Genomic DNA, 982,500 nt, shown 5'->3' with positions numbered 1-982,500 from the left:
TAATATGGGAGATGCCAATTAGGTCCCATTTGTCAAAGCCTTTGGAGTTGCCCAAGTCCCCTAGCTTTTGTGAGTCCCACAAGGGCGTGGCGAGTGTTAATCTATTGTTCCAACCCAGCGATTGGGTTGCAACATGCCAGATCTTAACTGTGTGTTTGGTAAGTCCAGTAAGTGGGTATCTGTCAGGTTTGGAATACAGTGCTCGGGTGTAGGCTCTGTTGGGAAGGATCCAGTGATCCATACGGAACCCTGGATCGTCAGGGTGACCGTAGGTGCCGTGGTTTATTGCTGTGAGGTGTGCAGCCCAGTAGTATTTTCTAACATCTGGCAGTCCGATTCCACCGTCATACCAACTGAGCGTGAGTTTTGGTAGAGCAATGCGCGGTCTCCCACTCCACAGAAGGTTCCTCTGGAGTCCTTCGATTTCTTTGAAGTAAGAGTTTGGGACAGGGTCAGCCGAATTTTGTAGGGCATAAAGGAAACGGGGCAGGGACATCATTTTAAATAGGGCTGCCTTACCTAATAGAGAGAGTGGGAGGGATTTCCACTTTGTGATGTCACTTTTAAGCCTCTGCAGGGGAGGGACAAGGTTGCGGGCATATCTGATCGCTGGGTCAACAGAGATGAGGTCGCGCTGGTTTTGATCCTGCAGTTGCGGCCACGGTCGTGAAGTACTTCATTTTACATTCCATGTTTCATTCATATGCGATGTTGCTTTAAAGCCCAGATGCCATGTTACGCGATGCCAATCACACATATCCTGTGTATTTAGTGTCTATTGAAAACAGTTGTAGCAGAAAAAATTATGTAATCTCTCTCGCTTTCTCCTTCTCATCTGCATTTCCGACTCTCTCGTTCCTTACTTCATTCTATTTCTCCCTTTGCATGGTATGAATCTCTTTCTTCCGCTGTCTAGCGTTAGCCCTCCCTTTATCCATGTCTCTCCTGTCATTTTCCCTCTCTTTCTTTTGCTCTCTCTCTCACCGCCACGGTTGGCCCCGCGTTGATGCCCATTCCGCTACCATGGCTTTCCACCCTGCAGTATAACTCTATTGGTGCGCCTGTCATCCTGGTTAATTTTCCGTCCCATTGTTTGTTGAGGCGAGCGGGAGGCATGGCAGATTTAGCAGTCAAAACACGCGGAACATCTTTTAAAGGCCTGCTGTTTGATTGTCTCTGTGTATCTGGAAAAATAAGCCTTCCCTATCTGATGAGCAAATATTTGAAGGCGGGCAGCGCAGATAGGGAAAGGGCACCATTATCTGCACCAGGCACACGTGCAGTTAGAAGGAATGGACACGCGCCAGGTGGCACACTTAGAAAGGCAGGCTCCAGGGCGGCTGGGACCTTTCCAAGAGCCTGTGTTCAGCCAGGGGACACCAGGTCATCAATGGTCGTATTTTCAATAAACATTTGCACTGCAGAGGAAGGCTTGACGCCGTGATAGGATAGCCTAAAGTACAAATCATTTTGATTCCTTATGCTGGACTTTCTGAAAACAATATCTAGGAGGGCACACAAAGACACTTCACATGGCCATGACATACAGACATGGGTCAGGTGCTTTCTCATCAGATACCACTTCCCTTTACTTCAGTCGGCACACATACGTTATTGATTTAGAATGTCAGTGTGAAGCCTCTTCAGTGCGCTTTGTTCGCACATAAGTGCGGGTGCAGCCGACTACTGAAGTGTTATTCTTTCAGGAGATAAGTAAACTTAGACTGGACTGTACACTGGTTAAGGGCAGAGTAAATGTCGGTAGTATGCATATTACAAACGGCTGCACACTTATTATTCTGCGGTCTTATAGTTTGTCCCCTCTCCCAGAATTGGGTAGCGCCTATTTTAGTGCTCGCGATATTTTTAGACGGCACAGCCTTTGCCGCCAGGGAGCTCCGAGGAAGCCAGGGCCTCTGCCGTGTACAGCAGCCACATTGCTCTACAACATAGCTAAAAGTTCTGGCTAAACACATAAGGTCCCAAAGGTGAGACCTATTGGCTATGCCAATGCTTGTTCTAAATAGACACCATCCGGTTCAAGTATCTGCATGCAGTCAGTGCTTTGCAAACAAACCACTGATACATTACCTCACAAATTCCAAGTAGTGGGGTGGGGGTTTACATGCTTCAACTTCATGAAATTCGAAATAAGCTACGTACTGTAAATTGTAACTCATAATGTAACTTTTGTACATTGCGACATTGGTTTTTGCAGTCGCAAAGCTTGCACATTTTTTAGTCACAGGCTTTGCATATGAAAACTGCTCTTGTACAGTAGGCACTAAGTGTCCAGACGTGCATCTGCCTGCAGAGTTTTGTTAGGAAGGAGCAGATGGTTGTGTGCACCAAGGGAAGGGGGACATGCATTTTTCTCCGTGGGGTCAGTAGGAGGGAGGCAGGTTTACATCACCTCTGGCTATCGGCTACGGAAACAAAAGGTAACAAGCATTTGCAATGCAATAGGTCTCGCATTTACGCGAGTTTAAGCTATTGGCATTGTAAATGACAATGCCTTTTATTTATGTTTTAAAAACGGAAACAAAAATAAAAGGCATTGTAATTTGCAATGTCAATAGCTCAAATCCGCGTAAATGCGAGACCTATTGCATTGCAAATGCTTGTTATTGGGAGGAACGGGGAGACTAAGTGATTTGCCCAGAATCACAGGATGTGTAGTCGACCCCGATTCTCGAACCTTGGTTTCCCATTTCCAAAGTCGGCAGTCTAGCCATTAGACCATATGCTTGTCCGGCAGGTGCTCCTAGTGATTGGTGTCTCGTGTCTTAGCGCTTGCTAGTATTTCAATGTAGAACTCTTGAGAGGTGCCTCATGGAAGTTAGAGGGTGGGCACCAGGGAGACCTGTGCATGCTGAGAAAAGAAGGAACATGCCTGGATTCTGACTGCGGTGAAACTCAAGCGAGGGTGGGTGTGGGGGAAGTGGAGGGCAGAGGGAAGGGGGTCGGAGGGTTGCTGACAACGACAGTGAAATGCTGCTAACATGACAAGAGTATATTTAAAAACACGCTGAAAAAGCGTGCAGCCAGGGGGAGATAAACAAAGGTAAACGGCAAGCGGAAGGCTTACTTACATAGGATTTTGGTAGAGGAACGGTACTATATGCAGAAGAGAGCAGCCTAGCAATCATCTCTGTATGAAAGAGAGCGTGTCACGGCAAGAACCGCTCCGTGAGATTTCCTGCTGAAAAGCTTCACAGATAGCTCCTCCACAGTGGCCACTCTCACAAGCACTATGCACACAGCGGTTTGAAAGTTAGAAGTAGGGCAACTTCACCACCAAGAAATAGAACTGGAAGCAAGCAAGCGGTGATACCGTAGGACGGCAATGTTTATTTATTTAACGCACAACAGGAACTGTGAGGAGATATTTTACATAGCTCACCTTAAAAGCAGAATCTTTGTCAGCGCAGTTATTGAAAGCGTACTTATTCACATGTTGTTTTGAATGCTAGCAGTAAAGCGTTTTCTCAGCAGGAGGGCAAGCAGCGAGGCGTTGGGATGGCCAACACAACAAGCATTGGTCGTGGGGAATGCAAAGATGGGGGCTGCAGCGGGAGAGAGAGGCGAAGGCACATGCGCCCGCAAACACGCGAGTGGTGCGCGCGCAGCAGAGCCCAAAGTGAAAGTAATTGCACGTTCACGCGAGCGTGAATGCAAGCACTAGGCCAGCAAATGCCGGTGGGAAGCACTTTTAAATCCCACTTACAAAAGTCGAGCAACAGCGCATGCGCTGCTGTAGGCTCGACCTAAAAATGAGGTCAGGGAGACCCAGAAAGCAACTGGCACAAAAAACATCAAAACAAGGTACCAAGAAATCCAAGGAGATAGACGAATCGCCCAAAAAAAATCAGCTCAAGAAAAGACAAGCCCATTAATTCCTTTACAGTATTCTATAATTAGAAAATCAACCCCTAATAGGAAGTTCATGTTTCTAAAAGATCCGACGACAGCTATCTTTTCAGAAACAGGACAACTAGAGGGTCTTCCGAACCCATTGACACCACACAAACTTTTACCAATAAAGTCTAATAGCACGGAGAATAATAGCACACAGAAGGACAGTAAAATTAAATAAAATGCCACCGCTGACGATCAGCCAAATAGCAGCCGGTTAGTGATACAGGCACAAGTCCATGCTTCTGACTATCCACACTCAACACCAAAATCAGTATTAAATGTAGGTTTAATTAAACAAATGTCAGAAGAAATACATTTGGATACATCAAACCCTCGATCTCCAAATACCCAGCATAACAACTCATGGCTGCGCTCAATATCACTATCAAGCAATACTGACCTTCTTCAGGCATTGGAAGCTAAAACTCTTAACCAATCGGAGAATGGAAAAAATAACGAAACAAGCGAAAAAGAACACTCGCAACCAGTAATTGAAATATCAAGTACATTGGAACAGTTCATTCAAATTCAGAGCCAAATGAGTCATAATGGGGAGGGAAATGATCAAGATCCGATATCACAATTGCAAACTAGCTCATTGAAATAAGTCTCTCACAGAACAATATAATAACAGCAGATAAAGCAAAGGAACAAGATAGGAGCAGAGGAGGGCCCGCTCCTGAAACAAAAGAGGGGAACCATCAGACAGCATACACATCACTGTTAAAAGTGCTAGAAACCACAATAACAGTACTCAATATGCAATCGGATAAGTTAGACAAACAGAGTGATCTGATGAACATAATAGCCTCATATATCATAGGAATTAATACGAAATTGGAAACATTGGCGGACTTGATAATCAAGGAGCGAGAAACAAACACAGTAGCAGGCAAAGATTGTGTATGTGGCCTAATAATCGATAAGCTGAGTAATGTGCCAGCAATCCTAAAAAGCATCTTAAAGAAAAGGCAAAAGACTGGCGATTGTCAGACAAAAAGTACAAACCTTACAAGCAAGTCACCAAAGTCAAACCAACAAACTTCCTTTGCTGGTCAATCAAATGCATTGATTACATCAGATTCGTTCAGTGAGCACGGGAAAGAACTACCAAAGGTACTGCTCACAACAGACCGACGAAAGATCATTAATGAAGGGACAAGGCTGGAAGATAAAGACATGGCCAAGTAAACCCTCCTCCGGCCTTACTAGATGGCCAAGGCAATACAGAAACATGCTTGCAAACCAAGAGACAGAGGAAACGAGCAAGGAAATTTAGAAAGAACAATCAGAATACAACAAAAGACATTAATACCAGTAGGAGATGGTTTCATAGCTTTGAAACAAAAAAACTACAAACAAGTCTAGAAACGCAAAGTACGCATACAGAACAGATGATTATAGTTGAGGAAGAGCAAAAACAAGGACACCTCACCTCGTCAACTTCATTAAGTCACAGTCTACAAACAGACAAATCAATTGATATGATACAGACAAACCAAGAATTATTGCAAATACAAACAGTATCTATTGACAGCAAACCATTGGAAGCAAAAATTAGAAAGCTTCAGCCGCAACACAAATACGATCCAGGAACAAAACAGAAAACCCGACGCATAAGTAAAGAAGAACATAAAGGCAGAATATTGGTAAACCAAGTAACGCAGGAAGTTGTCAGTACAGACAGAGATGACATCAACGCAGAAAACAAAGGAAGACAGAAGCATATAAAATGCGCATCGGATCTGACTGTTGAGAAACGGCCATTTGATGTTAGGAATAATACAGTGCAAACAAAGGGCAGCCTTGAGATGGAGCAAAGAAGCCCACCAAAAGAAGATGCACAGAAGGAAAAGTTCACAATAAAAATAAATATGCAAATAGGTGGTAGAGCCGGGATCAATCACAGAGAGGGATTACAACACTCAGCCCTACAGCAATAACACCAAACAAAAATCAAGAAAACACTTGGAATAAGCAGATCATATTAACATCTCACTACATTTCTCAGGGGCAGCAAGACCTCCTTAATAGAGGAAATATACTGAGACTAATAGCTGAAATCCCTACTATAAAGCATCTGACCACCACAGACCTATTGTCAATTCAATTCATTCCTCAGGAAGAAAACAGTTGGGACGGAAAAAACACTATCGACTTGGAAAAATGCTGAAATAGTTTCTTTAATAATGAATGCCAGACAAAAGTTCGAAGGATGGGGCGTTACAATGGCAAGACCAACGAAGCCACGCTATCTCTCACCTCTACTAAATGTACCAAGGAGATCTAATATAGATGAACACAACATCCCAGTGTACTCAGTATTACAAAATGCAAGGGGAAAAACAAGCCACTCTGAAAAAATTAGGACAGACAAACTACACAACAAGACACCAATAATTGGAACTGGATGGCCTCAGCTCTAAATGGCCAGAAAATAGAATGACTTGCCTCAAAGGGAAAAAGCACCAACTATAACAGCGTAAAGCTCCGATCCTGGAATATCGCCGGTGCAAAAAGAGAACTACAGGACAACACTTCTCCGACATACTGGGAGAATTATGATATTATCGCACTCCAAGAAACATGGCTGACCGAGTGCAAGGAAGTGGCAAACTACACACACCATTATGTAATGGCAACTTGAACACACAAATATGGAAGGCCAAAGGGTGGCCTAGTGATATATATATCAACGGCAATAAATATTAAAACTGAACAGCTACCTAGTACGACATCAGACCTACAAGTAATTAAAATGGACCAAGGGCTTCAAAACTTGACAACAACAGTCATATTAATTAATCTCTATTTGCAACCGAATGCTAGAAAAAAAGAGTCACAGTGTGAAAAACTGCTGTCGATAATCACTTCAATCAGATTTGAAAACCCAGCTTGGGAGATAATAATAACTGGCGATTTTAATTCATACTTAATATATACACCAGATGAAGATGAGCAATTAACAGCGGCTAATGAACTATGGTAAGTTCCCTTACAATCATCCTTGACAACAAAACAACATGATTTGATTGGGCAAAAGCTGGTTTTAGCCTTGGAACATCTCGGCTTGCGAGAATTAAATGGTAGAACAAAAGATGACACGCCTCCGCAATGGACTTATCAGGGTGCACACACCCAGTCAATATTAGACTATACAATCCTAACGCTTCGATTACTGGCCCGTGTGGGGAAATATACGATCAAGTACTCAACCCGAAGTGACCATTCAGATCAGGTACTTGAATTAGAAATAAGCTATGCAAAACACGTAAGAGAGAAAAGGGAATTGTCATAAAAATGGAGGGAAATACTCCTAGTCCCCTTGAGATACTTTAAACAAACAAAAGAAGGAGTACATCCGGGAGACGGATCGAAATCTCCAAATTGCTGGGAAAGGTGCACTAGGCAAGAAAAGTTTCCTTTTCTTTTGAAGACCCCTCACTCACCAACCTGGTTGGTGACATGCTTCATCATCGGGGTCCCACCCGGATAGCCGAGTGCCATCCAAGTGTGCTTCGACACCTGATTACAGTGGAGCAGGTAGTTTTTTGGTGCAAGTGGGTGAATAGTGGATTAAAAATAGGCCAGATATCACTCACTATGAAGATTTATTCTGGAGCGACTGAACAATCTTAAAAACATTGAGTAGATACCTTGCTTGGTTAGATTGACCAATGGTATCTAAAAGTGGGAAATAGTGCTAATAAGTGCAAAAAAACGGTCTACATGTTCCAACCTGTGTTATGGTATTGTTAGGTTTTCGTCAGGACCAAATGACGTGACCCGGGCGGTGTACACACGCTAAGGTGTACCCTACCCTTGATCACTGTGACCTAACCATCTACTCACGGTCAGGTGTCCTGTCATCCAATTTGAAGACAGGAAGAATTAAAAGACGCGTAATAGCGTGCCTCATGGGAGTCGGGGTCGTGGTGCTAGCTCAGAACCCGATTTGGTGGACCCAGTCACACGTATCTGAGGGGAGCAGATACGGGTCGCATAGGGTAGGCAATCTAGCCGGTGACTGACTCCATCAAATCGGGTTCTGAGCTAGCTCCACGACCCCGACTCCCAACAACAGGCTGTTCTGGGAACTAGTAAATGGTACAAGACCAAAAGAATTAATAAATAATGCCTCCGTAACAGAAACTGGATGGGCAGTACATTTAAGTAAAATATTTGAAGACCTCACACCATTCCCTAAAAGTGAAACGGACAACAACAATAAATCTCTGGAGCTTAAACTCTCAGGGAAGAATTCAACCGGACCACAAGACCTCGGTGCCATCTTAGCTCGACCACCAGCCCTGGCCAGTCAACACTACACAGTAGAAGTTATATCCAGAATAATAAAATTGGGACGCAACGATGGGGCTCCTGGCCCAAATGCCATTCCGCAGGCCATCTTTAGGAGTGATCCCGATTATTGGGCAACACCGTTGGCAGGCCTTTATAATGAGATCGATATAACAAATACCCATCCCCGAGCTGGAAAGGGTCAATCATCAACCCGATCTTCAAGGGAGGTGACAGGTCGGACCCGGCAAACTACAGGCTAATTGCACTAATAGATCTCAAAGCAAAATACTATGCATCATTAATCCTGGAGGACTTGGTAGAATGGTCCAACATAAAGGGGCTGATTCCATTCAACCAAACAGGGTTTCGCTAAGGATGTAGCACAACAACAAATATCTTAGCCCTTGCCACAATAGCGGACAAGTGCAAACGCCTGCAAAGAAAACTACAACTATGTTTCATAGACTTTAAAACTGCGTTCGACTGTGTGAATCGTGGTCTGGAGTAAATTACAGAAATTGGGTCTCCCTGAAACAATATTACGACCCATAATACAATTGTACACATGCACGTGGGTCCGTGTGAAAATAGCAAATGGCACAAAATTGTCCAGGAAGATACAACCAGAGATTGGATTAAAACAAGGCTGTGTATTAGCCCCCCATTTATTCAATCTATTTATGGCAGATCTCTCATCACGATTGGACCAGGCAAATACACATCCTCCGCGCCTGGCTACACTGCCCATAACGCATCTTTCGTATGCAGACGACATAGTCCTGCTTAGTCTAACCAGAATAGGCCTACAGAGAGCACTTAATGAGCTACTAATGTTTAATGAGACTAATGCCCTGGAAATTACCATCACAAAAACTATGTCAATCACACTGTCCGTGACATCAACATCAATTCAAGCTAGGAGAAACAAGCCTTGGAATAGTCAGTACATATAAATACCTGCGGGTATATATAGACAATTGATTAAGTTTCCAATTTCAGAAACAATATCTGGTAAAAAAAAAAAAAGGAAATGGCCTTATTTATGCATTCTGTGCCCTTCCTTTAAGCCGCTAACAGTAGTGATGGATGCGAAACTCCTACCTAGAGTAACTTATGCAAGCATAGCATTAAATGGCAAGGACGCAAAACTCCTAGACTCGCTGCAAACAAAGACATATAAAAAAGTCTTTAGTCTACCTCAGAATGCATCCCCAGCTCAGGTCTGACTGGAATTCGGCCTAATCCAAAAGGAGATAGGGAAAAAATATGCCACTATCAAAACTTGGTACATACTTTGACAGAACCGATCCAATATCTTAAATGATGCCCTGTGGCGTTCCCAGGAAGATGATTCAAGCTCAAGTTACGGCAAATTCCTGAAAATGGCACTGAAGAAAACCAACATAACTGAACTTTGGGCGCAGAACCCCTCCTTCCAAGTCTTCCGCAGAACGACAAATAAAGCGGCCAAGCTACAATCATCATTAGAAGATAAACGCACTTTAGCCAAAAGATCCCATGCTTGGATGGTTCTCCAATCCTACACATCACTACGAGCGGCGGAATACCTCAGTACAACATATTCGCCTCACTTGAAACGAAAGTTAATGGCGATTAGATTTGGGGTATTACCAAGTTTGGCCGATCAACCTGCATGGAAGTATAAAGGCGTCAAAACATGTAGCTTATGTGGTGCAGCATGGCAAGATTTCATCCATCTCATTTGTGTCTGCCACATCTTAAAATTGAACCGAGTATTGCTTCTAAAAAAGGCTTTTAATGACAGGGGCATTCGAACTTGCAGATCGACCATCATCAAAGGACTTGGCACAACAGACCCTCAGTTGACCTGTAAGATGACATTTTTATTACTTTATGAAAAAAACAAATGGCCGAAGGAATCAGACACTTCCAATCCAGTAATGTCTAGCAATCCTATTGAAATTTTAAAATGCGAAATTTTTTTAATGTCAATATCTGATGAAACACTAATTCCGTCAACAATTCTATGATACAGAATCATGCTTTGTCCTTAATTGTTAACATGATAAGGATACTGTCTCTAGCTTTTAGGATAAAATAAGTAATATGCTCTTTTTTTAAGTTTTAAATCATTTTTACGTTTGTAAATTGTTGAACCCTCACTTCTACCATGACATTGTTATGGTTTTTACAAACTTAAACAATAAAGTGTTTATACCTCTGGCTATCTGCAGGGAGCACTATGGGTGGTTTTACTTAAGGCCTGATTATAAGAAGGGTCATGATGGGTGGTTTATGTCATGCAAGGCTATAAGCGGGGGCATGATGGTTAGTTTACATAACACCTTGTTATAAGCAGGGGACATTATGAGTGGCTTATGCCAACACAAGGCTATAAGCAGGGGGCATTATGAGTGGTTTATGCCAACACAAGGCTATAAGCAGGGGGCATTATGAGTGGTTTATGCCAACACAAGGCTATAAGGAGGGGCATGATGGATGATTTATTTCATGCATGGCTATGAGCAGGGGCATGATGGGTGGTTTGTGTCATACCTGACTTTCTCCCGGCAGTCGTATCTCATCACTTGGCCCCACGATGGAGCTGGGGAATTTGCTGAAGATAATTGGCTCCTTGGGTATGGCCACGTTCTGCTCCAGGCAGTGATCCACATAGTTCATCCCCACACAGATGACTTTGTCTGGCCCGGTGATCGGCGACATCAGGTGGACGTTGGAACGGCTGATAGTATGTTGCCCAGACTCCAGGGCCCTGCAAAGAGGGGGGCAAATGAAACATGAGGTATTGACAATACACAAGAACCCAAAGCAAGGCAAAGTACGAGCAGATCTATCAAAACAAGCCCGCCCTTGATTACTGCTGCGACACTAAGCACAGGTGGGCGGTAAAGCAGACGGATATTAAATCCCAGGTACTAATGCAATGGGAACATTCAGCTGAAAAGACCCAGAGAATGCAGGCATCCCATACTAGGCACTAACACAAGGGGAAAATGCCCAGCCCGAAGCAAGAACAACTTGGGAGACATCCAGCCATTAACACCGTGCAACTCAGATGACACCAGTCGCTAACACAGTAGGGCTTTGAGGAGGGTATGCCAAGCTTCATATGTTAACACAGGAGTTAGAGACACTTGTATTCTCCGCGCCGGGTCTGTCTCCATGTCTGGAACTGGTGGAGGTTACTGGGCAGTATCGGCGTTTGGTAGTGGCATATCTCCTCACTGTCCCAGAGCTCAGGCACTACTGCTTTCAATGGGTAACCAAGACTCCTTGAATCTTATTAACTCTCCAGCGGTTGATGTGGTCAAGCACTGAAGGTTAAAGGAGGCTGTTCGGGGGTTTGCAGCCTGATCCAACAGAACACAATAGTCACCATAATTCATTAGCTCGGATGTATTTCTGTGGACAGGAGTGCATCTTTAATATAATAGGGGAGAAATAGAGCATTTAAGACACATCACAAAGTCCCCAAAATCCCTAGTCCAAACTATTGTGTATTTGGGGGTCTCAATGCTTTTCAGTGGAACCAAAATATAACGCAGTGAACATCTCTGACAAGGACATTCCTAGCACGTCTCAATGGGCTTGGAACATCGCTGTTAATAGTGCACTTAGGGTTTTATTTCAGTGAATGGAAAAATACACAGTAGTAAGATGTGCTAACCCCGTCTAGAATAACAGCGTTAGTATCTTTTAAGCAAATGACACTCACTGGACATTAAGTTCCTGCCACAAAAGACTGCAGAAAAGACAAACTGGAAAAAATGCAATGAGTAGTAGGTCCACCTGGTATTTCTGGACACCCTTAAATCACAGCAGCTGAGGGGAGTAAACCCCAGGCCACGTCCCGTGGGGACAGAAAAATAATTTCTTTAGGGGTGTGTTTGTGTGCGCGCGTGCAGGACCAACAAGCACACTAATCTCGCTAATCCTGGATTACTTATCTGCACTCAGGTCCAACATTTCATCCGGTGTGCTGGATCTGTTCTTTGCCTCTCTCTTGAGTCTTGTCAGTCACAATCACTTAGGAAGACTAGGCAGGCAGTACTGGACTCTAGGCTGGCTGCACATGATGTCGGTAGCCCTTGGGAAAGCAGATAAGCAGTCCACTGTGGGCTAGCTTGGTCTCATCTGGGAGTACCAAGGGCCACGGAGTTTGCTTCACCCGAGGACTAGCACACAAGCCGCACAGGGTAAGACAAGTTCACAAGCATCCTTTATGTACTGGGTCAAAGGGTTTTAGGAGAAAAATGGGGATAAACCCATCTCAATTAGGGGGTTAGGCGGGTTCGAAATTATGGTGCAAGTCCATCATTGGGCCGTATGGGTTCTCTGGCATTCACAACGTTGGCACACCGGAACTTGAGTGTGTGGTCTTCCCAGTGGCTACCAAGAAAAATACATCCTGCTCCATTCATCTAGAATTGTGCTCTATCTTGGTGTCTGAAGGAGAGATTCTGTGCACCAACTTAGAGAAATGTTTACTACACACAAGACCCTGCATGTTCAGTGAAGGCTAGGAAAAGACCTTGACTCTAGTGAAGCCCTGCTGCTGGAACTTGTCCTGAATAACAGGATGCCACAACAAGTGTGAGGAGTTGAGCAGGAGCCTAACCAGGAAGACAAAGAACAAGGCCCAACTGGCGGAAGAGTGTGCATAGGCGGTTTTTAGCAAATGAGTGGTCCAGGAGTCACAGATTGCTTCCAGCCAGTTGGCCAAACCTGAGCAAAGAAGCATCTGAGTAATGAGAGGGATGGTGGAACTGCAAAGAACATTCCAGCACGTTGAATGCAGCAAGCCTACATCATCCTCAACAGGCTCAATACCATCCCTGGATATTTGGGAACCTGCTTCTACCTGTTTCTAGTTCCAGAAAAACACAGATACTTCTTCTTCACCATCGGTCCTCTGGTAGTGTCCCGTTGGTTGTAGCTGGTCACCCTGTATTCCAGTACTATTGGATTCAGGGTTGGATTCTAACCCTGTATTCCGGATTCTGAATCTCAGCTAGTGACCCTGTGGGTTCATTGAGTAGCTGCAGTCTTATGAATGCCTCTGCCAAACTAAAACCATGACCTGGTATTTTAGTTAACAGAATAAACTCCAGTTGTAAACCCCACCCAGGTTCAACTTTGACTGTGAGTCTGTGAGATCCTCAACTAGTCACCACTTAAGCTGTACCAAATTGTACATAACAACTGGCAGAGCCCTGGTAGCGCTGTTAACTTTACACCAACATGTTGTGAACTGCCTTATTTCCCACCCTAACCTTTCATGTTGGGCCATACATGGAGCCCATGTTCATTTTTTGTCTGTTTTTTTATTTTATTTATTATTTTGTGTTTTATTATGTGGACATGGAAACAATTTTACTGGTTTTCAGCCACTTTGTTCAAGCTCACAGAGTTGTCAGCCTTGAATCCAGAGCAGCTGAGAAACTAGGGTTAAAAACACACTAGCATTCTCTCTTGCACCTCTGATCCACTGACCTGCTGTAGGAAACAGAGTTTACAGTAAACCTGGGAGATCTCAAGTCTGTGCCGATGACACCCAAACGTCTCCCCTTAGATAACATTGCCTTTACAGACCTGTGTTATTAGTTTTGTAGTACTGTATTGCGTAAGCTTCATATTTATGCATGGGACTGGCACCTTGGCTCCAGAGTTGTGAGAGCATTGTGATTTTTGGGGCTTTGATCTTTATTTTAATTGCAAAAGACCTACTCATTTCCATTGATACATCCTTGATCGAACGTTAGAGTTTATTGAGTATAATTACTTGTGTCATACAGTATCTGAGTTCCATACTCTACCACCTCCTGGAAGATGTTTTGACTCATTACCCTTAAAGACTGATGTGTACAAAGAAAGTAACTTGATAATCCAGTACAGTTGCAATAGTTATTAAGGTACTGGGATATCTGTAATAATTCACAGCACCCACATGGATACCGTGCAGTCACTACTGAATGTTCGTTCATATGCTAAGTGTTTGCACTTCAAAACAGATCTTCACTTTATGGTGTAAAAAGTCACTTCCTGACTGCTCCTCTCCAAAAACACTGGGCCCCAGCTATCTCCTATCCTTAGGGTAGCCCACACCCTTACTGGAGTTCCATCATGGCTCTAACATGTTTGTTAAATGGGTTTCACAGTCAGGATACCATTTTATCTTTCAACCCCAAGTGATAACACCACAGAATGCGGATGCAAGTGTCAGGTCCTAATATGGAGGCGATCAAAGGCTTGCTTATTGCGGGGGACAATTAAAATAACTTGAAGGGGGTGAGGGATCCCCAGCCCCAAGGAACAAAATCCAGGGAGCATGACCTGTTCCGAGAAGTAATAAGATAACAGGAGGCCCCCATACCTAGGAAGTAGGAGCATGGAAGGCCCCAGATATTGATAGCTTGAATATATACCCAGCTGCAGGCCTTAACAAGCAATGGTGGGGGAGAGCCTTCTGTGATAGGGCCTAAGTCACAGGACAACCTACTTCTCTCACATCAAGCAGGAGGGAGATGGAATTCTTGAGCAAGTGAAAGAAACGGTCATCAAGTTTTGAAAAAACAGAACAAATATTTAGAGTTGCAAGCACTACGGCTCCAAGTCCATCTCTTGATCTGGTGCATTTTTTTAGGTGAACGGGGAGGTAACTCAGAGTCAATACAGGACAACATGAAAGAAAGAGACAGCAAAGGGAAAGATCCAGAGTGTAAGAGATAGAGCACGACAGTGGCGAGGAAGAAAGACTATGTATAAAAAGAAATACGAGAAATAGAAATTGCTCACAATAAAATATCAGTAATGAATCAGAATTGCCGCAGACAAGAAACTAATACAGATTAAAAAAAGAAAGAAATAAGCAAAGTAACTATGAATACTGAACCCCGCTGATTCAGTACCGAGGAGAGCTGGATGCGGTGGAGAGAGGATAAGCAACTAGGGGGCTGAGTTGCAAGAAGGGCTAGTGCAAGTGTTTTTGTCACCACAGTAAGTCACCATTGCCCACCCTATCCCATAGCAAACAAGCATTAGAAATGCAATAGGTCTTGCATTATTTTATTTTTTTGAGTAAGCGCTATTGGCATAGCTCAACAGCTACCGGACAGAAATTGCCCCTTTGCAGGTGCGGACAGAGCACTGCTCCGTGAAACGGCCTGAAAGCCGAAAACGATGTTGACAGCCTACAAAATAAAAAGGCAGATCAGGATGACCAGGTGGAACCGTGGACATAATGGAGTGGCCAATGCAAGCGAACAATGAGTGAAACCTCCTACACGTGACCCAAGCACGCAAAAGCGGGAGAATCAGACCCAATGCACCAACAAAAACCCAGTATTTCTAAATGGCACAACGATGAACAAATGGCAATTCATGGGCATGCCCAAAGCCGATATAGGAGATAACAACAGGTCTTGCAGACAGCATATGCGCATTGACTAGGCTCGACCTAAAAAGACACAGCGGTTGTTTTACAGCTCTAATTGTGTGCCCTGTGCTGGTGGCACGGGCTCCTAAGCATCTTCCTAAAGTTACATTGCGTAGAACCAGAAGTTGCTTCAAGTGAGAAGTTCCCTGTTTCTTGCTGACTCGGTGAATTCTTGGGCAACTCGTGACAGACTTATTTATGTTTGATCAGGAAGATTGTAAACAGAGGGGCAGCCCTGCTGTCAAATGCTCCAAACTGGTGGATCTGTGTAGCCTGAATTATAGCCCTGCTGTCTAAAGGCTGCACTTTTAATTCTGGCACCCACTGAGGGAGACCTCTGCTATCTTAGGACGGAACATGTACATTTTGTACTAGAAAAGCAAATGCAAGTAAGATTCGCCTGACATGGCGATGGCCTAGTTGTCTGAAGTCACAACATATATGTACAGAGCTACTGTTTGGTGTCCGAGTTTGTTACATGTCTCTTGGGGATTAGATTACTCCCAGAGTCAGAGCATGCCGCTCTTGAGCAATGTTTTGGATACGTCTGCTGTGGGAGGTCTAAGCCTGATCTCGGGATACTGTATAATTGTTTAAAAATCAAAGGAGGGGTCTATGCCCACAGAATACTATTTATTTGATACATCTGCCTCTAAATGGCTGACAAATGTTACTGGCCTGATGCATTTACAAATGTGCTTCTGGCAGTTCTCTTTACCCCCCAGCACCTGCCCAGCCCAGAGCACCAGGACTTGCATATGAGCACTGGGAGGGGTTGGGACGCTGCGAATCAAAGGCCATTCAGGAGGTGTGGTAGACTTTATATTCCGGTGCAAAATTAACAAAGAGCAGCATTGTTCACCTTATTCCAGGGCAGACACTCGTCCCACAGCTGGCACTCGAAAGAAGCGGCGCCTTTGCTTTGGCAAAGGCTTCTCTTATTTAAGATGCACTAATATAATTTTTTTGTGCAAAATGCAAACTGCCATGGGTAGAGGCGCACATCTGAAGATTAGCATTAGGTCAGAGTAATGCCACTCCTGTGGAAGCAATCTGTCCTTTACTTTGACAATTTTCATACAAGTCACATGAGATACATTTTATATGGGAAAAAGTGACGGGCAGCGGCCTGGTAAATTAGCCCCTACGTTTGTTTCAAACAAGTCAAACATCTCAAAAATCAATTTTGCCCGAGGCTCCGACAATCCGTTTGTTAAGAGAGGCACACGCGCAAATACCTTTTTGCCGCATCTAAAGCGGTGTCCCCTCCTTCAAGAAAGGCCCTCATGTGCCGAGGCAGGGATGGATCGAAGGCGTTCAAGTCCACAATGTTCCCTCCATCCGCCTCTTCCACACCAATCCTGGGCCCGTCGGAGCCAGGGCTGAGGAACTGGACGAGTCTCATGCTGGCACCGGGGAGCTGGCAGAGTCCTCTCCTGGGAAAAGATGCAATAACACCCTGGAATGTTTGGGTCTGGCTCAACCAGGCTTGGAGCAGCAACCGCATCAGATCTGTAAAAAAAAATGAATGAAAATAGGCGGTGATTTGGTAGGGGGCGCAGGAGGGAAAATGGCGTCCTCTGCGGCTCCGCGGTACAAAGCCTGAGTGATAAGATACTAAAATAGCAATATTGATTAGTTCTATATGAATATATTAAAAAAATAATGAGCCCAGCTAATATTGAAAAACATAGGAAGCGTTACATTTCTCCTTTGTATGCTGATGTATTGTTTCCTGCTCCTTATTTTGTAATCTTTTACTTGTACGTATACTTTGGACACCAAAGAAAGTATACTATGTTTGGTAGGTTATAGTAGTTTGTGTATGGTTTAAGTGATTTTAGGTGCGAGTAGGTATGGATGAGGAATTTGAATGTATTTGGCTAGGGGGACGTTCATTTGATTTATGTGTTATTGATGGAGTATAAGCTCTAGTTATTTTGTATTTACTGAAATGGTCTACATAAGAAATTCAAATGTATTTGAACAACTTTGTGTTAAATACGCATACATTTATGCACTAGTATCTTTATGATTTCTATTGTTTTGATATATGTCGCTTTGTTATATTGGGAACACTTGTCCCACAGTCAATAGCGAGATACTCCACTTCTAGTTATCAGTGGCAGGGTGGTTTAATTTTTGTTTGATTGTTACAGACTGTTGGAAAGGCGTTTTCCGGGGGGCTTCGGAATACGTTCCTGACCACCCTTTGACCCACCTCTCCCAGAGTTAGGCCGAGCAAGGGCGGGGAGGCCCTTCCTGGAAGGGTCTCGTTCCTAGGATCGCACACGCTGAGCTTGCACTATCTGACAGAGGGACACAACACAGTAGTTCTTCGTAAGACAGTATACTTTATCGATAGTTTCAGGGGATCTCTATGATCCGAGATGCAGTTATTAAATCAATGCCACAAGCGGCGGCGGTCTCGTGATGGGGGTATTGGGGTAGCGGGACAGTCTTTGAATTCAGTGTCTCTGCGGAGTATCCTTCGCACAGCTCCCAATCCTCGAGCTGGGGGATGTTGTTTCTCTCGGCAATCTCTGCCGATTCTCCTGGAGGGGAGTGCCGCGAGTCACTCAGCAGGCACAGGTGGTTTCGGAGTCGGGGAGCCGCGACAGCGTCAGCAGGGCTCAGATGGTTCAGAGTTTGGGGAGCCGCGACAGCGTCAGCAGGGCTCAGATGGTTCAGAGTTCGGGGAGCCGCGACAGCGTCAGCAGGGCTCAGATGGTTCAGAGTTCGGGGAGCCGTGACAGCGTCAGCAGGGCTCAGATGGTTCAGAGTTCGGGTAGCGTTCTTCGGTTCAGGGATCGATCGAGCCGCGACCAGGTCACCAGGGCTCTCGTAGGTCCAGGTCTTCTCTGCCTCCCGTCCCTTCAGCACCCCTTGTTATACTCCCCCCTCCTCTTTGAAGTCCGGAGTCCTCGCTGAGAGGGGTCTTGGTGCCTGGGGGCGGTGTGTCGGGATTTCCTGTCGCTCGGCCCTTTGATCTGTTCAGGTGGGTCTGGGAGGGACTCCAGATGCCCAGCAGGCGAGGCGCCCGCTCACCGGGGGCCTGGTGGCCGATCGAAACCCTCCTTGGGGAGGAGATCAGAGGTCTGACCGAGACGGCGTCTCCGGGTCTTGCTTGGGGATTTCCCGCTCCCTCGGCCGGGCATGCGCGGTAGTGTTGTGGGTTCGGCTGGGGCCCCGGCCGGCCATCAGGTTTGTGGGGTCATGGTGGCCGGAAGTTGGTGACATCGGGGATCAGGTGCGGTTGCAGGGTTGCTTGCTTGGCGGGAGGGCCCACGCCACGAGGCCGGTCTCACACGTGCCTCCCCCAGCTGAAAGGAGGGGAGAACTACCCATCCACTTGGGGGTTCTCCTCGCTGAAGCGGAAGAATCGGGACAGGCCGTCAGCGTTGGCGTGGTCCGTCCCGGGGCGATGCTCCACAGTGAAGTCCATCCCCTGGAGGGAGATTGACCATCGTAGCAGCTTGGGGTTTTCTCCTCTCATTTGCATCAGCCACCGTAAGGGTCGATGGTCCGTCTGAACTCGGAAGTGGGTTCCGAACAAGTAGGGCCGCAGCTTTTTGAGGGCCCAAACTACTGAGAAGGTCTCTCTTTCAATGGTGCTCCACCGCTGTTCCCGAGGTAGTAACCTTCGGCTGATGAAGGCTATGGGCTGATCTATGCCTTTGTCGTTGAACTGTGAGAGGACTGCCCCGATGCCGTGTTCCGAAGCGTCCGTCTGGACCACAAACTCCTGAGAGTAGTCGGGGGCTTTGAGTACCGGAGCAGTACATATAGCGGCTTTCAAGGCGTCGAACGCTTTCTGGCACGGGGGAGTCCACTGTATCTTCTTCGGGTGCTTTTTGGAGGTTAACTCTGTGAGGGGGCCTGCGAGGCTGCCATAGTTCTTAATAAACCTCCGGTAGTAACCGGTGAGGCCCAGGAAGGCCCGGACTTCCGTTTGGGTCGTGGGGGGTTCCCAGGACAAGATGGCGTCGATCTTCGGCTGGAGGGGGGCGACCTGCCCGCTCCCCACCTGGTGCCCCAGATAGATCACTGAGCCTTGTCCAATTTGACATTTGCTGGCTTTGATGGTTAGGCCGGCCTGGCGCAGGGCCAGCAATACTTGTCGGAGGTGCTGGAGGTGTTCGGTTCATTGGGAGCTGAATACTGCTATGTCGTCTAGGTACGCTGCGCTGAACCCCTCTAGTCCGGCCAGGACCCTGTTCACCAGTCGCTGGAAGGTGGACGGGGCATTTTTCATTCCAAACGGCATAACCCTGAAGCGGTAGTGCCCATCCGGGGTGGAGAAGGCGGAGCGCTCCTTGGCTCCCTCAGTGAGCGCAATCTGCCAGTATCCGCAGGTTAGGTCGAAGGTGCTGAGGTAGCGAGCGGCCCCGAGGCGGTCGATGAGCTCGTCTGCGCGGGGGATAGGGTGACCGTCCGCTCGGGTGACCGCATTGAGTCCCCGGTAGTCCACACAGAATCTCAGCTTGGGGGCGACACCAGGGGCGGCCGCTTTCGGGACCAGGACTACCGGGCTGGCCCAGGGGCTGTCGGAGGGTTCAATCACCCCTAGGGCCAACATCTTGGTTACTTCGGTCTGGATGCAGGTTCGGACCCGGTCAGGGACCCGGCAGGCTCGGTGTCTCACTGGCGGGCTGTCGCCGGTGTCTACGTCGTGGACACACCAGTCGGTGACCCTAGGGGTTAGGGAGAAGAGGTCTGTGAATTGTCTTAGTAGCTGGCGGCAGTCGTCGGACTGTTGGGGGGTGAGGGTGGATGACAGTCTCACCCCCTCTACGGAGCCATCTTTCTCTTTAGCACACAGGGGGTCCGGAAGGGGCTCTGTGTCTTATTCAGTCCCATCGTCGGTGGCCAGGAGCAAACTCAACTCCGTCCTCACAAAGTGGGGTTTGAGGAGGTTCACGTGGAGGACCCGGAGGGGGTTCCGAGGGGACTGATCATCAACTAGATACGTGACTTGACTCTTCCGCTCGACCACTTTGAAGAGACCAGTCCATTTGTCTTGGAGGGCGCAGGGTTTCACCGGGGCCATTACCCAGACCTGTTGGCCCGGCTGAAACTCGACCAGTGTGGCATTCTGGTCATACCAGCGCTTCATCTCTTCTTGGCTAGCCTCGAGGTTTGCCTCGGCGAGCTCTCGGAACTTCCGGGTCTGGTTTCGGAGCGCCAGGATATAGCGGAATACATCAGGAGGGGTTCCTCGGAGAGCCGTTTCCCAGCCCTCTTTGACCACGCACAGGGGTCCCCGGACGGGGTGTCCGTAGAGTAATTCGAACGGGCTGAACCCCAGAGATTTTTGGGGAACCTCCCGGTAGGCGAACAGGAGGCAAGGGAGGAGGACGTCCCATTTCCGGCGTAGGGGTTCTTCGAGGCCCATGATCATCCCTTTCAGGGTCCGGTTAAATCGCTCGACTAGGCCATTTCCTTGGGGGTGGTGAACTTGTATGATACCCCGCACTGCTGCCATAGGGACCTCATGTATTTGGAGATAAAGTTTGTGCCACGATCACTCACGACTTCCCGAGGGAACCCCACGCGGGAGAAGGTCCCCATCAAGGCCCGGCCTACCACGGGGGCCGTCACGGTGCGGAGGGGGATGGCCTCTGGGTAGCGGGTGGCATGGTCCACCAGGACGAGGATGAATTGGTGGCCCTGGGCGGTCTTGGGATCCAGGGCGATCGGGTAGTCATGGAGCGCGTGGTGGCGCATACCCATTCGGGTAGGCCCATCATCTCCAGATGGGCTCTTCGTTTCACTTGTCCCCACGGGGAACTCTCGAGGTCGTTGCCCAGGAGGCAGTCTACGGGTTGGGAGGTTCGGACTGCCACTCTCAATTTACCAGTGACTCCCCCCCATTCGAAGGGTACCAGGGCCATCCGGCAGAGGCTCTCGGAATTGTCCGAAGATATGACTGGACAGAAAGCGTCGGGCAGGATCTGGTCTTCGGAGATCAGGTGGCAGTGGACCGCTGTGACACTCGCCCCGGTGTCGCGGAGGCCCTCGACTCGGTGACCGTTGACCGTCACTTGCTGTTGGTACTTCTTCGTGTTGGCGGGTAGAGGTGTTCCGGGGACCATCTCTCGGTCCCCTAGGGAGACCAGGGCCATGGCGGCTGGTTCCCACTCTTCGGAGTCTTCCATCTCTTCTCCTAGGGCTACGGAGGCCATTTGTCTACGTCTACTGGTTGTTCCCAGATTCAGGCTAGCCCGGAGCGGTGGTAGAACGTTCGGTGTGACGGCGGCTAAATTCTGGAACGACCTCCCTCTGGACCTTAGGTTTATCGAGTCTGAGCAGATCTTCAGACGCAAATTAAAAACTTGGCTGTTCACCCAACCTTGAGTAGGAGGGCTTCTGCTACACTGGGTTGGAAGGGTAGGACCCGGGATGCCTCCTCTGGTGATATTCTTGCTCTCTCAGCGCCGGGACACCCCCGACGGGGGTAGCTGCGCGCTTTATAAGCTTCTTAAATAAATAAATAAATAAATTTGTCGGGCCGGAGGGGTTGTCATTGCGGGTCGTTGGTACATGGGACACTGGGGGTCACTGGCATAGTGTCCGGTCTGTTGGCAGCGGAAACAGGTGATCTTGACTCGGGGTCCCGGCCTCCCCGGGGGCCCGGTGCTGGCTGGAGGTGGGGCTGGAAAGTGCGGAGGTTGGCCTCTGGGGAGACTGTGCTGGGAGCCCCCCTGGAATTCTCTCGGTCGGCCTTGGTTCCCTCCGCCCCTCTGGCGGGGGGGGTCCCTGACTGTGGCGACCGTATTCTCCCACGGGACCCCGGGAGGCCCGGGTGTTCACCCATCGGTCAGCTTCGACAGCCAGTTTCCGGGGGTCCGTGAGCTTGCTGTCCAGGAGGTGCTGGCGTAACTCCACAAAGCAATTTGCGGACAAGTGTTCCCATGCTATTAGGTCAAACAGTTCCTCAAAGGTGGAGACCTTGCTGCCCTTGATCCACCCGTCCAAGGCCCGGCTGTAAAAGTTCACGTACTCTACCCAGGTAGTACCGGGTATCTTCTTGCAGTCTCGAAACCGTTACCGGTACATCTCGGGGGTGAGTCCATATCTGGCTACTAGGGCCTCTTTCATGTGACTGTAGGAGTTCAGCACAGTGGAGGGCAGGTCCAGCAGGGTATCTCTCCCCTCGCTCAGGAACCGGCCCCACAATCCAGCCCCCCAATCTTTCTGCGGAACTCGGTGGGAGGTCATGGCGACTTCGTAGGCCTTGAACCACTGCTGGATGTCGTCGTTCTTGTAGTATTCCTTCACCACATCCTTGGGGATGTGGACCTTTGGTTCCACGGTGGAGGAGGGTGGTTGATTTCCCGAGGTTCTGGACTCCTCACTTTTGGCCTTGAGTTCGATCTCTTTCAGGCTGCGTTCGTGTTCTAGTTGGAGTTTCCTTTCTTCGTGTTCTCTCTGGCGTTTCTTTTCCTCGAGTTCTCCTTGTAGGCGTAATTGTTCTACGGCTAACTTTTTCTCGGCCAGTTTTAGCTCTCCCTCTATTTTCAGTTTTGCTATTTCTAGTTCGTGGTTGCGGCCCCTCTCTCGGTCCGCTAGCTCCTCCGGGGATAGGCCCCCCTCTGGGGCGCTGCTCCTTACCGGGATGCTTCGTGGCTCGTTTGGCGGCTCTACTTCTGTTTGGGCCAGGGAAGCTCCTGCCTCGACCCAGGTCTTCAATGCTCCCTGGAAATCTTCTTTCGTGCTTAATCCGGTGGTAGCGATTCCAAGGTCTTTGCAGAATTGTTTTAGTTCTCGGTGCATGTAATATTCCAACTGGTCCTCTCGGAATGTCGGGCTTGTGTTGGTACCTGCGGCACCTAGGGAGGTTTCTCCTTCCTTCTCTTTTCGTTAGTGCGTCAGCCGTTTACTGCACGATCTCTAGGTGTCGGCTCGGATCCCGTCGTCTGCCACCACATGTTGGAAAGGCGTTCTCCGGGGGGCTTCGGAATACATTCCTGACCACCCTTTGACCCACCTCTCCCAGAGTTAGGCCGAGCAAGGGCAGGGAGGCCCTTCCTGGAAGGGTCTCGTTCCTAGGATCGCACACGCTGAGCTTGCACTATCTGACAGAGGGACACCACACAGTAGTTCTTCGTAAGACAGTATACTTTATCGATAGTTTCAGGGGATCTTTATGATCCGAGATGCAGTTATTAAAATCAATGCCACAAGCGGCGGCGGTCTCGTGATGGGGGTATTGGGGTAGCGGGACAGTCTTTGAATTCAGTGTCTCTGCAGAGTATCCTTCGCACAGCTCCCAATCCTCGAGCTGGGGGATGTTGTTTCTCTCTGCAATCTCTGCCGATTCTCCTGGAGGGGAGTGCTGCGAGTCACTCAGCAGGCACAGGTGGTTTCGGAGTCGGGGAGCCGCGACAGCGTCAGCAGGGCTCAGATGGTTCAGAGTTCGGGGAGCCGCGACAGCGTCAGCAGGGCTCAGATGGTTCAGAGTTCAGGGAGCCGCGACAGCGTCAGCAGGGCTCAGATGGTTCAGAGTTCGGGGAGCCACGACAGCAGGGCTCAGATGGTTCAGAGTTCGGGGAGCCGCGACAGCGTCAGCAGGGCTCCGATGGTTCAGAGTTCGGGGAGCCGCGACAGCGTCAGCAGGGCTCAGATGGTTCAGAGTTCGGGGAGCCGCGACAGCGTCAGCAGGACTCAGATGGTTCAGAGTTCGGGTAGCGTTCTTCGGTTCAGGGATCGATCGAGCCGCGACCAGGTCAGCAGGGCTCTCGTAGGTCCAGGTCTTCTCTGCCTCCCGTCCCTTCAGCACCCCTTGTTATACTCCCCCTCCTCTTTGAAGTCCGGAGTCCTCGCTGAGAGGGGTCTTGTTGCCTGGGGGTGGTGTGTCGGGATTTCCTGTCGCTCCGCCCTTTGATCTGTTCAGGTGGGTCTGGGAGGGACTCCAGACGCCCAGCAGGTGAGGCGCCCGCTCACTGGGGGCCTGGTGGCCGATCGAAACCCTCCTTGGGGAGGAGATCAGAGGTGTGACCGAGACGGCGTCTCCGGGTCTTGCTTGGGGATTTCCCGCTCCCTCGGCTGGGCATGCGCGGTAGTGTTGTGGGTTCGGCTGGGGCCCCGGCCGGCCATCGGGTTTGTGGGGTCATGGTGGCCGGAAGTCCGTGACATCGGGGATCAGGTGCGGTTGCAGGGTTGCTTGCTGGTCGGGAGGGCCCACGCCACGAGGCCGGTCTCACACAGACTAAAACAGTAATAATCAAGTGCTACGCACTGGGTATAGTTAGAACTACATGGAAACTACTGAAGGCTGCATACCGCCCCATTGAGCTAATTCTGTGTGGGAGGAATGTAGGAAAACTGAGAACTATTTGGGATGTATGTAGAGCTCAAGACGTCTAAAATAGGTTTAGGGTAATTATTTGTTTTAACCCTTTCATGAGTAGAAAAACGAGATTTAGCATTTAAAACGCATATTCTACTTACATAATTAATCTCTGCTCTATACTTTCACCTCCAACCAGTGGATTTGAAACTTGTGCCGCGCGATGTTAGTACACCTTTAAACCTAGTTTAACCGCTTCACGAATTTATTAATGCATGTCCCAAGTTTAAGAGGTCGTAGGGAATATTGGTGTTTTTTCATTCTTCATATTTCTCGAAGTTGTAAAACAGCTGAAATGTTCTTCTAGCTCTATCACTCAGAAACATGTCACCGGGAAAAGGATCTTCATATACTGAGTAACCTGAATCGCCCGTGTATGTGGATACCAGCTGTGAATGAATTTTTTGTGGATCCAGGTGGCTAGAATATAGACTACTGAAGCTGGGCATTTTCAGAAGCAACTGAAGCTGAAATGTCAGTTTAGAGTTTCTGAAATTAGGTTACATATATCAGACTCTCGGCCTTAGAAACCTAACACAACCAGATTTACACACCCTAGGAATTTTGTTGGTGGGTGGACAATTCCCTTAGCTCTGAAGAGCTAGCAAGACATTGCGAAGAACATGACATCTTTCAGATTTTTTTTCTCCAAAACAAGATATTTTCCTTCTGTCTCCCTTGAACATGCCTTATTCTTGTGAAAGGGTGACCTTCCCCTAGTTCTCAAGAGTATAGAAATACCAGGCTTGTGTGATGCTCAGAGTCAGGACACCGGACAGAGTGAAGGGTGACTATTTCAGAAGCGACTGAATCCAAAATGTCAATTTGGAGTATCTGTCATGAAAAATATAGAAGTCTTGTGTTTTTTGCTCAGAATTTCTGTAAAATGGGCGTTTCTGTTTGGCCTCCCTCATATATGAACAAGCATTGGCATAGCCAATAGGTCTCGCCTTTGGGGCCTTATAAGTGTTTAGTTATGCAGCACAATATCCTTGGTGCAACAACATCAACTGTTGCATGGCTAAGCACTTATAAGGTCCCAAAGGCGAGACCTATTGGCTATGCCAATGCTTGTTTAAAGTTTTAGTCACTACTCAAAATGAAATCCATTTTATCAGCGTTGCCAGTGTTCCTTTATGTTTAATGCCATAAATGAAACACAATGTTCTAAGCAGATTGCTAAATAGCATCTCCAGCCCCGATCACAATGTCTCACTTCATGCTGGACAGTGCGCACCCTGTTTTCATGCAGCGCCAAGACGGGGTGAACTAATGCACAGACTGAGGTCTGTCAGCCTCCGAGGTTCAAAGCATTCCTTGCAGCAGTCCGCTGTGTCAAGGTATTGCCATGTGTACAGAGCACACTCTGCAACAGCAAGTGGTTTCAAAGTTGGGTGTGACTTCCCAAACTTTCCTGAGGTGTTCATAGTGTTTGGTGACAGCGTATTTATGCTGACAGCCCCAAAAACTGTTTGTGGTTGTGTGTATGTGTGTGTGTGTGGTTGTGTGTGTGAGTGGTTGTGTTTGTTTGTGGTTGGTTGTGTGTGTGTGTTTGTGTGTGTGGTTGTGTGTTGTGGTTGTGTGTGTGGTTGTGTGTGTGGTTGTGTGTTGTGGTTTTGTGTGTTGTTGTGGCTGTGTGGGTTTGTGTGTTGTGGTTGTGTGTGTAGTTGTGGTTGTGGAGGTGCATTTGTGTTATTGTGTGTGTGTAGTTGTGTGTGTGGTTGTGTGTGTGTGTGTGGTTGTGTGTTGCGGTTGTGGTTGTGTGTGCTTGTGGTTGTGTGTGTGGTTGTGTGTGTGTGGTTGAGTGATTGTATTCGTAATTGTGTGTGTGGTTGTGTGTGCTTGAAGTTGTTGTGTGGTTGTGGGTGTGGTTGTGTGTAGTTGTGGTTGTGTGTTTGTGTTATTGTGTGTGTGGTTATGTGTGTGTGGTTGTGTGTATGTGTGTGGGTGTGTGTGATTGTGGTTGTGGTTGTGTGTGCTTGTGTGTGTGTGGTTGTGTGTTGTGGTTGTGTGTGTAGTTGTGGTTGTGTGTGGTTGTGTGTTTGTGTTATTATTTGTGCTTGTGGTTGTGTGTGGTTGGTTGTGTGTGTGTGTGGTTGTGTGTGCTTGTGGTTGTGTGTGTGGGTGTGTGTGCTTGTGGTTGTGTGTGGTTGGTTGTGTGTGTGTGGTTGTGTGTAGTTGTGGTTGTGTGTGGTTGTGTGTGGATGTGCGTTTGTGTTATTGTGTGTGTGTGGTTGTGTGTGGGTGTGTATGGTTGTGTGTGGTTGTGTGTGTTGTTGTGGTTGAGTGCGTTTGTGTGTTGTTGTGGTTGTGTGTCCTCTCCTGGGAAAAGATGCAATAACACCCTGGAATGTTTGGGCCTGGATCAACCAGGCTTGGAGCAGCATCCACATCAGATCTGTAAAAGAAATGAATGAAAATAGGCGGTGATTTGGTAGGGGGCGCATGAGGAAAAATGGCGGCGTCTGCGGCTCCGCGGTAGAAAGCCTGAGTGATAAGATACTAAAATAGCAATATTGATTAGTTCTATATGAATATATTCAAAAAATAATGTGCCCAGCTAATATTGAAAAACATAGGAAGCGTTACATTTCTCCTTTGTATGCTGATGTATTGTTTCCTGCTCCTTATTTTGTAATCTTTTACTTGTATGTATACTGTGGACACCAAAGAAGATATACTATGTGTGGTAGGTTATAGTAGTTTGTGTTTGGTTTAAGTGATTTTAGGTGCGAGTAGGTATGGATGAGGAGTTTGAATGTATTTTGCTAGGGGGACGTTAATTTGATTTATGTGTTATTGATGGAGTATAAGCTCTAGTTATTTTTTATTTACTGAAATGGTGTACATAAGAAATTCAAATGTATTTGAACAACTTTGTGTTAAATACGCATACATTTATGCACTAGTATCTTTATGATTTCAATTGTTTTGATATATGTAGCTTTGTTATATTGGGAACACTTGTCCCACAGTCAATAGCGAGATACTCCGCTTCTAGTTATCAGTGGCAGGGTGGTTTCATTTTTGTTTGATTGTTTCAGACTAAAATAGTAATAATCAAGTGCTACGCACTGGGTATAGTTAGAACTACATGGAAACTACTGAAGGCTGCATACCTAATTGAGCTAATTCTGTGTGGGAGGAATGGAGGAAAACTGATAACTATTTGGGATGAATTTAGATCTCAAGACGTCTAAAATAGGTTTAGGGTAATTATTTGTTTTAACCCTTTCAAGAGTAGAAAAACGAAGTTTAGCATTCAAAACGCATATTCTACTTACATTATTAATCTCTGCTCTATACTTTCACCTCCAACCAGTGGATTTGAAACTTGTGCCGCACGATGTTAGTACACCTTTAAACCTAGTTTAACCGCTTCACAAATTTATTAATGCATGTCCCAAGTTTAAGAGGTCGTAGGGAATATTGGTGTTTTTCCATTCTTCATATTTCTCGAAGTTGTAAAACAGCTGAAATGTTCTTCTAGCTCTATCACTCAGAAACATGTCACCGGGAAAAGGATCTTCATATACTGAGTAACCTGAATCGCCCGTGTATGTGGATACCAGCTGTGAATTATTTTTTTGTAGATCCAGGTGGCTAAAATATAGACTAGTTAAGCTGGGCAATTTCTGAAGCAACTGAAGCTGAAAGGTCAGTTTAGAGTTTCTGAAATTAGGTTACATATATCAGACTCTCGGCCTTAGAACTCTAACACAACCACATTTACACACCCTAGGAATTTTGCTGGCGGGCGGACAATTCCCTTCGCTCTGAAGAGCTAGCAAGACATTGCGAAGAACATGACATCTTTCAGATTTTTTTTCTGCAAAACAAGATGTTTTCCTTCTGTCTCCCATGAACATGCCTTATTCTTGTGAAAGGGTGACCTTCCCCTAGTTCTCAGGAGTATAGAAATACCAGGCTTGTGTGATGATCAGAGTCAGGACACCGGAGAGAGTGAAGGGTGACTATTTCAGAAGCGACTGAATCCAAAATGTCAATTTGGAGTATCTGTCATTAAAAATATGGAAGTCTTGTGTTTTTTGCACAGAATTTCTATAAAATGGGTGTTTCTGTTTGGCCTCCATCATATATGAACAAGCATTGGCATAGCCAATAGGTCTCGCCTTTGGGACCTTAGAAGTGTTTAGTTATGCAGTACAATATCCTTGGTGCAACAACATCAACTGTTGCATGGCTAAGCACTTATAAGGTCCCTAAGGCGAAACCTATTGGCTATGCCAATGCTTGTTTAAAGTTTTAGTCACTACTCAAAATGAAATCCATTTTATCAGCGTTGCCAGTGCTCCTTTATGTTTAATGCCATAAATGAAACACAATGTTCTAAGCAGATTGCTAAATAGCATCTCCAGCCCCGATCACAATGTCTCACTTCATGCTGGACAGTGGGCACCCTGTTTTCATGCAGCGCCAAGACGGGGTGAACTAATGCACAGACTGAGGTTTGTCAGCCTCCGAGGCTCAAAGCATTCCTTGCAACAGTCCGCTGTGTCAAGGTATTGCCATGTGTACAGCACACACTCTGCAACAGCAAGTGGTTTCAAAGTTGGGTGTGACTTCCCAAACGTTCCCGAGGTGTTCATAGTGTTTGGGGACAGCGTATTCATGCTGACAGCCCCAAAAACTGTTTGTGGTTGTGTGTGTGTGTTGTGCGTGTGTGTGTGGCTGTGTGTGTGGTTGTGTGTGTGAGTGGTTGTGTTTGTTTGTGGTTGTGTGTGTGTGTTTGTGTGTGTGGTTGTGTGTGTGGTTGTGTGTTGTGGTTGTGTGTGTAGTTGTGGTTGTGTGTGTGGATGTGCATTTGTGTTATTGTGTGTGTGGTTGTGTGTTGTGGTTGTGTGTGTGTGTGTGTGGTTGTGTGTGTGGTTGTGTGTGTGTGTGTGTTTGTGGTTGTAATTGTGTGTGTGGTTGTGTGTGCTTGAAGTTGTGTGGTTGTGGGTGTGGTTGTATGTAGTTGTGGTTGTGTGTTTGTGTTATTGTGTGTGGTTATGTGTGTGTGGTTGTGTGTGTGTGGTTGTGTGCTTGTGGTTGTGTGTGGTTGTGTGTTGTGGTTGTGTGTGTAGTTGTGGTTGTGTGTTTGTGTGTGTGTGTGTGTGTGTTGTGTGTGCTTGTGGTTGTGTGTGGTTGGTTGTGTGTGTGTGGTTGTGTGTGTGGTTGTGTGTGTGGTTGTGTGTGTGGTTGTGGTTGTGTGGTTGTGTGTGGATGTGCGTTTGTGTTATTGTGTGTGTGTGGTTGTGTGTGTGTAGGTGTGTGAGTGTGTGTGTATGGTTGTGTGTGGTTGTGGTTGTGTGTTGTGTGTGTAGTTGTGGTTGTGTGTGTGGATGTGTGTTTGTGTTATTGTGTGTGTGTGTGTGTGGTTGTGGGTGTGTGTGGTTGTGGTTGTGTGGGTGTGGGTGTGTGTGGTTGTGTGTGTGATTGTGTGTGGTTGTGGTTGTGTGTGTGGTTGTGGGTGTGCGTTGTGGTTGTGTGTGTAGTTGTGGTTGTGTGTGGGGTTGTGTGTTTGTGTTATTGTGTGTGTGGTTTTGTGTTTGTGTGTGTGTGTGGTTGTGTGTGCTTGTGGGTGTGTGTGGCTGTGTGATTGTGTTGTGTGTGTGGTTGTGTTGTGTGTGTGGTTGTGTGCATGTGGTTGTGTGTGTGTGGGTGTGTGTGCTTGTGGTTGTGTGTAGTTGTGGTTGTGTTAGTGTGTGTGGTTGTGTGTGTGTGATTGTGTGTTTGGTTGTGTGTGCTTCTGTGTGTGGTTGTGTGTGTTTGTATGTTGTTGTGGTTGTGTGTGTAGTTGTGGTTGTGTGTGTGGTTTTGTGTTTGTGTGTGTGTGTGTGTGGTTGTGTGTGCTTGTGGGTGTGTATGGTTGTGTGATTGTGTTGTGTGTGTGGTTGTGTTGTGTGTGGTTGTGCGCATGTGGTTGTGCGCATGTGGTTGTGTGTATGTGGTTGTGTGTGTGTGGTTGTGTGTGGGTGTGTGTGTGGGTGTGGTTGTGTGTGCTTGTGGTTGTGTGTGTGGTTGTGTGTAGTTGTGGTTGTGTTAGTGTGTGTGGTTGTGTGTGTGTGTGCGTGGTTGTGTGTGTGTGATTGTGTTTGGTTGTGTGCGCTTGTGGTTGTGTGTGTGGTTGTGTGTGTTTGTATGTTGTTGTGGTTGTGTGTGTAGTTGTGTTTGTGTGTGTTTGTGTTATTGTGTGTGTGTGGGTGTGTATGTGTGGTTGTGTTTGTAGTTGTGTGTGGTTGTGTGGGTGTGGTTGTGTGTGTTGTGGTTGTGTGTGTAGTTGTGGTTGTGTGTGTGTGGATGTGTGTGCTTGTGGTTGTGTGTGTGGTTGTGTGTGTGGGAGTGTGTGTGTGGTTGTGTGTGTGGTTGTGTGTGGGGCTGTGTGTGCTTGTGGTTGTGTGTGTTTGGTTGTGTGTGTGGTTGTATGTGTGTGTGGTTGTGTGGGAGTGGGTGGGTGTGGTTGTGTGTGCTTGTGGTTGTGTGTGCTTATGGTTGTGGCTGTGTGTTGTGGTTGTGTGTGTAGTTGTGGTTGTGTGTTTGTGTTGGGTGTGTGGTTGTGGGGGGGTATGGTTGTGTGTGCTTGTGGTTGTGCATTGTGTGTGTAGTTGTGGTTGTGTGTGTAGTTGTTTGTGTTATTGTGTGTTTGTGTGTGTGTGTTTGTGTGTGTGTGTGGTTGTGTGTGTGTGGGAGTGTGTGTGGGGGGTGGTTGTGTGTGTGGTTGTGTGTGCCTGTGGTTGTGTGTGTGGTTGTCGGTGTGGTGTGTTGTTGTGGTTGTGTGTGTAGTTGTGGTTGTGCGTTTGTGTTATTGTGAGTGTGGTTGTGTGGCTGTGTGTGTGGGTGGGGGTGTGTGTTGTGGGTGTGTGTTGTGGTTGTGTGTAGTTGTGGTTGTGTGTGTGTGGTTGTGTGTTCATGTGGGTGTGTGGTTGTGTGTGTGGGGGGGTATGTGTGTGTGTGGTTGTGTGTGATTGTGGTTACATTCGATTTGATGAGAGTTAAGCAGAGATGTCTGCATTCAAACCACTAGCGAAAAATTGTAACTCTGCTGCTACACATATCCCTAGTAATAAATACAAGAGGAACATTTCCGAGGCTGGTAAATAAGATATACTTCCGACAGTAAGGTACTGTCATTTCTTGCCCAGTTAAATAAAAGGTGAGTACAAATATGTGCATGTTATAAGGCAAAAGTTAAAGGCCAGAGACAATTGGGAAGTAATCTGGTATATTTTGATAACTAATGGAATTGTCAGAGTATTCCCCGTTTCCTTGAATGGACAAAATAGATGCACCATTTTTCTCACGATTGGATTTAAAAACCATTATGCTTGCGACTTAGAATCTAGATGACCGTTGTTTTTTTTTCTTAATTGCAACAAATTGTAAGATGTCATTAAGGAAGCTTTTACGGAGAGGTCAGGGGTTCGAGAGTAAATCCACATGCAAACAAGCATTGGCCGCGCGGCTCACTGAGAACATCAAAGCGGCCGAAAGGGGAGAAAGGAGGGGTGAGTGCAAGCTGAGGTGACAAGAAGGGCTGGGCGAGAAGGGAGGGGGGAACGCCAGCAGCAGAGGAGCCAGATTAAAGCTGACAAAAAGGGAGGGGGAGAAGGGAGGAGGGAGTGCGAGCAGCAGCTGTGCACGTGCACGCCATCGTGCACTCAAGCTTTAGGCCTGGGTTGCACTTTGAAAACCTGTATACTAAATGCTCTCCGAGCAGTGCATGCGCGCTGGCTCAGCAAGACCTAAAAAGGAAGTTGGAAAGTAGGGTGCTTGTTGTCACTCTCCTGTGCCTTCTCTGTATTGAGATACCCGACAACCACAGTTGAATACAATGGTCCTAATGTTCAAATCGAGCCTCCAAACACATTGCTAGCCCTCTTAATTTATATATTTCTGTTATTTAGAGAGTGTGGACCTAACCACAAGGCAAAATATAGTTTACTTAGAACATAATAGCTGTACATATGATGTGTAATGACCAAAAACCTAACTTATTGGACACTCAGTGGTGACCAATACAACAATGTTATTTATCACTTTGTGTGTAACAGCAACTACACAACATTTTCATCGTGGATACTATTCGGCGCCTTGCGAAAACTCATTGGCCAACATGACTGAGCGAAATATGTATCAGCTGGACATATATGTATTATCAGTAAAGAATTCATCATAATGGATAACGACTTTTTATGGATATATAACTTGTGATGGTGAGCCAGGATTTCTATAAGCTACCAAACAAACATACTGCCTTGAGAATCGTAGTAAGGAACCTCTGTTTTTTTTGGAGAAAAAACACTGAGTAGTATGGAAACTGCAAACTATATATTTTTTTAGGGATATTTTAGTGTGTGTAGGGTATTTTTGACTGCCCAGGATCGAATTCTGAATCTGTCGATTGTTGTAGGTTTGTGTTTTTGTTTGGCTTCTGTCTTGCAAGAAAGCCTCAGCTGGCGAGTGACCACAGATATTGATTCTCCTAGATCTCCAGAGTGTAGTCACATCAGACGTGTAGGTCTTCATGCCGTATGTTGTCTGCACTGTATGTTTCTTAAGATACGGTGCAAGCCTTCCATGCTCCCTTTATCCTCCAGCAGGGGCTTCCTTCCCGTCTCTGCTCCATTATGTGGCATACGCTAGACAGTAATCCAACTTTTGCCTCAGCTCTTCATTTTATCACGGGTACCTCCTCTTTCTGACTTGAGCTTTGCTGCTCTTTCCCATCTGTCTTCTACCACACGCCCCTCTCTCATTCATCATGTGCAGCTGTCTCCACTCTCGTCTGTTGTGTCTCACTCTCCTCCTATCTTCGTCTTAGGGCCTCACCCCCTTCTCTTATCCAGCGTTTACCTTGGTTTCTTATCTCAGCTGTTGTATGACCCAGTCACTCCTCCTTCATCTTATGGTTTGCTTTCCTATAATCTGCTCACCTCTCACTCATCCATCATGTACCATGGGCCCCTCATACGACTTGTGCCTCACTTCCCTCTCGCAATCATCTTATTCTACTCTCATCCGTGTTTGCCTTCATCTCCTCTGTCATATACCTTGTAATTCAGTCCTCTAACTCGTCCCAGTGGTATTTCTCACCTTCTCATAAACATAAAGAATCTTGCCATATCAGAGTGTCTAGGAACTTATCTACTCGGCCTATCTGCAAAGAACTCGATCTACTGCCCACAAACTATTTTTTTATGCGGTGTGAGCATAAAGTTGTTTGGCAGATGTCAAGTATGTACATAGTTTATGAGACAGATTCCTGTAGATTTAATATTTGTGAAGGCCAGCACACGCTATTTTCTCAAAAAACTGAAAACCGCAATCCAATTGACCTGGATTCTCATGACCCCTCATCTTGTTACCAGAACATGATGTTTCCTGTCCTTTGAGAAATCATTGTTTTCAAGGGTTTTAATCCCATTGGTTCAGTTGAACTCAAACTACTACAAATAAAAGCCCAGGAATGTGTACTTGTTGTCTTGCCAACATACAGTGATCTGTTTATCCCATGTCTGAGGGACTCAGAAAGTTCACTGTAATCATGTGCAGCCAGCCCAGCTCAGTTATTGAAACAGAGCAGAATGCCTGGTGTTGGATGGCCTGCAAGTCATTTGCTGGGGAGCTAAACTGTGCAAGTTATTTTTTAATTGGCACACCAAGATCCTATATCATCTGCATTCCTTGCATTGTGATAAGGCAAATTACATACTATCAATGTGACAAAAATGCACAATTCCCCATTGACACTCTGGCAGTTGGAAGTTTTAGAGCACAGGGGACCGTGCATCTGCAGCAGTAGCCTACTTTACCATACCTACACAGTCCATATTCTACATAGGCTCACGAGGATTTCAATAAAAGCCGCTAACAGTCCTGACTGCAATTTAACCAAAGTTACCACAACACATTAAACGATATAAATCCCGTTGTATTTTATTCCTAAACTACTCCAAAAGACGGAACAGTTGCTTCACTCACTGAGACTCGATTATTGCACAGAGATTTTTTTTTTTATTGCTACTAACACTGAATGGCAATTTGAAGTAAATAAACCTAGCATTTTCCTTGCTTTTGTAGTCATCCGTGATTTGCACGTCGTTTTTGTTCATCATCACTTTTAAACACATTGACTGTAGGAAGCAACAGAAATGGCATACTATTTATTTTGAATTGAGGATTTATTTATGCAATGCTTTCTAATGTCTCTGAGCCAGTTGTTTGCCCTGTCCATTCCTTAACATGAGACACCTTTCCCTATGACGTACACGCTATAGGATCAGCGTTTGGTAAGCACACTTTTATACACAAACTGGTGAACAGAATAGGGTTCCTCACTCTTTAGGTACAAATTCCTTAGAGTTTGTGGATGTTATTGACTTTCTTCATTTATCGCAAAGATGGGCAAAATATTACCTCTACAGCACTTCTTATCAGACAGTAGTTACAGCTCTTTTGTCTAGCGTGCATGAAGGGCAGCAGCCACATGCAGGGGGAAGATGTGCTCTCCCCACTCTCATCAGGTGCTTCATTCGCAGGAGTAAGGGTCAGCTGCTGGATGCTGTGGCCTCACAGAGCCAGGCAAGCTTTGCATTTAGAGTCAGGTGAAGCGTGCAGGCATTTGCAATGTCTATACTGGCAAAGAGGGCACTTGACCTACAAGACTAGGGGCCCGTAAAGAGAAAGTGAACCTCAAAAATACAGCTTGTACAACTATTTTCAATCCCTTAGTCAAGTGCCTTACTCTGCTTTTCAATTTCTATGGTTGTGTCTTTGTCCCTGTTCTCATCCCTGACCCTCCTGAAAAGAACAGAAGTCCAAGCCTGGAAAAAGAGCTCACAATACCTGAACCAAGAGCATGTGAACTTTTGGTTAATCTAAGACTGGGATTAGAAACAAGTGTTTGCAACGGGAGTTAACCCAACCTCACACAATCCTAATCAGGAATCCCCCTCCCACCCCATACTCAGGATTGTTAAAGCCGCCTAGCAAGCTACACATTCGAAGTCCTAACCCAACAGCGAGTCAGCCAGGTGCCCCTCAAGCACAAATCTATTGGCATTTCTCAGCTGTGAAACTGGACCCCAACAGGTCCGCGGAAGAGGCTTCTAACCTACAACCATCTTTGCATATTCCTTAGATGGCTACAGAAAGAGACTAGCACCGTCCTTCTAATGTCCACTATAATGTTGATGTTATTCATAAATTTGTATTTCTTTTTAAGTAATACCAACAACTGGACGACCTTATTGTGTAAATGTTAATTAACCTTCACACCACCTCCCATGAACACGACCGTTGTTGCTGAACCAAGCTACAAAGATAAGCTAATTGGCTCAATTTGGAGTTTCAGACCTCGCACCTCAGCCTAAAATCTACCTCCTCACCAGTGAATCGCACATTTATTGATAGGGTTGAGCCTCACACCTGGTAACAAAGGCTAGAAACAGAACTCTTTATGTGACTTTGTTCAGACATGGGCTGTACCCACAGTAGCTCCTGGAAGTCAATAGAACTTCTCCCAGCTCAGGGTACAATCTTAGCGAGATTGGACTATGGTAACTCCGTCTACTTAGGCGCCAATAAATCGTGTATCTCTCGCCTCCAAGGAATCCAGAATGCTGCAGCTCGCGCCCTGCTAGCACTTCCTATCTCTTTTTCGGTTTCAAATTTTCTGCCTAAGCTCCATTGGTTGCCAATTGCTAATAGAATTCAATTTAAGTCTTTGTGTGTAGCCCACAAAATTTTGACACAACAAGGCCCGCCGAATTTAGCGGGTCTGCTAGTTCAATATGTGCCAAATCGTCCTCTGCGCTCTTCCAACTCTGGTTCGGTGTGTACCCCCCCGATTTCAAAGAGCCAGAGCAGGTGGCCGCTCTTTCAAGGTGCAGGCGGCCCACCTTTGGAATTCCCTCCCGAACTCAATTAGAGGACTTCAGAACCATTTGGCATTTCGCTAGGCTATAAAGACCTGGCTTTTTCCAGCGTAGTGTGTTTCCATTTGCTGTGGTCGTCCATTGGCACTTGTGCTTAGGTAGCGCTGGAACGCCCCGTCACTGGGGCAGCTATGCGCTGTACAAATTTCGGAAAAGAAAGATCCCGCCCAATGCTCCCTGGGTTCAGGAGAGGGGAGCAATCTGCATACAGCATACCAATCCTCCACGTTTTGATGGCAATCCATTGTTTCATCATGACAACTATCATTTGGGAGCATAGTAAATTGCACGGAGGTGAAAAAATGTTTTGCGCCAGAGAAGGGTAAAGTATTGCCATCTTATCTTGAAAAAATGTAATCTTCTGTTTTCATTTAAAAAAACACTTGATGGGTTGGAATGCTATCCAGGGTGACTGCCAATTAGACTATTTTCAAGTATTCCTCCCATCACCTTTTGTGTGTTTGAAAGCTTAGGACTCGTCATCTTTTAGAAAAATCTTTGAGACGCATTATTTACAATCAGTGGACTACAGCCCATACATAGCTTACCATTTGTATGCTCCAACGTCGCCCTCGTATCCTTCGTTCCCGTTTGTCCATGCCATGCATGCGTCATGCTTTTCTTGTGTTTGGCCCTCCCCTAATGTATGGATCAAGTACTTGTGTCCATCCACTGCTCCCGTTTTATGAGCTACTTTTTACATTTATCTTTGAGCACTCCATACAAGTGCTTGTGTGTTCACTCGATCCGTCTTCTCCCATCTGCCCCCTCCGTCCCTTTTGCTTCTTTCCCTCCGCAGATCGTGCTGTAATGGGTGTCTTTCTTTATCCCCCTCCTCACCTGCCCTTGCTTGCGTTTCTTTATTCCCCCCCATCCGCCCTCGTGGTGTTTGACAGGAAAACAAAGACGAATATTGTTTCTTGCTATAATGGGTGCAGATGCTCCTAATTTAAAGGACATCACTGCAGAAAAGCTGCTGCCGCCATGGTCTAGCAGGAGGAATTGAATAACTATTTCTGCCGCTCGTGTCGATGCAGGATTAAAATAAACATGCTACCAGAGAGGAGAGTTCCAGAAACGCCACTGACTTGCGGACTAAATACAGAGGACTCAGCAAACCGCCTTTAATCACCCCAGCAGAGACCACGTTGAAACTTCAAAGTGGGGATAAAACCATCTCAAGGCTCGAGCGCTCGCAGGGGAGGCAGAAACAGCTGCTGGATGCCATTCACGCTGTTTTAGCCAATTTGAAGGGTTAGATGTAGGGGTGGGCGGAATTTGCGTGTTCGCGCTACACAAAGCTCCACGAAACGGTAAAAAAATCTCAGCGAACACGCAGAATTGCTTGTTCACGATGCTTTTTTCCTGTTCGCGAACGCTGTTTGCATGCTCGGAAGGAAATATCTCATCAACACACATTTTGAGAACGCGAACAAACAAAAAATTCAGCAAAGCCGCGGAACGCAGAATTTTGGGCAATTCCGTGTTCTCCGCAGAACGCAAAATTCCGCAAATTCCGAGAGCGGAACGGAATTTACCGCCCAGGCCTAGTTAGATGACAGAAAAGAGAAGCAACATTGTTTCACATCCCATGACGATGGCTCCCTGAGCACTGCCGTAGATATGCTGCCTGAGCAATCTAAGCCCCACAGAGATCACTGGACAATATAGCCAACCGATGCAGACAATGCCCCACAGTCAGCTGGTCTGTGAAGACAACAAGCATTAAACTCTACATAATTAAAAGCCACACACTTAAGTGCCACGCAGTTCCACAAAAAATACATCCCCACTGCATAATTCCACATTTCAACATCTCATAATTCCAGGCCACACAATTCAACTCCACACAATTCCACTCCACATCATTTCACTCCATGCCACATAATTATAAACCAACTCCAGATATTCCACTCCGCTCCATGCCATATAATTCCACTATACATAATACCACGCCACGCAACATAATTCCACACCACATAATTACACTCCATGCAACACATTCCAATTCCAGATAATTCTGCTACACATGTCACTCCAACCTACAAATTACACTTCACACAACACAATGACACTCCACAAATATCAACTAAGCTCCAAAACACATAATTACACTCCACAAAATGCAACCCCTCACCATGCCACATAATTACAGTCCACACAATTCCACTCCACACCATGCCACATATTTCCACACAATTCAACGTCACACAATTCCACACCATGCATCATAATTACACTTCACATAACACCACTCAACACCACATAATTACATTCCACTCCATACTACATAATTATACTCCAAATAAATCCACTACATGCCACGTAGCAACACTTCACATAAATACACTCCACACCATGCCACATAATTCCACTCAACACAATTTCACTCAATACCACACAATTCCACGGCATAGGATTCAACTCCACCCAATTCCATTCCACACCAAACCACATTAATTCCACTACATACATCCAATCCCCACCACAGAATTCCACATGCCACATAATTCAACACCACTCCACTACATGCCACTCCACATTATTTCACTACACCCAATACCATATAATTACTATCCACATAATTCTACGGCACACCATGCCACACAATTCCACTACACATAACTCGACTCAATGCCACATCAAACAATTCCACAGCGAACAATGCCACTCTAAACCACACACCACTCCACACAACATAATTGCAATACACACAATATAATTCAACATCATGCCACATAATTCAACTCCACTACATGCCAATCCACTCCACACCATGGAACCTAATTCCACTCCACACCATGCCACATATTTACACAACACATACTTCAACTCCACATCACATACATCCACTCCATAACACATGGCTAAAAAACATTGCCATTTTGATAACGTCAATAGCTCTCGGCTTGCTGAGATCTATTAGCTTTGCCAGTGCTTGTTTAGATCAAAGCCTACGAGACAGCACAGCTCTCTGGTTTACTAACAACATCTCAAGGACATTTGGAAAGCTTCTCTGGGAATGCATTCTGCCCTTTGCTTACCACTGGCTTTTTGGTTTGTAACTCACATTTTCTTGCTTTCTTTTTTCTGCCTATATTTATTTTAGGCTGTCTAGCTTGAGTTTGTCCCTTCCCTTTCCCAAACCCTATGTACTGTATTCTTCAATTCAGTACTGAATTTCTGTACACAAGTCTTTAAATCTTGTTCTTATCTTTTCACATTTGCTATGCAGTCAAAGATAGAGGTCAAATGTCAGGCTCTGTCTTCCAGGGAGCGTGGTGTTTACTTTTGTTTCTCTGACTTCAAAGTGAGAGGATTTATGTGACAATCCTGCTGGGTATTAACCACAGAAAGCTGCTCCTAGAGTAGTGTGACCCTACTACAGTTCTAGAACTGTAGTAGGGTCACACTACTCTAGGAGCAGCTTTCTGTGGTTAATATCTAGTAATGGAGGCCGCTAGCTCCTAGAACCCCACGCCTCCCGTTCCCCCCTCCACACACCGTGGAGTCTCTCTTGTGATTACACACAATCCTGCTGGGTACCCATGTGAGACAAAGGCTGTAGCGTGTTAATTTTTCTTGTTGTCTACTTGGTATGCTGTACACAAAACAAAACGTACAGATACTTCAGAATGTGGAATTCACAAATGAAGACTATTTTTAGTAACTCTGAAGTGTGGCGGAAACATATTTTAATACGATCAAAACAATTCAATCACTAGGTGATGGCATTTCCACACATTATTGTTTGTGCGATGTATAGTTTTATCAGTAAACATGTATGTCTGTGCAAATGTAATGGTCATTTCAATTGAAGATGTGTTGACTGTAATGGCAGTGCACTACCATAACATGCATACTCCACTTTACCATCACTCCATTATACTCTACATCACTGCACTCTACTTTGCACCACTCTACTCTTTGCCACTTCACTTGATGCCTCTCTACTCTATACCACTTTACTCTTTGCCAATGCACTCTTCCCCACAACTACTCTACTATGGCTCACTGCAATCTTTGCCACGACACTCTACGCCAATCCACTCTGATCTACTCTGCACCAATGCACTCTACTCTATGCCACTGCACTGTACACTAATTCACTACAATGTGAAACAATCTGCTCTAGGCCATTGCAGTTTTTGCCACTTTTTTTCACTCTGTGCCATTCCACTACAATCTATCCTGCGCCACTCCACGCCGATGCACTCAACACCACTTTACTCAACACCGTTACACTGCACCACTGCACTGTATGCCAGTATATTCTACAATACTCTACGCCACTGCACTTTACATCATTGCACAGCACGTAACTTTACTCTGCATCACTCTACGCTACTGCACTTTACACTAATGCACTTTACTCTATATAACTCTTTGCCACTCTAAGGTACACTGCACTCTAAGCCACTATACTCTATGCCAATCCACTCTAGTCTACTGTGCACCACACTGCACTCTACGCCATTTCACTCTGCGCCCCTCTAATTTACTTTCACCACTCTACTCTGTACCAGAGCACTCTACTCCACTCTCCTATGCACAACTGCACTCTATGCCACTGCACTCTACGACACTACACTCTGAGACACTCTACTCTGCAAGACTACATTCAACGGCACTCTACTATGCACCAATGGACTCACTGCCACTGCACTCTACACCACTTCACTATACTCTGAAAAATCTACTCTACGCCACTTCACTCTAGGCCACTCTATTCCACTCAGTGCCATTCCACTATACTCCACTCCAATCTACCTTGTGCCACTCCACTGCACTCTACACCACTTTACTCAAAACCAATACACTCTACACCAGTCTACTCTGTACCACTGCACTGTACGCCACTATACTCTATAACACTCTACGCCACTGAACTCTACACTAATGCACTCTACGCCACTTTACACCACTGCACTCTCTGCCACTGAACTCTAAGCCACTCTACTCTGCACCGCTATACAGCACTCTACACCAATGCACTCTACGCCTCTACATTCTACCTCAATCCGATAGGCAAGAAAACAGGTTTTTATGCCATTTCATTAGGAAATTACATCCATCCAAATAGGGCCGCGTTCAGAAATGAGTATTCTAAAAACAGCATTCAGCGTTTACGATATGTGATCACATATTTCCTACTGAAATGGCATAAAAACCTGTTCTCTTGCCTACTGGCAGCCAAAAGAATTACTGAGTTTCTGTTGCTATAAGAACCTTCGTGGAATACTCATATGTCATTTGCAATGCTGTGTCTCAAAACTGTGTTTGACCCAGCTTAGTTTTTAAACCTCTCGTAGGGAGGCCACTGCAGCTTGCACCACACATTGCCCCTGCTAGCTCGCAATGACAGTACAAACACAGCTACTTACTATCACACACAGCTGTTGTGCTAATACCTAAATTAGCCAGACAGCGCCACCATGTGGCAGACTGTCATAAGCCCCGGTGCTAGCAATTAGGTGCTGGTGCTGAGCATTAGAAACCACCGGCTCAAATTAAGCACTGGTTTGAACTGACACAGGATCTTGCCCTGAGGAAGCCTGTAATCAGGCGAAAAGTGTTGGCTGCACCTATCTGTATTTGGTGAAGAAGAAACTGATTAAAGAGTCTGAAAATCAACTAAAGAACCTATTTGTTGTATTTCCTATTGATGTTCTACGCACTAATTTTCATAAGGATACTCTGTTGTGCTGCCTCTCGATTGTTTTTGACATTTTATTAATGGGCAATTGGTAGCTGGTCATCAGAGAAGGGCAACAGTTGTTCAAAAAAAATTTTTCTAATAGTTTTATTAGCCATAGGTATCATTTATTATAGCGACAAAAGATGCAAAAATAAACAATCAATAACAGAGAGTAGAACATACATAGTCCAAGGAAAAAAAGGGTTATAATAGGGAGATAGCATCAATCGAGTCTTAATATAGTTAGTTACAACAAACATACCGGGAAAAAACGCATCAGCAAGGCCGATAGCACATTCTGAAAAAGAGAGGGAATGATCAAGGAGACACAAATCCAAAACAGAGAGACAGTAAGTTATTAGTCCCATTGTAGACTAGACCAAACCTTTTTAAATTTAAACCAAGATCGCGGACCTCTAACTTTGGCTAGTGCTAATTCCATCTCATCTAAATAAGACCCAAAATTCGTTAAGACTTGGACTCGCATGTTGAATCCATTCTCGAGCAATACATAAATGAGCACATGCTATTGCAATTGAAACTAATGATCTCATATGACTACCCATATCCCATATGACCCTTAAAACTACTTCCTTCTCTGCGATCTGGACATCGTGGCCAACCAATGTTCTAAGTACGGAAGTTACCTCAGTCAGCCTTGGGCAGGTAACAAACATATGTCTTAGGTCTGCAGCATACATTTGACATTTTGAACAGAGTGACTTTGCCAATGGTTGAGTCATAGCCTATTTGGAAATAAGCTCAGGAGTATAATACAGCATAAATACTATCAGATGTTGTTGGAGTTTCAAATTAACTGATACTACAGCTGTATCAATAGATTACTGTATTTCCTCATTGGTTATATCGGTTTGAAAAATCCGACTTAGTTTCACTGATACCTGTAACCCATCATCGCTAGCAGCTGCTAGCATCTTCTGGTAAACTATACCAATAGTTCCTCGGCCTACAGTCTGAAAGAGTGCGAATAGTATGTTGGAGGGACTCGCCATCTCTAGTATCCTCTGACCCCGTAAAAAATAGTCCCTTACTTGCAGATACTTTAAGAATGTGCTCTGTAGTAACCCAAACTCATCTTTCAGGGCTGCAAAAGATCGGAACCCTTGTCCATCAAAAAGCTGACCAAGTTGAGAAATACCCTTAGGTTGCCAGCATCTACCAATATCATTGTGAAATATGTCGGGCAGGATGGGATTGCCTCACAACTTCATATACGAGTGTAGACTTCGAGATATCTTGCCATATCCTATTGATGTCCCTAATTATCTTAAACCTGACCCGTTTGTAGTAGTTCGAGTCAGACGTTTTGTAGAGCAGGAACCCAGTATTTGGTCCAAAGGCCAGTTGGTATGAAAGCTGAGCATTTCCAGTGTCAGGCCCACAAAGTAGGCTTCAGATTCGACCAACAATGCGGCCCAAAAGTAAAGTTTAAAATCTGGAAGCTTAAAACCCCCCTGTTTATATGGTAATTTAATATACTGAAGAGCTCTCCTTGCGCGTCTAGAACCCTAAATAAAGCGGCCAACAACACTGTCTAGACGCTTAAAAAATGTCCACGGGACCCTTCGAGGGATTGTACGATATAAATACAAACATTTTGGGAGAATATTCATTTTCACTATATTACACCTACCGTATATGCAGAGAGGAAGCCGGTGCCAACTACGTAATTTTGCTGTGACAGTTTTAAGTAGTGGTTCGTAGTTCAGAGAGATTACATTGTCCACTCTGCTACTGATACAAACTCCCAGATATGATGCTGTTGTTGTAATCCCTAATATTAGTGGAGTGGTTTCAGGTTGAAAATGTAGAATTGTCTGGGTCTTATTCCAATTTATTTGTAACCAGAAAAAGAGCCAAAACGTTGTGCCTCTTGTGTGATTAGGACTATGGCTTCTACTGGGCTGGAGGAAAAAATGGCGATGTTGTCCGCATACGCGGTTAGTTTTTACTTCCAAACCACTAAGCAATACTGGAGATATTCTAACGTTTTGCAACAGATGCCTTATAAAAGGCTCAATATAAAGAGCAAACAATAATGGGAATAGCGGACAACCCTGCCGCGTACACCTTCGGACTGAGAAATGGGCAGAAGAAAGGCTGTTTAGCTTTACTGCTGCTCCCGGGTTGTTATAACGTTTATAAACCGCCGAGATTAACCTTTGGCCAAGGTCGAATGATTACATAAATCGGCCATAATGCTCCCCAAGCAACTCGGTCAAAGGCCTTCTCGGCGTCCAGCATCAACATATCTAGATGCGGATTTAATTGACCAGAGACATCGAATGAAGCGATAGCTGTATTTATATGAGCTGCCTTGTCTCTGCCAGGGACAAAGCCGTGCTGTTATTCCGAGACTAACTGATGGATAATAGGAGCCAGCCAAGAAGCTAGAATTTTAGAGAAAATGTTTGAATCGGCATTGATCAATGATATAGGGCGGTACGAGGCCATGTCCTCTACCGATTTCCCCTTTTTAGGAAATACTATAATATTGGTGATATTCCAAGGGGAATAATATTGTTAAATAGTGTAGTAAAGATAGGTGCCAAAATATCTTTAAAACTTTTATAGAATTCCAACGGGATAGTGTCCTCACCAACAGACTTCCCTGTTGGTAGAGTGCTAATTGCTTCCTCAACCTCCCCAAGTTCAATATCTTTTTGCAGAGACTCATAGTCCAATAGATTCAGAACGGGTAGCGCACTCTCCTGTATATAATCCGAGGCTGTTTGTTCACTAGTGGATGTTGATTCGTCATATAAATCTGCATAAAAGAGTCTAAATTGTTTGACTATGTCTTCTGACCTAGTGTAGAATAGACCATCTCCCCCGTTTATTCTTTTAATACATGATCTAGCCCTTTGGTCAGCGAACTGAGTGGCTAACAAGCGGCCAACCCTTTCCCTGTATTCATATTGCTTGGATTTGTACTTGTGGTAGTTAGCATGTACTTTGTCCAATAGCCCCCGATTAAGCTTTGCTCTTACTTCAACCAACCGCCGGTATATTGACTGTTCCACTGCTTCTTTTAAAGCAATGACTCTTGCATGCAGCTGCTCCAAATCTAATAAAAACCTATGTTCCTGCTCCATCTCCCTTTTAGACTGATGATTCTGCCTTAAGATATACTGAAACGTGGCCCCTCTTACATAGGCCTTTAAACAATCCCATACCACTGCAGTGGACGCAGTGCCCCTATTGTTCTCAAAATATTCTCCGAGTGTACCCCGCATAGATTGCACAAAATCTAAATTACTTAGGAGGTGTCTGGGAAATGAAAATTCCCTATATGGTTCTCTCCTCCGCTGAGTCAGCACAGTTAGCATCACCGGATTATAGTCCAATGTGATTTTAGGACAGACCTCAGACGCTTTTTACAGCATAGTTCTTTTAATAAAAATCATGTCGATTCGGGAATATTGTTTATGTGGGGATGAATAAAACGTGTACCCAGGAATAGTTGGACATAATCTCCTCCAGGCACCCTCCAGCTGATGTATATGGAGAAGTTCTAAGATAGCGGCCCTAGTCCTGCCCATTCTGGCCAGAGATGCAGTGTTTATGGTGTCTATCTTCTTATTGATAATACAATTAAAATCCCCCATAACTATCAACTCGCCAGACCACTCCAATAGTTCAGAGCATAAGTGATAGATAATTTCGGGGCAATCAGTATTAGGACCGTAGACCACACAAATCGTAACCTTACGCCCCAAAATCAACACTTGAGCAATTGCCCATCGCCCTTTAGAGTCGGCTGGTGTGCACAGAACTGTTACTCTGCAATACTTAGATTTTAAAATAGCTACTCCTCGAATAGAGACCGCCTGTGAAGTGCAAACTAGTAAATCAAAGCCGAGCTGTTTTAGTAGTGATCTATCCTTAAAAGCTAAATGTGTCTCAGTAAGGCCCAAAATATGGGGTTTGAATACACAAAGCTCCTCCACTACAAGCCAGCGCTTTCTGGCTTGATTGTGCGCTGCTACATTACAACACACATGCAAGAAAGTGGCTCTGTATATACGCACCAAAGCAAGGTTCAGTGTGTACAGAGTCCAACAGTCCCCAGAGGTTTGGCAGAGGTTGAACTTAGATATAACCTTACTCTCTAAAGTGGTAGCTTCGTTGAGCAGTAAGGCAGTATCGGAGGACAGTGTAAAGCATTTGTTGTACACACTCAGTCGGCAAATGGTCTCACACACTCAAGAACTGAACTCTAGGCCAATTGTTTTGTATGTAAAAATATATTGTTGTTTTATTTTAGAACCACAGTTAGGTATAAAAATACTTTCTCAGAAGGAGATTCTATAGTTGAATACTTTCAATAATTAATAGACTTTTCAATGCAATAGATACAGTTGTTGCAATATGTAACACAATCCTAACACAATAATAACATTGAGCTCAATGGGAATTTTCAGTAAATGCAAAATCAGTTACTTTACGTAGGTTTTTCTTACTCAGGGCTGGATCCTGGATTCAGCCCTGGTGCATCTCCTGAAAACAGTTGAAAGAAATTGTTTAAAGTAAACAGGCAATTTTTAGGGAATATTTGTAAGTTGCAAAAATCGACACTTAGAAGAAATTCTGGTGAAAACCAGGCAATTATATCATATGGGGGAAAATCAAGTTATCTGAAAATCACAATTGTAATTACTTTTTAGGGTCAGTGCTGGGCACCAAGATCCAGAACTGGGATCTCTCCTGGTAACAGGTGAGTAATTTTGTTTTCGTTGATCGGATGATTTTTAGTGAATATTCCAAAGTTTCAAAACTCGATACTTGGAAGAATTTCCAAGTGAAAACTAGTCAATGTTACCCTATGGAGAAAATGTAAGTTATCGGCTTTCAGGTAAGTACTCGACTGGCAGAGTTAAGGTTCTGGGGTTAGACTCAGGGGTCTCAAAGGTTCAGGTAGGTACAGTAGTTACACCCTCAGCGGCACAGGGGCAGCCGAGTGCAGAGAGAGAGTAGGCCCAATGTTAGCCTATGGCGGGTAGGGGGCCTGTGGTTGGTAGCTGCTGGCAGGCAGGCCACGCGGCTGTGGGAGCGGAGCTCCTGGTCACTTACACAGGGCAAGTAGAATAGAACAGATGCTGCACTACCAGGGGTACTCGGGCGGCTGGGTGCAGGGTGCATTTGGGCCTTTGGGCGCCCAATGGTTTTCAATGGGAAAGCTGCGAGACGAACAAAGGCTGCAGGCTCGGGGACAGAGATTCTTCAGGTGCGACCACCACTTCGAGAGGTAAGTTGGGAAGCTGTAGGTTAGGTAGGCACCCAGGAGTTGGGCACAGGGGGCCGCAGGGCGCCGGGTACAGGGGTGTCTTTTGGCGTCAGGAAATCTTATCCTCTGCTGGTCGCGGTTGGGGAGGTCCCTGGAGTTGAGGCTGCAGGCGTCGTCAGGAGCGTCGAGGAGGGTCCTTGGGTGCTGGATTCTTGGTCACAGTCGCCGGGGGGACATCCTCGTGGTCTTTGTCCACTCAGGCCGGGCTCGGCGGGTGCAGAGTGTGCTGGATTAGCGGTTCCTGGCTGGCACCAGGGGTTGTTGCTGTTTGAGCAGAACCACTGCTCGTGGGAGTCACAGTTTAAAGATGAGCAAGGCAGCCAGGTCCTCCGGAGTTTTCGAGGTTGCTGACCACTGGCGATGCTGGGGTTTAGCAGGAGCAGGTTCGAGGGTCGACAGGCGGTAGAGTTTGGGCCAAGTCAGTTGGTGTTGTCCTCTTGTTAGCAGCTGCACGGCAGGTCTTTCTTCTTGTTCTTCTTTGTAGTTTTGGAATCGAGATCTGAGGAAGGAAGGTTCAGGGTGCCCCTAAATACTAAATTTAGGGGCATTACGGGTAGGGAAAGGTCAGGGACCAATGAGGCCCTTTCCTGGGGTGAGTACACCCCCTATCCTGCCACTCTCCAGTGGGAGGGGGCAGGAGCCTAGTGCCGACTGGGTAGGGCTCCCCATCCTCAAGATGGCGAGAGCCCGGAGTTGTGCTTCACCTCGCCTCCCTCACCTGAGTGGTGGGGTTGGCAGAGGCTGGCACACCCCCTTTCCTCACTTGGGTTTTCCCGCCATAGTGGGGGTCAGAACCAGTAGGGACCAGTTGCTGAGTACAGCAAGAGGTCTGGGGAGGCTCACAAAGGCGGCATGCCTTTGAAGCTTCCCCTGCCCTTCCTGGGGGAGGAGGCCTAGCACCTCGCCCCAGGATGTGCATAGTTGCAGGCCCACGAAAGTGGATGGCTCTCCACCCAGGGGCCCAGCAACATGTCTGCTGGGTGGCAGCCTAGGCAGCCTCTCAGTCAGGAGGCTGGTTGTTGGTTAGTTTCAGGGGACATCTCTAAGATGCCCTCTGCAGTGCATTTTACATTAAGTCCCACACTAGCATCAGTGTGGGTTTAATGTGCTGAGAAGTTTGATACCAAACTTCCCAGTCTTCAGTGCAGCCATCATGGTGCTGTGAAGTTCGTAATGTCGACCTCCCAGCACCATATACTCTTAATGGCAACACTGCACTTACAGGGCCCAGGAATGGACCTGGGCACTGTAGGGGTACAGGGCTCATGCACCTGTACCCTCACCACTGGCATAGGGCACCCAGCTAGAGGGGTGACTGATCTGATGTATGCCAGGGCAGTGGTTTGTGGGCATGGCACACAGGGATGTATGCCATGTCGTCTCTTTGTTTTGTTCTGCACCCAGACACTCAGCCTGCAAAGGCAGTGTGTGTGTGTGTGTGTCAGGGTACAGGGCTTCTAAGAGTGGCACAATAAGTGCTGCAGCCCTTAGGGGCCTTCTCTGGTCACAGTGCCCTGGGTACCTATGGTACCATTTACCAGGGGCTGACATGTGGCCAGAGATTCCAATTGGGTTTAGGTTTCAATACAGTTTTTAGGGAAGGAACACAGGCCCTGGGCACCCGATTGGCAGGAGCCCAGGGCACACTCAGTCAAAGTACATCAGCAATTCAGCAAAAAGTGGGGGCATACCGTGCAAGAAAGATGGCCCTTTCTCACAACATATATTTGAAATCAGACATTAAATCGTATTTCTGAGTTCAATTTCCCCCCTAATTCCGTAATCTCTTCCTCTCTGCTCTCCCAGTGATATTCTAACTAAAGTAGCTAAAGTGTGGCTATTTAATCCCCTCTCTCTCCCCTATCCCCTCCCCTCCTGCCGCTCGGCCAGCTGACATTCTCTGCATATCACCCACCCTTTCTAAACCCCCCCTGTACCTACAAGAAGGAATCACCCCCTACCTCTGCTGTCCCTAACTGACAGCTTTAAGAAGACGCCGCCCACCCCACCCCAGAGCTCAACCAGCCCCCGCCCCCTTCCACCCCCAGTGAATGTGAAAAGTGGCCATAGCATAAGAAAGAAAAGTAAAGAAGGAAAACAGATGCCGAGAGTGAGCACGAAAGTACTCATCTCTATTGCCCAAGACGTGCCATCTTTACTTATACAGGGCTCGAAAAATCTGAAAAATGGTACTAGTCCTGCAGGACTAGTACCTTGAAAAATCTCCTCACCCTAACAGTGACCTACTTGACCTCCGTCTCTGAAAGCAGAGCAAAAGTGACAAGATATCAAGATTTAAAGGCATTTTTATTGCTCATTCGCTTTGTGAGCAATAAAAAGGCCTTTAAATCTTGTTATCTTGTCACATTTGCTCCGTTTTCAAAGACGGAGGACAAAAGTTAGTATGTTTTCCTACTCACCAGAAAGGGCGAGTAGGACCTAAAAATAGCTCGACCTCATAAAATTTACCTCGCAAATGCGAGCGGTCGAGTGGATTTGTCGAGCCCTGTTATACAATCATTTTCTAAAATCAGACTGCCATTTAACTAGTGCTTGTTTAGCATCCTGTTCAGTAAAGAAAAACTGCGACTGGCCGTCTTTAATGATCTTGAGACGAGCTGGCTCCTGCAAAAACACTTGTGAGCAAACTGCCTTGAAGGGGTTCATTAGTTGCTGCATCCTCCATTGTTTGTCCATTGTAAATTTGCACAGGTCAGAGCGTACAAATATAGAAATATTGTCCAGCTTAATAGGAGCAAATGGCCATGCCTTTAAAAAGATTGCCTGACGTAGCAAGAAATTGCCCAAAAACAGCAATATTGGTCGTGAGTAGTTTGACTTGGCTTGACTCCCACGTGAAATAGTCATGGGCAATCTACGCGCTAGCTGGACCTGCGTGTCCATATCACAGTCCGCTAGGTCTGGGAATGCTTGCTGAAAGAGGCTAACAATGTAAGCCCGAGGATTAGAGCCTTCCCTTACTTCTGGTATGCCAAAGACTCTTAGGTTCTAGCGTCGTTGACGATTCTTGAGATCTTCAATTTTGGCCTGCATGAGCGTCGTCTGAGATCCCTGTACCTTGGTTAAGTTCAAAGTGTACGTATTAACCTCCTCCACTGCTGCAACACGTTCCTGTAAATCTGTGAGCTCAGAGGAGAGCTGAGTGACCTTGGAGGTGACATCCGCCAGCACTTGTTTAATCTCTCTACTGTCTGTCTTGGCCTGCAGATAGTATTTTTGAGCCTCCTCTCTCTGGGTGACTAGCCCCTGCAATATTATAGACAGTGTTGGCTCCTCGCAATCAACTGGTCCCTATATAGAGTTTCCCAACTCTAATGTGGCCAATGCTGAGCTACAAGCCTGGTCCAAAGATGAAGAAGGGGCCACGGATGCCAAAATTGTTACCGGTGCTGGAGAACGGGCTGAAGGTAAAACTGAGGGCCTCTGAGATCCTCCGTTTAAACTGCCTGCTGTCCCATCAAGACCGTCAGGACCTTTGATATAAGTTGATGAAACACCTAGATTGAGAGCAGATATTAAATGTTCAGCTTCGAAATCAACTCCAGCTTCCGTTATTTCAGTCTCAGTATTACTGGAGTTAGATAACCTTGAGATAATAGCCTTGATGTCGCCTTTGGAGGCCACCCATTTTCACAAGGAGCTGATCCCAGGGCCAGTGCCAGTTTTTGCGCTGTTTGCTACAGAGTCCTTAAACCGTCCCAAAGCAGCAACACTTGAGATTTAGCTCCACTACCTCTGCTCTTGCCTCCTTTGGTTTCTCGAGTGATTTTCGGGCCTTTCGCCTTTGTGCCTTCCCTCCAACTGGAGTACTGCATTTCAGAGTGTTGGGCTCCACTGCCTCACCATTGCAACGAATCAGGTTGGTTCGCTGGTTTGTATCCCCTGCCTGGTGATCGCTCTGTGCATTTGTCATACATTGCATAGGTTCAGATTCCACCGTATCTGCAGTATCCAAAGGTTGGTCAGTATTTGGGGCATTGTTAGTCCGAGAGTCAATTGGACCTGATTTCAATTGTTCCAATGTCTCAGGTATCCCACTGCTGAGAGGATTTCTATCCCCTGCACCTGCACTGATAGGACCATACTGCGGCTGTGTCAAGTTCTCAGCAATTTCCTCAGGGTCATCAAAACCCGGTACACAGAGTGCTGGAGTATCAGAGGGGCTAGTTCCATTGTCACAATGAATATCCCTGTTCGCAGCAGTGTCTTTCTCCCTGTTCGCCATACTATCAGCCATACTATTAGCCATTTTGGCCTGTACCCGGACAACCAGTTCACTTGCTTTACTTGCTTCTTGATAATCTGAGGCGGAGACTGAAACGGAGGGCGGTAGTGACACAGCTGTGGAGGCAACAGATCTTTCCTCACCTTCCCAGCCCTCCTCGACTGCAGCATTTAGCACCTCAGCCATCTCAAGACCCACAATGGAGGTCTCGGACCTGCAGGATCGGAGCAAACCAGCCGCTCTACCAGAGCGCAGTAGCCAGAGGATCGGTTTTCCAAGCAGGGAGCTGGGGCCAAAGCCAAGCGCTGCATCAGATCCAGGCATCGGATCCACGGCCCCTGCACTGCTGACACCACCTCCTCTATCACCAACTTCAACGGGTGCGGGTGCCTCTATGCGTCCACGTCCTCTCGCGGTGCGCTGCCGGGCCATACCTTCCTCTTGTGCCGCTGCCAGGACCGCCGCCAGTCCACGCCTGCTACTTTGGGAGGAAAAATGTGTAGAGAAGGGCAGCGGCATCTGTAACACAAACCACTACGCTGCTCACCCAACAAGGATGCAATTGCGTAGCTGCCCGACCCGGCACATTGGCTGTAAGTGCCACTGTTTACATGCTTCCCTGCAAATATCTTTTAAATTGCGGCCAAAATTATGTCTGTTAGGGGGGAGGGCGAGGGGGGTATCAGCGATTTCCCCAGGGAGCCATGAGGAGTGCTAGGGAGGCGTCCTCTAGCGCGGAGTCAGATCCGCCATCCTCCTTCCCGCCTGAAGCCTAGTTGTTCAAATCATAAACAACAATAACACTTCTGGTAGTGTGGTAAACGGGTCCCCTAACGACCAATACTTGGTCAACTTTACACCACTTCACTCTAGTCCACTCTACGACACTCCACTCCACGATACTCCATTCCATGACGCTCTACTTCATTAAACACTACTCCAGTCAATGACACTCCACTCTGCAACACTCTACTCCAGTATACGCCACTACTTCCTTCTAAAACGCTCTACGCAACTCCCTCTTCGCCACTCCATGCCACTTTACTCCACTCTATTTTATGACATACTACTCCACGCCACTCCACAACACTCTATGCCATTCCTCTCTCCTACACTACTTATTCTACGACAGTCTACTCTGCTCCATGTCACTCTCCTCTACTCCAGGCAACACCCTCTACGCTACTCCACTCTACAATTGACTCCACGCAACCTGTTCACGCCACTCTACGCTGCTCTACACCTACAGCACTCGACTCCATTATGACAATCGACTACACTCTGCGCCATTAAACTCTACACTACACTCTTCCACTCTATGCCACTCATGCTACTCTACACAACTTCATGACTCTCTACGCCACTCCATAGCACTCCACTCTCCTCCGCATGATGACACTCCACGCCACTCTCCTTTACCCCACAACTTTTAGCCATGCTGAACAGCCTGGTGTACAACACGGCTAAAACATATTGGCAATAGCTCTTGCGTAGGTGAGATCTATTGGCTTTGCAGAAACTTATCAAATCATTGCAGCTGCTTTAGACAAATGCATTTAAAAGCTCCCAAACTACAACTCCCATGATGCAATTTTATTAAGTGCATACAAAACCAAACCGACATATTTGCATCCGTGTCAAGTCGTACTTTACTTACAATGTCAATGTGGCGTGGCTCAGCAAACGACTTTGTGTAGTTGCACTAAAGAATGTGTGTACTTTACTTATTACCTGTCTGCATACAGTTTATCGTGCAAAAACATTACTTAACGTTGGATTCGTCTTATACTTTGGAGTGCAAACACTACCCGAAGAGGTCAGTTTTAATAAATAAACTGTGATATAAAGTACCGGAAGCTGTGGGTCAAACAGCCGGAAGTGTTACCTGGTAGAATGCAGGAGAATAATCACTGACTCTCTCCTTCCAGCCACGATAAAGTTTGGACTTGGCGATGCCTCTTCCTGCTGCGATTAAAATGCCGCCGAGTCACCACAGATCTTGTTAAGCGCTGACTCTAAGAGCTACCAATCTTGTCGGACCTTAGTCAGAAATGCAGTCTGTGTAATCGTAGCGCAGAATAGAAATTTAAAATATTAGCAAGTCCAGCGCCAGGTATTGAACTCCTAGACGTATAGGACCTCGCACGTTCATATACGTTGATCATTCACAGGGTGTTAAACTCCTGACCGAGCACGGAAGTAGAGGAAAGCTCGGCGGTCGGTCCCGTGAGCTGGAGCTGAGCCGTAGATATCTGTTAATTAACTAGAGTGCTAACTTGGATAGACGAACATCCAGCAACGACCGCCATGCTGCTGGACCAAACAATTTAGAATTCTTTCCATGCATCCGGTTAGAAGTAGTAAGTGTAACTGGTGTAACGCGACTACTACATTAAAATGTGCATGTTCAGCAGGTATGCAAATCATTTTTACTGACAATTGATAATGTCTTTAAAGGGCTTTAAGACCATATCAAGAGGAGAGCGGTCCTGGGCTGCTAACGTTGGAACTGCGGAAGCAGGTTCGATTCCCGGCGTTGGCTCAAAATCCTGCGATTCTGGACTAATCTCGAACTCTCACCGTGTCCCAAAAAACAAGCATTAGCAAAGCCTGTGTCAGACCTATTGGCATGGCCAATGACATTTAGCCATGCTGTACCGCAGCACGAGGTATAGGTCGAAAGGCGTCAGCCGAAATAAATTCGACATCTTAATTTATTAAACTTTCTGTAGAGTACGAGTCTTACTTTTTTTGACAATACTCTCAACATGACTTTTGGGGGCATATTATCAAGCCAGGCGATAAAATTATCGCCGTTTTAGCGGCAGAAAACTGCCGCTAAAACGGCGATAATGGGCTTGATAATATGCTCTATGGAATTCCAATTCTATGTCAGGACAGGAGGCTCCGATTATGCTTTCTCATTTCTTTATTAGAAATGCTCAGCAGCCAATCAGAAAACAGTAGATAATGAAAAAACTACAGTACCCATAAACACTAGGGTATCACGTGGCTAACCATAGAGACCCATACTATAAAAGGTCCTGAGGAAAGTATCATATCCTCTTTCTTTGCTGCTCCGCAGCCAGTTAAGTGCTTCTATATACTTATTTATTCATATTTAATGCTGTTGTTATTTCTGCTGTTAACGCTCGCACCGCGTGCATTGAAAACGCTTTGTGCTTGCTTTTAGTTGCATTCCGCTTTGCTGGTTGCTGTGGTTACCTGCCGCGCAACTGTTCTGAGGCGGCGCTTTGTTTCCTTTGTGTCTTTATTCTTCGTCAAGCCGCGAGCTGCTGCGGCTTTGTAGCGGGGGGCGTGTGCTCACCCCCCGGCGTTCGGGCGCTTCGCGCCTGCTTTGTTTGTTTTGTGGAGCGGGAGAGAGGGGCCGGAGGACTCGCGCTATGCGCGACCTCATTTCTATGTTGACGGAGGCGGCCGTTACCGCGCATGCGCGGCGGCCATTTTAATGCTATTTGCTTCGCATTTACGATGAGAAGGTTGTTTTAAACACCAATGCCCACAGCCTCGCGTTTTGGCCCCGTTTTTTGACGCCCTCTACATATAAAAGTGTGTTGGGCTGTACAATAAAGCATAGGCTCTGCCTAGAGTGTAGGTTTTTCGCAGCAAGCCCTCCCTCCACATTTTAATATATTTTTAACAGTATTCACAGTTTTATTTGCTGTACTGTTGGCTTGCTGAGGGGTTTTTGCACTCCCCCTGCATTGTGCCTTTGGCCTTTAATCACTTGTCATCTTGTGGGCTTATCTGTAACACTTTGTGTCACAATGAATGAATATTTGGAAGAAGATGACTTTTACTATGAGGATGACTCCTCTGGTTTTTCAGAACAGGATTTAGTGGAGGCTTTAGACCAGGGTGTTCAACACTCTGTGAATAAGGCACTTGTGTGTGCTATAACTCCTTTGAAGCGTCACTTGACGCATTATGCCAAGAAACAAGGCTGGTTACCCGCCTCACGTACATCCTCCCAGACTCACTCAAATCCTCATAAATCTGACTTTAAGAGACTGGCCAAGTCTCTCGCCTCTGAACAGTCCCCTAAATTATCCTCACGGGGTGATTCAGCCTCCACCAGCTGGGTCTCGGACAATGAAGGTACTCTCTCCTCAGCTTCCACTGATCCAGATGTTCCTCCACCTCGCAAAAAGTCGCGTAAAGAACATTATGTGGATGCCCCTTCTCGTCCTCCTGTTTTGACCTTTGAGCCTTCCGAAATTATTTACCCTCACTCTACTTCTTGGCTACCATCCCCGGCGGTGGCGGAGTATATTCAGGCTCACATCAGGCAACCTTTTAAAAAAGATGTTAGGGCCCGCCTTAGGTCTGAGTGTCCGCGTCCGGATTTGGCGGACAACTTAGCTGACACTCCAGAGCTGGACCCAACTATGGTTTCTTATCTGAAAAAATATGCCAAAGACCCCAAGAATGGTCTGGATCGCTCTTGGCGCTCATGCCAGGATAAGCTTCTAGACTTACTAGGGCCACTTGCTAAAATTCTAGACCTCGGATTCTTGGCTAAAGAGTCCTCAGCCCTTGTTAACCCAGATGAACTCATAGAATGGGCTCAAAGGGCTATTTGCCAATTGGGCAATGCAAATTGTGCAATTTCAAGTGAGCGCCGTCGCTCTATTCTCCTCAAATTGGACCCTAAGCTAGCGGAACTTTCGTCTTCCGAATCTGGCCCTCTAGCTCAGGGTCTTCTTTTTGGGCATCTTTTCTTGAAGGAACTTACTAAGTTCGTGGCAACTTTTAGTGGCCTAGATAAGGCGCAATCATCCCTGCGACGGGCCTTTCGTCCGGTTTTTGCAAGGGCCGGACGACATCGGGGACGATCGTTCGGCCGTGGCGCCCAGAATTCTCAAAGGGGATTCCAGTCCCACAGAGGCGGAGGACAAGATTCCGGTTTCAGCTCCCGTGCTCAATTCTATCCCTCTCGCAGGGGGAGAGGGCAATTTAAAAAGGGACGTTCCGGTGGACATCAAGGTGGATAAAACGACTCCAACACTTCAGGTGAGCTTAATTCCAGCTTCCAATGTGGTTCTGGGGGGTCGAATCCAATTTTTTCTCCACAATTGGCGTTTGATCTCCAAAGATGCATGGGTGATACAAACCGTTCAGGGATTTCACATAGAATTTTATCAGCCCCTGCATCAAACCTTCCTTCCTTCTCCTCTGCACTTTTCTCTTCAAGACCAGGATTTTATTTCCGCGGAAATTCAGTCGCTCCTGGCAAAAGGGGCACTCTGTCAGACTGTTCAACATCCCCAGGGGTTCGTCAGCACGGTCTTTTTGGTGCAGAAAAAAGAAGGGCGGCTCTCGCCTGGTTCTCAATCTAAAGGAGTTCAACGGAGGTGTCGTGTACCGACATTTCAAGATGGAGGGAATTCACTTGTTACACGACCTGCTTCGCGAAGGGGATTGGATGGTTCGCTTAGACCTCAAGGATGCGTACTTGTCGATCCCCATATTCAAGCCTCATCGGCGATTCCTCCAATTTCGCTGGAAGGGGATTTGGTACGAGTACAAAGTTCTCCCGTTCGGCCTTTCGTCAGCACCGTGGTGCTTCACAAAACTTCTGAGGCCTGTCGTGGAATGCTTGCGTGCTCGGGGAGTCCGCTTAATAATATATCTGGATGACATTCTCATTCTGGCAGACTGTCCCCTCAAGGTGATGACTCACCTAGAATGGGCCATAGATCTCTTGCAATCTCTGGGTTTTCTGATCAACCCTCAAAAATCAATCTTGATTCCATCGCAGACAATAGACTTTCTAGGTTTTCAGATCAATTCGGTTTCATGTCAACTTCTCTTGCCCAATCAAAAAATTCGGTACATCAAGAGGGAGTTGAATTCAGTTATTTCCAAACAGACTGTGTCACTGAGATCGTTAGTACGAGTTGTCGGTCTGTTAGCTTCCTCCATCCAAGCGATTTTCCCGGGCCCTCTGCATTACAGAGCTCTTCAACGCTTAAAGATACGTCATCTTCAGAAGGGTCTTCGTTATTCCGATCTCATTCCACTTTCGGAGGAGGCAAAGACAGAGATGCAATGGTGGTTGGACCACATGGAGGCCTGGAATGGACGAGCCCTGTTCGGTTCCTCTCCGGATCTAGTGATCGAGTCCGATGGCAGCCTGTGGGGTTGGGGAGCCCGGTGCGGTCCTGTCTCGACGGGGGGTCGTTGGTCCTCCCAGGAGTTGTCTCTCCATATCAATTGCCTGGAACTTCTGGCGGGATCGTTCGCGATCCGTTGTTTTTCGCCTCTTCGTTCCAATTGTTGCATCCTTCTCCGCATGGACAATATTTCGGCGGTCAGGTATGTCAACAAGTTGGGGGGCACGAAGTCCAAGTTATTAGCGGAAATCGCAAAAGATTTTTGGCACTTTTGTCTGCAACACAAGATCACGGTTATTGCCGAATAACTTCCTGGACGCCAAAACCAGATTGCGGATTGGAACTCGCGCCATCTGAGGGATTTCAGCGACTGGCGTCTTCATCCCCGCATTTTCCGCTCTCTCACACGGATTTGGGGTCATTGCCACTTAGACCTGACCAGCGCCTTGAGACCCTCCGGGTGAGTAGAGCGCTCTATAAATGCCTATGATTGATTGATTGATTTGCCTCTCGTCTGAACGCTCAACTTCCGCTGTTCTTCAGCTGGAGACCGGACCCTCTGGCTCTGGCCACGGATGCGTTTCTCCAGACTTGGCCGTCGGTCCTGTGCTACGCCTTTCCCCCGTTTATGATGATTCCCAGGGTCCTGGCTTGCGTGAAACGGTTTCAATCCGATTTGATCCTGATTGCTCCTCTGTGGAGAGCTCAGGCGTGGTTCCCGGTTCTCCTAGAAATGTGTTGCGCAGTCCCTCTCCTTCTTCCCCAGAAGTGGAACCTGTTGTTGGATCCTCTCGGCAATCCACATTCCCTGATTCTGTCGGGAACACTCCTTCTACTAGCGTGGCGATTTTCGGGGATCGCTGGTCGCTCCCAGGCCTTTCTCTTGACGCTTCCAAATTCATCAGTGACGCCTGGTCCCCCAATACTCATAAGCGATACCGAGGGTCATGGAAGCGATGGTGTGACTGGTGTATTCAACGGGAGGCTGATCCCTCTTCAGCGGATATCTCTTTAATCCTTAATTTTCTTGCCTCTCTTGCTTCCTCTAGTTTGGCTTATTGCACGATAAACAATTTTCGCTCTGCCATTTCGGCAGCTCACATTCCAATTGATGGTAAACCTGCAGGTGAACATCCTCTGATTACCAAATTGCTTAGGGGCATTCGTCTTTCGAAACCTCCCACTCCCAAGTACGCGTCTTTATGGGATGTTTCTGTTGTTTTGCGATTTCTGGAGTCATGGCCTTCCAACTCTTTACTTTCCCGTAAACAACTGTCGGCTAAGCTGACCATGCTGCTTTGTCTTGTCTCTTGCAAACGCATTTCGGATGTGCGTGCTTTAGATTTGGCGGGTCGCAGTTTTACACCTGAGGGTGACACTTTTCGCCTTTCCAGACGTACCAAAACTAATATTTCTGAAATTACCTATCCGTCTTTTCCTAATCATCCCAACCTTTGTGTTGTTCAATGTGTCAAGGATTATGAGGTATGTACTGCCCCTTTACGTTCAGATATACATGGTCAATTGCTAATTGCTTTGCAGAAGTCTTTTCGTCCTGTTACCCCTGCTACTCTAGCTCGCTGGGTCAGATGGCTCATGTCAGAAGCTGGCATTGATGTCTCTATTTTTGGTGCGCATTCAGCACGTGGGGCTATGGCTTCTAAGGCTTTTTCCATGGGTGTTACTTTGTTTGACATCATGAAGGCCGCTGATTGGTCTTCTGACTCAGTGTTTAAAACCTATTATTTTAAACCTATTGATCATATTGCTTCTGTAGTGGTGGATCAGCTTTGAACAAGCATAATCGGAGCCTCCTGTCCTGACATAGAATTCAAAATTTGCGAACATACGTGACAAGAATTTTCAATTCTATTAAGGACAAGGAGGCGAGGATTATCCCACCCGTGATTATTTTTGCATGTGTTCTGCATTTATATTGTGTTATCTGCATATGTTTGTTGTTAAATGCAATGTACCTTTTCTCTGCCCCCCCCCCCCTCTATTTCTGGTTTCATTCCGTTTACTGGATGTGTATTACGGCTGTATGTCTCTTTTCAGGTTCCGATCCTAAGTAGCGGCCGCTGCTCCTTCTGGTTCATCCGGCTTGAAGTTTTCCTGTTTTCTGAGTGGTTCGGCTGCAGAATCCTGTTTGGTTTGAAGTGGACTTCTACTGTATCCCTGCTGCTCTTTGTTTTTCTGGGACTTTCTGTTTTGACTTGAACTGTTACTCACCAAAGAAAGAGGATATGATACTTTCCTCAGGACCTTTTATAGTATGGGTCTCTATGGTTAGCCACGTGATACCCTAGTGTTTATGGGTACTGTAGTTTTTTCATTATCTACTGTTTTCTGATTGGCTGCTGAGCATTTCTAATAAAGAAATGAGAAAGCATAATCCTCGCCTCCTTGTCCTTAATAGAATTGAAAATTCTTGTCACGTATGTTCGCAAATTTTGAATTGAAGCCCATGTTAGATGTGAAGGACATCTAACCTGAGCTTCAATTGGAATTCCATAGAGCATATTATCAAGCCCATTATCGCCGTTTAAGCTGCCGCTAAAGCGGCGATAATTTTATCGCCTGGCTTGATAATATGCCCCATAGTGACTTATTACTTTCCGCAATTTCTGCTGCTCATAAAGCATTTACCGCAGATGATAGATAATGATGCCACTTCAAATATTCGCTTGAAATTGACTGCCAATCAGATGTGTCATTGTACCAATATTGGCATTCCTTGCCTGTGCACAGTAAACTACAAAGCAAGATTTTAATATTAAACTAAGGGGCATATCATCAACGAGGCGATAAAAAAAATTATCGCCGCTTTTGCGTCCGTTTTCGGGCGAAAAGCGGCGATAATTTTATCTCCTAATCAGCAAGGTCACGCTATCGCGTCAAACCTTGCATTAGCGCCTGAAATCTGAACGCCCAAAGTGTGCGTTCCTGCCCTAACATGACTGGAGAAATGTCGCTAAGCGACATTTCTCCTATCATCAAGCCCCACGCTATGAAGCATAGCGGCAAGAAAAGTAGAGATAACCCCTGTTATCGCTAATTTCCTTACGCCTGCTTCAAGACCGACTTAGCCATGATATCCTATGGAAGGTGGATATCATGGCTAAAATTGTCTTGTCATATCATCCAGCTAACGCCAAACTTTGTGAGATTATCGCTGGATTTCCAGCGATAATCTCACGTTTGGCAGTTAGCTCTAAGGTTTTTATCGCTTTTGAGATAAGCGTTGCTAATAGCACGCTATCTCAGCGATAACAATCCATGATAGCTGGCGATCATTATCCTAGCGCTTGGTGCGCTTAGTGATAATTATCGCCGGTCCTTGATGATATGCCCCCAAGTTTGGGCAGATTGAATTTAAAGCGCAGGCATGGTAATGGTGTACAGTTGGGCAGCGAGAAAGCTGAATGATAACACCGGTTCTGTACACGATCTATCAAAACCCACACCCAGAATGATGAAAGAGAGTGATGCAGACAGTGGGAAAGACCCTCTGTCCTCTGCAGAAGTGTTTCTGCCACAATGGACCCTGCACTACACTCCCAGGAGATTGTACTGAGGCACCATCTACTATGAGGACAGTGGTGTCATTCCCACACGCAAAGCCCTAAAGGAAAGAAAAATAAGCATTGGCTAAGCCAGCAAGTCTACTTGCTTTAAGTGTATATTCTTTGTAGCAGTATGCATGTGGTATTGTATGACATGTTTGAATCTACAAAACAAAACACATCGAACACACAAAAAGTGATGGAAGGAAAGTTCCTAATTTGTCTAACCACTGGCAATTGCTTGGGGTAGCATTCTAACCCATTGTTCTTCTGTCCACCATGCCACCTCAGATTAGACCCAGCCATATGCAATTCAGTTTTGGTAGGACTCCAATAGGAAAGGTTCAGCTCGACCTGCTAAGCCAGGTCCTTTCTGAATTGGCACTACATCAAAAACAGATTCCCTTTGGGATTCCTCAATGGCATACCGCAATGTAAACACACCACATTCAAACAGTCAATCACCAACATATATAGAGTAAGCGAAAAAACCAATATGAAAATATTTAATAAATGTGTTCAATCAAATAAAAAAATAAAAAAAACACGTACAGTGCATACATTTCAGATTAAAACTATAGCTAGCATCAGGTTGTTTCATACCATACACCATGTAGAGCAGGTGTAGCAAATATCAGAATTCACATTAAAAATACAGATGCACAACCAAACCAATAATCGCAACAGTTTCAACATATACTTTTTTTGTAAAGGAACCCCCTATGGTTTGGTAGTCCAGAGACCAAGAAGCGACGCGTTTCGGTGGTATATAGTAGGTTCAACCACCTTCTTCAGGCTTACTACAAAACTGTCTCGCAGCGCTCTTATCATAGAACTGATGATCTTCGTTCTCTAGGCGGGGACACACTTACTCCAACGAACTAATCTTTTAACACGTATCTTCACGGAATATCAGAGGAACAGGCAGACAAAGTCTCACCCTTGCTCTAATTTTGCGAAAATGGAATCCTTATTCCAAAGATCCCATAATATTTCTCAGGGTTTAGACAACTCCTATTAAAACCGGCCCGCAATATTAGTGGGACCAAGCACCAATGTCCTGAATTAGGTCACAAACACTCTTGCATCCTCCAATTCGATCAATAAAATAATATGGGTTTATTCCCAATGTTTATGCAGAGCTTAAATTTCCAGCACTCAATTTTATATGGAGAGACAGGCTGCCGGGACTAAAAAGCCTCCTGGCGTGTTTCCTCTCTCGATCAGTACCAATCGAGAGAGTAAACATGCCAGGAGGATTGAACAGATTTATTAAATAAACATTTTCATATTGTTTTTTTTGGCTTACTCTATATATGTTGGTGATTGACTGACTGTTTGAATGTGGTGTGTTTACATTGCGGTATGCCATGGAGGAATCCCAAAGGGAATCTGTTTTAGACGTAGTGTAATTTTGGTGTCCTGTCCCTTTGGTGAGGAGGACCCCTCTCTTCTTTTTTTGAGATTCTTAGTACAGTCTGTGTGACTGGAGTGTTAGGGTGAGTGCCTTAAGCAGCTGTATTTTATACGCCTCTCTGAATTGGAACATAATCAACACAAGAATGGTTTCAGCCTGATTGGAGCTTTTCATCAGGTGCAGCTTGGCTCCAGTGACACAGTCAGAGAGAACCCACGCCCATGTCTGGGTATACCCTTGGTCGCTTAGGGCATTACATAAAACACAAACGGTGATGGGAATAATGCTTGCAATTAATCTAACCATTGACAATCGCTTGGGGTAGCATTCCAACCAAATGTTATTTTGCCCAATTTGCCACCTCCGTTTCGACCCAGCCATGTGTGAATCAGTCTTTACCCTGCTCCAGTAAGAACAGTCCAGCCACGTAGTAGAAATTGACATTGCTGGCCCCAGGCTGACGTACCTACATCAGGAGCACAGTAAGTGTGAAAATCTACACCTAGCTCTCCGCCTTCAAGAATGGACCACTGAAAGGAACATAAACGACCCAGGCTGTCCCCTGAAACTTCTCTTTTGCTAACAAATGCTTCTGCTAACTCAGCTCTATTCTCCCACCATCAGTGCTTAATTTGAGGTGGTGGTTTATGTAGGAAAGTGCCCTTTTTGACATGGTCACCCCCCACATTTTGCCCGAATACTGATGCTTTTCAACTGAAAGTGTACTGGGTCCCTGCTAACCAGGCCCCCAGTGCCAGGGCTCTTTTCCTTAAAACAAGGTAAATGTCTAATGGTAACCCAATTGGCAAGGACTTTAGCACCCTTCTAAGTCCCTAGTAAATTGTACCCCTGGTGCCCAGGGTATGGGTACTAAAGAGAATCCCTATGGGCTGCAGCATGTATTATGCCAACCAGAGGGACTCACACACAAACTGAACACAGACTGCCATTGCAGGATGCGTGAAATGGTGCAAACCATTGTGAAAACACGACATGTCACGCTCCTTGTATGCCATGCCAATCTACACTGCATATACTATATGTCACTCCTACAACAGGCCTTAGCGCCCTAAGGCAGTGTGCATTATATTATATGTTAGGGCCCATCTGCATGAGCAGATAGGCCCCTGTGATGTCTAGTTCCATTACTAGATATTGCAAGTGATCAAGCAGCCATCTTAAGGACATGTACTGTGCACTGGTCATTATGAGTTAACCAGTTACAGGATGGCTGCTCTGAAACCAATGGTGTTTGGTATCAAACACCTTGTCATAATAAATCTGTACTGATGTGAGTACTAGATTTATTATAGCATGCACCCAGAGGGCACCTTAGAGGTGCCCCCTGAAAACCTACTAGTCCTCTATTGTGCTGGCTGACTGGTAACACCCAGCCTGCCACCCCAGACGAGTTTCAGACCCCCTGTAGGTGAGAGCCCACACTCTCAGAGTTCAGAAACAATGCCTGCTCTGGAGGAAGGTCTTCACACCTCCTCTAGCAGGTTGGCTAGTGAAATTCGCAAGTCAAGGCCAGAAGCTTCAAGGCCGCTGCCGCCTTATATATACGACAAAGGGTAACCCTCCAGACCTGGGAAATGCCACATTCTGCCCTGGGGCCCATTTGACACCAGAGCAGGTGGGAAATTAGATAGTAGGAGTGTTGCACTTTCAGGCTTGGCACACCCCTAAGGTGAGCTACCTGATGTGGACAGACATGGTGAAACTAGGAACTCTGGGTCAGGTTTATGCCCACTCTCCACAGGAAGTGGTCATGTCGGGGGGTGTAGTCAACGGCAGGGGTAAGTAGCCCATTGGCTACTGCCCGACACGGCTACTACCCTACACTCTCCGAAAACGCCCCTAAATTCAGTAACTAGGGGTCCCCCAACAACAACAACTCCGATTTGTCTATTGGGAACCAAAGGAAAGACAAAAAAGAGTCGAAGTTGTGAGAACAGAAGTCCTGCACTGTGATTGACGCCAAACCCTGCCTGGCTGCTTACACCACGACAATCACAAAGCCCGAGTCGCCCAGAAGCTGAACAGCCTCCCCAAATCCTTGGAGGACTGTTCTTACCTTCAACAACCAAGCAGCATTTCCCTTGGGGTGGGGGAGCCATTCCCCTGCATCTGCAGGCTCCAGCTGCATTAACCCGGTACTTTGTCGTGCTGGTCATCAGGAAGAGGTTGTTGTGAGCCCAGGAGACAAGCCCCATTGCTCTCACCAAGTGTTGAGCCGCTGACCCCTCCCTGAGCCTCTGAGCACCAATACCCTGGGTACCGGAGCCCTGTGCAACTACCAAGGCTTGTTGCGTTTCCAGTCCAGACACCACTGACGCCAACACCGACCTGCCATTGAGGGACTTCAGGATTCACAAGGTCTTCACCGAAATGGCCCTGGTGTCCTGTTTTCTCTCCCTCTCCAGGTCACAAAGTCAGAGCCTCTAACTACAACGACGCACCGGCATAACACCTCTGCACCTGAGCCCCCCAGCCCAGGTTCGTGTAAACTGACTGTGACCCTGTGCTCAAGAGATCCTCAAAAGCTGAGCCCCTCTTTGGGTTCTGCCAGACTTGTCTCCAAGTCCCCACTTGCAGTCTTTCGTTTGTTTGTACTTCTCCCCTAGACTTTAATGTGTAGCGCTCAAGGCTACCAACGCGGCCAGCACCTCTGCACCCAGGCACACCAGGGCAGGTAAAACTGAACTGCTTTTTATTTTCTTGGACCTTGACCCCTAAGCACCTTATGTCCAAGAAGACACCCTCCAAAAACGTTTGAGAGTATACCTGTACTGCAAAGGTATACGTGTGTATGTTTCTCCCATAGGGTAACGTTACCGCGTATAAGGCTCATCCCTCAAAACTGTTGTTCGACTATTTTTTAGATCTACAAAAAGTAACTCCGAAAGTACTTACCTGATTCCGATGATCTTGGTGTCTAATATTATATAAAAATCTGTTTTATATTTCTAAATTGGTCTTGAGTTTCTTCTTGAGTGTGTGTCTCATTTATTGACTTTGTGTGTACAACAAATGCTGAACACTACCCTCTGATAAGCAGAAGCTGCTCAACCACACAACCACAATAAACCAATAAGGGTTGTCTGTACCTTTTGCATGGTGTCCCATTTACATTGGCAATACCACATAAAAAGACCGCTGCCTACAGGTTTCGGTCCTTGGCAGGGAAACTTAATTGTCAGGCCCAGCACTTATGACAGACTGCCACATGGCAGTGCTCTTTGTCTAATTTAGAGATGAGCACACTAACCGTTTTTTAGTTTTTTAATTAAATACACATTAAAACGACCAATATCTTCCACCCACGCCATTCTTATAGGTTTGGGGGCCTGAAATAGTTTGAATTGTCATGCCTGTAGGAGTGTGATGGTTAGTAGTTGTGTTGGCAGCACTGGTAGGGGCAATAGGTGGTGCAAGTTGCAGTGGCCTCCTAACGAGGGGCCTAGCACAATTTTTTTGTTCTTTTTCAAATTAAACACTGGCCACCCTTAACCAAATGGCAGTGTTCAGGAGGGCCTAATCAGCAATCCCCTGCTATAAAGGTCACGCAGACTTTCTAAAGAAAGTCCTGTCTCCATCTCACACTTCTGTGCCTAGAGTCACACTGCCCTCCTCAGGAATGCAGGTGATATGCTTCCACTGTCTTGACTGCTTTTTCAGAACTTTCTTGTATTACGTCAGACCAGGTGCAATCCAAAATGGATCCTACTGGTAGCAGCATACATACACACTTGCTGAGAATATGGAGTCCCTCTACTATACACCAAATATATGAACACCCGACATTTACACAGGAATGTCACTGCAATGTCTTATCATGACACGCAAGTGGAACTTTACTCGAGAGTGCCTGTTGGCATCTCGCTCATATCCCCAAACAGGAAAGAAGGCCTGTTTGGCAACTGATAACTAGAAATGCTTTATGTGTCACCATTGCTCACGGTACATGACCTGGGGCACAGATGGTAGTGCCCACTAACGGGTACATATTTTATGACCCTCATTATCTCAAAGCTGGCCTCTCGGCCACAATGTCGATTTAGGGCCTTAGGCTGTAGTGCACAGTCAGGATTTTATGTGTGACGAGGCGTAAATAGAATCATGATGCCAGATTATCTTCCCTCTGGGTCACTCATCAGGCAATACATGCACTTTTCCATGCAGGGGACATTCCGGCCTCAACAGGTCTTCACATAATATTTAATCTATTCAGGTTGAACTTTGTTCCTGTTTGACTTCTACTTGCTCAACACTCAAGGTTGAGTGTTTTTTAAACCTCCTCCCATTCCTCAGTACTTCTTTCTATCCCAGTATTCTCAACTTTAGGCAACAAGACCTGCTCCAGACTTCATTAATTTCCTTCAACTGCATGTTTTTTTACAGCTTTTATCTTCATGAAGTCAGAACCACTACTTCTGTACATGTGTCAGTGATGTTCAGGAGCCGTACTGGCTGTTGCGGGCACTGGGTGTTTTCCAAGTCGGTCGGAAGGGTGGGAACCTGTTTTCGAGCAGTGGGGGCTGGTTTTGTTACTAGGGGCAATACCGACCCCCTGTAACAAAAGCAGCCGGAAGCAGCGCTTCTCGCTAGCAGCCCCCGCCCCTGGGGCTGGTCCTGATGATTGGCCAGGGCTGGTGTATGTTCCCAGCCTGGCCCTGGTGATGTTACTCTGACCCAGTCTCCACTCTTGCATTCTACCCCCTTCACTCCATGCTTATCTTCATACCAAAATGAAAAAAGGAGACATTTAAGGTGAGCACATTTTAAGTTTTCTATAAAGCAGACATTTGAGGTGAGCACTTTTAGAGTGTCGCTAGTGTTGAGGGTGCTCTGTACAGGAACTGCACTCCACCTAAACTTGGGTACTAACCAGAGTTCCCTGTTTCTTTTTTTGCATAATTTAGGCGTCACACTATGCCTGAAAGGGTATTGTTTTGACATATACTGAGTGCTCCCTTGTGTCTGGACAAAGCTAAACCTCTCTGAAGATCTAAAATGATAGCAAAAGGTGTCAGGGGTTGCTTTTATTAATTTTAGGTTGGCATTTTACCATTTCAATACTGTGCCTGGAGTGGTAAAAGGGATAAACATCGTTTACCACGCATGCGATACAACGCATGCCATTACAACGCGGTCATTACAACGACCGTGTTGTTACATTGCATACCATTACAACGCAAGTCGGAACAACAACTTGCTGTAGGGGGCAGAAGGTGTTGGATTTAAAATCCAACACCTTCCCTACTGTTGCATAGACTGGAGTTGGAATAGTAAATTATACTATTCCAAAATCCAGCCCCCCCCCCCCCCAACAGAAAGTCGTTGTTCCGACTTGCGTTGTAATGGTATGCGATGTAACATCGCGTTGTAAACGCATGCGATGTAACGTGGCCTATTCCGTAAAAGACTTTTGTCATTTTAAGGCTCAGCATGGATGGCACTGTGCTAATCCTATGCTTAAAAACCTTGCTGTAGGAATGGCAAAATACTTTGCCCCTTTCTATCTCGGCGTGGATGGCACTGTGCTAATCCTATGCTGAAAGATTTTGATAGAAAAGCAAACATTTGAGGTGAGTAAATTTAGAATGTCGCTAGTGCTGAGGGTGCTCTATACAGGAGCAGCTCTCCACCTAAACTTGACACCTACCCAGAGTTCTCTGGCTCCTTTTTTATGCATATAAGTATATATAACAATTAAAAAAGAATTTTTACTACCCCTTAACACTACCCTTTCCTGAACCCTAAAAACCATTAACCCTACCCGATTCTGAACCATAAATACCCTAACTAACCCATAATGTTACCCTTAGCTGAACCCTACAATCCCCTTACTACACCCTTGACGCTACCCATTCCTGAAACCTATAAACCCATACTACCTTCTAAACGCTACACTTATCTGAATTAACCCTGGGCGGGTAACTCTGCTCCGCCAGCAGAGTTTGCAGAGATTTGCCTCCTCCGCGCTCCGTGACTAATGTGGAGTAGGCAAAAACTCTGCCTCCATGGCGGAGCGGAGTAAGCCGCTCCATCCCCCCTCCCAAATGCTGGAAAAGGATTAAAAAAAGGCACTTACCTGTGTTTCTGCCGCCTCCCCTGCCTGGCCGCTCTCCTTCCTGCTCCTCCTCTTGCGTCCTCCATTGAAAAAAACACTACGTTGTACGTCCTGATGTCCAACGTAGTGTTTATTTCAATGGAGAAGGAGTCAGGAGGACGCGAGGCGATGAAGAGCAGGGACGATAACACGGCCAGGCAGGGGAGGCGGCAGAAACACAGGTAAGTGCCTTCTTTTTATAATTTGAACGCATTTGGGAGGGGGGAGGGAGCGGGGAGGAAGCGGAGCTCCTCTGAGTTTTTTCCAAACTCAGTGGAGCTCCACGTAGAGGCACTACGCCAGCTCCGCCCACCCTTAATCTTAATCTAAAAATCCCTGTACTACCACTTAAAACTACCCTTCCCTGAGGTCTAAAAACTCCTTACTACACTTTAATGCTACTCTTCTCTGAACCCTAAGATCCCCTTACTAGCCCTTAATGTCAGCCTTTGCTGAATCCTAAAAACTCCTTACAACCCCCTAATGCTTCCTATCTCTAAATTCTAAAAACTCATACTACCTCAACACTACACATTGCTGAGCTCTGAAACCCCTTTTCTGACCCTTAATGCGGCCCTCCCCTGAACTCTAAATTCCTCACTAATACTTAGCTCTATTCTTACATGAACCCTAAACACTCATTACCTCCCCTTAATGCTACTCATCCGTAAACCCTAAAAACTCTTACTACACTTTAATGCTACCTGACCCCGAAACCTAAATACTCCTTACTACCTCATAACACTACCCATTACTGAACCCTAAAAACCCTTTACTATCCATTAACACCCTTCCCTTAACCCCCAAAATCCCTCTCTATCCCTTAACATTACCCTTTCCTTAACCCTAAAAACCGTCACTACCCCTTAATGCTGCCCATACCTAAACCCTAAAAACCCCATACTAGTCATTAACTATACCAGTCCCTGAACCCTAAAAAAACCTTACTACCCCCTTAACTCTACTCTTTGCTGTACCCTAAAACCTATTTACCCCTTAATGCTACCCGTACCTGACCCTAAAAACTCCTTAGTGCACCTTGAGGCTAATGTTCCCTGAACCCTCAAAAACTTCGTAACACTCATTAATGCTACACTTCCCTGAGTCCTAAAAACCCTTACTACCCCTTAACGCTACCCATCCCTGAACCCTCAAAAAAACCCTACTACCTCTTAACACTACTCTGAACCCTACAAACTCTTAATGCTACCCTGAACATACAAATTCTTTCCTTTAATGCTACCATTCGCTTGAACCCCCAAAACCCATTGCCTTAAACCCCTAAAAATGTGTTGTAATTAGGTCTTGCATGGTGTTGAATGCGTTGTAGCAGTGTATTGCCTCCGCCACTAGTAACAATCTTCCTGGTGCCGCAATATCCAAACTCCTCTTTTCCAAAAGTATCTCTGCAACCTGAACAGATGACAAAGGAGGTAATTATGGTAAACTTTACCTTGTCACTGACCACACACAGACACACTTGAAGCAGTCTCAAAACTCTTCAATCTGTACATTCATCATGGCCTGCCAGTCAATTTCTCTAACCCTTATATTCATCACACCCTATTCTGCCTCGAATTGCTAGGTGTAACCACTCTCACCTCTGCACAAACTGCCCATACCTGTTCTCAACTCATCCTTAACCCTTCAATACCTCTTCCCTTCCTAACTCAATACTTCCTGGTCCAGCCATCCTACCCCTACTTTCTCTGTTACCTCTCCAAATGCTTTGTCCATTCCATACTCTTTTTCTTACTGTTCTTTGTTAGTGCAGATTCCAGAACTCTTAATACTGCCTCTTGATCCTCCATTTCACAGACATCTATCCTTTCCAATCGATAACCTGGACAGGCAACCTGCCACCATCCTCCCAAGCCCGGTAAGTATTCTAGCAGAAAAGGGAATTCTCTTTTCTTTCATCCATCTTGATCCTTGGAGATGCGCCGATTATACTTTAACATGCGTGTAAATATGTGGACCAGTGCTTTGTGGGTTATTCTTCCGACACAGGATAAATTGCATGAATACACCTTGAAGCTTTCTAGTGCCCAGCAACACAAAAGGACCACTGAGTACTGATCCTCTCCATCCTGTACAGCCCTTGAAGCAAAGGCTTCCACGTTTTTGACATCAACTTCTTGGGATGACTCCAAAGTCTCTGACATATTCTACATTTTCACTTTTTCTCCGTATTCTTGGTGGCAGGCGTGGTTTTCATTATTCCTTCTACTATATCCGATTCATGACTGATACCATCATTTGAGATGGTGCAGCCAAGATATGTTACTTATCCTACACTTATCTGGTATTTTCCCCTCTTTACTGTCAATACATTATCCTGCAGCTTTTGCAATAACACACATAGAACAGGAATCTAGAATGTCACCGTGGAAGAACATTACGTTACTGGCTCTTTCAAAGTTTGCATAACACACTGGAATGCTCCCACAACAGAGGCTACTTCAAACAACCTTTTCTAAAATGTACAGGCTCTTGAATGTGTTACAGTGACGGTAAGGTGTTTACAATCCTCATGAAACATTACTTAATGGTAAGTAGAAGAAAATCTATTCACTTTAAACCTCTGTATCTGCTAGCACCATCCAAGCCTCACATTTATTTGTGAGGGAGTATCTGTACACCTGGATGTTCTGGATGAGATCCACAATGGGCAGTCCCCCTGTGCCTTGACTGCAAGGACTGTTGGGGTGAGCCACTCAGCAGCTGCAGCCTCCAAACCCCTTTAGTTTGCACTCTCACAAACATGGGCAATTGGTTGCTGTCAGGATCCGACACCACCTGCGCTGCTGGCAGTCAATAGCATCAGACAAGTGGGTACTTCCAATTGTTCAGCAGGGTTACTCCATCCCTTTCGTGGAAACCCCGCCACCCATGCCGCCATCCTCAGACCGGCTGATGGAGGACCACCTCTCCCTGTTCCGTCAGGAGGTGTAGGCTGTTTTGGCAAAAGGCGCCATTGAGAAGGTTCCAGCATCAGAAGTAGGTTGTGGTTGCTATTCCCGCTACATTCTGGTGCCCACGACGGACAGAGGCATCTGCCCTCTATTAGACATGCGCCCTCTCAGCTTATTCCTGAAGAAGGAGAAAATTCAGGATACACATGTTTGCTCAGGTCCTGTCAGCCTAATACTGGATGGTAAAACTGGACTTGCAAGACACCTACTTTCACATACCCGTCCTCCCAATCCACAGGTGTTACCTGCAGTTCATGGTGGCCACAAGCACTTTCAGTTCACTGTGCTCCATTTTGGCCTCACCATCACCCCTCAGCTGTTCACAAAGGTCATAGCGGTAGTTGCAGCACATTTGCAGAGGTGAGGGTTTCTAGTCATCCCCTATCTTGACCACTGGATTCTGAAGGCAAGCTCACCCCAGGCAGTCATCTCTCACCACCAGACTAGAGCAGATCTCCTACATTCCCTGAGGTTCACTATCAACGTCCCAAAGTCATACCGGACTCCCTTTCATCTGAGTTGTTCTGGACACTGTGCAGTTTTGGGCCTATCCTCCTGAGTGGTGAGTCTAGGATAGCTCAGCTATGATTCAGATGTTTCAGCCTCTAGCCTGGATTTCGGTGAGACTGACTGTAGCTGCTGTGCCACATAGCCTCCTCCATCCTGCTGGCAAAACATGCCCGCTGGCATATGTAGGCTCTGCAGTGGGACCTGATGTAGGAATCTGGCTCTGTATATATCATGCCAAAGTAAGGTATAGTGTGCACAGAGTCCAGGGGATCCCCAGGATTATAGCAGAGGCTACATTAGATAATCACCAACAAATCTCTTTGTGGTAGTGTGGTTGAGCAGTTAGGCTTAGCAGGAGGGTGTGTTAAGCATTTATTGTATTCATTCAACCAAGGACTGATTACACACATTCAGAACCAGAATTCAAAACAATTAGGTAAGTATAAAAAAGGTATACTTATGTTTTAATTCTAGAACCAAGCAGGACTTGGTACAGGTAAATAGAATATACTTTCAAATGCAAAACTTTACAAGGAAATGCAGTTGTGGATCAAATTGTAATCGTTACAGGTTTGTATTTGCTTTTAAAACAGTTCAAAACACATATAAATTACTTGTGTTACTTTTGGAGTACTTTTCAGTTACTTTGAGTATTGAAGGTGACATGCCTAGATATCATACACTGGACTTTACCACTGACAGGTAAGGACTTTGGGTATAAAGCAAATACAAAAGTTCAGCTCGACACCTAGAACATTTTTAGGAACACCAATCACAACATTGGTTCCTAAGGGAAAAAGAAGGTTATCAGTTTGCAGTAAGCAAACAACCTGCAAGAATATTTTTTGGGGTTTAGAACCAAGGTTCAGGTAGGCACTCAAATTGCACCACCAGTGGCACTGGGGCGGTCGGGTGCAGAGGCCCAATGTTAGCCAATGGGCTTAGGGGGCCTTCTGTCAGGGACTGCTTACAAGCAGGCCACTAGGATGTGGGAGAAAAGCTCATGGATTTAAGATCAGCACTGCAGGGGCCAACAGTAAGCACAGGAGCTGCACCAACAGCGGCACAGAGACGGCCGGATACAGAGTGTCAAGAAGACGTTGGTGACCCTGTGGTTTTCAATGGAGATCGCTGATTCAAAGAAAAGGCTGCAGGCTTAGGCAGGGAGGCTTCCTGAAGGCAACCACCAGCAGGAGAGGTAAGTTGGCTTCTTAGGGGATGCCTAGACACTGTCGGTTGGGCCACCCACGGCCGTGGGGCATCAGGTGCAGTGGTATCTTTTGGCGTGGGGTCTTCTTACCGGTCGGCTTGACTCTTCAGGTTGAGGCTGCAGATATCGACTTGAAGCTTGAGGTAGGTCAGGGATCACCAGATCCCAGGTCAGGATCCCTGGGGAGACCTCCTCGTGGTGCTGGACCACTCGAACTTGGGCCGTGGGCGCCTGGTGTAAAGAGGTGCAGAAACGCAGCTCGACCTGGGTCTGGGTTTTGTGCTGGAGTCTTTGTTGAGCAAATCCGGTGCTCACAGGAGACAGAGTCTTGAAGATGGGTGCAGGACAGGTCCTCTGGGTTTTGGGGAGCTGGTGGCTGCTGGACAATCCAGGCTTTCTGCTGTAGGCAGGTCGGACGTGAGACAGGCAGGTAGGTCTAGCGCCAAAGCAGTTGGTGTGCTCTTCCTCCAGGGTCAGTCCGGCTCTTTGGTCCTGCTTCTTTCTTCCTCGAATCTGGGGAGGCAAGGTTCAAGGTCACCCCTAAATATTACACTTAGGGACGTTTACAGCGGTGAACAGGTGGGGTTCAATAGGTCCCTTCCGTGGGGTGGGTACACCCCTATTATGCCACCATCCAGTGAGAGGGAGCATGAGCCTCTCCCTAAATGGCTGGGTACCCTCATCGTCAAGATGGAAGGGGCTGAGATGTGTGCTTCTCCTCGCTTCCCCCACCTGAGGGGTGGAGTTGGCAAAGGTGGGCACACCTCTCCGCCTAACTTGGTTTTCCTGCTGATTCTCCCACCCAAAGTGGGGGTCAGAACCAGTGGGAGCCAGTTGCTGGGGGCAGCTTTGGTTCTGGACCCAGAGAACGGAGGCACTCTACACAGGGGTCTAGAAACCAGACTGGTGGTGGCAAATGGCAGGTACCCATTCATGAACCACACCAGTGCTGGTTGTTTTTCAGGGGGCATCTCAAAGATGCCCTCTGGGTGCATTTTAAATTAAATCTCACACTGGCATCAGTATGGGTTTAACGTGCTGAGACGTTTGCTACGAAACTTCCCAGGTTTCAGTAAAACCATTATGGAGCTGTGGAGTTCTTAATGACCAACGCCCAAACCATATACTCTTTATTGCTTTACTGCACTTACAATGTCTAGGAATTGACTTGGACACTCTAGGGTCACAGTGCTCATGCAACTGTGCTCTCACCTGGGGGCTAGTGCACCCTGCTAGAGGGGTGACTTACCTAGACTCCAGGAAGTGGGTTGCAGGCATGGCACACAGAGATGTGTGCCATGTCGACTCTTCACTTTTTCTCTGCATCAAATCATGCAGCCTGAAATGGCAGTGTGTGGGTGTGATGGTGCAGGGCCTCTATGGTTGACACAATAGGTGCTGCAGCCCTTATAGTGGCTTACCTGTGGCCAGAGATGTGCCAATTATGGGTGTCAAGGCTACAGGTTTTGGAAAGAACACAAGCCCTGTGAACCTGATTTGCAGGGACATAGAGCACATCAAGTCAAGGTGAATCAAATGTCAGGCAAAGAGTGGGGGGTAACCATGCAAAAAGGGTCACTTTCCTACACCTGAAGTCCTAGTGTACGCAGCATCAAGGTAATCCCTCCAACCTGGTCCAGATTTCAGAGGGAACTGCAAATGACCTGCAGTGGTGGCTGACGAAACCATGTCAGCAGCAGACCCCTGTCCCTTTCCTACCCAGAACTGACTGTGCTGACCGATGCGTCACTCCTGGGGTGTGGTGGCCATCAGGGAGAGTTGGAGAGCAGAGGAGTTTGGTCTCCGGCCAAGTCTCGGCTCCCCCATCAACCTGTTGGAGGTGAGAGCTATTCCCCTGGCATGGAAAGCCTTTCTTCTTTTCATCAAGGGAAGGCTGGTTCAGGTGTTCACGGACAACACCGCCTTGTGGTATTGCAACAAACTGGCCAGGGTGGGGTCGTAGACTCTGTGTCAAGAGGCCGTGCATCACTGGACATGGCTGGCACATTGAGACATATTCCCGGTGGTTCAACATCTGGCGGGTTCTCTGAAAGCCAGATCGGGAAAAAACCAGCCATCTATGCCTGGCGGATTATGAATGGCGCCTCCATCCGGAGGTGGAGCAAGGTTGTTAGATATATTTGCCACTCCTGAGAATTTGCAGTTTCAGCATTTCTGCACACTGGAGTTCCAAAGCGACTCTTGTCCGGCAAGGCATTTTGTGTAAAGTGGAGCCCAGGCCTTTTACCCGCCCTTCCACCTACACCGTCCCTGCCCTGACTTCTTAAGAAGATCAGGAATGACCTGGCTTAAGCCATTATTATGGCTCTGGATTGGGCACGGAGAATGTGGTATCTTGAACTCCGAGGAGCATGAGCATCAGTCCTCTGATCAGGCTGCCCCTTTGGGAGGATCTCCTGTCGCAGCAACAGTGCAGGGTCCAGCACCAGATCCTGCACAGGCCATGCATTCAAGCATGAAGATTAAGTACCTGCAGTTGACAGTTTTTGACCTTCCTACAGAAGTCTACAAGGTCATTCTGGCAGCCAGGCGCTCCTCAACCATGATAGTATACACCTGCCATTGGGATACACTTGTGGCTTGGTGTGCTACCTAAAATGTTGATCCCTTTTCTGCTCCTTTGTCAGAGGTGTTATTTGTTCTTTTGTTAGCTTGGAAAAGCTTTGCGCACAGTTAAAAGGTGACCTTTCGGCAATATGGGCTTTCTTGTGGTTGCCTGATCAGGCCTTCCTGTTCAAGTCACCTGTTGTGTTCCGGTTTCTCAAAGGTCTTCAAAATATGTTACCCCTAAACCCTTCATCATGCCCCAATGGGACCTGAATTTGATTAAGCTTTTTTTTACGTGCTCACCATTTAAGCCTATGCATAACTGCCCTCTATGTCTCTTGACCATCAAAACAGTGGCAATTACATTAGCCAGGAGGGTTACCAAACTGCACCCTACTTACATGACTTTTTTCCCAGATAAACTGGTTCTAAGAACACGTTTCCTGCCAAAAGTGGTGATGTGCTCTGGCCCCCTCCCAGGGCCTGCAACTGACCCTTGCTTCTAGTAGTTAAGGACGTACTGTAGGAGCAGCTAGGTTTGTTTGGGCGTATTTTATTAATATTATAGACAAGGTCCGAACAGAGGCTACTGAAAACCTCCAGTCAAAAGTAAATTAACAAAGAAACGAAACTAAAGTCCTCCAGGAAGGTAAGTGGGTGAAGCCCCAGGTCCGGTGGTCACTTCCTCGGGTCCCTCTCCTCCCGTCCGCTTTACATTAGCTTCTTAGGGGTTCTCTTGTAAAGGTGGCGTCCACGGGAGACAAAGGAAACAAAAGAACAACCTCCCGTCAGTAATAGGTCTTTCATGGGATGTGATAAACCCTCCACCTGCTTGTGTTATCACCACGATTTGTGAGGGCGGGGAGTCGTGAGGGACAGGTCGGTCCTGGCTAGTGCCCCGTTTCCGGTGTCCTCCCTGCTTTCCCCCTCCCCGTCAAGCGCTTCAAGTAACTCAGGAAAGGCACTGACCTGAAGCTACAGTCCTCCAGGACTGTAGCATGGGGTGTCTCGGCGTCCTGATTCTCCGAGGGACGACTGGACACTAGAGCGGTGTCTGCTGGAACCCCACGGCCCTTCTGCTCTTCCTCTCCGGTGCTCCCTCGCTGCTGCCTGCTAGACTGGATTCTCCCTGGGTCTGCTCCGCGTCCTCCTGCTTCCCTCGATGTCTCTCTCACTTCGTCCGTCTGCGTCTCTCTTGTCCCGGCGCGTGACGTCAGCTCCGCGCCGGCCGGGAGGACTAGAGCGCTTCCCTCCTCAGGGTGGGACTCCGCCGCCGCCATCTTGAAGGGCACGGAAGACGAGTCTTCCGCATCTCCCGTATCACAGGTGACATCCTTTATTGTAGGCTAGACCATCACACAGCCAAACTTCTTTTTTCTGCCTCACCCCTCCATAGAGAAAACACTCCACCACCTTTACCCCAAAAAGAGCATTATTGTTCTACATTGATTGTACCAAAGCATTCAGGTGAACGATCAACAGTACATGTCCTGCCTGTGTCATATGTTGCAGTCTGACTTTAGGACTCGATAGGCCTGCCATATGGGTATACACATGTACAGGGGAAGTGGTGGCTGTAGGAGAGTAGGATCTGTTTCACATGGGTACCCCCACTTTTTGCTTGTGTTTCACTGTTTTTCGATCTTAGTATGGCTGGGGCCCTGCTAATCAGGACCAAAGCATAGCTGCTTCCTCTCTAAAATGGTTTCCATGTACATTAGGTACATTTCTAATTGGATTCTGTTCTGGAGTGCCTTATAAGCCCCTAGTATATGGTATACTATGTACCTAGGGCATAGGTACTTCAGAGGCCTACCAGGGGCTAAAGCATGTATTATGCCACACCTGGGAAGCACTCCAAAATTGCACCACAGGTCTGCTACTGCAGCCTGGGTAAGGGTGTGCTTGCACCCCTTACAGTGGTATAGGCTACCTATATCACTACCATTGCACACACATATAAAACCTGTAAGTCACTCCTATGGCAGGCCTTGACAATCCTGAAGGCAGAGTGCCTCGTTTTTATGTGAGAGGGTGCCCCTGCATGAGCTGAGTCTCTCTGCAGCGTTCGGAGTACCTCCTCTGATGCTGTTTGTGGTGCAGCCGGACCATATACTCTTAAGTGCATTATAACCTTGCGGTAAATGCTAACTTTGGGACGGCTGCACGGAAACATGTCGTGTTTGGTGTCAAACACTTTGGAATACTACCCCCCCCCCGCCAGTTCTGGCGGTGGGGGTAGCATTTCACCCTTCTAGAGGGAGAGACATGTTCACACTGGTCTAACCCAGTAGGACTTTCTACAGTCCTGGCATCACAAAATGGATGCCTCTGCCACAGACACGGGTCTGGCCTTCAGCTGCTGTCCGAAACTCCGGCAGGGTAGGCCTGGACAATAGGTTTCCTGTCACAGGGAGGTGTAACCACCTCCCCAGACAGGCAGATGTGTATTGCAGCTGGGCGGGAGCACTCTCTGGTGCTTTGAAGTCCTGCACTGGGGGTACACTTGGTGTCCCTGTGCATAGTCCAGTTTAAACCGGTTGCAGGGGCTACCTGCCCCTGCTATGGTGCGAAACTGGACAAAGGAAATGAGTGTTATCGCCCCTCTTTCCAAATCCTCCCATAGGTGGGTCCCTAGAGTATGTCCAACCCCCAAACTTAGTATAAGTATGGGAACCCAGTCCTTGCGACTTTAGATTACCTTGGACGAAACTCTGCAACATATATCCTGGACCTTCGACGTTCTACTTTGCTTAGAAGACTGAAGAAATCTCCCTTGGGGTCAAGGAGCGAGTCCCCTGCTTGGCAGGCACCAAAGAAGCAACTGACCGGTCTGCATCGCTGAAGCTCCCGCCGGACGCCGAAGTCTTTGCATCACCAGAGGTGGATTTCCAGACTTCCCCGAGGCTACCCTGAGTCCACAGCAAAGCTGAGGCCCATGGCTATCGTGGGTGACGTGGAACCGTGACCCCTGGACACCGTGAACTTTTGCAGGAACACTATCTTCCTGATCTTCCTCGAAGTTGTGCTTTGGGCTCCGAGTAGCCCCAGCCTTGAGCACCTCCTGCACTGAAGATTGTTGGCCTCGCCTTCACTCCACGAGTAACCTGTGGGCCAGTTTCAAGTGCGACCGCTCGAGTCCCCTTCGCGATCGCTAGCACGTTGGCTAGTAGGTCCCCACGAAGGCAACTCCTCTTCTAATTGGGATTTTCTGGTTGCTCCAGATGTGCCCCAACTTACCCTCGCTGGGTGAGTCCCCCAGAGCTTGCTGGTCTGCATCGCAGTCCTTTCTGTGACTTACCGTTGCCAAGGCTTGTTGGGTCCAATCTGGTCACCGACACTGCAGCACTCGACAGACTTCGTGAGACAGCTCAAATCCAGCTCCTGGTCGTCATCGGCGCCTCCTAGACCTCGTGGCTGAAGAGTCAAGACACCCATCAACTCACCTGAAGCACTCGACATCTGTGGGCATTGGTCTATCGTGCCCTCGGTCACTGGCAAGTGAACCAGACTCTGTCCCCTCTGCTTTCAGGTTCCTTCCATCCTAGATCCAGGCTTGGATCTCTTCGGACACTTCTCCTCTTCACGGCAGCAGCACTTCTTTGCCAGCTTCCATTGAAATCGACGACACGACCCAACACCAAAAGACACCTATGCACCCGGCTTCCCTGGGTGAGGTAACACGAGTACTCTGGTGCGCCCGTGGGTGCTAGCCCTAGAACTTCCTAAGTCCCAAAGGGTTTGGTCCTGACTCGATTCTAAGTGTCCCTAATCTTTAATTTTCCAACCGCGACATTGCCCATAGAAGCTAACGGGGACCCGCGGTTGTGTTTACACACTGCACACAGTCCCTGTGGGTCCCCTGTGTCACTACTTGGGGTGGTTCCTTGGGGTCCCAACGATTCCACAGGCTCTAGGCCTTGTGTCTAGTTCAGTCGTGGTTCTTATACCACTTTATTGGTATATGGTTTGGTACGCCCCTAGGGCCCAAATGTGTATTTGTGCTATTACTGTAGATTGCTAACTTGTAAATTAAGTACTTCGCACTCCAATGTCATAAAGAGACTAGAGGGGTGTGTTTTATCTTAAATACATATATTTTAAATATATGCCTGGTGTGGCTGTCCTTTCATTTGATCATTCAAGAGATTATAGACTGGTAAAACAAGCTGCTTTACATTCCTTCAAGACTTAGCCTGAAGGCTGCTCTCCATAGCTACCACTAGGATAGCTTTCAATAAAGGTTGTCTTTAACCTATTCACCATAAGGGGTTGTTTGGACTGATACAAGGTGCCCACTATAATTAGTGGACAGCATATATCAGGCCAACTTCTCACATTGGTGTGCAGCGTGTGGGATTCCAGCTTGCTATTGTTTTACCAGATAATCTCAATTGAATTGATCAAACTGAAAACCACTATAGGTACCTTAGGTACATATAATATCAAGTTTAGTATACAGTAAGTTCTACTGAACTTAGAGTTGTGTGTTAAGGGATAGCACACCCTTTCTACAACTCAAGCGAGTTTAGTAGGCCACACTAGTGTAGGTAGTGCAATACACCACACCACATTAGTAATGTCCAATCAGCCAGGAACCAGTGGGTCCCTGCCAGAAGCCAGTGAGCTTCTCCCCTATAGATATGAGGAACTCTCCTTTGCATAGCTTAGGGCCTTATGTTCCATTAGGAAGCTGAAGACAGGCAAAAGCCCAACCACCCATCATCTCATAAAGATATTCAAGCTGGATGATCTCCCAGGACCTAGTGGTTCTGGTGGGGTAGGCAGAGTGGGTGGGGCAGCAGCTGAGGGTGGGCCTAGGGGTGGAAACTCCCCTGACCCTACCTCTAATGCTGACCAGACTGATGACAATGATCAGGATCTGGTGAACCCAGCTCCCCTGGATGAGGATGAGGAGGATGACAACAATGCTCCCCTCTTTGTTCCTCCAGGAAGAGTTAAAAGTAGGGCTAGAAGGGATAGATCTCTCTCAAGGGGATCTGTCCAGTCGAACTCCTCTATAGGGACCTCTGTCTCTTCTCACAGAGGGAGGAAACCTCCCAGGAGAGGAGAGGGAGACTGCTGAAGGTTGAGCAAGATAAGTTCAACCTCAGAAAGCAGCAGATGTCCCTGGATAGGGAAGCCCTAGAGCTCAACAGAGCTAGTAAAAAGGAGGGACTAGAGTCCCTTGGTGGCAGCAATTTCCCTAGAGATAGGGAGAGGTCTTATGGCCATAGAAACATAAGTAAAATTGTCCCTCCCTACCAGAGTGGGGATGACATCCACAAATGGATAACTGCCTTGGAGAGGGCCTGTAAAGTACAGAAGGTCCCTCAAGGTCAGTGGGCAGCAATCCTATGACTCTCCTTTGCACACAAAGGTAGAGATAAGCTCCTCACGAGAAGAGGATGCTGATGATTACCAGGTATTGAAAAGTGCACTAATAGATGGGTTTGGCCTAACCACTGAACAATACAGGTTAAAGTTCAGAGATACCCAAAAAGCACAAAATCAAGACTGGGTTGACTTTGTCGACCGTGCTGCTAAGGCTCTGGAAGATTGGTTATTGGGCAGTAAAGTGTGTGACTTCATAGGATTGTACAATCTGATAATGAGGGAGCAGATTCTTAATAACTGTCAAAATCAGCTGTTGCACCAGTGCCTGGTAGACGACTCTGATCTGACCTCTCCCCAAGAATTGGGAAAGAAGGCAGACAAATGGGTCAGAACCAGGGTGAGGCAGAAGGTACAGAACCAAGGTGGTGACCCAAAGAAGCAGGATTCTAAGAACTCTGACAAGGGTGGGGACAAGAGTAAAGACCAGAAGTCTTCTCAAGGGTCCCAAACATCTTCTTCTAATGGGGAGTCACAGTCAAACAAGGGAAAAGGCCAAAAGAAACCTTGGTGCAAAATCTGTAAACAGAAAACTCACTGGACCAGTGACTGCACCAAGTCCAAAGAATCTACTCCAGCCACCATTGCCCCTAAGGCAACTGTTCCCCCTAGTACAGCTACAATAGGTGGTGGCAATGTTCAGAAAAAGGGTGTAGTAGGGTTGACCCTGGGTTCTGAGATGGACTCTGGCCTAGTCAGAGTTCCAACTCAGGCTGTGCTTGTCTGTGATGGGGGCATGGATATGTCCCCCTTTGTGAGTCCCAGTAATCTGGGCTAATACAGACAACAGCCTTTGATAAATGGAGTAGAAGCTTGGGTATTCAGGGACACAGGAGCAAGTGTCACAATGGTGATAAAAGATCTTGTGGATCCTGGGCAGATTATACTTGGTGAAATGTACCAAGTGACCAATACTAGCAATGTCAGAACAGACCATTCTCTGGCAGTTGTTAACTTCTCCTGGGGAGGGGTAACTGGCCTTAAGAAGGTTGTGGTAAGTGCAGACCTACCAGTACAGTGCTTGATTGGCAATGATCTAAAGACTTCAGCTTGGGCTGAAGTGGAGCCCAGGACACATGCAGAAATGTTAGGGATTCCTGCTCATGTCTTTGCTGTGACTAGGTCACAGGCAAAAATGTCTAAAGCTGGACAGGCCCTGGAATCTGGAAAAATGGACCAGGTGCCTCACAAGAGGAGGAGCAGTAGGGTTAAGGCAGAGCCTTCCCCCCTGACTCAGAATGCTGATCAGTCTCCTCAGGGAGATGATTTTGAGCCTGAAGAAGGAACTGTGCCAGAGGAGCTTGAACCTGACCAGGTTGAGTTCTTGGGGACAGGGGGCCCTTCCAGGTCTGATCTGAGCCAGGAGCAGAAAACCTGCCCCTCTCTCGAACCGTTCAGAAAGCAAGCTGCTGATGAGGCTGCTGGGAATGCTAGTGGCACCCATAAAGTTTATTGGGATGATGGACTCCTTTACTAAGAGTAGAGACCCCAAGCCTGGTGCGTCCAGGAGGTTGGTTATACCTCTGAAGTTTAGGGCCTTCCTGTTGACACTAGCCCATGATATTCCCCTAGCAGGACACCTGGGCCAGAACAAGACTTGGGACAGAATTGTCCCTCACTTTCACCGGCCCCACATGTCTGAAGACACAAAGGAGTTTTGTCGCTCCTGTGTAACCTGCCAAGCCAGTGGCAAAGCAGGTGGCACTACAAAGGCCCCCCCTGATACCACAACCTGTGGTGGGGGTGCTCTTTGAAAGGGTAGGGATTGACATTGTTGGTCCCATGGATCCCCAAACAGCATCTGAGCACACATTTATACTGGTGGTGGTGGATCATGCCACCAGGTACCCAGAGGTAATTCCCCCTAAGGACCACCACAGCACCTGTGGTGGCAAGTCAAGAGCTCTCTTGGGTGTATTCTCAAGAGTAGGCTTTCCTAAGGAGGTAGTATCTGACAGGGCAAACTTCATGTCTAGTTACTAGACTGCTATATGGAAGTAGTGTGGAGTGAACTACAAGTTCACCACACCCTATCACCCACAATGCAATGGTTTAGTTGAAAGGTTCAACAAAACCTTAAAGGGCATGATTAAAGGACTCCCTGAGAAGCTTAGGCGAAAATGGGACCTACTCTCGCCCTGCCTTTTATTTGCATACAGGGAGGTGCCTCAAAAGGGGGTTGGCTACAGCCCTTTTGAACTTTTGTTTGGTCACCCTGTCAGGGGTCCATTGTGTTTGGTGAAGGAAGGATGGGAGTTACCTCTCAAGCCCCCAAAGCAAGACATATGTACTTGGTCTCCGCTCCAGGATGGCTGAGTATATGAAAAAGGCAAACAAAAACCTTGAGGCTAGCCAGGAATTACAAAAAGCCTGGCATGACCAAAAGGCTGTACTGACTGTTTACCAGCCAGGACAGAAAGTGTGGGTGTTGGAGCCGGTGGCCTCAGCAGCCCTCCAGGACAAATGGAGTGGCCCCCATACCATAGTTGAACAGAAAGGGGAGGCTACCTACTTGGTAGACCTTGGAACCCCTAGGAGTCCCCACAGGGTACTTCATGTCAACAGACTTAAACCATATGGTGGCAGGGCAGACATGGGCTTGCTGATGGCTACTGATGAAGGACAGGAGGAAGAGAGTGACCCACTCCCTGACCTTCTTTCTCAGAACCCAGATGATGGGTCAGTTGATGGTGTAGCCTTGACAGGCAGCCTCACTGCCGCCCAGCAGCAAACTGACTGCAGAATCCTTCTCAGCCAGTTCAGACATATGTTTTCTCTGACTCCAAGTCAGACCACCTGGTGCATTCATGAAGTGGACACTGGGAGCAGTCTACCTGTGAAGAATAAGATCTACAGGCAACCTGACCATGTCAGGGACTGTATAAGGACAGAAGTCCAAAAGATGTTGGATTTGAGTGTGATTGAACCTTCAGTTAGCCCTTGGGCTAGTCCAGTAGTCCTGGTACCTAAACATCACACCACAGATGGCAAGACAGAAATGCGGTTTTGTGTAGACTACAGGGGTCTCAATGCAGTCACTAGGACTGATGCCCATCCCATCCCCAGGGCAGATGAGCTAATAGATACTTTGGCCTCAGTCAAGTTTCTAAGCACATTTGACCTGACAGCTGGCTACTGGCAGATCAGACTAGCTGATGATGCAAAGCCAAAGACAGCATTTTCTACCCCTAGTGGGCACTATCAGTTTGTGGTAATGCCCTTTGGTTTGAAGAATGCACCTGCCACTTTCCAAAGGTTGGTGAATCAAGTCCTTACAGGCCTGGAAGACTTTAGTGCAGCATATCTAGATGATATTGCTGTCTTTAGCTCCACCTGGGAGGATCACCTGGTCCACCTGAGGAATGTTTTGGAGGCGCTGCAAAAAGCAGGCCTAACTATCAAGGCTACTAAGTGCCAGATAGGGCAGAGTCAGGTTGTGTACCTGGGCCACCTTGTAGGTGGAGGCCAGGTTCAACCATTGCAGAGCAAACTCCAGACCATAATGGAATGGATTGCTCCAACTACCCAGACTCAGATGAGAGCCTTCTTAGGCCTGACTGGGTACTATAGGAGATTTGTCAAGGGGTATGGATCAATAGTGACACCCCTGAATGACTTCTCTTCTAAAAAGATGCCCAAAAAGGTACAGTGGACAGCTAGCTGTCAAAAGGCATTTGATGACCTGAAGCAGGCCATGTGCACTGCTCCCATTCTGCAGAGTCCAGACTACTCCAAGAAGTTCATTGTCCAAACAGATGCATTTGAATTGAGGGTAGGGGCTGTACTGTCACAAATGAATGATGAAGGTCAGGATCAGCCAGTAGCTTTCATAAGCAGAAGGCTGACCCCTAGAGAGAAATGTTGGCCAACCATTGAGAGGGAAGCCTTTGCTGTGGTTTGGGCTCTGAAGAAGTTGAGGCCATACTCACTTCCTTGTTCAGACAGACCATAAGCCCCTCTTATGGCTAAAACAGATGAAGGGTGAAAACCCCAAACTGCTTAGGTGGTCCATTTCCCTACAGGGGATGGACTTTACAGTGGAACATAGACCTGGGAGTAACCATGCCAATGCAGATGGACTCTCTAGGTCAGTGTTTCCCAAACTGTGGTCCACGGACCCCCAGGGGTCCCTGACACATTCCTAGGGGGTCCACAGGCAGCAGTTTTGAAAGCACTGCAAAGTATCTTGTTTAATTAGCAGTTTTCAAAGAACAATAAAAGCGTCAAGATAACACCAGTTGTTAATGTCCCTGCTGGAGAGAGATGAGAGTTTTGTCCAGTGGCAGCTTTGACTTATCTAATGTAGCACAGAGGGTTGATATGCCTACTGCAAAGAACGTGTACCATCCATTTTAAAAAACAGTATTTTATATGCATAGGTCAGTGGGTTACTGCTTTTGTCAGAGAGATTCTTTTGTTACTGTGCAGGTCATAAGTGACAATCGTAATCTAGCACAGTGGCCTATCAACTGTCATCAAACAGCTGCTTGCAAACTGCAAGGTACAAGTTAGTGACTTATGTTTTTTCCCAGTCTTTCATTATCCCGATGTTGCTAAAAAGGTTTATTTGGGTCGAAATACATTTTTATTGTTAAAGTCAATGCTAACCACTGTGTTATGTTCTGAATCCTGAGTTTGTGCTTCTCCAGACCAAGCACTCTTTAAAAGTGCCTACCAGTATGAATGACATGTGAATTCTACACCTTGTAGTCCCCTTTGCCTTATGTAACATTTTCTATACACTGATTTATACGAATGCTTCACTGTCTCTATATGTGTGTGATGTAAAGTGCTCTGACATCCTACAATGGTATGAGAGATGCTATAAAAAATGAAAAACAGGTGACAGAGGGGCTATGGGGAGATGAGAAGCACTGTTGGAGGGTGATAGTGGGGGAATCATTGAAGACCCCCCAGAAAGATTGTCGTATTCTGGTGCATAGTCAGGTCTTCATTTACTATTCTTTTAAAGCTAATACAATTCAATATATAATGATAAATGTGTTGTAGACTGCACCATTGTTTCCTAAATGTTTTGGGGGGAGAGCCTCCCAAAGCCCCCTTTGTAGTGGTAAGGCTCACTCACTGCACTTGGTGTGCACCGTACGGGGACTGGTCTGAAATCATTTGCCAGGGCTGCTTTGGATTTCCAGTCTTGCCCTGGCAGGAGCAGGAGACTCGTACTGCGAAATAAAACCAACCATTGAAAAGTTAGTCACGGAGATGCAGCACCAACCTTCCCATTAACTTTTTTCGTTTTCTTGCAAATTCTTTCAATACAAAATACAACAGTGGCGGAGAGTTTCGTTAGCCTCCTTGGCTTAACAACACACTCTGCCACTTCAGAAACGCAGGGCTGCACCATATTTACAAGAATATGGTGCAGCCCTGTGTTTCCCCTGCGCTGGCGCTACGCTTAACAGAGGAATATAAAAAAATCTTGAAATGTCGTTTTGTCACTTCTATGTGTGCTGCTTAATGCAGCACATACGGAAGTTACAAAATGTAATTTTTTTTTTAAAGATTGATGTGCAGGAAGGGTCACCTTCCTGAACATAAACAATCCAAGGCGTTTTGCAAAAACGAGGAGCAATGAAGCATTTCTCCTTGTTTCTCCAAGTTAAGACCATGCTTTCCCTGGTCTTAATTTTGGCGCTGCCTCCCATTTACGCTGCCCTTGTAAATAGGGGCCCACGTCAAAATCAATGGGTGTTGCAGGGGAAACGCCCACCGCAACACCCACTGCCCACCCCTTTCACTCTAAGCATTGGGTGAAAGGGGGTCTTATTTACAAGGCAGCGTTAAGCCACGTTAAGTGGCTTAACGCTGCCTTGTAAATAAGGCGAAGCCCCTATCGCCACGGGAAACATCTCAAAAAGGGATGTTCCCATGGTGATAGGGGCTTGTAAATATGCACCTAAAATCATTAGTAATTTGAGTACTTGTTTTGTGTGCACACGTGTGTTAATTTTTTTTGAATTACTGTTTTAATTTTTGAAATTTAACTCCTACAAATTGCTTGGGGGTCCCCGGCTTCCAGTGTTGACTCAATGGGGGTCCTCAGGAGTCAAAAGTTTGGGAACCACTGCTCTAGGTATTTCCACTTAGAACATGAACACTCAACTGGTCAAGGTTAGTTTAATGTCCCTGCGTTTGTGGGGGGGGGGGGGGTTGTGTAGGAGAGTAGGATCTGCTTCACATGGGTACCCCCACTTTTTGCTGGTGTTTCATTGTTTTTCGACCTTAGTCTGGCTGTGGCCCTGCTAATCAGGACCACAGCCTAGCTGCTTCATCTCTAAAATGGTTTCCATGTACATTAGGTACATTTCTAATTGGATTCTGGAGTGCCTTATAAGCCCCTTGTTTATGGTATACTATGTACCTAGGGTATAGGTACCTCAGAGGCCTACCAGGGGCTGGAGCATGTATTATGCCACCCCTGGGAAGCACTCCAAAATGGCACCACAGGTCTGCTACTGCAGCCTGGGTAAGGGTGTGCTTGCACCCCTTACAGTGGTATAGGCTACCTATATCACTACCATTGCACACACATATAAATCCTATAAGTCACTCCGATGGCAGGCCTTGACAATCCTGAAGGCAGAGTGTTTGGTTTTTATGTTAGAGGGTGCCCCTGCATGAGCAGAGCCCCTCTGCAGCGTTCGGAGTACCTCCTCTGATGCGGTTTGTGGTGCAGCCTTACCATATACTCTTAAGTGCATTATAACCTCGCGGTAAATGCTAACTTTGAGATGGCTGCACGGAAACATGTTGTGTTTGTTGTCAACCGCTTTGGAATACTAACCCCCCCCGCCAGTTCTGGTGGCGGGGGTAGAATTTCACCCTTCTAGAGGGAGAGACATGTTCACACTGGTCTAACCCGGTAGGACTTTCTACAGCCCTGGCATCACAAAATGGATGCCTCTGCCACAGACACGGGTCTGGCCTCCGGCTGCTGACTGAAACTCCGGCAGGGGAGGCCTGGACAATAGGTTTCCTGTCACAGGGAGGTGTAACCACCTCCCCAGACAGGCAGATGTGTATTGGGGCTGGGCGGGAGCACTCTCTGGTGCTTTGGAGTCCTGCACTGGGGGCACACTTGGTGTCCCTGTGCATAGTCCAGTTCAAACCGGTTGCAGGGGCTACCTGCCCCTGCTCTGGTGTGAAACTGGACAAAGGAAATGGGTGTAACCACCCCTCTTTCCAAAACCTCCGATAGGTGGGTCCCTAGAGTATGTCCAACCCCCAAACTTAGTATAAGTATGGGAACCCAGTCCTTGCAACTTTAGATTACCCTGGACGAAACTCTGCAACATATATCCTGGACCTTCGACGTTCTACTTTGCTTAGAAGACTGAAAAAATATCCCTTGGGGTCAAGGAGTGAATCCCCTGCTTGGCAGGCACCAAAGAAGCAACTGACCGGTCTGCATTGCTGAAGCTCCCGCCGGATGCCGAAGTCTTTACCGAAGTCTTTGCATCACCAGAGGTGGATTTCCAGACTTCCCCGAGGCTACCCTGAGTCCACAGCAAAGCTAAGGCCCGTGGCTATCGTGGGTGATGTGGAACCGTGACCCCTGGACACCGTGAACTTTTGCAGGAACACTATGTTCCTGGTCTTCCTCGAAGTTGTGCTTTGGGCTCCGAGTAGCCCCAGCCTTGAGTACCTTCTGCACCGAAGATTGTTGGCCTCCACTCCACGACTAACCCGTGGGCCAGTTTCAAGTGCGACTGCTAAAGGCTCCTTCGCGATCGCTTGCCCGTTGGCTAGTAGGTCCCCATGAAGGCAACTCCTCTTCTAATTGGGCTTTCCTGGTTGCTCCAGATGTGTCCCAACTTACCTTCGCTGGGTGAGTCCCCCAGATCTTGCTGGTCTGCACCGCAGTCCTTTCTCTGATTTCCTGTGACTTGCCGTTGCCGAGGCTTGTTGGGTCCAATCTGGTCACCGACACCGCAGCACTCGACAGACTTCGTGGGACAGCTCGAATCCAGCTCCTGGTCATCATCGGCACCTCCTGGACCTCGTGGCTGAAGAGTCAAGACACCCATCAACTCACCTGAAGCACCCGACATCTTTGGGTATTGGTCTATCGTGCCCTCGGTCACTGGCAAGTGACCCAGACTCTGTCCCCTCTGCTTTCAGGTTCCTTCCATCCTAGATCCAGGTTTGGATCTCTTCGGACACTTCTCTTCACGGCAGCAGCACTTCTTCGCCAGCTTCCATTGAAATAGACGACGCGACCCGACACCAAAATACACCTATGCACCGGGCTTCCCTGGGTGAGGTAACATGAGTACTCCGGTGCTCCCGTGGGTGCTAGCCCTAGAACTTCCTAAGTCCCAAAGGGTTTGGTCCTGACTCGATTCTAAGTGTCCCTAATCTTTAATTTTCCAACCGTGACATTGCCCAAAGGAGCTAATGCGGTTGTGTTTACACACTGCACACAGTCCCCGTGGGTCCCCTGTGTCACTACCTTGGGTGGTTCCTTGGGGTCCCAGCGATTCTACTGGCTCTAGGCCTTGTGTCTAGTTCAGTCGTAGTTCTTATACCACTTTATTGGTATATGGTTTGGTACGCCCCTAGGGCCCAAACGTGTATTTGTGCTATTACTGTTGATTGCTAACTTGTAAATTAAGTACTTCGAACTCCAGTCTCATAAAGAGACTAGAGGGGTGTGTTTTATCTTAAATACATATATTTTAAATATATACCTGGTGTGGTTGTCCTTTCATTTGATCATTCAAGAGATCATAGACTGGTAAAACAAGCTGCTTTACATTCCTTCAAGACATAGCCTGAAGGCTGCTCTCCATAGCTACTGCTAGGATAGCTTTCAATAAAGGTTGTCTTTAGCCTATTCACCATAAGGGGTTGTTTGGACTGGTACAAGGTGCCCACTATAATTAGTGGACAGCATATATCAGGCCAACTTCTCACAGTGGCTTTGCCATTGCTTTTATTGGCAAAGGCGGGCTAACAGTGTAGTGCAGAGCTGCTCTCCCAGTCTGCAGTGGTGGACTGGGGACTTGTTTTACTTGGAGGTCCTCCAAGATGGCACAACCAGTGGTACAAGCCTTGGGATTCCCCTCTCACTTCCATGCCCTGGGTACCAGCGTACCATTTACTAGGGACTTACAGGTAAGTTAGCCATTTCCATTTGGGTGCAGCCACTTTGACATACACTTTAGAGTCAGGGCACTGGGGAATGGTTAGTTGGCCTCAGTGTACTCTCAGGTTAAAAAAACAAGCAGCATCAGTCAAAAATCCTGGAAGTGACCATACAAAAAGAGGCATTTCCTTACAAGGAGGAACACTATAAACGAGTAGCCCTCCTTCCGCAAAACCAGCAGTTCCGTCACTCTATTTAGAGTCAGAGAAGATGCTATCTTCTCAGCAGAGCATCGGCTGGCTGTTACCCCTGAAACATTGGTCCTTCGACCATAGAACAGTTCGGTCACAGTGATGGTCATTGTGCCCTGTTGTGAGCGGGATGACGGTGGTATGTTGTGGTAAGACAGAATCAGAAAATAGCTCCTGCTCTGCAAATGTCACTGTTGTGAAGGGAGTCTCCATGAGGGCAATTGCCTTTGCAGCAGAGAGATCCCCATCAGGCTGACAGAGTTTTGTAGTTATGGCTGAGGGTCTTCATGACCTCCACCAACCTCGGGGCCTGTTGGCAGGAGGCCCACTTAGGGCAAAATAAAGTTCTGACTGTTTAAAAAGGAGCTAAAGGAAAATGTTAATATAGCCTACTTTAAAGGGGACTTTATGGATATCAGGACAAATATTCAGGGAAATGTTACATACATACATTAAACCAGCTTTATTTCAGAAAGCCAACTCTTGGTTAAACACCAACACTGCAAGCAAACAATAGAAGTTCCATATGATATGTTACTATTGTAGGCAATGTGGCAATGGCAGAGAGGATACACACCTGTTATGTTATGTTCCTTTTTGTAAGAAAATGCCTTCATGATCACCCTCAAGTGTTTGAGCTGATGCTGCTGGTTTTTCAACTGTGAAGGTGCACTGAGCCCTTTCTGCCAAACAGGCTTCAGTGCCAGTTTTCTTACCCTTAAAAAGTATATGTCTGATTGGTTCACCCACAATCAGCATAAGTTAACTTACTTATAAGTCCCTAGTGTATGGTACCAGCGGTACTCAGGGCATGTAAGTAAAAGTCTCTCTCGAGGACTGCAGCACTTATTGTGCCACCACAAGAGTGAAAAAGCAAAGCATGACTCCCAGGCCGCCATTGCTGGCTGGCAGAGCAGTTTTCCAAATGCTACCTCAACTTTCCTATTTCAAACAATGGCAAAGCCCAAACGTTCCTTTTTGATATTTATGTCACCCCTAAGGCACGACTATTGAGCCCTAAAGGCAGGGTATATTATATTATTATATTAAACAGTTGGACATGTGTTATCCAACTTTCCATTTCTGGACAGTAAAAGCCCTGCATTGTTTGTTTTTACTGTGGAAAGGCTAGTAGCCCCATTGGTGAGGACTGCGTTACATGAAGGCAACGCAGCAGTGCTAACGCCTGACTGGGACTACTAAATATGATACTTCAAGGTATCAAAAGAATTGTTGCATTAAACCCGATTCTCAAGTCGAATTTACTCGAACGTTTGGGCAACAAAGTGGCAACTTCTAAAGTTGTATCAGCAATTGCAGTGTCTAGGCGGCAAAGAACCAAACATTTAATTTTTGATGGCCCTTGCGATTTATTTCACTAACCTTCTGTGATACTCTCAAAGTTTATAGAACATTTCTCGCATGTCCTTTTGAAGGGCAGCCTTTTTTTTTTTACCAGTTCATAAATACATTTCACAACCCATTTTGACATCAAAATTAATATAACCACATATAATGACATAAATAACAAAACAATACAACTGTGAAGTAGACCAGCTCCTGGGGGAAGAATATCTGTATTTAATCAGTATTAGCTAGGAGATATGGCAGAGTGTCTATTCCTTTAGAAAAAAAACACATCTGATCCCCAGTAGCTTACACAGGAAGGACACATGGTTTATTTAACCAAAAAATGATATCTCCGCCAGGTGTTATTTTGTTTGAATGAAGGACTGGTCTACTTCATAATTGTATTGTTTTGTTATTTATGTCATTATATGTGGTTATATTAATTTTGATGTCAAGTGGGTCGTGAAATGTATTTATGAACTGTTAAAAAAAGGCTGCCCTTCAAAAGGACATGTGAGAAATGTTCTATAAACTTTGAGAGTATCACAGAAGGAAAGTGATATAAATAACAAGGGCCATCAAAAATTAAATGTTTGGTTCTTCAAATTCAAACTAGTATATAGTATTTGGCGCCTAGATACTGCAATTGTCGATACAATTTTAAAAGCGACTCTGTCTAGGCTGCCTCAAATGGGCCCAACCCCTCATTCTCTTTTCAACTTTCTAAAGTTGCCATTTGTTCAAAGTTTTTCAGAGACCCCTTACAGTTGCTAGACATGAGACCGAACTTTGCCCTCCTAGGGGAGGTGTGAATGACTCTTAGGAAGGAACACTGAGGGCCTGGTGTAGGAAGAGGTGTTACTTCTTCCTGGCATGAAGGCCAAACAGGGTGTGAGCATAAAAGGCGAGATTCAAAGGGGAAGTCGCCTTTGAAGGGAAAATGGTGGACACACATGAGAGGGGCTGCACTTTTGTTTTTGCAGACATCCTGGGATTGGGGACAGAGAGGGGGAAGCCAAACAGACTTTTCTTTGAGCATGTAGCCCCTAAGTAGCCATATCTCTGGGATGGACAAGAGAGCGTCACACACCAAGAGAAGGGTTCCGACATGTTGAGAGTGAGCAGAATGGTGCATTCTGGGCTAGCTAAATGCCACACTTTACAGGAAGTCGTCTCTGGGCAGGAGTAGACCTGGTAGCCCATCAGCTAGTACTCGCTGCATTCACAGAGGCACAAACCGAGCATACAAGTGGCAACCCTGGCACCCACACTGTGGAAATGTGGATTTTCCTGGTCAGTTATGTCCCCTATCTTGGACCCCAACGGTTCTATATGCATGTTACAAGTACATGTATGTTCCCTCCAGTTCCAGTTTCTAAGACGCAAACATATGTGTGTCTACCGTCGACATGTTCTCTGTCAGATCCGCCATCGATGGGCTGGATATTCGATTTCTAGGTATGAAAGGTCACCGACTTTATATGGCTAAGTTACTCCATTTTTACAGTTCAGGCAAGTAGGCCCGATTCTGTCCTCAAAGCCTTTCCCTGCTCTCAGCCTCTGACAGCTTCAGCTTGAGCTCGCATCTGTATCCATGAACTTTGTCCTACTCCCTGTGCAGCTAACGGTGCCTGCATCGGCCAGTTTTCGCCTGCCTGCCAAGAAGCTGTATTTCACCTTCGAATTATCTATTTTGCTCTTCAGCCGATGCATTCCTGTCTAGTGATTTAGGTAAACATTTCCTTTAGCTCACAAGCAAAAGGACTCAGCCTTTCCGTCCTCCTGCAAGTGATTCATAGCCCTGCTGCCATGGAAAGTTTTCTGCCCCTCGCATCTCATATAGACACTTAGACGCTTGTACACGCACACACAGTTAGTATAGAATAGATTCTGTCCGAGAGTCCTTCCTTGTGGATAACATAGTTCTCCAAACATAGGATGGTAGATATGATTTGGGATTAGGTTGACTTGACCCCTCAGACTTCTCGTCTCCACATGTAGAGCTAAATGTCAAGTCCCCTTCACCCCCTAGTTGCACGTCAATTACACGTCATACTGCTGCGCGCGCATCTATGCCAAGTATTATCTTATAGATCCACCTATGCCTGATAATCCTAACCAATCATGTTTCTTTTATTCCTTATTACGCCTAGTTTCGATTACGTACCTGTTTTGTCACTTTTCTTATCAAATGTTACGCCTTCTACATTCGTTTCATTGTAATGTACTTATTATAAAAATACATGTCTGTCAATAAATTATTGTACTTCACTTCCTGAACCCTCGTGGTGACGGAACCTGAAGGCCGCGACTCGAGTCGGCCATTTTGAATGGAATAAAGCCCATTTAGAAAACCTCTTATACCACGGATTCTGCCTCTTGTTATTTTGAGCTATTTTACTTTATTTTAAGATTCCGTATGAAATTCAGTCCGGTATTTTATTTACCACATAATGGCGCCCGAATAGGGACACTTTCTCATCTCACGCGCCGGCGGTGCGTTGCAGGCCCGGTCTCCTGCCACAGCTGGACGGACCATAAACGCGTACCAGCAGGATTTCCTGTAAGCTCCCTCCGGTCAAGCGGGGGCGACTGAGGCTGCGATCAACCCAGACGAGGCGGTGAGAAGTGCGAAGTATCCCGACCAGAGCCTAGCTGAGAGAGCAAGATCCGAGGTATACAGAGGCCCACCAGGTTTTCCGAAATCCCGATGTCCAGAGGGTCCGCGGTCCGCAGTCATCGAGTCCTGTCCATTCTCTGAGGCCTTCCGTTTCAAGGAGCTACTCGGTGAGTACCATCGCCGGGGAGGCGTGTTGACGCGCACATAGGTTGTGCCGGTCAAGACGGATTTGGGTACACAAATCCGGTCTGCACTGTTTAGCAGTGTATATGTACTGTTTAGCAGTATATCAAGTATTCCGAAGTATTCAGTTATTGTCAAGAATTCAGCGTGGTGATTAGTTAGGCAGACTGTCATCATTGTCGGTCATTTTTAAAATGTTTAATGTTTAATGTTTAAAGTATTCAGAGATGTCTTGCATATTGTGGTATGAATGATTGTTCATTGTTCACCGTTCATTATTGTGTTTTTTCATATTAAGTAAATTCAAGAGTAAGTATCAGATCAGTTGTAAATATGCCGCTCTTCTCGAAGTTAAGACAGATTACTACCAGAAAAGGGGTGCTTGAAGAAGCAGTTCCTATTCCTCCTAGGGACACTCCAGGGCATTTTATGTACCATAAACATGGCTTAGATGCCATATTGTTTCTTGATCTATGGGTAGATTATACCAAGGGATTACCGGAAAGTCAAAGGTGGCCCATAGCGGGAACCTGGGATGCAGAGTGCATCATGAAAGTGGAGGAAGAGTTATGGAAAAGAAAGGTCAGACAGTCACAGAAAGACGCTGTTGAGTTATGGCGTAAAGAATCTCATAGACGAACAGAAAAAGCACGTAGACAAGAAGAGAGGAGTAAAGAAAGTTCAAATAAAGTTCAAGAAAATCTATTAATTGAGGAAGGTATCCGAGTGAAATCAGAACAAGTACATAGACAAAGAAATGCTCTTATGAATGGTATGTATCCCCTACTAGCCGAAGGATTACCTAAGGCTGCTCCAGAGATACCAAAAGACTTGCCACCCCCATTATTTCCAATTAAGGTACATCCAAAAGGGCATCCCAGAACCGCAGAAGATGTCTTTCTTTCCTCATATCTAGACGACGCAGCTCCCGAGTATGCTAACGCCGCACCACATAGACCGTCTGGCGGAGGGGTTCAACGTCAGGATCAGGTACCTGTCCCCGTGCAACAGCAAGTTCCGACACAAGCGTCGGCAAGCACATCTGTTTCCGCATCTGTCTCCGCAGTCAACTCTACAGAGGTATCGACACCCATAGTTGCTGTGTCACGTTCAACGAACCCATTCACACCCGACGCCCCAGATAGGGCCACGGGAGGTGCTAGCAGTACTTTTACACCACCTAGAATAAATAAACTTGTCTTTCAAGAGTCAGCACATTCACGTACACCTAAATTCGTAAGTGAACGTACGCTTAAGGAACTCCTTGTTAATTGTAGATATGACCCCGTGGTCGGTAAAGAGGACGAAATGGTCCTGGCATCATTACGTATCAGACGAGCCGCAGAGTATTTAGCAAGGTTACCAGGAATGACTACGCATCTAGATAACATATATCATTTTGTTCAAACAGGACGAGATCCAGGCTGTATTAACAGAGCTATGGAATTCCAGAAAGTAGAGATACAGGGGGAACTGTTACGTTTCCTCATAAACTGTGTGATCAGAAATCAAGACCGCCCGGGGGTAGACCCGAATGCAATGCTTATTCTTACAAGATGGAGTCAGAATATATCAGAAGGGAGACACGATAAGCAAAATTGTATAATAGCCATGTGCCGAAAAATCCGTAAAGAAATAGAGCGTATTCATGAAGAGAGATTGGGAACAGACGAGTTTGAGCAAGATGAAGTGTTCGAATCAGGGAATTCCGCAAGACAGTCAGAGACCATAGCCTATGTAGGCAGAGGAAGATCCTGTGAAAATACTAGATGTTTTTCTGATCCAATACACTCTGTATACCCAAATAACAGCAGAACGTATCCAACGCCTGTAATAAATCTGAAGTCTCCTGAACATTCGTTTCAAGCCACAGATAAAATACTACGAGAACGAAGGGGTTACCACCTCCTCGATTCCATGGATGAGCAAGAATTAGCCAGATCAGCCGTTCACTGGATTGTTAGCCCTGAAAAATACGGTGATGAGACCGTAGCACACACGTTTCTCAACCTCAGTACAGATGAACAACGTTTAGCTGGAATCTATATGATTCAGCAACTCCTTATATTATATAAAAGCCGACATGCTGACCCTGGTCCTTTACCTGATATATTAACGGAACTACTCACGTACAGATGGAGAGGTTCTAGTAACAAGCTAATTAAAGAGATATTAGTGTCACGTAAACAGTATGTCCTTTTTGTAAATCCAGATTCTCTCTCCCTGCCCCGCAGAGAAAGAGCACCGTACTATATGGATAGACAAAATCCTTTACGAGAAGTGCACCCAATAAAAGGCGAAGACAATGAGTTTCACCGTGTATTTGTTTACACACCCATATCAAAAATAGAATTATTAGAAATGAAGAAAGTAGTACCTAGTCATGACAAAGACCCAGCGGGTTTCCACCGAGAAATTAAAGACATGTTACTGATGGGAGAGTACACCTTTTCTGATATTATGACGATATTAAAGGTGCTTTTGCCTGCTGGCATTTATGAAAAACTGAAAGAAAAAGAGTGGGAAGTAGGAGACCAAAAGATAGACTGGACAGCATTAGCAGAGGAAGAAAGGAGCCGAACTGCAGGTTCGGGGCTCGGGGATAGAGTTAAACTGTTACCAGGTTTACTAGTACAGGTACTGCCACGTTTATTAACTACAAAAAAGGAAGATTGGGGTGCAATCACAGCCTGTAAACAAAAGCAAGATGAAGACACAAGCGATTATTATGCTCGATTTGAAAAATGTTTTGGTATAAATAGTGGTATAAAAGCAAGTAGTGACTCATATCCACATCTATTTGTGACAAAATTAGTGGAAAATGCATTGCCCCCAGTGAAGAATAGAATATTGAAATTCGAGAGTACCTGGCAAAGTAACACTCCGTCGCAAATGCTACAAATGTTACAGTATCATCACAATAGGATTAGGGATGAACAAGAACACGAGCATAGACGCATGAAGGATACAAAAATGAAAATGCTAGTTTCTCAGACAGTACCAGCAGATGGCCACAAAAAGGGTGTGACACATTCTGGTGATTCTGCAGTTCCTGTAAAAGGAACCTGCAATTACTGTAAGCAACTAGGCCATTATGTACATGATTGTCCAGTCCTGAAACGTAATATAGCTACAGGTATTACAAAAGAGAGACCACGATTAGTTAGACAAGATCAGAATGAACAAGGAGCTATGCAGCAACAGTCCATGCCAGCCTCACAGCAACCCATACAGTTTGTGCCAGCTGCACCACCGTTGCCTGCTACTGCCACACAAACAACAACACGACAAATGTATCAGACTGCACAGTATGAATACCCTGAATATCAGCATTACGCATGAACCAGCCTAGAGAGGGAAGTTGACTTACCGCTCATCGAGATTCCTGTAGATCAAGAAGGACCTTATGTACATAGTGAATTATTAGGTCAAAATAGAAAATTCTTACTCGATACAGGGGCAAGTCGAACAACCATAAAACGTAGTGAAGTTCCAGGGGCACCCCTCTCAGGCTCTCAAAATGTTTCCCTTGGTTTTTCAGGAAAACCTATTGTTAATGAAGTATCACAGCCTCTACCACTTACGATAGGACCTTTGACACGAACTACAGATTTATTGCTTACTAAATCATGCCCAGAAAATCTGTTAGGAATTAAAACTCTGAAAGCACTAGGAGCCATAATATGTTGTTCTCCGGAAGGAGTAAGGTTGTTTTTGCGTGATTTTAAAGGTCACTATGTGTCTAGAGACATGGATCCCCGACTACAGACTTTACCAGTACATCTATGGGCACAAGGCCCTACGGATGTTGGCTGCATGAACATTACACCCTATCGAGTCACATTGAAAGCAGGAGTGGTACTACCACGAATGCGACAATACAAGTTACCGCATGATGCTGTAGTGGCTTTGTTGAAAATCATTGATGAGCTAATTGCCCAGGGAGTAGTTATAGAAACAGACTCCAATGTATGTAATTCACCGATAATTCCGATTCTTAAACGAACTGATCCTACTGCCCCACCAGTGTACCGATTGGTTATTGATTTGCGTGAACTAAACAAGTGTATTGTACCTCAATTTCCTGTGGTCCCTGATATATCATCATTATTGACAGCAATTGATTCCGAAGCAACATTCTTTACTGTAATCGATCTCAAGAATGCCTTTTTCAGCGTCCCAATAGATCCGGAAAGCCAATACTTGTTCGGATTCAGTTTAAATGGGCGCAGCTTTAAATTCTCACGCGCTCCCCAAGGATTTACAGAAAGCCCCAGCATCTACAGCCAAGCACTGAAACGAGAACTTGACAGTATCCACATGCCAGACAATACAGCACTGCTTCAATATGTCGATGATCTGCTGATCACCGCAAGAAGCGAGCCAGAATGTGAAAAAGCTTCTCTGACAGTTTTACATTTTCTAGCCGACAAGGGGCACAAGGTGTCTCCTTCTAAGCTGCAATTCTGTGTCCAGCGAGTTATTTATCTTGGTCACTCGCTGTCCAAGGAGGGAAGGCAGCTTACACCAGATCGCATCCAGTTAATTGCTAACATGTCAATACCCCAGACACAAAAGGAGGTGCGAGCTTTCATAGGCCTCACTTCATATTGTAGGCAGTGGATCCCTCAGTACGCATTTCTAGCAAAACCACTCATTCAGTTAACCACACAGGAGGCAGCCACATCGACTGTTCTCCCTTGGACTCAGGAACATACACAAGCTTTTGAAAGCCTAAAGAAAGCTTTATGTCAAGCACCTGTTTTAGCAACACCATGTTATAGCAAACATTTTACACTCTTTGTTACAGAACGCGAAGGTACTGCCTTGTCAGTACTCACTCAGGATCAAGCAGGATCACGCAAGCCATGTGCTTATTTTTCCAGTACATTAGATCCCGTAGCTCAGGCTTTGCCTGCATGCCTGAAATCAGTGGCAGCGACAGCTTTAGCAATCAGACAAAGCGATGCCATAGTATTAGGACACCCATTGACAGTACAAGTACCACATGCAGTAGAGGTTCTTGTGAACCGAACACAAACACAACACTTGACCATAGCAAGACTTACCGGTTATGAACTGACATTGTTTCAACCACACATAGAGATCCGACGGTGTAATACATTGAATCCTGCTACACTATTACCTGTAATCGGAACAGACCCACTAGCTCATGATTGTGTTGAAATCATTGAAATAAAGACGAAACCCAGACAAGACTTGACAGACGTTCCATTGTTAGATCCAGACCTGACGTTGTATGTAGACGGATCGTGCATGAGAACAAGTACAGGAGATTTAGTGGCCGCGTATGCAGTCACAACAGACACTGAAGTTATTGAGACACATTGTATAGATACTCTGTCAGCCCAAGCAGCAGAACTTATTGCTCTAACGCAAGCCTGTATTCAAGCCACAAATAAGAAAGTTAATGTATACACTGACTCACGTTATGCATTCGGAGTTGTACACGACTTCGGCATGCTGTGGCGAGAGAGAGGTTATTTAACGTCCCATGGTGCCCACATTCAGCACGGACCCCTCATTCATGCTTTGTTAGACGCAATACATCTACCCACTGCTATATCGATTATGAAATGTAAAGCACACACGAAGGTTACTGATACCGTTTCTCAAGGCAATGATTTAGCTGACAGAACAGCTAAACAGACTGCTCAGAAACGCACATTAGACATGACAAAGCCAATAGTTCAGACACCAACACAGTGTATGACAATTAAGGATCCCGCACTTGATGTAATTGACATACAGACACATGCCACAGCAGAAGAAATAAAGAAGTGGACTGAACTAGGAGGGATCCAGACAGATCAAGGATGGATGACGAAGGAGAAATCTGTATGGTTTCTCCCTGATTCCATGGTTCAAGCCATTATAGCTACAGTTCACAGTCCAGCACATTTAGGAGAGAAGGCTATGCTAGACAGCATTCAGCACATTTGGTCCAACAAACATTTACGAGCAGCAGCTAAACAAAAAGTTCGTACCTGTATGATATGTTGTCAGTTTAATCCAGGAAAGAGTGTTCCCGTAGAGCAGGGTGGATTTCAGCCTCCTGACCATCCTTTTGAAGTTCTCCAGATGGATTATATTCAGATGGAACGTTGTCGAGGATTCAAATATGTTCTTGTAGTTGTTTGCGCTCTCTCCCGTTGGACAGAGGCGTATCCCGTATCAGATTACACGGCCCCGACTACTGCCAAGCAGCTAGTTCGAGAATTCTTCCCACGGTACGGTTTACCACGTGTTGTATATTCAGATAACGGCCAGCCTTTCTCATCCGAATTAATGAAACATGTCTCACTTTTGTTGGGATATCAGTGGAAATTCCACTGTGTCCGACACCCCGAGGCAGCAGGTCTCGTGGAACGACATAATCAACTTTTAAAAATCAGATTGTCTAAAATATGTCAGGAAAAGGGTGTGGACTGGATAGTAGCCTTACCAGTTGCGCTATTTTACATGAGGATGGTAGCACACTCTCGAACAGGGTTATCCCCTTATGAGGTGATCTTTGGTAGACCACCGAATATGTGGGGGACGCCTATACCCCGTAAAATAACTGATGTTGACTGTAATATGCTGACAGATTACCTGGCTTCCTTGATGTCTGCACTACAATCTTGTCGTTCACAGGTAGTCGCAGCTTTTCCCGACAACACCGAGGTGAAACCTCATGATGTAATTCCCGGTGATTATGTTCTCATCAGAAATTTTGATCGGAAAACCCAACTGGAGCCAAGGTGGAGGCTTCCTAAGTTGGTCCTGCTAACGACCAGAACAGCTGTGAAGATCGAAGGGAGGAAAGGATGGGTGCATTCCAACCATATAAAGAAATTTCATGGACTTCCTCCTGACACAAACAGTACTTCCCGTGTGTCTTCCCCCATTGACTCAAAGCTACCTTTGGCTGAGGCCAGTAGCACCGAACTCTATAAGCAGAAACTCAGGTCCAGATCTAAACTGTCGGACGATTTGATTGTTTAAGTCCTCTCCAAGGTGAAGCGGTTGAATCTGTCCCGACATGTACCCCTTAGGTCTGAATCATGTAGAGTCCAGAATCATTATGAAACGACATGTTTATTGTAAATCACTGCGTAGCCACTGTATTGTGACTTTATTAATTTTGTTTTTCTTGAGTTTTTTAATAGTTACTGCAAGTATATTGTTGCATATGTATTATCCTGTTTCTAAACGTGCTTTCAATATAACTGGAGAACATTCTTTTAGTGACCTACCCCCACACGAGTTGTCCTATAGACTTGCGCTGCGCAATAACACATTCATTAGCATGTTACATCATTCCCATCAGACTAGTAATGCCACCAATTGTTGGGTGTGTGGCCGACTTCCTCCCTATCAGAATAACAAAGGAGTTCTGCCTTTCTTTCCACACCCGTTCACACACAATGGCTCCTGTGGAGCATGGTTTAGTTTATTAAATTCCATAGACCCAGACACAGCAGTTTATCAACAACACTGGATATGGGGAAATCTGAATCTAGTTTTATTCAAAGTCTGTCACCCTAATAAGGAGGGTCACCCCAGTAGAACAGGAACTGATTTAGAAAATGAAGTGTATAAATTAGGTAATTTTACGCCTAATCTTATGATTTTGAAAGTCAAATCCGAAGTTGAACTAATTCTGCCCACTATGTCAGTATTTCCAGTTAAGGGTGAATTATGTGTAAGAAAAGTTGGTTCCATACATATGGGCCATAGCCAATGCGTTACTACCATAGAATATAGTGATCAAGGTAAATCTTCATTTAGAGCTTCTCGCCATTCTTACTTTATATGTGGTCAGACGGCATATATGCGTCTGCCTCTAGATTGGGATGGTACCTGTTACATAGCATTCCTTTTGCCACCTGTTTTCCTAGCTCCCCCTGATTATTATCGAAATGTTCATTTAGTACACAATAGAGAGCGGAGAGATCTCCCAGTTGTCGATTATACTGAGACAGCATGGGACAAATATGTAGATTTCAATAAAGGTATCTTTCCCTATATAGGTACTATATCAAATAGTAAGCTGATACGCAGACTCACCAAGACTCTTGAAGCTGTAGTAAACGAGACTATAGCCGCCCTAGGCAATCTGACAGAGGAACAATCAGTGATGAGAATTGTTGTTCTCCAGAATCGTCTTGTCCTTGACGTCATCCTGGCCGATAGGGGCGGAGCTTGCAGGGTCATCGGATCCAGCTGCTGCATATTCATACCAGAAAATTCGCCATCTGTATATAAAGCTATAACACGCCTTCATAAGATTGTAAGCCAGATACACGAAAATCCAGGCACTTGGACGTGGTCCGGGTGGTTTTGGAGTGTGATATCAGCCTGGGGATGGAGAGTTCTATCCTTCCTAGGTATTGGCCTTCTTATGCTCTTCAGTTGTTGTTTATGCCTGCAATGTGGACCAGCGATTTGTGGTCTGTGTGCCACATCATGCATTCCATATCACAGTTCTCGTTCAAAATGCCGGAAGAAGAAGGAAGAAGAAATGATGCTCCATGAGCAAATCGATGGATTGATGAAGATTGATATCTCTTGAAGGGCAAGTAGGGGACAAGGAGGGAATGTGGAAATGTGGATTTTCCTGGTCAGTTATGTCCCCTATCTTGGACCCCAACGGTTCTATATGCATGTTACAAGTACATGTATGTTCCCTCCAGTTCCAGTTTCTAAGACGCAAACATATGTGTGTCTACCGTCGACATGTTCTCTGTCAGATCCGCCATCGATGGGCTGGATATTCGATTTCTAGGTATGAAAGGTCACCGACTTTATATGGCTAAGTTACTCCATTTTTACAGTTCAGGCAAGTAGGCCCGATTCTGTCCTCAAAGCCTTTCCCTGCTCTCAGCCTCTGACAGCTTCAGCTTGAGCTCGCATCTGTATCCATGAACTTTGTCCTACTCCCTGTGCAGCTAACGGTGCCTGCATCGGCCAGTTTTCGCCTGCCTGCCAAGAAGCTGTATTTCACCTTCGAATTATCTATTTTGCTCTTCAGCCGATGCATTCCTGTCTAGTGATTTAGGTAAACATTTCCTTTAGCTCACAAGCAAAAGGACTCAGCCTTTCCGTCCTCCTGCAAGTGATTCATAGCCCTGCTGCCATGGAAAGTTTTCTGCCCCTCGCATCTCATATAGACACTTAGACGCTTGTACACGCACACACAGTTAGTATAGAATAGATTCTGTCCGAGAGTCCTTCCTTGTGGATAACATAGTTCTCCAAACATAGGATGGTAGATATGATTTGGGATTAGGTTGACTTGACCCCTCAGACTTCTCGTCTCCACATGTAGAGCTAAATGTCAAGTCCCCTTCACCCCCTAGTTGCACGTCAATTACACGTCATACTGCTGCGCGCGCATCTATGCCAAGTATTATCTTATAGATCCACCTATGCCTGATAATCCTAACCAATCATGTTTCTTTTATTCCTTATTACGCCTAGTTTCGATTACGTACCTGTTTTGTCACTTTTCTTATCAAATGTTACGCCTTCTACATTCGTTTCATTGTAATGTACTTATTATAAAAATACATGTCTGTCAATAAATTATTGTACTTCACTTCCTGAACCCTCGTGGTGACGGAACCTGAAGGCCGCGACTCGAGTCGGCCATTTTGAATGGAATAAAGCCCATTTAGAAAACCTCTTATACCACGGATTCTGCCTCTTGTTATTTTGAGCTATTTTACTTTATTTTAAGATTCCGTATGAAATTCAGTCCGGTATTTTATTTACCACAACACCTTAGGTCACGTCTGTACTGGAGAGTGAAACGAAGGAGGACTGCCCTGCTGTTCCTTGGACCCAGCAAAAAGAGGCTGCACCTAAGACTGGACTGCATCTGCTGCTCCTGCTAGCAAAGACAGGAGTGTGCTTGTGGTGCCCTGCTTGAGGAAAAGTCAGCCCGAACCCCAGACAGAAGAAGATACTCCAACAGTCTGTTGGCTGACTTCTTGTTACATTTTCAGGGCTACAAAAGCTAAAGAAGCCTGCCTTGGTGAGCTTGTAGTGAAGAATGCCTGATCGCCACTGTGCAGCCTGGGAGGCCAAGTCCCAACCCTCAAAAGTTGCACTCAAGTCTGCTGGAAATGAGAGTCCAAGTGTAGTTTAGTTGCCCAGCAAGGGAGATACCACCAGTTAAAGGGGACCGCTGGTTTTGCTGGAAACGGAGACCAGTAGACCAATGGCAATTGGTTTTTGGCAGGACTTCACCCAGACTTCAAGGGAGATCGAACCCTGTGGCCAAAGACACCACACCATGTTCATGGACCGGGGCGTTGCCCCAGGAAGAACCTAGTCAACAGTCCAGCATCCTTGGGGATCTTCAGCATTCTGTATCCCATGCATCAGGACCACTCCATTAAAGTCTAAGGAGGTTTGCCTACAGAGCCTGGAACTGGACTAGAGACTGCTTTGAGTGCGAGGTAACTGGACCTTCAACTAGAACTTGTTGATCCCTGTAACTAGCTTCCTGCTGGAGTTGGTCACCCCAAGAGTGTTGAAGTAGTTGTTTACAACTTGATAAAAGTTTGTAAAGTTTGCCACTACTTCATTCCATTACAATGATTTATTATGCAGTAAAAAGCTGTTATTTACTGTTCCTCTAAACAATCTCCAAAACCCTCTGGGGGATTTTTGTCTTTGGGTTGTCTATTTAAAGATCAAAAATACGACCTATTTTTATAAATTAATGCTGGATTTTGATTGTGATGCGTTTTCTTCTTATTCAACTGCTTTGGTGCTTCTTTCTGCTTTACACGTGTTCCTTTGATAAAGCCAGGCTGCTCAAAGCCACAGATACCCAGGATTGAGCTAAGGTTTTTCAAACGCACCTGACGTGCCCCAATATGGGTTTGTGAGTTTATTGCACGGTGAGGTCGCACAACCACACAATTTAATAAACCACTTTCCTCCTACACTTAATTTGTTGTTTTACTGTAGTTCGCCCATATTGTAAATGTCTCTTACAACCAGTCCTTGTACATAAGGGAATGTGTACAATCACTGAATGTATTAAGATGTGCCTTACTTTGTTAAAACACCAGATATTGTGATAGTTTTATAGAATGTCTGACAAATTCACAATGGCTTTGTTTTAAATGCAGTTGCTTAGATCTCTTTGTGTCTTCAGTAGTGACTGCTACGAGTAATTGATTTTCTTTATTTCTGTACTAAAGGGTGACCCCTACTGAGGGATGTTAAGTTTTTCTATTTTTAACTGGATTGTTTTAGTTAATATTGTACTTGCATTGTTAAGTGTAATTGTCTCTTACTTCTTTCTAACATTTCAGAGGCTTGTAATTAAGAAGCAATAAGTGTATTTAACTTGGCTTACTCCTATGTCATCACAACACATGCTATATAAGAAGGGATGCACATGGGACATCAGCAGTGGCGGCTGGTGAGATTTGAAAGTGAAGAGGCGTTAAATAATTATTGTACTGCACTGCAGCGAGCGAGCATAGCGAGCGAGCCTGAACAACCTACGGAAGGGTTCGGGGTATTCCCCCCCCCCGAAAATTTTTTGAAAAAAGAATGGCCATATGATGCATTTACAAGCTGATGTGAGCAAGACGTTTCATAAAGAATTGTGAAAGTGTATTTATGACATCAATAAAGAGATTTCATATGATAATAACGTAAGTTCCTGTTGTTTCTGAGCTCAGTACTGCCCTGCAGCAGTCATTTTGTACATACACTCCAATTCATAAGAAACCAGCTTAATAATCTATGTAATATTTCAACCCACAGAAGCAAGATAAAATGAGCCTTTTAGAAATCCAAACTGTATACAGTGTGCATACACAAATTACAAACAGGTTTTGAGGGTCCTACAAAGCTAATAGTCCAAAGAAATTTGTAAATTTGTAATGGGACATCATGACTGGTGCTTGGTGCTTGACAGGTCTTACATACAAGCTGAAGAACAGCAGGTGTTCCTGTACAATCAACAACTCGATATAATTGTGCAGATTTTTCACTTATTTAAAAAAATAAAATATAAGGCTGTGCTCCTTTCAGCACTCCTACCAAGGCAGATCTTAAGGTGCACTCATGTAGCTGATCGCCGACCATGGTTCCCAGTGCCACCATCCCTACTCCTTACCTTCGACAGGGACATGAAACAGCGCCTCATGGTCACGGTGTGCTGTAGAATGCAGAGCAGCTCAGGCGCACTGTCAGCCTAGTGCCCTATCAGCCAGTGCAACAAAAATCTGAGTGCAAGAATGATTGTCGCATTTTGAGGAGCTCCAGGCGTAGAAAGTGCTATACTTTCGTAGCGCTGCCAGCTTCCGTGTGAGTATCTGTGTGTCTGTTGCAGCAAGTGAGTTAGAGCAGAGCGTGCAGGGGATGAGAACATTTACTGCCATTGCTTGCTGGTAAAATATTGTAGCTGTCTGGGGGAGAACGTTACACCGTATTTGGAGCCTAAGGTCCTGATTCATGAGAGCGAGTGAGTGGGTACAGTACCCATTATTATAGTGCAATGTGCTGAGCGGTGTGCCTCTTGGCGCTATAGGGTGAAGAGATGAGGAGAGGGCAGGAGCTGACGGGAAGATATTTGGAAAGATTGGGAAAAGGAGATGGCTGAAGGGACTGCGGAAGGTCGGAAATGATTTAGCTAAGTGGTTACACATGTGGGAGGTGGGGTGATGGGGATCTGTGAAAATGAGAGCTCGTACTGCAAAAGGTCACATGGGTTAAGAAATGAACAGAGTAAACTAGGGTAGAAGGTACATCATTGGACAGGCGTGGGGGGGAGTTAGGATATCAGGAAGAATGGTGGGATCAAATGGAATCAATTCAGTAGTTGTGTTGGCATATGAGAGGTGTCTCCGGACAATACGTGTAGCAGTAACTCGACTCAGGAGCAGGGTCTTCCTTAGATACCTAAGTACCTTGTCAATGTGCTGGTCTCAGAAGGGTGCTTGGGCTTTATGACTGAATATCAGATATGACAGCATTTCATTATGTTAATATTGCCACTTGTATCTCCTTTTACTTTCTGTTATATACCGTTTAGTAGCGTCCAAGACTGGGTTAGTGCTAAGTCTCTAAAAGCGCCCACGCTGTCTTATGCTCACTGACTGCTGACTGATCATCTCCCAGCAGCACAAATGTGTTCTGATCAATGTGCTGCTGAGTTTTAATATGAGGGCTCTGCACCTCCCAGTAAAACATCAACAGACTGAATTGCCTTTCTGATGGATGAGAGCGATGTAAAGATTTGTTTCCGGTCAATCAAACCCAGCCGTGGCCGGCATGCTCGCGGGTGTTCGCGGGTGCCGGGTGAAGAGTAAAAATAAAACTTGACCTACCTTACCCCCGCCCCCCCGGATACCGCGCCGCTCCCGCACGGTGTAATGCTGCAGCCGGGTTCCGCGTGTTCCTGCAGGAACAGGAAGCAGCCAGCAGGCAACCTCCCTCCCCTACCCTAAGCCAATCAGCGTTGTGATTGGTGAGGCACAGCGGAAAGCGCCCCAGCCAGGCCATGTTCTCTATGTAGGCTGCATGCAGCAGCCTACATAGAGAAAAAAGGAGAGTGCGCATGACTGGGTTGGCCGACCAAACAGTCAGTACCCACAACAGTGGGCAAGCCACGCACCCCCCTGTCCTCGAGCAGGACCGCCAACCCGCCCGCCTCCAACCAGGCACTTCTGCTTTCTCGCAGTGTGAGAAGCAGAAACATAAAATGGTAGTTTTACCATTTTATGTTCCTGCTCCACGCACTGCGAGAAAGAAGTGGGGCGACACCCCTATGGGGGAGCCTCCACTGGAAATCGGGGACAAACGTCGTCTACAAGGATGTTTGTGTGCTGCAGGGGAAGTTGCAATAGTTGCTACACAGTTCTACTGGGCACAAGGAGGGCCTGATATCCTTTGTGAGAGGTACATGCTTTTCTCTGCCACTTTTGTTGCTTGAAGCAGATGCTGTCAATGCAATACCAGCCTCCGAGAGATTCAACTGTATCTGCCCTAGTTGCGCTTGGCTGACTAAATGGGAGATGTTGATATAGGGTACGCCTTGGGCCTGGTTGCTCACAGAGGGGGCCTACCACTTTTAGGTTCCATAACAAGGTCCTGCCCACTGGCCTCATACCTGCAGTTTGTCTTCAGTGTGAGCACTGAATTCAAGATGAAGGGACTCATGATGGTGAGGGCCGCCACTCTCAGGTGCTATGGCAGGATTGCATGCTTCAGCCTCATGTCTGTAAGGCTTCTCGCTCATGGACTCACACCAGCCACCAAGGCTAAAGAGCGACACCATTGTCACACCTGTAAAGGGTCTCGCTCTCAAGTATACCACCCGCTTCTTTGGAACAGGCTGACCAGCAGTATAGAGGCTTCAGACTCGGTCTCGCTGAGCAGCACTGAGTAGCTCACAAAAAGTACATGGCTCAACTGGACCTCAGGCTCTGGCAATACAAGGCAGGGTTTCAGTTCTGCAGACGGTTCAGCTCCTTCTTCAGCAGGGCTCAGCAGCAAAGACCCCCCCCCCTCTATCCTAGAGGTATAATCACTAACTCTTAACGGAGACAGCAAATATTCTGGTTCTGGCCTTTTAAAACACTGGTGTGCGGAACTTCTTTAAGCGAAAGGTGAACACTGGATATGCTGCAGTGGTAGATTATATACAGTCCACGGGCATTTGATCCAAATCCATCTGTTTATTCAAGTTCATTGTTAGTTATAAACATTTGGGGGAACCAATTGGCTTAAAGTGTGTTTTCCTCTCAATACGCCCCATTTCCATGGCATCTAATCTAAAGCGATGCTGTGGTTCACAGTTTGTATATTTCTTCTGGATGCTCTTTAGTTCAGCAATAAAAAGCATAGAATGTGGGGGTGGGCAGGCAGCCCATTTGCTTTAAAAGAGGGGGGCAGTCTTGGACCCAACTCTGGCCATTCCTTTATTCAGGTGTCCCTTGAGCCGGGTCACATTCCGTCCTGCTGACATAAACTTTGTTTCAGGCCAGTGAAACGAAAGGTCTCCTTTTTCTTTCTTTCTAAGAAGACGTTTCAAGCCAGAATGTTGCATTTGGCTTCACAACGAATTCCATATGGAGGGGAAAACATTGGGTCGTGCCCAGACTTACCTCAGGAGTTTAAAAGGAAGAAGTCAGTGGGGTTCAGCTAAAAAAAGACTGCATCATACCACTATAAGCACCAGTCACAAAGTGTTAGTCACATGCCCATGATAAGAGGATGGTAATCATTCATATATTAAAGAGTACCTTCACACCCATCACCCAAAAAACTCTAGCACTCTGAGGGTGAGCAGCATACTACAATCTCATAGATCACTTGTCAGAAGATTAGTGACAAAAGCCTCTTGCACAAGAAAACAACAAATATGTTACGCCCTAATCACCAGCATATTGGACTACGGGAACACACTTTACACTGGGATCACCAAGCAACTCGCTAGAAGACCACAAATCATGTAGAACTCAGCAACCAGATCCATCCTCAACCTCCTGCACCCAAGTCATGTCATACCACACTTCTGTGAACTCCACTGGTTCCCGATACACAAACACGCTCATTTTAAACTTCTCACACACATTCAAGGCACCACACAACTTAGACCCCTCCAACCCAAACAGTTGAATCTCCTTCCACCAACCACTCCAACACCTCCACTTCACAGCACTCCTAGTCGTGCACTTCCCATGCACAAACAGAAGCAGATCAGGAGGATCGGCATTCTCTTGCATCGTTCCTAGAGCATCGAAGGGCCTCCCACTCCACATCAGATCCTCCTCCTCTCTTCTTGAGTTCTGCAAGAAGCTGATGACCTGGATTTTGAATTAACCGGCCTACCATTGGCAGGGCTAGGCACACACACCTGCTCAGAGCCAGGATACCCTCACGGGTGACAGTCCTCTTTACAGATACACATAACACAATCTGGCTATTTAGCAACATGTTTCTAGTGCCCAACATGGCAGGCTGGCATGTTCCAGACAAGACAATGATGGCCACAGGACTTTCATGTAAGTTCCTTTGGGTTGGTATGGCGTACGGGCATTTTGTTCATGCAGACTGAAAAACTGCCCTATACCCCGAATTGATTTCTGGAGCAGTGCAATGGTTCAATATGCACAACACCAGTGAAACTGTGCACAAAGGAAGTGGGTGTTCTCACAAGACACAATAGTTCAATGGTCTTTCGAGAACACAAACTCTTTGCTGCCATTCTGTAACTGCAAATATAAATATGATGTCTGTAGAAGATATCCCCCCACTAGACATTGGCAATCTGGAACTGGGGGGCAAGAGGCTTTGTCCACTCTGCATATGAATAACTGCACAAAGCCTAATTCAGACCGTGGGCCCCTTTAGGATTTGGTGAGTGTTAGTGGGGGGAGGCGCCTGACTCGGATTGTATTTGGGATATTGGTCAGGCGTGTTGGCTTCGATATTGGGTCTTGCTGAGGAAGGCTGCTTCTGTTGAGGTCAAGGCCTACCACATTTGGTAAAGAACATTTTACTGCTGATCTCCAATTGCCCCTGTGGGCATTGTTGTGGAAGCTTGGATTTTGGAGGAAGCAAATGGCAGTGTTCACTGTGAAGCAGCAGCAGGGGTGGTCTATGACACTGTTGAACTGGCATGCATCAGAAGCACTTAGGGACCTATTTACAAGCCCCATGCGTCACTGGTATATAAATTTTTCCCATATTTAAAGTGAAGCACCGGCAATGCAAGGGGCTTGAAAATAAGCCTCTTAATGTCATGGTTGGGGGCCCACAGCACTCACTACCAACAGTGGTGGAGTAATGTAGGTCACTGAACTTCTTTCAAGACAACAATACAACCGGGCAGCCTCCGCTGTGGAATTACATACCTAGGCCACTAAATTACTAGAGAACCTAGGTAATGCAAAACAGCCTGTCAGGGCTCGGGGACGGAGGAGCTAGTAGAGGCGCAGCGTAAGCATAGGACCGACAAGAAGACTAAGAACTACACCTCCCAGGTCACGGAGGCAAGAACTACAATTCCCAGACTCCTCGTGCAAGTCGCGCGTGGCCTACATAAGCTCCGCCTACCTGTAACACGGGGCTTGTCACTTTGTGTACTTCCGGGTCTCAGACGGAGATCCCTTGGACTTGCCTACATCTAACGAAGCGGGAAGTTCGGCACCGAGACGAACCTCTCCACTTCCAGGAGACTTTGCGGGCGTCCGGCCCGTGTTCACAGCTGCCGCTCTCCAAGCGCGCGGCAAGGAGCTGATAACCCCCGAGACCTTCCGTGGTGAGCGCTGCTCCCATTCCCGGTGTGAAGGGCTGGTGCGTGGTACGCACTCGCCTATCTGGTGGAGACGCGCGCTGCGCATTGCGAGGTTTCACGCGCTTCTCTACCGGACTACAAACAGCTACCCCCCCTTGCATCGCGGTGACGACCGCAAGCTCCCCAACATACCGCGTGAGCGCTGCTCTCTGTTCCCTTCCTCCCAGACCTCTCTTGGACGCACTTACCTACCGAGCCGACTCCCCAAGGACACCCGGGATAAGCCGGTAGTTGCGCCTGCCGAGACACGCTATCCAGACTTCCTGGTGAAGTAACCAAGGAAGGATTCCGTCTTCCCTCACGGCATCAGCAACCCCCGCAGATAAGTGCTATTAACATTTCTACCGTATAGTACTGAACTCTGTAGTGTGTTTATCAACCTGCCAACCTATGAGGAAAGCAAAGACTGGTCAGAGTAAGTGTACAGGCGGGGGGGGGGGGGAGCTCGGAGAAGGGGAGGTAGGTGCAGAGCGCGCGTCTGATGTGTTATGTGCTTCTGTCCCACCTGCAGGGCCTTTGGGGTGGACCTTACCAGAGATTGAGTATCTAGCAAGGACCTCCCGTGCCAGTGCCTGCCAGCAGTAGATTATTTTCGTTTTGGTTCTTTTATCCCCTTTTTCCCTTCCCCCTAGAGGTGTGACATACATGTGGTGTTTCCTGAGCACGCAGGGGTGTCACCCCTGTGGGGAGAGGGTCTATTAGCAATGCATCGTTCCTGCTGTACCCGGCTGACCGGTGAGTCAAGACTCTTCCATCGTGATAGAGTGACAAGCCCACGTACAGCCCGAACGATGGATACTAACACCGTACTTAGTTCGGTGTTAGAAACGTTAACAGCCTTAAGGCTGGAAGTAGACGCCTTTCGCGGAGAGAACATAGAACTCCGTAATGAGATGAGTACAATGAGGAGAGAGGTTGCAGGGATATCTCGTCAGGGGGTTAGCGACAAGCGGGGGTCCCAATACATCAAACCGTGGACGCTACCACCACCCACTCAACAAGGGATGGGAGGAGGAGCGACAGGAGGTGGTGCTAGTCCCTCGACGGTCCAGGTCCTCCATCCCCCACACCTGCCTCTGGCACCTCCCGAACGATATTACGGCGACCCAAAGAAATTTGGCATTTTCCTGGGGCAGTGCAAATTACACTTTCTATGTAAGCCCGAGATCTTCCATAATGAGCAAACCAAGGCCGCATTCGTCATGTCCTATCTGGGTGGGAATGCTGCTAGTTGGTCCTTTCCCCTCATTGAAAGAAACGACCCAATCCTGAGAGATTTCGACAACTTCTGTGACGAGATGCGTAAACTATTTGATAGGAAGGCGCATCTCCTTTCCTTGGACAGGGAATTACTCACCTTAAAGCAAGGAAGTCAAGACTTGCTTACCCACATAACGACATTCAACAGACTTGTGTCCGAAACAGATTGGCCTTCGGAAAAACGGTCCTCACTGTACTACCAAGGATTGAGAAGTGAGCTAAAGGATGTTTTGGCCCAGGTGGTACAGTTGCCCTCAGACTGTGACGAGCTAATCGATCTCACGGTACAGCTCGATCATAGACTCCTAGAGAGGAAGGGAGATAAACAGCGCCCAGAGGTTCGATTCCCAACGCCCCGCTCCCGCATTCCCAACGAGAGCACTACCCCTGGCACAGACGGAAGCGAACCCATGCAGATAGGCGGGATCAGAGGACCTCTTACCCCAGATGAAAGAGAGAAGAGAAGGAAACAACGGCTCTGTCTATATTGTGGGAAGCCTGGTCATTTCATAAAGGAATGTAAAGCAAGAGCCCGGCTTCCGTCCCGAGACAGCAAGGGAGAACAGAAAGTACCTGCGATGGCCTACTCCCCCGATTTACCGGAAAACTAGAATGCCCAAACACGATTCAGACCCCTTGTTTGAGGCCCCAAGAGAAGGAGGTCTGCCATGCGGCGGTCAACACCGTCCAGAACGCTGTTGCCCATATCAACATCTACGTTACCTTGGACGTTCCTGATATCGGCCTGAGATCGGTGCATGCGTTGCTGGACTCTGGAGCAACAGGCAACTTTATCGACCAAACATATGCAAGAGCCATAGGTCTACAAGGTGTGAAGAAGAAAATACCAGAGATGGTCAAGGCGGTGGACGGGTCTGAGCTAACATCAGGGCCCATATGATATCATACTCCTGCAATTCAGATGAGAATCGGAGCCCACCACCAAGAAGCCATCCGCTTTGATTTTATTGACGCACCCCAGTTTACCCTGATATTAGGCATGCCTTGGCTCACGCTCCACGACCCCTTAGTGCAGTGGACCGCAAGGACGGTTACTTTGAACTCTCCCTATTGTAAGGAGCATTGCACCCTAGAAACAGGACAAACACCGCCACACACAATCAACCCCGCGGGGTTCCTGGCCAACAGTGAGGTACCCGCCAGCGTGAATTGTACGACAACTCTACCCAACGTATACCTCAAATACCAAAATGTGTTCAGTGAACAAGAGGCGAACACTCTCCCGCCTCATCGGGAATATGATTGTGTCATTGACATTGAACTGGGAGCCAGCATTCCCTGTAGTCGCATATACGCCCTCACCGAAGCCGAAACGGAATATCTGCAGCAATATCTCAAAACCCTCATGGCCAGTGGATTTATAAGACATTCTACCTCCCCAGCGTCATCTCCTCTTTTTTTTATACCAAAGCGTGAGGGAGGTTTGAGGGCGTGTATCGATTATAGAGCCCTCAACCGCATCACAAAGAAGAACAGATATCCTCTCCCCTTGATCCCGGTCCTGTTAGATCAATTAAAAGGGGCTACGGTGTTCACTAAATTGGACCTCCGGGGAGCGTATCATTTGGTACGAGTGCGGCGGGGGGATGAATGGAAGACGGCCTTCAGAACCAAATTTGGCCTATATGAATATCAGGTGATGCCATTTGGTCTCTGTAACGCCCCCGCAGCCTTCCAGTATTTCATGGATGAGGTGTTGAGAGGCATATTGGACGTCTTTTGTATCGTCTACATTGACGATATTTTAGTGTATTCCACCTCCTTGACGGACCACGTTACTCATGTTTCTGCGGTATTGGAAAGACTCCAACAACATTCTCTCTATGCGAAGCTAGAAAAATGCCTGTTTCATTCCCCAGAAGTGGAGTTTCTGGGGTATGTCATAGGCCCTAAGGGACTCTGTATGGATACTAAGAAGACCTTGGCCATTCGGGAATGGGTGTCGCCGTCTTGTGTAAAGGCCCTGCAAAGCTTCTTGGGGTTTGCAAACTTTTATCGGCGCTTTATTCAAGACTTCTCGAAAATCATTCAGCCCATGACTTTTCTTTTGAAAAAAGGGGCGGCGTTCCACTGGTCTCCTTTAGCAGAAAAGGCCTTTCAAGAGCTCAAACAGTGCTTTGTCAGCGCCCCGGTTTTGCGACATCCGGACGCCTCGCTACCATTCATTCTCGAAACGGATGCCTCGTATTACGCCGTAGGAGGTGTTTTGTCACAACGTCACCCAAGAACCGGACAACTCCATCCAGTCGCATTCTATTCAAAGAAGCTGACTCCGTGCGAAATCAACTATACGATTTCGGACAAGGAGCTGTTGGCCATCAAAAGAGCCTGCGAAGAATGGCGTCATCATCTGTTGGGAGCCAGACACACCGTGGAAATATACACGGACCATCGAAACCTGCTCTTTCTGAAAAGTGCCCGAGCCCTGACACCTCGACAACTCCGATGGTCGCTATTCTTTGCGGACTTTGATTTCGTTATTAAGTACCGGCCCGGCCTCCAGAACGGAAAGGCAGACGCCTTGTCACGACCCCCGGCGGCAGAACCCCTGGCACCCCAAGAAGAAGAAGAACCTCCCGTGATCATGCAAAGGGCGTCCTTTCCACCAGAGACAGTGGCAATACTTTCGTCGCACGACTTCTGTACCGAACTAAAGGAACACTCCTCCTCAGTCGATCCCATTACCTGGATCCAAGACGCCCCCCAACAACGCCATATGAAGGAGGGATACCTGTTCCATGAAAACAAAATCCTGTTGTCTACCAAGAATCTCCAACAACAGGCGTTACATTGGATCCACGACTCCCCCTTGGGGGGACATCCTGGAACACAGAAAACGGGACTGACCCTATCCAGATATTTTTGGTGGGCATCACTAAAGAAGGATGTAGCCGCATATGTGTCCCGATGCTCCATTTGTTCACAAGCTAAGGCACAACACCAAAGACCCAGTGGATTACTGCGACCTATACCCACTCCTCCAGCCCCGTGGCACACCATGTCAGTGGATTTTATAATAGAGATGCCACTCAGTCAGGGGTATGACACCATTCTAGTGGTGATCGACCATTTAACCAAGATGGGGCACTTCTTGGCTCTTACCAAATTACCAAATTCCAGCACCACAGCCATGGTCTTCCTGCAGAACATTGTTAAATTGCACGGAGTACCATCAGTCCTCATCACCGACAGGGGAACCCAATTTACGTCAAAATTTTGGAGACACCTGTGTGACAGCATGAAGATCGATGCCCGTCTCTCTTCCAGCTATCATCCCCAGACTGATGGGAAAACGGAGAGGCTTAACCAGACTCTAGAGAAATACCTTCGGTGCTTCACCCTTCAACATCAGGATGAATGGAGCAGCTTACTGTGGTCCGCCGAGTTTGCATACAATAACACGTCCCATTCCTCCTTAGGATGTTCCCCGTTTTACTGTCTCCAAGGGTTTCATCCCAACATGTTGCCTTTCGCACGTCCTGGAACCTCCTCTCACCCTTCTATACAAGAACATCATGCACACCTCAAACAGACCTTAGACGCAGCCAAAAAACAGTTAAAAGAGGCTCAAGAGCGAGACAAGAAACAGGCAGATAAAAAGAGAAATCCTGAACCAGAATATCAAGTAGGGGACCGGGTATGGCTTAGTACCAAACATTTAAGACTCAAGGGCAGCACCCGCTTACAGCCCAAATACCTAGGCCCATATCTGATTGCCAAAATCATTAATCCTGTCGCAATGAAACTCACACTGCCACCACAGTGGCGAATCCACCCAGTGTTCCACGTCTCCTTACTCAAACCCTGTCACCCCGACACACGGGTTCCGGTCCGCCCTTCAGTCATAGAGGTAGAAGGGGAAGAGGAGTACGAAGTACAGTGTATCCTAGATTCTAAGGTCATCAGGGGACGGGTATACTACTTAGTTGACTGGAAGGGGTACGGCCCAGAGGAGCGGTCATGGGAACCCAAGTCCAATCTCCACTGCCCCTTATTGTTACGGCATTTTCATTCCCGTCACCCTCTGAAGCCAGGCAGGCCGTCGAGACGCCGGACCTGGGGAGGGGGTACTGTCAGGGCTCGGGGACGGAGGAGCTAGTAGAGGCGCAGCGTAAGCATAGGACCGACAAGAAGACTAAGAACTACACCTCCCAGGTCACGGAGGCAAGAACTACAATTCCCAGACTCCTCGTGCAAGTCGCGCGTGGCCTACATAAGCTCCGCCTACCTGTAACACGGGGCTTGTCACTTTGTGTACTTCCGGGTCTCAGACGGAGATCCCTTGGACTTGCCTACATCTAACGAAGCGGGAAGTTCGGCACCGAGACGAACCTCTCCACTTCCAGGCGACTTCGCGGGCGTCCGGCCCGTGTTCACAGCTGCCGCTCTCAAAGCGCGTGGCAAGGAGCTGATAACCCCCGAGACCTTCCGTGGTGAGCGCTGCTCCCATTCCCTGTGTGAAGGGCTGGTGCGTGGTACGCACTCGCCTATCTGGTGGAGACACGCGCTGCGCATTGCGAGGTTTCACGCGCTTCTCTACCGGACTACAAACAGCTACCCCCTCTTGCATCGCGGTGACGACCGCAAGCTCCCCAACATACCGCGAGAGCGCTGCTCTCCGTTCCCTTCCTCCCAGACCTCTCTTGGACGCCCTTACCTACCGAGCCGACTCCCCAAGGACACCCGGGATAAGCCGGTAGTTGCGCCTGCCGAGACACGCTATCAAGACTTCCTGGTGAAGTAACCAAGGAAGGATTCCGTCTTCCCTCACGGCATCAGCAATCCCCGCAGATAAGTGCTATTAACATTTCTACCGTATAGTACTGAACTCTGTAGTGTGTTTATCAACCTGCCAACCTATGAGGAAAGCAAAGACTGGTCAGAGTAAGTGTACAGGCGGGGGGGGGGGAGCTCGGAGAAGGGGAGGTAGGTGCAGAGCGCGCGTCTGATGTGCTTCTGTCCCACCTGCAGGGCCTTTGGGGTGGACCTTACCAGAGATTGAGTATCTAGCAAGGACCTCCCGTGCCTGTGCCTGCCAGCAGTAGATTATTTTCGTTTTGGTTCTTTTATCCCCTTTTTCCCTTCCCCCTAGAGGTGTGACATACATGTGGTGTTTCCTGAGCACGCAGGGGTGTCACCCCTGTGGGGAGAGGGTCCATTAGCAACGCATCGTTCCTGCTGTACCGGTGAGTCAAGACTCTTCCATCGTGATACAGCCCCTGCTGTGGAGTTACAGCAGTTGGACCATAAACTCTCATCCAGGTTACCTTTTTGAATAGACAGCATGGGTAAGCCTTGAGCCTGTGATTGTTTATGTTAATATATTAATTGTCGTTTTTTACGTGAACAGGTAATATGCAATATTGAGTACTTGCCTTCTGAAAACACTAAGTAGAAGAACGAAGTAACTGGTTGGAGAGCTAGTAAGAATGCCTTCTGCAATATGCTCTCTCACCCCCTCTAGCCGCAGATTCCTTACTGACCCTCCCATCCTTCCCACTCTACAAACGGATTCTTGTGTACAGAATTTACTCTTTTAAGGGCCCTAGCTTTGCACATCAGTTATCAGTGTTCCTCATGGCTCCACGCTTCTGGTGTGGAAAGTCACGGAAAAAGACTCTGATGTCAACACGCTGGGGTTGTGCTTATATAGGCACTGCACACATCACTTCTGGCGTGAGCGCTGCTACGTGGAGGCGAATGACCGTACCTAGTGGCGCATAGGGGGAATGCCCATCAAAAGTTTCCGGATCCAGTCGGATGCCAGGGGATTATACTAAGGTAAGCAATCTGCAGCTAGATAGAGTCACTACCAGGTAAGGCATTACCCATGTAAGTAACTTCTTCTTTTAGACTTGGGCACATTGTACATGGGCAGTGGAGAGGTGCTCTGTTTAGGTTTATGAGGCAAGTTAATCTTCATTAGGAAAATGATGATTAGGGATTTCGATGTACCTGCATATGAATCAACCTGAGTAAGGAAAATCTACTGCTCAGCTCCAGATAAAACCACATTAATCATGTTGGGGGATTTGGTGTGTATGAATAACATAAGAATCGTTGAACCCTTTTGACATTTACATAGAAAATCGTAGTTACTTACTAGGAAAATAAGTCTTTGAAACACATTGAATATCATCCATGGGGTTCCACCTTTTGTGGCAAAACTTGCACATATCAGACAAATAAAAAAAAACTAATGTAGAAGGTAGTGAGATTTATGAAGAACAGTGAGCCAGTTGAGCTTCATAAAGGAGAGGGCATCCACCTATTAATATATGACTATAGAAATCCATTGGCTTGAGGGTCTCAGGCCAAGTGCACATTGGGAATGTACAGGGATGCCTCATTCATAAGTACCAACATGCACACTAATGAACCAAGGGCCTCATTTATGAGGAAGTCATGAAGCACGTCACCTGCTGCACTGCAATGCATGACAGGGAAAGGGCAGGAATGCGACATATTTAAGGCAATAGGGTAAATTCTTGTCCTTTGCCTTGCGCTGACGCCCATTTGGCAGCCTAGCACCAATGCAGGCACCTTGCACCATGCTGCAAAGGTGCATGTGTTACATGCAGGATTGTTTTTGTGCAGGAAGAGGCACCTTCCTGCAAAACCAATCCTGGAAGGAATATTCCTCTTCCTAGGTGTGCTGCAGAATGCAGTACACAGAGGAAGAAACGAGGAGAAATAGAAATTTCTCTCCTCGTTACTCCTTCCCTGGGAAGGCGCAAGTGTTTGGCGCATCCCTAGGATTACAAGTTCTTGTAATTCTGGGGATGTGTCAAAATCCATGGGAGTTGCAGGGGAACACCCTTGCACTTCCCATGTAATGCCTTTACAGAGCAAAGAAACGCAACACGTCAATTTGTGCTGCATTACTCCAGATTTTTTAACCCCTTTGATGCGAGTGACGGAGCGGTTCCGTCATGCGCGTCGGTTGCGCTGTGCGCATGACGGAACCGCTCCCTCACGGCCCGCCCGCGCACGGAACCTTCAGCACGGCGCGGTAATCCACGCCGCGCTGAAGGGGTTAAGGCACTCAGAGCCAGGGAAAGTGGCTTTGCGTGGCATCAAAAATCTGACTTAGAGGTTTGTGTCATGCATGCATCACATTGCATAGTGAAAACATTATGTAGCCCTCTCATAAGTGAGCCCACTAGTTCAGCTTCAGAAAGGAAGGAATGGTTACTTATTTGTATTGGGGTCCATAGAAAAAGCTTGTTTTGAGGGTGGCACTATTATGGTGCCACATGCCAAGAAAAATCTTGTTTGGCTCACCAATTACATATCGGTAATGCAGAGGTATACCCCATTTGAGCCAAGTTGATCATTATAAAGGAGATGATAGTTAATAATTTGTGCATATCTCAGTAAGAATGCATTGTCTTCATATCTTGGTAAAAACATTGCTTAGCTCAAACTGGTTCCAAATGGATGTTATAGAAGGGTATGGTGTCCTTGAAAGACAATCCAGGGATTTATCAGGCAATGTGACTTTTATAGAGAAAATATAAAGTTAGTTGACATAACTGCAAATAAATGCTTTAAATTGAATGTCATCCTTTGTTGCCGCCTGCTCGGCCAAGGCAACTAACACACAGTGTTAAAGGGAGCTTGATTTAATAAATAAAATATTTTTTTATGAGCGGAGTTGATCTTCACAAAAGAAAGGATGATTACTTATTTGTATACAACTCCATAGGAATGACATGTCTTGATTGTGGTACATTTGGTGCTGTATTTCAGTGGAATGCTTTCTTGGTTCCACATTCATAGATAGGTACGAACAAGTCCATTGGCTTCAGGGTGGGACTAGTTTGGTGCAACATACTGTGATAAATATTGCTTGTCTTAGGAAAATAATAACTAGGTTGTTCAGAGGGATGTTTCTCCTACAAATTAGAACATGCACATTTGTGAGCCAAGTTGACCTTCATAATGGAAATAATGAGTATTTATTGATACTCGTGTAAATAGGAGTTAATCAGCTTTATAGTTGCTGGTTATGTGCCTTTGTTTGGTGGAAATGTTGTTTGGCTCAATCCACATGAATCTTGAAGGATATAGTCTGAGAAACCACCCACAGTTTTGTGAGCCACGGGGACATTCACATAGGAAACGTGTAGTTAGCTATTGCAAATTAATACATAGAAATACATTAAAATGTGCAGAACCCATTAGTGCCATCTGTCTTGCCAAATTTTGCTCGTCTTAGTCTTTTTACACTTTGGTAGTGGAAGGGGGCTGCTCCCTTTACTCATGCCAATAGGACTACTTGTGAGCCAAATTGATCTTTATGAAAGAAAGGATGATTACTTATTTGTCTGTTACTCCATAAGACTGCATTGACTAGAGGGTGGCACAGTTGTCCAATGATTCTATGTAATCTGTAACTCGCTATGTAACCCGCTGATCCTCATGTAAAGCACTCTGTTACCTCCAGGTCTAGCAAGCGCTATATAAAACTTTGCAAATAAATACATTCTGTGGAATAGGTGCTTGGCCAGGGATAAATCCTCACTACCCTTTTAGGGGAATATGGTGTGTTTAAAAAAATTAAAAAAAAACTTTACAATCTGTCAACCAATGTGATTTTTCTGTAGGGCAAGTATAATCTCTTATTTGTTCATAAATGCTTAGAAATACATTCAACTGAGCGCCACCTGATGGTGTCATCAGTCTTGTCAAATATTGTTTGGCTCAGGCAGTTTACACTTAGATAATGTAAAGGGATGCTCCCTTTATTAATATTATTATGAATATTTGTGAACCATGATGATCTTCATGTAGAAAAGAGTGCTACGCCATAGGAATCCATTGGCTTTAGGATGGCACAGTTGACCCATGTTTCTGTGGGAAAGTTGCTTCACTCAGGCTAAATCCTCGAGGACCTTGTGGGGGTGTGTGTGGTATATTTGACAAATAACAGATGTGTAAGCCAATGTGATTCCTATTGGACAAATATAATTACTGATTTGAGTACTACTGCACAGGAATGCATTGAAATGGGTGTTACACCTTTGGTGCCATCTGTCATTTAAAATTGTGCTTGGTGGACATCTGCCATTCAAAATTGTGCTTGGATCAGGCATTTTACACTTTAGTGGTTTAGAGAAATTCTCCAGTTAAAAACAAACACACACATTATGAATATTTGTGAACCAGCCTTAACTTTGTGAAGGAAAGAATGGTTTCTTATTTGTATATAACTATATAGGAGTTTTGCTTTAGTGATCAGAATTTTTTTATTATAACTATATTAAACATTGCCAGCCCAAATGTTTTGCATGTCTATTTAATTGTTTAGTCATATAAGGATGTATACTTGGAATTGCTGAATGGACCACACTTATTTAAAATTATTACTTTTCTATCTATCTTTACACACACACACACACACACACACACACACACACACACACACACACACACACACACACACACACACACACACACACACACACACACACACACACACACACACACACACACACACACACACACACACACACACACACACACACACACACACACACACACACACACACACACACACACACACACACACACACACACACACACACACACACACACCCCCCCCCCCCATACACGTGTTACCATCCTTGTGGGGACTATGTGTGAACACCTGCCTTGTGGGGACTAACCTTTCCCAATGTTTTGAAAATACACTAATAACAGAAACATTTTAAGAAAAAATTCATGAAACAGGATCCTGCTTCAAATTTGCAAATATATTGTTATTTAATCGTGCGCACAGCACCATACTTGTGGGGACTTGAACATGTGCTACCATCCTTGTGGGGACCTAGTCCGTAACACTTTTTGTAAATGAATACAGTCGCAGGCACATGGCTAAAAGTGTATTTTATCAACAATATACACAAACAACATTATAATCTATTCATATATGAATTGCTGCATATATACTAGGGGTATACATTATGGACATATTATGTTTATATGCCAGAAAATATCAGATCATGCTCAAAGAAAGACCCTTAAAGCTGTATTTAACCTATTTTTCAGTGCTTAACATCTTATGAGATAAGGGAACTAACACAAAGAAATTAACATATGGAACTAAGAAATATGGTCAAGTAGAACCCAGAGCTTGATTAGCTGCTTACATTTTTGCCAAAATAGATGTTCAAGTCCCCACAGTGATAGTGGGTGAAGATCATTGTGTTTAAGTCTCCATAGAAATTTTGTGTACATTCAAAGATTAAATCCCATTATAGAGTGTGAAGCTAATGATGTTCAAGTCCACACAGAGGTTGTGTGTAATTATGGGAATGCTCAAGTCCCCACAGAGATGGTATGTTAATAAAGCGATGTTTAAGTCCCCACAAAGATAGTGTGTTATCATAGAGACGGTCAAGTCCCCACAGAGATGGTGTGTTATTACAATGTAGTTTAAGTCCCCACAAAGATAGTGTGTTATTATAGCAATGTTTAAGTCCCCACAGAGAAAGTGCATGAAGGTGATTGTGTTTACGTCCTCATTAAAATAGGGCCCGATTCACAAAGGTAAACTTCGACAAAAAGTCTAACTTTACTACTTTTCAGTATTCACGAAGGTAAATTCAGACCAAAAGTCTAACTTTACTACTTTTCAAAATTCACAAAGCCCCATATAAAGAATGCGAAGCGGATGATGCTCAAGCCAAAACAGAGCTTGTGCATATTTACAGGAATGCTCAAGTCCCCACAGAGATGGTGTGTGAGTACAGTATTACCATTGTCGCCAAAGAGAATGAATGTGATTATAGACATGCCCAGGTCCCCACAGAGATAGTGTGTGATTATAGACATGCCCAGGTCCCCACAGAGATAGTGTGTGATTATAAAGATGTCAAGGTCCCCACAGAGACAGTGTGTGAGTATAGACATGCCCAGCCCCCCCGAGATAGTGTGTGATTTTAGAGATGTCGAGGTCCCCACGGAGACAGTGTGTGATTATAGACATGCACAGGTCCCCACAGAGATAGTATGTGATTATACAGATGTCGAGGTCCCTACAGAGATGGTGTGTGACTATAATATTGCCACGGGTGCCAAAGAGAATGTGTGAGATCATAGACATCCCTAGGTCCCCTCAAATACCTACACCCAACTAAACCCCAAAAATTCACTTGCCACCCAAAAACCTATACCCACCATAAAAAATACCTTGTGACCCAAATACCCATACAAACACTAAACCTTAAATGATTCATTACCACCTAAATCCCCATACCAGCCCTAACCCCTAAATGTTCCCCTAGCCCCAACAACCCATGCCCATCCTAAATCCTAAAAAATCCCTTTCCACTCAAATAGCCACACGCACCCTAAACCTTTAAAACCCTTGTGACCCAAAAACCCATACACATTGTAAAATCAACAATATCCCTTGCCACCAAAAATCTCACACCCATCCTAAACCCTAAAACCCTAAAAATGTCCTTGCCACCCAAAAAAAACCCTACCCACCCTAAGAAATCTCTTACCACCCAGAAACCTACACCCACCCTAAACTCTAAAAAAATCACTTTCCTCCCAAAAACCCATGCACACCCTGAAAAATCCCTTGCCACCTAAAAAGCCATACAAACACTACACCTAAACGATTCATCACCAACTAAAAACCCATACCCAGCCTAAACCCTAAAAAATTCCTTACCACCCAAAAATCAAAACCCACTTGAGATCATAACATTTCTCTTGCCCCCAAAAACCCACACCCACCCTAAACCTTAACCCCTTCCCTGCGGGTGTAATACCCCCACGGTGCAGGGGGCTGCGGCGCCGCTGTGCTCGTGACGAGCTCAGCTCATCATGACTCACAGTGGAGCTGTGCTCATGACGAGCTGAGCTCGTCACGACCCCGCCCACTAATTAATTGTCCCGCACAGGTGGGGAATTAATCACACGTGGGCGGGCCGCGGCCGTTATGATGAGCTCAGCTCGTCATGAGCACAGCTCGACTGACTCATGACGAGCTGAGCTCGTCATGAGCACGGAAGGGGTTAAAATTTCCCTTGCCACCCAAAAAACCATAACAACCCTAAACCCTAAAAAATCCCTTCTCAATCAGAAACCCATAACCACCGTAGAAATAAAAATTCCCTTGCCCCCCTAAACCTTAACAAATCCCTTGCCACCCAAAACCCCATACCCACCCTAAGCCATAAACATTCCCTTCCCACCCAAAAACTCACGCTAAACCCTAAAAATTCCTTGTGACCCTACCCCCAAAAATCCCTTACCACCCAAAAACCCATACCTGCCCTAAACCCATAAAAAATATACTGGCCACCCAAAAAACTGAAAAAGTACCTTACCACCCAAAAACACACATCCACTCTAATCCCTAAAAATTCCCTTGTCATCCAAAAACCCATACCCACCCAAAACCATAGATGTCCGTTCCCCCAAAAATCCACATTCACTCTAAACCTTAAAAATTTCTTTGCCTCCCAAAAACCCATACCCACCTTGAAAAACCCCTTGCGACCCAAAAACCCATACAAAAACTACACCAAAACGATTCATTACCTCAAAAAATGCCATACCCAGCCTAAACCCTAAGAAATCCCTTGCCACCCAAAAATCCATATCCACCCTAAACCATAAAAATTCCCTTATCACCCAAAAACCCATACCCACCCAAAACCATAACATTTCCCTTGTCCCAAAAATCCATACCCACTCTAAACCCTAAAAACTCCCTTGCAAATCAATAAACCCATACCCACTCTAAACCCTAAAAAATCCCTTGCCACCTAAAGACCAATACTCACCCTAAGGCCTAAACATTCCCTTACCACCCAAAAAAATGATACCCATGCTACACATATAAAAATCTTTGCGACCCTAACCCCAAAAATTCCCTTATCACCCGGAAACCCTACCGTTAAAAATCCCTCACCTCCCAAGAACTCAAACCCACCCTAACGCCATAAAAATTCACTGGCCACCCAAAACAGCATACCCAACCTAAACCCGAAAAGTACCTTACCACTCAAAAACACACATCCACTCTAATCCCTACAAATTCCCTCATCATCCAAAAACCCATACCCACCCAAAACCATGAAGTTGCCTTGCCCCCAAAAATCCACACCCAATCTAAATATTAAAAATTCCTTTGCCACACACATCCTAAATGCTGTAATTTCCCTTGCCACCCAAAAACCTATACCCACACTAAACCCTAAAAATTCCCTTGCACCTAAAAACCCATACCCAACCTAAACCCTAAAATTTCCCTTGCTACCCATAAATCCAAACTAACCCTAAACCCTAAAAAATCCCTCACCACCCAAATACCCACACCCACCCTAAAAACTAAATATTCACTTGCCAACCAAGACAACCATACTCACCGTTAACCCTAAAAAGCCCTTATCACCTAAAAACCTACACTCACCCTAAACCCTAAAAATTCTCTTGACGCACAAAAACCGACACCAACCCGAAACCCTAAAAATCCGCTTGTGACTCAAAAACCCATACACATCATGAACCATAAACCCTATAAAATCCCTTGCCACCAAGAATACGGCACCCATCCTAAACGCTAAAAATTCAATTGAAACCCACAAAATCCTTTCCCCCTCAACCCTAAAAATCCCTTACCACTCAAAAACCTACACCCACCTAAACCCCAAAAATTAACTTGCCACCCAAAAACCCACACCCACCATAAAAAAATCACTTGTGACCCAAATACCCATACAAACACTGAACCTTAAATGATTCATTAACACTGAAAAAACCCATACCAAACCAAATCCCAAAATGTTCCCTTGCCACCCAAAACCCATGCCCACCCTAAATCCTAAAAAATCCCTTTCCACCCAAATACCCACACCCACCCTAAACGTTAAAAATTCCCTTGCAACCCAAAAATCCATACACATTGTAAAATCTACAATATCCCTTGCCAACAACATCACACATCCACCCTAAACACTAAAAAATCCCTTGCCACCCATAAAACCCATACCCACCATAAACCCTACAAAATCTCTTACCACTCAAAAACCTGCACCCAATGTAAACCCTAAAAATTCACTTGCCTCCCAAAAACCCATACCCACCCTGGAAAATCCTTTGCCACTTCAAAACTCACACCCATCCTAATTGCTAACAATCCATTACCACTCAAAAACCTACATGCACCCTAAACCCTAAAAATTCACTTGCCTCCCAAAAACCCATATCCACCCTGAAAAATCCCTTGCCATCCAAAGACCCATACAAACACTACACCTAAACGATTGATAGCCACCCAAAAACCCATACCCAGCCTAAACCCTAAAAAGTCCCTCACCACCCAAAAATCCATACCCACCCTAAACCCTAAAAAATCCCTTGCCACCTAAAGACTCATACCTACCCCAAGCCCTAAACATTCCCTTACCACCCATAAAACAATACCCACGCTACACCTATAAAATTCTATGCGACCCTAACCCCAAAAATTCCCTTACCACCCAAAAACCCTACCACTAAAAAATTCCTTGCCTCCCAATAACCCAAACCCACCATAACCCCATAAAAACTCACTGGCAACCCAAAAAAACATACCCAACCTAAACCCGAAAAGTACCTTACCACTCAAAAACACACATCCACACTAATCCCTAAAAATTCCCTTATCATCCAAAAACCCATACCCACGCAAAACCATGAAGTTGCCTTGCCCCCAAAAAACCACACCCACTCTAAATATTAAAAATTTCTTTGCCACACACATCCTAAATGCTGAAATTTCCCTTGCCACCCAAAAACCTATACCCACACTAAACCCTAAAAATTCCCTTGCACCTAAAAGCCCATGCCCAACCTAAACCCTAAAATTTCCCTTGCTACCCAAAAATCCAAACTTACCGTAAACCCTACAAAATCCCTTACCACCCAAATACCCACACCCACCCTAAAAACTAAATATTCACTTGCCAACCTAAACAACCATACTCACGGAAAACCCTAAAAAGCCCTTATCACCTAAAAACCTACACTCACCCTAAACCCTAAAAATTCTCTTGACGCACAAAAACCGACACCAATCCGAAACCCTAAAAATCCGCTTGTGACTCAAAAACCCATACACATCATGAACCATAAACCCTATAAAATCACTTGCCACCAAGAATATGGCACCCATCCTAAATGCAAAAAATTCCATTGAAACCCACAAAACCCATTCCCCCTCAACCCTAAAAATCCCTTACCACTCAAAAACCTACACCCACCTAAACCCCAAAAATTCACTTGTCATCCAATAACCCACACCTACCATAAAAAATCACTTGTGACCCAAATACCCATATAAACACTGAACCTTAAATGATTCATTACCACCGAAAAAACCCATACCAGACCAAATCCCTAAATGTTCCCTTGCCAACCAAAACCCATGATCACCCTAAATCCTAAAAAATCCTTTTCCACCCAAATACCCACACCCACCATAAACGTTAAAAATTCCCTTGCAACCCAAAAACCCATACACACTGTCAAATCTACAATATCCCTTGCCAACAAAATCTCACATCCACCCTAAACACTAAAAATTCCCTTGCCACTCATAAAACCCATACCCACCCTAAACCCTACAAAATCTCTTACCACTCAAAAACCTGCACCCAACCTAAACCCTAAAAATTCACTTGCCTCCCAAAAGCCCATACCCACCCTGAAAAATCCTTTGCCACTTCAAAACCCACACCCATCCTAATTGCTAAAAATCCCTTACCACTCAAAAACCTACATGCACCATAAACCCTAAAAATGCACTTGCCTCCCAAAAACTAATCCCCACCCAGAAAAATCCCTTGCCACCCAAAAACTGATACAAACACTACACCTAAATGATTGATAGCCACCCAAAAACCCATACCCAGCCTAAACCCCCAAAAATCTCTCACCACCCAAAAATCCATACCTACCCTAAACCCTAAAAATGACCTTATCACCCAAAAACCCATACCCACCCAAAACCCTAACATATCCCTTGCCCCCAAAAATCTAGACCACCCTAAAGCTTAAAATTTCCCTTGCCACCCAAAAAAAACATACCCATCCTAAACCCTAAAAAATCTCTTACCACTCCAAAACCTACAGCCACCTTAAACCCTAAAAATTCACTTGCCTCCCAAAAGCCCATACCCACCCTGAAAAATCCCTTGCCACCCAAAAACCCATACAGACACCACACCTAAACGATTCATTACCACCCTAAAAAAATCCTTACCACCCAAAAATCCACACCCACCCGAAACCTTAAAAATTCCATTGCCACCCAAAACACCATGCCCACCCTAAAAAATCCCTTACCAATCAGAAACCCTTATATAGAAATAAAAATTCCCTTGCCACACTAAACCGTAACAAATCCCTTGCCACCCAAAAACCCAAACCACCCTAAGCCCTAAAAATTCCCTTACCACCCAAACAAATGATACTCACGCTAAACCCTAGAAATTCCTTGCGACCCTAACCCCCAAAAATCCCTTACCACCCAAAAACCCATACCCACCCTAACCTTAAAAACTCCCTCGCCTCTCAAAAACCCATACCCAACCTAAACCCGAAAAAGTACCTTACACACAAAAACACACATCCACTCTAATCCCTAAAAATTCACTTATCATCCAAAAACCCATTCCCACCCAAAGCCATGAATTTCCCTTGCCCCCCAAAAATCCACACGCACTCTTAACCTTAAAAAATCATTTTACACTTAAAAACCCACACCCATCCCAAATGCTAAAAAATCCCTTACCACTCAATAACCTACACCCACCCTAAACCCTAAAAATTCACTTGCCTCCCAAAAACCCATACCCATCCTGAAAAATCCCTTGCCACCCAAAAAACCATACAAACACTACACCTAAATGATTCATTACCACCCAAAAACCCATACCCAGCCTAAACTCTAAAAAATCCCTAACCACCCAAAAATCCATACCTACCCTAAACCCTAAAAATTGCCTTATCAACCAAAAACCCATACCCACCCAAAACCCTAACATACCCTTGCCACCCAAAAACCCATACAAACACTACCCCTGAACGATTCATTACCACCCAAAAATCCATACCCAGCCTAAACACTAAAAACTCCCTTACCACCCTAAAATCCATACCCACTCTTAACCCTAAAAATTGCCTTATCACTCAAAAACCCATGCCCACCCAAAACCCTAACATATCCCTCACCCCCAAAAATCCACACTGACTCTAAACCTTAAAATTTACCTTGCCTCCTTAAAAAAGGCAAGGTAAAAAGGAAGACGCATCAGTCTTCATAACAACCTCCAGCATTACACTGATACTGGCTCAAGTTAGAACATTGGAATACAATAACTCCATTGCATCATACCCTGAACATTCTATTCCAGCATCATCACACATACCCACCCTAAATCCTAAAAAATGACCTGCCAATCAAAAACCCATACCCCACCCTAAAAAAATAATTTCCCTTGGCACCATAAACCCTAAACATTCCCTTACCACCCAAAAAACGATACCATGCTAAACCCTAAAAATTCCTTGTGACCTTAACCCCACAAATTCCCTTACCACCCAAAAACCCATACCTACACTACCCTTAAAAATCACTTACCTTCCAAAAACCCATACCCACCCTAACCCCATAAAAATTCACTAGCCACCCAAAACACCATACCCAACCTAAACCCGAAAAGTACCTTAACCCCCAAAAACACACTTCCAGTTTAATCCCTAAAAATTCCCTTATCATCCAAAAACCCATACCCACCCAAAACCATGAATTTACCTTGCCCCCAAAAACCCACACTCACTCTAAACATTAAAAATTCCTTTGCCACTTAAAAACCTACACCCATCCTAAATTCTGAAAGTTCCCTTGCCACACAAAAACCTATACCCACACTAAACCCCTAAAAATTCCCTTGCACCTAAAAACCCATACCCAACCTAAACCCTAAAATTTCCTTTGCTACCCAAACATCCATACTTACCCTAAAGCCTACAAAATCCCTTTCCACCCAAATACCCACACCCACCATAAGGATAATGGACGTTATCATCATTTTATTTTAAGTTTATCAGTTTGTTAGACATGGGGTTTCTGGTTGGTTAGGGTATGCACCTAAGCCAAGCAGAACCCATCACTCTAGTCAGGGTAAGGGAGTTACACACCGAAGATAACCCCTGGCAGAGCAGTCAGGCTTATCCCAGAGGCAATGTCTAAAGCATTTGCACGATGCACTCACACAACAGTGACACACTAGGCACACCACAAAACACGACTCCACACAAGGTTATATAAAAATATCCTTTGTATTATTTATAAAAAAACACATTAAACTACAATCACATAAATCACTTTGTCATGACATCACATAAAGCCATACACCACTTTTGCCAATTGGGTAATTGTCATAATTATTGATGTTAGTGAACTTTAGTAAATACTTATAAGTGAACACCACACTGAAAACATAAGGCCTAATATTACAGTTAGTGCAATCAAGACAATACCGATTAGTTGAACATGATACCGCTTGAGCCAGTGTCACCAGTCTGACAGAGCAATCTTTTAGGATAAGTGCTTCCAGCTTTGTTAACACCCAACCACTTCCCCTGCACACACCCCCTTGCTCCTTCTACACGAAAATGTTCCACTGGTTCCCGTAGAAACAGAGAAAATGGCAGGAATTACTGAGACGCCCTATGGGGCAAGAAAACGGTAAAAGATCTCACGCCTGCACAACGGGGAGAGCACACTGTCTATGGGTGCTTGTGCTCACCAGCATGATAGGGCTACTGGCCTGTACTCTCTGCACGGAAACACTCTACTGGTTTCCATGGAAGCAGGGGAATGACGGGAAGTACAGGGGTGCTGTACCAGGCAAAAAAACACCAAAGGATATCACCCCTGGAGATCAGCCTGGCAGGAGGTCTGTATGTTGGTGCGAGCACACCAATCCTGGGGTGCTCTTGCTATCTAGCGTGATGGGTCCACCTGCCCGCACGATTCACAACAACGGGGCCGGATGACAAGGGGAGCCCAATGCCCCTGGTGCAGCTCCTAGTGTGGCATGGGTCCAAAGCTCTTCATGTTTAGCTGCAGGCGGCCTGGTGCAGCTGGGAAGCTCTTGCCTTCCTTAGCATCGCCCGCACCCAGGCATGGTATCCACCTAGAGGCTCGCATCAGCCCCGTGTGGAAGCAGCTGACTGGAGACCGCGAGGCTCCGGTCACTTCCTGGTGTGGCTGGGCCCCATCTTCTTCTGACGTCCAAGGAAACTCCCGGGCCGATATTCCTTGCTGCTTGAGCATGGCCTCGCAGCCATGTAGTAGAGCCCCGGCTGCACACCCACATAAACAAAGGCAAGCAATACGGCCGGGAGAAGGAAAGCGTTTCGTTCAGCTCTTCCTTCTCATTTTTCAGGCTCTAGATGAGAGGGCTGCGCTGCCCATGCTGCAGGGTAAAAAGCGCTCCTGTATGGGGTTAGCACAAAGTGAGTCCACTCCTTGGGCAACAGAATTGAAAGCGCTAACCACATGCTATTAGCAAACAGGGAGGCCAGCACTACCTCGTCCCTGGAGACACTGGGGCAGAGAACAGGGCACAGGCAGGCCAGCACACAAGGTCCCTTAGCAGAGTGGCAGCCACCCAGCAGGCAGCAGGTTAGTCCCACAAACAGGTAGTCCCAAACGGCGGTTCCTCCTGGCACACAGCAGTCCTTTGGGTACGAGCCCCAAGCAGTGTCTGCTTATTTTCATGGGGTCACAGCCCTTGTATTTATAGTTCCACAGTCTTTGTTCTGGGGCACTTCAACCACATATTAGAAGTGCACAACAACCCCCCATTCATCTTGTAAGCCTGGGCCCCAGACACACCACAGGGGGTGGAGCCATTATTGTGGAAGTTAGGCACACCCCTATTCAGGTGCAACTCCTCCCACCACTCCAAATGAAGACCAGGCCTATTCAGGTGCAGGGAAAATCCTCCTGCCACTCAGGCAAGGTCTATTCAGCCTAGCACTGAGTCACCCGCGCAGGGCGGGACACATCTCAACCCCCCCAGGGACTGGCTGGAGTGAATGCACATTCCCTCTCTCCTGTCAGTCAAAAACAGACGGGCAATACACATCAGGCAGGCACAAAGACTCATAAGCACACAGAAATATACCACTTCTAAAAGTGGTATTTCTAAACTAGTAATAATAAATCTGTTTTCACCAATAAGCAGGATTTATCACTACTATTCCAAACATGGTCACGCTACCCCTCTCATGTCAGGAATTACCACTGAAGCACATATCAGGGAATCCCCAATGCAACCCTATGAGAGGGCAGCCTCACCGCAGTGAGTAACCGAATGAGCTGTTTGTCACTACCAGGACATGCCACACAGTTAAGGCACATGTCCTACCTTTTACCTACGCAGCACCCTTCCCATAGGGCTAGCTAGAGCCTACATTAGGGCTGATATATATATAGTAAAAGGGGAGTTTCAGACATGGCAACCACTTGCCATGTCCCGTCACTGCAGCAGTGAACTGCGTGCGGAGGCCCTGCATTGGGAGAGGACCGAGATACGTTGGAAAGGCTACTTCAGTGGGGGGCGCAAGCAGCACTGCAAGCCCACTAGTAGCATTTAATTTACAGGCCCTGGGTCCAAGTAAATTAAATATGCCAAACAGTTGTAGACCAGTCTTACCAGGTTTACAAGAGAGGGCACATGCACTTTAGTCTGATCAGCAGTGGCAAAGTGCACAGAGTCAGAAAACCAACAAAAACAGGTCAGAAAAATTACAGAAGAAAAGCAAAATGTTCTGGGATGACCCTGCAAAGAGGGCCAAGTCCAACACAGTTGCTGCCAGGTTAAGGTGGGCGGGGCTGGGCTCCCCTGATGTCGGTGAGAAGGATTGGTTGCTGCTGCACCAAAAGTGCGCATGACAGTTTGGCCGACCGACAAAACAGTAATGCGCACTTTGAATGTTCTACATCCAGGCTGCATTACTAGTTAGGTGGAGAACATGCCCAGGCTTCCTTTCCCTCTCTGAGTGCCAAACCATGGTGTTCAGACCAATCACAAGGCTGCTATCAGCAGCGTTGTGATTGGTCAGGGGAGTCTAGAAGCCTGGACGCTTCCTGTTCCTGCGAGGAGAGGCGGCAGCTGGCGACCAGCAAGTACGTTTTCTTTTTTATGCATTTCATAACCCCCCTTCCCCTGCCACACACCACCGTCCCCTATCAGCCGCCACTGCACTTCAGGGATCTGTGTTTGACCTCCCACTTAAATGTATGAATCCTGGTGCTTCCACTTGGACTTTCATCTTTACACTGTTGATAAAATGAGTACCAGTGACTTTGGTAACAAAAAACAATTGTTATTCAGAACTAAAATATCCCATAGGCATGAAAATGTAAATGAGATGATGGGATGTGATCAGATAATAGTGGTATTCAAGGACCTTCAGTAGTTAGACTGCAATTATCCTACTAATCTAATAATCCCACTTCAAATACAGAAATACCTGATTTAAAATATGTTCATCAATGAAGGTTCATAATTCCCCAGAAAACTAAATATTCCGAGTTCTCAATCTTTTTTCTAGCCACCACCTAATAGACTATTCTCCAAATAGAAGATAAAACTGTATTTCTGATTGTAACAAACTGTCCACGCTGATTCTTTCTGACCCTGTTGCTTTATTACATTGGAGAAATAGATTTAAGGATGGGCACATCTTTGTTATATTTGTCACTAGAATTCGAGAATATATTGGGCCTCTCCTACCAAAATACTTTCTTCTCTTGAGTGTTTCTTCTACCTGCAGTTGGGGCTCCTTCAAGCTACCTTAGCTCACACTCTGTAAATTATTGTATGCCCAAACATAAACTTTGCTTAACAAACTTAAAATCAAATTGTGTTTGGGCGCACAAATTCTATAACTGGAACATACAGCTGGGTTTCGAGGGTACGGCTAGTTGTCAGTGCGAGAGTGGAAAAAAACACATTGGCAGTGGTTCGTTACAACAGCCTTTCAATGGGAAAAGAAACATTCTCAAAATGTGCCCCTGAAAAACATGGGAGAGTTAAAAAAAAAGTTGAAAAATCAATTTGCTTCCCTGGAAAGCTCAATGCATAACCAAAAAGAGTACCATAATCGCCAAACCTGTCTTAGCTAGATGAAACGGGTACTCCTTAAAATGGAGCAAGGTTGACGAAGGGCTCTTCTCCCGTTTGATACAGTCAAATTACGGATGAGTTTAGCCTCTGCTTAAATCATCCAATAAATAATTTCCATGTAGTCAGAACATTCTCGAAGATCTTAGAAGGAATTAAACAGCAACTAACTCACCCTTCGGGAGCAAGAAAACAGCTGCAAAATCGCTGGTTTGATAATACCTGCTCAGAAGCCTCTGTCAACCTTCGCCAGGCCTTAAAAGCTAACCCTAGGGATAAGTTAAAAATCCGGGAGGGATCTATAAAAGCGCTGTGAAAAATCAGAAAAAAACAACTAAGATCCAAAGCATGGGAGAAACTAAGGATAGCAGCTAATGACAGCGATACTAAATCCTTCTGGTAAGTGGGCAATACACCATTCTTACACGAAGCAGGAGGCCCTTCCACAGACGTATGTATAGACGAAAATACATGGATAGACCACTTTCAAAAAATCTTCCAAATGTCAAATATAAGTCCCACTGTAGAACGTTTGGATAGGATAAAACCGACTTTCCCCTAGTTTTTAATATGGAAGAGGTAGACTGACTGTGCATTGTTGCAAGCCCAGATGGGGTTCCTGTGGATATATTCTTGAATAATAGAAACTTCTGGGTCCCTTTACTCACTATGGCATTCAACGCCATTGGCATTGAGGACCCACTTCCATCGTGGAAACAGCCCAGTATTGTACAAATATTTTAAAAAGGAGATGGTTCTCAATGTGCTAACTATCGCCCAATCACGTTAATTTAAAGTAAGGCAAAAGTGATGGGCCAAATATTGTTAAATAGATAGTAAGATTGGGCACGGGAAAAGGGGATCCAGGCGGAGGTCCAATATGGGTTTAGGAAAGGCAGAGGGACCGTGGATCAATGTCTGAACTTGGCACTCCTAGCTGGGAAGTACACACAGGCCAAGCAAGAGAACCTCTATATGGCATTCCTGGATCTCTCTGCCGCATTCGACTGCGTTAACCATAACAAGATGTGGCAGGTCATGGAGCAAATGGGGGTAGAGGCAGTAATAATCTGTTTTATAAGACAACTGTATGCAGGGGCTACAGCAAAGATGTGCCACGGTAGGCAGGGTAAATGCACTAGATCTTTTAACATAACAAATGGTGTAAGGCAGGGTTGCATACTTGCGCCCTTCTTGTTTTCATTGTACTCTAACAAACTAAATGATTATTTGGTTGAAAAGATAATAGGCACTCCGATCGCAAGTACAACATGATTCCCCATCCTACTGTACACAGATGATGCAGTCCTCTTGGCACAAACACCCTTAGTCCTACAAAATTGCATCACCATTAGGTTTCTTTTATGGAAAACCTTGATTTACATGTGAACAAAGCGAAGTCTTTTATTATGTGTATTGGGAAAAGCAAAAAGAAAGGAAATTATGCTATTGCACAGAGAAAAGTTGATATTGTAGCTAATTTCTCATATCTAGGCATTACCTTTGATAATAACTTAGACTGGAAAATAACACTGTCCTCGAGGACTACACAGATGAACAGAAGTATAGCTGCAATCTTTAGATTTGCATCGAACATAGGCAACAAACCAATACCAGAGATGGTTAAAATCTACATGGCAAAAACTGTCTCTGTGGCCACATATGGGGCGGCCATTTGGGATATAACCAATGTTGACACCCTTCAAAAAATAGAGGATAGATTCACCAAGAGGTTACTATCTGCCCCTAAGACGTGTACCAATGTAATTACTAGGATTACCCTACATTTCTGATACAATCAAACTGGTGCCTTTGCTACTCTGGCTGTCAATTTGGAAACGGGAGGCAGTACAGATAAACCGATGTATTATAAAGGACGTCATGAAATTGGCTTAGGGACACAAAATAACTTGGCTGAACTATATACAGTGCACTCTGGACGCTCTGGGATTGGTGGCCCTCTATGAAGACCCCACTCAGTGCGAATCCTTATCAAAGGCGAAATTAATACATTCTTTTTAAGAGAAACGTGCACATGAAAGAAAACAGAAATAAAGATAAAACCACGGTAATTGAATATAATAAGAGACCACCTCTGGCACACGGTCTATCTTCATACTTTGCTTGTGTGACCAATAATTGCCATCGTTTTATTTTAATAAAGTTTCGGTTTGGGTGTGTAACTTTAATGCATATATACACCCAGGATTTGGAACAACATCCCCATATCCATCAGAACAGCACAAATGCTGCTTAAAATTAGAGTTGAAGACTCACCTCTTTACAAAATGCTACATCACACTGCTTTAACTGCTCACAACCCAGCTCTCTATCTCTGGAGTTGTTGACTTTATGCTGGTCATTGACCCTGTACATTATCATGTACGTGCATACAAATAAACATATACATAGCCAACAAAAAACTATGATGTAAATCTTAGAGGGAAGGCAATGATATATAATTTACCCCTTTCCTAGGTTATCCTATCACAGCTCTCACCATTTCATAGAGAATGACTCCATATATGTAAACTGATGATATTTTATATCTTTATGGACGTTCTCTCTCTCTCTCTCTCTCTCTCTCTCTCTCTCTCTCTCTCTCTCTCTCTCTCTCTCTCTCACACACACTATTTTAAAAAGCCACTATTGGGTCAATTACAAGTCAAGTTTTATCCCCAGGTGTAGATACCACCCCGTCTATTACAAATTTTAACTCAGAATAGAGTGGTATAATGGAGAAATAACTAGGCAGAAATGGTAGATCTGGTCGGGTATTTCTACATATCATTCTTAAAAGTCCAATCTGCCTCTTGGGTGTTTACCAATGTTAGATGGCAGGCCTCTTCCCCTTAAAATATCAACCCCCCCAAATCTCCTCATTTTAATCTCCTTACATATTTCGCATGCCACTCTGGGTATTCTCTCCCTGCTTGAGCCCTTCCTCTCCCTTCTTGCTCCAATCTTTCTATTACCTTTGCGCTCTTATCCAGTTCCATACACTTCAGATGTTTTCACACTCGTCATATGGCACTCCCCAACATCCCATGTTCTCGTCTCTATGAGGTCACTGTCTTATATGTTCAGGTTCCTCGTCCGCTCTTTTTTTTCCTTCCACAAATCTGTCTATTTTTATTGCGGATTGTGGAAGCTGCGCTCAGCTTAAGAAAAGGCAATACAGTAACTATAAGCATTTGCCTTGTGCTGGGCTCTACGAGACACTGAACCTTTTCCTCCTGCCAAAGTCATGAAAAAGCTGCAGTTTGGTTTAAAAAAAAAATAAGAAAGTGCATCTTAAAATAACCAATTGCCTTTGAAATCGAACACTTTGCTTAACTGTGGTTATTATAAAATTGCTGGGGGGTCGAATCTGTGTTGGAGACAGCCTTGATTGAGCTCCTGAGCCCGGCTCTTGTTGCAATCAGGGTCTCAAGTCAATGTCATCCTATGCCGCCTCCCAGGAAGGTTTGTTGTCAGGTGCAAGCCCCATCCCCCAGTCGGGAAAGGTGGTAGACTTCTAGGTATAAGAGCACACGGGTCTCTTGCGATGCTAATGGACTTTTTGTTATGCGCAAAAGTGCATTTGCATCACTTGCCTTCCTGCTGAAGTGCTGACTTGAAACTTGAATTACCAAGGAAGGCTGCACTTCAGCTATTAACTCCACAGATGTCTGGAAGAAGGCGCATTTTTCTTTGTCATGAATTAGTTGTGTTTTATATGGTGGGAAATTCATTCTTACATTACTAGCGCTATTCTACTGTAAATACAGACTTATTTTTCACGAGGGCTCGCAGGTTTTATAAGGATTCCTGAATATGGCACATTTCTCTTTTAAAATTAAATGTCTTCAATTCAAATGTGCTCCCTTAAGAGACACAACTCTGATAAATAAATGATGTACTGTAAGTTTATCCTGTTTCCTAATTGAAAGAGATGCTTCTCAGTGCCCAATAGTGTGAATACGGGTGCATCCAACATTGAAGACAAGATTTAAAACATATATGTGATGTTCAGAGTAATACATTGGTGTTCTGGTACACACATGCACAACAAACATACTATTTTCTTGGTAAATAACATTTTGATTATCATTTGCCAAACATGCACTCTACTTTCATTTTCTATGGTGGAATCCTATTTATATCAGTGTATGCTTAAATGGCAAAAATTATGGAAACAATGCCATAGATTGTTCTTCAAAATTTCACTTTAGATGCGGAGTTTACACATATTTTGTCCCAGATGTAGAAAAGTTTGCTCTGGATTTGCATCGGAAAAGTGACACACACCTGCGCAAAATGATTTTTTGGGGGATTTACTTTGCAGCACAATACAAGCAGCGCAAGGGGCTGCTTTGTATTACTCTGCATCAAAGGGGTCTTTCATGGGTGGTACATGGGCATTTCCATGCAACCACCCAGTTTTTGATGCACAATCCTACCTACAAACAATAATAGGGTTTTGCATAAAAAAAGAGCGCATTTTGAAGCAGGTGTTAAAAAGTATTTTTATTTCTCATTACTTCCCGCTTTTCATATGTGCTGCACTGCACTGTACTGTCAAAGGTGACTATCAAGACACAGCTAGAGTGCAACCTACTAGGAATTGAGGAACTCATTCTGTCAATAAAACCTAGCCCTAAACCTAAACCTTTTATTTGGACTATTCACCTTGTTAGTACTGTTTGTAAACACAATTTGGAGAGCTTCCATGCCATAGTTAGTTGAGAGTCTTTGGGCAACACCTTCAGATGTGACATAATGATCACAAAGCAGGCCAAATCCAAAGCCATCAAATGGCAAAAAAGAAAGATGCCAAGAATGAACAGATTGCCTATGATGGAATTGGCATGCGGCCTGGCACTATTTTTGTCACCAAAAGCATTGGTTTGACCCTGAACAGAGGAAATATTGAGGAGTCGGGGCAGAGGGGCTATTGTATTTGTAGGTTTGGTTTGCCATGTACATAAACTTTGAGGAATTCTGGAATTCTCAATGCCTAGTCTGGATGTAGGTGAGGGTATGTGTTTCAACACAAAAATCAATAAAAATAGTTTAATCAATAGTTATTTATCCTGCCTTTCCTCTTTAATCTTAGCTGTCTATTGCAGCTACTGTAGCTCGCAAGCTGAGCAGCACCCAGTATGTCTTTGTACATTTAATTGTTTTGTACATCATAATATTTGTATTCTTGTCTTGCATATTACTAAAACGCCACTAGCGTTTCAATGAAAGGAAAACATCAGGGCTGGAAAATCTACTCAAGTTTGACGTGGGACAGCTTCAGTGCAATCAGTGCTGTTCGCTATTTGCTTATGTGTTCCTCTTTGAGCTGTTCCTGCTCACCATCCGTTTCCTCGGTCTGCCCATCCTCACTGATAGTTCCAGTGTCTTATCCTTACAGAGTTCCCTAGATTTCAATCTACACAGTCCTCTCTGCTGGGCAGATCATGTTTTTACTATGTGCATGTTTACCTCATTTCTAGGACTTCACTAATGTTATTGAGCTTCCCATTCTGTCTTTCTCCTGTCTCTTCCTCTCCATGTATTTCTTTGTTTACGGTTCTTTTTGTTGCTTTTGTTTAGTTTCCTGTTCTCTACTTGCATTTATTTGCATGTGACCGATTTTTTTCCCCCAAAACTTTTGGTTAGTTACAAAACAAGCTTTACAAAATGAAAGGAAGCCTTTGTAATGTGGTTGCTAATCCTGTGCTCTATTTTGAAACAATCACTGAAGGTTCGCTTTAAAACATGAAAAAAGAATGAAAATACCTCCCATTGCTGATCTGATTAAGTGTTTCAAAAGTATCCCTTAGACAGTTAGCAAATCCTAACCCACCTGCATCCTAGACAAGCTTTAACAGTGCAATAATTAACAGAAAACGTGTGTGCTTATGCACACGGAATTTTGTAAAGCACTTGCAAATGCTATATTTCAATGTTCTGTCTGTGATAACATTGCTCTGAGCTCAAGGCCGTGGTCACTGACTGTCTCTCTTCCGTGCGCCTCGGCCTGCACTTGCTTCTGTCAGGGATGAAAGGCATTCACATTCAATGCTGCTTTCCTGTAGGCTTCCTTTCAAGGTGCATTCCTTGCAGGACAGCCCATCCCCCACCCTGGGAGTTTTCATGAGCTTTAGGTGTGCCAGCCACAGGTCTCTTGTTATGCTGATTGACCTTTTCTGATGCGTGATCGCTCATTTACATTCTGTGAGAGGCCATCCCGAGGCAGAGGCCCTGCTCTTGGTTTCCGTTCTGTTAATGGCGCTAATGAATAGTTTGGGGCTTCTTGTACAATATTGTTTTTTATACATACTTTTTTGTTAGCTTTTAAATAGGATGAAGAAAATATATTACAGGATGAAATGTAATGTTGAAATGTAATATGTCTGCTTTGCCATGGCATGGTTTAAATTCCTGGCTTTCCCTATTTAGAAAAGCATCTGCGTGTATGCAACTTGTATCATTTTTGTCCGTGACAATATTCTTCATGCTATTTAAGTTTTGTATAAAGCTAAACATTAATATAAGTAGTGGACAGCATTCTCACATTTATATTGCTAACCACTTATTTATTAACATACATGCCGCCCCCCGCGGCGGGATGCCTGGCTTTCACCTTGGGGATGCCCTCTCACAGGGAAAAGCCAGGACGGGTTCCCAAGGCAAGCGCGGAGATACCCCTTCGGGGGTCGATTCAGGCGCTATATAAGAAACATAATAATAATAATAATAATAATAACTAAATTTCTTTCAACTTGGTGCACATCACTGAATAGCTAAACAAGCTGGCAACCTAACAGGGTGCTCGTTTGTCCCAGTAGACATTTAGCACGATTCACACCCATAACATAAAATTACCTATATAGTCTCCATTTCCAACAGTAAACAAGCATTGACAAAACCAATACTTGTGGCATGTGTGGAGTGAAAAGTATTTATTTTCGTGTCCACACATGCACTTGGGAAAGAGGGATGTTTGAAGAACACAGAGAGAGAGCGAGAGAGAGAGAGGATTCAGTAGAAGCGATATGGCACAACAGGAAATATACAACGTACAATAAACAGTAGCGGTCCGTGGAGGGAGTTCTGTGGGGCGGTGAGGCGGGGCGGGGGAGGGGAAATGTAAACACCGGAATATGGATGAACGGAGGTAGGTACACATTTAAATAAATAAAATGAATTTCGTTGCGCGCACTGCATCGCATTTTGCGATGCTAAGCGCGCAAAGGAATTTGTCTTATTTATTTAAATGTGTACTTACCTTCATTCATCCATATTCCAGTGTTTACATTTCCCCACCCTGCCCCTCCCCCGCCCCACCTCACCGCCCCACGGAACTCCCTCCACGCACCGCTACTGACAATAGATGTATTGACTATTTCTATGTGCAGCCACTCAACAGAAAAGAGAAGCAAGGTACAGGAAGACAACAAGATTGTTCCTGGCTGTACGGGAACATGATCTGTGTTAGATTGAGCACAACATTCTGCGGTATTACCAGTGCTTTAAATGGACCGGTACTCGCCGGTACTGAGTACCAGAACTTCCGAATTTTTTTAACGTCAGTACCGGCACTTCTCTGTAGCCAGGGAGAGTACCGGTACCCTGATCGGCGGCATCGCAGGCTCAGGTTAGTTTTCTCCACCAGTGCAGGGCAGTAATTAACTCGGCTGATGCAGCATTTGCAAATTTGCTGGCAAAGATTCCAGCAGCGCCCATGTGAATGTCCCCAAACTGTAGGGGGTGAGAGGGTTTGTGCCACGCTGTGATTAACAGGACAGGGTCTCTAGACAGACCCTGCACTGTCAATCAGGTGCGCAGCGACCATTCGGGTGAAAGTGCCATCGTGACTTTCATTTCGTATAATGAGTTAATTTTTTTTTTTTACAGAAACACATTTCTCGTGTTTTAAAATGTGCTGCAACTGGTACAGAAGTAATTATGTATGATCATATTTTCCCCTTAGCCCCGCCCCTGGCCCGCCCACTTGCCACACCTCTATTTTAATGAGTACCTGCACTTATTTTTCTCCATTTAATGCACTGGGTATTACCCAATGTATAGAAAGGGAGGCCTGCCACATCAACTGTACATTAACATTATTAATATTGTGGAGAAAAAACAAAATGGAGAACACAGCCTGATGACTCAAGGGCAGTTAACCTCCTTTTTGATGAAATGAGGAAACCGAAGTCCTCAAAGTATTTAGGAAAATCCAATAAAGAAACACTGGAAAAGATGGCTGGCGTAATGGAGGGGATGTAGAAATATACTAATGGCACAACTTAAGTAAAGCTACAAGGTGAAGACCGACCTAGAGGCTGAGGCAAGAATATAGTTACTTGGATGTAGTTAGGGGTAGAGGTACTACGGTGTATGAGTAGAGATTAGGGTATAGGTAGGAGTGGCATACTAGGGAAGTGGCAGGGTTAAAGGCACTGGGGTATTGGCAGATTCAGATGTTAAGGCAGGAGTTGAAGTAGTAGGGTATAGGCAGAGAGAGAACTACAATGTTTTGAGTAGACATACTAAGTTACAGAGAAAGGTTGCGATATTTGGATAAAATAGGATAGAGGATGTAGGGTAAAACCAAGGGTATCAATACTGGGGGAAAAGGAGAAGCCCCTTATTACCAAGAGTAGCAGTACCAAAGTTGAGTAAGGGGTACTGCAAGGAGGCGCAGACATGGCTAGAGCTACTAGGGTGCCAAAGAGATTCAGGTACTTTGAAAAAGTTACTAGGCTTTTGATGTGGTTATGGATGCTGGAGTATAGGGCAGAGTAGAGATACAAATGTATAGGTAGTGGTAGCTGCACCTACGTATAGTTGGGAGTATATGTACATAACTCAAATTTACCCAGACACCTAGAGGTGGCACATTTCGCAGTATGCACTATACAAGAATCACATGTTGTATGAAAACAAATATAGAAATATGCCCCCTGGAAAACCCATCTAATCTTAGGAAATGTAAATGAAGTAAAAGATGAAATGTAAAAAGGGACTGTATCACTGACGTGGATTACTTTGATAGAAAATATTATCATTCTCCTGTGCACTCAGTAGAGAGGCCAATTATTAGATGAGTATGTGGTCTGAATACACTTATGAGGCACCAACAGGGACTATAAGAACCTCTCACTGCCTTAACCCCAACTCTAGAGCTCTCAACCGTGCTGCATCATGCACACCCATTCTTAACTTGAACTTACCCATACATGTAGAAGAGACTCAGGCTTATGTATTCTAGAATCACAAATTGCCTGGAAATAAACTAAAGACAATACTCTCTGCTCTGTAAGTGTAGTCTAAAGGATGTCTCTGTCCTTTGTGGCTACTCCCTCCTTTCATGACACTGCCTCCCATGTAAGTACCATGTATTGGATAGTCTCCCTTTCTGTGAATATGCTCCATGTGAACTTTAGTTTATAATCTGATATTCCAATGAGATTCAGAATCCAGCTGCTACTCCGGCAGTAAAACCCCAAAAGCATCTCTGACAAAGCATTAGTCTCTCTGTGGGAATGAGACTGGGTGCATGAATCTGTGAGTGAGTATCTGAGGGGGTGCATAAGTCTCTGTGTGGGTTTGCGGGTGGGTACATTATCTCTAAGTGGATTTGTAAGTGGGTGCATGAGTCTGAGTGGGTCTGTAAGTGGGTTTGTCAGAGGGTGTACATCTCTCTGAGTAAGTCTCTGAGTGGGTGTATGAGTCTTTGAATGGCTCTTTAACTGGGTGCATTTGTCTCTGAATTAGTCTGTCACTGGGTGTTTAAGTCCCTCAGTGGGTCAGTTAATGGGTGCATGAGTGCCCGGGGGGTCTGTGAGTGGGTGTAAGAGTCTCTAAGCGGGAATGTGAGTAGGTGCATGAGTCTATAAGTGGGTCTTTAACTGGGTGTGTGAGTTTTGGAGTGGGTCTGTACATGGGTGCATGACTCTCACAGTAAGTCTTCAAGTGGGTGCATGAGTATCTGAGGGGGCATAGGAGTGGGTCAATGGATATCTGTGTGGGTATGTGACTTGATGTATCAATGTCTGAGTGGGTGTATAAGTGTCTGAGTGAGTTTGTGAGTGCACACATGAGTCTTCAACAGTGACCAGCAGTGTGTATAAATATATATATTTTTTAATATGTTCACTAATTCGCAAAAACGTTGATAGTCGAAATGTCCCAGTGACAGTACACAGGGGGTGGGGCCGCGCTGGCGGTCGGATCGTCATCGCAAATATTGCATGAAATTGGGACACATAACTTGTGTCACTAACACCCCCATTTCTCAAACATGGGGGCAGAGTACCTCCACCCTGATCCCTTATGATAGCTTTAACACAAAGTTTCAGCCCCGGAACCAGTCCCGATTGGTAAAATGGCAACCGCAACTTTCTGCTCAGGTTGTGCTCAGCCAATCGCAGCATTCCTGTTGGCACAAACATTTGCGATTGATAGCAAAAGCATCGCAAAATATCCACAACCAGAGCTATATCAAAGTTTTTCTTCTTAAATTTCCCAAAAAAGATTGAATGGATTTACACTGAATAACAAAAAGCACAACATCTACCTTTCTGCCAAATTTGGTGCAATTCCGTCCAGTGGAGCGGGCTGTAGATTTGACTACTCGTCCTATGGGAATTAAAATGAGGAAACACACTTTTATTTAACCCCCTTTTTCTCAGCCCCCACTTAAAGGATCATCCCAAATCTTCCCATGCACAACAAAACTTACTATAACACTTTTTGGGGAAACTTTCGTGAAGATACGTCAATGGCTGCCATAGGTATAGGCAAGTAAAAAAACTCTTTTCCTATGGAAACTAGAGCCTAACTATAACTAACTAGTGGTGAATGAATGTATATATATATATATATATATATATATATATATATATATATATATATATATATATATTCACAGGAAAAACCATAGGTTTCAGGGGTGTTATAGTTAGCTGCCCATTTCACTCGTACAAAACCATAGAAATTCCTCCGTTATAGTTAGTTCTGCTAACTATAACTCACGCGCCCGCAATGCACTGCTGATGTCACATATTGCATCATTCATGACATGGTCAGTGACATCACTGATGACATCACTGATGACATCTCAAATGACATCACTGATGACATCACTGATGACATCTCAAATGACATCACTGATGACATCACTGATGACATCATCCACTGAATGTGGTTTAGTTTGAAATTTAAATATGTATTATATATATACCAATCTGTATTGAAGATTGAGTGGATATATAACTGTCTGGATGGAGGATTTAGTAGCTGTCTGTCTTTTTAAGTGAGTAATTAAAATTGTCTTCACTTAATACATGGATTAGTAACGAAACTATGTGAATGTGTGCAGCACTGTCTCTGTTGTTGTATAACATGCTGCCTCAGTTGGTCACTAACTACATGAGTGTGTATATTAGTTATTGATTAGTTGGGTGAGTATTTGTATGGGACACTGAGTTTGTGTGTGGTTGGATGGGGTGTGTGTAACTCTATGCATAGATGTGTGAATGGTTGATTGACTAGGTGTATGGGTTTAAGAGTGCATGTGGAAACAGATGTTTGGGTGACTGAGTGTATTTATTTGTGTGTTGGTGAGCGAATATATGTTTAGTTGTACATCTTCAACAAAGTAAAAAAATAAAAGGCATTGTATGTGAGAGTTGGTGTATATAAATACGTTTGTGTAAGAGTCAGTGATTGTGAGAGTAAATATATGAATGAGTGTATAATTATAATGGTGCTTTTTTAACATATTAACGATGAGTTACTATGTGTTTGAATAAATGAGGTGTCGTTGAATAATTGTGTAAGTGAGTAAATTTAAGTGCGATACATTTTTTTCATGAGTGAGTAGGATGACTGCATAACCGACTAAGATGACGCTGATGTGTCAATGTCTATATATGTGTATAAGTGCATTTGATAGTGTTCTATTAATTAATGACTGCATGTATAGATGATTCTGTTGTTGAATGGGTAGTTGTGTGTGTAGACTTAGGAATCAGTGAGTGGGTATGTAGTAACTGATATTGGTGTGTCAATGGTTTCAAATATGGTACTCTGTATTTTACAGTGAGTGATGAAAGGTTATAATAGTGTATGATGTGGTGTATCGGATTGTCAAGTGGATGATGTCATCAGTGATGTCATTTGAGATGTCATCAGTGATGTCATCAGTGATGTCACTGACCATGTCATGAATGATGCAATATGTGACATCATCAGCAATGCATTGCGGGCGCGTGAGTTATAGTTAGCAGAACTAACTATAACGGAGGAATTTCTATGGTTTTGTACGAGTGAAATGGGCAGTTAACTATAACACCCCTGAAACCTATGTTTTTTTCTGTGAATTTCTAAGGTTTTTTAAATGCTAATTTCTAACTATAACGTCTCTGAAACCTATGTTTTTTTTCAGTGAATTTCAAAGGTTTTTTAAATGCTAACTTTTAAGTGTGATAGTAGTTATATCTATTTTTTTGTACTGATTTTCTACAGTTTTTAACTGTTTATTTATAAATATTTTATTAATTAATTAACATATATTTTTCTGAAAATTGCAAAAAAACATTTTTTAATTTAAACTGAAATATTGATTAATTTTCTTGTTTTCATTTTTTATTGTAATATATTTATATCATTTTCTTAAAAAAAAAATTCAATTTATTTTCGCAGTCGCGCACTCAAAGTGTACACATCACGGTGGGTGCGCGCATTCTAGCCGCCATTTTAGAAAAGTCATGAAGGATCCGCGTATGGTGTGTGACGGCTGCGTGTTTTTCAGTTACATCATATACATTTAATATCACGTGATATGCGCGATTGGTATGCGACCAGTCTGCGACTCCTGCTCCCGCGCATTCGTGACACATGCGCATTACGGTACAAGATGTTTGCGCGCTTGCGGGTCCCGCGTGACATCATATACGTGATTGGGTGCGCGACTCCCGCAAAAAAAAATTATTTTCCAAAATGACATGTATGTGTCTTTAATATACATATTAAGGCAAGAGATTATATAAGATATTCATCAAAATAATATATTTGTACTTATAAGAAAATTATATTATTTTTAAATATATTTTCGCGAAGTCGGGTGCGTGCGTCGTGAGTGCAGAAAACCAGGTCAGCAGATCTGCTGTAGAGCCAGAGGACCAGGTCAGCAGAGCTGCTCTAGAGCCTAAGAACTAGGTCAGCAGAGCTGCTCTAGAGTCATAGAACCAGGTCAGCAGTGCTGCTGTAGAGCCAGAGAAACCAGGTCAGCAGAGCTGCTTTAGAGGGAGAGAACCAGGTCAGCAGAGCTGCTTTAGAGCCAGAGAACCAGGCCAGCAGAGCTGCTTTAGAGCCAGAGAACCAGGTTAGCAGAGCTGCTTTAGAGCCAGAGAACCAGGTCAGCAGAGCTACTCTAGTGCCAGAGAACCAAATCAGCAGAGCAGCTTTAGAGCCAGAGAACCAGGTAAGTAGAGCTGCTCTAGAGCCTAAGAACCAGGTCAACAGAGCTGCTCTAGAGCCAGAGAACCAGGTCAGCAGAGCTGCTGCAGAGCCAGAGAAACCAGGTCAGTAGAGCTGCTTGAGAGGGAGAGAACCAGGTCAGCAGAGCTTCTATAGAGCCAGAGAACCATGTCAGCAGAACTGCTTCAGAGCCATAGAACTGGGTCAACGGAGCGGCTTTCGAGCCAGAGAACCAGGTCTGCAGAGCTGTTGTAGAGCCAGAGAACTAGATCAGCAGAGCTGCTCTGTAGCATAAGAACTAGGTCAGCAGAGCTGCTCTAGAGCCAGAGAACCAGGTCAGCAGACCTGCTGTAGAGCCAGAGAAACCAGGTCAGCAGAGCTGCTTTAGAGAGAGAGAACCAGGTCAGCAGAGCTGCTTTAGAGCCAGAGAACCAGGTCAGCAGAGCTGCTCTAGCTGACACTGACTGACTGACACTGACTGACTGACACTGATTGACACTGACTGACTGACACTGACTGACTGACACTGACTAACTGACTGACACTGATTGACTGACACTGATTGACTGACACTGAGTCACTAATCTACTCAATAATAGTACCACATATTCATGCCTCTCAACAAAAAATTCCGGAAGGGATCTCACCAATATTAATTCACATTAATACATATATATTTAATTCAAATATTACTTCGATGTTAATGAAGTAAGGCAAATGCCTGATCCATATCTCAGGCAACACATGATGACATGATCGTTAAAGTGCTAAAAGTGTAACGTGCCAAGTGAAAAAAATAATAAAACAATATTTGGTTATGGTAAAAAAGAGAAAGCCTGAAAAACCTTCTAAGACATTTCATCGCAAGTGAGAGCTATGGAAGAGAGGTCTTTCTACTTTCTTAGTCTGTATACAGTCAGTATTAAATATTCCCTCTGGGCTCTTAGCAGATTTACAAGTGTAAATACATATATACACACAAATACTCTCCATCCACGGGGGGCCACATGCAAATTGTTAAAATTGACAGTCATTGCAAACCTCATCATTCTTCCCATCCCATAACCATAAAATTACTATTACCACTGGTGCCAAAGATACAGGCAAGTCAAAAACCTCTTATCCTAGGGAATATATATCTCCCTAACCACTAAAATTGCCCTAACCATCCTTCACCAAATCCTACCCGTAAACACAGCACTGAAATTACCCTTACCATCCTTTACAACCACCCACCCGATAACCCTAAAATTAGTATTACCATCCTTACGCATAAACCCTAAAATTACCCTTCCCATCCTTTACTTCTATACATATATATATCATACTTGGTAAAGGCTAGCACGGTAAAGTCACACAAAAGTACTTGCTTGGTAAAGGCATGCATAGTAAAGGCTTCATGGTAAAGGCAATGTTGTAAAGGGTGTTCCTCCATCTAGCCCTCATCTAAAAGAGCATGGACACCATGCATCAAGCTAAAAACCGGTCGCAAACGGGCAGATTGTTAGTATCTGCCCCTTTGCGACTGGTATTTTTGCATTTGGGATGCATCATCCCAAATGCAAAAATCACATATTGCTATTAGGGGTCGCAAATTACAGAAAAAAAGAACTGGTCGGTAATTTGCAAAAACTTTGAAAAATGCACTAAAGTGCATTTTTCAAAGTTACATAATACACACACCCATGCCCTTGGGGGAATGCGCAACATGGGTGCACATTACAAATGCAGGGGTGCAACAGGGTGTCCTTTTGGCACCCTTGCGCATGCAATTCCCATTCATTCCTATGGGCATGTAGGCCCATAGGAATGAATGGGAAGCCATTCCTTAATTGTGAGTCACAATTTGCGAGTCGCATTTAAGGAATGTTTAGGAATCGCTATTTTTTTAGTGATTCCTACATGCATAGGCTTTAGCGATTCCCTAATTGCGATTCCTTAATAATCGCAATTAAGGAATCGCAAAAGCCTAGCTTGATAAATGTGCCAGCATATTCCATAATTCATAATAACATTTACACAAAGGCAAAGCAACATAGAGACTTTGAATTTGTCACAAACCTAAAAATTTAACAATAAGTATTGATCCCTTTAAGTTATTTGCCAACAATTATGAAACCAATGTATATTGTATTGCAGAGTAGTGCACCATCATTCTTTTATTGCAATTAAGAATCAAACATCAATAAAAAAGTATGCTGGGATTTGAAACTGATCCAAATTGCTTTGAGCAATATGTATAAAATTGCTAACAAAAAGTGTACATTTACTACTTCATGCAAATAAAATTGTATTTTAATAAATAAAGGGTTAATTTGTATGAAAAATATTTTGATAAACACAGGGTTGTGCATCTTTTCCTTAGAAAAGTCTGCTCTTTCAGCTACTAGTGTGTTTCTGATCAGCAAAGTGTGTTTAAATGCAAAGTGTGTTTAAGATTGCAGTACCACCTCCTGTCTACAGGGGCAGAGCTGAGCAGAAATATAAACACACTTGATGAAACACAGGTCCCCACAAGGCAATTTTTTAAAAAGTTGTAAAAATTGACACAGATGTTCCTGAAGTCATTTTTTATCATTTAGAAGACATTGTCTTGTGCAATCAAGTCCCCACAGCGTGAGTGTGTTATCACACCCAAGTCCCCACAAGGATAGTCACACACACACACACACACACACACACACACACACACACACACACACACACACACACACACACACACACACACACACACACACACACACACACACACACACACACACACACACACACACACACACACACACACACACACACACACACACACACACACACACACACACCCCCCCGTCCCCCCCCCCCCCCACCATATACGAAACACATCATAACAATAGCTCAGCAAAGGGCACCAGTACTGTGGGCTCGGGGGAAGCCCTTAAAATCACATGCCCTAAAAAGTCACCTCAATAACACACCCACAGTTGGGTACATCGGGATGGTATTAAACCTCAATTTCATGAGGTAATGTTTCCCAAACGAGAGTGCAACACAGCACAGTAAAAATATAGTCAGTTAAGCAAGGACAGAATCAATAAGTGAGTTCTAGGGAGGAATTAAGCATTTAAAAATATTTATAAAAAATATTCAAAAGGTATAATACAGAAAATATAAGTGTAGATGCACAAGTTATTGCCATGAAGGCACACAACATTAGAGCAATACAGAGTTATGGGCAAAATCAAGAATATTCCAAGTCCCAATTGTATTGCATTTGCCATTTTACACGTTACACGTGCAAAACATGCATATTGACCTAGATTCCATGTGAGGCTCTGGTCTTCCATTTGAGTCAGATCTTGGCCCCTCTGTACAAGGTTACACGGAAGAAGCATGAGTTTGAGTGGGGGGAGGCCCAGCAACAGGCATTTGAGTCAGCGAAGGAGGCTATACAGCGTGCGCTGGATCTATGGCCCATACGAGAGGGAAGCATTGATTTGAATGTAACAGTCCAGGATCAGTATGCGACCTGGAGCCGGTGGCAAAAACAGGGGAGACACAAGGAGCCCCTAGGGTTTTGGACAAAGAAACTACCTGATGCTGGAGAGCGGTACACTCCTTTCGAAAAGCAGTTGTTGGCATGTTATTGGGCTCTGGTGGATACCGAGCAATTAACCCTGGGGCACAATATATTTTTGAGACCTGAAATTCCTATCATGCAATGGGTGATGAGCTCAACCAAGACACAGAGGATTGGGCATGCACAGGAGGCTAGCGTCATAAAGTGGAAATGGTACATACAAGACAGGGCACGAGTGGGTCCTAAAGGTACCGCAGTGCTGCATGAGCAAGTGGCGCAAACTCCAGTAGCAGATGTAGAAATGTTGCAAGATGTACCCAAAGTGCGAGAGTCCCCGTGAAATGGGGCGGGCCATTCTCAGAGTTGTCCGCGTAGGACAAAAAGCATGTGTGGTTTACAGATGACTCAGCCAGATATGTGGGGACCAAGAGACATTGGAAAGCGGTGTCATACAATCCTGTGACAAAAAAGTTGCTGTCGACTACTGGAAAGGGAAGTAGTAGTCAGTTTGCAGAATTGTACGCAGTTTACCAGGCTTTAAAGCAAGAGCTCCCTGGTACATGTCACATTTATACTGATTCATGGTCTACGGCCAATGGGTTAACCACTTGGCTTCCCAGATAGCATGCTCATAATTGGATGATTCACAATAGGGAGGTTTGGGGAAAGGAGTTGTGGCAGGAGATTTGGGAATTGTTGTCCCAGAGTACAGTCACAGTTTATCATGTTGATGCTCATTGCCCGACTGACTCACTAGAGCGTTGTTGTAATTCCTTTGCAGACCAAGAAGCGAAGATTCGTGAAGCTGAGGTGGCGACTCAGGATTCTGACTTGGTGGGCATGGCTAAATGGGCACATCAGAAAAGCGGACATTTGGGCGAGCAAGCCACTAGCAGGTGGGCAGAAAGTAGAGGGATGCATATTCCCCTAGATATGATTAAAACTGCGATCATTCACTGACCCGTTTGTCAGCATACCCAACACAGACTGGTTCCACAGGTAGTGAGAGGCCAGCTAGGCAGAGGGAAGTTGCCAGGGCAAATATGGCAAATTGATTTCATCGGACCAATGCCAATGAGTCGAGGATGTCAGTATGCCTGCGCGGTGGTGGATACCTATTCTGGCTAGCTCATCGCCTTTCCATGTAAGAGAGCAACCCAGTATAACACTCTGAAAACTTTGAATTTGTTGATTTTGTATTACGGAATTCCTTTGCAGGTCCAAAGTGACAATGGGTCACACTTTAAAGGAAAGATGGTGCAAGATTTTTGTGTGCAGCATAACATTGAGTGGATCTATCACATACCCTACTACCCACAGGCAGCGGGTTTGATTGAAAGAATTAATGGTTTGTTGAAAGAGCAGTTGAAAAAGTTGTCTGATGGGTCATTGAAGGGGTGGAGGGATCACTTGTCTGATGCATTGCAAATTTTGAACAACCGACCCCTTGCTAATGCAGAAACTCCTTTGATGCGCATGTTGACCCCAGCTTTGTAGATCAAGCCCCATGTGGCCACAAACACGATTCTGTACTGGCAGATAACTCCCGGAGCTTTAGCTCCATATCGTGCCACACCAGAAGCTGCTGGTCTTAATTTACATGCCTAGAAATTCTATCGACTGCAACCACGAGACATTACCTTGATTGAGACAGGAGTTGGAGTTCAAATTCCCCCAGAGCATTTCGGACTGATCGCTCCTCGATCTGGGCTTGCCCTTAAAGGCATCCAGGTTTTGGGAGGGGTGGTCGATGCCGATTACCAGGGGGAGATCAAAGTTATTCTATTGAACAGTGGAGACAATGATCTGATTGTGCAACCCGGTGACCAGTTGCCCAAATGGTCATCATGCCGGTTTATGGAGGAAATGTCATGAAGGGGACGGCCCCAGCCCTTCTAACTGTGCGAGGAAAGGGCGAGTTCGGATCTACTGACAAGAACCCAGGGGCGAAAGTATGGGTAGAGTCCCCAAACAAACTTCCTGAACCTGCAGAATTAATCGCTAAAGGAAAGGATAATATCCTTGTCATCATGAGAGTCGGACAGGAAAAGTGGGAAAATGTACCTGCTGAAAAATGTTACTTACGAGAGCGATTATACCAGTTTGTTTTCTGTTTCTAGATCACAGTATGGCTTGCCGCTGCGATGCTTGCGCTGTGTGGTTTGTGTTTGGGCGTGTCCGGAGGGGTCCGGGAGGGCCCGGGGATGCCAAAGGGGATCAACCGCCCGAGTCGGATGACAGCATTGTTGCAGCAACCAGATAACATCTGGACCTACTTGGCCGAGAATGTGCTGAACACTTCCCACTTCTGTATGAGAACAGTACAGCTGATATGATATCCACTTGTCTTGTTGCCGTACCTACCCCTGCACGTGTGCTTCTGCACATCTTCAACCAAACTAACATTGATGGGGTAGTGGAGGAAACTGATGTTCAAACACATCTGAGTCATTATGAGTACTGTCGTTTTTGTCCGGAGGTTACAGATAACCTCTGGAGGAACATGACAAGTATTGTTACCTACAACATCACTACTGGAGACGTTTGCTATCAACTAACTTGTGACCCTGCCAAAATTGGCAAGTGTGGCCAATTGAAACTAGAGAAAAGCACACAATTGACCACTGATCAACAAACATTATGTCAGTCACGACATGATAGCTTTTGCAGTAATGTTACCAATCATATGGTCTGTAATCATACAGTATTAGCCGCTAGCCATGTTAACCATGTGAAATTATCTAAGGGATGGCTTTTTTCGTGTGGCAATATTTCATACACTTACATACCAGCTAATATAACTGGAGGACCTTGTGCCTTATCACGATTAAGTCTTATGCTTTTTCCTATGCAGTCTATCACACATATTCGCTCCCCGAGAGCTGCTGTTCAATTACCTGAGGATTGTGATTCCAACATTGACTTGCTTTCTAGGGCAGAGTATACTAGTTTGGCTATTTCCATTGTAGGAGTGCCAGGACTGTCCGTTTATAATGCAAGAACTATTGCTAAACTTGCCTGTTTAATTGCGAAGAATCTCAATCATACTTCTGCCGCTTTAGCTGATTTGCTATTAGATGTTCAAGGAACGAGAAAAGCTGTTTTGCAGAATAGGGCAGCTGTGGATTATTTGTTGTTGAAACACAACCACGGTTGCGAGGACTCTGTTGTTTCAATTTATCTGATCATTCTACATCTATCCATGCACATATTAATACTTTAAAAGATTTAGTGAAAGGGGTTACCCAAAATGTTGATCAAGGATGGTGGGATTGGTTGTTTCGGTGGCTACCTAATTTTGGACAGCTTCGTTATATCCTGGGTGATATCGTAGTGATTATTGGTGTTTCTATTTCATTATGCTGTTGTATTCAATGTATTCCTAATCTTCTCTCCCTTCTTCGTCCCAGATCCATAGTATTTAGACCAATGTGATATGATGGGTGAATCGAGGGTCAAGGGGTGGAAAATGTATTGCATTTGCCATTTTACACGTTACACGTGCTAAACTGCATATTGACCTAGATTCCATGTGATGCTCTGGTCTTCCATTTTGTTGTATTGCATTTCCATTTTGTGCTGCTTTGACCTGTAGTTACACTTCAGCAGTAACAAACATGTTTTTCACGTAAACCAGTACGAGCTGGTGCAAGACATACCTCGTGAGGTGATTTTGTGCCTTGAGCTTGTTTTTGTGCATTCTATGCTTATCTCTAGGACATAGGGAAGATGCGCTGTGCAAGGCTCTCCAAGGCTGGAGATAGGGAAAGGAATGTCTTTTGCCTCGGCGCACCCAAGCAGAATCTGGCCAGGTCTGTATGGGTGGATCTGACGCAGAGATGCGGCCAGCACCTATGATGGATAGATGGGCGAGAACGCCTGCTAGAGGGTTCTCGAACGTGTTGATTTAACTATAAAAAGCGGTGTCCGTAGGGTGGAGCTCAGGAACTCAGTCTTGGAGTGGACGCACTCGCGGGACGACTTTGGTGCCCGGAGAGATTACTTCCTGTGCCCCAGTCTCTACAGGGTTCCCGACTTGGTGTTTTCGGTGCTTGGCCAGGGATGTTGAAGACTCCGGTGCAGACCCATCTGGTGAGGTGCTTTGTACATTAACTGTTTATATATCTACATTCCAGATCTCATATTTGTATATATATATATATATATAGTGTGGTGTATTCAATATTTCACTTAGTGCCTAAGAACTTACTAGATTCAGTGACTTATTGCCTTTGTCAACGATACTAATAATGCTCATTTTACCTCCAGAGGAGTGTTGGAGTTTCTGTGTAAGTAAGTGGTGTGCGTAAGTTTAGATTACGCAAGTGGGCAAGGCAATACACCAATGAGCAGCAAAATCAATAAGAAATCAGACACTATCCCCAGTAGCCTCTGAAAATCATCTGACTCACCCCCAAATATTCATGTTAAAAAGATGAAGAAAAGCAATTGTAGGCCCATTATGCAGTGCACAGGGGACTATACCCCTCCAAGGGACAGCATGTTGTTTATTCTTGCTGTATCCACGGACAAGAGATACTCCCCAGTTGCATGCTGAAAAAACAATTAATCATATTTTTTGATTAAACATCTTTGTACTCGAAGTGCATTCTGTGGATCAATATTATTTGTATTTTGTTATAGCTTTTGCCATAGACGGCTCAGGTCTGATACCATTATTTGAGATGGTATTACTAAGATACGATCCAGGACACTGGTCAGACAAGCAAGCTTTTTTATTGTGATGAGGGTTGAGTTGGAAGCTCTGGGGCAGATGGTGCTCACAAATGAAGAGGTGGATTTGGAGAACATGTATTGATGCAAGGGCAAGACCATCTCTTTGATACTCATTGTGCCATGAGCCTTGGTGAAGCAGCAAGTCCATTGCCATGCTTCAATGTACTACGGAAGGTTCAAGAGCTGTATGACACTCCTGACTCCATCTCTCCCTCACCAAGATCCCTGCTGTCAGGCCTTGTCTGCTCAATTCTTAAGGTCGGGAGCACTCTACACACCAGCTGGGGGAATGTGTAGGACTAAAGCTTACTTCTATATCTGGCCTGTCCAGTTTTTTGCACAGCCATGTGAATGTGTATGTATATGGGTGTGTGTGTGTGTGTGTGTGTGTGTGTGTGTGTGTGTGTGTGTGTGTGTGTGTGTGTGTGTGTGTGTGTGTGTGTGTGTGTGTGTGTGTGTGTGTGTGTGTGTGTGTGTGTGTGTGTGTGTGTGTGTGTGTGTGTGTGTGTGTGTGTGTGTGTGTGTGTGTGTGTGTGTGTGTGTGTGTGTGTGTGTGTGTGTGTGTGTGTATATATATGTATTACATAACATAAGGTATGGTCAATATAACAATATAACTTAAATAATGTTATTTTTTAATAAAATACAATAAACACGTCTCGAGAAAAAAAATTACATCACTGGAGGAGCAGATGACAGGACAGTCTTGACACTGAGAGGAGACTACACTGTGGCCAGTTACTGCTGGAAAAGCTGTCTCTGAGATGGTTGTACTTCTGTGGATACCCGTGCTATCATTGAGGGAAATTTCTGTACTTGGTGATCATCAGTTTTAGCATCTGGAGCATGGCATTGTTAAAAACACGGAAGTTGTAGGAAAGTGCCTCTTTTTGACATGGTAGAACCCCAATCTACCCATGGAGGCTTGGGAATTGCAAATAGCAAAAAGGTAACTGTGCCTGCAAGGGAATTTATTTAAAATACTCAATTTACATAATTCTGTAGATTACTCTGTGGTTGAGTCCCGATTGGTAACTAACCCTTGAAAAATGGAAACATCAGTTCACTTATTTACAATATACTTAATATATAATGAACAACTTTGAACACCGGTGTCATGTGAGCCCATTAACAATTCCAGGTCGTTCATACCGGAACGATGATTTATAGTCTTAACAGAAGCAATCACATAGGATTTGCTTGTGCTGCCACTCGCTTCAATTGAGCCACGTGTACGGGGCATTGCTCCTCTAAACTACCGCTGCCTTCACAGACAGCATGTACATTCCGTCTGTGAAGGCAGCGGTAGTTTAGAGGAACAGTGCCCCGTACATGCGGCTCGATTGAAGCAAGTGGCAGCACAAGCAAATCCTATGTGATTGCTTCTTTTAAGACTATATAGACAGCTTGGATATTCACCAAGCTTACAGAATAAATCATTGTTATCAACGACCTGGAATTTTTTAATAAATATAGCAAAACGTCTGTTTTTTGACATATGCTTGACCAGCTCCATGGGTCAATTGTAACTCTCCTTTCACCATCCTGAAGATACTCTAATGGACTCACATGCCATCAAAACCGAAACGTCGACAAGCTCATCTATTTTCTTCAATGATTTAATCTTGCAGGAATTGTTTTCTCTTTTGTCAGATTTGGTTTCTGTCTTTATAAGTTTGAAATGGATGGTAACACAAATGATCTGAAGGTAACAATTTTTGTATATGATTTGTCTGCCTCTGTCGTTTTGTTTTCACATTTCTGTACCCCTTTCTTTGTTTACCCACATTAAATGAACAAGGAATTCAGAAATCTACACCCGGTTCCATAGTTGTTCATTATATATTAAGTATATTGTAAATAAGTGAACTGATGTTTCAATTTTTCAAGGGTTAGTTACCAATCGGGACTCAACCACAGAGTATTCTACAGAATTATGTTAACTGAGTATTTTAAATAAATTCCCTTGCAGGCACAGTTACCTTTTGTTGTCTTTTTGACATGGTCACCCCCACTATTTGCTCACTGTTACGGATGATTTTAATTGGAAGTGCACTGGGTCCCTGCTTTAATGGGCCCCAGTGCCAGTACTCTTTCCTTAAAATGATACAAATGTTAATTGTAACCCGAATGACAAGGACTTTAGCACCTGTGTAAGTCCCTGGTATCCAGGACATGGGTACTAAAGAGGATCCCCAAGGGCTGCAGCATGTATTATGCCACCCTAAGGGACCCACACACAAACTTCATGCAGACAGCCATTGCAGGATGCGTGAAATGGTGCAAACCATACAGATAATACGACATTACCCTTTCCCTGTGTGTAATGTCAAAGTGCACTATATGTAAGTCACCCCTATAGAATGCCTTTAGACCCCTAAGACAAGGTACACTATATTACATGTGAGGGCCCATCCACAAGAGCAGATATGCACCTTTGATGCCTAGTTCCATTACTAGTCATTGCAAGTGACCAGGAAGCCATCTTAACGGTAGGTACTAGGCCACTGGTCATTACGAGTTACCCAGCCACATAATGGCTTCACTGAAAATAATGGTGTTTTATATCAAACATAAGGGTAACAAAGAGAGAGCAAGGAAGGGCAAAGTGCTATGTCCTTTTCCCCTCCTAAACAGTAATCAAGAACGTGGACAGACCCGCTGATGAATCCTCATGCCAGGAAGACTCAGTATCATACACTGGAAAGCAAGAAACCAAATAGGTTTGTAAGAAGAACTCTCACCCACCAACCTAGTTGGTGGCATGCTTCATCATTGAGTTCCCAGCTGGGCTGCCAAATGCAACCCAGCAGTGCTTTGATGCCGGAGTTACAGCGGAGCGGGTTTCTGTTTTTTGCTGTGATATGTGCCTCAAAGTGATGATATTAAAAATGTCTTTGGGATCCCCCACTGAAAGTGTTTTATTCCTGGGGTCCTAGGACACCGTTAAAAACAAAGCGGGAATATAGTGAAGATGAAAAATTGGCCATTTGTTATCCCCTAAACGCTGGTCGACATGTTTCAGCCTCATCAACAATAATGAGGCTTTCATCAGGACCATACAATGTGAAATGTGATGTGTTAAAAAAATGAAGCCACATGAATATTTTCAGCACACATGCTAAGGTGTGCTGTGCCTACAGTGGTGTAACCGTACTTACGGACCCCACCTTCTGGTTAAAATCTGGAATACAAAGCACAACATAAAGGACATACAAACCATGTAGAGAAACATAATTGTGACTGTTCCTTTGTAGCTTCTTTATCCATTTCCTTGTGATGTGCTTACGTCTGCATTCAATTGGACTCAGTGAGTCGATTTTAGAATTCGTCATAAACAGTCATTCACACATGGACATGCAGCATACACATAAGAGTATGCAAATTCATACATAATGGTTAGTGCAGGCATGCATGTCTCATGATAAACATAAAAAAACGGGCTTGCGTGGCCTCATGTCTTTGTAATCGCAGCCTGAATCCTGGTTTGCTAATTAAAACTGCCGTTTAGACTCTACATTGTAAATGCTATTACAAGTAGAAATGATCTAGAAACGCTGCTCAAGGATGGAATCTAGAAATGACCTAGAAATGCTGGTCAAGGAAGAAATTTGTCTTGCTGAAAACATAAGCGCGATCAAAAGCATGAGATAATAATAAGTTCCTTGTGTCACAGAAGAATACGTAAAAGTGAAAGTAAAAAATGGCCGGAGGTATCTTACACCAGCTACGTGAATTAAGTAGCAGTAATGGATCCCGGAAGGGGCATACTCAGTGCTTTAAATGGGCCGGTACTCACCGGTACTGAGTACCGGCACTTCTTATTTTTACCGATCAGAGTAACGGCACTTCTCCGCTGCTAAGGAGAGTACCGGTACTCATTGAAGGTAAGCCAATTAGACATGCCAACCCTCCCGATTCAGGCGGGAGACTACCGATTTCAAGGCTACTCTCCCGCCTCCCGATTCAAGCATCCAGAAACCCGATTCCTCGGGGTTTCAGCTGACAGGGCTTGGTATTGTGTAAGTGCTAATTCTTCCAGCAATAGTCAGAGTGGCGATGCAGGGGCTCTAGAAGGGGAGAAAAACCAACAAAGCATCGTTCACAAGCTAATGGTCTTTAAAAGACCTGTGAAGTACCCGGGGCGCTGTGTGAGTTTCCGGGAAGCTGTTTCAGCCCGGGTGCCACACAGGGGGGGGGGGGGGGTGAGGGGGTTGGTGTATGCACTGCCAGCAATCTGCCATGCCAGTGCACAACACTTGCATCACCCTCTCTCTCTGCCTGCCACGTTGATTTGCGTTTCAAATGTCCGACCCTGCAGCGGCACACTTCCAAAGCCCATACATAACAGTAACCCGATTCAAGGCCCCATTCTACCGATTTTTTCCTAAAAAGTCTCCCACTTTGCTCTTCTGAAATGTTGGCATGTATATAATTGGTGCCAGTGCTGCGGAGCTCGAGGCAGTCAGAGTGCAGCAGATCTGTACGGCACTCTGACAGCCAAAGCGCCTCTCTAGCTCATGTGCGTTATGCAAGGGGTGTCCCCGTTTGGAATTTTCAGGCCGTGCTGTGTTTGATAAAGAAGGGCCCATTAAGGCCGTTCTCTGTCAAGCACATTCACACTGTGCTTGCTTTAACAATTCGAAGTGAACCTTTTTGGGAGAGGGAGGGAGAGGGAGAGAGAGAGGGAGTGTGAGCGCGCGCATTTGCCTGCTTCTCTGTATGTTTGAGTGTGGGAGAGAAAGCAAGCTCAGAGATGATGAGAATCTGGACACCCTCAGGAGGTAGTTTTAAAGAAATGCGTGAAATGCTTTTGTGTGTGCATTGTCTGCTTGTTTCTGTGTGTATTAGAAGTTTTGTGCCAAAAGCTACCAAGTAGATCTCATATGTGAGATAGTCATAGGGAGAGCTGGTTGTTTAAAAAGCATGCTGGAACTACAGCATGGCAGTCGTCTGTCTCACAGGTGTGATGGTTATTGGTAGTGTGCAGCAAGTCCTTGGGAGAAAGCTGGCTGTTTCATATCTGTAATAGTGTTTGGAAGAGAGCTGGCCGTCTCGTATGGGTGATAGTCTTTGGAAGAGAACTGGCTAGCTCATAAGAAACAGCTGCTTCACAGGTGTGGTAGTCATTGGAAAACAGCTGGCTAACAGGTGTGATAGAATCTATAAAAGAGAGTGGACTGTCTCCTATGAATATTCCAGTCATGGTTACAAACAGCAGACCTATTCCGCGCTTCTCTGATGAATCCCTGGACAGGTTGCCTGTTTGCCCGATTATTACCCTGTCTGTTCGGTCTGCCTGCAAATATTACAAAACAAGGAAATCTTAACATATCCTATTAGGAATTTACTTTGTGTAATGAGTTAACACGTTTTGTTTATATTGATACTTTTCTCAAATGTTTTGGTATGTCCTGCAACTGGCGGAGTACTCATGATCAATGCTGCCATTCCAAACTCTCTCTCGATCCGAGGCGCGCTGATCATGAGCCGGAATAGTGCTGTTGGTGGCTTGACTGCATCCATTTAAAGCTCCTTCTATTGTGATTTAGGGCCTGCTCCCAGCAGGTATTCACACCACTCTTTATTATCATATGCAGCTGTTAATCCGCATATATGGGAAGCTTGAAACTACAATCAGAGGAAATGCACGGGCAAAATGAATACTCAATAGAAATTTCTTAGTATCATCATGTCTCGCTCCGCCTCTAACCCCGCCCACTAGCCACGCCCCTAGCTCAATTTAATGAGTACCTACACTTATTTTTTCCCATTTAAAGCACTGGGCATACTCCTCTAGTCACACACTGTTGGGAAACAAATACGGCATATGAGCGAGTACTGACCCCCATCCCGATAGTAAATATGGCCGAGTAGAGCTAAATCAGGCCTAAGCATGAAGGTGGAGACTTACTTCATCAAGGCTGTCCGCCCGCCTTAGTCACCTACTCCGGTCTTCTCGGGATCCCGACGGTGATTGAAGGCGGCGACTCCTGTGGTTTAAACGCTTCCCGCCAATGGCCGGGGAGTGTGTGTTTTTGCGTAATGATGTGACCGCATCATCACATGTACGTGTGCCGCGGTCCGTTCCCCTTCAGCCGCTAGAACGCGGGGTTACTCATAATCTTGTGCAGGTAGAAGTCAATTTTGTTATATCATAAGAAAAAAGAGGATATTAAAATTAATGAATACGACCTGTGAATTTAATTTGTATACTGCTCCTTCATGAGGCTATTGTGCAAGTTGGTTTAAACTTTGTACTGGGGGAGTGTTAGTTTTGTGCTAATTGCACTGCCCAAAAATATAATGTATAAAATAATACAATATTGGAAGAGCCTTAGATGGTAAAAAATGACAATTTTTGTGTGTTGCGGGAGTCGCCCCTTTTAAGTGTTACCATATAAATAAAACTTCAGTTATTAGTTGGCAACATGTTTTGACTAAAACAGCATAAATATTGTGTTCAGGACATACAGATGTATATGAATCGTGTGCTCTCAATGCACATTTATCAAACACCTCGTCATAATAAATCCATACCGATGCCGGTATCAGATTTATGAAGACATACACCCACTAGTCTCTGAGTGTGTTGGCTAACTGGTATCGGCCAGCCTGCCACCACAGATGAATTTCTGACCCCCTGCAAGCGAGAGCCTGCACTCTCAGAGGTCAGGAACAGTGCCTGCTCGGCAGGTGTTCCCACCTCCTCCAACAGGATGACTAATAAATCAACATATCAAGGCCAGTGGCTTTAAAGCCTATACCGCCTTTGATATGCGACCCCAGCTTCTCCCCAGACTTGGAAAACGCCACCACCTGCCCTTAAGTTTATTTGGCACCAGAGCAGGTGGGAAATGAGATATTCGGGAGACATGTTTCACTCACAGGCTAATCACACCCCTAAGGTGGTCTATATGAATTCGGCAGCCAAAGAAGGGATTCACCATCTTGTTTTTGATGAAAATAGAGACTTCTGGGTCAGGGTTATGCCCGCTCCCCACAGAAAGTAGTCATTTAGGGGTATAGTCACGCCAGTGGAAGATAGCCCATTGCCTACTACCATAGACTCACCTAAGCACGCCAGAATCGAGTATTTAAGGGTCCTCCCGACACCAGACCAAGAGATTAAACTTCCCGGGAACTGAAGTACAAAAGAAGAGCTAACATGACAAGATCTAAGGACCTGCACTGAAATGGACGCCAAACCCTGCCTGGCTGCTTGCTCCTTTTTTTTTTTTTTTAACACAAACTTTATGGCTGCTTGCTCCTTGATAATTGCAAAGACCTGACTCATCCTGAATCTGTTTATCATCCCAAACACTTGGAGGACTGCCCAGCATTTCAACAACCAGTGATCATCTCCCTTGGGGTGGAGGAGCCATCCTCCTGCATCTGCAGGCATCGACTGCATCTGCCCTGATCATTGTGTTGTTGACCATTTGGCCCACCGAGGGAGCAACACTTCAGGAGTGTTTTTGTGGCTCTAGGAGGTCAGCTCCATCTCTGTGTTTCGAGATGCTAGACCCTTCAAGAGTTCCCCTGCACCAGTACCCTGAGTAACAGGGCACTTGCACCAGCCAAGGCTTGTTCTCTGTCCAGCCTGGACACCACCACCTTGGAAGCCTTCCTGCATGATGAGGGACTTCCGGACAGATGAGATCCACAAACAGAGTGGCACTGTTTTGTTTTCTTTCCCTCTGCAGAACTGACAAACCGTGAGAGTTTCAACTCCAGTAGCCAGCCAGCCAAGACTCTCTGCACCAGAGCTCCACAGCCCAGGCCCATGATTCCTGACTGTTTCCCCCTTGACCGAGGGGTCGTCATGACCTGAGACCCCATGTAGGTTCACCCAGACTTGCTCCCAGGTCCCTCCTAGAAGCCATTGTTTGAGGTCCCCATTGACTTCTATGGTGTAGCATTCGAGGCTACCATCTTGAGCAGCACCGCTGCACTTGGACACCCCAAGGCAGGTAACCTGAAACTGCTGGTTGTTCTTTGGATCGTGGCCCCCTAGCACCTTAAGTCCAAAAGGGCACCCTTGAACTCCGACTGCAAGTATCTGTTTGCTGAGTATGTTTTTCCTCCTATAGGATAACATTACCGAGTTCAAGGCTCATGCCACAAAAAACTTTATTTGAGCATTTTTACTGTTTTCTTGTAAAATCAATAACTCCAAAAGTATTTAAGTTATTCTGAAGATCTTCGTGGCTAAATTCCTATAAAAATATACTTTATTTTTATAAATTGGTCTCGGATTTCTTATTGAGTGGGTGAACCATTTATTGACTGTGTGTGTACAACACATGCTTAACACTCCTCTATGATAAGCCTGAGCTGCTTGACCACACTACCACAAATAGAACACTTGGGATTATTAAAGTACACCCTGTAAATCACATGAGGGTCATCTGGACTTTTTGCATGGTGCGCCCTTACATTGGCAACACTACATAAAAAGTCAGCTTCCTACAGATGTCAACTCAGTAAACTGCCAGAGGTAGAAGAAGTGCAAGGAGAGAAAAGAAGGGGCTACCAACATCCATAGAAACCTGGGTAATGTAACAAAGTACCAACACAGAGGTCCATTGAGGGACATTTATACCACAGAGACTGTTTCACACTGCTGTTTGTCTCACCACAACCACAGACACCATGAAATCCTTATGGACTTATCACTATCTGTGGTTGCAAGACACTTTGATCTATGCGAGTGTCCTCCCGGACCCCCTTCTCCCTTCTCAATTTGTGCTCATTAATGATTGTTATTTGTCAAATGTCAGTTGACACTATCCTGACGCTGACCCACTATAAATGACTCCCTGGGTCGAAACATCGACAGCTAATCCAGTTGGCCTCCCTCATAGTTACCATTTAGAGACTTACCTGGGACTCAGTTCTCACATGTGTTTATATTTTTCAGATATATAAAATAGTTGGCAGACAGTTTTTTCCAGTTTTCCTTGCTGCACCTGTATTTACGTTACAATACATGTTTGACACACACAAGCACTGTGCCTTCACCTATTCCTTCGGGTATTTAACACCTCGTTATTTAATACTGTTTGATTTGGATAATAATTTGGTTAACTATATCTGATTGTTGATTCTTTTTGTTCGGCCGCTATTTAATTTTCCTCTACTTCAGTTATGTTAATTTCTTTAGGCATAATTTATTGTTACAGAGCAATACAAGTGTTTTACAAACCACCACCACCACCATTTCACCCTCGTGCCTTTGGATCTGTTCCTGGAATCAGATTGGCATTAATCATGAGACTGCGACCTTCCTCGGAGTCCGTTCCAGTGGCGCCGTGCTCAACTCCGCCGAAGGTGACACCATCGTAATACAGGTCTGATATGGAGCCGGATTGGCATTGCCCAAGATTAACTCCTGCACCAGCTGGACCACAGCCCTCCAAGTCGGAAACAGTGCATCCTTTCACTGACAGGCCATGTGGGGAGTACAGCTGAGGCAGATCTAAGGATCTTTATTGTTATCACCACCCTATGAAAGAGCCAGAGGATAACTGGTATGAGGAACAGGGGGATACCAGTGGTCGAGGCACCTCTCCAGACACTTGCCTAGTCTCTTCTACTAGTGTGGCTATGGAGGAAGGGGCTTCATTTTCCATGGTGGTGAAGCAGGTATCTGAGGTCCTGGACCTTACCTGTCCTTGGTGGCATTCAAGACAGAGGGGCTTCAACCTGGAGTTGCCCGGACAGAACCTCTTGCCCCCTCCTAGCCGAGGCAATAGCGATCAGAAAGACCGTTTTGAAAGAAAGAAGCCTCAACGAACAACTATGAAGAGGCTCAGAAGGAGAACCCATTAGAAATGTAAGAACAAGATTTAAATCCCACTGAGGCATAATGAAAAGAGTGGGAGGAAATCTATTAGTAAGGCCCTTAATGAACCTCATAACAATGGGGGACTTAAATAAAGACGGCAGGTCCACCAAACATAGAAAAGCCGACAAATATCCCTTTACTGTAGACATAGCACAGCCCTGCTGAGCCAAAGAAAGGGAAAACTCAAGAATGTTAGACAAACGGGCTTTCAAAGGATCAATAGACCTCTCTCCACACCATTTAACAAATTTCGACCACCTAGAGGATAAACAGATTTGGTGGAGTGTCTCCGGGATGACAAAATAACATCCAGCACATCCGGTGGGAGAGAGAAAGAACTCCGGTTGCCCCGTTCAATCTCCAGGCATGAAGGTGTAAGCTCTGGAGGTGGGGGTGTAGAACCCGCCCCTGCGACTGCGAGAAGAGGTCTGTCCTGAGAGGTAGACGGAGCAGAGGGTGTGATGAGAGGTGAAGTAGATCTGTGTACCACACCCTTCTTGGCCAATCCGGAGCGATCAATATGACTTGGGCCCGGTCTTGGCGAATCTTCCTCAGAACCCGAGGAATCAAGGGTATGGGCAGAAACGTGTAAAGGAGCTGTGAACTCCAATCCAACTGAAACGCGTCCCCCAAAGCTCCCTGCATCGGAAACTGGAGACTGTAGAATGACGGGCAGTGCACGTTCTCGCGAGTGGCAATGGGTCCAACTGAGAAAATCCCCACACCTTGAAGACAAGATGGATTACCTCTGGATGAAGCCGCCACTCGGGATCGGCAGAGTAATGCCGACTGAGACTGTCCGCACGTACATTCAGCACACTGGCCAAATGATTTGCAAACACACAAATCTGACAGCCCTGAGCCCAGGACCAGAGTCGCATAGCCTCTCCGCAGAGACAAAACGACCCTACACCTCCCTGTTTGTTGATGTACCACAAATGAATAGCCCGCAATTCCAGAAGGTTGATGTGAAGCAACCTTTCCTCTGGAGACCAACGATCTTTGACCTCCAGATCCCCAGATGAGCACCCCACACTAGAGTAGAGGCATGTGTGATCACTGTGGCCACCGGTGGAGGAAGCTGAAAAGGGTTTCCCTTGAGACAAGTTGCCCTGAACACTTCACCAAGACAGATCTGCTGCAGTTTCTCTGGAGATGCTGACTGACTCCCTGAGATACCCGTTGTGCTGATACCACTGTTTGCGGAGACACCACTGAAGCGCCCTCATGTGCTAGCGTGCGTGGTTGACCCACAGAATACAGGAAGCGAACAGACCGTGCAGGCGTAGGACCTTCAGGACTGGAACAACCGCTCCATCGTGAAACAAGGGAATCATTTACTGAATGTCGAGAATCCTCTGCGGAGGAGGAAATGCTCGACACACTGTAGTATCCAGTACTGCCCCTATGAACAGGTTGCGCTGTGAGGGCACCAGGTGAGACTTGGGTACATTTATCAAAGAACCCAAACTGTATAACAGCCGCGCTGTTACCTGCAGATGATGAAGCACCATCTCCGGCGACTTTGCTTTGAGCAGCCAGTCGTCCAGGTAAGGGAAAACAGGAATTCCCGACTTTCTGAGATGAGCTGCCACCACCGCCATCACCTTTGTGAAGAATCGGGGTGCGGAAGTAAGTCCAAACAGGAAGACCGCAAACTGGTAGTGTTACGGAGATACTTCTGATGCGACTTCAGGATGGGAATGTGAAAATACGCATCCTGCAAATCGATCGACACCATCCAGTCTGCTTGATGCAACGCCAAAAGAACCTGAGCTAGGGTCAATATCTTGAATTTCTCCTGCTTGAGGTAAAAATTCAAAACCCTGTGGTCTAGAATAGGCCTTAACCTGCCGTCCTTCTTGGGGATCAGGAAATACCGGGAGTAGCATCCCTGATCCCTTTCCTGCTCTGGAACCCCCTCTATCACACCTTTTTGCAATAACACAAGAACCTCTTGCTGTAGAAGCAACAAATGGTCTTCTGAACACCCGTCCTGGCGAGGAGGGTAAGTAGGGGGAATCTCCCGGAAGGGAAGGGCATACCCATTTTCCACAAAATTCAAAACCCAAAGGTCTGATGTTACAGATTTTCAATCTTGTAGAAAATGGGACACCCGACCGCCTACAGGACCAGCATGCTCCAAGATGAGGGATCTAGGGCTGCTTTCCAGAGACACCAGTGGCAGAGGCAGACGAGGAGGAGAGTTGACGGGCTGCACCCGGCAAACGACCTCTTTACCTTCCCTCTGTAAGACTTGTACTGGAGGCTCTGCTGCTGTAACTGAGGTTGCTGACGACCTCAAAAGGAAGACATCCTGCCAAAGTCACAATATCTTTTAAAACCAAAACCTCTAGATTGAGTTTGGAGTCCTAAATATTTAGCCGTAGACCTACTGTCCTTGAATCTCTGCAACACAGAATCAGCCTTTTCCCCAAAAAGCCTTGATCCATCAAAGGGAAGATCAAGAAGCGTAGTCTGAACATCAGGAGAGAAACCTGAAGACCTAAGCCAGGCATGCCTTCTTGTGGCAACAGCAGGGCCCATCACTCTTGCCACTGAATCAGCAGTGTCCAATCCAGAGTGTATAACATGACGAGCTGCTGCCTGGGTATCGGACACAATCTCCTGAAAAGATACTTGATCATTTTCCGGCAACTTTGGAATTAGCTGCTTTGCCGAGTCCATCAAAGCATGGATATATCTCCACAAAAAGAAGGTTGCATTAGTGGATTTCAAAGGCATACTTGAAGAAGAGAAAGCCTTTTTAGCAGACTGCTCTAACTTTTTTGAATCCCTGTCACAAGGGAGTCTGGGGAAAAGAACCTGTCAATTGTTTCGAACAAGAAGCCTGCACCACCAAGCTTTCAGGCGAAGGATGACTCAAAACAAATGCAGGATCATTTGGAGTAGGCCTGTACCTTCTTGCTATGGACCTTGAAACCGCAGGTGCTGAGAGAGGCTTCCTCCACACCTCCAAAATAGGCTCAGTTAAGGCCTCATTAAATGGCAAAAGAGGCTCAACTACAGAGGAAGGAGAGTGTAAAACCTCAGTTAAAATATTAGACCTAAAATCAGCAGTGGGAAGCTAAAGATCCAAAAGTTCAGCGGCCTTTCTAATTACTGCATGGTAAGGCGCAACATCCTGCAAGGGTAATGATTTTGGAGATGAAAGTTCCCATTCCGGGGAAGTATCCAATCCACTTGCCTCCTAAAGGCCTTCAAACTCATCTTCCACAATCTTACCTTCCTCAGCCTCATCCTGCTGATATTCCTCTTCTTCAAGAAGCCTTTGGGCCTCTCTCCTTGATCTTATCTTCAGGACAGGATTCGGAGTCGACGGAGCCACACAGGGTGCCGTGAAACAGGCACCGGCATCGAAGGCACAGCTTCCAACACAGGCAATGGCGTCGACCAGAGCTGAGAAGAAGAGGGACCTCCAGATGGAGCCGGAGACTGAGAGACCGGTGTCGAGAACCTCGGAGCCGGTAAGTGCCAGGACGCCGCCATCGGCATAAAAGGCATGAATGGTGCCTGGGCATATTGCTGAGGATCGCCCATATTAAAAGCAAGCAGACCCACGGTGCCCGAAGGCGCACCGGTAGGGTATGCTACCGCAAACACACCATACATTGTGTTAAGGAACTGCGATGGATCCGTACCAGCCCCAGGAAAGGATAGGAACGGAATCGTATCCTGATCCTCATGAGCCCGTGTAGGCGCCGGTGAAGTCGGGCCTAAGACTGGAGTCGCTGGTACAGGCACAGTAGAAACCCTCAGCGCTGGCGAAGAGCTCAGCCCAGGAGTACCCTTTGGCATCGGTGAATGTGCCGGAGTCGCTGGAGGAGGAGATGGAAAAATGACATCTCTAGTGCAATGTCTCGGAGCCGGTGAGGGCGATCTCGAAGCCCTACCCTTCAACGAATGACGTCGAGAACCATGTCTCCTCTTCTTGTGCTTCTTCGACTTCTAAGCATGCAAAGTCAACAACCTAAACTTTGATCTTTTCCGACCTCTTTTCTCCTTCCTTATCTTCTCCATGAACACCTTGGCCTCACGCTACTTCAAGGCCTTTGGGTTCATCTTCCGACAGCTGGTACAACCATCGAAGTCATGGTCTGAAGATAAGCACCACAAACAGTCGTCGTGAGGGTCTGTGATCGACATATGACCCCCGCATTCTCTACAAGGTTTAAACCCTGACTTCAACGCCATCACACTGCTACTTCCAAAGGAAACAGCAGAAACAAATTTACTATCAAGAAATCAATGGAGAGACCCAGAAAACCGTTATGTGTCGTCGGTGTGGAAAAGAGGGAACTGACATCAGCACGCCGACGAGGTCTATTTGTGGCTCTGATGACATCAGACGGAGTCACGAGTGGGGCCGTATCTTTGTGACATCGTCCTCGACGTGGGAGAGCTAGGAAAAAAGTTTCAGTGGAATGCTGGCGCAGGGGTAATTCAAAAGGTGAGGAATCCACAGGCAGATGCATCCATCAGAATTTACCTTACTTACATTAATGGAGTCTAGAAGATGGTGTGGACTGTCTCATTCTGGGCAGTGCAGGTCATTGGCAGTCTCACGGTACTTGGCAAGCTGGAGGAGAAGGAATTGCTGCACTTGCTGTGAACACCTGTTTTATCAGTGTCTCTCTGTACAGAATCATCGCCCCTCGATGTCCATGGGTTAGGTGGCCATTCCTCTCCTCCACAGAGAAGGAGAAAAGGTCGACAGTACAATGTCACCACTGCCAGGTGCCTTGTTATATTGTTTCATGCACTTACACAATATATAGTGTGAACCAATCTAGGGTTGCATGTGTTCCATCTGGAGTGGGCCTGCCATGACAGTTCAAGGGCAACTTTTCTTTTTGGAGCCGGACCAAGGCTGGTTTGCCTATAGCCGGCCTACGTTTAGAATGGCATAGTTGACAAAAAAAAACAATGGACTTGAAATCCAGGTCAGAGTAATTACCAGTGACTGAGATTAATTCAAGCACTCCATACATCACCTTTTTGTTTTTTTATAGTAGAAGCAGCTAGAGGTTTGGCAAAGGCAACGTGAACTTGTGGAGTACTCTAGTGCTTTTGATAAAGAAAGCAGAAACCACCTGTGGACCAAGCTGGGGGGGGTGGTGTGTCTGGAAATATAGAGAGTTCCCCTTAGGCTGACCCAAAGGCTTCCAAAGGGAACTTAGGTTTTATGTCTGATAAGAAGCTACTTCTGAATTTGGGTTCTCAGTCTGATCTAAACAGTAGATATTTAGAAAACAAGTCTACATGGCTATATTTTGAAACCCTTGGCTTATTTTGATAGGGAAGGCTTTAAAAAATTTCAAATACAGCAAGTCACTATATTGGCCCTGACAACGGAGCTCTGTAAACAGAAACCCCATCACATATTTTATTAATTTGCCCTGATTAATCGCCCTTTGGAGCAAATATATGAGGGGCGAATTGCATACAACATTCAGACTATGACTACCTTACTTGATATATTAGATAAAGGTGACAGTAACAGATATGTGCTCTCATAATAATTTTTAGAAACAGTTCTGAGATTAATAGTAGTCATAACTTTAAATATCCTAAGCATGCTGAGAAGATGGATGCATTTTGCATTGCCCACTTTGGTGATTGACAGAGATGGTAATTTCTGTTTGGAGTGTGAAGGATTATTATTGTTATGAATTTTGCTGCAGTTTTTTAATGATGTTATTTATCTTGGTATTTATTTGATTCTATATTATAGCCCGCCGTAGCGGGCTATACCAGCTATTAAAGGCCCGCTGCAGCGTTAAAGGCCCGAGCCGAAGGACTTTAACAAAGCAGCGGGACTTTAATTGCCAGTATAGCCCTGCTACGAAGGGCTATAAGGCTATTAGAACATTCTGCCACTAGAGGGCAGAATGTTCTTACAAAACGAAGCCTTCAGGGAGCGCGAGCGGATTCAAATCCCCTCAGGCTCCCTGAAGCCTTTGTTCTCAGCCAGAGCTGTGAACAAAAACACATTGGAATGTTGGAGCTCCGGGCTTATACCAGCCATTATAAGCCTGGAGCACTCCATTGTTTTCAATGGAGCTTCCAACATTCCAATGTTCTAATATAGCCCGCAGTATGAACTGGCCATTAAAGGCCTGTTCGGCTTGGGCCTTTAACAAGGTAGCAGACTTTTAATGGCCGGTATAGCCTGCTATGGCGGGCTATTAAAACATTCTAACCCATGAGGGCAGAATGTCCTAATTAAAAAACCAAAGGCCGCTCAGAGCCCCAGGGGGTTGAAAACCCCCGTGGCTCGGAAGCCTTTGTTTCACATCTATTGCTGTGAACGTTCAAAAGATACCAGCTGCGTGGGGGCCCACAGCTGTTAGATGTTAAACAATCACAGCAATAGCTGTGAAAGCAGACTGAAGTAAGCCCCTCGTTCTCCCTGGGATCAGCTATACTGTTTCCTCATTCAATTAAGCCAGGGAGATTCAGGAGCTGATCAGCATTCCTCCTTCTGAGGCTCCATGACACTGTGAGCTACGGGAGGAGGAAGGGGGGGGGTGCTCATGTGTGCCCTGCTGCTCAGGTTCTGCCTTGTCGCTTTCCCCTTCCCATGCCATATATTTTGGAGAGGCAGGGAAAAGAGTCAGAGGCTGTGTATTAGGACATTGTAATGTTGACGGCAGCGGACCTATACCAGTTTATATAGGCCGCTGCATTGTCTACCATGCTGCCCTTAGCATTTCAACCTTCTAATTGTTTTTATTAGGTCGAGGACTACCGGTCTGCCGAAGGCAGAACCGGAAGTCGGAGATTTAATGTTTCCTAGAGTGGCTATTTAGCCCGCCTTTCTTTTTGCTTCTCCTCCATTGGCTGGCTTCCTAAACGGAGGCCAGCCATTGGAGGAGAGAGCCGTCCCTCCAAATAGGCTCCGTCTTTTTCAGATTCGGGGGCGTGTTTCTTGCTGTTCTTTCCACTTTTTAGCAACGCCCTTTTTTAGGCGTGTTTTTCTCTCCTCCTGCCAATGGCAAGAGGAGAGAAAAAGAAACACGCCCCCGAATCTGAAACCGCCGCTGCGTTTCACCGAGGCATTTCTGCTTTGCCTCGGAGAAAGGCAGTGGTGTGCTTGCCTTTTGCTCTGTCTTGTTCAGCCCTGCCATCCCTGTTCACCTCTCTCCGTCCCTTTTTTGACCGCCTCTCCACTCGCCCCTCCCTTCACTTTCCGCCTCCGGCCATTCATTACCAGTCCTTCAGTGTCAAAGCGCGCACTCCTCGCCCTGCCTCCATTCACCTCTTTTTCTTTCCCCCTCTAGTCTCACCCCAGGACGCTTCCTTCTCGCCGTTCCCTTTCATGCCTTTACCTTCTTTCCTTTCATGTCTTTACTTTCCTCATGCCCCTCTAGTTTTCTTTCCCCCTCCTTTCACGCTGTCGTCGTCTCCCGATCTTTCCATCTCTCCTTCGTTCTCTTCCTTCAGCTCCCCCTCGCCCGCTCACTAGTGTTTCTCGCCGCTTTCCGTTTTCCGGTCTGAGGACTCCAATTCTATGGGAAGGTGAGGGTCCGCCGATATAAGCAGGCAATGAGGGTTTGAGAACAGCGAAGAGCCTCCGAGGGCCTGAAATCGCTGATCCCAGGGGAGAGTCTGAGGTCCCAACCGGGAAAATGCACGCGTCCCTCAGTGGGCGTGGTGAGGGCCTCGCTGTCCAAAGGAGGTGAGATGTAAAAACGGACCCTTGTAGAATCTCTGCCATTGGGGAAACTGATGCCAGAAGAGCTGAGCGCAATACGAACCCGTTTTAACATAATGCGCTGTGCTTTATATTACACTTTCCAGGCGCTATACATAACAAATGTTGATGTTACCCAATTTGATGGCACTCAGGTTATTGTCCTCAGAAGGATAGAAGTCTGAGTTAGTTAGATGGTAATTGTTAGCTTAGAACCTATGAGTGTTTTTTAAACCACTGAGTGCAACGAGCTTTAAAGGCGTGTGCTGTTTTGTTTTTCAGTTAGCATGCTCCTGTACCACCCTATGAACCTATGAACCGTACCACCAGTGCTTTAAATGGGAACAAATAAGTGCAGGTACTCACTAAAATAAAGGTGTGGCAAGTGGGCGGGGCTAAGGGCAATATCACCATACATAATGACTTCTGTCGCAGTTGCAGCACATAGCAAAACACACGAGAAATGCGTTTATGTCATTAAAACAGATTAACTCCTTACACATAATGACATATATCTGACGAACGCTGGGAACGTAAATATTGTAAAATTGTGCAATGGCACAAAACGTGCGGTCACGGTGCAGTGCTCGAGTGGGGGAGCCGCAAGAGACTGCGTGATGGGACGTACTCTAGTGCTTAATTTGTAAAATAATAACCGCAGGTGCCCAAGTGTTGCTATCAAAGCTCGGAGTAAGGACTGCCCACACCGCGTAGTCTTGAATCCACCTCATGCCTCTTTCATCCACCCCCGGACACTTTCTGCAGTGGCATCTCGAGGAGAGATTTTTAGGGGGCGCACAAAGGGCCATGGATAAAAGTGGTGGGGCCACCTACACTCACTCTTTCACTACATCACTCTATCTCACTACTTCACTACATCACTCTGTTTCTATCTTAATACCTCACAACATCCCTTACTACCTCACTCTCTCTTTCACTACCTCAATCTTTCGCTATCTCACAACATCACTCACTGTTTCTCGATCTCACTACGTCAGAAAATACCTCACTCACTAACTCACTCTTTCACTACCTCACTCTCTATCTACCTCACTCTCTCACTCTCTCACTACCTCACTCTCTCTTTCAATACCTCACTCTCTCTCTATCTCACTACCTCACTCTCTCTCTGCTAATGCAATAGGTATCACATATGCACAAAAAAAATTAATGCCAATAGAAATGACAATGCCATTTATTTAGGGATACAAAAATGATAAAAAAATAATGAGCAATACCAATAGCTCTACCTATAATATTGCCGAGACCATTGCATTGTAAATGCTTGTTTGTATTGTATTGTATTTGTAATAGTAGGCTTGCAACATGAAGCAATAAAGGATTTATCTTGTTGCTCTGTATGCACATCTCTGTGCGTCTGTATGTGCACACACACATCTTTTTTTTCCCCCCCAGAGTTTTATATAGCGCAAACTTGACCCAAAGGTATCCGGCATCAGAGTGCTTTACATGAGCACCAATTGCATTACAGACTGACACAGGGAGATTAGGGGATTTGCCCAGAATCACAGGATGTTGAGCGTGGATGCCGAGACTCGAACCCGTATCCCCAGATTCGAGGTCGACCGCCCTAGCCGTTAGGCCACATCCTCTCCCTTCCATATCTGTGTGTGTGTATATGTATATATTTATATATACATATGAGTGAGGAGTACGTGAGTGTTGTATCTCCCTGGCAGTTTAAGGGCATCAAAAGGATTGCCAAGATATGGTAAAATACTTTTCACCATGGCATAATACCCAACCTGGTATGTTCCTGGGTCTGACCCTATTGTGGTAATTTATGGTAGCTTGTGGACATCCACAGCATGCTGGCTATCGCTACCCCAATAAATGCATGCTCTGTCACAATGGTGGCAATTCTTAGCAACTTGTATTAATTCCTAAAAGGATAGCCATTTCACACCCCTGTGAAAATGTTGGGAATCGTATAATGGTGTTATTTCTTGGCAACTTGTGGGTATCCATTGTGTAATGTTCTCCCCTGGTAAAATGCTGTCCCTGGTGCAAATTATCTTCATCCATGATGCTAGATCCTATAGAGTGATTACTGCACCACCCAAACCTGAATGATTGTTTATTGCTAATTGACCCTAGAGAAGAGCTCCAAAAACAGATGTCCAGTGCCCTGACGGTGAGAAAGATTATCTCGGTCACAGTTGACAGTCACCATGCAGTCAGATGCCTAAAATCGGTGGAAATGTTGGTGATCACACTGGATACCTCTGCTCTAGACATCCTTTGCCTCGTACACTGACTGCACATCATATCACCTGCACGTCGTGCACCTACCTGAAGCTCAACTCGTCCAAGACAGAATTCCTGTTATTTGCTAAGAACAACAAGCAACAAATAGTACACACCTGGCTCAATAACATGAACCTTGACAGCTTTGAACACAAACTTTCACCGAATGCCAAGGCATGTGTATTAACCTTGGACACCAACCTCACCCTCGAGAAGTATATCGCCGAAAACACAAAGATTGTTTGGCACAAGTTCACTTTTCTAAAGAATATGAAACTGTTTCTTCCACAAGATGACTCCAGAATTGCCTTTCAGGCATTTGTACTCTTGCATATGTATGGGGGTAAAGCTTTGCTGCAGACTCCACACTAGAACCCCTTACATGCATCTTCCACTCCAAAATAGGTCTCATCCAGAGCTGGAAGAAGTATAATCACATCACCCCCATCCTGATGGCAATTCATTGAATTCCCTGGCCAGCCCATGCATATGTTGTGTACAATCTCATCATCTCTAGTGGTTCCCAGTGCACTCGCGGCCTCGAGAGTAAGAAGTGTAAAAAAAGAAGAAAAAAAAACAGACAGCAGCCCTTTAGGATCTATGCACCCTGGATTTAGAACAACATCCCTAGATCCATTGGTGCTGTTCCAATGCTGCTCCAATGTATGGAAGAGTTGAAGACTCTCCTCTTTACAGATCACTGCATCACAAAGTAGTATTGATCCAGTAACCAGATACTTCTCATACCACTCATTGTCTGTATGCTTGCCTTTGACCCTGTGCAGCGCTGTGTTGCCTTTTCGGCTAGGTTCACACTATGCAAATTTCACATTTTACAAATACCATATATTTACAAACATAGGTACATAAAAGGAGGAGGCTGGCCTGTTGGGGGTCTTGGGTGGTTTTGAGTCTTATATGTGGTACTGGAATAATGCTGTGCTAACATGGATTAGCAAGTGTTCCTATGGGGCATGCAGACTCGAGCTTCATTCCCACTGAAAATAGTCTCCTTCATATGCATCACTTTTCTCCTGGACCAGTTGCTGGGTGAAAGGCAGACTTTACATGCTTAGTCGATTTGATACAGCAATGATTTCTAGTTAAGGGGGGTGCCACTGAAACTAATATTACGTACCCCAACATAATTATAGCTGATTTCCAGTTGCGAGTAGAGTGCTTACCTATATCTTACTCCACTTGAAGGAAACCTATTGTAGTTACTTGTATAAAGGTACCAAAAGCACTTACGGCGGGGCAAACAAAAACATCATCAGACAGATAAGCCATCCCGAGGGGTTCTCTGTGGTAAACCTTCATTCCATTTTTACCATTTATGCAAGTTCCTCAACTGTTGCCTGGTGAAAAGATTCATGCGATTGGGTGCAACACTGGCTTTGTCTTCTTTCTCCCCTTCTTAGCGGTTGAGATTATTTCAGATCACAATTCAGAGGTCTGTACGTGTGCACAACAATGTATTTGAAACTTGGTATCATAGGGTCATACGTTCTGCTTTGCATTTTTTCTTGTTAGAAATACCACTGTCGATTCACCATAATGATTACAGCAAGGTGGGGGGACATATGTACTGAACACCATTTGAAAGCATCCACTACCTTCGACGTTCACCCTCACAATGTAGGAACATATTCTATGCCTCTTCTATAGGACACAATACCCTCCTCAAAGTCTGGACAGCTGATGCAGCCCAGTATGAAGAGTGATGGATGAAAAATTATCCATTTTTTTTGCTACATATGTTTGTAGGAATACTTGCAAAATAAAGCCAAAACATGTCTGGCATGTAACAGTAGATTGAAGGCCTCTGTAATGAATCTATAATCTGTAAGTGTGCTCCTCTGACGTGCATCTTCTCTTCTCCTTTAGTGTGCCCCAGTCCCCATCATCCAGTTTCCCAATCATGGGTTTCCCCACCTTGCCACCAATTACACCACAGAGAAGAGTCTACTTTATCAAGCTTATTTTATTAAAATATACAGTGGCTGACTATCAAGTATTGAGAGATCTGAGATCCAAGGACAGTCCAGTGCGAGAGGTGCTGTGAGTGGTGAGGGGAGGAAGGGATTTGAAGAGCGCTGGTTGCACTCAGTGTGACAGGGGCAGAATTCTCCTTGTGTAAACATGCGGCCATTCCATATAAATACACGTCAAGAGGTAACAAGTGCAAACTCACAGCATCCAGAGACGCCTTTGTGGTCTCAGTGCGACCTAGGGTGAGAGCGCCAGACTCCACGGCTTGTCAGAACTAGGAAGGTAGGGCAGTGTGTTTGTCAATGCAGTGAGACAATGTCAGAGAGATGGTCTGGCCAGAGACTGGGCAAGCCATATTCTCAGGACCACCAGGGTCCAATGATCATGTGATCCCTGTGCTGAGGGACTCTGTGTTCCAAAAAATAGGTAGAAGGTGACCAGTGTCCACAAACTACATGATGCCCATGCTCAGGGGCACCTGTGTAGAAAGAGGATGTGATCTTTACTGCCAAGGCCATCAAAATCAAGAGATGCTCTGATCTCCAATGCCAGGGTCATTTCTTTTCACAGACTACGTGATCCCTAGGAGTAGGGTCTTTATGGTGCAAAGAATATGTAAACCGTTAGGCTGAGGAGCCCAGTGTCCAAAGGGTATGTGGTCACAAATAATAGAGCAGCGGTTCCACAGATTAAGTGGTACTGATGGTAAAGGTCACGAGTTCCTACTACTATGTGATACAATGCCAAGGCAAACAAGGGTCTGAAGGATGAGGTGACCCTTGCGTTAAGGGCAGCTGAGTTCAAATGTCATGTAATCTCCATGCTGATGGGCACTGAGATCAAAGGCTACGCGATCCTCATGCGCAGGGCCAGCATGTTCAATGGGCTAACTCACCTCTTTCAAACTGAGTCACTGGGGCTTAGTGGCTTTCAAGCTGAGGCCTAGTACGGGCAGAAGGTTGTGCTTTTTTTAAGGGTCACAACACATTGTAGTGGGTTTAATTCTTCATCGGTTGTAAACAATTTCAAAGACAAACAATGACAGCTGGCGAGAGTCTTACGACCCAGAACCAGAGTGTTATGAGGGAGAGAGAGGTCGAGGGAAAGGAAGAGAAAGTGGTTGAGGGGGCAGGGAGAGAAAGGGGGAGTGAGTACAGAAGATTCAGGTAAATGATTGGGAGCAGTACAAACTGAAGGGCCTGTAGAAGTTGGAGTAGTTTAGAATGTGGGTGGGGTGTGGCGGAGGGTGGAAAAAGTCAGGGGAAAAATAAGGACTTTTTTTTTAAAAGAAGGGTGGCTAAGGGTCATAGTGGCAGCTGGAATGTGAAACAACAGGATAATATATAAAGCCAGTTTGGGTTAGAAATGGATGGAGATGGACATTTGGAAATTCATGGAAAGATTAGGATGAGCAGGCCTTCCACATTCTGCGTTACCATCTTCCACAAATCTGGCTGGGCCACTGTCAAAGGTATGCTGTAGAGATGTGTCATCAAAACCCTGAGCGAAGAGGAAGGAGGTTCCCACGTGCAGGCCTTCTTTGTTATTCAGCCATTTTGGACACACTGTTTGGAGGCCTGTGAGTAGAGGGACTATTAGAGAGGGAAGAATCAGTACTCTACTGCCCGCCTGGAAATATTTGTGCTTTAAAAGAGAGATGCAAGACCACAAGCGAGACCTCTTCTCAGTCTACTGTGATGGTTCTTCAAGTGCTGACCCTAAGCGTCTCCTCCCTTTTCCATTTCCTCACTGAGAACATTTACATTTTTTGATATAAAACAGTTTCTATCATAAAGATGTGCTTAAAGAGTAGGAGGCTGGGGTGCAGAAGGAAGGGAGTGGTGTTTCTGCCTTCCTTCCAACCTCCAAAGTGCAAAGGGGAGGTGGACATACAATGCCATCCTGACAGCAAGGTAAGTGTTCCAGGCAATCCTGTGAGAGGACGGTGGTTGAGGAGATCCTGAGTGCTGGGCTGGAAATCATCATCTTTCACTGTGCTGGAGACATAACCAAGACGATGGGGCTCCAGCCGTTCCTAGATCACGTTCTCAAACAGCTGCATAGAGCTCATGATGGTCTCATCCTGAAGGGGAACGAAGTACAGGTCAACTAAATGAGTTGATACAACCTAGAAACTTTACAGTACAAACTAAACATTGTAGGGTATTTAAAGACATGTAAGTTCATCTGCTCTACTCATTATTCTACTAGGTTTTACATTTTGAATCTGGACAGTTGTTTTGATTTGCACTTACCTGTTTGTCTAAAGGAGTTATATTTCAGTTCTGTCCTCTCTTGGTCTACATTTTGCAACTGTGCAAGCAGAGGTGGTATGCCTTTCTGGATGATGTGGCTCTGTTCTTCCTTTTACCTGCCATTTTCCCCTGACAATACTAGTGAGTAACAAAGAACACGTTGTGCCTTATCTGGTAGAGACAATATCTAGCTGCAGATTCCTTACCTTTGAATTTTTCCAGGCGTCAGACTGAATCTGGAAGATTTTTGATGAGCAGTACCCTTGCGCCGCAGTAGGTGATGTCCGTCGGCTCTGCATGGCGTCTTCCGCTCCGTAAGTGACATCCGTGTCACTTATATAGACACCACCTCTGCACGCTGACGTCAGTTAGTTTTCACGACTTTCCACGCCAGAAGTGCGGAGACATGAAGTGCACTGACACTGGTGTGTCCAAAAGGGCCCTTAAAATTTGTCCGCAGAGCAGGGAGGATGGGTGGGTCAGTAAGGAATCTGTGGCCAGATATTGTCTCTACCAGACAAGGCATTACAGAAGGTAAGTAACTTGTTCATCTGATAGAGACATCTAGTCACAGATTCCTTACCTTTAAATAGATACCCAAGCAATATCATCCCGGAAGTGAGTCTGCAGACAAATTTAGACTAAGAAGTCCTTCAGGACCAAACAGGCAAATTGCCCATCCCTGTGGACCTGACTGTCCAGGCAGTAATGCTTGGTAAATGTGTGCAGGGACGCCCACGTTGCTGCCTGAAGATATCCAGGACTGGAACTCCACAGGCTAACACAGTGATTTCAGCCTTATCTCTGGTGGAATGAGCTCTTAAGCCTTAAGGAGGCTGCTTCTTTGCCAGTGCATAGCAGATGTTGAAGCAGAGAATGACCCAATGAGAGATGGCCCACTTCTGCACCACCCGACCTTTCTTCACACCAACATACCTCATGATGAGTTGGTCATCCACCCAGAACTCACTTGTGCGCTAAAGATAGAATGACAATGCTCTTTTTGGGTCCAGACAGTGGAGTTGCTCCTCTACTTTAGAGGGATGTGGAGGAGCATAGAAAGTGGGCAAGGTGACACATTGGCTCACATGAAATGATGTTACTGCTGTTGGCAGGAATGAGGCCCTAGTGTGGAGCACCAGCTTGTCAGGAAAGTCTGATAGAAAGAGAGGCTTGGATGATAAAGCCTACAGCTCACTCACACTCCTGGCCAATGTAATGTTCACAAGAAATGCTGTTTTGATAGTGAGCAGGCTGAGGGGACAATTGTGTAAAGGCTAGAAGGGAGCACACATCGGAAATGTGAGAACCAAATCAAGGTCCAGCTGAAGCATAATGAAAGGGGAAGGTGGGAACATATGTAGAGGACCTTTTAGAAATCTATTTATAGTGGGAGATTTAAATAAGGAGGGTTGGCCAGGCAGGCGCAAGGAGGCAGACAGGGCAGAAAGATACCCTTTTAGAGGGCCCAAAGCAGAGCCCTGTTGGGCAATGGGCACAATAAAAAGCTAAATATCAGAAAAGGAGGCAGAAAGATCATTAATAGACTTTTCTGTACAATATGATACAAACTTTTTCCATCGTCCGGCGTATATCGTCTTGGTGGAGGAATACCTGGCTGCCAGAATAACATTACAGACTTCGGTAGGAAGGTCGAAAGCTATCAACTGCTACTGCTCAGTCTCCACACAGAAGGCGAAGAGTTGGTTGGTTTGGGTGGAGGACCTCCCCTGCTGCTGTGACAGAAGATCCTCCAGAAGGGGCAGGCTGATTGGTGAATCGATGCTCAAGTTCATAAGCTCAGATACCGGACTCTCCATGTCCAGTCCAGAGCTACAAGGATAACTTGGGCCCAGTTGTTTCTGATCTTCTTGAGAACTCTGGGCAGGAATGCTATGGGCAGAAAGGCATACAGGAGGACTGAGGTCCACTTGAGATGAAAAACATCTCCAAGCAAAAGCCGCCTTGGAAACTCCAGCATGCAAAACTGCTGACATTGCACGTTCTCAGCAAAGAACAAACCTAGGGTCTTCCCCCACTGCTGAAAGAGACCTTGTGTCTCCTGAAGATGGAGGCTCCATTTGTGATCTGCTAGGCATCGACAGCTGTGTTCATCTGCCATGGTGTTCAGGTAACCTGCCAGGTGTTGAACCATCAGGGTTGAACCCTGCTGTTCCAGAGATGTCCAGACAAAGGGTCCACAACCCCACACTGCCCTGTTTGCTGCAGTACCACATGGTGTTGGTGTTGTCCGTGAACACCTGCACTAGCCTTCACTTGATGAAGGTTAGAAAGGCTTTCAATGCCAGTCGGACCGCACAGAGCACCAGCATGTTGATGTGGACTCCGGAATTTGCTGGAGACCAGAGTCCTCTGATCTCCACCTCTCCCAAATGGCCACCCCATATCAGGAGTGATACATATGCCAGTACTGTGAGATCTGGATGGGAAAGAGAGAGGGATCTGCCGCTGACCAAATCGCAGTGTGTTAGGCACCACTGCAGCCCCTTTCCTCTGAAATCTGCACCATGCCAGAGAGATTTCCCTGATGCTGCATCCACTGGTCCCACTGCAGAGCCCACATATTCCATATGGCATGTGTCACTAGCAGGATGCATAAGGCCATGAGGCCCAGCAGCCTCAGCATCAGTCTCACTGAAACATTGATATCATAGCCTGAATATCTTGGACTTGCCACTCGGGAGGATAAGCTTGTAACTGCACGGTGTCCAAATTAGCTCCGATGAAAAGTAGCGTCTGAGAAGATGTCAGGTGTGACTTTGGCATGTTGATAGTGAACCCCAGTGAATGCAGGAGGTCTGCCTTAGTCTGGAGGTGCGAGACAACAGCCTGGGGGAGCCCACCTTCAGCAGCCAGTCATCGAAATAGGGAAAGACTGGTATCCCCGATCTGCACAGATGAATTGCAACCATCACCCTCACCATGTTTAACACTCGTGGTGCGCTGGTAAGGCCAAAAGGGAGCACTGAAAATGTTCATGGCCTACCGTAAATCACAAGCATCGCCAATGGGCAGGTAGAGCGGGGATGTGAAAATGGGTATCCTACAAGTCCAACACTACTATCCAGTCTCCTGGGTCTAGGGCAGACAAGACCTGAGCCAATGTGAGCATCTTAAATTTCTCCTTTTTAAGAATGTAGTTGAGGGCTCGGAGATCTAGGATAGGACGATGGCCCTTTTCCTTTTTTGGTACCAGAAAGTAGGGGGAATAGCAACCACAGCTGCCGTCTGGCGCTGGAACCTTCTCTATGGCTTCCTTGGCCAAGAGAGCCATGACTTCCTCATGGAGCAGGGACACATGATCCTCAGTCAGCTGGTAGTAAGATGGAGGCATGGAGGGAGAAGTAGTCTCAAAGGGGAGGGAGTAGCACCTTTGGACGATCTGCAGAACCCACCTTTCCGATGTTATGGAGTGCAAGTGGTGGAGGTGAGGGCGGTTCCTGCCACCAACTGGATGCCTATGATCTAGAAGGGAAAGATTACGAGGGTTTGGAGGCTGCAGCTGCCAGGCGGGGGATGGTGCGTATACCAGACCGCTTGCTACCAGACTCACGAAATCAATAAGAACTGCGCACTCGTCTACACAGAGGCAGAGAAGAATGTGTAGCTTGGTGCCTGGAATAGGGTTGGTGCAGTTGAAAACCCCTTACGTGATCATGAAAGGAGCGAAAGGCAGACTAGAGATAACGTGGGGCAGCCGAGATGCAAAAGTGCTTGGCCATAGCCTGCGAGTCCTTAAAGCGCTCCAGCGCCGAGTCTGCCTGGTCTCCAAAGAGATGGGTGCCATCAAAGGGCATGTTCATGTGGGCAGCCTGGGCATCCCCCGAACAGCTAGACGTTCTCAACCAGGCGAAGTGTCTGAGAGCCACCTTCGACGAAACGCTCTGCCCAGCGAGTTGGTCGTGGACAAGACACAGTGAATAGTGAAATTTGCTGCGTCTCTTCCATCTGTAACTGATGGGTAGAGAACAGCCCAGGCCTCCTCCGTGACTTGTGGCAGCACTTGCACAACCGTTTTCCACAGCTTGTGGGTATAACTGCTCAATAAGGATGTGGTGTTTACTGACTGCAATCAAGGCTGGCGGAAGAAAATGTTTTCTTTCCCAAGCTGTCAAGCCTCTTGGATTTCATGTCCAAGGGAGTAGCAGGGAATGTGACATGGGAAGTGGAGGCTTTGACCACCAACCTCTCTGGGGTAGGTTGTTGGGTGAGGAAATTTGGGTCCCCTGGAGCGTGGCGGTGGCGGGCAATTGTCCTATTCACAGGAGCCCCTGTCCTGGCTCTGGAGCAGGTCCCCAGAAGGATGTTGATGAGGGCTTTGTTTAACTGGAGTAGGGGTTCAGAGGAGGATACTCCTAGTTGCAGGACCTCTGTCAAGATGCTAGTCTTGACTGCCACAAGTGCAACTGATTGTCGAGGACATCAGCTGCCCTCCGCACCACCATTGCATATGCAGCTTCCTCCTTCGTAGCCACGGTAGGGGGGGGGGAAAGAAAGCATGGCAGTATCTGGAGACATGTCTAGTACGCCGGCATCACCCAGTCCCTCACACCAGTCCATATCCTGCTCATACTGGTATTTGAAGGAGTCCAGTGACCCCTCCCATTCCTCACTGTGGCCTAGCCCTTCAGAATAGGGCTCAGGTTCCAACCTAGGAAACAGGGGTCCTGTCGACGCCGGAATCAGTGTCAGTCAATGCAGCTCCATTTCGTCCGGGTACACAATGGGAAGGTCACAGTGGCATGACTGGTGCCGGTCTGCATCCGTGACGGAATCCATGGGGGCCCATCAGATCCAAAGCTGCCAGCGTGGAACCAGATGGGGCCCCCTCCGACCCCACGGGGCCCGAAGAATGGCCTAATAAAATTCTTTAATTTGAGAGGGGGTCACTCCGGCTTTCGTAAAACTGAAGAGTCGCGGAGTTGGCCCAGGCTCAGGTTCCATGGAACTAGGCCTTGAATGCCAATGTTTCTTTGTTGCATCGGATGACAAACGAGGATATGTTGAAGCACACTTTGAATTTTTGTGTTTCTTGTGCCTATTATCTGCGTGCCTGGATGATTTTGAGTGTGACAAAGAGGACTGCGAACTCTTGGAACAGTCCCAGGACCTTCCTCTTGAGTGGGTCCGTGGTTTCTGCAGAGTTGCATGCTGGGTCACTGCAGCTTCAGGGACGGCTCACTGAAAGCCTTTCACGCTGTGGCCCAGCAGTCAGAGCACGACTTGGAGTCGTGGTCGCACTCCAGACACCATAAACCAGGGGTCTTCAAACTGTGGGGCGCGACCCCCGGGGGGGCGTGGAGCGATGCAAAGGGGGTCGCGCATTCCCAAGCACACTTCTGCCGAGGCCCAAGGGATTCAGCCCCCCTCTTCCTCCATCCTGTGTCTCAGCCCGGGCTGCTGCAGTGCAACTCGAGCTGCTGGAGGCTCAGCTGGGCAGTGTCTGGAGTCTTATCTCCAGCATGCCCGTCCGAGTTTTTCACAGGTCTTTAAAGACCATTTGCATATTTGCATGCCTTTGTGAACCAGTTACAAAGGCTTAGTGTCCCCCCCCCCCCTTCCAGTGCCCCCTGGGTCCTCACTCTGCCTATTCCTTACATTTGTATCTTAGATTTACTGCTGTAGTGTGAGAATGCATTTAATAAAAAGGAATATAAAGTAGGGTTGCCAAAAGAAAAATGCGCGGCATGTGTTATTTAAAGAGCCTACAAAGCCTACCTTCTCTTGACACCAAATAGACTTATAAATAAAAAAGTATGTATTCATTCGTTATGTGACTTTTCTGTCTTTGTTCTCTTTAATTATCAGTCATGGATCATTGCGGCAGCCCTAGAACACAATTAAAAGTGCTTTCTATTTATATTTTCTGTTCAAAGTATGCACAGATACGTGCTTAAAATACTGTTTTAGGTGATTGCTTATTTTTGTACCAACTGGGCCATCAGAATAATCTGCTGGCTACCCTAACCATAGGACTGGAAGTTTGTTGCAGGATCAGCACATTATTTATTTCCTCCACCCTCGATCCCAGATTGATGCCATAATAGCAATAGTTTAACTTAGATCTTAAACCCTACGCTGCCTCCAATAACATGCTGAGTTACTTCAAGTGCCTGGGAATAAACCCTGCATTCAGACAACTCACTCATCATTCTCGCCCTTCTCTTTCACGCTTACCCTGCACTCACAGCATTCACAATGCACTCACACTGATTACCATGCACTCACACCATTCACCTGCTCACCCTGCACTCACAGTGATCACTTTGCACTCACAATACACTTGCGCTGTTCACCCTATACCTCACCCTGCAGTCACACAAGCACACTACTCACCCTGCACTCATGTGATACTTCACTCACCTGTCCCCCTCACTGTTCAATATGAAACTCACTCAAACAAGCCCATCAGTAATCATACATTAATTCGTCCCATTCTGAACTTGCATCCACACTCAAATTCGTACGGCCACCTCACTCTCCCTGCAGTCACTCCTCTCACCATACTCTCACACTGTTGCATCTCTCACCGTGCACTCACATGGGCACTCTTGTCACCCACACAGTGCAGAGGGTTAATGTGCCTGCTACAAAGAATATGTACCATACTGATCACAGAAATGAGTGTGACTAAAGTATGAGTAGCGCTATAAAAAATGAAATGTTTGTCAGAAAGCTGCTATTGAGAGATGAAGTACATTTTGGTGAGTGGTAGTGAGGGAATTCATGGAGAAGAAGGAAACTGGGGTGGGGCACCAAAAAAGACTGTTGCACAGTGTGTAACCAGTGTTAGGGCCAGCCGTGGCTAGGAGTGTTAGTCCCCACCCCCCGAAGTTCTGGTCTAGTGGCTCCCCTGCTTCTCCCTATTATTATTATTTACATTTGTAGTGCGCTACTGTTACCAAAAGATGTCCTGCGACTAATAACCATCTGCTGCTGGAAGGACAATGAGAAACACACAGAAGGAGAAGGAGAACCAGCCAAATGGGGTGACCTACAGAGCATAGAGCCAGGTTTTTATATCTTCCTAAAGGATAATAGATTCTTGGTGGAGCGAAGCAAAGGAGGGTGCAAGTTCCATGCCTTCTTGAATTAGGGAACAAAAAGCAGATTGTCACAGGCCGAGAGGAGCATACGGGCCCGACCCGTATGCTTGGTGAGGAGGGATGAGAGAGGACAGCAAGGGAGTGAGAGAGTTAGATTGAAGAGGTCAGGGATGAGGAGAAATGTGAAGTGCCGAAGAGAAGTGTGGACACGCAAAAAGTGAGTGTGAGCCAAAGGTGAGTGCTTCTGTTAGAACAAAGGGTAGATGTGAAAGATGAATGGGGGGACTGGAGAGGTGTAAGATACAAATAGACAAAAATTTGAATGGAGAGACGAGGTGAATGAGAAGTGCTGAGGGGCACAGGAGGTGACGGGGCCAGAGAGGCCATGAGATAAATGCGAGAGACTGTTCGAGATGAGGGCAGTGAAAAGACAGAATGGCAAGAGGCGATTAAAGGTGAAGTGAGAGGTTGAATGGGGAGAGTTCAGAAGTTGTAAAAAGGGGTGAAAGAAAATGGCCTGCAAAGTGAGAGAGGGATCCGCGTTTGGGAGAGGAGTGAGGGATGGAAGGGATAGAGTGAGTGAGTGCGAGGAAAGCTGCATGGATAAACTGCCTAACTCTGCACAAAACCGCCAGGGTTTTAAGGGCCCCCTGCTTCTCCCGGCCCGGGCCAGGTGAGCTTCTAATGTGGCAGCACGTATTCCTGCGGAGTGGAAGCCCCTTCACAAAGGTTGACTAGAAATCTTTCTGATGTTAATTGCTGTATTTTGGTTATAAACAGGTACTGATGGGGTGGAATTTATCCTCTGTGTTACTGTGTGCAAAAAATGTATTTCATAATAATGAAGCAATGCTATCCCAAAATACGCTGCATCACATAACATCATTTACATTTTCTTCCCACACAATTTAGTCAAGCCTGTCGTGTAATTTGGTCCTCACCTGCCTCATAATTCCAGTAGCCCCGCCTACAGGTTTAGACATTTTTGTCAGGAGGGGGTCCTTACACCTCAAAATGTTGACAAGGGGGTCTCGGCATCCAAAAGTTTGAAGACCTCTGCCATAAACACACACGGTGTAGGTCCGTCACTAACATGGGGCGGCGACAGAGGCCAAAGGGTTTAAAAACTGCCTTCCTCGATGACATCCTCGACACACCAGGAAGAAAATACCTCAAGAAAGGTCAACAGAACATCACAAAAATCCTGTCAAAAGGAGAGAGGGCTAGATCTTCTCACAGATCAGCGATGGCTGACACGGAAAGGAAAGAACTGACGTCAGTGCACCGAAGTGGCACTTATATAGGTGATGTGGACACACTTCGGAGCAGATAATGGCAGATGGAGCCGAACGATGCCACCTACTGACGCACAGGGGTACTGCTCATGAAAAATCCACTGGATCCAGTTTGACACCTGGGGACATTCAAAGGTAAGACATCTGTGGTTAGAGGTCTCAATCAAAAATATTATTTACTCTAACCCTCGCTGCAAGCAAAGGTCAAGCAGCAGTGAAATCTGTCAAATGGCTGGAGCATGCGAAGGAAGGTGCCATTAGAAAGGTTGTCTGGGGCTGGCGAAGTCCCAGCCTTGGTCTCCGGTATCTGCCATACCTCAGGCTCCCTACACCTTTGTGACACATTGCAGCGTCTGTAGTGTCCTTGGCTACATGTCAATACGCCTGTCACCTCACACTCTCTAAACTCATCACATGGTACAATGTGGTTAGTGAACCTCACTGACCACCCTATACTCTGACGAGTTAGGAGAGGGTAGGATGAAAAAGCATGAGGCAGCAGAGCATCTACCTGCAAGCTTGAGACTGCACATTGTACCTGTGTGGCATATGCACCAAACATGCTCAGTCTTTTAGTTTCCTTCTTCAGTGCTTGAGATATGAAGGAGCTGTGGGCCTGCCCGCCAGTGCCAGATAGTCCCAGCAGCAAAGGAACCCAATCAGACCACCACTAGCACCTGAGCATTACTAAAAACAGTGTTCTCAAATGTGTGTGTGCATGAAGGTCAGTCTGTGTGTGTGTATGTGTTTGAGAGAGAGAGGATGTGCATGTGTGAAAGTGAGCAACATTGAGTGACTATGACGGAATGAGAGAGTCAGAGAGAGAATAACTAAAACTGGGTGAGAATGAATGAGAGAGACTAAGTTGTGAGTGCAAGTGAATGAGTGTGTGAGGTATGGAATGAAGGAGCATGAGTGAGAATGAACATACGTGAGCATCAAAGTGAGTATGAATGAGTGGGAATGAGAGTGAGAGTGTGAGGTAGCAAGAGTAGGAGAATGTGTGAGAGTAAAAGCGAGTCAGAATTAGTGTGAAATTGAGTGAATGTGAGGATCAGTGAGGGAGTCTGTGTTACACTTGTGAGTCTGCTGCTGTCGATGGCATAGTTGAGGTAATTCTTGGTTGACAGAGGAACCCATGGATAAATGCAGATACTTGCATACTGAAAGTAATTCTTTGCACACAAGCTTCTGTAGCAAAATTCAGGCCCAGTCATACTACAGTTAATACTTGGCGTATGGGACAGCCATGGCAAGATAGTGGTGCTGGCATACTAGATGTCAGTCTTGGTATATTTGGCATCCGTAGGAACATTTTTCACTGTATATTGGAGAGAAGTCTTGGCAAAAAGAGAGGACAACCATGGTATATGGAGGGATAGGGATGGCTAAATATGACAAAATGCTGTCCCTGACATACTAGAACTAATTTGTAACAAATGGATCACACAGAGTATGCATACTGCATCATTGGCAAAATTATGGCACTGGCATATTCTAAATAATTCTTGGCATATGAGATCCCCCACTGTAAAGAGACAGCTCCCATTACAAAATGTTGCCTCTGGCACAATGGACTTAATTATTGACCTATGGGGTGCACTTATAGTACAGTCAGCTCATGGGGTGCATCAGGCTTCATAAGTTTGGCACGCTAGGAAAGTACATGAATATTTATTGACTGCCCTATCAAGCCTATGACTTTTCAGCAAATTTATGTGAAAATGGTGCTTGAACATGCACAGTTTGATCCAATTTTTTCTACAGTTTTCAAAAGGGAGAAATCCATTCTTGAACTGACTACAAGACGTTAGACTCACTCACTGGAATTTGGGGCAAGCATTAGTGCTCACCAGTTACAAAGTCCACCTGTTGCCACTGATTGGTAGTTACCCTTCTGTTACATTATTTGTATTTTCATTGAGATGAAATCGAATCCATAAAAAAAATGGCAAGAAGATAGTAAGGATTGTTTTTAATATTTAGCTTTGTATGTCTAATTTAATATTGATTTTTAGTTCTTTTTTCCAAGTTGACTAGAAGATCGGATCTGTACCGGGACTGTTGCAATTGAACACGTTATATAAAATTCCCACAAATGAAACTTCATGATAGAGGACTGTAGACTAGAAACCTGTTCAGATGAGTCTCTTACCAATGCTCCTTTTAAAATTGGAATGTTCCTGAGTGTATATATATATAAAGCTATAATAATGGAGGAGCGTGGTCTGGCCACGCGACATGATGGCTGCTTAATTCCGGAGCTCCTTGCTGTGAGGATCCCCGGACGGCGACAAAATACTTTCTCAGGAGTCTAACCTGTACTTAAACCTTGACTCCAGGCAGCGGAACAGATGGAGATCACTGTGCGGTGACTATTTTGCAGAATGATGCCCACAGGTGTCGATTTTTCTACAAAGACCTGAGCACGGCCTGAGGAGCGGCAATTTGTGGCCTGCACGGTGCTGTGCAGTACGCGCTAAGTGCCTTTCAGCCACATGTTGATCCCGCGGCTGAGTGTTTTGTGGTGTGCCGCCTCTTGAATTTGTTTCTCCCTAAGACAAGTAGAATGCGCTGGTACCCGGACTGGGTAGGCCTATTTATCTAATCTGTCGGGTGGAAAATTGCAATTTATGACACATATACGGAGCCAAAGATACTGTTCACCTCAGGGTAAAACCCAAATACGTTCTCATCTCTCTGAATACCTAACTAACCATAAATCATCAGTTACTTCTTGTAGAACTGTCTTGGCGGCTACGAAAGCAGCAATTTGCGGACAATTAATGAGAGATGCAGCTATGGCTAATATGTCAGCATCCCAGGGTCTTACTGAACTTGAGGCCCAAATCATTTCCCTTACTCGTTTATATACTTCATGTCCCAATGTTACAAACCGTAAAAACCTAGAACTAGCTAAAATGACACTTAATAACCTATATACTTCCAAAGCAGAATATGCTCTTCAATGTCCAAAAGGTAGACATTATGAGCAATGTGAGAAAGCAGTTCGATTACTTGCTACACAGCTAAAACAGCGTGAATCTTCCATGGCTAAATCTGCAATACAAGCAGATTCGGGTGAGATTCTCACTAAACCTCAGGAAATAGTAAACGCCTTTGCATCCTTCTATAAAGTACTTTACATTCCTGAAAATGCAGCGACTGAAGATCAAATAACTGCATACCTTGTAAATATCGACCTTCCATATCCTATAGATGAAGGCAGATACCTACTTAGTGGTGATATCACTAAAGAAAAAAATAGCTACAGCCATCTCCAAACTACCCTATCACAAATCCCCAGGTGAAGATGGATTCCCTGCAGAATATTATAAATGGTCTGGGGTAGAAATAACTGACGCTCTTCATTCTGTCTTTCAAGAGGCTGATCAAACAACCTCTCTGGGTCCTATCTCTAATAAGGCATTAATTGCGGTTATCCCTAAACCGGGTAAAGATCCACTCACTTGTGCAAGCTATCGCCTCATCTCCTTAATAAACTGCGATGTTAACATTTTGGCAAGTATACTTGCATCGCGACTTCTTAAATGTATTCCCTCCCTAATACACCATTCTCAGGTTGGCTTTGTCCCAGGTCATTCCTCTAGAAATTATCTCCGAACATTAGCACATAAATTATGGGCTACAAGAGATTTGTCGGAAGATTCAGTCGCTCTTTCCTTGGATGCAGAGAAAGCGTTTGACCGCATTAATTGGGTCTACCTTTTTGCCACTATGAAATGTTTTGGTCTAGGAGATCAATTTATCTCCAAGGTTTGTTTACTATACGACAATCCTACAGCCAGGGTTAATTGTGGAAGTTTTCTCTCTGACCCCTTTAAAATTCAACGAGGTACTCGTCAAGGATGTCCTTTATCCCCCCTCTTATTTTTACTAGCGATGGAACCACTTGCCTCCCTCATTCATCATTCATCTCAAATCCAGGGTATTCCCATAGCTGGCGGCATATCAAAACTATATTTATACGCTGATGATATTCTTCTCACTCTTAAAGATCTTTCCAACTCTATACCTTCTTTACTCGAGACTATTAATGAGGTCTCAACTTTCTCTGGTTAAAACTTGGATAAAAGTGAAGCTCTTCCACTTTCTCCTGGTACTACTAAAGTTTCAAACTTTTGCTGGAAATCGTCCCACTTAAAATATTTAGGAATCTTGATTAATCAAGGTCTAGAGGGGATGGTTTCGGATAATCTCTTACTTCTTATAACACAATTGGAAATTGATTTTGCCAAATGGTCGCTTTTAGGCTTTTCCATGTGGGGCAAAGTACAGGCGGTTAGAATGGTTACCTTACCCCGTTTTACTTATTTGTCTTAGGAGTGCTTCTGGTTGTAGTACCTTTGACCACACTTCGTCGCATAGATGCTTGTATTCAGGCTTTTGTATGGGGAACTATGCATTCTTGTTTAACTGCTGCAAAGCTAATTGCTTGTCGCTCACATGGTGGCTTAGGTTTGCCATCATTGGTACATTATTCCTTAGCCTTGCATCTTTCACAATTGGCCTATCTATTACCAGGTGTGACTGATCCTCCACAATGGGTCACAGTGGAACACTCAATACTCAATCGTGATGATGGTCTTAATTTCTTATACAGTGCTCGTAAACCCTGTATTTTTCCTCCACATCCTGTACTTCATGCTACACATAAAGTTTGGCAAAGAGCGCACAGTCTTGTAGGGGTCGCGCCCGCTTATATTCTAAAGCTCCATTATGGGGTAATGGAAGTATCCGAATCAACTGTCAAGCGCTCTTCTGGTCTGAATGGAGTTCAAAAGCAGTGGCGGATGGTGACATTTGGAAGTGGTAGGGCGTAAAAGTTCAAAGTGCCCATGGCAAGTGAGCACTGCCAGCGAGCCCAACCTCACGCGTTCTGAGCACCGGAGGTCGAAATCCAGCCACATAATTCGCTGCCACCCTACATTGTCCAAATTACGGACAAACTGCGTCCCTTATCACTTGTTACACTGGTCTTAAACCTTGTCTCACTAACAGAACATCTCATGAATGTATGCGTAGCTAGTGTATTAAGTTATTGATGTAGACTGTACATTAAAGGTTCCTGGTGTCAGGTGCTGCAGAAAGTAGGAACAACCAGTAGAAGTCTTTTCTTAAACCATGTCTGTATGCCTCACTGAAGAGGAGTGTTTTAAGGGCTCTTCTCAACCCTGGCATCTGACCTGTAGCACAAAGTCACAATTAAAAAACATAACAAAGAAATAGTAGTGAACTATGTAACACTAATTAAATAATTCAATAATTAACACAAAAAGATATTATTGCAATATGTAATACATAATTAAATACTTATTGATAGGCTTTACTGCATTATTAAATCCATAACTCACACAAATAAAAATAAATGTAGAAATTAAGAACTACATAGTTAAAATTTTTGTGTTGAGAGTGAGACTAATCTCGGAGGAGGCAGTGTTGGCCAGCAACGCCCAGTAGAGAAGGTAAATACATCTGATCATGTTAACCCGCGATTTTCAAGCGCGCTTCCATGCAAGTGCCGAATCTTGTGCTATGAATGTGTTAGAACTTAAAAGCCCTCCTATTAGAACTAACGTGCCCAGTTCCAGGCAGTGCATTGTCCGAATAGACCAAATCTATAAGAAAGCACTCTTTACTTTTATTATATTCATTTTTCATGAGGGATACGGATACGCACTGACAGCTGCTATTCATCGCTTTTGATCGGTGGATTTTTAGAAACAAGTGGCAAGCTATCTGCTCACCGCAGGGTATCAAGTGGCTTGTGAGAGGTGAAGACAGTGGCGATATGACTAAATATTAATCATTGCTGAACTTTCAGGAAACATGGAAGTTCAGAGACAGGATGATAGTTTGTTAGTAGAGAATGATGATTAATACTACTTTGTACCACCGAGACCGGATACACTTCAACATTTTAATATTCCACAGGATGCATGGAAAATCCATGAGCCAGGGGCAAGTACAAACTCTTTTCACAGTCGTATGCAATTTAACTAATTTATGTTTTTGTGGCCAGGCACGTAGATTCTAGTAACGTTCTGATAAAAAAAAATGGGCTCTTACTAATCCATGTGCCCTAGCCAGCATTAATGTCGGGGTCCATGTACACCATTTCCGAGCCAACAAGTTTGAGTTTTTAGTGAAAGAAAAACAAAAGCAATCCACACACATACACAGGCAGGCTGCCAAAAGAACAATTTATTCTGCATTTTAAAGATTTAGGATGATGTTTTGTTTTTCGAAATGCAGCCCACAGAGCCTGGGGTTTTTAATCTGAAAACTTAGCAGACAGATTTAAATTACAATATCCGAACATCAGTCTATCTGGATCTCCTCTGAGAAGCGTAATTGCTTAAGTAGGGCAGGCTTTTATCCTGCTTGCCACATGCATGATTGCACCATTGAAAATCCATCCACGTTTGTTATATAAATTAATTGGCACTCTGAGAACTGTTGGCACTGCAAGCAGTCGTGGCTCGCGGGGGGAGTGGGGGGTCGCGCACGGGGGGGAATGAAATATTAAATTAAACAAAAAACTTAATTCACAGCCGGTCCACGCGGCACGCCACCTCTCAGACCTCTGCTCCCCTGGGCGTCTTCACGAACGGCACTGGAGGGGCCTGCCAACCCCTCTCAGCCAATCCTGGCGCTGCCAGCAGCGCCAGGATTGGCTGAGGGCACAGTTACGCTACGCCCGCCGCCTGCCCATTAGGAGACCGAGGGGCTCCTAATGGGCATGCGCAAGCCAGTGCAAACACAAGTGCGCATGACTGGGCATGGGTGAAAATTCGCTCACCATGCCCACTCATGCGCACTTGTGCTGCTGCCTGTTGCCCCTGGTCTGACAATCATGTCAGTCAACATGACGCCGGACCGCCCACCCCCTTCAGACTCTGAAGGGGTTGGGCGGTCCGACGTCATGCTGACTGACATGATTGTCAGCTGGTTCTCCCTCTGGCGTCTTTGAACTTAAGTAAACTGATTCAGTTTACTTAAGTTTAGAAACGCCGAGGGAGCTACGGGCGGGGAGGCTACGCCCCCAATGGACGCACCGCCACTGTTCATAATTCATCAGATCAGATTATAAAGAATGGTGAATTGAAATCCTTTGATCTCCTTTGTGAGGAATTCGATCTTCCTCTGCATCAAGCTTCACGACATCTATAATTATAGCACTGTCTGAGGAGGTGTTTTGGTCCCTTCCCATGGTCATTAGAATCCTCACCGATCCTGGACTATCTTTGAACTTGGGGTTGGCATAAAGGTGTAATGTCAGGACTATATTGCACTTTAACTAATCATCTGTACTCACAACCACTTCTTAAAGCTCTTTGCGAGAAAAGGCAGGAACGTCTACATATCACTATAGACCAAGACACTTGGCTGGACATATTGGAAGCCCTTGACAAAGGTACCCGTTAAGTGCGACTGATGTTTTGTCTTTTTAAAACTTTACCCGATTGGTACTGGACACCATCGAAATTGCAAAGAGCAAGATTACTTACACATTCCAAATGTTGGAGATGTTCTGAAGTTAATTGTGACCTTCCCCATATACTCTGCGAATGTCCCTCTATATAACATTTCTGGGCGCAAATAGGAGATACATTAAAGGAAACTATTCCTCTTCATTTACCCCTTCCCTCTTTTATTATTTTATTACACGATCTTGGGAGCTTACCTGATATCACACGTCCTCGGCGCCTACTTTAACATACTGCTCTCTCTACTGCTAAAAACTGTATCTTAAGATTGTGGCAATCACCCAGCCCTCCCTCCAAAGAGGATTGGATGATTGCGATGATTCAGACAGCATCACATGAGCGCATAATATATAAACTACAAGTTCAAGAAGAAATATTCAAACAAGTGTGGACTTCCTTTCTCCATGATTCTTGAATACTTCACTATTATTGTCCTTTCTCCTCTCTTTTTCCCACCTTTCTTTGCTTATTTTTTCTTCGAATACCCTTTCTTCGTTTACCTTTTTCTATCTGGGTAGGGAGATGTCTGTGTCTGTCTCTTCTCATGATTTTCCACTCTTTTCTTTTTATTTCTTTATTTATTCACTCTACCATTTATTCATTCACCTATTTGATCATCTATCTTCCCAATTATTTATCTTTCTATTTACCCATTTACTCATTTATCTGTTTATTTATCTAATTATTTATTGGTTTTCTTGATTCTTAATCATTCCTAATACACATTATATGTCATATTTTATATAGGTAGCAATTTAATGCTTCTAAAATATTTGCTTGTTTCACAACGTATTCTATTTAACTTATCCAGTGATTATAATTAATTGTATATGTACTGTCACTAGACCATTGTGGGTCTATAATGCTGTACTATTCTTTTATGAATTTTATTTTCCTTTAATTATTCAATAAAGAATTACAACACAAAAATAAAGCTATAATAATGAATGACAGTAGAAAGAATGTATATACAGTTGCCAAAAACTGGTTCTAGTTAATAATTCCTATAATGGCACTCGCCCAAAAGCGGAGTTGTTGGAATTATCTATTATTTTTGTTTAGCTCTCTGATTCTGTGGCATACTCTACTTTTCCCAGAAGGGTATATGCTTGACAATCTTAGATACAAGGGTAAGCAAGCGTTAAAATGTTGCATTTCATGTCTTGTTATGTATTAGTTACTCATTTACGTTTATAGTTTTATTTTGTTCAAGCAAAGTATCCAAAATACTCAGAGCAAGAGTAGATACACAGAAGCTAAGTTAGTTCAGAGTGTGATGCTATGATGACTATGATGCTAAAGTGATATTTATTCACTTAAATCAGTCTTGACCCTGTACCTCATGGGAACAGTCCAGCCCGAACTGCCAAGCCATGTCTTCCCTGGACCGGAATCAAGCATCCTAGGACCGGTTTCGGGGTTACACCCCTCTACAGCCAGGATAGCTTGACTCCAGTGGCGTAGTGAAAATGGTCCTAGGATGCTTGGTTCCAGTCCAGGGAGGACCTGGCTTGGAAGTTCGGGCTGGCCATGAGGCACAGGGTCAGGACTGATTTGCATATGGCTGGGTTCAAACTGGAATGGCATGGTGAGCAAAAAAACGATGGATTTAGGCCCAGATCTCTGTACTGGGGTGAATGTATGACATTGCTCTGCATTCTGTCCATCAACTGTTGTATTTGCATTTGTCACCCCGAGTGGGACGGGTTTGCTCAGACATGAGTCCCGTGCTCTCCATGCCACTGGAATCAAGCTATCCTGGCTGAAGAGGGATGAAACCCCGAAACCGGTCCTAGGATGCTTGGTTCCAGTCCAGGGAGGACCCGGCTTGGCAGTTTGGGCTGGACTGTTCCCATGAAGCACAGGGTCAAGACTGATTTGCATATGGCTGGGTTCAAACTGGAATGGCATGGTGAGCAAACAAACTATGGATTTAGGCCCAGATCTCTGTACTGGGGTGAATGTATGACATTGTTCTGCATTCTGTCCATCAACTGTTGTATTTGCATTATTCATTTTTATAAACAGTTCACTGATAATGGTTATTAGATAGAATAGAATTATTCATGATGTTCTAGAAATCTTATAATTGTGCATAGAGCACCTGAGAGGGGTAACAATGGTAAGGATTGTGACAAACAGACATACATGTTGTGAATGAGTGTGATATTAATGGTGGGCAGTAGATATGAACTGTGAAATACAGACACAAATTTGAGAAAACAGAGGTAGGACAAGTTATTTTCATGGAAGGAACACAGACTAAAGGTGCATAGTGACAGACTGTACAGAGTACTAAGACGAAAACTATGGAGTGCCGACATGGACAGTGGAAGGCAGGAATAGAGATTGTAGAAGGGCAGGGCTACAGGCTTAGGATGGAAGGTTCCAGGTATGCAGTGTGTCAAGGACAGTGAAGTGCACTGTGGATTGTTTTGCTTATTGAATTAAAGTCTGCTGTCTACAGGGCTGCAGTGGGATATGGTGGTTTGTTAATGATGACGCAAATTTCAAACGAAGGACATCCTCACCTTTTGACATGTCTCCAGAAACTCATCGATGGTGACAACCCCATCCTGGTTCCGGTCCATTTTCTGAAAGAGAGAAGAGTGGCCTGTCACACCTTGCCAGAATGGCTAGAGTTCAACCTTCATCTGCTGGACCTTGTTTGGAGTCTCACCTGAAAGAACCTTTCCACATGCTCGATAGGTGCATCTTCCCTCAGGATGGGGTAGGTGTAACGACCCATCATGTCATAGATGGACTTCATTATGGCCAGCATCTCCTGTGAAAGAAAAGAGGCAATGTGGTGACCAATCACGTCACAAGTACTGGGATTTTGTATCCTTAAAACCTCATCCTCACTGATATCAATTCCCTATCCCACCCTTCACCTGCTTTCCCCTCCAACATATTAGCGATCCAGCAGTTCCACCCTCACAAAGGTGTAACCTTCAGTTTGAAACTTGATGTCACACACTGTTCGCCTTGAATAGTTCAAATGTTCACTCAGATTAAGCAAAAATAAAATTACATGACAACCATCTAACATTACTGTCCTTTACTCTCAAGGTGGCTTTGTGCCATTCCTACTTTGGAGGAGGGAAAGCCCCCACATAGGTGCAGATACTTTTAAATTACTGCAGAAGTGTAGGAATACATTCCCTGAAAAAATACTGTTCCTGTGAAGTTATGGCTATGATTTTCATCAAAATCTGAAAAATTCATCAGTTCTGGTAAGCTATGCAATCATAACGCATCCCCATGCACTGCTCATGATCATCAGTGATATCACAGATTACCTCACCATGCAATCTGCAACATCACATCTGAGGTTACACGCAGGGCCGGCTTCAGCACTGGTGGCGCCCTGTGCGACAATGTTTGTTGGCGCCCCCCTAATGACCACCTCCACCACAGATTCCCTCACTACTATCCTTTCATAGTAACCCTGAAGTCTCCATAACCACTCTCTCTCAGATGCCTTTAATTAATTATATAGTGCCACTCATACTTTTGAGGGTGTCAGAGCACTTTACATCTCACACACAGTAACTACACAGAGACAATCAATCATAGGTGTGTAAATCAGTGTACATGAAATGTTATGTAAGACAGAGGACTACAAGGTGGAGTCACATCATCCACACTGGTAGACATGATAGTTTGAGAGTGCTTGGTCTGGAGAAGCAAAATGTTAGGGGCTTATTGATGAGCCCTTGTGTCACTTTTATGCCACCCGTGCGTCACTTTTTGTGACACACCAGCAGCGTAAAAAATGTGCCATGTTGAGCTCTATTTACCGAGTGACGCATCTAGGCAGATGTGTCACTTTGTAAAACCCTGCGCCACATTATACCTGTGCCAGGTATAATGTATGCAGGGTGGGCATTTCCCTGCAAAAGCCTCGTAGTAGTGGCGCATTGAAATCCATGTGATTTCAGTACACCACTTCTAGGAAGCCATTGCATCAATATTTTACGCCTGCCTCACAGCAGGCATAAGACTGACACAGGGACACATTGCTGGAGTTGCGTCTGTTTTCAGCCACACCACAGCAATGCGTCAGTTTTGCGCCGACAGATACGTCAGAAATACTGACGTATCTGTCATTCCTTGCGAGATGATGCGTCATACAGTAAACATGACGCATCATTGGTGTTGCAAGGAGGGCGCACTGAGAAGTGTTGCATCGCTGCTTTCACGCTACATGTAACACTTCTCATAAATGAGGCCCTTAGAATATAAAAAATAAAAAAACATGGTTGGAGGTTGCCTTTAATAAGAAGAATTTATTTTTACCCTGATGACCCACTTTGCAACATTAAGATACTGAAAGACTGGGGAAAAATAACGCTCCAGCCTATACCTTGAAGTTTTCTTGAGAGTTCTTTGATGACAGTTAATAGCTCACTGTACTACATTAGTATTCTAACTTTTAAACTGCAAGTAACAAATGTGACAAAAGCAGTAACCCACTGACCTATTTACATTATATGCACGTTGTGATCTGCATGGTACACGTTCTTTGCATCAGGCATATTAATCCCTCTGTGTTAACTTGGGATGAGTAAAAACATCCTCGAGACAAATCTTTGACCTTTCTCTCTCTCCAGAAAGAACATTAATCACTGGAGTTACTTTGCCATTTTTATTGTTTGCTGAAAATTACTGGAGGCAAAGAGCACAGAAACAGGTGCTTTCTTTTAAAACCAAACTATAGTACACGGTGCCCCCACCCGTAGTCAGCACCCGGTGCGATGGCATCATTCTCACCGCCCTAGAGCCGGCCCTGGTCACACGCATTGCATTGGGGAAAAGAAATAAGTTACTTACTTGTACCTGTGGTTCTCTGTGGTGTCTTCCATAGATTCTCATGGTTGAATCATTCCCAGTTATCGAGCTGGGAGTCTCACTGTAGTTCCAAAGCAGCCCTGCAAGGGCTCAAACAGTTACTTTGTTATCTTAATCATATAATTTGAAAAGATCGAAACTTTAACCAAACAGCCAACAGCTCATTGAACACCACTTCCTTGAGGGGATAATATGTTCGATAGGTGAGACTCATAGTGGAGGAGGTTGAGTAGCATGTGAATCTATGAAAGATACTAATACTGGAGAACCATAGTTATAGGTAAGTAGCTTTTATTTCTTCTCAAGTATTAAATCTTTAAAGGATTAATATGCCTGGATCAGAATAGCAAGCAGAAAATATATGTATAATATTTACATATATACATTTTAGTGGCTGTGGGTTCACCTTTTAAAAAAAAGATGATATAGAACTACTGTTGCATCTGTTTATACTGTCGAATACTGGCTGTATTGCTGGGTACATCTGTGTCTGTTCTTCCAAAGTCACAGACCTGCAAACGTCTGCTATGGAATACCAGCAAACAATGCAGTAAATGTAGATATACTCTACATAGAATGTGCTTTAATGTTTAAATGCAGAGGGCATCCTGCTTTGTGGTGGCAGAACATTATGGCAGCAGACACCAAAAGTGCTATTTCCTGCTATGAGTATACTTTTCGTGGAGAACAATATGCTTCCAAGAGCTGATCCATTTTAGGTTTCACCTGCACAGCGCTTGTGAAATCTATTGTTTTTTATATAAACGTGTGCTTGCCACTCACTTTTTCTCCATTTCTATTGGCTGCAGCATGTTTTCCTGCATTTACCAATGCTTGTTCCTCGTCTGCCTCTCTTATCAGTTTCCGGTAGCCAAAATACTGTTAACATCTGCTTTGGTGGAACAATTTTGTTTAAGGGTTTGCCTGCACAGCACTTTTTTATCTCTCTTAGGAGATCCATTCTATATTATTGTTATCTCACCTTAACATACTCAACATGAGCACCAGTTACTTTACACATTGGCATATTCAGCATGGGCCCTTTCGATGGCATCAGAGCCCGGCGCTTGTTTACATTACCATGCGCACTCCAGTGCCCCCAGGCAGGCACTCACTCGAGTGCATCAGAGGCCGGGGCTTGTTTACTAACGCGAACACCCCTCGGCCAAAAACACACAGGTCTCCTCTCTCCAACTAACTTGTCACTGCCCTTCTCCCCCCGCATACCAGCAGAGATATTTATTTATTATATATCAACATTGTACTGGATCACGATGGGGCCCTTGCCCACCAACACGTAGCACCGTACGCGAACCCAGGTTCTGTCATTTGTTATGGAGATTGGAGTGAGCAGAGTGCAGTGTGCAATGTTGCTTTTTAGGTCTCGCCTGATCCAGCGCATGCGCTGGTCTGGCCAAGACATTTAGTATACGGGGTTTCAAAGTGCTGCCTGTGGCCTAAAGCTTGCATGTGAGCGTGCAAGCGCGCAGCACCCATGTGTCTTACCTCCGCCGTGTTTGATCGCATCCGCGATCACTTTCACTTTTGCGGGCCGCGCGGCCGTGTCATTTTCACGGCCGCGCGGCCAATGCTTGTTTTTATTATTGAACGCATGCTTTGGCACTGCAGCCGTCGGCTGATTCTTTTACAGCTACCCGCGCCTATTGTACACTGTACTTTCAGAACAGTGGCATTTGTGTTGCCTTTTGCTTTGCTAGCCGTCAAGCCCCGAGGTTCATCATGGCTGATGCATAGCATAGCTGCTTTTGTGCCTGGGGTGAGCAAACATTGCTCCATATTTCTTTCTTTCTTTTGTGGACATATCATTACCACACAATTTTGTGTCAGACTTCTAGAGGTGAGGCCGCCTCAGTGATTGTAATCAATAGTTTGAACGTCAACTCACACATTTGGCTTAGGTTAGTGAAACATGTATCTGGGTAAGAGACATCCACCTAAACAAGTTTATTTTATGGTAGAAGATCGTTAGTGGCGTCTCATTGCAGTCTTTGCAATGATGTTTACATTCCCTTCTATGTTTTCAAAAGCGAGCTATGTAGCCAGGATTGACATGCATGCCCACCTCAGAGCAAGTTAACAAGATGCGATAGCTGAACTCAAGAGTGTCAAATCGCATTGACCAAGAGATCTTATGGTTTGCTTAGTTTGAAGGTTTGAAGTGCAAAGCGAAACTTTCAGACCAGTTTTGGTTTTGTCAAAGTCATTTTGATTTTTGGTACACTTAATCCTGCACTAAAAGTTTCCATCTTTTTTTAGGGAGATGGGACTCTGAGGTTAATTGTAACTGAATACAAATGCAAAGAATGTGGTCTTGTTCACCTGCCATTTCATCTTTGACTTCTGCCGTTTTTTTTTTTTTTTTTTTTTTTTGAAAAAGTTTTTATTGAACAATAATTCGGTTACAAGTATGGGCCTACAACCACCCGGGCCGGCCGCTAGGTACATAAGGAAATATATACATATCAAGGCTGCAGTCCGTTCCCAGGGCACTGCCCCGCAGTGGCTCAAGATAGTTCTCGAAGAACAGCAAGCATCAGTCCAACAGTAACAGAAACAAAAGAAAAAACAATAAAAACAAAAGGCGAGTTACGAGGGATACCGGTGCGGTTCAGGCTCCCCCCGGGGAACTCCAGTCAGAACATTCGAGCAATCCGCTAAAGAGAGGAGTACCGGGAGGCCGGGGACGGAGGGGGGGGGGGAAGGGGATCAAGGGAGATGAACGTCCATATGGAGTTGTTACAAAAAGCGCCAGGAGCCGTCAAGGGTCAGGGGGACATGGCGATATCAGTGTCTACCAGGGGGGGCGTACAGATGCCTCCGCGATACGCATTCCACTGACCCCAAATTCTACCCCATGCCCCCGGCTTGCCACGGGCCACATACACTGTCTTCTCCCGAAACATACACCAGTCCATGTTCTCCTTCCATACTGACACGGTGGGCGGCCGTTGAGCGCCCCAAAGTTGCGCTATATCCCTCTTGGCAATCATGTTCCCTAGGGCCGCCCACCGAGTCTGAGCCGCATTGTAGTCCTTGGGCTCCCACACATTCAGGACACAGCGACGCACCTCCGGCAGCAGCACAACCCCGGTGACCTGTCCCATAACCGTGTGGACCCGGCGCCAGTAGTCCGCCACCTCGCGACACTCCCAAAGGATATGAAGAAAGGTGGCGCTGAGCCCGCAGCCCCGTTTACAGAGCCCGTCGTCGGAAAATCCCATCGCGACCAAGCGCGGACCCGTAACATACACCCGGTGGAGAATCTTGAGCTGTACCAACCGGAGACGAGCCGGAATGGCAACCTCCTTGGGGGACGACAGTGCAGACTGCCAGTCTTCGTCATCCAATTCGACCCCATCCCCAGTCCAAGCCTCCCGAAGGCGCACCAGGAGATCCGCCCGGTGATTAATCAATTTTTTATAAATTTAAGAAATAGTACTATCAGGGACATGTCCGTCAAGTACGCGGTCCTCGAGGGGCGAGGAAACTGGGATCTTGGTCCCCTCCCCGAAGACCGAGAGCAGGGCGTGTCGAACCTGGGCGTAGCGGAAGAACTCCCTGTCGGTCAGCTCGTATTCGGCCTGGAGCACCGCAAAAGTCTTGACCGTGCCCTTGTGCCACAGGTCTCCCACTTTGCTGATACCAATCGTGTCCCACTGGTCAAACCCCTTGGTGGTCCACAAGCTGCCCAGGCGGTCGGAGGCAAACAAGGGAGTAGCACATGTCATTCGCTCACTCCAGCCCATGGCCGCAGTGGCAGCCCTCCAGGTCCGCACAGCAATCTTAGTAGGACCCGTAAGGGTCCGGTCAGCCAGGCGGGAATAAAGTGCCCTGTTGTAGTTCCCGCCGGGAAGCAGGAACTTGTCCATCTCATACGCCGGATTCAAGCCGGGCGCATACGTGGCGTGGTTAATGGCAGATAGCTGCGAGGCCCAATAGTACCTGCGAATGTCAGGAAGCGCGATGCCCCCGTCATACCAGGGGAGAGTGAGCTTGGCAAGAGCAATACGCGCCCGGCCGTTCCACACCAGTCTCCTCTGCAGGCTCTCCACCTCCCGAAAGTAGGCCACTGGGATAACGTCGAAGGAGTTCTGGAGTGCATAGAGGAACCTGGGAAGGGACATCATTTTAAACAGCGCGGACCGACCCAGCGGGGACAGGGGCAGCCTGCACCACCGGGCCGTGTCCTCACGCAGTCGCCGAAGTGGACGCAGAAGATTCTGCTCGTAACGAGCCACCGGGTCCAGCGAAACGTATATCCCCAGGTACTTAAAGCCGCTCAGAGATATTTGAATCGGGAGCCGAGGCGGCAAGAGAGGAGGACCACCAGCGATGGGATAAACGCAGGATTTAGACCAATTGATCGTGAGACCCGAATTGTTCCCAAAGGAGGTCAGAACGTCAAAGAGGACGTTGAGTGACTGCCGCGGTGAGGTGAGGTACAGGAGAATGTCGTCCGCATACAGCGAGACCCGATCTTCAAAGCCCGGGCCCCACCGGATCCCTCTAAGCGAGGGCTCCCAACGGAGCCAGGCAGCGAGTGGCTCCAGGGCGAGAGCAAAAAGCAACGGGGACAACGGGCACCCCTGCCTCGTGCCCCTGCCGAGGGCAAAGGGCCGAGAGACCCGCCCATTCACCACCACTTGAGCCATGGGTCCCGTGTAAAGGAGCCTCACCCAGCCAATAAATCCCTCTCCAAAGCCGAATTTATCCAAGACGGCCCAGAGGAATGGCCACTCAATAGTGTCAAATGCCATCGTGGCATCCAAAGAAACCAGCACGGCCGGTTCGGTGAGGAGCTCCGCCCTGGCGAGGACCCCATGCAGGCGCCGCAAGTTAAGAGCGGTGTTGCGGTGCGGGATAAAGCCGCATTGGTCCGGATGAATAAGGTCGCACACGACACTCAGCAATCGATTGGCCAGGACTTTCGCCAGGATTTTAGGCTCCGCATTGAGCAATGAAATAGGCCGGTAAGAGGTACAGCGGTCACGCGGCTTGCCCTCCTTGGGGAGAACGACTATAGTGGCCAAGCGCTGGTCGGCCGGAAGGGAACCCGCCGCAAGAGAGTCGCGGAACATGCGGCCGAGGAAGGGCGCAAGCTTATCAGGACGCAATTTGTATAGTTCAATGGGCAGACCGTTAGGACCCATAGCCTTGCCCGAGCGAAGGGAACGAATCGCGGTCGCTATTTCATCCGACGATAAAGGGGCGTCCAGCCGCTCCCGGTCCTCAACGGACAGGCCGGGCAGAGCAATATCTCTCAGTAGGAGGCGAGAGTCATCCTCGTCCCTGTCAGTCACCGGGGAGTACACCGCCCGGAGGTGGTCAGCGAAGCATTCCACAATCTCATCCGGCTCAGTCACACACACACCATCCGCAGCACGCAACTCGGGGACCACACGATTCACTCTCTCCTTTTTGTCCAGCCACGCAATCAACTTTCCCGCCTTGTCCCCCGCGTCATACAATCGGCCCTGCTGTTCCCTATACATAGTTTTGGCCGCGTCAGTGACCAGGGACCTATATTCGAACTGTTTCAGGCTAAGGGCATGTAGCCCGTCCGGAGTAACATTCGCCTCCAAGGCCGACTCCAGCCCCGAGACGTCAGTCTCCAGCTTCACCACCGCCTCGCTCCCAACCTTCTTGGCCACCACTATCTGGGCGAGGGCGTGTCCGCGTATAACAGTTTTAAAGGCTTCCCAAAGGGACAATGCAGACGACACCGACCCCTCGTTTTCACTGAAGTATTGGTCCATGGCCTTAACCAGGCTGTCACGAGTCACAGGGTCCCGCAGGTACCAGGGGTTAATGGGAGCTATCCGCCCCGCGGACCGCGACCCGGTGTCAAAGAGAAGCCACAGCGGAGAATGGTCGGAGATACCACGCGCCAGGTGTCTGACCTCTCGAATCCGACCAGTCTGCGCCGCGGGCATAAGGAAGTAGTCTAACCTGGAGAGACTCCCATGCGCCCCCGAGTGAAAGGTGAACTGGCACTGGGTCGGATGCATTAGTCTCCAACTATCCACCAAGCCGAAGGTCTCCAACATCCCACCCAGCCATAACTGGGCAGCGGGGAGGGTCCTCGGTGGGTGACGATCCAGTTCACCCGAAACCACAGAATTAAAGTCCCCGCCCATGAGCAGGAGGCCGTCCGGGAGGTCAAGCAGCATTCGACCCAAATCAGTAAAGGTGGAGTTCTGGAGGCCCGGGGGGACGTAGACTGAAACCAGGATAAGGGGCTGCCCCTCCCACCTCCCAATCAGACACACATAGCGCCCTCTGTCATCCGAGACTATCCTCGTGATCTCCACCGGAAGGGAGGTTCGCAGGAGAATGCCCACCCCCCTGGAGCCAGTTGTGAAACCAGAATGGGCTACGAGGCGGTATCCCCCCCTGTTCATCGCATGGCAGACATTGCCGACCAAATGCGTCTCCTGGAGAAACACCACATCAGGAGTCAAACGACGCAAATATTGCAGTACAACACCCCGCTTAATACGGTCCCCCAACCCATTGACGTTCCACGACATAAGCCTCAACCCGTCTCCCCCCATCCCCTCCAATAGAGCAAGAGGCCCCCAGCCCGCAGCACCGCTCCCAAATATGGATAAAAATCAATACCTCGCCCTGTGAACAAAAAACACACAACTAAACAACCCCTCTTCCCCCCCAACCCCACCCCAAGTCCAACGCCCCCCACCCTGCACCCCTGCGGGCCAAAGACCCCCCCCAACTTGCAGTGTGCCTGTCGCCCCACTAACCCCATTCTACAAAAAGACCCCGGAGGAGGAAAGGGACCCGAACCCGCCCGCACCCCTCACGGGTCCTGGTAAAACACAGTATGCAAAAGAAGTAAGACCCAACTGTACAGTGCAAAACCGCAAAAGCAAGGACCAAAAGTCAGTCTAAGGGGACCCGTCCCCTGCGGTGCCCCCAGAGGGCCCGGGCCGGCCACCCCCGTCCGGCAGCGAGTCCAGCCAGTCACTTGCGGCCACAGGAGTGTCAAAAAAGACTGTCCGCTCTCCATGCTCCACTCGAAGTTTCGCCGGGTAGAGCATCGAATACTTCAGGCCTAGCTCGCGGAGACGGCGCTTCACCCCTTGGAATCCCATCCGCTGTTTCTGGACCAGTTGCGTGAAGTCCGGGTAAAAGTTGATGGTCGAGTTCTCGTAGCGGACCGGGCCACGGGTCCGTGAAGCCTGCAGAATAGCATCGCGGTCCCTGTAGTGGAACAGTTTAGCCACGATAGGCCTCGGGGGGGCCCCCGGCCGCGGCCGGCCGCCAGGAACTCGATGGGCCCGCTCCACAGCGAAGAATTTGCTTAGGCCAACCGGGGACAGCTGCTGCAGGATAAGTTCCTCGACCACGAGGTCCACCGGGCGGCTGTCGGAGGACTCCGGTACCCCAATGATGCGGATATTGTTGCGTCGGGCCCGTCCCTCGAAGTCCTCAAGCCGCCGGGCCATATGGTCGTTGACCACTCTAATGTCCCCAAGCGCGGCCCGCAGATCCGCCACCTCCGCACCCAGGGTGGAGGTCCGTGTGTCAAGGGCCTGGACCTTTTCGTTGGTTTTAGAGAGGTCGGCCCGAATCAGGGTGACGTCGATCGCGACAGTGTCGATCTTACGGGCCAGGGCCTCATATTGCGTCGCGATAGTTTCCCTGATGCCCTCGATGGCGCCCATAATGTCCTGTAGGGAAGGTTCCGCAGCGACGGTCGTGCCTCCCCCCGCAGCATCCGGGGAGAGGCCAGCAGCGCCAGGGGACCCCCTGCCCTGGGTATAGCGGTCCATGTTGTTGCTCTGGACCGCTCCCCCGCGTAGTGAAGCCTTGGTCTTGCGCCCCTCCGGACCCCCTTTGCCCGCCATGTGAGCGCAGTCACTCAATGGGACCTCCGATCAAGGGGCGCGCGGGTGCCAGCGAAAGGACCACAAACTGCCGGTGTAGGGGTCGGAGGCGTCAGACCCGCCAGTAGGTGAAAGCAAACCTCGGGCAGAGGCCCAGGAGGCACCTCGCCACCTTAAGCACGCACGCCAGCCGATCTCCTGAAGGCCAAAACCGAAACCGAAAGTGCAGAATCGGTAACTGGCACCGCGCTGAGGCCGCTGTTGTTCAATTGCAGCCCGGCCCCACGGGTCATCTCCACCCCGGCCACCTCCGTCGGGTGGGTCCCAAAAGTTCCGGCGACGATAACTCAGGATTCCCAGGTCCGATTAGAGTTTCGAAAAGAGATATATGATCCGCTGGTCTTCATCTCCCAGATTCCATGCACCAAATCAGGATAGTCTCAGGATTTATTCCGAGGAGCAGAAGGGGTCCGGGGAGCCCTGTGCTCACGCGACCATCTTGGATGCGCGCTAGGCTCCTCCTCCGACTTCTGCCGTTTTCAATATACTCTTCGGTTTTATTTTTGCTTGTTGCTTTTTTTCTTTCAGGGCTGAACTTCCTAAAAACCCTCCATAAGACTTTTTTTGTTGCCTGTTCTGGCCACAGATCGTCTGGTATGTTTTGTTTCTCGTTGCCTTTGTGCCAGCCACTGACGCTTGCATCTTTAAGCATCCAGTGCTCTGCGACTGCTGTACTCCGGTCCCCTTTAGTATTGTCTACAGGAAAGGACCAGGTCACCTGTTTCCCTGTACTTAACTCCAGTGCTAAATTTGTAAAAATAAAAAAATCAAATAAATGCCAGGTCTCTCGTCAGGAGGCCATTTTACCTTGCACCACACACTGCTCCACCATGGTGCCAATGACAGTAACAACACAAACACTAAGCATCACACCTCTACAAATATGATGGGCCCCTCGAGCTATAAGAATGGCTTGGACGGAAGGTAATAGTAATTTTTTTATGTATATTGAATTAATAATGCACTGTTGTTGTGGTCATCTCTGAATAAGCCAGACCGCACCACCTTGTGGCAGATTGTCACAAGCGCAGGTGTTCCTGTCCCTCAATAATATATTAGGTGTGCGATTACAAGACTTTCTATTAGCTGGTAATGCTGACGTCTGACATTATGAAATGCCTTCCAGAGTGTTGCGTAAAGTAAGGGACTGAAATCATAGCAGTTTTGACTTTTAGCTTAGCTGGAATCATGTTGTTCTTTATCCCAGCATTGAAGGTGGAGCCTGGTCTGCAAGCAAGGTTAGCATTCTGACTTTTGTCTCCGGCTCTGCCATAAGGCTGTTGACTATTGCAGTTTGGGTTTGTGGTTGTGGCCATTCACGGTCATGCATATAGTCTCTTTTCGCATTGACCGATGGCTCTGTGTGCGACATGTAATGGTGTGCATGTTTGGTTGTCTCTTCATTGTTACTGTAAATTAAAGAATGATGTTGTCTTTTGTTAAGTGTCACCTGATACAGCGGATGAGCTGTCACTTGCAAGTCTTCTGTAAATAAAAAAAACTATAAAAGGGCTCAGAGTATGTCCATTATTTACATGGGGTTGACTTCAACAACAGTCAGTTCCTTGCTTCTCCTAGATCAACGCCTCCTGCCTTCACTTTCTCTTCCAGTGTTTGGACATTCCATGAAGCATGGACCAAGTACAGTTTCCTGATTGCGACCAGTATTTCCACTGGATACGTGCTTCTGAAAGAACTTTTAAAATGTTCTTTGTTGCACTCCATAAGAGTGCAGATGTTTCCCTTCTCCCGCTGTCAGTGGTGGGCTTGCTCCGTCCCACCATCCTCCCACTATCTGTGCTGTTATGTGCCTCCCACCTCTCACTGTGGTTTTGCTTGCATTCCCCCCACCACTTTCCTGGTGTTGCTTGCCTGTCCTGCCCTCCTCCTGCCATATTGCTCCCTAACCCCACCCACCTCATGCCCTGCCCACATTGCTTACAATTGCCGACTTCAGGCCTTTTTGTGATCCATTGAGGAGTTTGAGGTCCACCGCCTGGTTTCACAGTGCCTGCGACAGCCTTAACCTTGGTCAAAAAAACATACATTGGCAATGCCAGTAGGTCTTACCTATACGAGATCTATTGGTCTTGTCAATGTTATTTTTGTTGCATGTTTCACAGCAGTAAGCGATGTTTCATGCTCACAAGACTCCTGGTCAGACAGCAATGCCACCTACTGCCTTCTTAAACACAGACCTGTAAAGTTATCCAATGCTCCCTGTGCTTGGGTCTTCATCAGGCTGTCGGTAAGCAATGACCTGGTGCTTAATTTGTAAAAAAGAAAAAACGAGCATTGGCATAGCCAATAGGTCTCGCTTTTGGGACCTTATAAGTATTTAGTTATGCAGCACAATATTCTTGTGCACCAACAACTGTTGCATGACTAAACACTTATAAGGTCCCAAAAGCGAGACCTATTAGCTATGCCAATGCTTGTTTTCGTTGTTACTGTTAACAAGGGCTGTGGAGAGGCTTACACATGCAGGGCTGTCAGTGCTGCTTGGTCAGGTACTTTCAAGACTGATCCCGATATGTAGGTTACATGCAAGGTATTTGATCTGTGTCTTTTAATGTTTCTTAAGACCCAGCTTCAGTTAGAATCAAATTCGACAGGTTTTTTCTGGCAGTACATTATTGCGAGGTAAAATTATGGTAGGCCTCCATGTACAGGCACAACTTTTTTGGACGTATGTAAAGTGCTTTAAAGCCTTAGAGCCATGTCCACGCTAAAGGCAAATCATAAATAAATACATTTACTTTGACATCATTGTTGTCAGGCGTGTATCTTTTATTCTAGTGGTTCACATGAGATGAGAGGACTACAGCTCTCAAAAATGCACTGTTTTGTGGATTCGGTGGTGCCTTATGTAGTTTGCCAGACATGCTACATTTCAATGATTCACTATCAGCTTCCATTTATGTTTTTTCTCTTTTTTACCCTCTGCATTGAATGCCAAGATACGTGATGCCGTACGTATGCGACCCCCCATTAATGTCATGTGTTATAGATATATTTATTCGTGCCAGCACTCACAGCTGTATTTCTTTCTTTATGCTACACTTTCTTTATTTCATTATTTCCTTTCAGCAAACACTTGAAGCATAGTGCCAAGCTGCATAACACTGGGCAGATAAAGCAACAACATAGAATTATAAAAACACAAGACTTTGCTTCACAATTTTAAGGGTTAACCTAACATACGTTACTTTAGCCTAATTAGCTCAGTTTGGTATTAAACTCCCGGATGTCAGTTATTACATACAAATTTATAAATAAAGAAAATTATGCCACCAGGCATTTTTCACTACATTGCTCTTTCACCTCAGGGAGCTCAAACATATGTAATGAAACAAATGTCGGCTACATTTCTTTGACTCTCCTACACATTATTTATTTAATCGCTTCCCCTCAGCACACATTTCAGTGTCGTTCCACACAGCATGCTTTTTACATTGCAGGACTTCAATTCTTTAATCTCAATCTGTCCAAACGCATCTCAAATGACCTGAACAGCTGTATGTTTTTTTTACAGTCTCCAACACCTTTTAAAATAAATATGAATCTCGTTCAACACCTTTTAGGACATCGTCTCATGGCATAACACATTCTTGGCTTCTTTTTTGGGTTTATCCTCGGATCTTCATATAATCTCACATTATCTGGACGCATTTACTCGATATAACTTATTTAACTCCCGGCCAACAGTTATTATATTTTCAGCCCAACACGCATTTGCTCATATATTGCCCTTAAAACTCACACACCGAACATATGTATTTATGCCCGCACAGGCTTCCCTTAAACTTCATTAATATCCCTTGCCATTTACCATATTGCCCTCTGTTTGCCTTACTAAATGTATGTAGTTACTGCATGTTGCACATTCACAAAGGATTTGTTCATTTATGCTTCCATAATTGTAGCACAATACATTTACTCTTTGTTTCCTCTCTAACTCACGGATGCCTCTACCTGTTGAGGCTCAAGTTTAACATAGAGGCTCTTGAAGCCTCTTTAAGCACCTCTAAGTGCTAAAATGTCCGGAAGGCTAATCGCACATACCCCAAATTATGTCTATGGGTACTCAGAAGTAGCACTACTGCCCATGCCAAAATAGGTTGCATTTAATGGAATTTCGTTTATATAGTGCTTACTACCCCTGACGAGGCAGTAAAGCACTTAAGTTATTGCACTTTTCCACTTTACTCAGGCTATTACTAGTTTTCTATAGGAAAACCATACGAGTCACTCCCAGTTCTTTGGCTTTTGAAAGACCGTGCATTTGAGTATGTCACGGTGTAATTGTTGGAGACAATAGGGATGCTTGGAGCCACCTGCATTTGAACAGCGCTGCTGTGTGATAGTAACAGTAAATCTGTTTAATAGTACTACAACGAGAAGTCGTAACACTTGAACGTAGTTTTAGTAACGTGTATTGCACAACTATTCACCAAGCTAAAACTTACAACAAAAAATAGTTTATTATTAATCACATAGGCGAAACCTAATGTGTTACCAAAGCTTGTTCTGATTTGTTTTGTCCTGTCAATGTAAAATCTCAATATAAGTGGCAACACAGAGAGAGTAAGGAGTGTAGAAGAACGTCTATCTCCCTGAAACTAATCAATAAGCAACAACAAAGAAGAACCCGGTCAGGTATCCAAAGTAGAAGTATGACCCACTGTAATTCACAGGAATGTTGGGAAAACAAAAGGTTTATTAAAAGAACCCTCACCCACCAACCTATTTGGTGGCATGCTTCATCATAGGGTTCCCAACTGGGCTACCGAGTACAACCAAGCTGTGCTACAACACTTGAATTACAGCGGAGCGGGTTTTTGTGAGTGAAAGGGAAAAGAACAAGTTAAAAGTACCTCCAGGGTATCCAATCTTTGATTTTTATACCTGGGTCTCTGGGGTACGTTTAAAAATGAAGCGGGATATGGACGAAGAAAAATTGGTCTTCTATATCCCAAATGTGGTCTACATGATTCAGCCTCAACAAAATAGTATTGAGGCTTTCGTCAGGACCAAAACAAAGTGAGAAGAAAGTGTGCACACGCACTAAGGTGTGCAGAGATACAGTGACAAGTCTGTATTTACATCTACCACTGTGAAGTAAGCTAATAAAAGCTTCGAGAATTAGGTAGCTAAATGCAATACATAGTCATGGTATTTTCTTTATGTACCAGTACTGACTACCCCTGATGCTTGAAAGGAAGGACTGTAGACCCAATGCCACCGCTTTCAACTCCAGGAAACTGATATGAACTTGAGTTTATGGTGGTGATCATCTTCCATAGAATTCCAGGTTTTGTAGATGATATCCCCAATCTTCCAATGAATCATCATGGTCAACACAAATTGTGGGCACTGGATTCAGAAATGTTAGCCGTGTTCACCAGGGCAAAGCAGCTTTCATTTTGGTTGTGATCTTGATTATACCTATATTTCTTTACCATAGATTAGCGTTTAGTAGATGGATGCGGAGTTACGTTAGAAGTTTCTGCTGAGGGAGCAGGCTCCATTGCGGAGGTTTTGGCCCGTGGGGCATATTAGGAGTTAATACAAAAATCTGCCATTGATATAATCTACCTTATGGCCCATTCGATGAGTGCGTGAATAAAAATACTTAATCTACAATACATATACATATAAATACCTGATATATTGGTGCATGGAAACCATTTTCTTTTAACAAATCCCCCAGAAACAAACTTCTACTCCTAATTAATAGGATTTGGTCAGCCTCAGATGAAAAGGAATTCGCTGTCTAAACACCCTAATGTCTGACTAACCTGGACTATGGGTATCATACCCAACTCCAATTAGCAAGGTACCCCTACCTTGAATTGTCTTGGTGACACTATATCCTAGTTGGGCGAGGTCCTGATGAAGGTGGTTCACGGTTGTGTTACTCCACCGAAACGCGCATAGACCACGTGCACCCAGACCTTTTTTGGCTTTTGTCATCTAAATTGTATATCGGAGAAGTCTTTGCATCTGTGTGCTCCCTGTACCCAATAAGTATATGTGTCTTGTGTGACTGGGAGTGAGTGAGAGTCATGAATGTGTCTGAGAGTTGATTGAATCATGTGTAGGGTGTTATCTAAGTAGTTGTTTTTTGTATATATTTAGATATATTTTTGTTTGTATTATCAAAAAACTTTTTACAAAAAATTGTGTTTTTCTAATGAATGTTATAAAATTAATATAAAACGATTTGTACTGATTTACAACAGTTATAAAATAATACTAATTAATAATAAAATGATTTTTTACAAAAAGGAAAAAGATCATGTATTTGTGTATCTGTATGTTAAAACTATGCAATGATTATATGTAGTTGTTAATCCATACGTTGATTTAATCTATGGTAAAGAAATATAGGTCTTAGGGCAGTTGTTCTTTGGTTTAGTCGTTTAGTCTTCCCCTCTTGCTCCCTGACCTTACACGCCTTTTAGAGGGGGTCCCTTTATTTACAAGTGTGGTCTTGATTATGTCATTGAATGACATCTGACTGTGTCCACTGATGTCCAATTCTTCCTGAAATTGTCTCATCTGTAGATGTCAAAATTTGATTAAAGGGATGCAGGATGACATCATTCTTAAGAGTGATTGAATAGGCCACTGAAACACTACTTTGTGCTGTTTGTTGGCCAAGCTGATTATTTTTTGTTTTCGACTTTCGCCGGTACCAAAGACCTTGTTCTGCACAGTATCCAGAATAGCTCACAAAAATGTTATCTTCCATCAAGGATGCAGAGATGGTTTGTATTTGTTGAGAGGGAGTCCTAATTTCTTGAAGAACTGCAGACAAGCTCTGGTAGATTCTTTGGTGGTTTGAAAATAAATCCTTTTCACTAGCCAAACATTGAGACAGGAAAAAATCTGATGACCTTTTCCTATTAAGTGTGCTGCCACTGGAGCGATGCACTTTGTATATATGCAAAGAATGGATTTAAGGCCAAAAGGGAGAACTTTGAACTGAAGGTAGCTATCGGCCTCTTTGAATACTAAATATTTTCAGTGGCTGAGAAGTATGGGGATGTGAAAAATATATCTAGGAGATCTAATGATGCCATGTAATCCCTTTGATTCATGATCTGAAGGGCTGCTTGCACCACAACCATGCAAAATGACTGTTTCCTCGTACTTTTGCTTACCTTTCAAAGAACTAAAAAAACAGTCTTTGCTCACCTGATTTTTTCATAGTGCCAAAAAAATATATTTTCGCTGGGCACAGGGTACTTGTTCTATTGCTCCTTTCTCAAACATGATGAGACTCTCCAGTTTTAAGCAACATAGATGTTGACAGGATCTTATTTAAGTTTGAGTAGGTAGGGGTTTCTGGACAAACTCTAGCGTATGTGTGTTTCTAACGAGGTCCAAGACCCATTGATTTGTAGCATTAAAGCCCCAATGTCTGTAATATGTGGAAATTTGTCTGAAATAATTAGGCCAATTCTTTATTTCCGCGAACTGGAAAAAACTAGACTTTTAATGACCCTGAGAATCAGTTTAAAGAACTGTCAAGCTCCAAATAAGAACACTTACAAAATGTTTCCAATGTCCAGAATCCTATTACATAGCCATTACATTCAATCAGTCATTCACCTTGCTGTGAAAAGGTGAATTCATTGTTAAAACTCCAATCTCCTATGGTAATAATCTAGCGAATTAAAATGCTTTAAAAATAGTTGCAGAAAATCCAGTACAATTCACTTCCAACATTCAAACAATATTTCACACCCTACTTTTCATTGGTTTTATATAGTATACCTCTCCCAGATCATACATTCCTAAACTCAATATCCTTCAGTACGCTTCATCCCTACAAACTGCTGAATACTAATTCCTAGACATTCCTAGACCCTCTGTTATTCTACACTCAACCCCTACAAGGCACTGGATATTGCTTGATACTATAAACTCTAGTCTCTATATCAGCAGTTCTTACCATTAGACTTCTGTGGACCACTACTGAATCATTACAGTAAGCTGGAGACTCTGGACTAGGCGATAGCTACAATTTGCACCACAACACAATACACAAAAATACAGACCCAAGTATATATCAAACGAAAACAGACATAAAACATTTAATTTGATTTATAAACAATAAAAGTACAAATATTTAAAAAATATATAATATTGGGTAGATTGAAGTTTTCAAACCATGATTTAATTTCTAAAACACTGAAGCAATATGCTGAACTCTATCATATCACTTTGTCTTTTTAAGCAAAGGTTACCAACTTAATTTATAGCCTAGATTTGCACAGCATGATTTAATTTTCTAAACAGTCACAGACCCCCTTAGTAGGCATCACGAACCCCAAGGATCCATAGATCACAGGTCAAGAACCTCTGCCTTTTATTCTACGCTGCACACATCTCCCACATGCTGCTAGGAATAGCAATTATCTTTCCTAGACACCGGAGTTTAGTTACCACTATTCTGACACACATCACACTTTGCTAGACACTGCAGATTAGTGGCAACTGCTTTTTGTGAGACCACATTCTACAAGACCCGTCAGCTCAGTGGATACTACATTTGGTACATCCCTTAGTTCTCTAAATAGATCTACTTGTTTCTGTCCTGTTATACTTTTTCTAGGTATTATACAATGGTTATCTTACACTATAATCGTCAAGGTCTTGTATTGGTTTAAATGTTCATTTTTAATAAATCCTGATCACAGCTGCAGAGCCAGGAGCTGCCCAAATTGTAAGTATTGTGTTTTGTTCAGAAACGTGCATACATACGTTACTCTATCACGTGTACCCAATGTGAGTGTTTTCAAAGAGTGACCGATTGTTGGGTACAAGGGTAATACATTATATATGATGTTGTATTGTTTCTCTTTTAGTTAATACACAAGTAAGTAATTAACAGAAGATGATTCTTTATATTTGTAATGACACCCAGGGCTTTGTGAATGGCTAGATTACAAAGGCAGGATTCGATCCTGGGTTATTATTAATGAACAAGACTAATATGCTCGATTAATAAAGGAAAGCAGTGATTTAAGCTCTTGTTGATCACAAGTATTGACAAAATAAACAAAACCTGTTTTATATCTATTTAGTGTGACTGATTAAGGAGAAAGGGCGTCTCAAAGTGTTTCACTTTAATTCAGCAGAGGGCAGTTATAGACTGGTGCACTTGTATTTAAATATTTTTTATAGTGAATGGAGTCAGGTTTTAAAAGATAAGAGTTGTTCCTTGGGTTGAAAATGAATCAAATTGAAACTGGAAATCGACAATTCAATTGGGTTGTAAATACAAACATAACTGAGAATCTGGGCCGCCATTGGTGTGGACTTGGTAGATTTCTTTTTTTTAAGTTGCTGCAGTATGCTCTCGGGCAGAATGTTACGTAGAAGCAAAAAGACAGATAGGATTGATTAGTTTGCTTGCATCTTGCCCTGCATGGACAAGAGGCGGCTGCAGCAGGACGGCACAGAAAAAGAAAACCAGCTCTGGCAAAATGTTCAAACTAGCTCCACAACTCGGGAGGCTTCAACAAGAATTCAGCATAGTTGAGTCACAGCAGTGTCACAACAGCACTTCCGCTCTGAAAGGATCCCACAAACCAGCAGCCCACTGGGGACATGTCAGATTGTCTGAAACCAAAATCAGCCCTGGCAAAAATCTTCAAACCAGTCCCACAAGGTGCTGCAACTGGAACAAGAGCAGGGGCGGCTGCAGCGAAGTTGGACCGGAAACTAAAATCAACCCTGGCAAACTAGTCCCACAATCCAGGAGTCACTAACAAGAAATATCAACTCACTCAGCTCTGAAAAAAGCCACCTAGGCTGTAGCCCATACGGAAAATGCCAAAGTGGCAGAATGGCTAGTCAAGCCAGGTGCTGGGTGACCTCTATGGAAAAACAGGGCAGCTTCCTAGGGCACCAACATCAGTAGATGCAAGTTACTGTAGACTATGCAAGGGGATATCACATTCTGGGGGCAGGGGTGGTAGAATATTGATGGTGGACAATCTTGCTTTGGCTTTATGTAAGTATTTACCTACATCAAGAAAGGGCACGAGGCATGGAGATACAATAACTCTCAATGAGGAGGAGACAGTTATTTTGCACTTTAGTGAAGCTATTATCCTTCTCAGTTCCTTTGTGAGGGATGTTAATGGATGTGCGGTCAGTTTGCCAGGTGGCTTCTGACATTGCATTTCTAGAATGCAATCTCTAGTCAAAGCAGGTATTTATTGAGTTTGTAAAATGTATTATAATTGCTTAGTACCAGAATTATAGAGTTGACTACCTGGTTGGCATAATGATAGACGAGAAACACATAATAACAAGAATTGCCAATGTCAATAATAATTACTTTTTTTCCATAAAGACTGTTGGTGTTGCACAGGTGATGTCTTAGGGCTCCTGTGCAGTTTATTTACACAGTTGGTTTCATTGGATGCATTAACACACAAACAGATATTGTTGTAAGAATTCCCCAATAATAAAATGCCAGTCCAACTCAAATGTTACAATACATGCACTGATCTGGCTACATGACATTTAGGGGCATATTTATGACAAAGCAACGCAGCGCAGCAAGTAACCTTGCTGTGTTAGGTTACAGGTAAATGGCAAGAATGTGCCATATTTATCCCAATACAGTGCATTCCTGTCCTTTCCCTAGTGCTGGCTCACAATGGGCTACGTAGCCCCAGCGCAGGCAGCCTTGAACTATGGTGCAAGGGTGCCTCCATTGCATGCATGATTTTTTTGTGCAGGAAGGGACACCATGCACAAATAAATCCTCTGAGGCATATTCCTCCTTTTATGTGTGCTGCAGAATGCAGCATACATAGAAAGAGGAGGTACAGAGGAGAAATGAAAATATTTCTCCTAGTTACGCTTCCCCTGGGAAGGCGTAGCCTTTTGGAGCATTCAAAGGTCTACCAGTAATGGTACATCTAGGAATGCGTTCTAAATCCATGGGAGTTGCGTGTGAACACTCATGCAACACCCATGGGAAGTCTTCCTAGGGCAGAGTGATGAAATGCAGCGATTTGCACTGCGTTGAGTTATTCCTGATTTATTAAGCTACTCAGGGCCACGCAAAGTGGCTTTGCATGAGTTGAATTGCATTTTGGGTTTGAGTCGCACATGCACCACATCGTGTAGTGCAAATGCAACGCAAACCCCTTCATATATGTGCCTCTCAGTATGGCAGTGCCCATTTTTCGAAAAATTAAAATGTGGGTAAAAGGTGTTCACAATATTAGGGTTTCAGGTTGACGTGGGAAGGCTGGCTCTGTCCTAGTTTAAGAGAAGTTTAAATTCATTAGAGATCATAAGATGTAATAAGAACATACCACAAGGTAGGACATGACAACCCTATTCTACTTAAGCTAGCTGTGGTCAGACAATTGTTAAAAAAACATTTGTATATGCTGACAAGTTGACAAATTACCGTCCACAATCACAACTGCCCTTCTTATTCTTTTTACTGAGGCAGGAAGATTTTAATCTGCTCCATGATACCGTATCAACCATCTCCACATTACATCATTCCCTGTTGGATTTTCAGCTAGGGTCTAGTACAACACTGGCGGTTACCATGGCCATGGATGAGTTGTGCAAATGTATAGAGAACAATTTGCTAGCCGTTTACCTAAATGTCTCTCTAAGCTTGGCCTTCAAGACACTGCACTAGCTTAGTTTGCCAGTTTCTTAACTAACCCGACAATCCAACTTTCAATTTCTCAATTGTTTACCTCTAGTGGGGTGCCACAGGGCTCTATTTTGACACCTATTTTGTTTAATCTATATATGCAAGCTTTGATGTACCCAATTATTCAGTCTTGTGGTTTGAACTAATTATCTATGCAGGCAATACACAGGTTATTCAAAAGATCAAACAGGAGGAAACTTTTGCTGCAGTGAGACTGCATGACTGTCTCATGAAAGTCGATTGCTGGATGAGCTTAATTACAATTTGAAGCTCAATGGTGAGAGAAATTCCTTTTTTACAGCACAGCCATTCCTTTTTTGGGATCTCTGGTATCAGCCGGCATCTTTTTGTCCTACGCCTGCGTGATCCCATTGTTAAAGAAACTAGGGCATAAAATGGACTGTGGACTAATCCTGGTCAATCAAGTTAATTCTTTAGTCAAGTCTTGTATTTTCCAGCCCAGTACACTAAAACGCATTGTTCAATTGGTTGCTTTGTCTCATAGGATTCAGATCCTAAATGGGTTTGTTTCATCACAACTGGATTATTGCAGATCATTTCATCTTAATTTGCCTGACAACCTTATTCATAGATTGCAATTAATCCAAAAATGTGCAGCTGGATTGGCATTAAAACGTAAACCCAGGGCCTGAAATCATGTATTATGCCTGGTACACAAGTCTTTCTTTTCCAGTCACTAGCTTAGTCTTAGTTTTCACCTTAAATTGGACCAGTCACATTATTGGCTATGATCCAAAGATATCTTTAAAAATCTCTAAATTTATTTTGAGAACCATTGGTGGACACTTTGTCGGTGGCTGTATTACAGAGATATGATTCTTTGCGGTTTTATCTTTGACAGTAAGCAATTCTTTTAACGTTTCGGAAAAGTCTTAAAACAAGTTGTTTTAATCTTTCATTGACGTCATTGCTTTTTGTTTTGTGGTGTATTTTTATGTTAAGTCATTTTATTTTAGTTAGAGCCAAGATAATTGATTGCGGGGTGATAATCCACGTTATAGGATACAGAAAAATAAACATAATATTTGTATAAATGAGAAAATAAAAGTAATCCACACAGACCAATCCTAAATCACGGCACAACTTGGTTCAAATAGATTTATTTAAAGAGTGATCCTTTCTTTCCGATAATAAAATGTATGAGGAGTCATGTTCATATGCAGCAACAGATGATTCACTTCAGCAGTCCCCAGTAGAGCTTTTTCACAGCTATTACAAGTATGATAATCTCAAATAGAACTACAAAACTGTTTGCAGTATCCCTCAATACAAATACAGTCTCATCCCATAATCACATTGTACTATTAGCCACCGGATTTCGTATTGAATGGAGGACGAAACAGTGTATGCGTATCGAAGGATGAGAACATTGGATACCTTCAGTAGTCTTGTGGATAGTGGGTGTATGCAGTGGTATATATAATGTAACCACACTAGCCCCAGGTTTTAACTGGGGAAGGGGAACTAGAGGCAAAGGGCGCCAGGAGCATATATATAATAACATAAGATAAACCACATCAGAGAATAAGAAGGTTAATATGATAGCTTAGGTGCTTTGTGTATTTTTATGTTGATATACACTTAAGAGCTTTGTACTTCAAGAATAACAGGGATATCGAGGGTACATACAATCTTTTTTGTTATGTCCACCATAATTAAAGTAGAGCATTGCAGGAGCACTGACAATATATTTGCTGTTTATTTGCTTACTTTGCAATATTACGCATTATCCGTTGGCTGTGGAAACATGCTATTGAAAAATTCCAAGTAAGAGGTTTACTAGTGTGAAGAACATGATATCAGTTTTTGAGATACTTGTTTTCTTAATCCTTCGGACATATACTTTCAATAACTAATTATCTAGGGATAAATAGCAGATTTCATAAAGGAACAAGTATCTTGTGCCCTTCTTCTGGGGCCTATGCAATGTTTGAACCAATTGGTGTCATCGTAAACTACTGAAAACAGGTATGGTGATTTAGAAGATGCAGTTACTACCACCAGAGTGTTTTCTGTACACACTACAAATGCTCTAAGTATTACTATTATAATAATAAATAAATGTTACTTACCTGAAACTGTAGTTCCCCAGTACAGTTATGTTTGAAAACTAACATGCTTAAATTATTCCCTTTCGTTGAAATGAGATTTTCACTGTAAAGCAAGAAATCGTCGGGGGGAAAAGTGCAGACAAAGACTTCTGACCACGCTATCAAAAACGCATTATCTCACGACCCTGGTTGTGGATGCCAGCTTGCATAAAACCTGCATTTCAGGTTTTGAGAAGTCGTAAAAGGGTCTAGAATTGGCTTCTCTCATTGGACAAAAACATAGCGGTGGGCATTAAATTCTGCTCCACCGGTGGAGTTGGCAGAGTGGTCTGCTTGGAGCACGGAGTTTGGCAAAAACTCCACCACCCGCTGCATGGCAGAGTCTACGGGCGCTCACCTTTACTAATGTTATGCATCATTGAGCAAGCTGAATATGCTACCTTTCTACCCCAATGAGCACATTACTTTATGCGCATCAGAATCACTAGAGAACAAAAAATACAGAGGCGACCCTAACACAAGAGTGTACATAGAAGTGCCATACGGGAAACTGTGAACCCATGCAGCACATGGCAGGAAGAGGAGTTCTGGTAAGCCAGTCAAAAGTGTTCAGGGGAAAAGAACTGTGAACACAACTAGTGCTGCGCAGGCAGAGAGTACTGGGTTAATCTATTGAACATTTGCAATGCTACATGCAGATCCAGGAGCTGCTTGCGCCAAGCGAGCTGTCCACTGCTGCTGGGATGAAGCCAATTGTGGTAATGCAGGTAACACAGTGTCTCAGTTACCTGCATGATTTTATGATGATGCCATGTGTGTTAATGACAACTGCACTGATGGCACCGCCCCCCATGGCTGACATTCATTTCCTGCCTAGCATGTGCTGAAGCAACACCTTCATGTGCTGCTACAAGTCTGTGGTCTTGGTTGGGATTCAAGCGATCGCCAACTCAAAGAATCGTTACAAAAAGAACATTTTGGACATTTAAATGAGAAGAAGATTTAGAAGGAAACCCCTTTAGTAAAGGGGTGCTGTTTTTAATTGCATTAAACCACTTGAACCCAAAGCTGTTTATGCTTGATTGTGCTATCCTTTGAATCTCTGAATCCATTTTGTTGCCAATAATGTAGATTATTATTAAAGGACTGTACACAGTTATACGAACCACACAAAATAAGAGTGCGGAATTCAAGATTTATACATTCAAGTGGAAGAAAAAAAGCCTTCAGTTCAGCCATCTACGTGGTGCAGTCTTCTAAAGACTGTGCGCAAGTTGTTAGAGGTTGGAATATGCCATCCAATATAACACCTACAACGATGGTGCGTGCCGCAGAATATTGCTGCTTAGAACCCATAGCAGGTTTAGTTAAACCATCAGTGTGAATAATATATTTATACAGATCAAGAGGCAGAACAGTAGAGTGTAACGGGTAAACATGCTCATACTATAGAAATTCTTGTGTCTGCAAAGAAGGGTCAAAGACAAAGTCCACATCAACAGATGTTAAGGAAGCAGCCCATTGTATCCATCTAGGATGGAGGGCTTTTGCGTTTGGAGCATTAGCTTTGGTGACAGACTCTAAAGCTAGCACAGGAGTATCAACAATAATACGACAATGGGCCATACAAGAAACACACAACATTCTCATATCCAGATCAGTCAGTTTTGATCTGAGCAGCTCAGTACCTCCTTGGTGATGTACCCGTCCTTGTTGATGTCATAAAGGTTAAACGCCCAGTTCAACTTTTCATGAACAGTTCCACGCAGCAAGACTGAGAGGCCAATCACAAAATCCTGTAGAGACACAATCGGTATTATTAAATGTGAATCAGCCACAAAGTCAAATACATGCACATCAGCAAAACGAAAATACAGAGTTACAGCAAATCCAATCTGGGCAGATGATAAAATAAATGGTGCAGGCAACCTTCGGGACATCTCCAACTATGACCGGCTTTCTACCAGCATCCCATCTGCTTGAAAGTTAATGGATCCGGTGATCTCAGGTCATGAGTATTCACAGATCAACCTTGAGGGCTGTACTAGGTCAGATTATTCTGCACAGCCAATAAATCTACAAATGCCCCTCCTATAGGATGAATGTATTTGTTATTATATCCCATGAATATTACGTGCAGCAATACCGAATGCTGACTGCATTCAGTCATTCCTAGTGAGTACCCACTCAAGTCATTACTACTTGGGGGAGGGTCATGCCCTGATGTGTTCGGGCATGGATTGACAAATAAATGTTTTAAAATTAACTTCAATACATAAAATTGACATTTGACTCCTGTTATTCACATTGGTATGAAGTTGGAACACGTTTTTAGGGTAGAGAAAATGATGATTTGAGTGCACATTCTTTTGAGAGGCAAGTGCACCCCACTTCCATGAACTTTTGCCTATGTTAAATTTCATTACAAGTGCTCACATTCTATTTCTACTTTGATTCAGTTAGGGAAATACAAGCATCATGTCCTTGTGATTACCAGCAAAGATGCACAAGTACGTAATTATTCAGAGGCTTATGGTGAGGCGCTTGCACAATTAAATTGGGTGAATAGTTTCAGTAATGCAAGCAAAATCTGGAATTAAAATTCCTAGGAGATTGTTTCGGCTGGAATTGTTATTCAACACTGCAAGAAAGTACAGATCCCACCCCACCAAGGAATAGCGTACTAACAGCCAAAGATAACATGAACTCACAAGAGTTTCACTGAAGGAGCATCTTGTGCTAATTTGGTAATTTTGAAGGAGATCACCAGATCAAGTTTAAAAATTCAGAAAAGCTTTAATAGTGATAGTTTAATATATAAAAATGTAAGTATTTGCGGGGAGGTGTAAAAACTGACCAAAATTGAGAGCTTGAGTTCTTAGGTATATGAAGCTCGCTCCCAATGGAGGCTTTCCACATCTGGGAAGCAATTGAAGTATTTTTTTAAGGTTAATTTACTGAAAATAAAACTAATATGGGGAGTATCATCATGGATTGAGATGCTTGAATCACATATGTCCTTTGGCAATTCTTCTAAACAGCACTCCATGCAATAATTTTTTGCTTGTTGGGAATTATGCCAGGGGGATTCTATTCCCTCAAATTTTACCCAGCGTGCACCATTACAGAAGAGGCCCAATCTCATGTGAATATTTGAACAAGTATTGGTTCTACTCAGTCAGGCTGATTATCTCAAATAATTATGCCACATTCCTTCTCAATAGGAATACAAGAATAGCTGGATGCATTTCTAACTTGTTCAGCCCAGTCACTGAGGTTCTGCTTGAGACACAGTTCTGAAGCATGCTTGGATGCGCTCTCTTGTGACCAATTCTAAGGTTTGTAAATCTCTTAATTTGCATCTTTTTTTTTTTAACTAAAGTTCTGTTTATTGAGTTCGACCTCAAAAATAAGGGGGTAAACAGCAATACACCGTAGGTTTCATTACATAGAGATAGCGTGTGAATGAAACATTGACATAGCTATGTAGAAGGTAACAACACTTAAAAGAAGCCTAGGGGAGGCAAGATCTGGCCTGCTGACCGGGCTACGCCAAGGTTTAGGGGTCTTTTAAGCGATGTGGACACCAAACAGAGGGTGCATGTGCGTGGGGGGAGGGGGGGGGGTAAACCTGGGAGGTGAGAATGGGGAGACTTGGGGAGAAGTGGTCACCAGTGAGGTAATCAAGGCCATGAGTCACGGAGAATACCAAGGGGGGGGGGGGGGGGGGGGCTTTGCTTACAAAAGGGTGGCCTGCCGAGTCTGCTTGGTCAGAGCCGAGGTTGAGGGCAGTCTGTATCTAGACATCAAAAAGATGGAGAGCCCTTAACTTGAAAGCATGATTATTCCAGGTGAGATAGGTAGTGGATGAGAGGTGACCAGAGTCTCTGGAATTTCTTGTCGGTGGGCGAGCATATGCGTCATCTGCTCCAGTGCAACAGTGTGCCCAAGTTGTACGAACCAGGAGGCAGTGGGGGGCAACGGAGGATCACGCTATAAGCTGTTTAGTTGCACCTGTCGCGTTAGGTACCTGTCTGCATGGGTCATTGCAGTCAGAGATGTAGGGCGAATGTCCAGAATAACAGTGTGATAGTCGTCTGGAACTGGATACCCTAGGGTGCCATTAATGTGACTCAAGATCTCCTTCCATAAGTTGTTCAGGGTGGGACACGCCCACCATATGTGTTGGAAATCAACTTGCTCTTCCTCATAGCTCCAACAAGAGGCGGGATAGTGGGGCGCATGGCATGTAGGCGGGTGGGTGTGTAGTACCATTGGAACATGACCTTTTAGGCTGTTTCCCTGTTGAGGAATGCTTCTGTGTATGCGCAGGATTTCCTGTCAGTGTTGTTTCAGCTGTTTTTGGGTAACTGCAGATGTGCCATCCTGGTACCATTTCCACTGATATGGATGGCGGGGGAGAAGACGGACTGTGTATGTTTTAGATACCAATCCCTGGGAGCCTGTGTAGTTACGAACGAGTAGTTCGAAGCAAGCGAGATGGCGGGTAGCTGCCTCCGCGTTGGGAGGATAGAGGGCTCAGTGTCGGAGATGGAAATATCGGTGGCGAGCAGCTTCAGACAGGTGAAAGTCCTGTTTACATTGTTCGAAAGACTTGACGGTTGAGACATGAAAGAGGTCTTGCAGGAGCCGACATTTGCCTCACAACCACTCCGGGAAGGACGGATATGTGACGTTACAACGCATGCCATCGCACTGCCAAACTTTATCCCGACTTTCTGTCGGGGGAGCGCTGGAAGTTGGAATAGATTATTTTCTATTCCAACTGCAGTGTGTGCAACAGTAGGGAAGGTCTTGGAGTTAAATCCATCACCTTCTACCGACTGCTGCGCACCTTTTTTGCTGCAACGGCATGCAATGTAACTGCATGCGTTGTAACGGTTGCGTTGTAAAGGCTGCTTCTAAGAAGGACTCTCGGGGGAGAGTGTGGGAAATGTCAGGTTTGCATGCCATGGGGTTAATTAGCGAAAAGAATATGGTCAAGCCATGTCTTGTAGCCAATTTGTTCCAGATCTCCAACACTGTATGTATCGGGTGGTGGCACAGGCGCTGCGTGGTCAGGAATTTTAAGGCAGCCAGACCAGGTCCCATAGTGGCCTCCAGACAAAAGCTCTATCTATGTGTACTCAGTGCTTTTTGCTCTCCCGCACTACCCACTCGGAGATGAAGTGTAAGTGTGTCGCCCAATAATAATCGCCCGCAAAGGGTGTTTACCTCTCCAGAAGAAGGCAATCAGGTCCGCCTGTAACTTGGTGATGTCTTTGATGGGAACGGGCGTTAGGAGCGATTGGAATAGGTAGAGGAGCATGGGAAGGATATTCAACTTCACCGCGTTGAGACGGCCCAACCAAGAAATGCAGAGCATCTTACATTGACGGAAGTCCTCGCGAATCGCCCTCCAAAAGCATGGCCCGTTTGACCTTGTCCAAGAGGAGAGGGAGCTTGTGACTCAGATATTGTATGGAGTGCAAGGCCCATTGAAAGGGGGAGACTGCCTGGAGATGCAAGAGGTGTTGCGGTGGGAGGGTGAGATTGAGTGCCTGCGACTTTGCTAAATTGATCTTATAGCCAGAAATGAGCTCCTAGGCTTGCAGGACCTGGACAATCGCCGGGAGGGGGGTGTCCAGCTCTGTCAGTGCCAGGAGGAGGTCATCAACGTATAGCAGGACATTATGTTCCTGTCCAGCAAAGGGGATGCCTCTGATGTCCACCGAACACCGGAGTTGGATAGCACTATTGACTAGCGCTATTTTAAAAACTGGATTTTATTGTTTTATCGTTTTTAATTCTTTGGTGTATCTTATGTGAAGTGTATTGAAGTGTATTTATTCTGCCTTTACTGCTGCACCTTCTCTCCTGAGGCGCAAAGCCGGGAGATCTTTCCTATACTCTCGCTGTGTTTTGGGGGCTTAGGGGACTCTCTTCTTACCTGGGGCAGCGGAGCGAAGTCGCTTTCACCGGTGTCGGCTCCTCGCTGCTCCGCGCTCTCCTCCTTCCTGCTGTGCTCTCTGGGCGCCCCTCTCGCTGGTCAGTGGACAGCGGGATAGTCGCACGGGGACGGCGGCCATCTTGAGTGAGGCTGGCTCGCTGGTCGGCGGACTAGGCTTGCTGCCTCACGGGCGGGAACTATAAAACTAGCTTCCCTGCCCTGCCCCGATCAGACCTTTGCCACGGACTCTACCTGGGCGGCTGCCTTGGTGTGAGCTCTCTGTGGCGGTGGATGGTGATTGCCTACTTTGCACTATTGACTAGCGCTATTTTAAAAACTGGATTTTATTGTTTTATCGTTTTTAATTCTTTGGTGTATCTTATGTGAAGTGTATTGAAGTGTATTTATTCTGCCTTTACTGCTGCACCTTCTCTCCTGAGGCGCAAAGCCGGGAGATCTTTCCTATACTCTCGCTGTGTTTTGGGGGCTTAGGGGACTCTCTTCTTACCTGGGGCAGCGGAGCGAAGTCGCTTTCACCGGTGTCGGCTCCTCGCTGCTCCGCGCTCTCCTCCTTCCTGCTGTGCTCTCTGGGCGCCCCTCTCGCTGGTCAGTGGACAGCGGGATAGTCGCACGGGGACGGCGGCCATCTTGAGTGAGGCTGGCTCGCTGGTCGGCGGACTAGGCTTGCTGCCTCACGGGCGGGAACTATAAAACTAGAAGGTGATGACTCCGCGCAGCGGACGCGCATTGCGGAGGCGCCTTTCCCGCGCCAAAGGAGCGCCTAAGGAAAGCCCGTCTGCGCCCGTCAGCGTCCCGGATGCGGACGGGTGCGGAATAGTGGAGTACACTGGCCCTCAGCTGCGTGCTTTAAGAACTGACCTGCACAGCAACTGTGGGGTATGTGACCTTGGTACAGGGGAGAATCTGAGCTGTCCAGGGTGCGGGTGGTCCTTGAGATGGGACTGGGTGAAGCCCATGGCTCCCAAGCTTAGTCGGCAGTTAACCTTACGACGACTCATAACTCGGACGACCGGTCTTTCAATTGTGCTCTTTTAAACACTCGTTCGGCTTGCAAGCATGCTCAAGATCTGTTCAGTTTCCTGACCGATTTCAAGCCAGCCTGTCTATTTCTTACTGAAACATGGCTTGATGATACGTCGGGCCCAGATATTGCTAATGCCTTGCCCCCCAACTATTACATACTTAGAAAAGACAGGATGAACAGAAAGGGTGGGGGTGTAGCATTGCTGATAGATAGACAGTACGAATGCTCCATTATCCCCACGAATGAAATCCACGGGGTTGAAGCATTGGGTTTTTGCCTTTCCTTTTCGCCGGCTCAATCCTGTGCCGGTCTGCTGATTTATCGACCGCCAGGCCCCTTGGGATCTTTTAGCGAAGAGCTTGTTACTATAATATCTACTCTGAGCATTCAATTTAAACATTTTATCCTATTGGGCGATTTTAACATACATTTTGATACTCTGGCTGCCACTGACACTATCCAGATACTTGATATCACTGCTCCCTTGGGCCTTCTACCCTACGTGATATCGCCGACCCACGATAAAGGCCACACATTGGACCAGATCTTCTCCACCTCTCCCATCTCTGTTGCACCCCCTCTTCCCGTCTTATGGTCGGACCATTCGTTACTAACTTTTAAGATTCAGTCCCTGTTCGCGGGGACGGGTAGGCCTGTCGGATGTCAGTCCCGCCTGTCACGCCCCTTTCATCTAGTCACACCTGAGATGATTGAGCACTATAGGCTATCTCACCCCTGTTCTCTCACCGGGGACTTAGAACTGGACCTCCTTCGCTTTCAAACATGGCTAGCACAGTGTTTGGAGGACTTAGCCCCGCCTAAGCGTTCCCTTAAGAAATCCTCACGTGCCTCTGGCCCCTGGTTCACACACGCTCTCAATACCAGTAGAAGGCTTTGTAAGAAGGCCGAGAGAGCTTGGCGTGCCAACTATTTAGATTCACTAAAGGAGGCCTATAGGTCCTGTATTAAGGCTTATCATAAAGAAATTTATGTAGCCAAAAAAATGTACTTCACCCATAGGATTGAAGAAGCTGCGAACACTAGCAAGGAAATTTTTGCTATTGTTAAAGAATTTACCTCTCCTGCCGCCAGCTCCCTCAAATGTTCCTTTTCTGAGACGTGGGTTTCTCAATTAGCCAGCTTCTTCTCCAATAAAATCAGGAGTATTCAGGCTACTTTTTCCTCTCTCGACCTGGGAGGACTGTCCTGGCCCAATACCCCGTCTGAGGTGCCTAAGCAGGGGCAACCCAGCCTGATGAGTTTCCCTCCTCTCCAACCTCTTGACTCTCTGGAATTACTCTTAAAAATAAGATCGGGCTCTCCGTTGGACCCTTGCCCTGCCAAGCTGTTGGCTAAAGTGGCCCATGTGCTAAACCCGATGGTGAACCCCATTATAAACCGCTCCTTAGAAACAGGCACAGTTCCTTCCATCTGGAAGCAAGCGATGGTCGTACCACTGCTGAAGAAGCCGTCCTTAGACCCCACTACTCATGCCAACTATCGACCTATCTCCTTGCTCCCAGCCTTGGCAAAAGTTGCGGAAAAGCACGTGCAGTCTGTCCTTTCGCTCTTCGTTGAGTCCCATGGTATTCTGCACCACACTCAATCCGGTTTCCGTGCCAACATGAGCACGGAGACGGCCCTGTTGGAGGTGACTGAGGCCATTAAGGAAGTCCTGGACTCTGGGGGGAAGGCAATGCTGATTTTGCTTGATCTCTCGGCGGCATTTGACACCGTCCCCCATGGCCGCCTTCTAGCGCGCCTTGAGGAGATCGGTATTGGTGGTACGGTACTCAACTGGTTTTCGTCTTTTCTGTCCAACCGCCAACAAACAGTCTGGGCACCCCCACACTCCGCGGTAGTGCCACCCATGGAGGTGGGTGTGCCTCAGGGATCAATCCTGAGTCCTACTCTTTTTAATATCTATATTTCCCCTCTGGCGGCACTTGCGGAGTCTTTCGGTGCCCAGATTGTCTCTTATGCTGATGATACTCAGCTCCTTTTCTCATGCGAGAAAGATATGGACTTCGATGGTGCTCTCATCAAAGGCTGTCTGGAGGCAGTCTTTAATTGGCTTCAAATGAATCAACTCAAATGCAACTCGGAAAAATCCGAGGTTCTCTTTTTTGGCTGTCCCCCTGATACGTGTTGGAAATCCTGGTGGCCGCTGGACATGTCCCCCCCCTCTAATGCAACACCGGTGGCAAAAAATCTTGGGGTTAAGCTGGACACCTCCCTCTCTCTGAAACCACAAATTATGAGTCTGGTTGGCCAGTGTTTCGGGGTCTTGAAAGCACTTAGAAAATTCCTTCCCCTCCTCCCCATTGCCCACAGGAAGACGACAGTGCAGGCCCTAATAGGATCCAGGCTTGATTATGCCAATGTCCTTTATCTGGGCCTCCCGAAGTCTCTCCTCTCGCGCCTGCAGATTGTGCAAAATTCGGCCGCTCGTGCGATTTTTGGTCTTGGTCATCGCGCCCATGCGTCTGGCCTGTTGCAAACCCTTCATTGGCTGCCGATCCAGAGGCGCATTGAGTTTAAAACGCTCACCCTTGCTTTTAAAACCCTTCATGGCATGGGCCCTAGTTATCTCAGAAAGAGGTTCATCCTCTATAAACCAGCCAGAGCTTTGCGCTCAGCGTCTCTATCTCTCTCCACGGTCCCAGCAATTAGGCGCGCCCGCATTGGTGGACGCTCCTTCAAGTACCTTGCGCCCCGGGCTTGGAATGCCCTCCCACTCTCTTTACGGATGAGTGAGAGCTTGCTGTCCTTCAGAAAAGAGCTCAAGACTTGGCTCTTTAGCCAATAAGCCCCCCCCCCCCCCTGTTTAGAGCTCTGTGGCTTCGGGTCTGATAGCGCCGGGACACTCTGCTTGAGTAGCTGAGCGCTTAACAAAACCCCGTTTAACATAACATAACATAACCACAACGGCAAAGAGTAGAGTGGACTGCGGGCAGCCCTGACGGGTGCCTCAGAATAGCAGGAAGGAGGAGAGGGTCATGCCATTGATACGAATGGAGGAAGTAGGTGCCATGTAACAGGACAAAATATTACTCATCATAACTGGACGGAGTCCTATCTTCAATAGCACCACCCTCAAGAACGCCCAGCTCACCCTTCGAAAGCCTTTTCACCTCCAAGGAAAAGAGGAGAGCAGGAATGGAGTGGTGCTAGGCCTTTTTGACCAGCCAAGCGGCGAAGATGGTCAGGGTCTTGTCTGACCTTTATAAACACCACTTGGTCCAACTCTATTATCCCGGGGTGGAGGTTTTCCAGGCTGTTGGCATAGAGCTTCACATAAGTATTTAGGAGGGCGATTGGTCGATAGGAGGAGCACAGGACAGGGTCCTTGCCAGGTTTAGGGTTCAGATTTTTTTTTCTAAAAGTTAGACATGGTGAGCGTGAGGCCTGTAGAGTGGGTGAGTGAATTTAAGAGGGTGAGCAGGGGGTCCTAGAGCTGCAGCAAGAAAGTCATATAAAAGGACGGAGTGAGGCCGTCAGGGCCAGGAGATTTCCCCTTAGGGTGCTCCCGAAGCGCTCTGTGGGGGTCGGCGTCCGTAAAAGGCTCCTCTGGATCGCGAATATGGGAGGGATCCAGTGGCGGCCATGGACAGTTTTGGAGATAGTTATCTATCTTAGTGGGGTGTTCTCCCCCTGGAGCATAGAGGGTTCAGTAGAAGTCCCGAAGGGCCTTCTGCTTATCCAATGCCCGAATCACCGAACGCCAAGTCCGCTGTTTGAAGTTTGGCAACGTGGGATTTCACATGTTGTTGACGCAAACTGCGCGCCAGACGGGATCCCACCTTATCTCTCCCCTCGTAATACTTTTGCCGAAGGGCGGGGAGCAAGCACTCAGCCTTGTTGACCCAGAGGGTTTGAAGCTGACCCCTCAGGATTGCCAGTTGATGCTTAGCTCGCAATGTGGGGTGCTGTTTATCAGTGCACTCCAGGGCAACAATGTCTGCCGTAAGCTTGGTTTCAATGAGTTGCGCTTCTAGAGTCCTAGCTATGGAGATGGAGGTCAGCACCCTATGTATGGTGGATTTGAAACCCTCCCATAGGGTGTGAGGGGAGGTGTCAGGCAGGGAGTTGATCTGGAAATACTCCGGGATGGTACCCAGCACTGCCACCCTGTCAACCGGGTCCTCTAAGAGTTGAGGGGAGAGACGCCATCGCTGGGGCGCGCTAGTTCAGGCAACATGTGGTGTCCATGTGAGTTCGATGTCGACATGATCTGTGAGTTCGATGTCGACATGATCTGAGATGGAAATGTCTGATATACACGCTGAGGCAAGAACAGGCAGCAGGTAGGAGACAAATAGGTGGTCGATGCAGGAGTAGGACTGGTGCACATGTGAGGAAAAAGAGAAGTCTTTGGAGTTTGGGTGGAGGTAGCGCCAGGCATTGACCATACCAGCATCCCGGATATATTTCTTGAGCGACCCAGACATTGCCCCAGTGCCCTGAATTTGTGGGGTGCTTCTGTCCAGCAGGGGGTCCCAGACAATGTTAAAACCACCCACCACAATGAAAATTCCAGATGCTGCACCGAGCTGGCCCGAAAGGATGCAACAAATTAAATCATCTTGGGTTTGGTTGGGTGCATAGAGTTTGAGAAGTGTCAGGGTGTCCCTTTCCCTCTTGACTAGAAGAGTGATAAACCTCCCATCTGAATCCCTTGTGAGCTTAAGACCCTTCGTGTAGATGTTTCATTTGATAGGATGGCGACACCCAGAGTCTTGGTGGTAATGCATGTCCAGTGATGGTGTGGGTATTTGGGGTGGGCCATGCTGTGACAGTCCGGATGGATGAGGTGGGTCTCCTGCAAGAATATGATGTCTGGATCTTGTTGTAGGAGATAGCGCCACACCTAATGCCGCTTGCTAGGGGGGTTAGCCATGAGTCAGGACCGGGTGACAGGGGGCTTGGTGTGCAGAAGGTGACAGAGTGAGCAGCAACTGGAGAGGGCGGACCCCCTCATTGTGCCCAAGGGGGAGCATGGAGGCTGCTTTGGGAAGAAGACCTTGAGGGGCTGGAAAGGCATGCAATGATGCAGGGGAGGGATAAAGTAGCCGACAGGGCCCAACCAGGCGAGTTACTCCATAAAGGGCCTGGAAAGATGTACTGGACCCAGAGGAAGAGGGGACCTCAACGAAGGAGAGCTCGCTATGTGAGAGGGGTGGGCTTTAGCAAGTCAAGCAACCAGTGTAGTCAAGTAATCAATCCTGCAAAGGAGAAGAATCCAGTGAGAAACAACAAACAATGAGCAACAGTGGGCTGGGCTTCGTGCCCTGGGCCCTGCTTGGCGAGCAATAGTCCAACGAGCCGGGAATCTGGCTACACAGCAGCGAGCGGGGAGCCGGGCTTAGGTGAAAATGTCATTCACCATTACTTGGAGGAGGTGACCTCTCCGATTTCTTGTTCTGAAGGTGCACAATGATATTCACTTTCGCAGTCTTCGTGGCCTGGGAGGGCTTTTCGTGGAGGGAGCAACCCTGCCGGTGGGCCGTGTGCCATCGGGCTGCAATGGATCTGGGCACATGGGGGAGGGGGGGCCTCCCCTGGGAGGCCCAAGAGAAATCTGGCCTCAATGAGAGAGCAGACCATGTGCTGCTTGTCGTTCCAGGTGAAGAGCAGTCAAAAGGGGTGAGCCCATTGGTATTTAACATTTTGGGAGTGTAAGTGCTCTGTTATGGCCCTGGGCTTGAAATCCCACCTCTTCTTCAAGGTTAGAGGGAAGATGTCTTGGAATATTTGCATGGTGTAGCCTCAGAACACCAGGTCTGCCTTGCCCCTCACGAAGCACTGTTTCTTTATCCTGTAAAAAGTGGACACTGGTGAAAATGTCCAGGGGGACCTGTTGGTGCCCCAGGACGGTGCCAACCCGATGCACCCTGTTCAGGACCAGGAGAGCCTACCCCAACCCCCCCGCAGACAGCCGTCAAGAGGCCCCTGGTGAAAGTCATGATGTCATCCCCCTGCGCTCCCCGGGGGTTGCACCTGATGCTAAGGTTGTTGCGCTGCTCTTGGTTTTCCAAGTCCTCCCATTTGGCCTGGAACTAGATGTGTTGCTCCACCAGAGCATTCACCTGTCGCCAAAGGACCTCCTGGTCCTTGGCCCAAGAGCCGACGGCACGCTCCAGGTCATCCACTCTGTCTCCCACCACCGTGACGTCCAGTGCTTCATTTGTAAAATAATAAGTGCCGGAGCTCTGACCAGGATGCCACTACAACTTGCACTACCTATTGCCCCATCATCACCAAAACAACTGCTAACCAGCTCTTTCACCTTCAAGTGCGACAGTTCAGATTATTCCGGGTCCCACTAAAAAGAAATGGCTGGGGAGGCAGGAATTAGTATTTTTTAATGTATTTTGTATTCATAAACATCTCTAAATTAGATGAGCAGTGCCACCATGTGGCAGAGTGTCATAAGTGTGTGATGACTGTTGAGTGCGTGCGCTGAGCACCAGAAACCAATTAAGTGCCGGTACTGAACACCGGAAACCACCGGTTCAAATTAAGCACTGGTGACGTCCCTGAGCAACTGGCGAGGCACCTTTTGAAGTCCATCTTCAGAGAGCCAAGCTGCTGGCATATGTCAGAGAGGAACATTTCCATGTAGTCCTGCATTATGGAAAGGGCGGGAGACGCCAGAAGGGGCTGTAGGGTCCGTTCTCTCTTGGTGCCCATGTCCATTGCGGCCGGTTTGGCCCAGAGGGAGGCCACCGTGTGATTTTTGACAGGCTTACTTCTGGGCATGATGGGGGCTTCACGGCCTAGAAGCCCACTACTAAGTGTGGGAGCGCCAGTTGGCATTATCCAGGTGGGCGTGGCTTGGCGCAGGTACAATGCTTGGGCGTGGCAGGGGGGTCCCCGGAGGTAGCGGAGGATCAGTCTCGGGGGTGTAGCGGCAAGGGACGACCAGGCCCAGGGCAGGCGTGGGTAGGAAGTCCAGCATTCAAGGGCACGGCGAGGCTCATGGGAGCAAGGACCAGGAGTAATGCATGCTCACCAGGGTGATCCTGCATCGGGATGACTCCACAGGGGAGGGCCGGGTAACAGAGGGGTCTAGCACCCCATGGCCAGTCCTCTCATGCACTCCCAGGTGGGCCTCCAGGCCAGCCCCAGCCAGGGCCACAAGGTCAGGCTGGGCAGCAGGAGTGAGGATGCCATGAAACAGGCAGTCAGCAGTGTGGGAAGAGGTTTTCCTCCCACAGAGGGGCCATTGGGGGCCGCAGGAGGAAAGGAGACATCAATGCCGCCAACGGGGGCTGGAGAGTGGTGAGGTGCAGGATCCAAGGGCCTAGGTCAGCATGGCAGGAAAGGGCCAGGCAGCACCTCGGACCCTCAAAAACAAGGATCCCAAGGCAGTCAGCAAAAAACCTGGGGACCCTGGTCAGTCCTCCAGCAGTCCTCCTCAGCACAGTGGGGACCCCAGAGTGCCATCAGGCCCAGGCAGGCACCCCCATGCCATCAGGCAGCACAGGGCCGCCCGGGTCAAGATGGTGGCATCAGGCCTTGAAGTTGCAGGGATGAGAGGGAGCAGGGGGCCAAGAGGCAGGCAACCAGGACAGTCCAGGAGGACAGGCTAAAAGGTCCAGGGGTGGCGGGGTACAGCACTCCGCGGTTGGCCCACTTTTGTTGGCCTGGGCGGGACTCCGATCTGGCCCCAGGCTGGGGCGCAGGCTCAGGCCAAGCAGATGCTGGGCAGCAACCAGAGGCTGGAGGTTGGGCAATCCAATCAGCATGCATGGGGGGTGCTCAGCCTCAGCAGCAGGATGCCGCAGAGCAGGTCAGGAGAGGGGACCGATAGCACCGCCGGCGAGAGCCCAGGCGCGACAGGGCAGCAGGCCCAGAAGTTCACGGGGCTGCAACGGCGCCCCCGGGAGCTGCCTGCGCTGCAGGGAACGTCCTGGGGCACCCGCCTCGCAGACCAGTCACCCACTGGCACGGGTCAAGCCCACAGCAAGGCGATGTCAGCTGTGATGCTGGGCAGGCAGCTACACGGAAGGTCCCGGGGCCCAGGAAAAAGCAGCAACTCCTCCGGCGGCCCCATGAGATGCATCAGGAGTGCTCCAGGGCTTGAGTCTCATGGAAAAATGATTTTTTCCACAAAACTCGAGCCCTAACACACGAAGGAAGATGATGATTTAGGGGGTACTACACCACCCGAAAAGGGATTTATTACCTAGAGGACAGTGAAACAGGAGGCTATACTTCTTGCTATTTAAAAAAGTCACACAAGTTTGGAAAGCACAATCCTGATGAAGTCCATAGAGGACAAGCCGCGTTGGCTGGGTTGATTGCAAAATTTCATGTATTGAAAAATCATTAAAAGTTGGATACTGGACGCAGTCTTAAGACTACTGAAAACTGAATCTAATTTCTTGTTCATCATTGTTATATTTGTTAACATTGGATTGCCTGAATTTAGTCCGGATACAAAACAATATAGTGGATGCTCCTTTTCTAATTGTTGTTGTTTAAATGGATAAATACCCTTTAGAATGTTAACAGTGTTAGGGTTGCGTCTTATAAATAAATAATGGAGGAGTTTTAAGAAATCAATTGGCTCTTTAGTAATTTTTTTTTTTTAAGACTTACTAATCTGAGACCTGCCATTAGCAATCTGTGAAAAAACAAAAATTTCCATGAAAACAAGCCAAAATTGTTTACTAAATAGTATTAAAAGGCACTGCGGCATTTCACCACTATTTAATTGTTAACCAAATGTTATGAAAGGTATTTGAACAGTATTTTATTTCACCAACCTCCGTTTGGGATTTTGGTCCACTCCTCGGTCTCAGTAACAAAGGGCTTCTGTCTGATCATTAGTCTGATCCATTTAGGAAAGATGAGCTTGCAAAGATCTGCACTCTATTCTGTCTCATATGGCAGAATTGTTCACAGCCTTCAGTTCAAACAAGGTTGTTTTCAGTCATCAAAAGAAAAAAAAAACTATTTACCTCAAAACGAATGGCACCATTTCGGTCTATATCAAAGGCATTGAAAAGGAAATGAGCGTACATTGAGGCATCTGTGGGATAAGAGGAAAAAATATTAAACAACATTCATTAAAGACCCAGTACGACAAAATGCATAAACGTAAAAGAGGACAAGGAATCTAAAAAGGCTAGGAAACAAAATACCTCAACTCTTGGGGCTAAGGCATCTAAACATCTTGGGGGGCACAACGTGGCAAAACATTTAAACGCATTTAAGCATGAAAAGTATTTTATCATTTAAGGACCTAGGATGTGTCATTTAAAGGTACAAAGAAATAACGCATAGAAAAGCCCAGGTTAACAAAGGATTGACAGGTCAATTTGGAAAAAGTATCAAAAGACCCAGAAACACAAGACTCTTTAGATAGTTCATGCACTTTAGATGTAAAGAGTTTTTAGAAAGTTTATGCTCCTGGGTTATAAAGAGCAGTGGACAAAAATGTAAAGAGCCAAGGGTTCAAAGCATCTAAAGGGTTTGGAAGACAGAACATCTAAAGACCAAACATAGACAAAGGATAAGGAAACCTTGAGAATAAAGCATCAAATGATCTAGGGAGGCTATGCTCCTTTTGATCCATTAGGAAAACACACCTAAAGACCCAGAGGTCAAAGTAAAGTAAGACATAGGTGTACCACACATCTACAGTGCACATAAAGACTCTGAGGACAAATCCCCCAATGACCCAAGGAAATAAAGTACCTTATGAACAAGAAAGGCGAGGTGCATGAATACCCAGAGAATCTATAGACCAGGGAAGCAGAGCATCTTACCACCAGATAAACAAAATATGCAAAGATTCACAGGTGCAAACATACAACAACTTGATGGACCAAGCATAGAAATAGTAGGGGACACAGCATCAAAAGATCCAGGGAGAAAAACACAGAAAGGTGGTTTGCAGCAAAGCACTTTTATAACCCAGGGAGCAGGCCATATAAAATGTGAGGGGGAAAAAATCACCTACAGGGGCATAAGGACAGTGCTCCTCAAAACATAATGAAATGACTAAAATCCATAGGGATTAGAACTTCTTAGGAACCAGGGACAGAGTAATAAAGCATAGAAAGACCGATAGAGACATGGCATCTAATGTACCTAACAATCAGAAAAAGCATGGAATGGCTTAGGGATACAAACCATAGAAAGAAACAGTATCTAAAAGAAAAGTGGGCGGGCTGTTTAAAGACCTGAAATGAAAATGTATTGAAAAAAGCACTACCTAAGGTTCCATGTAGCAGATAAGGCATTCAAAGACCTAGGGTAGCAGAGCATCTAACAACAAACGGGCAAGTGAGTCAGTTAATCTAAATATCAAGTAAGCTAAATCAGACAGAGAACCTTGATGGTTTAGTATATAAATGAAAGAAGCTTGTTTCTCAACAACCACGGGGTGAATATATTCAAAGACCAGAACCACAAAGTAAACCAGCACAGACATGCACATCTACAAAGACTCAGGCAAAGCACACATCACGGGTCTCAGACAGATAAATCCCTAGTAGACTCATGGGAACAGAGGGTCTAAAGTCCCTGGGGAAGAGAGCATTTAAATATCCAGGAAGCAAAGCATAAAACTATTGAAGGGAAAAGCATAGAAAGAACTTAGAAACAGGGTAATGACAGAGTCACGGACATTTTAATCGCTATAAATCGCCTCGTGAACAAAAGAATATAAAAAACAACCATAGGAAGATCCGAGAGAACAGGAGGAATAAAACATTTAAAGATTCATGAAATCAATCCATCTAAAGTACAAGGGTGTGGCATGGTATACGAAAGCACCTAGAGAGCCAGAGAAACAAATCAGGAGCAGGCAAAGAGGGCAAACAATATAAAGATTGAGAAGGGCAAATAATTTAGAATCCTGGGGAACATGCTCCTAATGATCAAGATATAGGGAGCATATGAACACCCAGGGAGTATAGAAGAATCCAGAGTGGAAAGCATTAAGTAGAGCTTTGAAGTGGCCACCATGGAAGAATGTTTTCATAAGCCAAGCAGTTGATAGACCAAAGGAACCAAGGAGAGAACACATCTACTGGTGCTTTGAATGGTCAAAGTGCAACCTATCTGCCCTGAAATCTGAATTACATATATAAAGACCCAGAAGGAAAAATCTTGTAAGGACTCAAAGCAACTAAGTGTGGAAGGGCTAAGTGAAGCACAGATAAGCCCTAACATGCCAAAGTTCTAATGATCTAGGAGGAAATGGTATGTAAAACAGGGCTCCAAAAGACCCCAAAGATATAAATATCTATAGGATGTATACAGGCACAGGGCACAACATCTCTCAACACCAATTGGTCTTGGTTCTGGTTGGCGATTGGCCTTGTTCATGCTGCTGATGGCAGTGGCGTAGCTGGGGGGGGGCGCCTCCTCCGCTCTTATCTGCAGTCTCGGACGGCAACATCAAGCCCCCCTCCGCTTCTCCATGCGTTTGCAGTGGCTGGAAATGGAGAATACTCGCCATTAACCCCCCCCCCCAACCCCCCCCCCGCTCTTCACTACGGCTGCCACTGGGCGGCAAATGCAGGGACCACCACGGGCAGCCAGAGGGCTAGCTACACCAGTGGTTAATAGTCAAGGGGCCAAGCTGACAGTTACATGAGACAGACTGTTCCTGAATGGATATGGTTCTAGAATGAAAAAGTGCTAATGGTTCTGTGTAAAGACTTCGCTAACAATGTAATTCTATCCACAGCAACACACCAATAATAAACTTTGACACAAACAACAAACCCTGCTCACACTAGCTAGTAAAATGTTTGTAACCCATCACCAGCAAGTATTCTACTAGTGGTTACTCAAGCTTGTAGACAAGAATGTGTGTGCGGGGGTCCATCTTGATGCTCTGCAGATCTTTCAAAGATTTAACAAAACAAAGTCAATGCAGCAGTACTCAAGCTGTTTGCTGATAAACACAACAGGAAGGTCCTTGCAATAGTTGGCTGTTACTGCATTAAAGACCGCTACTTTAACCTACCACTCCATTGAAGGTGCTATATCCACCCATTGCGACATCTGCTAGGTACGTATTCAATGTAATTAGCCACTATCTATACTACTCCGTTTTCTAAACATCTGTATCAACTCTTACTGTACACCAAAGTGTCGGCGAGCACAAATTGCGCTAATGCTTGTATTTGCAAAGGCACTTACGACGACGTATCAGTTATTAGTAAATGCCAGAGCAAACCTATTCACGTGGGATGATGATACACACAAATACCATTTATGCACAATATTTTCCATTAATTAACACACACTTCTAAACTGGGTACAAAACACACCTGATACGCACAAACATGTAATGTGCATCAAGGAGTTCTTTTCATCAGCTTGTAACTGCTTATTATATCTGGGTTTAAATGGCGGCCACTGCATTTGCACAATGCCATGCATCACCCTATCCCAATGCCTATACCTAGACCTGATTCTTACTATACCTGAAAGCCTAACAAAGCCCCTAAACCTAATTCTTACTCTAATCCCTAATCTTATCATAAAATGAAACATTATAACTCTGCTCTAGAGGTCGTTCAAGAACCAACATGTTCACATATGCTTTTTTTTGTTAAATATTCTTTTATTGAACAAAAACCACAATGGCACAGTGCAATAAGATATCAATTGGCCATGATTAAGCACAATATAGTTACAATGGATCGATTATATAAGTATTGTGTGTATACAATCGTATTTCTCTAACCCTCTTCACTTGGTAAGTCATGAAACCCATCTACCCGCTGACTAAGCTCAGTTGTAGGGGACAGCATATCCCACCTCTGTGTGTATTCCATTTAGTCCATTTTCGGTCCCACTTTTAGGGCACCCTCTATTTTTGAATACGTCTCTCTCTGCGACCATGGCCCTGTCCATGTCCCCGACCCATCCCTTATGCAGTGGTGGTTCTCAAACTCCCAATTTTTGTGCAATGTTACGTTTCGCCAGGGCCCACCCTAGTGAGACCCATGATTGTTCAGTTTGGGTTAAGTCTGTTGTCTCCCATATATTTAATAGGCAAAGTTTCGGAGAGGAGTGCAATTGTCCCCCACTTACGTATTCCATACGTCTTGTGACTGTGTTCCAGTATATTTATTTTTTTAATTTTTTTTTTTGAAACCGTTTATTACAATCTCAAATAGTTACAAGTATGGGCCTACAACCGTCTGGCCGGCCGCTAGAGTAGCAGTAGCACATGACATACATACAGAAAAATCTCTTGGCGGTGCAAAAAGGGTAAATCAGGAGATATCAGTAGTGCAGGCCACATAACTCCAAACCAACAATACGGTTTCCTTTTGTCAAAACACAACAACACAAAAACAACCACACCCGCAAGGCAACCCGCATCCCAAGTGACAGCACGCGCTCCTTAAGTGGGGAACCCCAACCAATCGCCAAACTCTGAAGAGGGGAATGAGAACAGATCAGGGACTGGGGAACCACGTGCCCATGGCTGGGGGAGGGGGTCGGCTAGGGGGACGGAGCTGGTGAAGCAGCCGGCAGCAGCGGCGGCTCGCAAATACCCCCGCGATAGGCGTTCCAGGGGCCCCAGATTTTCACCCACGCCCCAGGCTTACCCCTCGCAACATACACCACCTTTTCACGAAACATACACCAATCCATGTGTTCTTTCTAGGCCGACACCGCCGGAGGCCTCTGGGATCCCCACAATTGAGCAATGTCACGCTTAGCGATCATGTATCCCAGAGTCACCCACCGCGTCTGCGGAACCGAGTAGTCAGTTGGCTCCCACACATTCAGCAAGCATCTCCTCGCTTCAGGCAACAGCACGACATGCGTAACCACTCGCAGGACCTCATGCACACCACGCCAGAATCGCTCCACCTTTGGGCATTCCCACAGAATATGCAAGAAAGTTGCCAAAGCACCACAGCCACGCTTACACAGTCCATCCTCAGCTAGGCCCATACGTAGAAGCCTTGGCCCCGTCACATAGACCCGGTGGAGGATCTTAAGCTGGACGAAGCGAAGGCGAGCCGGGATGGCCACCTCCTTCGGAGAAGCCACCGCGGACATCCAGTCCTCGTCGTCCAACTCCAGCCCATCGGCAACCCAGGCCTCGCGGAGGCCAGTCAGCAGGCCCGATCGGTCGTTAATCAGTTTTTTGTATATAAGGGAGATCGTGCTGTCTGGGACATGGCCATCCAGCACTCTGTCCTCCAGGGGGGAAGACTCCGGAATGGACGCGACATCCGGGAAGACGGAGCCCAGCGCGTGGCGGACTTGTAAGTACCGGAAGTACTCACTGCCTTGCAACTGAAACTCCGTCTGCAGCATCTCGAAAGTTTTGAATCCCCCCCTCGTCCAGAGATCTCCCACTGTGCTGATGCCGATCGTGTCCCATTTCTCGAAGCCCTTCGAGGTCCACAAGGAGCCCAACCTCGCCGATGCATATAGCGGTGACGCCCGGGTCAAACGGTCCTTCCACCCCATAGCTGCGTTAGCCGCGTGCCATACACGCACCATGACATGCGTCGGTCCCGTCAGGCGAGGGTCCGGCGCGCCTGAGTAAAGCGCCCGATTGTAGTCGCCACCGGGCAGGAGCATCTTGTCCATTTCAAATGCCGGGTTCAGGGCGGGCCCGTAAAGGCCATGATTATTCGCAGCTAGCTGGGAGGCCCAGTAATACCGTTTAATATCCGGGAGGGCAACCCCCCCATCGTACCACGGGAGCGTCAATTTAGCCAAGGCGATACGTGGCCTCCCGTCCCAGAACAGGCGACGCTGCAAACTCTCCACCTCTCGGAAGTAGCGCGCCGGAACCAAATCCATAGTGTTCTGGAGAGCGTACAGAAAGCGCGGCAACGACATCATTTTAAACAAGGCCGCTCGGCCAAGCGGCGAAAGCGGCAGACGCCGCCAACGCACCACGTCCTCTTTCAAGCGCTGGAGGGGGCAGCAAATTCCGCTCGTAGCGGGCCTCCGGGTCCAGGGTAATATATATACCCAGGTACCGAAACCCCTGGGAGGCGATCTGGATCGGACAGTCCCGTGGTAGGACCGGAGCCTCCCCGGCAAGCACATATACACAGGATTTCGCCCAGTTGATGACGAGGCCTGAGTTGCGACCGAATGAGCGCAAAACATCAACTAGGACGATCAGTGATTTACGCGGGGAGGCGAGATATAGAAGGATATCATCAGCGTAGAGGGACACACGGTCCTCATGCTCGGGGGTCCAACGGAGACCACGGATGGAAGGGTGCCACCGCAGCCACTCCGCCAGGGGCTCCAGGGCCAGTGCAAACAGGAGAGGCGACAGGGGGCAGCCCTGTCGCGTACCCCGTCCCAGTGCGAATGGGGCCGAAACTCGTCCATTCACCACCACCTGCGCCAATGGGCCGGAATACAACAATTTGACCCAGCTGATGAAGCCCGGTCCGAAGCCAAACTTCGCCAGCATCGCCCAAATGTATGGCCACTCAAGCGTATCAAACGCCATGGTGGCATCCAAGGACGCCAAGATGGCCGGTTCCCGCACGAACGGGACACGCGCGAGCACCCCGTGCAAGCGTCGCAGATTAAGGGCCGTGTTACGATGGGGTATGAAGCCGGACTGGTCTTGGTGGACCAAGTCGCCCACCACGCCGACCAGCCGGTTGGCCAGCACCTTGGCGAGGATTTTGGGCTCCGCATTCAAGAGCGAGATAGGCCTATAGGATGTGACCCGCTCACGGGGTCTCCCCTCCTTGTGGATCACCACGATCGTGGCCAGACGCTGGTCCGGCGGAAGGGAACCCCGCGAGCAGGCCGCCAGGAACATCGCGCGCAGGTGGGGCGCCAGCACATCCGGTCGCAGCTTGTACAGCTCGATAGGAATGCCATTGGGGCCCATGGCCTTGCCAGATGCGACCGAGCGGATAGCAAGGGCAATTTCGTCCGAGGTGGGAGGAGCGTCCAGCGAATCCCTGTCCTCCACCGAAAGGGAGGGCAGCGCGATGTCCCGAAGCAGGGCATGGGAATCCTCCTCCGAGCAGGGAGAAACCGGGGAATATACCTCGCGGAAATAATCCGCGAAGCAGGAGACAATGGCGTCCGGCTCGGTGACACATACACCATCCATCCTCTCGATCAACGGAACCACACGACTCGCTCTCTCCTTTTTATCCAACCACGCTATCAATTTACCAGCCTTATCACCCACATCATACAGTCGCCCCTGTTGCTCTCTACTGAGGCCCCTGGCCGCCTCCGTGACGAGGGCCCTATAGGCCGCCTGCTTGAGGTGTAAAACATGCAATGTGGCATCCGTCACCCCGCTCCCCAGGGCACCCTCTAGTTCAGTAATTTCGGCCTCCACCCGGGTTACCTCCTCCCGCTCGCGCCTCCGGGCATGGGAGATAAAGGAGAGGGCCTCCCCCCTAAGAACTACCTTAAAAGCCTCCCAAAGGGAGATGGCAGAAGGGACAGACCCCACATTCTCCTCAAAGTACCGCTGCAAGGATTTGATCAATTCGGCTCGAATAGTGGGGTCGCGCAGGTACCAGGCATTAATTGGGGCCACCCTGCCCTCCCCCCTCGGGAAGACATCCAGATGCAGCAGTAGTGGGGAGTGATCTGAAATACCCCGCGCCAAATGGCGCACCTCTCCCACCCTCCCAGCATAGGCCGCAGGAACAAGGATATAATCAAGCCGCGAGAGGCTACCATGGGCACCCGAGTGGAAGGTGTATTGCAGCTGAGCGGGATGCTTTAGTCGCCAGCAATCTACCAATCCTAGTGTATCTAAGAGGCCGGACAGCCACGCCTGTGCCCGGGGGAGGTCCCTGGGGGGATGACGATCCATAGACCCTGAAGCCACCGCATTAAAGTCCCCCCCAACTACCAGAAGCCCATCCGGGAGGTCAAGGAGGAGGCGCCCCAGGTCCGCAAACGTGGTAGATTGCAACCCCGGCGGAACGTACACTGATACAAAAACGACCACTCTGCCCTCCATTCTACCCACCAAGCCAGTGTAACGTCCCCTCTCATCATGGCGCACCTCATCAATCTCCAATGGGAGCGAGTTCTTAATCATGATGCCCACCCCCCGCGAGCCCGAGGTGAAGCCCGAATGGGCCACCAAGCGATAGCCTCTCCGATTCATGGCATGAAAGGAATTACCTATAAGGTGTGTCTCCTGCAGGAAGATCACATCTGGTGAAATTCGTTTCAGATACTGCAGGACCACACCACGCTTAATCCTATCCCCCAGTCCATTAACGTTCCATGATAACACAGTCAGGTCCCTACCCCCCATCATACATGAAAGCCATCAATCGTCCCCCAAAGAGCATCTCAAAAACGACAATACAGTAAAGGGTTCGCCTTGCGGTGCAAACAAACAACACTCCACCCCCACCCACCCATCCCAACAGAACTCCCCCCTCCCTGCACCCCTGCATGAGCCCAGACAGCCCCCCCAAAGTGCAGTGTGCCTGTCGCCCCATAGATGAAAAACTAACTAGTCCCCCAGAGGAGGAGGGAAAGCCCCCAACGGACCCCGTACGACCTCCATAGGAGGGGAACATACACGATCAGTGAATGGTAACCAAAATGTTGTCCAGAGCAAGGCCTACTATTCACCCCTCAGTTCTGATCCGGTGCGCCCTCCCCGCCAACCGCACCCCCCCCCACCCCCCCGGCCCCGATCCCCAGGCAGAGTATCCAACCAGTCCCCAGCCGCCTCGGGACGGTCAAAAAAATGCGTGCGACCATCCACCTCCACCCTCAGCTTAGCTGGAAAAAGCATTGAGTACTTAAGGTTCATGTCCCGTAGGCGACGTTTAACTCCGAGAAAACTCAGTCTCTGCTTTTGGACCGTCGGAGTAAAGTCAGGGTAGAAATTCACGTCCATATTATCAAGCTTGACCGGTCCCTGTAGCCTGGAAGTCTGCAAGATAGCGTCTCTGTCCCGAAAGTTAAAAATCCGGGCAATGAGAGGCCGCGGCGGAGCTCCGACCTTAGGTCTTCCTCCGGGGACCCTGTGAGCACGTTCCACCGCAAAAAGTTTACTCAGCCCCCGGGGCTGGAGATGGGTGAGGATCAGGTCTTCCACAAACAAATCTGCCGCCTCCTCCTCCCGTCCCTCCGGCACCCCGACAATACGAACGTTGTTCCTCCGGGCCCGACCCTCGGCGTCCTCCAATCGACGGTCCATCATGGCGCTCGCCTGGCCAAGCCGGTGCACCTCCTTTTGAAGGGCCGCCACGTCTGTAGTGAGACTTAAGGTGGTGTGGGCCAGGGAATCGACCCGGTCATTTGTTTTAGACAAGTCGGCTCTCACTAGGCCCACCTCCACCAGGGCCGAGTCTATCTTCTGCGCCAGAGTATCAAAGCGCTGGTCCACCGAGGCCTTCATTTCGGCAATGGCGCCCATGACGTCCCGGAGGGTCAGATCCGCGGGCTGAGCAGACGCCTCAGCCGGGCCCGCGGGGGATGTACGCTGTGCCTCTGGGGATCCCTTCTGGAGGGTGTAGCGGTCCATACTGTTTGACTGATGTGCCGGGCCGCGGCGGGTCGATTTCACCTTGGCCCGGTCGCCATCTTGCTTTGTGGACATGTCGCACTCCCAAAGTCGTGCCAATCTCCTCGAAAGGGCCGATAAACCAGTTCACGGGTTCCGGGGGGGGGTTGACCACTGCACCGCAGGACAACTCACAGCCGGCGGGTCAGCCGGGCACAGGGGCAAGGCCACACCACCGCACCCCGCTCCGCAACCCTACCTCGCTTGAGGGCAAGGAGGGCGCAAAAGCGAAAGTGAAAGCGCGGGGTACGCGAGTCGCCCAGCCCTGCCCGCCGTTGTTGTTCGCTTTGTCCCCGGATCGCCCCACAACTCCAATCCGGGGGGCCGGCGCGGAGAGGGCCGCAATCTTCGATCGGTGCTCCCACCAGTGTCCGGGGTCCGATTCGAAAACGGAAAACGGGTGCCGCCTCAGCTCGGGTACACAGACACAGTCCCCTCGTCAAAGACAGGATATAATCAGGATTAATTCAGGAGGTCGCGGAGGTCCTCGGGAGCTTCGCACCTACGCGGCCATCTTGGTTGCGCGCTAGGCTCCTCCTGTTCCAGTATATTTGAATGACTCTGCACTCCCATATGGTGTTGAAGAAGGTCCCCTCCAAGTTGCATCGGCGAAGGCATTGGGAGTCCGATCGTTTTCCCATCTTTAACAGGACCTTTTCAGCTAGATAAATTCGATATAGGAGCTTAAGTTGGACCAGTCTCAGCCTCATAGGGATAGCAATTTCCATAGGGCAGGCCAAGGCCTCTTGCCAGTCATCATCTTCGAACATCCCCATGTCTGCCGCCCATTTTTGTCTCAGTCTTATCAGAGGGTCCGGTTGGTTATTAATTCATTTTTTGTATGTTAGTGAAATGGCTTTTTTAGGCACTTTGGTCTAACAGTAATCTATCTTCAAGGCGAGATGATTCTGGAATTGGGCCATCTTTGGGGACCACCGCTTTCAGTGCATGGCAGATCTGCAAATATCTAAAGGTTTCGGATTATGCCATTTGATATTCTTTCTGAAGGTCTGCAAATGTGATCAGGCCTTTATTGGTCCACATATCCTTCACCGATGAAATGCCAATTAGGTCCCATTTGTCGAACCCAGGGCAGGTGCTCAGGTGGTCCAACCACTCTGGCTCCCCGCGTGGGGTTGCTAGCGTGATTTTTTGTCCCAGCCTAATTTCTTGGTGACTGCGTGCCAGGTTTCTATTGTTCTGGCCATAGGTCCTGTTAGGCCGAACTTTTTGGGGTTTGTGTATAAGTTTCTACGGTATTCCCCCTGTCCCATTAACCATAGGTCGGTATGAGTGCTCGGCTCGTCATGGGCACTATATACCCATTGGTTAATCACTACAAGTTGTGACGCCCAGTAGTACCCCCGGAGATCGGGGAATGCAATCCCACCAACGTACCACCCGGCCGTCAACTTATGCAATGCAATGCGTAGTGCCCGTCCATCCTACAACAGAGTTTGGACCACGTTGTCAATGTCTGAAAAGTAGGGATCTGGGCTCTTAAATGGGGTATTTTGTAGTGCATATAAAAAGCGGGGTAGAGCTAGCATCTTGAATAGTGCTGCACGCCCCAACAGAGTCAGCGGAAGACCATGCCAGTGTTTAACATCAGTATGTAGGCGTATTAAAGGGCCTTGTAAATTAGCTTCATAGAATTTAATAGGATCTGTGGCTATGTATATCCCCAAATAGCGGAATCCATCTTCCGCCATGGGGATGTCATAGTCTTTTGGCAATCTGAGACTAGGGCCCTGTATCAGGAACAGTTGCGATTTGGACCAATTGATCATATAGCCTGAATGATTGCCGAATATAAGAAAGATGTGCAGGATGCGGTGAATTGAGAACGCAGGGAATGCCATATATAGTAAAATATCATCCGCATAGAGAGATATTCTGTCCTCGTGTTGGTCTGTCTCGCACATGCTTTTAAGGATCATGGGGGGTGTAATATTAAGATCATGTTAGGGAAAGTTGCATCGGAGATACACAGGGGATCAAAAGATGTGCTTTTATTCATGGGTGTTCATAGGGATTGGGCAAGAACTGGTTCAATATAGTGGTGTTTACATGCAGTCTTTATAAGTCAGGCTGCTAGACTTTGAAATGTTTTAAACCAGGTCACTAGATGCCTTGTAGGATCCTGATGCGGGCACTATCCGCAATTCACTTGCCTACAAATGATAACAGAAGTTTTTCTACCCTTCTGTGGTTTATGAAGGAGAAGAGGGCTTTAGGAGAAGGTAGCAAGACTTGATACTGCCTAATTTAATGAAAGAATGATGGCTGGTCTGTAAAATGATTCTCGAGTCTCTTCCCTAGCGAAGTGAGTTGATAGAGGCTGGGCCTTGGACCAGAAATAAATGGCCCAAAGTTGTTTTGCTGCTGCCAATGATCTATATTTGATTTTGTTCCTGTTTAGGGATAAATGTTCATGCATTTATTAAAGGACTGCGCACAGATCCTAGTGAAGGCAAGAAAAGATATATCAATTTCCTCAGTCCTTTCATTGAAAAAAGTGTAATAACCGTATCAGGCATGCTGATAGTACCAAACGAAGTCACCTAGTCAAAAGGGACCGTTTGAAAATAGTGATAATGTGAAAGCAGAATGAACAAGCATTGGCAAAGCCAGTCGGCGGAGCTATCATCTTGGAAATGTTTTTGGCATTTGCATGCGATTGCATGTGTCACGACATGCATACATACGCATTGCCAGCAATCTTGCAAAAGGTTTTTGACTTAAGAAAACCCATACCTAGGTGCCCACTGATGTGCATGCATGCATCCTGACAAATGTAATTCTGTTTGTCATGGCCATTTTTAACTTCTAGTTCTAATGTGGCAGATGGCCAAATTAGAAAGTTAAATTTAAAAAACATTGAAGTAAAAAACAAGTGCACACCTGTTCAAAAAGGAAGGGGGGTGGTCTGGTATCACTTTGTAGCTGCCAGGCCCTAGTTCAAAAAAATAAATAAATAAACAAGCATTGGTAAATGCATTAGGTTTTCCCTTATTTGATTCTTAATATTTTGTTGTTGTTGTGATTTGTAGTATTTAATAGCAATGATTAAATCCCTTTTTTCCCTCGTGTCAATGAGTCATGATCAAAGGCAGGGCAATCCTTCACGCAGTGATAGTAATATTGGAGCGCGGCCCTCTGTAGCAACAAGCTGCCTAAATAAACAAACAATGACAGGGCAGGGTGGCAGCTGAAAGTAATGAGCGTGGCATGGAATGGCGGCTGGAGAAGGATGCCAGCAACGTTGTGAGTCGCAACGTGGGGAGAATAGTCTGCAAAAACATGCACTCGTTCGGAGTGCTACAGATTAAATGACGAAAAAAAGAATGAGTAAAGGGTCAAGACAGAGGATGTGGCATATAAGCCAGAAATGCTGTCCTTGGAGCTGGGTTTGAGAGTCGGCGTGGGTTCACAAGCACGTTGAAATGCGTGCCCAAAAAGTTTAAACCAAATACGAGATAAATGCATTTAGCTAGAATTATCAGCTAGGAAAAGTAAAGGGCGTTAAGAAGAAGTATGCAATAAAAAAAACTGCCCCAACAGCAGAAGGAAACAGTACTTTTGCGACAGGAAACTGATAAGAGAAGCATGCAAGGAACAAGAATTGGTAAATGCAGGAAACTATGCTACAGCCACTAGAAATGGAGGAAAAGTAAGTAACAAGCACAGAAACCAATGAAAAGCAAGGGGCGGGATGTTCCCACTTTTAAGATTATATTGAACAAGCATTGGCAAAGTCAATAGGCCTCGCCTATAGGATAGCTATTGGCTTTGTCAATGTTTTTTCATCATGCTACACAGCAGTGAGTATCATGGCTGAAAGTAAAGAGAAAATAGCAAAATGATGCGGCCAGCGCTAACCGCATCATAGCGCTTTATTTTCCTTACTTTCAACCACATCGCACAGTGACCATTCTACTGTGCAACATTACTAAAGACATTAACAAAACCAATGGATCTCGTGTGGACAAGATCTGTTGGCTTTGCCAATGCTTGGTTTTTAATGCTGGGGCAAGTAGCCGTACAGCATGTGAGAAGCTGTCTCCACCTCCCTCACCCCCTACTCCTCCCTTCCTTTAAGGGTTGGAAAGGGCATTGCAGCTGGAGCTGCCGACTTGGGAACTGGGGAACCAGGTTTGAGTTTGGGTGTGGGCTCAAAATTTGTGATTCTGGGCAAATCACTTGTGCCTAAAAAAATGAATGCAACGAAATTCTGTAATGTAACTGGTGGTCATGTAAAGCCCTCTAATACCTTAGGATCTAATTTTTGCTACATAAAAGTACAACAAAAAAAAATGACAGTGTTAAATGTTAACAAAAAAAATGAAAAAAATTGCACCTGCACGACAGCCAGACCGGGCAGCGCCCTAAACAGAAAGAAAAATAATGGAGTCCGATGCAATTTACACACACCCCCTCATACTGATCCGGCGTTCAAATCAAAAATTTCTTCTCGAGGACACATCTACTGCAGGCTGACTTAACCAGATCTATAGATAATCTGCTTAAAATCACCCAGCCTGCTGATTTTGTGCTTATCATGAGAGAGCGACAGCTAAACTTCTGAAGTAAATGAGTAATTTTGGTGCTTGTTTTCTAACTTTATCAGTTAGAAATCCAAGCAAGTGAAGAGCCAAAAAGAAACAACAAGCATTTGCAATGCAAATAGGTCTCGCATTCGTGAGTTAGAGCTATTGACATTGTAAATGGCAATGTTTTTTACCTACACGTTTTTTTTTGGGAGTGAATGTATGTAGTGTGCAAAATCCCTTGGAAGGTCCTGCACTTTGTAATAAATATATAGAAAAAGACGCAAAGTGTGGATTGTGTCAACAATTGCTTGCCACGTACCTCATGGGTGAAGTGTCGCCACACATGCACACCATGGTGCTTTACTAATGCGAAACTCATTAATAAAAGTAGTGCTTACAGACTAACCAACGCAATCGGGATCGGAGCATGTGAATCTGAATCCCGGCTTCTCTTTCATTTTCTAGACTATTTGACTCACTCTCCTGCGTCTTCGTTCTCCCCCAAACACTGGGAGGCAATGAAGTTTGCCAAGGGGGCAGGGGACAAGGGGGCTTCGGGGGTACATGAAAATTTATACATTGCCTGATTGTCAAAGGTCGCCCGGTGCCATTATTTAAAAGTGTGCAGATTTCATTAAGATATTAAGAGTACTTTACTCGCATCTATGAGAAAATTAACTAAACAAAATTCCAGAATGCGTGTCAGTTTTCACAGTGTTTTAGACAGTACCGTTTGCTTGGTTTCATTGCATTCATTTATGTATTTACTCTTTTACACAGCATCCAAAGTAGGTTACCTAACCTCAAAGCCCCGAGTTGTTAAATGACCCATAGAAGGGAGTGTTTTACAGTTTAGCAAATGTGTCCAAATGTAATGTTGGTAGTGCCATGGAATGATCAGCCAATGAGGTACTCGATGAGCAGGTATTTAACTACACGTTCAAAAGGTATGGTAACGTGGCTGTTTGTTTGTACACAACCACCTCTCTGAATGTGTTTATTAACACAGAGCTTCATCTACCAGACAGTGCTCACAGAGGGGCGGCTAAAGCACAGAACAAAATGTATTCATTTATCCTGAGTGTGAAGGCACCCGGAAGGCTTAGGTGCCCGTCCGGAGAGGCTAGGGATCCCAGCGCTTCTACAGACTGCCATGCTCCTCTGCACCAGCAGGGCACAGCTCAGAATCTGCCGCTTCTGCTAAGAATAGGTGAGGGGGATGAGGTTGGGGCAGGCAGGAGTTGCCGGAAGATTTCCAGGTTACTGAAAGTGATGCTTCTGACGTGAGGCAATGGAGACTGACTTTGTCTGTTTGTCTGCACCAGTCTATTTCTCTACCATCTACCGGGCTCACTATCATGTATCCATTCATCTCTCTTTGTTAGAGGTGCGTGAGCCAATATATTAATTAACAGGTAGAGCCAGCCGGAGATGAGCCAAGCGTATACGAGCCAGTGGGTGAGCTGTGAAAATGATCGGCATGTTAATCATACAGTAAACATGATGTAAATGTGCAATAATGTCTCTTCAGAATTCAAAAAAGTGCATTTCTTTAGCGCGTCACCTCAGTACACAAGATTATAGCACTGAATTGAGAGGAAGTTATTAAAAGTGCTTGTTTTAAGCATGAGTTAAAACACTGTCACTCCTCCCGTCCGACAACAATGCCATTTGTGAACTGAGAGGCGTTAGTTGCCATGCATACCCCGAATGTTGCCTAGAGTCTTATTATATTTAGAGTAACATTAAAATCTAGTTCATTAAACACGAGAAGTTTTTGTACAGCACACATCTTGAACTCGCATATTTCAAGGTGGCAATAATAAAGATGAAAATGGAAGTGCCGGCAGGCAAGAAAACACGAATGGGAGTTGGGGGGGGGGGGACGGGGGAGGGTGAGAAGTCACAGACTGAGGGAGGGGGCGGTGGGGTAGGGAGACAGGAAAGAAAATAGTGTTAGGAGTAAAGGGGCCAATAGCCGCGGAAGGATACAAATGAGGAATGAGGAGGGACTAACAAGCCTCAAACCAATCGGAAGGCAGCATTTAGGAGAAAAGCCAATGGCCAGAGAGCGGGCGGAGCTTCCACAAAGCTTCCACACTACAGTATATACAGCATGTCTCGCAAAGCAATGGCAGCGCATTCACGCTGCAACGCTAGGCGAGACCTAAAAAAGCACCAAAATCAGCGACCAGCAGCGGAGGGACACTAATAAAACAATAAATCAGTAGTTGGTCCATGCTGCATCCAAGGTACAGACGCACGAAGAAGAGGAAAGTGGAACCAATGCACTGACCAATGAGAAGCAAAGAAATGAGTGGCGATGGGGCCAACCAATGGTAAGTAATGGGCGGACTAAAGCCCCTTTTTAATTTTTAAGAAACAATAGTGTCGCAAGTACAGCGCATGACTGGTCTCATGCAAGACCGAACAATAGCTGAAACAATAGTATAAACAAAAAGTAAGAAAGTCAACTGAAGAAATTAGAAATAGAAAAAAAACGCTAATGATAAAACTGCACAAATGACTGTGATAAGAGTAGAGCTATGGATGTTATCCAAATTTCGAAGGTGGACGCAAATGCAGTGGGCTTACAGTAATTTCCTCTGCTGTAAACGCCAACAAAACAAGCCTATTTTTCTTGAAGAACTCAATGTACAGTCCATTAGGTATGCAAAGGTTGCTATGTAGTTCTTATGTTTTAATACATGTCATTGTCAGGGCAGACACATTCTCAGCAACAACACGTGCTTCTTGCACCAACTAAAGAGATAGTGGAGACTTGGGTGATCTGCAGCATGGTTTCATAGAGACGATCTGCAGCTGTTTAAATCCAGTTTCCAGTTAAAAATATGGTAGTTATTGTCCCCTGCGTCACTTCAACTCCATAATCAGGGTAGATATATGCTCCCGCTGCTTATGGTTTCTACACCAAGGAATCATGAAGAACGGGGGTATATATCTACCCCTGATTATAGAGTTGGGGTGACTCAGGGGACAATAACTACCAGATTTGTAAGTGTAAACTGTATGTAAACAGTTGCAGATCGTCTCTAAGAAGCCTTGCTGCAGATCACCCAAGTCTCACTGGCACTGCTGTAACATGAGAAGCAAACTCTGTGGGGCTCTATGAATTCTTTTTCATTTAGACATTGAGAAGTTGAGCCTCTCCTAAAATTAGTTAGTTTGTCAAGCCAGGCGAGCCAACAAAGTAAGGGAAGGCAGGATATGCTAGTTCATGGTACTGTTACTTCTGTTGTGACTTACTTGAGAAAAAAAACGATTTTAGGAAATGCTCAATGACTGCAATTAAATAATTAGCACAAACGAAGAGGTCTTGGAGCCCCAACAGAGTTTGCTTCTTAGGGTACAGCACTGGAAGGAGGTGCTTCCAAAGTACAACATGAATTCAGAGGGCATTCTCTGTTGCTATGTTTGCCCTCCAGTGTCCATGGAAACATTCCAAACAGAGAAGCATACGCACATGTGTAGAGGAAGAGTTTTATTTACGGTGTGATAAGTATATTGAACCCTATATATTAACATTAATTGAATATATTAATTGATATCCAGTGCGAAACTCTTTGCTGGTGCCCCCGCCCCCAATTACCTCCTTTTTCACGGATTCAGTCATTAAAACCCTCCAAGAGTGCTCCTCACTTCCTTGTATTTAATTTGTTTTCTAGCGCCACTCATGCCCATCTAGGGTGTCAGAGCACGTCATATAACTCACACATTATACAGAGACAATGAATCATACAAGTGTGCAAATGAATGTATAAGAAATGTTACATAAGACAATGAGAACTAAAAGGTGAAGGAGTCACATGTTGTCCAAACTGGCAGGCAGTATATTTTAAGAGTGCTTGATCTGAGAAGCACAAACTCAGGACTTAAAATGTTACAAAGTGGTTAGGGTTGGCTTTACTAATGAGAATTAATTTCGATCCAAACAAACCCTTTTTGGCAATGAAAGACTATGGGGGAAAACATACGTTTATAAACCTGTGCCTTGCAATTTGCATGTGGCTCACTGATGCCAATTCATGGCTCATTGTGCTATTTTAAAATGATTGAAACATATGAACCAAAGCATCTGTGTGACAAAAACAGTAACCCACTGAGCTATCTACATAAAGTACAGATCTATGATCTGCATGTGTCACATGCTTTGCAGCAGGAACATTAACCCTCTGTGCTACTTTATGATGAGCCAAACCTGCACTAAACAAAATTCAGATCTCTCCAGCTGCTAAATTAATCATAAAAGTTATCTTGATGCCAGGAAACTGATGTGCACACAAGGAACTCTGCAATCCCATAAATTAATCAAAATACAGCACTCTTGGAGCTTGGCGCTAGCTGCAGTGGCAGTGATTGAAACCTGAGTCTGGCCAGTCTGTTTCTTGCTATTTCAGTACTAAGGCCAACAGAAATTGCACCAATGCGGACATGCAGTAGACCCTCCTACACACCTGTCACACTGCTCTGCTAATGCACCTTAGTATTAACCACTGTCATTAGCGACTCCATCACTGTGGTGTCTCTGTCACACCACTGCTAGCAGACCTAATGAATGACTCTTGACATACTATGGCCCCACACCATTTAGCAGATACTCCTTAATCCCTTAGCAGTCCCTCTTGCCTCCATCATGCCAGATCTCTTATTCACGCTGCTCTTGCTGTGATCGTAATAAAACATAATGAAGCATGCATATCATTCGGACCCGAAGTAGTCTCTCGATGCCACAGACAGCCACTAGCTATTTTATTGTTAGCAAATCAATGGTACACATTTTATTAACCTCAGAAGGACGAAAGGCTAAATGTAAACGTCTGGATTTGAACCTGTGACTAAGAAGTCAAACATCGATTTAGGTGCTGGAGTCCATCGGGCCACCAGGCTGGCTTCACCACTGAACCCTCAAATATTATTCTCCAGTAATGTTGATGCATAACAAGACAGCATAAAGCAAGCCAAGGCTTGTCTCCTACTCCTGGGCTAATAGCACCTTGATAATAAAAGCCTGAGATCCACATATAGATTTGAAAATCACTGCAGTACTACCTTATAGCACCCCTACTGTTCTAGTACTGGCATGCTCCACAGCACGGCCACTGCATCTCAACCATACACCACCCACTGCTACTCCAGTACTCAGTTCCCTATGCAGCCCTGTCGGTGCACCTTTTTACTGCTCTTCAGTCTCTGCTGCTGCTTCAACAGCGAGGCCCTCCCGTGCCGCTGTTGATGTCCTGTTGCAGAGTGCTGCAACACGCTTGAATGTTCCAGCCCTGAAAACGCACAACTCAGTCAGGGCACCTGGTATCAAACCCCCATGGAGTTAAACAATGCAGCCTATTAAAATGTCACAGCTGCAACTTGTTATAGGTGCTAGGACTATATGAAGAAGCTAAAGCCATTAGACAAAAGTCACCGGCTGGATTATATGGAGAAGTTCTATGCTGTTACCAGCGCAATTTTTTTTTACCAGCAGTAATTAGTTGTCCAACGATTAACAACTTTGTATGGGAAGATATATTAACAAACGAAATCTATAAAATAGTTATGGAGCTGTAAAATTCAAACGCTGTGGGCTCAGATGAGATCTCAGTTGAACTTTTTAAATCCTAACCAAACTCTTGGGCTATGTATCTTAAACAACTGTTTGACTTTTGTATAAATACTAATTCAATACCAAATTCGTGGGAGGGTAGTACATTATTCCATTGTATACAATAAAAAAAACTGTAATCATCATAAAAAAATCACCATAAAAGCCACATTCCAATTGCCAACCCGGATATAATGGGGACATTTTTTTTGACCAAATGTCTTCTATCCAGATTATCTTTGCGGGCTCTTTTGTCTGATGAGAATTACTTAAATATATGTTAAGATAAGGAAGTCAAAACTGTATATGGTATTTGTTGAATTTAATGCATTTGACAAGTTGGATCGAACAAATCTTTGCCAAAAAATAATAAACTGGGTATTCCATTCTCCTTGTTGCAACCACTGGTAAACCTATACTCGGAGAACTGACTAAAGGTCTTAGGTTCTGAATATAGTTTCAAAATAAGAACAAATGTTACTTACCTGTAAACTGTGGTTCTCCAGTATTGGTGTCTTTCATAGATTCACATGCTTGAATATTCCCGGTCGTCGAAGTGGGAGTCCCACGGTATATAAAAAGCAATAAGTGTCATGTATATACATAAACATACATAACCACATAATAGCATATACATATCCAAATAAACTTTATATACAATTCAGAAATAACATATCAAGTGAAAATACCATAGGATAGTATTGACACAGAAAAGCATTGAGAAAAAGAATCACTTTACTGACATATCATTGTCGTTTTATAGTCCAAACTCCAGCCAATCAGGCGCAAGCACCCTCTAGAACCTTCTCCTCAGAGGCTCAGGCCCTCAGATTTTCATAGCACGAGAGTGTCAAAAGAGCCGAAAGAGGAGAAGAGAGCCTCTGAGGGGAGGAGGGTGGGTCGCATGTGAATCTATGAAAGACACCAATACTGGAGAACCACAGTTTACAGGTAAGTAACATTTGTTCTTCTCCAGTATTTGGGGTGTCTTTCATAGATTCACATGCTTGAATAGAATAGTGAGCAGTAAGCAGCAGCCGCCTGAAAAGGCTGTAATAATAGTGCATGAAAATACAATGACAATGTATTTAATACGCAATTAAGAATTCCCAAGGAGGAGGGAAGTAGCAGAGGCTCACCTTATTTAAACAGATTCCGTAGAACTGCTTGTCCCACAGCCGTGTCCGCTTCATTAATCGATTCCAGGCAGTAGTGCTTCGTGAACGTGTGCCTGCTGGACCACGTAGCTGCCCGGCAAATCTGATGGATGGGTACACCAGCGAACAGGGCAGTGGACGATGTCATGGCTCTCGTTGAATGAGCCCTTACTCCAGAAGAGAGAGGCTTGCCAGCCCTTTGATGGCAAAAGGAGATTGCTGAAGAAACCTAACGGGCAATCGTGGGCTTGGTAAACGACTGTCCTTTACAAGTGCGTCCGTAGGCCACAAACAGCTGATCCGACTTGCGAAAGGATTGTGTTCTGCTAATGTAAAATTTAAGACATCTCTTTAAGTCCAGAGAGTGTAAACTCTGCTCCGCCGGAGACTGCGGATGCGGGAAAAAGGTTTTTAAGATTACTGGTTCATTGAGATGGAAATCGGATGGCACTTTAGGCATGAAAGCCGGATTAGTGCGGAGAATAATGCAGTCAGATCTGAATTGAAGAAACGGAGGTTGTATTGTAAATGCGTGAATGCCACTGACTCTGCGTCAGAGCAAGGAGGAGGGCCACTTTCCAAGTTAAAATTTGAAATCCGCCGAGTGGATTGGCTCAAAGGGCGCCTTCATGAGCTGAGCCAATACGATGTTTAGATGCCACGTGGGTGGAGGACGCCGAATGGGCGGGAACATTCGGAAGAGACCCTTGAAAAATTGCTGTATTACTCTAGATGACTAGAGAGAGGATGAGCCATCCTGCCGAAAGCGAGATATTGCCGCTAGAAAGACCTTTAAGGTAGAGGGTGACAGTCCAGACTGCGCTAACTGCAGGAAGAACGTCAGAATGTGTTCAGGGGAGGCGTGCACTGGATGTATGTGAGCGGACGCACACCAAAGACAAAATCGCTTCCACTTTAGCTTATAAGTCTTCACTGTGGAGGGCGCCCTTGCCTTAGCTAACACCTCCCTGCAGGCTGGTGGAATGTTCAAATGAGCAAATTCAAGGTGCTCAGGTTCCAAGCTGACAAGCTGAGTGAACGGGGATTCGGATGGCATATCCGTCCGTCGTTCATTGTTAGAAGGTCCGGCCTCGGAAGAAGAAGAATGGGTTCGCATTGGGAGAGGAGGAGCAACTCCGAGAACCATGCCTGCCGAGGCCACTGTGGAGCTATGAGGAGCATCTGGCATGGTTGTTGCCGCATCTTCCGCAACACTCGAGGAATCAGAGGGATCGGCGGAAAAGCGTACGCAAATATCCTGTACCAATTTATCGAAAGGGCATTTCCGCATGACCCTTTGTGGGGAAACCAGCTTGCGTAGGACTGGCATTTGGTATTCTGAGGGGTTGCAAAAAGGTCGATAGTCGGGTGACCCCAAAGGCCGAAGACAAAGTCTAGAGTCGGCTGATGCAATTCCCACTCGTGGGTCGATGACGTTGACCGACTGAGTGCATCCGCCAGAGTATTGGAAATGCCGGGCAGATGGACTGCCTGGAGCGTAATCCGATGGACTATGGCCCAACTCCAAATCCTCTGAGCCAAACGGGAAAGCAGCGGAGAGTTTCTCCCGCCCTGCTTGTTCAGGTAGTGCATGCAGGTGGTGTTGTCCATCTGAATGAGGACTGACTCCCCTTGGAGCTGGAGGCGGAAGGATTTCAGCGCCAAGAAAATGGCCATCAGCTCCAATCTGTTTATGTGCCAGAAACGCTGAGCCGTTGTCCACCTGCCCTTGATGGATAAATCTTGAAGATGTCCGCCCCAGCCTTCCATGGATGCGTCCGTGGTAAGAACGAGCTCCGGGGCTGTTAGAAAAGATGTTCCTGCTGCGATTTTGGAAGGACGGGTCCATCAATGCAGCACCTGAGCCATGTGGGGTGTTACCACGAGCTGGTCGTTTAAGGAACCGGAGACCTGGCGCCACTGCTTGTCCAATTCCTCCTGAATGGTACGACTCCTCAGTCTGCAATGTGGGATCAAAGCGATACATGAGGACGCCATCCCCAGAAAAGACTTTAATGTGCGGACTGAAGCTGACTGTTTTGCTGCGATGGAGCTTGCAAGCTGTCGAATTCGTGCTTGACGTTCCACAGAGGCAAAGGCTATCGCCGTGCTCGTATTGATGGTCGCGCCGAGAAAGGTCTTGCACAGAGCTGGCGTGAGCTGAGACTTTTGCAAGTTGATCGACAAGCCCAGAGACTGAAACAGACTGAAACAGCGCTGAGTATCGAGGGCCGCTTGGTGGGAGGATTGAGATTTGATGAGACAAACGTCCAAATACGGGAATATTTGTATGCCCGTCAGTCTCAAATGAGCCACCACCGGGGCCAGGATCTTTGTGAAGACCCGCGGAGCTGAGCGGAGGCCGAAGGGCAGGACTTTGAATTGGAAATCCCTGTGACCCACACGAAAACGTAAGTACTTCCTGTGGCGTGGAATTATGGGCACATGGAAATAAGCATCCTGAAGGTCGATTGTCGTCATGAAATCGCCCTGAGAAAAGAATTGAAGGATGTCCTTTAGCGTGAGCATGCGGAATGATTGGTCCTTGAGAAATTTGTTGAGCGACCTTAGATCGAGGATGGGGCGCCACTCCCCAGATTTCTTTAGTATGAGGAAAAAGCGGGAATAGAACCATAATCCCTTTTGTGATTTCGGAACCACTTCGATGGCCCCTTTTTTGAGCATTATGTGAATCTGATTGAAAAGTTCTTTGAGGTGAGCGGGAGGAGGTCCGGATGGAGAGGTGTGTGGGGGAACCTTCACAAACTCTAGGGCATGGCCCCTTGAAATAATGTCCAGAACCCAGCGGTCCTAAGTGATTGAGGACCAATTTGAATAGAACTGGGAGATTCGTCCTCCAACAGGAGAAAGGGGAAAACTTGAAAGAGGGGTCGTTTGATGTACCCAGTCATTGTTTTTTGGAAGAGTTTCCCTTGTAAATGTAAATGTGCAGGAATTTATATAGCGCAAATCACCAAGCGGTCTCTAAGCGCTTGCTTAGGGAACCCATCCTGGTATTCCCCTGTAAGATAACCCGGCAGGGCATCCACAAGGTGAAAGCCAGGCATCCCGCCGCGAGGGGCCCATGTGGAGATTAAGCAAGCTATTGCCCAGAGTCGCAGAGTGTGAACCCATGAATCGAGCATGCACTGGAGCGAGAATTATCGAGTCCATGGACATTTATGGACTCAAGACCCAGCCGAGCCAGGAATTGAACCCTGGTCCCGGGCTGACCTCTGCTTCCAGGTCTGCCTCCTCTAACCAGTGAGCCACACTTCTCCACAATACACAATACAACTGTATTTTGACTTTCCTCTAAAAGATTTGCCAGACTGCTGTCTGTAAGACTGTTGTGGCTGTGAGGAATAACGTTGTTGTCCTTGGTTGTAGGAGCGGTACTGGGAAGAGGAGTCACGAAAAGAAGAGGAGGTGCCGCAGCTGCTAGCACCCCGAAAGGGCTGTTTCCGGAACTGGAGAGTGCCGAGGGAGAGAGCCGTCTCCGTGTCCTTCTTGATGGCTTGCAAAGCGTCCTCCACATGCTGGCCGAATAAAGATTCTCCGTCATACGGCATGTCCAGAATCTTGGCCTGTACCTCCTGACGGAACGAGGTGGAACGAAGCCAACCCTGTCGTCTTAAAACAGCCGCTCCAGCCAATTGACGAGACCCCGTGGAGGCAATGTTGACGGAGCAGTCGATGATTTCGGAGGATGCCCTCTCACCCTCTTGGAGGATCTTTAGAGCTTCCGCTCTAGAATCTTCCGGGATAAGCTTAACCAAAGACGCCATGTCCGACCATTTGTCGATCGTAACGACCGAGGATGGCCAAAGAGTTTGCTGCCCGGACTGTTGTTGAAGCCATGGTTGAAAACTTTTTGCCAATGGCATCCAGGCGGCGGCCATCACGATCCGGAGGTGACGAGAGCGGAGACGATGGATTTTTGGAGCGACGTTGCGCCGCCTGGGTGATCACCGAGTCTGGCTTAGGCTGGGACACTAAGCAAGCTGGGGAAGAGTCCAGGGTCTTGTACATTTTCTCCAGTCGTGGAAGGACAGCCGGGATGGAGTTAGGCGTCTTCATCAGTTTAATGCCCTCGTTCCAGATAAAGTCTATAATGGACACGGCTCGTACCTGCTTCTGCGGCTGGGACTTGAAGTCATACAGAAAGCAGTCCTCCTCCCTAACCATCATGGGAAGGTGAAAGCGTTGAGCTGCTCTGTCCATCAGTTGATGGAATCCAGATATGTCGACAGGTGGTGAATTTACTGGCGATGTTGGAGGTGATGCTGGCGAATTGACTTGATAGTCATCCCAGTCCGCCATAGAGTCGTCATCATGGAGCTCTCCCTCCTCCGTATCCAGATTGTCCACCACCTCATCTGTTGCAGGGGGAACCAATGCAGGTGCGGAGGGTGTCGGCAGCATTGGCAACACAGGGGTAGACGGAACAGCAGATGGCGTCTCACGTGGAGAGCTATGAGAGGAACCTGGAAAGCGCCGATTATAATCTTCCAACATGAATTGAAGGTTGGAGATGAGCGACAACGGAAGCTGCGCTATGGGAACTTGTGCAGGGGGATGTTGCTCCTGCTCCTGACAGTAATAGTCTTGCGCATAATCATCCTCTTCGAAATCTTGGCATTTTATGTGAAGCTCAGAAGGACTACGAGCATCTCGAAAAGAGGACTGAACATCGTCATCAGAGTCCGAAATCTCCTCAGCAACCGTGGGGAATAGCTGATGAGATGGCCGAGTGGCAGCATAACAGAGTCCAGCGCAGCATGGCGACGCTGCACCAAGGAGGTGTCCACAGATACTGGCGCCAATGTAGACATTGGCACCAAAGGCATCGTTGCGAAATTTGACACCTGCGTCGTCGAGACTATCGTCGACGAAGTCGCCGTCGACAAAGCTGCCGTCGACGAGGCCGCCGACGTCGACGAGGCCGTCGTCTATGCCGTCGACGAGGGTGCCGACGACGAAGCCCGTGCCGACGAGACTGCCGTCGACGACGAGCCCGCCGTCGACGACGCCGTCGTCGACGATGCTGTGAGCGTCGACGGTGATGACTTCTTCTTCTTTTTCATTATCGTCGACGAAGCCTTAGACGTCGACGGAAGCGCCAGCTTCCTAGTCGTCGACGAAGAAGATAGTGGAATCGTCGACGAAATAGTCCTCAAGGAAACACAGACCACTGTCGACGGTGAAGACGAAGTCGCCGTTGACGATGACGGAAATCTGCTCGACACCGTCGTCACCGTTGATGAAGTCGCAGATCTTGTCGACGGAGGGGCTGTCGACGGGCCCGTCGATGGTTTTGCGCGTTTTTGACTGGAAACATGCGCTGACGGAGTCAGAGACGCCTGAGAGCTAGGTCTCGGGGCGCTGGCGTGGTAACAGAGACTTGGCTTGTAGACACTTCCTCAAGATGAAGTCTCTTCTTTTTCAGAAAGGGAGACGGCAAGTCCTGAACACTACCACGCTTGGAGGAGACTCCTGTTCGAATAGAGGCTGCACTCTCCACCTCAGAAAGGGGGTTATCCGTATCCTTTAGTTTTTGAAGCCACAATAAAAGGCGACCCTCCCTGTCCTTCAGAGTCTTTTGAGAGAAGGTTCTACAGATTTTACAGTTGGCCACCTTATGGTCAGGGTAAAGACAATAAATATATTTGTCATGAGGGTCCTCAGAAAAGAGCCTTAACTTCCCACAAGATGAACAGGGACGGAAAAGAGACTTCTTACTTGAAGACATGATGAGAAAACTCAAACCAGAGCAAAGAACTGAGCGGAGCTCAGGGAGACTCCCTTCACACGACGTGCGGTAGAAAATCGGAGGGCCTGAGCCTCTGAGGAGAAGGTTCTAGAGGGTGCTTGCGCCTGATTGGCTGGAGTTTGGACTATAAAACGACAATGATATGTCAGTAAAGTGATTCTTTTTCTCAATGCTTTTCTATGTGTCAATACTATCCTATTGTATTTTCACTTGATATGTTATTTCTGAATTGTATATAAAGTTTATTTGGATATGTATATGCTATTATGTGGTTATGTATGTTTATGTCATGACACTTATTGGTTTTTATATACCGTGGGACTCCCACTTCGACGACGGGGAATATTCAAGCATGTGAATCTATGAAAGACACCCCAAATACTGGAGAACTGTTGGTAATGGACTAAACAGAGATGCATTGTACTCTTTTGCTATCTTCTTTTTATTTAGCCGATATTCTAAAAAAGATGAAAGAGGTAAATTGAAATCCTCCAAATGTGGGTTCTAATGTACTTTTTATAGTTTTTTACTCAAGTATGTAAATCACTTGGTTTTAATCTCACACTGATAGACCTAAAAAGGACAATTAGATGCCCTGGTATCTTTTCCAGAAACACATAATTTATCAGTAAATGAGGGGGAAGACAAAAACCATGATTATAAGTGCCCTAGGAATGAACACTCAAAATCACTGGTATTATAAAGTGACGAAACTTGAATTAGTAAAAGATTACTTTAATTTAGGAGTGAATCTATCTAAAAATCTAACTTGAGTGAACATGTCAAAGCCACATCTCTAAAACAACAGCAATGGGATTTGAACTTCAGAATACGTTGAGATTAGTAGGCGGTAGAGATATTTCTTCCGTATTATGGGTCCTTGTAGCAAAAATTCCTTTAGTTGGATTACATGTGAAAGAAACTCATTCAATCTATGCCTTGAAGAGGTATGAAAATATAGAATCCAAATTATAGACGTTATTTGTGGGTTGGGCACTCAAGCTCACTTCTAGGCATATCATTTCAACAAGCATAATTTATAGAACACATGGACTGCTTTTAGATTATGCCTATCGTATATTTAGTAGTCTGGAAAAGGGACTCAAATAATAGATCTGGCATGTATTCACCCATGATGCAAACAAGGACCATTATGAACTATTCTGGGAAATTGTATTTTTCAAGTAAAGAGATATTTGTACATAACTCGGTTAAATCCTTGTCATTAAGTTTAAAGAAAATGATGAAATTAAAAAGTTAGCAGTATGATTTAGAATATTGCATTCAGATTAAATGACTCCAAAGGACTTGTAGATTCTCCAGATGTGGGGTAATGCAGTTTTATTTAAGAGCCTCTTAGGACCAAGTTGAGGTCCCACTGTTGCATGACAAACAGACAAGGAGGAAACTAATTTTGTAAACCTTTCAAAACGTGCATGACAACTGGAGATTTAAACAATTATTGCTGATCCAGCAACCGTAAAAAGAACAAAAGAGCTGAAAGGTACATTTTAAGTGTGCCCAGAGAAAAGCCTTGCTGGGCTAGGGACAAAACAAACAACAAAATGTCAGATAACTTTCTCTGGCAGGGTCTATCTGCAGAGTACCACACCAAGCAACACATTTGTCGCAACGACAGGCACGTATTTGTTTTGTCTAGGGACGCCTGGCTGCCAGGATGACATCAACCAGCCCTGGAGAAAGGTTGAAGATGTTCAGGTGTTGCAGTTACATCTCCAAGCATGTAGGTAGAGATTGCAAAAGCCTAGGTGCAGAACGCTGCCCTGTTGCTGCAACAGCAGGTCCTCCCGGAGGTGTAGCCTCATCGGAGGACAGATGCTCAAGTCCAGGAGCTCTGGATGCCATACTTTCTGTGCCCACTAGGATGACTTGGCACCAGTCAGTCTGGATCTTCTTGAGAATTCAGGGCAGGACTGGTATTAGTGGAAAGAAATAAAGGAGACCCTAGTTGACAGACAGACTCCAGACCATGCAACCTCCGGACTGAAGACACCATATGCAACGATCAGCAAGGATCATCAGCTGACTCCATTGCTCCATAGCTCTGCGACTTCAAGAGAGCAAGCTGCTCTACCACGCGGTTACCTCCACACCCTGAGCAGTGTGCACCGCACCCCATGGAGGCAGTGGACCAATCTCCATGCTGCTATTTTGGCTGCCCCTGTGGCAGCAGCAGGGGGGCTATGGGTATGGGAGTCCCACACTCCTTAGTTCTGCAGCCCTTTGCTAAGGACTCAGCTCATCTTTCTTTCTGCCCCCCTTTTGCAACATTACAAAAACATTTTGCAGAAGCTGAGCCCCCTGAATCTGGCAGCAGCAGTGGCAGCAGCGGTGGTACTCCTGTACCATGGAAGCAGCTTAGGTGATCCTGGGGCAGCAGGAGCTTCTTTAGAGACCACCCCCCCCAGCCTGCTCTTGGCCACTGCCTGGTCCCTGACCCTTGCACTTGTTGCCATTTCCTCTCTTTGTCAGGCCCGCCTTTGCCGGGACCCAACTGGTGGAGGGGGCCGCTAGTGAGTATCGGGTGAGTGGTTGAGGTGTGTGAGGCAGCCATGAGGTTGCGCGCACGGGTGCTGCTGGGCAGTTGTGGACAGAGAAGATCAGGGTGCTGAAGGTTTGCGCTCTGCCTTGAACCTGGCTGGTTGGTGAGCCCAGTGCAGCTTGTGGGTGGGGGCCACATTAGCAGTAAGCAGATTTGCCTATTTTCTTTGTTTGGCATAAGTGATTGCGCTGGACCCTGCCTTGGATTTTGTTCAAGGGTCCCAGAAACCAAGGAACATTTAAGATACCTTCCTTTGTAATCTGTGCTTAAAGTGTCACAAGCTCAGGAAATTGATCAAACTGCATCACTATTGCTACCATCTTTATCACCACCAACGAATGGAACCGTTTTAAAAAAAGGTAATTTTGGGGAATATGAAAACACGTCAGCAAATGATACACAAGAACGCAAACTGAAAAGCACATACAGGAGTCATGAAAGACGTCTTGAAAACTCCAAGTAGCAGAAGTGCTGACATTGTGCGTTTTAATGGTGGTGAACAGATCAAGCTAAAGTTTATCCCATTTGCGGAAGAGACCTTGCACTACCTTGGGGTGTAACTGCCACTCGTGATTGGCTAGGTTCCGGCGTCTGAGCTCATCCACCCTGGCATTCAACAATCCTGCCAGATGGTTCACCACGAGGAAATCCCTTGGTGGCCAGGCCATTTCCAGAGGTGCTGGGCTTCCTGGCATAGGTTCTGTGAGCGCATCTCACCCTGTCTGTTGTACTACATGGCGGTGGTGTTGTCTGTAAGCTCCCATACAAGCCTGCCCTTGATGAACGAAAGGACGATTTTCACTGCCAAATGGATGGTCCTCAGCTCCAGAAGGTGATGTGGAGCGGAGTCTCCTCCAGAGGCCTCTTGTGAGGAAATGGGGTGCATATATGGTGTGGTTGTGCAACTTCATTGTGTAAAACACTTACCAACCAGTTTGGGTCCAGTAGGTTTCTTCTGTCAAACCCTCAGCTCAACCTGTGGGTAGCTGAGGCACTTAGTAGCAAGGCTTATACAGAGGAGCTAGTGTAAAGCATTTAAACTGCATCAAAAACAATTGAAGAATAAGAATTTAGACACAACAACAAAAAAGAACCACCCAAAAGGTTCTGGAGATCTGGATTTTGAAAGTAAGAATAAATCAGAATTCTCACTCAACCAAGAACAAGCCTTGGCATTTTCAACATATTTGTGACTTTTTACAAGGAAAACTTGGGTAAGTGTGAATACAGTCAGGTAGAAGTACTTGGGGTGACCAACTCCATCAGGGAGCTAGTCATGGGGACCAGCAAGGTCCTTAGAGACAGTTACCTCCACAGAAGAAGCAGTCTTCAAGCAGTTCCAGGCACTTTATCTGAGTTGCAATGGATTCCTATGAAGTGGTCCAGATGCAAGGGATGAAAAATGCTGAAAATGCTCCAACAATGCCGTGGATGTGATGTGGTTTATGGTGGTCTTCCTGTGGGGATTCCTCGATCCACAAAAATGGTGAGGGGGTTCTGGTTGCAGGGTCCACGTCCCACGTCCCACAAAGGCCTCTCTGGTCTGTCCAAAGTCCAGTCACCACTGAACCATCAGTCGCCCGGTATCGCGGTAACAGGCTAATCATTCCTGGGTCAATAACTCCCCTTCAGAGGGTCCCAGCAGCTCTCCGACAGCACCCCTGAAGTCAGCAAAACAGGTGCAACTATGAGCATCCGGTCTCAGTCCCTGGTGTTGCACAGCGGTGGTAGTGACTTGAAGACATTGGGCTGCCAACTTGCCCCACCCAGCAGGCTTGTTCAGCTGTTGTGTCCCTGTGCTGCGAACAGAAGGCCAGCCAGCTGGCCCTTGGAGTCTCTTGGCTTTGCTGGGCTCTGGAGAGGACTTCTGCTCGTGTAGGACATGGCAGGCACAGTGGCTTCTTTTGATAGCCACAAGACGCAGCAGGTGGAGTGTTCCTTTGGTCCTTCTTCCAGTCAGTAGAGATCTGAGGTCTGGGTGTCGGGCTGCCCCTTTTATGCTTGGAAAATAGCCTTGTATGTTAACTGTCAGGACATGTAAAATACATGTCCTGTCCATGTCATATGTTGCACCCTGCCTTAGGACTCAGTAGGTCTGCCAGAGGGGTGACTTACACAGATGTACATGGGAAGTAGTGGCTTTGCCGTTGCTTTTGACTGCAAAGTCGGGCTAGTGGTGCCCGACTGCTCTGTCAGCCTGCAGTGGCGGACTGGTGGCTAGTTTTACTTTGGGTACATCCATGTTGCTTCAAGCAACACTGCAAGTCTGGGGTACCCCTCTAACTTTCATGTCCTGGGTACCAGGGTGCCATGTACTAGGGACTTACAGGTAAGTTAGCCATTCCCAATTGGGTACAGCCAATGTGACATACACTTTAAGGTAGGGCACTGGCCCTGTGGTCTGATTAACAGGCTTCAGTGCACTCTGAGTAAAAAAAAAAAAAAGCATCATCAGTTGCACAATTTACTCTACAAAAAGAGGAATTTCCTTACACCTCTGATATCTAGCTCTCCCAGATAACCACTGCAACCCTAGTGTGACGCATCAGTCACCACAGTCAGCTCTGGGTGGGGGAAAGGATAGGTGTCTGCCAATGACTGAATAGTGTCCAGCAATCCCCAATGCAGAGCATTTGTAGTCTTCACCAAAATCTGAAAATGGACTTCAGATCCCATCGCAGAGCCCGCATATTCCATCTGGCATGCTTGACCTGCAGGATACAGAATGCCATCCATCCCAGCAGCCTCCGAGCCTTGCTGAAATCCAGGACCAAGTCTGAAAGATCGGGATCATAGCCTGAATGTCCTGGACTCTACTTCCAGGGAGGAGGGCGCAAAATGTAACTGTATCCAGGATGGCTCCAATGAGTCTTTCAGTGTTTGGTGTTGTAGAGTTTCCCCTCACAGTTGTGTATGGCATTCAGATTCATCAATGTGCAATCATTGCAGGCCTTAGGGTTGCACCACAGGCAAATCTGATGAAGATCTATCACAGACATTTGTTTCCAACAGTCTTTACAGGGCTTATAACCTGTCGTTTTACAGAGAGAGAGGACATTCCTGTGCGCATTAAAAACGGAAAGATTTTGAAGAGATAAGGTACTCAGAGATAAGATGTAGCAACGGATCTGCGTCTAGTGGCATGGAAAGAAAGGAACGTACAGTGCACAAGAGTGGCCCAGGGCCGGACTGGGAACCAAAACCGGCCCTGGCAAAGTGCTCGGCCGCCCCCCCCCCCTCGCGGGGTGGGGCGGGGGGGGGGGGGGGGGGGGTTGGGGGTGCCACCGGGCTCTTTGCCGGTTTTCGACCGATTTTGTTACAAAAACGTCCCTGTAACAAAAACGTCCCCCAGGGGCCCAAAACCGCCCCCACCCGTGCGGCGCACCAGGGGATTGCCCGGTGCCCGCTACGGCCAGTCCAGCCCTGGAGTGGCCCCTACATAGGCTCAGCATGCCATTAATGGCATCAGTGTGCAGCCGTACAGCTCCACCTAGCGGTGCGAGAGGTACTTCTGAAATGTTTCCAGATCTAGTCTGATGCCTGGGAATATTTTAAAGGTTAGGGATTTTTTACCGCATTTTTTAAATTGTAAACAGAGGGAAATATAACGGTTTTAGATACCTGATTATGGAAGATATCATTTTAGATTGAAAGTTTGTATTAATTGATTTTATGTTGCTATGGGTTGCAATCTTGTATTGAAAAATAATGTTTCTGTGGGAACGCTATGGATTTTTATTAATAAGTAAATAGTGTAGGTGCTGAGGAACTCACAAGAATCTCCTGCTCCTTCCAAATACATGCATTGGCACAGCCAATACGTCCTGACTTGGCATGGTTTTAAACTTTTTTTATTGTAGGCATACCAGAAAATTAAACAACAACAAAAAACCACTACTTGCCACCTAAAACGTGGCCATAACATGCTTGTAACAAAAATGCTGTTTTTAAGAAACATTGGTGTGGCTGTTTTACTAATGATGTTTAAAAAAAAAATTCAAAACTTTTTGTTGTGCAATGCATTAGACTATTATTTTCTGAGAAGGAGCAGGAAGAAATCACCTAACTAAGCGCTCAAATTGCAGGCAGCTGCAATGCCACCATGTCGCTGAAACATTTTATAGCAGTAGTTTCAAAAAGGATACAGGAAATAAATCACCATTTAGCTGGGCACGTGAAGTGTAGACAAAATAAATAGCAGATGATATACAAAAATAAAATTAAAAAACACACTTTGAAAGAACTTTGTCACTGAAGAGAAAAACTATTTTTAGGCCCAAGTGAACAAGGTGCACAAAGTTTGTTAAAGTGGGCCACATTGTAGTGAGTCAATGAGTAAAATGCATTGATCAATTGTCCATACTGCATGCTGTGGTGGGCAGAAGCAAAATATGGATGAAAAGTCAACAGACCAATGGATGAAGCCTGCTGACAAAAATCCCCTATATCTTTGTATAATATTTATGAATTTTTTGGAAGACAGTCTGGTGAGACCTCTAACCCAACTCAAAAGCCAAAAGTAATACCATGACTAAATTACACATTGCTTGTTAGGTACCCATGCTGACAGTACTGTTCAGTAATGAATAGAGTGAAATATTTCAGACCTACCTGCTCACACTATGTCACAGTGTCTCAGTTCTATTTAAACGGTCTCCTGGGGAACAGTCAATGAAACGCGATGGGTGAGCCAGGGTTTTTCAGATCCTGTGGGAGGCTGTGCACATCCGATATCCAGCCAGGGTACTGCACCCCCCCACCAACCCTCCACACTAGGATAACTGCGCCAGGGTCAGAAGCTTTCATTTGTGTTTTTGGGTCAGTGTGTAGTTCTTGGCTGGGAGGCAAGAGTGGCTCTCAGATGAAGCTTGGCAAAAAGCGTTACCTCCTCTTCATGTCATGTACCCTTAGACAGTGGCATAGCAAGTGTGTCACAGGCTGCTGTGCAAGAACGGAAATGGCCTCCTTTGTGCTGGTTGAAATTTCAAAATACAGCAATAATCAGGCTTCAGACCTCTGTGCCCCAGTGCCACTGCGCCTGCTGCACTAATAGAAGCTAAACCCTTGTCTCAGAAGTCCCCTTATGACTGGTGAGAATAATGGGCTCCCTGTCCTGCTCCCTACTCTCACATAGTGAGACTATTTATTAAAGTTGGTAGGTCTGTAATTCCATTGTTTACGAAGTCGAGTACATACCATACCAGTAGGGGGCATCACAGCCTGGTCGTAAGAACAATTGCTGCACAGCCCCTGGGATGGGAGATCAGGCAACACTTAAAGGCTAAAGGCAAGTACTACGTGCCTCAGAAAGGCACACAAAGCCAACCACGGACCACAATAAATTTAACATATGTGGTCAGTTTTTTTTCCTCTACCTGGAAATTCATTGAATAGGGTGATTTCCTGCTAATGGACACTATTTCCTTTTACCTGAATGATATATATATATATATATTTTTTTTTTTTTGACCATTGACACTTTTATGAGAGCAGCTCACTGCAGCAAAACTAATGGAACTACAATCACCAGCAGGCTCTGGGAGAGCCAACGCCCACTGGGGCAGGTGTTTAGGATTTAATCAGCCGGTGCTCCATGAAATGTTCACTAAAGCCTCTGAAGAAATGCTCGAGAAGCATGAAACGCGTCAGGCTCACTAATACATTTGGACTTTGTTTCTCTCCACTGCGCTGACAATTTGCACAATAAACAAAGATTTTACCTACCTGGAAGTTGGCTCTTCTAAATGGGGTAACTCTGATGTTGGATTTGTTTTACGGCCAATCCCGGTCGGGGAAGAGCCCTGCCACATAGAAGTGGACCGAGCTGCAGTCATCTGGCAAGCAGCGCTGAGGGCAGGAAGGTCGTGTGTGCAGGTTTTCAAATATGCAGCCCAGAGGCAGTGGAACGATTTCCAGACCCACAGTGGTAATATTTTTTTGAACATTGACACTTTTATGAGAGCAGCTCACTGCAGCAAAACTAATGGAACTACAAACACCAGCAGGCTCTGGGAGAGCCAACGCCCACTGGGGCAGGTGTCTAGGATTTAATCAGCCGGTGCTCCATGAAATGTTCACTAAAGCCTCTGAAGAAATGCTCGAGAAGCATGAAACGCGTCAGGCTCACTAATACATTCGGACTTTGTTTCCCTCCACTGCGCTGACAATTTGCACAATAAACGAAGATTTTACCTACCTGGAAGTTGGCTCTTCTGAATGGGGTAACTCTGATGTTGGATATATATATATATATATATATATATTCAAAGCCCAAATTAGATCCTATTTCGACGTTGGCGCTCTCCTGATGTGACGCGGTGCGTGTCTCTTTGGCAGGATCCAGCCGATATCTATCCATCAAACTTAGTCTCTCAAGAAAGAAGAACGCACTCACTCGTAGATTTCATGAAAAAGGCTTTATTTTTCTTGCCAGACCCAACGCGTTTCACCTCTTCCAAAGGCTTGATCATGGGATGAGATCACATGACAGTACTTTTCTTTTATAATTAGCACGCATTCACTTCCTGTTCTATTTTATCAAGTGCATTGTGGTTAGTGAAGTATTATTGTGTATTTAAAGTGATATATGTGCTTCATGTCAAGTGAAATTAAAAACAATTTCCACGCATGCAGATCTATGACTCTCATATTTCTAGTACTTTGGTGTACATCTTTTCCTTGTCATACATTGTTAATTGCCTTTTGATTACATAGTTCACTTTACACTTTTAATTTTAAATATTCCTTTTTTGCTCCCTTGTGAGTCAGGAAATCTGTCATCCTATTTTCAATGTTTACTCTTTTTTACTCTCTGGTGAGTGTTCCCTTCCGAGCTTCATGGAATGAAAAAGGATGATTTTCATTTACTTATAGATGAACATAAAGTTCCTCATTCTGTTTCAAACCTCTCGGATCCAGGGTTCTGAAGGTGAGGATATGTTTAGATTCTTTTTGTCGGAGGGTCTTCAGCCGATCTCCCCCTCTTTCCGATGTTAATATCTGTTCCAAAGCCCGATATCTTAAGGTTTCCCAGTCGCCGTTGTGAAACTTTTCCATATGTCTCGCATTCTTCTTTAGTCTGAGAGACTACGTTTGATGGATATATATATATATATACACACATCATCAAACATTACTGAGATATTCACAAACAATAACAATAAAAACCAAATCTTCTTGTTGAGTTTCTTTTGGTTGTTTTTTATTATTCTCAAGCAGTCAGAAAAAGTCAACAGGTGTTTCGCGCTCCACTGCGCTTCTTCAGGGCTTGTAATTTTGTATAGTCCTGTTATTTTTTTCTTTATTTCACTGGTACTTGTTTCTCAAAAATCTTAGTATACCATTTATTTCATCCTTCTCATCTTCCATTCTAACTCCTTTTCTTTTGTGTAATGTTCTGGATGGGTCCACTTGATAAGGTCGCAATCTTGGCTGGAAGCCTCCTGGTCTGTCTCACTCTATTTTCCAGAGTGAGACAGACCAGGAGGTTTCCAGCCAAGATTGGAAAACTACATACCTTTGACGGGACTTTCTGGGATGGTTACGTGGGGGTGAAATTGGCACCTGCATTCCAAGAGGCAGGGTCCTCGCCCCACTAAAGATTGCGATCAAACCTCGCGGGGTAGGATAGCAGAAAGGACAGAATTTAGAGAGGGCCTGTGCATTTCAAAGGTGGCCTTTTGAACTGAAGTGGAGTCTTTATGCAAAGACCAGCAGCCATCTGAGGTGCTGGGACATGAGGAGTACAAGGAGTGTGGGGGAAGCTTGCATAGTATGAGTGTCCCCTGCTTGCAACCAAGGAGACCTGTGCTAGCTTGTGCTGAAGAGCGTACGTTGTCCGAAGGGTGTTGGGGGGACGTGAGCAGGGGGCTGTTTTCTGCCTCCAGATCAGGAGGATGGCAGTGCCCTACATTGTGGCCTCTGAGGTTGTTGGCTCTCTCTCCCTGGAACCACGCTACAAGATGCTTTGTTTTGGAAAACATTGTGATGAGACCCGAGGGGTTTTATGTGCCTTGTGGGTATCTGCAGATGACTGCCAGGGGTCGACAACAACGCTCACAACTGCAAGGAACTCTTCAACATCGTAAAAGAGCTCTCCAACCCCAACGCCGGAAACAACGACATCACCCCATCGCAAGACCTCTGCAACTCCCTCGCCTCTTACTTCCACAACAAGATCGCAGACATACACAACAGCTTCAGCACTCAACCGACGCACGCCACGACCGCAGCAACGCCTCCCGCCACCACCCTCCGCGCCTGGACCCCGGTCAACACCGAAGACACCGTCCACATGATAAACTCCGTCCACTCCGGATCTCCGACCGACCCCTGCCCTCACCACGTCTTCAACAAAGCCGACGCTGTCATCGCACCCCACCTGCGAGACATCATCAACACATCCTTCGACACCGCCACCTTCCCCGAGAGCTGGAAGCACGCCGAACTCAGCGCTCTACTTAAGAAACCTACAGCAGACCCCACCGAACTCAAGAACTACCGCCCCATCTCTCTACTCCCGTTTCCAGCCAAAGTCATCGAGAAGACCGTCAACAAACAGCTGGCCACCTTCCTCGAGACGAATGGATCCCTCGACCCATCGCAGTCTGGATTCCGTGCCAACCACAGCACCGAGACCGCCCTCATCGCCGCCACTGACGACATCCGAGCCCTGATGGACAACGGAGAAACAGCGGCCCTCATCATCCTAGACCTCTCCGCGGCTTTCGACAGGGTCTGCCACCGCACCCTAGTGCAGCGCCTCAGCAACATCGGAATCCAGGAGAAGGCACTGGATTGGATCGTCTCCTTCCTCAACGGAAGAACACAAAGAGTCCGCCTACCACCGTACAAGTCAGAGGCCACCGAAGTCATCTGCGGCGTCCCTCAAGGATCCTCACTGAGCCCGACTCTCTTCAACGTCTACATGAGTCCCCTCGCGGCCATCGCACGCCAACACAACCTCAACATAATCTCCTACGCCGATGACACCCAGCTGATCCTCTCCCTGACCAACGACCCCGCCGCCGCCAGAGCCAACCTGCACGAAGGGATGAGAGAGGTAGCCGAGTGGATGACGACGAGCCGCCTGAAACTGAACTCAGATAAGACGGAGGTCCTCATCCTGGGCTCCTCGCCCTCCGCCTGGGACGACTCCTGGTGGCCCCCCGCCCTGGGCACCGCACCCAAACCGACGGACCACGTTCGCAACCTGGGTTTCATCCTGGACTCCTCCCTCTCCATGACCAGGCAAGTCAACGCCGTCTCCTCGTCGTGCTTCAACATCCTGCGCATGCTTCGGAAGATCTTCTGGTGGATCCCCACAGAGACCAGGAAGACCGTCACCCAGGCCCTCGTCACCAGCCGACTGGACTACGGCAACGCACTCTACGCCGGAACCACCGCCAAGATCCAGAAGAGACTCCAGCGCATCCAGAACGCCTCAGCCAGACTCATCCTCGACATCCCACGACACAGCCACATCTCCGGACACCTAAGAGACCTGCACTGGCTCCCGGTCAACAAGAGAATCACCTTCCGCCTCCTTACCCACGCACACAAAGCTCTCCACGATCAAGGCCCGAGCTACCTCAACAACCGCATCAACTTCTACGCTCCCAAACGCCACCTCCGATCTGCCAGCCACGCCCTCGCCGCCGTCCCACGCATCCGCAGAGCCACTACAGGAGGAAGGTCCTTCTCCTACCTGGCCGCCAAGACCTGGAACTCCCTCCCGGCCGACCTGCGCCTGACCCAAGACCACCTCTCCTTCAGGAAGAAGCTCAAGACCTGGCTGTTCGAGCAGTAGCGACCCCCCCCCCCCCCCAAGCGCCTTGAGACCCTACGGGTAGGTAGTGCGCTCTATAAATGTCCTGATTGATTGATTGATTGATTGTCTACGGCAGGTCAGACCTTCGCTTGAGGGGAAAACATTTCTCGGGACCGGGCCAGCGTCCTGGGTCCCGACCTTTTGTCTATGTAGGGGGGATAGTGATGCTCCATTCATGCACGTGCCGTTGGGCGCCTGGAGGTCTAATCCGAATTGACAAAACTAAGTAATGATTTGTTTCTATGTTAGGTGGTTCTGACAGTCAAATCAACAGGGCGCAAGCCGGGGCAAAGTGTATCGTTGGCTGGTGGAGTTGAAGGACTGAGGGGCTGAGTCCTGGGGCGTAGTCAGAGACTAGTGACTGTTTGACCATTGTGCAATGGGAAAGTCTGACAATTGCATACAACCGTGAAGTGTATATACAGTGTGTCTCATTTTGATTTCAGTGTGTGTGTGGTGTGTGTAATACAAAGACAAGTGTTTTTATACATACGGTGTGGAGTCTTTTTGTGGCGAACGCAGTGTGTTACAAAGGGGGGTGTTGTGCCATAGTTTTACACTCAAACATTGAGGAAAAGCCTGATTGCTCTGTGCCAAGCTACCAGAGGGTGAGCACAGGTAATTCGACTAGTGTATCGTACTCATTTTATTAGGAATGATGGGTTCTAATTGGCTTCGATGCGTCTTAGTCAGCCCGAAACCGCTGGGTCTAACAATATACATGACTGAAGTTTTTGAAGAATGAGGCTATGATTTGTACAGTCATTGTAGGAAACCCCAGCCAGAAGAATGCCACAGCAATTTTCTGCAGTATTAATGCAGGAGGGTGGTACATCATTAACGAGAAGGCATGGGAGTAAGCAGTCGCTGGATGGGGGTGAGAAAGGTAGAGGTCGAAGAGATGGAGATCGGGACACCAGTAGGAGCAGGAAGAGAACACTGTCCCTCATACGCACTTCAAAGCACAGTTTGATGTCAACCATGGAAGGATACATCAACCAATCAAAACACTGAGATTGAAATGCTCCTGGGTGTTACAAACAATGGAACAGAGGAGAGAGCCATCGAACCAGGAGTAGGGAAAAGAGACAACAAAGTTGTCTAATCATATTCAAGGGACTGACCTAATGCCCATCCTAAGTATAGGATATATACTGGAAATAACTGTCTGTAGCCAAGGCATAACAAACATAGGCAAAGGCCAAAGAGCTTAGCTCTGAAAGATTGAGATTTGCTTTGCCAATGTATTTTTATTTGCATATGAATGCATATGTCCGGACAGGTGCAGGGTCAGCAATTGCCGAATGGGTGTTAATGCATAAATATGCATGGTGATGCATAAACACGTTTGCGTTGTGAGTTATGTTCTAACCTGGTACAACAAATGCAGTGCATGTGCGCATGTGATCTCTTTGTGGGTGCCTAGCCCGTGTAAAAACAGGTTGAAGGAGTGCGATTCAAGCATCAGGGAACAGGGGAACGGCATAAAAAGAAAGTTTATGGGCGAAGTACCGGAAAAAGTGAGAGGGGTGCATACATTTCCACTGAGTTCTGATTGCAAAATAAAAGGAAAAACATGATTCCCAACAAGTCACCAGTGAAAGATTAAAATTCAACACTGAGACCAAATTGCTGCTGGGTGGGACAAGCAAAAAACAAAGAATAAGGAGGAAAGCCATAGCGTTAAAAGAAAACATCGGAGATGGACAACAAGTTCATCCAATCACCGGCAAGGGGCTGCTCAAAAGTCCACTGTAAGTATAGGTAATGTACTGGAAACAATAGGTTTACCACTTACGTGTACGGAGATCGCTGCTACGGCACAGAGACATATGTACCACTAAATCCCACTCAAGGGGTGGGAATATGGGGAATATGGACATTCCAAGGTGTCTCAAGGCATGGTTAGCCAAGGAAGTTTGGGGATGCCCAAAAACAACTATGATTGTGAGCGTTCGCCAATACCTGAAAAGGGTTGGATTTTTACTGCAGTACAGTGCTGGTGTACAGCCCTTTCCAAGTTGGGAAGGGGAGAAGAATTGTTGGGAGTGTAGGAGGAGTAGTTACATCAAACTGAAAAAATATCCCCCCTCCCGAGGAAAAATAAGTGCCTTATTCCACATGGGATCTTATTTCCTCTGTGTAGCGCTCTTCTGTATTGAGGTCTGTACAGAGCGGGAATGGAGTCTGATGAAAATATCACATAACTTTACCAGGAATCCTGTTGGAGGCCTGCGCCCAATGCAGCTTTCCATGCAGAATCCTGGGAATATTTTGGAATTCCGGAAAATAGAAATTCTACACTCTGAGTACGAGTGTAAATTTACTTCTTTCTTTGTTAACTAACCCCAAAAAGTGGACACCTCCCTGATCGGAAGATTGGGAGATTACAATTTGCAATCAGAGGCTACCATTTACAGTATTAGCTGTGTTAGTACATGAGGTTGCTTGAAGAGTCTGAACTATGGGACACATTTTTTCCTGGAAATGGGAACTCTACATTTTCTAAATCCCACGAAAGGCGTGTAATTATTAGCACATGCAAATAAATCAGCATTATTACTACTGTGAGGCTAAAGATAGAGTTTTAAAAAAAAAAGTTTGAAGAAAGAAACTGTGAATAGCCATTGGTAAAAAGTAGGAGACCCTTTTCAAAAAGTAAAGTTGGCGGAGAACTTTAATGAAGAATTTATACCTCTCCATTGATCATGATGGATATTGGTTTAAAATGCTTGACCAGTTCTGATCATCTTTGCGCTTCATTTAACATTTTGGAAGACATGGTAGGTGCTTCTCTCAAACGCTCATAGCTGCTGAATTGAAAAAAAAAAACAATACTTTCTATAGCTATTAGATTTTTTGACTATTTTACCAGTAATATTTCAGACTCAAAGCTTTCAATAAGCTTTAACTGTCCTCTGTATTTCGTTTGATTTTTAAGTAACATCTTTCTTTGGTAAGCAATCTCAGTAGGATTGTGATTCCCCCCCAAAAAAAATAGTAGAATCAATTTATAATGGTTTACCCACAGTAAAAATCCTTGTTGCTTTTTTAATAAAATACTGAAGGCTCAGTAATTTTTATTCCCGTAAGAATCCATAGTTACTCCTAGCCTTACAAAATTGCTCAAGTAGTCGAACCTCGCAAATACTGTGGAAGAAGTATCTGTCGACTTTCCTGAAATGCCTGCGACATGCCTGAGGTATCAGCAAAGCCACTGACCAGGCGCCCCCAGTGAATAGCGGTGGGGCGCCCTTAGTCGCACCAAGTGCAGGAGCCAAAAAAGCGGGAGTCCCTATTCGGTTTTCACGGAGAGAAGAGGGTCGCTGGTTGGTGACGTCATCGGGAAGCGCACGGAGGCTTATAAGGCATCGCAAGAGGGGAGACTAGCCTCTTTTTCTCTCCACCGCGCACCAGCCTGAAGTATGCATCAAATACCCACCCACCCACCCCTGGATGGCGGAGGAATTGGCGAAATTTATTGCATTAGAAAAAGGGGGCCTACCCAAAATTTGGACTGATATACTGAATTTATCCCTATGAGGGGTGGTTTTGTGCGGGCACCGGGCAGGCAGGATGGGGGACTGACCTCCTGGTGGTCCTGGACCTTTCTGCCCTACCCCGGGATGCCCAGAGTGGAACTTCTGGGGGTCTGGCCCGGTGACAGATACCCGGCAGGGATGAAGCGCTATGCGGTGCCCTGGTATGTGGAACTGTGAGTATTGCCCATCCCTCTGTGTGATGGAGGGGAAGTTGCTGCAAAGTTATGCCCCGGATGCCCTTGGTTGAGGGCTTGGCGATGGATATGGAAAAGGGGCCTGCTGGCACTTTTTGGATTCCGAAGTGTTGCCAATTGTTCTATCGCTTGTGCAATTCTCAAGATGTTTTGCTGATCTTACGTACTGTGTTCTCAGAACAATAATGCCTTGAACTGATTTTACAAGTGCATTCTGAAGTGTTGCATTGTAAAGGGTGGAGACAACTGTTTTTTAATGCCTGTACGATCGTTTAGCTTTTTTGCTACAGCTTTTGTCCTCTATCTTCATAAAAATGTATGGCCAATCTTACTGTATTCTCATAACAATGATATCATTCCTCACTGAAGCAATGTGACTATGTGAATAAAAGGCTACGCCCTTGGTTAAACCACATTAATTGCAACTGGTTATCTCATTGGGAGTTGTTCCAGTGGGAAAGGGGCGAGTTGCACCTGTGAGCGCACTATGAAAATATGCAATTCTGTGGCCATGCCGATTTCTACAAAATTGTGGATTTGCCGCGTTGGCCTCATAATCCTTTATCTGCTGCATAATCTGCAGATGTTAACAAATCAATTGTTTCTGGAACAAACTAATCAAAAGTTACTACAAATGCAGAAACACTGGCCGGCACGCTGTAGAAGACTCTTCACAAGGGTTGACTGGTCACCTTTCAGTTGCTTATGTATGAGGTATTAAAATGGTACTACTGTGATGAATCTTATGTCCATTCAGTGTTAACATTAGTAAAAATAAGAAAATAATGAAGTAATACTATTAGAAAAAGACTTGCATTACTCTGCATAATTTGCCTTTTCTTGCTGTACAGTCAATCTTGTTGCGTAATTTGGTCTACCCCTGCTGCATAATTCCAGTGGCCCTGGGTATTAGTGTGCTGATGTCAAAAGTGAACATCTAGGAAATGGAGACCTCAGTCGGTCAAGAAACTAAGTGAATTATAGTTTACTTTATTTGCAGGAAGGAATTTGGAACCTGCCAATTAAAGTCCACACGCACAGGTTAAAATTGTTTCATTTTGCTTAGTCATATTTAAAAAAAAAAAAAAAAAATGTAACCAGCTGGGATCTTTTCCAAACTCGCATCTTTGCAACTTGTAGACTTCTCACTGCATTTCTATACCCACCACCCTTAATTCTTCAATGATTTGAATATAGGAATATTGCACCCATTTCACTGGGACTATCGATCTCCTCTCTCATACATCACATGCCCATAAGCAGCACATGCACAGACTCAATATCGTTTTGGAAAATTAAAGTGTGCTAAAAGCAGCCACAACACATGTAGCCATTAAACAAATCGAATACGTTATGTCTTGTAGTACTCAAAGAGGAAATTGACCAAAGACAATAGGAAGGGGGAAGACGAAATTGGGGTCCCATCATTATTAGGTCGAGCGTCAGTGCGCATGCACTGTCTGCAAGACCTGCTGTAGTCAGTAAAGGACGTAGTGCCCTTCTGTTGCTTACTATTGGTGGAGTCTAGTGTCTCTCTTCTTTGCCGGCTCCTAACTGGTACACAAAGCAATAGTCACTTCCGTTTTTCGGCAGAAGAGCACCGGCCAAGTACAGTGTTACGCTTGCAGTGCTTTTCTGTTTTAAGAGAACTCTTTTTTTATTGTAGATTTCTGCCCGTTACTTTTCCGACTGTTGCTGCTTCTTTTAACTGCTACATTTTTAGGAGCACTTTTCATGAGTGCTGGTCATGCGGCGCTGCCGTATGCATCTCCCAACCTGCAAAGCTAACCACCCCTTGATTTTACAACAGCCACTTGCGGACACACCGTTGTTGTACACTAGGCTTTGTGGGGTTTATTTTGTTTGTGGCTTAAAAAGGTAATGTTTAGATTTAAAAAAATAGATTTAAGATGGCATTTAAATAATTATGGGGCTGGAAGAGGGATTTATTAAAATATTTCGCATGCTTCAAAAGACATTAATACGCTCCGTTTGGAGCGGGCATTCAGCAGGCCCCCCGGGGTAAAATAAGGCACAGGCTTCAGTGCTTCACGATCATCGAGCATTCAGTAGTCCCCCTAGGGCCAAAGCAGGTATCCACTTCTGTGCCCACAGTGAAGGTATGGCTGGAATATAACTGCAAAAAAGACCGGGTTGTTCTGTTCTAACCCCTGACCTCTGTCTGGGAGGGGTAAGGCCCTGGGTCAGCACCCTCGTGGTATGGGGAGCCCAGGGGAGGCCTAGCGCTAGGGCAGCATAACAAATAGACCACACACAGTTGCTCTGTTGTGCGCGAACTGCCGGCTCGCCCGCCCGTTTATCATTTATATACACGCTCACGTCGGGTACGTGAGCGCAACCTACGCGCGTTCTACAGCGCTCTGGCGGAAACGCTAGAGCGCTAACTGTAACATCCCTTCTCAACTCAGTCCTTGACAACAGTTCCTTTATTGCTTCGCTGCATCACTTACTTGGCAAGCAAAGTCTCTCAGCCGACTGCTGGGCCTGGGGTTCTCCCTCAGCTCATACCTGATGGCCCTTCGTGCACCTGGGGCCGAGGTTTCCGGTGGTACTTCTTGCCTTGGCCCACTTCCTGTGCCGTCGGCGCCACCTGGCTCAGAGTCTGTGTTGCTCCGTGGGTCGGAGCGGGATGTGTCCCCCGAGCCGTCTCCCACGTCGTGGTCCACGTCGAGATCTGCCGTCTCTGGGTCATCCGCGGGTCTCCTCACCACCTTGAACCACGAGATGTTCCGGGTGACCAGGTCTCTCCCTCGACGCGCTGTCACCATGGTCCCTCGGCGGTCGACCACTCTCCAGTACCCACTTTCATATCGAGTCTTAAACTTTCCTCCTGGCCGGCGCTCTTTGAGGACCACTGTGTCTCCTGCTTGAACTTCTCGGGTTACGGCCCGCCGAGCCTCACTGACTCGGTTATTTCGTCTTTGGCGCCTTCGGAATGCTTCTTCCTCACTGAAAGGTGGCGCTACCCAGCCTGGGGCTACTGGCAGTCGATCCCTGCGTGCTCATTGGAACATCAATGCCCAGGGGGCTTGTCGGGTGGAGCAGTGGGGAGTGCTGCGGTATTCCCTTAGGAATCGCTGTAGCTCTTGCTCTGGGTCTAGTTGTTCGGACACAGCAATGCGTAGTATCTTGTTGATAGTGCGCATAAACCGCTCCACTTCCCCGTTGGCTTGGGACCATTGCGGGGTGATGCGCCTGTGTCTGATGCCGTGTGCCTTCAGGAGTTCTTCGAACTCGTGCCCTTGGAACGGGGGTCCGTTGTCACTCCGCAGTTCCTCGGGGTACCCGAACATCCCAAATATCTTCTCCAGGTTTCACATGTACGAAAGCGGTGGACGGCAGGGCCTCTGCAATGGGGTACTTCGAGTAGCTGTCCATGATGACTAGGGTGACTCGCCCATCGGGCAGGCTCCCAAAGTCCACGCTGATCTTCTCCCAGGGGGTATGCCCATGCTCTTCGGTTATGATGGGCGCTGGTGGTTGGGCTTCCCCTGTTAGCTGGCATGACTGGCAGCTGCGGACGGTGTCGGTGACATAGTCGTCCATACCCGGGAACCAAACCTTCTCTCTCATCCGGGCTTTCATCTTCTCTGTACCTTGGTGTCCTTTGTGTGCTAGCTGTGTCGCTCTTGTCCGGAGTGCCCCGGGGACGACGATTCGGGAGCCTCTTAGAAGGAGTCCCCCTCTGGTCACGCTCAGCTCGTGTCGTACTCTCCACATGTGTTGAAGATCCTCTCGGTCTCCACTGGCCCACGAGTTCGCCGTTTGGAAAACGACTGCCAGGTTCCCTCGAGGATGGTTTTCTTGACCTTGATCATCACGGGGTCGTGGTCGGCTACATCTCAGAGCTCTTCAAGCGTGATGGCCCGGGGACACGTCAGTGCCGCCACCATGTCAAGGTGTTCCTCGGCGTCGTCCTCAGCGTCCCTGTGTTCGGGTTCACCGTCGTGTTCTGGGTGGCGGGACAGGAAGTCTGCCGGGTTTTTGGCCCCTGGCTGGTATACTACACTCAGATGATACTGTTGCAGACCGATGGCCCACCGCTCTATGCGTGGTGGCGGGTGTGGTGCTGTTCCCCGGAATAACGGCACCAGCGGCTGATGGTCGGTCACCACTGTGAATGGGTGTCCACAGACGTAAAGATGGAAATGGCGGCAGCCCCACCGGATTGCCAACGCTTCCCGCTCGATTTGGGAGTATCGCTTCTCCGTGTCGGTGAGGGCTTTGCTAGCGTACGCCAGAGTTGCCCACTCCCCAGGTTCCTGTTCTTGCGTTAGGACTTCCCGTAGCCCTACGGGGCTGGCATCCACTAGGATCTCGGTCTTCTATGGTCGGGTCAAAGTAGACCAGTGTTGTCTGGTCTAGAAGTGCTTCTTTGATCGCCTCGAAAACCTGCTCTTCGGCGTCAGTCCACTGCCACGCCACGTCGGTCTTGGTGAGGCATCTCAGGGGTTCAGCCAGGGTGGCCAGATTCGGGATGAACCTTCCGCAGTATGTGGCCTTCCCTAGGAAGCTGCGCACTTCCGCCACTGACGCGGGGACCGCGGCCGTTTTGATGGCTAGCGACTTTCGAGGGTCTACTTGGATGCCTTCCTTGGTAAAGACGTAGCCGAAGAACTCGATCTTTTGTTGGAACAGCTGGCACTTCTCCCGGTGTAGGGTGACTCCGTGCTCTTGGAGGCGCGTGAGGGTGGCCCGGACGTGTCGGTAGTGCTCCTTGACTGTCTTGGAGTAGATGAGGATATCATCACTCACGTTCAGGACGCCAGGCAGTCCGACCAGGATGTCTCTAATCGTATTCTGAAAGATTTCGGCCGCCGATGAGATCCCGAAATGTAGGCGTTTGTATCGCCGTAGCCCCAAATGCGTGCTGAAGGTGGTAATGTATCGGCTCTCCTTGGCTAGGGTGAGATGGTGGTACCCCGCATTTAAGTCCAGTTTCGAGAACCATCGGGCACGGTTCAGATCAGAGACAATGTCATCCATGGTCGGTGTGATGTGTCTCTCCCTTGTGATGGCCTTGTTCGGGAGGCACATGTCGATGCATAGCCGGATCTTCCCAGGTTGTCGTGGCTTCTCGGCTATTACCATCGGTGACACCCAAGGTGTGGGTCCCGTAACCTTCTCTATGACGCCTTGCTCCTCCAATCGTCGGAGCTCCTCCTCTACTAGTGGGCGTAAGTGAAACGGGATGCGCCTGTGCCGGAGGGCTGTCGGTTGCACAGCGGGGTCTATGTGAAGTCGTACGGGTAGCCTTTTGATCTTCCCGAGGCCTGAGAACAGGCCCTGAAATGCTTCTAGCAGGTCGTCGACTTGTCGGTCTTGGACCACCCTGAGGAATGTGATCAGTCCTAGATCCTCGGCCGCATGGCCGCTGAGAAGTGTGTCCACTTCCTGGTTGATGACGTGAACGTTGATGACGATTTCCGCCTTCTCTGACTGTACCGCTACCGTCATCTTGCCCTTCAGCGGAAGCGGCGTGTCGATTCCATAAGCGAAGATCTTGGCCTTCGACGGTCGGAGCTCCGGCCTTGGTCTGAGGCGATTGTATTGTTGCACCCCCATTACTGTCACCGACGCACCGGTGTCTATCACAGCGTTCACCTCCGATCCAGCAATCAATATGTTGCAGCGCGGTTGGGGTCGCCGGGTGCTTTTGAGGGCTTTGGTAAACGACACAAGGTACGTCTCTCCTTCATCGTCGGACTCAGTGTCTGATTCTGGGTACTCCCTGGCTGGTTCTCTCTTGGGCCGTGGCTGCGACGATAATGACGTGTGTGATAGCTGCCGTACCAGCTTCCTCATCGGCTTGTCCCGCTTGTGGCTGCTCCGTTGCATCTTCCTGCAGCAGACTGACGCGAAGTGGTTGTCGATGCCACAGTTGGTGCATGTTTTCCCTCGGGCTGGGCACGCCTTGAGGGGGTGTTTGTCGTATCCGCAGTACCCACTTTGCCTGGCTTGATCCGGGGCCCGCCGGTCGCGGGGCTTAGGCGGCCGTTCTTTCCTCCGGACAGCGTCCGCTTTCTCCACTTTGACCTCCACTGTGCTGGCAGCGCCTTTCACTAGGGCTAAGTCCATTTCCTCTGCACGTGCCGCTGACAGGTCGTGAGTCCTGGCCAGGACGAGGATGTCGTTCATCGCGATGTTAGGTTTGCGAAGTATCATGCCTCGTAGCGTTTTACTCCTGATCCCCAAAATCAGCTGCGCCCTGATTTCCTCTTTCGCCCGGTCGCCGACCAGGTGCGTGTCCACGAGGACCCTCAGCCTCGCGTGGAACGCGTCAACCGACTCTCCTTCGCGCTGTTTCGCTTGGCGAAGTTTGAAGTGTTCGTAATTAGGGTTGACCTGGGGGTCAAAGTGTGCGTTCAAAGCCGCAACCGCTGCTGCATAGTCCGTCGGGGGACCCGTGTCAGGCAGGTGCTTGAACAGGAGGTAGATCTCCTCCCCAGCGTAGTGGAGTAGTAGAGGACGTTTCACTGCTCCATCCGTCTCTCTGGACCAAATAAAGTAGTTTTCCAGACTCCCCAGCCATGTCTGCCACCTCGGAGCGGCGGTCGTGGAGTCTGCGGCTTCGCTGAAAGGAGGCAGCACGCCAGACGTGGGGTGATGGGGCAGTGCCCCTGCAGGGCCGGGCGTCTCATCATCACCCATCGTCGTGTCACAGTCACCGACGTGTGAACAGGGGTCGTCGTGCACTCACTTGGTGGGTCGGTCGCCGCACGTGGGCAGGTGCAGCGCGCTGCGCCGTAAGGCGAGACCTCCTCGGCTGTGCAGCCTGGTAGCAGGAGTTCCTGGGGTTCAGTGGTCACCCCTCGTCGCCAGTGTTCTGTTCTAACCCCTGACCTCTGTCTGGGAGGGGTAAGGCCCTGGGTCAGCACCCTCGTGGTATGGGGAGCCCAGGGGAGGCCTAGCGCTAGGGCAGCGTAACAAATAGACCACACACAGTTGCTCTGTTGGGCGCGAACTGCCGGCTCGCCCGCCCGTTTATTATTTATATACGCGCTCACGTCGGGGACGTGAGCGCAACCTACGCGCGTTCTACAGCGCTCTAGCGAAAACGCTAGAGCGCTAACTGTAACATCGGTCAGCAGGGGCGATGAAAGTTCTTTCTATAACTTTAATGTAGTAGTATGTGTTTCATTTTAACCCAAATGCAGTGGAGCTCAGCTGGGTAGTTACCACAACTGATTCACGTTGCTATCATGCCGCTTTATAACTAAGGAGCGCTGACGACTCTGATGCCCCTTCACCCGTGGATATTTATTACACACACGAGCGTGGGCCAGACAGAGCCTCTGGTCCCATGATCAATGCTGGTGCGTGGAGGGCATGAGGATGGGGTGTGAGAACCAGGGGGCGGGGAGAGGGAGTTGCAGACAACAATATTACGGAATATTTTAGCTTTGTTCGGAAGAACCGAAGCTTTCAAATACCTCCCAGTCTCTGTACACATAGAACAATGCTCTCTCTTTTTGCAGCCCCATAATAAAGAGTTATCTCACGGCTACGGACATTTGCCAAGGGAACAAGATGCTATCGCCTCAATGTGACATTTCAATCCCATCTTCCAACTCAGTTTACTTTTCTGACTTTTCTGACTGAAAGTTATACAATGGCAACAGATTTTTTTTACCTTTTCTGGAGGTCACAAAAACTGAGCGCATTTATAAGTTGTTGTGAATGGGGTTTTGCGACACTCATACCGAGAAAATGTTCTAGAATATAGATGCCTGAATCACAATGTAGCTGGCAATAGTTGCAGATGTACTCTCATATATTTACTCCTACATTTGGAGCACATTTCTGTTGATTTCTGGCCTCACAACCAGTCTGATTCATAAAGCTTTTTCTGTAAGTAATAGTATTTTGCTCCTGCTTTAGGTGTAAATAAATCCTATGTGTCAGTCCTAATTTACAATGCACTTTCTATGAGAAGTTGTTTCTTACTCCAGGTTTTGGTGTCTTTTGCTCTTGAATATGCGGGAGAAAAGAGCCCGATGCATGTAAACGTTGTAACAGTGCACCCACAGATGGGTACAGATTTACAACATTTTGCAATTCACAAACATTTCCTAATGTACAGAAACAAAGTAGCACTATTCACAGTTTGTAAACGTACTTTGGTGACTATTTTTGCATTGGAATTTCACCATTGCAGACCTGTGCGCATAAGATTCAGCTCACATAAGTGAAAGGTACTGGCATATTTTATGTTTTCCTTCTTTTCCCACCTCCCCCTGTCCCAATGAAAAGCTCCTTCTCCTTCCCCTTCAACTCCATAATGTTTGAGGGTGTTCCCTTCTCCTCCCCATCATGGAAACAGATTTACTCCAACCCTTGCTAGGAATAGGTCTTCAACTATTTCCGGGGTAGGATACGGTTGGAAAAAAACATTTGTGAGTATTCACCAACTTACCTATCTGAACAGACCTTAAAATGCTCACTCAACACACCTCGTCTGGGATTTACGCCCTATATAATAATGTGAGTATGCGGGGAAATATTAGGCATGAGCGCTGAATTTACAACTATTATGTTACGCTTAATGAAAGACCACAAATTATAAAATCTTCCGCTGGCACTTGTGAACTATTTTAGGTGAGCAAATGGCTTTAGTGTAAGTCAGACCCCACAGTATTCATGAAAAAAAATTGTGATCACAAATCTTTTAGCCCTAAGAAGACATGCATTTGCTTGGAAATGTGCAAGTTGTGTTTTCACTACTACAGAATAAGCTTCGTGAATCAGCCATAAAGAATCAAAGGACTGAATAGTTCCCACTCCTGCAAATTTAAAAGGAGTACTCCTATCAAGGAAAATGCACTTATTCCAAATGATCAGCTCGAGTAACTCATGCTGATATACGCATTTGACCACGTAACTTTTCTCAATAGGAATGTATTATTGCCTGTGGAGAAACCCTTTCCCTTACAACCCCATAGCATTTAGGGGAGCTGCTCTTTGGGGCTTTCCACGCCCTTGACGAGCACTTTTTAGAACAGGAGCATCTATACGGGTGCATCCAAGGTAGAAGACTTTTTCAAAATATTCATGGCTACCTACGAATCTGCAAGTTTGCGGGGGATTTCTACATTTTTCTAGTCCCCGCAAACATACATTTACAATAGTGTTAAATCCACCATACTGTAGAATTTTTACTGTTGCCAGCCTAATTTGTGATTTTAAAACCCACAACTGGAATAAGGACATTGAATTTACTATAATGACTGCAGTTTTATGAGCACACAAGATCTAGTTAGCAAAACAAGAAATTATGAGATTCAGGCCCTCTCTCTAACATTTGTTGACCATGCGATGCTGATGTCCTTGTTGCTTTATCCATGTTGGGTTGGCGTTAGAACGAACATATTACCTATAAGAATTTATTTCAGGTAATATCCAACACGTAATGTGCACAGTGTGCAGTTTTTGTTACAGGTCAGATTCATGATAAATCTGTTCGTTCTATATTGCTTACAGTTGTCAAGCAATTTAGAAAGAGATGCCCTATTCAACAACCAACGTAACAGTGAGCAAACTTCAGCAGATGTACTAGATTTCATATTTTTTGTTTTTTTGGCAGGTCTGTCCAAATAAAATCAGCAAATGTGAACACCTATTTTAACATTGAGGAATACAGGGCGCGCCCTACAAATTGACCAAGATGGGTGGCACGAAGCATAACTTGAAAATTCATATTATGTGAAGTTTTGCACCAGTGCGAAAAGTTAACTTCAGCTTGCACCATGCTAAGTGCTGTTGTAAGGTTTTCACCAGGATCAAAAAAGAAAACAAAGGAGCAAATCGATTTTTTCTGTTGCCGTACTAGGGAATAGTTCAAACACGTGTTACCCCAAACAAAAGCTTTTCATTAGAGCACACAATGGAGGAAAATGTCTTTGTGCTGTGTTTTGTTATATGTACAATGCAGTGAAGTTGAGCTAGGTAGTTATTACATTTGATTGACGGTGCTATCATGCAGCTTTATAACGGATACCAAAATCTTGTTATCATTCTTATACTTTGATTTAGATTGAAAGCAGGCACATGTTGCGCCACGTCTGTACTGGAAATATCACACCACGCGATTTCTGAATAAGGCCCTTTCTCTGTAATAAGATTATTAGATCATTCAATGCCACCAGCAACACTGTAGTCCATAGACAGGCATTCTTTTAATGCGTTCTTAATGTTGCAAAAAGGCTGACTGACCAGGAGCTCTTCTATACAAGTCCACAGCACATCATACCACATAATTCCACTACACAAATGCACTCCACACCACACAATTCCAAACCATACAATACCACAACTAATACAATACAACCCACATAATTCCAATATGCACCACATACATACACTCCATAACACATAGGGAAAAAGCATTGCCATTTACAATGCCAATAGCTCTAACTCAAACAAATGTGAGACGTATTGCATTTCCAATGCTTGTTAGTTATATTGGGGGCAACATAGAACCCGCAGGTATCACTGATACCACCTGGCGTCTTGATAGTCAAAGGTTTCTTGGGCCTCTTTCCACGTCATGCATGGTAGAAAATAGGTTCATAGCCAGTTGTTCATAAAGTGCAAGATAATTATACTAATTAGAAGCACAATCTAGTTTGTGCAGAACGTCTACAACACCATAGATACAGCCAGCATACACACGCCTTACACATGAACCTTCACATTTCTCACATCCAGAATAAGTGTGTCACGACTCAGACACCAATCAGTGACAAGGGCTTTAATATACAACTATGAATTCCTAAAACACTCACCTCCTTGTGGGAAAAACTGAGAATATATTAACTTAAACGTGTCTTCATCCACCATCCCGCTGGGACACTCCTGAAAAACAGAAATCAAAGTGCATGGATTAGACTGTGACCCTAACCCCTGAGCATTCCCCATGGGTTTGGGAGGCAGGCCAATATAATTAGACCCCCCCCCCGTCCCACACTTAAAGGGTCTTGTCCCATTCCAGAGGGAACATCACTTCACCTCATTAGTAGGCACAGCACTACCTCTCCAGCCCAGGGTACCACCCTCTGTCCAAACCAGCTGGGGGTATCTTCATACCCCTCTGCCCCAGGACACCCCATTTCCATATTGGTGGAAGACCATACCTTCAACACACCCCAAAGGCACTGATTATCCTGTCGAACAGTGGGTATTTGCACCTCCTGAACATCCTATACAAGCACCTCCTGTTTCAAATGAGTAGGGGCCTTCTCCATCCTCTCACTGTCAGAGCACCCCCTACCCACACTATATCCCATTTACCTAGGACACTCATATCCCACACTGGTAGATGCCACCTTACCCTCATGAGCTCTATGCCAGCCTCTGTTCCTAACTAGCAGCTCTTAACCCACAGACCACCTCTGTCGGACACATCTAAGGGAGGATTCCGATTCCATCGACCAAGGAAAACTGCTTTGCCCAAACATATAGGGACATTTTCACCCACCCTTCACATCTAAGAAACCTGACCCAAGTGGCATAATCCATTTCAAACCCCTGATTTCAAGAGTGCCCTTAGTGCCACACTTTTAGAGGCCATTTTCACCTTCTTAACTCCAAAGTAGTCCCTTCTCTAGGAGCAACACAGCCATGCCCTAGCCCCAGAGTACACCAATTACAGATATATTGGTCTTCTACCACTCTCCCAGAGCTCTGCCAATGCCACGCTGTGCATTGCAGACAATCCCATTGTACTGTGCCCCCTGGGCCTTGATTAGAAGGATGTGGAATCCAATCTTTTTTTGCATGAGATTAGATCTTCGTGGGCCACACATAATTTACCCTTTGCATACAATCCTCCAGTCCACAATGGATGACTGGCCCCAATTCTTTCACCTATACATGAAGCCCATATATGAGAAGGAAAGCTGATGACAGAGTGTGGTGTTTTGAGATGGAGAATATGGATTTGGTCATGGAAACGGAGTAGGCGAGTAGATGAAACCAAGGAATAGGGGTGGTCAACTGAGTTGGCAATGGAGGAAGAGAGGGCAGCAATGGAAGAGAGGGCAGCAATAGAAGGGAGTTTGGGCTTTCTGAAAATAATACGTGCTCACTATGCCAAAGATGGGAAATCTGATCGATCCTGGGACCCTTTAATATTTGAGAATGTAAGCCCAGTATTACAGGAACAATTCACAATTAAGTGACAAAGGATGTGTTTGAAGATCCAACCTATATAAACTCAGTCTTGCAAGACTAATCTGCTAAATAAGATTTCTCCCATGAAACCTATTTTCCATCACACATAAACTCTCTTCTTCCAAATGGTTCTGTAGGAAGCTGGCTCTCTATATACAGTACCAAAAAGAGGCATAGTGTGCAGAGAGTCCATTGGATCTCAGGATGCTTTACAGAGGCTAAAGTAGAAAATACTAATGCTCTCTTCAGTGGCAGTGTGGGCGAGCAGTTAGGCTTATCAAAGGGTAGTGCTAAGCACTCATTGGACTCAAAGAAGCAATAAATGAGATACACACAATGAATAAATATGAGACCAATTTATAGAAATTATTCTTGGTTATATTTATTTTGTAGAACCACAGAATTTCAACACGGGTAAATTATTTTCTCAATAGAAATACTTTTCAACACAAAAAGTAGACAGTGCAATTGTTGGACTTTGCAATGTTAACTTATTAGAGGAAGAAAACATTCAGCATTGACTTACAGTTCCAGTCTTTGGAGGTTAAGGCAAGTACTGGACAAGTTTCAAAACAGTACCAACAGTACATCATCAGCAGCACAGTGGTGGCAAGGCGAAGGGTGCAAATACGGGGTCGGGCTCCCAATACATATCAATGGGGAATGCTGAAATCGGAACAAGGCTGCTTAAAGGTCAGTAACAGTGGTTTGGGAGACCAGTCTCCAGGGGTTGGCACAAGCAATGGGCAAGGTCTAAAGCAGCACCAACAGTCAGCCAACAGCGGCACAGGGGCGGCTGTGTGCAGGGTGTTAACACAGCGTTGGGCGCCCAAAGGACAAATTGGAAAAGGGCTGCAGGCACAGGCCAGGAGGCCGGTTGGGGGAACCCAACAGCTGGAAAAGTAATTTGTGATGCTCAGGGACCCCTTTGGTCCTCTTCACCAAGGACCAGGGCGGGCGGGTGCAGGGGTACCTTTTGGTGTTGGAAACAACTTACCGGGGCAGGACGCGGTTGATGGGGTCTCCGTGCAGAGGCTGCAGGCAACATCAATGAGCCAATGAGAGGACAGCCAATGGTGGCCTCGGGCTCTGGACAGCTGGGGAACCTTGTTGATGCTAGTGGGCCTCTCCAACTAAGGCTGGAGGTGTCTGGTGCAGAGGTGGAACCGGGTGTCAGGTTTTTCGTTTTTTCAGGTCACAGAGGTCTTGCTTGGAGGTTGTTGTTTTTAACCAGTTCCGCTGTAATCAGGAGGTCTTGATATTTGTTGAAGGTAGGCAGCTCTCCCAGGGTTTTTGAGGTTGCTGGACTTCAGGACGAGTTGCCTTTGGCAGAGTTACATCAAGGGCTGTAGACAGGATGGTGGGGCTGGGACCAAGTCAGGTGCTTTGTGCAGTCTTCTCTGCTTTAGTGGCTCTGTGGTGTCCGATTCTTTTTAATTTTTCAGGAACTGCAGTCCAGGGCTCAGTGGAGCCCAAAAAATACTACATCTAGGGGCGTTTAAAATAACGCCAGGTTGTAGCCAATGGGCTACTTACCTTAAAGGTGACTATACCCTCTAAATGCTCACCCCATGTGGGGGTGGGCATATCGCTAATCCTGGTTGGCTAGATTCCCTTAATTCAAGATGGTGGGACGTGAAATGAGGAGTTCACTTCAGCTCAGAGCACCTTAGAGGTGGCATCGGCTGGGTGTGGATAGACCACCTGTTCTCACTATTTTCCCATCTGTTTTGCTGCCAAAACATGGGGCATGCACAGGGGGCTGACAATTTCACTAGCAGGAGTTGCCAGTGGATGCATAACAAAGGACGGGAAGCCTTTGAGTCTCGCTGCCCTACTATGCTGTCTTGCAGGGAGGAGGTGGGAAGCACCTCCGCCCAGAGCAGGCTTTGTTTCTGACTCACGAGAGCACAAGGCTCTCACATCAGGGGGTCAGCAAAATGTCTAGAGGTGGCAGCCTGGGGGAGAAACAGTCAGGCAAACTCTAGTGGGTTGTTAGGTTTCACGGGACCCCTCTAAGGGATCCTCTGTGTGCAGTATTTAATAAACCTCACACTGGAATCAGTGCAGGTTTATTACAATGAGATGTTTGATACCAAACATGCCATAATTCAGTGAAGTCATAATGGAGCTGGGGAACTCATAATGACGAGTGTCCAGCCCATGTACTCACAATGGCTTCCCTGTTTACTTGCAATATCCAGGAATCTACATGGATATTGCAGGGGCATATATAGGCATGCAGATATGCCCTCACAGGCGATTTAGTGCACCCTGCCTTGGGACTACAAGGCTTGCTATAGAGGTGACTTACCCATATCCCATGCAGTGTCAGTGAGCAAGGCACACAGGGATGTGTGCCATATTGACTCTTGAATTTGGCCTTCACCAAGGCATGCAGTCATCAATGGCAGAGTGCAGGGCCTTGGAGAGGAGACCCTAGTTTGGCACAATTTGTGATGCAGACCTTGGGGTCCTTATTCAGTGCCAATGCCCTAGGTACCAGGCGGGTACCACCTACTAGAGACTAACAAGGGCCACTGAAGTTGTGCCAACTGGGAAACAAAAGGTACAGTTTTTAGGGAAAGAAAACTGGTACAGGGACACAGTACACTTCAGTCAAAGTTGCAACAAAACCCAGGCAAACGGTGTGTGTGTGTGTGGGGGGGGGGGGGGGGGAGTAACCAAAAGCAGTTACCTACAGGTTTACTAAATACTCAGAGAAAAAAAAAGAAAAAAGTGAGGATCATTGAGTGGGCTTGGCGTCGCACTGATAAAGCAAACCCTGCCATCACAGGTCAGAAACAACATATAATGCATAACAACCCAGTTAAGGCAAATTTCCTCTGAACTAAATTAACTTAAAACACTTGTTTGTTGATTGGATCAATGAACTCTTAAACATCAGCAGCGCTATTCTTTTACTAGCTATTTTGAAGAGCTAGCAGAATGTTCCCCTTACGAAGAAATTACATCTGGGTAATGTGTCTCCCTGTGTTTTTCATGTTTGGCCTTTTGAGATTTGATACAAAGTTTTTTCTCTTGGTGCTACTCCTTCCGGGTCAGGCATGGTGGGCTTACGGTGGTGTGCTTCCGGCAGCCTCACGCAACAACAGCTACAGCTATGACGAGAGACAACTGGAGCCCTGAACCCTCATGCCGGCAGGGCTTGAGGGCTGGAAGGCATCGGGCATGGGCGTGGCGCAGAAACACAAACACCGACTGGAGGTGAGGAGGGGAGAACGGAGGATGAGTGCTTGCCAAGAGTCGGGGGCTTCGCCTGGCTCTCGCTTCTGCTCGGTTGCGGCCCCGCCTGGTTCCCGCTTGACCCCCTCTCGATCCTTGCCCCAGCTCCCCCACGGCCACTGCTGGCCTTTCAGCCCTACTGCCTTGTCTTGCCCTGCCACCTCCACCCTTCACATGTTCTTGCTTGGGGGCCTGGGCAAAGGAGCAAGTGGCAGTCAGGCAGTACCCAGTGGCCTGAGTCCCCAAGAGCCAGATACTTCAGCAGCAGCAGTGCTGCGGCTGCCTAAACCAGGCCCAAATCAGGCGGGTCGCAGGACCAGCGACTCAAGAGGCCAGAGCACAAGTGCAGCCTCCACTAGTAAGCAGCTGCTAAGTGAGTGACCCAGCGGAAGCGGCCCGATCGGGTGCGGCCTGCAGGCACACGTAGTTGTCCCCGCTTATCAGCCTGCTTGTTTTCTGCTTGTTCTCCAGCATTCAAGAGAAGCATCGCAGAACAGAAAGACAAACAGATAGAGAGCAGAGGATAAAACAAGGACAGAACAGAGAACAAAGACAACGAAAGACTATAGCGGGTCACCGTGGGGTAAGAGTTTCTCTTTTGTCCTGTTGCTGAGGGTTGAGGGACTCGAGCCCCCGGCCTTACTGCACCTCACTGCACTCACCCCAGAAGGGGTTCCAATATGCGTTTACTCGGTGCACTCTGTGGCTGCTGACTGGCTCTTCTCTGCTCCCAGCTCCTGTTCTGCATTGCTGGTGAAACTGTTCTGTACACAAAGATCCAACTAAAGCCAGTAAGCGGCCCATGAGAAGTGAAATAATTAAACACAACCTAATCAAGGTAGATAAGTAAACTCAACAGGAACCCAAGGTGGGGCAAAATCCTAAATAAATATGCGATCTGGCAAGGTCAGGAAGACACCAGGCGACAAAACAGGAGCTGACAAAAAAGGAACTAAAGCAAAATAAAACACCAGGGAAACAGTACACACAACCAGAGCAAATGCTACGTTAAGGAGTCCATTATCTTACCAATACCAATAGCCACTATGTTTGGAAATCAAGAGCACTCAGGGAATCCAAAACATCAAATTTCAATTTCTTAAGCACCCGGGATCAGCAATCTTTGCAGCAACAGGAGATACTCTTGGTTTGATTACTCCCTTGGCTCCCACTAAGATTGTACAGCGGCCTGTTATGCAAGCATCCCAGAACCTTTCCAATACTCCCACAGGGTCAACAATCTCACTACAAACTGCTAATGCAGCTCAGGACTCCTGTGCGCTAAGTCTCCAAGCAGATTATCAAAGCAGGAAACATTCCGACAGGGGTACTGTTTTGCAACATACCTCAACAACAGCAATTGTACAAATCAACTGCACAGAAAATAACAAAATGGGAAGCCACGTGCAGCCACAAGACAAGCCACCTGGTGCACTCTCTCAGGCTTGAGACTAAGGTCACACATCTATCTCTCAAACCTCTCAACTGAGCAATGAAGATTTCGAACTTTCATGGTTAAACCTACGTATACCACAAATTGATAAGGACTACTCGCACATTAATACTTTCAAACAAAACTCGCAAGAAGCGTTGCCTGAGGTGTCGCTAAGAGAGGATAAGGAATATCATCTACATAACCAAAATAATGGGCAAGTTAAAGAAAGAATGTTGCCTCAAAAACGCACCACTAAGTCTTGCCCGCCCCCAGAGCCCACTGTAAATGCCAATTTAGGAACAAACTTTCCATCCTAAGCTAAGAAAAACGTCAGACAAACTCTCCTAACAGACAGCTGGGCAAGGGCCATGACACAGAATCAGATGGAACTCATACCCCCGCTGTTGCAAGCACTGCAAGGATCAACAGACACACTGATTTTGCAGTCAGATAAGATAGACATTCAAATAGACCTAATGAACATTATTGCATCGTACATTGCAGGGACAATTTAACTAATCTAATAACGAGAGTACAATCCACATACTCCCAGCAGCCCTCTCCTTGCGCATGCGGCCCAATACTAGGTAAGTTAAGCTTTCTACCAACTTTATTGAAACAGATTCTTTATCTCCAACTCCCAACCAGAGAGTATGATTACAGATCATACCGGTTCAACCTCAAACAAGCAGCTTCTGCCAGTAGTGCCAGTCCCTGAGCTTGGAATCAATAGCACCACCCAGTCTCAAACCACAGAAACAACTGATTATGTAAATGCCAAGCAAATAATAAAACCATAGGTTTCTTCAGGTGAACCAAACATACTAATATAATCCAGAAGGCAAAAAAAGAGATAAAGGAAGCAAGAAATAGAACAAAGGACACCCCACTGAAAGCTTACCAAAGTATATCTGATTTCTACTACATCACGTCGAACAAAAAACTTAGAAGAAAGTCAGTCGTCATCAACACTTGCCATTCTGCCGCTAAACCAAACCAACTTCATCAAAGGGTCTGCAAGAACGAACACAGAAGCATCAGGGTTTCTTAAACAAACCTCTGACTCCACTGTCTTGGTTTATGCTAACCCCCAAGAGGAAATGGAAACTAACAAGTCGGTTGATACAGCAGGTCTGTGCACACAAGAACTCAAGAGGCGAACAGATAGAGAAGGATCCAACAAAAGGGAAAATCAAGCTCCTCCAAGTTTGCATCTCTCATCAACAGCACACTCACTGCTTTCAGCTCGGAAACCTTTATCCAGAATAACAAAGCCCTAAAATAGCCAACTATTTAAACACGCTCCCAGACACAACAGAACACCCAGCTCTGATGAAACACTGGGCTCTCAGCAACAGGAAATAAAAAAGATCAACTGTACAGATCCACCAGAGGTTTCAAGAATCATTGTCGCAAGCCAGGAAACGATGAAGGGAATTCAGCTATCACAAGCACAACTACGATATCATATTGCAAACCAGATAAACGCCGTATCAAAGGAGAGTACACTTAAGGAAAGCTTAAAGGGACACAACTAAGCCCAGCAGATAATATGGACTCCGGAATACAATTCACAAGGCAGCCATGATATCTTGAACAGAAGTAATATATTAAGATTCATGGCGGTAATTCCGGATTTGAAATGGATACATACGGCCAACCTCCTGGAAAGTCCAATTCCTTACAGTAGACCGAAAAGACTCTAAAGAAGAAATATTAACCACATGGCAATCGGCAGAGATTACTCAGCTAATACTAAATAGCTTCCAACAATTTGCAGACTGGGGTATAAAACTATCTATACCAACAAGCCCTCACTATCCCTCTCCTCTGATAATCACTTGCATCAACCTAAACGAGACTTCAACAATCTTCTGGTTACGAAACAAGTTTATTCCATACTACAGAACGCTAAGGGAAGCAGCAGTTCACATGCGAACGTGGACGGAAAAGCCATAGATCGACAAGCAGTAAATAACTTAAGCTTAAATAAATGGAACTGGTTTCTGGGGACACTTGCCACCAGTAAGAGAGAATGACAAAGAACAAACAAAACCAGGAATTCTTACGAAGATGAGATTCACATTCTATCCTGGAACATAGCTGGAGCAAAGAAACTTCTCGGAGAAGGTCTTCCACTACAACAGTGGGTCTCCTGTGACATAATTGCCTTACAAGAGACATGGGCACTGGATGACCTTCCTGTTGTTGGCTTCACCCACTACACAGTGGAGGCAGAAAAATGCAAACATGGCCATGCAAAGGGTGGCCTGGCAGTTTATGTTGCATTAGCTCTAAACATTACTTCAGAACAGCTGAATCCTCCAGGTCCTAGTATTCAACTTATTAAACTCACATACCATCGTTCGGGAAAAAGGACATCAGTAATATTCATTAACTACAACACGCAGCCGATAAAATTTAAAAAAATTAAAAAGGTCAACAACGCACTTTTAATTAAAACCATCTCGGACTTACGTTGTGCTAAACCAGGTTGCAACATTGTTCTAACTGGAGATTTTAACACAAACTTGTTCCACACACCTGACGAAGATGAAATTTTGGCAGCTGATATTTTCTGGTGTGTTCACCAACAGCTTTCAAATAGGCCGACTCGACAGGACAAAATTGGCCAGCAGCTGGTAACAGACTTAGAATACTGGGAATGCGTGTGATAAACGGATGATAGGAAGAAGATACTCCACCCAAATACTAATACCACGGCCCAAAGTCCTAGTCAATACTTCATTACATGATCATAAGGCTCATTTCCATATTAAATACACCACGCTGAGTGACCATTCAATTCAACACATAGTCTTTAACTTGAATTTATCAAGATTTCAAGCCTCTCCATCACAGGAAGGCAACTTGAGCACAACAAACCTAAAACGCCTCACCTGGTCAAGTGGAAGCAATCAGCAGCAATTCACAACAATGAAAGTGCAGCTCGCTGAGTCTGTACAAGCAAACACCAACATGGTACAAGCATGGTCCCAATTTCTGAATGATCTATCAACCGTAAGGCCTAAACCTCGACACAAGATGTCATTCTCCAACCCACACAAAGGATTAATAAGTGAGGTAGAAGGTAGGGAGTGAAGGAGCCGCAGCCGGGCCCAGAGGAGCCGCCCATGCAGCGCAGCCGCTCGGCGCCTTACATTAATGAGAGAATTGGAAGTTGCAGCTACCAAAGACGTTGAAGGGAAACATAGCAGGTAAGAAACGGTCTTCTAGGAAAACTGTTAAGAAGTTGAGTGTTCTTACCTTGACAGGAGGCGAATTCACCAGGCGCATTTCTCGGGGGCAGACCACTGGACCACCAGGACGCTTGCGGGACGCTGACGCTGTTGTTCCCCTCGCCGCCGCTTCCTCATTGGCCGCAGTGGGGGGGAACTACAGCTCCCGTCATCCTCTGCTCTCTGCCCGCCTTCCTTCCGGACAGCAGCGCGCCCGGAGGCGCTACAAATACAGAGGCTCCCTCCGCGCCGGGGGACGCGCGCGGGTGACGCCGGGCTGAGCCCGGGCAGAGGGCGGGCCGTCTGTGGCCGTCCGGGGCCAGTGGAGGCCGGGCCGGGCTAATACTCTTGGTCATCGAGTCAAGACCTGGACACCTCCATATTTGCCAGAGGACATTTGAGATAAGTCACGGGGGGGCCTGTGGGTCATTCACTGTTAGGTTGTACACTGGACAATACCCATTGATTTGTGTTTAAAATTGCTCTGTTACATATGGTCTATTAAGGGATAAAGCATCTTAAAGTGGTTGTTATAAGATATTATAAATCCGTTAGGCAAAAATTCTGCCATGGGGAAAAAAAAAAAAACCCCAGTAGGATAGGGGGAGGAGTAAAGGGAACACTAGACGCATTTATCACACGAGCAGAATCCGTGCTAACACATGAAATATTACTGACGGAGCGTAGGTTATCCCTCGACTCCCTCCTGGCACATAAACGATCATCGCTGGGGACAATAGCTGAGTGTGTCACACCCGGGGTGAGTACCCCTGAAGGTCAGGGCACCTCCGCCCATAGCAACACCCAGCACGTGACCACAGTACAAGTTCACTCAAAGACGTTAGTAGATGGGGAACAAGAGTTAATAATACTGGAGGGGTCTTTAACTCCCTCTCGCCAACATCATATTTCACCGTCGAGATTGAATGTAACTGCGTCAGGAGATTTTGAGCCAGATATACTGGGCAATAAGGAAAATGGAGATGAAGAGCAGGATGGGACCACAACTGGGGGGGAGCGGGAACCTGACACCTTAATTGGGAGGGAAAGAGAAGTGATTACCCGCTCTAAAAAGGCGTTACTGGTGCCAGACTCCAACCTAGCTCCTGGCTCCAGTGTGAATGCAAGGTCTCCGGCTACCTCATATCGTAAAGGAACGGAAAAATCTAGAAACGTAAATAAACTGAAAAAAGGAGCACCCAGGAAAGAACCGTTAGTTATTGAGGATGTAAGAACTTGCCCACATTGTGAAACCTGCTCTCCGGTAAACAGGAAGGATTGGCCACAGGAGTTATTGAAAGCATTAGAGTCCAATATAGAAGCTCTTCTCCGTAAACATTTGGCCCCCTTAGCAGAACATATTAAGAAAATTGAGGTGAAAGTAAACAGGTTGCTAGAAACACATAATGGGGAACACCCAGTGGCCCAATTAACTACGAGTCAGGAAGGGTTGGGGAGCGTTTCGTGCCCTGCCAGTGCCGGCACAAATAATAGTAGGTTGGTAGGGAGCAACCAGAGAGTTGCCCCTATAGTGAGCAAGGACAATGATATACTCCCAAACATCGTACCCCCCAGCTCACAACAGGAGGGTAAGAATAAAGGGCTAGCAATAGCTCACAATCTATCTAACGCACAGGTGCAGAGTACACCGAGTTTGCAGACTCTAGACTTGCCTCCAGCCTCTTGCCCTTACACAATAGTCCTGGTGGGAGTCCCTGCCCAAAATCGTGACAGAGAAGAGTCCACAAGTTCCCTGATCAATAAGACTAATCATTGGTTGTATAATAACGTGAAGGGAGTCAACCTGAGGAATAGTCAAATTCTCATGGCAAGGAGGGTAGCCTGGGTTGGACCATCAGAGAAAAAATTTCCTGGGGACTGTGTTATTGTTAACCTCAGAGACCCGCAGATGGTAAAAGAATTACTTGCTTCCAGTTATGGGTTCTTTGATAGAGGGTCGACAATAAAAATGCTGCCACTTAATTTCTTTTATAGGGACCATTTAACCGAGTCACGACAAACGACTTGGAGAAGAAGGGTGACACCCATTATAAGAACTAACAGCCCGTGGTCCGTCCCAAATCGGTTCACCCCACTATGTGAGGCAGCAGTGATGGACGATCTTGACTGACTGGCCCATGACGAGCACCTAGAGCTCCCATCCCCTTTAGTGAATTCAACGCAAAATGAGATTGCGGATATCAGGGGAAATATTCCTGTACTTACCACCAGGCAAAATGAAGTCACACCAAATCCTTTAGTTAATAGCTTGGTTCCTGGAGGGACTTGTCCTGCAGGATTCCTTGTCCATAAACAGCCCACCCTAGTCAGGAGTACGATAATTCATGAGGCTGAGGAAATTGGAAGCTATCGACCAAGGCAGGCGCTTACGTTGGTCAAATATAGATGAGGAAGCATTTTACAAAAAACTTATTGCATCCCCCGATAGTGGGATATGGATATGCTTAGACCAGGAAGTCAAAGGTAAAAAACTGATAAGTGTCTTTGTAAATATGGCAAGCGATATCGATAAGCTACTCAGGGCCAAAATATCGCCCACCCCCAATCTTCAACCAAAATGGTTCGACAAAGCATGCTCCAGTGCCCAAAAAGAATTAAAACGGGCACTCAAAATGGTACCGAAAGATAGGAGCAGGATAGTGGAATGTAGGGCCCAATATAAATCGGCCATAAAGAAGAGGAAATACACTATCCAATTTGAGGCCTGGGAGAATTTAAGGGAGGCAGCGGAGTTGAGAGACATGTCTAAATTCTGGAAGGTGATAAATGACCCAATTTTCCAACCACTGAATAATGAGAAGATGGCTTGTAATATCCTCCCAGAAGAATGGGTCTCTCACTTCAGTAAGTTGTATAACCACGGCAATGTAACTGCCCACCAAGTCACAGATATGGGTACTCTTCCTAACTCTTGGGTGGAGTTCACAGTGGACGAGGTTAAAAATGGAATACTCGCCCTTACAAGAAACAAGGCCCCGGGGCCAGATGGAATTCCTCCAGATCTATTTTTATCACAGGTTGAGCTGTGGGCCCCTATACTCGTGAGAATTTTTAACACAGCAGTGGAAGAGGGACTGCCCAGGTCCTGGTCAACTGCCAATATTGTCCCCATATTTAAAAAGGGTAACAAGAGCAATCCTCAATGTTACCGCCCGATCTCTTTAATAGATGTGTCGGCAAAGGTATTAGGGAAGGTGATTCTAAATCGTTTAATGGACTGGGCGGAGGAAAAGGAAATCATTACAGACACCCAGTACGGTTTTAGAATGGGCCGCTCAACATCAGACCAATGCCTCAACTTATATAACCTGGTTGCAAAGTATACTGTGGCTGGTGAAGGCACAGTTTTTTTAGCCTTCATGGACCTGACAGCAGCCTTCGACCGGGTTAACAGAGGAAAACTATGGGAGATCTTAGAGTTGCTAGGGGTAGACTTAAGTTTGATATTCATTTTAAAAACATTGCACATGAATACTATAGCCCAGGTCAGGTATAACAACGAGGGGAATCTCACTGATCACTTTTCTTGCACAGGGGGCGTGAGACAAGGCTGCATTCTGGCGCCTTTTTTATTCACACTGTACATAAATGGTTTGGATAAAGCTTTAAGAACCTTGGGGGTTGATTGCCCGAGAGTGGCAAATAGAAGTATACCTGTCTTATTATACGCGGATGACGCAGTACTCCTCTCACGTACAGGGATGGGACTGCAGTCTCTTATCGATGGCTTTTGCGAGTTTATGGCAAATCTAGATTTATCCCCTAACCTAACAAAATCTTACATTTTGGAAGCAGGAAAAAGACCAACTAAGAATTTCACTTTTAAAATTGGGGGACACAAACTAGAGAAGGTCGAGGTCTTCAATTATTTAGGGATTATCTTCGATAAACACCTCAATTTTAATGCACTAATTGTAGAAAAATGCAAACAGCATGTGAACATTATGGGCTCAATTATGAACCGAGCCACGAGATTAGGTCGTTGGTCATTGACGGAAATATTGAACTTATATAATTCAATCTGTTGTTCCAAAATCATGTATGGGAGTAAGGTCTGGGGATTCACAAACATTTCCACTATACAACGGGAGGAAAATAAGTTTCTTAGGAGGATTTTGCAAGTTTCTCAAAGCACCCCGGCCCATATTATCCATGAGGAGCTAGGGCTTCCCTATATCTCTGACAGATTAAGCCTTAAGCCACTATTGTGTTGGATTAAAATCTGGACCAACCCCGAAGCTAGTCTAAGCAGAGATATATTAACAGACTGTATCAACAGGGACAAAGGTCACAAGATACCATGGCTTAAATACGTAAAGGACAAATTGGAGTGGCTGGGTTTTGCAAGATACTTCAAGGAACCTATGTCCCTAACGCCGCAGCTAAAAGCCACGATAAAAGCAGAGTATATGAGGCGGTTAGCCTGTGCTCGGGAAGATAGCGAAATATTGAAAGGGTCCGTACGATCACATATATTAACAAAATCTGTTGTAGGTCTAGAACCCTACTTGGCACAGATCTATAATAAAAATGATAGATTTTTAATGACCAGATTCAGACTGGATCTTTTACACCATATTTTAGCTGTTCCCGCAGGGTTCACGAAAGATACTGGTTCAAAGGGTCCCTGTGGCTGCGATCTGGGATCTCCACAGGACACCCTCCACTTTGTATTCTTTTGTCCATTATATGAATACCCGCGGGCTCTTTTCTTAAAAGCCATCCTAAGAGCGAATAAATTCACCCAAGTCAGAGTAGCACTCTTATACCTAAAAATCTCTGCTGAACCTTTTACCTTGTTCTGTACTGTAAATTTTTTAAGATTAGCAGCTAAATTGAGGAAATCTAGAAGGGAGGTGTAAGTTATTCTGTTTGCCGGACAGTGCAGACGTGGCCTCTGGATTAAAACTACTGCGAAAGATTATTATTCAATGTATACAGAATAGGAGATAACACGTGGATTTTTTGAAATTGTTGTAATGCAACATTTAGAGTGCTTGGGATGTTATAAGAAGTTCTTTTTTATTTAGGCTATGGCTTATTTTAAAAAGGATTGTTTTTATGTAAACTACGATCTCGTATTTTAAATTAATGTTTATGTGTTGGTATCACATATCTGTATAGTTGTTAGCACCCTGCACTTTATAATAATTATGAATTTGTAATCTAGCCCGAAGTTCAGGCCCAATCCTGCTATTGTGATCTTGGAAAGGCCCATTAGATATGTTTTAACTTAATGTATTTATGACGAATTGTTCATATAATTGTATATGACATGTGTAAATATATTGTTCTTTTCCTGGATGTTTTAATATCCGAATAAAGATACTTTTGATGATGAAGTGAGGTAGAAAAATTAAGAAGCGACAGAAATAAAACATTAAGGAAACTACAAACAAAAAATAGTAATGACACTACATTTCTCCAGCAGAGAAAACTTTACAGAAAAAAGCTATGGGAGAACAAAAGATCATGTGCGGACAACTTCTGGGTAAAAATATTACACAATGCAAGAAACCACAATTCAAATAAATGTTGGCAAGCAAAAAATCAATTTAATCGGCCAAGGAACATTTTAACATCAAACGTGCAGCAACAGGAATGGGCAAACTACATAAATCAAAAATTTGGAATACAGCATCATACTTCCCAACAGACACAGACAGTGCAGGTCCATCTAAGTCATCCCCAACAATCGGGTGCTGATGACCAATCCACCCTTGCAAAAGCCACGAACGAGATCCTTTGCCTAATAAGGAAATCCAACATAAACAACTCCCCTTACACAGCGGACGTAATAAAAAGTATAATAAACCAAAGCATAAAAGATGGTGCTCTGGGGCCCAATGGTGTCCCGCAAGCCTTTTTTTAAACATGACCAAGCTTTCTGGAGCACTTCACTAGTGAACCTTTTTGCTGAAGCTGAGTTCTTAAACCAAATTCCTGAGAGCTGGCAAGGATCTATTATAATGCCAATATACAAAGGGGGAGAAAGAACAAATCCATCTAATTACAGACTTATAGCATTACTAGACGTTTAATCAAAATACCTTGCCTCCTTGACACTGGAAGATCTGGTTAACTGGTCTAATGAACTCAATCGGATTCCTGCAAACCAAACAGTCTTTAGAAAAGGGATAGGAACTATATATATCATCTTATCCATCTCCCCAATTGCAGAGAAATGTAAGAAAAACAAACAGAGTTTGCATCTCTGTTTTATTGATCTAAAAGCTGCGTTCAATAGTGTGGACCGAAAACTTCTGTGGACCAAATTGTGAGCATTGAGCATTCCAGAAAGATTTTTAAAAGGACTAATGTTATTTTACAACGATACATGGAAAAGAGTGAAACTCAGGGACTGTTCAAGAGTCTCAAGAAAATTATACACGAACATGGACCTAAAGCAGGGATGTGTTTTGACTCCACATCTATTTAATTTTTTCAGATCCAATCTGTCAGTAAAACTTAATACAATCAACTCCCATTCCCCATATCTTGGCACATTAGTCCTATCGCAAATTGCCTATGCTGATGACATCATTTTAATCAGTTTAACCAAGTTTGGCCTACCCAGATTAATAAATGAACTTGCAGAATGTTTAACAGCAAACAAGTTAGAACTCAACACAAAAATATGCTTATTAGTAATCGGGCAGCCATCCGTATAACATCTGGCTAGAAGAAAAATCTCTAGAAAATGTGTCTAGCTATAAATATCTGGGATATTACATTGACAATAAACTAACTCATCGTGAACAGAAGAATGAAATGGCTTAACGGGCAAGCCCATTAGCTTTTGCTTATAAGTCACTGGCAAAGAAACTGAAAGGCCCAACATTCAGACCACTGATTTTGGTAATGACAGCCAAAACACTCCCAACTTTAACATATGCAAGCGCCGCCCATCACGGAAAAGACTCAACTCTTCTTAATAACTTAACAACTAGCATTTTAAAAAAGGCCTTTCAATTCCCTCGCCAGCGCAAATGTGCCTGGAATTTGGCATAATTAACAAAACACTGGGCCGACTCTACTCGTCAATAAAAGTTAGGTATTGCATAAAACAAAACGCGGAGAACTCTAGCCTTAACAAGGAACTGTGGCTAGAACTCGAGAACTGGAAGAAATCACTATACGCTGTCTTTTTGCACAATGTACTTAAAACCACTTGCACTTTGGACCTTTGGAACAAAAGCCTGCCTTTTTTAACATTTAAGTTAGCACTAAACAAAGTTGCAAAACTCCATTCTCTATTATTGGACAAAAGAATCTTTAGCCAAAGATCTAATTCCTGGACAGTACTCAATAACTATAAAGTCCTCAAACCGGGGCCTACCTAGACCTAACTTTTTCGGTCCAACTTTAAAAAAATAGCTAATGGCAGTACGCTTTGGAAATTATCCCTCACTTTCAGACGCTCCAAGGTGGAAAAACGTTGCCTTAAAAACATGTCGCCTGTGTGGTAGTCAAAAGGAAGATCTTAGCCACATGATATGTATCTGTCAGAAACTTCTTCCGGCATGTGTCACTTTATTAAAGGAAGCCTTCCGGAATAGAGGAATACGATCCTGCAGGTCCGCGATTTGTTAAAGGGCTTGATCCATCTGACCCGCAGATGAACTGCAAAGTGGTTAAGTTCCTTCACATACATGATCAGGCTGTGAAGTCTATGCCCTTAAGTGAGGGTCTACTCACTGAAGGAACCATGCCTGCCTTAACTGGTCTGCTCGATTGTCATCTTAAGGACTGAACCTGTTGCTTTACACACCAGGCAGCAAACAAACACGACCCGCATAGGGCCAATGATTATGTAGTAATACAAGAGACTTATGACTCCAATATTTAATTTACAAACTATTCCTACCGGAAACGAAACTAACAAGTTTGTCAACTGTTATCTGATGGTTTTCACATGTCTGTCCCAAACAAATTAATGGTCTTACATATTTTAGACACTATTTTATAGGATTTTAGAGAATATTGACAATTGAAGAATTTTTTTATAACTGTGTGATATTACATTGTGACATATTGGGTTGATGAATCAATTTTAAATGTCTTTTAAATCAAAGACGACATATGCAGCAACATTTTTATTGTTTTAATCAACTAAACAATAAAGATTACTTACTTAGAGTGAGACTGGATTACAGGGCTTCAGACACAGATGCTCTATTTAAAGGTTTTTCCACCCCTCTCAAAAGAGGGAGACTTTAAATTCTTTCCTTCTTTAACTGTAATTGTTGTTTGCCTGATTTTTGCATACAACATGGCACACATTTCCCCTGAGGATGCCTTGATGCCCTAGTCAGACTGTCAAAAGTGAACAGTTGCAACCATTACTGGAACTTGTTTACGTCTGAGCATTTTTTTTATTTTATCACGGTGAGCATTCATTCACAGCTCACATGGAGGCCTGACCACTGTCCCACATGTTTGGATAGTCATATTCCCTATTTTCTGCTATTTCACAAAACAGAACAGTGTCCTGGCCACACATGCATCAATTGTAGGTTCTTTCTGAAGAACAACTCAACAATCTTCACCTCTAGGAGGTGCATGGGTTCACACCATAATCCAAGCCTAGCAAAGATGTTCAAGCCTTCTGATGCAATTATTCACCTGGTTGTCACATTCAACCATCTAGAGAATATCTTGAGTGAAGTGGAAATGTTCAAAATTACCCTTAAGTCGGCATCGGTGGGGCCACTCCTGAAGCAACCATCTGTTTCCAACTAATCTTTACAATATCTGCCCTAAATGTTTGTCTAGTATTTAATGAAGCTAGTGATCTGCTTTGGGGTTTTGTGGTGGAGGGGGTAAGCACCCATATTATGTTGGATCTTACAATAGTCTAGATCCGTTCAGTCAGCCTCCAGCAAAGTAAGGGCAGAGAAGGTCAAGGGATTTTTTTGGTGCCTGGCGACATCAGAAAGGAGATGGATAGTGAGGATGTCAAGCATTGATCTTTTGGGGTCTTTCATCTGCCTTTAAAACTATCACCCACCTATCACTGCCAACAGTATCTTGCTATCCAGGATCTTGGCTTTTTTTGGGTTGAATCCTTTTCAAGTCCCCATATAAAAGCCAATAGTTCTTTTCATGTGAAGATCTTCTCTTCATTTTGGCATAATGGGATGTCCTGCAGGGGTTCACCATCTCACATCTGCTCTTATTATTACTCATAACCTGGGGCTATTCTCCCAAATACGGAGTAAGTGCGTGATCAGCATCCATGTTAGTTTGAAGTGCAACATGGCAGGCGTTCCTCCTTACAAATATTGACACCCTTCTAGTCACACTTTAATGGTGGATTTATAGCATTGAGGATAAATCCTACCAGCATAGAGTACCTCCTTGCCCCTACTTGCATATTTCCTCATCTATGGGGCACATTCCCAGTACCTTCTCTTTAGGTCTGAGTTTTCAGATTGTGGATGATTGTGGTGTGTCCTTCCTCCCACCCCATTTATCTGTGGTAATCTTGCTTCTTATAGCTTAAACAAATCAGACGAGTTCTGCCATTCCAAACAAGATGGCTATGTGATTTAAACACTTGCTGCTGACATCTACTGTGACCTGCAGGCCCAATGTTTGAATTCCCTCAACCGATCCTGGTTTCATCCTTCTGAGGTTTGTAAACTGAGTACCATTTAGTTGGGAAATAAAACCACCTGGGATGTGGTATGTAATACTAATTAAAAACAAGCATATATCTTGTTCAAACTTCCTTATTTTCTTCCTCAGATAATAGCTTTGAATGCATTTGTTTTCCCCCAGATTTAATTATGGCAGTGCTGTCATTGGAGACGTTTACAGTTTATCGTCTCATGCCTTCACCGGGTTCTGAATTCTGCGCAGGGATTCAGCTCAAACTCAAGAAGTACAACAACATCAGGTCTGAGGATCGCTTTTTACACTGGTTTCCTGTTCAACAGAAAGATGCTTAACTTGTCTTTCCATTGTACCTACTGTTTCAATAGCCTTCAGCTCCTGAAGGACAAGTATATCAAGCACTGTCCTACCAAAACATTAAGATCGTCCCAGCATTGTACTTATATGTTCATCTGTACTGATCTTGGAGAAACAGCCTTTATAGTTCAGGCCTCCCTTCTCTGGAATTGCATTTCTAGGTCTTCGGCTGATTGCCGACTACTTGAAAATTCACAAAAACCTGAAACACTGGGTGTTTAGTTAGTCGCCAAAATAGATCTTTTATAACATGTTTCGTGGTCATCTGCATGTATTTATTCCTGTTGTTGAACTAGGCTGCTGCTCTACTTGTTCCTCTCTGTGGCGCCGGTAAACCTCTTGGTGGCACTTTACAAAAACGGATTATATTGCCGGACAGGAAGAGAGGTTGACGATGAAGTAAAAGTGATGAGCAATGGAGGAAAGTGGATCAACAGTGGAGGGAGGGAGGCCACCCACCCCTGGAGCGAGAGGGATCAGAAACGAAGCAAAAGAAGTTGGAGAAGTGGAATAGGGGTCAAATGGGACCAGTAAAGGGCACTAGGATAAGTGATGGGGTACCCAGTAGCATCATTTGAGGGCATGGGGTTACTGGCTAAGAAGCCAGGGTATTACTACAGATAGCTCAGACTTGATAGGGAGGAAACAATGCAGTGGAGACGGATATGTAACTGGCAGTGGGCAAGCAGGACTGATGGCAGAAGACGCAAAGGATTAGAAAAGGGGGTAGGGAGCTGAGGATGAAATATGTGGGTCTAGAGCTGTGAGGACTGGGTGGAGATGGGGAAAAGTGGTTGGAGTAGCAGGAATACAAAGGGTACATTGAGGAATTGGATTGTTAAGTCTACGGTGTGGAGATTGAGATTGTGTGATTGAAAGTGGAAGTTGAGGTGGCATGAGACAGAGGTGCCAGGAGATGAAAGACCGAGAGTCTGAATTCAAAGACAGAAGAATTGGAGATTAAATAAAAGGTTTGAGATAGGATAGCGATAGGTAGTGGAGAACAACATGTTTATAATTGTAGGATGGGGGTGTTGAAGTGGAGGAACAGTTGGGTGGAGATGGAGAAAGGAGGACGGAGCTGGTGAAAGAGAAAGATGGAGGAAAGGTGATAGGACTTGGGTAATAGAGTGGTTGGAAATCTGGGATGAGATGGTTAAAATCAGAGCAAAGCCTTGATTAATGTTACGAGTGCTGGAGCACAAAGATACACACGTTTTTGAAGCCTCTGTACAATGACTGCAGCTCCTTCTTGGTAAACTTCGTCTGAGCTTGAAGCTGGTCCAACCCCTCCGGCTGATGACGCACCGTTGACAGCTCAAGGTCACTCTCACTGGTGTCTGAAAAAAACACAAAAGGAAGTATTGGTTCCATCACACATCAATGTAAGGTGTTGAGCTCGTCATGGGGCAACTGGCAGTGACATCTGCATAGACAGCTCTTGCAAACGGCAGATGTGCCTATTGCGAGGGACACATATTTTTGTAGGCAATGCTTCTAGATAGAACGTGCACTCATCCTTTCTAATTGAACAAATCACTTATGCGTGTTTGTTTTTCAGCGCAGTGACATTACCAGCACATTAACCATATACACAGTATACAACAAACAGTTTGAGATAAGTGCGAATGACAATTTGGCACTAAATAGATAAACAAGATTGAGGAAGGAGTTTCTCTTGTTGAGCAAAGTCCAATCCATCATTTGAGGATGACTGGTATCCCATGTGAATTAGCCAATCATCTACTAGCTGAACAGCTGTCTCTCCGGAAATAGTGCTGCCCCAAGACAATTACTCATACTTTGGATGCAAGGGGCTAAGCTATTCGGACAGTGCCCGCCCCCCACGCACACCAAGGCCGACACAAGGTCCAGATCTTTAAAGAGACGCACGCTTCCACTGATTTAATGTATTTTTTTTATAATATAAAAGAAGGCCTAGTTTTCCTTTTGTTCTGTTTCTATTCTGAGGAAGGTAACACATGTCGCCACTAGATGGCCCTGTATACTAACGCTGCCTCGAAATATGTCCGAGAACATTGTTTTCCTTCCTGAGGCACCCGAGATGGGTTCGGCAAGGGCAGGCATGATATTAGGGACGCGGAACCCACAAAGCTCCTGACGCATGACTCGCGCAAAGGCTGTTTGGTTATTTCGTGGCCCAACTCTCACTGAATGAGAATCGCTTCAGCAAAGTTATTTCTTTCTGGGGGAAAACACAAAATTAACAGTGAGAATATATAACAGTCCCAAATGTAGATCAGAAAGGGAGGGGGACCTCTGAGCATGTCCGCACCCATGGTGTCACGACGATGTAAATACATCTTCAAATTTAGGATGCGCGTGACATGCTTCAGGTATGTTTTCCAACCGAACGAGTGGAGAAACAGTAATACATCTTCTAATATTTTTCTTTTAATGCTGAAAATGATACGTATTGTAAGCAATGTGAAATACATGTCCAGCTCTAGGGCGGTGCGACCGGTGCTGCCGAACCTGGCGCCAAGCTCGGGGAGCGCTGTGTATAGAAATAACGTATGGCTTTAAAAGACTTGCTGCCGTTTCAGGTGTGTCCAGCAGTTTTCAAGTAAAAATAAAAATGTCAAAATAACTCTGGTGATTCATGCTCCTGCTAGAGAGTGATCAGAGTTTTGTCAATGGCAGTCCTGACTCATCATAAAGTAGTGCAGAGGGATAAAATGCTGGCTGCATGCAGATCACAGTGCTGTATTTTCTGTGTGTAATTCAGGGGGTTACTGCTATTGTCACAGAAATCCTTTTGTTACTTGCAGTTCATAAGTTTCAATACTAATATAGCACAGTCAGTGACCTATGAACTGCCATCAAAGCGCTGCATGCAGACTGCATGGTAGAGGTTAGAATGTTATCCACCCCTCCCCCCCCCCGCCTTTCATTATCCTAATGTTGCTAAAAAGGATTTGTTTGGGTAGAAATACATTCTTATTAGCAAAGCCAAATCCAATCACTGTGGTATGTTTTAAAGTCCAAGTTTGTGCTTCTCCAGACAAAACGCTCTTAAAACATACTGCCTACTGGTATGTATGACATATGATTCCTACACCTTGTAATCCTCATTGATTTATGCAAGTGTTTTATAGACTGATTTACACAGTTATAATTCATTGTCTCTGTTTAATGTGCGTGTGATGTAAAGTGTTCTAACACCCCACACTAGCGCTATAAAACAAATGAAATGTATGTGAGAGAGCGGCTATGGAGCGATCAGAGACACTGTTTGAGGGTGGTAGTGAGGGAATCCATGGAGAAGGAGGTAATCATGGGGGCGGTAAAAAATATTTTCACACCGGATGCCACCAGCGCTAAAGCTGGCCTTGGTGTAATATATAACAAAGTGTTCAGGGACAGTTATCGCCTACAAGTGGGTGTATTACCTCAGATTAGGCCACCTTTGAAGCTTATTAGCAATTGGCACAATAACTGGACAAACATTGCTAACAATTTACAACTTCCCCTTTCTAATCCACTACCATCATTCTATCCCTACTCACAACACTGTGAAATTTTCAAGAATTCAAGAGCAATAACTTACCACAACTAATTCACATGGAAATAAGAAAGCACATATTACTAGAGTACTAACTATTTAACTTGAACTCTATGCTACTCGCTGCAAAGCTCTTCAAAGCCTCATCAGGGGTAGTAAGTGCTATATAAATACAATTTACAATTACAATTGCCTTGTGTGAGGGTCTTGGAGCAGTGCCGGCTGATGATCTTTGAAAGTGGTGGGGTGAAATACCTGCCCTAAATTCCAGCAAGCATTAAGCAAGCCCAATTTAGTCTAGGAAGATTTGGGAAGAGGGTGGTTTCTCGCCCCAACCATGTGTTTTAAATAGGGTCAAATAGTGCATTTTAAAGCGCGGATGTCACATACATTTGCTAAAAAACATAGCCTCTGAACTGGAAATCATTAAATATTAAAGTATTTTATGATGATCCAAGCCAATGAAGCCAGGCTATATTACATGTTGTCATGGGTGCTAGCCAAGGCCATGGGCAACCCCTTTAGACAAGAATTCCATATCAAACATTTCCACTGATGCTGTCCTTATACCATGGACATATATCAGCTGGTTGCCTGTCCCCTCCCAAGGCCATAGTCATCCTCCATTATGCCCAGAACTACCTCCACGATGCCTGTGCCAGCATTTTACCATGTGTGCTCCATAGTCATAGAATTACTTCCAGGATGCCAGCACCAGCATTTTTCCACGGATGCTTCAGTTGGCCAAGAATTATTTTCACTATGTCAGGCCCAGTGACAGACATGCAAGCATAACATACACACGCACAAAAACACACTGACACCCTCACATTCAATTACTCATACGTTATGTTATGTTATGTTATGTTGGTCATTTTTATAAGGCGCGCAGCTGCCCCAGCCAAGGGGCGTCCCGGCGCCTGATCAGGTACCACAACACAACAAATCGATGCTGGGAAGGAGAGGAAGGAATCAGTCAGCAGTTGGGAACAAAAAAGTTTTTATGGCGCGCCTAAAAGAAGTAAGGCTGTTCAGGGCTCGAATATGGACAGGGAGAGAATTCCATAATCCTGCCGCTAATACTCGAAAGGAGCGGCCTCCCATCCTACTCAGTCTGAAGCGTGTATTGGCCGCCAGATGGAGAAATTCCGATCTAAGAGACCGCGTAGGAACATAGGAGGAAACAAGCTTAGCGAGGGCTGGAGGAGAGGAAAGCTTCAAGATTTTAAATGTCAGGCAGAGAGCCTTAAATTTAATTCTCTGTCTGACCGGCAGCCAGTGGAGAGAGGTCAAAACTGCAGAGACAGAGCACTGTCTAGGAAGGCCAACGATGGCTCGCGCCGCGGCATTCTGCACCCTTTGCAATCTAGTAGCCTCCGCCTGATTCACTCCGAGCAGCAGCGCACTCCCATAGTCCAGCCGAGAAAGAATGGAGGCTTGGACCACCAGTTGCCGAGTAGGGGGGGTCGAAGAATTCGAGGACCGGTCTCAGCCCTCGCAGAATACCATAACAGGTAGCTGCAACCTTCTTCGTGTGGCTGGTGAAGGAGAGTGTAGGATCCAGCCAGACCCCCAAGTTCTTAACTTCGGCAGCTGGGATGGGAGTCACCCCCAATTCTGGAGGCCACCACTGGTCTCCCCAGAGCTCCGCCTGCTTTCCTAAGATCAGGACCTCGTTTTTTTTGGCATTTAACTGCAGACAGTTAGTTCGCATCCAATTTGCCACGGCTATGAGTCCTGCACGGAATCTGGGAGCGTTCACCTCGGGATCACCGCTGAGTGTCACCGCCAGCTGCGTGTCGTCGGCATACGATGTCATGGTTAAGCCACATTGTCTGACGAGTGCAGCCAGCGGTTTCACATATAGGTTGAACAGAGTGGGGCTCAACGCAGAGCCCTGCGGAACCCCCAGCCCCAGTGGATGGAAAGAGGACTGACAAGGTGGAATAGCCACTTTAAAAAACCGGTCCGAGAGGAAAGAGCGAAACCATTGGAGAGCAATCCCCTCAATTCCCACTCCCTCCAAGCGCCGGATCAGAATGTCGTGAGACACCGTGTCAAACGCGGCGCTCAGATCTAACAGGAGGAGCGCCGCTGTCTGCCCAGCATCCAGCACCGTTCGCAAGTGCTCGGTCATAAAGAGCAGTGCAGTTTCGGTGCTGTGTTGTGCACGAAAACCATTCTGGCTCTGGTCTAGAATGTTATTTCGAGAAAGGTGGGCGGACAAGATGGAGTTCACATGTGCCTCAGTAACCTTGGCGGTCCAGGGCAGGAGGGAGATGGGACGGTAGTTTTCTGGTAATAGGGGGTCAAGGTTAGGCTTCTTTAAAATTGGGCTGACCACTGCCTGCTTCCAGGAAGAAGGGACCATGCCCGATGTGAGCGATAGATTGATCAGATCCAGTATAGGCTCACGACATAAGGGAGGAAGAAGTCTAAATACCTCTGGCTTCAGCGGATACCACACATTCTAATGCTAAATCCCTCACACTCATTCATTCTCACTCCTTCACACTCAGTTCTCACTGACACTCACTTTCTTACTCTTCTTCACTTACTCTCTGTCACACACTCTCACTAACACTGCCTCATATTGATTGATTCTAAGTCCCTTACACTCATTCTTAATCAGTCTCTCTTTCTCACACTCAATTTCTCTCATTCAGTCTCACTCATGCATTTCATTCACATTCACAACCACTCACACTTCCTCACTCACTCTCACTCACCCTAATTCTTACTCATGCTTACTCATTCTCACAACTCTTTACACATTGAGTTTCGCTCACTCACATTCATTCTCACTCAAGTTCTCTCACTCTCAATTGCACTCATTTTCATGTACCGTCACTCACTTACATAGACTCACTTTCACTTAGTCTCACTCTCATTCTCACTCAGCCTCAAGTATTCTCACTATCTCAGTCACTCATTCACAGCTATCCTCAAGTTATTGCTCTTGAATTCTTGAAAATTTCACAGTGTTGTGAGTAGGGATAAAATGATGGTAGTGGATTAGAAAGGGGAAGTTGTAAATTGTTAGCAATGTTTGTCTAGTTGTTTGAATGTTATTGTGCCAATTGCTAATAAGCTTCAAAGGGGGCCTAATCTGAGGTAATACACCCACTTGTAGGCGATAACTGTCCCTGAACACTTTGTTATATATTACACCAAGGCCAGCTTTAGCACTGGTGGCATCCGGTGTGAAAATATTTTTTACCGCCCCCATAATTACCTCCTTCTCCATGGATTCCCTCACTACCACCCTCAAACAGTGTCCCTGATCGCTCCATAGCCGCTCTCTCACATACACACACACACTCTTACATGCACACATTTGAAACATGGTTTTTTGTGCACTTGTGTTCAGTTGGATAGACCCTAGGAGAAGGTACACAGCTCACTCCGATCTTAATACCTGAAGCAGGAAACGTAAAGCTTCAATGTATGCAGGCTCCAGCTTTCAGTCTATTGCTCTTTCACCTCCCCCTTCCAACTCATCACAGTGAGGTTCCTGACCCCACCAAGAGGGATACAAGAGACTATGAAGTGCGAGACTGATTAAGATGTAGGACCGGTACTACAGGGCTGACACCTAGAGCACTCAAGGCTACCTTTACTGGTGACTCTGCAGACCACCACAAGTGGGAAGGCCTAGAGGTGTGTCAGGCCTCTTAGGACGCCGACATGTATGCTTAAGCAGGTGGGCATTGGTGCGAGCGGAAAATCTCTGAGACGTCACTGCCATGGGAAAGACCCGGAGACCGTGGGGCAGCTTGCGGAAGGGGTGAGGTGGGTTAAAGCGGCACAGGTATGGTTTAGCCTTAGCGCCGAGCCAGCACCTTGGGGTTGCCCCATTTGCCTCCCACTGCCAGGTGCCGAAAGAAGCTTGACAAGGCCCACATCGGAAAGGGGGATTTGAGGGGCAGCCGACCACAGGGAGGTCTGGCCCCAGGTATTTTGGGGAAGTGGAGCCGTCAGAGGACTGTTTGGGGTTTGGGTATTTTTTAACTACTTTTGAAGCCCAGGGGTATAAATGCTGCCATTTTATGGTACCAGCCACAACTTTATCTTGGTGACACAGTGGCTGGTACCTGGTAGATAACATTTTTGTCGTCCTGAAGGTAGCGTCAAATTTAGTGTCTCGTGGTGCTCCGGTTGGTGTGCCTTTAGTCTCCTTACTTGTGCACCGTCTTCTAAGGTGGTGTGGGGGTGATGTAGCGTGGCGTTCACCCGAAACAAAGAGCCACCCCGTGAGGTCTCAGGTGGCCTGTAGGGCAAGTTTTCGCACCATCATCTGGGTGCGGCCTGGGGCAGAGCGAGGCCTTGCAGCTCCAGTTTGTAGGCCAGACCGCGTGGGCTGCACTGCTTATTTATCTTCTGTAACAAACAACCATTGATAAAGTCAATAGCCTTGGCTTGTTCTAGATGTAATGTTATGTGTTGTATCTGTAGTGTTCTTCATACCATGTGATCTTGGAATGCGGCTGGCATTCTTCTGTCTGTGTTCCACTCCAGGCGGTTTGTCAGATCTCTTTTCGACATCCGTCTGGAGTGGTTGTTAAGCTGTCCTCGCATTGCAATAAACTTGCCTGCAACTTACAACAACGTTTGTGAATGGTTACTTCACGTTTGGCGACGAGCGGGAGTTAAGCAGAAGACAGCGTTCACTCAGCGTTCACCTTTCTTGACAGAAATTTTAAGGTATCTTTCAATTTAATTATTCAGTGCTTGAATGCACCAGCTGATGTGTCAATTAACTGTGCCTTTGATTGCACCCGTGGGAGACCTCAAATATAAAGGATTAATAATTTAAGCGTTGTCATTGGTCCTGTGATACCGATTATGATACGCTTTAAATGCTTACATTCAAATTGTTTACTGCTCTGATGGCAGCTGCGGCTGTATTGTAGTGTTACGTGCTTTGATCGCACCTGCTGCAGCTGAATTTCAATTTTAATATTGAAATCATTGGTGTTTTCAAACTCATCGTGTTGCGTGTGTCCAGCAACACGCAACGGTAATATATTTGAAAGATAATACTCAAGCATTACCTGCGTTCTTTTCCAGAGTGTCCACACTCGAATCTTGCGGCGCGCTAAGCATTCCGAAGCTTTCCTCACGACGTTCAGCAAAGCATGATGGGAATTCGAATATCAGAAAGCATGCTGGGAGCGTCGTGATGTCACACGCACTCCGGCGGCCATCTTTAGTGAGTCATTTTCACGATTTTACCGATCTCACATCGTTTAACTGAAGATTTCTCTACACGGAACCTCTAATCACAAAATAAAGTATTTTTCGTGTGCGAATTCAATATCGGTGACTCGCACACCTCATTTGAAGTAACCAAAATATGTTACATTTAACATTTTTGTGTGTGAATGTACATCGGTGATTCGCACACCTTTTCTTTCAGGTCCTCCAACTTATTATTTGACACCAAATACGGTTATTGCATTTATATTCGGCCATAATATTTATTTCAATTTATTACTTAAACTATCACAATGTCTAACCTTTCAGCACCACCACATTTTTTACCTGTCGCTGGTGAACCTAAGATGGAGTGGGACCTATGGTATCCCATGTTTTTAGCCTATGTTGAAGTCTTGGAGGAAGATGGTTGCTCTCCTAAAAGGAAACTTGATTTGTTAAGACATTGTTTAGGGGGTCAAGGCATCAAATAATTCGATAATTTACCTCCCATTGAAGGATCTGAAGGAACTAATGTATTTGAAATTGCAGTTAAACAAATGAGCATTAGATTTGGAAAGAAAATGAACATAGTGATGCAAAGGTTTACATTTTATTCACGTGCCCAAAAAGAAGATGAATCTATAGAAAATGATGTATCTGCCTTACTTTCTCTAGCAGGCTCCTGTGCGTTCGATACTATCAACTATGAACAAGTACTTAGAGACCAAATAATGATGAAAACCAAGTTCATAAAGATTCAAGAAAGACTTCGGTTGGGCACAGAATCTTCTTTAAGTGCTGTACTTAATATTGCCAAAGGTATTAAGCAATCAGAAAAGTTTGTCAGTGAAATCAGAGGTCAACCACAACTTCAAACGGTGAAAATACAGGATTGGATATCAGAGGTATCCTTAATAAAGAACCAATTTACTTGAAAAAAGGCCTTGATTTCCAATAAAAAAGACTTTGGATTTAAAGATAATAAATTTGGCGGTAGAAGAAATCCTATAATCTGCTACAGATGTGGTAGTTTTGATCACGTAGGCAATTACAAAGGATGCCCAGCGTGGAATAAAATGTGCGTCAAATGCAAGAAAACAGGTCATTTTGGGAAAATGTGCAGATCCTCCCTGAAAGTCAACTATGTTACTTGTGAAGAAGAAGACATTTCTGCAGAATTTACTGAATTCAACTGCATTTCATGTGTTTGTAACAATAATTGTAAAGGCTTTCCTTCATGTGTAGTATTGATTAATGGGAAAGAGGTATCTATGATGGTTGACTCATGTGCCTGGTATTCTATTATTGGGAAAATGTTTATGAAGAGTTGTGGGGAAACTAAAGAATTACTCCCCCCAGATATCAGACTTGGTGGATACTCACGGCATAAGATTGACTTAGAAGGATTTATGTGGGCGGATTTGGATTTTAAAGGGAAAATAATTAAAGGAAAAGTGTACATAGCTACAAAGGGAGTATCCATACTAGGATGGCCCCACCAGCAAGAGATGGGTACACAATTAGACCCTAATGCTTCACCATCCGTATATATTGTTTCATCAGACAATGAGGAATTTGTTTCAAATATCAAAAACAAGTACCCCAGCGTATTTGATGGAACTCTTGTAAAATATGCTAATTTCAAACACAAAATCATCCTCAATGATACTGCAGTTCCTGTTAGACACAGAGTTCGTAATGTACCACTAGCATATCGTAACAAATTAAAGGATATGTTAGCAGAATTAGTTACACAAAACATCATTGAACCAATAGAATCCTCTCCATGGGTTTCTCCGATAGTTCTTTCACTCAAAAGTAACGGGGATCTTCGTTTATGTGTTGACCTTCGTAGTTTGAATAAAGAAATCTGGATTGATTGACATCCCCTACCAAACATACATGAACTGATTTCTACTCTATCTGGGGCCTGTGTTTTCTCTACAGTAGACTTAGCTAGTGCTTACCACCAGATAATGTTACATGACGAATCAAAATGTTTGACAGCTTTTATCACACCTGAGGACATGTTCCAATTTTTACGCATGCCATTCGGTTTAGCAAAGGCTGCGTCAGTATTTCAAAGACTTATGAAAGAAGTGTTAGAGGGTTGCTCTGGTGCAATTGCTTTTCAAGACGATGTCCTAATCTTTGGGAAAGATCTTGAGGAACATGATTGCAATTTGGAAGCAGTACTGAATAGTATACAGAAGAAAGGTTTGACTCTGAAATTTTCAAAATGCAAATTTAGACAAAATAAGGTTGAATACTTAGGGCATGAAATATCCAGTAAAGGCATTAAACCGAAATTAGATCATGTAGTTAGCATTTCCAAAGCTCCTGCACCTACTACTAAAGAGCAATTGTTTTCTTTCTTAGGGTTAACTGAATTTTATAGCAAGCTCGTGCAAAATTATTCATCAAAAGTTTTCCCTCTACGAATGTTGTTAAAGAAAAATGTCAAATTCATGTGGGGTGATAATCAGAAATTAGCTTTTGAAACATTGAAAAAAGAAATCCGTTCTGCTCCTTTTCTAAGACCTTTTACTATTGGGAAGGAATGTATTGTAGCTGTGGATGCGAGCAGCACAGGTTTAGGTGCGGTCTTAATGCAAAAGAATTTTGGAGACGAGTATATAGTATCTTATGCCTCAAGGTCTCTACGTGGTGCAGAATATAATTATTCCACGATTGAGAGAGAATGATTAGCTTGCACTTGGGCTGCTCAGCACTTTCGTCAATTTTTGTGGGGCACAAAATTTCAGCTAAGAACAGATCATAAGCCTTTGATTAATATGTTAACAGCAGGGGGCGGCAGAACTCACAGCTCGTCTGGCAAGACTAGCTGCCAAGTTACAAGAGTATCAATGCAGTGTGGAATACATTCCTGGCCGCTTGAACGTACATGCCGATTGCATGTCTCGATTACCTCTGCCTAATGTTCCTGATTATGACAATGATGTTGAAGAGTGTGATGTAGCATATACTATCGAAGATGTTACCTATGGTACAGTTACAAATTCTGAAGCCATTTCAGAAAAAGCTTGGGAAAAGGCCATGTCTGAAGATGAGATTTTGAATACTGTTGTGAAATATTTACAAAATGGTTGGCCTGAGGAGAGGAAGTTGAGTTGAGAATAGAGTTCATTTTTTGAAATCAAAGATTAATTTATGTATTTGCAAGGCATTGTTACTAGATGTGATAAAATTGTTCCTCCACACAAAATCAGAGAAAAATTAGTAGATATGGCGCATGAAGGTCATATGGGTATGTCTAGCACTAAGCGACGTATGAGAGAATTTTATTGGTGGCCAAGTGTTGATGGCATGATTGATAAATGGGTCAGAGAATGTGTAGCATGTTCTAGAAGAGACAAGTCAGTCAAACCTTTATCTGTAGATGTTACTCCTGTTGAATATTCCCAAGGACCATGGAGGAAACTTGGAATTGATATAATAGGTCCTTTGTGTCTTCCTTCTGCTAAACAGGTATATGCTTTAGTTCTAATAGATTATTTTTCGAAGTGGCCAGAAGTTAAGATTGTAGACAAAATTACGTCAACTCAAGTTGTGGAGTTTTTGGATAATGTTTTTTGTCATGAAGGTATACCTGCAGAACTTGTTTCGGACAATGTTCCACAATTCATAAGCAAAGAATTTGATTTATTTTTAAGTAAGTGTGGCATTGTTCACAAAAGAGTTTCTAATTATAACCCTCAGGCCAATGGTCAAGTTGAACGCTTTAATAGAGTCATAAAAGAGTCTATGCAACTAGCTGTCAAGAATGGTATTGAGTGGAGAAAGGCTTTAACAGCCACTTTACTTACATACCGTACTTACCCCAATTCAGTCACTGGTTGCTCTCCTTTTGAAATGTTAAGAGGCAGAAAACCTGGTTCAAAGCTCATGCCTTGCTGGTTGAAAGCAAGTAATTCGTATGATCCTGGTTTGGATTTTTCACAAATTAGAGAACGTGTTCAAAAATACCAGGAAAAAATGAGGAAAAGTAGTTCCAAGCATCATTATTCAAACCATAAAGTCAGAGTGGGAGATCTTGTGCGTATTAAATTTGGTGAATCCACCAACAGAAGATGGTGAAAGTGGTCGGATCCTGTCAAAGTGATCGAAGTATTTAGTAAAGCTGTTAGAGTAGAAGATGGGAAGATTTGGAATTGTAGACGTTTATCTATGTGCAGATCCAATGATTTAGTAAGTAAACCATATATAGTTCCACAAAGCCGGGGGGGGGGAATGTTAACACTGAAAAGCAAGATTTTCACAATTTTTTGGACACCCTTGATTGTTTTGACTCTAATTTTAATGCTTCTGATTCATGTTCCAATGATGCTAATGTTGAAGTAGGTCCTGTTCCAGATGCTAATGTCGAGTCAGGTCCTATCCCTGACATGAATCAAAGTGTTGTTCCTGAAAAACCTACATCTGTATATGACAAAGAGGTGATTGAACCAAGAAGAAGCTCTCGCATCAGACATTCACCTGTTAGAATGAAAGATTTTGTTCGATTTTAATTGTTATTTAAGTATAAGAATGAGCATACTTTAATTTAGTAATTACCTAGGCCTATGTTTTTTTTTTTTCTTCTCAAAAGGGGATAGTGTGTAGTGTTCTTCATACCATGCGATCATGGAATACGGTTGGTATTCTTCTGTCTGTGTTCCACTCCAGTCGGTTTGTCAGATCTCTTCTCGACATCCGTCTGGAGTGGTTGTTAAGCTGTCTTCGCATTGTAAATGTAAATGTATAGGTATTTATATAGCACCGATCACCACTACGGGTATCTCAGCGCTGTACTCATACCGCTGAAGGAAACCTTCCTGGCTTTCCATGTGAGGTGTCCACTCCTGGGCACCCCCATGGTGAGGCCAGGCATCCCAGCGCTGTTGGGGCCGTTGTGGAGATTAAGTAAGCTATTGCCCAGAGTTGCAGCGTGGGACCCATGATTAGAATAGGCACTGAGGCGAGAATATCCGGTCCGCGGAATTTATAGCCCGAGACCCTGCCGCGACGTGAATCGAACCCTGGTCCCGGACCAGTGCTCTGCATCGAGGTCTGCCGCTCTAACCATTGAGCCACACTTCTCCACATTGCAATAAACTTACCTGCAACTTACAACAACGTTTGTGAATGGTTACTTCACTATCATATCTGGATGCAGTGACAGAAGCAGCAAAATACCAGTCAGGCGGCACACTATGCTAAGCAGAGATTTTCAGTTTCTGTGTTTTTAAACTATGTCCTTTAGTACACCGGTCACGCCCCTTTGAGAGTCCCCCACCCCAGTTTTTTCATCCCACTTAAAGACTGGAGAGCACTAATAGCAGGCGCCTACACATACCTTTAGGGGGCATTGATTTAGGTCTTGTGGTAGGCAGCTAGTGGTACGCCCTTTACTGGGTCAGGGATACCTGGCTTGAAGAAGTATCAGCTGGGATTACGGCCCAGGGAAGGCAGGGAGTAGGAAGACAGCTTTGTAGGGGTTTTACTTTGAGAGGGCGTGGAAGCAGGGAGTGACTGGTAAGGGCCTGACAGAGGACTTTGTTTTGGGGGGGGCGGGACTACAAGGGGTTCGGCATAGCAGGCTCATGCAGAAGGTGGGGTTGGCATGAGTATCATGATTAGGAGAGTTTAGTTGGAGGCATTGGGTTTAGGTTGTACCAGCACACCAGGTCTGTTATTGCTTTTCACAGGTCGATAGGGCAACTGGAGGGCAGACTCGGAGAGCTTAGTGCGTCCCAGGACCCCGAGGGGAAGCAAAGGCGTGGCCCCGTGCAGCCAGCTGGACAGAGACAGTGGACAACAAGATAATCGCCCCAAGAAGGTTTGGCATAGCCTCCGCGATGCAACACACTGGATGACTTAATACAACTTCCGGCACACCGCCGGATGGGATGTGTCATCCCGCATCATTAGTTAGGTTTGGAGGGCAGGGTAAGGCCCCCAGCATCAGTTAGTTACAAATAGTTTGGTGGTGAAACATGATGTGCGCATACAAGTGCGTGAAGATGAGGTCGGGGGATTGAGAGCGAGGATGAGGTACAATTGGAGGTGCCAAGTTGTTGGCAAGGATGATCTGTGTGTGGGGGGTACTATTAATTCATATGCCAGTATATTTTGCAGGATGTAGGTTCTCGGCTCCCGCAAGGCGGAAGTGGTGGAACCTTGCAGCGCAAAGGCATGATGAAGCAGCGGGCCTCGGAGCTTTGGCGCCAGGTAAGCTGACGTGGGGTGGGGCAGACACTGCCAAAATGGTATCTGTTCGAGGAGGCGAAGGAGCCTCCTGGCAGTGGAGAGGCCCACCTAAACGGTACTTGCAGGGAGGCCTGCCTATGCTGGTGGAGGTGAAGGATCTTCATGTGAGTGGGAAGGCCTGCCAGAGCAGTATGAGCGCGGAGGCCTGCCCCAGCGATACGAGGGGGGATGCCTGTCTAAGATGGTGTCAGTATGAGCGGGGAGGCCTGCCCCAGCGAAACGAGTGGGGAGGCCTGTCTAAGCTGGTGTCAGTATGAGCGGGGAGGCCTGCCCCAGAAAAACGAGTGGGGAGGCCTGCCTAAGCTGGTGTCAGTATGAGCGGGGAGGCCTGCCCCAGCGATACGAGTGGGGAGGCCTGCTTAAGCTGGAGTCAGTATGAGCGGGGAGGCCTGCCCCAGCGATACGAGTGGGGAGGTCAGCCTAAGCTGGTGTCAGTATGAGCGGGGAGGCCTGCCCCAGCGATACGAGCGGTGAGGCCTGCCTAAGCTGGTGTTGGTATGAGCGGGGAGGCCAGTCTCAGGGAAGGTCACTATGGAGGGGGGGGGGGGCATAAGACTTTGTTTGGAAGAGCACAACATACAATCACTTCACTGCGGGGGCATGGGAGTAACATCAAGGTAAGTGAAGTCAGTTTCAGAACAATATGGGAACCCCATTCATGTCACAGACAGAAGCACAAGTTCAGAGACTGGGGGTGAGATGCAGGGGACCAGGCGGTGGAGCCAGGGAAGACAGGTAAATGGGAGTAGGGAGTTACTACCATTTATGGGACATTCAAAGCCATTAGGGGCTCACTGCATGTTGCTATTAAGGAGAAGAGAAAAATAAGAGAGCGAGAGGAGACACTGAAACTATTGCCTAGGGAGCTAAGGTCCAAGAAGCAGTAAAAGGAGGAAGAATTCAAGCTGTACAAATGGCTGAAGGTGCCGGTGGTTATCGAGACTGTGCAGCAACATTTTATCTATACTAGAGTGTACTGTAAAGTTCTCGGACAGGCCAGATGCACTAATTTCACAGATGGACCTTATTGGAAAGCCCAAATAAATTAAGGAGGTTACGCTTGGGCATGGTAGGATTACAAACTCAGGGCTCGTATGGCCTATTATCCAGTGGCACATTTGGGCGATATTGACTGTGGACATGGTACTATAATATGGGACCAGCTAAGTTAGGTAAAACTATTTTACAGCTTGAGGCATGCCGTTCGTACACTAGTCATTCCAGGGGTGCCCCAACCTGTGAGGGGTAGGGGTGTTCGGCAAAGGAGATAGTGGTCAACTTGTAGTTTGTTGGGATTGCAATGAAGGGCTCTACATGAGGGTAGCATTATAAAGTTTGACATGAATGTTAAGAATGTGCATACAGACAGGCATGGGCACATGGCTGCAGGCCGGGGTCAGTCCAGTGGTCCAGCAAGACACTGGCAGCTGTAGTTTTCAACAGGCAGGGAGGGTGGACAGGGTCTGGAGGTACATGCTCTTATGCCGGTTAATTTTGACAGATTGGAATTTGGCCTTTCCTACTATGAATGGAAGGACGCCACCAGGCTATGGTTGCAAGGTTTTCTGTGGGGATTCAGTCTGGGAGGAAGACCCACGAGTGCGACGCTGGGCGGATACATTGGAATCAGCCAGCGCGCACAGGCAGGTAGTGAGAAGTAAAGTGGGCAAAGAGATTCGATAAGGTAGGATGGTGGAGCTCCTTTGAGGGGGGAAAGGAATGAGTTAACGGAGTCCCTTATTCGGAGAGGTACTGAAGAGCAACAGGGGCAGTTAGGTTGATTCAATACCTTTTGTGGCCAGACGGATTGTCAGTCAATGATTCTATACCTGACGAATACGTTTCGGTAACATACTCATTAGTGAATGTAGCATTAACTTTAGGGGAAGAGTGTGCCAGGGGGAGCTTATGGAGAAGAGTGGCATTAAGTCTGCCTTTCATTTGTTGCCAGTAGACCCTGCCGACTTTCACCTGTCTGGGAATCCAATTGCCGGACAGATACTAGGGCAGCAAACTGCGTCTAAGGGGTTGCTCCTTTTTGCGTGCTCTTGGAGTGCTTCACTATGCTCTTGCAATGGAGTTCCACATGATGCACTGGTCACGGGCACATAACACATTGGCCTGGATGATGTCCTGGTTGTGGGGTAACCCGGTTCCGTGGACTGCCAGCGCAAGTTGGCAAGTTCCAGGAGTTCATGGGTGATCAGGCTTGCCATAGGCACGAGGTAGTCCTGGTGAGAACAAACACAGTCATGTTTTGTATTGGTATAGAGCTTGATTAAAAGTCTATGGAAACCTGATTGCTGGGGGACAGGAGAGTTACAATGCAGAGGCTTCTGGAAGCAATGTTGGGGCAGACAAAAATAATGGTCAGGGAGGTGCCGATCCTGTTAGGCCATGGGGAACCTTGCATGCAGGGTAATGAGACCGAGTTGGGCACGGGTTAAGAGGCTGGGGTGTCACTCTGAGGTTGCCATTACCACGCGGTCTTATCAGGCTCGCTGCAAAGGTGGTGAGTCTTTCTACAGCCCTTTAATGGAATTTTCCTAGTAGTACTGACAGACAGGGATTTGAACGCTCAGATCTTTGCAGGAGCGGTGGTGGGTTTTGTTTTTTGGCCTTCTTGCAGGGGCATTGGTGTTCTGAGGTGTGGCCACCGGACGGGACGTGGAGTGGTCGAAGCATAGCCTTATTAAAATGTTGCCCTTTTGGAACGGCAGTGGCATTATGGGGGGAGCAGTTGGCACACTCAAGAGTTCGCTTTAGAGTTGAAGCCAGGTCGGTGGTATGGGTGGGGAATAGGTAGTCAGCAAGGTAGCTTTGAAGTGTCAGTGGGTTTTGTTCTAAAATACCGGCAACTTGATATCATGTTGGGAGCCAAGCAGGTACGTGGTGGGGACACCGGCATTGCCAATGATCTGTCTAGTGCACGGTTGGAGAGGTTCCATAGGCTGGCCAAGAAAGTGGACGAGGTCAGGACCAAGATGACTCAGAATCTTTAGTCATTAGGGTGAAAGGATGCTTTAGTTGATAGCTGTTTTTCTAGAAGTTTAGACGAGGACGGCCTAGGATCAGGGCTAATCTGAATTTTAGCATGTGTTGCCAGGGGGAGGTAGATGGAACGGAGTAGGATAGAGGACATAATGCGATTTATAGTTCTCTCATGGACATAGGAGAGTCAAGGGTGACCATTTCTGGCAACCAGGCAAATATTGCCTCTACAGAGATTATGGGATTATGGGAATTGTGGGATTATGCACACTTCGCAGGTGTGATTTGGATGAGAATATTTAGAGGGCGGGTCCTGGGAAATTGAGTGGTGATCCTAAAAGGAGTCCTTTGTCATTCTGCATTTTAAGTGTTGTGCGCTTTGTTCTACCCACGAAGTGCAGTGTGAGCGGAGAGTCATTGTTTTTTCTCAGCCCTTATGACCAGAATCTTTTTGCTGTGCTTTGTGGGTCCATGTGCTTTTTGGGGGTAGGCGAGTAGGGTCATTCTCTGGGAGATAGTCGATTGGTACGTCGTGGGACTACGGGTTCAGGATCTACATATCTAAGGCAGATCAAAAGAGTGCAGGCAGGAGCATGTGGTTCCGGTATGTCTCATAGTTAGGTTTACTTGGTTTGCTGGGGCAGCCAATCAGACTTGTTTAGTGCTGGAGCCGCACCATGTTGGAGGGAGGGGAATTTGTTGAATAATGGTACAGGTTGTTAACTTTGTTTCTGTTTTACAGGTTTTGTTCCCAGGCCTCAGGCTGCACATTTGAAGATATGGCTTGTGGGCCACTTGTACATCAAGTGGGATGGGAAGACACTAGAGGTCCAGCAATCACAAGGTGCTTTTGGGTGGTTATTATCGCTTGTACTTTACCAGCTGGTATAAAAAAGGGGGATGAGAGGGCGGGGGTCCCCTCCCCCTTTGGAACTAGGCTACCAATAGGGGGTAGGTGTCCTGATATACTGCTTATACATTTTAGGTGGGAACGAGTCAGTGCTTCAGCAGGGTTGGTCAGACTAAACTCCATGAAGGTGGTCCTGTGGGAGATTCATGAGGTATGGACTGGTTGCCACGTTTTGTGGATGGAGTTTGTGCCATGATGGGTTGGGTGTGGGACTGTCAAGCCAGAAGCCATAGTCAGGCTAGTATTAAGCTGTTCTAGGAAATGCTCCCCTCTTTTTTGCAAGGACATCATCCTAAGCAGAGTTGAGCATTCGGATCTTCATTATGATGATGTGGAATTCGAGGTGATAGGGTATGGTTGTCCTCCATAGGCACTGAACTCCATGTGTTGCAACTAAAGAAGGTATTGGTGAGGGTACTTAACAACTGTTAGTTTGAAACTCTTTCCCTAGGGGATGAGGGCAGAAAAAAGGTGCACTAGTGGGCCCCTTTTTCTGGGTGGCGTTTAGCAGAGAAGTTGCCATGGCTTACTAAAGTTTATTGTTGTTCTCAGCGGCAATTCAGGCTGAGAGGGAACGGGTAGGCAAGTTCACGCCTGGATGAGCCAGGAAGTTTAAAGTACTGTAGGACTTGATACAGAGACTACAGATGGATCAGAATGCTGCGGTAAGGCTGATGTGCCGGGACCCTTTCTGGCAGCATATATCCCCCTAACAGACACCTACATTGGCTCCAAGTGGCTAAGAGGATTAAATTTAAGGCGTTGACATTTGCTCTCTGAGCAATGGGTGACAGGGGCCCACGTTATGTCAAGCGCCGGCTCAGCCCAGCTCAGCCCATATTGACAGGAACGGATGCTTAGATCCAACTACCTGCGACTGCTCGGCGTTCCACAATATAGTAAGGCCCAACAAGAGGGTAGGTCCTTTTCGGTTAGGACCGCAAGACTGTTTAACTCTTTGCCAGCATATTGCACCAACTTGAATCGGAACACAAGTTTAGGAAGGCCTTAAAAACGTGGCTCTTTAAGCAGGGATAATATTGGTCTATTGTGAGGTTGCTGAGGTAGTCTGCGTAGCGCCGGGAAACCTCTGTTTGAGGTAGCTGTACACCTTATAAATGTTTAATATGTATTAATATTATTAGGAAGTTTAATTGGTTAAGAGGTTAATAGATGTAATTGTAGTATCTCGCGCAAACGTCCGCACGCGTGTTTTCACATGCGCGCGGTGGGGAGTGTTGCCTTTGTTATGTTTTGAAGTAGTCACGAGTGACACTATCTGTCACTCGTGACTATTTCATATGTGGCGGCTCTTAGTTTGCAAACGGAATTCCCTCGGGGGGGGGGGGGGGGTGGTTCGTATTTGAATCTGGGCAGGACTGTATTTACTGTGTGTAGAGATCGGTTGGGCCATTCCTGGTCTGGACGCCTCAGAGACGGATTCATATTCATGGTGAATAAACTCTTACTTAAAGCAAAGGTTCCAGCACCGTTTCTTCATTTCTCCTCAACTTCTCTACACTGGCGACGAGGGTGGGATGAGTTTGCCATTGAAAATAATATTATTGTGCATGGAGATAAATGTATTCCTCCATTTGCTTTAAGGAAAATGATTGTGGATATAGCACATGAAGGACATTTAGGCATATCATATACTAGAAGACGTGTTAAGGACAGGTTTTGGTGGCCTGGAGTGGACACATTTGTTGAGTACCAAGTAAGATCAGATAGCCAATGTAATTCTAGTGATAAGTCAGCCAAACCATTATGTAGTGAACCTCAACCTGTTGAGTTTCCCCAGGGTCTCTGGATTAATTAGGATTAGACGTCATTAGGCCTTTTGCTGTGTTACCCAGGCACCAAGCTTTTGGATTGGTGCTCATTGATTACTACTCCAAGTGGCCTGAAGCTAAGATGGTGAAAGAAGTCACATCGCAAATGGTCATAGAGTTTTTAGATGAAATTTTCTGTAGAAAGGGCATTCCTCATGAATTAGTGACAGACAATGGGCCTCAATTTACTCAATCAATCAATCATTTCCATTTATAGAGCGCGCTACTCACCCGTGACGGTCTCAAGGCGCTAAGGGGGGTGGGTGTGGGGGGGCGCTGCTACTGCTCAAAGAGCCAGGTCTTGAGGTGCTTCCTGAAGCTGAGATGGTCCTGGGTCAGTCGTAGTTAAATGGGGAGGGAGTTGCAGGTCTTCGCTGCCCGGTAGGAGTATCATCTTCTCCCGGTGGTGGTTCTGCGAATCCGTGGGACGATGGCGAGGGCAAGGCTGGTGGAGCGAAGCTGGCGGATGGGGATGTAGAACGAGAGGCGGCCGTTGAGGTATTCGGGGCCCATGTTGTGGAGTGCTTTGTGTGCGTGGGCGAGCAGTCTGAACGTGATTCTTTTGTTGACGGGGAGCCAGTGGAGGTTCCTCAGGTGGGTGGATATGTGGCTGTGGCGAGGGATGTTGAGGATGAGTCGTGCGGAGGCGTTCTGTATGTGCTGGAGGCGATTTTGAAGTTTGGCGGTGGTTTCTGCGTATAGGGCGTTCCCTTAGTCCAGCCGGCTGGTGACGAGGGCCAGGGTGACTTTTCTTCTGGTTTCTGTTGGGATCCATCAGAATATCTTTCGAAGCATGCGCAGTGTTTCGAAGCATGAGGATGAGACGGCGTTGACTTGTTTGGTCATTGTAAGGGAGGAGTCCAGGATGAATCCCAGGTTGCGTGCATGGTCCGTGGGTGTCGGTGCGGTGCCCAGCGCCGAGGGCCACCAGGAGTCATCCCAGGCAGATGGGGATTGTCCGAGGATGAGGACCTCAGTCTTGTCCGAGTTGAGCTTAAGACGGCTGTGCCTCATCCATTCTGCTACCTCTTTCATACCTTCCTGAAGGTTGGTTTTGGCGATGGCTGGGTCCTTGGTGAGGGAGAGTATCAGCTGGGTGTCGTCGGCGTAGGAGATGATGTTGATGTTGTGTTTTCGTGCGATGGTGGCGAGGGGGCTCATGTAGATATTGAAGAGCGTTGGACTGAGTGAGGATTGTTGAGGCACGCCGCAGATGATCTCTGTGGCCGCGGAACGCAAGGGGGGGAGGCGGACTCTCTGGGTTCTGCCGGAGAGGAACGAAGTGACCCATTCCAGGGCCTTCACTTGAATTCCAGTGTTGTCGAGGCGGTGTATTAGGGTGCGGTGGCACACGGTGTCCAAGGCTGCTGAGAGGTCTAGGAGGATGAGGACAGCTGTTTCTCCGTTGTCCATCAGGGTTCTGATGTTGTCAGTGGCTGCGATGAGGGCAGTCTCGGTGCTGTGGTTGGCTCAAAATCCGGACTGGGAAGGGTCGAGCGAGTTGTTTGCCTCGAGGAAAGCAGTCAGCTGTTTGTTGATGGTCTTCTCGATGACTTTAGCCGGGAAGGGGAGAAGAGAGATGGGGCGGACGTTCTTGAGGTCCTTGGGGTCCGCTGTGGGTTTCTTCAGGAGGGCGTTGATCTCTGCGTGTTTCCAGCTCTCAGGGAAGGTTGCTGACTTGAAGGAGCTGTTTATGACGTTCCACAGGTGGGGTGTGATGGTGGTGTCGGCTTTGTTGAAGATGTGATGGGGGCATGGGTCGCTGGTTTGGTGTCCGGAGGTGGAGTTTGGGGTCCGAAGCTGTCGTGTATATCTGCAATCTGGCGGTGGAAGAACGTGGCCAGGGAGTTGCAGAGGTCTTGCGAAGGGGTGATGTCGTTGTTGCTGGCGTTGGGGTTGGAGAGCTCTTTGACGATGCTGAAGAGTTCCTTGCTGTTGTAGGTGTTGTTGTCCAGTCGCTCTTTGAACGATGTCCTCTTGATGGCCCGGATCTGCTGATGGTATTTGCGGGTGGTGTTTTTGAGGACTGTCATGTTTTCTGTTGTTCGTTTGTGGCGCCAGGTCTTTTCGAGTGTACGGCAGGATCTCTTTGCGGTTTTGAGGGCGTCTGTGAACCATGAGGGTTTTCTGGTGGCGGTCTTGCCGTGGGGGTTCTTCAGTGGGACGAGGTCGTTGGCGCAGTTGGTGATCCACGGTGCGAGGTTGTGGGCTGCATCGTTGGTGTCGGGTATGTTGGTGTCGGCTGGTGGGTTCTGGCTCAGTGATGTGGTAAGCTGGTCTGTGGTGATTTTGCTCCAGCATCTGCGGGGGATCTGATGCGTGAGGTGGTGAGATGTAGTCCTCTTGAATGTGAAGTGTATGCAGCTGTGGTCGGTCCAGTGGAGTCCGGTGGAGTGGCTAAAGGTGACGTGGTTACTGGCGGAGAAGATGGCATCGAGAGTGTGGCCAGCGAAGTGGGTGGGGGTGTCCACCAGTTGCTTGAGTCAGAGGTTGGCGAGGTTGTCGAGCAGGGTGGTGGTGGTGCTGTTGTTTTTCTCCAGGTGAAAGTTCAGGTCTCCTAGGAGGATGTATTCTGGTGAGGCTAGGGCGTGCGGGCTGATGAGGTCGGCGATGGTTTCGCTGAATTGTGTACGCGGGCCTGGGGGTCTGTAGATGATCGTTCCTCTGAGGGTGGTCTGGGGGTCGGTGTGGATCTGGAAGTGTAGGTGTTCGGCGGTTGAGAAGGTATCTTCGGTGTTGGTTGTGACGCTGATGGTGTTTCTGTAGATGATGGCGATCCCTCCTCCTGTTTTGTTGACGCGGTCCTTTCGGGTGATTTTGTAGCCGTCCAGGATGGCTATAGTGATGTCGGGGGCTGAGGAGGCGTTCATCCGGGTTTCCATGAGGAAGGCGACGTCAGGTACTGTTGTGTCGAGGAGGTCCCAGAGTTCGATGGCGTGCTTGTGAACGGAGCGGGTGTTGAGGAAGATGCACTTGAGGTGGTTGTTGTTGTGGTTTGGTTTGGCGGGCGGGGTGCGGGCTCGGAGGCAGGTGAATTTGCAGGCTTGACAGGTGAAGGGTCCGTGGGTGCGCCTTGGGGTGGCTTGATAGCAGGCGGGTGGTCGTCCGGTGTTGAGTTCGTTGAGGGCGGCGGTGTCGTACTTCAGTCGGGTGTCCTGGTTCCTGCGGGGGCCAGGGGTTCTGGCGCTGGGCACGGTCCAGACGTGGACGGGTGCAGACGGGCTTGCCTCTGGCGCACCTTCGGCGTGCCAGCGGCGCGTCCGCGCGGTCTCCTCCATAAACGGCGAAGTGGGAGGGAGGTATATATGACTAACTGAGCCTTTGATGAAAGTCTCATATGTGAGAAAGAGTGGCAATATTTGAATGTCACCAAACACAGAATGGCATCCATATATGGGATTCCGAAAATCCACAAGAGTATTACTAATCCACCGTATAGCCCCATTGTAACAACTATTGGGTCAGCTACAGAAACATTATCCAAATACGTGGATTCGATGTTACGACCGTATGTCCCTAAAATAAAATCATATATAAGGGACACCACAGATATCATCAATGGAGTGGAACAGTTATCCTTTCATGAAGCAACACAAATCTTGGTCACTATGGATATAGAGGCCTTGTATAGTAACATCCCCCAGGCAGCTGCATTAGAAGCTGTTGGTTGGTTTATTGAAGCATTCAATATAGACTGTCCGAGTCAATTCATCTTGGATTGCTTGAACACTGTACTGCAAGAAAACACTTTTGAATTCAATGGGTCATTATTCCAACAGACTAAGGGAGTCAATATGGGCGCTTCATGTGCCCCAACAGTGGCAAATATTTTTATGGCACACTATGAGCACAAGTACATTTATAATGACGTTGCACCATTCAGTGAATCTGTCACAAGCTGGTTCAGATTCATTGATGATGTTTTTTATATCTGGAATGGAACTGAGGAGGAACTTGCCGATTTTGTCTCATGGCTTAATCTATGTGATACAAATATTTGTTTTGTATCAACTAGTGATAAATACAGTGTAGAATTTCTGGATGTTACCATCAAAGCCAACGAACAAAAACTCTCAGTTGACCTCTTCACGAAACCCACTGCCCGTAACACCTTGCTACACTTCTCAAGTTATCACCCGAGGGCACAAAAAACTACCATCCCTTTTGGACAGTTCCTACGTCTTCGTAGGAACTGTACCAACTTGACTGATTATGACAGGCAGTCCTGTGTCTTGAAAACTAAATTCATTGCTAGGGGTTACCCTAGAAGACTGGTCCGTGACTCTTACAAAAGAGCACGGTACTATGATCGTCAATACCTACTTTCAGCAAAAAACCCTACACAGCAGGATCGTCTTGTATTTATTACACGACATTCGACCATGAATGACACCATACGTCAGATTGTTAATTCCAATTGGCACATCTTGAACGCCACAAGAGACAAATCTGACTATATAGCAAAACCAATGTACGCATACCGTAAGAACAAAAATCTAAAAGACCTAATAACACGATCACGTATGACGAAGACCCCAGCAACTCTGACACAGACCACCTTGAGTGGTCTGTCTACTTTGAAAGGCAATTATAAATGCATGTCATGTATTGCGTGCAAATTTGCCTTGGAAGCCAAACAGTACACCATTAATGGGGTCAATGTAGACCTACAAAGTCTGACTAACTGCAAGACAACTAATATTGTCTATGCAGTAATGTGTCCCTGCAATAAAACCTATATAGGAGAGACATCGAGGTCAATGGCGACACGTTTAAAAGAGCATAGGTCTGCTATTAGGACGAAAAAGTTGCAAGCACCTCTGGTACAACATTACGTCGATCTGAACCATACCACGGAAGATGTACGATGGCTAATCCTGGAAAAGATTCACACTAATGAGCCCAAAGGGACAGAAATTCGTAAACGGAGGGAGGTGTTTTGGATATTTTCTCTGGACACCTATAAAAGTGGCCTCAACAATGAAATTCCTTGGAGTCAAGCCATCCGGTATAATAACTAACTAGCTGTCACCTTAAGCAGCAAGAGTCAACTATATGAACTATTCTCAACATCCTTTGACACTTTAGATGTTAAATGGGTCCACTTCCAAACTAGAACCTTATGTGATTTAGTGGATGATTGTATGTAATCAGATAGGCTTACTCATATATATCTCAATAGGTTGGTGGAACATTTCCCAACTTGTTCATAGCGTAATCCTGTTACTATAACCTTGCATGCTACTTTCTCCTGAATGTCGCACTGAAATGACCCCGATTAGAGGAAGAACTAACATCTAGGGAATTTGTAGGACACTTAGTATTTTTGATTCAGAGTGTCGACTTTTATATTCCAGAGATCATTTTTGCAGTGGCGAGCACACTGCGCGGTAATGGTTAACAAACTGTACATTTTAGAAGTGATCAACAATACGCGGTTCGGAGTAAATGATATTAAGATTTATTCTCTACTTACAGCCAAATGACCACGAATTTGGATTTCCATATATTCAAATAAATACAATTATGGAAAAACGTCATTAAACTGAAAATAGTGTTCTACTCATCCATGATATAATGCGATACTACACTAGCGCAAGATGGCGCCCGCTGACTTATTCCATCAATACAGGGAGCTGTATGTATTAATCGGCATGCGCCATTGGGCGCTTTGGAACGAGGGTCAGTAACATCCTTATTTCAGGAAACAATCACCGATAAGTGTGGGTGTTATATGTGAACATTGGCGCCAAAGTCCCGTTCGAACTTCGATCGCGGAAGCGGAAGTACTACACACCACCTGGATGGATGATTGACGGGATCGCATAATGAAATTGAATTTATGAGATGAGCATGCACGCTGCTTTCCCTTGACGAATGTGCGATTCCAATTCAAATATCAGGTATGCGCATTATGCAAATAGAAAATAGGAATAGTGGACTACCGACTCAATGATGCATTATAGGGGTCCTCCTGATATAGATTTCTCGTTAGAAAACCATCCAGCAAATGGAGTATTCATCATCTATACCTATCGATAGAAGACGTTGTATCTTCAGGCAGTCAAACAATTTGTGAGCTTGCAACACCGCTCGCATCAATATGCCGTTGTGTATTTTTAAATATATACACTTTCTCCTAGATTTCGGTGCTGCGCCTTTAAAAGAATTTACTATTCGCACATTAAGCATCGAGACATCCACAAGTTGGTGAATATTAGATACGCGTTAAAGACGAATAGTAAGTGCACATTAAATTCTTCCATCTAATTTATCTGCAGCCCTGACGTTATCATCGTGCTTGTATTACTGATGTTACAATAAGCTGGTTTCCCGATTTCAGATACGTCTTGGTTGTTATTTGCCATCCTGCATCGGTTGATGGATCACGCTTGATTTCTCGCGACTGACTTTATAATTCCACACAATTGGATATGAGGCTATCTTCAACAAGGTATGTGGGCGTTGCATTAGCCACTATTACAATCTGGTAATGCAGATGTTACAGGCTTGTTGTAGACCTAATCATTCTTGTCAATGAGGCTCACGGAATCAAATATAGGGCCATATGGGCTATGTTGGTGATATGGGCTATATTGCAGGTCTATTTACCCTGTATCTATAAGACTATTCAGGGTGTTGTAACAGTTATTATATATGATGGCTCATTAGACACTGTTGATGAACAAACTGAACTGGAGACATATTGTATAAATTTGTAAATATTATACTAAGAGTAGACATTCTTTCTCTTTTTTTAATGAGTGTGCACTTTAGTCACCTATGTATATAAATATTATAGTTTGTTTTTTTCTTATTATGTTGTAGGAGCCAAGAAATCATGGCTGCCTGAGGAAGGCTGAACGCCGAAACGCGTGTAGTGTGATTAAATCTAGCCATGTTCAAACTACGCAATTAATTGTATTGTAATTAATCGACCAAAATGGAAGCATGAAGTATCAATAATTTGTGTTTATTATATATTTTTTCTTGTCTTTTTCGTTTTCCTCCCTATGTTGGTTGTGAATATATTGGTATACGATCTTGACAGAATCACTAATGTTTAAATCAATGCACAATTTTAGTGATTGATATAAGGAATAAGTGAATGTTAAACTGAGAAATTATTTAATGTGAAAGAAATAAGTATAATGAGATCTATCCATTCATAGGGTATTGAGAAAGCAAAATAGATACACTGTATGTATATGCACTAGATTGTAGATTTGTATTCAATAAACAAAAACATAGTATTGTAACGTTTTTGGGGTCGTAATTGTTCATTGTGACTAGGAAATGCACTTTTATATATGAATTAGTCTACCACAGGGGTCTCCAACCTTTTCTGTAGTGAGAGCTACTTCTGCTCAAGGAAAGTCTGCCCGAGCTACTAACAAATTTTATAACTGTAAAATAGTGACTATACTATGACCACCCTAAGCAGGATTATCAGTAGTTACCAACCAAGTATTCCAAGTGCGGGTAACAGCAGAAATGCTGGGAAAAAGTTCATCAATATAAAATGCCTCCACCTGACTTATGAAGTAACATTCAAATCTTAACATGCCCTATGGCACAAAGGACATAAATACAGCAATAGGTCTCCCCGGCTCAGCTTGAATTATCATTCATCAATTTCTTAAAATGCAGTTTTCTATTTCTATCATATACCACTTTCCATTGTGGGTGAACAAACTCAATTTTCCAGGAGAAACCCCATTTTTGAAAACAAAAACTGCCTTTAAAATATCAGTTTTCAGATTTTAGGAAATGCACGGTCCCAAAACATCAGCTTGTCATTTTCATCAAATAAATGCCTCATATGGACAGACTACTTTGAATACCCAGGTATTACAGTCTTGTGCCATGGATGCTCACTACAGCACCACGGATGTCTGCATTATGCCAGTAATGCCCACCATTATACTACGGCCACAGTTGTACGAAGGCTGGAAACCATAAGGGTCAGGGCAGAGACCATATATAAGTCATGACCATTATTATGCCAGGAATAGGTTAATGTAGGCCAGTCATGCTCCTAGTATGTAAATGATGGCTGCCACAACTAGACCAAAAATACCCAAAATAGTCAAGGATGACCATTATTATGCCATTGGCACCATTATGCCAGGAACAAGCACAATTATGTCAAAGATAACACCCTTATGATGGGGACTAGCATACACATTTGGTGGTCCTTAACACCAGGCGTAGCTTTCAGGAAGCAATAGTGTTTATCATGGACGCAGATAAATGCTAATGAGTTTCTTAATTTTCTCTGAACTGGATCATGCCCTGTTCTCACTAGGTCTTGAGCTGATCATACATCCAACTGACACATTTTCACTCTGACTCCAGCAGTCCTGCACTTTGGTGGTTCAGCACTGATTACTGCTCAGGCTACTGCTGCCATACTTATTTTATGGTCCACTGTTCACACACGTTGTGTCTGATACAGCAGGGACCACAGCATGGTCAATCTCCTTGTGGCTTAGTTATATTGATATTGAATAGAGACTGTCAAGTGGCGACACTATAGGCTGATAAAGTGTGTGTCTGAGTGTTAGTATGAGCTACTGCCAATGGTTCGGCTGGCTGTCACTCTATGGATCTTAAAATTAGCAGTCCTGTCTTTTTTAATAGGCATCTACCCTCTGAATTTGAAACTAGGCTTGACTTCCCCTCTGAGAGCTACTTTGAAGTTACTTGTGAGCTACCAGTAGCTCTCGAGCTACTCGTTGGAGACCCCTGGTCTACCATGTTTAAATAAGTTTCCTATAGATTTATTCGCAAAGAAGTGGGAGGGAGGAGCAGCTGGGAGCGGGGCGGCGAATGGGCGTCAGAGAGCGGGTACAGAAGAGAAAAAGGGGCGGGGCTGCCGGGGAGCAGCGGCGGGAAGCGGGGAGCAGGGGGGCACAGAGCGGGAGAAATACAGTCACGGGGAGTGCAGAAAACAGAAAAGAGCTAAACACAGGGCACAAAGCAAATACAATAATGGGCACAGTAAAAACACAAAATACTCAGAGCAGACGGAGCACAGGAGCAGCGGCGAACTCGCGGCAGCAGCGGTGAAATTCCTGGTCACACACGGGGAGCCGTGCGGTGCGTGGAGCGACCGGCCCTACTAGTACTCTTATGGAGAAATTTCTGGCGAAGTGTGGCGTGACACATAAAAGGATCTCTGTGTTCCATCCTGAGGCCAATGTTCAAGTGGAAAGGTTCAACCGGGTAATTAAGGAAGCTATCCAATTGGCAGTAAAGGGAGGTCTTGATTGGAGGAGAGCGTTGCAATCTATGTTGTTGAGTTACAGAACTTCCCCTAATTCTGTAACTGGAGTAAGTCCTTTTGAGTTACTGAGAGGATGCAAGCCTGGTACTAAGCTCGTTCCTTGGTGGTTGTGTAATAAACTTTGTGATATAGGGGAAGCAGCTGAGGTGGATTTCAAGGTTGTAAGGCAAAGAGTAGAAGAGTACAAAAAAAAAAATGAAACAGGATTTAGAAAAGAGGAAGGGTTCTGCGAGCAAGGAAGTTATCAGAATTGATGATTGGGTGCAAGTTAAGAAGGGAAGAACTGCGGGGGTGCCCAGTGAAGCATGGGAAAATATGGTCCAGATGGGCTACGTATAGAGGTATAGACCTGGCGTTGTTGGAACAGCCCGATATGGGGGATCCCATTGAAAGATTGCTTAGAACCACGTAGCACGACTCGCTTGCAGTGTCATGGAGGTGTCTGAACCCTACAGTACAGTGGCAATCGTCAGGTTGCGCGATGGAACGACGTGGGTGTGGGCATAGGTTGGGATGGGAGGGGGGGGGGTTGGGGTCTGATGTTTGCAGACCAGGGTAGTGGGAGGAAATTGCAGTAAAGGTGCTTATGTGTTTCATATTAGTACGAAGTCGCCTTTCTTGATTGACCCTTGTACTGTACAAAACAATAAAGTTTGTTGTTAAAAAAAAAAGAAGGGAAGAACTGATGGTAAAGGATGCGCTGTGTGGTCAGATCCTGTCAAAGTTATTGAGGTGTTTACTAATGCTGTGCGGATTGAGGGTGGATGTGTCTGGAATTTTAACAGGGTTCTCTTTTCAAACAGAAAATTGACACATTAAATCCATATGAAAGCAATATTTTTCTAGAGATAAAGGAACGTGTAGTTGATACAAAATGTAGTTCCAGTGTGAATAACAATGTCAAGAACACGGACAGAAGCGTCCAATCCCGGCATCTTCCCAGAAGGTTACATGATTATATTGTGGGATGAATTTCATTAAAAAAAAAATGAAAAGGAGGGAGGTGTGCGGTATCTCACGCAAACGTCCGGGTGCGTGTTTTCACACGCGCGCGGTGGAGAGTGTTGCCTTTGTTATGTTTTGAAGTAGACACGAGTGACACTATCGATCACTCGTGACTATTTCATATGTGGCGGCTCTTCGTTTCCAAACTGAATTCCCTCGTGGGGGGGTTGTATTTGAATCCGGGGCAGAAGTGTATTTACTGTGTGTAGAGGTCGTTGGGACATTCCTGGTCCAGACACCTCGGAGACTGAGTCATATTCATGGTGAATAAACTCTTACTTAAAGCAGAGGTTCCGGCACCATTTCTCCGCAACTTCTCTACAGTAATAACAAGCATTTGCAATGCAATAGGTCTCGCATTTACGTGAGTTTGAGCTATTGACATTGCAAATACCAATGCCTTTTATTTTTGTTTTCGTTTTAAAAACATAAATAAAAGGCATTGTCATTTACAATGCCAATAGCTTAAACTCGTTTAACTGCGAGACCTATTTGATTGCAAATGCTTGTTTATTTTTGCTGACGCGGAACACTATCGCCAAAAAGGAGTGGGAAAACCAAATGTTCAGGTCATGCCATTAAAAAGCAAGAATTATTGGCTTTGCCACTCATGGTTTCATGCGGTGTCGCTGGAACAGAGTGCTTCACAAGGGGAAATTGTCCCATATAAAGGAAATAAATAAGACAAATATGCAAATTTACAATACCCCTTACTACACGTGCAATGGTAATTTATTCTCTCCATACACAGTGCTTATTTGTAAAAGTAGGTATCACAAAAAGTGGTAGATGTCCATGGCGTTGAGGAAAAATGCGTGCAGGAATCTGAAGCAAACAGTACGTGGATCTGCTTATGTTTTTTACGAAGTAGGCATACTTGTGAAACTGAAGTAGGATGTTGGCACGGTGACACTTGGGGGGGGGGGGGCACAAACACATTTGGGAATCGAGTCCTTCCAATCCCTTTATTTTCTGTTTTTTTGGGTCAGTATTATTTTCCCCGTTTAAATTGGTTTACAGGCTGCGTACCAGGTATCAAGTCACTGACATTCCACTCTTTAACAGTCCTCAAATATCAACACGACGCTGATGGAAAACGCTTTAAACGTTTTAACAAAATACTAACACACAAAGGTAGCAAGACGATATCCCGGTATGCCGATCACGTGGTATTTGTTGAATTGTCTTATTTACTTTGGTGTTTCGTGAACGCACCACGCTTTACAGCATCTTCAGAGCGCTCAGGTATATGGACTAGGTCACTCTGCCAGGGCCTCTCACCTGACTGGCTGCGTCTATTTGCCCGCCTCACCATTCTAGGCATTTATAGCAATCAAGAAAGAGGAGGTCGAAGTGAAGAAAAAGAGAGAGTGGAACACACACTCTGGGAAGGGACAAAGAAGGAGAGTGAGCGAGGGAGGAAGAGGAGAGACAGAAACAAGAGAGGGAATTAAGGCGACTGTCAGAACAAGACGGCTAAGGGGCCAAAAAATTGGCAGGTATGTGCTACATCAAAACAAGTAATGTAACAAGGTTACAGGACAACAAATATTCAACTAGAACTAAGCATATAAGGATTTTGGCAAACACATTTGCATTCAAAAAGTTACTGGAAGCAACTCCCAAGAAGAACACATTGAACTTTATTGCATTTCCATTTTGAAATTGTAAATAGTTACCGCACTACTGAAACTAGCAGAGCTGACAAGACAGAACATTCTATAAGGAACATATTTTAGGTGTTTTACAATGTAATTAGCAAACAACGGTGTATGTCCAAAGGATGAGTATTTAAAGTGGATTGTTAAGTTATCAACTTCATGTTATCTCGAGCAATGGAAAAGTGTTCTTTTGGCAATAATTGGAATGAAGAAGTCCAAATTTTACAAAATACTCTGCTTAAACATTCTTGCACCAATGCAACGCACCAACACAACCTGCCATAGGTTTCGACACAAACCAGGTGTTATTTCGTATATTTATTTAAATTCCTGTTATTAGTGCATGTGTGTGAATGAGTTAATAAATGTAAACTGGCAGACAGTTCTACGGGGCGAAAGAATGCGTTTGGAGCAGATTTGATTCAAAATACAGTTAATAAAAACATTATGCGAACATGAAGGTGTTTTCTGTTTTGTTCTTTAGAAAAGCGGCATGGGACGTCCTCTCTGTGAATATACCATGGGCAAGACCCGCCTGTATTTTACAGCACCAAAATCAGCATCTAGGCAGCGGGTGCATTCCATTTCAGACGCTATTTTAAATCCTGGCACATGCTTGTAAACAAGGCCATTTATCTGAAGTCGTTCGTACATAGAACATTTCTGAGACAGGCAAAAAGAACCAAACAGTTCGTGTTTTGAAGTGCCCTCAGCCACAAACTATTCAGATGAACACGTTCTAAAGCTTGCTATCAGGAGGTCCGGCAAGGGGGTTTTGGTTTGCAGCTTTCCCTCCTTTACAACTCTCCTCTGGGCTGGAGTAAGAGAGAAGAGGTCAGGGAGGAAGGTTCACGGTTAGATGTAACACGAGGCCTCCTTTCTAGGCTAGAATAACAGTGTGTTCGGTCACCCAAGCACAGTTGTTTAAACAGCAGATGTCTCCCGTCCTTCACAGCTGTTATTTGCAGGGCCCTTACGCATTCAACTGGGACTGTGGACTCTTAGGAGCACACTAAGGACAAGCATTTACAATGCAATGGTCTCGGCATTGTTAACCCGTTCCGTGCTCATGACGGAACCACTCCGTCATGAGCCACGGGCGCCGTGTGCTCATGACGGAGTGGTTCCGTCATGCTGCGGCCGTTGGCCTGTGCGGGCGATTAGCGCAGTGGGCGGAGTCGTGACGGAACCACTCCGTCATGAGCACAGCTCGCCCGTGACTCATGACGGAGTGGTTCCGTCACGAGCACGGCGGCGCCGCACTGCCCCCAAACCCCCCCCAGCGCCGCGGCGGAATTCGTGCCTCGGCGAAGGGGTTAAAATTAGAGCTATTGGCATTGCTCATGACATTTTTGTTTATGTTTTTGTTTTTAAAACATTTAAAGAAACGTCATTGTTATTTACAAAGTCAATAGCTTTGGATCAACATTAGGGTAGATGGCTTGGGGATGCTTGCTGGGTCGTGAGAGAGATATTGGGGAATGCAAGTTAAAGGCAGAATGGCAAAAGAAAGGAAAGAGGTAGAAGCGTATGGCGGGGTTTTATTATTGCAATGTTCACAAGTCTGGAGTTTAAGGGAGGGGGAATTACAGGAATTTAATGTATTAGTGAGGTTTCGTTGATGATGTTTACTGCAATGTTATGAAGTCAGGTAGTCATAGGCTCTAATAACCAAGTAGGCAGGCGGTTTCAGTATTTAGCAGAAGGATCTTTCCATTTAAGTGAATATAAACTTGTTGCCACAGTAAAACTGGAAGACAGGTTGTAGCACTAAACTGACAGTAGTTTGGTATTTGGGGGAGGAGGGGTGGAGGGAGCCATGGTACCGGCATATTCACCCAGGGAGGGAAGGCTCAAGGAAGGGAAAGAGTAAGTTTGGGGCTTTGGAGCAAAATAGGGGGGGTTTCACATGGGGGGGATTGCAGGAATGTGAGGGAGTCTAGGGAATGAAAGGAAAAGGCTGCAATGGAAGATAAGATAAAGCGGTAGAAGCATATGGCGTGGTTTTGCAATTGCAATGTTCATAAATTGGGATTAAGGAAGCGGGAAATGACAGGGCAAATACCAGGGCAAAGGTACCTATGCAGCAGCGTTCAAGAGCATGCACAGTTGTCAGAGAGGAGGAGGGAATTCAAATGGACAAATAGCTGGGTTAATGCCGCGCAGGCCAGACCGCGGGAAAACGGAATAAAAGCAACGCCTGTGGCAAAAGAGCTTTGAATACAGAGGCACACCTGCAGGAGACAGCACGACTTTGGTTACAAGCATGCATTGATGAAAGGGGTTTGAAATATTAAACATGGCGTGGGAGCCACATTAAAGAGGAGAGAACTAAACAGGAGCGTACATGCAGCGAACGTGTTTTCCAGCTGCAAGCAGCAGAGCAGGCTGAAGCCACAGCCACCATGTTTACCACACACAAGACAATCTACCCCTCACATGCCCCACCTAGCCTCCTCGCTCAGGCACCACAAGGGGGCACTGCAATCACACCTTTTTACCAGTCCAACCCCGTTAGGTATCAGTGCCAGGTACCCACTACTCCAGCGCCGCCTGCATCCTGGTCAATACAGTTTTACCCCACCACCCCCAGGTTTTGCAGACCTACACCACAGACTCACCGGTGTTGTAAACGTGCAGCTCGTCTACTATCCCTTCGTTACCGCCACCGAACACTACGATGAGCTCCTTGATGGCCACTGCGCGATGTCCGTGCCGGGGCCTCGGCGCCGGCCCCGACCAGCCCACCACCCGCTTCCATCGGGGTTGTAAGGCGTTCGAGGGGGGCTGGAAGGCGGGGGCACCGGTGGCCACAGGGGGGGGGTAGCGGTAGCCATTACGTCCGATGAGCATAAACTACAAATGTGACGTAATCAGGTGCGACAAAAAACGTACAGAACTGGGTTCAGACTGGGGGTACTCTTTGTTTGTGGGGACTTCACGGGAGCACCGGAGGGGGGTGGTTTACAGGCCGGACATGGAGACTGTGGGAGCCGCCATCTTAGGAGAGAAGAGCTGCCGCTGCCTTCTGCTGGTCCCACCTCCTCCACTGGTCCGTCAGCCTAGGGGAGCGTGCTACTATCTGTTGCCGGCTTCCTAACCCGGGGATTGGGTCCAGTGCCCTGCGTGCGAGCCCCTGGCCCCCGCTACTGCTCTCCTGTGTAGCTAAAGCCACTACCGCTGGGAGCCGCCATCTTGTGCCTGTCCATCGGAGCCGCCTCCAGAATGGCGGCGAGCAGGGCTGCCTCACCTCCCGCGCACCGGAGGAGGAGTCTGCACCGCCGCTGCCTGCAGTACACGGAACCTTCCGCTGCAGTCACCGGTACCACTCGCTGCAACAGAAGCTTAACACTGCCCTCCCGCTTTGCAAACACTGGGGGGGGGGGAGACGCTTTGCCACCAAAGAGATTCCGGGGAGCGCTGTGCAGTCTCTTCACGCCCGCCCGGGAGCCGCCATCTTGTGCGTTTGTTACGGCAAACTCCACCCACCCTTCAAACTTTAAAAAAGGAGGCGGGGACACCGGGAGGGAGGGCAGGCAAGCAAAACAAAGAACCGTGGCGGCTCCAAAGTAAAGAAAACAAACGCTCTGACAAAAATATGACCGGTCGGCCCATGGGGGGTTCTTTGTCTCTTCCCAGCGCGCGCTGCCGTACAGAGCGGGATCTCGTCAGGTATCGCAGGGCGGCGCCATCTTGTGACCGTTAAGGGACGTTTTTCAAATTACCACATCAAAAAATAACATCTTTTCTAAGTGCATATAAATATATGCTATCAAAACAACCCTCTAAATGTATCGGGCTCTGTGCTTCCTTTCAAGAGCGCCCCGTGAGCATGAGGAGTGCGTGTTATGGCGAGGGGTGGGGGCGCCTATTGTGTGAACGTGTATAGTGGTGGGGTCTCATCATTGGGGGTGAGACACGCAGCTGTGATCCTCTAATTTTGAGGGAGAGACACTTATCTCGGTAGCGACTTTGTCTGCAGGGCGGAGGGCGTCGACTGTTTGGGCAGACATGCACAAACAGCCATGAACACCGCCGCCTTTCTCCGAGGTCAAGCAGAAATGCCTCGGAGAAACGCAGCGGAGTTTTCGGATTCGGCGGGGTGTTTTTCTTTCTCTCCTCTTGCCATTGGCTGGAATGTTTACATTCCAGAGGAGAGAAAGAATCGAAAAAACACGCCCCTGAATCCGAAAAAGACGGGGCTTGTTTGGAGAGACAAACCTCTTCTCCAATGGCTGACCAGTATTTAAGAGGCCAGCCAATGGAGAAGAGGGAGAAGAGGGGCGGGTTCAAGCCCCACTTCTCAAAGTCATTAAATCTCGCGAGCGAGACTGCGCAAGCGCAGCCTTCGCTAGCCGAGACCTAAAAAATGGCACAGCACAGATGCGAAATTTCACACTTTACAATTCCATAGAAATAGGTTTTTTGAAAATAGGGAGAATACTTTATTACATGAAATATGTAACTGAGCGTGTACGTACACACACACACACACACACATTCTTTTACGTAAAACACAAAATACCAATATTCTACCCTGAAGGTGTTGAAAAGGGTAAGTAAGGCATGTTATTCGAGTGCTTATTTTCAGGAACACTTGCAGGCCCGTGTCTCAGGGTAGCAAGTTGAGGGCCTGAAAGCATAGTAACCGCAAAGACCCAAAGCCCAATAAAAGGTATAAAGCTTTAAATATTGTTTGGTTTTTATATATATATTTTTTTACAAGTTTCCTAAAGTAAATGTGAAAATATATTCTATGGAACCTAGACAATGCCTCAGAACTGCCATTCCCGGTCTGCAGTCCAGCCGCAGGCCACAATAATACTAAATATTTCTCATCAGTGAAAACACACAGAGAAAGTGCATTTTGCAACATTTTTGCCACATACGAAACATGAGTCCTAACAGAAACTGTACTGCAAAAGGTGTCCAAAAGTAATTTGACTCGATTTTGGTTGTTTATATATGAAATGGAGAAAATGACTTCATCCCACGTTTGATACATGAAAGGTGAAAGCTTTTTGATCCATTTCTATGTAGGCAGCAAATGTATGGCATCAGGTTGGACCATCCGTTTTTTCAGGCACAAACGTGTTTTGCTTGATCACAAACGTAAATGATTTCTAAGAAATAGTTTATTCACATATTTTTTCCGATTGTTACCCAATCTCTTTTATGGATTTTTGCCCAGGAGGCTTACATTCTCATGTCATTCATAAATTCCCAGTACTAAGTATAATGAAAAAATAGTGGCAAATAAGTTCTGATTTTTAAAACGGGTCTAATCTCCATGACGTGACGTAGAACTTGGACACCATATACACCTCAAAAAACAGATTGCAAAGAGTTGCATGAACCCTACATTAAGAACCAGTGGGCTGAAGCGCTTCCCCAAACGGATTGCATGGCGGCACGATGCACGTGATTGTGCGCGTGCTCGCCATGCAATTCACTTTTGGGAGCACTTTGAAATGCCCCTTTTACTAGAGTCTCGCATAGCGATTGCGTAAACGCAATAGATAGGCGAGACCTAAAAAGGGAAGGGAGTTCAAAGGACTCAGTTGCAGTTCACCAGCTCTGGAGCATGTACGACATTGCTGAATTAAGTTGTGGTGGGGGAGACATTTTGGGGGTGGGGGTAGCTTAACGCAGGTGAATAACTTTGTATAGTGAGGTTGTTTTGTGATGTGCACCTGTTTTAATAGAGCGGCCTTTTTCACACAAACCTGGTGTCAGGGGTCTGCGCTGCTCCTCTCTTCCCCAAAACGTCTGACTATCTGCTTGCCTGCCTCTCTTTAGATTACGTGGCCCGGCGGCACGTGTGCCTCTAGATCCCCCGGGGGAAAGGGGGCCAACAACGAACAGCCCAGCCCAAGGCATATGGGAAACCACATGGGGGGCCTCCATTGGACCACCATTTGGAGCTGGAGAATCATCAGCTGTACGCGAGTGAACCAGAGCAGCTAGATAGCATCTGCAGGGGGAAGGCAGTAAGCGGAGGGGAGCCATAGGGGGGCCAGTAGGGTGGATGCTTAGGGCACCACACAGGGTTAAGTCTGGCCATGCAAAAGCGGCTCCAGGTTGTGGTGCGGCTTGTGCGACTGGTGTTTGCTCCCTCCCTACCGCCACGCTCCCCCGCACTTCCATTGTTACCTCTTCTTAAAGAAACCAGTCTTCCCCCGAACAAAATTCACAGCAGCGCTGTGGTTATACAAAATCTGCCTTATCAACTGATTACGCATTGGCACTGGACTTATTTGCGACAGAGTACACAATTTAACCTCAAACTGAGAAGTTGACACCACCTACCCTCCAATAATACTTACCTTTTTATCACGCGACTACGAGGGAAACGGAAAGCTCAACAACTGTGGTATTCCCCTTCAAACAGATGAGAAATCTGGTGGAGCCTAAACCTGCTGGTTGCAAAACTCATAAAACTTATCATAACAGCGATTAAAACCATTAAACTCAAGGAAACTCCCCTCTGGCAACTGTTATCTGCTACGTAAGGTCTTAACCATTGTCGCTGCCGTACTGGATATTAAGAACAAGGCACAGACTCAGACTGGAAACCCCCGGTAACCCCAAACAGGGAGAAAGGAACAACATACTTGGCCAACAGGGCCCAGCAGGGGAGCTCGCCATTGCATCCCAAGACCGCAAAGGCCGCAAAGCTGGGCAAACTCCAAAGAACAAACACAAGCAGTAGGGAAGTGGCTGGCGTAATTACAGCATACTTCCCGAAAAAGGAAAGGGTATTTCATTCCTTGGAAGCCCGGATTCCACGCTGCGCCTACCCAGACTGGACTACCTTGAAGCAGAACGTGCATCAGGGCTGGATAACCTGAGTAAAAGAAGGCGCACACGCGCATGCCCAAAGCTGGGGGAAATCCGTTCAACAATAGAACTATCATCAATTATACTCGACCCACCACCATCACAGAATGAGGTTTACGGAGAAAACAAGGGACCAGGGCTTTAAGTGGGATGAGAAAACGGGGGGGGGGGGTCTCTCAGAGGGGCGTGGCCGACATAATTAGGGGCGTGGCTTAAAATATGTAAGCTAAAAATCTGTGCCTAGCATAGTGTGCTGTTTCTGTCATTACATCCAGTTATGATACAACAATTAACATCATACATACAACAAGTCAGGAATATTGGCTTTGTCAATGGTTGTTAGTTGCATAAAATACATAAGCAGCAACTATGGCTTGTATATTTTTGAAAAAAACTGCCACTTAAAGCCCTGGTGACACCACGACACTGTTGCTGCTCTTGAGTTTCAAAAAGAGAAGGGAAATCCAGAGAGAAAATGACTCTTTAAAGGATTTCCCTTCCTCTACAAAGCTCACCTGTCATGACGAAACGCCGTAACTTCTCCACTAGTGAGAAATGAGCAGTGTGAGCAGTGCACATCCATGTGCCGGCTGTCACTGCAGTCCGGAAAAAAACGGACCGCCTGTGCCAGGGCACAAAACAGAGCCCGATAGAGAACCGTTTCGAGGCCCCCTTTAAGAAACTGTCGGTGCTCAGCACCAGTGAGACCCGGCCCACTTAAAGCCCTGCAAGGGACCAAACAGGAAAGATGGCCATGCATGTTCTTTGCAAATTAAACTTGCTCAATAGTCCAATAACCAAGGTCATCAGGAGAGTGATCAGGGCAAAACTCATGCCCACCGTCAATTATGCCGGGCAAACATTACCGGGCATGCTGGCAGCTGATCTATATAAACTACAATGTATGGGTTATGAGCAGTGGTCGAAGTGGGGAAGAAAAAGTAGGGGAACTGTGGGCGGAGAATCAGAGGGCGGGAATAACCCAAGGACTGGCTCAGTGGGCGGAGCCAGAAGTGTGGCCAGAATGCGCAAACATCCCAATTTTTAGTATTTGTTTGGCATTTCACTGCCCAATTTAATCAACCAATGGATAGACATGATTATTTAAGGTTATAGTGAGTTATTGACATTAAAACACATTCAGAAAGTGGGATATGCTTCTAATCACAGAATGTCCCAAATACGATAAAATGTGGAAGCACAAGCCATTTGTCGCCGAGCCATGGAGTTTGTCATCAGCACTCCCTTTTTCCACAACAGCAGTTCAAACATGAATGGTAAAATATCCTAGTTTGCAAATGTTTTCTATATAATTATGGCTCTGCCATATTTGCCTCCTAATGCAAGATCTGACCATTTAAACGAATACATTGTTTATAGCTCAAACGTATCAAAAGTTAATACCAAATGTGACTTGTTTTGCTGCGGAGTGGATGGCTTATTACAAGGGTTGACTGATCACCTTTCTCACTGTTGCATTTGTATGTTACGCTGGTACTAATAAGGCAACATTTTTCCAAAGACTGTTAGCATGTGTACACATGTCAAAATAATAAAATATCAGAAAATATTCTACATCACGCTGCAACCTTTTTTTTTAATGCATAATTTAGTCAACACTGCAGCATAATTTTGTCCTCCTTTGCTGCATATTTTAATTCCAGTGGCCCCACAGCAAGGAGCACATTTTAAAAGTGCTTGTGAATAAAGCAGAGTGACTGTGAAGTTTGCGAACTTAGTTTGGTGTGCTTGCAAATTTTGCATTGCCAATCCCTGGTGAGTTGCAGCTACTACTTCTGACACTAGGCCAATGGAGCTAACTATGGTTGAGGCAGACTGGCCTCAAGGGCAAGGCCTGCCTTAGCACTGGTGGTGCCCTGTGCATTAATGTTTATTATTGCCCCCTAATGACCACCTCTGCCATGGATTCCCTCACTACCACCCTTTAACAGTGCCCCTCAAGTCTCCATAACCACACTCTCTCTCAGATGCATTTAATTTGATTTACAGCGCCACTCATACCAGTGTAGGGTGTCGGAGCACTTTACATCACACACATTACTCAGATACAATCAATATGTGTGTAAATCACTGTAAAGAAAATGTTACATAAGACTAAGGACTACAAGGTGTAGGAGTCACATGACAAACATACTACTAGGCCGTATAGTTTAATAGTGATTGGTCTAGAGAACCATAAACTCAGAATTTAAAACGTAATACCATGGTTGGGGGTTCTCTTTAATAATCAGAATTGATTTCTGTCCAAAAGAACTCTTTTTGCAACATTAGGATAATCAAAGACCAAGGGGGTGGGGGGGGGGGGGTGACATAACGCTCTAATTTATACCTTGCAGTTTGTGTGCAGCTCTTAGATGAAAGTTAATAGCTCACTGTTGTATGTTAGGATTTTAACTTATAAACTGCAAGTAACAAAAGGATCTCTCTGACCAAAGCAGTAGCCCACTGACCTATTTACATTATGTGCACTTTGTGATCTGTGTAGGATGGTGGAATCTGACTGCATGGTTGTCCCTGTTTTATTCCTGGTGTTTTGCTGGTTTTTGGACTTAGTCTGGCTGGGATCCTGCTATTCAGGACCCCAGCCTATCTGCTTTCTCCCTTAAATTGATTACAAGTACTATAGGTACACTCCAGATTGGATTCTGGGGTACCCCTATAAGTCCTTAGTATATGGTATACTATATACCCAGGGCCTAGGTACCCCAGAGGCCTACCAGGGGCTGCAGCATGTATTGTGCCATCCTTGGGAAGCCTTTCTAAATGACAGCACAGGTCTACTACAGCAGCCTGGGTAAGGTGGTGCATGCACCCCTTACTGAGATATAGGTTCACTATATCTCCATATCACTGCACATATAAACCTATCAGTCACCCCTATGGCAGGCCTTACCAATCCTGAAGGCAGGGGGCTGGGTTTTATTTGAGAGGGTGCCCATGCATGAGCAGAGCCCCTCTGCAGCCTTTGGAACCTTTATTCCGGGGTTGTTTGTGATGCAGCCAAACCATATACTCTTAAGTGCATTATAACCAAACAGTAAATGCTAACTTTGGGATGGCTGCACGCACGGAAACATGTTGTGTTTGGTGTCAACCACTTTGGAATCATACCCCCACACCAGTTACTGGTGTGGGAGTATGATCCCACCCATCTAGAGGGAGAGACATGACAGCACTGGTATACCTGGTACCAGCTAACAGAGCACTGGCGTCACAAAATGGATGCTGCCAGCCACCGACACGAGTCTGCCCTCCTGCTGCTGGACGAAACTCCGGCATGGGAGGCCTGGACAATAGGTTTCCTGTCACAGAGAGGTGTCACCACCTCCCAGACAGGCTTTGGTGTATTGGGGCTGGGTGGGTACACTCCAAGAGTGCTTTGAAGTTCAGCACTGGGAGCACATTTAGTGTCCCTGTGCACAGTCCAGCTCAAACCGGTTGCAGGGGCTACCAGCCCCTGCTCTGGTGCGAAACTGGACGAAGGAAATGGGTGTAGCCACCCCTCTTTCCTGACCCTCCCATAGGTGGGTTCCTAGAGTTTGTCCCACCCCTTCCTTGGGTATAAGAAAGGAACCCCTGGCTACAGGACTTTAGATTCCACCTGGACGAAACTCTGATACTGAATCCTGGAACTTCGATGATCTACATTGAACTAGATGAGTGAAGAATCTCCCTTGGAGTAAAGGAGTTACTCCCCTGCAAGGCAGTCACCAAAGATGCATCTGACCGGTTTGCATCTCCGAAGCTCCCGCCGGACTCCGAATAATTTTGCAATGCAGGAGGTGGGTTTCTGTGGTCTTAGAGGTTGATCAGTGCCCACAGCAAGTCTTCGGCCCGTATTCCTCGTGGCGACCGTGCAACCCGAACCCCTGGACGCCGCGTCACTTTGCAGTAGCATCAGCTTTCCAACGACTCCTGCAGCTGAGCTTTGGGTTACTTGTAGCTCTGACCCCGAGCAGCATTTGCACAGAAGATTGCCCGCCTACACTCCACAAGTGTTCCGTGAGCTGGCCCTTTGTGTTTTCTCTCGAGGTCCCTTCGCGATCCCTAGTCTGTCGACTGGTGGGTCCCTGTGAAGGCAACTTTACTTCTAAATGGGCTTACCTAGTTGCTCCAGATGTGCCCTGACTCCCCATTGCATGGGGAATCCCCAGGACCTTGCTGGTCCGCACCGAAGCATCTTTTCTCTTCCTGCATGGGTTGCTGTTGCCAAGGCTTGTTGTGTTCAATCCGAGCACCGACACCGCAGCACTCTACATCCTTTGTGGGACAGTTCGAATCCAGCTCCTGGTTGTCGTTGACACCTCCTGGTCCTCGTGGCTGCAGAGTCAAGCTTCACCTCTTCGCACCTGAATCACCCGGCATCGGTGGGCATTCGTCTATCATGCCCCTGGTCACTGGCAAGTGACCCAGACTCTGTCACCTCTGCTTTCCGATTCTTCTGATCTTCGATACAGGCTTGGATCACACTGGACACTTTTCTCTTTCCCGGCAGCAGCACTTTGCAGCAGATCGCCATTGAAATCAACAACGATTCCCGACACCATTTGACACCTATGCACCCGTCTTCCCTGGGTGAGGTAACTCAAGTACTCCGGTGCGCCCGTGGGGGCTGGCCCTAGAGCCCCCTAAGTCTAAAGGGGTTTGCTCAAAGTCGTCTCCTAAGTGTCCTTAATGTCTAACAATCCACCCACGACTTTCCCATAGAATAGAACGGGCTTGCGCCTGTGTTCTCACACTGCACGTGTCCCTCGTGGGTCTCCTCTGTCACTACCTTGGGTGGTTCTTTGGGGTCCCAGCAATTCTACATGCTCTAGGTACTGTGTCTAGTCAAGTCGTGGTTCTTATACCACTTTCTTAATATATGGTTTGTTCTGCCCCTAGGGCACATTGTATATTGTGCTATTTACTGTCATTTTAGAACTGTATTATTGTGTATCTTGGACTCAAATCTCATAAAGAGATTAATAGTGAGTGTTTAGAAATAAATACATATATTTTATATATACCTTGTGTGGATCTCGTTTCATTTAGTAATTCAAGAGGTTATAATCTGGTAAACCAAGCTGCTTTACACTCCTTCAAGACTTAGCCTGAAGGCTGCTCTCCATAGCTACCACTAGGATAGCTTTCAATAAAGGTCCAATTTAAACCTATAATCAATAAGGGTTGTTTGTACTGGCACAAGGTGCCCACTATAACTAGTGGACAGGATAAACCAGGCCAACTTCTCACAATCTGCATGGTACATGTTCTTTTCAGCAGGCACATTAACCCTCTGAGCTACCTTTCCATGAATCAAAACTTCCACTAGACAAAATGATCTCTCTCTAGGAAGAACATTAAACACCAGAGTCATCATGATATTTATATTGTTGCCGAAAATTGCTGGAGACCAGTGTGAGAAGTTGGCCTGATGTATGATGTCACTAGTTCTAGTGTACACCTTATATCAGTCCAAACAACCCTTATGGTGATTGGTTGTAAAGTCAACCTTATAGACCAGCTATCCTAGTGGTAGCATGGACAAGAGCAGTCTTAGGCTAAACTCTGAATGGCATGTGAAGCCAGCTGTTATACCATCTGTAATCCCTTGAATACCAAATGAAAGGACACCACAACAGATATATATATATATAAAATAAAGTGTATTTATTTTAGTCACACCCTAAGCACTCTTTATGAGATTCGAGGTAAGTACAACACAGTCTTATTCAAGCATACATTAAGTCACACAGGTAAGTAATACAGTTAGGCCCTAGGGGCCACGCAAACCATATACTAAAAAGGTGGTATAAGAACCACTGTCACGGAAATAGGATAGGCCTAGGCCATCGCTGGGGCTACACTATACTACCCAAGGTTAGGAAGTGGGAGGCCAAAGGGATTCAGGTGCAGAGTGGAAACACTCACGCGTAATGCGTATAATCGATAGAAATAGTACAGTTTAGAATTAATAAGATTTAGGACACTTCTGGAGTAACTAGGAAGTCGAGACTTGAGAACTAGACACTAGGATAGTCAATACCCTGATGAGCACCGGAGTACCCAAGTTACCTAGCCCACGGGCTGCGGGTGCATAGGTGTGAACTTGCGTCGGGTTTCGTCGTCGACTCCTATGGATGCCTGAAGGAAAGATGCTGACAGGCAGTCAGTGAAGAGTGTCCGGTGGATCCCAAGGCCGGGATCAAGAAGGAAGGATACCTGCAAGCAGAAGGGACAGAGTCAGGGTCACTAGCCAGTGACCACGTGGAACCAGGAAGGAACCAGGCTATGTCGGGAGATTGCAGGTGAAGAGGTGAAGCTTGTCGCAGCAGCCACGGGTACCAGGAGGCGTCGAGGACGACCAGGACCAGGAGGCGAGCTGTCTCACGAAGGCTCTTGCTGTCGGCGGCGTCGAAGTCGAACTAGGACTCACCAAGCCTTGGCAAGCGGAACCCACGCAGAATGGAGGACTTGCTTCTGGTGCAGACCAGGAAGGTCTGGGGTGCTTCTCGTTCGCAGAGGAGCAGGAACCAGTCTGGAGGAGCCAAACCAGCAGTGGAAAATCAAAGGTGTGTCGTCGCAAAGGTCGCTAGCCAACGGGCAAGCAACCGGACAGACGCGGCAAGCAGGAAAATGCAGAAGGGCCCCACGCAGGACTCGTGGAGTGTGGGGGCTGATCTTCGGTGCAGATGGTGCTTGGGGTTAGGGCTTCTCAATCCCCGGTGCACAACTTCGAGGGTGCCTCAGAAGCTGTGCTGGAAGATACTCGCCACTTTCCCAGGTAGCCGGTCCCACGTCTCTCGTCGCCTCCACGGATCTCAGCTCGGCTGTGGATGTGGATCAGGGTCGGAGAAGTCTGGAAGTCAAGGCTCTGGTCGGGCTCTGCAGTCGGTTCCTCGTAGAACTTCAGCAAAGCAAAGGGTAAGTCTCTTGATGGTGCCTGTTCGCGCAGGGTGACCACTCCTTGGCCACAAGGGAGATTCTTCAGTCTTCTTCTTTCGTCGAATGTCCAGAGTTTCTGTTCAAGTTGCAGGTTCAGGATAATCTAATCTCCTGGGGCCCAGCTACCACACTCATACCAATCTGGGGGGCTGGGTTGCCTGCTAGGTCACGCCTTATGGGTGGGACCTGGGAGGGGGGTGGTTACACCCCCTTCCCTTTGTCCAGTTTTGCGCCAGGACTGGGGCTGGAGTGCCCCAGCACCGGTTTGAACTGGACTATGCATGGGACACCTTGTGTGCCCCAGGCAGTGTCTCGTTTCTTTCATCCCTCCCTGCCCCAATACACTAAGGCCTGTCTGGGGTGGTGCTCGCACCTCCCAAGGCAGGAAACCTATTGTCCAAGCCTCCCGTGCCGGGATCACTCCCAGCAGCAGGAGGTCAGACTTGTGTCGTGGCAGCAGCATCCATTTTGTGATGCTGGGGCTCTGGTTAGAGTTAAATAGCAAAGTAGGATTTTAACATGTCTCTCCCTCTAGAAGGGAGGAATAATATCCTCATCACCAGAAATGGTATGGGGGTATTATTCCAAAGTGTTAGACACCTTACACGACTTGTTTTGATAAAACCAAACCATAGTTACCATAACCGTCTAAGATTATAAGGCACTTTAAGAGTATATGGTAGGCTATATCATAGAACAGCTATAAGGACATGGTTCCGAAAGCTGCAGACAGGCTCAGCTCATGCTAGAGCACCAACTCACATGTTACCAAGCACTCTGCCTCCAGGATTGTTAAGGCCTGCCATAGGAGTGGCTGATAGGTACACATGTGTCTATTTTAAGGGTAGATATAGGTATACTATATCTAAGCAAGGGGTGATTACACGACCTTGCCCCAGCTGAGTGATCAGCCAGTTGTGTCTGATTGGAAGGCCAGGCCAGGGGGGGCATAATACATGCTGCAGCCCCTGGGAGGCCTAGGGTACACCTATGCCCTGGGTACCTAGGGTACACTGTACAGGGTCCAATAAGGTGCTCCTTACCAATTGTGTATGTACCTAGGGTACATGGAGTCCATTTTAAAGAGAGAGCAGACAGCCTGAGACCCTGAATGGCAGGATCTCAGGCCAACTAAGTCGAAAAACCAGCTAGACACTAGGCAAAAAGTTGGGGGTAACCATAGTCAGATATCCACCTTCCTACAGCCAGGAAGGAGGCAGCAAGCGCTTTTAAAACCTTAATATACTTGCAAACATAATGCCTCCACTGAAATTCAGCACCCGGTGCGGTCACACCGGTTGCACTGCCCTAAAGCTGGCCCTTCTAAAGGGTCCTGTCACCACAGTGACAGAGTCACTGTTGTTCAAGGCTGTGCTGCTTCATAGGCCTGCCCGCAAGACTGGAGGTGAACTTTAGTATGGATTGTGGTGGACAAGCCTTGAAGGTTAACCTACACTTGTCATGCTAGAGTCCACCTGCTGGTGCTACGACACCAGCGCTTCTAAGGTCTTGTGCCGCCTTCTAAGGTCTAGCATGGGATTGTGCTCTCTCAGGAGAGTCGTCTGGTGGACTGGTTATTAAGGCTGAACCTGGTTCTCGAGTTCCAAATTCAGTAGCTCTGGCCATAGTGCCACATCCTCTCTCACACTGCTTTCAACTACAACCCAATTGTTGCTGGCACATGGATGCGGCTCAATTTAAATTACGCACTAGACAAGAGCAATATGCGGCCTACAAAAAAAAGTAACAACATCCTGGAATAAGCAAACACTCATAGGGAATGCTAAATTTAGCAAACCATGTGAAATGTAAGCAGGAACAACATGGTTACCTTATCGCGTTTACACTCACTATTCAGAAATCAGTGAGTGCTTTTGCCTGAAAAGTTAAGGACAGGACTACAGGGCCCTGAATGGACCCATTTCAATGTCTGTTGCTTATATCCTTACAAAACGTAAGCAGTATGGTAAAGAGACCACATCCCTGGCCGCAGAGCCGCAGTACACATTTTGTTTTCCAATCCACACATTCAGTACCTCCAGGGTTGGTGCACTAGTTGGAAGCCCAGGGAAAACGACGACAAGAAAACAACAATAGCGCTTCACTGACAAACTCTGTAAAAGTGGCGCTAATGTGTTTGGGTGTGAATAAAATCAATCTGGCCAGTTTGCTACCACTCTGTCTTACTTTATTTAGTTATTTTTCATATTTTTAACCTTTTATTCCAGATGCTGCACTTTGGAATTAAAATACGACATTTCCAGCAAAAATGTTTTTCTTTTTTGGATCCATTTCACAGGGGAGCAAATAAAAGAAAGGAGAGGAAAGAGAGTGAGAACCCCGTCTTGTAGTCACGGTTTTCAGTAAGAGGAGACCTGCTAGACAGAAAGAGAGGGAAGAAGGGAAGAGTGGAGGGGGGGAAAGCTGAAGCGGCAGAGCAGAAGTGGACACTGTATTTTTCTTCTCTGGGCAAGAAGGAAAAGACAGAGTCCTGTTACTTCTCTGCCTTCCCGCCCGTCACGAACCTCGAGCTTTATTTATAGGCGGTGGCGAATTCTTGCGTCCTGGGACGCATTTTCAAAAGAAACAAGCATTTACAATACAACGGTCTCGGCATTGTTAAAGTTAGAGCTATTGGCATTGCTCATGACATTATTTTTGTTTATGTTTTTGTTTTTAAAACATTTAGAGAAACGGCATTGTTATTTACAATGTCAAAAGCTTAATCACTCTCAAATGCGAGACCTATTGCATTTGCACCCATACACACAAAGCCACCCACACACACACAGCCACCCACACACACACACAGAGCCACTCACATAGAGCAACCCACACACTGCCCCCCGGCGGCATGCTTTGAGCCACAAGAAACATCCCTCGCGCGGCCTGCGCCACCCGCTCCCCCAAAAAACCTAAACCAGCGGGGGAGCACGCCTTACAGGGGGCTGTTGGAGACAACACTCACAAACCAGATGTCACATGGCAGGAAGAAGAAACTGACGCCACCGTGCCACACCCCAGTTCACACGCAGGTTAGTACTTCACGTCAGAGCTCTTGCGTCATGTGAAAGTGACGTAGCCCTTCACCACCCTGGTTACAATTAGTGAAATACAACAACACACTAAGTCATTAAATCTCGCGAGCAAGACTGCGCAAGCGCAGTCTTCGCTAGCCGAGACCTAAAAAGGAAAAGAAAAAAAAGGAGAAAAAAAGAAGCAGAGATGAATAAGAAATTGAGAACTAAAATAGAAAGAAAGAAAATGAAGGAAAGAAAAATAAAGAAGGAATATGAAGAAAGGAAAAAAGAAAGAAGAAAATCGGTGATACGGAGGCGGGGGGGAGAGGAAAGAAAAAATAACGAAAGGAATAAAAGTGATAAAGAGTGAAGAAAGGGAAAAGCTGATATTTTAGAGCATGAGAGAAAGTAAACGATTACAACAAAAACGAAATATTAAGAATAAGTTACACAATTGATTTAAATTACCTAAAGTACGTGAAAGGGGAGGGGAAACAAGAGAGAGAAAGCAGACAGATTTTTTGTTTAAATAATGGGAAAGGGATGAAAGAGCAAAAAATAAACATATAAAAGAATCCGAATGCAAACAAACGCAGAAAGCGAGAAGTAATTCTAGAAACGAAGCGCACGAATGAATGGGGTGAACGGGGAAGTGTGATTTCACAGCCCTCTCTCCCTTCAGCAGCCCCGGACTCGCTCCACGTTTCATGCACACTTCCTGTCCCACACAAGGAAAGTTCTCGCCCTCCTCACCTTCATATCCTGCGGCACCGGGCGCTGTCCCCCATCGTAGCCCGACCTCCGGAGGGAACAGAACGGGTGTCCCAGCAGGGCACCAGGCAGCCCTGCCAGCAGCACCAACCTGCAGCTCAGAAGCTCCCAAAATCCAGAACTGGGGGGAGAAGCGAGCCTTGTGCGAGCGAGCACCGCCCCTTCCTGTAGGCTGGCCCCTTGGCGGCGCGCACTGCAGCCCCTGCTATCCGAGCCCCCAGCAGAGCCCTCAGCCCCCGGGGAGGGGATCCCGAACCGGGCACGGCTGGAGATCCAGCACATGCCCCCGCGGAGAGTCACGCAGAAATCACTAGAGCCGCCCCGCGACGTGCGTGACACCCAGGGACCACGGCAGCGGCATTCCGAGCCCCGGCGTCTCCTGGCGACCTGCTGCAACTCGACTGGGAAGGGGCCAGGGTGTGAGGTGACTCACCAGGCAGGCATAAGTAATGGGCTGCCTGGCCTCCTCGCCGTCCCCCGGCCACCAGCAGCCAGGAGAGCTGCCAGTTAACCCCCAAGGCACAGCCTCGGAATCCGGCTGGCCTCTCTTTTCACTTTCTTTGGAAAACACGGCTGTGCTCTGGAGAGGCCGCTTCATGTCAGGGGGGCTAGCAGCGGAGATCACCCGTCGCCCGTAGTTGGAAGGGTGTGCGTGGCCTGGATTCGTTTTCAGTGAACACACGATGCTCTTTCTCCAGTTTATTCATTCGGTTTATTCATTCAGTCGTACGCCTACCAATGGAAGTTCAAGTTGAGCCAGCCGTGCAATGTCAAAGCGCCCACACTGCAACGTTTTAAAGATTGGGCGCTATAAAACGAACGCTACGATGTAGATGCCAACTTGTAAAACAACGTGCCTGAGGCATGTGTCAGTCTCACGCCTTTATCCCCTTCAAGCAAAACTAAGCCTACCGACAACTACTGCCTCGCCACATAAAACTCAGTGCCAATCTATCGTCACCTCAGTGGAAGAGAGGGGGAGAGGACAAGCACACCACTGCCTTTCTCCGAGGTGAAGCAGAAATGCCTCGGAGAAACGCAGCGGCGGTTTTGGATTCGGGGGCGTGTTTTTCTTTTTCTCTCCTCTTGCCATTGGCTGGAGGAGAGAAAAACACGCCCAGCGAAAAGTATCGAAAAAAAACGCCCCCGAATCCGAAAAGGACGGGGCCTGTTTAGCGAGACAAACCTCTTCTCCAATAGCTGGCCAGCATTTAAGAGGCCAGGCAATGGAGAAGAGGAGAGAAGAGGGGCTGGTTCAAGCCCCTCTTCTCCAAGTCATTAAATCTCGCGAGCGAGACTGCGCAAGCGCAGCCTTCGCTAGCCGAGACCTAAAAAGTAGGGGAACGGACTCCTTGGAATTGAAGAAGTAGGGGTACGCCGTGCCCTGCCGTTCTCGCCCACTTCGACCACTGGTTATGAGCATGTTTTCTAACTTTCACCCCACATGCGTAACACACTGTTTAGACTAGAGTTTGGCCTCGTAATTCAAAAACTTAAATGTATGGGCACGCTGGCGAAATACTTTCTTTAAAATAACAGCAACCCCGGAAAACCCCACGGTTTTAAAAGCGATCTTTACAACTGGATGTCGTCCATGGCATAACTTCCTAAACACAGCAGTGGGTAAATTATAACTAGTCATAAAATTGGGCTCAAAACATCATCCCCTAGTCAGCCATCAAAATCGCATAAAGAAGCAACTGATCTCTGATCATGAAAAACCGTTATCAAGGTCTTATTAGAAAAGAGCCCACATGCTCCACTAACACCACCCTACACAACCCAGTCCAGTCAGCAGCACCTGCACCAAGCACTGATTAAACGTTGCCTAAAGCTAATACTATTGGCAAGGTTGGTGCCCCTCGAAATAAGAGAGTTGAACCCTGGCTGGAAATGGCTCACCACTATTGCTGCTGCAGACTGTGCTATTACAAAAAAAAGAGTAGTTGGTTCACTTGCTATGCTGCTTTCCAGTGTTACACAACACCTGTTGTAAGCTCTTGGGACAAATCTTTTTACTCCACGGCACACGTACTGTTACGAAGGCACAACATTTCTTATTCTCTTTGGAAACCGTGTCAGTTATGCCAAATTTTGGCAAATTTATACACCCGGCGCAGGCACTTTTAAAGGACAGCTTGCCGATAACAGCACCACCATAGGCTGGACTTTGCCCCCTCTTCTTGGGAGCAGCACATCGCGTAACAAGCATTGCATTTATACACTAGATGTTTTTATGCATACTTTTTAGGTCTAGCCTGAGTCAGCGCGCATGGGCTGCTCTGCTGTAGTGGAGTAGGGAATAGAAGCCATGGCCACTTTCTGCCCATATTTGCCATTAGCTTGTGTCCTTGTCCGTCCTAAATGGTGGCTTCTGATTCGTAAATAGGCTTCCTAGTCCCGCCTCCTCTTCATTTGTCACCTACCGTGGCGACCGACCCCTTTACTTCGGTTGTTACATGGTACGTGTTATCTAGACTGTGAGCACTATTTTCTTTATCCAGCTTCTCTTACTGCAGGCACGACGTGCTTTGGTGCCTTCTTTACAACCCTGCCCTCCCTCTCCTTGTTGTGCATTCTTTTCCCCTCCCGTTGTCCGCGCCTTCTCCCCTCCCCCCAATTGTCCGTGATGCCTACCATTTGCAATAGGTCTTTGCGCTATTGGCATTGTAAATGACAATGCCTTTTATTTATGTTTTGGTTTTTAAAACATAAATTAATTGCATTGTCATTTACATTGCCAATAACTTAAACTTGCCTAAATGCGAGACCTATTGCATTGCAAATGCTTTTTAGGTCTCGCCTGACCCAGCACATGCGCTGGTCTGGCGAGACTTATTGAGAGGGCTCCAAAAAGTGCTACCAGGCCAGCCTAGAGCCACAGTGCATGTGCGCGGGCGCGCGCGCCGCGATTTACCGACATTACTTTCGGTTTCGCGGCCGCACGGCCGCTTTGATGTTTGTTCGTGATCGTGATCACTTTCGCGGCCGCAGGGCCGCTTTGCATAGCCAATAGGTATCGCTTTTGGGACCTTATAAGTATTTAGTTATGCAACTGTTGCATGGCTAAACACTTATAAGGTCCCAAAGGCGAGACCTATTGGCTATGCCAATGCTTCTTCAATATGTCCGTTAGCTCACACTCCCAGGTACTAGCGACCACTTCTAATTTCCAAGGCGCATAGCGTCACAGGCATGGTCATAGCCACAGAAGAAAGACTGTAGCGGGACGGTTTACGCACTGTAAACCGGGTAATTGTAATATCAAGAATGGCCCCATTCTTTTCTCGTTCATTGAACTGCATTGAGGCTAACTATAGCGTGCCATGGTAGACAAAATTGAAAACTTCGTCAGCCGCCCATTTAAGGCATCTGAGCCGCAGCACTGCGCAAAAAAACGCCGTTGGAGACGAGTGAACGAGCGGGGAGAATCCCGGAGCACGGCCAGTGGTAAGGATTCACACTTGAGGCGGGGCAAGACCCAGGCGCACCGGCATTGTTGGTGTGCGCAGCAGTCAGGATTAAACGGGAATGCTCAGGCGTGAAAGACTGCGGCTGTCATGGGGTGTGGTTTAGTGGTTAGTAAGTATAGTCTAAATTAGAGGGTGGGACCTCCTAGGAGGTGGGCGTTCTAACTGACGATTCAAACCAGCACTGTACGTCATAACTTCACTTTTTGTTATTGATTTGTTGGGAGGGCAAACATTACATTACAAAACTAGAGCCAAACATTGGTCATTGTTTTGCATTGTATCATTTAAAATCTGTGGCGGGGAGGAGACGAGAAAGTGCGTTGGGAAGCGATTTTGAATGCGTGGATCTTTAATTTGTAAGTAGTAAGTGGGGGCAAAATTAAGTGAAATAAATGGAGCGAATGATGGTTGTTCATAGAATATAAGCACTTGTTACATTTTATGGGCATAGGTTGCAATAGAAGTAAGCAACAGAAAGGTGCCCATTCAATCTTTGCAAAGGGTCTTCCACTGCATAGCAGTACGTGTCGCAGCTTTTCAGAAACTTGAACCGTTGAGCTAGAAACAATTTTTTTTCTTAAAATCTGCAGATCATGCAGATGATGATGGCTTATGCGGCAAATGCTGCAAATCCATATTAAATCTGGGAAAACACTGCAGCCGCACAATCACCTAATTTCAGTGGCCCGTACCATAGAGCAGTGGTTCCCAAACTTCTACGTCCCTCGACCCAATGTTTTAGACCAACAAACTTCTGTGACTCAATTACCTTTTACTGGATATGACGCGGGGCTAATTTTTAGGTCTAGCCTGGGCAGCGCATGCGCTGCTCTGCAAGGCATGTTTTATTAGAGCATGGACTTGAAGCTCCATCCATATTTTTCATTGGCTTATGTGGTTCTCCTTTGTAAATGATGGCTTCTGATTAGCTAATAGGCTTGTTAGTCCCTCCTTAGTACTTCCTTGTCTTCATTTGTAACCTCCCATGCGGACAGGCCCTTTTACTTTTGATGTTACACGGTATGTCTTATTTAGTCTGTGAGCACTATTCACTTTAATGAGCTTCTCCTACTGCAGGCACGACATGCTTTCCTGCAACATTCAGCGCGCCATGCGTGCTTTCACTTGACTAGCAGCCCAGGACAATGGTCGCCACTTCTTTGCAAGGAAATATGTCTCCAATTTACAAGAGTTTTATTTATGTGCTAATCAGCAAATCAGATAAATAAAGGGCATTGTCATTTACAATGCTAATAGCTTAAACTCTCGCAAATGCGAGACCTATTGCATTGCAAATGCTGGTTACTTAATGGTTTTACGAATTGATGCTGTATTGTAAATTAATGTTCTTTTTACTGTCATTTTGACATCCTTGTAATGGTTTTAAGTAATCACACAATAAAGTTGATCTACTTAGCCTCTTGCGACAGGCCTGGAACTTCTCCAGTCCTGAACAGTCTCTCTGAGGGCTAGCACACATGCCCTTGTAATTCTGGTGCTAGCCAACTGACACATTTGCTGACTCAGACTACTGCTTGATCCAAACTGCTTTGTCTTTTGTGTTCTAGGAAACCTATTTCAGCAAGCAGCAGAGACAGAGTATTTTATACCTGTCTGTCAACACTGCAAAATTGGATTTAAGCGTAATAGGAATCCAGTAATGGGCCACATTCATGAAACAGCAAATTTGGAGGTTACTAAGGGAGCCAGACAATCACCTGATAGAACACCTTTCAACTGGTGCATGGCTTAAAAATACAAAACGACCTGCAAAACTGAAGCAACCTTGACTTACACTCAGATTTGCAATTTTGCGCATAATTCAAAGCAGTAGAACCCAGCCCTAGGTTTCTTAGCTGGTTTTCCAAGCAGATCACAATACATTTAAATCACTCTACAGAAAAATATCTACATCGAGAACATTGAGACTTCATCCGGCGCTCTCTGTCATGCATATAAAACTTGACCAATGATACATGTCGTTCTATGGTACTTTTCTATAAAATTAGAATTACACCACTGATACTGTGTCTCTTTGTAATAATGTACTCTTAATGCTCATAACTCAATGCCCTATGATACTTTTCTATAAATATAAAAGTATACCATTGATACGGAGACTCATTGACTTATAAAAACACTTCTGTATATGTAAAAGTATTCCATTGATTCTGAAAGTCATTGTCATATGATGGCCTTCTATAGACAGAAAAGTATACCATTGATACGCAGACTAATTGTCTTACAATACACTGCTGTAGACATAAAAGTATACCATTATACGGAGACTCATTGTCATACGATGGTCTTCTACATACATGAAAGTATACCATTGATTCTAAGATGCATGGTCATAGGATGGCCTTCTATAGACCTAAAATATGCCATTGATACTGAGGCCCATTATCTTATACTACACTTGTATAGACATTAAAGTATACAACTGATAAGAAGACTCATTGTCTTTTATTAAACTTTTTTTTTTAAACATTATTTTATTGGCATCACCATGTACAATCAGAAATGCAAAGCAAAGACTAGTGGTGACTCCTCCGCTAAGGCGGAGGAGCGTCGCCCCACTGCTCAAAGGAAAAAATAAAATTATAATAACATATCGGTATTATAATTTTAGTTTTCCTATTGAAGTCAGTGGCTCTGGGTCGTGGGGCAGGCCAGAGCAGGGGGGAGTAGTGATTTGCACTCTTAAGTGAGCATTACTACTTGGCCGGCCCTCTTAGGCCAGCCAGACAGACAGTCCCGCACTTTGCATGTTCCCCACCAGGCTGCATTACACAGCCTGGTGAGGAACATGCAAAGCCTCTCATCCCCTTCTGACCGCCGAACCACGGCGCGCAGACCAATCACAACACTGCAGCGTTGTAATTGGCTTAGGGGAGCCTGGGAAACAGGGTGCTTCCTGCTGCTGTCAGAGACAGGGAGAAGGAAGAGGACTGAGGAGAGACGACAGCCGGCTGGCCAAGGTAAGTGTTTTATTTGTATCCCCCGCCTTACCACTCACTTCCGGTAGCAGCCGCTACTGGCACAGACAGTTCCCATTACAGATCAACCGGTAAGAGGTAACATGGAATGAAATTCATATTTATACACATAAAAGTATACTATTGATACGGATACTCACTGTCATACAATAGTCTCCTATAGACATAAAAGTTGCTACTGAGACTTATCGTCGTAAGATACGCCTCTATGAACATAAAAAAGTACCATTAATACGGAGACTCATTGTCTTATAATAGTTCTATATAGACATACAATTATAACATAGATACTGATACTAATTGTCTTATAATACACTTCTGTAGACATAAAAGCACACCATTGATACTGAGCCTCATTTACATATCATAGTCTTCTATAGAACTAAAAGTATACCATTGCCACTGAGACTTGTCGTCATAAGAATCTCATCTATAAACATAAAAGTACACCATTGTTTGTGACTAACCGTTCTATGATACTCTTCAATAGACATATGTGTACCATTGATATTGAGATGCATAATCACAAGGATAAACTATAACATTGATTACAAGACATAGTTCTATGCTATTCTTTTATATGCAAATAAGCTATACTATTGATACAGAGACTCACCATCTTATGCTACTCTTTAATATTGATATAAAACAATACTGACTGACACCGAGACTGGTATTCCTAGGCTACGTTCATATACAGATTCTCTTACTAATGCATAACTGTAGCAATTATATCACAATTATATCAAGACTCGCAGTTCTATGCTACACTTTTATATGTCTAACCTTCTACTACTGATATGGAGACTGCGTCAAATGCTACCTTTTGCACACAAAACTGTAACAACAACATTATGACTCATATTTCTATGCTACTCTTTTATATACATAAAACTAAGTCTCATTGTCCTATGCTACTCCTTAAATATGTATACAAAACGATGCCAATAATACGGAGACTCATTGTCATATGCTACTCTTTTACACCACACACCTGTCCCAGTGATTCATAGACCCCCTTGTCCTGTTACTCTTTTATACACATACAACTATATCAATGATACTGAGACCCATAGTCCAATGAGACTCTTCTATAGCCCTAAAACTGTACCACTGACTTTCATCAACCTACACTGGCTGTGACTCTTCATTCTATGTTACTCTGTTACATACCATAAACCTTACTGGTGGTACTGTAACTAATCATCCTACGCCATTCCTCTATCAACTTAAAACAATGCAAGAGGCACTAAGACTCATCGTCCTATGCCACTCTTCTATAGGTATAAACCTTTAACATAGGTACTGAGACACATCGCCCTATGCTATTCTCCTACTGACAAAGCTATGCCACTGGTACCGAGACATCACCCTATGCTGCTCTACTACTGACTTAAAACTATACCAGAGATACTGAGAGACATCCTCTACGCCACTCTTCTAATGACATAAAACTAGAATAGCAGCATCGAGACTCATTGTCCCATGCAACTTTTCTGTGGACATAAAATGGTGCCATGGCTACTGAGATTCATCGTGCCATGCCACCCTACCAAGGACATAAAACAGTACTTGAGGTAATGAGACTTATTGTCACAAAACACACTTCTGTGTACTTAAAAATTTACCAGAGGTACTGAGACTCATTGTCCTACACTACTCTTCTGTGGAGATACAACTGTACCAGAAGTACTGAGCCTCTTCATCCTATGCCACTCTACAATGGACACAAAACTGTACCAGAGGTACTAACTCTCATTAATTGTTTTATTTTTAGAGTTTTCTATAGCGCGAACAAGACCCAAAGTAGGGTATCAGAGCGCTTTACAAAAACAATGCATAGTAAGTATTAAAACATTTTGCAAAACAGAGCAGAGAACATTTTGTAACAAGGTTCCCTAGGTAGCCGAAGCGATAATAGTGATGAATTGTTCGTACCATTAGGAACAAGTTTGAGTAAAAGTAAGTCTTAGGGTAAGGATGTCATTAAGTGAAGTGTAGAGACAAGTTTGAGGTAGTAGATTGGTTCAGTGCCATAAAAGTCAATTAAATAGTTGGTGTGATGGTAAGGCCCCAAACGGTGCGGCAAGTGCAGAATTAAGGTAGGAATTTGCTCATCAGGAATGATTTTGCTTCTCTTCTGAATAGTGGTGTAGAGGAGATTTTTCTGATGGACGGAGGTAGCGAGTTACATATTCTTGGTGCCGCTCCGGAGAATGCTCTGTCAGAAGTTTTTTTCTTGCTGAAGCTATGGGGTTTCAGGAGTAGATTGTCTGAGCTCCTAGAGTGTCTGTTTCCTCCAGATAAAGTAAGTTTCAGGGATAGGTACTAGGGGGTGTTGCGGTGTGGAGCTTTATGAGCACTGTGAGACATCTTTAGGTGAATTCTAGCTTCGTAGAGTAGCCAGTTGAGCGCCTTCAGGCGTGGTGATATGTGGTCAAATTTCTTTGATCCTGTTAGGAGTCTTGCTGCTGTGTTGAGACAGGCTTTTAAAGGGGCTGTTGAGATTTTGGGGAGCCCCGAGATTGTGGTACATCCGTACTCCAACCTCGAGATAACTAAAGCCTGGACTGCAGTTTTGAGGTCAGGAATCTCGATGAATGGTTTCATTTTTCAGAGATAGCTGCGGTGAAAGCGTGCATTCTTAGCCAAAAGGTTGATGTGCGTTTGCATGTTAAGGTTCTTACCCAGTGTAATTCCAAGCGATTTTTTGAAGTCCACCAGAATCAGAGTGCTATTTAGAGCAGTCATCATCTTAGTCCATTCCTTTATCTCCAGAGAGCTTTTTTTGGGTGGGGGGGTGGGGTGGGGTGGGGGAATAAAAGAAATTCAGTTGTTATGCGAGTTTAGTTTGAGGAAGTTGGTCGTTAGCCAGAAGACTGTGTTTTTGGGCGCTTGATTCATCATCTTTAGCTCTTCAGTGGAAGTGATCTTGATGTAAAGTTGAGTGTCGTCCAAGTACATGTGGTAGGAGACATTCGTCTGCTGTAACAGTTCGGTTAGTGGTTCGACATAAAGGTTGAATAGCATGGGAGGGTTGAGCATTGTGGTACTCCTAGTAGGTTGGGTGAAGAGGGAGAAAGATTTTTATTCATCATGAACGATTGCGTTCTATTTTCCAGAAAGGATTTGAACGATTGAAGGACTGTGCCAGATAAGCCCATCCTGTTTTCCAGTCTTCTTAGAATTTTGTCGTGATTAACTGTGTCGAATGCTAATGAGAGGTCAAGCAGGACTAGTAGACAGGTTTCCTTACGGTCAAGAGCGAGGGGGGGTGGCGTCTACTATATGCAGAATCGCTGTTTCTGTGCTATGCCCTGGTCTGAAACCCGATTGGCAGTCGTTCAGCAGTTTGAAATCCGTGATGTCTTGATTCAGTTGTTGCTGCACACATTATTCCAGGACCTTGGCTAGCATACGGATGTTGGTTATAGGTCGGAAGTTATTAGTGTCGGCGGGGTTTGCTGTCTGTTATTTTAGTATAGGGGTGACTTGACCAGTTTTTAGGCAATCTGGCATGTGACCTTGCTCTAGCGAGGCATTGAGGATTTTGGTTCAGAGAGGGGAGATGATATGGTAGATGTGGGGTAGGCAGTTTGAGGGGACAGGGTCATTAAAGTGGTTATTGGGTTTGATAATTGCTAAGGTTTTTGTGATGTCACTGAGATCGTAAAGTTTGAAGGTAGACCAATAAGAGTTCTTTTTAGGCAAGGGTAGATCAGGTTGTTTAGGGTTTTAAACTTGTGTGTTCTTTAGGTTAGCAGAGTTGATTGCTGCCATCCTGAGCTCGAGTTGGAGGGAGTTGGTTTTTGCTGTGAAGAATGAGGAGAATTCTTCACTACTAAGCTGTGATTTATTAGTCAAGAGTGCGGTTTTGGCCAATTTGTTAGATTGTTGTTTTAGCATTTCGAAGAGTTTCTTCGGTCTATTTTTGGCATTGTCTAGTTCTGATCTGAAGAAGTCTTTTTTGATTGTAGAATACTTTTGTTATATGAGTTTCTAGATTTCCTAAGTAGTTTGAGTTGGAGGAGTGGATGTTGTCTCCATTTCCGTTCAGTTAATCTTAGTTTACGTATCCCTTCATTAAGGGCTCAGTTGAAACATGGGTTTTTGTCTTTGTCCGGTATTCCTTTGAGTTTTGGTGGGGCTACTTGGTCAAATACTTTGGTCATTATGGAGTTGTAGCGAGCAGTGAGGTCACTGACGTCTGACATGTGTTTGGGAGGAGCAAGCATTTTCTCAAAGTGGGAAGCTAGTTTGTTCCAGTTGAGGTTTTTCGTGTCTCTAATCCAGTGATTGGGCTTGAATTGCTGTGAGTAAGCTTTCTTTCCAGCGGAGGAAATTTGGAAGGTAATAATGTCATGGTCTGACCAATCACAAGGGGTGATCGAGATAGATTCAATAATTTTTTCTTTAGAGATGATCCAGTCAAGTGTAGCACCTTTAGAGTGAGTGGGCTTTGAGATGGCTTGGATCAGGGAATGGTCTGCTAGGAAGATTTTGATAGCGTTGACCTGCTTGTCAATGGGGTCTTCCCAATGGAGATTGGAGTCACCAAGGAATACGTCATTGAAATGAAGGGTAGAGTTAGCTGTAATGATTTCCATAAGTTGCTCTGTGAATACAGTGTTCTTACCTGGGGGTGGTAGAATATAGGTAGTTTATAGGAGTGGTTATCTGAAGATTTTAAGGAAATCCCGAGGTATTCACAAGAAACCAGGGGTTTGGAGTGAAACTTTGAGATAATGATGTCGGATCAATGTATGCAGGCAATGCCTCCGCCCTTTTTTTGAGGTCCGTCTAGTCTTATGATGTTGTGGTTTGGGGGGGACTAGAAGGTCTAGGCATGGTGAGGATGATTCTGTGAGCCAAGTTTCCGTGAGTATGGTTACGTCCGTTTTCGGGTTCAGAATCAGGTCGGCGGTGTCAGAGGCGTGTTTTAGGGCTGAGCAGCAGTTTATTAGAAGGCAGGAGATCCAGTTTGTGGCATTCTCTGAAAGCTCGTGATTCTCTGGGGTAGGGGTTATAGTTTGAAGGTTATTCTGGTTTACCGTTCGGCGATTCGGTAGGGATGTTCTGCTTGGTTTGATGGGGACTGGGAGAATAGAGAATTTTTCCTTATTTGTGATGGGGCAAATGGGTTTTTTCGTAGAGAAGTAGTAAGGTTTGGATTTCCACGTCCGTTAAGTAGTTGAGGTGTTTGCGTGTGCGTAACTGCCGATAAGACAGAAGCAGTGGGATAGTGTTTATCCTGTTGTTGGCTGCAGCTAGAGTGTTTTGAAGATGACTGATTTTAGAGAGAGAGTTTTCTGCGAGTTGTAAGATGTTTCTGATTTCTAGGATAACGTTTTGTAGGTTGCAAGATGTGAGGTTAGTATGGGTTTTGATTGTGTCTAGTTCAGATTGGTAAGAGGAGGGAGGCAGGATCGGCGTGCAGAGAGGGCTAGGGATAGTGTTGATGGTGGGTTGGAAGACTGTGATGGGAGTGTGGTCGGTTTGAGATGCTGGGAGAGAGGTAGTCAAGAATGAGTGGGGTATGCGCAGGTTGAAGGCTTTTTTGCGATTTGCTACAGTAGTCTTGTCGTGGTGAATTTCTCAGGCGGTCATGGAGGGGGGAGAGGTTTATGGGGAAAGTGGTGGTGGCGGAATGCGGAAATGGGGAGGGTCGGAGATTGGGTATTAAGGGAGGAGCATTTTTGTTACTTCTTAATGACGGTTTTTGCTAAGGGTGTCAGTGATTTGAGTTCTAAGGGAGGTGAGTTGTTATTGCTTCTTTCTAAGGTTCTAGGTCGCTGAGGTTCAGGAGAGAAAGGCATAGAGGGAATAGTTAGGTCCTGAAGGACACTGGGTGGGGTGTTGGTTTTTAGTGGGGGAGAATATTTGTCGAATAGTTCTAGGTCCTTATTGGCTGCTTGAATAAGAACAGTGCCATTTTTGTAGGAAGTTATATTCAAGGTGGCTCTAAGGTTTTGTGTGGGTGGTGTTGAAATCCTGGTTCCGTAGGGGATATTTTTCTATGCCATGCTTCTACCAACATAAAACCGTACCAGAGGTACGGAGACACATCATTCAATACCATTCTTGTACAGACATAAAACGGCAATTGAGGTATTGATACTCAACATCCCATGCCCCTATTCTATGGATGTAAAACGATACCAGAGGGACTGACAATCATTGCCCTATGGTACTCTACAATGGGCATAAAATGGTAGCAGAGCAGAGGTATATACTGAGACTCATCATCCTACGTATCTTTCCTGTGGGCATAGAACGGTACTATAGATAGACACTGACACTCGTATGCCATTCTTCTAGGGACATTAAACTGTACCAGAGGCACATAGACTTATTGTCCTATGACACTCTTCCCCAGAGATAAAATTGTATCAAAGGTGGTGAGAATATTCATATGGTCACTAAACTGTCCCAGAGGTATTGATATTCACAGATACCCACGGTCTAATGCCACTTTTCTAAAGACATAAAACGGTAATTGAGGTACTGAGAATCATCATGCTGTGCCACTCTTTTATGGACATAAAATGATACCAGAGATACTGAGACTAGTCGCCCCATGCCACTTTTCTGTAGAAATAAAACTGTATTAGAGGTACATGGATACATCGTCCTATGCTACTCTTCGATGGGCATAAAACTGTCCCAGAGGTAGGTACTGAGACTCTTCATCGAACCCCGCTCTTCTATGGACAATAACTATTTCAGAGGTACTGAAACTCATCGCCCTAGTACGCTCTTCCGAGGACAATAAACTGCACCAGATGTACAGAGACTCATTATCCTATGCCATTCTCCCAGGGACATTAAACTGCACCAGAGGTACAGAGACTCATCATCCTATGCCACTCTCCCATGGACATGAAACTGCACCAGAGGTATGGAGACTCATTACCCCTAGTAGACTCTTCCATGGACATTGAATGGTACCTGTGGTGCTGAGACTCCGCTTCCTACAACACACTTATATGGACATCAAACTGTACCAGAGGTATCAAGACTCTTCTTTTTATGCCACTCTTCTATGGACATAAAATTCTACTAGAGGTGCTGAGACTCAATGTTCCACACTACTCTTCTACTGACATTAAACTGTACCAGAGGTGCTGAAACTCCTCTTCCTACACCACACTTCTATGGACATCAAACTGTACCAGAGGCATCAAGACTCCTCGTCCTACGCCACTCATCTATGGACATTAAACAGTACCAGAGGATACTGAGACTCATTGTCCTATGCAACACTTCTATGGACATGAAACTGTACCAGAGATACTGAGACTCATTGTCCTATGCATAACATTTCTATGGACATGAAACTGTACCAGAGGTGCTGAGACTCATTGTCCTACGCCACTCTTTCATGAACATTAAACGGTACCAGGAGGCGCTGAGACTCCTCGTTCTACACTACTCTTCTATGGACATTAAACTGTACCACAGGTACTAAGACTCATTGTCCTACGCCACTCTTCTATGGACATCTAACTGTACCATAGGTGCTGAGGCTAATCGTTCTATGCCACTCTTCAATGGACATCGAACTGTACCAGACGTGCTGAGACTCCTCTTCCTACACCACACTTCTATGTACATCAAACTGTACCAGAGGTGTCAAGACTCCTTGTCCTATGCAACTCTTCTATGGACGGAAAACTGTATCAGAATAGCTGAAACTCATCATCTCACACCACTTATCAATGAACATTAAATGGTACCAGATGTGCTGAGACTCATCGTTCCATGTCACTCTTCCATGGACATTAAAGGGTATCAGAGGCATCGAGAATCAATCAATCAATCAATCATGGAATTGTGAAGCGTGCTACTCACACTTCCTGAAGGTGTGCAGAGTGGAGGAGCGTCTGGTGTTGATCGGGAGCTCGTTCCAGGCCTTTGCTGCGATGTAGGAGAAGGCTCTTTCACCCGCTCTGGTTCTGAGGATGCGCGGGCGTTTCTGCGAGGACGAAGTCGGCGGAGCCGAGGTTTCTCCTGGGTAGGTGGAAGGAGACTCTTTCGTGGAGGTATTTGGGTCCGGTGTTGTGGAGGGATTTGTAGGCGTGGGTGATCAGCTGGAAAGTTACTCTGTTCTCGGCGGGGAGCCAGTGGAGGTCTGGCAGGTGTTGGGTGATGTGTTCATGTCGTGGGATGCCGAGGACGAGTCTGGCTGCGGTGTTCTGGATGGTCTGGAGTTTGTTTAGCAGGGATTGGTTGATTCCAGCATAGAGGGCATTTCCGTAGTCCAGTCTGCTTGTTATGAGTGCGTGGGTGATGGTCTTCCTGGATTCGGGGGGGGGGGGGGATCCATTTGAAGGTCTTGCAAAGGATGCGGAGGGTGTTGAAGCAGGTGGAGTCGACGGCGTTGATTTGGCGGGTCATGGTGAGGGAAAAGTTGAGTATGATTCCGAGGTTCTGGGTGTTGTCCGTGGGGGTGGGTGAGTTGCCGAGGGCGGTGGGCCCACCAGGTGTTGTCCCAAGCGGAGGGGGTGGGTCTGAGGACGAGGACTTCTGTGTCCTCCGAGTTGAGCTTCAGACAGCTGCTGCTCATCCAGGATGCAACATCTTTCTTTACTTTCTGGAAGCGGAGCCTGGTGGCATCGGGTTCCTTCGTGAGGGAGAGGATGAGCAGGGTGTCATTGGCATAGGATACTATGCTGAGTCCATGCTGTCTGACGATGGTGGCAAGGGGGGCCAGGTAGATGTTGAAAAGAGTGGGACTGAGACGACGATCCTTGGGGTACTCCGCAGTTGTTCTCTGTGGGTTCAGAGAGGAAGGGCGCAAGTCTAATCCTTTGGGTTCTGCCGGCGAGGATGGAGGGGAGCCAATAGAGGGTGACTCCTTGTATGCCGGCATCGTGGAGTTTAGCTATGAGAGTGCAGTGGGAGACGGTGTTGAAAGGCTGCAGAGAGGTCTAGTAGGCTGAGGGCCGGGGTGTGGCCTTGGTCAAGGAGCTTGCGGATGTCGTCTGTAGCAGGCAGGAGGGCGGTCTCTGTGCTGTGGTTGCTGCGGAATCCGGACTGGGAAGGGTCGAGGATGGTGTTCTCCTCAATGAAGTTAAGTCAGGTGGTCATTGGCGATCTTCTCTGTGACTTTGGCTGCGAAGGGAAGGAGAGAGATGGGTCGGTAGTTTTTCAGGTCCGTCGGGTCTGCAGAGGGTTTCTTGAGGAGGGGCGGCTAGACTTCCGCACGTTTCCAGTCGTCGAGGAATGTGCCGTATTCAAAGATGATTCAAATAATCATCTTCCTACGCCACTCTTCTATGGACATTAAATAATATCAGAGGTGTTGAGACTTATCGTCTTACATCACTCTTCCATGGACATTAAATGGTATCAGAGGCATTGAGACTTATCTTCCTACACCACTCTTCTATGGACATCAAACTGTATCAGAGGTGCTCAGACTCGCCCTTGTATGCGACTCTTTTGGACATAAAACTATATGAAAGGTGCCGAGAATATGCGACCTATATTAGGCATTTATGCATATATTGATAGATCATTGGTACAGAGATTCTATGTCCTATGATTCTCCATGCAATGAAACTTTAACAACGATGGCAAGACTCAATGTCCTATGCCACGCTTTTATGTGCATATAAAACTATACTACTGAAATTGAGGCTACTTTTTTAACACAGATAAAACTGTACTAATGCGGAGTGCCTTTTAGAAACTTCTTAATGCGGTTCTTTTAGACACATTACTAGCAGCGCTAAGAGGCCGAGAGTTCAGGGGACAGAGGGCGGAGTGACACTCTCAGGCTAGAGACCAGTGCTAATTCACAGAGGAGAGAGAGTAACAGACCTCTCTTTTGTGACGGTCCAATTCACAGGACATTTACTACAACAACGCTCATAAAACAGGGTATGCAGGGGCCGCAATGTATAGTTTACAAAGTGACCAATATAGTGAGGCTGGGGAAAGTACAAATGAGGGGTGTTGAATTTTTTCTGTGAATAATGCAGAATTCTAAGTTCAGCAAAACTTTGAATTTGGGGCATTGTCACAGATTTCTAGGGTCTGCCTAATTATCCAGAAGGGTAGTGTCAAGAAATATCAGAACGGGAGACGGAATCACTGGGACTAAGGAGACAGAGCTGTGGTGACAGCAATTGACATAGTATCGCTAAATGCACTGACGTAAGTACTCATTCATTTTAATGGTACTTCAGTCAAGTTGCTGGTTGGGATCAGCAGTTTACAGCTGCATAATAAGTCTTTGCAAGGAATCCCTTTGCACATGCTAGTCGGTCACTTTGCAGGTGATGACTGCTGCAGTCCAGTGACTGGTAATATGATGAAGTTTCAGCCCAGAAAGTATTAATGTTTGTTAATATGACAACATGGTGAATACTACCATATAATTTGCCACATAATGCTGCATAATTTACCAAGTCATGCCGGATAATTTAGGCAATACTGATGAATAATTTTGTTCTCCTATTGGCATATTTTCTGTGGCCCTGGTTGACCGAAAGCAGCAGGCACATGAGCATTCTAAGTTTGCAAACTTGCAAATTGGAGCCTGAGGAAAGGTGTGACGGTGCACATACACTGACTACAGGATGCTGGGAAGTGTGCATCAGTGGGATAGAGACTCTATATTTTTTTTAACTTGTTTTTAATTATTCAGGAAATCTTCAAAATGAATAGACTGAGGTCTATTTACGAAGGTAAATTCGGTCATAAACCTCGGTTGAAAATACTTATTTAGGTCTACCAGGAATAGACAAACTGATTTCTGGCAGGCATAATTGCATCTATTACAGTAGATTTTTCTACCACGAATCCGGAGAAAATTCCCGTAGTGAAGAGTACTGTAAGGGAGGGGAGTAAGCATGGGTTGACTTGTGGGTCTGGGTACACCCATAAACATGTACGTTCGTGGAAATTCCTACACTCTTCTCTGAGCTCTCCCTGCTCAGCAAATGGTCGAAGAGTTGCTCCATCCAAGAGCCCCAGTAGCTTCTCTTCCAGGACTGGATGGGAAATGATTCACCTCCAGATTTTCTGGGGTGCAGCGGGGTGTAACTTGTGTCTGTCATTTGGTCCATTCCTTGTTGTGATGCCATATCTTGTCATGGTTTTGTTTGCGATTACGAGGATTTCCTCAGGAGTCTTTGAGTGTCAGTTGGAACCAGGAGAAGCTACTCAGGGACTAAGATGACAGTTTTGGAACTAGGGCACCAGATTAGAGTCTTGGCGCCGGCAATCTCCATGTGCCTAAAAAAAACCCCAAGCATTTGCGATGCAATAGGTTTCGCATTTACGCGAGTTTAAGCAATTGGCATTGTAAATGACAATGCCTTTTATTTATGTTTTAAAAACCAAAACATAAATTCAAGGCATTGTCATTCACAATGCCAATAGCTCAACATCTCCTGCGCACCACAGTTAAACCGGAGGCTTTTGACACCTCTGTTTTCTGCAGCCCTCTCCACTCCTATCTCCAAGCAGTCATGTACCCCATTCTAGATTGAAGGCCAGTGTGATCTGGGTGAGCAGTTAGTAGTGTCTTAAGGAGCCCGAAGTCTGTCTTTGACCGGTAGTACATTTTGAAGTGGCACCGGCTAGTTTGAATTGGACACCTGAGTGTGGGCTTTGGAGGCTCCCATTGGCCACTTACATCTAACGTACTTTTTGTTGAAGTGTGATATCACCACAAACTTTAAAGAAATGATAGATGGCAAGTAAACCGACCCTTTCTATACTGGGCCACCGCCACCCCCCACCAACCCACCTAAGACTCTTCTGGAAGAGTAACTCGACAGCCAACTGTAATTTGTTCTGCCCCAGGTAAACATTTATCTCTTGCATATACCTCGTAATGGACATGCTTTTATAAAATCTCAGAATTGCGTGGTCAGCCACAGTGGAGACGCCACGTTTCCTAAGGCAAAATCCTTGGCGTGAGTTGGACTTGACATTTATGGATTTCCACTCCACCCCAGGTGCCTGCATGGCTAATGGAGGGACCTTCTGCAAGCCACCTAGGACTAGCTCAAGAGATAAGTACCTTAATTAAACTTAAACAGAAGGAAAACTAGAAACTTTTTGTTTAGTGCCATTGCAGACAGTAAATGCGTAAATGACGTTTCTAGAGTGTCTGGGATTGCTTATGTTGCCCGTCCGGGGAGCCGTGGCCTGGTAGTTTGATGGTTCATACCGGAGTAGGTCCAAGATTGATTTTCGTCTAGTTTCTCCGTCTGGAGTGCACAGTGGGTAAACAAACAACCAAAACAGTGGACTGGAATGTGATCTAAGCCATTTTTCAGTGGCTGAGAATTTTTCGAACCCAGTAAGTGCTGCTGATGTTACTACAAGGTATACTGGAGCGTCTTCTCGCACCCACAATGCCCTTTGTATCCACAGGCCACCTTGGCCTGCGCACCAGCCTTACCACACCACAGTAACCGCCTGCCCTGCACACCACAGTGGTAAGAGCTCCTACGTCACAGCGGGCCTACGGTGCTTAACGGTAGACTTGCGAAGGTGGTAACTAGCAGGCGGGGTGTACCGCCAGCCCCTGCCCTGCTGTTGGGGGGGTGGGAGGGGCAACCCTTCAGACGGCCCAATTCACTGTCTCCACTACAGCATTTACTGGATTTACTTTATATGTGTGCACAGGATTCTTTGTATTGCTCTGTTGTTGGGCTCGTCCCAACACCCATTTAGGGGTTTCAAGGGTCTCCTCTACCTGTTCAGCACCATATTCACTTGAATGCCCGATACGTATACTTGCTGAGCGCCACGACTTCCTATTTATTTAATACTCTTTTAGTAATTGTATTCACCTTCAGACGGCCCAATTCAGTCTAGGGCCGCCAGTGCATATCTGTCAGGTCTCAGAGACTCGGTGGGGAGGGGTGATTGCATTCTACGGGTGGGCACATAATTTTACGTTACGCTGCTACAGGGCAGCGCTACCATCATAAGCAAGTAGAACGTTATGTTGAGGGCCCGTAGCTGAGAGAGAAGTTAACGCATGGCAGTGACGGTGGGGTCACAAGAGGAATGACAAGTCCCTGTAAGGTAGGGAGGGTGTGCTTGTGAAGAGCCTCATGTGCAGAGGCCACCATACTCTGTGTAGGCGCCACCATACACTGTGCAGAGGCCACCTTAAATTGAGAATTGACACCCCCACCACTTTTTCTCACAGCAGGAGGCCTGCAGATTTTCATCAGAGGCGGTAGATAATAGAAAGTATGAACTGCTAATTAATAAGTGGACAAATAAATTCCTTCGCGTTATGTATTTTTAACAGATCAAAAGATTATTTTGCCAGAGCAAACGCTACACGTGCTGATTTCATATTGTTTAGGCATTTAAAACACCTCAAAGAAGAATGGAAAGAAGGGTGGGTGGGGTGGGGAGAGGGGAGGGGGTAAAGAAGGCACAGACAACGGAAGGGAGGGTATAGTTGTAAAGAAGCCACCAAAGCACGTCGTGCCTGCAGAAAGAGAAACTGGATAAAGAAAATAGTGCTCACAGTCAAAATAACAAGTACCGCGTAACAACCAAAATAAAGGGGCCAGTCGCCATGGGAGGTGACAAATGAAGAGGAGGCGGTACTGAGGAGGGGCTATAAGCCTGTTTACGAATCAGAAACCAGCATTTAGGACGGACAATGACAAGCCAATGGCAAATATGGGTGGAGAGTGGGCGGGGCTTCTATTGCCTCCTCCACTACAGCAGATCACCAGAGCAGCGCATGCGCGCTTGCTCAGGCTCAACCTAAACAAGCATTTACAATGCAATAGGTCTCGCAACTGCGAGTTTTGGAGATATTGGCATTGTAAACGGCAATGCCTTTTGCCATTGTTATTTACTATACCAAAAGCAACACCTATTGCTTTGTATAGCGCTGTGCTCATTAAAGTAAAAAAAAAAAAAAAAAAAAACAAGTATCCTTTGATGTTTTGGGAATGAACACAGGCACTGGGAACATGATTAGCCGGAACCCAGTGCACATTCAGTCCCCAGCAAGCGCGCCATGGGGTTTTATTGCCAGCAGGCCCCGGACCCCTTGGCTTGGTGGTGGAACACAGCTAATCTTGGGGTGCAGCAGGCCCCCTCGACCATGGTCTACAGGCCTCTGCACCAGCCCCGCCCCTGATGTGACATATCGAGCACAAAGCCCCCCCGCCTGTGCTTTCATTCTAAAATGCCTTTATTTATCGGCTCCGGTTTCCAGGGGGACCTCCTTGTAAAAGCCAAAAGTGAGCCTCCAGCCGGCACTTTACGCACATATGACAAAAAGCAATCTCCACACATGTCCAACGCGTTCCCGGCTCGGCACATGCACGGGCAGGTTTAGCGCCTCTGAGATTGCGGTGGTTCAATGAAGGCAGCGTTCTGCGCCCAGAAGCCCCGGCGGCCGCCGGAGGCGCTTACATCCAGGCGCTACTGACTCGTAGAGAGCGCCTCGGACCCGGGAGGCCGGGTGCGCACACCCGAGGTGACATTTCACGGAGGGACCCTGGCTCCTGTAACAAATGGGCATCATTTGAGCGCACCCGGGCCCCTCCCGCCACTTATTTCATTACAGGCATTAACTACACGCTGGGGTCAGGCAGGCCCGCTTCCTGGCACATTACACCTCGCCCCTTGCTCATTAGCAGCTCGCTGAACGGATTAACACCTCGACGGATGAAGCGGACGGGTTCATGGCGCCCATAGGCGGCGGCAGCAGGAGCTATGCGTCAAGCGAGCCTCGTCTTTACCACGGGCAGGGGCGCTCTATACCCTGCAGGGGAGGGAGGCAGGGCCCGAGCAGAGTCTGGGTCACGTGGGCGTGGTGCAGGGGTCACTGGGCAGGGGGGTGCCACCCGGGAAGGAGAGGGCCTGCGGAACTGAGCCGCTGCTGCCGGGCCTGCGGAACTGAGCCGCTGCTGCCGGGTGGGGGGCGGGGAGTCCGGGGGTCGGAGCCACGCCATGGAGGTCCGTATGGCCGAGCTCTTCTGCTCGGGCCTGGAGAGCAGCGCCGCCGGAGAACCAACAACAACCGGCAGAGCACCGCGACCAGTCTGCCCCCAGAGGTGAGGCGGCGAGGAATGGGGGTGGGGGGCAGAAGCTGCGCTCTTGCCTGAGCTCCGTCCGCGGGAGGGCTGGTTTGTGGGGGCAGGTATCCAGACGTTCTTGTTCTTGAAGCGGAAATCACGGGCCTGTGGAGGGGACCATGGGGTTAATGGCAATCGAAAGCGAAACTGCATGCTGGCTTGCGAGGGAAGGGGGACAGGAGATGTGCACGCCGCGTGGCTGTAAGCGCGTACACCAACTCAAATCCGCCACAAGCCTGCGCGTGCACATCTCCTGTCCCACTTCCGAGGCAAGTCAGCAACAATAGATCTCGCCGAAAGCAGCGCTTCGCGCTGCGTTCGCAGGCGAGACCTAAAAATGAATGCGCCCTTGTGTAATGTAACTGGTCCTCCATTACCTTTGGGTTAAGTTCACAATATATATAATAGCAACATTTTTTTTATTTTTTATATCAAGCACTTTATGGGGCCAGTGCTTCATTTTTACAAAATATAGGGGCCAGTCCTTAATTTGTACAATAATGGGGGCCAGTTATTCATTTGTACAATAATAGTTGCTGGGGCCCAAACCTTTGCTCAGAAGCTGCCGCCAGTGCTCGAGAAGGTTGTATTGTCGCATACTAAAGCTGTGTAGTGATGATTTCTACTAAGCTTCTCCAATTCATCACCAGGAACTCCCTGCCGCTCAAACTCACCCCTCCACATTCTTTTTCGTCCATACTTTATCCTTTTCTCACTGTTTTTCAGGCTTTCTCTTCCTCCTCCGTTCTGCCTTTTATGTTTTTCTATGTTTTGTTCTGAGCAGAGCCAACCTTGGGCATGGGCAAGCTGAGCCCAGGCCCAGTGGCAGCTGGTGACATTTAAAAGTGGTTGGGCATAAAATTTGTGGATCAGTGTTGCGTTGCAAGTGAGCGGAGCAGAGCAAGAATGAATGTCATAAGGGGCAGGGGGGAGTTCTCCCCCTGAGAAAATTTAGAAAAAAGTGGGCAAATGGTGCATTTTAAAGCAACTTTGACAAAGCAACACAGTTTCTAAAGAAATTGTGATGAAAGTGCAGACATATATATATACCATAGTTGAAATCACCCAACAGGCCACAGGTCAATTGCTAAACCCAAAGTTAACCACTGTTCAATGGCATGTTGTCAATCATCCTTGAACTCCTTATATTTAGAGCTGAACTAAGGCTCTGATATTTATTAAATTTTTTATTCACCATCTCGGACTGCTGACTTTCGGCCGGGGTATGTAACATAAATACACACACACGCAGGCAGAAAGAGAACTTGGCAGTGGCACTGGTCGTGCCATGTGAGGAAGATGCTAGCAAGCTTCAGTCCCTGAATAATTAAAAGCTGGCTAGACTAGGCCAGAAACTCTGCCAGGCATTCATTCTTTGCGAGGGAACTGATATTTTTGGACAAAAAGGAATCTCTGAGTTAAAAGTTAACCTCTTTGTGTGGCCACAGTGTTTAAACTTTGAGTGTTTGTTTGTGCCGGCCTGCCTTGTGCCATCATTTTTGTAACTCGTGCGACGCAGCAAGTAATAGGTAAGGTGTACGTGTGTTTTTTAACCGGTTTCCGAAATGCTTCGGGGATCATGTCATACAGTCCACCGTAGCTCAGATAAAAGCACATTATCACAATTAAAATACATGAAAATTCCCTAACAAAAAAAACTACAATAGTAATTATACAAGGTCAAACACAGTCCCTCTCATCATTACTGATGTGAGTCACAAAGTCTCAAAACCCATGAGATTTATGCGTTCATTGGCGTCCGCGCGCAGACTGACAGAGCCAAATCTCATGTCTCAAAACGTGCACAGAATCCAGACAGTCATAACATTTCTACCTCTTTTATCCCCTTTTTACACAGTGATGTAACTGCTGTGTTTCGGCCTGCGGGGTCAGGTAAGCAGTTCCGACTTGGAAAGTTGTACAAGTCACCACTGCTGCTCACAGCAGATGCGTGTCCAACAGGGGAGCGGCACATTCTCTGCGCCGGCCCCCTAGTGCATTACACATTTGGTAAAACACAAGTTTCTTTCACAAGCTTGTTAGTTTGTGGCGCGCCTAGGTATATCTTAATGCCATTGCAAACGTTTCCATTGTGTTTGATGCCACTGGTGGGACACATTTCCTGATGTGTCTACTTTTGCACCTCGGCACGCACATGTTGTAAATGAAGATACAGAGCCCATCAGTTCATGTAGGTTACTTCTTTATTGGTAGCTTGGTTCCAGTACAGAAGATCAGGATGGTAGGAGAAGTGAGATGGTAGAAAGATAGCCCCACCAGGAGCAAGCTCCTTTCAGCTCAGCCTGAGTAGACCAACTGACAATCTCACCCAGAGAGACACCCAGGCATTCTATGATGTCATGCAACATTCTAACCAAGCAGTACAGTGGAGAATAGCTGACAAGATCTTTACTACAGCACACTGAAACAGGAAGGGGCTGCACTTATTCAAATCAAACGAAGCGCTATGTCGCCTAGTGGCAAACTCACGCTATATATACTTAAACGTAATCCCTGGTATAGTTTATATAGTTGTAGCATACCGTGCAAGCGGATATGACATTTATGTCATAAACGTGTACCTAATCACCCTCGATTCATTCCACTACAGGAAGACAGTGTTGTCTCGACACAACACATTGCAGGATATACATACATACACCCACACGCTTGTAATGCTTAGCGCGGACTGCAGCTCCGCTTTCTTTATTTTATTTATTACGCGTTCACGCCGTGAACGCAGAGGCGGGGCTACTGAACGCGCACCACCAAGAAAAAGCTGCTGTGCCAACTGTTAGTTATTACTCGAACTAGCAACATGTTACACATGATTTCCATCTGTACAACCACCAGCACGCGGCCATGACGAGGACAGGGCGGCACGTGTCAAATTCACCACAGACTGAGTGCCTGTTATAACAGAGCCATCCTGGTTTCTTCACAGGGAAAAGCGGGAGGAAGAGAGCAAGAAACAGAAATCGCCAGTCACTGCATAGCATCATAATAAAGCCATGCAGTGGCTGGCCATTGGTCCGTGGACATGAATCTCCCCACCCCCTTGCTGCCTTGTGCAGGACCACTACACCAGAGGCCTAACGCATGTCCTGAGCCAATCCAGATGCTGCTCCCTTGCTGATTTGTTAACAAAACAATATGAGAGCAGCTTCAGGATTGGCTTGCTCAGGCGAACCCAGCGCTCATTATAAGTCCAGGGGCTACGCCTGGAATTCTATGTCAGGACCGGAGGCTCTGATTATGCTTCTCTTTTCTTTACTACCAAATTTCAGCAGCCAATCACTTTAAAATAAACAAAACTACATTACCCATGTACCCCTGTACCTCACATATCACATGCTCCAATCATAGACGAGGTGCGCATATAAGTACAGATGTCACCATTTTGTGTCCTCTTTGCTGCTTCGCAGCCAGATAAGTACCTCAATCTTTTTTAGTTGATACTCTTAACTACTTGTCAAAACATGTGCTGTGTTACTCTGGTGCAATGTAGCCATCTTTTATGTTCTTTGCCAACTGCTATTGTGGCATTGCGAGGCTGATCGTGGCGCTTCAGTTCACGTCTGTTTTATCTGCTTGTGCGGGCTGAAGCATGAGATGCGAGTGCCCGTGACCTCCCATGCTTTTCTTCTTTTTTGGGAGGTCGTTGGCCAGAAATGGAGTTGAGTCTCCATATCAATTGTCTAGAAGTCCTGGAGGGTTTGTTCGCCATCAGGAATCTCTCTCCCTTAAAGCCAGATTGTTGCATATTGCTGAGGATGGACAAAATCTCAGCTGTTCGATACGTCAACAAGCAGGGGGAGGGCGGGGGGGAGAGTCCCATCTACTAGCGGAGATTGCCAATGATTTCTGGCATTTCTGTCTCAGTCATCACATCTCCATCACAGCGGAATATCTCCCAGGCAAGAGAAACACAATAGCTGAATTTCCGTCATTTACGGGATTTCAGCGACTGGAAGCTGAACCCTCTGTGTTCCATCACCTTCACAACTTGTGGTGACCACGCAGAGTGGACTTGTTTGCATCTCGGCTCAATCAACAGCTTGCAAAGTTTTTCAGTTGGTGACCAGATCCAGAAGCCCAGACTATGGATGAGTTTCTCCAAGACTGGCCTCAGTTATGGGGTTACGCCTTTCCCCCATTCCTTATGATACGCAGAGTCCCTACACAACTCAGACGTCAGATTGGGGATCATTCTTGTGACTCCATATTTGAGGGATCAGCCTTAGTTCCAGGAAGCCTCATCTCTAGAGAGTGTTCCTCTGGTTCAACTTCCGGCCTGTTCAGATCAACCCTTGGACCCAGAGGGACTTCCTCATCCCTTAGAACTGTAAACCCAAGTTGATGGCTTGGATGGTTTCAGGGAAATATGGTATACCCCAGGAATTCCGCATACAAGCTGCTGTTTTCATCAGACAGGCATGGGCAAGTAGCACCCACAAATGCTCTACCTCAGTTTAGAGGAGATGGTGTGCTCGGTGCAACAAATGGGGTTTCCTTTCTGATCTGGCTTCTTCCGGCTTGGCATACAAGACTGTAAATAATTTCAGGTCTGCCATTTCCGCAGGACATCTAACGCCACAGGTAAACCAGTGGATGAACACCCTTTGGTCTGCAAATGAATAAGGGACTTCATATGTCCAATGCTCAGAGACTCATCCATTTGGAATGTGCATGTTGTCCTCAGATTCCTGGAGCAATGGCCGGCAAACAGATATTTGTTGCACAAACAGCTTTTGGCTAAGCTCACTATGCTGTTATGTCTAATATCATGTAAGAGGGTATCTGATGTTTGTGCTCTGGATTTGGCAGGCAGGGTTTTTTCCCCATAAAGTGTTACATTCACTATCAGTCGTTGTACCAAATCTAATTCCAGGTTGGTAAACTACCTGTCTCTTCCAGATAATACTCAGTTATGTGTTGTTCAATGTTTAAAAGACTATGTGGTTTCTACTAGTGATGCGAGACAGGAGTCTGATGGGTAATTGCTCATTGCTTTAGAAAAACCTTTCAGACCAATGTCCTCATCTACGGTAGCCAGGTGGATGAGATGGTTGCTGGTGGAAGCTGGTATTGACATCTCTGCAGAGTTCTTCGCTATAGCGAACTCCGCACAGTGGGAACGGGAGCCCCTGGGAGCAGTTATCTTACAGTTTCCATAGTATGCCTAAAAACCGGGACCTAGCACTGCTTTCAAGGCGTACTATAGGCAATGTTTATGAGTAGCAAGAAACGAAAAGTATGATCAGGGCTTTAAGCGGGATGAAAAAACTAGGGGGTCTCTCAAAGAGGCGTGACCGATGTAATTAAGGGCATGGCTTAAAAATATGTAAGCTAAAAATGTGTTTAGCATAGTGTGCCGCCCATCTGGAATTTTGCTGTTTCTGTCATTGCATCCAGATATATAATACAACAAGTAACATTACACCTACAACAAGGCAGGAATGTTGGCTTTGTCAATGGTTGTGAGTTGCATAAGAGAAATAAGCAACAATTACGGCTTTGTTTTATATAACATTGAAAATGCTTCAGTCCTGAAAGGTGAGACTGTGAAAGAACTATAACGAGACTCTTTGAAGTTACATCAAAGGCAGTGAAGGGTGGCACTGCTGCAGAGCTAAGTTATTTTTTTCACCCTGAGGATGAGGGCAAAAATGGAGAGCCCGCTAGGGACCCGTCTCAGCACCTGCTTTTAAAACTGCCGGTGCCGAGCACCGGCGGGACCCGGTCCACTTAAAACCCTGAATATGATCAAGCAAAGATGTAAATCTCGGCATGTATGCTCACGCTGTTTTGCCAAATAGCACCCAGTCAGTACACTTTGTACTTTTCTCGTTATATTTTACGTTGAAACAAAAAATACTAATCTGATTTTTCATTGCCGTTTTCACTGATTTTATCCCCCTTTCCATCAGAAATGGGAAAATATTTCCGCAGATTTTCAAATGTTTTCTGCAAATTCGGACTACCTTCGCCAATTGACTTTCAGAGGACCCAGATTGCAGTGACCTGGAACAAGACAGAGAAAGGAAGGACAAGTTCTAGAAGGGGAGCTTGTGATGGAACAAGCAGGAAGGAAGCAGAGAGTGGGGCGGAGCGGGAATCAACATGTGGAAGAATGATGAAATAAGAGGTGATGTAGATGAGTGTGAAAGTGAGGGAGAGTATACGGTTGGGTGTGGGGAGAGTGGGTGAGTACAAAAGAGTGCGACGCTGAGCTTGAAGGATGCAACAGTGATGGAGAGAGTTATGAGAGTAAAAGTGAGGGAGGGCGTGAGTATATGGAAGAATGGTGGAGAGTACAGGATACAGGAAATAGTGTGAATCAGAAAGCAACCTGGAATAGTAAGGGGTAACGCCGTGCGAGTGCGAAGAACAGTAGAAGTGTCAGAGAATGCGGCCCCCGGGGGAAGGAAGGTCAGCAGACTAGTCTTCCCCCGGGGTTTTCGCGCAAGGGGAAAAGACAGGGAAGGAAGTGGTGGGATAAGGGGTGGGGTCGTTAGGAGGGGATAAAGGGGGCTGGGAGAGGAAGTCGTTCCTCTTCCTTCCCCAGCGCCTCAGGGTGGGAGTTAGCTTTGGTTTAGGGAAGTGTTGTCGGGCCTTTGTGGGCGGCACGTCGTGATTAAGGCGGCCTAGTCTGGTGACTGGGGCCGCCTGGAGGCGCGGAGGCGGTGAAAGTGCAGAGAGGCGGGTCTACATTCAGCGCGGAGGCGGTCGAACAATTATGGAGGTAGGAGCGGGGCACAAACCGGATGACACTGCAGCTCCTCGGCCGCGCGGGGAGGTCGGACCTCCTGCGGCCGGGGGTCCTGGAGCAGGCGTGAATCGGAATGACCCGGACGCCGCGCTCGGCTTCCGCGGGGGTGGCAGCATGTTTGGAGGAGCTGCCTCCAAAGAAACACGCGGTGCCCGCGCGGGTGGGGCCAAGAGTTCAGGCTCAGCAGGGAAGCGTGGGGATCGGCGTATGAGCCTCCCTGCGCTGGGGGCCACCGGCGGTAGTGAGGCGGGTAGGGGGGGAGCGGGGGGGGGCAGGAAGGCCAGCGAATCAGTGGCAGGGGGCGCCCCGGGGGAGTCCATGGGAGGAGTGCGAGCGGGGAAGGGGGGGGGGAGGTGGCGCTTGGGCGGGGGCGGGGCATGGCCCTGGTGGAGTACAGTGAGGACAGCGACCAAGGGGGGGAGAGCGAGGAGCCGGTGGGGGAGGATTTTGCACTGTACCTCTCTGGCAGTGAGTCGGCGGGAGGGGAGGGTGGGGGGACCAGCCCTCGGACGTCCTGGGTGGGGGCAAGGGGAAGGTTGGGGGGCGGGGGGCATAGGCAAGGGCCCGGTGAAGGCGGCGGGGGGTATGGGAGGGGGTGGGAGGCCCCTCCCGGGGTGCGGGGCATGGCCGCGGGGACAAAGGGGAGTGCAGGGGTGCAGCCAGGTGGGAGGACAGGTGGGAGGGGATGTCGTTGGAAGAGTGCATCCGGGAACAGCGCAGGATAATTGAGGAGACGGAGCGCAGGTGGAGGGAGATGTGTGCGGCCAGGGAGGGAATGGCGGGGGGGTATTGCCGGGGGCTGCGCGGTCAGAGGACAGGGTGTCGGCGCGCGGGCGGAGTGAGGGTCAGGTGGAGGGGCGTGGACGGTGGGTGTGGGTAGACGAGTCAGGGACTGACTTGACGTCTCAGAGACCTGGTGGCGCTGGGGCCCTCTCGGACTATGTCGTCCCGGGGGGGGGGGGCGGATCCAAGCCAGCGACGATTTCTGGTAGACGCCAGGGTGGCCCGGCGGGGCGCAAGGCGGCCTCCAAACGCCGGGACGAAGCAGCAGGGGGGTCCGCGGCGGCCTGCCCTCCATCGCGGGAGCGGGCATCGTCGGCGCCGGAGTATGAGTTTGTGCAGGGTGCGGAAGGCAAAGGTGTGAAACGAGTGGTGCGTGAGGTGCAGAAGGTGCGGTGTGAGGATGAATCTGAAGAGGAGCTGGATTATGAGTCTGATAGTGAGGAGTTGGAGGAGGCTGAACTGCGTGAAGTGCAGGAGATGGGGGGGAAGGCGGCAACCTGACAGTTTGGTGTCTTGCAGGCGCCAAAGGCCAGCTGTAGCGGGACACAAGTGGAGAGGAAGAAAGCCCCAGTGTCCAGAGGACTGGCACGGGAGGCGCCAGGCAACATTGCAGGTGAGGGCGCTTGGTGGGGGGCGTGGGGGGGGGACAAAGTGGGTCAGAAGAAGACATGTAGGTCAGTGGGGGTAGGTGATGGATCGGTGCGGGAGGTGGGAGCGACAGCGAAGAAGGCGGACGTGGGGGGGGAAGGGAAGCGGCTCGTGGGGGCCGCGTTCAGACGGACAAGGTGGGGGAGACAGACGGGAAGGATGAAGGGGGTGAGAAGCACAAAAAGAAGCTGCCGTACATGGGCCTGGCGATGCCTTTGGGGTCGCATTTGTCAGAAAAGACGAGGACGAGGATTTGGAAGCATGAATATGTAGATGTTTTCAAGTTGTTGCACAGGGAGATACAGGCTAAGGAGGGTTCGAAGGAAGAGGAGTGGGAATTGACGAGACGGCCGAGGGTGCCAGTGAATATGGAGAATTGGACGTCGGCCTTTTTGATTTACGCGAGCATTTATTGCGAAAAGCACCAGGACAGGGCAATAGCGTTATTGAAATATATGGATATTATCCGCAAGGCGCAAATGCACTTCGGAGGTTATGCTTGGCTCAGCTATGATGAGGAATTTCGGGCTCGGATCAGTGTCAATCCTGACAAGCCCTGGGGAGAAGTAGACCAGGAGTTGTGGGTCCAGTGGATGTCCTCGACGCAATCGTCCGCGTCAACGCATACGGCTAGTGGGCTCGCCTGGGTATCTGGCTGGGGCGGTCCAAGACTGACCAGGCAGGACGGGGGAAATGGGTGTGGTTGTGTGAGTCGGGTGGGGCGGGAGTTTGTCCCGTGCAAGAATGGGGAGCTTTTTGCAGGCAGGAGTGAAGGGGAGATTTTTTGTCATGCCTCAGGGAAGAGGGTCACAGCGTTTCAGCTGCTGGCTGTATTGCGGATGGCTGTGAGGCGCCTAGGTAGGGACCCGGCGGGGTATGAGACTCACTCTTCCCGGATTGGCGCGGCGACAGCGGCAGCTCGGCTGGGGTGGTCCTGGGACAAGATCAGGCGGATTGGTAGGTGGAGGTCACGCTGTTGCGAGCGGTATGTGCGGAAGTTGAGCGGCGAAGCGCGCAGGGGCACGAAGGTTGCTGGAGCGGTGGGATTTCTGTTTTGTGTTCTAATTTCTTTTCTCTCCCTAGGTTGCGTGGGGGGTTCGGGAGCCAAGACGGTTACCTCAATCGTTGGACACTCGTTTGTGCATTGGGCCTCCAAATACTCGGACAGGCAGGTGTATGGTCATAGCCTGGGCCTGCGAAGCAGCCATCATGAGGTACTGTGGTGGGGCAAAAGTGGAATGCGCTGCGGTGAGCTCCTGCCCTGGCTGACAAAGAAAGTTTCGCGAAGGGGCTGTCCGGATTTGCTCGTCCTCCATCTGGGGGAAAATGATATGGTGAAAGAATCAGGGGTGTCGTTGCTTCACTTGATGCAAAGGGACTTGGAGGCTATGAAACGCAATCTGGCTGGCGCCTGCATTGTATGGACTGAGTTCATTCCCCGTCGGGTCTGGAGGGGGGCACTGAAGCCCGCAGCGGTGGAACGAGCGAGGAGGAAGTTAAATAGGGCAATGCGGATTTTTTGTGAGAACACTGGGATCAAAGTGATTGCGCACACTGGACTGCGGCTCGAGGAGCCCCTGCTTTTTAGGGACGACGGAGTGCACCTTTCGCACATGGGCAATGCATACTACATGATGGAATTGAGGGATGTCATCAGCGGGTTATGGAACGAGTCTATTTGGTGTCAGAGAGAGTGAGGGCGAAAGGTGCACTGGAATGGGGTGGGGCAGGTAACCGCCCTCCGGGGGTTACCTGGTTGGCAGATTTGGGAGGGGGGAGGGGGGGGGGGGGGGAGTCCATGTTGGGCATACTCACCCTTCCGGGGAGGGGGATACTGGTGAAAGGTGGGGGTGCGTCATACCGGTTTACGATGGATGGAGATGATGGAGGAGGTTGGAAGAGAAGTGAGAAAGCGAATGGGATAACTGAGGAGGTTGCTGTGTGATGTGGGAAGGAGTAGTTGGAGTATGGGAGAGAAGGGAAGGATGAAAGTTATGTTGGGGATTGTTGGGGGGTTTGTTTGATGTTTGGTTATGGTTGTTCAACCCTGTCCTAATAAATGGCCTTTTACACTAATATCTTGCGTGGAGTGGTTATTGCGCGATGTGGCCCCCGGGGGAAGGAAGGTCAGCAGACTAGTCTTCCCCCGGCGTTTTCGCGCAAGGGGAAAGAACAGGGAAGGAAGGGGTGGGGTCGTTAGGAGGGGATAAAGGGGGCTGGGAGAGGAAGTCCTTCCTCTTCCTTCCCCAGCGCCTCAGGGTGGGAGTTAGATTTGGTTTGGCCGCCCGCCCACCCTGCAGTTCGGTGGAGACGAACGGGAAAAGCTATTTTTCCACATGCGTGCCAGTTTAGGACGGGTTGTGAGTGAGTGGGGCGGATTTGGGAGGGGGGGAGGGGAAGTCCATGACGGGCATACTCACCCTTCCGGGGAGGGGGATACTGGTGAAAGGTGGGGGTGCGTCATACCGGTTTACGATGGATGGAGATGATGGAGGAGGTTGTAAGAGAAGTGAGGAAGCGAATGGGATAACTGAGGAGGTTGCTGTGTGATGTGGGAAGGAGTAGTTGGAGTATGGGAGAGAATGGAAGGATGAGAGTTATGTTGTTGGGGATTGTTGGGGGGTTTGTTTGATGTTTGGTTATAGTTGTTCAACCCGGTCCTAATAAATGGCCTTTTACGCTAATACCTTGCGTGGAGTGGTTATTGCGCGATGTAGGTTTGTAGGAGTGGATTTGAAAGTGCACGGGGACAAGGCAGGCCCCCTGCGGTGCATCGAGAGGGGGTGGGCGCTACCCAGCCTTTCAAGGGGCCTCCACTCATCCCAGAGCCAATTTGTAACTTGTGGGAAAGTGGGAGACCATGGGACCCCTCTTCACATTACATTCTGCAGGGGTTCCCATCGTTTTGCGATACGCCCCTGACAGTGCAGCAGAAATTGGGTGTGAAGGGAATGCAAGGCAGGAGGGGGGAGGGTTGGGCAGCAACACCTCAACACCTTCTTTCATTGCTGTTGCACATCATCCATTTTCCACCGCTCCCCTCTTCCCGCAGGTCCCTGGACACCGCTCCTGTCTGATGCAGGATGTGGTGATCTGTGTGTTTTCTTTGACTTTGTGAAACCAACGTCTTTTCTCTCAGCAGACGCAGGGAGAGGGCGGGGCCCCACACTTCGGATCAATCCTTTACAGGAAGGAGGGGAGGGGGGCGTGGGTCACCATGAGGGCTGATAATTGGGAGCGCTCTGGAGGGACTTGGGAGGGCCAAGCGGGGATGGGCTGGAGGGGGGTGGGGCAGGAAAGGAGTGATGCAGGCGATGTGATGCATGGTTGAGGAGCGAGACAGACAATGCTGGGAAGGAAATAGATGGGCTGCTTTTGGCTGAGGAGTGCGTAGAATGTCGGGGATGACTGAGGAACTATGGGCTGGGGCTGGTAGAGGAAAGGTGGGGTAGGCCAGGGGAAGCAATCTAGGGCTCGCTCACCAAGTCTGTCTGCTTCCCGGAGATACCCTCTCATAACTGACTCCCTCAGATAAAGTTCCTTCTAGTTTTAACATTTCAACTATATTTCAGAATAACTTGTTTATCTGCTCAAGCAGCCAAACTATGAAATTTACTAGTCACACACAAGTTCTAGTGACAACCATCTTAACTTCAGAAAATCACAAGAACTGGCTGTTCCCCACATTACAACTATACTCTCAACACAACAGTGCACACAACAGTTTTTACGGACATGACAAACAATGCTTCTCCCATCATGGAGATAAAGTTGTAGTTATACATACGTCATTGTACATTGTACTATTCTTCCTGTTATAAGCAGATACATTTATATAAGGAGAAAAAAAGTATATTACACCACAAGATTATGTGTCTATAAGACAATGTCCTAATTGCTGCTTCTGCATACATATAATTGCTTATATGGAGGAATTTATGCCTGAAACCAAAACTTTAAGAAATGTCATGAAAAAATTCCACATTTCACCACAAGATAAAAGTGAACATCCAACCATGTAAATATTGCTACTTCTATGCCCATATAGGTATTAATCTAGAGGGGTTGTCCTGAAGCCAATTATGCCTACCAAGTGTCGTTCATATATGTATGTATAAGATGATTTACATTTTTTTGCGATTAAAAAATAAAATCCTCCTATCAAACTTTGTCCCATCCCTTCTCTCTCTGACTCATCCCAAACCTTTGGGACTATTATTTCCTCTCCTTTTTCTAGCCATGTCACCCAACTAACAGGTACACACCACCACTACTTACAAAAACAACTTACTACTTCCTCTTCTAAATCAATTCCCATCATCCTATCCCTACTCTAAACTCTGCTAAACACACAAGAAATCAAGAGCACAAACCTAACACAACAAATGCACACAAAAAAAATCTATATATGTTACTAATCTACTAGCTATTACACTCTAATTGTGGGTTCTGGAGTACCATGCTACTCGCTGCAAAGCGCTTCAACACCTTATCAGTGGTAGTAAGCGCTATATAAATGCCAATTACAATTGTTTTATAGCTGAATTTAATAACGGTTTTATAGCACATATTAATACAGTTCTGCCATTTCCAAACACTAAAAATAACAGGTGGTTACTCTCGCCCAGTTTCATGGCACTGAATTAACCTACACTGGAAGCGTGGATGGATGAGCCAGCTGCAGGGATTCAAACCCATACATGCTAGTCAGAACGATATTCCACCATAAAAACAACTTCAGTATATTGTGCTATCATAATATCATGCACAAATATTGAGGACCAAAATATTGACAAGGCAAGTATATATAAGTAAAGTATATATAAGGTAATGTAGTTTTACTTTAACTCTACATCTATGTATCTTGACGATATACATCTTCAGGGTACATAGATTAGGAACTAAGGATAATAAATCTGTACTTACTAAATGTACTTAACTTCTCAATATGTTGATCCTTCATATTTTGGCAAAGATACTTTGGTAGCACAATATTTCCATAATTGATATTTCGACATACAGTGGATTGCACTAGATGCCAATGAGTGGCAAGCGTTCAACTCACGTTACAGACAACATAGGCCAATTAGCTATTGATAAGCGTGTAGCATCTCAGCTGAAATGTAAATTAAAATCAGTATAAATCTAGAAAGCTGTATGCAGTTAGTCCAGTACAATGGTATGTGCACATACAAACTTCCAATTCCCTTGCATAATTAGAAGCCTTGGATGCTAAAAGCCATTCCGAAAATGAGAAGATGTAAAAGTCACAACTCATAAATCGATGGACCAGATATTGTATTCCAATTGCATCATTAAAGCACTTACTACTAGGTACTACAAGGCACTGAAGCACTCTGCTCCAGAGTCCAAGGTTAGTGGTTAGTCCAGTGTTATTGGTATTGTTGGTTATTGGGATTAGTCTTGGGCGATCAAGCAAACCATTCCATGCATTCACTCCAGTTTCCTTGTGCTAAATTAAATTAATAGGACTTAGGTGTGATAATCTGTAGGGGGAGGAAGTATATAAATTCATGCAAATGTTTGGTGGGATTAATAAACTAGAGGAGATTAAGTATTGTAAGGTTGCAGGGGTGGAACTTTAAAAATAAGGAGAGGTTATAATCTTTGAATTGAGCTGTGAGCTGGGGGTGATTGGTTGAAAAGTTTCAGCGCTCTGTCCATCATCTTGTTTTGCTTGCTATGTTCACCCTAAATGGCCAAGGGTATGTCCAGACATGGGTCCCTTGCTCGCTGTGCCACTGGATTCAAGCTAGCCTGGCTGATGAGGGGTGACATCCCAAAACCAGTCCCAGGATGCTTATTTCTGGGTCCAGGGTGGACCTGGCCTGGCAGTTCGGGCTGGACTGTCCCATGAGGAACAGGGTCAAGACTTATTCGCATATGACTGGGTCCAAACTGGGATGGCATAGTGACCAAAAGAACAGTGGATTAAACCCAGATCTCTTGACTGGTTGAAAAGTTTCAGCACTCCGTCCATTATCTTGTTGTGTTATTCATCATCCTCCAACACAATCACCTGCCCTTTAAACCACTTCCAGTGCCCAGGAGTTATGCAACACTATGGTAAAACACTCCTCCTCCTCTTCCATATCATTATTTTCTACCCTGTCTGTGAGTAGACTTGATAAAGAATCCACTGCCCTACTGCAGGCTACTTGAACGTACTCCACTGTGAATGTATTTTCTTGGCTATTCACCACCAACATTCTAATCTGTGCATAAACTGAATCCACACCTTTCAACATGGAGATTTATCAAAAGGGTTTGTGGTCTGATTCTAAATAAATCATCTGACAGAAAGTTATAAAAGTTGCCTGTCCAATCATCAATAAACAGGCAACACTTTCCTTTCAGTTAAATAATAATTACATTCTTACTCCCTCACTGGTCTGGAGCAAAAGCTATTGCTCCCTCCTAATTTTTGTATCAAAACTTCACCTAAAACTTTCAAAGTTGTATCAGGGACCACAATTGTTTCTCTTCCATGTTCAAATGCCTGCAAGTTTGAGGCCACCTTTAACTCTTCCTTTACTAAATAAAATCCATCACTGTATTTGCTTCTCCGCTGAAATTACACATTCCTTTTTAGTAACACCATCTTTGTCTTGTTTTGTCTGTTAGTTTCTCAACAAAATAACTGTAAATTGTAATTATTCCTAGGAGTTATTTTTAACTCCTCCTTATTCCCTGGTGTCTGTATGTGCTTGATTGTCTTGACTAAATCTCCTTTTAGTCTGACAGCGGTTGCAGACCGAATTTGCATTTGCCCGCCAAAAAAAGATTATCCTGAAAGTACATGACCCTAGCAGAGAAAACCAGAGGCTGCAAACACCAGTACTGCTGGTATCCTCCCAAACGTGTACACTGCACGGAAAGTAATTAAGCATGTCAGTTCTTCTGAGTTTTTGTGTAGGTGACTCTGGTGATACGAGTTAGCCAATTGTAGGGCAGCAAAGATCTAGTCTCCTGACAACACAGACATGGTTTCTGAAATGTTGGGTAGCAGATACTTTCCCACTACAACTTCCTTATTTAGTGCCCTTAAGTCTACACAAGCAAAACATCCCCAGTAGTTGTTTTGGCCAGCACAATTGGGGTCAACTATTCAGTTGCTTCTACAGGTACAAAAGCCCTTGACTTACTCAACTTATCCAACTCCACTCTGATAACCACATGTACACTGATGGGCGATCTTCTCACTCCCTCTTAACTTATGTGTGTGCAAATATGACTAAAAGAAACTGTACTCACTTTTAAAGACCTCTACTCAACCACATTCTATCAAGTGAATTTAGACCTGTGAAAAAGCATTCAGGTGTAAATATACCATGAGAAACTTTTAGGTGAGACCACCCAATTATATTTTTAACCTTTCTGGATACATCATGATTCCTATATTTATTTTGGTCTGAAACTCAATTTCAGTCTTAAAGTAATCCACCATCTTGATCTCCAGACCTCCATTGCCCCTAGGTCTAATATCCTTCATATGCAATTAAACCCTTCTTTTAAAGTATTGATTAAAAGTCTTTTGTGAAATGATGGTTAAATGAGAACAAGAATCCACCATTCTCTTCTTTAGCATTACTTGGTCTGAGGGGTTACCACTGCTCTTGCAGAATACAATCTCATAACACATCACCATCACTTCCTTTCCAGTTTTTTGTGTGCTCCTGCAGCATTTAATGTACGGACTTTTTTGCCAGGGGCGACTGGTGTTAATGAGCCGCAAGGGACGTTACCCTGCTACCCTCTGGGGAGAGGCAAGAACATGGAAAAAAAAACACTGAGCAGCTGAAAACAAAAATCACTGCTCAATGACAGTGTGCCAATTCCCTTTGGTGAACTGTAATGAACTTTGCAGATGTTTTACTGCACAAGTGCCAGCCGGGCAAGGTTTTCTTTGACCTGCAGGTACAACCTACAGCAATGACATCATATGAGATGGACTGTTGAATTAGAATACCATTGAGCCAGTTGCTTTTGGGGTGCATGTACAGTGGCCCTGGGAGGAGCTAGCATAACTCCATTCACTTCAATGGCTGGGGGTGGGGCAGGCCAATGAGGACAAGGAGGTAGTGGATGGCAACAATTTGTTAGTCAATTCAATTCAATTCAATTCAAATAATCTTTATTCGGTTATTAAAAAATAGCCATAAAAGATACATATTATACAATCGGGCCTTATAAAACACAATATTCCATACATTAATACATAATTCATGTTAAAACAAGCGACTTTAAAAGCTAACAATCCATGTCGTCCTTAAGCGGGAGAGCTATACACTTATACTCTACTCCTTTCTTAATTTTAGTTTCTTTGTTACTGCTCATTGTTGATACCGTCGACCCCGTTACTCCTCTCCCCTAGTTTTCCTCAGCTTGACTGCCAAACGCAAGAAATGTACCATGCTAAACAGTGTAAAAGGATCAGCAGCAAGCTTAAGAAATAGGAGGGCCACTTTGGCCTGTTCAATATTTGCACGTTTAAGTAATGTTTTTAAAAACAATGAACGTGGATAAGAAAAGTAGGGGCACAATAAAACAAAATGCAGGGTGTCTTGCGGAGATCTAAGATCGCAGCCGCAGCACCCTTTTAAGCTTATGTCATGTGCAAAACCTGCTGGGACGGCCAAAATATGGTGTAGCAAATCTAATCTAAATCTAGACATTAAATATCTGTCATGTCTATTATACATATTTGCCAAATAAAATTCCATGCCCGGCTTAGTTTTAATGAGCTGGTGTGATCTCACTGTACTTTTAGACCCCTGTGTTGCTTCTCTAGTCCTAGCCAAGTACTGCCTACAGGCTTTCTTTATGCTGCCCTTATCTCTATTGACCAGCGTGCTTGGGTCATTGAAAAACTTTTCATAACCCAGTCTTGTCAGAGCATCCCTTACATATCTTAGCCATGGTATTCTAGTCCACTTATCCCCTTTCATGCAATCCTGTATAATTAATCTACTCAGGGTGGCCTCTGGATTAGTCCATATTTTTACCCAACAAGAAATTGGGTTAGAGGCAGCTTGATCAGTAAGATAATCCATACCCAATTCCTCGTGGGCAACATACGAGGAAACGCTTATGGGGACCTGCAGAAGCCTTTTTAGAAATGTATCTTCTTCTATTTGAATGTTCCCCATATCACGAAAGCCCCAGACCTCGCTTCCATAGAGGATCTTTGAGCAGCAAACTGAACTATATAACTGGGTAATTTCGTGCGGGGACCAGCGACCCAATCTTGTTGCGAAATTCATAATGGATCCCACAGCACTCGGAAATTGACTACATTTCAAGCTTACTAGGGGTTTAAAGCTAAGATCTTGGTCAAAGACGATCCCCAAGTAATTAAAAGTTTTTACTTTTTCCAATGTATGGGTGCCTATTGAGAAGCTATAGTTCCTAACCGTTTTTTTGCCTACTTCCATAACATACGACTTGGATAGATTAGGCACTAGATCTAGGTCCGCCATGAACCTGACGAACCCATTTATAAGCAACTGCAGGCTCCTGCCTGTGCGGGCCAAAAGTACTGCATCATCTGCATATAGGAGGACTGGTATGCTTCTCCTTCCTATACAAGGGCAGTCTGCATCCAGCCCTCCCAGTGCTTTGTCTAGCCCGTTTACATATAATGTAAATAAAAAAGGGGCCAGGATGCAGCCTTGCCGCACCCCTCCCCGGCAGTGGAACTTCTCAGTCAGGTCGCCCTCATCTGTAAATCTCACCTGTGCCGTAGTTTCAAGGTGGAGTGATTGAAGTACTCGTAAAAAACCCCGATCTATGCCCATCTCAGCCAACAATTTGTTAGTCATTACAGAAGAACGGGCTGTAGGAGGGACACAGGGGGCTGCTCTCCTTGCAGTAACGTGTTAAGTACTGCATTCGATTACCCTTTAAAATAAAACAGGGTGGACTGATCCCGATCCTGTCCCTACAGAGTGCTCCTTGTCTCTACTCGTTTGCTGCAGCAGAGGCCCAAGAGAAGGAAGGAACCACCTGTGGACAACAATTGCACTAGTGAATTAAGAGGTTAGTATGCAGTTCATTTTCTGCACTTTGCTGATAAAAGAGCCATTCTTGGAGAGGAAACGTGGGGAGGCATTAAATACCTCTGCTAAAAGTGGTCATAAGCCCTGACCTGTGCACGACGGGGCTGCACGATGATTTAGAAGCCCTCTCTTCACAAGCATACCAATTTCTCTCCCGCCAGGGAAAGATAGGTATGGAAAATATTTAGGAGTGGCTGACTGGCTGGTCTTTCACTCCAGAACTGGAGTGGAGTAGATTTTGTTCAGAGATCTGACAGGACGCCGCATATAAAGCTAAAGGCAATGCCTGCTTCCAGGCACTGACATGGGTGTTTATTGACTTTGTCTCTGCCAAGATCCTTATCTCCACCTTTGTACTATGTTGCCTATGGTAACGCTCTTTCCTCTTTCTTGGAATCCAAACTCCCATGCAGCCTACTTTGAATTATTCATTAGTCTTTGCCTAATAAGCGCTCCCATTTCTCCATCTCACTCTTCTACCTGCTGGCTTCCATTACGATCATTTGTCTCTTTTTGTTTCTATGTATTACTTTACACACCTTTTCAGAGGCCCAGGCAAAACCCCCCTTTATCATTTAGACACTCCCCAATTATTCTCCCTTCACTCACTTTTGTTTTCTGTCCTTCTCAGGCCTTTCCCAAGAGCACCCCCTCCTCTCTGTCTGCTTTGCTTCTTTACATTCCTTTGCCTCCTTTCAGCAAGCCGAGGCATAGCTACCATTGGTGTAGCAGGTACAGTGACACCAGGGCCCTGGGGGCCTCATTGAACCCTGACAATCACTGTATTTTACTACCGCAACAGTAGTCAAAGGGGCCATTCTTTGCTTGCAAAAGAGCTCATAGTCTTGTTGCTACACCAATACTAACAAGCACTTGCTTGCTTGAGATTCATGTTCATAATAATACTGATGCAGCTTCCTTTTGCCTCTTCTTTTTGTATCACATCGCACACTTTGTAGTGCTTTCACATCACTGCTCTGGAAAGTTGATGAAATAAAACAGTGTTGTGCGGTGTCACTTTTTATAAATGTTCTACTGCTCTGACATAAATCACTCAAGAATGTCATTTATACGACGGTCATAAAGGAAGCAAACCAATCACTGGCAACATTCACCAGATACAAAAGAACGAGGATGTTGGTGATACAACCAGAACCAGTGTCCAAGATATAAAACAATACCAAGCCTTCATACTTGTGAAGTCGCTGCCCCTCCATTAGGGCAGAGGAGCGTCGCCCCCCCCAACCCCTGCTGCCAGCTCCATAAAAGGTGAAAAATAAAATATAATAATAAAATTAATTTATTACCATTTTATTTTTCCCTTTCCCCAGCCGAGGCGTGTTTGTGGGTGAGGTCACTACTGCTGACTGGCAGCAGTGGAGTGGTGCTCATTCCACCAGTTAGAGTGCGCATGTCATTTTGGCTGGCTGTCTTGCGATGATCAACCTGACATGCGCACTATAAACCACTGCACCCAGATGTCCTAGAAAGCTAGGTGGGGAGCAGACAAGTGCCCCAGTGCCTGTGGGAACATCTAGGTAGCCCTCGCCTGCCAATCCTGGGGCTGCCGCAATGCTGCTTAACATTATCAGCAGCATGAGAACAGTGTCTGTATTGGTGTGGAGAATTCAACTGCTGCATGGAGACCAGAGGACTCAAGCCAGCGAAGTGGGTAGGTACATTTTGATTTTATATTTTTACACTGTAGGAACTATTAGATAATGATATTACATTTTACAGCACTGTATCAGAACACTGCCACTGAAACATTACTGTAGCACTTATAAGCCGCCTGATTCAAAGCACAGATGTAACCCGCTTAGTGCAGATGTGACGCGCTCAGTGGACGTGCATGTTCACTCTTTACCTGCATCATATTGCCAGTCTGTGTCTTGAGCCTCGCTTCAGTGCACTCACGCCAGTTAATGAAGCCGTCCAGTATATTACATTACAATAAAAGTAAAGCACTGTTTGTGCAGGAGTGCTATTCTCACTCTAAGATTTCTTTCCACTAGCGTTTTGTGAACTCTTTCGAACCTTGGTGGTTACAAGCTCAACAGAGGGAAAGCAAGGCTGGTATTTCCTTCACTGAACTTTACAGCTTCATGTTTATGTTCTGACAAATGGCTTTTGCAGCTTGAATAAAACAGTGGTTTGCTGAAAGCAGGCACTCGAAATGCAAGCAATAAAAAATATTTGTCAGAACATAAAGAGGGGCATGGAAACAGATAATGGCTGGCTTCGTTTGATAGGGTAGGTAGATAGTGGTGGTAATCATGATGGGCTCAGGCTGTAGTGTGTCAATTTGAGGGAAGGAAATCCCAGCCTTAACTTTGATGCGCACTCTGATCTTGTGACACTGTCCTGAGGTTTAGCAGATGTGCAGTGCATCTTGATTTGTACCACAGAGAAATTCCAACCATCGTTTGTATAACTCCAATGGTTGTGTAGGATGGCCTGGAATTGCCAACAACCTGGTTCCAGCACGCACTGCCACTGCAGCAGTCCTAGTGATTTTGGGTTCAGCATACCTTCTGCAACTTTCAAGCAATAATGGAACACCTTCTAAAAATAGAATGTATGTTCTATTTTTATAAGGCATTCTATAATTGCTTACAAGTTGCAGAAGGAATGCTAAACCTGGCCCCGAAGTGTTCGCTTCACTGGGGACGTCCAGGTCATATTTCCTGCCTTGAAGGTGCCCTGCATTCAAAATGCATCCCCTGTGCTCAGAAATACAAGCTGCATAGAGTGCTAAGACAGTTTTGAAAATGTGCACTTCTTCCACATGCATGTTGCACCTCCTCCACACTGCAGCTGCGACAACACAGGGGCGATGAGAAGAACTCTGCAGTAAAATACAATTCTCCCACTGAAATGAACAGCAAATGTGCAGCTTCCATTCTGGGCCCGAGGATGCTGTTGAAAAAGTGCAGCACTTACCTTCCGCATCTTGAGGCCCACATTGTAAGTGCATCGGGTCATGGTCTATAGACCTGGTGTGCCACAATCAAACGCTGCAGTGGTACTGGAACAATTTTCAGAGGGAGGGGGGTACTGCCATCATTGTTGCATCACTGAACTCATAGGGCTTGTGAAAACGCAAAGGTAGCACAAAGCACAAGTGTCACAAATGAGATACATCCATTCATCAGGAACCTGACAAGGGTGTAGTATGTAACTGGTGGTGATGCAATTTGGGGCACACTGTTGTAAACACATTACTAAAGGATGGTGCAGTAGCGCACTGCCATTGACAGAGACAATATTTCTATTGAAATGGCCACCACATTTTCAAACCATGCAGTTCTGCTGATAATAACCTGATTTGCCACTCTTTTTTTTCAGAAAAGGAATCCCCCTGATCCTGCCTTATGATAGTTAGGCTCGCTCGCTTTGCTTGCTCGCATCTTTTACGCTTCACCACTTTCAAATATCACCAGCTGCCACTGCACTTGTGAATCTTAAATGCAAATTTTAGCCTTATCTAGAATGGAAAACTGCACCATCCTCCATTCACTGCAACACCTCACGCACACTAACTTGCAAGCAAGGCTCAGCAGGTGATGGCAGGTTCAGGAAGACTCCGTCAATCCCTGAAAAGAGGTCAGTGCTGTTATATTGTGGTACTCACGAAGATGTCATGAAACCTGGGTACCCTAGTTGCGCATTGAAAGGTCATTTGTTGTTGCCCAGTGGACTGCAGAGAGATGGGGCAGCTGCACTCTGTAGGAAGCAGTCTCTGTATATACTATACCAAAGTAAAGAATAGCGTGCACAGAGTTCAGTGGCTCCCCAGAGGCTTAAGTAGATAATACTAAAAGCTCTATTTGTGGTAGTGTGGCTGAGCAGTTAGGCTTATCAGAGGGCTGTGTTAAGCATTTGTTGTACACACTCAGGCAAGAACTGATTACACACACACAAAGACTGAATCCAAGACCAATTGTTTTGTATACAAAGTTATTACTTAGCTATTTTATTTTAGAAACAAGAGGAACTTAGTTTCAGGTAAGTAACAGTTTCAAGAATAGGGAAGGGGGTATCCCCTAACCTGATTGAGTAGTGTCCGTCCATTCAAGAGGGAGGAGTTCCTACGGAGGGGGTCACCTCAGTCCAGGGCACCTTAGGGCTGGTCCTGGCAGAGAGGGAACACACCTCTCCTAACTACTAATTTTCCCACTGACTTTGCTGCCAAAAGTGGGGCTTGGTAACAGGGGGCGGGCATCTTCAGTACCTGGAGAGGCCCTGGTCAGCATAATGATGGGCAGGAAGCCTTTGAGGCGCACCACCCGGAATGCTGTTCCTACTTGGGGGTATGTGAGAAGCACCTCCACACCAAGCAGGCTTTGTTCCTGACCCACGAGAACACAAGGGCTTTGTCGGTTTTTCAGGGGGCATCTCTGAGATGCCCTCTGAGTGCATTTTGTAATGAATCCAACACTGGCAACATTGTGGATTTATTAAGCTGAGTTTAATAACAAACTCCTTAGCATTGCGGAAAGCTATTATGGAGCTGTGGAGTCATAATGACAAGCTTCCAGCTCATGTACTCCATATGGTTCCACTGCACTTACAATGTCTGTGAAAGGGCACAGACACTGTAGGGGCATAATACTTGTGCAGCTATTCCCTCACCTGTGGCATAGTACACCCTGCCTTAGGGTTGTAAGGCCTGCTGGAGGAGTGGTGGAGCAGAGATGTGTGCCATATCAACTCTTAAGTTTTGTCTGCACCAAAACACACAGCCGCAATGGCAGTGGGCATGTGTTTGGTGAGGGGTCTCTGATGGTGGCACAATACATACTGCAGCCCTGGAAGACCCTCTCTGGTTACAGGCCTCTTCGTACCATTGGTACTTTTTACAAGGGACATAGATGTGGGCCGAGGTGTGCCAATTGTGAAAACCAAGGTACAGTTTTGGGAAAGTGTACACACACTGGGAACCTGATTGGCAGGGATGCTGCACACACTCAAAGTGCATCAGATATCCCTACACAGACATGTGTCGACTTACCTAGAGCACGGGGCCCTTGCCCTCCCCGTACCGCACAAGTCACCCCTCAAGCGCTGTCACAATGACATTCTGCATTCCAGCGATCTGCAAACGCTCTGCCCACTCACACCCCCCATCCAGTTACTTGTAGTTACCCTTGACTCTGTCACTTAACGCCCCCCTAGCAGCTCTGACACACGGAAGCAGCGAGAGTACATTCCATGGGAACGTGTCCCCCCCAGCACGCAATCGCGAAGTATAGGGCACATACCACAGAACACTTACCTGTGCCCCAGCCCGTAACGCACATTTATCACATAGCGGATACAGCCATTCACATTCATCCAACAGGCAGCAGCCACGATTGCCACCTCCACACCTTTAGTTTGGGCTGTGCCTGCCAGAATGGTAACCATGATAACCGAATGCCACAACATGCAGGGTGGAGGGTACACACCCCAATGGCCGACCATACTTCACAATTTGTTCATAGCATTGACTGTTTACTTCTGCAACCACAAAAGCCGGTACCCCAGATGTATTATGGCATCCCGGCAGCCGAAAGGTGTCCCACACTTGTACCGATGCCATGTTATTCCAATGACAGAGTATTGTACTCACTTTCGATAACAGGTACTATATATGTCAGAGCTGCAGAGTTGTCAAATGTTGTGAACTGTATTAAAATATGGTTTCATGAAAATACAAAAAAACGATTTTAACAAAAATAGAGTATCAGATATCTGGTAAAAAGTGGGGGGTAATCATGAAAAAAGAGCACTTTCCTAGACACTCTCACTCCTGTCTTGGACTCTTTGCTGGGGACAGTCAATTGGCAATTAGGCATCCTGTTTTCGTTATCCAGCCATCATATTTCTTCAGTGCCTGTGGGGCGTAGACAAAGACTGCCCTGTGCTGTCTGATCTTCTTGCTCGAACCTCCTACACAGCCACTTCTGTTTCTTGCTTGCTCATTTCAGTAGACCGTCTCTGATGCGGTTGGTGGGTTGCGAGTTGCCGGTTGCGGGTGGCAACGCTTCAGTGCCCATCCCTCCTCTCTTTGTTACTGGCTAAGAAGCTGTACTACTCACCACAACACACTCTAGAGCTGACCCTTTGGACTTTACAAGCCACAGGCTAATGAAACGCTCTAGGGCACCCCCTAATTACCAGCTCATGCCCCATCAGCCAGTGTGATCCTGTGCAATTAGAGATCTGTCTGACCACCTCAATACAGTTGGTGTCAAGTAACTTTTAAGAAAGAAATTACAGTGAATGACCTTGCGAAATACATTTATCAAGATGTATTTTTGTTTCTCAGGTTTAAGAACAACATATTGTTTATTCTGTTACCAGACAGCTTATGATGTGTAAGTGCGGGCTCTTTCATCATTCCCAGTAAATGTGGGTACGGAGTGTGAATACAATGACTCACTCAAAGGAGATCCTTTGGTTGACTGTTAAACAAAACATCCCTCGCCTTGCTGCAATATGGATGAGCGCACACACACACACTCTCTCTCTCTTCTAGTGTTAGTGATGTAAGTAAAGGTCATCATCTGACTGCCATGGTTTAGTTCTACAGTACCAGAATATCAGGGCCGTTTCTAGGTGTTTTGCCACCCTAGACGGGAATTGAAAAATGCCGCCCCCCCCCTTTTAGTACCATCTTTACTACTCTCTCCTCCTGTCATCCAGGCTAGAAGAATTAATGCATTAGATATATAGATTAGCTTACGCCGGCATGACAGCATACAGTTATGTGGGTGCCCCACAATCACAGCATCTTCTGCGGCCCATGGGTAAACATCTGACACCTTCACTCTTGATGAAGACCATAGCACCCTCTACAGACTTCAAAGCACAAAAACAGGCGATGATACTACTATCCAGCAGCATTAATCCAATGGTCCTTATTTTGCAGACCTTGGAAGGGAGAATGCTCCATTAACTATGTTGAATCCTTTGCTGATACCTGCTGCAGGTTTTTCACGGATTTATGATAAAAATACATTAGTCCAAGAGGCCGTCTTGCCCAACCACTTGTTTCTGTAGGGGTTAGGAGCTCATGTAATGTGTGAACTATGTAAATGACATTTCATTTATACCATGTAGCTGACGGGGTGGGCTAGGGTTTCAGGTCCTAGTCTGACTACAGACGCGAAGCTCCAGTCGGAGTCTTGAGGCTTGACACAAAGGGCAACACTCGACAACAGTCCATGTGATGAGGAGTTCAGCTCAGAATTGACAGGTGTTAGAATGCTTCTCTGATCTGCTAGGCTCAATGCCATTTTAAAATGGCCCATTTCATCAAAATGTTTTTTTTTTACAGTGCCTAGAAATGTTTTCAATCACTCTTCTATAACACTAAGTTTGGATTTTATTTTTGGCATTATACATTCCTGCAGCACACTCAAAATACCCCTCTACTACAACAAAAACCTGAACAGAATAGAAGTACTGCAATAAAAACACTAACAGAATAGATGTATTACAACAAAACACTAATGGGATAGATGTACTGCAACAAAAAAACAAGAGGGTGCTTTAGAGCCATCCTCAGATGTCCACAGTTATAGCACATTAGTCTGACATATACACACACACACACACACATTTGGTGTACTTTGGTGCTACAGGCAGCAATAGAATCGATTTTTGCTCTGATGCGACCCAAGTGTAGAATGAAGCCCTAATACTAGTCCAGTGGTTACAAAATAATCGACTGTGCATCAGAAATGTGCAAGCCTCTGTCATCCAACAGCCCAGATTGTACTATATATAGTCTATGGCAGCATCTAATGTTTCTGTCCGAGACATGTGCATTAGAGACCACAGCTCCCTCGTGGGAAGAAGTCTGTGATTTTTGGAGGAAAGATGGAAGACAGACTAGATGGAAGACAGACTGCAGACTGCTTTCAGAAGACCATTTCTTTTTTAGGCACCGAGACCAATCTTTCATTTTCAGACTTTGACCCAGCGCTCGAAATGAGAAAGACTAAAAAGGGAGAAAAGACAAGGAAGAGAAAAATGTGTAAACAGTGACAAAGGGAGCGGGAGGGCTGAAAAAGAGCATGCAAGAGTATTATAAGGAGATGGGAAGTGTAGGGCGGGGAAGAAAGGGGCATGAGGTGAAGTCCAGACTATGGAGCCTTGGTATCAGGCCTGTGGATGGCTTTAACGAAATACTTGGGACGCAGTCACCCTCAACTTTATTTTTTATTTCTAGAAAATAAACCTGTATTTCATCAGAAACAGGCCAGCATGGAACTGAGCTGCACTAGAGATGAGAGACGAGGGAGGACACAGACCTGCCTTGGATTCAGCAAATGTTTGCTGATGGCCTGGCTGGGTCTTGAAGCTATACCCCTCTCATGGCCGAGAGAGCCGTGTTGCAGCACAGCTCCATCCTTGGGAAGAAGGGGGGAGGGTGGGACTTTGGCTAGTAAAGGGAAATGGGCCCCCCCGAAACCCTGCCCTCCCATCTCAGGAAACAGTAGCAGCCGCCATCTTGTCCTCCTTCAAGCAAGGGAACTTTGACCCTCAAAAAATATCCTAATTGCCCCGCCCAAAAGGAGAAGCTGAAGATTTCATGCGGTCCTCTGCTCAAAACTCTGCAGTGGAAAAAGCCTATTGCCAAGAAAGTAGCTATCCATTTTGTAACGCTTAAGTAGGCACCAAAGGCAGATGTAGCGAACACCAGGCCTACTTGGTTTTGCTCATACTGGCCCGCTGCAATATCCTAGTCCCAGGTGGCGAACACAGGTGGACAGTTGCCCAAGGCAGCCCCGGAGGTCAACAATGTAGGCCGAGGAAGAAACAAAGAATGGCAACATTTCGGCATAAGATAAATGTGCATGCAATGCACCGAAATGGCAATTACAACCATTCAGTGACTGTCTGAAAGCGGTGACGTGGCTCCTGCCCCCAGACCTATCCCGCACACTACTGCCCTCGTCGTGCGACTCTCCTGCTTTATCTTTCTTGGTTCACTATGTACTCTAAGCCCATTTTTTTTTTTTTTTTGAAATCTTTTTATTAGGTTATTCAACAAAACAGAAAGTAAAAACCACTCTTTCAGTGTAAGGCTTTGGACAAAGCAAATTAAAATGCATCCTAGAAATTCAGCACAAGTATTACAGAGATAAATAGGCAAGCAAAGGGCACAACACAGTAGTCTCCATCCCCAACCGCTGTGCGAGACAGGGCAACTAGTCATGGTCGCTGAGGTCAGATTCTGCTGTATCGGGTGGGGGCTTACAGATGTTCCCTCTGTACACATTCCAGCCACCCCACACCTGGGACCATTTCTTTGGGCATCCTCTATGTACATATACCGCTTTTTCCGTCACCATTACAAGGTCCATGTCTCGGATCCAGTGTGCAAGGGTAGGTGCCTGTCCCGATCCCCATCGCTGGGCTATGTTACGTTTTGCGAGCATGAGCCCCAGTGTCATCCAAAGCTGGGCCACTCTCACGTGGTCCGTCTGCTCCCAGACATTGAGGAGGCAGAGCCGAGGGTCGGGCAGCGTGGGGATTTTGGTTACTTGGGAAAGAGTACGGAACACCCCTTTCCAATAAAGCGCTATGATAGGGCAGTCCCATAGGGTGTGGAGGAAGGTTCCTTCGTGGCCACAGTTCCTGAGGCACATTGGGGACTCCGTCCGTTGTAATTTGAATAGAAGTGTACGGGTATAGTATGTGCGGTGCAGAATTTTAAGCTGGACAAGCCTTAACTTGGACGATATGCCCACTTCCCTGGGGGACGATAGCGCGGCCTGCCACTCCGTATCATCGAAGTCCCCAAGTTCTGCCTCCCATTTCCCCTTAAGGACCAAAAAGGGGTCAGGGCGATTATTTATTATTTCCCGGTATGTTAGGGACGTCGCTTTTTGAATCAGATGTTCAGCGAGGAGCCGGTCCTCCAAGGGCGATGACTCAGGGAGCCGAGTCCCGGGTGAAATCGCCGTTCGGAGTGCATGCTGGATTTGCAAATAGCGGAAATGTTCGGTGTTGGCCAAATCGTACTCTGCCTGCAGTTGGGAGAAAGTGATCACCTCTCCCCGCCGCCAGAGGTCCCCTACCCTAGAAATGCCAATAAGATCCCACTGGTGGAATCCCTTGGTGGTACGCAGTATCCCAAGCTGTTTAGCGTCCCGTAGTGGCGTTGCCTGGGTAATCCTACCCGCCCACCCCATCGCACGCTGTGCCGCAAACCATATCTGGAGGGTGTGGGCAGCGGGCCCTGCCTGGACACGACCCCTTTTAGGGTTATAAAGGGCCCCCATCACCCCCCCAGGAGCAAGCAGCTGTCTATCCATACGGTAAGCAGGGTCGTCGCTCGACACATGGAGCCACTGATTTATGATCATGAGGTGCGAGGCCCAGTAGTAGGTTCTGATATCTGGGAGGGCTATACCCCCGTCGTACCAGCCACTGGTAAGCTTGTGGAGAGCAATCCGAGGTGCCCTGTCTTCCCAAAGGAGACGGGTGATCTCAGCATTAACAGCCGTGAAATAAGAGGGCGCCACCGGGAAGGGGGTATTCTGTAGCGCATAGAGGAATCTAGGGAGGGCGAGCATCTTAAAGAGCGAGGCCCTTCCAAGCAAAGTCAGGGGCAAGGCGCGCCAGTGTTTGACATCGGTACGAAGCCGTTGGAGGGGCCTCATTAGGTTTTCGGCCACAAATTTATCCCGATCTGCAGTGACATATATCCCTAGATATTTGAATCCCTCCCGGGCCACGAGAATATTGCATCCCCTCGGGGGCCGAGGCGGGGAGCCCCGGAGCATATATAGAATGGATTTCTCCCAGTTGATTTCGTATCCCGACCGCCGCCCGTACGAGTCACATATGTCGAGGAGACAGGTGATAGAGCGCGCCGGCGAGGCCAGATAAAGCAGAATATCGTCTGCATAAAGGGAGATTCGATCCTCCCAGTCCAACTTCCATTTGAGGCCACGGATCACCGGATCCTGCCGCACCCATGCCGCCAAGGGCTCGAGAGCCATGGCAAAGAGGAGCGGGGAAAGGGGGCAGCCCTGCCTTGTCCCCCGGCCCAGAGGGAAGGGGTCAGAGACACGGCCGTTTACCACCACCTGCGCAAGCGGCTGGGTGTAGAGAAGCTGAATCCATGCGCAGATCTTGGGGCCGAGCCCCATGTGACGGAGAACGGCGAACAGGAAAGGCCACTCCACCCTGTCGAACGCCATTCGAGCATCTAAGGAGAGTATGGCCGCATCTTCCTCTATCGAGGAGCGGCAAGCAAGAATGCCATGGAGACGCCGTATGTTTAGAGCGGTGTTCCGGTGTGGCATAAAGCCTGACTGGTCAGGGTGGATTAGGGTTGAGAGGTAGGGCTGTAGTCGTGTTGCCAGTAACTTTGCCAGAATCTTAGCCTCGGCGTTGAGCAGCGAAATCGGGCGATAAGAGGAGCACTCGTGCGCCGGTTTGTTGGGTTTCGGGATCGCCACTATTGTAGCCATCCTCTGATCCAGTGGGAGGGTCCCCTTAGATAGACAATCCCTATACATGGCCCGCAGGTGCGGGACCACTAGAGAGGAGTTTAGCTTATAATATTCGATCGGGAGTCCGTTGGGCCCCAGCGCCTTCCCTGTGCGAAGGGACAGAATTGCCAGCGTTATCTCATCATCCGTCAGGTCCGCCTCGAGGACCTCTGCTTCCGAGGAAGTCAGTCGTGGCATTGCGATGTCCCGAAGGAATAGCTCATTGTCTGCCACGGTAGAGGAAGCCTCAGGTGTATAGACGGATTGGTAGTGGGCCGCGAACGCCCCCGCTATGCGCTGAGGGTCCGAAGTAAATTCCCCCTCGTCGAGCCGGATCCGAGCCACCCACCGCGACGCCCGGTCCCCCCTCTCAAGCCATGCAAGCAGTTTGCCCGCCTTGTCCCCAAGTTCATAGACTGTGTGTTGGGTCGCTACCCGCCGAGCACGCGCTACCTCCCACAGATGGGACCTATACTCCTGCTGCGCCATGCGTAGTGTATGCGCCGAATCCTCATCCCCTTGTAGTGTATGGGACGTTTCCACCTCGTTTACAGACCGCTCCAGCTCTAGCACCGCCTGCCGCCGGGTTTTCTTGTAATCCGAGATGACGGAGATGGCCTGTCCACGGAGGACAGTTTTAAAGGCTTCCCAGAGGGTTGCTGGGCTCCTGACGGAGTCGGCATTTTCGGCGAAATAGTGCTTGGTCGCATTCTTAAGGGCCTTATTGATTTTAGGGATTTTGAGATATCCGGGATGGACCGGAAACATAGTGCGTTTACACGGGTCGTTGGTCGCAAACGTGATGATCACAGGCGAGTGATCCGAGATGCCCCTGGGGAGGTGCGACACCTCGGTCACCCCAGTGAACCCGGCAGGTGAAGTGAAGATGTAGTCTATGCGTGAAAGGGTATGGTGTGCGCCAGAGAGAAAGGTATACTGTCTCTCATTGGGCCTATACTTTCTCCAAGTGTCTACCAGGCCCAGCGCGGCGGTGAATTCTGTAAGAATGGAGGTGTCCCCACCGTGTGCCCTGTGTGACGACCTGTCAAGTGTAGGATCCATGGTTGCGTTGAAGTCCCCACCCATAATGAGCTCCCCTTGCGGGAGTGCCAACAGGAATTCACCCAGTGCCCTAAAGGAGACCTGGTGTAGTGTCGGGGGGATGTAGACGGTCACTAGATTGTATACCTTCCCCTCCCATTGGCAGGTAAGTGCTGCGAAGCGGCCATATTCGTCCCTACGGGAGTCTAGAAGAATGAGGGGGAAACGTTTGTTAATCAGTATGCCTACCCCTCTGGAACCTGTCGTAAACTCTGAGTGTGTCGCCATCTTAAACCCAAGCCTATCTAGGGCCTTGGTGGTAGAACCCACTAGGAGCGTTTCTTGCAAGAGTGCCACCGCGGGCCCCCTACGCCTGAGGTACTGCAGCACCAGCCCACGTTTAATCTTGTCCCCTAAACCATTAACGTTCCAGGATAGGACCGCAAATGAAGGACATCGCTGCTGAGTAGGGACGCCGGGCATTGTGTCAGTGGACGCTTGGGTCGCGCTACGTGATGCCATCCTCAGGGAGGGATATAGAAAGTGTCAACTGCAGTATGCCACCCCTGTGCACCTGTGCCTGCCCAGTCAGCCTGAAGCGCCCGTGAGTGGTAGGTGAACCTGAAACTAAACACAAACCAACATAACAACAAAATCCCCCTCCCACCTCCCCCCTCCCTGCCTCCCTGCCATGCGGATTTAAAACTACCCGCCACCCCAACTCAGCAGAGTGCTTAGTTCCCATAAACTGGTTACGTGCGTGTGGGGGGAAACCGCTCACTGTTCAGCCGCCGATCCCCACACCATAGGCTTGTCCCTTCAAGCAGCCAAATGTCCGATATGAGCCAGGGGCCCCGAGTTCTTAGCCCCCTGCAAATTTAAGGCCCCACTGGGCCGTCTGGCGCATCAAGGCCGCAGATCGCAGAGTGTCCGCAAGTCCGATTATCTCCATACCTCCATGCCTCACGGCGTTCCATCGTCCGCCCCCGACTCCTCGACACCCAGGTCTCCGGGAGAGGCAGAGAGGCCGCCAGGGGCATGCTCCCCCTTGCCCCTCGGTCTAGCAGGACGCCACCCCTCCAGCCACTCCGAGGCCTCCGCCGGCGATGTAAAGAACCAAGTGCGCCCCTCCGCCTCCACTCGGAGCTTCGCAGGAAATAACATTGAGTATTTAAGCTCTCGAGAGCGGAGGTCCGCCTTGACCGCCATAAAGTCTCTCCGCTGTCGCACCACAGTCGCTGTGTAGTCCGGATACAGGGTGACCGTACTATTTCCCACCCTCAGTGGGGGGGCGGTACGCGCCGCCTGGAGAATTGTATCGCGGTCACGGAAATTGAAAATGCGGGCCAGGATCGGGCGCGGGGGGGCCCCCGGTCGAGGCCTCCCGCCCGGCACCCGGTGGGCCCGCTCCACCGAGAAGAACTTGGAGAGCCCACGGGGCTTGAGCTGGTCGGTAATCAGGTTTTCGACGAAGAGGTCTAGCGCCGGGCCGCGTTCACTTTCCGGCACACCAACGACCCGCACGTTGTTGCGTCGGGACCGTCCTTCCTGGTCCTCCAGTTTGGCCAGCAATTGCTTTTGCGTCAGTTCCAGGGCTTGTATGCGCTTGTGGTGGTCTGCCGTGTCCTGCGTGAGGGTCGCCGCGGTGGCCTCGACCTCTGTGAGTCTAGAATTGATTTTCGCGACATCTGCTCGGAGGAGCGCCACATCCGTGGAGATCGTACCGATGGAAGCCTGCATCTGCGTCAATGTGGCCATGACGTCTGCCAGGGTAAACTCCGCAGGCTTGTCAGAGGGGGGGGACTGTTTCCGATCCGGGAGAAATGAGAATTTGTCCAGTTTAGCCTGCGCCCCACCACGGTGGCCCTTCCCTCCCATGGCGCCAGGCAGGCACCGAGGTTGCACCCGGTCGTTCAAGGTACCAGTCTATCGCAGTAGAATCAGACCTGCGTGTAGAATGGGCACAGAGATGCCGCCGCCGGACCCACGGGCATCAACTCCCCGCCGCCAGGAAGCACCAGAGTTGGGAGGCAGCACCGAGTCCCCAAAGCACCAGGGCTGTGAAGCCGCTCCCCCACAGTTCATCGGATGCTCGGTATACCCGTGCGGCGCGACAGCCGCCGCTCGAGGCGTACAAGGGCTCGTAGTCCAGGGGAAACACTGCCCCGGCCGGACCTCAGTGCGGGCGCCCTCCCAAACCCGGCATCACAGGAGTCAGGGCGAAGCAGCACCAGGTCACAGGGCGACGCCCAGTAGGTCAGAGTCTCAGGCCTCAGCAGGCGGTGCACAGGGGGCGTCGTCCGGGAGGTTCAAGCGCGAGGTAGGCCACCTGGTCAGGCGCACCCACTCTCCTCAGTAGGCCGCAGAGGCCGCAGCGGACCCAGCCAGGCAAAGCCGGAGCCGTCCAGATGACTGCGCTGTCAAAGCGCACACTGACCTTTGCCTAGAAGGCACAGCCACCGCCTCTCGTTCACTGTGCAGGATCTCAAGTCGGGCCGGGGCGCAGGCGGCTGGAGACCGGCACGTCTCGACGGAGCCCTGCCGCACGCAGGGCGACGCAGCCACGCCTTCCGTCTAGCACACCTCGGGGATGCGGGCCTAGTCCTCCGCTCGCCTCTCTTCTCCGCAGCTCAAGAACGGGGGGGTCTCGGGGGCCCCAAGCTCCAGATCCCGGACGCCGAGGCTTTCGGACCCAGAATTAGCCGTCCAGAAGTAAGTAAGCATTGAAGGGTGACCGGATAAATGACGGATTAAGGGCCGGTGCGGAGGAGCTCTGGGCTCAGGCGGCCATGTTCTTCAAGAGCCAAGCTCCGCCCCCCCTCTACGCCCATTTTTGAAAAGAAATTCACCACAGGACTTACAAAATGTCTCCTGGTCCGCAGATAGCAGGCCCATGCTTTATTTAATCTTAAATGTATTACAATCCTATTCATACACAATATTATCTTCAAGCAATAATGCTGCAGCAACGTAATAAGGTTACACATAAAAAAGACGACTCTCCTCTCTGGGTTCCCTTTATACAGAAAGGACATTTCAGTGTAAGCACAAAGCCAGGTCCACGGGCTTTGTCAGTGCTTGTTGTCTGTCAGAGCGGCTTCTGGCTTTCTTTGCCTTGTTCGAGGCGAGCAGCCTTGAAGACTCATCTGTCAGGGGGAGTCAGAGCACCCTCTCTGTGACAGCTTCTATTGCTCCAGATACCAAATCCCGTCAAAACTTTTAATCTTTGGTAGTGTGAGAAACAAGCACCCATACTTGGACAGAATTTCTCCCACTATCGCAGTTGCCAAATAGAATGGCTATCCTGTCTTCAATTGCTGATAAGGGTGCCTGATTGGTGACAGGCCTGCTCTTATCGTGCGCTGTGCTACAGCAGAGCAGTACAAAAGGGGGTGGTGATGGACGGAGCATCAGAACCAATCAAACACTCACACCCAGTCAACAGATCTGGGTTTGATCCATCACCGTTCTTTAGCCCACTCTGCCACCCCAGTTCAGACATGGCCATATGCAAATCAGTCTGACCCTGTGCCTCATGGGAACAGTCCAGCCCGAACTGCCAAGCCATGCCTTCCCTGGACCGGAAACAAGTTGGCAGGGTATGCTCAGACGTGAGTACCTTGCTCACTTTGCCACTGGATTCAAGCAAGCCTGGCTGAAGACGGCTGAAATGCCGGAAACCGGTCCTAGGAAGCTTGTTTCCGGTCCAGGGAAGACGTGGCTTGGCAGTTCGGGCTGAACTGTTCCCATGAGGCACAGGGTCAGACTGATTTGCATATGGCCATGTCTTAACTGGGGTGGCAGAGTGGGCTAAAGAACGGTGATGGATTAAACCCAGATCAGTTGACTGGGGGTGAGTGCTTGCAATGTTCAACACTCCGTCCATCATTTCCTTTGGTTTTTGCTTTGTGCTACAGCAGAGGGCATTTCAAGTTACAGGGGGTGACGCCGGCGCGGGCACAATATCAGAAAGGGCAACATGGCATAGCGCCTGGACAGTGGAACCGGATCATGGGCCCCGCCTAACACGGTTCGCTAGGGCCCTGCACAACCGAACAGGATCAGGGGTGCTTAAGAACATGTTTTACATTTCATACTGCGCACTGCATTTGAAAGAAATGCAGTCTGCAGAATGATAAATACAATTCATAAATGCTGAGGAGAAAATAAACGCCTCAGGCGAAGGAGGATAGCAACTTCCAGGGGCAACGGACAAGGGCACCCTGTCTTTCTCCAAAGTGTACTGTATTCCCCCCATCCCTGTTCCCGCCCAGGTTCCCAGGAATGCTGCCACTCGGACCTTACCTGGCTGTGCGGAGCACCCTCGGTCTGTCAGACGCCCTCACTCTCTGCTGGAAGCTCCTAAGTGAACAAGTCCAGATGCCTCACGATTGCTCCAGCCCTGGATCTTTGAGGCAATGTTAAATGTCAGCGCACGGCCCCTGCCCGTGGCACTGAACGTGATTTCACGTAATGTCAAATTGTAGAAGGCACGCTATCGCTACCCAATGCACTTTCGAGGTCGAAGGCCGGCCGTTCGAGGATTTCCCAAACATGTTTTTTGCCGCCCTCCCCCTTTTGCCGCCCTAGGCAGCCGCCTAGTCCTGCCTAATGGTAGAAACGGCCCTGCAGAATATGCAAGTTATGCCCAATTCTCAAGGGGATAAATCAGAATAGGTAATAATTATCACTCCCAATAATTTACAAACACAGGGGGGTCTCTAATCTTATCAGGTGCGATATTTATTTATTTATATTTATCAGACACTGGGTCCTCAAATTTGATGCATAGATGTCCCTGGACCAGTGGCGGCTCTCTTTTATGAGCTCCACAGCTACATTACACCCTCCTTGTTTTCTGGTCTATTTTTAGTTTATCAAGAGTGAATAATTATCACTGGAGGTGGTGGTCGGTGACCCACAAAAATGGAGAGTTGTCGAGCCAGTGCCAAACCCAGTGGCAGGCACTGTGATAAATCACAGCTTTAATGGCCACCCCATTTTACAACTTTTGTGCGACTCCGCCTTGCAACATTTATGGCCATGCATGCCCCTCCTCAGTTTAAGGGCCTCCAGAGCACCAGTAAGGACTGAGGGTACAGATTACCAATGTATCTAATTTATAGATTTGATAAAGCACACTACTACCGAAAAATGGTTCCTGCGCGCGAACACAGAACAGAGAACCAAAAAAACAAAAACAGCAACAAAGAAAGTAGATTAACCGAAAATAAAAGTTCTTAGGACTTTATGGAATTAAAGGTAGATTTCATTTTTGGGGGGTTTCAGGCAGTTCATTCCAAAGTTTCAGGTGTGGTGGGTATAGCCAATAGGTCTCGCTTTTGGGACCTTATAAGTATTTAGTTACGCAGCACAATATCCTTGGTGCAACAACATCAACTGTTGCATGGCTAAACACTTATAAGGTCCCAAAGGCGAGACCTATTGTCTATGCCAATGCTTGTTATGCAAGGGCATGATGTTAAAGCATGCTGTACCTGACTAAATCACAATTGTAACAGTGTTTTTGTGACACTGTCCGGGACCTTTATGTTGTGTTTGACAATGGTTCAGTCCCCGTCATAACACTCAAGTCAGCCCGTTCATTCTTGTACGCCTTTGTTGCTCCAGTAAAAGCAACTGTGAATGTTTATAAAAGCTGAAGTTTGAGTCTCAGATCCCAGCGGAAAAAATACGATTACACATGGTGTCCGGGACAGAAACATTTAGGAGGTGAGCTGAATCGCTTCCATCTTTTTTTACAGTTGCCTTTACAGAAGCTCAAGGACACAGTAATGTGACTGCAACAACCAGTGGTGACCGCGGGTACCAGCAGGACCTTGGAGTGAAAGTAAAACTTTTAGGGCTGCTCACATTTGGAGTTTACAGAAGCAAAAGGAAATACAGAAATATGCGCCCAAGACCATGCAGGGTCTGCAGCGCTTTCAAGCAACATATCATAGCATAGGAAGTGGGGAGCGGTAAGCAGCTAGGACGGTGCGGCAAGCAACATCATGTATTCTTATGGAGTGCTATAAAATGAAAACATTGGAAAAGAACTACAGAAAGTGTCTAGCCAGTTACAGTTTTGGGGAGCTGTGGGGAAATGAACACATTGGGTATCCTCTAGTGTTGGGATCTGAGAATCAAACTGCAGTTTTTCTAAACACTCACAGTTGCTTTTACGGGGGCACACTATTACACATGGTCTCAGGGTCTCAATAATATAGGAGTCTAGCTGAATAGTTTCCATATTTTACAGTTGCCTTTACATAGGCTCAAGGAGCAACACAAATGTGCCCAAGATAACAAGGGGCAGATGTGGTTGCCAGCAGGACTTTGGAGTAAAAGTACATTTGTTGAGGCTGCTCACATTATGATTAACGATAGCACAAGGAAATATGGGAATGTGTCTGCAGCACTTTCGAACAACAGCATATGGGAGGCTGAGGATGGGAGGGACATAGTGGCAAGCAACTACAGGTTATGCATCTTAATCTCAAAGGTAGCCTTACACTTAGGAAGCCTCAATGCTCACATAAACTTGCCAACGACAAAGAGAGAGGGTTGAGCGTGTAAAGCCTTCCCTATGGGCTGCTGTAAAAGTGGCGGCCATATCAGCAGGGAAGACTAAGTGGCATAAACAGAGTTAGATACTCACTTTGAGCTGGGCACAACATGGCACCTCCGTAGTTAGCCTGAAATAGGAAGTTGGGAAACCAACGCTGCACACACAATGTAGAGAGATTTCGCACAAAACACAGCAAAGTCCGGGGCTAGATCCATTCAGCAGTGGTCTTGGCGAGAGATTCCACTGTCCCCGCAACCCCACGGAGCATGCATGAGGACGGTAGACTGTAGTCCGAGTGCTTCCAGGAAACACAAACAGACAACATGCACTCACTTTGTGCAATGTGAGAAGTCTTAAAGCGGCCGCAAGACGCGCTCTGTGGTGGTGCGCGCGCTTGCGGGCAGCAGGCCGAAGTGGATGCCTGCTTGTGCCCCAGGGGGACTCCTGATTGCGAGTGGTGCACGCGCTCATGCGAGATCGCGGGATGGAAGGGTGCCCGCGAGATGGCGCCTGTGCTCGTAAGCGGGCGCCCGCGCTCGTAACCGCACGCTCATAGCCACAATCAAAAGCATGTGGTAGCATTTTCAAATGCCCACTCACTAAATGTCTCGCCAGAGTAGCGCATGCGCTGGCTCAGGTGAGACCTAAAAAAGCACCCTTTGAAGCGATCTTTGTTTATTCAAGGCACGTCCAAGGTGGACAGGGCAGCCTAATGCAGATTGCGTGGAGGAACTCGTGCAACAGCCTAAAAAGTTCAGATTTTTTTCACCCATAGACTGTTGTGGGCTGTAAGTAGGCAATTAAACTAGATGCGTTGCTTTGCTACCTCCAAGTTCAAGCGTCTACATTCTTCTGATACACGATTGTATTTTAGGAGTATTCTGGCACTCTTATCGCAACTTTAACTCTAATACTTCTGCCCTTTAATAAAAGTAACTCCAAACCAACGATTTTACTAAAATCTTTTTTCTCCTGTCAATAGTTGGTTAGTCTGCACTCTGACATAAACAGTAATCTACGTAATCCATGTAATCGTTAATCCGGCCCTATTCTGTGTCCCAGATACAACCCCAGTCCTTAATGAATGGGTGGGCACGGGCATGCGTAGTAGTATAGGAGGGAATTAAATGATTAGGGCTGGGCGGTGAACTCCACTCCGTTTGCAGAGCTTTCTGCACTTCGCGCTCCGCGGAGTTTGCGGAGTGCAGAAAACTCCTCTCCGCATAGTGCAGCGGAGTTTTTTCCCTGCTCACGTACGGTAAGTTGGCGATCACGAGCTGCCGTCAGGTAGAATTTCTACCTGAGTGGCAGGAAGATCAGCGTGAACAGCAGTTTGCACTGCACTAAGCCACTTGCGGAACTCCACAGTTTTCTTTTAACTTCGCGGAGTTCCGCATAGCAAAACTCTGTGAACTACGCCCAGGCCTGGAAATGATCTCCGTGAGGGTACCCGATGAGGTCACTCTTCTGTGTGCTAGCTGAGTGGCTGGCATGTAGGAGAGCGTTGCTCCAGCCTTTTGCCTTGAGTTCATCATAGAAAGCTGTAGTTTGCATGAGGAAAACACTATTTAGAAGGAGGGAACTGTGAAGGAGTCTAGGCAGGTTGAGCCAAACATGCCCACTGCTGCATAAGTGCACCTGCACTGCTCTGTGAAGGTGAGGCCCATGATTTACAAAGTAATCGGGGTATGAGAAAGGAACCCAGTAACCATGTGGATGGAGAGTAGTAAGGAACTCAAGTCCTGTTAAATTCCATTTCAGAACTAAGCACCAAGAAGAGATGCAATCCTAAAGAACACTGGACCGCGGTATGCAATCCCTGGAAAGGATAACAAAGCATACCAGAGGTGATCCAAATTGATAGAGACACTTGCATCCAGAACTAAGTACTCGCCAAGACCATGAGGGCTAGGCACTTAGCTTGGTTTGGGTGGCAGGTTTTGTGTTAGGCCAGAGGAAAAACCCAGCCTTCAAGATCTGTTAAGCCGCAAGCACCACAGCTCCCCTGCTGCCTCCACGGCTGGCGCTGGGTTGCCTCTACTCACCTCAGGCTGGTGCATGACTATTCTGGTGCACCAGTCGGCAAGGCCGGGCAGGATCACTTGCCTGTCATGGGCTGCACAGATAAGAAGCCAATTTTCAGATCTTTTGTTGTAATTTGTTGGCACCCTGAGGCCGCTGCCCTATCTTACATTAAAGGAAGTGTCACCTCCTCACACAAAGTACGGATACAATTCTGATTGCAGCTGTGCAAGCCAAGGGTCTGTGGATATGCAGGTCTAGGATAACGCAGCAAGCCAAGCTTCCCACACTAAGGGGGTCGATACTACACACAATGCAGGAAGGCCTTCATTTACAGCACAGCTACACTACAGATGGAAGCAAACGCAAGGTCCGCTGGCACACAAAACTTTCTATGCTGTGGGGTGTGACCGGTGGCTTTAGAAGATGACCACGCTGCCAGATCTCTGTAGAATGACTATTTCCACTGGAGCCCCAGGGTCAGAAACACCGCCCATAAGGAAGTGAGGCCGGTGGACGTGATATGAAGGGCAAGTCACCCAGTGGCAGCTGGAATGTAACTAGGGTGGTGGACACAATAAAAAATAGACTTACCTTCTTGGCTTGCTGCGCGATGTCGTCGCTTGGGTCTTCCCTCCTCGAAGCAAGCTCCAACGCGGAACCTGGCCAGCTCCCCTAACCAATCCTGGCACTGCTCTCATGCTGTTAACCAGCATGAGAGAAGCACCAGGATTGGAGGGAGCGGCCTGCACTTTCTCTAACCCAACTGTCTAAGACAGCTGGGTTAGAGAGATTTAAAATGTGCATGTCTGGCTGGCCATCGCAAGATAGCTGGCCAAAGAAACATGCACCTTTCAAACTTAAACGCACAGCTCCCTGCTGCCACTTGGTAGCAATGGCCCCTCCCCATCCTGACACTCCGTTCGGGACCGGTTGCTGAAAATAACATGGGAATAAATACACTTTATAACCATTTTCTTTTTCAGCTCTGGGGCATGTGGGACGACGTTTCTCTGCTCAATGTCGTTAGAGCGAGGAGCATTGGTGGCAGTGATAGGCGAGGTCTCAGGAGGTCCGGCTGTGACATAGGCTGCTGGTGGGCCTTGGGACCAGCTCCTGCTCCTGCAGATGCGACTGCGGGACAGCTACCTGGCACTGTCTTTAACGAGTGACCTTGGCTCCCCTCTCATGGCACAGACATAGCTGGGTGCTTATCGGCTTTGGAGCAGTGCCACTTTGTTTGCAAGGAAGGCTGCGTCATGCGACCTGGCACAGCTGTGAAGAGCGATGAGATGCTTGGGAGGAAATGGTAGCCAACATTAATTTGGAATGTGCAAATACCCACTTAGATTGACCCTGAAGATAAAGATTATTCCCACAGTTATCTCAAGAGGTGCTGATATTGCTGGCTTCTTCCTTTTCAATTTTGTTCTCTCCTGCCATGGAAAGTGGTTGCACAGTGGATCAAGAGAAGGGAAACAGTCTTTACAATGCGGCATTTAAAACACAGTGCCTTTACCATGCATATGCCTTTACCATGAAATGATAAGTATGTATCAGGTAAGAATGTGTTTATATACATATATTCACAGAAAAAAACAAAGGTTAAAGTAATGTTATAGTTAGAGGAATTTGTCAGTGACAACATTAACGTTTTGAATGAAAAAAAAATGAAAAAAAACAGAAATTCACCTGTTATATTTAGCAGCGCTAATTACAACTTGCGCCCCCACCATGCACTGCTTAGGATCTCACATATGACATCACTCAACATATATTACATAATTTATGACATCTCAAATTACATCATTAATGACATCACTGATGACATCACCAATGACATAATTCAATCTTCATTTTCCCGCATATTGCTGTATAAGTTACTATAGCATTAGAGGTCTGACAGTAAGTACAAAATAGCTCTGGTGAAGATCAGGCATCATTATTACCAACACAGAAACAACTCCCTTAGGTGTTGAAAACAAGCATTATGTGCAACATTGACCATATAGCATACACTTTACTGGTAGCATAGTTCACATTAACAATCAACCACAGATATACAGGAAACCCTCGTTGAGTATGGTGTTCAATCTGTATACAACTGTTCAGAGAAAGCCAAAATAGAGAATGCCAATTCCCAAACAAATGCCCTCCTACTGACAGTTTTTATCTGTATCAAAACCCCAGACACTTTGTACCAACATTAAGAAATGAAGTTGATTTCAGTAGAGAAATGTAAACAGTGTTTACTCTATGGAGAGAATTCATTCTATACCACACTGTTTGCAAGTATTGAAAACAATTTACAAAGAACAGTGTACATTCTATGCAACAGTTGTTAAAAAGACACTGCTTGCTAAAAATAACCAAGACCTGAAGGTGCTAAAGATCATATTACCTACACCCTTCATTCTGTTGTAAAAACTATACAGATAGCCCACCTTCTGAAGCAAAACAAGCATGCATCAATAGGTTAGGACCGGGTGCACACACTCTTCTATTTTAAGTGTAAATTAACATGCGGACACAATTCATTCTAATACCTCAAGGCTGCTTACAAAAGTTAGTATGTACTACGTAGAATCTTTCTCCTGTCGGAAACGTTTTCTACAGAACCCCAAATTTGCATAGAGCATAATGAATACAAGTCAACTGTCACTTGCACACAGTTACTATTAAATGCAAACATTTATAAAATGTTCAATACCTCTACACAGCTATGGTGCATTAAGAGCACATGTGTTTTGTAAACACTTACAACTATTAGCTCGGCCCAAGTTGTACAAAACTACGTAGAAAAGTAATATGGTAGTTACTCAGCACTATGTAAACTGTAAAACAAAGTAACACACTCATTGGATAATGACATCAGTGGTATCATCAATAATGCCATTTGAGATGTCATCAGTGGTGTCAGAAACTATGTCATAGAACATGTCATGAGTGATGTCATGTGAGGTCATAAGCAGTTCATGGCAGGGACACAAGTTATAGTTAACACTGCTAATAATAATGGTGATTTTCTGTGTTTTTTAAACTTCTAAATGTTAATGTTGTCACTGACAAATGCTCCTAACTATAACACTTTAACCTTTGTTTTATTCAGTGAATCTCTAAAGCAAAAAAAAATAATAACAGATCCTTTTATTACACCTAACTATAATGTTACTTTAACCTTTGCTTTTTTCTGTGAATTTCGAGCGTTGTCTTAACGTAAAGTAATACTTTATTACCATACTTAAATGCAACCCCCGCCTGTGGCCCTGCAGCCAATACCCCCATACAGTCAACCCCACACTGCACACGGCCTTCTGCCATGTGCAGTGGGGGGGGTTGACTATAGGGCCTGGTCCTCCAGGACGTTTTTTTTTAATTAAAGGGGATGGAAGCTGCACGACCCCTCTCCTCAAGCCATAATTGGCCTCAGGGATCCCATCCCCCAGGGTCACTTATTTAAATTAAGGGGAGGGCCTGTGTGGCTCCCCAGGGCCTGTGTGGCTCCCCTCCCCAAGCCTTGTTAGGCCCTGGGGACCCCATCCCCCAGGAAAACCCTTTTATCCCCATCCCCAGGGGCCCAGAGCGCTTGTTTGGGGGAGGGGCATGCCACTGCCATCCCCGTGCCTATTTCGGTCACAAGGACCCCATCACCTGGGGTCTTGCATCATTTTATAGAGAGAGGGGGCATGCAGTCCCCCTACCCAGGCTTGGTGGCCCCAACCCATGGCCTTGGTGACCCCATCTCAAAGGGCCCGGGACAGCCAAAGGTGGGTGCCCACCCAGGGCCCCCACCATATGGTCGTTGGGGGCTGCAAGAGAGCCCCCAAGGCCCCAGTGGGCTCCCTGTATCCAGTGAAGGCCGCAGGGTGCAGCTAACAATGCTGCTTCCTGTAGGCAAGAGCAATATCTAACTATGTGCCTTTATGATGCTCCTGCCTGCTGCGAGCGGACTTGGTGTTTGTTCCCGCTTGGCGGCAGATTTAAAAATGCTCCTGCCAAGTAAGATCAAACACAAGTTTCCCTGCTTGCGGTGCTGCGGGTAGGGAAACTGGGCACAGCTGCTGAGCCCCGGCGTGGGCTCTAAGGGGCCTCTTGGGGAGGGAAGACACATGGCCCTGTCCCCATAAAAATGATGTTGGCCCTGGGGGTGTGCTTCCCCTGGAGGCTTTGGGAGGGGGCCAAGTGCACCCTCCCCGTATCAACAGTTTTCAGCCCCGGTGGTGGGCTCCCCAGGGCCTTTGGAGGCTCAGGGGAGGGGGGAAAGCATGCCCCCTCCCCTATATGAAATAAGACCCAAGGGGTAGGCTCCCCGGGGAATTATCCCTTTACATGTGGCCCAGACGCCATTTTTTTAAAAACAAAATCTTATCCCGCAAGATTTTCCGGGGATCGCAGCATTTTTTTGTAATGGTTTTCTTTTTTGAACCCAGGGGGGTCCTTCTCGATCCCCCTGATGGGGCCTAGAGAATCAGTGTATCCCTACCCTGCCCCGATATACCTTTTATTTTTAGAACTTCAGAACAGGGGACGAAATCCTCAAGTCCTTTAATGGCTACCAGCAACTTTTTTCCCATGTTACTGGCAGCCAATCAGAGCACTTGCTCTGGCGGGAGTCTGACTCCCGTGGAAGTACAATGGCCCAAGGTAAATAAAGCTCCCTAGGCCAATCAGAATGCTCTAGTTTTTAAATTGGCGCTCCTGCAAATGTCTCGGAGACTCTCACAAGCCTAACCGTCCAAATATCTATATTTTTCTTAACCTTAATATCTCAAAATTCACTGAAATGATTTACACCAACTCACAAAAAGCACAATATGTGGACTAAGATCTAGCTGTCAGCCAAATTTGATGCACTTCAATTTAGCAGTTTTTGCTGTAGCCTGTCTTAAAGAATTCTATGGAAAATGCATGAAAACCTTTTCAGGAAGGAACTGAGGTGGCGGACCTTTCTTTTGGAATGTTTTGTGAAGATTCTCAAACAAGGCCAAAGTTATTAGCAAACCAAAAAAAATTTCCGTTTATGGAAAAGCAGACCTAACTATAACTACCTAGTGGCGACCACCAGTAGGATGTGTGTGTGTGTATATATATATATATATATATATATATATCCAAGGATTTTGGCGTTTAGGGGTGGGTAAGGGTATTGGGTGGTAGGGGTGGGTAAGGGTATTGGGTGGTAAGGGTGTTTTTAGGGTTTAGGGGTGGGTATTGGAGGATAAGGGTGTTTTTAGGTGGGTGAGTTTAGGGGTTGGAGTCGATATAGGTATATACACATATAATAGGGGTTTCACTTACCTGATTTATACTTAACATTTCGTAGTAAAGGCAGTACGTGTTAAAGGTATTGCGTGGTAACAGATGCGTGGTAAAGGCATTTCTTGCAATGTCATACAACCTCAAGAGAACACTTGAGAAGAGAAATCAATGTTTAGTAGGGCAAATTGCTCTTTGATGCTAAAAAAACAACAAACCAAATCTAGATGGAGTGTTGGCAGAACCCGTAGCAAGTTCCGAAATGACATTATACACCCCAGATGGAGACATAAAATAATTACTGCTGGAAATGAACAACAGATTAATGTCAATAGACTTTAAGACAGACATGCTTTCATTCAAGATGGATCAGATTAAAAAACAATAAAAAAAGTTTATCAAACATACTGTTGCAAAGGCATCGTGTGTGCCCTGTTCACCCCATTTTTGCTGACTGGTAACTGACTGACTGTCCCTGGGCTCTGTCTAACCAGGCCTAGGGCAAATGCTATATTGAAAACGCAGTGAAAACACACACATGCTTTAGGGTACACTATGTATTAGGGTACACTTACAATTGGCATGACCTATCCTAAAAGTCCCTAGTAGATAATTGGGCAAGGGGTTTTAAACTACCTATAAGTCCCTAGTATATAATGGGGCATGGCAGTTTAGAGGCCAGCAGCCCTTTCTGCATTTGCAGTGGCGGAGAGCCTAAGGTAATTTTGAAAGCAGCCATGTCTCGCAGCACTATTTTTAAAAGTAAATTAACTGCAAACTCGACTTTGGTGATAGGGGCACTTGCAAAGTGATAATCCACATTATTCTTACATACTAGGTACATCCAGGGTCTCCCCTAGGTGTCCCAGGGGTATGGGGTCATGTAATTATAAACAGGGTCCTTATTAGAGATATTTTATATTCCCTGGTAGATAGAGAAATTGCACATTTCACTCCCCCCATTATAGTAAAGTGCCTCCCAAAATCGACTTTGGTGCTATGAGCACTGCGGAGACCCCCAAGGTCTCCCTTAGGTGTCCCAGTGGTGGAGGCTGGGGGGGGGGGGGGAGGGGGGGTCATGTATCTTTAAGCAGGTCCCTTATAAAATATGTTTTATATGCCCTGGTGATGGAGAAATTGCACATTTCAGTTTCCCCATTGTAGATGCCTAGCCCCATAGGATAGTATTACAATCGTTTATGAACACAAATATTGCTAGGAATTGAATAAATATCATTCAAAGACTTAGGAGAATGGTATTGAGAAATCCAACAATATGCTATAGTTGAATCTATCTTGTACAGAAAGAAGTTATAAGACTTTCTTGTCTGTAAGCCAACATTCAGCCTTCCTGCAGTTTTCCCTGATTGGTCAGAGTTAACAGGATTAGCCAGGCTGCTTTTATGAAGTAGAGGCTATCTGCTGGAGAGAGCTCTTCTACATACGAATCCCCGAGCAGGGGGAGGGGTTGTAAAGCGTGAAGCTTCAAAGGATGACAGACAGGGAATACCCGGCCAACCTACCCCCATCCCCTCTGACCCAGTAGATAGGGGGCTTAAGGAAGGAATCTGCAGATGTTAGGGGTGGAGAACTATGCCGATGAGTCATACTGAGATTTTGTTTAGTTAGCTCTTCATGGTCTGCTGAGATTTCAGCCATGCTGAATTTGAAGAATAGTGCTTTCTGGGAGAAGATTATGCCATACTTTGGAGAAAGTGGCCATGCTCTGGGGAGTTGCCTTGCATCCCATTGGGCAGGAGTGCTCTCCTGCTTGACCCCAGAGAACACTGAATAAATATGTGAGAGGTGCAGACCTCTCAGATCTGCTGCTTGAAACTAAGAGTAGAAGAAGGATTGCCATGCTGGAAACTTGATTTCCACCACCAGGACCTGCATTCTGACTGACTGTGCCTGCTGCACTATCTGGAACTACAGACCTGTGGATGTACCTTGCCTCTAAATGATTAGAGTGGGCTCCCTGCATGCTACAGATTAACAGAGGTCACCTGCATCACCACCAAGAATCCACTGCCTTGAGTGTGTTCAGTGGACTTGTAAGGGTTTTGTCCAGGTGCATTGTGGGAATTGTGGTCCCAACCTTTCAAGGACCATCATGGAGCTTCCAGACCCTTGGATTGTGTTTTGGACACTTTGGATCCTCAAGAGGAACTTCAGGAAAAAGTACCAGAAGTTTGGAACAACTTTGGAAAGAATCTCCATAAGGTGACCTTCCCAACCACGAGGACCAAGCCGACCATCTTCATCCGCCCCCTGGCCCAGATTCCACGTTCGTCACGCTGAAGAACTTCGGAGGTCCGACTTTCAGAGTTTGACCGGGAGCTCCCGAAAGGCAAGCCGGCTACATAACTGTCTCCTAAGTTAAGCCTGACTGCTCGCAGCCAAGCTACCAAGGGTTTAGCATGGGAATAATTTATTGAGACCTATACTGGACCAAGCATGTGTTGTTGGCCTTATTGCCAGTGGTAGATGCATATTTACCACTACTAATAACCTACTTTACAACACATACTACTATGATAGATGTGGCTGAGAGGAGGATATCCGACCTGGAAGATGACAACTGCGTACAGTAAAAATATGTGAAATCTTGAGAAAATGTTGGTGTCTGCAATGGAATGGCCAAGAACAAGGATTTGGAAGCCAGGTCAAGGCGCAACAGTTTGCCAATAATTGTGATACTAGCATCAATGGTGGCTCCCAAGCTTTAGGTTTTTTTTCAGAGAATTTGCTGGTGGAACTTTTTAACAGCGACATCGTTTATGAACTACTAGAAAGAACACACCAATCCTTGGGGACCAGATTGTCTCCTGGTCCTGGAGAAAACCTAGACCTATCATTGCATGCCTGATTAACTATTGTGACTGGAATGCAGCACTGCACAAGGTCAGAGAAAGGAAGAAGAAGGAATACCAAGCTATGTCAATAGCTATATTCCCCGATTTCACTCAAAACGTGCAGGTAGTCCACCAAACATTTTTGTCAGTTAAAAAATGGCTAAGAGACAATCAGGCGTTATACGCAATGCTGTATCCAACTAAGCTGACGTTCATGTTACTTGGAGCAACAAGAGTGTGCATGGAATCCGGGAAGGCACTGGGTCATGTTCATTACCGCCACAAAGAGAAAGATCACACCAAATGATGGGTCAGAGCAGCACTGTTGGAGGGTCCAGGCACCAGATTAATTGATTAAGCATATTTTAAGCATAAACATTTGTTTACCTATGGGCCATTGGGCCATGATGGCGTGCACTTGACTTTCTGAGTCCACCACAAGTTTAATAAGACCTCCTGTAATTCAAGGCACAATCATAAAAACTGAACTGTGGTGCACCTTTGGGACTGCCAAGAATGATATCCTTTAGCCTAACACTGTTTTTGGGTGGCTGCGGGTTACTGAGAAGTTGCCCAATGCACATTTAATGTGTATTTTTGTTGGTTTGTTTTGAGTTATGGGGTGTTACCTCTCAGTTTAAGGCTTGGAGTGGGCAGGGGGTGTGATTATTACCTAGTCTAACAGATTATGCTACTGTCATTACTTGCAATGACCACACCACACAGGGAATTATACTGTTTAGGTCAAGCCTGTGCAGTGCATGCGCTGCTGCAAGGCATGCTGTATTAGAGTATGGACTTGAAGCCCCGCCCACTCTTCACCCATATTTTTAATTGGCTCGTGTCATTGTCCTGTGTAAACGCTGGCTTATGATTCGTTATTAGGCTTGTTAGTCCCTCCTTGGTACCGTCTTGTCTGCATTTGTTAACTCCCATAATGATTGGACCTTTTACTTGTCTCGCTACATGGTCTGCTTTATCTTGGCTGTGAGCACTATTTTGTTTAATGATTTGCCCCTATTCCACCCACTACGTTGCAGCACGCTGCCCACTTTTATTTTATTTACTGATGGTGGTCCGCTTTAACTATAGCGGCTGTGTTTCTTTATTTATTTTAGCCGCTCGGTCCTCTTTAAGTATAGTGGACCTGTTTAGTATTATTTGTTGGTTTGTTTACTAGCGCCCATGCGCACCTTTGTTTAGAAAAGCCGCATCTAAAGAAAGGTGCGCGGCCGCTATTAAAGTAAAAGCGCAGCATGGGCGCTTTTACAAAAAAAAGCCATCTGTTTGCCAACTTGACAAACAGATGCTTTTTTTGTCAAAGCGCCCCATGCCACGCTTTCACTTTAATGTCAGGCACACCCCTTTCTTTAGACACAGTGTGTCTAAAGAAATGAGGCTACCTCCATGAATGTGAAACCGCCGCATGGGCGCTAGTAACTAAATATTTGCAATACAATAGGTCTTGCATTTGCGAGAGTTTAAGGTATTTCATTGCCAATAGCTCAAACTCTCGTAAATGTGAGACCTATTGCATTGCGAATATTTTTTTGTAAAGTCGAAGGGCACCTCAGAATGCACATAGTAAGACGTACACCATGAAGGAATGAGGGGTGAGCGAGCAGTGACAATTTTTCAGTTTGAAAATGGAGTCTTGGAATGTCAGAGGTCTAAATGACTTTAGAGTAGTCAGGAATACCATGGCTTAACTCCATAGACACAACATTAGAGTTTTATTTTTCTTCACAGGAAACACCTCTGACTGGGATGGGAAGCAGCGTACTGCTTGTACCAGTACAGGTCACACACCAGAGGGGTGGCCATAATAACACAAAGGCATTACCCACTCAAGGACGAGAAAGGGAATATGGTCTAGTCCAGTCGTTAAAGGAGTTCAATAACATTGGTGCTCTAGATTTATTTCTCTATTTTCGGATACTGCATGTCTTAAATCTGATGGGGTGTAGAACTCCATTGAGCAGAAACCATTGCCTATAGAAAGATAATACAAACACAAGGAGCAGGGAAATGGGTATCGGACTCATACAGAAATATTAGTAAGGGTGCGAGATATGTCCTGAGTCACCACCAAAAGAATGTGGGAGAGGGCTACTGGCTGTGAAATCACAAAAGAGCAGCAGCTGTTCTGCTGGTCTCAGAATAAAGGAGTTTCTCGGATTGGTAGACACAGATTAATTCCCTTTAAATATATACATCAGATGTACTACATGGCAGCCTTATGATACAAATTTAGTTCGCTGCTGTAGAAGCGGGCCAGATTTCCTACACCTGACCTGGCAGTGCATGGGCATACCTAGATAATGGGTTTATATTTTTGCACTGCTTTGTAAAATTATGATTACACTATACTCGACGCCGCTGTTCGCCTAGCAGATTGGTCTTCCGTGATGACAACATGGACAGTCCTCCCGCTGATGTCGCTTTGGGCCCCATTAAGACATGTCCTCCTTAATGCGACTCAAGATGGGGAGACGGTGGAGGGGACAAGGACCCAAAGACCTGATTGAACGCACACTGCACGTCGATGTTGATTTGCTTGCTCTGCCTTTGGTTCAGAAGCGGTGTCCACTAGTCAATATTGGTACCCTCCCTTAGTGTATCTTGTTGAAGAGATGAGTGCCCTATGTCGATGTTGAGAAGTAGGACAGATTTCTATTGGACTGGATGTGCTGTACGAGCCTGAAATCTATTTCTGTACCCGTGTTTTTTTAAGTCTTGAAAATGTAAACAAACTTTTAAAAATGTAAAAAAAATTATATACACACAGTTTCGGTGCCAGCTACCCTCAGCCACAGAACACAGACAGCAGCAGTACACGTTTCCATTGCATACGTCGGGCAGTTATATGACAGATGCAGTGCAAACCTCCTTCACAGACACAGAACAAGCACTCCATGAGTGGCAGGGGTAAAATGCCCTCTTGTTTTGGAGTGTCTTGCAGTTTTCATATCAGATGATCTCAAAGTGAGGAACCCATATGCCAAGACAGCAGGAAGAGCAATAGGATTTTTGTATCTAACCAGAATAAAAGGAGTGATGCGTTACCACAGAATAGCGTGGTCATCAAAGGTAAGAACTTATCTGTATGATCATGCTTGGTTCTAGAGTCCACCTCCAGTTCGGCAGCCAGCATCTGCACTACTGTGTTCATTTCCGAGAAGTACTTTGTCCAGTACTGAAATTAGTGAATGGATGAATGAATGGGTGCAGGCATGCAAGGTAGGATTGGCTGTGTGACCATTTGACTCCTGTTCTAAAGGCTGCTGGCCGAGGTCCGATGTGGGCAGTTTTTAGGTTTAATCTGACAGTGTGGATGAACCATCGCTTTCAACGATCTATTGTTTAAGAAACAAAAAACTCTAAAAAGGTACTTTTAGCCTGCCCATTTCTTACCCTTGGTTAGCTTCATTATCATTCTTATTTTCTTCCTTTTCAGTGGTGAGTGCATATCTACGCATGTTTGCTTCACTTCGTGCCAGTGTTTTTGTTTTCCTCTCTAGAGCATGGACCAAGTACTGATTGATTTCTAAAAATACCATTCTTCCATACTGATTGTGCTCGGATTGTGGTACTTTTAGATTTTTGTGTGCGTGCATTGTTTGTATATTAATTGTACATGCTCCTATGCTTCTCTAGCTCATTTTAGCTCCTTATATGCTGCTTCGTTTTTGCTTTTGTACCATTCCATACTATAAAATGACTACCATATCATAACAGGCCGTACCATATTGTACTAACCAATCAAGTCACCTCACTTCCTTTTACCTTTGCCCACCCCTGAACCCCAAGTCACTCTCACCTAACTTTACCACTACACACCCATGAGTCGTTCGAGTCAACCTTACCTCTACCCACCCTTGAGCCCTTAGATCACTCTCACCTCCCTTACCTCTATACAGCACAAAATCCTATGTCAGCCTCAGCTCTTTTACCTCTACCCACCCCTAAACCATCAAGTCACCCTCACGCCCCTTTCCCTCTACCCACTCCTGAACCCCCACGTCAACCTCACCCTACTTTAACCTCTATCCACTTCTGAACCTTCAAGTCAGCCCCACTACCCTTCACCTCTACCCACCGAACCCCTCAAGTCACCCTCACCTCCTTTTAGCTCTAACCACCCTCGAATTTTCAAGTCACCCTCATCTTCCTTTACCTCTACCGAACAAACCCTCTCCCTCCCTTCTGTTTACCTCTACCCACCCCTGAACACTCAAGTCACCCTTATCTACCGCTACCCCCTACACATCCCTAAACCCTAAAACCCCATTTAAAAAATAACATAAAAGAATGTTATTTAAAAAAAACATATTTGCTGAGTCACTTGGGAGGCTAGAGTCTGCCAATTGCTTACCATTGGTTGGCTTCATGGTCACTAATTTCCTTGCCTCTCTTTGGTCAGCAAGTCCTGGCTTCACTTCCTCTGTCCCTACACTGGAGCATGGTCCAAGTACTGCTTATCTTGCTCAGTGTCCTTACCATGCTCACAGCTTTCAGAGGTTCTTACTATCCCTTTTTATTTACACCCACTTCTTCCCTCCTCCCTTGTTCGGCCCACCCCTCCCCCGTTGTTGCTTGCCCTGCCCACTCCCTACCACCTCCTTTTTTGTTGCTTGCCCCTCCTATTCTGCCAGAAAAAAAATCTCAAAAGTGATGCCAATGGCTGTCAAGATGCTACAAAGATGCATTGTGCTCCCTGCTTTGAGTCACCTTTTTGGCACTGTCTTCATGCGGGATCAAAAGATCAAACTTAAGCTCGGCCGCAAGACAATTACATGTTTTATTTTTTTGTTAAGGCAGAGAATAATCCATTACTTAGAAAAGGAATCACTGCACTTGCTGTCCATTCTGGCCATGTCACATCACTTTTTTACCCTAACTTTCAACCATGCTCCCAGGCAGCCGCACTGCTGAACAACAGGCCTAAAAGAAATTGCAAAGCTTGTTTTTCTTGTTGACTTTGGTTTTTTCAAATATTAATTCACCAACATTTCTCAAAAAATCATTCACATGATACTAACTAAGCAACGTTTTCACAAAAGTTCCAGATTCATGAATATTGGCTACTTATTTTGCTCAAATTATTATTTTTTTTTTTAAATAGACAAAGCCACCTTGTGGCGGATTGTCATAATTGCCGGTTTGATAGTGCTAGTTCTGAGCACCGGCAAACACCAGCACAAATTAAGCACTGGGATAAACAGCAGCATACGAACAAAATGGTGAATGCTTGCAGATCCATCACAGCTGTGTGGCTGTGCAGGGCTTACCAGCGTAGATTTTCAGCCAGAAGCAGAGCAGAGCAGGGCACAGGCGAAAGAGAGGAGCACAGCTACCAGTCTGCTTTTTAAAAATCTCTGACAGCATGGTGTATAAAGAACTGTGAGATTGAGGCACCTATGGGGCAGCGTGGGTCCCACGTGTGAATAAATGATATTGTATGATATTTATACAGTGCCGACTAATTTTGTTGAGGTCTTGTTACATTTAGGTAGGCTTAGCAAGCGTAGTGGGCTCAGCAAGCTGAGAACCCCAGGGCACTTTGCTAACGTAAAGGTATGAATACATGGATTCTCTCAAAGATGCCTGCCAGTACCCGGCCATCGTTGTCTGCTGAAGGCTTTCAACCCTAGAGCCCATGCAATGCTAGGTGGACAGTGTCCTTTGGATGCTGGCCAGCAAGCTCAATCTATCTCTGCACTGTGAACATGGCCTCCATGTAAAACAAGCAACAGCCTGACAATGAAGGGCTACAACTGGGTACCTTATTTTTCTCTTTTTTAGGCCTCACTTTACAGTGCAACTAGTTGAAAGACCTACTGTTAGCAAATTTTTTAAATATACATTGATCGGACTTTGGCTCTACCCAGAGAACTATTACACTCTTCCCATATGCTATAGGTCGTTTTTGGGCATCATTCTGCCTCCTATGTAGTGCTTGCATTGCCATGCATAAGGGACTATTTTCCATCTCAAAAGTATGCTCAATCACCACGCATTAAATTCTGTATTTCGTGGGTAAACGGAAATCAACTGGGTTTTTTCCCACCACTGCAGTCGCTTTTTTAGGTCATGCCTGAGCCAGCGCATGCGCTGCTTTGCGAGACATTTAGTAAGTGGCTTTTAAAAGTGCTGCCACACGCTTTTGCTCGCCTAGCGCTGGCGGTAACGCACGCGAGCACGCGCGCAGCTGCCAGCACCCGATCAGGTGCCATCTGGGATTCCTTTATGGCTTTCCTTTGCCACGCGCACCACTCGCAGGCACACCTCCTGCCCCCCCCTTAGTTAACAGCCCCTCCCCGCCACAGAGCGCGTCTAGCGGGCCGAGCGTCTTGTCTTAGTCCCAAGGACACAACCTTAGAGTGTCTCATGTCTGCGAAGTCTCGTAAGCTGTAGCAGTCTTCCTTTGTGTCCGACTAGCTTATATTGGACACAGACGGTCTTTTGTTGTTCTTCTCTTTTCCATACATTTAAGTGTTTAAATTTACCCCAGTAATGCTTAAGTGTCCCAAAATGGGCACAGGCGTTTTTTTTTTTAGCTGTTGAAGCGGTATGTCACGATATCGACACCCTTAAATAGTGCTATATTTCGTGAACATAATACTAACTCGTGGCAAACGTAAGTGTAGATTTATTATTAACTCCGTCTTGACAATGTTTCGGCAGTCTGTATAATAGTCTTGATGTAGGTTGGTATTTCAAACTCATTGTGGGACACCAGGCAGCCCCAGCCCGATTGAGTGAGAGGCTCTTTATGGACATTAATGGTATTAGTGGTAACTAAAACAGGAAGCTGTAAAGATCGCCCTTTCTTCAGCCTTGGAAGCTGAATGTCTCTGGGAATGGTTAAGCTCATTCTGGATTTAAAAGTTTGGCTGGACTGTGCCCAGGGCCCGACTTGGTGGTGATGTGATTATCTGAATGCCTTTTGTTTATAGCCTCCCCCCTCCACTCCCCAGGGTGTGAGCTTCCCTGGCATGTGAAGTTGCCTCCCTATGAAGAGTGCCTAGCCGATGTCAGCCTCCCGAGGGAGGGTACAGAAGAGACTCCAAAGGGCATCTTCACTTATGGTGCTGGTATGGCATTTTCTAATATTTAACCACGTGTGAGGGCGGGTACAGCTGTCTTTGTTAACTGGAACACCCAATGTAAATATTACCTTGGACTTACGGCCCCGAGAAGAACCTGCACGCGCTAATATTGGTGTTATCTAGGACTGGTGCTATGAAATGGATCGTCTTATTCCATGAACTTCACCAGTGGCCTCGGAAAATAACAGCGCACAGGCGCAGAAAGGTTGCATCTTTACCCTGGGCCTCCTCGGCGTGGCGTGTCATAGTTCGCAGCTCCTTACTAGTCTGTGTGGCTGTTGCATGTGCTGGTTAAGAGTTTCGTCTGAAGCTGAGTTTTCATATTTTATCCAATAAACGGTCCGCACATGCAAGTACGTTCAGGTGGCCCTAGATTAGTGCTCACTAGAACAGGCGGCTATTTTTTTCTTTGTAAGTACTTAAAATGCGTTCCCTTATGCCAGGTAAACTTTCATATTTTCAGGAAAAAGCCAAAATTAATATTTCGCAGATGCTAAAACGTCGGCTTGCCTCAAGGAGTAAAGAATACGCATGATGGCTGAGTCACTGTGGATAATAGCAAACTTTGAGTTCTGCAACATATAGTGGGATGCTTTTGCCATGCCTTCCATGCCTCCCAGCACCCAAGGAAAATAATTCTCCGGCAGTCCATGTCTACCTCTCTCTCTCTCTACACACCTCTCTCTCTCTGTCTACACCTCTCTCTCTCTCTCTCTCTCTCTCTCTCTCTCTCTCTCTACACACCTCTCTCTCTCTCTCTACCTCTAAGTGGCAGCCGGAGCCTTATAGCACTGCTTGTTCTTTATAAAAAAATAAAAAATGAAAAAAAAGGATTGGCATAGCCAATAGGTCTTGCCTTTGGGGCCTTATAAGTGTTTAACCATGCAACAGTTAATGTTGTTGCACCAAGGATATTGTGCTGCATAACTAAATACTCATAAGGTCACAAAAGCGAGACCTATTGGCTATGCCAATGCTGGTTATTTAAATGTTTTAGTCAGAACTCAAAATGCAGACCACACCTATCGATTTTACCAATATTTGATTTTGTTTGTGAATGCAGTGAGTCACAATACAAGACCGTGAAGCATTTATTCGCATACAGAGGGTCAGTGTGCACCACGTACAACGAATGGATGATCTACAGCGTATGCACCATGCATTCAACGAAGGGTCTACGGACATGCATCTACACCAATGCAGTACCAGCACGCTTTTGCTAGATTGAAGTTTCACCATGCATGCACCATGCTTGCAGAGACAGGCTTTGCGACATCCCCCCTGCAGGAAAGTAATAGCAGCACTTTAGGAAGGATATGGTGCTGCTGTCTGTCTCTGGTATGCCTCCCAATGTAGCGTCTTAAAGAATCACTGCAAGCTATTCACGTTTGTATTCATCAGAAGACTCTAAAATGTAAAAGCCCCATAAAAGTATAGCTTGATTCAACTCCACTGAGTGCTTGCACTCACCGTTTCCACAGATAACACTTGGTCTGAGATGCCATAGGCACGTCTAGACACAAATTCATCAACCATACGTTACCAATGCAGTCATAGTCTTGTAACTTCTCTCTCAGTACTAGTTCTCCCAGCATTGGTTTCCATTGTAAGAAACTGTGCAAAGAGACGCCCTAGGAAATATCTGCATCGATAACAAATTACGTGGTAGAAACAGGCACATTTGCAGCACACATTTGCATTCTTTTGCAGCATGTATTGGTGCATTTTCTTTACATTTATTAATTTATCATAGCTATAGTTCTCATCCTTTAAAAAATGAACCTGCTCCAGAAGAACATCGCCCTCTCAAATATACGGATTACATCTACAATGGGTGCAGAATTTGTAAAACATTTTCTTTGTGCTGACATTCTAAAGGTAAGGCCCAGTCTACCAGAACAGACTATTATCCTGTCGATACTCAAGATGCCTACACACCCAATAAAAAGCCTCTTATCGGAGTCCTACCTGTCCCTATCCCGAGAGAGCATGATACCTAGTTGTCCTGCCACACCCATCTATATATATATATATATATATACACACACACACACACACACATATATGCATATATATATATATACACACACGTATATCTATCTATCATCTATCTATCATCTATCAATCTATCATCTATCTATCTCCATACTTAGTTCTCCTGTAACCCTCAACTTCCCAAAATGTGGCATATGTAAAATCCAATACCCATGTCCTGCCATAGGCCCCAAACACTGCCCCATATCTAGATTGATTACTGTAACGAGGTGCCCCGACCTGACGAGGATGAAAGTCTACCACGAATGACTGCTTGTGTGAACAATCCCCTCTCCCCTCTTTACCTCCAGCAGCCTGAAGCCTGGAACCCGGAAAAGTCCACAAGACCCGCAGGCGAAAAAGAAGACTCGTGTTTCTTTAACTGGGCCGAATTTGCCACATGCCCCGCCCACATCAATGACGCAGAGGATGGGAGGACTTCAAATCGCGGAAGTGTAGAGCGGGAAGGGGTAGCGAGAACAGACGGAGAGGAGAACGAGACGAGAGCGATTACAGAGGAGATTCGAGAGAAAGAAGCAGACGAAGGAAGCGGTGCCCCGAGACCGAAGATAAGGACACCGGAGCCAGGAGGCCAACGACCCTGTGACTCGCCCCGCCACGTCTCAGGAGAAGCGTGGCACCAACAGGTACGAGCTCGTATCTCGGGTTGGGCGGGACGGCAGGGGCTAGCCAAGCCAAAGAAGTCGTACTCCCCTATACCCCTGCCCTCACACACCCGACACCTAAGTAAGGAGAAAGAGCACTGTGTGAATCCTCACCCCCGTTCCCTCACGTAAAGACACAATTGAACACCTGACTGAAACCAGTCTCCCTTTTCTTTTCTCACCCACGCCTTGGACCGGAGAGTAATTCCATGGTGACGAAGTCAACCTGGACCGGACTAGGAGAGGAAGGAAGAGTCCGAGAAGACGAGGGTCACCGGAACAAGAGGCGGACACCCCCCTACCCTATTACCGAGCGGTCACGTATCGGAAAAAAGTGTTACGACCAATAAATTCTTCCTCACTATCCTCCGCTGTCTCTGTGTTTCCTGCGGTCCTGCCACAATTACATACTCTTCGAATATCATTTTCTTATACCTGGCATCCTTCCAAATCCTCTTCATGGCATCACATTCCACAACCTAGAAAACCTCCTATAATGTGCAACCAGAAGATAAACACTTTTAAATTAGGTATCCAGTAAATGGACAGGGATGTTTGTTGAATCTAAAATTATGTACTTTTGATTTTTCAGGTTGAATTACTTTCAATAGAACACTTCATACCAGTTATATCATCTATAAGTACTGTAAATTATTGGATTTTTACGTATCTCGAATTCTACAAGGCTGAGTCGACCTTACTGGAATTTGAAGTCATGAACTTCAGATCCCATAGACTTGAACTGTTGAGGGTACAACAGAGACAAGATAGCAGAAGCCACCTGGATCCCTGGGAAGCTGTGGAGGATGACGAGTGGGGAAGCTGAATAAAGGGTGCAATTAAAACCTATATGTAGACTTTTTTAGTGTTCGAAAGAAGAACTTTCAAAGGGTAAGGCTCAAGACTTCATTTAAGTTACTCATTTTCAACACCACCAATTTCCATTCATATGTACAAGCAAAGATTTTCATGTGATAATTATTTTTTATTTTACTGAGCAGAAGCATAGAAAGATTTGTTACATCATAAAAAATTAATTAACAAAATGTATCTTTATAATAATAAATATACTTCATATTGAGACCCTGGAATTAAATTATGGCTTTGATACAATATTGCCGAGCCTTTCTTAAACATTTGATAAAGTGCGAAGTGTTGAAAACAGCTTTAAAAAGCATGTTCTGACAGTAAAAAAAAACATATTATTCAAGAATAATAACATTCAATTGACGATGACCCTTCCTGCCCTGAAGAAAGTGCAATATGTCTCTATAATTGGGATGGAATCAACTGTAATATACTATGAATTACATCGGGTCACTTTCTACTCACTCCAAATATATCCAGACCCAAGTAAACCTTCTAGTTGCTTCAACCCTTTTTGCATAGGCCTCTTCAAATTTCCTTGTGCAAGTCATTTTGTTAAACAATTCTAGGCATGTAGGTACTCCGGTTGTCCTCCAATTCAGAAGAATCAGGGATTTTGCCACTAAGGAGACTATTGCAATAAACTCCCCTTTTTAGGTCGCACCTAGCGCAGCGCGCATGCGTTGCTCAAGGAGATGACCTCTTGGAATCACTCCAGCTTCTCTGCAAACTCGTGCATGTGGCTTTTTTTTTGGCACACATTTTATTGGCCATTGCGGTTGGCTTTCAAAAATGAAAGCACGCAACTGGCCAAAGGCGGGTGCATGTCCAACCTTTCCCAGTAAATGTTTCCTCCCACGGCCTACAGCTGTTGGGAGCGAGCAGCAGCGCAGGGTGCCATCTGTTCTGGGTCATATTACAAAGCATTCGCGGCCGCGCTTGTTCCAAATCCTCTCGTGTGGTGCAATCCCCCCTAATTCCATTGGAGGGCGTTAGCCTCGATTGGTATGTACATTCACTCACTGCATTTTGGGGCTGATTATAAAATATTTTCCAGTGCTATTTTGTATTTTGAGTTTGTCACTGCTCTTCAGGACTGGCCTTGAGTCTGGGCAGTTACCCTGAATGCCTGTTGTAAGATGGCGTCCTTCCCTGACTGAACTGCAGTCCGTCACTCTCGCTTTGAAGTTTAAGCACCCTGCTCACGGACTGCTGCTTTAAACATCTTCTCTGGGTTACCAGTTTCCTTGCCACATTACGAAACTTTTCTGTGAGATTTACAAACCTCTTATAGTACCTGAAACACGGGGGTCGTGAAAAAGGCCCTGTTGCAATCCCAACAGGAGTTAGAAAAATCTCTGTGGACAGACCGTGCCCTGCAGCAGCCTGTCTCCACTCCAAGCCCCTGATGCCAGCAAAATTCTTTCGAGCCTGCGTGTGACAAATGTCGTGTTACGTCCAAAACTGCGTGCACAAATGCAGATAACCTTTTACCGCACATAGCACCATCCTTCCTGACGCAGAAGTGTGCAATGTTAAATAAGACCGAGACATACCAGGGAAGAAGCGTTTGCACTGAAGGGTATCGTGATGTCAGAGGCGCGCAACATGACTGGCTTCAGCCTCTGCTGTAGCTGTCAGATGACTCCCAGCATTAGCTGAAGAGGAAGAAGCCACTTACACATGTGTGAGATGAGCAATCTTCTCGTTTTGGTCATATTCTGTGGCGAGGTCGCTCTCATGCTCTTCTAAGTAACAACCACCTCCTGTGTCCTTCTAAAACACACTTTAGGTGTAATATAGTTCAGTGGGTGGATTCAGATGTCACAAACAATTCTGTGCGGTTTCTTCCTTTTTGGCCTCTTCTCGTTTTTCCATCAATTGTTGCTGTGTCTCACTCTCTCTTTTATTCTCACCTTCCCCTCTCTCTTTTTTTCTCATTCCTCCGTCTGTCTCCTCTCTTCCTCGCTCAACCATTCTCTGTCCTCTCCCCATTTCTTCCCTCTCTTGCTCCATGCCTGCCTCGCTCTCTGTAGTGATCACTCCACGTAGGGAGATGAGGTTCAGGAGGATTTATTCACGTTGGTTACAAGATCAGTAATGCAGTAGTATTCAGCCCCACCAGGAGCAGCCAGCAAGGCGCTCAGCCCTTCTCCAACTGTGTAATTCATACACCAACATTCTATGTTACATCATCTCTAGAGTGTTCCACTGGTGGAGCAGTGGATGACATGTAAAGCATAATAACCAAGATACTACATTTCCTTCTTTCTTCCAGAAGGAAAACAGAAAAGAGAAGTAAAGAATTAGATGTAGAAGCTAGAAGAACAACATAGAGAGGAGAGTACTGGGGAGAACAGAGCGGAGGTAGAAAGAAAGAAAACAAGCAAAAGTCTTAAAGAAACAGATAAATAACCTGTTTCCCATCCTCCTTTCTATAAATGAGAAAAATAAATAATGAAAAGAAAGAGAAACCATCAATGAGTGCTCCCTGTACACCAACTGGCCAGGTAAGTATGCGAGACAGCAATCCACATCAGGAGAGAAGTAGAAGATGACAAAAAAGAAGAGAAATACATTATATAACTCGTGTTTCTCCAAAATATAATAAACATTTGAGTTAAAACAAAATAGAAAAGTACTGGGCTACAGTGTTGAGAATAAAAAAGAAAACAGAGTTGGGAGAAAAGGGCCCAGTCTAACGTGGACCAATGCAGTATAGTTAATGGACAAGAACCAAACTATACACCCATGTGGGTAACAATATGAACATGCAGAGGCAACCATAAGATTGGTCTATAAATTGCACTAAGTAGTGAAGGTATGAGACGTGTAATGTGATGTCCGTGTAAGGATGCACCTCAACTGGAGGTACAATGTGCATGCATATGAGAATGGGAGAGACTCAACAGACACACCTCACGGAGAGGTCAAGAGACATTGTTCATATGAAATGCGGGACTAAATCCTCGCAATGTGTGAACCATTTGATAAAATGTGCACTGTACAACACTAAAATTATTGTGCACGGTTTACTGAGTAATTATAGTTAAGACTCAGGTAGAGGAAAAAACGTTTAAAACTCATCCCTAAACAAATAAAGGTTCAGGAGGATTTATTCATGTTGGTTACAAGATCAGTAATGCAGTAGTATTCAGCCCCACCAGGAGCAGCCAGCAAGGTGCTCAGCCCTTCTCCAAATGTGTAATTCATACACCAACATTCTATGTTACATCATCTCTAGAGTGTTCCACTGGTGTAGCAGTGGATGACATGTAAAGCATAATAACCAAGATACTACACTCTCTTCCATTTATATTGCTGTCTTTCCTTTCCCATTCATTCTAAGTCACATACAGGTATCAGTATCTAATTAGAGAGCCGGCGTTTCAAAGCAAGTGACATCTGTATATCAAACTATTCTGTGTTTTCAGTCCGTTTTCTGGTGATGTTTACTACGTTCTCTCAGTTTTTATATAGCCTGAACTCAACCGGAAGGATTTGGAGCACTTTACAAGATCAACACTTATATTATACAAAGGCACATTAACTTTGCTTTAGGCGCGGGGAGATTAAGTAACTCACCCAGGATCAAAGGGTTAAACCGACCCTTTTCCTGTTAAGCTCTCAATTTGCACACTATTCTCCCCCTTTCACCTGCACGCTTCACCCATCCCAAAGCACTTAATCGCCACTAACTAAACACTTATAAGGTCCCAAAGGCGAGACCTATTGGCTATGCCAATGCTCGTTACTTTTGAAACATTTTGGCTCGGTTTAGAAAAGCCAAAGAGCACCACAGCAGCCTCCGACTCGAATTGAATCTGCAGTTCATCACTAAGAGCGCCAATTGTTGTATCCCAAAACTAGGTCAGCACTGGGCAGGTGAAAAAAGTATGGAGCCAGTCGTCTGCTCCTAATTGCTTGCAACAAAAACATTTGTCTTCCAGTTCAGGATACATTTTGTGGAGGGCTTTCGGAGTATAGTAAGCCTTCCAGCATGACAAGAATGACATTCGCTTAAAGTTGGCAGCCCTTAAAGACTTGTTGCCGAGTTGTGAGATCATGTGCCACTCAACCTCTTGAGAAGAAGCTATTTTTTTTAATTAACTGTCTTTCCCCTTGATTCAGCAGAAATCTATACCAATTGCCAACCCCTCTTCACTTTTTGCTCTAAAGAGAACAACCGTTAGTGGTGATGAGCCTGCACTAGCCGCAAGACAATATTTCTCCACTAGAGGTGTTATTTGCAAATATCCAACAAAGAATACCATACTACTACGACTGCACCTAGGTTGAAGTTCCTGCCAGTTAATGCATTTCACTCCCACCAAAAAATGGCCCAACTCTCTAAAGCCATGAATATTCAAAAATCTTAAATGACATGACTGGATATGTGGCACAACAACTTTACATTGCCTGAGCTGCAAATATTCATACCCATCAGCCATAGCGTTCATGGAATATAGTGACGGTAGTCGTATGCAGAACTCTTTTAGTGTCTTGTACCTAGTTTTATGTGGGGAATTTGGCTGTCTTTATAAAGACTGGGAGCTGGGATCCAGCAAACTTTGCCATTTTCTCCAAAAAGAAGCAGTCTAAGGATCCCTTGAGGTCAATTATACGAACAAGTATATCGATAAGAGGCTTCATAATATGTTCGGATCTGGAGCAAAGCTAATCCCCCCCCTGATTAATTTCCAGTTGAAGTACCAGTTATTTAACCCTGGGTGCCCTTTTGTTCCAAACAAATTGGCAAAATAGAGCTTCACATTCTTTAAAATATGACATATTGGGCCATATGTAGGAAGCCCAATACCGGTCGGTAACGGACGATTTTCGGTAAAAATCCCGTTACCGACCGGTATTCAGGCTTTTGGTATGTAGGGGGCACATATCTGGATTCGGTAATTTACCGAATCGGAAAAATTACCGAATCGGTAATTTTACCGATTCGGTAAATACCGAATCCTGAAATGAGATGTAGGGGAAATGTGTGGGTGTTGTGTGGATTCGTTATTTACCACCAACTAAAAGTTGGTGGTAAATGACGAATGGCTTTGAAAAAGCATTTTTTTGCACTTAGAAGTGTGCAATGTGGCAGACATACATGCCCTTAGGGCATGTATGTGTGCCACATGTGCACACATGCAGGAATCAGGGGTGCAACAGGGTGTCACTGTGACACCCTGCCACCCTTGATTGTGCTCCCCCCATTACCGAATCGGTATTTACCGATTCGGTAATAACTGGCTTCCCATTGATTCCTATGGGCCTCCTGGCCCATAGGAATCAATGGGAAGCCAGTTACCATTACCGAATCGGTAAATACCGATTCTAAAATACCGACCCATTCCGAATCGGTAAATATTACCGATGGATTACATACATAGCATTTACCACTTCATAAATACCGAATCGGTAAAATTCAGTATTTATGAAGTGGTAAATGTTAGGCCACCTACATATGGCCCATTAACTTTTATCGGGACATTTGTAAATAGAAAACTGACATTTTAATAAGAGAAACCCAAACAATTGAAGTGAGAGGCAGAAGTGACATCTATCTAATAAAGCTCTAATTTTCTTCATCATGAGGAGGTAATTTAAATTATAAAGCTCTGTATAAGAATTAGTTACGTATACTTCGAGGTAACAAATTGGATTGTTGGAGAGAGTTTGTCGTTGAAGTGTGGCGGGAAGGATGTTAACCAAGGTGTTAAACATCAAAACCTCTGTTTTCTTTTGGTTAATTTTATACCCTCTGATTGATTGAAATTGAGCAAACTCTTTGAGCATCGTTCTTATATTTTGTTCTTGCGGCCTGAGGTATAGAATTATATAGTCCGCAAACAGCTTTAATTTGGTCATGCCATCTATAGGAGCTTCTGTACTGACATTTGCCAGAATTCTGGATGCCAACGGTTCAATAAAAAAAGTAAATACAACAGGCGATAAAGGACAACCCTGCTGATTTCCACAATTTATATCTATGATTCCTGCTAAATTAGAATTCACAAAAACCGGAGCCTGAGCTCCTTGATATATATTTCATAGCATGTTAGTAATTGAGTTGGGATATCCCACCTTATTAAGGTCATAAAAAAAGAGTATCCAAATTGACGAGGTCAAAAGCTTTCTCAGCGTCTACCATCATTATTAATGCAGGTATCTGTTTTTTTTTTTTTTTTTTATTTTTTTTTTTTAAAACCTTTATTTCGTCAAGAGTCTGGACACAGCTATTCAGCCGACAACCCGGAGGTTCGGCAGCTTCGACAGAGAAGGACAAAGAAGCGTCCACATTGCATTAAAGGAGCAGTGAAAAGATTCCATTTTTAAATAAACACAAACACACAACAAACCCCAGCAAGGCAAAAACACTGAGTGCCCATGGTGAAAGCCCCCCAGGGGAGGTCAGACCCCAATCATCTAACAGTCACAGTTCTATGATAAGAGAAAGAAGGGGGACAGCAGAGGCCCAACCAGTCAATTAATCATCACATCTTATATACTGAGCTGGAAAGAATATCAAGAAGAAAGTTGTTCCTCGGGGGGATCCAAATCAGGGGCAAGACATATTCTCCCCCTATATTGATTCCACCTCCCCCAGATGGCGTGCCACTTCCGAGGGCGGCCTCTAGCGCAATACACTGTCTTCTCCCTGAGCATACTCCAATCCATATTTTCTTTCCACGCGGTCAATGTGGGGGGCCCCACGGATCCCCACAATCGCGCTATATCTCTCTTAGCGACCATGTTACCCAGAGTCACCCATTGGGTCTGCGCCGCATTGTGATCAGTGGGCCCCCAGACATTCAGGAGACAACACCGCGCTTCCGGCTGCATAGCAATGCCCGTCACCTCCCCCATCACTGCATGGACTCTCCTCCAGAATTCCGCGATGACACCACATTCCCAGATGATATGCAGGAAGGTACCCACCATACCGCATCCCCTCCTACATAGGCCTTCCTCAGAGAAACCCATGTGAACCAGTCTTGGCCCCGTCACATACACTCGATGCAGTATTTTGAGCTGCACCAACCTCAGACGCGACGGGATCGCGACCTCCTTGGGAGAGGAAACAGCAGACTGCCAATCCTCATCATCCAACTCGAGTCCATCCCTAGTCCACTGGTCCCGCAGCCCCAGAAGCGCATCCGCCCGGACGTTTATCAATTTCTTGTAGATGAGCGAGATCGTGCTCTCAGGCATATGGCCATCAAGGATCCGGTCCTCCAAAGGAGAAAACTCAGGCACCTTCTCACCCTCCACGAGGACTGACCGGAGGGCATGACGCACCTGAACATAGCGGAAAAACTCGGAAGCCCCCAGCTCATACTCCTTCTGCAACTCTTCAAAGGACTTCACCCTCCCCTTAATCAGCACATCTCCAACCCTGGAGATGCCGATCAGGTCCCATTTGTCAAAACCTTTCGTATGCCAAAGCCTGCCCAATCTATCAGATTCAAACAACGGGGTAGCGAGGGTGAGCCTATCCTTCCAGCCCAGCGAGTCAGTTGCCATCCTCCACACACGCACCGCCACCCCAGTAGGCCCGTGAGGGACGAGTCCAGAGACCGCGAGTACAACGCCCTGTGATAGTTACCACCACGCAGCAACCACCTATCCATGGCATAACCAGGGCTGAGGGCAGGGCCATAGAGACCATGATTAATCGCGCTCAGCTGGGTGGCCCAATAGTAGCGTCGGATGTCTGGAAGCGCAATACCCCCATCATACCATGGTAGCGTCAACTTAGCAATTGCTATTCGAGGCCGCCCGTCCCACAACAACGTTGGTTGGAGGCTTTCAATCTCCCGAAAGTATTTGGCCGGTACCCAATCTAAAGTATTCTGCAATGCGTAGAGGAACCGGGGAAGAGACATCATTTTGAACAAGGCAGCGCGCCCAACGAGGGAGAGCGGCAGCCTCCGCCAGCCCTCTACATCCCGCCGCAGTCGCGCCATGGGAGGGAGCAGGTTCCTCTCATACCGCAAAGCGGAGTCCGTGGAGATAAAAATCCCCAAATACACGAAGCCCTGCTGAGCGATCTGGATTGAACAAGTTTGCGGGATCGGTGGAACCTCGCCACTCAGAACATATAAATACGATTTACTCCAGTTGATGACGAGACCCGAATTCCTACCGAAAGATGTAAGAACGTCACAGACCACTATCAGTGATTTCTTGGGCGAGGCAAGATACAACAGGATGTCATCAGCATATAGCGAAATGCGGTCCTCGTGTTCGGGCGACCATCTAAGTCCCCGTATATCCGGGTTCCAGCGTATCCACGCCGCCAATGGCTCAAGGGCGAGGGCGAACAACAATGGCGACAGGCGGCAACCTTGCCGAGTGCCCCTCCCAAGCTGAAACGGAGTCGACGCCTAGCCATTTACCACCACACTCGCCAGGGGTCCCTCATACAGCAACCTCACCCAGCTCACAAAGCCATGGCCAAAGCTGAACTTGGCCAGCACCGCCCACAAATATGCCCATTCCACCGTATCAAAGGCCATCGTGGCATCGAGAGACGCCACAAGGGTGAACCAAGTCTCCAATCACCCTGACCAATAGGGCCGCCAGGACTTTAGCCAGAATCTTCGGCTCGGCGTTAAGAAGGGAGATAGGCCTATATGAGGCACACTTATCTCGGGGTTTACCATCTTTGTGTATAACAACAATCGTCGCCAGTCGCTGATCCAACGGGAGTGTCCCACTCCCCCGCGCCTCCACGAACATGGCGCGCAGGTTAGGGGCCACCATATCCGGAAACAGCTTATACAGGTCAATTGGCAAGCCATTCGGGCCCGAGGCCTTGCCCGAGTTCAGCGCGCGGATAGCTCCTGCCACCTCATCGACCGTTATGTCTCCGTCCAAATCGTCCCTATCTACCTCGGAAAGACAGGGCATAGCAATATCACGCAAGAGGTCACGCGAGTCCTCGGGCGGCCTATCCGACACTGAGGTATAAACCATACGGAAATAGTCCATGAAGCACTGCACAATCCTCTCAGGTTCCACAATCACCTCTCCCCCCTCTCCCGTCAACTCCGGCACTACTCTATTAACCCGTTCTTTTTTGTCCAGCCAAGCTAGGAGTTTCCCGGCCTTGTCACCAACATCATACATACGGCCCTGCTGTTCCCTACTGAGGGTCTTAGCGACATTCGTCACCAGGTCCTTATACTCGGCTTGCTTCAAGCTCAGCTCATGCAGTGAGGCCTCTGTAACCTCCTCCTCTAGCGCTCCCTCCAAAGCCACAATCTCCTCCTCAACCTGCATGACCTCGCCATCTCTCCGCCGCTTGGCCGCCACTACAAGGGAGAGAGCCTCCCCGCACAGCACGGTCTTGAACGCTTCCCACAGCGACACTGCCGAGTCCACGGATCCCTGATTATCCTTGAAATTTTTTTTAACTGTCTTCACCAGTGCGCTGCGCATCTTGGGGTCTCGGAAGTACCAAGGGTTAATAGGAGCCACTCTTCCCCCTCCCTCACGGCCAACATCCAGCCTGACCCACACTGGCGAATGGTCCGATATACCACGCGCCATGTGCCTGGCCTCGGACACCATTGAGGCGTGCGCAGCCAGAGTGAGCAGGTAATCAATCCTAGAGAGGCTACCATGCGCTCCGGAGTGGAAGGTGTATTGGCTCTGTGTGGGGTGCAGGAGCCTCCAGCAGTCTATCAGGCCAAGTGTGTCAAGAAAGTCTGGAAGCCACTTCTGAGCCCCCCCCCCGTGTCTCTGGGCGGGTATCTATCCAGCAGCCCAGAGCCAACAGCATTGAAGTCACCCCCCACCACAAGCATACCCCCCGGGAGATCCAGCAAAGCCCTACCCAGATCTGTAAACGTGGAGGCCTGCAGGGCCGGCGGGACATAAACCGAAACTAAAACCAAAGTTCTTCCTTCCCACCGCCCCGCCACCGCCACAAACCTCCCCCTATCGTCAACAATGGTGGAGTCCACCTCAAATGGTAGCGAGGCTCTGACTAGGATGCCCACACCACTGGACCCAGAGGAAAATCCCGAATGTGCTACGAATTTATAACCCTTCCTATTAAGAGCATAGCACATGTTACCTATAAGGTGCGTCTCCTGCAGTAGGGCGACATCCGGTAATGACCGTTTCAAGAATTGCAAAACAATCCCGCGCTTAATGCGATCCCCCAAACCATTAACATTCCAGCTAATAACACTTAAACCCCTACCCCCCATCCCCAAACGTAAGGAGGCCCACCCCACACCCGAAGAGCCACCATGGAACAGCCCTGAAAATAGTCACTACGCCTTGCATAAACAAACCCCCCAACAACGAACCCAAATTCCCAACTATCCCCCCCACCCTGCACCCCTGCTGCAGCTTACAAAGCCCCCCCAACTTGCAGTGTGCCTGTCGCCCTACCGAACCCAAAATCTACAAAAAGTACCCTAAGGGAGGAAAGAGCTCCCCTCGTCCTCCCACAACCCTCCGTATTTACTGCATTCTGTTCAAGTCATTAACTGGAGTCAAAACGAGTCAGTCCGGTTCCGAAGTCATCAACCTTGTTCATCCCGGCCACTGTCCCCATCTGCGGCAGTGTCCTCTCCCGTCCGTTGTCGGGGCAGAGCGTCCAGCCACTCCTCGGCCATGACCGGCGACTCAAAAAAGAATGTTCGGTCTTCGTACACCACACGTAGTCTCGCAGGGAAGAGCATGGCATATTTCAGTTCCCTCTCCCGAAGCCGCCTCTTCACCCCCAGGAAGCCCTGCCTCTGCCTCTGCACCTGCTGGGTGAAGTCAGGATAGAAATTCACCGAGGCGTTCTGGAAGGGGACCGGGCCCGTCACCCTCGATGCTTGCAGGATAGCGTCCCGATCTCGAAAGTGAAAGAGCCGGGCGACAATCGGCCTCGGTGGGGCTCCCACCTTGGGCCTACCACCCGGCACCCTATGTGCCCTTTCAACTGCGAAAAACTTTCCAAGACCCTTAGGCTGCAGATGATTAAGCACCAAGTCCTCCACTAGCAGGTCTACAGAAGTCTCATCCGAGGACTCCGGGACCCCTATAACGCGCACGTTGTTGCGCCTGGCCCGGCTCTCAAAGTCCTCCAGCCGACGGGCGGCGAGATCACTCTCGGTCCGCAACTTACGGACCTCGGTCTGTAGTTCCGAGACATCAGCGGCGAGTCCCGTGGTCTTGAGGTCCAGGGTTTTAACTCGTTCATTCGTTTTGCCCAAATCCGCACGGATCAGATTAACGTCCACCAAGATGGCATCGACTTTGTGCGCCAGGGCATCAAACTGTCTCCCAATCGAAGTCTGCAGTCCGTCGAGCGCTCCCATGACATCCTGGAGCGAGAGCTCCGGGGCCAAGGGTGAGGCAGCCTTCTGTGCATCCGGCGACTGGATCGGTCCACCCGGTGACCCCTTCTGCTGGGCGTAGCGGTCCATATTGTTGGCCTGAGTATAGGCTCCCCGCCTGGTGGCCTTAGGCTTCGGCCGATCCACCTCTGCCTTGCCCGACATGGTTGGCTCAAGCAGGTCGGTTCAATCAGGACGACCCTCTCTCAGCGAAAGGAGGCAGGAGTGCGCAGTCCTGCGACGGGCCACCAGAGTAGCGGGCAGAGCGTCCAAATAATAATAAGGCAGCCGAGAGCACTCCCTGGGCAGGGCCAACAAAGGACGAAAAAGTGAAAGTGAAAGGATGTAGACCTCCGTCCGGTAGTTCACACCTCGCCTGGCCGCTGTTGTTCAATTAGAGGCCGGGCATCCTGCCAACTCCAGCCCCTGGCTTCCTTCGGAGATAGGCCTCACTCTTCCGCCATGCATAACTCCGGTTCCCGGTGGGCGATCCGACCGCGGGTAGCATCAATCGCCTCCCTGACTAGTCATCTGCACGATGCCATGCATGCAAACAGGATTAGAGACAGGATAATCGACGGAGGGCACGAGGGTCTCGGGAGCTCAAAGCTCACGCGGCCATCTTGGTCAAGCGCTAGGCTCCTCCTGCAGGTATCTGTTTGATGTTGAAGAAATCTAATGCATGATTAAAAATGCAGTATTAGAGGACATTTGCCTACCTGCCAGAAAACCGGTCAGGTCATTATGAATCACCTTCTGGGCAAAGGGCATAATTCGGTTGGCCCAGCTTTTCATTAAAACTTTACAGTCAGAATTTAATAAACTGATTGGTATATAAGAATTTACATCTCTGGGATTCTTCCATTTTTCAACAAAACTAACTATAGTACATTCCTTAAAGATTGATCGGACCTTGACACCTGCATTGACACAATTAAAATGCTCTTTTTTGTTTTATTCAAAGTGTCCTGAATATAGTTAAAATCCCCACATAAAATCATGGGGCCCACAGCTCCTCTAGCCAGCTCATTAATCTTAATGATAGGCCTCGGGTCATCTACACTGGGGCGTAATAATTCACAAAATGAAGTCAATTACCGTTTACCCTGGCTGTGATCCAGATCAATCCACCCTGGGGCTCCCTCTGGACTTTTGTGACCTCCCATTCTATACCCATCCACGATAGATCGCAACGCCCCTTATAGCCAATCCAGAAGCAGAAAAATATGCCTTCAGATAGAATTTAGGAATGAAAAGCTTAATAATGTTTGTGTGTAAGTGAGTTTCTTGAAGAAAAAGAATTTGCGGTGAAAAAGAGGTTACCCATCTAATTAGGTCACCATACTTCTGCTTATTAGATACACCATCAACATTTACCGATATAATATGTATTTTAAATCCCATCTCCCCAAATAAGTTTTCTTACGTTTTTTTATTTTTCCAGAATTCTATATAGCGAGAACTTGACCAGAAGGTATCGGGTATTAGAGCGCTTTACTTGAACACCAGTTGCCTTACACAAGTACACATTCATTTTTATTATTAGGCACAGGGAGATTAAGTGATTTGCCCAGAATCACAAGATGTTGAGTGTTGTTGCAGAGACTCGAACCTGGTTCTCCAGATTTGTGGTCGACCGCCCTAGCCGTTAGGCCACATCCTCTCCCCTAAGTTTAAAAATCGTATCCAGACAAATTCCCCCAATATTGCATTCTTATCTATGTTTCTGCTCTTTTTTGATAACTGTGCTCCCTACCACCAGTACCCCCCTCACTTCCCCTCTCACCCCTGGGAGAAGGGGGATTGCCCACAATACCCCTCTCCGACCTCCCTCCAGTGACGCCTGCATGGATGCTTATGCTAGGTGCCATGTTAGTGCACCCACGGTGAGAATCCCAACCCCCCCTCCCCTCTTTTCACTGTCTAAGTAAAAATTATTTGCAACAATTCATGGGCTTACTCCAGATTTGTGAACATGTGGAACTTCCCTGTCACTAAAACCCTAAGTTTGGACTGTTGAGCTATTGCTGCATGCGCTGCGCTCCGCGAGCCTTAACTAAGTATAAAAGCTTGACAAACTCCTTTCACCTGTGTGCTGCTGCAGACATTTCAGAGAAGATTCAACAATAAGGTACTTCATTGGTAGAGAATTGATTATTCTGGAAGGCCTTAGATAGTATCTGTTCTTTAATGCAATAGTCTGTAAAGTTCATCAGAATTTTCATTGGCAATTTTGAGTTGGGATATGGATGGGCCGGCACCCTGTGTGCTCGAGTAATTGACAAATCATTGGAGACTTCTGGTAAAACATTTTTAATGAATGTCTCGACCCATTGCACAGTTTGGATCCCTTCACAGCCTCCTGGCACTCCTACCAATCGATGGTTGGAACGTCTCAAGTGGTTTTCCAATTCGTTGATCTTATTCCCCAGCAAGGATTTCTCTTTCCTCACTAAATCAGCTTGCTGCTGCATTCTATTCATCTGATCTTCAACCTGTGCAATTCTGAACTCTGCCTACTGCATTCTGACTGGGAAGCTCGCCACTGCTTCCTCGAATTTCGCAAGCGATGATGCAGGGAAGCTATCTTGGTTACTTCCGTTGCTTTCAGTTTTCTTATTTCGTCCAGGATGAGGTTTAGCATGGTTTTTATATCCCATCGCACAACCGCCTCGTCCCCTTGATGCATCTCGACTGATCTTTCTGAATCAGCCTGGCTTTGTTCTTGTGGAGCGACATACTTGCTTACATCTGTTGTGGAAGGCTGAGGAAACAGCTGCATATTGATGAGTGAATTTTGTAGTGAAGGACCTTGCTGGGTACCGGATTCTTTTGAGAGAGACACCTGATCAAAGCTGGGAGCAATTAACTGAAGTCCTGACAACAACTCTGGTTGCGTATTAATGGAAAAACCCGGCAGCATGGCTGTAGTAACTTGGGGTTTGAGGAACAGTGGATACTCTTTCACCTTCACTAGAGTTAAGGTCGCAAACTCTTCAACTGTTGTCCTTGATGAAGAGCTGGCTTCCTTTTCACTTCTGCTGTAGATTTGCTTGCGTTACAACAAACAAATGATGGACGGAATGCTGACAATGCATACATTCTCCCCCAGTCAAGAGATCTGGGTTAAATCCATTGTTTTTTTGCCCACTACACCACCCCAGTTCAGACATGGCCATATGCAAATCAGTCTTGACCCTGTGCCTCATGGGAACAGTCCAGCCCGAACTGCCAAGCCATGTCTTCCCTGGACCGGAATCAAGCATCCTAGGACCGGTTTCTGGCTATCAGCCGTCATCAGCCAGGATAGCTTGACTCCAGTGGCGTAGTGAGCACGGGTCCCACGTCTGGGAATACCCATCCCACTTAGGGCGAAAAGCGTTACAACAAACAAATGATGGACGGAATGCTGACAATGCATACATTCTCCCCCAGTCAAGAGATCTGGGTTAAATCCATTGTTTTTTTGCCCACTACACCACCCCAGTTCAGACATGGCCATATGCAAATCAGTCTTGACCCTGTGCCTCATGGGAACAGTCCAGCCCGAACTGCCAAGCCATGTCTTCCCTGGACCGGAATCAAGCATCCTAGGACCGGTTTCTGGCTATCAGCCGTCATCAGCCAGGATAGCTTGACTCCAGTGGCGTAGTGAGCACGGGTCCCACGTCTGGGAATACCCATCCCACTTAGGGCGAAAAGCGTTACAACAAATAAATGATGGACGGAATGCTGACAATGCATACATTCTCCCCCAGTCAAGAGATCTGGGTTAAATCCATTGTTTTTTTGCCCACTACACCACCCCAGTTCAGACATGGCCATATGCAAATCAGTCTTGACCCTGTGCCTCATGGGAACAGTCCAGCCCGAACTGCCAAGCCATGTCTTCCCTGGACCGGGATCAAGCATCCTAGGACCGGTTTCTGGCTATCAGCCGTCATCAGCCAGGATAGCTTGACTCCAGTGGCGTAGTGAGCACGGGTCCCACGTCTGGGAATACCCATCCCACTTAGGGCGAAAAGCGTTACAACAAACAAATGATGGACGGAATGCTGACAATGCATACATTCTCCCCCAGTCAAGAGATCTGGGTTAAATCCATTGTTTTTTTGCCCACTACACCACCACAGTCCAGACATGGCCATATGCAAATCAGTCTTAACCCTGTGCCTCATGGGAACAGTCCAGCCCGAACTGCCAAGCCATGACTTCCCTGGACCGGAATCAAGCATCCTAGGACCGATTTCTGGCTATCAGCCGTCATCAGCCAGGATAGCTTGACTCCAGTGGCGTAGTGAGCACGGGTCCCACGTCTGGGAATACCCATCCCACTTAGGGCGAAAAGCGTTACAACAAACAAATGATGGACGGAATGCTGACAATGCATACATTCTCCCCCAGTCAAGAGATCTGAGTTAAATCCATTGTTTTTTTGCCCACTACACCACCCCAGTTCAGACATGGCCATATGCAAATCAGTCTTGACCCTGTGCCTCATGGGAACAGTCGAGCCCGAACTGCCAAGCCATGTCTTCCCTGGACCGGAATCAAGCATCCTAGGACCGGTTTCTGGCTATCAGCCGTCATCAGCCAGGATAGCTTGACTCCAGTGGCGTAGTGAGCACGGGTCCCACGTCTGGGAATACCCATCCCACTTAGGGCGATTTGCTTGGTCGCGCCTCTTTATCATCCCCTGCCCTCTTTTTCGCGCTGTAGGGGTTTGGAAGCGTGCCATGTATAACAGGATTCGGCTCCAGTCCTTCTAGCTCCTTTAGTCCCACCTGTTGAGTGTTCTCCATAGCTGGTCTATTAATTCAAGCCTCCATTCCGTGTTCGAGAATATCTTACCTGGAACTTAAAGGGCTTTATACTGCAGCAGACCTGCGCCGTGATTTTAGACTGAGGTCTGCCCTTGCTGCCACTGATGCAGTTCTTACTTGGGCGATACGTGCTTTAGTTTTGAGACCGCCAGCAGAATCCCTATTGATCATCATGTTGGACATTTTTAAATGCTTTATCATTGTGTTAGGTTGGAGTATTCACTCTTTTAAACCTTAGAGTACACTTGACAAGGGGATCCACCTAGCGACCCACTCCCAGGGCACCCTTCTGGGTCAGACCATAGGGAGGCTGCGCCTGCAGTGAAACCTGGTGAGCCACTCGACTCTGGCTAGGGGCTCCCAGTCCCTCTCACTGGTGTCCTGCAATGAGGTATACTGACAATCCAATGTTATACAGTGGGCTACCCCCAGAGTAGTTGACACAGCAAGTCCCAAACCGTGAATATAATTCCCAGCTCATAGAGAAGACAAGCACAGTGGACCAACAAATTTCAGAAAATTGCAAGGGGGGGTGCTCTAATATTCCTCGAGGGCTTACAGCATTTGGCGTGTGGTTCAAGGTCCGAAGAGACACAGTATCCTCAACCTTTTTATCCTTTTACAGCATCCTGCAGGGGGGAGGGCAGTCCTGATATCCCCGCAGTGGTTCGCTATGCAGCACAGCAGAGCAGCTACAAATATCCTTGCTGGGCAAGGTTTAACCAGTGCACCTCCAGGTAGCCACACCCCGTAGCAGCCAGAGCCACGAGAGATTGATTGATCTGAGTCAGCAAGGCGATATTAGCCAGCGTAGCAGCCCCTGCCGGAGCGGTGCGTCTCTGCAGGACAGTGTCAGTGTGTGTCCCGGCAGCTCAATCGCTGGCAGCAGCGGTAATGTTGAGTTCTGTGCACCCGGAAGAGGAAATCCTAGTGCAGAGAGTTGTTGGAAAGGGGGGTGGCCTGTTCACTCAACGGCAGCGAATGTGGTATTGCTTGCCTCCCATTTTACACATGATCAAGTGACATGTAGGTGACCAAATTTGGGATAGTAATATGACAAAAATACATACATTTTCATTTAATAAATCTTTAAAGACCAACTAGGAGTGTGCAAAGTTTCAAAGACCTATTACTTAAGAGTTTCGCCAAGCTGGAAGTTCTCAAATTGAACACAAATAAGATGAGCAGCTTCTGTAGCCTGCGCCGCAGTGGGGGACATTCAAGTTATTCTAAAGAGCCTTTCATGACAAAGGAGGTGCCTTAGCTGATTGGCAACAACTCACCTCCATTTACCTTGCAATGAATTACCTCCCCCGATTCCAAAGACTGACCTCACACTACTGACTCTGAGCCCCTCACCTACATGGTGCTCGGCATAGCCCTCAGGTTTTCTCTCTACCCAATTTAGATCCTTTTCGCCTCGCACATCGCCCTGTCCACTGTGTGGCACCTCCTGTTACCACTTACATGGGTGACGCAAGAAATGCTGCGGTCTGGGGCAATTTACTGCTCTTGGATCCCCCAAAATGGAACATTCTGGAGTAGACACCAATTAATTTGGTGGCAGGCTGAAGTCCCACTTCACCTGCAGCGAATTGGGTGAAGTTGGAAAACTTTAACTGACTTAAGAAAGGCCAAAATGTTCTGATGCAAATACACGGATGCAATAACATGTTTGACCATCATTAAAATAGCAGTCAAAGAGGCAGTGTTCCCAGAATAACTTTTCTAGGAGAATTGCCTACATACTAGAACACATCCACTCAATCTTATACACTGGACAGTTTTTAGATCTTGTTGTCTTCATCAGGTAAAGGAATAGGAGCAGGAAGGCCTAACAGAGAGATGTCATCTTGTGACCGTCTGAACCCCTGGTTCCCCATTTGACCAAATTTGTCATTCTAAGACAGTAGGTTTGAGTCCCTTTTTTGAAGTGCAGACATTAAATCAATTCTGCAGTGGGCTTCTTATACCAAAAATTCGATGAGTGCGAGCAGCCAGTAAGTGAAGTGGCAAGCGCCAGAAAACATAAGAGGTGCACGGAGGAGGCCAATAAGACATTGATTAATTTGAAAAATCGTATTGCTACAATAGTGTTAATCTGCCAGGTCTAATATCGGATTTTAATTGTCCATTTGAAATAGAGTAACAAAGAAATTTACATGTTTCGTTATTATTGATGGTATATACTCTGATTTTTTTAATTTTCAGAGGAACACTTTTTGTCAGGAAGCGTGTATTGTTTATGTGTGACCATGGTTACAACTGCTGCACATTTGTGTGCTCATAAATAAATAACAGTAGAGAGGTTCAAGATTTAAAAGTCTCAGGAAACCATTCAGTTTTTGCAAAAATCACTATCAATTAAAGTGAAGCATGGCAGAGATGGTGCTCATAGTTTTATAGGGCAACCCAGCAATCTTTGCAACTTTGTCAATATACTAAATGTTTTGTTGGCTCTTATAGAACGCTGTGTCTTGAAAATCGAGGGCACGAGGCGTCTCAGCTGAATCTGTGATAACTTGGCAAAATGCTCTCTGTGAACAGCATTTCTCTTTGATACCTACAGTAAAGATCTACATACAAATATGGATAATGGGGAATAAGGATTTATTTATCTTGTTTCGATTTGTGTATATTAATTGTATTCTGTTTCTTTAGCACGTCCACCTCACAGGGGCTTCCTGGCGCTAAGTTAGAGGTGCGGGTGAAAGCCCCTATTGGTCAAGTAATCCAGAGACATCTTAAGGATTTTGGGGGCCCAGCGTATTTTGGGGGCCCCTGTTGAGAAAGTTTTGATTTTGTGATCCAATTTAAGCTTTTTCATACCCTCTTTGACCAGGTGACCGACACTGCACAGTTACACTGGTCCAAATTCTACGTGTTTCTATGCATTAGTCAGGGATTGTGATGTGTGTTTTCAATATGGTAATATAGAAGCAGCCCACAAAAATTATTGCTAATACTTTTTACGACCTTTCGCATATGAAAGGCCCTGTTTGATCTAAAAATATATTTTTTATGGATGTTGCATGGTGCTGAAAAACAGAAATTTCTTAGCAACATGTGTGTAACAGACTCCTACACATCACTCATATTAAAAATAAATCAAAGGCAAACGTTATTTAAAACAATCTATGTTTAAGAATCATTAAAGGTCATTAGTACTGTGTTTAGAACAGAGCTGACTCTACCAGGGGGGGCCTGAAAGGCTGGGGCCCTTGGCCAGAGCCCACTATGCCCATACCTTAAAACCTCTCCAAAGTAATCATGGACTTTAAGCAATGACAAGAGCAAAGGAAATAAGGTATGGACAAATAAAATAAATAGGGGAAGAAATTGAATGTTCTAGTCGGTAAATAGAAATAATGGATTCATGCAGCAAACTGGAAGTTTAGTCGTCACTATCGATACGTTTTGAAAACTGTAGAAGAAAGCTAGGTGACAGCATGCCCTGAAATGAGAAAAGATTTAAAAATCCTTTTCACCACAACTTATAGCTGTGAGGCATGATTAAAGTGTTGCCTTTACCACAATCTGATCAAAAAAGTTCACAAGCATGGAAAAAGTGAACATTTCTAACTGTGGCTATTTATTAAGTGAAAATGAGAGTAAAAAATGAAAAGACAGAAAAGAATAATGTACTCTCTTATTTCAGTGGGATGTTTTGATCTTATTGGAAAGTGGGGCTCGTCAATAAAGTAGCAGTGAACCCTAATGTTTTCTATCCTTGAAACAAACCATCCAAATGGGGTCTTGTTTTCGTGGTGTGGATGTAAATGAGGGGTCTTGCTGTATCTTTCAGGTTCTCCAGCACAGTCCTAAGTGTAGTGATGTAATTGGAGCGCTTGGCACGTATGCCACACCCGACACGAGGGGTTGTGTTCGGCGAGCAGGGGCTGAGCTGGAAGCTAATGTTGATCCTAGTGGGTGTGTCTCCTACTTAATTCAATTCATAAAGCTTTATTCAGAGCTTAACACAAAGTCCATAAAAGCACATCTATACATACATCGAAAAACAAAATAAACAGGACCAATTATCATAAATACAAATCAATATAAATTTTAAAAAACCATTAAAATATCATGCTGTTCCTAGCTTTGATCACTTGAAGGAGAAAGGTTGCAGTAAAAAAACAGACATCAGGATTAAGGTTAAAAAACAACTTTATTGAATCATGGACATTACGTGTACCATATTTTAACCCCTTGCATGCCCGCCCCTTTCCCCGCCCAGTGCCGCGCTTTTTATTAGCGGGCGGAGTTCATGACGAGCTGGACTCGTCATGGGCACAGCGCCACCGCAGCCCATGACGAGTCCAGCTCGTCATGGGCACTGAAGGGGTTAAGAAGATAGGTTTTAGGAAGACTGAACGAAGATGACCATAAAATTTACAAAACAGTAAAAGATGCATAGTACTTTGTGCAGATTTGTGATCACATAGACAGGGGCCATTTGGATATTTTTTAATAATGGGGAAAGCGACCAAATGGTGCACAATCCCCAACCGTAATCTGGTTAATACAAAACGGTGGGAAACTCTGTTAACGTAGCTCAAATATGGTTGGTAGCCAACAGTCTCGCAATACCTTCCATAAACCAAGCTTGTAGAAGAATGTCCACCCAACATCGCCCGCCCATCAGATATATGGCTCATGAAAATGAACTTCATTTCGCCCTTTGACAGACTAGAAGCAATGTGTGTATCCTTTCTAATGTCAAATCCATAGATTTCTGAGAAGCTATTGGCTACAAATTTGATCCAAGGGATCCTCATAGGATCATCCATTTGAAGACAATCACTAATGATTGCTCTGTTTAAAGATGTCTCATCCTTGGACCAAACGGCTCGCCTTAACATTAAAGGTCTTAAAGTAATATTATCTGAGAGATGTTGTATCCCAAGCTCTCTATGCGTCAATTTGTTAGAGGCGGATATTGGTAGACACAAAAGTCTCTTTAAGAAAAGGTTTTCTTCTACTTGGAGGCTTCGGGCTGAGTAATGGCCCCAGACTCCAGCACCATATAGAGCAATCGAAAGACATCTCATTTGGTAAATTTTTAGCATGTCTTTAACCCGCTTATCCCCAATTTTACTGGCAAACTTAAACACCCCGTTGGCACATTTGGCCATCTTGGCCCGGACATAAGTAATCTCACTAGACCAGCAGCCGTTCTTAGTAAAATTAATGCCAGGATAATTAAAGGAATTAACCGTTTGCACTTTTTGTCCATCGATGAAATAGGAATTGGGTTTTTTAGAGCCCAAACCACATTCCAAAATGTGGGTTTTGGATTTATTAATCAATAATTTCCTATCCCGGATGAACATAGAAAACTTATCCATCAAACGTTGTAAGCCTATGGGTGTCCTAGATAAAATCACGGCATCATCCGCATAAAGTAAAACCGGGATCTTAACATCATTAATATTCGGAGCATCTGCCACCACTGTTTTTAAAACTGAATCAACTTCATTTATAGAGAGGGTAAAGAGAAGGGGTGCAAGGACACACCCTTGTCGAATACCACGCCCTATCTTAAACTTGGGGGTGCACTCCCCCCCCGGTCCATAACAAACACTGGTGCTAAGGTTGGAATATAATCGCGCCAGGAAATATATTATACCCTCGGGCGCCCCCAATTCCAATAATTTGGCCCATAATATACTATGGTCCACCATATCGAAGGCGCTACTCAAATCTGCAAAGCAGAGATAAAGATAACCTTTTTTTGCCCTCGTATACTTACCTATAAGGAGGTCGAGGTGGAGACATTGCTCAATAGTCCCTCGACCCTTCCTAAAACCATACTGACAATTGGCCAAGATGTTGTTGGAGTCAGCCCACTCTTCCAGCCTGACCAGAAGCACCCTGCTCATGATTTTTACTGAGGAATCAAGGAGGGAGATTGGACGATAATTCTTCGCATCCCCCCTGTCTCCCTTCTTATATATCGGAATAATAAGGGATTCCTCCCATGTAGGTGGGACTCTATTGCAAACTGCCGCATTAAAAACTTTAGTCAACAATGGGCCCCACAAATCGGGGTCTAGTTAATACAGGTCAATAGGCACCCCGTCGGGGCCCTGTGCCTTCCCCCCGTTACTCAGGGTGATACTTCCCCGTACTTCGGCTATAGAGATATTCAGGGGTATGATAGGCCAGTCTTCTTCCTGGTCACCCCTCTGTTGAAAAGTGAGAAACCCATTTCTCCTCACTTACATTAGCCGTCAATACAGGCATCTTGTCATCCTTTAGGAACGGACAGTTAACCGTATCCCAAAATAAAGAAGAATCAGCTGTGACTGCCGCCAAATCAAGTTTATCCCACGCTTCTTTCCTTAATTCAGCCTTCCTATTCTTAACAGCTGCCTGATAGGTGGCTCTCAGGTCTCTAATCTTGCTGTTGTCTCTTGGCTTAGCTCGTAGAGCATATTTAAGCTCCTTCAGTGCAATAGTACTAACATGGTCGAACCACCCCTTTTGTTTGGATACCTTAACCTTACCATGATTCGTAAATTTGTTATCAATAAAATGGTTAATTTTAATAAAATTTTGCACAACTTGATCAGTAACCACCTTACTTTCTAAAATGGCTGAAATGTCTACCAGACAACCTGCAACAATGGAGTTTGACACAAGCTCCGCTTTTTCTCCTTTCCATCTAATCCGTAATCCATTAGGTCGGTGCGGTTCAATGTTAACTATGGTATGCGCGTTTGCTCCCTGCTTCACTTTCCATAGAAAAGTCTCAATGGTGATACAATTGTGGTCGCTAAGCGCATTATCCACAACTACCGGTGTTAAACACCACGGACTAAGACTAGAGGATATGCAAATAAAATCAATTACGGTATTTGCATTTCTTCCCCTAAAGGTAGGGATTATATTTCCACAATCGTTTTTAGCATTAACCAGCATTTCCATATCATAGGTGGTTAGGATTTTATTTAGGCCTGGGCGAAGCACTACGCTACGCTCGCGTAGTTTGCGAAGTTCACGCTACTTCGCACTACGCGAACTGCACGTAGCACAGTGCGAACACGCGTAGCGTAGTGTTGCGTAGTGCTGCGGTCATTTTTTGCTTGCTCGCGGTCCTCAACGTCAAGTTGGCGACCGCGAGCAAGCAAAATGACATCCTGGCGAGACTTTTTCCTTGTTCGCGATGGCGAGCATGGAAAATAAACCTCCCGGCGAGATTCCCAACGCGAGAAGGTCAGGTTTCTCATTGCGAGGGGTCGCGTATGCTCGCGACCGCTCGCGATGAGAAACTACCAGTTCGCGTTGAGAAAGCTGCAGCTCGAGTAAAAATCTACTCGAGCAGCAGAAAACTACAGCTCGCACTGTGCAAGATGCCATTTTCAATGATTGCACAGTGCCGGTTGCTTGTCCGCACTGTGCAATCATTGAAAACAACATCTTGCACAGTGCGAACATGTTACTTCGCAGTTCGCGAAGTGCTACGCGTAGCTCGCGTAGTGCGAACTTCACTTTGCGTAGCTTCGCGAAGTGCTACTTCGCGAACTACGCCCACCCTTAATTTTATTCAGAGCTTCTCCATATTTATCATGTGGGAAATGGGGAACTTCAGCTCCTAAATTATCAATAAAACCACAAACCCTTTGAAAGGAAAGTGGACAAGCAACAGAGTTAAAATCTCCCAACCATATGTAATCAAAAACGGTATCATGCTCCATTAGAATATCAGCCAAGGCGGTCTCTAGTGCTAACACAACCTGATGCCTAGTGTTATCAAAAACGTTATTATAAAAGTTTATTAAAAGAACATTTCTCCCATGCTCCTGATAAAGCCATAAGATCTGGGAGTGGACCCCAACCAAAATATGTATTTTTACCACAATGGGGAGATCCACTGAAATCAAGACCAGAAGCCCTCCTTTTGCCCTACCTGAAGGGGATGCCACGGCTGGTAAATGATAGGAAATGTACCCATTGTAATTAGGTTGGTCCAAACACCAGGTCTCTTGAAAACATATAATGTTAAAAAGATTAATAAACTCCAACCAACCCAAACAGGCATCCTTAGAGGAAATACCTGCTACGTTCCAACTACCAATAGAACAAACCCGGGGGTTAGAGTTTTTGGAGTGCATTGAGCACAAGGGAATTGGGCCACAATGGTTAGGCGAAACACTAATCCATGGGGGGGGTCCACCCCCGTCGTCGTGGTCCAAGCATACATCTTCACAACGGCTGTTGTCCTTAGTGATATCATCCACAGGACTATTATTTACTCCAGGTGCCTCTAGGTCAACTACCCCAAGATTAACCTCCCCTCCCAAAGCTTCAATGGAGACAACTTCCACCCTTGTATCCGCCTGGTCAGTTCCCAGTCAATCATTAGAATCCAAACCACTCAGGGGCTGGAATTTGTTAGATGTTGCCTCATTAAAGGTAGTATGCAGGTTAAAGTCTCTTGTCCCCAACCTCTCACGGTCAATACTAGGCTGTTTATGCAAATGCCTATAGAAATAACCAAGGGAGCGGAGATAAATGCCTTGACCACGGTAGGGGGTGGAACTACCTTTCCTCAAGACAATAGAGGCAAGGTAAGGGTTTCTAAAGTTAACAACAATACAGTCACCAACGCAATTCTTACATGAGCTACCAATCCAATTGACTCTTCTGGTACATATGATTTCGTCAGCTAGGGCTACTGGGAAACCACACTCCCTATGAAGCCAATCCACTGTCTTATTTTTCAAAGAGGCATGCGATTCACTGTAAGGATTGTTATGACCACTCTCGCTAACCGGAGGGACATTAATCAGAACTGCTACATAAGGTGCACAGTCCGGAGGTAAATCGGGCTGGCAAGTAGCATTGTTTTTAACTGACCCTGAATTTTGTGTCACATGATTCCCCAAAACAACGTTAGATGAAGAATTACATCCTGTAGTCATCGGAGGGGTAGTCCCACTAGGTCCCTTCTCTGAAGTATCCCCAGAAGGAGGCATAGGAATATTAGGCATGACCATTGTAGGAATCTCAATTGTATTCTTAGGATTGGTGCCAACTGCTGCCTTATCCTTAACATGGTCACCAGTGTTGGAGTTCATGAATGATTCTAACAAACCTCCTAATCTTACGACCTCTGCATTAACCTTGTTAAACTTGTTTAGGAGGGGTTTAACAATCAAGTCGAACTTAGATTCGATGGTGCTGATTAAGAGATCAAATAACGCTCCATCCATAGTGGCCGGGGTAGAGACTGGGGCTACATTAGGATTTCCCACGTAGCTAGATGTGGTTTGTGTCACTTTTTTATTTGAGCGAATCATCCCCCGCTTTGTTTGAACATTCTTTGTGATATTTCTACATGCCCGTGGGGCTCGCTGTACCCTTTTTCCCATAGGGCTTGGCAATGGAGGGTCAACATGACCAGCCAAACGTGATTCAGAGCCAATAACAACCCCCGAGGTTGGACTATCATGTAGGACTTGATCTTGGTCTTGGCCAGACACCAAGATAGAATTGTCCGGATCCGTAGAATCAATAATAGCCTTAGGAGGGTTTATCGAGGGGGCAGGAACTGTAGGGATGGGGGGAGAGGTGATAGAAGACTCCAAACGCCCCAGAGACTTTCTACGTTCCCGATTGATCTTATCCACTATTTTTACCAAATAGTTATCTATAGTAGTCGACCCTGCGGCATGTTTAGCTTTAGACATTATTGCCCCAACCCGATCGTTAACACACCCTTCAACAAGCAGCTAACTATTGGTAGCTATTGTTACTACTACAATGGTCCAATTGAAAGTACCAGGGTTCATACGATGACGATTTACCTTATTACTGCGCCAACATGCGGCCCCCTCCAGCCCCCTCCTGTCCCGGACTGTCATGGACTGTCCGCCCTTTGTCCGGGCTTCGTCCTGGGCGTCCCGCGTCGCGTCCCGCGCAGGGGGGACCAGTGATATTTAGCGGGAGCGGGAACCAATAGGCGGATGGGCGGGCCGCTACACAGCTGCGGACCTCACGGGCTCCTGGGACCTGCAGTCCCGTCCGGCGGCTCCTCTCTGGCCACAGCAACACAGCGGGTTGACAGCACAGCCCCTCCAGAAACAACAGGCACGGTAGGTAAAAGCCCCCACCAGCGATGCGGGACCCGCGCCAGCGGGTTCCGCGAGGTTTTTTAAATGATTAGTGGCGGATGGGCGGGCCGCTACACAGCTGCGGACCTCACTGGCTCCTGGGACCTGCAGTCCCGTCCGGCGGCTCCTTTCTGGCCACAGCAACACAGCGGGTTGACAGCACAGCCCCTCCAGAAACAACAGGCACGGTAGGTAAAAGCCCCCACCAGCGATGCGGGACCCGTGCCAGCAGGTTCCGCGAGGTTTTTTAAATGATTAGTGGGCGGATGGGCGGGCCGCTACACAGCTGCGGACCTCACGGGCTCCTGGGACCTGCAGTCCCGTCCGGCGGCTCCTCTCTGGCCACAGCAACACAGCGGGTTGACAGCACAGCCCCTCCAGAAACAACAGGCACGGTAGGTAAAAGCCCCCACCAGCGATGTGTCTCCTACTTCACTTCTCACCTAATTAAGACTATCTTTTGTCACAACTTCTTCATCTTCTCTGGGACTATGTTATATACCTCTACATCAAACCTTCTGAACTCATAATTCAATGCTTAAGTTCAACGTTTTTTAACCCGTAAAACCGCCTTTATGAATCTCAGTGGATGAAGCGGTGAACTTTCTACTGTTTTGTGAGATTCTCCTTACACTTTCACAAAGTTGATTAAGTTAACGATCTTTGGTGTTTGCGTACCAGGGAAAAACGCAGTAAAGCCTACTTTTCCCTGCCACCGTGTGATTCTGTCTCCTCACTGTGTGACCGTGTGAAGGGAGCCTAAATCATGTGACACACGGTGGCACTGTGTGAGATGGCAGGTCTGCTAACTCCTTCATCTAATGAATGTATTGCACTTCATGCAGCCAGGAAGCCTGGGAGAAGTCCCTACTTTGTTATCGTAGACAAATACTTTATTTCACGGTGCCTCCTTCTGTGTTATCACATCTGAGGGCACCTTAAAATACATCATCTCAGGATATGCGCTATACAAAAATGTCTCTTCTATGTATTTTAATAGACTTTAATGTTGCGCTGTCTATAATAACAACTTAAGCCATGCGTAGGGTAAAGAAGACAAATTACTTGCCACTTGGTTCCCTAGAAGTATTGAAGGAAGGATGGTAGGGGGAGGGCACAAATGTTTCTAAATTCCATGTTTGGCAACTATCACTTCTAATAAATGCCACTCAATGTAGTGAAATAACTTAATGTACTAAAGTGACATGTTTGCGCATATTTAAAGAAATCCACTTTTTGAATTCAGCATTATATTTTTACCTGATGATTTGCATGCCACATATGTTGACGGCTCGGCTTGTGTTATGGATCTTGGAACAAAGCCAGACCCTTTGTGCAACTTTGGCTCAGCTGCAGTGCTTAATTTGTAAAAAAAAAACAAGTGCCAGGCCCTCCGCTTTTTGCACCACAAATTGCCACTGTACTTACTCAACTACTAACCATCACACTGCTACAAGTGTAACAATTCAGACTGTTTGAAGAAGGACTTGGGTGGCAGGTATTATTTGTTTTATTGTATATCAAATTAGCAATCAACTGTTTTTCCGTTCATCTTTAAAATGGCACAGTGTCACAATGTGGCAGCAGTCATAAGTGCAGGTTCTGGCAATTATGTGCCGGTGCGGAGCAGCGAAACCACCGTCTCAAATTAAGCACTGCTCAGCTGTACCTATATATGTGCTGGCTCACCCGCCATGGTTCATCCTCCCAGAATTCTCCAGGGATATGAGGATATAGGAGTTCAAAGAACTGTCCTGATATAGATTGCCTCCTCCCCCACTAAGAGACTGTTCATCTCACTTCCTCCCATCTTCTAGGAACTATTCCATAGTTGGTGTACCCCGAGGCTCAATCATTGCTTTTCTTCTCTGAGCGCTTCTATTGGCGCATTGCAACATGACATGGGAGTGAAGCGCTACAATACAATACGATGCCTCAGCCCAGTACAACCCTGCTGCTTGTTCCCCTCTCTGGTGTCAGAGGCTTAAGAGCTCAAAGAAGTATATGACCCATGGCCGAGGCTAGGAACTTAGGGCGGTGTGTGGATGGGAGAGTCCATTCCTAAACGAGTTCAAGGACCTGCGACCAAACACACAAACACTGTTTCGGAACACAGCCTTCTGTCTCCCTTGGCTGCCCATTCTGTGCCCCTTTCCGTTGCCCCTTTATCTGATCGAATGAGATCGCTTTCCCCATAAGCCTATATCACATTCTGTTATTCAGTCTCCCATGAGATTTAGCCCCTGCCACCTCTGCATGTGGTTTACGTAGAATCAGACATTGGGCAACTAACAAAGGTCTAAACAACCTGCTAGTAATGCTGGGAGTTAGGGGTGGTGGCTAGAAACTCTTTTGGCGCACAACTTAGAATACCTGCACAGTGAGAGTTGGCAGAAGAGGGACTCAGCAAGGCCTACAGTGACACTCCCTGCACCAGGAAAAATCACCATGCTACACTTCACACACACACATCACGCAAAACAGACCACTACAGAATACCCACCATCACATCACCACACACAATTATGGCATCACACACAGGACATGATTACTCACTCACTGGAAGAGGGGGCAGTCTGCCAGTGAATGTAAAGATAGCCAAGCCAGACTCATAATTTTCAGGTTGCGCACAGATCTCGTCAGCAGATACAATGGCCCACTCAGCTGCTATCCTTCAAATTGCACAGTGCACACCCATACTAACTATAGCTTCCCCATTTTGCCACTCCAGTTGCAGTGATAGACAGATACGGGAATTGTGTGCCTATCATATATAATGCAGAAAAAAACCTATTTATGCTTCTCATTGCAAAAGCCACAAAACGCACCCCGGTTCCTCACCCTAATATGTGGTGCCCCTGCAGAGAGGACGAAATTCAACAGGAACCATCCAGATGTTTCAGATTATACTCCGGGCATAGTATGAGGGGGCAGATGGGTCCCTATTTTTAGATCGGGTATGTCATTCAGCTTTAGCGGCTTCTCCAGACTATTTCTTTTTCCAAGAAATGTATACATAACACACAGAGGAGCATTTAGTCAGTAGGCTTCATTCATTGGTCTGTTAAATTGTCATTCCCATTTAGCTACCACCCACCACTGCATACAGCATAGGGCAGTGAGCTAGCTCACTTTACCGATTGGTGCCTACACTTTAAGTGACTGCACAAAGCCTGTTCATATTGTTTACCGCTGCTTAAAAATAGTTAATTTCTCTTTATAGGCAATGCTGGTTCAAAGTGTGTTTTAAAAAAATATATTATATGAACTTTAAATACCAGTTATTCCTTTTGCCTACACTTTGAGTGCAAAGTTAGATGGTGATTTGGTTTTCATCTCATTTTTATAGTTGCTGTTATAAACTGTCTACAGCACTTTGCAACATTGTAGTTGCTGGCATTATGAGGGATTAGTTAGGCTGGGATTTCATTTTATCGTCTTCACATACAATAATACTGAAATGAATGGTGCAACTGAATACCTTTCTAGTTAAAAAACAAATGCCTGATAAAAGAGCCAGATCACATTTTTTTTTATTAATATAAAACTTTAATTGCAACCATTTGGCAGCCACATTTAGGTGCTGGCATTTTTTTTCTCTTTGTCTTTTTGTGACATAAGCTTGCAATATGTTTTTTAATAAGTCATCTCCCTATTTTGCCAAGTCAAGACCTATTGGCTTTGCCAATGCTTCTGTTCCTTTGTTTAGGAGGTACAACAGTGTAAGTAGTGATTATTATCCCATCTGTGTCCTTGAACCCAGCTAGCTCTCAGATATCACTGGGTATCAGCAGGCCCTCTCAGTTCTCTAGCAGTGCGCATTACGCATTTGTGTTGTCCCAAGTGATCGGTGTTGAGAATCTCCCACTTCATCTGGATCCTCACCCCAGTCTTTTTTCCAATGTCCTTATTTCCTGCCTATTTTTCCCAGCAGTTTCTCTCCCTAGATTCTGCAAGAATGTGACTTGGCAGTGGGCGGGAATATGCAAAGGTTTCTTTTCTTGTAGTGCATGGCAGTGAAGCTGCATGCTGTATTAGTGAAGCCCAAGGTTCAAACAAGCGTCATTCGGTGAGTCAGCCCCACAAATCTTTTCTAGGCACTTGAACAATAGGTTTCAAAACAAGTCAATTTTACTTATTTTCCAGCCACCCCAACAATAAAAGGATGAGTAGGCCATTGGTAACTACGACCTGGAGGGAGAGGTCTATTATCCAATTTCGGTGTCTTCGTATTAAGTATGCCCTGTGCTTGATGTTTTTCTGCTCACACACATTATAAGCCAAGACTAGTACTGCAGTGAATCTGTGTTGGGTACATTTAAAATGTAAAAATAAAAAATTAATAATAATGAAAAGGAACCGCATTGTAAACTTCTGAAATGTAACTATGTAATTCAAATCTATAGAATAGCCCCACTTGATATATTGTCGCCCAGGTCCCTCTTATATACAACAGAGCTCAATTGATGCACAACTCAGTTCACAATGCACACACAGGGCCAAGTCCAACACTCACCAACAAATACATACGTACACATAGTGCACAGGGAGGGGTTATGGACACCGCCTGAACTATTTTCTAGTAACCAGGAGGGGATAAGAGTGGACCTTTTAATATGTCAGCAAGCAACATTTCAAAGGCATACAGTGGCAATAAATGGCATTAGTGCATCTTCGTGCAGTCTTGGAATAGATAGGTGCATAGACAGCCTAAGTATGCTTCATGTACATGGAATAAAGGACCCCCTTCCATACATTGTAATCATTTTGCAAGTCACCGTGGAGCTCCGTGACTCTATAGAGGAGCAAAGCTGATGGCTACCATGCTGTATATTTGGAACTGTGTGTGTAAAAACGGTTACAGAAATGTTATCTTTTAAATTGATATAAAAAAATAAATGGCTAGTCACTTTTGTGACATTGGTGAATTTAAGAATATAGGCATTTATTTTTATTGGGAATTTTATAAATGTTCGTTTTTATCAATTTACGTAAACCCCGGCTTAGGGAACTTACTACTTGTGAAATGATGCCAAAGAGGATGAATGATGAAGGGTTGTCACTTCATTAGATTTCACGTCAGATGGGAATTAATCGGAGGCCAGGGTCAACTCACAGCGTCATTCTGCTGGCGGACACTAGGGTTTAAATCGGGGTTCGCCAACCTTTCTTATGGTAACAGCTACTCTTGCTCAATGAAAAGCACCTTGACCTACAAATATTAGTGTTCTACTAGTGACCACATAGGACAAGATCACCCCAGGCAAGATTACCAGCAGTTATTCGCTTCCGTGCATCTAGCAGGGAAGCCAGCAGTAACGTAAAAAGGCTTTTTCAATTTAGAATGTCTCTACATGGGTAATACATGATAACCATAGCTAAAATGCCCTTATCACCAAGGTGATTGTAGCATTATTGCATGATTCGCTCAAATATCTGTTGAAATATATTTTGAAAATCTGTTTTTCAGTAAACATCAGCTTTTGAGTTCTGAAAAAACACATTTGCATCTCGAATGCATATTTTTCAATTGTGGGAGACATACATTAATTTAACCCCAAAAAAGCTTCTAATGGGTTGCACCCAGGAGAGCTATATCCAGATCGCTGGAGAGCTACTAATAACTCCCGAGCTACTGGTTGGAGAAGACTGCTCTAAATAAAATCACTTCTGCACACTAAACGGCCGGAGCTGTCCTGTGGGCAGCGAGTGAAGGCAGCCCCTCCATCGAGTGTTGGGTGGGCTCGGATTCCTACTTCAGGGCACACTGCTGCGCCGGCACCATAGCCGCACCCGGCCCAAGCACCAAGTGACGCCTGTGCGCTGCTCTAGCGGACTGTATTTATAGCACTCCCTTGTAAAATCCAGGAAAACCGGACTCCCAGGGGGAGTGGGAGTGGAGCTGCTGCAGTTGATGCTTCCGCAGGGCGTGTTTTTAAATCCATACCTCGTCACAGAGAGATTTTAATCCATACCCAGCTTTTTGTGAAAGGTCTTCCCTCAGCAGCTTTTAGAGGCTGTTATTGGGCATAAATCACTGTGGTGCCTTTCTCCTGTTCATACCGGTCTATCCCACTCCCTGAAAATGAACTCGGTAGCCCTCTAATGAGTATGAGTATTACAATGAGAGAGATAGAGGGAGAGAGAGATAGAGAGATAGAGAGATAGAGAGAGAGAGAGATAGAGAGATAGAGAGATAGAGAGATAGAGAGATAGAGGGAGAGAGGGATAGAGAGATAGAGAGATAGAGAGATAGAGAGATAGAGAGATAGAGGGAGAGAGGGATAGAGAGATAGAGAGATAGAGAGAGAGAGAGAGAGAGAGAGAGAGAGATAGATAGATAGATAGATAGATAGATAGATAGATAGATAGATAGATAGATAGATAGATAGATAGATAGATAGATAGATAGATAGATAGATAGATAGATAGATAGATAGATAGATAGATAGATAGATCAGGCGAAAGGACACCCAGGGAGGGTGGAAAGAGGGGGTACAGGACTGAGGGTATGAGGTGCTGGGTTACTGGATGACTATGCCAATAGGACATCACAAACCATTCAGAGGTGGGTTTGCCTGTTTACAATCAGTCTTTTCAGACGTGCTAATCTAGCTGCTTCAAATAAAGTGCACCAAGGATGAACGTCCCTTATGTACGGAAGAGCTCGCCACTTGACTCCTCATCACCAAAGACAATGTGATCCACTCCTGAAGTTCAGGTTAACAACCTAATGAGTTCTGAGAGTTGTAGTCCTGGTTCCCTTCAATTGCCATAATCGAACCAACACAAGGAAAAACAATGATCTCCACAAGAAAAGCCACCGATTGATGTAATGAATCCTTGCTAACAGGAGCTGTCTGGGAGGCTTGTTATTTACAGTTGTCACCTTTTCCCTGAGAACCCATAGTGTTTTATTCACAACAATGTCTGCTGCTTCACTTAGCCCAAGCCAACGTTCTCAAGTTCACAACACTCAAGGCACTGCATATGCCTTCTTATAGGGACTCTGGACACTGTGCTGGAGACCTTTAAGGAACTATATGCACAATAGTTGCCATCTTTAATTACTCTTGGTATTGTAGCAGCCATCTTTAACGGGCTCCTACTGCTGCCACTGACATCTTTAGAGGGCTCTATGCACTGCAGTCAGAGGAATAGCCAGAAGAATAATATACAGCTCAAATTGAACCATACCACACGGAGAGAGGGAGGCATGCCATCTCGACTCATTCTAATAAGGTCTGCTGTAATTGTTTTCCTATATAAATTTCCCTTAATTTCTTGTTCCCTTCATTCCTTCTCTTTTCATTTTTTATCTATGTATTTTCCATTCTTTTTTTCTCCCAGCCTTCCGCCCCTTTTATTTTTTCCCATTTTGTCTTTCTTTACATTTACTTCCTTCATGCTGTCTTTCCATTAGCCTTACAGATATTTTTTCTATGCATTCTTTATCATTTCTTTCTCTAAACATGCTTGTTTGCTTTGCCATCCCATGCCTTGACCTCACCCCGCAGCATGTCATACTCTCTTTCTTGCAGAGTTCTACATCAGTTTCTGCTTTGATCTAGTGACCGTCGAGTCACAAATCAAAGTTAAGAAAGTCCTTAGAAACTAACCTGTCCAGTGACACCCCCTCTGAAGCTGGTCCAGTGGGGCTTTCAACACGCCCTTGACTATAATGGCCATATTAAAGGTCTCTCAACGCTGCAGCGGTCATCTTCCACTGACTCTCGACACTTCCGCTCTCATGTCAAAGGGCCAGTGGCGTTCTAGGAGCCATTCGTAAGTCATCTTTGACCTTCAACAGCCATCAGTATTGTCTATATATGGTGCAGCTTTCTGCATATGTTCCCAGAGACAGAAAGCCACAACAATGGGTGGTAATGTTAATGCTAATTACTCGGTTTATTTCGTGCACACTTCTTGCATTTTCATCTGTATTTTAATCTTTACTCCATGTTCTCACTTCTGATAAGTTACCACCTTTCTTTCAGAAAGAATCCTCGCTTTCTTCCAGTCAACCCTCTGGGCGTGACCTTAAGCCCCCGAAACTGCGTACAGAGAAGTCTGAAATTGCTTACTGCATTGTGTGCTGGGTCACCAGAGGACTGCAAACATGCGGAGGAACTCGACACAGAGCAGCTCACAAGGGCCTGGACTGCAGCCAAGTACGTGCCAGACCACATGTTCCTACCACAGGAGAGAGCTTCGGAGAGCACGTCACTGGTGCGATCAACGAAGCCAAGCTTCTGGCACAGGAGGAGGCAAGGGAGGGCAAAGGGATGTCGAGATGCAGGACAGAGAGGGAGGCAGAGAGATACGAACAAGGCAGAGAAGAAAGACGGGGGGAACTCTAGAAGCGATTGCGTTTGAAACCACTTAATTAACATCCAATCATTTTTGAGGAAGGAAGCAAAGAATCACTGAAGAGAAGAGTTGGTATGGACCGGTGGGGATCAATGTCACCTCCCCACACCCTTGCCGTGAGCAGGGACCCTCCCTGAGTCACGGTGCTCCGTGCCCCATTTGCTGATAAATACCTATTTCCCCAATTATGTGAAGACCACAGGCTGCCATCAGAGAAGCTTAAGTGCTTCTGGGTTGACTTCATTAAAAAGTCTGAAAACCAACCCAAAACTTTCTTTAAATTAGTAGCTGCTGCTGCGGAACCTTCCCAAATGTTACGCAGGTATATGCTGTGTGATGAGATGATTTTGTTTTCGTGGATGCAATAAATACAATGAGACAAGGACTGGTTATGAGGGCTAAACAGCCATATCATCTGCCAGACTGCTCAACGCAGCCAAATAAGGTTTCCTACATGCACCATCCACCCACTGTGTCAGACAAAAAGCGTCTTAAAAATCCTTACCTGTGGACCCGTCATCGGCATGGCTGCAAAGGAATATTGAATCATTTTTTTCATTCACCTGCTTAATTCATATATCCAGGAAAAGTATGTTCAATTTTCTCTAAAAAGGGATTTGACATTCTTTATTGGAAAAAAATCTAATCTAAATGGTGCTGGTCAATTTTTGTTATACTATCACTTTACCTGTCTTGGCAAAAAAATGGAAAACCATGGTTGCCTAGCTCCAGGAACACCTCGATGCCAACAATAGCATTGCTCCCTTGAAACCTAGATTTGAGCTGGGAGTGGAGCCGTCTGAGAGGGAAAGCCATTTGGCACTTTGTGGTTGAGGCAGAGTGGCACTCTGTGCAAGGAGTAGAGTGGCACTAGGAGCCTGGAAAGGGGAACTTCTGTGTGCTGGGAGCAAAGCACCTCGATATGCTGAGAGGAGTTTCCCACGCAGCTGCAAACACCGTGGCACATTCTGCTGGGACCAGAGCAAGGCCAGACTGGCCGTAGTGGACACCGGGCAATTTCACGGTGCATCAGAGGGGTGGGGGCCGGTTTTGTGCCCGTGGGGGCTGGTTTTGCAGCAATGCTCCAACATCGACCCCCTTAAACAAAAGAGGGAGTGGTGCTTCTTGCTAGCACCCTAACCGCCCCTCCTCCACCCGCTCTCGGGGCCAGTCGAGCCAGGGCTGCTTGCTGTTCCCAGTCTGGCCCTGGAGCAGAGTGCTCCTTTGTGCTGGGAGTGGACTGGACCTTTGTGTTGGGAGCAGAGTGGCACTAGGAGGCTACGCGGGGTGCTCCTGTGTGCTTGGAGCAGAGCACCCCGCTGTGCTGAAAGGAGTTCCCCACTCAGCTGCAAACTCAGCGGCACTTTCTGCTGGGAGCAGAGAGCTCCTTTGTGCTGGGAGCAGAGTGACACTAGGAGCCTGGAGCTGGGTGCTCCTGGGTGGGTGGAGCACAGTGAACATCTGAGCTGGTAGTGGATTGGATTTCTGTTCTGTGAGTGGAATGGCAGCTCTCTACTGTGAGAGGACTGTCCCCTTACAGTGCTTAATTTGTAGCTAACACGAGTGCTGTGGCCTAAAGATTTTCTTAGTTTGTCGCCACAATAACCACCCACCACTGGCGCTACCCACTGCGCCACCCTATCGTTGTGTCTTTTCCTATGACATAATTCCTATGAGGGCCATATTGCCATGTACAGCTCTTTATTGACCTCCACTTAGATTGAGACAGCTCTATAGGAACAACAATATACAATTGCCATTTCGCAATGGTATGAAAGAAGCACCTTTCCACATTCATGCAGATCCTGCTTTGCTCTGCCCGGGGCAAGTAGAGTGTTTTGTGCAATTTTTCTTTGAATAATTTTATGATTGTCCAGTATTTATGATGGAGAACAAACTTGCATTCAATGAATAAAAACATTACTGGATAGATAACTTGTTTGTTATAGCCGAAGGCACGCCAAAGGCATGCCCATCTGCACCCGTCTGCATCCCGAATGCGTCCAGCACCAGCCATGCTGCCCAAATGGTGCCCCTTCCAGCTGGACCTCAAATAGTCTATAGTAGGGAAGCCCACTACTTTATGAGGAATCAGAAATACTGTTGTAAGATCTTTCTTGAAGCAGATTTGATTAATTCCTCGTCTTGTAGGCATTGTCAGTTTACTCCTAATCACCTGTTCCTCCTGTATAGTGATAGTAAATCTCATAACTGTGAAGATCATAGGCCTGTAGAGAAGATGGGTCTGTTGAATAATCAATGCAAGATGTCTGGGAACTTCTCTCAGAAGAAGTTGAGATGTTGTTTTTATTACCGAGACTTGGCTGAATGAGACTTCAAGTCTCAGTAAAATGCAGTAAAATCTACCACTTCCAAACTGAAAATTCCCTATGCCTTTTGATTTACGCAAGATTTGCGTAATGAAATCTTTCTTGTAGACGGCTGGAGACAAAATGGCAGAAAGAATATGGCCAAAATGATAAGATCACTTATAAAGCTGCACTCAAAGCTTTAAGTAAGAATATACTTTTAACAGCAGCCATTGCGAAACAAATTGACACGGCTGGTCGAACGGGAAATGGGCCTAAAGCGGTCTTTAGGACTGTAAAGTCCTTTCTCCAAACTGTACCAATCAGAACATAGAGCCATCTCAGATCCTATGTGATAATCTCTCAAATTTCTTTCAGGAAATAGACTGGACAAAGATAACAAGACCTCCTGCCCTCACAGTTCATCACTCGGCTTTGAGTTACATCTAGAAACGTCTTTACATGTAGATAGACCTACTTTAGCAAAATTCCAGACTATCTCTTTGGATGATGCAGAAAGGGCTCTAGCGTCAGTAAGATTGTGGTCTTCTCTAGATCCACGCCCACCTTGTATTCTTAGGTTAAATTCTGCAGCACTCTGCAAACACATTAACAGGATTCATAATCAATCATTAAAATTGGGCATCTTTGCAGTCTCCTGGACCTACAGGACCCTGATAAATAATATGCCCGACAATTTACTAACACTTAGGGGCAAATGGGAGGAAACTACAGATACCCTGGAAGATATAGGGCTCGATACTCCAGAACCTAGGACCACTTGAGGGACATGAGACAAATACAGTGGAGGGGAGAATGGGACAGGGGTTTCATGAAGGAAAATTGCAGTGAAGTGAACTCTGTATCCTTACCAATCACGATCGTCACCCACTGTATTGCACGTATGGTATGTGAGAGATACCTGCTGATTATTGTGTGATTTCTTAAAAAAAAAAAATAATAATTGGACATCTTTTCTAAATCATAGAAGAAGGCCATAATCCTTCCTATGTTAAAAAAAAGTAATGAAGATCCCCCCTCTTTACTCAAATATAAACCAATCCCTCTCCTGCTGGCTCTGGGCAATCAATTAGAACAGTCAGTCAACAGACAGATTTCACATTTCATTGAAACTAATGACTCGCTGCATCCTTCCTAATCTGGGTTTCATAAAGGTTTCAGTATGGAAGTGGCACTTTTAGAGGTGATAGAATTTGTCAGAATCAGTCGAAAATTGGGTAAACAAGCAGTGGTCATTTTGCTGAAACTCTTGGCCACGTTCGACACGGTCTCTCATAAGATTTTGCTGGACTGATAGAGATTCCAGCATTAACACGATGTCAAGAAGTGGCTCAAACCTTTTTTTTCTTTTTTAAATCAGCCAGGGAGCAAGCGGTACACCTTCCTCCATTTTCATCAAATTTTCATTATATGTGTTTTGGGGTACCTCAGGGTTCTGTCCTAGGTCCCACTGTTTTTATTATCTATCTTGCTCCTCTGAACAAGTTAGTGGAAAACTGTGGTTTAAATCAAGTATCCTATGATGAGGATACCCAGCTGATGCTCTCTTTCCAACAAATGGATAGTGGGCTGGTGGAAAATGCCTAGAACTGTTTGACGGCCATTATGAAGTGGATGAAGCAGAATTATCTGAAGTTTAATTCAGTTAAATCTGAAAATTTGTTCTTTGGAGCCTCACAAGGTGGATTCATCTCTGTGGCCAGTTGATTTAGGTCCTCCCCCAGTGTCAAAAGAAGCAGTCTGGAATCTTGGTGTCATTTTGGACAATCAGTTATGCAAGCCTCATGTCAGAAAGACCACAGCCACCTGTTTTTTTCTCTTAAAAACTTGAAAAAAGATTCTTGCATTTTTGCCTGATCAGTCCTGTAAAATGGTAATCCACACAATGCTCACAGCTAAGTTAGATTATGCAAACTCATTGTATCTTGGACTGCCTAGAGGACTTCTTTACAAACTAGTGAGTTCAAATTGCTGCAGCTCGTCTCATATTGAGATGTCCAAAAAGACAATCCTCTATGCAGAATCTGAAAACCTTACATTGGCTTCCAATTAACCAGAGGCTAATGTTTAAAGTCCTTAACATCACCTACAGGGCTCTTTACCTTTCCAATCCTCTCTGTTTACAGAGGAGATTTAAACAGTATTTCCCAAACAGATCTCTTTACTCCTCCAACTAGGGATTAATATGAATCCCTAAGATACATAAGAAGAGGCTGGGATGCTCCTTTGTTTATTTGACTACAAAATACTGGAATTTGCTCCCTAAGGGCCAGATGTACGATGCGCAAAATAGCACTTTGCAAATTGCGAGTCTTTTGCGACTCGCAATTTGAGAAGCACTATTATGTATGTACAACAGTGTTATTACACTGTTTTGCGATTCCCAAATAGAGAGGCTCATGAATATTAATGAGCTTCTCGCAATTTGTGACCCCATTGGGAATGGCAGGCCCTTCCAGGTATGGTGGCCTGCTGGGCTTAGCAGACCACCACGTCCAGGACTGCTTTTAAATAAAGCAGTTGTTTTTTTTCCAATGCAGCCTGTTTTCCTTAAAGGAAAACGGGATGCATTTAATAAAGAAAAAAATGAAACAATTTTGTTTCATTTTTTAAGGGCAGTTAGTGGTCCCTGGGACCACTGCCTGCCCTTAAATATTTTCCACTGCGTTTGCAAAGGGGAAGGGGTCCCCTGGGACCCCTTCTGTTTTGCGACCCCATTAACACCCTCTTGTAGAGGGTGGTAATTTGCCAGTGTTTTGTGACCGCAATTGCGGTCACAAAACATTTGTACATTGAATTGCGGACGCAATTAGAAAGGGAACACCTCTTCCTAATGCGACTCACAATTCCTAAATAGCGAGTCACAAATAAATTGCGACTCGCTATTTAGGAATTGTAGATGCCAGCAGTGATTTTGCGTGCGCAAACGGGTTCGCAAACCCACTAATTCACCACTAATCCTTTCTGTGTTCCAGGGTAGCGTGCTACTCACTGAAAAAAAGTGCTTCAAAGCCTCGTCAGTGGTAGTAAGCGCTACATAAATGCAATTGCAACAATACAATGTGATGAGTGTGCATGTAGCTCCCATCTCTAATTTAAAAGACGGTCCGGAGAGAACCACCCGGGGTTGGGTCACTCCCAGGATTCACGTCCTGTACTCTAGTACATGACTTCACTTCCTCTTAACAGAAGCGTCTCCAGACTCTCCCTGTTGTCACGTCTTCACTGCTCATTAGAGAAAATCACATTATTCTGGCCTTTTACGATGCATCAATTATTAGCAAAGATCTAAACCTATTTGTCGAGGAATATAAACGCGTGTATAATTGTAGCACCAGGTGCTCTGAATTAGTTAAACATAAAACACCCATTAACTGAAATACTAAACGCAGCACACAGATTCTGCGGAGAGAAAGGAAATGATTCCCTATCTATGACGCTCCTCCTGAAGAGACTTTCTGACATTGTAATCGGGCATTTAAAGGGATAAAACAAATCACAGCTTGACCACCGAAAGCCCAAAAAGCACCACGAGACAAGTGGTTTTGACACTGAACGAAGATAAAATAATATTTAATACCATCTAGACACCATAAAGCACAGCTACAGGCAGAGTTCACATTATGAAGGTCCAAGAGACGAAAACCTACAATGGCGACCCAACTGAAATGTAGTAATCAAGGAAAATGATAAAGAACATCCAAAGTAAAGCAAGAACTATTTGTAGCCTCCGGAGATCGCAGTGAGAATTACGAGGCAGCGCCCCCAGCCCCTCCACGAGTGAGAGGCATCTGTGGTGAGAGCTCTTATCGCTGCACTTTGCAGACGTGAGGAAACCTAGAGCATCAGGGGACTCCCAGGCTGCAGAGATGGTGCTTAGGATGAACAATGGAGGCGAGAGGTAGGATGACATCACACCGCTTCAATATGCAGGGATTCACACTGGTTTAACTCTTTGTGGGACCACCCTTCAAAGCAAGCGGACCTCTCTCGTCAGGCTTTAAATACAAGTGAGATAGTTGGGAATAAAGGGTGGGATTCCCCCACAGTTCATCACTGCTCACTTTGGGCTTCCCATTTGTGCTGACACAGTGTCCGTCCCTGCGTGGGAGCCATGAGCATTGCTAGTGCTGGGTACATTTGTGGATGAGATATGGTTGGGTGTGAGGTGAGCCCTGATGAGTAGAGTTATCTACATCTGCATTATGTAGAGGTCACTACCCTGTTATTTAGATTCCCAGCCGGAAGAAATAAGGCCTCATAACTCCTTAATCAAGTCTGGAGTTGTATGCACCTTGGATCTAGGGCATGGGTGTATTCTGCCCAATTCTTTACTCCCAGTTTTCTTGTAATCCTGTTAATTTGCCCCTCTAGACTGGCCCACCCTATAGATATGGATTTATTTTATTTGTTTAATATGGGGGACGTAACCTACAGCAACACCACAGCACAGAGAATGGCTTTTAGAAGAAAAAGGTCCTAAAATTGGTGCCCAAATATACTACTTCTTAACTTTAAGAAGAAGGCAGATATTATATGTTAATGAAGCAAGCTCGGTCCAAGGGCTTCTTGCTTTGATCAATGTTCACTGAGACAAACTGTGGCCGTTGCTAGCAAGTGGAGTGCAGCAGGAGCCCTTTACTCAATGGCTATTGCATGCCCTGCAGCTCTTAGGAGTCACGCCTAGGCACTGGGGGCCATATTATAAATTGTGCCTCAGGGGTGCATAAGTAATGTATGCCCTGTTTGTGCACCCCAGGGCGCAATGGTATTCCCTTCTGTAATACTGATAGCGCAGGTGCACATTTGTCGCCAGAGCGGTCATAACAGGGTGTTCCCAGATTTGCATGGGGGATTGGCCTCGTGCAAATAAGAGAATCACTTTACCTCTGCGCCGTATTATGAACATGGGCGCAGAGCATAACATGTTTTTAGGAAGCTCACTGAAAGTGTGCCACAAAAAGGTGGTGCACTTTCAGTGCGCAACTTAAGGGCAGCCCTCTGGAGGGGAGAAAGGGGGTCTCATGGACCCCCCCCCAGACATCCCCCTGCAGGCGGGTGCAGTCATTCACAGCACTCAGCTGCAAGGGGATCTCTCTCCCCTCTTTAAAGTGCAGGCCGGTTGTCGCCTGGACTGTGAAACACGGAGCAGCTTTTAAACAACTTCTCCGAAGGTCTCTTGAATGTGCTGTCCACAGGGAAACGCGAGTTTACGGCTGCCTTGGGGGCAGCCATTATTTGTAATTTGGCACACAGTCCCGGTTTGTGCCCAGCGCACCTTTTGAAAGGTGCACCATGGCGCAAAGAGGGAAAGTGCACTGTATTCATAATACGGCCCCAGGTCTGTTATGACCGGTCCACTGAGGTCACCACAACAAGAAACAGGAGATCAGACCCAAGCTGGCACTGCACCTGTGGCCACCTTTGACACGGAGAATCTAAGTTGACAGCAGGATCAGACACTTCTGAATACAGCCTATTCCAGCAAGCATGATGTGCATACCTGCACAGGCACCTTGCAGCTCCAGAGGCCTCGTCTACCTATAGGCGTCTCAGACTGAGCTGAATACACCTGCACATACACTGCAGGAGGTGCCTTACAGACTTGGGAGATAAGTGGCATGAACAGGTGGAAGATCCCTCAAGTGCGAAGTTGATATTTGAGATACTTTGTCTTTTTCTGCCTCCTGTGAGTCTGCAGTGCTCACGGCGCTACAAACTGCACCAAGTGCAAACTACTTTTCCACTCAACGCTGTAAACTGTAAAACTGCACAATTCATATGCAGACTGATATAAATGGCTGAAGGGTGCTAACCCATACAAGCAAGTGGCACAAGGCTGATCCAAAAACATTCTAAGACTGAGGTCTTCTAACTCTTTTTCTCTGAGCCCCATCTAAGCAGAATATTTTGAAGTCAGACCCCCCTCTAAAAATGTATGGCAAGAATAGGGATAGTTGGAGGGGCAGGGATGAGCTCTGAGACGGCGTTCAGATCATTTCAGAGGTATTTTTCTGTAGTTCTTATTAATCAATGCTATATGTGAGACTTATAAAAGTACAAGATTTATCAAACCAAAACAGAAACGGACCAAAAACACTAGGCCCCATAATTGGGGTGTTGTGAGCCTGGGTCACAATGCAACTGTACCTGCTGCATTAAAAAGACCTTAAAAAAAGCCCCCAAAATCTCCCCACCTTTTTCAAGGCATCTCTCTGAGGAAGCGTATGCTATCATTTGAGTTAAAAAAATGACCACCTCTGCCACATATAGCAACACTTTGTCTGGGCCATCTCTTTGATGCTACCCAAGGAACTCGCTACTTTAATTTTTCTCCTGGACTGTTACTTTAAGGCCCAAGGGGTTCGGATGATCAGAGCGCTTCATTTGAATGTGACCATGCTGGCCTCTTACCGGTCACACACTCGTCTTACCTTGAAGGATGTGTGCATGTGAACAGAGGTTGAAGTGGATGGGATATATGGGGACCCCAATGCTTTTTTACTTTTACAAAAGCAGTTCCCATACTTTTCTTTAAAAAAAACACAAACATACCTGAACAGTTATTGTGGCCCTTGAAGTGCATCTGTGTAAAAGTAAAGGGAGGGCGGGGCTAGGGAGGAGAGGAGTTTTCCTACGCTGTGAAGCTCAGGGAGAGACACAGAGCTAAGGACGAAACAGGCATTCTCACCAGGGTGCCTGGTCCCTAAAAGAATGTAAATGTGTGCAATTTCTTAATCACAAAATGTAAAAGCTGCTTGGAAGCCAGTTGAGGCTTTAATTGATGGAGTCACCTGAGGCTTCATGGGGACAATGACATTCTTTTTTTAATACTTACATGTCAGGTTGTTATAAGTTGAGTTCCTGAAAGTTTACTTTTAATAGACAAATGTTTGCACTAAGTATAGTTTACCTATTACTAAAATATACATGTTGAAAGCACTGGTTTTATTTTAAAACACCAAATCAATTTGTAGCAGTCTACCCTATACTATGTATTATGCTACTTTAAAATAATGACTTGAGTATTCACAGTGCTTTCTGCTGCCGGCTGAGACCTTGTAGCACTGTAAATACACAATTCGATATTCCTCTCATCTAGTGTTGTCACATTCCCCAAATTACATGTCATAACGTAAAATAATGTATTTCTATTGATTAGCTTAACTTGCAAATATTTTTCGTTTAAGGTTTCTGCATTATTTTATATGAATTGAAAAAAATCTTTATTTAATTACATGACAATCATAAAAGAGAAGGGTTAACAACATAAAATCACAATTCATAATTTTACAAAACGAAAATCATCATAATGACAATATTACAGTACTAAAATATCCTAAGAACGCTCCAGCATGCTGCACCCCAAGGTGCAATCCACAAGTTTACACTAAAATATTATTAATTCATAATGTTGTTCCAGTGAAGAAAAGAGGAGACAACCATCAATACTGCATGATCAGATAGTAACTTTAAATATAATAAATCTGGCCGAAACTGACTGAAGCCCCTAGACTTTAAAAGTGATATTAAATGCTTCTACCGTAACATTTCTAAAAATGTACGAGACAGTACCAGTTGTTCCAGTGAGAGCAGCCATCACAAAGGTAAACCTCAACCCTTTTTGGGTCAAACTGACCTGGTGGAAAACAAACAAGTGAACATATGGACCCCAACCGGAATTTGTCAAAAGAGATCTTTCCCATGGATGACTTACAGCAAGGAATTAAGACTCGGGGCCTGTCACAGTTTGCAAAAGTAAGAGAGATCTAGCAGTTGGCCTCAGGAGCACCTCAGATTCCCTAGCTTCCTTTAGGTACTTTACAAATCGCTCCTTAACTGCTCTCCTTTCCCCTTGCTGAGAAGATACGGTATGTAAAACAAGTCAGGCACCCTAAGGACCGAGCAACAGACAATGTAACTCATCCATGGTATTTGAGACCATACGCGCACCCAAGGCAGTCCTCGATCACATCCTAATAGAATCCCATGTGCTCGCAGCCCCACACACAGATCCACAATAGCACTGGGGCCAATTTCACACAGTCCTCCACATAGTCAAGGCCCAGCTCCTCGTGAACAAATAACAACAAACTATTGGGAGCCAAGCCCAACAATCGCCTCCAAATGTATTGTTCTCTCGCTGGATTACCTTACAGTTCCGATAACCCAAAACGGCTGCACCGTACAGAAGTACTGGGGGGCATTTCATTTTATCAATCTGCAATAGGGGTAAGATGGTTCTATTACTGATCAATTTTGAAAATCTAAAAATGGCACAGCAGGCTAGGGAAAAGCGAGAACACCGCTTAGATATACATGTGAGCCAATTGTTCTGTCAGATAGGGAACATAAGGACCCTAGTGAGACTATTACCCTTGATGGCAATTGGTCTGGTTTTGGAGGATTTCCTCCCACACACCATATAATGTGTTTTGCTACTATTCACATCCAGCTCATCCATAAAGTTGACAAAAAGGTCAAAAAGTATTTTAAGCCCATTGGCCGTTCGGACCATCAGCACGGCATTATCCGCCTAAAGCAGGGAGGGCACAAGAAATGTCTTTACCCTGGGCAGCTCTTTCCCATGTGAGGCCAGGTAAGTTTTCAAACCAGTAATATGAAATAAACAAGTATTTGTGCCAACACACAACCCTGTCTGACTCTCGTGGGAGGCAGAAAGAGTCTGAACATCCCCCACCCATGCCGTATCTCACGGACTCATTCACATCCAAGTGTACAACACTCAAGAAGTTGATCAATGAAGTAGGTAGCCCTAACGCCATCAAGTTATTCTATAGCTTTGACCTATTTACCCGGTCAAAGGCAATGCTCGGTCCATGGATGAAAGGTAGATGGTCCCTTGCCTTGCTACTACATACTTTCCGATCAAAAGATTTAGGTTCAGGCCTTTATTTTCCTGCAACCCATACTAAACTGGGCAGAGAACGTTATGATATTGGGCTCAAGTTTCCATGTGCTGTAGTATATGGTCCACCACCATCACTACCGAGTTTAGCAAAGAAATGGGTCTGTAGCATATGGGATCATGTCTATTCCCCCTTTTTTTTTTTAAACATGTACTATTACTGCCGATTTTCAAGTCGGGTGAAGTCCTACCTGCACAGCAGCATTAAGGACATTTGTTACAATGGTATGCAAAAATTTGGGTCTCACCCATAAAGAGGTCCACAGGTATCCCACCCGGACAGGAGCTTTATTGGATAGACTGGTCTGGATTGCCGCGTATACCTCTTCAAGGTCGAACCTAATCTCCGGTTGGTACAGAGGACTTTCCTTGTTCTCTGCCGGGGAGGCATCAGTGCCAAGGGCATAAACCCTTTTAAAATGGGGTACCTGGTGTAAGCGGTCTCCCATTGATAATAGCGCAAAAGCCCCTAGAATCCTGGGAGTCACAGGTAGACAGCAACCACTCCAAAGAGGCCTCTTTAAGCTCAGCTTTCCACTTCTTAATCGGTGGTGAACTGCTGGTTGCACGGCCTATTATTAAGAGCCTCCCGGAGATGCTCATTAGCTAACCTACAGGCTTTGTCAAACCAGGCAAGTTGCACTACTGGGCCCCGAACCAACAGTTCCCTCATAATGCCATTAATTGAGACATTCAGTTTGGCATAAGCCTCCAAGATCGCTACAGGAGATGGATCAAGAGCTAACAGAGGTTCCTCAATGAGGTTTAAATGTGTTCCGACTAGGGTCTCAAATAAAGGGGTAATTCCAAGATTGCACACTATACCCTTAGCCGCTTTTCTTGACTGTTAAGCTGGTCATGCCTGGCACAATGTCCAAACTTGTACCTGGTAGTGCGTTGCCCTTATTTCAGTGGGGTTATGATCACTAAAACCAGTATTATTTACAACCCCTGGGCTCACAAAGTTAACAAGGGATCTCGATATAAACACGTAATTAATGGTTGTCCCTTTACCCAAACCAACAAATGTAGATAGATCCTCAACAGGCAAACCTCCCAGTCATCACATCGCAGAGGCAGGCATGCCTAAGGGCTACAAATAACTCATGCCCTCTTTGATCACAAGTGAATGTGGATGGGGGGGGGGGGGGTGAGTGAATCTTCAACAGTAAAAGGATTACCATAAATTTGATTTGTACCCAGCTTAGCATTACAATCCACAGCCAATATAACATTAAAAGCCTTAGGATAAGCAAGCGACCTAGCCTCTAGAGTTGATAGCGCTTGAAATAAAGCCTCGATCTGGCACCCCAGTTCCATCACTGATTTATAAAAAATTACCAAAAAGAAGTGTGAATCAAAGGAGGAAACCACCCATAAAATCTGAATTCCTGTGTGACTAATGGGGATAGGTACAACCTTCAATTGTTTAGAGATACCGATCAGAATAGCTGGGCCTCTGTGTGGTGTATGTCCAGGAAAGGAGTTGCTTCAACATTATTGCTTTCAAACCCATCCCATACTACTGGATTCTGGTCCAAAGTCTCCTGCAGCATAAGGATATCAAACTGGGTAGCAAAATTAAGGCATTCCGGATCTTGAATCTTGTCCCCAATATCTGCAACATTCCAGCTGAGCACTCTGAGAACCATTCCTATATCCTTTCTGGGTAGAGACTAATTTTGCATTGCAAGTGATAAACAAGGAACTGGGGTACAACCCCTAAGACTGCTCAAATGAGGGACAGAAGGGTGGAGTCAATCATTCTGATCTAGGTCGGCTAGGGGAAAAAATCTGTTAGTAGTAAATACCGCAAACTGATGTGGAACATGATGTCTCACATTATCTGGAGCTGGAGAGTTAAATTGCAGGTAGTGTAGAAAAGGCAAAGTGGAAGGATATTAATTCCTACATAACTTAAGGTCTTTGGAGCAAAGCTATAAATCAGTTGCTTGGCCAAATTAGGTAACCTGCAATTTTCACTATACAATACCCAGAAAATGTTGTACATGGGACCAACCCAGCCAACCCTTCTAACAAATAGAGTATCATTATAATCAGTGGTATTAAAACTAGTGTTGTTAAGCAGCCACTGGCAAACCTTATTTTTCAGTGGAGGGGTAGACTCCCTTTCACAGGAGCTAATGTGTGGTATCCGTGCCAAAATTGCAACATGATGGCAGCAGGAAGGGGGAAGGTTCAGGTTAGGCTGCTCTACTGTTGATCTCCCTCCTCTCCCGTAGAACCAACCACAGTGGGAGCATTTGTGTTGCTTGGAGTCCTGCCAGCTCCCGCTGAAGCCCCAGGGGCATACTAATCCGAGGGGTGGTGGGGCTGTACAGAAGCCTCAGTAGTTATTGGCAGGTGTGGGGTCAAATGATCAGGGGCTAAGCCATGATCCTAGGCACCCTACTCGATACAACATTGGAGATCACGAGCCTGGCGCAAGCAAAAGAGAGAGGATTAATACGGACATTGGGGGACCCAATGAACTTAGACAGACCAGACACAGTGGACTACAATGAAAACAGCCTTTTCCATCATAGGTGTAACACATGCATGATGGTGTCTGAGTTTATTACACACATAGTCCAGGCCACATTACCAGCTACCAAAGTCCCAGAAATACCTGGAGAGCCCTGACTCTTAGGAGAATAAGATTTCCAGTAGGACACTTGGGTTGGTGCACCTTTTGGCTAGCGGTGGGCAGATGATGGTATTTGGAGTTTCCGGTAGCACATTCCCATCCAGTCATTCCTGGATCCCTGAAGAAACATTAGGAGAGCTATGACTAACCTTCCTACAGATTTAAATTTAGGTCTCTGTAAGTGTATCTTGTGCAGCCTGAGGCCCAATCAAGTAACTCGGACCCTCCTCCGCCTTCAAAGAAAGTACCCTTTCCGCTAAGTCAATTTCTCTTGAAATTGCTCCCACTGCCAGAGCCAAGAAAGAGTCTAGATTGGTGCTGTTGGTGGGCCTGACAGCAGAGTCTTTGAGACCTTGTAACTTATGTTAGCCCATGGCACAAGTTTAAGCGTATTGATCTAGATGGGCAGTAAAACACAGACACCAGGGATCAATAGGCTAAGTTGCAAATGAAATAAAAAGGCCACACGGGAGGTCCTACCGGGTCCAAGATGTACAAGGAGGGGCCCAGCCTCCTCCAGATGATGAAGGGCACAGGATGGGCCCGCCCTTGGCCCAGGCTTTGCCCAGACATGGTCCGCACCACGTGTCAGCATGATACGTTATATAGCACTCCAATCAACCCCACAGGTGCAGCAGGTTGCTAGGGCCGTCTCCAGGCCCATAGAGTCTTGAGACATGTAGTGCCCTGTGTGGTAAAGTCCTGCAGCTCCTGTGCCCCGGGTCAGCACGATGCGCTATATAGCACTCTATTCAACACCACAGGTGCAGCAGGTTGTTGGGGCCACCTCCAGGTCCAAAGATTGCAAAGTCCCGCAGCTCCATGTAGTGTGTATAATACAATTTTAAAATAAAGACTTGCATATTCACAGTGCTTTCTACTCCAGGCTGAGACCTTGTAGCACTGTAAATATGCAAGTCGCTTTTCCTCACATCTTAAGTAGTCACATTACCCAAATTAAATTTCATAACAAAAGAAAGTATTTCTATCCACATAGCTTAACTTACATTTATTTTTCGTTTAAGTTTTCTGTATTATTTTATATGCAATTCACAGAAAGTGAAAAGCTAAACACATGAAGAATATTTTGTTTTTTTAGTCATGTTTTTGACCCTGCCAATACATGGCTAAAAGGAACAAAATATTCTGTGTTTTGTTTTTCCACTTTCAGTTACCTGCATATAAAATAATACAGAAACCTTAAACGAAAAATAAATACAAGTTAAGCTTATCAGCTAGAAATACATTCCTTTTACATTATGAAATTCCCCATGAAGAAGAAGACAAATAACATTTTCTGGGCAATACTACCTGGCGACACACAGTCGTTGGGGGAAGTGAGGAAAGGGTAGTTGGTCCACCACAAGGAGGGCACTAAAGAAACAATTGATGAATGGGGGGTGAAGCATGGGAGTCTCTTGGAGAAAGTAGGCACCCCGTTAGACACACGTCGATCCAAGTAACACCCAGGCAATCCGGGCACCCCGGAACAAGAATCTGCTCCTCTGCACCTTCCTGGAAGTGAGGCACAATGTCTGGTCCACGTTGATCTGCGCTGCACCAGACAATTCTGGTCACACACAACGAAGAGTTGTAAATTCCACACCGCCGTGGAAATGAGGCACAACGTCTGGTGCGCATTGATCTGAGTTGTACCAGACAATCCTGGTCACACAATGAAGAGTTGCAAATTCTGTAACTTCCTGGAAATTAGGCATAACATCTGGTGTACGTTGATCTGAATCGCACCAGACTGGTCACACACACAGACGCAAGTTCAGCAGTGCCGCATGAGGTAGAATGAGGCAATTCTACGTGTCCGCCCTCACTTCCAAGGGTCACAACCTGTGAATTGGAAACTGCACACAAAGAGCATGCAGTCGGTGTGCTGCACGTGAGAGATGCAGCAAGATTGATGAAGCGGGCCACGTGGGGTCCTTCAACCAGTGAATCCGCTCACCACCAACAAGACGCTTATGTGTTTTGAGGCCCCACAATGCAGGGGGCCACACTCTTTACATGTGGGCAGTACTTTTGGAGCTCCACACAAGGAAATCCGGTGTCCAGGCACAATACTTAGTTCCACACTCACGCTGCGCTACCAGTTGGGATTCAACAGATGATGTGGGCTCTTAAGGGGGCACCGCTCACCAGGTGTCACAAATTGATGGTGTGGGTGTCTCATGAGAGGTCTTTGATGTCCCTGAGACCTCCACAAGAGGACAGGAGGCAAGCCAATAAGCCATTGGAAAGCACACTTCAGAGTGCCACGCAGCAGCAGGTAGTCAGCGCAGGCCAGCCACTATTCAGGAAGGGTGCACTTTCGCTTCCAATGGCAGTAATGTGCAAAATAGATTTCTCTGGCAGTGTGCACTACGTAGTTCCAGGATCTCTGGTCCCATGTCCCCACAAGAGTATCTCTACCCTGCTAAAGTATGGCACCAGTAGTTATACTGTAGAGTGCCTTTGAAGTTGGGGGTGGTTCTGACGGTTTTCCTTTGAACCATAGATGTCTGCCCTACATTTCAGTGTTGTCTGCCATGGGGCAGTGCAATTCAGATCTTAGTCTTTACAGGGGCCATTATCTGGCTCCCAGAGGCCAAGTGTCAAAACCTCTTCCTCCAATCTATCCAGCCAGGAACTCATATGGCAGGGGTCTGTCATTCCAGTTGCATGCCCAATGTTTATAGCTGTTTCTGGGGAAGTCACAGGTGTGCTACCCCAGCCTCTAGTGTGGACTGGAGTCAAACTAAAAGGCACACAAAGAGTTTTAGAGCAGAGAAGTGCCCACTTTGTAGAAGTGGCATTTCTAAGCTATTAAGAACAAGAGGGTTTGTCATTGTGAATCTAATTATAGGAAACATGATCCTGCTCCACTGTAAGCTACTACTGCTGCTTGAAGTAACATATTGGAAGAGCAAACCTCATAGGTAGTGACACATGGGTTTTCTTCACTACCTGGGTACCTGCCCTGTCTTTCACCTACCACGTGCTTCACCCCTTAAGACTTACCCCAGGGGTGCCCTAGTGGTAGTGAAAGGTCTCCTCAGGATTGGCCAGTGGTTTAGAAAGGCCAACCTGAGCATAAGTGCAATTGCACATTGACACGTTTAAAAACCTCTTAGATTTAAGTGTGCACCCACAAACCTCCAATGGCAGGCTTGAGGCATTTTTTAAAACATGAGGTAAGCACCATTTCCTAACGTGTGTAGGAAGTGTCATGCACTTTCACACTGCATTTACAGTAGGAAAGTGCCCAGAGTCCTAAGGCCACAAACAATATTCAGCAAAACCCTGGTGTGGTCCCATGGGAAGAGCCGACCTCCGAGGTAGGGAAAACTCACTTAGGGGTTCTACACGACCTGTGTAACTGCCCTGTCCTTTGTCTACTTGCCCCACCCCTCAAGGCTTACCCTATTGGTTCTCTAGTGGATGGCCCACTCAGGGTTGAAAAATAGGAATGTCAACCTGAGCATAGGCACAACTGGGCACCACTAGGCCTGCAAACCTAAACCAATCAAGTAAGCAGCACTTCCTAGGATGGGCAGGAAGGGTGCACACACTCTCACATCACATCACAGTGGGAAAGCGTTCAGAGTACTTAGACCACAAAATGAGAATCAGCATAAACCAGGAGGAGAAAAAGCAAAAAGTTTTAGGGAAATCCACTAAGAAGGGCCATGTCCAACATGGTCAAATTCTGTTTGTTTGTCATGGTCAATAAATCTTGGAAGTACAAAGGAACATATTTTGGGAAACACTGGTCCCATTGAATTATTATTTCACTGATGGGTGTCTAAAGCAGGGGTGTTTAAACTGTCCCAAGGCCTTGGGGGCAATAAAGCCACACTAACTGGGACAAGAGTTCTTGATTTCAGTGCCTGGTGGATGTCATTGTGAGGTCTCCTTTACACAACAGCACTGAATAAATACTGGCCTTAGTGGCCCAGAATATGTTCTCTGTTTAGAGGATCTGGAGAAGGGCACAGCTTCAATCTTGCACTGAGGTCGGTTCAAATGTTCGTGCACTTTTACCCAGCAGAGTCGAACTGTCCAATGGCGTCGTACATCAGATATGTTGGGTCAGAGATCACCAGGGGAGAGCATTTTTGTCAGGAAAGATGAAATAATTGCCGATTGGTACAGCTGTGGCTGAAAGCCTGGAGCTTTTTCCCCTCATACAAATGAAGTGCCTGCCTCTTTTGTGGAAACATCAAGTTTGGTTACCGAACAATCTTTCTATGTGAGCGCATGAATGAAGCTAAAGGATGCATCCTCTGATTAAGTTACACAAAGCTATATCCTTATCGCTCCCTGAGGTTCGCTCTTTTGGCACTGATGGCAGCTCACTGCTAGGACAGTGCGTATGAGCTGAGGTTTCCTGGGTGCGCTATGACACCCCTTGACCTCCTTCAAAGGGTGCTTCCTCCTTTGGGGCAATGACCAGGATTCAAATGGCAGTCACTCTAACCCAGGTCAAGCATATAATCAGCAAGGTCTGCCTCTGTTCATTGTACATAATCTAAGCGTTGGAAGAGTTCTGATCTAAGTCATACTCTACCCACTATGGCTGCTCCTGCATTAACAATAAAAAACTCCATCAGATTCCATCAGGGTTCTCTCGGCTACCATGAGTCACTCCTGGTTTCCACCTAGTTGAGGTGTCTAGAGCAGTGCTTGCCAAACTTTTTAGAACCACAGTCCAAATTTTAGAACGACAAACTATTGCAACCCACCTAGCTTTTTTTATTTTTATTTTTGTTGTGTGACAAAGCATCGTGTGGTAGTACACTGTCATTTACAGGCAGCACACCTTCAACTGAAATGGCCGCTAAATTTGTACAGACATACAATTTACTGAAAACTACATTGCACTCAAATTAAAACGTGTGGAAATTGGGTTTCAATGAACATTTATTATTTGGGCATTACCAAGTGAAAAATGTAATTTGTCTTGATCCTATTAAAATCTTTGTTTCCATCACACTTCAGAACTTCAAATTTATGACTGGATCTCAGACACTTCAAGCCCCCGAGTGTTGCTAATCCTGGGAGTCAGGGGAGCAACACAGCGCCAGTCGGGAACCATAAAACGCCTGTTGCCTCGCTGCACGAGACACTTTTCTCTGTGACTGGGGCTCACAGGCATGGGAATCTTTTTTACATGACTGGGGCTCACAGGCACTTAAAGCCCCAGAGTGCTGCTGTTCCTGGAGGAGCCGGGGCAGCAACACAGCGTCAGTCAGGCACCATAAAATGCCCGCTATTACCCTGCAGTGCGGGACACTTCTCCATGGGGCTCACAGGCACTTCAAACCCCAGAGTGCTGCTGTTCCTGGAGCAGCTGGGGGAGCGACACAGCAGCAGTCGGACAACATAAAACGCCTGCTATTACCCCACAGCGCCGGATGCTTTTCTCCGTGACTGGGGCTCACAGGCACTTCAAACCCCAGAGTGCTGCTGTTCACGGAGGAGGCGGGGGAGTGACACAGCGCCAGTCGGGTGCCATATAAAGTGCGCTATTACCCTGCAGCCCGGGATGCACTTGGGCACATGCCCGGAAGAATACTGGGTCAAGGGTGGGCCCATCTGCGCCCGTCCATGGCTGGGCTTGGCCCTGTCTCTTGGACCTGAGGCCTGCCACCCTAGATCCCAGAGGCAGTACTTTGACTAGGTCATTCATCCAACTTTCTTGGGTGCCGGTCTTGGTGAGCTCAACCTCTTACTTAAGTTACACAAAGCTATATCCTTAATCTCTTACTTCTTGTTATTTCTCTCTAAATCATATCAGCTTGTGGTCATTATGCACCTGGGAAGAACAATAGCAAAAGGAAAATAGGGTTATTGCTCCTATCAATTCTCTGGGTGGTACAACACTGGACACCTATCTGGCACGCGCAGAGAATGTTGTCTCCAAAGAGATCCAACTGGCTGAGAGGCGACGTTCTCAGGACTTTAGGGTTGGCCCTGGCTGCTCGTTAGTCTCCCCGGCAGGTCCACCTGCAGGCCCCTCTACCACAGTTGTCCCAAGTTCCTTGGGTCTGTCCTTTGACACGGCTGCAGGTCAGGTTATTGCCCTGTCCAATAATGCATCTATCTGCAATTCAGATGCCATGCTTTGCAGTGACCGTGAACCGTAGGCTACATGAAAGTGCAAAATGAAGCAAGGGGTTTGCACCTACCCCAAAGCAGAGGCAACAGAAACAACAGAGATAAAGAGCCTGCAGATCTTCCCCCACTGCAGATTGGGTTAGACTTCACTACATTCACGGCTAGTTTTTGTCCTTGCATTTTGCTCTAGAAGATACATTCTTAATTATTCCTGGTGGTTCGAGACTAAGCCCTATTCTGTCCTGCTTGCTGTACAGCCCGAGTGCCTGGCTCCTCTTCTATTCCTCCTGGCCTTGGTTTTCTCCTACCGCATTACTTATGTGTTTAATTTGACTCCTGGAGGGGTTTTCATGGCTTTTGGACTTTATCATACATTTCACTGACCGTTCTCTGGAACACCTGTCTTTGCCACATAATTTGTATGCGATTATAAGGCTAAGTACATTATGCAAACAGCATAATTTTCCTAAATAGGAACTATTGAAGGAGCAGAAGACTGTTGACTTATATTTGTACTTCTGAGGCCACGATCCTGGAGGAAGAGATGGTGTGCTTATTAGACTTGCTATACTGTTGGGCATCCTTGCAGCCTAGCCTGCACCAGTCTTTCTGCGGTGCGGATTTGTGAAGTGGTGCTCTGTGATTTGTATGGAGTTGGACTTGCATGAAGTGCAGCTGCAGAGTAGTGCATCAGAGAAACTTGGATTGCTTATTTGCGTGCCTAGAAGATACCAAGTGTTGGATGAAAGGGTCGCAGTCAAACCTTATGAAATGACATTTCCAAGATGGTGGTGTATCCATAGACTACTGAGCAAGGTTCTCCATTTAAGGTGAACTTGAGTCTTTTCTTACGACCTCAATTCTCGTTTAAGTCATGTATAACAGAGGCACTAACAAGTGAAAGATGCATCACAGTGTCCCCTTATTATTCTTAATGTTCATCGCTCATTCGCTATTTTTGGCCCCGATTTGTGCTCTGTACAGTCTGATTTCTCTCTGGATTTTCTTCTGGAAGACCTTGCATGGCTCTTTTTCCTTTCTGGATCTCAAGGAAAGTTTGGTGCCTTGCTTAACTTCTACAAAAATGTTCTTCAATCAAGAGTGCCAAAATTGCTAACAAGGGTTTTTTTATGCCCTCTGACTGTTTCCTCCTAACTTGGATCCACTTAAGGAGACACTTGACATATTTAAAATGTACAATTAAAGTGCAAAGACGCACCATGGCTTTAGGAGTTGCTGCTTCTTCTTCGAGCAATCAAGAAGGAAACTTGCCAGATCGTCTCAACATCCTGCCTTTGACAACTACTTTTCAAGAAGCCTTATATTATCACGGCCTTGCCTTATATAGCGGAGCAGCAGAACAGAGCAGGAGGTTCTGGATGTGTTAGTTTGGGGAGTCTACATTTCTACAGCATCTGTTATGTGGTCCAGTCAGTATTTCCACTGTACCAGTGTAATATTCCGACAGTGCTGAGGTCATTTATAAGGAGTTATGACCCTGAGTAGGATTACTTCTGCAAGTTCCCGCAAATACCTGAAAATGCAGAAATGGTGACCTGTTGGTGATAGCATGCCGCCATCTCCAGTGGGACGTGGGACCCGTGCTCACTACGCCACTGGAGTCAAGCTATCCTGGCTGATGACGGCTGATAGCCAGAAACCGGTCCTAGGATGCTTGATTCCGGTCCAGGGAAGACATGGCTTGGCAGTTCGGGCTGGACTGTTCCCATGAGGCACAGGGTCAAGACTGATTTGCATATGGCCATGTCTGAACTGGGGTGGCGTAGTGGACAAAAGAACGATGGATTTAACCCAGATCTCTTGACTGGGGGAGAATGTCTGCATTGTCAGCATTCCGTCCTTCATTTGTTTGTTGTAACGCTTTTCGCCCTAAGTGGGATGGGTATTCCCAGACGTGGGACCCGTGCTCACTACGCCACTGGAGTCAAGCTATCCTGGCTGATGACGGCTGATAGCCAGAAACCGGTCCTAGGATGCTTGATTCCGGTCCAGGGAAGACATGGCTTGGCAGTTCGGGCTGGACTGTTCCCATGAGGCACAGGGTCAAGACTGATTTGCATATGGCCATGTCTGAACTGGGGTGGCATAGTGGGCAAAAGAACGATGGATTTAATCCAGATCTCTTGACTGGGGGAGAATGTCTGCATTGTCAGCATTCCGTCCATCATTTGTTTGTTGTAACGCTTTTCGCCCTAAGTGGGATGGGTATTCCCAGACGTGGGACCCGTGCTCACTACGCCACTGGAGTCAAGCTATCCTGGCTGATGACGGCTGATAGACAGAAACCGGTCCTAGGATTCTTGACTCCGGTCCAGGGAAGACATGGCTTGGCAGTTTGGGCTGGACTGTTCCCATGAGGCACAGGGTCAAGACTGATTCGCATATGGCCATGTCTGAACTGGGGTGGCGTAGTGGGCAAAAGAACGATGGATTTAACCCAGATCTCTTGACTGGGGGAGAATGTCTGCATTGTCAGCATTCCGTCCATCATTTGTTTGTTGTAACGCCATCTCCAGTGGCGGCTGGTGACATTTGAAAGTGGGGTGGCGTAAAATGTGTGATGGAGTGCACCGTGGTGAGCGAGTGTAGCTAGCGAACCCTATTGGCATAAGGAGGGTTCGGGGGGTTTTCCCCAGATAACATTTTGAAAAAGAGGGGGAAAATGGTGCATTTTCAAGCAAATTTGAGAAAGCTAGAAGGTTAAAAAAGCAATTGTGAAAGTACAGGTATTACATTAATAAAGAGATGTCAATGTCATAATAACATAAGTAGTTGCTTATTCAGTATAATCACAGAACTTCATAACAGACTTCGAGATAACAATGCTGAGTACCATTCATACATAGCACATTTGCCATCAAAATGCTCTTTTTTTTTTTTAAGCATTCACCTTATCTGTTTGAGCTCGTAAAATAAGTAAAGCAGAGACAGCTGGTGAGTTTTCAAAGTGTAAAAAAGTTAGCCCCAAGTGAGCCCAACCGATATAAGTCAAGATATGGGGGAGGGAGGTTCTTCCTATGAGAAGTTTTTGAAAGAAAAAAAAAGGGCAAATAGTGCATTTTAAGCTAAATTAGACAACAACAAAAAATGAAAAAGCACTAAGAATCTATACCACATATAGGAGGCACGACAACTGAGTTGCCTCTTTGTTAATGGCATTATTGTAAGGAGGGAGGCTGAACACTTCTAGTAAAGTACACCTGCACCCCAGTAAGCAGTCTAGGGACATAGTGTTGGACTAAACCGGACTTGTATTTTTATTTGTCACAAATCTAACATAAAATAAAAACATAAGTGGGCAGTGTAAGGCACAATACCCACCATGAAAGCTTTAATGTGAAAACACACTTCCTTATGTAATAACTAAGACATACATACAGCAACAGTCCTATCCTGCCTCAGCATTGTGGCTTTTATTGAAAAAAGAACACTAGACGGAATACATAATCTTCCAAATACATTCCATAACTATTTCTCACAACGAAACATCGATCACATGCATCAGTGTACAATGTTGTTGCTCTATAAAATATAAAAGTGAACAGTTGAAAAACTGCTGGAAAAAAATATTTAAAAATCATAAAGCACAACAGTGCATCACTGCTGCATAAATTGGTAGAATTGCCTGTAAATTGGACAGTCACCCGAGGTCAGCTCTGTACCCCCAGAAACATCAAAGCCCAAGATCATATAGGTGTATTTCAAGGTATGGGACATTGCATGCACTTTACCTGCTGCAGACAATATTTGTGGTAGTACCCGAGAAATAAACAGTAAAAGCAGCCTTTCAGACCATAAAACAGGAGCACAAACATTTAAAACAAGCATTTACAATGCAATGGTCTCGGCATTGTTAAAGTTAGAGCTATTGGCACTGCTCATGACATTATTTTTGTGTATGTTTTTATTTTTAAAACATTTAAAGAAACGCCATTGTTATTTACAATGTCAATAGCGTAATCTATCTCAAATGCGAGACCTATTGCATTTGCACCCACACACAGAGCCACACACACAAAGCCACCCACAAACACAGAGCCACCCACACAGAGCCACCTACACAGAGCTATTCACATAGAGCAAACCACACACAAATAGAGCCACACAAATAGAGCCACCCACACACAGACAGAGCCACCCACGCATAGAGCCACCTACAAAAAAGCCACCCACACAGAGCAACACACACACAGAGGCACACACATACACACACACAGAGCCTCCCACACACACACACACAGAGCCACACATACATACACAGAGCCGCATACACATACACACACAGCCACACGCACACACGTACAGAACCACACACACACACATGGATCTAGACACATACACATTGATCTTGGGAGCCAAAGCAGAAGTGGCACCGTTGTTTCTAGATCTTTGCATTTATCACTAAAAATTAAGCATTTAAAAAATAAATGACTAATAAAAATTGACAGATTATCAGAAAGGTTTCTGAGGTGGCCATAGTGGGGGCGATTGGTCAGCGAACACTCATGCCGTAGTCGTTACTCTCTGCCTCGCAAAAGAACGGAAAGTTAAGGAAGCTGTTGAGGTTTTCTCTAGGTTTGCCATGATGATTACTCATTGGTCTCAGGATTTTGTATGGTTCGGTCTGAAACATCAGGAAGCTGCTGAGACGTGTTGGGTTGCTGGTAGCTGTCACTTTTTTCTCCTAATGGCTGAGAAGTTATGGAGACTGTGTAAAATGTGGGGGCATATAACGGCATTCCTCGAGTCTACACGTTATCTGACTGCATTTGACACAATATTACATACATACTTAGCACAGCAGAGAAAGGGTCCAGAAGAGGTAATTTCCAGTCGGGGTGATTACATGTTCTAGTGTTGCCCTGTGTGTTGTAGGTTCTATTGTTGCAGTTTGCAGAGTCATATGGTGTGCTATCATATTCCTTTCCAAGAAATGTGGCTCTGGTGCCTAGATTTGTGGCTGTCGCCATGTGGTTTAAGGGTCTCTCTGGGGCCCACTCTTATGTTGTAACAACAGGATGACCAAAGTCAGCATAATCACATGTAATGTTCATGGCATGGACACCACACCTTCTGAGGCAAGGACGGGGATAGGAGATAGTGGGCACTGCCCAGAGTTGACAAATTGTGCTCTGTGTTGGCATCCTCGCAATCGGGTAGGTCGATTTGCCCTGAATTGCAGGAGGGTTTTCACATTTCGAGCACTTTATTAGAACAGTGCTCGCCAGTGGTGGTAAGATGTCAGTCGGCACCTCATCAGATATTCACAGTGTGGGGCTTTGAGTCATTGAGCTCCTCTCTCTGCAGAGAATATTAGGTCACATCTACCCGTTTGTATAAATGGTTGGGCCAGACGAAATGCCACCAGATCGCTCAATGACCACCTAATGCATGAAACATGTAGACCTATGGCTTTGACCTGAGCTTACTAGCAGGTCTGAGAAGCACTCTCACTTACAGAGACAGGGACCATTATATCCAGAGTTTCTTTGCTTTCATTTTAAGCTCAAATTCAACCAGGAATATCACATGAAAAGTTTTTTTTTGCAGCATCTGGATGACAGTTGATTTGATTCTCACACGTTTCACCAATCTTCTCAAGTTGTAGGACACACCATTCCCAACCCAGCAATGATGCATTTGTCACAACTGTTAAGCCTGGGCGTAGAACAGTGGCGGCTGATGACATATGAAAGTGGTGAGGCATAAAAGTTCGGGATGAGTGGCATGTGGCAAGCGAGCGTAGCGAGTGATCCCAACCGTTATAAGGGAGTTCGGGGGATGATTTGCAAAAACATTTGGAGTAGGGAAAGTAGTACTTAAGGAGTAATATTTTATGTACTCTTACATTTCTTTGTGACTCAGATCTCAAACGTCGAATTCTTTATTAGTAGAAGTGCAAAAAGGGCACCACTCCTTTCTATTTGAACTGATTGAGTATGCCTATTACCTTAATATTCTCATTTTATTCCCTTTTTAGATGTTTTGGGGACAGTTCACAAAGGCATTTAACAGTATGTAAAAGAGTACTACTGGAGTAGCAGCCCCGTCTGAACTGTTATTTATCTGTCTTAAAAAACCCACAACATGCTCCCAGCAGAAAGTGCTGGCGGTGTTTAAGAAAGCTAAGTGTCTGGCTGGCTTCAATTAACACCCTGTGATTATCTGGTATTCCAAGCAGCAAAAAGGGAATAAATTGCATCTAATTAATGCTTCTCGGTGACACTGATCGGAGGCTGTGAGGACAGTGAGGCAGGGGGCGCCCTGGCAGCAATGTTTGTTTTTTCCATCTTCGGTGGCAGGGGTGGCTCAGTGAGGGAAGGGTTGCGCTCCTAATGTTTGTTCAATCCACCATCTGCGACTTTAATTCCAAATGAGCTGCCTGATGCCACAATAAATTAAAAAATAAGAAAGTATGAGGCACAGGTAACTGATGCATGTACCTGACCTTGTTTCAGCTGTACCACCCGATTAAAAAAAAAAAATTAAATTAAAGGTGTCCGATCGTAAATGCAGCGAGTGTCATTCCAGGCCTTAGAAAGGCCACTGCGCACAAAATGGAGAATTTGCCGGTACCGATTTCTTTTTTAGGGGGGCGGGGGGAAGCTGGGGACTGAAAACACTTTATCCTTAAATCAGCTGATATTTTTAATAGGCAGAATGTCTTTCCGGTTCATTTTCTACAGATGTGGCACTATTAATGCTGTGCACTGGCTGAAATGAGTGCTCAGTGAAAAGGCTTTTTCTTTTAAAAATTCAGCAGTGAAACCGAACTACTGCTCAATCTGAAGGTTTTTTTTAGCAGCAATAACAGTATGACACTCTAAGTTATGGATATTTTCTATCTGCTGTGTTACGCCTTTCTTCAACTGTTAGAACGGAAGGATGAATAGGGGAATCAGCCCTGCTGGACCTCGATTTTGTGCTCTGAGCTTTGCACACGGACCGCCGTAGCACGCGCTCACCTCTTTGAGTCTGTGTAGTGGACGCACTCTTAGATGAAATTCGTGTCACATCGTCTATGCGTTTGTGAAGTAAAAGTAAACTAATATCAGTTGTTTAGTAGACGCAGTGAACACATGTTTGATTCACAGACATGTTGGAAGAATGGGATGACATGACTAATTGCAGTTTAACAAATCTAACCTCCGACAGCTGGTTAGTGATACTGACGGCTGCAGCGCAGTCTTACGCAGACCTTTCCCTGCTCGACGATGCACAGATTATCATGCCACAGTTACCGCGCATAAAGAACACCGGATGTTTGTAACTGCCAATGGCTGAAAATAATGAACGTTGTCAGGAATCTGAGGCGCATGTGGAGCGGGAGTAGTACAAACAAGGCAGAGCAAAAGGTACACCACTGCCTTTCTCCGAGGCAGAGCAGAGCAGAAATGCCTCGGAGAAAGGCAGCCTCCTTTTCGGATTCGGGGGCGTGTTTTGCTGTTGTCTCCTCCCTGAGACTTTTTGCAAAAAACACGCCCCCCGATCCGAAAAGGACGGGGCATGATTGGAGTGACGGGACCTCTTCTCCAATGGCTGGCCAGCATTTACGAGGCCAGCCAATGGAGAACAGGGCAGAAGAGGGGCGGGTTCAAGCCCCTCTTCTCCCAAGTCATTAAATCTCTGGACTTCCGGTCTGCCGACCGGATGGTCCCGAGACCTAAAAACTGCCTACACTTTCCATTATTAAACGTTACCTCACTGTGATAGTGATGACTTCACTCGGCCTCAGGAGTCTGCTGAGAGCAGGGTTCCCACTTCACCTCTACTCTCGCCTTCTGTCAGCAGAATCTGTTGCGCAAATTGCACTGCATTTCATGCTACTAAGTTAAAGGCATCAAATGGCATGCCATCCACCTAGCTTAGGCGGCAAGGAGCCTTTCATGCGGTTTCTAACACTAGCAATAATGTGAAACTCTAAGTAGGTATTCTGGGCTTGCAGACCTCTTTACAGCACTAAAGTGAAATAACGTGCTCTCTCTGATGTACTTTGGGTGCTCTTAGTTTGGCACACATGTATCCATGTCAGAAAGTTGTGGCGGAACCTGCCATTGAGCAGCACTGATACTTGGTCCTGAATCCGAAAGTGGACCCCGCTTTAATTTTAAGAACCCCGAGTGAAAGTGCACCCTGCTTTAATTTGAAGAACCCTGAGTGCTTTCTGCCCTCTTACTCTCCCTGCTCTGCCAGTGGTTCTCTAATTACCCATCTGCCTCCTTCTACCCCTCTCTGACTCTGCCCTTCAGCCCTCTTACTCTCCCCTCTCTGCCTACGGTTCTCTTACTGCCTCTCCTTCTCTGCTCTCCTACTCTCCCCGCTCTGCCTATCCTTTTACTGCCCCTCTGTCTCTGCCCTGCTCCGCGCTCTGACTGCCCCTCTGTCTCTGTCCTCTTACAGTCGGAGCTCTGTCTCGACTGCCTCTCTACTACCTCCTGCCACTCTGTCGCTGCCACCATGCTCTCTATGCCTCCCAGGCTCTCCCTCCTCTTACTCTCCCCTCTCTGCCTGCGGTTCTCTTACTGCCTCTCTTTCTCTGCCCTCCTACTCTCCCCACTCTGCCTGCCCTCTGACTGCCCCTGCCCTGCTCCTCTGTCCCTGCCCTGCTCCACGCTCTTTCTCTCGCCGCTCTGACTGCCCCTCTGTCTCTGCCCTTCTCTTCCCTCTTACACTCAGAGCTCTGTCAGTGGCCTGACTGCCCCTCTCCCTCCTCCTACCACTCTCTGCCCCACTGCTCTCTCTGCCTCCCAGGCTCTCCCCCTCTTACTCTCCCCTCTCTGCCTACGGTTCACTTACTGCCTCTCTTTCTCTGCCCTTCTCTGCCCTCCTACTCTCCCCGCTCTGCCTGTCCTCTGACTGCCCCATTGTCTCTGCCCTGCTCCTCTGTCCCTGCCCTGCTCTACGCTCTTTCTCTCGCCGCTCTGAATGCCCCGAAAAACCCCAAACACAAAGAAGCAACCAACAACAAGCATTGGCATAGCCAATAGGTCTCGCCTTTGGGACCTTATAAGTGTTTAGCCATGCAATAGTTGCATAACTAAATACTTATAAGGTCCCAAAAGCGAGACCTATTGGCTATGCAAAGCGGCCGTGCGGCCGTGAAAGTGATCGCGATCAAGCATCAAAGCGCGAAAGTGAAAGTAATCGCGGTAAAAGCGGCGCGCGCGCCCGCGCACATGCACTGTAGCTCTAGGCTGGCCTGGTAGCACTTTTTGGAGTCCTCTCAATAAGTCTCGCCAGACCAGCGCATGCGCTGTGTCAGGCGAGACCTAAAAAACGAGCCTGGCGAGAAAAACACACAGGCAGCTGGTAAAACCAAATGTGGAAAACTACGTCACTTTACAATTAAAGGGTGTCAAGTTTAAAATCAGACATGCCAACCCTCCCGATTCAGGCGGGAGACTACCGATTTCAAAGCTAGTCTCCCGCCTCCCGATTCTAGCATCCAGAAACCCAATTCCTCGGGGTTTCAGCTGACAGTATTGTGTAATGTGCTAATTCTTCCAGCAATAGTAAGACTGGCAATGCAGGGGCTCTAAAAGGGGTGAAAAACCAACAAAGCCTCATTAACAAGCGAATGGTCTTTTAAATACCTGTGAAGTACTCGGGGGCAGCTCTGAGCGAGCCCGGGAAGCTGTTTCAGCCCGGGCTGCCACACACGGGGGAGGAGGGGGGTGGTTGGTGTATGCACTGCCAGCAACCTGCCAGGCCAGTGCACAACACTTGCATCACTCTCTCTCTGCCTGCCATTGCGCTCCATGCTTCTGAAAGGTAAGACAAAAACGTGCATTTGCGTTTCAAATGTCCGATCCTGCAGCAGCACACTTCCAAAACCCATACATGACAGTAACCCGGTTAAAGGCCCCATTCTCCCAATTTTTTCTAAAACATCTCCCACTTTGCTCTTCTGAAATGTTGGCATGCATGTTAAAATTAAAGTGTACAAATCAGCAGATGGCAGTACAACGACTGAATCAGTTGCGCATCTATGTGTAAAATCACGCACGCAGTTTCTAATTAAAACTGTGAGGTAAAAAACAAAAGCACACACATGCTGATCTAATCTTTTTCAGGGACAGTCAGATGGAGCCGTAAAATACAAATCCGTCACCTCATGAGACAGGGTGCACCATCTGGACTCTGCAAGCAGTGACGCAGCCACGAGTCCCAGACAATTGCAGTGGACACCTGTGCAACCTTGCCTCCACGCCGCCACCGGGTCCAGGGGTCTGCTGTGGGCTGCCAAACAGTCCATCACGGTGTAGTGCCATACAAGTGTGATGCACCTACAATTCAGCACCGGAAACAGAAAACTCGAGTCTGCGCAGTGTGTCTTCAGGAATCCTGTGGACAAACTGCGCAGATTCAATTTCTACGCTTCCCGCCTGCCTGGAGCCTCTACCCCACCCCTTGCCAACTCATCACAGGGTGGGACCAACCCCCCGTGATGAGTTGGAAATGGGTGGGGTAGCCATGCTCTTCACTCCCTGATTGACCTGAAGCCCCGGCACTACAGGGCTTAAGCCTGAAGCGCCCTGGGCTAACTTTACCCCCACGTCATCAGATGGTGGAGACTGATCCTTTGGGCTATGTGACTTCACAGGCCTAAGGCCGGTGAGCTCTTCAGCCCGGCAAATAGTTTGCCCAGCGTCACTCAGCGTTAGTGACTCAGGCTGCATTACTTATGACCCCAACACAGAAAACAAGGATGGCATGTATACGACCCAATTTAGGTGAGTGCAGCAGCCTGCATTTTTAATAACAAACAGCAAACGCTGTTTTTATTGTGGAGATGGTGATGGGACAAAAGTAAAGGGGGCGGAGCCCTGACGCCCTGTACGAGAAACCACCACTGGCCCATCTCTGCATTTGCTAATTGAAAGCAATGCAGCCACTCACTGCCCCTTGCAGACACAGGAGCTGCAATAGTGGAACATGTGGCAAAAAAGAACAAATGTTACTTACCTGTAAACTGTGGTTCTCCGGTATTGGTGTCTTTCATAGATTCACATGCTTGAATATTCCCCGTCGTCGAAGTGGGAGTCCCACGGTACATAAAAAGCAATAAGCCTCATGAATATAAATATACACATAAATATATATATAAGAATAAAATACATATATAAATAAACATATATTTTAAAATAACATATCAAGTCAAAAGTACCATGGGATAACATTGACGCATTGAAACAGAAATCACTTTACTGACATATCCATGTCGTTTTTATAGTCCAAACTCCAGCCAATCAGGTGCAAACACCCTCCAGAACCTTCTCCTCAGAGGCTCAGGCCCTCAGATTTTCGTAGCACAAGAAGTGACAAGAGTCTTATGAGGAGAAGAGAGCCTCTGAGGGGAGGAGGGTGGGTCGCATGTGAATCTATGAAAGACACCAATACTGGAGAACCAGAGTTTACAGGTAAGTAACATTTGTTCTTCTCCAGTATTGGGGTGTCTTTCATAGATTCACATGCTTGAATAGAATAGTGAGCAGTACTCTGCAGCCTGAAGAGGCCGTGTCAACGTTGCATGAAATACAATGACATTGTATGATAAAAACACACAGCTGATAACAACCCAAGGAGGAGGGAAATAACAGAGGCTCACCTTATTTGAAGAGATTGCGAAGAACTGCTTGGCCCACTGCCGTATCAGCTTCATTGATTGCATCCAGGCAGTAGTGCCTTGTGAAAGTGTGCCTGCTGGACCACGTAGCTGCCCGGCAGATCTGATGAATGGGCACACCAGCGAATAAAGCAGTGGAGGAGAACATTGCCCTTGTAGAATGCGCCCTCACTCCAGAAGAAAGAGGCTTGCCAGCCTTCTGATGGCAGAAAGATATCGTTGAAGAAATCCAACGTGCAATTGTTGGTTTGGTTACAGAATGTCCCTTACAGGTTCGCCCGTAGGCTACGAACAGTTGATCAGACTGACGAAAGGGTGCCGTTCTGCTGATATAGAACTTGAGACACCTGTTTAAGTCCAAAGAGTGTAGACTCTGTTCCGCTGGAGATTGCGGATGAGGTAAAAATGTTCTTAAAATTACGGGTTCATTAATATGAAAATCGGACGGCACCTTTGGCATGAAAGCTGGGTTAGTGCGAAGGATTACACAGTCCGATTTAAATTGAAGAAAAGGAGGATGGATTGTGAAGGCGTGAATGTCACTTACTCGGCGAGAGGAAGTCAGTGCAAGCAGGAGGGCGACCTTCCAGGTAAAAAATTTGAAATCCGCAGAATAGATTGGCTCAAATGGCGCCTTCATAAGCTGCGCCAATACGATGTTAAGACGCCACGTGGGCGGAGGACGCCGAATGGGTGGAAACATCCGGAACAACCCTTTAAAGAATTGCTGAATTACTCTAGATGAATAAAGAGAGGAAGAGCCCTCCTGGCGAAAGCGAGAAATTGCCGCTAGAAAGACTTAAGATGGAGTGAGACAGTCCTGATTGTGCCAACTGCAAAAAGAAAGGCAGAATCTGTGCCGGGGAGGCGTGCACTGGGTGGATGCGAACAGACGAGCACCAGTGACAGAAGCGCTTCCACTTTAGCTTGTAGGTCTTCACCGTGGAAGGTGCCCGCGCCCTGGCTAGAACTTCCCTGCAGGCAGGTGAAATGTTCAAGTGAGCAAATTCAAGGTGCTCAGGTTCCAGGCAGACAATTTGAGTGAACTGGGATTCGAATGGCAGATCCGACCGTTGTTCATTGTTAGAAGGTCCGGCCGAGGGCGAAGAAGGATGGGCTCGCACTGAGAGAGGAGCAGTAGCTCAGAGAACCATGCCTGCAGAGGCCACCGTGGAGCAATCAGGAGAATGTGGCACGGTTGTCTCCGCATTTTCCACAACACTCGAGAAATCAGAGGGATTGGCGGAAAAGCGTAGGCAAATATCTTGCACCAGTCTATCGAAAGAGCATTTCCGCGCGACCCTCTGTGGGGAAGCCAACTTGCGTAAGACTGGCATTTGCTGTTCTGTGGAGTTGCAAAGAGATCCAGGTTCGGGTGACCCCAAAGGCTGAAGACAAAGTCTAGAGTCAGCTGATGCAACTCCCACTCGTGGGTCGATGACGCTGACCGACTGAGTGAGTCTGCTAGAATGTTGGAAATGCCAGGCAGGTGGACTGCAGTGAGCGTGATCTGATGAAGTATGGCCCAATCCCAGATCTTCTGAGCAAGCTGGGAAAGCAGTGGAGATTTTGTCCCACCCTGCTTGTTCAGGTAGTGCATGCTGGTGGTGTTGTCCGTTTGAATGAGCACTGATTCCCCTTGAAGCTGGAGCCGGAAGGATTTGAGTGCAAGGAAAATTGCCATCAGTTCTAATCTGTTGATGTGCCAAGAACGTTGAGACAGAGTCCATTTGCCCTTGATGGATAGATCTTGAAGGTGTCCGCCCCCCCATTCCAGGGAGGCATCCATGGTAAGAACGAGTTCCGGGGCTTTTGCCAGGAAAGAAGTTCCAGTTGCGATGTTGCGAGGTTGTGTCCACCAGTGCACAGCTTGTGCCATGCGAGCGGTTACGAAGATCCGGTCGCTGAAAGAACCGGAGATCTGACGCCATTGTTTGTCCAGTTCTTCTTGAATGGGACGACTCTTCAGTCTGCAATGTGGGATCAAAGAAATGCAGGAGGACGCCATCCCCAGAAAAATCGTCAATATGCGGACTGAAACGGACCGCTTTGATCTGATGGAAGCTGCGTGCTGCAGGATCCGTGTTTGCCGATCGGCGGAAACGAAAGCCATGGCCCTGGAGGTATTGATGGTAGCGCCTAGGAACGTTCTGTGCAGAGCTGGCGTGAGCTGAGATTTTTGTATGTTGACTGACAGTCCTAGAGAGTGGAACAGAGTCCGACAATACTGAGTATCTAGGGATGCTTGGTGAAAGGACTGAGACTTGAGACAATCGTCGAAATTTGGGAATATTTGAATGCATTGCAACCGCAAATGGGCCACCACCGGGGCAAGGACTTTCGTGAAGACTCGAGGAGCTGAGCGAAGCCCGAAAGGCAGGACTTTGAATTGAAAGTCCCTGTGGCCTACACGGAAGCGTAGGTATTTCCTGTGGTGTGGTAAAATTGGCACGTGGAAATAAGCATCCTGAAGATCGATTGTTGTCATGAAGTCGTCTTGAGAAAGGAACTGAAGAATGTCCCTCAGCGTGAGCATGCGGAATGATTGGTCTTTTAGAAACTTGTTGAGGGACCTCAGGTCGAGGATAGGGCGCCACTCCCCAGATTTCTTTAATACAAGGAAAAAACGGGAATAGAAGCCTAGCCCCTTCTGAGATTTCGGAACCACTTCGATGGCCCCTTTCTTGAGCATAATGCCGATCTGATGGAAAAGCTCTTTGAGATGAGCGGGAGGAGGACCGGATGGAGGGGTGTTTCGAGGGAATTTGACTAATTCAGGGCATGGCCCTTTGAAACAATGTCCAACACCCAACGGTCTGAAGTGATCAATGACCAATTTGAAAAGAATTTTGAGATTCGTCCTCCAACTCGGGACGGGGGGCACTGAGGGGAGGGGCATATAAACAAAGAGTCATTGTTTTTTGGAGGAGTTCCCCCTATAGTTGGACTTGCCTCTGTAGGTTTTACTAGTCTGGTGTCTGTAAGACTGTGGGTTTTGGGAGGAAAAACGTTGGTGTCCTTGGCTGTAAGAGCGGTATTGAGTGGAATTGCCACGAAAGGAAGAGGTGGTGCTGCGTCCGCGAGCACCCCGAAAAGGCTGCCTTCTAAACTGTAGTGTGCCAAGGGAACGAGCCGTCTCAGTGTCCTTCTTTATTGTTTGGAGGGCCTCATCCACAGGCTTTGCCTGGACTTCATGACGAAAAGAAGTGGAACGAAGCCAGCCTTGACTCCTTGAAAACAGCTGCTCCAGCTAGCTGTCGAAAACCAGTTGAGGCGATATCTACAGAGCAATCAATAATCTCTGAAGATGCTCTTTCACCTTCTTGCAGAATCTTGAGAGCGTCTGCTCTAGAGGGCTCTGGGATGAGCTTAATGAAAGCCTCCATGTCCGACGGCGATCGTAACGGCCCAAGATGGCCAAAGAATTTGCTGCCCTTACTGTTGTGGAGGCCATGGTAGAGAACTTCTTCCCAATGGCGTCCAGGTGACGGCCATCACGGTCAGGTGGAGAGGAAAGTGGAGACGAGGGATTCTTCGAGCGACGTTGTGCCGCCTGGGTGATGACTGAATCTGGCTTAGGCTGGGATACCAAGCAAGCAGGAGAAGAGTCCGGGGCCTTATACTTTTTCTCCAACCGCGGAAGAACTGCCGGGATTGAATTAGATGTCTTCATCAGTTTAATCCCTTCATTCCAAATAAAGTCAATTATGGGCAAGGCCCGAACTTGTTTCTGTGGTTGTGATTTGAAATCATACAGAAAGCAATCCTCCTCTCTCACGATCATGGGGAGATGAAATCACTGCGCCGCTCTTTCCATCAACTGATGGAAACCTGTAATGTCAACAGGTGGAGAGTTCACTGGCGACTTCGGAGGCGAAGAAGGCAAGTTAATTTGATAATCATCCCAGTCGGCCATTGTGTCATCGTCATTGCCCTGAAGCTCTCCATCTTCCGTATCTTGAAGAACGTCTCCGTCACCCTCTGCAGGGGGTACTAGTGAAGGGGCGGATGGCGTTGGCTCCACCGGCACTGGAGGAGGAGTCGGAAAGTTCGATGGAGCGTCACGTGGAGAACTGTGAGAAGAAGGTGGAAAACGACGATTGTAATCCTCCAACATAAATTGGAGATGAGAGACAAAGGAAGCTGTGCCATTGGGACCTGTGTAGGAGGATCCTGCTCCTCTTCTTGATAAAAATGATCCTCCTGATCCTCATCCTCATTCTCGAAATCCTGACATTTAATGAAGAGTTCTGATGGACTGCGAGCAGCCCGGAATGTGGAATGAATGTCCTCATCAGAAGCAGAGTCATCCTCGTTGCCAGAGGGAAACAGCTGTTGCGGTGGCTGAGCGGCCGGTGGCATAGTAATGGAGTCCAAAACAGCGTGACGACGCTGAAGCAAGGAATCGTCGACAGGTGCAGATGTTGGCGTAGAAAACGGCACCAGTGGAAGGATGCAAAAGTTGACAACACCGTCGACGAAGCCACCGTCGACGAAGCCGCCGTCGACGAAGCCGCCGTCGACGAAGCTGCCACCGCCGACAAAGCCACCGCCGACAAAGCCACCGCCGACAAAGTCACCGCCAACAAAGCCACCGCCAACAAAGCCACCGTCGGCGAAGCCATCGCCGGCGAAGCCACCGTCGATGAAGCTGCCGCCGACGAAGATTTAATCATCGACGACGCCGATTTCTTCTTTTTGATCATCGATGAGGATTTGGACGTCGACGGGATAACCAGTTTCCTCGTCGTCGACGAAGAGGATATAGGAATCGTCGACGAGACAACCTTTAATGAAACACAAACCACTGTCGACAGAGATTACGTCGACGAAGCTGTCGTCGACGACATAGGGAATCTGCTGGAAACCATCTTCACCGTCGTCGTCGAGGTTGAAGAAGCAGCAGATTTCATCGACGGAGTGACCGTCGATGAGCCGTCGATGGTCTGGCATGTTTTTGAGTAGAAACATGCGCTGAAGGAGTCACAGACACCTGAGAGTGAGATCTCGGGGGCGTTGACGCAGTAGCAGAATGTACTGGCACCTTAGAAACTCCCAAGAGGTGAAGCTTTCTCTTTTTTTAGAAAGGGAGAGGGCAAATCATGTACACTACTACGATTGGAAGAGACTCCGGCGTGAGCAGAAGCCACACTTTCGACATCAGAGAGAGGATTATCTGCGTCCTTCAATTTTTGGAGCCACAGAAGGAGGTGACCCTCTCTGTCCTTTAGAGTCTTTTGTGAAAAAGTTCTACAGATTTTACAGTTGCCCACCTTATGGTCGGGGTAAAGGCAGTAAATACATTTTTCATGAGGGTCCTCAGAAAAAAGTCTTAACTTCCCACAAGAAGCACAGGGACGGAAATGAGACTTCTTACTTGAAGACATGAGGATAAGTTGAAGAAATCCAAACCAGAGAAAAAAACTGAGCAGAGCTCAGGGAGACTCCCTTCACATGACGTGCAGTAGAAAATCTGAGGGCCTGAGCCTCTGAGGAGAAGATTCTAGAGGGTGTTTGCGCCTGATTGGCTGGAGTTTGGACTATAAAAACGACATGGATATGTCAGTAAAGTGATTTCTTTTTCAATGCATTCCTATGTGTCAATGTTATCCTATGGTACTTTTGACTTGATATGTTATTTTAAAATATATAATGTTTATTTATTTATGTATTTTATTCTTATATATATATTTATGTGTATATTTATATACATGAGGCTTATTGCTTTTTATGTACCGTGGGACTCCCACTTCGACGACGGGGAATATTCAAGCATGTGAAGCTATGAAAGACACCCCAATACTGGAGAATGTAATTTTGGAAGCATGTGGTGGTCAATGGGACATCTTTCTGCTTCCTCTGATGCCTGCAACTTCCACTAAACAAGCATTTGCAATACAATAGGTCTTGCATTAGCAAGAGTTTAAGCTATTGGTATTGTAAATGACGATGCGTTTTATTTATCTGTTTTGCTAATTAACACATAAATAAAAGGCTTTGTCATTTACAATGCCAATGGCTCAAACTCTTGTAAATGCGAGACCTATTCAAAGAAGCGGCCGCCATTGTCAGGGGCTGTTTGGAAAGTGATAGCATGCATGGCGAGCTGAATGTTGCAGGAAAACATGTCCTGCCTGCAGTAGGAGAAACTCATGAAAGAAAATAGTGCTTACAGACTAAAAAAAGACAAACAGTGTACCAACTGAAGTAAAAGGGCCAGTCCTCATGGGGGTTAACAAATTAAGACAAGGAGGGACTCACAAGCCTATAAATGAATCAGAAGCCAGCATTTGCGAAGGACAAGGATACAAGCCAATGACCAATATGGGCGGAGAGGAGCCGGGGCTTCTGTGCCATACTTCAATACAGCATGCCGCAGAGCACCCACCTTCCTCCTTGTGGATATGTATAGACTTACATTGGTAGCCTGAAGCCTTTCAATGGTTTGTGTCCATGGAGTGTTTGCAAACCATTGATACTTTCGCAATTTGCAATCATTTTGGGAATACACCTTCTCGCTTCTTTTGTCTGACAATGTGCAAGAAGTTACAGCGATGAGTGATGCAAATTGGAAACCCCTTTCTATGGTCTTACTTGACAGTGCAGCTGTTGCCAATTAAGTGAGCATCACTAGAGAGGTTCTTTGGCTCTGCCCACATGTTGAGTCATGTTTACACAATTTGATTGTGCAGCAGTTGTGGGCTTACTCTGAAAGAGTGCTCGGGCACCAGCATGAACAAGTGAGCGTGGTCTACAATGAGAGCATGCTTACAGGGAGTGGTACGACACTGAAAGTAGACACCTCTAACAGAAGCATGTCTCATGGGTATGTCTATTTTTTTCTTGCCTGTCAAAAGAGATCATCCAATCTAGCTATGCGAGCTCACCCTTCTTGTTTTTCTGTTGGTTGAGGGCCAGGTGATGGAGTTCTGCACCGAAACTCACTCTAGAAATCCTTGTGTTACTATTGGTGGCAGATGGGGACTGGCTCACACTTTGTGATGGGCGGGCATTTGAATAAAAGGCCGTGTGATTTATGACCAGGAGGTGGTGAAGTCTCTGGTCTAGCGCGAGACACTCACAGTTAAGTTCTGTTGCGCCTCTGCAGTGGCAGCACAAGGTAGGGACAGGGGTGCGTTTGCACGACTCGTGGTTCAAGCACAAGTGGTCCACAATATCCACGCAGTATTGTTGTTGAACTGCCAATCGCCGTTTCTGCTGAAATCACCTAGCAGCTTGCTTGCAGGGGAGGGGAGTTAAAGCAATGGGCATGGAGGTGTTGGAGGAATGTCCCATTTTGAGTGGCGATTGCTCACTCACAATGGGTCATGAGCAAATAGGGCCCAAAAGGAGCAAGCACTCACATCGAGGAGCGGGAAGTGACAAAAAGTAGTTACAGAGACAGGACACTGACGCGCTTCTTGGAATACACAAGGAGTCCAAATTCAACTGAGGAAGCAGCAAAGCCAGCCATTGCGAGGCGACCACTACTGTGGTACTGGTCACTCCAGCCACATTAACCTCAGCTCCGTGCAATAGCGTGGTACTGCAACAACATCAATTGGTCACATCCGTGCCACGGGCAGCAGCACTGAGTTGATCCATCTGTCCAAGCTTTGAACTTGCCCATTGTAAGAGTGCACTCTTAATCCATGCTGCCACCCTATATCTACCCATGAGGCCACCCCAGTCATAGGCACATAGTATGACTTGTGCCCTCTGAACAGGAGAGCTGGAGTTCTAGCTATGAACCTTCCTGGTATCGAACCAGTGCCCCGTCCTCACAGCGCATGTGCCTCAGTATACTGATTTCATTCCTGATAACTTTATGAGGCGAAGTGTAAGTCAGCCTCATAATTCAAACAAGTCTCGGAGACATTTGATATCGGTTTGGCGATTGGTGAACACTGTAGGATCCAGATTTTTCAATAATGCTTAGTGTGATTCTCTGCTGTGTCTGTAGTGCTGCACTATTCACCGAGCTCCCGCTTTACACAACGAGTAGGGTAGTGGCATGGTCTCTTTAACGTACAAGTACTTGTATACAGGTCTTACTCAATGTTTAATTTGTGTCGGTGGTTCAAGGTACTCCCCACCATCACTTAATTGTTAACACCAGCACATATGACAGTCTGCCACATGGTGGTGCTGTTTGAATAAGTTAGAAATTAGAACAACAGTTGTTCATTAGTTCAATATACATTAAAAATGACGAATGCCTGCCTCCCAAGTCCTTCTTATAGCTTTGGGGGCCTGGAATAGTCAGAATGATCACATTTGTAGGAATGTGATGGATAGTTATTATGTACGTACTGTTGTTGGCAGCCCTGGCAGGGACAATCCGTGTTGCAATCTGCAGAGGCCTCCTGATAAGGGCTCTGACACTTTTGTTTGTTTTATAAATCAAGTACTGGTCCTACTGTCTCGTATCTCCACTTAGCTTTGCACTTTTCCCCGGGGCGTCCGATTTCTGTCCCTTTACTGTAAGGTACCTGGATTCTTACAGGTCTGCCTCTGTAGACTCCAGTTCATACAAGTTGTTGTGCTTTCTATAAACAGCTGGTGCTGCAAGTAATTGCAGTGTCACCCTCTCTCTAGCATGTTCTGTGCCAAATAAGCCATGGCGCAAAACATATACGAGGTGTGCGTGTGCGGAGTGGAGTGGACAAAAAGTTTATTACTGGTTTTTTTTATGAAGCCTAGTAGTAGCATATTTGCGAAGCAGTGTTTCAGGCCCACCTAACTATGCTGTTTTATTTCTGTTCTTGAGCACACACGGCGCAGGAAGAGGATTCTCTGCGGCCCGCACTGTATGCTCTTGTGTTCAGGTAGGCCTCTTTAGGAGCTCTTTCTCTGACTCCCTTCGAAAACAGCCTGCTTATGCTGTGCCAGAGGAACCTGCACGTGGACATCCCTGTGACAGACTGGGCAACCAGCAGCCCATGGGCTCCTTCTAGACAGACTGGGCAACCAGCAGCCCATGGGCTCCTTCAAGATCCGGGGCATTGGGCACTTCTGAAGATTGGTATGTCGAGGTCACCTGGGCAAGAAAAGGATGGGGAGAAGAATACTGGGATCCAAAATAAAACAAGGGAAAAAACTGGTAGCAACAAGGATTGTGTTCTGTAAAGAATGTATATAGGAGATAAAGAACTGAATGTGACAAACACTTTTTAAATGGAAAAAAACCCTCTTGCCTTCCAATGGAATCACTTCCGGAAAAACCTAAGGATACACTAAGGAGCCAATAACATGAGGTGAGAGAAAAATACATCTGTGTGCAGCCAGAGTCCGCTCTTTATATTTAGGCCCATTCTATTATTTTTCCTAAATATTAAAAATAAAGATACATAAAGCAGCTTTTGGTCAACTAGTTTCATCCACTGGTTTGTTAAATTGTACATCACATATTGCTTCAGGCCAGGTATGTGGCCTCCCTGGGCATTTTGCCAATGACAAAAAAGGTCCAGTCCGTAATCAAAAATGTTCTTGATGTGGGATTGTAGGGCATTTTCAGAAAGTATGTAGGAGAAACAGTAAGAATTATAGGAAGGCATCAGTAAAGGTACTAGAAGAGGATTCAAGCTCTTTTTCACAAGATACTGATAATGATGATGCCAACATATGTGTGTTAAGTGTGGGTTCAGAAGAGGACTCGAGCTCTATTTCACAAGACACTGATGAAAAAAATACCAATGTGTGTGTGTGTAGTGTGTGGGTTCGGACTCTGAAGTCTGGAGTGTTGATAGTGAGAAAAAGAAACCCAAATGTGAAAGATCTATGGGAGGGGTGACTATTATTGTTACTGATGATTCGGGTTCACTGTATTCCATAGTCAATGAAAAAGTGTGGGAAGAGAAATTTATGCCAGTTTTGGTAAACAAATTAGATTCACCGGATATTGCTCCAAAAAGCTTTACGGGAGAATCCATCATTCTCATTGGTTATAGAAAACTGATGTTCGTTTTTAAACAACTGTGAGGCGGAATGTAAATTTTACGCTGCCAAAGCTGGTCCTTTAGTGTTGCGGTGGTGGAACCAATGGAAACTTGATATCATTTTTGGAATCCCAATAGTGCCGATCCTATTATGGTAGTCCAAAGTAATGAGGATGATGAGAAAAAGATAATAGAAGAATTTGCTTGAGTATTTTCTGGCACTATAGGTGAACACAGGGTAAATTATATGGTTTAAACCGGTTTATTAATTTTAAACATAGTATACAACAATCCCACCTACAACCATCGGCCGGTGGGCATGCATGAACCAAGACAGGTTAACAATCAAGGAGATCACGGGGTGGGGATTCGGTGGATGAGGGTGGAGTCAAAGGGAGGACCGGGGGGGGATGGAGGGTCCAGACAGGGCGAGTCAGTGAAGGACATCCACACGGTGAGTCTCACTCACATGTGAAGAAGGGGGGATAATCATTGGAAGGGCATGCATACCATGAGTCAATCAGGGTTCCGGTATCCTAAACAGGGACCCTAGCTCTTATCAAACAGCGGTAAGGTGTTAGTCACAGGGGCAGTCAATTTCTCCATACCCATTGGTTCCCATAGTTTATGGAGCCAATCTATGGTTATCAGGACTCGGTCGGAGCCCCAGCAGGCAAAAAGAACCTGCTTGGTGCCCCCATGCAATAGGGTAATGGGTAATTCCTTTGCAGATTTGAAGGGGATACGTCAAGGAATTCGGAAGACCCAGTAGGATGTAACCCGGGAAGCAGGTAATGTCAGTATCGAACATCTCATCCACCACTGCCGGAACCTCCACCCAAAAGGATTGTATCTTGGAGCAGTGCCAGAGAATATGGGTGAGAGTCCCCAATTGACTACTGCAACGCCAGCAAGCACCATCGCTGCCTCTCTTCCACTGGACAACTCTCGCTGGAGTATAGTACCAATAATGGGCAATTTTGAGAAACATCTCCTTGCTGGAGGTATTGCAGGCAGAGGCAAGTGCATGGTGGAGGATGTCACTCTATTCCTTAGTGGCAAATGTGCATCCATATTCCTCCTCCCAGCATCACTGTGCAGGCGATTTAGCAGGGGTGGAAGGTGTGTTAACACCACAGAGATCCAAGTGTAGGCGTTTGCCAATTGTGCGTGTAAAGAGCCATTTCTCAAAGGGAGTAAGAGGCCTACTAGACTGAGGGAGAATCAGAGGGTGGGAGACCCAGTGATGGATTTTAGTACATTGCCACGAGGCCTCAGGTGAGCGCCGTTATGCAGTTTGGATCTACAGGAAGTTCATCCTCATCAAAGAAGTCCCCTATTCTCTTGCAATTGGCCTCTTGCCAGTGGAGAAACACAGAGCCACATAGCATGGGAGAGAAGTCTGGATTCCCTATGATAGATGTTTGGGGGAGGGGGATATAGGAGTAGATAGCTTCTTTGTGATTTGTACATAATCCCACAACCCCATTGTAGCTTGGAGAACCAGCAATTTATAAGGACCTGCCGGTCTGTGGTTTCGTGGTAGCCAGGACACTTTCCAGATATGGATACCAGCCATGGCCTGGTCCACGAAGCACCAATGCCTTTTCCTAGTAGGCCTGGACCATTGCACAATGTAGCGCAACTGGGCCACCCGGTAGTTTTGCAATAAATATGAGATTCTAAACCCACCCTCCGATTGCAGGAGGTAGGCTTGCTTCCTCCCCTAACGGGCCTTCTTGCCTCGCCAAATGAAGTCTTCTATAAGACGTTGGATCTTGGCAAGTACATGAGGTGATGGTTGTAAGGGCAGCGTTTGCATGACATATAAGATTTTAGGGAGAGGTGTCATTTTGACTGCGGCCTGGCGGCCCAGCCAGAGGAGGTCATGCCCCTTCCATTTAGACAAGTCAGAACAAGCAGTAATTAGGAGTGCTGCGTAGTTATGTTCAGCAGTACAATCAGGGGTGGGATAGAGCTGTAACCCTAGGTAGGCCATCCCCTGGGTGGCCCAGGCAAATGGTTTTCCAGAAGTGCTTGATCTGCCTCTGGACAGTAAGGATGAGTGCTGTGGATTTTTGCAGGTTTGTCTAAAAGCTCGAAGCTCTACAGAACAGTGTCAGTTCTTGCATTACTGCAGGGACTGCGTACAATGGATTTGATAAGACTAGCAGAACATCATCAGCACACAAGACTGTTTTGTGCTCCCTGCTGCCAATTAGGATGCCTGTGATGGATTAGTGTCCACGAAACCGTTCAGCAAAGGGCTCCATATAGAGGGTAAAAAGCAATGGAGACAAGGGGCAGCCCTGACGCATGCCTCAACAAATGTTAAAAGGCTGAGAGAGGGTGCAGTTCACCCTCACCGGAGCCCTAGGGGACACATAGCCACACTGGATCCACTGTCGGGGGCTTGGGCGCCGACCAAACCAATCCAACACCAGGCGCATATACAGCCAGTGAATCTGGTCAAACGCCTTCTCCACGCCGATGGAAAGGAGAAAGGTCAGAATCTGAGAGCGATGTGCCTTGTCTAGAAAGTGACCTATGTTTTGTACCATCACTACATTCTCTTTCTGGTATAAATACAGTCTGATCAGGGTCCACCAAGCTTTACATATAGGTGCCAGATGGTATAACAGGATGCCAGTAAAAAGCTTGGCGTCCAAGTTAAGAAAGGAAATTGGCCTATAGGAGGAGTACAGTGCTGGGTGTTTACCGGGTATGGAGATCATTGTTGTAGTGGCCAATTTCATGGTGTCAGTCAGTGTGCCTGTAGTGCTAAATGTATTATAAAGGCACACAAATATGGGCGCTAGTACTGTCCCAAAGGTCAGCACCATACCAGACTGCTCCGGGAGCTTTGCTCAGCTGGAGACGCTGTATGGCCATAAGGACCTCCACCATGGAAATATTGCCATCCAATTTGGTCGCATCATTCCTGGGGGATATGTGCTAGAGGGACTTGCACCAGGTATGAGGCCGCATCTCCCAATTCTATCTCCTCCACTGTATAAAGAGGAGCATAGAAGCATTCAAAGTCTTTAGCGATTAGCTCGTCCTGGTGGACTATGCAACCGTCCGAACATGTGAGTTTCCCCACCCTCTGCAGGACGGCATGGGTTCAAAGGCGGTGGGGCTAACAATTTCCCTGCTTTGTTACTACCTGCTTAGTAAGTTTATTTTGTTCGTAACAGGACATACTCCGCTCTATCCATGTCCAACGCATTAAGCTGTTAGGGGGCTGCTGTGTTTTGGTGCCGGAGAGCCAACAGGAAAAGAGAACAAAGGGGAGAAACAGTAAACAATACAGTGAACAAGTTACCCACCTGGGAACAGGGTGCACAAACAGTTGTGGTTCCATGCCATCAGTGCCAGCTTGCATCAGTTCTGCCATTTGGTGTAGTGAAGTCAGGGAGCTCCATTTGGGAACAAGGCAAAGACGGAGCCAGACCAAACCGACCCCAAATACGTTGCTAAATCAGGATCATGGCAGCAATTGCAATGATGAGGATTTGCTGGCTACCACTTAATCATAGAGGTGGCCAAAAGGGATCCAGGCGATCAGTGGTCACTATACGGGCCGTACTTAGAGTATCACTGAGCTAGAGAATCTTGAGAACAGATCCAGACGTTCCAACATACTCTTCCTAACGAGATGTGGTCTTTTGCTCCAGAAAGTCGACCCGTTTCTGCCATGTTCCACCTGATATCCTAAACATCAGCCACAATATCATTCTAGAGGGCAGCGAAATTGTCTTGGAGGGTCCTAAATAAGGCTCTAAGAATTCTCTTGTTACTGGTGCAGCTTCAGTCCAAGACCCTGATGCCCGGACCTCCGCGGGAGCGGGTGCAGCCACATGTGTCTCCCCTTACTGGTCCACTCTCCTCAGCAGGAGCTTGGCAAACAGGTCCTTGAGGGTGGCGTCCTTTTTGAAATTTCATTGGGAAGGCATTTCTGCATCTTGGGACAACTACATCACTTAAGAGAGAGGGGTAGCGCGGCCACAGGAGAAGGGCCTGCTTGGGTGAAGAGTGTGTCCCTTGCAGAGAACCAGGCACCCAAACCCGGCACTGAGATCAGGGGGTCTGCCGCAGATATCCAGAGCTAAGGGGACCCCTAGTATCGCCAATCTCACCTCTGCCTCCCTGGTACCTGGGGTGACCATCAAGAGTCCAACATATATTCCGGAGGGGTCAGGTCTCCAACAAAATGCAGGTGCAGGCGCCAGCTCTATAGAAAGTTAGGGGCACCAGACTAGAGAAGACCAGTCAGCCAGAAAAGGATATATACAGTGAGGGGATGCCTGAGTGGTGTCTGGCTCCTCAGCCTGTGGCATCTGCACCCCTGGGGTCCAAGGGCCACCATGCAGGGCCACCCCTGTCCCAGCAAAGAAAGAGCTTCAGTCCTCATCAAACACGTTGGCAGGTGTGGTGCCACTATGTAGGTGAGGACGCAGAGGGCCAGGCATGTCAGACCAGGACGGCCGCAAGCATAAACACCCAGGGCAGACTGACAGGTCTCTGGCTGGCATCAGTCCCCCAGTTTATGGCAGCCGCCAATTTATTGGCCCAAGAGCAGTCTGGTGGGATAATTGGTGGCCGTCAGCAGGAACAGGCTGGTTATTTGTGCGGGCCCCCTGCAGAGTGGGGGATGGAGCCCGTTCCCGAGACCGCAAAAAACGACTCCAGGTGGGAGTGGGGGCAGCTTCCAACCACTCTTCAAAGGCCACATACCTCAGTCTGTCAGGCCGCAGGGAGTCGAACAGGTGTCCCCCTCAGCCTACCTGGTCTCTCTCTATGCTGTGTGAGCACAGACCGCGTGATGAGGCCTGCGGCCAGCCCGGTGTCAGGATTCACCAGTAGGGGCAAGGCTGGGCCTGCTCTCGAGCACAGCCGCACCGGTGCCGCACCAGTGCCAGGCAACGTGGCCTAGGTCCCTGCTGCCGGCAGGTCCCGCGGAGCCCAGAAAGCATAGAACTCCGCAGTGAAGTGATGGGGGCAGGCCAACACCTACACTCACCTGGTCAGGTGGCTGACTCGTTGACCAGGTGGGCAACCCCCGTCTGGGTCCTTCATTCATCAGGGGCCAGAGTTAAGTCTCTATTGTGGCTGCCAGTTTGGTTGAGCGACTGTTCACAGGATCACTTCACCACCGACTCTGGTATGGTCCCAGCAAGTCAATCCAGAAAGAATTAAACAAGCTACAAGAAGCTGGCATAATAAGGTCAGCAGAATCTTCAGATTGGGTTGCTCCATTAGTAACAGCATGACGCGCTAATGCAAACTTTGATTATGCATTGCCCCTAGAGACATGAAAAGGAATATTCTGGACCACTTTCCGCTACCCAGAATTAATTTAATGTTCTCGGCAACATAGGATATTCAATGGTTTACGACTATAGATTTAACTGCTGCATACCATTAGTTACCCTTAAATCCTGAGAGCCACCGGTTAACAGCATTCATTACATCATTTGGTTGCTTTCAGTTTGTCAGGGTACCTTTTGGATTGGCATTGGCAGTGGCGATGTTTCTCAAATTGCTTAAGAATTTTAAAAAATGGGATGTTCTTTCAGGATGATATCCGGGTAATAGGAAAAATTAAAGAGGAGCATGATTCCAAACCTAGAAAAGTGTTAAACATTTTGCAGGCTAAAGGGTTAACTGCAGAGTATGTGAGGTGCATATTTGCAAGAAGAACGGTAACCTATTTGGGCCATGAGATAGGTAGAAATGAGGTTAAACCAAAAGATCTTTGGTTGAAGCAATAAAAAGTGCTTCCACCTCATCTAACAAAGATGAGGCGAGAATATTTTTGGGGATGGTGGAATTGTACTCCACGTTTGAGTAATGAATTTTCAACTAAATGTTCCTGGTCAGGCATTTATTGAAAAACAAATGTGATTTCCTGTGGAAAAAGGAATGTCAAGAAGCATTCAAAGAAATTAAATGTGTAATTTGTTGTGCACTGACACTACAGTTTTGACCATAAGTTAAGGTCAGTAGTAAGCACGGACGCTAGGTGCAAGGGTCAGGGTGCGGTGTTAACGCAATTTGATGGAAACAGTAACAAACATAAAATGGCATTTACTTCAAGATCTCGGACTCTTACAGAAGAGAAATATGCTGTAATCGAAAGAAAGGCACAGGCATGTGTGTGGGGTTTGGAACATTTTAGGGCGTATATAAGGGGATCAAAGGTTATTCCTCGAAGTGATCACAACTAAAAGTTTGTTGAATGATTCTCCGCATTTAACCCGTATGTCAATAAAGTTGCTAGATTACAAAGGGTGCTATGGGCCAGTAGTCAAAAACAGAATTGAGTAGAATGCCTCTTCCCATGAAAAATATGCCACATGATGATTTGGAGAAATGCTGTGTGGCTGAAATTGATGAGTGTGTGGATGGCATAAGAGAAGAGGAGTGGAAGAAGGCGATGGATGAGGATGAAGTATTACAATAAATCAAAGAGTGGATACAGAATGGCTGGCCCTCCGAGAAGGATGTTGGAGAAGAGTTACAAGTGCACTAGGAGTTAAGAAATGAACTTTCCATGGAAAAACACAGGATACTACGTTGTAGTAGAGTAATTTCCCTGAAATGTGTCAGAGAAAAAGTATTACATTTATGTCATGAGGGACATTTAGGGATATCCAAAATTAAAAACAGGGTCAAGTACTTGTAGTGGTGGCCCGGTTTAGATTTAGCTATAGAAAGGAAGGCTATGTAATACGTGTTATGTAACAATTCTGAAAAGTCACTAGTCACAATAAAGCCTTCCCTATGTCCCTTAAAATGAAGAGATGCCTTGGGAGAGAAAACTTTGGACATTTTGGGTCTGGTTCAAGATGGATATGTGTCTAAGTAAATAATTGTGTTAATTGACCACTTGGCAAAATGTCCAGATATAGAAATGGTGTCTAGGGTAGATTCCCAGGTTGTAGTAAAATTTAGGGACAAATATTTTTAAGAGAAGGGATACCCAGTGTGATTCTGACTGACAATGGGCCTCCATTCTTTTCAGAGGTGTTCAAGACTTATTTGAGGAGGAATAGCATTGTACATAACACTACATCTGTCTAATATCCTGCTGGGAATGGAGCGCTTAAATAGACTGCTGAAAATACACTTTACAGTTCGTTAAAGAAACAAATTTGTGTTGGGCCAAGAAAGTGTGGAGAACTGGGTAGGCCTATAGGGTATCACCTTTTACGTCTGCTGGCTTCAGCCCATCTGAAACTATGACAGGAACGATTCCTGTTATGAAAGACAATGCTGAATGAATGCCTGGATCTAAAATTAGTAATTGGACACCTACAGTAGTGAAGGAGAATTTTTCCAAGTCTCAGAATGAATGGAAAGATTATTTTGACAGGAAAACCAAATGCAAACATGTAAATACACAAGTTGAAGACTGGGTAAGAATTAAGAGACCCGGAGGATGTATAAAAAACAAAGGGAAGTATTTTTCCCCTTTAAAAAAAGTGCTGTGTAACTTAGTCCAACTAAGTGATGGTAAAGTGCGGCATTTAAGTTACTTTTTATAAGGTCAATTTGAACATTACCAAAGATGGTGACAGTGTTGCTTATTCGAATCAGTATGAGTGGCTTCTGGATTTGGATAATTCACAGAGGCCGGATGAGGAGGTGGAAAATGGGAACAAATAAACAGGTTGTGACATGGAAGCACTGGATATGAATGAGTGAGATATGAATGAGACAGATGGAGGTTACCAAGGTGTGGGAACAGCGTGCTAGAAATTAATAATCTTTGCCCTCCACCTCAGGGTCAGAGAGGGGGGACAACATATTGGGAGCGATAAACCCTTATCCTCCACATCAGGGTTTGAGAAAGAGTAGATTGCGAAAAAGAATATAAATACCTGTGAAATTGAAAGACTATGTTTGTGGTAAGGTATGATATTACGTTTAACTTTATCTATATTGCGGTACAAGTATTAGGATTGCAGGGTGTTTAGACGGGGTAATCGAGCAACCATCATCGATTTAAATGTGTATCTTGTGTATAGAAAGTTCTATGATTTAAGTATCTATTTTATTTTGTGTTTTTGTTATTATATGGGGAGGGGATGTGTTGTAATGGAGGTATGTAGCAATTGAGTTAAAATAAGAGTTAAAAGCATGTCCCTCATAGTCTACCTTAATGTTAATATCTTATGTCATCAGCTGTATTGTGATGTAATGTAGAATGTTGAATTGAGGGGATGAACATGAGATGCTGTAAGTGCAGCCGGTAACTCCTCTTGTTCCTGGTTTTGCAGAGGCCTGTTTAGGAAGAATAATCTACTCTTCAAACTAATTAGACACTCCATGACATGGCCCAAACCATACAATGCACATTATATACCATGATACAATATACGATGATCCCAAATTGGAGTCATGATACCGTTCACATGTATTAAGAGAACACTATATTTTCTGACTACCACTTCACTCACTCACACAGAACAACACACCACCATGATGTCAAATAGGCAGCAGCTGGCAGCTTACATCTTGTAATGCATTATGTCTGACTGAACTAAGGTCACACATTGCAGTGGACAACTTCAAACGACACTACATCAGCAGTAGGAGGCTAAGTAATTGTTGAATTATACAACACAAATACACAGGCTTACATAGAGTAAAAATTGATAAGTAAACACAAAAGACAGAGATACATATTAACTCAGAGATACCAATATACCCAGAGATATATAGAGATATGCACATATGCAGTACACTCCATCTTCGGCCAGAACACTGACCCCCTCTGAAACCATACAGATGGGGACTCACACAAAAACACGTGGTAGCCATGATGCTGGGGAAGACACTGAGGATTCTCCAAGTACTTCCACGCAGAACTAGATTTATGGCCAGCACCCACACTGGCAAATACTAATGAATACACAGACATTCACACAAAGTGACTTTGGAAACACTATGATGACTGAGCCTCATGACCCCCACATACACAGATCCAAACACGTGGGCCCTCATTACGAGGTGACTGGACATTGGTTTGGATATCAATGCATCAAATCCCATCTATTCTGACTTTTTGCCCCGGATCGGGGAATAACTGCATGGACTGTGAAATACTGGAAACTTTACTGTGCCTTTTGCCCATTCGAGGGAGCAATATGGTTGCAGAAACGCCGACTGCAAACTTGAGTGACTTGTGGTTTCGGGTGGCGGAATTCTACTCTATGTCATGGCGCGGAGTGAAATTGTGCGACTTGTAAGAAGTGCCTTAGTGTGTGTCGCCACAGAAACTACCACGTGATGAGTGGAGAGCAGAACTGCCGAGATTCTCTTGGCCACTTAATGCCCCAAAGCACAGACTTACAATGAAGAATGTGACACCTGCATGGCTTAGCTTAACCCTACAGAAAATCACGAAGTTACTGTCCAACTGCCACAGCTCAGCGGTCCCCAGACAGCATCAGCATACAAAATCCTGACAGAGAAGATGATTGGCAAGAGAAGGAATGCCCAATGACGAAGAAAAGATATTAACGAAGCACTACAAAATAGACGGCAATTAAACCAGATAGACGGTTACAGATTTCATGCAGGAAAATGTGCACTCGGAGAGCACTTACCTGTGGGCAAAAACGCAAAGCACCATCACTCACCAAGCTAGTTGTCAAGAAGCAGAAACCAGCAAACATAGCTGAAAGCGAAAGAGCACATAATCTGCCAGCAGTGTGTCCTGAGTGGTAGGGACACTTTATCCTACAATACCCACCTTACAAAAACAGTATGGACATTTTCATGTGCAAAAGGCACGGATTGCTCCTAAACCTGAAGAAAGATGTGTCTCATACGACGAGATCCTTCAAAAATGGTCGAGTGGGCGGCAAATATGCCAGTGCACATCAAGAGAGACACCGGGCGTAAACAGCCTGACCTCTAGGCTATGCAACGACCACTGCCGATTAGAGTGTGTTGTGGTAAGCATCCCTTTACTTAGGAATACTGGTGGGGCTTGGTATGCCAACCGAGTTGCTTGCCTTCTGTTGTACACACGTAGACACCCTTGGATGTATATACATACACACAAGGAGTCTTCTCCCTGGTTTGTGATCGGAACAATTGGCTACCTATCGTGTTCATTACATGCTTCAGAAGGCAAGATTCCAACTCTCACCACTGCACTCTGCACCCTCCACGCACACGTCACTGTCTCTGGTGCGGAAGAAGGAAACGTGTTTATCTGTAGCAACCCCTGCAAAAAGTCGATTCGTTTGCTTTGATAGCCCCACGTGCATTTGTGGGCCCGCATCAGCATCCACTGCCCCACCCAGCCCCCAGCACGGTCCCCCTGGGGGAGCTGAAAAACAGGGTAATGCTTTCAGAGCTGTAGGGAACCCCACCCCAGACAGCCCTCCAAGTACCACTGAGGGAGCAGCACATAATTTTGTTTACAAACACACAGGATTGGCTACTGTGGAAAATAGTTCTCATGGGTCCTCCACACCCTGGAGACTCTGAAAGCTGCTGCCGAAAACATGCCCAACAGTGGGAACATTATCGGTGCATTACATTGTTTTATCCATTTTCATAAACGAAATACTTGGGGGAAGATGTCCTTCCTCCCCCAACGTCCGTGGAGCCCTCTTGGCTAGGGTGTGACACGCAAGGGGGCATATGGGGCTGGTACATCGAAATGTTCCAGGGTTGTTTATTTGCCTATTTTGGTTGATAGTGACCGCATTAACATCACACAGACATATATTGTTCGCCTACCCGCAAACACCCGCTGTCCCCGACTCTCGAACTGAAGATATACGGTACCCCTCTAGACACACAGCATATACATGATCCCTCTTCCCTAACACCCCCACACACGGACACATCTACACCGCTGCGCTCTGGTGATTACCAGAAGATAGGGCACCACTCCAGTCAGCCTCGCCGACGAAGGTGAGCCCCGACCTTGACGACTCTCCACCCTCAGCTACATAGCGCTTGTCCGCTCCCGGTGCTCTGGGACACCCTGCCTCTGAGGCGAGAATGCGGAGCCTCTGGTGCTGAAGCGTGCCATCCCCACCTGCAGTTAATCCCGCTACCACAGTTATCTCCACACAGAAAGACCAGTGGAGCCGTGCGCACGCACTTCGGCTCTCAAGGGAGACTATGGGGCCCCTTCAGCTGTCACATTAGAGAACCCTGCCGACTATCCACAAACAGACGCGCCCGCACAGCCACAAACTCACACACACAGCTTTAACTCACTCTGGTGCTGAAATACGGTGCCCCCAAGGGCTCATTTTAGATATCCGGGCCCTCTTCTCTAAAACCCCTTACAGATCGCGGTCCCTGGTCCTGAAGCGAGCCATCCCTGCATAATGCGAACCCTACGCCCTAACACACAGCAACGCTGTTCCAGACTCTTATACTGAGGCAAAAACACGAGCCTAAGCGCACCTCCCCCGCCATGACACACTCCGCTGGCCATGGTGCTGAAGTGAGCCGAGACCTCTAACCCTATACAGACCGCTTCCGACCTTCCAACCATCAATGGCGAGAGCCAAGCCCTCTGCCCTTGCACACGCTCAGACACACCCACACCGCTGTCATCGACTTTGGTGCCAAAGTGAAGGCACGAAGACTCTGACGCTTTCACCACGGAGTTAAAGGCATCGTATACAATAAACACGAAAAGTTGTCTTTGTCATGTCGAGTTTTCCAACAAATTCTTTGTACCGTTGGTGGGTTGAGAACTATTGTACGCCAAGGTCTTAAGAGCGTGGTTATTTTGTTAACTGTGTGTTATTTAGCATTCTGCACCACACAACAATTTTCCAATTACCACAGATTTCTTCCTTGGTTCCTGTATTGATGTATGAGAAATATAAATGAACTCAATGCAAGAAATGTGCTTTAGTTAAAACAGGTTTCATCTTATCCCAGGTGCAGGATGATGCATACTGGTGGGACATGCTTAGAGGGGGTCCCTGGGGATGCAATGTCCCGGGGCAGCACCCCTTCCTTCCTTAACTGCCACGGGCAATACACTTCCTGGACACAGGATATTCTGGGGAAGTGGACGGACTAACAGGTGAAGGTGTTTGCCTGACTGGGGTCTTCTCAGCTCCCCATGAACGTCTTAAGGCATGGCTTCATGCAAAGCATTAAATTACCTTCCATAGACATGGGCTCCAAAATCCCAAACTGTTTGAGGACGGCGAAGAAGAGGACAATGACCACAGCCACCGCACAGAGTTCCATGCCCTGGATCCCCATGGTCGGCCAGCGTCCCTCGGGGTGCGGGTTTGCACGACGGACATGCGAGTCACCCCACTCTGCTATCGGGGGACAAAGATTCTGGCTTGTTCTTGGAATTAAGTGGAGAGAGGGACTAATCTTCCCAAATTACCAGGAGTTGGAGTCCCATCTCCTGAGGTCCCTTCTGAATCCTGGAGGTCGCTGGCTCGTAGAGTAAGACTCCCGTAGGACTAGGAGAATCGTGCTGACTTCCACGCTACCTCGTCTGCGAAGGCTCCCAGAGGAAAATGAAGAGGACTCGGCCAACCTCCAATCTGTTCAGTATGGCTCGAACTTTGCACCATAGGGTGGATTTATCGATTTATAGAAAGGGGAGCAAACCACAATTGGATCCCCATAGCTGGGAGAGCTCCTGAAGTTTGGTGCAACAAACTTTTCCATGCGAGGTCAAGTCATGGTGGCTACTGGGCGGGCTGTCGATGTGCCTTCTACATTCACGACCTGTACCGAAGCTCCCGGGCTCTTTGGAAGGACAAAGGCACACAGCTGGGCGCAGCATCAGCCCAGCACTGTGGCAGTACAGGTGCAGACTTCTGCAGCTGCAGACTCGATAGGGTCATCAGGAGGCTCGGAGGGCAACCCCTGTGTCCTGCAAAGCTGGGCTCCAGGAATCACTTCTCATGGTCCTCCCTGCCCGCCCTCTGCTGCATCACGGGCTGCAAGAATTACTACAGGCTTCAAATCCCCCTTGAGAGCGGGAGGGGAGGGGTGCCGGAGGCAGGAGTGCTCTCAGCATCCCTCCCTCTGACTCTCACTCACTCTGCCCGTCCCATACTCTCCATCCCTTGCTACAAAAATACCGGCTGCATTGATTAGGAGAAGAGTTTCCATAACAACAGCAGGGATGCTGGACCCAGAGAGAAACTCGAGCAGCCGCCTGTGCTGATGGTTTCAAAAAGTGGTTTGAGGTTTTGTTTTTTTCTTCTCTTCATAGCATGTGAGGTAATCAGAGTGTCTGAGGGGAAGGTGACACTAGAATGTGAGCTCGTGGAGAGGAGACGAGGGAGAGAGCTGAAGGAGAAGGGAAGAGAGCTGAAGGAGTAGGCCAGACAGAGACTGAAGGGGAGAGAGAAAGTTGGTAGTAGGCACGAGGAATAGAGAAGAGATACAGGACCTTTTACAGGACCAAACTAAGAAGGGCCAGCATGTACAGTAGAAATTAAAAGGAACTACGAGGGAATGAGTGGGTGAGAGACAAAAAGGATGAGAAGAAAAGGAAGTAGGTGTCTAAGGCATAAACTCCCAAGAAAGAAGGGCTGGCAGCAAGACAGCAGAGTAGGGCTGTATTTGGGAGGGTGCGTTGGAGAGTGGTACGGTGAGCGCAGAGGTAGAGGAGATTTATAATTTCAAATGGATTATTGCTGTATGCAAGGAATTAAGATATACAATACTCATTTTAAATGATAGATAATGCACAAGTGTCGCTAATAAAAACATCTACTGTCGAACGCCTAACTAAAAATGCTTCCTTGAGCGCCAACTAAAATGGCTTCTCCTTTCGGTCCTTGAATATAAAGTCTATCTGGCACCTTGGATCCACTGTTCAGTCTTTACTTAGAACCACTAGTCCGACCCCCTACTTGAACAATCCTCCAAGACTCGTCTTCTCTTCATACTCCAAGTTTAATCTTCCAAATGGGTGAATGCTTACTAATCCTAAGTGTAAATCTCCACACAGAAATGGTGAATAGCAAAACATTGGAGAATTATACCTAGGTGTAGGAGTAAGTATACACATGAGTAAATATGCACATATGTATTTTACCTCTGTGAATCAGGCCCACAGTCCTGAAATGTCATTGGCGATCCAAGTAAATGGGGTAGGTTGGCAAGTGTAACCACATAAGTGTGCACAGTAGTTGGCCCTATGTTTGGCACATCCAGTGCAGCTTACAAATAGAGAGGGTTTACATTTTTTTGGTTGGTTGGTACTTCTGGCATTTGTTAGTTTGGCACATGTAAGGTTTGATGGGGTATGTAGAGTTGGTTTTATGTTTTACCAGAGCATGTAAGGTGAGGTGAGTTATCTAATCAAGTTTGGTGTCTGTATGGGATGGTGCATGTTTCGTTAATATCGGTTTGGTTGATGAGTATGAGAGATTAGTATGGCTTTCAAAAAATCATTGTACAAGCATAGTTGGGTGTTGCAACGATTGGCGGATATGTATGGCCGTTAGTCGATTTAATTAGAGACATGTGGACTGGGTGCCTTAGTTATTTGCTGTCAGCGATGTTCAGTAGAAAGTGAGCATTTGTCATGTGCAATTGGATAGTGTGTTGCTGTAGTTAATGTCTACACATTTAATGGTATTGTGCATATTGAAAACGGTTTACACCTTCGGTTTTGTTTGACATAGTGGATAATGTATTGGGGGTTTTGCATGGTTATCATCTATATGGTTGGCGTGCTTGGTTGTTTTCTTGTCTGCTATGCTGATTTTGTTATTGTGTTGACTGATTGTTGATTGGGGCATTTGTTTTAGTTTTTTTTTTTCCATAGATGGTATGTTGGTTGCGTGTGTTTCTTGGCTATTGTGCAAACGGTTTGGGTGTTAAATTGGTTTGTAGTTTGCCTGTTTATTTGATATACAGGTTAGATTTTTGGTTTAGGGATTTTTGTTCGTAAGTCAGTTTTACTGTTGCTAGGAGGTTGGTTAGGCTGTTATATGTTTACAATCCTGGTTCAGCAATGTGGATGTTGATTTGTTTTATTATTTGACTCTTACTCTGGTTTATGCATCTGGTTTGATGGATGTGCGGGTCAGTCGGTCTGCTGGGTAACTCTTGGTCATGTATTGATGTCCTGCGTTTTTGTCCTAATGCAATAAAACCAAACCCGTAATTCCGTCTCGAGCGTAATCAGGGCCTAAGTGTTTTACCATTTTTGATTGGTGAATTATCTGTTGCTCATATTTGGTCTTTTTTCTGATTTCTATTCCGGTTGGTGTACTGATCTTTGTGTTGATGAGTTGTGTTAATTAGCATGGTCCTGTGGCTGATTGCATAAGCCGGTTTGTGGGTGTGTATTCATATTTTTGCATTTGTTGCCAGTCCTCGGGATTGCTTAAGTAGGTAGTAAATTGGTTCTACTGGTTCTTCAGTTTATTTGGTCATTTAGATGGTTACATTTTTCATGGTTATATTTTCGTTATTTGATGACTGCTTAGTATGTTGTCGGTCTTAAGTGCGTGTATTTTTAGGGTACTTGGTGTTTTGTTTAGTGTGATAGATTATGCCACGGTGTTTGTTGTCCTGATCCTCATAAGACTAGGTTCAGACACACAAAACTAAATATTTCCCCAAGAGATTATAGTCTGAGATTATCATCCTCACATTTCTCTATATTTAATCTTGATTGCTAGTTGACCCTCAAGCTGCCTCTTGGCTGCCTAAGTTTAAGTGTTTATTTAATTTTACCAGGAAAACAATCACATTAGAAATCTCTATGAGAGACTAGAATAAAGTTTTAAATACACATTTTCAGTTTAAGGATGATTATGAAGCAGTCTTAAGTGTAATATGATGGAAAATAGGGAGGGCGAGAACAAGATAAAAATATGGCGCATACCCCCCACCCTCCCATGCGCCGGTTGTTTGCTACAGGTTAAAACATTCTTAAATTGCTGCAGACTGACTGTCGGACAAACCTTTTCTTTTTTTCTTGCATTGGTTAGACAAGTCACATATTGACAACCTCCTTCTCAGCTATAAATGTTGCTGGAAAGAGTAAATCGAAAGAACAGACATGCTAGATGTTTCAGGAGATCAAATCATTGAGGTTTGGAAATGACAGAAAATAATGCACCATTCTGAGAAAAGAGGCTATGTCCGAAAGATTGCCATCACTCTCAGGCGGATGGTGCTTCGATTGTTTATTGGTCAGTTGTGTAATTTGCTAGTAGGCTGAATAGTTGATTGAGTGGCTAATGGGTGCTGTGTTGAATGAGATATTGATTAACTGTGTTATGGCCATACATTTACTTCTTTGTTGGTTTGTAAACATTTATTCAGTTAGTGGGCTTGCTGGCTGTTTGGTGGTTTGATGAGCTGATTGATTGTTATGTTGGATAATAGATTGAAATGTTGCTCAACATGTTCATTGGTTATTTTAAGTACTGATGTATTACTTTGATGGTCTTTCATTTGCATTTTGGGGTGAATGTGGACTAGTTTGTTACTTGTGTTGATAGCTTCTTGATCAGTAGGTTAGCATACTAGTTAGTTGCTGGAGTTGTGGGCTGGTAGGCAGTTGTCTGCTCTGTGACTGTCGACTTCATGTTGGTTTGAAAATAAGGCTATTTTTGTTTAGCAGATTGGCAAGTTACCTACTGGGCTGACACTGATAAACTGATTAGCAAGTCCACTGATTTCCAGACTGTGTTGAATGTTCATTGATAGCAACCTTGATGGGTGAGACCATCATTTTATTTGCCATGCCATGTTAAATGAAAGACATGTTTATTGACTGACATTTTAGTTAAGCAGTATGCTGGCTGTTGTGATGATTGGTAAGTTAGCTGGTACATCTGCTTCCTCTCTTGGTTGATGTGTCAGGGTTAGTAAATTCATAATTGGTGTGAAGAGTTTGAGCATATTTGCTGCTATGTTTAGCTAGTTGGCATGTTGCTCAGTTGATGTGTGTTAATCGGATGATTGCCATGTTAGTTGGATGGCTTACATATTGCTATGGTGGATGTTACTTGCTTGACATGTTGAATGAAAGGCGTCTTTGTTGCTATATATCCTGATTATTTAATATGATTGAAGAATGTTGGTTGGTTAACTAGCGCATTAGTTGATGTGTGAAGAGAACCATGCTGATTGATCCATGCACTGGTTAGTTGCCTGTAACTGCAGTGAATACTGCTTCCTATTAGTTTCTGCCTGTTTTCACTTTACTCACCCTGTGTCTTATCCCCTTCCTGTGATCACACTCATCTCGACTCTGCCTTTCCCTAAATAGCGGTTTTGCCCTTTATTCTACAGCACCTGCTTTAATGTATTTTCTCTCTACACCATACCTTCTCCCACGAACTTTCCATCTCTCTCCTCCACCTCCCAGCTCTCCCTCCACAGCTCTCTCCTCTATCGCCTTCCCTAACTCTGTCGTCCCTACGCCAGCCTCCCTGCCCTCTCGCCCCATCCACAGCTGCTGTGCCTGCGAATCATCGCCGGATCCCCCCATAAACGCAGGGCCATAAACATGACATTGATTTCTCTTTCTGTCAACGTAAAATATTAAAGATGGTTAAATGGATAAAAGCTCTCGATGAGTTCTCAGCGATCTCTTCTGCATTAGCAGCGCAGGGCGCTCCTTTAATGGACGGCCGGGCCGGGCTCCCCGAGCTGCAGTCTGCCAGGACTGAGGCTCTTCTCCGCTTTCTGCTGAGAGGGAGATCTCTGCTCAGGGTGGAAGCTTCTCTCAGCTTTGCTGGGACTGCAAACTTTTCCATTTGTCTTTTTTTAAATGAGAGGGTGAGTAGCGAGAACGATTCATTCCGATCCATTATCAATAGATAAAGTATAGGGGTGCTCGGAGGAGGGGATGGAGGGGAGAGGAGGAGGCAGGGAGTAAAGGAATCTTTGCGGTGTCAGCGCGCGCCCGTTGCACGGACGCACGCGAAGCCGGACGTTTACTGATCAGAGCGCTAACAGCCTTACTCAGCCTTTCACCCTTCCGAGCTCCATAAAATGAGTACCACTTAGGTGGGTGGAGAGCTTTTACGCGCCAAGGTACACTTCGACGGTGGTGGTGCGCGCTAAAATATATAATAAAAAAACAACAAAGGAGCGGAAAGAGGGGGGTGGGGGGGGGGGTGGGTAAGGAGGAGGGAAGATGGAATTTATATGAGCAAGCTTCCCAAGAAAAAGAACAGGAAAATGTATTGTAAGACTTATGAACAAGATGTCAGGGACGGGAAGACAGGATGGAGATGGGGAGAAAGGGTGACGATGGCGACAGATGGGGAAACTGACGGAGCTGGGGTCGAGGCAAACTTGATGAAAATTAGAAATACATACATAATTGGAGAGACGAAGGGAAAGGCGGGTGAGGGGTGGCGGTTTTATAGAAAAACGAACGGAGAGAAGGGGGGGGGGGGGGGTAAAGAACTTAGGACAGAGGTACTGAGGAGGGAATTAGACCGAGGGAAGTACGGCGGGTTAGAAGAGAATGAGGGACGCGAACAACGGAAGGGACTGGGGATAGAGATGAGCCGAAGGGACTGAGGTGAGTGAGGAAGCGATGGGACTGACGGGAAAAGGGAAAAGCAGTGTGTAGAGTGAGAAGTGGTGAGGAAGGTACTTAGGGGAGTGAGGAGAGGAAGGGACTGCGGAGGCAAGAAGTGCGAAAGGAACAAAGAGGGAGTGGAGAAGGGAAGCTGGGAGCAGGGCTTTAAGTAGGCTGGGTCCTGCCGGAGCTCAGCACCGGCAGCTCTAAAAAGAAGGTGCCGAGACGGGTCTCTATCGGGCTTTGCATTTTTGCCCTCGCCAGCAGGGTGGGAAAAAAAATCGTAACTCTGGAGTAGTGCCACCCTTCACTGCCTGTGATGTAACTTCAAAGAGACTCGTTACAGTTCTTTCACAGTCTCATCATTTCTGAACTGAAGTATTTTCAATGTTATACACAATGAAGCCATAGTTGTTGCTTATTTAGCTTATGGAACTAACAACCATTGACAAAGCCAATAGTCCTGTTGTAGGTGTAATGTTACATGTTGTAAGATATATCTGTATACAATGACAGAAGAGGCGGAATACTAGTCGGGTGGTACACTATGCTAAGCACAGATTTTTAGCTTAAATGTTTTAAGCCACGCCCTTAATTACATCACCCACGCCCCTTTGCGACCCCCCCCCCCCCCAGTTTTTTCATCCCACTTAAAGCCCTGGCTGGGAGTGTGAAATGGAAGCGTCCACGGCGGAGCGAGGAGAGGAAATGACTGATGAGGGGTGAGGGGACTGTGGGCAGAAAAGGGAAAGAGACTGAAGGACAGTGAGGAGAAGGCAGCACTTGGGGTGAGGATGGGATGTACTGAGGGAAGTAGGAAAGGCAAAGGACTAAGGGGAGTGGGGAAAGGAGGGGAGTGAGGGGGAGAGAGGAGAAGAAGGCACCGATGAGAGGGGGAGGTGCTGAGGGTAGAAGAGGGAAGAGACTCATGGACAGTGAGTAGAAGGCGGCACTGAGGAGTGAAGAATGGCAGGTGCTGAGGGGAGTGAGAAAGGAAAGGGACTGAGGGAAGCAAAGGGCTGAGGGCGAGAGGAGGAGAAGTGACTCAGTGGGAGAGAAGAGGGGAAGGGACTGAGGTGAGGAGTCAAGAGGATGGAAACGGAGGGTGGTGGAGAGGCGGGATTAAAGAGTTTAAGAGGACAGAGGGGGAGAGACGATTAGAGGGAAGAGATTAGGGATGGTGAGAGGAGAGTGGAGAGGTAAAGAGGACTAGGTAGAATTCAAGAACTGAAAAGATTGAAGGAAGTAACATGAGAGGAGCAGTGAGGATGGTATGCATGGCAGTGGGAAAGGGTGAAGAGGTTTGGGGGAGCAGGGAGAGTAGGAGAGGCACGAGTACAAGGAACGGGAAGCAAGGATTGGCAGGAGTGAGGGGTCTGCTTCTCCTCCAATCTTGGAGTCATGGCCTTCATTGCATACCCACCAAAACAGACATTCTTGTCCTTCCTTCCCACCACCAGCTTCCTCTTGCTCAAAGAATACCCTTCCTCATTCTCCTCTCTTAGTACCTCTTATCATGTAATGCTCTGCCCATATCTCTCTCAGGGTAGACCTTGGCAGCTCCCCTCTCAGCCTCCTATTTCCTTTTGTATGCCCTTAATCTGCCTCCACCTTAGTTCTGCATCTCTCCTTGAGTTCTCTTCCCAGTTATGTTCTCAAGTGAATATATCTCTCCTTCTAAGTCGGCATCATAGCTCCCACATTGTAACTCTTCTACAGACAGTCTTAGTTCCTTCTACAGACCCTCATATTCTTAGTCCTCCTCAAGTCCTTTCTCTGGTTCATAGCGTTCTCTGGGTCACCTTCCCCCGGTTGCCACGTCCTTGTCATTCCTCTCTCCGGATACCCTTTGGAGTTCTCTTCACAGTAACACATATTACTCAAGATGTTGGAATGATGATGGATGGAAAGATGTTGGAAAGATGATGGATGTTGGAATGACAGCTGGTGGCCCCCCGAGTTAGGAATGATCCCCTCTCCTGCTATGGAGCTAAAAAACCTCGGGGTCTGGCTGGACCCTTTACTTAGCTTCACTTGCCAGACTAAGAGGGTGGCTGCCTCTTGTTTTGGCATTATTAGGAGCATCAGGCCGGTGCTTAAATTCTTCGATGCCAGCACTAGACAGCTTGTGGTCCAGGCCTCGGTACTATCCAGGATAGATTATGCCAGTGCTCTGCTTGCAGGCACGAACAAGGCTGAACTTCTGCGGCTACAACGAGTGCAGAATGCCGCCGCAAGAGCGATAGTTGGGCTGCCCAAACGTTGCTCCGTGCAAACACTCCATTGGTTGCCGGTGGCTCGGCGGATTGAGTTTAAGGTGCTTTGCCTGGCCTTTAAAATCTTGAAAGGCTTGGCTCCACCTATTCTCATGAACCTTCTGACTCCATACGTCCCATCTCGCTCTTTGAGATCGATGGGCCAGAATTTAGCTGTTGTTCCTCGCTTTTCGCTGAGCAGGATTGGAGGCCGCTCCTTCCGAGTAGTAGCCGCTAAGCTCTGGAACGCTCTCCCTATTGACATCCGTGCTTTGGAAGACTTAACCAGGTTCAGACGTGTCATCAAAACGTTTCTTTTTAATAAAATCAACTGACTCTGCTGCATATTGTGATGTTGTGTTTACCTTTCTTGGCGCCAGGACGCCCCTTTGCTGGGGCAGCTGTGCGCGGTATAAAAACCATTAACATAACAAGACATGTCTTCTCAGTCCAGTCTCATACAACGTTCAAGATAAAGCTCAGTTCCCCACTGCCTCATCTCTCTTTAAAGTTACATCTGTATTTATTATTTTGTTTTTGTTTTATTAAGCACACGGGAACAAATTGTCTCTAGGTGCAGATCATCCAAAACTAACTGTCCCCCCTCTCACTGAAGAACGTGTGATACTAGAAAATCAGAGTGAGAATGTCATCTGACAAATATAATATCCTAAATTTAGTTTGCAATAATAACTTATATTGCCCCTTTGAAGTTAATAATGGAAAATCTAAGTTGAATGAGAAAATATTTTTGTAAATGATATTTAGGGCACAATGTTTATGTCGGATATTATTTCTGCATATCATATTCAGATTTTGGATTAAGGACTGTTGGATCATACTAAATGCCGAAATTTGTGGACCAAGCCCAATAGGTGGACATTCATTTTGGTGGCATTATTACCTTTCTTTTCTCAATCTCGCACCTCTGTCAGCATAATGCTTCGCAGTTCCTCTCTGTCCAATTTCTTTCCAGAGGTCCACCGTCTGTTCCACACTTTTTTTTTAGATTTATCTAAGGGTATACTTTTTCAGTTCTCTTCTCAGTCTTCGTAGTCTTTCAGGATAAACCTGGTCAGTTTCCCTCTTAGGCTTTTACATCTTAGTTCCTTCTCAGCTCCTCTCCCACTATTTCTCATTTCAATTCCTCTCTCGGGTTCATACCTTTCTCAGAGTACGCCTCCAAAGTCCCCTCTCAGTCTTGTATCTCTCTTGGGGTAGACCATCTCCTACCTCTCTCATAGTAGACCTTCAAAACCCGTGTACAAGGATCAGAACCATGAGTTATGTTACAGTTATTACACCCTCACGGTTTTGCCCAGAAACATTCTGGCAAGTCAAACTTGTGGAGGATTATCAGGGAAACAGGCCAATAAAAAAACTGTAAATACGGGTAATTTGATATTTTAAATACCTATTCCACGTGTCATGCCTTATTTTAAAGTTGGAAACTCGAAACAGGAGGTATTTATCACATGTGGTAAATGCCTCCCTTTGAGTAATTATAGTTACATAGTGTGGTATAATCCCCTACCCAATTCAGCCCAATCCGTTATGTGGGGCAATATCTCCCATTTCTTTCAGAATACACCTTATCGGTCTCATAATTCGTTCGTGGTAAACTTCCTCAGTTTCCCAATTAAAATCATGTATCTCTTAGTCCCCCCTCAGTTTTATACTTCCCTCAGGATACCCTCCCTCAGGTGCCTCTGCAGTGGCACCTATTTCAATTCTTGCTCTCATTCCTCGCAGGATGCACCTTCTCAATCCTCCCTCCCCCACTCTACCCCACGCCCTCCCCTCTCCCCGGGGTGTTTGACCCCCTCCCTCTCGCCTTCCGTTCCAGATTCCTCGTCCTTCCTACGTCCCAGCGCTCCAGTGCTTCTCAGGCTCGCTTGGGCTGCTACTCCTGAGACCCGGCTGTCTCCGTGGAACGTCCCTGGCCTTTCTTAATTGATTTTGATGCTTAATCGATATCCCACAGCCTCAAAAAGGCAAAGTAAATCCCCAAAGCCCACTCAAGACTTCCAAGACCCCTTTGACACCAGAGCCGCCCAGCCTCGCTCTGCCTAACGTTTGTGCGAGTCAGGGGCGAAAAGAAAAAAAAAGAAACCCGAAACAGCAACTGCTTGAAACAAGTATTAAAGTGAAAGAGGACCTTACCTCAGGGTCCCTGAAACAGGAGAGAAGCGAGCACCGAGCCTAAAGGAACCAGTTACAGGAAGACTTCAAAGAAACTATCTAGGAAAAGCTGCGAGTTGTGGACAGCTCAATTCCAACACCTGCACGTGCCAGCCACGGCGGAGGCGCCCTTCTAACGGCCGTAGAACGTTGCAGATTTGGGACAAACCAATCCAAAGAGCTGTAGAAGAGGGTGGGTGAGGTAGAAACCCTTCGCTGAGCCTAGCACCGCCCCCTCTCAGAACTCGTACCATTGTGACGTCATCTCGGTTCATAAAGCGCTCTTCATTAACTCATCACCACCCCTCACCTGATATAATAATATCAAGCCTATGCTTTTTTGGCCCGTGCCCATGTCTACCCTGCGCCCACCCAATGTCCCTGTCTATCCTGCTGAGTAACGAATCCACATTAACTCATACAAATAAATACGACCAACTCTTGCTGTAACGCCCAGTGGGCTGTTGCATGGTAATGAAGATTGTATAAAAAACAAAATTAACCGATACTTGCGGCATAGAGAGAGGGGTTCAAAAGAGAGGGAATCTCACTTTAAACACTAAAAGACCAAGAGGCCTTTAGGAGACAAACAACACCAACCCAATAATCACAGAACAGAGAGTTACAGCATGAGATACGCATCCATTGCTAGATCGATCAAGAAAATGTTCCACAGGTTATGAGACACATCGACAAGAGATGTGAAAACTACAGCACAAACAGGATGCATTCTTCAGAGATGTAGAGCATACAAGACAGACCTAGGTGGAAATAGCAAACATAGTACATATAAAGCAGGTACTCTGCATAGGTTAGGACAACTCACCAGAGATGCAGAAAGTGTTCTACAGAGGACAGGACACCTACAGCAAAGATACAAAGTTGCCCCCCTGGGTAAATGACACATATAGCACAGACGGAGGAAGTCCTGTAGGGCATAGGACACCTACTGCATGAGGTATTTTACAGGGAATATTACACCCACAGCAAAAATGTATGAAGTGTTCTACAGGGAATAGGACACCCACAGCACAAATGTATGAGGTATTCTACAGGGAATATGGCACCAACGGTAAAGCTGCATGAGTTTTTTTACAGCGAATATAACACCACCAGCAAAGAAGCATGAGGTGTTCCACAGGGAATATGAAACCTATAGCAAAGATGCATGAGGTGTTCTACAGGGAATATGACACCCACAGGAAAGAAGCATGAGGTGCTCTACAGGGAATATGACACCTACCGTAAATATGCACGAGGACTTCTACAGGGAATATGACACCCACAGCAAAGATGCATGGGGTGTTCTACAGGGAATAGGACGCCTACAGCAAAGATGCATGAGGAGTTCTACAGGGAATATGACACCTACAGTAACGATGCATGAGGACTTCTACAGGGCATATGACACCTACAGCAAAGATGCACAAGGTGCTCTACAGGGAATATGACACCTACAGCAAAGATGCATGAGGACATCTACAGGGAATATGACACCCACAGCATAGATGCATGGGGTGTTCTACAGGGAATATGACACCTACAGCAAAGATGCATGAAGTCTTCTACAGGGAATATGACACCTACAGCAAAGATGCATGAGGTGCTCTACAGGGAATAGGACACCCACAGCAAAGATGCATGAGGTGCTTTACAGGGAATAGGACACCCACAGCAAAGATGCATGGGTGTTCTACAGGGAATATGACACCTACAGCAAAGATGCATGAAGTCTTCTACAGGGAATATGACACCCACAGCAAAGATGCATGGGGTGTTCTACAGGGAATAGGACGCCTACAGCAAAGATGCATGAGGAGTTCTACAGGGAATATGACACCTACAGTAACGATGCATGAGGACTTCTACAGGGCATATGACACCTACAGCAAATATGCACAAGGTGCTCTACAGGGAATATGACACCTACAGCAAAGATGCATGAGGACATCTACAGGGAATATGACACCTACAGCATAGATGCATGGGGTGTTCTACAGGGAATATGACACCAACAGCAAAGATGCATGAAGTCTTCTACAGGGAATATGACACCCACAGCAAAGATGCATGAGGTGCTCTACAGGGAATAGGACACCCACAGCAAAGATGCATGAAGTCTTCTACAGGGAATATGACACCCACAGCAAAGATACATGGGGTGTTCTACAGGGAATATGACACCAACAGCAAAGATGCATGAGGTGCTCTACAGGGAATAAGACACCCACAGCAAAGATGCATGAGGTGCTCTACAGGGAATATGACACCCACAGCAAAGATGCATGGGGTGTTCTACGGGGAATATGACACCCACAGTAAAGATGTACGAGGACTTCTACAGGGAATATGACACTGACAGCAAAGATGCATGGGGTGTTCTACAGGGAATATGAGACCTACAGCAAAGATGCATGAGGTGTTCTACAGGAGATATGAGACCTACAGCAAAGATGCATGAGGTGCTCTACAGTGGATATAACACCTACCTCACAGGCACGTAAGTTATAAGTCATAGCATGGATACACTAAGGTGCCTACCATGGTTACAACCCACCTAGAGCATAGGCAAAGTATAGGATCTTCAGAGATATGAAATCCACAACACAGTCACAGAAAGTGTTCTACAGTTGATATGACAAACCTACAGCACGGACACAGAAAGATTCCTAGGTGACATAGTAACTCTAGTATAAATAAAATGATCTAGAGGGATACAGCACCTTCAATATAGATATATGAAGTATTATAGAGAGGATTAGACATCCACAGTTAACATGCAGGACGTGCTCATCAGGGTATGAGACAGCTTAATCCCATACAGTGTGAACATTCTACAGGCATAGGGCACTTGTATCACACCTAGAGGAAGAGGCTTACAAACAGTATGAGACACAGCCATTAGCAAAAGGTACATCAAGAATTCTACAGTGATTATATGCGGCAGAGGAAATGTCACTCTGTGGCAAAAGTACAGGAAGAGTTCTACTGGGAGACAACACATTCACTGGAGACAAAATGTTGTGCAGGAGGATTACAATACATAAAGGAAAGAGTTCTACAGAGATGTGACTTCACCCGCAGATATAGTAAGTCTTCTACAGAGGATACGGAACAATTGGAGTAGATACAGGAAGTGTTCATTAGGGTACAACAGAAATCTATATCCCAGAAACAGTAAGTGTTCACAGATAAATATCAACCAAAGAGCAGGAGTGCTCTGCATGGAATGTGACACAGAGGTCAGAACCCCTAGTTCAAACGTACAAACCATTCTTCAGGCATATAATACGTACAGTACAGACGAAGAGTCCATAGGGATATGAAAACCTACGCCAAAGTTACTCGACGGGTCGAAGGATGTGACACACCTAACGATACTCGAAAATCTCTCTAGTGGGCGATATAGAATATACTTGTGACACAGACACAGGGACAAGCCATTTACAGCCCAGAAAATGGATGTGTACTACGGGGGGTTTGATTAGGCCCAGGTGAAATTTAAATGGGAATTGCCCTTTATGCTTGTTATGTGAACTTCTCAAAATTATGCCATTTGCAAAATAAAGCCACTGTGCGAGGTAAAAATATAGCAAAGTAACAATATGACAACTAGTACGCAGCAATTGTGTTTTTTTGCCTTATTATTTAGCATGAAAGGAAATGAAATTTAGCAAAAATTGGTGCAAGAAAGCATTTCGCACTATGCTACAGTGCTGAAAAACGAATTCGCATTTCACATTTATATGTAATTACAGGTACATTTCTTGAAATTTTGTTTAATTACACAAAAGCAAATTAAGTGAATTACGCACATCCCTAGATATGCTCCACTCACATCAAATTCAGGAAGTATTCTACAGTGTCTATGACACACATCAGTGACAGGATATGTACTGGGATGAGACATTTGCAGATATAAGAAGCTCAGAAGGATAGGATACTTACAACACTGATACAAAAGGTTTACTACACTGCATTAGTACAGACACGGATAAGCACAGCAAGTTTGTTTTTTTGTTAATGTGGAACAGCACACAGCAGATAGATTAAGGGCCTAATGTCGAGTCTGGCGGTACTCGGACCGCCAGACTTGTGATGGGGCGGCACTGGCGGTCTTCTGATCCCACATTACGACCTTGGCGGTCATGTCGCTCTGGGACCACCGACTCCACCAGGGAACAGTGGCGCAGCAGGCTTGAGGCAGTAGTCTGCTTGGCAGGACTGCCGCGCTCCCGCCAAGCATATTACAACTTTCCTCACCGCCACTGATTTCATGGAGGTCTTTCTCCATGAAAACAGTAACTGTGAGAAAAGAAAGTAGTGCCCCTTTGTACCTCACTCCATGGGGATGCACAAAGGGGGGCACAACATGTGCCCACCTGTGTGCATGCACCCTCAGTTCCAGCACGGCATGGATTCAGAGTCTATACCGTGCTGGAACTTCCTCTGACCTTCCCATTGTGGTACCTATTTTATAGGCACCGTGTGGGATCAACCAGTCAATGACTAAAAAAGTCATAACATGGCGGCGGGTTCTCACGCGGGTATGGTGATGTGGCGGTCTCACTGCCACTCCGTCAAACTCATATTCGGCCCAAAGTGTTTGACAGAGGGTAAGGTCAGGCAAAACTTTTCTCCGGTAAAGGTCATAATTTAGATGAAAATTAGACGGATTTTAATTGGATGGTTATCGGCCTTAAAACATTGGACAAGTTATGCTCTTGTGTATGAAAATCACGCAAGGTGTTGTGTCGTACTTACATGTGTAGCATTTTCTTATGCTTATTCAGTTTCTGTATGGTATTGTATTCCTTTAATGGCTCGTGTGCAGTGCGAGGCACAGAACTTGCTGGTGTATTTCCAGGCTAAAATACTTCTGCGGGAAACATTGGACATTTGTTTTATTCACGATAATCTCCGATTGGCCATCGCTATATTTAAAAAGCGTTAATGAGGTAAGATTACCTTGTTATTTCATTCGTGACTGTTCGGGGAACCGCCATCGGCTGCATCTTTCGAGCAGCGGCGGAATTCCAGACTCGAGTGCTGTTTCATTATCCTGATGACATCAAGGGGCATGCGTAGTTGCAGCGTGTACGAGGTGATGTCATCACGCAAGGTTACGCTGCGTTACCTTGCGTAGCGGCCATTTTTTAAAAACTACAATATTACGAAATTAAATGAACAAGAGGTTGTTGGAGCTCGTATTCAACTCTTGCAACGTGGGATCTTTATTATTGGCAGCACTTTTTTCCCCATTATCGAGCAGAAACAGGTGAGAGAGTCGGGATACGACTACTTCATATTCATTAATTTCATCCCTTTGGAAAAAATTTTTTTGTTGTTGTTGTGCCTTTTGTGCACTGTGACTCTTTAGTTGGACATCATCATTTTTTAAATTTATACTCCTTAATGTATCCACTTATAGAAGGAGGGATCAAAGTGCAGGAGGAGCGGAGCAAGCCATGGCACAACAGAATTTTACTATCAGTTCCCCTCATCCATTTTGGGCTGCTGGTTCTCAACCTAGCATTGTGTGGTTGGAGTGGAAAGAGTATTTTGTGAACTACATTTGTGCTATTGATGATGCAGGAAAAATGAAACCGGAACAAAAGAAAATAATACTTCTCCACTCTTTAGGCCCCGTAGGGTTAAAAACACTCTTGTATGCCAAAAATTACAGATGCTGCGTTGGATGTTTTTGAATGTGCACTTAAAGAAATGGATAAATATTTTGCTCCTAAGGTATGTATAGGCGTAATAAGACATAAGTTCTTCCAGAGGAAGCAAAATAAGGAAGAGCTGGTAGATGAGTGGCTTGATGACCTAAAAAAATTGGCAATAGACTGCAAGTTTGGGGACCTCCATGATGATTTGATATGTGACCAGTTGGTCATGCATAATAACAATTCACCTATACAGGACCGTTTATGGGTGAATGGAGATGCACCACTAGAGGATGTCTTAGCCATAATGAGGAAGTCTGAAATGTCAGGAAGATGCGCAACTGTAATCAAAGAGTCGGAGAAAGAACCGGTAAAAGCTTCTAGGGGTGTTTTTAAATTACAAAAGCTTCAGGACGTTGGTTGAGCCAACCCCAAAGGAACTTAGGGAGAGACAGGAAACCAGAGGAGAGAAGATGCTATCGATGTGACAGTAAAGAACATTTAGCTTTCAGCAAACAATGCCCTGCCTTAAAAAAGAAATGTGGTATATGTGGTCTTTTATGTCATTTTAGCAAAATGTGCCTTAGGCGAAATAATGTGAAGTATGTATGGAACGATGAGGAGGGTACTGTAGAGGACATTGATGTGGAAGAGAATTGTATTAAGAATTTACAAGGAAATTTCCTTTTGAATGTTAGCGAGGATTCATTGAAAGGTAAACCTATATGCGAGATATCTTTAGGTGGTGTTACTGTAAATGTCTATGCCGTCTCAGGATCACCATATACTATTGTAAACGAAGAAGTTTGGAAAACAAAGTTTGTGGGCAAAATTAGGCATCACTTGAATGTTTCTGACGTGAACCCGGTAAGTTTTACAGGAGAGAAGATAGACATGCTGGGATTCAGATGGCTCACTTTTCTTTTTAAAGGGAGGTTAGCCAGAGGTAAACTATATGTTGCCAAAGTTGGACCCTCTGTTCTAGGCTGGTTTGATCAGAAATATTTGCACATCATACTGGATCCTAATAGTGATGAGAAAGTACTTAGAATGCAAGAGACCAGTAAAGTAGGAGAGGTTTTAGTGAACAAATTTCCAGGTGTCTTTGGAAAGGAATTCGGGGCACTTAAGGGGTTCGAACACAGGATTGTACTTAAAAAGAATGCTGAACCTAAGGTGCATAATGTAAGACCCATTCCCATGTTAATAAGAGATGAAGTTAACAAGGAACTACAGGGTTTATTGTCAAAGGGAGTTATTGAAGAGATAGACACTTCGGAATGGATTTCTCCGGTCGTGGTTGCACGGAAATTCAATGGAAAAATCTGTTTATGTATTGATTTATGCCATCTCAATAATAACATTGTTATTGAGAGATTTCCCCTGCCAAGAATTAATGAGATGGTTTCTTCCATAAGGGGGCAACCTGGTTTTCCACCATAGACCTTTCCGCAGCTTACCATCAGGTCATGCTTGAACCTGAATCAAGAAGGCTTACGGCTTTCATTACACCTTTTGGGTGCTACCAATTTAGGCGCATGCCTTCTGGCCTTGCGTCGGCCGCTGCTGTATTTCAGCGATTGATGCACAGACTTTTTGGAGAAATGAAGGGCGTAAGTTTTTTCCAAGATGATATCTTGATCGCTGCTGGTGGAAAAGAGGAATATGATTCTATTTTGAACAAGGTGCTGGGGACACTGCAGGTTTGACTGTTGAACTCTCCAAATGTAAATTTGCACAAATAAGTGTTTCATACCTAGGGCACATCATAAGTGAGGAGGGTGTGAAGCCAAAGCTTTCACTTTTAAACACTATTGTTGGATCACCCGCTCCTACTTCTAAGGAAGAAGTCCGATCTTTTCTGGGTATGGCGGAATATTGCGCTATGTTTATACTGAATTTTGCAGCCAAAGTTTACAATATACATTCTCTTCTTAAAAAGAATGTGATGTTTGATTGATCAACAGAGTGTGAGAAAGAATATTCGTTGATTAAAGTTGATTTACAATGTGTGAATGCTCTAAGTAGCTTTGACCCCAATTTTGAATGCTTGTTAACTACAGATGCTAGTGACAAAGGTTTGGGCGCAGTCCTTTCACAAAAAGGGAAAGATGGTAAGGAAACAATTATTTTATTTGTCTCCAGAGCTTTATCCCCTGCAGAGAGCAAGTACCCTATCATTGAAAGGGAAGCACTGGCTTGCGCCTGGGCCTTAGAACATTTTTTGTGCCTTCTGTCTGGGGCAAGCCTGTGGTTGTCTGCACTGACCATCGACCATTGGTACGCATTCTGAACACTGAAGGTAGTGTGGGGGCTTTGGCCAGGTTAGCTAGGATATCCATGAGGATGAAAGAGTATATTTACAAGATCATTTACGTACCAGGTAAAGACAATGTGGTTGCCGATTGTTTGTCTAGGCTACCTATTCCTTTGGAAGAATGTGTAGATGACCCCTGGAGAAACTTCAGTATAGCTTACATTCATGATTCTGGTACACCTGCCATCACTAAAGCTGAATGGGTGGATGAACAACATAAGGACAATGATTTAGAAATGGTTTCGGCTTACATTTGTAAAGGGTGGCCTAGAAAACACAACATTAGTGGTGATTTGAAAGCCTTCTGGGACGTTCGTATGGAACTGTCTCTTGACAGTGAATTGTTAATGAGAGGAGACAGGATTATTCCTCCTAAGACTTTACGCAATAAGGTGTTACAATTGTGTCACGAAGGCCACTTTGGGATCATTAGGACTAAATTGGTTGTGAAAGGCATCTTTTGGTGGCCTGGGGTCGATAAAGATGTTGAAAGGTTTGTGAAAGGGTGCTCAATTTGTTGCTCTGCAGATAAATCTTTAAAAACATTGAGACCCCCTACGAGTGAGGGGTTAATTCCCAGTCTTCCTTGGGCATTGCAATTTAAATTTTTGGACCTGTGGGGGATTTGAAGGAGTATGGCCTAGTTGCAATTGATCTTTTCACTAAATGGCCTATTGTTGAGATTGTGGAAAGAGTAGACACGCATGTGGTCTTAGCATTTTTGGACAAAATATTTGTGTGGGAAGGGTTGCCTGTTTGCGTGTTGAGTGACAATGGTGTACAATTTATGTCTAACATGGCTAAGGACTATTTTGAGAAGTGTGGGGTGAAGCACAAAACAACATCATTATATAATGCCAGTGTCAACAGCACTGTGGAGCGCTTTAATAGAGTGATTAAAGGTGTGATTCAAGCGGCTATGAGCAAGAAGTTGGACTGAAAACTGGAGATACAGAAAGCTGTTTGGGCTTACAGAGTTACTACACAGACCACAACAGGGTTGCCCCCTTTCATCATGATGAGGGAGAGGACACCCAGATGTAGGTTCAACCCTGGTTGGCTTCTGAAAGGCAAAGTACAACAGTGGTCCCTGTAAGGATGGTCGAGGGTAGACTAGTGATATGGAAGAAACCAGTCAATTTATTCTTGCATACAGGGTACTTTTTATTCGCCACAGTAATAGGCAAGAAATCTATGTGACCAAAGTGTTTTCAAAGGTAAATAATAACAGCCTCCAAGAAATCAGTTTCTGGGTTCTGGTTGTTGTGAAGAGTAACTGTCCCGCTACCACTTTCTACTCCTGGTTATCCTGGTCCGCCCTCTTCTGGGGTCTTGGGATTCTCTCCAGGGTTCCTCACCAGGCCACCAAAAGAAAATAAAGAACAGAAATGCTCCGGTTAGGATTTGTCCTGATCTAGTCTTGGTTGTGCCACCTCCACCATAATGACGTGAGGGAAGGGTATGGGGTTATCAAGCTGGGAACCTTTTAAAGGGTTGTGAGGGAGTAAGGGTTCCGGTAGTGTGTAATTCCTAATGAATGTCCCAGCTACCCCACCAAAAAGACCCTCTGAGTGGCACTTGCCTGAGGCCACGACCCGTGTACCGGGCCGTGGCAGTCGTACCCGGGGCGTCCTCTCCCTCTCGTGAGTCGCCGGGCTTGAACGCAGTGTATTCCTCCTCTGGGGTTGCTGCGGCCTCTGGGACTCCCGCGCCTGGGTCTCCGACCTCCGTCTCTTCTCCGCCAGCGCCTTCGGTCCTCCTCTCTGGTGTCTCTATGGCCTCCGCTCCTGATACGCGTTCCTCCGCTGTCCGCTCTCCTCCGCTCCTCTCGTTCTCCGTCCTGCTCCTCTCGTTCTCCGTCCTGCTCCTCTCGTTCTCCGTCCTGCTCCTCTCGTTCTCCGTCCGGGTTCCGCCCCTTTTGTCCGCTGCAGGCGTCCTGACGTCACCCGTTCCCAGGGAGACTAGAACAAGTCCAGTTTCCGGCGTTTCCCGCACGGCTCCGTCCGGGTCTTCATACTTCCGCTGTGCCGAGTCGTCCTCCCTCCTACAGTCCCCTACTGATGTGAAAAGAGATCTGGAATTTGTACATATGAAAAACAAAGAATATTACGATGCATGTCATGGCACAAAAGATGTTCCTGTTAAGGTGGGTGATTGGGTTCGCATTAAAAAAACGGTTAAAGTCCCCAAAGGTGAAAGCAAATTTGATACACCACAACAAGTGGTGGAGGTTCTACACAATTACATTAGTCTTAGTGATGGTAGGGTTTGGAACCTTAAGAATGTTGCTATTGATTTTAATCAACAATGTGTAGAAGGCACACAGGAGCCTGAACGTTCTTCCAATTTTGAATGGGTGGAAGATTATTTTGATAATAGTGCTCTCCAATCTCATTTGGGTTCTGATGGATACCGAGCTTCCAAAGTCACTCATGGCGGTCTCACAATGGACCCTAATCTATCCACCACGAATATCACCCCTGGTGTTTCTGCCTCATCCTTAATGGGTGGGGAAGGGTCTTTGGGAGCTGATAATTATAAGGAGGTTGTACCTACTCAAGAGTGTACAAACTTTGGTGCTGTTACGAGTGACTACACCAAGAGGAGGAGAATCCTTCCTGGATGGCTGAAGGAATATGTGATGTAACTTAATACATTTTAGATTACCTTAATACACTTTTGAAATGTTTCCTATTTTATGCCTTCCCTTTTCCCTCCATCAGTCTTTGGTACCCGCATTCCCCTAGTGTATTTCATCCATTCCTTCCTGGTTTAGCCCTTACCTTTTTACTTGTTCCTAGGGGGGGGCGGGTGTTGTGTCGTACTTGCATGTGTAGCATTTTCCTATGCTTTTCAGTTTCTGTATGGTATTGTACTCCTTTAATGGCTCGTGGGCAGTGCGAGGCATAGAACTTGCTGGTGTGTTTCCAGCGTTCCAACCCTGGGCATTGAGTTGGAGTTGGTGTCCGGGGCTGGAAGCCGTGCTGCCTGGCGCTTGCCTGTTTCACTGTATTTCTGCTTTCTTTGGAATAAAGCCTTTGAATTAAACCTGCCTCCATCAATCGCTAGACAAGGGCCTTTCTCAATGTAGTTGCATTACAGTTTATGTTTTCATGCAGTGAGGATTGCTAACTCGGTAAATGCACGGAAAGGACATTGCATGGAAAATATTAACGTTTTTAGGCTAGTGATTAATAGGGTAAGTGATCAGATTATCTGCGTGGAAACAGTGATCTATATAATACATGCTGAAAGGCCTTTATGGAAAAAATGATTTCTACTTTATTACTTCAGATTTTCTTTCAGATTTTGAAAATGCTTCTAAAATGAACAATTATTGATACCGGAACGATGGCAGAATCATATATGGTGCAAGGTGAGGGTGCGGACAGTGCAGTGAATATTGGTGCACAGTGATAATTATATATACAATTATAAGTCAACACATTCACTGTATTGTGGGAGCCAACCGTATATGCTTTGTCGTATATACCCTCGGTCAATCTGTGAGTTTTGTAACGTCGACTGTACTTCATATAAACTCTGCCAACGGACAAGCAGCAGTTTTTAGCCCCATAGATCAAGCAGCACACATCCAGTTTCATAATTCCCGCAAGACCCTTTCTGCACAAACCACCTTCTGCACAAACCAATCTCCTGCGATCAATTAGACAAAAAAGCCCAGGTTTTTTTTTTGAGGGGGGGGGGGGGGGGGGGGGGGGGGAGGAGTACGCAAAAACATGCAACCAAATAAGTGGAATTTACGTTTGTGGAAAAAAAATCAACTGGGTCAAAATAAGATCTACCTACTATATAGCTAGAGGAAGTGTTTAAGAATCGACACGCTATATAGCATGGATGCAAAAAACCTTCTCCAGGATATGGTCTATAGCCCAAATGCAGGATGTGTTGTACTAGGAATGGAATACACCCAGGCGCGGCTCCTCCGCTAAGGAGGAGGAGCGTCGCCCCACTTCTTTTCAGCAGTATATGGAAAAATAAAAGGATAGTAACTCAATGTTATTATCATTTTATTTTTTCCTGTTGCAGCAACTTTGTAGGAAGGGCAGGGTTCCTCTGCTGACAGAGCAGGTGAGGAGTTGTTAGCACTCCCTAAGTGCGAATGAATGTTTGGCTGGCTATCTCGGGCCGGCCAAACATTCATGCGCACTTAGCATGTTCCTCACCCAGGCTGCATTACAACCTGGGTGGAGAACATGCCCAGGTTCCCATTCCGTGACTGAGCACCGAACAACAGCGCTCAGACCAATCACAGCGCTGTATTGCAGCGTTGTGATTGGTTCAGAGGAGCCTGGGTGCCTCCTGTTCCGGAGCGGAGGGATGAGGAGGACGCGGCGAGGAGGTCAGTGAAATGTAATTTTCATGTACCCCTTCCACCCCCTCTCCGCCTCTCCACCCCCTCTCCGCCTCACCACCCCTAATCCATGCCAGCCGCCACTGAATACACCTACAGTTAGATACCATAACTGTTGTATAGTCGGACAGAATACACCTCAAGCACCAATACTAGAATGGTTAACAGGAATAGGACAACCAAAGGACATTCACAGGAAATGTATTTAAGCTACGTAGGGAATATGAGCTCCATGATAAGGGAAGAGAGAGGCCACAATCTGAATGTGAAACATGGCTGAGCTTCCACAAGGCTCAAACAATCTGTCCAACAAAGGTAAGTTGGTTGCTGGGAGGAATTCTCATCTCACCCTTGGTATCTAGACACAAAAAAGCAAGGCCTTCCTCTGAGTAAATGCAGGTGGTATGTGTAGAACAACTAGTCAAACAGCAATGCATTTACGAAACTAAAAAACTAAACAATCCAAATGAAATTAATTAACATCACAAACATTTAATAAGAAACATTTCACAAGAATTTAGAAAATAAGAAATCTGGATTAAAAATAGTGAAAAAAACAAAGCAAAAACAAAACACAATGGGAGGATTTGGAACTGGTGACTAAGCCTTTCTATCACTGGACATTTCTTGAAGTTGAAGATCTGCAGCTTGACAAGTCTTGAAGCTTTAACTGACGTGTTCCACGATGCCATTTACCTTGAGAACATGGTAATATTAAACGTAGTCCAGTAATGGCAGAAAATCTTTTTTTCTTCAGTGGTTCTGCCAGCAGTATCAGCCAATCAGGTTTCTGTTTTTTTTTTTTCTCCTGTGGGAGTTTTATGGGAGTCCTGTGGAACTACCGCAGCAACAGCTATATATACATTTTGAACCTTAATTTCTCAAAAAAAGGTTGAACAAATTTATAACTAAACACAAAAACATGCTTTCTAGGTAAAGATCTAGTTTTCTGCCAAATTTTGTGTAATTCTGTTCAGCTGTAGCTTTGTCTAAAATTTCTATGGGAAATTGTGCTCCTTTTTTCTGAGACCCACCTTGATGGATCACCCCAAAACTTTCATGGAACGAGCGGACATAGATGATTATTTCTTTTGGAAAGTTTCATTATGATTTGTCAAACCGTGCTAAAGTTATTAGCAAAACATAAAAACCTCTTTCAATGGAAACTCTGTCGTAACTATAATATATACTTTTTATAAATATATTAGTGGTGGTCGTGCCAGTGTGTGGTTATAGTTGTCAGTGTTTCCATAGGAAATGCGTTATTTGAATTGCTAATAACTTTGGCCCTGTTTGACGAAACTCCATGAAACTTTCTAAAAGGTGCTACTTTTTGATTAGTTTGCACATGAAAAGTTCCGGGGTGATCCATCAAATGGGGCTGAGAAAAAAGTGGGGTCTCAAAATGCAAAATCCTCATGCCTTTTCCATAGACTTATTTAAGAAGCACGACCGCAAACACTGCTGAACTGAATTACACCAAATTTGGAATGAAGCTAGATCTTGGTCTGCAGATTGTGCTGTTTGTGATTTGGTGTAAATCCGTTCAGTAGCTTTTGTGAAATGAAGGTTAAAAAATATTTATATATCTGGACAGTTGAGTTTGAAGGACTAACAAAAGTCCTTAAAACCCAATTCTGAAAAATAAAGCGCTCTGATTGGTCCAGGGATCTTTTTTCCCTTAGGCCATCTAATACATGCGGGATTCAGACTCCCGCGTTAGTGACCGCTCTGATTGGCTGCCAGCAACACAGCCATTACAGGACTTGGGGATTTAGTCCCCTCTCCTGAAATAAAAAATAAAAAAATCTTATAAGGGCGCAGTGTAGGGATATGCCGACCCTCTAGGCCCCATAGTGGGGACAAAGGGAGCCAAAACTGTACAAAAAAGGCAACCATTTTTGCCGTTATCACACAGGACTCATGTAGAATTGCGGCAAAAAACAACAAAAATGGAGGCTCAGGGCCGAATTGTTTAATTAAGGGGAGGGGGGCATGCTGCCTTCCTCCCAGAGCAGTATTCAACCCCAGGGACTCCACTCCCCAAGGGCCCGATTTAATAAATATAGGTAGGGAGCGTGCGGTCCCCTCCCCAAGGAGAAATGTATGACGTTACAACGTATACATTTACAATGCATGCCTTTACAACGCAGTGTTTACATCGCAACATCCTTTACAAGGCATTCTTTTACATCGCATTTTCAGAAACTACCTTTATAACGCATTCCATTACATCGCATTATACCTTTACAACGCATACCATTACAATGCATCCCATTACATCGCATTTAAGGTAAGTGTTGGATAGTATAGGGGTAATAATTACTATTCTAATTCCAGTGAGGGCAACAGTAGGGTAAGTGTTGGATAGTGTATGGGTAAATTTACTATTCTAACTCCAGTGAGTGCAGCAGTAGGGTAAGTGTTGGATAGTGTAAGGGTACTATGTGTTGTAATGGTATGCATTGTAATGACTTGTGATGTAATGCCTGCGTTGTAGTGACATGCGTTGTAATGACATGAGTTGTAGTGACATGCGATGTAATGGCTGCGGTGTAATGACATGCAATGTAAAGGATGTTATGATGTAATGACTGCTATGTAAAGGTAGTGCGATGTAATGACTGCGTTGTAAAGGTGGTTTCCCCCAAGGAGCCATCCCCCGGAGCCCTCTGTATTTATTAAGGGCAGGGGGCACACTGCCCCTCTGAGCATTTAAAAGGCCCTGGGGACCCCATCCTACGGAGCCGACACTAAATATATATATTTTTTTTATCTGTTTTTTTAGTTTTTAAACCATAAAACATTCATGATACATGAATTGCACAGGCAGATGAATGCTAATACATTGTAAGTATTAACAGCAGCCGGCACTAAACTTTAAAGGGGGGGGGGGGACAGGCTCCCTCCTTGTGCATTCAATGGCCATGGGGACCCCTTGCCTCGGGTCCTGCTCACATACTGTGTCCCGGGGAGCCCATCCCCGGGGCACAGTGGTTTCCCTGCTAGCACTGGTGTAGGCAAGGAAACTTGTGTTTGCTCCTGCCTGGCTGGGGCATTTTTGAATCTCAAACGGGAGCAAACAAAGTCTGCTCCTAGCGGGTGGGAGCTTTAAAAGTGATCCCACCTGCTGGGAGCAGACTTTTATTCTGTTTCCTTGCCCGTACTGATGTGGGCAGGGAAACAGAGTAAGATTTTGCTCTCACCTGGAGGGACAGCATGAATAGCTGCTCCCCTCCAGATGGGAGCAGTGGCAGCTCCCGCAGCATGTGGGGAGCTGGCTGTGGCCACAGGGCCCTGGTGCTCCCAGTGCAGCCCCCAATATGTGCTTGGTGGGTGCCCTGGGTGGCCACAAGTTACCCACCTTTAAATAATGTGGACCCTGAAGGATGGGCACCTGTGCCCATAATAGGCTCTAGAAGGAGGGGCCTCTCCTTTAAAATAAAATTTAGAAAACGGTCCTGGGGAATGGGGTCCCCAAGGCCTAATGGGGGCCACATGACCCCCACTTGACTTAAAATAAAAATAAAACGGCTCAGGGGATGTGTTCTCCAGGGCCTAATTAGGGGAGGGGGCCACGTGCCCCCCTCCCCTTTTTTATTGCAGTTGACTCTGGGTGATGGGATAACTGGGGCCTATAAAGGCTTGGGAAGTGGGATTACATGCCCTCTCCCCTTGTTTAATTGTATTTGGCCTCAGTGGATCGGGTCCTTGGGGCCATTTAAGGCCTGGAGAGGGGGCAGAATGGTCCGTCCCCTTAGATTTTGTCCTGAGGGTGGGGTCCCTGGCACCCAAGAAGGCGCAGCGAGGATCGCTCCATGGCCATCCTCCCCTTTTTATTGGTGCTGGCCTCGGGAATGGGGTCCTCGGGCCAATTAAGGATTGGGGAGTGGCTGCATTTCCCCTCCCCGTAAAATATATGTTTTGCGCCAGGGGATGGGGTCTCTGGGGCCCCAAGGCCAACACTCTGCTGCACACACCGAAGGCTGTGCCCGGTGTGTGATTAGCAGCCTGCTGGGGGTTCGGCCACAGGACCTGGTGGCAGGCCAAACCCTGTGCCCAACATCCTGATGGGCACGACCATAGGTTATGTGCAGCGTGGGGTGGGTTGTCTGCGGAGAGGTTGAAGCAGGGCCTGGCTGCCAGACAGGCCCTGTGGCTAACACCATGCCATGCACGACCAAAGGCAGTGTGCGGTGTAGGGTCGGTTGCCTATGGGTGACTGCCTGTGGAGGGTTGGATGCAGAGCATGGCTGCAATCCAGGCTCAGCAGCCAACCCCACAAGTGATGAAAGGCCATGCACATCATTGAGTTGGCTGCCTGAGGGGATGTTGGCTGCCTCTGGGGAGGTTGGCCACAGGGCTTAGCCACAGGCCAGGCCCTCTGGCCAATGTCCTGCTGTGTACAGCTGGAGGCAGTACAAAGCACAGGGTTGGCTGCCTGTGGGAGATATGCCCCAGGCCCAGTGGTCAATCGCGCACGGCCTATGTCCGTGCACAGCGTGGGATTGATTTTACATATGGAACTAAAATATTACTTTACTTTAAAAAAAAAATAAAAAAATAGGAATTCACTGAAAGAAACACAGGTTAAAGTAACATTATAGCTCGGTGAATAAGTCTTTGACAACATTAACATTTTAAACTATAAAAAAAAAAACAGAAATTCACCAGTTATAATTAGCAGAGCTAAATAGTGCTTGCGCCCCAACATGCACTGCTTATGACCTTACATATTACATCACTAATGCCATGTTCTATGACATCATTTATGACATCACTGATACATATACACACACATACAAAGTTTCTATAGGAAAGGCATGTTTTGTTTTTTAAATAAGTTGGCAGACGTTAGCAAGTCTGAATGAAACTTCCAACAAAATAGTTTGGTGCAAACACGTCAACCGGTGGGCAAAAAAAATGAGGAGTCCCAAATACAATTTTCCATTTTAATTCCTATAGGATGCTTTATTCTTCAATGTGACAAAATTGGTTGAACCGCATTATGTCAAGTGCGGCATGAAGGTAGAGCCTCACTAAAAGAGGTGCCTTTGCCTGGTTTTGTACAGTAGCTTTTGAGAAATTAACCTTTAAAAAGTGTCGCGGTAGTGCATGAAGAGGTTTATTTTAGAGATATCTGGACCATTAATTTGTTGATCCATGGAGAATTTTCAATTCTAATTGACAAACCTAAAGGCACGCCATCGAATGAGGGAGCTTTCCTGCTATCCTGCACGGTGACTGTGCAAATTCAGCTCTAGTGTTGCGAATTTGCTGTGTTTTAATTCCCTTTTTGTCACAGAAGCATTTCTGTTGCGGCCGCCATTACCCAACAGGGTGCACTGAGCACCAGTTTGCTCAAAATCACAAGGGGGCAGGGTGTGTACATCCTGACTTCCAGGAACAGGTGGAGGGACCCCAAAGGGAACCCGCAATAATAAAAGGCATATTAAAAAATATTTTTTCTAACAGGATTCACATTGCAATGTTGTTATTGCGAATCATGGACCCTCCCTGGGATTTAACACTAAAATCATCACAGTTCTAGGACATTTTCTACTGGGGAGATCATACCAACAGTAGACAGAGTAAATCTACCACAGGGAAACCAAATTGACAGCACAGGTATAGGAAATGTACTAAAAGGGAAAGCACATTAATGTACAGATATAGGTAGTAGGGGTATCAAATTGACATCGCAGTTATACTACAGGGCATAACAAACATAGGTATGGTAAGTGTGCTACAGGGGATTTCTTACTTAAAGCAGAGATACAGGAAATATACTACACGTATATTCATACACAACACATTGATGAAATCTGCTACAGGGTATATAACAGATGCACAGCTATAGGAACTGTACTAGAGGGGAGAACGTGCTGAAAAGAGATACAGAAAATGTATTACAGGACAAATCATGCTGACAGAACAAGTAAAGGAAATGGGAATTGGAGACCAACATAACAGAAAATAAAGTATTGCGGGGAATATCACATTCAAAGATTTTGGAAATGTAATGCTGTGAACGTCACACTGACGGCACATATATAGTAAATGTTCTGCAGGTGATCATACACCAACAGAACAGATGTGGGGATTGTGTTGTAGGTGACACCTACTACCAGCATGAGAGTTCTGCCTCTCCCTGAGGAATAGCAGGATATTCCTGCTGCTCTTCTCTGGTTTGGGAGGCTGTTCAGGAGGTGGTTTTCCTCTTTCTGAACCAGGAGCTTCGTGTCTTTCTGCAAATCAAAGATTATTTTAGGTTCATGATCTAAATAACCAAGTGGATTTTCTTTCTGTGTTACTTCTTCTCACTACTGTTTAGTTACTGTTTCTCTCGTTCCGGCCTTTCTCTGGGGCTTCTGTAACACAAGGTCGTCACATACCATCCTCGAGACCATTTGGAACTGAATAAAACTCCTTTGTGACCACAAAGCAGATTTCTGAGGAGAGAGAGGGAGCAATTGGCACTGGCTGACATAAGTGAAGATCTCCTTGGCTTCTAGGACAAGGAGATCCCAGAAGCATTTCTACAACCTATAGGCAGTGCTTTAAATGGGAAAAAATAAGAGCAGGTACTCATAAAATTGAGCTGTGGACATGGGCGGGACTTTGGGTGGGGTTAGGGGCGGGGCAAGGTGCCAGCATCCAACGAGATCAAGATATTCTCGGCGTACATCTGGGAATGTTGATGAAGAAATAGATATGGTTTGTGTGTATTTTACTTCACCGACACTGGCACTGAAATACAAATTATATAAACTGCATAGTTGATATAAGATAAGGTTGCATTTTCATGGTAAGTATTGTATTATTTATGTAGGAGTTTTATGTAGCGCTGTGCATAGTGGCACTATAACGGGGAGAGGATGTGGTCCGTAGGCTACGCTGCCGACTTTGGTGCTGGAAACCAGAGTTCGAGCCTCGGGGTCGCGTCCACATCCTGTGATTCTGGGAAAATCACTTAATCTCCCCGTTCCTGAATGTGTAATATAATTACGGTGCTATGTAAAGCGCTCCAATACCTTCGGGTCGAGTTCACGCTATATAAATATGCAAAAAAAAAAAAAACTTCACCGTGCCAATATATGAAGTCGTATTCACATTTCCTGGGCATGCCCTATTCATTATGTGTTGATGAGCATCCAATGCAGCACAGAACTCTATTGCACTGAAAAGTTATCAGCGTAATCTGCTGAAATAGAATAACTTTTTTCCATATCAGCTCATAGTGCACATCTGTGACACACATACACGTAGGTTCTCACACAGACACTAACACGCACATCATTCGCTAAAACTGATTTTTCCAAATGCAATATCCAAGCTGTACTTTAAATGTATGTATGTGTTTACCCTGATGATTAGTGGCATCCCCCTCCATTCTCAACCTGACTACAGGCACTCAGCACCCAATGTCATCATTTCCCATGTTTCATACAGCCACATTATGACTGCAAGAGAAAGGTGCACAAACGTTTCTCAAATTCATACCAATTTGGGATTTAGCCCGTAGCGCTACATTGGGATTGCGTAGGTAGCGCTACCTGCTGACTGCCCAAAAGTAAAAGGAGTCCTGACCAGAAAGTTCCTTGAGCTATTATTTTGTTTCACTAGCAAATGTTCTGAAACGGCTGTTCCCATGATTGCCAAACTAGGACAGAACGCCTGTTTCACCTCGAGGTTTGTGCTGTAATCACCCGGATCTCTAGGTGGCGAAGCAGAAGAGTGAGAGAAGCTATGTAAATAGCAAATCTCAGCAGGTTTTGTTTCAATCGAGGCATTATCGGTACTGGCCACCATCTAGGATCGTCTGTCAATGCACACATTCACGGCTCCTTTCGTAGCCAGCAGGGGCGCAACGAGAGCCAATTTCAGTGGGGGGCCCACTAATAATTTCGGTGGGGGGGGATGCTGATACTTCCAGCAATATGTGTGGAGATGCAGGGGCTCTAAGAAGGGGTGAAAACACAACAAAGCCTTGTTAGCAAGTGAATGGTCTTTTAAAGACCTGTGAGGTACTCGGGTGCGGCTGCAATAAGACAGTCGCCAGAAGCTGCCTCAGCCCGGGATGAGAAACAAGGGAGAAAGGGGCCTGGGGGGGGGGGGGGGAGTTGCTGAAGCCCTTTGAGCTCTATGGATGTTGCGCGCCTGATTGCTGATGAGACTGGCTATGCCTGTCCAAACAACGTTGCTACACGTTCGTAATGTAAGCCTGGCTACTGCCCCAGAGTACCGGTACTCTCCCTGGCCAAGGAGAAGTTCCGGTACTGAAGGTGGAACAATTTGGAAGTGCTGGTACTCAGTACCGGTGAGTACCGGCCCATTTAAAGCACTGCCTATAGGGGTATCTGGCACAGCCACGGCTGAGGGCAGATTTGGTGATGTAGAAGAGGGAAGTGAGGACATCTACTCAAAGGTATTTAATGATTGGTGAAGATACAATATTGTATTCATAGGAGGAATTGTTGAGTGTGTTCTGGATGTGGGTAAGACAACCGTGTGTGAGAAGCTTGAAGCGAGTTCACTTGGATTAGAATGAAAGGGTGATAGGAGGTAGGCTGTATGTCCGTTTCCTGTTGCTGATGTTGGGTTTGATTCTTTTAGTCTTTTTGGTGAAGTGAAATCAGTGGAGTGTCGAGTTCTATGCAGTTTTTCAAAGTCAAGTTGCTGTCGGCAAGGAATGTTGACCATCTACTGTTTGCTAAGTTGATTGGTATTTTTCGGATGAAAGAGTGGAATTTCAGTGTTTATTTTTTGGTTGACCTTGATGCCAAGGTGTGGTGTGAAGGACAGAGAAGGACATGAATACGTTGTCTGCTCAATTCATGGGTATCAAGGTCTTGCAGTAAACTGGGTGAGGCCAACAGGACGAAGCTGCCATGTTGCTTTTAGGGTGGGTTGTTTAGTGATATGTTGCCTAATGTACACAGTGTTGAGGACATGTGTGTTAGTAGTTCCTTCATGATTTAATGATAGAGGCACTGGTCAGTTTGAAGCCTCTGAAGAATATAATGTGAGACGGCTGTTAGGAGACAGAGGTGAGGAGATCTCAGAATGCTATACAATTCTTGTTAGGTCTGGGGTGGTCTATAGATCATAGTGAAGTAGATAAAGGAAAGAGGCTGGGGAGGAGCTCTGATGGGCCTGGAAGACTTGTGGATGATTGCGAGACCCCCTACTGCATTGTCTATACAGTTTGTTTTGGATGCTGTAGCACAGAAGATAAGGACATCAAGGATGTACATCTGAGCCATGTTTCAGTAGTCAAGAGTGCATCAAGTCTGTGCTGAGTGATGATGTTGACTGCACTAGGAGTGTGGATATTAATTGAATATGTGTTTGATGAGTTTGATCTGGAGGGTTTGTGTTCCTGCATGTGTGCTAGTGATTGTGGGCATGTGGGTGCTGTAACATATGTGTGTGGCGCATGGGGGAAGGATTGCCGGAGGGGCAAAGGTTCTGGCTCTAGACTCTTCCTGCCCTGAACAAGTCAGAACAGGCGATGCTCCTTCAGTGTTTGTCCTGTGGCGTGGATGCCAGGGCAATCCGATGCCATGAAGAGTACTTATGCAAAAGGGGACAAGAAAGGCCAGGCAGGTGGTAATGGAGCTCGCTCCCGATTTGTCAGGGGCTGCATGCTGGGGCTTTGCACCTGCGTGCTTTTGATTTGGTGATGCGCTGCTCGCTCCTTTTTTGGAGATTCCCTAGTCTCTCTCAGAATTCCTGTGTCTCTAAGATTCCCTCTTCTCACTGTGGCAATATCTTCTTTCTCTCTTTCTGGGACTCCTGGTTGTCTGCAGGGATCCTACCTCTTTGAGGTCCCCTCCTCTCTCCGTTTATTTATCTGCTCACTATTTATGGCGATTCCTCCCTCTCTCTGGGTTTGGGATCCCTTCTCTCTCTTTCTAGAGTTCATCCTTGTCATTTGGGTTCATTCCTCTTTCTATGTAGTTCTAGACTCTCTGGGGTTTGGCACTCAATCCCTTCGGTGTGTCTCTCCGTGGTTTGTACCTCTGATTGGAGTTTCCATCTCTCTCTTTGGGATTCCCCGCTTCCTGTGTGGTTCACTTCTGGAGGTGTGTGGGTAGTTCCTGCCTCTGTGTGGGGTTTGAATTCCTCCTTTCTCTTTCTGGGGTTCCTCCTGGCCTTTGCGGTTTCTCTCTCTCTCGCTCTATGGAGCGTCCTACCCACTATGGGGTTCCTGCCCTCTCCGGGCTCGCATTAAGTCGCTGGAGTCGGGTCGTCTCTGAGCCTCTAATAGGATTTCTGCAGAGTCTGTTGTGAGTTTAAGTGAAACGTGAGCGATGTTTCCTTCTCTCTAATTGAGAGGCTGCAGAGTCAGGCCCGACTTTGATCGAGTGCTCTGGACTCTCAGAGCTAATGCAGCGGGGGTTACTCTCCAGCCTCCCACAGGGAGGATGGAAGAAAGCGTAATGTGCTGAAGGAGGGACGCGAGGAAAGGAAGGGGGAGCGATCAGCTATGAGGGAAAGAGACAGGGGAAAGAATTACGAGTGGAGATAAAAAGGTAACGAAAGCGAAAATAAGAAAGGGGCTGCAAAGAAAAGAAGGAAGTTTGTGAAGAAGTTAAGAGCAGGGTCGAGAGCAGGGCCAGCTTTAGTGCTGGTGGCGCCCTGTGCGACAATGTTTGTTGACGCCCCCCCCCAATGACCACCTCCACCCACGGATTCTCTCACTAGCACCCTTTAACAGTGACCAAGTCTCCATAACCACACCCTCTCAGATGCACTGAATTAGTGATACAGCGCCACTCATACCAGTGTAGGGTGACCAAGCACTTTGCATCACACACACATTACACAATCATTCATACGTGTATAAATCAACGTATAGGAAGTGTTACTCAAGCCAAAGGACTGAAAGTGTAGGAGTCACATGTCATCCATACTGGTAGGCAGTATAGTTTAAGAGTGCTAGGTGTGGAGAAGCACACACGCAGAGTCGAAAAAGCAACAGCATAGTTGGGAGTTTTCTTTAATTATAAGAATCGATTTCAAGCCAAATTAACCATTTTTGCAACATTAATCAATGCTCTAATAATGTATACTTTGCAGTGTGTATGCAGTTTTGGGATGAAAGTTAATAGCTCGCTGTTCTATATTAGGACTTTAAGTTATAAATTGCAAGTAACAAAAGGAGGTCTCTTTTGAAAGCAGTAACCTCTGATCTGTTTACATCATACGCACTCTGTAATCTACTTGGTACACATTCTTTGCCGCAGGCATATTAACCCTCTGCACTAACTTCACCGAAGTCAAAACCTCAACTATACAAAATGCTGATCTCTCTCCAGGAAGATAATTAATCACACAAGTTTTCTTGACATTTATGTGAGGCCTGGAAACGCTGCTGCAGGTGCTTCAAACGCATCATAAACTTTCAAACACGGCGCCCCCAGCAGGCCAGCACCCGGTGCGGTGGCACCGGTCGCACCGCCCTAAAGCCGGCCCTAATCGAGAGAACAAACAAACTTAGGGGCATATTATCAAGCACGGCGTTAAAATTATCGCCGCTTTAGCGGCAGAAAACCGCTGCTAAAGCGGCGATAATGGGCTTGATAATATGCCGCAGAGAATTGCAATAGAAGCCCATGTTGACGCCAGAACGTGGGCTTCTATGGGAATTCTCAAGGGCATATTATCAAGCTCAATTGTAACGCCGTTTCTTGATAATATGCCCTGAATTACGGAGTATGGAGAGAAAGAAGTGAATGGTGCAAAGTGAAATAAAGACTATAAGAAAGGAAAAAAGACTTAGACAGGAAGGAGAAAATGGGAAGAGCATACATGGCAGTAGTGAGGTAGGAAAGGTTAAAAGACCAAGAGAAAGAAAGAAGGAAATACGGTAATAAATAGGACGAGTGGAAGAGAGGTAAAATAAGGAAAGAAGGAACTAAAAGAAACAAGAAATAAAGGAGTCATAGAATACCTAGAAAAGGAATGACAAAAAATACAGGATGACAAATTAGAAAGCTGAAGAAGGGAGACAAGTGAGAGGAAGGAAAGAATAAATACAAAATCACTAAAAGAAAATTAAAAGAAGATAAATAGGAAACGGAATTGAAGGAAATGAAAGAATTAAGGAGAGGCAAAAAGGAATGAAAACAAGCCAAGATAAAAAGAAGGAATACTGGAGAAATTATTATTAGAAAAAAAAATAAGACTACAAAGGAGAAAAGGAAGAGAGAAATAAAGAATTACAAGACAGGAGAAAATGAGTAAAGGGAGGGAAAAAAAGGAAAAAGTCAAGGAAGGGGTTAAATAAAGACAAGCATTGGCAGTGACAGTAGGTATACCTTTTAAATGAAGGTGCTGCTTCAGTCATTGATGGGTTTTGACACTCAATAGTTATCATATATTCAGCTACTGAATCATTGCACTCATGCATTCTTCCACCCGCTGACTGATTCTTATATTCATTTACTTATTCAGCCACATTAAAAACACACAAACAACCAACAACAGATGCAAGATAAATTAAAAGTAGATAAATGCTTGAAATAACAACCAAAAATAAACAGCACTGGGTCACCAGTTTGCAATGGCATTGTATATAGTGCTTCATTGCTCTAAATGCCAGCATGGGTGCCAAATCTAAAATGGAAGTCCTGTAATGGTAAATCAGTGATACACCATTGCCAATACCATTTGATAATGGTTGTCTGGTATAGAGGCAGCGGCCGCATGGGATGTGGTGCACTGAAGAGGAAATGATCAAAAAGCAAGGACCCCGTTTGCACTGTCTGGGGAACTTTAGTATACTGTACAAAAGAAAATAAGAGGTGAAGGAAAGAAATGAGAGGGGGCTTATTAAAGGGAGAAAATGAATAACTAAATGATTAGGCCACTAGACCTGGCACTGAAGCACACACCTTTTCAGGTGGACGTGATCGTACAAATGATGTCTTTTACAGGGCAAGAGAGCAAATGGCAGAAGTGGGCAGACCCAAAGCCCCTCTTTGAATGTATATTTTTTGATACTTATTTATAGATATTTATGTATTTTTAATAAATTGTTTTGATTAGAAGATACTGGCATGCAAAGAAGCCTTTCAAGCCTTCTGAAGAGACTCTAGAAAGAATTATTATAGTCAGACGCGGCCCTTACAGGTAGGAGCGATGGGCAGGGGTGGGGAGGGGGGGGAAAACGACATACGATGACGAGGAAAACTTAAAATAAAAAAATAACTTTTTCCTCGTTGTCATATGACGAATCCACCCCTGCTCCACCGCTCTTACCTGCATGGGCTGCACATGATTATAGTGCAAATCTTCTAAACCTAGAGTTTGTCAAAGGGGGCAATTGAATACAACATTCTTGCCTACAAAAATAATCTGTGAAATGTAATGTAACAAGATGCAGGGCTGCAGGCATTCACATGGTGTAGTAATACATACACCCTAAAGGTTTTTTGGATTAGACATATGCATTTCATAAATAACATCATGACTACTGCCTTTGTCATGACTTTTCATTACAAACAGATCAAACCTATGGCACGTGAAATTACTTTTCCCAATGAACCAATCACAATTATAGTATTTATATTTGGCTTGTCTCCAGAACCTACTCAACCAACTGTTTTGAAATAAGCCTTACCACAAGACAACCTACGGCTAGGGCGGTCAACCTCGAAGCTGGGGAACCGGGTTTGAGTATCGGCAGGGACACTCAACATCATGTGATCCTGGGCAAATAATTTAATCTCCCGGTGCCTAACAAAAATGTATGTGTCCGTCTGTAACGCAACTGATGCTTATGTAAAGCCCTCTAATACCTTCGGGTCTAGTTTGAGCTATAAAAAGACAAACAAAAAACATTAGGTTTACTGTAGTTAAATCACAAATATGTTTCAAATTAAAGATGTTCAAACAATACAAAATCCTAGTATGAGGACCTAACAGGAATTATCAAAGTGAAAGTCTTCTGTCTCTACATTTTGTTGGAGTGGGCCATCAATCCCAAAACCATTGCCTACTACGGTAATGTGTAAGATTCCATATAACAACGTTCCTGCTTACAGGCTACAAACCACCCCAAAAAGCCTAGTGCTTAAGCACATGTTTATACAATAGGAAAGTGTAGGAAAGTGCCTCTTTTTGCCAGATACCCGATGCCAACTTGACTGAGCATGTGCTGGGACCCTGCTAACCAGGTCCCAGCAACTGGGTTCTTTCCAAAACAGTACCTTTGTTTCCACAATTGGCACAACTCTGGGCCACACGGAAGTCCCTAGTAAAAGGTACCCCTGGTACAAAGGGCCTTGTGACCAGAGAGGGCCTTTGAAGGCTGCAGCATGTATTATGCCAACCTGAAAGATCCCTCACCTTAACACCCACACACTGCCACTGCAGGCTGCGTGTTTTGGTGCAGATCCAAACTGAAGAGCCACACCTCCCTGGGTGCCATGCCCCCCAACACTGCCTGTGGCATAGGTAAGTCCCCCCTCTAGCAGGCCTTACAGCCCAAAGGCAGGGTGCACTATATATCAGGTGAAGGCATAGCTGCATGAGCAATATACCCCTACAGTGTCCGTACCATTCGCAGACATTGGAAGTGCGGTGAAGCCATTTAGAGTACTCTCTTGATTTTGCCATCCCACCCGACAGAGAGGAGGGCGAAGAGGGAGATGCAACCAGGGATGAGGGGTTGTCCGCCTCACCTGAAATCCATTGTCTCCTTCCCTTTCAGCCCGGTGTCTGAGAGCCGGAGGGAGATCCAAAATGGGACACCGATATGCCTTATGGTGATACCTATCCCTTTAAGGAGAGAGCTTCTGCTGAAGGCACCACCCAGGCCTGCGACGTCACCCTCACCGGACCAATCCTGCGGAGACAGCCTTACCAGAGTGTGGTAAATAATTTAATTACCGGAACTTAATTTGATGCGGAAAATTAATAATAATAGCTCAGAAAAAATAAGAGGCAGAATCCGTGGTATTAGAGGTTCGGAACGGGCTTTATTCCAAAATCAATTCGAATTGATGGACTCCATATTCCATCACCACGAAGGTTCAGGAAGTGAAGGGCCATACTTTATTGACAGGTAATCATTTTTATACAATAGGCATTACAGTGAAACAGATGCAGGAGGCGTAACAATTGATAACAAAGATAAAACATACATGCGTAACTAAAGTGGGTGTAACTAGGCGTAACTTAAAGAACGTCATTAGGTATGATGTCACAAGTAGGTGGCACCATGAAAGAATTTCGCAATGTCAGCAGAAATACTTGGCAGAGATGCGCGCGCAGCAGCATGACGTGTGATTGACGTGCAACTAGGGGGTGAAGGGGACTTGACATTTAGCTCTACATGTGGAGACAGAAGTCTGGGGGGTCAAGTCAACCTAATCCCAAATCATATCTAACATCCTATGTTTAAAGAACTATGTTATCCAAAAAAGAAAGGTCTTTCGAACAAAATCTATTCTATACTGACTGTGAGTGCGTGTACAAGCGTCTAAGTGTCTACACTAGATGCGAGGGCAGAAATCTTCCATAGTAACAGGGCTATGAATTACTTGCATAAAGACAGAGAAGCCGGGCCTTTTGCTCGGTAGCTGGAAGAATGTTTACTTAAACTACTAGACAGGAATGCATTGGATAGGGAGCGGAGCAGATAATCTCGAAGGTGAAATACAGTTTTTGGCAAGCAGACAGGTTGAGTCAGGCACCGTTAGCCGCGCAGGGAGTAGGACAAAGTTCATGGATACAGATGCGAGCTCAAACTGGAGCTTTCAGAGGCAGAAGGCAAGAAAAGGCTTGATGGCAGAATCAGGGCCTACTCGCCTGGACTGTAAAATGGGATAAATGAACCATATAAAGCCGGTGGCCTTTCATACTTAGGAATGGAATATCCGACCCATTCATGGCGGATCTGAAAGAGGACATGTTGGCGGGGGACGCACATGTGTTTGCGTCTTCATAACTGGAACTGGAGGAAACATACATGTACTCGTGATTTATACATGAAACCGTTGGGGTCCAAGATAAGGGACATAACTGACCATAAAAATCCATATTTCCACATTCCCTCCTTGTCCCCTACTTGCCCTTAAGAGATATCAATCTTCATCAATCCGTCGATCTGTTCATATAGCATCATTTGTTCTTCTTTCTTCTTCCGTGATGAATGAAATCTTGGTGGTGGAATACACGATGTGGCACACAGACCACAAATCGCTGGTCCACATTGTAGGCATAAGCAGCAACTGAATAGTATGAGAAAGCCAATACCTAGGAAGGATAGGACCCTCCATCCAAAGGTAGATAATACACTCCAAAACCAACCGCACCAAGTCCAGGTGCCTGGATTCTGGTGTATCTGGCTTACAATCTTATGAAGGCGAGTTATGGCTTTATATACAGATGGCGAATTTTCTGGTATGAAAATGCAACAGCTTGATCCGATGACCCTACAAGCTCCGCCCCTATCGGCCAGGATGACGTCAAGGACAAGACGATTTTGAAGCACAACAATCCGCATAGCAGACTGCTCTTCTGTTAAATTGCCTAAGGCGGAAATAGTTTCGTTCACTACTGCTTCAAGGGTTCTGGTTAATCTACGTATCAGCTTACTATTGGTAACTGTACCTATATAGGGAAAGAGACCTTTATTGAAATCTGTGTATTTTTCCCATGCTGTCTCAGTGTAGTCGAATATTGGGAGATCTCTCCGTTCTCTATTGTGTACTAATTGAGTATTTCTGTGATAATCAGGAGGAGCTAGGAAAACAGGTGGCAAAAGGAATCCGATGTAGCAGGTACCATCCCAATCTAGAGGCAAACGTATATATGCAGTCTGACCACATATGAAGTAGGAATGGCGAGAAGCTCTAAATGTAGACTTGCCTTGATCACTGAATTCTATTACAGTGGTACATCTACTATGGCCCATATGTATGGAACCATTCTTTCTTACACATAATTCACCTTTAACTGGAAATACTGACATGGCGGGCAAAATTGGTGCAGCTTCGGATTCAACATTCAGGATCATGAGATTAAGCGTGAAATTCCCTAATCCATATACTTCATTTTCTAGATCAGTTCCTGTTCTTTTGGGAAGTCCCTCCTTGTTAGGGTAGCAGACTTTAAGCAAAACTAAGTTCAGGTTTCCCCATACCCAGTTGTCTTTATCAACTGCAGAATTCGAATCTAGGGAATTAATCAAACTAAACCATGCTCCACAGGAGCCATTGTGTGTGAACGGGTATGGAAAGAGAGGCAGAATTCCCTTATAGTTCTGATAGGGAGGGAGTCGGCCACATATCCAACAATTTGTAGCATTGCTAACCTGATGGGAATGATGTAACATACTAATAAAAGTGTTATTGCGCAGCGCAAATCTATAGGACAACTCATGCGGGGGTAATTCACTAAAAGAATGTTCAGCAGTAACATTGTAAATATGTTTAGAAATAGGATAATATATGTGCAACAATATACTTGCAGCGATTATTAAAAGACTTAAGAAAAACAAAATTAATAACGTCACTGTGCAATGACTACGCAGTAATTTACAGTACGCATGTTGTTTCAACTGCATTTTTCGGTTTCTTTCTCTATTCAGGTCTAGAGGATACATGTCAGAGACAAATTCGACCGATTCACCTTGGAGAGGACTTAAACAATCAAATTGTCTGACTTGTTAGACCTTAGTTTTAGTTTATATTGTTCCTTGTCATTCAGTTCAACCAAAGGAAGCTTTGAGTCAATCGGTGAAGACACGCGAGGTGTATCGTTTACATCTGATTGTAGTCCATGAAATTTCTTGATATGACTTGAATGTATCCAGCCTTTGCGACCTTCGATCTTCACGGCTGTCCTCGTGGTTAACAGTACGAGTTGAGGCGATTTCCACCTAGGATCCAGCTGAGACTTCCGGTCAAAGTTCCTCACTAACACCAAGTCCCCGGGAATTACGTCATGGGGTTTCACCTCGGTGTTATCGGGAAAGGCTGCAGCTACCTGTGAACGACAAGATTGTAGTGCAGACATCAAGGAAGCCAAATAATCTGTCAGCATATTACAGTCAACATCAGTTATTTTGCGTGGTATAGGCGTCCCCCCACATATTTGGTGGTCTACCAAAGACCACCTCATAAGGGGATAGCCCTGTTCGAGAGTGCGCTACCATTCTCATGTAAAAGAGTGCAACTGGTAAGGCTACTACCCAGTCGACACCTTTCTCTCTACATATTTTGGACAATCTAATTTTCAGGGTTTGATTATGTCGTTCCACGAGACCTGCTGCCTCGGGGTGTCGGACACAGTGAAATTTCCACTGATAGCCTAACAAAAGTGAAACGTGTTTCATTAGTTCGGATGAGAACGGCTGGCCGTTATCTGAGTAGACAACACGTGGTAAACCGTACCGTGGGAAAAATTCTCGAACCAACTGTTTGGCAGTAGTCGGGGCAGTGTAATCTGAAACCGGGTATGCCTCTGTCCAACGGGAAAAAGCACAGACAACTACGAGAACATATTTGAATCCTCGACATCGTTCCATCTGGATATAATCCATCTGGAGGACTTCAAAAGGGTGATCAGGAGGCTGAAATCCACCTTGTTCTACGGGAATGCTTTTACCTGGGTTAAACTGACAACAGATCATACAGGTACAAACTTTTTGTTTAGCTGCTGCTCGTAAATGTTTGTTGAACCAAATGTGTTGAATGCTGTCTAGCATAGCTTTTTCTCCTAGGTGCGCTGGACTATGTACAGTATTAATGATAACTTGGACCATCGAATCAGGAAGGAACCATACAGATTTTTCCTTCGTCATCCATCCTTGATCCGTTTGGATCCCTCCTCATTCAGTCCATTTCTTTATTTCCTCTGGTGTAGCATGTGTCTGTATGTCAATTACGTCAAGAGCGGGATCCTTAACCATCATGCAATGTGTTGGTGTCGGGACTATTGTCTTTGTCATGTCAGATGTTTGAGTTTGAGCAGTCTGTTTAGCTGTTCTGTCAGCTAGATCATTGCCTTGAGAAATGATATCAGTAACTTTCGTATGAGCTTTACATTTCATAATTGATATTGCAATGGGTAGATGTATTGCATCTAATAAGGCATGAATGAGGGGTCCGTGCTGAATGTGAGCACCGTGAGAAGTTAAATAACCTCTCTCTCGCCACAGCACGCCGAAGTCATGTACAACTCCGAATGCATAACGTGAATCAGTGTATATGTTGACTTTTTTATTTGTGGCTTGAATAAAGGCTTGTGTCAGAGCGATGAGCTCTGCTGCTTGAGCGGACAAGGTATTTATGCAATTTGTTTCAATGACTTCAGTGTCTGTTGTGACTGCGTAAGCGGCCACTAGCTCGCCTGTATTTGTTCTCATACATGAACCATCTACATACAACGTCAGGTCTGGGTCTGACAATGGGACGTCTGTCAAGTCTTGTCTGGGTTTCGTCGTGATAGTGATAACTTCAATACAATCATGTGCAAGTGGGTCTGTTCCATTTACTGGTAACAGTGTGGCAGGATTCAATGTACTACAACGTCTGATTTCTATATGTGGCTGAAACAATGTTAATTCGTAACCAGTGAGTCGTGCTATAGTCAAGTGTTGTGTTTGTGTGCGGTTCAAGAGAACCTCTACTGCATGTGGTACTTGTACTGTCAATTGGTGTCCTAGTACTATGGCATCGCTTTGTCTGATTGCTAAAGCTGTCGCTGCCACTGATTTCAGGCACGCAGGCAGAGCCTGAGCTACGGGATCTAATGTACTAGAAAAATAAGCACATGGTTTGTGTGATCCTGCTTGTTCCTGTGCGAGTACTGACAAGGCAGTACCTTCGCGTTCTGTAACAAAGAGTGTAAACTGTTTATTGTAACATGGTGTTGCTAAAACAGGCGCTTGACATAAAGCTTTCTTTAGGCTTTCAAAAGCTTGTGTATGTTCCTGAGTCCAAGGGAGAACAGTCGATGTGGCTGCCTCCTGTGTTGTCAACTGAATGAGTGGTTTTGCTAGAAATGCATACTGCGGGATCCACTGCCTACAATATGAAGTGAGGCCTATAAAGGCCCGCACCTCCTTTTGTGTCTTGGGTGTTGGCATGTTAGCAATTAACTGGATGCGATCTGGTGTAAGCTGCCTTCCCTCCTTGGACAGCGAGTGACCAAGGTAAACAACTCGCTGAACACAGAATTGCAGCTTAGAAGGGGACACCTTGTGCCCCTTTTCGGCCAAAAATTGTAAAACCGTCAGTGAGGCTTTTTCACATTCAGGTTCGCTTCTAGCGGTGATCAGCAGATCATCGACATATTGAAGCAGGGCAGTGTTGACTGGCATGTGGATACTGTCAAGTTCTCGTTTCAGTGCTTGGCTATAGATGCTGGGGCTTTCTGTGAATCCTTGAGGTGCGCGTGTGAATTTAAAGCTTCGTCCATTTAAACTAAATCCGAACAAGTATTGGCTTTCCGGATCTATTGGGACGCTGAAAAAGGCATTCTTGAGATCAATTACAGTAAAGAATGTTGCTTCGGAATCAATGGCTGTCAGTAATGAAGAAATGTCTGGGACTACGGGGTATTGTGGTACAATACATTTGTTTAATTCGCGCAGATCAATAACCAATCGATATACTGGCGGGGCTGTTGGATCAGTTCGTTTAAGAATCAGAATTATCGGTGAATTACATACATTGGAGTCGGTTTCCACAACCACTCCTTGGGTAATAAGCTTGTCAATGATTTGCAGTAAAGCCACTACAGCATCTGGAGGTAACTTGTATTGTCGCATTCGTGGTAGTACCACTCCTGCCTTTAGTGTGACTCGATATGGTGTAATGTTCATGCAACCAACATCTGTAGGGCCTTGTGCCCATAAATGTGTGGGTAAAGTCTGCAGTCGGTCATCCATGTCTCGGGACACATAGTGCCCTTTGAAATCACGTAAAAACAATCTTACTCCTTCCGGAGAACAACATATTATAGCTCCTAGAGCTTTCAATGTTTTTATGCCTAACAGGTTTTCTGGACATGATTTAGTAAGCAATAAATCTGTAGTTCGTGTCAAGGGACCAATCGTAAGTGGAAGAGGCTGTGATACTTCGTTAATGATAGGTTTTCCTGAAAAGCCAAGGGAAATATTCTGTGAGCCTGAGAGGGGTGCCCCTGGAACTTCACTACGTTTTATTGTTGTTCGGCTTGCCCCTGTATCAAGTAAAAATTTTCTATCTTGGCCTAATAGTTCACTGTGTACATAAGGTCCTTCTTGATCTACAGGAACCTCGATAAGGGGTAAGCCAACTTCCCTCTCCAGGCTGCTTCATGAATATCGTTGATAATCAGGATAGTCATACTGTGCGGTCTGGTACATCTGTCGTGTCGTTGTTTGTGTGGCAGCAATAGGCTGCGGTGGTGGAGCTGGCATAGACTGTTGCGGAGCCGGCATGGACTGTGCATGCTGCGGGGCTCCTTGTTGGTTCTGATCCTGTCTAAGTGGCCGTGGTCTTTCTTTTGTATTACCTATGGCGATATTATGTTTTAAAACTGGACAATCGTGTACATAATGACCTGGCTGTTTACAATAGTTGCATGTCCCTTTTACAGGACCTGTTGAAACACTGGACTGTGTTATACCCTTTTTATGACCGTCAGCTGGAACTGTCTGGGAAACTAGCATTTTCATTTTCGTGTCTTTCATGCGTCTTTGTTCATGTTCTTGTTCCTCTCTAATTCTATTGTGATGGTACTGTAGCATTTGTAACATTTGTGACGGAGTGTTACCTTGCCAGGTACTCTCGAATTTCAATACTCTATTCTTAACTTGGGGCAAGGAATTTTCAACTAATTTTGTCACAAACAGATGTGGATACGATTCGCTACTTGCTTTTATTCCACTATTTATACCAAAACATTTTTCGAATCGGGCATAGAAATCACTAGTATCCTCATCGTGCTTTTGTTTACAGGCTGAGATTGCACCCCAGTCTTCCTTTTTCGTAGTTAATAAACGTGGCAGTACCTGTACTAGTAAACCTGGTAGTGTTTTGGTCTTTTCCCCAAGCCCTGAACCTGGACCTCGAGCTTTTTCTTCGTTTTCTAATGCTGTCCAATCTATCTTTTGGTCTCCCACCTCCCAATCCTTTTCCTTGAGTTTTTCGTAAATGCCCGCAGGCATTAATACCTTCAATATTGTCATAATGTCGGGATAGGTATACTCTCCCATGAGCAACATGTCTTTAATTTCACGGTGGAAACCCGCTGGGTCTTTGTCATGACTGGGTACCACTTTCTTCATTTCTAATAGTTCTATTTTAGATATTGGTGTGTACACAAACACACGTTTAAACTGATTGTCCTCACCTTTTATTGGGTGGACTTCGCGTAAGGGATTCTGTCTATCCATATAATACGTCGTTCTTTCCTTGATGGGCAGTGAGACATGTTCGGGGCATACAAAAAGAATGTACTGCTTTCTGGATTCTAGTATTTCTCTAATTAACTCAGTACCTGAACCTCTCCATTTATTCGTGAGTAATTCAGTCAATATATCAGGTAAGGGGCCAGGATCGGAGTGTTGGCTTTTATATAATATAAGGAGTTGTTGAATCATATAGATACCAGCTAAACGCTGTTCATCTGGGGCGAGGTTCAAAAACGTGTGCGCTAATGTATCATCACTATATTTTCCGGGACTATCAACCCAATGAACGGCTGACCTGGCTAATTCTTGTTCGTCCATAGAATCGAGTATATGATAACCCCTTCGTTCTCGGAGTAATTTGTCAGCGGCTTGGAACGAATGTTCGGGGGACCTTATATTTATTATAGGAGTTTGGAATTTTCTGCTATTATCTGGACGTATCGGACGTATCGGATCAGTAAAGCATCTAGTATTATTGCAAGATCTTCCTCTACCTACATAGGCCATGGTTTCTAACTGTCCTGTGGGCAGTTCTAATTCTTCCTCCTCCTCGGTTTGTTCAGGCTCGTCTACTGCTAATCTTTCTTCGTGTATTCGTTCTACTTCTTTGCGGATCTTGCGGCACATAGCTACTATACATGATCGTTTATCATGTCTCCCCTCTGATATATTCCTACTCCATGTGGTAAGAATTTGCATTTCTTCCGGATTTACCCCTGGTCGGTCTTGATTTCTGATCACACAATTTATGAGGAAACGTAACAGTTCCCCCTGTATCTCCACTTTCTGGTACTCCAAGGCTCTATTAATACTTTCAGAATCTCGTCCTGACTGGACAAAGTGATATATATTTTCTAAATGTGTAGTCATTCCTGGTAGCCTCCCTAAATATATTGCAGCTCGTCGGATACGTAATGATGCCAGCAGCATTTCGTCCCCTTTTCCGGGCACAGGGTCATATCTACAATCTATTAGAAGTTCCTTGAGCGTGTCGGGAGTTACTAGTTTGGGCGTACGTTGGTGGGCTAATTCTTGAAAGGAAAGTTTATTTACTCTGGGTGGCGTGGAAAAAATGTTTGATGTACCTCCGGTAGCACCACCTGGGGTGCTGGGTGTGAAAGGATTTGTTGAACGTGATATAGCAACCATAGGTGTGGATACAGATGTAGAAACAGATGTGCTTGCCGGAACTTGTGTCGGAGTTTGCTGTTGCGGAGGTACAGACGGAGGAGGGTCTTGGCGTTGAACCCCCTCGGCAGGCGGTCTATGTGGCGCAGTATTAGCATACTCGGGAGCTGCGTCGTCTAAATAAGAGGAAAGAAAAACATCTTCTGCGGTTCTGGGATGCCCTTTGGGATGTACTTTTATCGGAAACAATGGGGGTGGCAAGTCTTTTGGTATCTCCGGAGTAGCCTTAGGTAATCCTTCGGCCAGAAGAGGATACATACCATTCATAAGGGCATTTCTTTGTCTGTCTGTTTGTTCTGACTTTACTCGAGTACCTTCTTCAATTAATAGATTTTCTCGAACTTTATTTGAATTCTCCTTACTTTTCTCTTCCTGTCTGAGCGCTTTTTCTGTACGTCTATATGATTCTTTACGCCATAATTCAATGGCATCTTTCTGTGACTGTCTAGCTTTCTTTTTCCATAATTCTTCCTCTACTTTCATGATGCAATCTGCATCCCAGGTCCCAGCTGCGGGCCACCTCTGACTTTCTGGTAATTCCTTGGTGTAGTCTACCCATAAATCAAGAAATAATATGGCGTCTAGGCCATGTTTATGATACATGAAGTACCCTGGAGTGTCCCTAGGAGGAATGCGAACAGCTTCTTCGAGTACCCCTTTTCTAGTTTTGATCTGTCTTAATTTCGAAAAGAGCGGCATATTGAGAACTGATCTGATACCTAATTTTGAACACGTTTAATACCACAAAACACAATAATGAACAGTCATTCACACCACAATATACAGAACGTATTTAAAACATTTTAACATTTAACATTTAATGAATAAACAATGATGGCCATTTAGGGAACTAGTCACTAAGCATAATACTCGGTACTAACTAGATAATTCTGAATTATATACTAGACATACTTGATATACTGCTAAACAGTACAGATACACTGCTGAAACAGTGCAGACCGGATTTGTGTACCCAAACCCGTCTTGACCGGCACAAACTATGTGCACGTCAGAACGCCTCCCCGACAATGGTACTCACCGGGTAGCTCGGAACGGAAGGCCTCGGAACTGAACTGAACTGGACTTGAACCGGACTGGACTCGACTCGAAACTTCGGAAACTTCGGAAACTGGTGGGCCTCTGTATACCTCGGATCTTGCTCTCTCAGCTAGGCTCTGGTCGGGATACTTCGCACTTCTCACCGCCTCGTCTGGGTGTTGATCGCAGCCTCAGTTACCCCCGCTCGGCAGGAGGGAGATACAGGAAATCCTGTGGGTACGCGTTGTTGTCCGTCCAGCTGTGACAGGAGACCGGGCCTGCAACGCACCTCCGGCGCGTGAGATGAGAAAGTGTCCCTGTTCGGGCGCCATATATGTGGTAAATAATTTAATTACCGGAACTTAATTTGATGCGGAAAATTAATAATAATAGCTCAGAAAAAATAAGAGGCAGAATCCGTGGTATTAGAGGTTCGGAACGGGCTTTATTCCAAAATCAATTCGAATTGATGGACTCCATATTCCATCACCACGAAGGTTCAGGAAGTGAAGGGCCATACTTTATTGACAGGTAATCATTTTTATACAATAGGCATTACAGTGAAACAGATGCAGGAGGCGTAACAATTGATAACAAAGATAAAACATACATGCGTAACTAAAGTGGGTGTAACTAGGCGTAACTTAAAGAACGTCATTAGGTATGATGTCACAAGTAGGTGGCACCATGAAAGAATTTCGCAATGTCAGCAGAAATACTTGGCAGAGATGCGCGCGCAGCAGCATGACGTGTGATTGACGTGCAACTAGGGGGTGAAGGGGACTTGACATTTAGCTCTACATGTGGAGACAGAAGTCTGGGGGGTCAAGTCAACCTAATCCCAAATCATATCTAACATCCTATGTTTAAAGAACTATGTTATCCAAAAAAGAAAGGTCTTTCGAACAAAATCTATTCTATACTGACTGTGAGTGCGTGTACAAGCGTCTAAGTGTCTACACTAGATGCGAGGGCAGAAATCTTCCATAGTAACAGGGCTATGAATTACTTGCATAAAGACAGAGAAGCCGGGCCTTTTGCTCGGTAGCTGGAAGAATGTTTACTTAAACTACTAGACAGGAATGCATTGGATAGGGAGCGGAGCAGATAATCTCGAAGGTGAAATACAGTTTTTGGCAAGCAGACAGGTTGAGTCAGGCACCGTTAGCCGCGCAGGGAGTAGGACAAAGTTCATGGATACAGATGCGAGCTCAAACTGGAGCTTTCAGAGGCAGAAGGCAAGAAAAGGCTTGATGGCAGAATCAGGGCCTACTCGCCTGGACTGTAAAATGGGATAAATGAACCATATAAAGCCGGTGGCCTTTCATACTTAGGAATGGAATATCCGACCCATTCATGGCGGATCTGAAAGAGGACATGTTGGCGGGGGACGCACATGTGTTTGCGTCTTCATAACTGGAACTGGAGGAAACATACATGTACTCGTGATTTATACATGAAACCGTTGGGGTCCAAGATAGGGGACATAACTGACCATAAAAATCCATATTTCCACAAGAGTGAGGCTCAAAACCCCGGAAGCAGCGAAGGTGTTTGTTTCGTGGACGCCTCGGGAGTGAAGGAGGAGATGCCAGGAGACAACCCGCCGCTGCTGTCGGACGACGCCATGGAGCGGAGTGCTAGTAGAAAGGCAGGAGGCCAACGATACCCTGCTGCACCCAGCCACGCTCCCGGAGGAGCGTGGCTTCACCAGGTATGTGAACACTTGGCAGGGTGGGTAGGGAAACGAGAGAAGGACAGCGAATAACACGCCCCTTTCGGGAATACTCTCACCCGGTGTTAACCCCGCTCACCGCCCGCAGTATTAGACACGAGCACTGGTGATCCCTCACTCCCTTTTCCCCACATATAGTTTCAACCAACCGTCTCACACTTGCCTGTTGTCTTCTTTGCCCGAGTGCCTCGTAAACTCCAGAGGAAGAAGAAGACGGAAGGAGTCTCAGCCCCTAGGACCAGGGATCGGATAAGAAGGATTATCTCCCTTGAAGAAGACTCCTCTTTTCTTTTCCCCTTGTTTTTCGTTTGTGTGGACTCTGGCGACCCTCAAGAGATGTATTTACAGGAAAATAAAGCCTGATTTGGTGTGGACTTCGATCCCTGTCTGTCCCCTGATCAAGTGTCCCCGTTACAAGTACATCGGCTGGAAGTTTGTCATCACGAACTCCGCGGCTCCATGGTGTCTTTACTGAGAACTGGGACGTTTGGTACTAAACCTTTCAGCATAATAAACCCACACTGATGCCAGTGTTGTATTTATTATAAAATGCAGTCTGAGGGCATCTTAGAGATGCCCCCTGAAAAGAACAGACCTCTAGTATATTGGCTGGCTGGTCCCCGCCAGCCAGTCACAACCAGACAATTTTCTAACCTCATGAGGTGAGAGCCTTTGTGCTCCCGGAGATCAGAAACAAATCCTGCTCTGGGTGGAGGGAACAGCAACACTTGGCAGTGAGCCTCAAAGGCTCTCACCTTGTAATGTGCTGATTTGGGCAGTTCCAACTAGTGGAGCTGCCCAACACCCCTTTCCAAGTCCCACTTTTGGCAGCAGTACAGGCGGGACAATGAGTAAGCAGAGAACAAGTTTCTACGTTATACTGAACAGCAAAGAGAAGATCAGGGCACTAGAGAACCTGCACCAATCAAATGAGTACAAAAAGTGTAAATAAACCAAAATATGGTGCAAGGAGCCAGGGACGTGACCTTCCTGCGTCCCTAATATTTGGTGTCACCCAAACAAAATACAAAAGACAGAAATGGCTCAGCACACAACTCAAATTCAGATGTAATAGACGGAAATATATGTCAAAATCAATAAACAACCAAAATTGTAAAGTATCCCCAAGGATTCACGGTAGACTTCAGTATCTGAATGTTGGCATTTTCTTTATTTTGTTGTTCAAGTTATTCTCAGTTAAAAACACAGCATACAATTCATAGCCGACGCGGCGCGTTTCGTCCCAACGGGACTTCTTCAAGGCTCACAGAGAGTGCTTATACGGTCCAACGCGAATCAATATTTTCCTTTTCCTTTCTGTGATTAGTTTTTTCAAAGGTCTACAAACTTCATACTGACAGACACCTCTGTATTTGTATAATATGGAGGTGGAAGGTTCAAGGTACGATGGCCTTGGTCGTGATATACGGTCGAAATGTCACAGTGTCCGCACTCAGCGTGTTCGAAAAAGTAGAGGGATTTCTGTCTTAAGTTTCCACGTTAGCCTGGCACACTCCTAGGGTTGCCAGGAGCCGAGGTGAACCCCACTCTTAGAAATTCCCCATCTTGATGTAGAGAATTAGGCCAATAGGAACAGGAATATGCCCCACTCTCCAAAGGGCGGGGGGAACCCTAGGGGACAGCAGTCATTGGCTACTGCCCCTCAACCTCAGAAACACCCTTAAATGTAGTATTTAATGGCTTCCTTGAACCTTGTTCCTCAGATTTGACAGATAAAAAGAAGACGACGTAAGAAGACTGCTGCTGGACCAGGAACTAAACCACTGCAGGAAGAACCAGGCAAAAGCCTACGACCCCTTCAGCTGGTTCGACAACTAGAGCTGCTGTCCTTACAGAAACTGTGCAAGGCCTCCAAGAAACTCCAGAGACCTTCCAGCCTTCAAACAATCTCCACGAACCTTCCTTTGGGCTAGAGGCACTAGCCTCCGGTGTCCGCTGGTACAAAGACCGCAGTAGTTGAGGACCGACACTTGTGTTGACGCAACTCACTACCGCAAAAGGAACCACAAGACTACAGCAGTAGAGGACGCAACTCTGCCCTCTCAAAAGAAAGCACCGTAGTGGGAGGGCCTCCATTACCTAGAGAGATCCTCTCAGCACAACGACCTAAGCTGATGAGCACTGTTCCCGAGGGCCTGTACCCTCCTCCAAGTACCTCTGTCAGCTCCTCCTGCCCCGCCTTCTCAATCGTAGACTCTCTGAAAAAGCCCAACTTCGGCAGAACGCCTCCATCCCCTACACATCTCCATCCCCATGACTGCGACTGCTGGGCTGGTGGTCCTACCTTCGAACTAACGCGACTCACTGATAATGGCCACCACGGAGCCGGCGTTGGGAGCCTACTGAATCCCAATCACCTCCATTGTTCTCCGCTCTCCCCGAGAGAGGAACACCATTGGCAGAGGTACTGAACTCTGCGCCGGGCCACCCCAGGGCTGCTGGTGGTGCAGTATCCAGCTCAAACTGACCCTTGCTCAAGGTCGAACTAACCCTCAAAGGCTTGTGACACAAGTCGTGTACTTACCCACTGATGAATAACCCTGCTTTTTTTCCTTAGGATTGCATTGCATTCTATTGATTATCTACAACAGTCTATCTTCTAACAGCACTAAATGTTACTGGTCCAAATTGACAAGACCAAAGTATGTCCAAAGCCATAAATTACTCCTTCTGACTTTTTAAAAGTAGTACTTGCTTTTAACAGAGTTTGACTAAAAATATTTTTTACTAAACATTGGTCCGGAGTTAGTCATTGAGAATGTGTTCCTGTGTTCTACAAGTGTGGACAGCAAATGCATTTGCATTATCCTCTGATAAGCCTAACTGCTCAGTCCACCTACCACTAAATTGAGAGTAAGGTATTAACTACTTTAACCTCTGCCATACCTTTGGAAACTCCCTGGACTCTGTGCACATTATACCTCATTTTGGTATAGTATATACAGAGTCAGCTTTCTATAGTAAGTCAGCCCTAATGGCTTTTATAAGTAGATCAAACCTATGGAATCTGGCATATTTGTTCCCAAAGAACGAATAAGACCTAGAGTCTTAACAACTGGCTTGTCACCATAACCAACACAGGACTACTGAAACATGCATCACACTTACAGTAATGAAGTTACCAAAATGTACAAAATTACAGTTGACCAAACCTTACATAACCGTTTTCGAAAGGGCCTAGCAAGGATTATCATAATGAAAAGCTTCTGCCCTAAAGGTTATTCAGATGAGGTGACCATAAAAAAATCTATGCCTACTAGGCTAATCTGTGAGATTTCATTTAACAAAATACCTATCTACAGCATGTAACCCAGTGTGATAACACTCAACTGTTAAAGGCCTATTGGCTTTAACAAATGCTTATCCCAATAATTAAAAGACACACAATTGATGGACGGAATGCAGAACAAATCAAAACATTCTCCCCAGCCAAGAGATCTGGGTTAAATCCATCATTCTTTTGCTCACTATGCCACTCCAGTTCACACCTGGCCATATGCAAATCAGTCTTGACCCTGTGCCTCATGGGAACAGTCCAGCCCGAACTGCCAAGTCAGGTCCTCCCTGGACCGGAAAAAAGCATCCTAGGACTGGTTTCAGGGTTTCACCCCTCTTCAGCCAGGATAGCTTGAATCCAGTGGCATATTTGCATATGGCTGGGTCCAAACTGGGGTAGCATAGTGGGAAAAAGAATGGTGGATTTAACCCAGATCTTTTGACTGGGGGAGAATGTTTGCATTGTCAGCACTCCGTCCATCATTTGTTTGCTGTAACACTTTTCGCCCTAAGTGGGATGGTTATGCCCAGATGTGTGTCCCGTGCTCACTGTGCCACTGGATTCAAGCTGGCCTGGCTGAAGAAGGGTGACATACCCGGAAATCAGTCCAAGGATGCTTGTTTCTGGTCCAGGGAGGACCTGGCCTGGCAGTTCGGTTTGGACTGTTCCCATGGGGCACAGGGTCAAGACTGATTTGCATATGGCTGGGTCCAAACTAGGGTGGCATGGTGAGCAAAAGAATGATGGATTTAACCCAGCTCTCTTGACTGGGGGAGAATGTTTTGATTTGTGATGTGAGGTGCCAACAGAGTCTCGTGGGATGAAAGGGATCAGAGATGTGATGTGTGGTGCAGACAGAGCCTACCGGGGCACAGAGATCAGAGATGTGATGTGAGGTGCAAACAGAGCCCGAAAGGTAAAAGGTTTTTAGAGATGTGAAATGTGGTGCAGACAGAGCAACGTAAGGTGCAGACAGTACTTCATAGGTAGACAAGGTTCAGATCAGAGGTGTACATTCTAAAGGGTGGAGGGGCCCTGCCCCCCACCTTTTTCCAAACAAGACAAGAGTGTCTGTCAGTCTTAGGAAAGGACAGCCTGACAAACATTCTCATGTACAGGTCAGGCAGCCAGGTGTTGTGCAAGCTCCTCGCTACCTGCGCTGATCTTTGCCAGGCTAAAGATGTCACTGCCCTGAGTGCAGGAGCTCAGACTGGCATGGTGCTTGATGGTTCCCCCCTCATGACGAGGGGGAAGAGTCTCTGATGGCCTTGGACCTGTGCACTTCAGTTTTAAGCTCTGAAGCACCCAGTCCATTAGTGATGCCCAACACACAGTGGTATGGGGTCAGCAGTCTCACTAACCTTATCCCAGTCTGTGGTGAGGTAGGGACTACCACATCCTGTTGTGAACGGCTGTGTGTGCGTGTAAATGCATAGGTGTGAGTGTGCATGTGTGAACCTGCTCAAATTACTGGCCGGTACTGGTTCAGATTATAGGTGCACAAGCATTAGAGATGTGGCACGATGTACAAACAGAGGCTCAAAGGAGAACAGGGATCCGAGATGTGATGTGTGGTGCAGACAGAGGCTCAAAGGAGCATAAGGATCGGACATTTAAAGTTTTGTGCAGACAGAGCTCCCCGGAGCACAGGAATCCGAGATCCTAGGTAAGGTGCCGACAGAGCTTCACCAGAGCACAGGGATCAGAGATGTGATGTGAGGTGCAGACAGTACTTCATAGGTAGACAGTGTTCAGATTTGGGGTGTAGTAAGAAGAGAGAGTCTCATGGGGACACAGGATCAAAGATGGGCTGTGAGATGCAGACAGGATCTCAGGTGAACAGAGATCAGAAATGTCTAAAGTGCAGAATCATTACCTCCTGCCGTCTTGGGAGGACTAATTCAGGAAAAGCAAAAAGTACTATTCATACTAAACTGTCATTTTGCAGTGATCATCAATCTTCTGGGTGGCCAGCATTTCATATTTATTTCTGCTTGTCAGCATCTAAAAACATGGTCTTGATAAAAATATATACATACAAAAGGAGAGTAGCTGTTCCTATAGAGAAAAGTAAAAAGCGACAAAGTGCAGTTGGAATGTATTGTGATGGGGAAAATGTTCTTTATCAGAAGATAGAGCCCTCACACACCCTAATAGGTGAATAGGTGTCATGCTTCATCATAGAGCTCTGCTCCACGTGGGGCCGGCGCTGCAGTGCCCCACGGACCCCACAAGAGGGCTCTTTGGTAGAGGTCTTCTCTTTTTGCCATTATGATAAGTGAGGGAATGTGGAAGTAGGGTAGTATGTATGGTGAGATGTGTTTTGAAACTACCTAAGGGGTACAGTTAGGTTTTAATCACTGGTCCCCTTGGCAGGGGTGAAAACAAGAATGTGAGTGTTGTCAATGGGATATTATGAACCGTGATAGTCTCACAGTATACTAAGGTTGACATGTTTCATGACTGAGTGGTCCAGAAGGAATCCATGGCATTTCTTCAGGACTGACCGATAAAATACCCCTACCCTACACCAAAGAGGGATATGTGACTGGGTTTAGAAGTAATCTTTAGAGATAATGGAATTTTGGACCTACGTGTTTGCGGAATCAATAGCTAGATGTAAACTTCTAACCTAAAAGAATAAATAAATAGTACAAGAAAAGAGGTTCACATATATTTGATACAAATTTCACAAATAACTCTGAGAGTCCTCCTTAAGAAATATAGATGGGGACTCCCCATAGTCATTATTACTATATTTTTTTAAATGCACAAAAAACATGCTTGGAGCTCAGCCGTAGGGTCTTTGTGAAGAGTGAATAAATCAGGTAAGTGAAATAATCATGGTAACAGGCATGGTTATAACAAGACGGACAGAATGAATATATATATATATATATATATATATATATATATATATATATATATATATATATACATACATACATACATACATATACAAACAATCCTGCTTCCACAGAAGAGGGCATGTACACAAGACTGTTGGGATACGGCATCTTTATTTCCTTGGGTCCTCTGCAATCCCGAATTCAGAAAAGAAACGCGTTTCAGCTTCACAGAAGCCTTTGTCAATCTAATTGGTGCCATCACTTATGTGAGTCTATATAGCCCTTCTCATTAAAGGCACAGGTAGACATAAAGAAAATGCTATTGTGATAGTACATTGCACTAACAAACTAAATACAATGTTTGAATCCACATATATTATGGTTGGTATAAATTAAAAATATACGATGTATAAAAATTGCTCAGTGCAACAAGTTGTTAAATATACACATCTCAGTTCAATGCGAGACCAACCTACATAATGCGTCATTAAGACTGCATAGGCAAATACGTGCATATATTACCAATAGAAACTGCCCACCACCTAAATGGGAACATCAGAAGCATTTGTAGTGCGCCATCAATCTCTCAAACATATCGCCTGCATGTATAAATGAGAATATAAACATATAATAAAATGTATAATAAAAGCGTGCTGCATAATGTCAACATATTATTGATGAAAGAGACCACCTCTGCTTTACGGTGTTTGGCGAAAGCTGGAATTTCACAGAAAAAAACACAGGTTTCAGGAACGTTTTAGTTAGAAATTAGCATTTAAAAAACCTTAAATATTCACTGAAAAAAGCAAAGGTTAGAGGGACGTTATAGGTAGTCTGACATTTCACTTGTACAGAACCAGAGAAATTCAGCCGTTATAGTTAGCTCAGGTAACTATTACTCGCACCCCGGCAATGCACTGCTTATGACCTCATATATTAAATCACTCATGACATCTCAAATGACATCACTGATGACATCAGTGATGATATCATCCAGTGACTGAGTATTTTTTTTTTAAGTTGATGAGTGTTCAATATATATACACCAAGGTGAATCAGTGGGTTTATGAGTGACTGTATGGATGACTCAGTGTGTGCGTGACTGACTGTATAGGTGAGTAATTAGGTGGCTCAGTAAATGTATAGGTGAGTGACTGGTTGTGTGAATGTGTGTATCAGTCTATCAGTTAATGTCTAAGTGGGTGTATGAGTGTGTTAGTGGGTACATGAACGGCTATATGGGTGATTGGGTGTGACTACATCTATGGTTGTCTGTGTTTGTGGGTGAAGAGGTGTGTGACTATGGATCAGTAAGTGTGTGAGTTAGTGGCTGTATGGGGTACTGTTACGTGTGTGAAAAGTTGTGTGAGTCTGTATGGCTGTGTCTGTGATTGAGTGCATGTGTCAGTATAGGTGAGTAACTGAGTATGTTAAAGGCAGTATACATGAGTGACAGGGTATATGAGTGACTGTATGCGCTCGTGAGTGAATGTGAGAGTGGCTATAAAGATAAGTGCATGCTTCTGTCAGTGACTGTATAGCTGAGTGAGTATGTGTTCCTATTTGTATGAGTAAGTGGGTGAGCGTGTAACTGTTTGGGTGAGTGAGTGGCTGTATGATTGACTGTATGTGTGAGTGTCTAGGTGTGTGAGTAGTTCTATGGGTGACTGTTAGATCTGGGGTCTCTAGTTGGCAGAGGTGGGTACCACTGTCCAAATAGGGACCCTTACTTCTAGTCAGGGTAAGGGGGATACACTCTTTAGATAACCCCTGCTCACCCCCTTGGTAGCTTGGCACGAGCAGACAGGCTTATCAAAGGCAATGAGTAAAGTATTTGTACCAACACTCACAGTAACACAGTGAAAACACCACAAATGGACTCCACACCAGTGTAGATAAATAAAGTACTTTTATATAAACTACACAAGACCAAAACGACAAAAATCTAACATACACAGTTCAAGAATATGGTTTCAAAAGAGTTCTTAGCTTAGCGACAAAATAATCCACATTAGCGTTGATTTTAGCCAACAGTACCTGGTGATGCGATAAATGTTCCTAGCGGCACTCAAGCGTTGGAAAACAAGCAACAGCGTCAGTCCTGAGACCCTGGGGAGGTGATGCGACAACCCCGCTGCACGCAACGGGCGTGTGCGACGAATCCGGACTGTATGGGGAGTGAGGCGATACTTGTATGGATTCCAAGGCGTAGCTTCTCCGGTAGAAATTTACTCGCAAAGGCACGATGCGACAATCTTCGATGTTTCTGCGACGATGTTCGCAGCGATGAAATACGGCCCGCTAACGAGTGGTGCGACGATCATCGATGGCTCTGCGACGATGTTCGCAGCGACGAAATGCGGCCCGCTAACGAGCGGTGCGACAATCTCACTCAGTGGCGGCAGGCTCTGCGACGATACTCTAAGCGAGGGGAATCTTCCCGCTCCAAGGGCGATGCGCTCCGAAGATGAACGCGCCGTTGATGTTGCAGCGGCGACAGGCGCTGCGACGATCTCCGCGGCGACGTAAATTTTCTCGCTAAGCCGGCGGTGCGTGAAAAAGTTGCAGATCTTTTACTTCTTTTCTCTTGGTCAGCTTCCCAACAGCAGGCACCACTTCCAGAGGCCCCACAATTGTATCAAGCACTGTAGGAAGGGCAGAACTCACACAGCAGAGTTCAGGGGGGAAGCTGGGGGTGAAGTTCTTTTGTTCCTGGGTCTTCTTAACAGGAGGCCAGCTCTACTCAGGCCCTTGGAGATTCCTTCAAACCAGGGGACACAGCAAAGTCCGTCCCCTCTCCTTGGCAGCAAAGCAACTGCAGGTCAGCCTTACAGCAGGTCAGTACTTCTTCAGTCTTCCAGCTTTCTCCTTGGCAGAGGTTCCTTCTTGATTCCAGGATGATCTAATTTTCTGTAGTCTGGGTCCCAATACTTATACCCCAAAATCCTTTGTCCTCTGAAGGCAGAGGGGCCTTGGCCTAGTCAGAACCAGTTCTGGCCAGTCCTGGAGCACTCTGTTTACTTGGTTTCTTCTTTCCTTTGAGAGAGAGGGGCAGGGTCGTCAGCCGCCCTGCAGGGGATGGAACCAGCATTGTGGAAGGCAGGCACAGCCCTATTCAGGCCCAGGTGCTACTCCTCCCACCCATCTACAGGGGAATTTCCCTATTCAGCCCTGGGCTGACTCATTCAGCCTCTGGGAGCCACCCCTGTCCCTGTCACTCACAAACCAGACAGTCATTCACAAACAGGCCAAGGCACATAGAAAGGGCAGAAAAGGAAACAGCCACTTTCTAAAAGGGCTGTTTTCACACACAGGATTTAAAAAACATCTTTCCTAAAAGATGTGTTATTAAATTCTGAGTTCGGGGATACCAGACTTTAATTTTCTATCTTGCTCCTATGGGAAGATATGCAGGTAAACATTATACTCAGCATTCCCCATTATAGCCTATGGGCAAGATAGCCTTTCAATAGTGAAAAACGAAAATGGCTGTAATTCACTACCAGAGCATGTCACCTACACCAATACATGCTCTACCTTTCACATACACTGCACCCTGCCCACAGGGGTACCTAGGGCCTTCCATAGGGGTGTCCAATGTGTACAGAAAGGGAAGGGTTAGGCCTGGCCAGTGTGGACACTAGTCAACTCAGCATGGCAGTTAGCAACTGCACCCATTCACTGCGGTGGCATGCCTGTGAAACCATTTTAGGGCTACTCCTGTGGGTGGCACAATCAGTGCTGCAGGCCCACTAGTAGCATTTGAATCACCAGCCCTGGCACACTCAGTGCACTTTACTAGGAGCTAACAGGTGAAACAAATATACCAATCATGGATAACCAATCAATATAACAATTTACCTAGGGAGCACTTGCACTTTGACACTGATCAGCAGTGGCAAAGTGCCCAAAGCATCTAAACCAGCAAAAACGAAATCCAGCACAGCGTAAAAAATACAGGAGGTAGAGGCAAAAAGTCTGGGCAAACCATGCCAAAGATGCCAGGTCTAACAGTGACTAACTCAGTGTGTCAGTGCCTGTATGAGTGGATATATCAATAGCTGTATTAGTGAGTGAGTGGGTCTATCAGTGGCAGTATGGGTGAGCGAGTGGATGTGTATATAGATCAATGAATCAGTGAGTGGGTGTGTAAGTACTGGTATGGCTGTGAACAGGTTTGTGAATGATTGTGTGGGAGCAGCAGTGGCTGCATTAAAGATTCTACAGTGGTGTGAGCAGGTGCGTCAGATGGTGTGGATGATGTCATCACTGATGTCATTTGAGATGTCATCAGTGATGTCATTGACCAAGTCATGGGGGATGTAATATATGAGGTGATACGCAGTGCATTGCGGGGGCGCGAGTTCTAGTACTATAACGGCTGAATTTCTCTGGTTTTGTACTAATGAAATGTAGACTAACAATAACGTCCCTGAAACCTGTGGTTTTTTCAGTGAATTTCTAAGGTTTTTTAAATGCTAATTTCTAACTATAACGTCCCTGAAACCAGTGTTTTTTTCAGTGAATTTCTAATTTTTTTTAAACTAGCAGTCACGTCTGCAGAGTGGTGGACAAAGGGTTCTGGGCATCCGACCAGCTCTCAGGAATTTGGTTGTGTAGGACTTACAGGAGGTACCAGGAGGGCTCCTTGGCCCCCAAGGTCCCTCTGGATATAGTGGACTTCATTCCCAAACCAGTAGTGTGCCAGGAGGCGCATTTGCAGAGTGGTGGACAAAGGGGGCATGGCTTCCGAAGTCCTCTTAGCAATTCCACTGTGTGGGACTTACTGGAGATAACAGGAGGGGTAGTTGGCCCCCAAGGACATCCTTGGGTCCAACTACCCTTCCTATTACCTCCAGTAAGTCCCACACAGCAGGATTGCCGAGTTCTGATAGCAGGCCATGCCCCTATTTACTACTCTGCAAACGTGCTTCCTGGCACGCTCTTGGTTGGGGATGAAGTCCCCTTCACTGCTAGGGGTGCTTAGGGGCCAACTAGCCTACCGGTTACCTCCAGTAAGCCCCACACAGTGGGATTGCTGAGACGTAGTCGCAGGCTAAGCCCCCTTTCTCCACCACTCAGCAAACGCGCCTCCTGGTGCGCTTGGGGGAATTCATTTGTCTCCGGGGAGGCAGTGTGTGGGGGGCTTGAGCCCCCCATACCTCATTTTTTAAGATAGACCAGGGAGGTGGCGGTCCCTGGGGCTGCGGGGGGCAGCGTGGCCTACCCGTATTTAATGGATATAGTCCCGGGGAGTTGTCGGGCTGTGGGGGGGGCACATGCCCCCCGTATTTAAAGAACATAGCCCCAGGGAGGTGGTGGTCACCGGGGTTGTGGGGGCCCGCGTGGGCACCCACATCATTTTTTACAATTGTCTCTGGCACCTGGCCCACCCAGGGGGCTTAAAGGAAATGAAGCGCGGGAGCCCCGCTTCATTTCTTTTTTTAATCGGGATTCACACACACTATGCGACTCCGCTGAAAATATTTTTATATTCCCTGTGGGACCCCCTGAGCAGGCCTAGGGGGTCAGGGCTTTTCTACCCTGCCCCCTTTTCTTGTTTTGTATCTTTTTTTACCTTTTTTCTTGTGACTCGGTTAGACCGAGTGACAAGATGGCTGCCAACATTTCCTGGTTAGAACTGTTGGCAGCCAATCAGATCGCAGACTTGCGATATATGGATATCTGAGAATTTTTTTAATTTCTCAGCAACTACTAAACGGATATACACCATTTAACAAAAAGAGTTCTTTCTGGACCAAGATCTACCTTTTTGCCAAATTTGGTGTAATTCCGTTCAGCAGTTTGGGCTGTAGCTGTGTTTAAAGTTTCCTATGGAAACCTGGAGAAAACGCGTTTTGGAACCCCCTTTTCCTAGGCCCCCGCTTGACGAATCACCCCGAAACTTTCAAAAACAGGAGCGGACTTGACCGCCCCATTAGTTTTTTTTTTTCTGTGAATTTTTGGGATTTTTTTGATCGAAAGAAAGATATTAACATATATCGTCACATTAACCTTTGTTTTTCCCAGTGAAGAAAAAAAATATATACACTATACATATACATACATATACATACATAAATACATACATACACACACCTATATTTTCAGTAAATTAAATATGAATTGCCTGGGCATTGATCAGATGCAGTTGCCAAAACAAACACTTGAATTCAAGTGTAAGTACCATAACTAACCTAAGCAGGTATGGGGGAGCAGCAGCCAGTACTCTTTCTACAGTTTTTAAAATCAACTCAGAGTGAGCCAAACAGACAGATAGTGTGGCAGTGAAGTCCCTCTTTAGGACCCCATAAGTTAGGGCTGGGCCTATGTATTTTGTTTTTAAGTTTGTTTCAGGGCTAAAGCAGGCGAATCCTGTCCATTTAATAAGGCAAATCTCACGGCATAATAACTGGGACGAGGAAGAGAGACGAGGAGCGAAGTCTCATTCAGCTCCTCTGTTAGTTGAAAGAATGGAGCATCCCATTTGTACTGGGGTCAGAGCTCTGGCATGAGGTGTAAAGATAGTTCCTTCCATGTTTACGAAGTACAAGAATCAGAGCATCATGGGTGGACAGGGATTACAGCTGTAATGAAAATGAGGTACACTTGGGTGGCTATATGAATGCCCGAGGTGTACTTGTAAGGTAAAGACTTCCGATCATGTGCCCATAAGTCTGAGACGTGTCATGGTGAGTGGAGAGACGAATCCTCCTGACCTCAGCACCAGGGGCGCAACTTGGTCAGTAAGATTTGGGGTGTGGTGGTGGGGAAGGGGGGGAAGGGGGGGGGGGTGAGCTTCAGATTTCCCAACAATCACATTGGCACATAACGTTAAAATATATGATAAAACAAGCAGGATGCAGGAGAGGGGCGCAAGGGGCAGTGAAATGGAGAGGAATGTGTATTGGTAGAGGTACTAAGAGAGAGAAAGCCAGAGACCTGTTGCCACCCGTGGTGGCTCCTGTGTTTGCCGCATGTAACGATGACCGTAAGTAGGAGCGGGAGTACCCGCCCCAAAATTCGTGGCACCCGCGGCGGACCGCTGTGCCACTGGATACAACACATTATTTTGTCAAATAACCTATAACATTTTAAGTCTTAGCAAGCAGAGAGAGGGAGAGAGTGTGTGTCTGTGTTTTTTTTGTCTGTTTTAAAAGTTCTGGTGAAATCCGACAGACACCTTACCATATCAGATTGAAATCACCTGTACCCAACTACTTATCACAATGAATATATTTATCAGGGGGTGCAACACCCCAAACACCCCTCCTGAGGCTACGCCCCTGCTCAGCACAAGCGCGGAGCAACTCTTGTGAGGCTTAGAGGGTGCACAGGGTTGTTGTGGCTGTGTGAGGTGCAGAAAGGAAGCTGACGTGCCTAAGCCACTGCCTCTCTTGTGAGGTACAGGAAACTACCTCACAAAAGGGCAAGGCCTTGGAGTGAGGGACACAGGCCGGGTCTCGCGTGCACCGGGGTAGGGTTCACTGCGCGGGGCACGGCGGGAAGTCACTGAGTTGGCATTTTAAACTTTGTGTTTCCAGACAATTAGTGAGCTAAATTATTAAAGCGCGGAGAGGAAAGGGGCCGCTTTTAATAAGCAGTGAGTAAGCAGGCATCGCTGCGCTGTGGGGAGCTCGATCGAAATCAATCAATCTCCCCCAGCTCGTCCCATTCTAATGGCTGCAAATAGTTATTTATTTTCTTTTATTGTTGTGTGTTGTGCTCTGTCCCTGGGCCGCGGCCAATCGTGTACTTAACACGACTAATCAATACCCCAGGCTCATTCTTCAACATCAGAAATACCCCAAAGAGGGACACACTGGGTCACGGGTGGGGGGCGCCCCACACCCCCTGACATTCAGCATGGTATGTTGGAAAACATGAGAGGAAAAAAAGGGCAAAAATCGACCGGATCTACGCAACGACAACAGAAGATGAGGGGCGGGAGGTCGGAGGTCGGAGCTAGGCCATGAACCAGGCAGATGAATTCGCACGCCCCCTCTTGCAGTCTGGGGTCTGACCCTACAGAAGGATGGCACCTGTGTTCCAAATCCGGTCACCTGTTCTCCAAATCCTAACATCTGGTCTGGCACAGACCGAGCCCCATCTCCACACACACCTGCCTGGTACCAGACCTCAGACACGGGTACTAATCCTGTCGCCAGTGGCCAACCTTAAATGAGGTAGAGTGGAAGAAAAAGGAGGATGAGTACGGTCAAGGCACTGCTTAAGTCAGCGCCACTGCGACGCCTCCCCCCACCAACTCCCCTGCGCAATGTATACTTACGGGGGAATGAGAAAAGAGCTGGTCTTCAAGTGGAATGAAAACAAGCGGGGTCTCTAAAATGGGTGTAACCTTTGTAGTTATCGGTGCCCCTTAACAGATAAAGTAAACTGAATTTCTGTAATACCGAAGTGTGCCACCTTACAGGTATATTGGTGCCTCTCTGAGCTTTCTATTATTGCATGCAGAAATATAACACAACAACCAACATACATCTAAAACCACCCAGGACTTTTGGCTTTGTCAATAGCTGTCTGTGTGCGCTCTACAAAGAGGCCACATATTCTGAACATCTTTTTGACCCACTGACGGGCACTGCGAGAAACAAACTGCCTTCAGCCTCAGCTCCAGAGCTCCTAATCGTGACCCACTATAAACACCTGGAGGCGACTCATTTCAAAGCAAGCACTATATACAGAAGTAATCAGCTAAGCGAAAAAAATAAATATAAAAACCCATCGCCCTGGCAATAGCTAACACTCTAATGCAGTGCACGACTCAGCAGCACGTGAAATATGAACAGGAACTAAATTACTGACATGGATTACCTGGACATTTATTACAATAAGTGTTTAGAAATCATCAGTGGTTTTCCCAGTAAAGTTAAGGACATGAATATAGGGCCCAATAGGGACTCGTTTCAGTGTACGTTCTAAAATGCTACCGGGTCCGAGACCTGGGGGGACCCGGCCCACTTAAAGCCCTGCAAAAGAGCGTAGAAGGGAAACTGCTAAATATTAAGAAGATTATATAGAGTTTGGCGGACGAGATACTCCTTCAACCCGTTCGCCGTATTCCAAGTGCCATAGGCTTTAGTACACTTGTAACACAGGGGACGGGATATCTGCCACTTTGGTGCTGTAGTATCCTATCCGATAAACTGTAAATAAGGCCCTAAGTAGTTTTATGGCGAACCAATAGCACGTATCATGTAAAGCATGACATAATGTAGTTCTATAATCATTATTATTAAATGGTATGAGTTCCACATAAAATTTAATAATACAGGAATGGCGGTTAGGCAGCCGCATTCCTCCCGGAGTGATCAATAATGTAAATTATTTGGTGTTCTCTCATCCTTCTTCAAGTTTCAGTGGTAGCTCCTCCGCTAAGGAAGAGCGTCGCCCCACATGAAAAATAAAATGATAACATAAGTTTGTTATTATGCTACTTTTATGGTTCTGGCACAGTTTTGGTTAAGGGGTGGGGCTTGGCTGTCAGCCAGCAAGAGGAGGAGTGCAATGTGCACTTAAGAGCGCATGACGATTTGGCCGGGCGTCTTGGGCCAAACCGACATGAGCACTTTGCAGGTTCTCCACCCAGGCTACATTACAGCCTGGGTGGAGAACATGTCCAGGCTCCCACTGCCTCTCTGAGCGCCGAGTTACAGCACTTAGACCAATCACGATGCTGCTATCAGCAGCGTCCTGATTGGCTAGGGAGCCTTGGTGGTTCCTTTTCCTGTCTCGAAGTCAAAAGAACGGAGGAGAGGTGGAAGCGGCCAGGTAAGTGCAATTTTCTTTTTTAACCGCCCTCCTGCCTGTCCGCTCCTTGCCCACTGACCACTGGATAGGGTGACCAACCGTCCGTAAATTTCATCGACCTTCCGAATTTGGACCTCACGTCTCTTGTCCATGATGATTCCTTTTACGGACACCTTTTGTCCATAATTGTGGGCCTTTCAGGGAGCAGAGCTGTTCCCCTTCTAGAGGCCTCAGCTCCCTGATGGGCCCGCCTCGCACTCCTCTGAGCACAAGAGCAGCCCCACCCAGCCCATCGTTATTCTGTATGCGGCTGATTGCCACATACAGAATGACAATGGGTCAGTCTGGTCTGGTACAGCATGTGGTGGCCTCCTCCAGCCTCAGACTAGGGCTGGGCATTCTGTCACATGGAAGTGCAAAAAAGCCCATGCTGCTGCTACGTGAGAATCCAGTTCATCAAAGGAAGGCGGTGAAAGAAGATAAAAGGAAAGGATTATAGCTCTTTCAGAGGTCCATCATTTTAGAACTGACACATTTTCAATATTATATTCAAGGAAGCCATGGTTGCTGCTTTTTTAGGTTGAGCATTCAAGACCTATTGTAATTTCATATGGTGGGATAAAGTCATCCCCCAGCTTTTGATTTGTTTGTTTCAGTGTCCTTCAAAAATCCTTGCTTGCCAGTGGTCCGTCCTGTCTCTTTGTCCCTCCTTTCTCTCTTCCATTCCTCCCATGCAGCAGGGACTAAGTACTGTCATCACACTACAGTTCTTTGTCTGTTCGGGGGGGTAGGGGAGGGATCTACTTTTTTTCTTGGTTTCCTGCTCTGTTTCTGTTTGCCTGTGTGTAGTTTCGGAACAATAGCAGATTACAATAAAATATAGTTTTCCTCCCTCCCACCTCCTCATAATTCCACAGGTGTATTGGGGATACGTCTTTTGCCATGCCTCCTCCTTCGGTGGTTATATTTTTTTGGGCTTTTAAGCAATTTTCGTCATTTGGGCTTTTTCTAGCAGGATATTTGCTTGATTTGGGCTTCCTTTAAGGGGATTGGGCTTGTTCTTTAGTTATAGTCTGCAAAGGGTTTACATCCCACCTCCTCTCTTTCCCTGGCTTCTAATTGGTTCATGTGCGGGCCACTTACTTTTCCTCTAGTTCTATTGGCTATAGCATATTTTCTTGTTATTCAGAAAGCCATCTCTCCTCTGAAATAGTCGAATGAGATTTAATAGAATACGCTGTTATCAAAGTGCAATGTTTTCTCGTGATGAATCTTCCCCACTTCAGGGGAGCTGGCCGGTCCTCCCCACTTAACATATTGATGGCTCACTGCATGCGGCTGTCCCGGGAGCGGTGTCAGCCTCCGCCAGGATCTCTGCTGCAGCCGGGGACCCTGTGTCCTTTATCCGCTCTAGATTCACCACAGGAGGAGAGGCGGACTCGCGCTGCGTTCTTTTCTGAGTACCCGGGGCACGAAGAGGGACAGAGCTGCTATGCCAGGGCAGGAGGAACCGGTGCCCAGCCAAGACCCATACCTAGGTAAGCAGCACTTAAAGGGGCGTGAGGATTCCTTCTCACTGCAGGGGCCTGGAAAGAGTGATGGAAGCAGGGACCAAGCACTGCTGCGCACATGTGCAACTGTCCAGCGCCCAGAGGCTATGTATGTACTGGGTGCCTCCCCTGTGAAACTGCTGACAGCAGTGGGAGGAGTGTTTCACACATTGCTCTGTGATTGTATTTACATTTGTATAGCGCTTCCTACCTCCAACGAGGCGTCGAAGAGCATTCCACTTCCTATTGCCACTTTTCCCTACAGATCGTGCTTAGCAAGTTTGCCGATTTCAACAACTAGAATGGCTCAACTCAAGTACTGTTTATTTTCTGTAGTTGCCCAAACGTCGCTTGTCCTGGTTCTCACATATCTCCACTTTCCCTCTCTAGCAGCAGACATGCCTGGTGCATGTTTGTGTTCCGCATTCGAGAGCAGTGCGCGGGACTCCACGTGCAGGCAGGGCCGGTGCGGCGCCAGCGGAACAGTGGCCGGGATATGCCCGAGTGCCTTATTATTGCACACTGTGCCTGTGGTCCGGTTCTGCTGTGAGGAGAGAGATGCTCTGCTCCCCTTCCCTTGCCCTCCCCCACACACCCTAGGGCACGGGCTCTGCATTCCGTGTGTTTCCATCACAGCCAGGTGTTCCTAGGACTGGTCCTTGCACCCTCCTCCCAACCCAGTGCCAAAACTACTATGGGGTCACCTAGGGGCGGGTTGCGTGACTGGCAACCCCTTATCCCGTCCAGTAGCAAAGATGTCATCATGGGCCCTAGTGCAAGCAAGTAAAATTAATCTCCGACAGCTCTTGGGGGCAGTAAGATACAGCAATGATCAGGGTTCAATGGGCTCCCCATGGCTGTTTGCCCTGGTGCCACTGCACCAACTGTGGCTACTTCCTTGCCTCTTCTGTCCCAATCCCCCCAATGACTTTTATCCAACTGTCCTCTCGCCAGAATTCGAGCATGGCACATCCTTTATGAACGGGAGTGCAGAGACAAAAAATATCCTCATTTTAAGTTGGAATTAAATAAGAAATCAGTTGTTTCACTGATCTGCAATTTCCCACAGTTACTTTACGGGGGTTCTAAAAAGTTCCTCCGATAAATGAAAACAATCTATTTCTCAGACGCTACTTTAAAGTGCCTTGAATGCGTCATCAGTGCCCACCGGGGCCTCCGAGCCGTCACACTGCAGCAGGAACGAGAGGCCGTGTGACTACCAGTGGTCGTGTGCCTTTTAAATTCCCTGGCATGAAACAGCCAAGTCTGCCAATATAATGGCTGCCATGGGGAAGGCCAGGGTTTGGTTAATGTAACTCCAGCTGATGTTGCCTTTGAACCCTGGGGTTGGCACCCCAGCTGGCTCCTTCCATACTCTCCAAGCCCCCTACGCAAATGTGCCCCACTGCCGGGCCAGCGTTGTCACAAAAGCTGCTGCTCAGAAAAACAACACTAAAGTTAGGCTTTTTATAATAAAATATCATGCATTTCTTTCAGCAGCTCACACATATGGTCCTGATAAATGACCCATGTAATCTGTTGCTTTAGTTGGCATTCTTCCATGTTATAGACCAATAAAAAAAGAAAAACTGCTCCACATTCTGCTGCCCCAGCTGGCATGGGCACCGGTTCTTTTAAAGACACAGCCTGAGAAACGTCCAGGCTGAACCCTGGGCAGATGGTGCGCGAGGTAGCGCCACAGATGTGGACCAGGGCTCTGGATCCGGAAATACACAAACGCAACGAATACTCACATTCGAGCACAACAAATGCCTGGGCTTGTTGAAACTCTGTGGTGTATTTCTCACACATGAGAGTTTCACTATCTGCAAACAGTGTGGTACGAAGTAAACTGTCTCCATAATGTAAACACTATTTACAGTACCCACTTTTCTACTGATATCCACTTCATTTTTCTCACTGTAGGTTTGTTGACTGAGAGGGGTTTGATATAGGTAAAGACTGTCCATAGTAAGGCATTAGTTATGTAACAGGGTGTCCGTATTTAGAGGAATTTTGTGATCTCTAAAAGTTGTATGCAGATTGAACACCATGGGCAGTAGAGGTTACCCTTTATCTGTGGTTCTTTAATCAACATGATCTCGGCTACCCATGAAGTGTATGTGAAATGGTCAATGTTGCAAATAACAGAATCTTGTTTTACCTATGGGGATTGTATGTATGATTGCATTAATTATGCTTTATATTATTCTGAGCTATTTTGCAGTTAATTTCATAGCTCTGTCATGCCCGTTTATAGAGCAATGTGTACAAAAAGAAGATTGGATGATGTCATGAATTGTCATTTGTGAGTTGTCTCAGGGCATACGTACCGTAACCACTCCTTTCACTGATTACGGCAAATTACGGACAAACGCCATCTCGCAGCGGAGCGGAAATGGAAACCGGAAGCAGAGCCAGTGGAGCTAACGGAGGCGAGAGGCCGCCGGCGCCAGATTCTGTTGCGCCCGATTCTGTGCACAACACCCGGCGCTCAACCTAGCGCTCAAACCTGCCGGATCCTGTGCGACTGAGTTGTCTCACGCACTCCAATTTAAACTTTTTTGTATATAAAGTAACATTGTTTATTTGATTCTAGGCGTGCAGTAGGATATCATCTTCTGATTCAAAGCATGTCCTAACTGTTTAAAAGTAGCGCTCCCCCCCTAGGGAAGCCTCCCCTAGTTGCACTGCTCGATTCCCGTATGGGAGAAGTTTATCCAGTTTTTAAATCTTAATTCAAACTACTATGATTCGCTTAGTTAGCTTTGGCCAGTATCCTCTTGTCTGTTTTCAAATGTATTTGTGCATTTGTGGGTGGCATGGAACTTCCAAATTAATCCACTTAGTCCTATTTTACTTCTCTTCACCCCTTTCTCTTCTAATTGCACACCCTCAATGTGTTCCTTCTATGCTTGCAACAGTTATATGAAGTATTCGGTTTGTTTTCACAGGAGTCCGGCAATCAAGATCTGGTCCTATATGAAACACTGCATCTGCTTTTAGTATTCATAAGAATTCTTCCTTTGTTCGTTTCTTAAATCCAAAATGAAAATACATTTTCAATATTTCAATTTCATTCTTTGTTATGTGGTTAATTCAAGATCAAAGTACAATTCATTTTTTAAATACATACATAATTTCAGCTTTAAAAACTGATAAATAAAATCCATATTTGGCAACCCACTTTTGTTACTGGAGTGGTCCACTTCCACCGCTACAGCTGCAAAAGCTGCTGCCTAATTGACTGCCAGACCCTGAACCACTGCCACACAGTCCATAGCGAGGCTGCTTTGCAGTAAAGTGCGATAATGTGCTGCATAGGTAAATACTCATAAGGTCCCAATGGTGAGACCGATTGCATTGCAAATGCTTGTTATTTTTATGCAAATAGCAACCATTGACAAAACCGATAGTTTTGGCTTGTTGTAGGTGTAACATTACTTGTTCTAGGTGTAACGTTACTTGTTGTATTATAAGTCTGGATGCAATGACAGAAGCAACAAAAATACCAATGTACTAAGCATAGATTTTTAGCTAAGGTGTTTTAAGCCACGCCCTTAATTACATCGAACACCACCTTTGGAGAGCCCCCCTAGTCTTTTCATCCCACTTAAAGCTCTGGAAACTCCCCCATGTCACAGTCGCCTCACGTCCTGGCACTGTGCATCATGCAGGTCTCTTGCCTTCCACTTTTTCAGTTTGCCTATGTGCAGGGGCATAGTGAACCCTCCGCCACCCCACCCCTTGCTTTAGGAACTACAGCAAGGGTGGAGTTCTTGATGGGTCTCTTCTGTCTGCAACTCTGCAAACAAAGGCTCAGCTCATAATTAATGTGAAAAGGTGGGTGAGTAAGTAAAGAGAAGGGTGGATGGCTGGATGGATTAGTGAAACGGTGAATGGATGAATGAAAGGATGGATGGATCATGAGAGAAAGGATGGATGGATGAGTTAGTGGAAGAATGGAAAGGTAAATAGATGAATGATGGGTGGAATGGTAGATGGATGGGTAAAAGGATGGATGATGAGTGAAAGGATGGATGAGTCAAAGGGTGGATGAGTGAAATGATAGATTGATTGATGAATTGATCATTGAAAGGGTGAATGGATGGACGGATGAGTGAAAGGGTGGATGTAAGGCTGGATGAGTGAGTGAAAGGGTGGGTAGATTGACAAAAGGATTGATAGATAAGTGAAAGAGTTAAAGGTGGATGGATGAGAGAAAAGATGAATGGATGCTTGAAAGGATGGATGAGTGATGGGGTCAATGGATGGATTCATGAGTGGATGAGTAGATGGATGGGTGGAAGGATGGATGGCTGACTGAAAGGGGGATGAGAGAGAAAGGGAGGATGGGTGGATGGATGACTGAACGGGTGAATGCGTGGAAGGATGAGTGACTGGGTGGATGAATGAGTAAGTGAAAAGATGGCTGGATGGGTAAATGGCTGGATGGATGAGTGAACGGATAGATGGGTGGAAGAGTGGATGGATGAGTGTACGGATGGATAGGGTGAAAGGGTAGATGGATGGATAATGGATGGATGAGTGAAAGGGTGGATGGAGGGATGGATGAGTAAAATGATGGAAGGATACGTGATGGCTAGGTTTGTAAATGGTTGAATATGGACATGGATGGGCACACAGATGGAAGGCCAGAATGAATGGTGAAAGACTGAATTATGGATCAAAGTGTGATTACACCTTGTAACCCCCATTATCTTAAGTAACATTTCCTATACATTGACTTTCACAATTATATGAGTCATTGTCTCTATAATATGTGTGGATGTAACGCACTCCGACACCCTGCCCTACATAATTGGGATGAGTAGCACTATAAAAGAAATTAAATACACACGAGAGCGAGTCTATGTGAAGATGAGGGGCATCATTGGAGGGTGGTAGCAAGGCCAGACTGGCTGGACCGGGTGGGGGCAGTTTTGTTACTGGGGGCTGGCACTGCAAAGTTTCTTAAATATCCAGCAGTTTTCAGGCAACAATAAAAGCGGCCTCACTTATATTCAGGTGTGTTTCACCAGTGTCTGGTGAGTAATGTACCTGCAGGAGCAAGATGGGAGTTTTGAATCATCTAAGGTAGCACGGAGGGTTAATATGCCTGCTGCAAAGAATGTGTACCATGCATATCAAAGAATAGTATTTTATGTGCAGATCTCAGTGGGTTACTATTTATGTCACTGAGATTATTTTGTTACTGTGCAGTTCATAAGTTACATACTTAAACTAGTAGTGAGCTATGACCTACCACCAAAGAGCTGCAGGCAAGCTGCATGGTACAGGTTACAAAGTTATGTTTTCTTCCCAGTCTTTCTTTATCCTGATGTTGCTAAAAAAAGGTTTGTTAGTGTATGAATCATTCTTATCATTAAAGTTAATTGTGGTGTTAAGTTCTGAAACCTGAGTTTGTGCTTCTTCAGACCAAGCACACTCCAACAACACCTACCAGTATAGGGGACATGTGCATCCTACACCTTGTAGTGCCCTTTGCCTTATGCAACATGTTCCATATACTGATTTACACACGTATGATTCATTGTCTCTGTATTTGTGTGTGATGTAAAGTGCTCTGACATCTTATAATTGTGCGAGACGGGCTATAAAATAAATGAAATACATGCAAGAGAGGGGTTGTGGAGAGATGAGAGGTACTGATGGTGATAGTGAGGGAATCATTGAAGAGCCCCATCAAAGATTGGCATATTCTGGTGCACAGTAAAGTCATTATTCACTATGCTTTAGAAGCTGATACAATTGATATATAATGACAAATGTGTTGTAGAATGAACCATATTTTCTTAAATTTACTTGGGGGTGCGAAAACAAAGGCTGTGAGCTGTCAGTTTGTTTGTAACACACAACTTTTACATATCTGCAAATGAACTGTGCAAATGTTTCAAAACAAAGCAGTTAGGAAACAACAAATGGGCCACTTGTTCATAATTCAGAGGTGTGCTGGAAACAGAGTTTTAATGGGATCAAAACAATCAAGACACTTTACTTGGTGATGTTCAAATGATACATATTTGCTGAAACCACATTTCCACACATTAGTATTTGTGTGCTATATAGATTTATCAGTAAAACTGAATGATGGCATTGTGCTTCCATTTTAATAGAAAATGTTCTGTATGTAAAAGATAGTCCCTCCTTCTGCCCTACAATAATGCCTCAACAGCGAATACAGTTTCTAGTCTGTAGCACACTTCTGTGCATCAATGAGAATCTGAAGTTAAAGCTCACAGAAATGAAACGGCCCAATCAGTATACTATTTCCAATATACAGCTAAAATAAGGAGGGCTGATATATGGCTAGCCAGGGCATGATATAGCAATGTCAACACCGATCTAACCGCTCTGACCCACAATAAATCCATTACACTCAGCAGTGTGAAGCCAATTATAGCTCATGCAGTCTGGTTAATAACTCCCTTTTCCTGCTTAATGCTCTTAACCTTATACAAGACCTCTCCGCTATGGGTCTTATCCATCACTCAATACTATACCTGACCCTGTACCAGTCATCACCAGCTGAACAGAATTAGAATGCTTGAAGCGATTGGACACAAAGCTGGTCACGCGGAGGACTGAACTCTCCCAATCAGCTGCATCCTATGCGTGCCGCTTTACATCTCACAATGTCTATCCGAGCAGATCTTCCCGACCATTTCTCTCACCAAACATGCCTGCTTAGGACCATGAATTGTAAACAAAATATCAGACTGGACAACCAAGTGCGGTAACCATATACATAGATTATTATCATATGAAATACCACAAAAAGACCTGCACAGCTGCTCAAAGCTGCACGTATACTGAAAAACTGTGAAGTGCACAATTATCTCAACCTAATATAAATCTATTTTGACTTGTACTTAAGTGGTTGACTATTTACTTACTTATATACTATTGCTTGACCTCCTCTGATGCGTCTGTAAAACTTACCTTTTGTCCCTACGTTTTGTCCTGAATTTTGAACTCCTGTCCTGAATATTTGTCCTGAATTTTGACCCTTTGTCCTGAATTTTTACACTCACCGTCCTGAATTTGCACCCATGCCAGTTGGTCACCCTACCACTGGAAACTAATTTCCGCCAAATCTAGCTACCACTTGTTTACTTTTCTGCTTTCCATGACCTGTGACCCAAGTGATGAAAACTGACCAACGCTGTGCTCTCCAACTTCCGTTGCAATAAAATACTGAACGTTTCAATCTTGCAAACAGGCCAAAATCTCGAGACAGTGCTCCCAGTTTTCTTACAAGCCCCCCAAAATATGATTACCTGCTTGAAGGCCACCACTGATGCTCGGTATCCGAGAGTCACAGAAAAAGATCTGTTGCCCTCGGCGACTAAATCTGCGCCGGGTCTCCAATGAAACGGTTGCCATTATTCCACCCATTATCAATGAGGCTTCCAAATCCTGACTACGGAGACCTTGCACTACCCACACAGCCTGGTTGGTGAATGGCCGAGTTCGGGAGGTGATGGCTAATACTCCACAGAACAGTGTGAGCAGTCTGGTAGCATCTAAGTCTCTACTTTGGAGTGTGGTTATATGGAGCCACGAGGTACTGGAAGTCCAGGCTTGGTCAGGGAATTCTAGCAGACAGGCAAGCTCAGACTAATAGATGCATGAGCCTGGCTAGTGTTCAGATGTCAAACCCAGGTGCAAAGACTTCATACTGGCTCCGAGTCAGAGGTTTGGTGCTGGTTTTGGAACATAAATGATGTTCAAAATTGCCTGCAGGAAGTGGACATTGGCTTCCGGTACAAGGAATGGGACACCAGACAACAATCTTAGGGTTTTGAAGATTTTACTCTGCATGGGAATTTGGCATTAGCAGTGCTCAGAAGGCTACAGGTGACCTTCCTCACAGAGGGGACAATCATTTGGAGCTGGGTGTTGGTTGGTGGTTTGAGGGACTGGATGCATGGTGCTGGTCATGAGGACTGGGTGTTGGGTGTGCATCTGGAATACTGAGTTCTGGTTTGCAGGACTGGGTTACTAGCTGATGTTTGCAGGGCTGGACTGAGGCTCTAGCCCTGGTTTGAGTGATAATGTGTTGGGTGTTTGCCAGATGGTATGAGGTTTGGGTGCTACTCTAAGTGTGTGCTTGGTGCTGGCCTGAGTAAGCAGGTGTTTTAATGCCAGTTTGAGGGATAGTGTGTGGAGTATTAGGTCAAGGACTAGGTGCCAGTTTCTGTCCCCAAGTCTAGCTGTTGAGTGTTAGTGCTTGTATGAATGACTGGATGTTAGGTGCTATTCTGAGTGACTTTATGTTGGGTACTCACCTTCAGGACTGGAATTTGGATGCCGGCCTGAGGGACTGAACTCGGGTACTAGCCAGACAAGCTAGATGCTAGTGCTGGTCTGGGGCAGAATGGACACTGGGCTCTGGTTTGGAGTGGGTGCTAATCTGAGGGATTAGCTCCTGGATACAACCACAAGCCAATGTTTGACATTCGTGTGGAGGAGTGAGTGGCAATAGCCAGAGGGACCGGTTGATGGGTGGTAGCCTGGAGCTGGTCTAGGGGAACAGGTGTTTACTACTAGTCTGGTGAATTCAATGCTTTCTAAGGAAAAGTTTGCTGGGCCTAGTCTCAGAGACTGTGTGCTCTACCAAGGGACTGTGTGCTGGTCAGGAGGAAGGCTGTAGGGCGCCCCTGCCGGTTCCATGGAGGACAGTGGTCCAGTGATGCTGGATACTACCTGGTCTCCTTGCTGTCCGCTGTGCATCTTGTTGGTATTTATAGGCGCTGTTCTCCTCCCTCACTCTACTGGCTTCACATCCAAACCTTTTCCATCCACAAATACATCCCGTAGGTCTAAAGGTCCCGACTTGAATCTGACCTTTACACTTCTCAACACTTCAAAAGCTGCAAAACATCAAGACCCCTTCCCTGCCAGGAGGATCAAACTAATCACTGTGAACAAAAAGAAGGTTCTTCTACCCTGACCTTTGGAGGAAGGTCGGTGAGATCTGGGGATAAATGTACAAATACCACACAGGATTGTTAGAATGTAACCCAAAGTACATGAGCCTAGGAATAGAAAAGAAAACGACCAAGGGAAAAGAAGGCAAGTTAGAAAGAACGAGAACAAATCACAACAATGTTCAGAGAGATTCACTGCAATCAACGAAGGGGCCCGGAGGGTTTGATTCCATCCAGCTTCAGTGAATACAAATGCCAACCACCAAACTACAGGAGTAACATTACAGAAGACCATAAGCCATCAAGGAAAAACATAGCAGCACAAGCACTGCCATATCTTTGTAGGAAGAGAGAAGTGTGTGCTACTGCTATCATTAAGATACAGGGGTAGCTGTAGAATACAAACAAAGAATAAGGTTTAAGTGCACAACAATATTAAAAATAATATAGACCCAAGAACAGCAGTGCCAAACACCTTTCAAACCGGCAAGTAAAATAGCACACAACGAACAATCATCAAACCACATGTACAGCTGCACAGCACTGCCAACCTAAAGGAAATCGAAACAGCAGTTTATAACATAACCACAGAAGGGAAACAATCTTTGGAAAAGCCAATAGGTCTCTCCTATGCAAGAGCTACTGGCTTTGGCAAGATGGTTTTAGCCACGTTGTACACCATTGTGGCTGCTGTTCAGCATAGCTAAAAGTTTGTGGTGCACAGTAGATTGGAGTAAAGTGGATTGGGGGAGAGTGGAATGGGGAAGAATTGGGGTGGAGTGGGGAAGATTGGTGTATAGTGGAATGAGGGTTGAGTGGGGTAGAATGGAATGGTGTAGATTGTGTTAGATAGGAATGAGGAAGATTGGAGTGGGGTAGATTGGATTGGAGTGGGATGGGCTAGAGCGGGGTGGGCTGGAGCGGGGTGGACTGGAGCGGGGTGGACTGGAGCGGGGTGGACTGGAGCGGGGTGGACTGGAGCGGGGTGGACTGGAGCGGGGTGGACTGGAGCAGGGTGGACTGGAGCAGGGTGGACTGGAGCAGGGTGGACTGGAGCAGGGTGGACTGGAGCGGGGTAGATTGGAGTGGGGTGGGGTAGACTGGAGTAGAGTAGATTGGTATAGATTAGAGTGGGTTAAATTGGAATGGGGTAGATATGGGTAGGCTAGATCAGGGTACAGTAGATTTGGGTGGAGTGGGATATATTGGGGTAGAGTGGAGTGGGGTAGACTGGGAAAGAGTGGGGTGGATTGGGGTATATTTGGAGTGGAGTAGTAGGGTAGAATGAAGTGGGGTAATTTGGAGTAGGGTAATTTGGAGTAGGGTAGATTGGAGTGGAGTGGGGTAGATTGATGTGAAGTGAGTTAGATTGGACTGGAGTGGGGTAGGTTTGAGTGACGTGTGGTATATTAGAGTGAAGTGGAGTGGGGTAGATTGGGTAGAGTAGAATGGAGTTTTGTAGACTGGGGTAAGGGTGGGGTGGATTGGCGTGGATAGATTGGAGTGGGGTAGACTGAGGTACAGTGGAGTGGGTTAGATTGGAGTGGAGTGAAGTGGAGTTGAGTCGAGATTGGAATTGAGTGAGCTAAACTTGGGAAGAGCGGAGTGGGGTTGATTGGGGTAGAGTACAGCGTGGTAGATTAGGGTGAAGTGGAGTAGATTGGGTGGATTAGACTAGAGAACATTGGATGGGAGTGGGGTAGAATGGATTGTGGTAGATTGGAGTGGGATAATTGAAGTGGGGTAGATTGGAGTGGAATGTGGTTCATAGAAGTGGAGTGTGGTAGAGTGGAGTGGGGTACATTGGAGTGGAATGGGGTAGATTGGGTGGATAGGAATTTGGTAGATTGGAGTGGGATACATTGTGGTCGAGTAGGGTAGATTGTGGTGGAGTAGGGTAGACTGGAGGTGAGTGGGGTAGATTAGAGAGGAGAGGAATTGGATAGATTGAGAGGAGTTTGGAGTGGGGTAAATTGGACTGGGGTAGATTGGAGTAGAGCAGAGTTGGCTAGATTGGAGTGGATTGGGGATAATTGAGTGGGGTGGATTGGGGTAGACTGAAGTGGGGTAGATAGGAGTAGCTTTGAGTGGAGTGGGGTAGATTAGAGCAGAGTGGGCTGGATGTGAGTGGAGTGTGGTAGATTAGGGTGGAGTGCAGTAGATGGGAGTGGGGTGAGGTTTACTGGATTAGACTGAGTGGAGGTGGGTAGATTGGAGAGGAGTGGAGTGGGCTACATTGGAGTGGGGTAGGGTGGAGTGGGGTAGGGTGGTGTGGGGTAGATTGATCATAGTGGAGTGGATTAGATTGGAATGGAGTAGGGTAGATATTTATTTATTTATTTATGGCATTTATAGAGCGCTCTGTAACCCTACGGGCATCCTGGCGCTGTGTACAATAGCTAAAAACTTTGTGCAGCAGGGAGAGCAAGGAAGGGAGTCTTATGAGTCTGAAACCATTAGGTTCTGGGAAAGAGCCAGGTTTTCACCTTTTTTCGGAAGGCCATCAGTTCATCTGTTTTCCTGATGTCGATAGGTAGGCTGTTCCACAGATGTGCTGCCGCTATGCTGAAGGCTCTCCCACCACAGGTGACTTTCCTAAACCTGGGGGTGTCAATAAGTCTGGAAGAGGATGATCGAAGGGACCGAGTGGGTTCATACCACTTAAATTTGCGTTGAAGTGGACGAGGGCCCATCCCGTGTACTGCTTTAAAGACAGTGCATAGGGATTTAAACAGAATTCTCTGGCGTATAGGAAGCCAGTGGAGGTCTGCCAAGGCAATGGTAGTGGAGGCTCTTCGCCCTCGAGAGAGAGTCAGTTTGGCCGCGGCTGCCTGAATAGTCTGAAGTCTAGAGATCAAGTAGGCAGGAGACTCCAATAATAGGGAGTTGCAATAATCTAGGCGGCTGAGAATAGTGCTTCTTACTACAGTGGCTCTGACCTGTATTGGTAGAAGAGGCAACAGTTTACGCAGCCCTCTTAATAGAGCGAAGCAGCTGCCTACCTGCTTGTTGACATTGGTCTCGAGACTCAGGTTCTCGTTGAAGCTCACTCCGAGGTTCCTTACTGCCTTTACCGGGGTTAGTGACTTCCTAGGCTCCAGAGGCCAGAAGTCTGAAGGAAGACTTCTGGTGACTCTGCCTACTTTGCAATGCATTATTTCAGTTTTTTCACTGTTGAATTGCAAGGAGTTCTGTTTGAGCCATGATGTCATTTCCCGCAGACAGGAGTGGAAAATTTCGAGTGAGTCTGCCTGAGTACCATCAAGGGAAATCATCAACTGCGTGTCATCCGCATAGTTGATCACGCTGATACCATAAGTCTTGATGATGCCCAGCAGGGGTTGCATGTAAATATTAAAGAGTATTGGGCTTATTGCGGACCCTTGTGGGACCCCGAAAGGAACAGGAGCAAATTCCGACTGGTACGGAGGAATTGCTACTGCCTGCTGTCTGCTGTCTGTCTGACAGATAGGAGTGGAACCAGCCAAGCGCAGCTCCCCCGACTCCGATGTTTTGCAGTCTGGTCAGTAGGATGTCATGATTTACCGTATCGAAAGCGGCGGACAGGTCGAGCAGAATAAGAGTTGCTGACTCTCCCCTGTCCGCCCTCATTCGTAGATCGTCCAGCACCGTCAGCAAAGCTGACTCAGTCCCGTGTGCTGGTCTGAAGCCGAATTGCTCTTCCTCCAAGATGTTATTGGTTTCCAGGAACAGGGCCAGGCCTCTGCTGACCAGCCGTTCCATGATCTTGATTGGATAAGGCAAGAGTGATATGGGTCGGTAATTTTTATGGCAGCTTGGGTCAAGGTTAGATTTTTTCAGCAGGGGAGTGACGACTGCTAATTTCCAGTCCCCTGGTACAGTACCTGTATCAAAGGACTGTATACACAACCGTCGAAGTACTGGAAAAAACTCATTCCCAAATTCCTTTAATATTTTGTGCGGGAGGGGGTCCAGCAGAGATCCCGAAGTTGTACTGAGGGCTGTCTTCACAAATTCTGATTCCGTCGGGATATCGAAATTCTCCAGGGTTGTCCTTGGAGTGAGGGATCTTATATTTCCTACATTTTTCTCGCTGCAGCCCTGCACTCGGGGGGAGGAGGCATCCTTCATGTTCTCGATTATCTTTGCGACTTTTTCCTGGAAGAAGGAAGCTAGACCATCGCATAGCTCTTGTGATGGTCTAATTTGACTGTTGGCACATTCAGGGTGAGACAGCTCTTTAACTAATCTAAAGGTGTCGCGGGATTTGTTGGAGCTGTTAAGAATTAGGTCTGCGAAGTAGTTAGCTTTGGCGATATGAATTTCCTTCTTGTAGTGCCCTATTGTCTGCCTCCAGGCCAGCTTCTCCTGTTCTGAATAGTTTATTCTCCAGCGCCTCTCTGCCTTTTTGCAGATAGTTTTCAGTTCTCTCAGATTATCGGTGTACCAGGGCGCAGAGGGTTTCCCTCTTTTTCTGATGACTTTCAATGGAGCAATAACATTAAGTTGCCTAGTTATCTCTTGGCATAGTGAATGGTAATTGGTGGTGATATCATTTTCAGGAACAATCGAAGTACCAACTAGACTGAAATCAGACTTCCCTTCCTCTTTCCTTTTTAGCAGACCCTTCCAGTCGCGGCTAATAAAGGTCCTGGTCTGTGTGTTTGTTGATTCTGTGTTACACAACGTGTAGATGTTAAAATTTATAAGATGGTGGTCAGACCAGTCTACTGGTGAAATTATTCCCACGGTGACGAGATCCTCATCAGCGAATATTAGGTCCAGTATGTTCCCAAGCCTGTGTGTGGGGGTGGTTATCCATTGTTTCAGGCCCAAGTTGTTGCAGGATTGTGTAATACTGTGTAAGGCTGGGTGCGATTGGTCATTGTCCCCTAAATTAAAATCTCCCAATATCAATAACCTGCTGTGTGATAATGCCATGTTGTCGAACACAGTGATCAGTTCCTGTTGTTGCATTGCGCTAAAATGGCCCGGCGCTCTATAGCAGATTAGGCCAGTAATGCAATGTTCAGAGTCATTTCTGATCGATATCCCGAGGATTTCAGCACATGAGATATCATCAATACACAAGGTAACAATATTTAGATCTTCCCTAAAGATAACTCCTAATCCTCCCCCTCGTCCCGAGATAGAAGTGTGATAGATTGGAGTGGGGTAGAGTAGTGTGAGGTGGAGTGGGGTAGAGTGGCCTGGAGTAGCTTGAGATTGGATGAGGTAGATTGGAATGTTGTAGATTGGAGTGGAATGGGGTAGAGTGGAGTAGATTGGGGAAGATTGTAGCAAAATGGAGCGGGGTATATTGGATTGGAGTGGGGTGGAGTAGATTGAAGTGGGGTGCAGTGAAGTGGGGTACGTGGACTGGAGTGGAGAGATGTGGAATGGCGAATTGTGTCATGGAGTGAGTAGAGTAGATTGGAGCATCGGGGAATTGAGTGGTGTCAAGTTGAGTGGCATGGCATGTCGTACAGTGTCTTAGAGTGGAGGCATGTCGTAGAGTGGAGTGTCGTAGAATGGAGTGGTGTGGCATTTAGTGGAAGGGCATGGAGAGGAGTGGAGTGGCATACTGTGGAATATGCATGGTGTGGTAGGGGATTGCCAGTACAGACAACACATTTTCAGTTGAAATGACTATTACATTTGCACCGAAATATGGTTTTACTGCACACAAATGATAATGTGTGCAAATGTCATCACCTAGTGTATTGAGGTGTTTTGATTGTATTCACATATTTGCTTCCACCACAATTCAGAATTACAAAAAATGTCCTTCATTTGTACTAATTTGGATATATTTGGGAACATCAGCACAATTATTTTTTTCTGCGTGCAAGAAGAAAAAAGCATCCTGCACACTCTCCTCTTACATAGGTACTCAGCAGGATTGTCACATAACCTCCCTCATTTTGAAGTCAGAGAAAGAAAAGTAAACATCAAGTTCCCTCAGAAGACAGATTGACATTTGACCTCCGTCTTTGAATACACAGCTAACGTGACAAGATCAGAACAAGATTTAAAGGCCTGTTTACAGAAAGCGAGTTCGTGAAAGAATAGAGTACACAAGGTTTGGGCAACTGGAGGGACGAACTCAAGCTGGACAGCCTAAAACAAATAAAGCCAGTAATAGAAAGACCGAAAATTTGAGTTAAAAAACACGAAGCCAATGGTCAGCAACAGATGGAATACATTCCTAGGTCAACTTTCTGAATGTCCCTAAGATGTCTTTAGCAAACCAGACAGCTGTGCTGTCTGGTAGGCTTGGACCTAAACAGACTGCAGTGCATGGAAAAAAGCAATCTTTCTATTGCGGGGGATGCCAGTACAGAATGTGAAACAAGGACACCCATGCACAAACTACCAACTGTAAGTAATAGGGAAAGGAGTATAAATACAATTGTATAAAACCAGCAGGAAAAGCAGTGCACAACTGTAATAACCAGAAGAAACAAGGGCACTGATGCACAACGCTATCAGTCAAGAAAACAGGACATCAGTGCACAACATTACCCCTCGTCATGCCACAGGGACAACCCTGCATAACAGAAGCAAGTATCAAAGCAAGAAAGCACTTCCAAACAACAGATCACATGGACAATAGTTCACAGCACTACCAATCACGGTGAAATAGGGCAGTCATGAACAACACTTCCAACCATCAAACAAAATCTAATTTGAAACCAAAATGGATAGCATTGCAGAACTCTGCCAACCACAGTGACATCGATCCAATCAATAACAATGCCACTACACACAAGGACATAAAGAACATAGACAGAACTGTACAACCGACACTAATAAAGCAACTGGGACATGAGAACACAAAAATACTCGCAATACTGATTAACGAGAACTAAAGAGTTAGACAGTACATTACAAAAATAAAGACATAGATGAAGTAGTGTACAGAATTCCCACTTATAGAGAAACGAGTTCAGCAGCGCACAACACTGTCCATCAAAGAATAGAGACAGAAGTGTAAAATACTACCAATGAAAAGAGCCAGAGGTGCAGTACTGCACAACACTACCAACCGTAGAGACCGGTACAATGCCACCGATGAAAAAAAAACCAAGGACAGCAGTTCATAACTCTATTCACCACTGAGAAACAAGGGCAGCAGTGCATAATTCCGCTCACTTTAGAGACACAAGGGCAGCAGTGCATAACTATTCACCATCAAGAAATAAGGGCAGCGCTGCACAACTTTATTCACCCTCAAGACAAAGGGCAGCTGTGTAGAACTCTATTCACCTCCAAGAAACCAGGGCAGCAGTGCACAACTATATTTACCATCAAGAAACAAGGGCAGCAGTGCATATCTCTATTCACCCTCAAGAAACAAGGGCAGCAGTGCACAACTCTTTTCACCCTCAAGAAACAAGGGTAGCAGAGCATAACTCTATTCACCCTCAAGAAACAAGGGCAGCAGTGCACAACTATATTTACCATCAAGAAACAAGGGCAGCAGTGCACAACTCTATTCACCCTCAAGAAACAAGGGCAGCAGTGCACAACTCTTTTCACCCTCTAGAAACAAGGGCAGCAGTGCATAACTATTCACGTTAAAGAAACAAGGGCAGCACTGCACAACTATATTCACCATCAAGACACAAGGGCAGCAGTGCATTACTCTATTCACCACTTAGAAGCAAGGGCAGCAGTGCATTACTATTCACGCTCAAGAAACCAGGGCAGCAGTGCACAACTCTATTCACCCTCAAAAAACAAGGTCAGCAGTGCACAACTATATTCACCATTAAGAAACAAGGTCAGCAGTGCATAACTATTCACTTTCAAGACACAAGGAAATCAGTGCATACCTGCATTCAGCCTCAAGAAGCAAGGGCAGTAGTGCATAACTCTATTCACCTCCAAGAAACCGGGGCAGCAGTGCACAACTATATTTACCATCAAGAAACAAGGGCAGCAGTGTATAACTCTATTCATCTCCAAGAAACAAGGGCAGCAGTGCATAACTCTAGTTTCCCTCAAGAAACGAGGGTAGCAGTGCTTAACTATTCATGTTAAAGAAACAAGGGCAGCACTGCACAACTATATTCACCATCAAGACACAAGGGCAGCACTGCACGACTATATTCACCCTCAAGAAACAAGGCGCAGCAGTGCATAACTCTATTCACGCTCAAGAAATAAGGGCAACAGTGCACAACTCTATTCTCCATCAAGAAACAATGGCAGCAGTGCACAACTCTATTCTCCATTAAGAAACAAGGTCAGCAGTGCAAACATCTATTGACCCTCAAGAAACAATGCCAGCAGTGCATTACTGTATTCACCACTTAGAAGCAAGGTCAGCAGTGCATAACTCTATTCACGCTCAAGAAAACAGGGCAGCAGTGCACAACTATATTCACCATTAAGAAACAAGGTCAGCAGTGCATAACTATTTCACTTTCAAGACACAAGGAAATCAGTGCATACCTGCATTCACCCTCAAGAAACAAGGGCAGTAGTGCATAACTCTATTCACCTCCAAGAAACCAGGGCAGCAGTGCACAACTATATTTACCATCAAGAAACAAGGGCAGCAGTGCATAACTCTATTCACTCTCAAGAAACAAGGGCAGCAGTGAACAACTCTTTTCACCCTCAAGAAACAAGGGTAGCAGTGCATAACTCTATTCATCCTCAAAAAACAAGGACAGCAGTGCACAACTCTATTCTTTTGCAAGAAACAAGGGCAGCATTGCACAATTCTATTCATCTCTAAGAAACAAGGGCAGCAGTGCACAACTCTATTCACCTCCAAAAATAAAGGCAGCATTGCACAACTCTATTCATCTCCAAGAAACAAGGGCAGCAGTGCACAACTCTATTCATTTCCAAGAAACAAGGGCAGCATTGCACAACTCTATTCATCTCCAAGAAACAAGAGCAGCAGTGCATAACTCTATTCACCCTCAAGAAACGAGGGTAGCAGTGCATAACTCTATTCATGCTCAAGAAACAAGGGCATCAGTGCATAACTATTCACGTTAAAGAAACAAGGGCAGCAGTGCATAACTTTATTCATCATTAAGAAACAAGGTCAGCAGTGCATACCTGTATTGACCCTCAAGAAACAATGCCAGCAGTGCATCACTCTATTCGCCACTTAGAAGCAAGGGCAGCAGTGCATAACTCTATTCACACTCAATAAACCAGGGCAGAAGTGCACAACTATATTTACCATCAAGAAACAAGGGCGGCAGTGCATAACTCTTTTCACCCTCAAGAAATAAGGTCAGCAGTGCAAAACTATATTCACCAGTAAGAAACAAGGTCAGCAGTGCATAACTATTTACTTTCAAGACGCAAGGAAATCAGTGCATAACTGCATTCACCCTCAAGAAACAAGGGCAGTAGTGCATAACTCTATTCACCTCCAAGAAACAAGGGCAGCAGTGCATAACTCGATTCACCCTCAAGAAACAAGGGCAGCAGTGCACAACTATATTCACCATTAAGAAACAAGGTCAGCAGTGCATAACTATTCACTTTCAAGACACAAGGAAATCAGTGCATAACTGCATTCACCCTCAAGAAACAAGGGCAGTAGTGCATAACTCTATTCACCTCCAAGAAACAAGGGCAGCAGTGCACAACTCTATTCATCGCCAAGAAACCTGGGCAGCAGTGCACAACTATATTTACCATCAAGAAACAAGGGCAGCAGTGCACAACTCTATTCACCTCTAAGAAACAAGGGCAGCAGTGCACAACTCTATTCATCTCTAAGAAACAAAGGCAGCATTGCATAACTCTATTCACCCTCAAGAAATAAGGGTAGCAGTGCATAACTCTATTCACGCTCAAGAAACAAGGGCAGCAGTGCATAACTATTCACATTAAAGAAACAAGGTCAGCAGTGCACAACTATATTCACCATCAAGACACAAGGGCAGCACTGCACAATTCTATTCACCTCCAAGAAACAAAGGCAGCATTGCACAACTCTATTCATCTCCAAGAAACAAGGGCTGCAGTGCACAACTCTATTCACCCTCAAGAAACAAGGTCAGTAGTGCACAACTATATTCACCATTAAGAAACAAGGTCAGCAGTGCATAACTATGCACTTTCAAGACACAAGGAAAGCAGTGCATAAATCCATTCACCCTCAAGAAACAAGGGCAGCAGTGCATAACTCTATTCACCTCCGAGAAACAAGGGCAGCAGTGCACAACTCTATTCATCTCCAAGAAACAAGGGCAGCAGTGCATAACTATTCAGGTTAAAGAAGCAAGGGCAGCAGTGCACAACTATTTTCACCATAAAGAAACAAGGACAGCAGTGCACAACTATATTCACCATCAAGACACAAGGGCAGCAGTGCACAACTCTATTCACCCTCAAGAAACAAGGTCAGTAGTGCACAACTATATTCACCATTAAGAAACAAGGTCAGCAGTGCATAGCTATTCACTTTCAAGACACAAGGAAAGCAGTGCATAAATCCATTCACCCTCAAGAAACAAGGGCAGCAGTGCATAGCTATTCACTTTCAAGACACAAGGAAAGCAGTGCATAAATCCATTCACCCTCAAGAAACAAGGGCAGCAGTGGACAACTCTATTCATCTCCAAGACATAAGGACAGCAGAGCATAACTATTCACCATCAAGGAACACGGACCGCAGTGCACTACTCTACTAACCATTAAGAAACAATAAGGACAGTGCACACTAAACTACAGAGACCACAGTGCAGAAGACTACTAACCATTAAAACATGGGTATAGCAGTGCACAATACCACCTGCCTTGAAAACACACAGAACACAGCTGGCCATCAGGAATCCTGGAGGGCCAAACAAAACACCCACTAGAAGCGCACGAACCAGACGCACAGCAGCACACAACTCCACCACCCATCAAACCAAATGGACAGGGCTGCACCCCAGAACCAACCCATAAGGAAAAAGGCAGAAATGCACATAATACGCAACAATAAACCTAGAAACAGATCACAATGTTGAAGCCTATCAAACTAAAGGTGCCGACCAGTACCGTGAGCTTTACACAGGGAGTAAAGGCGAGCATGGGGATTGCTGCAGCCGGGTGGGGTGTGGTCATGGCATCCGAGGCCAGGAGAAGCGTTTTCCAGCTGGTGAGGCTCAATGCCCGCTATAGACTTCTCTTGCAGGCTTTTTAGGAGGTGGGAGATGCCGTGCTGTACCGATGTTCGCAACTCGTGACCTGTTCAAAAGCAGTTTTATCAGGTACATATCCAAGGGCACGCAGGAATGGTGGGTGTGCGATCACCGGGCCAGGTGAGATAGTTTATAACTATCGCTGCTGCAACCATCGCTCTGTCGGATTTGCAACTCTGGGCCTTAAGAAATGTGACTTCTACAAACATCCTTCCCTCGTTCGTTTAAAACAAAAATGGAAATTACTCCATCGACTGCCACAAAGGACACTGACGCGTCGGCAAGAAGTAGGAGAACGCTAAAGTAATGCTACAATACAATGCAGTACAGTACCAATGACAACCACATCTCTCCCACCAAAGACATCATCTAACCTACATTACGTAAAATGATAAATTGTACGGGAGCGCTACCTAGTGGTCAAAGTCTAGATCTCCTGTTTAGGGCTTTCGTTTGGAGGCAGCACACAGTGGTGAAAAAACGGAAAGGGGGAGTGTGTGTGTGGGGGGGGGGGGGGGGGGGGAGGGGGGTGTAGCGATCTCTGAATGGGGTGTGGCATACGTAGGGGTATGGCCTACAACAGAATGTGCGTTTTACATAAACCTCTTGTTTTTGTTTTAGAAGCCTCTAATGTTGTCCCATGCCTTAGAACTGATGCCAAATATAGGGTACACGGACATACGCCTCTCAGTTCACGGACAGCCTTGTCATCAGGGTGGGGCAGTAATGTTTGTCAGTGCGCGTCTGAAAACTCTCACTTTTATTAAATTCCTCTCAATGCAGTGATATAATGTGATGCACTAAGGTAAAATAATACTCTATGTTCCAGAAATACACTTTTAAATATGTTGACAGACAAATTCAATTCAAACTTTGTTTGTTGCACAATTTACATGCACATTCCAAAACAGACCACAAAAGGCACAGAGTACACATTGTCGTTGGAGGACGCAAATGCATGCATGCAGAAGCCAAGGGGGATCCCAGGGTAAGCTTACCCAACTGTAGTGCTTTAAATCCTGATATTTCCTTAACATCTTGTGTAATGGCTATAATTAGCATGCATGTGTGTGTCAGTGTGCTGTCTGTTGAAGGCAAGCTTCTGTCTCACTGATGAGTATGCGGTGGGGCACATGACACTCCAAGCTTACCAGACCGCCTTTGAGCAATGGCAGTGCCAGCCAATGAATAAATAAACACAACATGTTAACAATGAATGCCCAAAGACGTGTCAATCCTCCATGCCACATAAATTAATGTATGACCTAGGGGAAGCTTACTGAATTCAGGCTCATGCCTTGCATAACTGGTTTTCTTTACCCTAAAATTGGAGGGGTTTCACTCCAGAAGTGGTTACCTCCAGCACCATAACAGATGTATACATCCATCCCAGAATCCTGCCTCTGCAGCTAAAAAGTGATTTGGCAGTATCAGGGGTAGAGGAGGAGGAAAAGTTGTGACAAAAAGGGGAAATGCATGGTTTTGAAATCATTACTGAAAACTAGGCAAGTCCCCACCAAGTGCCAATCGTGACTCACTTTATTCTGATGCAGTGTCTGTGCAGGGATGATTGGGAGAGGTGTGGCGCAGTGGCCAGAGCAGCAGACTCCGGAGTGCTGGACTCATGGCTCGACCTCCCAGCGCTGGCAGCAGATCAGATCAGCATCTTGCGACTCTGGGCAATAGCTCACTTAATCTCCCCGACGGCCCCCCAGTGCCTGGATACCTTTAGGGGTAATAAATTCGTGCTTTACAAATGTGGAAAGTGGAATTACGTTTTGTCAACAGCACCACATCCAGCAGCATAGGTCAGGACATCTAGCTGTGCAGCTGCAGATGGCTCTAAAGTTACTCTAGCCATGTTGCCCAAATCAAGCAGGGAAAGGAGGCATGGCAGGGAAAGGAGGCATGGCAGGCCTGGATGTCTATAAAACAACTTCCCAGGCCCTCCTTCTAGTTACATCAATTTGCCCATTTTGTGATGGAGATGAAGGTGGGACCGGCAGGTCTTACACGTGACTCAAGTAGCATGAGCCAAGTTTGCTAGGCCTGTCCACCAGTTGGAATTGCCAGGTCAGGGCATAACAACAGAGCCCGATAGGGACCAGTTTTCATGCCTCCTTTTTAAAACTGCCAGTGCTTAGCACCAGCAGGACCTGGCCCACTTAAAGCTCTGACTACATGGTCTAATTGTGCAGCATCCTGGGTCTAAGAAATGAAATATTACCAAGAATAGAATGTGCAATTTTATGCTTTAATGTTAAAGTCAAATTCTAGCTGCGAATACCACGTGAAGCTCAGATTAAACTAGTACGTAATAAAAATAATATTTGTGCATGGCATGAAAATTAAGGGCTTTTTTGCGCCAACATTTACACAAAGTAAAGATAGATTTGAGAGTTTTATATAAAGGTTTATATAAAGGAAAGATACTAAGCAATCAGTTTTAAATGTAAGGGAAGTGCATTTTACAACTTTTCTGCGCATACCGAAAAGACTGTGCCTACACTACATTTTGATGTTAGGCACCACAACTAGTCTCAGCTTTATAGAACTAAGTGTCCTGCCTGGTGAAATATCTATATGCATGCATATTACACACTGAGTCACTACTGTGTAGTTGTACATGAGTCAGATATGCCACAGGAAGAGCGTTTTTTTTCACTAATAATTTTGGTGGCACTTTACTAACCCTCAGAAAGATTAAAAATAAAAAAACAGTTCATCCACCGTGGTTTGTACCGTTTGTGTGGAGAGAGCTGGGGGAGTTTGACACACTTCCAGGTGACTACCACACTGGGGTCAGCAGTCTAGTTGCTGAATCCAGGTCCCTCATGTGAGCCGATGCCAATGCTGATACTTTGGCTTTAACTCTCTGTCAAGCGGACTTCCTTACTTGTATTGTTCTGTTTAGGCAATTCCATCTGTGTAATTTTTACGTGGGTTTTAATCTGTGTTGATGCCGCTCTCTGTTCCACAGCAGTTCGCACCATTTGTGTGGAGAGAGCTGGTGGGTTTGACACACTTCCTGGTAAATACCAGGCTGGGTCCACAATCTAATTGCTGAATCCTGGTTCCTCATTTAAGCCGATGCAAGCGCCAACAGCAAGCCTGTCTGCGTCCGTCCACGCCAGACCATCACCAGGAACCCTACTCCTTTCACTGCAGACAACAGGTACTCTTCCAGAATGTTTTTTGGCTGAGGAACTATATAACCTAGGCAATTTATATAAGGATGCTATCCCTTTGGGTACTTGCTGCAAAGGTTGCTTTCCATCTTTTTTAGATGGTCCTGTGACTTGTTTGAAATGTAAATTGTCAGTCGTCAGGCTGATTTTAAAGATGGACATACTTCAAGTTCACCAGATGCCATCTACAATCAACTACTTTCGAATACTTCTGACGACTCATCAAGCTCTTCCTCTTTATCCTCTCTCCCACTAACCTCTAGGTTTTTAAGGGCTTTCTTTGCAATGTGAGGTCATTACCTAAACACGCTTCTTAATTCTGGGACTTGAAATCCTCAATGACACCAGAGTTTGACTTCCGAATTGAAACCTGGCTGAACCCCACTACCTCTCCTGCCATTGCGTAGGAACTCCCAGACAACTCTGGCATGTTGAGACTGGATAGGGAGAGCAGCACAGGTGGTGGTATCACCGTTGTATCTAAAGACACAGTGGAAGTCTTGCTCATAAGAGACCTTTTTAGAGGACTGGGCCAAGATATGTCACTTTAAAGTTGAGCTCTCTCCTCACGATTGCTGGAGAGGCGCTCTTGTATATCGCTGCCCCCAGACCCAAAATATACTTCAGTCAACAACTTACTGAATTTATTGCCACTTACATTCTGGCATCCAAACACTTTCTTTTAATGGGCTATTTTAACTTTCATGGGGAAGATACCTTAAATACGGAGGCTGTTCAAATCCTCTCTGATCTTTCTACGTTAGGCCTAAAACCGAAAGGAGGTCCTAAACATACTGCAGGCCACACTCTCGACTCAATTCTCAAGAACTCCCCGTCCCTATCCTGTGAACCTCCTCTACCACTACTATGGACTGATCACTCCTTGACCTGTTTTCAGATCGCTGTGACACATATGCCTGAACATAGCAAGAAAACTACGAATAAACTGATGAGACACTGGCGCAAACTGGCCCCTGACTCCTTTACTAAAAGAGTTTGACTTCATGGTCATGACTGACGATGCAGATATGGATAAAGCACTATTAGATTATCATTGGGTAAATCGAAGGATTTACAGATTCCAGCGATGTTGTGGGAAGGCAATGACCCAGAATATGCTCCCACCATCATCATTTGTTTTTACAAGGTTCATTTTTAGAAGGTGTTTGATAATCTCATGGTTCATAAGTAAGAGGTTGTATATTGATAATCCCTTGGTTCATAAATAAGAGGTTGTATGTCGATAATCCCTTGGTTCATGAGTAAGAGGTTGTATATCCATAATCCCTTTCTTCATAAGTAAGAGGTTGTATATCCATAATCCCATGGGTCATAAATAAGAGGTTGTATATTGATAATCCCTTGGTTCATAAATAAGAGGTTGTATATCGATAATCCCTTGGTTCATGAGTAAGAGGTTGTATATCCATAATCCCTTGGTTCATAAATAAGAGGTTGCATATCCATAATCCCATGGTTCATAAGTAAGAGGTTGTATATCGATAATCCCAAGGTTCATAAATAAGAGGTTGTATATTGATAATCCCATGGTTCATAAATAAGAGGTTGTATATTGATAATCCCATGGTTCATAAATAAGAGGTTGTATATCGATAATCCCATGGTTCAAAAGTAAGAGGTTGTGTATCGTTAACATGGTAAAAGAGTCTGAAAAGACTGGATTTAATTAATCAATGGGACCAAAAAAGCATTAAAAAAAAAAATCAAAAAGTGAGAGCTGAATCACGTCAAACCACAATCCACTTGATAGTGAGTTCAATGTCTAAGTTTCATTCGATATGCGTAAACACACAAAATCTTGTTCTTGCCCCCTTATACAACCTGGACATGTGGTTATGATCAATGTTGTTAACAGCTGCTGAAAGATGACAACATATCGGGAGACCTACACGACTGTTGCCCAACTCAAAACTTGGTTTATCCAAGTTGGCAAGAAGAACTCAGTATGCTGTGTAGACTATCCTGAGTGAACTATTTTCTTTAAAATAAGATACAGTTGTTCATATATGGGCAGTTACAGGACTTCTGAGATATAGAGGCACTTAAAAATGTGCTCTTGGATGGCAAGACCCTATATTTTTTTGCCCTTTTAAGAGTAACTGGCACAACTTATGCACGAAATAAAAGGTCGATCCAATGTCTTGATACATCATTTACTTGGGGATAGTATTATTTCTTCAAATATATTAATCGCACGGCAATGGTCTGGGACACCAGATGGTATGCTCTATCAAGCAAGTGCCAGAGATTCATCTTGCGAAAGGGGGAAAAATGGCCGACAACGGGCTTAAATTCATTAGATGTTGTATTAGCCTCATAGATACTTCACTTTTCATTTACTTGAAAACCTACCAAAGAACAATAGCAAATGTTATAGACCTACCCTGGAACAAAAAAGCAAAGTTCATGTATAAAGTCTATTGGGAAAACACAGGCACAAAACCAATTGTCTGCTAGACAGCAGTACCCCCCAGAGAGTAATTGTTCACAGGCTGGCGCTGGCTCAGTTACAAACACCAATATGATAAATAATAATGAGGAACAGTGTTTGAAGCCACAAGATACAGATTGTGACAGGCACAAGTAGGGATACTAAGTGGGAAATAACAAAGAAAAGCGTTAAGGATCACAGGCTAAATATTAAAAAGACAGGTGGACAGACTTAAAAAGCAAAGCATGGCTGTTCTGTCAAGAAGTGACCTGGATCAGTGTCAAATTAGGCCCCCTTACTCACACATTAACCCAAATAATGTGTGGTTATGTGTGTGGAAGGAACTCTTTGAGGGAATCACTTGGAGGAACTGACCTCATAGTGCAGAAAGACTAAAGCAAGATTACTATTCAGTAAGGTGGAAAACAGAGAAATGGTGCAAAAACTGCAGCACATCGCCCATCCTCTTTCACCATCAATTAATCAAATACCTACTTCCAAAGCACCTACAGTACAAGGCAGGTCAATGCAGCATTATTTACTAACTTCACTGGACTCATTCCATTTTCTATCCTTGCACAATCTCTTGCCCCGCGTGCCAGCTGGCACCCTTATTCTCTGCGCTTACACACCCTTGACATCCATGAATCTCGATCTGTGGTATCTTTTTGGTCCTTGTTGAGACCTTGACTGGTGCCCCCCGCCAAGTAATTTGTGCGCGATCCTAACAGTTACCCCATTGTCAGTCCATATTTACCCTCAATACTGCAGGTGGCGGGAGTAGAGTTTCTTACCTGCCACTATGTTTCCAGAAACCAGACAGAAGAAGCATCGCACCAGGCTCATCAGTTGTCTCTTGCACTGATCTTTGCAGTCTATCATCATGTCATGGAACGTGGGCCAAACCTGGCCTCCCCCCATGCCAGTCTGGCGTCCGTTGTGGTCCGGTTAGGTTTCCAAAAGTGCCACACTGCTTTCGGCTCAACCACTAGCACCCCTCCCTGGTTCCCACAGTCCACGTTTTTACTATGAATCTTCTCTGTGAGATTCCTGCTGCTCTGCTCAGGTCCAAAGCGCCTCAAGTGGACTTAAAGAATTTGTGTGGTCCCTGGCGATTGCGATGTCTGACTTGTGGGTCTTCTAGAATCTTCGTATCCGACTTGAGAATCTTCAGGTGTCTTTGAGTACGCTGGGTCTTCAAGAAAGTGTCAACCTAGCTTGAGGGTCTTGAAGGATCTTTGCGTCTATTCCAAATGTTTTCTGCAGTCTCTGAATTTGGTAAGTCCTAAAAGATATTTGGGTCTCACCTTCCTCCGAAGTTCTTGGTGTCACTGCTATGGACACTGCTAGGGTCTTTGACGATCCTTGTGTATCACCCAACTGTCCTTTCAAGGTTTTTGAGGGGCTTTCTGCCCAAAACACTTGTATTTACAAGATTTTGTGTCAGAATTTGAAGTTCCACAAAGGGTCCTCCTGTTCTAATCTAGGGTTCCTCAAATGTGTCTTATTTGAAAGTCACGAAGTAGTTTTATATCTGACTCGAAGGTCCTTTGAGAGACTTTGAGGGTCATTGTGTGTCGTCTTCCATACCTCCGGCGTTCCGGCTTCTTCCTTTCAGTCCGAGAGTGTGCGCGGCTCGGCCGGTCTCCAGCGCGCCCAGCGCGTCCTTTCTTGCACAGTCCTCTGGCCAGGCGCGGAGATTCCGCGCGCTTACTCTCTCTCGTGCGGTCCCAAATCGGCCTCCATTGCTTCTACAAAGCTCTTGGCGTCGCAGACTAAACCCGCTCCCATCAAACAGCTGCTCCCTGCTTACTTTTCCTCTCCCTTCAATTCACTTTTCCCTCGGCCAAACTTATCCTTTCCCGTCTTTACTTAGCGGCTGCTCTCTTTCTCTTTGCTGCTCAGTCCCTCCCTCTCTCGCGCGCCTGTTCCCCCTCTCGATGGACCCCGACTCTCACACCTCTCTCCAGGCTCTGCCGCTCCAGCCCCTCTTCTATCTCGCCCGTTCGTGTCCTGTGTTCCAGGAATTCAGGCCTTTTTTTTTTTTAACAGATTGGCTCCGATTACCATGAAAAAAATGCGCTGATCAATACTTTAACCCTCAATGTGCCGGTGTTTCGCGGTCATCTCTTTATGACAGGCTTATAGCAGCGTCAGATAAATGTGTCATCTTCCCTCCCATTGCTCTCGCCCGTCCCCTCAAACACTTCTACTCTGGTATGGTGCTCCCGTCCAGTCTGCGCGTCCCCAGCCCGACCGTCCTGTTGCTTTAAGGTGACATGATACCCGCAGCTCCTCTGCTGGGAGGCGAGTAGAGCACTGCGGGAGATTCGGCACCCGGGCAGGGTTGAGGAGGTCGTAGTTAGAGGGCAGGTGTGCCAAGGTCACAAGTGTAGGTATGCGGACGCCATAACTAGAGGTAGGTTTGCTGAGGCCATAAGTAGAGGTAGGTATGCTGAGGTCATAACTAGAGGGCAGGCACGCTGAGGTCACCACTGGGGCCTGGACCACCAAGGGCATCACCAGAGGGCATCCCTGGAGAGTGCAGGACTTGGGGTCATTATTCGAGGGTGTGTGAAAGCCTTTATTGAGTGGTGCGCGATCACTAGGAGGAGGATCTGATAAAGGTTACACTAGGTGCAGCTGTGCTGAGGTCATCACGAGATGGAGATTGTCCGCAGGAGGAAAATGTGCGGCTGAGCTCATCACTAGGAGGCAGATGTGCTGCTGAGCTCTTCATTAGGAGGCAGATGTGCGGCTGAGCTCTTCACTAGGAGGCAGATGTGCTGCTGAGCTCATCAATAGGAGGCAGATGTGCTGCTGAGCTCTTCATTAGGAGGCAGATGTGCAGCTGAGCTCTTCACTAGGAGGCAGATGTGCTGCTGAGCTCATCAATAGGAGGCAGATGTGCTGCTGAGCTCATCACTAGGAGGTAGATGCGCGGCTGAGCTCGTCACTAGGAGGCAGATGCGCGGCTGAGCTCGTCACTAGGAGGCAGGTGTGCTGCTGAGCTCGTCACTAGGAGGCAGGTGTGCTGCTGAGCTCCTCACTAGGAGGCAGGTGTGCTGCTGAGCTCTTCACTAGGAGGCAGGTGTGCTGCTGAGCTCTTCATTAGGAGGCAGGTGTGCGGCTGAGCTCTTCACTAGGAGGCAGATGTGCTGCTGAGCTCATCAATAGGAGGCAGATGTGCTGCTGAGCTCATCAATAGGAGGCAGATGTGCTGCTTAGCTCATCACTAGGAGGTAGATGCGCGGCTGAGCTCGTCACTAGGAGGCAGATGCGCGGCTGAGCTCGTCACTAGGAGGCAGGTGAGCTGCTGAGCTCCTCACTAGGAGGCAGGTGTGCTGCTGAGCTCTTCACTAGGAGGCAGATGTGCGGCTGAGCTAATCAATAGGCAGATGTGCTGCTGAGCTCATCACTAGGAGGCAGATGCGCGGCTGAGCTCATCACTAGGAGGCAGATGCGCTGCTGAGCTCATCACTAGGAGGCAGATGCGCTGCTGAGCTCATCACTAGGAGGCAGATGCGCTGCTGAGCTCGTCACTAGGAGGCAGATGCGCCACTCAGCTCGTCCCTAGGAGGCAGATGCGCTGCTGAGCTCTTCACTAGGAGGTAGATGCACTGCTGAGCTTGTCACTAGGAGGCAGGTGTGCTGAGCTCGTCACTAGGAGGCAGGTGTGCTGCTGATCTCGTCACTAGCAGGCAGATGTGCGGCTGAGCTCATCACTAGGAGACAGATGTGCAGCTGAGCTCGTCACTAGGAGGCAGGTGTGCTGAGCTCGTCACTAGGAGGCAGGTGTGCTGATGAGCTCGTCACTAGGAGGCAGTTGTGCTGAGGTCGTCACTAGGAGGCAGTTGTGCTGAGCTCGTCACTAGGAGGCAGATGTGCTGAGCTCGTCACTGAGAGGCAGATGTGCTGAGCTCGTCACTGAGAGGCAGATGTGCTGCGCTCATCACTGGGAGGCAGATGTGCTGCGCTCATCACTGGGAGGCAGATGTGCTGCGCTCATCACTGGGAGGCAGGTGTGGTGCTGAGCTCACCACTGGGAGGCAGGTGTGGTGCTGAGCTCACCACTGGGAGGCAGATGTTCTGCTGAGCTCACCACTGGGAGGCAGATGTGCTGAAGTCGTCACTAGGAGGCAGATGTGCTGAGGTCGTCACTTGAGCCAGATGTGCTCAGTGTGTCACTAGGAGCCAGATGTGCTGGGATCCTCACTAGGAGCCAGATGTGCTGGACTCCTCACTTGGAGCCAGCTGTGCTGGGCTCCTCACTAGAAGGCAGATGTGCTGAGCTCGTCACTGGGAGAGAGATGTGCTGAGCTCGTCACTGGGAGAGAGATGTGCTGAGCTCATCACTGGGAGAGAGATGTGTTGAGCTGGTTCTTTCACACAGTCTCACATCTGTCCTTTTCTCTAGGCTTACAGATTTTGCGATTCGTAAAAAGGCCCCGAGTTGGTTGAAATGCTTTTTAGTTGAGAGATCTCGGACTGTAATCTGCACTCCTTTCTGTTTCACTCCTTTCTCAGCCAGTTGAGCTGATCCCCACGGCTCATCCCTCAGCCGGTTTTCACCATCTAAATGTCTTGTCCCACTTGGACACCATAGTAAGATCTTTTGGCCTTGCGTTGGTCTCCTACGCCATTGAGCCACAGCTCATTGTGAATATTTCGTAATATCAAGTTATTGCTAGCATAATGTTCCAATAGTGCATGTTAGCAATCGCAGACTGGATGCACAAAAACTAGGCAAAACGTAATGGAGAAAAAAACAATGGAAATGATTTTCTTTGGGAAACAAGGTATTAAAGGTCTCCCGTCCTGTGGTCAGGGGACCTGGGCATTCTTCCTGCTCCAGTACGTTCAGCCATGAATCCAGGAGTTATCTTTAGTAACAAACTTGGACCTAGTTCTATGATTGGTGACATCTTACCCATCAATCTCTCTGAACATTATGGCATTATGGCATTAATAACTCTACTAGGACATATCACTGAAGCTGAGAAAGACTGTCTGCTTATTACAGAACACATGACATTGAAACCAATGCTCATCACTGTAACAGGGAAGCAAGTATCTTTTCATATGTGAGAACATGAGCCAACATTTGAACTAATTGGCAAACTAAAAGCCAACCAGGAAAAGGATGTAATCACTCCTAATTCAAACATTCACCAAGAATATATTTGCACACATAATGTCTGTTGGACAATGAGATATATGATGCAAGTCAGGACCAGGCAGGTCCTTAGAGCATGGTTGTGGCAATAAAATTGGTGAAAATCTTCAGTCATGCACTGAGAGAAATTTAAAAACTCTGATAGAAATTGTAAGTCTTCTAATGAACAGATTTTTCCCCGTATTCCAATGGGCAAAAAATGCCACTAAAGCCTTTTTAGGTCTCGACTGCTGACAGTGCATGCGCGGTCTGCTGAGAGGGGTATTGTTGGTTATAAATGGTGCGGAGTACACCAATTGCTTAAAATTCGCTGGCATCAGATTCACTCTTCCATTTTGCCTCCTGATTTGCCAGCGTATCTCTTCCTTTGCGTTCTGTGGAGCATGGATCAAGCACACATGGATTCATCTTAATTAGTGTCCATCTGCTGCTCATGCTGTGACGGAGGTGCTATTTCATCTTCCCTTCCCACCCCTCCATGCTTGCTCTTCCCCTGCCACCCCTCGCCCAATGTCTAGCTCCACAACACCACCACCTCATGAGTGCCATCTCCTCCATCTGCAACTGGTACGATACATGTTGCTAGCAAGCTCCTGCATCGGATCAAAGGCATCAGATGTTTACATAGATCATAGTGTGAGATAACTGGAAACATATTGTATTATATTTGCATTTATCTAGCATGAGGTTTTGAGGTGCTATTAGGCAATTCAATGGCATACCACACCAATCCAATCAATGTCACTCCACTCCACACTCCATTCTACTCAATGTCACTCCACTCCACTCCAACAAAGGCAATACATCTCACAAAGGTGAGACTTATTGACTTTGCCAATGCTGGTTTATCAGCAGAAGTTGTATAATAAGTTTTATGGAAAGTATTTGGCAGTTCACAACTGATTTGTCTTGGCCACTGCTTCAGCTACATTTAGGACATTTTGATACGTCATGCCAGCGACTTTACTGAAACAGATATAGACAGACATGTACCACTTTCACTGAATATTGTTCCAGATGTTATTCTACATGCAAAGTGTGATAATCTTAACAAGAAAGGGGGAAATGGTCAGAATGCTTCCCAAATCACAGTAGAAGCAAATTGAAAGAGAGGTGGTTCAGATGAAATACTGAATGTAGCAAATATTGCGAATGCGGCAAACTCAGGAATTGCCAGCAACGCCAACCCCCGCTCTTACATGCGGCCGCCGCGGAGCGGCAAAGGCAGGGACCACCACGGGCAGCAAAGTGTCTAGCTACGCTACTGTGGGTTATGCATGTATGTTGAGACAGTGATATAAAATGTGGTGTGCTGGTACTAAGTTGCCACTGATGTACTATGGAATGCAACTGTTTCTGTTTAAATGATGACCTGCGACTGTCAAATTGCGATGAGCTAGCATTGTAATGGGAAAGCTGTAGATAATTACTAATGTTATATGTGAGGTTATAAGCAGTGCACGATGGGAGCGTGAGTTATAGTTAGTTCACTAAACTGCATCTGGCAAATTTCAGTGTTTCTTTTTGTTTATTAACCCCTTCAGTGCCACACCCTTTCCCCGCCCTGTGCCGGGCGTTGCATTAGCGGGCGGGGTTCATGACGAGATAGTCTCGTCATGGGCACAGCGCAACCGCGCTCCATGACGAGACCATCTCGTCATGGGCACTGAAGCGGTTAAACTGTCATCTTATTTCATTTGAATGCCTAGCTATAACGTTACTTTAACCCTTGTTTTTTTCAGTGAAGGCTCCTAACTCCCACTGCCTACGGCCTGCACAATAGCGGCTGGTTTCGGCGCCTGGTCTGTGTCCTGACACTTCGAATTTTGTTAATGTTTTATTGGCACCGCAGTACCACAGGGGATGCTGCCCCACCGGGTAAGGCAGTACCATGCACTGGTTCTGTGGTACCCTTGGACTATAATATTTTTTTAAAAATTACTTAAGAGGGTGCCTCTTTGGCTCCCCTTCAGTGGTCTTGGGGGTCACTGTGTGCCCACTCTGCTCCCTTGTGTGACCTTTCATTTTTTTTCCAGGACCCAGTGACTTTGTCCCCAAGTCCTGTAATGACTGCCTCAATACATTCTCAATATTGTGCCTAGCCAATCAGGACCCCCCGCCACCCTCAAGTCCCCCCATCCTCTTTAAATGGGTCAATCAGAGCTTACCTGGAAACCAATGGTACAGGTATCTTTAACTTTTTGCCAGCATTAACCTCTTCATGCCCACTCTAAGCACATTTTTCAATGTTAATTTCTTGAAAACAGTTGGATTTACATCAAATATCAAAAGGCACGTTTTCAGAATTAAGTCCTAACTTTCTGAAGATTTTGTGTAATGCTGTTCTGCTGTTTTTTCTGTATTGGAGAGCAAACACTTCTATGGACATTAGCATGGGAAATCAAACACTTTGGATCACACTTTTTCTTGGCCAAAGTGGATGAATTTTCTTTTGGACAGTTTCATCCAGATGGTGTCAAAGTTATTTATTAAATAAACAAAAACAATGCCTTTTTACTGAAAACTCTGACCTAACTATACCTACACAGTGATGATATATATATTTTAAGATTTTTTACAGATTTTTTAATATCCAACATTTATTTTTATATTCTTATGAATTAAATATATAAGGACATTATATACACCTACATATACATATATGTATATAATGTCAAGGTTAGGTGCATTCAACCATTAAAAAAGTAATATACCTGTGAAATTAAAGACCGAAGTAAAAGGTACTAAAACTTACCTGCAATGTAATGACTCCTGAGGTAACTCCTACAGTATAATGACTCACGATGTAAGACCTATGAAGTAATAGTAGCATGTTTTCTTCTCGTTAAACACTTGCAAACACTCTCTAATGACAAACACCCTTGAATGCTTTCTCAGTTAATGAACGTCTCTGGTTAACTTTCTTTGAACACTAACAAATTCAGTTAACACATTCCCTTGAATGCTTGCCCTATTAACGTTCTCTGTTAATGCTCTGCCTTACTGCTCACTCTTTGTTGCTTCCATCTGCGTTGCTTGTTGTTTGTCTGAGCCTTGTACTGTACATGCTTAGCTAGCATGTGGCTTCTCAGAAGATGGAATTAATACAGGACATTTTGCCAACAGGCCGATCGACCGGGGATTCCTGCTTCTCTAGGTGTAATTGGAGCACGATCCACTGCCCTTTAAATCCATTAAAATAAAATTAGAGAACCATTGCATCATAACACCCCCTTCCTGTTGGTGGGAACTCTGCTCGAAGCATCAAGATAGCCGCCCCCGGGAGGGGGTGTTCACCTTCATTAGTGCGGTTTTGCATGGTCTTTCCTGGCTCAGATATCTCTGTCTGCTCCCGACTCTCACAGAGCCTGACGTTTCCCTCTGGGGGTTGGGCCTGTCTACCGATGCGGTTTCTTATAGAATCAGTCTCCAGAGGTCATCCGTGCTGAGCCAGCATCAAAGCCCAGGCAAGTGCCAGAGTTTAAAGTGGTATGTTTTAACGGACATCTTCACCCAACTATACCTTCCATTTAACCTTTGAGAGATATATATATATATATATATATATCAAAACAATACCCTTTCAGGCATAGAATGACGCATAAATTATGCAAAAAAAGAAGCAGAGAACTCTGGGTAGTTCTCAAGTTTAGGTGGAAAGCAGGTCCTGTTAGAGCACTCTCAACACCAGCGACACTCTAGATCTGCTCACCTCAAATGTCTGCTTTTCTATCAAAGTCTTTAAGCATAGGAATAGCACAGTGCCATCCACGCCGAGATAGAAAAGGACAAAGTCTTTTGCCATTTCTACAGCAAAGTCTTTAAGCTCTGTTGGCACTGTTGGTGTTCATGGTTTGGAATGCATCTAGGTTATGGTACTGTTTTCATTAAGAATGACTATGAATTTTTGTTTGCTTCATGGAGGGACAAAAGGTAGTCTGGGTCTTAGGCCGGGTAGACTGGTATCGATAATGTTTAGATATAATGATGGTTTGTAATTTGCGCATATGTTCATGGAACATATGTGGCCTAAATGATAAGAGAACAAGCATTTACAATGCAATGGTCTCGGCATTGGTAAAGTTAGAGCTATTGGCATTGCTCATGACATTATTTTTGTTTATGTTTTTGTTTTTAAAACATTTAAAGAAACGGCATTGTTATTTACAATGTCAATAGCTTAATCACCCTCAAAAGCGAGACCTATTGCATTTTCACCCACACACAGAGCCACCTACACACACACTGATTAAGCTATTGACATTGTAAATAACAATGCCGTTTATTTACATGTTTTAAAAACAAAAACATAAACAAAAATAATGTCATGAGCAATGCCAATAGCTCTAACTTTACCAATGCCGAGACCATTGCATTGGAAATGCTTGTTTAGATAGACGGTGACAGGCACATGCAGATTTAGAGATACGGTGAGAGGCACTATACGTTACCACACTGATTGCGATATGCACCGTGCGCGCGCAGACATGCACACACGTGCGAACAGGGTGACACACCCGAGGGAAGAGAAGGAAGGTGTATGTGGCGGGATGGACTTTTTTTCTGACACTACTTTCTTCCTTCCAACTTAGGCTCTGTAAAAACTTAGCAGGCGAGCTAGTCTCCCAAATCACAGGATTCCCACTGACACAAAGACAGGCAGAGGAAAGAGAGAGAAAGACAGTAGCAAGAGCGGGGCGAAGAGACCGCGAAGAATGAGGAAACAGGGGCGTGGGAAGTGATCGCAGATAGAAGAGCAAAGAGAAATCAAAGAATGTGGAGAAAGAGAAGGGGAGAGAGAGAGCGAGGGGGGAAGAGATGGGAAAGAAAGACAGCAGCAAGATGGACCGAGGAGAATGGAATGATAAGTGGGGATCGAGAGAAAAGGGTAGACGGGCAGCAGAACAGCAAAGAGAGAGGGGGGGGGGGAGAGCGGGAATAGGACGGAGAGCAAAAGAAAGAGAGGGAGGCGGAGGAGCAACACAGACCAAGGGACACATAGGCACACAACAAAACAAATAAAGAAGAAAGAAAGTGCAAGGTAAGACAATGAGCGTTGGAAAGTACAGATAGACTGCGAAAGAAATGACGCAATATGCAATGGAGAAACGAGACCATTGCATTGTAAATGCTTGTTGGTAGTGCCTCTGAAAATAGTCAGCAGCACTTTCTTCCAAGCGCTGGACAGAGCGCTCTCACTCTACTGGAACTGGCCTATTTTGAGGAGAGGACAGGGTCAACGACCTGGGTTTTTATTTTCACCCATAGCCCCCTTCCCTCCCTCCTTGGGCTGTGGGGATCTGAGAGTAGGCAATTGTGTTAAGTGGGGTTTGGTTTGGCGGGCTGGAGATATCCGGCACGAGGGTGTACGACACTCTGTGTCTGTGGCACTGACTGGGCCGGTGATTCATACACGTTTTGGAGATGGCAGTTTCGGTTCGGAACCTGCCATGGAATCAGGAACTCGTTTGGATCACAGGTCCGGGACCGGACCGGGTCCGACTCAGAGGTCCTCATGGATTCCAGGGTTGATGCCAGAGGCGCAACTAGATCCAAATTTTGGGGGGGGCGGGGGGCTAAGAAAAAATCTCGGGGAGGGGGCTGAATCTTTGAGAAATAGGCAGAGTGGAGCTGCAGGGGCTCTTAGTAGGGGTGAAACAACCGCAAGGCCTCATTAACATGCAAATGGTCTTTTAAAGGCCTGTGAAGTGCTCTGGTGCGGCTGTGTGCGCGCCCGGGAGCGGTCTCATCCCATGCTGCCACACACGCCGGGGGGGAGGGGGCTGAAGCCCTTTGAGTCCAATTGGTGCTGCGCGCCTGATTGGCGTTCGACCTCGGAGGGGTGATGGCACTGGCGGCTAGTGGGTAAGTTACATGAAGGCATGATCGGGCCGCGGCCGGAGTCCGGCCGGGATAGCCCCTCCTCATCATCAATCAGAGCCTGGCCTAGTCCTAGACTAGAGCCAGGCTGAGCCAGCCACCACCTCGCTCCGCCCCTGCTGACTGCTCACAACAACAAGCAGAAAGCTTGCATGGATATCAGCTGCACATAGTCCATCCATTTAGCTAATTATGCGACAAGATAGACCCATGTTTATCACAAAAAACATACTGGAGGAAAGGAAAGGGAGAAAAACAAAATCTACTCTGGAACTTACAGCTCCCCACTCCAGCCAAACCACCAAATCTCATCTTTGCACATCCCCAGAGTAACAGTTTTACAGTAGAGTGTGAGAACTGTAGATATATGTGACCAAGAAAATAGAGAAAGAGGAGAGCGCACAAGTTGCTAATTAGATCAGATATCTGGAAAGGTCCGGTTCAACATTATTTTAGGAAGCAGTCCCTACTTGGCATACTACCACCCACGCTTTCCTTCTGCTCAACCTACCAGAAGGGCTGTAGTTGTTAGGGTGGAATTTAGAGAGTAGCAGTAAGCAAAGGTGTAGTTTTCGCCACTCTGAGATGGAGAAAGTGATTCAGTGTGTTAACGCTGTTGGCCAGTGGTGATGGAGTTGTTCTTTTGGACAGAGTACACTGGCAGGAAGACAGCAGTGCCAGCGTACAAGTGTTTTACAGCCTGGGCCACATAGCCTAAACCTGCAGGGAAACAAAACCATATAGTTATTTTGACTCAAATTTCGTTTACATTTATCTACTGGTCTTAGCTTCTTTTGCTTTATAGCTTTATTAATGAGCTTGGGCAGCTTGAGATAACTAGAAGAGAAGAGGTAAAGAGAGCACAAACACAATCACAATTTCAAAGACAGACACAAAATAGTTTAATGTGGCAATAGGCTCTTTACCTCCAACAGTTTCATTTGAGAAGAGGCTAGTTGCCCGGCTCCCCCGGTTACTGTATATGCAGCGCTGCCTAGTCACGCAGGATGTGAGAATTATATGCACACCAGCCATGTTTAAGCAGAGTCAATAAGAATATTTACCACAGCTCTTAACAAGTCAAAGATGTTAAAGGGGTGTGGTGACATCGAGCCGATTTTACAGCTTAACCTTTACATTTAAATTAGGAGGACTGGGGGAAATTCGAGATTTCAGAATTTAATTTAGCATGCTGGTGTACGATTTCATCATAGAACTATAAGATGCAGTTAGATCTGTTTGATACTTTATTTTGAATTAAGTCTCCGACAGCTGCGCATTTAGATAAAAAAGGTTCTCCTTCCTATTGAACATGTATTGCATTTTAATCTCGCTCCACTTAAAACACCTTGTCTCGCATGAAAAGCAATATACCCAAATCTCCCTCCGCACACAAAAAATCGAAACCATCCAGTAAAACCAAAGCCTGAGATATAAATCTAAATTGCCTCTCAATATGTCTCGTTTTAATAAAATGCCCACCAAACACTTTCTCAGGGAAGGCACCTAGTGTCAGGAATGCCCATCCAACTCATCAATAGCGTATTTGTTACTGTAAAAGTTAAAAGGTAATCTAAGGGCTCTCATGCTAAACCAGCCCTTGTATCGCTAAATGTGTTCATGCCAATAAACTCACTATTGTCTCAAAAGCACACAACTTGTCAATTATATCACTACTAGAAACGTCAGATCAAGTTCTGATAACTACATACGAATTCCCTGTCTCATTCATGCAGTAACTAGACACTGGCAACATACTGCTTATTACAAGAGAATACATTGTATGTACCTTGCTATTGTACTACTACTCTCCGTATGTTCAATAACGGACACCTACGAATATAGATCTCTCAAAAGCCCTACAATTATACTAATGCCAACCACGAATATATACAGCTATAGCTTTCCCAATTACTGTACTTATTGTGCCACAGCCCTCTCACCTGCAGATGTTGAGCAAGTTCTTAGCCCTTTACCCTTTGTTGTAGTATGGCAAAACCTCTAAAATACATACCATTTCCTATAAAGACAGCAATTACTATACATTTGTACAGGCTATTACAAAAAGCGTACAAGTTGGTCACACTACTCCAAGAGACAGTGAATCAACAGACTAGTGTAGTTCAACCTGGAATGACGCTTCGCGGTCTCTCCAGTGAGATGCGAGCGTTAGTCACCATTGTTTGAGGTAGGCAATAGGTAAAAGTAGAAGTCTTACAAAGACGACAATGCAGGGACCTCCGAGGCCTACATCTTCACCCACCGAACACTGAAGCAGCTCGAGCGGCAGCACGGGTTAAGGCTAAGCGGGTGCCTTAGACCATTGGAAAGCTGGGAGTCGGGGGGACCTTGGGGGTAATAGCGGGGAGCAGAAGTCAATCAAAACCCGAGTACAAAGTTAGCAGATAAGAAAGTAAATATCTTTATTACTCGGGCCCTCAGTTGGCCACCAGGAGCAGCTTCGTCAGCAGGACAACGGCCGAGCTTTAACAGTGGGGCTACAGCGAGCCCTCCTCAACATTCCACGGCACGAGACCCGGAGCTCGCGGACACAGCCGGGCGCTTCTGAATACAATACAACACCAGGCCGGGTAGCTCGCGGGTGGCGGATCGCGCCACAAAGGCAGCTGCGTGGATAAGCCGGACACCAGTCAGTCGTGGCCTGCCTTGAGATGAGTACTTACTCACCAGCATTAGTCCCATTCAAGGGAGACGCCAGTGTCTTCAGGCTGGCCTCAGGCCTGGGCGCTGGCTCACTCGTACGGGCGGGCAGGCTGGGCCCCGGGCCGCAGGTTTCCACACAGAATAGTCAGTCACTCAGCATCTCTGCATTCCCGTCGCTGGAGCCCGCCCACTGACGGAAGGCGGGCAGAGTAGCCAGGCCTGAAATCCAAGACAAGCATGATTCACCTTGGAAAGACGCCCAAACATGCGCAAGTTTTACCAAAACAAGCCCAACGATAGGTACGAGGGAAGCCAAGGACAGTATTAAAACGACTTTACTTTCCGGCTAAAGTACTAACAAAGATACTCACCATGCAGTATAAACTCGATTCGCTGTGCTTTGTAGCTCGGTTGAACGTTCTACCGAAAACCGCCAAAGACAGGAGCAAAAACCGTGCATTGAACAAGGTGTAGGTGCCCTGGAGAAACGGCTCTATTTTTACATTCTACATTTATTCACGTTACCCTTTAAAATGCGTTTGGACTTGATTTTACTAATTTTTATTTGTGATGAACTTGATTGGATTCGTGATGATCTGTAATGGAGCCAGTGCTGTCTGAGCTTGCCGAATTTAAAGTTTCACTCTTACCTAGTAACGAAGTTGGATTCCAGGCACGAGTTCTAAACAGAGCAGCAGCCGGACGCAGGGGGAGCGGACGATCACACCACTGCCTTTCTCCGAGGCAAAACAGAAATGCCTCGGAGAAAGGCAGCGTCCTTTTCGGATTCGGGGGCGTGTTTTGCTGTTGTCTCCTCCCTGAGACTTCTCGCAAAAAACACGCCCCCCATCCGAAAAGAACGGGGCCTAATGTGAATGACTGACCTCTTCTCCAATGGCTGGCCAGCATTCAAGAGGCCAGCCAATGGAGAACAGGGGAGAAGAGGGGCGGGTTCAAGCCCCTCTTCTCCAAGTCATTAAATCTCGGAGCGAGACTGCGCAAGCGCAGCCTTCGCAGCCGAGACCTAAAAAGGGGGATAATGGCCCAAATCCTGCAGGCTATGCGCATTGATTTGCTTTGTATACAAGAAACCCATATCCCTTGGAACAATCGAAGTTGGTTGAAAGATTTGGGTATGGAAATACTTGCTTGTACTAGGCAGAGTACAACTGCTAGAGGGGTGGCGATTCTAAATAAGTATGGTTTGGGGATTAGAAAACGGGTAAAGGAGGATACCCTCGGGAGATGGGTCATTGTCGAGATACATATAGATTTTTTTTTGAGTGTCGAGTTAGTTTTATGGCCATCTCCTTTGATATTTTGTGGAGATTTTAACTTGCATTTAGTGAGCTGCTTCGCTATAACAGGTAATCTCCCATATGCAGGCAAAAAAACTAAGGTTTTCAAAGCCACCCAGGGCTTGGTCAGAGAACTAGGGCTGGTGGATGTATGGTATACCCATAAAAGGGGCGATTTAGGAGCTACTTTCTATTCCGCGCCACATAATAAATGTGTGCGCTTAGATTATTTCTTCATCCCAGCTGAACAGGCATTGAATGCTCAGATAGAAATTATTCCCAGGATCATCTCAGACCACAACCTGGTAGTTCTAGAACTTGTTATTAGTCCTAGGAGTCAATGAAAGGCTTGGACATTTGAGTGCAAACTCTGACTACTGTTCATATATGGGTAATTGGATTGAAACATTTTTTAGAATCAATAGGGCTACAGCTTCTGACCCTATTGTATGGGATGCTTTTAAGGCCGGGGTCCGGGGCGAAACACTCAGCTACTCTATAGCTAAACAGCGTAAAATTCAGGTGGAAATTAAAGGTTGGATAGATCAGTTAAGAATTTTAGAAATAGATCTTATGGGGGAGATAATCTGGCAAAAAAATAGCGAGACAACTCTAAAAGCTATAGCTATTTTAAAAATGAAGATTCATTAACATTTTGCGACGAGGGTTGCTGCTAAATCTGTCCTTTACAGGACTCAAATATATGAAGTTGGGGAAAACACCGGTAGGGTGCTAGCAAAAAGATTGCAGCAAAAGGAAGTAGCCAATCGAATCCACAAAATTCAGGACCATCTAGATCAGATTCAGGACTCTCCTGGTGAAGTTCTGGGTGTCTTTAGCAGGTACTATCATCATCTATATACAGAGGAAGAGACAACTGGTGTAGAGGATATGTGCAGTATTTTAGTCGTGGAATCACAACTAATAAGGTTACTCAAGATCCGATAGAGAATTTAGCCACAAGTATAACCTGGGATGAAGTGGAGGGAGCAATACGGTCTTTGGCTACAGGCAAGGCGGTAGGCTCAGACGGTATTCCTCTGGAAATTTTTAAGACGTTCCGACACACGCTTCAGCGGGAACTAATGTTACTGTTTTTATCGGCTCAACGTGTCTTGGTTCCGGATTCCTGGCGTAAAACCACCATAGTTGTCTTTAAAAAAAAAAGATAAACCAGAGCTGTATCCTGCATCATATAGGCCTATTTCGTTCATCAATTCTGATAGCAATTTTTTTTCCAAAATCCTGGCTAATCGTTTAGGGATGGTTATCACTCCTTTAGTTTCTGACTTTCAGCATGGGTTTTTCCCGGGCAGGGATACTACTGATCATATAGGAAGAGTAATATCTTTGCTTGATTGGGCTCAGGCTACTGAATCCCCATTGGGAGTGATCCAGTTGGACGCCGAGAAGGCATTCGACAGGGTCTCCTGGCGGTTTTTGTGGGAAGTCATGCGGTGGAAGGGATTCTGCAGTGAATTTATCCGAACAGTGCAGGTGTTATATTTATGCCCAGAAGCATCTATACGGATTTCTGGACAGGAGTCAAGCCCATTCAGCATAAGCAGAGGCACCAGGCAGGGGTGTCCGTGCTCACCCCTTCTATTTGCACTATATACTGACTTATTTCTTAACAAATTTAATTTGAGTACAAATATTAGGCCAGTTAGCTTTCATAACCTTGAATATAGAGCATTGGCATATGCTGATGATATTGTGGTGCTTACTGACGATACGGTTTTAGCATTTACTACAATTAAATCTCTGGCTGCACAATTTGGTAGATTTTCTGGGTATAAATTAAATGTAGAGAAACCCAGATACTTCATTCTGGCTTTGAACACCCTGCAAATTTACCAATTGTCTCTGAAGCAACATATCTGGGAATCAGAATTACACCTGAAGTGGATCAGATTCCTGATTTGAATATTAATCCAGTAATGGAAAAGGTGAACTTGACACTGGAAAGATTAGACCATCTTCATCTCTCTCTTCATGGGAGGTGTAACGTTTTAAAAATGCTGATCCTCCCCAAGTTTCTTTATATGTTTAGGACAATTCCTCTCGAATTTTCCCCCTCCTGCTTTATTAAGCTAGAGCGGATTTGCTCTAGATTTATTTGGGGGTATAGGAAACCTAGAAGGGCATTCAAAAGGATGGTTCTGTCAAGGGACCGTGGGGATTGGGGTATTCCATTTTTATGGTATACTATTGGGCTGCTACACTGCAATATATGGGACCATTGTTAGTTGGGGTCAAAGCTGAGATTCCCTCATTTAGTAGACCATCTATTTACGCATTCGGGCCGGGAGAGGAGGCTATGGATGCCCAGTTAGGATTGTAGAGCCCAGTTACTACAAGAAAACTAAGTTTAAGATACTTAAGGCGGCTTTTAAGGTTTGCAAACAAATTAAGCGTAGACTGCATATTCCTAACTTGAACGCTTATACTCCCTTTTCAGCATCCGGTCTACTTCCTATAATCTTTCGGGACCAAATCACATTTAGATGGGGCTTGAAGGATCTAATGTGTGTGGGGGATTTGTTTAATAATGGTCAACTGTTCTCTTTTTTAGAGATACAGGAGAAATTTGGTTTAGATATAAACAAGATTTTTTTAAAATATTTGCAGATTCATCGTTTTTTGGGTCGGACGGGGTCAGGATCAGCACTTCAGTTTGCTAGAATATCATTGGTTGAAAAAGTTAGGAAAAAAAACCCTATAGGGCAGTATTACCAATTAATTATGGAAACATTTCCTGATGATGTCGGATCGTGGAATGTAAAGTGGGCAAACAAATTAGGAGTAGTCGGCATAGATCTAGAAAAATCTTTGGATTTGGCGAACCGGATGTTAATGGCCGGTAGATTAAGAAGTCAGCACTATATGTCTCTTTTTGATTTGTACTATTCACCTGGTAAAAATGCTAAATGGGGGGGGCAACAACGGGGGACAAGTGTAACAGATGTGGCTTATGGGCTGCAGATTCAGTTCATATGTTTTTTTCTTGTCCCAGATTAACGCTTTTTATCCAAGAAATTGAGAATTTCCTGAGTCTAATTTTGGGTGCTTCGATTAAAATTACCAAGGAATTAGTAATTATGGGCGTAGTTTTTGATAGAGAATGCAATGTAAGACCTAGAGCCCAAACTGCTTTTTAATTTATTGCTATGGCGCTGGTACGAGCATGTATAACTAATGAATTGATTAGCCAGGATCCACCTACCTTTACTAATTGGCGATCAAGACTGATAGCCACTTATAATTCAGAGATGTCAATCTATAGAATCAAAGGGAGAAGAAAAAGGGCCTTGGGCTGTAAAATCTGGGCCCCAATTTCTGATTGGATTTAGAAAATGTATGATATATAGTGTTTAACTGCTTATTCTAAACTGCTTTTAAGCGAGCGGGTCTTGTGTGTTTACAAGTTTGAAAATTATGCGTCCAAGCTTTGATAAAATGTACTATTTAGCATGAAGGATTATTATCTTGCTTAAGCTACCCAGGCTATAATCGACTTGATAAGCGTTTTTTTCCTTGTAACTGTTTTGGATCTGACTGTATCATAACCTTGTAATGTTTTTTTTCTTTTTCTATTCTGTATAGTACCTCCCACCAAGTAAAGGGGGAAAAAATTAAATAAAAATATTTTTAAAATAAATTAATAGCCTGCTAATTAATAGTTCAAAATATATGAGGAATTATGAAAGCACATTTTTTTGTAATTAAGAAGTGTAATGCAAACAAAGTTAAATAGGAGCAGAACAAACCAGAAAACTTTGCTTGGTGATATGCAAATGACACATATTTGCAAAAACTATTTCCAAACAATATTGTTTAAACTCTATATAGTTTTATCAGTAAAACAGCATGTCAGTGGGAAAGTTTGTGACCATTCAATTTAAAATCTTCTGATTACAAATTACAGTGTGCTACCACTCCATGCTTTATTTATGTATTTATTAAAAGTGATCAGTTTGAACATTATTTGAGAAACATTCCTGCCCTCTGCCCTGATGACAATGCTGTTAATGAACTAAGAGGCAAGTCAGGGGTCATGTGTATCCTGTGGCTGGATTTGTATTATATATAGAAAGAAAGTTTGGTCTATTAAATCAAACAAAATAGTTTTTTGTACAGCAGACATGCTGAACGTGTACATTCGAATGTGCTCTCATATGCGATAATGAAGAAAATGGTGGCTCAATGAATTAAAATAGTTGCCTACATTCACATCATTTGAAACCAGTTTATGGGTCAAGAGCATTATAAATAGGTCAAGTAGATTATTTAAGTCAGTAGACCTGCAGGTCTAGTAACATTTTCATGATTTTTAGAGGCCTGTCTGAGCCCAACTACAATGTCCCTGTAACCTTTGTTTTTTTCCGTGAATTTCGAAGGTTTTTTAAATTCTACGTATTAACTAGAACGTCCTTGTAACCTTTGGTTTTTAAAGTGAATTTCTATGGTTTTTTAACTGGTAGTCGCATTTTAACGGACTTACTAGAGGTAACAGGAGGGCTTCTTGGCCCCCCAAGGTCACGCAGCATCCAAGAGGGCTTCATCCCCCAACCAGTATTGTGCCAGGAGGCACGTTTGCAGAGTGGTGGAGAAAGGGGGCTTGGTCTTCAACAACCTTTCATCAATCCTGCTGCGTGGGACTTACTGGAAGTAGCAGGAGGGGCAGTTGGCTCCAAAGGACCCTCAGCAGCCAAGGGGACTTAATCCCCCCAGCAGCAGTGCACCAGGAGGCGTGTTTGCAGAGTGGTAGAGAAAGGGGTTGTGGCCTTCAGAGACCACTCAGCAATCCCACAGTGTGGGACTTACTGGATGTAACAGGGGGGGGGGGGGTAGTTGGCCCCCAAGGACCTCCTGGAGGCAAGGAGACTTCATCCCAAAATCAGATGTGCACCAGGAGGTGTGTTTGCAGAGTGATGTAGAAAGGGGTTGAGGCCTCCTGCGATTTGACGCTTCTTTAAAAACATTTTTAGGAAGGGGAGTCATGTGGCCATCTTTGCAACCCAATCTATATCTATGTTTGCAACTCTATGTGTCTCTGCAATGTATGAAACACTTTTTATCTATGGAAAACTATCTATCTCACAAGCCTCACTATCTAGCTGTCTTTTCAAGCCTCTATATTTATCTATTTTTTTAACCCTCTCTATCTATTTGCAATAAAGATTTACAAAAACTTTATAAAAACAGCATTAACAAAGACAAGAGGCTGTCAGCCAGCACCAGACCAATAGGATTATTTTTTAGGTCTCGTGTTAGCCAAGATCTTTCTGCTGATGTGCCATTCACATTTTGTTCCACCCACTCCAGCATGCAACATGGAGCATAAAATCAGCCCACTTCTAATATTGATTGACTTCATTGCAAGTAATGGCATGCTTCCCTTTCTCAAGGAGCGCATCCACACAAAAAGTAGTTCTCTTTAGTGTCAGGGATAGTATGGTAAACTTTTTTGAGACAAAAACATTTTTGCTTCAGCCAATATTTTTTTTTAGAGTAACGAGGGGGCAGCAGCTTCCCCCATTATAAAAGTTTTGCAAAAACCATGAAAGAAATAAAGAATTTCCAAAGCCAAAAGGTTGGCGGCCAGCACCAGACCTATTTATTTGCCAATGCTTGTCCAAAATTCCGCTTACATCAGACCTCACTTCATATTTCCATGCCCCCCTTCAAAATAGATTCTTGTCATATTTTATGACTGGGAATCTTCTGGTCAGAAGAAGAGTGTAAAAAGTGTAAATGGGAGACACCTCTCCCAATATCAGCCTCACTCTGACATATCACACACTTTTAACCTGGAAGGACGAGTTGCCGGATTATATTGTAGCTACTCCATAATCCAACCTGTATGTTAGATGCGCTTTAGTGTTTAGACTTTGTTCTTATGGGCAATTTTTGACACTTTTAATGTAATTTGAATGGGACCTATCCATTGTAATTCTTCCACCTGCTGAAGAGAAAACACTTTTTTACACTCTTTTTTGGTCTTGTTAGTAGGTGGTTTGTTAAGCCGTGGTGGCCTTTTTGAGTTTCTGATCTGTTACTCTTGGAGGTCTAGCCCTCGGACACCACATGAGCATGTGGCGAGGCCCTCTTTGGTACTTAAGAAGAGCCGATGCACAGCACACCAAAGACGACTATCTAGAATCCATGGGAAAGACGCTACCATAACGTTAGTTTATCGACATGAAACCCTAAAAAGGTTATTGCACAATACTTGTGGTATGACTACAAAAACCATGGCCTAAATGAGTCCACAGTGAATCTGACATTTCCTCCATACTCCAGCCCGGCCATGGACATCCATTCCCCCCCCCCCCCCCCCACACATGTTGACAACAATATAAAATAGGCTAGGTTAATGTTCAATCCATAGTGAAACATATGACGGAAGTCTGATTTTATACAAAAAAATTATTTACATATGTAATTGATTACTGAATCCTGGCTAATCAACACTCTCTCCAGCCTCACTCTATTTTCTATCAAGCATTTTCAAGATACATATTCACTTTAAAGTCCAGCATACATTAAGATCCAGCCCAATTATAATTCTAAAGGAACTTCAGAGCAGCTCGCTTATCTCCTTGTAGGCTAATAGATAACAACTTACAGAATAAAGGCCTTTTTCTTAGATGTCTCAAGTCTGCCTGTCACGCCAATTAATATAAGCCTTGTTCGGACCCAGAATAATGAACTTCCACCCCATTTCTCTTCTACCAACAGCAGCAAAGATACTAGAAAACTACGTGGCACAACAACAAAGTTCGCAGTCCAATAATATCCTGGGAATAACCCAAGATGGTTTGTACTCAGAGTACAGAATTGGTCCTAATCACAATTGCTTGATTATTTTAGGATGGAGGCAGATCTTGGAAGGATCAATCAGCTCATGGACAATACTAAAATTATCAGCGGCATTTAATTTTGTAAACATCCTTATTCCCAGCATTAAACAAGAAAGCTGGTTGAATATGCAGCATTCTTTTTCAGTTGAAATGCTAAGTGTGATCTATTGCGATCATTTCTCCTTGCCATGGGGTGGTCCATTTATAGTCACTTCAGTTTTACCTGAAGCAAAATAATTTTTAAATAAACTCATCTAGAACTACAAACTTGTTGACTCCTAACTTCATCTTAACTCTTTAAAGACTATGGGCCTGATTTCGCGTTTCACGGATTGGTACTCCATCACACACGTGATGAATAACTTGTCCATCCGATTACAAGTGAATTAGATCCTAATGCAGACGGGAAATACATCACGTTTGTGATCGAGCACACAACCGCAAAACTCTAAATCTGACCCTATATGTCCAGTCTTGTTCCTCCTCAAATCCATTTGGTCTAATCCTACATTGGAGCATCAAACACCATAATTCTTACTGCGATAACAGGTATTGTTGTGGTCTCTTCTAGGTTTCATCACACTTTAAGCATGGAAATGAACCCGATCCGGTGAAAGTCCATACTTTGCAAAATGAAAGGGTAAACTTGACTTCACATCTGCATATTGAATTGGCGATTTATAATCTTACATTTGGGTTTGAATTTTCATGAAGTTTGGCAAATGTAGAATCTCTTGCATGCTCATTATATTGAGTAATTAGCATAGTAGTTCACGCATTATTGTGCCCACCCTGATTGTATGTGTGTTTGAGTTAGTAGGGTGTTTTAAGTCCGCTTTTATTGTGATGTTCCTTAAATTCAATTTTGGTGTATACATGATCATTGTATTTTTTTAGTAGAGTTTCGTCAATTTGCAGTATGGGCCAATGTCTATCAACAGTTTTAATAATCTTGAATGATTGTCTTGAGTATGGGTCTATCAGTTTCTGGTGATCATCAGTTTGTTTCGGTTTGTCTTTTAATGTTTCTCCCTTTGACACTTTTCTCCATTGTTACAATGCATTATTCATTGAGTCTCTTGTATATCCGCAATCCAAACATTTAGACATTTTCTGGTTGCATTGATGCAGTATAGAATTATCAGACAATTCTCTTTACTCTTACGTGTTGACTGTACAAGGATGGAAATTATTTGCCAATTAACATGAAGTGCTCCACAACTTATTTTCTAATATCACACCTACTGCAGTATTAGTTGGAGTGCACACAGAAAACACCACATTTTATCGTACTCTGTAATGTGAATGCCATTTAGTTAAACCATCTCTAGAACATTTGCATTTCAGATCTACATTTCAGCACAAACTAGAATTATGAAAACTATTCTTTCTCCATGACAGGTTGGAGTTTTTGTTTCTTCTTTTAAGCATATGTTCTCTACTTTGGAACAGCAGGCACAGTTCGATTTTCACGATGCTCTACTGTGGAGGTTTATCATTATCTCCCTGTGGCTCTTGTCTTCCTGAAGATATAAACATATCCCAAAGTCTTTCAATAGATATTAAAGCAAAATTATTTGATACATACCTCTTCTCCCTTACATTGCAAATCCTTTAAAAAACAAGCAATGACCTGTAGGTCTGTTCTTGACGTGGGTGCAATGCTGTTTTATTTTGCCAACCAATGCAATATACAAACTCAGTTTGTCGAAAATATAACAACAACATGATCAACTTCACCACCATATGACCATGTATGGGATTATCTGTTTCATCCTCCTGCAATGTACAAAGCAGAGTCCTGCACGATTCTTCTCTCGGACCACTGATCTTCAATATCTATATATGTCTTCTGGCTCAAATACTATCCCACCATATGGTAACATTCCAGAATTGTTCTCATGACACTCAGATACATAGCCATGCCATCGCTCCGGAGTTAAATAACCAGGTCACTGCTAGATGAAGGAAACATCTTTTTTTTTCAGCACATCAAAGTCTAAATTCCTAATCGTGGGTGGGGGCAGCTCACAGACACCTCTCTTCAGCTGCCTTTCTACATGGACACTCTCCCACCTTCTTCCAACAGGTCACAATCTGGGGATCATTTTTGTTTCAGACCAACACTTCACCCCATGAATCAGCGCACCGGTGAAGGGAAGTAACCTAGAAGTCTTCCTCCTATGGATAATTCTCCATCTTCTACAGAGTAACCAGCAAAGAGACCTAACATGTGCCCTGGTCATCGCCCAATTAAACTTACTGGAATGAAGTCTACATGGGCCTGCCAAGAAACACATTGTGAAACTACAAAAGTACAAAATGGGGCAAACAGAATGTGCCTGCTTATATGAAAACCTGACCACACATTAGGACAGCTCTGAAAGATCTCAATTGGACCCAGGATGAATCGTGGATCAAGTTGGAACAAAGCCGAACAAAGAGTTGTAGCTAAATGCCTCAACTCTCCAGCATGAAACCTTTGTTTCTCTTTGGCTGAATTGATCAAACATCTCCTCTAGGCATGCTGGAAGACCATTGGGGGTCCTGTGATTGAAATTATGGGACTACTAAGCCTCCATCTTTGAACGCTAGCTGGCTTCCTTAAGCAGAGTCCAACATCTACATGGAAGAGACCAAAAATGCCAGATCTAGATTCAACTCTATTTAGAGCTCCACTTTGTCAGGAATTCTTCTACAGTTCCACACTCTAAAGTGGCCTAGGTGGCTTATTTTGTTACAAAAATCCCAAATAAATACAAATTAATTATGAAAGATTTGTGTAAAGAAGTAAATCCTTCCAATATCTAACATGCAGTTGTTCATGCCAGTGGCCTTTTAAGAATGTTTTCCTAAGACGGTGAAAAAGTATACTTTTTTTTTTTTTACCAGTGCATGGATGGTAATCATCTCAAAACGTGTGCACATTTTTCAAAATTCCTTAGGTGATGAGACACAGCCTGCATATATTACATTTGCACCATAGCCATGCTGTCTCCTCTCTCTCACATACAGCCAAACTCATGTTTTTCGTGAACAACAAGCACTAGTGCAACCAACTATAAAAATGTGCATTTCATTGTGTAGTAGATTTTGTGAATATACTTTGGCACGTGTTACTACTTCTTTGAAGTAAAAATGTCCTCATCACTGGATCTGTACGGTTAATATTTACATAAAGAAGAATGTGGTTGGATGCAATCTAAATGATAAAGTGATTCAATGTAAAGAATATTTACACATTGCTGAGTTTGGCAGAAGTGATACTATAAATGTTGACGCATTATCAAGTGACTTTATATTTATTTTATATACTCATAAGGCTCACACTAGAAATTACATTTTCTCTGAATGCCTGATTGAAGTTAAAAATAGAGAATGTCAAAATAATACATATATGACTATGAAGAATGTCATGGTCTGATGACCTTCCTGAAAGTTACAGGAGTAGATTGCTCTAGGTTTCCAATGGAAGGACATGCCATTCCTTGGGCCAATGGCAGAGAATCACGGATAACCTCCAGAGGCAGTTCTATGGCCTGGATAGTAGTCAAAGGATGCAGATCTTAAGGATCTAACGGGCAATGCCTCAATCTTCCTTCGAGGAACAAAAAGAGGAGCCACGGCATTGAGGTGTTTATAGACTGGGCATTGGATTCTGACCCAAATGCACTTCAGGGCTTCTAACTAACATGGAGAGCAGATCCCACTGAGATCAGTGGCGGCGCATCCATTAGGGCGCTGGGGTGTTGCCCCACTATCCGGATCAGTGGCGCTGTGTGAATTAAAAAGTTAACTGTTAAGTAACTAATTTTTAAAACATCATCCTCCAAAATCCCCCAAATAAAAAAAATTATCCTATTGGTGAATCCGTCCCCCGGCCGAGGCAATGGCTCTGAAGGGGGTGTGGTGTGGGGCGCACGCGCACTGGCAGGAGCAGGTTTGACACAACAGGTCAACAACACAACATGCAGCAAGGCCCAGGGGTCACTCAGTGCGCATGCTCGGTTTTGAGCTGATCATTTTTCAGACCAGCCCGAACATGCGCACTAGGCTGCACATTAGGAGACCGAGGGTTGTTGCATACCGCAGCCCCCGGGCTTCTAATGAGCGTGGAGTAGCCACTGCTCAAGCCAATCCTGGCGCTGCTGGAGCAGCGTATGGATTGGCTCAATGGGCGCGATGCGTGGGTGGCACTAGTGCCTAAGCATGACCAATCACTGTCATGGCTTATGAAGCCATGCAGACAGCGATTGGCCATTTCCAGGCAGGCAGTCAGTCAAGCGTACTGTTAGCGTGACTAAGTGACGAGCTATGACGTCAGAGCACACCGCGGCACACGCCACAGAAACCGTCCTCGTGTGCTACTAAGTGCCTGCCTACTGCTCGCTCGCTCGTGCTTGGGTCACACACCGTCGTTGCCGTCTGCTGGCTACTTCCTGTAGGAACAGGAGCAGAGGCGGCGCTTTACCCGGCGGTAAGGTAGGTAACTTTTTAATTGTTTTTTATTCCCCACTTGCGTCCCCCCTCCCTCCCACGAGCATGCCGGCCGCAGATGCCTTTCCTACTTTCTTCACTTTCTTCACTTGCCTTCCGGACCCTGTTGTACCATGCAGTGGAAGCGTGTTCTGATGGGGGGTACTTCAAGGTGATTATTCCGCGACTGAGCACTTTACCTTTGAGAAAGCTGAACGTGTTTGAAAGCGTGCTGGTGGCTGAACGTTTGTTTCCCTTTCTTAGCATGCTGTGGGAGCGTGTTATTAAACAGCATTTAAAATTGTTAATACATGCACGGCGCACTACTGGCAAAATCAGCACGCATTTGGAAGCATGGATTAATTTGGTTTTCATTTCAAACAGCACGTAGTGGAATCGTGCTGTATTGGGCATTTTACGCGAGGAGCGGATTATTATTTGTGGTGATCGGCAAGAACGTGTAAATATGCCCATGGTTAAACTTGGCTTTCCTGGTTGGAGCGCCACTTGGGAAAAGGGCATGGAACAAGGGAATCAGTTGGAAGCCAAGGTGGGAAAAAGACTTGAAATAATAAAGCTGCAGGTGAAAAGCCAGTCAGCGCTGGTAAGGAACCCACACAGGTGAAGTCATAGCATGCAACAACACAAAGAGGTAGAATACAAAGAAACTGGAGAGATGGCCGAACAGGGTTTTCATAACGACAGCTTTCAGGCGTGAAAGAGAAACTTTGCAAGGCAGTGGAAAGGTTTTTGTTTTTATGTACATAGCAAATGTATATTTAAATAAAATATTGCGTTGAACTCATCTGACGTAAACTCGGCATTCCGAAATGATATTTGTACTGCACTGGTAATGCTAAACTGTCCACCCTGTCTGCCCCGTTCCCCGATGTGTGCCCTTGGCCCCACCTGTCGCCCTCTCTATGTCACTTCTCCTTGTCTGTGCCTTCTACAAACATGGCCCTTCATCCTACCGGCCCCCTACTACCGACCTCTTCATGCGTCTGCTGCTGGCTCCCGTTCTCTTTCTACCCCTTCTCCCTTTTGCCCGTACACCCAGCCGTACTGTACCTTTACCTCCCCCATGCCCTCTCCACTCGATGCAGTTTCTCTGTGCCTGCCCCTTACCTTCCTCTACTACTGCTATCTTGCTGAACCGGAGGTGTGTGTGGGGAACTTTATTCTGTTAATGTTTCTTGAGAAGACCTCATATACAAAGGCTACACCCACTGTCAGTCTTTTGTTTTCCACGCGTTTTAGCAGCTAAAGCAATAGGCTCTAGTTAATGCCTCATGTGTAGTTTAATGCTTAGCACAAAATGTCTCTGATGATCCCGCCTTAATGGAATGCTTGGTGACAGGAAATCGAAACACATTTAATTACATTGAATTGAATTGGTTACTATTTATTTTCTGTATTTATTTATATTTGAGGTATTAGTGAAGTTGTGTTCTTTTCTATACAATAAAATGTGGGCTGACCATTGCTATTTTTATGGCAAGTGTAATAAGTGTGTTGCACTATTCCTGGAGTCTCACCTGCTTTGAGCCAGTCCTTGAATGCTCGACAAAGCCATCCAGTTAGTTTGGATTCCAGCTGTCCATCACTGACAGAGTCTTGCTTAGCAAGGGACACCTACAATCTCTCTATGTTAGTGCTAGGATGTCCCTGACACCCAGAAACACGTGTAAAAGGCTACAACATCTCACACCCGACATGGAGCACCTTGAAGTGGACTGCAATAGCCACTGGTTTAAATGTGCTCAGTGCATAGAGCACCTGAAGGCTGTTCATGTGAATCTCCTCCTCCCAGTTTGTGGGTATTACCGTATCAGCTCTTTACTGGACAATGTCTTTCAGGGTTCATGATTTTACGGGCCAGTCCCACGTGGCAGTAGATCTAAGGTATTCCCGTGGCACCCTTACAGGTCATAGAGACTGGACTTGTACCTTAGCACACACAAATTATTTTGCTAAAGGAAGCCGAGCTATTTCCCAGGTTAGTGAGCAGCACAGAGGTAGATTACATGGAGAATGGATTGAGTGGAGTCAGGAGCAGACGATGGGGGAGAAGGCAAAGATTAAGGTCAGAGTACGAAAGACTGAGGATAGCAGAGCAATATTAAGAAACAGCATAAATGACGAATAACAGAGACAGAGAGCAGAGAGGAATGATAACAGAGACAAAACAGTAAAACGCTACAGTGAGTGAGGAACAGTATCGGAGGAAAGACACAAGAAAGAAATGAAGGTTCTGCAGAGAAGAGGGATAGCAGAGTTAAGATTAAGAGACAGGCAAAAGAGAAAGTTTAGCAGAAAAACAAACTGCTGAGAGGAAAGATACAATACATATGTAGACTGAGAAAGCATAGAATAGACAGACATCAGAAAAGAATATAGCAATGAAGAGATAGAGACAAACTACAGAGAAGAAGAATGAGGAAGTAATGAAGAGAGAGGCAGACTGCAAATATCACCACAACACTCTTTTGAGTGTAAATGTGTTGTTTATTTCCCAGCCTTAAGATAAGCCGCCTAGCATTCCAAAAAGTAGCTAACAGGGTAGCCGTTTAGCCACCTAGCAAGCAACCCTCCGAATGACTCTGTCACACAAACCACACATGGGGCAGTCACGCACAGGCACAATATGTCCCACCCACATCAGCATACGCAAAGATTGTCCTCTATAGCTCATAAAAATTGGCAATTTCTTAAATGATAAATAATTAAATGGTATTGCTTTATTAACCTTTCTGCTTACTCAAGTTTGCTTGAAAATGCACCATTTGTCCACTCTTTAAAAAAAATATTATTGGGGGTAGCGGGAACCCCCCTGAAGCCCCCTTTGGTTGTTTAAGCTCGCTCGCTGCGCTTGCTCGCCATAGTGCAGTACGACAATAAAGTTACGCGTCACCACTTTCAAATGTCACCAGCCGCCACGGACTGAGATGCTCTCCATAAATTTGATATTGAGGATACGATGGGCCGTAGCATTTTGGGACATCCTTTGGTCTGGCTATTTGATACTTTGGAAGGTCCCAACCAGGGCAACCACATGATCAAGTTTGGCACTTATAAGCATAACTACGATAGTTTGTAGCTAAGGCGGAGGAGAGTCGTTCCCACTGTTCAATAGGAAAAATAAAATGATAAAATAACGTTATTATAATTTTTATTTTCCCTACTGCAGTGGCTGTTTCATGTGGGGCGGAGCTGGCCAGTGCATGGGGAGGGAGGGGGGGGGGGGGAGAGTGGTGGCACTCTCTAAGTGTACATGATGGTTTGGACGGCTGTCTTGGGAAATCATGCACACTTTGCATGTTCCCCACCAGGCTGTAATGCACAGCCTGGTGGGGAACATGCACAGTCTCTCAGTCCCAGTCTGAGAGCCGAACCATGGTGCTCAGACCAATCATGATACCACAGTCATGGTGAAAGCAGCATTGTGATTGGCTTAGGGGAGCCTGGGAGCCCTGGTGCTTCTGCAGGAGAGAATAGGAAGTAGATTAAGAGGATGGAGGAGAGGCGGCGGCTGGCCGTTAACAGGCAAGAGCTTTTTTTGTAGTTTGGTTTTTCATTTCCACCCTCCCTGCCCCACCATCGAAGTCCGGTAGCTGCTGCTACGGCTTGTTTGATGATCCTTCTTGTTGATATATGGAATGGATTGCTTATGCTGATTCAGACATAAGAAGCATAATGGCAGCGCAGTTACAGTCATTGAGATTTAACAGCATCTCAGATAACTGCAAGATTTTTTCTCTGTTTGTCAAAAGATGTTGGGAATCAGAACAGGACAGTGGAGTCGATAGGTTCTTGCGACCTCTAGCGGAGATTCACTACCCATGCTCCATTGAGCTAGAGACTTCTACTGCTCACCCAGGAGGTTCTTCTTCCCATCCAGATTTTACGACTCCAAAAACATCACCTGGTCCTTTGATATGTTCACATATCTGTGCATCATTTGCATAGGAGTCATAATTCTAATTTTTATTCCTAACTATTCTTAACCCTTTCAGTGCTCATGATGGAATGGTTCCGTTATGAGCACAAGTGCTGCTGTGCTCATGACGGAACCATTCCGTCATGAGCACATGCTCAGAGAATTCCTCTACTGCAGGCAGCAGAGGGGATTTCACCTTGTTTTTGCCTGGGGAGGTGGGGGAAGAGCTCCCCCAACCTCCCCAGGCCTATTTTGAGTTTTTGTTTCAATTAAGATAGCGTACATGGCGCGCGATCGTCATTGTAACAAAAACGAAACTGAAACTTAGTTTCGGTTTCAGTGTTTCAGTGCTCGTGGGGCTATCTCAGCCCCCCCGAGCACCGAAACACTTGGTAGAGGTATCGTTGGAAAGGGGAGAATCTCCCCTTTCCAATGGTAGCCTTCCCTAGTGGATCCCTGCTTGGGGATCACCCCAGGAGGGTGATCCCCAAGCAGGGATCCACCCACTAGCACCAGGGATGGGGGAGTGGCCCCTTGGGCAAGGGCCTTTGCTCCCCCCATGTCTTTTGGGCCAAATCTAGTCTTTCTGCCCCCCCGGGGGGCAGATGGGGCAGTGCCCCCAATCTGCCCCCCCCGGGGGGGCAGGAAGCCCACTAGAGGCCAGGGATTTTTTGGGGACTAAAAAAATAGGGGGGGGGGCTGCCACCCCAGCACAATTCTGGGGGGGAGGGGCAGAAAGCCCACTAGAAACCAGGGATTTTTTTTTATTGGCATTGGGGTGGGGGCTGCCCAAATAGGGCATGGCTATGCCACCCCCAGAGAAATGTCAGTCTTTTTGCCCTCCGGGGGGGGGGGGGGCAAGACGCCCACTAGACGCCAGGGATTTTTTTGGGGCAAATCTGAATTAGGGTGGGGGCTGCCCAAAACAGGCATGCCCATGCCCCCATCCCCGCAAAAATTACAGCCTGGGGCAATGGCCTCCAATCTGCCCTCCCGGGGGAGCAAAACGCCCACTAGAAGCCAGGGATTTTTTTGGGGCAAATTTTAATTAGGGTGGGGGCTGCCCAAAACGGGCATGCCCATGCCCCTACCTCTTCCCCAACAAAAATTACAGTCTTTCTGCCCCCCCTGGGTGCATGTGGGGCAGTAGCCTCCAATCTGCCCCCCCGGGGGGACAAAAAGCCCATTAGACGCCAACGATTACGCTGGCTTTTTTTATGCGTGGGGGCTGCCCAGAATGGCCATACCAATGCCCCTATCCCCCAAACAAATAGCCACAGTGTTTCTGCTCCCCTTGGGGGCATATTGGGAAAACACCCCCTCCCGAAACCCCCCCCCCCCCAGGGCGGCAGAAAGCGGACTAGGCACAGACTTGTTTTTAGCAATGTGCCTACCTGTGGATTTTGGGCCCTAGCGCAGCCGGCACATAGGGAAACCTAGAAAACCATGACATTTTTGAAAACTAGACACTCAGGGGAATCCAGGGTGGGGTGACTTGACTGACTCTCACCAGGTTCTGTTACCCAGAATCTCTTGCAAACCTAAACATTTGTCCAAAAAAAACACATTTTCCTCACATTTCTGTGGTGGAAAGTTCTGGAATCTGCGTGGATCCACAAAATTCCACCCACCCCGAGTTCCCCAAAGTCTTTCGAGAACATTTTTACCTCACTTGTGTGGGTAGGACTAGTGCCCGCAACAGGAAATGGCCCTAAACGCAACGTGGACACACCACATTTTCACAGTGAAAACTGACCCTCTTTTTTGCAAAGTGCCTAGCTGCAGATTTTGAACCCTAGCTCTGCCGGCACCTAGGGAAACCTAGTAAACCTATACATTTTTTAAAACTAGACACCCAGGGGAATCCAGGATGGGGTGACTTGACTGGCTCTCACCAGGTTCTGTTACCCAGAATCCCTTGCAAACCTAAATATTTGTCCAAAAAAACACATTTTCCTCACATTTCTGTGGTGGAAAGTTCTGGAATCTGCGTGGGTCCACTAACTTCCACCCACCCCGCGTTCCCCAAAGTCTTCCGAGAAAAATGGTACCTCACTTGCGTGGGTAGGCCTAGTGCCCGCGACAGGCAAGGGCTCAAAACCTATTGAGGCGACATCAAAATTACCTATCACAAAACAACCTGGTTTTGCAAGGGGGTCCCATGAGTTTTTGGTCCCGGGTTTGGCGGCCATCTATGGAAACCTACCAAACCCACACATTTCTAAAAACTAGACACTAGAGTTCAGCGAGGTATGGCTTGCGTGGGTCCCCCAACGTTTTTCTACCCAGAATCCCCTGCAAACCTCAAATTTAGCTGAAAAAAATCACTCATGCTAGTATGAGTATTCCCATGTATACATTTTCCAAGAATAATTGCTATATACCCGGTACATAATAAAAAACCATTGCAAGTCGCTGTTCAGTTTTTGGCTCTGGGTTCGTCGGGTTCTTGGTGAACCTACAAGTCCTATATATCTCCACAACCAGGAAGATCCAGCAAATGTAACTGTATATTGCTTTCAAAGAGTTTGTTATAATTAGAAGAAGTTACATGTGAAAAGGCTGTTTTTTTCAATTAATTTTAAATTTTTCCTATATTTAACTGGTAGTTTCTATAAAGAAATCTTGAAGGATCTACACAAATGACCCCTTGCTGAATTCAGAATTTTGTCTGCTTTTCCAAAATATATAGCTTTCCTGGATCCATTATTGCTTTCATACCCATTTCTACCATTAACTGGAAGGAGGTTGAAAGCACAAAAAATAGCAAAAATAGGCAATGTCCAAGAAAAATGCCAAAACTGTGTAAAGAATTGTGGTTTTCTGATGAAAGTCTGCTTGTCCCTGAAAGCTGGGAAGATGGTGATTTCAGCGCTACAACCCCTTTTTTAATACCATTTGCAGGGGAAAAGCCAGACGCTTTCATCTGTAGCCCTTTTTTCGCATTTTTCCCCCCAAAAACAAAATATTGCTGTATTTTGGCTAATTTCTGGGTCCCCTTCAGGGAAATCCACAAACACTGGGTACCTTTGGAATCCCCATGATGTTGGAAAAAAAGGATGCAAATTTGGCATGGATACCTTATGTGGTCAAAAAGTTACAGGGGAGGAGGAGCCTAGCGCGCAACCAAGATGGCCGCATAGGTGCGAGGCTCCCGAGGACCTCCGTGACCTCCTACATAAATCCTGAAAATATCCTGTCCTAGATGAGGGGACTGTGTTGGTGAGCCCGAGCTGGGGTGTCACCCGTTTTCCGTTTCCAAATTGGACCTCGGACACCGGCGGGAGCACCGATTGAGGTTTGCGGCCTTCTCCACGCCGGCCCCCCGGATTGGAGTCGCGGGGCGATCCGGAGACAAAGTGATCAACAGCGGCGGGCAGGGCTGGGCGACTCGCGTACCCCGCACTTTCGCTTTCGCTTTTGCACCCTCCTTGCTGCTCGAGCGCGGTTGGGTTGCGGGGCGGTGTGCGGTGGTGTGGCCTCGTTGGGGTGCCCTGCTGGCCCGCCGGCTGTGATCCGTCCTGCGGACCTGTGGCGGCCCCCCCCCGGAGCCCGTGAACTGGTTTGTCGGCTTTTTCCGAGGTGATTGGCACGATTTGGGGACTGAAACCATGTCCACAAAGCAAGATGGCGACCGGGCAAAGGTGAAATCGACCCCCATCAGTCCAACAGCATGGACCGCTACACCCTCCAGAAGGGATCTCCCGAGGTGCCGCATCGGTCCCCTGAGGGCCCGACTGATGCTCCTACGCTGCCCGCGGACCTGACCCTGCGAGATGTTATGGGCGCTATCGCCGAGATGAAGGCCTCGGTGGACCAGCGCTTTGACACACTGGTGCAAAAGATTGACTCGGTCCACGTGGATGTTGGCCTGGTGAGGGCCGATTTATCCAAGACCAATGACCGGGTCGATTCTTTGGCCCACACCACTTCGGGCCTTACGGCGGACGTGGCCGCCCTCCAAAAGGAGGTGCGCCGGCTCGGCCAGGCGAGCGCCCTGATGGATCGTCGACTGGAGGATTCCGAGGGTCGGGCCCGGAGGAACAATGTCCGCATTGTCGGGGTGCCGGAGGGACGTGAGGAGGCGGCGGCGGACCTGTTTGTGGAGGATCTGATTCTCACCCATCTCCAGCCCCGGGGGCTGAGTAAATTCTTTGCGGTGGAACGTGCCCACAGGGTTCCCGGAGGAAGACCTAAGGCCGGAGCCCCTCCGCGGCCTCTCATTGCCCGGATTTTCAACTTTCGGGACAGAGACGCTATCCTTCAGACTTCTAGGCAACAAGGACCGGTCAGACTTGACAATATGGATGTGAACTTCTATCCTGATTTCACCCCAGCGGTCCAGAAGCAGAGACTGAGCTTTCTCGGAGTCAAACGTCGTCTACGGGACTTGAACCTCAAGTATGCAATGCTTTTTCCAGCTAAGTTGCGGGTGGAGGTGGATGGCCGCACGCACTTTTTTGATCGTCCCGAGGCAGCCGGGGACTGGTTGGACTTCTTGCCCGGGGATCGGGGCCGGGGGGGTGGGGGGGGCGCGGTTGGAGGGGAGGGCTCGCCGGATCAGGACTGAGGGACTAATAGTAGGCCTTGCTCTGGACAACATTGTCATCATTTTTGACTGTTCGTTAAGTCTCCCTCCTGTGGAGGTGGTACGGGGTCTCTTGGGGGCTCTCCCTCCTCCTCTGGGGGACTAGTTAGTTTAATCATTCATGGGGCGACAGGCACACTGCACTTTGGGGGGGCTATTTGGGCTCATGCAGGGGTGCAGGGAGGGGGGAGTTCTGTTGGGATGGGTGGGTTGGGGTGAGGTGTTGTTTGTTTTTACCGCAAGGCAAACCCTTTATTGTATTTGTGTCTTTAAGGTGCTCTCGGGGGGACGAATGATGGCTTCTGTTTGTGATGGGGGGTAGGGACCTGACTTTATTGTCCTGGAACGTTAACGGACTGGGGGATAGGATTAAGCGAGGTGTGGTCCTGCAGTATTTGAAACGACTTTCGCCAGATGTGGTCTTTCTGCAGGAGACACACCTTATTGGTAATTCCTTTTGTGCCATGAATCGGCGTGGCTATCGTTTGGTGGCCCACTCGGGCTTCACGTCGGGCTCACGGGGGTGGGCATCATGGTGAAGAACTCGCTCCCGTTGGAAATAGACGAGGTGCGCCATGATGAGAGGGGACGCTACACTGTCTTAGTGGGGAGAATGGAGGGTAAAGTAGTTGTCTTTGTATCAGTGTACGTCCCACCGGGGTTACAGTCCACGACTTTCGCAGACCTAGGGCGCCTCCTCCTTGACCTTCCGGGGGGGCTTCTGGTGGTTGGGGGGGACTTCAATGCGGTGGTTTCTGGGACCGTGGATCGTCACCCCCTAGGGACCTCCCCCGGGCGCAAGCGTGGCTGTCCGGCTTCTTAGATACACTGGGATTGGTGGACTGCTGGCGCTTAAAACATCCCACGCAGCTGCAGTACACTTTCCACTCGGGTGCCCATGGTAGCCTCTCACGGCTTGATTATGTCCTTGTCCCTGCGGCCTATGTTGGGAGGGTAGGAGAGGTGCGCCATTTGGCGCGGGGTATTTCAGATCACTCCCCGCTCCTGTTGCACGTTGATGTCTTCCCGAGGGGGGAGGGCAGAGTAGCTCCAATCACTGCCTGGTACCTGCGCGACCCCACCATTCGCGCTGATTTGATTAAATCCTTGCAGCGGTATTTCGATGAGAATGTGGGGTCCGTCCCTTCGGCTATCTCCCTGTGGGAAGCTTTCAAAACAGTTCTTAGAGGGGAGGCCCTCTCCTTTATTTCCCATGCCCAGAGGCGCGAGCAGGAGGAGGTGACCCGGGTGGAGGCCGAAATCGCTGAATTGGAGGGTGATCTAGAGGGTGGGGTGACGGATGCTGCACTACATGTCCTACAACTTAAGCAGGCGGCCTACAGGGCCCTCGTCACGGAGGCGGCCAGGGGCCTCTATAGAGAGCAACAGGGGCGACTGTATGATGTGGGTGATAAGGCTGGTAAACTGCTTGCATGGTTGGATAAAAAGGAGAGAGCGAGTCGTGTGGTCCCGCTGATTGAGAGGATGGATGGTGTGCGTGTCACCGAGCCAGAAGACATCGTCTCTTGTTTCGCGGATTATTTTCGCGAGGTGTATTCCCCGGTTTCTCCCTGCTCGGAGGATGATTCCCATGCCCTGCTTAGGGATATCGCGCTGCCTTCCCTTTCGGTGGAGGACAGGGTGTCGTTAGATGCCGCTCCTACCGCCGACGAAATTGCCCTCGCCATACGCTCGGTCGCATCCGGCAAGGCCATGGGCCCGAACGGCATCCCTATCGAGTTGTATAAGCTGCGACCGGATGTACTGGCACCCCACCTCCGTGCGATGTTCCTGGCGGCCCACTCGCTGGGCTCCCTCCCGCCGGACCAACGTCTGGCTACAATTGTGGTGATCCACAAGGAGGGGAGACCTCGAGACCGGGTTACATCCTACCGGCCTATCTCGCTCTTGAATGCGGAGCCCAAAATCCTCGCCAAGGTGCTAGCCAACCGGCTGGTCGGCGTGGTGGGCGACCTGGTCCACCAAGACCAGTCCGGCTTTATTCCCCATCGCAACACGGCCCTTAATCTGCGGCGTTTGCACGGGGTGCTCGCGCGTGTCCCGTTTGTGCGGGAGCCGGCCATATTGGCGTCCTTAGACGCCACCATGGCGTTTGACACGCTCGAGTGGCCATACATCTGGGCCATGCTGGCGAAGTTTGGATTTGGCCCGGGGTTCATCAGCTGGGTCAAATTGTTGTATTCGGGCCCATTGGCGCAGGTGGTGGTGAATGGAAGAGTATCGGTCCCATTCGAGCTGGGACGGGGCACGCGACAGGGCTGTCCCTTGTCGCCGCTCCTGTTCGCGCTGGCCTTGGAACCCCTGGCGGAGTGGCTGCGGTGGCACCCCTCCATCCGTGGTCTCCGTTGGACCCCCGAATATGAGGACCGCGTGTCCCTATACGCTGACGATATCCTTTTGTACCTAGCCTCCCCGCGTAAATCATTGATTGTCCTGGTTGATGTTTTGCGCTCATTCGGCCGCAATTCAGGCCTTGTCATCAACTGGGCTAAATCATGTGTGTATGTGCTTTCCGGGGAGGCTCCCGTCCTCCCGCGGGGCTGTCCGATCCAGATTGCCTCACAGGGGTTTCGGTACCTGGGGGTTTACATTACTCTGGACCCGGAGGCCCGCTACGAGCGGAATTTGCTTCCCCCCCTCCAGCGCTTGAAGGAGGACGTCGCGCGCTGGCGGCGCCTGCCGCTTTCGCCGCTCGGCCGGGCGGCATTGTTTAAGATGATGTCGTTGCCACGCTTCCTGTACGCTCTCCAGAATACTATGGATTTAGTCCCGGCGCGCTACTTCCGTGAGGTGGAGAGTCTACAGCGCCGCCTGTTCTGGGACGGGAGGCCGCGTATTGCCCTGGCGAAGTTGACGCTCCCATGGTACGACGGGGGGATTGCCCTCCCGGATATTAAACGGTATTACTGGGCCTCCCAGCTGGCTGCAATTAATCATGGCCTTTACGGGCCCGCCTTAAACCCGGCATTTGAAATGGACAAGATGCTCCTGCCTGGTGGCGATTATAATCGAGCGCTCTACTCTGGCGCGCCCGGCCCCCGCCTGACGGGACCTACGCGTGTCATGGTACGAGTATGGCACGCGGCTAACGCAGCTATGGGGTGGAAGGACCGTTTGACCCGGGCATCACCGTTGTACGCGTCTGAGAGATTGGGCTCCCTGTGGACCTCGAAGGGCTTCGAGAAGTGGGACACGATCGGCATCAGTAAAGTGGGGGACCTCTGGACGAGAGGGGGATTTAAAACATTCGAGACGCTGCAGACGGAGTTTCAGCTGCAGGGCAGTGAATACTTTCGGTACTTGCAGGTCCGTCACGCGCTGGGCTCAGTCTTCCCAGACGTCGCCTCCATCCCGGAGTCTTCCCCCCTGGAGGATAGAGTGCTGGATGGCCACGTTCCGGACAGCACGATCTCCCTTATTTACAAAAAATTGATTAATGACCGCTCGGGCCTGCTGACTGGCCTCCGCGAGGCTTGGGTTGCCGGCGGGCTGGAGTTGGACGACGAAGACTGGATTTCCGCGGTGGCCTCTCCGAAGGAGGTGGCCATACCGGCTCGCCTTCGCTTCGTCCAGCTTAAGATACTCCACCGGGTTTACATGACGGGGCCAAGGCTTCTGCGTATGGGCTATGATGAGGATGGGTTGTGTAAGCGTGGGTGTGGTGCTTTGGCGACTTTTTTGCATATTTTGTGGGAATGCCCGAAGGTGGAGCGATTCTGGCGTGGTGTGCATGAGGTCCTGCGAGTGGTTACGCATGTCGCGCTGCTGCCTGAAGCGAGGAGATGCCTGCTGAATGTGTGGGAACCAACTGACTACTCGGTTCCGCAGACGCGATGGGTGACTCTGGGATATATGATAGCTAAACGTGACACTGCTCAACTGTGGGGATCCCAGAGGTCCCCGGCGGTGTCGGCCTGGAAAGAACACATGGATTGGTGCATGTTCCGAGAAAAGGTGGTGTATGTGGCGAGGGGTAAGCCTGGGGCATGGGTGAAGGTATGGGGCCCCTGGAACGCCTACCGCGGGGGTATCTGCGCGCCACCATTGCTGCCTGCGGCCTCACCAGCCCCGTCCCCTTAGTTGACTCCTTTCCTAGCCCCGAGCACGGAATTCCCCCAGTCCTCGATTTGTTCCCCTTCCCCTCTTTAGACTCCTGTGGATGGCTGGGGTCCCCCATTCGGGGAGCACGTGCTGTTACTGTCGATTGCAGGTTGCCTTGCGGGTGTGGTTTTTGTGTTGTTTGTGTAAAATGAAACCGTATTGTGGGGTCAGAGTGATGTGGCCCACGACGCTGATACCTCCTGATTTTGCTCCTCTGCAACGCCAAGTGTTTTTGTATGTATGTCATATGCTCCTGTCATTCTAGCGGCCGGCCGGAAGGTTGTAGGCCCATACCTGTATATTCTTGAGACGCAATAAACGGTTTCAAAAAAAAAAAAAAAAAAAAAAAAAGTTACAGGGGCCTAAGCGCGAACTACCCCAAATAGCCAAAAAAAGGCTTAGCACAGGGGGGAAAAGGCCTAGCAGCGAAGGAGTTAAGAGTGGTCAGATAGATAGACCTTTTAACAAAGGCATTTTGGAGTATGTAAAATAGTACACCTGTTTTCAGGCCATTTCACAAAGGAATGAATGACAACACCTAAAATTGGAATTAAATAGGAATTTTCATATACAGTTAGTATAAAAAATAAAGGCATGGTTAGTGCTTAAGTTATAAATTAATAAGTGCCTGGGCCCTGGCCAGGAATCCACTGCAACTTGCACAACCCATTGCCCGGGTCATCGCTGCCAATGATGGCACCAAAACAACTCTCACCTGCAAGTGCAACAGTTCCGATTATGTGAAGTGACCAGAACTAAAAGAATGGCGGGGAGGTAGGTATTAGTAATTTTTAGTATATATTGTATTCATAAACAACAGTTTTGCTCATCTGTACATTAGATGAGCAGTGCCACCATGTGGCAGACTGTCATATGTGTGCTGTTGACAATTAAGTGCCGGTGCGGAGCACCGGAAACAACCGGCCCAAATTAAGCACAGGGATTTGGCTCTCTTTTCACTTTTAATAATAGGGAGTTGAACGTGTGGAGCCGATTCACAAAGCAATGAGAGTGTACATAAAAGAGTACTCCTGTAATACTACATCCTTACTTCAAAACGTTTTGTGAAAAAGCCCCAGAGAGGATACACCATAGTTGTGAAACTGACCCAGCAGTCCACCTTGACCTCTTGAGTGTTCAAATGATCTCAGCTTTGGGTTTTTCCTAAGAGAAAATACCTAAACCACTTTATAGAATCCAGAAAATAAATGAAAAGTCTGTAGTCGTGCAGTCATAATGAAATTCAAATATGTACAAATTACTGAATGTGGTTGGGTCTGCAATGTACATATTTACTCATTTCTGAATGTGGAAGGAGCTCTACCATTATTGTTTACACATTAGCAAATGCATTGGTCTGTAGAGTAAATACGCTTAAACGTGGCTGGCATGTACTCTAAAGATCTAGAAATCAGGGTCAGGCCTATATTCACAAATCGCTGAAAGTGGCAGTGTATATGACGAGTATTTACAAGTCACTGAATGCAGTATTGACAAGTCACTAAATGTTCTCTGTACAGTTAATATTTACACATTACTGAATGTAACGGTGTGCATTATAAATATTTGCAAATCACTAAACAAATAGGTCCTGAGCTGTAAATATTTACATTCCACCGTTTTTAGCCTGGTATGTATTGAGAATATCACAATATTGTAGAATGTTGCTGGGTCTGTACGATAAATATGTATGAAGCACTACATTTGGATAGTCTATAATAAGCATAAGTGTACATGACTGAATAGCACATGGGCTATACTGCAAATATTTATACATAACCATGTGTCGCGGGGTCCATACCATAAATATTAAGGCTTCACTTAATTTGCTGCTTCTGCATTGCTGATACAACCTTAAAAATGTAGACTACCAAATTTGGCATGTTCAGTCCCACACATTTACACTTCCGTGAATGTGGCGGGCCCCGTTCTATAAATATTTACACACCACTGTATGTATAGATACAACTATGTATACATATTTACACACTGTTAGAAAGGGGGTTTCTGGTTGGCTAGGGTATGCACCTAAGCCAGGCAGAACCCACCACTCTAGTCAGGGCAAGGGAGTTGCACACCGACAACACCCCTTGCTCACCCCCTTGGCAGCTGATTGCTTATTCCAGAGGCAATGTGTAAAGAGTTTGCGCAACACACACACATCAGTGACACACTCAGCATACCACAAAAGAAACTCCACACAAGGTTGTATAAAAAATATACTTTGAATATCCATAAAATCACATTAGAACACAATCACATATATCACTGTGCCACTAGGCACTTGTCAGGACTTCACGGGGATTACATAAATCACTTGGCCTATCGGGCCACTGTCATAAACATCAGTTAGCACAACCCAGTAGCTACTTGCAGAAACTGTACTTAGCAAAACACATTATGCATAAACATAATCAGCAGTGCGCCATAGTAAACACTTGTAGCAGGGCACACATTATAAACACATTGTGCCCACCTTAGGCATCTGCTGTAGTTACAGTTTACCCAGAAGGCATATTAGTTACCGCAGCCTCTTTTAGGCAATACGGCACCTCACTCTAGTGCCTCTATTATGAGATGCAGAACTTTATGCAAAAACAATGCACCTGAAGGCAGAGAGACCTTCAATGCTACTCCTCTGTCCCAATGAGGAGCGAGGGCCTCTGTCAAGGTTTCCCCTTTAGGCCTCTTGGAAATGAGGGGAAACCGCCCACGACCTGGGGCACAGTTACCAATAACACGGGAGAGGGGCCTGGCCACTACTTCAGGCCAATGGGGCCAGCCGTGCTCCTTCTCCCCATATGCCAGAAATCTTCAGGCTTCTCCCTGGCGGTCTGGCTGTCAACGGTGGGCTCGGCGGCTCATTACATGGGAAACCTTCAATGCTCTACACTCACCGCTAACCTGGTGACTGGCACGCCCTTCGGGGCTCGTCTACCCAAACCCAGAGGGCCAGCTGACATGGAGCGAAGTCTCTGTCAGCTCCACTTCATCCTCTGGCTGTTCGAGAAAGTGGCCCCACTTAGCCCCGCCCACAACCAGGCTCGGCCACGTGGCCCATCCTCTCTGCCTGTCTTTCTCTCCCTGATGTGAGCTTGTGGGGCTCCAACTTCTCCTCACGGCAATTAGCAGCAGGGAGAGGAAAGAGCACTTCTTCCCTCAGCTCTCCCCTCCCATTCCTTCAGGACCTTGTAGAGAGAGCGTAGTGCTGCTCGTACCTACGGGGTGCAGAACGCGCTCCTCAGACACTCTCCCCAAGACAAAGGGAAAAGTCACTGCGGTCGCCACGCACCTCCTGGGGTCCACAAAAGGGTGCTCTTCACGCTCTTTCCCCAAGCAAAAGACGGGAGAAGGGGAAAGAGCTCTCCAGACCCTCTGCAGCATTCCACATGTGCTTTGAAATAGCAGGGTGAAAATCCAGCGCTCACCATGAGCTGCTTTAAATCACCTAGGGCAGAGCTGGGCACAGGCAGGCCAGCACACAGGGCCATTCAGCAGAGTGGAAGTCCTTTTAGCCACCCAGCAGGTAGTCCCTGACGGTGGATCCTCCTGGCACACAGCAATCCCTATGGCAGTCCACACAGTATCTTCCTTTTTCATGGGGTCACAGCCCCTTTACGTATAGTCCAAATGTCTTTGTTCTGGGGGCACTTTAAAATACATTTACAAGTGCACAACACTCCCAATTCACAGTGTGAGCCTTGGCTCCAGACACACCACAGGGGGGGGGGGAGGGGGGGAGGGCGGTGCCAGCATTGTGGAAGGCAGGCACAGCCATATTCAGGTGCCGATGCTACTCCTCCCACCACTCCAAATGCAGGCCAGGACTATTCAGGTGCAAGGGATAACTCCTCCTGCTACTCTAAATTCAGCCAAGGTCTATCTAGTCTAGTGCTGAGTCACCCAAGCAGGGCAGGACACACCTCAAACCCCCAGGGGCTGGCTGTAGTGAATGGACCTCCCCTCTCCCCTGTCAGTCAGAACCAGACGGTCAATACACATCCAGGCAGGGCACAAAGACACATAGCACACAGAAATGCCCACTTCTAAAAGTGGCATTTCTAAAATGATAAGAATAAATCCGCTTTCACCAATAAGCGGGAGTGTATCACTACTATTCCAAACATACCAAACACGGTCACGCTACCCCTCTCATGTCAGGAATTACCACTGAAGCACATATCAGGGAATTCCCAATGCAAACATATGAGAGGGCAACTGCACAGCAGTGAGAAACCAAATAGGCTGTTTGCCACTACCAGGACATGCCACACAGTTAAGGCACATGTCCTACCTTTTACCTACACCACACCCTGCCGATAGGGCTAGCTAGGGCCTACCTTGGGTGTGAGTGGTATGTAGTAAAAGGGGGAGTTACAGACGTGGCAACCACTTTATATGCCACGTCACAGCGTGGGTAAACTGCACGTACAGGCCCTGCAATGGCAGAGGCCCGAGACAGGTTTGAAAGGCTACTTTGGTGGGTGGCGCAAGCAGCGCTGCCAAACCCACCAGTAGCATTTAATTTAGTGTATGGGATACCCCTGTACAAGGGACTCACAAGTAAATTAAATATGCCAAACAGGTGCACATGCACTTTAGCAATGATCAGCAGTGATAAAGTGCACAGAGTCATAAAACCACAAGCAACAGGTCAGAATAAGCATTTACAATGCAAATAGGTCTCGCATTTACGTGAGTTCAAGCTATTGGCATTGTAAATGACAATGCCTTTTATTTATGTTTTAAAAATCGAAAACAAAAATAAGAGGCATTGTCATTTGCAATGTCAATAGCTCAAACTCACGTAAATGCAAACCTATTGCATTGCAAATGCTTGTTGTAGCATGCCAGCTTGCCAGGGTGGCCTGATCCTATAATGGCCATATGGCTGACAGTCTTATGACTGCATCGCACTTACCGGGGAATAGTCCCAGTAGATGGATGGGTGGGACGGAGAAGCAATGACCAAAAAGAAAGTTGCAAGATTGAGCAGGGAAATTTTGTTTGAAAGGCGAACCTTAACCCTTACGTCACAGCTGTTAACAGCCCCCAGAACCCAGGCAGATCATTCACAATTACTCACATTGTAGCCAACGTAGCCATTATGTAGCAAACTCTACTCCAAGGTATTAGAGGTCTGTACATGAGTACCAGTTATATTACACATGGACATGTTATTTATTTATTTATTTTGTTTCCACAGGGAGATAGATATACTATATATAAGTGATTTGCCCAGCATTACATGATGGTGAGCCGACTCAAACTCAAAACTGGTTCCCCAGTTCAAACATTGGCAGCTCTTTCGTTAAGCTACGTCCTCTCCAACTGAATAGTTTGGCACAATGTTCAAACAATATTCCAAAGAGGAATATGTGGAGCTGCGGCTGCACGTGATTGAAGAATATAGGTTTGGTGTGGAAATATTTCCTAGGAGAGCTTGTGGGCCTTGGTCCAGCAGTCCTTGTCTAACAGGTCCAAGACATGCTCTGAAGCGATGGAAAGCAATGTTTTAAACATGTGTTCCAAAGCAGGAAATTGCGACCACCAGTGAAAGGATGGGAGCCCTCTGCTCGTCCACTAGAGCGGGTGGGCCCTCTCAGCTGCAGCGAGCAGGCAGTTCATGGGAACCAATAAGCGTGCAGGACCCGCATTCCAGCATTGGTATGTGTGCAGGCAACAGGCCCCCGGAGAGGCAGGGGAGGGACGGTGCGAAAGTAATGAATGCTTCCGGGCTTAACCAGGACACAGCAAGTATATGGAAAACAGGAGCTGTAATTAACACACCAGGAACTGGGAAGCAGGGAGGGTTCAAAAACAGCGCCGCATCTTTTCATATGCAACTTTGTGCATTCACAGCCGGTTAATAGCCACTATTTTATACTCTGAAAATAAATGTCAAAAGAGCACGTGCTAAAAAATGGAATACATGAAGTGCCTAAAATCACAGCGCAGGGGCAAGTGCTATAGCCTGCAGTTTGAAAGTTTTTTCGCCCACCCATGGTGAGGGTGGTTGGGTTGGTGGTGATTTTACTGCCGTTGGTTGGCTCTTTCCCCACCTCCCTTCTCCCCGTGACCTCCTCTCCCTCCCAGGGGCGCTTTATTTTTCCTGTTTCCTCTCCCGGCGCCTTTGTCTAAAAAGAGCAGTAATTTTGATGCGCACAGTTCTCTCCCTCTAACTTAGTGTCTCAGTTGTTAAAACGTTCACGAGGTGAGGGATCTCCAAACCTTGCTACTATGGCAATAATATACATATCTAAAATAAAACGAATGTTCCCCCCCCCCCCCCGCCCCCCCCCAAGGCGTCAAGGGAGAAACTGTAAAGGAAAGGAGTTCAGAAATAAATCTCGCCGCTCTCATGAAGTGACTGCCAGCAGCAGACACCGCTGGTGCCGGGATGTTATTATCGAATATGAACACCCTGAGCCCTCGCACGATTAATAATTGCAGAGTTTACCACCGCTGCCCGGCCATCCATCATACAGCGGACCGGCGTGACGCCACCAGTAATCTCGCGCTCCGCAGAAGAGCGAGCCTGAGCAGACAGCGAGGAAGGCGTGGGGGCAGAGGTCCATAGCAGAGCAGGCTTGGTGGGGGGGGGGCACTGGACCAGTCCACCAGAACCCCACCTCTCGCAAACGGAAGACAGCAGAGCAGGTATGGGGGAGACACAGGGCCAGTCCAACAGGGAAAGATGGACCTACGGGTCTCTAGGGGGAGGCAAGTGCCATCTGCGTGTGGTCAAGGTCAAACAGAGGAGATGCACAGGAAACATAGGTGAACTCACTATAGCTGCACACTGATAGATTCAGAAATAGCGGATGGCAAGCATTTAAAAAAGCTCCTGCTGCGCTTCACTTCGTCCTGTTTCGTTTCGCTGCTTGTGCTGTCTCTGCCTTCCGCCGTGAATTGGCCTGTGTTGCAAACATTAAAGGAACTCCTTCTGCATAAAAGACGTTGAATGGGCATGTGTTGTGGACAGGTCAGGCAAAATATAGTGCAAACTCACCCAGTCAATCCCAGGAGAAAAAAAGCATTTACAAATGCAATAGGACTCATATTTACGCAAGACCTATTGCATTGTAAAGAAAAGTGCAGGCGTCCAAGAACATAGGAACGGGAGTGGGGGGAGTGGTGGTGGGCAGAGAAGTCATGGAACGGTGAGAGGCAGGGTAACAAAAGAGTTTTTTTTTTATAACTCTTTTTATTAACAAACATCGGCAAATTATACAGTACACAGGATAGGGCACATTATACATCAGAATACATATGGGTGGAAGGATATACATACAAACAAAAGAGTTTTTAAAGTAAAAGTGCCGATAGCCATGTAAGGAGAAAAATGACAACATGGCCGTCAGGAGGAGGGACTAACAAGTTGAAAACTAATGAGAATGCAGCATTTACAATTTAGCCAATGAATACGATGCACGGAAAGTGGGCGGAGCTTCCCCCCACAATACTGTATACTGCATACCTCGCAAAGCGAGTAGCGCATGCGCTGCACTGCTAGGCGAGACCTACAAACTACAGGAGGAAGGCAAAAAGTTCTGGGATGGCCCTGCAAAAAGGGCCAGGTCCAACACACACCATAATATTTACCACTGTAAGTATAAATACCACTGTATTTATAAATATTTACACACCACTGTATGTAGTTTGGAGTGAGTCGTAAATATCTATTAATTGTTTATTTGCCAGACTTATGGGTGAAAAGTTGTACATTTGGAAGCGGAGTCTACGAAATCTAAATAACCGTACTCACATCTATCTAAAAGTCACATAAACCTTGAAGTCAATATACAGATGTGTAAACAAGGACATTTTTACATTCACGTGGCATGATAGAAACACAGGTATTAAAATGAATGTCTTTGAAGTATAACAAAACCATAGGCGAAATGTAATTAAATCAATTTGGGAAGAGGTCAAAAGAGATTGGGCTCCCTAGAGAACTGGTTAATTCCAAATTCAACATAAGATCAAATGTCCATACTTTTTTTAAGGATGCTACTGTAAAGCTTATTACGTATTAATTTCATCAATATAATGTATTATTCTAAAAGACTAACAATTTAAACGCTATACTTTGACATATTATATTGATGTGTATCTTGCTGTTATGTATTGTCTTCACTTTACATAATAAAAAAAGAAATATGAGCTAATTTGAGCACAAAGCCTCCCAGGACCAATTTACATTGCACAGGGCCTATGCCAAGTTAATGAGCTATATTTAACACGTCTTGCTTAAATGAGGAATAGACGCATACGGTTTGAGCATCCTTTTGTACTGTTTCCATGACTACTGTACTCTGTTGAATCTGCATCAGGTAATATTTGGGAGTGAATTGTATAGCAAAATTCGACCTAGGCAGTGCTATTTTTGCCTAGCTTGTAATGGGAGAGTTACAGATCTAAAAAGGGGATGGAATGCGGAAAGGAAACCTGTGGCATTATATATATATTTTTTTAACAAAAATTGCTTTATCACATGCAATCACAGACAGGGTGGTCTACTTACCTCAGCAGGTCACCATCCCTGTGATAGCTGTGATTCCTTAGGGGTCGCAAATTGCGACTTACCTCATTAATATACATGAGGTAGGTCTATTTGCAGCCCACTAAGAATCGTTATTGAAAACACATTAGGATATGAATTTCCTAATTGTGATTCAGAGAGAATCGCAATTACGAAATCGGTATCCCTAATGTTAGCACATCTGGTCCTTAGAGCCCACATGCAAAGCTACTTTCATTTGTCCTGCACTGCCATCTGGTGAAGATTTAAAACTGTGCAGCTGTGGTTGATTGAAAACATGTTTCATCACAAAGAGTAGAAAACGTGGGTATCCTTAGGCGCATCAAGGTCAAGAACATATGTCTTCAGTTCAGGCAGGACCAGGACACGAGTCTTTAAAAGTGAAGTGGGTGGATTAACCAAATTAGGGAGTATGCAAGTGAAATCATGGCGTGTGACATCGTGGGGCTTAACATCACACATGGTATCGCAAACGGCATTCCTAGAAGAGACATCATGACCCATGGAATGTATGATGTTACTACACCAGCAAATACCACGCGGTAGGTTACAATGCAGTCATTACAAAGACCGCGTTGTTACCACGCGTGGCTTTGCATCGCAAGTCATTTCTACGACTTGCACTAGATGGCGCGCTGGATTTAGGAATAGTATAAATTACTAATCCTACTCCAGTTAGCGCAACAGCAGGGAATGTGTTGGATTTAAAATCCAACACATTCCCTGGCGCTGCACGCCACCTAGTGCAAGTCGTAGAAACAACTTGCGATTTAAAGCCACGCGTGGTACCTGCATGGTAACAGCAACGTTGTAAACGCTGATCCCCGGACCCATGACATCACAGGAAGTGACATCACAAGAAGTGACTTAATCTTAAAATCTGCTCTTTCCTAGCACTGGTGCAATTGTGGCTGCCTAACAGAAATACAGGCACTCTTGCGTCATGGTGCAAAGGTGCCTGCGTTGTGATCAGGATAGTTTTGGTGCAGGAAAAGATGCTTTTCTGCACTAAAACTATCCAATGAGGAAGTAATAGGATATTTCTCCTTGTTTCGCAAGCCTGAGGTAGGTGCACCATTATACAAACTCCTGTTTTTAAGTCTCTGTAAATATGGGGTTGCATCAAAATACACGGGTGGATGCATGGGAACGCACATGCACCACCCAGGTAACCCATGTAACATCTTCCTAACACAAGATAATGCAAGGCAGCAGTATGCTTTGCAGTGTATCACATTTTTTAAACTTTTTTTTCTTCAAACAAAGCCAGGGAAATTGGTATTTGCTTAGTAAATACCAAACTATATTTTGGTCCTGGTTGCGACAAAAAAAGTGGTACAACCCGACACAAAATCTTAGTAAATCTTGGCATTTTACAATTGAGAGGTAGATTTAATATTCTTTCATGCAATGCAACACAGCAAAGCAACTTGCTGCACTGCGTTGCTTGAAAGGAAGAGGGCAGAAATGTTCCCTATTTACAAAGATATAGAGCATTTCTGCTGTCTCCTTGCACTGGCAGACTGTGTGCTGCCTACAACCAAAGCAGGCACTCTTGCAGCATAGTGCAAGGATGTCTGAATTACGGACAGGATTGTTTTCGTGCCAGAAGGGACCATTTCCAGCACAAAAACAATCCCTAGAACAGGTGTCTCCAACCAGTCTGAAGCACTGAAGTATTTAAATGTTAAATCAAAGTCCTTGTTGACTCAATATTGAAGCATGAGAACAAAATGATGTTTCTGAATGCTTTTAAATGGAAGAAAATAAAAATAAAAAGTTACCTTGAGGATTAACTCTTCATTTTATTTTTCTCCCATTTCAAAGTATCGCATTTACAAGCAGCAGACCTTTGCTCACTGTGGCCAGTAGACACTGTGCCATATTTAGAACTGAAAAATAGTACATTTTTTCAATTTAGAGAAATTTAAAGTGAAAAAACCCTTTTCTATGAAACATTAGTTAATAATGTCTTTCTCCGCTTAATGGCTTATGAAGCATGTTTATTCACTTAAAATTCCTCTCATTTAAACAAATGTACTTTTCTGTTATAATTATGGTACTATGTCTACAGGCCACTGTGAGCAAGATGCTTGGTATTTGTAAATGTGACACTTGGAAATGGAAGACAATTTAAAAGAGTTTTTCCACATAAAGTTAACTCTTCAATTACATTTTCTCTACACAGTGCCATATTTATAGGTGAACAATACAGCCATTATTTTAGGTGGGTGAAATATAAAGTGCAGAAAAATGTTCCATACTCCAAACTTTTTCTGCACTTTAAATTCTGTGTAATACATGGGACAGTGCCACATATGGTGAATGGTATGTCCTGTGTCACAAGTACATAACACACAGTCTCTCAGTCACCCGTACACATATATCCCATTCATATGCACACATGTTCATATATCCCGCAAAGACCACGCTATCAATGACACCCATGGTAGCCCCGTCACATTGCCCCTAGTCAAAGTATTTTGTTCATAGCATCTGGCTCTATGCACATTAGGCTTACAGCCAATTAAGTTGGGTGTGAGGGGTCTGGGAACAATGCATGAGTTGCTTATCTTTCAGTAGCTCACAATGATTTTCACTGATCACAAATGGCTGTCACTAGAGAAAAGATTGGAGAACCCTACCCTAGAGGCATATTCCTCTTTCTATGTGTGCTGCAAATGGAGCATATGTGGAAAGATGAGTTAACAAGGAGAAATAAAGATATTTCTTCTTGTTACACCTCTGTTCAGTATGTGCACCATTTTGGTGCAAACTCCGGTTTACAAGTCTTTGTAAATCTGGGTTTGTATCAAAAGTCATGGGTGGATGCATTGGAACGGCCAAGTAACACATACCCGACATACAGTAATGCAAGGCAGCTCTATGTACTGCATCACTTTGTATCAACTAAACCAAGCAATGCCATGCAAACTGGCTCGAGATGGCTTAGTAAATCCCAGTTAAAGAATGCATTGCCTTCCAGTGACTTCCGTCACACAATGACACCTCAATTCCTTAGTAAATGTGCTCCTTATTTTTTTTTTTAAGTAGTCACAAAGAAATTGACAACACAAAGAAACGTGACTGTAAAGCTGTTCTGGATTGGTTGCAAAGGGCTGTATTTTAAAATATCTTATGGAGTTTAGACACCTGCTGCAGAGATCTTTGTGTGGCCAGCAAATCTCAGGGAATAATAATAATAAGATAACTCTGGTGGTTAATGAATTTGCTGGAGAGATCTGTGTTTGTGTACTCACAGTTTTTACTCAAATTAGCATAAAGGTTTAATGTGTCTCTTGCAAAGCACTATATGTAACATGCAGATGGCAGATTTTTCTTTTATGTAGATAGGTAAGCAGATTACTGAGTTTTTACATGGAGATCCTTTTGCTGCTTGCAGTTCATAAATTGCCATCCTTCTAATACAGCAGTGTGAGCTGTGAAGGATATGTGACTCAAAGTTAATGATATTTAAATTATTTGTGAAAATACTCATACAGATTGATAAAGCTGACATTCTTACAGTTCATACATATATCTTTTTACAGGGATTGAACAATGTGAAAAGCTTGCCTCCAAATTGTCCCTTCTCTTATGTACTTGTGAAGAGATAACAAGTTGTGTGCTTCTGTTTCCCCTCCATTGCATTGTCACCAAGGTGATGGGATTCAGGTAGCTCCCAGCCAGGATCATACTGGAACAAATGAAGTGCTGATGGTCCATTAAATTCAGCCTTTGTGTTGGGCCCAACTAGTATCTAAAGTATGAAAGTACCTTGCTGCCTGCATGTTGCTGCTCGGAATGGAAAGAAGACAACATGCGGGCACTGCTGAATGTGTCCCAGTGTTGGGAAATTACACCGGGACAAACTCAGCATAACAAGTTTGTTGGGGCCCCACTTCTTGGCAGGGGGTCTGGCATCCACTCTGTGAAAATAGAGGGTGAAAATAGAGGGTGGGCGCAGTCTAACCATGTGCACCTCCGTCTTGTGCTCTGGGCAGGACTCTTTGCATTGGAATTAAAGTAGTGAAATTTGAGGCAGGAAGGTAAACAAAGCGTCAACATGCAATACAGACTTGAAAAGAGTGCATTAAAACTATCATGCCAAGCTGCACATTGGGATATACGCGACATACTAAAATGTGGTGTGCAGGGTAGTGTTCCCATGGCATTAGCTAAAACTTTAGGTGCAGGATACGGAGGGCCTAGTAAACACTAGAGCAGCCCTTGTGGGTTAGTAAGGAAGGAGACAAAGGCATACTCACAATGAGCACTACGTGGAAAGTGGGCGAACAATGTCTTGGGGGGGTACCATGTGCACTGGTTGTGAACAATGTTCCCTCTAATTCTTTTTTCTCTAGGTGCTCTGTGCACTGCTGCCATGGCTGCATGCACTAAAGACAAGCAACCACTTAATATGCCAGAACGTGCAGTGTGCAAGCTACCAAAGCCAATAGTGTAGCAAGAGTGCCATGAGCCCTAGTGCAAACCAGAAATAATGTGACCCCCACGCCCCTGGGTTAGTATTAAAAGGCACCCGTTTCATGGCTGCAGTGAGCTCCTTGCACCCCTGGGCACCAGTACCACTACATCTTGTGCCCTAATCATTCCACCTATCCTTCCTCTCTCTTCGGTATCTCCATGCCTCTCCTACCTCCTTCCTGCACTTTTCTCATTCCTCTACACTTCCACTCTATCTCATCAGTGTCCTCATCTCCTTCCTTCCTCCTTTTTTCATTGGGTCTTCTCTTTGCTTCGGTTTACTGTCCCATTTCTTCCTCCCTTTCATCGCTTTCATTTTCCCCTCATCCTATCTCCTCTCTCTTCAATCTACGTACTACCCATCTTTCACCCTAATCTCCCTCTAATCTCCGTATCCTTTCTATCATTCACCTCTTTCTCTATCAAATCAATATCCTGACTATGCTTCTCTCTCACTTGTCTAGTTTATTCCTTGTCTACTACCTCATGGTTTGGCACCCCTTTGTCTTCCTATTCCCTTTTGTTTGTTCGTATTGTTCTTGCCTTCCTTTCTTCTTTCACTTCCTTTTTCATCTCCTTGCCACGATTCATTCCCTTTTCTTTCTTTTCTTCTCCAATTCTTGTATATTCACTTCTTCCTTTTTCTATCTCTCTTCCAAAGCTCATCCACTCCATAGATTCACTTTTTTCCCCTACAATCCACTCCATTGCTCTCTTCTCCAAATATTCTTCCTTCTCCACGTTTTTCTATTACCTGTGTCCTTCCTGCTTTATCTCCTTTCCTAGCCTGTACCTTTTCTTTCTTTGCATTCCATTATCTTTTCTCTACTGTTTCATCTTTCTTTCCATTCCGTCTTTCCTATCTCCTTTGCTCTTTTTCTTGTGCTATCTCTGCTTCCTTTATTCTCTCTACTTAATACCCAAGTCTCACCCACCCGTCCAAGTCCCTCCTTTCTCTTCCTCCTTAATATCTTGCCTCCATAGCTGCCCTCCTGAAGCCAAGCTCGGACTCAGCTCAAGGACCTGTAGGAAACTCGTGCTCATAACAAGCTGAGCTTTCATGTAGCTTCTTCTTGCCATTCTTCCTCTAGCCAGGATGTGGCATTACGGCCAGATCTGCCGACTTTGGAACTGGGGAACCAAGGTAGAGTCTTGGCATCATCTCAACATCCAGTGATTTTGGGCACATCACTTAATATCCCCGTGCCCTAAAAATGAATGTGACCTTGTGTAATGTAACTGGTGCTCATGTATAGCACACCAATATTTTCGGTCGAGTTCGCGCTACACAAAAAATGCACGAAGAGGAAAAAGCAAAGTGTGGGCGAAGACTACTAGATACCCATTTAGTTACTTCTACAAAGTTCAACCAGAAAACCTGGATAAAATGCAAGTTCTCCATTTAAGTTGTATGATTTTAAGCAAATATTTTATTTCACCATAACTCCTTTTTATTCATTATGGCATATGATAGCACTTTCAAACATGTGAGTTCAGAGCAACAGTTGTAAAAAAAAAAAAAAAATACTATGATTGAGTTTGATTTAATAGACTATAATGTTGCTCTAAAATAATCTCAGCCACGTGCAGGGTTTACATGAAAACCAGATTGCCTCTTAGTTCACTAATGGCTCATGTTTAAAAACGAACACTTTTATTAAGTGCAGAGCTATAACGTGGTGTACTAATGCCAAAGCATCCACATGTTGAAGAAATACACATTTTTGAATTTTAAAGGGAGCAGGTTATCATATTTTACGTGAGGTTTGTTGTACAATTCACATAACAATATTTTCAGGGCTCAGCTCATGCACGAGCTCCAAGAGAGGACCATGCAACTAGCACCTAAAGGTGAAACTGGCTGAGCATTTAAAAAAACGTTTTACCATTTAGTTCTTGTAGGGGATATGGCCTTGAAATGAAAAAAGAAACAAAATAATCAAGCTCAAAGTTTCATTGCTGCGAGAAATACAATCACAATTATGTGTTTATTTCACACATCGTGGAATCATGCTCATGCCTGTACCTCATTCTTAAATAAATTAAGGGAAGCAATAGCCCCTTTGTTTTAAGTCGATGTCCTGGAGTGCTGCCTGTCAACACCGAAAGGGAAGTTTTCACGCCTACTGCGTCTTTGTAAACATGCGACTGGCATCAGCAAAATATCGCTTTTGTTGTCTTTAAGTCCTGGCAGCGCCAAGAGCACTCCCAGAGCCATTCTGGGTGCTGGAAGTAACAAGCATTGGCATGGCTAATAGGTCTCGCCTTTGGGACCTTATAAGTATTTAATCATGCAGCACAATATCCTTGGTGCAACATCAACTGTTGCATGGCTAAACACTTCTGTCCCAAAGGCGAGACCTATTGGCTATGCCAATGCTTGTTCATCTTGCTCTGGTATTTACAAGTGAGTGCAGCAATACACCTAGAAAGATGAGAAAGTCTCAGAAAGATGAGGCAGTCGCAGGATCCTCACATTGCGTTGTGAATTCCTATTCAGCCCAATGCTAAAGCATCTTTGCATATACAAATACACAATGTGCATTTACGCATACATACATTTAAGGCAGTAGCGCAAATACATTTCAAAACTTGTTTGCCAAGGAAGACCCACTCCCCAAACACACCCATGCATTTGTGGGTGATCCCAACCCCTTTCCACCATGGCTGGGTCTCTGGAGTCATCCTAACATAATTATAGCTGCAAAGACTATTGAAAAGTTCTTGAATACCTACAACCCCATGTTCTTAGAGTTCCCGCTCTAAAACACCCATTTCCCAGTTGGAGGATACACTTTACTCACATGGACAAGTAGGTGTGAGTGAATCTCTCAGATTTATATCCACATTTTTGGATTCTCAAATGTACATTTACACTTGTGCCCCTACGTTGAACCTCAGTACACAAATTACTCAAATGGTTTTGGGAATTCGGGTCCAGTATAAGTAATATTGCCCCAGTGCACGCGCTGTTCCAATGTCGCCAAAGACATGACACTGAGCAGGGAGCCGCAGGAGGGCTTGAGTTGAGAGCAGTGCAGTAATCTTGACGCCGGATGCTGCAACCCATGCCACGTGGCCCTGTCCTGCGCTGTACACAGTTCATGGAACTACTTGACCAGTAGAAATTGACCCACCTTTGATATCATCATGTTGCAGCGAAGAGGGTTCCCTGTTCTATTTCTTCAAAATGTTGCACAGAGGCCTTCCAGTGTAATTACTCAACAGATTCAAATTCTGATTGGCCACTGCAGCAGTGATTACACAATCAAGAAAACTATTTCTGCTTAGGAAAGTGTGTATGACTGTACAAAGTTTGCTTGACTCACAGGTGAGGCCTCGGCTCTCAGGTTCCACCAAGTCTGTGGAATTAATAAGATGTAAACACAGACATTCCACAACCCAAGTGTGCAAAAAACATCTAGAGCGTCAGTGCTGAGTTCATACAGTACACAAGTCAGTAAGGTAACTCAGTGAGTTGAGCGGCCACTACAGAGATGTGTGTCTACTGTGCAAGTCAAGGGTTCATATCCTTTTGGTTCTGAGCAGCCTTTCATCTTTCTGAGGTCGATAAGACGAATACAATTCAGATGGGAAATAACGACGTGTTATTTCTAGTGTAACTCAGTGTTGTTAAATATCTTAAGGCCAAGTCTGCCTTTCTCAGAGCAGGCCGATTGACTGGCCGTGCACGGGGCAGGGGATGCTGGTCTAATGATTGAAGGCGTGGGGGATCTGATCTCTAGGGATTCACCTGTTATCTCAAAACCGTCCAAGCAAAAGTTAGGGGAGAGCTTCACAGACTGCATGGAGTCTGCGACATACCAGCTGGTCATCAGGATTAAGCGGTGGAGAGAGGTAAGGGGGTGGGGGGAGCAGACCAGAAGAGGGGCAAAGGAATGTGGGATGGGGAGAGCTAGACTCGTAGCCATCAGAAGTCGAATGCAGTTTGGCGAAGGGCGTAAACTGGGCGAGTATTCAGCTGGGAAAGGCAAATGACCCAAACTTCCAGTCTTGAATTTACCCATCACAAGCGTCACGGTCTCACAAAATGATGACCTGCTCTACACCTTCGCCAGGGAAGATGGGGTGGACCATTCGGGTACTGCTATAACCAAAGTCTATTTCCATTAAAACAAGCCTTGACAAAGGCAATAGATCTGGCATTGGTAAGCTTTGGCATGGTTTACTGCACGCAAATGTCACAGAAATAAAAAGAAGAAAAAAAGAAAACATTTATACAAAGAAAAAGGTAACTTCCGTGTTCTGTTTGTACTGGTACTTTATAGTTACATCAAGAGGAAACAAGTCAATTCATTATCACAGCGTTATTTCTTTCAACAGCTGTACATTGTTTTGGAAGACCAGTACATCAATAATTTCACACTACTTCATACAAAGAAAGCGGAACAAATAATCACATGCTTACATCATATTAATTTAATTAGTCGTGAGAAAAAATAGGGCGTCCCGTCACCAGTACTCATACTACTGAGACACATGGGCTGATTCTGCCTTTAATGCCCATGTTTCATGCATCCTACTGGCGGCTTGTATCACCACTGTGTTGGGGATAATAACCAGAATGAGTCAAAGAATAGCCACAGTAATATGTAAGGGACAGACACACACCCGCAACATGTCAGGAATGTAGCTATCGATGCACAGAATGTTACCACTACTGTAGGTGATATGTCGAGGCCGAGCCAGCATTATGCCAGAGATCGCAAGAATGTTGTCAAGAGGCCTCCTCAATTTCACTTAAAGGGCACAGCTGGCCTCAGGCAGCTGCTACTGAAAGCACAAGTCTGAGCAATGAAAAATATCGTATCGATACTAAACAAACAGCCTCGCGGGTTGCCGGGCAACAAGGAGGCTCGTCTGGAGGAAGCAGAGTGGAGTCCCAAGGAAGCGCCCGGTACCTTCTAACGACCAGGGCTTCCCTACGCCCGCAAAGAAGATCAGAGTGCGCCCAGGACAAGAGAGCGCCGCCGGAAAGGAAGCTGCTTCGCTGAAGGAGCAGCGCGGACCATCGAGCCCACTCTCTCAGGTAAAACAAAGATGGCGTCGGGCTGTGCACATGCGCGTGCATTTGCACACGCATGTGCACGCATATGGAGGGACAAAGATGGCGTTGGGCTGTCCACATGCGCGTGCATGTGGCCAACTCGACGTCATCTTTGTCCCTCTGTACGCGTGCACATGTTGAATTGATTGCAAAAAGCCCTCGCATGGCGAGAGCAGCGCTGTGCGTTGCTTTCGCCAGGCGAGACCTAAAAAGGATGCGCGCAGGGGTGTAGTTTGGTCAGTAAGATTGGAGGGGGGGGGGGGGTGAGCTTCAGATTATCCAGGAATCACGCATGCATAAAATGTAAAAATACATTGTACAGGGACGGGGTGCATGAGAGGGTCTTAAAGGGAAGAGGAAAGGGAGAGGAATGCAGATTGGTAGGGGTACCAAGTGATGGAAAACACAGTATTTTGTAAACTTACCAACATTTTTTAACACTTTGGAAAGAGAGAGAAAGAGGGAAAGAGAGAGAGGGGGAAAGAGAGAGGGAGGGAGTGTGTGTGTGTGTGTGTAATAAAAATTCCTGGTGTAATCGACAGACACCTCACCATACCCGACTGAAAGCACCTGTGTACAACTATTCACTAGAAAAGAAATGTATTAGGGGGTGTAACACCCCAAACACCCCCTGAAGCTACAGCGCTGGATGCATGCAGCCTAGAGTGAATATAGATTGTGCAGGATCCTTCCCTGCTGTGGCAACCGCTTACAGAACGCAGGCAGGTGGTCCAGGCAAGGTAGTCCCCCTTCATTCTCCTTCTTTGCCCCCTCTTGCACTCAACCACTGCTTCCAGCTGTAGTTGCATCGCCTGCCATCAATCGCTTGTGATGTGGACATCTGTACCACAACGCCCATTGCATGCTTCTTTCACCTTCGATACAAAGATTTTCAGAGCTAAAGGCAAAATGGCATTTTGCTGTTTGGCACTCTGTATCTATTTGGTGCCTTCTTATTACCTTGTTGTGGTGCATAAGATGGCTGTTCATATTGACCTTAGTGTAGAGTGTAGTAGCACCAGCCCTGGCTCCTTGACTGGATGCAGAGTAACCCCCCTTTCACATCCTAAACTGAAGAAGCCCTGCTTGAACTTTGACCTAGAAAGCCCTGCGCTCTGCACTTTGCATGTAGCAGAGTGGGTTGCTGCTCAGATCCAGCCACTGGCAGATGAGGCTAAAGTGGCTGAAACAAAGGGCAACAAGCATGGCTACTGCGAGAAAAAGGCAGACCTGCCAACTCACACGGTGCCACCTTGTGACACATGATACTGGCTCCCATCACACGGTCACACAGTGAGGGGCTGATATCACACGGTGGCAGGGAAAACAAGACGAAAAACACTGTAAATATGGATTTCCAGCTCGTTTTCTGAGACTTTGAATTGTCGACTTCCTTTAAGGGGAGTGCAAACACCCAAGGACATCGACATCAGCCTCGGCAAACTTTATTTTGGTTTTGGAGGAGCGGGCCTGGGGGATGGGTGGGGGCAACAGTGCCTTGCAGGTACTTCTCGGCACGAGGCCCCTCCTCACATGGTAAGAATTGTGTTCAAATTAGCCGGTATGAAAAGGGAAGGACACCTTCCCACACGGTGTATATTGGACAGGACATTACCAGCCACTTCGGCTAGGCTATTACAGTGAGTGAGGCAGTTGTCTGAAATCAAGAACAGTTACCCCGTTCCACCGCCCCCAAGGCCTGCACACGAAGTATCCTTTACGAACACAGGCGCTTGGCTTCATCGGTGACCACGTGACACCACATCGTGAACAGGCAGTGCCACGAGGAGACCTTAGAGATGATCTAGTTCAAGGGCGAAGTATGATTGCAGAGACTAGATTTTGGGGCTGGGGGCACTGGCTCTGTCTGTGCTGCTGTTGTCTGACTTTCCAGTGAGATTACAGAAGCACAGATGCAGGGCCGCCCAGGGTTGGAACTGAACCACCCTTCCCCATCCACCACACTCGGGGCTATTCAGATCCTGTGGCTTCCACGTGACACAGTCAGACTCGCATCATTCGCCCTGCCAGAGGCTTCACATCTGTCCCAGCAGGATCCGGGGCCTCACCACCCCTGTCCCAGGTATACACACCTGACCTAGGACTTGGCAACCATACATTTAAAAATCCAAATCTTGCTTATAACCAAACCACGGGAGGATTTCTAAATAGTATAATGGGCTTATTCTTCTGTTGGGGTCAAGAAACTACTTAAAGAAGTGACTGGCAGCGAAAGGCCTTTCACTTAACAGACTCTACAATGAAACTGTTAAATGTCTACCAGGCAGACTTGAGGAGGCGGATCGATGAAATGTTAATATGGCTACGGCCAGGAGCCCACACCAGCCTGGTTGGGGAGGAAAGGGGGCCACAGAGAAAAATATTTCTTTAAAAGTACTATTGTCTTACTTTAAACGTGAGCTAAAGGGGGAGTCTTTAGGGGAGCATGGAGAGGTGCAGGGAACAGGAAGCACACATATCAAACAGATGAATGAGAATGTAATGCCAAATAAGTAAACAATTAACAATGTTTTAACAAAAAAAACACAAAAGAGAACATTTGATGTTAAGTATAAAGCGAATTTGGAAAAAACCTCCTAGGAGGATTAATACCCAACTAGTTTGTTCATAAAAAACTTTAAACAAAAATGCCCAAAAGCAATAATAAAGAGTAATTTCCAAACCACTTACAAATCAATTTTATATGGCAAGTTTGATCAAACTTTGCGCGCAAAACAATACTTTATCAGAATGGTCCACTAGAGGGCAGCACACACCACTATATTTCAACTAATGGACGAAGACTGCCCATTGACTTCACGGGGCAGGTGGACCAAAGCAGAAGGCAGTCCACTTAATGAAACCATACTGATTCTCTGTGGCAATTTTGCAGACTTGTGAATATATACTCTGAACATTTAGCACTGGGATGGGGTGATCTCGGTAGCCTTTTAATCGAGAGTTCTGCCTCCTCGCTCAAGTTGCTCTCCTTTGCCTGGGTGAAATTGACATGATGGGTGAAGAATTAGCTTAATCCAACTTGTCACTTTCTCAAGTTGGTTAAATAAATCCCAGGCACAAAAGAGGTCCAGTGGGCACTCACGAAGTCTCACTCCTCCTTCCACAGTCAGGGGCCAATGGGAAAGACAACTAGGCCTCTCAATTTTCAGAAGAATTCATGCTCCAGTCTCTATATCCTCTTGGGCCTTCTAGCTAGCAGGTCGCCTTCAGACTTCAAGGCACGTGAGACAGAGGGCAAGTAGAGTAAAGCAGCAATGAGAGCGCCTTACTACTCTCAAGGATAAGCTTGAGAGCTAGTTGATTCAACTCCTCTCTGGTACACGACGTGCCCCAACATTCCCAAAACTACTACAAAGGCTAATGCCCCTTTAAAGCAGTCTTTAGGCGAACGCTGGGGTTCACTGGTAATTTTTCCAATTCTTAAATTAACCAATCGTGAACTGTCCCTAAATAGCATTATTTCTACTTTTACAGCAAAGTGATTGCAGTATAGTTTGGAAAGACTTGCCTCTAGGACACTTAAACATTTTGTCTGATTCACTTGCAACGGGGAGGAGCTCACATTTCGTAGTTAGTGCATCCGCATCATCAGCGGAATCATCTTGCGAAAGAAAGGCTAGAGGGAGGGGCCCTCAAGCTCGGCTTGGAGTCAACAAAGCAGAGTTGCCCTACGTACATACAAAGTGATTTCACTTGCTATGTGTTGGAAGGTGGTTTATTAATAGGTGTAGTTAGGGACCTACCACTGGTATTAAGGTCACAAACACGATACAAGGTCCAGTCAAGGCCTCAATAAATTATTCCCTTGCTCAACCCCTTGGTAACAGGCAATGAGCAGGCAGGCTTAACTTAGGAGACCAGTGTGTAAAGCATTTAAAAACACCAATACATTACATAAATAGCATACAACACAAAATAAAAATCCAAAACCAGTATATAAAAATAGGAAATATTTTTATGATTAAAATGACACTAAAACGACAAAACTCCAAGGTAGGGAAGCAGAGATATGATTTTTTAAGGTTAAATTCTTTCCAGTGCCAACTTAGGACATCTTATTGCTCTTGACCTAGACAAAGTGATGGACCACGAGTCAGAAACACTGAGCATGAGGCTGCGTTAATATTTTTACCTTTGAGCTTAGTCACTTTTCTGCAGCTTTTTCTCTCAATGAGAATAAGACTGCCTATCATGCAAAGGTGTATATCACAAAGTTGTTTGCAAATAACCAGAGGAAGTGAAAACTGAACTGAGCTGTTTGATGGATTTGTATCTTGGGGATGAGTGAGAGAACTCCTCATGTGCCTGATCAGTGCTGCATCCCAGATAAGATGACAGTGATTTTTGATGCTGCGGAATTCCATTAGCAGGGGAAGGATACTTACGTGTGTAGTGCTTTAACAGGATTTTAACAGTGTCGCATTCCCCTAATAGTGCTGTGTAGTATTACTTTATGCTGCTAGATTAAGTCAGTTGGTTTACTGGTGAGCTCTGAGCTTTATTCCAGCCCCCCGCCGCCACGCTTCCAATTCCCTCTTTGAGTAGCCTGTGACTGCTTGCCCAGCTATTGTTCGGGCTGGACTGTTCCCATGAGGCACAGGGTCAAGACTGATTTGCATATGGCTGGGTTCAAACTGGAACGGCATGGTGAGCAAAAAAAATATGGATTTAGGCCCAGATCTCTGTACTGGGGTGAATGTATGACATTGTTCTGCATTCTGTCCATCAACTGTTTTTTTGCATTTGTCACCCCGAGTGGGAAGGGTATGCCCAGACGTGAGTCCCTTGCTCTCCATGCCACTGGAATCAAGCTATCCTGGCTGAAGAGGGGTGAAACCACAAAACCGGTCCTAGGATGCTCGTTTCCAGTCCAGGGAGCTTGGCACTTCGGGCTGGACTGTTCCCATGAGGCACAGGGTCAAGACTAATTTGCATGTGGCTGGGTTCAAACTGGAACGGCATGGTGAGCAAAAAAACTATGGATTTAGGCTCAGATCTCTGTATTGGGGTGAATGTACGACATTGTTCTGCATTCTGTCCATCAACTGTTTTTTTGCATTTGTCACCCCGAGTGGGAAGGGTATGCCCAGACATGGGTCCTTTGCTCTCCATGCCACTGGAATCAAGCTATCCTGGCTGAAGAGGGGTGAAACCGGTCCTAGGATGCTCGTTTCCAGTCCAGGGAGCTTGGCACTTCGGGCTGGACTGTTCCCATGAGGCACAGGGTCAAGACTGATTTGCATGTGGCTGGGTTCAAACTGGAACGGCATGGTGAGCAAAAAAACTATGGATTTAGGCCCAGATCTCTGTACTGGGGTGAATGTATGACATTGTTCTGCATTCTGTCCATCAACTGTTTTTTTGCATTTAAAAAGAAACACCTGAGGGCTGGAATAGACCTGTGGACCACAGACCACAGCAAAGCCCTACAATCGGTATATAAGGAAAACATGCAAGGACGTCAAAGCAATGCAGACACATTTCCTCCACAGGCAGGTCTTTAGTATTGCAATACATTGGTTACATTTGTAGAATGAGCGCCGTGCCTACACAGCTGGATTTTTTAAATTCTGTTTCCCTTCAGCATTTGCAGTGTTTTTCATATTGCTGTGAAAGGTTGTGTTTCTGTATAATTTTCGGACATTGTTGTCCTCTGCTTCTACGTACATCAGCTACTACCACTGTTTTCAGGGTTGTAAATATGTACCCTGACAGGGTGATTATCTCGGAATATAGATTGCAACCTGAAATAAGAACCCAGATATTGGTTATAAGAAGTGGAAAGGAATGCTGTATGCATGCTTAGAGCTCATTACGTGTGTATTTTGGGGAGCGAAGAGGGAGGGACTGAATATTACATTTTACTTTGGAGCAGTTCAATGACATCATCGTAATGATGACGATATAACAAATAAGTGTCAGATAATACGCTGCCTTCCATGGCACAAGGCTACGCATTTCAGTATATTCCACTGCATGGTTTATGCTGCAGTTTGGTTCCATGCTGTATATTCAACGCTTTTCCACCGAGGAACCACAATAGCACAGCAAGTGTGAAGGCAGGCAGACGGGGAGGTGGGCCAGAACCCGGAAATAGAAGCCGGCAGCCTGCACATAGCAGCCGCACGGAGCAGCTGGTTCGGGGGCAGGCAGACGGGAACAGGGCCAGACCCAGAAATAGGGAAAGAAGCATAAATGAGATGGAGACAGGCACCGCGTTAGCCAGCTATGCTCGCAGTGCCATGGGTAGGCTCAAATTCCAAGAAGACCCAGACACCAAAGATGAAATAAATGAGTTGCTGCCTCTTAAAAGCGGAATGAGGGTGATAGGGCTCATCCCCTGTATAAGATAGCAAAACAGCTGTCCACGTGAAGGAAACAATGGAGAAAAGATATAAAAGACATTTCACAAATGTTTCACCTTGCAGATTTTCTGCAGTGTAAAGAAACAGAGTATGGAGAATTAGGTGACATGTGTGTGCCACAAACGGTATGCAGCTCCTACATGCATTAGCCTTGCTTATTCAGAATGTCTGTGAAATGTGCAGCTAGTTGTAACTAAGGAATAGGCTCACTGATAATGAGCAAGAGCGGTATATAGTGTCCCCTAAATTCTGGACTTAGCGCCTCTTCCCCGTCTTGGTGGCCAGTAGATGCTCATGCCCATGCCGGCTTTGGTCATGATGATGCTTTGGGACACAGCTACTGTATCAACGTCAGAATAGTGGTACCTGGGTAAAAGATGGACAGTATCCTTGAAGTAAGAATATCCATCTTTCTGACTTATTTGGCTGCATTTGGATTCAATCTGGGTGTATTGATGTCAGGCTTCTGCAATGGCTGTGGTCTACTGATTGGGCATCCACATATACTTTGATAAAGTGAAATGCGGTGTTCCCAAACTATTCATAAATTACCCTCTTGGAAAATAGCCATTTGCATTCAGGGGCCAACTATCCAGATGCAGAGAGTGTCACAATGTAGAAAAAAAACGTCTGCTAAAATAATGTATTACTTAGTGTGTAATATTTAATTGGTAAATGCAATCAAAAACAGATTTGTAGCATAGAAGCCAACGTTTCGGTGCCTACTCGGTAAACTGTCTATGGATCATCATCAGGACAGAAACAGGAATTAACGAGCATGATTGCAGCTGGGGATAGTTGTAGTTACCAAGGATCAACTCAGTTTATAATACTTTAATTGGTCAGCCTAATATGGGTACAGAGCTTTGTAGGAGTTTGACTTGCAAATACGAAGAAGAAATATTTCCTTTAATGTGACCGAACTTATCTCAACACTAATCAACACATATCTCAGTGTTTTAGTTGAAGTAATTGTTCACTAAAGAAATGCGAGCACTGGGCAGTATTCTATATCCAACACTGTCCATATGGGAAAATAGTACAGATTTCATTCCACAGTCCATTGCAAATGAGTTTACAAATTTATTTGGTTGTCGTTTATTTTAGTTTCAATTACTATATTGTTGATTAAGCCTATGCATAATTCTTGGATGTTATCAAAAGGAGTATTTTCATATGAACCACTCTATTCTATCTTTAACTGCCAGCAAAATATCACATACGTTTTATTTTCGGAGCACAGATCTGGTTTATTAGTATTGTGGTGTGTATGGTGGAGTGTGCGGAGAGTGGGTGTGGGGGGAGTGTGCATGTGGGTGGAAAGTGTGTGCGTGTGGGTGGGTGGGTGGGTGGAAAGTGTGTGCATGTGGGTGGAAAGTGTGTGCGTGTGGGTGGAAAGTGTGTGCGTGGAAAGTGTGTGCATGTGGGTGAAGTGTGTGCATGTGGGTGAAGTGTGTGCATGTGGGTGAAGTGTGTGCATGTGGGAGAAGTGTGTGTGGGGTGAAGTGTGTGTGGGGTGAAGTGTGTGTAGAGTGAAGTGTGTGTGGGGTGAAGTGTGTGTAGGGTGAAGTGTGTGTGGGGTGAAGTGTGTGTGGGGTGAAGTGTGTGTGGGGTGAAGTGTGTGTAGAGTGAAGTGTGTGTGGGGTGAAGTGTGTGTAGGGTGAAGTGTGTGTAGGGTGAAGTGTGTGTAGGGTGAAGTGTGTGTAGGGTGAAGTGTGTGTAGGGTGAAGTGTGTAGCGTGAAGTGTGTAGCGTGAAGTGTGTGTTGGGTGTGTGGAGTGTGTGTGGGAGGATTGTGTGTGTGGGGGGAGTGTGTGTGTGGGGGGGAGTGTGTGTGTGGGGGGGAGTGTGTGTGTGGGGGGGAGTGTGTGTGTGGGGGGGAGTGTGTGTGTGGGGGGGAGTGTGTGTGTGGGGGGGAGTGTGTGTGGGGAGAGTGTGTGTGGGGAGAGTGTGTGTGTGTGTGTGTGTGTTGTCTCCAGTCTTGTCTCTTCCTGATGTGGTGAGAGATTACGCCTTGAATTTTCTATCTCAAAGAATATCAGCATTGGAGTTTCAGACCAGGGTTACTGGGGAGCAGCTCAGCTTCTTATTCGGACATGAAGCACCCCCCCCTATGAACCTGGGTGCATCGGCCCTATGCTCTGGCGTCCTTAAGAAGAACATGCATCAAGATGCTGTTGGAAGGTCAGCCAGGAGCGCTTGCTTTCTGAGATCCATTATAGGAGAGCTACAGTAGGGTGTCGAACCTTCTTTGTAGGGTATTTCTTACAAGAAGTGCAATGGGCGTTTCACACTTAAATACTGGCACTGTTCGGTAATCGTGACAAAAGCCCATTTCATGAAGGTCTTTTGACAAAGGTGGTGAAGCTGTGCATACAATGAGTACGTTGCATTTCTGGGGTTCTACAGAGACAAAAATCCAATTTAGGGCAAGTGTTGGGATGTTAGTAGATGAACTAAAGTAGTTGCCCCATTCCAATACCACCATCATAGCAGGTATGTTACAACAAATCTAATGGGGTTTATGGATCCCATTGCGAATAAAACGCGCAAATGTAAAAATATTTAATGCTTTGTTAGGCATTACTCAAATACAAATACATAAATAGCACAGCAATTCCACTATGGCCACTCCCTGCACCCTGGTAAATGCTGCAGGACGGTCTCTGGTCCTTAGATAATCATCTGGAAACAGGAGCGTGATGGAGGTAATGGCGATGCACCACAGATCAGCAAGGCACCTGCTGCTAAACCAAGAGCGACGGCCGCCAGGTGTCTGGCTCTGCTGTGCTTTACTGTGATGAGCGCCGGGAATGCTGGGATTCTGGTGCAAGTCCACCTTTGGGAATCCATGGCAAACACAGCTTATCAGACCTTCTCTGCATGCCTGCTCCTCTCACCTCGCTCAAACCAATCAGGCATGAGGTCCGGGAGAGACAATATAAATGTGCAGTGGTGTAACGGAAACTCGAGGGCCCCCCCCCTGCAAAGTACATGGAGGAGGCCCCCACCCGACTCTCAGGCCAGGGTACTGTGCTGAGGGGGCCCACTGAGGCTCGCTTTCCGCTGCCCCCACCCGGCACCGCGGGGGCTGCAGGGGCCTTTGCTACGCCACTGGTTCTGTGGCAACACAGAATGCAGGGCCGCAGAAACGAGCGATAGGGGTGTTATATGGCAAGCCTTCTTCCAGTTTGTAAGAGAGCAAAGCCCTATCCCTAGACATTTTCTGGGTGTGCCAGGTATTGATCTGACTCCATATGAGCATGATTGCTAAAAGGCTCCCTGCTTGTTATTTGCAAAGAAGGATAGTGAGATCCAGTTTCAATAAAATTATGATGTACTTGTTTAAGAGACAGCAGTTCATCCTTTAATCCACACCTTTCCACTTTCAGCTCCTTTGAGTGAGCCCTAGAACTTGGGCAACAGTAATAGAAGTGCCCTATGACACTGACAAGAGCCATCTACCTGTGAATATTAATATTCACAAGAATTTATATTTTTGGTCCTTATCTCTGAAACTGTGCACATCTGTACCATCAGGCCTTACAATCTCCAGCAGCCACTTCAAGTACTTCACTTAGTCCTTCAGCTCCTACTTATACCCTCGCTACAATGGCCACAGAAATCCACAGGAGGTACCACTGCTCGCATACCTCAGGGATCGGTTTTGCCCCGGTGCAGTATTCCCTCCAATGCTTAATTTGAGCTGGTGGTTTCCAGTGCTGGACACCAGCACTTAATTGTCAACACCGACGCCAACGATAGTCTGCCACATGGAGGCGATGTTTGTCTAATACAGAGATGAGCACCACAATTGTTTACTAATTGAATACAAATAAAAAATGACAAATACCTGCGGCCCAAGCCATTCTAATAGCTTTAGGAGCCTGAAATAGTCGGAAATGCAATAATGCTGCTCATATTCCAGTCAGACTGAGCTGCAAGTTTTACATAACAGAATTTGAGGGGAAAAACATAAGATTAGTGTGGTATTTTTCCACTACTTAGAATCCCTGTTGTGAGAAAATACCTATTAGCGGCTCAGCCAGGCTTAGCATGGCTACTGTAATGAGGGTCACAATGCTACCTTCTTTTTTAAAAAAACATTGAAATCACCTACCTGGTCCCTGTGAGGAGGCGCTGGACAGGATCCACTTCACAAGGCAGCATTTCATCAGTGTCCTGCGACTCAGTTTGGGTTTCTGCCATTTCACACCATCCTTCTTCCCTTGAGACTCCTGAGCAGCCTCCCCCAGTAGGCTCCCGTCCGTCTCTTTGATATCATTCTGAACAGAAAGAAAAAAACCACTATCCTTAGCAGGCTATCTAGGTATGGGGATGGAGCAGGGTTGGAAAGGCATTTTATTCCACCGGGCATTTCCCCAGTGGGCTGGTGCCCTTGGAGGCCTGTTTTGAAAAGCTATGGCCCTTCATGCTACCTCCGTCACTCGCTTCAGCTCCCCGAGGTTAATTGCAGCGGACATGGTGCAGCTTCAAGAGATAATGAAATGGGGGGGGGGGGGGGCGGGAAAGAAAATGATCAGAGAGGGAGAAAAAAAGAGAAGGAAGGAGAAAGAATGGATGACGCGAGAGATTGCGCTAGGAGATGATGGAAGGGAGGCTGGTTTAAGCATTTTCACTAGGACTGCTTTTGGTTCCCCAGTCCAGCCCTGAGGGAGATGGAAGACAGGGTTCGATAATTTGTTTTAGGAGGCTTTGAGTACCACTAAAATCGTGGTGTATCTAGCCTATAGAATCAGGATCGATTCTGTGAATGATTACTTCTGTCTTAAGCCCAAGGAATCCCGTGTGATCTTGAACTACTGCAGGGAGTGAGTTGCACAATTTCGACCCAGTTTATAAGAATACACAAGATCTCATGCGAGACTGGTGGGTTTGGGGAACACAGAATTGAAGCCAATCCAGACCGCCTGCCAGGATGGGGGTAGATTTTGGTTTTGTAAGATATTTCAGGCTTTTGCGGTCTATGACTTTTTCCTAGAATGGGAGAGAAGGGAAACAACAGTTTATCAGAACTACGAAGCAGTGAAGTTAAACTTTGAAATATCAAGGAAGAACACAGAATGTACATGGAGTCGGGGTCAGGCAGCTGCAGGCATCTGGTCTATCAGGCTATGGTCCTAGTATGAGGTAAATTTTCAAATTAACTGGGCACGTGAGCTATCACCAGGCCCCACTACTTCATTCTTCATGTGATGGAGAGAAGTGAGGCTCGATTTATCACACAGGTGACATCTGATGAGAACGCAGATGCTAACAAGTATGTGGTTATCCCCCAACCACCCTGCTGTGTTCGCTAGATGTGGAGCAACAAGAGCGGCTTCGGGGAGCAGCCAACATGATCAGGGATCTCACCTCATCTAATAAAGAATTCAAACCTGTAGGAGAGGAATGGTCAGTTCTTAACTTCTATGTAAAAATGAAATAAGTGCAGGGGTCTTAAGATGTTCATGGCAGCCAGTCACCGGAGCCGCCATATGCAAGGGTTGCCAAATACAAGGGCTGCTTAGTTTTGACTCCACTTCAGGCCTCCTTTCAACATCATACCCTCCCAGTCTCCTTATCTGTCTCTTGCAAGTTCTTTTCATTTCAGTTCCTCTTTTTTCAATATTTTCTTAGCTCTTTCTCTTCCTCCTTTTTCCCTTCTGTGCATTTCTCTCTCCCTTGATCTTGGTCAGAGTCTGAGGATAAAAAATAAGTCCCAGCTACCAAATATTTGTGCCAGATCCCACCACCTAGAACCACTGGCACACCAGAAGCACTGGCAGTTATGGATGGATGTAGGAAAAGTTAGTCAATGAGCTCTCCTGTGCCAGGGAAGCTGTTTAAAGGTGTACTAATCTGGGGCACTGTTGTGAAGAATAGTCGTATTCAATAAGTTTGACACGTAGATTTATTGTATAGACAGCACCACCTGGATACACGTCCGCCAAGTCAGACGCCAGGCCAGCTTTGTGAATGCTGAACAAGAACGTTTTATGCTTTTTTTTTCCCTACGAAATAGGCATTTTCTTTTTTCAGAGAGGACTTCTCGCTCTTATTTGTACAGTGAGAAAGTCCCCCATCTGCAGAATCTGTCTCTCGTCTTCCCCATTCTCTTTTTCAATAGCAACTGAAGAGTTTGCCATGTGAGATCTGGGAGTGAAAGGTTACAAGCACTTTGGTTTGGCTCAGAGCATGGCATTTGCTTTTCCTGCTTGCCCCGGGACGCGCGTATGCGCGTGGATGCGTGCGTGCGCTTGCGTGGTCAGTGTTACGTCAAACGTACAAGGGGTGGGAATCTCCAGCATGAGCGCTCCAGCACCAGGGATCTTCTCGCGCGTGCTTTACATTGAAAATACTGCACTTTGCTGCACCCAGTTGCTACTGGCAACTGCATGCACTGTACTGAAATGACGGGATGGATGGGGCAGAGAAACTGCGATGCTTTTTCAGCATCTCAACGCGACCACCCAGCAAGGACGATTTTAGTCAAAGAAAAGAAAGTCAGTGAAATTAACCGGTTAATTGTGAATTAAGACTGTAGTTTCACAGAACAAATTAAATCTTGTTTATATCTCTCAGGCGGGTCTCAAAGGGAGGAACTACTCCTGGAAGACAATCACTACCTAAAAGTGCCTAGTGGTCTCATAGCCGCACAATAGTACCTATTTATCTTATCCAAAGCAAAACAGAAACTTTAAATAAGAGTAGTTCTAATCATCTGCATGGGTGGGTTGCTGGTTAATAAGACGTAAATCTAGTTTTACTGGTGGGTAGAGGGCTTAAGGAATCAAGGTATTTTAGTATGGTTAAGGCAGGATCAAGGCGCTATTACGACGGTTTGTGCTAAAAAAGCACATATCAAAAGAAGCTCGGAGGATGGGATTAGGAGTCCCACAAATCTTCTGTAACCTAGTTAGCTTGTTTAGTAGGGTCACCAATAGAACAAATCTCTGTTGCAGCCTGTTCTTTCTATTTGAATAAACCCAGTGCTTAATTCGTAAAAGAAAGTGCGGGTGCCGGAAACTCTGCTCAGAATCCCACGGCCAGTGCAATTCAATGTTGGTGCACCTAGTACCAAGACTGCGCAATCTTAAACCATCTCACGTCTCTTTAACCCACTAGTACCTGGTACTCCTCGCCCCCTTTGCCGCACTCTTGCAGGCAGGGTTGGATTGGAATCAAAAATAGGCCCATGCCCCCTATAAAAACGTGGTGAACATTTGCGGATTGTGTCTTTTTGCAAAAAACTGCTTTAATGTTTTAAGTGTTATGAAAATAATGAAGTTGGTGTCTCTACAAGGTATGCTTTCTTATCTTCACTGAGATAAAATAAAAATGCAAATGTTGGCAGGACTTTTTGTGCACGGATTAGTTCGCAATGGTGAACCACATCTGAATTTAAGTGAGGCCACTGCTGCTCAGAGTCCCTGCCCAATCTGTATACTTTAATGGGTGGGCCAGGCGAGCGACTGGGACTGACACCTCCGCCCCATTAGTAAAAGGAAGGTCATAGAGGCCCATTTGCTTCCGGAAAGGCCACTCAGGCTCCCACTGGGCTGCTGGCAGCATCTGAACAGCACAGACACAGCCCAAATCGGCCACCGCGCTGGGTAAAAAAGCATCCCACAGCTGCAACTCAGATGCCTGTCCATCACCCATTGACCGAGGGCCCGCCTTACCAGTCCGACCCTGCTTGCAGCTCCTTGTTTCTCCCTTTGTGAAGCTTTTTCACTTTCTGTTCCTCGCCTTTCCCCTTTGTGTGTCTCTACCGGTCTTGCTCTTGGTAAATATCTGATGCAGAAAAATAAGTGGTGGTCCTCAAAAGTTAGTGCTGTGGACCCCACCGGCAACCACCACCTCAAATTAAACACCGGTCAACCCTGCTGAATAAATTCTCGCTGATTCATCCTTTTGTTAACAGTCCAAGATTTATCTGCCAATACGGTCACTCCAGATAGCGAAATCTGCAATTCAGTGTAGTAAACTAGCGCCAGATTTCCATTATCGATTTCAGATTCACTTGTGGAGCTATTCCTACATATCTCTATGGTATTACATTCACCTTTACAAGTACTGTTTGCAAACCATTAATCAATATTAGGCTTCGAAGAAGTTTCAAACTTCGCCCTCAAAGATGGGTGGACGTGGCAACATTCACACTTCATCCAATTTACAAATTTGTGCTGACATTGATGGAGCAAGGTTTCGCATAAAAAGAAACTTGCTCGTATGCAATCCTCTCGAATAACCTGTAACACTATAATCAACCTGTCTGTAAGTACTAACAGTGCACCACATTCTACATATTGTATCTAGGGGACGCTTTACTATGTGCTTTACTAGTGAATAACCCGAGTGTCCTAAAATGGCCACCAAAACCGCGGGAACTCTTCTGCACATGCGTCTACTACATCTACGTAGTATGACGTTTTCTGTCGCTTGGGGGGGAAAATCTTTGCAGCTGCGCAATAGCTTTTAATATGGCTGCTTTAAAGTAACGCACTAATGCACATGCTGTGCTGAAACTAACCTATGTAAGTTTTACTAAGCTATTAATGCAAAAGATTTATTAGGTAAACGGGGTTAGAGTAGAAGTAAGTGACATACAGTGAATTCATTTAAGTTTGGATTCGAACGTGTTCTTCTTTGACTTTATTAATAGTTCGTATTTGGCCCTTGGAGGGTGACCGCGTCTCTGTTTCTTTGTGGTTTCTACGCATGCGCAAACGTCTGCTTGTTCTGAACAAGTAAAGTAAATTGACTGACTGCCAAACCCTAAGCCCAGCAAGGACATGGGAAACCCAACTCTTGACCCTACGAGAGGAAGAGGATGCAACATTTTAAAATAGACTTATCGATCCACATATGAAATGCTTGTGGGAATAAAGCTTTTGGGTATTAAAATTAAGGGGAGGAGAACTAGACAACAGACTAAAGAAAAATACTGCATTTAGTATGGTGGATGTCCTCACCCCACTGCTTGGCCCAATCAAATTGTGGGTGAACATGGAATTGAAAAACATTTGGGGGTGGATCATACATCTGAATTGGTATAACAAAGGTAAGTTCTAGATAGTTAGACACACTCTATGTTGAGATGCCGATGCTGTGCTGAGATGCTGCTCAATTTTGCTGCAATCTGACTGAAGAATCCAACACTAGGGAAAATTCGCGGAACAACTGAGGAGGCACATCTAGGAAAGGGTCCGGACGAGCCAGAGAGAGTAGCACCAGAGAGGGGTGTAACGCTGGTGTTACACTAGAAGAGGTCACCTTTCCCTGTCCTGAATCCTTGACTCTCTGATGTTGGGGTCCTCACACCATTCTAGGTAAATATAACTGTAGGGTTAATGCTCCTTACTTGCTCTCTGTTCTTTCTCTCCTCAGGTGCAGTCATTGCAAGAATTTATTAATGCAAACTGATTATAAACTAACTACTATTTTTCCTGATGGAGACTTCTGGTATATCCATGTGTATCTTGCTTTGACTCACAAAATTATTAATTCAGATAAACTTTAAAGAAATCCTTCTGAGTCTGTGGTTCTTTAAATAAAAATTAAATGCATTGTTGTATTTCCTCCCTACTCTAATCTACTACTAGATCTATCGTATTGTTCATTTACTTAGGAGACAGGAATGGTAAGAATACTGGTGTAAAGGTTTCCTAGGGTAAAATAAAATTGATGACCAGTGGATATTTGCTAGCTCATTGCGTGTATGAATGTATATGGGCACAAATGAGTGTTGTGTGTATGAATGTGTAGAGCTGGTAAACTCCGATGCATCAAAATGATCAACATTGACCAGCCTTGCTTTTATTCACATTTGTTCGATGAACAAGCTAGATGTCATTTACATGTATAACCTTAAAACAGTGTTTAAACATTTGCCAAACCTTCACCCACTCACTGCACATCAGAAGTAAGGTACATTACTGAGGCAGGGCATAGCCCGAGGTAATTAACTATGCTAGTTTGGCATATATTTCTAGCTGTTCATTACAGTAACAGAGATCAGGCTATACTGTTGAACAGAAAACTAAGATCATGCACTGTGTGGCTTAAATGCATACACAACTTAACATAGAAGACATACGTCGGTGCGCCTCTGTGTAATGTTAGCAGTATTTTGTTTAAGTTCTAAATATCTATTGATGTTTTAGGTACATCAACAAAAATATAGCAAAACAAAATGCAGACACAGGGAGCTTAAGGAGCACAACAACAACAACAACACAGCAACAATGACGATAGAGGTGATATTAAAGTACATCTTTCGGGTATCGTTGATCCAGGAGGCTGAGATAAAATGTTGGTACAAATTTTGTCACTGTGTATGATGGCAGAGATTAACATCATTCCGAAAAAGAAAAACAGCTTGTGTACTCTCTATTTGATAGAGCTAGAGATAGCAAAAAGAAAGAAGAAAGGTGGATAAGAGGCAGAGGCGTAACTAGAGCCAAATTTCAGGGGGTGGGGGGGCGACTCTTCCAGCAATATGCAGAGGGGAGATGCAGGGACTCTTAAGAAGGGGTGAAAAAACAACAAAGCCTTATTAACAAGCAAATGGTCTTTGTCTTTTAAAGACCTGTGAAGTACTCAGCTGAGGCTGTGTCTGTGCCCGGGAAGCTGTCTCAGCCGGGCTGACACACACGACGTGGGGGGTGAGGGCTGAAGCCCTTTGAGTCCAATGGGCATTGTGTGCCTGATAAGAGGAGAGGAGAGGGAGCCATGTGAACTGGCTGGTGGTCTGTAAGAATTGAGGTAGAATGTGGGTGCTAAGTCTGCGTAGCAGAATTGATGAGACCCCTTACAGATGGTTACAAGTTGTGAATGAAGATGTCGCTGTTTTCCCATATGCATTGTGACGTAACAGGGTTGCTCTTGTCATGCGACTAGGATAGGTGTGTGCATTTAACCCACCATGTCTGGTAAGAGACATTGCTAAAGGAATTCCAGTATTTTAAGGGACACATTTCTGTGGGTATTGTTTATGGCAGATGGCGACAGCATGATAATAACCGGTCTTGGAAAAAATGAATTCCTCCATTCTAGAGTCCTTGTCCACACCTCCAGTTAAGGATGACCTGGAGCAAGCTTCAATCTCCTCTATGACTCATGGATAAATGCAGCTGTCTCCCAGCTTGCCCCCCTAACAAATAGGCCAAACCATCAGAAAACGCCTTCTGCGCCATGGTTTTCCCAAGATCTTAAGAAGCTAAAGAAAAAATGTAGACATCACGAACAGCCATGGAGGATGCAATATAGTACAGAAGAAAAACAAATATAAAAACGTTTTAAAGGAACACGAAACCTTAATTAAAGCATCCGAAGTAAACCTTAAGCAGCTAGAAACTCCTCTAGGGAGTTATTCAAGATGGTTAAAGCATTATCATCCTTTGCAAACAAAAACAGGGCTTTCTGTGATCAATTAGACATTCTTTTCTTTTCCAAAGATAATACTATTTATCAGCATTTTAAAAATCCTAGCACCAGTCCTTTTCCTACTCGTACAACTGCCACTGATGATGAACCCTCTGTTAAAAAGTTCCCAGACTTTTCTCCAGTTTTAAGCTTCTTCACTCATCTTTCGATTAAAAAAGTTGCTTCTTTTCTAAAAATCCATTAAGTCTGAATCCCCTGCTGATCCCCATCCTCCCGAGGTACTTCATCTGGTTTCTGAAACAATTGCTATCCCCATAACCTTAATTATGAACAAGATCTTGGAAACAGACAGCTTCCCGATAGTCTGGAAAAAAGCCTCAATTTTGCCGCTTGCCAAAAACCCTCTCTGAGCTCAGCATCATGTGACTCTGGGCAATAGCTCACTTAATATCCCCTATGACCTCCCGTGCCAAGATACCCTTAGGGGTGAGAAGTCGTGCTTTACAAATCTGGAATTATTTATTTGATCCTTTGAAAGTGAAAAATGACAGACCTATCTCTAATCTACCAGTTCCGGCAGAAGTATTGTAGTGAGCAATGAATCATGAGATTATCTCCTTCCTAGATTCAAACAATTGTCTTGACTCTACACAACTCTGCTTCAGGCCTAGACACAGTACAGTGTCTGCCCTATTGGCAGCCACATCCGTTGTCGACAGAGGTGAAAGTGTGGCCCTAGTCCTATTGGACTTGTCGGCTGCATTTGATACTGTTGACCATCTTTCCCAAGTCAACCATCTCAAAACAATAGGCATAAAAGGGACAGCTCTCAATTTAAATCAGGTCTTTCCTCTGCAATAGAGAGCAAGTAGTGAACCTAGAAGGATACACATTATGCCCTTCAAGCTTTCTTGTGGGGTCCCTCAGGGGTTCCCATTAAGTCCAGCCGTTTTTAATGCTTACATCACTCTCCTTATTCAGCTGATCATATACTATGGGTTCACAGTGTGCTCTTACGCTGATGACACACAGTTAGTGGTATCTGCCTCTTCCAACCCAGAAAAAGTAGCTTTACAGTTCAGTGCATGCATGATCAGAATTGCTCAGTGAATGCAATGGAACTATTTACAGCTTAACTGCGATAAAAAATAAAATATATATATATATATATTTTTTTTTTAATGGACGTACTATTGTTTGGGAACATTAACACTTTCTGGAACACTACTTAGTGGCTGTTGAATCTAGATCCTCTACTTGGTCCAGTGCAGAAGGCAAGGTATTTATTTGAGTGCCATCTTCGACAATAGACTAGCCTTCATTTAACATTCAAAATAGGTGACCTCTTCCTGCTTTTACATGCTGAAAACTCTCAAAGAAATCCTTCCATTTCTCCCGCTTGAGCAAAGGAAATAAGTGCTTCTAGTACTTGATATTTCAAAAATTGATTACTGCAATGCTTTATTTGTAGGATCTCAAACATGTCTACTCAACAAACTTCAGACTCTTCAAAATGAGGCAGCCAGAGTTCTGCTGAAACTCCCTAAGTTTTGCTCCATTTCCAACTCTATTAGGGAACTCCACTGGCTTCCCATCTGGGCACTGATTCACTTCAAAGCACTTTGTTGGGTCCATAAGGGACTACATCAGGGTGGTCCGTTCTTTCTGCAGGACATCTTCAAGTGGTATTCCCCCTCTCGTACTTTATGGTCTACTACCACAAACAAAGTTCAGGTACCCAGAATAAGAAAATCCCATTGACGTGGGAGAAGATTTTCCTGCTCTGCTGCAAGAATTGGTTACTGAGCCATCTACGATCTCAACACAATATTCTGAAATTCAGGAAGGACTTAAAAACCTGCCTTTTTAACTCTGCAGCCTGATTCCTTAATTATTTAGAGCTTTTTGGCTGTTTATTCCCTGGGTCTATTGCCTCTCTCACCATTTTATTCCTCATTGTGCTCTGTTTTCCCAGACACTAGCAGTAAGACGCCTTATTGGTATTAGCGGGTTCTACAAAATCCAATAGCATAACAATAGTTATTGAAACCCATTTACTAAACTGTTACCGCTGAAAAGGGCCATCCAGTGAATGATATCACAATACGTCTCAAAACCCTGCCTGTCATCATCTAACAAAGCAACGTTCTAGAATGGTCTATTATTGGTGATCATTAGCAGCGCAGGACTAGGCAAGGAGAACTTTTTTTGCTACACTGGATGTCACCTTTAACTTTGGGATCTATGACAGTAGCGCACACCTTCCGAAAGTCACCATTGATGTACTGCGTTCTTCAAAAACCAAGGAGTTTTAGGCAATAGTTTCTTTTAGAAAGCATGGACATAGTAATTTCAGTTGATATTTTATATTACTGAATGCATCATCTTTAATTTCTGTTGTGCAAACCCATTTCCGTATGGTGGAACACATTTTCACCCGATTCTCCTGTATACTCAACCAAACATCATTCTAGACCATGTCGATGGGTAACTCGAGTCATAATAGCTTCTCACCTTGGTGGACTTTCAATATCATCCATCCTGGTTAGGGATATACGTGCATTGAAATGCATGTGATCTCATTAAATTACGTCAGAGATTAATGTTAGATGTTCCTCTATATCCCTCAGGGACGTTCATAAATTTATTTATTCCTGTTGCTATCCGAACAACTCAACCTTTAGTGAGCACATGAATAGAGTGATCGCAGGGACAATGCTCTACTATTTGGGCTCAATATGACATTCTTCTCTTATTCTTTAACCACAAAGTTCACTAATATCAACTTTCATTTCTTCCCGTCAGTCCAGATAGTGTGCGACTCACAGAAGTAGCCTTCATACATCATGGTTTTGTATTTATTCTGTGTTCCCAATATAGGAAATAGCATATCCAAAATCTCGAAATATGCTACATGAGCTAAACTAGTCCCTTCCAGGATTAAAGTTAGATATTTTCTACATTGGACACAAACGATAACTTTTGCTGCATTTATTTTTACAAGCTAAAATGTTTGATGCTAAATAATGTTTTGTGTCTTTTATAGATGTCTGGAATGAGGAGTTTGTGATACGGTCACTTTTGCCTCCTTATATTATGATAGCCAAAGAAATCTCGGGGTATATTGCATTGCCATTGTTGCTAGAAAGTCTACCAGAAGCGGTTTAATTAAACACGTGGCCACAACACACAGTTGTCTCAGCCCATTTGATACCATTTTAAGTTATGTTAAAGAACCTATTCAAATGATTTTAAATGTGTGCCCATCGATTCCTACTTGGTACTTTACGGAAGCTGAGTAACCCTTGGTCAATTCCTAGACAATCTAATCTACACCATGAATGACTCCAGTACATACAAACAAAGCGTCAACAAAGTGAACACAACAAGTATTTGTCAGGCGTGGTCGTCCACAGACTGTGAAAGTCCATCTTGAACCCAATTCGGGTTAGCCCTCCGTTCCTCCCCTAGTTGAAAACGCCCCAGAGACAGTCATGCTCGAGGTTCACCCTCCACCCTCACTCTCAAGTTGCACTGATAGGTCAGTGTCCTCAGAATTCCTTGTGCTCTCTGGCGCCCCCAGGGGCCGGAAGCATGTACTCCAGCTGGGTGGCAAGGGTGACCAAATCTCAGTAGATGCAAGTCAGAGTAGGAAAGCCACATTCACCAGCAGAGACTGGTCAACAAAAAAGGTAGAGATGCAGGACTTAACCGTCCCGGTCAGGCACAGGCTCATCTCCACCCCATAAAGAGTATAGGTAATGCAGGGCTTTAAATGAGAAGCAAAAAAGGGGGGCGGGTCTATAAAAGGGGACATTGCCTATATTTTAAGGGTGTTGCCTAAACATGTAAACTACATTTTTGTGATCTCTACTACATTGTGCCACCCGACCGGTGTTGTGAGGCAGCAGTAAGTAAACGTGAAATATAAACAGGAGCTAAAATCACAAACACAGAATACTTTACCGTATTTACATTAATTGATCATAAATCAATCAGTGGTATTTACCAGTAGAGTTAAGGACATGAAAAAAGGGCCCAATAGGGACCCATTTCAAAGTCTGTTTTTAATTACTAACGGCTCTGAAACCCTGAGGGACCCGACCCACTTAAAGCACGGAGGTAATAATTATGTTGTTGAGTACCTTTCCCCGACAGATTATTTATATCATGCAATAAACTTCTTTAACAACACTGCAACAGCAGGCAGAGTACCACAACTCAGTTAGCAACCCAGCATTCTGCCTGAATGTACAGTTAATCTCACAAGGCCCTTCATATCCAGCCCCTTTTATCTGGATTTTAATGAAAGGCGTGAAACGATAATTCTCAGTTAAATTGGAAATGTTTTGCATAGGAAGGGGGGTGCGGGCCGCCCCGGGTGTCATCACTGAGGGGGGGGTGACAAAATGGCAAAAATATGTGTTTTAAACACACATTTAGCCATTTTGTCAAGCCGGGGGTGACAAGAAATTTTCCGCACCGGGTACCACCTGACCTTGCTACGCCAAAAATAGTCCTCAAACTCTACTACCACCACGGTTGTTGCCTTTACTTCTACTGCGTGCCTGCTAATGCTGTCAGTACTACTTTCCTCTGGAGTACGAGAGTACTGCCATTCATACTGCGATTACTATTTGCATTGCTATTAATACTCCTACCAATGTACTCTTACTAGTAGTAGAACGACACATACTGCTATTTCTTCTGCTGCTACTGGTCTATATCTATTACTATTGTACCACTACTCCAGGGTCGACTACTGGTACTGGTGAATTAACACTTACTCCTATTGCTCGTACTATATTGGCACTACTATTATGACTACTGCTAGTAACACTGCTAGTACTACCAGTAGTAGTACTGCTATCAGAATTCTACAAATATAGTCTAAATTACTATTAGTACAGCTACTAGTATTACTAATACTACACTTATTTCTGAGAGTATAAATACTTACTGGCAGGCATACTGCTATGAATATTTCCTAAACTAAACTAGTCCAGCTACTAGTACTACTAATGCGACACTTATTGCTGATAGTACTGGTAGTAGTACTGCTGCAAGTTTTGCTCCAAGTATTTCCTTAACTAGTACATCTACTACTACTAATGCTCTACTTGTTACTGATATTACTGGCAGTACCAATACTTCCATCACTGGCAAGACTACTATGTTGAGTACATCTACCCGTACTACGAACAGCACTTCTAACAGTAAGTCTAAAACTACATTTGCCTGTTTTGTCCATCCCACCGTGTCATTATGCACCATGTTGTCATTTTACTCACTTGTTTTTCATAAAGGCTGTAAAAGGGTAACTTTTGCGGAGCAGTTCAATTCATAATATATAATATAGTCTTAAAAATGTCACTCTATTCCAAGCGTACCCAGTGAGTTTGAACAAGGAGCTGACCCAAGATGGTTGCTTGTGGGCAAAGACACAGGTCAGATAACAGTTTGAGGAGAGCTGACAGTGCTTAATTTGAGCCAGTGTTTGCCGGTACTCAGCACCGGCATTTAACTAACACTGGCACTTTATTTTGACAGTCCACCATATGGTGGCGATGTGTGATTTATTTTTTATTTTTTTAAAGACCAGTAGAGCTTTTCACAGTTACATATACTAAAAAAAAACTACCGCAAACTAGCGTGCCTAATCGATTTTTACAACTCAAAGTGGCTTGAAATATTGCAAAATGGCACACTTGTATCAGTGTGATGGTTAGAAGTAAGCACAGGAACTGGCATTTGGTAGACTTCGCAAGGACAGTGGATGGTATGAGAAATAAGTTGCACCCTAAAACTTTTTTTTGTTAACAAATTAACCACTTGGAGAGCGACTTTGGACGAGTAGCTTGCCTGGATTTATTCTAAAACAAAGGAGGCCAAGGGCAGGCCTGCCCCATGGGCTCTTGTGTTGAAGGCGTGGAGGGAAGAGCTCCTGTGTCTGGTAACATTACATGGAGGGCAGTGAGCACACCACCAGCGAAGCGTGCATAGAGTAGGCATCGCTTCCAGCCACATCCTTTCAGAAGGCGGTAATCCGATGTGACAGGACAAGTGCAGAGCCTTGTTCTGGTGACGAGGAGCAAGGCTGAGTTTATTTCTGATTGGTAACTAGATTCCCCTTGGGAGAAAAAAGGTTAATATTTTAACAGGCTGCCTTTATGAATATTTCAAGGCTGTCTGTCTAGAAGGGGATTTGTTCAACTCCACTTCTATGCTGTCCAGAAGTATTTTGGGTAAAGGACACAGGCGCCAAGCAGTGCGGGGCACTGGAAGTTGGGTCCCTGCAATATCTCAGCTCAGGTGCCCAACATTTGCAGGGGCATTGAGTGAACTGAAGGGGATGGGAGCAGAGAGGCGGAGAGCAGTGTCCAAAATCCAGAGAGGCAAAGTGAGCAGAAAAGGTGAGGGAGGAAAGGTGGCAGTGAAAGTGCAGAGATTGTGGAAAGTACCAGCACTTCTCGGGAGCAAACAGGCAGAGAGAGGATAGGGAACAATGTGTGAGCATAAGGTGCAAGGAGAAGGGGGGCAATGTGTGAGCAGAAGGGGCAATGTGTGAGCAGCAGGAGCAAGGAGAAGAGAGGGCAATGTGTGAGCAGAAGGGGCAAGGAAAAGAGGGCAATGTGTGAGCAGAAGGGGCAAGGAGAAGAGGAGGCAATGTGTGAGCAGAAGGGGCAAGGAGAAGAGGGGGCAATGTGTGAGCAGAAGGGGCAAGGAGAGAAGAGGGGCAATGTGAGAGCAGAAGGGGCAAGGAGATGAGGGGGCAATGTGAGAGCAGAAGGGGCAAGGAGAAGAGGGCGCAATGTGAGAACGGAAGGGGCAAGGAGAAGAGGGGCATTGTGTGGGCAGAAAGGGGGGGGAGCAGGAGAGTTGAGGGCAGTGCATTCGCTGAGTGGGCAGTGTGTGAACATAAGGGTCAGGGAAGGAAGGTAATGAGTGCAGAGGGCACAGTGAACAGAAAATGTAGTGTGTAATTGCAGAGTGTGAACAGAAGGAGCAGATTGCAAGGGGTAAGGGTGTAAATAGAAGGGGCAGTGAGCGTGCAGAGGCTGCAAGCAGCAGAGAGGGCAGTGTATTAGAGGGAGCAGAGAGTACAGTGTGAGGGAAGACAGGGCAGGGAGAAAAGAAGTCATGGTGAGAGCAGACAGGGCAGCGTGTGAGCAGAAGTGGCAGAAAGAAGAGAGGGCAGTGTGGGTGCCCGAGAGATGAAGGGTAGTGTGGTTTTATATTACGTGATTACCCCCAAAGGTGTCCTGACACTAAGTGGGTTGAAGAATGCAGCAGACCAGTGGAGAAAGGAGTTAGAAAAGGAGTTAGAAAAGCCAGGCTTTGAGTGTCATGTGGAAACCAGTGGCTAGGTGTGGTTTGAAGGTCCAGAGGCAGGGAGTTCCAAAGGGAGTTCCAAAGGGAGTTCCAAAGTTAAGCCAAGAGGTGGGAGAAAGCCCAGCCTTCTGATCTGTTTTTCCGCTTAGGGCAGTAGGAGGGCAACGGTCTTGGAAGAAGAGGAGCAGCGATGGAAGATAAAGCTAGACCATGGTTTTCAGGTGAGTTGGGCCAGATATGTAAATGGCTCTGTGCTTTAGGCACAGTGCTTTAAAGATGAGAAGTTTTTTAAATGGAAGCGAGTGGAGGTCTTTTACGTGGAAAGAGAGACATGGAGGCGGTGGGTATTTCCTGAAATAGGAAGCATTTTGCAATAAAATTAGGTCCAATCTTACAATGGATACAATTGCATATCTTTCATTCGTGGATATACTCTGCAATAGACTTCCAACTGTCAATCTTTTACGTTTATATTCAGTGCTTGGTCAACTGGTCCAGACCCAACCAATAATTTGGTGAACCTGGCTCTCTTTACCCTTCACACCTGGGCTGGACTGAGAACAGCAACTAGCCTTGGCAGATTGCTGCTCGATCGGCCCTGTGAGTGCCGGAAGAGAATCACTGCTCCCGCTTTTCTTACAGGACTCCAATATTGCACCACAGCTGCAAAACCAGCCCAATGACAAATCCGGCCCCCTCCCCTCCGGCCCACTGGGGAAACACCCAGTGCACGCTATGGCCAGTCCAGCCCTGCTTCACACCTAGGGGCACTTCCCTCTTTGTCGAGTGGACCTGGTATATAAACTCCTCAGGTTCTCCAGGGTAGGCAGTGTGTCCATGTTAATCGTCCACAGTGGTTTCTGTGTCAACAGAAATCTCAGAGCTAGGTGAAAGACAAGGTTGGACTTTAAACCAAAATTAGCCCTACATAAATGTTCAAACCAGCCCCACACTGTGGGAGGCAACAACTAGAACGGGTCCGTGGGGTCATGTCTGGGTCATGGCAGCCCATCTTACCGTGAAAGCATCCCCCTAACCTGCAGCCGGCCAGGAAAATGCCAGAGAGACCGAATAGTCAGGCCAGCCAAGGTGGGGTATGATTAGGCAAACCACTCCGGTGCAATGGAATAGAATCTCATATGTAGATTCAGGGGCGCAGTTCAGTCCTTTCTCGCGAATCTGTGTAGTGCACGGTCAGATGGATTTGCAGAAAAGTACTCCATTAGAAGCAGAAAGACTTCACGTGATGGATACAAGGAGGTGGGTACAGAACCAACAAAAGTAGCACACATGCAATTTGAACTTTTTGTAGAGATGGCATCGGGTTTAATAAGCATTACCAAAGCCAATAGGAGTGACAATGGTTTACCACACCTCATTAACACAAAGCAATTTAAAGAATGGATAATCAGGTGTCAGTTTTTTTCGGTACACAACAGGTTCACCGTGGGTTGCAGCAGTGTGCAACTGCTTCTCACACACAGACTAGGCACAAAGTATATCTGCAGCAAGCATCTTACACACAATAACATACCCATTATTATGAGGACCGGCATTGACCGTAATGAAGTGTGTAATTACTATTCTAACGGCACATGTGCTTTGATAGTAGGGTAGGTTATAAAGAGGACCGAGGCAAATCTACCTTCGCTTTTAGTTTTTTGATACACTTGCTCAAAAGTACCTAAGCACACATTGGGGACCGGTCCTCACAAAGATAGTGCTTGCCTGGGTCTGACCAGGGTAACCCCCACTATGAGGACCAAACCAGTCCCCACAGCGTGGGAGAGAGAAACAGACACAGACAGACAGACACCCCCCACTCCCCCGAGGGTACTTAGAGGTCATATGGAATCCTATGGACGCACCCAGACATGCAGACAGATGCAGCTTTTAGCTGCACCCGCCTGCAGCGGGATCTCTGCCCCCCATTCTGATGCAGCCTGGGATGCCGCCTTCACAATGATAAGTGGGCCAGCGCCTTCAAACAGTCAGTCTCACTTACACTAGTGCCCTGCCCCCAGGGCACGCACAAGCTGGCAGAAGCACTAGGGACAACACATTTATCGCGATAAGGTGCACTGGCCTGTACCCGAAACACCAGGATAAAGGGGCACCCCAATGCAGAGCTGGACAGTATACGCCCCATCTGTAAAATGGGCCCAGGAGTGTTGGGGGAAAGAAGACTTGCAAAGGACTAGTTAGCGGATATGCGTAACAGTGATAATGACAGGATGGATGGATGTGCGAAAATACATACTGTATGCAATTGCTGTGCCTTACGGTAAATTAAGTGAGAGATACTAAGAGACTTGGTTTGTGGAACCCGATGAATCTCTTGAATCTCCCATAATTCATACTATTTATTTTTCCCCTGCACTTTCAGCACAATATGAACACTTGCACAACATACTATCATTATCATTGAAGTCAGGGTTAGGAGGGCTGGATCCAGGCCAGTTTTATAGGCAAAGCACAGAATATATAAGTGATTTCCATTCACTTTTTTACTGTACGTAACTGTATCTTGTGTTGATATCCTGAAAATCTAAAGTAGATGAGGCACTCTTGGACCTATGCTGGACAGACTGCATGATAGAAAAAAAGGTAGGTAAAAAGTAGAAATATAAAATCAAGGCTAATGTATGTTAATAAAAAATTCCAAAAATGTAGAAATAAAAGCCACATTTGTACTATTACATTTGTGAATAGTGCATGTGCACTTTAACTCTTAACGTAGCCTTACACATTACTCGCTCATTAACCCTAACCTATTTCACTTACACCACATTGTCTCTAACCCATTACCCGGTAGTACTCTCTACCCACTTAGTACCACCTTTCATGCCATCCTTATACCACACTTTCTTACATCTTCACACACAACATCCCTCATTCTACCTCTAACCAACACACTCCCTATAGTTAACCTAACTATAATCTGACCCTCACCACATCTGTAACTCTTACCACAATCCTAGCCGAAAGATATACCCTAACTCATACACCTTACCATAAGTCATCCCTCACTTTAGCCCCTAATAACCCTTAATATAAACTTCTCCCCAAACCCATCTCTAAATCATTCATTTTTTCATGGCTCTTTTTTTGACTTAGTATAGTCCGCTTTTTTAAGTATATTGTTTGTGCTTTTTTTCTCTTTCATTTTTTTTTTTTTTTTTTTTTAACGAAGCCTCTTGAATTATGCCATATCCCAATGAAGCAATTTGTGTTCAGTTTTATATAGTGCAAACTGAACTCGTAGGTATGTGAGCCCTTTACATGAGCACCACTTACATTACACAAGGACACATACATGTTCAAATTAATTTTAGGCACTGGGAGATTAAGTGGTTTGCCCAGAATCACAGGATGTTAAGCAGACGCCGAGAGTCGAACCTGGTTCCCCAGTGCTGAAGACGGCAGCTCTGGCCGCAGCCATATCTTCTCACAATTAGAAAAATACCTGGAGACAGCTTCGATGCCTCTACATTGTTGACTTTCCTTGTGGGCAGCGGCGGCTCCTCCGCTATGGCGGAGGAGCGTCGTCTCCCCCTGCCAGCCTCAAAACTTGTAAAATAAAATGACAATAACCGGTTTTATTATCGTTTTAGTTTTCAGGTTCTAGGTGTCGGCGAGTCTTGGGGGTGGGGCCATCGTGGGGGCAGTGCAGTCACATGAGGGAGTGGTGGGCACTGCACTCAGTGCGCTTTTGGCCAGCCCTCTTAGGACAGCCAAACTGACATGCACACTGAGCGGTCTCCATCTCAGATGATTTAGAGACATAACACACGGGTTACAAATGTCCTTGGGAGTGCAAAATAACAGCCCTCAGGCCAATCCTAATGCTGCTTTCAAACATGAGAGCAGCGTCATGATTGGCCACAGGGTACACTGGGAGCCTGTGTGCTGCAGCGGGGACACGGACCAGAAGAGCGTCAGGCATGTTTTTCCCCCTATTTTTGAAAAATGTTTTATTGGTTCTCCCCACACCTGTCCTACGTCAACCCCCACCCCGCCAATCCTCCCGCAGACCAGCCAGTACTGCTTGTGGGGTGAAGCAATAGTTATAAGTTAAAAAGTGATAACACTACGATTGAGGGTTGACCTCTCATTGAAAAGAATCAAGTGATTTTAACTTGAATAAAGTCAAATATTTTAAGGCACCCAATGCCGCACTGCTTCAAAAGGTGCATGCTTTAAGAAAACAGAAATGTTAACCTGACACAACCAATTGTATTGGAAGGCATTGTAATTTTTAAAGCAAACACAAGTAGATGATGGACAGGGCGCTGAAGCTTTTCACCACCAGTCACAGATCCGGGTTGACTCCACCATCGTCCTTATGCTCACTTAGGCACTCCAGTTCAGACCCCGCTATATGCAATTCATTCTTTACCCTGTGCCTCATGGGAACAGTGCAGCCCGAACTGCCAAGCCAGGTCTACCCTGAACCGGAAACAAGCATCACTGTGCCACTTGATTCAAGCTATCCTGGCTGATGAGGGGCGATACCCGAAACCGGTCCTAGGATCTGGACTGTTCCCATGAGGCACAGGGTCAAGACTGATTTGCATATGGCAAGGTCTAAACTGGGGTGGCATGGTGAGCAAAAGAATGATGGATTTAACCCAGATCTCTTGACTGGGGGGTGAATGTTTTGATTTGTTCTGCATTCAGTCTATCAATTGTGCATCTTTTGTTGTAATTTTTAATCCAATTGTAGGTAAGATTTTAAATAACACTAATTAATATACACCTATAATGAGGACATCCAACAGATACAAAAAACAACCAATTGCAGGACAACAAATAGCCTCTTTAATAAACACAAGAGGCATTTAATTTAATTATGTGTTTATAGAGCTGCAAGATGTTTCATGGTGCCCACTTTTCCCTGCTATAAACCATGGGGTAATGCACATGTGGAGATTGAGGCAGCAGACGGTTTTGATGACAGCGCTTCTTTTGTAATGGTTACACGGGCTTATGTACGCTGGTGGGTGTTTGGTTATGTGCCAAAGTACTGCGCTTTCGTCGGATGGGTTTGTATATCATAATATAGAGAACAAAAATATTGTCCAATATAAATATTGTGGCCTAAATATACATAACAAAAGTATCACTCCATTGGGTGTAGATTTTCTATTATTAACTTCAATGAGCGACATTTTGGAACCTGTCTGACTGCAATGGTGCACCTTCCTTTAGTGTGTCCAAGGCCTCCTCCTCCTTACACTCAGTGTAAAAGGAAACAACTGCCACTTGTTATGATTTAGTTCTACTTCCATTTCATTATTAATTTTCTATGAACATTGCTTTAGTGAACATTGTTGACGCCGGAATAAAAAACAAAAAAAACAGACATGTGGTTCACATCTACTCTGGCATGGGCAATCTTACATTCTGCTAATGCTCATTCTCATACCTGGCAGACTTATATGATCAGTTATGTTGCTAAGTTAGTGTATCTTCCATTAATTAAGGAAAAAAAATAGAGCAGGTTAGTAGTATGCGCATTTCTACCTGTCGTAGATTGAGTAGTGAGCACCGTACGTGGTCTGGTGATGCTGCACACTACTTGATCCACAGCCAGGTAAAATGAATAACACACTAACTCAGAAAATCTACACTTACCAAAATATACTTTCCATAGCAATATGTACAGTAGTTGATATCCTGCTCTCAATATTGTTGAAAGTCTATAATTAGCACTCAATATTGTGACATACATCTGATAGGAGATACTCCGATTTTGGTGGGTGGCCAACCATTTCAAGGGAAGGTGATTATATTGATTTGTTAGAAATTGGGTTTCTGGTTGGATAGGGTATGCACCTCAGCCAAGCAGAACCCATCACTCTAGTTAGGGCAAGTCAGTTTCTCATCAAAGATAACCTGTGCTCACCCTCTGGTAGCTTGATGCAGAGCAGGCAGGCTTATCATAAGAGGCAATGTGTAAAGTGTTTGTGCAACACACTCACGCAGCAACACAATGAATGCACCACAAGAGAGATTTCACACAGGAGTATATAAAAATCTATATTACATTGTGCATAAAACAAGACCAAAATGTCATGAATCAAATACTGTGCACCCTATGCAGTCACTCAGACAGTGGTGGCCAGGAGGGATCGGGGTGGGGGGAGGTAAAGAAAAAGAAAATTAAACGTACCTCCTCGCTGCGCCTCTCCTCCACTGTCCTTCCGCTCCGGCCAGGACAGGAGGCACACCCAGGCTCCCCTACGCCAATCACAACGCTGCAATGTAGCCTTGTGATTAGTCGGATCACCATGGTTCGGCGCTCAGACGGGGCCCGGGCATGTTATCCACCCAGGCTGTAATGCAGACTGGGTGGAGAATAAACAAAGTGTGCATGACTGTTTGGTTGGGCCGAGACTGACAGCCAAACATTGATGAGCCCTAACAGAGTGCCCACCACTCCTTCCCCTGCTCCTCTGTCAGCAGCCTAGCCCTGCTCCACCCACAAAGGTGCCGCAGCAGGAACAAATAAGATGATAATATTGAGTTATGATTATTTTATTTTTTCTTTATTTACACTGCTAAAAAGCAGTGGGGCGATACTCATCCGCTTTAGTGGAGGAGTCGCCACGTAGTCAGATAGTACTCGTCATCCTGAACAAGGCAAGACCAAAAACGACATACATCAGGAATAGTTTACAAGTAGTGCAGCATATTTAGAGGCAGTGACCTATATGGCAAGAAAAACAAATTAATCACAGTAGGAAAGCATAGGGCACAGGAACACCTGTGCTCCTACTAGCAGTGTTACAGTAATTTCTATGTGCTTCCACGAGAAGGCTCAATACGGAGGGCATAGAAGCACCTGCGTGCCCACTATATGCGGTACGGTAATTTCTTCCACTACAGGACGTGTACCTTTTGTTGTACCATGCACAGTACAGCCAAGGAATGCCCCCAAAAGCAACAAACTTTCTCAGGTTGGGGCCAGAGCCATGCCCCCTAAGGTCAGTCCAATTGGGAGGTGGACAAAAGTTTGTAGGTGCGCAAGAGACCTTGCTCGTTACCTCACTTTTGTTTAGTACAATCCAGCTCCTCGTGAGCGCGTGGTACAGCTGTCTCAACACTCTCAGGGAGCATGCAGGAGACCTATCTCTGTCCCTTGCTTCTGCTCCCTGACTCCGCTGCCCCATAGAGTGTGCTGTGCAGACACAGGTGGACAGTACGTTTTGAAAAAAAAACAAGCATTTGCAATGCAATAGGTCTCGCATTTATAAGAGTTTGAGCTATTGGCATTGTAAAATTACAATGCCTTTTATTTATGTTTTGGTTTTAAAACAAATAAAAGGCATTGTCATTTACAATGTCAGTAGCATAAACTCGCATAAAAGCAGTGTGCAGTGTGCAGCAGTGTGCGGCGTGCAGCAGTGTGTGGCGTGCAGCAGTGTGCGGCGTGCAGCAGTGTGCGGCGTGCAGCAGTGTTTCGTGTAGCAGTGTGTGGCGTGCAGTTTATCTAAAACACCCCAGCCGTAACACGGTTCCTGCTGATTGCTCATTTACCCATAATGCATGCTGTCATAGCAAAATCTGACAAACGACAGGGAAAGCCCAGGTTATTTTTTTTACGCTGTCTGCCGAGCCCCTCACCTCAGATTATACATTTATTAGGGCAATCACAGAGGTCTGGGTACTTAATATTGTTTTCACCAAATATGAAAATGATCTACTCGCCCATTCTTTAGTTCCTCCTAGGGCAAGCCATTCGTCATCTGCTCCCGATGAGTGACTGCTTCATTACCGCGATAATTTATGAGACGCAGGAAGAGAAGCGCTGCACCTCGAAACTGAGAGCTTTCACGCAGATTAAAATAGAATAATTTCGCAAGGGCAATTTTTATTTCTGGAGCCGTGTAATTTTATTTTTAAAGGACATTTTTATTTTCAATATATTTTTTTGTGAAACTCTTTTTGCGTTGGACAAGCATGTGAAAGAAAAGCGGTGGTTCCTCTATTCCTCATTTAAAGTTAAGCTGTCAACAAAAATTCGCGAAAATCTACTACTCTCTGCCCGGCTTCTGAATCACGTCAACTCTTGTTGTGGTTAAATATTTCTCATTCTGGAACGGAAAATCTAGAATATTCCAACCATACCACAACATAGGTTTCATTTGTTGTCTTCTGATCGCAGTCAAGGAGCAGACAGTGACATAAAATGCAGAGTTTACTGCTAAATCAACAGATTTAGGTCTGTGGAACTAACATATTTTTTTCACAGCTCATAGGTCTGACAAATGCCGTTTTCACATTTCGGGATCTTCCAGTGTTATGGTGTTGGGGAAAATGTACCTGGTTTGTGTCAAGATTTTATAGCTCCTCCACCGCGCCAGTAATAATATTATTGCTGCATGACGTGTCATGCCCCGGCGCTGGAGTAGCCCTCTTTTAATTGCACAAATGTAAACTTTCGAAAAACTGCATGTGCGGTTTTATAGTGTGGGTCCCGAGCACGCGGCTACAGCGAGAAAAGCAGCGCCGGGATTAAAGGATATGTAAACATAATTTAAGAGACACAGGTGCGGGTCAGTCGCCTTAAGAGACGTTATTGCCAAATCCCTTGAGCCATGTGGCTTGCAGGTGAGACAAACTGCCCTGCTGCCCGCGCGCCTGTCTTGAATGATACCTCCAGCAAGGCCTGGTGACTGGAAACCGCTCAGGCTTGAAATTAACGTCCGCAGGGAGGAAAAAAAAATCTCTTTCTTCCCCTCCAGACAACAGCGGCTTATGTCTTCAGGGGCTAAAAAAGATTTAAAACGAGATGACAAAAAAGGGTTCTTGAGAGATAGTGGGAGAAGAAATGCCGTGGAGCCCTGATGTTCTTTGTAGAAAGTTATAAACTAACTTAACAGCAGTGGCTTCTGGCAAAGCCCACACACAGACACGCGCGGTGCGCTTGGGTTAAAGCACGGCTGTGAGGCACGCGATGATTCACTCTAGATATCTACAATAGAGGAAATGGCCGTGATGTACTGATTTGACAGGATGTGTCTGCTAATTACGCGAGTCTTAGCAATATCATCGGCCGCTTGATCCTTGCACTGGTGGGCATTTCCTAAATCCCCAGAGTCCAAGGCAAAGGAGAGCAGCAGTCTTGGCAAGGAGGCCCGGACTCGGTTCAGAATGACAACATTTTTCCTGTAAAGGATGACTCCGGTCACAAACGCATCTTCCCGTCTGCCGAACGTGAAATATTAGCTGCGCACGCGTCACTCACTCGGCTGCACATACCAAGGTTTCAACCACTAATGTGCGCGAAAGTGAAAATAATGGAGCAGAGCATCAAAGGGCTGGGTGAGAAGGGAGGGGGGAATGCAAGGGTCAAAGCGGCGAAAGTGAAAGTAATCGAGCAGAGCATCAAAGGGCTGGGTGAGAAGGGAGGGGGGAATGCAATGAGCAGAGGAGCAGCTGTGCACGTGCATGTGATCGTGCACTCAATGTTTAGGCCAGCCAAAAGACTGTGGGTAGCACTTTGAAAATCCCACATATAAAATGTCTCTTCGAGCCTTTGGCTCACGAGACCTAAAAAGGGACTGGGGTTTCCCCTGGTCACCCGTCACTCCTGAGTGTCGCTGGGAGGGGGGGGGAGGTGGGTGCGGGGGAGGGAGACTATTGCAGGGATACCGGTGGACCTCTGGGTTCGGCCCGCCTCTTCAGATCACAGCCTCACCTAGCTGCTCTCGCACGATATGGCTCTGGGGACGGAGCACCACAGCAAGGACATCAGACAAGACTGTGTTCCCTGGTTGCTGTTGTGACAGTCTCTGAAGAGGTGGCTCCTCGTGTTAGCCCTTCGTGCTTGCGTGGCAAGAGCACGGTCATGGAACACGCCCGGGAATTTGAAAGAGGGTGATCTTCATTGCTGCGTGCTGGGTTTAGAAAGCGAATCCGGTCATCAGAACCCGCCCTTTAAAACTCTTTGGCACATGGGGTAAATCAGGCCAACAGCCCCTTGTCAATGCTGCAGCCCCAGCATCACCACCCAGGTCAATCAGTCCCGGTAAAAGCACCGGTGCTCTTCCCGGCACACGGGAAATCAGGCAATACAAGGCGATGTGCTTGCAGAATGAGCGCAGGTTGATTTAAAAGTTTTTTAGTTGCCAAACCCAGAGTCCTGCAGCAATCAAACTGGTACAGAATCTTTTTTGGCCCCAAGACTCAGAGAACAGGAGGAAAGCCAAAAAGCCCTTGGAGAACACTAGGGGAGCACCCAAGCAGGTAGCATGTAGCAGGCCAGCACATAAAGGCAAGTTGCAAAGTGGCAGTCCCTCCTGCAGCCCAACAATCAGTAGGAAGAAGGCCAACACAGCAAAGCAGTCTAGCAATATGGCGGTCCCTCCTGGCCATGTGTAGTTTGTAGAGCCAGCAGCGCCTGCTTACAAGTCCCATACAGTGTCCAAAAACATGGGGCCAGAACCCCAGTACTTATACTAGCAAATGTCTTCGATGAACGGGTGACTTCAAAGGAACCATTAGAAGTGCTTAACAATCACTTTTCAGCCCAGCTCTGGCTCCAGATGATCAGTGGAGGGTAAAGCAGCCCTTTGTGTGAGGGCAGGACACAGCCTATACAAATGTTAAGTGTGAACCACCTCTCCCAGCCCAGGAAGACTATCAGTATGCAGATGTATTCCCAGTCACACCAGGCCATCCTGTGTGGTGGCTGTTGGAAAGGCGTTCGCCGGAGGGGGGTTCGATACACGTCCTGCCCACCCCTTTGACCCACCTCTCCCAAATAAGCCGAACCAGGCGCGCACACCCTGAACTGCACTGTGAACAGAGGGACACCACACGTATTCTTTGTAGGACGATAAGTTCTTTTATCGATGATTTCAAGGGATCTTTATGACCCAAAAGGCGAATAGTACCGCAGTGGCACAACGTACCACAAGTTAGTCGTGGGGAATGGGGGTAGCGGGACAGTCTTTCAAGATAGTGTCTCTGCGAAATACCCTGCGGAAGCTCACAATCCTCGAGCCGGAGGGTGTCGTGTCTCTGGGCGATCTCTTCCCGAGTCGTCCTCAAGGGGAGCGCCGCGAGTCTCTCAGCAGGCACAGGTGGTCGGAGTTCAGGAGCCGCGATTCCGTCAGCAGGGCTCAGATGGTTCAATAGCAAGAGGCCGCGAGTCACTCAGCAGGCCCAGGTGACTTCAGCGTTCAGGAGCCGCGACAGCTTCTGCAGGCTCAGATGGTTCCAGGTCTTCTCTGTCCTTGTTTCTCCGGCACCCCTTGTTATACTCCGCTGGTTCTTTGAAGTCCGGAGTGCTCGCAGAGGGGGGACTGGGGTGACGGAGGGGGTTCGGCGGGATTTCCTGCCGCTCACTTCTTTGGTCTTTTCAGGTGGGCCTGGGAGGGACCCCAGACGCTCGGTAGGGGAGGCGCCTGCTCCCCAGGGGCCTGGTGGCCGATTGAGTCCTCCCGGGGAAGGCGACCCGAGGTGTGACTGGGCTGGCGCCTCTGGGTCTGTGTTGAGGCTCCCGCTTCCTTGGTTGGACATGCGTGGTAGGGTGGTGAGTTGGTCAGGCCTCTGGCCGGCCCGCGGATCGGGGGTGGCTGGGGCGGCCGGAGTCGGGGATGTCGTGTCTTGTGGGTGGTTGCAGGTTGGCTGGATGATGGAGAGGGCCACGCCGTGAGGCCGGTCTCACACGCGTCCCCCCCAGCTGAAAGGCGTGGAGAACTACCCATCCACTGGGGGGTTCTCCTCGCCGAAGCGGAAGAACCGGGACAGGCCGTCGGCGTTGGAATGATCCGTCCCGGGGCGATGTTCGACAGTGAAATCCATCCCTTGGAGGGAGATGGACCATCGCAGTAGCTTGGGGTTCTCCCCCCTCATCCGCATTAGCCATTGCAAGGGCCGGTGGTCCGTCTGTACTCGAAAATGGGTTCCGAACAAGTAGGGCTGCAGTTTCTTGAGGGCCCAGACTACGGCAAAGGCCTCTCGCTCTATAGTACTCCAACGCTGCTCTCTCGGCAGCAGCCTTCGGCTGATGAACGCTATGGGCTGATCAATGCCCTTGTCATCGAACTGCGAGAGCACGGCCCCGATGCCATGTTCGGATGCGTCGGTCTGGACCACGAACTCTTGGGAGTAGTCGGGGGCCTGGAGTACGGGAGCGGTGCACATGGCGGTTTTCAAGGCGTCGAACGCCTGCTGGCACTGGGGGGTCCACTGCACCTTCTGCGGAAGCTTCTTGGAGGTCAATTCTGTGAGGGGCCCTGCGATACTACCATAATTTTTAATGAACCTCCGGTAGTACCCCGTAAGGCCCAGGAAGGCCCGAACCTCTGTCTGCGTGGTGAGGGGTTCCCAGGACTTGATGGCATCGATCTTCGGCTAGAGAGGGGCGACCTGGCTGCTGCCCACCTGATGCCCCAGGTAGACCACGGAGCCTTGTCCGAGCTGGCATTTGCTGGCTTTCACTGTCAGGCCTGCTCGGCGCAGGGCCATTAGTACTTGTCGGAGATGCTGGAGATGCTCGTGCCATTGAGAGCTGAATACGACGATGTCGTCAAGGTACGCTGCGCTGAACTCCGAGTCCGGCCAGGACCTTGTTCACCAACCGCTGGAACGTGGCTGGGGCGTTTTTCATTCCGAACGGCATGACCCTGAAGCGGTAGTGGCCATCTGGCGTGGAGAAGGCAGAGCGCTCTTTTGCCCCTTCCGTGAGAGCGATCTGCCAGTACCCGCAGGTCAGGTCGAAAGTGCTGAGGAACTGGGCGGCCCCCAGGCGGTCGATGAGCTCGTCGGCTCGGGGAATAGGGTGAGCGTCTGCCCGGGTGACCGCGTTGAGCCCCCGATAGTCTACACAGAATCTTAGTTCGGGGGCGACCCCTGGGGAGGCCGCCTTCGGGACCAGAACCACCGGGCTGGCCCAGGGGCTGTCGGAGGGCTCGATGACCCCTAGGTTGAGCATTTTCTGTACCTCGGTCTTGATGCAGGTGCGGACCCGGTCAGGCACCCGGTAGGCTCGGTGTCTCACAGGCGGGCAGTCGCCGGTGTCCACGTCGTGGACACACCAGTCGGTCACCCTTGGAATGAGGGAGAAGAGGTCTGCGAATTGTCCGAGCAGCTGGCGGCAGTCGTCGGCCTGCTGGGGAGTGAGGGTGGCCGACAGGGTCACACCCTCCACGGAACCGTCCAGTTCTTTCGTGCACAGGAGGTCGGGCAGGGGTTCAGTGTCTTCTTCTGCCCCCTCATCGGTGGCCAGTAGCAAACTCAATTCTGTCCTTACGAAGTGGGGCTTGAGACGGTTTACGTGGAGGACCCGGAGGGGGTTACGTGGGGACTGTACGTCGACCAGATACGTGACCTGGCTCTTCCGTTCGACCACCTTGAATGGGCCAGTCCATTTGTCTTGTAGGGCGCAGGGTTTCACCGGAGCCATGACCCAAACCTGCTGGCCCGGCTGGAACTCGACCAGGGTTGCGTTCTGGTCATACCAGCGCTTCATTTCTTCTTGGCTGGCCTCGAGGTTAGCCTCTGCAAGTTCTCTAATCTTCCTTGTCTGGTTGCGGAGCGCCAGGATGTAGCGGAACACATCCGGGGGTGTCCCCCGGGGGCTTGTCTCCCAGCCCTCTTTGACCAGGCTCAGGGGCCCTCGAACGGGATGTCCGTACAGCAGTTCGAAGGGGCTGAACCCCAGAGACTTTTGGGGAACCTCCCGGTACGCGAATAGGAGGCAAGGGAGGAGGACGTCCCATTTCCGGCGCAGGGGCTCTTCGAGGCCCAGGATCATTCCCTTCAGAGTTCGGTTGAAGCGTTCCACCAGGCCGTTGCCCTGGGGGTGGTAGGGGGTCGTGAACTTATACGTGACTCCGCACTGCTGCCACAGGGACTTCATGTAGCGGGATATAAAGTTCGTGCCGCGATCACTCACAACCTCGCGGGGAAATCCGACACGGGAGAAGATCCCCATGAGAGCCCGGCCCACCACGGGAGCCGTCACGGTGCGGAGGGGGATGGCCTCGGGGTAGCGGGTGGCATGGTCCACCAGGACAAGGATGAATCTGTGGCCCTGGGCGGTCTTCGGATCCAGGGGTCCCACGATGTCGATGCCGACCCGCTCGAACGGGGTACTCACAACGGGGAACGGTTGTAAGGGAGCTTTGCGTTTTCCGCCACTCTTCCCACTGCCCTGGCACGTGAGGCATGATTTGCAGTGTGCTTCTACATTCGCTCGCATCTTGGGCCAATAGAAGTGGGTAACCAATCGCTGATATGTCTTGTCTTGGCCTAAGTGGCCTGCCAAGGGTACATCGTGGGCCAGGCCCAGGAGGAGGCTCCGGAACCGCAGGGGTACCACCAGTACTCGTGCTGCGCCGAGCTCGGCGGACTTTTGCTCGCTGTAGAGGAGGCCATTGTCCCAATAGACCCAATGGGTTCCGGTTTGGTCACCGGCGACCTGGGCTTCGGCTTGTTGTCTAAGTCCCTCGAGGGAGGGGCAAGTGGTCTGTTCCAGGCAGAACTCTTCGCGGGAGGGCCCCCCTTCGCAGTGCCACTGGGCCAACTCGGGCAGTTCTTCGAGTTCCATCGGGGCCTCTGGGGCGGAAGGTTCCGGTCCTTCCCCTGGGTTAGTGTCCCCTTCTTCCTCGGAAGGAGGGTTGTCTGCTTCTGGTAGGGGATCCCTGCTCTCGGGGAAAGTGTTCGGTAAGAGGGCTTCACCGCCCTTGGAGGGGGCCACTCGTGCGGTCATGGAGCGCGTGGTGGCGCAGACCCATTCTGGTAGGCCCATCATCTCCAGGTGGGCTCTTCGTTCTACCTGCCCCCACGGGGAACTCTCCAGGTCGTTGCCCAGGAGGCAGTCTACGGGCTGCGAGGTCCGGACCGCTACCTTCAGTTCTCCGGAGACCCCTCCCCACTCGAAGGGCACCAGGGCCATCTGGCAGAGGCTCTCAGAATTGTCGGAGGATACGACCGGACAGAGGGCTCCGGCTAGGATCTGGTCTTCGGAAATTAGGCTGCGGTGGACCGCGGTGACACTCGCCCCGGTGTCGCGAAGGCCCTCCACTCGGTGGCCGTTGATGGTCACCCGCTGTCGGTACTTTTCTGTGTTGGCGGGCAAGGGTGTCCCGGGGACCATTTCTCGATCACCAAGGGAGACCAGGGCCATGGCCGCTGGTTCCCATTCCTCGGAGTCTTCCATTTCTTCCCCCAGAGCCACGGAGGCCATCTGCCGGGTCGGGGGGTTGGTCGTGGTGGTTCGCTGATACTGGGGACACTGGGGGTCATTGGCGTAGTGTCCGGGCTGCTGGCAGCGGAAGCAGGTGATCCTAGCTCGTGGACCTGGTCGTCCTGGGGCTCCGGTGCTGGCTGGAGACTGGGCCGAACCCGCCGCTGGTGGGCTGCTGGGGGGGCTGGTGGAGGACCCCCCGGCAAAGTCTCTTGGTCGGCCATGGTTCCCTCCGCCCCTCTGGCGGGGGGGACCCTGACTGTGGCGGCTGTAGTCCCCCACGGGGCCCCGGGTGGCCCGGGTGTTCACCCATCGATCAGCTTCAGCGGCCAGCTTCCGAGGGTCGGTGAGTTTACTGTCTAGGAGATGCTGGCGCAGTTCTATAAAGCAATTGGCCGCTAAATGTTCCCAGGCGATCAGATCGAACAGTTCTTCGAAGGTGGAGACCTTGCTGCCCTTGATCCACCCGTCTAAGGCTCGGCTGTAAAAGTTCACGTATTCGACCCACGTGGTGCCCGGTATCTTTTTGCAATCTCGGAACCGTTGTCGGTACATTTCGGGGTTGAGTCCGTACCGGCCCACGAGGGCTTCCTTCATGTGGCTGTAGGAGTTCATGACCGCGGAGGGCAGATCGAGCAGAGTGTCCCTTCCTTCGCTTAAGAACCGGCCCCATAGGCCAGCCCCCCAATCCTTCTGCGGGACTCGGTGAGAGGTCATGGCGACTTCGTAGGCCTTAAACCACTGCTGGATATCATCGTTCTTATAATACTCCTTGACCACATCCTTGGGGATGTGAACTTTGGTTTCCCCGGCGGGAGCGGGCTGTGGATTCCCGTGCGGCTGTGACTTTTCGTGTCTAGCCCGCCACTCAATCTCCTTCAGGCCGCGTTCATGTTCTAGCTGGAGTTTCTTTTCGTCGTGCTCCCTTTGGAGTCTCTTCTCTTCGAGTTCCCCTTGCAGCCGTAACTGCTTGACGGCTAACTTTTTCTCTGCCAGTTTTATCTCTCCCTCGATTTTTAGTTTTGCCAGTTCCAGTTCGTGGTTGCGGCTTCTCTCTCGGTCCGCTAGTTCCTCGGAGGACAGGTTCCCCTCTGGCCCGTTGTTTCTCGCCGGGGTGCTTGTTTGTTCATGGGTAGAGTCTTCTTCCGTTTGGGTCGGGGGCGCCCCCGTCTCGACCCAGGCTTTCAGTACTTTCTGGAAGTCTTCCTTTGTGTTTAGTCCGGTGGTAGCGATGCCAAGGTCTTTGCAAAACTGTTTGAGTTCTCTATGCGTGTAATAGTCCAATTGATCCTCTCGGAACGGTGAGCTTATTTCGGTACCTGTGGCACCCAGGGGGGTTTCTCCTTCCATCTCTGTTTGGTAGTGCGTCAGTCGTTCACTGCACGCTCTCTTTCGGTGTCGGCTCGGATCCCGTCGTCTGCCACCAAATGTTGGAAAGGCGTTCGCCGGAGGGGGGTTCGATACACGTCCTGCCCACCCCTTTGACCCACCTCTCCCAAATAAGCCGAACCAGGCGCGCACACCCTGAACTGCACTGTGAACAGAGGGACACCACACGTATTCTTTGTAGGACGATAAGTTCTTTTATCGATGATTTCAAGGGATCTTTATGACCCAAAAGGCGAATAGTACCGCAGTGGCACAACGTACCACAAGTTAGTCGTGGGGAATGGGGGTAGCGGGACAGTCTTTCAAGATAGTGTCTCTGCGAAATACCCTGCGGAAGCTCACAATCCTCGAGCCGGAGGGTGTCGTGTCTCTGGGCGATCTCTTCCCGAGTCGTCCTCAAGGGGAGCGCCGCGAGTCTCTCAGCAGGCACAGGTGGTAGGAGTTCAGGAGCCGCGATTCCGTCAGCAGGGCTCAGATGGTTCAATAGCTGGGGGCCGCGAGTCACTCAGCAGGCCTAGGTGGTTCAGTGTTCGGGAGCCGCGACCTAGTCCGCAGGGCTCAGATGGTTCAATAGCAAGAGGCCGCGAGTCACTCAGCAGGCCCAGGTGACTTCAGCGTTCAGGAGCCGCGACAGCGTCTGCAGGCTCAGATGGTTCCAGGTCTTCTCTGTCCTTGTTTCTCCGGCACCCCTTGTTCTACTCCGCTGGTTCTTTGAAGTCCGGAGTGCTCGCAGAGGGGGGACTGGGGTGACGGAGGGGGTTCGGCGGTATTTCCTGCCGCTCACTTCTTTGGTCTTTTCAGGTGGGCCTGGGAGGGACCCCAGACGCTCGGTAGGGGAGGCACCTGCTCCCCAGGGGCCTGGTGGCCGATTGAGTCCTCCCGGGGAAGGCGACCCGAGGTGTGACTGGGCTGGCGCCTCTGGGTCTGTGTTGAGGCTCCCGCTTCCTTGGTTGGACATGCGTGGTAGGGTGGTGAGTTGGTCAGGCCTCTGGCCGGCCCGCGGATCGGGGGTGGCTGGGGCGCCCGGAGTCGGGGATGTCGTGTCTTGTGGGTGGTTGCAGGTTGGCTGGATTATGGAGAGGGCCACGCCGTGAGGCCGGTCTCACAGTGGCCGATCAATAATTTATGCACAAAGTGTAGTTGTCTCCCAACCCAGATGTGTATTGGAGTCAGGCTGCAAAGCACAACGATACATTTCTTAAAGTGGCATTTCTAAAATAGTAATGTAAAATACAACCACACGAGTAAGTAGGATTTATCACCACTATTCTAAACTAACCAAAAAGGGCAATGCCATCCTTTCTGATCAGGAATTACCACTTAAAAGTATATAAGGGTCCTACCCTATGAGAGGAATTGACCTTGCAGCAGTGAAAAACAAAATAGTCACTACTAGAACATGCCACGCAAAAAGGCACATGTCCTACCTTTTACTTATACAGCACGGTGCCCATTGGGCATAATAGGGCCTACCTTAGGGGTGACCTATGTGTTCTAAAAGGGGAGTTTAAGATTTGGTAAGTAGTTTTAAATGCCAAGTTGAAGTGGGTGTAAACTGCGCACACTGGCTCTGTGGTGGCAGGCCTTAGACACGTTTGAAAGGCTACTTCTGTAGGTGGTACAAGTATTGCTGCGGGTCCACAAGTAGCATTTAATTTACAGGCCCTCGGTATATCGAATACCACTTTCGAAGGGACTTAGGAGTAAATCAAAAATGCCAAACAGGTGTAAACCAATCATACCATGTTTAAAGGAGAGAGCACATGTATTTCAGCACTGATTAGCAGTAAAGTACCCGGAGTCCTAAAGCCAACAAAAAGAAGGTCAGAAAAGTAGACTGAGAAAAGCAAAAAGTTTGAGGACAATACTCTAGAAAGGGTCAGGTGCAACATGATTGTATTGTGCTGTAGGAGCTGCACAGTTCTTAGCTACTCTAGCGCCGTGATATCCTGTCAGATGAATGTTGCACTCTATAAATAAATATATAAATAAACAAATAAATAAATAAATAAACAACATTTGTTGTGGCCCGAAGCCCTGGATGGTGATCCCATCAAATCTATTTGGAGTTCAAAGGCTTGTTTCAAGGATTCAGTTGTCTAGTTCTATGCGAAGAGTGAAAAGAACATAAAATCAGTATGTGCATAGTCAGATGCATGCATGAAATAAATCCATAATTTGGCCGAGCTCTCAGATGGTGAATTTGAGTGTTATGGAGATATGGGCTCAAGGGACTCTCCACCTACTCGATGTGTTAGACTTCACCTGCCAGATTGCAAGGGGATGAGTAGATCATTCGAGTATGGTGGTAGTGTCTGATGGACAGATTTGGTGGCAGCACTGGACCCTTGACTCAATGAGCCTGCTGCACTGTGAGCTTGGTCTTAAATTTCACCTAGTGTTTTAAAGAGACAACGCAGTGATTCCAGATGGTGTTTTGTTATCTTCTGGTTTGCTGTTTCATGGACCGGCCTGCCTGCTGGTTCTCCAGAAAGGACATGGTAGCTGAGCAGACCACTTCTTCTCCCTGGTTAGAGGGAAGCAGTGCGAGTGTCTGCATCAGTGAGTGACAACTTCAGGTTTGAAATGATAACTTCTTTTGATCTAGTGCTCGATACTACATTTCTGTCCTTTTTAAGCACTGTAAATATGAGGTGATATTATTACCAGATTTCATGGTACATCAATTTGCTGAGTTAAAGGTGGATGTTGCTGTGTGGCGGCCACCTCCAGTGAGTCCATATAGCTTCTAATGGCATTACCCAGCTCGATGGACTGGAGTGTGAAATCTCCCCATCAATAGCATTTTCGGGGAAAGAATCGGCAATGTTGTTCCAAGTCAAAGATTTCCTCCAGAAGGCAGGGCCGTGCCATGCCTTGCATCTGGTATTCTACGGCGATGATGGAGGATGCGTTTGCCTTATTCGTGAAGCATAAGGTCAAATATCCAAGAACTGTGCAGGAAATGTCTGGGATATTGGCATATATTCTCCCTCAAGTTTCCTTATCAGGGTTCACCTACTCTTGCCCTTTCTACCCCTTCCCCTCCGGCACTCAATACTTCCCCCACATTTGCTTCTTTCCGCGTTAACCTACTCGTGCCCCTTTTACCCCTTCCTCTCAGACACCCTCAACTCCCCCTTCACCTTTGCTTCCTAGTGTTTACCTACTCGTGCCCTTTTTACCCCTTCCTCTCAGACACCCTCAACTCCCCCTTCACCTTTGCTTCCCAGTGTTTACCTACTCGTGCCCTTTTTACCCCTTCCTCTCAGACACCCTCAACTCCCCCTTCACCTTTGCTTCCTAGTGTTTACCTACTCGTGCCCTTTCTACTCCCTCCTCTCAGTCACGCTGAACTTCATTTTACACTTCAGCTGTCTTGACGCTCTCACAAGTTGATCCATCCCTACCTCTACCACTCCATGCCTTAATTTTCTTGGCCTCCTTCGTTTTGACGTTGTGGTGGTGATAAGAGGGATGCGCCCTTTAGTTGGTTTTGTTTAACCACCCGTTCCTGTACTTTAGTAATTCATGCGCTCACTTCCCTACCTCGGGCCTTCCGCGCGCCCTCTGTTCTGGAGGGACCACTGGTGCTGGGGAGAGAGGGGAGGCCGGAGGCAGCAGGAACGCTTTGTGGAAAGGTTTGTGCACCTGTCCCTCTGAGCGCTCCTTTCACACATCCATAATTCACAAGCTTTTCCTTTTGTTTCCCCACTTTACAGGGACATCGATTATTCATCACCTAGTGCTAATTTAAACTAACAGCTGCACCATTTCATCCGGCACAAGGCCGCCGCCACCCCTGCCCCGAATGTTTGAGAGACGCACCTGTCTGAACGGACACCCATCACCAGTCCCTCGTCAATGACCAGTAGCAGGGTCGGACTGGTAAGGCGAGCACTCGGGCACTAGGCCGGTATCGGAGTTGCAGCTGTGGGCCGCATTTTTGGCCCAGGTGGTGGCCTTTTTGGGGTCTATCTGTGCTGTTCTGAGCGGCCTTACCGGAGGCAGATGGGCCTCTTTTACACCCCCCCTTTTTCCCAACAGGGTGGAGGTGTCATTCCCAGACTCTCACTGGGCCGGCCCATTTATGAATGTAGATTGAGCAGGGGCAGGGGGCCTGAGCAGAAGGGCTTCACTTATTTTCAGGTGTGGGTCACCAGTGTGAAATAATCCGTGCACAAAGAGTGCTGGCGACATTTGCATCTTATTTTTAAAAATCTCAGTGAAGTTAAGAAAACATGCCTCTTTTAGAGAACGCCCACCTCTTTTTCATTATTCTTAAAACACTGAAGCAGTGCTTTGTGAAAAAGGTCCAATCGGCAAATGTGGGCCAGCAGCCCCTCCATACATACAGCAGACTGACCAGCACCCGCTCCATACAGTGCAGCAGCCTGATCGTTTCCTCGAAAGTGCGTAAACTGGATGAAATTGTGGTACCTCTTTAGGGGTGGGCGGAATTTGCGAAATTCACTTTCGCAAATTATCGCGAAAATGTTAAAAATCTCCGCAAACACGCGGAAATATCTCGAAGATGCGGAAGTTTTTTTCCCGCCCGTTCGCGGTATTTTCTGCATGGTCGCAGCTCGCCAACTTACCCATGTGGTTGCTCGCGGGCGCGGCCATCTTGTTTTCACTTGTCTCACGGTGCATAATCGCGAGAAGAAAGACGTGATCGCGTGACGAATGATGTCACTGCGGGCGCAAACTGTCGCGAGACAGCGCAAATGGCTACCAACAATCCAACATCTCATGGAGAACGCGACCGGATCGGGAAAACTTGTCGGCGAACGCGGGGATTCAGGTAAGGCGATCGCGCGCACGCGAGAATGTATTATTTTACAGCGCGAGCAAGCAAAAAATTTCCGGTAAAATGCGGATTGCGGAAATTTTGACATTTTCGCGCTCTCCGCGGAACGCGAAATGTCCAATTATCGCAATTTCCGCGACCGGAACGGAATTTTAGCCCAGGCCTATACCTCTTGCAGGAGAGCTGGACCACTGCATCTACCACTGCCCCAGTGCCTGCATCACAGTACATTGCACTGACCACAATACCTGCCTCCGTTCAGCAGGCCCTTAGCTATAGGGGCGTTCCTGTCATTGGTGCAGCAAGTGTATGGACACCAGGGCCCAGATCTCAGAGGAGCTACAGAACCCTGATAATTGCTGTATTTTACCAACCCAACAGCAGCCAAAGGAGCAATTTCCCAACTTATTCTAGGGTACATTGCATACTTGCCACCATACTAGGTTTCTCAAACATCAATAAGAGACGTGACCCACACTTCTGAGTATAATGGGAGCAGACCTGCCAACTCGCAGTGCCACCGCGTGTTACACAATTTTATCTCTTCACATGGTGAGGAGTCGAAATCCCACAGTGGCAGGGAAAACAAGCTGAAAACCACTGTAAACTGCGAATTTCCAGATCCTTTTCGGAGGCATTGAGGGGTCGATGTCCATTCAGAGGTGTGAAAACACCCCAGGATATCAGCAACAGCTCCAAAGAGCCTTTTAAAAAAAACTTTTAAGATGGTGGTGGTGGGGGGCTTGGTAAGGGACAGAGTGCCTCTTAGGTAGCTCTCAGCATGAGGCTCTGCCCGTCCTCACATGGTCAAATTCATGTATAAGTCGGCGGGTATGTGGCTGTATAGCAGCCTTCACAGCCGCCGTGCGATGAGACCGCCCTGCGCAGCCTCAGAGCGCCCCTACAGGAAAAGGCAGCACAGCACCCTACTCAATCAAAGAAGCAAGGGCATGCTCATGACTACACTGAAGAAGCCACTCTCAGCAAGGGAGAAGCCCAGTAGGTTAAATAAATAATGAAGTGGGAAGAGGTGGTTTGTACCGCCTTACAGGCCGCAACACAGTATCTTCTTAAATTGTTAGGATTCTGTCATATTGGTACGAGTCACCAAGAGTAGTTCAGCCAGGCTCCCTAAGTGCATGAGCCCAAGTCACTCAGTTTGCTTGTGTCTGATTGAAGGGCCACAATCGCCGTTACTTTATAATAGTATAAATGTCCTAGAATGTCACACAGATGTTTTAGACTAACTTTTTGGAACTGCTTCTCCTTGTCTGTAGCCCCATGGTTGACTATGGCCCTTTTATATAGACTCGGGTGGAATTTCAATTAGATCGGCGTAATTTGGGGAATTTAGCATCTTTTGTTTCTTGAAATTCCAGATATTAAGGCATGTCCCATAACTATGTTGTGTTCCCAGCAAAATAGTTAGGAAGCACAGGAACAACATGAATGACCAAAATGGGAACAACGTCATTACCGTTACTTGTTCTTTTTGCACTAAAATATGACGCTAAATACCATTTTTGCATTTCACATAATTACGTGAAAGCACACGACAGGAATTCAGCACACCCCTACTTTTACACAGCCACAATATTCAACATTCAGGAAATAAAAAAAAATAAAAAAGAAGAAGAAAGAATTCAACATATGAATTCTTGGGTAAATCAATTATTCAGAACACGATCCTGCTGCTGTAAACCTTACTTTAGCAGGGCTGGACTGGCGTATTGGGCGTATCCCTGGAAGGCTGCAAAGGCGGGGAATACAGTGGGTTGTTACTGGGGGAGCGGTTTTGCAGCAGTGCTGCAATATAAGTACCAGTAACAAAATCAGCAGGCAAGCATAATCCACTCAGCATCAGGGCCGGACTGGCCGTAGCGGGCACTGGGCATTTCCCCGGTGGGCCGTCCAGGGGGCGGGGTTGTTTTTAGGTCCCTGGGTGGCCGTTTATGTTACCGGAGGCCGGCAATATCTGCACCCATAACAAAATCGTTCGAAACTGGCCCTACAAAACAGCTCGACCACAACCCCTCCTCCCCCAGGGGGCTGGCCTAGCAGTATGCCAGGGCCGGTTTCAGTTCCCAGTCTGGCACTGCTCAGCATTCATTCTCGTTCCCGGCCTCCCTGTATTTTGAAATATGTTATCAATTTTCAACATCAAAAAGTGACTCAAGATATTTCTAGTGATTAATATTCCTGCTGGGGAGGGATCAGAGTTTTGTCCAGTGGCAGTTTTGACTCACCTAAGGTAGCGCAGATGGTTTATATGCCTGCTGCTAAACACCTGTATCACGCAGCTCACAGAACTACATTTTATGTGCATAGCTCAGTAGTTTACTGCTTTTGTCACCGAGATCCTTTTGTTATTGTGCGGTTCATAAATTGCAATCATAATTTAACTCAGTGAGCTACGAACTGCCATCAAAGAGCTGCAGGAACACTGTATGCTACAAGTTAGAAACTTATGTTATTTCCCCAGTCTTTCATTATCCTTATGTTGCTTAAAAAGGGGTTATTTAGGTAGAAATTAAGTCTTATTAGTAAACCACTTTGTTATGGTTTGAATCCTAAGTTTGTGCTTCTCCAGATCAAGCACTCTTAAAAATGCCTACACCTCGTAGTGCACTTTGTATCATGTAACATTTTCTCTATGTGTGTGTGTGATGTAAAGTACTCCGACGTCTTACCCTGGTATGAGAGTGTTGTGGGTTTATTTCCACTTTGGTAGTTATGTATAATTTTGTCCTACTTCTCACTACTGTTGTCAGGTTGTGCCTTACATTCTTGTGGTTATAGCATGGCAACAGAATGCTGAGAGGACTGGAGAATACGGTGTGCAGGCAGTTGGAGTGGAACTGCTGTCTGGACTGGTGGTCTTTTATCTATGCTCTGAATTAAACTTCTTCACTTTTGGATTGATCTCTGGACTCCTTATTTGGGATTGGTGATAATCTCTACACTGGCGACGAGTTGACCTGCTTGGGGACAGGACTCCATGACCACCAGTCTCCCCATAAACGAACCCATTGGATTACTTTATTGGATACTGATAGATAATTCACTGGATCTGCTGTGGTGATTGAAAGGTGATTATTTCGACGTTACAAGCCGATTGATTCTACGAGTTTCCAGAGTGAAGATATCAATGTTCAGAATACAAGGATACCACATTTAACAACTGTTTTCATACGCGCAACGCTGATGGAGTAGAGCGTGTAACTTGGAACTGGATTATTAAGCAGTCCGCCGACAATTTAGAAATGTGGCCCTATTGCACTGAGAACGGCTTGTAAGACACGTCGCGTTTGAACTTTGATGTTTTTCCTTACATCACATTTGAAATTGGAGCAAGCGGTTGCCACTTCGAAAAATTACTTCTAAAGGTTCTTACCGGGCTGGAGCACTGTGGCATGACGTGCTAGCTTCTTCCCTGCATCTTCGAAGTGACAATTGCGTGCCGTGAGCCACCCAGTGACGTTTAGGGATTCTCACGCAACGTGCCGCCATATTGGATTTTACAAAGCATTTCTATTTTCAGTGCGAGTTATTGTCGCTTGGAAAGCAGCGTTTTCTACATGGACATCGGAATTGTGTATCAGTGATACGCAAACCGATGACGATTTTCAAGAGTGTGTGTATCTGTGGGAATTGCTCACAGTTCCAAGTAAATTTGCAATTCTGGATTGTTACGATTTTTTGGGTTTGGGGCTATTATTTTTTAGCAGACATTTGATTAAGTTTCAATGTGCATCAGTGACACTTGCGCTCCTTACAGTACTAACTATTATTTTTTTTACATATTTTTATTTATCGGTTTGGGTGTTTTTGAGAGTTTTGCTGTTTCTTTTGGTCAGGCTTTCTGTTAGTGATACAATTTGGTGCAGTTATGTTACAATACTATTGTTTTGTTGGTGTTTACTTTGGGATATCATCTTGAAGTTACACCGCTATTCTTTGATATTCTACTGTTGATATTTTACCTGAGAATAATGGCTTCCTCTGGGATGTCTCAACCGCCGCAATTCTTAACTGATGTGGGTGATCCTGCTTTGCCTTGGAAGAGGTGGAAACCATTGTTTGATTCTTACCTCATAGCCATTGGAGGAGAGAAATTTTCAGCTTTACGAAAACAAGCCACACTCTTACATAATCTGGGAGTAGAGGGTAGGCATGTCTATGACAGTTTAGACGAGATTCCATTAGGGCGTGGAGAGGGTGAATCTGAAAATATATATGACATGTCTGTTTTAATGCTGGAAAACCATTTTGGTTCCAAAATTAATGTTGTGTTAGCGCGTCATAAATTCTTCTCCAGGATCCAAGGTAAACAAGAGAAGATTACCAGTTATGTAGCAACACTGAAAACATTAGCTCGCACCTGCGAATTTGAACAGCTTACAGATTCCCTTATAAGGGATCAGATTGTTAGATGTACTAATGATCCGAAAGTTCAACAAAAATTGTTAGCCAAGAATCCTGATCTTAGAGACACGCTATCTATTGTCGAGGGTATGGAGAATACTAATATATGGGTACGAGAGATAAAAGATGAAAAGAGTTCTGACACTAGTAATGATGATAAGACTATTCACGAGATAAAAAGGAATGAAATCAGAAGGGATGATTCGAAGAATATGTTGAAAACAAGTCTGAGTGAGAATGAGAAAAACGTTCCCGGTCCAGAACAACCCCATCCTAGATTTAAGCCTTCTGATTCTGAACATTCAAGTTTCAGGCATAATAAGAATGGTTTTAAATGTTTCAGATGTGGGAGTGAAAATCACTCACCTAACAGTCCGAATTGTTTTGCAAGGTCTGTAGTATGCAACAAGTGTGGAAAGAGAGGGCACTATGCACGGGTGTGCCGTAATGGGAGGATTCATCCTGTACAGCTAGTTGAGCAGGAAAAACAATTCATTTGTAGTATTAAGCATGATGGTATGGTTGATGGTGATGAGCTAGTGATGCCGGAGTGTGAAGTGTTGATTGGTGGGCAGCAATTTACTGTTCTTGCGGATTCGGGTTCACCTTACACAATGGTTGGAGATGCTAATTGGGATGCTGTTTATGGATTGGACAAAACTGAATTGCTACCCCCGGACATTAATCCAGTAGGTTATGGGGGGGTTAGAATTGATGTTTTAGGATTTGTCATAAAAAGGATTCAGTTCAAGGATAGGGAGACAATGGGTAAGGTGTATGTGGCTAGGAGGGGAGATAATCTTCTTGGGTGGAGGCACCAGAGGGACATGGGGATCAAGTTGGATCCCAATTCGCCGCAAAAGGTTCTGCTTCTGTCTCCTAGTTTGTCGTCGGATGTATGTTCACAGTTTCCAAAGGTTTTTTGTGAACAATTGGGGTTGTTGAAAGATTTTCAACACAAAATTATTCTAAAAGACAATGCTCAACCTTTTGTTAGTAAGGTCAGGAAAGTTCCACACATGCTTATGGAACCTCTGGATGCAGAACTTAAGAAATTACTCGGTGCTGGTGTGATTGAAGAAATTGAGTGCTCTGAATGGTTGGCTCCCATAGTTTTGGCACCCAAGGATGGTGGGAAGGCGATTCGCATGTGTGTGGACTTGCGTGGGTTGAATAAGCATATTTGGATTGACAGACAGCCTCTACCAAATATTACTCAAACTCATACATTAATCAAAGATGCCAGGTGTTTCAGTGTGATGGATTTATCCTCTGCTTATCATCAGATTTTGCTGCATCCTGATTCCAGACATCTAACTTCGTTTGTAACGCCTTTGGGAGCTTTTAGATTTATTTGTATGCCCTTTGGATTGGCCTCTGCGGCGGCTTGCTTCCAAAGGGTTATGAATAAAAAAAATGTTTGGCGGGTTGCCTAAGGTATTGATCTTTCAAGATGACATATTGGTATATGGGAAGGATGTTCAAGATCATGATGATGGGTTATGGAAAGTTCTACAGCGGTTGGAGGAAGTTGGTCTTGTGATTAAGAAGGAGAAATGCAAGTTTTGTGTGTCATCAGTGGACTATTTGGGGCACACTATTTCTGCATATGGAATTAGTCCAAAACTTGATATTGTGGAAAGTATTGTGAAGGCTCCTACACCAGCTAGTAAGGACCAGGTTCGTTCGTTCTTGGGTTTAGCTGAATTTTGTTCGAAATTTATTCCTAACTTTGCTGGTGTTTCTTCTCCTCTTAGAGTTCTGCTTAAAAAGGGTACGTCATTCACGTGGTCAGATGAATGTTCATCAGCTTTCAGTTCTATTAAGGAGGTTATTAGTGAGATGCCCACTTTGGGATATTTTGACACAAAGAGAAAAACGATTTTGTCCACTGATGCTAGTATGTTTGGGTTGGGGGCAGTGTTGTCTCAAGTGGTGGATGGAGAGTCCAGGATTGTTGCGTTTGCCTCGAGATCACTCAGAGGGGCAGAAGAACGTTATTCAGTGATTGAGAGGGAGGCGTTGGCGGTTTACTGGGCTGTCCGTCACTTTAAATTTTATCTTTGGGGTTTGCCTGTTGTAGTGAGGACTGATCATCGTCCTTTGTGTCAGATTTTCTCATGTAGGGATATAGATAATGTCTCTCCCAGAATCAAGCGTTGGATTGAAGGACTGACAGAATTCAATTTTATCGTTGAATATGTTCCTGGGTCAATGAATGTGGTTGCAGATTGTCTCTCGAGATTACCCTTGGATCAAACAGGTGTGGAGGTAGATAATTCTCTGGTTGGATGGGTACATGAATCAGCGGTTGAGTTGGATGAGTGGTCGCTGGCCTCTCGAAATGATAATGAATTGGACATGTATAAGAAATTCATTGTTGAAGGGTGGCCGGCTGAAAAGTATTTACCTGAGTGTATGAGGGGTTTCCTCAATGTAAAAGATGATTTGTGTGTTTTCGAGGAGAAGGTGCTGAGGGGGAGTCGTGTTATTCCTCCGTGTAAACTTAGGGAGAAGGTTATAAACTTAGCTCATGAAGGTCATCTTGGGAGGAATTTGACCAAGGCTAGGGTACGAGAATGGTATTGGTGGCCATCTATGGATAGACAAGTAGAAGAAGTTGTGAAGGATTGTTGGGAATGTGCTAACAATGATAAAAGTAAGAAGACTCGTACTGCACCACTTTCACCTGTTGAAGTTCCCATTGAGCAATGGACCAAGTTAGGTTTGGATATTGCGGGTCCATTCGAGTCATTTGCTTATGATGAACGCTATGTGCTTTTGCTTGTGGATTATACGTCCAAATGGGTAGTTACGAAGTGTGTGCCTGTGGTGAATTCCAGAACTGTTGTAGAGTTTCTTTCAGATGAGTTTTCAAGGGAAGGAATTACTAAGCATCTCATTACAGACAATGGAGTCCAATTTGTCTCCCAAGAGATGAAAGGGTTTTTGAAGGGGTTGTCCATTACACATCTTAAAACAGCTTTGTATTCTCCACAAGCAAATGGTTTTGCGGAGAGAATGAATAGGATTGTGAAGTCTTGTGCCCAGAGATCTTTACAAACAAGATCTTCGCTGAAAAAAATGCTTAGAGAAACGTGGTGGGCTCACCGCAACACTCCTAATTGTGTGACTTCGGTTTCGCCTTTCTCTAATTTGAGAGGAAGGAAGCCACATGACAAATTGAGCCCAGTCTGGTTAAACTTGGATGTGGATGTACGGATGAGTGATCAAGCTGTTTTGAAACGAAATCTATATCAGGACAGATATAAAAAAAAATTTGACTCACGGCATTCCTCTCTTCTCAAGGGTTGGAAAGTGGGTGATGAAGTGTTGATCAAAAGGCCGGGTCTCTTGAGGAAAGGTCAATCACGTTTTACTGGTCCGTTCACTATTGTGGAGGTCAGGAAGAATGTGGTTGTTTTAGATTCTGGTGAAGTGTGGAGCATGTCACGGCTGGTTGAGTGGACACCCGGATTTGGTTGTAACAGTTATAGTTCTGAAATTCAAAGCAATGTTCCTATTGTTCCAGAACGGGATGGTCAACGAAGGTTAAGATTTAGACCATCTTGGCACAAGGATTATGAAATGTTAAGTTAAGCATGTCCTGGAACATAATGGCCAGTGCAGGTTGAGTTTTAGGCCGGCTGGCACACGGAGTATGTAATGTTTGGTTAGGTATGTTTTTTTAATTATTGTTTTATATTTATTGTACATGGGTGTTCTCCTTGTGGGGTTTCTCATTTGTTTGGGAGGGAGATGTGTTGTGGGTTTATTTCCACTTTGGTAGTTATGTAACATTTTGTCCTACTTCTCACTACTGTTGTCAGGTTGTGCCTTACATTCTATGTGGTCATAGCATGGCAACAGAAGGCTGAGAGGACTGGAGAATACGGTGTGCAGGCAGTTGGAGTGGAACTGCTGTCTGGACTTGTGGTCTTTTATCTATGCTCTGAATTAAACTTTTTTACTTTTGGATTGATCTCTGGACTCCTTATTTGGGATTGGTGATAATCTCTACAGAGAGGCACTATAAAACAAATGAAATACATGCAAGGGAGGGGCTATGGAGAGATGAGGGGCACTGTTGTAGGGCGATAGTAAGGAAGTCATTGAAGGGCCCCAACAAAGATTGTTGTATCCTGGTGCACTCCAAGACCATTATTTGCTATGCTTTAAAAGCTAATACAACTGAATGTATAATGCAAAAATGTGTTATAGAATTCACCATTTGACTCCCGACAAACCCCTTTTATAGTAGGCAGTTTCGCTCACTCCACTACCTTGCTCCACAACATACGTGGCTGGTCTGACAAAATTTGCCAGGGCTGCTTTGGGTTCCCAGTACGGCCCCGTTCACAAGGTTAGTTCTGCACACAAGTACAAGAAACATGGTTCGCCAAAATGCTACAGCCGGAAGTAGTGGTACAGAGTAAAATCCTGCACCCTTTAGCACTCGCATAAAAACACAGGGAGGGCCCAGGGCTTTAAGTGAGCCGAGTCCTGCCGGTGCTGAGCACAGGCAGTTCTAAAATGCAGGTGCGGAGATGCGTCCCTATCGAGTTCTTCATTTTTGCACACAAAAAAAACGTAACTTTGCAGCAGTGGCACTGTAACTCAAAAGATATTCGGTATAGTTCTTTCACAGTCTCATCATTTCAGAACTGAAGCATTTTCAATATTATACACAACAAAGCCGTAGTTATTGCTTATTTATCTTATGTAACTAACATGCATTTGCAACGCCAATAGTCCTCACTTGAAGGTGTAATATTACTTGTTGTATTATATATCTGGCTGCAATGACAGAAGCAGCAAAAAATGAGTCGGGCAGCACACTATGCTGAGCACAAATGTTTAGTTTGCGTGTTTTAAGCCACACCCTTAATTACATTGGCCACATCTCTTTGAGAGACTACCCAGTGTTTTTCGTCTCACTTAAAGCCCTGGGTGAGCCTCTTATCCCTCGTTGCATAACATCCTCCTGCTTGCTACTGGCAGACTTGGGAAGAGCAAGGAGCGGAAAACAGCAAACAGTAACCATGTTCTTTGGTCTGATGTATGGATGTTTAGCCTCATGACTGATGTTCTAATCGGATGCAGCACAAACTGCTCATTCACCTGGATTAACAAATACTCCCTCCTCACTTCTTTTTTGAGGCACAAGTCCTTTTTCAGCCCCCGTGACTGCATATGTGACAGCCTCCACTCCTTCCCTGCATCCACAAACACTGTATGCTGACTTTTCTTATAGGAGACCCTGTAGGGACAGGGTATGCTTTGAATGGCATAACCTGGCATCCAATGAATGTAACGGAGATAACATCAACAGTTGTCTACTTCCCCAGTGCCAGGGAATACCATTCACAAAAGGGAACTTTACAAATGCCTTACCATATGTTTTTGCAGCGATGTAGAAGGCTTGATCGCTGGTTCTGGTTTTCCATATGCATGAGATTTGTGCCTTCCAGACAAGAAGAGGTGTCTGGATGGATTGTGGAAGCAGATGTGATTGTTGAGGTATGCTGGGCCAGTGTTATGCAGTGACATGAAAGTGTGGGTGAGGAGCATGAATTGTGCTCGTTTGTGAATAGGGAGCCAGAGGAGCTTGTTCCGCTGTGGCGTGATTTAAGTGCAGCACGGGAGGTTAAGAGTGAATCTGGCCCCTCAGCTCTGAACAGACCTCAGCCTTCTGCTGAGTTTTCTGTCGATCCCGTCATAGAGGGTGCTCCTAGAGTGCAGCTTGTTAGCGATCAGGGCATGTGTGACGGTTTTCCATCACTCAGACTCTGAATATATAGATCAATAAGCTGATTCCTGACATTATTGTTATATATATGTTGTGTTCTGACTGTAAAACCCTTTATTCTGTAAACACTGGTAACTCCTAGATAGGATTTCATTCAGGCCCTGGCAGTCGTTCGGGCTGGACTGTTCCCATGAGGCACAGGGTCAGGCTGATTTGCATATGGCCATGTCTGAACAGGGGTGGTGGAGTGAGCTAAAGAATGATGATGGATTAAACCCAGATCAGTTGACTGGGAGTGAGTGCTTGCAATGTTCAACACTCCGTCCATCATCCCCTTTGGTTTTGCTTTGTTCGCCTTAAGTTGGCAGGGTATGCCCAGACGTGGGACCCTTGCTCACTTTGCCACTGGATTCAAGCTAGCCTGGCTGATGACTGCTGATTAGCCAGAAACCGGTCCCAGGATGCTTGTTTCCGGTCCAGGGAAGACATGGCTTGGCAGTTCGGGCTGGACTGTTCCCATGAGGCACAGGGTCAGGCTGATTTGCATATGGCCATGTCTGAACTGGGGTGGTGCCTAGCTCTGCCTCCCTCATGACCAGGGCTCAGGGCCTGACGTAGCTCTTGATGTGCCGGGACGAGGGATGGAAAGGACCCCCAATGCACGGAGTCCCCAACATCCCTGTGTAGTCCAGGCAAGAGCTGTTCATTGCAGGTCATAATTTTTGGATCAGTGACGTCACCACTAAGCTTCCCAAAGCCACGGCTAACCAATAGCAGGTAGGACCCAGAAGTCATAGGTTTTTCTTGGTAATCAGAACAAAACATGTTATTCCATTATCCCCTTCGGCCTCCCCCAATGCTTCAGTCTCACCCAGCTTCCCACTGCCAACAGCTTCTCCCCAGAGACTTTCTAGAAAGAAACTGTCAATAATAGGACCCATAGAAAGTGTGAGTTTCTATAAATCCATCACGATTATTTTACACAGGGGGCACTGCCTCCACTTCTAATCACTTTCTTTTTTTCCTTAAGGTGTCTTAATTTGCCGATAAACAAAATTATGGTTTTATGTTTTCACACGTTTGTACTTGTCAAACAGCGGTGTAGGACTGCTGCTTCTTTGCATGCCAACATGTTCATGTTTGCAGGTAAATGTGTAATATGGCCAACAACACCACCACCCTTCTGGACAACCTCGCCAACCTCGGACTCAAGCAACTGGTAAACACCCCCACCCACTACGTCGGACACACGCTTGACCCAATCTTCTCCTCCAGCAAGCACATCTCCTTCAGCCATTCCACCGGACTCCACTGGACAGACCACAGCTTCAGAAAGACCACCACTCACCACATCCCGCAACAGGCTCCCCGCAGGAACTGGAACAAGATCACCACCGACCAGCTCACCACATCACTGAATCAGAACCCTGTCGCCAGATCAACGGACCCCAACCAAGCAGCCCTCAACCTCGCACAGTGGATCACCAACTGCGCCGACGACCTCGCACCCCTGAAAACCCACCGCAGCAGGCCCGGAAGCAAGAAAGCCCCGTGGTTCAACGAGGACCTCAAGAACTCCAAGAAGAACTGCCGCACCCTCGAGAATGTCTGGCGAAAGAACCCGACCACAGACAACATGACCGCCCTCAAGCACGCCACCAGCAAACACCACCAGCTGATCCACACCACCAAGAAGACAGCATTCAAGAAACGACTAGACAACAACGCACACAACAGCAAGGAGCTCTTCAGCATCGTCAAGAGCTCTCCAACCCCAGCGCCGGAAACAACGACATCACTCCCTCACAAGACCTCTGCGACTCACTCGCCACGTTCTTCCACAGCAAGATCGCAGACATACACAACAGCTTCGGCGAACAGACCACGCACCCCACCACAGAACCGACGCCCCCCACCACCACCCTCCGCGACTGGACCCCGGCCACCACTGAAGACACCATCCGCACGGTGAACACCATCCACTCCGGATCACCAACCGACCCATGCCCCCACCACGTCTTCAACAAGGCCGCCTCCGTCATCGCGCCTCAACTCCGGGACATCATCAACTGCTCCTTCAACACCGCCACCTTCCCGGAGAGCTGGAAACACGCCGAACTCAGCACCCTCCTGAAGAAACCATAAGCAGACCCCACCGACCTCAAGAACTACCGCCCCATCTCGCTCCTTCCGTTTCCTGCCAAAGTCATCGAGAAGACCGTCAACAGACAGCTGGCCACCTTCTTCGAGACGAAGTCCGGCTTCCGAGCCAATCACAGCACCGAGACCGCCCTCATCGCAGTCACCGACGACATCCGAACCCTGCTCGACAACGGGGAAACAGCGGCCCTCATCCTCCTGGACCTCTCCGCAGCGTTCGATACTGTCTGCCACCGCACCCTAGTACAACGCCTCAGCAACGTCGGAATCCAAGAGAAGGCACTGGAGTGGATCATTTCGTTCCTCGCCGGAAGGACCCAGAGAGTCCGCCTCCTCCCGTTCAGATCAGAGGCCACCGAAGTCATCTGCGGCGTACCACAAGGATCATCACTCAGCCCCACCCTCTTCAACGTGTACATGAGCCCGCTCGCAGCCATCGCACGCCAACACAACCTCAACATCATCTCCTACGCCGACGACACCCAGCTGATCCTCTCCCTCACCAACGACCCCGCCACTGCCAGAACCAACCTGCACGAAGGGATGAAAGAAGTAGCCGAGTGGATGAAGAACAGCCGCTTGAAACTGAACTCAGACAAGACGGAAGTCCTCATCCTTGGACCATCGCCATCTGCCTGGGACAACTCCTGGTGGCCCCCGGCTCTAGGCAGCGCACCCAAACCAACGGACCACGCACGCAACCTAGGCTTCATCCTGGACTCCTCCCGGTCGATGACCGGACAAGTCAACGCCGTCTCGTCTTCATGTTTCAACATCCTTCGCATGCTCCGAAATATCTTCCGTTGGATCCCCACTGAAACCAGGAAGACGGTCACCCAGGCACTTGTCACCAGCCGACTGGACTGCGGAAACACCCTCTACACCGGAACCACAGCCAAACTGCAGAAAAGACTCCAACGCATCCAGAACGCCTCGGCACGACTCATCCTGGACATCCCCCGCCACAGCCACATCTCCGGACACCTGAAAGACCTGCACTGGCTCCCCGTCAGCAAAAGAATCACGTTCCGCCTCCTCACCCACTGACACAAAGCCCTCCACGACCTAGGGCCCAGGTACCTCAACAACCGCCTGACCTTCTACACTCCCACCCGCCAACTTCGATCGACCAGCCACGCCCTCGCCGCCGTTCCACGCATCCGAAGAGCCACCATGGGAGGAAGATCCTTCTCCTACCTGGCAGCCAAGACCTGGAACTCCCTCCCCATCCACCTTCGTCTTACCCAAGACCACCTCTCCTTCAGGAAGCAACTCAAGACATGGCTGTTCGAGCAGTAGCGGACCCCCCCTCCCCCCCCCCAAAAAAAGCGCCTCGAGACCCTCCGGGTGAGTAGCGCGCTATACAAATTTCTTGATTTATTGATTGACTGAAGACCCTGCAGTGCACCAAAGCCCCTCTCACTCATAGTGCCAAGCCTTGGCAACACTTCCCCATTGCTGCAGACGTTGGTAGCAGACCACGACGCCACTGTACTACAGGGCTCCTGACTCTGGTGGCAGGTCAGACCCACGCTGCTGGTACAGCTGTGGGTGCCAAACAATGGCAGAGGGGTGGAAGTCTGCTCTTCTTACAGCTGTAAACCGCATGCCCCACACTAGCAGCATGCCAAAAGCCCGCAGAGGAACCCACAAACTGGTAACTGGCCAGAATACGTTCACTTCCGGTGAGAATACCGCACGTGCATTAAAACGTAGACTCTTAATCCTAAATGTATGAATCCACTGACATTAAATCTGGGACACAGAGCCCAATGGCAGCAGGCCAGAATTTCTCTATACTAAGTAACTTTGTTACATTTCAAACCACAATTTTGTCATTTATAAGCACTTTACAGGTGCCGTCACTACACAGTTTAACGATACCGAATGTATCAAATTCGAAAGGATGTAAACCCAGTTGATTTTGCTAGGACTTGTGACTTGCAGGTCATACAGCGACAGTTTAACCGACATGAGCTGCTTTGCTTTCATTTAAAAGGATGATTGTTTGGGGTGGAGGGTAAAGTGATGATGGTTATTGATGATTGTCTTGATCTGATTAGATTGCTTGTACATTAGCTTATTGATTATTGGTGATGTTGGTATATATACTAATACTATATGTTGGAGTCGTCATGTTGAGTTATATGTAGTGCTTCTGGAATTTGGGAGCTAGTAGCAGTTCCGTAGTAGGGCAGAGGGAAGTATATGCTGCTCTCGGGAAAGACGGGATTGTTGGTCCTGTATGTATGCAGGAAAATTCACATTGTCTGGGTTCGGAATCAGTGACATTGTATGTTACTATTAGAGATATTTCTGGTATATAAGGAGTGCGTATGGTAGTGAAGGTTATCTATGAAACTCTGGTTTTAAGTCCCAGGGATCCGCGAAGCAGACAATGGAGATGTTTATATGTTGTAACTAATAGATTTTGTAGAAATTCGACACAAAGTCTACTGAGAAATTTTGTAAAGGAGGGGTAGACGACTGACAGGAGACAGGAGCGAGAAACTGCAGCGACTGCTGACGTCAAACAGACCGCGCTCTCATTGGATATTAGATCAGAATAGTGCTCGCGCTGAGATTGGTGCGTTGGTGTGAGCCGCGCAAGGATTGGTGGAGCTATTTAGTGACGTAACGTTCCAGGATTGGTGCGTTAGTGTGAGTCGCGCTGTTATTGGTTGAAAAATCATATTGTGTAGTTGTATTACGGAAGGGATTAGAAAGTTTTGGTAAGCGTTAAAATGTATTACCAAGAGGAGAAAAAGAAAAAATCTTTGTTCAGAAAGATTAAAAATTGGTTCGACAAGGATAAAGATGTTAAAACGAGAGAGGGTGAATTGTTACCTCCATCGAAAACGCCTGCATCCTTCATGGCTGCGAGATATGGGTATCATACCTGTATATGGTTGGAGAATTGGGTTAGGTATACCAAAGAAGATGGAGTTTTAGCATTTCCAGAACATGGTTCATTTAATCTGGCTGTGTTGAAAAATTTACGGGAAAAGATGTTATGTCTTGACCCAAGACCAAGGCCGACACAGTTCGAGGCTTTAGTGGAATGGGAAGAGGAAGTTCATGAGCGAGAGAAACAGAGGTCTGGAGGCAACTATAGGTATATGTTTGGGAGGAGACATGGTCGTGAAACTCATCATGATCGAATGACCAGATGGCGAGATGCTAGTATGTCAGAGGGATTATATCCTGTGAGAACAGTTGAAGAGGGAGCAGAAAGGGTTCCTGAGGCAGAAGTGAGAAGATATGGAGTTAATGAATATGAGGATGAGGTTTTAAATGACATGATTTACAAAAGACCACCTCCATATAGACCGGAACCAGAAGAGAGTACACCAATTGTTTCTCCGATAAGAGATACGCATCGTATCATTGAGACAGAAAATGTGACACCTGAGTTAAGTGGTAATCCTTTCAGGGAGAGAGAAAATAGAAGCAGTGGCGAAAATACGAGAGAATTAGCCAGAACTACATCGGAGTTGACTGAAAAGATCAAGGAACTGACAAAAAATCTAGATGCTGTTACGGTACCCGTAACCATAGGTCCGGTTATGCCTGTTTTTGATAAGCAGAGGAAGGGTGAGAATGGTTTGGTCATTCCATATGTTGGGAATAGATTGACAAATTTGGCTGGTCCTTCAGGAGATTCAGGGAAAAGGGCAGGAAAATTCAGACATAACACCTGTAATGAAGAATTAGAGGAGTCTAATTCAGGACTGGATGCTGGTGAAGCTAGTTGTTCAGGGATGCCGATTTTAGAACCGCAGAAGAAAGTGGTTCCAGTGAGAAAATCTACTGAAATAACAGCTGAGGATTTGAATGAATGGATGAAAGTTCTTCAAAAGAGGGATAAAGATTCACAAGCAATTGATGTTGCAAGGTTACGTGTAGAATTAGAAGAGCTTGTTGCAGGGACAGTTCCAACAGAAATTCTAAAAAATCATCATGATGGTGAATTATTATTCATGTGTAAGAATATTACCTGGAGAGCGAGAAATACACATGACAGGTTAAGAGCAATAGCAAATGACTATGGAGTTGACATTGATAAAGTGAAAGTTTTGCAGAAGTCTTACAGGATGGATTTCACAGACAAGGATATAGAAAATTTGAATGGTACTGGTAGAACAGGACAGATTAAAGAGATGATCGCTTTATTGCGAAAATGGGGTGATGTTGAAAAGTGGAAGGATAGATGGTACAAAAAGAGAGAAGAATCAGGGGATAGGACTTATTCAGCATTTCCTGTGAGAGAAAAGGAAAAACCAGTGGATACTTATCCTATGAGAGAAATACCTGGAGGAGGATATGTACATGTTCCATGGACCAGACAGGATATTTTGTCATTTACGAATGATTTCCCTCGATTGAGAGAAAAGCCCGTCGAGTGGTACAGGCAGGTAGACAGGTTTGTGAAATTGTCAAAAGTGCTGTGGATTGACCTGAATAGTCTGTTTGATATAATTGTTCCAGCAGACTTGTGGGCTGAGTGTAAAATAGTTGTGAGTTGGCCTACTGAGGAATATCCAAGAGATCAGAGAACAGGAGCACCAGATCCAGAAGTAATGAGAAAGTATGAGCAGGTGATTGTATACCTGAAAAATAAAGTACCTCCAAAAGAAACAGACTGGGTTAAAATAGATCGAACACATCAGGAAGCAAAAGAATCAGTTCATGCTTTTTACGAGAGGCTGATACTGGCATTTAAACAATTCAGTGGAGATGAACACCTGGGTGACAAGGATTTGAGTCATTTTGTATACAGATTTGTATATGGTCTGAGACCTGAGATTAGTGAAAGAATTCGTGAGCATACTGTGGATTGGCAGAGTAAGAAAATAGATGAGATTCTGAGACATGCAAAATACTTCAGTGATGAGATTGAAGCAAAACAAAGAAAGCTGAAAGAGAAAGCAATGTGGGCACAGGTGAAAGTTGCGGAAAGACAGGAAGCACAGTTGGTGGAACAGGCGAATAATCCAGGAAGTAATGCAGGGAATAGACCTAGGTATGCAGGGAAAGGAAAGGGGAATCTTGAGGAAGCAAAAAAGAAGTTCCCATGTCACAACTGTGGCCAACTGGGACATTGGAGATCTGAGTGTACCAATCCACCATTAGTGAATAATGAGGGAAACTCCTTGAATCAACAGGTGCAGAACGAGGGGAAAAATCAACAGCAGCAACAGCAGAAAGTTGTGAGACAGCAGAGTCAAGAGCCAAAACCGCCCTTGCCGCAGAATAGAGGAGCACAAAAGTATAATCCGGATTCGGGATTCTACAATGATGAGCAGGTAAACAAACCAAGACGTTCTAACCAGGTACAACAGTACTTGTTAAAGAATGAAGGGAGTGAGTCTGAGGGTGATTATTGACGGTGCCGAAGAGAGGAGGAAGAGTGCATACTTGTGCAACTCTAGAAATAGACCAGACAGGACCATTTGTGGATGGAAAAATAAATGAAGAAGGTGTTACTTTTTTAGTAGACACAGGTGCGACAAGATCAACTGTCAGGTCAACAGATATTAGAAATCTTCCTCTCTCGGATGAAGCAATCCAAGTAGTTGGTGTAGCAAATACACAAATCAGAACACGTCTTACTGAACCAGTAAGAGTACAAATAGGGAAATTCTCAGACATGCACAGATTTATCGTCTGTGACACAAGTCCAGTGAACCTGTTAGGTAGGGATCTACTGTGTAAGATGAACTGTACAATTTTTTGTACACCAGATGGAATAGCTTTTGAAACACCAGATGAGGATGTTTTGTACCGAGTGACTCTAGAAAATAGAGAAAGTGAGTTAATTGGTGCATATGCTGTGTTTGATCCAGAGGATTTGCCTCAAGAGCTGAGAGACACAGTGAAAAGGACAGTTTGGGATTTTACTGGAGAGGATGTGGGATTGATGAATAATGTAGATCCTGTGAAAATTTCAGTGAAAGAGGGAATTACTTATCCTAACATTCCTCAGTATAAAATGACACCAGAAATAATTGAGGGAATAACTCCTATAATTGAGAAAATGATTCAGCAGGGAGTTCTGAGAGAACTACTGAGTAGTCCGTGTAATTCACCGATAATGGGGCTAAAAAAGCCTAATGGGAAATTCAGGATCGTACAGGATTTGAGAAAAGTTAATCAAATTGTGGTGGCATGTTGTCCTATTGTGCCAAATCCATCAGTGATTTTGTATCAGATTCCACATGATGCTGAGTGGTATACAGTGATTGATTTGTGTCATGCTTTCTTTTCAATTCCATTGCATCATGACAGCCAGCCGATTTTTGCATTTAGATTTGGCCAGCGTATCTTAGCATGGTGTCGTATCCCACAGGGGTATACAGAGAGTCCTTCAATATTCAATCAGTTATTGAAAAAGTCATTGGAGAGTTTGATCATGCCTGAAAACTCAGTATTAGTGCAGTATATCGATGACCTACTTGTGGCATCAAAGACACGTGAAGCTTGTGAAGTAGATACTATAGCTTTACTGAATCATCTGGCAGATGGAGGGTTAAAAGTATCTCCAGCTAAATTGCAGTTCTGCAAGAAAGAGGTGCATTATCTTGGACACAATATTGAGAAAGGTCTGAGAAAAGTGACTGATGACAGGATTAAAATTATCAGGGAAATGAAAGCCCCAAAGACCCAGAGGGAAGTGAGAATGTTCCTGGGAATGGTGGGTTATTGTCGTCAGTGGATAATTAATTTTTCGCTGATAGCAAAGCCACTGATTAAGCTGACTAAAAGTGAGATGACAGACCCATTGGAACTAGATGGAGAACAAATGGCAGCATTCGAAGAGCTGAAAAGCAGAATGTGTGAAGCCCCTGCTTTGGGTATGCCTGATTATGAAAAGGAGTTTGAATTGTACTGCAGTGAGAGAAATGGATGTGCACTTTCAGTGTTAATTCAGAAACATGGATTACTGAGAAGGCCTATTGCGTACTTCTCATCGACACTTGACCCTGTAGCTGTGGGTTTACCAGGTTGTCTGAAATCTGTGGCTGCAACATGCAGAAGCCTAGAACAGAGTGAGGGAATCATAATGGGATATCCTGTAAGGGTATTCGTACCTCATAATGTGGCAATTCTTTTGACGAGAAGCAGAACTCAGTACATGTCACATAGTCGGTTGACTAAATATGAAAAAGTCATTCTGGGAGCATCAAATGTGACTCTTGAGAGATGTGTGAATGTGAATCCAGCGACATTGTTGCCGGATATTGAAAATGTGGGTGTGAAAACAGAAGATGATCACAATTGTTTGGATGTGCTTGATTACTGTACAAAACCGAGACCAGACATAAGAGATCTTCCCTTGCATGAGAGTGATCATGTGTTGTTTGTGGATGGATCATGCCTGAGGAATGATGAGGGTGTGCTATGTGCAGCATATGCAGTGTGTAAGGTTTCAGAAGTAATGGAAGCATCATCATTGAAAGGAGTGAAATCTGCACAAGTTGCTGAAATAATTGCATTGATAAAAGCTTGTGAAATTGGGAAAGATTTGAGAACGACTGTGATGACTGATAGTCAGTATGGATTTGGAGTTGTGCATGACTTTGGCCAACTTTGGCTACAAAGAGGTTTCTTGACGTCGAGTGGGACTCCAATAAAGAATGCTGAAGTGATTGGGAAATTGCTTGAGGCGATACAGCTGCCTAAAGAATTAGCAGTTGTGAAATGTGCTGCCCATGGAGTAGGAGACGATTTTGTGACAGTTGGAAACAGATACGCTAACGACATTGCACAATACTGTGCAAGAAATAATCAATCTATTAATCGGGAACGAGAAGGTGAAATGTCTTTTTGTTCTGTGATGTTTACTAATGTCTTAGAGACATGGGATGAAGTGAAACAGTTGCAGGATGAGGCAGAGGAGGAAGAAAAGAAAGATTGGATTAAGGCAGGTTGTGCCCCGAGAGAGACAGACCATGTTTGGGTCTATAGAGATGGCAGACCAGTAATGCCGAACTCCATGCTGTCAGCAATGGCAAGGATGTATCATGGCCAGGGACACTTGGGGAGGGATGCGATGATTAGGTCCTTCAAACAAACCTGGTACAATGCAAAGTTCAGGACAATTGCAGAAAGTATCTGTCAAAGATGTTTGATTTGCCAGCAATTTAACACTGGGAAGAAGACAGTGGTGAGTCTGGGAACAATAGGCAGAGAAGGAGGTCCTTTTACAAGAATGCAGATTGATTTCATTGAAATGCCCCAAGTGAACAGACTGAGATATGTACTAGTAGTAGTCTGTTTGTTTTCAAGATGGGTTGAGGCCTATCCGACTAGGAGAAATGATGGAGTAACAGTGGCAAAATTACTGTTAAGAGAGTTGATTCCTAGGTACGGATTTCCAGTAACGATTGAGTCTGATAGAGGTGGACACTTCTATAATGAACTCATGAGTTTGATTTGTGAAGCATTAAGCATACAGCAGAAGCTACATTGTGCATACAGACCAGAGGCTTCTGGTGTTGTTGAGCAGATAAACGGCACAATCAAGAACAGGATTGGTAAGATGTGCTTAGCCACTGGCATGAAATGGCCTGATGTTTTGCCTCTAGTGCTAATGACTATCAGATCTACTCCAGATAGAACTACTGGTTTAAGTCCGCACGAGATAATCATGGGACGTGCAATGCGACATGCATATGTACCTGTCAATAAGTTAATGACAATAACTGATGACATGATTTTGGATTACTGTAAAGGCCTGGCTGACGCAGTTCATTCTGTGTTTCACCAGATTGGAGAAGAAGCTACTACACTTGAGAAGAAGCAAGCTCATGATCTGAGTCCAGGGGACTGGGTGAGGATTAAGGTGCACAGAAGAAGAAATTGCTTAGTTCCAAGGTGGGGAAGACCAAGACAAGTCATTCTAACTACGACGACTGCAGTGAAGTGTGCTGGTGTGAAAAACTGGGTGCATGCGAGTCATACTCTGAGAGTTCCAAATCCAAAAGATGGGACTGGTAGAGAGTATTTTGAAGAGTCAGATTCCAGTGATGATGAAGACCCAGAACCAGTAAGAAAGGATCAAGGTTCAGGGAAAGAAGTCTTTCCTACAAGTTCAAGAGAACCATTGAGAATCTCAGAAAGAAGATCTGATTCTGAGAGAGAGCCTGAAGTTCCAAAAAGCAGTGGAGGAAAAAGAAAAGAAAAGAGCAGTTCCACAGAAATTACTCCTGAATCAGAAGAGGAGGAGATTGAAGAACCACTTGAGATTATTTCTGAAGAAGTAGGGTCAGAAGAAGATAGAGAGGGACAGATTGCGGAAGAACCCCGAGGAGGTGTAGGGAACTCTTCTAATAAGCTAGGTGAAGGGACAAGTAGACAGCAAGAAGATTGCGTGTCGGAGATCCGAGGAGGGAAAGAAGTAGGGAAGTCTCAAAGAGTGGTGAAAAAGACTGTGGAGCGAAAGAAAACTGCTGAAGAACAAGAGCGAAAGAAAACTGCTGAAGAACAAAAGCAAAAGAAAACTGCTGAAAAACAAGAGGCATTTGAAACAGAATCGGATGAAAGTGAAAGTGAAAAATCAAAGGGTCGAGTTCTGAGAAAGAGAACTTGGATTGGAGAAAGAAATAATACGGAGATAAGACCGAAAAAGGTCATAAGAGGAGATTTTTGGCCTAACAACAGAGTAAAGAGGCTGAGATACAGACTGATAAGAGGAAATACATCGAAAGCTGAACAAGTGAATGAAGTATCGAGTCAAAACGAAGTAAAAAGGAAGGAGCAAAAAGAGTCAAGAGAACCTGAGGAAATAAAGAGAATTAGAAGACCCAACCAAAAGTACAGATCACCGGAATGGTCTTATGTGGCACTGTCTGAAGAAGGAAAAGAAGAAACAGTGACTCGAGATAATCCGGAGGGGATCTTGAGAAAAGTGGTTGAGGAAAAGGAAGAATCTGTTGGAATCTTAAAAGTTATCCTGACTGACATTGGAGAAGAGTCAGATGCACAGGATGTTGTTGATGATCTGATACAATTTGATGTTGCTGAAGAAGGAGTGAAAAGTGATGAATATCCAAATTGAGTGAACTGAAGAAATCACTTGGAGAAAGTGAAAAGGAGAAAGTCTGAAATTCAGCTGTCTGAAGTAATCCAAAGTTTGAAGAAATACAGTAGTGGAGTAGTAGAGGCTAAGTCAAAAGACAAGGTCAAAGTAGTAAAATGGCTAACATAGAGAATAATCAAAGTAAATGTGCCTTCTTAAAAAGATGGTGTAGAATGTGCTGCTGCTGTACTGGATTATTAATGCTACTATGGGGTATTTTAGCTTTATTAGTTACATTTAGAGTTTCAATAGGTACATTTGAAATACATACTGAGAATGAGACAAATGTAGAGAAGAATTCGCAAAAAGTAGTTCCAACTAGAACTAGTAATACTTACATGCATAAAGATAGGTCAATTAATGATTTTTCTAGTAATGTTTTTTCAAAGTTGTTATACGAATATGTGAAAACAATGGAAGTAAGGGATTGCTACGTTTGTATGCAATTACCTGCATCCGTTTCAGAGGGTGTTACTTATCACCATTTACCAGCTACGTATGGAATTTCTTGTAGTGTATTATGTAGTGTGTTTTATTTGTTAGGGAAAATAGATTATAAGATGTCTAACAAAGATAGTATTTTTGGGCACTTGCCAATGAACAAAGAGCTGAATCCAGCTAAAGAAGCTAACATTTTTGGTGAGATTTTTATTGAAAAAGAAGAATTAACATTAGATTACATTTTTAAGAATAATTTAACTTGTAGTTTGGAAGAAGAGGAGAACGCTTTCCTGAACATGGTGGAGGAGAGGAGATTGAATATGCATGAAAAGGCAGGGAAATATAAAGTGAGTGAGACAATTTGGGACATTGAGATGGGAAAAGAATTGAGAAATGGAGCTAGTCCAACTTTAGCTTTAGATGCACCACAGAAGGGTAAGCTGTGCATTACAAGAGGGAAATCCCAATATGATACATATTTTGTTGGGACTAGTGAATGTCATGATACATACTTCATTGCAACAGGATGGGGTTTCAGAGGTGGAGAAGATACAATTTTTCCAGGAGTGTATTATGTTTGTGGGAACAAGGCTTATTACAAGTTGCCTGACCATTGGTATGGCACGTGTTATGTGGGCCTGGTTTTTCCAAAGATTTTTCATATAGATAGAATAGAAGATGTAGAACATATTAATTTACTAATGCGCTTCAAGAGGGAAACTTGGTCTGAAATTGTGGGTGACATTTTTGGAGCTTTAATTCCAGCAGTGGGAATTTCTTTAAATGCTAATGGGATTCGGAAATTGTCAACAGTGGTGGATCGCTTATCGACAAATACCGCTGGAGGGTTTCTTTTGGTGAATACGGAACTAATTGCCGTACGTGCTATGTCTATGCAAAATAGACTTGCTCTTGATATATTATTGGCTAAGGAGGGTGGAGTTTGTGGAATGCTGAAAGTTCAACATTGTTGTACTTACATTCCAGATGAAAGCAAAGACCTGAAGGTCTATATCAAAAATATTACTGATTTGCATGAAGAATTAGTACCACTTGAAGCTGAAAGTATCTAGACTAAAATAGCTAATAAGGTGATAGCTGTTAAGAGTTTTATTGCAAAAATAGGTAGTACTATTATAGGTAAGATATTGTTTCCTTTAACTTGTATAATTGTTGCTTTACTGATATTGAGATTGGTGTGTGTGTGTTGTAAAAACAGGGGAGGGAGAAAGAAGTTAATTAAAAGAAACAATGAAAAGAGAAATAAAAAGTTAAAAAGAGAACCACAAGAAATTGAATTAGAAGAATTAAGGGAGAGTGTCTACTTAGAAACAAAGAGGGATGATGAAAGAGTGTCTGGTGTGTAGTGTTGTGTAAGGAGGAAAAAGACATTTCAAATTTCTCCTAAAATGGGACTAAAATTTCACGAAATTTTTTTTGGGTGGATTATTTGGTGATAAAAATCACCAAAGGGGGGATTGCTGGAGCAGAGTTTTCTGTTGAAAATTCATCGGGTTTTGAAGCTTCAGTTGTCTAAACGTGGTAAAAATAAAAGTACTCATTTTAATTATTAATTATTTGTTTTGTGTAAATGTTTTTTATTAATCAATACGTATGTATTAACAAGAGAAAACCGACACGAGAGAAACGCTTATATGTTGCTATTGACAATGTGCATGTTTTATTAAATAAACGTTGCTGAGTGCTGTTTATTTTTAAGCACGAAACGCTTTTGAATTAATGCTTTTTCATGTGTTGCTAAAGCTAGATAATTGCATACACATAAGGGTATTAGTGGGGTTAACACTGTTTAATCACTATGCTGTGGTAACGTTGTTTTGTCTCTTTTAATTAAGATGGTCTATTGTGGCCTATTGTGGCCTACTAAAAGATGGCTGACTTTTGAAGCCTGGTTTTGAGTGAGAATTTGTGATGGAAAAGGCCTTGCTGAATATGGACGCGAGTCATCTGTCCACAGTCCTTGCCTGGTTAAAACTTTCCGTGAGGACAGCAGCAGATCTGGGCATGTTTCCAGATGTATTGGGACAGCAGCCTTGGCAGCCTTGGAAAACAAAGGAGCTTTAAAGAAAGACTCTAAGCTGTGAGCTCACCAGAGGAAATATGTGGAAGTTGAGAAGAAACATTTGTAGATTTAGTTCCTGTTCTGTCTTTTTATTTTTGTGACTTTTTCTGAGCGGAGATTTTTCAAAATGTAGCGATGCTACATCCTTTCCTTCTCGCTCTGCTCAGCGGTTTGGCGGATGAAGAAATAAATTAAATGTTTCTTTCCTTTGTTTGAATTATTATAAATATATTAGACCAGAGAGGGTTCCATTCCATTGCGGTTTTACTTTCTTCCCAAACCTGCGTTGGTGAGGATCGATGCTGTAAGGACGGTGACTTGGGAGATTTCTACTGAGAGACTTGTCCTGATGACCCATTCTGACATTTAGCTAGAATAGGTAATTATGAGAAAATGATTTATTCTGATTAATTTCTTTTGACTAACTTTAGATAAAGAATCATAACTTTAATACGGTGTTGGTGATTATTTCTTGTCAATTATTGAGTACTCTATTTGATTTTTGATGTATAGATTGTTTAGATCATGACAATTGCAATAGCTAGGTCTTATCGACCTCGGTGTAGGTGTGGGGTTTAGGAGTTTAGGAGTGTTCTTTCCACAGGTTCGATGCTAGTAGAGTATTTGAGTATATGTTAGTGAAATGGGCCCTAGTGTATGGTGAGTGAATGTGCGTGTAACTGTGAAATTACTCTATCCGTGGAAGTAGGGAGATTTTGTACACCCCAATCTGCATCAGTAGTTTGCTTTAGTTAAGCCATGAGGACACAGCGGAGTTGAATCTTAAATGCCATTAAAGCCCAGTGTTCTCTCTGCTTTTACCACTTAGAAAATTCTGCCAATAAAATTGTAAGAGGCCTGGGTTACATAAAGAGTCCAGGGCCAAACCCTGCTCAATAGGGGTAGCAGGGAACCTCCCCCCCTCCCCCCCAGCTCACCCTGCCATGTTACCCTCCCTATCTCCACCTACCGTCAGTATTGCAACCAAGTGGAAAATGTAGCATTAGACTTCATCGAAATGGGAATTCTGCAAATATTTTGATCCAGAAAAGTCAGGTCCGGATGTTTTTCCACTTTCTATAGGGTTTAACTCAAGACACAGATTTAGGTTTGGGGATACTGGTTGGAAACGTTATTTATAGCCACATGGTATCCCTGCACCTGAATTCTGCCTATTCATAATTGGGATTCATGCATTTTATAACATGGCTTTGGGAACTTTTTCGGGAGTTCCAGGATAGTCTCAATGGGTAGCGGGCTCAGATTGTGTCAATAAGAGTTTTTAACCAAGTACACCCCTCCAAACACTTGGCCCTCAGGTTAGAAAAGTCGAGCAGTCCAAGGCTTTCTCATGAAGTAATGTGGAGTTAGCCACCCAGAAGTCTGTAAACAACCAGTACCAATTAACGACTCCGTGCCTAGCCAATGCTGCACTCATAGGATAATCTCATATGGTACTCTCTGTGTGGTAGTTCATGTCTATGGAGTCTACCTTGGAGTGGTCGGTTATCTGGATGGTCCAGGGGGAAGTACTGGCCAGGGGGTTCACCAATGCATCACAATATTTGGCCCCCGCCACACGTGCAACGCCCATTGGGCTCAAAGGGCTTCAACCCCCACCCCCGTTGTGTGGGTCAGCCCAGGCTGAGACAGCTTCCCGGGTACACACACAGCCGCACCGGAGTACTTCACAGGTCTTTAAAAGACCATTTACTTGCTAACAATGCTTTTTTTGTTTCTTTACCCCTTTTTAGAGATCCTGCATCGCCACTCTGAATATCGCTGGAAGAACTAGCCCCCTTCAAATCTTTAGTAGCCCCCCTTGAACTGTGGCTCTTGTTGCGCCTCTGCCCCCCGCCCCAATTGGGGACGATGTTGCTGCCCTCCACCCACCTCCTCGCTTTTTTGGGTATTAACCAACTTTTCTGTTGTCTCAGTTCAATGCAGGCTGTGACTGCATTCTGCTGACAGAGGGCACTGCTTGACATGGTGTGCACAGCACAGCCCACAGAACAAGAGGTGTGGGGAGCCAGCCTCAGCTCTGCAGTCTGGTGAAGAGGCTGCATCTTTGGTGCCATAATTATGTGCGCAGAGTTGGTGCCACTTGAGAAGCCTGTAGTGGAGATGCAATTTTCAAGGCTTGGTGAATCTTGCCACTTGAGTTCTTCCTTAAGCCCAAACTCAAAATCTATCAGGAAAATAGGCTGGGTGCCCACCCCTCGCGGTCTTGCTGAGTACCTAGTTCTGGATGCAAGCCTCTTGGTTACTTGGCCTCTTCTCTGTACTCTTGGTTCTTCGTTGCAGGGACCATAGATTGTGATGCAGCCTTCTTAAGTGCTGTATAGCTTCTTGGAGCTTAGTTATCCAACTGAACTATGGACACTAGTCCTTCTGTACCCTCTGTCCCCACAGGGGTACACAGTTCTGCTCACACTGAAGGGTCAATTTCGGTTCCATGAGCCTCACCCTCGTAGAGTCGTGCAGTTCTTTTCCCTGTTGTGGCAGTGGAATCTTTGCCTTGTTCCATCTCAGCTCCTTTGCGCCCCTGGTGCCCATAAGAGTTTCCCCATTCACCACTGGCGTGGTTACCTTAGATTCAGGTTGAAAGATCTTGGCACTCTGGCTAGGAATTTCTGCCCCATCTTTATACTAAATTTGCAGACATTAGTTGTGTATTCCAACAATCAGCTCTGAGACTGGTTCTGGGCAGTACTAACATTTTGCTTATTCCACTCAGACTATCCAGCCTAGGTCTGTGTGGGGTTTGGATGTCTTTAGGTAGGAGAAACCCAAAATAAAGGTAAAAAAGAGCGTATGTCTGTCTTAATTGACTGCCCATTAAAGGGTGGGTGTCTTTTCAGAGAAGGATAAGTTAGGAGTGTGCAGGAGGAACTCTCTAGCTTCAAAAGAGGCCTCTGTATTCTCTCCTCCACATCTAAATGCTAAACACCCTAAAAGGTATCTTAGGAATGTCACGAAAGAATCCTACCATTGGCATCTACTGTGAGTTCTGTTCTCTCCAACCCTTAATATTAGGTACCATTCGGAAATAGCAAACACAGAAAAACCTATTGACTTTGTCCATGTGTATCAAATATGTTCCAGACAAGCATACTGATCCGGAGTACACCCAGAAAGGCACACACACACCATCCATCCATGCCACACATGAGTAGGCAAAGGACTAGTTTGCAAAGGACCAGCAAACACTTTTACAAAATTCTGCAAGATACCAGTTAGCAACTCTCAAGGGCACACGCAGGTAAAAAGACCTGCTTCCCAATGTAAATGGTATCGCTTCCACCACTGGCAGTCCCCCACATCTCAGTATGCAGACAGCAGCCACACCTGGTAAAAGGAGGGTGCTCATTGTTCCAGGGGCAGCTCGTCTATAATGGCGGAGGAGCATCACCCCACTGGTCAGAGTGAGTCACAGAAAAATAAAAGGATAATACCATAATATTTAATTTTGTTGTGACTGGCTCTGGCCGGCATGCCTGTGTACGGCGGAGCCGGCCGGGCCATGACAGGGAGGAGTGGTGGGCACTTAGAAATGCGCATGCAAGTTTGGCCGGCGGTCTTAGGCTGGCCAAACAGACAAGCGCACTTCTATTTCTCCAATCCACTTGTGTTCACATGCTGGTTGGAGAAAAGCTGAGGACTGGAAGGTTGTATGTTGGAACAACAAGTTCCTCAACAAGGACTCCTTAAACCACACTGTCTGTACTATGACCGTGTCTCAACCACGATTTTTTACCACACATTCTTTTAACACAAATTTCAGTGATAAATGAATGCATGGTAAACCCACCCCTAAAATTTAAACCAACCCCTTCCCACTGCCTAAAAACTACCCCGTACCTCCCCACCTCCCACCCCCTGAAAACGTACACTTACATGAATCCCCCAACCTCCTAAAAATTAATACAAACCCCTCCTACCCCCTTAAAACTAACACACACCCTTTCCACTCCCTAAAAACGAACACAAACCCCTCCCATCTCCTAAAAACGATCCCGACCCCCACCCCTAAAAACTAACACCAACCCTCCCACGCCCTAAAAAAACTAACACCAACCCCCTCACCCCCTAAAAACAAACACGAACCCCCACCCCTTAAAACCTACCTCGACCCACTCCCACCCCCCCAGCCCTCCTCCCTCACGCACCCACTTGCCTTATGCTGAAGCCACCACTGCACTGTTCACTCCTCTATACCACAAAGCCTCACTCTGGGTCTCAGTCCATGACACAAAAATACTTCTAGTGCACATGCACAATCGTTGCGTGTTGATGTTAGGGTCAAAAAGCTATAACTTGCCACAATGAACTTTATTCCAGCTGCGCACTCTCCAGAGCCATGCAGGAAGACTTTCTCCAGTCCAAGGATGGCCATTTTTTTAGGTCTCGCCTGACCCAGCGCATGCGCTGGTCTGGCGAGACATATTGAGAGGGCTCCAAAAAGTGCTACCAGGCCAGCCTAGAGCTACAGTGCATGTGCGCGGGCGCGCACGCCACTTTTACCGCGATTACTTTCACTTTAGCGGCCACACGTCTGCTTTGATGTTTGATCGCGATTACTTTCACTTTCGCGGCCGCTTTGCATAGCCAATAGGTCTCACTTTTGGGACCTTATAAGTGTTTAGTTATGCAACTGTTGCATGGCTAAACACTTATAAGGTCCCAAAGGCGAGACCTATTGGCTATGCCAATGCTTGTTTTCATCTGAAGTGAGGTCGACATCATGGCTAGTTCGGAGGTGTGAGACTGTGCCAGCACAAGAGGCAGGACAACACCTGGTGAATTTATGTGTGTGTAAATCTGTGAAGGCTCCCTGCTTTCATCCAGCAGTAATGGATTTAAATCTAGCACTAGCCTATTTATACTATAAGTCACCAATTGTAGAGTGAGACTTTGAGAGCAATATGCTCACTGAGTAGGAGCCAGGCGGACATCCTTGTGTCATTGGGAGCTGGAAGCTCAGCGCTGTATCAGATGGACTCATGCCAGGTATGAGTAGCTCAGGCAGCTCTGTTTTTACTTTCCAGCAGGGCTTTAAGTGGGCCGGGTCTCTCCGGGTCTGAGCACCAGCAGTTTTTTAAAGGAGGCCTTGAAACGCGTCTCTATCGGGCTCTGTTTTGTGCCCTGGCACAGGCGGTCTGTTTTTTCCAGTCTGCTGTCGCTGCAGTCCGGCAAAAAGTGCCAGGGCACAAAACAGAGCCCGATAGACATCCGTTTCGAGACAGCAGGCACATCAATGTGCGCTGCTCACACTGCTCAATTCTCACTAGTGGAGAAGTTACGGCATGACGTCATGCCAGGTGAGCGTTGAAGGGGAAGGGAAAACCTTTAAAGAGAGTCATTTTCTCTCTGGATTTCCCTTCTCTTTTTAAAACTCAGGAGCAGCAACATTGTTGTAGTGTCAGTCACCAGGGCTTTAAGTGGAACTTTTCAATATTATTTACAAGCCATAGTTGCTGCCAATTGATCGTATGCAACTAACAACCATGGACAAAGCCAATAGTGCCGACTTGTTAAAGGTATGATGTTTCTTGTATCATATATGTGGATGCAATGATAGAAACAGCAAAATACACTATGCGAAGCACAGATTTTTAGGTGTTTTTAAGCCACGCCCTTAATTACATTGGCCATGCCCCTTTGAGACCCCCCCCAGTTTTTTCATCCCACTTAAAGCCCAGCTTTACAGTATGGTCTTTGTGGTCCTGCACTCATAACGGAGAAAACCAAAAGGTAAGAATGCGCTGTACATAGGAGCCAGTAGCAAGAGCATTCAGAGACTACAATGTATTCAGAATGCGGCGGCCCGCCTAGTCCTGATGCTCCCTAGAAGAACCTCTTCCAAGAATTCCCGAGCTACTCTACACAGGCTCCCGTGAAGGAGAGAAGTCTTTTTAAGGCTCTATGCATTAGTCAACGTATCCTGCTGGGAAAGGGTCCGAATCACCTACATAACCTACTGTCCCCCTACACACCTACCAGGACCTTACGATCCTGGGGGTCGGGACAGGTTCAAATCCCAGTAATTAAAAGATTGAGAAGGGGGGGAGGGGGGGGGGGGGGGGGGAGGTCGATCCTTTCGCTAACTAGCCGCTAAACAGTGGAACGCTCTTCCCCAGGATCTCCGGATGGAACAATCTGAAAACCTATTCCGGAAAAAATTAAAGACATGGCTCTTTCAGATATAGAGCCACTAATCAGCCTGCCCAGTGTTAGTACTACCGAAAGCACCAAGGGCCGCAGCGCGGGGACACACTAGCTAGTATAACCAGGCGCTTTACAAGATTTTTTTATTATTATTATTATTAAAAGTACCAATAAGTTAAAAAAAAAGGAAAGGACTGCATAAACTGTTCAAACACTGCAAACGGGACTGCTTCTGTGCACGCATAATTTTTTTAAAGAATGTCACAAACAACAAGTCATATGCCCATGATCACAATATTTGATGAAATGAGGACGCAATGATTAAATACCTAAATCATATAGCAAAGCAACCTTCCCCAGAAATCGTCAATACCACTGCCATTTCACTTGTGGGGATTATTTGGAAATTCATCAAGCAAAAGCTAAAAACATTGTTGATCCTTTAATCATGTGTGAGTATTCTTTGGTTTGTTTAGGTCTCGCCTGACCCAGCGCATGCGCTGGTCTGGCGAGACTTTTTGAGAGGGCTCCAAAAAGTGCTACCAGACCAGCCTAGAGCTACAGTGCATGTGCGCAGGCGGGCTTTTCCGCCATTACTTTCACTTTCGCGGCCGCACGGCCGCTTTGATGTTGATCGCGATCGCTTTCGCTTCATTGCATTCTTCTTTGGTTCCCTCTTTCCACACTGCTTTATTTCTTTCTTTCCTTCTATCTTTCTTCCTCGCATTCTTCATTCCTTTGCCGCCTCTAACTTTCACTCCAATTTTCATAATTTCTCTTTCTCCCTGTCACTGTTCGGCTTCTTAAGCACACCTTTGCCCCCATTCTACAGCTGTGTGACGATACATTTTTGTCTTGCAATATTTATTAGCAACTGCACAAACTAAAAGATAACATCTTACATAAAAATTATTTTATTTACCTCAGTGGAACCCCCTCTGAAGATCGTTTGCTAGTATTTCGCTACCCCTGCTGTTAAAATACAATTCTACCTTTTAGCAGAATGAATCGGGCACGAAAAGCGAGATTCAAACTAAGTAAGCGTTTAGTGCGTTTTTTTTTCTTTTACTGTCCCTCCAAGGAGTCCTTTGCCGCGGTTGAGAATTTCCTAATCGGATTAGTTTACCCAACCATGCACACGTTGACCTAAAATTAATTTAAAGCTCAGTTTCCCCCACCCTTTGATTGTTCTCTTGGTCTGAGGAGTAAACAGTTCATGCACAGGCATGTTTCTGTGTACGGAAAGGCTGACTATTATGTTTCGTTTTTATTGGTTCATTCATGGCATTGTGATTGCATGGCCTGTCTTTTAACTTCCACCTCCTTCTGGAAATGCAAACAAGTGGGGGCCCAAGGTGAGGGGATTCATTTACAGAGGTGCCTCTTGGCAATGTAAACAGCTAGGAACTGCCTTTTTTTTTTTATTTCAAGATAGATATTACTGATGTTTTACCTGAGTAAAGTACAGAGACAGTAAAGATATACAGAGGAATAAAAAACAAGCATTGGCATAGCTAATAGGTCTTGCCTTTGGGACCTTATAAGTGTTTAGCCATGCAACACTTGATGTTGTTGCACCAAGGGTATTGTGCTGGAGAACTAAACACTTATAAGGTCCCAAAGGCGAGTCCTATTGGCTATGCCAATGCTTGTTGTAATTGGCTACTGAGCACTTTTTCGGTGGCATTCATTTAATGGGTGAAACACCGAAATATGAAAGTGCAGTGGTGTTGTTCAACTGCAGGCTGTGTTGCATTTGGACCATGAGGTAATAAAGCGCTTTTCACGGAGCAACATACATATGGCTTGGCTGACATTAACTTCGATCTACAACTGATTTTGTGTGTTTTACAGTTTGCCCAAATAAACAAGCCTTAACAAAGCCAAAAAGTCTGGCCTTGGTAAGCTGGTATGAGGGTTAAATTGTTTCTAAAGCATAAACCACCAAAATTAAATAGGACAAAAATGCAACCTTCTAAAACATCAGTCATATGCTTGTGGTAAAAAAAAAACGTTAAATTAAAAAATAACCACCGTGTAAACTCTTTATACTTTTAATATCGTAATACAGTCAGTTTCTGGTAGGCAGGAGGACTTAGAACAGGAACCTTTTTTAGTTTTAATGCACACCACAGAGGCGCACCAGTGGAATATAATATTCATATTGGTGGAAAGGAAAGATTCTATTGGCTTTTAATAACTGTAACCTCAAGGCGTGGTTTGAACACCCAAGGATGGAAAAAAATGAAAAAAGATAAAGACTGGAAAGAACAAAAGCATTTGCAAAGTAATGTATTGGCCACCAGCCAAAACTATTTTTCCAATGCAGATCAGTGTGCGGAATTAGGTGGCCCCCCACTCGCAGGCACACGATTTTTCATTATAAATGCCTCCAATATACCGTAGACTTGATTACATGCCATCGTGAATACTCTGATTGCCAAAGGGTATGCCATGACTGCTAGTGTGTAATCTACTGTTACAAGGTATAGGTCTTAAACATGTCTTTAAAGTGCATGTGTTAAAGAACGAGGCACTAATGAACCGACTCTTAATTGAGGCCGCTAAATCTCTCTCTCCCATTGCTAGATATAGTAATTCCTCAGATTTCTGCACCTTAATAATTTAACACCTGTCTGACGAATCTCCACAAAACGTTGCAACTCTATTGTGCCCGATACAATGGCAGAGGATGTAAAGTTTTGCAGTGTTTGGGGAAGAGGATGCAAAGATAAAAGGGGGGTACCAAAATATGTTTTGACACCCCCATGCATTTTACATAGACTTTTTGTATTAAACGTAGTATAAAAATGACTAAATGGATTTACATGAAGTTTGGCAGGATTAGACATTACGGTGCACAGATGATCCGAGTAGGTATTTTTTAAGTTATAAGCCATTTTAACTAAGTGATAACTGTTGTCACTGTATTTTTGCATCTTGATAGGGTGGGGAGCTTGTGCTTTCCAGTGACTGCGGGAGAGAAGCACTGAGTCGGCTGTCGGTGTTGGTGGCAGGAACTGCTATGTTTTTTTAAACAAGTCTTTAAGTGATTGGCTAATGACTGTCTTTACAAAAGTTAAAGGCAACCATATTGTTTTTAGGTACAGTTGCATTTGTTCTCCATTACACCTTCGGACCTAAGTAAGTATTAGGTTAGGTATTTTTCCCCTACCTATTACCACTTTAGTAAAGTGGCAATAGACAGGGAAAGATATTCATACGTTTCTACATATTTTTTTTTAAAAACACAGAGTAGACTGGAGCGTTATAGAATACATCGGCATACAGTATAATATAGCAGAGTGTAGTGGCATAGAGTGGAGTGGCGTGTTTTAATTGAAACAGACGTAGCATGAAAGTGTGTGAATGGATATAAATTTTATGTGGCAGGAATATACATTATGAGGTGTAAATCTCGAATGTTGGTAGTATATGCAAGTAGTGTTAATGGTATAAGTTTTAAAAAGCGAAGTTATATATGGTGCTGCAGTACACTATGGCAGGTTCACAGTATAGCGCGGTACATGGGGATGAAAAGCCAGTATGTGAGTGGCTAATGGCTGTATTTACCAAAGGTAAAAGGCAGCAATGTCATTTTTATTACAGTTTTGCTGTGTTCTGCAGTTTTTGTTTCACCGTGTTCTGGGTTAGGGCGCCTTTGATATAGATAAGTATTGGGTTTTATTGTTGATCACTACCTATTACCATTTAAGTGGTAATAGGTAGAGAATTTTATTTATCATTTTCTATACATATTTTTAGCAGTTTTTAATTAGTGTGGCTATTCGTAGGTATTAACGTGCTACGCTGTAAACTTTTAGTGCATATTTAAATATATTAAAACTAGAAAATAGACTTTAGTACACTATATTTGGAAAATATAGTGTATTACTGTGTTTTTTTTTAAATGTGTGCGTGTTTATTTATTTATTTCGGTACCATAATACTCCTGAGGTAGTACCGAGATACTCCGTATTCTTAATTTAAATATATATATATATATATATATATATATATATATATATATATATATATATATATATATATATATATATATATATATATATATATATATATATATATATATATATATATATATATATATAGAGAGAGAGGTGTGGCTCACTAGTGTGGAGAGGTGTGGCTCACTAGTTAGAGGCGGCAGACCCGTAAGCAGAGAATCGGCCAGGGACCAGGGTTCAATTCCCGACGCGGCAGGGTCGTGGACCAGGGTCAAAACGGACTCGATAATTCTCGCCTCGGTACCTACTCTAACCAGGAACACACTTGGCAACTCTGGGCATTAAGCTTGCCTCATCTCTACAACGGCCCCCCACAGACGCCGGGGATGCCTGGTTTCACCTTGGAGATACCCAGAAAGGGACCATCTCACAGGGATAGCCAGGACGGGTTCCCCAGCGGTCTACAGCGCCGGGACACCCCGTTGCTGGGGTAGCTGTGCGCTTTACAAGTCTACAACATTTAAAATTTAAATTTTATATATATATATATATTTATTTTCACACACACTTGTAAGAAATCTTTCCCTACCTATTAACACTTTACTACCATCGTAATAGGTAGGGGAAATATACCAGATCGAATGCATACCTGGATCTGAAGGTGTAACGCAGAACACAGGCAAACTGTACCTATAAACAACATGGCTGCCTTTAAATTTTGTAAAGGCAGTCATTAGCTAATAATCTAACTACTTGTCATCACTATATACCATGGTACTGCCGTGAAATACGGTAAAATTTCACGAAAATGTAGCAACAACTGATATCACCAAGTTTAAATAGATTATAACAAATACTTTCTCGACTTGCCTGTATTACCCAAAAGGATCGTCTGTGCATGCTGTCCAATCCTGCCAAATTTCATGTAAATCCATTCAGCCCGCTTTCACACTACGGCCAATACAAAAAGTCTACGTAAAATGCATTCAGGTCAAAACATGCTTTATCTTTGCACCCCTTCACCAAACGCTGCAAAACTTTACTTCCTCCGCCAATGTATTGGGTGCAATAGAGCTGCAAAGTTTCACAGAGATTCGTCAAACACGTGCAAAGTTATTAAGGGGCAAACATCTGAGGAATTGTTGTCTCTGGCAGTACCGCCACCCTGTGACAGTGGCTATTGCCACTCTGTGACATATATACACACACAGATTATATATTATTTACTTATAGGTTATAGGATAAGTTGGTTCTTCCCTGCCACATAGTTCCAGTCACCCTGCTTATAGGAGCTTTCAGCCAACCTTTTAATTCGTTGGTCTGTTGCTTTATCACTCATTCTTCATCTGCCCACTACAGCACACAGCAAGGGGCAGTGGATCAGCTCACTGTAGCTATTGGCTAACTTCACTGTGAGTGACCGCTTTCTTCTCTTTCACAAGGAGCACATTATCACACAAAATAGTTCCCTTCAGTGCCAGTGACTACAATAGTAATGTGTGCTTTTGAGAAAAGAGCATATTTATGCTTTAAGCCTGCTTTTTAGTTTTTTATATTGACAAAGACCCAGCAGCTACTCTAATGGTAAAGTTTTACAAAAACCATGAAAAAACTAAACAATCATTGCCAGCGCCATACATCTTGGCTTTGCCAAAACTTGTTTTTATAATACTCTGTGACCTAAAGCTGTCACTGATGCCAGACAGTGTTTTAAAATAAAATGATAATTTAAACTAAACCTTCAAGGGCCCTTTCACTACAATCCAGTCTGGATAATAAGGGTCAGTGCTTACAAGTCACTCCAGCGCTACAAGATCAGCCGGGCATCAGCACTGGTCTCAAGCTTGAGAGGGTCACCATTTGTCATAAGCCACACATGGGTGTCTCACCTTGAGGGCTATGCAAGCTGTATCCTTGTGCTGCTGTTACTGGAAACAGCACTAACTTAATACACAGGCGATATTAAAATACCAGTCTTAATAATAAAATGTATGGAGTGTACAGAAGACACATTATTGGGTGGGGCCCCTCATGACTGTGCAGTCTAGTGGTTGAAAAAATACTCCCGAAAGCCCTCACACACTTCTCTGAGATCTCATGTCACTGAATGAGGTATGGCCATCAGTTTGGTGGTCCAAAGCACTGACTTAAGTTATTGGTCACTATGCATGAATCTCAATACAGTGAAAAGAAAGAGCTACTTGGAATTTAGAGCAGAGGTACTGAGGGTGCGTACCAGCCAAGCATTCGAAAAATATTAAACACACAAAAGGTAATTGGAGAGGGGGAATGCTTGCAAGAAGTCTAACCACTAGCAATCGCTCGGGGTAGCATTCGAATCCATCGTTCTTTTGCCAACCATGCCACCTCAAATTAGACCCAGCCACGTCCAAATCAGTCTTGTGACTGCTACAATAGAAACAGCCCAGCCCAGTCCTCTCTGAACCATAACATAGGCAACCCATGGCTGGTTTGTTTTCGCCTAATTGGGCCCCAGCGGTCAGGTGTAGCTGGGTTCCGGTGGCACAGTGAGAAAGGGATACTTTTTTTTATATAACACTGCACTGATATCGACTGCACAATATCGATAACCAACATATTGTGAAAATAGGCATATGTGGAGGTTAGTAAATCTATACTTCCCTATGTATGCTAGTTGATATGCTAAAGTTGACACAAGTGTAGAGCAGCATTATTGACGCTGATATTTACAAACACAGCAAGGAGTGCCAAGTCAGCAAAAAGGCATTGCCTAGCGCTCTGTTTCGACCCATGATGAGGTGGCGCCTTGAACTTTTACAGGGGTTAGTGTACACAGCATAGATGTAAAGTGGAGTGTAATTGGTCAGAATGCACATGCCAAAGCTTCACTCAAAGAATTTGATTCGGATCAATTTTCTGGAGGCAAAGGAGGGAGGGAGGGACATATGGTTCATGGTCCACGATCAGGCACTCGGTTGAACCTCAACTGAGTGGGACTCTAAAAATGTACTTCCAATCCACCAAACACTGTGGGCGAAGCTCTTCTGCAGTCCAAAACTGCTCCGAGAGGGAGCATGCATGTTTATATTGATCAGGAGGAGCACGGAGAAGTCACAGGCATTGTTTATCTTGCTTCGAAGGTTTCGCTAAACTCGCGCACTCACCTACTTTTTAGGGAAAGAACCCTATAATGTGGTGGATGTGCACAACCGTATGTGCCTGGATTAGCCTATCCCAATTTAGTGATTAAAACAAAAATGTCAACTCTTCTCAGTTTTTTTCCAGTAGAATACAGACACCCCCTATACTCAGCAAATCTGGTAACACTGGAAATCCTAGCATAGATAATAAATAGTCCTACGGACCTATTAGCACTAAACACGAGTTGTTCGTGCATGTACCCTGAGCATTAATAATAAGATGTGCATTTATTAAAAATACTATGGGCCTGATTAGGAGTTTGCTGAATGGAGTAAAGGCAGACAGAGTAGAGGAGGACTTTATGTCCATCACACTGCCTTTACTCTGCCCACCAAATTTAGAGAATGTCCACCGGCCCCACTGACATCTCTATACATCGATAGGAACTGCCATCAAGGTGAACCCTGTCAACAAAGGGAATGTTTGATGGACATTGCCGTCAAATATGACAGCCGACCATCAACTTTTCCAGATTTCTTTTCTATTTATCAAAAACAAATTCCCAAAGTGAGAGTTTGAGAAATAAAAAATGAATGACCCCACGCCATGGGAGTTTTTCCCCCATAGTGTATGTCTTTTTGTTTTTTATTGTCCATCATTGTCATTTATTGTTCCTGTTGGTGACAGACAGTTAAAGATTTTTTTTTTTTTTTAAAGATGTGCGACTGCTCACTTTAAATGGGTTGGTTTACTTCTGATGGCCCTACTCCCTTAGACCATCAGAAGAAAGTTTACAGTAACGGAGTAAATCTTACTTTGTCAACATTAACCCTGACCGTCTGCCGACCTCTAAATCAGCTAAGCCAACACATGTGGAGGAGAGGGTACACCACTGCAACACCAAACTCAGACCCTAAATCTGTTAAAATGTTCTGGCAAATCCTTTACTTAAAATGGGTGTAAAATATGTATATGTTTACAGCTCCTACCCTTCTAAAGCAACACCCATTCAAAGCAGCCCCTGATCCTGCAGCTGGCTCTCCTCATCTTCAGTGTGATCTGACATCTGGCATGTGATGCCTCAAGCCAGATGTGGCTCATCAGTTTCTTCTTTGCATTTGGTCTTTAGGGGCATGGCCTGGTTAGTAAGATTGGAGGGGGGGGGATAGAAGCTTCAGATTTTCCAACAATTAGGCTGGCATGTAATGTTTAAATACATTATAGAACAAACAGGGAGCATGAGAGGGGTCTAAGGGACAGTGAAAAGGGAGAGGAATGCGGATTGGTAGGAGTACTAAGAGAGAACACCCAATATTTTGTAAAATAACCATTATTTTTGAGACATGTCATAAGAGAAAGGGAGAGTGTTGTTGCGTTTTTGTCTGTGTGTATATGTACAAATTTCGGGTGAAATTCGACAGACATCTCACTGTACCACACTGAAAGCACCTGCACACAACCATTTCTCAGAAAAGACATTTTTTAGGGTGAAACACCCCAACCCCACCCCTCCGCCACCGGAAACTACTTTCTTTGGTCATTGTAACTCTGCCTTTATAATGGGAAAAGCAACATCAGAGCGTCACCTCTAGGTTCCAGTGTGCAAAGGCTCCCTCAGGGCTGCACTCAGCGGCTCAATGTGTTACAGGCCACAAGAAATTTGACCACATCACTCCCATCCTGCTAACCCAACAGTGGCTCCCTACAGAAGCTAGAGTTCGATTTTATGCCGCTCGCTTGACGCACAAGGCCCTGCAGGATTCCTCTCCCTCCTGCTTGCCTAACAAACTCTCTGGTGCTCAAAGGGGTCGACACACAGAACCTCCTTTCCTGAAGTCGCCCACATGTAAACAATAACGCTTTGTGAAAAGGTCTTTTCAGGAAAGGGAACACGAATTTGAACCCTCTTCTATGAGCCGCACGACCCCTTGTCATGCCACCTTTAAAAAGAAATAAAATACTCCTATTCCCAAGGTACTTTAGGCAAGGCCTTGATTGATTCTTATATTTTTGTAAAATATTTTGTTTAGGGGCGTGATTTCTTATTAACTGACTCGTTTGACATTTTTACCGTCTCTCCTGTTTTGTTGTTGAACTATTTGCTTATGACAACTGACATGAGCTCTTGATCTCTTGTAAAGCGCCCTAATGTCCAAGGGCCAAGCTACCACTACAGAATAAAAGTATAAATAAATAAATAAATAAATAAAAACTGCAGCCAATGCGCTCTGTTTCCATGTGTACACACACACAGTGGAAAGAAGTCCATCTTTTCATCCTTTGAAAGATGTGCACCTACGGACCCTCCATGTTCATTAACCTAACCAGGGCTTTAAGTGGGCTGGAAAAACTGGGCGGGTTCTCAAAGGGGCGTCGCCATAAGGGCGTGGCTTAAAACATAACCTACAAATCTGTGTTTAGCATAGTGTGCCGTCCAACTGGTATTTTGCTGCTTCTGTCATTGCATCTAGATATATACTACAAGTAATATTACACCTACAACAAGCCAGGACTATTGACTTTGTCAGTGGTTGTTAGTTGCAGAAGTTAAATATGCAGTAGCTATGGCTTTGTTGTATATAATATTGAAAATGCTTCCGTTCTGAAATAATGAGGCTGTGAAAGATCTACAAGGAGTCTCTGTGAAGGTACATCACAGGCTGCGAAGGGTGGTACTGATGCAGAGTTACGATTTATTTTACCCCGAGGATGAGGGCAAAAATGGAGAGCCCGATAGAGACCCGTCTCAGCACCTGCTTCTTAGAACTGCCGGTGCTGAGCATCAGCGGGAGCCACCCCCTTAAAGCCCTGCTCCAAATCACACCTAACAGTGAATCCGGCCCATATGTGTGCGCTCACTCCATCAACACTTGCACGGGCTCATTCCACTCCATATCTGTGCACTCCTTCCATCCGCACATGTATAATATACCGACTCCTTCCATCTCATATGGGTACACTCCTTTCCTCCATACGTGCACAGGTTAGTTCCACCCCAAATCTGTACACTTCTTCCACTCACACGTGTAGCGACTCCTTCCATCCCATATGTGTGAACTCTCTCTATGACAGAGTAACGCGTCCTGTCCATCCATGTGTACAGGGGCGTTCCATCTATACAGGTGTGCACTCCACCTTCTATATGTGTACTGTACATTCGAAATGCGCACCCCTCCATAAACTTGCAGAGACTATTCCCATGCCTCAGATGTGCGGCTCTCGTGCCACACATTTAAAGACCACACCCCATCCACAGGCTGTGCAAATCCCTCTATCAGCGTAGGTAAGATCCCCATCCACGCGTGTACAAATACTTTACACCACAGAGGTGTGTCCTCCCTCCATTCATGTGTACAAATCTCCACACACAGGTGTTCACCCACTCCATAAAAACACAGTGCACAAGTCCTTAATAAGAAAAAAAACTTGGGGTCGGAGGGACTAACCATGTGGGCAGTATGCAATGAACATCATGGAGCGTGACGTTGCACATGGCATCACAGATGGTGGAATCCCAACCCATGAACCTCATAGAAAGTTACATTACAAGAAGTGACATCAGATCTCAAGACCTCACAAATATGTTTAGCAGTACATTTGAGCACATTACAATATTTAACAAATTAGATTTTGCATCAAGGCCGTGACAAAACAGTGAGGCAACCCAACGCAAAATCTGGGCCTCAATTTACACATTTTTTTTAAACTCTGCCCCAAATTTAGCAACAAGGAGAAACATGCTTGATTGGTTGCAAAGGCTGCATTTTAAAATATCTTATGGGGGTTAAGGAACCTGCTGCATGGATCTTTGTCTGCTCAGTAAATCTCAGTGGATAATAACAATGGTAAAATAACTCTGGAGGTTAACGCACTTGCTGGAGAGATCCGTGTTTTGTCTATCTCCAGTTTTGAATTGAAGTAGAATAGAGGGTTAATATGTCTCCTCCTGCAAAGTACATCATGTGAAACACAGATGACAGATTCTTATTTTATGCTGATGGGTAAGTGGGTTACTGATTTTAACACAGAGATCCTTTGGCTACTTGCAGTTCATAATTTGTAACCCTTCTAACATAACAGAGTGAGCTATGAAGGGCATAGGACTCCTACACCTTGTAACCCTCACTGTCTTATGCAACACATCCTGTACATTGGTTTACACACATTATTTATGGTCAATCTATAATGTGTACGTGTGATAAAGAGTGCTCCGACACCCTGGAGTGGGATGAGTAGTGCTAAATAAAACAAAATAGTTGTATTTAAAGTGCCATTTGTGTAAATACTGGGGCAGACCAACACATCTGACACACTTGCAGTGCATACATTTGTCTTATTTACAGGGACCAAACAAAGTCAAAAGCAGGTCTCTCTTAAGTGAAGCCTTTGTTTCCCCTCCATTGCATGTGCAGCTAGGTGTGAGGTTCCAGATAGGTACCAGACAGGATACTCCATCAAAAGGAGGTCCAATGCCTGCTTAATGTTGGCCTTTGTTGTGGGCCCAGCTGAAGGCCACATGCACCTTGCTGCTCGGAATGAAAGCAGACCAGGTGCAGGCACTGCTGAGTGTGTCCCTGTGTCTACGACCAGTTCAGTTCATTTCTGCGGGGCCAAATTTCTCGGCAGGGGAGGCGGCTTCCACCAGGTGAAAAAAGTGGGTAGACGCCATTGACCCTCGACTTGAGCCCTGCATACACATGTGTGAAAGTCCTCTACACCCCACAGGTATGCACCCACGCAATGGGCATGGGTAACGACACCACCCATCCCACTGGTGTGCACCACAAAGTGCCGACAGACTCTTCATCACACATATGTGCAGACACCACCACACCTTCTTCCCCTGCCACACAACTGTGGACTCTCTCCAACTCACATACAGCCCTCCACCCACACGGAAATGCATCTCACCAAAGGGTCTTTCAAATGTGTCCTCTCTATAAACGCAGCAGTGGCCCTAACCCTACCACCGCAGGCGTTCATCCAAGTTCATCCAGGAAGAGGTGTGGCGTCGTGGCCAGGGCGACTGACACCGGAATCTGGGGATCACGGTTTGATCCCCGGTGCCGGAGGCAGATTAGTCCAGCACCATGTGACTCTGGGCAATAGCTCGCTTAATCTTCCCGACGGCACCTAGAGACCCTTATGGGTGATTGTTCGCGCTTTACAAATGTGGATATTATTATTAATTACCTTCAAGGTGCAGACCCCTGTGAGGCACATATGTGCACCTCCCTCTTGCTATCGGTCCATCCATCCATCGCTACCCCAAAGTGTGCACCGCGCTCCATCAGGAGGCTCCCCTTTCATTCTCCAGATGTGCACACTCCCTAGTACCTCCAAACCCCATGGGCGCCTACTTCAGGTGTGCAATCAAACTCAGCTCTTAGGTGCACCTCTTCTCCATCCACAGGTGCGCATTCCACCATCAGGCGTACACACCCCTGCTCCACCCCCACACGTGCATATCAGCTTCACAAGCCTCCTTCATCCTGGAGTGATTTAGCTCCATCACCCGCGGGAGGGTCCTTTCCGTCCCCAGGTGCGCACCCCTCTCCGTCTCCAGGTGCGCACCCCTCTCCGTCCCCAGGTGGGCACCCTTCTCCGTCCCCAGGTGGGCACCCTTCTCCGTCCCCAGGTGGGAACCCTTCTCCGTCCCCAGGTATGTAATTTTTCCTCGCCCAGAGAGAGTACGTACGTCTGGCTATTCCCAGATGCTGCTCCTCGCCACCCACAGGTGTGCACATCGTCTTTTTTTCCATGGGGTTTCCGTGCACACCCCCAAAGAAGGAGGGGGTGCCCCGTTGCCCCAGGAGGTTATCCTTTTAAAAGCCCAGGCTTCCTCCCCCGGAGCCAGCGATACGTACGCCTCACTACCGCCAGGTGCGTAAACCCCGCCATCCTTAGGTGTGTCTCTACCTGGTGCACACCCCTTCTCTCTCCTTATCTGGGGCACACACCTCTTTTCGCCCAGGTGTGCATCACCTCCTAGAGCCCACCACTCCAGCCGCGCGCCCACAATTGAGTGAGAGGCAGTCAACGCGGGACTTGCTATGCGTGCCCACCCCTGTCCTGTCACGCACTCCCTTATCTGTCCCTTGATGACCGTCGAGCGCTCTCTGCTCACCTGCATGGTTGCTCTCTGCAGGACGCCGGCTGATCTCTAGGCTGTGAGAGGAAGGAATGGAATAGACGGAGCACCAGGGCCAGCCCCCTGCTTGGAGGGAATCCCGCCCACCATGCCTCCCCTGAAAGGAGCTGCGTGTTAACCCCTCAACTCCCTGCAGGCGCCAGGCATCGGCTCAGAAACATCTTCCGGAGAGCAGACACGCACGTTTAGGAGTAACGCAGTGAGCTAAAACATGTAATTAGTACCAAAGCTGAGAGGAAATGATGTTTACAAGAAATCTAGGCCCTTTAGTGACGAATTGCTTTTAGACAAACCCTCCGACCACAGCATTCAAATTCTGAGCTGGGTGGCCTTTGCCACCAGGCTGCCTCTGAGGATGTGCAAAGTTGTGTTTTTATTGATATCAGCCATAATGTCAACATGTCAGCTGGGTAGGGCAGCATCGTAACAAAATCAATAACCTGCTCAACACCATCAGTGCACTATAGGGCGACACAGACTGGAATCCTGCTCCGCCTGCCTGTCACCAAGTGCATGGGAGCAGCGGGCAGAACAGGGCTTTACGTGGGATAAAAAACAAGCATTTGCAATGCAATTGGTCTCGCCTTTGGGAGCTTGTAAGTGTTTAGCCATGCAGTATATTATCGCATATTACAGCAATGGACTGTGTGGCAGTAGTTTTTGGCAGTGAACATGGTATTTGAGCTGTTGGAGGTGGTTTGAAGATTAATACATTAAATTATTGATTCACTGTAACTAAATGTATAAATAAGTGGAGCCTACAAAGAAGTTTGTGTACGTTTATGGAAATTATCATGTATGCTCTGCAGTGTTTGAGGTGCACACAGGAAGAGAAAGGCAGACATTGTTGGAGCAGGGGGCGTGCTCTGGGGAAGAGACGTGTAATAGTAGAGAGAAGGGGATGAAAGATAGGAGTAGAAATACAACAAGAGAAAGAAAGTGACAACAAAAAATCAAAAAAACATTAAAACATGGCGATCGCAGAAATGCAAATGCAGTGTGCTGGTGGATAAATTAAAATGTCGTTAGTTACTCTTGATGTACTTTTTCTGTGCAGCCCCAAAAAAATAATGGTGACCCTTCGGCCCCAGTCGGTGGGACATATGAACAATGCCCCTTTGTAAACATACAGCACGTGGCGAATTAAAGTAGTACAATGACTACCATCCTGTTCGGCTACGTGAAAATGCACTTGGATACATAAGAAAATGCAGCGCCTTGAGAAGCGTCAGAAGCTAGCGCGCGCTATCAGTTACTCACGACACCTGTTATTATGTACTTATTATGTACTTATTATGTTATGCACTGTTGGTCGTACTACAAGGAGGAAAGAGCAACATTTTCCTGCGTTTCACTAAATGGGCATTTTGAAACAGAAGAGGAGACACGCAGGAAATCCTATAAAATAGAACATTGGATTCAACAATAACCTCTATATTACTGCATGGGCTCTCAAGTTATGACACAGTCACTCGTGGTTACCCAGACAGGAAGGGCAGGGGTGAAAAGAAAACGAAGACTTATGTACAAGCGACCTGTGCGGCTGGACCCACTGTTTCTTGCACTCAGTGAGTCTGAAGCCAAGCATCGCTTCCCCTAGCAACTTTTTAGGTCTCGCCTGAGCCAGCGCATGCACAAGCGCGCGCGACGTGCACAGCACTTTCCCCGTTGCGCGCGCTCATGCGCACCACTCGCGTCATCACTCGCGTTGCGGTTATAGCAAAAGTAAATAAATAGATGTTTTTCTCTATTTCTTAACTTTTGCTATAATCACGACACCTGCGATTTATTTTTAACGTTAAAAGTAAAGCGTGGGTGCCGCGATTATAGCAGAAGTAAAGAAATAGAAAAAAACATCTATTTATTTACTTTTGCTATAATTGCGGCACCCACGCTTCAATGTTAAAAGTAAAGCGCGGGTGCCGCGATTATAGCAAAAGTAAAGAAATAGATTTTTTTTCTATTTCTCTACTCTTGCTATAATCGCGGCACCGGCGCTTTACTTTTAACACTAAAAGTAAAGCACAGGTGCCGCGATTATAACAAAAGTTAAGAAATAGAAAAAAACATCTATTTCTTTACTTTTGCTATAATCACGGCACCCGCGCTTCACTTTTAATGTTAAAAGGAACGCGCCGGTGCCGCGATCATAACAAAAGTAATGAAATAGAAAAAAACATCTATTTCTTTACTTTTGCTATAATCGCGGCACCCACACTTTACTTTTAACATTGAAGCGCGGGAGCCGAGATTATACACTGTGGTCTGGTTGCTATCCCTACAGCTGTAGTACCAGAAAACAAACAGTTTTGTGTGAAAGGGGCTAGGCTATGCAGTGAAGTCCAGTGAAGGGTCTCAAAGTCAGCGGCTTCCTCTATATAGAGGATATTCTTAGGTAGATGGTATTTTAGGACAAAAAAAATACTATCACTGCCTGAACCTGTAAGGTTTCCATCCCCTGTGAGACAACACTGCTATACAAGCCTATGAAGTCTGGTTAGCTGCATAATTCTACCTACGAACATAACATTGCCATATTATATTTTTCAACCCTACCTATTCAATGTAGGTGATTTGTTAGAATATATGACGGAGTTTTGATTGCTATCGGAAAAAAGAAATATGAAATGTAGAAGTTTAAATAAATAACATGGTAGAAGGCAGACAGTTTGAAGGTGCAGTTTCTCAATTGTCTACTTCACAGATTACCTTTTAATCATTTTAAGAGAAACTGTTAAAAAAAAGTGCATAATCGATCGTTTTTTAGCAAAGCACAATTTGTGAAAATTTTCTTGGTGGATAGATAACCTCCCCAAGCTACTTTGCTTGCTCAAAATTAATTTCAGCGGTACAAAAGGGGGTGGTGATGGACGGAGCATCAGAACCAATCAAACACTCACACCCAGTCAACAGATCTGGGTTTGATCCATCACCATTCTTTAGCCCACTCTGCCACCCCAGTTCAGACATGGCCATATGCAAATCAGTCTGACCCTGTGCTTCATGGGAACAGTCCAGCCCCAACTGCCAAGCCATGCCCTCCCTGGACCGGAAACAAGCTTCCTTGGACCGGTTTCTGGCATTTCAGCCGTCTTCAGCCAGGCTTGCTTGAATCCAGTGGCAAAGTGAGCAAGGGACTCAACGTCTGAGCATACCCTGCCAACTTCTGGCGAACAAAGCGGTACAAAAGGGGGTGGTGATGGACGGAGCATAAGAACCAATCAAACACTCACACCCAGTCAAATTCAAATTCAAAAAGTACTTTATTCGGTTAAAAGACAATAACCATGAAAGCAACAACATCAATTTACAATTTACACAGGGAAAATATAAAAAGAACAAATCTATTATATTTCATCATTACCCATTGTTTTACGTAATTTAAAAACATTTTTAAAAAAGCTTAAAACTACAGCGACAGTCAAAACAGTGTCCATTCTCTGAAATTCTAAGAAAGCTGGGCGGCATTTATTTAAGTTCATTTCTTTGAGGAGTGGGATAATGAATTTCCTACGTGGTGAAATATAAAATTTACAAAAAAATAAAATATGGATGTCAGATTGGGAGAGGAGTCATCACACGGGCACATAGGCAAATTTCGCAACCATGAATTCATTTCTGGGAAGGACAAGAGCCTAAAAACAATATTTAATCTAAAACGGGTCAAAAGAAATCGATCATCATTTGACATCGGCAGGGTTAAGTATGGCTGTACTTTATTGCCAGTTAACAACAAGAGATGCGAGGTTACTGTCTTTTTCTTCATTTCCTCTCGCCTTCTCTTTTCCTCGAGGTATTCCATACATAGCTTTTTCAACATGTTTCTGGATATATTACCCATTGAAGGTGGGTCATCAAAATATAGTTGGCAGCCAATTTCAATAAGGAAATGTTTAACATAATTTAGCCAATCAGATCTACCCACATTTTCCAATTTTAATACATCCTGCAATATAGCCCGGTTCATGACACACTCATTTGTTATCCATACCCTATGCCACAAGAGGATGGGTTGTATTCTAATTAAGTCTGATGTATGAGGTTGTCCAAATTCATTATGACAGATGTAGGTGGCAACACTTTGTGGTACTGTCAGGACATCCCTCATAAACTTATTCTCGGCTATTTGAATTGAATCTATGTGGAATACCCCCAAAGACCCGAGCCATACAGAGCTACTGATGTACACGTGGCGTTATATATTGTTAAAATTTCTTTTATCGGTTTCTTGCCTAGCTTTTTAATAAAATTCTTTAAGGCCATTATTGTTTTTAAGAACAAAAGGGTTCTGGCCTTTACAGCACTTGTCCACACCCCAGATTCATGGAACAAAATACCAAGTTAAGGGAAAGTAGAAGTGTTTTCCAACGGAACATTATTTATAAACATTCTTTTTGTCTGCTTTCCAGATCTTGTGCCACAGTTCATGGAGAAGGTTTTGCTACAATTAACTTTTAAATCTAAACTCGACATGAACTTCTCAAAAGATATTATCAAGTTTTGTCAAGTACCGCTTTGTTCGCCATAAGTTGGCAGGGTATGCTCAGACGTGAGTCTCTTGCTCACTTTGCCACTGGATCCAAACAAGCCTGGCTGAAGACGGCTGAAATGCCAGAAACCGGTCCTAGGAAGCTTGTTTCCGGTCCAGGAAAGGCATGGCTTGGCAGTTCGGGCTGGACTGTTCCCATGAGGCACAGGGTCAGACTGATTTGCATATGGCCATGTCTGAACTGGGGTGGCAGAGTGGGCTAAAGAACGGTGATGGATCAAACCCAGATCTGTTGACTGGGTGTGAGTGTTTGATTGGTTCTGATGCTCCGTCCATCACCATCCCCTTTTGTACCGCTTTGTTCGCCATAAGTTGGCAGAGTATGCTCAGACGTTGAGTCCTTTGCTCACTTTGCCACTGGATTCAAGCAAGCCTGGCTGAAGATGGCTGAAATGCCAGAAACCGGTCCAAGGAAGCTTGTTTCCGGTCCAGGGAGGGCATGGCTTGGCAGTTGGGGCTGGACTGTTCCCATGAGGCACAGGGTCAGACTGATTTGCATATGGCCATGTCTGAACTGGGGTGGCAGAGTGGGTTAAAGAACGGTGATGGATCAAACCCAGATCTGTTGACTGGGTGTGAGTGTTTGATTGGTTCTGATGCTCCGTCCATCACCACCCCCTTTTGTACCGCTTTGTTCGCCATAAGTTGGCAGGGTATGCTCAGACTTTGAGTCCCTTGCTCACTTTGCCACTGGATTCAAACAAGCCTGGCTGAAGACGGCTGAAATGCCAGAAACCGGTCCTAGGAAGCTTGTTTCTGGTCCAGGAAAGGCATGGCGTGGCAGTTCGGGCTGGACTATTCCCATGAGGCACAGGGTCAGACTGATTTGCATATGGCCATGTCTGAACTGGGGTGGCAGAGTGGGCTTAAGAACGGTGATGGATCAAACCCAGATCTGTTGACTGGGTGTGAGTGTTTGATTGGTTCTGATGCTCCGTCCATCACCACCCCCTTTTGTACCGCTTTGTTCGCCATAAGTTGGCAGGGTATGCTCAGACGTTGAGTCCCTTGCTCAGTTTGCCACTGGATTCAAACAAGCCTGGCTGAAGACGGCTGAAATGCCAGAAACCGGTCCGAGGAAGCTTGTTTCCGGTCCAGGAAAGGCATGGCTTGGCAGTTCGGGCTGGACTGTTCCCATGAGGCACAGGGTCAGACTGATTTGCATATGGCCATGTCTGAACTGGGGTGGCAGAGTGGGCACAAGAACGGTGATGGATCAAACCCAGATCTGGTGACTGGGTGTGAGTGTTTGATTGGTACTGATGCTCCGTCCATCACCACCCCCTTTTGTACCGCTTTGTTCGCCATAAGTTGGCAGGGTATGCTCAGACGTTGAGTCCCGTGCTCACTTTGCCACTGGATTCAAACAAGCCTGGCTGAAGACGGCTGATATGCCAGAAACCGGTCCAAGGAAGCTTGTTTCCGGTCCAGGGAGGGCATGGCTTGGCATTGGGGCTGGACTGTTCCCATGAGGCACAGGGTCAGACTGATTTGCATATGGCCATGTCTGAACTGGGGTGGCAGAGTGGGCTAAAGAACGGTGATGGATGAAACCCAGATCTGTTGACTGGGTGTGAGTGTTTGATTGGTTCTGATGCTCCGTCCATCACCACCCCCTTTTGTACCGCTTTGTTCGCCATAAGTTGGCAGGGTATGCTCAGACGTTGAGTCCCTTGCTCACTTTGCCACTGGATTCAAACAAGCCTGGCTGAAGACGGCTGAAATGCCAGAAACCGGTCCTAGGAAGCTTGTTTCCGGTCCAGGAAAGGCATGGCTTGGCAGTTCGGGCTGGACTGTTCCCATGAGGCACAGGGTCAGACTGATTTGCATATGGCATGTCTGAACTGGGGTGGCAGAGTGGGCTAAAGAACGGTGATGGATCAAACCCAGATCTGTTGACTGGGTGTGAGTGTTTGATTGGTTCTGATGATCCGTCCATCACCACCCCCTTTTGTACTGCGAAAATTAATTTCAGGCACTACACCGGACCCCTTTCAAAGATCACCAGTCGCCACTGATTCCATCCCTCACCTGGCTGCTCTGTATCTCCACTTTGCGGCGATTGCTAACCTATGCATTGGAGATAGGTTAATTCTTATAGGGCTCTATGTATACCTAACCCCAAGTTTGAATACACGTTGACAAACTTGTTATTTTAAGTTTCTTTCAAAATCTAAAGTAATAATTGCTCAAGAAACAAAAAAATTAAAGCGTCTTTGATATTCTAACTAAAAGCAGTTGAGACTCCCTACACCAAAACAGGAGGATACAAATTCACAGTTGCACAGCACTGCCTCCCAGACAGGCAAACATAGTCGCAATACTGGTATGATTTTCATGTCACTTGAGACGTTTTATTACCACATAGGGAATCAAAAGGAAACAAGCAGTCTAAAGATGTTCGACCATTAGTACCTTATGAAAACAGATCGTTTACAATGAACTATATCAGAAAATATGGCTACGAAGAATAGACATTTTTCCACGTTCCATGTTCTGCTATGTGCAGTTGCCTAGCGCCTACTTCTCATGTATAAGGCCTCGAAGGGCATTTGGATTTTTAGCGCTCCTCGGCGTTCTTATAATCGTTATTGTGAAACATAAGTAACAAGCAGTGGCATAGCCAATAGGTCTCGCATTTGAGACCTTATAAGTGTTTAGCCATGCAACAGGTGATGTTGTTGCACCAAGGATATTGTGCTGCATAACTAAATACTTATAAGTTCCCAAAAGCGAGACCTATTGGCTACGCCAATGCTTGTTTAGCATGAGGTCAAAGTGCATCAACATAGCAGAAGCCGCGAGGGCAGGGCTATCTCAATACCATGCAACTAGCAGGATAAACTATACAACGGCACAAAGAAACCAAAGACACAAATATATTAAACGGATCAAAAATCATACATTATATTTCATAGAGTATAAAGTGTGATAGAATCGCTTTTAATGTATATCCTGTTCCATCCAGGGTGGGGACAAGTGCCAATTCTATTACAGGACCGGAGGCTTCGGATTATGCTATCTCCTTCTTTACTGCGTAAAATCACAGCAGCCAATAAACATACAATTTAGTATAAACAAACTACATTGTCCATGTTACTTTGCGTCAGCCACGCCTCCTTAGCCCTCCATAAGAGCCCTGGTCACTGTCCCAGCCTCCTCTTTCTTTGCTGCTCACAGCAAGAGATAAGTACCCCTCAGTCTAAATTTCAAATAACTAACTTATTGGGTTGCCCAGATTAGACGTAGCACGCTGCGCTTGGTGGTATAATTGCTGTTTAGATATTTAGATATATTTATATGCATGGTGGTTACTCACAGTTATAGGAAAGCAGCGATTGATTCGGCGCTTCATGCCGCATGCGGGAGCTGTGCTCCGATTTCCGATACAAGATTGTGTTTAGTTGTTGCGCGCCCTCGGCGCGGTGTACCACACCGTTGCGCGGTGACAAAATGGACTGTCTGCGGTCTCAGCGCCTCAAGCGCCGGTGCCAGGGCTTCCCTTATCGCCCGTAAGCACCGCAAGAGCTGGGTGGTTACCGGCCGACGTGTGCAGCTCACACGATGCCCATTGGGCTATATTTGGGCTTCTTTTGGGCTCGCGTTGGGCTGCACCTGCCGGCATCGGCTCCTTTTATCGTTTTCGCTCCGAGTGGCATTTCAAGCAGGACGCCTGACCGGCTGTAATAGGAGTCGCCCTAAGGAGTGTGCACACGCTCCTAATACATCTTTTTTTCGGCTCTGACGCCTTATTAGGCTGCAATAATTCTGACTACAGCTTTGCTGAGGGGGCTTGGTACAAATTCAACTTGTGTGCACGTGGGCTGGCCCCCCCCTTACTCCTCCATTATATATATATATCTTCTAGCAGTTGGTGTGAATTGAGTCAGTTGTGCCACCATTGTAATCATGGATGAGTGGGTACGCTATGAAGATGAGGAGGATGTCTATTATGAGGGACATCAGGAGACTGTCCTTGAAGATAATATAGTAGAGGCTCTGGACGCCTCGGTCCAATCCTCTGTGAACAGGGCCCTGGAGACTACAGTACCCTCTACTGTACAACAAGCATTGGCAGCTGCACTGAAACCAATTACCAAGCACCTAGAGAGTTTTGCCAAGCGCCACGGTTTCACTAAGGACAAGCGAAATGTGCATCCGGATACTGAAGTAGTCAAAGTGCGACGCTAGCCGCATGCCATGACCCTGGACTCACTTCCCCCACCTGCGGGTGGCGACCACGAGTACTCCACTGGGGGCAAGACAAAGAGCAAGCAGAAAGTTTACGTGGATACCGATACCACTAATACCGATACCGACACTAACACAACGGACGAGGAGACCCCTCCCAAGAAGAAGGCCAAGAAAGTAGTTTCTTCCCCTTCAGAGACTCCATCTAATACTCCTTTCACCTTCAATCCTAGCGAAATAATCCACCCTAGATCTACGGACTGGGCTCCGGCACCCGAAGTAATTGAATATTTGCATGAGAATATTTGCAAAGGGTTTGATAAGGAAGTCCGAAATCGACTCAGGTCGGAATGCCCTCGACCAGATCTACCTGATAAAGTCGCGGAAACTCCCGAGATAGACGTAAGTTTGCTTACATTTTTGAAGAATTCGCCAGAGATCCCAAAAAAGGGATAGACCGAGCATGGAGAGGGTGTCAAGATAAACTCCTGGACGTTGTGGGTCCCCTCGCAAAGATACTGGAAATGGCCTGAGTGGCCAAGGAATCAGCGACTCCAGTGGATCCAGACATCCTCACCGGGTGGACACAGAGGGCCATTTGCCTGCTCGGCAATGCCAACGGTGCCATATCGACTGAAAGACGCAAGTCTCTGCTCATGCGTATGGACACTAATCTTACCGATCTGGCAGCGGCTGAACCCGGACCTCTTGCAGAGGGTAACTTATTTGGCGACCGGTTCATGAAGGATGTGTCAAAGTACGTAGGGACTTTCACATCCCTTGATAAAGATCAGTCAGGAATAAAAAGGGTGTTTACGCAAGGCCTTTTCAACTGGGCCGGACGAGGTAGGGGACGCTCGTCAGGCTGTTTCTCCAATCAAGGTCCCCCCAGAGGTGATTTCAGTCGCGGAAGAGGTGAATGGGACTCTACTAGAGGGGGCACCTTCTACCGCACCCGCCGCCGCTTCAACAAGCGCAGATTCCACGGAGGTGGAAACAGAGCAGGCTTCCAAGCACAGAGTTCAACAGGTGAGTATGCCAGACTAGTCTCTTTTACCATTGGGGGGTCGCACTCAGCATTTCCTACACAATTGGCGCACCCTTACTCAGGATGCGTGGGTGCTTCAGACAGTTCAAGGATTCCAACTGGAATTTTACGAACCACCCTGTCAGGACACGTTCCCGAGGCCTCTCCATTTTTCCCAACACGAATGCAACTTTATCGACAGAGAAATAGAAGAATTGCTGCAAAAACACGCAATAGCTTTATGCAACAACAAGCCTCAGGGTTTTTGCAGCAATATTTTTCTGGTCCAGAAGAAGTGTGGTGGTCACAGACTGGTCTTGAATTTGAAGGAATTCAATCATTACCTCGTGTACAAACACTTCAAAATGGAAGGGATTCACCTTTTAGCGGATCTGTTGAAGCCAGGGGATTGGTTAGTCAGATTGGATCTCAAGGATGCCTACCTGTCCATTCTCATTTTTCCTCCACACCGCCGCTTCCTGCAATTTCAATGGAAAGGTCGGTGGTTCGAGTATTTGGCCCTTCCTTTCGGGCTTTCCTCGGCTCCTTGGTGTTTCACCAAGGTGATGAAGCCGGTGGTCGCGCATTTACGGGAGCAAGGGGTGCACATGATCATTTACCTGGACGATATTCTAATCATGGCCCACAGTCCAGCGCTAGTATCGCAGCACCTTCAAATGACGATCTCTCTTTTGCAGAGCCTGGGGTTTGTAATCAATCAGGCCAAATCGGCTCTGATACCGTCAAGGACGACCGAGTTTCTGGGCTTTGTGATAGACTCCCAGAAGGCTCAATTGCATCTTCCCAAAGCGAAACTCAGGGATTTGAAGAAGGAGATAGTGGCGATGTTAGCCAAGCAGATGGTTTCACTCAGGGTCATCGCCAGAGTAGTGGGGTTATTGGCATCGTCCATTCAGGCGATTTTCCCGGGCCCACTGCATTACAGGGCTTTACATAGACTCAAAATTCAACACCTGCAGAAGGGTCTGGCTTACACAGACCTGGTCCCACTCTTGCAGGAAGTGAGGGACGAGATGCAATGGTGGCTGGGCCATGTGGAAGTGTGGAACGGAAGAGCCTTTTCGGCTCCCTGCCAGAGGTTGTTATCGAGTCCGATGCCAGTCGTTGGGGCTGGGGAGCGCGTTGCGGCGATATTTCCACGGGCGGAAGGTGGTCTCCCCAAGAATTAGCACTACACATAAATTGTCTGGAACTCCTAGCGGGTTCCTTTGCGATTCGAACTCTGTCCCCCAAGCAAACCGCCTGCTGCATCCTTCTGAGGATGGACAATGTGTCGGCAGTGAGGTACATAAACAAGTTGGGAGGAACGAGATCATCCCTGTTGGTGGAGATTGCCAAAGACTTCTGGCATTACTGCCTGAGTCACCAGATAACGGTGATAGCGGAGTACATTCCAGGTCAGTCCAACCTCATAGCGGACTCGAATTCCAGGCATCTCAGGGATTACAGCGATTGGAGATTACTGCCAAGCATATTCCAATGGCTACAGGAAATTTGGGGCCAGTGTCAGACGGACCTATTTGCTTCAAGGCTGAATCGGCAGCTTCCCAACTTCTTCAGTTGGAGGCCGGATCCAGTGGCCAAAGCAACGGATGCGTTCCTTCAGGATTGGTCGGGACCAGTGAAATATGCATTCCCGCCTTTCCTTCTCATTCCAAGAGTGACTTCTCATATTCTCAGTCAACAGGTGGAGGTGATTTTGGTGACGCCATGGTAGAGATCGCAGCCTTAGACCAATCGCAATGGACCGCACACCGCTAGCCCCTCCTCCGGGTCGCCCCTGGGGAAGCTGGTACATGGAGTTCTTGAGTGGTTCACCCCAATGGGTGCAAGTAAGTACTTGTTGAACTGATTTCTTGAGTGGTTCACCCCAGTGGGTGCAAGTAAGTACTTGTTGAACTAATAATCTCTAGACCCGATACATGTCCCGGGTTTTGGAATATCGCCCGAGACATGGCTCGGGTTTCGGGATAACTTCCCTCCTCAGTAGAGAAAATAGTTAGGGGTGGAGAAGAGGGCCGCCAAACAACCGTCAAAGGCCTCGTTGCCCGCACAGGCACGCAGGTGCGTCGTCCAGGAGCTCGTCAGCTCAAAGCTCGAGGGAGCCATATTTGTAGACCAATCGCAATGGACCGCACACCGCTAGCCCCTCCTCTGGGTCGCCCCTGGGGAAGCTGGTACATGGAGTTCTTGAGTGGTTCACCCCAATGGGTGCAAGTAAGTACTTGTTGAACTGATTTCTTGAGTGGTTCACCCCAGTGGGTGCAAGTAAGTACTTGTTGAACTAATAATCTCTAGACCCGATACATGTCCCGGGTTTTGGAATATCGCCCGAGACATGGCTCGGGTTTCGGGATAACTTCCCTCCTCAGTAGAGAAAATAGTTAGGGGTGGAGAAGAGGGCCGCCAAACAACCGTCAAAGGCCTCGTTGCCCGCACAGGCACGCAGGTGCGTCGTCCAGGAGCTCGTCAGCTCAAAGCTCGAGGGAGCCATATTTGTAGACCAATCGCAATGGACCGCACACCGCTAGCCCCTCCTCCGGGTCGCCCCTGGGGAAGCTGGTACATGGAGTTCTTGAGTGGTTCACCCCAATGGGTGCAAGTAAGTACTTGTTGAACTGATTTCTTGAGTGGTTCACCCCAGTGGGTGCAAGTAAGTACTTGTTGAACTAATAATCTCTAGACCCGATACATGTCCCGGGTTTTGGAATATCGCCCGAGACATGGCTCGGGTTTCGGAATAACTTTCCTCCTCAGTAGAGAAAATAGTTAGGGGTGGAGAAGAGGGCTGCCAAACAACCGTCAAAGGCCTCGTTGCCCGCACAGGCACGCAGGTGCGTTGTCCAGGAGCTCGTCAGCTCAAAGCTCGAGGGATCCATATTTGTAGACCAATCGCAATGGACCACACACCGCTAGCCCCTTCTCCGGGTCGCCCCTGGGGGACGGATGTTTGGCGGCCCTCTTTTCCACCCCTAACTATTTTCTCTACTGTGGGGTGAACCACTCAAGAACTCCATGTCGGAGATCATCAGTTCTACAAGTACTTACTTGCACCCAATGGGGTGAACCACTCCAGAACTCCATGTACCAGCTTCCCCAGGGGCGACCCGGAGGAGGGGCTAGCGGAGTGCGGTCCATTGCGATTGGTCTACAAATATGGCTCCCTCAAGCTTTGAGCTGACGAGCTCCTGGACGACGCACCTGCGTGCCTGTGCGGGCAACGAGGCCTTTGACGGATGTTTGGCGGCCCTCTTTTCCACCCCTAACTATTTTCTCTACTGAGGAGGGAAGTTATCCCGAAACCCAAGCCATGTCTCGGGTGATATTCTAAAACCCGGGACATGTATCGGGTCTAGAGATCATCAATTCAACAAGTACTTACTTGCACCCACTGGGGTGAACCACTCAAGAACTCCATGTCGGAGATCATCAGTTCTACAAGTACTTACTTGCACCCAATGGGGTGAACCACTCCAGAACTCTATGTACCAGCTTCCCCAGAGGCGACCCGGAGGAGGGGCTAGCGGAATGCGGTCCATTGCGATTGGTCTACAAATATGGCTCCTTCGAGCTTTGAGCTGACGAGCTCCTGGATGACGCACCTGCGTGCCTGTGCGGGCAACGAGGCCTTTGACGGATGTTTGGCGGCCCTCTTTTCCACCCCTAACTATTTTCTCTACTGAGGAGGGAAGTTATCCCGAAACCCGAGCCATGTCTCGGGTGATATTCTAAAACCCGGGACATGTATCGGGTCTAGAGATCATCAATTCAACAAGTACTTACTTGCACCCACTGGGGTGAACCACTCAAGAACTCCATGTCGGAGATCATCAGTTCTACAAGTACTTACTTGCACCCAATGGGGTGAACCACTCCAGAACCCCATGTACCAGCTTCCCCAGGGGCGACCCGGAGGAGGGGCTAGCGGAGTGCGGTCCATTGCGATTGGTCTACAAATATGGCTCCCTCGAGCTTTGAGCTGACGAGCTCCTGGACGACGCACCTGCGTGCCTGTGCGGGCAACGAGGCCTTTGACGGATGTTTGGCGGCCCTCTTTTCCACCCCTAACTATTTTCTCTACTGAGGAGGGAAGTTATCCCGAAACCCGAGCCATGTCTCGGGTGATATTCTAAAACCCGGGACATGTATCGGGTCTAGAGATCATCAATTCAACAAGTACTTACTTGCACCCACTGGGGTGAACCACTCAAGAACTCCATGTCGGAGATCATCAGTTCTACAAGTACTTACTTGCACCCAGTGGGGTGAACCACTCCAGAACTCCATGTAACAGCTTCCCCAGGGGCGACCCGGAGGAGGGGCTAGCGGAGTGCGGTCCATTGCGATTGGTCTACAATATAGCTCCCTCGAGCTTTGAGCTGACGAGCTCCTGGACGACGCACCTGCGTGCCTGTGCGGGCAACGAGGCATTTGACGGATGTTTGGCGGCCCTCTTTTCCACCCCTAACTATTTTCTCTACTGAGGAGGGAAGTTATCCCGAAACCCGAGCCATGTCTCGGGTGATATTCTAAAACCCGGGACATGTATCGGGTCTAGAGATCATCAATTCAACAAGTTACTTGCACCCACTGGGGTGAACCACTCAAGAACTCCATGTCGGAGATCATCAGTTCTACAAGTACTTACTTGCACCCAATGGGGTGAACCACTCCAGAACTCCATGTACCAGCTTCCCCAGGGGCGACCCGGAGGAAGGGCTAGCGGAGTGCGGTCCATTGCGATTGGTCTACAAATATGGCTCCCTCGAGCTTTGAGCTGACGAGCTCCTGGACGACGCACCTGCGTGCCTGTGCGGGCAACGAGGCCTTTGACGGATGTTTGGCGGCCCTCTTTTCCACCCCTAACTATTTTCTCTACTGAGGAGGGAAGTTATCCCGAAACCCGAGCCATGTCTCGGGTGATATTCTAAAACCCGGGACATGTATCGGGTCTAGAGATCATCAATTCAACAAGTACTTACTTGCACCCACTGGGGTGAACCACTCAAGAACTCCATGTCGGAGATCATCAGTTCTACAAGTACTTACTTGCACCCAATGGGGTGAACCACTCCAGAACTCCATGTACCAGCTTCCCCAGGGGCGACCCGGAGGAGGGGCTAGCGGAGTGCCGTCCATTGCGATTGGTCTACAAATATGGCTCCCTCGAGCTTTGAGCTGACGAGCTCCTGGACGACGCACCTGCGTGCCTGTGCGGGCAACGAGGCCTTTGACGGATGTTTGGCGGCCCTCTTTTCCACCCCTAACTATTTTCTCTACTGAGGAGGGAAGTTATCTCGAAACCCGAGCCATGTCTCGGGTGATATTCTAAAACCCGGGACATGTATCGGGTCTAGAGATCATCAATTCAACAAGTACTTACTTGCACCCACTGGGGTGAACCACTCAAGAACTCCATGTCGGAGATCATCAGTTCTACAAGTACTTACTTGCACCCAATGGGGTGAACCACTCCAGAACTCCATGTACCAGCTTCCCCAGGGGCGACCCGGAGGAGGGGCTAGCGGAGTGCGGTCCATTGCGATTGGTCTACAAATATGGCTCCCTCGAGCTTTGAGCTGACGAGCTCCTGGACGACGCACCTGCGTGCCTGTGCGGGCAACGAGGCCTTTGACGGATGTTTGGCGGCCCTCTTTTCCACCCCTAACTATTTTCTCTAATGAGGAGGGAAGTTATCCCGAAACCCGAGCCATGTCTCGGGTGATATTCTAAAACCCGGGACATGTATCGGGTCTACAGATCATCAATTCAACAAGTACTTTCTTGCACCCACTGGGGTGAACCACTCAAGAACTCCATGTCGGAGATCATCAGTTCTACAAGTACTTACTTGCACCCAATGGGGTGAACCACTCCAGAACTCCATGTACCAGCTTCCCCAGGGGCGACCCGGAGGAGGGGCTGGCGGAGTGCGGTCCATTGCGATTGGTCTACAGAGATCGCAGCCTTGGTTCCCGATATTATTGGAAATAAGCTGCGACATCCCCAGGAGGCTCCCTTGGTCGGAGTCTCTTCTCCTGGGACCTCACGGGGAAAGGCATCCTCTGATCATGTTGGAGCGGTTGTCGCTGATGGCATGGCGAATTTCCGGCAGCAGTGGGAAATGCCGGGATTTTCGGAGACAGCTTCAGATTTCATCAGGCAAGCGTGGGCGCCTTCCACCAGGAAGCGGTATTCTTCAGCCTGGACAGGCTGGATGGGTTGGTGCGTGGAACGAAATCTGGATCCCGTGGGGGCAGGATTACCCAATATTGTACATTTTCTTTCTCAGAAAGCAGCAAGTTGTTTGGCTTATTGTTCTGTAAATAACTTTAGATCGGCCATTTCGACGGGGCATAACCCGGTGGATGGAAAACCGGTGGGTATGCACCCTATGATTTGTAAACTTCTTAAAGGTATACGAATAACGAATCTCCCCAAACCCAAATACTCAGGTTTATGGGATGTATCTTTAGTCATTTCTCTCTTCAATAGATGGCCGGTGAATAATCTGTTATCAAGAAAACAGTTGTTTGTGAAGTTAGCGATGCTTCTATGCTTGTCAGCTTGTAGATGTTCTTCGGATGTGCGGGCACTGGAGATTACAGGTAGAGTATTTTACTCCGGAATGAGTTACTTTTACCATTACGGGCCGTACCAAGACACTTTCCAGACATATTGAGTATAATGCTTTTCCTAGCAATGAAAAATTATGTGTTGTCCAATGCTTGAAAACCTATGAGGATTGTACTCGATCATTGAGGCCTGAGGGCTCTACTCAACTTTTGCTTGCATTGCAAAAACCTTTTAAACCAGTGTCTGCTGCAACCATAGCCAGATGGCTTTGTTATATCATGAAAGAAGCTGGTGTTGATATTCAAATGTTTGGTGCACATTCTGTGCGTGGTGCCATGGCATCAAAGTAATTTATGCTAGATTCTAGTATTCAAGACATTATGCGTTGTGCTGATTGGTCATCGGAATCAACGTTCAAGCAATTTTATTATAAGCCGGTAGGAGACATAACATCTGTTGTTTTTAATAAGCGTTAAACTAGCATAATCCGAAGCCTTCGGTCCTGTAATAGAATCAAAAATTAGCTAGCATTCGCGCCAAGAATTTTCAATTCTATTAAGGACACGGAGGCGAGGATTATCTGTTACAATATGATTGTTCATGCTTACCCACCCGTTGATATTATACTGAAGTATGGTAACACGCAGAAATGACCGGTTGTTCATGTTTGGCTTTTCCTAGGTGCAGACAAGGGGGAACAACCTTTACAACGCAACTTTTACAACGCACTACACTTACAACGCATTTTTTACAACGCAAAATCCACTACAACGCATTCCATTACATCGCATGACACTACAACGCATTTTTAAAAACTACCTTTACAACGCATTCCATTACATCGCATACTACCTTTACAACGCATACCATTACAACGCATAATATTACACTACACTATCCAACACTTACCCTACTGTTGCACCCCCTGGAGTTAGAATAGTAATTTTTACCCCTATACTATCCAAGACTTTCCCTACTTTTGCACCCCCTGGAGTTAGAATAGTAATTTTTACCCCTATACTATCTAATACTTTCCTTAAATGCAATTTAATATTATGCGTTGTAATGGTATGCGTTGTAAAGGTAGTATGCGTTGTAATGGAATGCGTTGTAAAGGTAGTTTTTAAAAATGCGTTGTAGTGTCATGCTATGTAATGGAATGCGTTGTAATGGATTTTGCGTTGTAAAAAATGCGTTGTAAGTGCATGCGTTGTAAAAGTGTGCGTTGTAACGACATACATCCGCAGACAAGAAGTCTGAATAAAAGATGTCTTCAAGTTAAAGCCTTTCGGTGAAATTTGGTTTCCTGTTAACTTCCATGTTGGAGGATGTTCGTGAAATGTTATGGACTTAGTGGACTTCTACACAGTTCGAGCAAAGAAAGAGGAGGCTGGGACAGTGACCAGGGCTCTTATGGAGGGCTAAGGAGGCGTGGCTGACGCAAAGTAACATGGACAATGTAGTTTGTTTATACTAAATTGTATGTTTATTGGCTGCTGTGATTTTACGCAGTAAAGAAGGAGATAGCATAATCCTTGCCTCCGTGTCCTTAATAGAATTGAAAATTCTTGGCGCGAATGCTAGCTAATTTTTGATTCCTGCCTATAAGAGTGCTGCATAATAAATAACAAAGGAGAAGTCATTTAAAAAGGCATGGTGGAAATTACTGTCAATCTAGTTTGGGGTTCCTAAACAGGGTTCTAAATCCCTTATTGCAATAAGGAAACAAAGGAGCAGTAGCTAGCAGGAGGTGCGGGGAGGCGGGGCTTAGACGGGACACTCCAGGTACATATAATAAATCAATAAAGGCACGCTTAAAGTTAAAGCGGCATCATTTACGATGTAGGAGCAGCCAGCGGGGAGGCGGGGCTTAGGCGGGACACCACAGGAACATTTTAGAAATAAATAAAGGCGTGCTGAAAGTGAGAGCGGCGCCGCTCACGATGTAGGAGCAGCAGCAGCCAGCGAGGAGGCGTGGCTTAGGCGGGACACTACAGGAAAATTTTATAAATAAATAAAGGCACGCTTAACCCCTTCGCTGCGGCGCGAATTCCGCCGCAGCGCTGGGGGGGGGTTGGGGGCAGCACGGTGGCGCGGTGCTCATGACGGAACCGCGCCGTCATGAGTCACGGGCGAGCTGTGCTCATGACGGCGTGGTTCCGTCACGACTCCGCCCACTCTCTAATTCGCCCGCACAGGCGGGGAATTTCAGCCGCGTGGGAGGAGCGGCCGCTCCATGACGGAACCACGCCGTCATGAGCACACGCCGCCCGTGGCTCATGACGGCGTGGTTCCGTCAAGGGCACACAAGGGGTTAAAGTGAAAGCTGCGCTGTTCACGATGTGGGAGCAGCAGCAGCCAGCGGGGAGGCGGGGCTTAGGCGGGACACTACAGGAACATTTTATAAATAAATAAAGGCACGCTTAAAGTGAGAGCGGCACCGTTCACGTTGTAGGAGCAGTGGCAGCCAGCGGGGAGGCGGGGCTTAGGCGGGACACTACAGGAACATTGCACACAGCAGACAGAAGCTGAATGTGGCACATCATACAGAGCTTCTGATTTTGAGACTGGGGACCCAGGTTCGATCCTTGGGGTCGACTCCCCCCCGATTGTAACAGTTAAATAATAATTAAAATTAAACAACATTTCCGAACAGAGTAAATAAATGATCGGATAAACAAAAGCCCTTCATGAACAGTAGAGGATCGCACACGGTGTCATGAGGACCCTTGCTTTGCAATCGGATACCTAAGGAAAGGATAGGTTGCATGCCCATCCCAGAGGAGGGGCCGTCCTATGCTGTGCGAACAGGAAGCTGCGATGGCCCACAAAAACAATTACTGAGTGAAATTGGCTCTGCTGAAACAAGCACCCAAAGAAGGGACAATTGAGCGCAGTGGACCAATAGAAAGCCAGCATTTCTGAATGGCACGAGAAAGAACCAAAGGCAATGGGTGGTTGTGCAAAACCCCACAGAAGAGATAATAACAGGTCGATCGCAGCTCGACCTAAAAACTATGGGCGTCTCTCGGAGAGGCGTGGCTGATGTAATTAAGGGTGTGGCTTAAAACATCGAAGCTAAAAATCTGTGCTTAGCATAGTGTGCCGCCCGACTGGTATTTTGCAGTTCCTATCATTGCAAAAGATATATAATACAATAAGTAACATCACACATACAACAAGCTAGGTCTATTGTCTTTGCCAATGGTTGTCAGTTGTATAAGATAAACTAGCAACATCTTTGGGTTCATTGTATATAGTATTGAAAATGCTTCCATTCTGAAATGGTGAGACTGTGAAAGAACTACAACAAATATCTTTGAAGTTACATCAAAGGCAGTGAATGGTGGTACTGCTGCAGAGCTAAGATTACTTTTTTCACACTGAGAGTAAAGGCAAAAATGGAGAGCCTGATAGGGACCCATTTTGGCACCTGCTTATTTGAACTGCCAGTGCTGAGCACCGGCAGTACCCGGCCCACTTAAAGCCCTGGTGCAGAATATTATTAGAAGGGCCCAGGTCGCAGGGGTAGCACCACTGCTGACACATGTGCTTTCCTGGGATACTGTGGCACCTGGGCCCCAGGTCCTGACCTTGGAATGCCCAGACGTGGGTCACATGCACACTGTGTTACTGGAACCAAGCTGTACTTGTCTGATGAGCCCTAACAAGGGTAAAACTGGTCCTACAGTACATAAGTAATCTTTAAACACCTGTTCAAAGGCCAATGTTTCTGACGAAGAAGAGAGCCTTCTTTAGGGCGAGAACCCTCACCTTTTCTGAGGAGGCATGCTTCATCATAGGGTCCCTCCTCACATCACTAAAACCTATTGTGTTGTGGAGTACACCTTCTAGAACAGGAAAAGCACTTTGATCATAAACCCGGGCCTTAGAGAGTTTGAGCTGGAGGTGAATTGCACAGAGTGGTGGGAGAAAAAAGGTGAGGTGAAGTTAAAACAATCTCCTGGTCATACCCTGCAACTTTATTCTGTCTGTCAGGGATAACATTAAAAAAACAGCAAAGTGAAGCAGGGAAGAGACTCACCTCTGATTATGTAGGTTGGTCAATATGTTTTTGCCCTATCGTTACCCTTAAAGAGGTGTGGTGGGCATTGGTCAGGACATATAGAGTCACTGCGCTGAAAAATGAAAGTGATAAATATGAAATATAAAAAATTATGAAAATGTAATGGGTCACCAATAGGCAGCCAGGAGCCACTGCTTCGAGTACCTATGGGATACAAATGTGTAGTCAGAACATTGTACAAACAGAGGCATCCTTATTCCATACCCACATACCAGCTCAATAATGTGTTCATGTGACAAGGTGCACCCCAAAGTGCAATAAAAATCATGCTGCCTACGAGATTCACTAAGCAAACACAAGGAGATGATGGACGGAGCGCTGAAACTTTTCATACACTTCCCCCTAGTAACATATCTGGGTTGAATCCATCATCGTTCTTAACATCGCTTCACCACCCCACTTCAGACACAGCTATATGCAAATCAGTCTTGACCCTGTGCCTCATGGGAACAGTCCAGCCCGAACTGCCAAGCCATGTGTTCCCTGGACGAGAAACAAGCATCCTGGGACCGGTTTTGGGATAACAGCCCTCATTAGCCAGGCTAGCTTGAATCCAGTGGCAAAGAGAGCAAGGGACCCACGTCTGGGCATACCCTGCCAACTTAGGTCTAACAAAGCAAACACAAGGAGATGATGGACGGAGCGCTGAAATGTTTCAGATACTCACCCTCAGTCACAGATCTGGGTTGAATCCATCATCGTTCTTTAGCTCACTTCGCCACTCCAGTTCAGACACAGCTATATGCAAATCAGACTTGACCCTGTGCCTCATGGGAACAGTCCAGCCCGAAATGCCAAGCCATGTCTTCCCTGGACTGGAAACAAGCATCCTGGGACCGGTTTCGGGCTAACAACCCTCATCAGCCAGGCTAGCTTGAATCCAGTGGCAAAGTGAGAAAGGGACCCACGTCTGGGCATACCCTGCCAACTTAGGGCGGACAAAGCAAACACAAGGAGATGATGGACGGAGCGCCGAAACTTTTCCGACACCTTTTGGGTGTAACCCTGAAACCGGTCCTAGGATGCTTGTATCAAGTCCAGGGAGGACCTGGCCTGGGTTTTTCGGGCTGGACTGTTCCTATTGGGTGCAGGGTCAAGACTGATTTGCATATGGCTGGGTCCAAACTGGAATAGCATGGTGAGCAAAAAAACGATGGATTTAGGCCCAGATCACTGTACTGGGGTGAATGTATGACATTGTTCTGCATCCTGTCCATCAATTGTTCTTTTAGCATTTGTCACCCTGAGTGTGACGGGTATGCCCAGATGTGGGTCCTGTGCTCTCCATGCCACTGGTGTCAAGCTATCCTGGCTGATGAGGGGTGAATCCCCAAAACCGGTCCTAGGATGCTTGTATCCAGTCCAAGGAGGACCTGACCTGTCAGTTCAGGCTGGACTGTTCCCATTGGGCGCAGGGTCAGCCATCAGTAAATAATTCCAATTAAATGCTTATCCGCTACCTTTCGGGTCTACAGCCTCCACTCAAGGCTACCCTTGCAAGAAACTCAGGTAAATGGCTATAAAACACAAATAAAAAAATGCTGCATGCAGAGAATAGTGTTGTTTGGTGTGCATGCATTGTTCAATGGCATTCCATCCTCATTTTTGTTTCCTTGAATATGATAGAATAGGTGACTGGATGCATGATGTTTTGATGTTTATTAATATAATTATCTTAATTGGTTACTACATAGCCCACTCGTATAAGAAGAGGCACAATATGTGACACATGCTCTATGCCTTTGTGTAGCAACATACAATTGATTCCCTTCATTTTTAACAACCAAGTGGGCGATATAGTAGTTCTATTTCCCACCAATATAACAATTGTGATTGATAACTACATCACTGGGTTACCATAATAAGAAACATGATGTAAAATACACTTTCTTTGCCTTTGTCATTTAATAGGTGGAACCATCCTCCATGAGGGAGGTCCACAAGATGGGTGGGAATAATTGTATTCACTCCTACTATATCTAAAACCGTAAACTCCAATTTGACTAATTTTATTTTGAGCTGGGTACATGCTCAAAACATTATAACAACAACAGGCTGTTTTTTCGTATGTGCCTTGTGTGTTGGACTAAATATTGGCCTAGTGACGTTCACAAGCAACATGATTTTTACTGCACTTAGAGATGGCCTTGACACATGAACACATTATTGAGCTAGTACGTGGGTATGACATAAGGATACCTCTATACCATGTTCTGGCTATGCACTTTTATCCCATAGATACCCCAAGAATGAATGCATTTGTTCCCCTGCAGATTACCCTGGCTCCCTCTATTCCCCCTGCTCTTTCCTCTTTGTTCTCTTTCTTCACCCCATTTCCACACATGATCAATTTTGAAGCATTGCATGTGGTCAGTGATATAAAAGTGATCCAATGAGTTGAGAGGGACCACAACCCTCTAACTGTGGTGAACAAATATATGTAAAAATGGAGTGCTTAGGAAGTCCAAAATTCGTTTTTTATCTAAATTTGAATTAACTCGATACAATATCAGTCCAAATTCGTATTCTATTCATGCAACATTCTTCTTTCAGGTCCAGCCAATGCACAAAAATTGCTTGGGAAGCCAAGTAAGTATTATTCCAAATTTGGCTTGATGTAGTGATCATTCAAACACCGAGATTCTTCAGGTATATTTCAGTATAATATAGGAGCCAAGGCATGATGTTTCAAAGCAAACTTATTCTTTATTCTTTACAAAAATCCAACAGCAGCCCGGCCAATGTGATTCATTCCTGACAGGGACTTCATCAGGGATTACAACAATTATTGTTTTTCTCTCTTTTAGTGACACTTTTCTGGATAGAGATATCTCATAAAAATAGAGGAGTAGAGTGAATGTATTCAGAGTGGTACCTGCTATTTGAAGCAGAATGGTGCCAAATCCCAGCTACAAGAATCCTTTAACTGCAGTATTAAATCTGTCCAGCACTGCACCTACTCTGCCCAGAAAATCCTGGCCAATTTCCAGAGTTCTAGCCTAGAACACTAATCACATAAAACTAGCCTGGGAAATTAACAACCACGACCAGTCGTACCATAAGGCTAACTCCTCTTGGAAATGTAATTATCAAGAACTACAGAAAATAGGTGAACCATCGGACAGGAAAGCAGTCAAAAGTCTCAAATCTCTACTTACTGCAACATCAGCCAACTTCTGGAAAGACAGACCAAATTGTGCATTTTCAAAACAATGATTGATTGGTTTGATGCTATGTGTTTAGTGCCGCGTGCCCTAAGAATAGGGCAGGATATGGTCAGAGGTGATGAAACTCTTAGACTACTAAGGTCGGCCTATAAGGGCTAAGTCAAAATCAAAAAGAGTGAATTGAAGCCTAGAGCATGGTGTTCCCTTCAGACAGCTGCTGGGGGAAAAAACACCAGGAAGTTCTGGGACCAAATTAGACGGCGTTGTTTAGGCTCGAAAAGGACACTTGGAATCAGAAGTTAACTGCATAGATTCAATGCAACATTTTTTCAGAATGTACCAGGAAAAACCCAAATATGTCTGAAGAATCAAAATTGGATCAGGCACAACCAACGTACGGATTGAAGCACATGGCCCTGGTAAATGTTAAGGCTTGTGACTGGTTAAGTGAGGTTTCACCAGAGCTCAGTAAGGCACTACTGGAATTCACAGAGAAGGAGATCCAAGCACCTATACTGTGCCAAAGGCGACAGAAAGCCCCAGGCCCAGATAAGGTGCCGGCAGAAGTCTTTCAGAACAATCCTACATTGTGGGCTTCAATAGTGAGAACAACTCTAAACCCACTTTGGACCCACAATGAAGTATGTACGTCTTGGAAATCGGCTATTGCAATACCCGAAAAATAAATAAGGCCCTCGTAATGATCAGGTTAATTATAGACCAATTTCATAACTGTATGAAGCCGGAATAATCTATGGTAATCGTGTTTTAATTTCTCTAAAGGATTGGAGCAAGACAGATAATATATTATCCAATCTCCAAGCAGGATTCCAGAAAGGAGTTTAGACTGTAGATCAAGCTATGAGTTTGTACTTAACATCCTTAAAATACACCAAAATTAAGAAAGTTCCAATGTGCCTGGCCTTTATCAACCAGAAGATGGCCTTTAATTTAGCGGACAGAAGTTTACTAGGGCAACTCTAAGAGCACTAGGTACCGATAAAACGTATCTCACAATTCAGCACCTGCATCTGGGGAGCAAGGCACGGGTGAGATATGGCCCAAGGAGTGAAAGTACACCTGAGTTCAACATCCAACTAGAGAACGACAAGGTTGTGTTCTTGCCCTCCTATCGTTCAATAGATTCATCGACTATGTCGGCAAGTGTCTCACCAACATGAACGTGGACATGCTGAAGATAGGCTGTGTTCGACTTCCTATGCTTCTATTTACGGACGAAGCAGGACTCCTTTTACGGACTGAGATAGGCATGCATCGATTGCTCCTAGGTTAAACAAATTATGCAAATCTCCAAAAACCTACTATCAATACTTCAAAAGCAAAATCTGTGCAATTAAATATGATCACTTTGTTAAAATTAGGCCTGGGTGGAATTTCAATTAAGCCAGAGTAATCAGAGTAATTTTAGTAATTCTGTATTACTCTCTGACACAAAATTACCGATAATAATAAGATTACATCTGCTCGTGTGATTATGAGTAATTTGGAAGAAAAAAATCCTACTCTGAGAGCAAATTTCGCGAACACGAGCAGCTGTCTGCTGATGTTTATTTTCTGTTGCATTTAGCACTATTTTCCATTTTGGATGTGAGGGTGCATTTTGTGGTATGAAAATAGTGGTAAATGCTGTCAGTAAATTGGGGGAACATCCAACCCCAAGTGCACATTTTTGCACTAAGAAAATAGTGCTTTATGCAGAAATACTCTTCTCACATAATTCCGCGTAATCTCATGGAATTTAGGGGTTATTCCCTGTGACTACGCTACACGGAATTACATGAGCTAAGCCCACCGCAAGTTAAAATCTACTTTTAAGATCTATGGAGCAAATGTGAAAAGAGTTGTGCAATTCGGTTATCTTGACATTTGTACAGCTGAGAAGCTGACCTGGTCTAAGCAATTGGCACAAAATGAGTCATTAATGACTTATTGTTGGGGGCTGTTACTCATTTGGACAGAGAGAGCATACCTGCGTGGCCAGTGCTGCTGAACTTGGGGCGTGCTTGCTGATTGTTTGCCCTGCTGCCGAACAGTGCTTATCGGCCGCAGTTGGGGCTGCCTACACCTCCCAGGGTGCTTAGCGGCACCACGTCATCACCCTGCTGCAGCGCGCACGGAGGCGGTCAAAAAGGAGAGGCTCCCTCGGTGGAGCGGGGGCTGTTACTCATTTGGACAGAGAGAGCATACCTGCGTGGCCAGTGCTGCTGAACTTGGGGCGTGCTTGCTGATTGTTTGCCCTGCTGCCGAACAGTGCTTATCGGCCGCAGTTGGGGCTGCCTACACCTCCCAGGGTGCTTAGCGGCACCATGTCATCATCCTGCTGCAGCGCGCACGGAGGCGGTCAAAAAGGAGAGGCTCCCTCGGTGGAGCGGAGGCTGTTACTCATTTGGACAGAGAGAGCATACCTGCGTGGCCAGTGCTGCTGAACTTGGGGCGTGCTTGCTGATTGTTTGCCCTGCTGCCGAACAGTGATTATCGGCCGCAGTTGGGGCTGCCTACACCTCCCAGGGTGCTTAGCGGCACCACGTCATCACCCTGCTGCAGCGCGCACGGAGGCGGTCAAAAAGGAGAGGCTCCCTCGGTGGAGCGGGGGCTGTTACTCATTTGGACAGAGAGAGCATACCTGCGTGGCCAGTGCTGCTGAACTTGGGGCGTGCTTGCTGATTGTTTGCCCTGCTGCCGAACAGTGCTTATCGGCCGCAGTTGGGGCTGCCTACACCTCCCAGGGGGGGAACAACCTTTACAACGCAACTTTTACAACGCACTACCTTTACAACGCATTTTTTACAACGCATAATCCATTACAACGCATGACACTACAACGCATTTTTAAAAACTACCTTTACAACGCATTCCATTACAACGCATACTACCATTACAACGCATACCATTACAACGCATTATATTACACTACAGTATCCAACACTTACCCTACTGTTGCACCCCCTGGAGTTAGAATAGTAATTTCTACCCCTATACTATCCAACACTTACCCTACTGATGCACCCCCTGGAGTTAGAATAGTAATTTTTACCCCTATACTATCCAACACTTACCCTACTGATGCACCCCCTGGAGTTAGAATAGTAATTTTGACCCCTATACTATCCAACACTTACCCTACTGATGCACCCCCTGGAGTTAGAATAGTAATTTTTACCCCTACACTATCCAACACTTACCCTACTGTTGCACCCCCTGGAGTTAGAATAGTAATTTTTACCCCTATACTATCCAACACTTACCCTACTGTTGCACCCCCTGGAGTTAGAATAGTAATTTTTACCCCTACACTATCCAACACTTACCCTACTGTTGCACCCCCTGGAGTTAGAATAGTAATTTTTACCCCTATACTATCCAACACTTACCCTACTGTTGCACCCCCTGGAGTTAGAATAGTAATTTTTACCCCTATACTATCCAACACTTACCCTACTGTTGCACCCCCTGGAGTTAGAATAGTAATTTTTACCCCTATACTATCTAATACTTACCTTAAATGTAATTTAATATAATGCGTTGTAATGGTATGCGTTGTAAAGGTAGTATGCGTTGTAATGGCAATGCGTTGTAAAGGTATTTTTTAAAAATGCGTTGTAATGTCATGCGATGTAATGTCAAGCGTTGTAATGGATTATGCGTTGTAAAAAATGCGTTGTAAGTGCATGCGTTGTAATAGTGTGCGTTGTAACGTCATACATCCCTCCCAGGGTGCTTAGCGGCACCACGTCATCACCCTGCTGCAGCGCGCACGGAGGCGGTCAAAAAGGAGAGGCTCCCTCCGCGTCGCGGGACGCGCGCGGGTGGCGCCGGGAGAAGCCCGGGACAAGGGCGGGGCCGTCTGTGGCCGTCCGGGGCAGTACGAGGCTGGGCTGGGCCACAGATTTTGGTCCTTGGTTTCCCGAAATCGCCTATACAGACCTGGGTAATAGAACAGCTCATTATCAGGTCTTTTACCTAGGGACTGTTATTGTGCCCCATTTGCTATTTGTTTGTTTGGAGGATTGTGTTTTAACATATTTGTATTAAGGGATACTGGTAGTTCCCAACTAAGGCTTTTTTCGGTTTTTTAATCATATATTTGGCTGTATGCATATTTAGAGAGCCAATTATGTCTAAAGTTAACATGGAGAATGCACGTCCTACTCCAGCTACCCTTGACAATTATCTTGTTAAAGTAGTTGACAAAATTAATAAAGAGCGCCGACAATCCTTGGGTCGGGGGAGTACCTCTACCCCATTACCCAGTGCTCCTAATTCATCTATTTCCTTGTCCACCCCATTAGGGGATGTTAGTGGTAACTTGGAGTTTCCTGCACTTTCAACTACGGTTACCCTTGTAGAACCAGACTCCAACCTGATCACGCCGGAGTCTTCCCATGTATCACCAGCTCCATGCTCTCCGGCTCTGAGAGCCCAGAGAGTATTAAGGTCAGGGAGGGGTGTAGGTCGGATAACCCTTCCAAAACGGGGGGGGGAATAATAACAAAAAAAGATCTGACCCCCATCCAGGTGTGTTGTCAGTAACCCAGGTACAGTAATTAACAACTCTCAAGTAAAATTAGACCCCGAGCAGCTAGAGCTCTTGATTAGCATTATTGATGCAAAGTTTGACAAAATTATCAAACCTTTAATGGACAAACTTGATACTCTTTCGGGGGAAATAAAGATTTTGGGAGGCCTTCTGAATTCGCATATTGGGACAAAGGTTAGCCCAGAAGAATCCTTAAAGGTCAATGGTCCTGTAACGGAGACCCTCAAGATACCCAATGGGGGATCATGTCCAGTTACTGCAGTTGTACCGAACCCAATGGTGTGTTTAAGTACTCCAACCAAAACTGTGACAGTGGATAAGCCAGGGAACATCGAAGCGAAGTCTAAAAGATATGGTTACTCGACGCCTAACTTACCCCCGGACTGTACACCATATGTGGTGGTTTTAACCAACGTTCCACCACTTTCGGACACCGGGACTCGTAGTAACCCAGAAACTCATGAATCCCTGAAGAATAAAACTGTGGCCTGGCTTAACCGAGAGTGCGGTTTCCCAGTAGCTTTGTCCAATCAAATTTTAACCACTACCAGAGCCAATTGGATAGGGAACTCACACAAAAGTATCAGTGGTGATTGTGTAATTGTTAACTTTAAAAATCCCCAACTTGCTACCATTACCTTGCTCAGAGCTACTTCTCGACCCCTGAACAACTAGGGAATCTTACTCAGACCTTTGGGACTCTTCTATCAGCATTTAACCGATCAACTACCTAATGGTTTTAGAAGGGGTAGTGGCTGTGTTTCTAGTGTGCCCAGTAGGTTTGAGGCGGTTACATCCAACCGGTTTCAATCCCTGAGTGGTTTAGACACTAACGATTGACTGGACCTTGATGAGGCGCTGCTTGAAGTTGGAACAGTATTCTGTGGAGTAGAGTCAGAAGGAATTACTATAGGGTCCCCAGTTAATGTTAGTATGCTTCTTGATTGTTGCCCGAAAACCAGCTACGTGGGTAATGATGAGGGGGGTAGCGGGGTTTTGCCTGTAGTGGACAACCACTGCCCGAGCCCAAGCATACTTATCCAGGATGAAGTTATTGAAACATCCACTGGGTCCTCGAGCAGTTTTCTTGCCAGCTGGAATGTTGCGGGGTTAGCATCTAAAGAAGATAGTCTGGGGTGGTCAGAATTTATCGACCTTTTCGATATCTGTTGTTTCCAGGAAACATGGTGCAACATTTTTTCCGGGTACAATAGTTTTGTCTCTTACCAGTTACCTGCTATGGCATCCACTTTTGGTAGAGCTAAGGGTGGACTTCTGGTTTTGATCTCTATCAAACTACCCATTATTGTTAAAAAACATGTTTTAGTAGGGGCTCATTCCCATATCTTATGGCTTTCTCAGGGGGATGGAAGAAACATCCTTTTAATTAATTTTGATAATAACATCTTTGACAGCACCAGGCACCTGGTGGTAGATGCACTAGGTAGTGCTCTGGTTGATATTATAGCGGGCTCAAATGTTGTGTTTGAATTTATTTTGGCGGGAGATTTTACTATCGCAGTATGTCCCCTCTCCAACCATTGTATGTGTGGGGTCACCAACCGCTTTGGGGATGTGGATCTCCATTTCCCTCATAATAAGTATGGGGAATCCCTGAACCATCTCTTAGCGGCACATGATATGGAAATACTGGTCAATGAAAAGAATGATCTAGGTGAGAGTATTCCCACATTTTCTGGGAGGGGGGCTAATACTGTTATTGATTTTATTAGTATGCCATCGAGCCTTGTCCCATGGAGTTTGGCACCTAAGGTCGTGGATATAATGCTTAGCGACCATAACTGTATTACTGTAGAGGTTGCTCTATGGAATAAAAAACCTGTACCTGAATCGGGGGTTATAGTTAATATTGAACCACATAGACCTAATGGTACAAGGTTAAGATGGAATGGCGACAAAGCGGAAATGACGTCTGATCTAATTATAAATAGCTGCTTATTTGAAATTATTGAGATTCTTGAGCAGGCTGACATCACTGCTGATTCTATTCAACATTTTATTAGAATTAATTCCATCATTGATCAAAAATTTACCAAATCAACTGAGCGTAAGTCCAATCAGCAAAGGGGATGGTTCAATCATGCTTGCACCCTTGCACTTAAAGAGCTTAAAGATGCACTGGCAACCAATCCTAGAGTTAGGAGCCAGGTGTCTCAGATTAGATTAAACTATAAGAATACAGTTAAGCGAAGGAAGACGGAGTTACAACACGAGGCCTGGGACAAATTGACACAGGCTGCTGAAAGGAACGACTGTACACTATTTTGGGCCACTGTTGACTGTCCATTTTTAAAAGATGAGAAGGTACCAGAATTAACATCTACGGTCAGTATGGAAACATGGATTTCCCATTTTGCTATTATTTTTGATTCGGATAAAGCCTTGAGTAATTATAATGACTGTTGGCCCATTGTCCCCTTGGATATTAGCATCACCGAGGTCTTAGATAGCATCGGTGCAAGCAAAGGGGGAAAGGCTCAGGGTCCCGATGGGGTGCCCATCGACGTTTATAAGTTAGTCCCGGAGGTATGGGGATCCATGTTGGTTAAAGTTTTTAATGCAGCAGTTTGTTTTGGGGTACCCCCAACTTGGGAGGAATCAATCATAATACCAATATTTAAGAAAGGAGATCGGGGGGATGTGAAGAACTACCGTCCCATCTCCCTGTTGGATTCCTCTGTGAAAATAATGAGCCGGGTACTCTTGGTCAGGCTGGAAGAATGGGCAGAAACCAATGGTATCCTGGCAAATTGCCAGTATGGGTTTAGAAAGGGATGCGGGACGATCGAGCAATGTTTAAATCTCAAACTTTTGATTGGGAAATACACCCAGGCTAAGAAGGGCTCTATTTATCTCTGCTTTGCAGACTTGAGTAGTGCCTTTGATATGGTGGACCACGCAATTCTCTGGGCCAAGTTGATTGAAATGGGGGCCCCTGAGGGTATTGTCTTTTTCTTGGCCCGACTCTATGTCAAACTACGTACTAGCGTACGATATGGTTCTAGCGGGGAGTGTACCACCAAATTTTTGATCGGACGGGGTATAAGACAGGGGTGTGTTCTTGCCCCCCTGCTCTTTACCCTTTTCATTAACGAAGTGGACTCCGTCCTACAGACGGTAGCGGCAGACGCCCCTAGAGTTAATAATATCAGTGTTCCGGTATTACTCTATGCGGACGATGCCGTGTTATTGTCCGGTATTACTCTATGCGGACGATGCCGTGTTATTGTCCAGGACTCCGATAGGCCTTCAACGCTTAATGGATGTGTTTTCACAGTTTATTAAATCTAGAAAATTAGTGATTAACAATACCAAAACTTATACCATGGAGTGTGGGCAGGGGAAGAGAAAGCCCCACTCTTATTATATAGATGAACATAGGGTCCAACAAGTCGATAATTTCAGTTATCTTGGTATTACTTTTTCCAAGAATTGCAGATGGGCCAGCGAGCATATAAGTGTTAGAGCTAAGATGGTAAGGAGCGCTAATGGGGTCTTTACATTTGCCACTAAATTAGGAGATAAACGGATAAGCGATATGCTTAAGATCTTTCAGTCACGATGCCTCTCCACCTCCCTTTATGGGGCGGGGGTCTGGGGTTTTGCCCCGGCCGGGTGCTTACAGGTGGAGGAGAATGTCTTTTGAGTCTGCCCAAATCTGCTTCTAATGACTTAGTCCATAGAGAACTTGATATTCCATTTCTGAATGATTTGATCCTCCTGAGGCCATTATTGCTGTGGCGGTCAATTTGGCTGAAAGAAGAGACATCTTTAAACAGAGCTATCATTAATGATTGTCTCACTGTTGATAACCATTTAAAGATCCCATGGATTAAATACATTATTAACAGTTTTCAGGAGATCTATGGCCTTGATATTAAAGCTGATAGATATGGGGCTTCAGAAATTTCAAAGTCAGAAATGAAGCATATCTTTTTGTTGTGTAAATCTGAGAGACGGGCCTGCAATACTGGCATTCTATCCACCTGTGTGCGATACAGCAATATGAATGAAATGGAGGGTTATCAACCTTATCTGACCCAAGTGACCAGAGTTTCTCACCAGTTTGTTTTAACTAGACTAAGAATGGGGATTGTGCATAATCTGGTCGCCTTCTCTTTCGTGAACAAGCAGCCTGTTGGTCCCTGCCCGTGTGATAACTTGTCAGTACAAAGCACTATGCACTTTCTTTTGCTGTGTCAATTATATGGGAATTTTCGTGTAGCCTTTTTAAAACCCATTTTTGTCAAGTTTGGTGTCAGGACAGTACATGATTCTATGAAATTGCTCTTTAATCTGCACCATCCTGACATTTGTTTTTTTACTGCTACTTTCCTATTAAAAGCTATCAATGTTAGGAAAAGTATGAGTTTTTAAATATTTATCCTCCCCGCCTGTATTATATGTTTCCTTATTATATATCAGCTGTCTCATGTAATTGTAATTGTTCTGTTATTGTATTTTATTATATATGTGCTTTTATGGACATTGCTTTTTTGTTCCGAATAAAGCCTTATGAAATGAAATGACTTATTGTTCAAGCGCAATCATTTAAAAAAAAATGTTTTTATTGTGATTTTCAAACATTCCATATCACGCATTATGCACTAATTGGCAGTGACCAGTTACACAAGGCAAGCAGTGATCAATGATTACAGACAATACTAATACCAGCTTGCATTGGTGTAGGAGAAATTGGTCGTTTATAATTGGAATTATGAAAGAAAAAACATTTGCATCCCTTTAACCAAATTTTCCCCCTAGTGAGAGTCTGATCCAGAGTTTATGCATCTGCTAGTGCCTGCATCTGTCAGACTTCTTTGCAGTCTCCATGCACTGTGATGTAATTAGCAGTGGGTTGAGGCACACTCATACATACATTTAGCGAACATCTTTGGCACAAGATTAGATGAATCATCAATAAATTCCTACAGATTTAAAGCTATGGCCACTGGCTCCCATGGAGCTGAGCTATAGGGCTACTGGAAGACAGAAGATTTACAAAAGGTCGAGAACAGATTCTTTCGACATCTCCTGTGCCTTGGAACAGGAACACCAATAGAGGCGTTAAGGGAAGATCTGTGGCTTTGAAGTATTGCTTTTGAGATCTCCTTCAAGCCAATTCTGTAGTGGATTAGGCTCTGGACAAGCAAACACATAGAGACTAATTGAAAAGCACTCATGGATATTCTTGTCATCAACAGGCCATCGTTACTGGGTTGGCTGGAGGATAAAGCTGCAACTTTAATAGATACTGGATACCAAGAGTATTGGGACAATCCGTGCTCAATGGCCAGAGATAGTAGGAAGCAAATTCAAGAGCTTTCCTGGGGACATATTGTGGCCTCTCGGGCCAACAAGTGGGATGGTCTAACAAATTTCTTTTGGGATTTTAAATCATCAATCCCCTATGAACTGTATCTAAATCGCATTTTCCCATCTGAGAAAAGGAGACTATAGCTGAAATTTGGACTTTTACAATTATTGGCCTTTAGAAAAGCATGGTCTAAGAACAGTTTAAGCACAGACATATACACGTGTAAATTTGGAATATTAGAAACTCTGGTACATTGTATACTCCTCTGCAACTATACCATGGAGGAAAGAAGACAATTACTCTGACCCCTTTTTAAAAAAATATAACATAAGTAGACATCAGGAGGCTATTATGTTCTGTCTTCAGACTAGCTCTGATGTGGTTTATCAGACTGTTGCTAGGTACATCTTGCTAGTCTGGAAAGTAACATTTTGCCTGATGTACGACTGGTTCGACCAGTCACAAAGGGAGAATCGGGCCTTTTGCGACTGCTAAAATGGCTTCTAGCATGTACTAACCCTATTTTGTGAGTCTGTAACCTTTTACTGGCTTGCAAAATAGTGTTTGCAAGTTGCTATTAGGAAGGGGAGTGTCGAGGGCATCCCTTCTTATTAGCAAGTCACAGGGCCATGTATGAATGTTTTACAAATGCAGTTGCAAAATATTCATACTTTACCGGAGATAACCCATTTGCAAACAGTAAGGGGTACCCAAGGGACCTCTTCCTCTATGTGAATGTGGGTGCCAACATTTTTTAAGAGCAGGCAGTGGTCCGTCTCTTCCATCTTGAGCAGTGAATCTATTTTCTGGCCTTTGTTTCCAGAATCACATTAAATAATGCACTGGAAGAGTAAGATACAACCTTTCCTAATTTTCCACATTGTAAGGCGCAAAGCAGCATTAGTGATTAGATTTAGGAAGATGTACCAGTAAGAGACTGACCACAAGAAATTAATTCAGGTGAATGTCTAGGTGTCAATCAACCATCATTTCATAAGAACCTGGTGAGTTTTAATGGAGATGCTATGTTGTAGATTTGGGGACTACATGGATCACTACTACAAATAAAACATACACAGATTCAGGTCGAATAGCTTGGCCTTGCATTAATAAAAACAAATTATTATCTTGCATTGTGCCCACTGGAAAGCAAATTGAAACAGAGAAACACAAACCACCAGGCCACATTAAACAGTTCTACCAAGTTGAAAGTTGGACAGTAGTCCCTGGTCCTTTAGTTCCAAAGTCTATAACACAGCCACTAAACTGCACCACGTCTTGGCACCAGCAGGGAATCACTCATGCTAACCCAAAATCTTTGACAATCAATGCACTAGTTCGGAATGTTTGTGAAGTGTACAGAATCATAGCTGCAAAGGGTTAAGTTTCTTTTTTTAAAGAAGCAAGTGCTTCTCTATTGATATTCATGTTCTGTCAAACACATCTGCCCTTCCAGAATGGCAGATTACCAATATTTGCAAAATAAGTTATTATGACTTTGTTTTATGTCTGGCTTGACAATGCAAATTGTCTGCAAGACCTACAGTTTAAAATATGCATAGGGTAGGCGTTTGATCAGCCCTCTTCAGTCATCTTTTCTGGATAGCATCCATCACAACGTGGATCAGCTCAGAGGATGCTATTGGTTGTTTTGTGTATCATTCCACCTCTTAGTGGTTCCACTGTATCGCTCAAGGGACTATTTTACATCTGAAAAGTACGTTCAATCAATGCACTTTTGTCACGTTCAGTTCTTTATCTCATACATGCATTGTATGCAAAAAACAAACATTGGCATAGCCAATAGGTCTCGCCATTGGGACCTTATAAGTATTTCGTTATGCATCATAATATCCTTGGTGCAACCATATCAACTGTTGCATGGCTAAACACTTATACAGTCCCAAAGGCGAGACCTATTGGCTATGCCAATGCTTGTTTTAAATGCAGCTCTCATCATATTTTTATAAAATATGGAACGAACACCAACATCAGAGCACTTAAGTAAACACTGCCTGTAGTGGGATTACTACTGAAAACCTACCATGCAAACAATTCTTTAACCGGCAGAGTTAATCTTATTTCTTTTTGACCTCATTAATAATTGAATACATTTAAGACACGATAACTTCATCGGGCACCAAGCGCCATTAAATACTTGTCCATTTAATTTCAGAAAGACACTTCAAGAACTGCGGTCACATGTGAAAGTTAAAAGAAACAGCAGCCTTTTGACGAGATGTCAATATTTCACTTTATTTATCCAAACACGCGTTAAAGAAAACTGACGCTTTAGACAAACAAAAATCGGCTTTGAATAGTGTGGTAGAGAAGAACCAGCTAAGCTCGTGGTTCACAAGTGCAGAGCGGTGCATATATTAAATCCATAGGCTTTGGTTATGCGGTCGTTGCAAAGCTAAATAGAAAACTTGCCAACATGGTGCTCCTATTCTAAGCCTTCAAAAAGAAGGAATGGTAGGGAGTAATTAACATCTATTAATTGATGTTTTCAGATCTGGTTAAGAAAAATGCTTAATTAGTTAACAACTTTCTACAATTAAATTTCAGTAGTGTTCTGCTATTTTGCGCGATTGTATTTCAGCCAGTGACAACAACATTGAATTGCAGTATGAAAGTGAGCTCCCACCAAAGAGTCATCCAAACATATCATGTAGAAATAAAACCTAGAAACGGAACAAGCCCGCGAGTGGTGCGTGCGCGCGCGCCACAGCATGACATCTGGTTTCAATTATCACGCCTGCATCTGGGCATGATAATTCAAACCAGATGGTGCCTGTGCGGGTAACCGCACGCAATAAGCCGTGGGCGGAGCAAAGGTGGGACATGCGCCCCCCTTTGCCCAATTGCGTTCTGTCTTTGTTAAAAAGACGCACACAAAGGCCAATACCCTGGGACAAAACCAAAAGCACACGCACGAGGGTGTGCGAGCGTGTGGTGAGATTTCTAAAGCCCTTACATAAAGCCTCGCAGGGCGGCACATGCGCGCTGCGCTAGGCTCGACCTAACAAACCTTTATATTTCCAGTGCAAAGACGCGTTGGTTAATTTTAGAGAAAAACAAATGATTTGCTAGGGACAGGAAAGGGCCATTGGTTTGCATTAACGGTTTCCATTCGAGAAACACCCTCTAATGATATCCATCAGAGGAAAACCTTTTTGTCATCTCTACTGATCACATTGAGCCCTCAGGGCTCTGATAAGATTCAGTGAGCCAGGGAGCTCCCTTGCTCATGTCACCAGGAGGCTGCTGTAGTGCACATTCAGTATGCCCAGTGTCTTTGGCAAAGCTAACAGGTCTGGCTTATAACTGAAAATGTAAGCCAGACTTATTGTGTTTACCATTGTTACATTATATAAGAGTACTGCAGTGGTGCTAATTGGTCATGTTGTAACATATTTTGATTACCAAATATTTTCTTAATAGCTGTGCATTTCTTTACTCTTTTTTAGTGCTTCCTTAAATATTTTATGTATTTCGTTTATTGAACCAGCAGTACTCTGCTTGGAAATAATTGGAGAGCGTGTGTTTGTGTTTGTAGATATTATCTTAAATGCACACTTATCATCTCTAGTATTTACGGCAACTAACTTCTTGATAAACAAAGTAACTTCTATGATTAAAATAAGTAAACAACATTCAACAAATCAGGTAACAAAACTGCTGCAGGAACAATTCAGTTTGAATGTTGAGTGATATTTTGCTAGTGAAAAAGTAAAATGTGCCCTATGATTGTGTGCCAAAGATCCACCAGATTGCCAGCCAATGCATTCTTGGGAGCAGAGCAGCTTCTCTCAGAGTGAATGAATAAACCTGCCTTCAGAGACCTTTTTGACTTTCAGTGCTATGAGCCCCTAAAAATGCAATTGTGGCGGTGCACAGGCCCCACTGGCTAATAGATGTTAGCACCTGTGATCACGTTAGCTAGTCCTATGGTGAGTGTTGCTTCCTCTGCAGAGAGTAAACTGATGATACAAAAAACAATTGGTCCTATTGGCTAGGATACACAACAATATGTTATGTTCTGTTAGCGACATTTCTAAAGCGCAGCGGTTACCCAAGGGTGTCCTGGCACTAGCTACTGTCCTCTGAAAGTGAGCATTGTAGTCAGGTTTACAATTCAAAAAGCTAGGTTTTTAATCCCATCCATTTAATACTCAGGAGATCGGTGGCATTTCCAGATAAAAAGGAAGGTCATTCCAGGCCTTTGCAGCACAGGCAACTAAACCTTTTCCTCCCCACATTGTTTTTTTAGTGGGTGGCACTATCACCAATTTTGCTCCAAGAGAGCAAAATGTCCTATTGGGCAATACCATTGGAACTGTCGCTTCAGATGGTCCTGTCCTGTACCTTGAAGGGCCTTGAACATGGTGCAGAGAGGTTTAAAGAGCACCCGATTCCTAACAGGTAGCCAGTGAAGTTTTTTAATTTCCCTGGAAATTGATGCAAATTTGGGAGCGCCGGTAAGCAATCTAGCAGCCGCGTTTTGCAAGGAAACGATCTTGAATATTCAGGTAGAGACTGTTGCAGTAGTCTAGACTTGACAGGATAAGTGCTGTAACCACTGTTCGCCGACTATCCGCTGGCAAAAAAGGCAGTATTTTTTTACTCATTCTGAGAACCAAAGTTAAGCTTATCATCCACAATAACTCCCAAGTTTTTTATTTTCCTGGTGGGTATAGGAAGAGTGCCCATAGTATCTGGCCACCAGAAGTTGGCATCGTTTCCAAACAGGATGACGAGGTAAGGCAAAAGTCAAAGGAGCTGATCAGGGGGGCAAAAGATGATACATACACATTAAAAAGTGTGGGGCTCAGAGACGACCCCTGCGGAACTCCACAAGGCAAGAAAAAAGGTTTAGAAAACAATTCGCTCAGAGACACAATTTGTGATCTGCCAGTTAGGAAGGATTTCAGAAGCTTCCACGATTTATCCTGGACCCCGCATGCCATCAAATGATCCTTCAGTGAATACTCACTCCACTTGTTTTCCATCACTTGAGCACTTCTGTGAGCACTTTCTCAAGCACTTATGAGTGCAACCTAAAAGCACTGGTTGTCTGCAAAGGAATTTTTCAGTCTAAAAATTTGAAAAATTTAATTGATTCTCATGAAACAGTGTCCAAACGTGTTTTCGTTCTCTCTCGCATATAAATTGTGCTTGATGTAAATACAATATTGAGTATTTGCGTTGTAGCCTCATGTATTATTGGTGTTGTAGTCTTAGTCTTCTCTAAATCAACTAGAAGTACAAGCATGAAATCAATGATTTTGTAGGTGAAAAGCTTAAGACTGCAGACAGTGTCCGTAATGACCTGGAGGGAGGTGGTCATCCTGGTCAGGACATTTAGGTGGTGCCCTGTCAACCAGCGATGTGACCTCTGCTTTGATCTTATTTCAGCTAATAAGAGGATATAAGAGGAGATCTAGCGCCCAAAGCCTTTTACAAGTACGCACATGCAGAATGAAAACAACTTTCCACCAACACCAAATAGATTGTGAGGTTTCAATACTGTTATATCCTACACTGTTAGTGTGGACAAGCTGCTATTATGAAGGAAATGTGTGGTGAGGCGCATTAAGTATTTATAGACAGGTGTTCTTCTTTGATGTTATTGCATGCTCGGTCAAAGACTGGAATGTTGCAGGCACCAAAATTATAACCATGAATTAATTGATGTGGGTATTTTGCTATGGAGAAAGGGTGGCTCTCCCTAAGTTAAAGAACTTGATAGGATGAGAGGGGTGCATTAAAATTTGAATTAATGCTTTTCTGTAGGTAGTGTTTTTGTGTATGGCAGAGTTTTCCTGACTGATGCGGGGTGTTACCCGAAACCGGTTCCAGGATGCTTGTTTCCGGTCCAGGGAAGACCTGGCTTGGCAGTTAGGGCTAGACTATTTCCATGAAGAATAGGGTCAAGATTGATTTGCATATGGCTGGGTCTGAACTGGTGTTGGGAAGTGAGCTAAAGAACGATGATGGATTCAATTCAGATCTGTGACTGGGGGTGAGTGTCTGAAAAGTTTCAGCGCTCCGTCCACCATCTCCTTGTGTTTGCTTTGTTCGGCCTAAGTTGGTATGGTATGCCCTGAAGTGGGTCCCTTGTTCACTTTGCTACTGGATTCAAGCTAGCCTGGCTGATGAGGGGTGTTACCCTGAAACTGGTCCCAGGATGCTTGTTTCTGGTCCAGGGAAGAACTGGCTTGGCAGTTAGGGCTGGGCTATTCCCATGAGGAATTGGGTCAAGAGTGTTTTGCATATGGCTGGGTCTGAACTGGGTGGCAAAGTGAGCCAAAGAATTATGATGGATTCAACCCAGATCTGTGACTGGGGGTGAGTATCTGAAAAGTTTTAGCGCTCCGTCCATCATCTCCTTGTGTTTGCTAGGGATTTTTTCTGATAATACATATGTTACATATAAACCAGGAATAGAATGTCAACATGAAGGGTATCAACTTATAGAGTATGTATGTATAAGACTTAGGGTTCAGAAAACCAATATTCTGAATTTTGATGCTAACTAACAGAGTGTGCGAAAATGGCATAATATTGTAGCTGCAGGTTGACATTAGCCAAGCTAACACAAATTACAGAAACTGTTTAAAGTTATCCTAAACTATTGTCAAGCTCTGGGGTAAACTGATCCCTGGAGGCAGGCGCAGAAATAGCGTATACCAGTTTCTCCGGAAGATTCCGTATCTCTTCCTGGTTTGATTTCTTTCTACTGTCTGAAACATTGGTTTTCAACACTGAACACATTTCATCAAACGTTTTTTCTGACCATGCTATGGTCATTCTCGAGTTTGAGAGAGGGAGAGCTCTAGGACATCCTCGGCACTGTATTTTTAACAAGCAGTACTTACAGGAGGAACGGTGTGTGCAATTTTGAAAAAGCAAGATAAAGGAGTTCCTCACAATAAATCATGGGACTTCACGCACAAGCATTGTTTGGCATGCTCTAAAGGGATATATCCAAGGGCTGTGGGTAGGTAAGGATGCCAAAAATATGAAAAGGAAAATTACAAAAGCAAACCCTAGAAACAAATGAACAGCAAAGTCAGGAACATTTCCTGAGAAATCCATCCGTGTCTAAAAAAAGGAAACTTGATAAGGCCATACAGGTGCTAAGTGTGGTGTATTATGCAAAATGTGAAACATTAAATTGCGCTTACACGCAAAAAGTATATGAGGAAAGCAATTTTACAGGGAGGTTTCTAGCTTGGCAGGCCCATGAACAAGCTGCCAGTAATAAGATCGATGTTCTGAAATGTTCCACCACTGGCATCAGGAGTAAGGATACAACAAGGGTGGGGTAATCATGCTAGAACATTATAGTCTGATTTACACACAAAATCATTCAATTGATAAAGAGCTCCTCGAGCAGTTTCTAGTGGAACAGAATATTCCGGTGCTATCTGAAGAAGAAGGGGTAAATATCATGCGACCCTTCTCAAAAGAAGAACTGGTCTATTAGGAATCTACCGAATCGCAAAGCCTGTGGGCCAGATGGTTTCCCAGCGGAATTCTTTAAAGTTTTTTTAGAAGACTAAGTCGGACAATTTCTATTAGTCGCCAACACAATGTTAGGGGGAGGACCTATGCCGGCATCTTTTCATGAGGGCAATGTCGTGAGTTTCTTAAAAAAGGGGAAGGATTGTGGGGACCCAAATTCGTATTGTCCAATTTCACCATTAAATATGGAATACAAAATCACCACAAAACGTTTAGCTAACAAATTCAACTTAATAGTATCAAAGTTAATTAATTCAGTCCAGAATGGTTTTATTGCAAGGAAGCAGTTGGGGACAAACACACACTATTTGGCTGAAGCACTAGATTACTTTGTGGCTAACACACCTGCCTTAGTGCTTCTGCTAGACGCTGAGAAAGCATTTGACCTTGTGGTCTGGGAAACATTATTTTGTATTCTGACCAGGTTTGGAATATCACCTCAGAATACAGGGTTGATAAAAAAGGATGTATCACAATGCAGAAGCTAGTATCATAGTCAACACCGTAAAGGTGGGGACACTAAAGTTCTTGGGTGGGACCCGAGTGGGTTGCCCACTATTCCCTATTTAATTTGTCCTTTTTATCGATCCTCTGGCAATTGCAATTAGAGAAGACGCTGATATTCGTCCTCTTGTACCATTAATGTGGAAGATAAAATTATAAGCCGATGACATTAAGTCAATTCACAATAGTAGTAAGAGCAGCCAGGAGAAACGATTTGAAACTTTTGCATATTTCGAGGGACTCAGAGGTTATAACATTTATTTAAAAAAAATTGAAATAATACTTTGCGGATGCAACCCAGACGTCTAGCATACAGATATCGTTTTGTGCATGAATTTGCACCCAAAGAGTTATTGGGAATTAAATTCTCATAACGGATTGAAGATCTATATGATCTCAATTTCTCTCCATTGCTCTCAAAAATAAAAGATGTATTTTCACGCTGGAACTCTCTCTCTCTGACCATTGTGATGGGGGTCTATTTGATAAAGATGTCTATTCTCCCACTGTTTAATTTCTTATTATTGGCTATTTCCTGAGTTTTAACTGCATCCAGGGCCGGACTAGCTGTAGCGGCACCGGGCAATCCCCCGGTGCGCCGCACAGGTGGGGGCCGATTTTATAGCTGCAAAATCGGCCCTGTAACAAAATCGGCCCCAAATCGGCCCTGGCAAAGAGCTCGGCGGCACCCCCTCATGGGGAGTTGTAGCGTCCGAGCACTTTGCCAGGGCCGGTTTTGGTTCCCAGTCCGGACCTGACTGCATCCTTTTTCAAAAAGGTAGAGCCCATTTTCACGTCTTTCTCTGTGGCAAAAAAAAAATCACCTGAATCACATTAATCACTTTATATGAGGGTTTGGAGAAAGGGTGGATGGAGCTCCCCAATCTTATGGATTATTATTTTTCCTATTTTGCACAGTACATGTCAGGTTTAAAGCAAAACCCCACATCAGAATATTTTTGTATTATGCTAGGCAGCTGATTTGTACAGAATACAAGATAGGTAGTGTGGATGCAGTGGTTTTTTCGGAAATCCAGGGATTTTTTTAGAAGATATACTATTCCCTACATTAACGCTGCAACACCCCTGTCCAAACTCGTTATGGAATCTGGGACTAAATTGCCATCGGAAATAGTCCAAATGTGGGTGAAAGAGGGGTTTAGGAAAATATCAGACTTCCCCCTGACGGAAAAATGGTTTACCATATCAGAAATCCACAAGTTAATTCAAACTGATTTCCTCCTTCTCGGCTCATATAGAATGCTGTTTAAATCTTAGCAATCTAGATTTGGGTCAGATAAATTGTAGTATAAATATGGTATTTACATTATTTGAAGCTGATGAAAATAAAAATCCAGGGGAATGGAAAAGACTGCTGGCTTCTATAGAAAGCCCGGATCTTTCCCAGAAAGTAATTGAAAAATGGGGAAAATACGAAGGTCTGGTATTAACAACTAGGATGTGGGAGGATGTGAATAAACTTAACTTTTGTGTGCTAAGAGGAGCCAATTGACGACGGATGTTATTTTTTGTAAATGGCTATTATACAGAACACCACAATTTCTTGCATAAGTTAACCTTAATCTACTGAGTTACTGTTTTTGTTGTCTAGATGGGCCTGCAGCCAACTAGGTTTATATCATAGACTAGTGTCTTTTTATCCAGGGGTTCTGGAATTAATTATTCCTGTTTATGGAGGCCGAATCAGACTGGTATCATACTATCTGGTGCCTGGCTGAAAGTCATGGGATACGATCCGACACTCGGCCTAACCACCAAATGGGCAAAATTTGTTTATGTTGTAATGTTGGTAGTGAGATCCCTCCTGCTTCAAAAATGGCATTCACAACAGGTTCCTAAAATAGGGGAGTGGGTGCGGAAAATGAAGCAAGTCAGAAACAGCGTAGAGCTGTATGCAATATGTAATGGGAGAATTAAGAAGTTTGATAAATTATGGGGGTGTTTTTTTTAGCAAAAACAAGGCATAGCGCAGAAGGTCCGACTGCTATATTGCTACTTTGCACCTTTTAGCACTGGATGCACTTTACACATTATGCACTATTTATCTTGGGAGGTTGCTAGAATTACATTGTTTTATGTCTCTTTTCCCTATATGGGCTTTGTTTGAACTAGTAACATTTCTCTGTCCAACCTGGCATGTACTTTATGATCATGTATGCTGCATTAATGGATGACGGGTCCATGAACAATATTTATGGATAGTAAAGATTTGATGTATTAATAACTATATTTTGGATCTCAATAAAAATATAAAATAAAAAAATACATTACAGAAGCTTAGAAGAAAGCAATCTTCTATTGTTGTGTAGTGATTAGCACTGCAAAGCCATCTGGCTGGGAGGGGTGTTGGCCAGTCAGGTTCAGGGCATAGCATGCACCAATAAGGGTCGTACACAGTGGGAGGTTGGCATAGTTAGGTATGGAAATAAAATCTTACTTTACAATTAAAATGAAACCTAGAAAAAAACAAAGAAATTTACCAGTTCTAGTTGACTACATTGGGTTTGGCTGCAGGATTGTGTGTGGCGGGTGGTTGTCCACTCACGGGGGAGCGAGGGCAGGACCTGGCATGTGGTCAGGCCCTGTGTGCAACACCCTGCCAGGCATTGCCAAAGTACATGCAAGGTGGATGTTGGCCAGCCACAGTGGGGGGGCACAGGGCCTACAGCCAACCGCACACCACACACAGCTAAAGTTGATGTGGCAGGAGGGGTTGACATATTTATGACATTACAGTTAGGGAAAAATGTCAGTTAAAATGTGACAATTTAAATTTAAAAAGCTACTGAAATTCACAAGTTAGAGTGAACTCAATGGCACTCTTACCATGCACTGCTTATGACCTCATATATTTCCAGTCACGGGTGGCATGACTCACGGGTGGGGGGGCGAGAGTGGTAATTTAATTTAAAAAAATTAAAATTAAAACGTACCTTCGCCTCCGGTCCCTCGTCGCGTCTCCTCTCTCTGCTCACAGAAAGCAAAAGCAGGCAGCCTCGCTCTCCTCCCCTAAGCCAATCACAACTCTGCAATAGCAGCATTGTGATTGGCTGGGACGCCGACCCCACAGGCGTTTATGGGGAGGCAGCTTTCTCCATGCAGGCTGCATGCAGTCTACATAGAGAAAACGGGAGAGTGTGTATGACTGGTTTGGACGGCCCTGAGGGCGACCAAACAGTCAGCGCCCACAACTTTGGGCTAGCAACTCCTCCCCTACCTGCCCACCCTCTGCCCCAACCAAACCCTTCTTCTGCTTTCTTGCAGTGCGAGAAGCAGAAACATAAAATGGTAATTATACCATTTTATGTTTCTGCTTCTCGCACTTTGAGAAAGCAGTGGGGTGACACTCCTCCGCCCACGTGGAGTAGCCACCGCTGTATATTCCAAACCTTCATGGAACATTCTATGACATGATAACATCACTGATGACAACTTTAATTACATAATTGATGACATCACTGTGCATGGCAAGGGTGCAATTTAATTTGTAACTGACATTTTCAGGTAACTATAACATCATGTTAGCCTTTGTTTTTTTCAAAATATATAGAGATATATATATATATATATATTCAATGGAAAAACTAACGTTAGAGGGACATTATAGTTCGGAAATAGAATTAAGAAAACCTTGGAAATGCATTAAGAAACTAAAGTTACAGGGACATTATAGTTAAGTTCAGATTTTACACACGTAAAACCATAGAAATTCAGCAGTTGTACTTAACTCAAGAATTTGTAACTCGCGCCTTAAGGTAACTATAACTTGCGCCCCCGCCATACACAGTTTTATCATCAATACTTTTATTGCAAATGTTGCAGTGATATTGTCAATGATGTTATAGAAGATGTCACGACTAGGCCTGGGCGTAGTTCGCGGAGGTTTGCTACACGGAACTCCGCAAAGTTACAAAAAACTCCACGAAGTTCCGCGAGTGGCAGACTGCAGTGTGATCTCTACTCTCACACTAAACGAAAACTATCTACTGATGACCACCAGTAGGTAATGTGATATATATATATACATATATATATATATATATATATATATATATATCGATTCACCTGACTGTTGTGCTCATATTTCCACTTCAACAGCAGTGCTTGTGTAATGTACATTTACCATCGAGGTAAACATTTATTAATTTGGAACATCCAGTCTTTATTAAAATCAAATTCACAATGCACTATGGGAACAGAAGTACCTGTAATTCCAGTCACGTGATGCACCTCTTAAAACACGTCCAAGCGCACCTGGGCGCTTGCATTTCAGTCCGTGAACAAGGCAAGTAAGCCGAAACGTTGGGCGAAAGAAAGCAGGCGCTTTTGAAAGACTCTGTGAATAAAGTGATTTCACGGTATTGGGCCTCACCTCTGTTTGTGTTGCCAAGCGTGGTGTTGTGAGCTGCTCCGTGCTCATGGAGTGAGGCCGCCCTGTAGGGCCCTGGGCTCCGGAAACGGAGGAACGCTTTTGCTTCTTTGGGGATATTAATTGAGCAGCCTGGCCCACCTGCGCACCAACCTACGAAGGATTTGCCACTAGAGCAAAATGGAACTGCACAGGGAAGGGATTCAAGCAGAAAGACATTCTGTTCTGATCGTGCCGTGGACAGCTGCCCTTCCAGAGTCCTATTTTTTGGCAAGAACATTTGCAAGATGGTTCGATTCACCTGACTGTTGTGCTCATAGTTCCACTTCTACAGCAGTGCTTGTGTAATGTACATTTACCATCAAGGTAAACATTTATTAATTTGGAACATCCAGTCTTTATTTAAATCAAATTCACAATGCACTATGGGAACAGAAGTACCTGTAATTCCAGTCACGTGATGCACCTCTTAAAACGCGTTCAAGCGCACCTGGGCGCTTGCATTTCAGTCCGTGAACAAGGCAAGTAAGCTGAAACGTTGGGCGAAGAAAGCAGGCGCTTTTGAAAGACTCTGTGAATAAAGTGATTTCACGGTATTGGGCCTCACCTCTGTTTGTGTTGCCAAGCGTGGTGTTGTGAGCTGCTCCGTGCTCATGCAGTGAGGCCGCCCTGTAGGGCCCTGGGCTCCGGAAACGGAGGAACGCTTTTGCTTCTTTGGGGATATTAATTGAGCAGCCTGGCCCACCTGCGCTCCAACCTACGAAGGATTTGCCACTAGAGCAAAATGGAACTGCGCAGGGAAGGGATTCAAGCAGAAAGACATTCTGTTCTGATCGTGCCGTGGACAGCTGCCCTTCCAGAGTCCTATTTTTTGGCAAGAACATTTGCAAGATGGTTCGATTCACCTGACTGTTGTGCTCATATTTCCACTTCAACAGCAGTGCTTGTGTAATGTACATTTACCATCAAGGTAAACATTTATTAATTTGGAACATCCAGTCTTTATTTAAATCAAATTCACAATGCACTATGGGAACAGAAGTACCTGTAATTCCAGTCACGTGATGCACCTCTTAAAACACGTCCAAGCGCACCTGGGCGCTTGCATTTCAGTCCGTGAACAAGGCAAGTAAGCCGAAACGTTGGGCGAAAGAAAGCAGGCGCTTTTGAAAGACTCTGTGAATAAAGTGATTTCACGGTATTGGGCCTCACCTCTGTTTGTGTTGCCAAGCGTGGTGTTGTGAGCTGCTCCGTGCTCATGGAGTGAGGCCGCCCTGTAGGGCCCTGGGCTCCGGAAACGGAGGAACGCTTTTGCTTCTTTGGGGATATTAATTGAGCAACCTGGCCCACCTGCGCTCCAACCTACGAAGGATTTGCCACTAGAGCAAAATGGAACTGCGCAGGGAAGGGATTCAAGCAGAAAGACATTCTGTTCTGATCGTGCCGTGGACAGCTGCCCTTCCAGAGTCCTATGTTTTGGCAAGAACATTTGCAAGATGGTTCGATTCTCCTGACTGTTGTGCTCATATTTCCACTTCAACAGCAGTGCTTGTGTAATGTACATTTACCATCAAGGTAAACATTTATTAATTTGGAACATCCAGTCTTTATTTAAATCAAATTCACAAAGCACTATGGGAACAGAAGTACCTGTAATTCCAGTCACGTGATGCACCTCTTAAAACACGTCCAAGCGCACCTGGGCGCTTGCATTTCAGTCCGTGAACAAGGCAAGTAAGCTGAAACGTTGGGCGAAGAAAGCAGGCGCTTTTGAAAGACTCTGTGAATAAAGTGATTTCACGGTATTGGGCCTCACCTCTGTTTGTGTTGCCAAGCGTGGTGTTGTGAGCTGCTCCGTGCTCATGCAGTGAGGCCGCCCTGTAGGGCCCTGGGCTCCGGAAACGGAGGAACGCTTTTGCTTCTTTGGGGATATTATTTGAGCAGCCTGGCCCACCTGCGCTCCAACCTACGAAGGATTTGCCACTAGAGCAAAATGGAACTGCGCAGGGAAGGGATTCAAGCAGAAAGACATTCTGTTCTGATCGTGCCGTGGACAGCTGCCCTTCCAGAGTCCTATTTTTTGGCAAGAACATTTGCAAGATGGTTCGATTCACCTGACTGTTGTGCTCATATTTCCACTTCAACAGCAGTGCTTGTGTAATGTACATTTACCATCAAGGTAAACGTTTATTAATTTGCAACATCCAGTCTTTATTTAAATCAAATTCACAATGCACTATGGGAACAGAAGTACCTGTAATTCCAGTCACGTGATGCACCTCTTAAAACACGTCCAAGCGCACCTGGGCGCTTGCATTTCAGTCCGTGAACAAGGCAAGTAAACCGAAACGTTGGGCGAAAGAAAGCAGGCGCTTTTCAAAGACTCTGTGAATAAAGTGATTTCACGGTATTGGGCCTCACCTCTGTTTGTGTTGCCAAGCGTGGTGTTGTGAGCTGCTCCGTGCTCATGCAGTGAGGCCGCCCTGTAGGGCTCTGGGCTCCGGAAACGGAGGAACGCTTTTGCTTCTTTGGGGATATTAATTGAGCAGCCTGGCCCACCTGCGCTCCAACCTACGAAGGATTTGCCACTAGAGCAAAATGGAACTGCGCAGGGAAGGGATTCAAGCAGAAAGACATTCTGTTCTGATCGTGCCGTGGACAGCTGCCCTTCCAGAGTCCTATTTTTTGGCAAGAACATTTGCAAGATGGTTCAATTCACCTGACTGTTGTGCTCATATTTCCACTTCAACAGCAATGCTTGTGTAATGTACATTTACCATCAAGGTAAACATTTATTGATTTGGAACATCCAGTCTTTATTTAAATCAAATTCACAATGCACTATGGGAACAGAAGTACCTGTAATTCCAGTCACGTGATGCACCTCTTAAAACACGTCCAAGCGCACCTGGGCGCTTGCATTTCAATCCGTGAACAAGGCAGGTAAGCTGAAACGTTGGGCGAAGAAAGCAGGCGCTTTTGAAAGACTCTGTGAATAAAGTGATTTCACGGTATTGGGCCTCACCTCTGTTTGTGTTGCCAAGCGTGGTGTTGTGAGCTGCTCCGTGCTCATGCAGTGAGGCCGCCCTGTAGGGCCCTGGGCTCCGGAAACGGAGGAACGCTTTTGCTTCTTTGGGGATATTAATTGAGCAGCCTGGCCCACCTGCGCTCCAACCTACGAAGGATTTGCCACTAGAGCAAAATGGAACTGCGCAGGGAAGGGATTCAAGCAGAAAGACATTCTGTTCTGATCGTGCCGTGGACAGCTGCCCTTCCAGAGTCCTATTTTTTGGCAAGAACATTTGCAAGATGGTTCGATTCACCTGACTGTTGTGCTCATATTTCCACTTCAACAGCAGTGCTTGTGTAATGTACATTTACCATCAAGGTAAACATTTATTAATTTGGAACATCCAGTCTTTATTTAAATCAAATTCACAATGCACTATGGGAACAGAAGTACCTGTAATTCCAGTCACGTGATGCACCTCTTAAAACACGTCCAAGCGCACCTGGGCGCTTGCATTTCAATCCGTGAACAAGGCAAGTAAGCTGAAACGTTGGGCGAAGAAAGCAGGCGCTTTTGAAAGACTCTGTGAATAAAGTGATTTCACGGTATTGGGCCTCACCTCTGTTTGTGTTGCCAAGCGTGGTGTTGTGAGCTGCTCCGTGCTCATGCAGTGAGGCCGCCCTGTAGGGCCCTGGGCCCCGGAAACGGAGGAAAGCTTTTGCTTCTTTGGGGATATTAATTGAGCAGCCTGGCCCACCTGCGCTCCAACCTACGAAGGATTTGCCACTAGAGCAAAATGGAACTGCGCAGGGAAGGGATTCAAGCAGAAAGACATTCTGTTCTGATCGTGCCGTGGACAGCTGCCCTTCCAGAGTCCTATTTTTTGGCAAGAACATTTGCAAGATGGTTCGATTCACCTGACTGTTGTGCTCATATTTCCACTTCAACAGCAGTGCTTGTGTAATGTACATTTACCATCAAGGTAAACATTTATTAATTTGGAACATCCAGTCTTTATTTAAATCAAATTCACAAAGCACTATGGGAACAGAAGTACCTGTAATTCCAGTCACGTGATGCACCTCTTAAAACACGTTCAAGCGCACCTGGGCGCTTGCATTTCAGTCCGTGAACAAGGCAAGTAAGCTGAAACGTTGGGCGAAGAAAGCAGGCGCTTTTGAAAGACTCTGTGAATAAAGTGATTTCACGGTATTGGGCCTCACCTCTGTTTGTGTTGCCAAGCGTGGTGTTGTGAGCTGCTCCGTGCTCATGCAGTGAGGTCGCCCTGTAGGGCCCTGGGCTCCGGAAACGGAGGAACGCTTTTGCTTCTTTGGAGATATTAATTGAGCAGCCTGGCCCACCTGCGCTCCAACCTACAAAGGATTTGCCACTAGAGCAAAATGGAACTGCGCAGGGAAGGGATTCAAGCAGAAAGACATTCTGTTCTGATCGTGCCGTGGACAGCTGCCCTTCCAGAGTCCTATTTTTTGGCAAGAACATTTGCAAGATGGTTCGATTCACCTGACTGTTGTGCTCATATTTCCACTTCAACAGCAGTGCTTGTGTAATGTACATTTACCATCAAGGTAAACATTTAATAATTTGGAACATCCAGTCTTTATTTAAATCAAATTCACAAAGCCCTATGGGAACAGAAGTACCTGTAATTCCAGTCATGTGATGCACCTCTTAAAACACGTTCAAGCGCACCTGGGCGCTTGCATTTCAGTCCGTGAACAAGGCAAGTAAGCTGAAACGTTGGGCGAAGAAAGCAGGCGCTTTTGAAAGACTCTGTGAATAAAGTGATTTCACGGTATTGGGCCTCACCTCTGTTTGTGTTGCCAAGCGTGGTGTTGTGAGCTGCTCCGTGCTCATGCAGTGAGGTCGCCCTGTAGGGCCCTGGGCTCCGGAAACAGAGGAAAGCTTTTGCTTCTTTGGGGATATTAATTGAGCAACCTGGCCCACCTGCGATCCCAACCTACGAAGGATTTGCCACTAGAGCAAAATGGAACTGCGCAGGGAAGGGATTCAAGCAGAAAGACATTCTGTTCTGATCGTGCCGTGGACAGCTGCCCTTCCAGAGTCCTATTTTTTGGCAAGAACATTTGCAAGATGGTTCGATTCACCTGACTGTTGTGCTCATATTTCCACTTCAACAGCAGTGCTTGTGTAATGTGCATTTACCATCAAGGTAAACGTTTATTAATTTGCAACATCCAGTCTTTATTTAAATCAAATTCACAATGCACTATGGGAACAGAAGTACCTGTAATTCCAGTCACGTGATGCACCTCTTAAAACACGTCCAAGCGCACCTGGGCGCTTGCATTTCAGTCCGTGAACAAGGCAAGTAAGCCGAAACGTTGTGTGAAAGAAAGCAGGCACTTTTGAAAGACTCTGTGAATAAAGTGATTTCACGGAATTGGGCCTCACCTCTGTTTGTGTTGCCAAGCGTGGTGTTGTGAGCTGCTCCGTGCTCATGCAGTGAGGCCGCCCTGTAGGGCCCTGGGCTCCGGAAACGGAGGAACGCTTTTGCTTCTTTGGGGATATTAATTGAGCAGCCTGGCCCAGCCTGCGCTCCAACCTACGAAGGATTTGCCACTAGAGCAAAATGGAACTGCGCAGGGAAGGGATTCAAGCAGAAAGACATTCTGTTCTGATCGTGCCGTGGACAGCTGCCCTTCCAGAGTCCTATTTTTTGGCAAGAACATTTGCAAGATGGTTCGATTCACCTGACTGTTGTGCTCATATTTCCACTTCAACAGCAGTGCTTGTGTAATGTACATTTACCATCAAGGTAAACATTTATTAATTTGGAACATCCAGTCTTTATTTAAATCAAATTCACAATGCACTATGGGAACAGAAGTACCTGTAATTCCAGTCACGTGATGCACCTCTTAAAACACGTTCAAGCGCACCTGGGCGCTTGCATTTCAGTCCGTGAACAAGGCAAGTAAGCTGAAACGTTGGGCGAAGAAAGCAAGCGCTTTTGAAAGACTCTGTGAATAAAGTGATTTCACGGTATTGGGCCTCACCTCTGTTTGTGTTGCCAAGCGTGGTGTTGTGAGCTGCTCCGTGCTCATGCAGTGAGGCCGCCCTGTAGGGCCCTGGGCTCCGGAAACGGAGGAACGCTTTTGCTTCTTTGGGGATATTAATTGAGCAGCCTGGCCCACCTGCGCTCCAACCTACGAAGGATTTGCCACTAGAGCAAAATGGAACTGCGCAGGGAAGGGATTCAAGCAGAAAGACATTCTGTTCTGATCGTGCCGTGGACAGCTGCCCTTCCAGAGTCCTATTTTTTGGCAAGAACATTTGCAAGATGGTTCGATTTACCTGACTGTTGTGCTCATAGTTCCACTTCAACAGCAGTGCTTGTGTAATGTACATTTACCATCAAGGTAAACATTTATTAATTTGGAACATCCAGTCTTTATTTAAATCAAATTCACAAAGCACTATGGGAACAGAAGTACCTGTAATTCCAGTCACGTGATGCACCTCTTAAAACACGTTCAAGCGCACCTGGGCGCTTGCATTTCAGTCCGTGAACAAGGCAAGTAAGCTGAAACGTTGGGCGAAGAAAGCAGGTGCTTTTGAAAGACTCTGTGAATAAAGTGATTTCACGGTATTGGGCCTCACCTCTGTTTGTGTTGCCAAGCGTGGTGTTGTGAGCTGCTCCGTGCTCATGCAGTGAGGCCGCCCTGTAGGGCCCTGGGCTCCGGAAACGGAGGAACGCTTTTGCTTCTTTGGGGATATTAATTGAGCAGCCTGGCCCACCTGCGCTCCAACCTACGAAGGATTTGCCACTAGAGCAAAATGGAACTGCGCAGGGAAAGGATTCAAGCAGAAAGACATTCTGTTCTGATCGTGCCGTGGACAGCTGCCCTTCCAGAGTCCTATTTTTTGGCAAGAACATTTGCAAGATGGTTCGATTCACCTGACTGTTGTGCTCATATTTCCACTTCAACAGCAGTGCTTGTGTAATGTACATTTACCATCAAGGTAAACGTTTATTAATTTGGAACATCCAGTCTTTATTTAAATCAAATTCACAATGCACTATGGGAACAGAAGTACCTGTAATTCCAGTCACGTGATGCACCTCTTAAAACACGTCCAAGCGCACCTGGGCGCTTGCATTTCAGTCCGTGAACAAGGCAAGTAAGCCGAAACGTTGTGTGAAAGAAAGCAGGCACTTTTGAAAGACTCTGTGAATAAAGTGATTTCACGGAATTGGGCCTCACCTCTGTTTGTGTTGCCAAGCGTGGTGTTGTGAGCTGCTCCGTGCTCATGCAGTGAGGCCGCCCTGTAGGGCCCTGGGCTCCGGAAACGGAGGAACGCTTTTGCTTCTTTGGGGATATTAATTGAGCAGCCTGGCCCACCTGCGCACCAACCTACGAAGGATTTGCCACTAGAGCAAAATGGAACTGCACAGGGAAGGGATTCAAGCAGAAAGACATTCTGTTCTGATCGTGCCGTGGACAGCTGCCCTTCCAGAGTCCTATTTTTTGGCAAGAACATTTGCAAGATGGTTCGATTCACCTGACTGTTGTGCTCATATTTCCACTTCAACAGCAGTGCTTGTGTAATGTACATTTACCATCAAGGTAAACATTTATTAATTTGGAACATCCAGTCTTTATTTAAATCAAATTCACAATGCACTATGGGAACAGAAGTACCTGTAATTCCAGTCACGTGATGCACCTCTTAAAACACATCCAAGCGCACCTGGGCACTTGCATTTCAGTCCGTGAACAAGGCAAGTAAGTCGAAACGTTGTGTGAAAGAAAGCAGGCACTTTTGAAAGACTCTGTGAATAAAGTGATTTCACGGTATTGGGCCTCACCTCTGTTTGTGTTGCCAAGCGTGGTGTTGTGAGCTGCTCCGTGCTCATGCAATGCACTGCTGATGACATCACATATAACATCACTCATGACATGGTCAGTGACATCACTCATGACATCACTGATGACATCTCAAATGACCGTGGTGCGTTTTACGTTGGGGAATTAACTCCCCTTGAATCCTGAGGGTCCCTCGGGTGCAACTAGCCCACCAGCTACCTCCAGTAAGCGCCACAGTGCTGCGTTGCAGAGTGGTGTAAAAAGGGGCGAGGCCTCAGAACACCTCTCTGCAACGCAGCCCCCTGGTGCATACTGGAGGTTCCTGGTGGGCTAAGATGCAGCTCCCCATGTGGAAAAGCCATCGTCCTTGGTATTTGGAAGAGAGAGCAGGTTTCCTGCTCTCTCCTCCAAATACCAAAGCAGTATGCTATGGCAGGGTGGGAGCCGTGAGGCTCCCGCCCTGCCATAGCAAACTACAGCATCCCGGGGCTTGGCACCCCGGGACACTGCAGGAGCCGGCCCTGGGGGTTGGCGGTCCCCAGGGCCATCAAGGGCTCCAGGAGGGGGGCCGCGTGGTCCCCTCCCAACATTTACAAAGCCCCAGGGGGTGGTGGTCCCCGGGGGTCCTTAACGGACCCCCAAATTGAAATACTTAGTGCCCCGGGGAGGTGGCGGTCCCCGGGGCATGTGGGGGGGCTCAAGCCCCACCACACAAGATGATTTATTTTAAAATTAAAGCCCAGGGGGGTGGCGGTCCTCGGGGCTGGGGGGGGGGCTGTGAGCCCCCCACATATTTTTTAAAAGCCCCGGGGGTGGTGGTCCCTGGGGCTTGGGGGGGCCTTTGAGCCCCCCCACCCATTTCTTTTTGAAGTCCCGGGGGGTGGCGGTCCCCGGGGCTGGGGGGGCTGAGAGCCCCCACCGCACATATTTGAGAAAAGCCCTGGGGGTGGCGGTCCCCACGGCTGGGGGGCCCCTCTGGGCCCCCATTACATTAAATATGTTGCCCCCGGGACTTGGCCCCCGGGGGCTAAATACTAACGAAGTGCAGGAGTCCGCGCTTCGTTTTTTTCCCATTTAAAAAAATAATAATAATAATAATTTGGGCCCTGGGGGTCCTTGTGGGACACCCTAAGCAGGCCTAGGTGGTCAGGGTGTTTCTACCCTGCCCCCTTTTTGCGTTCTGCGCACTTGTTTGACTAATTTCTTGTACCTCGGTTCTACACAGGCACATGATGGCTGCCAACACTTCCTGGTTTGGAGTGTTGACAGCTAATTAGCATACAGCTCGTGATCGGGAGGGTGCGCGGATCCTCCGCGGCCATAGATCTATATGTGTTTTTACTTTTGATTTTCTCAGCAACTACTGAACGGATTTACACCATGTAACAAAAAGGGTTCTTTCTGAACCAAGAACTACCTCATTGCCAAATTTGGTGTAATTCCGTTCAGCAGTTTGGGCTGTAGCCGTGGCTAAAGTTTCCTATGGAAAATTGCATGGGGAAAATACGTTTTGGGACCCCCCTTTTTTCTCGGCCCCTGCTTGCTGAATCACCTCGAAACTTTCAGGATAGGAGCGGACGGGAGCGCCCCACGAGTTTTGAAAATGTCGCGAAGATTCTTCAACCGGTGCCAAAGTTATTGTGAATAGAATGTTGCGGATTTCCTATGGAAAATAGGTCCTAACTATAACTATCTACTGGCGACCGCCAGTAGATAATTTATATATATGTATATATATATATATATATATATATATATATATATATATATATATATATATATGGCGGCTCGGCTTGCACCCTTTCAAAATCGGGAATTCACTCGCGGGTGGGTGCCCTCGATGTGGCGATGCAATCCACAAATAATCAAAGCTCCAACTCCCTCCAGTCGCTAAGGAAATAGGCACTCACGGGAGACGTTTAGAAGATTGTTTATTCCGATAAACCAAACAGACGCATTTCGGCGAATTGCCTTCCTCGGTGTTTGACCGCACACCGGGAGGACGCCATTTTAAGTGCATGCAAAAAGCTGTCATCAAGAAACAACAATCAAAGAAAGCGGACTTGCACATCAACAAAATAAACGTCCGCCATTGCTAAATTTGCAATAATGACTCTTTCAAATAATAAATACACATCAATTTGCAACATTGAATTGTTGAATATGTTTTGAAAACAAGTCATATACATGTTCGCACGCACTTGGCCATTCAACAAAATTACGCCATATATTGGCTTCGGCTCCTATGCAACGTTGCTATACACAGTTTCTACAATTAATTTTAGAGAACCCATCGTCAATGCACGAACAAGGCTATAAAGAATTAATACTCAGATAGTATTTAAATGCGAGACGGTGCATTGCAACGTGAGTGTCATGGGTCCCAGTATAATAGGAAAATAAACATTGAGACCTCCATCCTATGCGTGGCAGGTATTTCACCAAATTTAGCCATGTATTGGCTGCCATTGCCACCTCATCACAAAAAAATATTATTAGGGTACCCAATAAAAATCACATTTTCTAACTGTTCATAACGCCGTGTATCGGCTATGGTGCACCATACTGAATGCAATTTCTAAGACCTTGTCGTCATGCAATATCAATACATTACATTGGTCAGGTTAGTTGGTTGGAGATAGCTCTACTGTCAATATGACAAAAAGCACCAATCCTACAGTTAAAACACTACATTATTCCTTCTAATGATGTTCTCATGTACCTAGATGTGATGCCAGTTCCTCCCCACTATTTAAACCCTTCGGAAATTTGGTTTGGCAATCTACTATGTACCGAGATTCTAGTCTGCGTAGTTTTCTCAATCTATCACCTCCTCTCACATTGTCTGGTACAAAATCTAAACCAAAAAATCTAAGTAGATTTCGATTGCTAGAATGTTTCTCGGCATAGTGTCTTGCTACAGGGTATGCCGTATCTTTATTGGCAATTGCCCTTTGATGTTCCAATACCCTGATCTTAAGTGGGTGCAATGTGCTGCCTATGTACCATAGATTACAGGGACATACAAGGCAGTACACTAGATAAGGGGTACTGCAAGTAATGAATTTGTTGATAACTCTAGTTGTCTGAGTGCCCGGTAGATTAAACGAAAGGACTCGTCTACTATTGGAGCATGCTTTACACTTTCCGCAGGGAAAGAAACCTTTCATTTCTTTAAGTGTTCTAACCCCCGATAATGCTCCCTCAAGATGACTGTGTACTAGATGATCCCTTAAGGATCTAGCCTTTCTGAATGTCACTTGTGGATAGTATGGAATATCATCATTTAGTACAGGATCAGTTTTCAAAATATCCTCAGTATGCGTTTTAATTTAAGTCTGTCCATGGCAGAAAGGGCAACGAAAGCTGGTATCGAACAAGGGATGCAAGAAAGTCCATTTAAACCCAAATCGTTGTTTGTTCCGCAAATGCCTTATGACTCCATTGATGTATTCTCTGAGGCTATGGTCAAAGATTTACTGGACTTTAGAGGCAAAAAGTACCGTACTACTGGTAGAGACAACCTAACCAAAGAAGAGAAGTTGGCACTTACCAATTTGATGGAAGATAAATTGATCATTATAAAACCTTCAGACAAAGGTGGTATTGTAGTGTTGCAAACAAGATCACAATACCGTGAAGAAGCATTAAGACAACTCACGGATACAAAATACTACATACCGACAACACGAGGAATATATTTGGAAAGCGTGGAAAAGTATAACATCATGATTAAAACGTGGAACTCTAAAGGAATGTTGGGCAAAGATGAACATTTATTTTTAAGGTGTCCTAATCCGGTGACAGCAACGTTTTATCACATCCCAAAGATACACAAGGATGCAGCCCGCCCCCCTGGAAGACCTATAGTCTCGTCACAGGGTAGTCTGACGGAACATTTGTCAATGTTCATTGATCATTTTCTCTTCCCGTTTGTGATAGAATTGAAATCGTACATAAGAGACACTAAAGACTTTCTGAGTAAAATTTCCTCAATTAATTGGAATTCAACGTATCTAATGATGGTGCTAGATATTACTAGCCTATACACTTGCATTAATCATCATGATGGTTTGAAAGCATTGCAGTACTTTCTAAATAGAAGACAGTTGAGATTCGCTGTACACAATGAAATGATCATACAGTTCACAGAATTTTGTCTGATGAACAACATATTTTTGTTTGAGGACAGCTATTACAAACAAGTATCAGGGACAGCGATGGGCACCTGCTTTGCCCCCAGCTATGCGAATCTTTTCGTAGGCTGGTGGGAGGAGCAGGTGCCAAAAACATATAAGTGTGGAAACCTAACAGGAAGGGTAGTTGAATGGTATCGTTACATAGACGATCTATTCATAGTGTGGCAAGGCAGTATCGAATCTGCTCATGGCTTCATTAGTAACTTAAATGATAACCATCTTAATTTGCAATTTTCAGGCGTAGTTAGTTCAGTGGCAGTGGACTATCTGGACCTGAAAGTTTTTGTAATGGAAGATCAGCTACACACAACACTGCACCGCAAAGATACTGCAGGTAACTCCACCCTGTTTGCCACCAGCAATCATCCGCCACAACTAATCCAAAGCATCCCATATGGGGAATTATTGCGTCTTAAACGTAATAGCACACGTCCTTGTGACTTTGAAGTGTCAGCACGTGAATGCTTACAGAGGTTTACCTTAAGGGGCTACAATCCCGATCTACTGCACAACACACTAAATAAGGTTAAAAGCATTCCTAGAAAGAATCTGCTTGCCAGCAAAAAGAAGCCAGCTAATGAACCAGGGGATAGTGATCAAGGGAAGTTTAGGATAATCACTACCTACTCAGCAGAAGCTAATCAATTAAAACGCATACTGAGGAAAAACTGGCATATTTTGAAAACTGATCCTGTACTAAATGATGATACTCCATACTATCCACAAGTGACATTCAGAAAGGCTAGATCCTTAAGGGATCATCTAGTACACAGTCATCTTGAGGGAGCATTATCGGGGGTTAGAACACTTAAAGAAATGAAAGGTTTCTTTCCCTGCGGAAAGTGTAAAGCATGCTCCAATAGTAGACGAGTCCTTTCGTTTAATCTACCGGGCACTCAGACAACTAGAGTTATCAACAAATTCATTACTTGCAGTACCCCTTATGTAGTGTACTGCCTTGTATGTCCCTGTAATCTATGGTACATAGGCAGCACATTGCACCCACTTAAGATCAGGGTATTGGAACATCAAAGGGCAATTGCCAATAAAGATACGGCATACCCTGTAGCAAGACACTATGCCGAGAAACATTCTAGCAATCGAAATCTACTTAGATTTTTTGGTTTAGATTTTGTACCAGACAATGTGAGAGGAGGTGATAGATTGAGAAAACTACGCAGACTAGAATCTCGGTACATAGTAGATTGCCAAACCAAATTTCCGAAGGGTTTAAATAGTGGGGAGGAACTGGCATCACATCTAGGTACATGAGAACATCATTAGAAGGAATAATGTAGTGTTTTAACTGTAGGATTGGTGCTTTTTGTCATATTGACAGTAGAGCTATCTCCAACCAACTAACCTGACCAATGTAATGTATTGATATTGCATGACGACAAGGTCTTAGAAATTGCATTCAGTATGGTGCACCATAGCCGATACACGGCGTTATGAACAGTTAGAAAATGTGATTTTTATTGGGTACCCTAATAATAATTTTTTGTGATGAGGTGGCAATGGCAGCCAATACATGGCTAAATTTGGTGAAATACCTGCCACGCATAGGCTGGAGGTCTCAATGTTTATTTTCCTATTATACTGGGACCCATGACACTCACGTTGCAATGCACCGTCTCGCATTTAAATACTATCTGAGTATTAATTCTTTATAGCCTTGTTCGTGCATTGACGATGGGTTCTCTAAAATTAATTGTAGAAACTGTGTATAGCAACGTTGCATAGGAGCCGAAGCCAATATATGGCGTAATTTTGTTGAATGGCCAAGTGCGTGCGAACATGTATATGACTTGTTTTCAAAACATATTCAACAATCCAATGTTGCAAATTGATGTGTATTTATTATTTGAAAGAGTCATTATTGCAATTTAGCAATGGCGGACGTTTATTTTGTTGATGTGCAAGTCCGCTTTCTTTGATTGTTGTTTCTTGATGACAGCTTTTTGCATGCACTTAAAATGACGTCCTCCCGGTGTGCGATCAAACACCGAGGAAGGCAATTCGCCGAAACGCATCTGTTTGGTTTATCGGAATAAACAATCTTCTAAACGTCTCCCGTGAGTGCCTATTTCCTTTGCGACTGGAGGGAGTTGGAGCTTTGATATATATATATATATATATATTCACTGAAAAAACCATAGGTTTCACACATGTTATAGTTAGCTGGACATTTTACTGATAAAAAACCAATGAAATTCCCCCGTTATAGTTACTGCAGGCAACTATAACTCACGCGACCGCAATCCTCTGCTGATGCTAATACTGTATTTAGACACTTATTTGCCCATGTCTTCTTCCATTAAATTTTAGCTTTACATATATTACAAATATTTTTTTTTCATAAAGACACATATGTCATCAGCAGAAGATTGCGGTCGCGTGAGTTATAGTTGCCTGCAGTAACTATAACGGGGGAATTTCATTGGTTTTTTATCAGTAAAATGTCCAGCTAACTATAACATGTGTGAAACCTATGGTTTTTTCAGTGAATTTGCAAGGTTTTTTAAATGCTAAGTTACTTTACGCCATTCGTGGCGTGCGCGCCCAGTTAACGCAGTTCGTTCCGTGCGCGCACGCTTCGCGCACCGTGCACGCACAGTGGTCTGTGCCAACTTTACGCAGTTAGTGCCGTGCACGCACAGTGGTCACGCGGTGCGCTGCGCGCACCGCGTGCCACCGTTAAGCGGGATGGGCCATGTACGCACGATGCGCATCGCGCACTGTGCGCACATGGGGGACATATTTTGCGCATCTTTGTGAAATGTATTCTTTGTTAACTTCTTAGATGTTATATGCCATGCACAAATGGTGCACTTCGGGCACCATTTGCACACGGGGTGGGGAGAATGTGGATAATTTTTTTTTTTTTACAATTTTTTACCGTACGCGTACGGTAAGCGTAATCGGCGATTTTCCGAAAACATTTTTTTTTTTTTTTTTGGGCTTGGGGGTGGTTTGGGGACCCCTGTATCAATGCTGGGTGGTTAGGATCTCATGAAACTGCCTCCTTACACATTTTTGGGGTTCGTTTTTGCTGCCCAACTCAGGAAGCGAGAGAGAAAATGGCGGCCGCCGCTTCCTGGTTTCGACCGATTCGAATGTTTACTAAGATCTAAGAGCCAATCAGAATCGCGCTCGCGCACGCCACCGTACGCGTACGGTAAGCTTACGGTAAGCGCACGGTAAGCGCACCGTAAGCTGCCACAGATATATATATTGATTTAAAGGCTATTTTCTCAGAATCTACTGAACAGATTTACACCAAACCTACAAAAGGCACTTCCTTGACCTGGGGACTACCTCTCTGCCAAATTTCATTAAATTCTGTTCAGCCGTTCGGGCTGTAGCCCTGTCTAAAGGTCCTATGGAAAAATGCATGGGAAAAACACGTTTTGGGACCCCCCTTTTATCTCAGCCCCCGCTTGACGAATCCCCCCGAGACTTTCAGGGTAGGAGCGGAGCGTAGCGCCCCACCTATTTTGAAAAATTCGCGAGGATTCGTCGACCGGCGCCAAAGTTATTCAAAATAGAATGTTGCGGATTTCCTATGGAAACGTGGTCCTAACTATAACTACCTACTGGCGACCGCCAGTAGGTAATATATATATATATATATATATATAAATATTACTCTCACAGATGCTCCATTTTACCGGGGGCCCCCGACTCTGCAGGGCAGGCTCTTTAAAAAAGCAGGAACGGAGAATCCTGTTGCTTAAAGACAAAGAACACAAAGAGCCTACATTCCGTTCCGACTTACTGACAGGCTGGCAATTTTATTTGTCTTCTTTTGCGTGGCAGCATCCCACCAGCTCCTTAAATCCCTTCGCGTTTCTGCGACAAGCCTTGCATACAGGTGAGTATGGTTATTAAAATCCAACTTTCAACTACCGGCCCCAGAATGCATCTTTATTCGAATATTGCAATGTATCACAGTGCACTGTTCCTTTCTGCTGCAATAGCGTTTCAATATTGTTCAATGTCACAATAATTTCTGTTATCCTTCAGGGTGCTTACTGGTAAACATAAATATGCAGTAAAGTACATATTGTACTGCCACACATTCGTTGATCGCCTGAACTGCGGAGTTGCCAGAGAAAGGGTGTAACCTCTCTCATTTCCCTTTCTCTCCCTCAGCACCAAATAGCCATGGCAGTCCTTTGGCTGGTGCGTTCGACAAGCGAGTCATGCCCCCTCCATTTGATACTCTCACAGATGCTCCATTTTACCGGGGGCCCCCGACTCTGCAGGGCGGGCTCTTTAAAAAAGCAGGAACGGCAAATCCTGTTGTTTAAAGACGAAGAACACAAGGAGCCCACAATACGACTTACTGACAGGCTGGCAATATTATTTGTCTCCTTTTGCGTGGCAGCATCACACCAGCTCCTTAAATCCCTACGCGTTTCAGCGTCAAGCCTTGCTCATAGGTGAGTATGGTTATTAAAATCAATGTGGTCATGTGACCAGCAGTGTCAACTACCGGCCCCAGAATGCACCTTTATTCAAATATTGCAATGTGTCACGGCGCACTGTTCCTTTCTGCTGCAGGAGCGTTTCGATAATGGCCAATGTCACAATAATTTCTGTCATCTTCAAGGGGGCTTACTGGTAAACATAAATATGCAGCACCAAATAGCCATGGCAGTCCTTTGGCTGGTGCGTTCGACGAGCGAGTCATGCTCCTCCATTTGATACTCTCACAGATGCTCCATTTTACCAGGGGCCCCCGACTCTGCAGGGTGAGCTCTTTAAAAATGCAGGAACGGAGAATCCTGTTGCGTGGCAGCATCACACCAACTCCTTAAATACGTACGCGTTTCGACGTCAAGCCTTGCTCACAGGCGAGTATGGTTATTAAAATCCAAGCACCCTGAAGGATGACAGAAATTATTGTAACATTGGCCATTAGCACAGACTTCCAGCACATAATGCAGCTCGTGTTGTTTATCCCCACCCTACTAAAGGGAATATAATTAATGTTGCAACTGTGATGATGCATCGAACTTACTAAAAGGAAAAAGTTTAATCTCATTCCCTTGGACATTGTATTTTTCAGAACAACATGTCCCATCAGGCAAGTCGGCGGTAAAATCAAGCCGCGCCCACTATGAGTGATTGTGTAACCTAATAAAATAAATAAATCAAGGGAAATGAGCCGTCCTTGCCTCATTAGCAACAAGACCCCCTGCGAACCCAGCGGCACAGCACCGCAGACTTATGTCTGTACTGACTACTGCCTTCCATCTACAGTGCGCACAGCAGGGCTAACAATTCAGATGCAGTGCCGATTGAAGATGACGCAGTCCAGTATGCAAGACACATTGCTCCCACTGTGACCCGCCCGGACCACGCATGATCGCTGGCTGTGTACACGCTGAGCGCCAGAGGTACCACTAACTAAGTGCACCACACATCAACGCCACGTGGCCCTAATAAGGCAGAAATCATTAGACAAAAGACATTGCTACCAGTGCGGCCTGCTGGGACCACGTATCATCGCAGGATGCGCACACGACGCCACGTGGCTGTGGGCCCATCCTGATCGCTGCCTCCGCACTACACTGGGGTTAGCACGGTTCACAATTCAAGATTAGTAGCGATGCAAATTGTGTAAGAGGCTATAATGGGTTAAGAAGACCAAATGCTCCCAATCAATGCCACGTGGCTGTGGGCCCTTGCTGACCACTGCCTCCTGCCTACACTGCGGACAGCAGGGCTCACAATTCTGGTGGAGTGGCTATTCCAGATGATGCAGTCCAGTAGCCAAGACACATTGCTCCCCGTGCTGCCCCACGGACCACGCATCATCGCAGAGTGTGCACATGCTGAGCGCCAGAGGTACCACCAACTCAGTGCACCACAAGTCAATGCCACGTGGACTTAATAAGGCAGAATTCATTAGACAAAAGACATTGCTACCAGTGCGGTCCCCTCGGACCACGCATCATCGCAGGCTCCACACAAGCTGGTTCCTTCAGGTGCCACTAACTCAGTGCACCACTTATCATCACTGGCTGCACACACACTGAATTGCCAATGCCTGTGCACCTGTACTCAACACCACATGCCTGTGGGCCCTTGCTGACCGCTGCCTCCTGCCTACACTGCGGTCATCAGAGCTCACAATTAAATTGACTCTTCATTCATTAATTAAAAGTGCAGTACGCAACTAAGTATAACGTCCCTCAAAACCTACACAATATCCTTTTAGTATCCTTGCTTCAAGAACTTGTTTTATATCAGTTATAGCTTTAGTACAATAACCAAATTCATCTTGCAAGTCCAAACGAACACTGAATGGCACTCTACACTGCAGACAGCACAGATCACAATTTGAACTATAACGTCCCTGAAACCTACATGTTTCGACAATGTATTCCATAGATGTTTCATCTCTTGTTCGAGTCGCGACTGCAGATGACGCAGTCCAGTACGCAAAAGACATTGCTCCCAGTGCGGCAAGCCCGGACCACGTATCATCGCTGGCTCCGCACACGCTCATTGTTTCTGATGCCCCTACCTCAGTGCACCACAACTCATGGACCCTTTATGATAGAATGTTTTGTGTATGATTTCAGATCTGCCATCCATACCTCAGTGCACCACAAGTCATGGACTCTTTACAATACAATCTTTTGTGTATTATTTCACATGTAGTGCCCCTACCTTACTGCAGCACAAGTCATAGACACTTTATGATTGAATCTATGTGTATGATCCAATAATTACGTTTGTACTTGTTACCACCACCAACCATTCCCGGAGCACTGGCTTACACTCACCCCACATGCACCCAGCACACACGTCACTGGACATGTGACCATGGTAATAAAAAGGAGTCAAGCGCACATGCCCGTACCCAGTTCAACTATCTATCTGTGTCCGTGTGTTCATTATGTATGCAAGATGCTGCCCATGGGCCCTACCACATTACATTGGACTGTAGACAGCGTATGCAACCATGTTACCTCTAGCAGTGGGGAAATCTTCGCTTATGTAACTTTGTCTCGCTCATTGTACAAGTACGTACGTAGAGACTGGATCATTAGAGTACAGCAAGGAGAGTGTATAGTCAATTTATAAGTGCGTGGGGATTGGCAGACTTTTTTTCGTTTTTTGTTGCATATTTATATAGCGCGAAGTCAACCCGAAGGTATTGGAGCACTTTACATGAGCACCGTATTTACATTACACATTGAAGCACGCAGAGAATAAGTGATTTGCCTATAATCACAGGATGTGTACGCAACCCCGAGGCTCGAATGCTGGTTTCCACCACCAAGGTCGGCAGTCTAGCCGATGGACCACATAAGTACATATGTTGGTGCAGCCTAACTCCGAACACGAGCTTCGCTCTAATTGGCTGCCCTCCATGTTCTAAAAACTGCAACCTGAACTTTCCATGGACCTGTATTGCTACAGTTACAACACTGCAGTGAATGTGCAATAAACATTCATATCCACAGAAATGTGTCATGTCCACCATCTTTCATGTGTGGAACTATGGATGAATGTAGGGTCAGTGATTCCATGTACCTTCCATGTACCTTCCATGTTGGCCATGTTGTGAGACTTCACTCACAGAATGACACATTTGCGCTTACGACCCAGGTGATGGCAGCACTACAACACGGACACCCGCATCAATTAATTCCTTATATACCTCACGACGGAGCCACGCCCATAGCTCCACAGTCATTCTTCATAGTCTCACGCAGCACTGGCATACGCCACGCCAGCCCACTCTGCTTACGCTTACAAAAAAGGACAACAACACTACATGGCCCACATTTTCATTATAGTGATCTGCTGGTCACAGGTCTAGTTCTCAGTATGCCACAGCCACTCCCTCACGGCTGCTATACACCCACACCACACCCCTCCAGCACAGGCATCACAGGACACGTGACCCTGCCAATAAAAAAGACTGGGCGCACATGCTCGACGCCATTTTAGAGTTGCTCGCAGTGGATGCACTGGAGCCGGCACAGGCACACAGCCACAAAACGGTGATTTTCAGTCCACTGAGGTAAGGCAGCTTGGATACAAAAACACATCACAGCAATTTAGGCGTACACAGTCGTATATACCCTGGCTTTACCCTGTCTTTTTGCACTTTGATAAAAACAAATCAATAGCAGGACAGTTTTTAGAGTCAGTCAACTATCCGTCGCTCCCACATCTGTAGCAAACTAGTTGACTATATATTTTTTTCTTACATTGTACCCTTAAATTTACCATCAAATTTTGACAACCTTTCCTTTCTCTCCTTTTTTATAAGGAGGTAAGGTGTGTTATGAGCATCGAAGGATGCAGACACGATGGTGACATTCCTCTCACAGGTTGCTTTCTGACCCAAGCACTACCTTTCTGCCAAATTTGGGGTAATTCTGTTGAGTAGTTTCGGCTGTAGCCTTGCACGAAGTTTCCTATGGGAAATTGATTTTTTTACTCTTATTTTTTTGAATTTCTCAAAAACTACTTAACAGATTTACACCATTTAAATAAAAGGTCGCTTTCTGAACCAAGCTCTACCTTTTTGCCAAATTTGGGGTAATTCCGTTCAGCAGTTCGGGCTGTAGCTCGTCGCAAAATTTCCTACGGAAATTAACATGGAGAAAACGAGTTTTGGGACCTCCCTTGTTTCTCAGCCCCCGCTTGACGAATCACCCCCAAACTTTCAGGATAGGAGCTGACCTGGATAGACTTTTGTTGTGGAGAATTTCAGGACGATTAGTCAAATGAGGCCAAAGTTATTAGCAAATCAGTAAATTCTTTTCGTATGGAAACTAGGTTGCAACTATAACTACCTACTGGCGACCGCCAGTAGGTAATGCATATACATCTGTGTGTGTTTCGAACTGACACTTTTTGGTTGGCTGAGGCCAGGCCCAAGCCAGGCAGAACCTACCACTCCAATTAGGGGTGGGTGATTACACTCACTGTATAACCTGCACTCGCCCTTGGGTAGCTTGGCACTGAGCAGTAAGGTTTATCACAGAGGCAATGTGTAAAGCATTGGCACAGCACTCACTCACAATAAATACACTGAGCATCACAAAAGAGACTTAACATGTGATGTATGAAAATAACGTATGTATTCAACACACACAATAATCAATACAACATGGACATCATGTATTTCGAGGCAGAAATCACACTTGGAAATATTACTAGCAGTCCTAGGCTCAAAAGTGTTTAAATGACATCATTAATATGCACACTTGGGAACAATCCTATTCTACCCCCCTTCCAGCTCCCTTATGCGGTGCAACAAGTTGTGAACCCCAGGCCCACCCTAGCAATTCTTATAATTCCATACCACACAGTTATAGGTTGCGCCCCAACCACAACTATATCAGAAATGTGTTCATATAAAGAATGATAACACTTTTTTGCAGCACCGCGGGCCGAGGCTGCCTTGGTAAAACCAGTGTCAAATGTAGTGTTCTCCTGGCAAGAAATCCATGTGTAAGGCAGCACCACCGGCCAGTGTCATGAATCACAGACGGCCCGCGGACTATCACTCCCACACACACACTCAGCACTGATATGTGGTGCGGTGCGGTCCATACAGAATGTACTTGCACACATATGCACACAGCACCGTAATGCTGATACCCAGCAGGTTAATTGATAGAACACTGCAGACCCCGTGGCCCAAGCCTCCCTTCACCCTCCAGCTCACCCTGACTATCCTACGCCCACAGATGGAAGATAACGTGCCCTACTCTGGATACTATGCACAAACAACATTTGATGGACAGAATTCAGAACAATGTCATACATTCACCCCAGTACAGAGATCTGGGCCTAAATCCATCATTTGTTTGCTCACCATGCCATTCCAGTTTCGACCCAGCCATATCCAAATCAGTCTTGACCCTGCGCCCAATGGGAACAGTCCAGCCCGAACAGCCAGGACAGGTCCTCCCTGGACTGGAAACAAGCATCCTAGGACCGGTTTCGGGCTTTCAGCCCTCATCCAGTGCGTGTTCATATGGTTCGCACCAGACAATCCCGGTCACACACAACAAAGAGTTGCAACTTCCGTACCTCTCTGGAAATGAGCCACAATGTCTGGTGCTTGTTCATAGGATTCGCACCAGACAATTCTGGTCACAGACAATGAAGAGTTTCAAAGTCCATACCTCCCTGGAAATTAGGTACAATGCCAGGTGGGCATTAATACTGGTCGCATCAGACAATTCTGGTCAGACACACAGGCGCAAGTTTAGCAATGCCACACAAGGTAGAATGAAGCACTACTACGGTTATGCCCCCATAACCAAGAGTTGCAACCTGTGAATCGAACACCGCACACAATGAGCATGCAGTTGGCGTGTCGTACAAGAGAGATGCAGCACGATTGACGGGGATGTGTGTGTGTGTGAATATGCATATATATATACGTGTATGCATTGTCATCCTCATGGATATTGTATTGGCTGAGCTGTTAGTAATTTCTTTAGTTGTTTTAAGACAAGCCTTGTAACTACCCACACACATCTCAGAAATGTGTAGGATCTGCAGTAGAATTAATAAATATATATTTTTAATTACTTTTCTGCAAACAAGGAAAGGAGTAAAAGATGCAGGCCAGGGCAGGCAACCCTGTCCGATATATGCATCACATCAACAGTTACAAGATAATCGTAGTGCATCCCCCACTCCCGCTAGGGTACAAATTGTGGAATAACCTAGGTTGGGGTCTCCCCTTGTAATTAGATCAGGAAGAAATGGTCCAAGCCCCTCCCCTAGGAGGAATGCTGCTTGTAGACACCTCTGAAGCTGGGAGGCCCATGGAGAGACAACAAAGATAAACATAAGAAAAAAGAAAAGGAAACTCAAACCCCAGACTCAACTCGGGGCAGGTCATGTTATCCACTCATATTTATGTGCTCAGTGGTTTGACCCAGTAGGCGGATAATGGAAAGTAAACTACACAGGGAGGACATCGGGTGAGGGAAGCAAAGGGAGAATAATAAAGATGATGGGGGGAACACCGTCAGTATCTTCCAAGGAAATGCTGGCAACATGGCCACCTGGACGGTGACGGAATGGATCCGCGGTAGGATAATGATGCTCCAACATGTCCCCTCTAGCAATCAGTCTCTGGGTCTGTTACACACAAATCCCAACTCACTTTATACCTTTCTCCTCAATGATCTTTTGTGAAGAGGCAAGTGGGAGCCACTGTGCAGCTTCAGGGAAAGCTTCCACATGTAGTGCAAAGGGTATGCTTAGGTCCACTCACAATGGCAGGGCAGACTTGGCCAGTGCTTACTACATACGTACCTTACCCAGAACAAGACTACCTTCCTACAACAGAAACTATAGAGATGTTCACTGAGATTATAATCTTATCTAGACAGTCGAGGCAGCACATCCTACACCATTGAGCTAGAAGGGACTGTGAAAACAACTACATAGGCACAAGGTGAAATGGGGCCAATAGTAGGGAGGTGTGTATGCTACAATATGCATGACCACACATGGCATTTCTTCAATTGCACTATTGCCAGAAGTAATGAAACAGATACAGGAAAACTTGGAGCTTTACCTGCAGTAGACTTTGGGATGAAGCTTATAGGTACCATGGAGACTCCTTGGTAATATTAAATGCTGTTTCAGCACTGCTGGCTATTCTCCAAAGATATGCTGCTTCTTGAGAAGATCGGAAGGAGGTGGAGTTGCCAAATATAATATTCCAAATCTACATTTCCTTGGGAAGAGATACCCAAGGGGTGATACCACAGAAACCCTAATGAGGGCAGAAGGACGGAGGATGAGATTCTCCCCTCCCCCCCCCCCCCAAAAAAAGAAAAGGAATATAGGAGCAGCAATAATTCAGTGTGGAGAGTACAAAGATAGGAGAGAAACTCAAGCTCCAGTGAAATAGCAATCCTCTGATGAGCACTATTTTTATTTTTCATAGGATCGTAGGGATGAGAAGCAAAGTCAATTAAAGCTGCCTGTTCTCCAGGCACTGAGAAGAGACAAGCTCATCATCATAGAGGGGTGAGAGATGAGGACCAGGTCCCTCAAAGCAACATTTTATGAAGAAAGGGGTAGCTGAAGCAAATAAAAACATTGCTTCACAGAGAATTCTACTAAGGTATGAAACATGGCTCATCGCCGTACTAGAGTTTGCAATGGAAATAAATATAGCCCATCAGAATCACAAACCCAGCTGAACGTGGAGGAGCTTGGTGAATATGTACAAATAACAAAAAACATGAGGTGCTTCCAAACAGACCAGATTTCATTCGTAAGCTTCAAATGTAGATTGAAAGAGGTATTGCTTGAATAATCTTATAGACTCACTTGTGCCCTTGCCACTTAACGACCACTATGCAACTGAGTGGGCATTACAACTGGTTCTTGCATTATACAAAAACCAAACTAATTTGCATAAAGGTTCAACACAACATGTGATTCCTGTGAGTGATGAACAGCAAATTAAAATACATTATCCAATAACGCTTGAGGCATAAAAAGATCTGAAACAAATTATAGGTGAATTATAGTAACAGGGAATTGTAGTTCCGAGTCAATTCATGATGAACAGGTCTGTTTACCCAATTTTCAAGCCTGATAAGTCTTGGAGAATCATACTAGACTACACATACTATACTATCACAATTGCAATAAACTTACATTGCAAAACATATGCAGTAGAGAATGCGCGCAGCATTGGATTGATGATGCAGCTAACACACAAACAATACAAAATCACATTAGATACAGCAAATGGGCTTTTTCACACAAAGTGTAGCACCAGAATCATATCATTTGATCACTTTTACATTAGGAGGATCCAAAGCCGTTAAGACGACTCCCTCAGGGGTATGAAAATAGCATTGGAGTGCTCTCTACAAGAATAATCAAATCACTGCAGTGTAGCCTGAGTATAGTTTCTTATGTCAGTCTCTTATGCACAACAAATGATGGTTTGGAAGAAAAGTTACAACACGGTCAACATAGAGAGCTTGCTGAAGTAGATTATATGATTTATTTCTGGAAATCTAAAATGTTCTTTTTGAATGTAACAACTTAATCAGTTCCTACCTTAATTGTAACTGATTCATCATTTTATGTGTAGGGATATGAAGTTGACTTGAAGCATTGGGAGATAATTGTTTACAAAGACTGGTGTAGAGAAGATGAAAGCGAAGCATCTCTGTGCTTGGATAGCTGCACTTCAATGACAGCTTCCATTGGTGGCGCTCCAGCACACGCTGGCGCACCAGAGTGAGGCATTGTACGCTAAACGCAATTCTGACGCTCAGCAGGCTGCAATCCCTGCAGTGCAGGTTTGTAAAGTATCAGCAATGACCCCGTCAAAAACCAGGATTGAGACAAAGCAGTCCTATCATCATGCAGTAAACAAGCTCTACCTCCTGGCTAACTGGAGATATACAATTATTTTCTGGGAAAAGACGGTTACCTTACAGTCAGCATACTCAAATGGAAGAACACCCCGTGCCAAATTAGTCTAACCAATTGAGCATAATTAAAGCTGCTCATGAAGGAATAGGTTCTGTGCCCAACATTAATCAAGATGTATTCACCAATGCTTTTAGTGGAAACAAATAAGTGCAGGTACTGACAAAATTGAGTCATGGACTAGGATTAGAATGTGGGATGGGGAAAAGTGTGCTCCTCAGGCAAGTACAAGAAGGCACTGGGTTCCAACCATCTATTTGATTTTAGGATTTCTCAGTGTGCAACTGTTCACAACAGTACAGAGATATTTCTACCCACTGTTGAGTATTCTGTTTGCCTGTGTTGCCCAATGCAGCTGTAATGTTTGCTGGTGGGCTGACAGTGAAGACACTGCAGTATTCTGGGTAGGTTTTCAGAAAGTGTTATTATGCTAATGATTTTCCAATCAGTCTGGTGTCCATCAACAAGCACTTTCACAGCACTCCAGTGTCTTGATGTTCAGCGGATCTGACCCACTGCCCCATCCCAGGGGTGTAATGAAGAATTCAAAAAGCCTGCAAGGTGTGGGCTCTGTGTGAAAGTCTGGGTGGTGTTTGGACAAAATATTGAGTTGTAAATATCGGGACACAGAAATATAAAAAAAAATATTATGATGCAAAAATATAGTCATGTAGAAATATTGTTGCTAATATCGTTATTAATATTGTTTTCGATGACATAGTCGTAATCATATAATGTTTTAAATTTCTTAATGTGTTATAGTTCATATACTTATTTTATGTGTTATTATTATTGTATAATTGTTAATAACAGTTTTAAATCTTGTTTGTAATTTTTAGTGATTTATCATTTTTAATTTATTCGTTAACATAATTTATAGTGTTGTAGCAGTTTGCTAGGTTTGTGGGGCTATGGGGTCGGAAGTTAATTATGTAATTATTAATTATCAATTAATTATTATTTAATTGATTAATTATGTAAATTGTGTAATAATTATATTTGTTAGTTATATCTTAGGTGTGGGCTGCTGGGTTTGTAGGTGTATAGGGTGGGACGGTAATTAAGTAATAATAAATTAACAAATAATTATTATTTTACTATTAATTATTTAAGTGATTATTAATTATGTAAATTGTGTAAGAACTTTCTATATTAGTTATAGTTTGGGTGCGGGCTGTTGGGTTTGTAGGGATATAGGATGGGAAGTTAAATAGTTATCAATTATATATTTATTATGAATTATTTAATTGATAATTAATTATGTACATTATGTAATATTGATTTAATTTGGTTATATTTTAGTTGTGGGTTGCTAGGTTTGCAGGGGTATAGGGTTGAATGTCAGTTAAGTATTAATACATTAACAAATAAATATTCATTGTTACTAAATTAGTTAATTGATTATCAATTATGTAAATTGTGTTATACTTATTTACTATTTAGTTGTATTTTAGGTGTGGGGGCACAGTGTGGGAAGTTATTGCATAACAATTGTTTTAGATTGATAGCTATAAAATTGTTTAAAAATCATGTAAATTGTTTAACTGTTCTCCCTCTCTTTCTCTCTCTCTCTCTCTCTCTCTCTCTAGAGGTCTGACGTAAGGGCTGGTGGGAATTACTGCTGCTGTGCTTTTGCTACAGGGGACCGACTTTCCAGCACTGCTTTAAAACCGGCCTCCAGTAAAGACAACGCCCTCGACCGGTCCAAAACCGCCCCCCCCCCCACCCTTCTGGCCCACCGGCAAAATGCCCGGTGCCCGCTATGGCCAGTCCGGCCCAGTATTCATATATGAAATATGCTTACATATGTGAAGTACTTTCCCTACTTTTGCACAGACTGGAGTAAGCATAGTAAATGTAACCCCTTGGAAGTCCAACATTTTCCCTACTGTTGCACAGACTGGAGTGAGAATTGTAAATCCTGCCCCATCTAAGTCCAACACTTTCCCTACTTTTGCACACACTGGAGTCGGAATGGTAAATCTTACCCCTCCGAGGTCCAATGCTTTCCCTACTGTTGCACATACTGGAATGGGAATAGTAATTCTTACCCCTTCTAAATCCAACACTTTCACAACAGTTGCACACACTGAAGTGGGGATAGTAAATGTAATCCTCTGAAATCCAGTGCTTTCCCTACTGTTGCACAGACTGGAGTGGGAATAGTAAATCTTACCCCTCTGAAGACCAACGCTTTCCCTAAGTCCAATACTTTTCCAAATGTTGCCCTGTTTGGAGTGGTGATAGTAAATGTACGCCCTCTGAAAGCCTACGCTTTCACTGCTGTTGCATAAAATGCAGTGGGGTAATATATCTAATATTCCAATACTGTTTTAATATTGTCCAAATATGTCTATTATTAATAATTGTCTATTTTGTAATGATATGTTATATATATATATATAGATATATATAGAAAACTCCACTGCCCAGCGACTGCAACTCGTCAACAAATGGAGCACGGACCACAAGTAAGTGCACAGAATCTGGTTTATTTTCCCCAAGCTCTGTCAGCCATTACGCGTTTCAGCTCCAGGGAGCCTTGATCACATGACACGTTAGCGAGTCATCTGACTGATTTTGTACCATTTTTAACAGCAGTGTTAAAGTGACAGTGCAATTTGCAAATAAATACGTGTTTGAATACAAAGTGTTAAAACCAGTCTGGCTGTATCTATTCAATACCAAATATATACACATTATGTACAGTGAATAGACGACTAAAGTTCGAACTGTATCATGGTATAAATACCCATTTGTTCTTTCTGGATGTCTTGTCAGCTGTTAATGTCACTATTGACCCTCGGTCTATTTACATGTGCAAATTCAGTGCCATTTACATCCATTCATTTTTGATAGTAACATTAATTTTAAAATCAATTAAAATCTGTGTGGAAGGATGCAATATCTACACTTAGGGTTTACATACCAGTGCAACCATTTAACAATGTTGGCTCCCAGTCTATTTGCCAGTGCGAATGAACTGCAACGTTTTATAAATACGATTTATGATATTAAAAAATAGGATTTGAAAAGTTTTGGCCCCCCTATGAGTTCCAGTTTGAGATGGGGCGGTCGTGAGGTGATTTCATTTCACGCAGGGCGGGATGCGCTGACATCGCTGCCCCCGTCGGATGGATTTCTGGACTCCGAGGCTGACGTAGTTTGGGGACCCAGGGAAGCACTTTTTGTACAGCACAACAGGACATTGGTTTTAAAAGCACTACGGACTGTCCTGCACAAAGCGCTACTATTTGTTTTTACATTACCCCCTGCACTACTTACCTGGAACTATACTGCATTCTGGGATTTGCAGTTCAGAAGAAGTACGTGAACTGCAAATGGGTGAGCGGATAAACATGTTTGGGGGAGGTGCTGGCTTCGACCAATGACAACGAAGCGGGACTCTTATCAAGTGGTGCATTTGACTTCCTGAGCATTGTTTATGGCGCTGAAGAAGGCCGACTGGCCGAAATGCATTCGCCGAAATAAAGCGTTTCCCCTGGTTTACCCCTGTGTGGCCTCTACTCTGTCCGTGAGGAGGAGGTTTTGGAGATTATATATATATCTATATATATATATATACATATATATATATATATATATATACATATATATATATATATATATATATATATATACACATGTGTGTGTGTCAATAATCTAAACTTTTTTAGATGTTTAGGTCTTTATACACAACCAACAAATTGAAAACAAGTTACACCGCAAAGACACCGCAGGCAATAGCGTATTACACGCTACTAGCCATCATCCTCAACATCTCACAGTATACCATACGGAGAGATGTTGAGAATAAGACGGATTTGCAGCACTGATGTAGACTTGATGTATGCACAAGAACAGTGTAAAAAACGTTTTTTAGCCAGAGATTACAGTGAAAAAACTATAGACATTGCCATAAAAAAACTAATAATCAGGACAGACAGATATTAACATCTAGAAATATCCCTGCAGCAGTCAAGACAACCAACATACAGAATCAGGAGACAATACTTATACTAACATACAACAAGTAACATAAAGCTTTGCGTAAAATAATTAACAAAAGTTGGATGGTAGTATGCAGTGACCCCATAATAGGCAGAGATCTTCCCAGATACCCCAACATCACGTTTAGAAAAGGAGAATCCATGAGAGATGCTCTTGTCAAAAGTAGCTCTGAAATTAGACCCAGTTTCAATTTGATAACCAAACGTAGTGGTTTCTATAAATGTAACGACTGCAGAGCATGCAGATATGGGATTAACAAAACAGTCTACAATGTCCCTTTTCAAATTGAGCTGATCAAAATCAACAAATTTCTAACTTGCCACACCGAGTTCGTGATATACGTGTTGGAGTGCTCTTGGGGGTTGCAATATGTGGGCAGCACCAAGTTGCAGGCCCACAAGAGAATATTGCAACACATGAGGGCAATCACCAACTCAGATGCGACGTACCCTGTGGCCCATCACTTCAGGGAAATTCATGACAATAATTTGGATAACCTGAAATACTTCCTAATTGACACAATCCCTAGCTCGAGAAGAGGGGGGAACGAGAGGCTAAACTCCGACAGTTAGAGACCAAATACATTATTCGGTTGGAAACAAAGACACCGAACGGTCATAACTCCAGCGAAGACTTTTACACATGCTTGTAGTGAACTAACTTACAGCATAGGTACTCCCATTACCTCATTTAACATTAGTGATATTTGGACTTTTTTTCGTAAAGATCTGCTAATAGCTGCAACGGCATTATGCCTATACATATTTTTTTAACAAAAGTTCATTTGAATATCTTAGTTCTAACACACACACATATATTTTTTAGTACAGCACATTTTTTGCACATTTGCACTTTATACACTTTTCACTTTAAAGCTAGACATGTTGCAAGTTACACTGTTCCATTGATAAATTCTGTCAAATGATTTAAATGCATAGAGCAACATCTTCCGTTCAGCAGGTGGTTTAAATTTAAATAAAATCTCAAACCTTACTGTAAGTGAGAAGACATAAGACTGAATTTTAGCAAGGGTTTTAACTGAGTTTTTTTACCCAGCTATAGAACTGTATTAAACAGACATAGTATAACATTTAGGTTCCATTTTGCGAGATGCATTACAAACATGTATTTTACGAGATGCCGTTACCGTATATATTAGATGTTATTTATTTGTATTTATATATTTATTGTCTACAAGAATGAGATACCACGCTGATTTTAGTATTTATACTTGCGGAATTTGCACAAATATTGTATTTTGCACATAAGAATTTTTTCGATGTCTATTGCAACGGCTTGAACCCACGAGTGTAGGCACTGGCACTTTAAATGTAACTGAATTCTCCTAAGACGCGTCATGTGATCAAGGTCTTGAGAGACCGAAATGCGTCATGGCAGTCATGGTGTTTGTGATGGCGGAATCAAATTTGGATTACAACACCTTACTTGTGGTCCGCTCTTCGTTTCTTTTCCATGGAAGGGAAGTATTTACAAATGGAGGAATTGGTGACAGTTGTGCCGGGAAGGCTTCCTGGGCAAACGGCTGTCCCCCTCCTCATTTTGTGCCAAGTGGCAGGAAGCTGTGTCTGGCGTTCGTTGGACATAACCGTTCTTCCTCGGAAGGAAAGCCACAGTTGCCCCCGGATATCCGACATACAAGTCTTCGCCTGGAGTGGCACGACAAAGTATGGGTCGTAGGATGCGTGAAACGCCGACTGTCCACAAGAGGTAGAAGAAAAAGGGAAGTTTCCGGAGGGGAGGCGTGCAACTAACAAACGAAGATATTGTATCGATAGTTTGTTACTCTAAATTGCCTGTGATACAAACTTTCACCATGACTGCAGACGCGCTGAGGAGCAGAGAGGCAGCAGCAGACGTAATGTTCGACGACTCACCAAGTGCCCCACAACAAGCTAGGGCCCTAGCTGGTCCATCTACTGGGGAAAATACGAACATTAGAGACATGTATAAAAAGTTAGAAAAACAAATGAAATCGGAACAATCCAAATTGTGGGAGCACAAGTCTCTTAACAGATATCTAGAAGTTATTATTATTATTATTATTTTTGAAACTTATGAAGCGCTCGGCTACCCCCAACGGGGGTGTCCCGGCGCTAGGATAGTCGGCAGTTGTAGGTATCACTATGTGGCTAAGAGTTGGTAAACAGCCATGTCTTCAAGTTGTGTCAGAAAATGGATTCAGATTCTGTCATACGCAGGGAAAGCGGTAAGCTGTTCCAAGTTTTGGCAGTAATTACTGCAAAAGCCCTGCCCCCCATTCTGGAGCGACGAAACTGGGGTGTCATCAAGAGGCGAAGGTGGTTCGATCTGAGTGAGAGGTTAAACTGAAAATGCTTAAGTCGAGCTCTAAGATAGGCTGGACTGTGACCCTGTATAGCTCTGAACACCAAGACCAGTGATTTAAACTGAACGCGTCTTATCAATGGAAGCCAATGAAGCTTCTTTAAGTGTGGTGAGATCGAATGGTGATACGGAATGTTATAGATCAGTCTTGACACCGCATTCTGAACAATCTGCAGGCATTTAATCAGGTAGGCTGGTGCCCCAACGTACAGACTGTTAGCATAGTCTAGATGCGAGGTGATAAGAGCATGAATAATGGTCCGGTGAGATTCAAAGGGGAGAAAAAGGAAAATTTTGCGAATCATATGTAGTTTACCAAAGCACGCAGAGGAAACCAAGTTGATTTGAGAATTGCAGGACAATTTATTGTCAAATCGGAATCCAAGCTTCCTGGCTGAGTCCACCGGAACTGGAGGGGGGTTCAACTCAGATGTTCACCACAGTAGTGACAGAGGGGGGTCTTTTTGATTAAAAAACAACACCTCAATTTTATCCGAGTTGAGCCTAAGAGTGTTTAGTGTCATCCAAGTGGAGATGTTACACAGGCAACGCCTGAAGTTCGAAAAGGCAGCATCAGAGTGATCCTTAAATGAAAACACCAGTTGTATGTCATCAGCATAAGAGATCATTCTGACTCCACAGGATTCTGCCACTGGGACCAGAGGAGAAAGATAGACATTAAAAAATAGTCGGCTCAGCGCGGAGCTCTGAGGGACTCCACAACTGAGTGGTTTCTCCTCGGACACAAATGGCTGAAGGGAGACCTGTTGGGTGCGGTCACTCAGAAAGGATCTAATCCAGGACAGAGGGGTGCCCTGAATCCCAAGACTGTACAGTCCCTCAAGCAAAATAGCATGAAAGACCGTATTGAATGCCTCGGACAGGTCGAGGAGTACTAGTATCGCTGCATCGCTGATGTCCACACATTTGCAAATGGTCTCCGAAACCTCCAGAAGAGCAGTCTCGGTACTATATACAGATCTAAATCCGGACTGCAAGTTGTGGAGGAGTTCACAGGACTCGAGATAACTAGATAGTTGATCCTCAACTACTTTTTCCAGGACCTTAGCTGGTTTAGGTAGGAGAGAGATAGGACGGTAATTTTTAAAAACAGATGGATCAGCGTTGATTTTTTTTAGAATAGGAATTAACATGGTCTGTTTCCAGGTCGACGGGAAGAGACCAGTTTGCAGGTAGGTGTTCCAAATCAGGTTCAAAGGGGAAATAATAAGGGGAGCTAGCGAGCCAAATAGTTTTGCCAGGCAAGGATCCTTAGGAGAGCCTGCAAATTTTTGGAATGATGTATCAATGGTGATAGATTGAAAAGACGTGAATGCATCACCCTTAATTACCCCGGTGTCTAGGACCGGGAAATCTGGGGTAGGGCTAAATGTAGAGTATATGTCTAAAATGTTATCATGGAAAAAGTCTGATAGCCCATTACAAAGTTCTTGACTGGGGGGAATCGTGCTAGATAATGCGGGAGGTTTGGAAAAATCTTTCACTATTTTAAAAAGAGTTTTAGAGGAGTTATCGGCTGAGTTGACTTTCTTAACAAAGTACTCTCTAATTGGTCGTGTTCCTAGGGTTTACGCATCATGATTGCCCCAAGTTACGAAAATCCGGACCCCAGAATGTTATGTGAGTGGGCGGAGTGTAATCTTGATTCGTCGAAAAAATTGATTGAAGTCCTTGTCAAGTACGCCGAAAGTGTTAGAATTGCATTACAAACACAAATTGATGAATTACATGTGGAAATAAGCAAAATTGAAAACAATGAAATCACCTCCAAATATCGGGATGAAATGACAACGAGGCTGCACAAGGAATAATAAAAACATGTAAATTTCAACGTGATAAGTAAGATTATGAGCAAGGAAGAATAGTCACCTTTGCTAAAAAATACGACGCGTTGAAAGCAGGAAGCAAATTACCGGTCCAAGGCGATCAACTGCAAAGTGACCGCAACACTGCATTAGCCTCGACTTCAGCGTCTGATATAAGTTCGGCTGTCGAAAGGGAGTCAGACAATGAACAATCAAGAATGACATCGCAGTTGGGGTTTCAAAAGTTTTCCCTGGCAGAGGTAGTAAACTGCCTCAGACACGACAGGCGACAAACCCTTCGAGCAAGGAAACAAAAGGAAACAAAACCCACAAACAAACAAAGACGCAACCGCAACCGGAGGGAAAGGCGTAAACTCCACAAGAGGAGGGAAAACATACAAGCCACGGAACAACAACAAGAAATGGAAAACACAACAGACTTTGTAGAGTCAAATAATAGAACTGTGATCAATCTAACACCTGTCACTCTTGATGAAGCGGAAATTCAACTGCTCTCACTCGGACTCTCATACTGTCCTGAGAGCAATTTTGACTACGTACAGACACGCATTGATGTGTTCAAATGTATATTGAAATTGAAATTGCGGAAATTCCATCAAACGAATTTATCAAGTCTAAAAAATCTAAGACATAAACATCATGCAGCATACCAATGATGACTCAGCAACTCCACTTACAGCATCGGACGCAGAACTCCTCATGGAACTTCAACAACAAGAAAACGAAAATGCAGAATCAAACAATGATGTTGGCAGTCCTGACAATATCGCGTACGGCCCAATACGTACTAACTACAAGGCTAAATCTTTGTTTCATCCAATCATGCCAAGAGATGGTATTGATGTGTTAAACAAATTAATCACCACGGACATAAATCAACTACATTATCGAAATGCCAGAGGAAGTAAAAAATATGACCATCGACAAGAAACATACAATAAACTAATCAGGAAATTACAAAAAAAGATCAAGTAATTATTCGAAATTTGGACAAGGGAGGAAATGTAGTATGAACTAGAGCAGAATACATGAAAGAGGCAACAGACCAATCAAGCATTTGCAATGCAATAGGTCTCGCATTTGTGAGAGTTTGAGCAATTGGCATTGTAAATTACAATGCCTTTTATTTATGTGTGTAGAAAAGCTGCAAGTGGTGTGTAACCACACACTTTGTACTTATAGTCCTTGCTTATGAGAAGCAAGGCTGGCAGTAAAAGAGACGTAGTTAATGCCAACGTTGCTTCTCATGAGCAATGAGTGAAAGTACAAAGTGTGTGTTTATGCACCGCTTGCTGGTTTTTAAAATACATAAATAAAAGGCATTGGTATTTACAATGCCAATAGCTCAAACAGTAGCCAATGCGAGACCAAATGCTTTTTAAATATTAGGGCAGCCAACTCGAGTCAATTTTACATACACTTCTTTATTATCAGAGTAAATAATCTTTCTGTTCCAAAAATAACCAATCTTTCTAGTGATATGTCAATTTGTGTTTGTATTACCGAGCTAAATGCTTCCATCGGGCCGATTTCAGAGAGTGGGTCTCGAGCGTCAGACAACTCAGATAGAAAAACATGTGGTCTATTCCAGCCAACCTCCTCCTTCTTCGTTGATGGCCACATATGTGCAATAAAACAGTTAATTTTCGTTAATTTTTCTCAAACTCAATTGACTGCTGATTTCTTAAATCAAGTGGCAGTCTGTACACAAGTCTGGACTCTCAGATCTATATTGTCTAACCTCCATATCAATTCTTTATAAATCTGTCTCACTATTCCTTCCAGAATATTCTATCGTAAGACTGTTCCATATATATTTTAGCACATTTTCTGGCTTCTCTCCAGATCCTGCCGGTTCTAGGGAGCACCTAGAAATTCAATGGTGATTCTTCATGCTGTCTTTAATAGGCCAGGGCTCTGAATACTTCTGCTTTAATGGTTGACTGAAACTCTAGGTTTCAGGACTCTCCAGTGACAGCCTTGGTTGAGCAGTAGGCATTAATTGATAGAAGGTGGTGTGAAGGACAGTAGTAAATGCAGAGTTAGCACAAACTGCTACAATTACTTAGGTAAATTCCTAGGTAGAAGTTATACTTCTTAAACAAAATATCTTCATTAAGCACAAAAAAATTATATAACCAGGAAAAGAAAAACTTTTGGTGAAATTGAGAGGTCTTTATCCAACAGGGTTCATGAGGTATTTCTCCACATAGTTATGCCCGAAACATACTTAATGTAGGACTAGCAGTGGGTAGTGTTTATTAAATACAAGCATTTGCAATGCAATAGGTCTCGCATTTACGCAAGTTTAAGCTACTGGCATTGTAAATAACAATGCGTTTTATTTATGTTTCAAAAACCAAAACATAAATAAAAGGCATTTTCATTTACAATGCCAATAGCTCAAACTCGCATAAATGCGAGACCTGTTGCATTGCAAATGCTTGTTAAATATTATATACAAGTCATAGTTGCTGCTTAATTATCTCATGCAATTAACAACCATTGACAAAGCCAATAGTCCTGACTTGTAGGGATGTTACTTGTTGTATCATATATCTGGTTGCAATGACAGAAACAGCAAAATATGTCGGGATGCACACTATGCTAAGCACAGATTTTTAATGTATGTGTTTTAAGCCACGCCCTTAATTACATTGGCCACGCGTCTTTGAGAGACCCCTCCAGAATTTTCATCCCACCTAAAGCCCTGTTCATCCCACTTAAAGCCCTGTTCGCAAGGGGACGTGTGGGTCAGCGTCACAGCTGCTAAGCTAACTGACTGCATGGATATCACCTATAGCACGTGCAAGCTGGACCACATAGGCCGTGGTGAAAAGGGGGACTGGAACTACAAGTCCCAAATTGTAAAGTGTTGTTGGATGGAAGCCAAGACAGGTTGCGGGTGTTACGCATGACACAGGGCTATTGATAATCTATTCATTTAGCACTGTATGTTAGAACGCCGTCGTGTTTTTTTGGTATACCCGGTCATTGGTACCTCAGCTGACAGATAAATAAATGTACGAAAATATGTGCGTGGCTACTGCACCATGGAAACTATAGTCCTGCGAATAAGGGGGAGGGGTGGGTAAGTGCATATTGCGTTTCCTGCTCCTGCGCCCAGTAAACTGAACTGGAGGTAGGCGCAGCGGCTACCGATCCTCAGCCACCCAAGCAGCGAGCGCCGCCTCCTTGTCCTGCCACTGCGCTTATTATACCTGAGGCGGCGGGGAGTCAGAGCATATCTGCAGAGAAGAGGCAGAGGAGGTGGTGCGGAGGGGGAGGGGAGCTCCGCGGGGCCATCTCTTTAAGAGACCTACCTCTGACATCACGCTGGTGCTGATGGGAGGAGGCAGGAGAATTGTAAATTCTTGGCCAGTCAGAGGAGGGATAGCGGCTCCTGAAAAGCTTCGCAAAGGGGAGACAATGAGGGTGGCTTCTGGGGAGGCCACGCCTGTGGGGCGCGTGACCCCCCCTCACCGGCTGCCTTTCACCGACCCTTCTTGTCTCCTGTTTCGCTGTGGATGATTAGATCATACATTGAAACGTGCTTCTCAGCCCATTAACTATTAGAAGAAGAAAGAAAACTAATTGCAGTGTGTATTTACTGAAGCAAGTTTACGCTCTCAGCAAGTGCTCTGAAGTGAACAAAAGGCAACACATTGGAACTAACGAAAACAAGCGGCAGTGAAAGCCATCACAAAAGCGATCGCTATTGAAAAACAAACGAGTGGTGCGCGCGCTCGCGCCACAGCGAGCCATGTGTTTTCAATTATCGCGCCCGTGTCTGGGCACGATAATTGAAAACACATGTCAGCAATGCGCGTAATAGACACCAATAGGCCACGAGCGTGTGCGATTCCTAGGTCCATTTCCAAACCCCTTACAAAAAGTCTCTCGCTGCGCGAGCAGTGCTGCGCACTGCACCACTAGGCGCAAGACCTAATGAATGATACGAACTGCTACAAAAAGAGCAATATTCAAGCAGCAAAGACATTGTGGAAAGAATTTTACTCTAAGCTCATGGCATGGCGCAGTGCTGGACTTCTCAGCATGGACAAATTTAAGTTCTTTAAAAAAATCACCCCACCATGCCGACCATATACTTCATCCCTAAAATACACAAACATCTGACCAGAACACCAGGCAGACCGATAATATCGGCACGAGGAAGTCTTTTGGAAAACACCTCAAAATATATAGACTTATTTCTGCAGGAATTTATCTGCGAATTGCCCTCATACATACAGCGCACCGGAGATTTCTTAAAACAGTTGTCCCAATACAAATGGTCTCCAGACTCTCTGCGCATATCTTTAGATGTGACTTCACTGTATAACAGTATTTATCACAAAGATGGCATGAAAGCAATTGAATATTATTTGGGAAAAAGACCTTTGAATTTATTTCATCATAACAGAATGTTAATCAACATAATAAGTTTCTGTCTTGATAACAACTATTTTTATGTGAAAATCAAACATACCAACAAACTAGAGGAGTAGCTATGGGGGCTTGTTTTTCTCCCAGCTACTCTTGCCTCCACATGGGTTGGTAGGAGGAAAAGATATTAAGAACAAACTTCAGTGAAATAATGGACAATCACGTGGTTGCCTGGCTCAGGTACATAGATGGTTTCTATAAATGTAATGACTGCAGAGCATGCAGATATGGGGTTAACAAAACTGTCTACAATGTCCCTTTTCAAATTGAGCTGATCAAAATCAACAAATTTCTAAACTTGCCGCACCGAGTTCGTGATATACGTGTTAGAGTGCTCTTGTGGGTTGCAATATGTGGGCAGCACCAAGTTGCAAGCCCACAAGAGAATATTGCAACACATGAGGGCAATCACCACTCAGATACGACGCACCCTGTGGCCCGTCACTTCAGGGAAATTCATGACAATAATTTGGACAACCTGAAATACTTCCTGATTGACACAATCCCTAGCTCGAGAAGAAGGGGGACCGAGAGGCTAAACTCCGACAGTTAGAGACCAAATACATTATTCGGTTGGATACAAAGACACAGGACGGTCATAACTCCAGCGAAGACTTTTACACATGCATGTAGTGAACTAACTTATAGCATAGGTACTCCCATTACCTCATTTAACATTAGTGATATTCTGACTTTTTTTCTTAAAGATCTGCTAATAGCTGCAACGGCATTATGCCTATACATATATTTTTTTAACAAAAATTCATTTGAATATCTTAGTTCTAACACACACACATATATTTTTCAGTACAGCACATTTTTTGCACATTTGCACTTTATACACTTTTCACTTTAAAGCTAGACATGTTACAAGTTACACTATGTTCCATTGATAAATTAGGTAGAAGGATTTTCATGCATATAGCAACATCTTCCGTTAGCAGGTGGTTTAAATTTAAATAAAATCGGGGCGAGGCTTGGCAGCCGGACATGGCGGCAGCACTGTAGCTGGGCTCCGTGGACGGCCTCCGCGTTGAGCCAAGATCCTGACTCCTAGCACCCCTGACGGCCCAAACAGTGGCGCTCAGGCAGCGGACGAGTGGCTGAGGCGGCTGGAGTGGTATCGGGGCCGTGTGTCAGGGGAATAATCTGCTACCCTTCCGAGGCCGCTGAGAACTGCGGCGGCGAGCGCTACACCGTGAGCTGGGTGGCGTGGCCTCCCGGGCCGTGAGGGGATCGGACCGTCAGAGCGACAGTGGCCTGGGGGTCCGTGGCCGTGCTCAGGAGAGTGACCGAGTGTGGTGCGGCCCCCGGTGTGACTGGATCGCCGATACCGGGACCGCGGTGGATAGGACTCAAGATGGCGGCCGCCTAAAAGATCCGCGGGCGGACTCGAAGAGGGAGCGGTGCGGCTCCCCCTGTCCGGAGCCGGGAAGATTTGCTGTGGAGCCGGGTGGGGGCCCAGGGGCCTGACTGGTAACTGTGCGGGGGCAGGCTCCGAGGTGTTTTACACCCCCCCCACCCCTCCTACCGGGTGGTGGATCCTCTCTCCTGCGAGGCCCCGGGGGCGGCGGCGGCACTGCTCCGGCTCGCCGTAGCTGTCTGTGTGGAGGCGGGGCCCGTCGGGCGTCGGGAGGCAGCCTGGGTGCGCGGGCTGCGGTGGAAGGGGCAGGAGGTCGATTCTGCACGGCGAAGAGTGTGGCAGCCGGCCCGGAGCGCGAGGCTGGAGCCCCGATCAGGCAGCACTGCAAGACACGATAAGGGGACGCCAGGAGATACTGTCCCTGGGGACCGGCGGCTGGTGTGTCCATTTGACGCAGGTATTGCTGGACAGTGGTGTCCTTTCTCTCTTCTCTCCCCCTCTCTCTCTTGCTGGGGTGCCCAGCAGGGTTCTTGGTGTGGTGTCCCCCGTGCCCGGAGGAGGCGGGGCAGTGGGCCCCCGTTCGGCGGTGGTCCTGGTGTGCATGGCACCCCCCGGGCTTGTTGGAGTGCTGGTGAGGTGTGACGTCTGCCTGGGAGAGGGGGATCCGGATCATCCGGGCGAGGGCAGAGGGTACGGCCAGGGTCCAGCCATGGGCAAAACTAATCCAGGGTCGAAGCAGCAGTCCACCATTGACCTATTCACCACGCCAGGTCACAGTAAAGATTCTGTGGGCGCCCAGTCAGCGGACACAGCAACCTTGCTACAGGCCATAACACAATCCAGGGTGGCCCCAGAGACCAAGATTGGAGCGGTTGAAACACAGCTGGGCGCAGTGGGCTCTGAGGTCTCCTTTCTCCGCCAAGACCTGCGTAAGGCCGTCGACCGTATAACTGAGGCGGAGACGAGGGTATCGACGGTGGAGGACACAGTGGCGGACCTTCAAACTAAAGTTGCAAAACTCACGGCGACTACCAGGTACATGGCATCGCGGATTGAAGATTCGGAAGGTCGGGCCCGCCGCAACAACATACGCCTGGTGTGCCTGCCGGAGGGATGCGAGGGGGCCTCAATGGATGCCTTCTTGACTACCTGGCTCACGTCACTCCTGCCTGCAGAGGCCCTGTCCTCGTGTTTTGTGGTGGAGCGTTCACACCGCGTCCTGGCCCGTAAACCACCTCCGGGGGAGAGACCGAGTGCTGTCATAGCCCGTATGCTTAATTATGCTGATCGGGACGCTATCCTGCGACATGCTCGCCTCAATAGGGACCAAATGGTCTATGAGTCGCATCATATTATGGTGTTCCCAGACTACACGAATGCAGTCCAGCGGCAACGGCAATCCTTTACTGCGGCAAAGCAGAAACTCAGGGCCTTGAACATCTCCTACGCCCTGCTCTTCCCGGCCAGACTTAAGGTGATTTTCCAGGACAAAACCTTTTTCTTTGCAACCCCGGAGGAGGTCTTCGCCTGGACGGATGAGCGGCGGACCCTCCGGCCGCATTCCCCAATACCTCTGGACTCAGATTCCTCCCAGAACTCGACCAGGGGAGGTCGGCAGGGCACGCAAAGAGAGAACAGACGTCGCAAATCGAGATCCAACTGGCGTGGCGAGAATCATCCGGAGGCCGCGGGACGGAACGGCCCCAGCTAAGTGTACATTGTTGGACTGATGGGGAGCGCTAAAACTTGTATTATGATAATAAATGGGCCAGTCAGGGGTGACGAATGTCATCATGTTCAACGTGGGGCAGCTACAGCTCCTCCCCACTAAAGTTGGGAATGTTGGGGGAGGTGGGGGTTGGGGGGATCCATTGGTTGGCAGTTCGTAAGTCATGTAATTGGGGCAGGCTTAATACGTCCGCCGCGACAGGTGTATGGGGGAGGGGGAGGGGGTTGGGAGGGTAGGGATGGGTTGTTTACAGTTTTGGGATTGTTGTTGTTTTGCGACATGCCACACACCTCAGCAGATCGGCCACGACCTGGGTTTAGATATAACTAATCCATACAAGCTCTTCAATGACACACACGTCTTTCTAGCGTAGCGGGTTCCCCCTGGCTGAACTTAAGATAGTTACATGGAATGTTCGGGGGATGCTCGACAAGATCAAACGGAGTGTCGTGCTACGCTTGGCGAAGCAACAGGCGGCGGATATACTCTTATTGCAAGAGACACATCTTCTGGGTAACAAAGCGCTGTGCCTTTCCCGGTTCGGATACTCTACGGTGTATCATTCTGGTTTTACTAGGGGGTCCCGGGGTACGGCGGTCCTGGTCCATTGTCGGGTATCCCTGCAAATTGTTAAGAAGTGGGAGGATATGTCTGGTAGATACACGATAGTCACGGGGACGCTGCATGGGGAACGTATCACAATAGGCAGCGTGTACGCCCCCCCGCCTTTAGGCCAAACTCTGATCGACACTCTCACTAAGGTCTGGGCGGAGCTCCCTCTAGGCCTGACAATACTGGGTGAGTATTGGAATGATGTGATGACTTCGCAGGACAGGTAGCGCGAGCACCCCACTGACGCGCCTCACTCCTGTACGAAACTTCAGAATCTAGCACATACACTAGGCTGGGTGGATGCATGGAGGGCAATGCACAAGGAGGTGGGAGGTTACACCTTTGCATCTCAGGTACACGCCACATTCTCCCAATTAGATTATGTCTTTCTTCCCAACTCGTATGCGTCCCGCATAAAGTCCGTGGAGATCTGGCCACGGGGCATCTCGGATCATTCCCCCCTTCAGGTGATCCTCCGCCTCTGGGTGAGCAAACTGCGGTTCCGCTGGTGGCTGTCCCCCTGGTCCCTAAAGGATCCGACGTACCAGGAAATGCTCGCCTCGACCATCGGGGATTATCTTGCGCGCAACGTGGGTTCGGTCCGAACGGCCGGGGGCGTATGGGAGGCCATGAAGCCAACACTGCGGGGGGTGGATATTAGCCATCGGGCGGCGTCAAAGGCGAACCGGCTTCGACACCTGCGGGAATTGGAAGAGAGTCAGTTGCAATTGCAGGTACAGGCTACCCAAGGAACGAACCCCGCGGTCCGGCGTAATATGTTTGCAGTCCAACAGCAAATCCAGGCCCTCCATACGGAGGCGGCCAAGGAGGCATGGCTGGCAACGCAACACAGAATCATTGGGGAGATAAGTCGAGTAGGATGCTGCACAGACTGTATCAGGCGCGTGCGTCCCCCACCCAGGTACCCGTGTTGCATTTCCCGGAGGGTTCGCAGCATTCCTCCCCGGAGGCGGTAACGTAGGCCTTCGCGGCCTTCTATACAGAATTATACGCCGAGAGGGAAGTCATTGCCCCGGAACTCATTGACGCGTTCTTCTCGGACATTCCCCCGGCTCGGCTGTCGGATGCGGTGCGCACCGAACTGGACAAACCTATTACGCTCGATGAGCTCCGGGCTGCTCTCGTGGCTATGCGACCGGGTCGGGCGCCGGGCCCCAATGGCTTTCCTATGGAATTCCTGAGACCCCACATGACGGAACTAGGCCCTCATCTCCTAGAGGTGCTACAGGAGGCCCATGACTCCCGAGCACTACCCCCAGACTGGAGACACGCCGAAATTGTTGTGTTTTTGAAGCCCGGTAGACCCCCGGAAGATCCTGGGTCTTATCGCCCTATATCTCTCTTAAACTTTGAGCCGAAATTGTTGGGGAAGGTCCTGGCGGACCGCCTACGCACCTGCATTGGAGACCTGGTCCACCCAGATCAATCCGGGTTTATGCCGCAACAAGCAACGCGCCACAACATCAGGAGTCTCCACAATGCCATCGCTGAGGCTCCGACACTTGGACGCCCGGCGGCGGTGATGTTAGCGGACATCGACAAAGCGTTCGATACACTTAGCTGGACGCACCTGTTCAAGCTATTAAACGTCATAAACCTGGGGCCGCGATTCCAAACCTATGTTCGACTTTTGTACACGGACCTGACGGCGTCGGTCCGGGTCGCGGGACACCAGTCGACCTCGTTTCCCTCCGCCGTGGCACCCGTCAAGGGTGTCCGCTTTCCCCCCTACTCTTCGCCCTCGCTATTGAACCCTTGGCGTCCTGGGTGCGCCAGGACGCGGTGATGCGGGGAATGGAATGGTCCAGTGACTACATTGATAAGATTGCACTATACGCTGATGACGCCCTTTTTTATATGACCAACCCCTTGGCATCGGGGCCGAGGGTCCTTCCAATTCTTCGTGTCTTCGGCGAGACATCGGGGCTCCGGGCTAATCCTGCTAAATCTATCCTATACCCGATCTGCGGTGACCAGGGTCGTACGGCCTGGGCGGACCAATTGGTTATGGCCACGGAAGGCTTCAAGTATCTAGGGGTGTATGTCACCAGGGACCAGACCACGGCGTGGTCGAAAAATATAGCGCCGCTTCTCCCGATGGTGCGGGATGAGACGACGATCTGGTCGCAGCTACCACTGTCTTTCTACGGATGCTCGGCCATCTTTAAAATGCTGTCGCTGCCCCGTTTATTGTATTGGGTCTAGAATTATCCCCACCCAATTCCGCAGTCCTGGTTTACTCAACTGAACGCGTTGTTGAATAGATTTTTGTGGCAGGGCGGGGCAGTGCGGGTGGCCTTGGCAACGTGCACCCAGTCGACCTATTGTGGGGGTATAGCGGCGGCTGATGTCAGGGCATATTATTGGGTGGCGCAGCTACAGGTAATCAACGACTGGTGGTATCAACCCCCGGGAGATACGGCTTATGCGGTGGAGCGCTTGACTATGTCCCACTCGCGGCTCCATTCTCTCCTGTACAGCGCCTCCTCGCTAGACGCCCATCCCCCAGCTTGCCGTACAGTGATCCAGGTGTGGCGGCGAGTGGTGCGTTTAATGGGCTGGTGGGGACGCCTTACGAAGAGCACCCCCCTGTGGCAAGGCACGTACCTGCAGCAGATGGCGGCCTTGGCGGGCTTCCGCCGCTGGGACGACATTGGCATCTCCACCTTAGGGGATGTCATGCAAGGCACGGTACTCAAATCCTTTCAGCAGCTCCAGACCGACTTCGCCCTACACAAATCCCAATTCCATCGCTATCTGCAGTTGCGCCACACGCTATCCCCAGCCATTGGTTCATTGACCACGCTCCCGGAATTTCATCCCTTGGAGGGTAGACTGTTAATGGGAAACCTCGGCCAGCATAAAATCCGTCAGATATACCAGTCCCTAACGACACATGCTAAGACTACACTACACAATACGCGAGAGCGTGGGAGGCTGATCTCCCAGACTTGACCGATGATGATTGGGCCGAGGCGCTGGCGAGTCCGCGTGGGGCGGCGATTTCCACCAGATACCGTTTGATCCAATTTAAATACGTGCACCGGGTCTATTATACACGAGTTCGGCTATGGCGTATGGGAGTGATCCAGTCCCAGGCCTGCTTGCGCTGCCGTGCTGAGGAAGGAACGTTCCTACATACAGTGTGGACGTGTGGGGCGTTACAGGTCTTTTGGCAGGGGGTAGTGAATTGTTTGAGTGAGGTACTGGCCTGGACCCTTCCCTTAGAACCCCGTTTGATCTTACTCCATACTACTGAGGACATAGGAGGGAATAGGTATAAGCGGCACTTATTGTTTCTAGGTCTCACCTTGTCCAAACGGGATGTGGCCCAGCACTGGAACGATGATTCTCCCCCTAGACTGTCTCCTTGGAAGAAGGCGTTGGACCGCTGTATGATTGTGGAAATTGCGGTCTTTCAGGCCTGGGGGTGCCCAGCGAAAAATGGGAAAATATGGTCCAGATGGGCTACATATAGAGGTATAGACCTGGCATTGTTGGAACAGCCCAATATGGGAGACCCCATAGAAAGATTGCTGAGAACCACGTAGCACGACTCGCTTGCTGTGTCAAGGAGGTGTCTAAACCCTACTGTATTGTGGTAATTGTCATGTTGTGCAATGAGGAAGAAGAGGGTGTGGGCATGAGTTGGGAAGGTAGGGGGGGGTAGGGGTCTGATGTTTGCAGACCAGGGAAGTGGGAGGAAATTGCAGTGAAGGGGCTTATGTGTTCACACTATTACGAAGTCACCTTTCTTGCTTGACCCTTGCACTGTACAAAACAATAAAGTTTGTTGTTAAAAAAAAAAATATAAATAAAATCTCAAACCTTACTGTAAGTGAGAAGACATAAGACTGAATTTTAGCAAGGGTGTTAACTGAGTTGTTTTACCCGGCTATAGAAATGTATTAAACAGACATAGTATAACATTTAGGTTCCATTTTGCGAGATGCATTACAAACATGTATTTTACGAGATGACGTTACCGTATATATTAGATGTTATTTATTTGTATTTATGTATTTATTGTCTCCAAGAATTATGTACCACGCTGATTTTAGTATTTATACTTGTGGAATATGCACAAATATTGTATTTTGCACATAAGTATTTTTTCGATGTCTTTTGCAACGGCTTAAACCCACGTGTGTAGGCACTGGCACTTTAAATGTAAATAAATTCTCCTAAGACGCGTCATGTGATCAAGGTCTTGAGAGACAGAAACGCGTCATGGCAATCATGCTGTTTGTGATGGCGGAAAAAAATTTGGATTACAGCACCTTACTTGTGGTCCGCTCTTTGTTTCTTTCTAGTGGAAGGAAGTATTTACAAACGGAGGAATTGGTGATATATATATATATATGTATTCACTGAAAAAACCATAGGTTTCACACACGTTATAGTTAGGAATTAGCATTTAAAAAACCTTAGAAATTCAGTGAAAAAACCATAGGTTTCACACATGTTATAGTTAGCTGGACATTTTACTCGTAAAAAACCAATGAAATTGCCCCGTTATAGTTAGTTCAGCTAACTATAACTCGCGCGCCCGCAATGCACTGCTGATGACGTCACATATTACATCACTCATGACATGGTCAGTGACATCACTCATGACATCACTGATGACATCTCAAATGACATCACTGATGACATCACTGATGACATCATCCAGTGAATGTGTGTTTTTCTGAAAAATTAAATATGTTTTATATATGTATATCTAAAGGTCGATGGAAGAATAAATGGGTATATAAGTGTGTAAATGGTTGTTTTTTTTTTGAAAAATTGATTGTGTAACTGACTGTTTAAGTGTATCATAGTGAATACATGGTTTAGTGAGTAATGTTTAAACATATAAATATCTGTGACAGTCTCTCACTTTGTGTATAAGTGGCTGCATGGGTTGGTGAGTAGCTACATGGGTGTCTATATAGGTTATTAGTTGTTTTTTTGAGTATCAGTCTGAGTGTCTGCATGGTTCGGTGGGGGGTATTACGTAGTACATAGGTGCATGAATGAGTGACTCACGGTTTGTATGTGTTGAACACAGCATGTGTGCAAGACTGTATGGGTGGATGAGTGTGTGTATGGGTGTGTTAGTGAGTGAATGACTGTCTCAATAGTGTCTTCAGGAGTAACTACATATGTTTTAAACTAGTATATGTGATTATTGGTGTATATATGTGAGTATATGTGAGAGGGAGAGATTGAAAGAGTTCCTGTATGAATAAGTATATGTTTCTATAAGTGATTGTTTAAAAGACTAAGTATGTGTAAGTTTCCGTAGAAGTAAGTGTGGTGGTGTGTGTATAACTGTATATGCAGGTGAATGTATGTTTGATTCTTTATTAGCATGAGTGACTATGTGTGTGAGTAACTCTATGGATGAGTGGCATTGTGTTACAGGATGTATAGGTGTATGAGTAAATATGATGAGTGAGTACATGTATGAGTGACTGTATAGGACTGTTGGTGAATGAGTGGATGTGTATGTGGATCTTAGTATTACTGAAGAGGTTGTTGTAACTGGTATTGGTATGTCCATTGTTTTGAAAATTTTAGTCTCTATTTTTGAATGTGTGTATCAAAGGTTATATTAGCGTGAGAGGCGGTCTGTCACTCTATCACAAGGATGATGTCATCAGTGATGTCATCAGTGATGTCATTTGAGATGTCATCAGTGATGTCATGAGTGATGTCACTGACCATGTCATGAGTGATGTAATATGTGACGTCATCAGCAGTGCATTGCGGGCGCGCGAGTTATAGTTAGCTGAACTAACTATAACGGGGCAATTTCATTGGTTTTTTACGAGTAAAATGTCCAGCTAACTATAACATGTGTGAAACCTATGGTTTTTTCACTGAATTTCTAAGGTTTTTTAAATGCTAATTCCTAACTATAACGTGTGTGAAACCTATGGTTTTTTCAGTGAATTTCTAAGGTTTTTTAAATGCTAATTCCTAACTATAACGTGTGTGAAACCCATGTTTTTTTCAGTGAATTTGCAAGGTTTTTTAAATGCTATTTATTTATTTTTTTCTTCATTTTTTTCAAACATATTTTTAATTTAATTTTCTTACCTTTTATAAAGTCTATGCTTAATTTTTTAAAATCATTAAATATTTATTTTATATACATTTTTTAAAATAAACAAGTAAAATTTATTTCCAGATTTTTTTTTTTTTTTTTTTTTTTTTATAGTACGCGTACCGTAAGCTCACGGTAAGCGTACGGTTTACGCAACGTCCGTAATCTATCTACGCTGCTTGCGTATAGTTACGTACTTTGCGTAGCCGCGCGTACTGCGCGTGGGACGCGTGCGCGCTTACGCAACACGCGCACGTTACGCGGAAGTGCCGGGGAGTGACTGTTATGCGCATGCGCGCAAGCGCGTGTCTTTTTTACGCGCACGCGTACTTTTTGCCGTAAGCGTACCGTAAGCGTACCGTAAGCGTACGGTTGGTCATGTGATCATGAAACACAACTTTTGATTGGTTGAAACTACTTTCAGTTCTAGAACTCTCCTACACCACACCCATTCCCCTCATTTCTGCTTGTGATCCCTTGGGAGAAGGAGCTGGTTTGTCTTTGGGATACGATGGCAGAACAGCAGAGCTCTTCTGAGAGTGAGGCTAGCACCAGCAGCACTGTCTTGAGGCAGAGAGCGAGGAAAGTAAAACCTTCTTATGTTTGGGATTATTTTACTTTTCCAGAAGGCCAGCAAAAGGTGAATGCACCCTTAGTTACTTGCAAGCTGTGTCAGCGTGTACTTTCTAGAGGTAATCCTGACAGGAAGTATTCCTTTGGGAATCACACCATGATGAGGCACCTCAAGGATGTACACAAAAGGACACATGCTCAACTTTTTGGAGGTAACTCTTCAGAAAGACGAGCCAGTACATCCACAGCAGCTCAGCCTGGACCATCACCTGCAGAGCTTACTCCTTCTTCTGCAGCTCAGGTGAGCCCTTCATCTGTGGGGGGAGAATCTCCTTTTGCTGGCCCTCTGGAAATGAACCCTCGATTTCGGAAGGTTGATATTCATTGCACATTTTGTAAAGCTCTAATTTGTTATAGGGAGACCAGTGTTTCCCTAGTGAATAACAAAATAGATCAGCACATTTGTAGCTTTGAATGATTTTCCCATGGTTCCTTTCCTCTGTCCCTGCATGAACACAACGGTTCTTTTAAGAGCCAACCTTATCTTTCATCTTTTTTTTACATTTTTTTTTTAAAACTTTTTTTTTTTTTTTTACCGTACGCGTACGGTAAGCGTACCTTTTTTTTTATTTTTTTAAAAAAACACTAAAAATCATTTATCACATTACAAGGTCCTTGAGAGACTACAATTATTACAATTGACTTACCATACTCACTCAAAAAAATATTTATTCATTTGTTTTTTTAAAAAATAGTTTTTAAAATGGTTGTAGTTTACGAAAATTTTCTATATCGATCTGAAAAAAAAGAAAAAAGTATTAATATTTTTAAACCATTTTATAATACAGTACACATATTTACATTTTTTACCCAAAAATATTTTTGCCTTATTTTTGCTGTTTTCAGACTATATTGCATTTCACTATAAATTGTGAAAGCAATTGCATTCATCATTTTACAGCGGGCAAAAAAAAATAACAATCTCAAAGATTGTATTAAAAAAGCCCAGAATCTCTTCTCACTTAAACATATCATTACAGAAATGCATATTATTCTAAAAAAATATCATCTAAAAACAATACTTTTTTCTTTAAAATACCGTCTGATATTTTTGTTTCAGGAGTATAATCACAATATTATATCTCAAATAACTCCAAAATACATCTGATTTTATTTCCTTTAGGCCAAATAGTATTTTTTTTTTTTCCCTGGAATACATTTCCAAGGGAAAACCATTAAAATTCTAAAGTTTAATCTGTCCAGATCTCACCGATTCTCTGTAACATTTTGGTTCACGAAAATTTTTTGAATAATATATTTAGTCCACAATAGAATTGCTTACTTTTCCACATGGCCAAATAGTAATTTTTTAAATCATTTTTGTAAAAATTTCCAATGGCAGTCCAAAAGCATTCCAAAATTTAAAATGTGCAGAAGTTACCGATTATCTCTAAATTATTGGTTTTTCAAAATTGCATTAAAAATTTAAAAAGTCCACATTACAATTGGTTATCTTTCCTTTAGGCCAAATGATAATTTTAAAAAATATTTTTTCAACAAAATTGCAATGGTAATCCAGTAAAATGGTAAAATTATTTTGTCCAGATCTTGCCAAGTCTCTCTAAAATTTAGGTTTCAGGAAGATTAGATAGGAATTTGCTAAATCAAAAGGCAAACGTTGTTTGAAAATCAATTGGGAATCATTACACAGTGTCCAGCCTTTTTCACATTTAAGATAAACTGTGTAATGTCCAGAAGTAACAGTAGGTCCTTCATGGAAAATTATTGCAACAGTTACAAAAGTTTTTCCTGAAATTGATAATTGCTGTCCTGTAAACTTCTTTATTAAAGTATCCAATTTTGAACCATCAGCTCTACATCGTTGCATCATTAAAATTACATACTGTCCGTATTCCCTTAAAATTAATGTTGAAAACATGTCAGAATTACACTCACCACATTTCATGCTATGATTAGCATCTTTAACTAATTTTGCAAAAGTGACTGTTTTACTCTCTGGCAATGTCAAATAAATAAACCTTTCATTATCAACAATAGAGCCACATATATTATAACAATTTTCACAACTATGTTCCCATTTATAAGAGAGACCAAAAAAAATGTCAATGGGAACTCCTTCTTCTTCCACTACCTGAAGAAAATACATCAAAAATTCGTGTGCATCTTGCTGTTCATTTTGAGAAAACTGTGTTCGTCCTGAACATACATCTAAAAGTTTTCTAATGTCAGTAGCACTTTCTATTTGAGTTTTGTCTTTACTCAGCTTTTGAAAAAGGAGACTGAGCTCTGAACAGAATCTTTTTCCCTGATTTTCTATTATCTGCTCTTGCAAACTTTCCAGATAAAATGCAACATTCAGCACTACATTAGCGTAGCAGTTGACACCAGAGCTATTTTCAAAATGACATCCTACAACCTGTTCTTCATTTTCCTTATTCTTTTTGCTTGCAATTACATCACTCCTCTTTTTTTTCCTCTTCTCTACATCTTCATTACAGATATTCTCATTTCTCCTTTTACGAGAAACTACACGTTTCTCCAACACAGGATACTGACCTAAATGAGGAGCATAGCTTCTTCTTAATCTATTATACTCCTTTACACAGTTTGTATCAGCACTAACTTTTGAATCATCAAAGTCAATCATGAATAAACCTGATAATGTTTTGACTCGTGACAAAGCTACATATGCCATACCTTCTTTGAACACAGTTGAACCAATGTTCACAAATGCACAATCTACAGTCAATCCTTGAGACTTGTGGATAGTTACAGCATATGCTAGTGAAAACGGAAACTGCTTCCTACGTACATATAAGTCTTTCACAAGCATGAAACGAACTGAACAACGACAAATGTCTTTAACTTCCTCTATCTGATCAAATTTTATTTTTAAACATTCAATTCCATCTTTTTTCTGATAATTAATAAAACCCACAACTCTTCCCATCGCTCCATTCACTAAGCCTTTTTCAACATCCAAATTTCTCCTTAAAAACACTCTACAGTTCATGCAAACATATAGATTTTTTTCTAATCCTGCTGTTTTGGAGATATTCTTCTCTAGTGAGTCCAATTTATTTTTCAGTTTGCCTGTTACTGTGACAGTAATTCTTCCATCCTCAATTTTGTCCACTGCTTCCAATTTCTTGATGTCTTCATTTTCCAATTTCAAAAGCTCCTCATTAAAGATTGAGCATTCACGTAGAGTTGGCATTAAGCAGATGACACTTTTGTTTTCTGCAATATTCTTGTATATTTTCTCTGCAACTATTTCTTCCTTTGGAAATAAGTTATGTAACAGCCGACTCTGTAATGCTTTTTTGCCAACTTCTGTGAGTAGTCCAATTCTGATATCTTTCAGAATACTTCCATATTCTTCATCGTTTGCTTGCCTCATATTAGTTGTAAGTTCCTTGTACTCAAAGAAGGACCAAATATTTGTATTTCCAATGCTTCCCAATGACTTCTTCGTGTCTTCATGTGTCACAGTATTAAACACTGGTTGTCCTTTAACTGGAGTAAGTTGCAAAAGATCCCCAAAAACTATGACGTGTTTTCCACCAAATAACACGTCATAGTCTGTCTTCAAAATTTGCTGCATTCTTAAATGCACAAAGGCAAGCATTAAGTTTGATACCATGCTCACCTCATCAATAATGAGAACTTGCATCTTCTTCAATACTCTTGACACTTCCAAGGATGCTTCTCCAGTTAGCTTGTTGAATTGTATTTTGTTCTCATGCTCCACTGGTAACATTAGCAAACGATGTAAGGTGATTCCTTTTATGTTATATGCTGCTAACCCAGTTGGAGCAGTAACCACACAAGACAAAGTAGAATCCGTTTTTTGCTTTAGGTAGCTTCTGATGACTTTAATTAGGAAACTTTTTCCAGTGCCAGCTTGTCCGCTTACATACATCCTGATTGGATGAAATGATGTGCATGAGCACTCTTTTTTTTCATGTAGAAATCCGTGATCAATTTTGTTTTTGATCTCTTCATAAATTTGTTGCTGCTCTTGATTCAGTTGTCTTTCCAAATTTTCTAAGTCTATAAATTCTTCTTGAGCTTGATTCATAGCCGTTTCCACTTCATTCATGGCTATTGATGCTTCATTTTCAACGATTGGTTGTCCTAGGGGATCTTGACTGTATGTTCCTGAACTTTGGCTGTCCTGAGAACTGTCTCTAGCTATTTCTGCTGCAATTGTAGTTTCCTGTTCAATTTCTTCATTTAACATTTGCAGATAAGTTGAGAATGTACTGCATTGTATGCTGTCTTTGCAAGCATTAAAAGAATCTTCATAGCTCTGGAATTCTCCCAGTAGTTCATCCTCTGTACGCCATGGTTTAAACAACTGTAAAAGAGCCAAGTAGTAAAATTCTTTCTTGTCGGTAGTGTCGCAACTCAGCTTCCGGTGATTTATCAAACTTCCTTTGGTTTGCTTCACCAAACATCCTTCTTCACCAACAACTTTATATTTTCCACTGTTGATGTCTTCTGCAGCTTTCCGTGAATAAATGTAGTTCTGCAGCACTTCATAGAGACACATGTTCTCCAGATGATGACTTCTCTTGGGATAATATGTGTCCAACATGTTTGTTTTCAATATGTCTGTACTTTCTGGGTCATTCTCAGCCAAATATTCAATTTCTCCAACAGATTTCAGTACCCGATTTCTCATTGCTGCAAGGCCTAAACTTGCCCAAATTATTCTTCTTGACTTCGAGTAGAGACTTGCAGAAGATAACCTATCTGAACATTCGTAGGATCCAATTTCTCGATGCGATAACATCTTCAAACTGAAACTGTACAGCTTCTTACTGACAGTCTTCTCGTGAGAAATCTCTTCCCACATTTCCTTCAATTCTGTTTTTTCTGATTTCGTAATGTAAGACGTTACATATCGAGCAACAGCAATGGAATTGTCAGCAACATACTGTATATCCATGTTAGCGTTCCACATGGATAAAATGACTGGGTTGTAGTCATTTATATTTTTTGATTCTTCTTTTCTTTTAAGGTTGTAGGTATTCTTAGGTGATTTTCTTGTGATAGTATGTCTCACAGCTGACATAAAACTGTTGACTCTTCCATTTGTAAGAACAGGTCTAGGAAATCCAAATCGACATTTAGTGTAGTATTTTTCTTTGCTCTTGTATTTCCGTCGACAGTATTTTCCACACCGATGACTTTGGAAACGTAGAACTTGCTCCTTTAACTTGTTCTCTTCTGTGCTTTTAGGTATAGCACATGTTGCATATTCTTCAATGTAAGATAACACTGCTTCATCAGTATCTGTTCCAAACTTTGGGGCATCCTTGATCCACAGCAGCATATGAATATGAGGAGCACCTCTTGCCTGGTACTCTTTTCTCCAAAAGAAATCCACTACTTCTCCAAGGGGTGGATTTTTTTTATTGCAGATGAAGGACATCATAGCCTCAAATCTATGATTGAAATATCTGCAAACATTAACCGGATCCAATGAGCACAGTTCTCCTGCTGTCTTGTATTCGATGTTTTTAATGTTTGAATTGGCCTCTCGTAGAAAATCCAGTAAATCATCCCAAGCGTACTCGGCACAGCTTAGGGTAAGGAACCATGTTGGTGTTCCTAAATTCCGTAACATGCATTTTAGTTCACCATGGCGTCTGTACCAATATTCATTTGTCCCACGCTGACAAGCCATCAGATTGATCAGTTGTGTTTCCAAATGATCATCTCGGTGCTGCACTTTCTCCATAAAATCCTTAGCAGACACATTTTGTAAATGTACTCCACTTTTTAAAATGTGATTTACTGCATAAGACAGTGCAGACAAGTCACTTTCAAATAAAAGATGGAACAAATAAGGGATACTTTGTCGAAATCTGGGATCTTCAGCATATAGTCTTGTAGTCCGATACTCAGAAGCTGGAATCTGTTCCGGACGTTCATCGTATCGTCCTCCTTTTCCTTTAGGAAACAGCTGGGGAAAACATCGAGCTTCCAAGCTCTCCTCCCATACACTCACGGGATTTCCTTTTGCTTTCTTCATCTGAAAGAGATCAATATTGTCTCCCATAACTTCTTTCGAATGGAGAGGATGTATGCTAAAATGTTCATAAATTTCTTCTTCCTTTGACTTGTCCACTTTTTCAATTTGTCCAGTTGGTGTTTCTGTGTCTCCTTGTAAATCTTCTTCTTCTTCTTCTTCTTCTATATAAATTGATTCATACCATTTGTTATTTTTTTTCAAATACAAATTTGCTCTTTGTACTTTCCGCACATCTACCAGCTCCTGCCAAATCTTCTTATTCTTTGTAGGGACACCATTAACCAGAATAATTAATGGTTCAGTTTCCAAAGTATCTGCATCAATAGTTTCCATATTTTTTTTCAAATCCAAGGGCAAATACACCACTCTACCTTTTAAACCTCTCAGTAAATCTGAAGGAGGTAATTTACCAGTTTTGGGCTCCATACGTACTATGGTCTGGAACGGATGAACACATTGAATGAGTATAGACTCATATGTATTTAATTCAGAAAGTTCAGCAGGAATAGCATCCAATTCTAAATTATTATGTACTGCTCTGGTCGGCATTCTATTTTCCTCTAACTTGTTGTAGCAGTATTTACAAATACGCTGATCTTCACCCAATTCAAAACAATTTTCAAGAAATATATATGTGGCAAAATCCATCCACTTATAATTATCTTCATTTTCACTCTTTCTGTAGAGATCAACATTCCTAGTTTGTTTTCTATAATGAGTTCTGCGGCAACAAATACAAGTAACATTTGGTCTTTCATTAGAGACTATTGCAAATTTTGTTATGTGATCATTAAATGTCTTACTTACACAAGGTTCTACATTCTCTTCCACTTCTGCCTCATTTACTGTGTCCTTCTCTGCACTGTTTTGTTCAGGACCAAAGTAACAAAACTGAATTTCATCAACAACCTTCTCTACATCTGATACCGTTCCTCGGAACAGAGCCCTATTCAATTCATTTAACTGTATTGCTGGACTTTTGGCAAAATACAACCGTCTCACAAACTTTCTCATTTCAGTATGATGAACAGCCAGCATCCTAAAATGATGGAAAACACTATTGCACACTTTTCTAGATAGACAAGCAAGAGAATGACCCTGCAAACCAGTATTCTCTCTCACTCTGCATGGATCCAGACTTTGAAGCACCTTAATCTTTTGTTTTACACTTTTTTTACTATATTCTCTTAGAAACTCTCGAAATCTGTCAATAGATTCCTGACGCACAGTGCAAATACTACTACAATTCCAAGTGTACACTGGGGCTTTAGGACGTCTCCCCATTGCCTCATCTGCCATCACTTGTACCTCATCTCTTGGAACCATTATCTCCTTCTCCATTATGCAACCATTTTTTACTTCGTATGAACGACCTCTGGTGTCAACTGCATGCAGCAAACTATTACTTTGAAAATAGCTTTCTTCATTAAAAAAAGGTTCACTACTTGAACTATGCATCCACTTTCCTAAAAACACTTTACAAAAGTTTGTTCTGTTCACTACTCTTTTCCTTTTGCTTTGTGATTTCAGTACATTAACCATTTTATCTAATGTACGCATCCTATTCAAAATTAATATGAATAGTTTCCTTTTTAATTCTAATGCTTTTGCTGCAATGGCTTCAATTTCTTTTTTTCTCTTGAAATATTTAGCCTTTTGCTTATATTTCTTTATATCCTTTATCAAATTGGACATAACTCTTCTCAGAAACATTTTTCTACGTATCTCTTTAAATGCTGTTTTTCTGTTTCTGTTAAACTTTTCAATTGCAGAAGGTATATTTGCATTAACTAAATCCTCAATTTTTTGCTGTTCTGTAGGTTTTGTTACATTTTTCCGAGAACAGACATTTTGTACATTTTTGTTTGTTTTCAATATTTTGTTTAGGAATTGTTTTTTTTGCTTACCAGAAGATTTTTTCTTTTTCCCAACATCAGCATCTTCTACTAACTTTGGTCCTCCAGTTGTCTTCAAATATAGTTTTTTTTTTAGCGTTTTTTGAACTCGAGATTTTGTAGGCATCTTAAATTTTGTTCACTGTTCTTCAGCAATACCTGAAAAAAACTAAAAAAAAAATCCTTTATTGTATTTAAATATATTACTACATTTCTTTTCACAATAGTCACAAAACGAAATTTCTTTGCCATTTTGAATGCACACAAACTGCTCTTTTTTTTAAATTTATTTAAATGCACATGTCCAAGCTGTTTTTTTTTTTCAGACCACCACCGTGTGTATTCTCTGTGACTGCCTACACTCCAGCAGGGGCAACCAGCCTTAGTGATGCTGAATGTATTTGCATTACAGACTTAAACCTGAAAACCCCACTCGCTTCTAATTACTGTGCATGACTATACATGGCAAGCACATGGGTGTGTGCTAAGCCTCTGCTTCTTCCCCCCAAAATTCGCTCCTCTTTTCCATCTACTGCAACTGTGAAATCACCAGAGCAAGACGCAATAAATTTCTGCCTATAATTCTTCTATGCACACAGAGTCATGTTTTCACATTAGTCCCAAAACGAAATTTCTTTGCCAATTTGAAAGCACACTTACTGCTCTTTTTTTTTGGGGCCAAGTGAAAATCTCTTTTTACACTTTGAAATCACTTTTACAGACTGACACATTCTGAAACCTTTTTTTTAAATTTATTTAAATGCACATGTCCAAGCTGTTTTTTTTTCAGACCACCACCGTGTGTATTCTCTGTGACTGCCTACACTCCAGCAGGGGCAACCAGCCTTAGTGATGCTGAATGTATTTGCATTACAGACTTAAACCTGAAAACCCCACTCGCTTCTAATTACTGTGCATGACTATACATGGCAAGCACATGGGTGTGTGCTAAGCCTCTGCTTCTTCCCCCAAAAATTCGCTCCTCTTTTCCATCTACTGCAACTGTGAAATCACCAGAGCAAGACGCAATACATTTCTGCCTATAATTCTTCTATGCACACAGAGTCATGTTTTCACATTAGTGCCAAAACGAAATTTCTTTGCCAATTTGAAAGCACACTTACTGCTCTTTTTTTTTTTGGGCCAAGTGAAAATCTCTTTTTACACTTTGAAATCACTTTTACAGACTGACACATTCTGAAACCTTTTTTTTAAATTTATTTAAATGCACATGTCCAAGCTGTTTTTTTTTCAGACCACCACCGTGTGTATTCTCTGTGACTGCCTACACTCCAGCAGGGGCAACCAGCCTTAGTGATGCTGAATGTATTTGCATTACAGACTTAAACCTGAAAACCCCACTCGCTTCTAATTACTGTGCATGACTATACATGGCAAGCACATGGGTGTGTGCTAAGCCTCTGCTTCTTCCCCCAAAAATTCGCTCCTCTTTTCCATCTACTGCAACTGTGAAATCACCAGAGCAAGACGCAATAAATTTCTGCCTTTAATTCTTCTATGCACACAGAGTCATGTTTTCACATTAGTGCCAAAACGAAATTTCTTTGCCAATTTGAAAGCACACTTACTGCTCTTTTTTTTTTGGGCCAAGTGAAAATCTCTTTTTACACTTTGAAATCACTTTTACAGACTGACACATTCTGAAACCTTTTTTTTAAATTTATTTAAATGCACATGTCCAAGCTGGTTTTTTTTCAGACCACCACCGTGTTTATTCTCTGTGACTGCCTACACTCCAGCAGGGGCAACCAGCCTTAGTGATGCTGAATGTATTTGCATTACAGACTTAAACCTGAAAACCCCACTCGCTTCTAATTACTGTGCATGACTATACATGGCAAGCACATGGGTGTGTGCTAAGCCTCTGCTTCTTCCCCCAAAAATTCGCTCCTCTTTTCCATCTACTGCAACTGTGAAATCACCAGAGCAAGACGCAATAAATTTCTGCCTATAATTCTTCTATGCACACAGAGTCATGTTTTCACATTAGTGCCAAAACGAAATTTCTTTGCCAATTTGAAAGCACACTTACTGCTCTTTTTTTTTTGGGCCAAGTGAAAATCTCTTTTTACACTTTGAAATCACTTTTACAGACTGACACATTCTGAAACCTTTTTTTTAAATTTATTTAAATGCACATGTCCAAGCTGTTTTTTTTTCAGACCACCACCGTGTGTATTCTCTGTGACTGCCTACACTCCAGCAGGGGCAACCAGCCTTAGTGATGCTGAATGTATTTGCATTACAGACTTAAACCTGAAAACCCCACTCGCTTCTAATTACTGTGCATGACTATACATGGCAAGCACATGGGTGTGTGCTAAGCCTCTGCTTCTTCCCCCAAAAATTCGCTCCTCTTTTCCATCTACTGCAACTGTGAAATCACCAGAGCAAGACGCAATACATTTCTGCCTATAATTCTTCTATGCACACAGAGTCATGTTTTCACATTAGTGCCAAAACGAAATTTCTTTGCCAATTTGAAAGCACACTTACTGCTCTTTTTTTTTTGGGCCAAGTGAAAATCTCTTTTTACACTTTGAAATCACTTTTACAGACTGACACATTCTGAAACCTTTTTTTTAAATTTATTTAAATGCACATGTCCAAGCTGTTTTTTTTTCAGACCACCACCGTGTGTATTCTCTGTGACTGCCTACACTCCAGCAGGGGCAACCAGCCTTAGTGATGCTGAATGTATTTGCATTACAGACTTAAACCTGAAAACCCCACTCGCTTCTAATTACTGTGCATGACTATACATGGCAAGCACATGGGTGTGTGCTAAGCCTCTGCTTCTTCCCCCAAAAATTCGCTCCTCTTTTCCATCTACTGCAACTGTGAAATCACCAGAGCAAGACGCAATAAATTTCTGCCTATAATTCTTCTATGCACACAGAGTCATGTTTTCACATTAGTGCCAAAACGAAATTTCTTTGCCAATTTGAAAGCACACTTACTGCTCTTTTTTTTTTGGGCCAAGTGAAAATCTCTTTTTACACTTTGAAATCACTTTTACAGACTGACACATTCTGAAACCTTTTTTTAAAATTTATTTAAATGCACATGTCCAAGCTGTTTTTTTTTCAGTCCACCACCGTGTGTATTCTCTGTGACTGCCTACACTCCAGCAGGGGCAACCAGCCTTAGTGATGCTGAATGTATTTGCATTACAGACTTAAACCTGAAAACCCCACTCGCTTCTAATTACTGTGCATGACTATACATGGCAAGCACATGGGTGTGTGCTAAGCCTCTGCTTCTTCCCCCAAAAATTCGCTCCTCTTTTCCATCTACTGCAACTGTGAAATCACTAGAGCAAGACGCAATACATTTCTGCCTATAATTCTTCTATGCACACAGAGTCATGTTTTCACATTAGTGCCAAAACGAAATTTCTTTGCCAATTTGAAAGCACACTTACTGCTCTTTTTTTTTTGGGCCAAGTGAAAATCTCTTTTTACACTTTGAAATCACTTTTACAGACTGACACATTCTGAAACCTTTTTTTTAAATTTATTTAAATGCACATGTCCAAGCTGTTTTTTTTCAGACCACCACCGTGTTTATTCTCTGTGACTGCCTACACTCCAGCAGGGGCAACCAGCCTTAGTGATGCTGAATGTATTTGCATTACAGACTTAAACCTGAAAACCCCACTCGCTTCTAATTACTGTGCATGACTATACATGGCAAGCACATGGGTGTGTGCTAAGCCTCTGCTTCTTCCCCCAAAAATTCGCTCCTCTTTTCCATCTACTGCAACTGTGAAATCACCAGAGCAAGACGCAATAAATTTCTGCCTATAATTCTTCTATGCACACAGAGTCATGTTTTCACATTAGTGCCAAAACGAAATTTCTTTGCCAATTTGAAAGCACACTTACTGCTCTTTTTTTTTTGGGCCAAGTGAAAATCTCTTTTTACACTTTGAAATCACTTTTACAGACTGACACATTCTGAAACCTTTTTTTTAAATTTATTTAAATGCACATGTCCAAGCTGTTTTTTTTTCAGACCACCACCGTGTGTATTCTCTGTGACTGCCTACACTCCAGCAGGGGCAACCAGCCTTAGTGATGCTGAATGTATTTGCATTACAGACTTAAACCTGAAAACCCCACTCGCTTCTAATTACTGTGCATGACTATACATGGCAAGCACATGGGTGTGTGCTAAGCCTCTGCTTCTTCCCCCAAAAATTCGCTCCTCTTTTCCATCTACTGCAACTGTGAAATCACCAGAGCAAGACGCAATACATTTCTGCCTATAATTCTTCTATGCACACAGAGTCATGTTTTCACATTAGTGCCAAAACGAAATTTCTTTGCCAATTTGAAAGCACACTTACTGCTCTTTTTTTTTTGGGCCAAGTGAAAATCTCTTTTTACACTTTGAAATCACTTTTACAGACTGACACATTCTGAAACCTTTTTTTTAAATTTATTTAAATGCACATGTCCAAGCTGTTTTTTTTTCAGACCACCACCGTGTGTATTCTCTGTGACTGCCTACACTCCAGCAGGGGCAACCAGCCTTAGTGATGCTGAATGTATTTGCATTACAGACTTAAACCTGAAAACCCCACTCGCTTCTAATTACTGTGCATGACTATACATGGCAAGCACATGGGTGTGTGCTAAGCCTCTGCTTCTTCCCCCAAAAATTCGCTCCTCTTTTCCATCTACTGCAACTGTGAAATCACCAGAGCAAGACGCAATAAATTTCTGCCTATAATTCTTCTATGCACACAGAGTCATGTTTTCACATTAGTGCCAAAACGAAATTTCTTTGCCAATTTGAAAGCACACTTACTGCTCTTTTTTTTTTGGGCCAAGTGAAAATCTCTTTTTACACTTTGAAATCACTTTTACAGACTGACACATTCTGAAACCTTTTTTTAAAATTTATTTAAATGCACATGTCCAAGCTGTTTTTTTTTCAGTCCACCACCGTGTGTATTCTCTGTGACTGCCTACACTCCAGCAGGGGCAACCAGCCTTAGTGATGCTGAATGTATTTGCATTACAGACTTAAACCTGAAAACCCCACTCGCTTCTAATTACTGTGCATGACTATACATGGCAAGCACATGGGTGTGTGCTAAGCCTCTGCTTCTTCCCCCAAAAATTCGCTCCTCTTTTCCATCTACTGCAACTGTGAAATCACTAGAGCAAGACGCAATACATTTCTGCCTATAATTCTTCTATGCACACAGAGTCATGTTTTCACATTAGTGCCAAAACGAAATTTCTTTGCCAATTTGAAAGCACACTTACTGCTCTTTTTTTTTTGGGCCAAGTGAAAATCTCTTTTTACACTTTGAAATCACTTTTACAGACTGACACATTCTGAAACCTTTTTTTTAAATTTATTTAAATGCACATGTCCAAGCTGTTTTTTTTTCAGACCACCACCGTGTGTATTCTCTGTGACTGCCTACACTCCAGCAGGGGCAACCAGCCTTAGTGATGCTGAATGTATTTGCATTACAGACTTAAACCTGAAAACCCCACTCGCTTCTAATTACTGTGCATGACTATACATGGCAAGCACATGGGTGTGTGCTAAGCCTCTGCTTCTTCCCCCAAAAATTCGCTCCTCTTTTCCATCTACTGCAACTGTGAAATCACCAGAGCAAGACGCAATACATTTCTGCCTATAATTCTTCTATGCACACAGAGTCATGTTTTCACATTAGTGCCAAAACGAAATTTCTTTGCCAATTTGAAAGCACACTTACTGCTCTTTTTTTTTTGGGCCAAGTGAAAATCTCTTTTTACACTTTGAAATCACTTTTACAGACTGACACATTCTGAAACCTTTTTTTTAAATTTATTTAAATGCACATGTCCAAGCTGTTTTTTTTTCAGACCACCACCGTGTGTATTCTCTGTGACTGCCTACACTCCAGCAGGGGCAACCAGCCTTAGTGATGCTGAATGTATTTGCATTACAGACTTAAACCTGAAAACCCCACTCGCTTCTAATTACTGTGCATGACTATACATGGCAAGCACATGGGTGTGTGCTAAGCCTCTGCTTCTTCCCCCAAAAATTCGCTCCTCTTTTCCATCTACTGCAACTGTGAAATCACCAGAGCAAGACGCAATACATTTCTGCCTATAATTCTTCTATGCACACAGAGTCATGTTTTCACATTAGTCCCAAAACGAAATTTCTTTGCCAATTTGAAAGCACACTTACTGCTCTTTTTTTTTCGGGCCAAGTGAAAATCTCTTTTACAGACTGACACATTATGAATCCACCATGTGTAACTACAACAAAAACAATTCCCATTTCTATTATTCATTTCTTAAGTTACCACATACATCCCCTCTCAAACTGTAAACTCACCTTTAAAATTAGTTAGTTGTGAAAGAAATGTGTCACTCAAACAGCAGATTATCAGAGCCAGGATCTCTGTTGTGTTCACCTCTCTCCTCTCAGCAGAACCAGATAATGGCAAACTTTCCCTCTATTTTTCCACACATATACATGTAAGTTTCAAATCTCAGTGCTTCCCCCTTTTTTTCAAATGTAATGACACATTTCTATTGGTTGAAAACCAACCCTTTTCCAAAAGTACCCTGCCCCCAACTTGACTTCTGCCTAGTACCCTTCCCCCAACTTGACTTCTGCCTGCTACCATAGCAACAGCTCATGGAACACTGCTGTGTGCAGTTAGGTCAGAAGTTCGACACACAATGTTTCAATTCCACAGAGCAAGAGTGCTTGACTTTTCAATCCTAACAGCAAATCCATAGTACTGTTCTTTGGTTACACATTTTTTTGTACCAATACAAAACATGCTTCTATTAATTTTCACATACAGCCTAGTTTTTTTTCTAGAATGGTATGAAACAGCCAATCAGTTTTTTTTGTTTTGTAAAAAATATGTATGCCTCCATTTCCAAACTGTCTTTCTTTTCATATTGCCATTCTACTGAAAGACACCTCCTGAGTGCATCCAGTTCTCCTTTGAAGATGTTCACAGTGTGGATTGTAGGGCACAGCTATGTCTTCTGGAGTGAAAAGTTTGCAGAGAAAACAGATATGGTGAGAGACCTTGCTTTGCCAAATGTAGACATTAAATGGATTGGTCAGAGAGGGTTAAAGTGGCACCAATTGATGCCATTGGTGAAATCCTTCATGCAAATCCAACACCCTGACCTCATAATAGTGCACTGTGGTGGCAATGACCTAGGCACTTTGACTGGGGTAGGTCTGGAAATGCTTATGAAGGACACCTTTGCACAACTGTTTACACTTTTCCCTAAAACTGCCTTTGTGTTTTCCAACATATGCCAAAGGCAAAAATGGAACTGGTCCAATCATTTCTGTCCACAGATTGACAAAGCAAGAAAGCACGTCAACAAATCTGTTTCTGCTTTCCTCCGTGACTATGGTATGGGTGCCATTTACCACAACAACTTGCGTTACGACATGCAAGACATTTATAGAGGAGATGGTGTGCACTTCAATGATGAAGGGAACAGAGTCTTCCTCTTGAACCTTAGACTCTGCATCGGTACTTACTTGTAGGTACCACTAAAAAAATGACTCCATAAACACAACAGCTCTTTTTAGAGCTCCCTAATTTCTAAACTCTTAAATCTGATTTTCTTTTATTTATTTTATTTTTTTTACCGTACGCTTACCGTAAGCTTACCGTACGCGTACCCCGTGATTTTTCTTTAAATCAATAAATGTTTTTTTTGTACTTTTCTGTCCTTCTTTGACCCCCTTACAATTGTTAGGGGGTCTGTAACTCTCCTCATTGCCCCCTTTCCTTGTTTTCACTCTTTTTTTTCAGAGTGAAATACACAAAATGGCGGCCGCCGCTTCCTGGTTTCGGCCGATCCGAATGTTTACTAAGATCTAAGAGCCAATCAGAATCGCGCTCGCGCACGCCACCGTACGCTTACCGTAAGCGTACGGTAAGCGTACCGTAAGCTGGCTCAGATATATATATTGATTTAAAGGCTATTTTCTCAGAATCTACTGAACAGATTTACACCAAACCTACAAAAGGCACTTCCTTGACCTAGGGACTACCTCTCTGCCAAATTTCGAGTAATTCTATTCAGCCGTTCGGGCTGTAGCTCGTTCTAAAGGTCCTATGGAAAAATGCATGGGAAAAACGCGTTTTGGGACCCCCCTTTTATCTCAGCCCCCGCTTGACGGATCCCCCCGAGACTTTCAGGGTAGGAGCGGAGCGTAGCGCCCCACCTATTTTGAGAAATTCGCGAGGATTCGTCGACCGGCGTCAAAGTTATTCAAAATAGAATGTTGAGGTTTTCCTATGGAAACGTGGTCCTAACTATAACTACCTACTGGCGACCGCCAGTAGGTAATATATATATATATATATATATATATATATATATATATATATATATATATATATATATATATATATATATATATATATATATATATATAATACACACTCACTCCTCCTCTGCTATAGATTCAGAAAAGCACTCCACGGGAACTTCTGCAATCTTCAAATTCCTTTAATTCGTACCAGCCACGGTAAACATGATAAACATGACGCGTTTCGGCTATGCCTTAGTCGAATGTTTTCATAGTACGCGCCAAAAAGCGGCAAACTTTAAATTACGTTACGTGAGTCACGTGACATGTTGAAACACCAAAATCAACAAAAGACTATTCAGTTTCAGTGTCCGGCACCATATTGGAATGTTGTTTTGAAACTCTCCAATCCTCATCATTTACACAGATGAAAGATACATGAAAAATACATTACTCCATTAATGCATTGCGATGTATCTAAATTTCACTTCCCCATATTGAGAAAATAAAATAAAATAAGAACATCATAGAACAAACCGCCGTGTATCGGCATTTCTGGTGCCTAATCTGAAAACCTGTGATTACCCTTTATATCGGCTAAGACTTCTATGCGATTTCATGTTACTACAACAGTCAACTGATTCACCAAATACAATTAAAAAAAACACATTACCGACATCATAGATTATATATTCCAACAGCATCAAAAGCTCCTATTCACATTCAGTCCCCAAGATGAACTGCCAACTCCTCCCCTATGTTCATGCCATTGGGGTTCTTAGTTCCCAGGTCAATAATGTACCTTGATTCCAACCTGCGGAGTTGTGTGATTCTATCACCTCCCCTTACACTCATAGGGACATGATCCAACCCATAATAACGTAACAGCTCCCTGCTACTATTATGTTTCTCAGAGAAATGTCTCGCGACAGGGTAGGTGACATCTCCCTTTGCTGTAGCCCGCATATGCTCCAAAATTCTTATCTTTACTGGATGAATAGTGCTACCAATGTAGCGTAAGCCACAGGGGCATTCCAAGCAATACTCCACATAACTGGTGTTGCATGTGGGAAACCTATTTATGAGTTTAGGTTTCTTAAGACCAGTCACCAAAAATGTGAGTGTCCTTTTGCTCCCCACACAGGCCTAGCATTTCCCGCAATGGAAGAAACCCCTAAGCTCCCTTAGGGTTCCTACTGTTTTGGGTTTGGTATATAGATGGCTTTGTACCAAGCTATCCCTTAATGACCTGGCTCTTCTAAAAGTTATCAATGGGGCAGAGGGGATATCTGAGCCTATGATGTTGTCTGTTTTTAAAATGTGCCAATTCTTTCTGAGAATCTTCCTTAGTGCATTTGCGTCACTTGAAAAAGTCGTCACCATCCTGAATTTGTTTTCTCCTGTCTCATTCCTTTGTGTTCTCTTTTTCTCATTATTTAACAAGGTACCTCTTGGTATATTCATAACCCTGTGAAGGGTTATATCCAGGAATTCCCTATTGTATCCTCTAACAATGAATCTGCTAACACTTTCTTGGGCCGGTATTTCAAAATCCTCCTCCCAAGGGCTGTTGCGTTTTAATCTCAGAAATTCCCCATAAGGGATACTTCTGACTAATCCAGGGAGGTGATTACTTGCCGCATGCAATGTAGAATTGCCGGCCATAGGTTTACGGTAAAGGAACACATACAATTGATTATTACTCACTCTGATTTTGAGATCTAAGAAGTTTACTGTATCAGAGCTGATCTTCCCACTGAACTCCAGATTCTCAACATTTTTGTTCAAGCTGTTATTAAAATCAGTGGTTGATTCAAACGACCCATCCCAAATTATACACAAGTCGTCAATGTACCGATACCATGAAATGACCTTACTCATGTCTATATCTCCCAGCACTATGGACACCTGCTCCTCCCACCAGCCCACGAACAAGTTTGCGTAACTGGGGGCGAAGCAGGTGCCCATCGCTGTGCCAAACCTCTGGTGATAAAAATCCTCTCCAAAAACAAAAATATTGTTGTTTAGACAAAACTCCGTGAATTGGAGAATCATTTTGTTATGTTCCGTAAATTTCAATGGCTTTTTCTTCAAGAAACGTGCCACAGCTTCCAAACCATGTTCATGCCTTATCCTTGTGTATAAACTTGCAATGTCCAACACAATTAGTTTTTTAACCTGGGTCCCATTGCTGTTTCTCAATGTGCATCAAAAAATCCTGTGAGTCTTTAATATACGTAGGTAAGGTCTTAACTAATGGAAAAAGGAATGAGTCAATGAAGATAGATAAATGTTCTGTCAACCCACCCTGGGAGGAAACAATTGGTCTCCCAGGTGGGTTATCCCTGTTTTTATGAATCTTAGGGATATGGTAAAAAGTAGGCACCACTGGATTAAGACACCGAAGAAATAAATACTCTTCCATATTTAACATGGATTTGTCAAGCCATGATTTAATCATATCATGATATCTTTTTATTCTGTCCATGTAAACATCTTTGGAGATTTTCTGATAACTACCCACATCCGACAGTTGTCTAAGAGCTTCTGCCCTGTAGTTCTACATGGTTTGTAGGACCACGTTGCCTCCTTTATCGGAGGGTTTGCAAATTACCATATAGTCCTTCCCCAGACTTTCAATGGTCTCTTGTTGCTCTTTAGTTATGTTTTGTTTTTTCATAGAGCGTGTTAGTTTTTCTCTTAGGACTAGGAGATCCTTATTCACAGCCTCCGCAAACACATCAATGGCATCAGTGGGTAACTGTGGTAGGAACTGCGAGGTCGGTTTGAACTGACTCTCATCCTTCTCTTGATCAAATCCAAGTCGTATTGTTCTCTGCACTTGATCACACTCTTGAATATTCTCATCCTGATCGCCCGCTTGGTTGCCCAGCCGGAGTGCTTCCATTATTTCTAGGGCGGCCAGATCCTCCCCTGTCAAAGTGTCGGCTGCTCTAGTTTTATTCAACTGTCTCTTAGGTTTTAGGAAGTTAGGTTTGGTCTTAAAGTACTTGTGAAGTTTGAATTTACGAATCAGTTTGAAAAGATCGATGCGGGTCTGTGTGTATTCCATTTTGCTGGAAGGGCAAAAGGTCAAACCCAATCTTAACACTTGTTGTTCCGTGGGTGTGAGAATCTTGGGTGTTAAATTAATGATAGTAAGATTATCTAATTCCATTTCTTCCCCTTCCTGTTGCGAGAAGCTCTGGTTGGAGCTTTTAACCCTTCGACTCCAGCCGCCCCTCCTTGTTTTCCTTTTCTACCTTGGCGGTCTGCTTTTGCCTACTCTCAGCCACGTTTGCCTCATTATACGAAATTCCTCCTGAAAAGGAGTCTTCATAGATCTTGACTGGCCCACTCCATCATCTGAGGATTCCCCGCCCGTGACCTCCGATTCTGAGGTCTCAATTTTGATTGTATCAGACTCATTTTCCCTTGCCTTCAATTCCTTGCGTGAACCTTCAAATTTCTTGGCAAACGTTAAAACCCTGCCCAGAGCATAGTCGCGTTCATCGCGTTCTAACTTTTCTTGCTTTCTTTGTTTTATTTTTGCTTCATATTTCTCAAGTCTTTTTTTATCTATTCTTTTAATTCTTCGATTTTCCTTTTATCCTCATCTTTATCGATTTCAGCCTCCATTTTTTCAATTTCAAGTAGGGCTTTGTCCCTCTCACTCCAAGCAAACTTTACTAATATAAACAGCATGACCTTACTTGATTCAGCAGTATGTGCCGTCCATTCATCCAGAAGTTTGGGATCTGGGTTCTCATAAGCAGGAATGGTGTAAATACGCAGACCTCTTGGGACCCGATCTAAGTCCATATAACTTTGCAGCAAGGTTGCCTTCCACCACTTCCGTTGTTCACGTTCGTACAATCTTTCCAATGCCGTGAACTTTGATATCAGATTTGTGGTTGCTGAGGACGATTTGCTCCCTCGTTGCGTGATGTCCATTACTGTGCTCTTTTTAAACATGCCTTGAGCCGCTTCGCGGCGTTCCAATACATTAAACATGCTTCTGTGTTAAGAATTGCTTCCTTAAAGTTTTATGCAGAGCCCCTCGTCCTGCCACATAAGTACAAGGAATAAGCGAGTAAAATGTTGGCGTCTCGCTTACCGGTCTTCGTTGCTACGTCAAGCCCTTTGAGCCCTATGAGCTCTCCTGATGTACCATCTCAGTGCATAATACAGGACATGGCCACCAAAAGGCAGGAGGGATCGGGCCGGCAGCAGTGGAACAATAAATGACGGCAGAAGGGGGGCGAAGGAGCGAAGCGTGCATGCGCCTGCGACCAGCAGCAGCAGCCCGGCAGGGATGTGAGGCGTTTGCGGCAGGTTAAAAATGCAAGGCAAGAGCTGTGATAGGTAGCGCAGAGAGATGGGCGGGCAAGTCAATGTATGCCTTCTTAGAAAGTTAAGAGCAGGGGCGTGGTGATCGGCAGACCGAGAAATTTCAGATTCAGACGCAGTCACATGGAAAAGCTTGGTTGGTCGAGTATCCAGCTTTTGAGGAGCAGGGTGGACGGTGTCCACCCTGTAAAATAAGTGGGAAGATGCCCTCCACCCGCGTGGTACCCCGACTCATGCCCTGTTTCTGTACATCATGGTCTGCATACTAGATATATATCTCAGTGGAGAGGCGTACCGATTGCCCACTCTGCAGTCACACCCAAAGAGACGGGACATGACTGATCTCTATAATGCAGACATGCTTAATACATCTAGCTCTTTCTCATTGAAAGCTGATCGAGTTCCACACAGCGACATGGTCACACCCTCTTAACGATAATCTAAGCGTAAAGGGAAACTTGACTTTTATAACGCTGTGTTGACTGAATTGTGACATCAATGTGCTTGCCATAAAACGTTCTTCAAAGCCAGTCCTTGAACTCGGCACGTGCGTGGAACTCTGCGGAATTTGGCAGAGTTTTTTGGAAACTCCATGGAATTCCATGTAGTGAAACTTCGCCAGCTCAGCCGGGCCTTTTAAACACAAAGCATGAACCTTTGATGTAAAATAGGACAGAGAAAGAGATACACTGTATGGCTCAATTGTGCAATGTGAGACCATGATACCTGGAATCAATTTGTTTTCCTGCTTGATCAAGCTGTTTGATCTTAAGCAATTACTTTATTTCACTGTGCCTCATTTTCCTTCATTGCATTTGGAACTGATCACCTTGTGCACATACAAATGATTTGCTCCTAGGTTCACTAATGGCATGATTATCATGGCAGTGGGGGACATGAATGTGCAAAGAAATGCCACTAAATGAAGTAAAACAATGTAATTTAATTTATTAAAGTAACATGTATTTGCATGTTTTAGAAATACACTTTTTTGAACTATGAAGAGTCAACTCTTTATGATATTTCCACATAAGGTTTGTTGCACAAAATACAAACCAGATGTGTTAATGCCATAACTTAGCCTCAAGCACACACTTATATAAAAAATTAACAGTCCACAAAAGTATGTCCAAAAATCACAATCCGTATTTCAAATGCTGTTACGTACACGGACTATTGAGCGTACATGCTCGACAAAACATATACAGAGTTGTGCATAATCGGATCTCTGAATATCCGAAACCTTTCCAGCACAATTGAAAGTGACCACAGAACAGCGTTTGAATAAAGGACGCATGAGAACATAGAGCGTGAGGACTGAGGGGCACAAACCAGTAACAAGATACGGATATTCATTTTAAATATACAGCCCTGAGGGAGTCGTGGGTTAATCTCCATTAACGACGAAACACGTGTTGGGTTTGTGGCTAGAAAGAAATAGGGGATCAACTGGCTGAACAATTCAAACGAACTTAGAAATACGGATTGTGATTTTTGGACATACTTTTGTGGACTGTAAACCTTTTATATATAAGCGTGGGCTTGAGGCTATGTTACTGAATTGAGTGTGATCTTCTGATCACATGATTGGGAAGTGGGGTGAATCTCCCTACCTTTGAGAGCATTACATCCATACTAACATAGTGTCAGATATTGCATGCAACAACCAGATGAGCGTCATATCCATTTTTTTGATCACCCACAAGAGGCAACAGATGTGTTAATAGCCTGACTTTTAGGACAAAGCCAGATCCTTGGTTCGAGCTTGGCTCAGCCATCTCTTTTTTTCGCCGGCTTGCCCACAAAATGTGTTAGTGGCTTGACTACTCTTCTACCTTATACAGCCAGGCCAGACCTGTGGCTCAGCTCTGGCTCAAATCCCTCAATTAATTTTCCACCTTGCCTATCTCTAGCTCTGGACCTAGGTACAACTACACCTGCAGCCAGGGCCGGCTTTAGGGCGGTGCGACCGGTGCCACCGCACCGGGTGCTGGCTTCCTGGGGGCGCTGTGTTTGAAAGTTTATTATGCTTTTGAAGCACCTGCTGCAGCGTTTCTTTCCCCGGCAATTACCAGGCCTCACATAAATGTCAAGATAACTCCTGTGATTAATTATCTTCCTGGAGAGAGATCAGCATTTTGTATAGTTGAGGTTTTGACTTCGGTGAAGTTAGTGCAGAGGGTTAATATGCCTGCTGCAAAGAACGTGTACCAAGTAGATTACAGAGTGCGTATGATGTAAACAGATCAGCAGGTTACTGCTTTCAAAAGAGGCATCCTTTTGTTACATGCAATTTATAACTTAAAGTCCTAATATAGAATAGTGAGCTATTAACTTCAATCCTAGAACTGCATACACACTGCAAAGTATACATAATTAGAACATTGATTAATGTTGGAAGAAGGGTTAATTTGGCTAGAAATCGATTCTTATTATTAAAGAAAACTCCCAACTGTGCTGTTTCTTTTTCGACTCTGAGTTTGTGCTTCTCCACACCAAGCACTCTTAAACTATACTGCCTACCAGTATGGATGACATGTGACTCCTACACTTTTAGTCCTTTGGCTTATGTAACATTTCCTATACACTGATTTACACATGTATGATTGATTGTCTCTGTGTAATGTGCGTCTGATGCAAAGTGCTCAGACACCCTACACTGGTATGAGTGGCGCTATATAAATAATTCAATGTATCCGAGAGAGTGTGGTTATGGAGACTTGGTCACTGTTAAAGGGTGCTAGTGAGAGAATCCGTGGTGGAGGTGGTCATTGGGGGGGCACCAACAAACATACATTGTCGCACAGGGCGCCACCGGCACTAAAGCCGGCCCTGCCTGCAGCACCAATTAAAAAAACTAGATGGGAATCAGTATCCTCCTTAGTCTGAAGGCTTCCCTCCTGTCTACTGGAGGTGAGGGAGCCCAGGGGTCCAGTCAGCTGATATGAGGCTAAGAATTTGCTCCCATGTCAGGCTCCACATCCTATAGCATGAATGCACTAGGAGCATTGGAGCTGAGCAGAAGTGGGTACAGACAGGAAGAGATTGCACGCACAATAGTGTCCCATGTAGCTTGGTGTAAATAAACATTTTTCTGAGTGAAACCTGAACCCTCGCTGCAGCTAGCAACTCATAAAAACATGGCTCTGCTTGGCGTGTGGGAGGGGTACAGTCTTGGTAGTCAGCTGCTGGTTGTTTGAGTGGAAATTGTGCAGCTGGTAAACTATGAGTACTCTCCTTGTCAGAGGTGTTCTACTACCCAAGAGGAGAACATTAAAGCGTGTTGTTACTAAGTGTTGGTGATTACCAGCCTATTTAAAGCACTGTTATGCACTTCATCGTGACATTTGCCAAGTGTAAGATCCCCCGCAAACTCTATTGAAGAAAGCAAAGCCTCTCTTACAAATCATGTACCTCGACCAAGTCGGCCCAAGTCAGCCAGTAGATAGGTATAAATATATACTGGTAGCAATGGACTTGTCTACATGTTTTATATGAGTGTGGCCAGGGATGGTCTGAGCCAGATTGCAACTCTAACCCTGTAGCCAGTGACTAGCTAGTTACCGAAGGTTGGTAAGCTTGTAGAGGAGGGATTGGAAATGAAGAAAGAGATTAGTCCAACATATTGCGGTCCTGTGTCAGTGCTGGGGATGAAAAGAACAAGAATGGTGATAACTGCTACCATTACCTGGGAAGAAGAGTGCGAGACCGGTGTCAGTGGATCAGTGAAACTGTATCATGAAGCCCATCATATACATCTGACCAGTGCAACTTTTGACGGCTGACTGTGCAACCAACAGCTCTATTGCTGAATGTGCTGCTGTTGGAATTCCTACACAGAATTGAAAAGCAATCATTTCAAAGCACAGATCAACAAACAGGAATCTCTGTAAGAACTACTGGCAATATATTTACCCATTGCACCACCTCTACAATTTGAAAGTTAGTCAGATAAAAATTCAGAATGTTCCAGTATCTGTATGTTCCAGGATTCAAGTGCAAAGTTATCAGAATGTGAGGCAATGCCAATACATGATTTAGGGCCCTATGTAGAGCTTGGTGAATGGGATACTCTCTCATAAACGTGGCACATGGCCCATTTGTTGTAGTACAATTACAATATAGCCTACAGCAGTTGGAATATGGCAAACTGGATACCGGTCATGTTTTGATGGATTATGCCATCTACAATCGCTAAATAAGGCCTGCAATGTGGAAAAGTCTAGTTACTCAAAAACAGGTGAATAAAGAGGTTCCTTTGCAAAATAATTGGAAGAAATTGGAAGACAGTGTGAAAGAAAATATGAAACCACCTTCCATACATGTTTGGCTCACATTAGCCTTAATTCCACTGATGATTTAGCTCATAATTGTGGTATTATTTGTGAGCATAGTGCAGGGAGAATATGTGCCAGATGTAAAGAATCCAGTGGCATCACTTATAATGCTAACCAAGCAAAAAGAAATACATGGAGTTGTCACCCTGCTGCACGATGGTGTAAACTGGGAAGAATTAGAGCATCCAATACTAGGGCCAGCAGAGACTGTACAAGTTCCACACACGTCACATCTCTATTTATTAGACTTCTTGCTCCCGAGTCATTTACCAATAATTGCTACGGAGACACTGTGGAGAATTTGCTCATATAATTATGAACACAAGCTTCATTATGCAACACTGATCCTGATCTCACCGTGGAAAATACAAGCAGATGTCCTGCTATAACCAGTGTGCTGACAAGTATCTACATGTATCGAATGCAACAAGAACAATAACAATGGGAACGGTGACAGGTTCCTGTAATAGGGAGTGAACCTGAGTTTAAAGCAAAATTCTTCCATTTTAAATCTCCATTGAGATACAAAAATGATTCTGAAACATGTCTGTAATCAAAATGCAATAAACCTCACTGGACTGTTTATGTCTAGGCACAAAGAGATCTATTCACTTTTAGATGAATATGCTGAAAAGGTTTATGCAATATGGAATTTAACCATACCAGTAGCATTGGTACAGGGGATGTATGACGTTACAACGCACACTTTTACAACGCATGCACTTACAACGCATTTTTTACAACGCATAATCCATTACAACGCATGACATTACAACGCATGACACTACAACGCATTTTTAAAAACCACCTTTACAACGCATTTCCATTACAACGCTTACTACCTTTACAACGCATACCATTACAACGCATAATATTAAACTGCATTTAAGGTAAGTATTAGATAGTATAGGGGTAAAAGTTACTTTTCTAACTCCAGGGGGTGCAACAGTAGGGTAAGTGTTGGATAGTATAGGGGTAAAAATTACTATTCTAACTCCAGGGGGTGCAACAGTAGGGTAAGTGTAGGATAGTATAGGGGTAAAAATTACTATTCTAACTCCAGGGGGTGCAACAGTGGGGTAAGTGTTGGATAGTATAGGGGTAAAAATTACTATTCTAACTCCAGGGGGTGCATCAGTAGGGTAAGTGTTGGATAGTATAGGGGTAAAAATTACTATTCTAACTCCAGGGGGTGCAACAGTAGGGTAAGTGTTGGATAGTATAGGGGTAAAAATTACTATTCTAACTCCAGGGGGTGCAACAGTAGGGTAAATGTTGGATAGTATAGGGGTAAAAATTACTATTCTAACTCCAGGGGGTGCAACAGTAGGGTAAGTGTTGGATAGTATAGGGATAAAAATTACTATTCTAACTCCAGGGGGTGCAACAGTAGGGTAAGTGTTGGATAGTATAGGGGTAAAAATTACTATTCTAACTCCAGGGGGTGCAACAGTAGGGTAAGTGTTGGATAGTATAAGGGTAAAAATTACTATTCTAACTCCAGGGGGTGCAACAGTAGGGTAAGTGTTGGATAGTATAGGGGTAAAAATTACTATTCTAACTCCAGAGGGTGCAACAGTAGGGTAAGTGTTGGATAGTATAGGGGTAAAAATTACTATTCTAACTCCAGGGGGTGCAACAGTAGGGTAAGTGTTGGATAGTATAGGGGTAAAAATTACTATTCTAACTCCAGGGGGTGCAACAGTAGGGTAAGTGTTGGATAGTATAGGGGTAAAAATTACTATTCTAACTCCAGGGGGTGCAACAGTAGGGTAAGTGTTGGATAGTATAGGGGTAAAAATTACTATTCTAACTCCAGGGGGTGCAACAGTAGGGTAAGTGTTGGATAGTATAGGGGTAAAAATTACTATTCTAACTCCAGGGGGTGCAACAGTAGGGTAAGTGTTGGATAGTGTAGTGTAATATTATGCGTTGTAATGGTATGCGTTGTAATGGTAGTATGCGTTGTAATGGAATGCGTTGTAAAGGTAGTTTTTAAAAATGCGTTGTAGTGTCATGCGTTGTAATGTCATGCGTTGTAATGGATTATGCGTTGTAAAAAATGCATTGTAAAGGTAGTGCGTTGTAAAAGTTGTGTTGTAAAGGTTGTTCCCCAATACATACATGTTACATACAAACCAGGCCTAGTTTTGAATTAGCATGAAGGCATTAATCCTTTAGAGCAATACGCATAAGGCTTAGGGCCTAGAACACTAATATTCTGAGAAAGAAAACAGACACTCTGGAAATCCCATAGAAGTCTAACACATGTATAGTGCAAACTAGCCATAAAGCATACATACTTTTTCTCAATATAATACGTGGAGGAAAGGACATGTGATCAAACAGAATGTCCACACAACGAGCAGGTGCTGAGCTCTTCTCGTGGGAAGAATTTGAGAAGACCTTGAGGGAGAGCTACAACAAGCTATGGTAAAAGGTTGACTTAACTATATCTGCATTTCTTACTTAATTGTTCCAGCTTCAGAATGAGGCTATACTTACTCGAGCAGTTAGGCTCAAATGCGCAGTATACTACATGGAATAGCATACATAGATGGCAATGCACTTAAAATATCTCTAAATATGCAATAGTGCTAAGACTTTAGTGTGCTTTTACAGGTATAAAAATGATTTCACAATTATTAATACAAACAGGCATTAGGGGTGTGTGAAATTTACATAATTTGTTCTCTTGTAATTTCGCCAAATTAAGGTTTATCCATCATTTAGCACTATACTTTAGTTTGAAATGAGCCCTTTCACCAATTTTTGATGCGAGGAACCATTTTGCTCCAAAAAATAGGCCAAAAAACACAATTGCCATTTATGTTCTGATTACTTGCGCTGCACCTGTGCAATAATTTTGCCCAGAACAGTGGCATAATTATGTCACATGATGTAAAGAGGTAATTTCAGAAAGCTTGTGTAGCAAGCATAACTGAGAATTTCCAAAATTACTTGACAAGCTGGTTTAAATTAAATTTTGGCAGGGCCAGATAGGATGATGTTTGCTAGCATAGTGTGCAAAATCGCCTTATTATTTTATTGCAGGTTGACATTAGTCGAGCTAACAAAAATAACAGTAACGCAGTTTAAAGGATCTTCCATTCCATGTAGTGATTAGCACTGCAAGACCATTCAGTCTTGGACAGAACAAGCTTGGGAGGTAGGAAGAGGCAGATTGGGCTAAAGCTGCTGGCCTTTTGAATACTTCTGCAACAGAAGCATTGAGTGTGCTTTGGAGTGCGGATACGAGAGGTTACCTCTTTTCTTTACATAGAGAATCCTTGGGGAGAAAAGCATAATGGGACCTGGGAATTCAGCAGGGGAAGACATGATAACTGATTGATACATGGTACAAGAAGATGCACCATTATCCTACTGCAGGCCCAACATACTTCTCAGGTATGGGGAGATAGTTACATGGCTTGGTATAAAATAGCTAGGGAAATTACAGACAGTACAGCCATTGCGCTAACTATGAGGCTGACCATATATACATATATTTAGGCATTAGGTTGGAAATAGGCTCATCTATTTGGAGAAGTAGGAATGTGTCTTGTAAAATGATTTTGTTTTTTCCAATATTTTATGTGATATAATAACTGTTTCTAAACCAATCTTCATACTTTCAGGAAAAAATGGGGTTGCCTCAGGGCTATTGGTATAAGGTTATGGAGATCAAATATAGTCTGTAGCTTATTGCTCTTCTGCCCTTGATGCAGTCTTGATGGGTCTTCAGCCACGTTTAAGACCTCGGCTCCACTCTCATTTCGGCTATGCCTTATGGTGTAGCTGCTCTCCTGCTCACCATTAAAACCTTAAATTTATTAAGAGTGTACAAAAACTTGGTAATTTGCTTTTGCATAATAACATGAAATATGGGCAAAATTATGCAAACTTACGTGATATGCAAAGCTGGCATTTAGAACTGTATTTTAAAATGCATTCACAGGTCCACCCAGGATGCCAGAATGCAATTGTTGCTGAAATAAGTGCATAAAAAGCACGATGAACAACAGCCACAAACACTCAGTAGTTTGCGTTCTTACCATGCATTCACTATACACTGTTACTGCAACTTGCACATTTGATATAACGTTTTACCGTGGACAACACGTAATTATGTGATGTGGCGTAACAGCATAATTTTGGGAATTTCCTGTAACAAGAATAATGCAAAATTAACTAAATCACTTTGATTACGCAGGCTGAACAAAATCTTTGCTCCAGAATAACATTTATTCACAGCCATATTCTCCCAGTATGAAATTCTTCTCTTGTCTGCCTCACACATTACTCTACTCCATTCTCCTGTCTTGAGCCCTGCTTCCTTGCTACTCACAGCCCAAAATGACCAGTCCCACAATTATTATTACTTACTGCAAACTAAGACCCAAGTTGTTCTCTCTGATGCACCAATAATCAATTGGGAACTCATATTACGTTGATGGTTAATGTCTCAGAAATTATCATGGCCCATTAATAGCGAGGTATGCCATATTTTCAGTATATGAATTGGTTGAAGGTCGTTGTTTAGCTCAAGTGCCCAAAATGCTGAATTGATTGATCTCACCCATACGTGCATAATCTGTACTGAAACAATTATTACCATATTAGTTGACTTGAAGAATCCCAATGGAGTGGCTCATGACTTTGGGGTCCTATCTTCTGCAGCTATTGTTAAATGAGCTGCCCATTAATCCTTTCAGGATAAGTACTTTTTTTGCTATTCACACTGCTAAGAAAACAGTGTTATTCCCAAATCCTGCATTGTCCACCATAGCCCAAATAACTGAATCTCTTGTATCTGAGGTCAAACATTTAACTGAATTGCAGGGTTTTGCACCAGAAGCTGAGACATATGTGTGGATGAAAAATGAACATCAATGAAGTGTGTAGAGACAGCACAAGTATAGAGGTTGCCCTGAAATTTCTTGTTCCCAAGTTCACCAGGTTGTAGCATGACATAATCTGTGCGAAAGTCCCCTTTAGTTTGCTCCATTCTTTCCTTCTGTTGCCCATCAATATTGCCACTAAGGTACTGTGAAATTCTCCGATTTGCCTTTGTGCTACTGTGATCACCGGCAAATGTATGTACTTATGTTAACCCTGGTACCAAGTTGTTCTGCTTCTGATGTATAAAGACTCACTTTCATGCTTAGTAAATAGTAAGCGAGAATTCTCAAGCAGCTTGCTTAAGTCCACGCAGTTTACATTTCTGTGTCATCTTGAAGTTCAAATGTGCTCTCTCACATGGGTTCCATCAGTACCTTCAGTTTTCTCATAGTCCGGTTTCAGATATTTGATCTCTATTGATGCTTACGGGGCCGATTACTATCTCGTTAGGAAACTCTGCAGACCGAATCGGTTTCGGGATTGTTTCCAAATGATTTGGGTTCTGCGAGTTTGACAGACCGATTACGATGCATCTAGATGCTTCCGGATATGATTCGGTTGGACTCCCATTGAGTTCAATGGGACCCTGTGTTCTGACCGAATACACAGGCTCCCATTGAAGAAAGGGGTGGTTGGGGAAAATTGTGCACCCTGTGGCGTGCACCCCTCGGTCCCTTCAACACTGTACATGGCTTGAAAGGGGGGTCCCTTGATTACCCCCATGGGACCGATTCGGAAGGCCCCGGGTGAAGGGGGGCCTGCAACGGGCCCCCAAAGACAGAATCTGACAGCCGTTTCATTTCAGGCAGACCAAATCGGAACAGCTGTCCAAATTAGTCTTCGTAATCGCTCGCTTGGAAATTGTGTCCGTAGAGCAGTACGATTTGGCTCTGAAAGACTCAGCCTGTCCGAATGCCTTCCGGGACGTAATCGGGCAGCTCGAATGTTTTCCGTGCATCGTAATCAGTTGTTGGGAAATGTGTACTATTCGGTCGGAAACAAGGGTTCCGAATCGGATTCGGCAAACTCGAATCCGATTCGGAGCCCTTCTGAATGGCATTTTAATCGATCCCTATGTGTGAAGAGCCTAGAAATCTGTTCTAGGTAGATGTGCACATTATCATTTGTGCTCATTGGGTGCCAGGGTGACCTCTTGTGCCCTGATTCTGTGATTCACTTATCAATGATTTTTGTTGTTAATGTATTTGTTCAGGCTCTGAGTCGGGGTGAGATCATATTTTTATTCCAAAGGCTAAAACTGTAGCAATTATGCGAGGATTCTATGGTTATTGCGGGAGTTTTAGGAATTGGTTGGAGCCCTGCGCTGTGTTGTAGAACCCTGTAGTTGAACCCTCAATACTATGTGTAAAATTTTGTTTTGATGTGCTATTGAAGTACTTCTCTTCTACTAAGACAAGCACTGGGCTAGACAGTACATTATTGTGTCTATTATTTGACCTTTGAGTATTGAGTCTCTGCCCCTCACACTACCTCATGAAGAAGGCTTTGACTGCTCATCCTTACTACCCTGAGAGTCAAGTGTGGAATGGATGTACTTGATGAAATTTGCAGAGCCATAGTACAATGGACAATTTGACAGAAATGTTTTATTATAATATAGACTTACGTAAAAAGTAAAAATTAAAAGTACGCTGTTTGCCAGAAAAGAAAATGAATGTGAGTTTGATTTGTGTTATTGACAGCTAAAGCAAATTTTGTGACAAATTCAATAATAAAATATATTGATACTTGAAATATATCATCATTTAGGTTAATCACCAATTTTGTAATGGATATACAATAAAATTAAAATGAATACAGCTATTAAAACTATTCACCCATTTGGGATTAACCATTCTTTTTAGTATGTTGCTTGATCCAAAGCAATTTCTGTTACATAAAATCAAACACTAAGGGGTCTATTCGCAAACTACATTTTGAAGTATGTGAAGTAGTTCTACAGAAGTGCTACTTCTATGCTACGAAATGCTATTCGTAAACATATGGGTGGAGAGCTCTGCCCCTCCTATCTTTTATAGCAGAGATCTATGCACTTTTAAGCCTATGTTTTAGCAGTAAAGTGCAAGGGATGGGGGAGTGGATGGAAAATGCTGCATGGCACAGGTAAAATGCATTATGGTGGATCAGCAATACAATTGTAGCACATTCACTCTCTGGGTGTCTAATCCATTCTCTACTGCAGCTTGGATTGATTATATATATAAAATATTTAACATGAATATATATGACTATTAAATAATTATTTCAGTATTTTAACTTTTATTTTAATTTTTTTCTTTAATTTAACTTTTATTTCTAACTTTTAATAATAAATGTAATTTAAAAATAAAATTCAACTAAACTGTTAAATTTTTATCACAAGAATTTTAATAATTTAAATTAATTCTACATATAACTTTTAATAAAATGTAATGTGCATTAAGTAAATAAAACGGTTACAGATGTTTTAAATATTCTGTAACAAATATTATTTATACATTAAATATACTTTGATTAATAATTATTTAATACACATTTAATTTACTGAGTTAATTCAATGTACTGTAGCACCTTATTATAATAGCTGTAGATTTACGATCACATTTATATATAGTAAAATATTTTAAAGATTTTTTTTATTATAAACTTTAATATTTTACTCTATTCTTTCCCACAGGTTAATCATCACCACAGTGGCAGAGATCTTCACCTATATGTGAAAAGTTACTAGCAGTAATATTACAGTCATGAATGGTGATATAGGAGGCTCCAGTGGCGGTGGAGTCATGTAAGTCTACAATTATGTGGAAATGTATACTCAGACTTGGCGAATTGCAAAACAGTTTAGATTTAAACATAGATGCAGTAGTAAGTTACTACATGGGTAAATCTATGTGTATACATTTTCCTTTGTGAATCAAGGCTCTAAGAGTGCCATACGAGGAGACCCATACAAAAAACAAACAACAGTAAGCATCACCATAGAATCAATACAATATGTTCTAAAAAAATTAAAACAGCAATTTTGTAATACTTGTTAAAAATTTCAAAAAGTGTTTCACGCATAAGGTGAGGCCTAGGCATAGATGGTAAAACAGTGTTAATCACCACTAGTACTTTGGGATCAGAAATGTCAATAGTTTAGAAAAGGTTCATCAGAATAGACAAGCACCCAAATTAATACACATCCAATATATTACTAGGGAAACACTTGATCAGCAACAGTGGAACAGATAAGAGGTATTTCTTCTGGGAAAGCACACCGCAGTAAACAAAGTAAACCAATCTGCTATTATGTCTTGCCTAGCTACACTAGTATTAGGCAGGAATTTCATGTGTTTGAGATTTCATTGTAACTTTGAAAGCTGAAAAATACATCTTATTTGTAGTGCCCTCTAGGCATTTGTCCAGGAATTCTCTGCAGTTACTTGTGTGGTTTTCTTTACAGAGTGTTGATAGAAATTGGACTGTTGGCAGCTTTAGTCCTGCCCATAAAGTAAAAGAAATGGAGCAAAGATTTGAAATCTAAACCACATAAGTAGGGGCGGTTGTTGTTGTTGTTATTACAGCGCTCAGTGACTTCCATCACAATGTGAGAGCCAAAATATCGACTCGCTAGAAACACAATCTCATAAAACTGGTTTGAACATGGGGCTGATTGGCTGAAGTAAGCTATCTTTGAGGTTCCTCGGCAAAAAAAGTGATCACTTAGAGTCTCACCTAATTTTCAGCTTTTAAAACCTCCTTATGTGCCTCAAAAGTTGTTTTACAAATCACCTCTAATATGGCATGACGCTTTGATCCTACTGGGACGGAATTAGGGCTAAGATTAGAAATCAACCACTTTTAATGATGCTAGTCTGGGTATGATTCCCAGGGAGGGGATAGTATTATTGATCTTAAATTAGCAAATTAAGAGGATCATGTTGAGAATGTTGGACAAGGCCCTACAAAGATAATTGGGACAGTGTTGAAACAAATGTGCTCCTGCACACTCATGCAACACAAACCAATCCATTATCGGTAAATAATATCTTGAACAGGATCTGCTGAATGTTTATAGCATTGAATTGGATGAAACATATATACTTTGAACAGAGATTGGATTAAGTTTATATTTACGTATGTTAACATTTTAAAAAATCTAGATTGCAATGCCACAGAATATGCTGAACAATTTGCATTATACCACCTTTTATGCTGCCTAGTCTGTCCTTCCTTGCCACTAAGTTGCCTGAGCTTTCTGCATAATTTGGTGTATCCTGATTGGGCAATACTTCCAATGGGTCTCCATGTGACAGTCAAGAATAAAGAAAATGAGACGGTATCAGACTCTAGGCTGCAGGATTGCCCACATCCATCTGTGAACACACCATCGGGACAGCCACGGGGACGCCAGAAGCCACCAAAGGTAGCAGCATATTATACAAACACCAAGTAATGTAAGATATCTGTACAATCTTAACCGGATTTAATGTGTACATATAAAACACATTCATAGCCAAACACAATATCTGTGTTGAAGCCAAAACTCGACCACATTCTATACCAAGCTAAACTTCAGCACACTTGTACTATGTGACATCAGTCAAAAGTTTGCTTAGCGCCAAGAATCAAACGTGATCTAATGCGAAAACCTTTTCAGATCTGATTACTCTATGTTCAAAGGTTATAAGCAGGGCTTTAAGTGGGGTCAAAAAAAATGGAGAGATCTCTAAAAGGGGTAGTCGCCTTCAGAGCATCTCAATGACTCCTGTTGTGTTCACTCTGTTAGACGTGTACACATTTTTTTCCACATCACATCCGTCAGCATATCTTACACCTCATCTATTCCCATTTCAGCACTCTGTTTTCCCTCTCCCCTGAATACACTGCCTCGCATCTCCTTCACTTAATGGCCCCCCTAAAAACACAAAGCATCCTTTCACCTGTAAGCACTGCTTGTTCTTTTACTTTTGCCTTGTCAATATTTTGACAGCTATGTACCTCTATCACACACATTTGCACAAAATCACAATTGCAACTGGAATATGTGACAATTGTGCTGTGCAATCTGCAGAGAGGCCAAGGATTCGATGACCAACACCTTTTTGACCCACTGACAGGAACTCCGAGGAACTCACTCTGCCTTCAGCCTCCACTCTAGAGTTCTTAATCGTGGTCCATTATAAAGACCTAGAGGCGACTGAGTTCAAAGAATGCTTCATACAAGAATAATATGCTAACCGGAAAATAAATTTAAAAAACACCCTCATTAAGGAATGCAATATAGGTCCTTGAACGTGGAATTGATCATACAGAAGCTTGACTACAAAATAATGACATATAGGAAGGGCCATTGGAATTAGGCCGAAATTGAGTACTAAATTATGCAAATTGTTCTGGAAGAAAAGGCAATGTATGCATCCTACTGCAGCACATTCGGTGGCAGTATTCTCTTGCTACATTATTTTAACAGACTTTACTACATAGATGCCAGATTACCAAGTGAATAAAGCAATCAGCAAACTGCAAAATGACAATACAATCTCTACCACTGCAACCTACCAGTATGGCACTTTTTAATTTTTTGATCTATTTGATCTTGAAATCTGCAAATGATGCTTCAGATGGTGAATTATGTGGCAAGTATGGTGAATCCATAACTATGCATTTCATAATCATATAGTTCCAGAGGAGGTACGTTCACAGAAAGGAGGTTCCCTTACTGTGCCGTTGAGCAGTCAAAGAGAAAAATAATATGACCCGGCAGGAGTGTTTCAGAATATTACCTCTCCGGACGTGGCTGCACAACATTTTATCGCACGGGGTACGCATGATAGTGGACCGGAAAATGTTACAGCACAACTAAACGGCCACAAAGCGTAGAATATTATCACAGTGGGGCATGGCCATGGAAAAGAAACTGCTAATGTAGCTCATCCGCAGGAAGGAGCATGCTTTTTTAAGAGAAGCGCTCTATTGTGATATATTCCTACTCATGTGAACGGTACTCTTTGTGTTATGTGCTATGATCTATATCCTATTTAAAGAAAGCGAGATGCAATCTGCAAGAAGGCGGTTTTTCTATTTTTGGAATCCTGTTCAGGTAGTAATGATACTGCCACCGACCTTTCACCCTCCCCCCCGCCCCCCCCCCCCCCCCCGCGCTCTTTCTGCGTTCTTAGCCCGTCGCCGCTCTCGGTTGACCAGCCGGGGTTACTTCAGCTTAGCTCATGTGTATGAGGGTTGTGAGAGGTAGGGTCGCGGGGGTGCGCGTGGTGGCCTTCAGACCACGCACTTTATTTTTGGTATTCCTAAAAAATCTTTGTGTTAAATGTATTTTCTAGTTAGCGGCTCTGCTTCAAGCAACACGTCAGCACACAATGACAGTTCCCATGGAAACCACCCACGGTCTCTCGACCCCCTCCCCCCACGCAACCCACCGCCCCTGCTCTTTATTTTAAGCAGGCAATTACCTCCAGTATAGGCTCGCTTCAAATAGAGCAGACAGCAGCCAGCGACTTCCAAGCATGCATAAGGAAGAATCATTAATTCCAGGTTCACAGGCAATGTCGGAAGACGGACCAAACACCTGCGCCACCTGAGCGATCCATGGCCCAGACTGCTGGAGAGGCCGCAGCCTTGGTGAGATCCCCACGACACCCTAACGAGCCACTGTCGTCAGACTCCCACACTGACAGCTCCCCCACAACCACACTGGACTCCTACAGTACCAGGCTCTCACGCCACCAGACTGTCAACTTCTGGCAGGCTCCCTCATTGCCAGCGTTCTACTCCATTGGACTTCCACACTGTTCTATTATACCAAACAGGACTTCCACAGTGCCAGGCTACCACAGCAAAGGAGTACCGCAAAATGGCGGGGACCAATGCAGAATGAGATATGGGGCCTCTGAGACTCACACTTCTCACAAAAATTCATAGGCCTTGGGCTGAATGCTCCCCCCCCCCCCGTGGGTGCCCCTTGCAGTGGTGCTCCCCTCCACCTGCGCCGCAGGGGCTGTAGAGGCCTGCATTAATGTCACACACTGTTGGACTCCCATACAAGGTGGCAGACTCCCACACCACCAGCCCTTGACACCACTGGACTGCCAAGTTGACAACTCCCACTGTACCACGCAGTAGTATTCCAAAACACTGGAACCCCACATTAAAAGGCTCGGCCTCTCACACTTCCAGACTTTCAACTTTTGGCAGACTTCCACACTGCTTTCCTCCCACACCATTAGACTCCTGAGCTGTCAGACTCGAACAAGACACACACTACCAGGCTTTCATGCTGCTCAGGTCCCTCACTACGGCCTTCCCACCATCGACATACTAGGAAGCTGCCTGCCTTCCACACCATTCTACCCACACTGAAAGACACAGAATTCCACACACAGCATTCCATCGCACGCTGACAGACTCCTGCAAATTTGGCTGGCGCACTGTCTGGCTCTCACACTATTAGACTCCCACACTGTTGGACTCCCACACCAGCCGAGTCCCCACTACTGGGTTCTCACAGTAGCGAACTTCCATACTACAGAGGTCCCGCACTATTGCACACCTACACCACCTGACTTCCCAGTATGAGCAGATTCCACCCTATCAGCATTTCACACCACTGGACTGCAATGCTATTGAACTCCCACAAGACGACTTCCACATTACCGGACTCCCACACTACAAAACGTTCCACTGTTAGCATACTCCCACAGGTTATGTCTCCCACACCGTTAGCATGCCACATAGGGTGACCAACTGGCATAGGTGCAAATTCAGGACGGTGAGTGTAAAAATTCAGGACAAAGGGTCAACATTCAGGACAAAAATACAGTACTGAGTGATGGATAAGACCCATAGAGAACAGGTCTTCTGTGAGGGCAGTGGGGTAGCAAGCCCTCTGGCTGCCTTGGCAGTCCCTGCATTTGCATCCCCTCGGCAAACACATGGGGGGGGGGGTTGCTGTTGCCGCCCTTGAGATGGCAGGTAATAGCAGGGGAGGCGCCTGCCCCCAAAGCGCATAGTGCCCGGGGCGTACCGCCCACCTCACCCCCACAGCTACACCACTGTGTGAGGATAAGAGCATTAAGCAGGAAAACAGAGTTATTAACCAGCCCTCATGAGCTTTAAATGGCGACACACTGCTGAGTGTTATGGTATTATTGTGGACCAGAATGATTAGATAGGAGTTGACATTGATATATAATGCCCTGGCTAGCTACATTGTAGAACAATCACAGGAGTTATACCCATAGACCCAACTGAGATTGGGTAAATACTTGTAAATTCGACAATATCTCAGCAGGATATATTGAATTGTTTGGAAAGGTATGTACAAGACATTACAAGGAACACAAGAGAGGAGACTTAAGGTTGTTCTTTCAAAGCGCCAATAGGCGTCATATATTTAGAAGATCAAAAGAATTGCAGTAATGAGAGCACAACAGGGTATAAATACTCTGGCAACCCTAGTGGAAAAAGGTGTACAAAGTGCTCGTGCTAGTGAAACAACGGCGCTAGTGACAACGTGAACAAACCACAACAGACGGCGCAAAAGAGGCAATATATACAATAATACAAGGTTCATATAACAATTTACTCAATAGTATTTTTCATTGTTTCAATGAACCAGGTTTGCGTGCGCCAAGGACGTTTAGGCTGGGGGATAGTGGTCGACGGCGTTTCGATCCTGTCAATTTAGGATCATCATCAGGACCTGGGTCGCCTAAATTGGGAGTGCTCTGTAAAAAACAATTTCCGGATCAGAGCGCGGTCAGGAGGAAAGAAGAGAGGAGAGCTGGGGCAGGAAACAACAGGGGGGAGGGGGGGGGGGGTTGGGAAATGAAAAGAAAAGATAGGGAAAATAAGAAAAGATAGGGAAACAACAAGGAGGGGGGGAAGGGGGTAGTTGGGGCGGTGTAGCTGGAAAGGAAGGAAGAGAAAAGGGGGGGATTGGGTGGCGGGGCGGGAGAAAAAGGAAAAAGGGAGAAGCAGGGAGGGGGTAGAAGTGGAACAAGCAAAACGGGAAGCCTACCTTGTGCATAGGGAGAAGGCGGGGTATTCAGCAGTGGGTGAATGCTACATTAAAAGGCGAGGGGAGAGATCCCTCCCGCGGGGTTCTGTGGAAAATCAGGGAAAAGAAAAAGGTAAGAGGTAGAAGTGGAAGGACACGAGGAAAAGGAGGGCAGCAAGGCTAACTGAGACTCACCGAAGTAAAGATAAAGGTAACTTCGCAGGAAGGGCAACCGATGCAGGGGGAGAAACGGTAAACAGCCTAGGGAAAAAGGGCAGGAGGTTACCGGCTGTACAACGGGGGTAGAACTCAGAGCGAACAAGGACCCAAAGAAGCTTACCCGAAGGTTAAAGGAGCTGGAGTCAGGACTGCGGTCGCGGAGTCAATGGGCGATCAGCAGCGGGACAGGAATCAATCCGGAGCGGGAAAATAGCCGCGGGGTCGAGAGGAGCCACAAACGTGTGCAACCCTTGGTCGAATAGTGACTATGTGGTGAAGGACGGTGCCTCCTAATGAAGGCGGAGTGGGCGTAACGCGGAAAGGTCGACTATAGGACGCCGGAGACGGGAGGCGGGGAATGAGTCAGCGGTCTGGTAACTAGGGTTGTGGGAATGCAGCCCGGTTGCTATGGACGCTAGGTCCACGGGGAACGAAGCGAATGAAAGGGAAGAGTTGAACGGGGCTGCCGGGGATCGAACCAGCGGAGGGAAGGACGGGGAAAGCAAAGGCAGGAAAGGTGGAGCCCGGGGCGGAAAGGAAGGGGAGTACAGACTAGTTGGCGGGGAAAGGGGAAAGGGCGAGGCATGGAAAAGGAAACAGAAGGGGGGCAAAGGACGAGGAAAGAAGGAAGGAAACCAAGGAGAGGGGATTATTACGACCTTATGAACACTACAGTTGTGGTAAACAACAGTGTTATGAAGAGAGATGAGCATAAACAAACATCTTGGAGAAAAAACAATTAATTTGTAGAAAACCAACAATGTTTTAAAACATGAACTACCATTTCAGAGAAGAGGGTAAAGAATGTCTGGATCTGGAAGGACATGGAGGAGGGAGTACAGAATGGCAAGGGTGGGGTGTAGATGGCGCCAGGAGGGACTGCACATCAGGTGGTGTAATGAATGGTACCGTTCCACTCATCAATCGTGTTCAAGCCATGGTGTACAGAGTTGCAACGAGTTATCCATTTGCATTCACTTTTGTCAAGGAGAGCTTGAAGGTTTCCCCCTCTGGGAGGCAGGCGAGGCTGATCAATAACTTGCCATTTCATGTCCAGAGCATCGTGATTTTGTTCCAGATAGTGTGAGACCAAAGGTGCAGTAATGGTCTTACAGTTAATTCTGCTCTTATGCTGAATAATTCTTTTTTTGATCATCTGAGTAGTTTGTCCAATATAGATGAGATGGCAAGGGCACTCGATGGCATAGATCACATTCTGTGAGCGGCAGTTGGTAAATGTGTTCAGGGTATGTGATTGGTTGTTAAACTTAAAATCCTTGGTGTTAGTTGTTAATTCACAAACGCTGCATGATTGACATTTGTAATGGCCCAGTATGGGTGGTAAACCCCAACTCGAGGTGATGGTATTAGTGGTGGTCGATTTATTGGGCCAAGTGATAGCATGGACAAGATGGTTAGACAAATTGTTGCCACGTTTGTATGAGAACAGTGGCGGTTCTTGGAAGGATTTGTTCGTCCGCAGGAGTGTCCAATTACGAGTAATAATTTTCTTGACCTGGTTACTACTCGGACTGAACTGGGAGAGAAAAGGAATCCGGGAATTGGTTTTCTTAGGCTGAGGTGTAAGTAGGAGATCACGATGGCAGTACCATGCCCTCTTTCGAGCTCGTGAAACCAATCTACGTGGGTAACCTCTGTTTGTGAGTTTCTTGCATAGGACTTCCGATTCTTTGAAATAATCTCTGCGCCATTTACAGTTTCTCCGAATCCGAAGGAATTGCCCATAGGGTAGCCCATCTTTGAGCCCACGTGGATGATAACTAGAGTAGTGCAGCAGTGTGTTTCTCTCGGTTGGCTTCCGGTATAGTGATGTTCCGATCAGACCGTCCTCAGCGTGTATGGTCAGATCTAAGAAAGGCAAGTCATTGGTTGTTTGTTCACATGTGAATTTCAGGTGGGTTTGGGAGTTGTTCAACCAATTAACAAAGGAGGTCAAGGTGGCGGCACATCCTTTCCAGAGTAGAAGGACATCGTCGATGTATCTGCGCCACATGGAAATTTGATGTCTGAATGGGTTGATGGGTGTGAGTATAAGGGAAGTTTCGAGTCTGTGAACAAAGAGAATGGCAAAATTCGGGGCGAAGCATGCTCCCATCGATACACCTTTGATTTGCAGATAGAAGTCCTCTTTGTACAAAAAATAATTATTTTCTAAGGCAATGTGTAATAAGTCCATCACAAATTCTGTGGGAATGCGGGTCGGTTTGGTCTGGTTTCCAGTAGTTCAAAGATAGCTAGAAGTCCTTCTTCATGTGGGATGTTCGTGTATAGGGACTCTATATCCAGACCGGCCATCAATTCCGTCTCTACATCAAAGGGTCTGTCTTCAATGGTCTTGATAAGATCCATGCTGTCTCTTATGAAAGTATCAGTAAGCTGATCGCCCATTGACTCCGCGACCGCAGTCCTGACTCCAGCTCCTTTAACCTTCGGGTAAGCTTCTTTGGGTCCTTGTTCGCTCTGAGTTCTACCCCCGTTGTACAGCCGGTAACCTCCTGCCCTTTTTCCCTAGGCTGTTTACCGTTTCTCCCCCTGCATCGGTTGCCCTTCCTGCGAAGTTACCTTTATATTTACTTCGGTGAGTCTCAGTTAGCCTTGCTGCCCTCCTTTTCCTCGTGTCCTTCCACTTCTACCTCTTACCTTTTTCTTTTCCCTGATTTTCCACAGAACCCCGCGGGAGGGATCTCTCCCCTCGCCTTTTAATGTAGCATTCACCCACTGCTGAATACCCCGCCTTCTCCCTATGCACAAGGTAGGCTTCCCGTTTTGCTTGTTCCACTTCTACCCCCCCCTGCTTCTCCCTTTTTCCTTTTTCTCCCGCCCCACCCCCCAATCCCCCCCTTTTCTCTTCCTTCCTTTCCAGCTACACCGCCCCAACTACCCCCTTCCCCCCCTTGTTGTTTCCCTATCTTTTCTTCTTTTCCCTATCTTTTCTTTTCATTTCCCAACCCCCCCCCCCCCCCCCCTGTTGTTTCCTGCCCCAGCTCTCCTCTCTTCTTTCCTCCTGACCGCCGCTCTGATCCGGAAATTGTTTTTTACAGAGCACTCCCAATTTAGGCGACCCAGGTCCTGATGATGATCCCAAATTGACAGGATCGAAATGCCGTCGACCACTATCCACCAGCCTAAACGTCCTTGGCGCACGCAAACCTGGTTCATTGAAACAATGAAAAATACTATTGAGTAAATTGTTATATGAACCTTGTATTATTGTATATATTGCCTCTTTTGCGCCGTCTGTTGTGGTTTGTTCACGTTGTCACTAGCGCCGTTGTTTCACTAGCACGAGCACTTTGTACACCTTTTTCCACTAGGGTTGCCAGAGTATTTATACCCTGTTGTGCTCTTATTACTGCAATTCTTTTTATCTTCTAAATATATGACGCCTATTGGCGCTTTGAAAGAACAACCTTAAGTCTCCTCTCTTGTGTTCCTTGTAATGTCTTGTACATACCTTTCCAAACAATTCAATATATCCTGCTGAGATATTGTCGAATTTACTGGCTAGCCACATGTCAGCCCTTCTTATTTTATCTGTATATGATAAATCAGCCCAATCCGAATACTCATTGGGCTGTTTAATTTGTGAGCTGTAAACTGCAGATTCTCACTGATGAACAGAAGTATGCTAGAGACTAGAAACTGTATACTTTGTTGAGACATTATTGTAGGTGCGAAGGAGGCACTGTCTTTTACATACAGAACATTTTCTTTTGAAATGGAAGAGCAATGCCATAATTCAGTTTTACTGATAAAAATATATAGCGCACAAAAATGTATGTGTGGAAATGTGGTTTCAGCAAATATTTATCATTTCAACATCACCAAGTAAAGTGCCTTGATTGTTTTTATCCTATTAAAACTTTGTTTCCAGCACAATTCTGAATTACAAACAAATGGTTCATTTGTGGCTTCCTAACTGCTGATATGTTTTGAGACATTTGCAAAAATAATCGATTCCGCAGCCAATCACACAAAGGAACTCTTCAAAATTGTCAAAGAACTGTCTAACCCCACAGCCATAGAGAACACCATCCCCCCCTCCCAAGAAATCTGCGACACCCTCTTAGGCTACTTCCACAGCAAGATCACTAACATCTACAACAATTTCAACATTCAACCAAACTCAACCAACCAACAAACACCAGTCAAACTATCAACACCTGTTCACCGCTCACCGCACTGACTCAGCCATCATATCTTTCATCTACTCCGGGACGCCCACCGACCAAAGCACCCACTTCCACTACAACCTCGCAACATACCCAATCAGCACACAACTCACCAGCAATGTCAACACCTCCATTTCAACAGCAACTTTCCAGGACAGATAAAAACATGCAGACCTCCGACCCCGCCTATAGAAAGCCTTTGCTGACCCCAACAATCTAAAAAATTATCATTCAATCTCCTTGCTCCCCTACCTGGCCAAAGTTCTCAATAAAGCCACCAACCAGCAGCTCACAGAATTCCTGGAACAAAACCACCTACTGCATGCCTCTCAATCAGGATTCTATGCCAACCACGGCACTGAGAGCGTGCTGATTGCTGCCTCAGACGACATCAGAGGACTCCTCGACCATGGAGATACTATGGCCCTGATCCTCCCCGACCTTTATGTGGCGTTCGAGACCGTCTCTCACAACACTCTCATCAACAGACTCCACAACATAAGCATACAGCAAGATGCCTTCAAGTGAATCGCCTCCTTCCTTACAGGACACGCACAGAGCATTCAACTGCCTCCCCGAATCAACTCCTCACCCAAAGAAATCATATGCGGCGTGCCACAAGGATCATCCCCCAGCCCTATCCTGTTTAACACCTACATGACCCCCCTCGCAGATGTCATCAGATCCCACCCACTCAACATAATCTCCTACGCAGACGACACTCAACTGATCCTCTCACTCACCGAGGACCCCTCCAATGCCAAAACCATCTTCTGCAACGCCATGACAAACATAGCCAAATGGACGAGAGACAACTGCCTCCAACTCAACTCCGACACAAATGAAGTATTGATGTTCGGGAAGAACACTTCCGCATGGGACCACAGCTGTTGGCCTGAACTCAGACCCATGCCAACACCGAATGACCGACCATGCACGCTACCTCTGCATCATCCTCGACAGTCAATTGACCATGAAACAACAAGTCAATGCATTCACCTCTTTCTGCTTCTACACACTTCGTATGCTCCGCAGAGTCTTCAGATGTATCCAACCAACACCAGAGAGACCGTCACGCAGGCCCTCGTTACCAGCCGCCTTGACTATGGCAGCGCCTTCTACCCCGGCATCTCCACCCAACCCCTGACAAGGTTCAACCCCATACAGAACACTGCAGCCAGACTCATCCTTGACCTCCATAAGCAAACTTGCATAGTCCCCCACCTGAGAGACCTCCACTGGCTCCTCATCCAGAAAAGATGCCAGTTTCAGATCCTCACGCACACCTGCAAAGCCCTCCATGATCTAGGACCTGCCTACCTCAACCATCGACTGAACTTCCACCGACCCGCTAGACACCTGTGCTCCTCTTCACTTGCCCTCGTACACAACCCCACATCCGTCGCAGCAGTAGCCGCACCTTCTCCCACATCCCTGCCAAGACCTGGAACAACCTTCCCCTCCAGCTCCGTACAGACCCCTCACTGGCAGACTACAGAAAGAGACTCAAGACATGGCTCTTCGACTGAGACACAGTGCCCAGATACTCCAGGGGTGACAGTGTTGCACTTTACAAATGCTGTCTGATTTGATTTACAGGTATTACAGTTGTTGTGTGTTACAAAATACTGACAGCCTACAGCCTTTGATTTTACACCCCCAAGAAAATGTGGGAATACATGGTGCATTCTATAACAGATTTGTCATTAGGTATTCAACTGTATTAGCATCTAAAGCATGCTAAATGACGACCTTACTGTGCACTAGGATAAGACAATCTTTGTTGGGGCTCTTCAGCGATTCCCTCACCATCACCAACAGTTCCTCTCTACTCTTCATAGTACCTTTTTCACATGTATTTAATTTGTTTTATTGCCTTTATCATACCAGTAAAAGGTGTCGGAGCACTTTACATCACACAAACATACAGAGACAATGAATCATGTGTGTAAATCAGTGAATAAAAAATGTTACATAAGGCAAAGGGGATTACAAGGTGTAGGATGCACATGTCACCCATACCGGTATGCATTATTTCAGAGTGTTTGGTCTGAAGAAGCACAAACTCAGGATTCAGAATATAACACAGAGGTTAGGAGTGACTTTAATCATATGAATTTATTTCTACCCAAACATACCTTCTTTAGGAACATCAGGTAAATAAAAGTCTGGGAAGAAGACATAACTTTCTAACCTGTATCATGAAGCTTGCATGCTGCTCTTTGGTGGCAGTTCATAGCTCACTGTGCTAGATTATGATTGTAATTTATGAACTGCACAGTAACAAAAGAATCCCTGTGACAAAAGTAGTAACCAACGGAGCTGTGCATAAAATACTGTTATATGATATGCATGGTACACATTCCTTGCAACAGGCATATTAACCCTCTGCACTACCTTAGATGAATAAAAACTGCCACTGAACAAAACTCCCATCTCTCTCCAGCAGGTACATTAATCACCAGAGTTATTGTGACACTTTTATTGTTTGCCGAAAACGGCTGGCTATACAAGGAACTTTGCAGTGGTACGAAACTGGCCCCCAGTAACAAATGCAGCCCCCTACCCTTCCAGTCTCCCGGCAAAAATCCCGATGCCTGGTACGGCCCATCCACCAATGGTGCCCCACACCGCTACCGAGACCCTCTCTCATGCATATTTAATTTCTTTTATTGGCCTAGTCATGCCAAGTATGGCAGGGTGTTGGAGTACATTAAATCACACACATATTATATTGAGACAATGGGCCATATGTACTAAAGCATTTTTTCATAGACACAGAATGTGTAAAATACTTTAATACATCTGGCCCAATGACTCATAAAAATGTGTAAGTCAATGTATAGGAAATGTTACTTATGACAATAAGTCAGATGTCATCCATATTAGTAGATATTATATCTTAGGAGTGCGTGGCATGGAGAAATATTGAAACTCAGGATTTAAAACATAACATGATGGTTGGGGTTGCTTTTACTAATAACTATTGTTTACATTGACCTGTTTAGACTCCCATAACAGATAACCATAGTTTGCAAATGAAAAGACCAGGAATGAAAACATGGAGGCAGGGCCTGTACTTCATAAAGCTAAGTAAGACAGGATCCTTTAAGTCGTGCCACTGCGTTACACCGAAAACTATACAAGTCTGAAAATAGGGAGCATGCCAAAACACAATCCTATGTTGCTTGGAACGCCAAAAATCCTTGCACCGTTCCATACTCTGTCCGAGTAAAGCCTGGAGCGTACTGAACAACTAGAGGAGGACTATAAAAGTAGTGCTTTACAACATAAACACGTCCCGGTCTGAGAAAGCTGGGAGTCAGACGCATGTAAAGCTTCACACTTAACATACACATTTTAAAACAATACCAGTATGAGGAGTAACTAAGCTAACCAAACTGGACCAATACAATCATTTTAACCAGATGGAGTAATATGCGTGCACAGTATAAGGAGCTGGATACCTTTGCACTCCCAATCAAATTCTACCACAGACCAATAAGAGGCTTTTTGACCCGCAACGCATGACACTTAGAATAAGTGTCGCCGCACTTGATTTCCAGGCATAGCCATCGGAGTGAGGATTTAAGACGTACACCTCCTTTCTATAAGAGGACCCCAGTCCAATCACCTACAAGTTCCCCATTACGAGTGGCCCTGATGAAGGTGGTAGTAACATACATCCACCGAAACGTACGTTGACCAGCGGTTTATGGAAACTTCGCAAAGACAACACAAGAGTGGGACATACTGAGATTGAGTCAGCCCACTCAGTCATCTATAGTGTATGTCATATAATTGGAGAGGAGTTCCCCTAGGATTGTTGTCTGAGTATGAGTGTGTCGCTTGTGAGAGAGAGTTCTGCTTGGTGGGATTGAATGTTTGATGGTGCGTCTTGGGGTCAGTTGTATGAATGACCAAAAGGATTTTTCATGTCTATCTGTGTATTTTATCTGTAAATAATATGTTTGTGGAGATGTTAATCATGAAATCTTTTCTATGAACTCTGATGTATGTCTATACATTGATATTTGAAAATGATTGTATATGTTTGTATTGATTGATATTGTGAACAAAAAACATAAAACTGTAAAAAAAGATTATTTGAGAAAATCCTGAACATATATAACATGTAAAATATTTTAATAAATACTAATCAATTTTGGACAATTTGGAATGGAAAGACTTATTGTTGTGGAACAGCCCATGTGATGAGCCTTAGGGAGGCCACCAGTAAAAGTATATACATCTGACAAGAGTTCTCAATAGAGTATATTTATTGTCTTTTCCCCCTTACTCTTGGACCTTAAAGTATTACCAGGGGGTACCGTCTTTGATATACCGTTCCATACCCTGGCCTTGAAATAGCAACAGATGAGGAATATATGGTGTAGTCCTTCTACAGTGTTTGTGCTTCAGGCCACCTCATCAAAGTGTGAAAAGCAGCGAAAGGCAGCGCTGGAACCAGCCTCATATTGCACAGAGTTTATGAGCAAGATTGGCCCGCCATGAAAGGACTTGAGACAAGGTGGAACCCACACCACCAAGATATTTTTTTTAATGGGGCCAACTTTTTATTCTGCAGCAAAATTTTCTAAATATTTTATAAAGGACCCTAACGATACATGTAGGAAATATTCAAGTCTGGCACAGAGCCCATTAGCTGCGTGAAATAACGTGCCCACACTTTGCCTAAAGGTGGTAAAATAAATCACTTTATATTTTCTGGTGAATAAAAATAGCACATACTCTGGAAGCACCGTTCTGAATTAGACCACACATGATGTTCAGCTTTATTCTTTTTTACACAAACTGCACAAGGGTGCCAGGCTAATCCTTGCGCATACATCCTACAAGTAGTTGCCTGCTTTACACAAATTCACACAAATCACGCATAGGAACTCCACCATTTCCATCACCTACACAGTCTCCAGTCGCCTTGTAAACAGCCAGTGAAACTGTCGACAGGGGAAGTGGGAACAGATCTTAACTCCAGTCCCTATCACATGCAAGAAGCTTACGGGTATTAAACGGTCAGTGCTCTCAACTACAGTGATCTGCAGTTCACGAGTAAGGCCAACACACGCTTTCATCCTTTCGAGGGCGTCAAACTGAGAACCATTAATTTAAGTTTTAGAAACACACCTTTTTATCAGGTGAGCCTGTTTTTGGAGTACAGAGCCGACATTGAGATGAAAGATCAGGAAACACACTCAGGGTATGGCAAAAATTGATGCCTCGCTTGTCTACTCTATATGTCTCATTTAAAGTTTCAAAGTAAAGTAGTCTAGCCAGAGTTTTTCTCCTGATATGAACGTTTGTTAACAGGGCCATATGGCCCGAGACCACTTGCTCTGCAACAGAAGTCTTAACCTTCTATAATGCTTTGTGCACGTTTCATCTCACTTGTCACTCTTTTCACACTCCCTTCTCGGGGGGCATGGTCTGGCCACGCAGGAAGATGGCCGCCTAAAGAGTGAGCTCTGTCGCGGGATGGACCCCTGATAAGATTTATTTACTGACCCGAGGCCGCAGAGACATCTTTTCCTGCCCAGCTGTGGTTGGAAGGCGTCAAGATGGATTTAGCCGAGTTTCCTGGCATCTGGTGAAGGCGGTTTTCCACATTTGAGTGTCGGTGAGGGGCTCCCGCGGCTTCGTTCTGCCCCGCGCTTCCCCACCTGACGCATCGTTCTAGGCCGCGCCTTCTCTTCCTCACAAGGCCGCGCCCTCATGCCTCCAAGAGCACCAAGCGCCACCCCCTTCTGAGCCGTGCCTCCTTCCATCAATGAAGCCGCGCCTCCTACCAACTTCCAGCCTGGCTGCAGCAGAAACTGCGCATTTTACCGCTGACTGACTAGCATTCCTGAGGTCGTGCCTTCTTGACTGACAGAGCCATCCCTCTTCATCTGTTACGGTGAGCGCGGCTCCTTCTACAGCTTGAGAGGCTTCTCTTTGCTCGTTGAGACTGCGCCTCCTATTGCTGATATTACCGCTATTGCTTCAATTGTTGATGTAATGGCATATTTGTGAGTACCTGAGGTTGTGTCCTCTATATCACATACGCCTGAGCCTTGCTTGTTGTATATTGATGTCCTCCGTGAGACTTGACAGTACAGCCTATTGTCTTTCTCTCACAATTATTATTAAGACGTGTCTTTTGATATCTTTCAGCATATGACAGCCTCAAGCTTGCCTCCTTCCTTTTGTCTTTTTGCCTTCTTCTAAAGTATACTTATGTATGTCATTATATTTAGGTTTGTGATTCTAGGAAGAGGCAAGCAACCAGTGGAACTGTCTTTAACACACATTAATGCCTGGCTACTAATGTAATGTAAATGATGTATTATTACTCTTTGCATTTATTATCTAAGTAGTTGCCAGCTGTCATATTATTACAAGCATTTTTATACATCTCTTCAATTGTCTTTTACAATAAGTTTTCAAATCGATTACATAACAGTTACCTTGTAGCGAGAAATAACATCTCTACGCTATTTCAAAGTTTTCATCAAAAATGGCATCCGAATGTCTACTAATAAACAAGGAACCAAAAATCCTAAACAACTTCTCTTTGCAGAAGTTCTCAAACAACCTAACACCGCGCCAACGAGAGGAAATACATCTTCTTCATCCAATTTGCCTCAGACTTCGCCACCTGCTACTACACATGCATCAGCGGAGACCATGCAACATATACTACATGAGATTTCTGGGGTCAGTCGCCGGTTGGAAGGTATGGATGTCACAATCACATCTTTGGCTGAAGAGACCAACTCAATTAGAGCAGACATTGCAAGCTTTCATACCAGAGTTGAAGGTTTTGACTCTAGGATCCAGGTAATGGAAAATCGTCTTGACTCAATTCAAAACAAAGACCAAGATCTTCTCTTCCTTCACAGCAAAATCATTGACTTGGAAGACCGCAGTAGGAGAGACAACATCCGCTTCTTTGGGTTTCCGGAACATATCAAAGGCCAAAACACTAGAGCATTTCTTTGCAATATCCTCCCAAACCTGACTGGCATTTCTTTCACTCCACCTCTAGAATTCCAACGAGCTCACAGAATTGGTCCCCCACGTAAAGACCCTGCGGCACGTCTGAGACCAATTATTGCCTGTTTTCTTCGTCATGAGCAGACAATTATTGGCTGCAGCTCGCTCACAAGGCTCCTTCTCGTTTGAGGGTCATCTAATCCACATGGCAGCTGATTTTTCTAAGGAAACAAATGAAAGATGGAAAGCATTTCTCTCCATGCAACCTCAATTGAGACAGCTAGACATCAAATATGGCATGCTTTCGTATCACCAGAAACGGAGATTCTAAAGACTTCTATGATAACCCGGCACATCTGCAGAAATTTCTAGATGGTATCAAACCTCAAGACATGGAAACGCAGCCCTCGCAACATGACCAATTTCAATCATCCTCTTCTTTCTCCCCGCAGCCGCCAGAGTAGAGACGACGAAATCTTAGTAACTCTAGGCACCGTGGTAGAGATTTGGGAAGGACCAACCGTGTCTCTACTTTCACACAAGAGCGGCATAGAGATAAATTCAGGTCTCCTCTTAAAACTCTCTCAGACGCGGATTGAACAACTTTCTGTTATTTAATTGGCTACCCATATGCCTAGATGTAGTTAATAGTAGACCTCATATTTATTCTTGGTCTTCATTTACTGATATTAACACTGGAATTAATTTGTTTGCCTTTGCATGTTATGATATTCAAACATTGTTAGATGAATTATAGTCAGTTGTATTACTTTACTCTCTATTTATTCAACTTTCTTTTATGATGCTTTCTTCTCTTATAATAGTTGCCTACTTTCTCAACATAGTATAGTACATTGCATTACTTTCTCTTTTATATTCTTATTGTTTTATTTTAATAAGATTTTCATCTATTATCCTAAATATTGTAAGTTATAGCATGTTACCATAGGCCATATTTTAATATAGTTATCCTGATATTTAATTATCTGACTATATATTTCTCATTTTTAATGCTATGCATATAATGACTTAATACCATTTCATGCCTATTTATATGCACAATGTATACTCTTTTAGGCGAGTATATGTAATTATATTGTTAGTCTCTCTCTTCTCACTATGGAATTTTCTATAGCTTCTAAATTCTCATTTTTTTCTTAATCACTCTTCTGATATCTTCTATCATATTCATGAGTCTCTACCAATATGTTAACACAGGCTTTCTACCTTATACTATCATCTGCCCTCCTAATCTTTTCTTTTCTTCAACGGGGTCCTCCCCCGCGGCGGCGCTCTAGTGCACCCAGGCCCGCGGTTGACAGTTTAGGATCCCCAACTTTCTTTTATCTGTACCCTCTTTTCTCATTTTACTCTGACTATACCCTCATTCCTTCCCTCTTCCCCTTATTATACTCCCAACAAACAAACAGCATCTTACTGCACTGTCTTATACTGTATTATTTGTCTAATTTTATTTCTTTACTCCTGATTGTTTCTATGTAACCACATATTGATGTTTTTGTGCTGAGGAAGGGTACCTCTTTCCTATCTCCTCTTCCTCCTTATATTTTTAATTTTTCGCTCTTTTTCATTTAGCTAAAGACATTGATTATTGTTTCATCAATTTTCTCCCATTGATATTGGAATTGCTTTACCATGACAAATACACACCCTTTATGTACAATCACATGGAATGTACATGGTCTCACGCATTACATTAAACGGAAGAAAGTATTCTCTTATCTCCAATCCAAACATGTAGATGTGGCCCTACTGCAAGAAACCCATTTAGACACATTATAATCTGATAAAATATGCAGGGATTGGGTGGGCAAGATCATTCACAGTAGTATTCAAAAGGGTGAAGTCACTGGCGCTGGTCCTTCCCGTAAATGTGGAGTTGCAATCCTTATTCGCAAATCACTCCCAGTTACTGTCTTAAAAACATGGTCAGATCCGGCTGGATGTTATGTATTTGCTAAACTGCGAATCGGAGACTCACACATATGTGTAGGATCTGTCTATGCTCCTACGGGTACCAAAAAGTCATTCTTTCTTCAGTTGTCCAGTCTATTAACAGAAATTAATGCATCACAATATCTAATTGGCAGAGATTGGAATCTGACGCAAGATCCTATTCTAGATAAAACAGGTCCATTAGACAGGGGAAACTCTTCAGATAGGGCTTTATTAGGTGACATAATTTCAGATAACAGATTAGTTGACCATTGGCGCCTTAGTCATCCAACAGATTCGGAATATACCTTATTTTCTTCCGCTAATGGCACATTCTCTCGTTTAGATTATTTTTTGACATCACAGAAAGTTGTTCAGTTGGTCATGGAATCTCTCATCCTGAAAACTGCTCTGTCTGACCATTCCCCTGTCCTACTATCTCTTGAATTGGGGCTCCCTAGACCAGTACGTAAACCCTGGCGCATGAGCATACAACATCATAGAACTCCAAACGGCAAGCCTCAATTACAATGACACCTCCAAGATTATCTTTCCACTAATCAGGGCTCTGTAGCCTCCAGCAGGACTATTTGGGCTGCAGCTAAAGCCACTCTTAGGGGTCAATTAATGCACGATGCAGCACTTGTTAATAAACAAAATGCTAAGTGACAAACTGAACTCTAACGAGATATTCAATCTTACTCTTGCTTGAACACATTATCCCCAATGCTGCAAAATCGTAAAACACTTGAACAAGCTCACATGGCCCTAAATAGCCTTTTCAGATCCAAAGCAGAGTATGCTTTGCGGAAAATGAAGGGACGGCATTACGAGGAGGCTGAAAAGGCGGGAAGATTATTAGCTGCACAATTACGCCAGAGAGAGGCAGCTATGGCTATACCGGCCATTCAGACAGCACAAGGAGATTTGTGTACAAAACCTCAAGACATTGTCAATGAGTTTGCCTCCTTTTATCAATATCTTTACACTCCAGATAATCATATAGACTTGGATAAGATGTCTACATTTCTTACTGAGGTGGATCTCTCCAGTCTCTCAGAGGACAGTAGAGCCCTACTTGAAGGTGAAATCACTAAAGACAAGATTTCTCATGCTATAGCTGCCCTGCCCTATCACAAAGCTCCTGGTGAAGATGGATTCCCTGCCGAATTTTACCGATGGGCAGGTCACAATGTTATCAAAACTTTATATGCTGCATTCCAGGAGGCGGACAATGTTTCTTCATTAGGTCTTCTCTCCAACAAAGCTATTATTGCTGTCTTACCCAAGCCCGGTAAAGATCCCCTGTTATGCAGCAATTATCGTCCCATTTCATTATTAAATTCCAATATTAAAATCTTAGCTAGCATCCTAGCGTCCCATCTCTGTAAAGTTTTACCTTCCTTTGTACATCATACTCAAGTTGGTTTTGTCCCGGGGCGTTCCTCTCGAATCATCTTCGCACATTAGCCAATACACTGTGGTCGGCTAAACACCTCTCAGATAATGCACTAGCTCTTTCGTTGGACGTAGAAATAGCATTTGACCATATTGAATGGGACTACCTTTTCACGGTTATGGAGCGATTTGGACTGGGTAAACAATTTAAAGATAAAGCACGTTTATTTTACGATAATCCTTCTGCCCAGGTGAATTGCGGTGGGTTTTTGTCTGACACACTCCTGATTCGGAGAGGGACACGCCAAGGTTGCCCTCTATCCCCCTTCTTTTCCTCCTGCCTAGAGAGCCATTAGCTGCCACCATTCGTCAATCTGATGAAATTGCAGGTATTCCCCTTCCAATTGGGCATTCTAAAATCTACCTATATGCTGATGATATCCTACTTACTCTTACTCACCTCCCCCGATCTCTTTCCTCTCTTCTTCAAATCATCAATGACTTTTCTTCTTTCTCGGGTTACAAGATCAATTGGGACAAGAGTCGCAACCCATTTTTAATGGAACTACGAAAGCAGCAATACACGGATTTCCTTTTCATTGGCAACCCTCTAGTCTTAAGGAATTTAGGCATTTTAGTTAATAAAGGTTTAGAGGATATGGTAACAGATAACCTAACCCCTCTAATTTTTCAAATGCAGCGTGACTTAGACAAATGGAAGGCCTTGCTATTAAAATGGTCACTGCTCCGAGATTTGTCTACATTTTGGGCATGCTTCCCCTCCAGATTCCCTTATCCCTGCTCCGATCAATGGATTCAAAGATTAAAACTTTTAGTTGGGGTTCGACTAAACCTTGTCTTGCTATAACAAAGTTGAAGGCTCATCAATTATATGGGGGAGCTGGCCTCCCATCCATTGAATATTATTCCCTAGCATAGCACATCTCCCAACTTTCTTATTTGTTGCCTGGAATCAAAGATGTTCCTCAATGGGTTCATATAGAACGTCATCTTCTGTCCACAGATTCTAGTCGTTTTGACTCTAAAAACCCAATTTTATCTGCTATGCATAAATCTTGGTGGAGAGGACATCGTTTATTAGGTTCCAACTCGCGTATTCATAGCAAGGCCCCTCTTTAGAATAATGCAGGTATCCGTATTATTGGTCGAACTCTATCTTGGCCTGTGTGGCAGACAGCAGGCATTCATTGCCCGGATCAACTCTTCCATAATGGCGACTTCAAATCGTTTCCACAAATAAGTGAGGAATTTAACCTTCCTACACAACACTCTTCCAAGTATCTTCAGCTCCAACAATGTTTGAAGAGCCATTTAGGACCACCCCATTGATCATTGCATGCTTCTCCAATATTGTCATATTTAAATACATGGGGGAAACTTAAAGGAGTGATTTCCAGTCTCTACAAAACCTTTACATCTCATCTTTTTTTAAACCCTTCTCTCATGATCTTCAATGTAAATGGCAATCTTGTTTATCAGCCTCTTATACAGACACTGAATGGGAACAGCTTCTAGAGAATATGCATAAAGGAGCTCGTGAAGTAAGGCTCAAATTCTGTTTATTCAAAATATTACATGATTGGCACTGGTCACCAGTCAAATTACATAAAACTGGTCTACTTCTCCATACAACCTGTTGGAGATGCTCCAATTCTGGCTGTGACATTGCTTGTGAATGTCGAAGTATACAATCTTTTTGGAATTATATTGGTACTACCTTGTACTCCATAATGCCCCTACACTTACCACTCACACCAGCCAATATCCTCTTACATGACTTCCCGAAAACTCTCCAAGCCACAGCATCATCTTTTCCACACTGCGTTGGCCACAGCTAAAATATGTATTTTACGTCATTGGAAATCATCTTCGCCACCCTCACAGGAAGAATGGTTGGTAGCCATGATACAAACGGCTTCAAACGAAACGACAATCTATAATCTTCAAGATCAAGCTGATATATTTCTTCAGACGTGGTCACCCTTTCTAAAAAACAAAGTTGTTGATCCTTCTGTCTCTCTCACTTCTCCTAACACACCTAATCAAGTAGATTAATTTATTTTATACATCCTTGTTCATCTGTTTCATGATTTATTCTACCTCTTTCATTCCTTTCCTCTCTACTTCTCTTCCTCTTTTCTTCGTATTCTGGCTCATTCCCTACATTTTCATTCGCCTACATTTTCATGCATTATTCCTCCTATTTTATACTCTTCTTCTCTTCTTATATTTTACATTATGATATTCCTTTTTATCCCCATTATACTTTGTTTTAATTTTTGCAAGGTAAGTACTACCCTGTGATAACACCTATCTATGTTATCTACCTATTTGTTAATTCTTACTCTTTATACAACTTTCTTCCCTCCTCTATGTTTTTTCCTTCTTCTATTTACTTTCTTACTTTCTATCTATTTGTCTATTCAATTATTTAAATATTTATTCAAAATATACTTATTCATATATGTTATTTATGCATGATTTATTTAAATAACAGATGTCATGTACCTATTGCCGCATTTTTACTTTTCAAATGTTGTCATTTATTTATTATCAATCTTCTTGCTTTCTTGTCTTTATTCTTATGATGTATTCTCATTGTAAAATGCAATACAAAATTTCAACACACACTCCCTTCTTGTAATTGGCATGATTAGCTTTTCTTTTCTTTTAGCTGGTGCATGCTAGTCCCTGCAGTCTCTTCCCTGGCCCTGTAGTGATGTCCTTACATTTTCAGGCAAAACCACTCATTAATTTCTAACTAATAAGTATAAATGTGTTCAGGTACCTATATTGCTCTGCTTACATTTCACATGCTTTATTTAATCTTGCATTCCCTAAAAGTGTTTGCTTTTTCCAGGATGCTGTTACGTCTTCTTTTTCAGACAGCATATTACTCTAGTCTTCCCTCCCTTATAGCCTATTTCTCATTTTCTGGTTCTCCAGCGGTGCAACATCATACAAATGACAATATAATCACTCCACTACAAATTAAAAAAAAAAAGTTAAAAAACATTGTTATTTTTAAGCTCAAAAGCTCTAACGTTTACAAATGTGGGACCGATTGCATATGCTTGTTTTTCAAAAGTGACTGGACAATGTTATTTCCAATTGATGTGTTACATTTTTCTTCCTAGCCTTTAGGCCCACCACATGCCTTAACTGCCCAGACTGGCCCATTGTCATTCTGCATGCGACAATCAGCTGACATACAGAATGACAATGGGTCCATCACAGTCTGTGAGAGGCTGGGAGGGGCTGCTCTTGAGCACAGAGGAGTGTGAGGCGGCCCCTGCAGGGTTTTCTCTGAACACTGAGGCTTCTTAAAGGTGAGCAGTAACCCCCCAAATTACAGATAAAAGGCGTCCGTAAGAGGGATCATCACGGACAACGGATGTGAGATCCAATTAACGGACGGTCCGTGAATTTTAAGGACGGTTGGTTACCCTACACTGTCAGACTTCTGCATCAGAGGAATACCACATGAGCTGACATGCGACCAGCAAGTGTGCACACTACCAAACTCCACAAATCCTGCACTCCTACATTACCACTCACTAGCTGACCAAAGAGCGGCCATCTTTGTTGCTCCACACACACTGCGCTATTAGTGGTCCAGATGATCGGGTGCATGGCTCTATTTAGAGCGGCTGTGGCCCGAATGATAGCGGGTGCAGGTAGGGTGTCAGCTGACACTGCTACGCATTTGTGATAAAACCTTAATACCACTGCAATAATTGGGCTGATTTGATGTGATTTTGTGTGGGGCAGAGATACTCAAAGTACGTCCCGAGGGCCGCATGCGGCCCTCCTGACCTTTAATTGTGGCCCCCTGGTGAACAGCAGCATTGGGCTGTTGTTCTCTTGACTGATCAGAAACATTCTGAAAGCTGTGAAATGGGTATACTTTATTTTCATGTTAGCTAAATTAAAGGTAAAGATGCAAAGCGTGTTTACTAGACAACTCACCTTTAGCATGCATCTGCTTTGCGTCCCCCTGCACCCACCTTTCAACACCCCGACCTTGGACATGCTGGCATTGATGCTGCCCTCGGTAAGCCACAGACTGTACTTTGTGGCCACCGGGGAAATGTTTGCGAATACCAATGGTGTAGAGGGGCCTGGGGCCTTTTTTAATTGTTTATTATAACTGCGGCGAGAGCATGGTGCACGTGTTAAGTGCCTCGCTCACTGGTCACCAAAGAGCCGCCATCTTTGTTGCTCCACACGCACCGTACTGATAGCAGTCCAACTAATAGGGCACACGACTCTATTTAGAGTGTATGGTCTGCGCCTAGGACAAGCCCATTTGCCGTCCCATCCATGCCTGTCCATTTTCAAACGGGCCCAGGGGCCAGGAACCCTGCACCTTTTATGTCAGACAAAAAGGTTTTTTCTTCAGACCTGCTTAAAGCATTCCAGCCCGCCTGTTTAGAGGCTTGCCAGGCATCTGTCAATCACCACACCCGCTTAGACAGCTTTAAACACAGATCCTTTTCCTGCAATTCCAATGATAACATCACTGGCGCAGACAGTGAAGAGAGCACCAGCTCTCTGGGCTTTGGGAACAAGAACGGATCAATCCAGGATACCACAACCAGAAGTCAATTTTGCTTCTTTAGTAAAAAATGTCACTCCCTGGCCACCCACCAGCAACACATCTATGATCTGATGGTGTACTAAGCCCCTGATGCTCTTTTCATGACTGAAAACATGGCTTCATGAGGCCTCTCTGCCCGATATAATTGCCACACTGCCAAAAAACTATTACATTGCTAGAATGGATCGTAAGAACAAGGCAAGAGGGAGAATATTCATTGTCTTTAAAGGCATCTTTCCGTGCAAAATAGAGGAGCTTCCCTTTTTGGCTTGCGAAGCCCTATTTTTTCTCTTGGTCTCACGCACACATTCATGGTCTATGGTGTGTTAATCTACCACCCTTCGGCTTTGCTGGGAATTGCTGCTCGACAATTCCTGACTTGCTCTCGCCTTACATACTTAAAAGTCCTAACTTTACTCTACTTGGAGACCTAAATATGCATTTAGAGAATGCCACCTGCAAACTTAGCCAGGTTTTTATAGAGGACCTGGGCTGCCTGAACCTTAACCTCACTAATTCTACCCCGACTCATAAGGAGAGCCATCTATTTGACCCCATATTCTCTAACATTACAGATCTTACCTCAGATTCTCCTCTGCCCCCTGGTTTAATGAGGCCTTATATGAAGAAAAGAAACCCTGTAGGAGACTTAAAAGAGTCTGGAGGAAATCATACAATGGGAATTAAAACTTAAATACAAAGCAGCTCTGAGCCAATATCATGTGCATTGTAGAAATGCCCGTGCCTCATTTTCCTCAGACAAACTTTCAGAGGCACAACATTGTCCCAAAACACTTTTTAAAGTAGTCCAAGAACTCTCAGATTCTAGCAAGTTTGTTCCACCCCCTTTGCTTTCACAATCTAAATGCAAGGAGCTTGTGGGCTACTTTGTTAAGAAGGTGACAGACATCCAACATGCCTGAACTACAGCTAGGATAGGCAAATCCCAATTGGTGATCAATAGCCCTGAACACCAGCCCTACTCAACTTTCTTCTAGGGAAGGAAATCCCTTGGACACGGGCCATTCGACCGTGAGATTGTAATTATTGGCCCCTTTGTACTATCCTCCCCTTTCGGACCTATTGCAGCCAATAAAAAGGGCTCTCCCCAAGACCCGCTCCCCCAGCTAAGCTGAGAACCTTGAGCCCAAGTCTTCTGTAAATTCTGTTAGGACTCTTGCATGTAATGGTTCACCCCTTTTTGAAAAAAACTCATTTGAACCCGTTTAACTGGTCCAAAATTAGACCTATCTTAATGCTGCCTATTCTCTCCAAGGTATTGGAGATCACATAAAGGCCCAACTGACAACTTTTGTGGAGCCCCAACTTGCTCTACACCCCTCGCAATCAGCCTATAGAGCTGGGCACAGTACCAAGTTTGCCCTCCTAGGAGTCACTGACATCTGAGACGGCTGCTGGAAAAGGACAGTACAGCTGAGCTGATTCTTTTCGATCTCAGTGCGGATTTGAACACTGTGTCACATGACACTCTTGTAGAAAGTCTGACTCAGCTAGTCTCCAAGGACGGCTCTCACTTGGCTGACCTCCTTCTTGGCAAATCATACTTTCCAGGTTTTGTTCGACTAATGTAGTGTCCGGCTCACACATCCTTACCGCAGGAGTCCCACAGGGTTCAGACCTCAGCCCTATGGTATTAAACAAATACGTCCACCCTTTAGTGTACTTGGTGGAAAGTAGCGGGCTCACCCTGTTTTCTTATGCAGACGACACCCAAATCATCTTTTCCCTGTCGTACGAGCAGAAATACAACTCTGGTGATCCAAACTTCTCCACTTGGATGAACATCAACTCTCTAAAACTAAACAGTAATAAGAACGAGGTAATGGTACTGGGTAAGAATCTCCAACTCTGGGGAGCCCAACACTGGTCTGCTACTTTAGGGGATCTTCCTGAATCATCCCATTAGGTGTCAGCTCCCAGCTGAAGCCTAGAAAGTCACAGGGTCAGAGTTTGGGTGTGGTATTGTACAGAAGCAGGAAATCTGCCAAGAAAAGTCTGTCGACAATTAGCTGGGCCCAAAGGTGGAATTTGCGGAATTCCAAAAGGGCTGCCGGAGATTCATGCTCAAGTCAGCGCTCTAGTTCTTCAGGGCGCAAGACTGTGAGCATTTTATCTGCGCGCTAGCCCTTGCCTTTTCACACGTCACCTGAGGAGATTCCTGTATCAACAGCGTATCCTCTAGTAGCGTTGTGGTAGTTAGTTAGGGTAGTTTCCGTCGAATGAATCCTTTGACGTTTAGTTTCGTCGTGTTCCTAGCATTCCTCCAGGGTAGCAAAAAGTTAGGGACGAGATACATTGTTTCCCTAGTGTTCGGAAGAGTATTTTTTCATGTGACTGGATAGTAGAAAAACTTTCCTATTCAGTCAACTAGACGATGTCAGCACAAGTGAACCATTCTATGAAAATTATCTACAAGGTAGACTTGAGTTTCCCCACAGAGCATCAACAGAATTACCAAAGAAGCTCACGAAGTAGCAGTTCATCTTACCTGAGTTCCTGAGTGAAGCTGCAGTCCGCCTCAATTCCTTTGGTAACGCAATTACCTGTAAATGAGAAAAGAAAAAAATAATGCTATATTGTGAACTAAGTTATGAACTTAGCAATGACTGAGATAATAGAAAATAACTAGAGCAACATAATCTAACAAGATAAAAGTTAGAAGACTAATGTCCATCGAAAGAGGAGGAGCGTTCAGCCGAAAATAACATGGAAAAGATAGAAAGCAGTTACAAATTAAATAGTAACAGAGTTAAAACAGTAAGGCATTACAGTTGTGTTTGATGTTGTTTTGCAGTTAAAACACACTCCTGAAGTGGCCCCCTGAATCCGAACAACATATACGTGTGAGGTGACCTGTGGCAGGAGAACCGGCTGTCTCTTCTTTCAATCCCTTTCCCCCTTGTGGACCTAGTCGCCTACCAAGTGAAATTCTGGAGGCACAGGTTCAGAGGTGGGCGTTGGGAAATTCTCAGCATTCTGCTCCCACACTGTTCGAGTTGCCTTTGACAGAGTGAAGTGCCCACATTTAAAAAAACTCATCCTCTGAGCAGAATGGCTGAAGGCCTTGATTTCAATAAGTTAAGCGTGGTGTTGGAAGGCATACAGAAGGAATTGATTGGGATAAGGGAGGAGAATAGAAACCTGAGATTAGACTTTATGCATTCCAAGAGAGAAACTACAGATTTGGGGCTGAAACTAGATAGTCTGATTACTAGAGGTAATTATGGTTTCCTGTTATCTGGAAGATGGGAGGAATCTAGTTCAATACAGAATTCAATTCCTAAGATCACAACCAAAGTAATTCATTCTTTAGCCCCAGTGATTGCTTTAGCTTCCCCAGAATAATTCAATGGAGACCCACAAAAGGCCCCAAATATTTTTGACCCAGTGTACCCTTCATTTCATGTGCCGCCCAGCAATTTTCCCCAATGTCCAGTCTCGAGTGGCTTTCATTCTCTGATACCTTAATGGCGATGCGGCGGCATGGTCTATGCCTGTAGTCACAAGGAACGATCCAATCTTGTACAATTTCGAAGAGTTTAAGAAAGAATTCCTCAGGATATTCGACAGAAGAAAAGCATCTCACGACACGGACAATGAATTGTTAGAGTTAAAGCAAGGAAGTCGAGACTTGATAGCTTGTTTAGCTCAATTTAATAAGTTAGTGGTCGAAACTGAGTGGCCAGAAGAAAAAAAGGCAGCAGTTTTCGATAGAGCTCTAAAGGACGAACCGAAAGACGCTCTGGCTCAAGTCCCCAACAGACCCACAGAGATATCGTCCCTAATAGATTTGGTTCTCGAAATAGACTTTCGTCAGAACGAAAGACGAGGTGAAAGAAGAAGAGAATTTCACCCGAATATACCACGATTTGATCAAGCAAAAACTGAGACCACAAGTATGATGGAAAGTCAATCTGGAGTTGAACCCAGCCAAGTTGGAACAATTTGAGGGCCCTTATCAAAAGAAGAGTGAGAAAAGAGGAGGCAGAATAAGTTGTATTTATACTGTGGTGTGAGTGGACACTTTTTGTGGGATTGTCAAAAAAGGCATAAGATAACACCGAAGGAAAACTTGCGGCACCACCAGTGAACGGAGTTGAACTGGAGGGTGCAGAATGTAATACAACTCCAAAAGGTCATCAGTTGGCAAATACTCCACAATCCTCGTCTCCTCATCTAACAAAATCAGTAACTTTATGTTTTGGGGACAAAGAACGAAAAGAAGTCTCCGTAATGATTGATTCCGGCACAACAGGAAACTTTTGTGACCTGAAATTCGCAAATACAATTGGGTTAAGATCTTTACCAAAAGCAAAGAGCGAAGCTGTGAGAGTGGTTGATGGGACAAATCTGTTGTCTGACCCGATTGTCAGCCACACTGAGCTGGTGGAATTGATCTTCCCAGAAAGACATTGTGAAACCTTGCAATTTAATTTGATTGATGCACCCCAATTTCATTTTGGGACTACCGTGTCTTACCGAACATAATCCCACGATTGACTGGGGTGCTTGAACTATCAAGATGGATTCGAAATTTTGTCGAGAGAATTGTTTTAAAAAAATGATCTGCAGCGGGAGAAGAATCCATCAATGTACCTGTGTGATGGGAGTGCTACTGTGAGTGTTATCCAATCAACTGAAGTCCCAGCTGAGTATGAAGAATTTATTGATGTGTTTAATTAAACTGAGGCTGAGAAACTACCACCCCAGAGGGCCTACGATTGTAAAATTGAACTTGAAACTGGTGCTACTCTGCCTTGTAGTAGAGTATATGCCCTGACAGAGAAGGAGGATCAACATTTGAAGGATTATATTCAGAAATATCTAAAGAATGGATTTATCTGGCCCTCCCAATCTGCTGTATCATCGCTACTCTCCTTCGTACCTAAGAAGGAAGGAGAGCTGAGAGCATGTATCGATTACCGAGCAATTAATCGCATCACAGTAAAAAATCGATGCCCTCTGCCTCTAATCTCGGTGTTGCTGGATCAAGTAAAAGGAGCACAAATTTATACTAAACTAGACCTGAGAGGAGCCTACCACCTCATTCGTGTACGTGAAGGTGATGAATGGAAGAAGGCTTTCAGAACAAAATTTGGTCTGAGTACCAAATAATGCCCTATAGATTGTGCAATGCACCAGCTGCGTTCCAACATTTCATTAATGATGTTTTGAAAGATTTCATTGATCAATGCGCACTCATGTATATTGATGATATATTGATATACTCGAATGCCGTGGAGGACCATGACCAACACGTAAGAGGAGTGTTGCAGAGGCTAAGAGAAAATTGCCTATATGTGAAATTAGAGAAATGCACCTTTAAAGTGAGGTCTGTAGATTCCCTCTGATTTGTGCTCACCCCTGATGGAGTCACCATGGATCAAAAGAAAATCAGAGCTGTCACAGAGTGGAATCCTTGGAGGTCGGTTATGGAAGTTCAGAGCTTCATTGGATTTGCGAACTTCTATAGAAGATTCATCCAAGACTTCTCAAAAAAGCTGATTCCACTGACCTGTTTACTAAGGAAAAAGGTACTTTTTGAATGGTTGGATGAAGCCCAGAAGGCTTTTGAGTCTTTGATGAAAGATTTTACAACTACACCAGTCCTACTCCATGCTGATCCACAAGAGCTGTTGCTTGTTGAGGCAGATGTGTCAGACTTGGCGATTGGAGGGGTGTTATCTCATCGGCATAAAAGGACAGGTCAAATGCATTCAGTGGCATATGGATCTAGAAAATTGACCTCCGCAGAAGTAAATTATACCATAACGGAAAAGGAACTACTTGCCATCACGGATGCCTTTAAAGAGTGAAGGCATTACTTAATGGGAGCCCGACATACCGTAACTGTGCATACCGTTTATCAAAATCTGAAATTTTTAAGGTCAGCAAAAATGCTAACTTCACGGCAGCTGCGCTGGTCACTCTACTTTGAAGACTTTGATTTCGTTATAATTTATAGACCTGGAACCAAGAACAGGAAGGTGGATGCCTTGTCCCAATTGGACACTGAAATGTCACAAAGGACCATAGAGGTTCAAAACTCCATGCCAGAGACAAGAATCGTAGAAGCCACCCAATTAACATCCAGAGAAGAGGGTTTTCAAGGTACCATGACCCTAGAGGAGATGGAAGAGTGGGCCAATCAAGACTCAAGGAGAGAGATTCAAGGCAAACTACCGTTTCACGATGGAGCCCTATACCTACCAAATTCGGAGTTGCGAAAGAAAACACTGTTAGAGTGTCATGATAGTAAATTGGCCAGTCACAAAGGAATGCAGAAAGTGAAAGATCTGGTGAAAAGAACATTTTGGTGGCTTCACATGATAAAAGACATGACAAAAGACATTCACGAGTATGTAGCCACTTACTCGGGGAAAGGCACTCTCCCACTGGGTTATTTCAACCATTGCAAAATTCACCCTATCCTTGGCACACCCTAACCATGGACCTGATAGTTGACTTACCCTCTAGTCAGGGCTTCGATACAATTCTAGTTTGTGTAGACACCTTTACTAAAATGACCCATTTCATACCCTTGAAAGGAGTCCAGACTGTCCAGAAGCTAGCACAAGTATTTAGTGAACAAATAGTCAGAATTCATGGTCTTCCAAAGGTACTAATTTCTGATAGGGGTTCTCAGTTTCTATCCCATTTCTGGAGAGCCTTAACTAACGAATTAGACATAGAAACCAGGTACTCAAATAGCTACCATCCAGAAAACGACGGCCAAACTGAAAGGGTGAACCAAGAGTTAGAACTGTATTTGAGGATATTGTTGTTAGAGCAAGGAGATTGGCCAACATACCTTTGGGCTGCAGAGTTCTCACACAACAATGCTAAAAATGTATCTACTGAGTATTCCCCTTTTTACATGAACTATGGTAGACATTCGAACGCGACCTTGAAATTTCAGGATTTAACTGTGCCAGCAGTTACAGACGCATTAAAATATTTGGTGTTAATCCATCAGGCAGCCACACAGAATTTAAGTAAGGCAAAAGAGCAGTACAAGTACTATGCAGATAGGAAGTGAAGGAAGGAACCAGATTTTAAAAATGGTGATAGGGTTTGGTTAAACTCTAAGCACCTCAGATTAAAAGGTGACAGAAAATGTCAACCTCGATTCATTGGTCCTTTTGAGACAGAGAAAAAGAGCAATCGTGTATCTTACAAACTGAAATTGCCCAAGAGTCTAAAGATTCATCCAGTGTTTCATGTCTCCCTTTTCAAAAAGGTACCAGTGAAGTTGAGAACAACTTTAAGGCACCAACGAAGCGAGGTGAAACAGATTCTAGACTCAAAAGTAATAAAGGCTAAATTTATTATCTACTTGATTGGAAGGACTATGGTCCAGAAGGTCTTGGGAATTAAATTCTAATGTTCATATATCTCGCTTAGTAAAAGCCTTCCATAAGAAATTCCCAAAGAAACCACGGCCCGGAGAGACCTCACTGAGAGGGGGTATCGTCAGATCCCAGCTGAAGCCTAGAAAGTCACTGGGTCAGAGTATGGGTGTTGTATTGTACAGAAGCAGGAAATCGGCCAAGAAAAGACTGTCGACAATTAACTGGGCCCAAAGGTGGAATTTGCGGAATTCCAAAAGGGCCACCGGAGATTCACGCTCAAGTCAGTGCTTTAGTTCTTCAGAGCACGAGACTGTGAGCATTTAATGTGCGCGCTAGTCCTTGCCTTTTCACACTTCACCTGAGGAGATGCCCGTATCAACAGCGTTTCCTCTGGTCGCGTTGAGGTAGTTAGTTAGGGTAGTTTCTGTCGAGTGAATCCTTTGGTACCTCCAAAAGCTGGTGGTTCCTTACCACCCCTCCCACGCATTGCGCTTGAGCAAGCGATTCCTTTACACAGTCCCCAGATTTATATGTACTCAGATGGGTGGCTGTTCCTTCTCCTTCTTGGGTCCCAAGCTATAGAACACTCTCCCTGGGTCCCTATTTTCCATATGGAACTGAATAATGGTTATTCTAAGCCGCTTGTGTCTAAGTTGCCCTACCTGTCACCTAAGTGCTGGGAAACCCTCTTGAGTAGCTATGCGCTATATAAGATTTTAATAATAGTAATAATAATTGTCAGACTCTGAAATTCTTGGAATCCCACACCACAGCCCCTTTGTAAGAAATTGGATTATTATTTGGGGCGGGTAACTACCCACCTCAAGGAATAATCTCAATCCTTGTGAGGGTGAACCATCAAAGTCATTAAATAACCTGAGCTCAACTCCCTGGTAGCTATGGCACAGAGCAGACAAGCTTAACTTAGGGCAATGTGTAAAGTATTAATGTAGTCCCACAAAAGTAATAAAGTCGAAATGCATAACAATAAAAATCCCAAACCGATTTAGAAAAATAGAGCAAAATGTAATCAGCAAAATTATACAAAAATGACAAAAATCCAATAAGGGGGATTATAGATGTGAATTATTAAATTTTTAATTATGAATAGCACCAAAAAACATAAAGGGCAAATGATAGTCAATTGTCGTGGTGGAACGGGACCTCGGCACACTTTGAAGATAACGACGATGGAGTGCAGGTGGGATGCACCAACCAACATCATCCTGGTCAAAGATTTACCAGTCTGAATGTAGTCCTTTAAGTCCCAATCCACTTCAGGAGTGCAGCCCTAAAACTCGCAAGAACTTTATGAGAGGCATTTAAAGATGCACAGGGTGTCAAACATAGGCCATAGCAGGGACCAGTCTAGATCCACTTACCACTGATCGGCCTTTTAGCTTGTTGTATCCCTGTAGCATAAACAGGAGGCCTTATAATCCTTGGAGTCCATGTCTGTGTCATGGGTACAAGAGGGAGCAGGTTGAGTCGTTTAGGGGTCCTCTCGGGGCAGAGATGTAGGAAAGTGCCTCCACGTTTTGCCAAACTCTTTATGTACTTTGACTGAGTGTGCCCTGGGTTCCTGCCAACCAGGTACCCAGGGCCTATGTTCTTTCCCTAAACTGTACTGTTGCAAAGCCCAATTGACAACTCTCTGGCCACATGTAAGTCCCTTGTAAAAGGTGCCATAGGTACCAAGGGCACTGTGACCAGAGAAGGCCTCTAAGGGCTGCAGCAATTATTGTGCCACCCTTAGAGGCCCTGTACCTTTACCTCCACACACTGCCATTGCAGGCTACGTGTTTTGGTGCAGAGCAAAGGGAAGAGTTGACATGGCACATATCCCTGTGTGCCCTGCCTACAATCCACTGCCCTGGCATAGGTAAGCCACCCCTCTAGCTGGGTGCACTATACCAGTGGTGACGATACAGGTGCATGAGCCCTGTACCCCTATAGCGTCTGTGCCAATTCTCAGTAATGCCATAAAGAGTATATGGTGCTGGGAGTTTGTCATTACGAACACCATAGCACCATAATGGCTTTACGGAAAACTGGGAAGCTTTGTATCAAACATTTCAGCACATTAAACCCACACTGATGCCAGTTTGGGATTTAATGAAAAATGCACTCAGAGGGCATTTTAGAGATGCTCACTGAAAAACGACCTAAGTCTAGTGTCCTGGCTGAGTGGCTGCTCACCCGCTGCCACCACCAGACATGTTTCTGGACCCCTGGGTCGAAAACCTGCTGCTCTCGGGGTCCTGAAACAAAGCACATCGTGGGACGAGGTGGCAAGCCTTCTCCCCCAGGATGGGTAGGGTCCACTGAGGGGAAGCTTCAAAAGCTTGCTGCCTTAGTGAGCTACCCCAGCCATTTTCTGCTCCCAGCAACTGGCCCCCATTGATTCTGACCCCCACTTTGGGCGGGAGAATCAGTGAGGAAACCAAGTTAGGAGGAGAGGTGTGCCCACCTTTGCCAACCCCACCCCTCAGGTGGGGGAGGCGTGGTGAAGCACAACTCTCAGTCCCCACCATCTTGCAGATGGGGTGACCCAGCCACCCAGAGTGAGGCTTATGCCCCCTTCTCACTGGAGGGGGGCACACATAATAGGGGGTGTACCCACCCCAAGGAAGGAACCCATTGGTCTTGACCTGTACCTACCTGTAACACCCTAAAATCTAGTATTTAGGGGCAATCCTGTACCTTGCCTCCTCAGACCAGAGCCGAAAAGAAGAAGCAAGAAGAAGAAGGACCAAACAGCCGTGCGGAGAGGAGAAGAGGAGGGTGCCAACTGACTTAGCCCCAGCCCTACCGGCCTGTCCCGACCTCAGACTCCTCTACCTGAACCTCAATTTGTCCTGCAGCCAGCAGTCTTTGAGAACCCGGAGAACCTGCCCTGCCTTGCAACTAAAAAACACTTTGTCTTCCATGAGTACTGAATATGTTCAAAAGTAATCGACTCTGACTCCGGCCGACTACGTGAGTCTCCCCCACTCCGCTCCCGGGGCCCCGAGCCCGAGTGAACCAACCCTCAAAGGAGGTCCACCAAGCAATCCAAGCCTGGATCCCAGTGACCCCTGAACCTCAACAAGCTCCCAAATCAAACCTACAGCCAAGAACTAAAAGATCTTCTTGACTGCGACCAAAGGCGACACCCTGACCGACTCCATAACCGAAGCAGTCCAGAAACAACAACCGAGCCCATCTGACCGACTCCATCACTGCACGCTTGCGGTCACAGGACAACGCCTCCCAAAGCCCCATTCGCCTCCACAGCAGCTGACCAACTGAGGGAACTGCGACCGACTCTGCAGCATCAGCCAAGACCGCATCCTACACCCGGCCGCCCCTGTGCCGCTGGTGGTGTAGTTCTTGTGTTTGCAAAAGACACACAATTGATGGACGGAATACAGAACAAATCAAAACATTCACCCCCAGTCAAGAGATCTGGGTTAAATCCATCATTCTTTTGCTCACCATGCCACCCCAGTTTAGACCTGGCCATATGCAAATCAGTCTTGACCCTGTGCCTCATGGGAACAGTCCAGCCCGAACTGCCAAGCCAGGTCCTCCCTGGACCGCAAACAAGCATCCTAGGACCGGTTTCGGGGTTTCACCCCTCTTCAGCCAGGATAGCTTGATTCCAATTCTTGTGTTTGCCATTGGACCCTACAGTGCTGACCTCGATCCCAGGAGCTTTTGTCCTCCAATCTAGTGGCCTGCTCACTGCAGTCCCCAGTCCCATGACTGTGCTTAGCCCGTTGACTAATGTGTGGTCCATGCACTCTACACCCGGCCGCCTCTGTGTGACTCGAGTGAATCCTACCAGCGGACCCATAAACTCAGTTCTGCCTTTTCAGGACTAAATGTGTCTCGTGAGTAATACTGTGAACCTGTATTAAGAATGAAAAATGCATTAAATCATTTTTCTCTCCCAAAGGAAATGTACCAGCCTTGTATCTAGAGTTACCTGGCTGTGTAAGAAAAGTGATTGCAAAGTAATTCTGACTATCTGCAAATACAAAATAATTCTGCTGTAACTAATTCACTGCATTCAAACTGTATTTCTACTGTTTATGCTAGCAAAGTATTTCTATATTGACCTGTACCAGGCCTGGCTTGGTTTTAGGAAATAAATATAACTAAATAATATTTTTATACAAACCAAATGGTCGGAGTTCAGTCCTTGAGTGTGTGAAATCATCTCTTGCCTGAGTTGTACCAAAAAATGCTTAGTGCTACCCTCTGATAAGGCATTACTGATCGCCCACACTACCACAAAATAGAGATTATGGTATATCAGGGTATGAATGAATTAATATTTATTATATGATTACTTAAAATCTTTTACAAAAGCAATAGCATAAAAAAGGACAGTGAGTATAATAATAGAAAAGACAGCATAGGTTATGCCATAAAATGATGCCATATAAAAATTTAGAGGTGTCGTAGCGTTTGACGCCAAGCAAAATTAACAGCCACCCTTGGTGTACGGTCAAAAGTGGTTTGTATAGCGAGTACGGGGTGAGATGATGCTGCGCAAGGCCAAGACTATGAAGTGCACGGGCGTGCAATATTGTGACATGCAGGCACGGATGGGATTAAGTTATACATGGTGAGTGTCAAGGTTAGTACGACAAATAGAAAACAATACTCTGCCCGGGTCAATAAACATCTAATATTAAAATCGACAATTGCGTGCTCTGTGCAGTGTTGGTCTGTTTGGCGCATGGTAGTGCAATGTGCCCCGCCAAGAGATTGTGTAGGGTGCTAGATGGGAAAACAGAACCTTTGGCGGACCCCTAAAGTGGCACGTCCTTCATCCGTCCCAGTGTGCGCCTGATGTTAAAATCATCAAATTGCATACTCTACAAAGTGTTGGTCTATTTGGCCCATGACAGTGAAAAAGGACCTCGCCAAGAGATTATGTGAGGAGCTTGATGAAGAGTCAGAACCACATGCCGGCCCTGCGAGTGATCCGTCCTACATGCATGCCAGTGTGCACCTTGGGAAACAGAAATGCATAGTGCATGAGTGGTATCATTGTAGCCAGTCCATGTAGGGAGCTCCTCCAATTGGTGTTATTATGGCTCTTGGTGGGCAACAGCTTGTAAGTTGCTGGTTTATGTCTCCATTGTTTGGGTAGTTCTTAAGATCCTTGCTGCTTCTGCGTAGAATTGGCCGATTCATGCGAGGGCCATCGGCTCCATGATGGAAAAAATAAGTGTTAGGGCATCTTTGCATGTTCTCTCACCATTTTGCAAGAGCAGAGTTCTTATATATAGTCACCTTAGTCCCAGCAACACTGGGCAGCAGCAAATGATGTGCGATATTGACACAGGCGACATCCCTTGTTTCCGGGCACTCTATGTTTCCAGTGGGTCCTGAAGTCCCGAATTGGCAGTGTGAGGAGCCTAGATCTCAGTATGTTCTGTAGGGCTGTCCTCCCCAGCCCTGCTTTCGAATAGGGTTGACTTGCTGTGGTTTCATGTGAGTGGACAAGCACGTCAATGCCAGGGATGTGACTGATTTGTTCGAGGTCCTGTAGCCTTGAGATGTGTTTGCCCTGTTTCTTTAGCAGGCTTTTCAGGCTGGCGATTGTGAGAGATGTATCGATTATGGTCCCTGGGGGCCAGCCCAGTGTCTCATTGGTCACCCTGTAGTGCAGTTTGATGATGTCTTTTTTGCATTCGATGTCCATTGCTGGAATGCTAAAAAAACAAGAGGTCCCTATGTAATAATAAGAAGAGAGTATATCTCTGTGTACGCGGAGGAATTGGATGCTGAAAAATCTAATAATAATCCTATGTGCCTTCAACCACCTAGACCTTATGGAGCTAAAACTATATTAGAGCTAGCAGAACATATTTATCACAGTAACACAGTCCAGCATATGTTTGCACAAACAGAACTCATTCAGTTTGATTATAAGTATATTAAAAAACAATTTTATTCCAACAGACAAAATATTGCATAATCAGTTATGAATCAATGGTAGTCTTCCTCCCTATATGGGTTACAATCTAAGCGTATCTAAAAGCATATAAAAAAGTTCTTAAAAACAGTGGAAAAGTCGACGCAGCTTTTCGGTGTTTTATTCAATATTTTCACCTTCTTCAGGACAGTAAAACTTTCAATCTAGACACAAAAGAAATATATAAAAATTAATTTAGGCGAACTGGCAGATACTGTGTGCTATTACTGGCATAATCCACAACAATACTAACATGGTCAGGTTATTCCTATACGGCACAAGCATTAAAAAAGCATCAATTCAGTCATTAAACTCATTATTACTGTGTTATTTATATAAGGTCTAATACCTCTGTCATTTTTTTAATCGTGACACAGGAAAGTAATATGAGGACATCAAAGATAGATAACAATCCTCAACACAATGTTCATTGGTTCAAAATTATTAATTTTTGTTAAAAATTATTATAATTAAAACAATTTTACCCACAGATATAGTGCTACAATGTCGTTTGGAATTTAGACCACCCAAGAAAATGCATAGTACCTGGAGGTAGCGAAAGATTATGTTTAATCATTTACATAATCAGAAGGAGTGGAGATATCTCTCACGTCAGCCCGGATCACGACAAAGGGGCCACTAAATTGAAAAAAAGAACATATACTTTATTCTTTATACCCTGTTTTGATTGCTGAAATTCTAAACTCCAACTGAATCAGTGTGCACCTGGTTGAGTGTGGAAGGTTGAATACCTTTTAGTAGGCCATTATATGTAGTTGCTCCAGTTTTTCAGTTAGTTGGCCCAGGAAAACAATGTGGCCATAGCTCAGCGTAGGAATCAGTTTGGCTTGCATGACCCGTCGGATGCCCTCTGCAGAGTGACTTTGGAGCTTGTGATTTAGTTTACATAACTCGTATGTAACCTTAGCCGCCTTTGCTTTGACTACCTTGGCCTGCAAGTTCGATCTCCCATTGTCTAAGAATAACACTCCCAAATAATTGTATATGTTAGTGGTGGAGATCCTTAACGATCCAAGGTGACATTGTAGCTGGTACGTTTTGGGTTTGTGACCGAAGAGCAGGACCTTCATGTTTGTGGCGTTGGCGCAGAGTTTGTTATCCGTATTGTACAGATGTAGGACCTCCAGCGCTCTTTTCATGTCAATTCTGGTGTGTTCCAATAGTACCAGGTCATCCGCGTATTGCGGGATGGGAAGTCTGAGAGGGTTTAATTTGAGTGGAAAGATGTTAACTTTCAAAAGAGCCTCACCCAAGTCCGCGGTGTATAAATTAAACAGGGTGGGAGCAATCACACAACCCTGTTATAGCCTTTTATTGGTATAGATCTTGGTATATTATATACAGAGCCAGCTTCCTACAACAGACAGCAGGTCTATGTCTCTTCTGGTCTTCCTCAGGTCCAGGAGAGTTCTGAAGTGGGTGCCTGGAGATGCACATTTATGCATGGCAAGAGCCCTGATTCCTGGTAGGAATGACTCCTGGGCACACCCTAAACAATAGGAGGCTGATTTTGTCTTTTTGGGACATGCTACTGTTTGCCTGCTTGTTGTAATCTGGAGGAACCCTGCCTGGGACATCGCCAGCACAGTGTGCATCCCTGTTTTATGAGCACCAATGCCAGCCCTGTTCGGGGAGAGCCTCTACGGGAGCTACCACCGCCGCTGCAGACTCAATGTGCCATAATCCTCTCTGGGCTGCACAGCTGACTAGCATCACCAGTAGGTCTAGGTGGAGTTTGTGGATTTCTGCTACGCGGAGCTCTGTGAAGTGACCAAAAATCTCTGCGAAGCTACGCGGAGTTCCTCGAGCAGCGGAGGGAGTTAGGTTGCACCGTTTGCACTGATTTTTTGCGATAGCTGCTCATCTGATAATTTCCCCTACTACTGCAGGAAGGCCCCTTCACCAAAAGAGCAATCCGTTGTTTAATAGGGAGTGTCGGGAAGCAAGACGCTCTCTAGCAAGGGGAGATTAAACTAAAAAGTCCAAGTATGATTGTTAACACTAGGAAGGAGTATAGGCATATCTTGTTGAGTGCTACAAAAGAGTGGGATAACAATAGATGAAGGGAGATAGCGGAGGCGTGCTTGGCCAGAGACTAAATGCGCTTCTGGAAGTTGATCACCAGTGGGGAGACAAACACAGGATTTGATCCAGTAAATCATGTCCCAGCCGAGGAATGGTTTTTGCACTTCTCAGCTTTGTACTATGAGGAGGGCACTAAAACTAGTGAGTCACTTTGTTATATAGTACCCTCCATAATTGTAATACCACACCATTTACAAAGGAAGATGTTATTGATTCTCTAGCCTCTTTCACGAGAGGGAGGGCTACTGGCCCAGATGGTTTGCCCATTGATACGCTGTTACATGATATTGATGCTTGGCAGCTTACATAGTAGCCTTATCTATTTCATTGCAATGGGGGCCCTTATCCCAGAATCATGGCAGGGAGCTGAAGTGATCCCGGTAGACAAAAAAGGAAATAAATCCCTATTGGCTAACTATAGGCCCATTAGCCTTATAGATTGTATACAAAAGGTGTCCTGTTGCAAGATCTTAGTAATAATTCAAGCATGGATATCCAAAAGGGATATTATAAGCCCACTCCAGGCGGGATTTAGAGCTAAAACATCTACTATAGACCAGGTCTTCCAGTTTGCTTTAATATACTCGAAGATCGTTTTGAGGGTCAACTTGTTTGTTGCCTTTGTCGAGCTCAAATCTGCATTAGACCTGGCTCCAAGTCTGAGGCTGTGGCAGGTTCAGCGGAAGATGGGTATGCCTCATGAATTCTTAGCTTTACTGATCCGGCTTCATGAAAATAATTTTGCCAGGTTTAGATGAGAGTCCTAGGGCGAACTGACAGATGGAATTCCAGTAACGAAAGGTGTAAGGCAAGGGTGTAAATTGGCCCCTACCCTCTTTTCTTTAAATTTGAACAAGATGGTAGATTATCTTTCTGAGCACTCAGCGGATGCTCCAACCATAGCAAATACCAAGACCCCCAAATTGTTGTTCACTGATAACACTCTGTTAATCTCAAAGAGCTCAAGTGGCACCAAACGCTCCTGAATAAATGTAGTGCTTTTTGCCAGGATCGGGCCTGGAAATCAATGTAGGCAAACAAAATGTTTGTTGTTTAGCACTGCAAAAAAGGTCAAGGGTATTTTGTGTTTAGTGGATAGGTTCCTAGAGAGGGTTGACTCGTTTGATTATCTAGGAATCAAACTCTCATCCAAAATGTCCTGGTCCAAGCACATTGAAAAGACTTGCTTAAAGCACAAGCAGATCACTGGAGTTATTTTAAAAGAACATTGTACACCCTGTATCAAACAAGTGAAATCAGCCCTCCAGGTATATGAGGCCAAGGCTACTGGTGCCACGCTATATGGCACCGAATTGTGGGGTTTGGAGAGATCTCTACCATGGAACAGTCAAAAATGTTTTTTAGGAGCTCTGGGATCCCTTCCATCCAGTGCCCCCACTGTACCCTCTATTTGTGGATATAGCTAATAAAAAGGTTGCCCTCAAGGCCCCCTACATTCCCCTTTGTTTTGCTGAAGACTATGGGTAACACCAGAGTTGAGCCATCACATAGCTGCCCTACAAGATGTCATCAGCATTGACAGACTCCATAAAATATCTTTGCTGTGCTCAGTCAAGAAGTTGTTGATCTTGCTAGGCCATGGTAATCTTTGGCACTATCCAGCTATGGGTCCCTTTCCACATAAGGGAGTACTGAAACAACAATATTCGGCATTGGTAATACAGAGGGAGAAACAAATGTGGTAAGCATCTCACAGACGGGGGAAATTTGGAACTTTAAAGTTATGCATGAGCTAGAGATGTACTGGGATTTAAAACCATGGTCCCGTTAGATTGGAAATTATGTCATCAATTTAGAGTAGGGCCACTCCCTTTAACGCCATTTACTGCAAATTGGTTGGGCTCTGACACTGTTACCTGCCCCAGACCATGCCACATGTGTTGTTTGCATGTCCCGCTTATGCCCGGATTAGCTTAGTTTAGTTGGTACCTGTGTGTTGGCATATTGGAACTTCATGCCACTGCACTGCCTTGACGATACTAAAGGCCCTATTAAGAGTTTGGCGGTCTGACTACCGTAGAACCGCATCTGCCCCCGCCAGCAGCCCACGTCACTGGTGGTCTAAAGACCACCTTATTGCTAGTTGACTACAGGCCGGTGGTGTGGAGGCGAGGATCTTGGGGAGGTGGTGAGTACTTTTTCCAGATATATTGATGTCTGTGTGTGCATTTCGACTGTATATGTGTTGGATGCACACATATGTATGATATATGTGGAAAAATACAATATACCCATTGCAGAGGTTCAGCATATATATTTGGCAGTCCTGGCAATGGGAATATGGTACGTAAAAGACTCACCTGTATATCGCCGCACACAGGGTCGTAATCCTTGGGGTGAAGATCCTGCTGTAAAGGAGGGGACGTAGAGACAGGGATCCGTGTCGGGCTCCATCTGGAAGAAGAAGAATGAGGGAGTACGCACCCCAAATCCTTCGTCACTGCTACCTTGTGTAATATGCATGGCGGGGCAGCTCACCCATATCGCCTTATTGCAGGTGCCTTTCCACAAATGCAAACCCAGCGGTCGGCGGCCTGTTGGTAGTCTTGGTGGTCCAGCAGCGGTCTTCCCTAAGCCAATCTGCCTAACTCGTAATACGGCGGTCGGACCACCGAGCTCTCCACGCTCAGACCACCACGGGCAATGCGATGGCCCATGTAACTGACAAACATGCAATAAGGCCCTAAGAACAGATCCCTTCGTACTGTATGTTAGTGCAACAGCAAACATTTTGGGTCGGATGTGGCCAAAAAGAAGGCAAGCTGTCAAATGATGATGTTGTATGTTAGTTTAAATTGTGATTGTTGAGTATTTATTTAATCAATTAAAAAAATTATGTTTTTTTTAAATCATGTATATTATTGTGTATAAATATATGATGTCGTTTTAGGTTTTATTAACACTTATTGGCCCAGGAATGTTGTTTTTTTAATTGTATTGTTGGAAAATGTTTATGGCTTCGCCAAAATAAAGTATCTTTGCACATTGGGGTAAACGTCCGTAGGGCTAACCCTACTCACTGAGGGCTTGGTGCATGCATGGAGAATGTACTAATATAATCCTAGTTAAGCCTAGGGGTTAAAATCTGCTTCGCTCATGGAGTTTGTGGAGTTCAGGCAGTCCACGCTCAGCGGAGAAGCGCAGAGTTCCTGAATTCTGCCCTCCGGGTGCGAAGCGTATTTCTATTGTTTGGATGCTCGGGATTTGTTTTTATGCTTGATCACAAGTGCCACGATACACCCGGGCCACTAGCAAGTGAGTGCGAGACTTTACGCCGGATCGCACGGCTTCCGGTTGCAACGGCACCAATGTAGCTAAAGAGGTTTCTTGAGTGGATTTTCTTCTCAATCGACCATTGGAGTTGTTTTTTTTGTGCAGAAACCCTTTTTTTACTTTCCTTTTCCAACAGGAAGAAAGTGCCCCAGAGACCCCAACTTCCTGTTCCTGCCGACCAGGCTCCTCCCAGTTCTTTGCCCATCTCCTGGTCACTTTTCATTTGGACTTGGAGCTGGAAGGATCACTCTACTTGTTTGCTACATATATACCATTGGATGTAAGTACTTAGTATTTGAGGTGGGTGGCCTGCTTTTTCAGTAGAGGCCTAGTTATATTTTTGCATTTAATTTTTCTTGTTTTGTAAAGGAACAATGTTGCACAGTTCAGTACATTTTCTCCATGTTTGTTAAATTTGCAATATTTATTTATTTTAATATATGGCCTAGTCTACCAAAGAGGCTATTCAGTAAACCCAGGCCAGTGCTGGTCATGGTGCTTTATATGTTGTTATAAACATCATTTGGGACTGGGATGGTAGTGGATTAAATTAAAAAGGTTGTTTTTCTTTGTATTTCACTTTTTTTTGCATACAAAAATTGTATATGTGGGGTAATATTTGATGCCTTAGGAGGATGTCTGTTGTAAAATTTGTATAGCTCAGTTAATTTTCGTTTTTGGCATTGCTGTATTAATGGTAGTGTTTTCTTCATTGTTTCCATGCCTCCTTTGTCTGTTCAGTGTGTGTGTGTGTGTGTTTGCCATTGGCCACTATTGATTTGTCTTTGTTCTCCATGCCATGTGGCCATTTTATTTTGTGGAGTCTGTTTCCATAGGCCTGAATGTGTTCTCTTTGTTCCCCATGCCTCCTTGCTTGCGGTTGTTGTTTGGTCATGTGGCTGGCGCCATTTTGTGTGTCCAGTGTGCCTTTGTCATAGGCATGCATGTGTTCTTTGTTCCCCATGCCTCCTTGCCTACTGTTGTTTGACCATGCGGCACTGGCTGGCAGCCATTTTGTGCATCCAGCCAGTGCGCCTTTGCCATATGCTTGCATGTGTTCTTTGTTCCCCATGCCTCCTTGCTTGCTGCTGTTTGACTATGTGGCTGGCGGTCATATTGTGCATCCAGTGTGCCTTTGCCATAGGCTTGCTTGTGTTCTTTGTTCTCCATGCCTCCTTGCCTACTGTTGTTTGACCCTGCGGCACTGGCTGGCAGCCATTTTGTGCATCCAGCCATGCGCCTTTGCCATATGCTTGCATGTGTTCTTTGTTCCCCATGCCTCCTTGCTTGCTGCTGTTGTTTGACTATGTGGCTGACAGCCATTTTGTGCATCAAGCCAGTGTGCCTTTGCCATAGGCTTGAATGGATGGATGTGATACCAGTTTAATAATAAGCTTGAGGATCATTGTAGTGTGTATATTAAGAATATGATTTTGATAAACAGTGTTTATATATTACATGCATTTTTTGCTTAGCACCTCCTTGCCTCACAATAGGTTTTTTCTCATCCTCCCATACAAACATTAGCAATTATTGATTTTTTAAATTTAAATGTTATCTTTTTAAATTTGTATTTTAGTTTTTTGAAATTTAATTTAAATTAAATTTTAAATTTTTATTTTTTAATTTAAAAGCTCCCATATTGGGGGCGTGGTTTAGCGCCGGCGAAGATGGCTGCCTGAACCTAGCGCTCCGCCCAGGGAGAACGTAGACCATCCGAAATCCACCCAACATCCTGTGCAGAGGGCGGTACCCTGCCCTGCGCTGCACCCCTAATCACTGGGGGAAGGTTCCGGTGCGGACTCTGATCGCCGGGAGATGCTGGAGCGGCGGCGCCGTGCCTACGCAGAAGGAGCGGTGACAGCCGACAAGGGAGTGCGCAAGCCGGGGAGGGCGCGCGGCTGCCCCGTGTGTCCCTCCTGCCGGAAGCTCGCTGAGGCGGCACCTGATTTCGCTGTGCCTGGTTCCTCCGGTGATCCGCTCACCTCCGGCCCCCGGCACTGACGATCTTCGGTAAAGCCGACACCAGTGAAGTGATCAGAGAACGAGCGCTGCCGGGAGCCAAGTCCCGAGCGGCATGACTGCTCCACTGTCGCAGGAGTACTGGCAGTATTTGGACTGAAGGAGGAGGGCCTATCTCCACATTGGAAACACACTGAAGATACAGGCTGCAGGGGTGAAGGCACAGAGTGGAGGAGCCATTTTATTCTTCCTGTGGACAAGGTATAGCCTGCCCCAGCCCTGTGCACACTGGTAAGGTGCTGAATGAGTGCTTCATAGCGTGCAGTCTGATCTTCTGGTGAGCCCGGTCCGCGGATCGGCGGATGGTGGGTGCGGAGGCGGAAGGTGTGCCCACTGTGGAGTGCAGAATTTGTGAGGCGGTAGAGCTGGCGCTGGGGTGTGGGCGCTGTGACCAGTGGAGGCACTTGATGCTGGCAACGCCTTGGGTAGACAGAACTAACAGCCCAGTGACTGATTGTAGGGCGGGAGCGGCCTGGGGGGCCGGACGCACGCAGCGCCATCTTCTGGGGCAGGCACCTGATGGGACCCAGGGACAAAGATTGTGATTGGCCTTAACTGGTGTGCTTGGAGAAGACTGCATTCTAAGGCAGCATCTAGCCTGTGTGACCCGGAACAGACCGACGCCGGCGGGGCGCCTTACACGTGCATGGCCCTGTGCTTTGGGAAGGAGATCATACTGGTGATCCCCAGGAACTGAGGGGGGGTTGAGCCACATCCCTGGCCCTATTGCAAACACGGCGGCATCTGAAGCGAGGGCACAGGACTCGCAGTGACCCTGGGGCTGACAGGCTGTGATCTGCATATATTGAGTACGTTCTCGCTGGCCCTGGTTGGAGTATACAGCCCGCACGACAGACGAGCAGGATATTTTATTCCCTACTGTTGGGCCCCCTGGAATTGAGTCTGTCACGCCCTTCCTTCTTAGGGTGGGGAGTGTGACACTGGCAGCACAAGCCCGCACCATTGTTCAGGCTCGAACTCTGCTGCAACGACGAAATAGTGCACCCGTTGGACCTGCTGGGCAAGGCTGCTCACTCAATGAAACCCAAAACAAGCGCAGCGGTCCAGACCAATAAACTAGATAAATATGCAGTCCCCAAACACACTGCCGCTGAGGAGGGCGCTCAAGCTGGAAAGGCTGTAGAGAATCAACCATCCCTCACTTCCATCATGGCGACCATCCAGGTGCTGGGTGCCACACTTGAGACTAAAATTGACAAAGTCTCCATTGAGATGAACCTGTTACTGGCTGACATGAACAAGACCTCAGACAGAGTTACAGTCACCGAAACCAACGTGCAGGAACTCCAGGTCTCCACAAAGAAGCTTGAGGAGCGGGTGCAACAACTGGTACACCAGCACCGGCAAATGGCGCTCAGGCTCGAGGATCAGGAGGGAAGGGCCAGACGGAACAACATCCGCGTAGTTGGGGTCCCGGAGGGCGTGGAGGGGCCCAGCATGGACCTCTTTCTGGAGGACTTAATCCTAAACCACCACAAATCAAAGTGTCTCTCCTCTTTATTTACAACTGAACGAGCACACCGGGCCCCAATCCCGAAGCCCAAACCGGGAGCAGCGCCCAGGACCATAATTGCTAGAATTCTCAACTATAGGGACCGAGACGCGATCCTGCAGGCTGCCCGTGCGCAAGGAGAACTTCTCTACGAGAATGTGACAGTAAGATTCTTTCCCGACTTCACGCTCAAGGTTCAGCAGGAATGGCGCTCCTTCGACAGGGTCAAGCGAGAGCTCCCACAACGCGGGATTAAATACATGATGTTCTTCCCAGCAAGACTCAAAGACATATTGGACGGCAAGTCAATTTTCCTCACGGCCCCCTCAGAAGTGCAAGACTGGTTGGATCAGGTGGCTACCCGGAGGTCGCCGGCAGTTGTTGGCGGTGACTGGAGAGACGCCGGTGTCCGATCGCCGGGGACGGCGGATGGGAGATCTGATGTTGACAAACAGAGTCAGCACTCCTGGAGGTCAAGGTCCAGTAGCCCGGAGAGGAGTATGGCTCAAAGAGACTGATTGTGATGGACTCTGTCCACTTGCTCCAGTGGCGCAGCTCCAGTAAACCGTAACGTATACGATCCTGGGAGGGGGGGGCGGGTAGGGCTTGCATTATATTGGTAATGTGAGAGCACATCTATTGGACACCTGGTTTATTGTTCCTCTCTATGAGCTGGTATAGGGGTGGGGGCATTTCCTGGGTGGCCGGAGTCGGTGCTAGCGCACTTTTCCCCCGTCAATTGTTTGAGTATTCTTGGGGCGATAGGCACTCTGCTAGTTGGGAATGTGGGTAGTTTCAAACCTACGTGGCAGGGTAGCAGGGAGGGGGGATCGGTTTGGGAAGATGACTTCTATTGCTAGTCAATTTAATTGTTCCTATTGTTACAGGGGGAGGGGGGCGGTTCTGAGGGTGGATTTTTGGTCATGCGAAAATTGGCATCACACGCTCTGGTTTTCGGGGTTCCATCACAGGTTCTCTAGGATAGACTATATCCTTATGCCCATACAATACAACACTACTATACAAGAAATTAGGCATCTGGCGAGGGGTATATCGGACCATTCCCCCCTATGGGTATACCTCACGATTGGGGAGAAGAGGGTGGGGTGTGTAGCGCCCATCAACCCATGGTATCTCCGCAGACCAGAAGTCAAAGACACGCTAACCCAAAACATCGAGCAGTATTTGTAGGATAATGACGGTACAGTAAATTACCCTTCCACCCTTTGGGAAGCGTTCAAAACAGTGATCAGGGGCAACGCCCTCTTGGCCATAGCTGGGCTACGAAAAGAAAACGCCAAGCAGATGGTCGCATGTGAGCGCGACTTGGCTCGACTTGAAGAAGAGGCCCAACAAGGAGGTGACAAGACCGCTATCCACAGATTGCAGCTCAAAGAAGCCGAATACAGAGCTTTAGCAACAGAGGCGGCCAAAACCCTAGCTAGAGATAAGGATGGTCGCTTGTACGATCAAGGGGACAAAGCAGGCAAATTGATTGCCTGGTTGGACAAAAAGGAAAGGGCAAACAGATTGGTCCCAGAGCTTAAGAGTGCTACGGGCGATATGTTAACAGAACCCAATGATATAGTACAGGAGTTCGCCACCCACTTTGCTCAAGTGTACCGAAGCAGCTCGGCTCTCCCGGAAGAGGACTCCATAGCCCTCCTGGCAGATATTCAACTGCCCACCCTTTCCGCCTCGGAAGCAGAGGTGTTGGAAAGTCCTCTCACTGCCGATGAGATAGCCGCGGCGATCAGAGCATTAAAACCAGGGAAAGCTCTGGGCCCTAATGGCCTGCCAATCGAGCTTTATGAGCTTAGACCAGACACATTGGCCCCTTATTTAAAAAGCATGTTTGAAGACAGCAGGGACAGGGGCAAACTTCCACGAGACCAGCGTATCGCCACGTTGGTGGCTATTCCCAAAGAAGGGAAACCTAAACAGGATTGTACCTCATATAGGCCCATCTCCCTACTCAATGCTGAGCCAAAAATCCTGGCGAAGTTGTTGGCACTCCGGCTGCGGCGAGTGATCACCACACTAGTCCATCCCGACCAATCGGGCTTTCTGCCGCACAGGAATACCGCGCTTAATGGTAGAAGAATTCACGGGGTTCTGGGGCGACAAGCCTCCATTCAGGAAGACGCCATTGTGGTATAATTGGACGCAACAATGGCTTTCGACACTCTCGAGTGGGCGTACCTAATGGCAGTGCTGCAAAGGCTAGGCTTCGGGCCCAACTTCATAGGATGGGTGCAGCTCCTCTATAGCGAACCGCTGGCACAAGTGGTAGTCAATAACAAAATATCATCCGTCTTTACCCTTGAAAGAGGGACACGACAGGGTTTACACTCTCTCACCATTACTTTTTGCACTTTCCCTTGAACCTCTAGCAGCCTGAATACGGAGAGATGCATCCATCAGGGGACTTAGGTGGGCAGCTGACTGGGAGGATCGCAACTCCTTATATGCAGACGAAATCCTCCTGTATCTGGCTTCCCCCCAGAAATCATTGACAGTGGTCCTTGATGTCTTCACGAGCTTCCGAAGAAACTCTGGCTATAGAATTGTCAGCTCCGATAGCTTCAAGTAGAGTCCGATGACCACCTCGGAGTTGGTTCGTTGCACAAAGGGTTCCACCTCTTGATCGTTTCCTCTCTGATTGCTATGATAGCGCAAGAGATAGATCGGATCAAGTGAGGGAAGGAAAGGATGGGAACAGCGGGGAGGGAGACCTGTAAAACATAAACATAGACCATTAACTTTATCTATACTTCCTTTCTACATAATTACATAAGGCATGGGAATGTACCCTGTGAAAAGCTTTCGTTACCTGTAAAGAAAAGAATTAAGAACTTAATTCAAAAAGGCATATGCTATTCCAATCTCTGTGAATGTCTTGTATCAGGGGTTTGTATGGAGCTTATAGTTTTGTTACACAGTGAACAAGGTAAGCGTTATAACAACACCAGAAACAACAGGGATTGATATTCATAGCTCCATATGATTTGAACTCCACCGTTTCTCAACACGGTTTCGGCAAAATAGATTCTGTGCACTACAGATGCCGGTTCTCAACCCGGCTTCGGCCCTCAGTGCTCCCCGTACTTCACTGGGTTACTCACGCTCTCTCTCTCTCATTCAACCGTAGAGCCGTTCACCTCACGGCGAGTTTAGTCACTCTCTCTTCTCTCTCAAAATGAACAGTGCCGTTACCTCACGGCGATGTTCTCGCTCTCACACGCACTTCTGCGTTCTCCAGGTTTGAGGGGCACCCCAATGTTTGACACCGTTCTCGTATCACCTGTCCCAACACAAATACCCTGGGAAGCGGTACGCCCACGATGCAGTTTGTAGCGTAGCGGCTTCCCCGAACCCAATGCCTCCACACTCTAAATATACCAGAGACTTGACTGGTGCAGCGGCACCCTTACCCGACCTCCTCCTCCTTCCGACTGACCCTCCGAATAACCGCAAGACTGGAACCAAAGTAGGAATATCCGACAGCGCCATGGTTCTTCCGTTCTTCTTTTCACGGCGCGTAAAGACGGAACACGACGCAGAGCGTCGGAAGTGACGTCAGCGCGTGAGCACTGCGCCGCACAGGCTGCTGGGTAGGGTAGTTCCGGTGAACCTGACAACGTGTCGCTAATAACCCCGTAACAGTACATCCCTCCCAACGGGACGTTGTCAGGGTCTTGGTTTCAGTGGATTCAGAGCGTGAAACCTTTTTATCAGACGTGGAGCATGTACATTCTCCGCAGGCTCCCACGAATCTTCCTCAGGTCCGTATCCCTTCCAGGATATCAAATACCAGATCTTCCTTCCTCTTTTCTTGGAGTCCACCACTGCACGTACTTCGAATTCTGGTTCATTGTCAATGAGCATTGGCTTTGGGTGTTTGAGTGCAGGAGTGTGGGCTGGTTTTAACAAAGACACATGGAAGACCGGATGAATCCGCATGTGATTTGGTAACGCTAGTCTGACCGCTACCGGGTTGATGATCTTGAGTATTTTGTAAGGACCAATGTACCGAGGGTTGAAGATGCTATAGCGTCGGAAGCGGATATTCTTGGTGGATAACCATACTACATCTCCGCTCTTATACAAAGGTTCGGGCCTCCTATGTTTATCGGCTTGTGCCTTATACTTGATCTTTGCTGCCTGGATATTTCTTTGGGCGTTCCTCAAGATGCCTTGGATTCTGTGGATCCTAGTTTGCACTTCTGGTACCTTACTTGTGTTCTTGGGCAGAAGGAATGGGAGGAACCGGGGATGAAATCGATAAGTAACAAAAAACGGTGCTAATTTTGTGGTACTGTGTTGAGCGCTATTGTAGGCTATTTCTGCTAGCCATAACCACTCTACCCACCTTTCGGTAGTGCTTTGGACGTAGGCTTTCAAATATTGTTTCAATGTTTGATTTAACCTCTCCGTCTGTCCATCTGTTTGTGGGTGGAAACTAGTTGACATGTTAGACGTAATTTGCAAGGCAGAACACCATACTCTCCAGAACTGAGACGTGAATTGGGTGCCTCTATCTGTTATGATAGTCTTGGGAAGGCCGTGTAGACGTACTACATGAGTCAGTAATAGTTTGGCTACTTGTCCGGAAGTAGGAAGACTCGCACACGCAATAAAGTGTCCCATCTTAGTCAAACTATCGATCACCACCAGGATGGTGGTGCATCCGTTATCCTTAGGTAATCCTACAATGAAATCCAGCGATATGTGCTCCCAGGGTGTGTCTGGGGTGGGCAATGGCCGTAGCAGCCCATATGGTTTACCTCGATCCGGTTTCGTTTGCATGCAGACCTGACATGTTTGTACTAGTTCTCGTACATCGCTGGACAGTGTGGGCCACCAGAATTGTCTAAGAAGCCTGTCTTGGGTCTTTTCCCTTCCGTTGTGTCCGGCTGTGGGTGACGCATGACACCAATGTAATGCTTCCTGGCGTAAGCTGGGAGTAGGTACGAATAACTGTTTTCCTTTCATAGGGAGGCCTTCTCGAACCTTCCACTCTTTATGCTCCGCCAGCCATCTTCTCCATTTAGGTTTTCGCATTTCTGTTTTCACTTTAGTGAGGAATTGTTCGGACTGCACTGCACATATTGCCTGTTCAGGATGTATGATGGATCTTGCAATTGGTTCGGCTATTGTGGGTGTACTTTCCTGTCGTGAAAGGGCATCTGCCTTTTTGTTTGCACTTCCAGGTCTGTATGTGAGCACGAAACGAAATTCTTCAAAAAATAGCATCCACCTTAGTTGTCTGGGTGAGAGGAGGCGAGCTGAAGTCATATACTGTAGATTCCGATGATCGGAATATACAGTGGTCATGTGTTTGGCCCCCATTAAATAGTGTCTCCACTCCTTGAAAGCGTCTCGTATAGCGAGTAGCTCCTTTTCTGCGATTGTGTAGTTAATCTCCGGTCCACTGAGTTTTCTAGACATGTAAGCTATGGGGTGTAGCAGCCCATTCTGAGGATCCCTTTGGGATAGTACCGCACCAATTGCAATTTCGGAGGCATCGGCCTCTACCAGGTATGGTCTGTCAGGATCAGGGTGGGCTAGCACAGGCGCAGTGGTAAACGCTTCTCTGAGTTGAGTGAACGCCTGTTGTGCCTCTGGAGTCCAACTGAATTTAACCTTTTTTCGGAGGAGTTGTGTTATGGGGGCTACTATATTTGAGAATTGAGAAATGAACCGCCTATAAAAGTTGGCAAATCCTAAAAAGGATTGCACGTCCTTTACATTCGTAGGGGTTGGCCACTTCTGTACTGCCGAAACCTTTCTTTCCGCCATGGTTTGTCCCCGAGCTGACAACATTACCCCCAGAAACTCAACCTGATCTGCATGGAACTCACATTTACTGAGTTTACAGTACAAATTATTGGTTCTCAAGGCCTCTAACACTTTCCCTACATGTTTTGGGTGATCCTGGTCGTTGTCTGAATAGATGAGGATGTCATCTATGTAGACAATTGCAAACCGATCCAAATATTCTCGCAAGACTTCGTTTAGAAAGAATTGGAATGCTGCAGGTGCATTGCACAGCCCAAACGGCATCACTCGATACTCGAATAACCCATATCGAGTGCGAAAAGCCGTTTTCCACTCATCACCCTGTCTCATGCGGACAAGGTGGTAAGCGCCCCTTAAATCCAGTTTGGTATAGATTACTGCCTTTTTCACTTGGTCCAACAGGACGGAGATCAAAGGAAGCGGGTAACTATTTTTTATTGTTACTTTATTCAAGGCGCGAAAGTCTATACAAGTTCTTAACTCGCCGTTAGCCTTGGGAATGAAGAAAAGGGGCGATGCTGCTGGGGACTTTGATGGTCTAATAAACCCATTTGCTTGGTACTTCTCGAGATAATCTCGCAAATGCTCGTTTTCTCCTTCCGAGAGAGCATAGATCCTCCCGCATGGGACCACTGCCCCCGGAACCAGATCTATTTGGCAGTCGTAAGAGCGATGGGGAGGAAGCCTATCAGCCTGCTTCTCATTAAAAACATCTATATATTCTTTATATATGTCAGGTAATTTGATGTCCTTTTCTGCCGCCGTAGCGATGGTATACCCCTGTGAAGGAGGAGCTTCCGTCTGCTTCTTCTCCATCCCGCAACATTGCTTACAAAACGGGGATGCGAAAACTAAACTGTGATTTATCCAATTTATGGTGGGGTTATGTTTGGTTAACCACGGTAACCCCAAAATTACCCCATACATAGGAGTCTTGATGATATTAAATGTCAACCATTCACTATGTCGTTCCCCACATCCAACCTTCAGGGAAGGGGTACAGAATCCTATCGGTCCGGAAGCTAGATTCCTACCATCCACCGTTAGCACAGTTTCCAACTGTTTCTTAGCTACTCTAGAGATGCCCAACTCCTGTACTACTTCGTCATCCATAAAGATACCTGTAGCGCCTGAATCCAAAAGGGCAGTTGCTTCAACTGGTTTCCCTTTGACATGTATCTGAATTTTGACAAAAAAATGTTTTTTCTGTCCTATCACTGAAGGTATTTCATATGGGCCCATGGAATTTCCTCCCCCAATCCCAGGGCCTGCTAGTTTTCCGTCTTAGTTACTGTCAATGGAGGAGCCCGTAAAAATCCGCTCTCCTTAACCTTGGGTTTAGCCATGCATTCTCTTACGTAATGCCCTTTCTTCCCACAATACATGCATAAACCTTGCTTCCTCCTTGTTTCCCTTTCTTCCTGTGTAAGGGCCGCTCTCACGGTGCCTATTTCCATAGGTTCCACCGCTGGGCCGGACATAGCTCCCTGTGAACGTGGTCTTTCAGTCCTCACAAAAGGACGATCGTATTTTCTTCTGTCTCCCTTTCTATCCATGAGACGGTTATCTAAACGTCTCGCTAAATTAATGAGGTCTACACAGGACCTCGGTTGTGGATCGATTTGAGCAATCACATCCTTCAACTCATCCCGCAACCCGTGGTGAAAGACCGCTGCTTGCTTTTCTTCAGGCCAATTCGTCTCTGCTACTAATCGCTGAAACGCATTGACATATACCAATAATTCACGATTCCCTTGCTTTAACTCCAACAACTCTCTATCCACAGAATAGGTCTGAGCCCTATGGTCAAAAACACCTTCAAACTCCTCCCGAAACCCATCCCAATCATATAATAAGGGATCATCCTTCCGTACCAAGGGGACCGCCCATTGCGCTGCATCTCCTGCCAAATATGAGATTAAAAAGGCCACTCTAGCCTGATTTGTACTGAATACCTTGGGGCGACACGTGAAATGGAGCATGACTTGTGTCATAAATACTTGCACTTTCTTCTCGTCCCCATGGAACCGTTCTGGAGCGGCTAAGGGAATTGGGGTGGGTATTTCCACCGTAAATGGAGTGGACGGTGTTGTGGTAGCTCCCCCTGCCCAACTACCTCCACTAACTGTTCTGCTTCCCACTGCATCAAAAGGATTACGCTGTATCCGGTCTACGCGGTCCTGCAACACCGCTGTTTCTGCTCGGGAGGCTGCTACCTCGGTCTGCACTAATTGTAATGCCGCTAAAATCTCATCTAGGGTGGCCATTGTGCCCCGAACCAACTGGGAGGTAACAGTGTAAAAAGGTCGGATATTCTGTCAGCTCCGATAGCTTCAAGTAGAGTCCGATGACCACCTCGGAGTTGGTTCGTTGCACAAAGGGTTCCACCTCTTGATCGTTTCCTCTCTGATTGCTATGATAGCGCAAGAGATAGATCGGATCAAGTGAGGGAAGGAAAGGATGGGAACAGCGGGGAGGGAGACCTGTAAAACATAAACATAGACCATTCACTTTATCTATACTTCCTTTCTACATAATTACATAAGGCATGGGAATGTACCCTGTGAAAAGCTTTCGTTACCTGTAAAGAAAAGAATTAAGAACTTAATTCAAAAAGGCATATGCTATTCCAATCTCTGTGAATGTCTTGTATCAGGGGTTTGTATGGAGCTTATAGTTTTGTTACACAGTGAACAAGGTAAGCGTTATAACAACACCAGAAACAACAGGGATTGATATTCATAGCTCCATATGATTTGAACTCCACCGTTTCTCAACACGGTTTCGGCAAAATAGATTCTGTGCACTACAGATGCCGGTTCTCAACCCGGCTTCGGCCCTCAGTGCTCCCCGTACTTCACTGGGTTACTCACGCTCTCTCTCTCTCATTCAACCGTAGAGCCGTTCACCTCACGGCGAGTTTAGTCACTCTCTCTTCTCTCTCAAAATGAACAGTGCCGTTACCTCACGGCGATGTTCTCGCTCTCACTTCTGCGTTCTCCAGGTTTGAGGGGCACCCCAATGTTTGACACCGTTCTCGTATCACCTGTCCCAACACAAATACCCTGGGAAGCGGTACGCCCACGATGCAGTTTGTAGCGTAGCGGCTTCCCCGAACCCAATGCCTCCACACTCTAAATATACCAGAGACTTGACTGGTGCAGCGGCACCCTTACCCGACCTCCTCCTCCTTCCGACTGACCCTCCGAATAACCGCAAGACTGGAACCAAAGTAGGAATATCCGACAGCGCCATGGTTCTTCCGTTCTTCTTTTCACGGCGCGTAAAGCCGGAACACGACGCAGAGCGTCGGAAGTGACGTCAGCGCGTGAGCACTGCGCCGCACAGGCTGCTGGGTAGGGTAGTTCCGGTGAACCTGACAACGTGTCGCTAATAACCCCGTAACAAGAATCAACTGGAGAAAATCACAGATCTATGTCCTGCACGGCAACCCTCCCAGGGTCCCGAATGGTTGCCCAATTCAGATAGCAAAAGACGGATTCACTTATTTGGGTATCTTCATTTCCACGGATCCCAAACTCCGTTATAATAGCAACCTCCTCCCACCTTTACAGAGGTTCAAGAGGGACACTGTTTCTTGGAAGTCGCTTCCGCTCTCTTTGCTGGGTCGGGCGGCGCTCTTTAAAATGATGGCACTGCCTCGTTTCCTTTATGCCCTTCAGAATTTCCCGGACCCAGTGCCGCAAAAATATTTTAAAGACATCGAATCCACTCAGAGAGCCCTACTCTGGGATGGTAAACTGCGTATATCGCTCCAGAAATTGACACTTGGCTGGTATGATGGAGGTATTGCACTTCCAGATATCAGGAAATATTATTGGGCAGCTCACCTTGCAGCTATAAACCAGGGTGTTTACCGGGGGCATGTGGACCCGGGATACAAGATGGACAGGTGGATGCTCCTGGGTGGTAGCTACACAAGGGCATTATACACAAGACCAAACAAATTCCCTCTTACAGGTCCCACAGAGCTCTCGGTACAAATCTGGCACACGGCATACCCCGCGCTTTATGGTGGGGAAACCGACTTACACTTGCCACCCCACTATGGGACATGGAAGCCTTGGGCACACTCGGCCACTCTAAGTGGTTCGATAAATGGGATCTAATCAGAATCTCACGGATAGGGGACCTTTGGGGACGTAATGGGATGATCACCTTTGACGCTCTACAACAGACACACGAGTTAACTGACTCAGAGTATTTCCGATATGTACAGGTCAGACACTCCCTCCAGACTAACATACCAGGTGGCTCCGACCTACCAGAGTTCTCCCCACTTGAGGATAGACTGCTGGACGGTCACTTATCAAAGAAAGCTATCTCTCTCACATACAAGAAACTTATACGCAATACCCCAGATCCTCTAAAGACATTAAGGGAGAAGTGGGGGCGGGACGACCTGGAATTAGATGACGAAGAGTGGCAGGAGGCGCTCTCCTCACCGAAGGAGGTGGCCATCTCAGCAAAACTTAGGCTGGTTCAGATAAAAATCCTACATCGTATATATCTCACTGGTCCCAGACTGGTTATCATGGGTAGAAGTGAAGAGGGGCTGTGTAGAAGAAACTGTGGTCAGGAGGGATGCTTCCTCCATATTATTTGGGAGGGTCCGTTGATACATGCATATTGGAAGGAGGTACATAACTGTATGAGTGATGTTTGGGGGGTTGAACTGCGGCTTGAAGCTAAAAGGTGTCTTTTAAATGTATGGGAACCGACAGATCTCAACACTGCAGGTAAAATCTGGTCAACACTTGGACAGATGGTGGCTAAGCGGAACATCGCTCGCCTATGGGGAGCACTGAGACCACCGATGCTTGCCTCGTGGAAAACCGATATGGACTGGTGCATGATATGAGAAAAAACTGTGTATGTATCACGTGGCTGTCCCCGAAAATGGATAGCACTCTGGACAAGATGGAATGACTACCGTGGCAACATTTGTGAACCCCCGTATGTGGCCCCTCTTGACGAACCATTGACTCTATGATATGTGTCTCTATTGTCCTAACATTCTTTCCCACAGATCTAATGATCTAAACAACCTGTTGCTGGAGTGTATGTACTGCATATTTATTTAATGACATGATTGTATGCATTGACTGATCTATTAGTTCGTTAATAAAAAAAAGATTTATAAAAAAAAAAAAAAGCTCCCATATTTACAAAGACCTAGCTGAAACCTGCACTAACCACTACCTCAGTCAAAGTATGCACTGTAGAAAGACGATCAACAACACATCCACCTACCTCCAGTTCTTCTTCAGGCTGTGGCAATGGCACAGTAAAAAAGTACTTCTCCCCAGTTTAGGGCTTTTTTACGGTTTGCACACAGGGGGAGCACATTGTAGTATGCAGCATTTGCAGCACCCATGTTAGTCGAGGTAATCCTGGTTAACATTATGGTACTGGAGGCCAAACGACCCATATGAGAAACCACCATGCAATCCAGTGGGAGGAGCACCTTAAAATAATTGCTGAACGTGGTCATAATGGTGTAGATGAAAAAAGATAGGAAATCAGCTACAAGTCCAATGACGGTGAGAGGTGATGATTATGAGGAAGAAGCTGACATCCTCACACAAAGCAGTCCTGTCCCCATCAGTGCAGCTGCAGAATCACCCACCTCAGCAACTTCATAATGGCACAAGTAGATGGAGACACCATGGCATACAGTGACTGCCCCACCATGATGTGCATTGAGTCTACCACCACCTACTTCGCAAAGGTTGCCTGCGTAAGTGTTCCCAGAAAAGAAGAAAAAAGTACACGCTACTATTACGGGCAAGTTTAGGAATGAGGGACCCTACGACAGCAACTGCCCAACGGCTTGTTTGTACAATGGGAAGCTGACAAAACTTTTTAGCGCTGGACCTCCTCTCTTTTTCTTTTGTGGAAGGAATGGGATTCTTACAATTTGTGGCAGCTAGCTGCCTGAAATGGTAGGTTCCAAGTCGACCGATTTTGCCAGATTTGCTGTTTCAACGCTGCATCACCATGTGCTGCAATTGGTTGGACAAGCTTTGCAGCAAAGTGTTGTTCACAATCTCCACCTGATGACAGACATGTGGACCAGTTGGCAGGTGACTGATTACTGATCACATGTGCATGTGCATCACTGTACAGTGAATCTCTTTTTGTGGGGTTAAAGCAAAAGATATCTTCAAGTCTTTGGCCTGAAGAACATTTTAAGAGCATTATGTGGCATGCAACAGTGCCCATGTTTGCCAAGGAGAAATCGCATACAACTGTAAACCTCTTGGACAAATTTAACAGCAAGATGTCTGAATGGCTGCGACCCAGAGGTCTCAGAATTGATTTACTGCCATGGACAATGGTAGTAACATAGTCAAGGCCGTGGCAGATAATTGCTATTTCAGGTTCCTGTGTTTGGCGCATTGCCTCCACTTGGTGGTGCAGGACTGTCTAAAAACAGAAGACATAGCAACATTCTGACCACCTGCAGAAGAATCTGAACTAATTTCAGCTATTCTTTTAAAGTCCGGAAGTAGTTGTGGATTATTCAGCGTGCTAATAGAGTACCAGTTAAAGGCCCGATACAGGAGGTGCCAACACGTTGGAACTCGACCTATTACATGTTGCAACATCTGTTTGAGCAGTACAAACAGATTAATGACTGTGTAATTTAACGAGGATGGGGTGCATTTGGGAAAGCTATGACCATGAATGAGGAAAAATGGAGCCTAATCAAATGCCTAACACAGATGCTTCTCCCTTTTGAGATTTTCACATGGGAAGTTAACAAGGAGGACAGTACATTGGGCCAAGCTAGCCGATAGTTGCATCTGCTACAGGACCAGCTAAAGAAGGTGTCTGAAAGGTTTGCCCTTGTAGGTGTGCACAAAAACACAGAAGTGCATGCCTTAGTTGAGAGCTTACTCTTTCGATTGGCTTCCAATGCAAGAGTGCAAGACAGCATTATCTTGTCCAAACAGTACATCTGCGCCACACTTCTTATGCCCACTTTCTTCCTTTTACTGAAGGGGATGTTAGAAACTATGAAAGGTGGATTTTTGGGGAAGCCAGAGACCTGGAAGAACAACAGCTGGAACTTAGAGTCCCACCCTGCAGTTCTGTGGTGTCATCTTCAACTTCTAGAGATGGCAGTCTTGTCTCACAGCACCCAACAACATCATCAACCAGAACTCAGGCAACAACAGCAACAGAAGGGCCAGACACAACTTCTGCATTGTATTTGCATCGTTCAGCAGGGCTTAAGTCCAGTGCAGAGGCAAAGGCAAAAGCAGTCGAGCAAGTGGCAGCACCAATGACCATTCAGAGGATGTTCCAGAAGTATCTGGATGATCCAAAAGAGGTCTTTGTGGATCAAAACCCATTGATGTATTGATATGGGAAGATGTGCTAATGCCCAGAGCTCAGCTGGCTGGCAACAAAGTATCTGGCTTTTTTTGTAGCTAGTGTATCAGCTGAGCGTGTGTTCAGTGCAGCTGGTGCAGTTGTTACAGTGAGAAGGACCAGTCTAAATTGACTATGATCAAAATAAAAAATGAACCAACTTTTCATACCACACAATTACACCATTCCTGAAAGAGCACAGGAGTAGGAGGAGGAGGATTGGTCAGAATCAAGTGTGCTAGTTGACCAACTTCTGGGTGAACCAACTGAGTTTGAGGACAAACTCTACTTCCCAGACTAAGTATGCCAGTGCACTATAGAACGTTTTTATTATTTCTCATTGAACTTCTTTTTTTGAAAAAATATAAAATAAAAAAGTAGCTAGTGGAACATTATGTTTGTGTCAGATTTATGCTGCCCCGCTTTTAGTCACATATATTGCAGGATTGCAGTTGGACCAGTGTGCTGTGAAGAAGCCTTCACAATTCCTTAATGTAATTTGAGAACAGTGCCTGCGGCCCTCACATAACTATCCTTTTTTGCATCACTTAGCAGGGCTGCCCCAGAAGATAGTTTATTTACAAGAGTGCCAATGCCAAATTCCAATGTGTTGCCTGTGTCAAAGATACAATTGTGTACCTACTACCTAACCTATCCATGCTTGGATTTGAAGAGGTAACTACAACTTGTGCAACAGTGAGTGATTAATTGTGATTGATGATTGATGATTCATGTGGTGGCAGACAGTGAGAGAGAGTATTCAACTGTCATTTGGGAACTTGATTGTGATGATTTGCAATGTTTGGGGTCTGAATGATAGGTGAATATTTTTCCTGAAGGTTATTGGCTTTGACAAACTTAGCAAAGATTAACCTGTACGGTCCACTCCAATGAACCATCTTTTTTTCATCACCTTGTAGGGCTGCCCCAGAAGATTATTTGATTCATATGACTGCGAAATTCAAAACTGTTTCTTGCATCAAAGAGGAGATACAGTTGTCTACTTACCACCATGCTTGGATTGGAACAGGTAATAATTGCACTAATGAGTGATATATTATTGAGTGATTGATGATTCATGATTCATGTGGTTGCAGACATTGAGGAAGGGTGTTCAACTGTAATTTAGGAACTTAAATGAGTTGATTTGCAATGTTTGGGGCCTGAATGATGGGTGATATTTTTTTCCTCAAGGTGATTGGTCCTTTCACACTTAGCCGGATTTACTTGCATGGTCCACTCCTTTCTGATTCTTCAGAGACCAGACCTGTCACTTTAGTTAACAAACAAAAATATATACAAACATCAACCATGTTTCTCTACTTGTTCTTTAACAACAGCGAACACACGTCTATCTTTTTTGGGTCTTGACTGGGACGGAGATATTCAGAGTTAGGAGGAGGATGGAAGAACTCAGGGCGGGTCTACCTCATCAACAGCTAGAAGAAAGAAGTTATTGCCTGAAAAGGAAAACCATGAATCTGAAACCTACTACTCAGCTATGTGGACAGGAGAGAGGTGCTTTGATTTTTGAAAATGCTGTGGAGTGTGTACGTTGCACTGCATCCAAAAGTGAAACTCTGAGTCCTATTCTTTTTTGCTCTGCCTCCAAGTCTTCTTGGTACACTTTTCATGAAGATTATCTTCCTTCTGCCTTCTCCCTCACTCTACATGGTTTCTGTTTTAGAATTCGCAGTCCTTTTAATCTCCTGCATGAACGAAACGTAAAAGCTGAGCTCAAAACTCCTGCTGACCTACCGGACGATTCTAAACAGACACCCAAAAGTAATGGACATTCCCGAGGAGAATGCATATGCACCACCAAATTTGCAAAACAGTATCATTTTTCTTTAACAATGATATTTTTAGACCTGGGTGGGTTGGGTTCACTCCTCTATAATTTGAATTTTTCAAACCTAGAAGACAGGACATTTAGATATCTGATAAATTGGGTCTCTGTGGCAAAAGAACTGTTTGCAATGCATTTAACTGTATTGTGTCATACTCATTCCTTTGTTTCCTTCCACAACAAATTGATGACGATGATGTGATGCTCATCACCTAGATGAATATTGTTCTTGTGTAGTGTTTTTCATACCTTTCTCCAAATCCCCTTTCCAATCCATTCATCAAACCCCTAGTCCTCTTCCCCTGGGCTGTGTGATTTATTGAGGTGTCACTTAATTTGCACCATAAATGGTTTATACAATTGGTGGGGCAGATCTCATGAAAGTGATACCAACTCATTGCAGGATCTTCTAGTACCTAAGCAATAGCCCACACTGGCTCCATTTAACCTCCAGCACATAATAGTGATCCATATTTTAGAAATAGAAGAACATCAGTTGTCATCATCATCATTCAGGCCATTTGTTGCGTAAATGTTGAGCCTTGTCCACTCCAGACTTTGAGCACACTTTTTATGACTCAAGGATTTCATAACTTTAGTTTTAAATAAATTCTAGCCTCCATTGATGAGAAGAAGTTACTTATGCTATTTCTTTTTAGTTTATCACTATCAGTTATTCATTGTTATGTCATGTAGTAGTCTGGTATTAATTCTTTGTAAAGCTATGATATAATGTACAACCCACTAACTCAGTGTTTTTATTTCCATTTAGTTGCCTGTGATGAATAATGCTTATGATTAATCCTACAGTTGAAGCTCACCTGGGTGGGAGTGGAACCTCATTTATATTCAGGTAAAAGAACTATGGAGTGAAGTAAACTAGTTAAGTTAGTAAGGAAGCAAGTAACTTCTACTGCATAAGAAATCATTTATCTAGGTTGTTGTAGGCAATATAGGTCATGGCAGCATCTCCCTCGATGGTCGAGATAGTTACAGAGGTATATAACTAACTATAACCGGTATGCACTTTTATAAGCAGATTTAAAAAAACAGACTGCATAACTAAAAGGCAGCGGTGCAAAATAAAAGTGAAACACAAATGGGCCACAGCAATGTCCTGTCAGAGTGGGAGGGGGTGGCAGTAGTTTGAGTCAGGGCAATTGACAGCTGGCACCAGCGATGGAATGAGTGGGAGGCTGGAGGTTGTGGCTGGTGGGCTACACTGGAGCCCAGCTGAGAGGCAGCTATTTCAGCCTCTTCTTCATCCGTCTAGGCCATCAGCCACTGATATTCCCGCTGGATAGTGTCCAGTCTCTGCTGCCGCAGCCTCAACGCTATCTCCTGCCTATTCGGGGCTACTGGTGGACTCGCAGCAACAGCTGTATCAAGAAAAAGACAAATTGTAAAGAATGCTCTGTGCAAACAAATGTTTAAAATTAGTGGGTGGCACAGTAGAGGTACATTGCTGACCCTTAGTGCCATTGGAATTTGATGTAATTCTGTTTAGGAGAGTCACAAGGCCAATTATATATTTTACCCACACATGCCTTCCATAAACACCACTGACTGCCCGGCAGAAAAGTATTAAGGGAGAATAACATTGGATTAAAAAAAGACAGTGATTTGATTGATTTTATCTCTTTTAAAGGCTTTTCTACAACTAAACAGACACTTTGAGTGGACAGATAAAAATAAAGTACCTCTCATTAAAAGTATAAGTTGGGGTGTGCTAAATTAATGTAGACGTGCTAGCCAGCCCCTCGGGTACTTTGGTACTGTCTGCAGCTGGGCCAGGTGTAGTTGACAATTATCTATCTTTAATGCCAATGGCCCTGTACTTCCCCAAATGTCTTTCACTTTCTACCCTGACTCCAAAGAGGCATGTGAATAATAAATAAGACACTACTTTGCATACCTCATGTATAAAATGGGGATATAATCCTGTCTGCCATAAGTAGACACTGGGGAAAATGATGCACTGCACTACAGAGAAAGGAATGGGCTATATAGATTGTATTTGGCACATTCCTTACAGAGTATCACATATGCCAAACTTGACATCAAATCAAGCACTTAGTCCCACTTTACTCACTGGACTCGCCCATACCCACAAATTATTTCCTATAAATTCATTCATTGGGCAGTAAGGTAGGAAACTTGACTTACTCTACTGCAGGGTAAGGTAAAGGGATTAGGCGGTTAGGTAGAGATATAGAACAGAGGGTGTCACTGATCATCGATTTGTCATGTGACTATTGAGCTTTGGCTTAATCAGTCACAGTACAGTTTACAAAAGTCGAAAGGGAAAACATCTGAACGATATAAACTAAATCTGATCTGTTATGGGAAACCATGAAATGTATTTTGGAATCAGAGGCACATTGCACAGCCAACACTGGAGTCATAAAATTGAACCACACTGCACTTTGGTCATGGGTGGCGAAATGCCACGAGCAAGGAAGGGGGTGCTGAATGATGATAGGTGGGATACATATCTGCTTCACTTAACAGATAACATGAGACAAGGGAGTAGGACAAAAACATTTAAAATACCCCCCACTTTCAACCATAGCTTCCTTTGATAGCCATAAAACAAAGTAAGTGTAGTCGGTGTGCAGCATGCTTCTCTCCAGAAGTGCTCCCTTGCTCTTTCAGCCATCCTTTAATTCTTTTATATTCACCCATAGCCACCATTATATATAAGTTTTACTTTCTCTCATCCAGTCTTTCACCAAAATATCCAATCCATTATCCATCCATTCAGGATCTATTCTTTCTTTCAACCATCCTTTCACCCACCCATCCCTTTACACAATAACCATGCACCCTTTCACCCACCCACACATTCTTTCACTCATATACCATTTCACCCATCCTTTCTTTTAACCTTCCGTTCTTTCTCGTTTCCCTCAAGCCATCATTTTTAGCATTCATTATGTGAGCTTTTGCTGAGTTGCTGAAAGAAGAGGCCACAACTCAACCACTGCTGCAGCTGGTAAAGCGGATTTTCATGATCATGAGTCACAACAATGCCCTTGTAGTTAGTGAGTAAATAATAGTAATTGTCATTAAGCAAGCAATGCGACTAACCACCGCCCATCCCTGCCGCCCCTTCTCCCCCTCCAACTAACTCTCCTCATCCTGCAGCAGACACTTGAGCCGGTGGCACTGGTGGTCGGTGTGACTAGAAAAAAAACATTATACATTTTTTAGATGCCAGATACCCCTCCCCTTTATTTTTGGAATCAACAAAATACAGCCACAATACATCACTACAGTTGGGCTAGCACTGTAGTATCTTCGAACAAAAATATCACTCTGGGCAAAGCCAGGTAGTGAAGCTACCCAAAAAGGTTTCGTAATAGAGGGACAAAGCTATAGTCTATGATGATCATGATGACTCTTACCTATTGAAGCACAATGAAGGTGTGGAATAATGGTTGATGAAAGACATATGGTGTTGGTTGGCAAATGCACTAGGACCTCATACTTTCCAGCCATGCTGCACTGTCATGGAAATTTCTGGTATACTGTATAGATGAATTACAAAGCACAACATTAGGGGAGGTATGGGGGTTGGAGGATGGTCTACAACCATGGCCTCTCTCTTTAACTCACCTAAGTGTTAGAGCATGAGCAAGAAAAAGAAAGCCTTCTCCACAAACATACATGGTGAATATTATTTATAATACTAGCTTACTTGGTACTGCAATCTTCACAGTAGACAGTAGAGTACCAAAAATCTGTTCTTAGTCTTACAGTACCACAAGATATGTAGGAGAGAGGGAGAGATTACCAACAAAGCTGAAGACAAGTGAACTGGAAACTAGTGCAAACAGGAAAAAGTCAGCTACCCAAAAAAATGTAAATAAGGAGAAAAAAGATAATGCAGGGATAACAGGAATAAAACAAAAATTGGATAGGGGATGTTGGAAAAATAGGAGACAGTGTAAAACAAGAATTGTAAATTGCAATTGGTCTCGCATTTGTTTGAGTTGGAGCTATTGGCATTATAAATTATAAATGGCAATGTATTTTACTTATGTGTTATGGAGTGTATGTATGTGGTGTATAGTGAACTTTGTGGGTTGGATTTGTTAGTTCTGTAATTGTGTGGCGTGTAATTGTGTGGTGTGGAGTGGATTTGTGTAGTGGCATTATGTGGCATGGTGTGCTGTTGAAATATATGGTTAGCAATTATGTGGCATTCAGTGTAGTCGCATTATGTGGGGCGGAATTCTGTGTTGTGGAGTGGTAAGTAGTAGAGTTTAATGTTGTGCTTTTGAATTTTGCGGCACATTGTGGAATTGTGTGGTGTGTATTGGATGTATGTGGTGTGTTGAGTAATTGTGTTGGTGAGTTGTATTATGTGGTTTGGTGTTAAATTATGTGGTGTAGATTGGAAATGTGTGGAGCTGAATTGTGTGGCATTGAACTGTTTGCGTTTTTGGTGACAGAAAAGAGAAAATAGGTAGGAGCTAAGCATCAGATCTGTGTGTTTAAGAAAAGGAAACAGTTGGAGCTATTGGCATTGTAAATGTAAATGTCTCTTACCTATTTATTATGGATTGGAGTGGATGTGTGTGGTGTTACCAATTATGTGGGTTGAATTGGACTTGTTAGTTGTCTTATTGTGTGGTGCAAAACTGTGTTGTGTGGATTTGTGTATTGGAATTAGGTGGTATGGTGGGCAGTTGCATTATGTGGATTTGTAATTATGTGCTTTTGACTGTATTGGAATGATTTGGAGTGGAACTATGTGTAATGGAGTGTGAGTATATGGAATGGTATTTTGTGTTATGGAGTGGAGTTTAAAGAAGACATTATGTGCAATAGAATGACTCTGAAAAAAAGAATTGACAAAACAAATGTATTCTAGTTTTTTGTCCTTGCAATGCTGGCAACCTCTTCCTGCCTGTTGTAATGCTTGTTTGTTGTAGCGTTTTTTTGTTATGAATGGAGGGGCATAAACAATAGGAGGGGGAGATTAAGAAATAGTACCTAAATTACAACACAAGCAGCGGACAAGGCACTAGAATCAACAGATGCCAGATTCCGAGGCACACTGAGGTGGTGCTAAGTAATGCTGAAGTAGTGCTGAGGTGGTGGTGTGGAGTGATGCTGAGGTAGTGCTGAGTGATGCTGAGGTGGCGCTGAGTGATGCTAAGGTGGTGCTAAGTGACACTGTGGTGTGGAGTCATTCTGATGTTGTGGTGCTGCACTGGTGGTGCTGTGTTGAGATGATGCTCTGCTGATGATGAGGCGGTGCTGCATGGGGGCTGAGTTGCTGCTGAGGTGGGGCTGCATTGGTGGTGCACTGAGGCAGAAATGGTGCTGTGCTGATGTTTATTTTGTGCTGTTCTGGTGCTGAGGTGGTGCTGCGCTGATGCTGAGTTGGTGGTGAACTGATGAGGAGGTGATGTTGAGGTGATGATGAGGTGGTGCTAAATGATGCTGAGGTGGTGCTGAGTGATACTAAGGTGGTGCTGCTGCACTGGTTCTGAAGTGGTTCTGAGCTGGTGCTCAGGTGGTGCTGAGTGATGTTGAGTTGGTGCTGTGGGGAGGTGGTGGTGCGCTGAAGCTGAAGTGGTGCTGAGTTGCTGCTGAGGTGGGGCTGCATTGATGGTGGTGCACTGATGCTGAGATAGTGCTGTGCAGTGCTGATGTGAAGGTGGTGCTGCGCTGGTGCCGATGTGGTGCTGATGCTGGGTTGGTGCTGCACTGGTGGTGGTGCACTGATGAGGACATGGTGCTGTGCTGATGCTGAGGTGGTGCTGAGGTCATGTTGAGGTAAGGTTGAGTGATGCGGATTCCCTCACCACCATCACCCTTTAACAGTGTCCCTTAAAGCTCCATAACCACTAACGTTATAAAGCGGCACTCATACCAGTGTAAGGTGTCAGAGCACTTTGCATCACACACAAATTACACAGACGCAATTAATCATATGTGTATAAATTAGCATAAAGGAAATGTTACATAAGACAGAGGACTACAGGGTGTAGGAGTCACAAGTCATGCATATTGGTAGGCAGCATTGCAAAAGAGTGCTTGGGCCCCAGAAGAACAAACTCAGAATTGAAAACAGAACACCATAGTTGGGGGTTCTCTTAAATAATAAGAATCCATTTCTACTTAGATGAACCCTTTTTGCAACAATAATATTTGCTCTAATCTATTCCTAGCATTGCATGCAGTTCTTTGATGACAGTTCTAAATTCACTGTTCTATATTAGGATTTTAACTTATAAGCTGCAAGTAACAGAAAAGCAGAAACCCACGGATCTATTTACATTTTATGCACTTTGTGATCTGCATGGTGAACTTTCTTTGCATCCGGCATATTAACCCTCTGCGCTACCTTGCGATGAGTTAAAACGTCTTCCACTAGACAACTCCGATCTCTCCAGCAAGAACATTAATCACAGGAGTTATCTTGACATTTTTATTGTCTGGAAATTGCTAGAGGCCATGAATGTGTCATCCAGTGTTTTTAAAAGCAAAATAAACTCGGAAACATTGCCCCTCTAAAGTCAGTATCCAGGGCGATTGCACTGAAACTTTTCCCCTCTGAAGTCAGTATCCAGTGCGATCGCACTGCCCTTGTGCTGGCCCTGTGTTCTTGTTCTGCATTTGTTTGATGTAGTACATTCATATGCACATTTTACAGGCGACATTTTTCCAGAAGGAAGCCTTTTGGCATCAGCGCTAAACTGACCAGGAGAGACTTCAAACTCCTCAACAAAGCAGCCAAGCACAGGTCTCGGAGGGTAGGAAAGAACACAAGCAGCATGCATATTAAAGTATCATTTACAGTGTTGATTTAATGGAACTGAAACAATGCGCTGTGTTTAAATAGTGGTTTAACTTTTTACATGAGTTAGACCTGTAGCAACTAGAAGGCATGGCTGGCTGCTGCTGGCTTTGGACAGGAAGGACAAGACAAGAGAGCCAGGACGGTTTGAAGGGGACATTAAAAAGGCAATCAATGGCAGTTACAGCCTTGTGGGGCCCAGAACTGCTGTCACAGTGTTTTTGTGCCTGTTTCTGGAGGAAATAAAAGGAGGCAAACTTAAAACCACAATAATTAATTGCTTGCATTCCAAGTCAGCCTGGGAGCTGTGTTCGAGAAGAATGCAAAGGAATGCCAGCCACATGGAAGGAACTGGGAGGGTAAATGCTGCAATAAAATTTAAGCAGCTAAGTCTGAACACCCACGGTGTAACATGAGGTTGAAAACATAATAAAACAGTCTCCCCACAAGCAGATCAACAGAACAAAGGGTAATGATATTGTACTAAGTCCCTGCTCCTTGGAGGAAAAAGGAGGGCCAAAGAGACAGGACTGGCCACTAGTAAGCAAGGATTTTTGAAGGACATTGAAACAAACAAATAAGAAACAAGGAATGGCATTTGGCCCACAGAGATATATGTATACTAAAGTATACAAGAGGTCGTATGCTTATGCTCGGCGTAAAAATGAACAAGGCAAAATTTAAACATAGCATAGTGGGCAGAAGAAAAAGAGCTACTCCATTGTGCTTTGCACGCGTGGGCTCGTATCCCATCCTCGTCACTGCGTAAAAGGAAGATGGCAGGTAAGGGTGTTAGAGCAACTTTATTGATCGGCAGCAACACCAGGCTCGATGCAGCAACTCCCATCCTGGAACCCAAGCACCAACATTCCAATACCCCAAGATTCTAGCCTAAGCCCACAACAATCATAAAACCCAGCATTAGGGAAATAATAATAATAAATAATAGGACTTACTAGGCTGAACAGAGCCCTCAGCGGTGTCGCTGGTGGTCGGTGCCTCTTCCCCAGCTCTTCCTGGACCCTTCCCCTGTGATTCTCTTTTCCTGCCCTCGGGTGCTGATGTAAGAAATGAAGATAAGAAAACAATAGATTAGTGGCAGAGTTAATCTCCACAAAATTACTATGACAGGCAAACGCAGTCACATGTACTTATCTAAAACAAATTGCTTATATTACTAGATTTAAGAAGTCTATTGACTGTTGTTGAGTTGGCCATACTAATCCTGAAATCCCTATTCCCTATTCAAAACCTACATTTGGATCTAATGCATTGCAATGAATGATCTTTGACAGTATTCTCATTTCTCAACCCCTCTTGATGGACCAATTCAGTCTCCCTTTTCTGCAGTGCATAGATGCATACTACACATCACTGTGCTTGGAACTGTATGAGCCTGTCACCTGCATGGGGGGGAGGTGGCGTTGCACAAAAAACAGAGGTGATATCCCAGGGCTGCACACCTGGGCGGTGCTGCTGTCCGCAGGGTAGGCAGCAGGTCAGGAGCCTGGTGCTGCTGCTTCCCTATTCTGGCATGGTGCTGGGTGGTGGGGGAAAAAAGACAAACATGGGAAGGAAGGAAGGAAGGAAGGAAGGAAGGAAGGAAGGAAGGAAGGAAGGAAGGAAGGAAGGAAGGAAGTGAAATACAAAGGAAGTAAAGAAAAAATAAAAAAAGTTCAAAAACACGCGAAGAAAATGCAAAATACAAAGATACAAAAACACACACTAATATAATAAATAAAAATTAGGGGTAGATTAATTAGAAGGATAGAGGATTGGAAGGATTAACAGGGGATTCAAAAATAGGCCTAGCCCCATGAACAGAACAAAGAAAACAAGATGGTCATGCCCATGAGAACTGCGTAGCACCCTTCCCGTGATATTTCGAGGACACACTCCACATTGCGTTTGACATGAAACCCAACGTGAACGGGCGTGCAAGGAAACACTGTCCGATCGTGGAACTCCGCATAGGGCAACTGAGTTTTTCGGACACTCTGCGGAGTTCCATGTTGTGCGACTATGCAAACTCCACCCAGGCCTAATCCTAGTGTCCTACCACATGTAACACTAAAATTCAGTTGGGGGAAGTTGAAGACCCCAAAACAAACGCAGAGATTGAAGCCTGGTAGAGCACAAATAGGGGTTGTGATACACAAGAATTTTTTTGGCATGCTGGTACCCTTCCTTTGAAGTGCACCCCCAGTGTTCTATGTAAAACCCAGGGACAGAAGTCTGGAGGGACAAAGAAGGTCCTTAAGCAACCAGACAGCGGATATACAAGCATTGCTTTGGCATCCTGTTTTCCTTCCTTTCAAATGTTAGTCCCCCATTGTTATATGTAAACCCATCAGACCTGTCAAGAAGGATTTAACTTTGAAGTAGGATTCAACAATGCAATGCCAAAAAAGGATGCTGACAGCCCTACCTTTCATATTCTTTCAGGTTCAGAGGAGTTCTCTCTGCCCATTCAGATCAGCCGATTTTTTGCTTCTGGAAAGCATTCACACCTTTTCAAGCCTATTCAAACACTAATTACTGGCTAGCAGAAGAGTGACAGCAAATGCAAATTTACCCTCAAGAAACATCAGGCAGGGAAAAGGCAACTTTCTAAAAGTTACTTTTCCTTACTATTTATTACAAATGCAACTTCACCACTGAATTGGATATTTCATAACTATTAAAAAGAGTTGTTTTATTATTTTTGTAGCTAGTCCCATCCCAGATATACAGTACCACGATTTTAACCTTTACTCTGGTTTACTACATAGGGACGGCCACACTGAAAAAATTGCTTTTGAGTGCTAATCATTATATGGATATGTTAATGTTAACTTTCTACATGTGCTCCTGTTAAATAGCATGCAGCCTGCCTTGTGAGTGACAAGTACTACACAGGGGCAACTTATTAATATTTAAAACAGAGGTTTTGACCTGTCAAAAGGGTATTGTTGTGGCCTGGAATCCTCAGGATCGCACGTTGCATCTAATGGTCCACCTCTCGACACCACCACGGTCTTATATTGGTTACACAGACTCCATGGAGTGGTCAAGTGGGGGAAGGGTAGGAAGGGAATAGCAGGGAGGGAGATCTGAAATGACAACAAGACAAAGATAAAGACACAATAGAAACTTTTTGTGGATTCTTCTAGTTCCCCCCCCCCCCGGGCTCCTTTCTAAAGAAGACCTATCTTATCCTGCCTCCTACCTGTAAAAGAAAGAAATAACTCTTCGGGTAATTCTGGCAGTGTCACACACCTGGTCGAATGCTGTTTGGTTCTGCAGAGAGAATATCAAGGTAAGTGCTGGTACTACATAAGCCCCTTACCAGGAAGCAACTATCTGTTGGGCTACCTACCTATAGGAACCTTTCTGTAGTTGGAAACAGGGGAAGGAAGACCCGAGGTCCTGCTCACTCGCTATCCCTCTGCCAGAGAATACGTATACAAAAAGAGCCAATATGAATCATACAACCAGGGGTTCACCTTTCACAGACATTAACAGCACATCATGCAGTCAGGCTCTCCTATGCAGCTGGAGATGGACTGATCAATCCAGGTCATAACTCTTTGTACGTCATAAACAAATAAACTTGATACCACAATGTCTTTCTTGTATTCGTAAAGTGGAGTACATTCAATGTATATATTTTATCCAGCTTTCTATTTCTGGAATTACTCCTGTGCTTCTTCCATGCACGACCTATGTACCAATCATACACAGAAAACAATAGGTATTTAGGCCATCCGGCCCCTCCTTAAGGCAAATTAAGATCTTTCCCTGCAAGAGCTAGAAAATGCTTGCCAACAGGGAAAGACAAACGGGGTACCTTGTATCACGAAGGCTTAGCTGTCGTCTTCCCTGCAAGAGCAGCCGAGCGCTCGCCAACAGGGGAGAAGACACCTCTATTCTGAGTCCAAGAGCATTTTCTCAATGCCGGCGTAGAGGTAAGTCAAGGTATCGCCGAAGGAAAACTGAGTTCTCCTTTCTGGGTTCACAAGGGATTATTAGCAGGGGTTCCTTGAACCAAGGGGCGCTTCACCACGAACCACAAGGTTTTCCTGAATGACACGGAGCTTCGGGAGCGCCCAACGTTAACCCCCACAGCCACCAAAAGCAGCGGAGCGAAATGCGCTGAATTACCACCAAGCGCGTAAATACAGAGTCGGTGCCAGAGCACCATTACCAGCCTTGGCTCTCAGCGGCTCCCTCCGGAAGAGTAAGCGGCTGCCTCTCGCTGCCATAGGAATCCTTAATACGTGCTGACTCACGTGCGTGCTGACGTCCTAGACGTCGCCGCGCCGAGCCTCCCGGGACTTGTAGTTCCTGGTGTCGGTCGCGCTGACGCGCTAGGAGGCAGTGTTCTTCCTGCGTCCAACCCCGTGGGCTGTGACAGGACATCCCTCTCCTGAAGAACACTGACAAAGACATGGTTTATTCGGGAAGCGTTTGTGGAACTGTCGGATATATTTCGGGGCGTGGACTCCCTCTGCAGGTTCCCACGTGTTTTCTTCCTCCCCATATCCCTTCCAAGCTATTAGGTACCACAATTTGGTCCTATATACCTTGGAATCAAGGATACCCCTTACTTCATACTCCGCTTCATCGTCCACCAGAAATGGAGGCAACCCCCTTTTTCCAGGTGAACGAGCGGGTTTCAGTAATGATACGTGAAAGGATGGGTGTATTCTAAGGGAGGAGGGCAAGGCTACTTTAACCGCTACAGGATTTATGAGTTTGATCACCTTGTACGGGCCAATGTATTTCGGATTGAAAATGCTGTATTTCTTAAAGCGGATATTTCTGGTAGACACCCATACATAGTCCCCCAACTTATGAATAGGTCCTACCCGTCTATGTCTATCTGCGTATGCCTTGTAACGTGTTTTTGCTACTCTCAGCCTATCCTGTGTTTCTTTTAGTGTTGTTTGTATGTGTTGGATTCTCTGCCTTACTTCAGGTACTGCCTCATTCCTAACGGGATGTATAAAAGGAATGAATCTAGGATGAAAGCCATAGGAACAGAAAAAAGGGGAGTAGTTGGTGGAGCTGTGTATAGTGTTGTTATATGCTATTTCTGCCAACCATATATCGTCCACCCAGGTTTCGGTGGTTCTATCTACATAGCATCTCAAATATTGTTTAAGGGTCTGATTTACCCTCTCAGTCTGGCCGTCTGTCTGGGGGTGACAGCTTGTAGATAGATTGGGTGTTATTCGGAGAGCCTTACACCATGCCGTCCAAAATATGGCCGTGAATTGTGGTCCTCTGTCCGAAACCACCACTTGTGGCAATCCATGCAGTCTTACCACGTGTAGTAACAGCAATTGAGCAACTTGGCTAGCGGAAGGTACGGCTTTACAGGCAATGAAGTGAGCCATCTTGATCAAGTAATCCACCACAACCAGAATTGTCGTGTTCCCTTTATCTAGTGGCATCCCAACGATGAAGTCTAATGAGATGTTTTCCCACGGTTGCTCCGGAGTTGGTAGAGGACGTAGCAGTCCTGCAGGTTTGACGTGCGAACTTTTCATCTGGTTACACGTCTCACACTCCATAATCCACTCACGGATGTCGGGTCGAACAGTGGGCCACCAAAACGGACGTAGAACCTTTTCCGTGGTTTTTTCGACCCCATTGTGACCAGAACTAGGGAGAGAATGACACCAGGCAAACACCTGCTTTCGTAGTTGGTTAATGGGAATCAGCAACTGTTTTCCTCGGACGGGAAGACCATTTTTCAGAGTCCACTCAGGATGCCGGACTAGCCACCTTTTCCAGGCTTGGGTACCAATGTTCTTTGCGATACTTTTGAGGAACGGCTCGGTGATCGTGGCACCTAGAACGTGTTGAGGGCTTATTATGGGTCTTGCTTCGGGTTCTTCCCGAGAGGGGTGGAAGGTCTGACGAGTCAAGGCATCTGCTTTTTTGTTGTCCTTCCCTGGTCTATATGTAACTCGAAAATCATACTCGGAAAAAAAAAGGGTCCATCGCAGTTGCCTAGGTGAGAGGTGACGGACGGCCATCATGAATTGAAGATTACGGTGGTCCGTATACACCGTAACAACATGGCGAGCCCCCTTGAGGAAATGTCTCCATTCTTGGAAGGCATCTTTGATGGCCAGAAGCTCCTTTTCGGCTATGGTGTAATTACATTCCGCCGGATTGAGCTTCCGTGATCGATAAGCCACTGGATGTAGTTGTCCGGTATCGCTATGCCTTTGTGACAAGACAGCCCCTACCGCTAGGTCCGAAGCGTCCGCCTCCACCACATATGGTTTGTTGGGGTCTGCATGTACCAATACTGGGGCTGAGGTAAACGCCTCTTTCAATGCCTCAAATCCTTGTTGTGCCTATTCGGTCCATCGAAAGGAACTTTTCTTCTTTAATAACTGCGTAAGGGGGGCAGCCAGTGCGGAAAAGTGATGGACAAACCGACGGTAAAAATTGGCGAAGCCTAGAAAGCATTGGATGTCTCGGATGTTCCCGGGGATAGGCCAATCCTTTACCGCTGCGATTTTCCTTTCTGCCATTTCTTGTCCCCTGGGAGTCAGCATTACCCCTAAAAATTCTACTGTAGTTACTCCAAACTCGCACTTGCTGATCTTGCAAAAAAGATGGTGTTTTTGCAGAGTTTGAAGTATGGTTCGGACATGATGAGTGTGACTCTCTACGGTGGGTGAATAAATCAGAATATCGTCAATATATACGACAACATAATGGTCCAAGTACTCGCGTAACACCTCATTCAGAAAGTATTAGAAGGCAGCAGGGGCGTTGCAGAGCCCAAAGGGCATAACCAGGTATTCGTATAAGCCAAAACGTGTTTTAAAAGCTGTTTTCCACTCATCTCCCCTGCGCATTCTCACAAGGTGATAAGCTCCCTTTCAATCCAAACGTGTGTAGATGACAGCCTCCTTCACTTGTTCCAGCAAAACTGGAATCAGGGGTAATGGGTACCTGTTTTTCACTGTAATGGCATTCAATGCCCGAAAATCAATGCAAGCCCTCAATTCTCCGTTGGCCTTAGGAATGAAAAATAAAGGGGAAGCTGCTGGAGACTTGGAGTGTCGTATAAATCCCAGGGCCAGATATTTGTCGATATACTCCCTTAAGTGCTTATTTTCTGGTTCCGTTAAGGCGTAGACCCGTCCTGTAGGTACTACGGTCGTGGGACCAAATCTATCTGGCAATCGTATTGCCGATGAGGTGGGAGCGTTTCTGCCTTCGTATCATTGAACACGTCAGCCAAATCCTGGTATTCAGAAGGTAAGGTAACCGGGTGTTCTACCGCTGTAGCGATGTGATGCAGCTTGGACAATTCTTGAGGTGGACTCCTCTTAGGGGACCCACAGTGTCTGGAACAGTAAGCCGAAGTATACTGTATAGTGTTCTCTATCCAGTCAATCAGGGGGTTATGCAGTCTTAACCAGGGTAACCCCAATATTATCCCATGTTGAGGGGCTTGTATTATATTAAAGGCCAACATTTCTGAGTGATCCAGGCCCTGACGCACTTCTAGAACATCGTTTTGATACCGGATAGGCCCTGCTTCTAGACACCTTCCGTCAATGGCCAAGACAGCTTCCGGTATTTCTTTGGCATGTAGAGCCAATCCTAGTACTGTGGCTTTTTTGTCATCAATAAAGCATCCGGTTGCCCCAGAGTCCAACATCGCTGATACTGGACACCACTCCCCTTGGATACGCAGAGAAAGGTTAAGGAGAAAATGTTGTCTGTCGCTCGTTTGTTCGTTGCTGATGGAAGGGATGTAAATAGGGCTTGAGGAATCCCCTCCTTCTCTCCTCAAGCTAGTGCGTTTCCCGCCGAGCCTTCTGAAATAGCAGCCACTTGCTTGCGAGGGTCAATGCGAGGACTTCTCACTCGCAGGGTACATTCTTTAATAAAATGACCCTTCTTCCCACAGTATATACAAAGGCCTTTCTTCCGCCGGTATTCTCTTTCCTCCTGGGTAAGGCTTGACCTGACTGCTCCTATCTCCATAGGTTCCGCTCTAGTAGTAGACGGACTGTTAGTGGTTTTTGGGGCATCCAAACGCCATGAAGAAAGATCTCTGCGTTTGTTTTCTCCTCTTCTCTCCGTGAGGCGGTGATCCAGACGCAAGACCAAGTTGATCAGATCCTCACAAGTAGCAGGTTGTGGTTCAATCTGTGCCAGTACATCTTTCATCTCATCTCGAAGTCCTTGATGAAAGATGGCTGCTTGTTTAGCCTCTGGCCATTCTGTCTCGGTGACCAGCCTGCGAAAATCGTTCAAATAGGCTATGAGATCCCGATTTCCCTGTCTCAGTTCCAGCAAATCCTTGTCTGCCGAGAGTGTGGCAAATCTACGGTTGAAGGTCTTTTCAAAGTCCTTGATGAAGGAGTCCCAATCATAGATCAAGGGGTCATCTCTTTTGACTAACGGGACGGCCCACTGAGCCGCATCTCCTGCAAGGTAAGAGATCAGGAAGGCGACCCTAGCCTGGTTGGTAGTAAAGGCCTTGGGCCGACAGGAGAAATGTAACATGACTTGGGTGAGAAATACCTGCACCTTACTACTATCTCCATGAAACCTCTCTGGGGTAGCCAAAGGGACTGGTGTGGGTATTTCTACTACCAAAGGGGAAGCGGAAGAAGCAAAGGGCACTCCTGCATTGTAAGGATTCCTTTGTGTCCTATCCACAGTGGCTTGCAGGCAGGCTGTTTCGGCCCTAGAAGCAGCCAACTCTGTCTGCACTATCTGTAATCCCCCCATCAGATCCTCCATGGTGGCCATATCTCGACGTGCGACCGGGAGGATTAAATTCTTGGGCCGCTTACTCTGTTGTGGCCTGGAATCCTCAGGATCGCACGTTGCATATAATGGTCCACCTCTCGACACCACCACGGTCTGATATTGGTCCATGGAGTGGTCAAGTGGGGGAAGGGTAGGAAGGGGACAGCAGGGAGGGAGATCTGAAATGACAACAAGACAAAGATAAAGACACAATAGAAACTTTTTGTGGATTCTTCTAGTCCCCCCCCCGGGCTCCTTTCTAAAGAAGGCATATCTTATCCTGCCTCCTACCTGTAAAAGAAAGAAATAACTCTTCGGGTAATTCTGGCAGTGTCACACACCTGGTCGAATGCTATTCTGCAGAGAGAATATCAAGGTAAGTACTGGTACTACATAAGCCCCTTACCAGGAAGCAACTATCTGTTGGGCTACCTACCTATAGGAACCTTTCTGTAGTTGGAAACAGGGGAAGGAAGAGCCGAGGTCCTGCTCACTCGCTATCCCTCTGCCAGAGAATACGTATACAAAAAGAGCCAATATGAATCATACAACCAGGGGTTCACCTTTCACAGACATTAACAGCACATCATGCAGTCAGCCTCTCCTATGGAGCTGGAGATGGACTGATCAATCCAGGTCATAACTCTTTGTACGTCATAAACAAATAAACTTGATACCACAATGTCTTTCTTGTATTTGTAAAGTGGAGTACATTCAATGTATATATTTTATCCAGCTTTCTCTTTCTGGAATTACTCCTGTGCTTCTTCCGTGCATGACCTATGTACCAATCATACACAGAAAACAATAGGTATTTAGGCCATCCGGCCTCTCCTTAAGGCAAATTAAGATCTTTCCCTGCAAGAGCTAGAAAATGCTCGCCAACAGGGAAAGACAAACGGGGTACCTTGTATCACGAAGGCTTAGCTGTTGTCTTCCCTGCAAGAGCAGCCGAGCGCTCGCCAACAGGGGAGAAGACACCTCTATTCTGAGTCCAAGAGCATTTTCTCAATGCCGGCGTAGAGGTAAGTCAAGGTATCGCCGAAGGAAAACTGAGTACTCCTATCTGGGTTCACAAGGGATTATTAGCAGGGGTTCCTTGAACCAAGGGGCGCTTCACCACGAACCACAAGGTTTTCCTGAATGACACGGAGCTTCGGGAGCGCCCACCGTTAACCCCCACAGCCACCAAAAGCAGCGGAGCGAAAGCGCTGAATTACCACCAAGCGCGTAAATATAGAGTCGGTGCCAGAGCACCCTTACCAGCCTTGGCTCTCAGCGGCTCCCTCCGAAAGAGTAAGCGGCAGCCTCTCGCTGCCATAGGAATCCTTAATACACGCTGACTCGCGTGCGTGCTAACGTCCTAGACGTCGCCGCGCCGAGCCTCCCGGGACTTGTAGTTCCTGGTGTCGGTCACGCTGACACGCTAGGAGGCAGTGTTCTTCCTGCGTCCAACCCCGTGGGCTGTGACAGGTATATTTTGACAGGTTAAACTACAGTGTTAAAACTGCCACAGGCATGTCTATACTGTTCTTGTGATGGAAGGCCCTGTGTTCCTTTTGTGCCATATACTAGGAACATTTAGGCAAGTTAAATATGCCAATCAGAAATATGGCAGTTCGACCATATACAAAGGGGGAGCCCAGGCACTTACAACTGGTTAGAATGGGTCAAGTGCACAGAGTACTGAAATCACCCGAAACTACAGGGTTCAAAAAAATATATGGGGTGACCATGCAGAAAAGGCAGATTTAATACGTACTTTCACTCAGCCACTTGGACTGCCACCTGCATCAGAACCTATACTGGATCCACACGGGTTGTTGCTAGGGGTTCTCCATATTGCAAAGTTGAACAATTCGTAAAATGCAAATCTACTGAAGCATAAAAAAGGAAGTAAAAAGGGGGTCTGCAACATAAGTTGTTGTTTCAATTGCTATTCAGGACTCAGGCTGCACCGGTCGCACTCAGGAAGATAACTTAAACAGGCAGCAGCTTTGTACAGCATTACCCTGCCATGCTGTATACCTTTCTTCCTTTTGTGGCATTAATGGGGTTTAGGGGGAGTGCTTTAATTTGAGAAGAAAGGCTAAACCCCTTCAGTTAAGTCACTTCTGGGGGAGGGAGGGGGTTCCCTTTTATATATAGAGAAACCCCCCCATCACATACTCTTATTGACATGTTTGTGATTACTGATGCAGTGTAAGTTTTGCGATGCTTTTTCTCTTGATCTGCATTACAGGTGGAATTATGCGGCAAAACAAAGGATTTTGGTCTCTAAAGCAACCACAAGAAGGAGCCCATAGAGTCTTCATGCAAGTACACTGGGAGTTCTTATGGCAGGGCCAAGATCTGAAAGTGACAGCACCCTGTTATTCCCATGGGCATTTGTAAGCATGAGCAACTGGGAGCATACCTAGCAATGCTCTGAACCCATGCATGAGTTCATTTTTCTGGAATATGGGATGTGGAGTGAACCTCCAAAGCATCAGATGTTGTATGTTCCTGGTGCTCATTGGCTACACAGGCAGGCAGCCAGCTCAGGTCATATCATCACGGGCTGCCCTTGGATCGTCCATAAATTGAGTCATTACCTTAGAAAAGAAACCTGCAACATAATTTTCTCCAAAGTAAACTGGTGCGGTCTCAGTCATTTGCGTGTGGACTTTACCTTTGCATGCATTAATTCAGTGTTTGATTGTATGTGTGTCTGGCTGTGGGATCTCTTAGCTATGCAAGTCCACTGCTTGACATTCACTTAAATTGAGTCCCCAAGTTTCACCTCCTTAAACTTCTTCATTTCCCGCTGGCAGAAGTGCCGACCGAAAACTTCCAGGAGGAGGGAATGGCGCATACACAGCTGTTCAGAGTTTGTTTTACTAAGATTTCTGACCTTCCTTGACTTAGCAGGTGCACTGGGACATTGGCACTGCTGTGAGAACAAGGATATTCACTCTGGGACTTGAAAATGGACACTTGGACATGAACATTGAAGCACAAAGATAAAGAGGTTGTATTTATGACTCGTCATGAGTACATTTTCACACCTCCATGAAAAAGCATTGTTCTTTGACTGTATGAATCTCTTTCCCATCAAAATGAAACCCTTCAGAACTGGACAGTGCTGAACCATGTTGATGGCTTGATGGCAAGTCTGTGTTTACAGTATGTGGTTTGGGGCACACAAAAGTCACTGGGGTTGCTTCACTGGCCAGCTCAGGTGAAGGCAGACCAGGAGGATCCACAGTGCCTCTTCTCATTGGATCTTTCACCTTGTCATTGGGTCTTCCATGGGTCTGGTACAGCCTGTTCTACCTCTTCACTTCCTACTCATCACAGCCAGAGGCAGAGCTATCCATCAAACAACTAATGGCATAAGCTCAACGTGGGAACATCTTACGGCATGGGTACTCACAAACTTTCTCTCGGGGGCCAAATTTACAGTGTGGTTTCTGGCTGAGGGCCGCACCGGTGGGGGTGGGGCCAGTGGGGGAGGGGCTAGAGCAAAAAAAAACTATGACCATGAGGTTGAACACAGGCCACTGCAGCGGACGCCTTCATCCACTGAGCCGCCAGACCCGGTATGCACACATCTCTATCTATCTATCTATCTATCTATCTATCTATCTATCTATCTATCTATCTATCTATCTATCTATCTATCTATCTATCTATCTATCTATCTATCTATCTATCTATCTATCTATCTATCTATCTATCTATCTATCTATCTATCTATCTATCTATCTATCTATCTATCTCTCCCGCCCTATCTATCTATCTATCTATCTATCTCTCACTCTGTCTCCCGCCCTATCTATCTATCTATCTATCTATCTATCTATCTATCTATCTATCTATCTATCTATCTATCTATCTATCTATCTATCTATCTATCTATCTATCTATCTATCTATCTATCTATCTATCTATCTATCTATCTATCTATCTATCTATCACTCTGTCTCCCGCCCTATCTATCTATCTATCTATCTATCTATCTATCTATCTATCTATCT

At 45.5% G+C, this 982,500-nt stretch overlaps 2 protein-coding genes and 1 pseudogene across 5 annotated transcripts in view; 1 reads left to right on the top strand and 2 right to left on the bottom strand.

Annotated features, from left to right (window-relative positions):
• LOC146784200 (oxaloacetate tautomerase fahd2, mitochondrial-like) overlaps nt 1–54,530 on the bottom strand; it is a 129,789-nt gene extending 75,259 nt beyond the window's left edge. Inside the window, exons 1-3 of one of the 2 annotated variants that reach the window (XM_085634153.1) lie at nt 54,087–54,530; nt 16,897–17,170; nt 10,759–10,975 (exon numbers count right to left, since the gene is read on the bottom strand). In XM_085634153.1, coding sequence (XP_085490279.1) covers nt 10,759–10,975; nt 16,897–17,165 — 486 coding nt within the window. In that variant the 5' untranslated portion in view covers nt 17,166–17,170; nt 54,087–54,530. The remainder of the gene's footprint in view (nt 1–10,758; nt 10,976–16,896; nt 17,171–54,086) is intronic. The other variant, XM_085634154.1, reaches the window with a different exon arrangement.
• A 101,133-nt stretch (nt 54,531–155,663) lies between these two features.
• Nucleotides 155,664–156,894, top strand: LOC146784199 (uncharacterized; annotated as a pseudogene).
• A 23,103-nt stretch (nt 156,895–179,997) lies between these two features.
• Nucleotides 179,998–772,823, bottom strand: KCNIP3 (potassium voltage-gated channel interacting protein 3). Of its 3 annotated transcripts, XM_085634140.1 has the most exons (9): nt 772,733–772,823; nt 692,404–692,569; nt 314,803–314,927; nt 294,285–294,354; nt 240,680–240,750; nt 226,404–226,511; nt 200,832–200,936; nt 200,683–200,745; nt 179,998–182,106 (listed from the first exon to the last, which is right to left on the bottom strand). In XM_085634140.1, the coding sequence occupies exons 1-9, from the start codon at nt 772,736–772,738 to the stop codon at nt 182,059–182,061; spliced, it is 762 nt and encodes a 253-aa protein (XP_085490266.1). In that variant the 5' UTR covers nt 772,739–772,823; the 3' UTR covers nt 179,998–182,058. The 3 variants fall into 3 exon arrangements, with proteins under 3 accessions (XP_085490266.1, XP_085490267.1, XP_085490268.1); XM_085634141.1 differs by lacking the exons at nt 692,404–692,569; nt 772,733–772,823 and adding an exon at nt 625,585–625,712; XM_085634142.1 differs by lacking the exons at nt 692,404–692,569; nt 772,733–772,823 and adding an exon at nt 532,027–532,789.
• Between the last annotated feature and the right edge of the window lie 209,677 nt (nt 772,824–982,500).

Source organism: Triturus cristatus, chromosome 11, assembly GCF_964204655.1.
Source record: "Triturus cristatus chromosome 11, aTriCri1.1, whole genome shotgun sequence".
In the NCBI taxonomy this organism is placed as follows: Eukaryota; Metazoa; Chordata; class Amphibia; order Caudata; family Salamandridae; genus Triturus; species Triturus cristatus.
This window is presented reverse-complemented; position numbering and strand designations above follow the sequence as displayed.

Bases quoted from the DNA above. Each gene is read 5' to 3' on its own strand.
- KCNIP3 (XM_085634140.1), bottom strand. The intron at 294,355-314,802 runs GTGTGTATCTTT...TCTGTTTTTCAG, and splicing joins TGTACAGAGGCTTCAAAAAC to GAGTGTCCCAGCGGGATGGT. The intron at 182,107-200,682 runs GTGAGGATGTCC...GTTCCCCTTCAG, and splicing joins TTCTGGAGACATGTCAAAAG to GATGAGACCATCATGAGCTC.